General features: G+C 39.9%; 8 protein-coding genes and 1 pseudogene across 38 annotated transcripts; 7 read left to right on the top strand and 2 right to left on the bottom strand.

The window, feature by feature from the left end:
- Positions 1–74,841: 74,841 nt before the first annotated feature.
- On the bottom strand, positions 74,842–104,516 carry HACD1 (3-hydroxyacyl-CoA dehydratase 1). Of its 2 annotated transcripts, XM_064368396.1 has the most exons (8): positions 104,260–104,516; positions 91,627–91,744; positions 91,423–91,441; positions 91,257–91,345; positions 86,813–86,934; positions 81,634–81,812; positions 76,830–76,930; positions 74,842–76,077 (listed from the first exon to the last, which is right to left on the bottom strand). In XM_064368396.1, exons 1-7 carry the CDS (start codon positions 104,514–104,516, stop codon positions 76,848–76,850), a joined length of 867 nt encoding a protein of 288 aa, XP_064224466.1. In that variant the 3' UTR covers positions 74,842–76,077; positions 76,830–76,847. The 2 variants fall into 2 exon arrangements, with proteins under 2 accessions (XP_064224466.1, XP_064224465.1); XM_064368395.1 differs by having other exon boundaries at positions 74,842–76,930.
- A 14,298-nt stretch (positions 104,517–118,814) lies between these two features.
- Positions 118,815–189,118, top strand: STAM (signal transducing adaptor molecule). Of its 3 annotated transcripts, none has more exons than XR_010339488.1 (15): positions 118,815–119,054; positions 133,591–133,675; positions 158,262–158,337; positions 158,419–158,514; positions 160,956–161,102; positions 166,660–166,750; positions 168,515–168,707; positions 170,285–170,379; positions 173,248–173,336; positions 177,356–177,443; positions 177,894–177,948; positions 178,514–178,667; positions 180,941–181,116; positions 181,579–181,714; positions 187,775–187,853. XR_010339488.1 is itself a non-coding variant. In XM_064368394.1 (15 exons), the coding sequence occupies exons 4-15, from the start codon at positions 158,287–158,289 to the stop codon at positions 188,010–188,012; spliced, it is 1,473 nt and encodes a 490-aa protein (XP_064224464.1). In that variant the 5' UTR covers positions 118,817–119,054; positions 133,591–133,675; positions 145,520–145,623; positions 158,262–158,286; the 3' UTR covers positions 188,013–189,118. The 3 variants fall into 3 exon arrangements, 2 of the variants coding, with proteins under 2 accessions (XP_064224463.1, XP_064224464.1); XM_064368394.1 differs by lacking the exon at positions 181,579–181,714 and adding an exon at positions 145,520–145,623 and having other exon boundaries at positions 118,817–119,054; positions 187,775–189,118; XM_064368393.1 differs by lacking the exon at positions 181,579–181,714 and having other exon boundaries at positions 187,775–189,118.
- A 27,364-nt stretch (positions 189,119–216,482) lies between these two features.
- Positions 216,483–271,116, top strand: TMEM236 (transmembrane protein 236). Of its 3 annotated transcripts, XR_010339487.1 has the most exons (6): positions 216,483–216,864; positions 235,800–235,872; positions 240,702–240,843; positions 261,884–262,164; positions 268,820–268,939; positions 271,033–271,116. XR_010339487.1 is itself a non-coding variant. In XM_064368392.1 (5 exons), the coding sequence occupies exons 1-5, from the start codon at positions 216,608–216,610 to the stop codon at positions 268,838–268,840; spliced, it is 774 nt and encodes a 257-aa protein (XP_064224462.1). In that variant the 5' UTR covers positions 216,483–216,607; the 3' UTR covers positions 268,841–269,112. The 3 variants fall into 3 exon arrangements, 2 of the variants coding, with proteins under 2 accessions (XP_064224462.1, XP_012320871.1); XM_064368392.1 differs by lacking the exon at positions 271,033–271,116 and having other exon boundaries at positions 268,820–269,112; XM_012465448.3 differs by lacking the exons at positions 268,820–268,939; positions 271,033–271,116 and having other exon boundaries at positions 261,884–262,581.
- Positions 271,117–275,357: 4,241 nt separating this feature from the next.
- MRC1 (mannose receptor C-type 1) lies at positions 275,358–379,868 on the top strand. Its single transcript, XM_064368391.1, has 30 exons — positions 275,358–275,668; positions 290,250–290,651; positions 294,769–294,942; positions 300,882–301,046; positions 307,213–307,326; positions 311,432–311,578; positions 316,336–316,521; positions 320,073–320,230; positions 323,114–323,224; positions 328,197–328,312; positions 330,606–330,754; positions 334,519–334,718; positions 337,937–338,064; positions 338,539–338,626; positions 340,066–340,210; positions 342,106–342,147; positions 343,392–343,555; positions 347,302–347,369; positions 349,514–349,614; positions 350,302–350,447; positions 350,836–350,950; positions 355,112–355,278; positions 362,847–362,949; positions 366,655–366,887; positions 369,012–369,177; positions 369,971–370,120; positions 375,537–375,650; positions 376,262–376,426; positions 378,014–378,055; positions 378,921–379,868. Exons 1-30 carry the CDS (start codon positions 275,608–275,610, stop codon positions 379,166–379,168), a joined length of 4,368 nt encoding a protein of 1,455 aa, XP_064224461.1. The 5' UTR covers positions 275,358–275,607; the 3' UTR covers positions 379,169–379,868.
- Positions 379,869–410,638: 30,770 nt separating this feature from the next.
- On the top strand, positions 410,639–483,566 carry SLC39A12 (solute carrier family 39 member 12). Of its 3 annotated transcripts, none has more exons than XM_064368445.1 (13): positions 410,639–410,790; positions 411,645–411,991; positions 419,592–419,873; positions 423,781–423,988; positions 428,463–428,635; positions 432,197–432,368; positions 436,549–436,721; positions 440,173–440,325; positions 442,475–442,582; positions 444,940–445,006; positions 450,329–450,487; positions 453,626–453,813; positions 482,978–483,566. In XM_064368445.1, the coding sequence occupies exons 2-13, from the start codon at positions 411,731–411,733 to the stop codon at positions 483,104–483,106; spliced, it is 2,073 nt and encodes a 690-aa protein (XP_064224515.1). In that variant the 5' UTR covers positions 410,639–410,790; positions 411,645–411,730; the 3' UTR covers positions 483,107–483,566. The 3 variants fall into 3 exon arrangements, with proteins under 3 accessions (XP_064224515.1, XP_064224517.1, XP_064224516.1); XM_064368446.1 differs by lacking the exon at positions 410,639–410,790 and adding an exon at positions 411,291–411,376; XM_064368447.1 differs by lacking the exon at positions 442,475–442,582.
- Positions 483,567–560,119: 76,553 nt separating this feature from the next.
- On the top strand, positions 560,120–957,803 carry CACNB2 (calcium voltage-gated channel auxiliary subunit beta 2). Of its 11 annotated transcripts, none has more exons than XM_012465458.2 (14): positions 560,120–560,248; positions 570,511–570,603; positions 817,247–817,366; positions 914,502–914,624; positions 916,741–916,877; positions 922,032–922,108; positions 931,838–931,899; positions 935,136–935,216; positions 935,714–935,772; positions 942,601–942,710; positions 949,448–949,599; positions 951,097–951,192; positions 953,108–953,293; positions 953,961–957,803. In XM_012465458.2, the coding sequence occupies exons 1-14, from the start codon at positions 560,120–560,122 to the stop codon at positions 954,453–954,455; spliced, it is 1,920 nt and encodes a 639-aa protein (XP_012320881.1). In that variant the 3' UTR covers positions 954,456–957,803. The 11 variants fall into 11 exon arrangements, with proteins under 11 accessions (XP_012320881.1, XP_012320875.1, XP_012320873.1 ...); XM_012465452.2 differs by lacking the exon at positions 931,838–931,899 and adding an exon at positions 931,362–931,381; XM_012465450.2 differs by lacking the exon at positions 931,838–931,899 and adding an exon at positions 931,087–931,220.
- Positions 928,684–1,015,084, bottom strand: NSUN6 (NOP2/Sun RNA methyltransferase 6). 12 transcript variants are annotated; one of them, XM_064368380.1, is made up of 15 exons: positions 1,014,604–1,015,084; positions 1,011,436–1,011,591; positions 1,005,471–1,005,550; positions 999,800–999,909; positions 998,118–998,271; positions 993,604–993,685; positions 986,723–986,842; positions 978,351–978,492; positions 967,021–967,169; positions 963,049–963,174; positions 958,981–960,747; positions 953,925–956,849; positions 946,199–946,263; positions 935,101–935,634; positions 928,684–930,501 (listed from the first exon to the last, which is right to left on the bottom strand). In XM_064368380.1, the coding sequence occupies exons 1-11, from the start codon at positions 1,014,676–1,014,678 to the stop codon at positions 960,535–960,537; spliced, it is 1,407 nt and encodes a 468-aa protein (XP_064224450.1). In that variant the 5' UTR covers positions 1,014,679–1,015,084; the 3' UTR covers positions 928,684–930,501; positions 935,101–935,634; positions 946,199–946,263; positions 953,925–956,849; positions 958,981–960,534. The 12 variants fall into 12 exon arrangements, with proteins under 12 accessions (XP_064224450.1, XP_064224452.1, XP_064224449.1 ...); XM_064368382.1 differs by having other exon boundaries at positions 928,684–935,312; positions 935,415–935,634; XM_064368379.1 differs by having other exon boundaries at positions 928,684–935,634.
- Positions 1,015,085–1,021,556: 6,472 nt separating this feature from the next.
- ARL5B (ADP ribosylation factor like GTPase 5B) lies at positions 1,021,557–1,047,194 on the top strand. 3 transcript variants are annotated; one of them, XM_012465462.3, is made up of 6 exons: positions 1,021,557–1,021,640; positions 1,033,124–1,033,184; positions 1,035,045–1,035,192; positions 1,038,286–1,038,369; positions 1,039,581–1,039,732; positions 1,040,788–1,047,194. In XM_012465462.3, the coding sequence occupies exons 1-6, from the start codon at positions 1,021,592–1,021,594 to the stop codon at positions 1,040,834–1,040,836; spliced, it is 543 nt and encodes a 180-aa protein (XP_012320885.1). In that variant the 5' UTR covers positions 1,021,557–1,021,591; the 3' UTR covers positions 1,040,837–1,047,194. The 3 variants fall into 3 exon arrangements, with proteins under 3 accessions (XP_012320885.1, XP_021526313.1, XP_012320884.2); XM_021670638.2 differs by lacking the exon at positions 1,021,557–1,021,640 and adding an exon at positions 1,021,817–1,021,829; XM_012465461.3 differs by lacking the exon at positions 1,021,557–1,021,640 and adding an exon at positions 1,030,157–1,031,426.
- Positions 1,047,195–1,095,415: 48,221 nt separating this feature from the next.
- On the top strand, positions 1,095,416–1,097,627 carry LOC105726136 (apoptosis-inducing factor 1, mitochondrial-like; annotated as a pseudogene).
- Positions 1,097,628–1,153,433: the final 55,806 nt, after the last annotated feature.

The following is a 1,153,433-nucleotide window of genomic DNA, read 5'->3' as shown; positions in this document are numbered from 1 at the left end:
TGTTTGTAGCTATGGAATAATGCCGTAAATCAGAATTAGAAAATGAGCTTGTAATCTCAGCATTTAGGGAGGCTGAGGCAGGAGATTGCTTGAGACTAAAAGTACAAAACCATCCTGGGTGACAGCAAGACCCTGTCTCTACAAAAAATAAAAAATGACATTATCCAGGCATGATGCTATGCTACTGTCATCCTGGCTACTTAGGAGGCTGAAGTGGGAGGATCGCTGGAGTCCAGGAGGTCAAGGATGTAATGAGCGATGATTGCACCACTGTAACTCCAGCCCGAGTGACAGAGTGAGACCCTGTCTCCAAAAAAATTTAAAAAGAAGAGAAAAAAAAAAAAAGAAAATGAGATGATTGGACAAAAGAAATGTTTGAAAAGTGAGCTAAGAGAATTTTAAAAAGAACTAGGAGTCAAAGAAAAAATGATTTCAGAAATGAAGATTAAAGTCGGATGAGCTTAAGGACAAATAAGCATCATAAGAGAAAAAGAGGCCGAGCGCAGTGGCTCATGCCTGTAATCCCAGCACTTTGGGAGGCCAAGACAGACAGATCACCTGAGGTCAGGAGTTCAAGACCAGCCTGGCCAACATGGTGAAACCCTGTCTCTATTAAAAATGCAAAAAATTAGCCGAGAGTGGTGGCATGTGCCTGTAATTCCAGCTACTTGGAAGGCTGAGGCAGGAGAATCACTTGAACCCAGGAAGTGGAGGTTGTAGTGAGCCCAGATCACTCCACTGCACTCCAGCTGGGGCGACAAGAGCGAAACTCTGAAAAAAAAAAAAAAGAGAGAGAAAGAAAAGAAAGAGAGAAGAGGAGAGGAGAGGAAAGGAGGTGAGAATTTTATATCCAGTTAAGTTTAAAGTCATGTGCAAACTGTTATGAATGTGCAAGAACTCAGGAGTATTGTTCTCTGTGTCCTTCCTAAGGAACCTACTAGAAAAAGACAACCAAACGACTGAAGAGGAATTGGCATAAGGATCGGGTGGGCGTTGAATATATATATTTACATGTGTAACAATCACTACATGACGGATGCAGGGTGACTGTGTAGAATGTAGTTGTTACATGATACAATACTACAATAAACAATTATAACACAGTTTTTTAAAAGCAATCTTTATAAAACAAGGCAAAATGAAATCAATAAACCTAACTGTTTCATGAGCTGGTGGCATAAGCACAGACAGAGGAAGTGTTTTAAGTGACTTTAAAGTACAGTAATCTGAGGATGCATCCCCTAGTGATACGTATCATAAAATCAAACAAGCAGAAAGTCTCAAACTGTTCCTTTTAGCAATCAAATTTCTACCAATAATATTGGCATTGCTATCTGAAACTATTACTTTTTTTAAGTAATAGTTTTGGGCTGTTGCTGTGTTGCCTGAGCTGGTCTCAAGCTCCTGGGCTCAAGTGATCCTCCTGCCCCAGTCTCCTAAAGTGCTGCGATTACAGGAATGAGCCATTATGCCCCACCAAACTGTTATATATTATGTAAGAGAAATCAAGTAATAATTTTGTGCATGCTGTTAGGAATCAGGATTTTTGACATGAGAAAAAAAAAGATAAGATCAAAGATATACATTAAAACTTTATAATCCTAAGATTTCAATTGGAAATGTAAATATTAACTAATAATATAATTTTAAAATATATACACGCACATATAGCTGTCAGTTCTGTTCTTTGAAATGGCCTAATAATAATAAGCCAAGTAGCAGTGAGTACCCCTGTGTCTAAGTTGTGGAATGTAAGTACTATTTTGCACTAAAAGAAACCAGAGCTTCTTGAATAAATGGCTAATTGCAGGTCTAGGGCAAGAAATACACAAATATCTTGTAACACCAAAATATTTGGCATTACAAATGCCAAAACTTTATAAACCTAAAATATTTTGTGCCAAAACAAGCCTAAATCATCATGTCAAAATGTTCTTAAGGAGTCAAATTGAAGAGCATTTAACGAGCCAAAGATGGGACCAATGGAAAATTGAAGGAATATTAACCACCATTAATTGAAATAGGCCAGATATGTCTCAATCCTTCAGTCAGTAACTATACTAAAAGACCTCATTGGTCACATATGGAAGATACTAAAGAATCAACTCGTTATTTTGAAAACTGATGCAGGTCAAACGAAATCAAGCCGTTATCTTGCCTTATGTCTTTGAACTGTACCTGGGACAGTAATTGATGAGGGGAAAATTTGAAAGTATTCTAGCTGATAAAAAAAAGAAACAGTGATAGAATTAGAATATCACTCTATTTGCAAACCTTAATGAAATAGTGAATCATTAATGGCCATTGACATCACAGAGAGCCAACCAGACATATGTGCCTCCTGATAGAAATATACAACTCCACTTAGGAAGTGTTACCATCAAAAATAAAACCAGACTGGTCAAGCTTCGAGCAAGGACAAATAAACATCATAAGAAAAAAGTGAAAAACTGAATGGAAGGAAAATAATAAAAATAGATTATTATTTATATATTAACATACAGGTGATAGGAACCTACCCAGGAAATGCAAGAAAAAGAAACATGTTTAATCATATATACAGGGATGCAATCAGATAATTTTAGAATATGGGAAGCTTAACAGAGAAGTATCCTGCCTTCCTTTAGAAATATGCTATAATGAACAAAAAGAGGGGAAAGATGAGAAATCTATAGATAAAAAGAAACGTAAGAGACATATTAACAAATTGCAACATATGAATCTTATTTGTATCTTAATTCAAACAAATCAAGTGGAAAAAAATTATGAGTTAATCAAATGCAAACACTAGTTGAATCATTTATAATATTAACAAATTATTGTTAGCCCTTTAAATTTAATAATGATGCTCTAGTTATATTTTAAAAGAGTTCTTATACTTTAAGGATACATACTAACATAATTTTGGCGCAAAGAGTATCATGAGACTGTTTCAGATTTTATTTTATTTTATTTTTATTTATTTATTTTTTTGAGATGGGGTTTTGCTCTTGTTGCCCAGGCTTGAGTGCAATGGTGTGATCTCAGCTCACCCTAACCTCCACCTCCTGGGTTCAAGTGATTCTCCTGCCTCAGCCTCCTGAGTAACTAGGATTACAGGCATGCGCCACCACGTCTGGCTAATTTTGTATTTGTAGTAGAAATGGGTTTCTCCATGTTGATCAGGCTGGTCTCGAACTCCCGACTTCAGGTGATGCACCTGCCTCAGCCTCCTAAAGTGCTGGGATTACAGGCATGAGCCACCGCGCATGGCCTGACTGTTTCAGATATTAAAAATGAGCTTGCCTCAAAATACTCTGGGTGAGGCAAGAAAGTATAAATAAACCAAAATTGACCTTGAGTTGATAACTGTTAAAATTGAGTGATGATACTTTGAGTTTGTTGTACTATTGTCTACACTTTAGTATATCCTTAAAATTTCCCCTTGGGGGGAATTTAAAACACACACGTGGTTCTGCTTTCTTTGTTGCTGTTTTCTACTCCAAATTTATCTCATCCAGTTCATCTACTATGAGTATGCTAGATTAACTTTTCAGGTTACCAAGTCATTTGAAAATGGGCCCTAAGTTAAAAGAATAAATCACACTATAAGTGTGACATATTTCCCTTGATGCTGGTTTATATCATTTGTCAATGAATTTTAATAAACACTCGGTGACATACTGATTGCTTTATACTAAACAGGCAAAAGAGAAAATGGATTATACCACTGGCATGAATAACACCATCTATCAATTCTTTGTGGCACGGTGACATCACTTTTGAAATTATCCCATTTCTTAATAGATGAAAATATCTTTTTTCATTTAAAATTATCCTGCCTTGGCATTACAAGTTCACCTAAACATAATATATTAAAACCTCTGCTTATGTAATAATTTTTATTGCTGCATGTTTTTCATCATCCAGTTTATTTTAACATGGCTGCACCCTAGCAGGAAAAAGCTGAAACTGAACTTTGCATAGCTAAGTAGGAGCTATGCAAACTGGATTGACACAAAGTATTCCGTATGATGCAAAAATTAATAAGAAGTAGCCCTGGGCTTTTCTTTCTTATAGCTGCATATTGCTTCCAGCTTTTCATTCTCCTGTTATTAATTGGTCGCAAATCTGGTTTTAGCTATCTCAGTGTTCCTCTCAGCTGATTTTTTTCTTAACCAAAATAATATATCATTCTATTTTTACAGTACATGACTAATTTAGGCAATCACTGCAGTTTTAATTAATGGATTATGATCAGAGTGTTCAGCTTCAAAATCCATTATTTTGGACCAGAAATAAATGTTGCAGCCAGCAGTATAGTAGATAGCACAGTGGATCTGGACATCTGGAGGTGCACTGCCACATGGCATTGGTCCACTCTTTCTCTAGGTCTGTTTTCCTCATTCAATCTTCCGTTGAGTAAATATTTATATACCTTCTAAGTGCCCAGATGTGTGCTGAAGTTAGCAGTACAGGGGTAAGTGTAATATCACCTCCCTACAGTGGTGTTGGAGTTGACACTAGAAAGAGGGTTAAGAGTTAGAAGGATGAAGAGTCAAGGATAGGAGTGTTTTGAGAAAGAGGAAATTCAATGGTCCTTAGGGAAAGGATGTGTACACAACAAGGATGGAGGATTTAGAATGAAAAAGGACTTTGGGAGGCTGAGGCAGGCAGATCACCTGAAGTCAGGAGTTCGAGACCAGCCTGGTCAACATGGGGAAACCCTGTCTCTACTAAAACTACAAAAATTAGCTGGGTGTGGCGGAGCACCTGTAATCCCAGCTACTCAGGAGGCTGAGGCAGAAGAATTGCTGGAACCCCGGGGGCGGAGGTTGTAGTGATCTGAGATTGTGCCACTGCACTTCAGCCTGGGCAGCAGAGCAAGACTCTGTCTCAAAATAAAAAATAGAATGAAGGAGGAAGAAAAGAGGCATACTTGCTGAATGATAGGATTTTTTTTAAATGACCCATTAGGTCCTTCTGGTTCTAATGCCTACATAACTGGCTGGGCATGGTGTTTCACTCCTGCAATCCCGACACTTTGGGAGGCCGAGGCGGGTGGATCATTTGAGGCCAGAAGCTTCAGACGAGCCTGGGCAACCTGGCAAAACCTCGTCTCTACTAAAAATACAAAAAATTAGCCAGGCATGGTGGCATGTACCTGTAGTCCCAGCTACTCAGGGGGCTGAGGCAGGAAGATCACCTGAGCCTTGGAGGTTGAGCCTACAGTGAGTCATGACTGGTCCACTGCACTCCAGTCTGGGCAACAGAGTGAGACCCTATCTCAAAAATAAAATAAATAAACTAAATGTTTACATTATTGTGTAGCAGTTGTTGAATCAGAGAATTCTAGCTTTATCTTTTATTATCACCCTGATCATTTGCAAATACTTAGCCTCTCTAAATCGCAGTCTTCTCTGTAGAGTGGCGAGAATACTCACCTTAAGGTTGTTGTGGTGCTTAAATAAGATAAGAGATTTAAAGCCTGTGTCTGGTATACCCTAACCATTCTCAGTATAAATGATAACATAAATGTGTAGAAACGGTAATAATTATTGTTAGCTTATATTTTGCATTACTCAAACAAACTTCTGTACCTACTGCCTTCCTTTATTCCAAAAAGTAGTCCTAGGAGAGATTGATGAGAGTCTTTATTACTCCTGTTTTAGAAATGAGAAAACTTGAACTCACAGAGGTGCTATAGCAAACGAATGGTAGAACTTGGTCTCTTGATTTCCTGTTCAGCTCTTTTTCCCCCATCACACAATGTTCTTCCATTTTAGCTTCTCTTTGAACAAGTAAGAAATATTAACAGACTAGGAACTTGTACAGATTCGTTTATCTGGCTCGAGATTTCAGGTTTTCCTTTGGGTTTTTTCTATTATTCCAACAGATCGATCTTATACAAAAACAGTTCCCCTCATGCTAAGCCTTCTTTTCGGAGTTTTAAGATTATGAATGTCCTGTCCGTCAATGACCTGTTAGAATGAAAATCAGTAAGCATTTTTAATTATTTTTATGAGCACCATAGTTTCTTCTCTGTCATTTTTCCATTACTTTAGATATGTGAGCTAAAGCTTTCTTTGCAAGCTATTTCTCAGGAAATCAGTAAAGCTTCCACTACAAATTGCCTCAGTTGGATGACGTACCTCAGATAAAAAGTCACACCATTTGAGATCATGAGCTCGTCTTTCCTTGAAAATTTAGGAGAAGTAGGGTCATTCGTAGTTTTGTTTTTACTTAATTACAGATGCAAAAAAACCTAAAAGCTATTCCAACCTTTGGAAGTGGAGGAAAAAGAAGATAGACCCGAAAGAACGTATTGTCTGCCAACATTTAAACACTGCAGAGCTGACCTGTCTGTTATGTAAAACTGGTTAAACAAATTCTCCTCTTCTGCATCTGTGCAGTCAAGTGTATGTCTATTTCAGCTTAGTTCTTTTCCAGGCAGAGTCTTTATTTCATTCAGGAACGAGATGTTTTCTGACAGCAGCTTGAACCAGGGGACATACAGTTTATTGGTTTCCATAAGTCTGTTAAGGAAATGTTTCTTCTGCTGTTCACCTCCAGTTTTGCCAGATGTTAAATCTGTAGTATAGCTAAAGATGTTTTCTAAATATTAGATAACCATTTTGAGTGTGACAAATGTCCCTTCATTTCTTTTTTTTTCTTTTCCTTTTTCTTTCTTTTTTTTTTTTTTTTGAGATAGAGTCTCACTCTGTCACCCAGACTAGAGTGCAATGGTGCAATCTTGGCTCACTGCAACCTCCACCTCCTGGGTTCAAGTGATTCTCCTGCTTCAGTCTCCCCAGTAGCTGGGATTACAGGTGTATGCCACCATGCCTGGCTAATTTTGTATTTTTAGTAGAGACAGGGTTTAGCCATGTTGGCCACGCTGGTCTCGAATTCCTAACCTTAAGTGATTGCCCACCTCGGCCTCTCAAAGTGCTGAGATTACAGGCATGAGCCACTGTGCCCAGCTGGGTTGTTTTCATGATGGGAGAAATCTGTCTATCAAGAGACTCAGTGCCGCCTGCTGGGTAGTCATTACCACATCGTACGGGGCTGTCAAAGGTCTTGTTTTAAGTTTGTTTCCTTGAAAATTATCCCTGGCCATTTGCCTTGAATTGTTACATTTCGAAAATGAGATCTTTATTGAAAAGAGTAAAGATAAAAGTGAGAGGGAATGAATACCGATGCCAGATACTACACTGGCAAAGATTCATAGAATAGATACAGTAGCACTACCATTGGCTTTGTAGGTTTCCTGACTCTTTTCATGGCCCTTAGAATGGTTTTTACCCGGCAGCCAAATTTCACATTTAGGGTGCCATCATCAATAGGGTTCTTTGCTACAGGTCAATTCATTAAATCGGTGGGTCCTTTAATATCTTACACACCATAAAGTAAATATGCACATAATAGAAGTCCTATACATTCCCATGAAATACCTACTAAAATGTTTAAAAACTGGTAATAACATGGACTACTATGCAGTCATAAAAAAGAATGAGATTATGTCCTTTGCAGGGACATGGATGGAGCTGGAGGCCATTATCTTTAGCAAACTAACACAGGAACAGAAAACCAAACACTGCATGTTCTCACTTACAAGTGGGAGCTAAATGATAAGAACACATGAACACCTAGAGGGGAACAACAGACACTGGGGCCTTTCAAAGGGTGGAGGGTGGAAGGAGGGAGAGGATCAAGATAAACAACTGAGGCGTACTAGGCTTAATGCCTGGGTGATGAAATAATCTGTACAACAAACCCCCATGACACAAGTTTACCTATGTAATAAACCTGCACATATACCTCTGAACCTAAAATAAAAATTTAAAAAACACAAAAACTGGTGATACATGTTTCACGTGTGTGTGTGTATCTACAGTCTTTCTGTGAGATACAGAATGAGAGTGAGACTCCTCCTTGTCTATTTTGACCTCCCATTGAACCCTGACCAGGACCTTCTGTGACAGATTTCCTCTCTTTCTAGTCTCTGCGTTTGTACCTAATTTACCTCAGTTTACCAAAATCTGTTGGGCATGGTGGCTCACACCTATAATCCCACCACTTTGGGAGACCAAGGCAGGAGGATCACTTGAGGGCAGGAGTTTGCGACCAGCCTGGGCAACACAGTGAGACCCTGTCTCTACAAACAAAAATTAAAAAAAAAAAAAATAGCCAGGCATGGTGGCATGCACCTGTAGTCCCAACTACTTGGGAGACCTGAAGTGGGAGGATTGCTTGAGTTCAGATCAGGGCTGCAGTGAGCTATGATTGCACCACTGCACTCCAACCTGGGTGACAGAGTGAGAACCTGTCTCTGAAGAAAAAAATAAATATCTGGCCAGGCATGGTGGCTCACCTCCGTAATCCCAGCACTTTGGGAGACCTTGGTGGGCAAATCACCTGAGGTCAGGAGTTCAAGACCAGCCTGGCCAACATGGCGAATCCTCGTCTCTACTAAAAATACAAAATTAGCCAACTGTGGTGGCACACGACTGTAATCCGTTACTCAGGAGGCTGAAGCATGATAATTACTTGAATCAGGAAGCAGGGATTACAGTGAGCTGAGATTGAACCACTGCACTCCAGCCAGGGCAAAAGAGTAAGACCCTGTCTATAAAAAAAAAAAAAAGAAAGAAAAATCTACACAGATGTCCTCCTTCTATTACTAAAACTACGATCAAATTACTAATTTTATTTGACTATATGTGATAACTGCTTTCAAATTCATGACCATCATTCATTCTGCTTCTCCTTAGGAAATTTCTGTCTCATGAGTGATATCCATTTTGTAGGAGTTTGTGTTTAACTTTTTGCTTTGGCTTTCTGGATGCTCAGGGTCAAACCTGTAACCCAATTTAGTGAACTCCAATGGCCTTATGCCTTGCATTGCACCATAATATTTTCTAGTTTATCTTGCTAATGAGTGTAGATTTTCTCTGGCCTTGATTTTTTTTAATCACTCTCACATTATATATAGCTTTTAAACCACATCAAATCTTTTGTAGAATAAATGAAAGTAGACACATATAAATATGTATACATATAAATACATATGTATACATATAAATGCATATTACTTATACATGGAAATTACATTTATATGTATAAACTTCTATATATAAATAAGTCCTTCAGTTATAGAATGCCGTTCAGAAAGTCAGAAGTCTTTTTAGGAAGGTATAACTAAGACAAGAGATTAATACCTCTTTAGAGAAATACATCTGAAATAAAATAATATCATGCCAAATAATTATTCTCTAGTTATTTGCCTGCAATCTTACCACACTCTAATCTGTCTATCATCTTGAAATTAATTATCTGTCTTAAAAACAGATTAAATCACATTACTTATATAATTTACATAATCATAGTACTTACATAATTATCTGAAAGATTTGATCATATTACTTTCCTGCTCTGGAACATTAGATGACACGATCACAGAATAAAGGCTGAGTTCCTAGGCATGGCATTCAAAAACCTTATAAGACACCACCCTCTTGACCTGGCGAGGGGGCTCACACCTGTAATCCCAACACTTTGGGAGGCCTAGGTGGGTGGATTGTCTGAGGTCAGGAGTTCAAGACCAGCCTGGCCAATATGGTGAAACTCTGTCTCTACTTAAAATGCAAAAAAATTAGCCTGGTATGGTGATGGCCACCTGTAATTCCAGCTGCTCAGGAGGCTGAGGCAGGAGAATTGCTTGAACCCGGGAGGCAGAGGTTGCAGTGAGCCAAGATTGCGCCATTGCATTCTAGCCTGGAAGAGGCAAAACTCAGCTTCAAAAAAAAAAAAAGATCACCCTCTTACCTGTCAAGCCTTTGCTCTCTACCTAGATCTAATGTACCCTCCTCGCAAAAAAATTTGGACTACATGTTTCTGGACATGACCTGCCCTTTTTTCTCCATCTTTAAGACTTTTTTTTCCTCCTCTGTTTCCAAAGTCTACAGAAATGAACTCTTGCCACTTGCCATCCTTCCTTCTGACCTAACATACTTCCCAGCCTGGTTAATTTTAAGAACATCAACATGTTAATGATCCACTTAATGAACTTATGATTTTAAAATAACAAAACAAAGTGGTCTTCTCATTTTTTTTTTTTTTTTGAGACAGCATCTCACTCTGTTGCCCAAGCTGGAGTGCAATGGCATGATCTTGGCTCACTGCAACCTCAGCCTCCCAGGTTCAAGTGATTCTCCCGCCTCAGCCTCCCAAGTAGCTGGGATTACAGGTGTTTGCACCATGCCCGGCTAATTTTTGTATCTTTAGTAGAGATGGGGTTTCACCATGTTGGTCAGGCTGGTCTCGAACTCTTGACTTGAGGTGATCCACTCACCTTGGCCTCCCAAAGTTCTGGGATTACAGGTGTGAACCACCATGCCCAGCCTCATGTTTTAAAATTGATATTGAAAATTTTTGTATCATCATTTCTTCCCAAACTCAGTTCAAAAAACAAAATCTTTTAGCCCAAAATGGTTTCCCTTCTGTGACTGTTGCTTATTCTCTAACATATTTGGAAGCAATAGACCTTGATAATTGAGAGATGTGGCTTTGAAGTTAACTCAACTTGGGTTCCGCCAACTTACTTGACCTCCTCTGCAAAATAAGATGATAATACACAAAACTTTAAAATACATCCATAAGGGCCAGGTGCGGTGACTCATGCCTGCAATCCCAGCACTTTGGGAGGCCAAGGCGGGTGGATCACAAGGTCAAGAGATTGAGACCATCCTGGCCAACATGGTGAAACCTCATCTCTACTTAAAAATAAAAAAATTAGCTGGGTGTGGTGGCACACGCCTGTAGTCCCAGCTACTCGGGAGGTTGAGGCAGGAGAATTGCTTGAACCCAGGAGGCGGAGGTTGCAGTAAGCCGAGATCGTGCCACTGCACTCCAGCCTGACGACAGAGCGAGACTCTGTCTCAAAAAAGAAAAAAAAAAGGTCCATGAATTATTTGACAATGCTCCCACGAAGAGGCAGCATCTATATGCCCTCCTATTGAAATTAGGTACACTTGTGACTTGTTTGTTAACAATGAAATGCAGGAGAAAGGACACTAGGTAACTTCTAAGACTGAATCAAAAAAAAGTTATGCAGCTTCTTCCCTGTTCACTGACATACCCACTTTTGAAGGCTTAAACTAGCATTTCAGAAGTCCAATCACCCTGAGGCCACCAGGCTATCAGGAAGCCCAGGTCATACAAAAAGGCCATTGGCTAGATGTCTGGTAGGAAGCCTCGTCTGAGTTCCCAGCCAACAGCCAGCATCCACGGCTAGGCATTTGACTAAAGAGATGATGCCAGCCCTCAAATGTCAACTTCCCACTTGATCACTGAGTCTTCCCAGTTGAGGACCAATCTTCATGGAACAAAGACAGCCATTTCTTATTTATTTATATATTTATTTATGAGACAGAGTCTCACTCTGTCACCAGGCTAGAGTGCAGTGGTGCAATCTCAGCTCACTGCAACCTCCGCCTCCCTGGTTCTAGTGACTCTCCTGCCTCAGCCTCCCGATTATCTGGGATTACAGGCACAGGCCACCACGCCCAGCTGTTTTTTTTTTTTTGGTATTTTTAGTGGAGATGGGATTTCACCATACTGGCCAGGATGGTCTTGATCTCCTGACCTCATGATGTGCCCGCCTCGGCCTCCCAAAGTGCTGAAATTACAGGCATGAGCCACCATGCCCGGCCCATTTCTGTTTTGCTCTGTCCAAATTCCTGAGCTATAGCACACAAGAGCATAATAAAATAGTTTCTTTAAGCTACTAACTTTGGGGATAAGTCGTTATGCAGCAATAATCAGAACAGAAATTTGGTACCTAGAAATTGAGTGCTATGTATCAAAAATCTAAAGCATTGGCCAGGCACAGTGGCTCATGCCTATAATCCCAGCACTTCGGGAGGCTGAGGTGGGCGGATCACCTGAGGTCAGGAGTTTAAGACCAGCCTGTTCAACATGGTGAAACCCCATCTCTACTAAAAATAAAAAAAAAATTAAAAAAAGAAGAAAAAAAAAATTAGCTGGGCATGGCAGCAGGTGTCTGTAATCTCAGCTACTTGGGAGGCTGAGGCAGGAGAATCGCTTGAACCTGGGAGGTGGAGGTTGCAGTGAGCTGAGATCGCACCATTGCACTCCAGCCTGGGCAACAAGAGTAAAATTCTGTCAAAAAAGCAAAACAAAACAAAAACCTAAAGCATGAGGCATTGGCTTTCAGACCACTGTCTATCAGCAGCTGAATGGGCTTTGAGGAGACTATTAACACCTTAGGCTGGAGGAGGCTATTGGTGGAAACTTGGAGACGAAAGAGGAAAATGTCATTAGAAGCTGGAGGAGAGCAAAATCATTTTGCCTAGTGGTGAAAGTCTGGAAACACTGTCACATGTGGTAAAGTGAAAAAAATAGAAAATATTGGATTAAAAATGTGGTACATATACACCATGAATATTACTTAGCCATTAAAAGGAATGAAATCATGTCTTTTGAAGAAACTTGGATGGAGCTGGAGGCCATTATTCTATGTCAAGTAACTCAGGAATGGAAAACTAAATATCACATGTTCTCACTTACAAGTGGGAGATAAGCTATGAGGATGCAAAGGCATAAGAGTGATATCCTGGACTTTGAAGACTTTGCGGGGGAGCTGGGAGATTGGTGAGGGATAAAAGATTACATATTGGGTTCAGTGTATACTCATCAGATGATGGATGCACTAAAATCTCAGAAATCACCACTAAAGAACTTACCCATGTAACCAAAAACCAACTGTACTGCAAAAACTACTGAAATAAAAAGACCTAAACATGCAATGAAAAAAATAATAATTACTGAAAACTTTAAAAAAATAGAAATATACCTATGGAATTCAATGACCTAGCTAAGCAGATTCCCCCATAAAATATTAAAAGAGCCACTTTACTTCTGTCTGTGATAAAATGCAAGAGAAGAGAGATGAGCCCAGTTCTTGACCCACAGAAGCTGCAAGCATGATAAAATGGTCCTTTTCAGTTTCCAAGTTTTGGGGTTATTTGTAGCAAAGCAGTAGTAACTGGATCAATACCTTGGACGATTATCGCGAGGATTACATGAGACATGTACATAAAGCAACGAGCACGGTGCTTGGCAAAACAGATGCTCAGCAAATGGATCTAAAGGTTACCTCTTCAACTTGTTTGGCTTTGCTTAAAATGTTTAGCATGGTGCTGGATGTGCAAGAGGTGCTTAACTTATGCTCATTGACTTGAATTGAGGACAGACTCGAGGACAGAAAAGATGAGTTTGCAAAAAAGAAACCACGATCTTATTTTTTTGACCTGAGAGGGAATTGTTTAATATTATTAGATGCTGAATTCTTGTTACAGTCTATGAAATTCTAAAATTTATCATGGGAAGAAATCAGACTCTACAACTCATTTAATTCTTGCCTCTTCAGCTAAGTCTAGAGCAATAAAATTGTAAATGCCTGGATTTAGTGAAAAATAGTTCGACTGGGCCCAGGCATGGTGGCTCATGCCTGTAATCCCAGCACTTTGGGCGATTAAGATGGGAGGATCCCTTGAGCTCAGGAGTTCAAGACCAACCATGGGCAACATGGTGAAAACCCGTCTGTACAAAAAATTAGCTGGGTGTGGTGGTATATACCTGTAGTCCCAGCTACTGGAAGGAAGAGGTGCTGAGATGGGAGGATAGCTTTGAACCCAAAAGGTTGAGGCTGCAGTGAGCTATGATTATGCCACTGCACTTCAACCTGGGTGACACACAGAGATCTGGCTCAAAAAATAGTAACAATAAAAATGAAGTTAATTTGGGAAATGAGGGATCTTGACTTGCAACTGTGGATATGGATATTGCCGTGGTCCACATCTGATTCAACCTTCACTGCAACTGTGAAGTTAGTGAGATTTTCTCCCCTCTCATTGAATTTTTTTTTTTAATTTTACTTTAAGTTCTGGGGTACATGTGCAGATCTTGCAAGATTGTTACATAGGTATACAAATGCCATGGTGGTTTGCTGCCTCCATTTCCCCGTCACTTATATTAGGTATTTCTCCTAATGTTATCCCTCCCCAATCTCCCCACCCCCTGCTATCCCTCCCCTAGCCCCCCACCCCACAACAGACTCCAGTGTGTGATGTTCTCCTCCCTGTGTCCATGTGTTCTCATTGTTCAACACCCACTTATGAGTGAGAACATGTGGTGTTTGGTTTTCTGTTTTTGTGTTAGTTTGCTGAGAATGATGGTTTCTAGCTTCATCCATGTCCCTGCAAAGGACATGAATCTACCCTTCTTTATGGCTGTATAGTATTCCATGGTGTATATGTGCCACATTTTCTTTATCCAGTCTATCATTGATGGGCATCTGGATTGGTTCCAAGTCTTTGGTATTGTGAGAATTGCCGCAATAAACATGTGTGTGCATGTGTCTTTATAACAGAATGATTTATAATCCTTTGGTATATACCCAGTAATGGGATTACTGGGTCAAATGGTGTATCTAGTTCTAGATCCTTGAGGAATTGCCACACTGTCTTCCACAATGTTTGAACTAATTTACACTCCCACCACCTGTTATTTCTTTATCTATTATTTTAGAGACAGGGTCTCACTGTGCCATCAGGCTAGAGCACAGTGGCTGCAGTCATAGCTCATTGCAGTCTCAAATTCCTGGGCTCAAGTGATTCTCCTGCCTTGACCTCCCAAAGTGCTGGGATTATAGGTGTGAGCCACCATGCCTGGCCTCTGTTTCTTAGATGGTTCTATTTCAAGGAGAAATTAAATAGGCAAATTCCTTTGCTCCTTGAATTGCTCCTTTAGAGAAGCCAAAAGAGGTTTCAAAGTATCTGTAAAATGAGGTGAAAGGCCATAGCTTTCAGTCATCTGAATAATGATTTTCCTGCTGAGAAAAGGGCAACTAGTAAATAATTTATTTTCACACTAAAGATATATACAACATGGCTTTAAAATTTATCTCTGCAACACTGTCCCAAAATTCTCTTGGTGCTAGGGAAAAATCTTTTCATAGTAATAAAATAATAACAAGAAGGGAGGAGAATAGGCCAGGCGCGGCAGCTCACACTTCTAATCCAAGCACTTTGGGAAGCCGAGGCAGGTGGATCACCTGAGGTCAGGAGTTCAAGACCAGCCTGGCCAACATGGCGAAATCCTGTCTCTACTAAAAATACAAAAAAAATTATGAGCCAGACATTGTGGCACATGCCTGTAATCTCAGCTATTCGGGAGGCTGAGACATGAGAATTGCTTGAACCTAGGAGGCAGAGGTTTCAGTGAGCTGAAATCACGCCATTGCACTCCAGCCTGGGCAACAGAGTGAGACTCTGTCTCAAAAAAAAAAAAAAAAAGGAGGAGAATGAGAAAGAAGAAACACTTCTACATGAAGACTGATCTCCTACTTGTTTTTAATTCGAGTAGTACTCTCTGAGGGGTGGGAGTCGGGAAGGAAGAATAAACAGTCAAGGTCCATCGTTTTATTCCACTAGGAGAAAACTCCAGGAGATAATGAGGCAGAAAGGCTCGACAGGTCTCCCCAAGGACAAAGCCAACTAGTTGCTTCAATAGCAGCTCCAGAAATGCAACTGTACATTTCTTAGGTCTCACATCCATTAAAATTCTAGGAAAAGGAGGCTAATTTTGCAAGTAGTCAACTCTAACTTCCTGTTTTGTGTGCGTCTTATAAATAAGAGGATTATGTAACAGGAATAGTTGATTAGCTACAGCAGTTTCCAGGTTCTTGTAAAGACTAGGTAAATAGATTCACCTTGAGATGTCTACAGTTTTGTTTGCTTTTGAATAATTAATTAGAATTAAGCACAAAAGGAACCATTTAAATGATTACCAAAGGTACTGCCAATGCTGTTATATAAGCGATATCTCTGCTGATATACCCATTGGTATGCTATGCCCTGTGGAATATGTATAAAAGAGGCATATTATCAAGAGAGGATTAGCTTTGGTAGGTTGAAGACCCCCTGAAAATGGGAAGAAAATCTCTGACCAGAGCAATCAAAGTAATTAGGAGAGAAGGAGAAACAAGACGCTGACAACCAGTGAGGGTGATTAGGTGCAATGCTAGATCATTTCCAAAGACAGCTGCCAATAATTGCCACAATCCCTGAATGTGCCAGCTGCTCCTTTCATCAAGATTGATCAATCTATCTCTCTCCCCCTTGATTCTGGACTGGCCCATATCTTGCTTTGACCAAGAGAACACAACGGAAGTGATGGGACATCACTTCACCCAGACTTCTAAGCCAAGTCCTTAAAAGAACTTGTAGCTTCCACTTTCACTTTCTTGGAAGCCATTTATCATGAGCTAGAGGATAACATGGTGAGAAACCATATGGAGACAATGACTCACACCTGTAATCCCAGCACTTTGGGAGGTCAAGACGGGAGAATCACCTGAGGCCAGGAGTTCCAGACCAGCAAAACCCCATCTCTACAGAAAATAAAACATTAGCTGGGCATAGTGGTGTGTGCTTGTAGTCCAGCTACTTGAGAAACTGAGGAAGGAGGAATCACTTGAGCCCAGGAGTTCAAGGCTGCCATGAGCTATGACTGCACCACTGCACTCCAGCCTGGGCCACAGAGCAGGACCCTCTCTCTTAAGAAAGAAAAGAAAGAGAGGTCGAGCCAGTCCCATCACCCAGCTGAGGTACCAGACATGTGAAAGACCAACCTTATGGTCTTTCACATGTCTGGTGCATGTGAATGCTGCAGCCTCAACAGAGCTCCCAGCTAAATGCAGCTACAGGAGTCACCACAGCCAATACTAAGTGGAGCAGATGAACATCTCAACTGAGTCCAGCGAATTATGAGAAATAACAGTCTTGAATCATAGATAGATGGAGAACTGAAATAGGTTCTCTGTCCCTGGTGACAATGAAGAGGTGGTTTGATAACGTATGTGCCTTGAGTAGTGAGTAGACCAGATGTGTGGACAAACTTCTGGGTAAGTCGGTGGCTTCCTAAAAGGTGGACAGTGTATTTGTCCATTCTCATGATGCTGATAAAGACATACCCGAGACTGGGTAATTTACAAAGAAAAAGAGGTTTAAGGGACTCACAGTTCCACGTGGCCAGCGGGAGGAGCTCACAATCATGGCAGAAGGCGAAAGCCATGTCTTACTTGGTGGCAGGCAAGAGAGAAAAACAAGAACCAAGTGAAAGAGGTTTCCCTTATAAAACCATCAGATCTCGTGAGCCTTATTCACTACCACGAGAACAGTATGGGGGAAACCAACCCTATAATTCAATTACCTCCCACCAGATCCCTCCCACGACATGTGGGGATTATTGGAGCTACAATTCAAGATGAGATTAGGATATAGACACAGCGAAACCATATCAGGCAGTAAAGAGGTGTCCATCCAAGCCACCAGAAAGCTGTTGCCAATTCTGACAAGATGAAGAAAGTGCAGACAAACTGGGATTGAGTTGAAGGGTTTTCTGGACACTTCTAAACTTAAACCGTATGGCAAAATCCCAGAAAGCCGAATGACACAACACAGAAACAACAGCTTCCTGAGGTCTCTCATTCCTGTTTGCAGGGTGGAGAGAAAGGGAATAAAACAGCAGTCTATTGAAAGGTGCAAGAAATATAGATTGGTGAGGGGGGAAACTGATACAGAGACGTGAAGGCAACCGAAGTTAGTAAGCCAGTTATCAGAGCTGGCGATGGGGAATCTCTGGGAAACACCTGGAAATACACTGCAGAATGATCCAAGCCACTCGAAAAGGAGTCTGGAATGAATGACTGTGTTCATGCATACACAAACATGTTCACATAGGCATGGATGCTGATGGTTTTCTGGAAATGCTGCAAAGGAGTGGAATGTGCTCCTTCGTATATTCCAGGAAACTGATTTCCCGGGGAAGGCAAAGTAAGAAGTGCATGGATTAAGGTTTACAGGTGAGATCCATGGACGTTCTTGGTAAAACCAAACTCACGAGCTGTGATTGTTGCCAACTAAGCAGTCAGACAGGAAGCAATCTTATCTCCAAACTGCAGAAAATTTCCCGACAGAAAAAATAAGCCCAAGTCTAACGGATGGGAAGCTTTGCTGTGAGAAAGTCCCATCTTCTCAATTCTGCATGTCACACCATTCTACAGGCTAGTCAAGTGACAAGATAATTAACGCATCAGAGTTCCCCAGAAACTGCTAAGACGCTGAAAACTGTTTCATGAGGACACAAATTTTATTCAGCAATGAGACTAAATATAATAACCGAGAAGCCTGTTATCACAAAACATCAGGCAAATGAATTATTGTTTTCACGACAAAGGTCTTCAAAGTGACAAGAGAGAGACTGAATATCAAGCAACTTTAGTAAAATATTCTGTATGAAATGAAAGAAAAAAATTAGATTGAGATTTGCATGTCCTTATTTTTGTATCCAGATCAGGTTCTTGATAAACCAACTTAATTGTGTATATACTCGATATTTATTAAAGTATAGATTTTGAAATATTACCCTATTAAATTGTTTGTAATGTTCAGGCAGATCTACTGTTATGTTGTCAAAAGCACATGTTTCACTTCTAATAATTCCTCAAAAGTTTCCATAATTTTACTTTCCCTTCTATACTTCCACACTAGTGAACAAATTCGTTTGGTAGAAATGGTATTTTAGAGATGAGATTCAAGTACATATTATACTTGGATGAAAATAAACAAAGTAATGATGACTTGTTCTTGATTCTTTACACTTTCTCATTCTTACCGTGTCTAGAGTATGACTATTCTAATAAGAACATCCTATTTTAAAGAATCAAAACATACCAAATGCATCATATTATGATACTGAGGTTTGAATTTAAGATAATGAAAATTATTGCATATAAAATAACATCTTGTATTTGGCAATCTGTAGCCAGAGACTATGGTTTGAAAAACAAAAATATTTTTAATCAGAGAAACAAATATTGAATAATTTTCTTCTGTTAGCACAATTAATTTGTAAAATGCTGATAAATATCCATGCTTTCTAGAGTGATGCTATCTATAAGGCTTTGCAGATATTATTTAGTTCATAAAGCAACTCTTCTTTTACAGGTAACAAAAAAGAGATTCTAAGAAACTGGCCTGTGGTCTCACAACCCACAAGGAATTTGGGACTCTAAAGTTTAACGTTCATAGCACTAACCCCAAACAAGAATATCGGTGGCCTTTGTGACACCAGAGAAGAGTTTCTCTTTTCCGTTCTAGTGCTTCAAGTTGACAGTGTTGGTAATGATTTAGGTTCAATGTAATTAATTCCACACACTTTAAAATTGTTTTCTCAAGACAGACTCTCACTCTGTCACCCAGGCTGGAGTGCAGTGTCACAAATATAGCTCACTGCAGCCTTGATCTCCTGGGCCCAAGCGATCCTCCTGCTTCAGAGTCCTATGTAACTGGGAAAACAGGCACATTCCAACATGTGCATCTGATTTTTTTTAAATAGAGATGGGGTCTTGCTATGGTGTTCAGGCTTGTCTCGACTTCCTGGGCTCAAGCCATCCCCCTGCCTCAGACTCCCAAAGTGCTAGGATTGCCGATGTGAGCCACTATGCCCAGCCCATTTAAAAAATAACATATGGAAATCAGAGTTATGTTGGCAAAAATTATTAAATTTGTAATGCAAACATTTCAGCAATTCTTTGGCTGGGAAAAAAAGAAGTATTAATAGTGCAAATTCTTGGTTAAATAATTTTAACTAGCAGTAAATGCTCATTGTATAATTTTTTTAAAAGAGAAGAATGTTAAAAGACAATAATCCTGCCCAGAGACTGTACAAAATTTTTATAGCTGGTTAGAAGTATTGCTCTTTTGCAATGAGCCTAAGAGATTATTTGGTCCAGCTCCTATCTTGAGTAGCTAAGGCATTTTTTATCCAAAAAGGTTAAGTGACTTATCCAGATCCCCTGGCCACTAAATGGTGGAGAGAAGTCAAGAACCTTAGTCTCTTGTTCCTCCATGTACTTTCCTTTCTGTGCTGTTGACATCCTTTTAACTTTTGTGCAGAGAGAGGACCCAGCCTGCTGGAGGAAATGACCTAGCAAAGTCGCTGATCCCAGCTAAGGGAAGTAGACATATAAGCCCCAAAGAAGATGCTTGCAATTTACAGACTAGCCAGAAATTTACAGCTTTTATTATATGCATTCAAATACATTTGAAAAACAAGAATGTCCACAGTCCGGATGGGTGACCATGAGTGATATCAGCCCATCTTCCTGACCATCACACTTCCTATATGACTCATTGTCACTTCAAGAAGTATCTGTTATGGTTTGAATTTCTGCATCTGTTTCTGGAAGTTGCAGGGGGAGAAGTTGAATTAATTTTGAATTATCAATACTACTGCAGAACACTAGCAAATGATTTGCATTTATTTTATTTTATTTCATTTTTGAGACAGGGTCTCACTGTGTCACCCAGGCAGAAATGCAGTGGTGCCATCATCACAACTCACTGCAGCCTCAACCTCCTAGGTTCAAGCGATCCTCCCACCTCAGCCTCCTCAGTAAATGGGGCAAGAGGCACACACCATCACATGAGGCTAATTTTTTTTTTTTTTTTAGAGATGGGGTCTCATTATGTTGCCAGGCTTGTCTCAAAGTCCTGGGCTCAAGCAATCCTCCCATTTTGGCCTCCTAAAGTGCTGGGATTACAGGTGTGAGCCTCTGTACCTGGCCAAGGTTTGTGATATTTTAAAACAAGAACTAATACAAATTACTTGTAAAACAAGTCTCGGGTATACTTTTAAATTCTAAATTGATTTTCTTCTTTACTCCCCAATCCTAGTGCCTCTTCCAAAACTATATATACTCACAGAATTAAAATAATTATAATACCCATCTAAAGAAAAATTTTGATAGCATGACTATCTTGCCACATTCAGACACAAACAAGGTCATTATACATCTTTAATTTTGACATTAATTACTTAAATGCCCACTTGCCCAGAAATGCCCAAGAATTCTGGAAGTTTTTCCAAGTGGAGAGAAAACTGAATTTGATTAGTCCTGACTTTCATTGTCATTGTTGATGATGCTGCCAGAGAGTTTCTTGAAGACCCTGTGCCATTGTTCACTGTGTTTTTTATTTTTTCTCTCTTTTTCTCTTTTTTCTTTTTTTAAATTTTTTATTTTGTTCACTGTGTTTTTTAATGATCCTACTGCTCAGTCTGTAAAGTTTTGTAAAAAGAGAAAGATTCCTCCCTCTATGGTACTTCATAGCAGGGCGCTTATGACTATAGTTCTTTTATTTGCATTCACCTACTCAGTGCCCTAAGCCCACCCAGACGAGCAGAAGAAGGAGCGATTTCCAGCCTCATCCAAATGTTGCCCTGAAACCAACAAGTAAGGTCCTATGTTGATCCCTGGCCACGAACCCAGACACTCTTCTGATCTGAGTTCCATCTTGGAGATTCCTGGTATCCTTGCAAGCCAGCCTCAGACATCAGTCCACACCACCTCAGTTCTCAAAAGAGTTCTTTAATAACAGTAATAACAGAAACAGTAACAACATGAATACTTAAAAGTCTGTTCTAAGTATTTTGTTCATTTAATTCTCATAGCAATCCTGTGAAGTAAATAATTTTTGCCACATTTTTCTGATGAAGAAATGGAGATATTGAGAGATTAGGCAGCACAGCTAGTAACTGGCAGGAGTGGGAAGATTTGAACCTAGGAAGGCTGACTCCAGGCCTATGCTTGTAACTACAACTCCCTAAATTTCAAAGGAAGAGATTGAAGTCTCTGCTTCCTTGGAGGTTCCCTGAGCCCTGTTTAAGGATGCCCTTCCTCTGTATTTCCCCAACCCTGATACCTTAAAGATTATAGAGCAAAGACTTTGTCAAACAACAGAAAGAATTGCGTGATCCACTATACAGAGCAATTAGGCACCTATATATCTGGATAGACAGAGGCCACCCAAACGATCCTTCGAAGAACAAAGAATAAAAATCACTGTCCAAGGTAATTTTTGGTCTCCATCTGGATGAGAAGTATCTAGAAACTTTTAAAACAATGGTTTAGCTATATATATATGTATATACATATTCTGAGACAGAGTCTCGCTCTGTTGCTCAGTAGTTGTAGTGCAGTGGCACAATCTTGGCTCACTGTGACCTCTGCCTCCTGGGTTCAAGCCATTCTCCTGCCTCAGCCTCCCAAGTAGCTGGGATTACAGGCATGTGCCACCACACTTGGCTAACTTTTGTATTTTTAGCAGAGACGGGGTTTCATCATGTTGGCCAGGCTGGTCTCAAACTCCTGACCTCAAGTCCCACCTTGACCTGCCAAAGTGCTGGGATTACAGGCGTGAGCCAATGCACCCAGCCCAAAACAATGGTTTTTAATATGGCAATCATAAAACTTGCTTCGGAGAGAAATGACATCTTCATTGTCACTATCTATTCACTGAAATCTAGCATTTTCTTCCGCTATAAATATCGGTAACAAACTGTATTAGTATTAGCAATACTTGTGGTTTTGTGACCAATTGAAACCACATATATTTTCATATCACAGCAGTTTGCAGATATCTCAAAAGATCACTTCTACCTACTCACTGCTTTGAAATTCTGTTACAAGACTAACATAACCAAATCTTATGTCAAGACGCCAATAAAGAAGCACCTATATTGCTACATTGCAAATATATATTTCTCTCTTGTTACCCAGGCTGGAGTGCAATGGCACGATCTCGGCTCACCACAACCTCCTGCCCCAGCCTCCTGAGTAGCTGGGATTATAGGCATGCACCACCATGCCCAGCTAATTTTTTGTATTTTTAGTAGAGACAGGGTTTCACCATGTTGACCGGGATGGTCTCAATCTCTTGACCTCGTGATCCACCCGCCTCGACCTCCCAAACTGCGCAAATATATTTTTAATAGTTTGGTAACTATATTTCAATAGAATTGGTGTGCCTTGTAATCCTATGTATCCTGTTTCATGCATTTTAAAACATCATTCTGAGATCCACAGGCACAAAAATACTCAGATCCCTGTATCCCTGTTTCAAATGGATTTCTCTTTCATGCTCCACAGCTTTAATCCCTTTCAAACAATCTCTGTGTGTCCTGTAGGCATTGGTCTCATTCATTCAACACAGCAGTTCCTGCCTTCCACCTCTAAGGTCAGCTGTAGACCCTCTCAGAGGTCCCCGAAAAAGTGGAACAAATTTGGAGGTCCTGTCACAGAAAGTTCCATTGCCTGGGCTTAGAAATCAAGCCAAAATATAGCTTTCTTTGAGGGGAGAGGAGGAACTGGACAGGGCAGGTGTGTTTTCTGGGCCTCTGGAGAAACAGACAGGAGTACACATAGGCCAGGGCTCCCCGGTCTATCTGGGTGTGGAGGGAAGAGACCATGCTGAGCAGATGAGACTGTTGCCACCCAGCCAGCACCGCTGACATGTAGTGGGTGTCACTCATGTCACATACAGCTGCACGACAGCCCATAGAATGCCATGGTTAGGAGCATGGACTCTTGAACTTTACCACCTCTGTTGGTTTTCTACCTCCACCACCTCCTAGCTGTACATCTCAGCCATGCTGCATAATTTCTCTATGCCTCCATTTTCTCATACGTAAAATGGGAACAATTGTGGTCATTTCATAGAGCTGTTAAGTGCATATTCAAAGCATTATACATGCAAAGTGCCTACACTTAGCAAGTGCTCCAAGAGTACTCTGACTATAATCTCTCCTTTTCCCAGTACTACAATCAGTATTCTTATTTATAGTTTTCCCCATCATTAGGATGAGGCACAGGGTTGGCAGATAAGGTGTTTCAATGTAATCTACCAACAAATTCAATTAGTCACCATTTAAGATTGTGAACATTATGACTCCTGACTATTAGGAGGCTGTATCAGTCAGGGGTTTCCAGAGGAACAGAACCAATAGCATGCGTATATCTCCATGGGAGACGGTAAGAGGTTTATTTTAAGGAATTGGTTCATGAGATTACGGGAACTGGCAAGTCTGAATTCTGCAGAGGAGGCCAGCAGGTAGAGATCTACGGAGCAGCTGCCGTTGCAGTTCAAGTCCAAAGGCAGTCGAGAGGCAGAATTCCCTCTTCCCCAGGACACTGCAGTCTTTTTTCTCTTCAGTACTTCATCTGATTGCAGGAAGCCCACCCACATTATGGAGGGTATCTAATCCATTCTGACTGCTACAGTAAATTATCATAGTTTGAGTAAGAGAATTGGTAATACATAACAACAAACATTTATTTCTCACGGTTCTGGAGGCTGGGAAGTCCAAGGTCAAGGTGTCAACAGAGTGAGTATCTGCTTCCTATTGCGCAGATGGCTGCCTTCTCATTGTATCTTCCCACGGTGGAGAGCAGAGAGACATTTTGTGTCTCTTCCTCTTTTTTTTTTTTTTTTTTTTTTTTTTTTTGAGACGGAGTTTCGCTCTTGATACCCAGGTTGGAGTGCAATGGCGCGATCTCGGCTCACCGCAACCTCCGCCTCCTGGGTTCAGGCAATTCTCCTGCCTCAGCCTCCTGAGTAGCTGGGATTACAGGCACGCGCCACCATGCCCAGCTAATTTTTTGTATTTGTAGAGACGGGGTTTCACCATGTTGACCAGGATGGTCTCGATCTCCTGACCTCGTGATCCACCCGCCTCGGCCTCCCAAAGTGCTGGGATTACAGGCTTGAGCCACCGCGCCCGGCCTCTTCCTCTTTTTTATAAGGGCACTATTCCATTTATAGGGGTGCCCCTCTCATGACCTAATCATCTCCCCAAGGCCATACATCTAAATACCACCACAGTGGGAACTGTGGTATCAACATACAAATTTGCAGGGGATGCAAACATACGTTCTCTAGCAGAGGATAATCTGCGTTCTTCAAATCTACTGATTTAATCACATCTTAAAAAATTCTTTCACAGTAAGATCCAGACTGGTGACTGGTGTTTTTTTGTTTGTTTTTTTGAGACTGAGTCTTGCTCTGTCACCCAGGCTGGAATGCAGTGGTGCAATTTCTGCTCACTGCAGCCTCTGCTCCACATATTCCAGTGATTCTCTTGCCTCAGCCTCCTGGGTAACTGGGATTACAGGTGTACAACACCACGTCCGGCTATTTTTTTTTTTTTTTTGTATTTTTAGTAGAGACAACGTTTTGCCATGATAGCCAGGCTGGTCTCGAACTCCTGACCTCAGGTAATCCTCCCGCCTCGGCCTCCCAAAGTGCTGGGATTACAGGCGTGAGCCACTGCGCCCAGCCCAGACTGGTGTTTAAGCAAATATCTGACTACCATAGCCTAGCCAAGTTGACATATAAAATTAACTGTCACAGAGGCATGATTACAATAGATTTATCATAGACAAATGCTACTTCTCGCTCTGCTGAAGGAAAATCCATCTTCACCAAGGCCTAACAGTTGTAGACGGGGACAGAGCAATCTACCAGATAGGTCACCAATTCTGATGAGACATAACATGCTGCTGCAGAGTGTACACCGAAATCTCTGAGAACTGAACACTCAAGTCAGGGTCATGTTAAGTTTTTAAGCCTTGAATTCAAACAGCTGAAATTTTGCTTTCTCTTCTCCATACTGGAATTTCCCAAGAGTGGGAATCATTCATGTAACCCCGGACCACAGAGTCGGGACAGTCCTGCTACCATCGCAAAGCAGCACATCTATTTAATATCATTTCATTGGAAGCCAGGTTACAAACAAGCCCAGGATGGAATCCTCTCACTGATTCCTGAAGTGTTCCTCCGGATGAAATGCATCTTTGTGGGTAATCTAACAGCTCATCCACTGAATGCCTGCTTGGAGAAGGAGGACTCTCGCAGTTATGAAGAAATGCCCACCTCTTCTTCCACTAGGCTGTGGGGACCTAGCCAAGATGCCATCTCCAGAGTCAAACAATAGGATTGAAGAAAATATAATGATAATTCAGCAAATACTATTTTGTCCTTTTGCAGGTTAACTGTGGCAGTAACCACAGAGGTGTGCATCTCAGATTTCCTTCAAGAGAGTCTACCGCAGGGAGCCTCTACTTGCTGCCTCTTGGGATCCCTCATGACATTCATTCTGAGGACAAGAGTCCTCCCTGTTACTTCCACAATGCAGGTACCAGAGCAGGCCTGTGCAGGACTGCTCCAACAGGTGACCTTGCTTGGGGCTCTCCTCAGCCTGGTCAAGTCTCTCAGAACTGTGCTGCAATCTGGGCCCAGTGCAGTGGCTCATGCCTGTAATCCCAGCACTTTGGGAGGCCAAGGTGGGCGGATCACTTGAGGTCAGGAGTTCCAGAGCAGCCTGACCAATATGGCGAAACCTCATGTCTACTAAAAATACAAAAATTAACCAGGCATGGTGGCATGCAATCATAATCCCAGCTACTGAAGAGGCTGAGGCAGGAGAATTGCTTAAACCCGAGAGGCAGAGGTTGCAGTGAGCCGAGATTGCACCACTGCATGCCAGCACCTGGGTGACAGAGCAAGACTCTGTCTCAAAAAGAAAAAAAAAAGAGAACTGTGCTGCAATCTGAAGCTCTTCCCAAACAATCAATCTTCCGTCCCTTCCTTCCTCCTTTCTCTCTTTCCAGTATCAGACCTTCATTAGCATCTGAAGCTCTTTCCACCCCCCTCTGTTTTCTCTCCCTTTATCCTTCACAGAAGTTTCACGCAATAAATCTACTGCATGTCTACACTCATTTTGGAACCTGCTTTCCAGAGGACCTGCTTTCCAGAGGACCTGAACTGACCCAGCCTATGCTGTCCTGTTGCTTTTATGTTGATGTACAGAGGATAACTGCTGTTACGACATCCCTCATTAGCTATAACTAGGAGAATTATACATCCTGATTTGCCCAGGATAATCCCAGATTATAGCTTCTATCAAGCGTAGTTATTAACAGCCCCCTGCATACTCTGAAAGTCTCCCACTTTGGATAAAAAAATATTGTTAGCCCAGCTTTAGGCTATATTCAAAGATTAGTCTAATAAAATGTTTCCTGAAGTGTATTTTGTGGACCATAACTCAGAAAATGCTCCAGGAAAAAGAGCTTGCTGGACAAATAAACTTGAGAAATAATATTCTTGTAAATTCACCATTCATATTAATGTGTTCAAATCTTGGAGTGAATCTTAGAATAGTAAATCCTGCAGTAGAAAATCTTGTTTAACTTTGTTGTTACTCAGTGTTTAAGGTAAGCTTATTTGACTACAAGACTTTTTTTATCTTGAATCTATAACATCATCGAGTGAACCACTGCCAAGATTGAGTTCTCTCTACTCGCCGCTACCCTTGAAAACAGCTCAAAGTGTTAGGGGTTTCACAGAGCAGCAGCTTGTTCACTTAGAGGTGCTGGCTTCATGCAAAAAAAAAACAACCGGGCCCCAGCCTGTTCTGGCTCTGGATTCACCTCTGAGTGCAATTCCCATTAGCAACTGTGATCCACAAAGCCATGTGGGCCCTTGGTTAAGTGAAGTCATTTGGAGCTAAATGTTGCTTTTAATGGCTTCTAATTTTACCCATAAAATTTTTCAATCATAAAAATCCTCGTTTTTAGTACCAAATTGGAAATGTCGTCAACAAATCACTTCATCTACAGTCACTGAGGTGATTTCAAAGAGCCCCTTCCATCTGGCCAGCTCTCCTGCTTCCAGCCCTGCCAAGACCACACCATAAACTCAATTTTTAAATTTGGAATGCTAGAGTTGGCTGCTTCCAAATTCAGTGTGCACTTTCAGCTCACTCAATCTCTTGGTTACCCCTCTTATATTACATATATTTATATCTGTCCTCCTCCACTAGATGTAGGTATTTTAAGGTACACATATACCATCAACATCAACATACCACCCACATGTTATGGTTTGAATGTAAATGTTTCCCCCACATTCAGCTGTTGGAGCTTAAAGCTCAATATCATGGTATTAAAAGGTGGGACCTTTTGGAAGTGATTCAGTCATGAGGACTCTGGCCTCATGAAAGGGATTAATGTCTTTATGAAAGAGGTTTCAAGGCCGGGTGTGGTGGCTCATGCCTGTAATCCCAGCACTTTGGGAGGCCGAGGCGGGTGGATTATTTAAGATCCGGAGTTTGAGACCAGTCTGGCCAACATGGTGAAACCCTGTCTCTACTAAAAATACAAAAATTAGCTGGGCGTGCTGGCGTGTGCCTGAGCCGAGATTTGCCACTGCACTCCAGCCTGCTGACAGAGCAAGACTCCGTTTCAAAAAAAAAAAAAGAAAGAAAGAAATTTCAGAGAGTACCTCTCACTTCTATCTCTTCCACCATGTGAAGACACAGCATTTGTCCCTTTTCCCCTTCCGTCTCTTCTACTATTTGAAAACACGGCATTTGGACACATTTGTCCCTTTTCTCCTTCCGTCTCTTCTACTATTTGAAAACACGGCATTTGGACACATTTGTCCCTTTTCTCCTTCCGTCTCTTCTACTATTTGAAAACACGGCATTTGGACACATTTGTCCCTTTTCCCCTTCCGTCTCTTCTACTATTTGAAAACACGGCATTTGGACACATTTGTCCCCTTTCCCCTTCCGTCTCTTCTACTATTTGAAAACACGGCATTTGGACACATTTGTCCCTTTTCCCCGTCCGTCTCTTCTACTATTTGAAACCATGGGGTTAGTCCCCCTCTGGAGGCGGCAACAAGGCACCATTTTGGAGGCGGAGAGCGAGCCGTCCTCGCCAGACGCTGAATCTGCTGACACCGGAACTTGGACTTCCTAGGTCCCAGAACTGTAAGGAATAAGTTTCTATTATTTATAAATTACCTAAGTCTAAGGTATTTTGTCATAGCAATAGAAATGGACTAAGATACGACATATTTTGGCAGAATGGTTTTGTTTTGTGCGTTGTTGAAAGAAAGGAAGCAAAGGAGAGAGGAAGGGGGAGAGAGAAATGGGGAGGGTGAAAAGGAGGCGGGGGGGGAGAAAAAGAAGGGGGAAGGAAGAAAGGGAGGGTGGAAGGGAGGAAGAGAGGAAGAGGGAAGGAAGAAGAGAGGGAGGGAAGGAAGAGAGGCTTTTACCAGCACAAAAGAAAACTATGAAAGATGGCCTTCTGTTTGTACTGAAAAGACTAACTTGATAACTTGATATTTGGTCCAAATAACTTTATGTTCTGCTGACGCCCTGAGATATTTTATATATTACAGTGAAAATACATTTGTTAAAGTGTTCATAAGGTGAGGAGCCCGGGGAAACAAGGGAAATGAATGAAGTGCAAGGGTCTATTGTATTTTCATTAAAGAAACCCTGAATCAATTTATTTCACCCTTATGTTATCTTTTTCAATCCTTCAACTGACTGAATTAGACATTAACTTAATTATGAATTAAACTGAAAGCTATCTTGAGTACTCTTGATATGCACGAAAGAACAAGAGCTTAAATAATACCTATATTTTTAAATCCTTAGGAAAGGCTATTGTTCTTTTACTGCTTGTAAATACCAAGACTTTTGTTTTTAAGATGTAATACCAAATTCCCTGACTGGAAAAAAACGTAGTGGTCCATTATATTGTCATTCAATGGGAGAAAACAAAATGCCCCATTTATGTTAAATATTCATCTATTAAAATATAAATTTGAAAAACTAAAGGACTTGTTGAGTTCTTATCATTACTTTTAATTTTGTGCCTTTAAAAACTGGGGTAGTCTGGGTATGGTGATACATACCTGTAATCCCAGCACTATGGAAGGCTGAGGTGGGAGGATTGCTTGAGCCCAGGAGTTCAAGACCAGCCTGAGCAACATAGTGAGACCTCATCTTTACTAAAAATAAAAAAATTAAAAATGGGGGAAATTATTTAACATAATGTAGTACCGTTTTTATACATGTCTGATTAGATTTAAAGGGAAATGTCCTAAACAAGATATTGTTTATGTAGACCCAACTAAATCCAACTACTATTGTTTTTAAATCAGAAAGCAAGAAATTTAAAATTAGCTAGGTGTGGTGGCTGGCGCTTGTAATCCCAGCTATTCAGGAGGCTGAGGGAACAGAATCACTTGAACCTGGAAGGTAGAGGTTGCAGTGAGCCGAGATCGAGCTATTGCACTCTGGCCTGGGCAGCAAGAGCAAAATTCCATCTCAAAAAGAAAAAAGAAAAAAAGAAAGCATGAAATTTAACTACCAGTTTGAAATGGTTTTTGTCTAGTAATTATAGTATAGCATTTTGAACTTCCATTTAAAACATGCTATGCAACAACAGAAAAAAAATTAATACCACTGGGAAAATCTAGTATTGGGGATAATTTCAACTTAATGTAAGTCCAACAGAATTGCAAATAAAATAAGCCTGACTGAAGAGAATAAGAAAAGACTCTCTTCCTGCTCCAGTATCATTTGCCAAAGACCTGGGCCATGGAGAAGACTGAGCAGCTGTTGCTGCTGCACGTGTGGACTTCTGAGACACTCCTGATGCTATCAGTCTTTCCTCACCTTCATTGCACCTCTTCAACCAGCTCCTGTCTTTCAAAATCCATTTAGAGGCTGCAATCACCGTAAAATAAACTGAGCAGAAAAGTCAGTGGAGGTCTGGAAGTAATACTTTTCATTCTAAAAAATTAGTCTGCCTGGATTAAATCAAAGACAAAACATTTTATACAGCAACAGCTCAGCCCACGCTCCTCACTCCACACTGTCTACTTAATACTGCTTTCTTTACATGTTCCACTGACGTAGTGAGTCCAGAGTGGACTCACAATCTCCCCGCTGGAACTCGCATGCCCTCTCCCAACAAAAGGCAATGCCATTCACCCAGTTAATTACCCTACAAGTTGCTGGTAGTTCTTACTCCTCCTTCTCCCTCATTCATATCCAAGTGTGTCATTTCTGCCTCTCACTCATTTGTCAAAAGCGTTCATTACTCCCCAGCACCACACTACTTCCAGTCTTCACCCTCTCTTCTTTTTAGGAGTAGTTGTATGATGGTACCTCTTTTCTTTTTTTTTTTGAGACAGGGTCTCCTGTTGCCCAGGCTAGAGTACAGTGGTGCAATCACAATCTTAGTTCACTGCAACCTCCACCTCTGGGGCTCAAGAGATTCTCATGCCTCAGCCTCCCAAGGAGCTGGGATTACAAGCATGCATTAGCATGCCCAGCTAATTTTTGTATTTTTGCTAGAGACAAAGTCTTGTCCTGTTGGCCAGACTGGTCTCAAACTCCTGGTATCGAGGGAGCCACCCACCTTAGCCTCCCAAAGTGCTGGGATTATAGGCATAAGTCATCATGGTTACTTTTCTTTTTTATAATTTTACTTCAAGTTCTGAGATACATGTGAAGAATTTGTAGGTTTCTTAACATAGGTATACATGTGCCATGGTGGTTTGCTGCAGCTAACAACCCGTCATCTAGGTTTTAAGCCCCACATGCACTAGGTATTTGTCCTAATGCTATCCCTCCCCTTGACTCCTACCTCCCAACAGGCCCCGGTGTGTGGTGTCCCCTCCCTGTGTCCATGTTTTCTCATTTTTCTACATTTATGAGTGAGAACATGTCATGTTTGGTTTTCTGTTTGTATGTTCGCTGAGGATGATGGCTTCTAGCTTCATCTATGTCCATGCAAAAGACATGATCTTATTCTTTTTTATGGCTGCATAGTATTCCACAGTGTACACGTACCACATTTTTTAAATCCAGTCTATCATTCATAGGCCTTTGATTTGGTTCCATGTTGTTGCTGTTGTAAATAGTGCTTCAATAAACGTACATGTGCATGTGTCTTTATAGTTGAAAGTTTTACATTCCTTTGGGTATATACGCAGTAATGGTATTGCTGGGTCAGATGCTATTTCTGTTCTAGATCCTTGAGGAATCACCACACTGTCTTCCACAATGGTTGAACTAATTTATATTCCCATCAACAGTGTTGAAGCATTCCTATTTCTCCACAGCCTTGCCAGCATCTATTTCTTGACTTTAATAATTGCTATTCTGACTGATGTGAGATGGTATCTCATCGTGGTTTTGATTTGCATTTATCTAATGATCAGTTATGATGAGCTTTTCTTCATAAGTTTGTTGGCTACATAAATGTCTTCTTTTGAGAAGTGTCTGTTATATCCTTTGCCTGCTTTTTGATGGGGTTGTTGGGGTTTTTAAATAAATTTGTTTAAGTTCTTTGTATATTCTGGATATTAGACCTTTCTCAGATGGGTAGATTGCAAAAATTTTCTCCCATTCTGCAGATTGCCTGTTCACTCTGATGCTAGTTTCTTTTGCTGTGCAGAAGCTCTTTAGTTTCATTAGATTCCATTTGCCAATTTTGGCTTTTGTTGCCATTGCTTTTGGTGTTTTCGTCATAAAGTCTTTGCCCATGCCTATGTCCTTAATGGTATTGCCTAGGTTTTCTTCTAGAGTTTTTATGGTTTTGGGTTTTACGTTTAAGTCTTTAATCCATCTTGAGTTAATTATTGCATAAGGTATATCAGTGGTTACTTTTGTGTTTCCACTTGCCTGGGCCACAGGCTGTCCAGATACTTGGTCAAACAACTCTGGGTGTCTCTGTGTGGGTGATTGTGAGTGAGATTAATGTTTGGCATATTAACCAAAGCACATTGCTCTCCCTCATGTGAGTGGACCTCATCCAATCTGTTGAAGGCCTGAATAGAACAAAAAGGCCAAGCCTCTTTGAGTAAGAGAGAATCCCTCCTGTCTAAATGCCCTAGGTGGGACACAGGTCTTTTCCCACGTTAGAACTCAAACTGAAACCTCAGCTCTTCTTGGATCTCAAACCTCACGGCCTTTGGCCTGAAACTTAAATCATTGGTTTTCCTGGTTCTTGGGCTTTTGGACTCAGACTGGAGCTACATGCTCAGCACTCCCATGTCTCCAGCTTGCCAACTGCAGATCTTGGGGCTTGCCAACTGCAGATCTTGGGGCTTGCCAGCCTCCATAATCACATGAGCCAACTCCTTAGAAGAAATCTCTTTGTGTGTATATATGGATATCTATATCCTGTTGGTTCTGTTTCTCAGTAGAAAACTGACTAATAATACAAATAACCCCCTAATCATCTCCTCAGAGTCACTGCCTCCCCTCCCTATCCCATTTTCCACAGAGCATCCAGGGTGATCTCAAACGACACATTTGATCATGGCACCACCCTGCCTAAAATCCCCTAAAGGCTTTTTATTCATCTTAGGAAAACACTCCAAATCCTCAACAAAGGCTGCATGGTCTGCCCAATGGGGCCCCTGCTCTTGGCTTTAGCCACTGTAGGCTTCTTTCTGTCCAAATGCTCTAAACGATTTCCTGTCTGGAGCTTTGTACATTCAGTTTCCCCTGCCTGAAATAGTTTTTTTCCACCATTTATGAGACTAACTCTAATTCATCCTTTATTGCCTTCATTTGAGGAAATTTCCACAAGTTTCCCAACCTGCAATTCTAAAACAATGGTCCCGATATATGTCACACCCTGCATTTTCTTCCGTGACCATGTGTGTTGCTAAAGGTTGCTTATGTAATGGTTTGTTTGATGTCTGTTCCACCACTGCTCTGCAATTCCATGCTCGTGGGGGTACCTGCAACGCTTGCAGGAATTGCACATAGGAAGCCCTCTAGCAATATTTGTTAACAAAAATGAATGAATATGTTATTTGCAATAAACCTATATAAATAAAATAACATGAGTAAATATGAAAGAATGGACAGTCTTTTTTGTAAAAAAATAAAGGCGATATCATTTAAGTAGCAGAGCATACTCAAAACTGCTGTGCCTTTCCCTTAATATCAGGCAATTTGTATGTTTAAATTTAGTTTGTGAAAGTGCGGTACTTCATTTTAAAAACCTGAATTAGCATTTTAATACATAATAATATGGGATCTCTATTAATTAGGTTGTAATATAAAAACGATTTAATTTCTTCATATAATACAATAGGTGACGGTGGGATTGTGTGAGGGAGATGGAGGCACCAGTGGAACTAGGAAGAGGAGAGAAACAGTAAGTAAGGGAAATATTAGCAGAACTAATAAAGTGTGATCCTCAAGTGTATCCAGAAAGCTCAAGGGAGATGCCAGAACTGACTGGGTAGGTTTGAAACGGCGGCGGACTGTGCTATCAGTTTGGAGGCATGAGTTCATGAAATAAGATCTTTATTATCACTAAATTTGTGCTCAGAGTCCTGGGGAAGTTTGGATTCCATATGTAAAATACTTGGCACGTTATGTTAATTTAATCACTTTTGGTTTTATTTTTTATTTTTTTTTTTGTTAAAAGCAAAACAAAAATGACTTAGTTTAGGTTAAATTTCACTTAGAGTAGTTGAAAATGGTGCTTCCCTTATAGCTCAGATCTGAGTTGTATCATTACATTTTTTTCCTAACCGTGGGAATATCTTGAGTCATGTCTTCCACCCCAGTAAACATTCTTTTCTTTCTTTTTTTTTTTTTTTGAGACAGAGTCTTGCTCTGTCGCCCAGGCTGGAATGCAGTGGCGCTATCTTGACTCATTGCAGCCGCCACTGCCTGGGTTCAAGTGATTCTCCTGCCCCTGCCTCAGCCTCCTGAGAAGCTAGGATTACAGGCATGAGTCACTGCGCCCAGCTAATTTTTGTATATAAATTAGCAAATCAATGAAGCCAAAAGATTGTAAGGTCAGACATCCAGCAAATGGACAATATGTCAACAAAAAGGACAATTTATTCTAGGATGGAAACGCAGTTTAACATTCAAAACGCAAGTAATGTGGCTGGGCGAGGTGTCTCATACCTGTAATCCCAGCGCTTTGGGATGCTGAGGCGGGCAGATCACCTGAGGTCAGGAGTTCAAGACCAGCCTGGCTAACATGGTGAAACCCTGTTTCTACTAAAAATAACAACAAATTAGCTGGGTGTGGTGGCGTGTACCTGTAATCCCAGCTACTTGGGAGGCTGAGGCAGGAGAATTGCTTGAACCTGGGAGGCAGAAGTTGCAGTGAGCCGAGATCACACCATTGCACTCCAGCTTAGGCAACAAGAGCAGGGGAAAAGAAAAAAAAAGATAAGTAATGTATGCTATAGTTTTAATGGATCCCCCAAAATTCATGTATTGGAAATTTTATCCCCAATGCAACAGAATTCAGAACTGGGGCCTCATGGGAGATATTTAGATCATGAGGCTTCCATCCTCACAAATGATTTAATACTGCTATTAAATGGGCTTGCTGGAGTAGGTTCTCTTTTCCTCACCCTTTCACCTTCCACCCTGAACGAATCGCACAAGATACTGGTGCTTTCATCTTGAACTTCCCAGCCTATGGAACTGTGAAAATAATTTTCTGTTCTTTATAAATTACCCAATCTGTGGTATTCTGTTATAGCAGCACAAATGGACTAAGACAGTGTAATTCACCACATTAGCAGAATAAAGGAGCAAAACATTCAATTAATACCTGAAATAAAGCTCTTGATGAAAGTCAATACTGGGACACCGTGGTGGCTCACGCCTGTAATCCCAACACTTTGGGAGGCTGAGGCAGACAGATCACTTGAGCTCAGGAGTTCGAGACTAGCCTGGCCAAAACATGGTGAAACCCTGTCTCTACTAAAATACAAAAACTTAATGGGCATGGTGTCATGCATCTGTAGTCCAAGCTACTCAGGAGGCTGAGGAGGCAGAGATTGCAGTGAGCCAAGATCACACCACTGCACTCCAGCCTGGGCGACAGAGTGAGACTCCATCTCATAAAAAATTTACAAAAGGTTCTTTCTGCAAATAATTTCAATTACAGTCATTCACATGGACACACAGCCATTTCACTAATCGCCGTGAAGCATATTAATAATAGTCCACATCACCTATGTGTCACAGTAAGTGCTTTTAATTGGACAATGTGTACTCTATCTTTCTCTATCACAGTTCATAACTCATGTAGTCTAACCTAGCCTATCTGCCCACAGGTTGAAAAAATCTAATGGAACATTAGTCCCATGAATCCCCCCGCCCCAGTAAAAATCTGAATGCTGGAAAGCTCTGGGCTTTCCACAGTTGGGAACAAAATCTCTGTTATCTCCTTTTGTTTACAAGTCTCTCTCCATGATCATTCATGGTCACCGCTACTGTGCCTCCATCTGTTAGGATTCAGGCTAACTTTGAGAGGCAAGATGGAAAATTCCAGTGCTTCAACGAGCAATTATTTGGAATTGTTTCTTGATCATGAATCAAGAAGGCAGCCACATGAAGTTCCGCTCTCTGAAGTGCCTACAGTGTTATCCACCAATTAAGGGGATTATAAACTATCCCTCACTGAGTCAGATGTCTGACAACAATAGGTTCCAGATTTCCCAAAGTTCTGATTTCAAATATTCTGTCTCCCAATGTTTCACTCAGAAAATAGGGTTTCTGACCTCAGGGTTTGTGAGTGCCCAGCTGCGTGTTACCCAAGTAATGAGTCCTGAGACAATGAAGTTTGTGTGCAGTGGTGGACAAAGTGCCCTGTAGTACTGTTCAATGTTAAGCTTTCTTTGGAGAGGAGAACAAGATGGTAGTGTCCATAGACATGGCCCCGGACCACCCTGATGGCCGACATCATGGAAGTTGGTCATGCTCTGCAATCAGGAACCAAACCTTCACACACAGGAACCAAACCTTCACACGCACACAGGCTGAATGGATTCAATTGCTGTTTCAGGATGTTTGCTCTTTCCAAACAAAGAAATGATTGGGAAATTATAGTTCCTTATGAGAATAATAGACAACCATTTTTTTTTAAGAGACAGGGTCTTGCTCTGTTGCCCAGGCTAGAGTGCAGTGGTACAATCACAGTTCACTGTAACCTGAGATTCCCGGGCTCAAGCAAACCTCCCACATAGCTGGGAGTACAGGTACACACCAATGCCTGGCTAATTTATTTTTATTTTGTGTAGAGATGGGGTCTTGGTATGTTTCACAGCTGGTCTTGGACACCCAGCCTCAGTGGATCTTCCCACCATTGTCTCGCAAACCACTGGGATTATAGGAGTAAGCCACCACGCCCAACCAACAGGCAACTATCTATCTATTTGTCTATCTATCTATCTATCTATCTATCTATCTATCTATCTATCTATCATCTATTTATCTATTTGAGACAGAGTTTTGCTCTCTTGCCCAGGCTGGAGTGAGTGCAGTGGCGAGATCTCAGCTCACTGCAACCTCTGCCTCCCGGACTCAACTGATTCTCCTACCTCAGCCTCCCAAGCAGCTGGGATTACAGACGCCCACAACCACAACCAGATAATTTTTGTATATTTAGTAAAGATGGAGTTTTACCATGTTGACCAAGCTGGTCTCAAACCCGCCCACCTCAGCCTCCCAAAGTGCTGGGACTAGAGGCAAGGCAACAACTTAAAATGATTATTGTATTAGTTTTCTATTGATACTTTGGCAAATTACCACAAATTTATGGTTTAAAACAACACAAATTTATTATCTTCGATTCAGGAGGTCAGAAGTCCAAAAGAGATCGGTAGGGCTGTATTCCTCCTGGAAACTCTAAAGAGACAATCCGCCTCCTTGCGTTTCCAGTATTCACATGCAGCCCCAATTCTTGAGCACTTGGTCTCTTCCTCACTCTGAGCTCAGCTTCCATGATCATACTTGTCAGGTTCTCCCACCTCCCGTCAGGTTCTTCCACCTCCTTTTTTCTCTCATAGGAACCATTTTAATTAATTGTGCTCTCGGATGATCCAAGGTAATCTTTGCATCTCAAGTACTCCATTTAACCACATTTCAAAGTCTCTTTTGCCACAAGGTGACATTCCTGGAGGTGAAAGGAAGTAGGTGATTATTCTTACCTCAATGATCCTGACACTATGCCATCACACAGAAGAGCATTCCTGATATGATATTAATTGAAGGAAAATATACAATTGAAATTATTACGTGGCATATAAAAATGTACACATGGAATAGAAAATCATTGTGGCTGGTGGCTCATACCTGTAATCCCAGCAGTTTGGGAGGCCGAGTTGGGCAGATCACCTGAGGTCAGGAATTCAAGACCAGCCTGGGCAACGTGGCGAAACCCCGTCTCTACTAAAAATACAAAAATTAATTGGGCATGGTGGGCACCTGTAATCCCAGCTACTCAGGAGGGTGAGGCACAAGAATCACTTGAACCCAGAAGGTAGAGGTTGCAGTGAGCCGAGATCGGGCCACTGCACTGCAGCTTAGGCAACAGAGCTAGACTCTGTCTCAAAAAAAAAAAAAGGGGAAAAAGTTCTGTAAAAGTAGCAAGAACACAGAGGCATTTCTTTCTCCTATCCCTCCTCCTCTGGAGAAGATACCAATTTTTAATGGTATATTCTGGAGAAAAACAAGATTTGACATTTATCATAATACACAAAGACAGTAATTAAAAATGGAAAAATGGTACATGTTTTCTTTATCTCAAGAAATAATTAAAAGTCTTATTTCCTTTCCTAATTTGTAATGAAATGGGAAATAAACGAATGAAATCAAAGTCAAGATTGGTTCAGTCAAATGATAGAATAGTTATCACTTCAATTTTACCTTCATGATTCAATCAAAAATAAAGATAGTGTAGTTACAATATTAAAAGAGAAAGAAAAGGTAAAATAAAAAGCTAGAAACCCGACCCTGTGCTGCTGCTTTAGAAATTCAGTGTTTATAATCTAAATGTAATTGTTATCAATTCTTATAACAGTTTTCTTGAACTATAATTCACATACCATAAAATTCACGTTTATAAAAGTGTGCAAGCTGGGCGTTGCAGCTCATGCCTGTAATCCTAGCACTTTGAGAGGTCAAGACGGTGACCCATCTCACCTGACGTCAGGAGTTCGAAAACAGCCTGGGCAACAGGTTGAAACCCCATCTCTACTAAAAATATAAAAATTAGCCGGGTGTGGTGGCACATGCCTGTAACACTGGCTACTAGGGAGGCTGAGGCAAGAGAATCATTTGAACCCAGGAGGTAGAGGTTGCAGTGAGCTGTGCTCTACCACTACACTCCAGCCTGGGCGACAGAGCAAGACTCCATCTCAAAAAAAAAAAAGTATGCCATTCCTGGTTCTGAGTACACTTCCAGGGTTGTTTAAGCACCACCACTGTCTAATTTTATGACATTCCATCATCCCTCAAAAGACAATACTTATTACCAGTCACCCCTCAATTTCTCCTTCCACCAAACCGTTGGCAACTACAAATCTTTCTGTCTCTATGAATTTATATATTCTGGACATTTTACATAAATGGAATCAAACCATATGTGATCTTTTTGACTGGCTTCTCTTGCTTAGCATATTTTCATGCTGCATTCATGTTGAGGCATGAATCTATTTTATTCTTTTTTAGGGCCTTGTAATATTCTAGTGTGTGCATATATCTCCTTGTACTTATTCATTCACCTATTGATGAACATTTGGGGTATGTCTACTTTTTGGCTATTAACGCATAATGCTGCTGTGAACATTTGTATCCAAGTTTCTTTGTGACATAGTTTACATTTCTCTAGGGTATATGCCTAGAGATGGAATTGCAAGGTCACGTGGAAACTGTATGATTAACATTTTGAGCTGTTACAGCCATCACACACTGTTTTTGGCCATCATACAGCCAAACTGTTTTCCAAACTGCTGCACCATTTTACAACTCCACCACTGATAAACTTTAGGTATTTGTCCCTGCCAAATCTCATGATGAATTGTAATACGCAGTGCTGGAGGTGGGGCCTGGTGGGAGGTGTTTGGGTCACGGGACAGATCCTTCCTTGCTTGGTGCTATCTTTGTGATAGTAAGTTATCGTGAGATATGGTCATTTAAAAGTGTGTGGCGCCTCCGCCTTCTTTTGCTCTTACTTTTGCCAAGTGACATGGCTGGTCCCCTTTTCATTTTCCGCCATAATTTTAAGCTTCCTGAGGCCTCCCCAGAAGCTGAGCAGATGCTAACACCATGATTCCTATAAAGCCTGTAGAACTGTGAGCCAATTAAACCTCTCTTTTCTTTATAAGCTATCTAGTCTAGTATATTTCTTTATAGCAAACCAAGAACTGCCTAATACAACAATCAGTGTTTGAGGGCCCCAGTTTTTAGACACCCAACCTTGTCAACACTTGTTATTGTCTGGTTTTTTAAATTAGCCACCCTAGTGTGTATGAAATAGTGTCTCATGGCTTTGATTTGCATTCCTGTAATCATAATGAGGTTGAAATAGCTTTTCTGGAGATACCTCTATTCAACTATTTTTTAGTTATTTTTCTTTTTATTGTTGAGTTATAAGACTTCTTTATATATTTTGAATATAAGCCCTTTTTCAGCTATATGATTTACAAATTTTTTTCACTCTTTGTATATGTTATTAATTGTTTAAAACCAAGCACACTTTATGTTTGCTTATTTGAGATTACAACAATACCAGAAAAAGTTCCTCTGGATGTAATTCCTTTCACACTGGTATTTTTCTCTCCATTTCTTTCCTTCTGTTTTAAAGTTCAGTGTTACTATTCTAAAATTATTTAACCTGTGATTGTCAAAGAAAAATATTACGTTGACATTGAATGTGTAGTCCATTTCTCTAGAAACCACTTGTTCTTTTTATCTTGCACTGCAGTGTTCATTGCCTTTTATCTATGAACAACCCAAAATAAAGGGTTTTCCAATAAGTGCTCTCATCTCTTGTGTCTTACTCATAAAATCAAGGCTAATATTCCATCTTGTAGCTCCAGGTAATCCCCACAGACTGCTTCTGTCAAAATTCAGAATAACTAGGGATGAACTTCCTATTCTATTTAAAGGCTGCTTTTTTCTTCTTTCCTGCTGTCAGAACTGGCTGCTGTGCTTTTCAAACATGACAGTCTTTTTAGGAGCCATAATCCTTAATTGTGTAAGTGATAATCTCCATTTAGGCTGTCTCAGAATTTTAATAACCCAGAAGTTTATATGAAAGGGAACATCAACCTAAGTAATTGTCCTGGAATAAAATAGACATTGCTCTTCTGCGGCTCTGATGATCTTTCCTTTTAGAGGGTACTACTTTTGCTTGCTTTCTTTTCCTTCTTTTTCTGGCTGTGTTCATTCCCCTCTCCATCTTCAGAAAGCCATTGACGTGGCATCAACTCACACCACCTCTTCCTTTTAGCTTCTTCCTCATAGCTTTTTCTATGAGAAGATAACCTTAACCTGACCTTAGTTTTTTGTTCTCCTTTTAATATAATTTTCACTCTTTGGGTCTTTCTTAAAACCTAAACTCTTAGCATTTAAGAGTTGCCAGGCATGCAACACCATGCCAACCTAATTTTTGTATTTTTAGTAGAGATGGGGTTTCGCCAAGTTGGCCAGGCTGGTCTCGAACTTCTGTCCTCAAGTGATCTACCCGCCTCAGCCTCCCAACTGTTGGAATTACAGGCATGAGCCACCACACCTGGCCTAAAAGTCCGTCTTAGAATCGATGAAATCTGTATTTGCAGAACACTTGGAAATTACTGACAAGCAAGAAGAACAATGTGCACTCTTACCTAACTTAGTACTTTGGTGTATTTCCTTTCGGTGTTAAAACCATTTTTATTTGTATACTTATATCTTCTTCCAACACTCTTAGAAGGCATTTTGATAAAATGTTTTTCAGGGCAAAATACATTCTTACTCTGAAATGGGAGTTCTGTGTATCTTTTGGTGATCGAGGCAGCAATGGGATAGTATTATTTTATAAGGCCAGGAAAGCGCGTTTGTGCAGCAAAATCTGTGAATAGCTTAGGTTAATATCTCACCTTTTTTTTTTTTCGAGATAGGGTCTCACTCTGTCACCCAGGCTGGCATGCAGTGGCATGATCACAGCTCACTGCAGCCTTGACCTCCTCCTGGGCTCAAGCCATCCTCCCACCTTAGCCACCCAAGTAGCTGGGACAATGAGTGTGCACTACCACACCAGCTAATTTTTTAATAATTTTTTGTAGAGACAGGGGCCTCACTATGTTGCCCAGGCTAGTCTCGAACTCCTGGGCTCAAGTATCCTCCCACCTCAGCCTCCCAAAGTGCTGTGGTTACAGGCATAAGCCAATGTGCCAGCCTCAAACTGTTATTAAAGATTTTGAAGACTATTTTTAGGGGGGGAAAAAAAGCCTTGAAAGCTTATATAGTTGGTTTCATTTTCCTTACTGTCTACCTGACTCTCATTAATTTAAAATTGTCTGGAAATTCAATTGTGGCTTATGAATTTGATTAGCTAAATGATCAATTAGATAATAAAGCAGATTATTGGACATCTGCATGATGGAATACTGCATGTCTAGTAAATAGAACAGTATGAAATAATGCTCATGTTAAGAGAGAAAGCAGGATACACAATTATAGGTTTGGTGTGATTATAACTATATAAATAAAAATGTTTTTAATACTGAAAGGAAATACAACAAAGTACTAATTTAGGTAAGAGTACACATTGTTCTCTCTGCTTCTCAGTAATTTCCAAGTGTTCTGCAAATACAGATTTCATCGATTCTAACATGAACTTTTAGGCTGGGTGCCGTGGTTCATGCCTGTAATCCCAGTACTTTGGGAGGCCAAGGCGAGTTTATCACTTGAGAACAGGAGTTCCAGACCAGCCTGGCCAACATGGCGAAGCCCCACTTCTACTAAAAATATGAAAATTAGCTGGGCATGGTGGCACATGCCTGTAATTCCAGCTACTTGGGAGGCTGAGACGAGAATTGCTTGAACCTGGGAGGTGGAGGCTTCAGTGAGCCAAGATCGCACCACTGCACTCCAGCCTGGGAAACAAAGTGAGACCCTGACTCAGAATAAAGAAATAAGTAAATAAATAAGATGCGTTTTTGCACATTTCAGTATCTCTGAGATCGAGATGTACCTTGCAGTTGCTCTCATTCATACAGCAACTGCTACACAGTTACCATTGTGTGTGGATGAACGTCAAAACTGCCAGATTCTGCATCTGTGCCAGCCACTTGGAAGGCTATCCCAGAGTCAAGAGTGGAGCACTCATTTAAGAAATGCTGCATCAACAGCACCCTTATTGGCACCGAGGACAAGATCTTTTGCAAAACACAAATCTTGATGATTTCATGTGGAAACTCATTTAGAGGAATTTGACTACAAGCTGAAGTTTTAGTAATACCCTAACCAATTTGTTTTGCCTCTATTTCTTTGAGCATCTGTATGCCTCATGTATGCAAAGGAGTGATGTATAATTAATTTCTTTCACATCAGCAAAAATAAGCTTAAAAGAGGTTTTTTTGTCATTTAAAATGTCCTTGAAAAAACTTTTTTTTTTTTTTTGAGACAGGGTCTAGCAGCTCCGTCGCCCAGACTGGAGAGTGCAGTGGCGCTATCTCGGCTCACTGCAGTCTCTGCCTCCTGGGTTCAAGCGATTTTCCTGCCTCAGCCTCCCATGTAGCTGGGATTATAGGCACCTGTCACCACGCCCAACTAATTTTTATATTTTTAGTAGAGATGGAGTTTCACTGTGTTGGCCAGGCTGGTCTCCAACTCCTGACCTCATGATCTGCCCACCTCAGCCTCCCAAAGTGCTGGGATTACAGGCATGAGCCACCATGCCCAGCTGAAAACTTTTAAGTGATAACAAAGCATAGGGAAGTTATATACATATATATGTGTGCATATATACATATACATATGTGTGCACACGCATGCACACACACGTATATATGTAAAGAACATATATGCATATGTATATATATTCTTTTGAGACAGGGTTTAACTCCCATCACTCAGGCTGGAGTGTAGTGATAGAATCACAGCTCATTGCAATCTCCACCTCCTTAGCTCAAGCAGTCCTCCCGCCTCAGCCTTCCAAGTAGCTGGGACCACAGGTGCACGTGCCATGTGCCTGGCTAATTTTTGTATTTTTTGTAGACACAGGTTTTTTCCATGTTGCCCAGGCTGGTCTCAAACTCTGGGACTCAAGCAATCCTCCTGCCTCAGCCTTCCAAAGTGCTGACATTTACAGGCATAAGCCACCACCCCTGGCCATAGGGAAGTAATATATTTTGAAAGCATATTTTCTTCCTTAGTGTTATATAAACTAATAGTGCATACCATCTATGGCATCTTAGATTTGGCTGCATGTAACACACTTGGTTCCTGATCATGATCACTATATTAATATCAAATGTTGGCTGGGCACAGTGGCACATGCCTGTATACCTAGCACTTCGGACAGCTGAGACAGATGAATCACTTGAGCCCAGGAGTTCAAACCAGCCTGGGCAACGTGGCAAAACTGCATCCCTACAAAAAATACAAAAAATAGCCAGGTGTGGTGGTGTGTGCCTGTCGTCCCAGGTACTTGGGAGGCTGAGATGGGAAGATCACTTGACCTCAGGAGGTTGAGGGTACAGTGAGTCGTGATTGTGCCACTGCACTCCAGCCTGGGCAACAGAGTGAAATTCTCTCTCTAAATATGTGCATGTGTATGTACAATACATATAAATATGTATATATGTATACATGTGTATAATTTATAAATATAAATATATAAATGTAATATATACACATATTTTGTATATACATAGTCTTATATATGTATATATGTGTATATATGTATATATGATGTAATATCTACATGTAATTCTCTGTCTCAAAAATTCTTAATAGCCTTGTTTATTCTTCAGCCTAGATCCAAGTCTCTTCAGAATTGAGCCCTGTAAATTATTCAACAGTGTCTGCCAAGACTATGGGGACAGATCTGCAGATCAGCTAACACCCTCTCTAACCCCATCGCCCTCTTCCCATTCCTCCTCCTCCCGCTCCCGAGACAGTCCCATAGCCACACTCCTGCTCATGCCATTTCAATCTGGACTTTCATCCCATTGCATTCCTATGCTTTTTTTTTTTCCAGACAAAAATCAAAAGAAATGTTTTCTTAACTTTTTTTGCCCATCATTAGCATGTCGTTCTCCAAATGATTATCTATTTCACACACTTGTGTCAGAAAACAAGGTTTAATTGGTTGCGAGCTCAGTAAGAAGACGCAGCTGATACATGTAACAAAATAAAAAGTGAGTTACTCACTACTCTTACGGCCCTCGGTTATAGAATAGTGCGGGCATCTCGGTGAAGAATGACATTATGACATTTTCCCAAGTGGCATTTCAGTAGGGGTCTGGTTCTTGGTATGAGATGTCTGTCTGCGTCCTTAACTATGTTGATGATCTTTACTAACAAGAGCTATAAGATGAATGGGACAGAAAAAGACCAGGACTTATTTTGATAGAATGCAGTCCTCTCCTTTGCAAAACCAAGGGTACAACCCTCAAAAGAGTTAAATTTATAGTTATATGGGCCAGGTGCTGTGGCTCATGCCTGTAATCCTAGCACTTGAAGAGACTAAGGTGGGAGGACTGCACAAAGTTGGGAGTTCAAGACCAGCCTGGGCAACATAGCAAGACTATCTCTACAAAAAATAATTGTTAATATTTAAAAAAGATCTGTAGTTCTGTGGGTAAGAGGAGGAACTGGCATTTCACTCACTGGGCCACGTAAGTACTGCTAGAGTAGAGAAAAAAGCCTGGTATGGCCAGGTAGAGAATACATAAAGACTGAGAATCCACCATACGTACCATCACCACCACCACCACCATCTCGCTCTCCATCTCTGACTCACGTTGACTTCCCCAGAGTTACAGATCCAGGGCTAAGAGAAGTAAATGATGAAAGTGGAGATTGCGTGCTTTCTGGTGATACTTTCATTAAAGGACAGAGAAGAATGTGCATCAGAGAAATTCAGTCTAATGCCACCGGCTGCAGCCTGGCCGGAAATACAGGCAAAGCTCCAATGAGGTGACCGACAACTAAGGGATACAGGGAAGGAAGATTGAGCTCTTCAGTGGCATGAGTTCCAAACTGAGTCTGTAGGCAGTTAATGAGATCAGTGGGTATGGCCAACAGAGAAGAGAGAAACCTCGCCACTGCGAAAGAAGGGTTTCTTATATAAGGGAATGACAAAGGGGACAGCCAGCTAGCTCCCTATTGGCAGTTACATAAGGATGTGTCTTTTATCCTTGTGATGGTTAATACTGAGTGTCAACTTGATTGGCTTGAACAATACAAAGTATTGATCCTGGCTGAGTCTCATCTGTTGATGAGAGGCTTCTTTCTGGTGGGAACCCCACAGAGTCCCAAGGGGGCACAGGGTATCACATGGCCAGGAGACTGAGCATACTAACGTGCTAGCTCCGGTCTTTTCTTCCTCTTTTTGTAAACCCACCAGCTCCCCTCCCATGATAATCCATTCATCTGTGATGGATTAATCCCCTCATGAGGGCAGAGCCCTCATGATTCAAACACCTCTTAAAGGCCCTACCTGTCAATGATGACTCACTGGGAATTAAATTTCAACATGAGGCCAGGCACAGTGGCTCACACCTATAATCCCAACACTTTGGGAGGCCTAGGTGGGTGCATCACCTGAGGTCAGGAGTTTCAGACCAGCCTGGCCAACATGGTGAAATCCTGTCTCTACTAAAAATACAAGAATTGGCTGGGCATGGTGGTATGCGCCTGTAGTCCTAGCTACTTGGGAGGCTGCGGCAGGAGAATCGCTTGAACCTGGGAGGTGGGCGGGGATTGCAGTGAGCTGAGATGGTGCCACTGCACTCCAGTCGGGGTTACGGAACAAGACTCCATCTCACACACACAAAGAATAAATTTCAACATGAGTTTTGGAGAAGACAAATATTCAATATTCAAGCCACAGCAACCTTTAATCAAGAACCACACCAAATAAGGCAAATCCTTTTTTCAAATAACAGCTTTTCCACTCTTTGAAGAAAGTTGAAATAGGAATGCCAAGTCCTTTTTTCCTTTGTTCTTTGCATCATTCCTCAACTTGACTTATTGCCTTTACTGCAGAATTACAGAATAAATGCCAACTCATACTTAATGATTCAGAAATTCTGCAGCATGGGGCCCTGTAGTCCATTTCAACAAGGCCTCTGAGTGATTCTGATACATACTATGACCTGCTGCTGTTTACTGAGTCCTGTATAGAAGCAAAAGTTTTCTGCACTTGTTCTTAATTGCTAGCATGGTATAAATGCAATGTTGCTATTTGATAGCAAATGTTACCTCCCTTTATTATGACATCAATGTTTTTTAATGAAACTTAATTGTCAGCCACGTGGTTAGGGTGACATAAATTCCATCTCTAGCCTCAGAAATGGACCCTGATGAACACAATCAAATTATTTCACCCACTCATCCACAGTAATTGGCTCAAGAGCAGATACACAAACTCACTGAATCCTGTGATGTTTGAGGGTTTCTGAAGATAGATGTTTTTTCCACTCTACTGGTTTTAATGGAGGGAGGACATGTTTGAAATTTGACTTCTTTTAATTAAACTTAGGAGCCTGAAACCATCGCTGGTCACTTTTTTAAGGCCTGTAAACAGCCCACCCTGCAGTAGACCAAAGAGGTGAGATGCAAATGACATTATTTGAGCACTGATGCAAGGCCCCCCTGAACCCTACTCTACCTATAGAACGTACATGTGGAAGAAGGGCAACCAATTATCCTGGTTTGCCTGGGACTGAGGAGTTTCCAGTAAGATGAACTTTCACTGCTAAAACTTGCAGAGTCCCAGCCAAACTTGGATATGCTGGTCCCCTTTGCTGCAAGAGATATATACAATTGCTGTATCTTTATAGTTTATCATTGGGAATAAGATGTGAAATGCCACTTTGAGAAAAGAGCAGAGACTTTGTGATGTAGTTTTTCTCACTAGATTTTTGTCTCATTTTGTTTCATCCAAGCCTTTAAGAAGGTGATGCAAACCTGGGCAACATAGACCCCATTTTAAAAAAAAAAAAAAAGAAAAAAAAAGCCAGTTGTTGTGGTACAGGTCCCTATCCTAGCTACTCAGGAGGCTGAGGTGGGAGGATCACTTGAGCCTGGGAGTTGGAGGCTGCAGTGAGCTGTGATTACTACACTACACCAACCTGGGCAACACAGCAAGACCCTGTCAGTTTCCATTTTCCGCTGCAAATTTGCTACATGGCTTTTAAACGGACAAAACCATCTGTTAATCCAAATCCATTTGTCAAAATGAGGAATGAGTAGGAAGACATTTAAAGCACATCATTAACAAACAGTTTCCTGGAAAAGTATTGGGCAAGTTCAGTTCCCTAGGAATTAACAAACTAAGAATGAACAAATTTAATAGTAATACCTTCAATTTGCATAATGTCTCTTTTTTTTTTTTTTTTTTTTTTTTTGAGACAGAATCTTGCTCTGTCGCCCAGGCTGGAGTGCAGTGGCACAATCTTGGCTCACTGCAACCTTTGCTTCCTGGGTTCAAGCAATTCTCCAGCTTCAGCCTCCCAAGTAGCTGAGATTACAGGCATGTGCAGCCACACCCAGCTAACTTTTGTGTGTGTGTATTTTTAGGAGAAATGGGGTTTCACCATGCCACCACCAGGCTGGTCTCTAACTCCTGGCCTCAAGTGATCCACCTTCCTCAGCCACCCAAAGTGCTGGGATTACAGGCGTGAGCCACCGCACCTGGCCTTAATTTGCATAACGTCTGTAAAACTCGTGAAGAAATGTTTGTGATGCCCATAGAAGTAGTAGAAGAGGTACCACTTGTAAAATTAAAGGTTAAGGATGATAGTTCTAATTTTTATTCTGTTCGTCCATGCGACTTAACCTTTATACACATTTGTAACCTTAGATGTTAAATAGAAATAATGTTCACGACCTATTGCATTCGGTCACAATGAAGCAAAAACTATGTATTGTAAATCACAAAATGAATACAAGTTACTCTCTGCAGTCAGCCAGGCTGCATTACCTATCCTCACACCTGAGGTTTATTAACATTACCTTGGAGGAGCCTTTTGGTACCTTAAAAAAATGACAATATAACTCAAAAGTGTGAAGTTGCAAAACTCATTATTTTAAGAGCATGATCCTAATATAGTAGCACAAAATAAACCCTTACCTTTCCTTTTCTGTGACACAGCTGTCATCTGGGCTTTGACCATGGCTGTTAATTTAGTCTATGACTACTTAAATTCCAGCTGAGCCAAAGAAACTGTAGTTCATTAAAGTCCATTTCTCAATTCAAACAACTGCCAACCACACAAGCTGTCCCTGCAATTAAGGAAATGTAAAGTGATCTCCCATAGAGAGGAATGAAGTCAAGTCAGAAGTTAGGCCAGCAAATCATTTTCTCCTTACAGCTTCCCAGAAAAGCTTTGGCAGGGGACATGACCAGACCATGAACTATGATAAATAGATGAAGGCTTGTTTGTATCATGCCTCTATATATTCAGCACCCGAAAGGACATTTTCCCTCGACTGTGCTAGGTTCTGGATTCCATCCAGATTTCATACACTGCCAGTATCTCTGCTGCAAGCAAGTTTTATATGATCAAGAAACCTGAAGAGTTTTAGGAAGGGTCACGACATTAGGAATATCAAGTCTACACTGCTTTACTTCTGAATTTCCTTTATTATAAATTCAAATACGCTTCAGGCAGCTATAATTCCACTTTTCAATGTGTACTCATAACTGAGCTATAAATTTTTTTGCACTCAAAGTAATTCCTTTTTTTGTCTTTCCACTTAAAGAAATATGAATTCTATATACAATTATTGCAGTGTTTATTCAGAAAGTCATTTATCCGATGTCTTCCTAAGAAGCAAAATTATTGTATTAAACACCACACTGCTACCTTCTTGAAAGCATTTTTACGTACACTTAATTTTAATACCTCTCTAGGTTGTTTGCTTGATTCGTTTTAGGGAAAATCTGAGAAACTGAATTTAGTTCACTGCCATTGATGACTCATTTTGCAACCTTGTTTAAATCAGATACTAACACTCAAATACAGCGTTATGCTCCAACAAGTTTAACAATTCGGAAGCTGTTTGGAATTCATGAAATCAGTACGCAAATATAGAATCATTATTGCATTGCCAAATGAAATTTAATAGGAGGGCGTTGTTTTGGACTGAGCTCCTGCAACTAAGCCCCAACAAACCCGAGCAAACCAGAATGGAGTCAGTCGTGCTAAGTACCACATGGTCTAATTGAACTATAAAATGGGCTGGTTTTCCAAGGAACAGGAAAACTCACAGCAGACAGTCAAAAGGAGCATCCAGCATAGGCATGATGAGAAAGTTCTGTCTGAACCCTAGAAGGAGAGTAACTTGGAAATGACCAGTCTGCTTTCTGTTCCCTGTTTCTGCTTCTTCAGTTCTGTTATGCCTATAAAGCCTACCTCCTTTGCTCAGCCCACTGGAGGGTCTTTTCTATTTCATAGATGAGACGCTACCTACTTCATGAATTGATTGTTAATAAAAGCCAATTTGATATTTTAACAAAATGTGTTGAAATGTTGTTCTTCGACAACGTGAATCCCAAACAGTTTACCAGCTCACCGAATTACTAGCTCCGTCTCAATCCCCCACAATCTCTCACTATTTTCATTTGTCCGTCCTTACCTCCTCATCTTCCTGCCACAGTCACACAGACACACATGCTTAGCTGCTATTTGAGAGACTGAAATCAACTGAATAAGGAAATTGAATGAAAACTTAACTGGTTGATTCTTTTTTTCATCATACACATTGTTCCCTCATCTCTGTAATACCTTTCAGCTTCCTACTGGGCAGAACTGATGCAAAAATAAACATGTAGATCAATGGCATAAAATACAGAGCCCCATATACATCCCTCTATATGTGGATTTTTATGGTTTCAGACTGTAAAGAGAGACCTCACAAAGCAAAATATAATCAGCTTGCGTATGCCAAAGCATGTGTGTCCACTGCAGAGGGGGTGTGGGAAGCTCGTAACTATAAGGAACAAGAGAGAGGAAGAAAATTTGCAGAAGCAATAGACAAAAGATAAATGTCCCTATCAGATAAACAGCTCTTTGAAATTTATTTTTAAAGCATCAAGAATTCCACAGATGCAAACACTTGCGCGGGGTTGAGGGGGGTACGATCATCTTAGTAATCACTGTCAATGCAATTCTTTTTTTTTTTTTTTTTTGAGTCACAGTCTTATTCTGTCACCCAGGCTGGAGTGCAGTGGTGCAATCTCAGCTCACTGCAACCTGCCGCTCCCAGGCTCAAGAAATTCTCCTGCCTCAGCCTCCTGAGTAGCTGGGATTATAGGTGCTGACCACCATGTCCAGCTAATTTTTGTGTTTTTAGTAGAGATAGAGTTTTGCCATATTGGCCAGGCTGGTCTCAAACTCCTGACCTCAAGTGATACACTTGCCTCAGCCTCCCAAAGTCCTGGGATTACTGTGAGCCACCGCATCTGGCCATGTTAATGCAGTTCTAAAGTGCCATTCTGTACCTTCCTGGGCACCAGCATTCTATACAATTTGTTTTGGTTATGCAGCTACATTTTGGCTGGTGGAACATCCATGAATACCACTTCCACATTTAGCCTATAAAAACTGCCTGCATGCAAATCTGTGTGTCTCTTCTGCTGTGCTGGGTGATAAAGACAGGCATATGTTAAAGACAGCGTACCCGTAAGATAGAAGGACCCTAGGTCCCTGGATCCACTGCACGGAGGTGGGTTATGCACCTTCTTGACTTTATGTTAACCTGATGAAACTTCTGGATACATTGGTTAAAGCAGGTAGCTTTACTCTACTCCTCACTTTTAGTTTGAGGATTTCCTTTTTGTTTTTGTTTTTTTTTTTTTAGATGGAGACTCACTCTGTTGACCAGGCTGGAGTGCAGTGGCATGATCTCCGCTCACTGCATCACTGCTACCTCTGCCTCCCAGCTTCAAGCAATTCTTATACCTTAGCCTCCCCAGTAGCTGCGATTACAGGCACCCGCCACCACACCCAGCTAATTTTTGTATTTTTAGTAGAGATTGGATTTCACCATGTAGGCCAGACTGGTCTCAAACTCCTGACTTCAAGTGATCCACCCACCTCAGCCTCCCAAAGTGCTGGGATTACAGGCATGAGCCACCACACCTGCCCTAGTTTTGAGGATTTCAAATTAGTTTTAGCAAGAAATTAGAAGGAAACAAGTTGAAATTCAACAGGAAAAAATTTCAGTTTAAAATGTTGTAGCCCCCATACAGACAACCCTGATTCCATTCTTTCTCTCTCAGTATAAACTCTTCTATTGTCTTGGCTGTCATGTCCCTTTTTCCTGATTGGACTTAATTTTTTCATCTAAGAAAAAAACTTCATAGTTTTGGTTTGAAATTACCACATCAATAAACACTGAAAATACCCTACCCAATATCATAAAGAAAAAAATTATTGATTGACTACTGTACAGCCAGTAACAGCAGGTTTGTGTTATAGAACCCTAGGATCTATACAATGGGACCCACAAACTATACAGATGTGTGTTTTGTCAACTGTTATTTAAAAATAAACTTTGGAGTTAGGGAATATAGAATGCAGTGGAAGGAAGAGGGTTGCTTCCTCACAGAGTAGTCAGGGAAGGCCTCTGTGACAAAGTGACACTGAGCAGAAACTCACAGGGAAGCAGTGCCAAGTGCATTGGCCTTGAGGCAGGTGCATGGTTGGCATTTTCTAGGGACAGCAAGGTGTCAAATGTGACTGGAGTGAAATAGCAAAGGACAATAAGGTAGAAGGTGATTGTGACAGCAGAGGAGAAGAAGCAGGTTACAGAGGGCTTAGTAGGCTGCATAGTTAGGATGCTGACTTACTCTGATACTAAAAGTAGAAGTGGGGAATTAGTGGAAAGTTTTGAGAAAAGGAGTGACATGATTTCACTTTATTTATTTATTTTTAAATAATTTATTTACTTTGAGATAGAGTTTTGGTCTGTTGCCCAAGCTGGAGTACAGTGGCGCGATCTCGGCTCACTGCAACCTCACAGCCCAAGATCAAACCAAAGAAAAGAAAGTCTGAGTTTATGGCCATAGGATGCATTCATATGCCAAACTTTAGGTTTTTTGTTTTTGGTTTTTTTTTTTGACAGAGTCTCCCTCTGTCACCAGGCTGGAGTGTAGTGGCGCGATCTAGGCTCACTGAAACCTCCACTTCCCAAGTTCAAGCAGTTCTCCTGCCTCAGCCTTCCAGGTTGCTGGGATTATAGGCATGTGCCTCCATTACCATCTAATTTTTATATTTTTAAGGTTCACCATGTGACCAGGCTGGTCTCAAACTCCCGACCTCAAGTGATCCACTCACCTCGGATCCCAAAGTGCTAGGTACACTTTCTTGATGCATCTTTACAAGGGCAAAAAGGAGACAGACTCACTCCTTGAAGCCCTTTTATAAGGACACCAATCCTATCCAATCGCCTTCCAAAGGCCCTACCTCTTGATACTATCACCCTGGGCTTTATGTTCCAACACAGGAGTTTTGAAGGGACTCATACATGCAAACCACAGCATTTTCCCCATCAAACTCCTGAACCCTATGTCTTTGGTCAGGCTGCAGTTGCCTCTTCCCAGCACAGAAAAAAGATAAAAACTTATTTATCTTTTTTGTAAGTAAAATCTGCATAATCCCTCAATACTCAGCTCTAGCCTGCCCTCCTTTGCAAAGTCTCTCCCGAGTTAATTGGCTCTCTTCTGTACTTCAGTAGCATATTCGCAAACCACTTGACATGTACATTTTTAATTGCAAGTTGATTTGTCCTTTAAAAAAAAAAAAGACTCTAAGCCCCTTGAGAGCAGGAACAACCTCTCATGTCTTCATGCCCAGAACAGTGTTGGCATGTGGATACTTCCTTAATAAAGTTGTTACATGGCTGAGCGAATTCTGTAGCTTAAAAGCCCTTTTGAAAAATGATGCCAAAATCACTTTCACCTAACCCCGCATCTCAAAAGGTTTTGTTTTGCTAGAAAGTAGTTGAGTAGCATGGTACTAAAATATTGCAGAGATTAGATTTGTTTAGACTAGGTACATTTTTTTGTGCCAGTTACAATTTATAAATAGTTTATCAGAAATTCTCATTGGGTGCTATGTTACAAACGTGTTAACAATGGAAGCTTCTAGTACATACTTGTAGAATTCAGCCTTCTGTTGACAGGATTCATTCATTCATTCATTTAATAAATATCTCAATATCTTGGGAGGCTGAGGACTGATCACTTGAGGTCAGAAGTTTGAGACCAGCCCGGCCAACATGATGAAACCCTGTCTCTACTAAAAATACAAAACTTAGCTGGGCATGGTGGCAGGTGTCTATAATACCAGCTACTGGGAGGCTGAGGCAGGAGAATCACTTTAACCTGGAAGGCAGAGCTTGCAATGAGCTGAGATGGCGCTACCACTCCAGCCTGGGTGACAGGGACTCTGGCTCAAAAAAAAAAAAAAATTCAGTACCTATTCTGTGCCAAGCTGCTTTCAGCATTAGTGGTGAAACAATGAAAGAAAGGGGAAAGAAAGACCAATAGGCCTGCCCTCATTGAGTTTATGATCTCTACAGTGGGACCCACAAAACTATATAGATACATGTTTTGTCAACTGTTATTTAAAAATAAACTTGGAGTTAGGGGATATAGAATGCAGTGGAAGGAAGAGGGTTGCTTCCTTACAGGGTAGTCAGGGAAGGCCTCTGTGACAGTGACATTTTGAGCAGAAACTCACAGGGAAGCAGTGCCAAGTGCATTGGCCTTGAGGCAGGTGCATGGTTGGCATTTTCTAGGGACAGCAAGGTGTCAAATGTGGCTGGAGTAAAATAGCAAAGGACAATAAGGTAGAAGGTTATTGTGAAGCAGAGGAGAAGCAGCAGGTTACAGAGGGCTTAGCAGGCTGCATAGTTAGGATGCTGACTTACTCTGATAATAAAAGTAGAAGTGGGGAATTAGTGGAAAGTTTTGAGAAAAGGAGTGACATGATTTCACCTTACTTATTTATTTATTTTTAAGTATTTATTTTGAGATGGAGTTTTGCTCTGTTGCCCAGGCTGGAGTGCAGTGGCATAATCTCGGCTCCCTGCAACCTCCACCTCCCTGGTTCAAGCAATTCTCCAGCCTCAGCTTCCCGAGTAGCTGGGATTACAAGCGCCAATTTCACTTTAGTTTCATAAAATAACTGCTATGTTAAGAGTAGTCTATAGGGACTCAGGGATTAATTGAGGAAAGCAGTTAGGAGGCAACTTCAATGATACGGACAAAAGAAAATGATGGCCTGGCCCAGGACAGTGTTAGCCATGGAAGGGTGAAATGTCTGCATCTGGGTATACTTTGGTTTTTGTTTTGTTTTTTAAACTGAGTCTTGCTCTGTCACCCAGGCTGGAGTGCAGTGGCTCTATCTCGGCTCACTGCAATCTCTTCAACCCTCTGCCTCCTGGGTTCAAGAGATTCTTCTGCCTCAACCTCCTAAGTAGCTGGAACTACAAGCATGTGCCGCCATGCCTGGCTAATAGTTGCATTTTTAGTAAAGACGGGGTTTCACCATGTTGACTAGGCTGGTCTCGAACTCCTGACCTCAAGTGATTTACCCACTTCAGTCTCCCAAAGTGCTGGGATTACAGATGTGAGCTACCATGCCTGGCCCCCCTTGCTTTTATCTTACATGCTCCTTGCCTGTCTTTGCACCATCTGTTCCTCCCAACCCTGCCCCAGCCCCCATCCTCATTTCTAATTGTTTATGTCAAAATGTTACCAACCCTTTAACAGTCATCTCTCCAATGAAGGCTGTAAGCCTTACCCAGTAAGAATAATCCTTTCCTCCGCTACATAGTCGCAAGCCTTTGGGCCTCTATTTAACACTGTGTATTAGTTAGTTAGTTTTATGTTTCTATGTCTCCTTTTGGGTAGTGACTTACTGTATGAGAATATAGAAGGCCAGGCGTGGTGGCTCATACCTGTAATCTCAACAGTTTGTGAGGCTGAGGCAGGAGGATTGCTGGAGACCAGGAGTTGGAGACCAGCGTGGGAAACAGTGATATAATTTTTGTTTTAATTAATTTAAAAAATTTGGCAGGGGACGATGGCTCATACCTGTAATCCCAGCACTTTGGGAGGCCGAAGTGTGCGGATCACAAGGTCAGGAGATTGAGACCATACTAGCTAACACAGTGAAACCCCATCTCTACTAAAAATACAAAAAATTAGCCGAGTGTGGTGGCACGCACCTGTAGTCCGGCTACTCAGGAGGCTGAGGCAGGAGAATTGCTTGAACCTGGGAGGCAAAGGTTGCAGTGAGCCAAGATCGGGCCACTGCCCTCCATCCTGGACAACAGAGCAAGACTCCATCTCAAGAAAAAATTTTGTTTTAAATAGCTGGTGTGTGGTAGCACATACCTGTAGCCCCAGCTACTTAGGAGGCTGAGGTGGGAGGATCACTTGAGCCCAGGTGTTTGAGGCTGCAGTGAGCCATGATTGCACCACTGCACTCCAGCCTTGGTGACAGAATAAAACTCTGTCTCAAAAAAAACACAAAATACTGGGCAGGGCACAGTGGCTTACATCTGTAATCCCAGCACTTTGGGGTGTTAAGGCAGCAGGATCAGTTGAGCCCAGGAGTTCAAGACCAGCCTGGGTGACAGAGCAAGACCTCTGTGTCTACAAATAATTAAAAATTAAATTCAAGGGTATATACCCAAAAGAATATGAATCATTCTATTACAAAGATACATGCACACATATGTTCATTGCAGCACTATTCACAATAGCAAAGACATGGAATCAACCTAAATGCCCATCAGTGATAGACTGGATAAAGAAAATGTGGCACATGTACACCATGGAATACTATGCAGCCATAAAAAAAAATAAGATCATGTCCTTTGCAGGGACATGAATGAAGCTGGAAGCCATCATCCTCAGCAGACTAACACAGGAAGAGAAAGCCAAACACCGCATGTTCTCACTTACAAGTGGGAGCTGAGCAGTGAGAACACATGGACACAGGGAGGGGAATAACGCACACTGGGGCCTGTCAAAGGGTGGGATGCGGAGAGGAGAGCATTAGGAAAACTAGTTAATGTGTGTGAGGCTTAATATCTAGGCGATGGGTTGGCAGGTGCGGTAAACCACCATGGCACACATTTACCTATGTAATAAACCTGTACATCCTGTGCATGTGTCCCACAACTAAAAATAAAAATTAAATTTAAAATAAAAATTTGAGAAAACAGACCTCCACGGGGTTCAGTAGAGTCGTTCTCCTAATAGGTTCTCAATAAATATTTGTTGTTGTGGGTTTTCATCGCCAGATGCTGCTGCAATGAGAATGGTCTTAACTTTGAGAAAAGGTTTTGCAGGATTTGGGGTTGGCCCTCACATAAACAGTAAACATGTACACATTTATTTTTCAACTGCATTTTCCCTTTTAATATATTATTATCATAGTCTGTTTGAAACAATACTACCAAAACAATGTATTTTAAAGGTATATTCAAATACTACCCATAAATATAAGCTTCTCTAGAGTAATATTTAGAAAACATTGTAAAATAAATTAGATGTTTTGTTCCTCTGAGGCCAAGCAGGTTTTCATTTTCTTGAGCAAATAAAAAATATTGATTTTTCCTTTTAGGAAAAAAACAATCTTTAAAATACACTAGGCAGACGGCATATGTGCTGCAGAAGCCAGATGACTCAGGGCACTGAAATAGGAAAATTAGGGCTGAACCTCATAATGTAAGAATATCTTAAGGGAAAATTGACAAATGTAGTGCTTTGGAAACTTGAGGCTAGCTAGTTATATTCTACTCACTATCAGGGTACCTCTAGGATTTGCTTCACTGCTTATGTTAATGTTATTGGTCTCAGTGTCTTGTTCTTACTAGATTGTTATCTCTAAAGCCACACGTTACTCCTGTGTATTAAAATTATTGGTATAGGGCTCGGTGCAGTGGTTCACACCCGTAAGCCCAGCAATTTGAGAGGCCGAGGAAGGAGGATCATTTGAGCTTAGGAGTTGGAGACCGGCCTGGGCAACATGGCAAGACCCTGTCTCTATAAAAATAAAGTAAAATAATTGGGATAAATATATTTTTCTGTCCTAGAGTATACATTTCTTGAGGGTGATATTCCGTAAAATTATTGGCATAAATATGTTTTTCCTCACTAGATTTTAAGTTCCTAAAGGGCAGGCACTGTGCTTTCTTTATACTCTCCATGGCCCTTACCATAGTGCTTTCCACTCAGCATTCAGTCAAGCAATCTTCAGTTCGTCTCAGCCCTTGACTATTACTCCTTTCGACTTCTTTTCCTTTGCTAAAGGACACTAAAACACCCAAGTCGCTATCCATGATTTAGAACCTTACAGAGATCCAAAATAATAGTAAACAGCCCAGGTGTAAGCTTCCCAAGACTTACTCCTCCAGTCTATCCTACCTGCACAGGTGTTTCTGGACTACTGTGTATGGTTGTGCAGGATGTGCACTGCACAACTCTAGGGATTCCCATTCACACTGTGGTCATGGGAATGGTGCTCACAACTGCACAACTGTATTCAGCAGCCCTGGGGCTGCTCCATGGTGGTAAATATCCAAGTTCCTTTATTTTAATTGCTCCACTATTCCTAGGGAGTTCCAAGATGCATCATGTCCCAAGATGGATCGCTGACATGACATCCATATCCCAAGGGGATGCTTACTGGAAGTTGCATGTCACTTCCACTCACATTCTGTTGACTAGACACTTACTCATACAGCCATGCCTCACCAGGAGAGAGACTGCAAAAGATCTTTATTCTCAGCGCCAAGTTAAAGCTGAACGATTCAATTACTAGAAAAGTGGAGAACTGATTGGGGGGACAACTAGAATTCTCTATTACAAGCCAGAATGCCACCTTTCATTTCCCTTGGGACACAGCCTCTCTGAATCCAGCCACCCTGAAGAAGCCCAAGCCACAGTGAAAGGCTGTACAAATCCAGGTGCAAGCCTAGCTGAGCTCCCAGATGGCTCCCAGCACCTAACAACAGGCACGTGTGTGAGTCACCTTGGCTGTTTTATCCCAACTGAGAGTCTGCAGGCAAATCCAGCCTCAGCTGACATCACTTGGAGAGGGAAAAACAAAAACAAAAACAGAACTACCTTGCTGAGCCAAGTCAATGGCAAGAGGATGGTGAGAGACGAGTGAAATGACTGTTGTTTTCAGCCACTAAGTTTTGGGGCGGTTTCTTAACTCGGTAATACATAATAAAATTGCTTCTCACTCCCATGCCAACTCACTGCATGCCTTCGTGATCCGCCAGTGTCACTCCAAAGCGTCTGTCCTGGTGAGGTTTATCATTTAACTAAATCATTGGTAAACATAATAGCATCTTCTCTTTCTTGCCTTGCTGCACTTCCTGTTGCATTTGGTTACTGACCACTTCCTCTTTAAAAATATATAGAGAGAATTTTTTCACAGGGGTCAACAACTAGAAAGATTCAAATGGTGCTATCAGTGAGAAGTCTCCTCTCTGTATTTTTCCCCACAACTGGCATGTCCCACTCCCATCCCTGCCCACAGTAGGTAAAATTATCCTTATTTTCTTAGGTCTTTCCAGAGTTTCTATAGTACATATACACATATATGTATATGCATACATTATGTGTGTATGTACATGTGTGTGTATATATGCATCCATATAGATTGCTTTTCCCTTCACTTTTTAAATTTAGAGATGAAGTCTTGCTATATTGCCCAAGCTAGTCTCAAACTCTTGGGCTCAAGTGATCCTCCCACTTGGGCTTCTCAAAGTGCTGGGATTTCATTTGTGAGCCACGACACCCAGCCTCCCCTTCCCATTTTATAAACAAAATATGTATCTTATATACACTATTCTGCCTCTTTGTTTTTTTTCCCCACTAACAATATATCTTGGAAAGGCCAAGTGTGGTGGCTCATACCTGTAATCCCAGCATTTTGGGAGGCCGAGGCAGATGGATCACGTGAGGTCAGGAGTTCCAGACCAGCCTGGCCAACATGGCAAAACCCCATCTCCACTAAAAATGCAAAAAAATAGCCAAGCATGGTGGCTCATGCCTATAATCCCAGCTACTTGGGAAGCTGAGGAATGAGAATCATGGAGGTAGCAGTGAGCCGAGATCATGCCACAGCACTCCAGCCAGGGTGACAGAGCAAGACTCAATCTCAAAACAAACAAACAATATATTTTGGAGATTTTTATATGTAGAAAATGCACATTAAAAACCACATTTTTAAAAAATACATTTTTACTAGTTCCACTGCTGTATGTTCCAGTAAAAGCTTTCCATTCCAAATTCATAAATGGTCAAATATGCCTTTTTTTGAAAACTGCAGCAAACCAAAGGCAAGCAAATATGCCATTTTTAATTGAGGGTGGCCCTTATCAAGAAGAAAAAATAATCAGCATGGAGATCATAAATAGATTTCACTTATTTCACCTCCACCAAACAAACGCTTCAATTTTAGAGTGAAAGTAGACACATGCTCGTATGTGAAGAGACAGGGAGACTGATACGGTTTGGCTTTGTCCCACCCACATTTCATCGAGAATTGTAATCCAAATTGTGATCCCAACATGTCGGGGGAGGGACCTGGTGGGAGGCGATTGAATCCTGAGGGTTGTGGTGGTGTTTTCCCGCATGCTGTTCTCGCGATAGAGTGAGTTCGCATGAGATATGACGGTTTCATAAGTGGCGGTTTCCCCTGCCTTGCCGTCTCTCCTGCCACCTTATGAAGAAGATACCTGTTTCCCCTTCACCTTCTGCCATGATTATAAGTTTTCTGAGGCCTGCCTAGCCATACAGAACTGTGAGTCAATTAAACTTCTTTTCTTTATAAACTACCCAATCTTGGGTATTTCTTTATAGCAGTGTGAGAATGGACTAATACAGAGACAAAAAGAAAAAAGAAAAGAGTGGGGCTGAAAGCACACAAATACCCGCATGTGTGACAAGCCAGAGACTCTTTTCCCTGGTCTTATAATAGGGATTGTATATCCAAGCAACCTTGAAATGAAAAGTGCTCCTGACATATACCATAGGCAGCATTTCATTTTGGTGGGAGAAAGAAAGGTCTGTTTAACAAATTCTGCTAGCATGCTCTGAAATCCATGCAGACAAAAATACAATTAGATTTCTATCCTACACCATGAACAATCAAAATTTCTAATGAAAAGAAAGTTAGACAAGCCATAAAAGAATAAAATAGAAGAAAATGTACTTAAGATTTGGAGGGGCCTAGGTCTTCTAAGCGAAACATAGAATCATGGGAAAGACTGGAATTTTGTACACAAAAATTTGAATATGTTATAAGACAAAAGCCATCATAAACAGCCAAATACGTCACCCGATGGAAAGAAACATATGACAAAAAATGCACATACATGTCTATGCACTTACTAATTATTGAAAAGACTCATCATCCAAGAGAATACTGTGCAAACAACATGGAAGAGCAATTCACGTGAGAAATACCAATAGTAAGACCTAAAGCCTTAAAAACCCTAGAAGGAAACCTAGGCAACACCATTTAGGACATAGGCATGGGCAAAGACTTCATGACTAAAACACCAAAAACAAAGGCAATAAAAGCCAAAATTGACAAATGGGATATAATTAAAGAGCTTCTGCACAGCAAAAGAAACTAGCATCAGAGTAAAGAGGCAGCCTACATTAGGAATGGGAGAAAATTTTCGCAATCTATCCATCTGACAAAGGGCTAATACCCAGAATCTACAAGGAACTTAAACAAATTTACAAGAAAAAAAAATCCCATCAAAAAGTGGGCGAAGGATATGAACAGACTGTTCTCAAAAGAAGACAGTTATGCGACCAACAAACATGAAAAAAAAAAGCTCCTCACCACTGGTCGTTAGAGAAATGCAAAGCAAAACCACAATGAGATACCATTTCATGCCAGTTAGAATGGCGATCATTAAAAAGTCAGGAGACAACAGATGCTGGAGAGGATGTGGAACAATAGGAACACTTTTACACTGTTAGTGGGAGTGCAAATTAGTTCAGCCATTGTGGAAGACAGTGTGGTGATTCCGCAAGGATGTAGAACCAGAAATACCGTTTGACCCAGCAATCCCATTACTGGGTATATACCCAAAGGATTATAAATCATTCTCTAAAGACACAAGTACACATATGTTTATTGCAGCACTGTTCACAATACCAAAGACTTGGAACCAACCCAAATGCCCATCAGTGATAGACTGGATAAAGAAAATGTGGCACATATACACCATGGAATATTATGCAGCCATAAAAAAGGATGAGTTCATGTCCTTTGCAGAGACATGGATGAATCTGGAAACCATCATTCTCAGCAAACTGACACAGAAAACCAAATACCACATGTTCTCACTCGTAAATGGGTTTTGAACAGTGAGAACACGTGGACACAGGGAGGGGAATATCACACACTAGGGCCTGTTGGGGGATGGAGGGCTAGGGGAGGGATAGCATTAGGAGAAATACCTAATGTAGATGATGGGTTGATGGGTGCAGCAAATCACCATGGCACTTGTATACCTATGTAACATCCTGCACGTTCTGCACATGTATCCCAGAATTTAAAGTATGATTTAAAAAAATACAAATAATACCAATAAGCACATGAAAATAGGTTCAATTTTAATAAGTAAATACAAATTGGGAAAAAATGAAAAGATGTACACTAGTGTGAGAATATGAGGAAATGTGCTCTCATAGTTGGCTGCTGGAATTAAATTGATACAGCTTTTTGGCGAGAAGTACAACTAGCAGCATCTACCAGAATCTAAAATGTGTGTTCCCCTTAATCTATTGGTTTTACACTTAGGAATCTCCCATATGTGCATTCATCTGCACAAAGATACAACGTATTTGGGCCTGTTACTTAACCTGATTCTTCCTTGGTGAAATGTTTATTAAAGTAGTATATGCCTCGTTTCATTGTTAGTTTCAAATGAGATAAATAATACATGACCTTGTACACAATAAATTTCCATGAATAGATCAAAATCAAATCTTGATGTTACTATTATCCCCACTTTATTATGACATGGTTGTTCTATGTACCTATATAGTTATAAACTCTAAACAAAATGTCCATCAATAGAGAATACTTTCTTTTATTTTTTTATTTTTTGAGATGGAGTTTCGCTCTTGTTACCCAGGCTGGAGTGCAATGGCGCGATCTCGGCTCACCGCAACCTCCGCCTCCTGGGTTCAGGCAATTCTCCTGCCTCAGCCTCCTGAGTAGCTGGGATTACAGGCACGCGCCACTATGCCCAGCTAATTTTTTGTATTTTTAGTAGAGATGGGGTTTCACCATGTTGACCAGGATGGTCTCGATCTCTTGACCTCGTGATCCACCCACCTCGGCCTCCTAAAGTGTTGGGATTACAGGCTTGAACCACCGTGCCCGGCCGAGAATACATATTATGAAAAAGCACGTAACACACACACACAAATCTCCAAGGTGCTGTTTGAGCAAAATTGCAAAATCATAAAATCCATATAGATTATTTCCATGTATTTATCCGCGTGTGTGTGTGTGTGTGTGTAAAGGGAAAGAATGAGTGTTCTATAAAGGTTTAAAAGGACAGCAAAGTTTTATCAATGCCCTAAGTATTGGGCAAAGGGAATAACTGAAGAGGAACTAACATTGTTTTGTGCTGTGTTACTCTATATTGTTTGAATTCTGTCCTTTCTGAACAACCTGTAGAGGCGGCAGTGTTTCCATTAACACCAGTGAACTTGCCTCCTTCAAAACCACAGCAGCAGAACCGTTTGACTTCAGTCAACTCTAAGCAACTTGGTCATCTGTTTTTTTCAGGTTAGAAATGATAGAAGATAATTTATAATCCATATTTTGCATACTATTGAGGATGAAAGAGATTTACATTTCATTTTTTAAAAAGCAGACTTAGGATAATGAGTTTAAGTTTTTTGAAAAATCATCTTATTCCTAACAATGGCAGATTAATGAAGCATTTCTGAACAAAATTATTTCATCATATTCTGATTAAGGAGCTCCTCATTTGAGAAAGCTATAACATTTTTATATTCTTCCATTAATACTATACATAAAAATTATTAATATGCTGACACAATGGAACTCTCTAAAAGATCTTCTGTTGTGGAGCTAGTAGCTGCCCCCCCCATCTGCCCTGGGGCATGCCAGGAGAGCAAAACCCCACTTTGCCTGCCCTAAATGCACTGCCAGGGTGTCAGGAAATATCTCACCAGTGTCTGGCTCATTTGAAATACTCACTGTCAAAAGCCATGACCAGCAGGATACCGTATATATCCTAAAGGAGACTAAGCCACAGGAAACTCCTCTTTATTATGCTACTACTAAATGAAACTGTAGCCTTCTACTTCTAATTCAAGATAAGGAAAACAGCTAAACATAGGCAATCTTTCAAACTGATAAAAGCAGAAAAAAACTACAGGAAAAGAAAATGTTACCAGAACTATTCTCCATAAGTGATTTTGCCCAAGAAACAAATGAGGTATGACTTCAGAAATTTCACCTGGTACAACCGTTATAAAACCATGAAAAGTAGCAATGCCATTAGTAACAACTAACATTTATTGGGTATTTATATTGGCCAACCACTGTGCTACAAATTTATAGATATTACTTTATTTGCTCATCAGATAACTGCTTATTCCATTTTACAGATAAGGACTTTGAGGCTTAAGAAAGTTGAGTACTTTTTCCCAAATCGAAGGCAAGTTTCACTCCCAGGCCTTAGCCCTTAACCATGACACACGTCACCATTCCACCACTGAATGTGACTAACGAGAATCTGTGAAGACCTGTCATGAGAATCTAATAACAATAATACCCTAAGGTATTGTGTATAACTTATGTTAGTATTTGCCAAAAAATAAATACATAGTAAGTCCATTTTACCCCAAGAAAATATTGATAGCTTTAAACAAGTCCATTTCATTTACTACAGGATTATAATTGGTACTAAAACAGCTCAGCCTTAATTCCTAAAACTTTAAAATATATGCGATAAAGGTTTCTTTTTCTAATGTTTATCCAACTCATAGTTTTTAGTAAGAAAACAAAGTTTACAAGCATCTAAAGTTAATTTACAGAAATATTTTTAAATGCTTTTTCAAAAACAAAGCAAATAATAACTCCTAAGCATATTAAATAATTTGGAATTTTCCAGGGCCAAAAATGCCTCATAACTATAAACATACAACTTGTAAAATAAGTAACATTTCGTAAAAGAATGCTTTGGGTTTTTTTTGTTTTTTTTGTTTTTTTTTGAGACAGAGTCTCACTCTGTAGCCCAGGCTGGAGTGCAGTGGTGTGATCTCGGCTCACTGCAACCTCTGCCTCCCGGGTTCAAGCAGTTCTCTTGCCTTAGCCTTCTCAGTAGCTGGGATTATAGACACACGCCACCACGCCCAGCTAATTTTTGTGTTTTTGGTAGAGACGGGGTTTCACCGTGTTGGTCAGGGGGGTCTCAAACTCCTGACCTCATGATCCACCTGCCTCAGCCTCCCAAACTGCTGGGATTACAGGCGTGAGCCACCACGCCAAGCTAAAATAATGCTTTCTAAAATACCTTTTTACTACCCTTTTTACCTTTTCACACCTGACTTTTGCTACCTGTCATTGTTATTTCATACAACTTACTAACAGACAGTATTTTTTTTCTTCGTTATCAATGCAAACTAACAGACAGTATTAACTCTACTTCAAAAAAATCTATTCTGATATTTTGAAATTTCAGTTTTCATAAGATATAATACTTTTTTTTTCTTTTAGAGACACGGTCTCGCTCTGTCACCCAGGCCAGAGTGTAGTGGGTAATACGTTTTTAATGCTATAAATAAAGTTTCTGTATAAAATTCTCACATATGTTGATTTTGGAATTGAAACAAAAAGGTAATACCAGATTTTGGAGCAAATGTTTATGCACCCAAGTTACAAATAAAGTTGTAACTTTGAAGAAAATGAATATGTGATGCATAAAAATCTACATACTCCAAGCTAAACACTGTTTTAAATTCATTTTTTCTTCCTGAGTACACTTAATGTAAATTAACCTTTCCATTTCCTCAGTTCTTAAGATTAACCTGTGTTGTAAAGGTTTTAATAAAGTTCAGCGAAAGTTTAACTCAATAAAATCAGCTTCTGAACACATTAATTTAGCCACAAACCTATTTTAGTCAACTTATGATTAAATTAAAAATCATTCAGGCAAATTATAATTATTTTCTGTCATGCATATTTCTCAAAAATAGACACATATGCATTTCCCACAATCTTGAGTATGATCCTCCCTAAGAAAGGGGATGCGTATGTGCGTGTGTGTGTGTGTGTGTGCGCGTGTGTGTGTGTGGAGGGCTTATTAACAAAAAAATAAGACACCAGAAGTTCTATTTAAGTAACAACACTACTATAAAAAAACAATTTTTTTTAGACCAGGTGTGGTGGCTCACACACATCTTTTAGCATACTTTCTAATTGTAATGATATCTTTTATATCATGTCGTCAAATTCAATACAACAAAAAAACCTGACTGTATTTTACTATTGTTCCTTATTCCGAGCTACACACTTAAGTCAGATACATTGTATGGCTATAAAATATTTGCCAAAAATATCTTCCTGTCAGACTATGCAAATACCATTTTTCATTTTTATAAACTTAAAACTACAGCGTTCGTTTTGATAAAAAAACATTGAGGATTGACTAATTTTTTTTCTTTCAGTTCTATTGGGTACATTGAATATGGCATTTGTTAGAAGTCATTCTCCACCTCCTCACCCCTTCTTGATATTTCTTTCTTCTCATTTTTCTTTTCTTTTCTTTTTTGAGACACAGTTTCACTCTTGCCCAGCCTGGAGTACAGTGGCATGATTTTGGCTCACTGCAACCTCCACTTCCCAGGTTCAAGTGATTCTGCTGCCTCAGCCTCCCAAGTAGCTGGGAGTACAGGCATCTGCCACCACACCCAGCTAGTTTTTGTATTTTTAGTAGAGATGGGGTTTCACCATGTTGGCCAGGCTGGTCTTCAACTCCTGACCTCAAGTGATCCGCCCACCTTGGCCTCCTAAAGTGCTGAGATTACAAGCATGAGCCACCGCACCTGGCCTTTCTCTAGTGCAGTGTTTCTCAAAGGCTGATGGGATAACTAAGCTGCTTACACCAGAAGTGTCTAGCACCTTGCTAAAAAATTCAAATTTCTTGGCCCCACAGCTGCTGATGCAAAATCTCTAAAGAAAGAATTCTGAAGTTCTCAGATGACTCATAAATGATTTGATCTGAAAGCCATTTTTCTAAAGTTATTATCCTCAAAGTTAAACCACAAAATGTTAACTGAATTTAAGAATAATTGTTAATTTTCAAATTGTACAAACTGCATTTAAATATGTAAGGCACGGTAAGTCAAGAAATAAAATGTATTTTTACAGCAGTCTCAATTTTGCATTATATATAATTTTAGCAAAGCAGGAGAAGATGGTAAGAATATAAAGTAATGTGGAACAGAATGCTGCAGTTAAGAACTTTCGAGCAAAATGGAAGTAAATTAATCACAGAAGTTTCTAAGGTATAATCTAGGGGCATAAACGTCAATATAAAGATTGGGTTAATAATATGCCTGGAAATTGCATATGTATAAAGAATTTAGTGCTTTTTAAGCACTTAAAATTTTTCATGTATGCAATCATAGGCTTATTAATCTGGTTTTAAAAATCCAGGCCGGACTCAGTGGCTCATGCCTATAATCCCAGCACTTTGGGAGGCCAAGGTGGGTAGATCACTTGAGGTCAGGAGCTCGAGACCAGCCTGACCAACATAATGAAACCCCGTCTCTACAAAACTACAAAATTAGCCAGGAATGGAGGCGCATGCATGTAATCCCAGCTACTTGGTAGGCTGAGACAGGAGAATTGCTTGAATTGGGAGGCAGAGGCTGTAGTGAGTCAAAATCACATCACTGCACTCCAGCCTGGACAACTAAGAGCAAAACTCTGTCTCTAAAATAAATAAATAAATAAAACTCAATGCCGTGTTTCACAAACTACTACGAATTAGAACTCCTTTTATTATTAAAATACCTATGTGCAACCAAAACATTAAGAAACAAAAGCCCTGAGACATCAAAGTTAAATCGCCAGAAAATGGAACAAATATTCCTGCCCAAAGGTACATAATTAAATCTAATCATGAGGAAACATCAAACAAACTAAATGGAGGGACTGTCTGTAAAACAACGATCCTGTGCTGTAGAAAATGTCCAAGTCAGGAACGATAAAGAAAAACTAAGGAACCACTGTAGACTAAAAGAGATGATAACCAAATGTAATTCCTGAACCTGGATTGGATCTTAACCCAGAATATACATGTGCTGCATACATACATGCCGATGAGACTGGAATAAGGTCTACTGGAATTAGATAAAGGTATTGTTAAACTAAGGCCTGAGAAGCACTCTGTACTTCTATATTTGAGACCTTGTGGACGAACTGTAACCTAACTTAATAGGCAGACAAGATTGGTAACCTAACTAAAAGTATGCACCTGTAACAATAGCTGAGGCTTGGCCCATCCCAGGGTACATACTTCAACCACTCACAGACTGCTAGGTGTTCAAAACTGTGTTCAAATATGACAGATGCCAATGTGTAACCAATCCAGCTGTTTCTGTGCTTCACTGCCGATTTCTGTATGTCACTTCCCTTTTTTTGTCTATAAATTTGTTCTGACCACAGGGCATCCCTGGAGTCTTTCTGAATCTGCTGATTCTGGGGGCTGCCCGATTCACGAATCACTCCTTGCTCAATTAAACTCATTTAAATTTAATTCGGCTGAAGTTTTTCTAATAGCAGTATCAATGTTGATTTCCTGATCTAAACTATGGTACAATGGTAAGGTAGGAGGATGTCCTTGTTCTTGAGAAATATGCACTGACGAAATTGGGGGTTAATGTTTCAACTTATTCTCAAATGGTTCACAAAATATTATGAAGAGAGAAAACTACAGCAAGTAGGACAAAATGTTAACAACTGGGGAATTCAAGCGAAGGGGTTAGAGGTGTTTTTTCTACTATTATTTTTTTTTTTGAGACGGAGTTTCGCTCTTGTTACCCAGGCTGGAGTGCAATGGCGCGATCTCGGCTCACCGCAACCTCCGCCTCCTGGGTTCAGGCAATTCTCCTGCCTCAGCCTCCTGAGTAGCTGGGATTATAGGCACGTGCCACTATGCCCAGCTAATTTTTGTATTTTTAGTAGAGACGGGGTTTCACCATGTTGACGAGGATGGTCTCGATCTCTTGACCTCGTGATCCACCCGCCTCGGCCTCCCAAAGTGCTGGGATTACAGGCTTGAGCCACCGCGCCCGGCCTTTTCTACTATTCTTAACAACTTTCCTGTAACTTTAAAATTATTTTAAAATAAAAAATGACTAATATATATTTTTTTGATTTTATTTATTTGAGACAAAGTTTCACTCTTGTTGTCCAGGCTGGAGGGCAATGGTGTGATCTCAGCTCACCGCAACCTCCGCCTCCTGAGTTCAAGTGATTCTCCTGCCAGCTTCCCGAGTAGCTGGGATTACAGGCATGTGCCACTACGCCCGACTAATTTTGTATTTTTAGTAGAGATGGGATTTCTCCATGTTGGTCAGGCTGGTCTTGAACTCCCGACCTCAGGTGATTCGCCTGCCTCAGCCTCCCAAAGTGCTGAGATTACAGGCGTGAGCCACCACGCCTGGCAACCAATATATTTTAAAAGCTGTAACAGAACATTAAAAAAAATCTAAAATGTTTGCAATATATTTTTAAGCTTCATATCTCAAGGAGATATCTATGTCTATTTAAATATTTTGTAAGTTTAGACTAAAACTATAAACAAATTGAATTTTAAGTTCTATCCAATGCCTTCCTACTAGAAATTACAAAACTGCATTGCTTATTTTTTATTCTATCAGTTATATGTTTTTTTTTTTTTTTTGAAAGAAAGAAAGAAAGAAAAAGAATAAAGAAGAGGAGAAAAAAGGAAGAGAAAGAGAGAGAATGGGAGTATTGCTTTCTTGTCTAGGCTAGAATGCAGTTTAGTAATGGGTATTGAAAACCTCTTTTATACCAATAATTATACTTGATATAAACAGGAAGGAATAAGGGAAGAAAATAACAAACGAACAGCCAACCAATATTTCATTTAAACCTATGAAATGCTATGCGATTACTGAGTAGTGATTTACTTCCAATTATGTAGTCACTTATGGAATAGGTGTGAGGTGGTAATGTATGTTTTATGTATTTGAAGTGGAGAGTTCTATAAATGTTTATTAAGTTTACTTGTCCCGGGTCTGAGTTCAAGTCCTGGATGTCCTTGTTAATTTTCTGTCTCGTTGATCTATAAAATCGTTAGCTCTTCTTGTTACATTGATCCTTTTGCCATTATGTAATGTCCTTCTTTGCCTCTTTTGTTCTTTGTTACTTTAAAGTCTACTTTATCAGAGGAGAGAATTGCATCTCCTGCTTTTTATTTGTTTGTTTTTACTCTCTGATTGGTTGATAAATCTTCCTCCTTCTCTTTGTTTTGAGTCTTTGTGTATCGTTGCATGTGAGATGGGTCTGGATGCAGCATAGCAATGGGTTTTGGCTTTTTATCCAATTAGAATATATATAACTTTAATACTAGCATTTGATGCTAGCTGGCTGTTTTGCCCATTAGTTAGTGTAAATTTTTCGTTGTGTTAATGTTCTTTTCTTTTTGATATATTTTTGGAAAGGCTGATATTGGTTGTTCCTTTATATGTATAGTGCTTCTTTCAGAAGCTCTTGTAAAGCAGGCCTGGTGGTGGTGAACTCTCTAAGTACTTGTTGTTCGCAAAGGATTTAATTTTTCCTTCGATTATAAAGCTTAGTTTGGCTGGATAGGAAATTCTGGGTTGAAAGTGCTTTTCTTTAAGGATGTTAAATATTGGTCCCCACTCTTTTCTGGCTTGTAGGGTTTCTGCTGAGAGATCTGCTGTAAGTCTGATAGGTTTCCCTTTATGGGTAACCTGACCTTTCTCTCTGGCTGCCCTTAGTATTTTCTCCTTCATTTCAACCCTAATAAATCTGGCAATTATGTGCCTTGGGGTTGGTCTTCTTGAAGAATATCTTTGTGGTGTTCTCTGCATTACCTGGAGTTGAATATTACCCTGCCTTGCCAGGTTGGGAAAGTTTTCCTGAATGATATCCTGAAGAGTATTTTCCAACTTGGATTCATTCTCTTCATCACATTCAGGTACACCTATCAAAGGTAAATTAGGTCTTTTCACATAGTCCCATATTTCCTGGAGACTTTGCTCATTTCTTTTCATCCTTTTTTCTCCAATCTTGTCTTCTCGTTTCATTTCACTGAGCTGGTTCTCGACTTCTGATGTCCTTTCTTCTACTTGATCAATTCGACTGTTTAAACTTGTGCATGCTTCGCGAAGTTCTCGTGTTGTGTTTTTCAGCTCCATCAATTCACTTATATTCCTCTCTAAATTGTCCATTCTCGTTAACATTTCGTCAAACCTTTTTTCAAGGTTCTTAGTTTCTTTGCATTGGGTTAGAACAAGTTCTTTTAATTCACAGAAGTTTCTTATCACCCACGTTTTGAAGCCTGCTTCTGTTATTGGAACACACTCGTAATCTATTAAGCCTTGTTCCGTTACTGATGAGGAATTGCGATCCCCTGTAGAGGGAGAGGCATTCTGATTTTGAGTATTCTCTGCCTTTTTACGCTGATTTCTTCCCTTCATTATATATTTATCCGTCTGTTGTCTTTGTAATTACCGACTTTCTAACTAGGTCTCTGAGCAGACGTCCAACTTGTTAATTCCCAGCGCCGAAATCTGAGCAGTCCACTGCGCCAGCCAAAACTGCGGTGTTAAGATTGATGGTGCTTTTCTGCCCGGGAATATCCGGACTCTGCACCAAAAACTGGCGCGCTAAGGCACCAGCAAAACCGCCGCGCCGGCCACAAGAGTTGCCCTGGCGACACGTGGGGTTTCTCTGCTGGGAATCTCCTGGTCCGTGAGCAACAAATATTCGTCTGAAAGTGTGGCGTCCTCTCGTTCTCTGCGCTTTCACTGGGAGCTAGGAGCCTGAGCTGCTAGTGATCAGCCATCTTGGATCTCTCTCATCAGTTATATGTTTAATCCAAATCTAAATGTATGTGAAAGGAAAGTACCTCTGTGCTTCCCATAGGCATATGAAAAGTATTTTTATTTTATTTTTGAGACAGAGTCTTGCACTGTTGCCAGACGCCAGGCTGGAGTGCAGTGGTGGAATCTCAACTCACTGCAACCTCCACCTCCTGGGTTCAAGCAATTCTTCTGCCTCAGCCTCCCAAGTAGCTGGGACTACAGGCACACGCCACCATGCCCAGCTAATTTTTGTATTTTTTAGTAGAGACGGGGTTTCACCATGTTGGCCAGGATGGTCTCGATCTCCTGACCTCGTGATCCGCCTGCTTCGGCCTCCCAAAGTGCTGGGATTATAGGCGTGAGCCACTGTGCGTGGCCTGAAAAGTATTTTAAATGTTGTCTTTTACAGTTATTTTTTCCTTCAAAGATCTCTTAATGATCTATTGTATCAGTCTCATCATCTATAACTAATATTAACTTTGTTATGAAGTCGTTTTAAGCCAAAATTCTGTCTACTTAGTGGTACCCTAATATGCTTATACATATGTAATTAACAAAGAACCCATCACATCAGATTACCAACACACCATGTTTTGTTAAAGTACAGACAATTATTTTGCAATATGATTTACTAACCAATCTAACCCAGTAATTTTGCCAAAGCTTTACTGTGTAGGGGAGATAAAGGTAAGATATGAGGAAGATGCTAATTCCCTACAACAGGACCTGACAGGCAGTAGGCCTGAGATGCATATTTGTGGGGAGGAAAAGGGATTATTGTAAAATTTAGATCATTTGAATATATCACTAGAAACTATGAGATGGCAGCATAATAATTAGATGCTTAAACATCTAAAGATAAGAAAATAATGCTTCTGAAAATCAACAGATGTCAAGCAACAAAAACTCTTGGGGAAAATGACTTTCCTATATTTTTGGCATGCTTCTTTAAAAGGCTAAAACTATCAAGGATGTTGCTGTATTCATATCAAATTAACATCTTGAAAAATATTTTCTAAAACTCGCATATTGTATAATCTAGCAAGCTATAAAGCTATGAAAATGGAAAACAGAATATAAAGGAATTGTCATCAAGTATAAATGAAAGTTGCTAGTATTGGCCGGGCGCGGTGGCTCATGCCTGCAATCCTAGCACTTTGGGAGGCTGAGGTGGGTGGATCACCTGAGGTCAGGAGTTCAAGACCAGCCTGGCCATCATGGAGAAACCCCATCTTAAAAAAAAAAAAAAAGAAAGAAAAAAAAAGAAAGTTGCTAGTATCAAAATTTCTGGATCTGTGTTTCAAATGCCAAAGTCTACAGGACTGCATTCTAAAGTTATATCTGATACAAACCCTGACTTGCCTATTGAAAGCCCTGGCTTGCCTATTGAAAGTTATGGTGACTTATGGAGAAGCTCAAAAGAAGATGCATTCACAAGAAACAGTATAAACCAAATTCTAAGTCCCCCTGCCCCCAATCATCTGAATGGACTTCCTCCTCAGCTAGGGCTCTTTTGACCTGAGAGACTGGTTCAGGCCATGACAGGAAGTAGGAGTGAGATATGCTTGATTATATACCTTCAGCGTTAACATCGACACAGACTTTGAGTCTGATATGAAACATTTTACGACCATTCTCTCTGATGCCTGTGACCTGGAGGCTTCATGTGCATGATAAAACTTTGGTCCCCACAAACTTCTTTTTTTTCTGGGATGAGGTCTCACTCTGTCACCCAGGCTAGAGTGCAGTGGTGCATTCTCAGCTCGTTGAAACCTCTGCCTCCTAAATTCAAGAAATTCTCCCACCTCAGCCTCCCGAGTAGCTGGGATTACAGGGGTATGCCACCATTCCTGGATAACTTTTGCATTTTTAGTAGAGATGGGGTTTCACTGTGTTGGCCAGTCTGGTCTCAAACTCCTGAGTCTCCACAACCTCTTATCACAACCCAGACATTCCTTTCTGTTGATCTCAGGTCTTTGGATAAACTCAACCAATTGTCAATCAGAACATTTAAAAATCTACTGATAGATAAACTCAAGTTCTTCCTCAAATTAAGCATACCCTGTCTTCCTGTTCTTTGAATTTTAAAAGGACTAATCCACTGGTTCCCTAACCTGCCAGGGTGTGCCTAGACATGCCCAGGCATGTCTTAGCTTATGGCATATACTCCTTTCCTTATTTAGACATGTTATTGCTTTCCTAGCTCTTTAGCAAGCGACTTCCTCCCTCCCTTTGCTCTCCATTGTCTTTACCAATTTAGGATAGTTTTAAGCTCTTAGCCAACTGGGGTTTAGCTTAGACTGTGAGGTCCAGCTCCAGCCAATGGAGACTGGACACATGGTCGAAGCCTCATGCATTAGGGATAAAAAGTCCCCCTCTCCTTTGTTCATGGTGTTCTTGTGGCCAGCAGGTTCACGGGTAAGTAAAATTGCCTTGCTGAGAACTTCTTTGAGTGCTTGTTTTCTTTGCAACTTCTAACTTTTACTTCTAACATCTACCTATAAGCTGGAACCCCCAACCCCCAAAGTTGTCCTCCCTTTCTAGACCAAACCAATGTATTTCTTAAATGTATTTGACTGATGTCTCATGCCTCCCTAAAATGTATAAAACCAACCTGCACCCCAACCACCTTGGGTACATGTTCTCAGGACCTCCTGAGGGCTGTGTCATGGGCTACGGTCATTTATATTTGGCTCAGAATAAATCTCTCCAAATATTTTACAGGGTTTGACTTTTTTTTGTCTACCAAAGTGTAAGGGAATTTCAAATATTTTTTCCTCTTAAAATCAAACTACTATAACCATTTAGAATTGGTTGAATATTGAAGATAAACAAAATCTAAAGTTTAAGTGTACTTTGCATATATTAAAGGATCACAAAATAGGTTAATGGGTTTTCATTTTTATTAAAGTTATTCACAATTCCTACTTCAAGATATTCCACAACATAAGAAAAGGAATATTATAGCTGTGTAGGCAGTACCAGTTGAATTAATGCAAATTTTTGAAATATGATTTAAATATTTTTCACAAGACAGGCATTTAATAAAATAAATATCTGAATTTCTTATACTATGTTACCAAAGGTAAAGACTCCCTGACAGTTTCTTCCATATAAAAATCCAAGACGAAACTGATCAAGTAGAGTAAGAGCAGAATGAATATTAGGACTCTTGAGAACTAGTAACCTAATCCATATTGCTCAATGAAACATTAAACTGCAGAGGAAACATTACAATGTAATGTAATAAAAGAAATAGCACCTTTGAAAAACCAAGTTATAAAGTAAACGTTTGCAACAGTATTCTACCCTACAAATCTCTATGTGAAAAATATCTGTAAAGGAGGTTACCACCACAAAACCAAGTGATTTTTAAAAGTGTAATGTTACATGTTGATTGTTAAATGGAAACAATACAGAACATTTAAAGCCAAAATTAAAACTAGATATCTATTGGGCAAAAAAAAAAGTTCCTTTTCTTTTAAAGTCACATATTTAGTATTTTCTCAAAAACTGGGTAGTAAATCAACATTTCTGAATAAAAGCGGGACTTTTTTAAAGGCCCTACTTACAAATTAAGGCATTAAAGTATCTCTGTTGTATCTTTTTTATTAAATATAAGGACAGGAACTTTATTACAAGACATTTTGCTGTTCAGTGGAATTCAGAATGAGATAAGTCTGTTTTTAGATCATACTCCAAAATGTTTAGTTACCTAAGTACCACAAGTGGATTATCCTAATAATTGTTACAAGATAATTCCACAGTATAGAGAAGATTTTCTCAACCAAAGTTCTGAGTACAGCCTCATCATCATCATCATCACTATTTTTCAGAGACAGGGTCTTGCTCTGTCACCCAGGCTTAAGTGCAGTTGTACCATCATAGCTCACTATAACCTGGAATTCCTGGGCTCAAGTGATCTTCCCACCTCAGCCCCCCAAGTAGCTGGAACTACAGTCATGTGTCACCATGCCTGGTTAATTTTTTTTTTGTATATATGTATTTTTAAGAGATGGGGTCTTGCTGTGTTGCTGGTCTTGAACTCCTGAGCTCAAATGATCCTCCTGCCTCAGCCTTCCAAGGTGCTGCGATTACAGGTGTGAGCCACCACTCCCAGCCTGAATACAACATTGTAATCAGATGTCCTGTTACTTTTTTAACAGTGAGACAAATACTTAAAGCTCTTCCTAACCTCTTAAAATCTTCACAGTTGAAAAGCTTGTCTTTAAGTCGCTAATTTAAATAAAAATAGATTTTTTTAGCAGTATAAATAATTTCAACTGCCTAGAAATATTTCCAAGGAATATTTTCCAACTGTGACATCTACTTGAATGTGTGTGTGTTTACGCTGCTATTTTATCTATATCAAAAGTCTTATTTTAGCAAATTATATCCACGCTTCCAAAAATTGTTATTAATCATAATGCTGCCTTGTTTCCTGAAAAAATAGATTGTGGGTTTAAAAACATCAATACATTATTAACAAGTTGTTAACAAATTTGCATTTACTTTCATTTATAAATATCACATAAATATCACTGGCAGGTATAATAGTAAATCATTAAACTAATTTCTAAATATTGATTTTAAAAGCTTTGAACATGTTTAAAAAAAAATTAGTAAAAGTTTTTTTCCCCCAGGTAATACACCTATTTATTTTCTTAGTAATCAACACCTACCCAAGAGTTACTGATATTTGCACAGTTCTTGTAAAAAATAGATCTGGCATAAGAGGAACACGAATATTGGCAAATACCACGTCTCAAGTTATATTTTAAGAAACCATACAATCCATGATATTTCACAGAGTTGTTTATTCTTGTTATTAAAACTTGGACTCAAGTAATCCCGGTTATTCTGGAAAAAGCACCTTGTTTGCAGGGATCATTTAATCATCCTTTTCTACAATCACCTCTCCATGAAGCACCTTTCTTCTTTGACGTAACATATGAAAATAGAGTTGTGGAAACACTTCATTGAAAAAGAAAACAAAGAAAATGCTTTAAAATCATTTATACTTGAAACCTGTTAAATATGGCAATGTTAGAGAGTAAATACATTCCAGACCACTGCTGTTCCCTGGATATTTACAGAGCTCAGGAGTGTAAGCGTGCAAATGGGTAGGATACAGTGGCTCATGCCTGTAATCCCAGCACTTTGGGAGGCCAAGGTGGGCGCATCACCTGAGGTTGGGAGTTCAAGTCCAGCCTGACTAACATGGAGAAACCCTGTCTCTACTAAAAATACAAAAAATCAGCTGGGCATGGTGGTGCATGCCTGTAATCCCAGCTACTCGGGAGGCTGAGGTAGGAGAATCACTTGAACCTGGGAGGTGGAGGTTGCGGTAAGCCAAGATCGCACCATTGCACTCCAGTCTGGGCAACAAGAGCGAAACTCTGACTCAAATAAAAAAGAGTGCAAATGGAGGCTACATACCACATGCCTGAATATTATAATGCTGTTTAACTGTTGGGGTTTGTTTTTATTTTTGCTTTTTTTTTTTTTGAGACAGAGTCTTGCTCTATTGCCCAGGCTAGAGTGCAGTGGCATGATGTCAGCTCACTGCAACCTCTGCTTCTGGTTTCAAGAGATTCTCCTGCCTCAACCTCCTGAGTAGCTGGGATTACAGGCACATGCTACCACGCCCGGCTAATTTTTGTATTTTTAGTAGAGATGGAGTTTCACCATGTTGGTCAGGCGGGTCTTGAACTCCTGGCCTCAAGTGATCTGCCTGCCTTGGCCTCCCAAAGTGCTGGGATTACAGGCATGAGCCACTGCACCTGGCCTACTTTTGCTTGTTTTTTTAACAAACAAATACGTTTTTAAAAAATACCTTCATAATGACATGGAAGACCATGTTTGAATTTAGAATTCTGAACTCTCTGGAATGCTGTGTCAGAACATTCCAGCACAGGGAAAACTGGTCCACCCAACTTCCTCTTTTCCATTCTCTTGGCTCTATCCTGTGCTGCAAGAGGTCTCCTGCACATGTGTGTAGAGACCCTGGTGCATACATCTAAGCTTCATCCATACTGCTCACAAATAACTACCCCCTCAGCTATCCTATTTACTTAGGGGTGCATATACTGATACATGGTTAACCCTCAGGACAGTGGATCAAGGAAGAAGCCTAGTTAGGGCCCAGATGCATGCTCATTGCCATCTGGATACCAAATTCCATGGTCTCAGGGGTGGCCGAGTGCGGTGGCTCATGTCTGCAATCCCAGCACTTTGGGAGGCCAAGGCGGGCAGATCATGAGGTCAGGAGATTGAGACCACCCTGGCTAACACAGTGAAACCCCGCCTCTACTAAAAATACAAAAAATTAGCCGGGCATGGTGAAACGCACCTGTAGTCCCAGCTACTCAGGAGGCTGAGGCAGGAGAATTGCTTGAACCTGGGAGGTGGATGTTGCAGTGAGCCAAGATCAACCACTGCAATCCAGCCTGGGGGACAGAGCAAGACTCTATCTCAAAAAAAACAAGGTAGTGGGGTGCTGTGTGGAGTGACAGTGAGGGGCTACAACAAGGTCTTCTAAATGGGACCTAAAGCAGAAGCTCTTCCTGGCTGGGTATAAGGGTATTTAGTCTATTACATAATAAACACATGAATATATATGTTATTAGGTCAGTTGGACAAATTGTTATCTGCTCAAATTTGAAGAATATTTTGAACCAATTTGAACAAGTGTTTCAAACTACAGTATAAATGTTGGTGGATAAACAAATTAATATCAGCTATAAGCAATACCAGTGTAAAAATATTTCTGAATGTAATGATGAGAATAATCAAACCGATGAACCTTATCACGAAACAAGCTTTGAATATCCTGCTTAGGCAACTTTGGGTAAAAATTCCTTTGTAGAACCTAGCTCAAACAGAGCCAAAATGCACAATAGGTTTTATTTCTTTTTATTTAAGTACTTCCTAACTTCAGAAAGGTAACCATTATATTATATATACCTAGGGGCCTAAATTTATTCAGGTCATAATTACTTAAACTCACTGACCAATTATTTTAAATACTTTCATAAAAGTCTGAGTAGCTGAACAGAAGGTATGGGCTTGAGTTCAAACCCTGGCTTTATTCACCATATTCACCAGCTAGTGATTTTTTTTTTTTTTTTTGAGATGGAGTCTCACGCTTGTCACTGAGGCTGGAGTGCAGTGGCACACTCTCGGCTCACTGCAACCTCTGCTTCCCCAGTTTAAGTTATTCTCCTGCATCAGCCTCCCAAGTAGCTGGGACTACAGGTGCCCACTACCACATCTGGCTAATTTTTGTATTTGTAGTGGAGACAGGGTTTCACCATGTTGGCCAGGCGGGTCTCGAACTCCTGACCTCAAGTGATCCACCCACCTTGGCTTCCCAAAGTGCTGGGATTACAGGTGTGAGCCACCATGCCTGGCCGCCAGCCAGTGATTTTTAAGCAACTCACTTAACCTCTTTCATCTTAATGTAAATGAGAAATTATACTGCTACTTTTGAGTACTAAGTACTCAAAAAGTACTTTTAATTAGCAAAGGATTTAATAAGCGAAGAAAAATTAATTGATCTACTACTAACATCAAGAATGCAGGGGGAGGAGGGAATTAAAAAAAAAAGAATGCAGTGAAAAACATGTCCCAGGCCAAGTGATGTTCTGGCCAGTGGGACTCAGCAGCTGGCAGCATGGTGAACTGGGAAGCTGCTACTTGTACAGGCCAGGGTCTACATCTCCCAGGACACCTGTAAAAGGTGCTTCAGGTCCTCTGTTTCCATGGAGATGCCTCAAAGGCTATGAGGAAGAGAATAACCCACTGCTTGAATCTGTAACTGTCAGACACCTAAGCAAACTCTGGTTCTGCTCAAGGCATGCTACCATTAGCCACTGGGAAAAGTGAGGGATGTGAACCAATAGAGTAGGCTTCCCCTCCTTAGCTCTCTTGAACTGGCCCGGGTAGAAAATCAGATACAGAATCAGGTTGAAATGGTAGAAGATGAGGGGAAAACACATCTTTCACCACTAAGTTAATTCTGACTTTGGGAAAGATGCAAGTTAAAGGCATTGGCCGGGGGCGGTGGCTCACACCTGTAATCCCAGCACTTTGGGAGGCCAAGGTGGGCACATCCCTTGAGGTCAGGAGTTTGAGACCAGCCTGGCCAATATGGTGAAACCTCATCTCTACTAAAAATACAAGAATTCGGTGGGCATTGTGGCAGGTGCCTGTAATCCCATGAACCCAGGAGGCGGAGATTGCAGTAAGCCGGGATCACACCACTGCCCTCCAGCCTGGGCAAAAGAACAAGACTCGGTCTCAAAAAGACAAAAGTTGGATACCTCAAGAGGCTAGCCAAGTTTTATGTTCATCCCCTTCTTTAGATGAAACAGTTTATGTCACATCAGTGCAGATTTTAGAGCTATCAATATTTGACCTAAAAATATATCACTGTTAGCCTTTTTTTTTTTTTTTTTGACAGAGTTTCACTCTTATGGCCCAGGTTGGAATGTAATGGTGCTATCTCAGCTCACTGCAACCTCTGACTCTTGGGTTCAAGTGATTCTTCTGCTTCAGCCTCCTGAGTAACTGGGATTACCAGCACCCACTACCATGCCCAGCTAGTTTTTGTATTTTTAGTAGAGATGGAGTTTTGCCATGTTGGTCAGGCTGGTCTCAAACTCCTGACCTCAGGTGATCCACCTGCCTTAGCCTCCCAAAGTGCTGGGATTACAGGAGTGAGCCACTAAGCCTGGCCTCACTATTAGCACTTAAATGGAGTAAAGCCTCACCAATTCATCATAACTACTGAAAGGTGATGAGAAATTTAGTGAAGAGGCTGAGTTATTCAAAATCCTTTAAGAAAAGTGGCTTTAAAAAAAAAAAAAAAAAAGTGGCTTTATTGTTTTCAAGTACACAGAGCAACACAAATAAGACTCAAACCTACTCCTAGATGATTTTTCCAAGTATTTGCTTAATGAATAGATAGAAATGATCTGAAATTTTCTTGGATAGATTGTTTATACTCAGACATACAATTCTAAATGCTTGTAAGAAGTGCACTAATGCTTTAAATATGATTTATTTGTATCTTTCTTTTAAAAAATCACACTAAGCTGATGTTTAAATGATTTTGAGACAGCAGTCATCCATGCATTAATTTACTTGCCTTATTTATTTATTTATTTATTTATTTATTTTTTGAGACGGAGTCTCGCTCTGTTGCCCAGGCTGGAGTTCAGTGGCATGATCTTAGCTCACTACAACCTCCGCCTCCCAGCTTCAAGTGATTCTCCTACTTCAGCCTCCTGAATAGCTGGGATTACAGGCTTGTGCCACCACGCCTGGCTAATTTTTGTATTTTTAGTAGAGACGGTGTTTCACCAAGTTGGTCAGGCTGGTCTCGAACTCCTGACCTCAAGTGATCTGCCCATCTCAGCCCCCTAAAGTGCCAGAATTACGGGTGTGAGCCACTGCACCTGGCCTACTTGCCTTTATTCTCATAGCTAGTGAAATGTCTTCTGCCTCACTCTCCCTTCCATTTTCCAAAATTATCAGTAAATATGGGATTAAACTGAAGTTTCAATGTATTTGTAAGCAATTATTTCTAATTATTTCCCCTTGCTTATTATGCTCTCCTTCCAAAAATTTCCACATTCTATGTCAAATCAAAGTATTAACAAGTATATACTTACACGGTATATATGAGACCATAGTTATAAGAAGAAAATAATAGTAGTCAAAAGAGACATTGTATTTGTTAGGAAGTCTTATTGAAAACATTCCCGTTTTCTTCACATATGGCAAGGCAGCATATATTGTAAGAAGTTCACCAGCAACTCCGACAGGATATAAGATGATAAAAAAATTGTATCTGGAGAAAGAAAAACTTCAGAGAATTATTTTTCTACAATAGTTATTAGACTTTACATTGCAGATCTATTGCTACTACTAAATTTAAACTTCAAAATTTTCTTTTCTTTACAATAACCTCACATAAAGTTAATATTTCTACTTTAATCATTTGCTTATTAATTATCAACTTTCTTTCCTAATAACAGTTTCCTCTTTAAAAGGCAAGGTCTTTGTAATAAAACAGTATCAACTAATTTTAGAGTACCAAAATAATTTTATACATTACAAAATGTATATGTAGTTTTATTTGTTTTTGTTTTGCGACAGAGTTCGCTCTTGTCACCAAGGCTGGAGTGCAGTGGCGCAATCTTGGTTCACTGCAACCTCTACTTTCTGGTTTCAAGCAGTTCTCCTGCCTCAGTCTCCCAAGTAGCTGGGATTACAGGCATGCACCACCATGCCCAACTCATTTTTGTATTTTTAGTAGAGATGGAGTTTGACCATGTTGGCCAGGCTAATCTCGAACTCCTGACTTCAGGTGATCCGCCTGCCTCGGCCTCCCAAAGTGCTGGGATTACAGACGTAAGCCACAGCACCTGGCCTCTGTAGTTTAAAAAAGTGTAGTGTAATGGTAACTTCTTTGGTTCATAGAATCACAAATGACTGCTTTTGTCCCTGGCAGCTAATAATTTACTGATCAAATGCTGCATTTAAAAAGACCAGTGATTATCCTAAATTTTATATCTAAACCTTGAAATTACCAAGGTAGTTATTTTTAAGAGGCATTTGGAAAAGTCTTTGTGGTTACTAATGAGAAGCAATTATTGCAGAAAACTGATAATATCACCTAGAGCATGAGTAGCTACTAATAAGTATATTATATTGTTTAAAACTGCTCCCGTAACAAAACAAGTTGACAAGTTACTTCTTGAATTCCCACATTAAAGGAGTAGTTAGCTTGTTTAAAATAGAGCTCAGAAAGTTCAGCTCTAAATCCAAAGTCACCATGTGTTCATTCGGTCTGTGGCAAGGTCTGCAACACACAGGAAGCCAGGCATCATGTATACTTTTAATTAGGAAACACTCTGTGTCCTACTGGCTGGTCTCCAGTAAGAGGGGCCTAAAGGATCCAAGATGACAACATTTCTTCATTAAAGAAAATCATGGCCGGGTGCGGTGGTTCATGCCTGTAATCCCAGCACTTTGGAAGGCCGAGGAGGCTGGATCACGAGGTCAGAAGTTCAAGACCAGCCTAGCCAAGATGGTGAAACCCCATCTCTCATAAAAATACAAAAATTAGCCGGATGCGGTCGCAGGTGCCTGTAATCCCAACCACTCAGGAGGCTGAGGCAGGAGAATCGCTTGAACCCAGAGGTTGGAGGTTGCAGTGAGCTGAGATTCCACCATTGCACTCCAATCTGGGTAACAGAGGAAGACTCCATCTCAAAAAAAGAAAATCATTTTTCTCCAAGTTGTTCACAATGTAACAGTTACCACAGAAAATTAAGGTCAAAAGGCCAGAGTGCAAGACCAGCCTGGACAACATAGTGAGACTCGGTCTCTACCAAAAAAAAAAAAAAAAAAAAAAATTAGCCAAGCACAGTGCTGCTTGCCTGTAGCCCCAGCTACTCGGGAGGCTGAGGCAGGAGGATTGCTTGAGCCCAGGAGGTCAAGGGGGCAGTGAGCCAAGACCACACCTCTGTACTCCAGTCTGGGTGATACCACGAGACCCTGTCTCAAAAAAATTAAATTTAATTTAAAAAAGAAAAATGTTTTTAATTTAAAACCAAAGGTCAACATTTTGATGGAAAAAGAAATCAAATTAATCTGTATTTTATTTAATCAGTTTGTTGGCATTAAGAAATACCAATGAAGAAAAGTCAAAGTTGTCAGTATTGAAGAAGATTGGAGACAAATTAAAAGCACCTTATTCCTGTATGTCAGGGATATGCGAAGATAAAAGATGGGGAGGAGGGCAGAATTATTTGCCAAAACAGATGAGCTGTTCAAGAAAGAAGAATGATTCCTTCACTGTATCTGTTTATCCCTTCCTGGCCTTGAAGAAACTCCCTGCTTTCTTACTAGTCTGGTGTAGTTTTTTTGTGTATCATTTAAATCAATCCTTTCCTATACCTCAATTTTTTAAATCACATAACTGGACATTTTACATACCTGTCTCAATAAAATATCCAAACTGATTAAGTTGTAATTTTTACTTTATGTGGCTTTCAAATGATTTTTTTGGCAGAATTGTTCTTTAACAGAAGAAAAAATTATCACTCCTACAATAAGCTAGTTGAAAGTCTTAAAGGCAGTGAAAATTTCTAATGAAATGGGAACAAATTATATAATTTATATGACTATACTTGCACTTCAAAAACATTGCATGTCACTAACTAAGTTCTGAAGGCAGTGTGGGAGATTTAACTATGGATAGAACACATTAAAAAAAAAAGATACAATGCGTCTTTGAAGGTTCCCAATTACTGTCTAAAATTGTTTTGAAGGGAGTGCATTTTCTAAATCAAAATGGAAATCAATATGAAAAACATAACTTACTATACAATTACCTATTCTGAGGACTTTTCCAAGAACACTTGTAACACATAAATAGAATCAAAGTATATTCAAACTGTAGCAATAGGCCAAACTACTTATAAGAAAGACACCACTTCTAAAGTGAAGTTTTATTTGAGAACAACAGCTTCAACATCTGAACATAAATACAAATATTATTTTACGTTACTTAATGGGATTGGGAAATATATTTAGATGGCTGGGATTTTTTGAGACCTTTTTGACATGAAACAATTATGATTAGTATCCACTGATGATATATTATGCAAAACATGATTTCAAAGCCAAAACATTGTATAACTTGTTTAACATTAAGGCAATGGAAAAACGCTTTGTTTTTTTGAGACAGAGTCTCACTCTGTAGCCCAGGCTGGAGTGCAGTGGCATGATCTCAGCTCACTGCAACCTCTGCCTCCTGGTTCAAGCAGTTCTGCTGCCTCAGCCTCCCAAGTAGCTGAGATTACAGGCACATGCGACTAATTTTTGTATTTTTTAGTAGAGATGGGGTTTCACCACGTTGGCCAGGCTGGTCTCAAATTCCTGACCCAAAGTGATCCGCCCGCCTCAGCTGCCCAAAGTGTTGGAATTACAGGCATGAGCCACCACACCGGGCCGGCAATGGATAAGCAGTTTCTAAAAAGGAAACTTCAACATACGATGGAAGAGTTTTTAACTTTTCCAGACACTCAAGACATGCAAATGCATTGCAAAATGCAGACACACAAAGCCATCAAGAGTAACGTGCTTGACCTCAGGAAAATGTGCAGTGTACATTCCACTATCTTCTTCAGATAAATTTTGTAAATTCAGCACATGAAAAGAGACTTTATCATGAGTTAGTATTTTGAAAGGTGCCAGAGGTCCAGAACATTGTCACGCAAAATGATATTCATGTGTTCTAGGATTAGAGTCCAGCTACATTCAAAACTTCCAACCTTTTAAAAAGCCCAGTCACTAAAGGTAAATACGTTTTCAGGTACAGTAAGATTAAAACCAAACAAATCCATATAAATGGTAGTGCAACCTTCTTATGACAGAAAGGATACTTAAGCTCAAATTACAATTTTAAAGTATTTCATCATATGCAAAGTGGTATGCCACAAGTGCCTAAAAAAGAACTAGAGAACATTAAAAAGTCTAAACTAATAAGTAACACAGCCAGGTGCGGTGGCTCACACCTGTAATCCTAGTATTTAGGGAGACTGAGTTGGGTGAATCACTTGAGCTCAGGAGTTCGAGACCAGCCTGGGCAGCATGGTGAAACCCCATCTCTACAAAAAATACAAAAATTAGCTGAGTGTGGTGGCCTGTGCCTGTACTCCCAGCTGCTTGGGAGGCTGAGGCAGGAGAATTGCTTGAGCCCAGGCAGTGGATATTGAAGTGAGTCAAGATAGTGCCACTGCACTCCAGCCAGGGTGACAGAATGAGACCCTGTCTCAAAAAAAATACATAAAACACAATTCACAGTGATTATCCTTGGGTAAAGAGAGTAAAAGTATTTAAAAGTAGTTTTCCTTCTTTTAGGTTTATATATTCTCATTTATTAGATTCAAACGTGTAATACATGAGATTAAAAAGGAGCAATTGACCAGGCATGGTGGCTCACACCTATAATCCCAGCATTAATCACCACCTGACATATCACATATATATTCGTTTGTTTGTCTTCATCCTAAGACAGAGAATTTGTTTTGTTTATACCTGCATCTCAGGCATGCAGTAGGCACATACCATTTGTCATTGTTACTGCTACTATAAGTACAATATAAAGAATAGAATGAACAAACCTGTACTGATTTGTGATTTGTTCTCCACAGAGCAGTTTTGCTTTTATAATAACTTTCTAAAATATCACTTGCTCAAAGAATTCCAACTTCAAAAGGAACAGATATCTTTTGCTTTAAAAACTGTTGCTTTAAAAAATTTATATTTGAAGCCCTTCAAATACAAACTTTGTCCACATTCCAAATAATACAATTTTAAGTAAGTGTGACTTTTAAAAATATCTCTGCAACTTAAAGAAAAAAGCCAGTTGTATTGTATAAATGACATACACTGGCTGCTAGACTGACTATTAAAATAATTTACATCACAGACAAAAAACAGTATTTTTGGCACTGCGTATTTAAGCTAATTCCAAAAATGTATATTGTGCATTCACAAAAAAATGAATGACCAATTCTGACATTAAGGATACGACAATAATTTGTCTTGCATTGATTTCACTCAAAATATACATTAATATGATTCCTCTCTGATCATTAAGCTTTTAGAATACAAATCGTAACTTGTATAGTTATTAGTTATACCAGCTAATATCTAAAGCAACAGCATTCTGGCATCGTCGGGCTGAAACACAAATTTTAATTCTCTGGTGTTAGCGCCGCACACAAAATCAGCATGCACAGAACAGTGAGAAACTAAACTGCAAGACATCGCCACCTGGCCCATTTAATGAAGTATGGCAAGTGATCAAGAAGGCTGAATGTGTAGAAGGAATAGCGAGTGATCTCTGTCACCGTCCACGCGACCAGAAAAAGCACCACACTCTCCTCATTCTGGATCTGCAGAATTACAGAGAAATCCACAGTGTCGTTCAACCTTGAACTTCTTTTTCAATGAAGGTACTTTCTTTACTTATGTATTGCCTTTTATTTAGAATGGAATGCCAGGGTTAGACAAATGCAATACAGAAAACTTAATGCAGTCACCATTAACGTTATTAATTATGAACGTGGAACTTAAATATGTCCTGTGCATAGGAATAGTTGACTATCGACTGGTTTTTCTTTCCTCGTCCTTCACTTCAGGCAATAACGCTATCACCTGAGCACAAAGTTACCCTGATGAAACCTAAATGAGAACAATCTGACCTTCCTAATTCTATTAATCATTGAATCACACCTGTTCTACTTACTCTAAGACCGACGCTTGAATTGCTCACTCATGTTTGCCCCTTTTACCACTATTTTAATTTAGAGTTTTATCATCTCTCATTTGGACTACTGTAACTGTCTCCTAAATGGTCTTTCCTCTCTTTATTCTTCTCATGAATGCAAGTTTTCTTTTAAAAAATAAGTCAAAGAAGCAAATCAATAAAAAACAAATTGGAATCAGCTAAGTGCTGTGATTTAAAAGTTTCATGGGTCCCACACTACTTAACAGAATAAAAGGATGATCCCTAATACCTGAGCACCATATTCAAAGCTCTTTATAATCCTTGCTTGGAAATCTCTCTAACTTCATCGACAATTACTCAACCCTCCTACCTACTTCTCTGTCTGGTGACACTAGATTATGTTATTTCCAGAATGTGCTCCGAACTTGTGCAATTACACATGCTGTTCCCTCTCATTAGAATGTTACTCTCTTATTCTATAACAAATCAGTTCTCATCTTTCAAGATTCAACTAAAACATCTCACCCTCTAGAAAACTGTCCCCAACCCTCTTGTCTCGCCCTGAGCAGTTATTTGCTCACCACTCTTTTTTTTTTTTTTTTTTTTTGAGACAGTCTTGCTCTTCACCCAGACTGGCATGCAGTGGCTCGATCTTGGCTCATTGCAACCTCCACCTCCCAGGTCAAGAGATTCTCGTGCCTCAGCCTCCCTAGTAGCTGGGATTACGCACCTGGCTAATTTTTATATTTTTAGTAGAGACAGGGTTTCACCGTGTTGGCCAAGCTGGCCTCGAACTCCTGATCTCAAGTAATCCACCTGCCTCGGCCTCCCAAAGTGCTGGGATTACAGGCATGAGCCACCATGCCCGGCCCACCACCCTCCCTCTACTGCACTTTGTTCATATCTGTATTGTGGCATTGGCCAATCTGTACTAAAAGTTGTCTGGCTCACTCTTTTACATGTCAGCACTCACCATCTATATCACTCCTTAAGGGGAGCCTTCTTCCACTCCCTATGTCAGACTAAGTCCCCAGGTATAGGGCAAAGCATATCAGGTTCTAGCTTCAAAACAATTAACACTTACATAATTAAATATTTGTTTAGCTTCCCTCCCAACTATAGGCTCCATCAGGTGAGAAGCATGTTTGTATTATCAACAGCCATATCCCAGCACACTGTCGGGCACAGACGAGGTACACAATTAGCATCTGTGTGTGATTCGACGTCAGGTGTCCCCCACTTCCAAACAGCCAGTACCCTTGACAGCTGGGATTGCCTTGTTCTTTTTCTTTTTCTTTTTCTTTTTTTTTTTTTTAGACAGAGTCTTGCTCTGTCACTCAGGCTGGAGTGCAGTGATGTGATCTGGGCTCCTTGCAACCTCCACCTCCTGGGTTCAAGTGATTGTCCTGCCTCAGCCTCCCCAGTAGCTGGGACTATGGGTGCATACCACCACACCTAGCTAATTTTTATATTTTTAGTAGAGACAGGGTTTCATCATGTTGGTCAGGCTGGTCTCAAACTCCTGACCTCAAGTGATCTGCCTGGCTCAGCCTCCCAAAGTGCTGGGTTACAGGTGTGAGCCACTGTGCCTGGCTTACCTTATCCATTTCTTTAAATTTAGAAATTTGTTGGGGGGGAGTCGGGGGGACAGCGGGGGGTGGGGAGTTAGGGAGAGATAGCATGGGGAGAAATGCCACATATAGGTGAAGGGGAGGAAGGCAGCAAATCACACTGCCACGTATGCACCTATGCAACAATCTTGCATGTTTTTCACATGTACCCCAAAACCTAAAATGCAATAAAAAAAATTGCACAGCACCAGGTGTACAGAATGCATTCAGTAATATTTGTTGAGTTAATTAAGGAGTGCTGAATAGGTACCAGTGGGAAACTACTGTCAGCGAAAAATAAATAGGAACATTAAGGCAGAGATTCTCTGGAGGATAAACGGGGCAGATGGGTCCTGTTTTCTTTTTGGAACTTGCCATTCTCAAGCCTGCCTTTACCTCCTTCCCTCTAGTGTCAAGTTAAGGTTTCTTTCTTCTCCTTCATTCTTCAGACTCGCTGTGGTCCTAACTCAGCTATCATATTCCCTCACTGCCTGGAGGAGTCTCTCTTCTAGTCTGTTAACGCTGCCCTTCTGCTTTTAAACTAGTAGGCAAAGTTAATTAAGTTTGCTGCTTCCGCACTGCTGTCTGCACTATCTGCGTGGCTGGTTAGGGAACAAGTAAATCAGGCAACTCGAGTGAAAGATACTAGTCAAGAGGGCTAAAGTATAAAGGGCAGGAGGTCAGTGAGCTGTCCCCACACAGACAGGAGGCCGGTGAAGCTAAGAGGAGCAGAGAAGACGTCAGGTGTCAGTCCCCAAGCATCTGAGATAAGAAAGGCATCTGAGAAATGGAAAGGAGGCCAGAGATCTGTCCTCAAGTAAACAGGAGGCTCTAAAGGCTGTCAAGAAGGTCAGAAGAACTGACATGGGAAATGTTTCTGTCATGAGGTTTTTTTGTTTGTTTTTGTTTTTGAGGCAGAGTCTCTCTGTCACCCAGGCTGCAGTGCAGTAGTGCGATCTTGGCTCACTGCACCTTCCCCGTCCCAGGTTCAAGCGATTCTCCTGCCTCAGCCTCCCGAGTTGCTGAGACTACAGGCGCCCACCACCATGCCCGGCTAATTTTTATATTTTTAGATAGAGACAGGGTTTCACCATGTTGGCCAGGCTGGTCTCAAACTCTTGACCTCAGGTGATTTACCTACCTTGGCCTCCCAAAGTGATGAGATTACAGGCATGAGCCGCCTCACCCAGCCTGTCATGGGTTTAAAATGCCCAATATCTTGACATAGCAGCATAGTGTCTATCTCATCTAAAAGGTTTGAATCATTAATCAGATTCAGTAATTAGGTCTATCTCTTGTCATGCTTTAATAAAAATTGTTTATTTTTCTTTAAGTTCATTAGCACTTTTTTGAAAATTATTTTTTACTGGTTATTAAAATTGCATATATTTATGGTGTACAACATGATGTTTTGAAACATGTACACATTGTGAAATTGCTAAATCAAGCTAATGAACCTACGTATTATCTTATATACTTATGGTAAGACCACTATTCTCTTAGCAGTGTTCACATATACAATACATTGCTATTAACTATAGTCACTATGTTGCATAATAGATCTCTTGAACTTAATTCCTCCTAACTAAAATTTTTATCCTTTGACCCCTTCTAACTTTTAGTCTTTTCCATTTGTTCAGATCTATAGAACTGCATTTGCTTTTTATGTCTGTTGCTATAATACTTAATGCTAAATGAGAAATAATTTTTGTTTTTTTCTGAGATGGAATCTCACTCTGTTGCCCAGACTGGAGTGCAGTGGCAACATCTCAGCTCACTGCAACCTCCACTTCCCGGGTTCAAGCGATTCTCATGCCTCAGCCTCCCAAGTAGCTGGGATTACAGGCACCTGCCACCACGCTCAGCTAATTTTTGTATTTTTAGTAGGGATGGGGTTTCGCCATGTTGGCCAGGCTGTTCTCAAACTCCTGACCTCAGGTGATCCACCCACCTTGGCCTCCCAAAGTGCTGGGATTACAGGCATGAGCCACTGTGCCTGGCTAAAAATAATAAATTTTATACTGACAACTTAAATTACATACCCAAAGAGGACAACTTGGATTGAAACAAAAAAACTTCTATAGAAAATAACAGTTTTTGCCTGTTATTTGACAGATTCTGAATACTAATTTCAAAAACTGGAACATATCAAAGGAGAATCTATTACAGATAGAAGATGCCAATATTTGGTTTTGCTTGTGTTTGGAAGTCATTCTGCTAAGGCACTAAATCAATGCACAATACTTAAAATTCAAACCCAACTCCTTTTTGTACAATAGTTCCACTTCCTCAAATATATAAATGTCCATATTTTAGATTTCTGTTAATGGAACGCTTTCCTCCAGGCTCAAGTAGACAACATGTTTGCATCACTTACTGGTTTTATACTGTGAGTAATGAGCCACACCATAAAGATTCTTGAACTCACTTGGACCCCAGTCACAAGCACAGAAGTAGGTATAATTCCTTAAAAAGAAAAACAAGTCAGCTGTTGCCCTAAAGGCAATTTATAATAAAAGTATAAAATTAAAGCAAAAACTCACCAATTAAACAGTGAATTATCTGTAAGCAAATAAAAAAAACCATGATGTCAGTAATAGAAAACATTAAGCAAACCGCTGTCAGCATTGGTATTAAGCAAATCCATAGGTGGCATGTGACCAGCAAGATCATACTGATTTTGCACAACAAAAAAATGTTCACATAAATATCACAGTACTAGAAACACAGCGTGATGGAAAACTTACCTCAAGCAAGGCAAATGTCTGGAAAAATTTAAGGGTCTTCTGAATACTTTTATATAAACCTCTGTGTGTTCCTTTTTCCATATAAAAGCGTACCATGGCAATAGCTAGAACCAACCACCTAGAAAAAACAAAAGTATTTTATAAAGTTCTTTCAAACTAACACTGATTTATGTGTTTACAGCAGCATTATTCAAAATAGTGAAAAGGTGAAAGCAACCCAAGTGTCTATCAGTGACTGAATGGATACATGAAATGGGGTCTATACAGACAATGAAATATTAGCCTTAAAAGGGAAAGCAATTCTGGCCGGGCACGGTGGCTCACACCTGTAATCCCAGCACTTTGCGAGGCTGAGGTGGAGGGATCACAAGGTCAGGAGCTCGAGACCAGCCTGACCAACACGGTGAAACTGCGTCTCTACTAAAAATTTAAAAATTAGCCAGGCGTGGTGATGCACATCTGTAATCCCAGCTACTCAGGAGGCTGAGGCAGGAGAATCACTTGAACCTGGGTGGTGGAGGTTGCAGTAAGCCGAGATCACACTATTGCACTCCAACCTGGGTGACAGAGTGAGACTCCATCTCAAAAACAAACAAAAAAAAAAAAAAAAAAGGGAAAGAAATTCTGACATACCATGCAGCATGGATAAATCTTGAAGACCTCAGGCGATGTGAAATAAGCTAGGTAAAAAGGACTAATGCTGTATGATCTTTTCTTTGTTTAAAAAAAAATTTTCTTTTGCACAATGTGTTGCTGTCATCTTTAACAAATAAGAAGTATTTATTGATTGACTGATTGATTGATTGAGACAAGGTCTCACACTGTCACCCAGGCTGGAGTGCAGTGGCACGATCTTGGCTCACTGCTGCCTTGACGTCCGCGGCTCAAGCGATCCTCCCATCTCAGCCTTCCCTATAGCTGGGACTACAGGCATTCGCCATCACATCCAACTAATTTTTGTATCTTTTTTGTAGATACGGAGTTTTGCCATGTTGCCTAGACTGGTTTCAAACTCCTGGACTCAAGTGATCCGTCCACCTCAGCCTCCCAAAGTGCTATGTTTACTTGGTGTGAGCCACCATGCCCGGCCTGTATGATTTAGTTGATATGAGATATACCTAGGGTAGTCAAATTCACAGAGACAGAAAGTTGGATAGTGGTGGCTAGGGGCTGGGGACAGAGAGGGCAGTGAGGAGTTAGTTTTCACTGGGTGCAGAGTTTCAGTTTCGTAAGATGAAAAGTTATAGAGACAGAAGGAAGTAATTGTTACATAAAAATGTGAATGTACTTGATGTCACTGAACTGTACACTTAAAAAAGTTTAAGATGGGCCAGGCGCAGTGGCTCCTGGCTATAATCCCAGTACTTTGGGAGGCTAAGGCGGGCAGATCGCCTGAGGCCAGGAGTTCGAGGCCAGGAGTTCAAGGCCAGTCTGGCCAACACAGTGAAGCCCTGTCTGTATTAAAAATACAAAAATTAGCTGGGTGTGGTGGCACATGCCTGCAGTCCCAGCTACTCGGGAGGCAGGAGAATCGCTCCAACCCAGGAGGCGGAGGTTGCAGTGAGCCAAGATCACACCACTGCACTCCAGCCTGGGTGACAAAATGACACTCCATCTTGAAAAAATAAATAAAATTTAAAAAAATATATATATATATAAAATAAAATAATAAGAAGGCTGAGATGGTAAATGTTATGGGTGTTTTACTATAATTTTTAAAAAATACCAACTAAACTTCCTGAAAAGAAATTTTATAGTAATTTTTATAGTAATACGTATGTTCTATTATACTCTCAGTTCATTATTGTTTTTAAAAATTCCACAGGAAAAAAAATGACAAAATGACTTTTTTTGTTTTTCATTTTTTTTAAGGCAGGATCTTACTCTGTTATCCACGCTGGAGTGCAGTGGCGTAATCATAGCTCACTGCAGCCTCGAACTTCTGGGCTCAAGACTCAGGCAATCCTCTCGCTTTAATTGTAATTTATCCTTTAATTTTTTGTAGAGTCCAAGGCTTACTATGTTGCCCAGGCTGTTCTTGAATTTCTGGTTTCAAGTGATCCTCCTGCCTCAGCCTCCCAAAGTGCTGGGATTATAGGCGTAAGCCACCACACCTGACCACAAATGGTATTTTAACATTGACTCTCTAAGAGAAGGCAAAGAACATATATAAGACCAACTACATAGAAAACAATGTCCAGGATGTATTTGGCTTCAGCAAATAAACTGACAGACTGAAGAAATTAGCTTTATGTACCAAAAACAAGATCAAAAAGCATCTAATAATTACTATAGTGGTATCTTGGAGTAAAAAGCTGTCAACGCTCTGTGTGTGTATAAACATGTATTTTACACAAGTACATAGTATATAATTACATGTAGACACAATAAATATATATAAGTAGAAATCTTTATAAGAGTCATCAATTAGGCCAGGCACGGTAGCTCACGCCTGTAATCTTAGCACTTTGGGAGGCAGAGGCAGGTGGGTGGATCACCTGAGGTCAGGAGTTTGAGACCAGACTGGCCAACATGATGAAAACCCATCTCTACCAAAAATGCAAAAATTAGCCAGGTGTGGTGGTGGGCACCTGTAGTCCCAGCTACTTGGGAGGCTGAGGCAGGAGAATCATTTGAACCCAGGAGGCGGAGGTTGCAGTGAGCTGAGATGGTACCACTGCACTCCAGCCTGGGTGACAGAGCAAGACTCTGTCTTTTAAAAAAAAGAAGAAGAAGAAGAAGAAAAAGCAGCCTGGGAAACATGGCAAGATCCTGTCTCTACAACAACAACAACAAAAATGTAGAGGCATGGTGGCACGTGCCTGTGTTTCCTGCGACTTGGAAGGCTGAGGTGGGAGGATCACTTGAGCACAGGGGTCTGGTTGCAGTAAGCCATGTTTGTGCCACAGTAGTCCAGCCTGTGCAACAGAGACCCTGTCTCAAAAGAAAAAAAGAGAGGTAAGAAAAAAAGAAAAAAATGCTATATGCCGTCGCTTTTAAACTTACATTTGCATATTAAATATAGCTTATGTTCTGTGAATTAATGGTATTTTAAATATAAGCTAGAGTTGTGGAGACCAACGTTTTCATTCTACTTGTTACTCTTCCTAAAGTGACCAATGAGAAGTTACTTTTTTTTCCGGTTTCCCTTGCAATTACAAAAGCACGTTTAAGAAACTTGCCTCATCTGCAGCTTTATAAAAGCTCTAAAAACTCACCCAAGGAAATGAGGAGCTACCCTACTCTTTCAGATAGTCTCCAAAGAGTCTAGTAAGTGGATTTATAAAACATAAAATTATCATGCAGTTTTAACTTTTTTAACCAAACAGTACTCATAGAGTGGACAAATGGCTTGAAAAGATTCCTGCAAAGAATCTACTAACTGAATATGATGAAAACACATGCTCAAGAGAATAATAAGACGGCAGAATGACACTTCTATTCCTAGAACATAATAAGGTAAAAGCAATGACTTGCTTATCAGATTGGCAAGAAGTCAAGTAAATATCTGCAACGACCACAAGGACCTTTGAAATGCAGACATATTCGTGATAATAACAATGGCAATAGTAAGTGTACTGTCAGAGTGCTTTCTATGTCCCAGACACTGTTTTCAATGCGTAACATATTAACCTCAAATCCCCACAATAACCCTATGAGGCAAGGGTCTTCTGTTATCCTATTTCACTACTGAGGCAATAGACAGAGAGGGCCACAAAGCCACCACTAAGCTCAGGGTATATGCTCTTAAGCCACTATGCTCTATCGGTCTGGCTCGAAGTGTATATACTATGCCCTAAGATACTAGCTAATCATAGCAATTCATATTTACATTATAAATATATTTTTAAAGTTACATGGAGAGTCTATGCTCAAATATTTTAATTGATAGTAGCATACTATCCAAAAAGTTTGAAGGCTATCTTCCAGAGACATTCAGTTACTTACCCCGAATCTTAGAGTAAGTTAATGATTGAGTCTGAAATAGAACCTCTGCAGTCTCTAGATCCCCTAGTCCAGACTCCTTTCCATTCTGCCCCAGCTTCACTGTGGCTGTAACTGATGGATTCATCTCATGTGAGAGCCAACCCTGAATTCAGTGCTGGACTGATCCTACAGCACTATTTTTCAATCATCCTTTATGTACCTTCTATAACTAAACTTCATTATCTTCACTTCCAAGTCCCCATATTTCTTCTACTAAGAAAACAAAAAGTTTATTAAGATATTTTCATGCACATTTTCTATACGCTTGTCTTTTTTAGGTAAACCCAAATCAGATGTCCACAAAAGATAAGTCTGAGATGCAATTATTAATGTACCAGTCAAAGGAGTCATTTGAATGGGACTTTTTTACATTTTTGAACAGCATTGTTAAAAAATCCATGCATTAATATTATAACAAGTTCTACTGTTGTTCCATAGGTGGCAGTATTGTACCACCTAGTATAGTATAATGAGCATGCCACTCACTAAACTGTGGGAAATAAAAGAAATTGTCACGCTCAGGGGTTTGAAAGGACCATCTCCAACCATCTATTCTAACCTCTTGTCTGTTTTTCTATAAATAAGTCCAGGAGTCAACTGAATCAGGGTTCACTTCCTAAACCCTCCATCACAAGGGGTAACAAAGTCTCTCTAAGGGCCCTATATTGAACTACTTCTGAACTTTGTTCATCTACCAGTTTAGTAACTATAATAAAACAAACAAAATATCTCAAAAGGAATTGGAATTTCTGCAATTAGAATATGTGTGTGTGTGTGTGTGTGTGTGTGTGTGTGTATGTATGTGTGTATTTTTTTTTTTTTTGAGACAGATTCTAGCTCTGTCCCCAAGGCTGGAGTGCAGTGGTGTGCCCATGGCTCATGGCAGCCTTGAGCTCCCAGGCCTCAGCAATCTTCCCACCTCAGCCTCCCAAGTAGCTGGGACCACAGGGGTGTACCACCACACCTGGCTCATTATTGTTCTTGCTGTTGTGGGGTTTTCTTTGGCAGAGGTGGGGTCTCCCTATGTTGCCCAGGCTAATCTTGAACTCCTGGACTCAAGCCATCTGTCTGCCTCAGTCTCCCAAAATAATGGGATTACAGGTGTAAGTCACTGCACCTGGCCAGACTCTTCTGTGATGCTAGCAGTTACTGATGATATTGCCTAGATCCATTATCTCAATAGTTACTGAAAAACAATATTCTAACTTGCTGTTTCTTTTGTTTACCATTTTTAGCCATTTGAAGGCTTGTACCAAAGATAGTCAACTTTCATATACACTCCATACTTTCTTTTTTGTTTGTTTGTTTTTGTTTTTGAGATGGAGTCTCGATCTCTTGCCCAGTCTGATGTGATCTCGGCTCACTGCAACCTAAACCTCCCAGGTTCAAGTGATTCTCATGCCTCAACCTCCCAAGTGGCTGAGATTATAGGTGCCCGCCACCACACCCAGCTAATTTTTTTATATTTAGGAGAGACAGAGTTTCACCATTTTGGTCAGGCTGGTCTTGAACTCCTGACCTTAAGTGATCTGCCTGCCTCGCTCAGCCTCCCAAAGTGCTGAGATTACAGGTGTGAGCTACCACATGTGGCCCATGCTTTTATATATTGCTCATTGACACCTCTAAGCTGCCTTTTCTAGATAAAAGTTATACTTTTGTTTAGCAGCCAACATGTGAGTACTTCAACTGATTGTATACTGGCACTCATGCCAATAACGAGTCAAGCTGAAAAATTCATAAAAGAAAAAAAGGCTGAGAAACTGAGTTTCACAAAGATTAAGACACCTGCTCTTTGAAAGGCACTGTTAAGAGAATAAAAAGTCAAGCCAAAACTGGAAGAAAATATTTGCAAATCACATATCTGCTAAATAACTTGTATCCAGATTGTATAAGGAAATTTCAAAACTCAAGAATAGGAAATCAAACAGCCCATTAAAGAAAAAAAAAATGGGCAAAAGATTTGAACAGACACTACCCAAGAAGTATACGACTGCCAAGTGAAGCACGTGAAAAGATACTCAGTATTACTAGTTACTAGGGAAACAAAATCAAAATCCCAATGAGAGAACGCAATATGCTTATCAGAATGTCTAAAATTACAGTGAATGACCACACCAAGGGTTGGCGAGGATGTGCACCAATGGGAAGTCCCATTCATTGCCAGTGGGAAGATAAAAGCACACAACCACTTTGGAAATCAGTTTGGACGTTTCATAAGAAATTACACTTTGGGAGGCCAAGGCGGGTGAATCACTTGAGGTCAGGAGTTTGAGACCAGATTGGCCAACATGGTGAAACCTCACCTCTACTAAAAATACAAAAAAATTGGCCAGGCGTGGTGGCTCACACCTGTAATCCCAGCACTTTGGGAGTCTAAGATGGTTGGATCACGAGGTCAAAAGATGGAAACCATCCTAGCCAACATAGTAAAACGCTGTCTCTATTAAAAATACAAAAATTAGCTTGGTGTGGTGGCGCGCACCTGTAGTCATAGTTACTTGGGAGGCAGGAGAATCACGTGACCCCAGGAAGCAGAGGCTGCAGTGAGCAGAGATCGCTTCACTGCACTCCAGCATGGTGACAGAGCAAGACTCCATCTCAAAAAAAAAATAATAATAACCGGGCGTGGTGGTGCACGCCTGTAGTCCCAGCCACATGAGAAGCTAAGGAAAGAGAATCGCCTAAACCTGTGGGGCAGAGGTTGCAATGAGCTGAGATAGCACCACTGCATTCCAGCGTGGGTGGCACAGTAAGACTCCAACTCAAAAAAAAAAAAAGAAGAAATTAAACACTTGACTATGCTGTGACCCAGCCCCTCCACTATTAGGTATTTACCCAAGTAAAACAAAAGCATATGTTCATACACAGACATGTACATGCATGTTCATAGCTTGATTTGTAATAGCAAAAACTGAAGAGAACCCAAATGTCCATCAACAAATGAACGAATGAACAACTTGTGGTAGATCCATTCGCTGGATCTGTCCTCAGGAATAAAATAGATTTTACTCAGCAGTAAAAGATATGGCTCTTACTTAACATTCTAGGAAATGAACCCTGGTTTTCTTGTTGTATTAAATCATAATAAGTATATTGTGAAAATATCTTACTTTCTCTTTCTGCAAGAAGTGCAATTTTAGGCCAGGCACAGTGGCTCACACCTGTAATTTCAGGATTTTGGGAAGCCAAAGTGGGTGAAATGCTTGGGCCCAGGAGTTTAAGACCAGCCTGGGAAACATGGCAAGACCTTGTCTCTACAAAAAATTTAAAAATTAGCCAGGTAGGCCGGGCGCAGTGGCTCAAGCCTGTAATCCCAGCACTTTGGGAGGCTGAGGCAGGTGGATCACGAGGTCAAGAGATCGAGACCATCCTGGTCAACATGGTGAAACCCCGTCTCTACTAATACAAAAAATTAGCTGGGCATGGTGGCGCGTGCCTGTAATCCCAGCTACCCAGGAGGCTGAGGCATGAGAATTGCCTGAACCCAGGAGGCGGAGGTTGCGGTGAGCCAAGATCGCGCCATTGCACTCCAGCCTGGGTAACAAGAGCGAAACTCCGTCTCAAAAAAAAAAAAAAAATTAGCCAGGTGTGGTGGCACATGCCTGTAGTCCCAGCTGCTCGGGAGGCTGAGGGAGGAGGATCACCTGAGCCTAGGAGGCTGAGGTTACAGCAGGCTGAGCTCACGCCACTGCACTCCAGAGCCAGACTCTGTCTCGAAAAAAATAAAATACAATTTTAAATATGCCACTAGGAATAAAAATGAACATTTGTAAACATCCACTGAGTATCAGGCATCCTGCTAAGAACTTCATATTCATTATCTCTTTATTCCTTGTTAAATCTAGCTAAGTAGTTTTGCTGTTCCAACTTTACAGATGAGAAAACTAAAGAGTCAGAGAGGTTAAGTAGCTTATATGAGGTTACTCAGCTACAAAAGAATGAGACACTTGCTTTAAACAACACCTTTCTGTATTGTGTATAGATTAAAATCTAAGCACAGTGTAATGGCCCAAGTTACCTGTCCACCTTCATTTCCCATTCTACTCTTCATGCCCTCTTTTTTTTTGAGACGAGTGTCTCTCTGTCACCAGGCTGGAGTATAGCGGCACAATCTCAGCTCACTGCAACCTCTGCCTCCTGGGTTCAAATGATTCTCCTGCTTTAGCCTCCTGAGTAGCCAGGACTACAGGCGCCTGCCACCACACCTGGCTAATTTTTGTATTTGTCATAGAGATGGGATTTCATCATGTTGGCCAGGATGGCCTCGATCTCTTGACCTCGTGATCCACCCACCTCAGCCTCCCAAGGTGCTGTGATTATAGGCGTAAGCCAGCATGCTTGGCCCTGGCTCTCTTCTTGATGCCTCAACAGATGTCTTGCAATTTCAGATCTCCATACCTAATTCATGCTGTTTCCTCACACACGCCTACTAAGTCCTATTCACCCTTCACAGTTTAAATGCTGTGATCTCCCACAGAAAACCTTCTCTGATTCTCCCTGTGTGTCCTCTGACACATCTGCTGAGCACTTATCTCCTTATTTTATTGCAATTGCTGTTTATATATTAATGCCCCAGGTTACACTGCTTCAAGGACAGAGGCCTAAAGTATTTGGAGGACAATGCATTTACATATACGGGCTCAAAAATATTTGTTGGAAAGAAAAAGAGTGAGGGAGAGAAATGCTCACTTCCCTATTATGAGCAAGTAAAAATCCTTACATCTGCCAGGCATGGTAGCACTCACCTGTAATCCCAGCTACTCAGGAGGCTAAGACAGGAAGCTCAGTTGAGCCCAGGAGTTTGAGATCAGCCTAGGCAACAAAGCTAGATCCCATCTCAAAAACAAAACAAAACAAAAAACAAAAAAATCCTGCCGAGCACAATGGTTCAAGCCTGTAATCCCAGCATTTTGGGAGGCTGAGGCGGGTGGATCACTGGAGGTCAGGAGTTCAAGACCAGCCTGGCCAACATGGTAAAACCTCATCTCTACTAAAAATACAAAAATTAGCCAGGTGTGGTGGTGCACGCTTGTAGTCCCAACTACTCAGGAGGCTGAGGCAAGAGACTCTCTTGAGTCCAGGAGACAAAGGTTGCAGTGAGCAGAGATCCTACCATTGCACTCCAGCCTGTGCAGCAAGAGTGAAACTCCATCTCAAAAAAAAAACAAAAAACCCTTCCATCCTTTAAAGGTATAATTCTACTTCTGGGAATGTATTACACTAAGCCACTAATTGAATAGAAACAAATAAAAGCAAAATGTTATTAGAGGCATGATTTAATCCATTATTGTATATTAATTCTACACATTCTTATGCAACCATCAAAAAATGTAATTATGAAAACCTGACAGACTATTAAGTGAAAATGGAAAAATATACAATAGAGCAGATATTGTAACAATGCTATAATACATTCATTCATTCATTCATTGAAATGTTTATTGAGTACTGCATGGAGTTTTACACTCTAATGAGGATGACAGACAATAAGCATTATGAGTAAGTAAAATGTGTTATACAGTCATATGAAAGAAAGTGGGATGGAGAAAACTAAACAGGCAAGGGAGATAAGGAGTATGTATTTCACTATTCAAATTAAGATGGCCAGGTAAGGCCTCCTTGAGAATGAAGTTTTGAGTAAAAACTTGGAAGATGTGAGATAACTCAAAAGAAAGATAAAAAGAAAATGAAAGTTTATGATGGGCTTATCTGTTTTTTACATTTATGTAACATTTTATAATATTTCTTAAATACTATTCTTTTGCTTTACAATGTGGAGTGTGTGTGTTTTGCTTTTGAGATGGGGTCTCGCTATGCTACCCAGGCTGGTCTTAAACTATTGGGCTCAAGCAATCCTCCCGCCTCAATCTCCTGAGTAGCTGGGATCACAGGCACATACCACTGCCCCCAGCTTGTTTTGAAAATTATTACAAAAAAATTAATAAACACTCCAAAGTTGTGCTAAAAGAGAAATAAGTTAAATGAACAAAGAGAACCTCAACTAGACCTCTGCTATCCACCCCATGAAACAGATTCTTTCTTGTCCCAGTTTCAACACTACAACCTCTCTAATCTTATTTACCACTATTCTCCAACAGCATCCTCCAGTTCAATCAAGAGAATACACCAGGCTTGTATATCATGTCTAGAATTTATATCACCTGAAATGTCTACTATATGCAAATCTTATTCCGTCTTCAAATCTCAACACCTCTAGAAAGCCTGAGAAGAGTTAGTTACAGAAATTATTCCATTTCAGTGTCCCTTGCCCCATAAAAACAACAGGGAAACTTCTCAATAGAGGCAGAGAGAGACAAGTTGAGAATAAGCCCTGATTTGCTGGGGAAGGGTCAGAGGGACAAGAATGGAGAGAGCATTTAATTCTGCTCCAGGTAAGGCAGGAGACCTGGAGAACTTCAAAGAGGTCGATTTGATTAGAAGTCATGGGAATCATAAGAGAACATTTAATTAGCTGGGCATGGTGGTTTGCACCTGTAGTCCCAGCTACTCAGGAGGCTGAGGCAAGAGGATCACCTTGAGCTCAGAGTTTAGGGCTACAGTAAGCACCACTGCACTCCAGCCTGGGAAACAGAACAAGACCTTGCCTTAAAAAAAAAAAAAAAAAAGGAAAGGAAAGAAAAGATTTATTCTATTTATTTATTTATAGACAGAGTTTCACTCTTGTTGCCCAGGCTGGAGCGTAATGCCATGATCTCGGCTCACTGCAACCTCTGCCTCCCAGGTTCAAGTGATTCTCCTGCTCAGCCTCCGGAGTAGCTGGGATTACAGGTGCCCACCACCACACCCAGCTAATTTTGTATTTTTTTTAGGAGAGACAGGGTTTCACCATGTTGGTCAGGCTGGTCTTGAATTCCTGACCTCAGGTGATCCACCCACCTCAGGCTCCCAAAGTGCTGGGATTACAGGCGTAAGCCACAGCACCTGACCAGGAAAAGTTTATTAAGTAGTCTATCACAGAGGAGAGAGAATTCTTTCTGCTCCTAACGCATTTAAATTCAGCATCATTTGGTGATTACTGAATTGTTCTCCAGTTGTAAATACATTAGTTTTCTCTCTTTCCAAGATAATAATTTAGGAAAAAAGAAAGATTAAGTAGCAGGACAGTAGAGTCAGAGAGTCTGGGTTGAAACCCATGTCTGACATTTGCTGGCTGTGATCTTAGGCAAGTGTCCGTGCCTCACTTTCCTAATCTATGTAATGTATCATGTGCCCCTCACAGGACTTTAAAGGACTAAAAATACACCTAAAATAACCAATACAGTCCCCTGCATAGTAAATCCTCAGTAAATAATATTTGTATGAACTGTATTTGGTACTCAGTATCATAGGCTGAGCATATAATAGAAACTCAATCCCCCAGGTAAAGATTTATTAAATCTTTGTCAATCATATTTTTCTATAAACCCTGAAGAAAGTTTAAAATATTAGGCCGGTTGTGGTAATTCCAGCACTTTAAGAGGCCAAAGTGGGAAGACTGCTTGAGGCCAGGAGTTCGAGACCAGCCTGGCCAACGCAGTGAGACCCCATCTCTATTTTTAAAAAATTAAAATAAAATATTAGGCCCGGCGCCGTGGCTTACGCCTGTAATCCCAGCACTTTGGGAGGCCAAGGTGGGTATATCATCTGAGGTCAGGAGTTCGAGACCAGCCTGGCCAACATGGTGAAACCCTGTCTCTACCAAAAATACAAAAATTAGTAGGGCATGGTGGCCGACGCCTGTAGTCTCAGCTAATCCAGAGGCCGAGGCAGGAGAATCGCTTGAATTCGGGAGGCGGAGGTTGCAGTGAGTGGAGATCGCTCCACTGTACTCCAGCCTGGGCGACAGAGACTCCGTCTAAAAAATAAAATAAAATATTAAACTTTTCCTCGCATTTACGTAAGTTAATACTTCGAATGATAATGGGAAAATAACTTTTTTAAAAGGCAGTGCAATTTAGAAATGGAAAAGCAGTTTCCCAACAGGTTTTGAGAAGCAGCTGACACAGAAGTCACTTTGACAGTTCTGCGAAGAGCGACAGTCATTGTGTAACCTTAACTTGCAAAGTCACACTTCAAAGCAGAAATCAAAGTCCAGGGTATCAGCCACGGAGCCTGAGGCCATAAAGATGCTGAGAAGGAGCTCCAGGCTCGGATAAGGAGGGTGGTTATTTCAAAATCGTCCCAAGTGACACGCTCTAGGACGTGCTATGCTTTTAAAAAAAATAATAGTAATAATAAGTCGCCGTGAAATTAACAGGGGAGAAAACTCTGCCCAGCGATCGCAGCAGGAGGCTCCGCGCTCTCCAGACCACCGGGTGGCCGGGCCGGGCGCTACTTCAAAAGCAGCCGAGGCAGCGGCGCCCCGGCCGCAGGCGCCTCCCTCGCGGTCCGGCCCCGCATTCCTGCCTAGGTCTATACTTAACCTCCGGCCCGCGCCCCGCCGTGCACCGTATTAGGCAATGCCCGGCGCGCAGGGCCCGGCCCCCCCGCCCGCTCCATTCAACCCCAGCGGTGGCCGTGGCGACAGCTCCCCTCCCCCACGGCCGCCGCCCGCGCCCCCGCCACCCGGGCCCACTCCCCTCGAGCCTGGAACCTCCGCGGACCGCGGCGCGGGGAGGGCCCGAGGGCGCCCCGTGGCGCGCGTACCCCGCGGTCATGGCGATGTTGTAGAAGGTAAGCCAGGTGGTGGCCAACAAACCCAGGCGCCTCCGCTTGCCGGGGGCCTCCCGGTCCTCGCCGGCCTCCGAGGCGCCGCCGTTGGTGCCGTCCTCGTCGCTGGACGCCATGGTGGCCGCGCACCCGAGGGACGTGGGAGAGAGCGGCAGGAGCGTGGGAGGGGGCCCTGCCCAGCGCGCAGCCTGAGCGCCGCTGCCCGCTTCCGCCGCCTCAGTCAGGCGCCCCATGTGCCGCGCGCTGGGGGCTAGGCACCGACAGCCCGGCCGACAGCGAGGGGGAGGAGCGGATGCCCCCGGCCACTGCCTGCCCACCCCGCCCCGCCCCGCCCCTGCCCTTGACCCCGCCCCGGCCGCCGCCCGCCCCGCCTCTTGGGAGCGCGCCACTCGGGGGCCAGAACCCACGGCCCTGGCACTGGGGATCCGAGACCCGCGAGCCCAGCTTTCCAGGCGGCGCTGTCGTTCCCGCTCCCGTGGAAAGTGCACCCTCCTTACTCGCTAGCTGCGTGGGAGGGCCTCTTCCTAGAGAGGCGCCCAGACGCCTTGCGCCCTGGCGATGTGTTCCCTGCGAGTGCATCTAGTGGGGACGCAGGGAACGCACCTGAACTTGGCGTGGCTCTGCCTCGCTTGGCCTTTTGTAAGGCGGTTTGTCGATGCGCAGGCCGGGAGCGGGATCTTCTCGCCAAACATTCATTCTTTTTCTTTTCTCGTCTCTTTTCTTTCTTTCTTTTTTTTTTCTTTCTTTTCTTTTTAGAGACAGGATCTCTGTCTCCTAGACTGGAGGGCAGTGATGCGATCATAGCTCACTGCAATTTCCTGGGCTCAAGCGATCCTCCCACCTCCGCCTCCCAAAGTGCAGGGAATACAAGCGAGAGCCACAGCGCTGGGCCAAACATTCATTCATTCTTAAGAGCTTCTGGGGAAGAAACGCCCATTTCTCCCTGTTTCCCTTTTACCAGCCAGTCCAACAGGTAGAAGGGGATTACAGTGAGAAGACCATCCCACTTTTGTGATTTCTTTCTCTTTTTAAATTATGACAGAGTCTGGAGTGCAGTGACGCGATCTCGGCTCACTGCAACCTCCGCCTCCTGCGTTCAAGAGATTCTCCTGCCTCAGCCTCCCGAGTAGCTGGAACTACAGTCATGCACAACAACGCCCGGCTAATTTTTGTATTTTTAGTAGAGACGGTTTCACCATGTTTGCCACGCTAGTCTCGAACTTCTGGCCTTACGTGATCCACCCGCCTTGGCTTCCTAAAGTACTGGGATTACAGGCGTGAGCCACCACACCTGGCCCCACTTGTGTGTGTGTGTGTGTGTGTGTGTGTGTGTGTATTTACCAAGTCCACTGATTGAAAGGGTAATGATGTCAAGGGCAGCAAACAAGAAACGTTTGTACAGAACAGGCAACCTAGCCACTGGGCCAACAGAACTCTTTCCAGGCAAGGAAGATAGAATCCCACTGTTTTCGACTTTCTCTCCTGTCAATGCTCCTGCTTTCCCCTCTTAACACTTTACTCTGTCCCCTTAAAGCATGCAGTTAAGAAGGCAGGCACTGGAGTCAATTACTGAAATCCAAACCCCAAATTCCTGACTCCTCCTGTCTTATTAGCTGTATGGAGTTGGGCAACTAACCTCTCCATGCCTCAGTTTTCTTAGTGGAAATGATTTTTTTTTTTAAAGTGAGCGGAAATCGGCCATTCCACTATAGCCTGGGGACAGAGCAGTAAATACTGAAATGCAGAATGACTTAGTAACATTGTAAGTGTCTGTCTAACTTTTAAGAAACCACACTGTTTTCTAATTTTTTAAAGAGATTTAAAAATTTTTCATGATTTCTTTCATGGGGTGGATGACCTGGATAATCCATTCAAAACCTAGTAATTGAAGAAAGCAATTAATTCACCACAAAATTCAGCAACAGGCTGGGTGTGGTGGCTCACGCCTATAATCCCAGCACTTTGGGAGGCCAAGGAGGCCTTGAGGTCAGGAGTTCAAGGCCTGGATAATCCATTCAAGGAAGTTCACTTAGTCCAACTTAATGAAACCTATATCCTTTGTGTACTGATGGAAACACTGGGGCACATATTGAGGTTGTACTTCCGGATGACACCATACTGTTTTGAGCAAGAACCTTGGCCAATTTCACAGGTTGGCTCTAGTATAGCTGCTGGGGACCCATCTTGAACTTAGGAGTAAGAAGTGAAAGGAAGGAGCTAGCACATACGTGCACTTTTCAAATTTTTCCAGTTTTTCTAAGTGGTTGCACCATTTTACATTTCTATCATCCATGCAGGAGAGTTTCAGATGCTCCACATCCAAGCCAACATTTGGTATAGTCAGTCTTCGAAATTTTAGACATTCTAATAAATATATTATTTCATTGTGGTTTTAATGTTCACTTCCCTGATGACTAATTATGCTGTTGCTTTTCATGTGCTTGTCAGTTGTATATTTTCCTTGCTATAGTTACTGTTCAAATCTGTTGCCCAATTTTTTTTTTTCTTTTGAGACAGGGTCTCGCTCTGTCACCCAGGCTGGAGTGCAGTGGCCCGATCTCAGGTCACTGCAACCTCCACCTCCTAGGTTCAAGCGATTCTTGTGTCTCAGCCTCCCAAGTAGCTGAGATTACAGGTGCAAGCCACCATGCCCAGTGAATTTTTGTAGTTTTTAGTAGAGATGGGGTTTTGCCATGTTGGCCAGGCTGGTCTTGAACTCCTGACCTCAAGGCCTCCTTGGCCTCCCAAAGTGCTGGGATTATAGGCGTGAGCCACCACACCTAGCCTGTTGCTGAATTTTGTGGTGAATTAATTGCTTTCTTTAATTACTAGATTTTGAGACTACTATATATTTTCTAGATAAAAATCCTTTATCAGAGATAAGATTTGCAAATATTTCTTCCCAGTTCATGGGAAAATTTTTATTTATTTTTTTAGAGACAGAGTCTCACCGTGTTGCCCAGGTCAGTCTTGAACTCCTGCATTCAAGCAATCCTTCTACTAAAGTGCTGTGATTACAGACATGTGCCAGTAGGATGATTTTCTTGACAATACCTTTCAAAGAGCAGAAGTTATTAATTTTCATGAAGTTCTGTTTATCAATTTTTTTTTTTTTAAGGATTGAGTTTTCAGTGTTATATCTAGGAAATTATTGCTTAATCCAAGGTAACAAAGATTTTGTCCTATTTTCTTCTGGAAATTTAATATTTGAGGTTTAATATTTGGGTGTATGATCCATTTTAATTTTTGTATATGATATGAGGTAGAAAATTAGGTTCATATTTTTGCTTATAAATATTCAAGTGTTCCAGGGCCATTTGTTGAAAACCTATCCTTTCTCTGCTGAATTTCTTCTGTACATTGTCAAAGATCAGTTGTCCATTTATGTATGAATATATTTCTGTTAGGTCTATTCTGTTCTATTGATCTGTTCTATTCTGTTCTTGTCTGTCTTTATGCCAGTACCAAATTATCTTAATTACCACAGCTTTATGACAAATCTTGAAATCAAGTTGTGACTTGTATTTGTGACAGGGACAGTGTTAATGATGTCAGTAATCTATAATGTGTATGTTCTTAGCACATCATGATAGAATTTGTCTAGGCATGGTGTGGTTATTTCAACAGGATGAGGGCAATGATATCACTATGGAGAAGTGATATCATTAATTTCAGAGAAAAAAAAACACTTTAAAATTTCACCAGTTTTCCTATTTTTAGGTATCACAACAGGAAGGAATGTGAGGAAGAAAGCTGGTGCATTCAGGAGAGCACTTATGAAATACAGCAGAAGGCCAGGCAAGGTGGCTCACGCCTATAATCCCAGCACTTTGGAAGGCTGAGGCAAGCAGATCATTTGATGTCAGAAGTTCAAGACCAGCCTGGCCAATATGATGAAACTCCATCTCTACTAAAAATACAAAAATTAGCCAGGCATGGTGGAGGGCGCCCATACTTCCAGCTACTCGGGAGGCTGAGGCAGGAGAATTGCTTGAAACCAGGAGATGGAGATTGCAGTGGGCCAAGGTAGTGCACTCCAGCCTGGGCAATAGAGCAAGACTGAGTCTCAAATTAAAAAATATATATATATATAGCAGAAGTGAGCTGTAGTGGAAGCAAATACAAAGAAAGAGAATGAGAACTGAAACGTAAAGAGCAAGAAACCTCTGAACACAGAGGACTGATCTGGGAAATGATAAGTTGAGTATTGAGGGTTGGAAGGAATATTGGAATTCATTTAACCCAATCTCCTTATTGTTTTTATTGATGGGGAAAGCTAAGACACAGGGAAGTTCCTTTAGAGCTTATCTATAATCTCCTTTAGAACAGAATCAATCATGCAAATTTGGTTCTAGGCTGACAGTTGAAAGTCAAGACTTTCTAAGTAAAGCCCTTCTGTTCTGTAGGTTTATTATTATAAACAAGAACTTCATGCCTAGGAACCATTTCACACCTTACAAAATTGATCATGAAAATAAAATAAAACATACACGTATGCTATTATGAGTATTAATTATGTAAGACTAAAAACATAAAAGTAGTATTTTAAATGCTCCTTTGGGGAATATTTTCTACACTAGCACAGATATAGTCCAGGAAATTTTAGAATAAAAATAGCTTTTTTCCTTTTGTAAATATGCAAATATGTAAATTTCATTTTGTAAATATGTGTATGCATATACAGTAAGCACATCAATTTTTCATTGTGCTAAACACTGAATTGCCTTCAAAACTGGAGTCATCTCAAAAAAAAAAAAAAAGAAAAAAAGAAAAAAAACTGGAGTCATCTGTTTTGAAAAATCTTTGAATGGTAAATGGTGGGAAGGAATAGATTCCTTTGTGAGGTCTTCAGTTTCAAAGATCCTTTGGACATATCAGCTGCTGAGTCAGCAAAACCAGCATCAACCCAGACCAGCAGGTAAGTGTTGCTAATCTAGTTACCTGGTCTCTGGTCATTACTAGGTGTTCATACAAGAAAAAGATATGATCTTTATACTAGGAAAAAAGGCAAAAGTGGAAGAAGTCACAAACTGAATTACAATGAATACAAGAGTTTATATCATACTATCATTTGGTGTGAAAAGTCTATTTATAGACCCTGTTGTTATATAGATTGGTTCAAACTTCTCCAAATAAGATATGTCAAACCATGATACAGCAGCTGTTCCAAAATATCCATTAGAAGCAAAAGAGCGACAGGGGTGGGGACAGGCCTGCAGTCTAGTCGATGGGTAAGGTCCGACTGAGGCTGTGATTTTCAAACATTTTTGCTTTTTTGAAATACATGCCTTCTCTCATATTTTTAAGTGATCATCTACAGTTTTTTTTAAATCACAACTCTGAACAGTTGCAAAGAATGTAATTTCTGGTGAGTTTTAACAGCTTTATTTAGATGTAATTCAAATATAAAATCTGCATATTTGTACAACTTAATAAATATTGGCATATATATCTATATATATAGAAAATGTAGTAATAAGAGCATTCCTGCAGTCAAAATAATGAAGATAGAGCATCACCCTTTCCCCCTCCCCAAAATACCTCATATCTCTTTTTTTAAATTTTCAGTGAAGTCATCTAGGCCTGATTAAAAGCCAGGCCTAGAATTTTTAACAAAATTGTTAACAAGAAATTCAAGTAGAGCTCTTCACATTAAATATTTCTTGGGGCTAGGCACTGTGACTCATGCCTGTATTCCCAGCAATTTGGGAGGCCAAGAAAAGACCAGGAATTTGAGCCCAGCCTGGGCAACATAGCGAGACCTCATCTCTACAAAATAATAATAATAATAATAAATAAATATTTCTCCAGTCAGCTTTATTAGTTCATGCCTCTGAAGGGATTTGCCATTTCCTCTGTGTTGTCCAGTTTATGGGTATAAAGTTAGTCATAATATTTTCTTATTCTCCGGTTAACATCTAGAGCATCTGTAGTGATGCCAAGTCTCTCATTTTGGAAGTTTATAATTTGTGACTTTTCTCTTTTTTTCCCTCTAATTAGTCTGGTTATAGTTTTATCAATTTTATTAACCTCCTAAAAAATTGGCTTTAGTTTCATTTATTTTCTCTATTTGTGTCTTGTTTCTCATTGATTTCCATTCTGATGTTATTAGCGCCTTTTTTCTGCTTACTTTGGGTTTCATTTGCCACTTTTCTAGTTTTCTTAAGGTAAAAGCTGAGATCATTGATTTGAGTCTTTTCATCTTTTAAATATAATCTCTATAAATACTCTTTAATTCCTTTTCACAAATTGTAATAATGCCGTGTTTTCATTTGTATTCTATTTAAAATACTTTTCCATTTTCATTTTTATTTCTCTTTGACCCTGGGTTAGTATGTTAATTAATCAGTTGTTATTTAGTTTCCAAATGTTAATTAGTATGTTAATTTGCTTCCAAATATTTGGGGACTTTCAACTAGCCTTCTGCTACATACTTTTAATTTAACTCCATTTTAGTCAAAAAACAGACTTTGTATGACTTGAATGTTTTTAGATTTATTGAGGTTTGTTTTATAGCCCAGAATATGATCTGTCTTGGTAAATACACCATCTACACCGGAAAATAATGTATTTTCAGCCATTATTGTACGTAATATTCTACCAAGTTCAATTAAGTTATTAGTATTGTTTAAGTCTCCATAGCCTTACTGATTTTCCTCTACTTGTCCTGTCAATATTGAGACAGGGAAGTTAAAAACTATACGAGGTAGTCATTTATTTTTCCTCAAAATTCATCAGTTTTTGTTTCATGTACTTTGAAGCTCTGTTATTATATACAAAAATGTATAAAATTGTTTATCCTTTATGATTTTATTTTTAAAATAACTTTCTTACACACATTGTATAGTTGGGTCTTGTTTTTTAAAAATAGACTGACAATTCCGGGTCTTTAATTGAAGTTTAGATCTTTGGTATTTAATGTAATTATTAATTTAATGTGATTATTAATGTGAATTAAAATCTATCATCTTACTTTGTTTTTCTATTTGTCTCTCCTGTTCTTTTCTCTTCTAGTCCTCATTTGTTGCCTTTTGTAGAATTATGTGAATTTTTTAAAATTTCTATGTATTTCCACTATTGTCTCTCTCTATTCTTTCGTTTTTCTTTTGGGGGGTATTGCTCTACTGCTTATAGTACGCATTTTTAACTTACCATAGCTTACTTTCAAATAATATTTATACCACTGCATGTATAATGTAAGAATTCTTCCAGTATTATATTTCTATTTGTCTTCTCCCATCTTTTATGGTATTATTTTGATATATTTTTATGCTATCAACCCCATAATACAATTATTTTTGTTTTTAAAGACATTTTACAATGAGAAGGAAGTGTCTTTAATATTTACTCTCATATGACCAATCAGATTCTTTTCATTTCTTTTGTTAGCTTCAAATCTCCAAGTGACACCGTATTTCTATTGCCTGAAGAATTTTCAATTTTTGTTTGTTTGAACATTTCTTATTGTGTAGGTTTTGCTGATGATGAGTTCTTTCAGCTTTTTTTGTATGCACAGTTGTCCCTTGTATCTTCAGGGGATGGCTCCAGGACCCCCATGAAGATACCCAAATCCACAGATGCTCAAGCCCTTTATTTCAACTTCATTTTGAAAAAGATTTTTGCCGATATGAAAGTCTACATTGATAATATTTAACTTTTCAGACTTTAAAGGTACTATCCATTATCTTTTTTAAAAATTTGCAGTTTTATTAGGCATATGCTGTAACTCTTATCTATTCCTCTGTATATAATGTGTCTTTTTGTTTTCTGGATGCTTTGAAGATTTTATCCTTATCACTGATTTTCAGTAATTTGATCATGCTGTGCTTTAGTGTCATTTTTGTTTTTTATTATGATCGGGGTTCACTTAATCTCCGATTTGTAAGAATATAGTTTTCATTGAATTTGAGAAAATTTGGGTATCACTTTTAAACATATTTTTCTCCCCACTCCTCTTTTTCACATCCTGTGGAACTCTAATTACCCATATGCTATACTGCTTTATATTTGTCTATAGGTAATTGAGATTTTGTTGAATTTTCTTTTCAGTCTTTTTCTTCTATGTGATTCAATTTTGTATAGTTCTGTTGCTGTGTCTTCGGGTTCACTTATTTTTTCTATTGCAGTGTCCAATCTCCCATTAATTCTATCTAGTGGAAGTTTTATATCAGATAGTGTAATTTTAACCTCTAGAATTCCCATTCGCTTCTTTTTTGATGCCTTTTATTTCTCTCCCTGTTATATCATATTGATCACAGAACTCTTTCAACATTCTTATGTTTGTTCAATCAGTTTTTTAATTTCTGGGTCTGTTTCTACGGACTGATTGCTCTTCTGGTTATCAGCTACATTTTTCTGCTCCTTTATGTGTTCAGTAATATTTTATTGGAGTCTGACTATTGAAGGTTTTTATATTTTTGAGTGCCATAAATATATGCATTCCTGTTAAGAGTTTCATACTTTGTTCTGCCCCTAATTTATGTTGCCCAGCTTACCTTTCAAAAGTTACTATTTAAGCTTTTTTAGAGCAAAGGTAGAGGTAGATTTCCTTCTCAGGCCACTCCCCACTACTAAGACATTACCCTTTTGGGGTATTTACTTAACACTGAGTGTATTCAACTAATTGTTGTTCCTCTGGCTTTGAGAACTGAAATGATTCCCTGATTTGTATGAACTCTTGGGATTTTTCAGATTTGGCTTCCCTGGTAATAGTTCTTTGCCTAAAAGTGCTTTGTCCAGACTTGTAGAGCTTTACCCTACCCATGACTAGATGAGCATTCAAAGGCCCAAGGGGAAACCCTGTGCAGATTTCTAAAGCTCTTCTCTGCATAGCACCCTCCTAATACATTGTCCTCTAAATTCTAGTCTCTTGGCTTCCTCAAACTTTGATTTTTAGTATATGTGCTGCAGAAGCGAGCACTAAACTTTGATTTTTATCTCTTCAATACAATAAGACCTTTGGGTTCGAGTCCCACCTCCCACGCCACAGCCTAGAAGCTGATTCCAGGCAGAAAGCTCTTGCAGTCATTGGGCTCACTGCATATGCTTCCTTTCTTCCTGAAATCATAGTCCAGTGCTGCCTGTTCTCCCATGTTTGAAATCATTCCATATATTTTGTCCAGTGTTCTATTTGCTTATTGTAAAAAGGTTAAGTCTTGATCCTGTTACTCTCTCATGGCCAGTAATGGAAATTTGCCATTTTAGTCATAATAAATTTTATTTATTTACTGCATTTAATAAACATTTATGGAATACCTACTGTGAAGAGCCCAGAAATAGAGAAGAAGGATTCCTAGACTAATGCTTATATAAACAATTATAAAGTTACAATATTGTGGTAGCTTTTAAGTATGACCCCAAAATTCTTTGATACTCTTTCCACCAAGAGATAAATTTTGTTTCCTCTTCCCTTGAGTGTAGATGCTGTGACTGCCTGTCCAATAGAATATGACTGAAAGGATGCTGTGCTCACTTCCTAGCCCAGGTCTTAAGAAACTGGCAGTTTCCTGACTCTTGCAATGCTCCATCATATGCCCATCCAACACTCTGAGAGGAACCAAGCAGATATACAGGAGCTCCCCCATGTAGTTGTTCTGGTTGATAACCCCAATGACTCAGCCAACTGCTTAGGACCAACTGCCAGACATATAACTGAGCAAACTTTCAAACGATTGTAGTTCTGGCTGTAGTCATTCCAGCCTCTGAGCTACCCCTGCCAATGCTGTGTGGTCCCTGCTAAGTTCTAATAAATTTGTTTGTAAGCAAAATAAATGATTGTTGTCCTAAGATGCTACATTTGAGAGGGTTTTTATGAAGTAATAGCTGTAACATATCTTACCATTAAGTGCTATAATAGAGGTGGTTAATTAACCAATGAATTAACAAATATTTATTATGTCCCTATGACTGGTCAGGTACTGAGTCAGGAAAGGCTTTTTTTTTTTTTTTGGGAGATGGAGTTTCGCTCTTGTTACCCAGGCTGGAGTGCAATGGCACTATCTCGGCTCACCGCAACCTCCGCCTCCTGGGTTCAGGCAATTCTCCTGCCTCAGCCTCCCGAGTAGCTGGGATTACAGGCACGCGCCACCATGCCCAGCTAATTTTTTGTATTTTTAGTAGAGACGGGGTTTCACCATGTTGACCAGGATGGTCTCGATCTCTTGTGATCCACCCACCTCGGCCTCCCAAAATGCTGGGATTACAGGCGTAAGCCAACGCGCCCAGCCCCAGGAAAGGCTTTTAAGAAGAGAAATCGGCTGGGCGCGGTGGCTCACGCCTATAATCCCAGCACTTTGGGAGGCCGAGGTGAGTGACTCATGAGGTCAAGAGATCGAGACCATCCTTGTTTCAACAAGGTGAAACCCTGTCTCTACTAAAATACAAAAATTAGCTGGGCATGGTGGTGCGCGCCTGTAGTTCCAGCTACTCGGGAGGCTGAGGCAGGAGAATTGCTTGAACCCAGGAGGCGGAGGTTGCGGTGAGCCGAGATCGTGCCTTTGCACTCCAGTCTGGGTGATAACAGAGAAACTCCGTCTCAAAAAAAAAAAGAAGAGAAATCTAAGTGGAATTTTAGAGGAGGTCTAGGACCTAAATAGAATAAGAGCAGGAAAAGCAGAAAGAGTTGCTTGTTTGAAGATATAAAAAGCATGGGGCGAGTGCTAGTAGTTCAGAAAGACTAAAAAAAAACTGTGAAGAGATGAGTTACTAAGAGGCCAGTTCATTAAGGGGATAATGCTAAAGAATGGGGGTTGAATCCTGAAGGTAAGGCTACTGTTGCACACTTGTAATCATGCAATTAATTTAATTTTTTACTTAGTGATATATTCCCCATCAGCTGTACTCCAAAAAGGCTAAATCACACAGAGCTTTTATCCCTATAATTCCAGCATCTAAAATACTACCTGACACACATTGGGGTTAATAAATATTTACTGAATGACCATGTAACTGAAGAAACTGTATACGAATTTTAAGGGACTGATATATAATCAGCTTTGTGTGTTAGAAAAATCATTCTGGCAGTAGTGCAGAGAATGGTTTAGAGATAATAGCTGTATGAGCCAGCTTGGGCTGCCATAACAAAATACCACAGAGTGAGTGACTTATGTAACAGAAATTAATTTTCTCACCATTCTAAAGGTTGGAAGTCAGATCGGGGTACTAGCATGGGTGGGTTCTGATGATGGCTGTCTTACTGGACTGCAGATAGTTGCCTTCTCACCGTATCCTCACATGGCAGAGAGAGGCAGAGACAGCAAGCAATCCAGTGTCCTCCTTATAAGGGCACTAATCCTATTAGCAAGGCCCCAGACTCATGAACTCATCTAACTCTTAATTAACTTCCAAAGATGCTGCCTCCAAATACCATCACATTTCGGGTAAGGGCTTCAAATTTGTATTTTTGAGGCTACAATTCAGTCCACAGGTGTAGGAAAGGAGAAAACACAGCAGGAGTTGAATGTAATAACTTGCCTAAGAGATGAGGAGGGTTTAAACTAAAGTAGTGACAAGGCAGTGGAAGCGGAAAGACTGAGAAACAGTAATCATTCCTACTTAGGTTGGAATTATTAAACTGTTAAAAGCCTTTGTAGGATATTCCTTTTCCTGACCTTAAAATTATAGACTTTTTCCTGTAGTAACTCTATTTGCATGTATTTTTTTTTTTTTGAGATGGAGTCTCACTCTGTTGCCCAGACTGGAAGGAAGTGGCCCCATCTCGGCTCACTGAAAATTCTGCCCTCCAAGGTCAAGCGATTCTTCTGCCTCAGCCTCCTTAGTATCTGGGATTACAGGGGCTGTCACCATGCCCTGCTAAGCTTTGTATTTTTAGTAGAGACGGGGTTTCGCCATGTTGGTCAGGAGGGTCTCGAACTCCTGACCTTGGCCTCCCAAAGTGCTAGGATTACAGGTGTGAGTCACGGTGCCTGGCCAGTATTTTTGTTTTTAAGGTAGAAGAATTTTCAAAATCAAACTAAGAATAAAGAGATACAACATTCAAAAAATAACCACAGAATTTATTAAACATACAATATTACAGAAACATTTTAATGTGACATTGAAATGTAGTCTTCAAAACGTTTTAAAAACTATGGTAATACTAAAAGTGAAACTCTATGAATTATAAGGGAAGTTAACCACAAAACACAAAGCATTTCACTTTTTATGTTTGGCTTTTATGTTAAATATAATATTTAAAATTTTATATTTTAAAAATGTTTATTATTTATACAGCACATTAATCATTGAGATCCGCCCCCCCCAAAGCTAAGGTCATTCTAGGTCAGAATAAATGGATAATGCTTTCAATACTAGTACGTATTATTCCTGTTGCACACATATTGATAATCAAGGCTTGAACAGTTTGTGCCCTAGCTTATTGCTGGCAACAGAGTACGTCTGGAGTACAGAGCACACCCAAATGCATTTTCATCAATATCTGGCTCTGATACAGCCAGTCTGAGCCACTAATATCTAGCTCTGGCACTAACAATAATGGCCCAAGACACTACTTAGGAACTTAAGGTAAACAACTTGTCACCTAATTCTCTCAGCCCAGCAATCAAAGCACTTTTTTGAGAGGGAATGCTCTGACTTCCCTATCAGTCATGATATTTTGGAATATAATTCTATACTTGTCATAATGAAACACAAACACGCTTTTGGTATTGGCCCCTCAAAATATTAAGAAACTGGTGGTACCAACATATCATTTTTTACATTGTTGTGTTTTAACATTTTTTTCTGCTTTTGAGAAAAATACATGCTCATCATTAAAATATTTTGAATATATAAAATGCACAAAGAACAAAAACATTGCCCAAAATCTTGCCACTCAGAGATAATCATGTCATAGTATTCTCATGTATTTCCTTTCAGACTTTTAAAATTGTGGGCATTTGTAATTTTACAAGGTTTGTAACTTCTGTCTGAAAACTTATGTATTCAGGAGTCTGTGTAAATATGAATCTATATGATGCACCTTAAATAGCTGTATAGTTTTCACATCTTGTGTACTATGATTTAATTGACCAATATTAATTATAATGATCAGTTACACTTATTTAGTGCTTACTCTATGCTAGGCAATGTAACAAGCGTTTTGCTTGTACTAATTCATTTGATATTTGCAACCCTATTATTCTGTTTCTTAACAGATGAGGAAACTGAGACACCAAGAGGTGAAGCAATTTGTCCAACCACTTAATGTTGGACATTTTAGTGGTTAGCAACGTTTTGATCCTATAGACAATGTTGCCATATATACATTTGTTCATGTTTTAAAAGAATGTCCTTAGGATTAATTTACCGAAATGGAATTGCTGGGTCCTAAGGTTTTAAAAATCTGTTACATGCTTCCAAATATTTCCCTTAGGAAGATTATACAGTATTAATTTACACTTCATCTAACAGTATGTGAGTGTCCAATTCCCCAGATCCCTGATTCTTTGTAATTTTTACCTCAATGACAAAAAACGTATTTAACTGCTACTTTAATTTGCATATTTCACCTTTAGAAGTGGGACTTCATTTTTAATGACTTTTGTAAGCACTCTTTGTATACTATTTATTAATCCTGTGTTGACATGTCAATATTTGTTTCCATGCTACATTTGGAGGTGATGTAATTTTGGGATAATTTCCATAATTTCAATTTACGTGCAAGATGAGCTTACTACGTTTGTTCCAAGTGGGACGCAAAATCTCTAGTAGATGCTCCTAAAAACTTCTCCATGACACAGAGAATAATTTTTATTAGTTAACTAAACTTACAAGTAAAATAATTAAATCAGAATTCTGGGTTGCTAGGAGTCACTCACTGATCAACTCCTAACTCGTTTTTTTCCTTTTTTTTTTCTCAGTCTAGGGAGGTTATCTTGGGCTGTGAAAGACATGTCACTAATCATCACAGCTGCTTAGTGACTGCACGGTTAGTCAGTAGGTGCCAACGCCCTACTAGCTGAGCTGTTTGGAGATTCCGAAGCCGGGCGTTCAGGGACTCCCGGGAAGGAACCAGCGTTACCTCAGCCTCCCAGAGGGAGCCGCGCGCCCTGACACTCCCATCTCTGGGGATGCAGGCCAATCCGTTCAGCTCCAATGACTTCATCCGAGCAAGTTTCTTGTCACCTCACACAGCGAATTAAACTGTTTACCTAGAAAATGATTTAAAGGAATTTCCATTTCCTTCCAGAGGGACTACAAGGTTATGACAACCGACAGAGCGAGAGGAAAAAAGGGGCACGGTTCGACTCAAACTCAACCTGCTTGCCGTCTGCTGGGTCTCCCAGTCACTCCTGGAGTCGTTAGTAGGCTTCAGCACGCCTGAAGGACCCTGTTTTCCGGAGACTACTAGCCAAGGGAAAAGCAAAAAACACAAGAACTAATTCCACTCTTCTGTGTGACTAATGCAAAGAGAATTCAGGCAGAGGGGGACTCCTTGTTTATCCTTTATCGACGAGGCAGGCTCCGGGCAGCTTTGGAACAGGCAGCGCCGAGGTCGCCCAGATTCCCGACAAGCTCCGCGCGGAGGCTTCCTCGGCTCCTTCGCTGTTGCTGCCGCCGCCGCCTCTCCCGCCGCGGTTGCTGCGGGTGGATGAGAGGAGTAGCTGTCGCGGACCCTACAGAGTCAGTCTCTGTTGTTCTTTTCGCCTGAGGAGTCTTCTTTCCTCGGTCGAGCCCTGACTCCGGTGCTGTCGAGGGGTAGTCCCCACGGACACCTCGGCACGCAGTGGAGATGCCTCTCTTTGCCACCAATCCCTTCGATCAGGATGTTGGTAAGTGTTTTCGCCCTCCCTGCCCATTCCCCACCGGACTGCACGTTCACTCTGCCAGCCCGTGCCTGCATTCAGGACCCTCGGGCCAGTGCCAAGGAAGAGCTTGCTCTTCCCCTTTCCTGAGCTTCCCTCCTTCAGTGCCGGGAGGAGGTCGAGGGCTTGGCGCATCCTCTTTGAAAGAAATGGGACTCATCCTGTGAATGGGCCTTGAGCTAGGATTGTTGGTTTCCAAAGAACTACTGAAGGGGTTTGGTGTTAAGGGCCTAGAGGAGCAGCTGGTGTAGCATCTGGTGCAGGGACTGTGCTTCTGGAAGAACAGCGAAGGGCTTTAGCGTATGTCGGCTAGATTAGGATTATAAACCCTATACCAAAAGTGCTTGCCTTGACAAATGGTAAACGTATGGAACTTGCAGAATGTTTTAGGTAAGATTTCTTAGAGGATTTAAAAATCTCTTTGGTAACGGTAACTGAAGGAGGGAGCTCTGGTTAAGGGTAGATAGTCGAAAATGTTGGGAGCCATGAAGATGAAATACTTGGCAACAGCTGAAACCAAATTGAGGACCTGAGCTTTTGGGATGTCTCTCTTAGGCTAGATTTCTGGACTTGAAGAAGTATAAAGAAGTGTGGAAGAAGTTGTTGAATCTGGAAAGGCGTTTGAAATGCTACATTTTTGTTGTTTTCTGAATCACTGGTATTAAGTACTGATCATGTCAATTCAGTAGGTTTGCTTTTTGTTTATTTTTTTTCTAACTTGAAGATAATTATGGAAATTCGAGTTTCCAGGGAGAGAATTTTGGTTTAATTTGAACGCACGTAGGAACTACCTTGGCACACAAGTGTGGAATAAAAGCAAGCCAAATCCCATCTCCAAATCCTTTGTGGCAGAATTTAATGATTACTGTGGATAAAGACAACCTTATGAAGTTAATTCATACGTCTTTGTGTATTTTAGTTATGAAAGGTGGATGTTGAATGTTGCTTTTTAACTCTTCCTTCGAGCTTATATAAGACTAGAAAAGATCAGTCCTTACCTCTGCCACTTCTCAGCTCACAGTGAAATCATAGGCAAGTTAAATTTTTTGAGTTCTTGTCTTTAAAGAGGGGAAAACACATCATTCCGTTCTGCGGTTAAATGATATAATATGTGTAGAGGGCCTACTACAGTGCGTTTCCGTGGTAGGCACTTAATAGATGCCACCTTTTTTGTTCTGGCTTAAATGAATGTCCTGAATCTTAGTGGACAGAACCTTAGAGATCAACGATAATAATTGGAAAATGGCATTTAATTTAATAAGCAGTTAGCACACACTACAGGACACAGCGCTCAGTGACATAAGAGATAGAGTGATGAACAACCTAGTTGCTGCTCTCAGGCAGTTTTACATCTTACTACGTGAATCTCTAGGGCAAATACTTAAAACAACTTCTTAATGCTTGCTTCTTCCGCCAGGCGTGGTGGCTCACGCCTGTAATCCCAGCTCTTTGGGAGGATGAGGCGGAAGGATCACGAGGTCAGGAGTTGGAGATCAGCCTGGACAATATGGTGAAATCCCGTCTGTACTAAAAATACAAAAATTAGCCAGGCGTGGTGGCACGTGCCTGTAATCCTAGCTACTCGGGAGGCTGAGAAAGGTAAATTGCTTGAACCTGGAGAGTGGAGTTTGCAGTGAGCTGAGATCGCGCCGCTGCACTCCAGCCTGAGCAACAGAGCTTCTGTCTCAAAAAAACAAACAAAAAAAACCCAAAAAACTTACTGTTTCTGTTTACAGCACCTTTGTCTAGTTTTCATGGTCCTGTATTTTTTAGTTAGCTACTACCCAATCGCCCTTATGTTCTCTGACTTTGTGAACACTTATTTGCATTGGATTCAGGTGAATCTCTTAATGTCAAACCCGTTTCTAGTACCTGTACACCCAGTTCAAACACAGGCACCTTCTTGCCTTTATGCTTTTGCCTTTTGCTTACGCTTTCTTTTATCTTTCAACGTATCCTTATGTGTTAAGGCGAACTTAGAATCCAACTTGTTATACCTGAATCATTTCCTGATTACTTGAGCAAAGGATTTCTCAGTAGCAATGTTATTGACAGTTTGGGCCAGATAAATATCTTTGTCATAGGGGTTTGTCCTGTGCGATGTAGGGTTTTCAGCCTTATTCCTGGCATTTGTCCACTAGATGCCACTGGCAGCCAGCACCCACTCATGATCTTAAAAGTCTCAGGACATTGCTAAATGTCCTGGGGGGACAAAATACCTCCCAGTTTAGAACCATTACACTAGTGCACACTAATTTCCACCCTTTTACAAAATCCTCTTATTTTAACATTTTTGTTTTTACCAAATTATTTAGCATTAAAGATAGTTATATACTGTATTTTCCTCCTTAGTGAGTGGATGCTGCATAGGAGGTGTTTAGTAAATGTTGAGAATGTGTCAGTTGAGTCTGCCCTCTGAGAGTACACTTCTTCAATATAGCAGGATTGTTTTACTCCAGAAAAGCTTACTTTTTTTTTTTTAAATGAGACAGAGTTTCCTTCGTCTCCCAGGCTGGAGTGCAGTGACACAATCTTGGCCCACTGCAACCTCCACCTCCTGGTTTCAAGTGATTCTCCTGCCTCAGCCTCCCTAGTGGCTGGGATTACAGGTGCCTGCCACCATGCCCAGCTAATTTTTTTTTTTTTTTTTTTTTTTTTTTTTTTTTGAGACGGAGTTTCGCTCTTGTTACCCAGGCTGAAGTGCAATGGCGCGATCTCGGCTCACCGCAACCTCCGCCTCCTGGGTTCAGGCAATTCTCCTGCCTCAGCCTCCTGCGTAGCTGGGATTACAGGCACGCGCCACCATGCCCAGCTAATTTTTTGTATTTTTAGTAGAGACGGGGTTTCACCATGTTGACCAGGATGGTCTCGATCTCTTGACCTCGTGATCCACCCACCTCGGCCTCCCAAAGTGCTGGGATTACAGGCGTGAGCCACCGCGCCCGGCAAATTTTTGTATTTTTTATAGAGACGGGCCTACCATGTTGGCCAGGCTGGTCTCGAACTCCTGACCTCAGATGATCCATTTGCCTCAGCCTCCCAAAGTTCGGGGATTACAGGCGTGAGCCACTGTGTCCAGCCGAAGAGCTTACTTTTTAAAGTTACTCAGGTTTTGGTATTGGACCAGTAGTTCTCGTCTCACAATCCATGTATTGAAATATTACGAAAGGTTTATCTAAGAAGACCCCTCAGAGACTCCCAGTGGTAGTCCTTGCACAGAGTCTAGTAAACTTCTATATTATTTTTTAATAGTATAACATATAGAATACAGTGTGTAGAATACACTTAATTTTTTTTCACCAAGTCCACCAATGAGTATGTTATGACGTTAAATAACTCATTTGATACAATTATTTATCACTTAACACTTGTATACATTTGCACATCTTCAAAATTATCTTCAGTTTTAATCTGAAGCTGAATCAGAAATTCACTGACTGATTTATATAATATAACATTTTTTATAAAGAGGCAAAATGCTGGTGATGGTGTTTCCCTTGAAGAAACACTGAAGGATGTTACTGGAATGTGAGCTCTATGAGGACAGGGATTTTTGTTTGATTTGTTCACTCCTGTATCCCTAGTCTGTAGATCAGTGTTTGGGATGCTGAAGAACATTCAATAAACATTTATGGAATAAATGAATCTCACTTTGGACATTATAATTCAAGAGTTGAATTTAGAATAAATGTATAGATAACTTATTCCATCAAGTTTTTGTTTGAAAGTCTCTAGTGATTTCTACTTTGCCAAATCCAGTGATCACTTTCTAGTCCATTTCTTTGTTGATCTCTTAATCATTCCTCTTTTATATACAGTATTTATTCATGGGATCTCAGGACACCAAACTTTTTCTCATTTTCTGCTTAGCTCCTTTTTAGTGTTTTCTTCTCCTTTTTGCAACTTCTAAATGTTGACTGCCCTGGGACTTAGTTCCGGAGGCTCTTCTCCTTCCACTTTTTTTTTTTCCTTAGAGTATTAGGAAGCAATTTAGCTTAGTGTTAAGAATTCAGACTCTGGGGCCTTACTGCTTGGATTCAATCCCAGGTTTGCTGCTTACCAGCAGTGTGATTTGGGGCTAGTTGCTTAGATATTCTGTGTTTCCTTATCTTTAATATGGAATATAAGGGTAATAATAGTTCTTACCACAGAGAGTTTTTAAGAGGGTTAATATTTGTAAAGCACTTAGAAAAATTTCTGTACTTTTCATTAAGATTTTAAATAGAACCTCATCTCATTTCTTAGCTTTAGATATCCTCCGTATTCTGGTGACTCCTGGATTTATGTTCTTACTCTCAGCCTCTTGCCTGAGCTCTTGACCTAGATATCCATCTACTTACTGAGCGTCTCCATTTGGATTCCGCTTAGACTCTAACATTCAAAAACTCAGTTCTTTGTTCTTTCCCCAGACCTGCTCATTCCTTCATCCTTGCCCTTCTCAGTAGACAACATGATTAATATTTCCTGTTACTGAGCTCCAGTGTCCAGGAATATCATTGATTCTTCTTATTTCTTCACATTTCACATTCATTCTATCAGCAAGGTATTTTGGCTGTACTTTAAAAATATATCCAGAATCTCATCACCTCTTTGTATCTCACCATTGTTACCTTACTTCAGTCATCCTTATCTCTCTCAGTCTGTGGCAAGAGCCTCCTGGTAGACTTCTTTGTTACCACTCTTGCCTCTACAATCAGTTCTCATTTTCAAAGGCCAGTGATCTATTAAAAGTGTTAATGTCACTTACCTGCTCAGAGCTCTCTGGTGGCTTCCTATCCTACTTAAAGGGAAATGCAAGTTTTTTTATTGGGACCTGCAATATGGCCCCTTCCAGTGTGTCTGACGTGATTATGATCTCCAAACTTACTCTCTTGAATTCTAGGCTTCTTGAGTCTGAACTCTGCAATATCATTCCTGCCTCTGTAGCTATCTTGTACTCTTTTCTTTTCCTAGGATACTCCTCCCCCAGGTATTTGTAGGTTTGGATATTCATCACACCCGTTCAGGACTCTGTTCAAATGTCATTTTCTAAGAGAGGCTTTCCCTAATAACCTTCTATAAAAAATCTCCATCTTGGGCTGGATGCAGTGGCTCACACCCATAATCCCTACACTTTAGGAGGCTGAGGAAGGAGGATTCCTTGAGGCCAGGAATTGGAGACCAATCTGGGCAACATAGTGAGACCCTATCTCTACAAACAATAATAAAGTTAGTGGCGTGATGGTACGTGTCTGTAGTCCCAGCTACTCGGGATGCTGAGTCCAGAGGATTGCTTGAACGTGGGAGCTCAAGGCTACAGTGAGCTATGACTGCACTGTAGCCTGGGTAAGAGAGTGAGACCCTGTCTTTAAAACAATAAAAAAAATTTTTAAAAATTATGTTTACCCCCCTCCCCGACTCTGTTTCCTTGTTCCATTTTTTTTTTCTTTATGGTACTCAGTTACCTGACATTAATTGATTATCTTTTGTGTGGAATGTAGACTCCGTCAATACGAGAACTTTTCATTTTTTTCCCTAATACTTTAGGGATAGTGTCTGGTACATAGAAAGCACTTAATAATTATTTATCAAATAATGAATTATTGATATTTTTCTAGAATATCGGTCTTGTATTTCTCTTTGGTGTTCTTTTTTCCCTCCAAAACAAATTCATCTGTCAGAAAACTGAAGTTATCTTTCTCAGTCTGGCTCTTCATTTATTATTTGGTAATATATTTGTTTGTTTTTAAATCTTTTTTAGATTAATATAGATGGGTTTTTTCCATGTTGGCCAGGCTGATCTCAAACTCCCAGTCTCAAGTCATCTGCCTGCCTTGGCCTCCCAAAGTGCTGGGATTACAGATGTGAACCACCCAGGCCCAGCCAATTTGGTAGTGTTTCAGTGTTGTAGCTATCTTGACCTGAAACCCAAAAGGCATCTTTGAATCATTTCCCTGCCTCTGCTAAATCATCATATGTCTTTGTTCTATAATAGAATATTTGTGTTCCCAGTCAGACTACTCTTGGCCAGTCCACATCCTACATACTTGGACATGTTTTTAGTCTGCTTTGCTTAGTCCAGCCAGCCTCATATATCATACCCAGATTTTTTTTTTTTTTTTTTTTTTGAGACGGAGTTTCGCTCTTGTTACCCAGGCTGGGGTGCAATGGCGCGATCTCGGCTCACTGCAACCTCCGCCTCCTGGGTTCAGGCAATTCTCCTGCCTCAGCCTCCTGAGTAGCTGGGATTACAGGCACACGCCACCATGCCCAGCTAATTTTTGTATTTTTAGTAGAGACGGAGTTTCACCATGTTGACCAAGATGGTCTCGATCTCTTGACCTCGTGATCCACCCACCTCAGCCTCCCAAAGTGCTGGGATTACAGGCGTGAGCCACCACGTCCGGCATATCATACCCAGATTAATCTTAAATGTTAAATGTCACATTCTCCTGAAGTGTGGTGTGTTTTGGGGTTTAAATTGCATCTGCAGCATTTACTATTAGTAAATGGACAGAATATATAGTTGTATAGGTATAGGACCCCTTCGAGTTCACTTTTTACATTGGTAAGTAGGGATAAAAATATCCATTATATGTTATGGGATGCTATGAGGATTACTTGTGAACACACATGACATTCTGACTCTTTACCAGAGTTGAATAGGCTTCAGATATCTCAAGTTCAGCATCTTAAAACCATTTGAAACTTTTCTTCTCAGTTATGCTTTTCTTCTGTTTTGATGGTTGGTACCTTAGTTTACTTAGTCATACAAGTCTAGAACTTGGGAGTTGTAATTTTCTGCATTCTAAACAACAAATATATCTTGTCTACCCTGTGCTAGATACCCTGGTACCGAATATGCCCTCAAGGATTCCAGGTTTGATCCCCATTCTCTCAGATGAGTACAGTAGCCTCCAGCTGTTTTTCCCTGCCTCCAGTCTTTCCCTAGTTATTTTCCAGGTGGCTGATGGTGATATTTTTAAAATGTAAATGTGCACGTGGCTCCTCTGTTTAAAATATTTCTAGAGAATCTACAGCTTTTATAGTACTTCGAACTTTTCAGCAGGGTATGTAAGGCTTCTTATCTTTGGCTTCTTTGTAACTCTTCCGCCTCACCTTCCACTTTTTTCTTAAAGATGTATTTCACTCCTTATTGGTTTTATAACACTGTGCTTTTCAGATGTGGAGCCTCTGGCTTGACATACCTTTTTTGTTCATTAATCCTCAGTAGGTTTGTTTTAAGGAGATGATGCATGTAAAGCACTTAGCATGGCACCTGGCATATAGTGAGCAATGGACACATTTTAGCTCTTTTTATAATCAAGTTAGAAATAGATATGAGGACTATTGGATTCTAAGGTGTGCAGTCAGTTACTGTCAAAACAGAAGAGAAATGTGAAAATTCAGAATACAGGTATGTTAATGGTCTGATATCCACTGGATTAAGAACTTGTATTCTTTGGTTCTTCTGTTCTATTGTACCTCTACTCCAGGCTGTTCTTTCTCATGCTTTTAGGTTATCATTTCTGTTTTGCCCTCCTCTCTGAGATGCTTCCATGCTGTTCTTTTGATACCTACTTCTTTATCTGGTTAGCAGAGCTTCAGATTGCTTTTCTTTGCAGATACAGTTTCCAGGAGGATCAGGGACATTAGATGAAACATTTTTGAGGAATCGATTTGCAAAGAGGATAATTTCTTTCAGACTTTTCCATTGGCTATTTTTAATGAACTGTTCCATCTCCAGGCTAACTGAATGGCAGTCCTTTCCCCACACCCTGAATGTGACGGGAAGTCATCCTGTCAGCGTTTCTCACCTCCCCAGCTCTTTCTTTGACACTTGGAGATTTTGAGAAAAATCGAAAGTAGCTGCTTATCAGAAAAAAGTTCTCCAATCTATTGAAAAGACTATTGAAATTCAAATGAGGCTCTGAGTGTGTTTTTTTCTGGGTACTGCTGGGCAGACTTCTCAATCTCCTCATTTTGAGTATTAGTGTAAGGATAATGTCAGGATAAAATGAGATCATTATGAAGCTTTGAATTCTTTAGAAGCAAGTCTGTTATTTTTGTCACTTTTCCCTTTCCCACAAACTCTGTTTTTGTCTTAGAAAATAAATAGTTTTGACTTCATTTGCTATTCACAGAACCATGTTGTAGGTAGTTTATATTCTTCTGATTAAAAAAAAAACAACTTGTTCTTTTATAAATGAGATGAATTGTGCTACTGATTTTGATGATTCTGAGGCAGCCGCAATAAATGATGTTAACAATTTTAGATTTCTGAAGTGGATTGTGTTTCTGATCCATCCATACAAATTTGAGTCAGATGCTGGTCCTATTTATGTGTAGGAAAGTTATGAAGGTAGTTCATAATATCTGCTGATAACTGTATCATGTGTTCCTGAGTATATCATTAATATAAGAACTGTAAGATAGTACTCAATTAGTAGGGGATTTATATTTGATCACACAAGCTATTAACTTTTTAATAAGTAAGTTTTAATATGCTTAGCTATTACATTTTTAAATAAGGTGGCAGGTTTTAGAATTTAAGTGTTTTCTTGTAAAAAATGCACTTAAAAAAAAAGCCTGCTGGGCTATCAGTCAGTAAGAATGATGAATTAATTATTAAAATGCACTACGGACCACAGTAATAACATGCTTTCCTTTTCTGAGATGAAGTAAATGTTAAACTAAGTGATATTGTTTAGAATGTCTCACTCAATATTCTTGGGCATTATAGGGGTTGAGTACCTAGGGAGCGGGCTCTGGAACTCCTCAATCAGAGCACTTCCACTTGGGTTTACTGTATATATTGGGTTTCTTTGAAGATAAAGTTCTCTTATAGAGTGTTGAATGATAAATAAATTGACTAGTCTTTGTTTCCTAGGAGAAAGCCTATAAATCCTTGGAGTTTTCTGAGTAATAGGAGCATCTTTGTTATTTATGATAGGCCTCTGGGATAATATTAGGATAATAGCTTATGCTAATAAGATGACTCAGTGTGAGGGCTGGCCACTGCAGAAAGACTAAACATGTGATTAAAGGATTTGGGCTTTGAGTCATAGGACCTCCTGGGAAGGATAGGGACCTAGAGATTGGGTTCCACTATGTGGTCTGTTATTTTCATAAATCATACCTATATAATGAAACCCCAGTAAAAACTGAAGCTCAGTTGAGCATTCTGGTAGGTGATACACGTTGTGGTGATGCACATTGATGTGCTCGGAGGGTGATGAAGCTTCCTAGCACAGAAGCTTTGTGTTTGGGACCCTCCCAGATCTAGCTCTATACAGGTGGTTGTTTGTATCTAGGGGCCTGCATTCATGGATTCAAACAACAGTGGATCAAACCCTTCAGAGGAAAAAATACCATATGTCTGTACTGAATACATACAGACATTTTTCTTGTCATTAGTCCCTATACAGTACAATTACTTACATAACATTTACATTGAATTAGATATCATAAGTAATCTACAGAATTTAAAGTATATGGGAGGATGTACACAGGCTATATGCAAATACAGTGCCATTTTATATTACGGACTTGAGCATCCTTACAAATTTGATATTTGGTCCATACATTTTGGTATTTGTGGAAGGTCCTGGAACCAATCCCCTATGTGTACCAAGAGACAACTATATATCTCTATTGACTGGTCCTGATTTATGTCCTTTATGATAAAACTCTAATTGTAAGTACAGTGCTTTCTGAATTATGTGAGTTGCTATAGTGAATTAATTGTGAAGGATAGTGGGAACTCTCAGTTTGTATCCAGTTGGTCAGAAGTGCCTGGGGACCCTAGCACTTGTGCCTGAGGTTTGAAGTGAAGGGAGTCTTATGGAGAGCTGTGCCTTCAACCTGTGAAGTTTGTGCTGACTGGGTAGTTAGCATCAGAAGTACACTAGCACTCTGGGTAGTTACTGCATTGTAAAGGGTTTCTGCATTTGAAAGTTAAGTTTGAAAACCATTAAACCAAGTATTATTTAAGGTCAATGTGTTACTATGGCATTTTGTGGATTCATGTCACAGATACAGGAGTAGTCTTAGCATTTTTTGAGCACTTAAGACTAAGAGTATGGTTAATGAAATAATTCCCCAAAGTAAAACTTGTTATTATTTTTAAGGGACTTACAATATATTACAAAAGCTTGAACAATGATAGGTAAATTTGAGCTAGTTCTCCTCTTTTCCAGGCCACTTTTACATATTGCTGATATATTAATGTTTTTCAAAAAAGTCCAGTTGTTATTATTTTATTTCCTTGTTTAAAACTCCTGGCATTATGATGTTTCTTGAATCAGTACAAACACCTGAGCTAGTATTTTAGGTCTTCTTGCTGTTCTCTTATTATTCCAAACTTTCACAAAGTAGTTTGTATTTCAGTCAGCCTAGATTCTTCATTATACTTCTTTTCTTTTTTCATGACTTTACTTTTTACTTCATTCACTTAATTAGAAACAAATGAATTCATTATTCTGTTCTCTTCTTATTTTCTAAATATATCAGGAAGCCCTACCTGATTATTCTCTATTTTCTTTCCAGGCTCTTTACCTTTCTTTCAATTTTTTCTGCATTATTTGAAACTTGTTCTAGCTTATATTTAAGTTTATCTGCTGGTTTCATTTCCTTTTATAGATTGTAAGCTACTTCTGGTAGGGTATGGGATGGACTGGAAGCTTATTCAATTTTGCTGAATATGTGTTCATATTTTATAATTGCCTGCAAATAAATCGCTTTATTGAGATCATGAACTGTTTGGATCTTTGTATTTATTCTTATGCAAGGAATTAATTTGTGTGAATAAACTGCTTTTGCCATCTTCTAGGTTAGAAGATTGTAGGGTAGCTAGGTACCGTACCTAACCAATACCCATTTTGTTATTACTAGATGCTTATTTTAGTTCTCCAGTGGTAGTCACTCACTAGCAGGTGATGCTGTGACATAGAGCAGGTATTAATACATCTTTTTGGTCAGTTGGCTGCTTTCTATTTTCTGCTTTTAAACTCACATGACCTACCTCCTGCTCTTAGGAGTAGGTCAAAATGAGGAAATAAGTGTACTCTGTTGATCTAGGCAGCAGGGCATGGAGGATAGTATGGGAGCAAGAATTTCATTATCACATGGTCAAGACTAACCATTACAGATAAGAATCTTGGTATGAGTCATTTCTACCCTTCTCTCCACCCATCTCTGGTTAAAAAAATGGAGACTGCTGTAGAGGCTCTTGGTGATGTTATCTTTCAGCACCTGCTCTTTGAATTGCAGTGCTCCAGTCAAGACAGGTTACCCTCTGCTTCTGTATAGGGGTTATTTTGGAATATAATGATTTTTAAAAAGTATTTTTTCCTCCTACGTATGTTCTTTTTCTCTTAAGTTGCTTTTTTCTTTTCTTTCTTTTCTTTTTTTTAAAATTTTCATATTAGAAGATAGTTTTCAAATAACTTGCTTGTTTGCCCATGATTAATACTGGAGAAATCACAAGCACATTGGCAGTTCTGATCATGTCGTTAGGTCTCATTGACTTAACTTCACTGGGTTGGTCTGATGGGTCATTGACTATGGAATTCTGCCTCCTCCCTTCTCCTCCCCAATATTACGTCTCTCCTCTTAGGCTGTCATGGAGTCCCCCAGAAAAGAGTCTTCTAATTTCTTGGAGGGTAATGGTTCAAATGTTGAATCAGCCTTGCATACCTGGGATGAATCTTACTTGGTCATGGCATATATAATTATTTTTATACATTGTTGTATTCAGTTTGCTGGTACTTTTGTTACTGGTGGAAGGTATCCCAGTTACTGGCAGCAAGTCTGTATGGGTCTGCAGCAACCTCAATTCTTGCCTCCTCAGAAGAAAGAATTCAGTTGAGGGGCATAAGACAGAAAGAGATTGAGGCAAGTTTCAGAGCAGACATGGAAGTTTATTAAAAAAGCTTTACAGCAGGAAAGAAAGGAAAGTGAGTACACTTGGAAGAGAGTGTACTTGGCAGAGAATGTGTTAATCTCAGTATATTCTGGGATTTTCCAGCTGTCTTTCTGTTACTGATTACTAGTTTATTCCATTGTAATCATTTTGTGATTTCTATTTTTTAAGATTTGCCTTGGTTTGTTTTATGGCCCAGAAGGTGGTCTGTCTTGGTGAACGCTGCATGTGAGCTTGAGAAGAATGTGTATTCTGTTGTTTTTGGATGAAGTAGTCTATAGATGTCAATTGTCAATTATATACATTTGGTTGATGGTGGTGTCGCGTTCAACTATGTCCTTACTGATTTTCTGCTTACCTGACCTGTCCATTTCTGATGGTGGCGTGTTGAAGTGTCCATGTATAATAATGGCTTTTCTGTTTCTCCTTGCAGTTTTATAAATTTTTGCCTCCTGTATTTTGGCATTCTTTTGTTAGGCACATGCTCATTAAAGATTATTATGTTTTTCTGGAGAATTGACCCCTTACTATGTAATGCTCTTCTTTATCTCTGATAACTTTAATTGCTCTGAAATCTAATCTGTCTGAAAATAATATAGCTTTTTCATTTTACAAATTTTAGCATGATATATCTTTCTCCATTTTTTTCCTTTTTTGTTTGTTTGTTTCAGTCAGGGTCTCTGTCACCCAGGCTGGAGTGCAGTGGTGCAGTCTTGGCTCACTGCAACCTCCACCTCCCAGGTTCAAGGGATCTTCCCATCTCAGCCTCCTGAGTGTGCTCAGCTAATTGTATTTATTTATTTATTTATTTTTTTTGTAGAGACAGGGTTTTGTCATGTTGCCCAGGCTGGTTTCTAACTCCTGGGCTCAAGTGATCTGCCCACAACAGCCTCCCAAAGTGCTGGGATTACAGACATAAGCCACTGTGCCTGGCCTCATCTTTTTACTTTTAATCTCTAGGTGTTTTCATGTCTAAAGTGGGTTTCTTATAGACAGCATATAGCTGGGTGTTGTTTTTTGATTCACTCTGACAATAGTATGTAGACCATGGACATGTAAAGTGACTATTAAATACTTGTGTTAATATCTACCATATTTGTTACTATTTTCTATTCATTGCCCTTGTTCTTTGTTCCCATTTTCTGTTTTACTCTTTTTTTGGCTTTTGTGATTTTCATTAAGCAGTTTACATAAATCCATTTTATCTCCTTTCTTAGTGTATCTGTTATACTTTTTAAAAAACTTTTTTATTTTAGTAATTGCCCAGGAGTTTTCAATATACATTCACAACTAATCCCAAGTCTGCTTTGAGGTAACATTGTACCACTTCATGGCTAGTGCAAATGTCTTATAGTAAATTAGAATATTTTTAATTCCTCCCATCCCTTGCATCCCCATTGCTGTCATTCATTCTACTTACATGAAAGCATACATAAGAATATCAGAATATATATAAAATCATAGGTAATGAATACATTGTTGCTGTTATTTTGAATAAACAATTTTCTGTTAGATTAAGAAGGAAAATAAAAGTTATTTTTGCCTTCAGGTATTCTATCTCTATTCCCTTCCCCTTCCCCTTCCCCTTCCCCTTCTCTTCTCTTTTCTTCCCTTCTCTTTCTCTTGCTCTGTCACCTAAGCTGGACTGCAGTGGCACGATCATAGGTCACTTCAGCCTCAATCTCTTGGGCTAGAGTGAGAGATCCCCTCACTTCAGCCTCCTCAGTAGCTGGGAATACAGGTAAATGCCGCCAGGCCCAGCTAATTATTTTTTTTTAAAGGTGACATCTTGCTCTTTTGCCCATACTGGTCTCCAGCTTCCATCTTCAAGTGATCCTCCTACCTCGTCCTCCCAAAATGCTGGGATTACAGACATGAGCCACTGTGCCTGGCCTTTAATGCTGTTTTTTTCTTTATGTAGATCCAAGTTTCTGACTTACATCATTTTTCTTCTTTGTGAAGAATTTCTTTTAACATTTCTTGCAAGGCAGGCGTATTGCAGTAGGTTCCCTCAATTTTTGTTTGAGAAAGTCTTTATTCTTCACTTTTGAAGAATAATTTCTTAGGGTACAAGATAAATAACAGGCAGTTATTTTCTCTGAACACTTAAATGAATACGTTTTTATTTAAGGAGATACATTCAGTCAAAACTTGGTTTTCTTTCCTTTAGTCCCCTCTCCATATTATCAAAAAAACACATCAACAAAACTAGCTAAATGATTAACTTAATTACCTGAAACATTTTTATAAAGATTTACTAGCAAGTAAATAATCTTTTGATAATGAAAATAATATTTCTTATTTTAGTCTTTCTTTTTGCAGACGGTGGTAGACCTATATATAACTTTTTTATAAAAGAAAAATCAATGCCTTATATTTTATACTAAGAAGCAATGAATTGTGAATAGGGAAAATAATTGCAAGAGATAATGAGGGTACGTCTCTCCTTTTAAAGATAGACATGAAAATAACTAGAATGCTGGCAACTGTTCTGATTTGTTGTTAAGACTTGATGATGCTATAGTTTTGTGATTTAAAGGTGATTATATCTTTTAAATATTTTTAAAATAATGTTTCTGCAACCCCCTTTATAATCTACAGAGAAAGCAACCAGCGAGATGAATACTGCTGAGGACTGGGGCCTCATTTTGGATATCTGTGATAAAGTTGGTCAGTCTCGCACTGGGTAAGTATTCAGCGTTTCAAAGGATTTTTATTCTTCCTTTTTGAAAAACACAAAGGGCCAGGTGCAGTGGCTTGCACCTGTAGTCCCAGCTCCTTGGTAGGATGAGTTGGGAGGATTGCTCGAGCCCAGGAGTTGGAGGCTGCAGCATGTGATGATTACACCCATGAACAGCCAGCGTACTCCAGTCTGGGCAACATAGTGAGACCCCGTCTCTTAAAAAAGAAGGATCAGGAGGTAAAATATATTGCCATTAAATTTGGTTTACAAAGAGAATATTTTTATTAAAAAAAATTGAAGAATCATCTCATTTAGGTTATATACCTTTTAACCAGTTAGGGTAACAAACATGACTGGTAAAAAGTTGATACTGTAATCACTCTCCTTCATATTTTCTTCTGGAATCTGTTTTTTTCCACTGATTTTAGAGTCATTAGTGATTTCTCAGTTACCAAGATTCATGGTTATTTCTGAGTTCTTTTCTCCTTTGTCAGATTTGCAACATTCTACCTAACTAATCACTTAGGTGGAATTGAAAGAATTTTTTTCTTTCTATTGAAAGATTAAAGGAATAGAATCTTAAACTTTTTGGCATATATTACAGAGCTTTCCAAACAGTACAATAATTGGATTACTTGGTGTGGATATGAGTGATTGCTTCAGTTCCCAGGCTAACAGCATTTAGCATTAGCAGTTTGATTACTGCTTTATGTCACACAAATGGTATTGTTTTATTTGTGCACTTTCATGTGGAAAAGATTAGGAAGCACTGCTGCATTATACTTGACTTTTACAGTGGTAATATTGAGCCTTTGCCAGTGTCTTCTTTGCCTCTTCTTCCTTCACCCCTAAATAAAGATGTTCCTAAAACTTTCCCTGATTCATTTTTTTCTAGGATTTTTTTCTTTTGGTCACACAACTTCCAGCTGTCTTTATGTGGATGGCATCTGTATTTTCAGCTCTTCTTTCTCAAGCACTAGTCTGGTGGACAGTGCATTATTTCTGAATGTTGTTCTGTATAAGCCTTCATCTCGCCATGAGAAACCAGAACTCCTGTCTCTTTTTGCTTTAAACCTACTTTCCCTCGGTTTTTCCATTTCTATTAATGACAAGATGATTCTTTCATTGCACTTAAAACTTGTCACCTCCCCATTTATTATTTAATTCTGTCCATCTACCTTCATAATCTCTCTCAAAATGTTGACATTTTAAAGTCTGCTTAATCAAGTTTTTGAGCATGGCCAAAATGGTGCAGAGGCAGTTTTCTTCAGGGGCTGTCTACCATCCACTCTAGCTTTTTTTGGCCCATAATGTCCTCTCCCATGAGGTTCCCAAAGATTCCTCCCAAATGTGGTCCCATCCATCCCCTTTGTTGTGTTTACATTTTAGCATATTGTGACCTGGTTCACTAATTTAATTGAAAATTTTCAACTACTATGTGTTACATATCATGTTCCCTTTTCTCCATTTTTATTTGCCCTTCTTTGGACATTCCTTACCTTGCCTAGGCTAGGAAATTAACCCACTGGCATTTCTTTTCATTTCCATCTCTTTTCTAATGCTTATATCCAGTTGGCATATAACAGCTGTGTTCGTGTTACTCCCTTATCTTCTATACTGAGTTCAGTTTAAACTCCTTAGTCTTCTGAATCATTCATTTTCATTTTTTTCCCTCCTGTATAACATTCATTTCAACTCAACTATTTGAGTTCCAGTGCTTTTCTACCTGAGTTTGATGCTTTTGATCCTTCTGTTTCTTGAGGATGTAATGTTTTCCTCTTTCATTTCCCATCTCTGTGTCTCATATCCTCTAAGACCAATGTAGATAACACTTCTTCCATAAAGCCTTTCCTTATCCCCTTTACTGACAATGATATGATCCTCTGCATCCTTAAAGCACTCTGTCAAAACTATTCTTATTTGCATTTTTTCCTGCATTTTAGTAACTTATATCTAATGAACTTAAGTTTCTTAGATATAGTAAATCTAGTAGATTTGCTTTTGTTGTGCATGGGAAAGAAGCAAATAGCTTAGTGGTGGAGATCATGTACTCTGGAGGGAGGTTGCCTGGGTTCAAATCTTGGTTCAAGCCATTTAGCTGTGTCATACTGGGTAAGTATCTTATCTTTCTGGGCCTTAACTTTTCCAGTTTTCCACCTAAGAATAATAATAGTATCATCTTCATAGGGCAGTTGTTGTGACTATGAGATTAGTTTTATCAAGTGTTTATAACAGTACCTGGCACATGGCTGAATGAGTTCAACTCGGCCCTTTTCTGATTGAAGTCATATTTTGTGACAGTTTCTGTTGAAGACTGAGTGCCAACCTAGACCACTTCATGTGTATTTTGGAGATAAAAGTTTTATTTAGCATTACAGTTGCAAAGCCCATCCTCTTTCTCTTCACTCTGTTAGTTTCCTTTTTATCTTTATTTTGGCATTTTTCATTTTGTAGATACTTTCTATAATAATTGGGCTAGTTGCTTAAGGTTGTTTGTCAAAAGGCAAACCCCCTTTTACAACTAGAAATACTCCATGTTTTTCCAGTTAAAAAATCAATTTATAATGCATCTGAAATTCTGTATCACGTATAACAAAGCTGTAGAGATCAGTTTGTTTTTTTATGTTAATATTATTATACCAGAAATGTTTATTATTCTTTTCCCTATTTTATTTCCTTTTGTAGTTGAAATTTACTAATTTATAGCTTTAAAAAATATTTTTCATTTGGCTCCTTTTTTTTTTTATCCAGTATCAGTAGGTTGAGATACATGCTCTTTTTTTTTTTTTTTTTTTTTTTAGTGTTTCCAATTTATTTTTAAACTATATACTTTCTCTCAATATATTCCTTAATATTTGAATTGACAATTGGGGATTTTAATTGACATTATACTAAGTCTATGAATTTACTTAGGAAGTATTTTCAACTTCAGTAAATTCGATGATGAAGGTGGCTCTGTTTGTTCCTTTAGTCAGTGTTTTTTTCCTTTTCTTCTTCCTCTCTCCTTTTTCTTTGTCTTCCCACTTATTCACTTAGTTTTGACTCCCTTAGTAGTTATTGCTCTCTGATTCTTTTAAATCCCCATTAAGTTAATCTTCAAGCATTTATTGTATGAATAAATGAGATATAGCTTGTTATACCTCTTGTTAATAAAGAGTTGTTTGAAAAGGATTAAATAATAATTGAGATACCATTCTAATATTATTGAGGTTTTTAAAAAAATGTCAGGTCTTCCGTAATTGGTCATATATGCAGTTTCTTTCAAGAATACTGTTTTACACACATGTCCAGTTGTGTTTTTACTTTCTTGTTCTCCCTTGATAATCTCATATTAGGAAATGGTAAACATATGGATCATATAGGACTATCATGAGCCCTAGGCACTTTTGCCTTCTTGGACCCCTCTTTCTGTTAAAAAAATTAAAAATATCTTATGACTACATTGTTTTAAGGAAAAATATATTAGAATTATATATTAAAACATTTTCTTTGAAGCAAAAGTTCATTTTTTTCTTCTTCTTTTAAAAAAGACTAAAACATTTTTGTATACTTCTAAAATTATTGTGAGTCCTAGGCACTGTGCCTACATACCTAATGCATAAGCATTTACAGAATTGGGTTATATATTCACAGATCAACTTAGTAATAGCAAATTGTTAGGTTTCTTTCAGGTGAGCACTAAACTGTGGAATACTTATGGTGGCATTCCTAATATGTCATTTGTTTTTATTTTTGTGATAAAATATATATAAAATAAAATGAACTGTGTTAAAGTGTTCAGTTTGGTAGCATTAAGTACACTCACATTGTTGGGAGGCATGCCCAGTGTCTCCAGAACTTACCCATCATCCCACACTGAAGCCCTGTGACCACTAAACAACTCATACCCCTTCCCTCTAGCTCCTCTTAACCATTTGTAATTTGTCTGTCATATTTTAAATCATTTTATAATTAGTATATATGGACAACTTATAGAAATCCGGTTTATGTTTAGTAGGAAGCTGTGATTGGATATGGGTTGCTGACGACAGCATAAGAATGTTGAACAGTATTGTAGACTGCCACTGAGGTATTCCAAATACCTGATGTGCTTCAGAGAAGACTAAAACATGTATGTGGGGTGAGAGGGTAAAGGGAACATGAGTTTCCCAGAGACAAATTCAGATAGAGTCTTTTGAAGTAGAGGGATGTTGTAGATTGGAATGCAGTTCAGAAGTGATTTGTCATTTGGGCAACAATGTGGATTTAGACAAAAATGATTGGAATGCAGTTCAGAAGTGATTTGTCATTTGGGCAACAATGTAGATTTAGACAAAAAATTATTATTGCCATTTGGTGTTAGCCTGAATGAAATTTTATAAAGTGCAGTGATTTTTTAAGAGGACAGATTCAGAGATGGTGGAAGAACTTTAGGAGGAGCATTTCACTTTCAGTAATTTTGTATTTTTTAAATCAAAATGATTTGTAACTAGTAATATATGGTAGAATTATTTTAAGTAATCTGCCTTAGAATTATGGTAGTTTGAAAAATACTCTTAGGTTTTAAAGGGGGAGGAAAGAGCTATTAATGTGAAGTTTCATTTAGTCAGAATTGTGACCCAGAAACGTGGCTCTCAATGATGTTGTGAAAAATTTTTAATTCCTTCTCTTAAAAAGAAAAAAAACCCAGACAAACCCATTTTCTGTTCTTTACACATATACATATGTATATGTATTTATGTTTGTCGATTTAAAGAAATGATACATGCTTATATAAAGTATTCTTTTAAAAATAAGCATATATTCACATGGCTCAAAAGTTAAAACAGTTTAAAACGATGAACATTGACAGGTCTAATTCCTATCCCTGTTTCGCTACTCTCATCTTCTATAGGTTACCACTTCTGTTTATTTTGTATCTTTCCATTATTCTTTTACACAAATGGGAATACATTTTCCCCCAGTTACATGTAGTAGGCATATTGTATATACTCTTTTGCATTTATTACTTAATTTTTTAATGTGTCCTGCCAATCTTAGAAGTGTATTTTTTTAAGTCTATAAGCATTGGATAAATTTAGAAATTATTTTCTAGTTTAACATCAATTTTGGTTAGTGGTATGTAGAATATCTACTACATATACATAATTATTGAATAAAAATTAATAATTTTTAGTAATTATCTCAATTTCAGAAAACCTACTAGATGTAATCCCTGTTTACTTCATTTAGGTTATAGTTTTTTTTAGCTTGAAATACTTGATTATGCTGAACCTAAAACTTTAACAAACATTCTGAAATTTTTTTTCTGACGCCTCAAGATATTCACATGATTTTTAGTATGCAGTTTCCAGTGTATGAGTAACTAGTGAAGAATGCCCAGCCAATTAGGTCATATGATGGGCTGAACAGCCTTCATTTGTTTAGAAATCAAGAGAACTTTCACAATGATAATAGTAGTTTTCTTTAACATGTCTTCAAATAAATAATTTTTCTGTGTTAGTGTTGACTGATTTGTTTATATTATCATATGTAAACATAGATGTGAAGGTAGATACTGATTATCCACAATAATAAGTTAAAGTTCTGTAATTGACTTCTAGGTTAATTTTTGCTGTTATTTTCTATGTTAGCTGTCTTTGCTTAGCTTTAACCAAAAATATAGTTGACTGAAGGTGGAAAATATGTAATTTTTTCTTTACCTGACTAGTGAGTATATTTTGCTACTAAATTTTTGGTTTATTCCAACAGACTTAGATAATACGATAGTCATTACTGATATTTTGTGAAAAATATAAATGTAAGCCTTTGGGAAGGAGTTTGTTAAAAATGTTTTTCCTTAGCTTTGTATTGTTTTGTCCTGGACTGGACTGTGACTATTTCCAACCTTTAGTAGGAAGTTGAAAGACTATTTCCTGATTTTTTTTTTTTTTTTTTTTTTTTTGAGACGGAGTTTTGCTCTTGTTACCCAGGCTGAAGTGCAATGGCGCGATCTCGGCTCACCGCAACCTCCACCTCCTGGGTTCAGGCAGCATCAGGTGGAAAAAGAGACCTCTTTCAAGTCTTTTTTTTTTTTTTCCCCTATAATCATATTCTCATTTTACAGGACTTTATTCTTCAAAGTCTTTTAAATGCTCTTTTAAGAATAATAGTCATGGCCAGGTGCAGGGGCTCACGCTTGTAATCCCAGCACTTTGGGAGGCTGAGGCAGGTGAATCACGAGGTCAAGAGACTGAGACTATCCTGGCCAACGTGGTGAAACCCCATCTCTACTAAATATACAAAAATTAGCTGGGTGTGGTGGCACGTGCCTGTAGTCCCAGCTACTTGGGAGGCTGAGGCAGGAGAATTGCTTGAACCCGGAAGGCGGAGTTTGTAGTGAGCTGAGATCGTCCCACTGCACTCCAGCCTGGTGACAGAGTAAGACTCTGTCTCAAAATAAATAAATAAATACATAATAAATAAATAAGAATAATAGTCACTTATTGACTATTAATTGCTTGCCAGGCCCTGTTAAAGTGCCCTATGAACATTTTGTTTGATCATCACAGCAGTTCTAGGTACTGTAGATTTTCCCAGCTTACAAGTGAGGAATCTAACCATATTTAGGATTCTTTTATATAACTTAAAATAGGGCAAGTGTTCCAGCAGAATTAAAGAATTGTTTTTTAAAACATGATCTTGATTTCCATGTTTTGTTCAGTTTTGTAACATGCCAGAATTTCTTTAATTTGTTTCATTCCCTTTGCATTAGTTGTTTTTTCTTTTATTTGTCAAACACTTACTGAATACTGAGTATCATGCTTTGGCTACACAGTGGTGAATAAAGCAGGCATAGCCTTTGTCATCAACAGTGCTGATATTCTAATGGTGGAAGATATGAAATAAACAGATAAACAGATGATGGTCAATAGCTAAGAAGCTAGTAACTAGTGTGCTGTAATGGAAAATAAAAGGGTAGATTGGTGTGAAGGGGTTACATTTATGCTATAATTTTATTGTTGAGAAGAGACAGAGTTCAAAGCAACGTATCCCTGAAAGAGGCAATAGCATGTAGGTGAATGCTGAATGCTGCAAGGTAGAGAAAAGTTGATGCCTTCTGAGAACTTGAAAGTTACAGAGTAGCTGGAGCAGAAGCCAGTTGCCCTGAATGAGCACAGAGTTGGTTATCAGAGTGAGTTAGAAAAATAGAAGATGACGGCATGTAGGATGCTTTAAATTAAGATGATAGAGGGTTTTCAATGATTGGTAGTGACAGGGTCTAATGACTCCCAAGGTCCATCAGAGTTAATAAGATGTTATAGAAGTTGAAAAGCCAAGGTGTTGGAAGCATCGCGTACACTGTTATTAAAATCTCCGAGAATTAGGAGAGGAGTGATGTTGGAGAGAGACAATGAGCCAGTAGCTAAAATAATTGACAGAAGGGGCATTTGAGATTTTTGAATGAACTGCAACATGAGGAGACTGACATGATCAGAGCTGGGCAGTTTTAGGAAAGAGGGAGAATGATTTGGAAGAGGCACGGGGAACGAGTGTACATTGCTAAGCATAATGCATATTGAACAGATAGTACAGAGGTCCAGCCCTGGTACTATTTCTCCAATTATTCACATTTTTCATTAGTGCATATATTTGTTACAAGATATGAACTAATATTGATACATTACTATTAACTAAAGTCCACAGTTTACATTAGGGTACACTGTGTTTTGTATAGGTTAATGGGTTTTGACAGTGTATATAATGAGGTATGTCTACCATTGTGTAATTCATGTATCTCTCATTACAGTACCATCCAGAATAGTTTTATCACTTTAAAATGACCTATGCTCCATCTGTTCATTCCTTCCCTTTCTCTCTCTGAACTTGAAACAACTACTGATCATTTTACTGTTTACAACTTTATCTTTTCCAAATGTTGTCTAATTAAAATCATAGACCTTATAGCCTTTTCAGACTGGCATCTTTAACTTGTCAATGTGCATTTAAGGTTCCTCTGTGCGTTTTTGTAGCTCAGTAGCTCATTGCTTCCTATTGCCGAATAATCTTCCATTATATGGATGTTCTACTGTTTGTTTATTAACCTATTGAAGGACATCTTGATTGCTCCCAGTTTTTGGTGATATTTAATAAAGCTGCTATAAACATTAACTTGCAGGCTTTTGTGTTGACGTAGTTTTCAGTTCAGTTGGGTAAATATGTGAGGACATGATTGCTGGACCATATGGTAAGACTGTTTATCTTTGTTAGAAGCCACCAGACTGTCCCCACAGTCTCTGTATGATCTTATTTTTTATATTCAAGTCTTTGATCTATTTGGAATTTATCCTGTTAGGCAGTATGGAGTATGGTTCTAACTGTATTTTTTTCTATTTGGCTACCAAATATCCCAACACCAATTTCTGAATAGTCCATCTTTTTTTCCTTCTGATTTGAAATACTTCTTTTACATATTGTATTTGCATATGTATTTGAATCTGTTTTCCCTTTTGATCCATTGGTATGTGTTTACACATTCTGCTTTCACATGGTTTTAATTATTAATATGTTTTAACATTTGGCAGAACATGGTCTTCATTTTTAATTTTTTCTGAAGTTTTTTTAGATACTCTTGCCCCTTCCTACTCTCCCTAGATAAACTTTCAGATAGAGTTGACTGTTCTAAAAATAAAACCTTCTTTTTAAATTGGCTTAGTTTTAAATTAACAAATTAATGTCTTTATGATATTAAATCTTCCTATCCAAGAACATAGCATATCTTTTTGTTTATAACCTTCAGTAGTGTTTTTTAAGTTTTCCTCTTAAAAGTCTTGTACATTTTTTGTAATGTTTCTTATGAGGTATTTTGTCCTTTTTGCTGTTATTTCAGTGGAATTTTTCTTTCACTAGTTGTTTGGAAACTTCCTTTCTTAAAGGATGGACGAGATTAGAGCATCTGTGTATCTGGAAGAGAATGATGCACTGTGAGGGGGAAATTGAGATGATGATTCAGGACAGAATCAGGATAACAACAGAGGAACGGGATCCAGTGGGAGCTGATTTTTCTGTCTTTACTTGCCTAGACAGCGGTTTTAATGTTTTTATTTTACTGAGTCTTAAAAACACCATATATTTTATAGAATGAGAACTGTAGAGTTCTAATGACTGTAGAGCTTGTTTTGCAGTTGAGAAAACTAAAGACGTAAGATTTTAATGTGACTTGTCTGAAAAGAGTGAACGGAGGCAAAATTAGAAGTCAGATTTCTTTAACTCTCATTTTATGTTTTTTCCTACCTTCACTGTGCTGTGTGCTTAAGTGCTTGTATGAGCAGTTATATTTGAAGGTTAAAATTATGAATCAAGCCATACCAATCTTACATTAAAGATTTTGATGATTCCTGTCTCCCCCATACATTATGTTACATTGTGATTTGTTTGACTGAAATATACCTTAGTGTTACATTGTCTGGGAAACTCAAAATACTATGGTACTGAATTTAATCCTCATTGTTTGGTATGTAGTTTAGTTTACCTCCTTTTCTATGAAGTCCTTTGGGACTTACATGAACGTGTTGGTTAAATAGTCAACATCACTGTGTATATTTATCTGTATTCATGTTCCGTTATCTCATAAGAAATGCCTACTTAGTAAGCTTAACATTAAGGGAAGAATTTTATATTTGTACTCTATAATTTGCCCCTTTTTGTGTGTTGTGTGGATTATGTTTTATGCTGTGTGTGTTACAAATCAAATTTGCATTTTGAATATGTTGATATATAAGGATTGCATTATTTCTGTTCTGACTTCTGTATTTTTAAATTAGAATTTTCTTACAGTCTCTGAAATGCCTTGACACTTATGAAAGGCATCTAAATAAGGATCTATTCAATATTCAAGGAACATTTTATTATCTATTAATTTCTAAAAATATTTAGTTCATTCAGCCAAGATTTGAGTTCCCATGTCTTTTAGCTCCTGCATGTCTGCTAGGTCCTGGTATACTAAGACCTATCAAAGCTATGCATGCACGTACTCCCCCTTCCTCCAGCATAGACATACATATGTCTTTGAATGGTAAGCCATAGTAAAGCTTTTTTCATAGCATTGTAGATGAAGATGTAAAGTTCAAATCACTCTAAAATAACTTTGAAAGCTACAGTTGTAAAAGTAATGAGAAAGAATGAGACATTTTTGTGCTTTCAAGAACTAACATTGTTTAGAGTCTCTAAATCCCTGGCATGAGTCTAGGAGTTTGGTATTAACATTCTGATGAGGTATTAGACATCTCCCCTTTTACAGATGAGGTCTGTCGAAGCTTTAAATCCTTTTTCTACTGTATCACAATGCTGCTTTTGTTTAGCAGTGGTTTTCAACTTGGGTGGTATTGCTCCATTAGGAATGATTTCAGGTGTCCCATGACAGGAGGTGGTTTCTACTCATGTTGATCAGTAGTAACTAGCAGGGATCGGGGATGCAACATGCCAGATAGTCTTCCACTATGAAGAGTTTTTCTGTCCTGAATACCACGAAGTGTCTCTACTTGGAACCATATTGCTAGGGTCCTTGTACTTTTTCAGCCCTACTTCATAGGTGATTAGAGGTTAACCATGCAAACATGTTTGTTAACTATGTTTTTTATTATTGTTGCTGTTGCTAATTTCTGTTTTTGTCATTTTTCTTTTATATTTGCAGTACTTTTAGGCAAATACCCTATGATTTTGTTAGGCCCTGGGAGAGGGATAATCAAGAGGTGATATCCTCATTTTGAAAAGGTGATTGGTCTAAAAATTACTGATTAATTTAGTAATATATATGCAGGAGTTAGAATTTAAATTTACTATCTTTTCAGTGACAGTAACTAATTCCCTTAAGAGTATAAAACTTTCCTGTCACTGCTCAGCATATGGTTTTTATGATATTAAAAAGTACTTTTGAACTGAGATATAGAGATATTTGAAGTGAGAGACTTTTCAGAAGTTTTATATAGCACAGGATGTCACAAATCTTGACTCCTTTTTCCAACAGTAGCATTAAATATTCTTGGCTTCCTCCTTATCTATAATGGAAATACCTTTTCAGGTAATCTTACTAACTGGTGACTGAAGCCTAATATTAAGCTGTAGATCTCTCATAACTATACAACAATATACATATAAATAGACATTTATAAATAATATAGTGACATTGTTAGAAACTTACTGTGGATCATTCAAATAAATTTGAAATTTCCTTGTTCTTAGAAAAGAGAATTGCAGGAATACAAAATTGCTTTTAGTTTTCTTTGATCCTCTGTCTGTAGAATTGAGCTGTATCATATACATGTTTAACCTACTGAATTTAACTGTACTTTTTTCCAGCTGCCTCAGATTTTTTCCCTAAAAACTTGTGCCTGCCAATCCATTTAGTGAGCTTATATGTGCTGTCTCACAATTACAATTCCCACTTTTCTCATAGCGTCAATATCTCACTGTGCTGAGGGCCATCCTTGCTCAGAGTACGTGTATTTTATCTAACATGGTCTTGTATGCAAGCCAGCTTCTTCAACTGGTGCTCGAAGTAACAGTTTTGCTTTAATAATTGAGGAGAAGTTGGCTGTATTGGACATATTTGAGAGATGGTTCATGAGTTCTCCAATAGGTAAATCCCTAATCAAATAAAATAGATTAACCACAGTTTTGCCCTTACATCCTAACTTTGGAAATTAACCTTAAGAAATGTTGCTCTTCTGTGACATCTTACAACAGTGTGATTTGTGTTATGGTCATTTGTCAAATGATAAGAGAAACAGATATTTTTAGGTGGAAAACTGGGAAAAGTGAGAGAGAATTCTCCTTTTCCTGTTCTTGTCCCTGTCCCTGACCCCTATCTTTTTCTTTTCCCATCTCAAGATAAGGAAAAGAGAGGATGTGTCTTACAAAAAGTTTTAAAATACCAAAATGGGGTTTTAAGAAGCTTTTTGAGAGAGATGAGGATTTGCCCACCCTTTAAAAAGGTAGGTGATGGAAACCTTTGGTAGACTCTTCTAAGTGCACGTGCAGATTTTCTATTATCATGTATTTTTACAAAATATTTTATTTGTGTTTATTGCCATCCGTCTCTTCTCACATCCTCTGTTCCTCCCAGCACTACTTACTGTGCGTTTCCCCCCCTTATCATGGTTTTATTGTAATTCTATTAACTACATTTTATGAAAGCATGTACGTTTTCCACTTAGCAAACTCAGTGGAAGATGCGCAGAACTTGGTAATAAATAGAGCTTTATAAGGAAGATGAGTTATTCTAAATATTAATTGCACAATAGTGAAAAGTGTATTTTTAGTATTCAGCTCAGTGACCTTTTTTTGAGCATCAGCCGTGTTGAAGGCACAATTCTAGGCCCCATTCACAATAACAGTGTTTTAACTTCAGTCACTGGAGAGCAACAGCAGTTCCTAAATAATTCTTATTTTCATTTTCTCAAATTTCAGTTGAGAGTGTGTTATGGGCCAGAGGGCATGGTTAAGGAGTAGCATGCCAAGGATGAGCTGTGTAACCTTGGGCCTTGCCTTCAGCAGCCCTCAAGATGGGGAGATAAATAGTTATGGAAAAGAACTCCACAAACCAACCCAACAGACGAAAGGTATTCAGTGCCAAAGCTTTATCATGTGGTGGTGAAGAGCACAGACTCTGGAGTCAGATTGTCTACTTGTAAGGTTTTTAGCGCAGCATCTAACACAAAGCAGGCACTCCCTAAGTGTTAACTTTTAGTGTTACAATGATTATCTGACAAATTTAGTTCAATATTTGAGTTTGCAGCTGGAATACCTAACATTCCAGGCACAGCTTGATGTGGGGAGCTGTCAAGGGCTTATGTTCCTCAGTTTAAGAGATGGGTAAGCTCTGATGTATAGGATGAGTAAGCATTGACTAGGAACAGCAGGGCGGGGAGAGTCCTAGAGAGGGACTGGAGGTGAGAGAGAGCAGGGCGCTTTTGAGAAGTGACCCAGAGATGAGATTCATGGGTAGATTTTGTTAGTCTGACCTAATTTGGGCTTTATAAACTTGAAGTAAATTTATTTAAGTATACATTATGCTTCAATTATGTTTAAGCAAAGATTAAAAGAAGACCCAAACAATTCTAAATAATATGGGTTAGTACTATTCAAACCTACTAGCTGTCAGCATTTGTTGGAGGCTATTCTGGTTGTCTCTTACTATACAACTCAGTAGTAACCATCCAAACACTTAGCTTAAAAGAGCAATTTATTATATCTCAAAGTTATGTGGGTTAATGGCTTGCCTGGGGTCTCTCATGAAGTTGTAGTTAGATAGTGGCTGGGACCAGGGTCATCTGAAGGCTTCACTGGGATGGATGCTTAGTATGGCGAGCAGTGATGATTGACCATCGCTTGGGATCTCACCTGGGCTATCAGTTGAAACTTACCCAAGGCCTCTGCTTGTGGCTTGAGTTTCTCACAGAATGGTGGCTGGGTTCCCAGAGGGAGCATCCTAAGAACCAGTGCTCCAGGAGACCCAAGTGTATTCCACATGGCATCTTACAAACCTTGAGTCTCAGAAGGTCACTTCCACTATATTTTATTGGTCAAGCAAGTCACGGAAGTCAGTCCAGATTCAAGGGAAGGGTTGTTAGATGTCACCTCTTGATGGGAAATAGTAAGGTCGTATCGTAGAAAAGCATGTGGGAGGGGAATTATTATCATGGTTATCTTTGGAATTCATACTTTGCCTAAGGCTTGTTCTATAAGTGTTGAATCAGAGCTTTGAACTTAACAAAACAATGAAATACACCATTAGAAAAAAATAATTCTAATAAAATCATAAATTTCACTTTTGATACTCGAGACACTCAGTCCTTAAGAACTGAAATGACAAAATGTGATACAAGGGTTTCTTCATTTTTTTAATCTAACATTTAATTATGACTTTTGACATGGAAAAAAATGTTCTGTGTTGAAAGATCTACCCATTTGTGCATATTTATAAATATCAACAGCTGATAGATATGGAATCTTAACTGATTAGGTAGTCATAAAGATTTTCTTTTATGGTATTTTTTTTATGGTTTGGTTTTAGACACATGGCCTGATAAAGCTTTTAGTTTATGAAAATTCATAAAAGCCAAATTAAAGATAATAGCATTTTGTGGCCAGGTGTGGTGGCTCCCACCTATAATTCCAGCAGTTTGGGTCACCAAAGTGGATCACCTGAAGTCAGGAGTTCGAGACCAGCCTGGCCAACATGGTAAAACCCTGTCTCCACTAAAAATACAAACATTAGCTGGTTGTGGTGGTGCCTGCCCATCATTCCAGATGCTTGGAAGGCTGAGGTAGGAGAATTGCTTGAAGGTGGAGGTTTCAGTGAACTGATGACACACCACTCCAGCCTGGGTGACAGAGTAAGACTTTGTCTCAAAAAAAAAAAAAAAAAAAAAAAAAAAAAAAAAAAAAATAGGTAATAGCATTTACTGAAGTTGATAGTTTTAAACATGATATTATACTGAAGTTGATAGTTTTAAACATGGTATTATAATTTATATAAATTTTGGACAACCATTTATGTTTATATCACAGTTTTAACTCATACAGAGATTCACTTTAGTTTTGGAAAAAGACACTAGGCTAGACTATAAACTTCATGAAGCAGAGTCAGTCTCCTCTTGTTCACTACTTTATTCCTAAAGCCTTTCGTAATACTTGTCACGTAGAAGGTTTAATGAGCATTAGTTATGGAAAGTATTATTAACAGAGTTCTTTTGTACTTATTGAATTTTTTTTTACAGTGTCACTGTAATTTTTATGGAGATGATTCACCCTGAAAGTCTTGCCTACCTAATTGGATTAATCCAAAGCACTGATATATACAAATAGCTCTCTATGTGGTAGAATCAAATTATCAGGGTATGAACAAGAATGAGAAGTTTTCTTAATTTACCATTAGATCAGAGAAGTGACTGCTGATATAATTCATTAAAAAAAAAAAATCTCCTTTGCACATTTGCTTTAAGAACCTCAAGCTCTGCAGTTTGTGTTTTGTTTGGGAAATTAGAAAAGTCTATTGCAAAAGAAAGCACAGTGGCATCGTTTGGATATTTGTGTCTAAAGATTGATTAAGGAAGGTTCATGCCTTAATTTTTATTTATTTCGAGGCATGAGCTAGCTTGTTTTTAATGGTTATGACTTTCCCATAGAAACTGAATGGTTGGGAGTGGCATGATGGGGCAGGAGTGGGAGTGGGGAGGATGTGATAGAGAGGAGCTCTATATTAAATCTGCTTTCTTTGAATTTGACAATGCAGTTTGTTGAGGTATTTCTCCAACCCAATATTTCAGTTCATCAGCTGACGTATGCTGTGTGGGCAATTATGTACATTCCTGCAAAGTCTGTTTTCTATCTGGTCTGTGATTTGAGAAAAAGACATTGGAAGCTGCAACGGTGTAGAAATACTGACCCATTTTCCCTTACCCTCTTACAAACTACGTGACCCAGATTCATTTTGTGGATGAACATAGTTTTGGCTGTTGTGACCATAACATCCAATATGCCTTGGACAATTGTAGTTTATGCCTGCTGTTCCTCTGTTATGTCCAGTTAGCATAACAAGGATGAATTATATAGACACCATACTTGTAATTAACTTTCATTTGTCATTGGGAGGACAATAGCCATAAATCACTTTAAATTCATTTATTATCCCTAAACCTTTTAAAAAATTGTATTTTAATCATACTTTTCATTAAATGGTAAGATTTAATAATTATATATATATGTGTGTGTATATATATGTATATATTATATAAAGTTCAGTGTTACTTATCTTGTAGAAAAACTAAAAAACTGAATTAAAAATGCATGTGACAGAATGAGATAGTTGATAATATTGGGTCAGTTCTATTTTATAGGCAATTCTGAAGGGATTTTTGAGCTAGTATCCAAAAAGATACTGCTGTGTTTGCACAAACAGGGTGTTTGTCAGCACTTAGGAGCTTTCTCACTGGCTTTGCAGCTCAGTCCTTTTTATGGTGCAGTAGCCAATTTTATTTTGGTGCCAGAGATATCTTTGCCTTGGTTTTTACAGTTTTGGCAGTGGCAAAATATTCAAACAACATAGAAATGTCTAAAATAAAAAGGAAGAATTCCATTTCAACACCCTTTCCCCAGTACCCTTTCCAAAAGTCACCATAGTTTAGGTTTAGATTTCTCACCTTAAAAAAAAAAAAAGTGGTTTACAAACAAAATACATGATCCATTTTATTTAAAATTCGGTAAAGAACATATACGGGATTATTTTCTAAAATGTTTATGTATTGAGCTAAATCATCTTTGGATTATTTTTTACTGATTTTCATTTTAGCATTCAAATAATTCTTTATATCTGGCCTTTATAACATGCTTTGAGATGAATGTTTTATGTTTTTATGTCAGCATGGTATTTACAAGTGCAAGTTAGTTTGGGGTCACAGACTCTGTCTCCTAAAATAAGTCCAACTGTGAGAAAGGCAAAATCTAAATAATAGTGTTGTAGTACGTAATTTCTAATGTACTATAATTATACTACAGTGTCATTACTATAGTAATAGTATAATGATGCTGCTATCCAAAAATTTTAATATCTTACAAAATCTGTAAAGTAGAATAATTTTTTTTTGTTTTGAGATGGAGTCTTGCTCAGTCGCCCAGTCTGGAGTGCAGTGGCGTGATCTCGGCTCATTGCAGCCCCTGCCTCCCGGGTTCAAGCGATTCTCCTGCTTCAGCCTCCTGAGTGGCTGGTATTACAGGCATGTGCTACCACGCCCAGCTAATTTTTCTATTTTTAGTAGAGATGGGCTTCACCATGTTGGTCAGGCTGGTCTTGAACTCCTGACCTGGTGATCCACCCGCCTCAGCCTCCCAAAGTGTTGGGATTACAGGCATGAGCCACCACACCCGGCCAAGAAAAAAGTTTTAGAATTAAAAAAAAATTGAATGCTTGACATGTAATAGACATTCAATAAATATTACTTCTTTTGTGTATTTTTTCTCCCTTCACCATGCTCTTTAGGTAGAAACAGCCTAACAGGCAGTTGAACCTCCTTAAAATCAGGAATCCTACCTTGTATTCTAATTTTTCTTTACAATTATTAAAAGGAATTTTTTAAAAAAATTACAGTGCTAACTAATTACACAAGCGTATTGCTTTACTTTCCAGGGCTCATTGGAGTTCAAATTGCTCAATAAATGTTTTCATTTTAAAATATATATATATATTTCACATACCATCAAATTTACCATTTTAGAATATATAATTCAGTAGGTTTTAATAATCATAAGTTTGTGCGACAGTATCTAATTCCTGAACAATCATCCTCCCAAAAAGAAGCCTGTAAGCATTAGCACTCACTCCCATTCCCAAATCTCCTCATTCCTGGAAACCACTAATCTACTTTCTATCTGTATGGATTTGCCTATTGTAGACATTTCATATAAATGGAGCTCTGTAATACGTATTCTTTTGTGACTAGCTTTCTTCATGTAGTGTAAAATTTTTTTTTTTTTTTTGAAACAGAGTCTTGCTCTGTCACCCAGGCTGGAGTGCAGTGGCACGATCTCAGCTCACTGCAGCCTCCACCTTCTGGATTCAAACAATTCTCCTGCCTCAGCCTCCCAAGTAGCTGAGATTACAGGCACATGCCACTGTGCCCAGCTAAGTGTTTGTATTTTTCATAGATAGAGGGTCTCACCATGTTGGCCAGGCTGGTCCTGAACTCCTGACCTCAAGTGATCTGCCCGCCTCGGCCTCCCAAAGTGCTGGGATTTTAGGCGTGAGCCACTGTGCTCAGCCTCATGTAATGTAATTTTTTTGAGGTTCATTCATGTTGTAACTGGTATTAGTACTTCATTTATTTTATTGTGGTAAAATATATTTAATATAATATTTACCATTTTAATAGTTTTTAAGTGTATTATTCAGTGGCATTTAGTACATTCATAGTATTATGCAAACAACACCACTATCCATTTTCCAAACTTTTTCATTGTACCTTTGAAATGATAGCTCTCCATTCCCCCTCCTAGCCACTGGTTACTTCTTTTTTATGTTCTATCTTAATGAATTTGTCTAGTCTAGATACCTCATGTAAGTGGAAACATAGAATCCTTTTGTGCTTTTGTGTCTGGCTTATTTCACTTAGCATAATGTTTTCAGGTTCCATCCATGTGGTATAGCATGTGTCAGAATTTCCTTAAGGCTGAATAGTATTTCATTGTGTATCACATTTTGTTTATCCATTCTTTTGTTGATGGACATTTGGCTGTTCTGAATAATACTACTTTGAACATGAGTGTATGGATATTGGTTTGAGTCCCAGCTGGATTATATGTGGTTATGCTTAATTTTTAAGGAACTTCCACACTTTTCACCGTATCTGTACCATATTACATTCCCACTGGCAATGTACAATTTCACTACATCCCCTCCAATACTTGATATGTGTCCTTTCTTTAAAAAATATCCAGGCCGGACGTGGTGGCTCACGCCTGTAATCCCAGCACTTTGGGAGGCTGAGGTGGGTGGATCACAAGGTCAAGAGATCGAGACCACCCTGGCCAACATGGTGAAACCCCGTCTCTACTAAAAATACAAAAATTAGCTGGGCATGGTGGCACGTGCCTGTGGTCCTAGCTACTCAGGAGGCTGAGGTGGAAGAATCGCTTGAACCCAAGGAGGCAAAGGTTGCAGTGAGCTGAGATTGTGCCACTGCACTCCAGCCTGGCGACAAAGCAATACTCCATCTCAAAAAAAAAAAAAATAGCCAGCCTAGTGAGTGTGAAGTGGCATCTCATTGTGGTTTTGATTTACATTTCCCTAATGACTAGTGATGTTGAACATCATTTTATGTGCTTATTGGCCATTTGTACATCTTTTTTGGAGAAATGTCTATTCAAGTCCTTTGCCCATTTTTAAATTGGGTTGTTTGTTGTTGAGATGTTGGAGTTCTTTATATATTCTGGCTATCAGTCCCTTGTCATATATATGATTTGGAAATACTTTCTCCCATTCTGTGGGTTGACTTTTCTTTATTGATGATGTCCTTTAATGCAGAAACACTTTTAATTTTGATGTTTAATTTGTGTATTTTTTTAAAAATAAAGAGTTGATGCTAATTTTTAAACTTTTAGTGTAATTCACCAGCGAAGCTTTCTATTCCTGGAATTTTCTTTGTGAGAGGTTTTCTTAATCAGTAATTTAGACTTTTTACTTGTTACATAGGTCTATTCAGATTTTATTTCTTCTTAAGTCAGTTTCTTTTCTTTTTTTCTTTCAACACCTAAATTTATCATAGAGTTAGTTTTAGTAGTTTCTGTCTTTGTAGGAATTTGTCCATTTTAACTAGGTTATCCAATGTGTTGGCATAAAATTGTTCAGTGTTTTTTAAAATCTTTTTTATTTCAGTAAGGTTGGAGGAATGTTCTCTCTTTGTTTTCTGATTGTAATAAATTGAATCACCTTTCTTTCTTGGCTATTGTAACCAAAGGTTTTTCAATTTTGTCAATCCTTAAAAAAAAAAAAACAACTTGTGTTTTCATTGGTATTTCTCTATTGTGTTTCTGTTGTCTGTTTCATTTATTGCCTCTCTGCTTTGCTTGCTTTGTGTTTACTTGCTCTTTTTCTAGTTTCTTTTTTTTTTTTCTTTTTCTAGTTTCTTAAGGTAAAATCTTAGGTTATTGATTTGAGATCTTTTTCCCTGATTCTTTCGATTGTAGCAAATTACACATAGCATAAACATCTTAATGGTATTCAATACCTGCATAATGTTGTAAACTGTAGTTACCATCTGTCTCCAGAACTCCTTAAAACTGAAACTGTATCCTGGTTAAATAATTAAACAATAACTCCCCATTCCCTGCTTCCCAGCCCCCCTGGCAACCACCAGTCTACCTTCTGTCTATGATTTTTGACTATTCTTTTCTTTCTTTCTTTCTTTCTTTTTATTATTATTGTTTGGAGACATGGTCTCACTCTGTCACACAGGCCGGAATGCAGTGGCACAATCATGGCTCACTGCAGCAAGCAATCCTCCCACTTCAGCCTCTTGAATAGCTAGGACTACAAGTGTGTGCCACCATGCCTAGCTAATTTTTAAATTTTCTTGTAGAGACAGGGTCCCGTTATATTGCCCAGGCTGGTTTCTCACTCCTGGGCTGGAGCAGTCCTTCCACCTTCACTTTCCAAAGTGTTGGAATTATAGTTTCAAGCCACGTGCCTGGGCTTGATTTTGACTACTCTTAGTACCTCATCTAAGGGACATCATGCAATATTTGTCCTGTTGTGATAAGCTTATTTCACTTAGCATAATGGCTTTAAGGTTCATCTCTGTTGTAGCATATGTCAGAATTTCCTTTTTATAAAGGCTGAATAGTATTCCATGTATGTATGTACCACATTTTACTTATCCATTTATGTGTCAATGGACACGTGGGTTGCTTCTGCCTTTTAGCTATTGTGATAGTGCTGCGATGAACACGGGTATACCACTATTTCCTTTAGACCCTGCCTGCTTTTAGTCCTTTGGGATATATGCCCAGAAGTGGAATTGCTGGAGCATATGGCAATTCTATTTTTAGTTATTTGAGGACCCATTATACTGTTTTACACAGCACCTGTACCATTTTACATTCCCACCAATGGTGCACAGTTGTTTCCGTTTCTCCACATCTTTGTTAACACTTATCATTTTCTGTTTGTTTTTTCTTTATAGTACCCATCCTGATGGGTGTGAGGTAGTATTGAGATTGTCTTCTTTTTTTTTTAACATAGGTGCTCATAGGTATAAATTTTCTTCTAAGCACTGTTTTTATTGCACTCTTAAGTTCTCCTGTGTCATATTTTCCTTTTCATTAATCTCAAAGTGTTTTCTAATTTCCCCTGTGATTTTTCTTTGACCCATTGGCTATTTAGGAGGATGTTGATTTTTAATATTTTAATTTTCTACATTTCTTTGTTCTTTCAAATTTTATTCTGTCTTTGGATAACATGCTTTCTATGATTGTTGTCTTTTTAAATCTGTAGGGACTTATTTCATGGCCTGACATTGTTTATCCTGTGTAATGTTTCACATGCACTTGTGAAGAATATATTGTATTATTTTTACTTGAAATAATTTATAGATATTGATAATGTATTGTTGTTAGAGGAAAGTATATATCATTTTAGTGTGATGATTTAATATTTTGAGGCTATGCTTCTCTTGACTTATATAAAGAGCTCCCTGTTTGTGTTATCTTAATTCATTGTGAGGCACATCTGTGGCTAGAACATAGAGTGTTTAAGAGTATGAATCTTGTTAGTGCCTATTACTGCCTGGTAACTGGCATCCTGGGCAGGAACTGAACTTCAGTAAATGGAAGACTCACTTTGCTGTCTATGTTTTGAACATTGAATGAGTCCTTTGTTTATTATATAATTTTTGGGAACCTAAGCACATGATGTTTCATAGGTTATATGAATGGTTACTCTGCTTTACTATTACTGTTAATTATCATAAAGCATCCCCATGAAATGCATGTTTGCTACATGCTTTGCCTGCTATGTAAAAAAATCTGTTTTTACTGAGCTATGATTTATCCACAACAAAATACATCTCTTGTAAGTGACTGGTTTGATAGTTTGATGAGTTTTGACAAATATATACACCTATATAAGTATCACCCCAACCAAGATAACATTTAATCACCCCAAAAGTTCCTTCCACCTTATGCAATTACTGATATGCATTGTCAGTATAGATTAAATAATTCCTTTTCTAGAATTCTATAAAATGAAATAGTATTGTCAGTACTCCTGTATCTAGCACTGAATATGTTTCTCAGATGAATTCAAATTTTTGTGTGTATCGGTATTTTTTTTTTTTTTTTTTGCGAAGAGGTCTTACGTCGTATTAATATGTTATCCATTCATCTGTTGATGGTCATTTGGATTGTATCCAGATTTTGACTCTATGAACAGACCTGCTGTGAACATTCTTATTGAGAGTACTGGATAGTGTGCTTTCATTTTTGTGTCCTTAAGGGAAATTATGGTTTTGGGATTTCATTTGATGTGTTAGATATGTGTTATTTGATTTCCAAATATTTGGGTATTTTTCTGCTATCATTTTGTTATCAATTTGTAGTTTGATTCTGTTATGGTCAAAGAATGTACTTTGTATGACTTTAGTCCTTTTAAATTTATCAGTGTTTGTTTTATAGGACAGAATGTAGTCCATTTTGTTGAATTTTCCATGCACATGAAAAAAAATGGGTATAATGCCATGGGTACGTGAATTGTTCCATAATGTCAGTCAGGTCAAGTTGCATGATAGTGTCGTTCAAGTATTCCTTATCAGTAATTTTTTTGTCTTGTGTTAAGTCATTGAGGGGGCATGTTAAAGTTTCCAGTACATTTGTCTGTTTTTCCTTTCAGCTCTATTGGTGTTTCCTTTATATATTTTGAAGTTCTGTTGTTGTGTTCATTCATACACATTTAGAATTATGTTTTCTTGGGGAATTTAACTCTTTTATTATTAGGTACTGTCCGTCTTTATCCCTGTTAGTATTCCTTGTTATGAAAACTGATAAAGGTTGTGAATTGATAAAAGTGTAGTTGGATTGCAACCTCAGTCTGCCATTTTTCTAGATGATTGGTTATGTTTCTTCTGTTTTCTCTGTCTTCTGAAGCTAGATGTATTATTAAGTAATTTTTACTTTTCTCATTTTTTAGACCTAAGGATTGTCTTCTATTTGTCTTTTATGTCTCAATCAAATAGTTTTTATGGTTTTATTTTTTTAATTTAAAACTTTTTTTTTGAGACAAGGTCTCACTCTATCTCTCAGGATGGAGTACAGTGGTACCATCACAGCTTACTGCATCCTCGACCTCTGGGGCTCAAGTGAACCTCCTACCTCAGGCCTTTCACTGCGACCCTAGGAGCTGGGACCATTTCCGGCTAATTTTTATTTATTTATTATTTTGTAGAGATGGGGTTTTACCATGTTGCCCAGACTGGTCTCGAACTTCCAGGCTCAAGCCATCTGCCTGCCTTGGCCTCCCAAAGTGCTGGGATTACAGGTGTGAGCCACTGTACCCAAGCTATTTTATTTTCATTTCTCTCTTAAAAATATTTGTAGTAGTGGCTCTCTGTTAAATTTTTTCATTTTGTTTTCTCTCTGTACTTCAGTTTGCATACTTTCAGCATATTTTCAAATTTACTGGTCTTTCATTCTTACCTGATTAATTCCATCCACTTTTTAATTTTACATCTTTTTTGTCTCTGGAATTTTATCTGGCCCTTTTTTTTCTTTTTTTTTCTAAAGATGGGGTTTCACCATGATGGCCAGGCTGGTCTTGAACTCCTGACCTCAGGTCATTCACCCACCTTGGCCTCCCAAAGTGCTAGGATTACAGGCGTGAGCCACCGTGCCCGGCTTATTTGGGCCCTTTTTAATATACCGTTTCTTTCATCATTATGTGGATGATTTCCAGCATACATATAATAGCTTATATAAAGTCTTTGACTGCTAATTCCATCGTCTTTGTTATTTCTGCATTCTCAGTTGACTGAATTTTCTGCTAGTTATGTATGGTAGTTTTCTTCTTTATATCATGTCTTCGTATCATTTTATTGAATGCTTAGTATTTTGAATTTTACATTGTTGAGCATCAGGTGTTGTATTCCTGTTAAGGAGTGTTGGACTTTATTTTTTCAGAAGTTGTTACATTTGTCTGTGGCTTATTTTTAAGTTGTTAGGCTGTATGTGGGTATAGTTGAGCTGCATTGCTAGGGTCTAAACTCTTCTGTATGTATATCCACGGAATGCTCTGGATTTTCAATAGATGCTTCACTTTGGTCTCATCTCTGACAACTGTTTGAGCTTTGGGATCTCTTTACCATATCACCTTTGGTCACTTTTTGACCAGTTTCTTGGAGTTTTTCACCTGTGCCCGCATGGCTTTTTCAGAAAGTCTTCACTGATACTTGGGAAGTACCTCTAGGCAGAAAGTTGAGGCAAACTTCTGGCTTACCTAATTCATTTTCCTTCTTAGGGAGTCTCGTTCAGTACTGCCTGTGGCCTCATATCTCTGAACAGTTACCTCAATATATATTTTAAATCTATTTTTCCAATTTTCTAATTGTTTACAACAGGAGTGTAAGTCTGGTCTGTTTCTCCATCATGGTTGGAAGTGTAAGTCATGGCCTACCATTTTATTTTCAAAGCTTTTATTTCCCCACCCAGAATTAACCTGAAATGCCTCATCAATGATTGCTAAATAAGAGAGCCTGTTAATTTTGTCGGCTGGGCTTGGTGGCTCACGCCTGTAATCCCAGCACTTTGGGAGGCCGAGGTGGGTGAATCACCTGAGGTCAGGAGTTCAAGACCAGCGTGGCCATCATGGTGAAACCCCATCTTTATTTAAAAAAAAAAAAAAAAGAAAAGAAAAAAAGAAAAATTTAAAGGAACTAGTTTACAGTTTTTCAACCATGTCATTAATAAAAATTAAACTGCTCCACTTTATCATGTTCTCCCTTTTGTATCATAGTCTTTTGTCTATAACAGTTAAGGGACAGGGGGAAGCTAGATGTATTATTAAGTAATTTTTACTTTTCCCATTTTTTAGACCTAAGGATTGTCTTCGGTCTATTATGAGGAGAGTGAACCACAAAGATCCTCACGTTGCTATGCAAGCTTTGACTGTGAGTGGTTTCATTTTAACCTATACCACAAAATTATCTGCTGCAATGGAGTCCCTTTAACTTCTAATTTTGTGCTTTTAGCTTCTAGGAGCATGTGTGTCAAACTGCGGCAAAATTTTTCATTTAGAAGTATGTTCAAGAGATTTTGCTAGTGAAGTAAGCAACGTATTAAATAAGGTAAGGAGCATTATTTCCAGAAATTAATTACGGCAGTCTTCTTTCTTTACATATTTTATTGTTTAAATCTTCACACAGGATTCTGTGCTTTTTAAGAAATCCTTTCTAGGCTGTGTCTGTCCAATATGTAAATAAATGTTATGTTTTGCTGAAGAAACTACAGATTCATGTAACTTTGAGTTAGTTTTTCCAAGCCATATTAGAGTATTTTTAGTCTGTTCTTCTCCGTCATACTTTCATCTGGTAAGAAAACATGTATTTCTATATCTAATTAAATAATATCAGTCTATTTTAGGTACTGTTTTTATAGCCACAAGGTATTTTCCTGATGTAAAACCTTTCAGAAATACTGCCAAAAGTCTATGGCACTGTTGAGCTTTTATCTTTATCAATAAGGTCACTGCCTGGCCAACACAGGATTTTAATACTATACTGCTGTCTTACTGGCTGAACCCGCAGCTGGAGTGGCCTCAAAAGAGGTGCGGGGGTAGTTCCCACAAGGGACTGCCCCAAACTGTTCCAGATAGGGCCTGTTGTGGTTCCAAAAAAAGAAGCACTAAATGCCAGGATGATCAGTCTAAAGCATTTATTAGGGGAACTTACGCACGAGGGCTGCAGTTTATAGGAGGCTTTAAGGAATTTGGCTCGGGGCTGGGGCTGGTTTCTACATGTTTAGTAACATATTTGATCTTCTCGTGTTTTGGGCAACAGCCTGAATAGCTTTATCAGTGCCCGAGAATGTCCAGGGCCCCAGTTTGGGTCCAAACCTATGGTGGAAAACATGCAGCTGGCTGGGTCCCAGAGCGGGTCAAGGCACTCTGTTTTTCTGTTGGGACACAGAAAGAAAGCAGGGAGAACTGGGGTACCCTACAACTGCCCATTCAGTTGCATGTAGAATTCCAACCATATAATTCAGGAAATTTGTAAATTTTAAATTAGTAGTATGTGAGTTTTCCTAGTAAAGAATTGTGCATTCTAAAGGTAATTATTTTGGGGTTTTTTAGGGGAAGTATTATAAATCAAGAAAAAGTTTCTGTATGTTAGAAGGGAAAATACCTCATGTTTTTGGGAAAAATGAGAAGTTCCAGGTTGCAGTAGAAAAAAATAGTATAGAAATATAGTAAGAATTCAAAATTCTGTACTTTTCAAACATCATGGTTAAGCGCTCATTCTTTTTCTCTCCTGATTTATGCAGTTATATTTAGTTACTTTCTTCTAATTAATAAACGTTGTCTTTTAATGTCCTGAATGTCCATCAAGGTGTACAACTGTTTATGAAGAGATTCTAATACCATGTTTTTTGTAATGTAGGTGAAAAATGTAGTATACAAACTTGTGTATAACAGTGCAAACAACCGTTTCAAACAATAACTACCTATAGGCAAGAGGACTTCCCTTTCTGAATGTTTTACTATGAACATACTGGTTTTGTACTCATCCCGCCCTTTTAAAAATTTTCCTTTTATTACACAAATTAAGTTCATGCTTAGTCTCAGTAAAGCATTTACAAATCCATTATATGCTTCCTGGCCAAAATACAGATTATATGCACTTAGGAAGAATTCTTTTTCTTCTAATAGAGTAATCTAAAAGTCTAGCCTTCTCCGTTTTTAAAAGCTTAAGCTAATTATTTAGTAAACAATGATTTGAAATACATTGATGACATTTGATAGAGGAGTTGTGTTCACTTTTCTCTGATATCTGTGAAGGTTTCCTTATTTCCATCTCATCAAATAATAATTGGTCAAATTATTGCCACTGTGAAGCTACATCAGTATTTTAATGAACTGACCATGTTTTTTCCCTTAATAAGCAATGAATAAAATAATTTATTTTGAAAACTCACTACATTTATCTCTTTCTTTAATACGGAAAAATAATGCCCTGTAAACCTACCTTAGACTAACTTGAATCATTGTTATACATCAACCATAAAGAGTTACGTTATTTTGAAGGAATCAAATTTTCAAGATGATTAACATGCAGTGTACCTCAAACTAGGCCCCAGATAACTAAGCATCATGGAAAAATGGCACAGTCATGAACATTAAAAAGTCAGGAATTAGGAATAAAGGACCTATATCATTTATTGTCTCCTTCTAACTTTTTTATTGCTTTGCAAAAAGCAAACAGACACTTTCATCATCTTACTGATGTACAAACCTTGCTTCATTGCAAAATACTCTGAAAAGTCCTTTCAGATCTCCAAAATGTTACTACCTATTCTTTAATTTGGAAGTGAGATATATATGATGGGTTTTTTTTTCATAGTGTGAACATTAGTTTATTTCTGGTAACTATGTTTTCTTATTTGTCTATAGCTATGGGTAATTTATGATTCGAAAAGTATCTGTAACTTTATTATTTTTATATTTAAAATGTCTATATTAAATCATTGGCTAGGAAATTGGTGCTCTTTCATTTCTTTTTCTATTTTACAGGGTCATCCGAAAGTATGTGAAAAATTAAAGGCTCTTATGGTTGAATGGACAGATGAATTTAAGAATGACCCACAGCTTAGTCTAATATCAGCAATGATTAAGAACCTTAAGGAACAAGGAGTTACATTCCCAGCTATTGGCTCTCAGGTGTGTTGTGAATGAAGTTATGTGTGTGCTACAGTTTGTTTCTCTTAAATAGCTATGTTTTTTTGAATTTTTTTCTTCATTCCCAGGTAATTTTTACCACTTCAGAGGAATTTTCGTTAGTAATACTAATTGTATTGGTAACTGGTTGTATTGCTAGTTAGTAATACTAGGTTTCTGGCATTCAAAGGTGCCAGAAAAGTATTATAATAGAATATTAATGTTCTCCAACCTCTACTTTTATGCTGTCTCTATTTCTTTATAAATGAATTGGTTTAACATTTTGAAATTTGAAATTTCTTGATATAGTTTTTGTTTGTTTTTGAGATGGAGTCTTAGTCTGTCTCCCAGGCTGGAGTGCAGTGGCCCGATCTCAGCTCACTGCAACCTCTGCCTCCCGAGTTCAAGTGATACTTCTGCCTCAGCCACCTGAGTAGCTGGGACTATAGTCAGCCTTCTCAGTAGCTGCCACCACACCTGGAATATTTTGGGTTTTTTTTTGTTTGTTTGTTTTGAAATGGCGTCTTGCTCTGTCGCCCAGGCTGGAGTGCAGTGGTGTGATCTCACCTCATTACAACTTCTGCCTCCCAGGTTCAAGCAGTTCTTTGCCTCAGCCTCCCAGGTAGCTGGGATTACAGGCGAACAACACCATGCCCGGCTAATTTTTGTATTTTTAGTTGAGACAGGATTTCACCATCTTGGCCAGGCTTGTCTTGAAATCCTGACCTTGTAATCCACTCACCTTGGCCTCCCAAAGTGCTGGGATTATAGGCGTGAGCCACCGGACTGGCTAGTACAGTTTTAATAGTATATACAAAATAGCTTTATTAAATAGGTAACACTATCTTGTTACAAGCTCTTAATGCTGTAATTATCTACAAAGAATGACAGCTCAAAATTCAAGATATCCTTAAAAGTTAGGGATGACTTGAGAGATTCTTTTGGTGAGGAAATTTATGCATTCCTGTATTAACATAAGAAGGATATAGAAGGGGTAAATGGGAAGAGAAGCACCTGAAGCATATTTTTCCTTAATAAGAGCTGACCAGAACATAAAGTCTTCCTTTCCCCAGGGGATATGGCTAAATAGCTTAACTTTCCACTCCTGCCCGCCCTTGTGCCAAAAAAATTCAATCTCTAACTTTTGTCATAGAGAAAAAAAAATCAAGGAATATCTTTCTTATTCCTATTTCTATTTTAGGTAACCTTCCTTTAGGATGCTCAACTAAATCAAGAGGCTTAAAATATGTACTGATTTACTACACTGTCTTTCCCTAGTATGTTGACTGGGACAGACTATAATGAGCTGTGTGAAACTATGAACGGAAATCTGTGAGTGTGGAGGGCTTATGTTTTGACCACTTCAGGGAGTCATGTAGCTTATCTACATTTATCTGGACCTATGTGGAATTTCTTCCCAAGGCATTTTCAGTTTATCTGCGTGCTCTTGAGATGTGAAGACTCAAAAAATATATCTGGGAGAGGAAGGAAGCAAAGGATATTTTTCTTCTTAAAAATTTTTGGTTTATGATTGGTTTTACAATGATAAATTATGTCTTTGAAAATTCATTCATTCATAATTGATAGCTGGTTTTACTACTCAGTATAGTTTCTAGAATCTGTATAATTGGTCAGGGGCAGTGGCTCACACCTGTAATCCCAGCACTTTGGGAGGCTGAGGCAGGTGGATCACAAGGTCAGGGGTCCAAAACCAGCCTGACCAACATGGTGAAGCACCGTCTCTACTAAAAATACAAAAATTAGTTAGGCGTGATGGCGAGTGCCTGTAGTCCGAGCTACGTGGGAGGCTGAGAGGCATGAGAATCACTCGAACCTGGGAGGTGGAGGTTGCAGTAAGCCGAGATCATGCCACTGCACTCCATCCTGGATGACAGAGCGAGACTCTGTCTCAAAAAAAAAAAAAAAGAATCTGTGTAATTAAGGAATAATCATATGCAGAATGATCCGAGACATTATGCATTCCTTGACAACAGATACAGTGTTTATTTATTAAGGAGTAGACTCACTGCAGTGAACCCACCTAGAACAGGCAGAGAAAATACAAGTCCACTAAATATCTAGAGTCTTTGGTTCTTGTTAACTCAAAACATGGTTTGACCAGCATCACTGGCATGACCTGGAAGCTTGTTAGAAATGCAACATGGTTGAACCCATTCCAGACCTATGGGTTCGTTATCTCTATTTTAACAAGATCTTCAGAGGATTTGTATGCATGTTGATGTTTGAGAAGCACTGCTCCTCTAGAGAACAGACTTCAGTGCAAGCAAAAACTGCATTTCATTCCACAGAGGGAATTACTCTTACAAGAAAAGGAAGAAGAATTAATGATTGTGCAATATGTACCCTTGTTTGGTTAATCTAGAATCTTAGCCACGGAAACAGTTTTAGGGAGCCTCTAATCTAATCTGCTCATTTTTGCAGATGAGGAAACTGAGACTCAGAATGGTTAAGTGACTTGTCCAGGGCCACAGCTAATAGTTGACAGCTGGAACTAGAACACAGGCATGCTGATTCTCAGTCCAGTGTTCTTTTCACAGCCTGAGCCTGCCTTCTTTGATAGAGAGGTTAATGGATAAGTGTCTGTCCAGACCAGGCTTCCAGGTACAAGAAGTGGAGTGAATACTGGCAAGAGCATTATGTCTTGATGGTAGAGAAATGAGCTTATTCTCTTGTTCATGAGATTCAGAGCATAGAAGAGCAGTAGTAAAGACTGGACTTACTTTTCATCCTTTGATCTAGATGTTATAACAGCTAATCTTGTCATAGTTGCTGTATTTCACCTACGAGAAATATATATAAAGTAAAATATGATGAGATAGAATGATTTTTTTAGTGGTTTCTGAAAAGCTTATTAGAAGCCCTACATGTAACGAGCTTCACATTAAATGAAAAAAATAAATCATCTAAGTTCAATTGCAGAACTCCCTCTAGATTTTAAAGCTACTTAGTTATGTAAGTCATTACTGTGTTTTCATCAGACTAGATTTTTATTAGGGCAGACTCAACAAAAACCTCTGAAGACATATTTTTCTAAGTATATATTTTTTGATCTGAGTACAGAAGAAAATTATGTAAAAATATTAAGAAAATTCAGAAAGTCACGTGACTCATGGTGATGCAGTTCTGGTATCACTGACTTTTGATGTGGAGATAGAAGTAGGCTAGCAGCACCATTACTATATTTGGCTACTTAATAAGACAAGTTTCATTGCAACATTTAGAACTTGATGATAGAAAGGAACTTTGAATTAAAAGTGCAATTCAGGAATGTGGGGCTTCACATAGCCTGTTTCTGCACTTTCTTCTCAACTGATAGAGATTTCTTCACACACCATGAAAGTTCAAATATATCTAATTGTGAAGTTTGCCAGATTATGAACAAAAATTTATATAAACCATAAAAGTTATTTCTGATCAGGCATACATTTAGTTTTCAGAAGTGTCTGATAACTAAAACAGTAGCTAAAGAAAATTTAGAGATAGATCAGAATTGAGAGTGTTTAAAGTTGTATTCAGTAACACCAAAAAGTTTTTTCTTCTCAGCTCTTCTAAAAATAAATGCCTGTGAATTTGTTTGACAATACGAAATTCAGTAAGTGCGGAATGTAGAACTGTATTTTCATATAATATTGACTATTTTGCCTTTCGTACCGTCAACAAACATTTATTGATTGCTTGTAATATTTAAGCACATTCCCTCAGGAACATACAGTCTGGTTGTGGAGACAGATATGTAATCAGATAATTATAACAGAAGCTGAGATTTATTGCCTATTACTGTGTTCCAGCCACTGTTCTAAGTGCTATACATGTGGCAACTGGAATATTTTCTAGAATTCCATTTTTAAGTTGTTAGCTCTGGGAGAGACAATATGCATTCATAACTTTTCATGATCTACTTTGAGTTAATATTTGAGGTAAAATATAGAAACTTTGCATCTGTAGAGGTAGAAGTCCATTCACACTGTAGTTGTCATGTGTACTACCTCTACATACATTATAAACCCCTGGAGGTCATGTTACATACTTTTTGTTTTAAACCCTGGATGAGCCCATCTCATCTGATTTTGGAATCACATGTGTTAATTTAATACTCTAAATAGGATGTAAGGTGCCCATGAGTTGTGGGTGCTATTATTGTACTCATTTTATTGATGAGGAACTTGAGGCACCAAGAGGCTAATGTGCCCAATGTCAGCCAGCTAGAAAGTGGCAGATTTGGGATTTGAACTCCTATCTGCCCGACTCCACAGCTTACATTCTTAACCACTCATATCACAGCACCTTGTTTAAAGGTGTTATCATAAAAACAAACAAGAGAATGTGTCGTTAAAAGGTTTAGGGATGTTTCATTGAGAATGTTAGTTTAGCTGATTACTGAGTGATGTGTTCAAACTCAAAAGGCAAAAAGTGAATGGAACAAAAGGAGTTATAGTGGGAGAACATTGTAAGTAGAAGCAAATGAGTGTCAGACACGTAAACTACCAGTATATAGACTGCACAGGAACTGCTAGCAGTTTCTGGTAACTGGTAGAATGGTTGGAAAGGAGACTGGTAAGAGAGGCTAAATTCTTATTTGCCTTGAATGCTATGCAAAAACTGAGAGGCCAAGGAGCCCATAGGCTTAGAAACTTGTAATCCCACAAGTGTGAATTGATTTATGTATTTGCCGTGCATTCCCTTATTTACACAATTTGTTTAAGGTAGGCAGTGAAATACTGTCAGAATTAACTATTTGTAATTTGCTTTACAAAATAGGAGTTTTGAGCATTTATATCATTATATATAAATCTGAGTTGCTGAAGCATTCTGACACTTGATCCAAAAGGAAATGATAACTACAAGTATTAATAGATATTTTTTTTTTTTTTTTTTTTTTTTTTGAGATGGAGTCTTGCTCTGTTGCCAGGCTGGAGCACAGTGTCGCAATCTCAGCTCACTGCAACCTCTGCCTCCCGGGTTCAAGCGATTCTTCCGCCTCGGCCTCCCAAGTAGCTGGGACTACGGGCGTGTGCCAAACGCCCGGCTAATTTTCGTATTTTTAGTAGAGACAGGGTTTCACCATGTTGACCAGGATGGTCTCGATCTCTTGATCTCGTGATCCACCCGCCTCGGCCTCCCAAAGTGCTGGGATTACAGGCGTGAGCCACCGCGCCCAGCCTAATAGATATATTTTTAAACTATTTGTGTTTAAAGTAAGTATCTCCTTCTCTCTCCCAGCCCCATTTCTGGTTTTGGAGTTCTTCTAAACACATTGAAGTCTTCTCTGATTTGTGTACTGTGTGCTTTTAGTTGAACCTCTTGACACAAACCTGGGAGAGTGTGCCTAGGCTGCCTCCTCTAAGGGTCCAGTTACTGTCTCTCTGTGTTCCCAGTTCTGATTCTTTTTCCTCTCCCTTCAAGGTGGAAGCTGCTGCAGTTTGGGTTTCTTTCAGAAATCTGTGCTAGATTGATGAGAAAGGTCTTGCAAATTCTTAGGGTAAGCAAGAGTAGGAAAATTTGACAACCCTCAAATACTGTGTTCCTCTTTTTTTGTTAGGCTGCAGAGCAAGCAAAAGCAAGCCCAGCTCTTGTAGCCAAGGATCCTGGTACTGTGGCTAACAAAAAAGAAGAAGAAGATTTAGCAAAAGGTGCGTTTTTAAGTCCCTGATGGTGGGAAGAGGATAAGCCTCTGTTTTTCCTCTGAGATATTTAAAGTTAAAATAAATAGAACATTATAGCTAAAGCTGAAATCGACTTTGTTTCCCTCCTCAATGTTCTTTCGTTTTCTCTTGAGAGGCAATTACTGTCACACGTGTCCTTTCAGTCTATGTTTTTATGACAGTTTTACTTTACTGTGTATCCAAAAACAGTATCAAGTGGTGTTTGTGTCTAGCAGTTTGTTTTTCATAGATAGTACACTCTAAGTGCCATTCGCCACTTGCTTTTCTCATGCAACATTATGTTTGAGATCTATTCATGTGACATACACATTGGTTAACTGTTCTATAATATTCCAGTGTACTAATGGGTGTACCATATTTTTGTCTTCCTACTGATGAATGTGTGGATTATTTCTGATTTTTTTAATTAAAATAAGGCTGCAGTGAATATTCTTGTAAATATTCTCTGCGCACATATATGTGATTATCTCTGTTACATGTGACTAAAAGCAAGATTGTTGGATCATGGCATTGGTCCATACATGGTTGTGTGATTTCCTTTTCCGTTAGCAATATATGAAAGCTGTTATTACTAATCTCTGACAATACTTGGTAAGAGTTAAGAGTTTAAAGTTAAGAGTTTAACTTTTGTGAATCTGGTAGGTTTGAAATGATGTCCTGTTATTTTAATTTTGTTTTTATTGCTAGTGAGACAGAGTCCTTTTTTATATATGAAATGGCTATTCTGATTTTCTCTTGAGTAAATTGCCTTTTGTTAAATAAAATAATGATGTGTAGATGTCTTTATTTGAAATATTAATTTGTTACCTGTTACAGTTACTGTAGATATCTCCTCCTGGTTTTTGACTTTAACTTTGATAATGGTGTATTTTATCAAGTAGAAATTTTAAGTTTTGAGACAGCTAAAGTTTGCCTTTCTGTTATGATTTTTACTTTTTTGTGGCTTTTAAAAAATACTGTTCCCTACTTCAAGGTCCTAAAAGATAATTTTCTATATTGACTTTTAATACCTTTAAAGTTTTATTTTCATATTTGTTCTTTTATTAATCTAAAACAAGAGTGGAAGAGCAGAAAGGTCTCTGGGTTGAATTGAAAGCAGCATAATCAATACGTTGAGATTACATTGCAGAGCCTGATTGACAGATGGTGATGGTCTGCACTGGGGGCGTAGTGGTGGAGACAGAGGAGACTCATTTGAGATCTGTTTTGGAGGATTTGTTAGGTTGAATCTTTAGACTGATAAGAATTACCCTTGGAGCAATAAAATCCTGATTCTCAGAGATTGCCTTTAAGGCTTTGATTTAGTAAGTCTGTGGTGAAGCTTCATACTATTGACTTTCCAGGCAATTCTGATGATTATTTTGAAAACTTAAGCTATAGAAATACATTAAAAAGGTCAATAAAAATACAAAATATCTGCTGTTAAAAAAAAGTAGATGTAAGAGGTTGTATTTTTTAATTACCCAGAGTAATTTAAATTGTATTTGTTCAGTAAAAATAGGAGTTATCATTCTGTTCCTTTTTTTGTTGTTAATTTATTTTTAAACTTTCAGTTGTGGGTGAATGAATAAAACTGACAAAATGATTTTTGTTCAATATATCAGGATATGTTCTAGTTTCTAACTATACTATTAAAAGAAGAATACCTTTTACCTTGATATCTTTTTCTACTTCTCTGGATTGTTGGATATAATAACATTTTTGGGTCTTTTAAAACTCATTGTTTTCTAGCCATTGAGTTGTCCCTCAAGGAACAAAGGCAGCAGTCAACCACCCTTTCCACTTTGTATCCAAGCACATCCAACCTCTTAACTAACCACCAACATGAAGGCCGAAAAGTTCGTGCTATATATGACTTTGAAGCTGCTGAAGATAATGAACTTACTTTTAAAGCTGGAGAAATTATTACAGTTCTTGATGACAGGTAATGTTAATATTACATTGAAAATTCATATGAAAATAGGTATGGCTTCTGTGTTTCATATTATTCCTGTTGAATGCAGTTACCAAATGTAATAGTAAATATTGGCCCAGATACTTCTCTGTAAGACAGTTGGCTGATTTGCTTGTGTTATTACCTGTGGATTCTTACTTTGTTGTTTAATTTTTTTCTTATTTATTACTTAAATAGTTTTTAATGTGTTTGGGAGGCCTAGTTTAATCTATTCATTTTTGGTTCCATCTAGTAATGTAGATTGTTACATTATTTTAAAAGTTACAGTTTTAGAAAAGCACTGAATATGTATATGTACTTACAGAATTTGTAAGAAATCTACATTCTTTTGAGTTTTTGTTTGTTTTTTGTTTTACGTATAATGGTATATCCATGTGGAACAAATTTATTTTATATGGAATTATACATTTACATTATCATTCAGGAGGTGATACAGTGCATCAGTGTATCTGTTTTTTTACTATAGCTTTGTGATGTTGTACTTGACAAGGAATTGTTACTGATGCTTGTTGCTGATAATGAAGTACTAAAATTTGTAGGTGGTTTTTAAAAATCAGCTCAAATTGATTTAAAGTTATTCCTGTAGTATCTCTCTAACTTATTTCCTTAGTCCATTTGGGCTGCCATAACAAACTACCATAGACAAACTGGTTTATAAACAACTGGAATTTATTTCTCATAGTTCTGGAGTGTAAGTCCATGATCAGGGACCCAACAGATTCACTGTGTGTTTAAGGCCCACTTCCTGGTTTGTAGAAGGCTGTCATTTTGCTGTGACCTTCCATGGCAGCAGGGGGCAAATGAGCTCTCTGGGGTCTCTTTTATAAGGTCGCTAATCTCATTAATGACCTAATCACTTTCCAAAGGCCTCATCTCCTGATACCATGGCTTTGGGGGTTGGGATTTCAACCTGTGAATTTTGGGAGGACACAAACATTCAGACATATTTTAATTTTTTTTCTTTTTAGTAGTAGACAATGAAGTAAAGTTTGAGCTGGTTAGCTAGAAATTGCACAAAACCTTGCATCCATTTTTTCAGAAACATTGAGTGCTCGCTAGCTCTCCATGTACTAGAGGTTACACCTAGGAGTGTACTCCTTGTGAATGTTTTACACTGTAAACAGTGTCATCTTTCATATTTGTTCTGTTGGGAGAAAAAAAAAAACTTGCTGCTGTGTACTAGAAGGAGCAATGATTTAGGAATGAAGACTGAAGGTAAGAGCCTGTCTGTAGATCTCATTACAAAGGGTTCTTACTCTGGAACCCGTCTGAAGCTGAGAATTTTTCGTATGAGTGCCTTTATTTTTTGGAGAGAGTCCTTAACTACAAGGCATGCATCAGCAGTTAAAAAGATAAACAATTGTGTGCTGCTCACCTTTTCTGAGGCTGCTTCTTCCTTTATTATAAAGAAAGATTCACTGGCTTTTTCAGTAGGTTATTTTAAGATTCAAATTTTGTAATAGTGTAAATTAAATACTACAAAATATAAAGATTTATAGAAATAAAAATGTTTGTTATGGTTAAGCCCTGTTTTTTGTTCATTATAGTGATCCTAACTGGTGGAAAGGTGAAACCCATCAAGGCATAGGGTTATTTCCTTCTAATTTTGTGACTGCAGATCTTACTGCTGAACCAGAAATGAGTAAGTATTTTCCAGGTTGCCAATAAATGGTGTTTTCTAATCCTCGTCTTAATGGAAGTTGAGTAAACTGAACTTTTTACAGCAGTGTTGCCCAGATTAGGGCACAGTGGTGTGATCTGTGCTCACTGCAACCTCTGCCTTCCGGGTTCAAGCTATTCTCCTGCCTCAGCCTCCTCAGTAGCTGGGATTACAGGCGTGCACCACCATACCTGGTTAAGTTTTGTATTCTTAGAATAGACGGGGTTTCACCATGTTGGCCAGGCTGGTCTCGATCTCCTGACCTTGTGATCTGCCCACCTTGGCCTCCCAAAGTGCTAGGATTACAGGCGTGAGCCACCACGCCCAACCCTAAGCAAAGTTTAAGTCATAATCTTCCTCTGTTTAGGAAAACAGAAAAATATGTACCAGCCTAGAAAGATTTGGATTGATAATAAAATGTTTAAAAATTTTAAAGAATAGGTTGGTATGCTACAGTTATTTGGCAAAATAGCTCATATTATCTTATTTTAATGCTGGATAGAAGGGATCAAAGAAAATTATAAACCACAAGATGCTTAGGTGTTTTTTAGTTTTTAAGAATTTTAAGAAAAAAACAATCTTTGTCCTGGTCATCTTTTTATTTCTAGCTGCTCCTAGTAGTGAATCTTATTTATAATACATACTACATAAATATTTATAGAATAAATGATACAGAAATATATGCGTTAATAATAAAGAGATACCTCTCTTGAAAGAGAAGGCTTTAACAGCAAACCAGAAATTACAGATCTTTAAGAAAATGGTGGGCTCTCATAGTTATTGCCAGGGTGTCTGGTGTTATTTTTATAGAGACAGACTGGTGAGTCTGTCAATGTCATCTTTCAATGATGTTTTCTGTGTCTGTGAGAATTCAAAAATGTGTCCACCTTTTTAAAATGGCATTACATAGTGTGCTGACTTTTTAATAACCTGGGCTGGTAATGATGTTTTATTTCCTTCTGAAGTTTTTTTTTTTTTTTTTTTGTCTTGAATCGGTTCTTGGAAAGGATATAATTGCTTGGAGTTCCATTCAAGATAAGGTCCAGTATCTCATGTAGATTCTGGAGTCATTTCATCTTTTTTTTTTTTAAAGTCATATAGCAATGCAGCTTCAATATGAGTTTTCTAGTTCTTCTTATGTTTTATCACTCTGGACAATATAAAACAGAAACGAAGCATCAGAGCTTATGAAATGGGGTTGTACTTCTCAAGCGTGGAGAGCAGGCACTAGCATGAGCCCCAGAGCATCATTCTTTTGAGGAAATAGAAGCTCTCATCACTTAGCCTGTCAAATAGAAATAGCTGCCCTGTTTAGCTTGCTTTTGTTTTGGAGATACAGTAAAATATTGTGAAAACGCTTTGTTATATGTTGTATATAAATAATGTTTTTTATACATTCATAGTATTAGTTCCTGTAAGAAAAGGGGCTGCAAACTTGTGTATCAAGAGCTGTTAGAATGTGAAGTCTGCCATGTGTTTTCTTATGGGTAAAGGCCAATGCGGTGCTATTCCAGCTTTCTACTTGTAATAGCTCAAGGTATAAAAAGCAAAAATGTCTGCAGGAGATGTTTCTTTTCCTTCCTAGGAAAATGAATCAGATGAAACTTATTTTGTATGTAGAATTTTGCTTTTGGTGACTTGAATGGAATGATTATATTTCTTAGGTTGGAGATTAAGCTATTTCTATGTTATATAGAAGCACACCACACAGAGTACGTAAGTGATCAGACTTCATGTTCTTGGGGTAAAATCACAAGCACAGGCCAGATTTCAGAAGTGTGGGCTAGTAGAGGAAGATAGATTGGCATTCATATACAGGCTTTGTCATTAAAAGCTTTCCATTTTACAAGAGTTTTTAATCTTTTCAAACCACCTTGTTTATAAAATGGGCTTGTCTTATGGGATTGTTTCGAAAATTCATTGGAGGAAATGTAATATTCCATCAAGCATATTCAATAGTTTAATAAGCATTACTCCCCTTCCTTAAATTGCCCCCTCCCATCTCCCTTTTCATCGTAATTCTTAATATTTTTATGAATTCTGATTGACCACATTGATGCAAGGATTAAAAATAAAGGAAGTGTGTTCATCAGAGTTGAATGTGCCTCTCAACAGAGATCATACAATGGAGGTTGTCATATAGCTACCGTTATGTTAAACAGTTTTTAAAGATTGCTTTGGTGAGTAGGAAAAGTATGTGCTTCCAGCCAATGGATTGTTGATCCCTCCAATGACCACTTTTTAATGTCAAATAATATTATGTAACTAGAAAATACAGACTGATTTGTTGGAAAACTGAGATCTCTGCCAAGGCCACTTGCAAAGTTCCCCACTGGCCTGGACATCATTCTCTTAGTACAAGTCTAACTGGCATGCCAGAGAATACATAGCTGATTTTCCCATTCATTACATTGGAGTAGTGTGATCTTTCTCTCAAACCAGATATTTTTCTATCAAATGAGATTTTTCCTTGAAGGATTGGTAATTTAAAAAGGGAGTTTATTTTAAATTGCAGAATTCACTTAGGCCATTGTAAAACTTTGCTTTTGTCCTCCAGCTTACTAAACTCTGATATGTAGTGGGTGATTAATGTTTTTTCAGAAATGTAACTCGTTTTTAGTGAAATCTCTTTTTATGGAAAATGTAAAATGTTTACAAGAGAAAATTAAGAAATCTTGATAGAATTTCATAAAGTAATGCTGTGTTATTACTGCCCAATTATTTCTTAAAGTATGCCTTTCAGCTGGCTGGGAATATAAGAAAAATTCCCAGATCTCTTGGAAGTTAAAGTGCTTTAAAGCAGAATATTAAATTTGTTATAAAGAAAAGATAACTTTTACTATCTTACAGTTAAAACAGAGAAGAAGACGGTACAATTTAGTGATGATGTTCAGGTTGAAACAATAGAACCAGAGCCGGAACCAGCCTTTATTGATGAGGTAAGTGGTTTCCATGGTGATAGGAGTTGGTACTTTGTATTGAAATGTAAATGGTTTTGCTTTTAAAAAGAAAATTGATTACTTAAGTTTTTTGGTTGTAAACATTTTGTATTTTTTTGTTATAAAAATTCAAGCAATATAGATGATGCGGATTGTTTTTGAAACTTCCTCTCCAGTCCTACGTTTGCCATGTCAGAGCCTCATTTTAAATTCCTGTTGAATATTCCATAGAGTGGGCTTATCATGATTTATTGAATCTACTGTTGAATGCCTAGGTTGTTTAGAATTTTTACAGTGTCGTAGTGAGATTTTTTTTTTAACATCTATCTTTGTGTTTTTTTAGGGTAGATATCTAGGAGTAAAACTGTTGAGTTGAAGGATTTATGTGTTTTCCATGTTAATACTGTCAAATTGTTGAGCAAAACAGGTTTTTACACTCCTGTTGATATCATGCAAAAACTGTTTCCCAACTACTCAGGAAGGATATTAAGATTGTTTGCACATTACTGAGGAAGGGACGCTCATTGACTATCTGTTGAATGAAACAAATTATGATTCTAAAAATAAAATTGTCATTAAATTACTTCTACTTAAATCGTTTCATAAAAGCAGTGCTAATATATTGAATTTCATTGGAGATGATTCATGGTTCCTCCTTGTATTGAACACATTCTAATATTTGAGGAAAAGCTTATGCTAATTTTATGTTAAATGTCTTCATATGTCATTGTCACACCTAAAACAATGTATATTTTTAGTAATTATGCTCAAAAATATAATAACAACTTGGTCACATACCAGAATTTTTGGAGCCACATAATGGTACCTAAATTTGTATTATTTGGGATTTAAGTTTGCGATTTCTTGAATTAAGTTAATCACTCGTATTTACTTAAGCTTTATAGAAATATCTGCTGTTACTACATATGAAGAAAAGATTAAAACAGGCTACCTTTTTCATCTTTAAGCATGTTTGTGAAAAAGTAAAAAGCCTGTTTGTGGTTGTCTTTTTCTATTCAAACTTACTGTGTTTTGAAAATAACAACATTACCATAACTGTTGAATTAATAATGCAACATTAAACTATGCAACTAGCAAACCATGCAGGATTTGTCTTTCTTTCTTTTTCTTTTTCTTTTTTTTTTTTTTTTTTGAGACAGAGTCTCACTCTGTTGCCAGGCTGGAGTTCAGTGGCGTGATGACTGCAATCTCTGCCTCCCAGATTCAAGTGATTCTCCTGCCTCGGCCTCTAGAGTAGCTGCATTATAGGCGCATCCCACCATACCCAGCTAATTTTTGTATTTTTAGTAGAGACGGGGTTTCACCATGTTATCCAGGATGGTCTCGATCTCCTGACCTTGTGATCTGCCTACCTCAGCCTCCCAAAATGCTGAAATTATAGGCGGGAGCCACCACACTCAGCCCATACAGGATTTTTCAAGTGTCACAATGTATAAATTAGGGATGGCAAACGCTCAGGCCAAATTTAACCTGTTGCTTGTTTATTGGAATGCAGACACGTTTGTTTATATATTGTTTGTAGCTGCATTTGTGCTGCAGTGGAAGAATTGAGTAGTAGCAACAGAGATCATATGGCCTGCAAAGCCTGAAATATTTACTGGCTGGCCATTATAGAATAAGTTTGCTTGACCCCTGGTATAGATAATTTAAAGAGAATCTTTTCAGATCCTCATTTACTGCCATAGCATTCTTTCCTAAAATTGATCTTCCTGAGAACATTCTCCCCTACCATTTGTCATTTTTCCCCTCTCCTCTCCCGCTTTATGGAAGAAAGGCTTACCCCTTGCGCATAGTGAAGACTACTGTGGTACATTGCCTCAGAGTATAAGGATTACCAGGGATGATTCCAAATATTGGTGTTGGTATTAAGAAAGTAATGACTCTAATGACTAGCTAACACAGCTGAAATGGTTTCATGTTTTTGCTTTTAAAAACAGGACAAAGTGAATTTTCAGCTAGTCCATTAAAAATAATTTTTAATGGCAGACCACTGTCATTCCTGGCATAGAACTCAGAAGATACTGAAGTAACTTAATGATATTGCTATACTAGCTTGATTATATGAGCAAATTTCTCCCCACTTTCAACTATAAAAACAAAAAATAAGAATATATTATTAATAATAATAATTAACTTATACATATGAATGTGTCTAACACCTGGAGTATTATCAGTGTACATATTTTTAGTGTAAAGAAATCTCATATGATCATCAGTAGACTTTCAAGTATATTAGGATAAAATTTTAAGGGGGATATTGAGTGGAAATATGGTAAGTTCAAGGAGAAAAACAATTTGAAATACCTGACAGAGACTGTGTTTTGAATTGTAATGGTGAGTGCAGCAAATTGCTATCATGTTTAAATCCCTTTAAAGGTATTTTTGACTATCTTAAGTTAAAGTGTCAACACTTAATGTCCTGGAAATCTTATCCTTTGTAACCTTTTACACTTATGAAAAATAAGATGTTATCTTTGAAATATGTGAAGGGGTTTGTGGGCTTTTAGCAGTCTTTCGTGGGAGACAGAAGCACAATTTGAAGAGCAAAACAAACTGTGAAAGACTGTACTAAGGGCAAGAAATCCACCTGTGCTAGGGGAAGTTATGTTTGGGTGATGGCATTATATAAGAAAATGCTTACAGAGGCAGACTAGTGGTCTATCTAGAAACCCTATTTCTTCGACACTAAATAACTTTAAATATTGTATAGTATTCTGTAAGCAAACACAACAGTAACCAACTGTGTGTTGACCCTCACTTTCATTTGACCTTTTTTTGTCTGTGGTACGCAAACTTTCTGACATGTTTTTAAGGCTGCTTAAAATGAAAATTGTGAATCATTTACATTGGAAATTAGTATTTATTTCAAAATACAGAATTCTTTTGACTTGGGAAGAGTTTCTTTCATATACTTATGTCGCTTTCACTCTCTGATTAATTTGTTTCTCAAGCTATTTTTCTTTTACATAGAACATAATTTTGAAATTTTAAATAATTACTTTGCTTAGAATTAGTAGTCTTTATTCACCCTACTTACCTATGGATAGTAGCATAACCATGTAAAAACCATGCATGGATTGTAATTATTTTAGTAGTAGTCATGGTAGAGTAGATATGTTTTGACTTTTTGAAAAACATAAATGCATATGTACTTATATAGCAAAAGATGTGTTTATGTAATGATGGTTTCATTAGTTCCGTTGTTCTGTACAACCAAAGATTCTGAAATAGATCTGTGTCACTGGTTTTAGATACCTTCCAGCCTTTCCCACATAGGAAAATTGAGAAACCACTGGTCTTCTTCCTTCCTTTTATGATTAACTGAAATACTGGTAGAAAGAAAATGTAGAATAAATCCTGAGAGTCCCACTTAGAAGAGTAGCTGTGATACAACTGAGCTCTGCCTTACTCAAACAGCTGTTGTATTCACCATGGGGGAGAAGGAATGAGCAAGTTGTTAGTCATAAGCAATGCCATCTTGAGATGGGTAGTACAGTTGTTGGCATGGCTAAGCTAAAGCTGCTCCGAAACAAAGCAAAATCCTCTAGCATGACATAACAGGTAGACGAACTCACACATTGTAAGTTTAAGTGTGGCTCAATTTCTTCTTATTTCAGAGAATCTCTATTAGCAGTTGTATTCATTTATTTATTTATACATACATACATACATACATACATACATACATGGTCTTGCACTGTTGTCCATGCTGAAGTGCAGTGGTGAGACCATAGCTCACTGCAGCCTTGACCTCCTGGGCTCAACTGATCCTCCCACCTCAGCCTCCTGAGCAGTTTCAAAAATATGTAGACAACACTTTTAAGGCTCTGATTTCATGTGGTTCTAAAGAGAATAAATACATGGGACATTGAAAACATAAAAGCAAAATTGGAGTTTCCATAACTATAAATTTTGAAAGTTTGTCTAGTTAATAAAGTGAGAACATAAAGTTGCATAAAGATTGGTTGCTTTTTATATTAACTACTTAATTCCTGTAGGAAAAAATGGACCAGTTGCTACAGATGTTGCAAAGTACAGATCCCAGTGATGATCAGCCAGACCTACCAGAGCTACTTCATCTTGAAGGTAAAACTTGTTTTCTATATACCTAGTAAATAAAGAATACTTAGAGGTTAATAACTGGTGTCCTGTTAAAGAATGAGTTTTGAAAATGGTATTAAAAATGGAACATTTCTCACTTCTCCTTGACCCAGGCTCACTTTTATATGCAGTTTAAACCTTGGGTAGAACTTGAATTCTTATAGTTTTCTATCCAAACTGCATGTTCTATTCAACATTTTGGAATCTTGTAAAATGAAAAATGGTACTTTAAGATTTTGAAATTAATATTTTAGATTAAGTTGGCACCATTATACTTTAAGAAAATGAATTTTGGGTTCTGTGGACTAAGGTTAATGAATGTATATTTTTATTACTCCAAATTAAATTTTTTTCCTTAAATTATGTAAATATCTATGAAAGATTCACATTCTTTTCTTGTACTTTCTTATATTTCTTCAAATCTTGTCATTTTAGCAATGTGTCACCAGATGGGACCTCTCATTGATGAAAAGCTGGAAGATATTGATAGGTAAAATAACATGGGTACATTATATTGTGTACCTTCTTTCCTGAAGCTATCTCTATAAACTGCAAAATGGGCTATAACTGCCTGTTTTTAAAAACAATATTCTGGAGGAACCAATTCTCATTCACTTGTATTCTGTTAGATGTTGAGAATTAGACTCATTTGTTCTTTTTTTAAAGTGAGGATTTAATTGACCTTTACAATATGGTCAAAAAGACCAGTACAGATAGATCTTTGTAAAAACAAGGGCTAGCTGTGTAATCATCTTTGCTGAAGTGTCATTATCAGAGCTCACAAATGACCCATATGTTAGTAACTAGAGAAACCAAACTATTTCTGGTAGAGTCTGGTACGATAAGCTGGAGTTCTCTCAGCACAGCACCTAATAAACCTTAAACACTTTTGGTTGCCTCAGGGCTAAAACGCAGGATATTTTTGTTATAGGTGAAAATTTTAATAATGTCTACTAGTACTACTTTTTGCTATTTTTGATATTTTGGTGTGTCATTATTTAGAACATTATATCATTTCAGCAACAACTATTTCACATTATTGTGTCATGTTTCAGAAAACATTCAGAACTCTCAGAACTTAATGTGAAAGTGATGGAGGCACTTTCCTTATATACCAAGTTAATGAACGAAGATCCCATGTATTCCATGTATGCAAAGTTACAGAATCAACCGTATTATATGCAGTCATCTGGTGTTTCTGGTTCTCAGGTAAGCTTTTAAAAGCCCAATTATGTTGTTTTAAATTCTCAAATGCGTGGTTGGGCATGGTGGCTCATGCCTGTAATCTCAGCAATTTGGGAGGCCGAGGCAGGAGGATCGCTTGAGACCAGGAGTTCAAGACCAGCCTGGGAAACATAGTGAGACCCTGTCTCTTCCAGAAGAAAAAAAATTAACCAGGCTGGGTCATATTCCTTGGTCCCTGTTACTCGAAAGGCTGAGGTAGGAGGGTCGCTTGAGCCCAGGAGGTTGAGACTGCAGTGAGCCATGTTTGCGCCTCTGCACTCCAGCCTGGGCAACAGTGAGACCCTGTTTCGAAAATAAATAAATAAATAAATAAATAAATTAATTCTGAAATGCATTTGAGATTATTTGGAATAGCTGTGTGAAAACTTTCTAAAAGTAATGTTTAGAATTAAAGTTTAACAGAATTTTTTTACTTGACAATTACAGTATATAATAGAGTAATTATGCTAATAGGCTTTTGTTTGTTTAAAGGAGATTGCTTTTATACAGGAGTATATAGCAGAATCACCCATCAAGCTTTTAAAAATATACAGATATTCCAGTCCCAATCCAGACCTATTGAATTAGAATCTTCAGGGTTGAGGCCCGTAGTTTTAAAGCGTCATAATGTAATTATTTACTTAAGGACCTTAGTTTTTGTTGAATTTAAGTTGAATTTCTAATGATTACTGAATCTTTCAGAGTTTTTATTTATATAAAGATCTATTTGTGCTAAGTGCTCTTATTACAAAACAGAAATGAGAGTGAGAGGACACGCTTGGAGGTGATACATATGTTTATAGCATAGATTGTGGTGATGATTTCGTGAGTGTTTATGTCCAAAACCATCAAGTTGTGTACACGCCATATGTATAGGCTTTTTGCAGGTCAAACATGTTTCAGTAAAGTAGTTTTGTAAAAAGCACAAAATGTTTTAGAGCTAGGAAAACTCTCTTAAACATCTAATAAACTTCTAGTTATCCTTAAAAGGAAAACTTAAATGCAGTGAAAAAAAAATGAGGTAAAAACCTTATTTTTATTATTATAAACCAACAAAATATAGTTCCGTAATTAAAACTGCTTTAATCTGGAATTCTTCCCTCCTTTACGTGAGAATGCATGCAAGGCAGTATAGAGCCCTCTGCTCTCTTTTCACCCCAAGCAACTATTTTAAGAGCCCCCTTTTCACAAACTCAGCAAGGTAAGGATATAGGGAATAACTAGCCAGATACTCCATTTTTTTTCCATGTAGAGTGGGCACGGGCTGTGTTCAGATTAATGTTTAGCAGAAATGAGGGACCAGCATCCTGTAGATGAACAGCTAGACCAAAAAAACTTGGGGCTAGAGGGCAGCTGCTTTAGAGTCTTGATCACCAGTTTAGACAGAGAAGCAAAAAACATTCATGTTCAGTTTTTGAAGAATGACAAAATACAGTTATGAGGACTGGTATAGCTGTGTTTATAATGAAGACCCTTTGAATCCCCGTGTGGGTCTGTTGAACAAAAGTACTAAATGGAAGGAGCTAATGAATACTGCAGAAAATTAGGACATTATATGTTTCAGACTTTGGATAGTTAAGACTTCAGTCTCTTTAGATTAAAAAATACATTTTTAAGTACAGAAGGAGGCAAACAAATCCAGCCTGTTGCCTGTTATTTTTTTTTTTTTAAATAAACTTTTATTGGAACACAGCCACTCTGATTTACCAGAAGAACCGGATAGTTGTGTCAGAGACCACATGGTCCACAAAACTTACAATATTTACTGTCATGCCCTTCACAGAAAAGTTTGCTGATCCCTGCTTTAGAAAATTAGCTTGCTCTGTTGTTCGGTAAACTGCAGTTTAGGTAATGTGTCTTGTATCCATTGCAGTCGTCTACGGCTACAAAACAATGAGTTCAAATACTTTCCAAATATCCTTTGGGATTCCTTAAAAAATACCAGCATGCAGAATATTAAAATACATTTAATAGAAAGGGAGATTATATTAGTATAGAGTTTCAGGGTCAGTTTCTTTAATGCTTCAGTATGGAGATAAACATGAGTTTAGCTAATGTTTAAGTAAAAATGAAAACTGTCCACAAACTATTTCATTGAAAAGTGTTTTTCATAATGTCTGTTGACAGAAGTAACTTTTAAGAAAGGATTCCAGAGTGATAATTTTTCTTGTTTTTGTAACCGACTACCTCTACAGAGAAAGTCTGGTGTGCTTATTAAAATTTTAGAATTGAATATGGTTTCTCTTTAACTGTCCCAGGTATATGCAGGGCCTCCTCCAAGTGGTGCCTACCTGGTCACGGGGAACGCGCAGATGAGCCACCTCCAGAGCTACAGTCTTCCCCCGGAGCAGCTGTCTTCTCTCAGCCAGGCAGTGGGCCCGCCGTCCGCAAACCCAGCCCTTCCTAGTCAGCCAACTCAGGCTGCTTACCCAAAGTAATTTGACTATTGATTCTTCTTTGGAGTTAGTGCTGTTACAGCTGGCAAAGTGCCACCAGTTATTTATAACTATAAAATCTGGCTAAGAAATATCTGTGGTCAGCGTCATATAGTGGCCCCATTCGTGGTGATGAGTGGTGGTGCCTCTGTGGTGTTATAGGACCAGTCGGCAAGCTGGTCCTCTGCTTCCTGACTCACTGAACTCCTATAATTTGGTTTCAGCCCGATATTTTTGATACTACTCTTACCATAAGTTTTTATTGTTATTTTTATTTGTATCTATGATATTTGATAATGTCGTTAATGAAATTTACATTTAATGACTATAGTTTGTCATTTTCCCACACATTTTATATAAAATCTAAATCCTGAGATTAAAAATATATAGTTCTGGGCTGTCTCTTTAAGACAAATATTTTCTTATTTTTGCCCTACTTTGGAATGTAATTTACATTATAGCAAGACACCCCATTTGAAACAAGAAGATACAAGAAGATAAGCGCCCTTGTTTCTCAGGAGGCAGTTGGCTGAAGATGTGATGACAGAGGCCCATTTACCTACAGTGCTCTCTGTCATGTAGTTAAATGATTATGATGTAAGTGTTTTTTTTTTTTTTTTTTTTTTTTTTTTTGCTTTAATGGGACTCTAAGCTGAAATCTTTTCCTTGAAGCAGATAAAGGATGGGCTTTTAAGAGTTTACCAGCGTGTATTCTAGAAGTTATGATATTCTGGCTGGCAACAGAAGTTTCTAGGTAGCACAGGTACAACTTCTAGAAACCTTTCCAGCAAAGTTGGGAGTGCCCAGGAATGCTCCTGTCCCGCCCTCTCTATTGCACTGTTCATCCTCAAAGAGTTACGTGTTGGAGGTGCTTGGAGATTTTCAAGCATTATTTTGTTGTCAGATCTAGTATTCCGAAATGACTTTAAGGGAGATGATGGTGAGGCCTATTCTTAGTGTCAGAAAACAGGGCCTTCCCTAGTGGGTTATGTAGCTTAGAAAAAAATGTTAATTGTAGCTTGCTCTTTTGCAGAATTTTTTTTTTAAGTTGAGATCTGGTGGAAATGAATACTTCCTTTTTTTTTAACGTGCAGTGTTTATTTAATTGTTTGTGATACATACTGAGTATACTTTAGCTGCAGGAAGTATTCTTTTTTTTATTGCATTTTAGGTTTTGGGGTACATGTGAAGAACATGCAAGATTGTTGCATAGGTACACACATGGCAGTGTGATGTGCTGCCTTCCTCCCCATCACCTATATCTGGCATATCTCCCCATGCTATCTCTCCCCAACTCCCCAGCCCCCGCTGTCCCTCCCCTATTTCCCCGCTACAGACCCAGTGTGTGATGCTCCCCTCCCTGTGTCCATGTGTTCTCATTGTTCAACACCCATCTATGAGTGAGAACATGCGGTGTTTGATTTTGTGTTCTTGTGTCAGTTTGCTGAGAATGATGGTTTCCAGGTTCACCCATGTCCCTACAAAGGACACGAACTCATCGTTTTTGATGGCTGCATAATATTCCATGGTGTATATGTGCCACATTTTTCCTGTGGAAATGAATACTCTTATGGAAAATAAGCAAGCAGCTGTTGTTAGAGTAACATGTTGCTTTAAAACTAGATGCAAAGTGGGTAGAAGGTAGGAATTGCTGAGAAGACAGCTAAGGTTCCTGACTTACATAGGACCCCTTCAGCTATTTTAGTATTAGCCAGAAATGCCTCCTTTCCCCTGCTAGGCCTCTGTTTGAATGTGTCGCTTGCTGCTGTACCTACCCTGTTACTAGAGATTATTTGAGACTTATTCTTAAAGGTCAAGACCTTGGGAAATTATCCTTGTGAACAAGAGAAACTGTTGGTAGGTGCTTTAACAGTGAAGTTCTGTAGCTCTGTGGCACCCTGCTGCTCACTCACTCTGTGAGTGACTCTGCTTCTGCATTCGGGATGTGAAATCCCAGGCATGGGCACAACCCTACCCATATAGTGTAGCTATTAATGTCACCTCTCCAGGACCACATGTTCATTTCAACAGGTGCCTTTTGAAGAGCATTTTCTTGAAATATTAGCCCTCTGGTCCTGACTCATTCTGCGTATTCTTTTCTTGTTACCTTAGCTGCATTTTTACTGGGACGTCTTCCTTGCTTTCCCACCTTGCAGCACTGTTCCTCCTGGCTGCTGGCAGAGGACTGTGTGTGTACTCTGTTTCCTGGCTGGTAGTTGCCTTTTTACTTGTTTGTATCCCCACTGAACAACAATATCTTGAGAGCTGGCACTGTATCTTTCACCTTATAGCCATAGTATGTAGCACACAGTTTTACACTGGATAGGAGCTCAGTAAATATTTTATAAATACATGTTTCAGCGTTAATGACAATTTCAGTTTCTGTATTAGACCAGTTAGGTGTACTTTTAAAAATTCCCTGCAAAGGCTTCACAAAGGCTTAGAGGCCGTTTAAATATCTATATGTAAAGGTACAATATGTAATATATATTTATCAATATATAAAAACAAATAAGTGTTTGTATGTTTAAACGGGTAAATGATGGATTGCTGGTAGAGCATATGTAGGGTGAGGAGATTGGAAGGAGTGAGGGCCAGGGTTAGAAGTCTCCTTGCTAGAGGTGTCCTGCATATTTGACTCGAGTTTTCTAGTGACAAATCAAGGTCAGTGAGAATTGTTGTTGTATTTGGTAGGCAGGTTTTTTAGCACTCCTCAGTTTATATATATCTGAGAGGCTGTCTCTTGTTACATCAAATTTTGGTGTTAGAGTTAACTGTTTTTCAGACTTCTGTCATCCTAAGACAGTTTATTATTAGTTGGGGGAGGTGCCACTGATGACAGTTTGTTAAAGCTACCTGTAGTGATGGTAGTATTATAAGGCGATAATAAGTGATAATTACCGTGAATATTATAAGACCACTGAAGCTTATGTATTCATTTGTTTCTGATTTGAGTTTACTACATTCAGCATGTGCGAGGCACTATGTTAGGCACTTGAGAGTTTTTAGCTTCAAGGCGCTTACTGGGTAGTAGGGGCAAACACATAAAAAACATATAATTTATTACAACATGATTTACAAATAAAGAAAGATATATGCCTTGTGCTCTAGGAGCCTCACGGTTTGAGGAAATTTTCCAAGCGTGTTACTCTTAGCTAATAGAAAAAAAGCGAGGAAGATGTTCTGTTGTGACAAAGATGTGGTAGTCTGGAATGGCGTGGTACCTGCGGAGTGAGCAGAGATGGGAGGCGTGAAAGGCGTGGCGCATGTCAGCATTCCAGCAGCACATTTGCCAGTGGATTAAAGCATCTGTGGGAGCAGGGAAAGATGTATTTGTTTTTTATTTTTATTTTTATTGCATTTTAGGTTTTGGGGTACATGTGAAGGACATGCAAGATTGTTGCATAGGTACACACATGGCAGTGTGATTTGCTGCCTTCCTCCCCCTCACTTATATCTGGCATTTCTCCCCATGCTATCCCTCCCCAACGCCCCACCCCCTGCTGTCCCTCCCCTGTTTCCCCCGAACAGACCTCAGTGTGTGATGCTCCCCTCCCTGTGTCCATGTGTTCTCATTGTTCAACACCCACCTATGAGTGAGAGCATGCGGTGTTTGATTTTCTATTCTTGTATCAGTTTGCTGAGAATGATGGTTTCCAGGTTCATCCACGTCCCTACAAAGGACACGAACTCATCGTTTCTGATGGCTGCATAATATTCCATGGTGTGTATATGCCACATTTTCCCCGTCCAGTCTATCTTCGATGGGCATTTGGGTTGGTTGCAGGTCTTTGCTATTGTAAACAGTGCTGCAGTGAACATTCGTGTGCATGTGTCCTTACAGTAGAACGATTTATAATCCTTTGGATATATACCCAGTAATGGGCTTGCTGGGTCAAATGGAATTTCTATTTCTAGGTCCTTGAGGAATTGCCACACTGTCTTCTACAATGGTTGAACTAATTTACACTCCCACCAACAGTGTTAAAGTATTCCTATTTCTCCACATCCGGGAGAGACGTATTTGAAGACACTGCCAGGAGTCAGAGAATGCAGGTCCTAGATAACATCTTAAGGATAATGAAAAAGTTCAGAAAGGGCTTTAAATGGCAGTAGTGTAGATGGATTCATAGTGGCAAGATTAGAAGCTGGGAGACCACGGATATTAGGCAAGAAATGATGAGTATTTATGGGCAAGATACAGTGCTATTAATTGGAAAGACTTATTTAGGAGAGTAGCAAATAATTACACATTGGGTGACATAGTTGGGAGATAGTGCACTGCAGAGATAAGAGAAAGAAGTGTTGGTGAATTGCACGGTTTTGCCCCAGGCAACTGGGTGGACGGTGGAACTGTAAATTTAGAATGATTACCGTAATGCTAACATTTAAGGATTATTTAGTATGTGCTGAGCACTGTGCTGTATGCTTTACACAAATAACTTACTTATTCCTCATAATAACCTATGAAGTCGGTAAACTATTACCCCCATTTTATAGATGGGGAAACTGAGACCTGGAGACAGAACTAAAGTCCCATTTAGCAAAGATTCTAAACCAGACATTCTGACTCCAGAACTCAGCACATAGACTCATATTATGGCAATATTTTGGGCCATACCATTGATGACAAATAATGCCTTCGGTCACCACATGAGTTATTGAAATGTAGCATTAAATTACTATCTCATAATAATTACCATCAAATAATGCATTTGTGTAGAGTACAAGAGCATTGAATTTACCAACAATAGATTTATAGGTAATTTAACAATTGGAGGGAAATTTAGAAATCGGCAATATCTTGAAAATTTGGCTGTTGCTTTTTATATAGTTAGTTTTATATTTTTAATCCAAATGTAGGGGGAATTCTCAGTGTTAGAGCATCTTAGTACCTCTCTTTACATAGCTAACCTAGTGTCTTACAGTGGAAACACATGTATTCAGTTGGAAATAGGAAGACAGGAAGTAGAGGTAGTAGGTAAAGACAACCCTTTGAAGGATTTTTTTTCAGGGCAGTACACAAGTGGAGGGGCTTGAGATGGGAGTACTGGCAGCAGAGCAGTGGGAGCAGGAGGCCAAGCTCAGTACCCGAGGGAGTGCAGCTGCAGAGAGTTGATCAGTGTGCTGGTGGAGCTTGTGCTTCTGTATTTTCAGGGAAATATGAGAAAGGAGGTTATGAGGCCTTCCCTTCCACTAGTCCACCGGGACAGTTCTTGTCAAGGACACTGGTGATCCGCTTATTGCCGGACTCCTGGTCAGTTCACCATTCTCCTCCTCCATTTGACAGTTTGCTCTTCCCTCCTCTTTTCTGAAATACTTTCTTCACTTGCCCATAACTGTTCTCTTTTTCCTTCTGCCTCACCGCCACTTCTTCTCAGTCTCATTTGCCTCTTGTCTCTTTATCTTCCTGATTTCAAGGTCCAGTGCTCAGTAGATGGACTGCCTTTTTCTGTTTGCAGCTGCTCCCTAGGGGATCTCATGCAGCCCTGTGGTTTTGAATGCCGTGGATCTGCCAAGGATTCCCAGATGCATATTTCTCCACCACACCTCCCGACGGGACAACAGGCATAAATAGCTGACTGCCTATGCATTCTCTTTGCTTATGTATATTTTGGACACCGTACTTGACAGGTCCAAGATCATTCCTTTGGTCTTCCCCACACTCCTCCCACCCCAAGTCTCCTGTAGTCCTGTCATAGTATTCTTTTCAGTGAATGGCCACTCTACCAGTTATTTCTGCCAGTTTTTTGGTTCTAAACCTCAGGCATTTTGGACTCTTCTGTTCATTGTCATATTTTGAAGGCATTAATCTTCAAAATATATCTAGAATCTGACCCTTTCTCCCATCTCCACCATTATCACCGTGGCTCTGCTGCCCCTCAGCTCTCTCCTGGTCGATTATAACAGCCGGCGGTCAGCTATCCTGCTCCAGAGGGAGCCTGTTAAACCCTATGGAATCTTATCATCCTTCTGCTCAGAACCAGCCAGTGTCTTTTTGTCTCACTCAGAGTATAAGCCACAGCCCTTACTGTGGCCGTCAGGCACGGTGTGTTCTCCAGCCCTGTCCCCACCACCCCAGTTCCGCTGGGTGATCTTAGCTGCTCTCCCTTTGGCCACCCTCTGCTGCAGAAAACACCTGGTGTTTCCTGTCCTCAAAGCCTTCTGTTTGCCTGAAATGCATTTTCCTAGAGACTATCTGGCTGAGTCCTTCACTTTTTTCACATCTCTGCTTAAATATTGCCTTATTGGAGAGGTCCCCTACGGTAAAGTGGAATCCCTCGCCCCAGCTGCTCTTGGTCCTCCTTATTGTGCTTTGTTTTTCTTCTTAGCAGTTATAACCCCTTGACACACGATACATGTGTTTTTTACCCTTTTTCTCCCACTAGAAAAGAAGCTGCATGGTGGTATAGACTTATTTCCACAACCCTCCCCCGCCTTTTTTGCATAATGCCTAAATAACACACATTTTTTAACACAATGCCTGATATCACAGTGCCTAAAATAGCAATATTTGGCACTTGATAGCTATTTAGTAAAAGGTTATTAAGTGAATTGACTATATGAATGAATGCTTAATAATAGCTTTTCCATTTATCTGTAAGTTGTTCCATAAATCAGTATTGATCTAATTGAGTGGTTTTTTTTCCTCCACAGTACAATGGTGAGTTCCGTTCAAGGAAACACATATCCCAGCCAGGCTCCCGTCTATAGTCCTCCTCCTGCTGCTACTGCTGCCGCTGCAACTGCCGATGTCACTCTGTACCAGAATGCAGGACCTAATGTGTCCCAGGTGCCAAACTATAACTTAACATCATCCACCCTCCCTCAGCCCGGAGGCAGCCAACAGCCACCTCAGCCACAGCAACCATATTCTCAGAAGGCTCTGCTATAGGACACGGTGTTCCTCTTGGAGGCAGACACCTGCTAAATGCCACTGACAATGTTATGAGATTCATTACTATCTTAAGATGTGTGTATCCTCAGCTTATAGGAATCTCTCTTGGTCAACAAGTTCAAATATTCAAGAAGGTAAAACTCTCTTCAATTGACACTGACTTTTTAGAGGTTCTCCCCTCCAGCTCCCCCAGAGGAATGAAACTGCTTACTTTTTCATAATATGAAAGCATCGATACAAGGTTATTTGTCTCGTAAACCTGGTCCGCAAAAAGTCAAACTTACAAAAACTGCTGTGGCAAATGTTATGTACATATATTGATATGTAACTGCATTAGTGGCCATGTTGAATCACAGTGGTGATCATGTGAATATATTTAACATTGTGTTAAATTAATTTACATTGCTATTTTATTTTAATCATAAACAACTACCATGTTTCTTAATGTTTTGTGTAAATTTAAGGTAATTACACTATCCTTTTAAACTGCAAAAAAACAAGTTGTAGCGTATTTACATGAAGGCATTATGTTGTTGTGTATTTCAGTTTCACATTAAACTGAACCTTTTACTAATTATAAGCTAAACATATATATATATAAACATATATATATATTATATATATATATACACGTCTCTCTGTAGCCTCTGCGTACTACTAGCTGTCATCACACCAGCGTACAGTAGCTAAATTTTTGGTGCAGTTACAGTAAATGATAATGTTCCCTTTTGGACTTTTACATTTTGGCATGACATTTCAGAATATTGTGGGACCATGAGACAAAATTAAGTAGAATCACATTCTTTATTTCTTATTTTTCAAGAAATGATGTTGGTTTACCTTTTCCTAGTTGAATATAGTAATTAGGTTTGTAAGCTGTATACTGTGTTTATTGGTGGCAGTAACACCAAAGATAGAGGCAATGGATAGAAATTTTTAAACTGGAAAGAAAACCTGAATTACACTACGTTTTCAGAGTCCCTTGTAATTATTTGGGATATCAACAAAATTTGATTTATCTGTCTTATCCCATTGCTAGTCTTTTAAATATGTCTTTAACACATTGTATCCTTTAATTCTTCATTAAAATGGAAATAAGTAGATGTTTCAAAGTAATCTACATTCCTGGCTTTGCTTAACAGTTTATATATTTATTGTTGTCTTTCAAACTGGATTTTTGGACTGCTTTTTCTGGTCTTTTAAAAATTCTACTGGAATTATTTTGGCTTCCTACTTGGGAATATTTTCAAATGAATGCTTTTCTTTTAATTCATGCGAAAACTATTTCCACTGACACTGTAATCTTAAATATTTACCATTTCCCTGGCTAGGCCATACTATTATTTTGACACTACTTGACTGAAAACTTAAGTTGAACGTCATATTTAATGAATTGATTTAATAGGTTTTATACTGTAAATGAAAATTTGACTTTTATTTTCTAAGACTGTTGTAATCAGGTAGTCTGTTTATTTTCTTTTTGAGAGAAGATTACCTCTTTGGTGAGTAATCTTAAGGGTGACTAATTTCACGGGCTCAGATTTAAAGCACCGTAGTTTTAAATCTGAGCCTGTGAAATTAGTCACCTGTAAGATTACTTAAGAATAACCTAAGTATTTTGCTTAAGTGTTGTGTTGTGGTTTCCTGTGTTTAAAGTATGTTGCCCTTTCCTGAAGTCAAATTTTACATTTTAAATATTATGTTACTTTTTGATAAACATCATCAATCAGATGATAATCTTTTCCACTCCAATTTGAATACTGTGGTTTAACTGATACACTTTTCCCCAATTTCTCTTTTTTCTTTTGATAAATACCTGTTTACCAATGTTAAATGTATCATTTCCCCTTTTTAATTTTGATATCTTTCATGCTGTAAAATCAATGACATATTCTCTAGTATGATTTTTGCCCTATAAAAGTCAAAGAACAGTGAATAGAAAAAACTACCCTTATTACAACCCATATACATTTTTCTTTACCTATTACATTACCATGCTTATAAAGATTTGATTGATGACTTCTTTAAAACTGTTACTGTAATAGTGTATATCTTTCAGTTATTAAAAATGAGAATACCGGGGGAAAAACTCCAGTGAAAATGAAGCACTGGCTTTTCTTTCAGATGACATGACGAGGGTAGAAATAGGAGGGGCCAGTTAGGAGCATGAATGATTTTACGTTCTGAAACCTGCATGCCTTGCACTTTCAAGAAATCTTTTCATTAATAGCTGACCTTATTTTGAAGGAATGGAATAATTCATAAAATGAGCTAACTGTAACATAGGCTGGGCCCCGTGGCTCACGCCTGTAATCCCAGCACTTTGGGAGCCAAAGCGGGCAGATCATTTCAGGTCAGTAGTTCATGACCAGCCTGACCAACATTGTGAAACCTTGTCTCTACAAAATGCCACTGGGTGTGGTGGCAGGCACCTGTAATTCCAGCTACTCAGGAGGCTGAGACGGGAGAATTGCTTGGACCCGGGAGACAGAGGTTGCAGTGAGCCAAGATCATGCCATCACATTCCAGCCTGGGAGATAGAGCCGAGACTCCATCTCAAAAAAAAAAAAAAAAAAAAAAAAAGAACTAACTGTAACATAAACTTCTGTGAAGGAAATTTTATTTCTCTTCTTTTTAAAATAAAATTTGAGTTTTCTTCATAAAATAGTGACATATAAATGGAAAAAAAATTGAATCCAGTTACAATCTAGCATCAATAGCCAACAGGCCCAGGGCCAATTGGATGTGATGTTCTTCCAGTGCCCTGAACCTGTAAGTGGATTTGTAATGCATACTAGTGTGATTTTACAGTCTCTTCTAACTCCACCTTTCTCCTTAACTGTCACCTTCCTTCCCTATGCAGCGAGGGACATTTTTATGTGCCTACAGATTTCTTTTTTCATATACTTCTGGCGCTTTGTTTCTATACCTCATAGTTTCTGCATTTAAAATCCTTAATAGACCAGTATCTTTCTTCTCTGATAGATATAGCTTTCCTATGCGACACGTATAATTTAGTTTGCAAACATCTTTTTCCCACAGCTTTAAGTTTATATGAGACAAATTAGCCCCCTACCTGATAAACTATGCAACTATAAAAATTAGGGAAATTATTTTCCAGAATGAGATTTATTGGTATAATGGCTGAAATTTTCATCTGTTTAATATACAGTAAAATCACTATTTTCTTTTCTCATCTATTTTCTTGGTTTACTTTCCAGTTGTAATCATGATGGCTTGCCTTTTATCATTTTTAAAATAATAACAAAGCTATAGTTTACATTTTTCAGTTGTATCATTTTTCTTTTTGTGGATTAACTGCTGGTACCCCTTAGAATAAAATATGTAGAAGAAACTTACGTAAACATTTTCTCAAAGGCCTTATATTCAATTATCTTTTATTTTAGAATCATGATTCCATTAAGTGTTCTTGTCAATTATCTAGATTGTTTTCTGTATTCTTTATACTGACATGGCCACTACACCCCCACGTTTTTAAGCAAAACTGCCTTCATTGTATTATGTGTATGCTTCCTTAGAATGATCTTCTTTTGAAATTATTTAGTACTTGGTAAGTATCTTTTTCGAAATTTTCCAATCTTCAAAAATGCTCTTTCCTATGACATTCTAGAACACTTTAAATCTCAGTATTTAAGGCCGGGCGCGGTGGTTCACGCCTGTAATCCCAGCACTTTGGGAGGCCGAGGCGGGTGGATCACGAGGTCAAGAGATCGAGACCATCCTGGTCAACATGGTGAAACCCCGTCTCTACTAAAAATACAAAAAATTAGCTGGGCATGGTGGTGTGTGCCTGTAACCCCAGCTACTCAGGAGGCTGAGGCAGGAGAATTGCCTGCACCCAGGAGGCGGAGGTTGCGGTGAGCCGAGATCGCGCCATTGCACTCCAGCCTGGGTAACAAGAGCGAAACCCCGTCTCCAAAAACAAAAACAAAAAAACAAAAAAAACTCAATATTTAAAACTCTAGATTTCCTTGATGAACAAAATTGGGCATTTTATTGATGCTAACTTGTGGCCAAAGCACACTTGGCCAATTCTCTGATTCCCTAGCTTCTGCTAACACTTCCCACTGCCATTACTGTCTTTTGCTGCTGCTGTTAGACCTAGGATTTCTGTTAATAAATTATTAAGAGTCAGTAAACCCCTGGATAAAAGCAAAAGGGACTGATTTTAATGGTCTTTTGGTGGTCAGAGACTTAAAAACAAAAAGTCATGTCTGTTTTATACAACAGTTGTATCCAAAGATTTTGACTAGATACCCTGATGAGTAACATTTTTTGAGTATGTGACCTTAAAAATATGTATGTATATTTATTCACAAGTTTTACAAGTTCTACAGTATTAATGCATATTGTACATTATGAAACACATCAAAAAAATCAAAATCTTAAAAGGGTGAGATAAAAAGTTATTAGAAATTTAAGTATTTTCTTTCTATATCTTAGTGGTTTGTCTCTGCCCTAGACTATATGAACCCCATTTGGAGACCACTTGTTTTAGAGGCTAAGATTAAACAGGCAGGGGTGTAGAATGCTAAGTTGGTCTCTTGAAGTAGGTATCTGTTACTATAAATGGCACTTTCTTAAAAAACTGTTGAGAAATTTGCATATCTCCAGAAAGATTCGAAGAGTGATACAATGAACGTATAAATACTATTCATCTAGATTTGCTAATCATTAAAAATTTGCCATGTTTTATCTCCTTGCGTATGTTTATATATGCACATGTGTGTGTGTATATATATATACATATAGGAGTGTTTATTTGTATATACACACATACTTTATTGTGTGAACAGATGCATTCTAAACATTGTAAACTATATTTCTAAGTACTTCATCTTATATCTTGTAACAGACATGTTATAAACATTGTAAAGTATACTTCTAAGTACTCCACCTTGTATCTTGTAAGGATATGGACAGTTTCCCACATAACCTAAACCGTTTTCATATCTAAGAAAATTAAGAGAAATTCTGTAATACATTGTTATTGAATGCCCCTCAAACTGTCTTTTATAGATATGTATATATTTTAAATCCAGGATCCATTCCAGGAATATATAACCATGCTCATAATGTCCTTTGATTCCCTACTAATCTGGGTTAATCTCCTTGTCATCTCCCCCAATGCTTCATGACAGTGACTTTTTAAAGACCCATGCCAGTTGTCTTGTAGAATTTATTATATTCTGGATTTCTCATTTGATGCTGTATTCTTATTGTCTCAACTTTATTACTTATTTTTAAAAGAATTGCAATCAGAACCATATGAGTTCTGGTTAGAGGTAATGAAATTAAATTTTTCAGGCTTGAATGGGAAGCTGTACCCATAAATGAACGTTGTGAACCCTAACATGTAGCTGCTCTGTGACAGACTGTATCCTCAGGCCACTGATGCTGCTGTAGTTTAGCACGGTTTATGTTCTTCATCTTGAATTGCATTCAGAGTAGCTGAAGAAAATTTGTGCCCTTTCTCAATTCAAACCCAAGTCAGCTTTTCTTCATTTATTCACCCACCTTATTAACTCTGGATGGCTTTTAGGTAATTCTTGAAATGTAATCGGCAAATAGAGTTCTGTGTTTTTAGATGCATACATTTTGGCATGTTTGTTTTTGACTTCTCATGACCCTAGTCATAACCTTCTGTTAAGATACTGAAATCACTGAAGGGGAGGGAAAACCCTTTCTTTTTAAAAGTTCTAATTATTACTTATTTTCCTCATGTTGGTAACCAAATTGGAAGCAGACTGAATAAAATACATAACCACAGTCAATTTTGAAACATATGCATATTACAGTAACATATGCCATCAGCTTATTAAAGAGCTAGTTAGGACTTGTTTCAGTTGGTTAATGGCATTTTAAAAACAGAATAAATGTTTGTAATCAATTGTTTCTATGGCAGGATACATCAGGTTTCTTAACCGCAGAGTGATCACATTATCTTTTTACTTTAGAAAAAGATATGCTATATAAACAGTTAAGAATGTTTTCGGTTAATTATAGGTGATATTGTCTGTTAGCCAGGTAAGATGCCAAATAGGAAATTTATGTGAAACGTCCATGCATGGTTATTTTTCTCTGAACCAAAAACACAGAAAAAAATCTGTTTACTGTTTCAGAATTTCTATTTCTTCAGAAAAACAGGCTTGATATAAGTATATTTGATATTCTGTAATTTATAAATATAATACATGCTAAAGAAGTGGCTGAAAATGACTGAAGAAGTTGTAATCAGGAATACAGGTAAATTCACTTAGAGGCACCATTCTAACAAGTTCATTCCTGTAAAAGGTGGATGGCTCATAAGAAAATGTTTTCATTGATGGGTATTGTAAATTTATCATACTTTGTGACTATGTGGATTTCTTTTAAAGAAAGGGCTGGATAGTGGTGATGGTATTTTGGGTTGAAGATAAGAATAAGAACTAAATTAAGTTGTAGGAATTGACTCATCTGTTTTGCTATGAAGTGGACATTTCAGTTCATGGCTCTAGGAATTCAGAGAACTAGATTTTAATCCAGATACATGTTTTGTTGAAAGAATATCTTGGTAGGTATGTGATTTGAGGCAGCTTCATGTATCTTTCTGGGTCATCTACTTACTTACGCATTGTAGGGCTAATGTAACTACATGATCTTTTGTAGCTTGTAGAAATTTTGTGTTTTATATCATCTACCTCTGCCTACCTTGAATATCCCTGTCATTAAGCCTGAATAATTCACCTATGACATTGAATGGAGCTGAGTACCATGGTACTGAAACTTGGGCACATGATTTCCAGCACGTAGTCGTAGCAATGTACGTTCTGAATGTAATCTGGGGGTACTTTATCTCCATTAGTATCTGGTGAGCCATTTGTTCTGAGTGATTCCACCAGGAACATCTGCATTCCAAGTAGAAGCGCTTCAGTCATGGTACTTTCACTTTCATGGGTGTTGGTTTGAAAAAATAAAAATAAATAGTTCCAACTCTGGGGCATATACTGTATTTGTATACTGCTTCACACTAAAGGAGGTAAGTAACATCAGACACATGAAAGTTTATTCTTGATGTTCTTGTAGGCAAAGTAGCATTTTGATCTTGGTGAACTGAAAATGATCATGTTGCCGGTATAACACACTTGCCATTCTTTAGCTGTTTCGTTGCTCAGATACTAGATACTATGAAAGCTAGTAGTTTCCATCTTTTGTGCTGGCTAAGATTGTCTACCAAGTAAGGTGCAAAATCAGCAGTAATTTTTTTTTTTTTTTTGCATCACAAATATTTGGCCTAGAAAAATGTAATTATATACTGCTCAGTTACAAGTTATTAATATAAAGAAGTATTAAAGTAGACATTAAATTCAAGGAACATTGATTTGCTTTTAAAATAAACTTTTTTCTTGTGTTGTCAGTTATATTTATTTTATATAGTTTTGTAAAACAATTCCAAGATTAAAGAATACTTGTTTTTAGTTTTCCTATTTGCACTTTAGAAGATTAGATACCATGCTGGTGTTTAAAAAGCTTTCCCAAATTAGTTTGTATTATTTAATGGAATCTGATGAAGTGGTTGGGGCTTACTTCAAGTACTAAGTAAACGAGATAAGGCTTTTATACTTGTTGAGGGGGAAGGACAAACTTTTCCAGTTGTTTATCGGATTGTGTTGTCTCCCTTTGTAAACAGGTACCTTTTAAAATCTTTATTGCTATCTTTTGCTAGTTTTTTTTTTTTTTTTTTTTTTTATAAGAATGGTCACAGAAAGGAGTACTGGTGGAATTCTACCAAAAAACAAGAAGAAAAGAATTCTTATAGTAAATACCAATTCTGTGTTTATACAATTAATGCCTTTTTCTTTCTTTAAAAAAAGCAACTTAGGTTCTAATAGATTTTAGTGAAGTATTTTGATATCAAAACATCAGAACAGTCTCATTTCATGCAGATAGTTGCTGAATATTGATTTACGTGCGGTGGGGACAGGTAGAGTGGATTCTTTTCAGGTTAAGTAAGCATTTGATGTGGAAAGACCTACTAGCTAGTGGTATTAAAAGCTAAAGGAGCGGTGTTTAGGTAATATGTTTTAGTAGTTTTGTCGCAAGTAAATATTTTGAGATTAAAACTTTAATGTGCTAGTGCTCCTTTTTGACCAAGTGGTAAACATCACTAAATTAAAATTGAGTAGCATGGTCTAAATTACTGTTTAATGTCTTTTGAAAGTGACATTTCTAAATATTAATTCTTGGCTTATTAATCAAATGCTGTTTATAACTCATTCGTTTCTGGATGTTTATTCCAAGAGCTGTCATTTGAGGAATGTAAAATGTTATACAGAATGCTTAAAATCAAGGAAATCTGAACACTGGGGGTGGCTTCCGGCAGATGCTTCTTGGCTATTGGACTTCAATTGCTGTAATTTTGATGAAATGATGCTCATAATAGACTGCAGTGAATTCTGTTAATGCACACTTGCCTTCTAAAAATAATAGTGCTCTGCAAAAATGCACAGCAAAGAAGCCTTAGGATTTATGGGGAAAACTGCATTAGAGGCACAACACCCCAAAACTTAAGCAGTGACATACCCAAGAATAAAGATAGGAACTTAATAAGAGCTGCGCGGTTTGACACATGTTAAGTGGTTAATAAATATGGCGCTTTACTTTGGAAAAGACCTGAAGTGTGCCTGTTGAAGTAACCGTAGGAAGAGTTGCAGCTCGAGAGTTACAGTGCAGCTGTGGAAGGAGAGTCAGCTGAAACCAGAGGGTGAGTTCTAATCCCAGGAGTGGATAAGTGTCAACTCAGTACTTGCAGTGAACGGAGGCTGCTGGTGGTGGGTTGAGGTGTGTACGTGTGTGCACGCATGTTCTGTGTGTTCCGATGCTGGGTGTGGTTTTCCACATTTCACCCAGCGCTGCTCCTGGATGAAACCATTCATAAGCAAATTGTCAAATTGTGTTCTGCTCATATTATTCCTGTATGATACCAATATTGACTTTAAAAGACATTTTGTGATGGAGAATGAGTGGCTAATTGCCATTTATTTCTACCTAGAAAAATACTCTTTGTACTTCTAAATGAATAAGAATTGTTGACAACATCTAAGAAAAAACTCTTCCTCCTTACCAGATCAGAAATGATCCCAGCTGAACATGTAAACACATTTAGATTCAAATAATTATTTTATGTGTTTTGCTTAAAATGTATAAAATCTGTGAGAAATTAAATGCCCTGTAAACCTGGTAAGAAAACACAAAACACATAAAGCCTATGAGAAATTATATGCTCTACAATCCTACATCTTCCCCAGAAAATGGAAAGGAAAGAAAATTAAGGATAAATATCCCTTGTTGAGATAAGTGGTCACAGCCATTATGCCCTTAAATTATTTTTATTAACTGTTGATGGTTTGGTCTTCATTGGCTTGAGTGTTTACACTATTTTCAAGATCCACTAACACCCTTCTTAAGTTTTATATTTCATAGCACTAAATATGGCAGGCACTTATTTAAATATTTAAGTACCTTTAGAAATCAGAAAACTTGAATCCAGGTCTTTTTACAAGTTCATTTTGATAACAACATGAAAACTTACTGAAAAAAAAAAAAAACAAATAAGGAAGCATAGCAATGAGTCCCCTTGTGGTAAAATTTAATTGTTACACCATATATTATAAGGTCCTTCGCACAAGTCCTCCCTCATTTATGTGTTCTACAAGCTCATTTGCAACATAAGTTCTAGGCAGCATTTTGGAACAATGCTGAATTTGGTGACTATGGTGCCAGACTGGGGTCTAGACCCCAGTTAATCTGTGATATAACCAAAGTGTAGCATTGTGTTACTGGTATGTCTAGCTCATACCCTTTGAGTGCTTTATAGGAGGGCACGGCAAGTCCAAGGGAGGTTGCCAGAGGCACATCTCCCAGTGGCCATCCATGGGTTCTGAGGCTCCTCCACCTCCCTGGAAGTGGTGGGGTGTCTCATCGCTACCCTCAGAATACCTGGTCTAGGCCAGTGTGCTGTCATCCTTTTGTGGGAGTCCCAGAGATAAATCTACCTGCCTTCTTTCCACTTTGACAACCTTACCTGATCCATGGAAAGACTAAAGACAATTTCTCAGCTCCTCCTTTTCTCTCCCCGAAGCAACTTTGTGGTTTTCCAGTGGCCCCCAAGGCTGAACTGAAACAGATAGAGGCCCTAGGCAGGCTAATTTGATACCTGTTGATCTTGAGAATCCTTCAATTTGTTTATTTTCATTACTTTTTTCTGAGAGACTACACCTTATATATTCACTCGAGGAATCCGAAGCTCTGCACCCATCCTTAGAGGCAGCTGAGCAACCAGCTGTTACTGGAGCAGGGTCCTTGGTGCTGAGCGGGGCAGGGGAAAGGAAGGTGGTCATTTTCCTCCCCCTAAACACCTCATCAAACAATCTTCTCATTGTAATGCTCTCTCAGGGTTTCAAACTAGGTAAACCTTTGCTCTGTCTTGCTTTTCATTCTTAACTCGGGGAAAATGCAAATATACAAAAGAATGAGTATAACTAATCAGGAAAATCTGTTCCTTTTCTTCCGGACATTTATGAGTTGGGAAAGAGCCTGATGAGAAAAGAGATCTGCTTTCCTGCTTCGTGGTTCAATTGTCCCTTTAGTGAAATGGGAAGCAAGGGTAGGTGGGATGACACGGGACAGGCTATGCAAGAGAAACTCCCACTGCCCAAGAGAGGCCTTGGTCCTGGGGGAGTCTCCCTGTGTGTGGTCATTTCTTTTTTCTTTCTTTTTTTTTTTTTGAGATGGAGTCTCACCCTGTTGCCCAGGCTGGAGTGCAATGATGCAATCTCAGCTCACTGCAACCTCTGCTGCCCAGGTTCAAGCGATTCTCCTGCCTCAGCCTCCCAAGTAGCTGGGACTACAGGCATTTGCCACCATCATGCCTGGCTAATCTAGTAGAGATGAGGTTTCACCATGTTGGCCAGGCTGGTCTCAACTCCTGACCTCATGATCTGCCCACCTCAGCCTCCCAAAGTGCTGGGATTACAGGCGTGAGCCACTGTGCCCAGGCAGTCCTTTCTTAAAGACTGCAGAGCTATCGCTCCCCAAAACTTTCAGGAAATAAAATTACCCTGTGATTCTCTACTATTGACAAAGTAGTAGAGAAGGAACCACAGTAGGAGATGGATACCTTAAAGCTGAGGTTAAACGCTGCTGGCTCAGCCAGATCTAGTCTGATGTGTTTTATTTGGCCTACAGAGAGTTAAAAAACGTTTTTTAAATAGATGATATTTCATGTCTAGGTGATTTCCCACCAAAAATCTAGCCTTTTGGCTTCTTGAAAAATCGCAGATCTCACAAAGTGAGACCTGCGTTCCTACAACTATCCATGCTGTCTCCAGTTTGCTACTGAGCCCTCCTGACTGTTGAGGAGAACCAGAGATGGACTCTAGTCAAAGCAGTGAAGAGAGATTTTATACAGAAACTATTGCAACAGGGAAAACAGGCTTGCGCCCAGAACTGGGCTCAGTGGGACACAGTAAAGACAGATGGGGACTTACAGCCAAGAGTGGCAGGGAGTAGCCCATGGGTGGAAAATCACTAAGAGGAAGGCTCGACCATAGAGAAGACTCTTGCTAAGAGCTGGCCAGGGTGATCAGATATCCGGGGTGGAAGACGAGGAATTTGATCAGATTTCAAGAGCAGGAGGGCTTCTCTCTAAACTGACTTAGCAGGATTCTTGCTAAAACTGGGCTGTGCAGGCCTGGCAAGGACTGTGGCCAAGGTTGAAGCCTGAGAAGAGGTTTTAGAGGTCACGGAGAGCATCTTGTCACCACTTCACTTTTTTGCCTGACCCAGGGGATATCTGAAGCATTGCTTCCTGCTTTAAAGAGAGGGTGGATCTAAGACCTCTCTGAACACTTGTAATGGGCTGGTGCAATTGAGGGACTGAATTTTAAATCTGATTTCATCTGAATTAATTTAAACTTTAAAACTTTAAATTATTTTAAATTTTTTTTAAAAATAGCAGTGTAAGCTATTTTGGTGGGACTATATATCATGGTAACCATTGATTCCCCTAAAATAGTATTGTATGTACTTTACACTTTTTTTAATATGGCTGCTAGAAAATTTAACGACACACATGGTTCACATTCTGTTTCTGTTGGACAGTGCTGGACTGTGGCTTCCAGGATCTGGCCCTGATCCTAAAGAACGTGCAGACTCGGGAATGGGTCCCCATGAGCCCTTCCTTGTGCTGTTGAGACCTTTATTTAATTCCCTTTGTTTGAGTATGGACAAGACGTGTGACTTGCTGAAAACCAGCAGACTATGGCAAATGTGATGGGCCATCACTCCTTGCTGACGTAACATCATGGTTTTGCTGGCAGGCTGAGCTTGAAGCAGGGCCTTCCCAAGACGAGCCTCCAGAGAACCCAGCCCTGGCCAACACTGTGATCGCAGCCTTGAAGAGGACTCAGCTAAGTCCTGCCCAGACTCCTGGCCCACAGAAACTGTGAGATAATCAGTGTAGATTGTTATAAGCCATTAAATGTAATTTATTATGCAGCAATAGAAAACATGTGACCAGGAAGGGCAGAGGCACATGGAGAACTTTGGTAATCCAGCAAAAGGAGGGTGCAGGATGGGAGGAGGGTGAGGACCGAAAAACTACCCATTGTGCTCACCATCTGGGTGATAAAATAATTTGTACACCAAACCCCTGACACAATTTACCCATGTAACAAAATTGCATATTTACTCTGGAACCTAAAATAAAGCTTGGGAAGAAGGCCGGGAGTGGGGGCTCACGCCTGTAATCCCAGCACTTTGGGAGGGCTAGGTGGGTGAATCACCTGAGGTCAGGAGTTCGAGACCAGCCTGTCCAACATGGTGAAACCCCATCTGTACTTAAAATACAAAAAATAGCTGGGCGCAGTGGTGCACACCTGTAATCTCAGCTACTCAGGAGGCTGGGGCAGGAGAATCTCTTGAACCCAGGAAGTGGAGGTTGCAGTGGGCCAAGATCACACCACTGTCTTCCAGCCTGGGTGACAGAGTGAGATTCTGTCTCAAAAAAAAAAAAAAAAAATATTGGGAGAGAAAAAAAAAGGGGCAATCTAGCAAAAGGGAAATCTGATGAGAGTAAATCTTAGCTGGTGTCACTTAAAGTATCCTGGTCCTTTGAATAAGCTGTTTCTCAAGTGCTGACTGATGCGGCTTTGGTGCTGATTAGCTGACTGCCCTTGGTGATGATTACGTGCATCCTACGTAGGTCTGCTTCAGGAAGAGGAAGTTCAGGTCCATGTGAGTTTTGAAGGTAAGCTCATTGTTTGTGAGAGTTGAGTGGCTGGGTCCAGGTCACTGGGGTGTGGTTGAAGTTGGCCTTATCCTATTGCTTGCAGTGTGTTGGTGGTAGTTTTAATTAAATGCACCATGAACAGATTGCGCCCCAGCCTCTATCAGATAGATTAATCATAGTGGCTGACAGATTGGCATATGCATGGAAACATTTGCCAAAAACTTAATGGTGTAGAAACGAAAGGTAGAAATTGTTGGGAGATAATCCTCCATAAGTTCTTCTGTATTACTGCACATCTTGCAAGCAGAGACCATGGCAGTACTTTTTCTAGACCATCTTTTCCAGGAGAGAGAGAGAGAGAGAGAGAGAGAGAGAGAGATTAGATAGATAGATAGATGATAGATAGATAGATTAGATAGATAGATAGATAGATAGATAGATAGATAGATAGATAGATAGATTAGATAGATAGATAGATAGATAGATAGATAGATAGATAGATAGATAGATAGATGATAGATATTTTTTTAGATGGAGTCTCAGTCTGTCACCTAGGCTGGAGTGCAGTGGCATGATCTCAGCTCACTGCAACCTCCACCTCCCGGGTTCAAGGGATTCTCCTGCCTCAGCCTCCTGAGTAGCTGGGACTACAGGAATGTGCCACCACACCTGGCTAATTTTTGTATTTTTAGTAGAGATGGGGTTTCACCATGTTAGGCTGGTCTGACCTTGTGATCCACCTGCCTTGGCCTCCCAAAGAGCTGGGATTACAGGCGTGAGCCACCATGCCTGGCCTTTTCCAGGATATTTGCATAGCACACAGCCTTGGGAGACACAGACAGTGTCTTCTTCTAGAGCAAAGCGCAGGTTTGTTTACACCCTTGGAAGATGGAGTTGGTATCTCCCTTTAGAGCAAAGCACAGGCAGGCTGACCGTGATGAAAGACTGAGATTCCCTAGCTCAGGGCTCCTGTTTTGTTCTGCAGCTCACTGCCTTTGCCCGTGTCGCCTGCCCTTCTTATCTCCTCTGTGCTTGAGGAACTGGCACAGGACGGGATACTTCGGCTCCTGCTAACACTGTGAGTAACATAGTTCTTTCTCTGGGAGCCATGCCTCTGAGCCTTCTGAGAGCATTCCGGGAACTGCGGCTGGCTAACTTTTCAGCTTGCCTTCGTAGGTCTTGACAATTGTGTTGGATGGTAATAATAAAGTCAAAAAGTTGTCTTTTGTGGAACGGAAGTTAATCCACTTATAAGGTTTAATCCATTAAACCTTTCCCAAAATAGGCTTGGAAGTCCATGTTTTTTTATTCCCTAGGAGTGGGGGCTATGATTTTTGCTTTGTTGGATAAAATTCCTCCCACTGATTTATAAAATATGTGTATCAACAAGCAGTTCTTTGCAGGAGTGAGGTGATCACATCTTTTGCAGTGGCTTACTGAATTCACCCTTTCTGGGCCTCAGTTTTATTATCGCTAAAATGAAAAAATTGCCCAGGCATGATGGCTCAATGCCTGTAATCCCAGCACTTTGGGAGGCCAAGGCGGGTGGATCATCTGAGGTCAGGAGTTCAAGACCAGCCTGACCAATGTGGTGAAACACTTTCTCTACTTAAAAAAAAATAATAATACAAAAAGTAGCCAGGTGTGGTGGTGTGTGGCTATAATCTCAGCTATTCAGGAGGCTGAGGCGGGAGACTCTCTTGAACCTGGGAGGCAGATGTTGCAGTGAGCCAAGATCACGCCATTGCACTCCAGCCTGCACAAAAAGAGTGAAACTCCATCTCAACAATAAATAAACAAACAAACAAATAAATAAACAAACCTGGGTGACAAGCGAAACTCTAACTCAAAAATAAATAAATAAATAATTGAAATAAAAATAAAATGAGAAAATGATATCTCTTAAAGGCCCTTTCAGCTACAGTGCCTCCAGGTGATATGAAAAATACCATCACTTTATTTATTCAACAAGCTCTTGCCTTGTCCTTACTATGGGACAGGCACCAGTCTAAGTGTTTCTCAAATAACTCATTTAAACTAGGATGATACTAATAACTCCCTGCTGTAGGTGAGGAGACTGAGGCACAGGAGGTTCATCGCTTGCCCAAGCTCATCCAGCTAGCAGGCAGCATAACTGTGGTATAAACCTAGGCAGCCTTTGCGCTTATGTCCACCGTGCTGTGCCGTCTCCCATCTTGTCACTGAACAACTGAGTCAGTCTCCACTGTGTGTTAGGCACCTCCTGAGAATGCTGGAGGCCACAGGGGAGAATGAAGCCAGTCCTTGTTCTCCAGGGTCGTGGCACTAATGGGGAATTTTGTATTTTTCTCTGTGTGTGTGTGAGTGTTTGTGTGTCTCACAGAAGGACTCCAACGTAAGCATTTGCATGTAAGAATGCCTTGTTAGAACGCAGAAGTATACGTTAAATGTAGGTTAAAGAATTGCTTCTAGTTTTTTTTTTTTTTTTGAGACAGAGTCTCCCTCTGTTTCCCAGGCTGGGGTACAGTGGTATGATCTCGGTTCACTGCAACCTCCACCTCCTGGGTTCAGGCAATTCTCCTGCCTCAGCCTCCCAAGCAGCTGGGATTACAGGTGTGTGCCACCATGCCTGGCTAATTTTTGTATTTGTAGTAGAGATGGGGTTTCACCATGTTGGTCAGGCTGGTCTTGAACTGCTGACCTTGTGATCCGCCCATCTCGGCCTTCCAAAGTGCTGAGATTACAGGCATGAGCCACTGCGCCCGGCTGGTTCCAGGTTTTTAATTTGCTTATTTAAGACTGTTTAAATAAACCTTAGAGTTCTAATCTGAGGCAGTTCACTAGGTTAGACTCTTGCGGAGAACTACACAGACAAAGCTGACCCAAAGTCCTACCTATTCAATACCCAAGATTAATACAATTGTATATAGAAATTAAAGTAGCTAGACTGATTCATATCCCTTAAAAATGGTTTTTGTCAACCCAAATCCCCTTTATGTATGTAAATATGAGCTTCTTGAGGATAATAATGGAATCTTTATTACCTACTATTGCACCAAGGGCAGTGAGTTTGCTATTTTATTCACTTAATGAATGTTGAATGGGTGGCCAGTTCCACTTCACCATTTGCGAGCTGGGTCTCCAGAGCCCTGGAGAATCACACTCAGGAGCTTCAGGGGACAGGCTTTCTTGCAGGAACTACTGACTCAACGCCAAGGGAACAGACACCCTCAACGGTCACCATCCTGGGCCCAAAGGAGCGAGCGTTCAGTAGCAAGTGTGTAGCTCAGGGATTGCTGGGCCTGGGGAGGAGGCACGGACTGACAGAGCTGAAACTGGCACAGTGGGTGGGAAAGAGGGACAAGGGAATCAACGCCCTTGCTTCTCCTGCTGCCCACTGGCCTCCTGCCAGTCCTCCTACTCGAATACAGAGGACCTGCCAACTCGAATGCAGAGTGATGGGGAAATATTGAGGAGAGTGAGGGAAACGGAGGAGAGCCAGCGTGCTGGAGACATAGTCAATTGCAGCACGCACTGTCTAACTCACCACCTGCGAAAACATTACATTTTTCTGCTAGCAATTGTATTACCATGCATAGTATTTTTTTATTTTTATTTTTTAGTTTTTTTGAGACAGAGCCTCGCTCTGTCGTCAGGCTGGAGTGCAGTGGTGCATCTCGGCTCACTGCAACCTCCGCCTCCTGGGTTCAAGTGATTCTCCTGCCTCAGTCTCCCGAGTAGCTGCGACTTCAGGTGCGTGCCACCACACCTAGCTAATTTTTGTATTAACAAAATTTAGTAGAGACGGGGTTTCACCATGTTGGCCAGGATGGTCTCAATCTCTTGACCTTGTGATCTGCCTGCCTTAGCCTCCCAAAGTGCTGGGATTACAGGCATGAGCCACTGTACCCAGCCCACCATGCATATTATTTTATAAAAACCCAAAACATGTTCTAGGTGTGCTTGAGTTGTTTGATGTGTACATTGCTAAGAATTGACACAAAGTACTGAATTTAAATTATCAGTAGGTGGTGCTGCTGAGATTGCCTCTGGAAAAATCCAAACTAGCCATTTAATGGAAGATGATCTAGACTTCAGACAGGTTATTTGGGGAAAAAACGTAACATTGCAGGACAGTTTATGATGCACTGTTTTTCCATGACATCTGGAATGCACCGGTTTTTGTAATTTTATTTCCTTAATATATGGACCATTCTGGGTTTGCTCAGCAATCAAAAGAGCAGCAGCTGATGTTTCTCTGCAGAAATAGAAGGATGGTCATGCTGTAGGCCATATGCTAGATGAGGGGTAGCTGTTGCCTTTGTGTCTTAATTTTCTGTTAGATAGTCACATAATGAATCATAATGTGTATCAAGTTTTTTTAATGGTTTCATTTGAATTTTCTGGAGAAGAGAATTAGATGCGAAGAACTTCAGAGCCGCGTCTTCTGACAGTATCAGAAGTGAGCCTGCACGGTGCCATTTTCCTATCAACCCTCATGAAATAGACACCACAGGCCTTGAGAGAAATAGGCCCACGAATGTTGTTTTGGCCAGACACAGTGGCTCACACCTGTGATCCCAGCAGTTTGGGAGGCCGAGGTGGGCAGATCACCTGAGGCTGGGAGTTTGAGACCAGCCCAACCAACATGAAGAAACCCCGTCTCTACTAAAAATGCAAAATTAGCTGGATATGGTGACGCATGCCTGTAATCCCAGCTACTTGAGAGGCTGAGGCAGGAGAATCACTTGAACCTGGGATGTGGAGGTTCACTACACCCAGCTAATTTTTGTATTTTTAGTAGAGACGGGGCTTCACCATATTGGCCAGGATTGTCTCGATCTCCTGACCTCATGATCCGCCCGCCTTGGCTTCCCAAAGTACTGGGTTTACAGGCGTGAGCCACCACACCTGGCCAAGATTTTGTTTTTTAAAAGAGATAGGGTCTTGCCATGTTGCCCAGACTGGTTTTGAACTCCTAGGCTCAAGTGATCCTCCTATCTCAGCCTCTTAAGTAGCTGAGACTGTAGGAACAGCACACCACCACACACAGCTCCAGTCACTCAAATTTTTAAAATTGTTGAGACTAGTAGGTTTATTAGTAGCCTGAATCAATCTATCAACAGTCTAATTCTGGCCTTGTAATATAGGTTCAAAGTATTATTGTCATTACAGAGGAGAGGCATATAGATTAATTTAAATACCTTGAGTCAGATTATACATAAATTTTGAAAATAAAAATTATTCCTGGGCCACTACCACTGTGGTGTTGATTTAAACTGTTACATTTTGTTTACTTCTGAAATTAGAATGATGACTAGGTATTTACATTAAATTGGTTTATCCATGCTTAAATAATATAGGAACACAAAATATACCCAAATGAAGTGGCAAGACACAGTTTTTAAAAATATACATGCAAATGATTGAAAAATGTAACTAATTGGGCTGAACTCACAACTGACGCCTATAATCCCAGCACTTTGGGAGGCCCAGGTGGGCGGATCATGAGGTCAAAAGATCAAGACTATTCTGGCCAACATAGTGAAAACCCCTCTCTACTAAAAATTAGCTGGTCGTGGTGGCTCAAATCTATAATCCCAGCTACTCGGGAGGCTGAGGCAGGAGAATTGCTTGAACCCGGGAGGCGGAGATTGCAGTGAGCCAGAGATTGCACCACTGCACTCCAGCCTGGGTGCCAGAGTGCAACTGTCTCAAAAAAAAAGTATTTAGTTTTTGGTATGTTTTATGTTTTCGTTTAATTCGCATTGTTTCATTTTAGCAATGATATAATGGTGAAAATAGAATTCAGCAGATGTTTAAACGCGAGCAGGATCTAACAAGGAGTGAGTGGGCAGAACACAGTTAACCGAGCAGGCTGGACGGCTGCCTTTTGAAAGGCCTGTTTATAGGTTCCCACAATTCCCAGAGTTGACGAGAGTGTCTCACTGTGCCTGAACAGTTTGCCTGAATGCTGTGGTTTATTTTGAACACCGGCTTTCCTACTGGGAGTCTGGAATTTTGGTGGGTTCCAGGCAGAAGGTGTCTAAGTGACCAGCACCCAGCAAAAACCATGGGCACTGGCCAGGCGCAGTGGCTCATGCCTGTAATCCCAGCACTTTGGGAGGCCGACACAGGTGGGTCACTTGAGGTCAGGAGTTCAAGACCTACCTGGCCAAAATGGCGAAACCCCATCTCTACTAAAAATACAAAAATTAGCCAGGCATGGTGGTAGGTGCCTGTAGTCCCAGCTACTCAGGAGGCTGAGGCAGGAAAATTGCTTGAACCTGGGAGATGGAGGTTGCAGTGAGCCGAGATGGTGCCACTGCACTCCAGCCTGGGCAACAGGGTCAGACTCCGTCTCAAAAACAACAACAACAACAAAAACAACCATGGGCACTGAGTCTCCTAGGAGCTTTCCTGGTGGCTACATTTCATGTGTCATCATGACTCATTGCTGTGGGAACTAAGCATGTCCTATTTAACCATTTAACTCAAGTGGGAGAGGACCCATGCAAACTGATACCCGGTTTCCCATGGACCTCACCCCATGTACCATTTCCCTTTGCTGATTTTCCTTCAAGTTCTTTCAGTGTAAAAAAATCATAGCCCCGAGCACAATCATGTCTGACTCCTGTAAGTCCTAGAAAATTATTGAAACAGGTGGTGGTCTTGGGGTTCCCCCAGCACAAGATACTGTCACCACTTTTAAGGAAGTAAGATGAATAAGGGAAAATTTGAAACTACAGCACAAGGTTAGGATGTAAGCAAGGTAAGAAGAAATAGGGACTGATATTGCTTGCAGCCAGGTAATTAGATCCAGTCGTCAGGCATCTCCGTGTTTTGTAGCCAAGTTAGTGTATTTAGGTTAGGACCTTTGAAAGAATCCAGCTAGACTAGCATTAAATGAAATTTATGGGAGGCTGTTATTTTGATCTAGGCTCCCAGCAGATCAGACTAAACCCAAATGCAGCCACTGGTTGAAAGTGCCATGTCATCAAACTGAACTTTGAGAAGTTTTCCAAAAATCTGCAGATTATAGCAGCCAGTCAGAAGGGGCCCCGTGTGCCTGAGCCAACATGCTAAGGAAGCCCCCTCTGAGGTAACCTTATGAAGAAAGTAACTTTTAAAAGACCAATCTGCTATTCGTTTCTTATTTCTACTTTCTTCAGCCCTTTTCTGTCTATACAGCCAGTGTCTTCTTCTCTACTCATCAAGGCTCTTATTCTATTTTATAGAAGGAGATGCTGTCCCGATTTGTGAGTTGCAAATAAATGCCAGTTCAATTTTTAAATGAATTTTATTGTAATTTTTTTTTTTTTTTTGAGACAGGATCTCACTCTATTGCCCAGGCTGGAATACAGTGGAATACAGTGGCATGAGACCCTGTCTCTACTACATAAAAATTAGCTATGTGGTGGTTAAGGTGGTGGTATGCACCACCTAAGTCCCAGTTACTTAGGAGGCTGAGGTGGGAGGATGACTTGAGCCTGGAAGTTCAAGGCTGCAGTGAGCCAGGATTGCACCACTACACTGCAGCCTGGCAACAGAGTAAGACATTGTCGCTAGGCACAGTGGCTTACATCTGTAATCCCAGCACTTAGGGAAGGTGAGGCAGGCAGATCACCTGAGGTCAAGAGTTCGAGACTAGCCTGGTCAACATGGTGAAACCCCGTCTCTACTAAAAATACAAAAAAAATTAGCTGGGCGTGGTGGCAGGCGCCTGTAATCCCAGCTACTTGGGAGGCTGAGGCAGTTTCAACCCAGGAGGCAGAGGTTGCCGTCAGCTGATATCACGCCACAGCACTCCAGTCTGGACAACAGAGTGAAACTGTCTCAAGAAAATACGTATGTATTTATAGATATCAACTCAAAAACTGAGATGAAAACAAAACCAAGCCGAACCTGCGCCACCCAGTGGAGTTAGGAAGCACTGCATATAGGCAAATCACGTGGAAATTTTAACTTTTATCCACTGTGATCGCATTAACTGCACAATGATCATTTTCACTTATTTTGTGAATCCATGGTGGGCAGAACTACTAATAGTTATTTCAAGATAGTTTAATTTACGTAAGGAAGAATTGGAGAGTTTCAAACTTATCAAGTCCTCAACAGCGAAGATGTGGGAAATTTAGGTTAAAGCTTCCTTGTGAACTTTGGGGTGAATTTATGCTAATGGGTTAGGGCTATACCTACATTTTTGTCTGCTTAAATTTGTTACTCTGGGACACCAAAAGGCTAACTTGTTTTAGACCCTTGAGAAATAAAATTTGAGAATTGTCGCAAACAATGAAGTGACTTACTTTTTTCCATTAATATTGTTTTTTTAAAAATTTTAGTTTATTTATACATTACTACACACACAATTTGTATGAAGACTACACAGTGGAGTGGGAAATCTTAATTCACTTTCTCTTTTAAGATCTGGGAAATTTTAATAGAATGATATTTTAAGGGAGCGTAATTATTTTTCTAAGTGAGGATTTCCTATACATTTTGTTAATTTCAAGAACAGCATCACCAGTTATAAAAAGGGCTACAAAAGTGAATACGCTGTCACCTTTGCTCTTCCAACGTTGCTGATCTGACAGCCAGACAGATGAAATGACACTTTTTCCTATTGTATGTATTTAGCATAATCTGGACTATGATAAAAATTGGTCAAGGGGGCTTATATCAGATAGTAATATCATCTCACTAAGTTTACTTCAAGTGATTTGTTTGCTCACACCTGCGTACGATGATCAGCAACTCTGTGGAAATTTTAAATAAACAGTAGATCGGGCCCAGGGACATACGTTCACTTCTTCCCTAGGCTAATGTACATTCAGCTTGATCCCAAGAGCAGTTTCACTGCCACTAGCTCCTGTCTTTTTGCACATCATAAAATCATAGGAAACAAACCACGGATATGCCAGAACATTCCTGGCAATTTGTACATTGTGTTTCACAGGCCCTACGCTGAAAACAATGAACAAACCTTGAGATTACAAATGATCTTACTAACAATTTTAGAGACTCGATTTTTGACTTCCTGCCTGCAGGAAGGAAATGACAGTTGGAAGTGTGGAGAACAGGTGTTCCCCTGAACAGAATGATATCTTCTGCTTACTAAAATAAAAAACACTGCATCAACACTCCTACGTGGAAGTGGACTCTAACCACAGGACTCAGTCTTTTCACCATGGATCCAGCTTCAGAAACCCAAATCTGTTTCCTAGCAGGAAGTTGTTAAACCCAGCATTAAAGAGCAGCAAACTAAGGCGCAGAGTTCCTCGAATCAGTACTGGGTTAATCCATGTAAAGAATTTGGGTGGATTGAAAATGTCCCCTTCCGTGTCTTTCAGTTACCGCAGTGCAATTGCATGGCAGATTCAACAGAGGACTTAGAAGGGCAGGAATCAGGATTGGAGGATTGCAGTAAACAGGTCCCAGCTGAAGGGTAGGTGATCTTAAACCTTCTTTCATCTCCCGTTGTCTTTGTCTCCAGGTTAGGGGCCTGGGATTATTTCCTCCCGGTAGCTTGGTGTTGGCATAATAGTGTTCTTCTTCTTTGCCAAGCTTGCTAGTTGCTTTGTCCCTCATGAAGGAATCTTCACTGCCTCCTAAACCTTTCTGTAACATTCAGGCAAATGACACCTTAAAAGGGCTGAAGACGGTCAGGCGCGGTGGCTCATGCCTGTAATCCAGCACTTTGGAAGGCTGAGGCGGGTGGATCGTGAGGTCAGGAGTTCAAGATCAGCCTGGCCAAGATGGTGAAACCCTGTCTCCACTGAAAACTACAAAAATTAGCCGGGTGCGATGGCAGGCGCCTGTAATCCCAGCTACTCAGGAGGCTGAGGCAGGACAATTGCTTGAACCGGGGCGGCAGAGGTTAGAGTGAGCCCAGATTACACCACTGCACTCTAGCTTGGGGAACAGAGTGAGACTCTGTCTCAAAAACAAGGGCTGAAGACTCTGACATGATTGAAGGCTATGCCTTGGACCAGGCAAATACCAGACAGTCCTTGCCAGTTTCCTTCCTTCATGCTGCAAACCCGTTAGGACGTGTACTTTTTGCGGACCCACAGATTGGAGGAAGCTGGGGAAATATTGCAGCCTTCACATCTATGAAGCCTTGGTGAATGCTTGGAGAGGGTCCTAGTCTTTTTCAACAGGAGTACTGAGATGAATCAATTCTGCAGTCCACAGGGACTTTGTCTTTTTTACCTTGAGAACCCAAGGAGCCATGCTATGAAGAAAAGAGATCTGGTAGCTTTATTTGGAGCCCATGCGTTGCGAGGGTAAGGAGGACCGAGCCAGGCAATCGAAGCCTGTAGACTGAGTGAATAGATTGAATTGAGACTGATAGAACGTGATTCCTCCTTTGGAAATGTCAGCATGGGAGGCAGCATTCCCTTGGAATAAAAAGAGTTAACCCTGATCAAATCCCTGCACATTCTCTTTTCTGCCTACTTCTCTCTTTTTTTCTTCTCTGCCTAATTCTTGTTTCTTAAAAAAAAAAATTCTTTTTTTTATTCCTAACTCACCACTTCTCTCTCTTTTTGAGCAGGGAAGAGGACAGGGTCTTACTCTGTTGCCCAGATTTGGAGGGCAGTGGCTCGATCATGTCTCAACATCCTGGGATCAAGCAAGCCTCCCTCTTCAGCCTCTTGAGTAGCTGGGACTACAGGTGTGCACCGCCATGCCCAAATAATTTTTGTATTTTTCATAGACACGGGGTTTCGCCATGTTGCCCAGGTTGGTCTTGAATTCCTGGGCTCAAGCGATCTACCCACCTCAACCTCACAAAATTGTGGGATTACGGCATGAGCCACTGTGCCTGGCTGTCTCTACATCTCTTATACTTCATTTACGCATTTCTTCCTTCCAGGAATATGTATTAGGGGACTGTTGTGTGCTCAGCACTGCACTGAGAAATGAGGATACACAGATGAAAAGCAGATGCTCTCTGCTTCCCAGGAGCTCATGGTTTTGTAGGGGACCCAGTATATAAACGAATGATATAAGGACATTATATCATTTGTAGCACCCTACAAGCATCCAAAAGGTGTTTTGAGGCCAGGCACAGTGGCTCACACCTGTAATCCCAGCACTTTGGGAGGCCAAGGCAGGCGAATCACTTGAGGTCAGGAGTTTGAGACCAGCCTGGCCAACATGGCGAAACCCCATCTCTACTAAAATACAAAAATTAGTTGGGCATAGTGGGGGATGCCTGTAATCCCAGGTACTCAGGAGGCTGAGGCAGGGGAATCACTTGAACCCCGGAGGCGGAAGTTGCAGTGAGCTGCGATTGTGCCACTGCACTCCAGTCTGAGTGACAGAGCAAGACTCTGTTTCAAAAAGAGAAAAGGTGGTTTGATTTGAAAACATTCCTAAGAGTGAGAATCTGATGGACCTGGTTTATGCCAGGCTCCATATAGCTTGCTGGACACTCTATAGCTCAGGGCCCATTCATTCAGGGAGATGTGGCTGGTGAAGGGACATGGACTGTGGGTGGGTCACTCTTCCCAGCCCTAACTTGCCCCGTGTACTTACTCCACCAGTGTCTTCGGGTCTTTCCGGGGCAGTTGTGCTATCTCCGTAGGCAGGGCGTGGGTTAACAGGGACTGCCATGGTCTGCACATAGGAAGTGTTCAGTGGACAATGTGAACACACTCAACTGTTTCTTTACAGGGAGTTGGGCTCATGGCGGGCAGAAAGCGAGAATCACAGCCTCCCTCCTAAAGAAAGCACAGCCAGTGACCAGAGCATTCCAGGAGGTAGAGAACACTGGTCCCAGGTCATGTCACATGAATGCTAACACTCCTGGTGTCATCTTTAAAGGTAAAGGTGGCCAGAAGCAATGGCTCCCATCACTTTGGGAGGCTGAGGTGGGTGGATCACTTGAGGCCAGGAGTTCGAGACCAGGCTGACCAATATGGTGAAACCCTGTCTCTACTAAAAATATAAAAATTAGCCAGGTGTAGTGGTGGGTGCTTGTAATCCTAGCTACTAGGGTGACTGAGGCAGGAGAATCACTTGAACCCAGGAGACAGAGGTTGCAGTGAGCTGAGATCGAACCATTGCACTCCAGCCTGGGCGACAGAGCGAGACTGTTTCAAAAAATTAAAAAATAAGGTAAAAGTGAAGGAAGATTATGAACCACAGGAATGTCACAGGTGAGAAATAGAAAGCTAGTGTCAGTTTAAAATTCTCGTGAATGGAAAGAAAAATTAAGCATTCAAAATGGGATTATAGACCTGGGCAAGAGACTTCTTTTTCAAGAGCCAAGCTATTTTTATTCGATAACTCTCTTCAAATGCTCAATAATTCCTATTCATACACAAAATTTGTAGCAGAAGTTATGATTCAACAGAGTGCTAGTGACTCCAAGATGGAACGTTAGGTTAAAATATAATTCATATGCAGTATCATTTAAATAGGCATTTTCATCAGGGATGATACTGACAGTTGATGTCAATGATGAGCTATTAGAAGTGGTTGATGACGGGGTGTGGTGGCTCATGCCTGTAATCCCAGCACTCTGGGAGGCTGAGGCGTGTGGATCACCTGAGGTCAGAAGTTTGAGACCAGCCTGACCAACATAGCAAAACCCCCTTTCTACGAAAAATACAAAAATTAGCCAGGCATGGTGGTGAACATCTGTAGCCCCAGCTACTTGGGAGGCTGAGTCAGGAGAATCGCTTGAACCCGGGAAGCAGAGGTTGCAGTGAGCTGAGATCACACCACTGCACTCCAGCCTGATGACAGAGTGAGACTGCACCTCAAAATAAAGAAGTAGTTGACGACGGAACTGCTGCTCAGATGGGTCTCCACCCCATCCTTCGTATTTTATCACTGTTCTTCCGAGTCTCTTCTTCAGCTTGAAAGAACTTCTGCTGAACTTCAATGGATTCAAAATCCAAGTTCAAATAAAATAACTAGATGGCTTGAAGAAGCCCTTGACTAATTGTCCTGCAGTGAGGGGGCAGAGGGCACCCATCCTCGGGGCCACACCAGGAGCCTCCCATGCACCCTGGAGTCTGGTAGTGCAGGGTCCCTTCTGCCAAGGGCCTTGAGAGAGAGAAGCCTAGAGAAATACGGTCTGCATCAGTGTGACAGCAGGCACAGGGAAAGCCGCAGAAGGGACGGGGCTCAATGTCTGCTAGTGTGACGCCCCCCTCATCACTCCCGCTCCGTTTGTGATGAACAAAGGACAACTGTGTTCAGAAAACCTCGCTTTTCCACTGCCAGCTACACACACGCCCCAAACCCTTAATGGGACACTACATGATGACCCCAACCTATTTTATTGTTGTTGTTGCAGGGTCTCACGTTGTTGCTCAGGCTGGAGTGCTGTGGCACGATCACAGCTCACTGCAGCCTCGACCTCCCAGGCTCAAGCAATCCTCCCACCTCCGCCTCCGGAGTAGCTGAGACCACAGGCACACCACATTGTGCCTGGCTAATTTTTTGTAGAGAAGAGGTTTCACCATGTTGCCCAGGCTGGTCTCAAACTCCTGGCCTCCTCAAGCTATCAACCCACCTTGGCCTCCTAAAGTGCCAGGGTTACAGGTGTGAGCCACTGCACCTGACCCCCACACACTATTTTCCTGACATTGCCTTCTCCTGTTTCCTGCTGTGCCACACCAGATTCTCATGAAGCACTGCAGCACCCTTGGCTCTGTCTGAAATGTCACTGACACCGCAGTGCCCCCATCCGTCCTGACCACGCTTACGTGCCCGTCCCCTTCCCACAACCCCAAGGTGAAGCTCCCCCCGATGTAACAGCGGCGCTTTGTTTACACTTCCGACCTCAGTTTTTTGTTGTCCAGTTTGCCTCCTCCATTGGACCTCAGGCACTTTCAGGACAGGCTCTTCTGTCACTCATTCATCTTCACATCCTAACACACACTAAAATGCTCATTGTAGGTGCTCAGATAGGTTTTTTTTTTTTTTGAGATGGTGTTTTGCTCTGTCGCCCAGGCTGGAGTGCAGTGGCATGATCTTGGCTCACTGAAACCTCAGCCTCCTCAGTTCAAGTGATTCTCCTGCCTCAGCCTCCCAAGTAGCTGGGATTACAGGCATGTGCCACCATGCCCATCTATATTTTGTATTGTTTTTGCTTTTGAGATGGAGTTTTGCTCTTGTTGCCCAGGCTGGAGTGCAATGGCACAATCACAGCTCACTGCAACCTCCGCCTCCCAGGTTCAAGCGATTCTCCTACCTCAGCCTCCCAAATAGCTGGGATTACAGGCATGTACCTCCACTCCTGGCTAGTTTTATATGTATATATATTTTAAGTAGAGATATGGTTTTACCATGTTGGTCAGGCTGGTCTCAAATTCCTGATCTCAGGTGATCCACCTGCCTTGGCCTCCCAAAGTGCTGGGATTATAGGCATGATCCACTGCACCTGGCCTTAATTTTTGTATTTTTTCATAGAGGCAGGGTTTCGCCATTTTGGCCAGGCTGGTCTTGAACTCCTGATCTCAGGTGATCTACCCAGCTCGGCCTCCCAAAGTGCTGGGGTTACAGGCGTGAGCCACCATGCCTGGCGTCAACTATGTTTTTCAAAGGAAGGATACTCATGGAGACAATTGTTGTCTTTTAAATATTTGATATGCGCTTGAGCTAGTTATAGATAGCTCTTAATGTGTTAGTTCTGATAACAGGTTTCTAATGTCACCATTTTAGTGTGCTGAGCAGCGAAGCAAAAATAACATTAATCTGTGTTATTTGACAACTAATGCACAATAACGAATGAATATCAAGTATCAGGGAGAATCCTGGCGAGAAAGTTGACAAAGTGAATTCATACTCCCTTTTCAAGCAGTTGAAAGGGAGGGGTAGTTTTCCAAGATGAAGACTTAGGTTTGAGTATCTCTCTTTGCCTGAATATGCTTTTAAGTAAAAATAGAGGATTTGATTCTATCTATTCCCCTTTAACTCTAAAATTATATTTTTCCAGCAGTTTTACTTAGCAAGAGTTGACTATTACACAAATGGTTTTGTGCTAACATTAGCAATAAATACATTTTTAAAACCCTGCTTTTACTGATGCTCCCAGGCATGCTCTAGAGTTCATCTGACTTCTAATAATGGAAGTGCAAATACATTGAGTGATCACTTCCACAACAGTCCTGTTCCTTTAAGAGATCACGGTTGTTAAGTTAGGAGATTATTGAACCATATGAGGGTCAATAAAAGAATAAAAAGTCACTGGTTAGCGAGTCGAGGACAAGGAACTTGATCCCAGTTCAGTATCTGCAGATCCGTATGCTGCCCATAGTCAGAGAGAGAGTCCCAGGTCCGTGGCAGCTTGCTTTTCCTCGGGATGGCTTCTGGAAGGCTCATTAAGTTTGTGGTTTTTGAGCTCCTAGAATTTGCTGCTTTCTCTGTCCCTACGCTTGTGATCATGGAACAGTTTGCCACCGCCTACCAAGGAACAAGGGCCAGATCCGAGAACACGCACTACTGGCTGATTGTCTCCTGTGCTATTGCCTATGTTGCGTTGGTGACTCTACTGATATGGGTTCCTGTAAAAGTTCTCCTGCATAAGAAACGTTATCTTTACAAAAAGATCAAAGGATGGTAAGTAAAAGAATTTTCTTTTTCAATATGGAGTCTTGCTCTGTCGCCCAGGCTGGAGTGCAGTGGCCCAATCTTGGCTCACTGCAACCCCTGCCTCCCGGGTTTAAGTGATCCTCCTGCCTCAGCCTCCCAAGTAGCTGGGATTACAGGCATGAGCCACCATGCCTGGCTAATTTTTGTATTTTTAGTAAACTGGTCTTGAACTCCTGACTTCGTGATCTGCCTGCCTTGGCCTCCCAAAGTGCTGGGATTATAGGCTGAGCCACCATGCCCGGCCATTTGTTGTTTTTTTAATCTTTTAAGTTAAGTGGTATAAGCGCAGGTTTGTTACATAGGTTAACTTGTGTCATGGGCGTTTGTTGTACAGATTATTTAACGGGGTTGAACCACCATGCCCAGCTAATTTTTGTAGTTTTAGTAGAGACGGGGTTTCCATGTTGGCCAGGCTGGTCTCGAACTCCTGACCTCAAATAATCCACCCTCCTCTGCCTCCCAAAGTGCTAGGATTACAGGAGTGAGCCACCGTTCCCGGCCCGTGAAAGAGTTCTTTAGCAGGGAATCCCAGTGATGCTTTCAGATACGTTCGTTTGTTGTTTGTTTTAACTTTTAAGTTTGGAGGTATAAGCCCAGGTTTGTTACATAGGTTAACTTGTGTCATGGGGGTTTGATGTACAGATTATTTCATCTCCCAGGTATTAAGGACATCTGTGTCCCTGCAAAGGACATGATCTCATTCTTTTTCATGGTTGCATAGTATTCTATGGAGCATATATACCACATTTTCCTTATCTGGTCTATCACTGATAGACATTTAGGTTGATTTCATGTCTTTGCTACTGTGAATAGTACTTCAACGAACATACAGGTGCATGTGTCTGTGTAATAGAATGATTTCTGTTCTTTTGGGTATACACCCACTATTGGGATTGCTGGGTCAAATGGTATTTCTGTCTTTAGGTCTTTGAGGAATCACCACACTGTCTTCCGCAATGGCTAAACTAATTTAGACTCCCATTAACAGTGTATAAGCATTCCTGAAAGAGATGTTCTAATGTACTATGGGTAAGGAGGTGAGCAGAGCATAAGTATATAATGAGAGATCGATGGAAGGTTACAATTACTGCTTCTGTAAATGTATGGATATTATGGTATCTTCTATTATTTTTCTACAGTCATTTATACTGAGTGATAATAACACAGGAGATGGGCTAGTAAGACTGGAGTTGGTGCCGGTTCATGCTGCCCTAAGTAGTAAGTGTTGGACCTAATTCTCCTGTACACTATACTGTATAAACTTATCACAGTCAGCTTATACAAGTCATCGTCACAAGATGATAATGTAGAATTTTAATTTTGCATAAAACTGAAAGTAATGTCTACTTTTAATTATTTACATTGCGTTTTGGAGGCCTAAGGCATACTTTGACCATTAACTAAGTTTTCTTAAAACAACTGTTCCTTTAGATTTTTTATTTACTTATTTATTTATTTTGAGACAGGATGTGGCTCTATTGCCCAGGCTGGAGTGCAGTGGTATGATCATTGCTCACTGCAGCCTCGACCTCCTCAGTGGGCTCAGGTGATCCTCCCACCTCAGCCTCCTGAGTAGCTGGGACTACAGGTGTGCACCGCCATACCCGGCTAATTTGTTTGTGTTTTTGTAAAGGTGAAGTTTTGCCATGTTGCTCAGGCTGGTCTCAAACAATCCACCCGTCTTGGCCTCCCAAAGTGCTGAGATTACAGGCGTGAGCCACCAAAGCTGGCCTACTTAGACTTTAAAAATAAATAATTTACTATGTTGGTAAATTCTATTACCCTTGTAGGAGAGGAAAGTACTTCGATAACAATATAGAGATATTTTAATTAAATCAGTATTTATTGTTGATTTAACTAGCAGCTTAGCTGATGGCTCTACTGATCCATATTAAGGCATCAAACAGAGAGTCTCTGATATTAATGTATTTTTCCTTTTAGAGCTTTACATCTGATTCTTACTCATCTGGGACCTCTCTGTTTTCTTTGATAAGTTAATTTTTCTTGCATACTGATATTTTATTTTATTTTATTTTATTTTATTTATTTGAGACAGAGTTCACTCTTGTTCAAGCTGGAGCATGGTAGTGCGATCTCGGCTCACTGCAACTTTTGCCTCCCGGGTTTAAGTGATTCGCCTGCCTCAGCCTCCTGAGTAGCTAGGATTACAGGCACCTGCCACCACTCCTGGCTAATTTTTTTTTTTTTTTTTTTTTTTGTATTTTTAGTAGCGACAGGGTTTCACCATATTGGCGAGGCTGGGCTTGAACTCCTGACCTCAGGTGATCCACCTGCCTTGGCCTCCCAAAGCATTGGGATTACAGGTGTGAGCCACTGTGCCCTGCCGATGTTTTATTTTGGAAGTGAACAACATAGATCACATGTGAACATCACATGTGAATTACTGGGAACTTGCACATACACACCGGCAGAAATGTACAAATAATAGGCGCTGCACTAGAGCTAGAAATACCATCACCGCAGTTGGGAGGATGCTGACGGTGAGCTGTCACGTGAAATTCATGACGCCCTCTTTAGCTACAGATCCTGGATGTGGCCCCTCCTGTGAACCACGCCAGAAGACTATTATTTCCCCGGGAGCAGGGGTCTTAAGGGATTTCTGGAAATAAAGCATTTTGTTGTTGGCACTGCTTTTATCAGTAGGGTTTAGAGGCTTCCCAGACCTTAACCAGAGCCCCAGGATCACCTAAGGGGTAGCTGGGAGCCGACTGGGCCCTGCACCTCTCACACCCTGTAGGAGTGGCTTTGACCATCCAAGACTCCTGGCTGGTTTGGAATTTTGAGGGAATGGTGGAAGGTTTAAATGACAACAGAAATAAACCAATGGAAAACTGGCCCACCACTGCCCAGGAAAAAGCTCTTGGGTTTTTCGTGTTTTGTTTTTTGGTGTTCACATTGACTCACATCCTGGGACTAGATTCTGAATGTCATTTAGGCAACAAACCTTCCCATGTAACTTACTGTTATTATTATTAGGCTATTGTAATTCATTTTTTACAGATCGTTGATTATATGCCATGTAAGTACTGATCTGAGGTGGTACAGAAATATGTACTTCTTAGGCCGGGTGCAGTGGCTCACACCTGTAATCCCCACGCTTTGGGAGGCCAAGCTGGGAGGACTGATTCAAGCCCGGAGTTAGAGACCAGCCAGGGCAACGTAGTGAGACCTCATCTCTACAAAACATTACAAAATCGGCAGGGTGTGGTGGTACGTGCCTGTAGTCCTGGCTATTCAAGAGGATGGCTTGAGCCCAGGAGTTTGAGCTTGCAGTGATCTGTGATTGCACCACTGCTCCAGCATGAGTGACAGAGTGAGACCCCGTCTCTGAAAAACAAAAAGAGAGAGAAACATATACTTCACCTCATAAAGTAGATTTTTTTTTTTTTTTGAAAAGGAGTCTAGCTCTGTCACCTAGTCTGGAGCACAGTGGAGAGATCTTGGCTCACTGTAACCTCTGCCCCCCAGGTTCAAACAATTCTCTCGCCTCAGTTTTCTGAGTAGCTGGGATTACAGGTGTGCATGACCACACCCGCCTGATTTTTGTATTTTTAATAGATATGGGTTTTCGCCATGTTGGCCAGGCTGACCTCGAACTCCTGACCTCAGGTGATCTGCTCACCTCGGCCTCCCAAATTGCCGGGATTATAGGCATAAACCACTGTGCCTGGCCTAAAGTGGAATTTTTGTAAGTTTATTGTTATTATTCCCAAGAGAAAACTGCTGATTAGAGAGGTTCAACAACTGTCCCCAAGTCAGTGAACTAGAGAGAGTGGAAGAGCCAGACTTTGGACCTAAGTCTGACTCCATAATGGGTATCTCTAGCCACTATCCTAAACTGCCTCTCTGAAGGACAAGGTCCCAATCTCCTGGGGCAATTGAGATTAAGGCTTTCGTTTCTGGTTTTAGTGCATGTGGTATACCGGTAACCTTTGGTGTCTGCTCAGATTTTGTTTTCTACATCTGGCCCAGGCACCTCCCCTGTGCTAAAGTGTTTTGGGTTGTCATAGCTACATCTCTCAGTGATTTCTTTTGGGAAATAGACTTCCCAGTCTTTAGTTTCTGTTTGCGGGTGTGCCTGGCCACATGTGTTTTAAATAGACAGTGAACAGGTTATCTGTAATTTCAGTGAAACTGAAACTGTTTCTTCCTGGCCAATTTCATGAGCATTATCATATAGTTATCTTTTACTGGCACAGAAGAGAAGCAATAGCTACTGAGAACTGTTAGAGGAACTTTACACCTTCTGTACTACTGAATATAAGCTTTACAACTCAGTAAAGCGTAGATGCTAGTGTTCTCATTTTATAGACAAAGAAACTGAAACTTAAAGTAATGAACTCTGTCAACTGATAAAGCTGGCAAGTGGAGCCAGGCATGGTAGCTCACGCCTGTGATCCTAAGACTTTGAGAGGCTGAGATGGGAGGATCGTTTGAGTGCATGAGTTCAAGACCAGCCTAGGCAACATAGTGAGACCCTGTCTCTACAAAAAAATTAAAAAATTAGCCAGGCATGGTGATATGTGCCTGTAGTCTCAGCTACTCCGGGAGCTAAAGGGGGAGAATCATTTGAGCCCTGGAGATCAAGGCTGCAGTGTGTTGTGATCATGCCACTGTACTCTAGCCTGGTTGACAGAGCAAAACCCTGTCTCAAAAAAAAAAAAAAAAAAAAAGAATAAAGAATAAAGAAAGCTAGGTAATGGGGGAGCTAGGATTTGTGAGCCTGGGTCTGTCTGATTCCATGCAATTTCCTCTATGGCATGCAAGTTTCTTTTCCTTTATTCTTTCTGACTTTGAATGCCAAGTGTGTTTCAAGAAAAATACAATGTGTTTTGTTTGTTGTTTTTTGGTTCTTTTTTGAGATGGAGCCTCGCTCTGTTGCCCAGGCTGGAGTGCAGTGGCACGATCTCGGCTCACTGCAACCTTTGCCTCCAGGGTTCAAGGCATTCTCTTGTCTCAGGCTCTCAAGTAGCTGGGATTGCAGGCTTGTGCCACCATGCCCTGCTAATTTTTGTATTTTTAGTAGAGACGGTTTCACTATGTTGGCCAGGCTGGTCTCCAACTCCTGACCTCAAGTGATCCACCCACCTTGGTCTCCCAAAATGCTGGGATTACAAGCGTGAGACATCGTGCCCAGCCAGAAAAATGCGATGCTTTTAATGTCATTAACATACATTTCTTCCAGACATGTATTTGGCTATTACAATAAATGGGGTAGTACACAGGGTGTCATATCTTGGTCGCTACATGATGATGAAGCAAAAATAATTGCTACTAGGGAAAATAAGGATTGAGCATATGAATTATTTTTGAGGAATAGTCAAATAGTTGTTTATGTGAAATTTCATAGATCCTGAACATTCATGATTTAATGTTGATGAGACTTATCTGAGAGCTTCCCTGAAGGTCCAGGCTGGTGTCATGAGCCCCGTAAGACAGGTCTTCAGGAGAGAGTGAGTCATTAGTCAGTAAAGGGTGTGTCCCAGGAATATATGTAAAAGAAAGCTAGCCTGGATTCAAATCCTAGCTTTGACATTGACTGAGAACTTATGTGTGTTATTTGAATTCTTTGAGCCTTAATTCTTTCATGAGCACAACAGAGACAACTTACTTTCTTTCTTAGAGTGTTGTTTTAAGAAACTTCCTAAGATCATGTATATAAAGTTCCTAGCATTGTCCCTGGTCTGTAGTAATCACCCAATGAATTAAGTGTTATGACCTCAGACGGAAGTTACTATTTTCATTAAAAATGTTCTCATGTTTAATCTTCAGAATGACTCTAAAAAGTGGTAGAAGTGATAGTAAAACAGAAGGAAAATAGATGTTGTCAGTAATATCCTTGATTTTGGAGAATTTTGTAGGTTTCTTTTATTCTTGGAGAAGAATGAACACCAACATGGTGAGATGATTAGCATCTTAGACATATTTTGCATTGAGTTATTACGTTTTATTTTATGTTATATTTACGTTTTATTTTGTTACATTTTTCATTTCATTTTCTCACTAGACCTACATGCCAGTGTTGTGAAATTGACCAAGTAGATGTAATTCCCATTTTATAAGGGAGGAAACAATTTCAGAGAGCTTGAAACATACACTAAATCGGTGCTGGAGTCTGAACTTTAATCCAGTACCTTCCTCTACTCCTGTTAACACTTCCTGATTTTCCTGGAATTATGGCTCCATTCTAGGGATGCCTTCCAGAATTCATAATCCACAAGGGAGATGCTCGGGGGAATGAAGAAAGCTATTTATATACACATCAAACTGTGTATTCCAGGAAATAAGAGAACTCTCTTCCTGGAATATCAGTAGATGTGTGATACCATTGAGTTACGAGGCTAGCCTGAAACTGGGGCAGATCTTCATTGAGAAGGTACATTGGTGGCAGGATAGTCCTAGAGTATTTGTGGAGATTCCCAGACTGCCTTGGGACCTAGAGCTATATTTTGGATATTCTTTTTTTGTTTTTTGAGATGGAGTCTCGCTCTGTCGCCTAGGCTGGAGTGCAGTGGCATGATCTCGGCTCACTGCAACCTCTGTCTCCTGGGTTCAAGCGATTCTTCTGCCTCACCCTCCCAATTAGCTGGGATTACGGGCATGCACCTCCATGCCTGGGTAATTTTTGTGTTTTTTTAAATAGAATTAGGGTTTCACCATATTGGCAAAGCTGGTCTCGAACTCCTGACCTTGTGATCCGCCTGGCTCGGCTTCCCAAAGTGCTGTGATTACAGGTGTGAGCCACCATGCCTGGTCAGTTTTGGATGTTCTTTTGAGTCCTTTGGAGTACAGTTGCTTTAGACCATGAACTTACCAGGAATCCTGGGCAAGGCAAGTTTGAAAGACCCTAACATTCTGGCAACATTTTACTTGGCTTAAGTTTTTAACATATTCCATGAGATTTTGCTGTTGATATGCTTCAGGCAATGGTGGTGGTGATCATGGTAGTAGTAGCTGTTGTAGTTGTAGTAAAGTAAGAGCAAGTATTTATTGAGCAATTACTATGTACCAAGCATCATTTTAAACACAATGTTTGTATTATCTTAGTTGATTTCCTAATCTGGATAGTCAAGAACAATGGTAGTCTCCACTTTACAAATGAGGAAATCGAGGCAGAGGGGTTTGAAGATCACAGAGCCAGTGAATAGTTGAGCCAAGGCTTCCCCAAGGGAGTCTTGAGCCCCTTACTGCTCCGCGATTGTCCCCGCACCTGAAACACACAGCACTGTGACATCTGTGCTCTGCTGGACACACGGGCTAACCTGACGGAAGTGGATCTCACTTTTCAGCACCTCTGAGAGATGGTTAATTGGTAAGACCCCATTAACTAAACACTGCTGCTTAGCAGTTACTTCTCAGAACATTCCAGTTGCTCTTTCTTTTCTTTTCTATTTATTTTATTTTATTTTTTAGACGGAGTCTCGCTCTGTAGTCAGGCTGGAGTGCAGTGGCATGATCTTTGCTCACTGTAACCTCCGCCTCCTGGCTTCGAGGAATTCCCCTGCCTCAGCCACCTAAGTAGCTGGGACTAAAGGTGTGCACCACCACATCTGGCTTTTTTGTTTGTTTGTTTTGTATTTTAGTAGAGATGGGGTTTCACCATGTTAGCTGATCTCCTGATAGTCTCGATCGATCTCCTGACCTCATGATCCGCCCACCTCGGCCTCCCAAAGTGCTGGGACTACAGGTGTGAGCCACCATGCCTGGCCTCCAGTTTCTCTTAGTGAATCTACTATCTGTCATGTTTAACATTTTCTTTTAGATTTATTGGCTATTTGTATTTTCTAAAAATCATATATTTTTGTCCTTGATCTTTTTCTGTTGGTATGTCCATTTTTTTTGCTATTGATTTATGAGTTCTATGAACATGAAGAATGTTGATTTGTTTTAATTGTACAATATCATCAAGCATTAAGGATGTTGAATTTGATGTAGCATGTATTTCAGGGTTATCATCAGTCTTTTAATTTTACTTTGGTGTTTTTGATATAGAGAATGCTTAATTTTCATGTAGTTTAAGCTATCAGTGTTTCCTTTACAGTTTGGTCTTGGGCATTATACATTAAAAGGATCTGTAATTTTGTCATAGTTGACTGTAGACTTTATCTTCCTTGCCCTACTATGCCCTGTGTATTAGTCTGTTCTCATTCTGCTAATAAACACATACCTGAGACTGGGTAATTTATAAAGGAAAGAGGTTCGATGGACTCACAGTTCCACATCACTGGGGAGGCCTCACAATCATGGCTGAAGGCAAATGAGGAGCAAAGTCACGTCTTACATGGCGGCAGGCAAGAGAGCATGTTCAGGGGAGCTCCCCTTTATGAAACCATCAGATCCATGAGACTTGTTCATTATCATGAAAACAGCATGGGAAAGACCCGCCCCTGTGATTCAGCTACCTCCCACTAGGTCCCTCCCATGACATGTGGGATTCTGGGAGCTACAGTTCAAGATGAGATTTGGGTGGGGACCCAGCCAAATCATATCACCCAGTAAACCAGCACGAATGTATTTACTTTTTATTTTCTCTCCTCATCCTATGCAAGAAGTCACCACATTCTGGCAATTCTTTCTCTTCATCTCTCTTGCATCAGCTTCTTGTTTTCCATGACTGTTTCTCTCATCCCAATTAGGCCCTCATTTCCAGACCATCGAAGCTTGAGTTTCTGATGTGGTTCCTTCATATTTTCATATATTTAAATCCAGTGTCAGACCTGATTCGTCCTGATTATTTTTATTCAAGGAAAAATGAAGACTGTTTCATTAACTAACGCTTGGGCTCTGGCAGCCTTCACTCACTGGTCTTCTTGCTTTTTGCTTTTCTCCCATCATTCCCTCCCAGTTCGTGTCAATAGGGTAATCCTCTTCTTAAAAAAAAGTTTTCTGGGGCAGGCTCAGTGGCTCACACCTGTAATCCCAGCACTTTGGGAGGCCAAGGCGGGTGGATCACTTGAGGTCAGGAGGTGGAAACCAGCCTGGCCAACATGATGGAACCCTGTATCTACTAAAAATACAAAAATTAGTCAAGTATGGTGGCTCGTGCTTATAGTCCCAGCTACTCAGGAGGCTGAGGCAGGAGAATCACTTGAACCTGGGAGACAAAGTTCCCAGTGAGCCCAGATCACCCCAGTGCACTCCAGCCTGGGTGACAGAGTAAGACTCTGTCTCAAAAAAAAGAAAGTTTTCTGTACTTCAGCCCCACCCCTTAAAAATCTCCTCTTCCCCTTGCTTTTAAATCAAATGCTAACATTATTTCACTGCATCCTGGAACTGGGCAAACCATTAGTGTTCATCTACAAAATGATTTCTCACAATGCAAATAGATGAGAGCCTACCTCTGATGCTACAGAGAACTCACTACTTTCTGTGGCTTTAATTAGTAGAACTTATTCCCTTATGTTGAAACAAAACCTATCACTATGTAACTCTCTTTCCCATCCGCTGTGTAGACTTCACTTCCCCTGCCCTTTCTTTATAAACTAGTAAAATTTGACCGTGGCCGGGAGCTTTGTGCATCGCTGCTTAGGTCCTCATTTCTATTGCATTTTGAGCACTCCCATCAGGTCACGTAATGTAAACTGCCACTTGTATGATGACAACTCCCCAAACTGTGTCTCCAGGGATGAGTTCTCTGAGCTTATGTATCTGCATCAAACTTTTCCAACATTTGAAGGCAGTGGCATCATTCTGCCATCTCAGACACGCCACGTCTCGGTCTGCTAAGTTTTCTCTTTTCCAGTGGGCAGAGTTCCATTGGCCCTTCCTATCCCATGATTTCTGGACTTTTTACTCTTTTGAAAGTCTCCTTGGGATGCTGGCTGGATTTTTAATGCCTGGATATTGTCTCACTGGCACACTAATGTCCTCTAGATGCAGCTACTGACTTCAGGTATTGATATAATGCTATTGGCTTCAATTGCAACCATGTCACCTATTTCATAACACAGTGTATGATTGACTAAATCTCCTAGTTTTACTAGAAATCCTCCAGGTTAACAGTGATCCATGAGTCAACTCTATGGGTTTGTTTAAATGGGTATAAATGTACCTATCTCTGTGTGTGTGTGTGTGTGTGTGTGTGTATGCATATATATATATTTAGGTTTTTGTTGAGAAAGGGTCTTGCTCTGTCATTTGGGTTGGAGTGCAGTGGCCTGATCATAGCTCACTGTAGCCTCAACCTCCCAGGCTCAAGTGATCCTCCCACCTCAGCCACCTGAGGACTGCAGGTGTGCACCACCACACCTGACTGATTTATTAATTTCCTGTAGAGACAGGATCTTGCTACATTGCCCAGGTTGGTCTCAAACTCCTGAACTCAAGCAATCCACCTGCCTCGACCTCCCAAAGTGCTTGGATTATAGACATGAGCCACCATGTCCAGCCTCCCTATGTGAATTCCTCATGTTAGCCAGCATTATTTCCAGGCTACTGCAGGTGCATGCCTTCGTTCTCAGGGACTGCCTCCATCCTCAGGGACTCTGTAGTCCACTGTGGAATCTGGACAGTTGTACATGAAAAAACTAGAAAGTGATAGAAACCACTATGCAACAAATCACTAAATTTTATACGACCCACCACAAGTTCTTTATTATCCAGAGAAGAGCATCATCAAAGCTTAATGCTGACTGGGCACAGAGGCTCACGCCTATAATCCGGCCACTTTGGAAGGCTGAGGCAGGAGGATTGCTTGAGACCAGGAGTATGAGACCAGCCTGGGCAACCTAGCAAGACCCTGTCTCTACAGAAAATTTTTTAAAAAATTAGCTGGGCATGGTGGTACATGACTGTAGTCTCCGTTAGTTGGGAGGCTGCGGTGGGAGGATCACTTGAGGCCATGAGTTTGAAACCAGCCTCATCAACATAACAAGACCCTGTTGTATTAAAAAAGAAAAAAGAAAAAGAACTTGCCAGATGTGGTGGCTCATGCCTGTAATGGCAGCACTGTGGGAGGCCGAGGTGGGTGGATCAAGAGATCAGGAGTTCAAGGCCAGCCTGGCCAATATAGTGAAACCCTGTCTCTTCTAAAAATACAAAAATTAGCCAGGTGTGGTGGTGGGCACCTATAATCCCAGCTACTCAGGAGGTTGAGGCACGAGAATTGCTTTAACCCTGGAGGTGGAGATTGCAGTGAGCTGAGATGGTGCCACTGCACTCCAGCCTGGGCGACAGAGCGAGACTCTGTCTCAAAAAACAAGAAAGGGAGATATCCTTTTTGATTCATCCTTCCTACCCGTCCCTTTCCTCCCTGTCCCGTCGGCTCACCACAGTGCCTTGAACTCAGCAGCTTTTCAGTACACATGGTTTATGGACTCAGGTTTATTAGAAAAACACTGTGCTTTGGAGTAGTCAGAGAAAGTCTCATACGGAAACCTTGATTTGCACTGAGCTTGGAAAGATGGGTGTGGGAGGGCATCCAGAGGAGAAGGATGAGTACATGGAATAAGCTGATGTAGTGAATTACTTAAGGGGTGGGGAAAGACCTACTTGCTGAGAGAGGAGCAGGTGGCGAGACATGAGTTGGCAGCACTGCAGAGCGGTTAGGAGCGCGAGTTTTGGAATCCAAAAGACCTGGATTTGAATTCATCTTTCACTTCCTAGCCGTGGGATCTTGGGCAAATTAATTCAGCCTTCAACATCAGTTTCATCACCTGTTAAATAGGGTTGATACCTCACTCAGAAAGTTGTGTGGAGTTGTTGTATGTAAAATTCTTTCCTGTAGCGCTTGGCCTGTGGTATGATAGGAGCTCGTTGAGTTGTGGTTAACAGCCCAGTGTTATCATGTGTTGGAACGTTAAGATTAGATTTTGGAGAGCCTTAAAAGATGGGCAGGGAAACTTAACTTCATGAGTTAGGTAAAATAATTTATGAGCAGAGTCATTCCCCAAGTTATCATCTGATGCTTTCCATCCACCATGCTTCCTCTGTGAGAACTCTCAGGGCCAGGATGCTCACTGCACACACAGGAATTTTTTACCTAATGTGGCTGAGCTGATTTAGTTCATCCCTAATGGGTCTCATTTCTAGGAGGGTCCTTCTCATTGCCAGTTTATTACAGATGCACACAGAGGGCTACGGGCAGTGCCCTAACTCAGTCTTTCCTGTGGAAGTTATACCCCGCCCACGTGTCCTTTCCTTTAGCCAGTCGTACTATGGTTGCAAACTTGCATTCTTTTCAGCATGAATAGTCTTTCAAATAAGTGTCTATGATATTTCTAATGTAAATTCTCTTACTTGTATATTAGCTTCCTAGGACTGCTCTAACAAAGTATCACAAACTTGGTGGCTTAAACCACAGAAATTTGTTTCAAATTCGGAAATACCTAAAGGTTTGGAGGTTAGAAGTCTAAGATCAAGGTGACGGCAAGGATGGTTCCTTGCGAGAGACGTAAGGAAGGCTCTGCTCATGCCTCTCTCCTGGCTGCCGGTGGTTGCTGGCAATCTTTGGTGTTCCTTGGCCTATGGATGTCTCACTCTAATCTGTGCCTTCTTCTTCACATGGCATTCTTCCTATGTGTTCTCGCCTAGTCTTACCCACCTGCATGTCTGTTTTCAGATCCACCCCCACTTTTTTTTTGAAACTGAGTCTCCCTCTGTCACCAGGCTGGAGTGCAATGGTGCGATCTTGGCTTTCTGCAACCTCCACCTTCCGGGTTCAAGCGATTCTCCTGCCTCAGCCCCTCCAGGTAGCTGGGATTACAGGCACTCACCACCACACCCAGCTAATTTTGTATTTTAGTAGAGACGCGGTTTCACCGTGTTGGCCAGGATGGTCTCGATGTCTTGACTTTGTGATCTGCCAACCTCAGCCTCCCAAAGTCCTGGGATTACAGGCGTGAGCCACCACTCATGGCCTCAGATTTTCACTTTTAAAAAGGACACCAGTCATATTGGATCAGAGCCTCCCGTTACACCCCATTTTCACTCGATGACCTCTATAAAGACCCTAGTTACACCGGGCATGGTGGCTCACACCTGTAATCCCAGGACTTTGGGAGGCTGAGGCAGGTGAATCACCTGATGTCAGGAGTTCGAGACCAGTCTGACCAACATGGTGAAACCCCATCTCTACTAAAAAATAAATAAATAAATAAATAAAAAGAAAAAAACTTAGCCAGGCATGGTGGCGAGCACCCGTAATCCCAGCTCGGGAGACTGAGGCAGAAGAATCTCTAGAACCTGGGAGGCAAAGGTTGCAGTGAGCCAAGATCGTGTTGTTGTACTCCAGCCTAGGCAACAGAGCAAGACTCTATCTCAAAAAAAAAAAAAAGACTGTATTTACAAATAAGGTCACATTTTGAGGTACTGGGGGTTGGGACTTAAACATGTCTGTTTTGGGATATACAATTCAACCCATGGCATTTCACTCTCTGACCCCCCAAAATTAATGTTCTTTTGGTGTGCAAAATAGACTCATTCGTCTCAACATCTCCAAAAGTCCTAATCGTCCCAGCATCAACTCTAATTCCCAAATCTCAGCTACACATCATCAACTCAAAATCCCAAAACCTTCCATCAAAATCATCCAAACAAGTTATAAGTGAGACTTGGGATATGATTCCTCCTGGGGCAGAGTTTCTTTCCATCTGCAAACCTGCGAAGCCAGACAAACAGTTACTTACTTCTCACATACAGTGGTGGGGCAGCATAGACGTTACCATTCTGAAAGGGAGAAATTGGAAGGGAAAGAGGAGTCATGGGTCCCTCAAGAGTTCAAAAGCTAGGCAGAAAAATCCCACTGGCTTTTAAGGTTTAAAAATAATCCTCTGTGTCTTGATGCTGATTCCTCTGGGCTCATCATCCAGGCCTATGAGGGTAGCAGCCCCAATCCCTCAGCCTTGGATGGTCATGGCTCTGCCCTGTGGATTCATGGTGGGCACCTCTGGGGTTGTGTTTGGAGCCACAAGTCTCCCCGGCTTTGGAACCACTATCAAAGTCATTTTTCCCTTTTTCAAAAGATAACACATTTGCAGCCAAATAGGTTTATCAACCCATTTCATCCCTAAAGTCCTAGAAGTACAACAGCATTTCTTCATTTCGTCTTATCTCTGCCACCTTCAGTCCAAGCCAGCAGTGTTTCTCCTGAGATGGTTGGCTGGATTCACAAACCGTAACCTTGATATTCTCTTCCGAACATGCTTATCATTTGCAATATGGATAGCCTGAGAATTTGCCAAATTTTCAAGTTCTAGCTCCTTTTGGCTTAAAATTTTCTGTTTCATTTTCTCTCTCTTCCTTCACTCACATTTTATTATAAATAGCAGCAAGAAACCAGACTGTGCCTTCAACACTTTTCTTAGAAACAGCCTCAGCTAAGTATCTGAGTTTATTACTTACAAGTCCTACTTTGTATCCAATAGAACACAGTACGGCCAAATTTTCTGTCATTTCATAGAAAGGATCATCTTGCCTTCAGTTTCCTATAATATTTTCCTCATTTCCATCTTCAACCTCACCAGAAGCACCCTGGGATTCATATTTCTGGCAATACTCTGTTCATAACAATATATCTGTTCTCTAAGATGCTAAAAGCTTTCTCTATAACCCTCCTCTTTGCTTTCTGAGCGCTTACTAGAATCTCCTTTAACACCTGTGTTTCTACCAACAGTCTCTTCAAGGCAATCTAGGCTTTTTCTGTCACACATCTCACAACTCTCCCAGTCTCTACTCATCACTCAATTCCAAAGCCTCTTGTACACTTTTAGGCATTTGTTACAGCAGCATTCCACATTCCAATCACAAAATCAGTGTAAGTTTCCTAGAAATTCCGTAGTGAAGTACTACCGACTGGATGGCTTAAGCAACATAAATTTATTGCCTCAAAGTTCCAGGGGTTAAAACACAGAGATCAAGATAGCAGGATTGGTTCCTTCAAATGGATATGAGAGAGAATTTGTTCCATGTCTTTCTCCTTGCTTCTGGTGGTTTTTTGGCAATCTTTGATGGTTCCTGGCTTGTAAATGCATCACTCGGATTTTTGCTTTCATCACATGGTATACTTCCTAGGTTTCTTCACAGTCTTCCCTCTGCAACTCTATCACCAAATTTCTCCATTTGTATAAGAACACCAGTCATATTGGATTAGGACTCACCTTAATGATCTCATTTTAACTTGATTATCTCTGTGAAGCTTATTTCCAAATAAGATCACATTCTGAAGTACTGGGGTTTGGGATTTCAATGTATCTTTTTTGGAGACACCATTTGATCTATAATACTCAATAAATTATAAGCATTTCCAGCCAGGTGTGGCAGCTCACACCTGTAATCCCAGCACTTTGGGAGGTCAAGGCGGGTGGATCAAGACCAGCCTGACCAACATGGTGAAATCCCGTCTCTACTAAAAATACAAAAATTAGCCAGGTGTGATGGTGTGTGCCTGTAATCCCACTACTCAGGAGGCTGAGGCAGGAAAATCACTTGGACCCAGGAGGCGGAGGTTGCAGTAAGCTGAGATCATGCCATTGCACTCCAGCCGGGGCAAAAGAGTGAGAGTCTGTCTCAAAAAAAAAAAAAAAAAAAAAAAATATTATAAGAATATCCTAGCAGTAAGTCAAGATTTTCAAACACAGGTTAGCATATCTTCTAGTTAAATAAAACATACACTTTGGTTGTTATATATTTATGAATGAGTCCATTCATTTAGTATTTATTGAATTCCTACTATGTGTCAGACATTGTCTAGCATCATGGAGTTCTTGAACTTGGATGAGAAACAATTTACATTGTTTCTTTCATTAACCTCTAATTGAAAACTACCAATCTTTTCTGATATGGATGTTGGTGGCAAACCACAGTAGTATTAGCAGGACCTGTAACTTTATTACATAGAGCTTTTTATGCCATATATCACAGATCTTTTCATATCACGCAACAGTTGTAGGAGAGACTTCAGTATATGGCTCTGTCACCTAGGAGTGCAATGGCATGATCTTGGCTTGCTGCAACCTCTGTCTTCTGGGGTTCAAGGGATTCTTTTCCCTCAGCCTCCCAAGTAGCTGTGACTACAGGTACATGCCACCACACCTGGCTAATTTTTGTATTTTTTCGTTTTTTTAGAGACAAGGTTTCGCTGTGTTGCCCAGGCTGGTCTCAAACTCCTGGGCATAAGTAATCCACCCACCTTAGTCTCCCAAAGTGATGGAATTACAGGCTTCAGCCACTAGGCCTGGCCTGCTCCAAAGAAAATAAAACAAGATAATGTGTTCATAGATAGACACATAATATTGTTACATCAAACTTTACAAAGAATTTGATTATTACACAATTCTTAAAAAAAAAACTGTAAACTGTATATAATTTTAAAAAAAGATTTTGGGTAATTAAAAACTTTGGATAATTTCAAGATAATTGATTTATTTTCTTAAAATCTGTGTATTTTATTTTACTCATTTAGCAGTGTTGTCCTGAGAAGTGTTCATCGAGTTCACTAGATTCTTCAGAAGTTTCATCACCCAAAAAATGATTCAGAAACGCTATTCGAGATGCTGGAAATAAAGTAGCAAACAAGTCATTGAAGGTCCCTGCTTCCACAGAACTACCTCAGGGGATGAGGAAAGGGGAAGATGACAAACAATAAACAGAGAATCAGCAGATTTTTAGGTAGTTATAAGGGCTGTGAATACAACTCATATGCACACGTGCATGTGTGTGCATGTGTGTGTGTGTGTGTGTGTGTGCGCCTGCCTGTATGTAGAAGAGTAGGAGTAATAAGAGAAACCAGATCATGTACAGCACGTAGACTAGTGTAATAAGTTTCAATTTTATTCTAATCACATTGTGTGTCCATCAAAGTTTTTTTTAATTGTGATAAAATACACATAATGTAAAATTTACCATCTTAATCATTTTAAGGTACAGTTCAGTGGCATTAAGTACATTCACATTATTAACTATTGCCACCACCATCCATGAGACTTTTTATCTCGCAAAACTAAAGCTCTGTACCCATTAACCAGTAACCCCCTTCCGTTCCTCATGATTGGAGCAGTAACATGATGTGTCTGACATTTTAAAAGCATGGCTTCATTTAAAAAGCATGAAGAAAATGTTGCTAGGCAAGAATAGAAGTGCCAACAGGAAACCAGTTAGGGAATATGGCAGACGAGAGGTGACAGTGGATGAACTATGGTGTTGACAGAAAATGGGTTTGAAATGGACTTTGGCAGTAAATCAGACAGGATTAGATGATGGGCTGGAACAGGTATGGAGGAGGACTTGGGTTCTGTTTGGACATGGTAAGTCTGAATTGCGTCTTTGCCGTCCAAGTGGAAGTCTCTAACAGTTGGGTAGACAAGTCAGGGTTCAGGAAAAACAGCAGAATATATTGTGGAGTCCTGGGCAAATGATTGATATTTGAAGCAATGGGAACAGATGAGATTATCCAAGAAGATTATATAGATAAAGAACAGGCCCAGGAATAATCTTGGTCACTGTCATTGTTTAGAGGTCAAGTTGAGAAGAAGAGAACTTTATGAGTGGTTTGTCCAATCTTACTTAGAGAACTTAGTGCTGTAGGAACTTGGATCTAGGCTCAGACAAACAGACAGAGCTACCAGTTGAAAATTCCATCAAACTAGTCTTAGCCAGGTTGTACTGCGTCTGGCTTTGAGACAGGGGCAATCTCATCTTCTAATTTACATTTAAACCTAGGACTTCTAAGATGGTGCTGGGATGGGGGAGGCAAGACAGCATCACAGAGAAGTTGTTTTATTATTATTTTATTCTTTATAATTTCAACTTTTATTTTAGATGCAGTGGGTACATGTGCACGTTTGTCACACTGGTATGTTGCATGATGCTAAGGTCTGGGGTGTGATTGATCCCATCATCCAGGTAGTGAGAATAGTAATCCAAGAGGTAATTGTGCAACTCTGGCCCCTTTCCACCCTCCCCTCTGTCATGGTTCCCAGTATCTGTTCCCATCTTTATGTCCACGAGTACCCAACGTTTAGCTCCTGCTTATAAGAGAACATACAGTATTTGGCTTTCTGTTTCTGAGTCAATTCGTTTAGGATAATGGCCCCTAGCTACGGCCATGTTGCTACCAAGGACATGATTTCATTCTTTTTTATGGCTGTGGAGAAATTAATAATTTAAAAGCATTCAACAAATTATTGAATGTAGAAAACATAATTATATAAATGGAATTAACATCATATTAACAAAGCAAAGAGAAGGTAAATATTTCTTTGTAGAAAATCTTTCAGTAAATATCTTTTGTCATCCCAGAAATTGAGGATGCTAAACATACATTTAAATTTTATCTGTCATATGATAAACTATTTTATACATATTATGTATCAATAGCTATTTGGTTGGTTGATCATGTAAGGTTTAAGAAGTGGTCCAAAATCAAGTTTGAAAAATTATGTCATTTTTATGTATGTATGTTATTTTTTTGGTTCCAGTAAAAAAATTTTTAATGTTTTTCAGTGGTCTTTCAGTATCTAATAGTTTATCATCTCTAAATGTACTTTTTGAAAAATAAATTTTCCAACATGGGGTATAATATAACTTGAAATTCATGCTGTTCATTTATTCAGTTGTCCCTACAGCCTGACCTCTTGGGTAGGATTTTAATTAATGAATTATGAAAATGTTGAATGTCATTTGACTTGTGATTTGATGCTTTTAATAGTTTGTGGTTTGCTAATTATTTGGAAATCTCTCACCCCTTTGTTCCAGAAGCAGCATTCTGGTTTCTGCATGTGTTCCTCTTTGCCATACTCAAACATTTGGGAAATGGAAATAGGGAAGCAGCAGCTTCTTAGAAAAGCTGTAGATGAATGGAACAGGAACTGCAGAGTTAGCAACATGTAAGAGGAACTGTCGATCTTGTCCATGATTGCTTTGGCTTATTTTTTCTCCTTTGCTAGGAGACCTGTTCTGATGATGTGTGTGGTCCTCACCACACTGCCCTGCCTCACCTTTTCCATAGCAGTGACTGAGGTATGGAATTTTGATTTCTTCTGCTACAAGATTCTGAAGTTTTATAATTTCTTGTTATTGGAATTTGATAGAGCAGCGTGCTCAACAAATTTCTTGACATTTATGTAATCCAATATTCCAGGTTGCAATATATGTTATTTAAAGTACTAAGATCGTTTTTTACCTCTGTGATTGTGAAAGAAAGTCTAATAGCCAATTTTTAAAAAATTACTTTTGTGTTTGTGTGTATGAGATAGAAATGAAATTTGAACATTTAAAAAGTGAAAAATTTGAAAGGTGATTTATATTTGTTTCTTCTGTCAACCTGATGTTTTTCGTGATTGTCCCCAATTCTAAATGAATACAACACGATCTAAGGGAAGGACCACTTATATTGTAACACCTTGATAAGATGTCCATTGATAAATAATTTGCATGTGTTATTTATTTGAAAGTAATGCTGAGTTTATGTTTTGACCAAATATAGCTTCAAAAGGTCTTGGATAGACACCTGCAGGGCAGGAATATTTTAGGCAGAATTTTCAGGCTATGAGCACTTCATTATCCAAGAAGGTCAGAGAAGAATGCCCCACTAATCTTATTAATTTGCAAGGTGCCGTGAAAGATAATTTTAATTTCCCCAAAGCATACTTGATTTAGTTAAATTACTTAATTTACCTTGTGATGATACTTCACTTATATGTGAAGCAAATATTCACTAAGTGTATATTACAGGCCAGGCACTATTAGGTACAGGGGATAGGGGACTTAGGAAATATGGCAGAGTCTCTGGTATAATTTTCTGACATTAGAGAGAAAATAAACAGGCAATTAGAACAAGTATCACAAGTGTTATGAGACAGGTCAGTACCGAGTAATGTATGAGATTAGAAATTACATGGTTGTTAGAATGCATCATAGGTGCTACTAGAATCCATCATAAATGCTACATTAGGACAATATAGGAATGCGTGAAATAACTTTGGGAGATCATACAGGTGTGCTTTGCATCAAATGAACTGCAACAGTTGAATATTTCTCTCTAGATCTGTCTTTTCCCCTCCCAAAGACCTTGTAAATCATTTGGAAGGTTCCTAAAAGCTGTAAAAATTCTGTTTACAACTTTTCAAGAAACATTACTGCAATAAACTGATGGCACATCTGGAGCTTCATAGCCCTTTTTGGTTCTATTTTATGATGTCTCATCCATTGTTCCTCTCCTCCCCTCCCCCCCTTCCTTTCCCCTCCCCTCCCCTCTCCTCTCCTCTCCTCTCCTCTTTCCTTTCCTTTTCTTATTTAATTTTCACCAAAGTATAACATATATAACACATAAAAAGTATAGTAACATAGGAATACCACAAAGCAACCCCCAGGCAAACATCGCTCAGGTCAAGGTCAAGAAGGAAACTTTGGCCAACTCCACACCAGTGTTCCTTTATTGTATTTTATTTTTATATAAAAAACCCATGGCTTGCTCTTTTTTTTTTTTTTTCATGCTTCTTTTAATGACTCCCTTTCCCTCCTTTCCAGAAGTCACTTCTTACTTGGCTTCTGATACTGCAGGCTAGTTTGTTTGTTTTTGAACTTTTTCCAAGGAGAAATCAAATGATATCTGGCTTCTTTTATTTAAAATATGGTTGTGAGGGTCATTCGTGTTTTTTTGAATACCAGAAGCTCATTCAGTTTCAGCGTAGAGTATTTCCTTATATGAAAAGATCATAATTAACTTATGTTCTACTCTTGGTCGCCATCTTGCTTGTTTCCAGTTTCGGCAATTACAAATAATGTGGCTGTGAACATCTGTGAAGGTGTCTTTTGGTGTGTACGTATTTCTGTTGGTTACATGCAGGAGCAGAATTGAAGAATCATGAGATATTGAAATGTTAAATTGCGAGAGATAAGCTCAAACAGCTTTCCAAATAGATTGTACTGATTTTTACAGCATCTCTATAGAACTTACCAGCAGAGAAGGAGCATTCACCACTTCTTGGATTGTGTCTTTTTTTTTTTTTTTTGGAAACAGAGTCTCGCTCCCCAGGCTGGAGCATAGTAGCACGTACAATCTCTGCTCACTGCAACCTCCGCCTCAGGGTTCAGGCAATTCTCTTGCCTCAGCCTCCCTAGCAGCTGGGATTACAGACGCCCACTCCATGCCCCGTTAATTTTTGTATTTTTAGTACAGACAGGGTTTCACCATGTTGGCTGGGCTGGTCTTGAACTCCTGACCTTAAGTGATCCACCCGCTTTGGTCTCCCAAAATGCTGAGATTATAGGCCTGAGCCACCATGCCCAGCATCATTGTGTCTTTTTATTTCAGCTCTTCTGGTGGGTGTGATCCTGAATCTCTTTGTAGTTTAAATTATATTTCTCCAGTAATTATCAAGGTTGAGCATCTTTTCATTGTGCCCATTTTTTTATTGTGTTGCTTATTTTTTAAAAATCTATTTGGAAGACTTATATTCAGATTATGCTAGCCCTTTTTGATTATATGTATTGCAAATATCTTTCCTCTCTGTAATTTGTCTTCATGCTTTTATATATTTTTGATGAAAAGAAATTCTTAACTTAAAAATAGTCCAATTTATCTATTTATTTTCTTTATGGACAGTGCTTCTGGTCCCTTATAGAAGATTTTTTTTATTGTGAATCTGAACTTCAAAGTCTTAAAATCTTTCCCTAAATGTTTTAAGTATATGTATATATGTGTGTATATATAAACACACATATATACATACATATATATACATATATATATGTATGTGTGTGTGTGTGTGTGTATATATATATATATATATTTTTTTTTTTTGAGGTTGAGTGTTGCCCTATCACTCAGGCTGAATGCTGTGGTGTGATCTCTGCTCACTGCAACCTCTGCCTCCTGGGTTCAAGTGATTCTCCCCCTCAGCCCACCAAGTAGCTTGGACCACAGACGTGTGCCACCAAACCTGGCTAATTTTTGTACTTTTAATAGATACTGGGTTCCACCATGTTGGCTAGGTTGGTCTCGAACTCCTGACCTCAAGTGATTCACCTGCCTTGGCCTCCCAAAGTGCTTGGATTGTAGGTGTGCGTCACTGTGCCCCACCTCCTAATTATATTTTGAAGGCTATATTGTTTCTTCATTGTTTTTTAGATTCACGATACATCTGGAACTGATTTTTGTATATGTTGTGCAGCAGTGAGTTAATTTTTTCCCCATATAACATTTAATGGAGCGAGCACCATTTATTGGTCTGTCCTTCCCGCATTTCTCTGCTGTGCCACCTTTGTTATGAATCAAGTGCACGTACACATAATTCCTATGCCAACACCACACTGTCTTAGTTACTGCAGCTTTATACTGGTTCTTTATATCCAGAAGAGTAAATCTTCCTAGCTTGTTCTTTTTCTTCTAGAATCTCCTGCCTTCTGTATTTCCATTTAAATTTTAGTATCAGCCTGTCCTTTTTCACAAAAAGTTAGAATATTGATGGAAGTTGCATTGAATAGTATCATTTAAAAAAAATTCACATATTTGAACTCTTTCGTCTTTGGTATTTAGAAACAATGTATCCATTTGGGGGAGATTTTCTCTATGTACAATCAAATAGTCTATGAATAATTGTATTTTGTTTTTCTTCTTTCCAGTATTTACACTGTTATTTTTATTTTTGAGATGGAGTCTTGCTCTGTGGCCCAGGCTGGAGTGAAATGGCATGATCTCAGCTCACTACAACCTCTGCCTCCTGGTTTTACATGATTCTCCTGCCTCAGCATCCTAAATAGCTGGGATTACTGGCATGTGTCACCATGACTGGGTTTTTTTTTAGTTTTTTTTTTTTGAGACAGAGTTTCACCATGTTGGCCAGGCTGGTCTCAAACTCCTGACCTCAGGTGATCCACCAACCTTGGCTTCCCAGAGTGCTGGGATTACAGGTGTGAGCCACCACGCCCAGCCTACACTGTTAATTTCTTTCTCTGGCCCAGTACCCTGGCTAAGACCTCCAGGACGATGCTTAATAGAAATGGTCACGGTGGCATCTTTGTTTCATTCCTGATTTCAGAGGGAAAACTTTCAATATTTCATCATTACTACAGTGAGTGCTTGCCATAGTTTTTTGTTATTGTTGTTTTTGTTTCTGTTTTTTGGTGGGGCAGGGTCTTGCTCTGTCACCCAAGCTAGAGTACAGTGTCACAATCATGACTCATTGCAGCCTCGAGCTCCTGGGCTCAAGTGATCCTCCCACCTCAGCCTCCCGAGTAGCTGGAACCAAAGGTGTGAGCCACCACACTCGGCTAATTTTTGAATTTTTCATAGACATGAGTTCTGGTGTTGTTTCCCAGGTTGGTGTCGAGCTCCTGGGCTCAAGTAATCCTCCCACCTTGGCCTCCAAAAGTGTTGGGATCATAGGTGTGAGCCACTGCACCTGGCCTTGCCATAGCTTTCTGTAAATACTTTAAGCAGATGAAGGAAGTGTTCCGAAGTCTAGCTGGAATTATCTGAGTTCTGCCTTCTTGGAAGACTCTAAATGTTAATATTTGTCCCCCTAGCTCTTTGAGGCTGGATTCTTAGAAAGTTCTGCTCAGCAGTGGAGTTGGAAGGAGTTACCCCTTCAATATTACACCGAGTCCACTACTATATTTCTGCATGCATTTACCGAAGTCTGTCTTTAACTGAAAATATGCTTCCATTGATATGGTTCCTTATGATAGCTTTAGAAATGGTTCGAACCCTTGTGGAGTTTAAAACCTGACAAGCTCAAAACCTTCTAGTTTTTGAGTAAGTGTAATTATAATTAATTTAGTGCTGCATTCAGACTGTTGAATGCATTTTGAATTAAATTATAATTTAATGCTTTTTCTCTAAACAGGTTCAAAAGAGCGTTAATGGGTCCGCCGATGTCTTACCTGATATGTTACCTGACCTGCCGGTATCTCTGGTTCTGTCATCCCTGATCATGGTTGATATTATTGAAAAACTCAGGATATATCCTCTTAGAGGGTATCAAAAGAGTAAGTGTTCTTTTAAATATAAATATTTTTTTAAAAGTTTGATATATCCTTTACCTTTCTGCCACTCTGTTATCTGACAACAGGTTTAATGATACCTTTTCTTAGGGCTAATGTTACTGATAAAGATTGCAAATGAAGATATCTAAATATAATTATTTTTAAACCTACCTTGATAGCTAGATGGCTGTTTTTGTTTCGTATATGCATTTGATAGTACTGATAAATTAAAAATTATCAAATAGTTAATACCAAAACCTTAATGTGTATTCCAGCAGGAAAGTATCCTAATAAATTATTATAGATCTATATTTTTCTAGGAAGTCTCTTAAACCTTATGTTTAAATGCATTAATGAAAAGCTTAGTTTTGAGACTTTTACTGCAGGAATTAATATGACTGCCATAGTTGTGTCCTAGATAATCAAGTGTTTTAAATTATGAATTATAAAAATATGCCAAAGATCATATTAATAAAACCAAGATGTGGCTGGGTGTGGTGGCTCAGGTCTGTCATCCCAGCACTTTTGGAGTCCAGGATGGGAAGATAGCATGAGTTCAGGAGTTTGAGACCAGTCTGAGCAACATAGCAAGACACCATCCCTATAAACAGTAAAATTTAAAGAAAACCTGACAAGATATGCCACATTTCCTCCAAAGTGATGCCTTGAAACTAAATACAGGTTGGCCCTTACAAAAGCGTATTTTGTTAATGGAATGTTTTATTTATTTAGTCATATATAAATTACACCAACTTCCATTAAATTTCATGTGGTAGTATCTGTGTTTATTTGGCAATATTGGTATGCTAGTTACTGTGTGGCTAAGATATTGTCATGTGCATTTGAAATGGTTAAGGTTTGTCAGATTGTTTTCTGATGGGGTGAATGGAGTCAACTAAGTGAGCCTCAGGAAACAGCTTCAGAGTGATGAGGGTCACCACAGGTGCCCGTCAATCATTTGTGGGTCAGGTACCGGTGCCTTCCAGTCACTCTTGCCAGCTCAGAAGGAAAGGAAAACTGAGTTGGAGGTCACTTGGAAATTGGAAAATCTAAACCTGTCACTTTGTACTTCATCCTTGGGTGGAAGATGACAGTCTCTTATGTCTAACATAACACAGGTGACATGTAGGTAGATAAGATGGCAGCCAGGGCCATCTATTGAGCGGAAGGCACACCCAGGTCACATCTGCCCTCCAGAGTCAAGTGGATTTGTCTTAACTCAGGAGAGCTGGGAATCTCCAAATTCTTTGCTACATCTCTAGATTCCTTAAAAATGCAAACATATGGCTGGGCACGGTGGCTCATGCCTGTAATCCCAGCACTTTGGGAGGCTGAGGCAGGTGGATCATGAGGTCAGGAGTTCAAGACCAGCCTGCCCAACATGGTGAAACCCTGTCTCTACTCAAAGTACAAAAATTAGCCAGGCGTGGTAGCAGGTGCCTGTAATCCCAGCTACTGAGGAGGCTGAGGCAGGGAATTCCTTGAACCCAGGAGGCAGAGGTTGCAGTCAGCCGAGATCTCCCACTGCACTCCAGCCTGGGTGACGGAACAAGACTGTCTTAAAAAAAAAATGCGAATCTATTTTTAAACTTGATTTTTTTCTATTTGAGCTGAGGTCTTGCCATGTTACCTAGGCTGATCTAGAGCTCCTGAGCTCAGGAGATCCTCCTGCATCAGCCTCCTGAGTAGCTGGGATTATAGATATGCACGGCTGCACCCAGCTTTAAATTGGATGGTTCCTGATGACTGTGTATTTTCCATATTAATATAAATTTCCTGTCTAAGTTAAAAAGTCTTCTTTAAAAAGAAAGACACATGTATCTTCTTGGGAATAAGTTAATGGCATTTTATTTTTGTTAGTGATGAGTTGGATTTTTTTTTTTTTTTTTTTTTTGAGACGGAGTCTTGCTCTGTCACCCAGGTTGGAATGTGGTGGCATGACCTCTGCTCACTGCAACCTCCGCTCCCGGGTTCAAGCAATTCTCCTGTCTCAGCCTCCTGAGTAGCAGGGATTGCAGGCATGCACCACCGTGCCTGGTTAATTTTTGTATTTTTAGCAGAGATGGGGTTTCATTGTGTTGGCCAGGATGGTCTCGAACTCCTGACCTTAGGTGATCCACCTGCCTTGGCCTCCCAAAGTGCTGGGATTATAGGTGTGAGCCACCATGCCCGGCTGTGAGTTGGATTTTTAAAGGGGAATATTACTTATATCCATAATTTTAGTAATACACAGGACTGAAATAAGACGTCTAAAGAAAAAGTAGATCTGGAGGAGAAGACTCTAGAACATTTTGTACAACTGCTTCTCACTTGAAGAGCTTCCTTCTTGAGCTGTTCTCTGCCCAAATTTAGGAAAATTAGTGTCTGATTTGATAGTTCCACCATGTAATAAATTCACACTTAAAAAATCTAGCAGTCATTTGAAATGCCTTTGTAAATATGAATGATACATGCATTTAATTTTTATGCAAACCTTGAACACAAATGGGCTCCTTCACTCATTTTAACAGAAAATTAATGATATAAATTATGTAAATTTTGAATCCATGAGATTTTCTCATTTATTCCTTGGAGCATGAATTAATATATAACTACATTAACATGTAACCCTTAAACACAGAAATCTGAACCTAAGCAAGTGTGCCGTAAATATGGCTTCACTACAGGTGGTACTTGCAAATAAAAGAAGTTGAGTGGAGGCAGGTGACGAACAACATCTAGAATAATTTGGCTCTCTTTAGGAAATGTGGAAAAAGTGAATATGTTCTGTGCTCTATCCACGTACTTTGAAATGCATACATGTCTGTTAGCTAGCAGCAGTTTGGACGTTATGCTAGATGAAACTAACGTCATCTACAATGCTTGGATTTATGAACACTCCTACAGCTTCCTAACCATCTTCATTCCAAGCTACAAAACTTTTATCTTTGTGTAGCTTTTCCTTTTCCAAAATTTTTAAATAAAAGTTATTCTGCAGTTGAAATATGCTTATGCTTAAAGCAGCCTTCCCTGGACCAAGGAATCCTTTCTATAACTTCCTGTTATTAGTGGAAATTCCTCAGTATCACGTAATGACCATGCAACAGCTTCTAAGTGCATCGTTTCCTGGAAGTTAAGCCTCACATGGGAGTATTTTTCTGACGTGTGGATCTCTGCAGCACGGCAGTCTCACAGATGTACGTGGTACCTAGGAATGGCAATCCCTAGTCACGTGAGCAAACAACAAGAAAACAAAGGATACCCTGTGGGTGCAAAGGAGCGCACCTTACCATTTCCATCTGAATTTTGCTAACTGAATCTCAGCCTATTAATAATAGACCTCCATCTCCTCTTCTTCACCCATCTCGTTTCTGCTTCCATTTAATTAATTAATTGATCGATTTATTTTTTTTTTTGAGATGGATTCTCGCTCTGCCCAGGCTGGAGTGCAGTGGTATGATCTTGGCTCACTACAGTCTTTGCCTCCTGAGCTCAAGTGATCCTCCTGCCTCAGCCTCCCGAGTAGCTGGGATAACAGGAGGGCACCACCATGCCTGGCTAATTTTTGTAGTTTTAGTAGAGATGGGGTTTTGCCATGTTGGCCAGGCTGTTCTCGAATTTCTGACCTCAAGAGATCCGCCTGCCTCAGCCTCCCAAAGTGCTAGGTTTACAGGCATGAGCTACCATACCCAGACGCTGCTCCCATTTTAAACCAGACCCGCGATGGGCCTCCTGTGCCCTTATTTGTTGGTCCAGACCGCTAACTACCCGGCTGCATCTGCTTTGTGCTCAGCTTCTCACTCTCATGTGCGAACTCCTCAGCATGCTAATTTCTACCACTCCTGCTTGGGTCTAATCTAAATGCTGCGGGTGCTGCTGCTGCTTATGTCTAAGATATTGGTGGATGTGTCACAGGTGCTTTAGATTGACTTCTTTCCTCTGTTAGTTGGAATATTGGCTTCCTGCCACTGAGTTGTAGTTTTCTATAGAGGTGTCAAACAGAGTACTGGAATAGCTGTTTTTGCTTGGAAACAGCAGACTTTTAGCCCTTAGAGTGTATATGTACCCACAGATTCACTGGGCTTCAGTGATTTCAAGTAATGGCCATTCTACTTCCCTGGAAGCCACCATTTCCCCTCCCACCTGTAGACCTTGAGGCTGAATGTGGCAAGAGCCAGACTCCTTCTTTGAGGCAGCTTTTCTCCATGGGGGTCTCATAGGTCCTCAAATCAGGCTTAGCTCTATTGCCTGAACCTCAATCCTGGCCACCATTAGAGTCCTCTCCCTGTCACCACCTAGACTCCTTAACCCCCATCAAAACCAGTGGGTGGGTGCAAAAAGACCCATGAAAGTGTCCATGGATAGGGAGGGAGTTTTCAGTCCTACGTTCAAGACTCGAATAGGACTTGTAGCTCAGTCCAGACACCCGGTTACAGATGAAGGAAAACTTCATTTTATCTAAGGTGTTGCAGGGAAGAAAAGACTAAAGGGAAGATCTTGGATTTGCAGGATTTTGTAGGTAGACATGATAAAGAAAGCTTTCTACATAGAAGAAAGTTTGGGCCTTTAGAACTCAGGTGTGTATGTAGCAAATGGGCACGTTTGGGAAGTCAAAATGAAGCAGCGTGGTCGTCTGGGCTAAATACCTGAGGTCCAGCATCTCGTGCCAAGAAGATTAAGGTCGTGGACACATACAAGGAGTGAGTTTAGGAGTGGAGGTTTAATAGACCAAATAAAAAGAAAGGATAACAGCTCTCACTCTTTTGAGAGAGAGAGGCTCCCAAACAGGAATTCTGACCCGTGGCAGAGTGCACTGGATTTTATAGACAGTCTTGAGGAGGTGGTATCTAATTTACATAGGGCCCACTGATTGGTTGGACCAGTTGTGATATTGACATAGCACTTGGGGGAAGGCTGGCCACCCCACCCTAATCTTATTATGCAAATGGGCTTTCCACTTGGCCAGTGCTATGTTCTCTGCTCCTCACTGTACACGTGGCTGGCAAAGAGAAGTGAAGATGGAGCTGCCATGTTGTCCATTCCTAGTCCTAGGTAGCTTTTTCCAATTGGCACACCTGCCAGCATTCAACCGTGTAAGCTTTCAGCTTGCTTGTCTATGTCTGCAGCTCGATTTTACAGGCTGCTCTTTGTTAGAAAAGAAAATGATTTGGGGCTGCTTTTCATCCCATACCCTCACTATCTGCCTAAGTAATTTTTCTTAACCCTTATGTCAAAAATAAACTTGGCTGGATTTCATACCTTGAATCAACAAACCTGGTGCTGGGATGCAAGTTGCCTTCTTAAAACCAACTACTGTTGATTAAACATAAGGCCTAACACCATAAAAACACTAGAAGGAAACCTAGGCAAAACCATTCAGGACATAGGCGTAGGCAAGGAATTTATGACCAAAACACCAAAAGCATTGGCAACAAAAGCCAAAATAGACAAAAGGGACCTAATCAAACTCCACAGCTTCTGCACGGCAAAAGAAACAGTCAATAGAGTGAATCGGCAACCAACAGAATGGGAAAAAATTTTTGCAGCCTACCCATCTGACAAAGGGCTGATATCCAGAATTTACAACGAGCTAAAAAAGATTTACAAGAAAAAAACAAACAAGCCCATTCAAAAATGGGCGAAGGATATGAACAGATACTTTTCAAAAGAAGACATACAAGAGGCCAACAAACATATGAAAAAATGCTCATCATCACTGGTCATTAGAGAAATGCAAATCAAAACTACATTGAGATACCATCTCACGCCAGTTAGAATGGCGATCATTAAAAAATCTGGAGAAAATAGATGCTGGAGAGGATGTGGAGAAATAGGAACACTTTTACACTGTTGGTGGGAGTGTAAATTAGTTCAACCACTGTGGAAAACAGTGTGGCAATTCCTCAAGGACCTAGAAATAGAAATTCCATTTGACCCAGCAATCCCATTACTGGGCATATATCCAAAGGATTATAAATCGTTCTACTATAAGGACACATGCACACGAATGTTCATTGCAGCACAGTTTACAATAGCAAAGACCTGGAACCAACCCAAATGCCCATCGATGATAGACTGGACAGGAAAAATGTGGCACATATACACCATGGAATATTATGCAGCCATTAAAAATGAGGAGTTCGCGTCCTTTGTAGGGACATGGATGAACCTGGAAACCATCATTCTCAGCAAACTGACACAAGAACACAAAACCAAACACCACATGTTCTCACTCATAGGAGGGTGTTGAACAAGGAGAACACATGGACACAGGGAGGGGAGCACTATACACGGGGGTCTGTTGGGGGGGAGGGGGGACAGCGGGGGGGTGGGGAGTTGGGGAGGGATAGCATGGGGAGAAATGCCAGATATGGGTGAGGGGGAGGGAGGCAGCAAATCACACTGCCATGAATGCACCTATGCAACAACTTTGCATGTTTTTCACATGTACCCCAAAACCTAAAATGCAATAAAAAAAAATAATAAATAAATAAAAAAAATAAATAAATTGTCATTTAAGAAACCTACAATGATACTTCAAGAGCGACTGTGAAAATCTGCATGCGGTTGGGTGCAGTGGCTCACTCCTGTAATCCTAGCACTTTAGGAGGCTGAGGCGGGTAGATCACCTGAGGTCAGGAGTTTGAGACCAGCCTAGCCAACATGGTGAAACCCCGTCTCTACTAAAAATACAAAAATTAGCTGGGCATGGTGGTGCACGCCTGTAGTCCCAGCTACTCAGGAGGCTGAGGCAGGAGAATTGCTTGAACCCAGGAGGCGGAGGTTGCGGTGAGGCGGAGGTTGCGGTGAGCCGAGATCGTGCCATTGCACTCCAGCCTGGGTAACAAGAGTGAAACTCCATCTCAAAAAAAAAAAAAAAAAATACAAAAATTCGCTGGCCATGGTGGTGGGTGCCTGTAGTGCCAGCTTCTGTGGGTGGGCAGGGGGGTGGGGGGAGGCTGAGGCAGAAGAATCGCTTGAACTCAGAGGAGGAGTTTGCAGTGAGCCAAGGTGGCACCACTGTACTCTAACCTGGGCAACAGAGTGAGACTCCATCTCAAACAAAAAAAAAAAAAGAAAAGAAAATGTGTGTGTGTGTGTGTGTGTGTGTGTGTGTGTGTTGGGGAGAAGAGTGAGCTGAATTGGAGGTCTGTAAATGCCTTGAGTCTTGCTTCATCATGATCAACAAAATTTTTGTGTTTAAGAATTGATGTTTTATATGAAATTCCATTTGGGGGAAAAACAGGTTTGTCTGCTAAATGTTTACAAATCATTAATCTTGGGCTTCATTTGGCATTGTAACTGTACCTGTTTCTAGGGCCCTCCCATTTCTATGGAGAGATAGATAGGTTGCCTCCTCTCTCTCCAGGCCTTGCTGCCTGGGAGTCATGACTTTGCACCCCCTAGAGGCAAAGCGAGCCCTTTTCTAAGGTCCCGTGACTGCTGCTGCCACTCTGGGCAATTTCAGCTTTGTAGGCAGAGTGACCCATCTTGGTGGGGTACACACTGGCTGGAGGCTCAACACCTTTGAAAAACAGATAACCCTTTTAACATGCCATATTAAGTTTTTTCTTTCTAATGTTTTGTTTTTCCAAAGGAACACACTCTCATTTTTAAAAGTTATAAAGCGGAGATAAACAAAAAAGAAAACATAAACCAACCATAATCCTACAAACCAGGAATTTATAACTGGATAGCATCTTGATGTACATTCATCCTTAAGAAAACCTATTCTGTAACTCTTTCTCCTAGCGTATGGTGGACGTCATTCTCATTATTACATCTTTTTGTTTTGTTTTGAGAGAATCTCGCTCTGTTGCCTAGGCTGGAGTGCAGTGGCACCATCTCTGCTCACTGCAACCTCTGCCTCCTGAGCTTAAGTGATTCTTATGCCTCAGCCTCCTGCATAGCTGGGACTACAGCCATGTACCACCATGTCTGGCTAATTTTTGTATTTTCAGTAGAGACGGAGTTTCACCATGTTGGCCGGGCTGGTTTCGAACTCCTGACCTCACATGATCCACTCGCCTCGGCCTCCCAAAGTGCTGGGATTACAGATGTGAGCCACCGCGCCCAGCCTCATTATTACATATTCTACTGTGCAGAAGGTGTTATTGGTCGAATTATATTACATTATGTTAATGAACCATGATAATATATCTAGCAGATTCCCAGTTGTTGAACAACTAGACTTGTTTTTAACCATGATAAACCCTGTTGTGATGAGTCTCGTTCGGAAGTAAAAGGGTTGAGAAGGGCATGGATATGGATAGAAAGAGTAAGGTAATGTGCTTTTGAGTTGGGCAGGGCAGACGAGTCACGGTTAAAGCACGTGTCCATGCGTAGTGCAGGTGGGTTGTGTTTAAAGGGCCCTGTGCTGTGAGCGGGAGTCAGAAACATCTCAGTGAGGTGACTGGTGAAACAGAAGCCGGGGATGGAGGGAGTTAAGTGCCACTGGATGGGAGCCGAATGATATCAGGATGATGACTGCAGAGTGTCCTCAGAAGACCTGGAGCATCTGCTCATGCCCAGACTCCTCAGCAAGAACGCTGCCAGAAGAAAGTGACTACCAGGGACTGGCTACACATGCTGGGAATACAGAGGGGCCCATCAAGGGATCATATGCACCGTGCAGTGTGGCAAGAGGGGTTTGGCTGCATTAGAGGGAGCCGAATGGTCAGAGACGACTGGCTAGAGGTGAGGTCAGCAGGCTATTTGGGTGGAAAACCTCAGTGCTCTGCAAATGAGGCAGTTTCCACTATCACATCAGTGAGAGGTGCCGGGTATGATGTTGGCAGGGTAAGGTTTTCAAATAAATCTGCTCCCAGTGGCCTTTGTCCAACACCTTCTGTGTGGTCTTTTAACACCAGAAACTTGAGTCAGTGCCTTCGGGCACCTCAGCAGCACAGATGATTATTTCCTTAGGTCAAATGCTAAGATGCAGAACTTCTGGCTCAAAGTCCATGCAAGAGTTTAAGGTTTTTGATATGTGTAGTTAAATTGCTCCCTCTAAAGAACTTACCCTCTAAACAGCAATGCAAGGAAATACCTGCTTCTCCTTAACCTTACAAACTTGAAACACTGGAAATTTATTCCATTTCCTCTCTTCCAAAACAGTATCATAGGCAAAATAGTACCTTACCGCCTTTGTAATTTGCTTTTTGAAGAGTAGTTGTGTTTGTCATCTCTTATAGGTTTATTGGCTATTTGTATTTTTTAAAAACTCTATATTTAGGTCCTTGACCTGCTTTTCTGTTGGTGTGCCCATTCTGCTTCCTTTCTTTTTTCTACTAATTCATGCATTCTATAAATAGTAAGGATCTTAGGTTTTGCCTCTCATAGGTGTAACGTATGTTTCAGGGTTCTCATTTCCCTTTTATTTTTACTATGGGGTTTTTAATATGTAGAATTTTAAATTTTGACATCATCCAAGCTATCAGTATTTCTGTAGGGTGTAGTTATGCTTAAAAAGTCTTTTTTCACTGCAGGTGAAAATGATTTACCAATTATTTTCCCAAAGCTGTGTACATTTAAATGTTTAATGAAGAAAAGTTGAATTCTCTATAGGGTGCAAACTGGTTAATTTATAAATAACCAATAAATTTGACATGATCATCAACATGTTTATTTACCTGAGCTGGCAGAGTTTTCAGACTTCTGGCTCTCTTCTGTTTCCTCTGCTGTTTCCAGCATATAAAAGGTACTTAATAGAGTGCTTTAAAAATATCAGTGCCAAGAACAGCTTCCCCAGATGAGCTGAATCTGGATCTCTGGGGATGGGATTAAGCATATTTAGATTTTAAAAAAGGAAATCTCATTGAGTGACCCTGCTTTACATCTCTAATCACGAGCAGAGCTTCTGACCCTTGGCTGTACATTAAAATCAACTAAGGAAGTTTTTGACGCCCAAGGTGCACCCTGGTTAATGAAATCGTAATTTTTTGGAACAAGGCCCAGGCACTACTAATTTTTAAAACTCCCCAGGTGATTTACAATTGTGAAAATAAAAGAGTGGATAGGGAGAAAGCAAGCAAGGGCAATTTACACCCCAATTTCTTCATGAAATAGGAAGCAAATTTTCTGCTGAAAATAGTGGAGATGGATGGAGGGAAGAGGGCCCAAGAGAATGAGGAAGCTCTGGGGTAACTGCTGTGGGGATGGAGACGAAGCAGGGTAGGGACCGGGAGATGGATGGGTGAGCAATGTGGAGTGTGCACAGAAAATGGTACCAGGAATTTGCTCTGTAGCCGATCCAGATTATGTGATTTTTTTCCTCACTGAGGCTCAGAAATCTGGGGCTTCCATGTCAAAAAGAAAGAAATGTTAGGACTGACCCAGGTTTGGGAGTTTGCAGAGCAGGAAGAAAGAAGGAAAAGGAACTGTTTCTCTCTGAGTTATTTCTTCTTGGTATTGACTTACCAAGATATAATTTCTGAAAATGAACGCCAATGATAATTTTTATTGAACGTCTAAACTATTGCCAGCGAATCGGGGGCCACCTGTTATCACAAATACAGAGACTCTTAGCCGTGGGTTTTCACTAGAGATCATCGAAGTGTCTTCACAATACATGTCGTGAGCTCTACCCACCCATCAACAGGGTGGAAGACACAACTTGGTATCTGTAATTTTTTAAAGCTCTGTCGATTCTGATGTCCACTCTGAGAACCCTTTACTACAAGAAGTACTAGGAGCTATAATAAATATCAAGTTAAAAGCAGAGAGGCCAATCCAAGTACAGGCCAATCCAAATTCGTAAAGGAACTGGCTTTCCTAATTTCCTTGAAATGTAACTCATGACATTTAACCCAAATAGCATGTAGGAGATGTCATAGAGCTTAAAAGGAAGAAGGATGCAGCTTTTTTTTCTTTCTGAATAAAATGAATGGCATTTTGAGTTCCTCTTTTGTTCTTTTTAAGAAATAGCTTATCATACAAGATGAGCCCAGAGTGTGAGCTGGGTGTCCATAATGTGTTGTTTTGCAATGTGTTTTGGGGTGAGTATGAGGAACACTGTGTCCGGGGCCAAAAAGGGGGGTATTTCCTTTCCTACCCTCCCTTTGCTATTTAGAAGAAGGAAGTTTCAGGAAAGTGTGTTAGTTCTAGGATTTTTTTCCTCTTCTCAAGAAATAAGTGGCCATCTACTAGACTGGGGGTAAGAGAAGGGTAGAATTTCTGATTTATATCTTCTAATAAAGTGTCAGCTGTCTGGATTAGACCCATGAGATTGAGCCAAAAACTATCCTGGAGTGAGCCGGATGCCAACAGACAGAATGTCAGGTGCTATCAAAATTTCATTGAAGGCGCCCTTTGATTTTGACAGCTTTATATGATTTTAACAATTTGACATTAAATTGTTTTTTTTCCCTAAGTGGGCAAAAGAATTGTGAGTAATTTTAGTATATAAAATGAGACACTTGCAATTCACAGAATACTTTGGAAATAAATATGTCGGGAGACTCATAGAAATAAGGAAATAAAAGAATTCAGCATGTGTTACTTTATAAATACCAAGTCTTGTGTTCCTTATAATTATGAACCAAGAAAAGTTTATGGCCCCACTTTGAAATTAAAGGCGTAGGTCACTGATTTTTAATATTTACATTTTCCTGTCTCAGGTCAAAGAGAGCTGATCACCTACATAATATGTAGATGTTATTTTTCTCCTCTGTTTCTTGAGACAATGCCTCATTCTGTTGTCAGGCTGGAGGGCAGTGGAGCAATCACAGTGCACTGTAGCCTCGACCTCCTGGGCTCAAGTTATCCTCCTGCCTTGGTCTCCCAAAGTGCTGGGATTACAAGCATGAGCCACTGGCTCAGCTGATGTCCTTGATCATTTGTTGTTGATATTGTGTGTATACTAATAGTAAGATCCTGTCTAGAAGAACAGCACTTTTCTCATGCTCTGCTTCCATTTGCTATTTTGGGACCCTAAGTCCTTCTATTTCTGGATGTACATAAGTGGGAAGGTGGGTGGATTGGAGCATTCTCTGGGCTTCGTTCTGTGAGATCACAGACAAAATCTTGGAATCACACGTCTGCCCTGATATGGTGTGGCTGTGTCACCACCCAAATCTCAACTTGAATTGTATCTCCCAGAATCCCCACGTGCTGTGGGAGGGACCCAGGGGGTGGTAATTGAATCACGGGGGCCAGTTTTTCCCAAGCTATTCTCATGATATTGAATAAGTCTCTTGAGATCTGATGGGTTTATCAGGTGTTTCCGCCTTTGCATCTTCCTCATTCTCTTTGCCACCGCCATGTAAGAAGTGCGTGCCTTTTGCCCTCCACCATGATAGTGAGACCTCCCAGCCACGTAAGTCCAATTAAACCTCCTTTTCTTCCCAGTCTTGGGTATGTCTTTATCAGCAGTGTAAAAATGGACTAATACATGCCCTTTTTGCCCCCTGCGTGGTGACGCCTGATGCTACTGGTGCCTGGGTGGTCTCTGGGATGCTTTGAAACACTGCTGCTGCTGTTGGTGCCAACTGTCTGCCCAAGCACTGTGGACTGTGCCATGCCAGACTATGCTGGCACCCTCTATGGGGCCCGATGTCACAGTACATCCTCTGACTGTTCAGCTACACAGTTCCCCAGCCTGTGCTGCCAGGTGCTCCTGATGCCTGCCAGGGCGTGTTAATGGAATCGTCCTCATGGCCTTGCTTAAGGGGCTCCCTCCAGGACTGGGCCAGAGGGGCATCTGAGTGGTGGACTCTGTGTAGGACCCCGCATTTGTACCCATTGACTCTGGTTCCCCCAGAGTCAATGACTGGGGCAAACTTTCATGCTTTGGCTTCCTTGCCTTAGTGCAGGTTTTTCCCTTGGGATGCTCATTGCTTACTCTGCTTAGATTCCAGAAAAGAAATTCCTCCTACATTTTTTTTTTTGAGGCAAAGTTTCGCTCTTGTTGTCCAGTCTGGAGTGCAATGGCACAATCTTAGCTCACCACAACCTCTGCCTCTTGGGTTCAAGCAATTCTCCTGCCTCAGCCTCCAGAGTAGCTGAGATTACAGGCATGTGCCACCATGCTCGGCTAATTTTTTATTTTTAGTAGAGACCAGTTTTCTCCATGTTAGTCAGGCTGGTCTCAAACTTCCGATCTCAGGTGATCCACCCACCTCAGCCTCCGAAAGTGCTGGGATTACAGGCGTGAGCCACCGTACCTGGCCCCTCACACCTTTTATTCAGCGAATCTTTATGGTGGATCTGTTCCATACCAATACCAGGCACTCCACTGGTGCTAGGGATACAAAGCTGAGCAGAAACAGAGGCTGCCTTCTGGGGAGCTCCTGGTCTAGGGGTCCCGGGAATCTTAAACTACACTAGTAAATATGCATAATTCAAGCTCATGAAGGTGATCCAGAATGCAATGCTTTAGGTTCAATCCATTACGCATCAGGTTCTGTCATCCAGCTCCCGCTGGCATTGCTAGCTCATGTCTGTATCCAAGCACTCAAAACTCCTAACTATTTGGAATAAAGGAGGAAATACAGGTAGAGGCCTTTCAGAACATTTCAAAGATTAGGATTATTTCTCTTTGGCAATGAGAAAACAATATGCATCTTGACATTCTACCTTACTATATATATTTTCTTTAAACATATTCAACAGTATAATATATATATGTATATATATATATATATATATATATATATTATAAATGTTTCAGGGACACTGATAAGAATAGTGGAATATGAAGAATTCAGCATTTATTTACATATTACATATTTTGAATCAAATATATCTAGAAATATATATCATTATAAGTGACATGCATAAATAATGTAAGTACTTTTATATAAAATATATATTATAAATTAAATATCATTTTATAGTCTAACCATCTACCTCTTGGGGAGAAGGATGACAATATGAACGAAAAGCTGAGGATCAGAAATTTTAGATTGCAACATTTTCTCAATCTTTAGAAATGGAATATTTTTAAATTGATAATATTAAGATTTTAGTAATACTTGTCCAGTGTTAGATAAGTCTATAAAGCAGTGGAAGAGGGGAAAATGATCTCTAAACCATCTAGTGGGCCGGGCATGGTGGCTCACACCTGTAATCCCAACACTTTGGGAGGTTGAGGTGGGAAGGTTGCTTCAGCCCAGGAGTTAGAGACCAACCTGAGTAACATAGTGAGACCCCCATCTCTAAAAAACAAAAAAAAAAAGTTAAAAAAATTTAAACCATCTAGTTTTCTAGTTGTGTCCTCTGACAAAAGAATTCTCTGAACATTTCACATTGTATAAAATACAGAAATGATACATTTATTTATTGTCAGATTTATGCAGTGTGTGGCAAAGAACTGAAACAGGATCTTAGGATTTTTGAATTTACTGGATAACAATCTAATGCTTTCCGTAAAGAAAGTTGCCCCAACTATTTCACAGCTGAGAATGTATGCCCACAGGGTTTTCCAGAACTGATAATGGGTTGAATGTTTGTCTTGAATTCATTATTATTATTTGGTGAAAGCTCGTACAGTTTTGAGCACAGGCAGTAGTATACTGGTCAGTGTTTAATCAATTGCCTTTGTGAAGTGGGATTGAGGAGTGGGGAAGTCCTGATTTGTAGCATTTGCCAATGTCTGTGGTATAAATTCTCCCACTATGACTAATTTCAAGCTACCAAGATGATATCACTGAACACTGATCATGGAATTAGGAAGAGATACACACAAGAGTCTCTTGTTAGCTGGTGTAAGCTACCTTCACCTGTATGGGTTACATCTGTAGGGTAGCATTTTTCTTTGTGATGTGAACAGGCAAATATTCGAAGTAAATTTATGATCTTGTTTAATCTCTGTAGTGCGACAGTCTTTCTCAAACCTGTGACGTCCCCTGATATGCCAGATACTGAGTTACAGTGTAACTATAGCCAAAGTTAAACAAATTATGTTATTCTTACTATTTACTGCATTCTGATATATTCTGTCCCAATTAATTTGAAAAAATAAATTATTTCACTATTGCTACTTTTTATTTATTTAACACATACATGACCGTTCTATATGTCAAACCTGTTTTTAAGTGCTTTACAGATACTGATGTATTCCTTCATTAGAACCAACGTGTGAGGTAGGTGTCCCATTTCATCATTTATTGCTTGGCAATATTACTTGTCTTCCCTACCTCAGTGAGTATATAATGTCAAAATAACAGTGTTTAGCTGGGTGTGGAATCTCATGCCTATAATTCCAGTGCATTGGGAGGGTGAGGCAGAAGGATCACTTGAGGCCAGGTGTTCAAGACCAGCCTGGGCAACATAGTGAGATCCCCATCTCTACAAAAAATTTTAAAAATGAGCCAGATATGGTGGTGCATGCCTGTAGGCCTAGCTACCTGAGATTCTGAGGTGGAAGGATCGTGTTTGCCTAGGACGTCAAGGCTGCGATGAGTCAGGATTATACCACAGCACTCCAGCCTGGGTGACAGAGCAAGATTCTGTCTCAAAAATAGTAAATAAATAAATGATGAAGTTGTGCTTTCTAAGGTTTAGTCCCGAGTGCTGTATTTGAATGGAAGCTGCTAGAAGGTGGGAATCATACCTGTTGATTGTTGCATCTTCCACAATTCCTAGTACAGATCTTAGACAATCTAGGTGTTTGAGACAGTGAACAAATGAATGGATGCATGAGTGAGACCATAGTCCCAGCTACTTGGGAGGCTGGGGCAGGAGGATCACTTGAGCCCAGGCGCTCGAGGCTGCAGTGAGCTATGACTGTACCCCTGCACTCCAGCCTGGGCAACAGAGTGAGACCATGTCTCTAAAGTAAGTAAATAAATGAATAAAGAAATAAATAACAGTGTTTCTAGTTTACCTTGGAGTGTATTTTAATTTATTGCCTTTTCCCCCATCCTCTGAGATTATGATGACCGTCAGTGCTTTGTGTGCCAAATGTTTTTACAAAAATCATTTTGAAATGACTAGTAATTTTCTCCTGCTCCAAATTTTTTCCTCAGTGTTATGCCTAAGTCATTCTATTTTAAATTCCTCTAACCATTTTCCCTTCGAGAGAAGTAGATTTGGGGGACTGTTAATTAAGACTAGTCATATAATTTTCTGAGCCATTATCTTCTGGCTGCTGTGAATTGGGTAAGAGTCTCATTGCACTTCAGCTGCTCTGCTGACTTCTCTGTGTCTTGATTTTATTGCCTCACATTCTCCTCTAAGTGGCTACTTTTGCACCAACCTAATATTAAACTTGGAATAAAATCCAAAACTTTTATCCTGGCCTGTAATACTCTGCCACAGACAGTGTGGTACAAGGGCTAAGGGTTTGGGACTCAAGTTCTGATCTTTCTACTTGCTAGCTGTGTGACCTTGGAAATAGTGTTTAATCTCTCTGTGCCTCAGTTTACTCATCATTAAAACAGGAAAATAGGCTGTCTGTAGTGGCTCATGCCTGTAATTCAGTGCATTGGGAGGCTGAGGTAGGAGGATCACTTGGGGGCCAGGGGTTTGGGACCAGCCTGGGCAACAATAGCAAGTCATCCCTGTCTCTATAAAAAATAAAAATTAAAAGAAATTAGTCAGGCGCGGTGATGCAAGCCTGTAGTCCCAGCTAGTTGGAAGGCTGAGGCAGGAGGATCGCTTGGGTCTAGGAGTGGGAGGCTGCAGTGAGCTATGATTGTGCCACCGCACTCCGGTGTGGGCAACAGAGCAAGAGCCTATCTCTAAAATAACATAAAGTAAGATGAAATGGAGAAACCATAGGGTTTTAATAAGTGCGTTAAACCCTATTAAAACCGTAGGGTTTTAAAATGTAGAAAGTTCTTATCAGCTCTTTTCCTCTCCCACCTTCCCCAGGCTGGAGTGCAGTGGTGCAATCCCAGCTCACTGCAACCTCCGTCTCCTGGGTTCAAGCGATTCTCCTGCCTCAGCCTCCTGAGTAGCTGGGACTACAGGTGCACGCCACCACACCCGGCTAACTTTTTTGTATTTTTGGTAGAGACGGGATTTCACCACATTAGCCAGGCTGGTCTGGAAGTCCTGGCCTCAAGTGATCCGCCTGCCTCGGCCTCCCAAAGTGCTGGGATTACTGGCATGAGCCGCTGCTCCCGGCCTCTGTTTTAATTTAGATAATGTATTGTTTTCCTGTTCTCTTTGCAAGAGGAATGCACACTCTAGAAAATGCCTCACTGCTGAATTGTTATCTTCTGTCCTGTTTTGTTTTTCTTTTTTCCTCCTGTTAGGTATTAAAACCTTTGGGGAACAATTTAGAGGTAAAAATAAATTCCTATAAATAAACAACAAAGTAAAGTGTGTTATAGTTGCCTACTTAACCACTTGTCTGCTATCAAAATGACATTTTCTTGGTTATTCAGCTTATACAGTGATGACCAAAAGTCGTTTCAGCAGCTAGAATCAGATGTGGGAAACCGTATGGAAAGGCTGCTGTTTTGACTTTTACAGGCAATGTGAGCCTCTCAGCAGCTGAGGAGATTACTCTCTTTATGCTTATATCTTCTATGGATTTTGTACAATGAATATTGTTTTACCAAAACAACAAATAACAACAAACAATGGGAAAAGAATTCCAGCTCGGCCAGGCGCTTTGGCTCATGCCTATAATCCTAGCACTTTGGGAGGCTGAGGCGGGCGGATCACAAGGTCGGGAGATTGAGACCATCCTGGCCAACATGGTGAAACCCCGTCTCCACTAAAATACAAAAAATTAGCTGGGCGTGGGGGCGGGCACCTGTAGTCCCAGCTACTCGGGAAGCTGAGGCAGGGGAATTGCTTGAACCGGGAGGCGGAGGGTGCAGTGAACTGAGATTGCGCCACTACACTCTAGCCTGGCGACAGAGCAAGACTCTCTCGGAAAAAAAAAAATAATAATAATTCCAGCTCTAAGTCGACATTTAGAAAGTACTCATTTGGGCCGGGCACCGGTGGCTAACACCTGTAATCCTAGTACTTTGGGAAACCAAGGTGGGCAGATTGCCTGAACTCAGGAGTTCGAGACCAGCCTGGACAACACGGTGAAACCCTGTCTCTACAAAAATACAAAAAAATTAGCTGGGCCTGACTCGGGCGCCTGTAGTCCCAGCTATTCAGGAGGCTGAGGCAGGAGAATTGTTTGAACCTGGGTGGTGGAGGTTGCAGTGAGCTGAAATCAGCCAGGGCACTCCAGCCTGGGAGAAAGAGTGAGGCTCCATCAAAAAAAAAAAAAAAAAAGGAAGAAAGAAAGTACTCATTTGGAGAGAAAACTCATCATGGAGCTAAAGGGAATAGTACTGAATACATGACCCTGGACTTTGCTCAGAGGTGTAATTGCTGGTGCCTTCCAATGACCAAAAGATTTCTCAGCTTCCTCAACTCTCCCCAGGCCTCTGGGAGGTCATCAAAGCTTTCCAGTTAATGGTTCTAGTACTTCTCACTTGAAAAGAGGAAGCAGACTTCCTATACCTTCTAATCTAAATGAGTCCTTTTGAGCTGTGGAGAGATAAGAAGTTCACAGACCTAATTTCACCACATATACATGTATTTCATCAAAACCAGACTCCAGCTGAGAATTCATTGTTCATAGCAGGGCTCCTAGCATCTGAAATGTTAAGACTCTCACTGAGTGTTGAAAAAATGTTAATGTGTCACTTTTGGGGTTTCCACTTCCTGGCTTTGAAACAATGCTGAATTTGCAATCATCTTTCAAAAGCCCAAATTATACAGTGTGTTCTGAATGTTAACAAAGGCATTTGGATTTTCATTATGACAGCTTCATCTACCAAGAGGGGGGAAGAAAAGTTCTCTAGGACATGACATATTCTAAGGCACATTTTCTGTATTGATTTTTTATTTATTTGTATTTATTTTATATTTTGTGATGGAGTCTGGCTTGTTGCCCAGACTGGAGTGCAGTGGTGTAATTTCAGCTCACTGCAACCTCCTCCTCCTGAGTTCATGCAATTCTTGTGCCTCAGCCTCCTAAGTATCCGGGATTCCAGGCACCTACCACCATGCCCGGCTAATTTTTGTATTTTTAGTAGAAACGGGGTTTCACCATATTGGTCAGGCTGATCTCAAACTCCTGACCTCAGGTGATCTGCCCGCCTTGGCCTCCCAAAGTGCTGGGATTACATGTGTGAACCACCGCACCTGGCTCTATATGAATTTTTAAAATAATGTAAGAGGTTCAATGGATATAAATGAGCATCTGAGTTTAATAAGAAGTGGTTTTATGAATTTAAGAATACTAAATTGTTATATAATTTTCTCCCTTACTTGAGTGTTATTTATTAAGATGATTCCCACTCAGGCCACTGTGAATTCTAAGTTTGGTAAAGAAGTTTCTAAGGGCATGGGTGCTGACATTTGCCTATCAATGATTCATCCTGGAAGTAAGTAATGTGTCATCGAGAATTTAGATTATCTTTTTAGTTTATAAAAATGCTCAATTTACACTTCAACTTTAACAATAATTAGTTAATTGTATAAAAGAAAATATAAATATATTGTGTCCTTTAAACAAACTTGTACTTATAGTAGTCAAGCATTTTCTTAGTTATCAATCATTGTTTATTTATTTTAAAATGTTTTCATGTTCAGCTTCATGCTGTTCAACAAATTCTTATTGACTTTGCCTCTTTGACCTTTAGAGCTACTCGGTCTAATGACTCCCTTTAAATTTTGTCTTATCTCATCATATGGCCGCTCAGCATGTTTGCTGAGTAAACTTTGTTAAGGCCTGATAAATGTGTAGCAACTAAAATGGCGTTTTAGTGGATAAATATTTGAAACAGAACACATTAGACTTTCTGTGTATAAAAACAACGGCATCAACATTATTTTAGGTCTTGAAATTGGAGTTTGTTCATAATTCAACCTCAACACTCATGTATACACGGAGAGAAACACACACACACACACACACATACACACACACACACACACACACACTGGTGTTACATCATGTGCCCTATTCATTCAGATCACTCGTGTGTTGACTTGGCCACAGAAGAGAGGCTTTAGGTTAACCAATCCTAACAATCGCTTCAAGAATTTTTGTGAAAGAACAGCTTAAAAATCTTGGATTCAGCATGTCAGTCTTCACTACGAATCTTTAGTGGTCAAATAGATTCCCTCTAGGCTGGCACCGTGGCTCATGCCTGTAATCCCAGCACTTTGAGAGACCGAGGCAAGCAGATTACTTGAGATCAGGAGTTTGAAACTAGCCTCGCCAACATGGAAACCCCATCTCTACTAAAAATTAGCCAGGCATGGTGATGTGCACCTGTAATCCCAGTTACTTGGAGCGTGTGGGCTGAGGCAGGAGAATCGCTTGAACCTGGCAGGTGGAGATTGCAGTGAGCCGAGATCATACTGCTACACTCCAGCTTGGGTGACAGAGCAAGGCTTTGTATCAAAAAAAAAAAAAAAAAAACCACCACACATACACACACAAAACAGTAGATTTTCTCTTAGCACCAAACTTCATGCCTGAAGATCTGGGGTATGGTAATTTCTGCGAGCCTCTTCTTACAAAATGACAGGGCCTCTCTGTCTTACAAAATGACAGGGTTGGACTGGAGGACTTTCAGATTCATTTGATTTTATGACACTCAAATGTTTTATAATTAGCACATGATCTATTGCTTCTAGACAGGCAATAGCAGCCATAAAGTTAAGAGTTTGTCAATTGGAGTCAAACAAATCTAGGTGTGAATTCCAGCTCTGTCCAATACTAACTGTGTTTGAATATGGGCGTCTTTTAACTTCTCAGGCCCCAGTTTCCATAGTTGTAAAATGGATAGTAATCCCTATTTCTCACCTTTGTTCTGAGGATTAAATGAGATCATGTGTGAAAGTGCGTAGCTTAGAAACCAATACTGTTTGTTATTATGGAGTGGTAAAAAAATGACTTTGGGTTGACAGGTGCAGCAAGCCACCATGGCACACATTTGCCTATGTAACAAACCTGCACATCCTGTGCACGTACCCTGGAACTTAAAATTAAATTAAGTGAAGAAAAAAAGGATATGGAGAATTCCACCATTAAATGGAATTTTAAATTTGAATAACATTTGAACTAAAATGTAAATAAATCTGTTTATTGCAGGTAGTCAAAATGGACACATCCCTTCAACCTCTTTGCAACAAATAAAAACTGTGACAGAGCAAGTGAGGCAAAGTCAAGAAAATGCTGCATCTCCCCAGGCAACCAGCAGCACCCAGGTGTCCCAGCCATCAGGAGCCAGGACACAGAGCCATGTGTCTGTGTTCATGGGGCCCCAGGAGCCCTCCTGTGACTCAGGAATCCTGAGAACAATGTCTCGGAGCGACGTCCGGGCAGAGATATTCTTATGGAGCTTTCTCCTGTGGTCTGACACGATAGAAATGGTGCGTGTGGCCGGTCACCCCAACGTGTACAAGTCAAGCTGGCTATACCCAGTCTACATATTCAGTTTTATTTCTCTCCTTCGAATTACATTCACTCCCCAAAACCCTCTTCTCAGTTCCCTGGGCGTCCTGCTGCAAGATTTGCCATTTGTTTTTGTTAGACTTGGTTTAATCATTGCGCTGGGGACCATCACACCGGTACTGGGCCTGTGTAAAAATGTCCTCGTGACTCTCTCTTACATTTACTTCAATTACCTAACCAGACTCAGGTCTTTTTCTGCCTTTGAAATGTCTCCATTTTAAAAAGAAAATGGAATTGAGTAAGACCTCTTTGTGATACCTGTGTGCACATTTGTAATCCTTTCTTTTCTTGGGGTGTACATTTTTGCACTATAAAATAACAATTGTAGAGAATAAGCCATTTTTACTAACTCTAGCATATCCGTTTTTTTTTTTACATATACAAATGGTGCTAAATTTAAGCAAAGTTATATTCTTAGATGTTGGCTCTCAGGTATTTCTAGAAAATATTAGTTGTTAATTTTAGTTAGTTGTGTATACTGAGGTCCCCAACCCACAGACCATGGTCCCAGTACTGGTTTCACAGCATCAGGTGAGCCTCGAGCTGAGCATTCCTGCCTGAGCTCTGCCTCCTGCCTGAGCTCTGCCTCCTGTCAGATTAGCAGTGGCATTTGATTCTCATAGGAGCTCAAACCCTGCTGTGAACTGTGTATGTGAGGGATCTAGGTTGTGCTCCTTATGAGAATCTAATGCCTGATGATCTGAGGTTGAACAGTTTCATCCCAGAACCATCCCCCACCCACCCCCACCTCTACCCCCAGCCATGGAAAAATTGTCTTCCGCAAAACTGGTCCCTGGTGCCAGAAAGGTTGGGGACCACTGATGTATACCACACTTTTTCTAAGAATACTCTTCAATAGAGCCCTTTTAAAAACTAAGAACCTTTTTTTATCGAGTTAGCCCTAGAATAAGATTTTAATCTTTTATATAAATAAGAGAGCATTATATGAATTGATTGATTAAATTTAGTTTTAAAAAAAGCACTTGAAGTTATTGAATCATTTTTAGATTATACTTTTTAAAAATGTGAAAATTGTAGTTTTAGGGGTTCCTTCAAACATGGAATTATATTCTTTATTCCATTGTGGCAAGGGACTTTTATTTAATAAATTGATTTCAGCATAAAAAACAATGCACTTTAATAGATATTTGGCTGAGTTTAAGGCTTAGCTGTTTTGCCAGTACTGAAGTACTAATATGAGTGTTGTTTCATATAATGAAGTCAAGGTACATCAGTAATACCAAGATAAAGTTTCATAATAAAAAGCCATAAAGTGAAGACAGAGATTTCAAAGTCAAAGAATATCTTATTTGTGGAATTTGATACTGTGATAAATAATCAAGTACAAGCCCTGTTTAAAATTAAAAGTTCAGTTTACAAATATAATAGCCAATGTATCAGTGTCTTATGTGATACTATATCATGAATATATTGATGTTATAAAATAATTAGCTTCAAAGTCGTGCAACTTGCTTTCATCCTGTTGGGACACTCTCTGATATTCCCAGTCAATGCTGTTCATTTGATAGAAATTTTCAGGTGCTAGAGAGATTTGTGAGAGGCTTATGTATGCAAGGGTAGTGGTTTATATGGTCAGGTTCTCCAATGATCTGTGGTAACAAATAGCTTAAGAATTCGACATGTGGCCAGGTGTGGTGGCTCACGCGTGCAACCCCAGAACTTTGGAAGGTCAAGGCAGGTGGATTGCTGGAGTCCAGGAGTCTGAGACCAGCCTGGGCAACATAGAGAGACCCCACCTCTACAAAAAATCCAAGAATTAGCTGGGTGTGGTGATATGCACCTGTAGGCCCAGCTACTTAGGAGGCTGAGGCAGGAGGATTGCTTGAGCCCAGGAGATTGAGGCTGCAGTGAGCTATGATCATGCCACAGCACTCCAGCCTGGGCGACAGAGTGACACCCATCTAAGAAAAAATAAAAGAGAATTTGACCTTGTGTTATTCTATGCTTCACCAAATGCGCCACCCCCTGCCACCCCGTCTCCCTTTCCCTGTGTTTTAGGATTTCTGTCACACTGCTAGAGAAGATCTGCTCACAGTTGTTAAAAGCTTACCTTCCAGCTTTCTGATTTGAGGTAGGTTCTTTGACCTCTGTGGGCCTCCGTTTCTACATCTAAAAGATGAACGTAATACTAGTACTACATTAATAAGGTTAGGAGGATTAAAGGGTAAGGAATCCCCTGAGCACATTATCTGGCAGATGGCCGAGCACATTATCTGATAAATGTTAAGCACCGGATTGGTAACAAGTCTCCAAGAAACAAGTATCTCAATGCATTTTTAGAAATTTCCTGTTTTATTCTTCTCTGTGTCCCTGCTTGCCCTCTGGGAATTATCATTTAAACCTTGCACTTGTGAAAAAGAATACAATCTTAAGGTTAATTCAGACTACTTTTTCACTGAGCAGTATTGTGTTCAAAAGTGATCAATCTGCTGAATGTATAGATTAAAATGGACACAAACCTCCGTTCACTGGACATTTGAGTGTCTTTCCTCTGAGTTCCCATAGAATCTGAATTACAGCATTTTACTTATACTTACATTATGTGTTTACTTTTCTGAATGTCCTATTAATCTTTAAATTCCTTAAAGAAAAGCCTGAAAGCATCTTGTTTAACAATGCATCTCTCTCTTCATCAACCAACCCTGCAGGTGCTTACCAGACTTATAACTTAAAAAGATTATAACACAAGGCCTGGTGCAGTGGCTCATGCAATGACTCTAACACTTTGGGAGGCCTTGGCAGGCAGATCACTTGAGGTCAGGTGTTCTAGACCAGCCTTGCCAACGTGGTGAAACCCCGTCTCTACTGGAAATACAAAAATTAGCCAGGGGTGGTGACACCCACCTGTAGTCTCAGCCACTCAGGAGGCTGAGGCAGGAGAATCACTTGAACCCAGGAGTCAGAGGTTGTAATGAGCTGAGTTTGCACCTTTGCACTCCAGCCTAGTTGACAAGAGTGAAACTCATCTCAAAAAAAAAAATTATAATACAAGTAATTTCTTTCAAATTCTGCCATGGATAGCTTATTATTAAGAAAAGCCTATAACCAAGGGATTAATTTATAATATTACTAAATATGAAAATATTTTATGTAAACATATGTTTATATTAGAACCAGTGCTCGGATAAACTCAGAAGTATTGAGTTTAGAGTGCATTTTGTATTTAATACTTTAATATTAATGTGCCTGATATTTTCAGAAGTCACACTTTATACAAATAATGAAGGCATATACAAAAGATTGTGTGTAGGAGGAAAATTGAGTAGCTAATTTAATATTTTAATTAGAGTGTACACGTTTATTGAGTGCAATTCTATGGTGTTTAGTAGATATTACAGCAAATTACACTGGGAAAACACTGATAGTTCTACACTGTAATTAAAAGTTACATGTATTATTAAAATTATTAGCTTGGTACAAAAGTAATTGCAGTTTTTGCCATTGAAAGTGGTGGTGCCTGCCTGTAGTCCCAGCTACTCGGGAGGCTGAGTCAGGAGAATTGCTTGAACCTGGGGGGCAGAGGTTGCAGTGACCTAAGATCTCACCACTATACTCCAGCCTGGTTGACAGAGTGAAATTCTGTCTCAAAAAAAAGTCAAATACAGTTAGTTATAGGAAAGTACATTTAAAAATTAATCTATGATTAGACTATTAATAGTCTAATAATTTTATTGCATTATAGTAATAAAATAATTGTGTAATTTTATAAAATTTTATTGATGCTATAATTTTTATAAAATTTATAATTTTATAAAAAATTCTAATACCTGTAATAGACTTTTTTAGTGTCTTTTCTTTCTAAATGTTAATGTTTGAAATTTTGATGTGTAAATGATAGTCTTGTTTATCTTGTTGAGGCACCCTTTCACTGAATGACAATTGAATTGAGGCATAGGAAAGAAAAGGGAAATTAAATTGCTTGCTGAAGGCCTACTGTGTGCTGGGCATCATGCTGTTTGCCTAATAAATGATTGCCTTGTGCTGCGTTCCTTGGAGCAGGGCCTTACATAGTGAATATATCAGTGGCTTTTCACAAAAAGAACAATGTACTACTTAGAAACTATAGAACTTAAAGTACGGGAGGCTGAGGCAGGAGAATCGCTTGAACCCAGGAGGCGGAGGTTGCAGTAAGCCAAGATCGTGCCACTGCACTCCAGCCTGGCGACAGAGCGAGACTGTCTAAAAAAAAAAATAAAAAAAAAAATAAAAAAAAATAAAAAAAAAAAACTACTTATACTCCATAGAAGATATAGTATAAAATAGAAAAAAAAATGAAATGGTTAAAGACATTTTGTTTCACAAAGGGGCTATTTTTACATGTTAATTAAAATTCTATGTTTAAGCAAATCTCTTGTTGGGATGTTTGTTTCGTTATGAGAGGGTGCATTTGTGTTAGTCAGGGTTCTCTAGAGGAACAGGACTAATAGGAGAGATGTATATATGAAAGGGCGTGTATTAAGGAGGACTGACTCACACGATCACAAGCTGAAGTCCCACAATAGGCCGTCTTCAGGCTGAGGAGCAGGAAGCCAGTCTGAGTCCCAAAACCTCAAAAATATGGAAGCCGACAGTGCAGCCTTCAGTCTGTGGCCAAAGGACCAAGAGCCCCTGGCGAACCACTGGTGTAAGTCCAAGAGTCCAAAGACTGAACAACTTGGAGTCCGATGTTTGAGGGCAGGAAGCATCCAACACAGGAGAAAGAGGAAGGCAGGAAGACTCAGCCAGTCAAGTCCTCCCACGTTCCTCTGTCTGCTTTTATTCTAGCTGCGCTGGCAGCTGATTAGATGGTGCCCACCCAGGTTGAGGGTGACTCTGCCTCTCCCCATCTGCTGACTCAAATGTTAATCTCCTTTGGCAACACCCTCACAGACACACCCAGGAACAATACTTCGTATCCTTCAATCCAACCAAGTTGACACAGTGTTAACCATCGCAGCCTTTACACAATTTTCAGCTTCCTGGTAGCCTGTCTCACATCCACCTTCTGTGGTCTGTAGTAATCGGATCCAGACACATATATAGTAGAGTCAGAAGGTGAGAAAACAGAGAAACAGCTATGTATACCTGCCCACATAGAGACACTGAGAACCAGATCCAACTGCATTAGAAAGGTGTTTCCAATCTTTACAAGGTGACATTAATTAATGAACTCTAAATCATACAGCGCCCCTTCAGGTGGGACAATGCACAGCCTCTACATCCCTGGATACCAGTGATTAATACTTTTACTAACATATTTGTATTAACAATTGATTATTTATGAGAGCTTTTACATATATTACCATATCCTAAAGATTACTTTTTGGACATTTCATCAATTTAATCATTTGACAAATTTGAGTGCCTGTCATAGAGTAGGTATGTTTTTTATGAATGACTTATTCACAAAAATATGTTGGTAAAACTGGCAACATTACTTTAAAAAGTAGTTTAGTCTTAAATGTATTATAAATTGATTTTATATGAATTTGAGGATAATATTTACTAAAGTAACACTTGCTGTGAAAGTTTGCATTTATATATACACAAATCTTAATTTTCTAAGCTTTGTCTATTTTTAATAAGATTTTTAATTTTAACATAATTATTCTTACATTGAAATGGAAATAATGGATTTTTAAGGAATACCTTCTTTCTCTACAAAACTTTTTTCTTTTAAATATTTAACTCAGATGCATTAGAAGTATTCCAGGATATTTGAGTGAATAAATAGAAAATTTGCATTTCAAATTGCTGAAAATTATACATAACCTTACATAGTTAGGGTTGTTCTGAAGAATCAGCCCAGCAGTTTTGTGTCTTGGTTTCCGTCGGTAAAGTATAAGTCAATTTCAGATTACAATACATGTTTAATCTATTCCAAAAATGTATTTCAAAAATTAAATGGTTCAAATAGCCTTCTAATTAAATTACTTTGTAAAATGGTGATGTGCCAAGACAAACAGAACCAAATGAAACAAAGTATTGGTTATAGAAATACAAAACTCATAGGTCCTTCAAATAGCATAAATCTACACATTGTAGATTACGATAAATCTAAATATATTATCTGAAGACAATTACAATTAAAGCCTGATTTTATGTAAGTAATTGAATGCAAAGAAATTGGATTGCTATGATGTGGTCATTTTCTATTAAACTGTAAATGCATTGTAGATATTTTGCTGTATTTTGATAAGGATTGAAAACTGTGAGATATAAGAAGATCTAAATTTTTAAATTTTTACTCAGCTGCATCGTATCTTTTTTTTTCTTCTGGCTGAGTAGGAATTATCTTGATAAGATTTGAGTAAATTTGTTCATCAAAAGATAGGCTTACTGAAAAAACACCATTTCTGAATGGCTTACCAGTTTTATCTGTAAGAAATGATGTAACAGGTTTTGAAAAAATTTGCCCAGCTAATTTTCTCAGAACTATTTCAGAGCGAAGTTCATCTTACATGAAACTGAGTGGGTAGGAGGTGGCTGATGTTTGAGAAAGTCTAGGAGGAAATGACATAGTTCAGTGATTGTCTTGCCAATAAAAAAATGAGAATTTCCTTTATCTTTTAGCTTGAAGAAAGGACTAGTTAAAAATAACCACCATCATCAATAGCTAACCAAAATTCAGAACCAGAACTTAGTAGAAGGATGTAGATGGCGTGGCATGAGTTGGATTTAAAGAAAAATGTGGTAAAGTATATATAAGACAATTATTATTACAGTCATTTTAACTGTACAATTCAATAGCTTTAAATATATTCACCATGTTGTTTAACTATCACCACTCTATTTCCAGAACGTTCCATCATCCAACATCCAATGGACTCTGTGCCTGTTAAACAATAACTCTCCATTCTCCTCCATTATCTACCTCCCCATCCCTTAGTAAACTCTTTTCTTCCTATCTCTATGAATTTACTTATTCTGTGTACGTCACATAAGTGGAATCACATAATATTTGTCCTTCTATGTTTGGCTTATTTCACTTAGCAATATGTTGAAACGTTGTACATATAGCAGATATCAAGATTCCTTTTTATGGCTGTATAATATTCCACTGTATATACATACTGCATTTGTTTATCTGCTAACAGATACCTGAGTTGCTTCCACTTTTTGGCTATCATAAATAATACTTCTTTGAACATTGTTGTACAAATATCTGTTTAAGTCCCTATTTTCCGTTCTTCTGGGTACATACTAGAAGTAGAATTGGCAGTCATATGACAATTATATGTGTAACTTTGTGAGGCATTGCCAAGCTGTTTTCCACAATGGCTACACCATTTTACATTCCTACCAGCAATGCCTGAGGGTTCCAATTTCTCATATTCTCACCTTCACTTGTTATTCTGTTTTTTTCTTTTAATAATAACAATTCTTTTGGGTGTGAAACTGTATCTCATTGTGATTTTGAGTTACATTTCCCTAATGACTAATGATGTTGAGTGTCTTTACATGTGCTTATTGGCCACTTGTATATTAGGTCCACTGACCATTTTGTATTTGGTTTTGTTGTTGTTATTGAGTTGTAGTTGTTAATATATTCTGAATATTCATCCCTTATCAGATATGTGATTTACAGATGTTTTCTATTCTGTGCTGTCTTTTCACTTTCCAGATAGTGTTCTTTGATGCACACCATTTTTAATTGTGATAAAGGCCTATTTATCGACTTTTTTGTTGCTTGTGCTTTTGGTATTGTATCCAAGAAATCATTGTGAAATCCAACGTTGTGAAGATTTTCTTTCCTGATGTTGTCTTCTAAGAGTTTTATAGTTTTTAGCTCTTAGGTTTAGGCGTTTGATCCATTTTGGGTTAATTTTTGTATTTGGTGTAAGATAAGAGTCCAGTTTCATTCTTTTGCCTGTGGATGGCCAGTTTTCCCAGCACCATTTATTGAAAATGCTATTATTTCCTCATTGAATGCTTTAGGTACCTTGTTGGAAATCAACTGTACTTTATTTCTAAGTATTTTATTCTTTTTGATCCTATTGTAAATAGAATTATTTTCTTTATTTTCAGATTGTTCATTACAAGTATATCAAAATACAACTGATTTTTGTGTTTTGATTTTATGTCCATGGGTTTATTTCTGGCCTCTCTGTTCTATTCCATTGGCTTATATGGCTATCCTTATGCCAGTACCACACTGTTTAGATTACTGTTGTTTTGTAGTAAGATCTGAAATCAGGAAGTGTGAATCCTTCAACTCATTATTTTTCAAAATTGTCTTGGCTGTGCGGACTCCCGCGAAATTCCATATGAACTTTAGGATGGAGTTTATTTCTGCAAAAAAACCTGTTGTGATTTTGATAGGAATTGCATGAGTCTATAGATTATATTGGATAATATTGACATCTTAATATTATTAAGTCTTCTATTTCATGAACACAGGGTATCTTTCCATTAATTTAGGTCTTTTTCTTTCAGCAACCATTTGTAGTTTTTAGTGGACAAGTCTTTTGTCTATGTAGTTAAATTTATTTCTAAGTATTTTATTCTTTTTGATCCTATTGTAAATAGAATTATTTTCTTTATTTTCAGATTGTTCATTACAAGTATATCAAAATGCAACTGATTTTTGTGTTTTGATTTTATGTCCTGCAACTTTGTTGAATTTATTAGCTCTACAGTTGTGTGTGTGTGTGTGTGTGTGTGTGTGTGTGTGTGTTGGAAGCTTTAGGACTTCCTACATTTAAAATCAGGCCATCTGTGTACAGAGATAATTTCACTTCTTCCTTTTTAATTTGAATGCTTTTATTCTTTTTTTTCTTTTCTAGAGCCTCTAGCTAGGATTTCCAGTACTAGGTTGAAGAGAAGTGATGAAAGCAAATAAAAGCACCAATCAGAACACACAGTCCTGACATTTGGAGGACTAAATCCTTGTTGCCTGGCCTGGTCTCAGCAGGCTGCACTGGGTATGTGGGCTGCTTCCCTGACAGCTGCCTGGCACAGCCATGACAACAGGGAGAGGCTGAAATTCACTGAAATGTACCAGCCTCTTCATCAAGCTGTTTCTTGGATGCTCAAAGTTTTGACTAGACTCTTGAGTTCCAAAATACAGATGGTCCTTGACTTAGGATTGTTAGACATAATGATTTTTCAACTCTACAATGATGCGAAAGTAGAAGTGGTGCATTCAGTAGAAACCACATTTCGAAGACCGTACACCCATGCTGCTTCTCACTTTTAGTACCGTATCCAATAAGTTACATGAGCTATTCAACCCTGTGTTATAAAATAGGCTTTGTGTTAGATGATTTTGAAACACAATTGTTCACTTATGACCCTCACGGGGATGTGGCTTGCTCCTTTGGTGCCCTGCTGCTCAAACCCTTAGGGGGAGCAGGCAGCATGCAACGGGCAGGTGCAGAGGCTGTGGGGAGTGCTTTTGGGCTCCGGCGCCAGGGCTGACATCTAGGACTCCCGAAGCCCAAGTGAGCATTTGTTACAACGTGCTCTTTCAGCTATGCCGTGGGCAGGCAGCTTGTGTTAGTCAGCTCAATAGACCCTCTGCCTTATCACCAAGGATGAGGAGCCGGTGTGACGGCCTGAGTTGTCGCCCAGGGTACCGGAAGAATCAGATCACATGTGGGCTGAGGTTGAGTGGTTGAGTGCAAGGAAGGTTGAGTCCAAGGTTTGCTTTTTGTTTGTTTGTTTGTTTGTTTGTTTTTTGAGACGGAGTTTTGCTCTTGTTACCCAGGCTGGAGTGCAATGGCGCAATCTCGGCTCACCGCAACCTCCGCCTCCTGGGTTCAGGCAATTCTCCTGCCTCAGCCTCCTGAGTAGCTGGGACTACAGGCACACGCCACCATGCCCAGCTAATTTTTTGTATTTTTAGTAGAGACGGTGTTTCACCATGTTGACCAGGATGGTCTCGATCTCTTGACCTCGTGATCCACGCGCCTCGGCCTCCCAAAGTGCTGGGATTACAGGCGTGAGCCACCGCGCCCGGCCCGAGTCCAAGATTTTATTGAGTGGTGGAGGTGGCTCTCAGCGAGATGGATGGGGAGCCAGAAGTGGAGGATGGAGTGGGAAGGTGTTCTTCCCCTGGAGTCAGGCAGGCAGACTGTTCTCTGACCGCCCCCAGGCAAATGCCCCTTGGTGTCCAGATGTCCTTCTTCTCTCTTTCTCTGCTGTGCTATCCCACTGCTCTCCATCACTCTGTTCCTCCGCTCCTTTCGATGTTCACGTTTTTTTGTTTTTGTTTTTGTTTTTTGAGACTGAGTCTTGCTCCGTCACCCAGGCTGGAGTACAGTGGCTCGATCTCGGCTCACTGCAACCTCTATCTCCCAGGTTCAAGCGATTCTCCTGGACTACAGGCGTGTACCACCATGCCAGGCTGATTTTTTGGATTTTAGTAAAGATGGGGTTTCACCATGTTTGCCAGGATGGTTTCAATCTCCTGACCCTGTGATCACCTGCCTCAGCCTCCCAAAGTGCTGGGATTACAGGTATGAGCCACGGCACCCAGCCAGAGGTCTCAGGTTTCTATGGGCACAAGATGGGGGGTGTGGTGGGCCAGAGTGGTCTTGGAAATGTAACATTTGGGCGTGAAAACGGGAGTGCCTGTTCTCACTTAGGTCCGTGGGCTGAGGCCCAAGGGTGGAACCCTTGCCAGTGATCCCGCCCTTCTCTACCTAGCACTTCCCTGCCTCCTGTCCGTATCAATTTAGCCCAATTAGAGGCTAATGTAAATGTTCTGAGCACGTTTAAGGTAGGCTACGCTAAGTGGTGATGTTTGGTAGGTCAGGTGTATTAAGTGCAGTTTTGACTTAGCGTATTTCAACTCACAGTGCGGTTATCAGGGTCTAACTCCATCACGAGTAGAGGAGTATCTGCAGTTGCTTCAGACAGTTCCTGCCCGTCTGATGGCTGCTTAGAAGGAGGGATGAATTCCTGGAGCTTCCTACACCACCGTCTTCTGTGACATCCCGTCCCCAAGATTTAGATTTATTTTTTGCCCTGGTGGCCTCTTCTAGCCTGATAAATCTTTGTTTCAACAAGGTCAAGGTCACAGGGTAAATTCTTTGTGGGGTGGTTGGCTGCATTTTGTTTAAACTTCACAGATTTTACTACTGATCCTAATTTTTAATTTCACTAATGTGAAATTAAAACCCTCCTGGGTTCAAGTGATTCTTCTGCCTCAGCCTCTCGAGTAGCTGGGACTACAGGCATGTGCCAAACGCCCTACTAATTTTTGTATGTTTAGTAGAGACGGGGTTTCACCATGTTGGCCAGGATGGTCTTGATCTCTTGACCTCGTGATCCACCTGTCTCAGCCTCCCAAAGTGCTGGGATTAAAGACGTGAGCCACCGCACCCAGCCTACACACTTACGTAATCAAAAAAACAAACCCTGGGCCAGGTGTGGTGGCTCACGCCTGTAATCCCAGCACTTTCAGAGGCCAAGGCAGGCAGATCACTTGAGGTCAGGGGTTTGAGACCAGCCTGGCTAACATGGTGAAACCCCATCTCTAGTAAAAATGCAAAAAAACAGCCAAGCATCCTGGCACGTGCCTGTAATCCCAGCTACCCGAGAGCTGAGGCAGGAGAATTGCTTGAACCCAGGAAGCAGAGGTTGCAGTGAGCCCAGATTGAACCACCACCCCAGCCTGGGCAACAGAGGAAGACTCTGTCTCAAAACAAAAATCCAAACCAAACCAAACAAAACCCTGAATGTGATTATATACATAATTCAATTGTATTTGCTTCTGAAATGTATATAAATTTAAATTAGGCAGTCACTTTTTGTATATAATTTATATTTGAAAGCCACAAATGACCTATTTAAACTACCTTTTTCATAATTCAGTGAAACAGTGTCCTAGAAACATTTTTGTTTTCTCTGTTCTATTCTATAACCAACATTTTTTTTCAGTCAGGTCCAGGCTTGGTGAAAAAGAAACACTGGTCCTCTGCCCTCCACTTTCACTATCTTTTTTCCTCCGGTCAGAATAATCTCAAATTTACAATGTTAAAGTCAATCAGTTAGAGAACTATATCACATTTTTATTAGGATGCAAAGTTTTAAACTTTATCACAAAGAGGATGAATGTGGAGGCTTTCCATTTGAAGATAAAACTATTGGTTTTAAAATGTTTAAAAATTACAATGTTTCCGGCAGCTTCTTTTTGAGTTACTAACACACTCTAGTTATGGTTTGGTCAGCTAATCATTAGTTTCTGCTTTAAAACGTTCTAAATTCATGTTTTAATTTTGGAAAATAACAAGAGATGTTTGAGGGGTTATTTTCTGCTTAATGAAACATCTAGGAACATGTTTTATTCTAAGAAAGAATTCCACTTGCCTTTAAATGAATATATACCTTTTGACCAAACAACCAGATTTTCTTTTTTTTTTTTTCGAGAAAGAGTTTCACACCTGTTGCCCAGGCTGGAGTGCAGTGGTGAGATCTCGGCTCACTGCAACCTCCGCCGCCTGGGTTCAAGACACTGCACCGGGCCAGATTTTCTTGTTCTAGCAAAGGGACCCTCTTAAACTTCAAGAGGACTGCGGTGGTTGAGGCTGGGCAGCAAGGCATTACTGCAAATACTTTGCCACTGTTTTCTTTTCTTTTTTTGGCTTTCTGGAGAACGTTCTAGAAAAAGGTTTCTAGAACTTTCTCCCTCCTGGCCTGATAGTCGTTATTAGCATAGCCTCCCTTTCACTTTTCTTCTGCTTGGAGGAAATGAAGCTCCATGGGAACTTTCTCTTGAAACTTTCCAAGAGAAAAACAGAAAGGTTCTAAGCACTGAATGTGAATGAGGGGGATGAGCTTCAATTCTGAAGTGTTTCCAGCGTAAAACTGTCCTTTCTTTCCAGGGCCCGCTGTGGCTGTCACTTCAGAGTAGAGGTTGTCTGCGGAGAGACCCCTGACTCAGCTGCTGCCCGGCGGAGGCTCCGTCTCTGGCACAGGTAATGGCCTGCAGCTTGGTCTCCACCCAGCCCTGTCTGAGCAGGCCAGAGCGCCCAGGCTGTTTCAGTTCTCTCCTTCCGGACTCCTCGCGATCACCATCACCCTCTCTCCTCCCCACCCCGTCACCCCTCTCCCACACGTGTCCCTTTCTCCTCTTCCTCTGCGCCTGCTCTTCTCAGAAGTTAGCTTACGAAGCAAAGTTATAACTCTGAATTCCTGTTTTTCCAGTCATCCTCATGTGACAGGATGTCTCCTTAGTGGAGGCTTTCCCTAAATTCAGGAGCCCTTTAAAAGGGAGGGCTTCCTCTGTGGTTCTTTTCAGCTGGGCAGCTCTGAGAACTTGGATTAGGTGGAGGTGCAGTCAGGGAGACTCATTGTTTTGCTGCTTTGTTCCGCCCTCCTCTCCATCAGAGGAAGGAAAGGATAAACCCTGAGCCATGAGGCTACCTCTGCTCCTGGTTTTTGCCTCTGTCATTCCGGGTGCTGTTCAGCTACTGGGTAAGTCTTCTCTGCAGCAGGGGGCTTTCTGATTTGGGGGCTGGAACCATACCTTTGTGAGGAGGACACGCGGTTCACCTGCACCACGCAGCCCTGGGCTAAGCCTACTGGCTTCACCTGGCGGCCAGGCACGGAGGCCTGGAGCCGGAGGAGGGAGGAGGACGCGTCTCAGGTCTCCGTTGCTGCGTGGCCTGGAGCCCTGCAGACCCTCAGTCTCCTCCTGACTTCTCTCATCGCTCATTGTTCCTTCCCTGTTTTCTTCGTGCAAAAACTTCCTGCTCTGTGGTTTACTCTTTCTGGTTTTCAATTCACAGTATTTCTCTCTCATCACCAAGAAATGCCTTCTGAGTGTCTTTGGCTGGAAGGCGGGCAGCCCTGGTGTCTCCCCTCATCTTACTTAGGTCCAAGGATATAATCACACATCATCACCCCACAAGTGATTCTAAGCAGTTTCAACGCTCATTTTCTTTTTTTATTTTTCTGCTAGGATCATTCATACACTTGATTGTTGGAAAGTTCATCCTTATCTGTATTCTAGACTGTTCAAACTGCCGCATAAGCAGATCGATTCCTGTTTTTCTTCTTTTTTCTGGAGATTAGAGATTACTCATTAGGAACAGCTCCAGAGTTTTTCACATTTTCAAACACATTCTCCAGTCTGTCTTTTGTAATTCTCTAGACTCAATTGCTTAAACTTCAGGATGGCAGTGACTTGGGGGATTTTCATTCCTAGTTCTATTTGGAGATGCTATGGAAGAGATTTCAAATTCAATTTTCTGGTTTCCGATCCCCCTTTATGTCTATGAAATCAACAAACACTTGCAGAACGTGGTTTGTGCCTATGACCTACTCTATGCACTGATGTGATGGCGGGCAGGAAGTTTCCTAGGAAGAGAGTATTTTACTACCGCAAAGGGTAAATCGTAATAAGCATTGAGTAGTAGTGATGAGAAGAACACAAGTGAAGGCTTTGTGGTTTACACCCTGTCTCTCTCACTCACTAGCTTTGCCACCTTGGGCAGGCGACTTTCTTTGTGCTTTAGATTCCACATCTATAAAATGGAGAGAATAATGTTACCTGTCCTCATCAGTTCTTGTGACGATTCAATGAGTAACATTATGTGAAATGTTTAGAACAGAGTATGACCCATAGTAAGTGCCTTATAACTGTTAGCTATTAAAATCAGTGGCAGAAAAGAAGTATAAAAAAGACCCAATAAAAACAATAGATGAAATTAATTTTATTTTTATTTTTGAGACAGACTCTCAGTCTGTCACCCAGGCTAGAGTGCAGTGGCATGATCTTGGCTCACTGCAACCTCAGCCTCCTGAGTTCAAGCGATTCTTATGCCTTAGCCTCTGAAGTAGCTGGGATTACAGGCGTGCACCACCATGCCCAGCTGATTTTTGTATTTTAACAGAGATGGGGTTTCATCATGTTGGCCAGGCTGGTCTCGAACTCCTGACCTCAAGCAATCTGCCCTCCTCGGCTTCCCACAGGGCTGGGATTATAAGCGTGAACCACAGTGCCCAGCCCTGATTTTGTTAATATATTTTACTTCATCCAGTAACTTGGAAATATTATCACTTAACATTTAATCTATTTGGGATAATTTCCCATTTATTTCTTAAATTTAACTCTTCAATATCTGGGGTGTATTATATACTTACAGCACATCTCAATTCACACCAGTGTCATGTTAAGTGTACCATGGTCACATGAGGAAACTGGCTGTCATGTTGGGGAGCACAGATATGGTGACGAATTTTTTTTTTTTAGTTGTATTTAAACTTTTTATTTTTATTTTTTTTTTATTTGGAGACGGAGTCTTGCTCTGTCGTCAGGCTGGAGCACAGCAGCGCAGTCTCATCTCACTGCAACCTCCGCCTCCTGGGTTCAAGTGATTCTTCCGCCTCAGCCTCCCGAGTAGCTGGGACTACAGGCGTGTGCCAAACGCCCGACTAATTTTTGTATTTTTAGTAGAGACGGGGTTTCACCATGTTGGTCAGGATGGTCTTGATCTCTTGATCTCGTGATCCACCCGTCTCGGCCTCCCAAAGTGCTGGGATTAAAGGTGTGAGCCACTGCACCCAGCCTAAACTTTTTATTTTTATTTTATTATTATTTTTTATTGTACTTTAGATTCTGGGGTACACGTGCAGATCATGCAGGAATTGTTGCATAGGTACACACATGGCAATGTGGTTTGCTGCCTCCATCCCCCCGTCACCTACATTTGGCATTTCTCCCATGTTATGCCTCTCTGACCTCCCCACTCCCCCCCGCTGTCCCTCCCTTGGCCCCCCACAACAGACTCCAGTGTGTGATGCTTCCCTCCCTGTGTCTATGTGTTCTCACCGTTCAACACCTGCCTATGAGTGAGAACATGCTGTGTTTGATTTTCTGTTCTTGTGTCAGTTTGCTGAGAATGATGGTTTCCAGATTCAACCATGTCCCTACAAAGGACACGAACTCATCGTTTTTTATGGCTGCATAGTATTCCATGGTGTATATGTGCCACATTTTCCTTGTCCAGTCTATTGTTGATGGGCATTTGGGTTGGTTCCAGGTCTTTGCTATTGTAAACAGCGCCACAATGAACATACGTGTGCATGTGTCTTTGTAATAGAATGATTTATAATCCTTTGGGTGTATACCGAATCTTCTTTAAACTGACTCAGTAATGCTTCTAGCGAGAGTGTTTGTCAGTTTGCTCTGGAGTGTTTCACTCTTCCCGACAGCAGGATGCCCTCCTCTGACTAATGTCTTCCTCTTCATAGGCACAGATACCGGGGAGGGAAGGGGGATGCCGAAGATCTGTTTACTTGGAGAATAAACAAAGAAACAAAAACTTCAAGGGAGCCCCTTCCGGATTTTGTTTTTCACCTGAAAGCCTGTAATTTGTGTTGTTTTGTTTTTTGAGATGGGTTTCACTCTGTCACCCAGGCTGGAGTGCCGTGTTATGATCACGGCTCACTGCAGCCTTGACATCTGGGGTCATGCCATCCTCCCACCTCGGCCGGCTCCCAACTCCCCAGTAGCTGGAACTTCAGGCATGAGCCACCATGCCAGGCTAATTAAAAAGAAAAAAGGTCTATTTGTTTGTTTCTTTTGTTTTATAGAGACAGGGCCTCACTATCTTGCTCAGGTCATCTTAAATTTCTGGGCTCTGGTTATCCTCCCACCTTGGCCTCCCATAGTGCAGGATTATAGATGCGAGGCCCCACACCCAGCCTGCAACTCTTATTTTATCTCTTCTTGGCCCAAGAAATGTGTGATTAGAGGAATCTGTGTAAAAGCAGAGCACCTGCTTAGCATCAGGCTAAAGGTATTTGAAGCCTCATGACCTCTCCCCTTGCTTCCTGCCCAGTAGAAAACCCATGGGAAGGTCTCCCTACTTGCAATTGGTTTATTTATTTTCAACTCACAACCCTTCCTTCCACCTTTGGGAGAGCATCCCACAGCATTAGCACCATAAGTCTCTGTGGACAGCTGCTGACGGATGGGCTGGTTCTACCTGGAGGGGTCCAGGAGGCTGGAGGGTAACAGGGCTAGCTTCTCACTCTTCCTACTGGTGTTCTTGCTGTGCTGTCTTTTTAGCACTCAGCACCAACGTTTAGAGCTCAGTTGAGTTATAATCATGGCAGATGCACCATGAGAGCCAGTGGGACACAGAGGTTACACCACAGCAAAGACATCTAACTTGGAAATGGGAGGGTTTGGCTCACAGGTAGTGGTGTACTGGTAAACTTAACTGCTGTTCTAAGAAAGAATATAAAGGAAGCATTGATTTGATTTATGATGTTTACTGATTTCCGTATTGTAAATATTCCCACTATGGTTGATTTCAAACTACCGACTTGATACCACTGGGGGCAGAGTTGGAAGAGATGCCAATGGTAGGCTCTTACTAGCTGCTGCCATCGGGCCCAGGTCAATATGGAGCCTTTCTAGGCTCTGGGAAGACAGTTCAAACAGCAGACCAGGTGTCATGCAAAGCCTAGAACATCTGCAAAAAATGAAAATGAGAGACGTCATGGTGGACAGAGAAGGCTTAGAATCGTGGAGCATTAAGGCAGGAAAGAACTCGGAAACGATGCATCATTGACGTCATCACTTTATAGACGCAGCACAGGCTCAGGGAGGTAAAATGTCCAGAAGTGACTGTAGAGCAGGTAGAGGTAGATCCAGGTCTCTGCCCAGCAGCTTGTGCATTTCCACCTCTGCTTAGTTTCTTGCTGCGTTATTAGATCAAGTAAGTGCAAATTAGGTTATTCCTGTTGCCATCTGCGGGGCTCACATTTGGCTGGAAGGGATCCAGCTGTGTTTCTGACATGACATCACAGTAAAGGTATAATCCTGATACACCTCTATTTCACTTCCCTTATTGAAATGCTGAGAAAGATCATTATTATCATGTAATTATCATAGTAGTGGTTTTCACAATCACTCTTGAAAACTTTAATTCCAATATAAATGTATGTCTTAAGTAAAATCTTGATTCTTCAATGTATTTATTTTTTCACAAAACTGAATGAAGTGGGAGAAAAATACAAGCACCTTTATCCTTTTTGAATTTGTACTCCATCTTTCTCAGTGTTTTTATCTAGAAGGCTGAGTTAACTTTTATGCTGTGGAACATAAGGCTAGATTAGTTTTTTTTGAGACAGGGTATCACTCTGTCACCCAGGCTGGAGTGCAGTGGCACCATCTCAGCTCACTGCAACCTCCGCCTCCTGGGTTCAAGCAGTTCTCTGCCTCAACCTCCTGAGTGGCTGGGATTACAGGTGCATGCTACCATACCCTGCTAATTTTTTTTGTATTTTTAGTAGAGATGGGGTTTCTTGGCCAGGCTGGTCTTAAACTCCTGGGCTTAAGAGATTTGCTTACTTCGGCCTCCCAAAGTGCTGGGATTACAAGTGTGAGCCACAGTGCTCGACCTTAGATTTTGACAGTTGCATAACTTCTGGTTTAATCTATAAATATTGCGCATGAATAACTATAGTAGAAACTTAGACCTCAGGGGCCCATAACTTCCTATAAAGCAGATGGGAAGATGTCACTGTGTACCTTTCCCTAGGTGAGAAAGCTGAAACTCTAAAGATGAATGGGCTTGCAAAAGTCAGGTTGCCAGTAAGGACCAGAGCTAACTCTTCATTATGCTCTTCAGACTCTGAGGCTAAGAAGTAGACATGATTTACTAGCTGGAGTGTGCTGATCAGGGAAGATATAAATGTGGTTCAAATAACACTATGTTTCAGGAAGGACTTAGATCCCTTTTTCTGTATCAATTTTTTTTTAGACTTTTCACTTCAGGAGGGGGAAAGGAGGGAATTAGTATTTATCAAGTGTGTATTACATGCAAATGATATGCTGGGTGCTTTACGTAAATGATCTCATTTAGAAGTTTATGGTGTCTTTACCAGACAACATTATTACTCCCACTTTACAGATGAGGAAGTGGAGGCTAGAATGGCGAATAGTACTAAGGCTAAAAAATGGCGGAACCAGGATTTGATTGAAAGTCTATCAGCCCCAAAGAACATAACCCTCTGCACCACGCTACCAGCTTCCTGAGGCTGGAAATCCAGGGATTCGGTGTTCTCTGTCCCTCTGTCCCTTTTTTTTTCTTGAGACAGAGTCTTGCTCTGTTGCCCAGGCTGGAGTGCAGTGGCGCGATCTTGGCTCACCGCAACCTCCGCTTCCTGGTTTCAAGTAATTCTCCTGCCTTAGCCTCCTGAGTAGCTGGGATTACAGGCTTGCACTACCATGCCCCACTCATTTTTGTATTTTTAGTAGAGATGGGTTTCGTCATGCTGGCCAGGCTGGTCTTGAACTCCTGACCTCTGTTGATCCACCTGCCTTGCCCTCCCAAAGTGCTGGGATTACAGGCATGTGCTACTGTGCCTGGCTGGTACCCCTTTCTAGACTGCTGCGACAGTTCTCCACTTCTCATTTCATCCTATTCTGAAACATCTCACACTGTATGACTGATTTTGCCAAGTTAACAATAATAATAATAATGAACATGTATTAAGCGATTCCTGTGTTGGGAACTCTTTTAAGCACTTTATTTAGATGATCTCATTTCATTCTCACAACGATGAGGAGCTCCTGCTATTTCCCCCTTTATTTTACAGAAGGGGAAATGGAAGCACAGAGTAGTGTTGAACTTGGCCAAGGTCACACAGCCAGTGAGCAGCGGAATCTGTTACCTGGGAGCCAAACCCTAGAGCTCTGATTATGTCGTGATCAGACTGACGTGATACATACACGAGGTGAACTAATTAGAAGAAAGACCAGTGTAGCGCCGGCTTCTTACCTAGTAAAGGGTGTTATTTATCTATCTTTAGGAGTATCTGGGGAGGCTGGCATTCAGAGGCTGAAGAAATAGGAGTGAGAGGAGAAACTAGCTGGTAGAGAGGTAGGAGGATTCAGAATCCAGGACACAGGTAGGGCGGTTAGCAGGAGGAAGGAAGCCTCTTCTACCCACAAGGGAGTGAATGGCCCCAGTAAAGTGTAGATATTCGTATCTTTAAGGAGGTAGGAGGGAAGTTGGAAGAGTTTCTTGGCCTCTGTTCTCTCCTTGCAGTCAGACTCACCTGGGGTTCGTATTTTGTATTTTTCCAAATGACCAAATGCAATCACTTAAATCAATATATTCCCTGAATATTTTGGGTACGAATGAAGGATCAGAGTGACAAATGAAGTAATTTTCCATTTTTTTTCTTTCGTTCAACATTCCTTTCTCTCTCTTTTTTTTTTTTTTTTTGAGACGATGCCTCGCTCTGTTACCCAGGCTGGAGTGCAGTGGTGTGATCTCGGCTCACTGCAACCTTCGCCACATGGGTTCAGTGATTCTCCTGCCTCAATCCCAACTGTAGCTGGGATTACAGGCATGTGCCACCACATTGGCTAATTTTTGTATTTTTAGTAGAGATAGGGTTTTGCCGTGTTGGCCAGGCTGGTCTCGAACTCCTGACCTCAGGTGATCCTCCCACCCTGGCCTCTTGTTTAACATTTTTAAGCTTAAACTCTGACTGACAGCCCCCAGCTACCCTCAGCACCTGGGACAGCTTCTTGAATGGACTAGGTGCAGGGTAAATATTCATTTTTCACGTAATTTGGGTCTTTGGGGAAAACATATGCACATTTATTTAGCTGAGGCTGGTGAATGTATTTCTCAGTTTGGGTTCCCCAAGAAGCTGTCCTTGGACAGTTGCACTCTGGCTTGAGGGCAAGTTAGTTTATTTGGGAAGTGAGTCCAGGAAACACTGGCAGGGGAATGGGGAAGTGAGAGAGAAAGGGAAGGTGTGTGGGCAGCCAGTGACAGCTGTGGGCAATGGAGCTTCAGAGCTCTGGGTAATGGTGTGGAACGGGTGCCTCAAACTCATCCCATCCAAGGTGCAAGAGATTAAAGCCTCGAGCCTTTCTCCTTGGTCTGTGATAAAGGCCTCCTTGTACAGGACATTAATTTTCTGACCCGTCTAATTTGTGCCATGTTTCAGCCTAGAGGGCTCTGATAGCCATGAAAAGTCCCCAGGCCTAAAGACGTGGTGCCGCCATTTGAAGTGGGGCCTGCGTGCCCCACTCAGCGAAGGCCGAGGAGAAATAGTACAATTCTGGTGGCATCTGCTACAGCTCCTTGCTGCTTTTCCTCTTCTCCGGCTTCTCTGTCTTCCAGAAGTGAGTGTCTTTTATGTTTTAATGTCAGCATTTTATTTGCTGATGGAAAAATCTAAAAATGTAGAAGAAAATGTAGCACATTGTACTTATATCCCTAAACAAGCACCTTCAATAACCTAATTTTCTTTGCTAGTAGGCTTGGGGATTTAATGACTTGCTCAATGTTGTGGTATAATTTTAAAAATGCTTAAAAGAAAATCCAGGCCAGGCGCTGTGGCTCGCACCTGTAATCCCAGCACTTTGAGAGGCTGAGGCAGGTGGATCACTTGAGATCAGGAGTTCGACACCAGCCTGGCCAACATGGTAAAACCCTGTCTCTACTAAAAATACAAAAAGTATGCAGGTGCGGTGGCAGATGCCTGTAGTCCCAGCTACTCAGGAGGCTGAGGCACGAGAATTGCTTGAACCTCGGGGGAAGAGGTTGCAGTGAGCTGAGATTGTGCCTTTGTATTCCAGTGTGGGTGAAAGAGTGAGACTCTATCTCAAAAAAAAAAAAAAAAAGGAAAAGAAAAAGAAAATCTACCCCAGGCTACTGGATGTTTAGTCTTCAATCATTTTTAACCCGAGATATTGGATTGAAACTTACAGCTTCTTTACTACATGTATTTTGATATTTTTTGCCCTTGATATTTTTGCCCCTGAGTTAACTACAGCAGAGAGTGCTCAGTGTGGCCGGAAACTTCCCTCTTTCGTTTGTCTTTGTATTCTCATTTGCATAGTGTCTAGCATGTAGTCAATGTCTGTCAAATATTTGTTGAAAAATAAATGTGAGATTAGTAAGATCAAGTTAGGATGGAAGGAGAATTGCTGCAATTCTGGAAATAAATTTCTGATGTGTAAGCATTAAAAAAAAGAAACTCACGTATTAGATCCTACAAATGAGATTGCAGAGAAATGAAAACAGCAACCTAGCTGTGTCCATCCATTAATCTTTGCCAAATTTCTATTACAAAAACATAATTAGCATGGACAAAAATAGGATGTTTATAAATGTTAGTGTGATTAATACTGGTAAAAATGTCACAAGCTGTCTTTTGGCCAACATCTTGAATATGTCTTCAGAGGAAAAAGTATGACATTTTAAATCAGACACGTTGCAGAGACGATGTTAAAGCAAAACTTCATGCTGATTACTTGGGGAGAAGAATAACGCACTATGAACGTATCACCATAGGGTGGTAATTTTGCATTTCCTTGTATTGTCTGGCAAAGGCAATATCAAACTTTACACTGCTTCCCAATGGCAGAAGATAAATAAAGGAAACAAGAAGAGATAAGTATGTATTGAAATAGAACCTTTTCATTTTTAAGTTCTCTTTTCATAAGTATACACATTTCTAAATTGCTCTTCAGTAAAAATAAGCTTTTGGGGGGAAACAAATATTCAATACACCTGTAATCATTAATCTATTATTAAATAAATAATTTATCTGGGTTACTAGTCAAGATGCTTCCGATTTAGTAAATACTTTCATTCATTCAACTAATTATTTATTGAGAGATTATTTATGCTCCCCAAAGAGAGACTGCAGCTGTAAATCAGAAAGATCAAGCTTCCCTTCTCATGAAATTTACACTCTAGTAGGGGAATATGGACAGAACGCAAGTAAACAAATTAAAGGGCCGGGCAAGGTGGCTCATGCCTGTAATCCCAGCACTTTGGGAGGCTGAGGTGGGCGGATCACCTGAGGTCAGGAGATCAAGACCATCCTGGCCAACACGGTGCAACCCTGTTTCAAAATAAAAGCACAAACAAACAAAACAAATTAAAGAAGAAATATATTTTGAGATGGTTATGTATATTATATGGTAAATAAAAGAATAAAATGAGTTAAGATGGTTAGCCTGTTAAGATGTTGACCCTTGACTGGGCATGGTGGCTCACGTCTGTAGTCCTGGCACTTTGGGAGGCTGAGGGGGGCAGATTTCTTGAGGTCAGGAGTTCAAGACCAGCCTGGCCAACATGGTGAAATTCCATCTCTAGTAAAAATACAAAAATTAGCTGGGTGTGATGGTATGCACCTGTAATCCCAGCTACTCGGGAGGCTGAGGCAGGAGAATTGTTTGAACTCGGAGACGGAAGTTGCAGTGAGCCAAGATGGCACCACTGCACTCCAACCTGAGTGACAGCAAGGTCTGTCTCAAAAAAAAAAAAAGGAAAGTTGACACTTGAGCTGTGACCTTAGTGAGCATCCCAAGAAGAAGGAACTCAAAACATGAAGTTACTAATGTGGAAGTGAGCCTGGAGGGTTTGAGGCCCTGAAAGGTGCATAGTTGGTGGTGAGGGCAGATAGGTCACTGGTCTGAATCATGTCTTTTCTAATAGGCAATAATATAGAAGATTGATGTATTTTTCCTGGGTACTCTGGTATCCTTTTGCAGGGTTTAAGTTGTTGCGGACTTGTGGTTAGAAACCCAATCTCCTTCCCAACCCGAAAACCTCTCCATAAAGGTAGATGAGAAAGAAAAGGATTTTATTATTGAGTGAGCATTCACCCACAATGTGGTGTACATCATAGATAGTCTGCGATAGTGATGGTGAAAACAGAAAGAAAATTCACTCTTTTAGGTAGCTCAGTGAAGACCAACTATTATATTAGGTAGGTTTTGCAATTTGGCATCAGGAGATGTCAGGCCCCGCCCCTCCGAGAAAATTGGGAGATCAGGTGTTATCTTTTTTGATGATTCCGTTTTCAATAGAGAAACACTAGGGCCGGCTCATGGTGGCTTGGTTTGGGGTGGTAAAAATGGAGTTGGAGAAAAGAGAATGAATTAGGGTATGTGTAAGACTTAGAGTTCTGTGTGTGTGTATACACAGAAAGGGGAGAGAAGACGGTGGAGAGAGAGAGTTATTTAAGAACTTGGCTCACACATTTGTAGAAGCTGGCAAGTCCAAACCCTGCAAGGGTAGAGGGGTAGGGGGGAAACTCAGGAGAGAGTTGAAACTGCAGTTTGAGTCTAAAGCAGCCTAGAGCTGGGTAAGGTGGCCCATGCCTGTAATCTCAGCACTTTGGAAGGTTGAGGTGGGAGAATCACTTGAGCCCAGGGATTTGAGACCAACCTAGGCAACAAAGTGAGACTTCTGTCTCTACTAAAAATAAAAATATTAGCTGGGCATGGTGGCACAGGTCTGTAGTCCCAGCTACTCGGGAGGCTGAGGTGGGAGGATCGCTCGAGCCCAGGAATTCAAGGCTGCGGTCAGCTGTGATTGCACCACTTCACTCCAACTTGGGCGACGGAGCAGGATCCTGTCTCAAAAACAAATGAACAAACAAGAACAAAAGTAAAACAGTCCAGAGGCAGAATTCCTTCTTTGGGGAATTCTCCCTCCTCCTTCTTACTCAGTTTTTTTCTTAAGATCTTCACCTGATTGGATGAGGCCCACCCACATTGAGACCTGTGAACTGCTTTACTCAAAGTGGCCGATTAAAATGATTATCTCATCTTTAAAAAAATCACCTTCATAGCAATATCCAGTCTGGTCCTTGATCAAATATCTGAGTGCCAAGACCCAGCCATGCTGACACATAAAATTAACCACTGCGGTGTATTTTTGGGTAGAGCCGGTAGATTTCACTATTGTCTTAGAATGCAAAAACAAGCTGAAAATCCAGGAATACTCCTAGGTTTTTAGCTTATGGATTTTGGGGGATGGTGGTACCAAGAATGTGAAAGAAGTTTGGATTTACTCATTAAATGCTGCCTTACTTAGAGCGAAATTAAGATGGACTGCAGATAAAAAGTAGGCATGTGAAAGTCAAATAAGTATAAAAACATCGGAAGGAGGAACACTATTCATTCATAAAGAATTTTGAACGCCTTGTCTTTTTTTTTTTTTGAGACGGAATCTTGCCCTGTTGCCCAGGCTGGAGTGCAATGGTGTGACCTTGGTTCACTGCAACCTCTGCCTCCAGGGTTCAAGTGATTCTCCTGCCGCAGCCTCCCTAGTAGCTGGGATTACAGCTAATTTTTTGTATCTTTATTAGAGACGGGGTTTCACCATGTTGGCCAGGCTGGTTGCGAACTCCTGACCTCATGATCCACCCACCTCAGCCTCCCAAAGTGCTGGGATTATAGACATGAGCCACTGAGCCCAGCCTTGAATGCCTTCTTTTAAAAAACTGGTTACCAACTGGTGAATTGACTGAATTTGACCAGTTAATAAGACTGTTGTTTGACAATACAATGAAAATTGCCAAAGTATAAGGTGGAAGATATGTTTATTATTATTAACAATGAGGTATTACTAAGAAAAGCTATCTATCTGAAAAGTGGAAGATAAGTTCAGGGTAAAAAAAAAAAAGTAGGTGGAATAACACAAACAAATTACCTTAAATTTAGAGGCTGGTACAGTTGAGCTTACAAATATCTGTGGCAACATTTTCAGAGTTCATTACTTTTTGAGATTAGAGAAGTTATTTTACCTTTGCATAAAGTGAATGATCATAGTCACTGTTTTTTAAAAAATTGTTTTTATTTTCCTATTTCCTGTGTTTCATTGTGAGCAAAGCCCTATATTATAAAAATTCTTATTTTATTGGCAAGGCAGAAAATTACTCATTTTGTCCCACTAGTGTACAAGCTGTTACAAGATGAGATCAAGTGTGGAAAGAAGCTCAGCTAAACAGGAGGAGATTGGAGCAGGTATTGCGTGTTCAGTGGACAGATGTCAACTTCACAGAAGCCAGTGAAGGCAGATGTCTGGGTCCAGGCTTTATTGAGTTCCGATTCCAAGAAATCAAAGCAGTGCGAATGAGAAACCCTGTAGAGAAGCCCAGGCAGATGTTTGAAGTTGCAAAGAACCAGGAACGCATGTAGGATAGAGGCAGGAGGTCTGGAGCTAGTGTGGACAAGAGCATATCAGGAGAAAATAATCTTTTGAGGCAAACATTTATTATAAGCTTTAAGTTTATGGGTCTAGAACTGATCTCAGAGTATAAGTGGTGCTGACCTCACTGAGGCATTCAGAACAGGAAATAGAATATGGCTTGCGAGAATGCTTTGGAAATGCTGAAGGATTCTACTAGTGGCATGACTGTAACTTTGTTTGATTTCACTGGAATTATTTAATTAAAAATAATGAGCTCATTTAGTCAGAACCTCAGACATCTGTACTGCTACCAGATCATTTGGAAAGAACAAGGTGAGTATGTGGAATTGAGGAAAACTTCACAAGATGAGTTGAATTTATGTTTATGTCATGAAATTAAAGCACTCAATTACTTTCATTTCTATATTCCTTACAAAGAAAAAAGAGAAAACTTTACATGAATTCAATTTTGATTTAAAGGAAAAAAATATGCTTACCAGATCCTTTTTTCCTCTTTTGCAAGAGGAAGTTCCATTTTGCCAGCTAGCAGCTATGTGCTGTTAAGTATAAATCATCTTAGCATATTTACTTAAATCACCAGTTCCAAATTACAAATATAAAAAGTGTTATTTTTAAAGTTATACTCATAAAATATTATCTCCAATGATATAAAACTTACATTTATTTATTCTTTATTGCAAACTTCACTATGAAACTTTTAAACACATTTTGTTAGATTAAGCATGCCAAAGAGATGAAAGTTAACATAATATGATGAATACTCATTTATCTCTAGGTGCATCTCTAAGATACCTATTGTTGGAAGGCCAAACAAAATAAAACAAAAAAACTTGTCGAGTTGACCTGACCTGGGCTAACTAGAAAGCATTTAGTTCAAAAATTTGCAGGACGTAAAATGATGCTAATATTATCTAAATTAAAAATATTCTTAAAATTAAAAAAATAAACCCCTAGTGTTATTTATAATGAGAGTAATTATGTATAGGTTTCACCTCTGTATCTCAAAGGGTGTTGAGATGTATCACACTTCAAAATCCTATTCTAGTCCTGGCGAGGCGGCTCTCGCTTGTAATCCTAGCTCTTTGAGAGGCCGAAGTGGGAGGATTGCTTGAAGCTAGGAATTCCAGACCAGTCGGGGCAGCACAGTGAGGCTCTATCTCTACAAAAAATAAAAAATTAGTTGGGTATGGTGGTGCAAGCCTGTAGTCCCAGCTACTTGGGAGGCTGAGGCAGGAGGATCACTTGAGATGAGAAGTTAGAAGCTGCAGTGAGCCATGATTGCACCACTACACTCCAGCCTGAGCAACAGAGTGAGACCTTGTCCCTTAAAAACAACAAACAGGTCGGGTGCGGTGGCTCACGCCTGTAATTCCAGCACTTTGGGAGGCTGAGGTGGGTGGATGATAAGGTCAAGAGATCAAGACCATCCTGACCAACTTTATGAAACCCCATCTCTACTAAAAATACAAAAATTAGTTGGGCTTGGTGGCATGCGCCTGTAGTCCTAGCTACTCTGGAGGCTGAGGCAGAATCGCTTGAACCTGGGAGGTGGAGGTTGCAGTGAGCTGAGATCACACCACTGCACTCCAGCCTGGTGACAGAGCGAGACTGCATTTCAAAAACAAAGAAACAAACACCTTTTCTAGGACATACATGCATTTAATTTTACAGTTTATTGTATTCACATTACCCAAATGTTCTTTTCTCAGTTGATATGATTCCCTTCTGTTACCTGTCTTGTATGTTCACTTGTGGACAATCCTTGGGCATGTAAGGTGGACCTTTCCATGAGACTCCTCATAGTGAACAAGGACATTTTGAGGACATCCAGCTGAGTGCTGGCACCTTAGCAGGCCCTCAGTCCAGGTTCTCCCTCCAGCTTCAGTGATCCTCAAAGAAAACTGGCCCAGGGACAGTTATCGTGACCATTTCTCCTACAATCCTAAGTCTTTAGGGAAATGGAAGAGTTGGAAACTTTTGACCTAAAGTATTGTGCTTGTTACATGAATCCACATAACCATGCTTGCTTCTCCTTCCTTTCCTGCTTCTTTCTTTTTAAACAGACACCAGGCAGTTTTTAATCTATAATGAAGATCACAGGCGCTGTGTGGAAGCAATAAATCCCAGTGCAGTCCAAACTGCGGCTTGCAACCAGAATGCTGAATCACAGAAATTCCGATGGGTGTCCGAGTCTCAGATTATGAGTGTTGCATTTAAATTATGCCTGGGAGTGCCATCCAAAACTGACTGGGTTCCTGTCACTCTCTATGCCTGCGATGCAAAAAGTGAATTTCAGAAATGGGAGTGCAAAAATGACACACTTTTGGGGATCAAAGGAGAAGATTTATTTTTTAACTATGGCAATAGACAAGAAAAGAACATTATGCTCTACAAGGGATCAGGTTTATGGAGCAGGTGGAAGATCTATGGAACCGCAGACAATTTATGCTCTAGAGGTTATGAAGGTAAGATGCTTGGAATTTTTACCTTTGCGCTGAAATTTTCTCATCTTCTTGGTTGGAACCTAATTCAAGAACATAAACATGTTCTTGTTTGGTGTGTACTAGAAATATCAATTGATCGCATTCTTTGTGTTTTCAACTATTCTGTAGAACTATTCTGAGAACATGCTGGTGAATAAATGTGGTGAAAGGTCCTGACTGATACTTCAGCTATTTTAATAAATGGAAAGGCATTTTTTTTTTTTTTTTTTGAAATGGAGTCTTGCTCTGTCACCCAGGCTGGAGTGCAGTAGCATGACCTCAACTCACTGCAGCCTCTTCCTCCCAGGTTCCAGTAATTCTCCTGCCTCAGCCTCCTGGGTAGCTGGGATTACAGGTTCATGCCACCAGGCCCGGCTAATGTTTGTATTTTTAATAGAGACGGGGTTTCACCATGTTGGCCAGGCTGGCCTCGAACTCCTGACCTCAAAAGATCCTCCCACCTCAGCCTCTCAAAGTGCTGGGATTACAGGCATGAGCCACGGTGCCCAGCTGGGAAGGCATTCTTTTAACTTTCTCTAAGGTTTTATTTTTTAACTATGGGCTACATTTTTCGGAAAATAATTTTCACTGTAGTCTTTGACCCAAAGCCTTCTATTTAACATTATAAAATTGTAGTGACAAATAAATTTAGCCAAATATTTCTTTTCCTTTAAATTATCCCTGGAAAAATGATCCATAGAACATTCTTTCCCAATTCAGATTGCCTAAAATTAAATCTTGGCAGATCCTTTGACAATGTGGCATTCTAAATGTTTTTGATTTATTTTGTCAAGTTATGGGTATTTAGAGACTGTAATAATCCAAAGATTATAAAATCTGAGGAATTAGCTTGTAAACTAATATGCAGTCTGTTTAGGTAGCCATCAGAGAAGGTGATACCACTAATGCAATGGGAGGAATCTTCTTATATTTAGTTGGCTTCTTGACCTCTTGAAGGTTGAAAAAATCAGAATATTTGATTCTTTCTTATATTGACCAAATTTCATTATCTGGTGGCTGCACGAAAACAAGACAAAATACAAAGCAACTTGAAGCCTTTTTACAAAGACTGGTCTCTTGAGTCAGATGATGTTATAATCACATTTTAGGTTTGGACACTTGGTTATTGTGAAGTGTTATCTAGAACAACCTCCAGGTCAGAGAAAGAGCCTGCTTTTGGGGACGAGAGATAACCTGTTTCCAAAATTGCTATGTTACTGGGCTACTAAGATTGGCTGAACCTAGCTCGTCTCAGCTAAGACTGAGCATAGCAATTTAGTTCTTTGTAAGGAGATAATTTGTGAGCTTTCTATTTTCCATCTATATACAGAAGAGGGGAGAGTAGGGATTGAAGTAGGAAGAGAGAAGGGCTCAGCAATAAGTTATTTTGAAGCATTTTTCAAACGTAATATAGGTTTAGAAGTGATATGAGAGGCAACCTAAGTGAACACAGAAAAACCTGTCAGGAAAAACTCCGCGGAAAATTACAAGGAAGGATAAGGGTGGAGTAAACTTGACTGAGTCAAATTCCACAGATGGGACAGTTGTGCTAATTGAGGTTTTATTTTTTAACTATGGGCCACATTTTTCAGAAAATAATTTTCATTGTGGACTTTGACCCAGTACCTCCTATTTAACATTATAAAGTTGTAGAGATAAATACATTTACCTAAATATTTTTTCCTTTAAGTTATCCCTGGAAAGATGATCCATAGAACATTCTTTCCCAATTTGGATTGCCTAAAATTCAATTTCAGCAGAGCCCTTGACAGCATGGGATTCTAAATGTTTCTGATTGAAGAGTTTCACTTGAGGAAGATTGATGCTAAAAAATCAAATTTCTATTTTATTTTAAAGTACATTATTATACTTCCTTCACCCTCTACCATTTCTGTTTCCCCACTGACTTTGAGACAAATATGCGTAGCGTTTGGGCTAGTGGTTCTCAAACTTTAATATGTTTAAGAATCACTTGGAAAGTTTGTTAAAAATGCAGATCCTGAGCTCCTCCTTCTACTAGATTCTGAATATACAGATCGAGGAAAAGCCCAGGAATCTATTCAATGATTTCCATGAAGACCTGGGTGATTCCGCGGCATAGGATCCATTGAGTAGGTTTTGCATACTCTCCAAAGATCTCCCAGCACTTAAGATAATCCGGTCAGAGGTTCTAGCTCCTCAGAGTGACCATGAGATTGGGAAGACACGTTAGAACTGAAGACAGTGTCCAGGGCATGTATTGTAGGGTCTCTTTATCTCTGATGAGCACTTGGGGGAAGGGGTGGAATGGTGGAACTGTTTGAAAAATAGGAATTATTTCAGAAGAAGAATGAGAATTGTAGACTTAGATGGATTTGATGGTTGTTTGGAAGTTCAGACTGCAAGAAGAGTAAACTGACTGCAATTACATGACGTGTCAGTGAGGTAGTTGGGGTTCTTTTGGTCTTATCAGTGTTGAGTGTATAGAATGGCTCAGTCATTATTAGATAGAGTTAGTTAATAAAGCTGGCAGGTGTGGTAGCTCACGCCTATAATCCCAGCACTTGGGAGGCTAAGGCGAGAGGATTGCTTGATTTCAGGAGTTCAAGACCAGGTTGGGCAACATAGTGAGACCTAAACAAAATTTAAACATAAGCTTGGCACTGCGGTGTGCACCTGTAGCCCAGGTACTCAGGAGGCTGAGGTGGGAGGGTTACTTGAGCCCAGGTGATTGAGGCTACGGTAAGCCATAATTGCACCACCTACTGTAGCCTGTGTGACAGAGTGAGATCCTGTCTCAAAAATAACATAAGTAAATAAAGCTATATCTCATTGGGATCCATAAATCGCCAGCACTGAAAATTTATTGGCTAATGATGAACAGTACAACTAACCCCAAGGTGGTCTTAACTGGTTTCCTTTGTACGAAGAAATAGTTATCCCTGTGACTAAGAATGGCGCAATTAGTCCTGAATACAGCTTGTTCCTTACAAAATATATGACTCAGAGACCATTCCCATAACTTAGTGGAACTAAAGCTAGAATAGCATTTTAAAGTTTTTAAAAACTAGGTTAATTACAGGCGTGAGCCGCTGCACCCAGCTAAGAACTTTTTCAAGTCATGGAATCTACAAAACGTGATAAAGAATTCCTACCTAGGATAACTTCTGAATATCAATTGGCCAAATCAAATATCAAGAGGTCAAATGCTTTAATGTAAAAGGTTGTTATTTCTACAAAGATGGAGACTTGAGCCATACTCCACGATGTAGCTATGTGCATTGTTTGGTTCTTAGTGGAGAGATGAGCTTCTTTAACCTTTTTGACTTAAGCCAAACCATAATTAACAATGATTCTATATTTGTTTCGATTAACATTTCTAGCTGAACCCAGAGCTTCCCACTTAATCTGTTGGCCTTCACTTGTTGAAAAGAAAAACCTCGATTGCAGATGGTATCTAACAGTTTTGAGTGGTTTCTTTTTATGATGTAGATTAGAGAACAGTGCCAAAATGTCTATCCTTCCTTTTGGTTGTTGAGATACTCATAGAAGGCTGACTTGACGAGAAGTGGTTGGAGGGGATTTAAGTATTGACTGTGTGTTTGAGCTACACAGCTTTAAGGTTATTTTTAATCTAGAGATTCTATAGTTCCATGATTCCAATCAAGAGAAAGAACAACCTCTTTGTTTCGGAGGAAATGCAGAAGTTAAAGGTGGTGTCAATAGAGGAAGGAGGAAAAGACAGCGGAAGATAAAGTGGTACTATGAGTTGTTAGTACCACTTTAACTAGTACCGTTTCACTTTTCACTGTTGTTAGTACCACTTCGAATTGTACCATTGGAACATTTCCAAATGGTACAACTTAACAAATGAGTACCATTTGAAAATGTTCCAAAACAGAGTGGAAATGCAGTGGTGCTAAGAGTTATTTGCTAAGTACAGACTGCTGTGTGCACCCAGCAAAAGGCTACGGTAGCAGGAGAGGGAAAAAAATAACCAAAAAGAAAAAAAATCTCTCTGTGGGTGCACCAAACAATTCCTTCAGTAGGCTTCTTACTGGAAAGTCAGTGTTCAGAAATGCCACTCACATTCCGAGTTCAAGTCACTATGTTTCTCCAGCCATGTATACGCTACGGGGCAACGCCAATGGAGCAAACTGCGCATTTCCATTCAAGTTTGAAAACAAGTGGTACGCAGATTGCACGAGTGCTGGGCGGTCAGATGGATGGCTCTGGTGTGGAACCACTACTGACTATGACACAGACAAGCTCTATGGATATTGTCCATTGAAATGTAAGTACTGTGTATCACCAAGAACAGTTGGGCATATTTAGTCTGATAATGCAGTGAAAGACCTTGAATTTATCTAGATCATTTTTCCCTAAAGTTATTTCACATTTATGATCTCATTGTACCTATGATAGCCCTTTACAGAGGTCATCGTCTCCATTTTTCAATGGAGAAATGATCTATATTGGCTGAAGGCTAAAATACAGAGCTTGGACTTTCTACCCTGGGCTTTGTATGTGTATCTTGATCTTGCCAGCAAGACTAGGCTCACCACTACCATCTCAACATTCCTTGAGATCATGCTAAGAGGATTAGACTGCATCCCTGTGGTGCCAATGTTCCTTCCATCAAATGACCTCTTTATTTTTTTTTTAAGTAATTAATTAATTTAGTTTTTGAGTCTGCGTCTCACTTTGTTGCCAGGCTGGAGCACAGTGGCACTATCTCAGCTCACTGCCACCTCCACCTCCTGGGTTCAGGTGATTCTCCTGCTTCAGCCTGTTGAGTACCTGCGACTATAGGAATGTGCCACCACACCTGGCTGTTTTTTGTATTTTTAGTAGAGACGTGGTTTCACCATGTTGGCCAGAATGGTCTCAATCTCCTGACCTCGTGATCCACCTGCCTCGGCCTCCCAGACTGCTGGGATTACAGGCGTGAGCCACCATGCCTGGTCAACCTCTTTATTTTTACCAACTATCAGTTATTCAGGGAAAGTTATCCTGTATACAAAATAATACATACTTAACACTGGAGTAGGTAGGCATACTATTATTCCTTCCTCTCTGAAATGCCTTATCTTTATGAAACCATTGATCAGAAACAGAATTAAAAGGAAGCTACAAGCATGTGGTTTGATGGAGCAAGACGTGAGCGTCCTGAATTTTGTGTCAATATTATGAAAAGCGTTCTTCACAGTGAAAATTATAGTCATGATACGCTTCTTAAGTTTACATTAAAGAGTGCCATTTAGCTTCACACACCTAGAAATCAATGGAAATGAGTAATTTATATGTTTGAAGGTTTCTTAAAATGAAAATTCAAGTTTTATTGCAAAAATGCAAAATAAGTATTACGTTATCTTAGTGGGAAAGCAGCAGAACAGGTGAATTCCTGGTGTTCTTCCACGCTGAAAAATCTGGAAGCAAACAGTAAAGCAAATTTTAGGTTGGGTGGAGGAGGGCATCAGGTTGGGAGACAGAGCTGGGGTTGAGGAAAGAGGAAAAGGAAACGTTCCTCTTTGCTTCACGTTCCCAGTCACCAGACACCCTATTCCTACGCTTGCTCCACCCTTCCCAACCTCTCACCTGCTCCTTTAGATCAGATCAGAGCAGCTCTTGTTTTCTGGATCACCTAGAACTCTTTCCCCTGCTGCTCTGCAAAGGGACTGGGTGGAGCAAAGGGCATCTGATATGGTCTGGGATGATTGTGAAACCGCCCGAGTCACAATAGAATCACAACTCGACTTTCCAGACCACAAATCCACATGTAATCACACTATTTCAAGCATTATTGTAAAACAGAATAACTAACAAAAATATCTGAGTTTGACAAATGAAAGCCAGAATTCTAATAATTGTCCTTCTTGATCTCTCTGGATTTGTAATCCCTAATCATCCCATGAAAAGTACATTTAATTTCTGAGCTCCATATACTATTGTAATTGTCTTCAGAGTGCAGTCTCTGTTCTGAATGAATACTCACAAAACTCACAGCTTTTCTGTTCATAGAGACGCTGCTCTCTCAGTCTTAACTAAGGTAGTTCTATTTGCTTCTTTTATGTCAATCTTTAGAAAGACATTTGATTTGTATTCAAGGTTTGTAGATATTGAATTTTTGTATTAGAAATATTTTTGTCTGAAACATATTGAGCAATTTTTTCTAAGATAAAGCAATACTTGATTGTCAAGCAATTGAAAGTGTCTTTCTCCTTTACTTAATAGAAATGATATTTTCTTAATCTGTTTCATGGAGTTTCTTAAGGGTATATATTTCAGGGGTCCAACTATAGCATCCTCCACATAAGTGAAATTGACAAAGGAGTTAGATGAATGTGTGATTTCATGAATGAAATGTGGGGGACAAATGGTAAGTTACTAATTACAAAGAAAACTCAAACTTGGAGATCCTTGGATGTGTGTTGGAGATGCATCCTGAGTTTGTTTGGTGGAATAATTTTTTAGTCTTATTACTTGTATTTTACGCCTTCACTGTCAAATTATGTAATTTTTCCTGTTAACTGTAAAATAATTATAGAAAATAATTGTTTGATTTCAATGTGCATTAAAATTTTAAAGCACATTTTACACATTTAATGTCTTTCTTAAACAGCTTTATAGTCTTCCAATCTGTTTCATTTTGTGTTCCTTTCAGAAGAGCATGCTATTTTATTTATTTATTTGTTTTCGAGACAGGGTTTCACTTGCTTGCCCAGACTGGAGTGCATTGGCATGATATTGGCTCACTGCAACCTCCGCCTCCCAAGCTCCAAATGATTCTCCTGCCTCAGCCTCCCTAGTAGCTGGGATTACAGGAATGTGCTACCATGCCCACCTAATTTTTGTATTTTTAGTAGAGACGGAGTTTTACCATGTTGTCCAGGCTGGTATCGAACTCCTGACCTCAAATGATCCACCCACCTCGGCCTCTCAAAGTGCTGGGATTACAGGTGTGAGCCACCATGCCCAGCTGGACATTTTATTTTACATCAGCCTTAAAACTGGCAGGTTTTGTACAGGAGGATGAGGGACCAGTTATTGACCTAGTAACACTTAATAGATGCTCTTATTGTCTGTTGCATTGTTTATTGTAATCCTTTCCTTCCATGTAGATATTTATTTTCAAGTACATGAGAACAGGAAAAGGAAAAGTCCTGGTTGTCTCAATTCTCTGTAGCAACTTTAGCTTCTAACATCAGGTGTGTTGGTTTACTGTGGGAATTTGATTCTTTGGGGAGATGGTATGCAATCAGCAAACCCATACATTCATTGAGAAATATGTTTAAATCCCTTAGTTTAAAATCTACTTTCTTTAAGTGAAAGGTCAATTGTATTTCCTTCTTATGTCATTTGTGTCACTTTCCTCCCTTCCCATGTAAAGAAAATTACCCCCTTTTTTATACCTCACATTTTCTAATATATATATATATATATATATATATTTTTTTTTTTTTCAGACAGAGTCTTGCTCTGTCTCCCAGGCTGGAGTGCAGTGGGGTGATCATGGGTCACTGCAACCTCTGCCTGCCTAGTTCAAGTGATTCTCCTGCCTCAGCCTCCTGAATAGCTGGGATTGCAGGCATGCATCACCACGTCTGGCTATTTTTTTTGGTGTATTTTTAGTAGAGATGGGGTTTCACCATGTTGGTCCATGTTGGTTAGGCTGGTCTTGAACTTCTGACCTCATAATCCCCCCACCTTGGCCTCTAGTAGTGCTGGGATTATAGGTGTGAGCCACCGCACCTGGCATTTTCTACTATATCATAAACAAAACTGTCCTGCACATTTCTAAAACGAGTTGCTTAAAACATCTCTATCTTCAATTAAACCCCAAATTAGTCTCATTTGAATGGTCTTGCTGACATAAACATGAAACCAGCAAGACCTCAGATCATTATAATTTAAATTTAGCATTGCTGATTCGAATTTATTTTTATATAAACATATAATGATTTTGTAATTAAAACATCTTAAAAATTTCTACGTTGTTGCCTGAATCAAAGTTTGATATGTTTTCTTCCTCTTCGATATGTCATGGGACCACAAGTTTCATATCATGGTGTGTGGTTTGCATTTGACAAAAAGATCTGTGATCACTTCCTCATCAGATATAAAGTGCAATTAGATACAGAGACAACAGCGTAGGCTATGTGCTTGTGGAAAATTGCCTAATTTCTTAGCAAATTGAGTATTTCTCAGAAAACTTTCAGAGAAGTTATATGATACTTCCTTTTATCCTCGCAAATAAATGAAAAGATTATTACTTCACATGACTTGTATAAGTAGGATTTTATATTATTAAAAATAAAAAAGAGGCCGGCCAGGCACAGTGGCTCACGCCTGTAATCCCAGCACTTTAGGAGGTCCAAGGTGGGTAGATCACCTGAGGTTGAGAGTTTGAGACCAGACTGACTAACGTGGAGAAACCCCATCTCCACTAAAAATACAAGGTTATCCAGGCATGGTGGCGCATGCCTGTAATCCCAGCTACTCGGGAGGCTGAGGCAGGAGAATCCCTTGAATCTGGGAGAAGTAGGTTGCGGTGAGTTGAGATGGTGCCATTGCACTCCAGCCTGGGCAACAAGAGTGAAACTCCATCTCAAAAAAAAAAAAAAAGAAAAGAAAAAGAAATATTATTCACTACATGAAGCATGCAAAAATATTTCATTTGTTGACTAGCTTCCCAAACCTCTTAAATGTGAAATGCTATCAATAATATTTATCTATATATGATTGGCCATTTATAGAGTACATCCAGGTTTATGGAATTTATTAGGAATCGTAAAATAGCAAAGAAAGAAATTCGCTTGTGATTTTTTTACTCTGAGGAATGAAAAAGTTACAAGCAGCATTTGAAGTCAAGTGTCCAGTGAGTGATAAGACCTCAGGTGCAGGCTCAGGCCACTTTGTCTGCAGGAGTTTGTGACCTTCCCTGCTGACACCTTATGTTTCCAGAAAGGCCAGACTAAAATGTACAGGCAAAGGCAAAATATCTACGTGCTGAGAAGATGTATTTTTATTTTCTATGCTTCTCCTGCCTTATTTTTGTAGATCAAGGAGGTTGGGCTGGTATCTCTGTTCTTTTTTAAATTTTTATATGTTTAGGGGGTATACATGCAAATGTCTTGCATTCATATATTACATCATGGCAAAGTCTGGGCTTTTAGTGTACCTATTACCTGAACTGTGAACATTGTACACAACAGATATTTTTTCAGTCCTCATCCTCCTTCCACCCTCCCACCTTCTGTAGTATCCAAGGTCTACTGTCTTTATATTCGTCTCACTTTCCAACTCAAAGATCTCAAAAGGGAGATGATGCCTGCCTGCCTTTCTTTAGGCACGTGGAAGAGACTGGATGTAGCTGATCCTTTGAAAGCTCATCCCCCACCTCTTACTTCATTTCAGGAGTAAAGAAAATCTCAAAGCCATCTTAAAAACAAGTAAAACAGGCCGGGCACCATGGCTCACGTCTGTAATCACAGCAATTTGGGAAGCCAAGGCAGGCGGATCATAAGGTCAGGAGTTCGAGACCAGCCTGGCCAATATGGTGACACCTCGTCTCTACTAAAGATACAGAAATTAGCTGGGTCTGGTGGTGGGTGCCTATAGTCCCAGCTACTCAGGAGGCCGAGGCAGGAGAATTAGTTGAACCTGGGAGGTGGAGGTTGCAGTGAGCTGAGATTGCACCATTGCACTCCAGCCTGGCAACAGGACGAGATTTTGTCTCAAAAACAACAAAAACAAAAAACCAAACAAAACAACAGCAACAGAAAACAAGTACAACGGTCCGGACATGGTGGCTCACATCTGTAATCTCAGCACTTTGGGAAGCCGAGGCAGGAGAATGACTTGAGAACAGGAGTTTTAGACTAGCCTGGGCAATATAGAGAGACCTCATTTCTACAAAACTTAAAAAAAAATTAGCCAGGCATGGTGGCATATGCCTGTAGTCTCAGCTACTTGGGAAACTGAGGTGGGAAGATTGCTTAACCCCAGGAGCTGGCGGGTACAGTGAGCCAAAATCACTGCACTGCACTCCAGCGTGGGCAACAGAGCGAGACCCTGTATCAGAAAGAAGAAGAAGAAAAAGTAAAAGTGGAAAAAAAGGAAAGAAAGACAGTGCTTCAGTCAAAAATGCCCTTAGGCTGGTTTAAACAATACTATTCACTGCAAGTACTTTCTATGCATAATGTACCAAATCCCATCTGATTTCTTTCACAGTTGAGGGCAGTGAAAGCCTATGGAATAAAGACCCGCTGACCAGCATTTCCTACCAGATAAACTCCCAATCCGCTTTAACGTGGCACCAGGCGAGGAAGAGCTGCCAACAACAGAGCGCCGAGCTTCTGAGCATCACAGAGATACATGAGCAAACATACCTCACAGGTAATGTGAAAAGAAACGTCATCAAATCACGACTGCTTTATTTTTATATAATTTGACTTAGACGTCAACAGCACAAGTGTTTATTGACAGAAGCAGTTCTTAAACAGTTTATGCAGATGATATGACAAATCTATACTCTGAAAATGACACCAGGGATGGCAAATAGCTCTCATCTCCTGAGCCAACTATTGGTTCTAACAGTCTTTAGAGCCAGTGCTAAGAAGGATTCTGGGATCACAGGAAAAGATGCCACAATCGATTAGTGATGTCATTCTTGGACACAAGGCAATGGAATGGTGCTGGTCAAGTATCCATCATTCAGGTCTCACCTGAAGCCACAGGTCTTTCATTAGCATCACAGAGGTCAAAAATGATAAATCGAAACACTGCTACCACCAGCAGGGACAAGTCGAGGGCTGCTCTGAAACCCTGGAGTTATTTTTGCCTCCTGTCTCTTGAACTCCCAGGCTCTACTGGTTTTCAAGTTTTATTGATACCCTTTCCACAATGTATTTGTTTTTTAAACATCTGTTCTTATCGGATTGTGAAGATAAAAGAGCTAAAGTTTGCTTGAAAAGACAGAATCTGTTTTAGCTTCTAAAATACACACTTGGGGAAACAGAGAGATTAGGACCAGAAATTAGTTGTGGGAGCAAAAGCATCCCCGATTTGCTGCCTCCAAAATCTCCTCCCTCCAGTTTCTCTGGACACGGTGCTAGATTAATATTAATATATCTCTGCTCCTATGACTTCTCATTTCCCATCAAATAATTAACAAAATACATTTTGCCATCTGTCCAACATCTGTACTGTTCCTGGTCTTGCATTTTGCAGTCCCGACAAAAGAGAAGTCTTGGGTTCCTTGTTTTTCCTCATCCATTGTCACCTTCGCACCTTTTCCAATGTTGTTTCTTTTGCCTGGAATTCTCACAGTTGTATACAGCTGAAATGCAAGTCTATTTCCATCTGCATTTCTCTTATTTGCTTATTACCACTTTTATTAATATAATACTTACATATATGTCCTTCTTCCTTGACAATATAAATATATTAATTTGTTATTATTTATTTACTCGTTCATTCATTCATTTACAAGATATCTGGTACCCATGTGCCAGGCTTTGTGCTAGATCCTGGGGACATCCAAGCTGACCCTGTCTTGTCCACATACAGCTAAAAGTCCAATGGGAAAAAACAGATGTAAACAAGAAAACAGACCGATGAATTGGTACCAATTACAGGAAGTCCTGCATAGAAAGCAAACTGAAGGCTGTGTGGAGATTGCATCAGAGGGGCAAATAGTTGAAAATGGGGAATATCTTGTGAATATCTATGCCCTCTCTTCCCTCAAGGAGATTCACACAGAGCCTTCCAAGAAAGAGTCTTGCTGAATGTTTGCTGACTGACAAATGAACATGAAGCAAAATAAAGATACTTAGAAATCCAGCATCCTGTTGGGAAAACTAGACAGTTCATGGCCAGAAGACACTAAATGCAGTGGTTCTTCTATGGCAAGTGGCTTATTCATCACCTTGGAACTCTGTTAAAGTGAGGATGCCTGGGATGAGACCCCAAAGATTCTAGATCAGTAGGTGTGACACAAGGCTCAGGAATCTGCCTTTTATCAAACTCCCGGGCGATTCTGGGGCAGATGGTTGAGAGACCACATCTGACAAAACACCGTGTTAGTGCCTGCTGTGTCCAGGTGCTAACACCAGGCAGCAGAGCAGAGGGGCTAAGAGCAAAGATTCCGGAGCCAGACTGTGTAGGTCCCAGCTCTGTGAAACTGGGGGAGCTTGTAGGGATTTCCTGAGGCCCCTGTGTCTTGGTGACTTCCTCTGCTAAAGGAGCTAATGTGTGTGAATCAATACAAGGGCAAGAGCACACTCCCTACCTGACTCATTTCTTAGCACCTCCCTTTTTCCAGCTATTTTCAGATGACACCCACCACCAACCATCACACATCTCTCCTACAAGTTATTATTAAGGAGGTTGAGGATAGAAACATAACATAGCGTCACCGTGTGCATTCATAAACTTAGAGATAGGATTCTTCCTCTGTCTGTTCAATTACTCTGTTTTGCATTGGCCTTTGGGACCCTTCTAATAGTGGAACACAAAGCATTGGAGTGATTCTTGTTGACCACCACACACAAAAATAAGGAGGAAGAGGAGAAAGTACAGAATAGACAAAAGTAAATGTATGTAGATGATGAAGGAATAGAAAAGATGATTTGAGGCAGTTCTGTGGTTATTTGCACAGACTTGCAGGCATAAGAGAAAATATATCGGAGGTAGTCTGGGTGCAGTGGCTCATGCCTGTAATCCCAGCACTTTGGGAGGCTGAGGTGAGTGTATCACTGAGGTCAGGAGTTTGAGACCAGCCTGGTCAATGTGGTGAAATCCCGTCTACTAAAAACACAAAAAATTAGCTGGGCATGGTGGCAGGCACCTGTAATCCCAGCTACTTGGGAGGCTGAGGCAGAATTGCTTGAACCTGGGAGGTAGAGGTTATAGTGAGCTGAGATTGTGCCATTGCACTCCAGCCTGGGCAACAAGAGCAAAACTCATCTCAAGAAAAAAAAAAAAAAAGGAAAAAAAAAGAAAGAAAAGAAAATGTATCAGAGTTGAAGTGGTTTCAGTTGGTGTGTTTTTGATTTTTGTGTTTGAATTTGTTTGTCGGGTGTGTGACCTTGACTTTTCAGATCTTCACTTGTTTTCTGGCCTCTAGGAAGTCTAGGGACAGGTTACTCTGTACTCTCCCCACCGGCACAGAAGGAGCGAGTGATCTGAGTGGACAGCAGCTTCACCCAAGCACAGACTCATTTCCTGGTCCTCGGACTCTGCTATCAGACTCGGGCTGCAGGAAATGCTTCCCTAATCAGCCAGGGCTATTCTTGTGTCCATTAGGACGGCAAACAAGCCCCAGGAGATTCGGAAGCTAAGTTCACCTCAGATACTTACTTGAATCTTATCCAAGCCTCCGGAATTTCAGTCAGCAAATTTTCACTGGCATCTGGATAAGAATGGCATCTCTAATGAGATTTGTAGTACTTCCTGCCTTTCTTTAAGTCAAAAATATCAGGCATTAGGACAAGAAAAAGTCTCACAGGGAATTTAACAAACAGGGGAAAGAAATCCCCTCCCCACTGTTTATTTGAAAGAAGGGGATGACACTCGGTGTTGATTGAGATATATTGGGGAAGAATCTAGAAAACAACGGTGTGAATGTGTGATTGTGATCCACTCTGTTTTGGAAAATATGCCATTAAAATGAAAAAACAGCCTACAAAATATTTGACTTTTAAAATAAGTTTTATGTGAAGGTTTTGAAAAGTCAGTATCTTTTTTTTTTTTTTTTTTTTTTTTTTTTTTTGTGAGACACAGTCTCACTGTGTCGCCCAGGCTGGAGTGCTGTGGCACCAGGGCTCAAGTGATTCTTGTGCCTCAGCCTCCTGAGTAGCTGGGACTACAGGCACGCGCCACCACAACCAGCTAACGTTTTGCATTTTAGTAGAGACAGGGTTTCACCATGTTGCCCAGGGTGGTCTTGATCTCTGGAGTTCAGGTGATCTGCCCACCTTAGCCTCCCAGAGTGCTGGGATTACAGGGGTGAGCCACTGTGCCCGGCCAGAGTCAGTATCATTTTTAAAAAATGTAGAACCTGGTTTGATGACTCTGTATTAAATTACCTAACAATTACTGAAGAGCTACCATGTGCTAGATTCTGGGCTTTAGTTCTAAAGCCCACAGCAACCTCCTGAATGAATATTATTAGCCCCGCTGTGTAGATGAGATAATAGACTAGGAGGGAGAAGTTAGGAAACTTGCTTAAAGCCTCCTGTTCAGAAAATAGCTGACCTGGAATTCAGCCCTGTCTCCCATTTCACCCTGCCCGGTCTCATGCACAGAATGCCCAGGGATCGCTAGTTCCCAGCACACTGATGAGAACCTTTAATTTTGTCTACATTTTCTGGCTCCAGTAACTGTATCACAGACGGATTTCATACTATCTGCCAGGTGAAATGTTTCTCCCCAGCAACAGATTTGCACACCAATCACAGCTGTTTTATCATCTTCCCTTCTGTTTCTACCCTGAAAAATGCTGGGACATTCTATGGAGTCTGAGTCCTGAATCAGATTTATGACTCCATATGGACAGGATGAGGATTTACAGAACTGAAATAAGATATAGGAAGTGAAATTTGGCTTGTTTCCCTGATTGTTTTTACCAATTTCCTTTGGTACTGCCTGGAAAACACATTGGACCTCAATACAAAAAGAAAAAAATACCAGTGTAATATTGGACATTCGTATATCACATCTAAGTTCAAAAGTTGGTTTATAACCATTTCAGACAATTAGCCATTTCAGACAATACATGCAGAAAAGTTACAGCTTGGGCATGTGAGGCTGGGCGCAATGGCTCACACCTATAATCTCTGTGCTTTGGGAGGCGAAGGCAGCAGGATTGTTTGAGGTCAGGAGTTTGAGACCAGCCTGAACACTACAGCAAGACCCCAACTGTCCAAAAAAAATTCCTGAGTTATTGTCTGTTTGAGTTATTGTCTGAAACAAACAACAAAAAAATTAGCATGTGGAATTGTCCCTTTGTGCAGAAATACTAAAATATTTTGGTGTGCTCTTTTATATAATTACAAAAGCAAATTAGAGAAAAATATTTATGGACAACACTCATCTGCTTTAAGAGATATATTCTGACCCAAAGTTTGAATTTTGTTTCTAAATTACAACTTTTGCCAACCCTATTACCAATTCATATTGTCAATATGAAGCTATTGATGATGATAATAATACTTTTATTGGACATGTACCATATGTCAGGCCTTGTTTTAAAATGTATTAATTAATTCAATTCTACAGGATAAGTTTAGAAGTACTTAGAGCTGATAAAGAATGTCAAAAAGATAAATAAATCCCTTAAAGAGCTATTATCATTTCTCATCATGCCAAACATAGTAATTTAGTTACGCAATCTCAGACAAAATCTACTTTAATTCTTCTTTAATCAGCAAATTATTTATAATTTTTAAAACTGAAATACATTTATTTTCTTAACTAAGCTTTTTAAAATCCCAGAGTAATTGGTTTTGGGAATAGCTGGTATTAAAATGCTACTTTTAGGAGCATGTTCTGTAGAATACATCTCTTCAAGTATAGAGATAATTATTATTCAAGTTTGTACAACTTTAAAGAATTTGTGAAAATTCTTCTAAAGAATGTTTTTTTAAAGGTTGCTGAGTATAGTGGTGTGCAACATGTAATCCCAGTTACTCAGGAGACTGAGGTGGGAGGATCACTTGGGCCCAGGAGTTTGGGAGCAACCTGGATACCATGTGAAATTTCATCTCTAAAAAATAAAAACAAATTAAAAGAAAGTTTTTAAAAGCCAAAGGATAGTTTTCATTTTAATTAATTGCTTTTAATCAATTAAAATAACTCAGCACAGAGAATTCTCATCTATGGTTTTAAAAAAGATAGGGGGTGATGATAGGTTAGAGTGTTTCCACCTGGAAAGCTGAGGTCCCATTGTTTTTGGTTTTATTATATCCATATCAGTCCGTACAGAATGTGAAACATTGTAATTTTGATTTCTTAACTGCCTACGCAAAGCATTCTTGGTGTTAGCATACGCATTTAGTGATTAGTATTTAATCATTTTAAGGAAGAAGAGAAATTGACTTTGAAAAATCATAAAATCAAATTCTTAGAATCAGTTTTGAAATATGCAATTGAGGTAATATCTAGTCATATTCACACAGGAAACCTTTACGCTAGCCTTGAGAAAGTAGATAATAGTCAAGATGATGGGGTTTGGAGCCTCATTAGATCTGGCTTGGTACCTTAAAAATCTTACCAGATCTCTGGTTTTTGGTGATTTCAGCAAAAACAAAACAAAACAAAACAAAAAACACCAGATTACCTAATCACTCTCTGCCTCAGTTTCCCCACCTGTCAATGAAGGTAATAATTTTACTTGCCTTAGATTTTTAGGAGAATCGAAGGAGATACATGGTAGCCATGATTATTGTTACTTCCCTCAGTTACATTTTGATTCAAGCACATAATTCTGAATTTAATTTCAACTGTTTTCTGAATGCCAGTTTTTTGTTTGTTTGTTTTGCTTTTTTTTAAAAAAATATAGGATTAACGAGTTCCTTGACCTCAGGACTCTGGATTGGACTTAACAGTCTGAGCTTCAGTAGTGGCTGGCAGTGGAGTGACCGCAGTCCATTCCGATATTTGAACTGGTTACCAGGTAGGGTTAAACCTGTCTGTGTTGAATTCATCCAAATTTAAGTCATTGAGATGCCATGAAGAACTTTATTATCTCACCTGTTGATTTCAAAGAGAAGAATTGGGGGACTTCATCAAATACAGTTCTTTTCACCTTGCTTTGAAATCTACCAGCTAGATTTCCATATACTAAACTATAAGATTATACCAGCTTCCTGGGATAAGGATTTGTTTGCCAGGATTATCATACCAGTCAATAAAGGTCTCTGTTTAAAGGATTCTCAGAGTATCCCTGATTTGTTGGGTAGTATATTCAAAAGCAGATGTTGTGGCTACTCTTAAACATGATTTACTAAATATGCTAACTGCATTGTTGGTATATGTATACTTGCTCTTTGACTTTCTTACCATCCTTGAGAGGATGAGCCAATATCTCTGTAAAGTTTAACAAGTGGATTGAAATTATTTGGGGTTGGAGAACTTCTTATGACTGTATCTTGAGTCATGAGGTATTTGCAATATTGCTGTCCTTGTGACAATGATTTTAACATCTACATTAACACTCCCTTTTCCTGTTTTTGATTTAATAGCTTTGGATTAAAAATACTGTCTCAGTCACAGCTTATGATATTTCATGCTAGCGTAAAAATTCATTAGGGTTTCTTGACAATTTGTAGTTTGTAGAAAAATAGAGTTGGGGATGATAAAACTTACAACAGATTTCTAATTTTTTTAGAGGCTAGAAAATGCTGTGAACTAATTATTTTTACATTGTCATAACATAAAAGTAACAGAATATAAAGTAAGTTTACATAGAGAGCAACTATTCAGAGAAAACCAAAAAAATGATACAAAGTTTTTATCTTTTTTGTCAGTACCAATTGATGTTAGTAGCTGCTCCAGGCCTTCTATTGGGTAGGAGCCCAATCCCCACCCCTCAATCCCACCCCAGTGCCAATTTTGTTTAGGAAAGAGTGCAATTAATGATTAGTGATGTCTGCCAATGGGTGTGGAAAGGAGTATTGGCCACATCTTTACTTATCAATTCTCCTTTGGGACATACTATTATAACATGGTGTTCTTCAGACAGTCAGACTTCTTTTTTTTTTTTTTAAGCCATTGAGTGGTTTTTGCATTTGGCTTAGAAAAAAATTAAACTCTCCTTTTTTTTTTTTTTTTTTTGAGACAAGGTCTCACTCTTTTGCCCAGGCTGGAGTGCATTGGCACAATCTTGGCTCACTGCAACCTCTACCTCCCTGGCTCAAGTGATTCTCGTCCCTCAGCCTCCCAGGTAGCTGGGATTACAAGCATGCACCACCATGCCCGGCTAATTTTTGTACTTTTTGTAGAGATGGGGTTTCCCCACATTGACCAGGCTAGTCTCAAACTTCTGAGCTCAGGTGATCTGCCTGCCTTGGGCTCCCAGATTGCTGGGATTACAGGCATGAGCCACTGTGCCCAGCAAACTCTCCATTTTCTATATCAATTTGTTGTATTAAAAGAGAAAAACTGTGATAAAATAGCATTTCAAATAGATGCTAAAACATGGGAGAAAATTTTTAGAGAATATATTTTGGTTTGAATGCATTAGATTTTACTATGAAATTCCAGTTTCAAAGCATTACTTCAGCATGTGATGGTTACAGGCCTGTCACTCAAGTCTCAACTAATAATCAGTTCAATTTTTTTTTCTGGAATATGGGAAGTAAAAATTTCTGGAATATGGGAAACTTACTGCAAGGGAATACATATAAAATATCCTTTTTTTATGGGTGAAGATTTAAGGTGTCTGTCTCCCCATTCAGTCAGATGTAATTAGGGAATACCAGTTAGGCTCAATCAAATCATTAGAAAATAAAATTTATTAGGGAACTAGAATTTATTCTTCTCTGTGTTACTAAATTGTTATACACATTGGGGGTCATTTTATTTATTGTTCAATTTGGGGGCGATGATTATAATATTTAACCACTCACATTCTACAAGTTCAGGGAGAAATTTTTCAGGTTAACTTTGGGTGAAGTAAAGAATGGAAGTAGAATATGATTAAGAAAGCAAAGTAATGCTTTTTAAAATTAAACCTCAATTCCTAAGAAGTGGGTGCAGATTAAATCACCTTGTGAAATAGTATGAGACGTTTTTTCCAATGCAAATTAGAAATCTTGTGGAAATTAGAAATCTGTTTCATATAAATTGTTCAGTCAAGCATTCAATTGAATAATTACCAAGTAATGAATCTATTGAAATATATTCACTTTTGGAGTGAGGATATTTTGCATAAATGATGTACAAGTATGAATTCAAATATATAGTAACTACGGCAAACATTAAAACCACTAATTGATGTCTTGAAGTTGGTAGAGGTAGTATTGATAAACAGATGTGTAACATGATTTACTAATACATTAATTAATAACTAATAGCTAGAAAATGTATTATTGTTTCTTGAAAGCTTCCAAGTCAAGGTTTCATCCTGATTGGAAATAGAGGACGTTTCAGGTTGAGAGAATAGATTGGTTGGAAACTTAACTCTGGTTGCCTCTTAACTCTGCCAGATTTTGGGGTAGTTTGTAAAAGAATGAATTTTCTAGACAGAAAAGGGAGAGCTACCAAATTGTTTTTTTAAAGGAAGTTTAATGTCCATTGTATCACAAATCAGTGTTAAAATGCAAAAACTAGCCAAAATAAATGTCTTACATTACAAAAAAAAAAAAAAAAAAGAAAGTTTCTTTTTAGTGCTGATACTTTATCCGTTAGTTCAGTATCCTGTTATTTTAGTCACAGTATCAACAAATATTTAACCCCATCTCTAGTAAAAATATAAAAGATTAGCCAGGCAGGTGGCAGGCAACTGTAATTCCAGGTACTCGGGAGGTTGAGGCAGGAGAATCGTGTGAACCCAGGAGGCAGAGGTTGCAGTGAGCCAAGATTGCACCACTGCACACCAGCCTGAGTGACAGAGTGAGACTGTCTCAAAAATAAAAATAAAAATAAATGGAGGAGAAAAAGCTAATGGGAGAGCTAAAAGGGCGACATGCTGTGCTACCAGAACTAAAATTCTCAATACCTTCAACTCAGCCTATTGAAGAATACTTAGGCCTAATCCATTTCTTAGTGGAAACTGATTAAAGAACCAGATAAAGTCAACGTTGGTAATGTGATGAACACAGGCATTGATACATTTCGCATGAGGTTTTCTTTTGTTTTGACACAGAGTCTCGCTCGCCCAGCTAATTTTTATATTTTTAGTAGAGACGGGGTTTCACTGTGTTGGCCAGGCTGGTCTCGAACTCCTGACCTCGTGATCTGCCCGCTTTGGCCTTCCAAAGTGCTGAGATTACAGGCATGAGCCATTGCACCCAGCCCTAATAATGTTTAACATGGCTGGTTTGGAACATCATGTATTCTTTGTGTTTTATAATTTCTGTTTTTATTTTAGATTTAGGGATACATGTACATCTTGGTTACATACCTAGGTAAATTGCGTGCTGCTGAGGTTTGGGGTATAAATGATACACCCTATCACCCAGGTAGTGAGCATAGTACCCACTAGTTAGTTTTTCAACCTTTGTTCCCCCCAATTCCTCCCCATCTCATAGTCCCCAGTTTCTGTTCATGAGTACCCAACATTTAGCTCCCACTTAGAAGTAAGAACATGGCTCTTTGGATTTCTGTTCTGTGTTAATTCACTTAGGATAATGGCCTCCAGTTGCATTCATGTTGTTGCAAAGGATGTAATGATTTCGGGGTTTTTTTAGGGCCACATAATCATGTATTCTTTTCATTAGATACCTCTCTTTGATACTGAATGAAATCCAGTGTGACAACAGTTTAGATTTTAAGGTGTAGCTTTATTAGTTGATAATGGGGAAAAATGTTATCTCAAAGAAGTATATTTGCTTTATCAACATTCTAGGTATTGGAATGATCCAACAATAAGAAAACAATAGACACCCATCATGTCTTTTGCTCTGCAGTCAGTAAATTTTTTTTTCTGAATGTGTAGCAAAAGACAGAATGGAGGTCCATTGAATCCCAAGGATGAAGACACGAGAATATGTGAGAGGGATGCTATCTGCTGGGAATAGCTGTAATCATCCTACTTTAACTTTTCCTTTTCCTCAAAGGAAGTCCATCAGCTGAACCTGGAAAAAGCTGTGTGTCACTAAATCCTGGAAAAAATGCTAAGTGGGAAAATCTGGAATGTGTTCAGAAACTGGGCTATATTTGCAAAAAGGGCAACACTACTTTGAATTCTTTTGTTATTCCCTCAGGTAAGTGATCTATTGGATCTGAAGGGCCTAAACTGTTAGAATTGAAAGATAAGTAACGTTACAACTTTGTAACTGTTGGAATGCCTCCAGAGGTTTTACTGATAGTTTATAGGGTACGCTTAATGATATGACTGCAATATTTCTTTGTGCTGGTTGCTAACATTTCCTGAGTGTGCTGCGGTGTCTGGGCATTGTGCAGATGCTGTGACCTAAACAAAAAATTTATCTTCACAAGCAGTCCTCTGAGGTCGGTGTCATTATTCACATGCTATAAATGAGGAAAACGATATTCAGAGGATACAGAAACCCCGCACACATGGCAAAACCACAATCCAAGCTAGAAAGTAAATATTTGGAAGGGATGTTTATATTAGGTCCTCACGACTGTATCTGGGCTTCCATGTTATTCAGTGTAGCATCTTACACTGAAGTTTTCACAGAATAGAATAAAATATCTAGAAAGCTGTAACTGAATTTCATTTGTTTATTTGAGACAGAGCCTCACTCTGTCACCCAGGCTGGAGTACAAAGGCACAATCTCAGCTCACTGCAACCTTTGAGGTTCTCCTGCCTCAGCCTCCTGAGTAGCTGGGATTACAGATATGTGCCACCACACCCGGCTAATTTTTGTATTTTTAGCAGAGACGTTTTTTCACATGTTGGCCAGGCTGGTCTTGAACTCCTGACCTTGGGTGATCTACCCACCTCAGCCTCCCAAAGTGCTGGGATTACAGGCATGAGCCATTGTGCCTGGCCTGTAACTGAATTTTAAGTATCAGCTAGACTTCAAGGAAAAAAAAAAAAGCAATTTTACTGTCTTTTACAATTTTATAGGAGAATTAAACTATTAAGGAAAGAATTAGTTCTTTCTTCAAATTGATGAAAGACAAACTGTATATTTTTATTATTACCTGTTTTTGGAGGGACAACTAATGCTTTAAATGGTTTAATTTATTTATGTTTTTCTGCTGGAGGAAATTGACAATGTGACATTCTTGATTTTTTTTGTCTCATTGGTTTTGAAAGCAATTTCATTTATTTTAAAATATGCTTGACATGGCTACAGATTCAAAAGGTACAACATGATAAATAATAAAAGTTTTCCCTACCTCTTACCGGTAACACCTGGTTTGCCTTGCTGAAGAATAATTGTTTCTGGGTGTGTATCCTTAGTTATTCTGTGAATATATAAACAAATATGTTTATAATTATTATTTCATCCAAATGACAGTATACTATAATATGTTTTTACCCTAAGTTTTCCACTTAATAGCAATTTTGGACATCATTCCATATAGAATATAAATAACTTCTATGTTTATTTTTATGGATGTCCAAAGGCTATTGCAGAGACAGCACATATATTTTTTTGACCTGTCTCCTGTTAATGGATTTTTAATTTAATTTACTTTCAGTCTTTTATTAGTACAAACAGTCCGAAGTAAATAACATATACATTATATGCACATCTTCTCATGCATGCGATAATTCCTGGAAGTGAACTTGTTGGATTAGGGAGTAGATGTGTTTGCATTTTCCTTTTTGAGACAGAGTTTTGCTCTGTAGCCCAGGCTGGATTGCAGTGGCGTGATCTCAGCTTGCTGCAACTTCTACCTCCCAGGTTCAAGCGATTCTCCTGCCTCAGCCTCCTGAGTAGCTGAGACTACAGGCACCTGCTACCATGACCAGCTAATTTTTGTATCTATAGTAGAGATGGAGTTTCACCATGTTGGCCAGGCTGGTCTCAATCTGTTGACCTCATGATCTGCCCGCCTCAGCCTCCCAGAGTGCTGGGATTACAGGTGTGAGCCACCATACCCAGCCTGCAATTTCAATTGATATAGATTTGGCCAAGATCTTAACTAGAAATAGATGAGGGTCATGGATATTGGGTTTCATTATACTTTACAGGCTCTCCATGATGACTGTGGGTATCTTCAGGAAAAGCCAATCATTTTTTGCATTTTACCTCCTCTATTCCTCCTCTAGGAGAAATAGTGTATTTTTTTTTCCTTTTAAAAAGCATTCATATAATTCTCTTAAGTGGAATTGCCATGTGTGACAGAGGAGAATAGCTATTTTCTCGTTTCTCTGGCACAGCATTCAGAATTCTGTAACATGGCCTTACTGCTTAACCTGCTGCTGTTGGAACCCTCACCTGTAAAATGGAAATGTTCACGATCTTTCTTCCTGAGATGAAATTTTGTTCATCTCGTCAAGCACTCAGTACATTCTTATTTCTCTATGATGCCTCCTTCACTTGCTAAGCCCTTGACATCAGTTTCTGAACATCTCTGTACTTCCTGGATTAATCTGTTTTATCTGTAAACGCAAATAAAGCAGAGCTTGGAAAATTATATCTGAGATCAAATTATGCAGCGTACAGGATTGGCAACATCCTCAGGCAGGAATTCAGCCTCAAGCTGTGAATCCTTGCAGCATTAATCTGTTCATCCACAATCCTCAGGTCTCTAGAGCTGTACTGTCTGACTTAGCAGCCACTAACCACATATGGCCACTGAACTCATGAGCTGTGTCTAGAGTAACAAATCCTCTTCTGTGGCTGCCCCAGGGAACTCCCCTTCAGTTCACTTGAGTTGGTTGTTTTCATGTTTTCAAATATTTTTAAAGTTCATCAATTCAGTTTTTGAAGCACTCAGCCTTGGTTGATACTATTTTCAATTTCCTAGATAGTAAAATTAAAATAACCCACCAGAGGGCTCCAAAGCCTGGTTAGTATAGTAACCTTTCTTTCTTTATCTTTCTTTTTCTTTTTTTTTGTAACCACTGGAAGTGCACGGAATCTCAATTGTATTGAGGGAATAGACTTTTAAAAACATGCGTTTTTCTATTACAATTTTACAGCCTTTCAGCATCATGACTGACTAGTTACTTGTGTGACTACAGGCACAGAATCTGGGCTTAAACAATGTTGTTTCAGATACTCTCTACCTTTAAGAGAAAATAGGACCGATTCATTGAAGGAATAGTAAAGAAAGGTACCCTATAATGAACATATACTAAGGCAGCCATTTGAAAACATTTAATATGAGCTTAAATAATATATAAGTTCACTTTCATTTGGTAATATAGTTACCCTCTAAGCAATATGCTGCCAAGTTGCTGTTCGAAACAGTATCTCTAGAATAGTAATAACAAGTAGTCGTATATCAGCTGTCACTTCAATTCTTTTTCTCTACCAATACTCAATACACCTATGTGTGCCAGGCGCTGTGCCAGGCTCAAGGCAATAGGGATGAATAAAGTGAGTTTCTTCCTTCAAACCGCTTTATCTTCACTTTCCCCTAGCTCGTTACTATTAGATGTTTGCAGTGTATAATCAAGATTATACAACTTGATCCTATTAGTAGCAATAATGAAGATATTGACAACTGGTTTAATTAAATAATGATTGTGTGGTGTTTGTAATTTACAAGCACACTATCTCTATTCTTTTCTAGTTAGAAGAACACAGGGTGGTTTGATTTTAGTGTTAGTACTAATCTTATTTTTAAATTTTCACATATATGGATACTTCTGTTCATGTGATCTGACTTGCCTACGATCACACCTCTTACGGCAAATTCAGGTTTTATGAGTTCTGACTCAAAATTCCTCTCCGAGTCACAAGAACACATGTCAGTTTTGGGGAGCAAGTAAATGGTAGTGGGTCCGTTCTGAGGCAACAGTGGCTGGCTCATGTGGCTATGGTGGCCGAGGCTCCTTCGGGACTGACCCCCAGCCATTCCAACTCTCTACTTCAATACTAATCTGCCTCTTAAGAGTGGTTGGCTCTCTATCCATAGAATAAAGTAAATGCAGGTCTTTTAGGGGATGTGTTATATGCCAAAGCTTTCAGGCCTCCAGCATTTAAACAGTGCATAACAGATGCTTAGTTCAGGTTTGCTGACAAGATTTAGATAATCTATTGTATATTGGTATAGTTTTGTTGTAGGTACAACTGTTTTTTATTTTTTGTTGTTGTTTTTTGTTTTTTGGTTTTTGGTTTTTGGTTTTTTTTTTTTGAGATGGAGTCTGGCTCTGTCACCCAGGTTGGAGTGCAGTGGCGTGATCTCGGCTCACTGCAACCTCTGCCTCCCTGGTTCAAGCAATTTTCCTGCCTCAGCCTCCTGAGTAGCTGGGACTACAGGTGCGTGCCACCATGCCCGGCTAATTTTTTTGTATTTTCAGTAGAGGTGGGGTTTCACCATGTTGGCAAGGATGGTCTTGATCTTTTGACCTTATGATCCGCCCTCCTCAGCCTCCCAAAGTGCTGAGATTACAGGCGGGAGCCACTGCACCTGCTGGGACAACTTTCTAAAAAGAGATTTCTCTTAGCCTAGTATAGTGGCTTGTGCCCTGTAGTCCTAGCTACTCAGGAGGCTGAGGCGGGAGGACTGCTTGAGCCCAGGAGGTTGAGGCTGCAGTGAGCCATGATCACACCATTGCACTCCAGCCTGGGGTACAGAGTGAGACCCTGTCTCTTAAAAAAAGAATAGAAAATTGATAAAGTGATTTCCCGTTTGACCAAAAGGTAGGTTCCTTTTTTATTTTTATTTTTGTCTAAAAATCAACACAATAGAATATGGCTAGTCTATCTTTTGTGAATATATATGCCACAAAAATAAAAAGTAAATATTATCTTGATTTACCTAATAACTACAAACTGTTCCTTGTATTATGTAAAATGATTAAAATATTGTTAGTTGTAATCAAGTCTTTAAAAAATTTTTTCTACTCCCCTTTTTTATTTCTAGAAAGTGATGTGCCTACTAACTGCCCTAGTCAGTGGTGGCCATATGCAGGTCACTGTTACAAGATTCACAGAGAGGAGAAGAAAATCCAGAGAGACGCTCTGACCGCGTGCCGGAAGGAGGGCGGTGACCTAGCAAGCATTCACACCATCGAGGAATTTGACTTTATTATCTCCCAGCTAGGATATGGTGAGAAACCTTACAGTGATCATATGCTTGGCTTTAATCCTGGGAATCCTCCTCTCTACTGAACTCTGGAAAATTTTATTATAAACATCCGATTTAAGAAATGTAAATTAACAATTCAGTGAACAATGGATGAGTTTAATAACAAATGCTAAAAATGCCCATAATGTGAAAATTGTAAAATAATTGAAAGAATTCTTGTCACTGAAAGATAATCCGATTTCTTTTTCTTTTAATGTGCAATCCATTTATGAATAGTTTTAAAACATTATTTTTCCATATGTTATCTGGATTCAGAGCAGTCTACCTTAAACTTGTCAACAGTGTTTAATTCTTTGGAATTATTTGTGTGTGTGTGTGTGTGTGTGTTTGTGTGTGTGTGTGTGCATTTTCTTTTTTTAGGTCCATATTTTATCTCCTAAGAAAGATCTCTAAATGAACCATCTCGCACTTTGGATTTCTTTTTTCTCTGTGAATTTAGCTGATGCTGTGAGGGTGCTGAACAGTGAAAAATGTAGGATTTTTTTTTTTTTTTTATGAGACAGATTCTCATTCTGTCACCCAGGCTGGTGCAGTGGCACAATCTTGGCTCACTGCAACCTCTGCCTCTTGTGTTCAAGAGATTCTCGTGCCTCAGCCTTCCAAGTATTTGGGATTATAGGCCCGCCACCATGTCCAGCATTATTTTAAGTTTTAGTAGAGATGGGGTTACGTTGGCCAGGCGGGTCTCAAACTCCTGACTTCAGGTGATCCATCTACCTCGGCCTCCCAAAGTGCTGGGATTATACACGTGAGCCAACATGCCCAGCAGGATTTTTTTCTTTTTTTGAAGTGGTTAGATGTCAGCCTAAACCTTTTAAAGAAATACATGTCTTGGACAAGTTACGGTGGCTCACACCTGTAATCCCAGCACTTTGATATGCCAAGGTGGGTGGATAGGTTGAGCCCAGGAGTTTGAGGCCAGCCCAGGGACTATAGCAAGACCTCGTCTCTACTAAAAAAAATTTTTTAAAGAAATATATATCTCAATTTTAGATGCATGATTTAAAAATACATAGAAAATGTACTAACCAGAAAAAAAAAGATGGAAAAAAATGAGTCGGGAATGCTTGTCCCGAAGATGAGCGGCTTGAGAAACAGCATACTGATAATGGGCACTCAGCAGTGCTTGTTGATTAAATGATGATCATTTTCATCTTCCACTGATGAGGCTGCTGAATAGCTACAGCTGCTTTTCATTTCCCCCAGCAAAACAAGAGGAAATGGATGGTGGAGATGGTGGAGACAGCTTCCTGACACACAGTGCCTGGAAACTCATGGGAGCCAGGGGAGGGGAGGAAAAGCAACTAACAAATAGATGAGAAAAAAATAGAGCAGTAGCAGAGAGAGACTTAAAAGACCCCGAACCACTCCTACTCCTGGCACCTGCCAAATAGTATCCATCCTCCTGTGTTGACCCCATTGAGTGTCTTAGGTCATGAGGTTAACTCAGCTGCAGCCTGTAAACAATTTCTCGGTTATTCTGTGTCTACCTATCCTGGAAAATTCACTCTAGAAGATAATGGAATCAGAACTGATATGTCTGACTAACGGTTACTTAAATTTATCATGGCACTGATAATAGCCAGTAAAGCTTGCAAATGATTTAGCAGAAAACAGGTTAGTTAGGATGTTATAGAACTAGAGTGCTGATGACATTTAACTCTACTTCCTATAACATAATATAGTAATAGAAAAAAACTGATATTTTAATTGCTATGATTATTTTGGGAAATTGGATGGCCAAAGTTGCTTTGAAATTCAGCTTGAGAATTAATAAATAAATTAGAAAACGTTCTATTAAAAATTATTGACAAGGATTTATTTTAAACAACAAAATAATATTAATAAAAGTAAAGCTGTAAAGTTAAAATTATTGCTGCTAAACAAAAGCCTAAAAAAATCATTTTAGACATTTAGTTATTTAGATATCATCTCAAATATCTAACTATTGTGTTGAGATGATATCTTTTATATTAATCATGGAATTATATTTCAGGTGGATCCATTGAGACCTATACTCGTAAGTTATGATTATACCAATGAACACAACTTCCCCAACTGATTGATAAAAATCAGCATAACAACTTTACACTCACATCTTCTATATTTTTCTATGATCAAGATTGTGCTTAGGAATTGAAGAAGCTGTAGGGAGAACAGTTCAGTGAGAAACATGTATACGGAAAACTCTTAACACTATCTTATAATTGTGAGACTTAGGTTAGTTTTTCTTTGCTCTTCAACTGAAGTCTTTGAGGGGTACACGAGGTCACTTTGAAGCCTGTGTTTGTTGGTCAAAAGATCACGATCTGCAAATCAAGTGAAAGGAGAAGAGGATCATCTTGGCAATGTCATTCATTCTCCACGGCACTGGAAACATCTGCTGGGGCTGGCATCAGGCCAGCCAGAGACTTCTCCAAAAGCAAAATTGGATGACAACTTTCAGGAGGAAGAGACTAAACCGCTTAGGGACATTCTCACATGTTGTGACATTTCCCTCATTTTCTACCACAACATCATCTTTACAAACTTTTGGCAACTAATTTTATTTTACCCCTAAATGATCATACGTCAAGCATTCGTGATGGAACTCCCAGTCATGTGAATTAGACAGATATTGATCTGTATTCTTTAACTCTTTTTTTTATTAAGACAAGTTTATTTTTCAGCCATGACATCTTAAACCTTCAATGACTTTAACTTTGTCCCATTTCTGTTGTGATGTTTGGATTTAGGATTTTCAGCATGACAAATACTTATAAAATCAATGATGCTCTCCATATAATTTCAGAACAGAATAATCACATTTCAAATCTATATTGATTGTTTTGGTTTTAACCTCATTTATTATTGAAGTTTTGCTGGAATTTCATGACATTTCATGGTGAAAATGATTATACACAGGTACCAAATGTCAGGAGCAAGTCTAACCTCTTGGTTATAATTTATAATTCTTTAACTATATAGATCATTTTCACTCCCAGTACAGTGACTGATCTTTAATGGAAGCACCTAGAATGTTCTTGATGACAGCAGTAAAATAGAAGCAGTTTAAAATTTTTGTCATTTAAAAATATTCAATTTAATCACTGTCAGATGTATATAAATAGGCTACCATATTTCCAATAATATGATGCAGGCGGCATGGTAAATTATTTGTAACAGTAAAGGCAGCTTTGTAAGAGAGAGCATAGTAATAGACCTATCCCAATTTTGTTTTTGTAACTCCCAGGAGATAAAATTTGTAATATTTCCACAAAAGAATGCAGTCATATTCACAATGTAAAGAGTAGACTACACAGCTGAAAACTAACAAGGTAATATGTAGTTGGCATCTAAGTGTACAGCACGCAGGTCAGATGAACACTCACAAGGACTATCTTTCATGATGGTGATCATGTCAAGGGAAGTAGAGCCCTGTTGATAAAGCAGAGTGCCTTCCGTTCCTGATACCCGCCTGACCTTTGGAAAGCAACCCTTGTATACACTACCGTGTGTTTCTTCCTGTTTAGAGCCAAATGATGAATTGTGGATTGGCTTAAATGACATTAAGATTCAAATGTACTTTGAGTGGAGTGATGGGACCCCTGTAACATTTACCAAATGGCTTCGTGGAGAACCAAGCCATGAAAACAACAGACAGGAGGATTGTGTGGTGATGAAAGGCAAGGTAAAGGCACTTGAATTCCTGGTATTTATAATGCAAGTCACGGGGGATTTTCCTTCTGTCCTACTAACTTACATATGTTTGTTTAGATTGTTTTTGTTCTACATGAATTGGCATGGATCAAAGGTGAACCAAAATTCAGATTTGATTTCTTAAATCTCTCTCAATTGTCTGGTAAATTCAAATTTTCAAGAGGATCACTGAAGCACTGGACAGAAACTTTTGGTTCAAGGGTGAAATTGGCTAATAATATTCATATTGTTCCTATGGCACTATATATGTATATATATATACACACACACATATGTATTATATATATATATATGTATATAAAATGTTACTTAAATTTATCATGGCACTGATAATAGCCAGTAAAGCTTGCAAATGATTTAGCAGAAAACATGTTAGTTAGGATGCTATAGAACTAGAGTGCTGTATTTATATATATATATATATATATAAAATGTTTCATATATATATATAAAATGTTCTCTCTTTCTCTCTCTCTCTCTCTATATATATATATAGTGCCATAGGAACAATATATAGTGCCATATAATGTTCCATATATATGTGCCATATATATAAGTTGTGTTCATTGGTATAATCACAACTTACGAGTATAGGTCTCAATCCACCCGAACATATGGCACATATATATTGTTCCTATGGCACTATATATATATATATATATAATGTTCCATATATACACACACACACACACACACACCCCCAAGCTCTTATTTGATCAATCAAGCCATATATATATGATTATGTATATATGTCAAAAGTGATTATAAGCCATATATATGATTACATATATGTAAAAAGAGATATATACATATGTATGTATATTTAAAAAGAGATTGTAGCCCCATATATATGTGCCATATCTAGATAGATAGATAGATAGATAGATAGATAGATAGATATAGATATACACACACATACATATATATGTGTCTTGATTGGTCAAATGAGAACTTCAGTTCTGCCTTCAACTGGTTGCTTTAAATAGCTGCAGACCTACTTAGAACTACTCTGGCTTAGGCCTGAAACCCGTACTTGGGGAGCTACATTCCTTTTTTTCAGTTTACATAGAAATGTCATATGAAATGATTGCTTCTATGATTTAAATATGACCTTAGTAATTGAAAAATGTCTTCAGGTTTATCCTTTATTAATAGATGACAAACCCAGTGATTAAGAGGCTGGGTTTTGCCGTGTGACTGACTCCTTTATTTGCAAAATGGGAATAAGAGCTGTACTCAGCTCACCTGTGTTTATGAGATGTTTTTTGTTGTTGTTTCTTTGTTTTTTAAGACAGAGTCTTGCTCTGTCACGCAGGCTGGAATGCAGTGGCATGATCTCAGCTCATTGAAGTCTTGACCTCCTGGGTTCAGGCCTCCCAAGTAGCTATGACTATAGGTGTGCGCCACCACACCTGTCTAATTTTTTGTGTTTTTGCTAGAGATGGGGTTTTGCCATGTTGCCCAGGCTAGTCTTGAACTCTTAAGCTCAAGAGATTCATCTGCCTCAGCCTCCCAAAGTGTTGAGATTACAGGCGTGAGCCACTGTGCCAGGCCCAGGATATGAGTATTAAATAATGCATATATGGTACACAGTTCCCCAGCTCATATTTATTGTTCTATAATTTTTGTCATTATGGTTGTTTATTTTTGTCACTGTGGCTATTATTTTTGTCATTGTGGTTGTTTTTATTGTGATGGAGTTTGAGAACATATTAGGTGTTAACTATTCAAAGAATAGACAGAAGAAACCAGAAAGCAGAATATTTAGAAGAGGTGAAAGGTCAAGCGGCTGACAAAGTTAGAGGCGGAAGAATGCCCAGAAACTGAGGTTCAAGAAGCATGAATTGTCTCAGAGGGGCAAGACCAAAGTGGCAATTTATAAATATTACTCTGACTGGAAGCTTAAGTAGATTGCAGTGGGCTGAGACCAAGTAAGAGTCGAGAAGTCAAAGACAGGTGGTTAGCAGCAAAGGGAAGAAGAGAAGTCCTGTTAAGGTAAAATCTCAAAGGAAACGGGAGGGGATAGAATCTGAAACACAGCGGAAGGCTGAGCCTCAGATCCAGGAAAACACTCCTCAGTAGAAACAGGAAGAAGGGAGGAAAGATGACTGTGGTTTCATGTTTGTTTTCAAGTTTGGTGTGTTGAGTGCAGGAGATTTTTCTGGAGTTTATAGGAACTTGATTAATTTGAAGACAGAGCTGACTGCAGAGATTGATGAAAGGCTACATGCAAACCTCTTGTGAACACCATCATCTAAGGACTTACAGACATTTTAAATTTCTCCCTGGATTCCTCTAAACAGTGGCTTGGACATCTCAGATATAAAGTCATATTGGGGCGCCAGTCTCTTCTTACGTGTTTGTAGCCAGAGTCAAAATTACTGTTTACATGTGAACATCTCAATTTACCTTTCCTTTTGGTAGATGACATTTTCTCTTGATAACCTTGAATCTCAGTTTTCTTTTTCTGAGGCACAGTTACAAGAAAATAACATCAAAGTCCAAAATTGGCTGGGCACAGTGGCCCGCGCCTGTAATCCCAGCACTTTGGGAGGCCCAGGTGGGCGGATCACCTGAGGTCAGGAGTTCCAGACCAGCCTGGCCAACATGGTGAAACCCCATCTCTACTAAAAATACAAAAAATTAGCCAGCATGGTGGCAGGCACGTGCAATCCCAGCTACTTGGGAGGCTGAGGCAGGAGAATCGCTTGAACTCGGGAGGCGGAGGTTGCCATGAACCGAGATGGCGCCACTGCACTCCAGCCTGGGCGACAGAGTTAGACTCCATCTCAAAAAAAAAAAAAGTCCCCAAACTGATAATCCTTTATTTTTTTTTTATCTTTGCTCGCTGCAGGATGGGTACTGGGCAGATCGGGCCTGCGAGTGGCCTCTTGGCTACATCTGCAAGATGAAATCACGAAGCCAAGGTCCAGACGTAGTGGAAGTAGAAACAGGCTGCAAGAAAGTGAGTACAGCATGTCCACAGTGACTCAAGCTTGGCACAGATGAATTGACACCCTTGGCTTTATTTTTACGCATGAAAGTGCCTTGTTATTGCTGTAGCCAACTGCTTCCACTGTCTCAATCTTCAATGGTTTATTGTTAGTGTTTGATCTCACTGTTCTCCTTGAAGTTTTCTTTGGGGATTCTCTACAGTTAATACGGAGGTACACATGGCCAGTGGCTCCTTTCAGAATGTCAAGGGACGTGGAAGAGAGAGAACCGGAACTAAAAATGGCCCATCAGAGGGAGCCTGGCTAAGCTGAAGGCAGGCCCTGGGAGAAGGTGTCATCCATAGTCTAGTCTGTCATGCTATGGGTTGCTAAGAACATTTCTAGCAGATATCCCCAAGTTGCTGATAGCAAATGATCCTTAGTCGTTTTTTCCCATTTATAATATTTCTGATGAGGTGTCTCCTGGAGAGGATTCTTCTCAGTAGGTCACTGCAGTCGGGAGGTAGGAAAGCCAGCCTCCAACTGGTACCCACAGCAACTTAGTGGTCCCTGTGAAATAGCTTTTTAAAGCACACAGAAGCTATGAAAACGCAGGGTTTATGGTTATCGTTTTCCTGTTTGCTTGTGACTTCTTCTTTTGTCCTTTCTCATTTTCTTTGAATAAAAATGAAGTAGAAACTAATTTTCTTTCAAGAGTATTATTTTGTGGTCACATAATCTTACAACACATACCAGAAAGCTGATAATTTGGTACCACACAAGTAAGCCATAAAAAATAAAGCAGTTAACAGAAAATCATAGCATGGAACAGACGCAGAGCATCTTGGTGATTTCACAGTTCCTCTTCTAAGTTTTGCATTCTGGAAACTTCAGCTCAGAGAAGCTATGTAGCTTTCTGATAGTCAGCAGAGGCAGGGCTAGAACCCAGGTCTCCTGTCCCTGGACCACTATCCTTTGTTTCATTTCCAGCATATGAACATATTCTTTGCCTGGTCATATGCTTATACAAGAGATTGCATATTACTGTAATTTTCTAAAGTAACGAACCTTAAATTTTTATTACTTTTAATCCATCTGTTTTATTTTTTTCTATTTTCTACGCATCTACAGTCTTGACCATAATCCTGTTTGATCACTAGGATGATAATAAAAATAAAACAATAACAGTCCTTTATCAAGTGCAATTATTACATTCTAATAGATTTACAGGGTGAATATTACAGTCCTAATTAAAATGAAGAGGAAACTGAAACACAAAGAGTTTAAGAAATTTGACCACTTTAAAAACACCTGCTCAGGGCAGTGGCTTCCTAACCGAGCTGGGAAGACTAGGGAAGAAAAAAATCCACTCATAAACAAAGGAAAATAATAAGCCACACTTTTTATCTGGGCCTGGGCATGTGGTGGTGCAAGGGATCTTTCTAAGAATTCAGAATCACAGGCTTGTTGCTGTCGCACAGACCTGGGATTTAATTTTCAATTCAATGCTATCAGTGTGGGAAACCCTAAACCATGAAATCAACCTAACGTGGTCATGAGTTGCTGATATTCCAGGATGCCTGACATATGTAAATGTAAATCCTCATCATAAAGAAGTTTCATCATTCAAGCTGTGGGAACCCCACAGGTGAATTTGAAACCCCAAATTAGAAGACATACCACCAGGATCTTTGTATGGGGAAAATTTATAAATAGGACATTAAAATAAATGTGTTTTAAAATGTTTACAGAAAAAGATAGAAATGAAATCTTTGATCAGCCACCAAATTGTCTGAGAATGTCTTAAATTTATCCTCACCCTGAATAATAGTTTAACTAAGTCAGTTTAGAATTCTAGATTGACAGTTGTTTTCTGACAGCGATTTACGTATTATTTTATTATACGTTCTCTGGCTCTTAGTTTTGCTACTGGAATTCCTGCTATCATACCCATTCTTCTTCTGTTTTGAAGTAGATATAAAACAGAAGGTTTTATACCTACTGACGATTCTCTCTGATTGATTTTAATATCTTCTCCTTGTCTTTGGTATTCTGCAGGTCTACTACATGTGTCTAGATTTGGAATTATTTTATTTGCTGCCTTTGCTGCTCAGAGTGATTCTTTTTCGTTTTTTTTAGAGATGGAGTCTCCCTCTTTTGCCCAGGCTGCAGTGCGGTGGTGAGACCTCGGCTCACCGCAACCTCTGCCTCCAGGGTTCAAGTGATTCTTCTGCCTCAGCCTCCTGAGTAGCTGAAACTGTAGGCGTATGCCGTCACGCCCGGCTAATGTTTATATTTTTGGTAGAGATGGGTATTCACCATATTGGCCATGCTGGTCGTGAACTCCTGACCTCATGATCCACCCACCTCGGCCTCACAAAGTGCTGGGATGTAGGTGTGAGCCATCTTGCTGGGCCCACTGTGATTCTGTGAGGTTTCACAGCCATCTTTCAGTTCTTGAAACTGACCCATCGTTAGTTTTACTCACTGCTTCTGAAACTCTGAAACTTATCATAGGTGGTTATTCAACCATCTCATTCTATTGTCTATGCTTTCCATTAACATGTTTTTTAACCTCTTTCCATATTTTCATCTCTCTCTATACTATCTTTTCTATCTGCTATCTTTTTATCTTTTCATCCAATTTACTAATTTTCTATGAAACCCTGGTTACTATATTTAATCTGATCATTGAGTTTTTAACTTCATTGCTATGTTTTTTTTAATAGACATTCCATCCTTTAGTTCACATCCTCCTGTTTTTTGTGCATACATTTTAGATCTTTTGTTACTGGATTTATTCTTCCATTATGAAATCATCTCAACCGTGCTGGTTTTTTTTTTTTTTTTTTTTTTTTTTGAGAGCTTTCAGAGTGTTTTATTATGTTCAGTTGTTGACTCTTCCTTAAAATGGGATATTTTCTTATATGGTTTGTTGTTGTTGTTTTGAGACGGAGCCTTGCTCTGTTGCTCAGCCTGGAGTGCTGCGGCATGATCTTAGTTCACTGCAACTTCTACCACATGGATTCAGGGAATTCTCCTGCCTCTCAGCCTCCCAGGTAGCTGGGACTACAGGCATGCACCATCACACTCAGCTACTTTTTGCATTTTTCAGTAGAGATGGGATTTCACCATGTTGGTCAGGCTGGTCTCGAACTCCTGACCTCAAGTGATCCACCCACCTCAGCCTTCCAAAGTGCTGGGATTACAGGTGTGAGCCACTGTGCCTGGCAGGTTTATAGTTTTTGATTGTGAATTAGTGACCTCTCCATCCCCATCCTTCTCCCCAAATGTTTCAGTGTCTCTTGACCTGGTTGGTGGGCGGCATATATCTGATGCATGGTTTTGCATTCTACTTCTTGGAGTGCTTTAGAGATTTCCCTTTTATAGATTAAGTATGACCAATTTTTTTGCTGTGGATTCTCATCCAATGTGGATAGGGTAAACTTGGAACTGTCACTCATCTGCAGCACAAACTTGGTATTTGTTTTCAAACTCAGGAATTATTTTTCCTGGTACTCAGAATCCCAGGTAGATGACAAGACACTGTCATTTCTTGGTTCTGTGGGCAGAATGTTCTAGTTCTCCTTTAACCAAGGGCTTACAGGGATTAGTGGTATCATTTTTATATCAGGACCTCAGTTCCAACACCCTGCCTCAAGTGGGACAAAGGCAAAATATCATTCTGTATGAACACTAACACCACTGCCCCTAAGACCTTAATCTAGGATCTGATATGTCCTTGGGCAATAAAAATTTAGTTTGTGTATTTTCCATTTAGCTTTTAGTATTCTACTAAATTTGGGTACCTGGAGATTTCCCCCTTCTTCCTCTCAAACTCTAGTATGGACTTATCATTTGCTGTTATGTTTTTATTTAGCCTTTCTGTGTATTTTTTTTTTTCTGAGAGGTTTTCACTCTGTCACCCAGGTTCGAGTGCAGTGGTGTGATCATGGCCCACTGTAGCCTCGACCTCCTTGACTCAATCAATCCTCCTGCCTCAGCCTTCTGAGTAGCTGGGATTATAGGCACATGCTATCATGCCTAGCTAATTTTATAAAATTTTCTGTAAAGACAGGGACTCACTCTGTTGCCCAGGCTGGTCTTGAACTCCTGGCCTCAAGCCATCCTCCCATGTTGGACTCCCAAAGTGCTGGGACTATAGGCATGCCACTGTGCCTGGCCATTTTTGTGTATTTGGAGTATGGGAGAAGGAGGAACCATGCCGAATCATGCTGCCTGAAGTTTGAAAAGTGCTCTCCTATGACCAAGTGATGTAGCTTTAGACCCATCATCTAGTATTGACTTCCATAGGCAACTAGTCTTGCTCTTCCCCAAATTCTTCCCTGTGCTTACCTACTCTAAAACTGATATCTTAGCCATTCTGTTCAGTTTCCTCAGTGAACATCTCACAAATAGTTTTTGTTGCAGGATACATTCAAGTGGACAGAATGACTGCCCCCAATTATGTAGCATAATTTGTCATAAGGCGAATGATGTACAACTGTTTCTTTTACTCATTTATGTATATAATTTTCATCGCATTTCAGATTCTTCAGAGTTGTGTTCTTTAGACATTCCTATTGTTTATCTAATAGTTTCATGATAGAAAAAGTATTAAAATAATATTTTCTAAGGCTGAGCACAGTGCCTCATGCCTGTAATCCCAGCACTTTGGGAGGCCAAGGCAGGCAGATTACTTGAGGTTAGGAGTTTGAGACCTGCCTGGCCAACATGGTGAAAAGCCATCTCTACTAAAAAGACAAAAATATTTAGCTGGGTGTGGTGGCACGTGCCTGTAATCCCAGCTACTCTGGAGGCTGAGACAGAATTGCTTGAAACTGGGAGGTGGAGGTTGCAGTGAGCCAAGATTGCACCATTGCACTCTAGCCTGGGCGACAAGAGCAAAACTCTGTCTCAAATAATAATTATGATAATAACAATAATTTATAATATATATGCATGAACTCCACTCATTGTTTCATTGCTTGATGATGTTAACAGGGCTGGAAAAGACATCACTTTTACTGCTATTTGATTGGACATACACTTTCAACATTTGCAGAAGCAAATCAAACTTGCAATAATGAGAAAGCTTACTTAACAACTGTTGAAGACAGGTATGTAACTATTTTAATTTCATTTAAAAATATGTAAAATAGAAAAAAGTTTCAGAAAAACCCACGTATCAACATGCTCTACATTTCTGAGCAAATTATGTGTGATGCTCGAGGTATGATTTGTAAAGGTAGAAGCATTAAAAATAATATTCTTATTTGGATTCTTTATTGCAAACATTAGAAACTGTTTTTGCTACATTTAGTAATATAAAGCAACGTTCAGAACAGTTTACAAATAATAATCTAGTCAATGTAGCTTATAGAGCTAACTTTTTTCTGATCCATTACATGCTGAATTTTTTAAAGCAGGAAAGTAACTAAAAGTTGCCAGCTCAAAATCACATTATATCTTTACCACTTTCTTCACCAAAAAAGAAGGCAGAAGTTTACAAAATCATTCATTCATTCCATTCTTCCATTCTTTGCTGTGCTTTGTTAGGTTAACAGACTCATAGATCAGGAAAATCACATGGGCATAGAGGAGCTTATGTATTTTTTTTATCTCTGGGGTTCCATCTATTTTTAAGATTTATTTATTTGCTATTCACTTATTCTATGCAAAGCCCTGGATTAGTCACAGAAGAAAGTTTACAAAAACTGAAAAGTATCTGTTTCACTTGCAGTGAAGAAGTAAAAAAATTATGGAACTTTAGTACAATAAGTTACATTTACTGGACTTTTGACGCAGACCTAATAAAATGTAGGGGATACTATTGATATCAAAAAATCTTTGGATAAAAATGAGAGATGTCATAACAATTCACAGTCTTTATAAAAGAACTTTATTTCTATCCACATGCAACTTACATGTATAATTAAATGTCTAATATATGGTAGTAACACCCTGATATAATGCGAACATCTGAAACTCAGAATGTAGGTACTTTTTATCCTTTGTGAGGGAGGTGAGTTGTTTACCTTTAAGTACCGTGAGAACATATTCTGGTCTGCACTATAATTGATCTTTTGGTTTATTGGAGTATTATGTACATGATTTTAGTATATTTTACATTTCTTTTTTTTTTTTTTTTGAGACGGAGTTTCGCTCGTTACCCAGGCTGGAGTGCAATGGCGCGATCTCGGCTCACCGCAACCTCCGCCTCCTGGGTTCAGGCAATTCTCCCGCCTCAGCCTCCTGAGTAGCTGGGATTACAGGCTCGCGCCATCATGCCCAGCTAATTTTTTGTATTAGTAGAGACGGGGTTTCACCATGTTGACCAGGATGGTCTCGATCTCTTGACCTCGTGATCCACCCGCCTCGGCCTCCCAAAGTGCTGGGATTACAGGCTTGAGTCACCGCGCCTGGCCTTACATTTATTTTTCTTTATGTATCTTCTGTAATATTTATACCCAGGAATTCATTAACTCTTGTTGAATATGGTTTCAAGACATTTAAGAAAACTAAGTCAAGTTTGGAACTTTGAATTTTTTTGGTTTGTTTGTTTAGGGTATGAAATTATTGAGACTATGGCCAAATAAAATGTTCTGTTGCTGTTAGGTTTCTCTCTATTCTCTTCCTGCTCTCTCTGAAGTCATCTACTACTCTCTCTGTTTCTGGAAACTTTAGACACCCATTTTTCTTTTTCTTAAAGGAGATTTTTGCCTATTTTGTCACTGACGTTGTTTTATGTATGTCATTTTAGACACATTTTGGGTGCCTTGTCAATTGTATTTTATTGTTCCCAGATTAATGCCAAATACACAGACCCAGAATCCAAAGGGAGAGAAAGTGTTGGAATTCATGATTCTGCTTCTCATTCATTCTGGAGATTGAGTCTCTGCTTCTCTATATTTCTTGATAATTTTCTCTTTTATTTTAGAGCTAAAATATGAGAGAATAAAATCGAGGGGGGAAATCCATGTAGATTATTCTATGAGTATTATCCTTGATAATGTTATTAACCTTGAACTTGCTTAATTAAGAATTGAGTAGAACTATTTGAAGAGTGGACTGATTTTTTTGTTTAAACATTGTATTTTAAAATTGAGTAGTTTTCTTCTTTGTATTCTCAAAATTCTCTGACATTGCTGGTGAGGGCTAGAGGGAGATGGTTTGAATATCTCTAAATGATTTTGTACACTCAGCTATATGGTATTTTTCCATCATGAGCTCATGTTTCCTTGGTGAAAATGTGTATAATTTAGATAACATACAAATATAACAAAATATATTTGAATTACCAATTCAATTATAGCTCAGACATAGAACTGAAATACTTTTCATGTTGCTAATTTTGAAAATTGGCATAAATGTTTCAAAAACTTAATTGAATGTTAATTCATTTTTTTAAAGATATGAACAAGCGTTCTTGACGAGTTTCATTGGACTAAGGCCTGAAAAATATTTCTGGACAGGACTTTCAGATATACAAACCAAAGGGACTTTTCAGTGGACCATTGAGGAGGAAGTTCAGTTCACCCACTGGAATTCAGATATGCCAGGTATGGGCAGTGCCGCACCCTATGAATCCACTGGACTCAGTCTGTTATTCCTCTGGGTACCTCTCCAAATAGACTGGGAAAATTAATCATGCTTTTAGTAACAGTTTATATTTCATTGTCTTTTTGTTTTTCCCTTTCTTCCTTTTCTTTTTTTTTAATTTCCCAATAAGTTTACAGTATTCTAAAGAACAAGGAAGAAAAAAATTGCTAGGTTATCTTGCTAGGTTATCTGGTACTGGTCTACTTAAAACCTATTCATGCAATTCTCAGTGGTCACAAATGTTTCACATGGTTGACTTATTTCTTTTTCTTTTGAGACAGAGTCTCGCTTGGTCACCCAGGCTGGAGTGCAGTGGCGCCATCTTGGCTCACTGCAACCTCAGCCTCCCAGGTTTAAGCAATTCTCATGCCTCAGCCTCCCGATTAGCTAGGACCACAGGCATGTGCCACCATACCTGGTTAATTTTTATATTTTTAGTAGAGATGGGGTTTCACCATGTTGGCCAGGCTTGTCTCAAACTCCTGGCCTCAAGTAATCTGCCTGCCTCAGCCTTCCAAAATGCTGAGGGTATATGCGTGAGCCACCGCACCTGGCCTTGTTGACTTATTTCTGAAAACCTAAAACTATATTAAATGGACATAAAACTTTTCAGTGCCACTGGGAGTTGAAATATTAGAGTGCTTGGGTGGTGGAGCAAAGGACATTGTTCATGCAGAACTCATTATGTCAGTATCTTCCACGTGCTACTGTGCTTCAGCTTTCATGTGCCTTGGATTTTTATTTTGTCCTCATAAAAACCCTGCCAGGTAAGCCTCCGTATCTTCATTTAAAAGAAGTGGAGGCTGGGCATGGTGGCTCACATCTATAATCCCAACTCTTTGGGAGGAGGAGGCAGGCAGATCACCTGAGGTCAGGAGTTCAAGACCTGCCTGGCCAACATGTTGAAGCCCCATCTCTACTAAAAATACAAAAATTAGCTCAGCACAGTGGTGCATCTGTAATCCCAGCTACTTGGGAGGCTGAGGCAGGAGAATCGCTTGAACCTGGGAGGCGGAGGTTGCAGTGAGCTGAGATTGTGCCACCGCACTCCAGCCTGAGCAACAGGAGCAGAAAAGAAGTAGAAACTGAGACTCAGGAAATTTATGTGACTAGAAAGCTTTCAGGCATGGATTTAGACTAATCAGTGTCATCCTCAAATCTGTGCTTCTTAGACTCACACCACCCTGCCTCTCTCTATATTTTGATTTACCTTCCCTAATAAGATGTTGTAAGTTATTTCTGAAATCATCTCTGAAAGATTCTTTGACTTTTTATACATGAATATCACTAGTACACAACATTATTTAATACGACAACACACAGAGGAATTTCAACATCGTTTATAGCAAACATTTCATTGTGCTTGGGTGAAAAGCTAAAAAAGAAATAATAGCTCGAGTATATCAATTGACTACCTGACCTAATACATCCTAATCTTCAGTGTTCTATAATTTGCATTCTCAGCTTTCAGTAAGGAAAATAGATCAATAACCTAAATAGTGTGATTCTTGTTTGTGGAATTGTTGAACTTTCTGAAACATGGTAAGATTTCAGTTGATTGAAAAAATAACCGGACGGTATATTAACAACTGAGTACATACTTTGAGAAAACATCTTGGCAGGAGTGGTAAGTCTTACTCTGTAAGTGAAACTGCTTAACTTTGCCTGTGGTGTCATCCAGCAGCAGTATTCTGAGGAGTTAGCCGTGGAATGTCCTCAGGAAATAACAATGGAAGGAACTGGAACAGAACTCAGTTGCAACCATTGTTGGTATATCCTTGATGGAAGGATGGTGGTGCCTCTTAAGGAAAGCTGGCCTCGGCTGGGTGCAGTGGCTCACGCCTGTAATCCCAGCACTTTGGGACGCCAAAGCGGGTGGATCATGAGGTCAGGAGTTCAAGACCAGCCTGGCCAAGATGGTGAAACCCCATCTCTAATAAAAATACAAAAGTTAGCCAGGCATGGTGGCAGTCACCTGTAATCCCAGCTACTCAGGAGGCCAAGGCAGGAGTATTTCTGAATCCTGGGGGCGGAGGTTGCAGCAAGCCAAGATCACACCACTGCACTTCAGCCTGGGCAACAGAGCGAGACTCTGTCTCAAAAAAAAAAAAAAGAAATTAAGACTGGACTCTTTGGCTGAGTTTTTACAGCTTCAGAAAGAGTGGGCAAGGATCCTGAGTCTGAGCATCAGGTCAACTGAACAGATTCTGACGGTTCAGGGGATGCCACAGTCTCTAGTCATCTGCCCCAGTTACCAGGTTTTAACTCCATGCTGCAAAGAGAAGGAGACAATCAGGAATCAGAGAAAACCTTTAAGGTGTCAGAAAATCAGAGATTTCAGAGAAAATATTCTAAAAAATGTGTACCTCCCCAGAACTAACTATCTTTCTTTCCCTCTTTCTTTCCTTCCTTCCTTTCTTTCTCTTTCTTTCTTTCTTTTCTTTCTTTTTCTTTCTTTTCTTCCTTCCTTCTCTCTCTCTCCCTTTCTCTCTCTCTGTTTCTTTCTCTCTCTCTCTCTCTTTCTTTCTCTCTTTCCTTTTTTCTTTCTTTCTTTCTTTTCTTTATTTCATCTCATTCTGTCCAGCAGGCTGAAGTGCAGTGGTGTGATCTTGGCTCACCGCAACCTCTGCCTCCCGGGTTCAGGTGATTTTCCTGCCTCAGCCTCCTGAGTAGCTGGGATTACCGGTGCGCGCCACCACACTTGGCTAATATTTTTTGTATTTTTAGTAGGGACTGGGTTTTCCCTTGTTGATCAGGCTGGTCTCGAACTCCTGACTTTGTGATCCACCCACCTCAGCCTCCCAAAGTACTGGGATTATAGGTGTGAGCCACCGTGCCTGGCCTTCATGAATGATTTGTAAGCACTTCATGTTCTTTAGAAGTTTAATATTTAAAAAATGACCTCATCATAGCAGCAAGGACTCCTGATGCTTTCAAAGCTCTTAGTTAATTGCTATTTGGAAATAACCTTAACTATAAGACACAATTATATGCTCTTAAGCTCAGTGCATCTTCATTTTGTTTTATGTACTTTTTTGCTCATTAAAGCTGGCATTCCTTATAACTCTATGAGGCAGGTCTTAGTATTTGCATTTGAAGAGGAGAAAGCAAGTTCAGAGTGTTTGAGTAACTTACCTAAAATCTCTAGTTGAGGCGTGTCTCATTTTGAAATCTGTGAGAAACTTTGGTCCTGGAAAACCTATGTGGACCTTAGTGGAAGAAAAAGAATCTTAAAGAATTAAAACAGAAAGAAGGGAGAAAACCAGAAAGGGGAGGAAGGGAGGAAGGAAGGAAGGAGGGAAGGAAGGAGGGGAGGAAGAAAAGGAGGGAGGAAGGAACAAAAGGAGGAAAGGAGGGAGGGAGAGAGAGAAACATTAAATTACTATTTTTGCCATTATGGTGAATTTTATAATATAAAAATATCTTATCGTTAAATGCCTGTGTGGTGGGCACTTTGCCAGATGTTAGAAATATAGAATGTTACAACCTCTCCTGTATTTGAGATCATAATTGGGTTGGAATTATAGACCACACAAATAAAAATCAAACTGATTGAAAAATAGCACAGATCAGTTGCTGAATGCCCGACATGGCCAGCTGCATCTCCTGGTCACCTGCAGGCTTCACCACATCTGTAATGCTCAGTTCTGAGGGCCTTCTGTGAGCACAGCAGGCCTTCAGCAGGTACCTGTTGAGTGTATTCTCCTTTATGTATTTATTACAGGGCGAAAGCCAGGGTGTGTTGCCATGAGAACCGGGATTACAGGGGGCTTATGGGATGTTTTGAAATGTGATGAAAAGGCAAAATTTGTGTGTAAGCACTGGGCAGAAGGAGTAACCCGCCCACCGGAGCCCACAACGACTCCCGAACCCAGATGTCTGGAGGATTGGGGCACCAGCAGTAGGACGAGCTTGTGTTTCAAGGTGAGTATCAATTATGAAGCTGATAAGAGAATTTGGAGTATGCTTCACCTAAAGAATCACCTAAGGACATAAACAAACAAACAAACAAAAACCAAAACACTCTGCCTAGCCTCCACCTGTAGACATTTAGAAATTCTGATTTGATTGACCTGGGCATCAGTTGTTTTAGAAGACTTTCTTGGGTGGATGCATTTAGACCCACAAACACAACCAGCAACACAAACAACTCACAGAAGATTTTTTTTCTCACCGCTCTGCCATTATTGCCTCTCTGCTTCCCTCCTTTCTCCCAGGCTTTCTAGACCTCCCTTCCTCCCTCCCTCCCTTCCTCCTTTCCTTTCCTCTTTTCTTTCCCTCCCTCCCTACCTCTCTCTATCTCTCTCACCTTCTCTTTCTCCTATGGGGTCTTACTCTGTCATCTAGGCTGGGTAAAGTGCCACAGTCATGGCTCACTACAGCCTCAAAGTTCTGAGCTCAAGTGATCCTCCCACCTAAGCCTCCCAAGTAGCTACAAGTATGCACCACCATGCCCAGCTAATTTTTAAAATCTTATTTTACGTAAAGATGGGGTCTTACTATGTTTCCCAGGCTAGTCTTAAGCTCCTGGCATCAAATGATACTCCCACAGAGACCTCCCAAAGCTCTGGGATTATAGATATAAGTCACTGCACCCAGCCTCTTTTTGTCTTGATAGAAATTTCTGTTTCCTGCCATGCTATTCTATTGCAAATCATTTTTTTTTTTTTTTGCCATGCTCTTAGAGCCCAAGTTTTAGCTAACAAAATTGATAAAGTAATCTACAATAATGCCACATAGGTATTCAAAAGAGAATACTCCCTTTTTCTGATTTAAACTCTGATGATTTTAATGATGGATTGAGGAAAGGAAATGATAGGTTGGGGCACATGGCTTTTCAGTGCCCATTAAATGACAATTCAATATTCTACCACTATTTAACGCATTCATAGGTTGGGTCATTAATTTTCTCCTTATGCAATCAAATTCACCAAAGCAAACAACCAAACAAACAAAACAAGGGAGAAACCCAGAAACTAACAAACAAAAACCCCAGTGAATTAAGGATTGGGGTCTTTTTCTCTCTCTCTTTTATAAGTCACACCCTTTCTAGAGAAGGTTAGACTTAGCCAGATACAGAAATGTACCTACTGTATTAGTCCATTCTCACACAGCTATAAAGATACTACCCAAGACTGGGCAATTTAAAAAAGAAAGAGTTAATTGACTCACAGTTCCACATGGTTGGGGAAGCCTCAGGAAGCTTACAATTAATGCAGAGGTGGAAGCAGGCACCTTCTTCACAAGGGCGGGGGAGAGAAGAGCATTTGAGAGCCTCGGAGAAGCTACCACTTATGAAACCATCAGATCTTGTGAGAACTCATTCACAAGGACAGCGTGAGGGAAGCTGCCTTCATATTCCAATCACTTCCCTCCCTCAGTGTGGGGGTCACAGGCCCCTTCCTTGACATGTGGGGATTACAACTTGAGATGAGATTTGGGTGGGGACACACAGTCAAACTATGTCACCTGCCTGCTGCTTAATGATACTGTTCTCCACTAGTCCTGCCCTCTGGACTTCTTTCATCTAATCCCTTTGAATGGTGTATGGTCATGGCATGCCCTGTAAGACAGTTTGGCAAAGCTCATGAGGAATTTGCATCAGGATGAGGCTGTGGAGTCTTTTCTAACACAAGAGGAGTGTGGTTAGTTGAGCTGGTCACTCCCACTAATAGAAATAGGAATCCATGAAGTCTTCAATCCAGATTGGCCGTCAGACTTAGTAACATAATTTACATAGAAGATGATGTATTGGGTTAAGACAGAGGAGATTTGTAAATGGATTATTTAAGGACTAACACGAAGAAAATCAGGTATTTTATTGTTACCTCTGGAAACTTTTGAGTTACTACATGAAGGCCAGATTCACCTATTACTAGCCTTCACCTGAGGATGTTAGGCTGTGGAAATTTATTGCAGTTTTTTGAGAGAATCAGTAGTTTTATCTAGAGCTGAGAAGTGAATAGGGGCTTCTGCAGAGAGAATTTCCAGGTCGATGTTCAACAAATCATTATGTGCTTGACTAGAAATTAGGTGGTTTTAGAGGTACTTGGGCTAAGGTTTTTTGGAAATATATAGACCACCTTTATAAATATTAAGGTGTGAGAATTATTAATGAAATTCAGTTGATAGTAAATTTATTTAAGAAAGTAAAATCTTATAGTCTAGCAAGCTGAGGTATCATAGGCGTCTTGGAATATACTGATGTGTGGATACTTACTTAAACATCTTTGTCCAGATAGCTTAAGTCAAGTTAGGGTCAAGGTGAAGGTTGTCTTCGGCTACGTAATGACAACTTGGGTAACCATGGATGTTGGAAGAAAATTCTTCTTTGCACAAGCCTCTGATATGGGGGCCATGACTCATGAGGAGCAGTGCATGGGAATTAGAAAAGCCAGTGGCCACAAATACCTCCTTTACTGTTTGCATACTGGTGGGTGTGTCCCAGACAGTCACTGGTTGACTGCATTTCACTGTTCTCTCTGCAGTCCTCTGAATAATATGGCACAATTCCTAAATTATATAATCTTTTAAATTTAATTTAGCTCATAACTCCCTGCCAGATGGGTGTCTGTGGTTGCATGTGCTTTAATAGTTGTTAAAATGTACAACCATATGAAAAATGTAAGGCAGTACTGAAGGACATAACCAACAAAATGTTGAAACATTGCTAGGTTATTCATTGTTTAAGCTACACACAATAACACGCTATGCACAATTTTAGGAAAGTTACTTTCCTTAAAATTCTTCTTATTCATGTTTACTTTCTCTGTATCAAAAGCTTCTTTCATTTTTCCCCATCTCAATGCCACTTTTTATACTTAACGAAATTAATCTTGTCTTCCAGAAAGAGCTGTGTACCTAACCCATATGCCTAAAGCTCCTAAGATTTTCATCTAATATCTCTTGTGCTATAAAATAATTTTATTTTCTAAGATTTTCTCAACAAAATAATCCCACAAGTTTTGTCACCCAAATATTCACTCATAAATTGATTTTAAAGCAAAAGAATTGCATTGTTTTGGGTCATTGAAATGTCTTCCTTTTCTGTAAATGAACTCTCATCAAAAGTAAATAATTTTTTCTCTTAATTTGATAAACTACAAAGTATAAAATAATTTTTGTAACCATGTCATCTTCAGCTATTTGCAAAAGGAAAACATGAGAAGAAAACGTGGTTTGAATCTCGAGATTTTTGTCGAGCTCTGGGTGGAGACCTAGCTAGCATCAGTAACAAAGAGGAACAGCAAACAATATGGCGGCTAATAACGTAAGTGTCATTTTTATGGACTAGTCCTTTTTGTTATCTAGTTGGTGCTTATGAAGTTGAGAAAATTTGTCTGTTTCTGAAATTGTTGGCTCAGGATGCTAGTTTGAGCACCTGTATCGTCTCCCAAATCTGTGAGCCCTGTTTGATCTGGTTTCACTTTCAAATCCTTTAATTTTATAAGTGTAAATTCTGTGATGACTTGCTTTATAAAAGTACAAGATGCTCAATACATATTTGTCTTTCAATGCTATCCAACTATTTACTCTCAAGCAGTGCCCTGTTTTTAAGTTATTTGTGGGATATGCCAAAACTTACATCTATTGCATAAGTCTGCTCTTTAACTGTTAAATCTCTTTACTTGGGTACTACTAATTTAGGTTTTGGAGGTAACTTTCAAATGTCATTAGTCCTCATAAGTTACTGAACTTGTTTCATGTAACAATGTATGCTTTCTTTATGTTTTGGATTTCACAGAGCTAGTGGAAGCTACCATGAACTGTTTTGGTTGGGATTGACATACGGAAGCCCTTCAGAAGGCTTTACTTGGAGTGATGGTTCTCCTGTGAGTAATTTGACTTACTGTATTACTTTATTACTTTATCATGTATTTATTTTCGTGTTATCTTTTTATTTAATTCAAACTTTTAGTAAGACAGGCCGTTATGATAGCCACTATCCTGCCCTGCTCCAGTTCAGTTCTATTCATTCAAAGAATAGTGATGGTTGACCGGATGAAAGAAAAGAAAGAAAATGAAAACTCATTCCACTAGTATATAAAAAATAATATGTTTATTTGGCCATGCAAAATTGATGTGCAGGTAAACTTCCTAAAACTTGAGTGCTTTATAGCCTCTTATAGAACAATAGAAATGGAAACATTTTTTATATTCTCATTAACAATGATTAGGCTTCATCAGACTTCCCCATTCCCAGAAATGAAGAAGCGAGAGATTCTGGCACATGCTGGCAATATCTAGAAGCCCTAGTCGTCACAAGAAGTGATTTTGGATAATTTCAGTTCTACCTCTTAATTTCAGTTCTTCTTCCGCCAGCAACTTTTCAAGGCTTTATTTGATGACTTCATTGACATTTGGGTTTTATATTTACATCTCAAGAAAACACATCACTGTGCTTTAGACCAAAACCCTGTGGGTTATGATTCCACACTGAAAACTCTATAGAGGACCTAAACGCAGGGCTCTGTTTCTACTGTTCATTTTGGCAAAGTTTAGTAGCTCTGTTAGCACTATTTTATGGGTTTTTTCTTCTGCAAGAAGAATTAATTATATTTCTTTATCTTACATATTTAATAAAGAGGAAACTTCCAACAATACACTGAAATATTATCCTTTCCAATGGGTTGTAAATTTAGGAACTCCCAACATGGAGAAGTGGAACTTTGTTGCCAAGCTTTTTCTATATATAAACCACCCCTTTGTGGCCCTTGGATCCATTCTATTTAATAAGAGTAAAGAAAATTTTATAATAATCATTAGGGTACTGTATTCAACATCTCAAGTTTCCATGTAATGAAAGCTGTTTCTTATCTACGCATGTTTGTAAACGGTGCTTTCAAAGCAAAGCTATTGACCGGGCATAGTGGCTCATACCTGTAATCCTGGCACTTTGGGAGGCCGAGGTGGGTAGATGACCTGAGGTCAGGAGTTCAAGACCAGCCTGGTGAACATGGTGAAACTCTGTCTCTGCCAAAAATATGAAAATTAGCTGGGCATGGTGGTGGGCACCTATAATCCCAGCTACTCAGTAGGCTGAGGCAGGAGAATCGCTTGAACCAAGGAGGCAGAAGTTGCAGTGAGCCAAGATCACACCACTGTACTTCAGCCTGGGTGACAAGAGTGAAATTCCAAAAAAAAAAAAAAAGCAAAGCTATTGTGAAAATAAAGTAAATGTGAACATATCTTTCCTTTTCTGTTTGGATGAATGATTGACATTGACCTGACATAAATGGTTAATTGTGGTAGTTTGATTTTTCTAATATAGGTTTCATATGAAAACTGGGCTTTTGGAGAACCTAATAATTATCAAAATGTTGAATACTGTGGTGAGCTGAAAGGAGAACCTGGTATGACTTGGAATGATATTAATTGTGAACACCTTAACAACTGGATTTGCCAGATACGCAAAGGTATGATCACCTATTTTCTCCTTTATCTCAGCTTGGTAGACTAACCTCCTGACACCCTAGTATCTTTCCTTTATTAGCAGAAGCAAACAAACAAAATAACATAATCAGGGAACTGTCAAGGGCCATCATCACACAGGATAAGGATGAAGTCGGTAAGCACAGATAAATGTGCCAAAGGAACAGAGAAGATCAAAAAGCCACCTGGGAATTCTGGGCAAGAGTCATGTTCTCCCGAATAGTTCCCATGAGCAGCTCTGATCCTGGCCCAGGTTCAATAGCAGCGGAAGTCTGTGGCTGTCCTATGCTGTAAACAGAATAATGCAAATGCAATTTCTGTTTTGGAATTTTCACCTTCCTGACCTATGTTAATCATCAAATAGGTGAATGTTTCCCCAAGTCTGAATATTCTAACTATTGATTTCTCGGATAAATGTTCAACACAGTGAACAATCACCCTGGAGTGACCTCTGATGCTATTAGCGCCACCATGTTATTGATGGTCAGACAGTATGCATGCTGGCAGTCATTATCTGGGACTCAGAAAGTTCTGCGTATCCAAGTCAGGCCAGAAGATCGAGTTCTAATGTTAAGAAAAAACAACAAACCAATGAGCAAATAAACAACCCTACCCTCTAACCAAAATATACATCAACACCTCTGTTGTAAATGGATAAATGGGACCGCATTGCCCTCTGCTGATAGAGAATCTTGGCAACCATTGCAGCTCTACGGCTGGAGATGCCTTACTGCTCTGTTTCTTCTCCATCCTCCTGCTTAGATTATTGCTTTCAAAGATTCCAGAATAGAAGAAGTCAATGGTGGCCAGTTGTCCTTTAAAGGTCTCTTAGCTACCAATGGCTAGTATCCTCTTTGCATTATTGTAGCTCTTCTCTTACAGATGTTAAATCCATTAACCCAAAAGCTAAGTAACCTGAGTCCCTTTATAAGCTTCTAACACAATCCAGATATGTCATTAACTACCTGGAAAGAAAAATATTTCATTTAACTTTTAGTAAACCATACATTTAAGAAAAATATATTTCCTTAAAGAAAATACGTTTCCTATTTTATAAATAAATAGTTCACATTTAATTGTTTCAGATCATGAAATCATAATTTCACAGCTAATTATAAGATGTCTGACTGAAAACTAACATCTCTTAAGCACCCATGACATACCAATAGCTCACATATTTTCACAAGCTATTTTGTTTAGTCAACAAAATTTAGGCTAAATAATTTTTTTTTTTTTGAGACGGAGTTTCACTCTTGTTATCCAGGCTGGAGTGCAATGGCGCGATCTTGGCTCACCACAACCTCCGCCTCCTGGGTTCAGGCAATTCTCCTGCCTCAGCCTCCTGAGTAGCTGGGATTACAGGCACGCGCCACTATGCCCAGCTAATTTTTTGTATTTTTAGTAGAGATGGGGTTTCACCATGTTGACCAGGATGGTCTCGATCTCTTGACCTCGTGATCCACCTGCCTCTGCCTCCCAAAGTGCTGGGATTACAGGCGTGAGCCACCGCGCCCGGCCCTAGGCTAAATGATTTAAACCCAGGCTTGGGATTTAAAGCCAGGCCTTCTGATTCCAAAACTTGTGTTCCTTTTTTTCCTTTATATGATGCTACTAGTGCCTAAAAACTGTGTTTTAGTATCTGGTGGCTTTTATTGTACCTAGTTTGTTTAATTCTTGACTTCTAATTCTCTTTTCCTTCGTTCTCCTCTCCATGGCATGATGTACAAATTGGAGAAAGAAAGGGAAGGGAATAAAAAGAGAATAACTAAGTTTTTAACAATATTGACTAATGAAAATAGTGAAAATAGAGAAAATAGAAGGAAATGTAATTAGCAGAAGTTTAAGCACAAGGTGTTTCTACTTTTCTCTTGTTTTACAGGACAAACACCAAAACCTGAGCCAACGCCAGCTCCTCAAGACAGTAGGTGTTTTATTTTCTGATCTCTATACTGATAACCCTTTCCCTGTCTCTCTCCTTTCTCAGTGAAAAAATTACTTGCCCTAGGAAGGTAGAGCAGAAGTCCTTAATACCTTTGAGTGAGAATGTCATGGAAGTTTGGGTCTTCATCTCCAGAGAGAAGCTCATATGTACAAACATAAGGCATGGTAATACAGTTTCTCAAAGGTTCATGAATCAGTTCCAAGGTCCTGGGCTCCTCCTTCTTTAGCATATATATTAGTGTCCAGTGGTTGCTGTAACCAATTATCAGGAACTTGGTGACTTAAAATAACACGCAGTTACTCTTACAGTTCTGGAAGTCAGAAATCTGAAATCAGTTTCACTGTGCCAAAATCCAGATGTTGGCAGGACCATGCTCCCTTTAGGGGCTGTAAAGGAGAATCTCTTTTCTTGCCTTTACCAGCATCTAGAGCTGCACTATATGAGCCATCAGCCCATGGCCCTTTCCTCCAAAACCAGCAATGTAGCGTCTTCTTCCAGTGATCACATTGCCTCCTTCTCTTGTAGTCAAATCTCCCTCCACCCCTCTCCATACGGGTACTTGTTATTACATTTAGGCCCACCTAATCAATCCAAGGTAACTCTCCCATCTCAAGATCCTAACTTAATCATGCCTATGCAGTCCCACTTTCCACATAAGCTAACATTCATAGGTTCCAGGGATTAGGAACTAGGTATCTTTGGGGGGCTTTTATTCAGCCTACTGTAGCACAGAATTATGGAATCTTATGGGTTGCAAAAAGCCTCAGGCGCCCACTTGATACGTGAATTCCTTCTACCCTGAATCACCCAAGTTCATCTATTAGAAGTTTTTTTCTTCTTCTTATACTGGGGTGAAAGCTGCTTTCTCATAGTTCCCACTCCTTTGATCTAGAACATTTTAGGTGCATTGTATATAAATCCTCCAAGCTATGCTATTGTATTGATGAAAGTGACACCAGGAGTTCTTTTACCCAATAATAACATATGGAACTTAGCTGGGAATACAAAATGGGTCATTTTTACTGAATTGATAGAAAGTGGATACCTGACCTGAGGGTTCAAATGTCTGTATTTGATGTAGACATTCTGCTATTCTGGTCTGTCAGAGTTGCAGATACCTCTTGATATAGCAACTCTATCCCTTTCACTTTTGTGTGGTATACACAACAGATGCTTGAATTTGTCTATGTAAAACTCTTTGCTTTTTGTGATTAACTTTTCAGATCCACCAGTCACTGAAGATGGGTGGGTTATTTACAAAGACCGGCAGTATTATTTCAGCAAAGAGAAGGAAACCATGGACAATGCACGAGCATTTTGCAAGAGGAATTTTGGTGATCTTGTTTCTATTCAGAGTGAAAGTGAAAAGAAGTTTCTATGGAAATATGTAAGAACATCAATAATCTTTTTAAAAATTTTAATAGTTTTTGGGGAACAGGTTGTGTTTGGATGTATGGAAAAGTTCTTTAGTGGTGATTTGTGAGATTTTGGTACCCCCGTCACCCGAGCAGTGTACACTGTACTGAATGTATAGTCTTTTATCCCTCACTCCCCTCTTACCTGTCCCCGAGTCCCTGAAGTCCATTGTATCGTTCTTATGCCTTTGCATCCTCATAGCTTAGCTTCCAATTAAGAGTAACCGACATATGATGTTTGGTTTTCCATTCCTGAGTTACTTCACTTATAATAATGGTCTCTGACTCCATTCAGGTTGCCGTGAATGTCATTATTTCATTCCTTTTTATGGCTGAGTAGTAGTCCATGATAGGTATATACCACATTTTCTTTATCTCCTCTTTGGCTGATGGGCATTTAGACTGGTTCCATATTTTTTCAATTGCAAATTGTACAATATTATAAACATGTGTGTGCAAATGTCTTTTCCATATAATGACTTCTTTGCCTCTGGGTAGATACTCAGTAGTGGGATTGCTGGATCAAATGGTATTTCTACTTTTAGTCCTTTGAGGAATCTTCATATTGTTTTCCATAGTGGTTGTACTAGTTTCCATTCCCACCAGCAGTGCGAAAGTGTTCCCTTTTTACCACATCCATGCCAACATCTATTATTTTTTGATATTTTAATTATGGTCATTCTTGCAGGAGTAAGATGGTGTCGCATTGTGATTTTGATTTATGTTTCTCTGATAATTAGTGATGTTGAGCATTTTTTCATAGAACATCATTGATTTAAGGATGGAACAGTGACATATGATAAACATAGTGTCTATAATTGCTACCCCATAGTAAAATTTCTAATTATGTGCTGAATTTGCACCTCCAGAGGTCAAGGTAAAGATGGGAATGCAGGAGGAGGAGGAGACTGTAACAGAAGTTACCCTCTGTTGTTTAAATATTTAGTGCAGAATTGCAGAACTCAATCTTTTGTTTTGGTTACTTTTTTTCCCCTCAGTTTCAACAATTTATTCCCTAGTGCACAAGTCCCTATAAGGTTACAATCTTCTGGGACATTGCCTATTGGTAGTTGGATTAAGTCTTCAAGAATATCCTTTTTTGATTTTTTGGTTTTTTTGAGAAGGAGTCTTGCTCTGCTGCCCAAGCTGGAATACAGTGGTGTGATCTCAGCTCACTGCAACCTCTGCCACCCAGGTTCAAGCAATTCTCCTGCCTCAGCCTCCAAAGTATCTGAGACAACAGGTGCATGCCACCACGCCTGGCTAACTTCAGTATATTTAGTAGAGATGGAGTTTCACCATGTTGGCAAAGCTGGTCTCAAAGTTCTGACCTCAGCTGATCCACGCACCTTGGCCTCCCAAAGTGCTGGGATTACAGGCATGAGCCACTGCGCCCCACCTTCTTCATGTATATTCTTTTATTATTATTATTATATAGCATTGAATCTATAAATTACTTAGGGCAGTATGGCCATTTTCACAATATTGATTCTTTCTAACCATGAGCATGGAATATTTTTCCATCTGTTTGTGTCCTCTCTTATTTCCTTGAGCAGTGGTTTGTAGTTCTCCTTGAAGAGGTCCTTCACGTCCCTTGTTATTTGTATTCCTAGGTATTTTATTCTCTTTGTAGCAATTGTGAATGGGAGTTCACTCATGATTTGGCTCTCTGTTTGTCTGTTATTGGTGTATAAGAATGCTTGTGATTTTTGCACACTGATTTTGTATCCTGAGACTTTGCTGAAATTGTTTATTAGCTTAAGGAGATTTTGGGCTGAGACGACATGATTGTCTTCTAAATATACAATAATGTCATCTGCAAATAGGGACAATTTGACTTCCTCTTTTCCTAACTGAATACCCTTTATTTCTTTTTCTTGCTTGATTGCTCTGGCTAGAACTTCCAATACTATGTTGAATAGGAGTGGTGAGAGAGGGCATCCTTATCTTGTGCCAGTTTTCAAAGGGAATGCTTCCAGTTTTTGCCCCTTCAGTGTGATATTGAATGGGCAATATCATTTAATATGAATGAGGTGAGTCTCACTCTGTCACCCAGGCTGGAGTGCAGTGGTGTGATTTCTGCTCACTGCAACCTCCACCTCTCAGGTTTAAGCAATTCTCCTGCCTCAGCCTTCCAAGTAGCTGGGATTATAGGTGCCCGCCACCATGCCCAGCTAATATTTTGTTTTTAGTAGAGATGGGGTTTCACCATGTTGTCCAGGTTCATCTCCAACTCCTGACCTCAAGTGATCCACCTGCCTTGGCCTCCCAAATTACTGAGATTACAGGTTTGAGCCACTGTGCCCAGCCCCAGAACCATTTTTTAGCTTGAATTTTGTGAAGATCCATACTTGATGGCTTTGAGTTCACTAATCAGATTTGCAAAGATTATAATTCTTAATTAGTTGTTATATGTCAGTCCTGGACCCTTGGCGTATCATACAGCTTAATTTTTAATTTAAAAATCTGGCATACTTGGCCCAAATTGTTGGCCAAAATATAACACAGTTTGATTATTTATTATAGTCATCTTTCTTGGTTGTGACAAAATTGTGATACTATTGATATACCTATAACTGAAGGTATAATTTATTTTTTCTCAGAGTGCTTTGCTCAGTATCTTTCTGATTAAAATTCTTCATGGCCGCACTGCCAGAGAGGAGGTTAAGAGAGAGGTCAGGAAAAAATAAGTTGAACAATACTGGAAGACTAAAAATTTATTTGATTTATAAAGGTACTAGAGTGTACTCTGACTCAACATCATCTTGCGGATATAACTTGCTTTGAAATTCTCAAGATGTTTTCTAATATTGCACCTACATATATCAAAATCAAATATATCTATATCTATATAGTGAAATAGTACATTATAATGAAATTAATACATTTTGGGGTTCCTTTCCTTGTTCATGAATATACATGTTCTCCCAAGTTTGAAGAACAGATATATCCTTCTGGCTCATACACAGATATAAATTATAATAAATATGTAATCTATACATTAAAAAAAGACATAAAATAAATATTTGAATAATATGTATAAAATAAATATATGATGCATGTAAAATAAATTTATAAATGTATATAAAATATATGTAATATATGTATAATGTATATTATATTATACATATCAATCTTCTCACCTCAGCCTCCTGAGTAGCTGGGACTATAGGTGCGCACCACCATGTCCCACAGGGTTATTTTTAATATATATATTTGACATGTAGATTTATTTTACATGTATCATATATTTATAATGATATGTATTTATTATTATTATAATGATATCATATTTATAATGATGTAAAATAAATCATATATATGATTATTCTTTTTTATATAAGTGAGAAAAATTCGTACACAATTTAATAACTCGAATTCGTAAGGCAAATACCTTATATCATTGTTTAAAATATTAAATGTCTATGATAATTACATCATTGAAGACATTCTTTAAAACAAAGTAGCCAGTCAGGATTATAAGATTATGCATCAAAGAAAAGACTCCGGCTTTACAAATTCAAATTATTAAAATGTGTGCATATTTTTCCTATTTTATTTCTAGGTAGAACATAGTGTAAAATGTACTACATTTCTGCGTAAATTCCTTTCTAGAAAAGGTTTCGATTAGGCTGCCTCATTAATATGTATGTTTTGTTTAAGAACTTGCTGATTGTGTGATTCTAAGTTAAACTATATGTAAACTTCCATGTTTCAGGTAAACAGAAATGATGCACAGTCCGCATATTTTATTGGTTTATTGATCAGCTTGGATAAAACATTTGCGTGAGTATATCAAGCTAAAAGAAATTTTGCTTGGGGTAGCATTCTGACAAATAGCTATGAGTTATTTTGAGATTTTTGCTTTGTGAAATGCATTTTTAAAACTCCTACAGCATTCTCAATTGAAAAAAAAAAACTTAAAAAAAAAGAATTTAAAGTAATTCTATTAAATATTTTCAGCACTGTAAATTCCAAACAACTCAAAATTGGATTCAGTTTTGCAAAACTACATTTTTCTTTGTTTTCCGATGTCATCATCTGTCAGTAAATCATCTACTAAAGCATTGTTGTTTTAGACATGTACAAATACTGAACTCATTTAAAAATTTACAGTCTCATCTGGGACGATAACCTTGCTAACCTTGCTGCCGGGAACCATAGTATCCTTTCCTATTCCTTGTTCCTATGTTAGCAGCACTATTTTGAAGCACACTTTCAATTGCATGAAATATTTTCCCTTTTTATTCATTTATTTTTGAGACGAAGTCTTGCTCTGTCGCCAGGCTGGAGTGCAGTGGCACGATCTTGGCTTACCACAACCTCTGCCTCCCGGGTTCAAGTGCTTCTCCTGCCTCAGCCTTCCAAGTAGCTGGAACTACAGGCGTGCACCACCACACCCAGCTAATTTTTTGTATTTTAGTAGAGGCAGGGTTTCACCGTGTTGGCCAGGATGGTCCCAATCTCCTGACCTCATGATCCGCCCGCCTTGGCCTCCCAAAGTGCTAGGATTACACCACTGCGCCTGGACAATACTTTTCCTTTAAAAGAATGATTGTACTGTTTTCTATTAGATATAGGAGCCAGAAAAAGCTGTAGGGACATGAGGAAATTAATGCATTTTAAGTTTTTTTTCTCTTGTACATTAATACACATATTCTCTAGAGTTTGAAGATGAGCTATGTCTTCCTGGCTCATGTACAGATTTTTTAGCCCCGTGTGTCCAGGGGACTGCTGGTGCCATCTTTGAGCAACAGAGACCTAAATTCAAGATCCTCCTCCTCCTTCTCCTCCTTCTTCTTCTTCTTCCTCTTTTTCTTCCTCCTTCTCCTCCTCCTCTTCTTCCTTCTTTCTTCTTTCTTCTTCTTTTCTATTTTTCAGACAGGTCTCACTCTGTAGCCCAGGCTGGAGTACAGTGAGGTGATCACAGCTCACTGCAGCCTCAAAATCCTGGGTTCAAGCAATCCTTCCACTTCAGCCTCCTGAGTAGCTGGGACCATAGTCAAGCACCACCATACCCCACTGAGTCATTATTTTTAAAAAGCAAAAATGTTGAATGTTCCTTTGGATGAGGAACATCATTTTATCATTTCTAAAGTGAAAAGGTCAAATTCGATGATCTCATGGTCAGTCCCCTTCTGGCTCTCACAGTCTCTGAATTTCTGTAATTTATAGACATAAGTTTAGCCCACCTACATTACAAGGAACTAGAGTAAATACGAGAATCAGATAATGAGCCTGATGAGAAATTCTGTACACTCTGTCTCTTCATGGGTGGTTTGGTTTTGTGGGAATCATGCCCGGGAGTACGATGGGAGGATTTTTGTCTCTGGCTCACTTCCAGAGTAATTGAAGTCTCCACTTTGCAACTAAAGGTGGTTTCTTCCTGGGAGGGAAGAGAGGATAGCCTGGCCATGGCATCAGGGTTGCTACCGAGAAGCATGATGCATGGGACACAATGAATACTCAGGCATTGGGAGTTTTCCTGCCACTGTCTGGGGGTCTCTCTCTTCTAGGTTGACTTGTCCTGTCCCACTAGTAGGCCGTAGACAATTATTCTCTCTCTGTCTCTCTCTTTCTTTCTCTCCGGAGTTTCACTTTTGTTGCCCAGGATGGAATGTAATGGCACTATCTTGCTCACTGAAGCCTCTGCCTCCTGGGTTCAAGTGATTCTCCAGCCTCAGCCTCTCGAGTAGCCAGAATTACAGGAGTCCACCACACACCAGGCTAATTTTTTTTTTTTTCATTTTTAGTAGAGAAGGGGTTTCGCCATGTTGGACAGGCTAGTCTCGAACTCCTGGGCTCAGGTGATCTGTTCACCTTGTACTTCCAAAGTGCTGGGATTACAGGCGTGAGCCACCTGCACCTGGACTGTATCCAATTATTCTAATGATTGGATCATTGCAAAATGCCTGAATTTTCTTTTCCAGTTGGATGGATGGAAGCAAAGTGGATTATGTGTCTTGGGCCACAGGTGAACCCAATTTTGCAAACGAGGATGAAAACTGCGTGACCATGTATTCAAATTCAGGTAGGCAAGTAATGCATTTTGAATTTGCTTTGTGGTGTGGTCTGTCATTTGCCACATCCCTAGACTAAAAGTATGTGCTTACTTTAGGCAAGATAAAAAGATAGAATAAAGGAGAATTGTAATTTTAGCAGCATAACAGTTCAATTTGTAAGAAGAATGGAGGCTTAATATTTACATTAGTAAATGACATAATTAATCTTCTCAATTCTTCCCAAATTAGAAACCATTTTTTCACGTTCTGATTTGAAAAAAATAATCCGGAATTTGTTTACCTCTCTCATTTATTTCTCTCTAGCTCCTTATTATTCTGCAAAATGAGAATAATGACAGAATCTGTAGATTATTAAGAAGGCAAAATGAAATCATACATCTAAAATACTATGCAGATGCTTGGTGTATACAAAGCTTAGCTATTGTTAGGTTATTATTATTGGGTATTATCATTTAGATAATACATCTGCAATATCAAGGACATGTTTGGTTCATAGAATGCTCTCTGTAAAGCAGAACTATTGTTAGTTTAAGTAAAAGAACAAAAGGATATTGTGTGGATACCTCTAGTCACATGTAAAAATAAAGTTTGATTATAGTCTAAATAATTTTTGAGAATTTTTGCAGAATACAAATATATTTTTTAAAATAATGTTTTTAAACATAAACAGGTAAATCTATTTTTTTCTTTGCCAGGGTTTTGGAATGACATTAACTGTGGCTATCCAAATGCCTTCATTTGCCAGCGACATAACAGTAGCATCAATGCTACCACAGTTATGCCTACCGCACCCTCGGTCCCATCGGGATGCAAGGAAGATTGGAATTTCTACAACAACAAGGTACTAGGAGAACTAGTTGCAATCTTGGCACTGATCAGTATGGAGAGTGACGAAGATCTTTCAGCTCAAGTTAAGTTTTGCTAACCTCATCAGTTTAGAAAATTTTTGGCAAGGCTAGGTGAAGATTCACGTGACAAACGCTTTATGGAAATTGAGAGCATACTTGAGATATTATTCGCATCCAAGTACCCCTTATCCCAAGGGAGAGTAAAACTTTGCAAAGAAAGTGGGTGGATCATAAAACTAACAATTTAAAAAATCTCCACTTGGTTGTGAGAAAATTCTGATTTAGCTGTCATCTTCATGAATAATTTTGTTTTTTGTAGAGCAAAGTTTATCATCTTTAATTAACCCCTGTGGTTTTTCTCCCCTCCTCCTTTCATCTCAGTGTTTCAAAATCTTTGGATTTGTTAAAGAAGAAAGAAAAAATTGGCAGGAGGCACGAAAAGCTTGTATAGGCTTTGGAGGGAATCTTGTCTCCATACAAAATGAAAAAGAGCAAGGTATGTAGGCCATTTTGCAGTCAGTGATGCATTTAAATACGGAATTTTGACTGCAAAATGGAAAAATATTGCTGACAGTAACTGACTTTTTTGTTTTCCAGTGTAAAAGCTAAGAGAGTGGGAAAAATCAAATGCTTATTGAAGCTATTTTATTCAATTACAGCCCATATTGGGCTGTTTATTTTACATAAAGTCCTTATATAAAGTCGTCACAACTCTAAGAAGCAGGTATTATGAACCCATTTTGTGAGTGAGGAAATGGTGTGTAGAGACCTTGAGTGAAGGAGCTTGCCTATTAAGCGGTAGAGCTGGGAATCAAACCCAGGCCTGTCCAGCTTTCTGCCAAATCAGTTTGCTCCCAAAGAATCAAAGAAGAGAACTTAAGAATTAAGATGAAAAATTGCTGCTTTCCCATTTATTGTTCTTCTAGTCACTTGATCATACAACTTGTAATGCAACAAAACTTCTATTTTAAATAGGAACTTTGAACAAATTTTGATTTTTTTTTTTTGAGGCAATTTCTCACTTTGTTGCCCAGGCTGGAGTACAGTGGTGTGATTAGAGCTCACTGCAGTCTTGAACTCCTAAGCTCAAGCAATCCTGTTGCTTCAGTCTTCTGAGTAGCTGGGACAGACCTGGGCCACAATGCTTGGCTAATTTTTTTTTAATGTTGTTGGTGGTGGTGTTTTTTTTTTTTTTGAGGCAGAGTCTCACTATGTTGCCCAGCCTGGTCTTAAACTCCCACCTCAGCCTCCCAAAGTGTTAGGATTACAGGTGTGAGCCACCATACCTGTCTTCGAAACAGTTTTTGATAAAACATGAAAATAAACCAGAACTATGAAGAAGAATAGTCACCATATCCATAGAGCAGATGGTAAATATCATGATATTGTCATGAAAAGAAATGTACCCACCATTTCTACATGATATTTCTGTGGATGCCTCCACAGAAATAGGTATTAGGTTAAACTGTGACTCGCCATTTAAGGAGGTGTTGACCAACTGCAGGAGATTCAGACTAAACTGATAGAGAGTTTGGAAATCACTGCAAATGAGTCAGGGTTGAAATACGCTCAGGTTTTACAGCTTGGGAAAGAGGATGTGGACTTTAAAAGATCACCCTGTGTCGCCTCAGATGGAAGACCTGGAGCCAGTGAGTGACGGTCACAGGGAAATAGATTTAGGCTCAAAATTAGGGGGGGCATTGTTACAGAACCGATTGTATAGACTGATTTATGAGGAAGGTGAAGTTTCTAAAGGGCTTTGAAAATTCTTACACTGGAAAATACTCAAATGGATGCTAGACTGTCCTGTATGTTGGCTGTTATATACCGTAGAAGATGTTCAACAGTTGTTAGTTACATATATAACTTTATAAGGACATGGTAGGAGACATATAGACTGAATATTCTGTAATTTCTCTTTTGGTTCTGAGATTATCTGACTTCTAGAATCATTTATTTCAAAAATGATATGAGAAGGAAAATATAAGAAAAACAAAGGAAATAAGAAAGACATTAGAATCATGTAGGGTGCGCTCTCACAAGTTTATTTGCCTTTATGAATGCCGCCATGTGCTCTCTTAGAACACGTGGTACAATAAATCAACCAAGCTTTCACTGAGAACATTTGACAAGTTGAGCAATTTGTCAGGCACTGAAAGAAAAGGGTCAGACCAAAGCACACAGTATAAGAACATAACATTTACATTTCTCCAACTGGCCTACCCCGTTTTGGGCTTAGCTACCCAGCAGAGAAACACAGTAATTGATTTCCTCTCTTAACCACAAAGTGCTGATTCCTGGCATAACGAAATTGAAACTGGATAATAGAGATGTGCAGAAGGAAACAATTTTCAGATAAAATAACATTATTCCTGGCAAAACAGGCACACGTCGTTGAATTCTTATTGTGGTTGTTGGCAGAAAAAAAGTGCTGAATCTTGGCAGGTAGAGCTTTTCCACGTTTTATTTCAAGCTGGGGATGAGGCAAAAGTTATGATCTTATTTAGAAAACAAAATCAAACCAAAACAAATATCTATCCATGCCCTTTTCTTTTTAGAGACAGGGTCTCGCCTGACCACCCAGGCTGGGGAGCAGTGATGCAATTATAGGTCACTGCAGCCCCCAACTCCTGGGCTCAAGCAATCCGGTTCCAGCCTCTTGAGTAGCTGGGACTACAGGCATGCACCACCATACCTGGCTAATTTTTAAATTTTGTAGAGAGAGGGTCTTGATATGTTGCCTAGGCTGGCCTTAAACTTCTAACCTCAAGTGATCCTCCCACCTTGGCCTCTCAAATTATTGAGATTACAGGTGTGAGCCACCATAGCTGGCTGTACCCATGCTCTTCTTCTTTTCTGAAAAATGTTGGAAGAATTTTTTTAAAATCCTTATTTAACCGAGAAAAACAGAGGTCTCTGAGTGAGATGGTAACTACCTCTTCTACTCTGCAGAAAGAGTAAGTGTATAGCAATGGCTCTTCCATGAAATTGTTTGTTCATGAATACACAGATAATTATATCTCTGCAGATTTCTATTTTGCATTTTCTATTAGTAACCCTGAGTACTTAGTCATACCATTTCCTATTTACATTCAGGAGACGTGTTTAAGTGTAAATGTTTGCAAATTGTTGTTGGGTAGAATAGGTACTTGTCGGTCTAGGAGTTAATGGCTCAGGTGGTGGCATTGGCCTCAGATGGCAGCTTCCATGGGAGGCCTGGAGGTGGGCTGAGGGAAGGGGAGGGGCATACATACAATGCAACCATTTATGTCTCCTGGATGTTTGCCACCATCCTCTTGGCCACAGAATTGATAAAGAAACAAGAAGCCATATTCTATAGTGATGCGAGCACTTTATTATTGATTGATTTGTGTAGAGATGGGGTCTCCCTCTGTCACCCAGGCTGGAGTGCAGTGGCACAACCATGGCTGTCTGCATCCTCAACCTCCTGGGCTCAAGTGATCCTCCTGCCTCAGCCATTTGAGAAGCTGGGGCTACAGGTGAATGCCACCATGCTTCTTTAATTTTTGTATTTCTTTGTAGAGACAGGGTGTCATCAAGTTGCCCAGGCTGATCTTGAACTCCTGGCCTCAAGCAATCTTCCTGTCTCTGCTCTAAAAGCACTGGGATTACAGGCATGAGCCACCATGCCCAGCCCCTGATGTGAGCACTTTAGCCTCAGGATGGTCCCCTTGGTCCAAGCACACTGAGTAGAGGGCCAACTGATCTCCAGGGATTGCTCCCCAACCCCAGGAGGAATCTTAACTGGGAAACTTTCGGTTTGGCAATCTGAGATACTGATAATTTGACAGCTATATTAGTGTGTTCTCACGCTACTATAAAGAGCTTCCAGAAACTGGGTAATTTGTAAAGGAAAGAGATTTAATTGACTCACACTTCCACATGTCTTGGGAGGCTTCAGGAAACTTAGACATGGTGGAAGAGGAAGCAAACACGTCCTTCTTCACGTGGCAGTAGGAGAGAGAAGTGCAAAGCAAAGCAGGAAAAGCCCCTTATAAAACCATCAGCTCTTGTAAGAACTCGTTCACTATCATTAGAACAGCATGGGAGAAACCTCCCCCATGATTCAATTACCTTCACCTGGTCCCATCCTAATACAATACATGGGGATTATTACAATTCCATGTGAGATTTGTGTGACAACACAGAGCCGAAGCATATCAACAGCCTAATGATTCTTGTTTTGACAGTTTTTATTTTTTCAGAACTTGTCTGAGTTAAGAGTCCTCTGTCCCATAGTTGTTATATAAATCAGATTATTTTATTTACAGAGTCAGGACAGTCACTAACCCATACGGTGACTTTTTATGAATTAGGAAAGATTGTGGTTGTAGGCAGCCAAAACCCAGATGGGGTACACAGAATGGAGCCCTCGGGCAGGGTACAACTGCACAAGTGTCTTCAATGGCCTAGATAAAACCTAGACTTTTATTGTGAGAAATTTTTCAAGTTCAAAGCTCAAGTGATAACGCAATGCTGATATTAGGATGTCTTTGTTTTCATGGTAAGTGTTTTTAAATAATAATAATGACAAATCACATGCTCAGTATTTTGAAATTAATATATTTTGAATATTTTCCATATTTTGAGTATTTACTCTCAAAGTTTAAAATTATTTCATAAAATTTTCTTTCAGCATTTCTTACCTATCATATGAAGGACTCCACTTTCAGTGCCTGGACTGGGCTGAATGATGTCAATTCAGAACACATGTTCCTTTGGACAGATGGGCGAGGAGTTCACTACACAAACTGGGGGAAAGGCTACCCTGGTGGAAGAAGAAGCAGTCTTTCTTATGAAGATGTAAGTATCAGTTTCAGGTCACCTCTCTACACACTATCAGCTTGCATGGGGTTATCATCTTATTGATTAATTTTCCATGAACGAATCTACCAGAATACTTCTTGATCTGGTCCATGCTTGCAGATTTTACCTGTTTCAGACTGAGCTGAATTTGAGGGAAAGGGTATAAATTCAGTTAAAAAATCTTTGGCTTGGGGAAGTGGCGATAGTGAGGGATCGGGAAACCCAGTTCCATTCTGAGCCTAACTTGCAATCAGAAGAAACACTTCAATGTAGAGTTACCAACTTTCTTTGCATCACCTTCCCCTTATCCCTTGCAGCTATTGTAGTATTTGGGGTGTAGCCCTGGAAGCTACTATTGCTTCTAAAGATCACATCATCATCATCATCCATCATTTTCATGAGCTAACATTTGTAGACAGCTTATTTTGTGCCAAATGCTTTTGTACATTAACCTGGGAGATAGATTGCTTCTTTATCTTACTACTTTTATTCTTATATAATTCAACAGTCAACTTATCAACATCAAACACCACGTTGGGGACTGTAAAAAGCATGAAGAAATGGAAGATTTTGTTTTTACCTTACAAGTGTGTACACTTAAACTAGACCACAAATCTTATATAAGAAGGAAGATAGGAAAGAAACGAGCATGTCTAATGACAGGATCAGATATAAGCATTATAGTAGCTAAGAGGAAAGAAACTCACTATGGGATGGGGTGATTTGATCAGTGAGTACACATCTATGGTGCCTTATGTGCTAGACACTGTCTTTGCATGTCATGGTAGAGGGAAGAACTATGAAAAAGAATCAACTATGGGTTTTTGTTTCTTTTTTGTTGTTGTTGTTGAGATGGAGTCTCTCACTCTGCTGCCCAGGCTGGTGTGCAGTGGCACAGTCTTGGCTCACTGCAACCTCCATCTCCCAGGTTCAAAGATTCTCCTGCCTCAGCCTCAGGAGTAGCTGGGATTACAGGTGCATGCCACCATGCCCAACTAATTTTTGCATTTTTAGTAGAGATGGGGTTTTACCATATTGGCCAGCGTTGTCTCCAACTCTTGACCTCAAGTGATCCACATGCCTCAGCCTCCCAAAGTGCTGGGATTACGGGCATGAGCCACCATACCCAGCTGGGTCTTTGTTTCAAGAATTTTAAAACATAATTATTAGGGGATCTTAGCAAAAGGATGAGAAAGGCCATGTTAGATGGTGAAGGTGGGCAAAGTCTTCAAGCAAGAGATGCAAGATGTGTTTTGGCAAATAGAGTAAGTGGCTTTGAATGTAGCAGGAGTTTTATGCAGAAAAAGAAGTTTCAGAAGTAAGCTTCAAAAGGTGGAAAGCAGAATTTAGAGAGATTTACATGCACTATGATGGAGTTTGGACTTTGTCAAATAAGCAACAAAAAATGGTCTGAGTAGAAAAACGATCTGCTCAAAATGGCATTTTTATAACCATTAATATTTTGGTAGCTATTTGCCGGGTGAATACATTTTGGTGATGGAGCCAGTCAGCAGCCCCTGGGGTTGCTCTGTCTGTGGAGTAGCCATTCTTTTGTGTCTTTACTTCTCTGATAAACTTGCTTTTACTCTAGAAAAAAATAACTAGTGGTGGGTAAATAATTTTCTGTGGAAAAGTTCTTTGATTTTCATGACATCAGTGAGGGCTGAAGACTTACTGAAAAAGTAGAATGGAACAAGACAGCATTTGCTTAGACAGCTTTAATGGATGAGAGGTGAATTTCATGTAAATCGAAAACATTTATTATTACACACATATTTGTTGTTTTTAGAAGATAGAGAAAGGCAGAAACAATAAAAACAAACCAACAAAGAAAATCTGTAATCTCAACCATTCAGAAAAAAACACTGCTAATTTTTGTTGACCTTTCTCCCAGACTTTTTCATAGTGTATATAAACAGATAAAGTTTATATTTCACAAAGATGGAATCAAAACACACATAATCCATTGATTGATTGATTGATTGATTGATTAATGGAGTCTCATACTGTCCCCAGGCTGGAGTGCAGTGGCACTATCTTGGCTCACCACAACCTTTGCCTCCCAGGTTCACGTGATTCTCCTGAGTAGCTGGGATTATAGGCACACACCACCACACCCAGCTAACTTTTTGTATTTTTAGTAGAAACAGTGTTTCACTATGGTGGCCAGACTGGTCTCGAATGCCTGACCTCATGATCCACCCACCTCAGCCTCCCAAAGTACTGGGATTACTGGCATGAGCCACTGCATCTGGCACTGCTTTTTAAAAACCAATTTCAGGACTTTAAAATGGAGAGGATTAAATATAGTTAGAAAAAGAGAATGGAGAGAACTTGTAATATGTGTTTTCTGGTGCAAATATGCTTGGATTGCAACAGGTTTTCTGTATCAGAGACTCTTAGCCAGGATAATGGGGGATTAAAATAGCTAAGAAAGGAAATGGGGATGAGTGGAGAACTTTTGAAATGTAAGTTTCAGGTTGCCTGACAGTTGTAGCTCATGGGATAAAGGCACTGGAGATTGACAAGATGTCTGTGGCAGGAGTGTAGGCTGTGATTCACTGTAGCTCAAGGGATGGGTTAAAGATGTGTTGACTTCACGGTGACACTTCTCTTAAGTACTTTTATTCAGAAAAACTGCAGTCACCTTTTTTTGGTTGTCTTTGTGTATCGTTATTTGTGTATTATTATTGACATAACATTTTCTTTAATTTCTAGGTGCTTTGGAATTTTCCAACTGTTACTGATTTCTAGTTTAATTCCATTGTGGTCCGAGAATAGTTTATGTGTTTTCTATTCCTGTAAATTTGTTAAGGCGTGTTTTATGGCCCAGAATGTCGTCTCTCTTGGTGAATGTTTCCTGTGAACTTGAGAAGAATATATATTCTACTGTTATTGGATGAAGGAGTTTCAGATGTCAATGAGATCTGGTTGATTGATGGAGCTGTCCAGTTTAACTATGTTCTTACTGATTTTTTTCCCTGCTGATCTGCTTTTTTTGATAGAAAAGTATTGAAGTCTCCAATTCGAATTGTGGATTTATCTATTTCTCTTTGCAGTTCTATCAGGTTTCACCTTATGTATTTTGATGCTCTATTGTTAGCCACATACACATTAGAGACTGTTAATGTCTTGTTGGAGAATTGTCTGCTAGATCATTATGTAAGGTTCCTCTTTACCTCTGGTAACTTTCCTTGCCCTATAGTCTGCTATGTCTGAAATTAATATAGCTGGCCCAGCTTTCTTTTGATTATTGTTAGTACAGCGTATATTTCTCCATTTTTCTTCACTTTTAACTTACGTGTATCTTCATATTTAAAGTGAATCTCTTGTATCAATACATGAGTCTCTGTATTTTAATTTGTGTATTTAGACCATTAACATTTAAAATGATTGTTGATATAGCTGGATTAACATCTATCATATTTGTTATTGTTTGCTGTTTTTATTCTGTATTTCATTTTTTTGTCTACCACTCTTTCTTGGCTTCTCTGGTTTTACTTCAATATTTTGTATGATTTATTTGTTTTCCATTCTTAGCATACCAATTATACTTTAAGAAAACTTTTAATTTAATTTTATTTTTATTATAAATAAAGATGGAGGTCTCTCTATGTTACCCAGGCTGTTCTTCAACTCTTGAGCTCAAGCAATCCTCCCACCTTAGCCTCTCAGAGTACTGGGATTACAGGCATGAGCCACCTTTCTTGGCCTAAAACTAAAACAAAAACAAACTTTCTTTAGTGGTTGCTCTTGAGTTTGCAGTATACATTTACAACTAATCCAAGTCTTTTTTCAAATAGCACATAAGAAAGCATCACCCATTCCTTCCTCTTCTCCCATGTAACATTGCTATAATTCATTTCACTTATCCATAAGCTTGTATTACCAAATACATTGTTGGTATTATTATTTTAAGCAAACTGGTATCTGTTGGATGAATTAAGAATAAGGAAAATGAAAAATTCTATTTTTGTTTCATTTATTCCTTTTCTAATGTTCTTCATTTATATAAACCTGAGTTTCTGACATATATCATTTCCTTCATTTTTCCTTTTAACATTTCTTTCAAGCTAAGTTTATTGGCAACAAATTTTCTCAATGTTTGTTTGTCTGAGAAAGCCTTTGTTTTCTTTTCACTTTTTAAGGATAATTTCACTGGAGACCAAATTCTGGGTTGGTGGGTGTTTTTTCTTTCAGCATTTTAAATATTGCATTCCACTCTCTTCTTGCTTACATGGTTTCTGAAAAGAAATCCAAGATTACTATTCTTGCTTCTTTATAGATAAGATGATTTTTTCCCCCTTTGGCATCTTTCAAGATTTTCTCTTTATCTTTGATTTTCTGTAGTTGAGCTTGGTGTGTCTAGATGTTTGTATTTATCCTGTCAGATGTTCTCTGAGCTTCCTGGATCTGTGATTTGCTGTCAGTCATTAATTTTGGGAAATTCTAAGTCATTATTGCTTCAAATATTTCTTCTGTTCCTTTCTCTCTTGTTTCCTTGGCCATACCCAGTCTATTGATGAACGTATCATAGTCTTCATTTCTGTTAAAGTGGTTTTGATTTCTAGAATTTCCTTTTGATTCTTTCTTAGCATTTTCATCTCTCTGCTTTCATTACCTACCCAGTCTTGCTTGTTGTCCACGCTTTACATTAGAGTCCTTAGCATATTATATTCTTAGTTGTTTAAAATTTGATAATTCCACTATCTTTGTCACATCTGAGTCTGCTTATTATGCTTGCTGTTCACTTCAATCTGTGTGTGTGTTAATCTTTTAGTGTGCCTTATATTTTTATGTTGAAAGCTGGGTATATATTGTAGTGCAGGGGTCTGCAGCCCCTGGGCCACAGACAGGTACCTGTTAGGAACTGAGCCTCACAGCAGGATATGAGCAGCAGGCAAGTGAGTGAAGCTTCATCTGTATTTCCAGCCACTTCCCAGCACTCAGATTACTGCCTGAGCTCCACCTCATGTCAGCTCAGCAGTGGCATTAGTTTCTCATAGAATCATGAACCCTACTGTGAACTGTGCTTGTGGGGGATCTAGGTTGTACACTCCTTATGAGAATCTAATACCTGATGATCTGTTACCATCTCTCATCGCCCCCAGATGGGACCACCTAGTTGCAGGAAAACAAGCTCAGGGCTCCCACTGATTCTACATGATGGTGAGCTGTAATATTATTATACTACATATTACAGTGTAGTAATAATGACAGCAGTAAAGTGCACAGTAAATAATGCGCTTGAATCATCCTGAAACCACCCTCCACCCCAGTCTGTGGAAAGATTGTCTTCCATGAAACTGGTCCCTGGTGCCGAAAAGGTTGGGGGCTGCTGATGTAGTGAATAAAGAGAACAGAGGTAAATAGACATTTAGTGTGAGGTTTTATGTTTATTTAGTTAAGAGTTAGGGTGTGTTTGCTGTTTGCTGTCACTTTAGGTGTCAGAGGTGAAAATCTCTGGTGTCCTTGTTTCTGTCTCTCCTGTTGACTTTGGGTTCTCCTAAAGACTTAAATAATGTCAGAGAGGTACAATTCTTCAGCCGTATCTGCTTGTTATCACACAGGAACCCCAAGGGTATGGTGGTAAAATATTGGGGAGGGGAAGTGTTTCATAATCCTGTGATGCCCCCACATGTGACCTTCAAAAGTGCTTCTCAGTTTTGTTTTGTTGCTTTTTCCTTTTGGATGAGAGAGGAAAGCTAGAGAGGCTGGAGTTGGGTATTTCTTGTCTCCTAGTTTAGTTATTGTGTGCTGAAACCACAGTTGTTTAGGCACTGGTAAAATTCTTGTTCTTGGAGGCTGGTCTTATTAAAAACAGAAAGCTGTGTTGTATTTAAAAATGGCTCTTTTCCCACCTCCCCTTTTGGAAGCAAGAGGAGACTTTTCTCCAGTTTGCACTGTAAGAATATGGTAGGGCTCCTGGAAGGAAAACTCACTAAACTCTGAAATCTCCCTAAGACTGCCTTCCCCATGCACTCCTCTGCCAAGATTTTTACTTTTCAAACTTGTCCACATTGAACCTTCAGCAATGTGTCAATGACATTTAATATCTCCTACCTCAATACTGGTTCCCGTTTTCTACTCCTGGGCTTCTGCTCTGGTCAGTTCTGATTCCCTATATCCACTTGTCTGTGTCTCCAATTTGGGGGACAGCTGTTGGTCTCGTGACCTCCATTTTCCAATGCATTTTCTTGCATTGTGGATGGGAGTGACAACTTCCAAGCTTCTTACATGTCAAACTAGAAACTTAAAATCTTCAACATTTTCTTTAAGGCTACTCATTTTTTTGCTTAAATTTACTTTAAAAGAATACTTCTTATTAGGAGAAGGTAGAAAATTGATATAGTCACCATAAATAGAAGATAATTGTGTAAATAAACACAATGAAATTTGGGGGCTCCATCAAAAATGCAAAATGATTTGACCATGTCTCCTGTCTTTATTTCTGGCTTCTCTCAGCCCCTCCCTCTTTCCCTCCCTCCCTCCCTTCCTTTCTTCCTTCCTTCTTTCACTCCTTCCCTCCTTCCCTCCCTCCTTCCTTCCTTCACAAGGTCTTGTTCTCTCAGCAAGGTTGGAGTGCACTGGTATGATCATAGGATCATAGTTCACTGCAGCCTCAACCTCCCAGCCTCAAGTGGTCCTCTCACCTCAGCCTCCTGAGTAGCTGAGACCACAGTCATGCACCACCATGCCCAGCTAATTGTGTTTATTTTTTGTAGAGTCAAGGTCTCCCTTGTTGCCTAGGCTGGTTTTGAATTCCCAGGCTCAAGCGATCTTCTCAGCTTGGCCTCTCAAAGTGTGGGATTACAGGTGTGAGCCACTGTGCCTGGCCTTCTCTTATTTTAAATGAGCAAGAGACCACATTTCAGATTAAAGTACAGAGTGTATATTGAAATGGGGCAGGCAGCATGGTTTCTCTCACCTCTACTCCAACAGGACCAGATATGAGGATTAGAATGGAAATAATAGCATTTCAGAAAAAAAAATACTGAGAAGGATTTGGAATGTCACACGCATTCACAACCAAATATAGTATTGTTCCAGCCCTGGCATACTCTCCTATAAGATTATAAATAAGATGTGAAACTTTCTAGTTATACCAGCCACATACTCTGAATCTATAATAATACTTTTACAAATCAGTTTAGCAATGAAGTATATAGATTGTGCTCATTTTCCTTTAAAAATATGGTGCCTACTTTGGGGTTTGGATACTGGTAATTTGTATGGAGAGGATACTGTGTTCTCTTAGTCCCTTTGGGTTCTAAGTTTTGGTAGTGATTAATAAAAGTTCTGATAGCAGAGTTTCTTGGGACTATCTCCAAAGTTTATCCAGATCTGTGGGGTTTTCAATCCATATAGTAAGAGTTCAAATGTGGACAATGTGCATAGTAGGTACGGTTGGATAGAAAGTAATGAAGGATTGAGCATATTTTAAATTACGTCAATCTTAACATTTGGAAATTAGAAATAATGAGTTTTTTTTGCTTGTTAATGAATTGATTTCAATAGTCATTGATTCATGAATGTTTTCTCTTTCTTTCTCTACAAATATGCAGGTTGACTGTGTTGTTATTATTGGAGGTCTATCAAATGAAGCAGGAAAATGGATGGATGATAACTGTGATAAAAAACGAGGCTACATATGCCAGACACGTCCTGGTAAGTTCTACCAAACCTCACCTTCCTGAAAGAGCTGGGTTTTGTTTTCAGTTATTTATTTACTTATTTATTTTAAGACAGAGTCTTGCTCTGTCACCCAGGCTGAAGTGCAGTGGCGTGATCTCAGCTCACTGCCACCTCCACCTCCCGAGCCAAGTAATTCTCCTGCTTCAGCCTCCTGAGTAGCTGGGATTACAGGCATGCACCAGTATGCCTGGCTAATTTTTGTGTTTCTTTTAGAGCTGGGGTTTTCATGTTTCCATGTTGCCCAGGCTGGTCCCGAACTCCTGACCTCAAGTGATCTGCCTGCCTCAGCCTCCCAAAGTGCTGGGATTATAGGTATAAGCCACTGTGCCTGACTTCACTTTTTAATTTTAAAATTTTATTTGGTTCTGGGATACATGTATGGAATGTGCAGGTTTGTTATACAGGTATACATGTGCCAGGGTGGTTTGCTGCACCTATCAACCCATCAGCTAGCCCCACATGCGTTAGCTATTTGTCCTGATGAAGAGCTGTGTTTTTAAATGTACTTTAAAATATATGATCATGTCTGGGCACTGTGGTTCATGCCTGTAATCCCAGCACTTTTGAAGACTGAGGCAGGCGGATTGCTTGAGCCCAGGAGTTTGAGACCAGCTTGGGTAATATAGTGAAATTCCATTTCTACAAAAACCTCAAAAATTATTTTGTATTTTGACAAAATTATTTTATTATTGTAGGTGGGACTACAGGTGTGGTGACTTGTGCCTGTAGTCCCAGCTACATGGGAGGCTGAGGTGAGAGATCACTTGAGTCTGAAAGGCTGAGGCTGCAGTGAGCTATGATCATGCTACTCACTTTAGCCTGGGTGACAGAGTGAGGCCCCATCTCACAAAAATAAAAATAAAAGCAAAAACAAACAAGTAAAATAAAATACATGCTCATTCCCTTGCATAGCAACACGTTTGATTGTTGCTTTAATCCCTGGAAACCTGTGCAAGACAAAAAGGGTGATATTTTCTATACTTGATTCATGAGTCTGCTTTCTTTCTTTCTTTTTTTTTTTTTTTACCAGATAGTTTTGTAGTTTTGGGCAGACTAAACCTGTCACTAAAACTTTCTATTAGAAACTTAGGGTATTTGCTTACCTGTACCTTTTTTTAAATGTCAGAATAGGAATACTTCCATTTAATTCTTGTAACTTGAGAACTTTTGGCGTAAAGCATCATATATGCCTCATTATTTGTTCTATGTCTTGTGTGCCTTAAATATGTGGATATATGATTTGAGTTTCTTTTTTCATCTTAGGACGCCACAATATGGTTAAATGGAAATAATGCAGTATGCAGATATTTACTGTCAATTAAGATGGTATTTGTATACATTTTAGTTTCTAGAGAAACTAGAATAAAAATGCCTAGCTGACAGGGCAGGTGAGCCCCAAAATTGGGGCTTAGCCTGGGAAGGTTCTTGGCTTCATGCAGGAAGGAATTTAAGGGCATGCCTGTGGTGTTAACAACTTTTATTAAAGCAACGGTTCACAGCAGCAGCAGACATACTGCTCCTTGTGGAGCAGAGTTTATACCATAGGCAGTGAGCCTGGAGAAGCAGCTCAGGGGCAATTCTGCACTCATATTTATACCAACTTTTAATTACATGCAAATGAAGGGGTGGGTTTATGGTAACTTCTGGGGACTGCCATGGCAATGGTAAACTGTCATGGCATTGGTGGGTGTGCCTTAGGGAGAGGTTTCAGCTAGTCTTCAATCTGGCCTGGAGGGAGTCCTGCCTCCTACCTCATAGCTACACAAAAGGGGTCAGAAATTTAAAAATAGATTAGACAAGAGAATTGAAGGTGGGGAGGGTTGCTGTTATCCTGAGTACAGTTCTTAAAGGATGGGTGTGAGTTGGAAGGTAATTATTCTCCCAGACCTAATGAATTTTTCTATACTATTTGGGAAATCAGGGAACTAATGTCAGTTCATGACAATGACTGAAAATCATCTAAGATATTTTCAGATGGTTGAGAAGTACTCCAGAAATCCTAACCTTCTCTTAATCCAAAAGCCATCCAAGTGCATGTCATTTTTCTCAATATTACCCTCTATAGCACCAGAATCTTAGATCACCAGTAAAACCAAAGCATGCCATCTTTGCCTCTGTTCTTTGGGCCAAGAGGGAACACTCCTTCCAGGAGTGAATGGTGATTCACACACTCATTTAAAATCTTCTCTTTCTATTCCTTATACACATACATGACAGAATATTTTGCCACAAACAAAAATCATTTGCAAATTTTTAATGACTTAAGGAATGATTCACAGTGTTGAAGTGAGAAAAGGTGGCACATAAACTTTTATGAACTGTAAATTATCACCAGGTGTAGTGGCCCATACCTGTAATTCTAGCATTTTGCTGAAGCAGGAGAGTTGCTTGACACCAGGAGTTCAAGACCAGCCTGGGCAACAGAACAAAAGACCTTGACTCAAAAAAAAAAAAATAAGTTGGCCCTTCTGTAGTGCTGGACAAGGCAGATGGCAGGTCATGTAGGCATAAAGTAGAACATGCTGGAGAATTGACCAGGATACACACTGGTAGGCAAGGATATATAGATCCCTAGACCAGAGTAAAGAACCAGATTGCAAATATTTTAGGGTTTACAGGGCATACAGTCTCTACTGCAAATACTCAACTCTTCTGTGGTCACAGATGGTCATAGGCAATACATAAGCAAATGAATGTGGCCGTGTTCCAGTGAGACTTTATTTATGGATACAAATTTGAATTTCACGTAATGTTTACATGTCCTAAAATATTATTATTCTTTGATTCTCCTCCATACCCAACCATTTAAACACCTTTGTAGCTTATAGGATGCAAAGACAGACAACAGGTCAGGTTTCATCCTCTGGCTGTGATTTGGTGACTTCTGGGGCATCCCTAAGACAGGCAGAAACAATCTCTTTTGGGGATCTTGACATGAAGTGGCTCAGAGTACAGGGGGCACAATGCAGTGATTAGAAATGCATGCTAGGAGATCGAGAAGGAAAGATCAGAATGCCGAAGTGATTTGGCTTGAGGGGCTCCAACCACTGGGTCAGTTTGGATAAGATATGGGAGGGTTTACCCCTAGGTGAAAGGCATAGAAAATCATCAAGAGTAAAGCTTGATCTTGAGATCAAGGTTAAATGAGCCAGCGACTTGTGAGTGGCTTTATTCCAGAACCTAAACCAGTAACCCGAAGGTGGATTGCTCACTAGTGAAGTAAAACAGATATAAACTCATGGATCAAGTAGAACAAACGGGGGAGAAAGAGAAAGACTTTTCTTGACCTTGACATTTAACCTACATGGAAAAATAAAGATCAGCAATGACACAATAATCGATGTTCTTTAATTTGTGGGATTAAACTGGCATTTCTTTCATCTAGATTGCATTGAATTTGTAATACATTTTGTTTGTTAGTTTAGAAACTTGATCATATATCTGCCCTAATATTCTAAATATACTTTGGAATTAATTTAATTTGGTCAGGCATACTTATGAAAAAATAATGGTTTGTTTTCCAGTGCAAAATGGCTTATAAAAATGTGTCTAACAGCTGAATGTTTGGAGTTATGCTATTTTGCTTATTTTTATGATTGACAAGATATACTTGTCATTACTGATAGTGCTCAATTATTGTTTATTGATAATGCCAACGAAAATAATCTGTTTATCTAGACCCTTCCTTGACTCATCCTCCAGCAACAACTCCAACAGATGGCTTTATTAAATATGGCAAAAGCAGCTATTCGATCATTAGACAAAAATTACAATGGCATGAAGCAGAAACATACTGCAAGCTTCACAATTCCCTTTTAGCTAGCATTCTGGATCCCTACAGTCAGGCATTTGCGTGGCTGCAGATGGAAAAATCTGATGAACGTGTGTGGATCGCCCTGAACAGTAACTTGGTAAGATGCTGGAAATGTGTGCAACTTGACACAATCAGTGAATTATGGTTGGATATGATTCTCTTTCTGTTAGTTCTATTGAATACCCGTTATGTGTGAGAGACTGTGCTAGGCAATGTGAGTGATACTAACTAGAACAAGATCCAGTCTTTGAGGGATGTGCTGCCTTCAAGGATCTGGCAAACTGGTGATGTGTGTCAGAAATCAAACTAAGGATTATCTGATGAATGTTAACTCTCTTATTGCATTAGACTGTGCACATTATATTCTGAATCTCAACAGTTTATTCACGAATTGCTTCCAAGCTCATGATTATAACTATGGCATGAGAATTAAGAAAGGTTGTTAAGACATAGTTAACAGTGATGGGAACACTTTTTATTTGTTGTGGCAAGACATTCTAGACTCATTGTAGGTCCTGAGGTTGTAGAGCTCCCATCCATTTGTGAGAAATATTTCAGTTCCTAGTATTCCATTATGGACTAAGGTTGGCAAAGACTAGGGATGAGGCACAAAGCTAAGAATGGGGATAGAGTTGCCAAAATATTCCTAAAATGAGTCTCCTCTGATGTGTGGTCTTCCGTCTCTCTTCCCTGTATTAATTCTTCTAGCCAGCCAACCAGCAAGCTTCCCAGTAAAAGAAATAGATATGTCAGTCAGCAATTAAGATATAAGAAAGGTCAAAGAGAGGCATATGGAAAGTGTCATGAGAAGAGAGAAAAGGAACCAGTTGGGCCAGTGAGGAGGACCAAGAAGGTTCCTCAGAGTTTCTAGATGAAGTCTAGGATGGTAGAACATAAAGAAGGAATATCAAGAAGAGGGAAAGAAATGGAGATAAACTGGAGAGTAGGTGAGTGTCAGATGTTACAGAGCTTCCAAGGCCATGATGCACAGATAGAAATTTACAATTTATACAGTGAGTATTTCCTAAGTAGAGAAGTGTATATTTAAAAGTAAGTAGTTCCAGAATGATTTCTATGATTAAACTTAAGCAAGACATTTTTACATCCCTGTTGACTATGTTTTTATGATTAAGTCATTTGATAAGTTATATGTTTTCTCACAGACATGTTCACAATTCTCTTATGAGTTTAAAGTAAGCTCTTACTTTTGGAAAGATTAAATAGTTTTTCATTGCAGCAATTTTTATGACTACAGCAGTATTGTTATCTTCCTTATGTCTATAGAGTAACGATTATACAAGCATTATTTGGTGAAACATGGTATAATACTACAAAATTCTAATTTGAGATAACACATACTTCTAACTTTTGTCACTGAATATTTGGCAATTGGCTTGGCAAATTAATGCAGTCAAAAGGGTGATAATTGCTGGAATCTTTAAAAAATTCAGCTACCTCTGATTAATGTTATATATATCATCTGTTCTTAGACAATATCTGTAAAATCTCTATTAGATTGTTAAAAGGATATTATTGATAAATACTATTTTTGATGTTTATCAATATTTTGTATGTGAGCATAAATTTGTTTACTAAACTTAATAAGAAATTGACTGTGCAAGTAGACTAAAACGATCGGCTTTTTACAAAATGACCTCATGGTTTATACAGCTGAAAGACCGCCTCACTGGAAATCAAGAGACCGAGGCTCCTCTGTTCCTTACCCATATGACCTTAGCTAAGTTATTTACCACTGAAGTTGTTTCAATAGCAGAATAATGAGAAGATGTGAAGAGAGTAGTATTTCTTTCAGTGGTCCATGAATATAATACAAATTACTTAATTTTTATTATAATTTCTGTAATAATATAGGAAATATTTTGTTATGAAGATAAAACTTCTCTTTTGCCCTGAAAACCTGCAAACAAAGAGAGTTTCAGGGAATAAGAGATAGATTTTTTTTTGTTAGTTTAGTTTTTTCTGAAATAACTTCCAAGGATGTGTTACTGTGGCTCTCCAAGAAATAACTGTTTTTAAGAAAGGCTGCATTTACCGAATTTAAGTTGACAGAAATGATTTATAGTGTTCTTTTTATTCTCAAATGTCCTGGGTTCTATGTCAAATCACAGTCTTAAATATACTCTTTATTCTTGGCTTGGTTCTTTTGGTGTTTTCTAAATGAAGCAATGCTGCATGTTAATGCTTGTTTTTGTTGTTGCAGACCGATAATAAATACACTTGGATTGATAAGTGGAGGGTGAGGTACACTAACTGGGCTGCCGACGAGCCCAAATTGAAATCAGCATGTGTTTATCTGGATCTTGATAGCTACTGGAAGACAGCACATTGCAATGAAAGTTTTTACTTTCTCTGCAAAAAATCAGATGGTAATTGAATATATAAAAACAATCAGGGGACCTGAAATTCTCTGAATAAGCTACGGCATACCACTGTTGATATTATTAAACAGTAATGTGTCTTGGATAGTTAAGAATAATATACAACATACTTTCTCACCTAACAAAAGACTATCTTGACTATAAACCAATATACATCGATCAAAACAATGGAGATAAACATTTTCTTTATTTCTAGAGTTTATTTGCTCCTTAATAAATCTCTGAATGTTTATTATCGAAGTTTTCCTCAGAATCTATAATGACAGATTCCCCAGGAAATTCTGGTTACTTTTGGTGTTGACCACACATCTATATCAAAGGAATTTTGTCAGAATACATGTAGATTCATCAGAGTCATGATGAACACCATACTAGAATTCTAAATATAGCATTTAGTTATATCCCAGGTGCTATTAATAGCTAAGAAAGGATTGTAGGGATTAGGATCCCAGAAAAGGAAAACTGACTTAAAAAAAGGAAGTCACTTTGCAAATTACTTTGTGGTGACTTTTAAAAAACTTACCTTTGCAGTTATCTATAGATCTATAGTCTTAACTCTGAATGTAGTGGGCTGCCACTATATCATAGCACATTCTAGTGAAATATATTTAAAGTGCAAAACATTGATAAAGGAAACCCAATAATAAGAATGGTGATCCAAATGATAACTATTGGAAGGTATTTAAATATAAAGATCAATTTTTGTAGCTGCTAATACATTATGCTACATACTACAGAAGCTTCAGGTTTTTCTGTATTTAAAATGTGTTTTTATTAACAGAAATCCCTGCTACTGAACCCCCACAACTGCCTGGCAGATGTCCGGAGTCAGATCACACAGCATGGATTCCTTTCCATGGTCACTGTTACTATATCGAGTCCTCATATACAAGGAACTGGGGCCAAGCTTCTCTGGATTGTCTTCGAATGGGTGAGTGCCACATTTCCTGAAGGAAAACTCCATAATCATCTATTCTGGGGTCCATAGACATGAATGACACTATATATCGAACATAGAAAGAATGTAAAACTCTGTTTATATTTTTAATGATTTATTTTCTAACAGAGTGGCCAATATCATGCTTCCCAAATGTAATCTCTAAGTTTGTAGCCTCAAATTTTGGAGGATTCAGGTAGAAAAGAGCAATTTGCTGAACATAGCTTTCTTCCTTTCAGACTTCATGTTCTAAATGGTTAGGATTCTCATTCTCAGTTATTCCAAGTGCTGTTCTCATCCCTTATCACTGATACGCTTAAGTTTTATAAGTATCCAGGAACCATTTTGTTTTATCATTAATAGAGAATTATTTTGATCTAGTTATTGTTTTTGTGACGATAAATAAAACTTAGACACTACAAAGAAGAATGATTTTTCCCCCTGAAGTAAAAAATGTCAAATAAAGCTTATTTTTAGGGTACATTTCAAAGCCATGTAGTTAATTCCCATTAAATATTTTACTGAATTGTTTTTACTTCATGTTTTTAATGCCCTAACTCAAGAGTTCATGCAACAATGGTATGCACAGGTTATAGCCTCTTTTCCTCCAGGTTCTTTCAAAATTCAGCCTTGACTTTTGACTTTAAATTCTGAGTTAGATGAAGTTTGCTTTGTCAGTTTTTGATTCATGTACTTTGGGGCCTTGTTGTTAGGTACATATGTGTCTATACTTATGACATCTTCCTGATATGTTAAAAATTGTTTCACGATGAAATATCTTTATTGTCTCTAGCAATAATTTTTATTGAAAAGCCTATTTTATCTAATATTTGTGTAGCCACTCCAGCTCTTTTTTGGCTATTGTTTGCTTAGCATATCTTTTTCCATGCTTTTACTTTTAATCTATTTGTGTCTTTGAATCTTTACTTTTAACCTATTTGTGTCTTTGAATCTCAGGTGTCTTTTTTAGATAGCACATAGTTGAATCTTTCTGATTAATTAATTTTCATTCTGCCAATCTCTGTTGTTTGCTTGGAGTGTTTACTCCATTTACATTTAATGTAATTACAGATAGGTAGGATTTATATCTGCCATTTTGCCATTTCTTTTCTGTATGTCTTGTGGTTCCCTTATTCCTCAATGACTGCCTTCTTTTGTATTAAATAGAGAATTTCTTGTGTACCATTTTAATTTTCTTTTTGTTTTATTTTGAGACCGAGTCTCACTCTGTTGCCCAGACTGGAGTGCACCTGTGCGATCCTGGTTCACTGCAACCTCTGCCTCCCAGGTTCAAGCAATTCTCCTGTCTCAGCTTCCCAAGTAGTTGGGACTACAGGCATGTGCCACCATGTCTGGCTAATTTTTGTATTTTTAGTAGAGACAGGGTTTCACCATATTGGTCAGGGTGGTCTCAAACTCCTGACCTCAGGTGATCACCTGCCTTGGCCTCCTGAATTGCAGGGATTACAGGCATGAGCCACTGCAGTTAACCTCCATTTAAACTTTCTTGTTGTTTCTTTTACTATATATTGTTTGATTATTTTCTTATTGGTTGCCCTAGGGATTACAACTAACATGTTAATTTACAAAAATCTAGTTCATATTAATATACAATTAATTTTAATAGTGTACAAAAACTTTGCTGTTAAGTAGCTCCATTCCCTCTGCCTTCCTTTGTGCTGTTATTGGCAGACAAAAACAACTTAATCCATTGCATACCCACAAGCACCAATTTACAAGTATTGTTTTATGCAGTTATCTTTAAATTAGAAAAGATAAAGAAGAGTTATACATAAAAAGTACATTTAAACTATTTTCCTTTACTGATGTTTCCTTTACTGATGCTCTTTATTTCTTTGTGTTGATTTGAGTTACTGTTGAGGGTCCTTTTATTTCCACCAGAAGTATTTTCTTCAGTACCATTTTGTTTAGAAATGTCTGACTTTTTCCTTCATTTTTGTAGGATGCTTTGTTCAATAGAAAATTCCTGCTTGACAGTCATTTTCTTTCGTCTTTTTCAGTATGTAAACTGACACTTTCTGGACTCCATGGTTTCTGATGAGAAATTAGTGTTAAGATCCCTGTACATGAGACCCTTCTCTTTCACAGATTTCAAGACCCTCTGTCTTTTGATAGTTTTACTGTGATGTGTAGACATGTAGAGCTACATGTGGTAGGTGTAGATTGCTTTAAGTGCCTATAACTAATTAAGTCTCCCAGATTTTGCAGAGGATCTATCTCTTTGTTGGGATGTGCCTGTAATGTTTGTCCAAGCAGTAACAAACTGCCTTAGCTTTCACTTCCTGCTTGTGTAGTGCTTCAAGGTCAGCCATATGTGAGAACTTAGGACCTTCTCAGGTCTTTCTCAGACATGCACATAGCCTTGGGCATAGGCACACTTCCATGCATGTCTGTAGCCTTCTAGATTCCCCAGAATTTGTCAATGCTTTTTTTTTTGAGACAGAGTCTTGCTCTGTCTCCAGGCTGGAGTGCAGTGGCGTGATCTCAGCTCACTGCAACCTCCACCTTCAGGTTCAAGCGATTCTGCTATCTCAGCTCCTGAGTAGCTGGTATTACAGGTGTAAGCCACCATGCCTAGCTAATTTTTTTGTGTTTTTAGCAGAGATGGGGTTTCACCATGTTGGTCAGGCTAGTCTCCAACTCCTGACCTTGTGATCTGCCTGCCTCAGCCTCCCAAAGTGCTGGGATTACAGGCACGAGCCACTGCACCTGGCTGAATTTGTCATTGCTTTTTAAAGTCTCCTATGAACATCTCCTTCTCCAGCATTTTATTTTGAGTTGTTCAATTAGCTTGTTGTTTGCCCCAATGATTATCACTGCCTTAGATGGCTACAATGTTAGACAATTGCCGCTCATAGTTTTTTACAAACACTTGAAGGGAAAAGTCTGTTTGCACTAACTGAGCTCTGAATCAGGTCAAATAAAGACAAGCTTTACAAGGGGGGTTTTCTAGGGAACTGTAAGACAGACAGGTCAAGTAATGGAGATTCTCTGAGAATGGAGCTGGGAAATAGCTCCAACCCCATTTTAGCCTCCTATGCCTTCTAGGCTGCTGGTTTTCACTGTGGTTGTGGGCCTGTTGGTTTTTATAGCTACCACAGAACTAGGAAGAAGGCAAAGGGATTAGGACAAGTGAAAACACTATAAAACTCACTATTATTACCAAGACTCAGTCATTTTTCTTGCATAAGTACCTCTTGGATATTGCAAGCCTTTGATTAATTTTCAGCATTCCGAAACAGTGGATTTAGAATTTTCCAGTGTTCTGATTGGTTTTATAGAAAAACATTTTTTTTCAGAAGAACTTATTCTGCATTTCTGAGGATGCCACCTCTTGCCTTCTTTGAACTTTTGTAATTAAAAAATGTTTCTTCCTATTGCTAAGTATTTTTCTGAAAAAAAATTACAGTGAATATGTAGAAACTTTGTTTTCCATTTTAGATGACTCTTTTCTGGTAGATTAAATGAATGCTTGTCGTTCTCCTTGTCAAAATAGGAGTCACAATCATTTTGAAATGGCTGTTTTTGAAATATATTTAACATGGATGATGTAGTCATGCAGTGAACACAAGGCAATAATTCAGATCTCAGTAATACAGGATGTAGGCACGTGGTTAGGTGTGGACCCTCAAGGTTCAGAAAATCTGAATCATACCATGATTCTGCCCTCTGCTAGTGTTAGGATCTTGGCAAATTACTTATCTTCTGTGCTTTAGTTTCCTTATCTGTAAAATGGGGCAATAATGGTAGGTATTTAATGAAGTGATCGTAAAAATTTAATGGGATAAAGCTTGTAAATTCCAATGCAAAAGGTTCAGCATGAAATGCCTAAAAGATATTAGTTACGGCCGGCTGCAGTGGCTCACGCCTATAATCCCAGTACTTTGGAAGGCTGAGGTGGGCAGACCACAAGGTCAGAAGATCAAGACCATCCTGGCCAACATAGTGAAACCCCATCTCTAGTAAAAAATAAAAAAAAATCAGCCAGGCATGATGGTGTGTTCCTGTAGCGCCAGCTACTTGGGAGGCTGAGGCAGGAGAATTGCTTGAATCCAGGAGGTGGAGGCTGCAGTGAGTCAAGATCATGCCACTGCACTCCAGCCTGGTGACAGTGTGAGAGTCTGTTTCAAAAAATAATAATAATAATAAAATATATATATACACACACATACACACATATATATGTTATTTAAAAATTAGAGATTTTTACTCTAAAATTTAATGCTGACAATCTAATGTGGGTGGTCACTTCCATAGCCAACTAACTGTTCTTCCTGCTTTATCTCCTTGCTTTGAATGGTCTTATACCTAACAACTGGATTCCAATAATAACTAATATTAGGCCATTCTTAAGTGGAGAATCTAGCTGATGTGTATAGAACTAGTCAAAGCAAGGAGATGGGTTATTACTGCATCATTCAGCTGCCTGAAAACAACTAAGTGTTCTTTATCACCACATTGCCCTTAATACCAGTCTCCTGCCTTCTGCAATGAGACCTAACCCATGTCTTTTTTTTTTTTTTTTTTTTTCGCCAATGGACCAGGTTGGTGCTACACTCCAGCCAAACTAAGCTATCTCTGTTCCTGAAGATGTTCTATGCTTCCCTTTCTCTTTGTCTTTCCTCTTATTACATGTTTTTCCTGGAATTATTTTTTATCCTTTTTACTTGAAATCCTGTTCTTCTCTCTACTTAAATTCTGTTTCCTTTATCCACCCTTTTAGCTGCTTCACCAAGAATGCATATTTGACATGTCCATAGCATATTGTAGTTAATTTCTCTTCTATAATATTTCTTTGTTTCTTTGTATTCTTTTTTTTTTTCTTTGAGACACCCAGGCTGGAGTGCAGTGGCAGGATCTCGGCTCACTGCAACCACTGTCTCCTGGGTTCAACAGATTCTCCCTTCTCAGCCTCCCAAGTAGCTGGGATTACAGGCACCCACCATCATGCCCAGCTAATTTTTGTATTTTAGTAGAAATGGGGTTTCACCATGTTGGGCAAGCTGGTCTTGAACTCCTGACCTCAGGTGATCTGCCCGCCTCAGCCTCCCAAAGTGCTAGGATCCACCGAGCCTGGCCTCTTTGTACTCTTATTACCGCCCACTGAACCATAACTTTCCTAAGACATATTCTACATCCTACTAATCTCTGAATATCCTGCAGGAACTAGTTCAGTGCTTGTGCTCCAGTGATGCTAATGATGCTTAAAAACACATTTCAGAATGAAAACTAAAATTCTGAGCAGACAAACATCTGCCCTTTGAAATTCTTCCCCTTAAGTGGAGATGTTAGGTTGATTCTTGTTGCTCTTAATAGCGGTGCTGTTTACAAAAATATTTTCAGCTACTTAAATGTGCAGCTATCATATTTATCCTCTTATGCTTTTCAGGTTCCTCTCTGGCTTCCATTGAAAGTGCTGCAGAATCCAGTTTTCTGTCATATCGGGTTGAGCCACTTAAAAGTAAAACCGATTTTTGGATAGGATTGTTCAGAAATATTCAAGGTAATTTTTGCAGTATGCTTATTTAATCACAAATATCCTAAAATGTTGTATGTAAAACAAGGTTTAATTTCCAAAATGTGTTGCCTTAAAAAATGATTAATTCATGAAGAATTTGAAAATTCGAACTCATATTTTTATTTAAGAACCGAAACTTAAAATGACTTTCATATCATGTTATCCTCAAAGTTGCTAATTAAAAATATCTTTTGATTGCACTCCAGCCTGGGTAACAAGAGCAAAACTCTGTCTCAAAAAGAAAAAAAAAAAAAAACTTAAAAAAAAAAAATCTTTTCTAGCTAAGATAATTTAAGAAGCTTTAAAAAGCATTTTCTATGTTTTTGTGGGGCGGGGGGGGCGGAATCGCTAAGGAAGGATAAGTATATATATTTGTATTAATTAGAAATACATTTTCAACTAAAGCTATATAGTAAACCTACTTCCCTTCCCTGTAGTAATTAGTCATTATAGTCTTGCCTGTTAAGTCTGATCATAAATGACTATTGATTCTAGTATAAAAGAATATGCCTCGAAATTTTGCACAAATGGGCTTAACTTATTTTAAGATGGTTTATATTTAACTTGTATGTTTATTGGTTTTATTCGATGATCAGGAACGTGGCTGTGGATAAATAACAGTCCAGTTTCCTTTGTCAACTGGAACACAGGAGATCCCTCCAATGAACGGAATGACTGTGTAGGTTTACAGGCATCTTCTGGGTTTTGGAGTAACGCTCACTGTTCTTCCTACAAGGGATTCATTTGTAAAAGACCAAAAGGTAAGTAAGAAGTTTGTTGCATAGTGCATATCACTGGCCGCCATTTCTTTCAAATAGTACAATACCAGGTATGGAATCATAATGTGATTATGACGCCATTGTAAGCTTTCTCCTTTTATGCGTGAAAAATCCATTCTGCCGTTGTAGTCCATTACTGTCTGCAGCTCTGCATGAGCAAGAGCCTCTCCCCGTCTGCTTAGTTGTTGTAATGATTTTCGCTTATTGATGCATTTGTAATGGGATATCTGAAGGATTTGCCAAGCTGCAAACAGTCGGGGGAGCCCATCTACAAAGCCTTATTGCACGAGGAAAAAGGTGGTAAAGCCAGTACCAGCCCAAACCAGACGAGGGCAGGGTTCTGGAGAGGGACCAGAATTGACTGTGGAATGAGTCATGTCAGCTTAATTCAGTCTCCTTTTAAGATGGAATGCGAGAGCATGAAAGGAATGGGATCCGGGAATTGATGGTGTTGAATGCTCACAAGGTGTCTCTATCTGGAATTTAAAAATATTTTGTTTTCATGCCATGTCACCTAATATCCCTCCCAGGAAATTACTGATTAGATAATAGATTTCTTTCTTTCTTTTTTTTTTTTTTTTTGATACGGAGTCTCACTCTGTCTCCAGGCTGGAGTGCAGTGGCACTATCTTGGCTCACTGCAACCTCCGCCTCCTGGGTTCAAGCGATCCTCCTGCCTCAGCCTCCTGAGTAGCTGGGATTATAGGCATGCGCCACCACACCCAGCTAATTTTTGCATTTTTAGTAGAGATGGGGTAGACTTTACTGTTTTAGAATTTGGCAAGTTGTTAGCCTTCTTTAACTGTTCTAAGACACCACACCCTCTGGTGCAATGTTGGAATCTTTTTTTTTTTTGAGACAGAGTCTCCCTCTGTTGCCCAGGCTGGAGTGCAGTGGCATGATCTTGGCCCACTGCAACCTCCGTCTCCCGGATTCAAGTGATTCTCCTGCTTCAGCCCCCTCAAGTAGCTGGGATTGCAGGCATGTGCCACCAAGCCTGGCTAAGTTTTGTATTTTTAGTAGAGATGGAGTTTCACCATATTGACCAGGCTGGTCTTGAACTCCTGACCTCAGGTGATCCACCCACCTTGGCCTCCCAAAGTGCTGGGATTACAGAGGTGACCCACTACACCTGGCTGGAGTCTTATTTGACTTTTCATTCGAATGGTTTGTATCATCTTAGGCTTCAGTGGGCTAATTTCAAAACTCCTAACCTCTAATGTTTTACTTATGGGTAGATTGGATAGATTTAAAGGGTGAGTATCAGTTGCTGAAATACAACTTGGGGAATCACATTTCCAGATCTTCTAATGTAGTCAAAGTCACCATACAGCCATAGGAGGCTGCGTTAGCTTAGACAGACAGACAGATGATACGTAGGTAGGTAGATACACAGGTAAAGATACGTGTCTTCTTTTCTACCAGTATTTTTATCTGTATCACATAATATCATATATTGTATCAACATGGACCAAATGTGGAGGATTCCATGTATTTGTGAACCAAATAATATTTGCTATTTACATGCAGTTATTCTGGGTTTTTATAAATATTTAATTTTTTTCATAGTTATTGATGCCAAACCTACTCATGAATTACTTACAACAAAAGGTAAGACTATTGCAAAATTTCGAGTTCTATGTTAGTAATACATCCATACTGTTTGTTTTAAAAGGCGTAATAATCCCTTCCAACTCCCCCGCTCATTCAGTAGAATTTGCTTAACTATCCTTTGTCACCAACCTACTTTGAATAATACCTCAGAAAAAGAGGCATCGAAGTCAGGTGGCTGTTTTTACTGTAAGCAGTTACTGAAGGCATTTTTGTTGTTGTTGTTTGGTTACAAACAGCTGCCTTGAACCCACAGGAGATTTCTCTCAAGAGTCTCTGTGGGTTTTTTTCTTTTCTTACCAATTTTTTTTTGTTTGAATTTTTATAGACCACTTGAAGTAGGTAACTTATCCCATTTCACCCATTTTATTGGCTGCTTGAAAAAAAATGAAAGTGAGATTTATGGCTTGCTTGTAACCTTATTAACGTCACGAGTGCTATTTGCTTAGTAATTATATCTGTGAGTTCAAGTTTCCACTATTATTTTCTCTTTCTGTTCATTTTTTCATTTTCTTTTAGTTATCATCATCGTTATCATTACTAATCTATTTATCGTTTTACACTGTGTTTGTAAGCAGCCTTAAATTATTTTGACATAAGGTACATATATATATGTAGGAAAACATTGATTAGCTAGCCCACTGCTACATAGATGGATTATTTTTGCACCTGAATCATCGTTTTAACATTCTGAATAATCCTCTCTACCATAGGGACTCTTGTTTTCACATCTTTCATTTCTGTTTGACAAATGTCACTTAAAAGAATATTTTTACATTTTAGTTTTTCAACAAGCAAAGTTCTCCATAGCATTCAACCCTCTGCCTCCTTCCAGCTTTTCCCTAATGATTTTATTTATTTATAGCTGACCCAAGAAAGATAGACCCTTCCAAACCGTCTTCCAACGTGGCCGGAGTAGTCATTGTGATCCTCCTGGTTTTAATGGGTGCAGGCCTTGCTGCCTATTTCTTTTACAAGAAAAGACGCGTGCAGCTACCTCAAGAGGGCGCCTTTGAAAACACTCTGTATTTTAACAGTCAGTTAAGCCCAGGAACTAGTGATACGAAAGATCTCGTGGGTAACGTTGAACAGAATGAACACGCGCTCATCTAGTATCTCAATGTGATTCTGAGATGCTTGAATTTCATAAAATTGTAACTGAAATTTAAAATGTTTAGTTTGATGTGATTGTTTCCTTTAAAATGAGCACTGAATTGTACTTGTCTGTCCTTTTTTAATTTGCCTAATTGAAGAAATAATTGCTTGTTTTCTAGCCTGGCAAGATGTTTTCACAAAAGAGGGATAATAATGCTGATTACTACCTTTTAAAATATCTTAGGTAAATACACAGCACTACAGCACCAAAATCTAAGCATTAGTGATGCGTAGCTGATGTCAGCCTCCTGTGGTTTTTAAGCACTCTAGAAACAATGAAGCTTCTTGGCATATTTTAAGGTGCCCCAAAGATGTGTTACCTATTAAATTGTAACTCAGCAAGTAAAGACCATTTGAAAAATCAGGTACAAATAGCCTCAAGTGGCATAAAAATGTAGTTAGTTTTCTCTTCTATCAGTTTTTATTTCCACTCCAATTACTTAGAATTTTATCTGCACATGTGCAGAAGAATAAGGCAGCAGAGAAGCTTGTTTCCCACCAAGAGAGTTTTACAGGCTGAGTGTTCCAAATGTGTTCTTTGTCCTGATATATGTATATCAGAAATACAAGGATGTGAAATAAAAATGTAAATTTGCATAACTGGATGTACTTAGATAATGTGAAATAAACATTAAAGACAAGGTCTATTTTTAATAGATTTGCATTTTGGTGGTCTTAGTATAAATTTGCTTTTAAATGAGATGTATTTATCCACTCACTTTACACTTTAACTTCACGCTTATGATGTTATTCATAGAGAAATTCTTTAAATGAAACTTCAGCTGGTTTGAAAAGGGGTGTTGCTAAAATGCTGTATGTAAAAGGAATTTTTTACCCATAATGATTTTACCAGATCTTCCCCTATAACGTGGACTCAATCAGAATTCAACCATCAAAGCCACTAGTACTGAGAATCAGAATTCTAAATATTCCTTTCTCTCTTTAACGATTTCTTTTAACTTCACAATTTTGCCTTAAAGTTTGAGGTATATTGTGAAATATTTGGGAGACTTTACGTCTGGATTAGTCCATTTTCATGCTGCTGATAAAGACATACCCAAGACTGGGTAATTTATAAAGAAAGAGCTTTAGTGGATTCACAGTTCCACGTGGCTGGAGAGGCCTCACAATCATGGTGGAAGGCAAAAGACACATCTTCCATGGTGGCAGACAAGAGAGGAAAACGAGAAGCAAGTGAAAGCGGTTTCCCTCATAAAACCATCACATCTCCTGAGACTAACTCTCTACCATGAAAACAATATGGGGGAAACTGCCCCATGATTAAATTATCTTCTACTGGGTTCCTCCCACAACACATGGGAATTACAGGAGCTACAACTGAAGATGCGATTTGAGTGGAGACACGGCCAAACCATATCAACATCTCACATAGGCACCACACTGCCAGCTCACCTTTACTTTTTTATGAGATTGCCCACGAGCGGCAGTTCTTTACCTGGAATCACTGGAGGAGACTCCTTGGATAGCATTAAGGGGTCTGGGAAGGCCTCCAAATTGCAGGGCAAAATGTTGTGTTTGTTTTGTGCCTTTATTTTTCTGGAAAGAAAATAGCTAGATTCTCAAGAAAGTCTGTCATTCAAAAAATATTAAGAAACAGCATAGTATTTGGGGTAGGATAAAGTTTCCAGTACTCCAACTAAGAAACAAATAGGAATTAAGAAGTAGGCCGGGTGTGGTGGCTCATGCCTGTAATCCAGGCACTTTGGGAGGCCAAGACGGGAGGATCACCTGAGGTCAGGAGATCGAGACCAGCCTGGTTAACATGGTGAAACCCCATCTCTACTAAAAATACAGGAATTGGCCAGGTATGGGTGCCTGTAATCCCAGCTACTCAGGAGGCTGAGGCAGGAGAATTGCTTGAACCTGGGAGGCGAAGGCTGCAGTCAGCCGAGATCTTGCCATTGCTTTCCAGCCTGGGCAACAAGAGTGAGACTGCATCTCAAAAAAAAAAAAAAAAAAAAAAAGGCAACTGTGGGAAAGGTTTCTGAACACAAGCAACTCCATTCAGCACCTCAAATAATAGAAAAGAAGTTGCTTTTTCTGTTCTTGGTAAGAACAAAGCAAGTTGGACTTGAAGAAGTTCCAGTGGAAACAATGGCTGCCTATAAAGAAATATGTGGTGAATTACACCAAGGCAATCCCTTTCCTTCCATCTGCCTAGCTAGCTAGCTAGCTATTTTTTTTCTCCTGAAAGATAAAAGACAGAATTAGAAATATGGAACGGGAAGAAATGCCTGAGTGAGTATGGTTTACAAATTCTTTACACAAGTCTTTTTCATTATCATTCAGAGCTGCAGTTTCACCGAAAATATTTTGGACTCCGTGCAACATATATCTCAGACTAAATGTCTTATCATTTCAGGAAACAGTCTGTGTTTGACAGGGTTGCTGAGTATTGTATTTCACACTCTCACGTTATCCACCCAAACACGTACTCAATGAGATAAGTCGTGTGTATCTACATACTCATCCAAACACAGTACTAAAATAGCAAGGATATTTTTTGGTGAAGCTGTGGGGGTGGATATTAGGTAGAGAAGAGCAGTTTCTGCATTGTTTATTTATTCATTGGTTTTGGGTTTTGGTGGTTGTGGTTTATGTGATTGCCCTTGCTTGAGGTTGTTATCAGGGCTCAGGAGCTGGAAGGTTCTTTTTTTTTTTTGAGACGGAGTCTTGCTCTGTTGCAGTGGCGAGATCTCGGCTCACTGCAACCTCCTCCTCCTGGGTTCAAGCGATTCCCCTGCCTTAGCCTCCCGAGTAGCTGGGACTATAGGTGCGTGCCACCACACCTGGCTAATTTTTAAATATATATATATATTAGTAGAGACGGGGTTTCACCATGTTGGCCAGGATGCTCTCCATCTCCTGATCTCGTGATGCCCCCGCCTCGGCCTCGCAAAGTGCTGGGATTACAGGCGTGAGCCACCATGCCCGCCCAGGAGCTGGAAGATTCTTAAGGATATTTTTTCCCAGTTGACTCAAACAGTGTGAATTGTTTGTAAGCTGAACTGTGAAAGTAATGGGGATGTCAGTAAAGACTGAGGGGCACATGATGCATCCATTTCTCAGTATTCACTCCTGCATTCATTTATCCCTTTATTCATTTTTTTCATTAAATATTTCTTGAGTATCTAATACACATGTCAGGCATTGCACTCACCCTTGTATGTTCAGATATAGCTAAGAAGCAGGCCCCATCCATAAAGTGCAGTCTAGTGGCCGTCCAGACCACAAACAGATCATTTAATAACCATAAGGCAGGTGCATGGGTAGAATGTGCTTAAGGTGTTAATAGAGCAGCAAGAGCCTGAACCCAGGAGGCGGAGGTTGCGGTGAGCCGAGATCGCGCCATTGCACTCCAGCCTGGGTAACGAGCGAAACTCCGTCTCAAAAAAAAAAAAAAAAAAATAGAGCAGCAAGAAATGCGGAGACGGCTATTGGCAGGGGCAGAGCCAGGTTTGTGGGGCCTGGAGATTTGGCTTTTGGGGGCCCTCTTTAAGAAAGAGAGGCTGGGTGTGGTGATTCATGCCTGCAATCCCAATCTTTGGGAATCTGAAGCAGGAGGATCACTTGAGGCCAGGAGTTTAAGACCAGCCTTGGCAGCATAGTGTGAGAATCTGTCTCCTGCAAAAAGCTTTTAAAAAAGTAGCTGGGCACGGTGGCACGTGCCTGTAGTCCTGGCTACTTGGGAATGCTGAGGTGGGAGGCTCTTTTGAGCCCAGGCATTAAAAGCTGCAGTGCGGGGTGATCACACCACTGCCCTCCAGCCTGGGCCACAGAGTAAGACTCTGTCTCAGAAAAAAAGAAAGAGAAAATTTAAAAATAGGTACAAAAGTGAAAATTTATTCAGAACGAGGAAAGAAATCACGAGAAATTGCAAATTATTAAAAGCTGATAACTACAACAAACATCACACAATGGGGACAATTACACATTATTTTTAGTAATTACCTTCCTGATGTACTTCCTATTACTTTGCTTGGGCTATCATAATGAAATGCCACAGACTGGGTGGCTTAAACAACAAAAAGATACTTTCCAGAATCTTCTCCAGGGAAACAATAACAATTGAATATGTGTGTGTACAGTGTATGTGTGTGTACAGTATATACATATGTGTGTTTAAAGTTTATGTGTACAGTATGTGTGCAGTATATTTGCATGTGTGTACAGTATATATATTTGCATGCAGTAGTGTGTGTACAGTATACACATGTGTGTGCATGTAGTAGATATGTGTGTACAGTATGAATGTGTACAGTATATATGTGTGTGCAGTATGTGTGTACCGTATATATGTATGCATGCAGTAGATATCTGTGCAGTATATCTGTGTGTATACAGTATATATGTGTGTGCATGCAGTAGATATGTGTATACAGCATGTGTACAGTATGTGTTTATAGAGTATATATGTGTGCATGTACTACTGTATGTATATGTATACTGTATGTATAGACACGTGTATGTGTGTACAGTATGTGTACATTATATATGTGCATGTGCAGTATATATGTATATGTGTGCAGTATATATGCATGTGTGCAGCATAAATGCATGTGTACAGTATATGTGTGTACACACTATGTGTGCATGCAGTATGTGTGTACAGTACATATGCGTGTGTAGTACATATGTATGTATAGCATATATGTGTATATATGGTAAGTGTACAGTATATATGTGTATGCAGTATATGTGTGTATAACATATATGTGTGTATATATGTATATATACAGTGTGCAGTATATAAGTGTGTGCAGTATATGTGTGTATAACGTGTGTATGGTATGTATGTGTATATACAGTAAGTGTGCAGTATATATGTGTATAGTATATACGTGTGTGACATATGTGTGTATTGTATATATGTGTATATACAGTAAGTGTAGTTATATGTGTGTACACTCTATGTGTGACATTCATGTGTGTATAGTACATACAGTAAGTGTGCAGTATATATGTGTGTACAGTATATGTGTGACATATATGTGTGTATAGTATATATGTGTATATATAGTAAGTGTGCAGTGTATGTGTGTGACATGTGTGTATAGTATATATGTGTATATACAGTGTGCAGTGTATATGTGTGTGATGTGTATAGTATATATGTGTATAGACAGTAAGTGTGCAGTATATGTGTGTACAGTATGTGTGACATATGTGTATAGTATATATGTGTATATACAGTAAGTATATGGTATATATGTGTGCAGTATATATGTGTGACATGTGTGTATAGTATATATGTGTATATACAGTAAGTGTACAGTATATATGTGTATAGTATATATGTGTGTGACATATGTGTGTATAGTATATATGTGTATATATAGTAAGTGTGCAGTGTATGTGTGACATGTGTGTATAGTATATATGTGTATATACAGTGTGCAGTGTATATGTGTGTGATGTGTATAGTATATATGTGTATATACAGTAAGTGTGCAGTATATGTGTGTACAGTATGTGTGACATATGTGTATAGTATATATGTGTATATACAGTAAGTATATGGTATATATGTGTGCAGTATATATGTGTGACATGTGTGTATAGTATATATGTGTATATACAGTAAGTGTACAGTATATATGTGTATAGTATATATGTGTGTGACATATATGTGTGTATAGTATATATGTGTATATACAGTAAGTGTGCAGTATATATGTGTGTACAGTATGTGTGCAGTATATTTGCATTTGTGTACAGTATATATGTGTATATATAGTAAGTGTATGGTATATATGTGTGCAGTATACATGTGTGTGATGTGTGTATAGTATATATGTGTATATACAGTAAGTGTATGGTATATATGTGTGTACAGTATATATGTGTATATACAGTAAGTGTATGGTATATATGTGTGCAGTATATATGTGTGACATGTGTATAGTATATATGTGTATATACAGTAAGTGTGCAGTGTATATGTGTGTGACGTGTGTATAGTATATCTGTGTATATACAGTAAGTGTGCAGTGTATATGTGTGTGATGTGTGTATAGTATATATGTGTACATACAGTAAGTGTGCAGTATAGATGCGTGTACAGTATGTGTGACATGTGTGTATAGTATATGTGTATATACAGTAAGTGTGCATTGTATGTGTGTGATATGTGTGTATAGTATATATGTGTATATACAGTAAGTGTACTGTATATATGTGTGCAGTATATATGTGTGTGATGTGTGTATAGTATATATGTGTATATAGAGTAAGTGTATGGTATATATGTGTGTATAGCATATATGTGTATATACAGTAAGTGTATGGTATATATGTGTGCAGTATATATGTGTGTGACATGTGTGTATAGTATATATGTGTATATACAGTAAGTGCAGTGTATATGTGTGTGACATGTGTATAGTATATATGTGTATATACAGTAAGTGCAGTGTATATGTGTGTGACGTGTGTATAGTATATGTGTGTATATACAGTAAGTGTGCATTGTATGTGTGTGACATGTGTGTATAGTATATATGTGTATATACAGTAAGTGTGCATTGTATGTGTGTGACATGTGTGTATAGTATATATGTGTATATACAGTAAGTGTGCAGTGTATATGTGTGTGATGTGTGTATAGTATATATGTGTATATACAGTAAGTGTGCATTGTATGTGTGTGACATGTGTGTATAGTATATATGTGTATATACAGTAAGTGTACTGTATATATGTGTGCAGTATATATGTGTGTGACATATATGTGTGTGTACAGTATTCTTACTATTTCCTGTTTGATCTCAGAATAATTTCTATTGGTTTCATGGCCAAATTTTTGCTGTTTTATATCTCCATTAATCTTATATGCATTTTTCCCATTTCTTTAATAATTTTTTAAATGACAGGATATACTTTCTATACCTCCAAACCTGCAGTCTGCCAGTATTTACGGAAGAATTTCTCAATTGTTTTAGTTGAAGCGTTCCAAAAATGTTTTTCCAAGTTGCAGTTAAAATGACATTCTTGACAAAACTCCAATACCACATTCCTATCAAAACAGAAAAAAGGAAAATATGCAGTTCTTTTATAATTGTCTGTTATAGACAATAATGCACCTTCATTCAATTACTTAGACCTTCTTTTTGTGTTACTTAAACCTTCCATTTTGATTAAGTGTTGATGATAATTGAAATTTCTTTCTCTTTTTTCTTTTTCTGAGACAGATTCACTTTGTTGCCCAGTCTGGAGTGCAGTGGCGCAACCTCGGCTCACTGCTGCCTCCTTCCTGGGTTCAGGCGATTCTCCTGCTTCAGCCTCCCAAGTAGCTGGGATTACAAGCCTGTGCCAGCACACCCAGCTAACTTTTTTGTATTTTTAGTAGAGACAGGGTTTCACCATGTTGGCTAGACTGGTCTTGAACTGATAACTGAAATTTCTACTTACATTTTTTACACTCTGGTGATTAAAATAATTTCGATAGACTAACTTCACGTTTCATGTATTTCAAATTTTTTTCTGCCTCTAATCCCCACTTGCTTTGATCCTGGGTCCCCTAGCATACACTAATAGTACTCTGTAAAATCTAGCCTTTAACCTTCTTGTAATAGTTGGATGTTTTTGCAAAAGGGTTAATAGGTATATTGCTAGAACCCATTCGTGAGGTGGCTTTTTGATGTGTTCATTTCACTAGGCTAAAGTGTGGTACTCAGTGACTGTGTCCACATAAATCTGGGTGGTCTGTGACGGGATGTTGTAGAAGGAATTAAAATTCCTAATCAGGTGACTTCAAGTCAGGGAAATCATCTGGAGAGGGCCTGGCTTAATCAGTTGAATGGCCTTAAAATTGACTCGGGCTTTTCCTGGAGGTGAGGACTCCCGATTATGGACCACAGGTTTGGCTCAGCAAGTTCCACATGAAGTTCCAGTTCCAGCTTGGTTGGATCTTTCCTGGCTTCCTCCCTCCCTCTCTGCCTCCCTTCCTTCCCATTCTTTCTCTCTCTCTTCTCTCCTTCCTTCTTTTTTCTTCCCTTTCTCTTTTACTTGTTTTCTTTTCTTCTTTTCTTTTCTTTCTGACAGTCTCACTCTCTTTCCCATGCTGGAGCACATTAACTTGACCATAGCTCACTGCAGCCTCAAACGCTCAGGCTCAAGCAATCCTCCCAGCTTGGCCTCCTGAGTAGCTAGGACTACAGACACGTGCCACCATGCCTGGCTAATTTTTTTTCTTTGATTTTCATAAAGGCGAGGTCTCCCTGTGTTGCCCAGGCGGGTCTCGAATTCCTGGCCTCAAGTGATCCTCCTGCTTTGGCCTCCTAAAGTGCTGGGATTACAGGTGTGAGCCAGCATGTCTGACCTAATCTTTCCTTTCTCATAACCTTTCTTACAGTCTTTGGACTTTCTTGGCCAGTCTGACACAATTGCATTAGCCAATTCCTTGTAATATGTCTCTAAAATCTCTTTTTATATTTCCTACTGGTTGTGTTTCTTTGGTTGAACCCTAATATACCATTCCTATATTAACAACCACATTAATACATCGTTTCCATTCCTATATAGGAATTTATATATATATATATATATATATATATTTTTTTTTTTTGAGATGGAGTCTCACTCTTGTCACCCAGGCCAGAGTGCAATGGTGTGATATCAGCTCACTGCACCCTCCTCCTCCCAGGTTCAAGCGATTCTCCTGCCTCAGCCTCCTGAGTAGCTGAGATTACAGGCACCCACGCCTGGCTAATTTTTGTATTTTTAGTAGAGACAGGGTTTCATCATGTTGGTCAGGCTGGTCTCGAACTCCTGATCTCATGTGATCCACCTGCCTTGGCCTCCCAAAGTGCTGGGATTACAGGTGTGAGCCACTGTGTCTGGTCACACCATTCCTATATTCAAAACCACATAAAAATATTATTCCACTAAAACCCAAACTAAGGTATTCCAAACTCAACACCCCTTTACCCTGATTCTCCAAAATGTCCTTGGTCATTCCAACGCCACCCGTCACAAGAAGTATGATGGAGGGGTCGTTGAAATGGAGAGTCTAAAACAATTATGGCTAAAATATTATCTATAGATTTTATTTTTAAAAACATGGTCATGTGAAAACACTGCTAAGGCCCTCCGAGGGCCTTGGAAGGGACCCATGAAGGGAGCGTCCCTGAAACTTAAGCCTCATTAGCGTCACTATAGAATCACTCTGAATGCCAAGGACAGCTTCTGAGAGAAGCCACTTGAAGTGAAACCAGAACAGATATTCAAAGATGAGTAGAAAAGAAAGCATCATAAGGGAAAAAGAAAGGCAGGAGTGGGCACTGGGCAGAGGAAAAGCTCGAGAAAAGCCACTGAAATGAGAAACAGCTGGTTTAAGTAAGCCACCAAGTGAGATGAATGCTGAGAGGTGAGCAAGGGGCTAAAGTTTAGGGATCACACACTTGAATAATGGCAGTCTTCCATTCGGTCCTCCTCCTACTTCATCTGTGCTCAGGGCCCTTTGATGTGGTATCAGGCTCTGCAAGTATGACTCAAGCAAGGAGATTACATGTTTCATTACATAATTAAAGCTACACGTGTCACCTGGCCTAATTTAAAAGAGCAGAAATCATACCCCTTTACATGCAGACTTATATGGTTTGGCTATGTCCCCACCCAAATCTCGAATTGTAGCTCCCATAATTCCCATGTGTCATGGAAGGGACCAGTGGGAGGTAACTGAATCATGGGGGTGGGTTTTTCCTGGGCTGTTCTTGTGACAGTGAAGTCTCACAAGATCTGATGGTTATAAAGGGGAGTTCCTGTGCACAAGCTCTCTTGCCACCCCCACCCCACCGCACCGTGTAAGATCATTCTTTGCTCTTCCTTTGCCTTCTGCCATGATTATGAGGCCTCCTCGCCATGTGGAACTGTGAGTCCATTAAACCTCTTTCATTTATAAATTACCCAGTCTCAGGTATGTCTTTATTAGCAGCGTGAGAATGACAAATACACAGACATAAAGTTACTCAAGTAGACTCACGAAGAAATACAGACCCCTGAAGGCTTAGGCCACATAACTATGGGACACATAGAACAGTTGACCTTTCTCCATAATAAAACTGGAGGTGGAAAATGCTATCTTAATTTGAAAACCTTTGTATTACTAAGACTATAAAGCATCTATGTTCGTGAGACTTTATTCTCTGTTAACTTATGGAAAATCTATTTCATTGACAGTAAATGAGTGTTCTCAACATTGGTATACATTGTAATCACCTGGACCTCACCCCAGACCTGAAACTGCTTTTGCAAAAATTAAAACAATATGAAAATTATGACAGTGAAGGGATCTGACCTAACCAACTCCATCTTGCTTCTAACCTCCAAGCTGCCCTTGTTCGTTCCTCAGCCTAGGCTGAATTAACTTTGGGAAGAACCTGGTTTATCTTTTACTTTTGAGATAAAGATAAACAGCCCTTTTCTGAAACAAACCCCCTTCTTGCCTGGGGATCAGACTGCTCTGTAAAACTAACAAATTAGCCACAAGATTATAAATTATGGTTTAGGATTCATGCAACCAGAGGCCTCAAGATTCTGAACCTCCCCAATTGCTCCTAGGGATAACATTACTACCGTAAAATCTAAGGCTGGTGCTCAAGATACTATTTCAGACCTTGCATGCTGATGCACCAGCTGGTGCCACTCAGGTTGGTAATCTGGCTCAGCCAGTTCTATGATCCTACCCAGCAGCAGAAGACAGCAAGAAGAACCCCCTTCTGCCCCCTATGATTTCATCTTCAACCTGACCAATCAGAACACCCTATTCCCTGGTCCCTACACATCAAATTATCCTTAAGAAACTCCATCCTCTGACTTTTCTGGGAGACTAATTTAAGTAATAAAACTCTGGTCTCTTGTTCACCTGGCTCTGCCTTAATTAAACTTCTTCTCTCTTGCAATTCCCCTGTCTTGATAAATCTTCTCTACCTGGGCAAAAGGCAAGGAGAACCCACTGGGTGGTTACAGGCCCATTAAACCAGAATCTGGGAGTGGGACTCGAGCATTTTCTTGATAAACAGAACAGAACAGATCAAACAAAAACTCCAGTTTCTTCTATGATCTGGGTCCTGAGGGCTATGGTCTGCACGTGTTCCTTCTAAAACTCAGATGCTGAAACTTAAGGATCAACGTGATAGTATTGACAGGTGGGGCTTTTGAGAGGTGATTAGGTTGTACGTGAGGATTCCTTCCTCCCGAGTCTTATTACAGCCCTTGTAAGAGAGGCTTCTGGGAGCGTTCAGCTCTCTCCCGCTTCCACCTTCTACCCCGTGAGGACGTGACTTTTCTCTCCTCCAGAGAATGCAGCAAGAAGGTTCTTGCCATTTGCAGGTGCTGTAACCTTGGGCTTCTTAACCTCCAGAAATGTGAGAAAATGAATCTCTGTTTTTTATGTCACCCCTTTATCTGCAGCACAAATTGATTAAGACATGAATAAATAATGTTAGCTAGTACTAGTTTTAAAGTATTAATTAATCCTTGGTATTCTCTCTTTGATGCAAATTCTTCAGAACATGAATATAGTAAATCTCTCTCGCAATTATGGCAAAACAGTTGGTAAATTTCCTGATGTAGAATGGCTACCCAAAATACAAAGAGAGGATATTAAAACCATAGAGAGGATATAACCACCTTTTCATGCTTCTGTGATTTCTTTTTAAGAAAATCCATGTTTAAATGCTAAGAAAAGTTTTAGTTTTCCTAAAACCTTTAGTGTTTGTGTGTGTTCCTTCTAAAACTCAGATGTTGAAACTTACAGGTCAATGCAGTAATATTGGCAGGTGGGGCTTTTGAGAGGTGATTGAAGCTGAAAGTTTTCTTGTTGAAGCCAAAAGTTTTCAATAAGAAACTAAAAGTTTGCTTAGTATTTAAATATGGATTATATTTACATATTAAATAAGAAATAGCATGGATTTAAATACAGATTATATTTAAATACTCAATAAGAAAGCTTCCTTAAAATGTTGTTCTTGGTCAGGCCTCAGTAGCTGTCGTAAAAATGTATCAGGAGATTGCCTCCCCTGGTAATTCCACCCAAACTGCTCCCCCACATACCAGAAACACAGATTTTGTCACTCGTATTTCTTTGGTGTTCTGTAAATGTTATTATTCGGAAATGCCCCCTGACAGGCACTTTATTTAAAAGCAAGTGACAGTGACACTGGAAAGGCTCCTTGAATTGGCTGCAGATCCGGACTCTTCTGTGGAGCTTTAAAATATTAACGTTATTCATGGCAGCTTTGCAAGAAAAGGTTTTGGCAGTGGTTATTGACCTTGTTGGACTAGCTCTGTGGGATGAGTGGAAACCTTTCCTACCGCAGCTCTCTCCTTATGGATGTGGTTATAGCTTATGTGCATATGGTTGCCTTAGAGTTGTAAGGAACTTTACAAAGCTACCGTGTTCTTTTTTTCCCATTGATTTACTTTGTTTTCTTTTCAAAACTTGAAATCCGGCCCTGATTGAGGATTTTAGCAGGAGTTCTCAAACACTGCTGAGGCTAAGAGCCCACATGAGAAGCTTATCCTAAAACTCAGATTTCTCTGGGTCCATGCTTGTAATTCTGATTAAGCGGACCTGGGGTAGAGCCCTGGAATCTGCATTTCAATAAATTTCCCAAAAGATTCTGAGGCACATGGCCCTTAGCCTATGACTTTGAAGAGCGCTCTGTTTTGGAATCCTTTTGCATTGAAGTAGCATTTCCCCAAAACGGCTTTTTAGAAATCTCACCTGATCCATGAGGTAAAAGCAGTGTAGCCCAGTTAACTCCAAGAGCACTGGCGTTAACTAAAGCTGCAGCTTCTCCATGCCTTTGTTCTTCAGGAACTACAGATACTAAAATCCACTCCTGCACTTTGCCCTGTACCTCTGCTACTCTCCCAGTGCCTGACTCCTCTCACATCCCCTTCGTCATCACTGTTAATGAGCCTGTGTGAGGGAAGCTTTGTGTCTCCTATCCAGTCTTAGAATATGAATTCCAAGAGTCAAAAACCACAGGACAGACATCATGGAGCCCTGGGCAGAACCTAGGTCTTTGTGAAAAAAACCATCTTTGCAGGCTATGAGTAATAACAGTAAATTGGTTTGATACAGGAATAATACAGGCTGGTCACAGGAGAATACAAAATTTCAGGTAGAAGTTTCATGTGACTAGAGGCGAAGGGCTAAGACCCTGAAAAACCAGGGTGTGAACCAAGCTAAGACAGACTGGACTCAACATGGTACTGGATTTGACCTAGGTTTCACCTAGGTCCTCATTATATGCTCATTAACATACAAATGACACCCCCACTAGAATTATGACAGTTCTGAGAATACTCATCTTTGGTGTAACAATGGGTGATCCCGCAATTCAGAGAAATCACTTGTTTGCAGGAATTCTCATGAATAGTCCACCTTAAAAAAAAAAAAAAAACCATAGAGGTAGCAACCCTAAACCCCATTGTGTGACTCTCTTGAGTACACCAGCACTTCCTTTCTGGAGTGTGTACTTTTCACTTTGCAGTAAATCTCCATACTTGCACTATTTTCTGACTCATCCTTGAATTTCTTCTCATGATGGTGTCAAGAGCCTGGAAATTGGCCGGAATTGAGGTCCCGGCCGGAATTGAGCCGGGAATCTCGCCCCGCCCACCAATGTCACTTTGACCCAAGGAGCTACCATACATCATAAAAAAGTGCCTGTCTCCTTGGGCCAAGGTTTGCTCACCTTCTAAAAGGAAGTTATTGGAAACCTTTTGTCACTCATAACCATCAAAATTAGATAATTCAACTTTATTCTCTCAAAGTTGGAGGGCAGAAAAAAATGCATCCACTTCTCAGAGGAAAATTGCAATAAATATTTTGAAAAGAGTTCCATCTCTTATTCTCCCTCAATTTTCTGAAAGTCAGAGTAACACTTGGCTACGAAAATAATAGGGAAGCTAAGTGCCTATCATAGGCCAGCCACCGTGGCATGCAGTCAAGTAGGATTTCATATATTCCCCAAGTGTGTTCTGCTGGCTGCCATGTATGACCCCAGGGGCTACTTCCAAAACTCAGAGGTCCTGGCTCTTGAGTGGTTGGGGTTAGGAAGCGGATTGAAAGTTTCCAGCAGAGAAAAAGGGAGGGTGTGGGACTGATCATCTCCTGGAACCAGTTCTTTGAATATGATGGGTTTATCTGGCAAGGGTTGATTTCCCCAAGGAAGTTCTAGGCTAAAAGAAGAGCTAAACCTCCACAGTCTGAGCTCTTTGTGTTACTGATCTTGACTGAGTTTATCTGGCCGTGCCAGGCTGCTTTCTCGGCCCTTGCTACCGTGTGTCAGTAGGCTGTAACTAGAGATGAATTATATAAGAAATGCTTTTGTCAGAAGAGGCTGTTCCAGTATTTTATGTGCCCTGGAGCCCAGCACCTCTGCTGTGAGTTCCCTCCACATGTGAGATGCAGCCTGGCTGGATACACCTGCTACTGGTCTCAAGCACCTGTGATGTATTGGTCATGAAGTAGGTCCTGGGTCTCTTCCTTTTATTATCTATACAGCCATCCCTCATGCCCAGGCAAAACCCGTAGTGTATAAAGAAGGAAGCAGAACCAGTTTGGGACCTTCCCCTGAGCAGCTGACTCAACTCCACTGCCAAGCAGCAGGAATCTGGCACCTTTTCTGAGATGTCTCAGCCAACTGGTATTTCTGAAGCCATAGTTTTCCTCTGAGCTCCCCCTCAAGATGGGTATAGTCATTGTGCTTGTTTTGCTTCTTCCTTGTTCTTGTTTAAAGGCCAGTTTTCTTCCTTGAAAGGCAGCAAAGTCTCTGGGTTTTCCATGTGGGTAGAGAGGAGGAGGCAGAACCAGCTTAGGAGGCCAGGCCAGGCCATATCAGGCAACCATTTCTCGAAGTTGATCCTCAGAGCATCCAAGCCACGGGGTTCCTCTGGATTATCTTCAGCCAGGCATGGTCCCTGGTGCCAAGCCTCAGGATATCAAGAACTACTTAGAAAATATGTGCTCCTTCATAAGGAAAAGAATGATTTAGCCAAGAGGGCATACCTGCCAATAGATCTCACATAGGTTAAGACACAAACTGAAAAAAAGCTGAAGGACCATAAGCCACAGTCACTCACTCTCCAGCAATTCCCCTTATCTGCCTACCAAAGGTACTTAGGTAGCTGCCATCAACCCCTAGGAACTCACAAGAACACTATCAAAGTGAAAATGTGTTTCCAGGACTGTAGTAGGTATAACACATACGTAGCCAACAACATCTATAATTCATGCATTTTTCAGTTCTAATTTTGTTCTTTGACTAATGGAACTTCAATTTCAACTGCGTCTAATGTTGAAGTGTCAAGTTGCAAAATTCTGTAAAGAACCAAAACAGAAGACTGACAGTAGCTTAAGCTATGAGTTCAAAAGCTATTGCTGGACCCTAGGTGAGAACAAGTGGTCGTATATATGCACTCCACTCTTAACAAGCCAATTATAACATCATGACTCCCTAAACATTTGATAGATTAGCAAAGGTTATAACCCTAGAGGTCCTAGCAGGCTGTTTTGCAGTTAGCGGAGAAAGCAGCCCTAAACCCATCTGAGCTTTGGGACCAAAACTGTAACCACGGGGATGATCAAAACCATGGCCTCTATAGACTCATGTAAGACATCAGTGATCACCTTAAAGACATGAAGAGTTGAGTCAACAGCCTGTGTACCACCTGCTCTAATCAAAGAGCTGAAGGTCATGTTCAATATCACGTGGACACCACCAAACTTAAAACTTTCAGTAAGAAACTAGGATGTTATGCAGATTGTTGATGACAGAGAAGTCTGAGTTGGAAGGTCCCGTACTCAGTACTGTTGTGGCAGAGCTTAGAGAAATGTTGAAGGTGCCGGTGGCAAACCCAAGGCAGTGCAAATCCATCAGGCAGTGCCTGCTCCTTGTCTCAAAAGCCTCTGAGTGGTGCTTGGTAAACAGGTTAATTCCCTGGCCTTATTCACCTTTAAAAGCTGCAAGTAGGACTATAACCATCAAAGCACTTAATTAGTGACTATATCTAGACAGATTATGAAGGAGTCATTGGAAGGACATTTAGACAAACAGCTATGAGTGTATTAAATGTGCCTGAAAGATCTGGGGGTGTTTCTCCTTTTTTGGTCTGTAAGTCTAAACCAAATGTTGTCTTATAAATTATTTGCCATTTAGGAAAAATGACAGGTACTTAATAGACATGTTAGGAAATTAAGTTCATTATGACTGAATCATTCCTTCTCTTTTCAAAATTAAAACAATAATAATGTTGAGCAGAAGGAAATAATGTAATCAGTGTGGGCGGTAGGTGATCCTAACCTCAATGTGGACGTGATTCATTGGGTCATTTTTCAAGCTGATGAGATCTAAAAAGAAAATTCTCAGTGAGCTTGACATTTTTCTTCCTTTTGATATAATGTAATGTTTATAATCCATTCTAGTTAGAACCCCTGTGAAATGCGTGATGAGTAATAGGTTTTGTTTCTGAAAATAGTCATTTAATTAAAAGAAAAATAAGATCCTAAAAAGATAAATATATGAATGAATAAATGTAATTTTCATGCTGATGAACCTCATATTTACATCTTCAGCTTTAACTTCTACTTGGAACGTCTGACCAACCTACTTGATTGTTCTACTTAAATGCTTCATAGACGTCTGAAATTTAACCAAGCAGACCACAGCCTTTTCTCCATGCAGTTGCCACTCTGATGGTTTCCGTTAGTGAAGGGCAACATGATCTACCCAGCTACTGAGTCTGAAAATCTTGGAGCCCTTCTTGCTTCCTCTTTCCCTCACCCTCCGTATGTATCATCAAGTGTGTTCAATTCTAATTTTCAGTTCTGCTTGTCCATGTCTGCCTCTCTGGCCGCTCCCTAGTCCAGCCACCATTATTTCTTGCCTGAAATACAACAACTAGCTACTTCTCTACTTTAACTTCTACCACCCTCCAATCATTCCCCAAATGTACCGAGTGGTCTTCCTAAAAGACCACTGTATCACTTGAGTCACACTACTTCACTCATCAGTTTAATACCTTTCAATATCTTCCAGTTTCATTTAGAAGAGCACCCAACCTTCTTACCACAATCTAGAGGACCTGCGTGACTGCTCCTGGCCTGCCACATGCTTACTTTCTATGCTTTGGCCATGCTGGTCCTCCCTCAGCATCTCAAACAAGTTGAGCTGTTACCCCAGGGCCTTTGCACATGCTGTTTCCACTCTTGGAATATGTTTATCCTCACTCTTCAAGATCTTCCACCTTTTTGATCTCTCCGATCATTCTTGCTAAGGTAAGAATGAACCACCCTCTTGTTCAACTCAGCCCCCTGATTATTTTCACAAATAATCAGATTTCATAAATGATCAGAATTCTCTTTTTTTTTTTTCCTCTACCCTTGCAATATAATGTAAACTCCATGAAGGCAAGAACCAGGTCTAGTTAAGTTAATCAGTGAAATGTCTGGAGCCTTTGACAATGCCCAGTACACGATGGTGCTTGATGGTATTTGTCAACTCCACTGAATCAATGAAAGAATTGAAATAATAAGAGGCCTTTAGACAGAATCTGGGAGAGCACTAACATTACCATTGGAGAGGCAGGAGAAAAATCTACAAGGAAACCTGGGAGAAGCTGTCAGAGAGGGAGGATTCTACAAGAGTTTTCCAAAAGCCAAAGACAGAGTGTACTTTGAGAAGGCGGGTGGGAGGGGAGAGGCTCTGCAAAGGCTGCCGTGCATCTGATGAGACAGGAGTTGGCCACGCGCAGTGGCTCACACCTGTAATCCCAGCACTTTGGGAGTCCAAGGCAGGCGGATCATGAGGTTAAGGGATCGAGACCATTCTGGCCAACATGGTGAAACCCTATCTCTACTAAAAATACATGAATTAGCTGGGCGTGGTGGCTCACACCTGTAGTCCCAGCTGCTTGGGAGGCTGAGGCAGGAGCATTGCTTGAACCTGGGAGGTGGAGGTTGCAGTGAGCCGAGATCGCCCCACTGCACTCCAGCCTGGCACCTGGAGATGGAGCAAGACTGTTTCAAAAAAAAAAAAAAAAAAGGCAGGACAGGAGTTGAATGCTGTCTACTAAATGTAACATTACAAGAGCCATCGTGACTTTGGCAAAAGCATTTTCAGGAAGTTTGAAGGAGACAGATCAAAAGTCGCTAAAGGGAAAGAGCTCAGTATAGTGGAGTACAGAAAAGGAGCTAGGGGAGGGGCAAAGTATAAGGACCATGGGCGAGAGGCTGTAATCATTAGAATGTGGTCTCCCTGGGATGGTGGGAGGAGAGCCCAGGGCCCAAGTGGAAGAAAGGAGAGACTTCCTCTAGGGTCCCATTCTGTGAAACTACTGCTCCACCCCAGTATAATTAAGTTTAATCTCTGGAGGTGGAGTCTGGGGATGGTATTTTTATGAAACTCCAGCCTCATCCAATGGCAGTCCGTGGTTGAGAAACACTGATTTAAGTAACCATCTTCCTTGTGTTGTTTTTTGTATTGAAACAACTCTTGGGAGGAGATTTGGCCTTGCGAGAGAGACGAGCATTGGCTTGGGTAGTGAGCAAATTCATCAGCAAGAAGCAGGAAAGAACTTGTGGCTACCTTTGCCTCCAGCCAGCCAAGCTGCCATAAGTCCATATACACATTCATCTTGTTGTAATTGTGATAAAATACATAGAAAACTCACCATCTCCACCAATTTCAAGCATACAGGTCAGTAGTAAGTACATTCACATTATGCAAAACAGTCACCACCATCCATCTCCAGAATGCTTCATCTTGCAGATCTGAAACGCTGCACCCATTAAACAATTCTCCATTTCTCCTCCACCCAGACCCTGACCGCTGCATGCTACTTTCTGTCTCTATGAGTTTGATGACTCTAGGAACCTCATGGACGTGAAATTATATAGTATTTGTCCTCTCATACCTGGCTACTTTCATTTAGCATAATATCTTCAAGATCTGTCCATGTTCTAGCATATGAGAATTTCCTTTTTAAGACTGAAGAATATTCCATTGTATGAGTAGACAAGTTTGTCCAGTCATCCATTGATGGACATCAGGTTTCTTCCACTGTTTGGCTATTGTGAACAATGCTGCTATGAACTTGGGTATAGTTGTATCTCTTCAACACCCAGCTTCACATTCTTTTGGGTATATACCCCAAAATGGAATTGTTAGATCATATGGCAAATTTATTTTTAAATTTTGGAGGAAGTGTTCCATTCTGTTTTTCATAGCGGCCACTAGATGTTATATTCTCACCAAGAGAGCATAAGGGTTCCAGTTTCCTTACAGTCATTGCCAACACTTGTTATTTTCCAGTTTCTTTTAAAACATTAATAATTATCCTAATAGGTATGTGGTGGTTAGGATATCTATCTCAACAACAACAAAAATAAATCACTTGATACACACACACACAGACACAGATACACTATTAGCACTGTATCTCTGGAGAACCCTGAAGAATGCAAGTATCTAAAAGGAAATTTTTCAAAGTACTTGTAGAATGAGCAGGTTTTGTAAAATAAACCTGTACTGTGAAGATCTTAAAATTAAAGATCTAAATGAGAAAAAAACATACCTTTCCGAGTTCCTACTTCAGTGAGCAGGGATGGAAAAACCCCGTTAAGTTCATGGTATGAAACTTCCTGTGTCCAAGAGACTTTCTAGAGTGTGCCAGTACACCGCTTGGAGAAATCCGAACGTCAGTGTGGATTCAAGATTCAACCTTGTGTGCTTTTCTCCACGCTCCCTCTCTTCTCAGGAAAAACCTCCACAGCCCAAGCCATTAAACCAAGTAGGTGCTCAAAGATCTCTATCTGCTGAGTCAATATCAACTGCAACTCCTCATGCATGGGTCATTTTGAAGGTATTATTTCTTTGTCACCAGAGGGAATCTTGGGTTGTAGCTAGATGGCAATTTGTGTTCAGTGATAACCACTTTGTTCAAGAACCCTTCTAGCCTCTCTGCTTCATTTGATCTCATAGAGACCTCTACCTTTTAGTATAGTGCTAAAAGTTAACTTGCCTTTTATTGTCTCCTGTGGTTTCAGTACTGACTTAGGGATCCCATCGCACACACTGAATATCCCTTAGGATAGTACTGACCCCGCTACATCTGGCTGACTGATTACCAGGCTTTCTTTGACAAACTGCGAGCTCAGTGTGGGCAGTGACAATCCTGTCCACTATATATCACCAGCACCTAGAATATAGTAACATAGGTAGATGCTTGAATACCTGAGTGTGATACTATGTAAATGTACACATAATTCCTCAGCCTCATGAACATTTCCTATGTGCTATGTATGGCATTACTTGCATTACTATTTATTTTATTTATTTTGAGACAGTCTTGCTCTGTGGCCCAGGCTGGAGTACAGTGGTGCAATCTTGGCTCACCGCAACCTCTGCCTCCAGGGTTCAAGTGATTCTCCTGCCTCAGCCTCCTGAGCTGCTGGGATTACAGGTGTGCACCACCACACCTGGCTAATATTTGTATTTTTGGTAGAGACGGGGTTTCACCATGTTGGCCAGGCTGTTCATGAACTCTTGGCTTCAAGTGATCCACCAGCCTTGGCCACCAAAAGTTCTGGGATTACAGGCGTAAGCCACTGAGCCTGGCCTCATTACTATTTAACTCCTCACAACAGCCGTATGAAGGTAAGTTTCTACTATGAACTTTACTTTATAGTTGAGGAATCTGAGAGAAAATTTCAGAAGCTCATCCCACAGCCAGCAAGTGGCAGAACCAGAATTTGAGCCTGGGGATTCTGGCTCTTGAGTCACTAAGTTGATTCTGAAAGGAAGAGGAAAAAGGAAGGAAGAAAAACAAGCACTTTTGTCTGTCTGAATTTTTTTCCTAGGCAAGAGGGAGCCCAGGCCACTGAAGGCAGGCTAGGTCAGAAACAGAACTGTCCCTGGGATAGAGTCCTGGTGAAACCAGACTGAAGGCCAGCACAGGTCAAAGGCTGCAGAGCAAAAGCTATATTCACCAGAGACAGTGACCCAGAGCAAGGGGTTGGGGATGAGTGGGGGACTGGTGGCAGGTAAGGGCTTCTGGGCTTCCCAGTGCCACTCCACTTCTTCCTGCTTGGATATGGCTGGCCCTGGAGGCCTTCCCATGAGGGAAGAGTATGATACCAACAGCTTCAAGCTGTTTCCACTATCAGCCCTGAGAACAACGAATTGGGTATCTTATGCTGTTTGTTACAGTTATCAATGAATAGATGATGCAAATACATGGTATACAAATGTTAATATGCAAATTGTATATATAATATAGATATATACATATATACAAACATCCACTCATATTTGTGTACATATAACATTTTGGTAAAATATAGTAAACTTTGAACAGTTATATATATACACACATATGCATATACATGGAGAGAGACACAGAAAGCAAGCTTTACCTTCCCTCATTTTTCTTTTTACACAAATGTAAGAATAAATGCCTTATTATTTTTGCTTATGATTATGATAGGTGGATAGACAGGGTCTTGCTCTGTTGCCCAGGCTGGAGTGCAGTGGTGGAATCATAGCTCACTGCGGTCTTCTACTCCTGGACTCAGGCAGTCCTCCCACCTCAGTTTCCTGAGTAGCTAGGACTACAAGCGTGATCAACTGTGCCCAGCTTATTTGTTTATTTTTGTAAAGATGGGGGTCTTTTATGTTTCCCAGGCTGGTTTCAAACTTCTGGCCTCAAGCCGTCCTCCCACCTTGGCCTCCCAAAGCATTGGGATCACAAGTATGAACCCCTGTGCCCAACCTATGATTACTTTTAGTGATTGTTTCTTATTAGTGCATATAAAATGACTATTAATTTGTTGGCTGCATATGGTCAACTGAAAAATATAAAAATATCCTGTTGATGTCAGTTAGGAGGTTGCAGATTGTCATGGTAACAGTACTGTTATGAAGATCATTTAACATGCTCCTGGCTCTTCCAGAGAAAGATACAAGTGTTTCTCTAGGATATAGAACCAGAGGCATTTTATTTGACAGCTCTTCGAACCACTGCCCTCATGAGTTCCTTTATCTCCATCCTCTCAACAAAGTTAACACCTTTTTTTTGTTGTTGTTAAGTCAATATTCAGTGCTATTACTTTATACTATCATGAGTCACATAGTAGGCTTTTATGTCTTTCTTAAATTACTTTGCCTTCCATTAAAGTGTTCTCTCTCTTTTTGCTTTGTGTTTGAAGGCTCTATCCCTAATTTAATTTCTGTACTTAATGATTTCTTCACCCACACATATTGGGCCATCTATTAGACTCAAGGTTTCTCTAGGAGACATTCAATCTGGACTCTCTTCTCTCCTTTCTTATGAATTGGTTTCCCTAAGAATTTTGAAGAAATTATTATACAATCTCTCAGCATCCAGAGTTGTTGTCAAGAAATGTGGTGCTATTTCCAATTCTGTACTTTTTTGTATGAACTGTCGTGTTCTCTCTGGAGGTTGTTTGGATCTTTATTCATCTCCAGTGCTTAGTAATTTTACAATGCTGGACTTACTAACCTCTTTCAAGCTGGAAACTCATGTCCTTCAATTCTAGGAAATATTTTTGTGTTACTTATAATTTGGTCTCTTTTTTGCTGTTCTTTCTGAACTTTCATTATTTGAAAACTAGACCTGTCATCTTTTTCAATTCTTTCTACTCATCTGTAATACTTCTTTTCTAATCCTTTTATTGAAATATTTACCACTATAAGCCCATTTGTAATATTCAAGAGCTCTTTGTTTTAATATTTTTTTATATTATTTTGTTCCTGATTCATATATATCATATCTTCTATAGGAATAAAAGCTGTGCCTGAATGGAGCCAACATTTAGGATAGAGTATTACATTTATACCTTTCTTTATAGAATCATCCTCCTCTCCTGTCCCCACCCCACACATACATCCAACCACATCTATTATCCCCAAGTTCAGAATTCTTCTGACTCAGCCTTTCCAGAGAGGAAACTTCGACCCTTGCTCCAGGGAGGAAAGAGTACTTATGCAGTGGTGTGGCTTGAAGAGGGCTGGAGTCTAACTACTTCTTGATAGGAGTTTCAGCTAGTGGTGCGCTGGAGTTGGGTCACACCCAGCTTTTCCCAGTAGACGGTTCAGTGTTCTTTTATTGGTAGTCTGAAATGAGCCATGACAGGAGTATTGATATTACAGAGCTCATCCATTGTCGGGAGGTGCTCCTCACCTTTCAGGACGGTTGTTACACGTGAGTCAGCACACTACCACATCCAGCCAGTCCCCATTTTACACTTACCCTAGTCCAAGTCTTCAAGGTACCAGGAGCTCCATTCCTGAGCCTCCTTGTTGGACTGTGACACAGGGTTTCATTTCTCTTCATTTTCCTCTTCTTCACGCGAACAGATGTCCAGTTTGGTGTGTTAAGCCATGCCTACTCATCCATTTTCAGCTTTTAAATTTGTTTTTTTTTTTAATTTCTGTTATCCCTTCTTTGCTCTCTTTATTCAATTACGTATGTTTTTTTAATCCCCTGTTTTCATTATAAATATGTTTGGAGGAAAGATTTGAGAAGATATATACTGTGTTAACCAGAAGTCTTGTTACATATTTATGGTCTGAAAAGAGGCATTGATGATATTGATGTAGCACAGCTGGGAACTGGACCCAGAATTGGGCAGTTATCTTGGATATCTATGGATGTTTAACCAACTTAAAGAATAAATGAATCTAGCAAAATCCTGGCTTTGCTAATAATGTTTAGCATTTTCAGTGCCAGATACTATACTTCACATGGTCTATCTCATTTAATCTCCAAATGAGATAGGTACTAAATCATTATCTTCCTTCTAGAGATAAAGACATTGAACCTTAGAAGGCTTCCAAGGTCACAAATCTAATAAATGACAGTGACAGGGATTTATATTTACATCTGCCTGAAACATTTAACTCTTGGACCTATTTATTATATACTCCTTATGGAAGATTCCTGACCAAGAATAGATTGAGGATCAAGCTTCAGTTTTGTGAACCAATGTATGCCAGAGAAGAGACATGTTCAGTGCAGGTTTCCGGGGTCTTCTGTTCTCCTCAAATGGCCTTTGAAAGTAAGAACAGTGCTATCTTAGAAACTGGTTGATAAGAGTAAATGTGTTTAGTTCTGCTTCATGACATTCCATCCGTGGTTCCCAGTGCCGTCCTAAACACTCGGTACTTCCAGTATCCCCCTAGATGAGTCGTAATCATTTTATACCTTTTTAGACTCTAAAGTCTAAAAATTTCCATTTTCACACTATTATAAAGAACTTCCTGCGACCGTCATTCCCTTTATAAAGGAGCAGGTTTAATAGAATCACAGTTCTGCATGGTTGGGGAGGCCTCAGGAAACTTAAAATTATGCTGGAAGGTGAAAGGGAAGCAAGGACCTTCTTCACATGGCGGCAGGAGAGACAAGTACAAGCACGGAAATGCCAGATGCTTATAAAACCATCAGATCTCGTGAGAACTCACTATCATGAGAACAGCATGGGGGAAACTGCCCCGCATGAACCAATTACCTGCCTCCCTCAACACATGGGAATTACAGTTCCGGATGAGATTTGGGTGGGGACATACAGCCATACCATATCAAATGGGAAATGCTGCGTATCCCCAAAGAGAAGCTCAAGTTTCCAGAAGTTCTAATATAATAGGATGCTGGGTTTTAACAATATTACCTTTTAGTGATTATTAATTTTAGTGTCAACTGGACCACAGGGTACCCAGATGATTGGTGAAACGTTACTTCTGGGTGTGTCTGTAAGGGTGTTTGTCTGAGACTAACATTTCAGTTGGCTGATTGACTAAAGCAGATGGCCCTCCCCAGTGTGGGCCAGCATCATCCAATCCACTGAAGACTGGACTAGAACCAAAAGGCAGAAGGGAGAATTCGCCCCTTGTGCCTGATGGTCTTCAAGCTGAGACATGTGTCTTCATTCACCTTTGGACTTGGACTGGAGCTTACACCATAGGCTCTCCAGGGTCTCAGCTTTCACATTGCAGATCCTGGGACTTTTCAGCTTCCACAGTCTTACGAGCCAATTCCTTATCATCTTTATCTGTGTCTATGTCTGTATGTCTATCTGTGTCTATGTCTATATTTACATCTCCTATTTCTTTGGATAATCCTAACTAATACAATCAGATTGGCCCTCCCGAAGTACATGCTGGAACACTGCATTGCAAATGTCTCAGGGGGTGCTACATACATCATGGACTATGTGAATGACATCTAGTAGAGTTGTGCAGCTTACGAGGCTAGTTATATTTACTCTCTTGAATCTAGGGCTCTTTACTAGTAGTTATGGGATCCCAATGAGATCACTCCTTATAATATACAATATCCTCCAGTTTGAGGAAGATCTGATCTGGGTTTTCATAGTAGGAATGTAGGAGGCAAAGTTTATTTAAACAAAGGTGCTTCATTTAGCAAGTGAGGTACAGGCATTAGCTGGAGCTACTTCCTTCATTTTCTCTTCAGAAGATGCAGATGGTGAGTAAAACGAGATCACAGCATGGCTCTCATGTCACCATTTTCTCTACTCAGCACCTTATCTTTTTGATGGATTTTTTTTTTTTCAGTGGTTGAGTCACATTATTTTAAGCTGGCCCTCCCCTCTTCTAGATTCAGATCCTCTGATCCATCAATTGCATTTTATCCATTCAAGGATCAACCAATTCTAATCAATGTTCCCTCCTTTGGCTTATATATTCAGTTATTTATCAAATATCTGTTGAGGACTCGCTATATGCCAGGCATGATGTGAAAACTTGGGATACAGCAGTGAGAGAAAGACACAGTCCCTCTCCTTGCAGACTTTATAGCCCTGCAGGTAGACAGAGTTTAAACAATTAATGACAGAAATAACTTATTTTTATTGAATGGAACAGAATGAAGGAAACTTACAGGAAGCCATGAAGGTGCACATTGGGAATTATGCCAGGTGTGAGAAAGTAATACAAAAACTGAAAGGTGATGCATGAGTCAGTTCAGAGAAATGGAGAATGGAAGGTTGGGAAGTAGTTGAGGAAAAGTTTGTTGGAAGAAGACGCAGAGGCAAAACAAAGTCAAGACCCACTGCTCAGGGTAAGGCTACCTCATTTTGTGGTTCCCTGTCTTTACGAACCCCCAGTTGGGTTTATCTTTTTATATTATTTTCAATTCTCTGAAGTTTAATTAAAAGGAAAATCCTCTTTACTGGTAGAACACAGGATATATCCTCAACCTTTTTGCATTAGTAGGGGCCAGGGTCTTCTACTAGACATAGCACATGGGAGAACAGGGTTTTGATGCTATACATCTTTGTGTTATAAATAAACTATATCTATAGTTATATATTTCACTTGGCAGGCTCTACACATGTGCTTGCTGAATAACTTGTTGAATTAAAATTTTCCAGAAATTATTTCTGAAAAAATATATTGTTAAAGGAAGCATTTCTTTGATAAATGTTAAGAATTATTTTCCTCCATTTCTATAATGCTAATCATTCTGGGATTATCTTTTTTAAAAAACTGCTCTACTTCCTTTCCTATTCCAAACCAGTAGCTAGAATCTTAGTGCTCATTTGCTTTGGGAATTTTTGCACAGAGCAAGCAGAACTGATTGATATCAAAGGGGCTTTCTGGCTTTTATAAGAGGCAACTTTCATGAAAGAGATGATGCCAGGGGCCCTGAGGATGAGGGAAGAGAGGAAAGCATCTTTGAGAGGAGGAAGAAAAGGAGGGAAATGCTGCCTATACAGGCACTGGTTCCAGTGAGAACCAGAGCCTAACCCATTGTGCTGAAACGGTGTCCTGGGTGACACAGCCTCTGAAGCCAGGCCTCAGAGGAATGCCTAAAATCAAGACAAATGTTCAGTTTTTGTAAAGATTCTGAGTCCCGTATGCAGAGTGGAAATAGCAGAGGCCATAACCAAAACTGGACTAATAGGATGATGGGGATTAGGATGTGAAGGTTCTTAGCAATTACTCAAGTGTGCAACTGATGAGTTTTCCTGATGTTTCACCTAGGACTCTGGCCCCACCTGAGGATGGAATTTCCCTCCATCAGCCTGCATGGAGGCCCAGAGTTAGACTGAAGGTGACATTTTTCACATGAGTTTACCATTCTGTCACAGCACTGTGGGTAATTGTTGACTGATAGATAAGCCATTTGAGAAAGCAGTGGTTTTCCTCAACATTGGATAGATGGGTTTAACCAACTCAAGGGAAAGTACTATTTCCTCAATGAATTTAACATGCTGTAGGAAAAGTTGCTGGATTCACTTGAGGTCTGTGTCCATAGTGTGGGACTTTTGCCCACTTCTTCAGCTCAAGGGCATTTTGATACTTTTGTATTGTTGCCATACTGGATTCTTCCATTGCTGGTTCCAGCTCCTCCCCTAATAGTAGGAATTCCATTCATTGATTGATGACTTCTAATTCTACATTTAGCAGTAGATGCCAACAATGTTGACTTCTGCCACGTTATGGTGCAGCAAGGAGGGCTTCACCAGATACAGACCCTCAACCTCAGACTTCCCAGCCTCCAGAACCAGGAGCCAAATAAAGCTCTGTTGTTTATAAATTACCCAATCTATGGTATTCTGTTATAGCAGCACAAAATAGACTAACACAATGATTCTTTTCTGGTTGTGTAAAATTATACAAGTTTTCAATAGAATGTAGAAATATAAAAGATAGAAGGAAAAATCACCTACATTCCTACCACCAGTGGGCTATTAATAGTTTATTGATACCCAGTGTTTTTGCCATGAATGCATTTTACATAGTTTTAATCTGTATATTATACATAAATGCTTTAGTTTTTACTACATGTTATACTAATAATTACAAAAATATTGGAATGATCCCTTTTTATACTGAGACAAAAATCCATTGCATGGTCATTGACCAATTTATTTGGTAGAATGCTGTCAATGCCATTAGTTTAATTCACATAAATAACATCAAATTATTCTTTCTTGGACATAATTGAGTTCACATTAAAAAAAAGCTATCATTAAAGGCTATTTAAAAGATAGACATTTTAACACGAGTCATAAAATTTTGATATATCCATCAATTGACACCAAAATCTTAAAAGCAGAATAAAGTATTAAATATCATCCCTCCATTTTTCTAAAAAAAATTCTGGAAACAGTAATGTTTCTGGTTTGTGGAGTAAAGATCTACATCTGATAGTCCTGTACTTTAATATTCTTTAATATGAAATTAGAGCTCTTAAATTTAGAATCAAACAAATAAGGCTAATTTAAAAAGAAAAAAATTCTCAAGCTTCTGAATAAATATCAAACGTTGAAGATGTCCTTTGGTTGGTATTATCTGTAGCTAATTCAGGGGGACTTAAAGACAGCATTAGAGAGTGGGTTAGGAGATAAAGAAAATGTCATTAGAAGTTCCACCTACTTCCCCTGGAGAGAGTAGAGGTGACAAACACAGACTTTGGATGTAAATTGTCATACTGACTCATAATTTTCCATCCCTATCCTCAACACCTTATGGTACCCAGTGATCCCCACCTCCTGGTATTCAAACCTATATGGTGTCCCCTCCACTTAAGCATGGGTGGGGCCTGCAGTTCACCTTTCACCAGTAAAATATGGGCTTTCACTCTGTGTTTAGATTACATTAGATTGTCAACAACCATATGAGCATGAAAAGGGATCCTTCCCCAGTTGAGCCTTCACAAGAAACCCCAGTGCTGGATGACACCTGGATTGTAGCCTTGTGACAGACTCAGAAGCAAAGGACCCAGCTGAGCTGTGCCTGGACTTGTAACCCACAGAAATTGTGAAATAATCCACTTGACTTGTTGTAAGTGACTAAGTTTGTTTCGATTTTCCATGCAGAAATGGATCACAAATACACCTGTGAACACAGTGCGTCCCTCATAGTGACTCAGAATAGCTATGAAATGAAGTGCCCACTCCCACCAGACCTCTTGATATCAACTCTCTATTTCCACTAGCCTCTTTTATGCCTGAAAGTGTCATTTTAAGAAACACTGGTTGGTAGGCTATTATTACTGCCTCAATTTCAGAATTTGTTATTGGTCTATTCGGGGATCCCAACATCTTCCTGGTTTAATCTTGGGAGGTTATATGTGTCCAGGAATTTATTCATCTCCTCTAGTTTTTCTAGTTTATTTGTGTAGAGGTGTTTATAGTATTCTCTGATGATAGTTTGTATTTCTGTGGAATCAGTGGTGATAGCCTCGTTATCATTTTTTATTGTGTCTAGTTGATTATTCTCTCTTCTTTGGATAGTCAAGACCCATCTCACGTGCAAAGACACATATAAACTTAAAGGGATAGAGGAATATTTACCAAGCAAATGGAAGGCAAAAAAAAGCAGGGGTTGCAATCCTAGTCTCTGATGAAACAGACTTGAAACCAAAGAAGATCAAAAAGACTAAGAAGGGCATTACATAACAGTAAAGGGATCAATGCAACAAGAAGAGCTAACTATCCAAATATATATGCATCCAATACAGGAGCACCCAGATTCATAAAGCAGGTTCTTAGAGATCTACAAAGAGACTTAGACTCCCACACAATAATAGTGAGAGACTTTAACACCCCACTGTCAATATTAGATCAACAAGACAGAAAATTAACTAGGATAATCAGGACTTGAACTGAGCTCTGGACAAGTGGATCTAATAGATATCTACAGAACTCTCCACCCCAAATCAACAGAATATGCATTCTTCTCAGTGCCATGTAACACATAATCTAAAATTGACCACATAATTGGAAGTAAAACACTCCTCAGAAAATACAGAGTAACAACAGTTTCTTAGACCATGGTTCAATCAAATTAGAACTCAGAATTAACAAACTCACTCAAAACTGCACAACTACATGGAAACTGGACAACCTGCTCCTGTATGACTACTGTGTACATTACAAAATTAAGGCAGAGATAAATTCTTTGAAACTAATGAAAACAAAGATACAATGTACCAGAATCTCTGGTCCCCACCGTAGGGATGACAGGTGGCACTGAGAGGAGCTGGTAGGGAGCTGTGGTCTCACGTGCCCCTCTGGTCCTGAGCTCGCTTCTCCACCCACTGGACTCTCGGCTTAAAGGGCTTGACTTTCAGTCTAACTCCCTGCTCCCCTCTTTGATTGCTCCTTCCAGACTCTAACTTCAGTTAATCTCAGCACAGAGCTCACAAGACACAAGCCAAGTCCCTTTCCTTGACAGTTTATTTAAACCTCACTGTTTCCTGAGGACTTATTACAGAGAAGCCTGGGCTGGGCACAGTGACTCGTGCCTGTATTCCAGCACTTTGGGAGGCCTAGGTGGGTGGATCACCTGAGGTCAGGAGTTCGAGACCAGCCTGGCCATCATTAAATGGTGAACCCCTGTCTCTACTAAAAAATACAAAAAAAGCCAGAGGTGGTGGCACACGCCTGTAATCCCAGCGATTTGGGGGGCTGAGGCAGGAGAGTTACTTGAACCCAGGAGACAGAGGTTGCAGTGAGTCACGGTCGTGCCACTGCACTCATGCCTGAGCGACAGAGCAAGACTCCATCCTCACCCTGCAAAAAAAGGTCTGGAATTTTCTAGGAATATTTGCCGTTTGTATTTCTGTCAGTGTTACCAGCATTCTCTCAGGAACATCCCACCCCATAGTCCCCAGATTTCATATCCAGTTAGTGATGAGGCTAATTATCCTAATCTCTAGTTTCCTCTACCTGCCCACCAGCAGATTTAAACCCCCGTACTGTGGCGTGTACTTTGCCCACTCTGAAATCTTAGGGTTTAACTTCTCTTGCCTTCTAGAAAATGAACCACTTTGTTCCTTCAGTCATTTACTCACTAATAATTTGTTGAGGGGCTTTGTTTTGTGGACCATGAAGGATCTGACATAGTAACTCCTACCAGCAATGCTGGTCTTCACAATATATGCAGCTGATTAAAGTTCCTGGTTTACACCACCTACTTCCCTGGTAAGAACTTCATTCCTTCAACATATACTTTTCATTTGAAAACATCTAATTATGAAAGCCTTCAATCTTTTAGGCATCTGCATCTTGCAAAAATAAATATGGTTCCAAAGAGCCTATCTTTTCAACAAATCCTTGGTTAGAGCCTGGATGAAACAGTTATTACAAAATCAACTAGAGAGAAAAAAACTCTTCATCTAACACTAGTCTTTCTATTCTGCGAGGTGAAATCCTTTGACCTAGATTCTCTCCCTTGCAAGGCAAGTGACAGTAGGCGAGCCTAAGAAAATTGGTTAAATCTTGATCTAAAACGTTAAATTCATGAACCACACTGATTTGATTACCCTGAAAACCTACCAGAGAGAAAGTTCTCCCTTTTATCCACCTTCATTGTTACCTTCAGAGCAGCTCTCTCCATAGCAACTGAAAACTTCTCTGGGCTGAAATAATCCTCTCTAGCTCCCAGTGCACAGTCAAAGAATTTTAAAAACAGGGAACTTTGGAACTGTGAAATACTCTCCAAGATTTAAAGGGCTGTGGAGCTCCAGATAAAGAATCGTTTATCTTTCTTCTGAAGGTAAGCACTGGGGTTAGAATGGTTGCATCATTCTCTGTCACTTTTAAAATGCTAACATAACAACCTAAAAGTGTCTTTGGGTTTTTTTTTTTTTAACTCATAAAAGTAATCTCAATATCTTTGTTACTAGCCTAGAGTCATTTGCTAGCCAGCTCATCCCTGGGCCAGGATCAGACGTGAGATGCTGTTAACATTTTACATGCCTTAAGCCATCAACAGAAAGATAATTTTTTTCCCAGAATGTTGACTGGCTCTAAAGTCGCCCCCCACTCCTTTAGTCACCACTGAGTGAGCGTGTTTGTCACGTTCTCGGGGTCTTGGAATTCTGTTTTTCTAAGATGCTTCCTGCTCTAGAATCTTGACTTTCATTAAACTAAAAAAAACAGACCTGTGTTTTCGGAACATTATGATTTTCTTCCAGTACTTCTCCTTGTCTGAAACCTTTTAACGTGATGTTGGTGATTCAGTAGAATTTCTTTTCTCTTTTTATTTAGGGATGAGGACCACAAATAACTTGGAGTTCTTTATAATGGGATAAACATAAGGTGTTTCCCAACCTGGGTCCTATAACTTGTACCACCTGCTGGTAAATGAAGCAACTTACTCTTCTTCATTTGTGACGTTGTGTTTGGTTTAGGGAGAGGGAATCTAACAAGTTTTTTGGCTGTTGGGCAGTTTGAGAGTCTACAGCCATGGTACTTTCCAGCCCTTTGGGGTAAAAAATTACCTACAGACCCCCTGCTGTGTAGAAACAGCTTGTCATTGCAAATCAGCTTAGCCACCCAATTAATGAGTCCTTTCAAACATGTTGCAGGCACAATAATTGAAGGCTTTATTTTTCCCCTTTGCCACAGAAATTCCGTTGATTACAAGTTTACCCTGTAAACGGCAACACACTCATCTCCATCCAAGACAGACTCAAGGTGGAGGAAGTGTGGAAATGTGCTTCTGGACAAAGCTTTCAGTATCCTGGGTGCCGCTGTTTCTTCTGCTGGGCCTTGTTTTTTCCACTGAGACAGACAAACCCTCAACCCAGGACAGCAGAGGTCGTGGGAGTTCAGGCCAATTGGCAGACCTACTGCAGGTTCTCTCTGCTGGTGACCACATACCCCAAAGCCACTCAAGAAGCCTCATCAAAACATTGTTGGAGAAAACTGGGTGTCCACGGAGGAGAAACGGAATGCAAGGAGATTGCAATCTGGTTAGTGACATAGAATGGTGTCAGGTATCAGGACATGTCCAAAAGAAAGCAGTGGATTCTATAGGGGTTTATTTCAGTAAAACTAAATCACAGGCCAATCTTCCAGTATGCAATTGGGCAATGCATTCTGGTAAAATAATTTCCATATTTGGGATACAGGAAATCATTCAGCATTCTGTTTATAGCACCTAGGGCCATTTTTGTTGTTGTAGAAGGAATAATGTTTATATAAGGCTTTCTAGAACCTTTCTGCATATTTAGAGGTATTTATTTGGGAGCGTGAACTTTTACTCCTGTTTTCTGATTAATCTTTTTTAAAGCCATCATTGCACCTGCACGTGACTAGTTTTAGATGCTATTTGTTTTCTGGAGCACAATAATGGTGATCTGATATTTGTCCAACGTTAGATTTTTGTGTAGTTTCTCTTGGTATGGCATATTCTAATATTATGCATGGAGCATAGTTAATGATTAGATCATCATCTTCTTACCGATGAGGAATCTGAGCTGGGGTGACAGGTGCTGTAGGTGGAGCTGAAGTCAGACCCGTGGCTCCTGAGGCCTGATTCACAGCCTGATCTTAGGCTACAAAGTCAATCTCAACCCTGATTGGAATCAGCTGAGTAGGTTTTTCAACATACCCATGTTTGGGCTTCATCCTCTAGAGATTGAGATTTTACTTGCCTAAGATAGAATTTTTTAAAGTATCTCCAGGTCACTTTAATATGCCATCCGTGGTGGCTGAGAATCTTCATTAGGGAGGGTGGGGTAGGATGGTAGGAGGTGAGAGCTCATGTGTTTAAATAACTGCAGAAAAAAATGAGACATACTCCACCATCCCGTTATTGACCCACAAGATTTTTTAGGATGAACCCATAAAAGCATAAATGAAAGCATGCATATGTAAATAAAACAAAAGTTAATAACTGTCTCCAAAACATGTTTTGGTATACTTCTCAATCATGCATAGCTCTGAGGTGGGAGGGGGAAGGGGGAGGGGAACATTTTCTGACTAAGTGTTTTGTTTCTTCCTAATAGAAGAGGTCTCACTCATAGAGACTTTTTCTCTGCTTTGCGTGAGCAATAAATAATTCAGTAATTATTAAAATACCCAATGGTTCCCAGAGGAAATGTGTTATAATAGGCAACTCATCTGTGATGACATTAATATATGTAGATAGCAACACAAGACGTCCCACTGGAAATAACCAGAAGTCATCTCTTATTCATGTCTGAGGATTTGCTTCAGGGGAATGTTCTCCTTTAATGACGTCAAGTGCCTTATAAAGGCCGGTCCAATATTAGTTTTGCTGGGGTGAAGGTAAATATGCAGATTGTTCTCCATTTTCAGGGCTGGGGGAAGGATTGTTTTGTGCATATTGTTTTCTGTGACATCATCAGGAGTTTAGGTGGTTTGGTCCCCATTTGAATTGGTTCCATCCCTAGGACTTGAAACACCATCTTGAATAGCTTCACCCTCCTTCTCTAGGAAAAAACTGAGAAGTTAATTTCAGCTTTACCTGCTCAGAAGGCTTCAGTTCACCTGAATCACCCATCAGGGAGAAGCTTGGGAAATGTGTCCCATCGCTCATGACGAGAGAGGAAACGGAGTCCTGTTGCCTTCACAAACACCCCGTTATGGTGGAAACCACAGGGCTTCAGCTTAGGGTTCAGTCTGTTCTGTCACTGAGGGACTTTGTCTGCTGACAGGCAGGGTTCATGCCACAAATTCTGTGGTAAAAAGAGAGGTTAAGGGAGCTTGTTTATATCCCTAAATGTCTGAAGAAAGAGGGAAGTGGGTATCTTGAATTTGTGGGGAGGAAAAATGCTTCCAGTTTTAGGTCTGTGTAAAAAGTGAATTTTTTAAAAAGCCAATCTGAAGTATCTGAGAGCATTGCACATTTAAAATAAATTCAGTCAAGCTGCAGTCTCTGAAAATGAAGAATTCTTGGCTGATCCTGGCTTTTTCTTTCTTTAATGAGAAGGGTCAGAATATAGTTTTAATGAACTTCATGAGGGATTAAATAACTCCCAAACAATACATTCCACTTCAGTAATGATGGGGACCATAGCCCTACACAGGTTTCGGAAAGGAAAAGAGCCCTCCTCTGGCACCTTCTACTGTTGGGACATGAGGAGCCTCAGCTTCCTCACCTGGAAGGCCAAGATAAGGAGCCCCTCCTCGGGGAGATCTGTGAGTATCACATGGACAAACACGTGTTCCTCGGGGCTCAGACCTCTGTGAGGGTCACATGGATATATATGTGCCCCTGAGGGAGATAGCTGTGAAAAATCACATGGATACATGTGTGCTCCCCAGGAAAATGTCTGTGAGGATCTCATGGGCATACATGTTCTTCTTAGGAGTCGGATCTCTGAGGATCTCTTGGACATGCTTGTTCTTAGGAATCAGATCTCTGAGGATCTCTTGGACACGCATGTTCTCCTTAGGAATCAGATCTCTGAGGATCTCTTGGACACGCATGTTCTCCTTAGGAATCAGATCTCTGAGGATCTCTTGGACACGCATGTTCTCCTTAGGAATCAGATCTCTGAGGATCTCTTGGACATGCTTGTTCTCCTTAGGAATCAGATCTCTGAGGACCTCATGGACACACATGCAGGAAGTCAGATAGAGGAGCTCAAGTTCCTTCTGTTCCCTGCACTTCACAGCAACGTCTGATTCCTCCTTTTCCAGGGACACTAGAGCAGTGCCATTCCTCAGAATCTCGCACCCGCCTGTGCCCCAGGCCCCGTTCCACTGTCCTAGAGTCTGAGGATTTTAAACAATTTCTCCAGATTCTTAGACACCTTCAGGGAGAGAACGACTGCTTTAAAGGTCTCTAGTTAATTCACACCTGGCCCTCGCCACTGACTCATTTGTCATAACTGTCATGGAGTAAAGTGTGGAAAACACCTAGCTTTGTCTCATTATCTATCAATTTTTTCTTAACCCTTCTCAGTTAAAAACTCTCTGTCAGTCAGAAAAGCCACTAAACCAGTACAGACCCTAAAGAGCCAGTACCTGCCATCGCCAACATCCTTCCAGCTCTTTGTCAGGAAAAAATGAGATATGCTTTCTCTCTTACATTTATAGTCAATTGTTAGCTACCCCCCAAAAAAAACACCTTATAGAAACCTAAAAAATTGGAGGGCAGTCTCTGTCCTTATAAAGAGGACAGTGTGTTTTAAGTTCTTAGATTTCTATAATATAAGATTTACCCATTACTCAAAATTCAATTTTAAACATCTTTCAGTCTAAAACCCCTGAAATTTATCCTGGAGGCCTGACAGCTCTTATTAATGTAGGAGAAGACAGCTACCATGCTGCTTTTTGTCCACTGAGGCTCTTACCTGGCATAGATTATAAGCAATGCTGTATTTCAAGGCTGGGGGAGGCCATGTAAGGTAGCTATAGGATGTGGTGGATAATTATTACCAAGTATCTGAGTAGCCTGTTTAGCTTGTAAGGGGAGCCTCTCCTTGCATTTTAATCAGTCTTTTCCCAAAGTTTATTTCCTTATAAAGTCATTAAAGCTAATTCTCAGAGTCTATGAGGTTTTTTTTCCTCTCCTTAAACATTATTCCCCCACCTGACAAGATTAAAAGGAAAATCAATGGATTATTTCTGAATGAGTCCATTCTTCTTAAACAAAGAATTGCTTCACCAGAGGGAGCAGCCTTGGACAGATCTTGATGCCTGTGGGGTGGCAGTATTTGCAAAATTTTGCTAAACATCCTCTCCCAAACACAACTGAGCCAGCTTTTAAATCATTAACAGCAAAAACAAATCTAGTGCTGATGAACTGAAATTTCCAGCTCTGCCCTCATCCAGCAGCCTCAATAATGCTTTTTGTTATATCTATGTCCAGGGGAGGAATTCTTATTTCATGTTAGCTTTTCTGAGGCTTCCACGTGTATTCTTTCCTCACGCCACTGCCTTCTGTATTAAAATAAATTGTTTAAGATTCAAATATCATAAAAGCAAAGTTTCCAGCCCATCGTTATTCGATTCACAGTTACGCTTTAGTTTAGCAGGCCTCAAAATAAAGCAAATGAGAAGCCACACCTGTTTATTCAAGGTCACCAAAATCTCTGTTCAGACAAAAGAAGGTACTTCTACAACTGTTTCAAGCTTTCCAAAGCCAGAAACCAATTGTACCTTCCAGGTCGTATGCCTTTTATACATAGTTCTGGAATGCCTACCTGCACGGTTACAGTGAGGACCCTGCTCTGTGCTGTTCTGTGCCATGCATCCCAGTTCCAACCCTGGAAAGGTACATGGCAGACACTGAGGAAGAGTGATGCATGGACAGGAGTCTCAGCATCTCAGATGGGTTGAAAGGTGGCTACATGTTCTGCCATGTGCTCGTCCCCCAAGCCCTGCCACATGTGTGTGGTCTTGTGGCCTCATGAATGTCCTACTTCTTGCATCACAGACACTCTTCTTTCTACCTACCCAGCCCCATCAAGCAACCTGAGTAGCGCTTGAAAGTGTAATATAGACTCATTCAGTGCTCTGGTTGTACCATGTTCTTATTCTGATGGATGTTAGATTTGGACCAATCTCTTAGCCATTTAAGTGACATCTACCTCATAAATGGAAGGGAGAGAAAATTACTGGTTGAAGGGTTACCCATCAGGTATGTCAGTGGGTCCACAGCCTGTGTTCTCCATGGCACAAAAGAAATAAAAGAATGAGGCCTGTTCTTGGAAGAGCAGGAACTGAGACTAGCAACACTCACCACCATTAGTTGTGTAGCTTTGGGCAAGTTTCTTACCCACTTTAGTCTTGGTTTTCACATATTCTATGGGTAAATTTTTGTCATGAAGAAAGATGTAGTTCATGTATTCTTTGTAGTATCCTTGCATACTGTACATAATTTATCCATTAATCCATGGTGCATTAAATAATCGAGTAATTGGTCTTCTAATTGCTTTATGTTATATAAAGAAAATATTTAGAAATAGTTGGTGGATTATTACATAGGCTGGAGACATTTTGTTTTTCACACTTAATAGGGTTCTTACTGTCAAAAAATTGATTATTTTATGCATTTTTCAGAACCAGTTATACACCAAGGAATAACTGAATGCAAAGGTACTCTGCACGTTGCTGGGCACATGGCTACCAACAAACTGTAGCTAATAATACCAATAGTTTGGTTTCAGGAGCTCATTTGGTACAAATAATGGCTTCATTACTCTTCCGTTTCAACAGATTCACCTTTTGGGTCTTGCCTTGCCATCAGCTACCAAGGTGTGGACTTTTCTTCCGGGCTACTTAGGGAATAGAAAAGGGATGCTGAGGTTTTAGAGGTGGAGCCTAATGTCCACATTGAGAGTTGGTCTTGGTGGAACCCCTGGGTTCTTGAGGTCCTGTAGTTGGGTTCAGAAGGGATTAAATGTGTGTGGTTTTATGAAGAATGTGATTATGCTTTGATTTGGAGATAGATGACATTTGTTTCTTTCTGACTCAGATGATTACATAGCAAATGCTACACAGTGGGTTATACAGCAGACCTGGAATTAGAGCCCCCAAACTTCCACTTCAAAGAAGACTAGATTAAAAGATGTTGTGGTACAGTATCCCCACCATGGGACAAATCTGTCTGGGACTCAGGACAGGAATTTCTCACTGCTTTCCCTCTAAGGCTATGTTCTGGGGCTGCTTCTCATGTTCTATGAGAATTCTTAGGAGCTTCCCAACTGTCTCCAAAGAAAGGTAGCTTCCCTCTTGCTGAGAAAGCTTCCAGTCCACAATTCCTGTGTCTGTTTTCTCACTGTCCCACAGCATTTATCCAAATTCCTTATGCCACGTAAATGTCTCAGATTACAGGTGCTGGGCATGTGCTTGTGGTTTGTAAAACAAATAAGGCATCACAGTGTAGGGTAAGAAAGACTCTTCCTCTAACATTTTAAATTCTGTAGCTAGGGCTTGTGAACTAAATGGACAAAAGATAGATTAACAAGAAAAAGCATACAAATTTTATTTGATGTTAATATTTTTATGTGGCATAGGGGCATCGTAGAAAAAGTGAAAACCCCAAAGAAGGAGGGGCTTATATACCGTTTTAACAAAGAGTAATAAATTGTGGGGATGTGACAAGAGTAAGAAAAAAAGGGAGTTTGGACTAGAGATGGTAAATTGTTAGAAAGTGACTAGGAAATTTACATGGGAAACCAAAATGATTTTTAAAACAATTATACCAATGGAGGATTATTTTAGTAAGGTTTATTTGTATAGGTTCATCTCAGTGTTAACTCCCCATCTCCAGTGCTAACAATGTTCTCCTCTTGCTGATACAGCAAGGAATTGTTTCTCATGGGAAACATATGCCCTGCTTTTAGATAGTAAGGGGAAGGGCAGAGAATCCTTCCTGTACCTGCTGTTTCTCAGTTGCCTTCAGCTCAAAATAAAGAATATGCCAGAGTGGCATATTTTGGGGTAGTATGTTCCAATTCCCTTCAACGAAATCATTTTTAGCAGTTTCCCTAAATAGGATAGAAGAGGGGCAGATGGACGTCATTCGTTAAATTTTTATAACTCTTAAGTGCCAGATACTGTGCTGTATGCTGAGGATAGAACTGTGCACAAAGGAGATGAAGTCTACCCTTAATGGACCACTGGTTCTCATAGAGAAGAGAGAAAATAACCAAGTAAACAAAGCGATTTTAGAGTATGAGTGCTATGAAGAAATTTTGTTTAATGGTGCATTCCAGAATTGTGCTGTCCAACAGAGTAACCACTAGCCTGCATGTAGCTGTTGGACACTTGATACGTGGCTCATCCAAATTTAGATGTGCTGCTAAGTGTAAAATGCACACCAGTTTTCAAAGACTTTGTTCAACAGGAAAAATACAAAATATCTTAATTTAAAAAAATTTTGATTACATGCTGAAATAATTTAATCTTGGAGATATAAGGTTAAAATATTACAAAAGTTAGCTGTTTCTTTTTACTTTTTATAACCTTGCTACTAAAGAACTTCAAATGACATATGTGGCTCATATTTGCAGCTTGCCTTGTATTTCTATCAGATAGCTCCATACTGGGGAACACAGGTTGGGAATCTTCAGGAAGGCATCATCAGAGGGTGATATTTTAAGCTGAAACCTGACAAATGAGGGGAACAAGGAGACTGGAAGATCATGGAAAAGAACTTGGCGAAGTTGACATAAAATCACAGGGCAGGAGTTTAATGAGATGCTGGACCAAGGCTAGGAGAAAGGAGGGTAGAGCAGACAGGAGCCAAAGCAAAAAGAAGATTGCAAGGAGTTTGGATTTGGTTCTCAAGGCAAATGGGCATCAATTTAAAAGCCAAAGAATAATCTGTTTTATACAAGGCGACAGATCAACAACCTGTGGCCACTGTAATTGTAGAGAGGAAATTACCCTTAGTGGAAAGAAAGGGTCCCTAGAAGGGCATCATTGTTACGTAGGAGTCCAGCTCTGAATCTGGCTATTGGACCTGCCCGTTTTTCCTTTCTGTTTATAAAATGATAAGCATTGAAGACCCAGGTGGTCGTTAGTGTTCTGGAACTATTTGCTAATCTTTGTTTCTTTTGCTGCTGCTGTTGTTACTGTTTTCTTCCACAGTGCTTTGAACCAGATGCACTATTACTAATAGCTGGAGGAAACTCTGAAGATCAGCTTAGAGAAGAAGTGGTCCAGAGAGTGTCTCTTCTCCTTCTCTATTACATTATTCACCAGGAAGAGATCTGTTCTTCAAAGCTCAACATGAGTAATAAAGAGTATAAATTTTACCTACATAGTCTACTGAGCCTCCGGCAGGATGAAGACTCCTCTTTCCTTTCACAGAATGAGACAGAAGATATCTTGGCTTTCACCAGGAAGTACTTTGACACTTCTCAAAGCCAGGTAAGAAGGCAAAATTGCAAACTGGCTCTGCTACTAAGATGCAGTCCTAGAGCCTTATTTTTTGTTCCTTATTTATTTCTAAGACATTCAAGGACTTCTAAGGGAGGCACATATTTGTGGGTTTTGGTTTTGAGATGTTAAGTGACATAATTTTAAATTCTGAGTCCAAAAGAGGAAGTGTAATGACTAATTGGAAGAGGAGTTTTCACCAGAAGTTGGGTGGGTGGGTAGGCAGTCCAGGTGACAGGGCAGTTTTCTTCTCCTGGGTCCTTCTGAGCACTCGAGTCAGTGTGACCCAGGGCTTTTTGACCAGTCTCCAGGGACTGAGCTGTAGTGGTGGTGAGCAGGGTGTCTATTTGCTTTGCCTTCTGGCTGGGAAAGGAGAAGGCAGAGACATTTCGAAAGAGATGAATTATCGTTAGTTATTTCACTGAAGAGGCAGTTTGCAAAAAGCATTACTCATGGTTGCCAGCCCTAGATGATATCCCTTTGTGGCTTTTGATTTGTGCTGCCTGTGTAGAGGATCTGTTCAAATGCCTTTTCTCTCTCCCAGCTCCCACCTGGTCACTGTTGCCTTTATTACTATTCTAGCAAAACTGGCCTTTCAGTTAGGTTTTTGCTTTCTGGTTTGCAGTGGGAAATCTCAGCAGATGAAGTTCTCTGAACATAAGGTTTATTTAAGCCACTGTTTTTTTTTTTTTTTTTCAATTAATTGAGAAGCCATTACATTTTGAAGAGTGTGGGGAAATCACTTTTTTCTTGAATTATTCATAAACATGTATAGACAGATTTACTTCTTGCTCTCAATTCTGGCATTCTGCAGCTTAACGACCAGCAAACATATCCTCCAATTTGCTGTAAATATGTTTAATTTCTTTTATTGGTAAAGCACATGGAGAAACTCTTTGCTAAGGACTTTGTGAATATCACATCCATAGCTCTAATCCTGTTAATTTCAAAGTTCGGCCATAATTCCTATTTTCATTTTAGAAAAAGGGGTTCCTAGGCCCATTCCAGCGGATCATACCTATAATCCCAACGCTTTGCAGGGCTGAGGCAAGAGGATCACTTGAGGCCAGGAGTTTGAAATCAGCATGGGCAACATAGAAAGACCTTGTCTCTACAAAAATAGAATTTAAAAAACTAGCTGGATGTGGTGGCATGAGCTGGTAGTCCCAGCTACTCAGGAGGCTGAGGTATGAGGATTGCTTGTGCCCAGGAGTTTGAGGTTACAATGAGCTATTATGGTGTCATTACACTCTAGCTTGGGCAACAATATGAGACCCTATTTCTAAAAAAAAAAAGAAAAAGAAAAGAAAAAGGGGTTCCTTTACAGAACTGTTTTCTACTTAACCCAGGAGGTGTGCCTATATATAATTTCTTCTGTGCAACATCTACATAATCCAAATTTGATTCAAATTGGCTGCTAAGATTTTTTTTTTTTTTTTTTTGAGACTGAGTCTTGCTTTGTTGCCAGGCTAGAGTGCAGTGATGTGATCTCGGCCCACTGCAATCGCCACCTCCTGTGTTCAAGTGATTCTCCTGCCTCAGCTTCCTGAGTAGCTGGGACTACAGGGGCATGCCACCACGCCTGGCTAATTTTTGTATTTTTATACAGACAAGGTTTCACCATGTTGGCCAGGATAGTCTCGATCTCCTGACCTTGAGATCCACCTGCCTCGGCCTCCCAAAGTGCTGGGATTACAGGCGTGAGCCACCATACCCAGCCGGCTGCTAAGATTTTAATCCTACCCATTATGGCCTTTTGATGGAGATGAAATGGAAACTCAGCACTTAAAAGCAGATTGTGTGGGGTGTATGTCTATGTTTCTGGTTATCCTACACATACTGCAAATACTCAGACTTCTGAGTGTTTCTGAGATAAAACAGCCCCAGAACAGAACAAATTCAGTATTGTGTCTAGAACTCCGTTATCCAGCTAGTTTCAGTCATTAACAGTTGAACACCTGCAGAGTCATAACCCTTTGCTAGGCCTCAGACCAGTGAGCACCTGGATGACACCACTGTCTCTAGTTCCTGGGAAGGATCCGTGAGCTCATTCAACTGGTCTAGGATTCTGTAGGATGTCGGTCTGTCCAGACTTTGCTTTTGGGACTTCACCACGTCAGTTGTTCTTTCTGACTAGATGGTGTGAGGTCGGGGGGGTTCTGGCTCACCAGGCCCATCATTACTTGAATTTCCAGCTCTTTGTCTGCACAGGACCCAGCTTCCACAGATCGTCACTAATGGCTGCTCCGAGTGGGCCTCAACCAGCTCCCCAAGAGAATCAGCTTGATACCCTAATCCAGGCAAGCTCCCTAACGGCCCAGAAAGCAACCTCTGTCCATTCCTTCTCTCTTGGCCAAACCTCTCTGTGTTTTATCTTCCTGGTTCAATCTCTCAATGTTCCCACCTCTTTAATTTTCTCCACTGTTGGCTGATTCCATGGTAAACGAACAGGGATCTCTCCGTAGTGTTCGCCTAGCCCTGCCTACTGCATGGAGGCTGGTGTTCCTGACCCCACCCAAAGGACTTCAGGGATGGGAACAATGGTTGGAATTCTCCTTTATCCACAATGGTGTTTTGAGACCATTATTGTTTCACAGACTGCATGAAAGACTCGCGCTTCTATCAGCTTCAAACTCTGTTATTTCAACTTGTTCTTTTTACCCATGGATCTTGTGGCTACTCCTCCAAATTTATCAAAAATTTGGTAAATGACTCTTAGCCTTCCACTCTGCTCTGGACCACGGTTATAAATACGCTCCTGCCAAGCTCTTCAAATACAGACTTAAGAAAAAATAAGTTCAATGGGCACTTTTCCTCCTCATCCTAAGTCATTAGAATACAACCTTGACACCATAACCTTCCCTTGATCTCTCTTGATGAATTTGTTTTCTCCTTCACTTCATATAAAATGGGCTTAGGACAGTGCCTGACATATGGTGAGTACTCAAATGTCCAAATGGGATTATGAATGGGATATAAGGCAAAATTAGAGCTTTTCAGATGCTTATAATTTAATTGAGGAAAATTGGTATACACTTTTGAAAAAGGTCTTGTGTCTTCTGGGAGTTCACAGAACACAGTCAGCGTGCTAGGTTTGGTGTGCAAGGAGCAGACGTCGAGCTTGGGACTAAAGGTAGATGAGACGTAGAGAACCCTGTGAGGGTGCAAGGCAGCAGAGCCTGTGTGAAGTCAGGGCAGGGACTGTCAGCTTGAAAATCAGTCTCCTGCAAGCTGTACTTAAAGTGGGCAGAGAAGCAACACACAAGTTTTAAGGGTGTTAAACAATAAGAACAGGAGATCTCCTTGGAGAAAACGCATCTTTAAGAGGATAGTGAGGCCGGGTGTGGTGACTCACGCCTGTAATCCCAGCTCTTTAGGACACAAGGTGGGTGGATCACCTGAGGTCAGGAGTTTGAAACCAGCCTGATCAACAAGGTGAAACCTTGTCTCTACTAAAAATACAAAAATTAGCCAGTCATGGTGGCGCATGCCTGTAATCCCAGCTACTTGGGAGGCTGAGGCAGGAGAATCACTTGAACCCAGGAGACAGAGGTTGCAGTGAGCTCAGATCATGCCACTGCACTCCAGCCCTGGCAACAAGAGTGAAACTCCATCAAAAAAAAAAAAAAGAAAAAGAAGGGGGGATAGTGAGAAACGCTGGATAAATAAGGACCAATGGGATGAGAGTTAGAAAATTCAGTGCCATGGTAGATAAACAATTAATTTCCAAATAGAGTTGTATCTGAGACAGGAGAAAGATGATCGTCATATTTCTCCAAATGATTCAATTTTCTTTTAGGCAAACTATTTTTTATCTTTTGGGGGAAATTCCAGTGGTGTTTGAATCAAAATAACTTCAGAAGTTACAATTTTCTCTTTGTTTTGTATCTGATTACAGTGTATGGAAACCAAAACACTGCAGAAAAAATCTGGAATAGTGAGCAGCGAAGGTGCTAATGAAAATACGCTTCCTCAGCTGGCAGCCACCATCATTACTTTGTCCCTCCAGGGCGTTTGTCTGGGACAGGGGAGCTTGCCTTCCCCAGACTACTTCACAGAGTACATTTTCAGTTCGTTGAATCGTACGAATACCCTCCACCTGTCAGGTAAGGATGTTTTCACGAATTTAACTTTGAAGTCACACCTACTAAATAAACCCTGCCAAAAACAAAGGCTGAAGCTCTTGATGACTGAATTCATTCAGGTATGTTTTAAAAACCATTTTTATTGAGTCATGAAGTCAGACAGCTTAGGTGGCCTTTCAAGGCAAGCGTGCTGTGAAGGCTATGTGGTGATGAAGCAAAAACATGGATTTGGTCTCTTTCTAAGCGATTGGAATTGTGGATGTAGAGGGAGGAAGAGATTTTACGATCTGCCTTAAATAGTTACCGAATAGTTTCTTATTTGGGACGTAATGCTGGGCCAGTCCTAACAAACTGTCTTGTAGAATGGAGGAATAATGTTCCAAATTGTGCAAGATATTTGGCAGCAGTTCCCTTGCAATCGTAAAAGTCGTTTCATTTCAAATAGAAGTAACATGAAATAGCCATCCTGTTGCGTTCCTGACTTCCTGCTTTTCGGGGCTCCAGGAGGAAATGGGATGTCAGAACTGGAATTAGAAGGTTTGTTTTGCACATTCCTTTGTACTTGACAAGGCGTTAAAAATGAAATGGCTAATTATTAAAATATACATCAAAATACCCCTGAGATGGATTTTTGTTGTTGTTTTTAGAGACAGGGTCTCATTCTGTTGCCCAGGCTCCAGTGCAGTGGTGGGACCGTAATTCACTGTGACCTCCAACTTCTGAGCCCAAGCAAGCCTCCTGCTTCAGCCTCCTGAGTAGCTGAAACTACATGTGTGTGTTGCCATGCCCAGCTAATTTTCTTATTTTTTGTAGAGACCGGGGTCGCACTATGTTGCCCAGGCTGGTCTCTGAATCCTGGCCTCAAGTGATCTGCCTCCTAAAGTCCTGGGATTATAGGAGTGTGCTACTGTGCCCAGCTGGATTTTTTTTAAAACGCGTCACTATCAGTATCATGAGTAAAAAATTGATTATGATTCCCTAATATGATAAAAAATTCAAGCACGGTGCCGTGGCTTACACCTGTAATCTCAGCGCTCTGAGAGGCTGAAGTGGGTGATTACTTGAGGTCAAAAGTTCGAGACCAGCCTGGCCAACATGGTGAAACCCCGTCTCTACTAAAAATACAAAAAAATTTAGCCTGGCATGGTGGCACGTGCCTGTAGACCCAGCTACTCGAGAGGCTGAGACAGGAGAATTGCTTGAACCCGGAAGGCAGAGGTTGTGGTGAGTCGAGATGGCGCCACTGCACTCCAGGCTAGGAGACAGAGTGAGATACCATCTTGGAAAAAAAAAAAAGTTCAGTCAGTGTTCACGTTTTTACAATTTTTAAAAAAATTATTTTTTTATTGAATCAAGATCCAAATAAAGTTCATAAAATGTAAATTGTTGGTATGTCCCTTAAGTTGCTTTTATACTTGTCACACTTCTTCCACCTTCTCTATTTTGTTGCAAGTTTTTCTGTTGAAAACAAAGGGGGTTGTTTTTTTCCATCTGCATTTTGCTGATTGCATTTCTGCTCATCTATCATGCATTTCTGTGCACTGTGTTTCATGTTTCGGGGTTGTTATATATAGAAGCTTGATAAGGTTGCTTACCTGTTTTATAGTTAGTACCTTCCATTAGGAAGCATATAACATCTGGTCATCTGTCTTTCAGAAGTTGTAAGTAACTGATGATAGTTGCCTAGATTGATTAATTATTTCAGGCTTATAAAATGGTGATCTTCTGACTCTCATTTCTTTCTTACTAGTGTAATAATCCTGTAATAGAAAAACTTCCTCTCCTTACTACTTATCTTATTGAGGTTCTTAAGGGAAGGTAAGAATAAATTCTTGACACTCGAATCTGCCAGTCTTTAAAATAATAACACAGTGGCCATGCATCCTTCAAAAGAGAAAGATTTGCTTTTAAAAATATTTATTTCCCTCACATAGATTTTAAGCATTTCTTGTTATGTTTATACCTATGCCTTTAACATTCTTTTTGACTCTCTTAAATGAGGTCCTCTTTCATTGTATCTTCTAGTTGATCTTTGTGTGTGTGTCTGTGTGTGCGCGCGCGTGCACACGTATACATATATATATGTTTCTAATTTTTAAAGGTTAATTTTATAACCTGCTTCATGATTATCCTTATATTGATTTTTAGGGGTTTCACATATATAATCATATTATCTCTAAATACATATAGTTTTGCCTATCAATATCTAATTCTCATGCTTTTATTTACTTTCTCATCTAATTGCATTGGTTAATAACCCTAATAAAATGTTAAATAGTAGTGGGGATGATCTGCATCATTATTGTGTTTCTGACTTTGAAAGAGAAGCCTATAGTATTTTCTTATTAAGTTTAGAGAACAAATGAGAAAAAAATATATTTATAGGGTCTTTTATATTAATCCACATTTTCACATCTCCAGTGCTAGTCATTTCTTGGAGTGGGCTTGAACAAAATGAGAACTTTACCCAAGTGGTAAATTTGGGTCATTTCTTTTCAGCCTAAAAAACTTCATTTTGTGTTTCTTACAAGGCAGGTCTGCTAACAGTAAATTCTCTCATTCATTGTTTATCTGAGAATGGCTTTTTTTTAAAACCTTCAATTTGAAGGATTATTTTGCTGGATATAAAATTCTTGATCTTTTCTTTTGTTTTACTTTTTTCAAATTTTTGTGGGTACATAGCAGGTGTATATGTTTATGGGGTACATGAAATGTAATGTTTTGCTACAGGCGTGCAATGTGTAATAATGACATTATAGAGAATAGAGTATCCATCCCTTCGAGCATTTATCCTTTGTGTTACAAATAGTCCAATTATATTCTTAGTTATTTTAATCGTCAAGTAAGTTATTGACTATAATCACCCTGTTGTGCTATGAAATAATAGGTCTTACTCATTCGGTCTAATTAGTTTTGATATACCCATTAACTGTCCCCTCCCCCCAGTACATTCCCTAACCATTGGAAACCATCCTTTTATTCTCTATGTCCCTGAGTTCGATTGTTATTTTTTTAGATCCCATAAATAAGTAAGAGCATGAACTGTTTGTCTTTCTTGTTATTGATTTCTAGTTTTATTCCACTGTGGTCAGAGAAGATGCTTGGTATTATTTCAATTTTTAAAAAATATTTTGAGACTTGTTTTGTGACCTAACATATAGTCTGTTCTTGAGAATGACCCATGTGCTGAAGAAAAGAATGTGTGTTCTGCAGCTGTTGGATGACATGTTCTGTAAATATCTATTAGATCCATTTGGTCTTATAGTACAGATTAAGTGCAATATTACTTTGTTGATTTTCTGTCTGGAAGATCTGTCTAATGTGACAGTGGGGTGTTGAAGCCTCCTGCTGGATTGTGGCCTGTATCTCTCTTTATATTTGTTTTATCTATCTGGGTGTTCCAGTGTTGGGTGCATATATATTTAAAATTATTAAGTCCTCTTGCTAGATTGACACCTTTATCATTACATAGTGACTTTTGTCCCTTCTTACAGTCTTTGTCTTGACATCTATTTTGTCTGATATAAGGATAGTGACTTCTGCTTTTTCTTTTCGGTTTCCATTGGCATGGAATACCTTCTCCATTCCCTTTATGTTTATAGTCTATGTGTGTCTTTATAAGTGAAGTTTGTTTCTTACAGGCAATAGATCAATGGCTTATTTTTTTTAAATCCATTCGGCCAGTCTATGTCTTTTGATTGGAGAGTTTAGTCCTTTTACATTCAATGTTATTATTGATAAGTGAGGATTTATTCCTGCCATTTTGTTACTTGTTTTCTGGTTATTTTGTGGTCATCATCTTTACGTTGCATTAGAAAATAAGGTCTAGATTGTTTCTAGAATCTTGTCTCCCTTTCATGGCTTTTCTCTCTTTTGCATATACATTTAAAAGGAGAACAATTTGATTGACTTAACTAAATTACTTTAGTAAGTATATATACTTAAGTAAGTATAATATAATTGGACAAATAGTCCAATTATATTCTTAGTTATTTTAATAGTCAAGTAAGTTATTGACTATAATCACCCTGTTGTGCTATGAAATAATAGGTCTTACTCATTCGGTCTAATTAGTTTTGATATACCCATTAACTGTCCCCTCCCCCCAGTACATTCCCTAACCATTGGAAACCATCCTTTTATTCTCTATGTCCCTGAGTTCGATTGTTATTTTTTTAGATCCCATAAATAAGTAAGAACATGAACTGTTTGTTAATTAATCTACTAAGGATGTATAATGCCTCAAGGGAATAATTGCTTAAGGATTAGTCCAGTTTCATCTTTAATTTACATTTTTATAGAACAAGAAAATACTTGACTCCATGGAAGGCATTTTCATTGATGAAAATGTCCATTCTGTCATCTCTAGAGCTTAAAAAAGATGAGAATATCTTTGTGAGGGAATATCTATGCTGTGACTACATGAAATTGTGACTATTCTGAATTTGACCTGTCTATATTCTATGTGACACCAGATTTTATATGAAATTTCTAGAACTAGACCAGCTCCTCAACACTCTCTGGACCAGAAGTACCTGTATCGAAAAGGATAAAATCCATCAACTTCAAAGGAAACAAAACAATGCAATAACCCATGATCAGGACTATTCTAATTTCTCTTCATCTTTGGACAAAGAGTCTGAGGGTGGTCCAGTTTCCTGGGATCAGGTATTGCCATTATTCCTCTTATGCAAGCATTTGCTCCTGTGAAAGGAAGCCCAGCTGTGAAAGTTTTATTAGAGTTGTAGAAAACTGAAAGGATACTATGTATTGTCTTGAACAGTAAAAATATTCCAGCTCCCCCATGTAGTTACGGTTTTCTTTTTCTACAAGTCTATCTCTGTAGACATAAAAACAAAGCCAAGCTATTTAGGCGAATGAAATACATTACTTTTCCTCCCTTGAGTTCAGATTGAATGCATTAGTACTTAATTCAGAAACCACATATTGAGCATTTTACTGCACACCAGTAGTCATCCTGGGCATGAGAGATACAGTGTTGAACAAAAATAGGCACATATTTTTCCCATTATATATTTTAAAAGTCAATTTCTGTTACTTCTGCCATGTGTAAAAGGCATCTGTTGAAGTCAACTCTTTCAAACTCATGTTTACCGTATTCAGCTGCAGGTGACAAGAGTTGATGTCCATATTAATCCACATGTGTGAAGTTTCCTTAATTCGGGCCAACTCTCAGGAAGAGAACATACAGGGTCTCTTTATGGAGATATGCTTGCACTTGTGTTCATGCCTCTTTATGGAGACCCTATCTGAACAAAGGATAAAGGTTATGTTTTAAAATTAAAGGGTTACTTAAGACATGCATCTTCTAAGAATGCTAATAATCATTTTCTGTGCTGATTATGCAAAATAAACAAAACAACCTCTTCTCCAGTAATTCTTCTCTGTCCCAACATGTGACTTTCTTTGTGATTCTTGATGGGATCCTAACGTGGATCACCAGATTTGCGGACTCTGCCTATATTATTTAGGTCGATGGTTTTCCAAGGGTTGTGCCCGGGCCAGCAGCAGCAGCATCACCTGGGAACTTGTTGGAAATGTACATCCTCAGACCCCAACCCAGAATCTCCTGAATCATAAACCCCAGGAGTGGATCCTAGAACTTTGTTTTTTAACAAGCCCTGCAAGTGATACTCAAAACTAAAGATTAGAAACGACTCCTTTTGAATATGTTTGTGAAGCTTTCATAGAAACCTGATGACATCGACATAAGTGCAGGCATATTTCGAAGTTACATGTGAAGGAATAAAGATGTTTTAAGTATTAGTGGCTGCATAATCTAAATTTTCATTTTATTCTTTATTAAAAATAGGTTGTGTTCAAAATTTTATAGAATATAATGAGTCCCCAGTAAGGACATTTATATTAGTGATTTCAGAAGAAACTTACTTAAAACAATGACATGAATGGCACAAGAGCAGCAAGCGAAGATGAAGGACACAGAAGTTTGTAATAAAATAACCAATAACCTTACTCTGTGAGAAGGTATTCTTGTGTGTGTGTGTATGTTTTTTTAGACAGAGTCTCACTCTGTCACCAGGCTGGAGTGCAGTGGTGCAATCTCAACTCCTTGCAACCTCCATCTCCCAGGTTCAAGCAATTCTCCTGCCTCAGCCTCCTGAGTAGCTGGGACTACAGGTGTGTACCATCGTGCCCAGCTCATTTTTTGTGTTTTTGGTAGAGACAGGGTTTCACCATGTTGGCCAGGCTGGTCTTGAACTCCTGACCTCGTGATCTGCCTGTCTCAGCCTCCCAAAGTGCTGGGATTACAGGCATGAGCCACTGCGCCCAGCCTGTGAGAAGGTATTGTAAAACTAGAAACTATTCAACTTGACGACAAACTGGAGAAAGGTAGATGGCATTTTGTTCTTGCTTCTCTCTCCGTTCCTTCATTTACCAGTCAGGCATTTTCTGATAGGAATTGTATTATGAAACCTTCATCAGAAGTTTGTTGGCAGTTTCCCTTTATTTTTTGTCAATATTACTGATGATGAAATAGATTCTGTCAATAACAAGTCGTGCAAAAGAGAATATTGTCTTTGGCATACATTATTTTGTTAAAGGGAAAAAAACACAAGTTTAGCTTTCTATGGATGTTTTTTGTAGCAGAAACTGCTTGGAGTTCTTGCCCGATCCCTTACAGAGAAATGCCTTCCTCACCCACAGGCGTGAGTTTGGCACCCACGTTTGAACAGCTTTTTCCATCTCCTACTACTTGGGCAAAACTGATTGAACTAACTGGACACCTGACCCAAGAGAGACCATCTGTGGCTTTGCTGAATCAATCAGCTGCAGCATTCTTGGGTTTTGGAGTGAAAAGTTGAGGCTTATATGGCCTTGAGTTTACTAAATGAGAGAGGGCCAAACTGTGAAAGGAAATACATGTATGTAGAGGGAAAAAGGAAAAAGAAAATACTTGGCTCAGGGAGGGAAAGCGGGGCGGGGCAGGAAGGAGGGTGTGGGCAGAGATCATGCATCTTTGGTTCTGATTTCCCAGCTTCAAGTTGTCATTCCTTATCAAGTGTGGGCATTCTTTCAATCCCTGGCTGCTTTGAGACTATCTGTGCCTTTCTAATACAATCTCCTCTTGGTTTTCTTATTTCAGTGGGTTCTGTTCCATGTACCCAAACATTTCCTGATCAAGATTAAACTTTTTATCCCTGAAATCATCTCTAAAATGATTTTTATTTGGGGAAAAAGACAAACAGCAACTGTGTCGTAATTATTTACTGATTAGCAAAGTGCCTTCGTTAAAAATCCCTAAATTCTACAGCATGGCAAACCAGACCAGGCTTGCAAACCACTAATTTTTAAAACAATGTCTTATGGATCGCAACTAAAGATCACAGAGACATTGCATTGGAGTCTTATTTCAATAGAAAACATCCATTTGTGCTAGCGAAACTACGTGTCATTCTCATTCACCTATTAAAACTTTCAAATTATAATTTTTTATGTGCACAGTGTCAGCCTTTATTCTGAGATGGACAAATGTCTTGTGGCCATTTTTAGAGACTGGCATTTGTTTTTTTACTTATTCTTCTCTTTCATCAATATGCCTATGCAATATGAAAACAAATTGTAAAGATTTAGGTAAAAATCAGTGAAGTCTCATATGATGCTTTCAACTGTCGTGTGTGTGTGTGTGGAGAAGGGATACCAATTGTGAGAGGCAGCCATATCACTTAGTATTTACACAGCAGCTAGTTGACACAGCTTTACTTTCAAAAATTTTACTTATAAACTTTTGAAAGTACACGTTGCCCGCACAGGCTGATTAAATCAAACAGTATTAATGACAGTGACCTCATTACCATAGGGTTTCTGTTTATTGTATGATGTCTTTGCTAACACAAAGCTATCCTCGTTGAAAAACAACAAAAACATCAAGGCATCCTAAGGCTCCTGGTTTGAACAACACTGAACACGCTGTAAAACACAATGTGTCTTTCTAGGAAAGAAAAAGTGTGCAACACTTAAACTAAACAATGCTCGGAATAAAAGCGAGGTATTGCAGACTTTGATCAAGGATTTCAAATATCCTTAGGAATTACATGTAGATGAACGTTTGCAGGGAAACACATGTCATACTGGCTTCATGTGTGTGTTCTAGTCATTCCATCTAGAATTCACTCCTCAAGAATGGTAACTGGTGAAGAATCTAGTTTAGTGCGGAGATTAGTAACAACGTGTGTTTCCTTCACACAGACTTGCTTCTCTGCTAGGCAGCTGGTGGAGATATTTCTACAGAAGGGCCTCTCCTCCGTTTCTAAGGAGGACTTTAAGCAAATGAGTCCAGGGATCATCCAGCAACTCCTCAGCTGCTCCTGCCACTTGCCCAAGGACCAACAAGCAAAGCTGCCACCCACCACTCTGGAGAGTAAGTTCTAGATCTTCCTTCAGAAAGCTGATGTGCACAACGCGTGCAATAATAATAGTAAAAGCAGGATACTTATTATAATCCAGGCCATGTTCTAAACATTTTACATTTATCAACTCATTTAATACTTCTAACAGTGCTACAAGGTAGATGTTATTATCCCCATTTTACAGATGAGGAAACAGAGGCACAGAGAGATTAAGTGACTTTCCCAGGGACACACAGCTGGGAAGTGATGGAGTTGCCATTCAAACCCAGCCAAGCTGGCCCTGGAGTCCTTGTTTCTAGCCACAATACATACTACTCTTCAATGAATATTTTATATTTGTATATGGTTGATATAAATTAAATGTGTCTTCTGTAGTTGACTGAATCATGGATCAACGTAAAAGGCCATAGTTGAGAGGTGGCATGGTATAAGAGAAAGTGGTAGCCTTGGAACCTGGAATACAGAGCTGAGTCATGCCTTCTTTCCTCAGACCCTTTGTGATGTTAAGCCATTTCTCCCCAGGACTGTTTCTTTTCCAACACAGTGGAAAGCAGTGATATCCTATAGGGCTGCCTGTCTCACATCACGGCATGTATGAAAAATGAAAATACATTATGATAAACCAAAGCACATGGGCTGCCGTGGGATGAAGGTGACCCATCCAGGGAGATACCAGCCTCCCAGACGTAGCTGTCAGCCCCAGGAGGGGAAAAGATCAGTATTTGCAGTTACCTGTATCCCACTGAATCATTGCAGTAGATGAGATCTCTCTGAGGGCTTCACTGGGTACCTGTGAGGTTCAAATGAGATAAGGTGTACAAAAATGTGTTCAGTAAATTTAAAGCTCTGTATGTTGAAAAGACAAAAAAATGGTGGTCTGTGAACTATCTATGTTATCTAGTAAAAATGTGACCGTTAACTTACCATTAATCTGAGGGTCTTAGATATGTTATTTTCTCAGAGCTGTGTTTCTTTCTCTTTGAGATAGCCACAATACCCATCATAGATGAGTTGTTCAGTTACCCATCTCTAACTCATAGTGGATTCTGTAACATCAAGTGACTTAATTGAAGATGTTACGTGTTCACACAGATGTCTTAGGAAAACAAACAAAAAAAAACAAAAAAAGAAAATGTTATGTGAACAAAAACATCCCGGGCCTAAATATATACAATTCAGCATTCACTCAGAGGAAAATAACTTCATTAATAGTGAGCAGCTAAATAACTCAGCACCTCGTGGTGGTCATTCAGTGAGGCTCAGAAAATGGATGAAGATTGCACTGTGGCAGGTGGAACATCCTTGGACACCTTTATATTCCTACCACCTGACTCGGGGCTGGAACATACAGGAGGCTCGGAAAAGGGTTTTGAACTTAAGACCTATGAAAAAAGTTGTATCTCCTTTCGAATGAACTTCTAGATGCTTCTGGGGAGTAGTCTTCCTGAGAAACATCCCAACATGTCCCACTCACTAAAGAATCTAGAAAGGCCAGGCACAGTGGCTCATGCCTGTAATCCTAGCACTTTGGGAGGCCAAGGCAGGAGGATTGTTTGAGCCCAAAAGTTCTAGATAAGCCTGAGCAACATAGGGAGACCCCATCTCTACAAATAGAAACATTAGCCAGGCATGGTGGTACACGCCTGTGGTCTCAGATACATGGGAGGCTGAGGTGGGAGGATTGTTGGAGCCCAACAGTTGGAGGATGCAGGGGGCTATAGACAGTGCCACTGCCCTCCAGGTGGGTGACAGAGAGAGAGCCTGTCTTCAAAACAAGAACCTAGAAAAACATCACTATCCTCAATCAAAAATGTTGCATTGTGTGAATAAGGAAAAGCTTGTAATTTCAAAAGGTCTTTTGAAATGATAGAAATGTGTGATTTCTATTGAAGGGAGGAGAACTTGGGGAGACATTATTAAGAAAATACTGTTCAGTATGCTGAAACTCAACCGCTAAGCACCACCTTCAGTTGAGTTTCCAGGAAAGAGTATTATGGCCACGTACAAATTAAGATTCCGGTCTATTGAAAGTAGCTGCTCAGAAGTGACTAAGAATTTAGTGGATAGGTCAAGCTCTATTGTAATAATGGGAAACTTTAGAACCTGTCTGCAAGTTGCCTGATGCCAATCAAGACTCCATGGCACCTAAGCAGGGACCTGGGATAAATTAGCAGAGTCCTGTGACCACAGGTCAGAGATTTTGTGGTTTTGTGGCTGTCCTTCCTACATGAAAGCAAGCGAAATATGACTCACAGAAAATCTAAAAAGGTTTGCTAACCTCTGAAGTTAGGAAACATTCATTTTCCCGCATGATAGGCACCCACAGGGGTGAGGCGTAGCAAAATAACTGAAGAAGTTTCACCTTTGCCTTTTGCCTGGGAAATGTCATACCCTAATTTGTCATTGTGTTTTTCTTTCTTGGTATTTTGTGGTCTTTTACAGTTACCACTTTATTTAATTTAATTTAATTTATTTATTTATTTGAGATGGAATCTCGCTCTGTCACCCAGGCTGGAGTGCAATGGTGTGGTCTCGGCTCACTGCAACCTCCACCTGCTGGGTTCAAGCAATTCTCCTGCCTCAGCCTCCCGAGGAGCTGGGATTACAGGTGCCCATCACCATGCCTGGCTAATTTTTGTATTTTTTGTAGAAATGGTGTTTCACCATGTTGGCCAGGCTGGTCTCAAACTCCTGACCTCATGATCCACCCACCTCGGCCTCCCAAAGTGCTGGGATTACAGGTGTGAGCCACCACACCCAGGCTGCAGTTACCTCTTTTAAAATGGGACAACTTTAAATTGTATTAAACATCTAGGTGCCCATGTTAATATTCAAATATCTTTAATTTATGTATAAATGGAAAGAATGGCATTCCCACATAAAGTCTACTTGGGGAAAAATGGGATATGAAACTTGGTTGAATATTTTCAGGGAAGTTTCTATAAATTGGGCATTTTTACTACATTATAATGATGAAAGAAAAATGATGTAGGTGTCTGATCAATTCATACGACATACAATTTGGCATCTTAACCATTTGTATTTGCACAATTTGGTACGTTCACATTGTTGTGCAACAGATAATAGAACTTTTTCATCTTGCGAAACTAAAATTCTGTGCCCTTAGAAGAACAATTCTTAATTTCACCTTGCTTCTAAACCATTTTATAGAGGTTCTACAGCAGTGAAAATGTGGTACTGGGGGTATGGGAATAAATGCTTAAAAGTTTTTCTACATCTTCTGAGTACACTACCAACTCTGTTTTAATATTAAACCCCTGGGTAGTTTAGAACTTATATTTTAGTAAAGATCCTCTTAATATCACAAGACTATTTTTCTGTTACCAGTTATATTATTAAAATGATCTAGGCTGGGTGCAGTGGCTCACACCTGTAATCCCAGCTTTTTGGGAGGCCAAGGTGGGTGGATCATTTAAGGTCAGGAGTTCGCAACCAGGAGTTTGAAGATGGCGGAACCCTGCCTATGCTAAAAATACAAAACTTATTCAGGCATGGTGGTGGGTGCCTATAGTCCCAGCTACTTGGGAGGCTGAGGGAGGAGAATCACTTGAGCCTGAGAGGTGGAGGGTGCAGCAAGCCGAAATTGTGCCACTGAACTACAGCTTGGGTGACGGAGAGAAACTCTGTCTCAAAATAAAAATAAAATAAAATAATTTAAAGTGTGAACCTTTTAGAAAAATGGAAGGATGATGAGAATGAAATATTTTCTACAAACTTTGAGGATAGTTTTTTTAAAAAATTGCAATGAGCTCTAAGTATTTTGACACCAGAATTGTTTGATTTATTGTATATCTGTCATCACTGAAGAAAATGATAGTTTATTTTTGTAATTGGCCTTCCTCATTGTTTACAAACTAGTTTGCCATGACTTTTAGTAATTTCTGAATAGGTAGAGAAATAACCATTTGCTTTGACTATCTACAGCAGATGAAAATGACACCAAGAATAACTCCTTATCCCTTTGTCATCTGTACTGACTCTGAGGTCATTTCTTCCCTCTTTTAATCTTATCTCTTCCTTTTCCTCCTTTATTTCTTCTCCCTTCCTATATGTATTTGTTTTTCTTTGGAATAACCTTACAAATTGTCCTTCATGAATATTTTTAAAAGGAAGCCTAGAAACATGAAATTCTAGGGGTTATAAAAGTGTTTATGATCTTTTTTGACTTAGAATACGGCTACAGCACCGTGGCTGTCACCCTTCTTACCCTGGGCTCCATGCTGGGGACAGCACTCGTCCTTTTCCATAGCTGTGAGGAGAACTACAGGCTTATCTTACAGTTGTTTGTGGGCTTGGCGGTCGGTACACTGTCTGGGGATGCTCTGCTCCACCTTATCCCTCAGGTAAGCTGCTCTTTTCCATTTCAGATAAAGTTCGTTTCATTTCTCTTCACATTTAATTACTGGAGGCATTTATGCAAAATTTTACTGAGACTTCAAACAGAGAATATGATGGCTTGTGTTTTCCTTTAAAAAGAAATGTTATTTCTCCAAAGCCCCTCTGCCCTTGTAGAAGAAAAGAGATGCTGCAATTAGGCTCACCACATAGTAGTAGTATTTTTGAAATAAAAGAGAAAAGGTGGCTGGGCGTGGTGCTTCGTGTCTGTAATCCCAGTTCTATGGGAGGCTGAGCCGGGCAGATCTCTTGAGCCCAGGAGTTCAAGACCAGCCTAGACAACATGGTGAAATCCTGACTCTACTAAAAATACAAAAATTAACTGCGCATGGTGGCGTGTACCTGTAGTCTCAGCGCTTTGGGAGGCTGAGGTACGTGGATTACTTGAGGTCAGGAGTTCGAGACCAGCCTGGGCAACATGGTGAAACCTCATCTTTGCTAAGAATTCAAAAATCAGCTGGGTGTGGTGCCGTGTGCCTGCAATCCCAGCTATTCAGGAGGCTGAGACAGAAGAATCACTTGAACCCGAGAGGTGGATTGCAGTGAGCCAAGATCACACCACCACACTCCAGCATGGGTGACACAGCAAGACTCTTTCTCAAAAAAACGTTGTCACTCAGTTAGTTCACTCAAGACCTGCTTGTTTAAAAGTCCAGAACCTCCCCTTTCTCCCTCTCTTGCTTTCTCTCTCTCGTACCTGCTTCCCCTTCCCTCTCTGCCATGACTGGAAGCTTTCTGAGGCCTGCACCAGAAGCAGATGCCGACACCGTGCTTCCTGTACACCCTGCAGAACCATGAGCCCATTGAACCTCTTCTCTTTATAGATTACCCAGCCTCAGATACTTCTTTGTAGCAATGCAGAAATGGCCTAATTCACTTGCCCTTCTCTCTATTCTTACTGGAAGACTGCACCTCCTCAGCTACCTTGAAGTTTGGATTTTTGTTTGGGGTCAGTCAATGGAGGGCCCAATGGAAAACGCAGGGTAGGAGGAGAGAGAGGCAGTGGTATTTCTGCCCAGCTTCCTCTTGGCTACGGCATCTGCTCTAGGAGAGGCTGATCCGCTGTAGGCTCGCCTCCAGTGGACACCTTCTTCCCAGCTCCACGGCTCACTGACCTTCCTCCCTTTTTCCTTTCACCCGTAAGGGTGGCATTGCTTTCCTGGGATTGACAGTCTCTGGGCGCTTCATTATCCCGTGTTTATGCCCTTGACTCTGCCCACCTCTGTAATAGTCTTATCTGTAATGTTTCCTTATTTGAGCCATCACAGTAGAATTCTCTTTCTTACCTAACAGTGTCTAGATTTTCCTTAAGGAGCAGGTAAGCACCAGGACTCTGCCTCCTGTTGAAGTGTGCTGAGGCTCATTGTCAGAAAGGAAAGGACTAAAACCTGAGTTGAGGTCGTCTACAGATGAGGTTATCTCTTCTCTCTGAAGTCTCTCACCAGGTGTAATGAGAGTGGACCAATGATCCCCCCTCCAACAAAGCCTGAGCTGGTAAAAATTTTCCACAAGCCTCTGGCATTTTCCTGCAGGGTCACTCTTGTTGCTTAGAGGCTCAGTTGTTATTCAATTTTCCGAAAATCTCAAAGGGAGCTTTGGAGAAATAAAACCATTATGGATTTTAATTCCCTCAAAATCTAATTTTCTGGAAATATTTCAGGGCTTGTGATTGACTAGAGGTGGTGTCCGAGGCCTTTTTTCTAGGTCACAGCAGTGGTGGCAGAATTATTTACTGCCCAGGAACCTGGGAAACAGAAAAAGGCTCTCAGGTCAGCCTGAGTCTCCTACAGTGGGGGAGCCCACAGCGAGGGTGGACTTGGGGATGGGCACAACACGTTACAGAGGAGAATTTAAGAGATTAGCTGGGTTTCATGAAATTTTGTAGGCAGATTTTTGCTTAAGAAAAGAGAGGAGGGCTGGGCGCAATGGTTCCTGCTTGTAATCCCAGCACTTTGAGAGGCCAAGGCGGGGGGATTACCTGAGATCAGGAGTTTGAGACCAGCCTGGCCAACCTGGCAAAACCTTGTCTTTACTAATAAAGCACCTGTAATCTCAGCTACTCTGGAGGCTGAGGCAGGAGAATCGCTTGAACCCTGGAGGTGGAGGTTGCAGTGAGCCGAGATCACGCCACTATACTGGGGGACAGAGCGAGACTCCATCTCAAGGAAAAAAAAAAAAAAAAAAAAACAGAGACAAGGATGAAAGTTGATGGAAAGAGGAAGAAAAATACAGGACAAGTGTGGTGGCATACTAGAAAAATCAGTGATTTGTGGCAAGTTTTCAAAGAAAGGTCTGCACAGAAATGAGAAAAAATGCTAATAAGATTGCTTTTTTTAGTCAGCCAAATCTGTTCAGTTGAAAGATCTACATTTTATTTTGAGATCTGAGGCTTTTCTTCTGTTTTATTTTATGATATTACAAATGTTCTCTATTTTGTGCAATAATGGTCATTAGAAGTATTAGGTGGGTATCCTTTAATGCTCTTAGCAAGAGAAAAAGTTTACTAACATATATTGGTTTTTAATGATATTTACATATACAATGTATATATGTAGATACATATGTATACTCCCATATACACACATATATATGTATACACACATAAATGCCTATGTACATGTATGTATGAATGTGTACACATAGAATCTATACACATATAATTTCTTTTTGCTTTTTAAAAATTAATAGTAACATCCTAAATCTGGAAACCATTTATGATCTAGTTCGTAAATTGCCTTCTCTAAGAGAAAGGATATGGTACAGAATGATCTACTGGCTCACAAGAAATCATGACATTGACCAATGGGATAACTCAACCAATGGGATGAGGCAATCCCAGCACATTTCTTGTATCGTTTTGTGTCCGAGACCTGACAATATTGCTGTTCATACAGTATGCCCTCAATAGAACAAGTCTTCACGGTGGATTTCTTACTTATCTGAGTATTTAATAAAAGTTTACTTTGATTGCAATGGGGCATGAGGAGAATTAACCCCAGATGAAATATACACTTTATTAATATTTTATGAAGCATTGTTGTACAAATAGATGCAGATTGGATTCCTGAAAAACAATTTGGCCAAAGGACTGGTTTGTATGAAGGTCTAGGGCACTTGTAGAAATAAAGCTTAGCCTTCATTCTGTTCGTTAACACAAGCTAGTCAAAGCTCTCCTTTGTTTTCTACTGTACACATTTATTTGACCCCGATTAAAGTGTATAGTGAAAGTATTCACATATCCAAAAGCAAACTGGGCTTTTAGTGATTGTATTAATAGTTGTCATGGCATTTCCTAGAATGAAAACTAAATATATTCAATGCTGGGCCTACTATCTGATAGTTAAGTCATCAAAAGTTATTTGCTTTCTTTCTGACTTTTTTTTTTTTTTTTTGCTGAAGGTTCTTGGTTTACATAAGCAGGAAACCTCAGAATTTGGGCATTTCCATGAAAGCAAAGGTCATATTTGGAAACTGTTGGGATTAATTGGCGGCATCCATGGATTTTTCTTGATAGAAAAATGTTTTATTCTTCTTGTATCACCAAATGACAAGGTATATTTTAAGTTTTATTTGTCTTGTGCTTTAGAGTCTTATAATACATTCATCTGTTACTTCAAAAGTACTTGTTCAAAAGTAACGAAGTTGCCTGTGTCAGGGATGTCTAGCGGAGCTCTGATTTCAAGACTACACAGCTCCTTCTAATAGGATATTAATTTTTAAAACTTCTGTTCCTGGGCAGTTAATGTACTTGTTACGACCTTCTGTTTAACCTTCATGGTCGGTATAGGAACTGGGGACTATTTCATGTTTGGGGAATGAGGAGGCCCAGCGTTCTAGCTCTTAATCAGTGTTTTGGATGTCTTTCTTAACCTAAACAAATAAGCAAACAAAAACTTTGAAAAGTCGCAAAACCACATGTCATTTCTACCTTCAAGGCATTTAAAATTACAAAAACAAGCAGCTTAGGAATTTTGAAATTTGCAGCAAATCTTTTTTTCAGCTTTAGTAATTTCTTGTATTATACCAGTAGCTGATAAATATCTACAAATATGGGCCAGGTGCTGTGGCTCACGTTTGTAATCCTAGCATTTTAGGAGGCTGAGGCAGGTGGATCACAAAGTCAGGAGTTCAAGACCAGCCTGGCCAAAATGGTGAAACCCTGTCTCTACTGAAAATACAAAAAAAAAAAAAAAAAAAAAAAAAAAAATTATCTGGGTGTGGTGGCAGGCACCTGTAGTCCCAGCTACTTGGGAGGCTGAGGCAGGAGAATCACTTGAACCCAGGAGGCAGAGGCTGCAGTGAGCCAAGATCATGCCACTACACTCCAGCCTGGGTAACAGAGTGAGACTCCATCTCAAAACACAAAACAAAAACAAAACAGCACTTATAGTTTATCATTCCTAAATTTGTTCAAAACTTTGTTTTATGCATCAGAAAGTAAAATTAATTTATGGATGGATAGGGGGATGATAGATGAACAGATACAGGATAAAAATAGAATCCAGAAAGTGGATATTTGAGTATTTATATTACAGTACAATTCTTTCGACTTTTTGTGTATTTGAAACTTTGCAGCAGTAAATAGATGTCATGAATTCAAATAGACTACAAGTCAACTTTTATAAAAGTTTTCTAATAAAGCAGGACTTTTCTTTGGCCTGGGGCTTGAACTAGGATGCTATGGTAATTTGGAAATTAGGAATGCCAACTTTTATTATAGTACTTACCCTAAAAGTTTAGAAACTTACCTTAAAGAAATTCTAATCTCATGAAGCATTAAACAAATAACAAATTCCCACTTACGCCCAATGGATTAACATGTCTGGATTGGGAAAACTAAATTAGAAAGCCAATATACCAATCTATACATAACTCCATAGTTAGAAATCCAGTGTGATAATGAGTGAAAGAAATTTTGGGCCGGGTGCTATGGCTCACATCTGTAATCCCAGCACTTTGGGAGGCCAAGGAGGGTGGATCATCTGAGGTCAGGAGTTCGAGAACAGCCTGGCCAACATAGTGAAACCCTGTCTCTACTGGGCGTGATGGCTGTGGCTCACACCTGTAATCCCAGCTACTCAGGAGGCTGAGGCAGGAGAATCGCTTGAACCTGGGAGGTGGAGGTTGCAGTGAGCTAAAGTTGTGCCACTGCACTCCAGCCTGGGAGAAAAGAGTGAGACTCCTTCTCAAAAAAGAAAAAATTCTGAACAGCCAAAAATGTAGGGTTTATTCAGATTGTTTATGCGCTTATCAGGGAACTTAAAATGAGTTTTAAGAAAATAATTCCAAGATTTATAATATTGCCTTCAATAAAAGGAATGTGTATGTTTAGGAACTGCAAATGCTTTAATTGATGAATACATTTCCAGAGACATTATTTTACTAGTCACAGGGTACAATTTTGGTAGTTTTATTATCATTGTGGTATCTCTGTCAGAAAGAATTCAAAATTTAATTTTGTCTAAATATATCTTTTTTTAGTAAATAAAAAGGCAGTATAAAAGCTACCACTGTTCAAGCCTCCTTTAATCATCACTAGACATTTTTGAAGTTGCATTCCATTCTTAAAGCATCCCAATTCTCTTTTGTGGCATCCACCATTTTGGCCAATAAGCAATGGAATGGAACCATGACATTGACGAAAACTACACCTGTGTTCTTCTGACTTCAACACTAATTTTAAATCATCCTCATCCACCAGGGCCTGTCATTGGTTAATGGGCACGTGGGACATTCCCACCATCTTGCACTCAACTCTGAATTAAGTGACCAGGCAGGCAGAGGCAAAACTGCTTCAACTATCCAGTTGGTAGGTTCTTGATCTGAAGCATTCTACTGATCTCCTTACTGTCTTTTCTTTATTCCTCAATGAACAAATGAAAATCAGTAGAGTAGACAAATAGATTCCACACTCCTGATTTGCCTGTTTTTGACTGTAATAAATACTGATTAGAAAACTCTGCCAAGCACGTGAAAGCTGTTTTAAAGAGCAGCAAGCACCCTCTACAGATTCAAATCACTGCTCTCTGGATCACTTTCAAACACGTATGGATCAGACTGACATCATAGACTTGTCCTTAATCCTTGTGTTTACAAGTTTTCATAAATCAGTTGACCTTTGGGTTTTCCGTTCTGAGTAATCCTTAGCCATGACTAGGTGGATACAAACAGATGTTGAGCAAGGGATTACTTAGAGCACCTAGGACTGGGGTGTTCATTTCATAATGCAGGAGAGAACTGATTCTGCCCAATGAGATGTTTCGTAGTAAGTGCCTTCATTCTACTAAATTTTCCACAATAATATCTTCTGTATTAATTCTCAAAGTACAATGTCCAATCATGTTCAAAACAATGCTCCCATTTGAATTCTTAAAGTCACAAGTATAGGAATGGGAAAAATATGAAAGTAAAATATAATTGTTAGGATTCTTGCCTCCTGGAACCATGGCCTTGGGGTAAGGGGTTTACAGTTTAGGGACAGATTCCTCAGTAGAAATGAGGAGGCTATTCATGAGACATTGACATAGTAAAATAAAAGTTTGGGAGTAGATTTCAGCTCTTGTGCTAATTCAGAGATACAAACCATAAATTTCCTTTAAAATACAATTTTAAGAACCTTAATTACATTAATTGCTTGGATATTCTAAATATGGTTTGAAAGAAGATAACTTCAGGTGGGGTTAGTTTTAAAAATCACTTTACTGCTGACTTTATTCCTTCTCTTTGAAGTGTCCAGAGCCCCAAGATGCATATAAGCAAATCTCTGAAGGTAACTGAGTCTTGAGCTATTTGAACACTTCAATGCACTAATATATGTATAATTCCTCTTGTTATTTAAGCTGCAAGTCCAACCTAAAGCAAAATAGAAGTCATATGAACATTTAGGAATGTCTGATGAGTGTGATTTCTTGTTTTCTCAAGAAACTTGAGGGTAAGGAAGGAGAACATACATTTTTTTCCCAATCAATAAGAAATCCTGAATATTTGACTCTAAATTACTTTACATAATGTGACAATAAATAGCTTTTTTTGAAAAACAAGACAAGACATTCTACAATAAATATCTGATCTTGTCTTTTCACAGAACTATAAAGCATTGTGATTATAATTAGGTTTTTGCTGTAACATAAAGGGATCACATTGTTTTTTCTTTCTATATCCACCCAATTTCAAGTAAGAGGTCTACTTCCTGCTCTCTGTACCCTACAGGTTCTACCTTATTTCTCAGCCATCCTTCTCCAAAAACAGTGTATCATTATGTCTTTTGAATAGCTGCTGCTATTCTAATATGTGAACTTTACTAATATGTACAATTTACTTTCTCTCTCAAAAAAAAAAATGCATTTATCTCATTACATTTGTGTCAAAATTTTTTACAGCTTTGGGTGACAGAATTCTATGAATATGCTTTCAAAAGGACATATTTAATATGCAGATGAAAAGTTTTATTTAAATAATAGAATCAGAGGCACAAAGGGAAAATATCTTTTCAGAAATTGAACTGTGAGTCAGTCTCAAATAAAATCAAGTAATCTTAACTCATAGAGTCAATTTCAAAATCTCACTTCTCTGTCATATAAAGAATGAAAAAGCCTTTGAATTTATTATAGTTGTCTTTTATAAGTATGTGGATCTACTTTCTTAATGGGCAAGATTCTTTTACTGACTGGCAAAGCAGTTAACACAGAATATTATGCTGCAGTGAATGAAATGAGGTGTTGAGTTTGCATGGGTTTCTTTTCTATCCAATATACGTCAACTGCTCACAGATTAGAGGATGAATCCTAAAACCACAATCCACCATACAGGAGAAGTGCCGAATTAGGCCAAGAATCTTTTTTTTTTAATAGCTTTTGAATTTGATAAAGCATTACATAATTTACGAGTCTGAATTACAGACTGTCTCAGTAGCCTTCAGCTGTCTGTGGAAGATTCTGATCCACCTGAGAGTGCTATTTTCATCTAAATATGAAGAGTGCAAAAGGCTTGCTTTGCCATAGACTTTTGGCTCTCCATTGTATGTGTCTATGAAACCTAGAGGTTCTAATAGACATCTAGAGTGTTAAAACGTCTTTAAAAATCAACATAACTCTCCAGATGTTTCGTTTTCCAACAAAATGATGGCCATTACTTATCTTTCATCAGTTATTTTTTTATTTAAAATAGCAAAGCCCGGAAGATTCACAGGCAGCTGAAATGCCTATAGCCAGTATGACAACCTCCAACAGAAAATGTGAGTACCAAGCTAAACTCTACACGTAAAAACTGCCATAGAAAACAGTTATGTCTGTTTTGAAATAAAATGTCAAAACCATATAGATTTCATATCGGGTAAGTAGTTTATGACGAAAAACTTTTCAATAGGATTTGTAATAAAAACTAATTCCTATCCGGCTCTCAAATTTACTACATATTAATCTCAACTTTACTCTTTCTTTTAAAAATGAAGTTTTTCTTAATTAATTTAAACTAATTCCCTTCAGGGAAAACTTCAATTAATGTAAACACATGTGTGTTTATCATAGCTCATTCCTAAACATATTTGTGTGCGACGATTCAGGCTTTTATTTCACGATGAAGGGTAAAGATATCATTGGTTTTTCATCTTCTGTCACAGTCTACTGAAAATTCATCACAAATGTGTCTTATACTGTCATGGAGATAGTGGAGTTCAAATCAGTGACCTCATTTATTCACATCTTATTCTGTAACTCATTTGTTCATTTAATTTTTAATTTAAAAAAGTTGATTTTTTTTTTCTATGACATTTCCTTCTTCTGCATTTAATTTACCAATTTAGGATAGCACTTGGTTAACCTGTGCTTATGTTTCTGAATAATTCTGGAAGTTTTTTGGTTTTGTTTCTTTTGCCTGTTTTGGTTTTCATCTGTTACTCTGGAAGTTTTGCCCTATTTTTCTCATTTATTTTACCCTTTTGTGACACAAACTTCTTACAGTTTTAATGTTATGCATCATAATTAGTTATTCTCATTTTACTATAATAACTTAGCAAATAATAAAAATAGCTACCATGTATTAAACGCATCTTATATGCTAGGCACCGGTCTACGCTGATCAATTCATTCAATTCTCCTACAACTTAATGAAGTAAGAGTAAATGTTATCTGAATTATACAAATGAAGAAATCAGTTATTAGAGAGGTTCAATCACTGCTCAAGATTACATAGCTAGTCAGCCCCAGAGCTGGGGAACTAAAGAAATGCTAATGCACCAACAATTTTTTTGTAATCATTTATTCATGCATGCATCAATGCATTCTCCAACATTATTTTATTCATTCAAGAAATGTGTGAAGACCTGCCACATTTCAGACATGTTTTATGCAGTGTGGAATAAAATAAGCATGGTCTTTATCCTTAGCTTGCAATGTAGTCAGGGATAGAAATACTACTGAGAACAAACACTGTTATAACAGCTACTGTTCTAAATGTTTTAGATAAATTAACTCATGTAATTTATTTATTTGATTCAGAATATGTAATTACGTATTTTGTCCATTTCTGCTTTCAGAACATTGCTAGTAATATCTTTCCTTCTGAACTTTTAGTTCCAAGAGTAATTTTAGAATGCTGGGCACACGGTGGATCTGCAATAGATATTTTTTCCCTTTGTTTTTGGTCTTGGAAGAAGGATATGCCTAGTCAAATCAGGAGCTGAAAGAGGATGGTAGATCAGGGAGTAACGATGGTCGTCTTCAAACATTTTGTAGGCCTCCTACCCACCTGCTTGCTTACTGCTGAGCTTGGCATACAGAATGAATAGTGAACACATCCACATTACATTAGTCAACTGCCCCTTGGCTAGGGACATAGTGAATTAAGCTTCAAACATTTGATGACCTGTTTTTTGTTACCTCATCCGTGGAATTCAACTTGTGTTTCAAAAGACAAGATGCAAAAATTCAATCCATAGTCTGATTTAAATTTTAAAAAAGCACAGTGATACCACTTCCAGCCCCATGTTTTACCATGGAGAACCTCTGATAGTTCAGAAACGTGGAACTCAAAGACTGCCGAGTACATGAGTAAAAGTAAAATATTGTAGGTAGTTCTGTAACGAGTACATTAAATTACCAGTGAATGCTTATCTTCCACTAAATGTGTGTGTGTGGAAGATATATGTGTGTGTATATATATATGTGTGTATATATATATACACACACACATACATACATATATATATAAAATCTGTGTGTGTGTATATACATATATACACTCACACACACACAGACACGTACATAGAGAGAGAGAGAGAGATGGAGTCTCGCTCTGTCGCCCAGGCTGGAGACTCCATCTCTCTCTCTCTCTCTCTCTCTCTCTCTCTATATATATATATATATATACACACACACACATATATACACACACACACACATACATAGAGAGAGAGAGAGAGAGAGATGGAGTCTCACTCTGTCACCCAGGCTGGAGACTCCATCTCTCTCCCTCTCTCTCTCTCTATATATATATATACACACACACACATATACACACACACACATACATAGAGAGAGAGAGAGAGAGAGAGAGAGAGAGATGGAGTCTCACTCTGTCGCCCAGGCTGGAGACTCCATCTCTCTCTCTCTCTCTCTCTCTCTCTCTCTCTCTCTATATATATATATATATATATATATATACACACACACACACACACACATACATAGAGAGAGAGAGAGAGAGATGGAGTCTCACTCTGTCACCCAGGCTGGAGTGCAGTGGCACAATCTCAGCTCACTTCAACCTCCACTTCCTGAGTTCGAGCAAGTCTTCTGTATCAGGCTCCTGCTAAATAATGTTTAAATTATTTTAAGAAATAGGTACAGTGTGTTCTTTATGGCTTACATGCAAATATTTTTATTTGCCTGTGGCTTGTTACCTATCCACGATCTAATCTTTAGAAACCCATGATCAGAGATAATAAAATAATAGCAAAAATAGACCACACTGGTTTCTAGTAGAGTATAATATTGGCTAAAAATCCTCCTTTGGAATGTATGCTCTTAATATCAAGACTACATGCAGGAAATTACAAGTTTATTTGCATGTTGCAGTGATGTCAAATATATCACTTGAAGCTTTTTTTAAATTTCCTTTCACAAAGAAGAGGAATTGGCAGGAACAGTTAAATGATCTGGTAGCATTATTGGACTCTGAGAGTTTCCAGGCAATGTCAATAAGAACTCCTGAATTTAATAATTCAGTATTTATTCTGTGTTTGTATGCTGTTGCCTGAAATCTTTCCCTTTATAGCAAAGACTAAAATAAATTAGTAAACCACAAGAAGGATGTAAATTAGTCCTACAGTGATATTTCTAAATACTCATGATTTTTAGAAGTGAAATGCACAGGCCATCTTTGGAACACAGTAAATAGAGCTATCTCCTAGGTGGTAATCTGGGCTATATCTGCTATTTACCAAAGTTATTTATTTCATGGTGTGGGATATGACATCAATCAAATCATATTCCCCAAATAAGATAGCAAACCACATTATAACGCAATCTCCCTTGTAGTGTTAGGCCATGCAACAGTTAGAAACCAGCAAGTATCCTCTTTCTATTTTTATTGAGCACAATTATTAGAATTATGTGTTCAGGTCGTGCGCAGTGGCTCACTCCTATAATCCCAGCACTTTGGGAGGCCGAGGCGGGTGTATCACTTGAGGTCAGGAGTTTGAGACCAGCTTGGCCAACATGGTGAAAACCATCTCTACTACAAATGCAAAAAGATTAGCCAGGCATGGTGGCATGCACCTGTGATCCCAGCTACTTGGCAGGCTGAGGCAGGAGAATTGTTTGAACCTGGGAGGTGGAGGCTGCAGTGAGCCATGATCATGCCACCGCACTCCAGGCTGGACAACAGAGCAAGACTCTGTCTCCAAAAAAAAAAAAAGGAATTGGCCAGGTGCTGTGGTTCATGCCTGTAATCCCAGCCCTTTGGGAGGCTGAGGCAGGTGAATTACCTGAGGTCAGGAGTTCTAGACTAGCCTGACCAATATGTTGAAACCTGACTCTACTAAAAATACGAAAAAAATTAGCCAGGCATGGTGGTGTGTGTCTGTAGTTGCAACAGCTCTGGAGGCTAAGACAGGATTGCTTGAACCTGGAAGGCGAAGATTGCAGTGAGCTGAGATCAGGCCACTACACTCCAGCCTGGGCAACAGAGTAAGACTCCATCTCAAAAAAAAAAAGAATTATGCATTCATTCAGTTCTAACACTAACAACTACTACTTACACCTGTCACACAACATATATGGAACTTAATCATGACATTTTAGACTATGACCTATGACAATTGATTAATGACTGTCCTTATCAAATGGTCTACGTAGGCAGATTACTCCCAAATAAGTACTATGCTCAAAATACTTTCTGTGTTTGTGAGTCATTCACCTCTACAATTGAGTTATACTAACATACAATTTAGAATTTTCAGAAAAGAAATTCTGTCCATTAAAAAGCTGAACTCAATTATGATCAAAATCGTTTCATTGGTTCTCTCTTGACCAGATAATATATATTATGCAATAGAATTCCATGAAGATGGAAGCTTTTCTTTATTTTGTTCAACATCTAACTGGCCTGGTGCTGAAAGTTACCTTGCAGAAAGATGAAAACATAGAGTAATTATTCCAAAACTGACTTTGGGGCTGGAAATGTTGGTCGTGGTTCTGTTGAAGTCACAGTGGGGAGTGATTGGGCACTTCAGGGAACTCATTAGCGCTCATCAGAAAGGGAAAGAAAACAATCACACAGTGGCAGAAAGTACACTGCCATAGATTGACAGAACACTCTGACTCACGTAACAGCTTTGGGAAATGGACTCCGTTTTAATGACCTTCTACTGGGAGATGTGCCTTGGCCTGCTCGGTCTGCTACAACAAACTACCATAGGCTGGATGGCTTATAAACAACAAAAATTTATTTCTCATGGTCCTGGAGCCTAGAAGTCCAAGATCAAGGTGCAAGACAAGAGCCAACTTTCTGGTTATAGGTGGCGCCTTCCTACAGCAGGAAGTGGCAGAAGGGGCTGGGGAGCTCTCTGGCATCTTTTATAAGGCTGTTAATTTCATCCCAATGGCCCTACCTCCTAATATCACCACCCTAGGGGAATAAGTTTGAATGTCTGAATTTTGGGGGGAGTACAAACATTTAGTCTCTAGCAAGGTTCTTAAATTATTTTAAAATGCATTACAAGAGACATACGAGAAGGTCATCAGTGGTATTTTGGGAGATAATGACATGGTTTTTATTTTCTTCTTTTGGCATAACTGCGTAAGATGTTAAAATAATGAATGTCAGCATGTAATTTGTCTCATTAGACCAGTTAGTAGAACAGTGACCATATGTTAAGTGTGTGAGTTATCACATTTGAATCCCTAGTCCTGACTTTTGCTGAAACAAAGTGATGTTATTTAATTAGATGGAATACAAGAATGTCAAGGGTAGGTGGGAAAGTTGGCTGGTTTTGGAGGATTTCGTGAAATATGTAGAGCTCTGTTAATGCTGCTGCTTTGTTTATTTGGCGCTTCAGGTAAAGCCATTAGCTTGTTAGCAATCATGATTCTGGTTGGGGACGGCCTGCATAATTTTGCAGATGGCTTAGCCATAGGAGCAGCGTTCTCATCGTCGTCCGAGTCAGGAGTGACCACCACAATTGCTATCCTGTGTCATGAAATCCCACATGAAATGGGTAAGTTAAACCGTGGAATCCCCGTTTCCAGATTGTTGAGAAAGAAATCTTTCCAGCTATGGTTTACCAGGGTTTTTTTTCTAACCTATGATTGAAAGATGAATACTTTCCTTTGATAATTTATTTAAACCATAAGGAGAGGAGAACTAGAAAAATAACTCCTATATCTTGGAATAAAATCCAGTTAAACTCCTTTATGATGTTCCCCAGGGCCAGGATTGATTCTGTTTGGATTCCAGAGAATTCCATATGGGAGAGAGTCATTCAGAGAAATATTTTGAAGAGTTTTGACAAGGACTTTAAAATCTGCATATTAAATGTGAGAAAAATATTAGGAGGGGAACTTTACCCATCATGTCAACAAATGGGCCAGTAAGATAAAATAACATTTAAATTAAAACCGGTCAGGCACAGTGGCTCACACCTGTAATCCCAGCACTTTGGGATGCCGAGGCATGTGGATCATCTGAGGACAGGAGTTTGAGACCAGCCTGATCAACATGGTAAAACCTGTCTCTACTAAAAACAAAAAATTAGCCAGCCGTGGTGGCCCATACCTGTAATCCCAGCTCCTTGGGAGGCTGAGGCAGGAGAATCGCTTGAACCCAGCAGGCAGAGGTTGCAGTGAGCTGAGATTGTGCCATTGCACTCCAGCCTGGGCAACAGAGCAATACTCCATCTCAAAACCAAAAACCAAAAAGCAAACCATGGTGTCATCAATCTGACTTAACACAAATGTTAAAGCCACCGAAATGGCAGGTGTGTGGTGGCAGACGCTCATAAGTCTCTTTTTCTGCATAATCTTAGATGCCCTGTAACTTTTTTTCTTTTAATTTGTGTGGGTGCATAGTGGGTGTATTTATTAATGGAGTACATGAGATTTTTGATACAGGTATGCAATGCATAGGAATCGTATCATGCAAAACTAGGTATCCGTTCCTTCAAGCATTTATTGTTTGTATGACAAACAATTCAATTATACTTTTAGTTATTTTTAAATATACAAATTAAATTATTATTAACTATAGTTACCCTGTTGTGCTATCAAATACTAGGTATTATTCATTATTTCTGATTTTTTGGTAATGATTCACCATCTTCACCTCCCCTCTACCCTCCTCCCCACCCTATTACCCTTCCTACCCTCTCGTGACCATTCTATTCCCTAACTCCATGAATTCAATTGTTTTGATTTTTGGATCCCGCAAATAAGTGAGGACAATATAGCTGTGTAGTTTGCCTCCCAGGGCACAAGATGGTTTAGAACAGACATTTCTGAAACAGACCCAGAACTAGTAGAAGCTGGTCTGGCACAGGCTCCCGAGGGAGAGGGCTCTTCGCAGTCTCTCTGCTTCCCACTTTTACTCCTACGTTGCCCCTAGGAAACTCTTGCCCTCTTGAGCTCGGAGTCTGTTGCTTAAAGTTCTGACATTGACTCATTATCGGTATATCCTTCTTGGAGCAGTTTTTCCGAGGCCCTTCCTGAGCGCATTGAAGCGCACCTCGTCTGGAAGCCATCCCCTATCTATGGTCCTGTGTTTTGCTCCTATGACAGTGATGTAGTTCTCAATCCTCAACCCAAAACCACGGGGCGGTGTGACAGACTGCAGCAGGCCAGCAGAGATGTTTCAAGCCCCGTTCATGGGACCAATTATGCAATAGAACTAGGAAACTGGGTCCCCAAGGTGTCTTTTTATTGAATCGTAGTTTCAATCCCCCTAACTAAGAAATCGATGCTCTCAGATTTACTAATAGGTCAATCTTCTCTTGAAGGGAAGGCATGGAGAGAATGAGGTTGTTTTCCTGTAATCATTTTCTAAAGGGAAAAAAATTGTTTCCCTTACCAACTTTTGCAATGCTTTAAAAATCTCTTATTAGGTAGTTTTCTCTCCCCACATCAGTTTCTGTTTAAGTAAATAAAATCCCATATAGTGTCATGATTTCACCTGGCAAATTTCCAGGCCCAAAGATTTAGAAACCCTGGGATAGCAAGTGACTATTTTGCATTTATCTAAGTTGGAAATGTCACAGGATATCAAGAACTCAAGAATGTGTCACACATACACGAGGCCAACAAACATATGAAAAAATGCTCATCATCACTGGTCATTAGAGAAATGCAAATCAAAACTACATTGAGATACCATCTCACACCAGTTAGAATGATGATCATTAAAAAATCTGGAGACAACAGATGCTGGAGAGGATGTGGAGAAATAGGAACACTTTTACACTGTTGGTGGGAGTGTAAACTAGTTCAACTATTGTGGAAGACAGTGTGACGATTCCTCAAGGACCTAGAAATAGAAATTCCATTTGACCCAGCAATCCCATTACCGGGTATATATCCAAAGGATTATAAATCGTTCTACTATAAGGACACATGCACACGAATGTTCATAGCAGCACAGTTTACAATAGCAAAGACCTGGAACCAACCCAAATGCCCATTGATGATAGACTGGACAGGGAAAATGTGGTACATATACCATGGAATATTATGCAGCCATCAAAAACAATGAGTTTGTGTCCTCTGTAGGGACATGGATAATCCTGGAAACCATAATTCTCAGCAAACTGACACAAGAACAGAAAATCAAACACTGCATGTTCTCACTCATAGGCGGGTGTTGAACAATGAGAACACATGGACACAGGGAGGGGAGCACTACACACTGGGGTCTGTTGGGGGAAAATAGGGGAGGGGACAGCGGGGGGTGGGGAGTTGGGGAGAGATAGCATGGGGAGAAATGCCAGATGTAGGTGAAGGGGAGGACGGCAGCAAATCACACTGCCACGTGTGTACCTATGCAACAATCTTGCATGTTCTTCACATGTACCCCAAAACATAAAATACAATTAAAAAAAAAAAAGAATGTGTCACAGACCTCTCTGTATATACAATCTTTAGGAGCAGCCAAAGGAATAGAACTCTAGAAATGTAACTTCCTAATAGTACAATGAAGTGGCTATGAATCCTAGAGAAATATAGGAAAGCATTTTATTTACTGATCACTCAACTCTATGTATAAAATTGGTTCCAGTTGCTGAAATTCAAAATAGTTAATAGCATGTTACTTTAGCAAAGCCATCTTCCATTAAATGATAATTATATTTTCCTTTCCCCTTAAACTGCAGGAGACTTTGCTGTGCTTTTAAGCTCTGGACTTTCTATTAAGACTGCCATCCTGATGAATTTTATAAGCTCTCTGACTGCCTTCATGGGGTTATACATTGGCCTTTCTGTGTCAGCTGATCCGTGTGTTCAAGACTGGATCTTCACGGTCACTGCTGGGATGTTCTTATATTTATCCTTGGTTGAAATGGTAAGCTTTGTGACTTTTCTGTTTGGTTTTTCTAAACACTGAAAATGTAAAACAGAGGGAAAAAAAGCAGCAAAAATGGAAGAATAAATGAGTAGAAGAGATGAATATATAAAACAATATAAAGCATTAAGGAAATATTCTTTGTAGACCAGAAAGTGCATTCTAGGCAGAAAGAACATAATTTGAGATACAGAAAATATGGACATTTTCTATAGAGTTAAAGTGTCAGGTATGTGATAGCAGATGCATGTAAGACTTTTCTTTTAGTCAACTTAAGTGGAAAGAATGAAATGTTGATAATTGTCAAAAAGTAATCATCAGCTCATTCTATTCCAACTTTGTATCTATACATCATGCCTGCATTTCCAGTTGAAAAATGAAAAGTTCTGTCAAACAGCCAGCTATTTTATTTATACCTTGGAAAATAATTCAACTGAATTTGTCATTGAATTAAATCTGTTTGACTGAATTAATCAACCGTATTTTTAAAATAATGACATCTTTAAGTTTTCATTGCCAAAGGACTATTATGCTGATGAAATGAGAAAGTAAGAAGATTTTTACAATACTTGGTCTCTAAAATTGCAATGTATGTCTCCTAAAGAGGTCCTTGCTGACCCTAATGATAACTCAGTCATTAGTTTTCTTTCTCTATAACCTGATGAGCTAATTGAACTTGGGAAATTTTGCATTGTCTTGCTGCTTAAATTCTGGTCTCCATAAGATAAAAGTCTTTTTGAAGGTCATTCTCTATTGGGCTTGTTTACAATTTAAAAAATATCTTAAGGTAAGATAATATTGATTATCCTTTCTCATGGGTTGGAATATGGCAAATTAAAATGGAATAAATTAGCAAAAGTAGTACTTAAGACTGAAATCAGATGTGTTATTACCTGCGTCCTGGAGAAGAAAAAGTAAATTAATCTGGAAGGTGATATGTAGAACAAATTCACCGAGATTGACTACTACGGAAGCAGAATCCAACCATTGTCCTGGAAGTAAATGAAATGTTTTATAAGGAAATTAATATAGGACGCATAAACCTGTGCTAATACAACCAGAAAGCAGTGCATTGTTGAAGTAAGTCTTAATAAGCGGATTCTCAAAGTAACACTACCATTTTGAAACCCCACTGTGAGGCTCCTGAGTTTCTGGTTGCTTTTCTTAATTCTTACGAGATTCATGCAGATGAGGTAAACACCAAATATTCTTCCATATTTAGAAATGTTCTTATATATTATTTGTGATGCTCAGAAAACATTGTAATATTGATAGTAAAGCAAAAAGTAGAGCAAATTTTGACCCAGCAATTCCATTACTGGGTATATATCTAAAGGAATATAAATCATTGCATTATAAAGATACATGCAGCACTATATACAATAGCAAAGACATGGAATCGATACAAATGCCCATCAACGATAGACTGGATAAAGAAAATGTGATACATAGGTACCTTGGAATACTATGCAGCCATAAAAAGGAATAAGATCGTGTCCTTTGCAGGGATAGGGATGAAGCTGGAAGCCCTTATTCCTAGCAAACTAACACAAGAACAGAAAACCAAGCATTGTATGTTCTCACTTGTAAGTGGGAACTGAACAATGAGAACACATGTACACTGGGAGGGGAACAATTCACATTAGGATCTGTCGGGGGAGGACGGGGATGGGGAGAGCCTGAGGGAAAAGAGCTAATGTGTGCTGGGCTTGATACCTAGGTGACGGGTTGATAAGTGCAGCAAACCACCACGGCACACGTTTACCCATGCAACAAACCTGCAAATGTACCCCGGAACTTAAAAAAAATAGGATGGGATAAAATAAAGTGGAGCAAGTTTTACCCCTTTTTCTGAACCTGTCTTCCAACCTGAGGTCAATGTTATAGAATCCTGAGATTCTTCCACCTTGAGAAATCTCTAGTTACAGCTTTTTTGTGACTTTGAAACCACAGTTACTCAACCATTTAATGATGTGAGCCATCCTTTGTTGAAACTGAACAGTCTTGAAGGTAATGTGTGGAACACGTCAGTCCTCAGATTCACTCGAGCTTCCTAATTTTCAACTTTCGATTTCTAACTTCTCTTTATGGGAGAGTCTGGGGCAGTTGCTGGATTCTTTTGAAGTTTAATCTGTTTTTCACAAGGACCGCTTCTCTCTTTAAGTACGATGAATGTCATTGTCTGCAGTCAATTTGTTTTCTTTGCTTTTGTCTACTTTCCCAGAATTGACCTGGGAAGGTTATCAAGAGCCATTTGTCAAGCAGAACACTAAGCTAAATATGTCATTTTCCTTTCAATGCTCCTACTCCTTTTCTTGTAAGGGTAAGCAATTGCTTATAAGAAAGCAATGTGACTGATACCCTGTGAGATTCCAACTGGCATAAATCTTGACCATTGCAAATTACTATTAGCCAAGGAAAAACCAGCATCCTGGCAGAAAGACAGGAAAAAAAAAATACTTGTAAGTTTCCCGGGGCTACTTCCTATCATCCAGGTCACTTGCTCTCACGGCCTTCTGAGCAACTTCTAAACAAACGCGGCCCTTTCATATAGCAATAAGCTTAACTGTTGCTGTTCTCTGTGTCCATGCCAAAGAAAATAGTCGGTCATTTAGAGGGAAGAAAACAAGATTGCAAGCCTCTGAAATAGCAAAGAAAACAAATGCGGCATCTGAAGGGTAAAGGGGAATACTAGAGAGAATATACTAGTTATTTGCTAAATCCTGGATATTTACCAGGTACCTTCTGAACAAGGTTAACGTGAAAGACTAGTTAGATCTTTGCTTTGTGTTTGTTTGTTTCAAAGATACTGGATGTGTTATTTAAACTCCAAAAAAAAAAACAAGAACTAGAGACATAAATGAGGCCATTAGCAATGAGGTCAGCAAAGAAGAAAGTTGTCTCCAGGGAAAAGTGCCAGCCTTAATTCTCCAAAGTAGAATTGGCTTATTCAAGGACACTAACTCCAAATCGCACTGAAGCATTTCTAAAGGAAGTTAAGAATGAATGCCGCTCTGGGTGGCCAGAGGAAATTAGTGCTCTGTTATGAAGATCTGTATCCTAGACTGGGTTTCCCCCAAAGCAGCTGGGAAGACAAAGGGCAGGGTGAAAGCAGTTCATTTGGGAGGTGATCCCAGGGAGCAGAAGTGAAGGGCTGGCAAACTGAAACAGAGAAGGAAGAAAAAAAGTCAATACCATCTGTGTTTTAATTAAGTTGACCAAGACTATGGGAACACCATCACACGGGACCTCCTGATGAGGCTCAAGAAATATGCCTCAGAATAGTTGACCTAGGAAAGGAAGAGGCTTTAACATTCAACACTGGCCCAGCTGGAATTATCTCCCCCTCTCCACTTCCAGGTTATATACACTTGAGTGCCAAGAGCATTCCTGTAAAGGGGCTCATGCCATCACATCAAGGAAGGCCAGGGCAGGAGAAAGAGGAATACAGTGTGGGCCAGAAGCAAGACTCTGCAAAATCAGTCAATGCCTCCTTGGAATGGGTCTCTGCAGCAGTGACTGGGGTCAGAGGTGGGGCTGAGCCACATGAAATAGTTCACATGTGATGTCTGTTAACAATTGACCCCTTCCACTCCTCAAATGCTCTCCTTTACTTTGAAGACCCATCTCTCCCCAAGTCCCTTCGTGGTGGTAGCCCAGCAAAATACCATAATGACTTAATACGAAATAATAAGTGAAAGAAGTTCCAAATCCTGCTGGCCCTGAGGCCATAGTTGATATTCATCATCTCTGCCCTCCAGCATCCAATCCTGATCCTCCTCAGCTCCAAGCAGCACTTGGGTTGATCTACATTGTACTCCTGGTAGGGGCAACCCAGGTCTTCACTGAAGGGTCTGAATGTTCACTGCTTTGTCCTTGTTAGGCTTTGTATCCTGTAGTTGCCTGGTGACCATTTTTAGCAGGTGTAGAAGCACCAGGAGATGCTCCAGGAGGTCTGAATTTCTAGCTATGTTTCTTCTTTCCTCACCATGCAGCAGCACCCCTAACTCCTCATGATAATCGTTACAGGAAAGGGGTCCTAATCCAGACCCCATGAGAGGGTTTTTGGATCTCACGTGAGAAAGAATTCAGGGCAAGTCCACAGTGCAAAGCAAAAGCAAGTTTATTAAGAAAGTAAAGGGATAAAAGAATGGCTACACCATAGACAGAGCAGCCCCGAGGGCTGCTGTTTGCCCATTTTTATGGTTATTTCTTGATGATATGCTAAACAGGGGTTGGATTATTTATGCCTCCCCTTGTTAGACCACATAGATCATGTCCTGACATTGCCATGGCATTTGTAAGCTGTCATAGTGCTAGTGTGAGTGTAGCAGTGAGGATGACGAGAGGTCACTCTTGCCGCCATTTTGATTTTGGTGGGGTTTAGCCGGCTTCCTTACAGCAACCTGTTGTATCAGCAAGGTCTTTATGACCTGTTTCTTGTGCCAACCTCATGTCTCATCCCATAACATAGAATGCCTTAACTATCTGGGAATGCAGCCCAGTAGGTCTCAGCCTCATTTTATCCAGCCCCTATTCAAGATAGAGTTGCTCTTGTTCACACACCTCTGACATAATCACTAACAATTACTCTTACCAGTATAGTAACTTTCTTCGCTGTTGGTTGATCCACTAATATAGGGAACCACAGATGAGCAGGTGGTGGTGATAATTTCAAGTTTACTGGAAACTTTATTGCAGGAGTTCTCAACCCCTGGTCCTGTCAGGAAGCAGGTTGCACAGTAGGAGGTGAGCAGCAGGTGAGCAAAGTTTCATCTGTACTTACAGCCACTCTCCATTGTTCACCTGAACGCCACCTCCTGTCAAACCAGCGGGGGGTGTTAGTTTCTCCTGTGAACTGTGCATGTGAGGGATCTAGGCTGCGCACTCCTTATGAGAATCTAATGCCGGATGATTGGTCGCTATCTCCCATCACCCCCAGATAGGGCCAACTAGTCGCAGGAAAGCGAGCTCAGGGCCCCCATTGATTCTATATTATGGTGAGTTGCATAGTTATTTCACTATATATTGCAATGTAATGATAATGGAAATCAAGTGCACAACAAATGTAATGTGTTTGAATCATCCTGAAACCATCACCCTCACCCCTGAACCCCAGTCCATGAAACCACTGCCTTCCATGAAACTGGTCCCTGGTGCCAAACAGGTTGGAAAGCACTGCTTGATTGTATTCCCTGGTGCTTTCTTCCCAGGAACAGGGACCTGTGGTCTGACAGTACCTAAGTTTCCATGAACAGGGAGCATAAATACCCCAAGTGAAAAAACCAGCAATCCCTATCTATCAATTGCTTTGTAATTTTTTTTATTGTTTCTGCTCTAATCTCCATGATTTCCTTCCGTCTTACTTTGCATTTAATTTTCCCTTTACTTTCTTGCAGCTATGTAAGAGCATCTCATTTTGTCTGAGAGCTGAATGTTCCTTCTAAAAAAATTCTCTGAACTGGAAATCTAGAGAATCTCTCAAATCCAGCTTCTCTACAGTTTATAAAAATTGCTCAAATAGAAAAAAATAAAGCCCTCAAAGTATTGTTTTTTTCCCAGCATTTTGAATAAGAGAGACTTTATTTTTAACTAGTATAATTTGTTATTTAAAGCATAAATTAATTAATTTGTTAAAAAAAAAAACCATAAATGGGTTATGCCAAGCAAAGGTTTATTTTGGATCTGACTCAAAGTGTCAAACCTTTAGGCATTTTTCCTGAGGTTTTTAGATCCTGCCGAAATGGTGTTTCCATAGCAACAGGACTGTAGAAACCCCAAGGGGCTATCGCTGTAGATATAACTAGAAATGTCCCAATAATGGGGGGAACTGGACAACTGCCCAGAAATTCAGTACCTTAATAGAACCCAAGCTGGTGGCAGAGCTGTGACTCAGGGAGGGAGCTAATGGAGAAGAAGGTATCTGACTAATCCATGCCAAAACAAAATAAAGCCTAGATGCCCCCACCGGGTATAGCCAAGGCAAATGAGTTGGAATAGGGGAAATACCTAATTTCAAACCCTCTTCCCCTGTAAACCTCCCTCATCACATTGTGTTCTAGATCGCTTCCCCAAGCCCTCACGTTTTTTGGATGCTCTTTTAAAACTTCATCTCCTCTCCAAGACTATCCCTTACGTTTCTTCAACCTTATTTTACTTATCTAATAACTGCACAGGTGGGAGGGTGGGGCTGGGGATGGGGCAGAATGAAAAGCAGTCATTTAGAGCAATTTCCTTCTCTTACCTCTTGTGAGAAGTTTCTCCCAGAAGTAATATCACAGCCAGACCTTTGCCTGGAGTGCTTTCAATTTCCAGATGATTTTCCTTGTGGGAAAGGCAGGATCAAAGGTGTTTTGACTATGAATTTAAGATCCTCTGCCATTAAAACATCCAAAAATGCAAAAGTCAAATCTGAGTATTCAATCTGGTCAATAAATAGGATTATCAATATAGTGCATCCTCTCTACACTTATTGTAGGTCAGTAAATATAGAGCTTCAAGATCATGAATTGGGTGGAAAAAAAAAAAAAAAACATTGAGTGGCAGACATCACCTTTCTAGCCAGGCTCTTCTCCTCTCTTCTTCATCATATGACTAGAGAATTAAACTAAACTAGAATCCTAGACTTCTAGAGTAGTGATCACATTTCCTCCCCCCCATTACTCTTTCTTTTTCTTGCAATTTATTGAGTTTGATTGAGTCTTTCTTTATCGGAGAAATGTAGACCTCAGTGCACCTCAAAGATCTGGAATCACCAAGTTGGGTCTGGTAAATGAATCCTTTCTCCATCCGCAAGATGAGTTAAGTCTTTCTTTATTTGAAGTTTGGCAATACCTAAGTGTAATTCTGCTAAACATCAACCCACAGGAAGAGACTTGGTTTGCAAAAGACACACGAAGTCACATGGATATACATATTTATTTTCAACAAATATTGTAGTTAAAATCAATGAGTTCCATTGAGCATCATTTTAAATATCCTTTGGCTGAGAAAGAACAAGCGTTCAAAACTCATTTCAGGCAACAAAATTGATGTAATTTAACATTCACAATTATTTCTTAACAAAAGCAAGAAGGGTGAATCATTCTTACAATTTTGAAAGACTTCTCTTTCTGTAAAAATCAGTCAAACCCTACATTTAGAAATTTTCTACTGAGAAAATGATTAATTAAGCCAATTTTGGTGAAGGCTGAATTCTCTTTGTAATTAAAAGACATTGACTACTAGAAATGCTGGTATTTTTCTATCCTCAATCCTCTTTTCTTCTAACTCATTTCTCAGTCATACACACAAATACACACAGAGTTCTTCCAAAGCAATTATTTTAAAAATGCAATTGACCCTTGAACAAGTTAGGTTTGAACTGCATGAGTTCACTTATATTCAGATTTTCTTCCACCTTTACCATCCTTAAGATAAGAAGACCAACCATTCCTCCTCCTCCTCAGTTCCCTCAGTGTGAAGATGAGGAGGATGAAGGCCTGTATAATTATCTACTTCTACTTAATGAATAGTAAATGTATTTTCTCTTCTTTATAATTTTCTTCTCTTTTCTTTTTGTCTTCTTTTTCAAAACAAAAAAAACAGGCCTTCTGGCCGGCCTGCTTGCCTGCCTGCCATCCATCCTTCCTTCCTTCTTTCCTTCCTTCCTTCCTTCCTTCTTTCCCTCCCTCCCTCCCTCGTTCTTTTTCCTGAGACAGAGTCTCACTCTGTCACTCAGGCTGGAGTGCAGTGGCCCAATCTTGGCTCACTGCAGCCTCTGCCTCCTGGGTTCAAGCAATTATCCTGCCTCAGCCTCCCCAGTAGGTGGGATTGCAAGTGTGCCCCACCATGCCCGCTAATTTTGGTATTTTTAGTAGAGTTGGGTTTTGCCATGTTGGCCCAGCTGGTCTGGAACTCCTGGCCTCAAGTAATCCACCTGCCTCAGCCTCCCAAAATGTTGGGATTACAGGTGTGAGCCACTGTGCCCATTCCCCTTACGATTTTATTAATAACATTTTCTTTTCTCTAGCTTTCTTTGCTGTAAGAATATAGTACATAGCACATAATGCATATGAAATGTGTGTTAATTGTGTTATCGGTGAGGCTTCTGGTCAACAGTAGGCTATCAGTAGTTAAGTTTTGGGGGAGTCAAAAGTTATACATGAATTTTCAGCTGTGTGGGGATCAGCATCCTAACGCCCACCTTATTCAAGTGAACTAAAGCTGGATGATTCTGTCTTTGTTGAGCTGCTTTACAACTAAGAATTTGTCTAACTGAATCACTTCCCCTAAGGCAGAAAAGGAGAAGAGAATTGCTAAATCCAAGTTTAAAGCAGGTAACGCCTTTGTCTCTCTTAATTGTGTGTGACAGTGATGGGCTCTTTATCTTGTAACTCACAGTTTTTTTAAAAAAAAGTTTAATTTGTCTTCTACTGCAAACTGTTTCATGAATTGCCTTAAGAAGATCCCATTGGGAAGTGATAGACATATAAGATTCTGTATTTGAATTATTCAGCAAATAAAATTTTTAATGCTGAAGGTTTTAAAATAACCTTGAGGAAGGCCTCCAGGTTGGCTAACCCACGTAAGCTGAGAGCTGTGATCTTTGCTTTCTTACTTAATAAGGAAGGTTAAAACAGCTATGTTAAGTTGTTTATTGAACATATATACTAGTTGAAAAAGACCTAAATTCAAAACAGTGGGAACCAACCTCCCAATTTCAGGAGATTCTTGAGTAACATAGTGTTGAGGATTCTACAATTACTAATCAAATATGATTCTAAAACAGAACATATTCTAACATCCCTCTTTTGATTGATGTCAAGAGACAACCAAAAAAATGAATTCCATGCAAAAAGGAAAAACTTATGTAATAAGCAGAAGATAGCCATTACCAAACTTTTATTCAAATTCAACTCTCAGAAGATTGTTAAAAGCAAGAATTGATATAGTATTTGTAAGCAAACATTCCAGAGAAGATTTTTATTCTCCAGAATATTGTAGAAAGAGAAATCCTGGAGGGCCTTTTTAAGACTCTGTGACTGATAAAACCTCATTTCTGTGCATAGGTAATAGTCTCCACCAAGGTCCAGTCAGAGGGTCAGCCAGGTTTATTAAAAGGAAAGAGACTCCACACTTCCCGCCATCTTGTTTACAGCAAACCATCACAAAAAAAATCAAAGTGTTCGAAATTCAACAACGCCACAGACTATTAAAAAGAAAGGGCTTCAATCCTGCAAAAATAGATCAGTTTGTGGGGTTTTTTTTCGGGGGGGGAGGGGGAGGGGATGTAGTTTCTCTCTTGTTGCCCAGGCTGGCGTGCAATGGCATGATCTCAGCTCACTGCAACCTCCGCTTTCTGGGATCAAGTGATTCTCTCACCTCAGCCTTCCAAGTAGCTGAGATTACAGGCACCTGCCACTGTGCCCAGCTAATTTCTGTAGACATGGAGTTTCACCATGTTGGCCAGGTTGGTCTTGAACTCCTGAACTCAGGTGATCTGCCCGCCTCAGCCTATCATAGTGCTGGAATTACAGGCGTGAGCCACCATACCCGGCTGGTTTGTGGTTCTTAATGAAGCGTGAGGACATGAGAGCCGAGTTTATGCTCAGGGACTCAGATTTAAACAAAACAGAATTTCATGTTTTTTAGTGGAAAGTAATGACAAAAAGTCTTTATCAGGCAACAAGTGACATCTCTTACTATCACATAAGTTCTTAGATCTAATCTAAATGGTGCTTTATTTAAAATATTGTAATAGTATAATCTTTATATTATAATAAGCTAAAAAGCTAAACAATGATATTGCAATAAGTTAAAAAGATAAGTAGTTAATAAGCTAAAAAGCTAAATGCATATTACAATAAGCTAAATATATCTCAATAAGCTAAAGATCTAAACAGTTAAAGCAAACTCTAAGAATTTTAGAGTTTTAGCTATCATGTTTGGGTCTGATCCATTGTAAGTTAATTTTTATATATGATGTTAGGTAAATATCCAACTTTATTCATTATTATTATTTTTAGAGACAGAGTCCTGCTCTGTTGCCCAGGCTGCAAAGCAGTGGCATGATCATAGCTCTCTGCAGTCTTGAGCTCCTAGGATCAAGTGATCCTCCCACCTCAGCCTCCCAAGTAGCTGGGACTACAGGCACATGCCACTATGCCCAGCTAATTTTAAAAAATATTTTTTGTAGATTTGAGGTATTACTGTGTTTCCCAGGCTTGTCTTGAACTCTTGGCTTCAAGTGATCCTCTTGCCTCATCCTCCCAAAGTGATGAGATTACAGCATGAGCCACCATGTTCAGACTGTTCTTTTGAATGTGTATATCCAGTTTCCCCAACATCATCTATTGTAGGGACTGTCTTTGGTCCATTGAATGGTGTTGGCACCCTTATTGAAAATCAATTGATCATGTGTGCAAGACTTTGTTTCCGGGCTCTCTATTCTGTTCTCTTAGTCTAGATGTCTGTCTTTAGCCAGTACCACGCTCATTTGATTATTCTAGTTTTGTAGTAAGTTTTGAAATCAGGAAATGTGAGATCTCCAAATTTATTCTTTTATAAGACTGTTTTGGCTATTTGAGGGTCCTTTCAGATTTCTTCTGAATTTTAGGGTGGATTTTTCTGTTTTTTTCTGATTTTGATAGAGATTACCTTTAGTCTGTACTTTAAGTAGTATTGATATCTTAATAATATTAAGTTTTCCAATTCATGAACATGAGATGTCTTTTCATTTATTTGTTTTTAATTTCTTCAGCGATGTTTTATAGTTTTCAGTATATGAATCTTTCCTTTTCTTGGGTAATTTTATTTCTAGGTATTTTATTCTTTTTGATGGTATTGCAAATAATGTGTTTTCATTTCTTTTTTGGATTGTTCATTGTTTGTATTTAGAAACGCAACTGATTTTGTGTGTTGATTTTTGTCTTTCAACTTTGCTAAATTTAGATTTTGTTTTAACATCTTGGGAGTAAAAAAAATACATGTTTACTGCTTAACAAATTATTATTTAACAGAGAGATGTATTTTACAAGCAGTATTTTTTAAAATATAATGCTGTAATGCATAAAAATGTGTACATTAAAGACACATTTACAGGTCAAAAGGATTCTACAACAATCACATAAGTCCTTTTCGTTTATGAAACCCACTAGAAACAGAAATCAAAATTTAACTCATTCAGTGTCTGCTTTTCCCTTCTTCAATTTTAAGTTGTATAAATAGAGAAATATGCATTTTTGACAATAAAGGAAATCGCTATCTTCTTTCAATGTTACAAGTAATCATGTCCTTTTAAGTCAATCTGTGCTATATGACAATATTAATTTTTGAGTGAATTTTTTTATTGTTCACTAGGGCAACTTTTCTGATATTGCCATGAAGTTTGTGATAGTGAATGCCAGGTACACACTGGCTTGCTTTTTAGAAGTAATTTAGGTTTACAGATTTAATACATCTACAGTTTGCGTGTCATGATGATCACGGCTGTGAAGAGACAACCTATGTACGGCTTTGTGTTTTCAACTATCTGGAGGAAAAGTAAAAAGTAGTGTGATTGACTTCACGGTGCAGCACTACAGCTAGCAAGATGGTTAGGTGATGTATGGGAGAAAAAAGACGAACTAAGAGGTTAGTTCATGTACTTTCTGGGCTTATAAAGGCCAGATAGTCTTTCTAATTTACCAATTTTTCAGCAAGTTGTGATCTCATAGATAAATTTTTCAGTGAATTTTCTTGGAGACACTGCATGGATAAAGGATTATACAGATTGAGTACTAGGTTGGGCAAAACTGTATACAAACTTTTGGATTCCCCTAAGAAGCATATTAAATCTACCTATATATCTATTTGACAGAAAGACGACTACATATCTCTTGGTAATCATTTTTTAGTTGACATGTTATCAATAAATAATCATCCAAAGACTCCAAAAATTGAGAGAAAAAATAAGCTGAATGCCTTATTAACATTGTTCTCAACATGTGAATGAGTGAATGTTTAAAAGCTTTCTTTTTCATTTTTTCTCTGTTTGATGTTAGGGAGATATTGCAGTGACTCTTCATAACAGTGATCACATTTGGAAAAAAAAAATGTAGGTGCATTGGTGGTATAGTATTGTGGAAAATGCTTGGACTAAATCTCGTTCCAAGTATCAACAAAAGCCTGCCAAATGGCACAGTCTAGTTGGACCCTAGACATTAAAGAGTCCAGTAACTCAAAATATGCTTTATTCTCCTTTTGTACTTTAAAATATTTTTTAGAGTAATAGAATTATGTGGGTGAGACGTAAAAAGTACAGAATGAGTCATAACCATGATGATTCTTCTCAAAATGGATGTGTAGCTCTTGTTAAGAGTGCTTCTTTAGAGATAAGTAATTAACATTTTTTTCCCCTACACTGTCCAAATGGTGGCCAGTAATTACATGTGGCTATTGTGCCTTGAAATGAGGCTAGTGTAACTGAAAAATTGATTTTTCTATGTTAAACTTTATTTTTAGGGCAGTTTTGGGTTCACAGCAAAACTGATCAGAAAGTACAGAGTTCCCATATATCCCCTGACGGACATCTTGATTCCTTCCAAATTTTGGTAATTATGGGTTAAGCTGTTATAAATTCATTTGTGCAGGTTTTCATGTGGACAAACGCTTTCAGATATGTTGAGGAAATGCCAAGGAACGTGATTGCTGGATCATACGATAAGTGTATGTTTAGTTTTGTAAGAAGCTACCAAACTGTCTTCCAAAGTGCTGTATCATTTGGCATTTCCATCAGCAGTGAATGAGAGTTCCAGTTGCTCTACATCCTCACCAGCATTTGTTGCTGTCAGTGTTGTGGATTTTGGCCATTCTAATAGATGTATAAGGGTATTTCGTTGTTGTTGTTTTTTTAATTTGTAATTTCCTAATAATATAAAATGCTAAGCATCTTTTTTATGACTACTTGCCATCATATATCTTCTTTGGGGAGTCTCTATTCAGGTCTTCTCATTTTTTTTTTTTTTTTTTTTGAGAAGGTTTCGCTCTTGTTACCCAGGCTGGAGTGCAATGGCGTGATCTCGGCTCACCACAACCTCTGCCTCCTGGGTTCAGGCAATTCTCCTGCCTCAGCCTCCCGAGTAGCTGGGACTACAGGCATGCGCCACCATGCCCAGCTATTTTTTGTATTTTTAGTAGAGACGGGGTTTCACCATGTTGACCAGGATGGTCTCGATCTCTTGACCTCGTGATCCACCCGCCTTGGTCTCCCAAAGTGCTGGGATTACAGGCGTGAGCCACCACACCCAGTCTTCTCATTTTTAATTGGAAATTGTCTGTTTTCCTACTGTTGTCTTTTAAAAGGTCCTTGTCTATTTTGAATACCATTCTTTAACCAGATAATGTTTTGTAAATGATTTCTCCCAGTCTGTGGCTTATCTTCTCATCCTCTTGACATTGTCTTCCATTCAACTGAAGTTTTAATTTTGGGAGTGTATATTCAGGGCAAATTGAATCTGTGTTCCTGGATTGCAGTCCTGAAGCTTGGCCCAAATAAATCATATATATATATATATATATGTATATATATTTTTAAATACATTTTAATTTTAAGGAAGCCAGGCTTATGAATGTTTTCCTTCATAGATCATGTCTTTAGCATCTTGTCTAAAAAGTCATTGCTATACCTAAGGTCACCTAGATTTTTTCCATCATAACCTTCTATGATTTTTATGCATTTGCATTTTTAATTCGGGTCTGTGCATTTGGTGAATTAATTTTTTGTGAAGAATGTAAGACTCTGTGTCTAGATTCCCTTTATTTGTAAGTGGATTTCAGATTGTTCCAGCACCATTTTTTGAAGAGGCCATTGGTCCATTTTATTGTGTTTTCTCTTACATCAAAGATCAGCTCACTAGATTTATGTGAGTCTGTTTCTGGACTTTCTGTTATATTCCATTTCCAATTGTTGAATCAGCCCTGCATACCTGGAATAAATCCCCCTTGATTGTGGTGTATAATTCCTTTTGTACATTGTTGGATTTAATTTGCCGATACTTTGTTTTTTTTGCGTCTATATTTCTGAGAGGCATTGGTCTGTAGTTTTCTTTGCTTATAAAGTCTTTTTCTTGGTTTTGTTCTTAGAGTAATGCTAGCCTCATAAAATGAGTTAGGAAATATTCTTTTTACATCTATCTTCTGAAAGAAATTTTAAAGAATTGGTAAAATTTTTTCCTAAAGTGTTTGGTAGAGTTCATTGGTGAGCTCATCTGGGCTTGGTGATTTCTGTTTAGGGAGGTTATTGATTATTAATTCAAATTCTTTAAGAGATAAAGTCCTATTCAGATTGTCTATTCCTTCTTGTATAGGTCTTAGCAGACTTTGTTTTTCAGGGAATTGGTCCATTGTATCTAGGATATCAAATTTGGGTGCATAGAGTCACTCCTAATATTTCTTTATTATCCTTTCATGTCCACAGAATCTGTAGTGACATCCTCTCTTTGATTTACAGTATCAATACATTGTATCTTCTCTCTTTTTTTTTCAGTTAGCCTAGCTAGAGGCTTATCTATTTTATTACTCTTTTCAATGAACTAGATTTGGTTTTGTTGAATTTCTGAATTGATTACGTGATTTTAATTTCATTGATTTCTGCTCTTTCATTATTTTCTTCTGCTTACTTTAGGATTTAATTTGCTCTTCTGTTTCTAGTTTCTGAAAAAGGAAGCTTAGAATATTAAGTTTACATCTTTATTCTTTTCTGAGATACGTATTCAGTGCTCTGAATTTTCCTTTGAGCACCACTTTCACTCTATATCACAAATTTTGATAAATTTTATTTTTATTTTCATTCAGTCAAAACATTTTTAGTTTCTCTTAAGATTTCTGTCTTAACTCTTGTGTTATTTGTAGGTATGTTCTTTAATCTCCAGTTCTTTTGGAATTTTGCAGCAATCTTTCTGTTATTGATTTCTGGTTTAATCCATATGACCTAAGAATAGAAATTTTATGACTTCTATTATTTTAAATTTGTTAAGGTCTGTCTTATAGCCCAGAATGTGGTCTATCTTATTCTGGGTCTTATAGCCCAGAATGTGAATGTTCCAGGTGGGCTGGGGAAGAATTTGCAATCTTCCTTGGTTGGATAAAGTAGTCTATAGATGTCAGTTATACCCACCTGATGGATGTCCTGCTGAATTCAACCATGTCTACTGATTTTCTGCCTGCTAGATATCTGTTCATTTTTTTAATCTTCCATTTGTTTTTAGGTTCAAGGGATACATGTACAAATATGTTACATGGGTCAGGTGCATATTGTAGGGATTTGGTATACAGATAATTTTGTCACCTCTGCAGTCAACATAATACCCAATAGGTAGTTTTACAATCCTCACCCTCCACTTTAAGTGGGCCCTAATATCTATTATTTCCTCTTTGTGTCAATATTTATTTCCCACTTATAAGTGGGAACATGTGGTATTTGGTTTTCTGTTCCTGTTTTAATTCACTTAGGATAATTACCTCCAGCTTCATCCATGTTGTTACAAAAGACATGATCTTGTTTTTTATGGCTGTATAGTATTCTTTGGTGTATTTGCACCACGTTTTCTTTATCCACTCCACCAGTCACAGGCATTTAGGTTGATTCTATGTCTTTGATACTCTGCTTAGTACTGTGATGAACATATGGGTGCATGAACATACGGCTGCATTTTTATGGTAGAATCATTTATATTCCTTTGGATATATAGCCAATAATGGGATTGCTGGGTTGAATGGTAGTTCTATTTTAACTTCTTTAAGAAATCTCCAGACTGTTTTCCACCGTGGCTGATCTAATTTACATTTTCACCAGCAGTATATAAGCATTCCCTTTTCTCTGCAACCTCACCAGCATCTGCTATTTTTAAACTTTTTAATAGTTGCCATTCTAATGGGTGTGAGATGGTGTGTCATTGTGATTTTCATTTGCATTTCCCTAATGATTAGTGATATAGAGCATTTTTTCTTATGCTTATTGGCCATGTGTGTGTCATCTTTTGAGATATGTCTGTTCCTGTTCTTTGCTCATTTTTTAATGGGGTCATTTGTTTCTTGCTTGTTTATTTATTTAAGTTCCTTATAGATTTTGGATATTGGACCTTTGTCAGATGGATAGTTTGCAAATATTTTTCCTATTCCATAGGTTGTCTGTGTACTCAGTTGAGAGTTTATTTTGCTGTGCAGAAGCTGTTTAGTTTAATGAGGTCCCACTTGTCAACTTTTGATTTTTTTGCAATTGCTTTTGGAGTCTCTGTCGTGAAATATTTGCCAAGACTCATGTCTAGGATGTTATTTGCTAGGTTTTCTCCTAGAATTTTTATAGTGTTAGGTTTTACATTTAAGTCTTTAATCTGTCTTGAGTTGACTTTTATATATGGTGAAAGGAAGGGGTCCAGTTTCAATCTTCAGCACCTGTGTAACCAGTCATCCCAGCACCATTTATTGCATAGTGAGTCCTCTCCCCATTGCTTGTTATTGTCTGCTTTGTCAAAGATCAGATCACTGTAGGTGTACAGTTTTATGCGTTTTCTAACCTGTTCCATTGGTTGGATAATTCTGTCTTGTTGAATCGAACATTTTATCATCATGTAATGCCCATTTTGTCCTTTTTGATCATTGTTGCCTTAAAGTCTGTTTTGTCTGAGATAAGAATAGCAACCCCTGCTCTTTTCTATTTTCTGTTTGCTTAATAGATATTTCCCCATCCCTTTACTTTGAGTCTAAGGGTGTTCTTGTATGTGAGATGGGTGTCTTCAAAGAAAGCATACATTCGGGTCTTGCTTCTTTATCCAACTTACCACTCTGTGCCTTTTAAGTGGGCCATTTAGCCTGTTTATGTTCAAGGTTAATATTGATATGTATTGATTTGATCCTGTAATTATATTTTTAGCTGGTTGCTATGAAGACATGATTGTGTATTTGCTTTAGAATGTCAATAGTCAATAGTATTTGTGTGGTGGCTGGTAACAGTCTTTCATTTCCATTTAGTACTTCCTTAGGGAGCTCTTGTAAGTCGGGTCTGGTAGTTACAAATTCCATTATCATTTGCTTGTCTGTAAAGGATTTTATCTTTCCTTCACTTATGAAGCTTAGTTTTGCTGGATATGAAATTTTTGGTTGAAATTTCTTTTCTTTAAGGGTTCTTAATATAGGCCCCCAGCATCTTCTGGCTTGTAGGGTTTCTGCTGAAAAATCCAGTTAGCCTGATGAGTTTCCCGTTGTAGGTGACCTGCCCCTTCTCTCTAGCTGCCTTTAATATCTTTTCTTTTGCATTGAAGAATCTGATGACTGTGTGTCTTGCGGATGGTTGTCTTATATAGTATCTTGCAGGGGGTTTCTTCTCTGAATTTTCTGAATTTGAATGTCAACCTTTGTAGTAAGGTTGGAGACATTTTCCTAGACAATGTCCTCAAATATGTTTTCTAAGTTGCTTGCTTTCTCTCCCTCTCTTTCAGGAATGCCAATGAGTCATAGATTTTATCTCTTTACATAATCCCACATTTTTCAGAGGTTTTGTTTATTTTTTTAATTTTTTTCTTTATTTTTGTATGACTGAGTTAATTCAAAGAACCACTCTTCAAACCCTGATATTCTCTCCTTAGTCTATTCAGCTGTTAATACTTCTGATTGTGTTATGAAATTCATGTAGTGAGTTTTTCACTTCTATCAGCTCATTTTGGTTCTTATCTTTCATCTCTTGAATCATTTTGCTGGATTCTTCAGATTTCTTGGAATGGGTTTCAACTTCCTCTTGAATCTTGATGATCTTTGTTGCTATCCAGATGCTTAATTCTATGTCTTTCATTTCAGCCATTTCATTCTGGTTAACAGCCAGTGCTGGGGAGCTGGTGTGGCAGTTTGGACGTAAGGAGACACTCTGGCTTTTAGAGTTGTCAGGGTTCTTGTGCTGGTTTTTTCACATCTGTGTGGGATGATGTTCATTTAACTGTGGTGTAATTTGAATCTAGTCAGTTAGCTTCATTTCTGGATGCTTCCAGAGGGCCAAGGCTTTGTGCAGGATCTGTTTTTGTGGCTGAATTCTAGTCTCTGGTTTCACAGGGGTCTATATTAACATAGTATTTTTGGTGTTGAAATTTGGGCTCTAATCCAGTAGATGACGCTTAAGAGTAATGACCAGCAGACAGTCTCTTAGCTGGCCACTTGGTTCCTCTGTATTTCCTTGTGTTTGTAGCCACGCCGCTTCTCAGACCCATGAGAATGTAGGGTCCTCTCCTAGTTGAGTGCAGGCCACAGATCTCAGCTTGGCCCTCCAGTGCTGTGCACCACAGCCCTTGGGCAAGCTCAGACTTTTTGTTCCTTCCCTAGTTGTGGGGCAGCAGGGATGGGGACCTTGGCAGTGCTAATGACAGAGACCCTTTCACTTGTCTCTTGGGGCTCCACCCAAAAGAAACATAGAACTGCTGTCAGAATGATCAGCCCACGGTGAAGTGGCTGCACTGCAAGCCCAGGCTGTCTGGTAAAGAGCCAGGGGGGTCAGAGGGTTCATGAGGAAGACAATCTGGCCTCTCCTTTGTAGGACAGCTGGGTTATGCTAGAGGTGCAAGTAAAGCACTCAGTCTTTTTGCTCCTTCCACAGCCTGGTGGCAGGGGACCAGGTAGCACTGGTAAGGAAGGTTCTGCTGCTACAGCACTAGCAAGGGGAGCTGTCAGTTGCCTCTGGGAACTCCATGATGGAGAGACACAAAGCCACTGCCAATAGGATTGTTCACTGGGGGTGGGGTGGCCACCCCAATGAACATTCAAGCCCAAGGTGGGGGCCCTGTCTAGTAAAGAGCAGGGAGTCAAGGGCTCACAGAGAAGAGAGACTGGGCTCCTCTCCTTATGCTGGTTGCAGTGTGCTGGAGGTGCCCACAAAGTGAGCAGGGTCTTTATTCAGGGCAGCAAGGCAGCACCACTGCAGCAGCAATGGCCAAGAGGCTGTGGGTCATCTCTGGGATTTCCTCCCCAGAGAAATGCAGAGCCACCCCTGAAGTGCTTGCGTTGGGGCAGGGAGGCTATGCTGTAGACCCAGGTCACAAGGCGCTGCTCAGTGAGGAGGAGCAGGGGCAGGGACCCGTGTGGAAAATAGTTTTGCCACTTTTCCATAAGGCAGCTGTGGTGTGCTGGAGGCCTGCGAGTCTTAGGCTCTTTGCTCTAACTGCAGCCTGGGTAGTAGGGGTGAGGGCTGTGGCAAGGGCAAAAAGGGCAGACCTGCTGGTTACCTCTGGAGTCACCTCCCAGAGAAATGCAGAGCGGCTACTGGCCCTAGTGCCCTGGTGGAGGTGGGATGGCTGTGTTGGGGGCCCCCGGCAAGGTGTCGATGGAAGTGAGGCCTGTAGTCTGTCTACTCCTCAGCAGTGTGGCTGCAAGAGAGCCTGGCTTTCCTGCTTGGTGGAGCTAAGACACCTGGTGCCATGGTGTTCAGGAATCAAGTGCCCTTGGGGTTCCTCATGGGCCTGAACAGTGGCTCTGCCCACACTCTGTGAAGTTCTCCATGTCAGTCTGGAGGACCTGTGGGGAGGTGGGGAGATCTCCTGTGCCCAGGATTGCAAAGGTCCATGGAAGAAGTGTGGGTCATCAGCCACTCTTGCTCACTTAACGTTTCTCTTGGTGGGGACCTGCCTTGGCTCCACTTCAGTCCACAGTGGGCAGCTTTCCCTTCTCACTCTTCTGAACTCTCCATAAGTCTCATTACTTCCTTGACGATTCTAACATGTCCTCCTGGATGATCTCATTGAAGAGCTAGTGTTTACTTGCCACTCTCTGTCCTCTCTGTCAGAGAAGCACACACTAGCTGCTTCTAGTCAGCCATCTTGACCCGGAACCCCTCTGTTCATTTCTGATGGATGAATGTTAAAGTCTTCCAACTAATTGTGGATAAATCTACTTTTCCTTGTAGTTCCATCCATCTTTGTCTCACATTCTTTAATGCTGCCTTGTTAGGTACATACACATTAAGGATTTTGTGTTTTCCTGGAATATTGACTCATTTATCATTATGTAATACACCATTTATCCTTGACAACTATCTTTGCTCTGAACTCTGCTCAGTCTGAAGTTTAAGATAGCTACAACCATTTACGTAACATTCTCCAACCCTTTACTTATAATCTATATTTTCTTTTTATTTAAAGCAGGTTTCTTGTAGATGGCATGTAGTTGGGTCTCATTTCTTGATCCACTCTTAAATCTCTGTCTTTAGTTCGTATGTTTAGGTAATTATTGTAGTGATTACTGACTTAGTTGAATGGATATCTACCATATTTGTTCCTGTTTTTTATTCATTACCTTTGTTCTCTGTTGCTACCTTTGTCTTTCACACTTTTCTTGCCTTTTGGTTTCTAATGAAGCATTTTACATGATTCTATTTTCTCTTATTTTTAGCATATAAATCATGCTTCTTTTAAAATTTATTTTAATGGCTGTCCTAGAGTTGCACTATACATTGACAACTAATCCAAGTCCATTTTCTTTCTTTCTTTCTTTTTTTTTTTTTTTTGAGACAGAGTCTTGCTCTGTGGCCAGGTGCCAGGCTGGAGTGCAGGGGCGCGATCTCGGCTCACTTCAACCTCCGCCTCCCGGGTTCAAGCAATTCTCCTGCCTCAGCCTCCTGAGTAGCTGGGACTGTACAGGCATGCACCACCACGCCCAGCTAATTTTTTTTGTATTTTTAGTAGAGATGGGGTTTCACCATGTTGGCCAGGATGGTCTCGATTTCTTGACCTCGTGATCCGCCCACCTCAGCCTCCCAAAGTGCTGTGATTAAAGGCATGAGCCACCGCGCCCGGCCTCCAAGTCTATTTTCAAATAATATTATACTACTTCAGAAGTAGTGCAAGTGCCTTATATAAAATATCTCTAATTCTTCCCTTCTGTCTCTTGTTTTACGTCTTCATTCATTTCACTTATATGTGAGTATACATAGTTGAATCCAATATTGTAATTATTAACAACTGTAATCTGTGAGATCAACTAAGAATGAGAAAAATAAAGGTTTTGGTTTACTTTCCCTTATTCATTCTCAAGTGCTGTTCTTTTTTTTTTTTTTTTTTTTATGTAGATCTAAAGTTTTGACTAATATCACATCCCTTCTCTCTGAAGAATTTTTAACATTTCTTACAAGGCATGGCTACTGGCAAAAAACAAATTCCTTCTATTTTTGTTTTCTGAGGAAGTCTTTATTTCTCCTTCACTTTTGAAATATGATTTAGTAGGGTACAGAATTTTAGATGGGTAGGTTTTTTTCTCTTAGCATTTTAAATATTTTAGTTCACCTTCTTCTTGCTTGCATGGTTTCTGAGAAGTCAGATACTTCTCATCTTTGCTTCTTTAAAGGTAAGATTTTTTTTAATCTGGTTTCTTTCAAGATTTTCTGAAGTTTAAAGATGATATGCATAGTTGTAGGGGATATTTTTTAGCATATCTCCTGCTTCATGTTCTTTGAGCTTCCTGTATCTGTAATTTGGTGTTTGACATTAATTTGGAGAAATTCTCAGTATTGTTTCAAGTATTTCTTCTGGTGTTTTCACTCTTCCTCCTCTGTCTAATATGGTATGCCTTTTGTAGTTATCCCAAAGTTCTTGGATATTCTGTTCAGAGTTTTCTTTTTTCCAGGCCTTCTTCTCTTTGCTTTTCTGTTTTTCAAGTTTGTTTTATAAAATCCTCAAGCTCAAAGATTCTCTCTTTAGCCATGTCTACTCTACTAATTAGCTCATCAAAGACATTCTTCATTTCTTTTGCAGTGTTTTTAATCTCTAGCATTTATTTTTTTCTTATAATTTCTATTTTTCTGCTTAAATTTTCCTTCTGTTTTGAATGTTGTCTCCGTTTCTCATTAAATTTCTTAACACATTATTCATAGTATTTTAAAACTCCTGGTCCAGTAATTTTAACATTTATATTACATCTGATTTTGATTCTGAAGGTTGTTTCAGCTTCTTTAAACCATTTATTGCCTTTTAATATGTCCTGTAATTTGAAAGTGGACATATTGTCCTGAGTGAACAGAATTGTGCTAAATAGGCCGTTAGTAATGTGGTAGTAAGGAATACATAGGGGAAGGGGAAGGTTCTGTAGTCCTTTGGTAGATCTCAGTCTTTTAGTGAGCCTGTGCCCTTGGACTATGAACTTCATCGGTGTCTCTTATTATCTCTTCCCCTAAGTAAGACAGGATGGCTAAAAGGGCTGAAGTTGGGTATTTTCCTTCCCCAGGTGTCTAGGCTTTGATAAAACCCCAACAGGTTAGGCTCTGGTTAACCAGTTTCCCCTGAGGGCAGGTCTTGTTAAGAGCAGAATGCTCTGGTATATTTCAAAATGGTTATGTTCCCTCTTCCCCTACCAGAAGCATAAGAAGATTTTTCTCCAGTTTTCACTGTGAGGACCTGTGGAGCTCCTGGAGGTAAAACTCACACAGTCTGGGGGCCTTCCATGACTAGGTCTTCTGGAATTAAACTCGAGAGTTGTCCAGGCTGAGCTTTCAGCGATTCATTCATTATAGTCAGATTTTCTTAATCTTGCACTGACTGGTTCTAGCAGAGGTTTCTGCTACTGGGCTTCTGCTCTGGTAAGTTGTGATTCTCTGAGTCTACTGTTGTCTGTCCAATATCTGAGACAGTATGTATCTTTCCCTGATAGATCTAGAAAAAGCTGTTGATTTTTCAGTTGATCAGTTTACCTGTTAGGACAGAGTGGCAACTTCTTAGCTCCTTTTATGCTGGACTAGAAACTAGAAGTCCCTGGTAGTCAACTGTTAAGTATATAGTTTGCATATGCAAACAGGAAATTGCACATTTGTAAGCCAAATGGTGACTTGCACCATCAAATTCCATTTTGTTCTTAGATGTCTGCTTTCTGCAAGGACAAACTAAGCCATTTACAAACGGGCTGGAGTTAGAGACTCCCACAGAATCTGTACTCCTCCAGAGATTAAGCATAATTAGGATGCCCTCTAAAATAAGTTTCTGAGTTTTCGTCTTTATCATATTTCATAGAAACAAACACGGTTCTGCTTATCAAATGCAAAGGTATGTCTGCCTCAGTGTGCACAATGACTTTTAGGACCCCTCTTGGAAAAAGATGTCATACATCAGTTAAGTGAACTTTATGAATGGAAAAGCAAATCACTTCTAAATGTTCCTTATGCCAAGAGCTATGCACTCTTGAGAGAGAAAAATATTTAAAGTACAACCTTACCTTCATAGAAGGCATCTCTAAATGTCATCAGTAAATGAATATTGTTTCTATATTTGAATTGCAAATTTTTAACAATGAAAGTTCTTCGACATCTTTATCTTGGAAGCGTTGCAGGCTGATCTTCCTTCTTCAGTGTGTATATTTATGAATCATGGATAAAGGCAAATGTTGAAATATTTGATAACGGGTCTTTAGTGATGCCAATAGGAAACCAGTTTCAGATTACAGATGGAAGTGGACAGCAAAGGCTTTGCTTGTCACGAGAGTCTGAAAAGCAGATGTACAAGAAAGAGAGACAAAATACTGGTTCCAGAGGATGTTTCATAGATACTCCTTTGTGACAGGTCCTCCCTAGTATACAGTTATCACACAGGACCAGATGCTGATACTTGTCTACTTTATTGATGGTTCTCCTGATTTTTCTCATGAATATTTATTTTAAAGCAACTTGTCTAGGATTGCATTTATAGGGACTGACTCAAGTTTAAAGCATTTTCTTTCTTTTTTCTTTTTTTTTGAGATGGAGTCTTGCTCTATTGCCCAGGCTGGAGTCTAGTGACGAGATCTCGGCTCACTGCAACCTCCGCCTCATGGGTTCAAGGAATTCTCTAGCCTCAGTCTCCCAAGTAGCTGGGATTATAGGTGCCTGCCATCACACCTGGTTAATTTTTGTATTTTTAGTAGAGACAGGGTTTCATCATACTAGTCAGGCTGGTTTTGAACTCCTGACCTCAGGTAATCCACCCGCCTTGGCCTCCCAAAGAGCTGGTATTGCAAGCGTGAGCCACCATGCCCAGCCAAAACATTTTCTTAATATCACTTTCTAAAATGTTCAGAAATGCTACTTAGAGTTAGCCATCATAAATAGGTTTCAATTAGGTAACAGAATTTGTGGGGACCATTCTCTGTTGTAGTCTGTGGACTCTGGTGCAGTTTAAGGAATTTCTTACCTGTGCCTCAATTCACAGTTGAAAAAAGAACTCAACAATGGCAGACCAAAGGGATGCATTTTAGCTAAAGATTTTTTATTTCTAGAAAATTACAGCTGCTTGACTAACAACTGTTTGCATCTACTGATTTGGGGTGGACAACTTGTGAAACATGGTGGTAAAAAAGGAAGTTACTTTTCTACTTCAAGGTTTCCAAGCTTCTGGCAGAAATCTAAAGAACATTTCTCATAGCACTACCCCTGGGCAAGACACTTTTGCTAAAACGTCTTCCTTTCTCTCTGTTTCTTTACATCATTGTTGATATACTCTATTCATCATTTCAACTCCTCTACTCTTAGAGTATAAATCAACAACCGTAAAATTGCTCAATAACAGAACTGAACTGCCCTGGAGGAAGAAGCGTTTTTTTTTTTTTTTCTTTTCTTTTTTGAAATTCAGAGGGGATATGGTGGCATTTAAACTCTTGCCAGAAATTTTTAAATTTCTAACCATATATATATATATATATATATATATATACACACACTCTTGAAAATTAATTCATATAAATCTTTATTTTCCTTCAAAATTTACTGGCTAAAATGATGGAAAAAAATACACTTTGTGAGGTCAAAGCAGATGGATCATGAGATCAAGAGATTGAGACCATCCTGGCCAACATGGTGAAACCCGTCTCTACAAAAAATACAAAAATTAGCTGGGCATGGTGGCACGCACCTGTAGTCTCAGCTACTCAGGAGGCTGAGGCAGGAGAATCACTGGAACCTGGGAGGTGGAGGTTGCAGTGAGCCAAGATTGCACCATATATATATATTTGGAGATTAAGAGAAGGTGGAAAGTTGTAATTAGATAGGTTTGAGTTCTTGGAAACACTTTATGCAGGACTCTCTGGTATTTGGTATCCAAGAGATATTGTGGTTCATATGTTCACCCATAATCATACCAAAAAGAGCCAAGTACTGTCACAGGAGCAAGTTTAGCTGGGTTTCTTACCAAACTGATTTATGCCTGAACATGGAAACTCCCCAAAGGCCACCAAAATTGAAATTGAGACTTTCAGGATAGACTCTCCTTAAGCTTTTTTTGAAATGTTGATTTACACTGCTTGTCCACCTCTATGAGCTTACAAAGTTAGTCTTTTCAAATGCATATCGTCTGCCTTGAAAACATAGTACCAGTACTGTGATATCTTTTACAACAAAGGCAGTATAATAGCTATATCAATGGCATCTTGTAGTTAGCATTTTAAAAACTATGACATATATTATATATATGTGTGTGTGTGTGTCTGTGTGCGTGTATATATATATATATATTTTTTTTTTTTGAGATGGAGTCTCACTCTTGTCACCAACCTGGAGTGCAGTGGCACAGTCTTGGCTCATAGCAACCTCTGCCTCCCAGGTTCAAGTAATTCTCTTGTCTCAGCCTCTCAAGTAGCTGGGATTACAGGTGCCCACCACTGCACCTGGCTAACTTTTGTATTTTTAGTGGAGACTGGGTTTCACCATATTGGCCAGGCTGGTCTTGAACTCCTGACCTCCCAAAGTGCTGGGATTACAGGTGTCAGCCACTGTGCCTGGCCTAAAAATTATTATAGATTATACCTTTTTCCAAAATGTTTTGGACCATTAAACTTTTTTCTCTTGAGTCACCTGTTTGGTATCTTTTGCCTAATTTTCTGTTGGTGTCGTTTGCTGTTACTGTTTATTGATTGATTAAATGTTGATTATTGATTATTGATAACTAATTCCTTATTAATTGATTGCATCAGGTATTTTATCAAATTTTCATCACATGCAGTGACACTTTTATGCCTAATAGGTTGTTTTTGCCATTGACATTTTCCATTTTTTTTCTAATTAGACCAGTTCACCCTTGGTCATCATAGATAAGAATGAATTTCAGATAGAAAGGATGAATTTCAGATAGAGAGTTGGTCTTTGCGGTTCTTCGCGTGTCCACTACAGTTACGAGGTGACCTGGTTTCTTGTCCTCCTCCTGATATCACAATGGTGTGACTGTGGGTGAGATGTTATCCTCTCTGAGCTGATGTTTCTTCAAAACTAAAAGGAGTTAATAGTTTTATCACTTGCAGGATTATGAGAAGAAAAAGGAGGGGAATATATAGGAAAGGATGTGATAAATAGATGTAAATGAAAGACAAATAAAACAAGCATTGCATACGACTTTGTAGCCAGAACAACCTGAAAGACCCGGCAGGAAAAAAGTGCTGTTAGAAGGCACAGCTAACCGATGGCAAGTTATCCATTATGTTGATTTAAAAAAAAATACAGAAGCCTGTTGCAACTCCTGAAAACATTGTATTTCATGTAAATGTTGCCTCTGGAGTTGTGAAAATATTAATGGTGTTTTTTTGATGGGTAATGCTGTCATCTATACACAAAAATCAAGGATTCTTGCTTTTCTCACTGGGAGCAGGGCCACTGACTCGCATAAGAAATGCATTCAATTCTATAGGGATTAAATCCCTCAAGCAAGCAGCAAGTCTATAAGCTTAGGCTTCTGAGAAACATAATAGATTGAACAATCGTTTTAAAAATTTGGGACAATTTTGTAATTCCAGCACTTTGGGAGGCCGAGGTGGGCGGATCTCCTGAGGTCAGGAGTTCGAGACCAGCCTGGCCAACATGGTGAAACGCCGTCTCTACTAAAAACACAAAAATTAGCTGGGTGTGATGGTGTGTGCCTGTCATCCCAGATACTCAGGAAGCTGAGGCAGGAGAATTGCTTGAACCCAGGAGGCAGGGAGGTCATAGTAAGCTGAGATCATGCCGCTGGTCCATGCCGGGGTGTGAGATGGCAGGTCATAGTAATCCACCCTCATGCCATCAAATTAAGAAAAAAAAATCTCAAGCTCACCTAAACAGAACATTCAGGATGCTCTTCTCCATGTACTTAAAAATGTGTCAACCTGGCTGGGCATGGTGGCTGACGCCTGTAACCCCAGCACTTTGAGAGGCCAAGGCAGATGGATTATTTAAGGTCAGGAGTTCAAGACCAGCCTGACCAACATGACAAAATCTTGTCTCTACTGAAAATACAAAATTAGCCAAGCATGGTGGTGGATGCCTGCAGTCCCAGCTACTTGGGAGGCTGGGGCAGGAGAATCGCTGAGAACCTGGGAGGCGTAGGGTTCCCAAGTGAGCTGAGATGGTGCCACTGTACATTAGCCTGGACAACAAGAATGAAACTCCATCTGAAAAAAAAAGTGTCAACCCATTTTCTATTTTCTTTTTTTTTTTTTTTTTTTTTTTGAGACGGTGTTTCGCTCTTGTTACCCAGGCTGGAGGGCAATGGCGCAATCTCGGCTCACCGCAACCTCCGCCTCCTGGGTTCAGTAGCTGGGATTACAGGCACGTGCCACTGTACCCAGCTAATTTTTTGTATTTTTTTTAGTAGAGACAGGGTTTCACCATGTTGACCAGGATGGTCTCGATCTCTTGACCTCGTGATCCACCCGCCTCGGCCTCCCAAAGTGCTGGGATTCCATTTTCTATTTTCATAAACCTAAAGTCCTTGATCTTTCATTTGACCCATGAAATAATCTGAGTCATTCTCTACTGTAGGTGATTTTTACCCCCAGGGGAAATTGGACAATGTCTACAGATGTTTTTGGTTGTCATGACTAGGGGCAGAGATATTGCCACACCTCCTCTAATGGACAGGAGGGGGGTCTCACAAGAAAGAATTATCTGGCCCAAAATGTCGACAATGACAAGATTGAGTTAAATCTCCAATCCACGTTGACTCCAGCCTGCGCCCCGGTAGAGATGACTGTGTTGGGAAGGGGGTATGCTTGCTCTGAACTTCTCAGGGTGAGGGATTTGAAATAATTTGAGACAAATACACCTCGGGACACTTCATATAGATCTTTGAGTGAACATTTCCCACTAAATGGTGTTAGAGTATTTCCCAAACATGAAATAGTCGCCACGTGTTTCTCTGAGAATAAAATAGAGCCACAGGACAGCCTGGTCAACAGAGTGAAACTCTGTCTTTAACAAAACATACAAAAATTAGCCAGGTGTGGTGGCGCATACCTGTGGTCCTAGCTACTCAGGAGGCTGAGGCAGGAGAATTGCTTGAACCTGGGAGGCAGAGGTTTCAGTAAGCCAAGATCCCATCACTGCACTCCAGCCTGGGCAACAGAGTGAGACATTGTCTGAAAAAAAAAACCCAGCGCACACACACACACACACACACACACACACACACACACACGAGATAATGTCCTTACTATTCTAAAGATCAGGAAGACCTTAGTCATTCCTCTCCCTCTCTTTTTTTTTCTCCCTCCCCATATATGTACACATATATGCCATACAACAACCTGTGCGTTTAGTAGTTTTATAAAGCTAAAAGAACAGTCCAAAATAACACCTTTCATGGATTATCTATTTCACATTTAAACATTTTCTGAAAAGTAAGAGTTTGTGTTTAGTTGATAACCATGTCATTTTAAGACTTCTGCCAAAGGCCAGTTGCAGTGGCCTATATCTCTAATTCCCAGCACTTTGGGAGGCTGCAGCGGTCAGATTGAGTTCAAGTTCGAGATTGAGCAGGAGTTCAAGACCAGCCTGGGCAACATGAAGAAACCCCATCTCTACAAAAAATGCAAAATTGGCTGGGTGCAGTGCCGCGCACCTGGAAGGCTGAGGTTAGAGGATCGCTTGAGCCCAAAAGGCTGAGGCTGCAGTGAAATGTGATCGCAACCATTGCACTCCAGCCTGGGTGACAGAGCAAGACCCTGCCTCAAAACAAAAAACAAAAAAAACAAAAAAAAAAAGGCTTTTGCCAATACTGGGATCCTCATAACCAACAATCAAATGGCTTACATTTCAAAATCATGGTAGAGTAGGTATTCAGCATTTTGTAACTGTTTTGGGAATTTTAAAGGTTATTAAGTTCTGAATAACAGTCTCTCATGTTTTCCCACCAAGCTTTTCCCAGCAGTTGAATATATCTGGATCTTATTCTGGTTTTTATTCTTTTTTTAGCTTCCTGAAATGACTCATGTTCAAACACAACGACCCTGGATGATGTTTCTCCTGCAAAACTTTGGATTGATCCTAGGTTGGCTTTCTCTCCTACTCTTGGCTATATATGAGCAAAATATTAAAATTTAAGTTAGGATCTTCACCATCTTTCAAAAATGCATTTTTATAGTCTCACTTTGTTTCTTTCATTACACTCTATAATGATTTGTAAATTAAGTGTTTTTTATCTTAGGCAAAGTGTGTATCTTTTAATTCATTAACTTATTAATTTTATAATGGAGTTTTATTTTTGGAAACAGAAATGTCAGACTGTCCTTGATTGAAATCTTGTTTTTGGTTTCCAACACCATGATAAAACTCTTGCTTTTTAGGAAGTAGTTAGTAAATTCTGCATGAATTGTAATAAACTTTAAAAAATAGATCATTTCCTTAAGAAAGAATGTTATGTTTGTAGCATTTAAAGTCGACAGATGCCTGTTGGGATAAAATCAGCAGCAACTTCTTTGATGTTAATTTTTTTCCCTGTGCATTTATAAACTATAAGCAAGTTAAGTGACAAGCAAATGTAATAAAGACTAGTTTTCATGTGGTGGTTTTTATTACCTTCTGTTACTGGATGTCAGATTCTGAGTCATCTCTTAAAAAACCAATATATAGTTCACCCACTGACTCAAGAGCACTCGTGAACAAGCCATTTGGGAGACCTAAAGGATGACATGTCAGCCATTCTTCCATGTAAGTCATCAAATGAAATCTCTTTCAGGCAAGGGGAGCTGGAAACATGAGATCAAGTTTAGAATTTTTAAAATAACAAAACTGGGGTCAGGCAGTAAGTAGATCAATGACTAAACTCTCACCGATTTAACAGAGGATATTTATGGGAATGATCTCACTGACACGTGAGATATATTTTACCTTGTTTCTGAGGAAAGATAATCCAGAACAAGATTTCAGTTGGGAAGTTCATGAAATGTACCTGCAATTTACTGATAACCTGGTGAAAGTATGGAAACAGAAAATAACCCTGGCTTTAGTCATTTTTCGTAGAAAATGGATGCCTTATATTTTTCTTATTTTTTAAATGACGTATCTCGACAAGGGAAAAAAGACTATTTTACTGCTAAAATGATTCATGGTGCTCAGTCAAAAACATCTCTCCTATCTCTTACTTGCCAGTAGGTATTTTTTATTTATTTTTTTGCTATGTCCTACTCAAACACAATCTTGTTCATCCATCTTTCTTTGATTTCAAAATGACATGGATTTCTTCTCCAGTTATCTTTAGAGCTTAATTTAAGCAAGGGCCATGCATCATCACTGGATGGTGCAATGGTTCTAAAACTTTGGCACAAACAAGGATTAACCAGAATACTTATCTATGAAAAACACAGATTGGCCTAACATGGCGGTTCATGCCTGTAATCCCAATGCTTTGGGCAGCCAAGGCAGGAGGATCATTGGAGACCACGAGGAGTTTGAAACCAGCCAGGACAACAGAGCAAGACTTCATCTCTACCAAAAAAAAACCTTAACCTAGTGTGGTAGTGCATGCCTGTAGTCCCAGCTACTAGGGAGGCTGAGGCTGGAGGATCCTTTGAGCCCAGGAGTTCAAGGCTGCAGTGAGCTATGATGGTACCATTGTACTCCGGGGCAACAGAGCAAGATCCTGTCTTAAGAACTAAACAAAAACACAGATTGCCGGGCCCCAGCCCTTGATTCTGATTCTGTAGGTCTGGAGTGAGGTCTGTGACCTTGATTTTGAACCACTTCCATGTGATGCTGCTTCTGCTGGATGGGGCACCACTCAGCACTACTGGTGTGATAGATATTGGGCTGATTTGGCTTCAAGAAAGTTGAGGTGCACACCTCTGTTGCCCTAGAGTTGAATCATGTGCTTTTGAGTAAGTAGGCTAACACATCTACAAACCCCATGCTAGATTTGAGTTCCTGGGCTGAAACTCCCTTTTCTTTGTCTGCTTGCTATGTGATATCAGATCAATCCCAGGAATTACTGGATTAGGATTCCATGCAGCACGTTTTTTCATATTCATATTTTCCCTAAAAGGTAAGCAGATTTGACACATAGAGCTTTACCCTTTTTTTTTTTAGAGGAAACACTGCAGCTGAACAAAAATCCCTTTGTACAGCTCAGCATGGTGTGGAGGTCAAAATACTTGGCACTATCTGTGTTTGGGTTTCTATGATTGGGTTCTGATTTTGACATTAAGCTTTAATTTATGCCAATTTAATTAGAAGAGTTCTGATGGATGACTTTGTTCCAAGTTCAAGTTTGGAGTCATTTGGAGCTGGCTAACTTAAAATTGTTGGTATGAGCTGCTCACCTTCAAGTTAAGAGTAAGTTGAATTTAACCCTCTGCTGAGGTTGGAAATAGGATACAGAGAAACTTAAAGGGAGTGAGCTGTCAGAAGGATTTAGAGGTACCTCCTCAGTGGGTGTTTGCAAGCCTATCACCAAAGCGCATTTATTGTAAGCAGAAACCTGTGGTCATCTGCAGGAGTCGTTTGAAGAATAGTGTGCTGTCATGGCTCCTGGGGACACTTTTCTAGCTCACCATCTCTCCCTTCCTCTGCCTTATCATTCATTCAGTGTTCTTCCAAAGAGTCCAGGTTCCAGATAACAAACCCTAGCCTGAGATGGACCTCCAGCCACAAGCAATCTTAGAATCGCTAGAAAATCACTATTCCTCAAAACTGAGTGGCAAGAATGAAAGCATATTTGCTTTCTAAATATGCACAGAGTCTAAATTTGGGATGGCTACATAGCGTCATCACTTTAAGCTATCTAAGTTATGTGTTACTCACTGATCTTTGGGGTGCATGGTGTTTTCCTTGAAACCAGATTTCTCAATAGCATAAGAGTATTTATTTTTCCCAGGCATAAACTTAGCATTCCACTGTATTTCCACTTGGTGATTGACTTGTTTTTTTTTTAACTGAACTAGAAATGCTTCCGGAGAAGAAGAGCAAATCGCACAAAAATCTTAATGTGAACATCTATCATCCATGGACAGGGGCATATTTAGGGATGGGGAATTGGCCTGTGTTGCTGTAATGCTGAGAGCAGAGCCTGGGAACAGCAAACTCAACAAACTGGACACAACATAGAGAATATGACTATTACCTTTGTAGATGACACCAACCAAGAAGACATGTAATTATGTCTAAAACAGAAGGACACTTCTAAAAAATAATGACAATCAAACTGAAAGTGACTTAAATGATGGATGATAGGGTTACATAAACCTCAGCAGTAAGCCTCAAACAGAATGCCCTTTGGCCCATGAGAATGACGCTACAGATCAGAAAGCTACATACAGAGCAGCACCTTTCAATATATAGGTTTACGTTTTAAGCAATAATACCCTTTTAGTAAAGAAAAACTTATGTGGAATCTATACAGATGCTCTTGAAACTGCCTTGGTAAAAGGCACAGAATGGAAATTGGGGCCCTAATTTCTTGATCTCTCCCTTCACTTCCTATAGAAGTCTCCAAGGGATCCCTATTGATATTCTCGGAAGAATAAAATCCTGCATTGTAAGTAAATATTTCAAATATTTGTAGTTATAAAAAGTGTTCACAACCCATTGAGTAAATAAGCAATTTACCGAGTATATAATTCCAGCATTGTGAATATACAGTATTATATATTACATACATATCCATATTGAAAAATTTCTGAAAGACTATACAGTAAAATATAATATTTCCTAAGGGGTGGTATTTAAATGATATGTTTTTGCTTTTTTATAAAAAGAAAACCTTATTTTTTGCTATAGTTATGTTATATTTAGTTTTGGAAGAAGAAATGAGTAAAATAAATTTTTTTTTAAGTTATATAAGAACTTTGGAATATTGACTCAATTATAGGGGTTACGTTTACTTAGAGAGATTAGGGAATTCAGCCAAGTCACACAGCTAGAAAGCGGTGAGGCTGGGAGCGAACCCCAGCAAGCCATCTCCCGCAGCCCCTACATTTAAGTGCCATGGCAAACTGTACTGGTATTTTCCACAGATGCGCCCCATGACGGAAATGAGGGGTGTGACTCACTGTTGCATTGTTCTGCATGTTACCTCTTTCCCTCCTCTTCTCCCATAATGATTTCTTTCAATCCTCTAACATCCAGTTCTCTCTCTCTTCATCTGCTTGGGTGGTCCTTTGTTTCTACAGAGAGCAACCCAACTCCACAGGTCCCTTTCCTCTTCCTGATCACAAAGAGACCTTGAAAAATCACCATTCTCTCTCAAGAGACTTGTAGTTTAAAACTATCTCATTTCCCTTCACATTGTATGGTGTAGGTTAGCCCTTACTATAAATGTTCCTGTCCTTTTCCCTCCCTCTGTGAGATTAACAGATTCTTCCTAATTCTCTTTTTCCCAAATCTGGATATCGTTCCCCCAGAATCCCAGGAAACACATTCCAAAAAATGTGCATTTGCATTTCATGATTATGCAGGAGAAGTGTGGGGACATATGTTACCTTTTAGCAGCTCACATCCAAAAAGCCAGGCCTCACAACAGAATGTACTCTCAAAATTAGTGCAGTCGTTTACCTTGTCTTCTGAGTGATCTGTGTTCCGTGTGTCTGCACAGAGAGCTCAGTTCATGTTCTGAGTCTGTTATTTTGATCCATTCGATAAGAAAATCGCTATCATTTGAATCCACAGCTTGAGAGGGCTGCTTTGCCTTTCAAGTACGATAAGTTCTTAAACACAAGTGAGATGGAAAACATATTGTGCAACCCTCAGGGACTATTTAAAATGTAAAATATAAATATTTCTCCTTTGAATGTACTTAACTTAGCGAGCCCGTATCTGGTTTGTGTCCTTTCCATCATCACACTGACATCGTGTTTGCTATTCCTTCATTTAGCTGAGTCAAAATGAGCTGGAGAAGCGAAAATCAGCACTTCAGCCCGCTCTACGGAGTAGAGCGCAGGAAGGTTGCCAAGCCTCCCTTGATCACATAATGCCTCTCAGATAAGGTTAGCGCTGCAGTAGGCCCTGCCTCGTGTTAGTGTTTTATGGTGACAGATAAGCTGGCTCGAGCCTCCCATTGCAATGAATCTATTGTGAGGAAAAGCAAACAGAAAAGTCAACCCGCTAGGGGTGGGGGGCCCCAAACTTGGCTGCTCTCAGGCTAAACCTGGGGCTGTGGCTGTCACTGTCTGGTCAGGGCTGACTCAAAACCACCCACTTGTTTTCTACCCCTGACTGGAGGGTTTTAAGAATTTCTGAATGTAAGAGTAGTGGGGAGGAGGGATAATAGAGAGGGGTTGTTTAACAGGTCCAAAAATATAGTTAGATAGAATAAGATACAGTGTTCAAAAAAGCAATATGGCTCAATAAAAAATTTTGTTTATTTTTAAATAACTAGTAGATTTTAAATATTCCTTTTAGATATAGTGAACCCCAAGTTTCTCTTCAAAGAATCAGTATGTCAGTATGTTCAGCTCTTATTTTTTAATTCTCTATTTTAAAGTTTAACTTCCTTGTAGTTTCAGTAAACAACCTTTCCCACCAGTTCTAATGGGTACTTCACATCTGTTCCCCCATCCCCTGCCCCATCCTGACTCATCCCAGTCACCTGCTCCAGTCACCTGCTCTGGCCACTTGCTTTGATCTCTGATTACTGGCTCTGACCTGCCCATAACCATCCTTCCTGCCAAACTACCCACCCCACCACTCTGGCTTGTATCCCTGCTCCCTTTAAAATAGCCAATCAGAATTAGACTAGACTATGTGGTCTAACCCTAGCTAATAGGGGAACGACAGCAGTAGATGTGACCTCCATCAGGAGTAAGAACCCCTTCCCCTCCTCATCCAGGTGTATGCTCGCCATTGTTCTATCTGTGAGCTGCACCCTTCTATAGAAATAAATTGCCTTGCTGAGGAAATTTTTATTTGAGTGTTACTTCTTTTGCAGCATCGAAAATTCTATTTATAACATTCCCAACATAAATAAATGATAAATGCTTGAGCTGATGGATAACCCAATGACTTAAAATTGATTAATACACATTGTATGCTTGTATCAAAATATCACAAGCATCCCATAAATATGTACAACTATTTATGTATCCATAAACATTAAATATTGAAAAATTTAAAAGTTGAAAATGAAGACTTTCTGAATGTAGAAAAACAAGAAAGAGGTAGTGTCTTCCCTCTGGCATCCTCCCACTCCACCAAGTTGAACTGTTGCTGTTTAAATAAGACTGAAATACCATTCTTCTCTCACATCTCTTCATTTTCAGACATCTAGCATGGTCCCCTTTCTTCTGCCATATAATTTAGGAGTGAGGACATGTAAAGTTAAAGGAACAGGGAGTGGGGCTCTCTGATTCCATTCTGTGAATGGAGCATTAGATAGTGATGCTTGTGGCTGGGCAAGGTGGCTCACGCCTGTAATCCCAGCACTTTGGGAAGCCAAGGTGAGTGGATCACCTGAGGTCAGGAGTTTGAGACCAGCCTGACCAACATGGCAATGCCCCATCCTACAAAAAATAAAAAAATTAGCTGGGTGTGGTGGCTGGCGCCGGTAATCCCAGCTACTCAGAAGGCTGAGGCAGGAGAATCACTTGATTCCAGGAGGCGGAGGTTACAGTGAGCCAAGACGGTGCCATTGTACTTCAGCCTAGGTGACTGAGACTCTGTCTCAGAAAAAAAGAGAAAAGATAGTGATGCTTGTGGGATCACTATCTAATGCTCCATTAGAGTGAATGTAGTTTTCTATATGTCCTTTTTTCAAGTCTTCTTTTGTTGTAAGAAAAAACAAAGAAACTTTATTGGGTAAAAGTAAAAAATATCTTTGTTAAGACAGGGGTTAGTCAGTACTCGGGGGACAGCTCTGGTAAACTCAGGAGACAGCTCTGGTAAGAAGGTGGCTTCAAAATTTCCCAACCACGGAACACTTTTCTCAAGTAAAATCTCTCAAAGTCCAAATATCACTGAAGTTTTTCCGGTTATAGAAGTGTGGGAGGAGTCCTGGAGCACCTCTGATTGGTGCCTCTACTTTCTGTCTCTATGAATTGTCTGTTCTAGGCAGTTCATATAAATGGATTTATGCAAAATGTGTCCTTTTGTGTCTTGCATATTTCGCTTAGCATAAATATTTTCAAAATTTATCCACATAATGGGGTATTTGAGAACTTCATTCCCCTTTGTTTCTGACTAATATTCCATTGTGCTGATGCCACTTTTTGTTTATCCATTTATGTGTTGAAAGACACTTGGGTCTTTCCACCATTTGGCTCTGTGACTATGCTGCGATGAATATCTGGTTGAGTTCCCACTCTCCATTCTTTTGGGCATATATCATACTCAGAAGTGGAATTGCTACATCGCATAGAAACATCATGTTTAGATTTTTGAGTTACCACTAAACTGTTTCCCACAGTAGTTGCACCCTTTTAAACTCCCATCAACAATGTAAGAAGGCTTCAATTTCTCGACATTCTTGACAACAGTTGTTATTTTTTATTTTCTGTTTGTTTCTTCCTTTACTCGTTCTAGGAGGTGTGAAGTTATCTCATTATTTGATTTGTGTTTCTCTAATGACTAAGGATACTAAGCATCCTGTCATGTGCTTACTGTCCTTTTGTATATCTTCTTTGTGGAAATATCTATTCACACCCTTTGCCTATTTTTTGAAAATATACTTTATTTTTTAGAGCATTTTAAGTTCACGGCAAAATTTAGTGTACACTACAGAGATTTCCTATATATTACCTGCTTCCACTCATAAATAGCCTCTCGTATTATCAATATTCCCTACCAGAGTGGTATATTTATCATAACTGATGAACCTGCATTGACACTTCATTATCACCCAGCATCCATACTTTACATTAGGATTCTACATAGCATAACGTTAATATTGGATTATGACACTCCTAGTGTTACACAATCTGTGGATTTGGACAAATGTCTAATGACATGTATCCACGATTGCAGTATTCTGCAAAGCAGTTTCATTGCCCTAAAAATCCTCTGTGTTTCACCTGTTCATCCTTTCCTACTCCTAACCTGTGTCAACCACTGATTTTTTTCATGTATTCATAGTTTTCCCTTTTACAGAGTTTCCTATAGTGGAAGAAATACCATATTTAGCCATTTAAGATTGATTTCTTTCACTTAGTAATATGCATTTAAGTTTTCTCTCTGTCTTTTCATGGCTTGGATAGCTCTTTTCTTTTTAGCACTGAATAACACTGTATTGTTTGAGTGTACTACAACAATCGATTACAACAATGATATATGATGTACAGCATCTTTTTGTATGCTTATTTACCATGTGTACACAGGTTGAATGTTCCTTGTCTGAAACGTTTGATACCAGAAGTGTTTCAGAGTTAGGACTTTTTCAGATTTTGGAATATTTGCAGTATACTTACTGGTTTATCATCCCTCATTTGAAAATTTGAAATCTGAAATGCTCCAGAGAGCGTTTCCTCTGAACATCGTATCAGCGCTGAAAAAGTTTTAGATTTTGAAGCATTTCAGATTTGCAGATTAGGGATACTCAATCTATATCCTCTTTGGTGTGGTATTTGTTCAGATCCTAGCCTCACTTTTTAATGAGATTGTCCATTTTCTTATTGTTGAGCTTCAAGAATTCTTTGTATGTTTTAGGTAACAGGCTTTGGTCAGGTAAGTTTTTTGCAAACATATTCTCCCACTCCGTGGCTTGTCCTTTCCTTCTCCTGACAGTGTCTTTCAGAAAGCAGAAGTCTTTAATGACGTCTGTCTTACCAATTTTTTCTTTCATGGACAAGTGCCGTTAATATTGCACTTAAGTGTCATCCTCAGACCTAAGGTCATCTAGATTTTCTACGTTATTTTCTTCTTTCTTTCCTCCCCTCCCCGTCCCTATGTTATTTTCTAGGAGTGTATAGTTTTACATTTTATAATTAGATCTACAGTCCATTTTGAGTTAATTTTTGTGAGAGGTGTAAAGTCTGTGTCTATATTCTTGTGTTGTCTTGTTTTGTTTTGTTGCCTGTGGATGCCAAGTTGTTCTAGCACCACTTGCTGGAAAGACTATCTTTGCCCCATGTTACTGTTTTTTCTCCTTTGTCAAAATCAGCTGACTGTATTTGTGTGGGTCTATTCCTGAGCCCACTTTTATGTTCCATTGATCTATCTGTAACTTTATGAAGGTTGCTTTTCCCTAATCCAGAATTCTCTAAAATCTAAAACTTTTTGGGTGCCAACATGATGCTCAAAGGAAATGTGCATCAGAGTATTTCAGATTTCAGATTTTTGGATTAGGGATGCTGAACTGGTAAGTAGACTGCAAATATTCCAATATTTAAAAAAGGTTTTATATTAACCTTGTATCCTGCAAAATTGCTGTAAGTACTTACTAGTTCCAGGAGGTTATTATTTTTTTTTTTTTCTGATACTTTCAGATTTTCTGCGTAGACAATTGACATAACTTTTCTTTTCTTGTTTTATTGCATTAGCTAGGACTTCCAGGATGATATTGAAACGGAGTGGTGAGAAAGGACATCCTTGCCTTGTTCCTGATCTTAGCATGAAAGCTTTGAGTTTCTTACCATTAAATATAATATAAGCTATAGGTTTTTTGTGGAAATTCTTTGTCAAACTGAGAAAATCCTCCTTTATTCCTCATTTACTGAGAGTTTTTTTAAAAATCATGAGTGGTATTGGATTCTTTCAAATGCCTTTTCTCCACCTATTCATATGCTCATGTGTTTTGTTTTTTTCTTTTATCCAATGGATGTGATGGATTACATTCACTGGTTTCCAAATTTTGAACCAGTCTTGCATACCTGGGATAAATTCTACTTGATCGTGGTGTGTAATTTCTTTCACACATTGTTAGATTTGATTTGCTAATATTTTGTTGAGAATTTTTACATGGATATTCATGAGAGATATTGGTCTATGGTCTTCTTTGCTTTTGTCTTTGTCTGGCTTTGGTCTTAAGGTAATGCTAGCTTCATTGAATGGCACAGGAATTACTTCCTCTGCTTCTTTCTTCTGAAAGATATTGTAGAGAATTGGTATAATGTTTTCATTAAAGATGTCGTAGAATTCACTGGTGAACTCATCTGTACCTGGTGCTTTTGTGTTTGGTAGTATTAATTATTGATTCAATTTCTTTAACAGACCTAGAGCTCTTTAGAGTAACTGTTCTTTGTGTGTGCAAGTTTTGGCAGATTGTGTCTTTCAGGAAATGATCTATTCCATCTAGGTTATACAATTTGCAGACAAAACATTGTTTATAATATTTCTGTATTATACATTTAATGTTCATGGGATTTATAGTGACATTGTCTCTTTTATTTCTGATATTAGTAATTTGGATCTTCTGTCTTTTTTTCTTAGCTAGCCTAAGAAAAATGTTAGCCTAGAGTCTTACTGATTTTATCAAAGAATTAGTTTTTGACTTCATTGATTTTTCTATTAATTTCCTGTTTTCAATGTCACTGATTTCTGCTCCAATTTTTTATTATTTCTTTTCTTCAAATTATTGTGGTTTTAATTTGTTCTTCTTTTTCCAGTTTTCTAAAATGAAAGTTCAGACTTGATTTTAGATTGTTCTCTTCTATCATATGCATTCAATGCTATAAATTTCCCTCTGAGCACTATTATCTCTTGATAAGTTGGGTTTTGACTTTCCTTTAGTTCAAAACACTTTAAAATTTCTTTTACAATTTCTTGTGTGACTAATGTATTATTTAGAAGTGTTTTGTTTAATCTCTATTTTGAGGCTTTCCAGTTTTCTTGTTCTGGAGTTCTAGTATAATTTGATTATGCTCTGAAAGCAGACATTTTATGACTTCTTTTAAATTTGTTAACCTATATATTTTTATGGCCTAAAATATGGTCAAACCAGTGAATATTTCATGCGAGCTTGAGGAGAATGTGTATTTGGCTGTTGTATGTCTACAGATGTCAATTATATTCACTTGATTAATAGTGTATTGAGTCCAGCTGTGTCCTTACTGATTGTCTGCCTGCTGGTTGTGTTTCTGATAGCGAGGTGTTGAAGTCTCCAACACTAATAGCAGATTCATCTATTTTTCCTTGCTGTTTACTTGGCTAGAAGTGTATCAATTTTATTGTAACAGGAACTGCTTCACATAGGCCGTTAGTAATGTGGTAGTAAGGTCAAGGGGAGAGAGGATGACTTTATAGTTCTTTGATTAGGACTCAACCTTTTAGTGAGCTAATGCCTCTGGTTGTGAATTTCACAAGTGTTTCTCAGTGGTTTTCTTCCTCCTTTGGTGAGGCTGGATGGCTTGCCTGGGCTGGATTTTGGTGTCTTTTTTCTCCCAGGTGGAAGGCCTTAGTGGCTGATGGCCGACGTTCGGTATTTCCCTTCTCCAAGGTCAATTAGGCTCTGATAAGACCCCAGCAGCCTGGGCTCTGATTAACTTACTGGTTTTTCCTGAGGGTGGGCCTTGTTAAGAAGAACGCAGTGTTCTGGTGCATTTCAAAATGGTTCCTTTTGTCTCCTCTGCCAGAAGTGGGAAGAGATTCTTCTCCATTTACGGTAAGAACCTGGTCAAACTCCTGGAGGTAAAACTCACAAAGGGATGGAGACCCCTATGACTGGGTCCCCTGATGTTTTTAATGTTCAGACTTGTTCATACCTAGTCTCCAGGAATTCGGCAATTACAACTAGTCAGGACGCTCACTGGTTTCTGCAGGTTTCTGCTCTGGTAAGTTACAATTCTCTGCATTGGCCTCTGTCTCTCCAATATCTGGGGCAGTGTTGTGTCTGTGAAACCTCACTTCTCTTAGGGATTTAGGAAGAGTTGCTGATTTTTCAGTTTTCAGCTTTGTACTTGTTGTTAGCACACAGTGGCAACTTCTAAGCCGTATAGGAAACTGGAAATCCCTCTGCCTATTTTTGATTGCGTTACGTTTTTTCGGTTGGGAGTCAGGAGTTCTTCATATTTTCTGGTTTGATGATCAGATATATCTCTTAAGATTTGCAAATATTTGCTGTCATTCTACAAGTTATTTCACCTTCTTGATAATAACCTCTTATGCATAAAATTTTTAATTTTAGTGAAATTCAATATATCTATTTTATCTTTAGTTAGTTATGTTTTTGGTGTGTAACAATCTGTATACCAAATCCACTCTCATACTTTTGTGAACTGTTTTTTTTTAATCTTATCTCTCAGGCACTTCCCATATGTAATCTTACTTACTCCTTACAACAAACCCAAGTGATATTGTTCTCTTTTGACTGATAAGGATATCTAACCTAATAATAATTTGCTCAAGACTGTACTATGAGTAAAATGGTAGGGCAGGGATTTGAACTAGCGTTTCCAAATTCCTGACAGATACTATTTTGGAGGGCTCAGGAATGAGATATCATAATTTACAAGATTTCTCAGGAATTCCCCAATTATAAGTTATTTTAAAAATAATTTCAACATTTTCATATACTTTACTCATGATTATGTCTATCTTTGGAAGGTATGTTTGACAAATAAGTATTTAGTAGCAATTATCAAGTATAGTGAATGTTCAAACACTGGAAAATGCTAGGAAATTGTATTGAGTGGTATTCAAATATTGTAACATTGAATTTCCTAGCAAGCTTAACAGAACTACCAAGAATCCCATGTAGAAATATGCCAATGTAAAGATTTATGTGCTTCTAAAATTCGGTATTTCTTAGAACAGCATTCGTTGAATTTAAATGAAGCATCAGATGGGTATAAAATTATTAATACTCATTTTCTGTCCCAGTGTGTGACTCATTGTCAGCAGCATACGAGGCCAGAAACATACACACACAACACAGCAACAGCCACAAGCCAAGCTGATTCAGTTGTGAGCACGCCTCACCTACATTAATTGTTAAGCTTCAGTTCATGCTAGAGAATTATAATACTTTCCCCAAGTTTTCAGTGATTTTCAGGATTTGGAAAAAAATTTTCTGAGAAATGCCAAGAAAGAATTCTTGCATAGAAATAGTAATTAGAACCAGGTCTGGGGTTTTTTTCCCCTCTGAAACTCAAGTTCTTTCCACTACTATATCTGGCAGGTTCCCAAGAGCTAAGAAAGAAAGAGGAAAGGAAAAGACCATTGGGTTTTATGACTAGGAGGTCTTTGGTGTAACATCTTGAGAGTGATTATTGAGTATATTAGTTTTCTATTGCTGCTGTAATAAATTACTACAAATTTATTGGCTTAAATCCACACAACTTTATTCTCTCATAGTTCTGGAGGTCAGAATTCCAAAGTGAGTTTCACTGACTGAAGTCATGGTGTTGGCAGGTCTTCTCTGGGCTCCGCTGGAGAGTACCTGGGGTTTCTTTGCCTTTTCCAACTTAAAGAGGCTACCTTTATTTATTGGCTTGTGGCTCGGTCTTAGCCTACTTATAGACTATTTGTGGTACCATAACAAAATACCACAGATTGGGTAATTTACAAAGAAGGGAAACTTACTTCTTGCAGTTCTGGAGGCTGGAAATTTAAGATCAAGGCACCAGCAGGTTCATTGTCAGATGAAGGCTCACTCTTAGCTTCCACAGTAGTGCCTTGTTGCTGCATCCTCTGGAGGAAACGAACACTGTGTCTTTCTGTGCAGAAGGAATAGCAATGAAAAGGGACAAACTCCCTCTAAGAAGCCTTTTTATAAGGGCGCCTGATCCCATTCATGGAATTGGACCCTCATGACTCAATTACTTCCTAAAGGCAATACGTCTTCATAATTTTGCATTGGGGATTAAGTTTCAACATGAGTTTTGGAGGGGACACTATCTTTAAAACCTTAGTGATATGGACAGGAGACAGGGAAATACTGAGTAGAAGAGAGAGCTTCCCTGGCAAAGGCCCCACTCTCAAGCCTGGAGACCCGCAGTACTAAATGAGAATCGCCATTCTGTTTTCATGCCCAAAAAGTTGCCTTTCAGCCTGCCATGCTCCTTATCCTGCCCCCATATAAACCCCAAATCTCAAGCAGGAGAGACCAGCAGACAAGTGATGGTGGAATGATGCAGCAGAGAAAGAAGAGGAGGGATGCTTGGACACTGAGGGGAATCTGGCTGGGGGCAGTCAGAGAAGAGTCTGGCACCTGAGTGACCTGACTCCAGAGGAGGACCACCTTCCCACTCCATCCCCGTTCCAACTCCCCATCCATCTCACTTAGAGCCACCTCTTCCTCATACTAAAACCTTGCACTCATCTTTTGAGCCCCGTGTGATCCGATTCTTTCAGGAAACTGGGCAAGAGCTCAGGATAAAGAAGGCTGTCACACTGGCCCTGTGCCCTTGTGATAAGGCCGAGGGTCTTTTGAGCTTATTAACACACAAGCTATCTGTAGATGACAAAGCCGAAATAGCTTGGTAACACTGGAGTTACAGGCACCTACCCCTGGACACTACCACAGGGCCAATAGCCCAAAGCACTCACCCTGGCCTCTGCACCTGCCTGTCTGCCTGCACTCCTAGGGATTTGAGCTATGGGGCAACCAAACAGGCAAGGCACACCCCTGTTGCACGTGCTGTAAGGGGAATCAGGGGACTCTCTGTTTTTCCATCTGTTTGTGTCCTCTCTTATTTCCTTGAGCAGTGGTTTGTGTTCTCTCTCATTTCCTCGAGTAGTTCTTGAGGAGGTCCTTCACATCCCTTGTTAGCTGTATTCCTAGGTATTTTATTCTCTTTATAGCAATTGTGAATGAGAATTCACTCATGCTTTGGTTCTCTGTTATTGGTATATAGGAATGCTTGTGATTTTTGCACATTGATTTTGTATGCTGAGACTTTGCTGAAGTTGCTTATCAGCTTAAGGAGATTTTGGGCTGAGACAATGGGATCTTCTAAATATACAATCATGTTGTCTGCAAATAGCAACAATTTGACTTCCTCTTATCCTAATTGAATACCCTTTATTTCTTTTTCTTGCCTGATTGCCCTGGCCAGAACTGCTATGTTGAATAGGAGTGGTGAGAGAGGGCATCCTTGTCTAGTGCGTTTTCAAGGGGACTGCTTCCAGTTTTTCCCTATTCAGTATGATATTGGCTGTGGGTTTGTTATAAAAAGCTTTTATTATTTTAAGATACATTCCATCAATACCTACTTTACTGAGAGCTTTTAGGATAAGGGCTGTTGGATTTTCTCATAGGCCTTCTCTGCATCTATTGAGGTAATCATATGGTTTTTGTCTTTGGTTTGGTTTACGTGATGGATTACGTTTACAGATCTGCGTATGTTGAACCAGCCTTGCATCCCAGTGATGAAGCTGACTTGATTGTGATGGATAAGCTTTTGGATGTACTATTGGATTCAGTTTGCCAGTATTTTACTGAGGATTTTCACATCAATGTTCATCATGGATATTGGCCTGAAATTTTCTTTTTTAGTTGTGTCTCTGCCTGGTTTTGGTATCAGGATGATGTTGGTCTCATAAAATGAGTTAGGGAGGATTTCCTCTTATTGTATTGTTTGGAATAATTTCAGAAGGAATGGTACCAGCTCCTCTTTGTACCTCTAGCAGAATTAGACTGTGAACCCTCCTGGTCCTGGGCTTTTTTGGTTGTTAGGCTATTAATTGCTACCTCAACTTCAGCCCTTGTTATTGGTCTATTCAGGGATTCAACTTCTTCCTGGTTTAGTCTTGGGAGGGTGTAAGTATCCAGGAATTTATCCATTCCTTCTAGATTTACCAGTTTATGTACATAGAGGTGTTTGTAGTAATCTCTGATGATAGTTTGCATTTCTGTGGAATCGGTGGTGATATCCCCTTTACCATTTTTTATTGCATCTATTCAATTCTTCTCTTTTCTTTTTTAATCTGGCTAGTGGTGTATCTATTTTGTTGATCTTTTCAAAAAATCAGCTCCTGGATTTACTGATTTTTTGAAGGGTTTTTTGTGTCTCTATCTTTTTCAGTTCTGCTCAGAGCCAATTTTAAATACATGTGGCCATTTTGCCTTTTGATACTGTAAGTGGTTGGCTCCCAGGCCAAGAAGGGCAGCAAGGCACTACCTTACTCTGAGATAACAACACTCTCAAAACCTTGTTACCTCTGATTCTCAAAAGCCTTGGCCTGGGGTCCAGGTTCTCCCTACACTAAGCAAAGCAGACAAACTGCTATGCCCCCAAAGTGCTGAGAAAGTCTTCAGTTCAAAATATCACTCCTGAATTTGTAAGATTTTCCTTTAATTTCTTTAGCTCGAGTGTGATCTACCTTGATTCTTTTTTTTTTTTTGAGACATGATCTCACTCTGTTGCACAGGCTGGAGTGCTGTGGTGCTGTTATGGCTCACTGCAGCCTCTACCTCCTGGGCTCAAGTGATCCTCACACCTCAGCCTCCTGAATAGCTGGGACCACAGGCATGCATCACCATGCCTGGCTACTATTTAAAGTTTTTTTGTAGCAATGAGGTCTCACTGTGCTGCCAAGCCTCAAGCAACCCACCTGCCTTGGCCTCCCAAAGTGCTAGGTTTACAGGCATGAGCCACGTTGCCCAGCAACTTTAACACTTCATACCCTTTACAAAGGCGAGTGCTGCTCGGTACCACTGAATGCACCGTTTAAGCCACCGTATTTTAAAAATTCAACAAGTTTTACACCTTTCCCTGCTGTAATGTGTTGAGGGGGTGTCACAGAAAGTTGAATACTCTGAGGGAGAAAAGGGGTAGGCAGGAGAAAAGTGACATCTGTGAGAATTACTACAGTTGAGTGGCTAAAAGATTAATCACAGGAGATAAGGGTTCAAATCCTAGCCTGGCTACTGTACCATCTGTGTGTTTTAGGGGTCATTGCATCTAACTTCATTAAACATTAGGTTCATTATTTATAATACAGAAGAATGATAGTCTAAGGTTGTAAGGCTCTAGAAAATGGAAATAATACTAGTAATAGTATGGTGAGGATTAAATGAAATATTTGTGGTAGTCAGAAGAATGTCACCCAAAGATGCCCATGTCCTAAACCCAAGCATCTGTAAATATGTTGCCTTATATATCAAAAGGGACTTGTAGATTGATGACTATGAAAGACCTTGAGGCAATGGCCAAGGGGCACTACGTTTGCAGATGGAATAAAGGTTGCTAATCAGCTGATTTTAAACAAGGAGATTTTACTGATTATCTATGTGGGCTCAGAAAAATCAGAAGGGTCCTTAAAAGTGGAAGAGGGATGCAGAAGAGAGGCCAGTGTGATGGGAAGAACTGGACCTGCCATTGCTGGCTTTGAAGATGGAGGAAGAGGCCATGAACCAAGGAATGTGGGTGGCCTCTAGAAGCTGGAAAAGGAAAGAAAATATCTCCGTTAGAGATTCCAGGAACAAACACAGCCCTGCCAACACCTTGCTTTTAGCCCCATGATAACTGAATCAAACTTCTAATCTACAGAATTATCAAATAAAATTGTGTTTTTAAAAAAAAAAAAAAAGAAATAGGAAAATGTATGTCATAGGCATCCTAGGCTGGTGCCCAGCATCCATTTTTCCTTCCCCAGTTAGGGAGCCAGGCTGCTTGAGTAGAATTGATACTCCCAGCCCCAGGGCTGGGTCCTCACTGGCCTAAGTCCATCAGTGTAGTTCCATCCCCTCACCCTATGACCGTTTAAGGATGAGCAGGTATCTCATGCCTGCACTCAGTGGTTGGAGAAAGAGAAGCAGAGAGCATTCGTCTTGTCTGGGCAGGATGCTGGGATGGCTGTGTTGGTGTGCTGCCCTAAATTGTGTTGTTTTAATCCGCTAACTTGATGGTAAATGATTACAGCAGCCATAGAAAACTAATGCAGTTTTAAAGATCATAATGATGTGTCAGGTACATCATAAATAATCAATAATCACATGTTAATTATGTAAAGTAAATAGGAAAAATACTGAATACTTCTAAAGAAAATTTAATCTTTCACAATTTTGTCCAGAGCTGACCCTGTAGAAGTCCTCAAAGTCCTGCTCTTAAAATCACATAGAAACTCACAGAGCTGGGTTTGGAAACTAAAACATTTCTTCTTATTATTTATCATTTGGGAGTATCATGTCCAAGTTTACCCCAGTGATTGTTCTGCCTGAAAAGCACTTGAAAAATGTCTTATAAAATGTGTGTATGTGTATACCCACTCTGATTCTTAGAAAATTAAGTGTATTCCTGGGCTATAGTAATTCCAAATGGATGTAACTCTTACTGGTTATCCCCATTCTAGTGCAGGCTCTCATCACCTCTCACAAGGATGATTTGAACAGGCTTCCAACCGGTATCATGAACATCAGTGGCTACTGCCTTCTAGTCCATCTTCCACACTGTGTCTGTGGTGATTTTTAGAAAGAAAAATTTGGTCATGTCACCCCCTCAACATAAAGCCTTTGATGTTTCCCCATCACTTAGAGGAGAAAGTCCCAAATTCCTAAGTGATTTTCAAAAGATTTTTCTGTTAGTTTCAAGCCCCTTTCTTTTCTGGCTTGAGATTTCACAGCCTGCCTACTTAAATTGCATGCTCTGAGCCACCAGGGCAACCCCGTCATTCAAAAACATAAGCTGCACCCACCTGCCTCCTTACTTTTGCTCTGTAGTTTCCTCCTCCAGAATGTCTTTCTCTGACATCTTGGCAAGTCTAAGTCTTACCCAACATTGTCAAAAGCCTTTACAGATCACCCCAGCTAGAAGTCATCTCCCCTCTGAGTTCACAGAGCATGCCATATTGTTCATCTGCTTCCTTCTAGAACGGTGATTTTCATTTTCATACAAACCCGAGCTTCTCTATAAACACTGTAAGCCTTGTAGGGGAAAAAAGAGTGGGAGGTGGGAGAAACAATAGCTTACATTTTGATGAATCCCACACAGTAGCTAGAATAGTGCCTTTCCTTACAGTAGCCACCATCACATGTGACTGTTTACATTTAAGTCAGTTGCAATTTATCGAATTAAAAATTCCTGAGTCACACCAGCCACATTACAAATGCTCAGAAGCCAAATGTGGTTAATAGATGTCATACAGGGTTAGTGTAGACACAGCATTTCCGTCATCACAGAAAGTTCTACTGGTGAGTGCTGATCTAGAACAAAGAAAATGATCAATAATATCTGAGGAGTAATGAAACAAGAAAGGGAGAGAGGAAGATTAGGAGGGATGGGAGATGACTCTAATTTTGAAAGGGTGTCAGGAGAGATTGTCCAAGACTTGGAAATGAGCAAAAGAGATTACTGAATGTCCTTCCAGCAAAGGGTTGGCAAAATCCTCTGGGGGTTCTTTGGTTCTGTAGGACTGTGCACCTTTGACTGATTTTTTTTTTAATTATTATTTTGAGACAGAGTCTCACTCTGTAACCAGGCTGGAGTGCAGTGGCACTATCTCAGCTCACTGCAACCTCCGCTTCCTGGATTCCAGTGATTCTCCTGCCTCAGCCTCCTGAGTAGCTGGGACTACAGGCGTGCGCCACCATGCCCAGCTAATTTTTATATTTTTAGTAGAGATAGGGTTTCACCATGTTGTCCGGGATGGTCTCAATCTCTTGATCTCGTGATCCATCTGCCTGCACGTCCCAAAGTGCTGGGAATACAGGCATGAGCCACCACACCCGGCCTGACTGACTTTTTATTATCTAGGCAGTTTTCCAGCTGTAAAGGAGGAAATTAACTTGTAGAAAGCTGATAGAAATGCAAATAAATCTTGCTTGCAGTGATGCAAATAAATTTTATTCTGCTAGAGAAACCATTTCATCTTGTTATAAAAGATAATCTCCGACATTAGATTTCATTGCCCCATAAGATATTAACACATTTTGAGTCTATTAGTAAATTTGCTTCAGCGTTCTTAACTGACTAGATCTCTGTTCTTCAGTCTCCTTTGAATATGTCTTAGAATCTTACTGGTTCTCTCATTGATTGAGTTGGATAAAATCTCAGACACGTTAATTTTCATATATGCATGAGATGTATGTTTTTAACGTGTTAAAAATTATAGCTTAGGAATTTCGGAGGTTGCAGTAAGATACTCAAGTGGACTCACTTAGAAGCCTCATTAAAATGCATTGCCTAAGCGGTACACTTCACGGGCTGTGCGAGCCCACGTCTGCCTTTTCTTGGCTCCCAGACTGAATATTAAAAAGCAGTCGAATTTTAACTTTGCTGACTCTCTGTTTCGGTTCTTTTGTCCTATTGATTTTGGGGTTTTGTGCATGTATTTGTTTTTGATTCTTGTTCATGCAAGGCCACTAAGCCATTTGACATTATTTGCAAAAATGGAATTTAGTTTTCTGGTCTGTTTTGGAGATCCTTGCCGGATGAATGATGGAGAGAAATCAGAATCATGTTTTTAACTTTTTAAAAATTATACTTTAGGCCAGGTGCAGTGGCTCATGCCTGTTAATTCCAGCACTTTGCAAGGCTGAAGCAGGAGGATTGCTCGAGGCCAGGCGTTTGGGACTAGCCTCGGCAACAAAGCAAGATCCTATCTTTACAACAAAACAGAACAAAACAAAAACAATTGAAAAAAACGTAACAATTAGCCAGGTGTGGTGCTGTGTGCCTGTAGTACTCGCTACTCAGGAGGCTGGGATGGGAGGAACACTTGAGCCCAGGAGGTCAAGGCTGCAGTGAGACGAAATCACACCACTGCACACCAGCCTGGGTGACAGAGCAAGATCCTGTGTCTACAAAAAAAAAAAAAAAATTACACGTTGGCAGGGCAAGGCGAGTGACAGATGAGAAGAAGCTCCTTTGCCAAAAGTCCCTTTTAAGGTGCAGGTCCCCATACACCTAAGCAAAGGTAATTTGGAGTGGCCTTTGGAAAAGAAGAAAATTGCCAGATGTATAATCAAAAAGTCTCCAAGACAGTGAAAATTGACAGGATAACAGACAAAAGTAATATAAAGGTGAAAATGTACTTTGCAGTCCCTGAATATGAAAAAATAAAGGAGATAATAAAGGCAGGGGTAAGAAGCGGAGACTTTTTGAGTCTGTTTTCTGGGTTGAGATGTCAACAAGAAGAATAACCTCTTTAAATAGAGTCCCATGTGGTCAAGGTAGAAGTTTGTTACTTTTACATTATACTTTGAAATGTTAAAAAAGGAAATAAAGGATGAGAAATAAAGTCAATACAGTCAGGACAAAGATTTTGTTTTCATGGATATGGAAAGAAATAAGAATAAAAATAATGATATCAAGGAAAAAATACCTTTCCTCTACTCTCTTGGGTTCAGTACCTGGCGGCCTACAAATTATCGTAACAAAAGGTTAATTAATAGGAGAAAAGCAAAATTTATATTAATATTTATATGCATTGGTGTTCACAGAAAAGAAGCAAAACTCAAGCAATTAAACTCAGGCTCTTATGCCCTTTTAACAAAAGAAAGGTGGCTGGGGCTTCAAGGAACAAATTCTGGGGAGTTTATTTACTAGAAAATGTGTACGAAAGAGGTGTCCAATCTTCTGGCTTCCCTGGGCCACACTGGAAGAAAAATAATTTGTCTTGGGCCACACATAAAATACACTAACAGTAATGATACTGAGGAGCTAAAAAAAAAAAATTGCAAAAAAAATCTCATAATGTTTTAAAGTTGACAAATTCATGTTGGGGCACATTCAAAGCCATCCTGGGCCGCATGCAGCCAATGGGCCATGGGTTGAACAAGCTTGATATAGTGGAGCTGATGGAAAATAAGGGTTATTTTAGTAAGATCGGTTTATACAGACTTTTCTCAGTGTCAGTGCTCACAAGGATGATTCTCACAGTCTCCAGTGATAAGAATTTTTCTTCTCTTTCTGGCAAGGGTGGAGGGAACACCCTCACAAAGGGAAATGTATGCCCTACTTTTAGGTAGATAGAGAACTCATTCTGCATCCATTGATTCTCAGTTGCTTTCAGCTCTAAATAATTTTTATGCCAAAATGGCATTTCTGATCCTGTTCAATGACTTTCTACAACTGTAGTAGGTTTGATATGTGAAGATCAGCAAAAATAGAAGAAAGCACTTGTTCATTCATTTGTTTATTCCATCAATGAATATTTATTGAATACTAACAGTGTGCCAGGCACCTGGACAGGAGCCTGAAATAGGAACGAGAAACAAGAAAGGGAGAGAGAAAGATTAGAAGGCGTGGAAGATGACTCTCATGGGCATTCTTGGCGCTCATAGGCGTTCAAGCTAGTAGGGGTCAGATAAGGACCTTAATTAAGTAAAATGCAATGCCAAGAGGCTGTGATGTAAGTATGTGCCTGATTCAAAAGGAACACAATTGCATAAATTGTCTATTTCATCTGAGAGAAAGATAATGCTGAAAACATGAATGTTGCAGTGATTTTCCAGGGCTTCTGACCAACTGAGTGCAATCAGAAATCAGTCTCTCTGTGACTCAGCAGTGATTACTGTCAAACAGCAGACTTTAACTAGCGAATTTGTGTTTACTGGAAGCTGTGTTCAATAAACAGTTCATCTGGAGGTATTTAGTTGAAAATGTATGTCTTTAAAAGTTTTACCCATTGTTTATTTTCTTCAAAAGAAAAGTAAACCAACAAAATGATAGTAATTATAGCTACATCCAGTAATATATCACTGTAAGTGTATTTTTTATTATGTTATATAATTATTTTATTATATAAATGTGTTTTTTCATATAGATGTATAAAATTTGGGGTCTTGGGTAGATTTACTGGAATCTCCAGTCTGCTTTGGACTGTCTGTTGCACTAACATACACCAAATACCTCTGTCTGACTTACTTTTAACCTAGTTTGGGAGCCTTTTGATGAAATGCTTCGGATTCAAAGTTATGTAGTGACATCTCATAGTTCACTATAAGAATGCATTATCTGGATTTGTTTAGTTATTTTTATGCCTCTGGTCAGTCTTTTTCTTGGAAGTTATCCAATAGCTTACAAGCAGCTTCTCACCAGAACTCAAACTTATGCAATAGGCTTTTCTCCACCAGCTAAACAGATCTAACATCTGAGGCTGCTGTCCTAACTGCTTGATGTCATTCTATATACTTATTATAATCCAATCTCAAGTCTATTACAAATAAACTTTACCCGTTCTTAAGCTATCAATCATAGGCAGGAATGCTGTGAATTAAATTAGTTTCCCTGGGCAACACTGGAATGTTGCATATTTCGAGGAAATCAGCATGGCTCTTTGAAGTAAACAGGGGTAATTTTCCATTCTTTTTTAGAAGACTTTGTGCCAGTAGAAAAATCAGACCTCAGTGTGACAATAATATAAATGTGCCGATCTCCAATCACTATCTAATTCAACTGCTGCCAGTGTCAGAGAAAGGTTCTTTTGTGTGGAAATTCTTTCTGTGATTTGGGGCCATCTTCGGTGTGTGGGGGCAACAGAAAAACACACACTGAGGTGGTTGTGTAGGTGGCCCTGTTAGGCCATGACAGCTGTAAGTGGCTATTTATTCTGAAAGCCAAGCTACTCGCTTCAGTTTGCAGAGAACATAGCAATTATTTGAAATTACTTTTCAAAAATCTTATCTCTGACTTCATCTTTCTCCCTTTTAAAAGCTAAGTTCATGTTAGCTGGTACATTTCGTGAAAAGCATTTCCTGAATGCACTTCTGTCTGGGGCCATCTTGTCTTCCCCTGGATCTTTCTGTCAGTTTGCTGTGTGATTATGAGCATCTAATTCACTCTCCCACCCAACTGGCCGTTTTGTAGAGGAGGAAATGGGGGGCCCCGGAATGGTGGCCTCAAGGCCCTCTAGCTGTTCAGACAGGATCCGAGGCCTCTAATCACAAATCCCACTGGAAGTGGGACTAAGTATTCCTTCTAGAGATTTTTGTTTAATCAGCTGTACACAGAAATGTCTTGCTACATTACAGTAGTTCTAACTAGGTCCCTTGAAACCTAAACGCATATGTATTATGTGGCTTGTACTTGGAACCACGGTTTCTTTCTTTTCTCTCCGTTCTCTCACCCTTGTGAGCCATGAGGATCTATGAATCCTGCCTGCCTTCCACCCTTCTTTCAAAAGTCCTCCCATTCCTTCCAATCCCAGTTTTTTGAGCCTATTCACCTTCTGCCTCAACTATTGCCATGGCGACTGAATTACAGCTGCCTCTAGTTTCTCCTTCACCCAACCAGTTCCTCCCAAACAGAAAACTGGGGCCCACCGTCCTTGAGGCAGTTGGGGATGTCTTCTCAGGGCTCTGTGAATCTCTACAAATGTTGAAAAATGTTTGTGTCATCATTTTGATAAGAACATGTAAAATATAAATAGGGAATCATATTAGTGTAGATAGACAATTTCAGCATTCACATTCGTTTTTTGCATTGTCCCCTAGAGAGCACATTTTTAAACAGTTAATGAAATTTTTCTTAAATTTGTGTTTACAGCTATAAGGATTGAGTGAAACTGTTAGATACAGTGAACTCCAAGTTTCTCTTCAAAGACTCAGCATGTCAGTATGTTCAGCTGTCTTATTATTTAATTCTCCATTTTAAAGTTGAACTTTCTGGTTCTCTGCACCCCCTTGCCTCTAATTTTGGTAAACAACTTTCCTGCCAGTTCTAATCAGTAGTTCACATCTGCTCCCCTGGTCACCTGCTTTGACCTGAGTCACCCCTGGTCACCTGCTCTGACCTGTCCCATAACCATCCTTCCCACCAAACTACCCACCCCGTCACTCCGGCTCATACCCCTGCTCTCTTTAAAATAGCCAATCAGAATTAGCTTAGACTGTGCAGTCTAACCCCAGCCAATAGGGGAACAACACAGCAGTAGGGGCTACCTCTGTCAGGAATAAGAACCCCTTCCCCTCCCTTGCCCAGGTGCGTGCTCACCAATTCTCCATCTGAGAGCTGCACCCTTCTATAGAAGTAAATTGCCTTGCTGAGGAAATTTATATTCCAGTGCTACTTCTTTTGCAGCACTGAAAATTTACATATAACCAAGCAATGGAGCAAGTTTTGGAGACGCTATTTGGACAGGACATGGTAGTTGTTTTCCGAATTGAGCCACCTTTTACAGATTTCTATGAAGACTGAACATAATTAAGCCCAGTGGTAGGTGATTTTCAGAAATAGTCTCCAATGTCAAAAATCTCAGTCAGGTGTTAGTTGTATGTGCCCTGCAAAATACTGCATGGGTCTATTTGCTTTATCCTGTGAGTTGGTTGTTTAGTTTTCTGATGGTTCCATAAGGATGGGAGTTTGTCAAGAGCATTGCAACTGATGCTTTAGAGCTAGAGAGCTTTATTAAATATTTCCCCATGCTGCTCCCCAGTTCTTCCTCCCATTCTTGTTATCTGTTCTCAGAGTCTGGTGACTAAGGTTTCTGAATTATAAGGTAGATTTTTCAGCTGAACAGTCACCCTCCCCCACTTTCTGGCACCTTATGGCTATGTTTCAGCTCCATATCGCCAAGTTTCTTCTCTTGTGTCCTTCTGGTTTTTAAGATAGCTGATGTTTGCATCATGTCTCCTCCGAAGCACCTTAGACCTCAGCTGGAAGTAGGAGGTGGAGACAGGAAGATGGGAAGTATGTTCTGGATCTTTGAAGGGCTGTATAGACTTGTTTGTCCTTTTAGATGAGGTGCCCTTCTCATTTGTTGCTTCTTGTCTTCTTGCCCCTCTACTTTCTTTGCATTTCTATTCTTCCTCCTCCCTCTCTCTGTCCCTCTCAGTCTGTGTCTATCTGTCTCTGTCTCTCTCTGTCTGTCTCTATCTCTCTCTGTCTCTATCTCTGTCTCTCTTTGTCTTTGTCTCTCTCTGTCTCTCAGTCCCTCTATGTCTCTATCTCTCTTTGTCTCTGTCCCTCTCGGTTTGTCTCTGTCTCTCTGTCTCTGCCTCTCTACATCTGTCTCTCTGTCTCTGTCTCTCTCTGTCTGTCTCTCTCTCTCTTTCTCTCACTCCCAGGTCTTGTCTGACAAATCACATAGATTACTTTTGATTCCCAATTTCTATCCTACATAACAACACTTTATAAAAGTAACAGCAATTATGAAACCTATGAAATATGTCAGGTGCTCCGCTATTAACTTTTACACTCCGTATTTCATGACACTTTTAAGAAAGCCATCCCTGTCATTTAGGCGAAAGAGGGAATTTTCTGGCTCCTGTCTGTAGATGAACTCCACTTCTCTCTAAAAGCTAATACTGTTTTATTTCACACCCCAGGATTTTAGCCAGGAGAGAAAAATGAACCATATCCATTCTGGTTCATGGTCAAAATGCTACCTGCCATTGTCTCATGAGGCTTGTTGGCTTCACCTGGGCCAGGTTCCCACTGGGACTAGTCAGCTGGGACCAGAGACAGGGACATGTTTTATTAATGTAGTAACTTCCATGTGGATCTGAGGATGGACAGGGAGAGGCAGGCAGGAAAAGATATCTGGCAGGTTATCTTAGGTATCCATTTCATGTATATTACAGCATTTGGTACTTTCAACAATAGTTGAAGTCAACATTACTATTTCCACTTTACAAATAACCAGAGACTCCTGGAGAAGTTCTATCATGCAGATGTTAAATGGTTGGTCAGATTGATTTCCAAATCAAAATGTATCACACTTCCCATGATGACATGACACAATGTCTGGATGAAGATCAACACTGGGTTGCTTTAGTAAAATAAAGGAATTCTTAACCAATTGTTAAGAATTTTACAATTCTTAACAATTTAGACCCTGAATGTCACTACAAAGTCTTCATTTAATTGTTGGTTATTTTCATAAATCCAAATAATGTGATGTTAGAGCTACAAAGGACCTTGAGACATGATCTCTAGACCTGAACCCAATCAGAATCTCAACTGCCTTCACTGTCTGCATAAGCAACTTTACATCCTATACTCTAAGCTCTCAGTTCTTAGACCACCTGAATTCTGATCCTTCCTCATTCTCTCACTTCTTACTGTCATCTGCGTACCCCAGATATCCTGTCACTCAAACTGGACATCCAAACGTCATATTCTCTAACTACACCTTCTCCTCATTCCAGCTTTCTCAGGTTGTCCTACGACCTGCCATTGTCTCACTGAGATAGCTGATCCCTTAACACTGCCTCCCCAACTTCCACCCCTGCTGTGATCTTCCCCGCTCCTCTCTTACCTCCCCCTTTAGCCAAAAATGAAATGTTTCTTTGTGTCAGTGCTTTCTGTCTGTCCATTTCCGCCCCCTCTTGCTTCCTTGGTCTTCACAGAATGTTTGTGCAGCAATCCCCCAACCTTGAACCAACTAAATTGCTTTTATTTTCTATCTATTACTACTCTCTGGGGGGTGGGGAACAACTCACAAAAGCAGATTGCTACCACTACAGTGCATTAACACCTGGGATGTCATTCTCCCATCCTTGCAGTGGCTATTTCCAGACTTCACTGCTTTTCTCAGACTTCCTACCCCACAGCATCCTCCTCTCTCTCAGCAGGGCTGCACCTTCGACTTTAGAGGGAAAACTGAAGCCTTTGTATGACAATTCTCTCACATTCCAACATGAACACCTGTGATCTCCTTGCATCTTTGGTAAACCTTGTACCTTGACCTTCTCTCCCTAGGGTCTGGGAGTCCTCTCCCATCCTTTGCAGACAGCATAGTCTATGAATTTTCTTCTTCCTCTTTGTAATCTTCCACTTCTTCCTATGCAATAGCTCTTTTCTGTAGGAATTTTTAAAATATTCACTTCTGTTCACCAAAAGAAAACAAAAAAACCTGCTCTCCTTTTGTAGGCTGCTTATGATCTCTCACCAGTAGAATATGAACTCCTCAAAGATAAAGACGATCTTTCCTGGCTCTTCATAGAAATAAATATTTCATAAAATGAATGAATACAGTAGTTCAAATGCTTTGGTTGATAGATAAGGAAACTGAGGCCATGTTGATGTGATCACCAAATGGGTTTTATTGGACATTCGTAAATGATAAATGTTTTCCCAACATTTAATTGATTGATTGATTGATTGGACACAGAGTCTCGCTCTGTCACCAGCTGGAGTGCAGTGGCGCTATCTCAACTCACTGTAACCTCCACCTCCCCGGTTCAAGCTATTTTCCTGCCTCAGCCTCTTGAGTAGCTGGGATTACAGGCACCTGCCACAACGCCTGGCTTATGTTTATATTCTTTGGTAGAGACAGGGTTTCACCTTGTTGGCCAGGCTGGTCTCAAACTCCTGACCTCAGGTGGTCTGCCAAAGTGCTGAGATCACAGGTGTGAGCCACTGTGCCCAGCCCAGTACTGGATTTAGTCAACTGATACAAGTATAGCTATACAAATAATAGCATGTATCGTGATTTATACTTTGGGGTGCTTTTGAGACATACATTCTTGGAGTTACTAAAGAATAGTGTTGCCAGTGGATATGGTGAGATGAATTTTGGATTTAATAGAGGAAAGAAATTCCTCACAAAGGATGGCTCTTAGGGAAAGGTTGTTGTCAACACAGCAGCAAGAACCTTTAAAAACTGATGACAGATTACAACACTCCCATGCTCAAAACCCTTCCATGCTGCTCATTTCACGTAGAATGAAAATGTAGGCCCTGACCATCACATCCAGAACGCTTCAAGATCTGACCTTCCTTCTAAGCCCAGTCTCTCCGTTTCTTATGTCCTCCCTAACTCACCAAGCTTTCTCCCTGCAGGGCACCTACTCGTGTTTCATTTTCCTGGAAAGCTCATCCCCAGAGAGCCACGCCACTCACTCCGTTTCTCTCCTTTGCTCAGACATCTCCTTCTCAGTGAACTTAAAGAAGCTCCATGTCAGTCACCGAAACTTAAAGGGGAATTTCTCTGCTTATGGAAAATAATGATCGTGCGTGCACACTTTCCCACGGTGTTAGAGTAGGAATGGCAGCCACCAAGGGCCTAGGATGATGGCAAGGCAGAAACTTTGGCTTAGAATGGCTTCACCTCCCACATTTACTTCCTCGTGCCCTTTCCTGACCCTGGAAGCTGCCTGTGAGGAAGCTGGTGTGTGGATGCTTCCTTGGGTCAGGGCAAAGCCTCCCGGGTCTGCCACATCTGGAAATCCCTATCCAGTTTGTTCTCTTTCCATCCCTACCCTCTGTCATCACCTCCTTTTCCTCAGAGCAGCTACGTTGCTGAGTTAATAAATCTGACACTCCAGCCTGGGCAACATAGCAAGACTCCGTCTCTACAAGAGAATTTTTTTCAATTAACCAGACATGGTAGCATGCCCCTGTAGTCCCAGCTACTCAGGAGGCTGAGGTGGAGGCTGGCTTGAGCCCAGCAGTTAGAGGTTACCGTGAGCTTTGATTGTGCTACTGTACTCCAGCCTGAGTGACAGAGTGAGAACTTGTCTCTAAAAAATAAAATAAAAATAAACAAATGTATGCACCGTGCATACCTCCAAAACTATAGGTAAAAAGTCGGCTGTGTTTATTCCCCTCACAGGCTGTTTGCATTTTAAAAGACCTTCTTACTCAAACAGATGCAGAATCAGGAGATTGTATAGGGAAGCTAGTTTTGACTAGGGAGAATCTTGCAGGCCCCAGGCCTCCTTAGGGACCAATTCAATTCTGTGACAGAAACGAAGTGGATGCCTTACTTTGAGAGTTGCTCAAACCCTGAGAAGTGAGGAATTGCTTCTTAAAAGATCCATAAAAGGCAACTTGTTGCTATGTTGATATTTTAATAGCAATATGTCCCCCAAATAATGTTACTCCGTTTCACATTTCGTATATATGTGTATGCTTTTTCAAGTATCATTTTTTAGGAAAGTCAGTCCTGTAGCATCTGAGCAGGGCCGTCGTTCTGCGGTTGTTTTTGGCTAAAACTCCTCATTAGTTTCAAAGTGCAGAGTTTGATGATCCTGGCCTTCAGGTTGTGCTCTGTTTTTAAAGGAAATATTTAACCACAGAGCAGGACACCCTATCACAGGCACTTAATTTAATGTGGAAACCCAGCTGTTGCTTTCTCTGGAACTTCTAGTAACTATTAAGGAAGGCGAAGTGGTAGAATTGGAACCTGAACTCTGTTCATAACTCTGGGCTGAAACTGTTTGCAGAAGAAAGATCTTGGGTTGGCTGAAAAGACAGCTCATGACATGGCGGACAACCCTGAATCCTAGAGCCAGCAAACATGGAACGCTTCAAACAAACAAAGCCCAGCCTCATCTTCAAGCTGTTGTTTGCTGGCCCTTGGCCAGAGGAAGAAATGTGGGACTCCTGGGAAGTGTGCCCGGCGCAAGAGTTCAAAGCTCCCTTTTGGAATGGATTCTGAGTACCAGCAGATAAAAGGCCATCCTCATTTTAGAGAAGACTTGGGCTGTTTCCTCTGTGGCCTGATATCAGAATATTCCAGAAAGTGCTGGTCTCCCTATACCTACTGCCTGTGTCTGTTTTCTATTTCCTTTAGTCAGCGGCTTTCCTCAGGCTGTATTTGGGGTGGCCTTAAAAAAATATAATAGCTTTAGAAATTATATGGTAGTTAGGAGAAAGATTTTATGTAGAAAGAGCAGTTTACATAAACTCCCAGCATAGAAGTTACCCTAAATGACAGGATTCTGACTTGGTGCATTTGCAGAATTTCAGATTGGATTACTGGTTTTGAAATGAATCAAGCTGGGTGAGGGCACAGTAAAACTTCTTCATTCAAATCGAACTCGATATCTTCAGAGATTCTCCTGACTTTGCCTCCTTTCTTTAAATATAGACAAAGTACAATAATAATCTATCACTCAGCATTTGGTTTTTAAAGTTTACCAGCAACATTAAGGTAATATGGGTGGGAATTCGAGTGATTCTTTGTGTATTAATGAGGATGTGAAGGAATAGAAGACAGCTGGAAGCTTTGTCCTTCAGTAGGTATTGTGTAAGCTCCTGGGGGAATTATTGTGTCTCAGTGGATCATTCTCCCAGAGCCTAGCACTGCCAAGCAAGTTGTAAGTGCTCAGCGTCTGTTGAGAGAATGAATACATTCCTGAATGCTTTTTAGAAGGTATACTCTTTGAGGGACTATAAGAGGAAATCCTTATGCTATTTTAAAACAATATTGGAAGTGTTATATATTTGCAAGGTTCAGATAAATCACTAATGGAGAAACTGTCCACTCACCCAGTGAGCAGTTGGGTTGGGAGAACTGGTTGTGAGTTGGGAAGAGACAGAGAATGAGGTACACAATATAATTTGAGTCACAGCTCGCTGAGGCCAGATAAATGGGAAATTGAATAGATTGGGCGTGGTCACATGGTATCTACTGACTATTGGGAAAATATTGAAAGCTCCTAAATAGAGACAACTCAAATAAGGTGACTATCATTTTGTGGACTTTCTTGGGCAAATGTATATGGGAATGTGCATTAGGAGTTAGTTCAACATGTTTTTGAGTTTTAAGACCCTAGCTAAGGATTCTCCCAGAACTCATGAAAAATGAGCTTGCACTGACTGGTATTCTGAACCTGCACAGGTTAGAGGCTTACATTCTTAATTGCCTTTTTTTTTTTTTTCCATGCTTGGCAACATCGACTACTTGAGTCCTTCTAAGCAGACCTTAGCCCAGGCAGTCTGGCATGGGCCCCCATCAGCAGGTGCCCACAACCTGCCTAGATGTCCCATCTGCTAATAGATGAACATGACAAGCAAGTTCAGGTCTATCTGTCGTTCGTTCTTCACCATATTGTGACTGACTTGGGTCCATCGTCATCCACACTCAGTGAACTGGTCATTTCTGGGGTTCTGTATGTTTAATATCTGAGGTCTGTACTTGCTGAAGGATGTGGACCTTAAAATTAACCAAAACATAGATTCGTTGCTCGCCACTTACAAACTCCAATTAGCAAGAGCAAGGTCAGGCGTAAAGAAAGTGACTTTTTATTCCATAGTTAGCTGAGGGGAAGAAGTACAGTCTTCCTGCCTTAAGGGTACTGCTTCACTTTTGGAGCAGAAAGTGGGTCCCTTTAAGGGGGATTGGCCTGGCATGAATGGCATACAGAGGTGGAATCAAGCAGGTGAAGAGTCCACATGTTGGTGTCAGTGCCTTATCTACCAGGTGGTCAAGCTGGTGACTTCTGGTGCCTTCCTGGGCAGGACTAGGTTGTAAAAGTGGCTGAAAATTCACCAGGTGGGAGAGAGTCTCATAGTGGGTACACTTTGGCTTGTAAGTGGACTGTTGTTTCTTTTATTTTTCTTTGAGACAGAGTCTTGCCCTGTTATCCAGGCTGGTTACAATGGTGCCATCTTGGCTCATTGCAATCTCTGCCTCCCAGGTTCAAGCAGTTCTCCTGCCTCAGCCTCCAGAGTGCTAGAATTACAGATGTGAGCCACCACACCCAGCCTGGACTGTTGTGTCTTGAGGAAACCTCCTGGTGGCTGAGAGTTCCACTCTGGGACTTCCAAGCACATGGTTAGATAAACTTGCCCTGTAGGGAGTATCTGGTGAAGGGGAGGTAAAAGGCTATAATTGCATTTCTAAAGACCTAACTAGAAAGTGGGATAAAGGAAGAAAAAGGATGAGAGAGAAAAAAATAAACTATCTCTTAGAAAAATGGGGTTACAAAAAGTCATGCCTTGCCAGGGCCTACTCATGTCTAGTTGGAGGGAATTGTGAGGGGGACAGTGAGGTTGGGAAGGTACATGATAACCCTAAGGTGTCACTGTAAAGGACAATTTTTAAAATACTTTATACTGACATCCTTGAGATTTGAGTCACTAGTTCCAAAGCCATTTTCAATTATTTTTGCGTTTGACCAATATTAAAATTTCTATTTCTATTATTTTCCTCTTTATATCACACTCCCCTTTATACCAAGGCATTTATTTACTTTCAGAATCTTTTTGTCTTCTGTGATCATTCTCACTGTAATCAGAGTCCATCGTGATGCACTAGCTGCCTGCTCTGAGCTCAGAGCTGTGCTGGATACTGGAGAGACCATTCTGCCTATCAAATCTTGACACTCCATCCCTTCGAAGAGAGTATCATCTAACAAAGGAAACAGAATGAATACAGAAGAGCCCTTAGTCCTGCAGGAATACAGAGAGCAGGGTATGCATGAGGGATGGGCTTGTCCAAGCTAGAACTCAGGCATGGTAGGATGGTGTGTCAGAACATATATGGTGCTGGGGGAGGATGATCTAGGCTGTGCGTGTTGTGAGGGACATCAAGGGTTAACCTGTACTGGGTCATGGAGCCCAGAGAGTTGGTATAGCAATTCAGGCATACAGTGGTTAGAGCTTGGACTAGGGTGACGACAAGGGGAATGGAGAATAAGATTAGGTCACTGAGACATATGAAAGGAAAATAAATAGAAAGCCTATATGATGAATAGAAGAGCTGTTTGTCATTACTTATTTTTTCCTTCCTAAAGTGTGCTCTAACGATCCTGTAACGTAATGTTTTCTGAATTTCTGGGTATTTTTAAGATAACATGCTTTTTGACCAATGAAATAGTTAGGGCGTGATATAGTAGAAAACAGAATGAGGCTAGGATGACTTAGTGTCATAGAAACCTACATTCCAACCTGGGCTCTTAGTGATATGACCTTGGGCAAGCTAGTTCACTTTTTTGAGTAAATTTTCTACCATCTGAAAATTGAAGATAAGAATTCTCCCTAAGAGAGTTAGGAGAAATAAATGTGCATAGAGTACCCTTCTCTTGTCTATCTTCAGAGAGTTTATGAAAACCCAAAGACTTCTTGGGTTGTTTAGCCCCAAGTTATAGACCACAGGCCACCAAATACCAGCCAGAGATTTTATAAGAGGCCTTTTCTTTTCAAGTTGCAAAACCAACATCCCACCACTTACATAATCTGTATGAACACATGTCCCAACCCCCACTTTATACATTTAATTTTTAAAGTTTGCAACTTTGAAAAAGAAAGAAATAAAAACACAAATCTAGGAACAGATATAATCCTTGGCTTCCAGTTCCAAGCGGCCCTTGTTTTTATTAGATACTGATTTGACCTTCCGCTCAAAAATATCTCTGTATTTGCTGCAATTACCTTATAAATGAATTCATCTTTTCATGAGTGAGTTTTATTTTTTCTTACAAAAATAGAAAACTTCTACAATAACAAGGTTGAGCATTTAGTTTTTCATATTCGGGAAATATATCAAATAATAATAATTTAAAGCACATGAAACATTACGTTAGAATTCTTTTTTAGCGTTCTAATTGTCATTATTTTAATTAGCCAGGTTTTCTGTCAAACTTTTATTCAGCCACCACCTGGGTGGGGAATGCAGACTGTTGAAAGTGTACTTGAGATGGGAGAAGAGGTCTTTTTTAAATATTAATCAAGAGTAAATTCTCTTCGGTAAGAAAAATGCAAACTCCACAAGGTTTAGAGAGACATGAGCCAGGCCAAATCTTGATGGGGAAAGCTGAGGGTCTAGAGTGGAAGGAAGGAAGGCTTCCAAGTTTCATGTGAACTCTAATGATGTTGTTTATCTTAGTTGCAGAATAACAGGATTTTATTGAAGACTCAATGTGTGTAGGGCTAAAAATTCCAAGGCTGTTTTCAAAGAGCATGAATGCTTGTATAAGTAAAAAAAAAAAAAATCCTCTTATTTTCAAAGCTGAGAGTTTTGTGCAGACTGTCCTGAGGTTGGGGGGCGGGGCGGGGGAAGAATACTGCTTATGTAGAAAAATAGTGGGAGAATACCAAATAGGTTTTTAGATTCAATGAATGCATTTCGGTGCTAGTTTGAATGAGAGAAAGAGAAAGAGGTTGGCCTCCCAGTAGATTAAGAGAAGGAAAATGTCCAGATACAGAGAAAAGTAGAGGTGGGTGAAGAAGACCCTTGTCTGAGGAGGAGGATGACCAGTGAGAATTTCTTTGCTATAGATGATGGGGATTCAAAGTAAAGTGACACTCAGTATTCTGAGTTTTCTTCAGCTTTTCTGTTTTGTGATTATCTATTATGGTACCACTTTTTTAAAGTCCTAAAACTTTAATGAAATATATTAAAAATAACAACTTTCTTTGGACAATAAAAAAGAAAATATAAGATAAATCATAAAAAATATTTTAATGAGCAAAAACGATGAATGAGTGTCCAACAGTCCAACCCTCTCTTTTGTGTTATTTTCACCTTTCATTTTCTGTGAGCCATTTTACAGCTCTGTAAGGTAGAAAACAGTAGCAGTGCAAATGCTTCTTGTTCATGAAAGTGCAAATTGAATGGACATGTCGTTGATTACTGCCATGTGGATACTGACTACTTTTGCTTTGGCTGTATGTGTTTTTTTTAGCATATATGTGTGTATTTCTAAAAATTCTCATTCATAGCAGTGGTAACATCTCATTAGTAAGTTAAAGAACATCTTTGGCGTTATTCATTTTGTATTTGTTACAGGCATCATGGTTTAACCTTTTTAAAAAAAAATTAACAAAAGAGAAGAAGGCAGAGGAGAAGACACATAAGAGGGCAGATAGTGGTACAGGAGATAGAAATTACTTAGGCAGATAGTGAGGGCAAAAGGGTCCTTGCAGAACTTCCCCTATAACAGAAAGCAGCCCAAGAAATCTTTTTTTTTTTTTTTTTTTTTTGCTAACAAAGATAAGCTTGAAAGATCAAGCTGTAAACATGGAAGCTGGAAGCTTGCATGGAGGAATGCTGGCAGCTACACTGATAGAAAAGGGCTACCTGAGGAACTGTCCTGTCCACCATGGGGCTCCGCCTTCCCTTTTTCGTTAGTATGTGTACAGTAAGAAAGAACTAGACAACACGGAGAAGCTCAGGCAGAGAACCTACCTGTATAATAAAAGATTGCGGTGGGGGCTGCCAGAGATTAGGGCCCTATGCAGATGACCTACCTGGTCCTAACCAATTTCTCACATCCTTTGAAGATCAGATACCACCTCCTTATCAGCTCATCTATAAAATCCCCTGTATTTCACTGCAGATGGGAAACCCATTTCTCTGAGACCCCTCTCTGTAGGAGAGACCTATTCTTTTTTTTGAAATGGAGTTTCACTCTTGTCACCCAGGCTGGAATACAGTGACGTGATCTTAGCTCACTAGAACCACCACCTCCCAGATTCAAGTGATTCTCCTGCCTCAGCTTTCTGGGTAGCTGGGATTACAGCCATGCACCACCGTGCCTGCCTAATTTTGTATTTTTAGTAGAGCCGGCATTTCACCATGTTGGCCAGGCTGGTCTTGAACTCCTGGCCTCAAATGATCTGCCCAACTTGGCCTCCCAAAGTGCTGGGATTTCGGGCAGGAGCCACCACACCCAGCCCTATTCTCTTTCTTTTGCCTACTAAATTTCTGCTCTTAACCTCACTCTTTGTGTGTCCACATCCTTGGTCTTCGTGGCCTTGAGACAACGAACCTCGGGTGTTAGCCCAGACAAAGAGGCTGCTTCAGTAGTGGCCAAATGCTGAGAAAATCTGTGCAAACTGTGAACAGAGAAAAGTAAATAAGCAACTCTGCTGTTCACAGTTTGCACAGATTTTCTCAAAATTGTACAATTGGAAGAAATGGGTTCTATGCATTGTACATTCTCAATATATTCACAAAAGCAACTGCCCTTCATGGAGATTCCATAGAATTCTTAAGACTATGTGCTGGAGTTTTCACAAAGGAAGGGCATTTTAAGATATTTTCTTTGAATATTAGAGAGTAATTTCAGTAAAGTGAGAGGTCTCAATTCTAACAAATATGTTGGTAAACACGTAATTACAACAGTGTGGTAACTGTCAGATTGGAGACATTTGCAGGTTTCGTGAAATCATGGCAAGGACTCCTAAATATGCTGACTGTGTCACCTACATTTTAATTTAAATTTCCATTTATATTTGAAAATTAAATCAAGTCTAAGAACTAAAATAATAAATATTTCAGAAATAAAATAATAAAATAATAATAAATATATATAAATATTTCTGAAATAAAATAATAAATATCTATTTCTTTGCAGTTATTTAACTTTTACATGTATCTAATCTTTACATCTACTTTCCTGAGATGGAAAAGGAGCAATAAATAGAGAGGAAGGGAGGAAAAGAAAGATTATTAGACAGCAATAAATGGGAAGGAAGGAAAAGAAAGAATAGCAAAAGTAAACTATTACTTTCAGCCACAGTTCAGCATTGTCAGAGCAACTAAGAATCCCTTACCTGCCTGATATTAATAGACTTTTTCTGAGATAGTGTAACAGTATCTTTCCTATGTCAAAGGGAGAAAACATGCCCCTTCCCTCCAAATAAAACATCCATGAAGTAACACTGTAGAAAAGGGAGACATGACTGTTTTGTTCTCCAGGGAGCTTGAACCCTCCCAGTGCGGGCAGTGCTTAGGAGGTAGGGGTTGGTGACTTGCTCTGCAAAGGAAAACCTCCTGTCTTTTCTCAGACTCTGCAGGGCTCTCTCCTTTTCTTTGTGCAACCCCCACTCAGTACTCCCAGGGAATTAACATCCCACTTGGCTTTACCTTAGGGCCAAATTTATGGAGCTCCTGCTAGAGGGATCCTAAGTACAAACACCACCATTCGAGGTGGTGTTGTGATCCAGTAAAAATAGCAAGAAGTGTGAAGTCAGACAGACCTGTCTGTCTTTTCTTCCTACTCTCATGCCTCACTGACTGCTCAAATTTGCACTAAATGTCTTAACTTCCCAAGAGATTTCTCATATGTGAAATGCTGAGATAAAAATGCTAACCTTGAAGGTTTATTGATAAATAGACTTAGATAAGATAATACAAAGAACTTGGCCTAGGGTGAGGGTTCCATGTCATTTTCACTTCCTTGTTTGGCCAACTCCAGAGAATAAACAAGATCTGAGACCCTACAAAGGAATTTTAGGGAAAGGAAAAATGAGATTGCCAAACAGTAATTTTTTACGAGACATAACAAAGAGAAAAGACTTGGGGGTTGAGTTTTCCTGTCTTTCTGAAATTAGGTTTGCATCCAGGCAGTGGATCTGGTTTCTTTTCTAACCTTCTGTAGCAACAGAAGCATCTTGATTGATCAATAAATAGTCTGTCCTCCGTTAACCAACTCATTGGCAAGGGGTTTAGGCTGCTAGAATTCCAACCTTTGAGCATCTACATAAAAGAGTCACGAATGAAGAGGGAGGCAAACGCTGTCTTTCGCACTCACTATTTAATAACAGGATTTTCTGATTTTGTTTGTAGCAGGTAGTCTCAGCATCAAGACTCTGTCGCCCCTACACCTAATCATCTATTTGACTTCTACCCACCAAACTGCCTTTAGCTGGGAATAATGCCTCCTCTTAATCAGCATAGATGACTCAGCTATGAGTTTTTTGATTTTTGTCTCTGATTATTTTCCTGTAGTTCTGACTTACGTAGTATAATGCCATGACCCTGGGAACATTCCTTTTCTCATCATATCACCATATATAAATGCACTGCTATTTCAGAAAGTGACATCTCAAAGCCAAGGCTAGGTAAAAACAATTTCCAGAATAACATAAGAAGGCCTTTTTTTTTTTTTTTTTTTTTTTTTTTTTTTTTTGAGACAATGTCTCACTCTGTCACCCAAACTGGAGTACACTGGCATGATCATGGCTCACTGCAACTTCAGTCTCTAAGGGTTCAAGCAGTCCTCCCACCTCAGCCCCCAGCGTAGCTGGGACCACAGGTGCATGCCACCATGCCCAGCTAATTTTGGTATTTTTTGTGGAGGCAGAGTTTTACCATGTTGCCCAATCTGGTGTTGAACTCCTGGGCTCAAGCGATGTACCCACCGTGGCCTCCCAAAGTGGGAATTACAGGCATGGGCCATTGTGCCCATCAGAGAAGCTCATATTTTAAAGGGATTTTCAGGCACAGCCGAGAGCACTCAGTGTATTGGCTCAATTCATCCTTCAACGTCAGTACTCCTTGTGAAATCTTTCTGTCTCTACTCTGGAGTAGTAGGAGGAGACAAAAGACTGGCGCTGTGGGGGCTCCTATTTGGAGAAGGAAAGTGTCGTTTCCTAGCCCACTCTCACAGCACTACATTTATCAACACCATTTTTACAAAGCTATTTTGTAATAGACGGTTTTTAAAGCTAGGGTTAGCTACCAAGTGGTGAAGTTTTATTAGAATACGCAAACACTGGGTTAACCCTATACAGATCTTTAAACACTTATTCATATAGTAACTTGTATGTGAAATATTCTCAGCATTTTAGCTGGAAACTAAAGCTCAGAGAGGTCAATTGACTTACCCAAGTTCACACAGCTAAAAAGTCCTAAGTGCATCAAATTACTTTTATTTTGCTTAAGCTTATAAAAAATAAGATGTTATAATGCATCTTGATAATGAGACATTCACTGTTACTTTTCTCATTCTTTTTCATTAAGTAGAAAGATTTTTTTGTGAGTCTTTTATTCCAGTTTTCTCTTTAATAGCTAAAATTCAAGAATACCTTAAACTGAAAAATAAGCAATCTGAGAAGGCCAAAAGGAAGTAATTCAACCTAAGAATTCAATATGGAAAAAAACAAGCAAACTTCAGAAATTGTCACATGCAGTGTGTATGAATTGGTCTTGTGGCTCTTCGCTGTGCTTTTACATCTAGGTACCTCCTCTACCACATCCCATTGACAACAGATGTTTTATTTCCTTTAAGTATCTTATTATATGCAGTCTGGTTGCAAAGTCCAGGGAGTTAATCAGATTCTTTTTTTTTTTTTTTTTTGAGACGGAGTTTCGCTCTCGTTACCCAGGCTGGAGTGCAATGGCGCGATCTCAGCTCACCGCAACCTCCGCCTCCTGGGTTCAGGCAATTCTCCTGCCTCAGCCTCCTGAGTAGCTGGGATTACAGGCACGCGCCACCATGCCCAGCTAATTTTTTGTATTTTTTAGTAGAGACGGGGTTTCACCATGTTGACCAGGATGGTCTCGATCTCTTGACCTCGTGATCCACCCGCCTCGGCCTCCCAAAGTGCTGGGATTACAGGCTTGAGCCACCGCGCCCGGCCGATTAATCAGATTCTTAACGGCGATTTTGCATATCTCTGTTCTGCTGTGAGTTAGTCTCATAGGTAAACTCTTAGAGCGAGACCTTCCTTACTTCCAAATTCTTAGTAGCATCACACTGAGTCAGTCAACAGGGTGGATTGTTCACTTTACTAAACACTTCTCAATTCCACTGAAGGATCCCCAGTAATTCCCTTTATATGACTCTTGAGCGGGCTTAAGTGATTAACTCAAAAGGAGGCATATACCCTGCGTTAGCCCGGACGTAAGCAATTCATATAGAGTTAAGAATGAATTATTATTTCTGCCCCTGGTTTTGCTCATACATATGTGGAGTTTCTAAGCCGGTTAGAGTAGATTGAGGTTTGCTTCCCATGGTAAGAGCTGTCCCCTCTTGCCTGAATATTCGGCAGCTTAGGCTAGACACAGAGGCTAAGTGAGGCTATGACTAAAGCACCGTTTCTATCTCATAGTCTTGGTTCTGGGCCAGTAACCCCTGTCTGCAAATGAGAGATATGTTCCAGACTCCACATACTGCAAAACAAAGTTAACTGGAGTAGAATCTTTGATGTGGCGTTTGAATAAACACCTGAATTGAATTACTGATAGACCAGTGCTGAATGTCGTTCCAGCTGCTTCTCCAATAAGTGGATCTATCCCAGATACAGGTCACTTGCAAAGCTTGAACACCGCAGAGTGGACTTAGGACCAAGCAACAAGCACCTTTTGCTTTGAAGACATTTACCGTGTTTTCTATAACCATAAAATACCCAAATATGGAAGTTCCAAACTGTAAATCTTATGTTTTAAACTCTCTGAAATAGGGAGTGACTTGACTCTCTGTACTAGTCATCTATTAAAAAGTGAGTGATTTGTGGTCACAGGAATATAAAGCACAAAAGAGTTTGTTGTAAGAAGAAAAAGGAAGGTAAAATAAGATTTCTGTGAGCATAGGTCTTTCACAAACAAGGTGTGTCAGTGCCCAGGGAAAAGCCACCGACTGGCTGCTTTCAAGCATTGTACGAAAGACCATAAAAGTTGCACTGATCTTGTATTAAAAGGTGACAGTCCTTTGTTCGTGTCCTCCTAGTGAAAATTTTAAATCATTGAGTTGCTACAGGCAACAGTTATCAAGCTATTAAACTCTAGAGGGAGGTAAAGATTGCAGAAAACCACGTAATTGAGCTGAACCTGGTGTTCCCCTTTGCAAAACAAGGGTACTGTCCTCAATCTGTCTTGGAGAAATATTAAGGGCTCTTCTTTCACAAGATATATTGAGTTTTTCTGAGAGACAAGCTCTGAAAATACTGAGACTGTTATTTTTTAACATAGCAGCAAAATACTCTTTTTTTAGTAAACTATATTTGCACATGTGAACATTCTCGGATTTTGAGGTCTTACTCTAAGTCTTACTCTCTTTAAATGAATTTTCATGTTTATGGTACTTTGTGAAAAATCAGGAGCAGCAAAACTGAATTACAAATATACTCGCTGTTTTACTACAGCTAAGAATGAAAACAGACGGTAATTACATCCCCCAGAAATTGTCCCCTGAGAGCATGAGTCATCCATGTTTCTTATGGATGATCAGTTTCTTAGAGGTGCAAAAGAACCACACCTTGCTATATCCTTGAAAAATGGGTTTTTGCTATAATAAGTGAACTTTCAGGGTATGGAGCAAATAGGAACACACCCAACTGCATAACCTATTATTTCCTAAGCGGGATTTCCACTCGAAAATGCTCGGGGTCCTTTAAAGAAGAGAAAGTCTAAATAGGATCTTAAATGTCATCGATGCTTCAGAAATGTGAAGATTAATCATGATGCTTTTTGTGGGGGCAAATACATTTTCTTACTCATATCTGTGAGTACTGACGTACAGTCAATAGAAATATTTCCTTTGCCAGATATGAAGTATTTGTTGTATTTTTCTTGGTACTGTTTGTTAAAACTGAGAGGTACTACTGTGATAAATCTTTATAATAATTATAAATCTATTATAATTTAAATAATAGCTGCCATTTGTTGAGGTCTTGGCAGTACAATGGAAAAGATTTTACACAAATTATCTCATTTAATCCTCATAATAACCTGTGAAGCAATTGCATACTATCCCCATTTTACAGTGAGAAACAGAGGCTTAGAGAGGGAAAATAACTTGGCCAAGAGACAGACATCCAGAAACCAGCAGCATTGGAGAGTATTTATACAAATAATTAAGTGTTACAGTTTTTTTTTTTTCTAATTTTCAGTGATCTCACATAAAAGAACAGAATAAAATGTTTAAGTTTTATGTACATGCTGTTCTCTTTCTGATCAGTTACAGGACTACAAATGAAGTTAAAAATGCAAACAAATATTTCTATTACCCCACCCCATTGATGCAGAGGTCTAATTAACCTGGTGATATATTTGGTTTGTTCATTCATTTAACAATTGTTTCTTATGTGAGTCCTCTGCTTTTATTCATTCTTCAAACCCCTGCTCAAATCTTCTTCCTACATTAAGCCTTCCTCAGTTATATTTGTCTTTTTGACTTTACAGTCACTTATGTGTTATTTATTTTCAAAATGTGTAATGTATAGCACTAGGGATACAGGAGATAGTTCTAAGCGATACACAGGCAAACATTTCTAAATGTTTCAGTATTATGTTGTTTACTAGGGAAAAAAACCTAACTAGCACATAAAATGTGTGATTTCACAAATAACATTTTTATAACAAAGCTAAATTTATTTGTGTAATAAAATGCTAAATAAGTGACAGTAGGATTGAGAAGATAGTATGTGTCTTCTGAAGTTCAGGGAGATGGGGAATCCCATATGCTTTGGCTCATTATTGTTTTATAATGATGTTTAATTGTTACTATGTGTACGTTTCGTTTGCAAACAAGATCATTATCATCATTAACACATACTGAATACTTACCGTTGTCTACTCCTATAATATGCATATGACTACATCATCTCAATTCCTTCTTATGGCAACCCTGTAAAGTAGGAACCATTTGTAAATCAATTTCATAGGAGAGAAAACCGAGGCTTAGGAAGAGGTTAAGGAACCTGCTCAAACACCGTTAGTAAGCCACAGAGCTAGGATTAAAATCCAGGTTTATTTAATTTCTGACCTCATCTTCTGTCTACCTACGCTAGCTCCTCAAGTAAGCATATTCCTCAAGGAGAGACAGGATCAGCAGATATTGTGGTATTTGAAATTATTGCTGGAGTACCTTTTCTTGTCAATGAAAGTTTGGCAAGTTAGAGCTTCTCAATAGCAGGGATACAACTAAAAGGATTTTTCTCTTTTAAAAGAACATTAATTATTGGTAACTGGAATCACACTATAGGCTTTTCAGTAACAAGCAGATTATGTGATGCTCAAAGATAATCATTCTTTGTATCTTCAGTTACTCTTTAGAGATACTGCTGATTGGGCAAAGAAAAATCTTCCAACACCTTCGTTGCTTCAACATACATATGTACACTCACACATGCCTACATATGGCACACATGCATACCCACACACACACATTCACATTCCAAAGATACAACATACACACATGCAAATAGACTCACACAGTCTCTTCTTTAGCTATCAAGCCAAGTTCAGTTTCAGGAAACCTGATCTGACGGGCATAGCTGATTTGAGAGATAAGACAGACTTTGGGGAGTCATTCTGGGGAGCGTTGGCTGATTTTGTACAATGCCTTAACTCTGCTTGCTTTTCCATTCCATTGCTTGAACTAGGGCTATCAAATGTATTCTCTTTGCACTAGACAAAATGGTAAGAACATCAAGCTCTTAAAGTCTGAGTTGATTTAAAAAACAAAATTATCCAAAACATCAACAGCCAGATTGACTTCACTTAAAATCCTTTTCCTTTTTCGTAAAGCAAAGTCTCCTTTCTCATTTGCTGATGAACTGTAGAGAGCGGTTTAGATTTTTGGTACATGACATTCTCAATTACTAAAGTAAATTTATTACAGTGATCATGGGAAGTAAACTCCATCCTATTTCTTCAAGTCATTACTTTTCTCGATATCAATCTGAAACTGAAATGCTGAATTCCCTTGGGTAGGTAGTGAATGACATTAATTCCTTCAGTCCTGACCCAGGTTTCCTGTCAATATTGGAGTGAAGCACTGTTAGACTCCATATATTTGGATGCTCGGTCCCCAAGTGTGCAGTATTTCCCCCAAGGCAGAATGAGTTATAAGCTGCTTTTATGTACTTCCCAATGCTGAGCCCTTACTAATAAATCAATGAATGTTGCTGAAATGAAAATGTTTTCTTAATATCAGGGACAAGAAAAGCTTGAGGAGGAGGAGGAGGGTGACAATAGGGTCCATCAAGTCAACTATTTTCTATACACTCATTGTAGATGCTAAGCAACTAGATGGAGCTCCCCAAGGACAGGGACAAATGAGGCTAGCAGACAGCATAACATACTGTAGATAAGAAATAAACATTATATCGCGGGTACTCGGGAGTACCATCAAAGGTACACTGTCACCAATGTATCAGATTTTAATATTTCCATAATTATTAAAATGAGATGGCAAAAAAAGTAAAAGCATAACCACTAGAAGTTACCATAATTTAATAATATACTCAGGCAAACAGTTGCTTTCATAATGACCTTTGGTATTTGGTTTCAAAAAGGAACCAAACAGTTGAAATACGTCCACATGTTTTAGAAAATGAAATGGACATACAGGGTTTTGAGGATGGCTATGAGCCATGGTTTGCATTCTCTTCTCCATTGCCCAAAATAATGTGAGTCCTCTCTGGTGCTCATGGCAGGGAAAATAAGTGACTTTTGTCTTTCCTTTTGTCAGAAACACACTAAATCATTCAGGGTTGTTTGAAGTAGCTTCATCTATTTTTGGTCCTGTTTTTATGAGCACGGAATGTCTCCTCGGAACCTGGAGAATGCGTTCTGTTAAAAAGCCATATTACAATATGTCAATTTGTGATGGATGTTAGTATGCACATCCCACGGTCTTGAGGGACTCACATCACTACGGGAAAGTGATGCCCTCTTCTTGACTTGGGCATTCAGCCAGAAACTGGGGGTTCTCTCTTTCTGAACATTCTACTGGACATATGACAGCACACTGACACCAGGTGTCAAAATTATTTTTTAAGAAAAATGGGCAAGCACTGTATATTCTGTACCAGGCGAAAGACAATAACTTTGAGTCCTCCCACGATCAGTAACCTTTTGCCACTCCCCAGTGTCGTTTTTAATAAGTTCTCCGTGAAACTAGTTCCATCGTCTGTCACACTGCCCTCTGCTGGCCTGGCCTGTATTTACTGAAACAGAAAATTAAAAACTGAAAATGATAGGAAGGGAATCCTCAGAATCCTGTGGACTTGACCATTGGTTACAGCTCTTCCAATACAACCCACAAGTCTACCCATTTTAAAATGCCATTTATTCAACACTCTGACTCTTCACCAGGCAATGTAGGCACCGAGAATATGCCATAAACAAATCACATACCCTGTGTGAAAGAAGTTTCCAGCCTAGGAGGTGGGATGGTCTCATACACCAGTAGTTATAGCAGGAGGTGAAAATGCCCACATCTGGGTAATACAGTGTTGATTTTCTTCCTCTCTGTGACTATAGATCTTACTCGTTCTGTTGGGGTAAGAAAAAGATGATATCCTGGTCTTGATGCATTTACCACAAATTTGGCATCATGAGATTTATGGCAATCCACATTTCCTTTAGGTGTAGTTCTATTGCATTATTTGGAAGCTCCCTGCTTACTGATGCCTGTCTGACAAGTTGTATGTGGATAAAATACGGCGAGTGGTTGGGTGCCATTTTTAAGTCCACAGTTGTAAAGATATTCTACATTATTAAGATGTGTCTAGAACAGCAGCTCAATGTTCTAATATATTTGGTAGTCTGCTACTTTGGACCAATATTTCTTGCTTGAGAAAATCACATTAGCCATATAATTTAGTTGGTTAAAGCTCAGAGAATAGCAAATGAATAATTTGTGATTATATTAAAAGTATGGCCAAAATTGTATTCCAACTATTTTTGAAATATGTCGGAATACAGATTGTGTGAGGTCAGAGGAAAGGTTGAGGCTGGGAAGGTAAAGGCGATGAGAAGAGTCTTCATCTTGACTGTACTTGGAAGGTGAGGAGCTGCAAGAGCAGAATCCCACGGGGTATTGTTTCTTTCTGGCTATTTTACTTTTCTAAAGTTAGAGGATCCGCTATTCAGTGGAATCTTGATCCAAAGACATTGGTTAACTAAGTCAAAGAAACTGTATAGTCTTCCACCCAGTTTTTCCTGTTCTATGATAGAATTCAATTTTCTTAAAATCCAATTAAAAACTATTTAAGCTGGGTGTGGTGGCTCATGCCTGTAATCCCAGCACTTTGGGATGCTGAGGTGGACAGATCGCAAGGTCAGCTGTTGGAGACCAGCCTGTCCAATATGGTAAAACCCCATCTCTACCGAAAAATACAAAAATTAGCAGGGCATGGTGGTGCATGCCTGTAGTCCCAGCTACTTGGGAGGCTGAGGAAGGAGAATCGCTTGGACCTGGGAGATGGGGGTTGCAGTGAGCCGAGACTGCACCACTGTACTCTAACCTGGGAGACAGAGTGAGACTCCATCTCAAAAAAAAAAAAAAAAAAACAAGAAAAACACAAAAACTATTTATAAATACAAGATTAAAGAAATATAGTTATGTCTTTTGTTCTCTAAATATCAATTTGCATTAATCATTACTTAGTTTTACCGATTTTTCTTTTATAATTGAGAAAAATATACCTGCCTAATTCACCCTGATTTTGTTGATTTGGTTTGGTTTTAGCATAGCCATGGCTCCTAGATCTCTATTTTTTTTAATATCACATTTTTTATGGCTCTGGAATTTTCATAAGTGAAAAACTCAGTAACTTTTATCTTAATGAAAGAAGATATCAATGTGCCTTCTCTCTCTCTCTCTCTCTCTCTCTCTCTCTCTCTCTCTCTCTCTCTCTCTGTTCTTTTTTGACGGAGTTTCTCTCCTGTCACCCAGACTAGAGTGCAATGACATGATCTCGGGTCTCTGCAACCTTTGCCTCCTGGATTCAAGTGATTCTCCTGCCTCAGCCTCCCGAGGAGCTAGGATTTACAGGCACCTGCCACCATACCTGGCTAATTTTTGTATTTTTAGTAGAGACAGGGTTTCACCATATTGGCCAGGCTGGTCTTGCCTGCCTTGGCCTCCCAAAGTGCTGGAATTACAGGTGTGAGCCGCTGCGCTCGGCCTGGTGTGCCTTCTTAACACTGTTAATCAGTTCTCTGAGTTCTAAAATGTTCTGTTTTGTCCCTCATGACATTCATTTGTCATCTCCCTAACTATAGAAAATAAATGTTCAGTTTGTGTGCGGCAGAATTATCCCCGGTCTCTAATAGCAGATGAAGTTAATTTGCCCTTAATTTCTTTAAACTGGTAAATGTCCATCTAAAAACAGACTTCAATCATGGGACCAATGAAGAATGTTTTGGAAGGTTCCTCCATCAGAAGTAGCCAGCATAACACGGGAAATGAGAGCCTTTTTGGACACCTAGTGAGGGCTCAGGGCCAGATACTTTGACATTCTCTGATAAGTGAAAATGACCTAGCATTTGTCTGGATTAGGAGTTTGACAAAGGGGAGAAATGGAGCATTGTGGTCAGAAATTATCTACAAGATAGGCATGAAGACCAGCTTTTTTTCTTTTCTTTGAGTGCTTCTCAAATGTTTCTGTTTCTATGTTTTTAATAAAATAAAGAAATGCGTTCTAACACGTGGGCTTGTTTATATTACTATGGCCCCTTCATCAGTCTGCTCATGTCTTAATGTCTCTTTTATTATATGCAAGTTTATTCTTTTTTTTTTCTTTTTGTTTTTGAGATGAAGTCTTGCTCTGTCGCCCAGGCTGGAGTGCACTGGCACGATCTTGGCTCACTGCAACCACCACCTCGCGGGTTCAAACAATTCTCCTGCCTCAGCCTCCCGAATAGCTGAGATTACAGGCATGTACCACCATGCCAAGCTAATTTTTTGTATTTTTAGTAAAGATGGGGTTTCACCATGCGAGCCAGGTTGGCCTCGAATTCCTGACCTCGTGATCCACCCGCCTCAGCCTCCTAAAGTGCTGGAATTACAGGCATGAGCCACTGCGCCGGTTTGTTCTTAATCACCAGCATTGCTTTGTATCACTGTGAATCTTAAAATTTTATCTTAGATCTCTTAACTTTCTTACAAAAAGATAGGAAGTGAAATTCTTAATCTTTTTCATCCAATTAAATCCTCACCATGTGGCATGTCATTGAGGTTGGATGTAAGGCAGGAGCGGAGATAGACGGGCTGTTCAGACTCAAATCCTAGTTTTGTCACTTGCCAAAGGGCTCTGCCCTTTGTACACCAAGTTTTTGAGCCTCAGTTTTTGTATACTTCACGGGAATGTTAAAACCCACATAGAACTGTTATGCGGATCCGATGTGACGTCTTAGTGCGACACCCGTTTGCTAACAAAGGTTAGTTTGTATGGCTGTTTTTGTTTCTTCATCCTTACTAAGGATCTGACACTCTAGAATTAGCAGAAATGTTAAGAAAGTGTCATGGAGTAGGCGAAGTGGGGAGTGTTCTTTTGCAGCTTTTAGTACTTTGATGACTTGGAACCTCATTTTGCCATAAAAGAAGGGGAATGTGTGTGTGCTGTGGGGGTGGCGGGAATAGGCAAGAGAGAAAGAGAAGAAATCTTGAAACTTCCCTCAGTTTCTGTGACACGACTTCTAACTATGCCTTAGTTTTTGCATATACAGAGCAGCGTTGCAGTCCATGCTTTTTGGAGTTCATTTGTTTGTCTCTATTTTCAAGGGCTTTGCTCTGTCTGCCGCTCCCTCTCCAGTCTGCTCTTGAATCTCTTGTCCTCATTGTCCCTACATGATCACATCCATATGCATGGCTTCAGTGTTCACACATCTGCTGATGACACCCAAATCTCCATTTCCAGCCGCTCTGTAATGGGTGTTCATTGAGTGTATATTTATTGGTTTTCTCTTTCACTATGTAGAGAAGAAAGGAAAGCATGCTCTCTTCCATTCCTTGTCTCTGCTATCTGGACCATATTGTGCTATAGCTCATTCTCGTGGTTCACTGAAGGGTCTCACAAGAAGAGCAAAAAGACTACAGTATGGGGAAGTGGTGGGCAGGGAGACAGGGAAGAGAAAAGAGGGAAAGGAAAAAAGAAAAGACGGAGAACAAGAGGAGGGGACAGCCAGAGGAGAGAGAGCAAGAGGAGGGGGAGCAAAGCGGGGAGAGCAAGGGGGAAGCACTAGGAGTGGGGGAGCAAAAGGAGGTGGAGGAGAGGGGAAGAGAGAGGGGAAGGAGAGCAGAGGAAGAAAGAAGTAGAGGAGGCTGGGCGCGGTGGCTCATGCCTGTAATCCCAGCACTTTGGGAGGCTGAGGTGGGCGGATCACTGCAGGTCAGGAGTTAGAGACCAGCCTGGCCAAGAGGATGAAACCCTGTCTTTACTAAACACACAAAAATTAGCTGAGCATGGTGGTGCACTCCTGTAGTCCCAGCTACGCTGGACGCTGAGGCAGGAGAATCGCTTGAACCCAGGAGGCGGAGGTTGCGGTGAGCCGAGATCGCGCCACACTGCGCTTCAGCCTGGACGACAGAGCAAGACTCCATCTCCAAAAAATAAAAATAAATAAGAAGGAAAGGAAAGAAATAGAGGAGAGAAAGTTTATTTTTCTTGCAGGTTTTCACACAACCTGCAAAATTTCATAAAACTTTAGGATTCAATTATTTGACAAATGGAAGCCAAGCAGTTAGGGAAATGCTGTTTCCTGTCCCTTCCCGACATGATGTCACCTGCAGTGTTCAGCGTAACCTCGTCACGTCACGAGTCAGCCAAGTCCTCTGCCTCCTGCAGCTTCATCCGTAGTAAAGAGGGACTGTTTTCCTGCCCACTTTCCCTTCTTCTATTCGGATGCAACCGTGTTTTGATGTTTTTGGCTCTGTCCTGATGTCCCCAACTGTCTCTCCACCTACAAACAGAGAGGCTGATTTCTTCTTGGGGACACATTTTATTTTTCTTATATGACTTGAATATACTTTGTGTTGCTAAATCAGGTCTCTTTCTGTCCCACATCTACACGGCCTGTTCTAAACACTGGTGAGAACTGACCCAGTATAGAAAAGCACTCCAACTTCCCTTCCTGACATTTTCTAGTAATATAGTAATTAAGTATCTTCAATATCAATTTTTCTTCTGGCCTAAATCTCTACTAATGAAGCAAATCAGACCATTCCTAAACTACCTAAAGAATAATTTAGTAATAATTGGGTATGTCTCACTCATCATAAATGTGTTTGATTTTTGATGTCTGTGGGTCCCCTAATGAGTGGCACACACTGGAAATCTGACTGCTCTGGGAAAATCTGCAACACCCCACCCCTCCATCTCAGGAATACAGGGTGAGCGATGAAATTCCAGAGAATAGCTGATTTGGGGCTATTTTAAGGTCTCCCTAAGTCAGGACGTCTGAGACCAGCACTCAGCCTAGAGAGTATAAGCTGATGCCAAATTTCTATGGATCTGGAACTTTCTATTCCATACTTAAAAGTTACAGGATCTTGACATATCCTTACCTAAGTTTTGCAATGAAGTTTGCATGTCCCATACTTTAATGTCTGGACTGTCAATCAAAAATGGAGGTTCTCTGTTTAATGAGAGATGTGAGTAGAACGGATGGCGGTCTGAACCCCTGTGTCCTGTGAGGCCCTCCTGTGACTGTTCTAGACACCTGACACAAGAGCAGTCATTTCTTAGGTTATTCAGTGATTTATGATGTAGAAATAAAAAGATTAATGATACCAAGGGTTGGAAAGGATGTGAAGCAGTTAGAACTCTCCATGTTTTGGGGACTATAAATAGGCACATTCACTTTGGAAAACTGTTTTACAGTATCTATGAAAGCTGAGCATCATACTCAATAACTAAATAAATTGTTCTCATAAGCTTACGTCCAACAGAAGTGTATCCATATGTTTACCGAAAAACAAGAATGGTCACAGGCACGCTCTTTACAATTGCCCCAAATGCAAAATAACCCAAATATTCATCAACATAGAGTGGGCAGATAAATTGTCTCATATTCACACTGTGGAATACTATATAGAAATTAGAATGAACAAACTGTAACTACCTACAGCAAAGGAAAATTAAACACACATATGCATTGAACATCCATCTTGGACAAAGCGTCGTGCTAGTTCAGGCAAATAAAGACAAATCTTGATCCTCTTAAAGTAGATGAACTAATAAAGCCAGTGCTTATGTGTTAGATCTTAAACCTTCTCCCTGCTCAAAGACATTGATCAGGAGTTTTTCCATTTCTTTTGTATTTTATCCACCCCACCATTCTTTCTGAATCATACCCATCAATACACAACAATCTGAATGAATCTTCCCAGCAAAGCATTGAGTGAAAGGAACCATATGCCAAAGACTACATAGTACGGTATGTTCCAAAATTGAAAAGCTAATAGCATTAAACGTTATGACAGTGGTTTTCTCTGGTGGTGGTTAGAGAGAGGGAGACTGAGGGAGTTTTGTCAGGTGATAATAATGTTTTATTTCTTAGTAAGTACTGGTTACACAAGTATGTGCTCATTATGAGGCAGTGCATCGAGCTACACACATATCGTTTGTACATTTTCCTGTGCATATGCTTTTTTTTAATTAAAAAGGCTAAAAACCCACAAATCTGAGGCCCATTAGCATACTGTGTTACATCAAGATAGCAATTCTGTCCAATAGTAATTCTGTCTAATAGTTACCTTATTCACGACTAAGCGTAATTTAGAGTCCCAATGGGTCTGGAGGACTTAGTTTAAAAATTCCATAAAGAAAACAACTATAATACTAAAATCACTTTAAAATGAAATGCTTTTATGTTTAAATGTTTGTAATTCACAATTTTTATTTGAAATATTGAATTATAGAATGAACGACACTGATGTAGGTTATATTAAGGTATGAAATAAGAAATTTACTTAAGGTTGCCTGGAGCTTAAAAAAAAACTAGACTTAGCTTTAGTAATAATGATTAAAATTGTCAGTAAGTAACCTTTGCTGAGGGCTCACTATTTCATAGCAACCTGAATCTTTGATGGGATCATTCCGTGTAAGCTTCATAACATCCCCATGGAGTTTTATCATCTTGAACTCCATAGAAATTCCTTACTCAAATGTTATACTTGGACCATTTTATTATCTTAAGGAACATTGCAACCTACATCATCAACCACCGATACACTGAAATAAATATAGCAAAGGCCATTTGTGAAAAAACAGCATATCATGGTAAGAAGAATTTAAAGATTGATTTTCAAATGAAAAATTATTGAAAATTGCCACCACTCTCTCAAAACCTGCTCTGCAAGACTTCAAAAAAGATTGATTCCCCATAATACTTGCTTGTTCGTGTTCTGACTCATTTGCCATTTGATACTATGTTTAATAAGGGTAGAAGCAAAAAGTTAACCCAAGCTTGTCGAAGTGTGCAGTACAGAATTATCTATAACACATTGTAAACAATGTCATATTCATTTACTCTATTTAAACACTTTTATTTTTTGAGGCTACAATGTATTCTTACATTGTATAATACCAAAGAAATTGGAATAATTACATTTTTTATAATGCTGTTTTTGATTTGCTACTTTTAAAGCTTTCTGCTGTTGGTCCATGGTGGGGCCAGGATAGGGGAGATTCTTCACGTGTATTTCTAATTCTTATTTTTAACAAGATATAGAAGTATTTTTGAGAAGAATTTAAGATAAAAATTAAATCATTTTGTCCATTTAAATGACAACATTATGTAAAAAGAGTAGTTTTGGGATCATTTTTACTAGATTGCATATTAAGTTATAAGATAGGTAATTTACCTGAGGTAATAACATGAATTTTTGTAAGGTTTTCGCTGGGCACAATGTCTCATGACTGTAATTGCAACACTTCGGGTGGCTGAGGTGGGTGGATTGCTTGAGCCCAGGAGTTCAAGACCTGTCTGGGCAACATAGTGAAACCTCATCTCTACAAAAAGTAAAAAATTAGCCAGGCATGGTGACAAGCATCGGCAGTCCCAGCTACTTGGGAGGCTGAGGTAGGAGGAGCATTTGAGAGCTGAAGGTTGAGGCTACAGTGAGGGGAGATCACGCCACTGCACTCCAGCCTGGGTGACAGAATGAGACAAGACCCTGACCTTAAAACAAAAAAAAAAGAAAAGTTTGTTTCCAAATGGATATGAGATGCTCAAAATAGGATTAAGTAATCTTTAAAAATTGTCCTTGAAAAACCAAAGAGTTTCCATAGTTGTACAAGTGTTGATCCTGTATCTTCTTATGAGGGCACTAATCCCATTATGAGGGCTGCACCCTCATGACCTAATCGTCTCCCAAAGGTCCCACCTCTTAATATTATCAAATTGGGAATTAGAATTTCAACATATTAATTTTAGGGGGATACATTCAGTCCATAAAAATTTATTTTAAGGACTTTTACTCCTGAACCAAACGTGTACATACAAGGTAGTAACAGATTTCCAAGTCTTGGGGGACCCCATCAAATGTCCTTCATAATGTTCAATTTGTTCTTTTTTGCTAGAATTTTTGTTTACTTGTTTAGTTTGCTTTTACTATCATAAAAAATATAATAATGAATACTTCTAAAGTCCTAAATTAGTAACACAGTTGAATTATATGCATCTACTTTTTATAAGCCATCCTCTTATAAAATTCCCTCAAAAACAGAACATGATTAATAATGGTTTGGCTGTGTCCTCACCCAAATCTCATCTTGAGTAGTTCCCATAATCCCCACCTGTCATGGGAGGGACTTGCTGGGAGGTAATTTAATCATGGGAGTGGTTATCCTCATGCTGTTCTTGTGGTAGTGAGTGAGTTCTCGTGAGATATGGTTTTACAAGGGGATTTTCCCCCTTTTGCTCAACACTTCTCCTTGCTGTTGCCACGTAGAGAAGGGCTTGTTTGCTTTCCCTTCTGCCATGATTGTAAGTTTCCTGAGACCTCCCCAGGCATGCAAAACTGTGAGTCAGTTCAAACTCTTTTCTTTTTATGTTACCCAGTCTCAGGTATGTCTTTATTAGCAGCATGAGAATGGACTAATACAATGATTTATTAAGGCAATAAAATAAAATTGACTTCCTAAGACATTTTGAAGTCATCATTGCCCCTCAGATTCACATTTATTAAGTTAAAGGATGAACACTCAGGTATGCAAAGTGACTCTGCGTAGGGTTTGCTTTTGTAAATTGAGGAAAAAGCCAAAAGGCTTTTTCTTTATGGATAATTTGAAGAATGAGCTCATTCATTCATACACAAACATATGCATATAGATATATCGATACATGTCACTACTTTGTAGCAGATATAATGCTATAAACAAACAGGAAGAGGAGTCAAGTTTCTAAAGTCAGAGAACATAGGAGTTTGGAGAGAAACAGTAATGGCAAGAAGGACTTCCACTAGGGGCAACAGAGGCTGAGACTCCCAGCAGGCAGAACTTGTTAAGAAGTTTTCTACATATCAGAGACTTGTCAAGACTTGATCAGGCTTATCAGCACAAGCGGTGTTGTTGTTGTTGTTGTTTTAAAGAAATCCTCTGGCAGTATTCAGACGTGGATAGAGAAAGAGGCCTCCAGACCACCACACTGCAGGGGTTTCCAGATGGATAGTGAGAAATTCAGACTTTACATTGGATACATAGGATGATGGCAGTGAGAAGAGAAAAAACTAGAATTGCTTGGAAAGGTATACATATGGGAAGATTAATAGAATTTCCCATCTGATTGGAGGGAGAGATAGAAGAGAAGAATGACAGCATGGAAGATTCCAGCCAAAGTGATCAGAGAACAGTATTTCTAAGATGGAAAAAGAAGCCAAGACATTTGGTTACAAGGTTTCATTTTAGATCTATTCAGAGCCTTTTCTTTTGGTGTGTTTTATTTTGTTTAGATGGCACTAATGTCAGAGTTGAGTTTGTTCATCAGCAAGAAGATAGAAATGTGATAGTTTATGATCTGAATCTAGGGCTCCTGTGATAATATCTTAATTAAAATGAGTATTTTCTATTTGCAATTACTTGGTGTCTGCCTTTGGGTATTACATGTGGAGAAAAATGTTAAGAATATTAGCCTTCTACTTTTTTTTTTTTTTTTTGAGACAAGTGCACCCATGGCTGGAGTGCAGTAGCACAATCCTGGCTCACTGCAGCCTCAAACTTTTGGGCTCAAGCGATCCTCCTGCCTCAGACTTCCCAGTAGCTGGGACTACAGGTGTATGCTACCACGCCTAGCTAATTTTTAAAAAAAAAATTTTGTAGAGACAGAGTCTCACTATGTTGCCCAGGTTGGTCTAACTCCTAAGCTTAAGGTATCCTCCCAAAGTGCCTAGATTACATGGTGCTGGCCTCTAGCCTTCTGCTTTTTATGAATGTCTTTTTTCCTGCTCTCATCCCTCAGGATTGTGTGTGTGTGTTGTATGCAGTGTGTGTGTTCTGTAGTATGTAAGGTGCATGTATTTTGTGGTGTGTGGTTGGGTTGTGTAATGTGTATGGTGTATGAAGTCTGTGTGTTGTGTATGGTATATGAGGTTATGTGTGGTCTGTGTGAGGCATGTGTGTCATGTATGGTGTGTGTGTGGTGTGTGGTATGTGGTTGGGGTATGTCATGTGTGGTATGTGAGGTATGTGTCTTGTATGTGGTATGTGTGAGGTGTGTGTGTTTTTGTGTGAGGCATGTGTGTTGTGTATGGTGTGTGTGAGGTGTGTAAGGTGTCTGTGGTGTGTGAGGTATCTGTGTTGTGTGTGTTTATGTGTGTGATGTGTGGAGCATGTGTGTCATTTGGACAGCCATATTCATCACTGGGCACAAAGGAGGCAGAGGCAGTACCTATATCCTGCATATCACAGGCAAGTAGGCCTCAGGGCCACTGTATAAAAACCCTGTATTTGAAGGGTTCACAGCTGCCAGCCAGTTTTTCAGATAAACATCGAAGGAAATAATTATGGCAGAAGTATTAACATGAGCTTTTCAACTGTGAAGTTTTTTCACTTCTACTACTCTGATCTCGTTACTGCTCCCAAATATAAGTGAAATCAACAAAGCATGTAAGTGAAATCAACCAAACCTTAGAGAATATTGCTCCTTCTCCCTTCCAGTAGGAAAGTAAAGGAAAAGAATGATGAATATTTGTGGCTGGTTACCATTTGTTAAATTCTGTATGTTTATTAATACACTTAGTTCCCACAACTTCAAGAAGAGATTATTTTTTCTAATTTACAGGTAGGAAGCCTGATCTATCTTCAGAGAGGCTCTCTTCCAAAGCCACATGGAGTAGTGGGGTGCTATTTGTGGGTATTCAAACCCCGGCCATAGCCAGTGCCCTGAAGAACTGAGCCACTTTGAACAGTCTGGTTTTATTCGTATTTGAGGGCTTGGACTACCTGGCCTGTTTAAAGCAGGCTTATGACGCTAATGAAATAACTGCCTTGGTTCAACACGTTTTCAGCAGACTGTTCTCTGTCCTTCATCTCCTGCCCTCTTGCTCGCTCTCCTTTCTTTCTCGTCCTCCCTTCCTTCCTCTCTCCCACCCTACCTCCCTTTCTTCTTTCCTTCCTTCTTCTCTTTCAAAACATTCTTTTGTTTCACGGATTAAAATTCAACTACAACGCTAGATGATGACAAAATTCCACCATTTTGAATTCCTGTTTCTTTGTCCATTTTTAAATTAAATTACCTCAATATAGATCTCTAATATGAATAGCAGAAACAGTAACACTCCAGTCAATACATATACATATGTAGATATATAAGCACACATCTAGGCTTATGTGTTTAGCCTTGGGCAAGATTTCTCATCTTGCTGAGCATCTAAACAGTGGGGATAATAATGTGGCCCACCCCGCCTCACAGAAGTATTGTGAGGATTAAATTAAATAATCTGCAAAGCAGTTGCACAGTGCCTGGTACATAGTGAGCACCCGATACACGTAAAACTTTCAAACTGTGCATACATTTCATTGAAATATTATGTTTCTGCTGTTTCTTGCTTAATTTGTGTCCTTATTTTTGTAAACTATTATTTCTTCGTGAGGTAGGAAACTGGCATAACTGATTTCCTGGTCCCCACCAGATGAAGTGAAGAAGGCACTAGAAACCAGCAGGAACCAGCAGACAGCAAAGAAAGAGATCCCTTGCTGCCCCCAATACTTATTAGTCTAGAATGCTCCCAGCAGCGCCATGACAGTTTACAAATGCCATGGCAACAACCTGGAAGTTACTACTCTTGCCATGACAGTAACTCAGAAAGTTACTGTCTTTTTCTAGAAAGTTCTACGTAACCCACCCCTCCATTTTTTTAATCCACTCCTTAATTTGCATATAATTGAAAGTGAATATAAGTGAACGTAAATACAGTTGCCAACAGCCCATACTAAGTGCACTGCCTATGAGCCCTGCTCCATAAGGAGTGGTATCATGCAATAAAATGTTGCTGTCACCGGGCACGGTGGCTGACGTCTGTAATCCCAGCATTTTGGGAGGCTGAGGCGGGAGGATCATGAGGTTAAGAGATCGAGACCATCCTGGCCAACATGGTGAAACCCCATCTTTACTAAAAAATATAAAAATTAGCTGGGCGTGGTGGTGTGTGTCTGTAGTCCCAGCTACTCGGGAGGCTGAGGCAGGAGAATTGCTTGAACCCGGGAGGCGGAGGTTGCAGTGAGCCGAGACTGCACCACTGCACTCCAGCCTGGTGCCTGGAGACAGAGCAAGACTCTGTCTCAAAAAAAAAAAAAAAAAAAAAGGGTTGTTGTCTAACACCACCAGCTCATCTTTGAATTCTCTCCTGGGCAAAGCCAAGAACACTCTCGGGCTATGCCCCAGTTATGGGGCTCATCTGTCCTGTATTATCAGTATTCCAACATGATCTTTATCCTGTCATTGAGGAATCCCTCACTGCAGTTTCAAGTAAGCATAACTCTTGCTCAGACTGTTCTGTAGTGCTAACATGTGTGATCAAGGCACGCTTCTGTCTTCTAGGCTAGAGGAGGCTGTGTTTAGCATATTCATTTACATTTACCAAACTCTGAGATTTTTCAGGATGAAAGAAAGGCATTTTCTATGTTACTATTGCCATATGGCATTTTGTGTCTGTTTTATTTCTATGGCTTAAGTGACAACAGTATGTCACTCCTCCCAAAGTCCTTCATGTGCAGTGTGAAATCTAGTTGCTGAATATTGTTAGGCTACATTAATGTGTAGAGGTCTTTGGAACTCTTGAATTTAATATATGATATCAGTAGAAAATACCGTTATTAGCACTCTAATTAAAGACTGTTTATGGTGCGTTCAAGTATGATTGAGAGATTTTCCTTAAGTATGCAATTCAGAGAGCTAGTAATCTTGGCATCTGGATGGCTTATAAGAAGAATACAAAATGCTTCTAAATGTGTGAAGTCTTTACTCCTTACAATTTGTAGTAAGAGATTAGGCTCAAGGAAATATTCTTTTATATTCCCAAATACATCAGCACACATCTTACATGATGGTACAGGTTTTAGATTCTCGCTGATACTTTCTTTGCAATATGATCTAAAAATATTGAATGATCTGGGAAGCTATTTTCGGAAACTATTTCCTTTGAAGAAGGCATCTCCAAACAAATAGTAATGGAAAGGGTGCTTCATTGGCTTTTAACTATTCTTAAAAACATAGGATTTTAGAGCTGAAAGGAATCTTGAAAAGTAATAAAAACTTAGTCTAACTTCCTCATTTGACAGCAAAGGACATTAAGGTTAAGTTGCAAAGGTCACTTGCATTTGAATCTATTGAGCCACAGTGGCAAGCTGTCATCTTAAAAGCACTGTCTAGGTTACCATGGGAAACTGCCTATTGTGTTTTTGTGATTTAGACATGGCACTTTTTTTTCTTTTTATTTATTTTTATTGCAAGTTAGGTTTTGGGGTACATGTGAAGAACATGCAATATTGTTGCATAGGTACAGACGTGGCAGTGTGATTTGCTGCCTTCCTCCCCTTCACCTATATCTGGCATTTCTCCCCATGCTCTCTCTCCCCAACTCCCTACCCCCCGCTGTCCCTCCCCTATTCCCCCCAACAGACCCCAGTGTGTGATGCTTCCCTCCCTGTGTCCATGTGTTCTCATTGTTCAACACCCGCCTATGAGTGAGAACATGCGATGTTTGATTTTGTGTTCTTTTTAATATTTTTGTTGGCTTCATACATGTCTTCTTCTTCTTTTTTTTTTTTTTGATACAAAGTTTCGCTCTTGTTACTCAGGCTGGAGTGCAATGGTGCGATCTCGGCTTACTGCAACCTTCCTCTCCTGAGTTCAAGCAATTCTCCTGCCTCAGCCTCCTGAGTAGCTCGGACTACAGGCGTGCACCACCATGCCCAGCTAATTTTTGTATTTTTAGTAGAAACGGGGTTTCACCATGTTGACCAGGATGGTCTCGATCTCTTGACCTCGTGATCCACCCGTCTCGGCCTCCCAAAGTGCCGGGATTATAGGCGTGAGCCACTGATATGCCTTCTTTTGTAAAGTGTCTGTTCATATCTGTCGCCCACTTTTGGAGGGTTTCTTTGTTTTTTTTCTTGTAAATCTGTTTTGGTTTTTTATAGATTCTGGATATTAGACCTTTGTCAGATGGGTAGATTGCAAAATTTTTCCCGATTCTGTTGGTTGCCGGTTTGCTCTAATGATTGTTTCTTTTTTTTTTTAATTTTTTAATTTTATTTAATTTTATTTTATTTTTTATTGCATTTTAGGTTTTGGGGTACATGTGAAAAACATGCAAGATTGTAGCATAGGTGCATACGTGGCAGTGTGATTTGCTGCCTTCCTCCCCTTCACCTGTATGTGGCATTTCTCCCCATGCTATCTCTCCCCAACTCCCCACCCCCTGCTGTCCCCCCCCAACAGACCCCAGTGTATAGTGCTCCCCTCCCTGTGTCCATGTGTTCCCATTGTTCAACACCCATCTATGAGTGAGAACATGCGGTGTTTGATTTTGTGTTCTTGTGTCAGTTTGCTGAGAATGATGGTTTCCAGGTTCATCCATGTGCCTACAAAGGACGCGAACTCATCGTTTTTGATGGCTGCATAATATTCCATGGTGTATATGTGCCACATTTTCCCTGTTCAGTCTATCATCAATAGGCATTTGGGTTGGTTCCAGGTCTTTGCTATTGTAAACTGTGCTGCAATGAACATTCGTGTGCATGTGTCCTTATAGTAGAACTATTTATAATCCTTTGGATATATACCCAGTAATGGGATTGCTGGGTCAAATGGAATTTCTATTTCTAGGTCCTTGAGGAATCGCCACACTGTCTTCCACAATGGTTGAACTAATTTACACTCCCACCAACAGTGTAAAAGTGTTCCTATTTCTCCACATCCTCTCCAGCATCTGTTGTCTACAGATTTTTTAATGATCTCCGTTCCAACTGGTGTGAGATGGTATCTCAATGTAGTTTTAATTTGCATTTCTCTAATGACCAGTGATGATGAGCATTTTTTCATATGTTTGTTGGCCTCATGTATGTTTTCTTTTGTAAAGTATCTGTTCATATCCTTCTCCCACTTTTGAATGGGCTTGTTTGTTTTTTTCTTGTAAATCTGTTTTAGTTCATTGTAAATTCTGGATATCAGCCCTTTGTCAGATGGGTAAGCTGCAAAAATTTTTTCCCATTCTATTGGTTGCCGATTCATTCTAATGACTGTTTCTTTTGCTGTGCAGAAGCTGTGAAGTTTGATTAGGTCCCATTTGTCTATTTTGGCTTTTGTTGCCAATGCTTTTGGTGTTTTGGTCATGAAGTCCTTGCCTATGCCTATGTCCTGAATGGTTTTGCCTAGGGTTTTTTTCTAGGGTTTTTATGGTTTTAGGTCTTATGTTTAAGTCTTCAATCCATCTGGAGTTAATTTTAGTGTAAGATGTCAGGAAGGGGTCCAGTTTCTGCTTTCTGCATATGGCTAGCCAGTTTTCCCAACACCACTTATTAAACAGGGAATCCTTTCTCCATTGCTTGTTTTTATCAGGTTTGTCAAAGATCGGATGGTTGTAGATAAGTTGTGTTGCCTCCGAGGCCTCTGTTCTGTTCCATTGGTCTATATCTCTGTTTTGGTACCAGTACCATGCTGTTTTGATTACTGTAGCCTTGTAGTATAGTTTGATGTCTGGTAGTGTGATGCCTCCTGCTTTGTTCTTTTTACTCAGAATTGACTTGGCTATGTGGGCTCTCTTTTGGTTCCATATGAAGTTTAAGGTGGTTTTTTCCGACATGGCACTTTTAAAGTTTCAAAGCCTAAAACCCTCATCTAACTGGAAACATTTTCCCATATGCTTAGAAAAAGGCAGAAAACAGGGGAGATGGGAGAATCAATTCAGTACATCTATTTACAATAACAATACGCAAAAATCACCTAGAGCCTGGCTAGTTTTACCATAATAATTGTTCATAGTGGTGATACTTCCTGGGACTTCAAGGTCAGAAAATGCTTAACGGTTATGAAAGATTTTTCAGTGTCTCCTCAGTTTTCCTCTGAATTCAATAAATTAAAGTATCACATCCCCTGAGAACTTCCACTGACAGAGTTTTCTAACAATGTTTTTTTATTTTCAACATTTCACACTTTAATTTTGATACACTTTAAAGAAGATGTAACAAGTAAAATATATAGCCAGAGTTTCCCACTAAAGTCGGATTGGTAATTTCAACCAAACTATTTTGTGAAGTCATCACAAATAATTTCTTTATGTTAAATTATAAGCATAGGCCACATAAACAGAGGCCACATGCTTAGTACAAATTTTGTCCTGGAATCTAGAATAGGTTTTATGTCACCTGGGCCAGACCCCTTATTGTAGAGCTAGGATGTTGAAAGTCTTACCCATGTGGTCTCAGCTGGTAAGGGTCAGGACTAAGAAGAAAATTAGACCAAATTAATTTCCAGATTAGCACTTGCAAACATTGGTCAAGACAGATGAATCATTTTAACTTTCTATTTTGCCCAAATTATTTTTTGAGAAATTACCTACTTTACTAATTGTCTACTTTAAATCTGTGATAGTTCTAAGAATGATATACTGAAAGCTGTATTCAGTGAGCCAACGTTCTATTTAATAGCCAAATGCTTTTTTTCTGGCCTGTCTGGAATATTTCATAACTATCAAGGGAGAGACTTCGAAATTTCAGTTTTATTAACTTTTCTATGGCCAAGAACAACAACAACAAAAAGACTAGATTTCTATGGCCTAATTTGGTGAGACAAATGAAAACAAAATACTAACTTAGCTAATAATTTGGGAAAGCCCAGTTCTACGATTGCAAATGTGTCTTGCTTTTAGATGCATAGGGTAATTTCTCTCCCTTCCCAAATTATCAGGATGCTAAATGAAGAGTAATTCATCAATTACATGTATTTGTTTTTTATTACTTGTAGTTATGTCTGACAGAAAACTGGATCTGCACAGTAATAAAAGCATTACATCCTACAAAACACTTTATGGTATAGTAAACAGAAAAATAATTGTTCAGAATATTCAAGAAGGTATTATTAAAGTAGACTTCTGTCCTTTTTCAAAAATAGGAAGGTTGTTATATGAACATTGTTATAGACCTATTTCCATGAGTTTACATATTCCTACATTATAGGAATGATGATAATAAGATCTAGGCTACCCATATTATAAACTAAGATTTAAATTATAAAGATAGTAGGTTAGAAATCACTTCAGAATGCAGATGAATAGCCTTATTAATATAAGGCTGACCTTGAAGAAGCTATAATATCTAAAATAAACTAGGAATGGAAAGGAATTTCCTCAATGTGATAAGAAACATTTATGAAAACCCATAGCTAACAGCATACTCAGTGGTGAAAGACTGAAAGCTTTTCCATTAAGCTCAGAAAAAAGATACAGATGGCCATTCTTGCCACTTCTATTTCACATTATACTTGAGTCTAAGCCAGAGCAGTTTGGCAAGAAAAAGAAATAGGAAGCATCCAAATCAGGAAGGAAGAGCACAATTATCTGTTTGTCAATAACATGATCATATATAAACTCCTAAAGAATCTGTAAACAAATGGGGCTAATAAACAAATTCAGCAAAGTTGCACGGTACAATGTCAACATACATGAATCAGTTGTATTTTTATACACTAGTGGTAAGTACTCTGAAAATGATACTAAGGGAAAAAAATCATGTACAATAGAATTTTTTTAAAATAAAATACTTAAGAATAAATTTAACCACAGAGGTACAATACCCTGTACAATGAAAATTACCAAATAGTGCTAAATGAAATTAAAGAAGACCTAAATAAATGGAAAGATATCTGATGTATATGGATTGGACACTCAATGTCATTAACATGTCAGTATATCCCAAAGTCATCTACAAATTAAATGCAATCCCTATCAAGATCTCAACAGCTTTTTTTCAGAAATGGAAAACCTGATCTCAAAATTCATCTGGAATTGCAAGGGAGCCCAAATAGGCAAAACAACTTTGGAAAAAAAAAAAAAAAAAAAAACAGAACAAAGTTAGAGAAATCACATTTTGTAATTTATCAAACTGGAGTTTCTGTTTGGAGTGATGAAAATGTTTCAGAAGCAGGAAGAAGTGATGGTTGTATAACACTGAAGACGCTGAATGCCGCTGAACTGTATACTTTAAAATGCACGCTTTCAAATTTTATGCTAGGTAAATTTTACATCAATGAAAAAGTTAAAGTATCAAGTTATTAGCTACCCTAAAATAAAAAAAGGGAGGTTCACAAACATGTCATTAAATACTGTAGAAATTGCTGGAAAATACTGGTTCTAAATTTGTCTTAGAGCTTTGGAAAATGGTAGGCGTTTGTTCCCATATCCTTTTATTAAGATGAAAACCTTAGATCATATAAGTAAAGACTCATCCAGTAACAAGTGCTAGAACTGCAGCAACTAAAAGTAAAAATGTAACAGAAAAATTAAGAATGTTGCCTTAACAGCTTGAGTGGCATTTTACTGTGGATCTGCTTGCCAATGAATATGGTGGGAACAGCTAAAAATAGACACCAGGAAGGAATCATAATAAATGCCAGGGATACATCTGCAATACGATTGAAGTTGAATTATAAAAATAAGCTCATTCCATGCTTTACACTAGCATTTCTTCCTTTCCTATTGAAATAGGGCTTAATGTTTTGCTCATATTTATAAGAATTTTCCTGGTTATTAACTGAATGTTTGGAGCCAGTATGTTTCTTTTCTGAGTCTCAGTTTCCTTAACTGTAAGATGATGTAACTCTAAGCGTATGAGGAGGATAGCATGAGGTGATTTACATACAGCTTATTGCCTAACAGAGTAAACAATTATCAAACATTAGTTCCCCCATTTAAAGACAAAAAACCTCTGTATCCTAAAGCCATCTCAGTGAGGTTTTTGTTTTAATATTTCTTCCATGTTTCAGGTTTTTGGAAGGTAGGGGCAAGAGGAGGACTTACCTGAAAAAATGGATCCTCCAGAGAAGAGTGCCATGGAGCTTTGAAGATAAACGTGAGCCTTTTTCTATGCTTTGAGGAATGGGCTAATGCCTGTACTCCATACAAAATTCTTTATATACTTAAAGATTATCATAAAGGGTCATCTCTGAATCACCACCATTCCTATTACTGTTTCTCATAGATATAATTTTCTAATTGCTAATTATCTAAGAAGATACACAACTAAAAACTGGGAATGCAAAGTTCTGTATTTTCTCTGTGCCTAGCTCATTTGAGGCTTTATCTCAGAACTTGGTCTCCTGTTGTTTGTAAAAAAAAAAAAAATTCAGCTGTCTTCCAGGAGCACTGTGAGTGTAAGCATTGGTAGTTTTTCAATAGTATGAAACTGAGGTTTATAAAGAGATTAAAGGCACTACTACAAACTTTGATCATTCTGAAATTATTTTGTTAATGAAGTTAGAATCCACCTTTTAAAATCAGGTAGGTAAACAGTTGACAATTATTAAAATCAAGATCATGAATTCCAAAGGAATGTAAAAATATTCATTTTAAATGCCCATAATTGTGAATGTTTTTAATATGTTATACCTGTAGTTTCAAATTATTAATTTGACAGCAATCTAAATTGCTTAAACATAGAATTGGTAAGAGAAACTAAGACTAAGGTTAGTTTGCAGGTATTGAATATTAATCCAATAATAACTACTTTTTCCTCGGATAATAAATATAATATCTGTCTATGGTGATTTTCACCCATAAAAATGATGATCTTGATCAGGTTCGGTGGCTCATACCTGTAATCCCAGCATTTTTGTGATGCCAAGGTGGGTGGGTCACCTGAGGTCAGGAGTATAAGACCAGCCTGCCAGCATGGTGAAACCCTGTCTCTACTAAAAATACAAAAGAAAAAAAAATTAGCTGGGCATGGCGGCGCACAACTGTAATCCCAGCTACTTGGAAGGCTGAGGCTGAGAGAATAACTTGAACCCGGGAGGCGGAGGTTGCAGTGAGCCAAGATCACGCCATTGCACTCCATCTTGGGTGAAAGAATGAGACATTGTCTCTCTCTGTCTCTCTCTCTCTCTCTCTCTCTCTCTCTCACACACACACACACACACACACACACACAAATGTGCCCATTGTCTTCTATGGTTTTTGCAAAAAGATAGCACTATAGTCTTAAAACACTGGATATAGTGATGAAAACAGTGTGTTACAGGCAAACAGACAGACATTTAGACCAGTGGAACAGAATAGGTGCCCAGAAATAAAACTTTGAATATATGGTCAAATGATTTTAGACAAGGGAGACAAGACTTAAATGTAAGAGCTAAAACTATAAAACTGTTTAAGAGCATAGAGGGGAACTTCATGACATTGGCTTGGTAATAGGCAGCAAAAGAAAAAATATATAAACTGGTTTTCAACAAAATTGAAAACTTTTGTGCATCAGAGAACACTATAATGCTTTTGTGGCCCAAGGACATTTTTCACTTGTTGAATGAAAAAACCCACAGAATGGAAGAAATATTTGCAAATCATTTATCTGATAAGGTTATTCAGAATATATTAAAAACTCCTGGCCAGGCACGGTGGCTCACGCCTGTAATTTCAGCACTTTGGGAGGCCGAGGCAGGCAGATCATGAGGTCAGGAGATTGAGACCCTCCTGGCCAACGTGATGAAACCTCGTCTCAATTAAAAATACAAAAATTATCTGGGTGTGGTGGCGCACACCTGCAGTCCCAGCTACTCGAGAGGCTGAGGCAGGAGAATCGCTTGAACCTGAGAGGTGGAGGTTGCAGTGAGCTGAGATCCTGCCACTGCACTCCAGTCTGGCAACAGAGTAACACTCTGTCTCAAAAAAAAACAAACAAAACCTCCTATAACTCACAACATGAAAACAAATAATGCAGTTTAAAAATGAGCAAAGGACTTGAATCGACAGTTCTCCAAAGAATATATACAAATCTCTGCTATGTATATGCCATGTTTTGTCTATCCATTCATCCACTGATGAATGTGTGGGTTGTTTCCACGTTTTGTCTCTTGTGAATAATGCTGCTGTGAACGTGGGTGTATGAGTATCTTTTAGGGTCCCTGCTTTTTAAATAAATTTCATGTATGTATCTAGAAGTGGAGTTGCTGGATCATATAGTAATTCTTTCTTAGTTATTTGACAGACTGCCATATGCTTTTCCATAGAGGCTGCACCATTTTACATTCCCATCAGCAGTGCACAGGGTTTCCATTTCTCCATATCCTCACCAACTCTTGGTATACTCTGTTATTTTGATAACAGTCATCCTAATGGGTGTGCAGTGGTATCTGATTGTGGTTTTCATTTGCATTTCCCTAATGATTAGTGATATAGAGCTTCTTCTTTTTTATTTTATTTTTTTGAGACAGAGTCTCTGTCACCCATACTGGAGTAGTGGCACAATCTTGGCTGACTGCAGCTTCCTTCTCCCAGGTTCAAGCGATTCTCCTGCCTCAGCCACCTGAGTAGCTGGGATTATAGGTATGTGCCACCACACCTGGCTAATTTCTGTGTTTTTAGTGGAGATGGAATTTCACTAAGAGCAGCCAGGCTGCTCTTGAACTCCTGACCTCAAGTGATCTGCCTGCCTGAGCCTCCTAAAGTGTTGGGATTATTGGCGTGAGTCACCATGCCTGGCCTAGGGCTTCTTTTTTACATACAGTTTAAACAAGGTAGACAAAGCTTAAACGGTTCTAGTATATCCCTGTGGTGGTGATCTACTTGACAGACCTTTCTCAGTCTGATAATATGACAGACTAAAAATGTGAAACTTGACTACTAAATGCAGAGGTCCAGAGAATACCTGTTTATGGACTTAGAAGAGAACCCGAGGAAAAGACAGCTCTGCTGTGCTTCCTGGGATGTTTTGTTTATTTCTGGCTGGGGAGGCAAAGAATGATCCAGGGGGACAGTGGAGGGAGGAGAGAAATACTGAAGCAGCAGTGAGAGGGTGGTGAAAGACAAGTTAACAAAGAGGCGTCTGTGTTTAGGAGGAAAATATAATTTTATCTTGGGACTTTTTCATCTTTACATCACCGTATCCTGAGTCCAAACCATGTATTCCTGAGTAGGGATATGAGAGTTTGAGCGTGTTATTTACCAAGTGCCAGTGGGCTGCTTATTGTCCTTCCCACTCCCCTGATTATAGCACAGTACTCTAGAGATTAGATCATATATTATGAGCAGAAAAGCAGGCAAAGAATTAAAATCAAATACTGACTTCATGTATGCTGTGGTAACAGATGAAGATGACAGAAATGCTCTCTGTTTAGTTTGTTCTAAATAGCTATGTTTGCATATGTTTGCTTTAGTTGAATGAGTTCTTAGTGTGGCACTAGTATCAAGAAGTATAAAAATGAAAGCTCTCTGCCCAGCCAGTACAGTGCTGAAGACAGACAAATTGTCATTTTCACATTTTCACTCAATATAGTAAATACGAAATAAAAGTAAAAATAGGAAGGAAAGGCCTGCATCCCACATTAGGATGGTGAGGGTAAGCTTCTGGGACAGAAGTTGGAGTTAGCCTGGTGACCAGGCAGATGACAGAGTGACCAAGCATGAAAGAGCGAAATGTAAGTAACTGCCCACCCATGAGAAGAACTTCAAAGGTACAACTTTGTTTGTCCAGAAGCATTAGCCATTTATGAACAGTGTAATTTACTACGTGTGTGCTTGCTAATTTCTTGATTCTGGAGTTACTAACCAATCAGCTTGTTGTTTGAAGTAGTTGTACATGGTGACTATGGAAATTTAGTAACATTGAGCAACTGGTTTTATGCTTTTAATGAATTGCTTAATGTTACTAAATTACTAAATGTTACCAAATTTGTATTCATAGATGTAATGTGTGAAATGTGATATGGATTAATTAGATTGTAAATATGGGAATTGCAAATAGTTTTAATTAAAAATCTTAATGTTTAATTAAACTTCAAAATAGTAGGTAACACTTTGTATTTTTTATATTTTTTTAACTTAAAACATATTGACATTTCATTAATTACAACTTATATGGATATTTACATTTTTTATAAATATTTAAATTTAGAAGAAAAATATCTGGTTTAAAATCATATGCAAAATAATTTTTGTATCTTAATATTTACCTTATTTACTTTTCTAATGAAACATTTAAATTTTGTACATTGTATTTTTTATTCCTTTAGATTGTTGGCAAACTATAGCTCACAAGTAAAATGGTTTAAAAACCAATCATCTGAATTTATACTTTAAGTATCTAGAAGAAAGCCATTTAAACCCAAAGTATGTAGACTAACAGTAACAATAAAGATAGGTGTGGACATTAATAAATTAGAAGTGGCCATTTAATATAGGAAATAAAATAAATAATATAAATAAAAGTTAAAAACAACAAAGATACTTAGACACATAGTTAAACTGCCAAAAACCTCAGAAAAGACGAAGCTTCACTTCCAGAGGAAAAAAATAGGAATTATAGCAGATATCATGTGAAAACCTACGTAAGCCACAGCAATATCTTTAAAGTACTAGAAGGAAAACAAATCAAATCAAAAACACTGCCTGTGCAGAATTCTATAACCAGAAAAAATAGATATTTTAAAAAGTGAAATAAATATTTTTTCAAACAAAATCTGAGAGAATTCATTTCCAGCAGATGTGTACTATAAGAAATGTTAAAGCAAATTCTTTAGGCAGAAGTAATATGATACTAGCTGGAAATCTGGATGTACACACCAAAAAAAAAAAAAAAAAGAATATGATATTAGACATGGTAAAAATGATGGTAAATATAAAGTATTTTAAAATTGTTTATTATCATTAAAACATAACTAGTTAAAGCAAAACATGTAATAAAGCATTGTCAGGTTTATACCATATGCAGAAGCAAAACACATGAGAATAACATAATGGAAAGGAACATTTGGCAGTAGACCTTTTTTTTTAATTTCACTTTAAGTTCTGGGATACATATGCTGAATATGCAGGTTTGTTACCTAGGTATACATGTGCCATGGTGGTTTGTTGCACCTATCAACCTATCATCTAGGTTTTAAGCCCCACATACATTAGATATTTGCCTCATCTCCCTCCCCTTTCCCTCCACCCCCCAACAGGCCCCGGTGTGTGATGTTGCCCTCCCTGTGTCCATGTGTTCTCATTGTTCAACTCCCACTTATGAGTGAGAACATGCAGCGCTTGGTTTTCTGTACATGCACACGTACGTTTATTGCAGCACTATTTACAATAGCAAAGACTTGAAACCAGCCCAAATGCCCATCAATGATAGACTGGATAAAGAAAATGTGGCACATGTACACCATGGAATACTATGAAGTCATAAAAAAGGATGAGTTCATGTCCTTTGCAGGGACATGGATGAAGGTGAAAACCATCATCCTCAGCAGTATACTGTTTGAAGATTCCTGTGCAATTGGAGAAGTAGTATATCATTTGAACGTAGACTGTAATAAGTTAAAAATATATGTGGTAAACCCTAAAGCCACCACTAAAAATGTTTAACTAAAGTGTACCTAATAAGCCAGTTGTGGAGATTTCTAAAAATAATTTGAAAACATACTCATTAATACAAAGGAGTATAGGAAAAGAGAGGAATAAAGAACAAAGAACAGATGAGAATATGGAAAAATAATATATTTAAATCAAAGTATATCAATAATTAGGTTAAATGTAAATACATTTAACAATCCCATTAAAACTCATATTGTCAGATTAGATAATAAGGCTAATATAACTATATGCTGTCTACAAGAAACCCACCATAAACATAAAGACATAACATGAAAGTAAAAAGGTAGAAAAATAAACCACAGAAGCAGTAATCAAAAGAAACCTGAAATGGCTTTATTAGCATCATAGTAGACTTTAAAACAAGGAATATTACCAGAAATAAAGACAGACACTACATAATCAGTAAGGGGTCAGTTTATGGCAAAGCTATAAACATCTTTATAACAGAGCTTCAAAATACATGAAACAAAAATGGGAAAACTGAAAGGTAAAATACAAATCCAGAATTTGGAGACTTCAGCATTCCATTCTTACTGACAGAACAAATAGACCAAAAAAAAAAAAAAACTATAAGGATAGAGGAACATAAAAAACACTCTAAGCAACATAATCTAATTTGCATTTGTCTGACATTCCACCTCACAACAGTTTCAGCTAAAAACAGTTTTCATAACAAGTATGAGCAACTAGGAATCTCAGCTGTGGATAAGCCGACTACTCTGAATATGTAAATTCCAATGTGTTTCTTAATAAAGTGGGTTTCATTAGTCTACAGGCCTATGATATGAACATATACATGGGTATGGGTGTGATTGTGTGTATCTTCCATAGGAAAAAATTCAGATAGCTTGATAAGAAAAGACATGGGAGGTCAAAGGCATTGCTCATGAATGGAACATTCCTGTGAAAAGATAGGTTGGGTCCATAAAAGAGCAAAAGATATGAAAAGGTATTTTTTCATAATCAATGCCTACCCATCTTTTCACCTTCCTACTGTACTTTCAAGCTGCACTGAATTTCTTCCCTTCCATCTTCTATTTCCTTTTTGCCTAGAACATTTTTCCTTACTTTAAAATTTCTCCCATAGTATTTTGCACTTGTACTCATCGTAGTTTATCTGTGTCTTCCCTGCTGTACTGTGCTGTATAATACAGGAGCCACACCTTGTTCAATACTGTTGTCCCTATTGCCTGGCTTATAGCAGGCATACACACATACACACAAGATGCTGTAAATTAATAACATTTCTGCTATTCATAGCTATTTGTGAGATCAGCCCAACTTCTAGTAAGTACATTGCTGTAGTTATCACAGCATACACACAAAAGAAATATGGAAATCTGTTTCTCCAACTGGCAATCCAGTCTTAACCCGAGTGGCAGGGTTCTTTGAGGTCTACCAGACAGACAACTGTGGTACACGAGGAAAGGAGACTGAACGTTGGTGTTTAAAAGACATGCGGTTAAGTCCCGCCTCTGCCACCTTTAGCTATTCAGGCTTGGTTAAGTCAGTCCTTGCTAGCTGTTCAAACTCCACTCTCTTTTCTTCCTAAGGCACACGACTGGACTGTCTCTTAGCCTGTCTTACAGGTTTAGTCATGTGACATAGTTCTAGCCAATAAAATATAAGTGGAAGAGATGTATATCACTTCCAAGTTTGGACCATAAAAACATGCATGCTCCACCATCTCCCATCACCTAGGCACCAATGCCCTTTTTCCTACTTGTAACTGACCTCAGTTGGAATAACACGGTGACGTTGGAATCTGCATTGTGAAGATGGTAGCTAGTTACTCAAGCCTTGGTTCCTAAATGTCAGCATGATGGAGAGCTATTTCTAATGGGGAACTCCTATTCCAGCATACCTTTCTTTGAAATCCATTGATTATTCAGATTGTTATAGCAGTTTGACTTACTCTAATTAACACAGAGGGATAATACTGCCTACCTCACAGGCAAACATACTGCATTTAAGTTTTTAACAGGAAGCCTGGCACCTCAGTGTAAACAAAAGTATCAGTTGTTATAACAAGGTTTAAATGATAAATAAATCAGATAGATCTCAAATGAATGTGCTTTATAAACTAAAAAGTGCTATATACTATTGCATATTCCAGAGTGCTCTCCTGGGTAGTTTTAGGAACTCATGGAATCTCATTCCTATGAAGTCTTTTCTCTGAAAGTGAAATTAAGCTTTCTCTGAACACTTGTACATTTCAGTTTTAAACTTTTATCATCTATACAGATACATTCAATCCTGTTATAGTGCATTTGCTTGCATCTTTATATACTTTTAAATAGCAACCTGTAATTGAGGACTTTCACTTTACAGGGTAGGTTTACAAAAAGCAAACATGTAACTTCATGGAATGCATCATACCAAGTCAGGCCAATGGCCTATACAGCTATATTTCCTTATAAAAATGCTATTAATAGTGGCAGAAATCCAGGACTGTTAGGTGAAAAATGATTTACTGAGTAAAATGAGAAATCATGCATGTGCTTCTGTCCTAAAAAGCTCTTTAAGGCATTAAAAGTAGTCACAAATCTGCAACAGGAGAGGAAGAAAAAAGCACTTGTAATCACTGTTTCTTCCACTTACAGAAAAAATAATCTTTTAAAACGTCTGGCTTCCTTAGCCAATGTTTCTTACCAGCCTGTTCCTATTTCAGAGCATTAGTAATTCCCAGAATATGCTGGTCCATTACAACAACTAAGGAGCACAGGAAGCTAACATGCAGCTTGAAGAAATTAGTCATCTGCATTTGGATGCCTCGATGGCGCATCCCTTATTGCTGGAGCTTCTTGCGTCTGCTTGACTTTTAACATTAAAAGAATTAGGCTTTACTTAGCAAATTTTTGCTTTCCTCTGTGGCTTTTAAATATTGCACAAGTCACTGTATTGAAAACAAGATCAGCCGTGATCAAAGGCATCCATGCATTTTCCAGGTCTATTTATTCTGTTGATTCTGATTTTGCTCCCTTTTTCAGAAGTGACATTTTGTTACTCTGTATTTGAAATCTTTTACAAGCCAGACAAGAGTCTGAATGGATACATTGTATTGGATTAGTGTTCAATACATGCTAATTAAACTAGCCTGGGTTGTAAAGGAAGAATTAGTATAATGTTCTCAAGGGAGTCAGGATTAGGTAAATGTCTTTGTATGTTAAAACTAGCAAAGTTGTATGCTGTGTTTTAAGACACAGGAAGTCACTTAGCATTCATTCATTCATTTATACAACAAATGTTTTAACTTTCCAGCTAAGTGCCAGACACCATGCTCAGTCGTGCTGGGGATACTAAGATGAAAAAGACACCATTACTGACCCCAAGGGACCCTGTCTAGTGGTAGGGAGAAATATTAAAAAAAAAAAAAAAAAGGGAGTTCATATTATAAATTATATGAAATGAATCTATTGAATCACATTTGAACATTTAATTCAAACTTTACTTGCCCTCTGGCTATAAGCATTATTAGAATTATTTTCAAGGTTGTTTTGATTTTTTTGTGGTCTCTTTAAACATCTGATGAAAGATGAAATTCTGCTTCCCAAATGGTCCTAATTGAAAGTGAATGCACAAATAAGCATGCTAGAAGAAATTGGACAGATATCATAAGAAAACACTCAGTTTCACCAAACTTGGTGTTTTTTAAAAATCATGTTAATAACCTTCTTTTCTTTTCTCCCTCCTTTCTTCCTTCCTTTATTTATTAATTGGCTTTTAAGTGCTAACTAGCAAGACTATAAGCCCCATGTTGGCTGTGCTCTTCGAGTGGCACAAAATAGAATGTGATTCATACTTTATTGAATGAATATTGAAAGAACTCAGAGGACAACTTGCCAGATTCTGAATGTGTCCTAGTAAATAAGTATGGGTCCTGCCCACACAGAGTTTACAGTCTAGCATAGAAATGGATTTACTGTTATCCCTAAGATTTAAGCACACGCTCAAGAAAACTCCACAGTTTGCTTAACTCCACAGTTTGAATGGGCTTAAAAGAGTGATATTATCAACAGATCATGGGCAAAAGTACCCTGTAAGTCAAAAACTTTAAATACAATTTCTTTTCCATTTTCACACACACATATATGCATACATATAAAATCATGGCTGATTGGCGCTGTTCAAAATGCTCCCCTGTTAGAAGTAACTACAAATACTTCAGTGCTTCTATTTAACATTCAGCAAAATTTAAAGTGGCACATTTACTGTTTTAATTTTATTTTTCCATATGTTACTGGGGTACAGGTGGTATTTGGTTACATGAGTAAGTTCTTTACTGGAGATTTGTGAGAACCTGGTACACCCTTCAACCGAGCAGTATACATGCACTGTATTTGTAGTCTTCTCTCTCACCTGCCTCCTACTCTTCCCCTGCAAGTCCCCAGAGTCCATTGTATCCTTCTTTTTTTTTTTTTTTTTTTTTGAGACGGAGTTTCGCCCTTGTTACCCAGGCTGGAGTGCAATGGCGCCATCTCGGCTCACCGCAACCTCCGCCTCCTGGGTTCAGGCAATTCTCCTGCCTCAGCCTCCTGAGTAGCTGGGATTACAGGCACGCACCACCATGCCCAGCTAATTTTTGTATTTTTAGTAGAGACAGGGTTTCACCATGTTGACCAGGATGGTCTCGATCTCTTGACCTCGTGATCCACCCGCCTGGGCCTCCCAAAGTGCTGGGATTACAGGCTTGAGCCACCACGCCCGGCCCATTGTATCCTTCTTATGCTTTTGCATCCTCATAGCTTAGCTCCCACCTATCAGTGAGAACAGAGGATCGGTCTTCCATTCCTGAGTTACTTTGCTTAGAATAATAGTCTCTAATCTCATCCAGCTCATTGCAAATGCTGTTAATTCATTCCTTTTCATGGCTGAGTAGTATCCCATCACACACACACCAGAGTTTATCAACTAGTTGATTGATGGGCATTTGGGTTGGTTCCACGATTTTGCTACTGTAAATTGAGCTGCTGTAAACATGAATGTGCAAGTATCTTTTTGGAATAATGACTTCTTTTCCTCTGGGTAGATACCCAGTAGTGAGATTGCTGGATCAAATGGCAGTTCTACTTTTAGTCCTTTAAGGAATCTCTACGCTGTTTTCCATAGCGGCTGTACTAGTTTACATTCCCACCAGCAGCATAGAAGTGTTCCCTGATCACTGCATCCATGCCAACATCACCGTTTTTTGATTATTTGATTATGGCCATTCTTACAGGAGTAAGGTGGTATCACATTGTGGTTTTGATTTGCATTTCCCTGATCATTAGTGATGTTGAGCATTTTTTCATATGTTTGTTGGCCATTTGTGTATCTTCTTTTGAGAATTGTCTATTCATGTCCTTAGCCCATAAAAGTGGCATTTTTAATACCAAAGATTAGGAAAATCAGAGACGCTTTATGCCTAAAGTTCTGTACTAAGACTTTTTTAAGTACTAAGACCTGTACTAAGACCATTTAACTGTACTAAGACCCATTCTTTAAGCCTGGCTCGAATCAGTGCTACGGTGGAGATGGTAGATTTAAAATGTCTATGTTTATCTTTGAGAAGAACAAGTACTGTATCTCACATAATTTATCATAGCAAAATATAGAAGGCCGTTGAAGCCTATTATAGTAAATTTTTGCATGTATATTTCAGTATACCAAACTTCCATTTTGTTGTTACAAAATAACATCAATAGATGCCTGGAAAACTCATTATAGAAATTTCCACGGTAGTAAAGTTTGTTGAAATGAGATGCACTCAATCACATAAAAATGTGCCTCCTTGGGACTACACGAACAGAATGTTGTAAGTGAAACACCCTCGCTGTAGTCACTACCCTGTTATCAAGAGTTCCGGATCTTAAGGAAGTGCTTGTGACGCTAAGACCTCTCATCCCTATAAAAAACTTCAATCCTGCCCGGGTGCGGTGACGCGTGCCTGTAATCCCAGAAATTTTGGAGGCTGAGGCCAGTGGATTACTTGAGGTCAGGAGTTCAAAACCAGCCCAGGAAGCATGGTGAAACCCCGTCTCTATTAAAAATACAAAAATTAGCCAGGCGTGGTGAAGGGAGCTTGTAATCCCAGCTATTCGGGAGGCTGAGAGGCACGAGAATGGCTTGAACCCTGGAGGCAGAGGTTGCAGTGAGCGGAGATGGCGCCATTGCACTCCAGCCTGGGCGGCAGAGCGAGACTTTTTGTCTAAAACAGCAACAATAACAAACTTCAATTCTGTTCGGAAAGAAGTGCTAACTTAATTTGGCAAAGATGAAAACAGGAGTCAAAAGGACAACATTCGGCCTCAGGTTGGGTGGATTCCGACCTCCTTAGAGAGGCCAGCTGCAGATTCAGGTGGAATCACCTGATGATCTTTACTGAATTAACTCCGTTTCTTTTTCTGGATCCTTATTACTAACATCAGCAATGCTTTTCAGCTGCCCAGGAGATGTTCTTTGCAGACATTTGCTCTCTGGGGCTGCCAGCAGCTTTTACAGATTTAAAACTTTCAGTGTAGGAACACAGCCTTCGCCATCCCTCCCCTCCGAAGTTAAGAGATCTGCTCTTAGGGTTCCTGAGAGGTAGTGTGCGGCCCTGGGAAAAGGCGCGAGCCCCCCACCCCCACCCCCGCTCCCCCAGGCGCCGGGCCTGGCTTCTTGTGGCTTCGCAAACTTTTCAGCGCCTGTGTCACGGCGACGCGCAGCGGCTGAGCCGGAGCCCACGCGGCGCGCGCCTCCCGTGAGGAACTTTTCGGTTTGTCTGCTGCTTGTCACTCTCGCTTTCCGACGCGCCTCCCCCTGGTTCGCGCTCCCAGAGCTCCCTCCCCTCCTGGCGAGGACCTTCCCCGGCGCCCGCGGCTCAATCCCCGCCGCTCTGCGCCCGCTCCGCCCGGTCCCGGCTGCCCCGCGGAGGGCGCCCCCCTCCCCGGCACCGCAGCCGCGCGCCCGCGCCCCCGCGTCCCGGCTCCCGCGCGGCTTGCTTCGCCCGATGCCCCGTCTCCGTCCCGCGCACTGAGCGCCTGGCAGCGCGGCACGGAGTCCCGGGGCGCTGCGGGGCGCTGCGCCGAGAGCGTGAGCGTCGGGCCTGAGCCCTGGGCGGCCCCCCAGAGCCGAACGGAGCGCGGGGAGGCGGGGGCGAGGAGGAGGGGACCCGCCGCCAGGGACTGGCTGCTTCGCTCCGAGCCGACTTTTCGCCAATGGTCCAAAGCGACATGTCCAAGTCGCCTCCCACAGCGGCAGCGGCGGCGGCGGCGGTGGCGCAGGAGATCCAGATGGAACTGCTGGAGAACGCGGCTCCCGCGGGGGCGCTCGGAGCCGCCGCACAGGTAGCGAGAGCGCGGCGCCTTCTACTTCCTTTGTGAGCCGCCGGGCAGGGCGCCGACCTCGGGCTCTCCCGGCGACTCTGCTCCGGGGATCTCTAGCCTCGCACCTCCCCGCTGCCTGGGTCTCGTCCGCCACCTCCTCCCCTCGCCGCTTGCCCACCCTCTGCTCCTCTCCTGACGCCGGGGACCCTGCCCCTTTGCGCCTTTTCCTGGCTCTGCCTCGGCTTCCATTTTTCTCTGCTTCGGAAAAGCCAGTGGGGAAGGGCGGGGGAGACCTGCCGGTCCTCCCAGACTTCTCCCGGGCTGCCCCCGCCGGCCCTCCTCGCCCCTTCCCGGGAGAGGCACATGGAGAGACATGAACCAGGCGAGTGGACTGGACCTGCTGAAGATCGTGAGTCCGGGTGGGCGGGAGGGATCCGCTTCCCGCAGCGCTTTCTACGATGCTGACTCTCCTGGCCACGCTCCCAGCCGGGGTGGGCGTGGGTGTGGGGGTGACGGGCTGGAGGTGGGCGAGAGGGGAGCGAATGTGGGGGCGCCCTGCCGGATCCCGCCTCCCCCCCGCCCGAGCTGCCGGACCACGCTGAGCACCTGGGGCTTTACGCCGCTACCGTGACAGCTTCTCCAGTCCCCTCGGGCACTTGCCAAGGTTTGCCTGGCCCACCTCGTGCCTTTCCCTTAATAAGCGAGCAAGCTGGGGACGGGAAAGTTTTTATTTTTCCGTTTCCCCTGAAATGTTAGCCATTTCAGGGAGCTCCAGGATCCTCTTTCTCTCCGATGAGTATTCGCGGTTTCTGGAAAAAGTCAGCTTCGCTGCTGCAGGTTGTTGTGAAATTGGAGATGTCATTTGTAGGCGCTGGGCAGTGACAAGGTGGCTTTTACGTAAGGCTTCGGCAGGTACAGTTTGGATTACAGACACCTCCATGTCTCGGCGGTGAGGAGTCGCTCAACTTTTCTCCTATCAGGGAAATGGCTTCAGACTCCTAGCTGCGGGCTGGCTGTTGGCTGGCTGGCCAGTGATGTGAAGAGGTCATGGTTACATTTCAGGCAGCATTTTGGAGAAAGGTCTCTTTGCTTAGCGGTATTGGCTTGTTGATTTCAAGGCTACATTTGCCCGATTTTAACTTGTGGTAAGATATGTGTGTGTGTGTGTGTGTGTGTGTGTGTACACTTACATATTAATACATAGATACACATACACACTGGAGAGGGCATGTTAGAGTATCATATACTGTAGTAATGGGGACAGGAGTGTGACAACCTGATAAGGGGACAAATGTTTTCTTGCTGTTGTTTTGATAGGTGGAAATTGACTGCTGTAGCTATTTTGATACTGTAATCGTGGCAGTTCCAAGTGGCGTTAAATGTCTAGCTTTACTGAACTTTCTTTTACCATTAGGAAATAATTGTGCTAACTTAAAATACATAATCCACTTTGATTTGAGATGGAGAAGAATGGAAACCAAGGACTTGTGTAATCAGAAATCCATTAATTTCATCGTGGTGAAACAGCTAGATTTTAGTCTGCCCTGGGCTGTTGGCTTCACAAGCCAAGAGGGGGACATGTAACGAACCAGCTACATTCCCATCTGGCCTCTGCCAGAGGATCTGAATTTTAACCAACAAAGTTTGCATTTGTTCTGGACTCCTGATTTTTATCTAGATGCTTGCCATGTTAGATAGAATGGGAAAAAAAAAATGTACCCAGAGACCTCCATTATTCTAGGATGAAGGTCTTGAATGCTGTCAGTATTTGAGTCCTCCATCAAAGGAAAGGATATTTAGACCCTCATTTGCCTTTGATCTTCCTTGAGGGATATTTTAGAAAAGTTTTTATTCTTATGATAAAAATAGAGTTCCTAAATTCCTGGAGATCAAAGTCAGGGCTCACATAACTGCATTCAGCTAAGAGATTCTAATTTACTTTGTGATTTATGTGTAATGATTTAATGTAAGTCAACAAATTATTATTGTACAGCAGCAATGTGGAAATGATTCTGTTGGGAAGAGACACAATGTCTGCCTTCAGAGAACTTACATGCCAGTAGCATCAATTAGCATAAATGTTTAGGGACTGTAAGAGAAGTTCTGACTGTAATCCCAGCACTTTGAGAGGCTGAGGTGGGCAGATCATGAGGTTAGGAGATCGAGACCAGCCTGACCAACATGGTGAAAACCCGTCTCTACTAAAAATACAGAAATTAGCCAGGCATGGTGGTGCACACCTGTAATCCCAGCGCCTCAGGAGGCTGAGGCAGGAGAATCGTTTGAACCTGGGAGGCAGAGGTTGCAGTGAGCTGAGATGGTGCCGCCCAACTCCAGCCTGGGCACCAGAGTGATACTGCATCTCAAAACAAGAAAAAGAAGAAAAGAAAAAAATAGAAAAGAGAAGTTCTGACTGGCTTCAAAGGAATAAAGATAATAAATACCCTATTTGGAGGAATCTATAAGGACTTTATTGATGAGGTGGCATTTGCAAAGAGATTTGAAGGATGGGTCAGATAACATTGAAAGGTTTTCGAGAGAGTTGGTAAACAGTCGTACATGAAACAAAGTCCCAGAAGTAAGAAGTCTTACAGTATATATTTATCATTTCTAGTTTGAAAAGAGCATAGAAACGTCAAGATTGGGCATAGTTAGGCATAAAACTGACAAAGCAATTTGAGGCCACATCTTGGGGACTTGGAGCCTTTAGTGTATTGAGCGACCGGGAACTGTGGAAGGGGTTCAAAAGAGGACCAACGTAACAGCTCATTTGGGAATATTCACTTGGGAATGTTCTATAAGATAGTTTAAAGTCTCAGGAGTCCAGAGGTGAAGCTGCCAGGAGGCAGACAGATGTAACAGTTTGGGCCAGAGGTAATAAGGCCTAAGCGAAAAAGAGATGAAAAGATAATGAATATGACAGGTGTGTGTATCAGACATTTCAAAGATCAATTCACAGGAACTAGCAAGTGATGGCATAAATACAAGAGAGAGAAAAAAAGGGCAGAATGGATTTTGAAAGCAAGTTTAAGAGATACAGCTATTCAACTGCATCAACATTCATCTCCTTGCTTTCTCTGCCTTGCAAAAATGAAAGCAATTTGACTTGAATTTCGTTCATCTCACAGCCATTATTTGAGGGAAACGTTGCCTTGTTTATTTTATATCTAATAAATCGTGGTATCATAGGGTTATGTGAAACTTGGCAAAGCCATCTCTTCCATCTCTCTTTTTAGGCAGAAACAGATGAGTGTAAAAACTGCCTGAGAAAGAAGGCTGGCTCTAGAGCATCCTCCTTTTGTGTGGCACCGAGTTAATTCTACTCCGAATTACTAGGCAATTCTACCTAGAAATGGAGCTGCTATTTACAAATGGAACCTCTACAGCAATCATTGGTTTTAAGAATCTTTCTATTTCACCTCTGGATTATATTATTAGATTTGTATGAGGAGAGCAGAAGATGTAGATTTGCGAACTCTGTCTTTTTCCTTTTCTGTATAAATCATTGTGCCTAGAGTGACGGAGCACCCTGATACATTCCAGCCCCTTTGCCCCAGTACATTGCCATATACAAAATGATACATTGCTCGAACTCCTGGTTTTTCGTTTTGTTTTGTTTTTTGAGACTGAGTCTCTTTCTGTCACCCAAGCTGGAGTGCAGTGGCACAATCTTGGCTCAACGCAACCTCCACCTCCTGGTTTCAAGCAATTCTTCTGCCTCAGCCTCCTGAATAACTGGGCCTGCAGGATCTTGCACCATGCCCAACTAGTTTTTGTGGGTTTTTTTTGTATTTTTAGTAGAGACAGGGTTTCACCATATTGGCCAGGCTGGTCTCAAATCCTGACCTCAGGTGATCCACCCGCCTCAGCCTCCCACGGTGCTGGGATTAAAGGCATGAACGACCATACCGGGTCCAAAATGGATACATTTCTTATATGAGAAATGAGTGGCAATCTAACTGCAAATTCTTGAAAGCCCTGATTTAAGAAAATTGCATTGTTTGTTAGGTAACCTGTTGAACAATTTCAGTGTGAATTTGGACACAGTCTACCTCCAGAGATGAGGTGCTCACAGACGACCCTCTCTCCAAGCTCCAAATCTGCGTTGTTCACTGTGGTAGCCACTGGCCACCTGTGGCTTTTAAGCACTTGAAATGTGACTAGTCTGAACTGATACGTGCTGTAAATGTGAAATACACACCAGATATCAAAGGCTTAAGATGAAGTAAAGAATGTAACACATCTTCATTAGTAAATGTTAAATTGGTAACATGTTGCAATGACCATGTTTTGGATTTGCTAGGTTAAATAAGTTCATGGTTACAATTAATTTCACCTGTTGCTATTTACCTTTTTAATGTGGCTACTGGAAAATTTCAACGGTATATATGGCTCATATGATATTTCGATTGGGCAACATTACTCTAAAGTATGAAACTGGTAATTTCTCCGGGGAATTGAATAGCTCTTGCTTGAAGAGTGGGTGAATGGGAAGCAGGTGACAGGGATTGATAGGTAACAAGAGGAAATGGAGTAACAAGAACAGTCTCTCAGCACTCTAGGCCTCAGAGAGATTGTAAATGGCACCTCCAGTCACACCTGAAACTGAACAGACAGTCACCAGTGGGCCTGTTTGTTTTGCTCCTAGCAACAGGTCCCAGCTGGTCCCACCACAGCTGAGTCTGCCAGATGCTTTTCAAGCTTGTTGTGGTTATACAGCCTGATGATGGCAACATCCTGAATGGCTGGAGCAAGGAGCTTTATCGAACAAGAGTAGCAGCTGTTTTCTCGTGGCTCTTGAACCAAATCAACGGTGTTTTACTGAAATATTCTTAGGTCCCTTGTACAAATGAGTTTTCTGCAGACTGCAAAGCTGGTGATCATAGACCCTGAACTTTATGTTTTGCTGAAATCTTCACTCCTCACCGTCACTTCTTGAATGTTTTTTTTTTTTTTTCTGATGTGACATGGGAGAAATTTACAGACATGCCAATCAGAACTTCTGAGTATGTTTCAGAATTTGAAATATATCTGAGTGGTTTGAGGTTTTGTTGCTCTTACATTCTTATGTTTGTTTCCTTTTTGTCTCTCTTGTTATGTGCAGACTCAGTTTATCTGGGGCTGTTTTTAATTCCTTTGAATTATATAGCCTTGGCCCTTTCAAGAGAAACTAAGCAAAATATGTTTACCTCATAGGGGATGGTGATACTCTTCAATTTTATGGCGTGTCTCTATCCTACAGATTGTATAGGTCAAAAACCATGTTACAAACTAATTGTAACCATACATTGTTACTTTCGCAGCTACACAGAGAGAAAACTACTTAATGACATCACTTAAAGGAGCGGGCGTGTCTTACTGATCTTTCCAAGCCTGGCAGGAGGTAGATTGTGAAGGAGGCATGTGCTGTTCCTGGGCTTCTGCCCTCCCTGCCTTTGCTCCTCCTTTCTGGGCCTATAGATCTCTGCTTCCTGGCCTCCTCTTTCCTCCATCCTCCCACCTCTACCTGCTAGACACCCACCCCCAACCCCACGAACTCTATTTATGCAGCCTCCTTGTTCCTTTCTGCTTTTGTATGAACTGAGCCATATAAAAGGCAACTTATTATTCTTCTTTTTCTAGGAAGGTCATTTAGCTACTTCTTGCCTAGTGAAGAATCCTAGCCTTAGCTTATTCACACTAAGCTACTGGTAAATGAGGAGATTTGATATATGATTTCTCTCTGGATCGTTTTGGCTTTGTTTGTTTTGGGTCATAAGATGAGGAAACTCTGGAAATTTAAAGGGATAAACATCAATGAATACGAACTGAGAGAAATGAAGACAAATTTTGTTGTTGTTGTTGTTTTGTTTTGTATTTGAGACAGTGTCTTACTCAGTAGCCCAGGTTGGAGTGCGGTGGTGTGATCTTGGCTCACTGCAACCTCCACCTTCCATGTTCAGACAATTGTCCTGCCTCAGCCTCCTGAGTTGCTGGGACTACAGGTGCACACCACCAATGACCAGCTCATGTATTTTTTTTCTGAGACAGAGTCTGGCTCTGTCACCCAGGCTGGAGTGCAGTGGCCCAATATCAGCCCACTGCAACCTCCACCTCCTGGGTTCAGGCAACTCTCCTGCCTCAGCCTCCTGAGTAGCTGGGATTACAGGCATCCGCCACCACGCCTGGCTAATTTTTTTGTATTTTTAATAGAGACCGGGTTTCACCATGTTGGTCAGGCCAGTCTTGAACTCCTGATCTCAAATGATCTGTTTGCCTCAGCCTCCTAAAGTGCTGAGATTACAGATGCGAGCCACAGTGCTCAGCCTAATTTTAAGCATCAGTATTATGCTTATGGGAAGTAAATCTGTAGGTAGGAGAACTGTCACAATAATCATCAAAGCACAGAAGCCACATCGTTCTTCAGTTTGTCCCCAGTTTGTGTGCGTGGCTGAAATCTCCAGTTAACTGACAACTCCTATAAGTAATTACTCCTGTCTCCTTCAATTATACAGAAATTAGATCTTAATTACCGGTGACAAGGTGACCACTTATTTGCTGATTTTTAAGACTAGAGTCTATTTTTAAGTTATTTCGTGCCAAGGAAGATAGATACTTATTCACTCTAAGCTGATATTAACATCATGATGAATTTGGAATGTCTTTTTAATAAGTCATTACTATATTTTTGGCAATTTCTTAAGAATTTTTTTCTCTAGTGTCTGCAATCTTAGCTTGATGTTTTGGAACAACTAAAGGAAAATAAATATAAGGGACATAAGGGTCTTTTTTTTTTCTTTTTACTGTGGTGACGTAATTTGTTTTTATGAAGCTTCATATAGCTAATAGCAATGAGTGGAAATTAGTGACTTTTGGGGCTCTTTCAAGGACGTAGAGACCCACATGTGTGAGGGAGAATCTGGAGGTAACACCACGTGCTATGGCCAGATCTCCTTTCCTGCCTCACCTTTTCCTTGTACAACCCGAGCTGCACTCAGGATTAACTGTTTCAGATATTGGGTGTTCATATATTTAATGTTGGTAAACATACTTAGAAAAAGTATTTTTCACTAAAGTAGCTGCATTTGAAGTAGCAAATTAACTAAAACAACTACACACACACACACACACACACACACATGTACACACATATATTTTCAAATTTAGTCAACTAAATATTAGAACACTTAATCCTACCTGTCTTTTTCATTTGGTAGAGGTTTGGCCTTCACTTTTTTCCCGCCTGAATTCCTTCAGAAGGAGTATTCTTATTTTCTAGGATTTCAAGTAACTGAAAAACAAATCTTTCAAGCAAGTTGGACTTAATTTTAATTACACATTAGACTAAAAGAAACAATTTTGTAATGGCAGGATGAATTTTCACTAACATTTTTAAAGGTATATAAAAATGGATTAAGCTTTCCAAAGATGCTTTAAATGTTTTTTTTTAATCCTGATTATTATTTAAAAAAAAAAACAAAAAAACTGGTCAGTAAGTAGTCACTCTACAGTTTGAAAAAAAAAAGAAATTTTAGTTGAGAAATTACTGTGGAAATTAGCAAAATTGCAGACTAGAGATATAATTAAGCATATATATTTATTTTAGCTTTTAACAAAGATGATACATGATAAGGATTTGCTCTAACACTCTTAAGGCATGAATAAATGAATAAACAAATCACCCGTTACAAATTTAAGTAATTGAAGGACAATTTTTTTTCTCAAAACTGTCACCAGCATGCGTGCAATTCAGTGTGCCATAGTTGTTTAGTGTGTAAACTATCTTGGTACAGTTGAAAACTGTAGTAATTTCATTACATATACTTTGCACAGGTAGCTAAGTGTGCCTGAAAAAGCATTTATGAACAGAATTCCCAGGGGCCTGAAAAAATTAATGTGAATTTTTAAATGTGTCCAATTTCTTGCAGAGAACAACCACCTCCTCTGGGACTCAATGTCATCAACACTGTGTGACTGTCACAGTGCCTATTGTACAATTGTGAGCAACCACAAAAAAGCTTACACATCCAAGATGCTGAATATTGAAACATATTTATCACTAAAATGCTAAAATAAAAGGACAATGTAATTGCAAAGATATTCTTTTCTGTTCAGTTAGAAGTGGTACTGGCTGGGCATGGTAGATCGCTCCTGTAATCCCACCACTTTGGCAGGCTGAGGTGGGAGGTTTGCCTGAAGCCATGGGTTCAAGACCACCCTGGGCAACATAGTGAGACCCTGTCTCTACAAAAAATAAAAAATTAGCCAAGCATGGCAGTGTGTGTGCCTGTAGTTCCAGTTACTTGGGAGGCCGAGATGGGAGGATTGCTTGAGCCCAGGGCATGTCAGGGGAGTCAAGGCTGCAGTAAGCCATGATCATGTCACTGCATTCCAGCCTGGGAGACAGCACAAGACACGGTCTCAAAAAAGAAATAGGTTAAGATTATATTTTGTCTTTGTTCTCCCAGATAACACATGTTCCTCCTGAGGATAAATGGTGAATTTAACACAGATTGCCCCTACACCTCCAAAGAAACATTAGGCCTTAAAAATACTTGCAAGGTAATAGGTATTTTTGCGTGTGGATTAGTATAAATTTAAAAGAAAATTTTAAAGAGATTTTCATACTTTATTTTAGCCTTCTCAGGACTTAGAAAAATGCATCTGTCCAAACCTTTACATAATAATTGGAAAAGAAAAAACATGGTTAAAAGAATGTTATTTTTCAACAGTTTACTGAACAATGTTTACATGAGTAAGAAGAATAAGCTGTTAAGTGAGGAGAACCTTGTATGTTACATTACAAAAGCCCAGCCTAGCTTTCTTGCCTTTTATGAAGTTGAGAGTTAATTAAATGTCATGGAAACACATTTGTATTACATAAATCCCTTAGATACTCTGAAGACAACAAACATATATAAGAAAATTTTTTGCTTTAAGGTTATACCACCCTCTCTCTGATTGCAAACTCATCTAAATTACTCATAACACAAATGTTTGTAATAGATTTCAGTTTGCCTAAGTGCTACATATATTATGGCTTATAAGATATTTTAATGAAAACCATATGAATAGAGAAAGTATAACCAAATAGCATTTTCAGAACCTGAATGGGATGATTTTAAAAATAAATGTTGTAAATTCTGATAATCTAATGAAGTCTCTATGAGCCTTATCATTCTCAGCATGTTGTAAACTTTAGCCCAGTTTGTCCCTATATAGTCCAAGCGCTATTTGGATATCTCTTTTTATATATTACTTTGAGTCCTTATCATTTATTAGGTCTTATGCTAAATGCTATAAATACATTATTCCATTTCATGCTTAATCCTATGAAGTGTTATTTCATCTAATACTTAACCCCATTTCAAAGATGAAAAGACTGATGCTTGAAAAAGTTAAGAAATTTGCTCAAGATTTGCTATAGCCAGAATTCCAACCTGTGTGCTGCGTTTAACTCTAAACTCACTGTTAAGCTATTGTTCATTTATATTTTAATGTTTGCACTTAACTGTATTTGTGCTTAGAGTTAAATGATGCATAGTTTATTTTTAGAGTGCTGAATGTAAGAGGAAAAGCAGTTCATTTTTAGATGTTTGTGCTTGTTCCAATCCTATTATTCAAACAAATCATCTTACCTTTAACTTCCTGTTTTAAATGCTTATTTTTTAAATGCTTTGTCATTATAGGCTTTTGCCTCTTGCCTGCTAACATATTTGTAACAGATAACAGACATTGTTTTAATTCACTAGTTACTAAATTCTTTGACTAGAAAACTCTCCTCCTCGGCCAGGTGTGGTGGCTCATTCCCATAATCCCAGCACTTTGGGAGGCCAAGGTGGGTGCATCACCTGAGGTCGAGAGTTTAAGACCACCCTGACCAACATGGAGAAACCCCATCTCTACTAAAAATAAAAAATTAGCCAGACGTGGGGGTGCATGCCTGTAATCCCAGCTACTCAGGAGTCTGAGGCAGGAGAATCACTTGAACCCAGGAGGCGGAGGTTGCGGTGAGCTCAGATCGTGCCATTGCACTTCAGCCTGGACGACAACCGAGTGAAACTCTGTCTCAAAAAAAAAAAGAAAGAAAGAAAAAAGAAAACTCTTTTCCCACGTAATCAGTAATCAGTGACTGGAAATAGATTTGTGAAATCCCGCCAGTATTACCTTTCGAGTGATGCCTACGTTATGGCAATGTATTACTTGTTTTTGGTGTTGGACATTTTCTATGACTAGGCCTGTATTCCTGTTAAAGGGTCTCATAATGATCTTATTTGTCTTTTTTTTTCTTTTTCTTTTTGTAGTCATATGGAAAAGGAGCCAGAAGAAAAAACAGATTTAAGGGATCTGATGGAAGCACGTCATCTGACACTACCTCAAATAGTTTCGTTCGCCAGGTAAGACAGCTTTTAAGTTCGTGGTTTTGATAAGTATCTTAAAATGACTTTAGATTTTTAAAGGTGGTTTTTCGCTCTTTTCTTTAAGATTTCTATAGTTCGTACTTACTTTTAATTGAAGTGAAAGTGCTGCTGTTTAATGTCGTAATTAAAATGTTTTAATTTTAAGTGAGATGAAGTAATAATTACAGTCTTTCCTGACAAGTTGAGGAAAGGTAAGTGTAGAATTCATCACAGAGGATTTCTTCGAAACAGAGCGAGAGAACTCCAGCAGAAATGATTGCGGGTTTGAGTCCTTTGCCGTTGTTGTTGTTGTTTAGTGGGACAGAGAGCACGTGGTGCGCCTGTATCCCGACCTGTGAGACACTAGGCTTTCTCTAATTGAGTTTTCTTCTTCTCACTTTGGGCTTGAATTGAAAAAGGAAAAATCGTTCTTGGTCTTAAAATGGTTGAGGCTACTGAGGTTAAATAGAACATACGGTATCACTGAGACATAATTTAAACCATTTCTGCCTTTGGAGACACAGCCTTTGTCTCAGTTAACATGTAGTATATTCCTGCCAAGCAGCCTGGAACAGTCCCCTAAACAGACAGTGCCAGGCTCCCCAACATGTAAACACGCTTATATATGGTAACAGAAAGGAATTCCATTACCAGAGGAAGAGCACAGAGGCAGCTGGACCTCTGAGGGTTGTGGTTATGTGTTGAGAATGAAGTCTCATCAGGAATGAGTGAGCTTGTATCTTCCTCTAACTCCTCTCCATGGAGCGGAAAGCAGGGGAGGAGCGTGCTGCAGAGAACCCGCTCTTGGGGCTCAGGGATGCCCAGTGTCTGACCAGTACTCTCATGGACCATCTCTTGTCAATGATAGCTCACTCCCCAGAACAGTGGTTGCCAACTGGACAAGCTGCCCTGTGCCATTTGGGTGCCACTTTCCCCAGTGCTGCTTGGGTCCATCATCATGGCCATAGATTCCACCCTGCCCCCTGTTTGTGTGGCAGGTGGGTCTTCTATAAATCCTTTATGACCTTTTGGGTTTTGTTGCGGACACTTACACTTCGCTGGCTTTCTACCCTTATTGGCTCCTTATTTATGGTACTCCCCAGGTGCCTCCCTCGTGTTTCCTTCCCACAGTTAGCTGTGGTTGAACTTGAACCTGAGCTTGTCTACCTGCAGCATTGGTGGGGATTTTGACCTTGGCTGGTTGCTGCCTCTTTGCGCTGTCCTTAAACAGACAAAGGATGATCTGTCCCCAGCCACCAGTACCCCCTTGCAACATTTGAGTATGCCAGTGGTACCTCCAAGTAACTTGGCAACTGGAAAAAAATTGGTCCTGGTTCATGCCAATTGGGAATTGTTGTGGTTGAAGGAAGTGAGAGAAAGAGTTGGTTAAGAAGGGGCAAAGAAAGAAAAAAGATGAAGCCAAGTGAGGCCCAGCCCTAGAGCTATGTTCTAATGGTGTCAGCAGGAGCTGGGAAGGCTGTCAGAGGAGCGGAAGGTGTATGCGTTGGCCTGATGTTGTCGTGGGCAGAATCCAGGCATCATGGTCCTACTGATGAAGGGAAGGCCTTGGGACATAGTGACTTGGGTGAGTCAGTTGAAGAAAAGTTACCCAGTGCCTTTTCCATTTCAAGCATGCATATTTATTCTGCCTCTGAGACAAGGAGATTGAACCTGGAGAACGCGAGTTAGAATCTACAACTCTGAGTCATCATATCAAGGCTGAACATTGCAGGACATGAAACAGAAAAAAAAACTAGCTCCTTAATGTGCATAGTAGCTGCAGCAAAGCAGCAAATAATGCTAAGCCGCTTGTTGAAATTGCATGGAAATGAAAACTCGTATGTTTCAAGTAAGCAAGACACAATGAATAGAAATGCATAGTATAGAACCTATTATTACTTATTAAGCCCTGTAGAAATGCCACGTAAAGGCAATCTCTGGACCCCAATTTCAAATTGTATTTTGACTGTGAATTCCTTTTTCGTGGAGTTTCAAGAACTCAATTCACACAGCAAGGAGGGATTACCATACTGTGTATAAGTTAGCTGCAATGTGTTTTTCTTCATGGTAACTTTCTTTTGTGTTCTTAGTAATGTATGTAGGCTTATAACACCATTATAAGTGATAACAAAAGCTGTTAAACGATTTAATGTACATTTAGATATAGATTGCCAGAACATACATGAGCATGTCAGAAGGCAAAACCAAATTTATCCCAAAGGGTAAATATAAAAGTCTGTTTCCTAGAATATCAATACAACGAGGTGTTTGCTATGGCGTAGAGTTTGGGTTAATGATTACACAGGCATATCATCGAAAACCCTCAAATACCAGCTTGTGTCTGTCACAAAAGGAAAACTAGTGTCTTTGGCAAGAGTTTTGAGTTAAAAATTGTCTTTCTCCTTTGGTAATTTAATTTCTATTCTGTTAAAACAGCATTCCCATTTTGCTGTCATTTGAAAATAACTAAAAGCTACCATAAGATGGCCAGATACTTAATAGAAATGGTTGCAGATAGTAAGAACGGGCATGTTCAATTATTATTATTATTATTTTGAGACACAGTCTCGCTGTGTCACCCAGGCTGGAGTGCAGTGGTGTGATCTCGGCTCACTGCAACCTCTGCCTCCTGGGTTCAAGCGATTCTCCTGCCTCACCCTCCCCAGTAGGCAGGATTACAGGCGCAAGTCACCGTGCCCAGCTGATTTTGTATTTTTGGTAGAGACGGAGTTTTATCATGTTGGCCAGGCTGGTCTCAAACTCCTGACCTTAGGTGATCTGCCCACCTTGGTGTGCCAAAGTGCTGGGATTACAGACATGAGCCACTGTGCCCAGCTGCATGTTAGATTATTAAATAATTTGAAAAAAATACCCTTAGCATGTTGTTTTTTAACATAAGTATATTTTTTTAAACAAGAGACTTGCATCAATGCATATTGTTTACTTGTCTGTAGCTAGGGAACACATGTAATTGGTATTACAAAGGTATTTGGTCAATAGAAATGGACTTTATTTTAAAATATCTTGCAGTTAGAGTCTACTATTGCCCTTTAATTAAAAATGATGCCTATATAATTTTAAAAACTGTAGGATTTTATTGTTATAAACAGTATATTATGTGTAAGAAACTTTAAAATACTCAAACACTATGTATACTTTTAGTATGGTAGTCTTATAGTACTGAGATTTAAAAGATTTAGAGGTTGATAATGAGAAAATTTGACATAAAGAAAAGGAATTAGAAACTTAAAAAATAACTTGGAGAATATCAGAGAGTTCGTTGTGGAATAAATTGTCCCTTTTTCCAACCCTCAGATTAATCTGTAGAAGCCTAAACGCCCAGTGTGACTATATTTGGAGATAAGGCCTCTGGGTGGTAATTAAGATTAAATGAAGTCTTAAGAGTGGGCTGTAATTCAGTAGGACTGTTACTTTTTATTTTTTTATTTTTTTTGAGGCAGAGTCTCGCTCTGTTGCCCAGGCTGGCTTGCAGTGGCATGATCTTGGCTCACTGCAACCTCCACCTTCTAGGTTCAAAGGATTCACTTGCCTCAGCCTTCCCAGTGGCTGGGTTTACAGGTATGCACCACCATGTCCAGCTAATTTTTGTATTTTCAGTAGAGACAGGGTTTTGCTCTGTTGGCCAGGCTGGTCTCAACCTCCTGACCTCAAGTGATCCGCCTGCCTTGGCCTCCCAAAGTTCTGGGATTACAGGCATGAGCCACTGCACCTGGCTGTTACCCTTTTAAGACGACAAACAGAGAACAGGGATGCGTGCACACAGAGAAAAGGTCACGTGAGGACACTGTGAGGAGGCGGCTGTCCGCAAGCTGAGGCGAGAGGCCTCACCAAAAACCAACCCTGCTGACACCTTGACCTTGGGCTTTTAGCCTCCAAAACCATGAGAAAATTAATTCTTACTGTTGAAACCACCTGCAGTAATTTGTTACGGCAGCTCCAGCAGACCAGTAGAGATTAATATATAATTAGGCTTGAAAATTGACCTTTTAGAATAAACATTCTTATTGATCATATATGTAACATATATGCCAAAAAGTGCACAAATCATGTGTCCAGTCTGGTGAGTTGTCACAAGGTCAACCCCTGTGGAGCCACCACCCAGATAAGGAAATAAGCAGTCAGCCCCCGCCTGTCCCCTTTTGGACCATTCTCAGTCACATTCTCTCTTTCCTCACTGAAGGTAATCACTATCCTTACTTCCAGTAGCATCAACTTGTTTTCCTTATTTTTGAAGTTTTTTGTTAATGGAATCATTTTGTGTCTGAATTCTCTCACTGAACTTGATGGCTGCTATATGTGTCTGTGTTGGACGTTTTAGTAATTTGTGGATTTTCTTTGGTTGATTTTGGTTCGTTGGTGTGATTTTGCAGCATTCCATTTGTGTGGAAAGACCACATTTGATTTATGTGCTCTACTGTTGGTAGACATTGGGCTGTTTCCGGTTGAGGAAACTGAGAGTGATGACCCTGTGCACATTCTTAGGTGCCCCTTTGATACACATATATGCGTTTTTGTTCAGTGAATAGAGTGGAATGCTAGGTAATACGGCATGCCTGTGTTCAACTAAAGTAAACTCTGTGAGACAGTTTTCCAAGGTGGTTGTACCATTTGCACTGCCACGAGCAGAGGATGATGGTTTCAGTTGTCTTACATCTTTGCTAACACTTAATAGTGTCAGTCTTTTTCATTTCCGTCTGTTGTATGACAGTGTAGTGGTAGCTCGATGTGGTACTAATACCCATTTTCCTGATTTCTAACCTACAGTTTAACTGTGGCTAGACCTAGGGAACATCTAGAGAACAGGGGGCGGGGAGAGGGGTCATATAATATATATGTCAATATGTCATCTACATACCATCTGTATCACATTGTATACCTGGAAGATTTTATGAGAGCATTTTATCACTCTTTGTAGTCAGTATCTCATTAGTCATAATTCTGTAGCAATTTGATTCAAGTTATAAATATTTATTGGAATATGGTGAAACATTTGAATATCTTGCAACATCAGCAGAAAAAGGCTACAAAGTAAAAGGGTAAAAAGCATTTACCGTTGGTTTTACCTTTCCAACCTTTTAGGTGTACGTTTTAACCGTCACTTGTTTGTGGTGCTCTAATGAAACTTACCTTTAAGAAGAATCATTAGTCTTCAGGAAAGTTTTCTTCTGGGTGTGTTTCTGTGTTAGGCTGTAAAGCAGAACAGCAGCTACCGTGAAAGAATTTTTGCAGTTATATAGATGAAGGTTCCGTTGTGTTAATAAACCAGTTCACCATTAGTTAGTCAATTAACTAGTCTTCTGGCCCTTGACATTATCAGCCTATTTGAAGGCAGTGATATGTCAGAAGAGGAACTGGGGAAATGACATGCCTCATGAAGATAGTTAATTTTACCCTGGACATTGGCTCCATGTTACACTTTCGGGTAAGGGCTGAGTCTTGATCCAGTATTGCAGGAAGGGGTCTGTCCATTGGGGTTATTGGTTGTGCATGGCAGGTATTAGTGGGATTTCCCATGAACTGTGGAAGATGAGGTTGCTGTTGGTTCTATTCCATATAAACTTGTAAAGTGATAAACTAGCTTATCTTATACAGTATATCAAATATTTCAAAGACAGAATCTGTTCTTCATTGCAGTTTCCCCAAACATTAATTGGAACAAAAGTTAACTATGGTTTATCTGATTGCTTTTTAAATTTCATTCTTTTAAGTTGCAGACAAAATGTTACATAGATGCAACACATGATCACTTATATACTGAACTTATAATTGGTATATTTACATTTCATGTAAATTATCATGTTATAAGATTTACTTAAACAGTTTTCTTCAAGAAGCTGGTTAGTGGTAAGTGCCTGAACTTGGAAGTCAGGCTGCATAAGGCTGAATTCTGGCTTTGCTATTTATTAGTTGGCCTTTGGACAAGTAACTGAATCTTTCTGTACGACAGCCTTTTCCTCTGGAAAATCATGCTTACCTCAAAAGTTAGTTGTAAGGATTACATGAGTTATCACTTGTAATTTGTTTAGAACCATACCTAATATGCATTATTTAAGAGTTTATTACTATTATTTATAAGTATTACTGCCTATTTGTGACATTAGTTAAAACCTGAATAAGAAATAGACTATGGCAGAGGGAAATAATAGCGTTTATTAAATGCTTACTATATGTTCTGTCTCCTCGTTTTACAGATGGGGAAACAGAGTCACAGAGGTAAAGTGGCTCTTCCACAGTCACATTACAAGTAAGGTTGGAGTCAAAATTTGAATCCAAGTGATTGACTCCAGATTCTTGTCCTTACTGGTTATGCTGTACTCCTTCGTAGCTAAAAGAGATGAGTAAATGATAATTAATAACCATTTCATTCTTTTATCTAAGGAAGACGTGCAGACAAATTCCTACCAGTGTTTTTTTGAACAAATACATACAAAGATAAAAGTTCATCTTCTGCTTTTAACTTCCTTCTGTACCGGAAAGTGAGAATGTCCTCAGCACTGTAAATTTTCACTAGGCATCATGATTTTTAAAAATGAGCGTACTTCCCTTCTCTCATGAAAAGCTCCTCAGATTCATAGTTTGTGATACTGTTTGGCATCCTCTACCACTCTTGCTGGTTGTGAAAAGTAGAATTGGAATTCGAGGAGCGTTTATTTTTTTTCCCTTCTCCCACAAAAGTCATAGGAACATAAACTTTTCTGAATTCTGAAAGTCCTTTTTTAAAAAGAAAAATAAACAGAAATGAAATCAAGTATGAATCACCTGTTTTGAGGTTTGGCTGAGGCTGATGTGGGCCCATGAATCACCGCTTTTGTGAATCTGGGTAAAGTTAGGCATATTTATGGCACCTGGTTTTACAGTAAGCCCTTTTAGAAACTGTGTTGCAGTTGATAGGGGCTCTTGCTTTGTAAATTATCATAATTTTAATTTATTAAGGAGAATAAAGTGTTAAACATGACCTCTAGGCACTGTTACTAGAATGAAAGAAGATAATTTTTAAATTATTTATGTGCTATAAGATATTTAATACATAAAGCTATAGTTATCTTGGACTCGCTATTAAGATTACTGTAGCTATCGAGGTTGTCTTCGATTCCAGTATAAACTCTTTGGCTATGCGTTGAGAACAGATATATGAATGAAAAAATTTCATTTCTCATCATAATAAACCTGGAAAAGCTGTAATTCTTAATCTTTTGTATTTAGCACTTTGCATAAATTTATAGCCTATTAAGTGAATTAGCTTCTCATATAACTCCTTTTCTCCTAAATTCATCAAAAGAAAGAAAAACAAATCCCTAAGGTTCGTTGTCTTAGAAGTTTATTTTAGAACCAAAATCTAAGCAGATAAATTAACTTACTGGAAGAAAAATAGGTGGAGAAGAGTAACAAGTCCGGCTTGGCATGGATGGGTAGAACATTTGTGCTGTTCCTTTCAAGAGATTGTGCAAGAATTGCTAAGTGTATAAATTCTTTGATGCTGCCAAGGTCAGGGAAAACTATGTACATCTGCAAATAAGTACTGGTCGTCAGAGTTAAAGCAGTGTTGAGGAGGGGGGAGGTAGAGGAGGCAGTGTTAATAACTGCAACTGCTTCTTTAGTGCAGCTCTGTTCTCTCTCTTATTCTCTCATTCTCTCTCTTCCTTCCTCCCTCCCTGTTTTCTCTTCTTTTTCTTTTTTGAAAATGTCTTCATTTTCTTGAAGACATGTGTTCTCCTTGGCTACATTTACGTATCTGGCAGCATTCCAAAGTTGAACACCAAATGCTAAGAGGATGACTGCCAGCTTTGCTGTATTTTGAGGATTCCACACCTTGGCCGTTTTCATTGAAAGTACACTGTCATCTGAGCTTTCTACTCTATGCTCCTGCTGAGTATCGCCTGGACTCACAAACTGTTTACACTGATTTTTTTTTTTCCTGTAGGTTGCTGCGTTGCACACTGGTATCCTTTGTGCAGAAAGTTGAGCCTTAGGAATCCACAACTCTTTTTGGGATTTTCAAGCGCCGTTATCCTTTGGGGTGAATGGGAAAGAACTTTGCAACTGATCAGGGATTTTGCTCACCAACATATGTTGTGGTTGTAACGAAATAATCCTGTAGCCTCTAACGGCTTCCAGAATACAAATCAGGATGACAAAATGGAATGAACCAAATATTTAACAGAAGGTTGCATGACACTTTCAGAACATGGTATTCTAAACAAATTCCATCATCTCTCACTACTGTGTTCTTGGTGCTACATTTTTGGACCTTTTATATTAGTTCAGATTGGCTTTGAAGGCAAATGATTAATCACAGAGGCACACAGTCTATTTTTTAGTTATGTTTTGCAAAGACAGATTAAACTGCGATAATGATTACAAACTCCAGGCCTGCGTAGACTGATATGTTTAAGGTTGGATAAATCTTTCAGCCCTTAAATACTGGCCTGTTGCCTTGTTATGCTGAATTCATCACAAACACACTATAAATAATAATTCAGTAGATTTATTGCCACTGTGATTTCCTGTAAATTTCTTTTTATCTTATTATGGATTCACTTAGATTTTGTGAATGGCAGAGTCTGTTTGGTGTCCTAAGAACCCATCTTAAATATAGTAGTATAAAAATATTGACCTTTTTAAATAAAGAAGTCCCTTGTTTTTTCCTGTAGGTTAAGCCTGTATACTATTGAAACATTTTACCTTTTTCTTTTTAGGAGCTAGATATACTTTAGAAAGAAAACAAAATTTAGATTTTGCACTTGAACATATAATTAATTTTAACATGTCTCTCTTTGAACATAATTCCGGGAGAAAACAAGAGTTTGATCTTAGAAAAAATCTTCCTCATTCACATGTTATTTTTAGGTGTTTGGAACTCCTACTTCATAAACTGGGCTTGATTAAGTACTCTAGTTATTGAAATAATTTTGTGGATTGAGATTTTTTTATCTTTGCGTGTATACTTTTCTATGAAGATATGTTATTTTAAAACCAAGAATTCTTTCTGTAGGTGCTTTTATTTTCTTCAACACTCAGATATGTTTTGATTTACACTTTCCACCTATACCTCATTTTCTTTCATTTTTATTCATCTTCTGTTTCACTAAGTCATATAAAGTCTTAGAAGTCACACAAACTGAATTAACCCTACTAGATTGGTTGAACGTTTATCTAGATTATCTAATCTAAAGTAGCTACCTGACTAGGAAAATAGAATTTCATTAACTTCTGAGTTCAAAGAAAGCCTGTGTTTCAGATGCACCGTAAACTTTTAGGAGTACTACTGAAGATTACTTACTTAGCTTAAAGTTAATTATTCATGGGTCTCAGGTCATCACAGGCATGGCATCTAAGGTGATGGTCTAGTATGATCAAAGAATAGTTCCCTCTTTCCTATTCTGTCACTTACAGGTAGACATATAGTCAGTGCCTTTCTCTATTGATTTGTTTCTGGAAATCTTCATGTTTGATGATTATCACATGCTGGAGAAGTCATTTCTGAGGGTTCGGCATGAAGACATAATCTCAAAAATATTTGCTATGGCTCAGTTGAATAAGTATTCCAATTTTTACCTCATCCTTAGTCTGCAGTCGTGACCAAGCATGTGTGTCTGCTACAAAGACCTGAACTGGTGAAAAAGGAACTGAGTCTCCCCCTTCTCAGAGCTGAGCATGCTCCCATTTCCCATCTATTTATTGCAGTTTGCGAATAAAGAGGAAGAGAAAACAGAAGGATAATCCCAGAAGGACAGAAGAAGCTTTGTAGAGTCTTGCATTAATTCATATTTAAGAAAACATGGTAAAAGTTCTTCAGAAAATCCCTGTCCCCTGCCATTGCCTTTGCCATCTGTATTATCCCTTCAAAAGTGTCATCAGCATCTAGAAAATTATTTTGGCTTAGTGCTTAACATCTACGTTAATATTTTCTTGTGTCATTAGTATCTGTAGAAACTGCCAGCCTCCATTTCTTCTTTCACTTTATACCTGGAGACAGGAGAGTGTGGGGATGATGTGATTGTTTAAACTTCCGGCAAGATCACTTTAACTCATCCTATCTCAGAGTCTGAACACTGTGACCCTACCAGCTTTTCCTGCTTGTGTCTCTGAGCCAGGCATCTTCTTTCTCTTGTAGGTGTAACCTTAAAGTTTAGTCTTTTCCATGACTCCCATTCTCATTATCGTGGAAAGATTCATTGATTTCTCTGTGGTCCAGGTGTTGCATTTGAAAGTTGGAACACGGCAAATTTCTTTTATTTTTGTGTAACAACTCCCCCTCCCCACCGAAACAAACAAGCAAACTTGAGGTCGAGGCAGGTGGATCACCTGAGGTCAGGAGTTCAAGACCAGCCTGGCCAACATGGTGATACCCCATCTCTACTAAAAATATATTTAAAAAACTATCCAGGCGTGGTGATGGGCACCTGTAATCCTAGCTACTCAGGAGGCTGAGGCATGAGAATCACTTGAACGTGGGATGAGGACATTGAAGTGAGCCGAGCTCACGCCATTGCACAGCTTGAAAAAAAATCAAGGTGACAAAGTGAGACTCCATCTCAGAAATAAAAATGAAAATACATGAATTGTATTCGCTTCATTACAGCCATGAATATACACATGCATTTGTACATATATGTGTGTGAGTATGTGTTCTATAACTTTTAGGTTTTCCTTTTATTTTCTCCCTCATATTTAAAAACAAGCCTATCTTTTACAATGTAATTATGTACCTAACTCGGTATCCTTCTTAGTACGCTAAGATTATTTAGGAGTAATTTTATACTTCTATTTCTCATAGCACATTACCTTATTATTGAGTTCTTGCAGTTATTACTTTCAGCTTACAGAAATTTAATACTCAAAAGAATGAGGAATAAAGAGCCTCACTTAATATTTCTCTCTGATAATTATAAGGAGAGCTCAAGCCAGGAGAAAACCCACATGGTAAGTCAAATTGCCCTGCTATGGATTTATTATTTGCCAGGAAAAAAAAAATCAAGGATCCGATGTCATCTCTGACTGATTTATTTGAAGATGCATGCTCATTTACCGATGTGTAGATCGTATGGAAGAACACTCTTTACTCTTTTCAAGGCCTTATTTCTAGTCATGCTCCTTTCCAAACAGAATGTGTTTAAGGAGTAAAGTCTAGAAATCTGTAGGAAATCTTTCTCTGTCAATTAGATTATTATTAACATCAGAGATCTGAATATGTGCATTTTGAAACCAATTCCCAGTGGACTCTCTATGACCTAGAAGGGGATCAGACTCAAGGGATCAAGGGTCATAAAAACCTTAGGTAAGAATCAGCTCCTAGGAAGTTAGTAAGCCAATGCATGACTTACTTACCTAACATCAGCCATTCATGAACCTGGAGCAAGGATGTGTTCATAGAGGTGCAAAAGAAAGCCCTTTGTGAGCCCAGAGGAAATGATGTTTCCTCTGAATAGTGAGCATAGAGAGCTTTTGCACATTGATCCCAACATTCATGGAAAACAATGTAGGTGCACAGTGTGTATCTGGGATGGTACATACCTGTGTGCTCGGGTTCTTGGTGCATGGAGAGATGGATAGAAGAGATGGATGGATGGGTGCATGGAGCTTGGAAGCTTACAAGGGCACCGGGCCATGAAGGACCTCCTAGCCAGGATGTATATGAAGCAGTGTGCTGGAGGGGATGAAAGCCTTATGGCATACACAGAGAGGTCGGAGAGTTGGAAAATCAAACATTGTAAAGAAAACATTTGAAAAAAGGTGGTAAAATAGCAGACACACGCTGACCATGTGCCAGCCACTCTAGTTAGTACTTCATTTGATCATTTGCACAACTCAGTGAGATGGGTGATGTTAGTATCCCCATTTAACAGGTGATGAAGACTTTGATTGATTAATTAATTGACCTGAGTATATATCCTTATAAATACGTAGTATTTATCATATCAAATTGGAATACTCTTGGGAATGTTTAGGTGTTCGTTGAGCAACAAGAGACTTAGCAGCAGCAGTGATACTTGAGATCTGGTAGAAAAGAAGGTGATGATTCCAGGTCCTTAGTGCAAAGCCAGTGACCACGACCATGGGCATGAAGCACTAGGTCTTGGCCCCTGAGACCTTTGGCAATATCTGGGAAGAGGGTTGGATCCCAAGAGCTGAGTTGGCCTCAGGCAGGGCCCCATCACTGACATCAAGAAATTAGGGGATCATCTGTTTTGTATTGAGCATAGGTGTTCAGTTAGTGAACCTATGGAGAGGTTATATAGGTGTTAATTGGACCATTCTTTTGCTTTTTATATAGGTTTGGAACTTTTCAAAATTAATAGGATGGGTCAGAAGAAAGTGGTAGAGTGGGTGGGAGTGGGCAGGGCCTAGGTCAAATTAAGGGTAGGAGTTATGTGAGAGAGACCAGGACCCCAGGGCAGGGTTGTAAGGTTATAAGGGTGGTGCTTGGTTAACTGTGTAATCTACTAAGACCCACTGAGAAGCAGTGCTGTCACTCATCCTAAGGCAGAACGGGATTATGGGAAGAGGAAGGGAGTTGGTGAAGATTCCTCGGTTGATGTCTTGCCTATCTACCTCGTCAGAGATGTTTGGAAGGCCAAAGAACACGAAAGATCAGAGTTGGGAAGTGGAGGTTAATGCTTTCTATTGGCAAAGTTATTACAGAGTTTTGCAATTTTTATAAGATCTTTGTAAACTTTTACAACAGATATAGTACAACCATGCGCAATCACAATGCAAATAGGTTTTCTACTAGATGTCAAGTTGAAGGTCACGGGGTTTAGAGCTGCAGACAGCTGTTTATCTTAAGTCTGCATTGTGACTTTTTCTGTGAACTTATGTAAACCCCTCTGAACTGGTGCTGCTGACTAACAGGCGTTCTCCCTTGCGCAGAAGTGGTCATTAGTGGTCATATAAGTCGAAAATCAGCCATTCTCTCTCTGCCTCAGGCCATCTGTTTGTGGGAGAGCAGTTGTTGGAAGAAATTAGGTTATTTGGTTACCATGATACACTGCCCTTTACCCTGAGTAATGACCCTCTTTTGGAAGAAGATTTGCTCTGCAGGCGATTGGACTTTGGGGAGATGTTTACAATATTCCTAGAAAACAGGCCAAAACAATAAAACAGTTTAGCGTTTTCCTCTGTTTCTGGTTCTTGCAATTAATATAAGAAGCATGAGCATCCTGAAGCTGTGATCTATAATACGAATGAGATAAACTGTATTATAATGACGGTAGATTACACGTAGCCTGATTCAAACCCAGATGTTTCAGCCCGCACATCTGCGTTTAGTCTTTTTTATTCAAAGCAGAAGAATGAGTCTGGATTCAGGACTTGAAGGTGTCTACGTTTTACTACAAAACTATTTCTTTGACCATTTTGTGTGTGTGTATATGTGAAAACTGTGGGAAACAGGCCAAAAATACATGGACTTCCTGACTCTGCTAGACTTTATTTGTACTAAGTTCTTGTTACTGGTTCTCGCTGATTCATTCATTTATTCATTCATTTTTTTTCCACCAAAGGCTGTGGGCCAGATGTAGAATAAAATAACATGGTTCCTGGATTAAAATATTAAAGTATTGATGTACTCATGCTTTAAAGTCCAGTATTATGAGTTCTGCAAAAGAGATGAATACAAAAACATGGTAAGTGCTCAGGGAGGGGACTGATTAATTCTACTGTTGGGAAGAAGAGAGAGCATTGCCAAGAAAGTCATATTTGAGCTGGATATTGAAGAATGAGTTGAAATGTTCTAGGAGAAGAAATTGGGAAGGAATGCGTCATCCGAGAGCTCATCCTGTGCAAGGACAGAGAGGAAGGATGGAAAGTGGTGAGTTCCATCTGCTGCAGCTGGTGGCTGGCTGAGTCCAGATAGGTACAGTGCAGCCAAGTCCTGAAGGTGTCGAAGTCAAAACAGAGAGAAATGATGTCACTGCACCTGTGCCCTCTTTTGGAAGAAGGCACAGGCTGACGTGCAAAGGCACGATCTCGGCTCCCTGTGACCTCCGCCTCCCGGGTTCAGGAAACTCTCGTGCCTCAGCCTCCTGAGTAGCTGGAACTACAGGCATGCATCACCACACCCAGCCAGTTTTTTTTTTTCTTTTTTTTTTTTTTGAGTAGACACAGGGTCTCGCCATGTTGGCCAGGTACAGGTAGTACACCTGCGGTATCATCTTGCTTTCCTCAAGACTGCTGTTATACCAGGGAAGACGTTTATGCATCTTTTGAAACACCTTATTTATATACATTAATTCTGAATAACCTGTACAGGAAGTAGTCTGTCCCAGTAAACATCAAATAAGAGTATATTTTCCTAACTTGATCTATTAGTGTGGAACATTTTAAAGGGAAGTATGTTTATTAACTAATGCCACATGCCTTTATACTTCCTTTGCAACTGACATGAAGTTAACCATAGATGTTTATATTTCTGTGGTTTGAAGAGTTGTAACTTTCTGGGCCCAAAATGTTGTGTTTTATTTTAGATTTTAGATCAACAGTAGTCTATTGAGAAAGTTATATAGCTCAAAAAACAGGCTGTAAGTATCAACTGATCTTATATTCATAATATATATCACTATGTACAAGTATATATCCATTTCCTTTGGTGGATGACTTTAGGTTTACATTTAGAATGAATTTAGATTACTTATGTAAACTGATGTTATTAAGGTCATAAGTATTTCTAGGATAAATGAGCAGTGAAAAATCTTAAAAATTAAGAAACTTCAAGACTTATTCAATTAATATTACAGATATTTATGAGGTTTTTTTTTTTTTTTTTTGAGACAGAGTCTAGTTCTGTCACTCAGGGTGAAGTGCAAGGGCAGAATCTCAGTGCACTGCGACTTCCGCCTCCCAGGTTCAAACAACTCTAATGCCTCAGTCTCCGGAGTAACTGGGACTATAGGCATGTGTCCCCACACCCTGCTAATTTTTGTTTTTAGTAGCTACAGGGTCTCACCAAGTGGGCCAGGTTGGTCTCGAACTCCTGACCTCAGGTGATCCACCCACCATGGCCTCCCAAAGTGCTAGGCTTACAGGCATGAGCCACCACACCTGACCAAGGTTTTTGTTAATCTCTAAACTCATAAATCTTCCTAGATATGCTTGAAAGATTAGATACCCTTTATTATTTTGCAGACAGTTACTTGACCACCAGTTGTTTGGCTTGTGAAGTCTCATCCAGGATAGAGTAGAAGAGAGAAAAATCATTGAGGGCCCCAGATCTCTGTAGAATGCAGCGAGGAGAAAAGAGATGAGCAGAGTAGGGAAGTGCTTTGAGGCCTCTAAAGCCCCTGAATCCTCAGGCCTTCCCATTTCCTCTCCCAGTCATTGAGAATAGGACTGGAAAGCCCTGGGCTGGCCCTCCAGCCTCCCTTGCTACTCCACCTGCACCCTGTTCTTTGAGCCGAAGGTACCTAGATTAATTCTTAGCTGCTCAAAAAAGAATGAAATCATGTCTTTCGCAGCAACATGAATGGAACAGGAGGGTATTATCCTGAGTGAACTGAGAATCAGAAAATCAAATACTGCATGTTCTTACTTATAAGTGGGTGAGAGCGAAACACTGGGTACATGTGGGCATCCACATGGAAACAGACACTAGGGACTTCAAAAGTGGGGAGGGTAGAGTTGACAAATTACTTACTGGATACCGTGTTCACTTGTTTGGGTGATGAGTTCAATAGAAACCCAAACTTTATCACTATGCAATATACCCACGTAATACACCTGCACGTGTATTCCCTGAATCTAAAATAAGATAAAAAACAATAAAGGATGAAGGCCGAATGGTACAGCTTGGGGAAGGAGGGCCGGAGTAGGGGGAACGTTCACCATTTTTCCTCTTATTGGACTATTCAACCCTGCATCTCATCTCAGAAATGCTCATGTTGACTGTGAAAAATCGTCTTTGTTTTATTTGAGGCCCTGAAACTCAGTACCTGCGCCATCTGGGGATGTTATATCAACTCCAACTCCTAGCTCCTCTGGAAAGGGAGGGTAATACAGAATGACCCGGGGCTGGCCATGGGGGAGAGTTAATTTATCTTGCTCATAATTGCTATCGTCACAAACAAATCTATAGGCTAAGAAAAACCAGAACATTTGCTAGGTAAATATAAATGTAGCTTTAAGACAGGTGTCATATATTCAAGCAATTTTGCAGCCCTAGTGAATACCCTGTGTTTACAACACCAGTGAAGCCTCTCAGTAAGTTCCCCTGGGTCACTCCCCACCCCAACCCCATTCCAAGCAGTTTGTTGCCTGAAACCCTTTTGGTGTGGAAATTCTGGTGAAGCCACTTAGGATAGATACCGCTACATCTTAATGAGTAATCATACAGCCATTCTATGTTCCATATTGCTGCTTTTTTAAAAAAATGGTTTGCATTTTTTGTTTTTACTTCTCCTGCAAAAGCAAATATTGCTGGACATGATGACTCATGCCTGTAATCATAGCAACTTGGGAGGCTGAGGCGGGAGTATCCCTTGAGCTCAGGAGTTCAAGACTGCAGTGAGCTATGATCAAACCTGGGCAACAGAGCAAGACCTTGTCTCTTAAAAAATAACTAAATGAAAGAAAGCTTGAGAGACTGTTAATTAGGCTGGAAGGAACTGCTGCTGAATAAACCAACTAGTAGGAGAAGAATCCTTAATCACCAGATAATTAAGTGATTTTCCCCACCGAAATTGACTGAGCAAGTGTCTTACCTAAAAGAGCCTTTATTCTGCAAAAACAGATGATTTCTTGGTAATATCTTTGTCTAGATTTACATCCTTTTCCCTTCTTTTTGTATGTGTGTTTTTTTGTTTGTTTTTTGTTTTCTAGAGTAAGGAACTAAATTTTGAATATATGAATCACTTCACATTGCCACTTTTTTGTTCTCTGCTCTCAGGAGTGAAACATCCATTTTGTCCATTGAATTTTCCACATTTTACTGAAACATTTGAAAACCAAGCTCTAGGCTCTTTTTATCAATGGGTGTTTTCTTCTGATGCTGTGTGATCCTGGAAGATAAATTTAGGGCATGTAATGGAAAATTAGCTAGATTATAGGAATTTGTTTTGAAAAGCAAATGTATTATTTTCCCAAATACAAGCTCCTTGTGAATGATTTTAACTGTGGTTCCTTGACATAGGTCAATGATGGTGATTTGGTTAAAACTTGTGTTTTCCTGCAAAGACCTATAAAATGTACTTGATCTTGGGACTTTTTAATACAGTCTACTTGCAGCCAAGAGAATTTCAGAACAACTGTTTTCTTCTGTTTAGTTCATTTATAATCCCCATATTATTAAGTGTACATAATAAATGGTGGCTAGCTACTGGCCTAAATAACCTTATTATACTAATAATAGCTGTAATGGCCTACAATTACAAAGAAAATCGAGTGTGATCATACGTTGCATTGGTGGTAATTTAAAAGGAAATTGGTTCTTCTTTTGTATTCTGCTTTTGGCATACTTTTTTTTTTTAAAAAAAATAAGTGTAAAGATGATCAGAAGTCAGTGGTGTAGCCATGGGTTGGTAGGGCTAGAAAAGTCTTGTGTGCAATGAGTAATTCTTTTATTTAAGAAAGAATTTACGTGTTTACCAGATGATTTAACTTAAAATATATGCTGCTCTCATTCTTGTTTTATGTTTACAAATAGGTTTTTTTTCTGATTATAAAATGCGCATATGTTCCCTTAAATAACTCAGAAAATAAAGATTGCCCATTACCTCTCAACCCAGATCCATTTCCGTTTCAAAATAAAATGTAGAAAATTAGTGGTAAGAGGCATAATTGTATGGCAAAAATATTGCTCTCTGAATAAAGCCATCTGAGTTCAACCTCAGTTTAGAGTACTTTGCCCAGTCACTTAGGCTTTTAACCAAATGTTTATATTTTATAAGGTGGGTGTTTCATACTAGGTAGCATAGATTAACACTTTATTGGGAACTTGTATTTCTTGGGTCACAGTGTTTGTTTCTAGGCTTGACAGTTGTCGTTATGGAACCAGTCTTCCCACTTTTTCACATCCTTCCCCCAGAATTTCCCTACAATGATCGTCTAAAAGAGGGAAAACAGGATGCATCATTAGAATTCTCTGTTGCAGGAGAACACAAACATGACTCAGGCTGGCTTTAAGCAACAGGGACATTTATGGACTCATATAACTGCAAAGCCCAGGTGTCAATAGGTAATTGACGTCATTGGGCAGCTGGTGTCTTTCCATCTCTGGCCTCTACTCTCTTTCATGTTGGTTTCATTCTCAGCTCTAGGTAATGACAAGATGGCTCCCAATAGCTTTAGACCTACTTCCTTCTGGGTTCATACTGCCATGCACCTCATTGGCTCTGGTTGGATGATTGCATGTCTGTGAACTAATCACTCAGGCTGAGGATCTGTGACCCACTGATGGGCCTGGCCGAAGCCGTATGTTCACTTTAGAGGTGGGAGAAAAGTCAACTCCACACAAGGCACATGGGCTACGAATCAGGAGGGGTGTTCCTCCTCAGAGGGCTGTTACCAGGGGAAGAATGAATGGATGTAGGATGGTAACCAGAAAGACTGAGGTCAGCTTTACGGAATGAATGAAGTTGACCTGAGAGCTCTTAGATACCTACAGATGGCTTAGGAAAATAGCAGACTCCAGGGACAGGTGAAAGAATTAAGTCCTTGCCATTCCTCCAGCCTTTTTCAAACTGTCTTGTGCCCTTTCCTATCTAGCAGAGGTGTATTCCTGATGGCATCGAGAGTGAGTCTGTGAAAATATGTCTTCCTGGGAATATACATGTAAATATATTGGTATCAGAACGTGCATTCAGAGCCGTATGTACTGCCTCTATATTTTTAAAATTCTCAATTTTTTGTCTTTGTGATAAAACCATGCTCCATTGCCATTAAAAATTAGAATGTTTGTGGGGTGTGTGTGTGTTGAAAATCCCTTGTGAGGACAAAAAGACAAGCCAAATTGAATTTTTAAGGTCTTAATAGCATTTGAGCAGCACTGATGTCCTAGAGAGAAAACACAGTTATGTTGGTTTTAGAAACCAATATGTTGTATTCTTGACAATGCTTTTTGAGCTTGAATATAGTATTTTCACATTTTGCCACAATACTAGACATCTTAGTCTTAGTAACATGTTTGAGAATCTTACTAATTGGGGGAAATTAACATAGTAAGATTGCGCATATATTTTTTAAAGTATTAATGATAACTCTCGCTTGGAAACTTAATGGAAAGGAAGATTCATTTGCCAACTTGTAAGGTGCTCAACACTGTGTGTGCTGTATTTGGTACTGCTGATTTAATCACTTTGTCAGACTGAGGCAGGTAGATCACTTGAGGTCAGGAGTTCATGGCCAACATGGCAGAATCCCATCTCTACTGAAAATGCAAACTTTAGCTGGATGTGGTGGCAGGTGCCTGTAGTCCCAGCTACCTGGGAGGCTGAGATGGGAGGATCACTTGAACCCAGGAAGTGGAGGTTGCAGTGATCCAAGATGGTATGACTGCGTTCCAGCCTGGGTGTCAGAGCCAGACTCCTCCTCAAAAGCACACTCTGCTGACCTGCAGAGAAAATTGCTGTTCTTGCTGTTTTCAGATCTTTGTAGTCATAATCCTCCGTTACGTTTAGCAGCATTGGAGATTTTGCAAGTTGAATTGGATAGATCTGTTAAGGACATTCAGTCCTGTCTTCTGCTAGGCATTAGGGTCTCTTCTAGCATGTTTTACTCAATTTCTCCAGCCGACAAATGCAGGGTTATTCTTTGGAAAGGGGATTGTGATACGTTAGGATATTTTGGTTGTAAGTGTCAGAATCCCATTTCAAAGTTGCATGGGCAACAAGAGATTTGTTGCCACCTGTAACTAACAGTCAGGGGTATTTCTGGGGCGGGGGTAAGATGCTGTCTGGACTGTGTCTGCCCACATGGGTATTCCGTTCTCTCTAACCCAAACAAGATTTCCCCATGCAGGCAGCAATATGGCGGTTGGAAGCTCCAGGCTCTCTTCTTCTCAGCTGTTCCTCTTCAATCTTCTTAATTACAGTTCAAACACACACACACACACACACACACGGAAGCACTCTGATTTGACTGACTTAGTTCACACACATCTGTTTGGACAAGAATGAAGCGCTGTGGTGAACCAGTTGGGATCAAGTACCGTTAGAGTTGGTGGTGGGGCACAATTCCAAGTTTAATGCAGAAAGGAGGGTTGGAGTTGTTACCAGGGAAGTGAAATAAAATAAATAAAGATGTTGGGCAAACCGGGTGCAGTGGCTCACGCCTGTAATCCTAGCACTTTGGGAGGTCCAGGCAGGTGGATCATGAGGTCAGGAGACCAAGACCATCCTGGCTAACACGGTGAAACCCCATCTCTGCTGAAAATACAAAAAATTAGCTAGGCATGGTGGCACACGCCTGCAGTCCCAGCTACTGGGGAGGCTGAGGCAGGAGAATTGCTTGAACCTTGGAGGTGGAGGTTGCAGTGAGCCGAGATTATGCCACTGCACTGCAGCCTGGGCAACGGAGCGAGACTCTGTCTCAAAAAAAAAAAAAAAAAGGTGTTGGGCAAGCAGGTTATTAATGGAAATAACCCACTTCTATTATTACAGCAATGCTTCTGTGAGTGTCTGCCCCCACCCTGCACCCCACCATGTGCAAAGCAAAAGTAGACATTTCATAAATATTCTGTGTCTTCTCTGTGGAGCTAACTGATCCTCCTTTAGGCATATAGCTAGATGAATAGTGGAGGAAACTAAGAAGGTAGAAAGTCTAGGGCCCTGCAGAATTATAAAACCAGGATCTTGGCATCTTTCAAGAGGCAAAAAAGCCGCAGGGCACAGTGGCTCATGCCTGTAATCCCAGCACTTTGGGAGACTGAGGTAGGTGGATCACTTGAGGTCAGGAGTGCAAGACCAGCCTGGCCAATGTGGCAAAACCCTGTTTCTACTGAAAATACAAAAATTAGCTGGTCGTGGTGGCAGGTGCCTGTAGTCGAAGCTACCTGGGAGCCTGAGGTGGGAGGATCGCTTGAACCTGGAAAGTGGAGGTTGCAGTGAGCCAAGATTGTGCCACTACCCTCCGACCTGGGCAACAGAATGAGACTCCTCAAAAGAGGCAAAAAGCTAGCCCTTCCATCTGGATAGCTGATTGAAAGTGCCTTTCTCTTCACTGTTTCCCTGAGATGCCATTTGATGATGTTTTCTAGTTTTCCATGCATTTTTTTGTAATTTTTTTTTCAAATTGTACAATATCCTTGAGAGTAGGGAAGAAAGAAAAGTTAAGAGATGAAGGTCCCAGAGCTAGGAAATGGCAGAGACAGGACTTGAAATCCTTGTCCTGTGCCCACTAGCCCATGCCAGGCTGCCCTTGCTCTCTAGGTTTTATTAATTTTGTGTCATCAGCCTTCACTGCTAAAAGCCTATACCTGTTTGACTTTATCGTCAGTGGATGTTGTAGCTAATGGACAAGCGTAAGGCTAGTGTGTCTGTGTTTCTCCTGCGTGTAATGACTTGTCCTGTTTGTAATTTCCTGGTCATTACAAACATAGACTCTGAGCCTGAATTCAGATCCAGGCTCCTGAGCTCTCTAGTTGTCTCACATTGGGCAAGTTACTTAACCCTTGTGAGTTTCAATTTATCTTCAAATGGGAAAAATAATACAGCCTATCTTTTTTTAATTTTTTTTTTCCAGATGGAGTTTCACTGTCTCGGAGGCTGGAGTGCAGTGGCACGATCTCGGCTCACTGCAACCTCCACCTCCTAGGTTCAAGTGATTTTCCTGTCTCTGCTTCCCGGGTAGTTTGGATTACAGGTGTTTGCCACCATGCCCAGCTAATTTTGTATTTTTAGTAGAGATGGGGTTTCACTGTCTTGGCCAGGCTGGTCTTGAACTTCTGATCTCAAGTGATCTGTTCACCTTGGCCTCCCAAAATGCTGGGATTACAGGTGTGAGCCGTTGCGCCCAGCTATAAGGCCTATATTATAAAACTATTTTGAGAAATGAAAGAGATGATGGAGATGAAGTAAGGGTAATTCCTTAAATTCTCTAATGGGGTTTTGACACTCATAAGCACAATGCCTTAACTTGTCATAACCTCTTTTCCAAAGGCCATTTGCACATGGCCTAGTGCATGTTGGCTCAGATGGTGCCAATTAAACATCCAGGCCAGTGGCTGATTTTAGGACGGTGTATATCCTTCCAGGAAAAACACAGGTGAGAGATGTATTCCTGGTTGAGAGATATTGGAACATGTTAGGAATGAGTTTCCTAAAAGCTGAAATCTAAGAACTTTGAGGATGGTTTTGACTTTTTTGAGCATGTGTTTAGGTTTCTTTACAATATCAAGTTTGTGGTTTAATATCTTTTTGCTCTTGGAAGTAGCGTTATATAATGAATCACTGTGGGTTCTGAATATTGAGAGACATTATCACTTCTTCTAACCTTTTAATATAATATATTTTCTAAGCATAAAAGGCCAGGACATTGTATGATTTTGTTTTGTTTTGTTTTTTGAGATGGAGTCTCGCTCTATCACCAGGCTGGAGTGCAGTGGCATGATCTTGGCTCACTGCATCCTCCACCTCCCAGGTTCAAGTAATTCTCCTGCCTCAGCCTCCTGAGTAGCTGGGACTACAGGTGCCCGCCACCACACCCAGCTAATTTTTGTATTTTTAGTAGAAACAGGGTTTCACCATGTTGGCCAGGATGGTCTAAATCTCCTGATCTCATGATCTGCCCTCCTCAGCCTTCCAAAGTGCTGGGATTACAGGCGTGAGCCACCGCGCCTGGCCACATTGTATGTTGTGTTGATATTAAGCTTGTAACTGGTGGTAGGGCTGTGTCTTATTATATTTTTGTAGGTTTTTAAAATGGTTGGCCATTTAGAGACTTTTAAATGTTTCGATTTTACATTTCTATAAAAGTACCGCAAATATCCTTGCAAATCACTAAGTTCAGGGAAACCGGTGGTAAAAAGCCAGTGAGTCTCAGATGGCCTTTATTAAATGAGTACTTATTAGTACAAATCTAGTAATAAACACTTACACAGAGTGAAAAAATGATTCATTCTGTAAGAGTTAATAGAAACAGACTCTTTAATAGTTCCCTTTTAAATAATTTGTAAAAATTTTCTTGTCTTTGCTTAATATTATTGTTTGAGAAAAGTGAAAACTTAGCACCTTTGAAGATGGGAGTTTGAGACGTTCTCTTTCTTTTTTTCTTTTTGACTAAGTTTTGCTCTTGTCACCCAGGCTGGAATACAATGGCATGATCTCGGCTCACTGCAACCTCTGCCTTCCGGGTTCAAATGATTCTCCGGCCTCAGCCTCCTGAGTAGCTAAGATTACAGGCACCTGCCCCCATGCCCAGCTAATTTTTGTATTTTTAGTAAAGATGTGATTTCACCATGTTGGCCAGGCTGGTCTCGAACCCCTGACCTCAAGTTATCTGCCTGCCTCGGTCTCCCAAAGTGCTGGGATTGCAGGCGTGAGGTGAGCCACCATGCCCAGCCGAGACATTTTTTTTCTGACTTGAGATTTGTTCTTTTCTGCTTGATTCAATTATTACAGACGAGTATGTGTGCCTGATATCTGTTCTAACATGAGTTCAAATTTAAATATAATTTAGATTTATGGAGTAATTACTTTTACAGTTTTCCTTTGACTAATAAAAATGTTTAGAATACAAATTCATTGGAAAGAATTGAAACTTAACTTTTCACTATGGTTTTCAGACAAAAAAATTAGAAATACAAAATTGGAAAGTATTATAGCATCACTAACATAAAAATTATTTATACATAGAAAGATAAAATAACATTAAACCTGTTAGCTACTTTCAACTAGAGGTTAATAAGACTGTTTCATGTGACTGATGAGAATTGACCTCTCTATGGTCTTTTTAAATAAACCTATAGAATCTTAGGATTCTCCGGGTTTCTTAATGTTAGAAAGAATGTAATTATGTTGGTTAATGTCAAACCTTGCAGTGTTGTTTGAAATACGTATTTACAGCATCCGATGGTCATTGCAGCTTTCATTGTCCATATTGGTACCAGTCTGGTACTGAGGCATCTGACTGAAGATGTCAGAGAAACACCAGAAAGTGGAAAAGAAAGATCTGCCCCTCAAATACATGCTGGCCACTTTTTTGCTACTAGTTTACTTTGTTGCATGTAAAATAATGAAGGCAGATGCATGTCAAAGGATGTGCAAATTGGATCAGAATAAAAACATGCATAATTGTTTTATAAGGAATACTTGTTTTATGAAAGTTCACAGGTTCCTACTCATTCAAGTCTTTAAAAATTTCTCTCTGTCTCTCTTTCTTTCACACACACCCACTGCCAGAGGATAGAGGGCTCCAGTCTTCTGGCTTTTTGATGCATTATTTTAAAAGTATTTATTTGTTTGTTTGTTTGAGATGGAATCTCACTCTGCTGACCAGGCTGGAGTGCAGTGGTGCAATCTTGGCTCACTGCAACCTCCACCTCCCAGGTTCAAGCGATTCTCCTGCTTCAGCCTCCTAAGTAGCTGGGATACAGGAGCCTGCCACCACACCCTGCTAATTCTTGTATTTTCAGTAGGGACGAGGTTTCACCATATTGGTCAGGCTGGTCTCAAACTCCTGACCTCAAGTGATCTGCCTGCCTCAGCCTCCCAAAGTACTGGGATTATGGGCATGAACCACCACACCCAGTCTCTGGTTTTTTAGACTCAAAACATTTTTCCTCAGAATGACTATGGTATCCAATGGAAAGAAAGCCCATTGTACGTATTTATAGTAGGAACCTCAGAGCAGTGAATGCTTGTTCTCGTATGAAAGCAGACACCTAAAGCGTGTTGAAACTAGATTGAATTCTGAATGCAGCCTCTTGTACGTGAGAAAGTTTCATCCTTTCACTCGTCATTTCTAGTATGCCAAAGATAGTGGCACGCTTCCATTCATGACCACGCAGTGCTCACCACACAACTGTACCAGTGCATGTTTGCCCTTATACAAACAGGATTAGGACAGGAAAAGCACTAGTTACTGTGGGGGGTGGTCAGTAACCCCCCAGTACATAATAGAAGACACTGACTCGGGTGAACAGTATTATGAAGAGAGACAGTCTCTGATTCCAGGAAGCTTGCTGTTTTAATGAGGAGCTAAAATATGCACACAATGTGTTTAAAAGAAGAAAGTGGGAATGCTTTTTTTTTCTTTTTCTTTTTGAGATAGAGTCTTGCTCTGTCACCCAGGCTGGAGTGCAGTGTCCCAGTCTTGGCTCATCTCAGTCTCCACCTCTGGGTTCAAGCAATTCTCTTGCCTCAAACTTCCCCGTAGCTGGGACTACAGGTGCGTGCCACCACGCCCAGCTAATTTTTGTATTTTTAGTAGAGATGGGGTTTCACCATGTTGGCCAGAATGATCGCCATCTCTTGACCTTATGATCCACCTACCTTGGCCTCCCAAAGTAGTGGAATTATAGGCATGAGCCTCTACTTCCAGCCAGTGGGAATGCTTTAAATAGGGAAATAGAGAAAGTGCTCTAGGAGTTTCATGTAGGAAGATACTGTTCTTATTAGGGAATCACAAAAGCATTGCAGAAGAAGTGGAATTTGAACCTCCAACAATGGACATGGGAGAGAAGGTCGTTCTAGGAGTGGAGACCAGGGTGAGTGAAGCTACAGAAGAAGGAAAGGCACAATTCCTATAGTTGAGTCATTTTTCCTGGCATTGAAGGAAAATTGAAAGTGATTGAAAGGTAAGTCTGTGAAGGTGGGTTGTAACCAACGGTGGAGATCTGGAATGCCCAATGCAGGTTAGACCCTACAGGGTGCGACTGAAGTAGCGTGCACTTACCCGTCTCTATCTGAGAGGACCACCGTAGCGGTGCTGGCCTATGGGCAGCCATGTTTCAGAGGATGCCAGGTGAGCAGGCATGGTTCAGATTAAGAAGCAGCGGTTGTTCATCGCAGTTCAGAGTTTCAGGGGACATCAGGAAGAGCTGAGTGCGACTTTCGGTTAGCGGTAGAGAATTCCAAAGTGTATATAGGTGAGTGAGGGAGGTACACCTTACGTTTTAGATAGTGATTGAGGGAAACTTCCTTTCACGGTGCAGCCTCACTACCTGGGGTTTAGGTTGTAAAGGCATTTAGTAAGGGAACATACGGAAGCAGAAGTGCCTGTTAGAGTCCTATAGATGATCCACAGAATCATGTGCATATACATATACTAAACCAAGAAGTGACTGAGGCCGATCTCAGTCCATCAGAGGTGTATTTTACCATAGTAGAGGATGCACCTGAGAAAAGGAAATGTGTGCTGCCGGAGGATCTGCAACCTGTGCTTTATCCACAGAGGGTTTGGGGAAATTCAGTATTTCAGCAAGAAAGAGACCAGGCACAGTGGGTCATGCCTGTAATCCCAGCACTTTGGGAGGCTGAGGTGGGTGTATCGCTTGAGGTCAGGGGTTCAAGACCAGCCTGGCCAATGTAGTGAAACGCAGTCTCTATTAAAAATGCAAAAAAATTAGTTGGGCGTGGTGGCAGGCACCTGTAATCCCAGCTCCTGAGCTGAGATCATGCCACCGCACTCCAGCCTGGGAGACAGAGACTCTGTCTCAAAAAAAGAAAGGAAGGAAGGAAGGAAGGAAGGAGAAGAGGAGGAGGAGGAGGAGGAAGAGGAAGAGGAAGAAAGAGCAAGCATTTAGAGAAGGAAAAGGAGGGTGGGTAGGCAGTGAGGCAAGCAGCTGTGTTCTTGGGAGGCTCTGATTAGCTCTCAGTAAATCTACATGTTTCATGTGAAAAGAAGAGAGCAGAGGAAAAGCCAATTATGCGTTTGTCTCTTGCTTGGTTAATCTACATTTTAACATGTTATCTAAGATAACGTAAGCGTGTGGAATGACAGCTATTTGTTTGGGAACGAAAAGGAAGGCAGTTTTTACGTGACTCAGTTTCTAAGCTTGTCTTTGCTTTTGGCATAGTGAGTTTGGGGTGCCAAGATTCTATTTTCCTTTCACTATATATATGTATGTATGCAAGAGGCGTGTCATATGCATTTTGAAGCTAGACTCCATCCACTGGCACAGTGACTGTCCCAGGAGAAGATACAGGCATGAGGCTGATCGCAGAATAGTGGTACGTCATGTCAGTTTTGCTTTGGGGTACGCACCCCCTGAAGTTCTCCTCCTTTTCTTGGTGGTTACCACTGAGGATGTAGAGTTGAATTTGGGTAACGTAGACCCAAGTGTGTGACTTAATTGTTACCGCCTTAAGCCATAAGCCGGTAGGGATTGGGGACTTTACCTTTGAAATGAACCTGTTCTTTTTCTTTTTTGTATGATGCTTGCTGCCAGAGATCTTCAGAGAGATTTAAAAGTCATTTTAAATAGGACTTTTAAGCATTAACTCTACCTTATTAGGTTTTGTTAGAGCCTAATCTTCTCAGATTCCTTCTCTTTCAAGAAACGTTGATTAAATATCTGAATTGTGCTTGTATATCATAATGTAAATACATGGTAAACACTGAAAATCATACAGAGATTGATCAGATAGAGGTCCTGTCCTCAAGGATCTAATTGACTAACAGATTTCTTCTTTTTTGATTCCTTTCATTTTTATTTTATTTTCTTCAGATTAGAGAAAGGTCACACAAGTGATTTGGGGGAAGGTTCTTTACCCCATTTGCTTGTTTCATTTAGCACGGGTGATAGAAACATCTTGGGGTAAAAGCAAGCATCTGGCAAGGGTGCCTGTTAAATGGAAGGGTTAGCAGGCGTTCGGTGAAATATGAATCAGTGTTCCTGCTTTTGCTGCGTTCTGTTCTGAAGTTTGTGTTGCCATGGGGACGGAGACTGCTGGGGGGGGCCGCCATTAGCAAGTCTGTTTGAAACTCTGTGAACCTTTGAGCCCCAGGGAAGAGAGGTTGGATAGGTCTGGTAATAGACACTGGAGGATTCTTGGGCATTTCTACTGCTAAACCAGTAGAGACAGGGCAGAGGTGGAGGATGACTGCAACAGAGCAGAACTTGGGTCTATAGAAAGCACTGGAGTCTCTCTCTCTCTCTTTTTTTTTTTTTTTTTGAGACAGTTTTGCTCTGTCGCCCAGACTGGAGTGCAGTGGTGCGATCTTGGCTTATTGCAGCCTCTGCCACCCAGGTTCAAGCAATTCCCCTCTCAGCCTCCCAAGTAGCTGCGACTACAGGTGCACGCCACCACCCCGCCAATTTTTGTATTTTAGTAGAGACGGGGTTTCACCATGTTGTTCAGGGTGGTCTCAACCTCCTGACTCAGGTAACCCACCTGCCTCGACCTCCCAAAGTGCAGAGATTACAGGCATGAGCCACCATGCCCAGCCAAGTCTCTCTTATTAAAGAGACAGAAACTTTCTAGCAGCTTTGTGCTCTGAGTGAGATATTCACATAAACAAATTAGAATTTTCTAGGCCTTACTGTGGAACAGACTTTTACCAGTTGAGTAACCACAAATGCTTTTATTGTGATGTAAATTAAACACTATAAAATAAATGTCAATAACTTTAATTTTTTTCTACTTTTTTTAGCAAAAGGAATAACCCTTTAGTAGAATATTAGTAAACATATACTTGGAAGTCTGGACAGAGAAAGAAAGGGTTTATAAATAGCAGACATAGTAGCTCTTGCTATGTGGGAAATTGTTGTAGAGAGTTGATAGTTTTCCTAAGACCATTAATAAGGGTCTTCTGTGCCTCTGGGTAAAAGGGACAGTGAGCCACTTTCCCTGGTCTTGTTCCTGTATTTCCCTCTGCTTCCCACCCCTACTGTTACCTTCTTTCCGTTTAGTCTATAACATACCTCATCATTGTTGAATAAAACTTTGATTTTTGTGGTCAGGTTCAGTTTTTTGGAACCACGTGATTCTAAAAGTGCTATAATAAGACATGCATGTTTATCTTTTCATTAAATATTTTAGGATCTTCGGGTAAAGATAAGCTCAAATCAGCAGATTTTTTTTTTTTTTAATTCAAGGATTTCTTCCAAGTGCTTAATTTAGCACTGTGTGTTTTAGTGTGGTGTTTAACATTTTATAGGATGTCTGATTGCATACCAGTTCTTTCTTTTTGCTTATTAGTAAACACATGCGTGCTTATATTTAAAACATACTTTAAACAGAAAGAATACTGTGAAAACTCTTTCAGTACAGAAAAGTTACTCAAACAAAATTTCCTCTCCAGTAGTCTAACTTGTGAATTTTACCTTTCTCTACTTGCAAAATTCCACTTGTAGCTCACTGGTGACAGAGTAGGGTGTTATTTTTCATAGTATTCTCCTTGGGGTATAGATGAGGCTTGCAGAAAGGATGTATCCTGAAGATTCCATTCCTGTGCTTATATGCACAAGTTGGCATGACTACAGGTCTGCTTCCTCTGCTGGCTGGAGCTGGGGCTATTTATAGTTTCCTTTCTTGGCCTCTGATTTAGCGTATCAGCGTGTATTTATGTAAGGGAGAACTCCGAGGCCATATAAGACTGTAGTTTAGAAACCTACTAGCCTCATTTGCCTTTTGCTCTCTGAAGGGAGAGGAATGATCCTAGATTTTGCCAACAGAGAACTGTAATAGGCTGGAGAGGAATAACACGCTGCATCCGTCTGGCCTCTCTGTAACAGACAGAGGAGTGGTCCAAGGATCTGTGATGGAGCCGTCTTCCCAGATGGAAAGACCATTCGATCCATTGCATGAAATGAAATCTTTAACTCTTTTCATAAGTAGGCAGTACTTCACATCTCCTTGTCTTTTTCTTTTTCATCAGCAGGATGATATAATGGGAGAACTGGGGCCCGTTAAGACTGCCTTTTATTTAACCTTGGGTCCTACCGTCACAAATCCTGTTGTGTCCCAAAGATCAACCTCCCTGATCTTCACTATCTTCATCTGCAAAATGGGAAAATTGTATCCCTCCCTCGTGGGGCAGTTAGGAGAATTAGGGACAGTGGAAACCTCACGTAGATGTCTGGCACAGAGCAGATGCTGAGAAAATCCTGAAAAGTCAGTCAAAGAAATAGAAGAAAATGGAGCAAAGGCTATTTTCCCTCAAGGATCTACATTAAGGCTTTTAGCCAAAATAGAAAGAAAAAAAAAGATCAAGTATACCTTGAGGATCCATTTCTCTTTCCCTTTTCTTCTGTCCGTGTCCTTGATAACCATTGACCTTGCCTTCCAGACTGTCCATCTGAGAAAATGCAAGGACCGGAATGACCTTACCTAAGTCCCTCCTTCCTCTCATAAAACTTCCCTCTTAGCAAAAGCAAAGAGAATTTTAAGACATTCTCACAAATCAATAGGCTGAGTGGGTTTTTTCCCTCCCTCCCTCCCTTCCTTTCTTCTCTTCTTCCTCTTTCTCTCTTTTTTTCTCTCTCCTTCTCTCCTTTATTTTCTTTTTTTCGATTGACGTAAGTTCTTCGTGAGAAGCTCAGTCTTAATAGTGAGGAGACACAAGAGTGTAGCCCTGGTTAAACCTCCCTACTGGTTAGGAACTTGGTACCCTTCCTTGTAGAACTCTGCTAAAGTTAGCCTTTACAGAAAATTATCTATTTGCAGTACTCTTTTGCCATTTTTTGAAAAAATGGGCGGTAGTCAGAGTTTTGAAATTTGAGGATAACTTTATTTTTGAGACAGGGTCTTACTCTTTCACCCAGGGTGGAGTGCAGTGGTGCAATCACAGCTAACTGCAGCCTGGAACTCCTGGGCTCAAGCAGTCCTCCCCCTCAGTCTACCATGCAGCCGGAACTGTAGGTGCACGCCTCTAAGTTCTGCTAATGTTTGTATTTTTTTTAATAGAGATGGTATCTCACCGTGTAGGCTAACCTCGAACTCCTGATCTACAGCAGTTCTCCACGTTGACCTCTCAAAGTTCTGAGATTACAGGCATGAACCACTGCGCCTGGCCTTTTGGTTAACTTTAAACAGCCTCCAAACAAACCCTCAGAACAATCACTGACACTGTGGGGATTCTCCTAGCACTTGGCTTGTCTCTGTCATACAGGCTGATTTGGGTACCAAAGAATAGGTTTGAAGGGCATTGAAAGACTGTGTGAATCTGAGGAGGACCCTGTTGGGTCACTGGCAGAAGCAGCCTCCCTTGAGCACACCATACGCCACCTTCATGTGGCTCATGCCTGTAATCCCAGCACTTTGGAAGGTTGAGGTGGGCAGATCACCTGAGGTTAAGAGTTTGAGACCAGCCTGGCCAACATGATGAAACCCTGTCTCTACTAAAAGGACCAAAAATGTTAGCTGGGTGTGTTGGCATGTGCCTATAATCCCAGCTACCCAGGAGGCTGAGGCAGGAGAATCGCTTGAACCCAGGAGGCGGCTGTTGCAGTGAGCACTGCACTCCAGCCTGGCAACAGAGCGAGATTCCATCTCAAAGAAAGAAAAAATGTTGAAGTAAGGTAGAAGGGGTGGAAATGTAAAATGTAAACAAGTAGGTAACATTTTATAGCAATCTGAAAGCTTCAAGTGAGTTCAATAATAATTTATTATGTTACAATTTTGTAAGCACAAAAGTAACACATGCCTGTAACTGAAAATTTAGAAAAGGAAAAGCATTTCAGGGAGAAGCTTTAAAAACATCATGCAGGCCGGGCGTGGTGGCTCATGCCTGTAATCACAGCACTTTGGGAGGCCGAGGCAGGTGGATTGCCTGCACTCAGAAGAAGTTAGAGACCAGCCTGGGCATTATGGTGAAACCCTGTCTCTACTAAGATACAAAAGATTAGCTGGGTGTGGTGGCATGCACCTGTAATCCCAGCTACTCTGGAGGCTGAGGCAGGAGAATTGCTGGAACCCAGGAGGTAGACGTTGAAGTGAGCTGAGATCGCACCACTGTACTCCAGCCTGGGTGACAGAGTGAGACTGTCTGAAAAAAAAAAACAAAAAACCACACACCCATAATTTCCTTCACCTGAAGTTTTAACCATTATTGTTATATTGGGGTCTTTTTACCCAAATCCTTTTATCTCGATCTCTTACACTTATGTATGTGTAATCATTACATGCGTATACAATAGCTGAGAAAATAGTATACAGATAGAATTGTAGCATCTTTTGTTTTAATTAGGAGAAGCAGAGGAGCAGTGTGGTTGAGAGATTATTTATGCAGCTGGGAAGACCTGTGTTTGAATCCTCCTTCTGCAGCAAAGTATTATTTGAAGGTGGAGGTAACGTTTCAAGGCTCTTCTTTCTCATCTGTAGAATGTGGATCCCAGTATCTATCTACCCACACACTAGGATTAAGCAAGGTATTATATGTGAAGTGCTTAGGACTGTGTCTGCCATATGTTCTGAGTTCTGTAAACCGTAGCTGAAGCAGACAGCTATCATCAGGCTTTTCTGCCTCTATAATGTTTGTTTTCTGTCCTCTCCATCTGCCTGTTCTTTTTTATTTTTTATATTTCATTAAAAAAAAATCCTGCCGGTCATTTAAAGTCTGCTTCACCATTGTGCTACTGTCTTAGTCCATTCTTACACCGTAAATAAAGACATACCCAAGACTGGGTAATTTACAAAGGAAAGAAGTTTAATTGACTCCCAGTTCCACATGGCTGGGGAGGCCTCACAATCACGGAGGAAGAGCAGGGCACATCTTACATGGCGGCAGGCAAGGGAGAGCTTGTGCAGGGGAACCCTTTATAAAACCATCAGATCTCATGAGACTTACTCACTATCATGTGAACAGCATGGGAAAAACCCACCCCCATGATTCAGTCAACTCCCACTGGGTCCCTCCCATGACATGTAGGAATTATGGGAGCTACAATTGAAGAGGAGATTTGGGTAAGGACACAGCCAAACCACATCAGCCACATATATGGAAACTTTCCAAGTACAGGGATGCTCCTAGATGTGAACCTTTGGGTGCCCTAGGAGGCTGGTTGGTGCAATGGTGCAGTGGTTCATAGTACAGGTACTTCACTGAATGCCCTAACTTCAGTGCCGGCTCTGTTACTCACTAGCTTTGCAAACCTGGGAGTTATTCAGTTGCTCTGGAGCTCCATTGTTTCTCTGTGGAGATGAAATAATTATAGTACCTATCTCATTGAGTTGTTGAAAGGATTAAAAGAGTTAATCTAAGAAAAGTGCTAAAACAGTGCCTGACTGAGGTTAGCTGTTGTTACCAGAACTTGCTACATTTGGGTTATTTGGGTGTTGCATTCATCTTTTAGGAAAGTATGGATTTAATCTTAATCATCTTTGTATTCACTCCAAACTTACCCCATTGCTAGACTTGTGGTAGATGTTCAGTTTATACTCATTGAGCTTTGTTGCATGGGATTAAAAACAGCAAAAGCAGAGCAGGACTTGGGATGATGGCAAACCTGCAATTTTATTTCTGAGGCATCATGGTTTTTGGAAGTATTAAGCACCTAAGTTTAAAAATCAAAAAGGAGGGAGGCCGAGGCGGGTGGATCATGAGGTCAAGAGATCGAGACCATCCTGGTCAACGTGGTGAAACCCTGTCTCTACTAATACAAAAAATTAGCTGGGCATGGTGGTGCGTGCTTGTAATCCCAGCTACTGAGGAGGCTGAGGCAGGAGAATTGCCTGAACCCAGGGGCGGAGGTTGCGGTGAGCCGAGATCGCGCCATTGCACTCCAGCCTGGGTAACAAGAGCAAAACTCCATCTCAAAAAAAAAAAAAAAATCAAAAAGTAAACAAAAAATGCTTTTCTTACTTTACTTTTTACATTATGACAACTTTGGATTTACCAAGTTATTGCAAAGATGGTACAGAGATCTCATAAGCCCCAGACTCAGTTTCCCCTATTATTAACATCTTACAGAAGTGTGATACATTTGTTATAATTAATGAACTAATATTGATACGCTATAACCAACTAAAGTCTGTACTTTATTCAGATTTTCTCAGTTTTTCCTTAAGTTACTTTTACTGTTCCAAGACGCTACCGTGGATATCACATTACATTTAGTTGTCTTTTTAGGCTCCTCTTGGCTGGGACGGTTTCTCAGACTTCGTTTTTTTGTAAGTGTTGTTTATTTGCTTGTTAATTTAATTCAATTCATTTCAACTTAATTTTAAATTCTGGGATACAGGTGCAGGACGTGCAGGTTTGTTACAGAGGGAAACATGTGTCATGGTGGCTTGCTGCACCTATAAACCCATCACCTTGGTATTAAGCCCAGCATGTGTTAGCTGTTTTTCCTGATGCTGTCTCTGTTACCCAGGCTGGAGTGCAGTGGCCTGATTATGGCTCATTGCAGCTTAAACATCCCAGGCTCAGGCAGTCCTCCCACTTCAGCCTTCTGAGTAGCTGGGATTTCAGGTATGCACCACCACACCTGGCTGATTTTTTCGGTTTTTGTAGTGACAAAATCTCACTGTGTTTCCCAGACTGGTCTCAAACTCCTGGGCTTAAGTGATCCTCCCTCTTTGCCCATCCCAAAGTACTGGGATTATAGCATGACACCATTCGACTTTCTTTGTTTTTCATGACCTTGACAATTTTCAAGATTACCAGTCAGGTATTTTGTAGAATTTCTTTCCATTAGTACTTTTTAAAAATCGAGATATCATTCACAAACCTTAAAATTCAGCTTTTCAAAGTACGCAGCAAACAAAAGTCAAAATAGTTCGTTGGTAGCTTGATTCTGTTCAAGCTAAAATTTATTAACAGAATCAGATTAGTTAAATTGTATACAGAGTACTTCCAGATAGGAAATGTGTTATTTAAATTCCATTTATCTGTGAGCTCAGATGCTTCTGGTGAGCATTTATTTGAGCAGGGTTATAATGCATTTTGGCAAAAGCAAACTTGAAGGTCATCTTGGGTTTGCTGTTGCCCTGGAAATGTTGAAAGGAATGAATTTGTTCTGGCATCTTGGACTGTTTTGGACACAGTCTCTAGCAGGGTACTTGTTTTTATATGCTAACTGGAATAGTACTGAGGTCAGTAGCTTGCATTTGGAAAACAGAAATGAAAATACATCTTTTACCTTGACGAAAGGTTGGCAACCGATGGCAGAGATGATCAGAAAGTAGAAAAAGGATGTGTGGGTGAGATTCCCATTTGTGTAGCTTTCTTTGCATACCCAGCATATTCATCCTTTCATTCATTTAATAAATACTTATTCTGTGCCTACCACATGCCAGAAACTGTTCTCAGTACCAGAGATATAGTAGAGAACAAAGCAGACAAAATCATGTTTTCATGGAAATGACATGCTGATGGTGCCAACAGAGAGTGAACAGGCAAGTGTGAGTCAGTTGCAAGGGTGATTGGTGGTTTGAGGAAGCATAAGTCACAGTAAGATGATAAAAAAATCGCTGGTGGGAGGTGTTACAGAAAGCTTCTTTGAATTGACATGTGAACAGAGACACAAATCTGTATTTGAATAAATGTGTGTCTGCCACATGAAAGTCCTCTTTGGAATGAAAGGAATATAATCTTCCTGTATTAGACCATTCTCCCATTGCTATAAAGAAGTACCTGAGACAGGTTCATTTCTAAAGAAAAGAAGTTTAATTGGCTCGCAGTTCCACTGGCCATACAGGAAACATGCCGGCATCTGCTTGGCTTCCAGGGAGGCCACAGGAAACTTACAATCGTGGTAGAAGGCAAAGGGGAGGGAGGCATGTCTTACATGTCCAGAGCAGGAGCAAGTGAGAGAGGGAGGAGGGAGATACTACACACTTTTAAAGACCAGGTCTCATAAGAACTCACTCACGATCATGAGCATGGTACCAAGAGAGATGGTGCTAAACCATTCATAAGAAATCCACCCCCAAGATCCAACCATCTCCCACCAGGCCCCACTTTTAACATTGAGGATTATAATTAACTTGAGATTTGGGCAGGGACAGGGATCCAAACCATATCACTTACTGTCATGTGTTCAAATAAAATCAGTCAAATGGATGGGGCAACTTGTACAACTGTCACTGCGTATCACCCTAGGGTTTAATAGTAAGATACACGTTGTCTGCTTCTGTGGCGCTTATGGCCTTGAGCAGGAGCAGGATGTTAATCAATTAAAATAATCCCTTGGGTGATGAACCATGGGAAGTGCTAAGAGGGGAGGATAGAGGGAGCTATGAGCCATGAGAGGGGAATCAGTCTACGCTGGGCAATCAGGGAAGGCTTCCTGGTGGAAGTGATGCTTAGGCTAAGAGGCAAAAGTGGAGGTAGAGTTAACAGCCATCAAGATGAGTGAGGAGGAAGGCCAATGAGTCTGGGCATCAGGAGTGGAGTTAATTGAGAAGAACCTACCTTGGAGATGGTAGCTAGGAGAACCTCAGTTATTACTGGGCACATTCTGTTATTGGAATTTGATATTCTTCTTGTTATAAAATGCCTAGTAAATGGTAGTCACTGAGGATACATTAGTCTGAAAAAGCCCATCCAATTGCCCTGCCTTGACAATTTTAGAATTTGCAGTATGCGTTAGATTTTGCTAAGATCAGCTAGAATCTGCTATTATTTATCAAATTTCTTGTACTTTGTTTGAATCACCAAAAATGAGAAGAAACAGATTTATGGCAGTGTTTTAAAAGTGACTGTGTTAGTAAGAAAAAGCAAGGATTCTTTTTAGGAAAATAGATTTTAACTCAAGACATAGAGGGTTCTTATATTTTTCTTCTTCTTCTTTATTTTAAACTATCATTAAGTGAAATTTTAGAGGAGGCATTTAACTGTATTATACACCATGGTCCTGAGAGGCCGAGCAGCCCTTGGGGAATGCTTTTTAATCTAATAAAATGAATTATCTTTGTTTAAAGCTGTTCCTCTAGTACATTCAGTTACTTAATGTGGTGCATCATCTTTTAAGAGTTTTTTCGATATGACACGCTCAGAGTCAAATGACTTTATAAAGGCTGAACGATGCTTTTGTTAAGGATGCAAAAATGCCATATCTCTGGCCTTCAAAATGTTTCTGCCTTTTTAGGAAAATCCAGATGTAATTGTGGAGTAACCTTAAATGAAGGGCTGACAATGGTGGTGGTGGCGAACAAGGCTGGGAGTGATGGTGGCAGTGTGGGTTTCTTGAGCTGCTGAAATAGTGTTTGGAGTAAGGTAGAATCTGCTTGGTGACATTTGTATACTGTTTTGTATTTCTGTTAGTTAACATCAACAACAAATATACCACCAGAAATTCTATTTATTATTTTAAGTCTTTTAAAAAGCTGTTTCAGAGCTTCAAAATATTTAGCAAACTTTAAAGGGCCATTTTGCTTGCTTGTTTCCTCCCTCCCTCTCTCCCTCCCTCCCTCCTTCCTTCCCTTCCTCCCTTCCTTCTTCCCTCTCTCCCTCCCTCCCTCCTTCTCTCCTTCCTTCTCCTCCTTCCTTGCCTCCCTCCATTTCTTCCTTCCTCCCTCTCTCCCTTCCTCCTTCCATCCCTCCCTTCTTCCCTTCCACTTTCCTCCCTCCCTCCCTCCTTTTCTCCTTCCTTCCTCCCTCCTTCCTCCCCTCCCTCCCTTCCTTTGTTCCTCCCTCTCTTCCTTCCTCCCTCTCTCCCTCCCTTCTTCCCTTCCCCCTTCCTCCCTTCCTTCCCAGGGTCCCACTCTGTTGCCCATGCTGGAGTGCAGTGGTAAAATCATAGCTCACTGCAGCCTCCAGCTCCTGGGTTCAAGCAGTCTTCCCGCCTCAGCCTCTCAAGTGCCTGGGACTACAGGCACACACAAATGCCACCCTGTCTGGCTATGTTTTTTGCAGAGAGAGTGTCTTGCTGTGTTGCCCAGGCTGGACTTGAACTCCTGGGCTCAAGAGATCCTCCTGCATTGGGCTCCCAAAGTAATCAGGTTATAGGCATACCCTATGCCTAGCCTTGGTTGGGTATTTCTGATAATTTTTTAGTTAGGAAAAGAGTACATGCTTATTTTGGAAAATTACAGGTGAGCATAAGGAGACAACTATTCAATCTCATAATGAAATCATCTCTTTATAGCACATGAAAGGGATGTTTCGAATGAAAATAGTTTTTCTCTGATTATTAAAATAGTATATACTTAGTATAGAGAAAAAATACCATTATATAGTGAGATCACCACTGTTAAGATTGTCGGCTACTTCTGCTATGTGTGTGTGTGTGTGTGTGTGTGTGTGTGTGTGTGTGTATCATATTATGAAACTTGAACTCACATGGATATCAGGATAGACTCTGAGAAGGGATAAGAAATACACTTGAGAGGATTGTCTGTTGTTACTTATTTATATTTTTGAGGCAGGGTCTGACTCCGGCACCCAGGCTGGAGTGCGGTGTTCTGATCATAGCTCACTGCAGCCTCTAGCTCCTGGGCTCAAGCGATCCTCCTGCCTTAGCCTCCCAATTACCCGGTGCTGTAGGTGTGCACCACCGTGCCCAACTAAGGATTATCTGTTTTTTAAAAAGATTCCTCAAAGTAGTTTCTTTTTGAAAAATTTTGGCTTTTACATTTTTATAGTGTTCTGATATTGTTGGACATCTAATTTCTTAATTCCACTTGTGGCTTTCAGGGCTTTATTTAAATGAGAATTTAATGCTCATGAATATGCCATTAAAAATAGTTACTAATCTATTTAATGAGTAATTCCTATTAATTGAAAAGAAATTCAAAAATAATATAGCAAAAGTGATAAATGCACAATCCACAATCTCCCAGATAATGTAATTTTATATTCTTCCGGAGTTTTTTGGCTGCATATATTTATATTGGGTATGTGTACACACACACACACACACACACACACACATATTTTATGCAAATGATTTCATATTATTTGCATTGTTCTGTAGCTTATTTTCTTCATTAAGTTGAATACTGTGAACCCTTTCCTATTTTGTTCAGAGGAATTTTCTATTAGCGTTTGTAATGGCAGGATACTATTTGATTTTATAGTAGTACCATAGTTTAAGTACTTTTTTTATTATAAAAAAACTGGGTTGTTTTATTTTTCCATTATTAAAAGTAGTGCAGTGGTGAGCATTGGTGTCAGATTATTGCCTGCGGATATCTTTTTTTTTTCTGAGACGGAGTTTCGCTCTTGTTACCCAGGCTGGAGTGCAGTGACGCAATCTCGGCTCACCGCAACCTCCGCCTCCTGGGTTCAAGCAATTCTCCTGTCTCAGCCTCCTGAGTAGCTGGGACTTCAGGCATGCGCCACCATGCCCAGCTAAGCTTTGTATTTTTAGTAGAGATGGGGTTTCACCATGTTGACCAGGATGGTCTCGATCTCTTGACCTCATGATCCACCTGCCTCGGCCTCCCAAAGTGGGATCATAGGCGTGAGCCACCGCACCCGGCCTGTGGATATCTTTTTAGAAGTTGAATTATTCAGCATTTACACTGTGAACGTTTTCAAGCCTTTGTTACATATGGCCAACTTTTCCTCCTGGAACACTGGACCAGTTTAGATCACCTCTGTGTTTACCATCACATCTGGATCAACACTGGATATTTTTCTTTTAGATCTTTGCCTGTTGGCTTTTCGTTTCCCAACACCCTGGGCACCTTGAAGTTACCATGTTTTTAGATAGTTGAGTTCATAAGTATGTATGGGAAGCCTGTAAGCAAATGCTGCTGGGCGTCAGCACTTGAATGATAATCTCACCGAACCTAGACAGGCATTTGGGGATGTGCTAACGGACAGAGAAGCAAGGAGCCGACTCTCTTACCCCCAAACTCCTTCATGAATGGAGCTTCTTGAGACCCCTGGCTATGTTTAGCTCATGTCAGCATCCTCTGCATGCTCTCAAAGTAGGAGGCCTCTCAACAAGCACTACCAGAAAGGGAAATGCTCTCTGGGATTTGTACCTGTGACCCAGAGGCAAGAGGACAGACATAATCATGTAGGGTTTCTCAGATACAGAGCGTTCAAGAACATGATGGCACAGGAGTCACTTTTAGTCCCTCGGTGTATTCCCTTCAGTTACTTTTCCAATAGGAGATGACCCAGTCCCTCACCTGTTACGTGTTCTCCACCCACCCCCTCCCCGAGAATGACCCTTCTGTGTAAGAAGGCACATGATCTACACTTGGAGGGAATGGTCATGGGAGACTTCCTGGAAGAGGCAAATAGTTCCTTTAAACCAGAATTTAATGCTCATGAGCATGCCATTAAAAATAGTTACTAATGTATTTAATGAGTAATTCCCTTTGAAGAGAAATTCAAAAATAAATATAGCAAAAAGTAGCAAATGCCCAATCCACAACCTCCCAGATATTGTATTTTGAGATTCTTCCAGACTTTCTGGATGCATATGTTGATTTATTGCCTATTAAAACCTTATGATGGAATTTGATCGAGTTTATTGAGGCAAAGGGTCTGAGAAGGTGGTAGCGCTGGGAGTGAGGGAAGATGGAGAGATGAGAAAACTATTTCAAGCAACACGAAGTGTTCAAGGAACTCAAAGTTAGCTGTTGACAAGGGAAGGGCATGAAAGATAAGGTGAGTCGGTATCAGCAAAGGTCTTGAAACCATATTAGGAGTTTGCTCCGAGGGCAATGGGAAACTAGAAAAGGGTTTTAAGCAGCAGTGTAATACCATTAGATTTGATTTTGAAAGATCATCTCCTGGCAGAGCAGAGAATGCATGGAAAAAGTGCAAGCTGTAAGTAGGCTGCCTTAGAAGGTTACAGTAAACCAGGTCTGAGATGGTGGTATTGTCAGGAACTGGGAGAGGGAAACTGAAGGAGAAGGGAAATAAATGGATTCAAAAAATTTTAGGAGGAAGAAGCAGACAGGACTCAGTAGCTGGATATTTACTAAGTGCTTTTATGTTTCTTTCCTCTTTGACAGTTGAAATAACCCCATGGATAAATAAGGTAGCCTTTCCTATCTATATTTTATGGATGAAAAAGCTGAGATTCAGAGAAGCTAAAGGATTTGTCGCACGACACAGAACTGGGGAAGGAACTAGAACGTAACGTCAGTTGCCCCCGCTGTGTCGCTGCTTTTACAGCCCTGCGCGGCTTGTTTCAGTGACACATGAAGATGGGGAGAAGATCAGAACACCCCCAAATCTAATTTCCTTTTCTTTTTTCTTTATTTTTCGCCATAAATTATTGGGGTTCAGGTGGTATTTGGTTGCATAAGTAAGTTCTTCTGCGGTGGTTTGTGAGATTTCGGTGCCCCCATCACCCAGGCAGTATATACTGAACCCTGTTTGTGATCTTTTATCCCCTGCCCTCCTCCCACTCTTCCCCGCAAGTCCCCAAAGTCCATCGTATCATTCTTATGCCTTGGTGTCCTCATAGCTTAGCTCCCACATATCAGTGAGAACATACAATGTTTGGGTTTCCATTCCTGGGTTACTTCACTTGGAATAATAGTCTCCAGTCTCATCCAGGTCATGTCATTAATTCATTTCTTTTTATGGCTTAGTAGTATTCCACTGCATAAATATACCACAGTTTCTTTATCTACTTGTTGGTTGATGGACGTTTTGGTTGGTTCCATGACTTTGCATTTGCAAATTGTGCTGCTATAGACATGTATGTGCAAGTATCTTTTTCATATAATGACTTCTTTTCCGCTGGGTAGATACCCAGTAGTGGGATTGCTGGATCAAATGGTGATGTCCGCAATGGTAAAAAGGACTAAAGTGTGCTCTCGTATCAATATAAGGTACAAGTGAGATGGACAGACTGGAGGCAGGAATCTAGGATGGTGAATAACTGAATCCTGAACAAACCTGCTCTTCCTGTCTCCAACAAATGCAGAGGCAGCAAGAACAAGGGCAGACAAAGGTGCGCTCTGTTATCTGGTACAGCTTTGGATCAAAGCACCGGGGGATTTCATCACCTGAACCTTCAAGGATTCTTTGTACCAGGCAGGCCTAAGTGGCATCATTCATTCATTTATGTATTATAATTCATTGAAGTGAAATTTATGGAACATACGCTTACTCATTTAATATTTATTCTAATTAATTATTTTAGAGACAGGGTCTCACTCTGTCCCCCAGGCTGGGGTCCAGTGGTGTGATCATGGCTCACTGCAGCTTCCAACTCCTGGGTTCAAGTGATCCTTCTGCCTTAGTCTCCCATAGCACTGGTATTACAGGTGTGAGCCACTGCTTGTAACATTCTAAAGTGGACAGTTCAGTGGCATTTAATACATTCACCATGTAGTGTAACTATTCTCTCTTTCTAGTTCCAACTCATTTCCACCACCCCTAAGTAACACTTGTTATACATTAAGCAATTTCTTCCTATCCTTGCCATCCCTCAGACCCTGGCAACCACCAGTCTGTGTTCTGTCTCTATGGATTTATTTATCCATGGGTATTTCATGTAAGTGAAGTCATACAACATGTAACCTTTTGTGTCTGGCTTCTTTTGTTTAGCACAATGATTTTTTAGGGCCATCCACATTGCAGCTGTACTTCATTCTTCTTGATGACTGAGTAGTATTTTATTGTGTGGATATGCCACAAAGTATCCATTCATCCATGGATGGACGTGGGCTGTTTTTGCCTTTTGGCTATTGTGTATTGAGCTGCTATGAACATGTATGTATCTATACTTGTTTGAGTCCCTGTTTTCAATTCTTTTGAATATATACCTAGAAGTAGAATTGCAGGGTCATGTGATAATTCTTTATTTACAATTCATATATAATAACTGTACATATTTATGGGGCACATGATATTTTGATACATGAATACAATAGAATCAAATCAGGGTAATTAGCATATCCATCACTTCAAACATTTATCATTTCTTTTTGTTGGGAACATTTCAAATCTAGCTATTTTGAAATATATAATATATTATATAATAATTCTTGGTGTAACTTTTTGAGGAACTGTCAAGCTTTTTTTCTTACAGTGAATGACTCATTATACATCTTCCCCAGCAATGAACAAGCATTCCAGTTTCTCCACATTTTTGCCAACATTTATTATTTTCTATTTTTTCGATTGTAGCCATCCTGTGGGTATGAAGTGCAAGTGGCTTCTTTTCATTAGGCCATTTCTAGTTTCTACTTAGGAAAAGGCCCCTTTAATTTAGAAGGAAAATCAGGCCCACCTTATTACGCTAACTATTAGAAAAGAAATCTCCAAGGAGATAGATTCTCAGTTTGTCGGGGATTCTGGAATCCTCCCCACTCTAGTGTGGTGGGTTGATGTGTGTTTTACCTCTGAGGAACTCACTATAGTAGCCCTCCCTCCTTGAAGATAGAGTGAGCTGGTGGGCTGTGAAGGAGCACTTGTAGAAAGGAAACTAAAGCTTTCTGGACAAACAGATAAAATCTTAGATTCACTCATTTATTCAGTAAATATTTATGCATCCCAGGTATATGCTGGGTACTTCTCAGGGTGCTCATGAAACATCAATGACTCAAATGAAGCTCATTGCTTTTGTGAGCTTCCATTGTGCAGGAGAAGATAGACATGAGCAGTAAGCCTAGTAAATACATCTATCACACTAGGAAGTGATATGTGCTACATAAAAAATAAAAAAGAAAAAGTAGACCAGGATAGGAAGCTTCTGGAGTATTGGGTTGGGGAAAGTGGGAGAAGCTGGGGTGTGAGTAGTCTGGAAGGAGTCCTCTGAATCAAAGTTTACCTAGAAAGAGATGCCCCATGCCTCTGAGCTCACTGCTGTGGTTCCTTTCCTGTCTCCTGAGTCCCTGCTCTTCCAGGCTTTTACAGTCAGCACTTGGTGTTCATCTGTCGGCTTCACTTTGCTCAATACACTAAGATGTCTTTGCAGTTGCAACTGGTTGATGAATGATGGTGAAAATTAGGCCTGTAGGTCTGTGAGCCACTCCAGGCTCCTCAACTGAAGAAAGCTAGGTATGAGTGAACCATATCTTCCCAATGTACCTGACATTGAGACTCAAAGTTGTAAAGACTGTAGGCTGTAGCTCAGTTTGTCAGGGATTCTAGAATCCTCTAGAAGGGGCTTCTAGAAGATTCTGGACATCTTTATAGCTCAGAAAATTTGTAATTCTCAGATACTCCTTGGGCTTTGGCTGTTGTGCTCTGAGGGTAACTAACAAAGGCTTTAAGTTAATGAGGATCCTCTCTGCAGTTTTCTTCTTAACATCAGACCTGTTCATTCTGGGACAGGCAATCACAGCTGAGGCATGGGCAGGTATGGGGGAGACACATTTTGTTTAGTGTTTACCATTAGAAGAATTTCACTTGAAAGAGGAGAATCAGAGTCTTTTTGTCTCTGAGACAATATCCAGATGATACCTTATTTTTGCAAGCCTTTTACAAAATTCTGTGCTGAAGTCTGTGTTTTATGAAATGCACATTCCTACAATTAGGCGTTTAGCAGTTGCAGTCATGTGATGTAGAATACAGTTTAGACATCATGATATCCTTTCACTTTATAGTGATAATGATTTCCAGTTTTTCAGAAGATTGATTTCAGAAGTAAGAATTCCTTCTGGTTTCAGACTTTTAGCTCTGAATTCAGCATTGGGAGACCTGCACTTAGGCCAATGCTTAGGATGTGTATGGTCTCCAATTTTTTTTCCTTTGAGTTTAAAAATATACGACCGAATATAATGAAGACAAGACACTTCTTTAAATATGCAGCTACTGCAAGGAGAGTTTAAGATGGCCTCAGGAATGCTTTCCTAAAATGTAACGGGCTTTGCTTTTTTTCACTCCAGTTATTTTAGGCAGTCATTAAACAATTGTTAGCAGTTTAGTAAGTTTATATAAAAGTGCATATTTTGAGGCTTTACATGCCACAGGAGAAGTTCCTGTGTAAACAGAGGAAGATAGAATCAGTGCTTCAAACGGAAGCGCCCAGCACTGCATCTCATACCAGTCGAGGAAATGCTTACATGTACAAGCCCATCAACACACGTTGATCTGCCCCAGCCATCCTAGAGGTTCTGGTATGATTCATCTCTTAGGGGGTAGCAAGTGGGACCAATGAGGCGAGATCCCAGTTCTGGTTCTGGGTGGGTCAACGAGATTCACTTTGTGCTGGGGTTGCAGATGGTGTCTCAGCCTTTGGTAAATGTGTCATAAATACATTCCACTCATCAAGAGAGTATGGATTATGAGCTCCTGGCTCTCGGCGGGAGAGATGCGTAGCAACCCTCGGACACACATGCCAAGAATTTTCTCTGTTCTTTAGACTGTTCGGACTGTCAGTGCCTGACCAGGCAGAGATGGCTCTTTGTCACTGCGATACCCGCGTTCGGTGATAAGTGGAGGGCCTCACCCCTCAGTCTGCGGGCTGGCTCTGACACTGGTCCATTTCTCCTTGAGTTGCTGCAGAAGAAGAAGAAAGCAGTAAAAGCTGTTGCTTTCCATGTAATGTCTATGAACTTGCTTTTGTCATCAGAGTCAACTCTTTGGTACAGAGCATACTCTTCTTTGTTTCATTAATTAGAATGCGTCTATAGTCTTCAAAACAAGCTTTCATCTGGATCTCTGTGATTCCCTTTTAATTCCTTATTTTTCTCTCTGTGAATTTCCGCGGCAATAGTAACACCAGTGATGGCCAACACTGAGCAATTACTATGTCCCAGGCTCTGTTTGCATGAGCTTTGTACATATTAACTCATTAGATCCTCAACATAACCCTGCCAAAAGGAAGCTAATATTATTATGACTATTCTTAATTTATTGATGTGACCCAGAGACATTAAATAAGTTGCTTATAGTTACATAGCTTGTAAAGACTGTGGGGTTTGTACCCACTATGTGGCTTCAAAACTGACTTTAACCCACTGTGCTAAGCTGTTTAAAAATACAATAGCAGCACCATCAACAATAAAACATTTTGTTTTTTGAGACAGGGTCTTGCCCTGTTGCCCAGGCTAGAGTACAGTGGCAGCCTCAACCTCCTGGGCTCAAGTGACCCTCTTAGCTCAGCCTCCCGAGTAGCTGGACTGCAGGGGTGCTCCAGGATGTCTGACTAAGTTTTTGAATTTTTTGTAGAGAAGGGGCTTTGCCTTGTTGCCCAGGCTAGTCTTGAACTCTTGGACTCCAGTGCTCCGCCCACCTTAGCCTCCCAGAGTGATGGGATTACAGGTGTGAGCCACCGCACTGGCCAAAGAAACATTTTCGAGTGGTCCCTGTGTGCCAATCACTTGCTGATGCAAGACTCTACTATGACATCAGTTCATCTCACTGGTGTCTAAAACAAAGTCACCTTCTTTCCAAAGCAGGGATTATCCTTTCCTTTAATGCCGTCACTGTGACTGAAATGCCTTTTGTGTGTGTGTGTCCCACTTTGTCCTAAAAGTAATTTAGGGAGACTTTAGAACAATCGTTTTCCAGGTAACTAGGCTTAAATTACCAATCTCCTTATCTTCCTGTTTTTTTTTTTTTTTCAGTAGTGTCTTTTGATCCAGCCCGTCCTGAGATTTTCTTGCTATTCTTGAATTTAGGATGCTGTTATGCTTCTTTCTTCTCTCCCCTCCTCTCCTCCTCTCTCTACTCCCTCTTCTCTTCTCCCCTTTTCTCTTCTCTCTGCCTCACATTCTCTCTCTCCCTTCCCCACAGGGAGCCCCATTATGCCTCTTAGCCCCTTGGGCAGTGGTTCACTGCAAGTTATCATGACCTTGGTTGATAGTTCTCAGATGCAGAGCTCTTAGATGGCAACTCTGTGTTTCGTTCCTCCTCTTGCTCTTCTAACACCTAGCTTTTGGGCCTGGTCCACAGGGAACACTCAGCAAATGCTTACTGAATGAGCAAATCCCTTCCTTCTCATCCCCTCTCTCCCTTGGCCTATAACCTACTCCAGACACTCATTATTATTTCGTGCCTAAGTTATATCAGCTAGAATGTTTTTGCCTGCAAGGAACAGAAAAGACAACTCAACGTGGCTTAAGCAATAAGGAATTTTATTGGCTGCCAGAACTGAGAGTCCAGAGATACAGCAGGCCCCAAGACAGGCTTAATCCGAGCAGCCCAGCCTGTTTCTTTGTGATTCTCCTGGCGTGACCTCTGTCAGCCAACAGTGTGATGGTTATAGGGTGGCAGATCTTCAAATTAGGCCATGATGACATCCAAAGTGCATCTTAAGAGGGCACCGTTCCTGGAAGTTTCTAGAAAACCTCTCTTTGTATTTCATTGTTAGAACTGGGCCACATGCTGGTTCCTGAACCAGTTCCTGTAGCCAGAGCATTGCCATGTTTTGAGTAACTTACAGCAGGATTTGTGGACCAGACAGGTGACATGGAAAATGGGATTCCTTTGAGACAAAAATATAGTCAGGTCATGTAGATGACAGGTTGATGGATGCAGCAAATCACCATGGCGTGTGTATACTTATATAAGAAATCTGCATGTTCTGAACATGTATCCCAGAACTTAATAAAAACAAATTTTTTAAATACAGTCAGGTCAGTATCTCCTGGAGCGTGAGGCCTCTTATAAAGGATGTGTAGAAACCTGAAAAAAATATGGAGTAGTGTTGGAAATTTATGAGCTTTACATATATTAACATGTTATTGATATATTTTGTAAATTATATATAAATATATGTTGTTAATACATAAATTGTCAATGATTATATTATAATCAATATAATAATTTACATTTATTGTTTATATATTTTGTATTTTATATATAACTTAGTAATATGTTTACACACTGTAATGCAGAAAATATACATGTTAATATATGTACTATATTAACATATATAACGTAACATCTGTAACATATTAATATAACAGGTAATATATTAGCATATTACATATGCTAAATGAATTATATGACTTAATATATGTAATATGTGTTAATAATAAATAAATAAATAAATATATATAGCTTATATGTTCCCAATGGTACCCCACATTTCATATATATAGTAGTTACTATATGTAAAGTCCATAGAGAGGGTACCTGGGGGTACGTCTAAAGTTCATAGGGGGATCTTGGGGCTAGTAGCCATCAATCTTCATCACACTGCAGTTCCTTGGACATCCCTTCTTCTGGTCCTTTCCATGTTCTGCCACTGGAGTCATTATTTTGAAGCATGACATTTATGACATGACATTGATGACAAATGTTAAATGACTCCCCATTGTCTACCGGAAAATAACTGGACACTCAAACCTCTGTTCAAGACAATCCCATTTTGTTCTTGAAGATTTATCTTCTGACTCTCTTGGAAAGTGCAGCTGGGTTTTGGCCAAATTGGTTTCCTCCTCATGCTCTGATAATGTATGCCCACATCTTTATTTCCTCCACCCAGCATGACTGCTTTCCTTCCCTGTATGTGTCAAAGTTCTCATCCTGCTTTCAAGATCCACCTTCCATTCTCTCTGATGCATTGAATGGCCATTCTAGTTTGAATCAATTTACTTCTGTTCCAAAGATAAACATTCCAAATGCTAAAATGCATTTATTAGTATAACATGATGTTCAACTTAGATTGTTTTGCAATGTTGGATAATGTCTCATTTAAATTTATCTTTTTTTCAGTCTCCCTAAAGTGCATCTAAATGCCTCTAAAGATTTAGATGCATTCGTGATTCTCCTAATGTCTGAGTTAACCCCTTGCAACTTGTAGATGCTAATAAGTATGTTGATGTGTGTCAGCTGAGAAAAGTACTAGCAAAAAAAGCATGGTAGGAGCATTAAAACTGTGAAGGTACCATCCAGCTCTTTGAAAATTAGTCTAAATTAAATATTACAAATATTTACTGGGAATCTACTATGCATAGGTACTGTTCAAGGTTCTAGAAATTGGAACAAAGCATATACCAAGTCCCTTCCATCAGTGAGAGACATACAATAAACAATATTTAATAAAAAGTCAAGTAATGCCAACTTCTTGGAAGAAAAGCAGAGAAGGGTTAGAGGACATTGGGCTGATATTTTGAAGGTAAGGTGATGAGAGAAGGCTTCTGAGTGAAGTTCTGAATGGAGCTCCCTAAGATGATATGGGGCAGACGGAACCCCATGAGCAAAAGCCCTGGGGAGAAGTCTTGGTTAGTAGGCTTGAGAGAGAGCCAGAAGGCTAGCATGGTTGGAGCGCACTGATGGAGAAAGGGTGATATGAGATGGGAATGCCAAGGGGTAAGGGTTTGGATAATGTCAGATCTTATAGGGTATACCAGATGTTCAGTTTAATTCTAAGTGAAATAGAATGCCTTTGAAGGACTTTGATTAGGGTAATCATCTGATTTGATTTATATGGTAAGATAATCACTTTGTTTTCTGTATGGAGAAGAGATTTTGAGGGAGCAAGACTGGAAGAAAGAAGATCAGAGAGGAGGCTACCGTAATATTAATACTTCAAGTGAAGTGTGGTGGTAGCTTGGTCTAGAGCATTGGTGGAGACTCAGGGAGAAACAGTTGGAATCTGTATACATTTGAAGGTAGAAGTAACCAGTAGAGTTTGCAATGGATTGCATATGAAACGTGTGTGTGTGTGTGTGTGTGTGTATGTCTGTCTATATTGTTGTAAACAAAGATGAGCGAAAATGAATCAAGATAATGGCAGCTTCTCAAATCAAATACTTCATTTAGTTTTTGTTTTTAAAAATCAAATAGACATCCTTGAATACTAGACATTTTAAAACACTGTTCCTAGAAATTACTAAAATATTCCATCATTATTTAAAAATACTAAATACATGACAAAAATTGAAAAGCACGTAGAGTGATCATTTGCATTTGTGGCATTAATTTAGATACCTTTTTGTAGGTATTTTGTTAATTATACTTCTAAAAAATTTTGCTGTGTTGAAGATATTCATTATGGCAATTGTGAATGAATTGAGTATATTTTGACTTCTGTAATCCATATATAGTACTAATTTAAAACTCATTCTGCTTGTTATAATCTTGGTATATCATATGATGTACCTGAAATTGGAATATGTCTCCTTTCCATTCATAAAGGGAAGGGGAAATTTGATTGACTTACTGCATAAGAATAGGCATAAATATAAATAATAAATTTTTTATTAAAAATATTTTGAAATGATAAAATTTAAAACTTCCAGTAAAAATGATCCATTGTGTTCATTACTATTAGGTGTGTTTTCTGCACAAGTTGGTTGTTTACTTAGAGGGATCAGTTTACCTTTTTTCCCAGATAAAGTACTGCTTACAAAATTGAAGCATGTAGTCGTCTTATACCAGATTTTTCTAACAAACTTCTAACTATCAAATGTATTCACTTTTACAATAATTTTGTGGTTGCCAAGTAGCAGTCACTTGCCCCGTTCCTTAAGCAGGAAAAATGTAAGAGATGGGGAAATGAGTAATTGCCATTTAGAAGTTGTTTTCTAATGCCCACATGTCTGAAGGAAGCTCCATCTGGAATGCCTTAGCTTCTAGAAACAGGTTTTCACACTATATTTATTCTTTGTGTTGAAATTTACCTCTATGACATCTATACTAATTCTGTATGTGGAGTAAAAATGTGGTTTCAGTAGTATAATAAGGCCAATGTTCATTGGCTTCCATTTTATGGCCAAATTAATTCTATTTGATGATCATTTTCATATCCCTCTCAGAGAGTTATGTGTTTGTGTATTACTTAATAACTTACTAGTTTGAACATTTTATCTATGCATTACTATCTTATTCATTCCATGGAAGTATAGTGAGCACTGTCATTTTCTAGCCACGGCGGTTGGTTGGTCACTAGAATTTTCAAAACAGTAGTCCTGATCGATTTGTCACCCACTTGCCTCATAACAGGGTCCAGTATCATTTTCTTTTCTTTTCTTTTTGAGACATCATCTCACTCTAGGCTGGAGTGCAGTGTCACAATTTCGGCTCACTGCAACCTTCATGTCCCAGGCTCAAGCAGTTCTCCTGCCTCAGTCTCCCAAGTAGCTAAGATCACAGGCATGCACCATCAGGCCCAGCTAATTTTCTAGTTTTTAGTAGAGACAGGGTTTTACCATGTTGGCTAGTCTGGTCTTGAACTCTTGACCTCAGGTGATCTGCCTGCCTTGGCCTCCCAAAGTGCTGGGATTACAGGCATGAGCCACCATGCCCTGCCCAGTATCATTTTTCTGTGTGTTATTTTTAATCAACACATAATAATTTTATATATTTATAAGGTACATAGTGATGTTTTAATACATAAAAGATAGAAATGATAAGATTAGGGTGATAGCATATCCATGATCTCAAGCAGTATTTTTTTTTTTTTTGATGTTGGGAATATTCGATATCTCCTCTTAACAGCTGTTTTAAAATGTATAACGTATTATTACTAATCGTAGTCATCCTACAGTCTTCTAGAGCACTAGACTGTGTTCCTCCCATCTAGCTGTAATTTTGTGTCCTTTAACAAATCTCTCTCTGACATTTTTAAAACATCTTGTACAATTTGAGAGCCAAATGCTGCAGAACAGGTGGAATTTCAATGATCCCTGTTCTCTACCTTCTCATCTGCTTTGATTCTCAAACAGTTGACAAAATATTTCATTATGTAGCCAGGAAGAAGATGAGTAAGATTCTAATTTTTATGAAAGTGCCCTTTCACCAAAATTTTACCAGCTCAGGGTTAATAGACAATTCCCCTTTTTGGTGGTAGTTTGATTAGAGAGGGAAGAGTACATGCTTTGGACTCTTGAAATGGAACTGACTTTATTTGGTGAAGGAAGTCAAAGAAGATTGGATAACGTCAGAGAGACAACACACAAAAAGGTGAATTTGGGGCCAGACGCGGTGGCTCGCACCTGTAATCCCAGCACTTTGGGAGGCTGAGGTGGGCAGATCACGAGGTTGAGAGTTTGAGAGCAGCCTGGCCAACATGGTGAAACCCCATCAATACTAAATATACAACAAATTGGCCAAGCACAGTGGTTCACATCTGTAATCCCATCACTGTGGGAGGCTGAGGTGGGCGGCAGATCATCTGAGGTTGCGAGTTCGAGACCAGCCTGACCAACATGGAGAAACCCCATCTCTACTAAAAATACAAAATTAGCTGGGCATGGTGGTATATGCCTGTAATCCTGGTTACTTGGGGGGCTGAGGCGGGAGGATTGCTTGAACCTGGGAAGCAGAGGTTGCAGTGAGCCAAGATACCGCCATTGCACTCAAGCCTGGGTAACAGGGCAAGACTCTGTCTCAAATAAAAAAAAAAAAAGCAGGTGAATTTGGAAGCCGACATGGTATTGCAGGAGATAACCCTATTGACCTTCCCTTGGGTCATGTCAAGCAGAACTGTGAAGGTTATCTTGCATGATTTGGTTGATGAGGATCCTTGGTTACACAGATAGAATTTCTAGTTTCTCCTTGGCTGTGATTGAGTACATATACTGATCTTTGGGCCTTGATTCCTCTAACTCTCAAATAAGCCCCCATATATTATAAGGGCCAGACCATGGGGTTTTGAGTCAAAAAGATCCTGGGTGTAAGTATTAGCTATCCTATTTACTTCAAGTTTTTTTTTTTTTTAACTCCTTTAAAAACTTCACATTCTCATCTGTAAAGTGAGGGTAATAACACACAATCTATAAGGGCTTCAGCAAATTAGAGATGATAGAGATTAAGGATTTAGCATAGTTCTGGAACAGAATAGTTGCTCAGTCAACGGCTGCCCAGTGGAATGAACTGAGAAGGTTGAACCAGTGTGTATAGCTCCAGAACCATTCTCAGGTTCTGTTTTGGGATGTTTATCTATTCTGTGTTGTGGCTGTGCAGTACAATCCATCTGAAATGTTGTAACTTCAAGAAACAGCAAGTTCTTTGCTTTTCTGTCTTTGTTTCCGGAAGCACATACTTCATAATATGTGATGTTTTTATGTTGTCATTCTCTTTCTTGACATATAGACTGTCACTGTATAATTCAGTCAATTTCATATTATCTCTGTTGTTAAACAAGACTGGATATTCATCACTGGGAAAGCTGTTAACAGGGACCCCATTAACCGAGCCATCACTGAACGTTTTCCTTGATTGATGCTTTAAGCTTCTGTCACTCACTCCCTGAAAATATCAGACTGTAGGGCTCTGAAGCAGCTTTCTGCAATATTCTGCAGAATCTCATGGATACAAAGAAGACATAGGAATATGCCACAGCATCTAGATGCAATTCTCATTGAAAACTTTGTTATTTCTTCTATATTCTGGTCAGCCAGCTTGAAGGAGATACAAGCAGATGCTTGGAGAGTAGAAATTATAGCAGGATGATATCACAGAGTAGTTAATACCAGCCAAGCTGTGGTCGGAGCATGGCAACTTTACAAGCCAGGCAGGTTAGCATGGATGCTGTGAAATGTGACCCCTCTATATCTGAAAAAGAGTTCTGGACCTTGGCTGGTATTAGTCACTTTTCCTTGTTTGATATTTATGACTTTCTCTTGTCCTACACGTATCCTTTGGGTAACATACATGAATGAGAGCAGAAAAGCTTTCCTTGTAAAGGTAGCAATTTTGTTCAAGATTAAAATGCTCTATTTTTTTACATTACATTAATGAGTACCTTCCAGAACCAGATGACTTAATAAGGGGGAAACTTGAGTAAATACACACCCACACATACATACATATGCATGTGCGTATATGCATAGAGAAACATAACAGGGGTGAGTGATCGTTGATTATTTTAGCAGAGGCTGTAGAGTGAACAACACAATTACATATATGGTAATGAAGAAAGAACAAGTAATTGTGTTGTAATTTCCCTCTGCTTTTTGCTGGTGATGACTGTTACGGAAAGCAGGTTGTTGGAATTTTAAAAAAAAAAAGATACTAAATAAAGAACTTAGTTTTATAATAGCATTTTATAGAGTCTGTCTTTTGAAATATACTAAAATTTTTCACAATCCATGTTTCTCTGCTTTTGCCAATTGTGTTTGTGCTTGTTCATTTGTGCATGGCAGTTTCAGTAGGAAAATAGAATTGTTTTTGTAAAGGTTGGATTTATAAGCTTCAATAAAAACAGGCTCATTCAAACAAAAAAGCAGTCAGATTGCAAAATGGCAAATAAAAGAGGAACCTTATCCTTTATAGAAGAAAAAATGTTTAATTTTAACATTATGTTTAGATAGACAAAGGGACCTACTGCAGATTTTTGAAGTGTTCATTTTGCTTCCGTTGCTGCAGTTCAGCTTACAGATGGTCCCTACGATAGTTGCTATAGAAACCAAACCTTTTTCATCAATCTCTCTCTGTTGCTATGGTGTGTTTGCAGCCACTGCATGTAAACTTTTGTATAAAGTGTCATTTATGCTTTTCATGACTGACCTTATAATGAAACATATTGATTACGCATTAACCAACAAAGTCTAGCATGAAATGACACATCACCACTAAACACCCGTTACTAAGTAGAATAGGTGGACCTAATGTTATTTGTAGATATAAATTGTACCTTCGTTAACCAAGCTATTTGAAATATCAGTAGGATAAAGAAAACTCGCTCTAATTGACAGAAGCAGAACCTTTTATATTCTTTCTTGAAACTGATAGTTTTTCTAATAACATTTAAAGTTTCCTCAAAGTTAAATCTGTCATAGGATTCAAATTTCCTGCTTTGTAATTTTTGTCTGACATTTTATGTGAGTCCTCAGGCAGATCATTTCACGTCTGGATTTAGTGAGATAATAAAACTATGGCATGATAGATTTGGATGTGTTAAGTACTGCGAGGACAAGCACACTGCCTGTTTTCTTTACCATTAAACATTCAGAACTTGGTGATATCCAGACAAACAGCCTAGAACACAGTAAACACTCGAAAGTACTTGTGGAGTAAATGAATATACATGTTTTTGCTTCTGATCACACGTGCATTCCATACTGTACTTTCTGTATAAAGTCAACTTCAAGGGTAGGCATCATTTCATTTTAATGCCACAAATACTTAATGAGTTCCTACTAGTGGCAAAATGCTTCACTTGTTGCTAGATTCCTTACACTTTCCAAAAAAAAAAAAAAGATGACGGCTATCTGGCTTTCATTCCCGGGACTCCACATTCCAAACTCTCTCATTTATACTGATTTGTAGATTTCAAGTTTTTTGTATGTATTTTTGAGGGTTTAAAAAAATAATTTCTTATGATACGCATAATTGAATAGAAATTTCCTGGTTTTTCCCTTCAATGCATGTTATTAACAAGACAGTTATCTATCTAGTGGTAAGAAGCATGATCCTTTGAGTCAGATGGACTTGAGCATTAACTTACCACTTCTGCCCCACGGGGAAGGTTACAACCCATTGTAGGCTCAGTTTTCTCATCCATATAATGGGGACACTAATACCTACCTCATATAGTTATTTTGAGAATTGAATGAGATTTATAAAGTACTAAGTGCAGCAATTAGCAGAGTGAGCACTCCATAAATGGTAGCTGATATTGTTGTCTATATATGCATAGAGGAGGTGCTTGACTAGTTTGTTGAACAGTCAGAAAATCTGTGAATTTTACTTTCTTATGTTTCCATTCAGTGCCTCTAACTGTGCCATGACAGCTCTTTGTTTTCCACTGGATAAGGATTTTTTCTTAACATTTGATATATTGTTTAATGTACCAGTCATTTTGGATTTAAACAACAAAGTCCTAGGCAGCTTAAAAGTCCAATCACAAATATGAATGAAATCTGATCTCCATGACCTCCAAACCGCACTTCTGAGTCTTAACAATTAGATGGGGGCCTTGGCCTGGTCATCGGTCATTTCTTCTATTCCGGCTCCTTGGAGTGGGGAGAAGAGGGTGATGGTTAACTTTTCCCTGCTCCTCATTAATCCTAACTCCTCCAGTGATTTAGATGAGAAATGAAGGAGGCAAAGTTTCTCTAACCCTCTAGAGGCAGGAAGTCATCTTTGTTCTTGCTCCAACTTGCAACGGTTCCATCTATTGATGCTGACCTCTGGGGGGTTGGTCCAGAGAGAGAGAATCCATGGTTCTCAGTCTCTCCAGGACCTCTCCATCCATGAGAATTTTTTTTTTTTTTTTTGAGATGAAGTCTTGCTCTGTCACCCAGGCTAGAGTGCAGTGGTGTGATCTTGGCTCACTGCAACCTCCAACCTCCACCTCCCAGGTTCAAGTGATTCTCATGCCTCAGCCTCCCAAGTAACTGGAACTACAGGCATGTACCCCATGCCTGCCCAGCAAATTTTTGCATTTTTGGTAGAGACAGGGTTTCGCTATATTGGGCAGGTTGATCTCAAACTCCTGACCTCAGGTGATTTGCCTACCTCAGATTCCCAAAGTGCTGGAACTACAGGCATGAGCCACTGTGCACACCCACCGTCCATGACGATTCTTAGAGACGGACAGCTGTGTCTTCTTTTGTCTCCTGAAGGCAGTCCTCTCCCCTAACTTCCTCTCTCCAGTTAGGGCATCCGCTTGCTTGGGCTACTTTCTGGCCATCACTAGTGCAGCCACCTCATCCTCCCACCTGTGCATTGTGTCACATGGAGCCCCGGAAATGGCCGCATGCTGCAGCCACTTGTTTCTCTCCCATTCTTCTCATGCTGTACACGTTCCTTTTCCCTGATGGGAACAACTGCTCCAGCCAGCCACTCTCCTGCTTTCAGACATGTCTAAGGAAATGTAGGAGCAAGACACAGGCTGCGTCCATGGACTTCCCCCAAATTCCAGAGAGGGGCACATGCAGATTCTCCCATGAACTTCCCAGCATGCTCCAGTCCTCTCCAAAAAGCATGCTGGGTGGGGCAGGAGTGGTGCCTTCTGTACTGCAGCTTAGCAAGCAAAGTGGGGAGGGTATGCTGGGCTCCATTTCTCATTGGAAGGTAAAGTAAGACGTGCCAGAGTAAGCATGAAGCCGAACTTTTAAGTCCACTGTTGGGCGGGGATTGGTGCAGTAGTTCCCCATTATCCGTGGTTTTCCTTTAAGGTTTCAGTTAATTGAGGTCAACTCTGGTTTGAAAACAGGTGAGTACAGTACAGTTAAATATTTTGAGAGAGAGGGAGCGACCACACGCACATAACATTTATTACACTATATTGTTATAATTATTTTTCTATTTTATTTTCTGTATTTATTTATTTTGAGACAGAGGCTCACTGTTGCCTAGGCTGGAGAGCAGTAACATGATCTCAGCTCACTGCAACCTCTGCCTTCCGGGTTCAAGTGGTTCTCCTGCCTCAGCCTCCCCAGTAGCTCGGACTACTGGTGTACGCCACCATACCTGGCTAATTTTTGTATTTTTGGTAGAGACAGAGTTTCACCATGTTGGCCAGGCTGGTCTTGAACTCTTGACCTCAGGTGATCCACCCGTCTCAGCCTTCCAAAATGCTGGGATTACAGGCATGAACTGCCGCACCCAGCCAATAATTGGTCTATCTTATTTTTAGCTGCTGTTGTTGATCTCTTACTGTGTCTGACTTGGAAATTAAACTGTATCATAGGTGTGTATGTATAGGAAGAAACAGTATATTGGAACTATCCATGGTTTCAGACACTCCTAGAGGTCTTGGAATGCATCCCTTATGGAGAAGGAGGGATGGGGGTTGCAACTGTGTATCTTAGTTAATAAGCATTACTAGAGTGTTACAAAATATATTAAAGTTTGTAACATATAGAGATCACATGTCACTTAAATCGGTAATGTAAACACCTGCAGTACTGTGAAGCTTAGAACATTATTTACACACATTCATTTACCTTTTGACTATTTTTTGTTCTTTCTTTTCACGTATATTTAACATGTACATTCTAATGGGCATAATGTATTATGTTGCATGTTGCATATCACATAGCAAAACTTTAGCTTCGTCTGTTACTTAAGAACCGTTGTTATTATTCAGAACATCATATTGTATACTATACCTACAGTTTCTGCTTGTCAATTTTCAAAATACTTTATGAATAAGTAAAAAGAATCATTGTTATGAAAAAGGAGTTATCATTGTACCAGCAAAAAGGAGAGCGAATGAACAGTTTTGATGCAGAATTCTGCAAAGTATAAGTTGATGTATGTTTGTATGTGCTGCTTTTAAAAAATCTGAAAGTTCTTTTTAAACCCTGAATTTTAGAAAGCTACATGTATTAGTTGCATCTTTCTAGTTAGAGGAATGGTAAAAGAAGAGTTTAACACAAATGCTAAAACCTAAAACCGAAACATGTAAATGTGCCCATGGACAGATCAGCCCTTTTTTTAGCCATTTATAAGGAGCTTCAAAAAGGCTGTTTTAGCTGGGCACACTGGCTCATGCCTGTAACCTCAGCACTTTGGGAGGCTGAGGCTGGAGGATGGCTTGAGCCCAGGAGATCAAGATCAGCTTGGGCAATATAGTGAGACCCCTACCTGTACACAGAAAAAAGTTTTTTTTAATTAGTGGAAGGTAGTGATTTGTGGCTGTGGTCCCAGCTACTTTGCATTCTAAGGTGGAAGTATCGATCGAGCCCAGGAGTTCAAGACCAGTCTGGGCAACATAGTGAGACCCCATCTCTACAAAAACTAGAAAATTAGTGGAGTGTGATGGTGCATGTCCGTGGTCCCAGCTACTTGGCAAGCTGAGGTGGGAGGACTGCTTGAGCCCAGGAGTTGGAGGCTGCAGTGAGCCGTGATCGTGCTACTGCACTCCAGCCTGTGCAACAGAGTGAGACACTGTCTCAAAAAAAAAAAAAAAAAAGTTTTAATGACAGAGTTTTTATTTTTAATGAATCTGATGATATTCCTCATTCCTTATTGCTTGTTCACCTTATTGGTTAAATTTTCACAGACTGGAGCCCAGCCTGAAGAAGGACTGATGTCCTTTTATATAGTCATCTCAGCTACTGAAAAGGCAACTCTTAAGCATGCTATTTAAGAGAAGGGGTGAGCCCTAGAAGATGCCATGTTTAGAGAGATAAAGCCCTGAACACGTATTAATTCCAAAGAATTCTAAGGAACTGATAGATGTACATCTGCATGTTAACCCGGGACGATGCTGAGTTCTGCTGCTTGGATTCCATGGTGCACGTCATAGTTGTGTTGGATGACTGTCAAATTGCTAGAAATTGAATGTGCACATTTAAATAGAAACCAAACGATGCAATGCAAAACTAATATAATCTTTACCAGATTAGCTGGCTTTCCACATTACCTGCAGAATTGCTTCCTTCCTCTTCTGTAGGTAATGGGCGTGACTGCGTAAGAAACATAATGTAAATGTTATGTCTTATTAATGCATCCAGGAAATCTGCCTTAAAAATTACTTGTTATCACACACACAAAATGTGGCTTAATTTTTTTTAATCATATGCCTTAGGCAAACAGTGGTTTAATGGCAACTAACTTTCATGGAGCACTGAATTTTTTTTTATTTTTTTTTTGTTTGATAGATGGATGTGTTTCTCCAGGGGCTTTCTGCTTTAACTTACAAATGGTTATTACATTTTCAGGAAAGGTATTCTCTTAATTCTCAAAGTCTCTATTTTTAGACTTCTGCAGCAGGAAATAGAAGTAAGGATATGCTTTTCCAGACATTTCCAGCTTGCTTTTTCATCAGCTGTGTGGTTTTACAACTTGATCCTTATATTTGGAAGACTTCTGAGCTGTATTACATGGGCAACGAAGGGGTCTGTTTGAAACTTTGTAGACATGTTGACGTTTTTTCACTTACAATTAAATATGTTTTATTGGTTTGGGAAGAATTGACTCTGTTAGCTATTGATTTTTTTGATATGTAGCATACCCAAGCTTGATGTATTGAACATTTTTGTGTTTTAATTAGTGCCAGCAAATTTGCTTTTAGGGCACCATGATATAGTCTTTTTTTGACTTTAGAAATTATTATTTCTGAAACTATTTTCTTGAGTCATTTACATGTTGACTATTACTCTGGACAGGTTTAATAGGACTAAGCAAACATAGTCTGAAAAATGAAACTTTCAAGACCTGTGTTTTTTGTGAAGATAAAGTACTAGTTCAGATAGTTTGTCATTGACAAACTATCAAAAGCTCCTTGGTGGACGTGTAGATTTTGAAATGGATAGGAGAAAGAAAAGGATGTCTTTCTGAATACTGTTGGGCATCTAAGGCTGCTTTTTCAGAGAAGCTTTGCTAAAGTTGGGAAGAGGTCTTCTTTTGAGTCAGGAGTAGGGAATGTCATATCCCTGTTGGAAAGTGAACAGCTTTTCCTACCAATGCCACGTTTCTGGTGGTTTCACTTGGGAGTGTGGCAGGACAGGTTTGGTATCTGCCAGGAAAGTAATTAGGCTTTTAGATTGTGTTAAAATACACTCGAGGTGGTGACTGTGGTCAGTCTAAGTGTGTTGAAGAAAAAACGCAGCCACAGAACGGAGAGAAATGTATATACATGCAGGTACACGTGTGTATATGTACGTATATAGCAGTTTTGAATAGTTATCAATGGCAGGATTATTGAGATTAGAAACGGTGTAACACTCTTTATATAATTGTCTTTGAACAAGATGAAGAATGACTTTTTTCCAATAGACCTTAGAAGCTGGTGGGGTTGGGGTGTGATATGAATCTGTAGAGGCAATGAATAGAATGTCGTAGTTAAGAATCTGGGCTTTAGGATTAGGGAGAAGACCTGGGTTTGAGTGCTGGTTCAGCCACTCTCCAACTGTGTAATTCTGGGTTATATTTATTTGTCTTTCTAAGCCTCAGTTTCCTTGTTTGAAAATTGGCTACAATAAAGGACTCTACGTACTAGATTTGTTGTTAGCATCAAATATACTAACATTAATGTGTCTCTAATTATTATAGACCCCAAATCTGTAAGTAACTTAATGAATATTTCCCCTCAACCTATCTCATCGAGATCGAGGAACTTAAATGCTTTTAAGTAAATGTAAAATGTTTATAATCAGTTGCATGTACATTATGGAAAGTGGAATGGTAGTTGATCAGAGTATGGCTTTTGGACTTGGAATATGAGCATAGGGATCATGCAGCTACCATTTCTTAACTGCATGCCTTCAGACAAGTTTCTTAACCTTTGTAAATTCCTGCTTCCTCATGCATGTGGAAGCTACCATTGAAGTAGCTACTTTGTAGAATTGTTGTGAGGATTAAATGAGATAGCATCTGGATCACTAAGCATGGAGTCTTGCTCATGGTACGGCCTCCATGACTGTTAGCTGTTATCTTTGCTGTTGATGTTGCTTGGAGGAGGAGAACTATGCAGTAAGTTGATTTGAGGGAGAGTGGTAGAGGGTGAAATGGAAGAGTTGGCTGGGCGTGTGACTCACGCCTATAATCCCAGAACTTTGGGAGGCTGAGGCAGGCAGATCACCTGAGGTCAGGAGTTCAAGACCAGCCTGGCTAACATGGTGAAACCCCATTTCTACTAAAAAATACAAAAAGTTAACCAGGCGTGGAGGTGCACGCCTGTAACCCCAGCTACTCAGGAGGCTGAGGCAGGAGAATCACTTGAACCTGGGAGGCAGAGGTTGCTGTGAGCCAAGATTGTGCCGTTGCACTCCAGCTTGGCAACAAGAGCAAAACTCTGTCTCAAAAAAAAAAAAAAAAAGAGAGAGAGAGTAGAGAAAGAGGAACATGGAAAAGAGAAAAGAGAAAGCAGGGAACTCAGTAAGTAGGTTTTGAAATGCAGGGTGACTCTAGGCTTGTACCTGGCCATCATCTAGGAAACTAGTCTTTGAAATGCGTAATTTCCCACTCCTCATTTAATTATGTATGAGTAAGTAGCTTGACTGGTTCTAGTTTTAAAAATTTATCATCCAACTTTTAAGATATATAAAAAGGTTCAAAGAATAATAAAATAAAACATTGCATACCCATCACCCAGCTTCATGAGAAGGGTTTATTTATTTATTTGTTTGAGACCGAGTCTCACTCTGTCTCCCAGGCTGGAGTGCAGCACGCTATCTTGGCTCACCGCAACCTCTGCCTCCTGGATTCAAGTGTCCTGCCTCAGCCTCCTGAGTAGCTGGTAGCTGGGACTACAGGCATGCGCCACTACGCCTGGCTGATTTTGGTATTTTTAATAGAGATGAGGTTTCACCATATTGGCCAGGCTGGTCTCAAACTCCTGACCTCATGATCCACCCGCCTCGGCCTCCCAAAGTGCTGAGATTACAGGCATGAGCCACCGCGCCCAGCCTGAGCCAGGTTCATTCTCATTCCCAATACAGTTGCTTCCCTTTGTGTAGCCCTCTCTTTCCCCACTTGCAGAAACTACTATCATACATTTCTTAAACCAGTTCTGTCAATTTTTAAATACTGTTATTATATATGTGTATCTCTTTAACCAATGTACAATACTGAATATTCTTACATATTTTACAGGGTTCAGATTTATATAAACAGCGGAATACTGTAATGTGCTTCTAACACCTCTCTTGCTGCTAAACATGATGTTGTAATTTATCTGTAATGTTACACATGGAGCAGTTCATTCATTTTCATGAAGTAAAGTATTCCATGGTGTGAATGCAACTCAATTCACTTACCACGTTTTCTCTTGTCAGATATTTATTTAGGTCATTTCTTTTTTTATTTTCTCCCCATTACCAACAGTGACACTATGAATATGCAGGTGCATGAGTCCCAGATGTGAAGACGTTTCTGTAGGGCAGTGCTTTCTCAAACTTTTTTGAACTATGACATATGTGGAAAATAATATTTTCAGGCTGTTTGCAACTGTTCCAACAGGCCCAACTCCTCCAGGCCTCAGCTGTTCATGCAGCTGAACAGATTGATATCTCATCACCCCTGGAACTCAGTTTATTGATGGGGCAGTTCTGCTTAAGTCCGACCTTGGAGTGGAATGGCTCAGTTGTAAGACGTGCGTATTGTTACCTTTACTCAACATTGCAATTATTCTCCAAAATCGTTGTGCCATTTTTACATCCCAACCAGCAGCCTCTGAGTTCTCATTCCCCGACGTTTTATGAACACTTGGAAATATGTGACTTAGACCATTTTGTCATTCTGATCCTCTTCTTCTTTTATACCTTGACTTGATATCTTTTGCCGTATATTGTTTTCTGCTTTTTATATTGATTTGTAGAAGATATTCATGTATACTTACATAATCCCTTATCAGTTACATGTTGCAAATATCTACTCCCAGTCTAGGAGTTGGTTTTCCACAGTATTTTGATGAATTTGAGTTCCAAATTGTGACATTGTCAACTTGAACCATTTTTTCCTTTGTTATCCATTTCTGATCTTGTAAGAAATATTTTTTAATTTACTGCTAACATTTTTTTTGAATTTTGGTTTATTTTTGTTTATAATATGAAGGAGGAATCTAATTTTTTTTTTTTTTGAGATGAGGTCTTGCTCTGACGCCAGGCTGGAGTGCGGTCGCCAAATCTCTGCCCCCTGGGTTCAAGCAATTCTCCTGCCTCAGCCTCCCAAGCATCTGGGACTACAGGTGTGCGCCACCATGCCCAGCTAATTTTTGTATTTTTAGTAGACACAGGGTTTCACCATGTTGGCCAGGATGGTATTGATCTCTTGTCCTCATGATTTGCCCGCCTCGGCCTCCCAAAGTGCTGAGATTACAGGTGTTAGCCAGAGTGCCCGGCTAATTTTATGTTTTCTGTTTGGGTAGTGAATGATTCCAGGGTCATTTATAAAATGTTTTTTCCCCTCCACAGATCTGCAAGGGCAACTTTATCATATATCAAACAGCTATTTGTTAAGTTTATTTATCAAACTTAAACATAAAATCAGAATAAATTAAAAGGTAAAACCTGGAATCCCCCTTCTGCCCACAAAACAGTTAAAAATCACCAGATTAAAAGATGACCTGGGTTCTGAACAAAGACCAGGGCTCTGGAAGTGAGAGCCCTGGCAATAGTTAATTACAATATATGACCCTGGACCAAATGTGTTAGACTTTTTGCCTTTGAGCACTGGTTTCAGTTTCTCTGCCTCGTGGATTTGTGATAAAGCACATAAAGGAAGTAAGGGAATGGAGGATCCCACCTCTGCAGATAATTACCCGGGCCCAATGCAACCAGCATGCCACTCATGGGAGAAGTGGGTTCAAAACTCATTCCTGGTTCGTGCCCTTGTGGCCCTTGGTGGCAGGTCCTGTAACACACAGCCTGACCACTGATACAGAGGAGGCCCCTGGGACTGCTTTCCTTATAAGTGGCCTGCGCCTTGGTAGAATTTAGATTCGGAGTTGCAGGCACTCAACTCAGAAAAGCAAGTCTTCAACCTCTTTGACGTTGGCGTGCTCATTTGTTAAGCTAGGGAGGCGGAGCAGGTGATTTCTCATGCCTTTGATTTTTGAAAGTACATGGTATAGAATTGTGCATAACTGTAGATCACAGTTACTGTAGAACCACAGAGCTGGCTGGTAGCTTTCAGAATCTGTTAGTGGCTTTATCTTTGCTCTTTGAAAGATTGGTGCTCTTTCATTTCAAAATGCCAGAAGGTCATGTTGGGAGTCAGTGTTAATTTTTCTGGGCTCAAAAAATCCTGTTTCTTGAGTATTTTTCCTACTTCTTTCCATAATGTGAACGGTTCTGCAAACAAAAGCACCTTAGTAAAACCTTCTACGGCTGGAAATTTGTTTAACTTTATTGATGTGTTTTCAACAATACACATCAAACTTTCAGAGCTGCTCTTATGAGTGAAATTGCTGTGGAGTATGGAGTGAGAAGTTACTCTTTGATCTATTTTAGGCTACTTGCAAAGAAATACAATAGAATGGCTAGGAGAGCCATCTCTGGAGTCAGATCAGAGGTATCTATGGCCAAGAACTACCAGAATGACTCTGTAGAAGTCGATTAACTTCTTTAAGTCTTAGTTGATTTTTTTTCCTATGAAATGGAAGTTATAGATAATTTATTTACATCACTGAATTTTTAGTGAGATAATGCATGTAAAGTACTAAGTTTTAGATTGCATAGTTATCTGACCAGTGTATGCTAGCTACTTATTGTTTGAATAAGTTCTCTAATTCTTGATTTATTTGTATTTATTAAAAATTATTCTATAGATTCAACTTGTGCTGGTGTCTTTCCACTGGCTACAGAATATTCTCAGTTTACTTCATTTATCTGAAAAAAGAATTTCTTATTTAAATTTACCCCTACACACTGGTGGGGGAGGTCAATTTTTATATAGGCAGAAATTCCTTTGAAAGGGACCCAAGTTTCCATGACTGAGTTTTAAAGTCCTTTCTTGAAACAGGTGTAGCACATCCCGGCACTGATTTGGAAACAAGCATTGCTGCCTGGATTGGATTAAAAACAAGATCTCTGCTTCTGCCTCCATGTATACCTTATACAGGGATGCTCTTAAAAATATTTAACCACTGTGGCCAGGCATGGTGGCCCACACCTGTAATCCCAGCATTTTGGGAGGCCGAGGTGGGAGGATCACTTGAGGTCAGGTGTTTGAGACCAGCCTGGGCAACATGGTGAAACCCTATCTCTACCAAAAATTGAAAAAAAGTTAGCTGAGTGTGGTGGCAGGTGTCTGTAATCCCAGCTAACTGGAAGGCTGAGGCAGGAGAATCACTTGAACCTGGAAGGCAGAGGTTGCAGTGAGCCAAGATTGTGCCACTGTGCTCCAGCCTGGGTGACTGGGTGAGACGCCATATCAAAAATAAATAAGTTTAACAACTGTATGGCATGGTAACAGCTGGTCAGGGAGGTTGCCCAGCTTTGCCTTGCTGAAACAGATTTGTAGCTCCTTAATTTGTAGGATCCTGCTGAGAGCTTGGGGCAGTTGATGTGATAGCACACATTTGGGGGCTTGTAACAGTGTCTGTTTATGAACTAGCAACGGAGCATTTTGGTGTGGCAACAGCTGGGATGGCTGTGCCTGTGTGTACTGGCTAAATGTCCCTGTGTCACATCCACTCTAGGGATTTTTTGTTCAGTTTGTCATGGAAGGTAGAATGTAATGTTTATGCTCACGATAAAAGTAGTACTAATTATTCACATGGATTTAGTCTTTAAGAACATTATTGGCTAAAAATCCTTGGGCCTTATTGGTCGTGAAGTGCTGACCCCATTGTGTAAAATTAAGACACTTATACGAGGTATACCGAGAGTTTCTTCCCCTTCACAGATTCCCAGTATGGCATTTTGTGGGAGCAGCGACATCTAGCGTTCCCTCCCAAGATAGCAGTGACTCTGAATGAAGTCAATGTGTTTTTTTCAGAAGTAGCCTACAAACTCAGTTATTTCCTCCAGAGTCTGACTTTTACTATTTTTGAACGCACATCACATTCCTCTAAGTGAGGGGACCTGGTTTCTTCGAAATTTTCATGACCATTCGAGCAGGTCTGATGGTGAGGCCGGACATTCTGCTTGTATTTCTTGTTCAGCTCCAGCTAGGGCTGAGCTCATGGGCCCCATGGAATTGGGGCATTTCTGGGACCCATCTGAGGATTTGCAAAGAATTTTAAGTAAGCATGAAACTTTCAATAAAAAAGAGGGCACAAGCTCAAGCCCAGCCTTTGTTCCTTACACACTTTGACAAAATGGTCATTTTGAATTAGATATGATTAGAAACCGCGTAAGAAATAAAAATGAAAACTCAGCAAACTCTTTTATGGCTCTGTGTGTTCTGACCTTTGCAGCTCTGTGTGAGATAATTTTTGTTATGCATGGGAGGTCCTGAATATGTATTTTATTTGTACTTTTTGGTGGGCACAGCACTAAGGAATTGAGAAGAATTTAAGAAAGGAGACATCTTTTTAGGCGGCTGTAAATTCTTACCATCGCTTCACTGCCGACTCCCAAGGCCATGTTGATGTTTAAGAGCAGCCTGTGGTTTGGTTTTTTAGTCTCACGTTGGTGCCAAGTAAATTGTTTTTTACTGAGATCGGTTCTAGATGCTCTGTGAACAGTTGTGCTCGTGGTTATGTGGACTTTTGTAATCCTTCACCATTGCCGTTCGATAATTCTCTCCTGTTATTTTAATTTAAGTCTTTAGACCAGGCTCGGTGGCTCACTCCTGTAATCCCAGCACTTTGGGAGGCCGAGGCGGATGAATCACGAGGTCAGGAGTTCAAGACCAAAAAAAAATTAGTTGGGCATGGTGGCACATACCTGTAATCCCAACTACTTGGGAGGCTGAAGCAGGAGAATTGCTTGAACCCGGGAGGCGGAGGTTGCAGTGAGCTGAGATTGTGCCGTTGCACTCCAGCCTGGGCAACAAGAGCAAAACTCCATCTCAAAAAAAAAATATATATATATACATATATATACACACACACATATATATATATACACACATATATATAAAATAAGTCTTGAATGCTTCTCTGAGATTCTTGACTGTAAACTCTATCTTGTAGGGTCCATCAAAAGAAGAGCTTTTCTGTAGATCTGTTGAGCCACTTCAGTCTTAAGCAAACCAAAAAATGACATGGTTATTATTATTAGTGGACATATCCCTTGAGTAGAAGCATATGCAACATTCTTAACACCTGATTTGGTTAGAGATGGTAGTAACACAACTCTAGAATGCCTCTATTTCAGTGGTTTGTAGACATTTAGTTTTTGTAGAACACTTTTTCTTTTTTAGCGATAGCTTGTGCAGAAGAACACAAATGTGAATTTTGTTCATTGAGATTGGAGAGAGGAAGGCCAGAGTGCCATCTGCTGGCTCCTTCCCTTTATCTCATAACCCCTAGTGGTTTTTTTTTAAAAAAAACAAAAAACAAAAAACTATTACATGAAATTCAGTTACTGCTTAATCTTTCCAGATTCCAAAACAGAGGTGCCATGAAAAGTTTCATAAAAGCAAGTGTAAATAAATACATTGAGTGATGCATTTCTGCCCGGTGGTAGGACCAGTGACAACCTAGAAGTGAGACCAGGTCGGAATGGAGATATTATAAATACATTATTTAACCGGTTCATTTATTTGGGTCAAGTTGACCTATTTCCTAGCAATAACCCAGAGAGCATTCCTAGGATATAAATAGAACCTTTTTATTTATTCATCCTTTCATACATTTATTGAATAAATATTTACTTCAGCTATGCTCTAGGCAGGCAAATGAGAGGCATTGGTGAGCAAACATTTGTTGGGACCCTGTATGCACCCCCAGGAAGTCCCCTGCCTACATGGGGCTTCCATTGTGGTTGGGAGAGAAAGCTGTAAACAGATATTATAAACAAGTCAGATGTGCAGGGTGGGTCACGCCTGTAATCCCAGCACTTTGGGAAGCCAAGGCCAGGGGATCAACTGAGGTCAGGAGTTTGAGACCAGCCTGGCCAACATGGTAAAACCCTGTCTCTACTGAAAATACGAAAATTAGCCAGGTAGGGTGGTGCACATCTACAGTCCCAGCAACTTGGTAGGCTGAGGCAGGAGAATCACTTGAACCCCGGAGGCAGAGGTTGCAGTGAGCCAAGATTGTGCCACTGCACTCCAGCCTGAGCAGCAGAGTGAGACTCCGTCTCAAAATAAACAAATACAAATAAACAAGTCAATTGTTTAGTATGGCAAAACTTATGTTATGGAAAAAAAGAAAATGGAGACAGGGTAAGGGAGGTCGGAGTGTGCATTTCCATTCTAAGCAGGGAGGTCAAGATGGTCCTCACTGAGAGAGTGTCATTTGAGGAAAACTTGATGTGAAAAAATAATCACGTGCTGATCGAGAACATTTCAGGCAGAGAGAACAGCCATTGCGAAGGCCTAATGACCGTGTGATTGGTGTGTTTGGAAATACCACAACGGTGTGGCTGGAGCAGAAAGAGGAAAGGAGGAGATGTGGGAAGGGGAACCAGGCCAGTTCATGCACTCAAATAAGTCTTGTGACTCGGTCTCCACCCCAGGAAATGCCTGCCCCTGCACTACCCTTAAGAGCCTTTTCTTGGTCTAGATGGTGGTGCATGTTTTAGTTTCTCAATAGGAGTTTCACACTATTTGGAAGAGCCTCTTGTATCTTTGGTATCGTACTGGGTCATGACTGATATGTCCTTCATTCCCTGTATTATATTTTGCGGGACATTCTAAAGGTTTTGGGGGGAATTGAATCCTAACAGATGGTGCACGCTGCTGCTGTGATCGCAAAGGCCCGAGGCGGACCACTTTGGTCTAACATGTCATTACCAATTTAATAGAAATATTTCTCGCTGGACTAATCTGTAACAAACGTACATTTTGGTGAGAATTGGTCTTACTGAATTCTGAAGGCATTTTTGCCCTTAATGGGGTAACAGCATAACCTTTTGACAAATCAATTCAATTAAACAACCTATTGATTAAGCCAGATAGACAAACTGTTTTGTTTTCCAGATTGTTGATTGCCATCAGTTGAATTCCATACAATTAATTGGAAATAGTAAGAGTATAGGTTTTTCACAATCTAGATCCCAAGAGACATGAAATGTTCTTGGTTATAACATTTTTATTCTGTAGATGAGAAAATGGAGGCCCAGAGACGAGAATGAATGTGTGTGTGTAGTACTGCCTTTCAGTTAGCTGTGTGTGTGCATGCATGCGTGTCTGTCTGAAATTTATCTACTATTAAAAATACTTCTGGGCCAGATGTGGTGGCTCATGCCTGTAATTCCAGCCCTTCAGGAGACCAAGGTGGGCGGATCACGAGGTCAAGAGCTGGAGACCATCCTGGTCAACATGGTGAAACCCCATCTCTACTAAAAATATAAAAATTAGCTGGGTGTGGTGGTGTGCACCTGTAGTCCCAGCTACTCAGGAGACTGAGGCAGGAGAATCCCTTGAATCCCGGAGGCAGAGGTTGCAGTGAGCTGAGATCGCACCACTGCACTTCAGTCTAGGTGACAGAGTGAGATTCCATTTCAAACAAATACATACATACATACATACATACATACATACATACATACTTACTTACTTACTTCTGGCCGAGCACAGTGGCTCATGCCTGTAATCCCAGCACTTTGGGAGGCTGAGGCAGGAGGATTTCTTGAGCCCAGGAAAACAAGACCAGCCTGAGCAACATGGAGAAACCCTATCTCTACAAAAAAAATGTAGAAATCAGCCAGGCGTAGTGGTGTGCACCTGTGGTCCTGGCTACTTGCGGGGCTGAAGTAGGAGGATCTCTGGAGCCCAGGAGGTTGATGTGGCAGTGAGTTATGCTCATGCTACTGCATTCCAACCTGGGCAACAGAGCAAGACCCTGTCTCAAAGACACAAAGAAACATAGGTCTACCTCCAGAATTCAGAATGGTATTTTTTCACTCTTGTCCTTATGAGAAGACAAGTGAATTTCAAAGATTTGCTGGTTATAACATGTTCCTTTTTTTGCCTCAAATATTAAATGACTCAGCCGTCATTGTTCCCTGAGGGTGGGGAATGAAGTGATTTGAGCTGGTGATGAAAAATAGAAGAGAACCAGATGACCTGATAATTCCGTTTCCACGTGCTGCTGGCAAATACATTTGACCTTCTGGGAAAAGTCAGCCTCCAAAGACTAGATAGTGTTAGTTTTTAAACATAGTTCTAGAGAATGCTTGTCTTAGTCCTTTGCCATAGTCCTCTTAATGCCTATAGCCCTGGGTCAGGTTGTCCAGGACCAGAAGTGTACTTGCACAGAGGAGGATATTAGTAATTTTGTCTGGCTCTGTGTATGACTTTTAGCTTAAACAGGCAACTGGGGCCTCCTTTAGAATGCAGAAACTTGGGAAAATTCAGGTGTTATATATTCTAGTCATTTTTTACATTTATAGTTCCTGCAAGTTCAATAGCTTCCAACTGTTATTCATCTTATCTCTGGCTTTCTGGCTTTTCTCTGACAAATCTTTCATTTTGTTTTTTGTTTGTTTGTTTGTTTTTTTAAGACAGAGTTTTGCTCTATCACCCAGACTGGAGTGTGGTGGCGAAATCGTGGCTCACTGTATCCTCTACCTCCCAAGTTGAAGCAATTCTCCTGCCTCAGCCTCCTGAGTAGCTGTGACTACAGGTGCACACCCTTCATATTTTTAGTAGAGACAGGGTTTCTTCATGTTGGCCAGGCTGGTCTTGAACTCCTGACCTCAAGTGATCCGCCCTCCTAGGCCTCCCAAAATGTGGGATTACAAATATGAGCCACCACTCCTGGCTAAATCTTTCCATCTCAATTCCTCTTCTTCTTTTTTATTTTTTTATTTTTTTTTTGAGACAGAGTCTTGCTGTCACCCAGGCTGGAGTGCAGTGGTGTAATCTCTGCTCACTGCAACTTTCACCTCCTGGGTTCAAGCGATTCTCCTGTCTCAGCCTCCCAAGTAGCTAGGACTACAGGAACCCACCACCATGCATGGCTAATTTTTTTTTTTTTAATATTTTTAGTGGAGATGGGGTTTCACTGTTTTAGCCAAGCTGACCTCAAACTCCTGACCTCAAATGATCCGCCCACCTCGGCCTCCCAAAGTGTTGAGATTACAGGCATGAGCCACTGCGCCTGGCCTCCTCTTCTTAATTAACTGCTTATTGGATATCATAATCTCTGTTTATTTCTGTAATCTGGAGCCAGAGGTTCCCAACTCCCAGGCTGCAGACCAGTATAGCCCATGGTCTGTTAGGAGCCAGGCCACACAGCAGGAAGTGAGCCTAGACAAGCAAGCATTGGTGCCTGAGCTCCACCTCCTGTGAAATTAGCAGCAGCTACAGATTCTCATAGGAGCGCGCGAACCCGACCATGAACTGTGCATGCCAGGGATCCAGGTTGTGCACTCCTTACAGGAATCTAATGTCTGATGATCTGAGGTGGAACAGTTTCAGCCCAAAACCATTCCCCACCCTGCCTCCTAGTCCGTGGGAAAATTATCTTCCATGAAACTGGTCCCTGGTGCCAAAAAGTTTGGGGACCACTGGTGTAGAGGACCCTAAATAGATGAAGTTTGAATTGTTCCCTTTTATAGAAAAATATGAATAACCCTGCCTGTGATGTAAAGAACTCAACCTGGATGGGGGCTGGGGCAGTTCTGCCCTCCTGGCTCTTTTCTGTAGTTACAGAGGCTCAGAGAAGCCGGAGGAGAGAAGGGCACGGGGCAGCCAGGCCACTTTATGACCTTTGGCAAGAGGTTCTTCTGAGTGGTATTCATCTTTTTCCTCAAGTCTTAAGAATTTTCAGAGCTTGACACCTGCTTCTATTCTAGCATGACTATATCAATTCATTCCAAAGCCAACTAACAGTACTGTTGACTGTGTCATGGACAACATGGGAGTTAAGAATCGACTGTTACTCATGCAAGAACTCACATCTGCTCATTCCTGGACCTGTTACTGTTCTTTCAGAATTCATTAGATAGTTCACAAGGCTCAGTTAAAAGAAACACCAGGTGCGGTGGCTCATGCGTAATCCCAGCACTTTGTGAGGCTGAGGCAGGCAAATCACTTAAGGCCAGGAGTTCAAGACCAGCCTGGCCAACATGGTGAAACCCTGTCTACTGAAAATACAAAACTCAGCTGGGTGTGGTAGTGCGTGCTTGCAGTCCCTGCTACTTTGGAGGCTGAGGTGGGAGGATCACTTGAAGCTGGGAGGTGGAGGTTGCAGTGAGCCGAGTTTGCATCTCTGCACTCTAGTCTGGGCAATAGAGCAAGACTCTGTCACAATAAAAAATAAAAGCCTTTGTGTTCATGAACACTGAAAAGCATTTTAAAAGACCTTTACAAATTCATTGAAAAAGAAGTAAAATGTTTGAAAATCATACCTTTCTCTCCTCTAGTATAGTTTTCTTTTTATCCATGGAAGCTAATCCAGAATTTTGGAAGGCATTTTGTGTTCTGTCTTTACCAAAAGCTTGCAATATTTCATTTTGGAAAGTAGCATTGGCTCAGTGGTATAGAAGTAGTTTCTCTTTATAGAAGTATTTCAGCTAATCCACAAAGGCGGGGTCAGAGAATGAGGATTTCACCATTCTGCAGTTCTAGTGATTGGCTGGCAAACTTCCCAGAGAAAGGCAGTCGTATCAGTAGTCGCTAACATTACAAGGAAAGGGAGACCCTGGCAATGTGTAGCGCTGGTTCGGTAGACAATATACCTGTGAAGTGTCGTGCCAAATTCACATCAGAATCTGATCCATCCTCTAGATGAAAACAGCAGCCTACACTGGAATATGTTAAATGATCCCACGGGAGGCAGAACCCAGATTGTGTGAAACTCCCTAGGACAAATGACCAGTTTTCTTTTATGACCCCATTGCTAAGGAGACAATGGGAAGAAATGGGGAATTTGCAGGTGAAAGAAACATAAGACCCAGCAACCAGTTGCAATGTTTAGACCTTATTTGTATCCTGATTTCAACAGATGGTTTAAAACACTCACATGCATATACCTATACAAAGTCTATGAGATTGTCTGGAAGTTTGCTGATAGTAGTTACTATTTTTTGTTTGTTTGTGATAATGGCTCTTGTGATTAGGTTCTGTTTAAGTAGTACCAGTCATTTAGAGATGACTGCTGAAATATTCATGGATGACATACAGAAAGTGGCATAGGGGTTCAAAAGTATGTTGACTATAAAAGATGTGAAACTTGTCTCAAAAGTAGCCTTGCGTTCTACTGTTCACTTCATTGCTTTGAGGGTTCTGTGTGTTATATAAACGACTCTTAAATCCCATCTGACACGACTCCAGAAGGCTTTCTGGCTTGCTGTCAGTCATGGGCATATTTATCGGCGTGACACACACACAGATGAGCCATTTAAATAGGATTTTGAGCATTGCTAATTTTGCTTCAGAAAGATTTGATTTTGATGCCTTTTGCTTAATCCCTACATATCTAGTCTTCAAATATGAACTATTAAATGTTATATCCAACATCTATGTAATACTGAATATTAATAATTGGCATAAATAATTACAACTCCACAGCACTGCAGAAGAGCATGTCGTTAAAGAGGCCAGTTGGTAATATACAGCCAGCCAATGTTTGTTGAGTGAATAAATGAAATTTCATTTCGCGTGTTTGATTTTTGTGAAAGTAAAAGAGTATTACACTACTAATACGTTCCTCTTGTTCCATGAGTAATTATTGATTAGTAGCTGATGTATTTTACATGATTTTCAAGAGCAATTTTATAGTAAAAATGTAGTTTTTAATACTTATGCAGAAAAGCACATAAAACAGAATGCTCTTATATTGCCTTCTTTTTACATTAAGAAACATTCTTTATTTAAACATGACTTTTTTCCATGTAAACTATTACATGGTAAGTAAGGAAATATCTGTAAGTACTAAAAAGAGTTATTTCATCACCAGATACAACCACTATTACTATTTTAATTTCCTTTTTAGTTTTAAAAAATAAAGTTATAATCATATTAAGAATTTTGTCTTCGATTTCAGAGACAGAATCCTATTAGAGAAATTTTATTTTTAAATTTCCCTTTGTGTTGTTTTTTTCCCCTAATAAAACAGGAACTGCTAGACTGTTAGAAAATGGGAACTCTTCCATCCAGTGAAATAGGTACAAAAAAATAGCTCATCGGCAGTCTACCCCTTCCCCTAACACATCACTGCATGTTAAACGAAGGGGCCTTCTTTTTTTGCCCTAGGAAAAGTGGACCCATTTTTATTTCTAGAATGAATGAGGTTTAGTTTGATAAGGGCTGCTTTTAGTTGGCCCTAGAGATGAGTAACAAGGACGAATTCGATATAAAATAAAATATTACTCCTTTGCAATATTTGCTTTCCCTGAACCTCTTAGAATGCCTCTGCTGTTTCTTCTTTTTTGTTGTTGTTGTTGCATAGGACGGTTTCTAGGACCATGAACAACTGCTTTAAACACAGCAAACTTTGGAACTCTTTTCTGTCGGGCGTAAATACTATGAAGACCTACCTTCCTTATGTCTTCTCCCTCTTCTTCCCTCCCTCTCCCAATTTCCTCCTTCCAAAAAAAATGTCCAGTTTCTTTCTAGTCTCAAAGCTCAGCTGATATGAAATCGATTTTGAGAAGTAAGTTTCATATAAAATTAAAGGAATTCCATTTTATTGAAGAAAATTACCTGACTCCTTAAAGTTCCTCATTTGGTAGCTACTTTATACTTTACAAAGAATTTCTTTTTCTAACCCATGAAGGGTTGGGGCAGATGTCCATGTTCTCATTTTAGCCCAAATTAGCAACTTGGATCAGGTTAAGAAGCTTGTCCTGGTTGAACCTGGATGAAAACCTGGACCCCCTAGTCTGCTTCAAAGAGTAGAAGTTATGCTTGGGGACAGAAGGTGTATGTCCCACAACCGTGACCAGCCCAGTGTTTCTGGGAGTTCCGTCCAATGTAGGATCACTCTTCCAAGGTAATAACTTTATCGCAGGCTTTCACCGTCTGCAGAGCCAAATTGAAGTCACGCTGTCTCCAGATTGCAGGAGCAGAAATAGGTTAAGGCACCTCAGCCCTCCATTAAGGTGGCTGAAGCTCCGCCTCCTCCCTGCTACATCCCGACAGGCACAAGTGTCTACTCCCCAGCCCATCAATTTCCACTTCCTTTTTCCAGATGAGCTCAGCATGGGTACCAAAGATGTCCGTGTGTTTCCGCTTCTTTTCTCTGTGGTCTTTGTTCTTTTCTGATGTCAGCCAACCCTCTTTTTGCTCAGGGCCAAGGCTACACGATTACTTAGCATGGACATTTCATTTCCTTCATTTTATGTGACCTGCTATTTCTCGGCTTTTGGCTGTGTATAATCTTTTTTTTTTTAAGTGATCTATTGTTTTTTTCCATGTTCTGTTGAGCTGGGAGGAGTCAGCAGAACCTTTTTAATATTAGGTATTAGAAAATCCCTGGCAGAATATGGGGGATGGGGGAGGATGAAGACTGGAGAGACACGGCTAAGCAGCTTATAAACCTCACCACTCACTTCCAGTTATGAAGTCCCTACTTGATGCAAATATTTCATATGCTCCCTCAGAATATTACAACAGCCTTTCATGATAAATGTTAGATGCCCCATTTTACAGTAAAAGAAACAGAGTTTAAGAAGTATGGCCCGAGCCCAGGACTGAACCGGGATTTGTGGACACCACAGGCAGGCTATGTGTTAGTCCTCATTCAAATAATTTTTTTCTCTCTCTTTTCTTTTCTCCTTCCTTTCCTCTTTCCTCTTTTCTCTTTTCTTTCCTTTCTTTTCTATGTTCACCATCACACCTGGCTAAGTTTTAAAATTTTTGTAGAAATGGGATCCCACTATGTTGCTCAAGCTGATCTCCAACTCCTGGGCTCAAGCGATCCTCCTGCCTCAGCCTCCCAAAGCACTGGGATTACAGGTGTACAGCACTGTGCCTGGCCTAATTTTCAAATATTTAAGACATTTTCTTAGTGGAGGACAGGCTAGAATGGTAAGGGCTGCTTTCTTTTTTTTTTCTTTTTTTCCTTGAGACAGGGTCTCACTCTGTAGCCCAGGCTGGAGTGAGTGCTGTGATGCAATCTAGGCTCACTGCAACCTCTGCCTCCCCGACTGAAGTGATCCTCCCACCTCAACCTGCCTGGTAACTGGGCTACAGGTGTGTGCCACCACACCTGGCTAATTTTTGTATTTTTGGTAGAGAAGGTGTTTTGCCATGTTGCCCAGGCTAATCTCAAGCTCCTGCATTCAAGTGATCCACCCACCTATGCATCCCATAGTACTGGGATTATAAGCATGAACCACCGTCTCCAGCCAGATAATTTTAAGTTTCTATTCACTGGCATTGGCTATTTCAGCAGAAGCTGGATCCATTATACATTTTGTTAGCTTTGAAAGAATTACAATGAGATCTGAGTTAACTATTCCTTTTCCCAAATCACCCTAGGGATGTTGTAATGCCCCTTATAAACCAGTCCCCTGCTGTGACTCCTTCATTTGTTCTGACCCCAGGCTACATAGCTAATAAGTGGCAGAGATGGAGGATTTAAAACCTGATCTTCCTGTTTGTTGCTTATACCATCTGCCGTCACTTCCTGAGATTTATGAGCGTGTAGCCACATGATCACTCATGAATTAACTCAGTCACCATCAATCGAATGTCTATTCTGTCTTACATTTGTATATTGTTTTATGGCTTACAAACAGTTTTCACAGGTATAATCTCATTTAAATCTTACATAGAAACACAGGAAATAGGTACGCCAGGAAATATCAAACTACCCCTCAGACCCATGCAGAACAGAGCTAGGACACACCTGTTTTTTAACTCCCAAGTTTTTTGACACTGGACAGCTCTTGGGTTATTGGCGTCTCTTTCAGATGTTGCTACTGACCATCCTGGGGATATGGAAAAGAAGCTGGGGAGGAGGGAGCGAGGGTTACTTAGCTGCACTTTCAGATTAGGGAGAATGGCCACTTAATTGAAATGATTTCTTCACCTCTAGCTCTAAGGATGGCATCAGCAGCCCACATTACAGGCAGAAAAGGAAACCTCCCTTCTGAAAAGACCATAATGATAAGATAACACGTTATCTGAAATCATAGGAAGAATTTTATGTCAAATATCATCATGGGGTCAGTAGGGCTTCTCAGAAGTGAGTTCAGTAGAACTGGGTCTTGGTGAGTGTCTCAGAATTGATCCAAAGCAAAAGAAGGAGAAGGGACAGTGTCTTCTGTACCAAAAGGAGGAGCAGAAGCACAGGCTTGGGTGTGATCAATGTTTTATGTAAAATTTCGATGCCGCAAAAGAAATGGCACTCAAAGATAAATCCTCTCAGCAAGGAGTTTACTTCTATAGAAGGATGTGCCTCACAGATGGAGCAATGGTAAGCACACACCTGGACGAGGGAGGGAAACGGGTATTTACTCCTGATGGAGGGTCACCCCTACTGCTGTGTCGTTCCCCTATTGGCTAGGGTTAGACTGCACAGTCTAGGCTAATTCTGATTGGCTATTTTAAAGAGAGCAGGGGTACCAGCCAGAGCAGTGGGGTGGGTAGTTTGGCAGGAAGGATGATTGTGGGCAGGTCAGACCAGGTAGCCAGGGGTGACCTAGGTAAAAGCAGGTGACCCAGGCAGGTGTCTGGGATGAGTCAGGACAGAGCAGGGGACCCGGGGGACAGACGTGAACTAGTGATTAGAACTGGTGGAGAAGGTTGTTTACTGAAACTACAGAGAAGTTAAACTTTTAAGGAGGACAAAGAACTGAATATACTGACATACTGATTCTTTGAAGAGAAATGTAGAATTCATTGTATCCAACATCAAGAAGCACAGATTCGGGGCCCCTGGTTGCTGGGCAGCAGGGAGAGAACGTGGTGTGGGCTGGGGAGTGGCTAAAGGTTCTAGAGGCTTCCATGCCAGAGGGTTATATAGTCAAAGAGAGGTAGGAGAAAAAAAATGCCCCAGCTCAGAATGAACTGATGGATGGAAGGAGGGAAGCTCAGAGATGGGATACTAAGGTCATTTCAATTCAGTAGTTTTCCTCGAAAGGACCGTAGAGGCAAAGCCACCCCCAAATGCCAACAGAGCTGAGAAATCAAAGAGGCAGTTTGTTGGAAGTGGGTGATTTATTGAGAGAGCTTACCAAAAGAAATGTGGTCTTAGGCCGCCACAAGACAGGCAGATCTCTGCACTGTTACTTCCCAGACCCAGGGCTTATCTACCATAGGGAAAGGGGGTACATGCTCCAGCAAGACAATTAAAGGCACCCTCTAGAATAGGCAGGAATGCTCTGTGCCTCACTGCCCGTAATTTGTGCAGTAATATCAAGGTTGACATGTTCTTATACAAGGGACAGTAAATAAAGTAGGAATCAAATGCATTATCGGACCAGGGCTCATCAGAAGTCAACATGGTGAATTAACATCCAAGGTGGAGTTGCTTTTTTCTCTACTCCCGTACTGGCTAGGGTTAGACTGCACAGTCTAACCCTTTCATAAGAAATCATCATAAATTTCTTTATTGAGAGAGTGAGAAGATGCTAGTGCTGTCTTCAGTGCATCCTCTCAAAGGAGAAAAAAAAAGTTAGCAGTCAACATTTTTACATTCTTTCAAGGTAGAGGAAAGTCTTTTCCACAGAGTATCTTTTGGTGTACAGATGAAAACCTTACCCTTAAAAGGTTAGGTTAGTTGATGGTTCATTAAAAAAAAAAAATAGACTGGGTGCAATGGCTCATGCCTACAATCCTGACACTTTGGGAGGCTGGGTGGGGGTGGATCACCTAAGGTCAGGAGTTCAAGACCAGCCTGGTCAACATGGTGAAACCCAGTCTCTGCTAAAAAATAAATAAATAGATAGATAGATAAAAATGCAAAGTTAGCCGGGTGGGGTGGTACATGCCTGTAATCCTAGCTCCTTGGGAAGCTGAGCCAGGAGAATCGCTTGAACCTGGGAGGCAGAGGTTGCAGTGAGCCGAGATAGTGCCATTGCGTTCCAGCCTGAGCAACAAGAGCGAAACTCCATCTCAAAAAAAAAGGAAAAACTTAATACATTCTTTTTAGGCAAAGACAGAAAACATCTTCTCAACCTTACAAGACATGAAAGAAGAATAGTGAAGAATGCATCCTCGAAAGACAAGCTTCCTGTGTTTGAATCCAGGTCTTCCATGTCCTGGATGCGTGATCTTGGCCAAGTGAGTGTCTGCAGGGCAGTTGGAAGCGCGTATGGCACAATGATCATGCAGTGACTTACGGTTACAGCCCGTGCCGGTTTTGCTGCGAGTGCCTAATTTTTATCCTCTTCCTTCTTAATGGATTTTTTTTTTTTTTTGAGATGGAGTTTTGCTCTTGTTGCCCAGGTTAGAGTGCAATGGTGCAATCTCAGTTCACTGCAACCTCTGTCTCCCAGGTTCAACGATTCTTCTGCCTCCGCCTCCCAAGTAGCTGGGAATACAAGTATGTGCCACCACGCCTGGCTAATTTTTTTGTATTTTTAGTAGAGAGGGTTTCACATGTGGGCCAGGCTGGTCTTGAACTCCCAGCCTCAAGGGATCTGCCAGCCTCAGCCTCACAAAGTGGTGGGATTACAGGCGTGAACCTCCGTGCCCAGGTCTCTTTACAGATTTCTTTGCAGTTTTGAAAAGCATTGTTACAGCAAATATATGCACAAGCTAGATAAAATATCTCAGCTGTCTTTCTTATTTGGTGATGTAAGTGATGATAGTGTAATTAGTGTGAGAAATTAGTATTATTTTTTAGTATGGGTAATATTGGAATATTAAGGAAAGGAGACCAGCATGCTGGCAATCAGAAGACTAAATCTATAATTTCAATTACATCATTTTATTTATTTATTTGTAGAAAATAAGAATTGTTATTCCCATATTCAGGGGTTGAGGCAGAAGTTCAAAACTTTAGTTGTATTTCTGCTTGGGAAAATAGCAGAGATCTAAAATTAGTCTTATTAGACCACAGATATGTACCCAGCCAAATTTAATGTGGGATTTTAAAGTTCACGGAGTTAAATAGTTCAAAGTAGCACTGTACAAAGCAAATAGAAAATGCACTTTTAAACTTTATTCAGTTTTACTTGGTAAGATATCAAAATCATTTAAGGAATGTATTTATATTTTTATGATAATGCTTAAAATATTTAGCAGCATAAAAAATATATTAAATATTGAAATATTAAGATGACAGGCTTTTTAAAAGGAGAGTTATTTAGTAGGTATTATATTTGTTAACAGAAAACACTCTTCTGTGATAAAGTCTTAATTTTTAGCTATAGATTCATACATTTATAGGTTAGTTTATAGTTATGTTTGGCAATTAAGTATTAAAGTTATGTTAGAGCCATTTTTAAAAGGGTGTTTATGGTTAATTTTGTGTAGTTGAATAAATTCAAATTAAGATTTACTACAGTAAAATTACATATAACATTAGTTCTACCATTTGGAGAAACTGGATTATTGCATGTAACTCCTTTAGTATCGAAACTCAACACCTACTTTCAAAGCAGCAAGCATGGAAAAATCTTGTGATTTATTCCTCTATAAATCAGCCTCATGAATTTTGGTGACAGCATTTATTTTAATCTGAATCACTCAATGACCAATTCTTAGTTCACTGATTGCATTCCATGAATATTACAGCATTATCTGTACCTAACATAGGAAGTTATTAGCGTCATATCTTACATAGTTGGTTCAAAAGAGCTCACACGTTAGAATGCAGGAGGCAGAGATAAAGCATTCCCCACTCCCTTGTTCTCCAAGATACAATTGTTACAAGAAAAAATGATAGAAATGGCAGAAATAAATCAGCAACATCCATTTCTGCAGTAATGAGCTTTCCTTGTTGATAGAAAACAAAAGCAAGAAGAATGAACCCCCTCTGTGCAGAAAGCATCTTCTTTCACACTCAAGTTCTCTGTTCCCTCAATCTTTTTTTTGTACTATTATTAAACACATGAACATAAATTTATATGGGGAACAGTTTGTGGTATTATTGTAACTATTCCCAGAAAACAAAGGCATTTAATGGCACGCATGTATGGTATGTGTTGTCATAAGGCAGTTCCTTGAGACTTAAGAATATCCAGATATATGGTATTAAATAGTAATAAGGAATAAAAATGAAAGGAGGTGGGAAGAACACTCATTTTTCTTGTAAAAATCTATGAATGATTACTGAAGTAAAATACTTCATTCTTAAAGAATCATAGACATTTAGATCTAGAAAGAATATTAAAGACCCATGTCACCAAAAGTCCTCACCTCTTACTAAATGGGGAGATGTCTTTTATTTCTTTAACGTAAATGATAAATGATCATTTCAAGTCCCAGATGAGGTGAAACTGACCATAAGAAGGAGGTCATTTTTTTGTAGCCTTTTTTTTGGTGGGGGGGGGTAGCTTCGAGTTAATAGTTCTACACAGGAGGAGCTTAGAATGAACCATAAATTTTTTAAAGCCAAAAAGAAAAACTCATAAATTTCTCAGTGGCAACATGCATACTTTACAGCTTGTGTCAGTTACAGAAGGAGAGTAAAAATGTTAGTAGGCTGAAATGAAAGGATACTTATCAGTATTTTGTGTATTCTAATAGCATGTATGGAAATAGCCCTGGCTAGGAATGGTTTACATGAAAATGAGAAACTATTGCCCCTCGTCTTAGGTCTTTGGTTGCCATATGCATGGCTTGTGTTTTCATGTTCAACTCTTTTTTGTTTTGTCTTGAGACAGAGTTTTACTCTTGTTGCCCAGGCTGGAGTGCAATGGCCTGATCTGGGTTCACTGCAACCTCCATCTCCCGAGTTCAAGTGATTCTCCTGCCTCAGGCTCCTGAGTAGGTGGGATTATAGGCACGTGTCTCCACGCCCAGCTAATTTTTTTTTTGTATTTTTAGTAGAGACAGGGTTTCTCCATGTTGACCAAGCTGGTCTCAAACTTCTTACCTCAGGTGATCTGCCCACCTTGGCCTCCCAAAGTGCTGAGATTACAGGCGTGAGACAGCATGCTGAGCTGTGGTCCACTCTTCATGTCTTGTGTATCTCTTGTATGTATTTGAATCCGCTCCCTAGCTAGACTGCGATCTCTCTTAGGGAACATGACTTATTGTTATCGTCTGTTTCTTATCCATTGCACCTTCACTGGCACATAAAGTGGTGCCTTATAGAAAGTTGACAGAGAAGTTAGTGGTTGATTGACAGCTGCACCTTTAAAATAGAAACTTGCTGTTCTGGATCTATGTGATTCAGAGGCAAAGCACAATGAACACATAAGTTTTGAATCAGATGCTTCTTTGCTCCCTCAGTCTCTCTGAGAGTTCTAATTGCTCTTTTATTCAAGAGTCATTGTTCACAGTGTATGTCTCAAAGTAGTTTCAGCCCTCATCACTCCCCTGCTGAAACTCCTTTGTAAGCAACAAGCAGTATTTCTTTTCTTTTGTAAAACTCTTAGCAGTGATTGTGATAATATCTGTATTAATACATATTTGGAATGCACCAGCCCTCCATGCAAATTGTACTAATGCCTTCTTTTGGAAGTTGTCCTTTATTGCTTTTATTTTATTTGCCTTCCCCAAGCACATAAAAATGACCACAAAGGTATATATGTAAAACACTGAGTTCTCCTTTGAAGATAACTCAGAGTGTTTTACATGTTTTCTGATTTCGTTTTCTTTGGGGTTTATTAAAGTACATATTTAAAGCCATAGTGAGAAGAATTTGCTTAAGGAAAGAAGATATAATGATATTTCTAACACTGTCCATGGCACTTTAAAGGTAATCACCTAATTCTCATGACCAACCTATTCAGCAGATTATTATTGTTATCATTATCATTTTGCAGAAGAGTTAGCTTAGGAACAGAAAGAAGCCAAGTTGTTTGTTCACAGTTACTCATCTAAGATCTGAGCACAAACCTGGCTCCATAGGTCACAGGTTCGACTGTGAACCACAGGTTTAACCATTTAGCTTTCTCGATAGGTAAGAAAGGGATAGGAAAGGAATAGTTTAAATCTCAAATTTGTGGTTTGCAGTGTTTACTGTAGTGAGAAAGTTGATTGAATTATCTGTGGCTCTTTAAAACTCTGCTTCTGGGGGTCAGAATGATACTAATCTCTTCCTTTAACTATTGGCCTTAGAGTAACTTTGAGTTATCAGATTACATAGCTGAGCCACGTTATGTCAGCTTTGCATAAAATTTGCTATCATAAAAGATATGAACTGTTGTTTGCATAGCTGTTGTAATTTTGGACACAGTTTTTTAAAATTCTTTGTGTATTCATTACAATTATAAGTCCAAATTTCCCAATATCTTTTAAAAAGCTTAGAGAGGCCAGGCGTGGTGGCTCACACCTGTAATCCCTGTACTCTGGGAAGCCAAGGCGGGCAGATGACTTTCTTTCAAGACCAGCCTGAGCAACATGGCAAAACCCCATCTCTACATAAAGTACAAAAAATTAGCTGAGTGTGGTGGTGCACACCTGTAATCCCAGCTACTTGGAAGGCTAAAGCAGGAGGATCTCTTGAGCCCAGAAGGTCAAGGCTGCAGTGAACCGTGATCGCACCAGTGCACTCCGGCCTGGGCAAGAGCAAAACCCTGTCTCAAATAAATAAAAAGTTTAGAGAGCTCGGGAAAACACATAGACGTGTTCCTCACACATGCTTCTGCCATGAAATTGATGAAGTCTAGGGCAGGGCAGCAGATAAGTCTGGGTATCACATTAGCATCAGCTCGCGTCTCAAGATTTACCGTCATCCCAGAGGACGCTGACATCACACAAGGCAACTTCCTGCTGCTGTACAGTTTATGCTTCAGGATGGGACACTTCTGTCTCCCCTCTCCAGCGATGAGCAATGTTGCCACTTTTCTCTGTTTAGTGACCTTAACTTGTAATTTTCTTTTTAATCACTTAAAACTTGTAAGCACTTGAGACTTGGAAGCTAGTCTCTAGAGGAAACATCTTTATTATTTTTTTTTTTTCCTGTTGCTCTGCTAGCTAGGTTTCTTTTTGTTAGGTTAAAAAAAAAGAATGATGTCCTTATTTTTAAAAAACTAGGTACTGCGCTGAGAATTATGGATTGGGGTTTGATTACAAGCTGTGCCAAAGCTGTGAATTGAAGTAAGTCACATCGGCATTTTGAACATCTTTGTTGTTTGAAGAGCCGAGCATATATTGAGTATCGAGTGCTGATAGGTAGGCATTGTGCTAGGTGCATTGTGTGTTTTAACTTCTATCAGCAGGCATCTCTCAAGCTCCCACTGAGTGTGAATGAAGTACTAGACTAGGTACTGTGGGGCACAAAAGAATTTAAAAAAAAGATCCCTGCTCCCAAAAGCTTATTTATCAACACATGAGTAGCCTCTCTTAGGAGGGTCAGCCAGTGTCTGATCCATGTAGAGAAAGGTCATTGCCAGTAAGAGCTCAAATCAACTGAAATCCCTCAAATCTCCAATATGTTCCTGCTCAGAGCATAGAGAGCATAGGCATCCCCTACTGTTGCGAGCCTAAGACTGCAATCCAGTGAAAGAGACCAGCAATTCGTGTTCCTGATGGTCCTTAGATATACCAAAGACCGGACGGGCAAGGCTGGGCCTCCAGCGGGGCAGTGGCTGCGAGGTTAGATCCTGACTTGGAGGCTGGTTCATGGCTGAAGCATGTTCTCTAACTAGGGAAGACACATGCTCTTCCACCTTGGTCCGAGGTTGTCAGGGAACACGGCTGGGGTCTTCTCTGATGTGCTTTTTGCTCAGTGGAAGTATCTGGGTCACTTTTCCTAAGATACCTTAAAATGAGAATAAAGAAAGCAGCTTTGGTAGGAATGCAAGAAGATGCAGCCACTGCCAACAACAGTGTGGCAGTTCCTGAAAATACTAAGCATAAAATTGCTATGTGATCCAGCAATTCCACTTTTGGGTATACAACCAAGAGAACCGAAGGCAGGGACTGAGAGAGAGATCTGTACAGCCATGACCTAACAGAGTCATTCACAATAGCCAAAAAGGTGGAGGCAACCCAGCTGTCCATCAGCAAATGAAAGATACGCAAATCGTGGTCTATACATACATGGTATAATTTTCAGCTTTAGAAAGAAATTCCTGACACATAAAGACATTATGTGAAGTGAAATAAGCCAGTCACAAAAAGGAAAAATGTTGCATGATTCCACTTATTTGAGGTACCTAGAGAAGATAAACACGTAGAAATAGAAGGTAGAATGCTGTGCCGGGCGTGGTGGCTCACGCCTGTAATCCCAGCACTTTGGGAGGCCAAGGCAGGCGGATCACAAGGTCAGGAGTTTGAGACCAGCCCGACCAACATGGTGAAACCCCATCTCTACTAAAAACACAAAAATTAGCTGGGCGTGCTGGTGCTTGCCTGCAATCCCAGCTACTCAGGAAGCTGAGGCAGGAGAATGGCTTGAACCTGGGAGGCAGACGTTGCAGTAAACCAAGATTGCACCACTGCACTCCAGCCTAGGTGTCAGAGCGAGACTCCATCTTAAAAAAAAGAAGAAGGTAGAATGGTGGTTCCCAGGGAATGGAGAGAATGGAGAAAGATGAGGGATTGTTCCACAAGTATAGAGTTTCAGTTTGGGATGATGAAGAGTCCTGGAGATGGATGCTGGTGATGATTTCTCTATGATATGAACGTACTTAATGCCACTGAGCTGTACACATAACAGTGGTTAAAAGGAGCTGGATGCAGTGGCTTACTCCTATAATCCCAGCACTTTGGGAGGCTGAGGCAGGAGGATTGCTTGAGGCTGGTCATTCAAAACCAGCCTGTCAATGTATCAAGACCCAGTCCCTATAAAAAATAATTTTACAAAATTAGCCAGGCATAGCAGGGCATGACTGTAGTCTTAGCTACTCAGGAGGCTGAGGCAGGGGGATCCCTTGAGCCTGGACGTTTAAGGCTACAGCGAGCAGTGATCACACCACTGAGCTCCAGCCTGGGTGACAAAGCAAGACCCTGTCTCTAAATTTTTTTAATTAAAAATATAGTTAACACGGTACATTTTATGTTACATATGTTTAATAATAATAATAATAGAATACAGTTTCCTTCTCCAGAAGAAAGAAGGGGTCTATCTGGCTAAATTAAAAGGACGTGCTACAGAGTGGTTGAGAGTAGATGCTGTTCAGGCTGGGTGCTGCTGCTGCTCTCTGTCTGCCAACAGCCAAAGGCAAGTCAGTTGGAGCAAACTGACTGGTCTTGGCTCTGCCTCATAGCTGCCCTAGACCTTTGACTCCACCCACAAGAGGGGCAATGAGGTTTTGGTTGGTTTGACATTACAGTAGCCAGGGAGATATGATTTGGATTTGTGTCCCTACCCAAATCTCATCTGGAATTGTAATCCCTAGTGTTGGAGGAGGGACCTGGTGGGATGCGATTAGATCATAGGGGTAGATTTCCCCCTTGCTGTTCTCATGATAGTGAGTTCTCACAAGATCTGGTTGTTTAAAAGTGAGTGGCACCTCCCCTTAAACTCTCTTTCTCCTGCTTCAGCCATGGAGCATGCCTGTTTCCCTTTCTGCCATGATTGTAAGTTTCCTGAGGCATACTTGGCTGTGTTTCCTGTACAGCCTGTGGAACCATGAGCCAGTTAAACCTCTTTCTTTATAAATTACCCAGTCTCAGGCATTTCTTTCTAGCAGTGTGATAACAGACTAATACACAGGACTTCTGATCCTGTGGCTCCAGTGTGACTGCAGCCTGATCGGGACCCCACACCTGACTGATGCTGTTCCATCACTATGTCTGCTTACAAGCAGCGACATTGGCCATTGGCTAAAACCAAAGACAGGGGTAAGACCAGTTGCTACAGCACCACCTAGGTCCCTAAAATGGCAGGAGAGGATACACGCCCAAGGTATGGACATTTCTGTATTGACGGGAGATCACAAATCCATAAAAATCAGGTGAGGTAGGAAGAAAAAGAAGGAAACTCTGCAGGTGCCTACAGCTTCCCATTACATGCGCTGGACAATCTTATCTGTATTTCCAGAGCCCCTCAGTAGGCGCCTCCCAAGATCAAGGGGCCACCTTCTGCAGAAACTTAAATGCCAAGTGTTGGTATTAGCCAAAGTGGTAGGGAGAATGAAACTTACTAGTTTGAGATCAAGCTATTGCAGAAAAGACATATCATTCCAGAAGATATGTATGTATTTGTGTTATAAAAAAGTAGTTCCCCCAAAATGACAGTCTCTGGCTCAAAACCTACCTGCCCTTTACCACTACTCTGAAGACACTCCCTGAAGCCATCACTACCCTCGGAAATGCTTGCATCAGTGATCCAAGCATTGATCTCCCTACCCCCACCCTTTGTTATCCAGAACTTTGCAGTCTGAGCCCCCTCTCAGCTAAGGATCTTCTTTGGGGGATTGTTTCAATCTGACATCCTGGCTTATCTATAGGGAGTATGCTAGAAAGCTGGAGGTATTACAGAATTAAACTGCAGTGAATTATGTTCATTCATGGGCCCAGAGTACTATGCACCAGGCAAAGTGCCAAGCAAGGCAAGCACAGACATGGAAAATAGAAAGAGAGAGGCTCTGCTTACCCAGGGATCTCAAAAGTGAAAAGGTCAGTGCATTGCAATTGCCTCCAGTGCGGTCAGCGCTATTGTAGGGTAAACGCATAGAGGTAGCAACCTGCTCTTGGGGTCTGGAGTAGGAATAGAAAAAGGTGGTGTTCTCGGTTGAATTGTGTTCCCTCAAAAAGTATGTTGAGGTCCTAATCCCCAGTACTTACAAATGTAACCTTGTTTAGAAATAAAGAGATTTTTAAGATATCATCAATTAAGATTAGATCATACTCAATTAGGATTGCGTCATATCTCATATGGCTGATGTCCTTACAAGAGGAGAAAACCAAGACATAGACACACACAGAGAAAAGTGGAGGCAGAGATAGGACAGATGCATCTATAGACCAAGGAATGTCAAGGACTGCTGGCAACATCAGAGGCTAAGAGAAAGGTGTCAAACAGGTTCTCCCCTAGAGCCTCAGAAATGGCATGGCCTTGCAGCACCTTGAGTTTGAATGTCTAGCCTCCAGAACTGGAGACAGTGTATTTCCATTGCTTGCAGCCACCTAGCCTATGGTGCATAGTTGTGGCAGCCCTGGGAACAAATGCAGATGGTATTGTTCGAAGTTGATCTTGACATTGGTTTGGTTCTTCAGGGGATAAACAAAGGCAGAAAGAGATAGGGGCTAGAGAAGGGCAAGAGCTGTTCAGAAAGCAGCTTAGATTCAGTGTGGTATACCCAGCAGGGGCAATGGTATGCACCAGTGTCCTCCAGTATACCATGGGCAGAGTGGAGCTGTGTTCTGGAATGATGGTAGAGAGGTAGGCAAGAATTAGCCCAGATGGGGATTTTTTTGCCATACTAATAAGGCTGGACTTTGTTCACTGAGGTTTCATGGCTGAAGAATTATAAAGGCTCTCGTAGCCTCACACATTCTGTTCCCTACTCTCTCTCTGTACATTGGAGCATATCCTAGTTTGGATCTGATGTTGTCTTGCTCTCTGGAGTTCTTCCAGATGGAAGGTTCCAGATGTAGACTGACTTTAGGATGGGAACTATGAAGGCTATTTTCTGAAACATCTCTCCCGCTTGCATTTGGCATGTGGTTTTATAACTCCCTGTGTCCACCCCAGACATAACCTTATGATTGGCATATAATGTGCTCGAATCCAAACTGTGATTAAAGTCTGTTTTGTTTTGCAGATTCTTGGCACTGTTTTGTGAAACTCTTCCAGTTCTAGTCTGGTCCTCTCTTAATAAAACCAAAGCTTTTGATAGCAAGTGTTCCAAGGTTGTCTTGCTCACGTGCCCTGATTCTGCACTGATGAAAGCCAGTTTTGAGATCTACCTGGGTTCAATTTTCCAATTCTTATTTTCTTATCAGAAACTCACTTCATTCTTTTCATTTTTCTCATTATTTGATTAATGATATTTCCAAATCTTTTCTGACTAATATGTTTTCCATCCAATGTGAACCTAAAAATAAGGAAAAATCTCAATCCAACATAAGGAACTATTTGCTACACTTTCTTAAAGGATTATTTTAAATCTTTTTGAGTTTCTAAGTTGCTTTAAATAGTATAGCATGAATGAGTTGACTGCCAAGGAGTATGGGATTGTAGTGATTCAAAATTTCTTCGTGATCTCTCTACGAATGACTTCTTACTTGCCAGACTAGCTTCATTCAGATAATAGTGATTATAACAGCACTGCAGTTTTTAAAAACAATGTGGAAAATTAGTACAGGAAGATGCTGGAGGCCTGAGCCCATCTCTGCCTTTATCTAACGCAACAGCTAACCATTCAACTGTTTTTGGCTTCGCTTTTCTAGAAAATGAAAAAAAACCCGATTAGATTATTTCTAAACTCCTACAATTGTGAAATCACGAATTTGCTTTTTAATTACAGAGGCGATGTGAACCCTGAAGAAGTATTTTAAGATTTAATGGCAGCTGGAACCCAAATGCTTTCAGGAAGATTTGAATCTTGCAAAAATCTTTTCAGTGGGGCAGTATTCTTTAGCAAAGTTTGCCATCTAGTGGCCACCAGGACTAAACGGGGCCTTGCTTAAAGCACTGAACAAAAGATTTCTTGACTAGGTTTCTTTCTTTTTAATTTGTTAATTTTTTTTTTTTTTTTTTTTTTGAGACGGAGTTTCGCTCTTGTTACCCAGGCTGAAGTGCAATGGCGCGATCTCGGCTCACTGCAACCTCCACCTCCTGGGTTCAGGCAGTTCTCCTGCCTCAGCCTCCTGAGTAGCTGGGATTACAGGCACGCGCCACTGTGCCCAGCTAATTTTTTGTATTTTTAGTAGAGACGGGGTTTCACCATGTTGACCAGGATGGTCTCGATCTCTTGACCTCGTGATCCACCTGCCTCTGCCTCCCAAAGTGCTGGGATTACAGGCGTGAGCCACCGCGCCCGGCCAATTTGTTAATTTTTATAGATTTAGCAGGCACAAGTACAGTTTTGTTACACGGATATATCGTGTGGTGATGAAGTCTGGCCTTTTAACGTAACTGTGCCCCGAATAGCGTACATTGTACCTATTAGGTAATTTCTCATCCCTCACCTCCCTCCCACCTTTCCGAGTCTCAGTGTCTATTATTCCACTTTATGGATACACGTGCACACACTGCTTGGCTCCCACTGATAAGTGAGAACACGCAGTGTTTGACTTTGTGTTTCTGTTATTTCACTTAAGACAGTGGTCTCCAGTCCCATCCGTGTCACTGTAAGAGACATGATTTCATTCTTTTTAAGGGTTGAGTAGTGTTCCGTGGTGTGTGTATATGTGCATGTGCATGTATAAGTAGAAATATAAGTAGAAACATACACCCCACGTTTTCTTTATCCAGTCATATGTTGGATTGACACTTAGATTGATTCCGTATCTTTGCTATTGTGAATAGTGCTGCGATAAATATACGACTGCCAAGTATCTTTTGTATGTAATAGTCCTTACCTAAATTTCATAGACTGTTGAGTACAACTGTATTAAGTTTTGAAGAGTTGAGTCTATTTTAAAAGTAGAAAAGTGTTCTACATACCAGTTCATCATGGATCTTTTTTCTTCTAGATTTTCTTTATAGTTTCTAGATCACGCTCCCTAGCTCCAAAGATGATAAAGCATTAAATGCTTTTATTTGTTTCAAATAAGGGCTTGTAGAATCCAAGCCCTGAAATCACATATCAAGGAATATGTTTATTACCTTAGCTTTACGGATTCCTTTTGATTCTCATGTCTTATCATATCTGATAGGACAGATAGCTGCCTCTCTGCCTCATCAGCTTTAACAGTCTCACGTGACTTCTGGGTAGCTTCATGTTTAAAAACTCTTTTTGAAAATTTTCAGTATGGCAACTTACTATTTTCGCAAAAATACTGAATGACTGGAATACAAATAGTTCACGCTTTGAACGAACATAAGAAAAACTATGAGTATTCTCTTGACATTAGACAAATGCCTAAAAACATACGCTCCTTGACATTTTTGTTCTGGCCCACTTGGACTCTCTGTTGGACAATATTAGTCTATAATCCAAATAACGTGTCGCAAAACAGTCACAGTGACTCAAACCGCGAAATATGTTTTCTTCCTGTTGAGCTGCACAGCATGCTTCTGCCTTGTTCCAGAATCTTCTGTTTCCTTACTTGCTGGATTTCTAAAGATTATGGGTTTATTATGCCAATTTCCTTACTTGGCTATTGTAGATTTTTTTAAAAAGTGGCCGGGTATGGTGGCTCACACCTGTAATCCCAGCTCTTTGGGAGGCCAAGGTGGGAGGATCACCTGAGGTCCAAAGCTTTTGCTTGAAGTCTCATACAGGTCGTGGATTTAGTTACGCAGCAGTGTGGTATATGATGGTGTACTCAAAACTAGTCTGGCTCAACTGTAGTTTTATAGTTTGCCTGCAGGGAGATACTGAGAAAGCGGAAGTTATAAACAGGCCACTCACTGTTAATCTTTTAGGTGGGGAAAAGAACAAATCCGACTGCTTTCTTGACATCTCCTCTTGATTTTCTCAAAGACAGCTCAGACTCAACACATCCAAAACTGAACTTGTGATCTTGTCTCCACATCCTGGCCCATTTCCAGTGTTTCAGCGAAAGATAGTTCTCTCTAACTGGTTACACAAACCAGTAACCTCAGAGTCATTCTCAGTGACCTTCCTCTCTCTCGGATGCAGGAGCCAGTCTATCGCCCATTCCTTTGGTCTTGCCATGAAGAATCCTGATCAGACACCTCCTTCCCTTCTCCCCCAACCCTCTACCTGCGTACCCAAAGCCGACACCCCTCTGCCTGCCCATGGCGTTGGTCAGTGGCCCCCACTCTGCCCTCCCCTACTCTGCTTTCCTGCACTGCACCTACCTAGAGTAATCTTTTCCCAGTGAAAAGAAAAATGCATACGATGTTGCAATAATGAGCTTAAAAAATGCTCAAACTTCCCTCCCATTCCAAAGTTATCCCTCTGCTCAATGAGATAAATGCATACCTGATTGCGTCCTTTGGAAAGGCTTTTCGGAAACTCAAGAGAATACAACCGTTTGTCTCTTTGAGGTGTCCCGCCTTTCCAGACTAAACCAATGTTCGTCTTACATATATTGATTGACGTCTTGTGTCTCCCTAAAATGTGTAAAACCAAGCTGTGCTCTGACCACCTTGGGCACATGTCATCTGGACCTCCTGAGGCTGTGTCTTGGGCGCACATCCTTAACTCTGGCAAAGTAAACTTCCTAAATTGACTGGAAAAAGAGAAATACAATGCATCGAAGAGACTACATTTAAGTGATGAGAAAGTGCTTACTTTTGTGCTCTTGAATTTGCTCTGTTAAAGATACAGGTGACCTATAAAGAGGTACATGGGAAACAAAAGTAAAAAAGTAGTTAACACTGAGCACAAAAATGAGGCAAGGGGAAAGAAATGTAAAAACTGAAATGTATTTGAAATCCCCAAGGGTAAACCGAAGGAGCGCTGTGTAGGACATGTTTGCACCGGAAGATTATTATCTCCCATCAAGGCATTCTCACCAGGATGAGAAAGAAGGGGAACATGGGCAAGGCAGGCAATTGGCTGAATCGACTTCACTGGCCAACGCACGGTCAGCTTTCATGGGTGGCTTGCTGGGGGATGCACAGAGCTCTCTTCCTGGTCCTATGTGTGTAAAGAAAATGAGTAGACGCTATAGGCTGTTAGGATGGTGAATTGCAGTGGCATCACAGGAGATTCCTTTCTTAATACATAGAAAAATAATCCAAAGCTAGGTTGTTTTGGGGTTTTGTTTTGTGTTTTTGGGTTTTTTTGAGACAGAGTCTCGCTCTTTCGCCCAGGCTGGAGTGTAGTGGCTCTATCACGACTTACTGCAACCTCCACCTCCCGGATTCAAGCAGTTCTCCCTGACTTGCTCTCCCGAGTAGTTAGGATTACAGGTGCCCACCACTACGTCCAGCTAATTATTGCATCTTTCAGTAGGGACAGGGTTTCGATGTGTTGGTCTGGCTGGTCTTGAACTCCTGACCTCAGGTGATTCACCCGCCTTGGTCTCCCAAATTGCCGGGATTACAGGTGTGAGCTACCACACCCAGCCACTTTAAAAAAAAAAGACGACGATAGCCCAGTAAGGAAAAAGGCATAATCTAAATCCATAATCTTTACAAATCCAGCAAGTAAGGAAACAGAAGTTTCTGGAACAGGGCAGAAGCATGCCATGCAGCTCAATTCTAATGAGTCGGTAAGCTTAAGAATTCCCACACATACTTTCCTTTTAAAAGTAAGGAAACTACTGAGAAATGAGTGGAATAGAAAGTAAACATCAGGACCAACAGAACACGTCACATGGGCTATGGGAGTGTTATAACTTTTTAGCCACATACAGTTGTCCCTCGATATGGGGAGGAGGAGTTGGTTACTGCAATGCCCAGAGATACCAAATTCCGTCCATACTCAAATTCCGTCTGACTCAAGTCCAATAGTCGGCCCTGTGGAACCTGGATACAGGATGTGAAACTCACATACAGGAAGGACCAACTTTCCCATGTGCCGTTCCGCACCTTTGCTTGACCCATGCAATTCAAACCCTTGTGGTGTTCAAGGGTCAACCCTAAGTCCTTGTCTCCAGTTAAAACACAAAGGAGAATTTGTTCTCCTTGCTTTGTGGTACATTTCTATGGTTAATTAACTAGATTTTGAAGTCAACCTGGGCAATTTAGTTTATGTTTTAATTATTTTTATTTATATCTATATTTACTGAACTTTTTTTCAACTTTTAATTTTTATATTTTGCTGAAAAGCCAGAGAAATGACTTTTGGAATATTTGTACAAATAAGAAGTGTCAGCTAAAATGAGCTTGTATGTCATGTAATATTTCGAAAGAGTTGTAAGTGGATTAATCATTGTGGTTATATTCAAGTCACAATAAGCAAAATATTCAAGTAACAATATTCAAGTACATATATATTCAACCACCAATATCATATTCATACTAAGTATTCAAATTCAAGTACATATTCAAGTAACAAAAGAGAAGGATATATATTTTAAATGTGTGTGTGTATATATATATATACACACACACATATACACACACACACACATATATATACACACACACATATATATACACACACACATGCACAATAAGACACTTAAGAAAATGAGTGTTCTATTATAAATTGAATTCCCAACTGGCTTTCAATTTATGTAATATATTTTAAAAAGTGCAAAAATTATTTAACCAACAGTATAAAAATTGTATTGGGATAACTAGTTAGCTACTTAAATAATTAGGTCTACATCTTGTGTCAAAACCAATTAAAGAGTTAAATCAAATATACTTAAGTAGAGAGCTGGATATAAAACAAATCATGATTAGCATATTTTGTGTTGATTTATTAGAACAATGGACAGGTGGAAAGGTCTTTCTTAGTTTTGATGTGATAAAAATATTCACAAAGCAACACATACCATTATTTTAAAATAGTAAATTGCATAACAAGAAAACAAGATGAAAAGGTATGTTGGGAAAATATTTGAAGCAAATATACAAATGAAGAGTCAAAATATCACATAGACAGTTCCTACAAATTGGTAAGGCTGCAGGAATATGGAAACTGAATTCGGAAGTATCTGCATTAAAAGTACAATTAAGTTAAAAGCAGTGAAATTTTAAAGAAAATATGCCAAAAAAAACTTGAAGAACATATGCTGAGATAAAGACTACATTTTATTTGATACTTTCTAAGTTATCAATATTGTTATATTTTCATAAAATTGTTAATAAAACAAATTTACAAAACATCCTGCTACATATTAAAAGAGACTGTTTTAGAACTTACAGGACTAGTAATACACAAAATTCTTAAATTTCAACAGCAATCTAGATACACTGTTGTATTAAATTTGATGAAGAGTAAATACAAAGTTTCCATTAACACATTTATTCAAGGAAAGCGGGGGAAAAGGTGACCCATAAGAGTCGTGATTAGGCCAAGGTAAGTTGGAGAATTTTGTGTTTAAGGATGGGATCACCCTGGCTGTTTGCAGGGATCACAATCAAGATGATGGAAACAAGGAGAATGGTGAAAGAGACCAACTCAAGACAACATGGCAGAATTTAAGAGTGCTGTGGTTTGAATGTAGTTTGTCCCTCCCAAAACTCACGTTGAAATTTGATCCCCAATGAGGTAACGTTAGGAGTTGGGCCCTAGTGGTTGGTGTTTGGTTCATGAGGGCAGATTTCTTAGGAATAGATTAATGCCTTTCCTCTGGGGTGAGTGAGTTCTCACTGTCTGGGGAATGGATTAATTCCTGCAAGAGCAGGATGGTTAAGGAGAGTCTGCCTCTTCAGTTTCTCTCTTGGTTTTCCTTATGACGTGCGATCTCTACACACAGCTGCTCCCCTTCTAACTGCTGAGTGGAAGCAGCCTGAGACCGTCACCAGATGCAGCTGCCCAATTTTGGACTTTCCAGCCACAAGAATCATAAGCCAAATAAACCTATTTTCTTTATAAGTAACTCAGCCTCAAGTATTCAGTTACAGCAGCAGCAAATGGGCTAAGGCAGGGAACAAGAGCTTTGGTATCTGAGAGTGCTGAGTTGGAATCCTAACTCGCTTAGCACTCATCAGCAATGTGTCCCCAGCCATGTCTCTTCACTCTTAGAACCCTGTTTCTTCCATTGTGCAACTGAGCTACCACTAACTGTAGTGCAGCAGTGCTGAGGGGACTAATGATGCAATGTGGCAAGGTAGATGTTGCTGGCTTTTGTTTAAAAATGCTCAATCAGGAGATGCCAGACTTGCTTCTCCATAGTGGATTGTCTTTGATATTTACTGCAATGATGTTGGCTCTAATCCTGTTACATCATAAAAGAGATTTCAAGACTTTTAAAAACCCCATCATAAAAGAGTTCATTCTGAAACCACAGATGTCTGTTTTCTTTGCTGAGATTCATATTGAATGAGATCATTCAGTTCAGCAGTGGATTTCAGACATCAAATTTTACCTTTAAAAATTGTTTTAAAACTAAAATTAGAATCATTAACCACTTCTCAACTACCACATGTCAGCGATATGGGGATCCTTAAAGGATATGGCTTTTCCTAATGTGCAAGATAATCTCTCATTAACAAAACTGATGTGCATATTCAAGTGAAGCATAATACTGATTCTTGCCCATAACAGAGACTTTGTTAAGTGCACCTAGCAACTTTGTTGGAGAGTTCTGATTTCATTTGTTAGTTTCAAATTTCTGGACAGCTCTTTGAATTCTTTTGTCAGCTGTGTATAGGAAGACTTGAAAGTTGTTAGGGAGGTATCCTTAGAGAAGGATGGCTTCCTACCAAGCACACATAGACATGGAACTGTAGAGTAGGCTGAGTAATGCCCCCCAAAGATGTCCATGTTCCAATCTATGAAACCTACGAATTTGTAATCTTCTGTGGCAAATAAGACTTTGCAGATGTACCTAGAAATAGAAATTCCATTTGACCCAGCAATCCCATTACTGGGTATATATCCAAAGGATTATAAATTGTTCTACTATAAGGACACATGCACACAAATGTTCATTGCAGCACTGTTTACAATAGCAAAGACCTGGAACCAACCCAAAGGCCCATCGATGATAAACTGGACAGGGAAAATATGGCACATATACACCATGGAATATTATGCAGCCATCAAAAACGATGAGTTCGTGTCCTTTGTAGGGACATGGATGAACCTGGAAACCATCATTCTCAGCAAACTGACACAAGAACACAAAATCAAACACCGCATGTTCTCACTCATAGGTGGGTGTTGAACAATGAGAACACACAGACACAGGGAGGGGAGCACTACACACTGGGGTCTGTTGGGGGGAAATAGGGGAGGGACAGCGAGGGGTGGGGAGATGGGGAGAGATAGCATGGGGAGAAATGCCAGATATAGGTTAAGGGGAGGAAGGCAGCAAATCACACTGCCACGTGTGTACCTATGCAACAATTTTGCATGTTCTCCACATGTACCCTAAAACCTAAAATACAATAAAAAAAAAAAAATATATATATATATATATATGACTTTGCAGATGTGATTAAGTTAAAAATCTTAAGCTAGGAAGATTATCCTGGATTAGCTGTGGGGCACAGTGTAATCACAAGGGTCCTTATGAGTAGAAGAGTGAGATCGGAAAGTTGGAGTCAGAGGGGGAGATGTGCCAGTGGGTGCAGAGGTCAGAAGGATACTGTAATTGCTGTCTTTGAAGGTGTAAAGGGGCCACAAGCCAAGGAATACAGGTGGAATACAGCTTCTAACAGGTGGAAAAGACAAGAAAACAAATTATCCCCTGGAATCTCCAGAAGGAACACAGCCTTACTAATACCTTGGATTATTTTCTTCCCAGTAAGATTCATTTTGGACTTCCAACCTCCAGAGCTATGAGATAATACATTTGTATTGTTTTGTACCACCGTGTTTATGGTAATTTGTTACAGCAGCAATAGCAAATACATATGGGCACACAGTGTGTAGAACTGTCTTCTGTGTGTGTCTAGACGAACTAAGGTAGACCTGCTGTAAGGAATCCTGCGACACTGTTGCCCATATTCTTTTTTTTTTGTTATTTTTTTGAGACAGGGTCTTGCTCTGTTGCACAGGCTGGAGTGCACTGGTGCAATCAGAGCTCACTGCAGCCTCTGCACTTCCCGTGCTCAAGTGATCCTCCTGCCTCAGCCTCTTGTGTAGCTGAGACTTACAGGCATGCACCATCATACCTGGCTATTTTTTTTGTCTTTCTTAAAATATGTTTGTGGAGATGCGGTCTCACTATGTTTCCCACGACTGGTCTTAAACACCTGGGCTCAAGCCATCCTCCTGCCTCAGGTTTCCAAAGTGCTGGAATTACAGGCGTGAGCCATCACGCCTGATCTGCTCATGTTCATTTTTATTTTTGCCCAAAGCAACACAAAATGTGTTTGGCCTTTTGAGTTAGCCATATGATTATGTCTGCTCCACCAAGGTACGAGAAGGTCACCAGTCCCTAGTCATTCTCCTCTCCAGCGAGGTATAGTCTAGTAATCAGAGATTGAGAATCCTGGGTGGATGAAGGTATGGGGTGGAAAGCGTTCCTATGCTTCTCTCTGTACAAGACCTTTCATTTATTTTTAATCTGACCTTGCTTTTAAATGCGCATGGTGCTTATATTAATCAGGAGTTGGGAAGCAACCCATGGGCATCAGTGGGTAGGTGCTGGAAGAAGAGTGAAGAAATAGCACGGAAGCAGTGAAAATAAATGGTCAGAAAGGAATCTGTTGGCTGTTCTGTTCCTGGAATCCAGAGAACAGCTCCAGGTCAAAAAGTGCAGTGACCCTCTTGGGCCCCGTAGGAAAAAAACCTCAGATGAAAGACTGTGTGTCTAGTGGGTTAAACACACCAACTCTCCATTCAGACTGCGTAGAATGGGAGCCCACTACGCTTCCGCTGGCTCTGTGAGCTTAAGCCAGTTAGGAAACCTCTCCAGGCTCAGATTTCCTGCGTGCTAAATGGATACAAAAGTATTATCTTAAATGATGGTTACAAAAATCAAATGTGAAGTGCTTAGCACATAGTAAGCACTCTACAAATGCCAAACTAGTATTATATGAATAGTAGTATAACCTTAGGGAACTTCCAAATTTTGAGACGAGGATAAGGCTCCTAGTTCTTTTTTTTTTAAAAAAATCATTTTTACAATATTTTCTTAACTGCCTCTGTTACATAAATGAGCCAAAGATGGACTCTGTGTATTGGTCCCCAGGTTGTTTATTTCTTCCCTGGGGGTTGAAATGCATTATTTCAGAAGCCCAGTGGTTCCAAACTCAAATTTTTACACACCCAGTTGTTACTTGTTTGTTTGTGTTTATAGTCTCATTCTGTCATACAGGCTGGAGTGCAGTGGTGCGATCATAGCTTACCACAGCCTCCAACTCCTAGACTCAAGTGATCCTCCCTCCTCAGCCTCCTGAGTAGCTGGTACTATATAGGCACGCACCACCAGGCCTGACTAATTTTCAGTTTTTGTTTGTTTTGTAGAGACAGGGTTTCACTATGTTGCCCAGGCTGTTCTCAAACTCCTGGCCTCAGGCAATCTTCCAACTTCAACCTCCCAAAGTGTTGGAAGTACAGGCATGAGCCAGCAGACCCAGCCCATCCTGTTGTTTTAAACCTAGCCCACGTAAGTAGATTTTTAGCCCTTTAGCCTGCCTTGCATACCCTGTGAAACCTCATCTCCATCTGCTGATGGAGTGTTTTCTTTAGTAGGATGGTAGTATGCAGCCTTGTGATTTTAAGGCACACACTGCTGGGGCCTTCAGAACTCTCTCGACCCAGAGACTCCCACCCTACTGCTGAATGACATCACTTCGGCACATGGAACCCGTCTTCAATCTCCTCTCCTGGGAATTTCCTGGCCCTTCTCCCCTTCTAACTAACAACCTCTGTGTGCCATAGCCTCTGCACAGAATACTGCTGTGAGGGGCATTGTCCCCTGCACAGTTGTCATAGTTCCCCAGTGCAGCTGTGTGTGATTGGGCCACCTCCTAGATATCGTATCTTTTTCCTTGATCAGTCCCCAAATCCCTCACACTCCCTACATCTTCTTTTCAAACTAACACCAACTCCCAGTAAAGGACCATTCAAACATACTTTTACTTCTCCGCTTCATCATAAGCCAAAATAGGACCCAGGGACAGAAAAGTAAATGTCTTCGTTTTCCTGAGAGTTTCCCAATATGGGGCCTGCGGTGCCGGCTGGGAATAGGAAGATTGTCATGGATGCCAAATATCCCAAATGATGACATTTTTCCATCATCTCTTAAAGAAAAAAATCATACTGTGATTTTAGGCACATTTGTTGGTACTTTGCAAAGTACATTTGTCTTAGTCCATTCAAGCTGCTGTAACAAAATAGCATCAGTTGGGTGGCTTATCAAAAACAGCCATTTAGGGGCCAGGTGCAGTGGCTCATGCCTGTAATCCCAGCACTTTGGGAGGCCGAGATGGGCAGATCATGAGGTCAGGAGTTTGAGACCAGCCTGACCAACATGTTGAAACCCCATCTCTACTAAAAATGCAAAACTTAGCTGAGTATGGTGGCGTGCATCTGTAATCCCAGCTACTGAGGATGCTGAGGCAGGAGAATCGCTTGAACCTGGGAGGTGGAGGTTGCAGTGAGCTGGGATCACGCCACTCCCTCCAGCCTGGGTGACAGAGGAAGACTCTGTCTAAAACAAAAACAAAAACAAAAAAACAGCCCTTTATTTCTCACAGTTCTGAAACTGGGAAGTCAAAGGTTGAGGCAGATTTTGTGTCTGGTGACAAACTCTCCCCCTCTGAGTTTCCATAAATTTTAGATTCTTTTACTCCATTACCTTTATAGTGTCTGTAAGGACCACCTTTTCTGGGATAAAGGAAACCATCATTTCATTCTTAATGCTAATGCATATAACCTGCAGTACCTCTAATGACGTTATGGTAACACAAAGCTTCCCTTGTTTCATAAATGGTAGCTTCTTACTGAGTCCTAATATGGTGGAGGGGGCACCACATCTCTCTGGGACCTCTTTGATAATGGTGCCTAATCCCATTCATGACCTAATCACCTCCCAAAGCCCCCTCCTAATTCCATCACACTGGTGATTAGGTTGCAACATACGAATTTTGAGGGGAATGCAAAGATTCAGACCCCAGTATCTATGAAACCAGAAAAGAGAAATTGAGATCCACAAAGGTTAGCCTTCAAATTCAGTAGAAAAGCTCCATTTTTCTAAGCTAATTATAAGCTGATGTTAGGACCCAAATGAACTGTTCTTCATCAGGAAGTAAAGAACATAATGTTTGTATCAAACATAATGAGTTGAATCTTTCAGAAATTGAAAATTCATAGTTCTATTATTTTGTCTTTGGTTACTATCTGATTCATAAGTAAGAATAACTGAATACTTCTGTGGTCTAATAATTAAAAAAAATTGGGCAAATACATTATTTTTTGAAGTATTTTGTCATAAAATCATATGAATCTCTCCAAGTTGTATTTCTGATTTTAAATTTGAGAATTTCTCTGTTGCATCTGTCACTCTTAGAGGGTTCTCAGCTAACTAAATCCAGTAGGAATAGAAAAATTGAGATTTTTCTCATTCACTTCTTTGTCACTATGTAGCTCATTGTTAATTCAATATTGGGAAAGATGAGCTTCTTTTAAGCATATTTTAAAAGAGAATGTCTAGGATCTCATCCGACATCTCCGATATTACTCTCTGAGAAGTCTTCCTCTCGTTCCGTCCTGTAATTTTATGTCTTTGTGACCAACATCTTTTCATAGCCCACCATCCCCTCCCCTCAGATCCTCATTTCCTTCCTTATCTGAGTTTCTGTGATGCAGGCAGACATTCTCAACTCTGTTCCTCTTTCCCTCTGTCTCATTCTCCTGAGAAATGAAAAGACTCATTCACTCCACCCTTGAATTTCAGCAGACAAACCTGGTGAAGGAAAAAGACCACTCTGGGGACTGTTTTACTTGAAGTTCATGACCACAAATATCCGACTACACTCAGTCCTGCCTGTTGATCTGTTTTTCTAGCCAGTCCACTCACCACCCCTGACCCCCGAGAGGTCTCTTTCGCGCCTTCCTCGTCCTCGGATCTGCAACAGTTTCTCCCTTCTCCTCATTCTTGGTTAATGATCTTTCTCCTAATTTCATCTGAGAAAATAGCAACTCTCTAAAAAGACCTTCCCACTACTGCTACCATTAAATCCACCCACTGGTACCCAAATCCTCTGCTTCCTTCCTGTGACAGTGGGTGAACCAACTAAGAGTCTCTCTGAGCCAACCACTCTGCTCATGCCTGGAGTTCCAGACCCTTGGCCCAACCAAGGACTTTGCGCCTACAATTATCTGTGATCTCCACTGAAGCGTCTTTTGTTTTTCCTTTCTTACCTGTAATACCTCCTATTCCAAGAAAAAAAAAAGATGCCTTCCTCCTGCATCTCTTGGCAGCTATGTTTTCATTTTTCTACTCTATGCTAAAGCAAATCTCCTTGGAAAACTTGGTCCACCCACTGTATCAAATTGTTCACCTCTCTCTCTCTCTATTGAACTCATTTCAGACTCTTGACCCAGTCCCTCCAGTGACTTCACTTGAGGTGCCATCATCAGTGGCCTCTACCTGACCAGATCTGATGATCAGTTTTCCGTCTTCATCTTACTTGACCTCACCCCTAATGGGCGAGATGCTCCAGGAATCAGTTTTCAGCTCTTCTTTCTTGGGAAATTTCTCAAGGGAATTTCACGAAAGCTCTTGGTTCTACAGACCATCTATATGCCATGTTTATTTCTCTACCCACATCTCTCTTCTGGACTCTGGAGTTATATACAGAATTGCCTACTTGACTGTTCCATTTGATGTCCTATAGCCTTCTCAAAATTCATATCCCTGCAAAAGTAGTTTTTGTTTTCTCCTCTGAGCTTGCCCCTGCCTCGGTGTTTCCCTTCTCGGGAAATGGAGCAACCAGGTGAATGTTTGCTCAGCCCCATCTCCCTCTTCTAGCTTCCAACCAGACTGATTCTTGGCTTCTTTCTCTCCAATAAGACATCAATCTATAGGTCAGTTCTGTCACACTGGACTTTAAAAATGTATCCAAAATCCTACCACTTCTCAAGATGTCCTCCCACTAACGCCTTAGACCAAGCCCTTCTCTCATAGTCTAAAAAATGATCACTATTTTTCCTCATGAGCTCTTGGAGTCTAAACGCAGCAGACAGAATGCTACTTCTGAGACATAAATCAAGCTAGGTGTCCTTTTCAAAGTCCTCCAATGGCTTTCCTCCCAGTTAGAAGAAAATCCAGTCTTTGTCGTAACTTGGTGAACCTACGTGATCTGGCCATTCACCGGGCTTCATCCACAGACACCTTCTTACTGTCTTTTCTGTGTACTACGTGCATTCCTGCCTCGGCGCACTTGCCTGGACCTTTCTTCTGTCACGTTGTCTGAGTCCTTCACTTAATTCACTTTGTTCTGCTCAAAACTCATCTTTCTAAGAGGACAAAGAGGCCTGCCTACCCTCAATTTTATCTCATTTTTTTAAAGTTGCCCATTCTAAATATAGAGGGTGCCTAAGTCAGCCGCGACTATGGACAAGTGTGTTTTATTTTGGAAAATTACATATTTCAGGTTTAGGATATCTAGATACTTATGACCACCATATAGCCTAGTGTTAGAATCAACACCAATGCAAATTGCTTTTGAAGGAGACAGGATCTGTCTTGGCTTCCTCGGTTTCTGTTTCCTCAGCTCTACCATCTGAAGCCCTCATCCAAATATCCAATACCATGCAGACTGATGTTCCCGCTCCTTCCCAGCTCTGCTCTTAATCCTGAAGTGTCCACGCACCACAGCTACCTACGTCGTCTTCTCCCCAGTCTCTGGAACTTCTTGTTAGTAGTTAGGTGTTTGCAGGAAAAGCCATTTGCTTTTACTACAGCTGCAAGCTGAGGTGGGTGGCCTTCCCTTAAGGGTCCTCATCTTTTATTACTTCCAGCTTTATTTGTAAATCCTGTGCATCTGTGTTGAGTAGTCCTAAGGTCCTTGCCATCGGATATGTGTCTGAAGCTCATTGATGAGGAACAGTACTCAGTGGGATTGTTTCATGGACACAGAATCCATTCACTGTCTAAAACTCTGGCTGGGAGATAGATTTTTGCAGTTCTCCAAATCTGGGTTCCAATCCTATTTCTCATGCGTATGAATTTCATAGCCTTAAGCAAGTGTCTCAACTCTGTTTCCTCATTTGTAACTGTTCTCACACTGTTATAAAGAACTACCTGACAACGGGTAATTTATAAAGAAAAGAGGTTTAATTGACTCACAGTTCCACAGTGTATACAGGAGGCATGGCTGAGAAGGCATCAGGAAACTTACTATCATGGTGGAAGGGTGAAGGGGAACAACCACACTTTACCATGGTCGAACAGAGGAGAGAGTGCGCGAAGAGGGAAGTGCTACACGCTTTTAAACCATCAGATCTCAGAACTCACTACCACAAGAACAGCAAGGAGGATATCTGCCCCCATGATCCTATCACCTCCCTCCCCCAACACTGGGAATCACAATTCAATGTGAGACTTGGGTGGAGACACAGAGCCGAACCGTATCACGCAGGGATGAAGAGTAATAGTCTTCTTCATAACTGATGTGAGAACTAAAGGAATAATGCTCACTGGGTGCCTGTGTCAGTAAACACCTGTTAATGCTTTTTGTAATTGTTTTTATGGTTATTCTTGGGTCAAGCCAAATCTTTAAGGAGTTAGTGATCTTACCTAGCCTATTCTCTCTCTCTCACTCTCTGCCTAGATTATTTTACTGAATGTTGCTGTGGTGGGAAACCTTTAGCTTCCCCTGATAATCATTCTTAGAAGCCTCTTTTCAGAACCCACTGTGGCATTTACCGGAAGGAATTTTACACAATGTTCCTTTTTATGGGGCCTCCAGGAGAAATTGGTGTCTGGTGTTAGTGCCAAACAGATTCGTTCTTCTGAGCATTTGGTTTATTTTAAGCTGATGGATGGTAAATTACGTAACCGACCGAGTTTCCCTTTTTGAGTTGGCTGCCCGAAAGCTTACAGCCAGATCTATGGCTCATTGGTAGGAAGTACTTCCATTATTATGGGATGCATTTTGAGCCCTGTTCTGCATTTTGTGTTGCCATCTTTGCTTTGCTTTTTTTTCTCTCAATCCCTCTTTTCTGATATTTAAATGTCCTTTGAAAATTTATCCTTGTCAATTGCCTTAAATTATTTCTGAAGCAAGGTAAGGATATGTAGCTATAGGTAGATGAAGTATGGTTTTAAATAATTTGTCATAGTGCCTATATTTAAGAGGGGCTTAATTTTTATAAGAAGATATTCATGGCCTGAAATAATTTTCCAATTGGTAAAATTTCCGACTTTGCAAGAAAGGGGAAGGAAAAAGTATAAGGTGGGAATGTTTTTGCAGAAGGGTGATTTGGGAAGCTGCTAGAAGGGGAACCCGTGAAAGGCAGGCTGATGATGGCTCGGGGTGGAAAAGTGTCTTTTGTTTGATTGGATTGGTTAATTAATTAATATGTGATCCTCCAGGGTCAGCTTATAAAATTAGTCTTCACCTTTCAAAGAGAAGGTAGGAAGAGGTTTAAAGCCATGGGCTCAGGCGTCAAACACCTGGACAGAAATCTTGACTCTGCCATTGTCTTGAGCGACTTACTTGACTTCACAGTGCCTCAGTGTCTTCATTCATGAAATGGAGATGAAGGGCTAATGGTCTGCCAGCCTCGGCCTCCCGAAGTGCTGGGCTTACAGGCATGAGCCATTGTGCCTGCCCCATTTTGTTGTTTTTGTTTGTACTAGAAAGTGTAGGTTCTCAAATGGCTTTGGTTATGAGAAAATCAGGGAGGAAAAGAAAAAGAACGTTTGAGAAGTATTGCTGTGGGTTATAGGATCCTGTGTTACATTCTTCGAGCTATGCAATTAAAGACTGCACTCAATTTTCAAGTTTTTGTTGTGAGATTGCATTCCTTTAAGTATGACTGAGCTATCAGAGAACTGGGATTTATTAGGGTTACATAAATGTTGAATGTAGCAAGCGTAGTCTACCTCCATAAACCAAAATATGTTTTAAATTTGTCATTGAGGTTTCGTGTGCATTCCATGATTGTTGGTAATTTCAGAAGTATGACTTCTTCCCTAATTACACTGCCTGTAGTTATCTTATTTACTTCTCCTGCTATCTGTGTATAGGTGGTAAATAAACAAATGTTGCCACTCTGATTACTGAGAAAAACAATGATTAGTTGTTGGTCTGAAAAACAAAGAACTCCAGTAGATCAAAAGAGAAGCCAGACACTTTGGTGAGAAATAAAGGAAAATCTGAGAAAGGTTTTCAGTTCTGTAGAAGCTGGAATGAAATAGAGTGGTGTGTTTTGGTGGCTAAAGAAGTGGAGTTCAGTGGAAGATGCATCAGCCAGGTAGAGATTTTGTTCAGGATCGTAAGGAGAGAAATGAGGACTGGACCAAGAAATAGAAGAAAACTGGTACTGAGATGAAAATAAAGGTTTATCACAGATGAGACTGCAGGAGACTGAACTTCAGAAATGCATGGAAGTGTCCGGGATGGAGAGAACATGGAACATGTGTGTGTTACATTGGGTTTCATTTTCTGTTTTCTATACTTGCATTTACTTACTTGAATTCCTCAATATCTAATCTAATACATTTATTCATTTTCCTTATCTCCCATCTTCGCCTCCTTAGCACGAGACCTCTCTTTTGCTTGGATAAAAATACTTTCTAACTGGTCTCCCTGGCTTCTCTCTAGCCGTCCTCCAATCTGTCTTCAACTCTACTGCCAAAGTGGATTTTAAATGGTACAAATCTGATTATGCCTCTCGAGGGAAAGAAATCCCACTGCTCTTAGTAGAAAGAGAAAAGATCCCCAGCGTGGCCGTCATGATCTTGCAATCACCTGGCTCTCTCACCTCATCATCTCCTCTCTCTCTTGCTTTATTCTCCAGCTTCTTAAACTCAGCCTTCTCCCTTGTACTACAAAGACCTTTGTAAATAATACCTTCCCTCTCCCTGCCTTATCTCCCCTGCGTTTAGCTAACTCCTTCCCACCCTTCAGACCTCAGCTCAGGTAGCAGTGCCCCAGAGACACCTTTTCTGACTCTTATAATTCTCGAAGATGTCAACCTGCTCTGCATTTTCATAGTATTCTGTACTTTCATGCAAACACCTTACTAGCTTGTAATGACATGCTTATGTGATTATTTGATTCTAATTGCCTTGCCCCGTGGATTTTAATCTCCTGCAAGGCAAGGACTTTAGTTGTTTTACTTGTTGTTTTCCTACTGGTGCCCAGCAGAGACGTGCTCTTGATGAGCAGCGCTCGGTTGATACCGTGGACTGAATGGATGAATAGAAATGGTTGGTCCTTTTTTTGTTTTTGCTAAAATTAGCAAAAGAGTTTTTGGTCAACTTAAGGACACTAGGCTCTTCATGGCTTACTATGAAGGGAGAGTCGAATGAGTATGTGAGCAAGTGTCTGTCGGACGAGGGACCCTTCCTTCCTAAAATCACAGCCAGAGAAGAGCCAGAAGCACGTACGCGGAGTCAACTCTGACAAGACAATTTTAGTTCCGCTACAGAAGGCTTCTTTAGATCTTCCATTTCTTACTGTCAAAGAGTTCTCTTCTTGGAGGAAGCACTTCATCTGATGTTTAACTTTGACTGTGTTCTTGCCACTCCTGACTAATAGTCACATAGAAAGTGAGTAGTAAAGAAACATGAATCTTCATACTTTCTAAAGACTGGCCAGAGATAAATGCCTTGGATTCAAATATATGTGCATATATGGCATTGAAACGATCTACATTTCTCTTTGATTACTTTTAATCTGTTGATTTTGTCATTGTGCCTCTCCTTGTCGGTCTTCAAAATTTTTCTCTCAAGATAGCTCACATTATAACAAAATAGCTAATTTAGCAATTCATTAGGTTTGTAATTTAGCTACATGAGCCAAGCAGCTAGTTTTTATTGACTTTATTTTATTTGATTATTTAGTAAAGGAACAGTTATCACAGACAAGTATACAAGCTCAAGAGCTTCCAGTTTCTCGATGAGGTTGAACTATTGAGTGCAGTGGCGCTATCTCGGCTCACTGCAGTCTCCGCCTCCTAAGTTAAAGCGATTCCCCTGCCTCAGCCTCCCATGTAGCTGGAACTACAGGCACACACCACCATGCCCGGCTAAGTTTTTGTATTTTAATAGAGATGGAGTTTCACCGTGTTGGCCAGGATGGTCTCTATCTCCTGATCTCCTGACCCAGCTGCCTCGGCCTCCCATAGTGCTGGGATTACAGGCATGAGCCACCACACCTGGTCCCGACCAGGTTTTTATAGACTCAACAGTCTGGATATTTTTTCCTACTTTTTAATAAAACAACAGCTATTTCCACATTTGAAAGTTTCAGTCATTCTGTACGTACCACCAGTTCAACTCTAAACTCTTTGCTGTGTTGTCCAGGGTAGTCCCAGCCTGGGTTCCTGATTCTCCACACCACTCTTGACTTTTCTTTTTCCCCCTCCCACTCCCCCGGCCCTCCACACACTTGGATTTGTGAATTCATCATTCATTCCAGAAACACTTTGAGGTGCTTTTAAAATACACTTTTAGGCCAGGTAGTGTGGCTCATACTTCTAGTCCCAGCACTTTGAGAGGCCACGGTGGGTGAGATGCATGAACTCAGGAGTTTAAGACCAGCATAGGCAACACGGCAAATCCCTGTCTCTACAAAAAGTACAAAAGTAAGCTGCGCATGTTGGCACACGCCTGTAATCCCAACTACTTGGGAGCCTGAGGTGGTAGGATCACCTGAGCCTGGAAAGTTGAGGCCACAGGGAGCTGAGGCTGCACCACTGCACTCCAGCCAGGGTGACAGAGCAAGACCCTGTGTCAAAAATTAATAATAATACAAGTTTAGCATGTATAATTGAAATCAGAGTAAAAGTGCCAACATAGGATTTAATGTCTTTTTCTTGGTGCAGTCTAAATATAAGCACTATTGGGCCAATATCGCAGTACCCCAGTCTTAGGGACTTGGGTCTATCTTGTCGCTCTCCTCTCCTGAATGTGCAGCTTTCTTCTCATTATAAAAGGCTGTCCCAGCTCTCAGCAGTGGCATGTGACTTGAGTATTGGCACATGGCATTTCTGTATCTGCCATTGACCAGAATCAATCTAGTCTCGTGGCCATCCAGGTTGCAAGAAAAGCTGGGACATTCATCTTAGCCCAGCAGCCAATGTCCATTTTGTTACTGTAAATGAAGTGAAGAATGGATAAAGGGGGCCAACTATGAATCTTTGTCATACCTACTATGTTTCAGTACTGTGCTAAGTGCTAGGGATAGAGAGATAAGTAGAGACTGAATCCGGGGGAGAACTGAGTTTAGAATGAGGACTTTGGGTGGATCCCTGTTGTCTGAAGAAACCATTCTTCATATACCGTCTATGTAAACACAGTTGGTTCTGTGTATACTCTGTATGTAATCTGTGCTTTTGCATTTTCAGCCCATTGCCTGGGATTCTTTCTCCCTCTACTTAGCACTGGATGCAGTTCTGTCCACTCTGCAAAGGCTAGCCCAAGTGTGCTCATCTTTGTGAAGCCTCTCTTGTTCCTTCCAGGGATGGTTAGGAGTTGTTTTCTTGGTGTTCCCATTGCTCTTAAACACTGTGTTCTCTTCTCTCTGTTTTTTGAGGTGGAGTCTCCCTGTGTCACCCAGGCTGGAGTGCAGTGGCATGATCTTCACTCACTGCAACCTCTGCCTCTCAGATTCAAGTGATTCTCCTTCCTCAGCCTCTCAAGTAGCTGGGATTACAGGCGTGTGCCACCATACTCAGCTAATTTTTGTACTTTTAGTAGAGACAGGGTTTCATCATGTTGGTCAGGCTGGTCTTGAACTCCTGACCTCAGGTGATCTGCCCACCTGGGCCTCCCAAAGTGCTGGGATTGTAGGCTTGAGTCACCGTGTCCAGCCTCCTCAGCTGTTATAAGTGTCTTCAGGAATACATGGATTGCATTTTATTCATTTCATATCCCCAGCACCTTTGCACAGGACTGAGCAAACAGAAGGTGCTCCATAAATGTTTGCTGAATCAAATTAGTTAGTGCTTGGCATCCTTTTGTGGATTCTTGAATGACAAGGTGGGTGGAATCTTTAATGAATGGGGGAATCTCTCTTATACTGTGTATAAAAATATCCTAGTTAATAAAAAGTTAAGTGAATTCCAAATCGAATTCAGAATCATAGAAGAGATAGAGTGTTTCCCCAGTGTTTTCATCTTATTCTAACTTTAAACTAATTTTTATTCTTTTTTCAGTTATTCTAGTAAATGTGCGGTGACAGAAGGGATGAAGAGGCCTTAAGAAAAAGACTTGAATTTGAATGATGTGTTCTTTCATATTACTTACTGTTCTTCTCACTCAAGTTTCTTTAAAAAATCAAATGGAAGTCCTATCCTACTGGGAATATATCTTGTATGCCTTGGAAAATGGTGAAGGCTTTTTTTTTTCCCCAGGATTTACTTCAAGAGCCAGTTTGCAGTGTAATTCAGAAGTTTTGTTTTACCCTAGGTTTCTGATGTAATCACTAAGGTGTCCTTATTGTCTATCTATAGATTATCTGTTATCTTCCTTTTGGACCTTCAAATCCACAAAGGATTAATTAATATATGGTAAGACCACATTTTCACAGACCGTGTAGATTGTATAAGTTGCAGGGTTTAAATTATGCTCTTGCTTACATTACTGATAAAGAAAACATGGAATCATGTGGGGTCCCAATTTATCAGTCAAATAAGGATATTAAGATAAGGCAGAAATTTTTTTCATCTTTACCAACCTCTTAGACTATTAATAATAATATAAAATTGTTGCTTTAAATCAAGGCCAGGCATGGTGGCTCACACTTGTAATCCTAGCACTTTGGGAGGCTGGGGCAGGAGAATGGCCTGAAGCCAGGAGTTTGAGACCAGCCTGGGCAACAAAGTAAGACCCCTGTCTCTAAAAAAAAAAAATTTAATTAGGCTGGGCACGGTGGCTCACACCCATAATCTCAGCACTTTGGGAGGCTGAGGTGGGTGGATCACTTGAGTCTGAGAGTTCAAGACCAGCCTTAGCCAACATGGCGAAATTCAATCTCTACTAAAAAATAAAAAAATAAAAAATAAAAACTACAAAAAGTAGCAGGGGGTGGTGGCACACACCTGCTGTCCCAGCAACTCAGAAGGCTGAGGCATGAAAATTGCTTGAACCCGGGAGGCAGAGGTGGCAGTGGGCTGAGATCGTGCCACTGCACTCCAGCCTGCGTGACAGAGTGAGACTCTGTCTCAAAAAGAGAAAAAAATTAGCTAGGTGTGGTGGCATAGACCTACAACCCTACCTACTTGGGAGGCTGAAGTGGGAGGATTGCTTGAGCCCAAGAGTTCAAGGCTGCAGTGAGCCATGACTGCACCAGTGCACTTCAGCTTGGGCGATAGAATGAGACCCTATCTCTAAAAATAAATAAATAAATAGCCTTAAGAAAATACTGAAAAAGTGTTAAGAGTTAATTGCCTTTTATTTTTCCAGGGACCTAAAGAACAGAGTGATGGTTAATCTGTGGTATGACATCATTAACATACCTTCTTAGGTCTCTACAGAATATGGAATGACTTGGACATGGGGGCACATTTGGATCAATAGCTATGACACACTGAAGCGTGTTATGAGTCATTGCGTATTCGAATGGCTCATATCATACAAATGAACAGCTGAATCTCCACATGTCTTAATGATTCATCTTTTTTGGTGTGACATGTACAAGGTCTTGAGGGAGAATATTAGGATCAGCTCAGTCCCTGAAAACTGGGTCTTTAAGGAAAGTTCTAAATAATAGCTTACAAAGAGTATTGACTTGGGAGCTTTCACACTTGGAAGGCAGCCTTATGTTGTTCATTATATCTAAATCGTAGGTGGTAAGTGATCTAATGAATTAATGAGGTCTGAGTCTGATCAAATTCGCCTTCCAGAGTTATGTTTATTTAACGTGCTTTAACCCAGAAAATGAATATTTGCCGGTGAGCACCCAACAACTGTGCACCGCAGTGCTTGAGCGAGTCAGGTCCTGAGGCCACTCCGGCGATCCTCCTTACAATTCATGTGAAATACCTACTGCAGGACAAAGCATCTGACCGTTTGGAGGATGCTTCTGTAGTCCTAGGAATCCACAGTGAATTAGAGTCTAGACTCAGTCGTTTTTCAGGGTCAGGGGAGGAGGGAGAAGTAGCAAATCAGATATGCCCAAAACGTTACAGAGGTAACAGTGAATCCAGGATGCTGCTGTCAGCCTGTGCATTGTGAAGAAGGCAATCATAGCCGAGCAGCCGCGGGAGCAGGAGCAGCAGCGTTCTAAGAAGCAGTCACATAAACAGCAGCAGGAGTAGGCCTCCTCCTTTTTAAAAGCAGAATACTGCAGGGTCGTGAAATGCAAGATTCTCAGATGTTTGAACATCTCCCGAGTTGAGAATGGCTACTGTAAAAGCGTCACCAAGAAACTCTGATGATCTGGACAGTCCTAACTCTGTGTTAGCAATACTTACTTCTGGAAAATTAATGCTACTTCTTGTAGATTTCTGCAAATAGGAAACCCCCTTGAAGAGGATCTCAAATTACGCGCCCACCCCCCAAAAAAAAAGACAAACAGGGGAGAACAAAGTTTTGGCATGCCTGCAGGAACGGTGGCTTTTTTAGAAACTACCTAGGAGGCAGAAGCTAAGTGATTTGCTCATGCCTCTTACCTGGGAGTAGAAGGTGGGAAGAAATGGACCGAGGCTGTGACGGGAAGACAAGGCACAGTGCAGCTTGGTGAAGCCACACGCTGACTGCGTTCTGCCCCCTCTTCATGCAGTGCTGCGGGCTGGTGCATCGCCGGCGAGTACGGGTGTCCTATGTAAGTTTCTATTGCTGTAGAATTGCAGCTGGGAGCTGAAAATACTATTCGTGTCTGTCTGGTGCATGTTGCCTCTTTCGGCTGTTTTTAATCCCTGTGCTGAACCAACCAGACAGTTGATCATTTCGTACCCTGAGTTTTCAAGGAATCTGAGGTTTAGGAGATTCTGAGATATTTTCCCCCACCCAGAGATGTTTTTTATCTATCTTTTGTGCCTTGTGACTTTGATAAGGTTAGAAATCACTTGCACAGGGATGGGTTTGAGAAGACCATTGTCTCAGAGGTTTGTCTCATTCAAACCAGTTGATATTCTCTGTCACCTAGAGTAGTCCTGTTTTCATATTTGAATGATGGCATGGTGGGGGGAAGAAATACTATGGAGTTTGACAAATTATAGATGGGCACAGATGCTAACACGAAATCCTATTTTGAGCCACTTCAGAAAAATAGTAGATAATAATCACTGGATGGATGACACAGCTGTTGCAACAGCTTTATCATCCTGTGACTCTTTCACTGAAATAGCCCTTCTTTCCCAGCCCTGCTGTGTTTTGCAAAATGGCTGTCTGAGTATTAAATTCTAACAAGGCAGGCTCACACAAATATTGAAGTATCACTACTTAACATGATTGGATGCTAATTGAAATATGCTGTGCCGTACACTCGCCGACCAGCTCCGAGCAAGCGCTGGCTTGATTTCCTACTCCTTTGCGTGCAGCCACTCTGTTTTCAGGGAGGGATGTGAAAGGGAGCAGGAGGTTTATGCAGGCTGGGCAAACTGCAGTGCTGAATTGCTTAACACTGGTTTGACATTCCTGGCTGCAAAACAAATAGAAAATTGGCAAAGCAAGCTAATCGATACTTCAAGTATTGAAGGTAAAGAAACCCATGACCTCGGAAAATGGGCCACAAAAGGAGATATACGTGAGACTTCCAGGACAAACAAGGTCAAAATCTGATATGAAATCAGTAATAAAGTTGGAAACAGTGAGGGGGTGGGGTGGGAGGGTCGGGAAGGGGTAACCATATGGTCAGATCTTAGAGTATTCAATTTGATTAAATAAGTAAAAGCATGAAAAACCCCTTTCATTTAAAGGTTTTTGTCATTGTTACACATTTGGTGCCATTTGTCTTTTGAATGCAACAGTTGACATATCAGAAATCAATGGGATAGTGAGGTAACCAGCCAAGATTTCTAAAGCCAGCGTCTTCAGGGATAGATGGTTTTTATCCAATCAAAAAACTAATTACTTTTTAAATAAGATTTGGGAATAAGCGTTATAAACTTTTTAGAGTATAGGATTAGCCACTTAAAGAAAACCTTAAGTTAAAAACAAAAATAATTTCAATTTTAAAAACCATAGTTTCTAGAATAATGAAGAGTGAGAATTACTTAGCTTTATGTGTCTCTGTTTCTTCTTGTATGATGAATTAGAAGAAACCCGTGGTTATGTGTGCCTACCGAATACACAAATGCTGAAATAAGGCCTCCAACAAAGCAACAAATTTTTACCCTACTTATTTTAGTTCTTTTCCTTACATCAAACATGTAAATAAAGAGAAGAGGCAGAGAAATCTGGATTTTTGAAGTCTTGACTGAAGGATACAGAGACTTGGTTCATCTGCTGCTTCTCCAACATTTTTACCCTGTGTTTTGGATAAAGTACCAGAAAATATATAGCACAAATGTCTTTTAAAGATAAAAGAAATGCATACCCTTGGTCACTAGAAATAAATTTTCCTTTCCTTTAGAGTGTTTCTCTCTTAGGAAGCGTAGCCTCTAAGCCACCTGCTGCTGTTTTAACCTCTCTTCTTTGACACTTTATGGATTGCAGCTTTCTTTATACATGGGCAACCCAGAGTGGAAGATACACTAAATCTGAAACCAATTTTTTTCCTTGGAGGAAGAGAACCCACTGTGCATCTGTCTTTGACAGAGACTTTTGATTTGTCCGCAAAGCAGATGAGTCTAGAGGCTGTTCATTGAATTCAAAGGGCAGCCAGACCCCTATGTGTTGCTAGTGATTAGGACCTTGTCACACTGGTTGGGCTGTCCTGCTGTCCGTTCTCAAGTCTGTTGTCAATTTCAAGGAATGACAGTTGAGATAATACTGGAACTAAATTCCAGTATGTATATACATACATGTATGTCTGTATCTGTTTGATATAATTCTATACAGAATATATTTTTGATATAATACAAATCAGTTGATAAATATGCATCTATGTGTGCATGTATCTTAATCTTTCAGTAGTTCTTATACCTTTTTTTCTTTTTAGTATGACAGCTTTCTTAAGAATTCCTCCTACTCAAACATTGTCTCTCAGAAAGAATAGGAAAGTTATGTGGGTTTCAAAGAAAGTTATATGCATATGCCATAGTTCTTTATTTCTAGGTTTTTACCTTTCTAAGCTGTTGCTTTTATTAGGTGCCCTCCCCTCACTTGTTTAATGTTACCTTCAGATTCAAAACCTCTCTGAGCAGCGGGCTCCCAGGAGGAGGCTGTAGGCTGTAGGCTGTATCCCTGTCTTGCTCTTCAAGACTCAATGCAGAAGCCTTTTATTCTTGACATAATTATTGATGTTCAATATCTAGTCTTCATTCTTTTGTTTACTCCTAACCATCATTCTTTCAGAACTCAGCTTTACAGCTCAGAAGTAATTCCTGTATTTACCTAAACTGTCTTGCTATTCCGTTAAGGACATGAAAATCTGTGAGCTGAATAAATACTCTTAAATTTAAAAGGACTTATAAACATGGTAAGCTCAGTGTGCATTTCTGTAAAACACTTCTGAAGTATTGACATTTGCATGCTTTGGGGAGCAGAGATACTGACTCTTCTTGGTAAGCTTTTCAAAAAATGTTTTAATTTTTTGAGCACATAATAGGTGTATACATTTATGGGGTGCATGAGATGTTTGAATGCAAGTATGCAATGTGTAATAATTCCATCATGGAAAATTGGGTATCCATCCCCTTAAACATTTATCCTTTGAGTTACAAACAATCCAATTATACCCTTTTGGCTATTTTAAAATATATAATTGTTGAAGTATAACATACATGAGAAAAGTGGGTGCAGGAGTTACAAGTGTTGAGCTTGAAGAATGTTCTCAAAGTGAACAGGCCTGTGTGACCAACACTCAAATCGAGAAGCCAAGCATTGTGAGCTCCCTTCTCCTCCCTTCCAATTCCGGCTGCCCCCTGCCTCCCCCAGGGTACCCATGAATATGACCTCTAACATCGTGGGTTGGTTTTTTCCTGTTTATGAATTTTATTCAAATGAACTCAAGCAGCATGTACTCTTCCCCCATCCAGCTCGTGTTGCTCATCATTGTATTCATGATATTTTATTTTATTTATTTTTGAGACAGAATCTCGCTCCGTTGCCCAGGCTGGAGTGCAGTGGCATGATCTCAGCTCACTGCAACCTCCGCCTCCTGAGTTCAAATGAGTCTCCTGCCTCAGCCTCCTGAGTAGCTGGGACTAGAGGCACATGTCACCATGCCCTGTTTCACCGTGTTAGCCAGGATGGTCTCTGTCTCCTAACCTCATGATCCACCCACCTCAGCCTCCCAAAGTGCTGGGATTACAGGTGTGAGCCACCATGCCCAGCCTGTATTCATGGTATTAATCCATGTGGCTACACGTGGGTGAGGTAGTAGTTTCTCGAGCTCACGGCTGTATAGTATTCCATTGTGTGGCTCTACTATGACTTAGTGATCCATTCTACTGTTGATGGGCATTTGGGTAGTTTCCAGTTTGGGGCGATCATAAATAGTACTGTTATAAACACTTGGGACATGCCATATTGTGAACATTTATGAATGCATTTCTGTTGGATGCAAATCAAGGAATGAAATTGCCAAGTCCATAGGGTACAGTGTAAATACATTGTGCTTAAGTAGAAGCTGGTCAACTGCTTTCTGAAACATCGGATCAATGTTCACTCCCACCTGTGTGCCTCACCTACACCTGGTATTGTCATTTGCATTTTAGCTTGTCTGGCGAGTATGTCAAAGTATCCCATTATGGCTTTGCTGTGCATTTCCTTGATAACTAATGAGGTCAAGCACCTTTTCATATATTTATTGACCATTTAGCCATCTTCTTTTTTTTTCTTTTCTTTTTTTTTTTTTTTTAAGACAGAGTCTTGCTGTGTCACCCAGGATGGAGTGTAATGGCACAATCTCGGCTCACTGCAACCTCCGCCTCCTAGTTTCAAGCAATTCTCCTGCCTCAGCCTCCTGAGTAGCTGGGACTAGAGGTGCCCATCACCGTGCCTGGCTAATTTTTGTATTTTTAGTAGAGATGGGATTTGACCATATTGGCTAGGCTAGTGTTGAACTACTGACCTTGGGATCTGCCCACCTTGGCCTCTCAGAGTGCTAGGGTTACATGCATGAGCCATCACGCCTGGCCATTTGGCCATCTTCTTTTGTGAATTACCTGTTCAAGTATCTTGCTTCTTTTTATCTTAGGTCACCTGTCTTTGGAGGCATTTTCCTTCAAAAAAGAACTGGCAAGGAGAAAAGCACCTGGTGATTAGCGTAACAAAATCGTTAAGGACAAATGTTACAGAGGGAGACAGATACAAATGGAATCAGACTTAACGTGGGTTTGAATTTTGATATATTCATTAATTTCCTGTGTGATAGTGGAGTTCTTTTCTTTCTTTGAGCCTCAGTTTTCTCATCCGTAAATTAGGATAATAGTATAATTTCAAAGGTTTATTGTGGGAGTTAAGATGAAATAATGTTTGTGCACACTTCCTTCTGGCCTGATATGTAGCTGTTTTTCAAAAACAAGTAGCCACTGTGATAAGAGATCATGAAGCGGAGGACCTTGCTGTCTTCTTGGTTCTTGCCTGTGTTAATTGCTAATGACTAAGAGTCTTAAAAAGCTTCAGTAAATGAGTAGATACTGGAAAGTGGCGTAGTCCAGATATTACTGATCTCTTATAAGGTCACACTTTCCGTAGTATATGATCACCTTTGAGCTTGCAGGGCATTTAAATGTCACCCAATGTCATTGCATTTGTATATATAGCATAACTTAAGCAATTCAGTACTCTAGTTAAATTCTGATTGTTATAATTACCCAATGCACATTCACATAGTCCTTCAAAGTTTACAAAGTACCTTTATGCCCACGATTTCATTTGACATTAAAGCGATCACTAGGGGTAGGCAAAAGAAGTGATGATACTTCATTTTATAGATGAGAAAACTTGAGATCAGGGCAATACACAGTACTGCCAAAGGCCCCAGAGTCTGAGGATGGTCAAGCTGAGATTCAAGCTGAAATTGACTCTTATTCTATGTATGGTACTTTGTTCATTTTGTTTGGAATGTCTTTCCAAGTTGAAATAATGAGATTATAATTAAATTTAATTAACATGAAATGTTGTAGTGCTTCTGGGTATAAAAATCAATTATCACTGGGCTAGAGAAGTGCTGAGGTGCCAGTTCACAGAGATTTCTGTTTAGCAGAGTGTAGGTAATATACTTTTTTTTTAATTGTGGTTTTTCACTAATAATTTATACTTTTCACAAGTGATCAGAATTATTCTGCCAGTTAAAATAAGTGTGAGCAGGCCAGGCATGGTGGCTCACATCTGTAATCCCAGCACTTTGGAAGGCCAAGGTGAGTAGGTAACTTGAGGTCAGGAGTTCAGGACCAGCCTGGCCAACAGGGTGAAACCCCGTCTCTACTGAAAATACAAAAAAATTAGCTGGGCATGGTGGCACAGGATTGTAATCCCAGTTACTCGGGAGGCTGAGGTGGGAGAATCACTGGAACCCCAGAGGTGGAGACTGCAGTGAGCCGAGATCATGCCACTGTACTTCAGCCTGGGAGACTGAGCGAGACTCCATCTCAAAAAAAATTAAAATAAAGTAAACAATATAAGTTTGAGCTATACACTTATATATGCTTTGGGAAATATATTTTAATGGTAAATGATTTTTAAAGGCACATATGTGTATGTGTGTATATATATTTGTATATGTGTATATATACTATATATGTATATATGTATATTTGTGTGTGTGTGTGTGTGTGTGTGTGTGTATCTGTTTCATTAAATCACTCAGAGATTTTCCAGATATGTCTTAAGATATCCTTTAAGGACGACATTTGGCTTTTAAGACCTGTATCTTTTAAGGTCAAGTTCATATATATATTTTGGTAAGAGATTGCTAACTTTTCTCAGTTTGAACTACATGTGTTTTTATTAGTAGTAGCTTTTAATATTGGCCATGTTAAAATCCTTAAATTTTTCAGAGCTTTAGATTTGGCTTTAATTAAAAACCTCCAATACATAATGACATTTTATTAAAAGAAGATAAAGAGGCCAGGTGTGGTGGCTCGCTCCTGTAATCCCAGCACTTTGGGAAGCCAAGGTGGGTGGATCACCTGAGGTCAAGATTTCAACACCAGCCTGACCAGCATGGTGAAACCCTATCTCTACTAAAAATACGAAAAAATTAGCAAGATGTGGTGGTGAGCACCTGTAATCGCGTTACTCGGGAGGCTGAGGCATGAGAATCACTTGAACCCAGGAGATGGAGGTTGCAGTGAGCCGAGATCACGCCACTGCACTTCAGCTTGGGTGACAGTGTGAGACTCTGTCTCAAAAAAGAAAAGAAAAAAGAAAATAAGGTAAATTTTCCTATAAACATTAAGGAGTACAGATTCAGGAAAATGAAGTTAAGTTGGTGGTTGGCAACCTCTGGGCATATGTAGAGAATGAGCTCGTCTGCAAATGCTCAGGGGCATGGGACCCTCCAGTTGCCTTAGCACCTCCCAGCATTTCCCCAGTGAACACTCATCATGTTTTCTTCCCATTGCAGAGGGAGCTTAATGTGTAAATGACCACACTCCGGGACAGGGGCCCAGCCTTTACACATTGGAGAGCCTTCTCCAGGTCACTCCATCACTCTGTGCCTCACCTTCCCTTTCTATGAAACAAGGATAATAATAGAATCTTACTCTTAAGTTTTCTGTGATTATTAAATATGTTAAACTATGAAAACAGTTGGCACATAGTAAGTACTCAAGTAAATGTGAACTTTTTTTTTTCTTTTTGAGACAGTCTCTCTCTCTTGCCCAGACTGGAGTGCAGTGGCATGATCTCAGCTCACTACAACCTCCGCCTCCTGGGTTCGAGTGATTCTCCTGTCTCAGCCTCAAGAGTAGCTAGGATTACAGGCACCCACCGCCAAACCTGGCTAATTTTTTTGTATTTTTAGTAGAGACAGGGTTTCACCATGTTTGTCAGGCTGGTCTTGAACTCCTGACCTCAGGTGATCCGCCCACCTCTGCCTCCCAGAGTGCTGGGATTATAGGAGTGAGCCACTGCTTAATGTGAACTCTTTTAATTGTAGCTACCCCACCTGGCTCTGCATCTGAGCACCACTCCTCCTATGCTGAAAAAGAGCAATCCCTTTTAGAAGGATGCCTCCATTGTTTTAAAGAAAGCTTTTGTAAAGCGGATTGAATTATGTAGGGCTGTAGTGGTCATCATCTAACTGTTCATTTATGAAGCAATTACTGAGCCCCTGCTCTTTGCCCAGGGCTATTCTGAAAATTAGAAATGCAGAGAGGAATTGAACCTTTCATCTCTGTTCTCAGAAAAGTCTAGTCTAGTGGTGGAAATATATGAGTTTCTGGAACGTTAAAATGTGTTTGACATAACAGGATCGTCTGACAATAGGAAAAAATAAATGTTCTACCACCTATAGTAGGAAATAGCATATGGGCATTAAAGAGGAAAAGCTAGATTTGTATAGACTCACATAGAAGGAGTTCTATAGTCTGAGAATATGTTATATAAAAATTAATACGTGGAGCAATGTATATAGTATGATTGCATTTATTCTACATGTGTTTGCATTTATATTGGTGTTTGCGTGTGTAGAGGTCTAAAAGTAACAATATACGAACAGCTCATGAAAATGAGATTATAAAGGAACAGGTGAGATTTTACCTATTATATCATTAAGTATGATATAAGTATGCTTTAATTTAATAATATTTAATGTGACACGTGCCTTAAAATTAGCTTATCCCTCACCTTTTTTTTTAGAAAGGCTTATAACATTTAAATATATGTTACCTCCTGGCTTACTAGAAAACACTCAACCTGAAATGCATTGAGCAAAAGTAGTCCATAAATCGAGGAATCTGTTGATTGAGAATTGTTATATATACTCAAAGTACTTTGGAATAAAGAAGGGCAAGGTCTCGCTTGTTCTATAGGCCTGGCCTTCATGGGATGTTACATGTGGAGGTGCTTAATGGAGGGTTAGGTTAAGTACTTTGCTTTGCATGATAAGAATCTGTTCCATGAAGGGGATCAAATCCTACTGAGTTGATTTGCACTGTGATATGCCTTGGTGGCTTGCACATTTCCTAAGTAAATGAAGGTCAGAAGGAATATGTGAGATCTAGGCAGGTGAATTTATATCATCTTAAGAGATATTTCCATTAATTTGTGCTAGCCTACTGAGTCAGCATCCTCCACTAAAGATACATACTACTCATGATGCTCAGATGGTCACATCTGTTCGACATGGCCCCATCCCACTGTCTAAAACACTTTTCCCTTCACTTCTGTGATACCATATTCTTCTGTCTCAATTTTTCTCTTCCTATTTCTCCTCATCTACAGCTGATAAATTCAATGTCTTGCCATGTTGGTATTCCTTCAGGTGGTCATAAGTCTGTCTTCAACTCTAGAGAAGCTGGTGGATGGTAACATAACCTTGGAAAATGCTTAGAAGAAAATCTGAAAAAAAAAATAGGCCTAGAAAAAATGACTAGGGAAATTGAAGTTAAACTTTTTTGCACATATGCCGATGGCTGCCAAATCAATATGCCCAGCCTAGATCTTTCTTCCAAGTTTTAGACCCATATTCAGAAGTTTCCAGCCATCTCTACTTGGAAACTCTCCAGGCACTGTAAACAAGGTCTATGCAAGACTGAGCTCCATCATCGCGGTCCTGTTCCTCCTTCTCTCTGCTCCTCCCTTCCACTCTCCCACCCCTACTTGTATCTACTCCTTATTTTCTGGTTAGATTAAATGACATTATTATACTCTCCATTGTCCAAGCCAGAAACATGGTCACTGTCCCTCTTCTTTACTTTCTGATCCATTCAATCATGTTCAGTCATTCCTACTTCCTTGAGAGCTGTGGAGTCTTTTCTTTCTATTCCACCCATCTCAATCCTAGTGCAGGCTGTTATTTCCTTCCCACATTACCACAGCAACTGCAGTAGTCCATTCTCTCCCAGCTATGAAGAAATAACCAAGACTGGGTAATTTATAAAGGAAAGATATTTGACTCACAGTTCCTCATAACTAGGGAGGCCTCAGGAAACTTACGGTCATGGCAGAAGGCGGAGGAGAAGTCAGCACCTTCTTCACATGGCGGCAGGGGAAAGAAGAGAGCAAAGGGGGAAGAGCCCTTTATAAAACCATCAGACCTCATAAGAACTCCCTATCACAAGAAGAACATGGAGGAAACTGCCTCCATGATCCAGTCACCTCCCACCAGTTCCCTCCCTCGATAAGTGGGGATTATAGGGATTACAATTCCAGATGAGATTTGGATGGGGAAAAAGCCAAACCGTATCAGCAGCCTCCTAACTGGTCACCCCACCTTGGTCTTCATGCTCCAGCGTCGATTCTCCACGTTGGAACTCCCATTGTGATTTTTCTCAAGAGCAGTCATGGTATTTCTCTGCTTAAAGCCCCCAGTTAGTTCCCATTTTCTGAGAATATGAGTGCAATCTGAGCAATATTGCTATGAGACGCTTCTTGATCAAGCCACTGTTTGTCTCCTTAGCCTCAACTCTCAGCAGCTTCATCCTCTGAAGTCCCAGTGGCGTTGAATTTCATACAGTTGCCCAACAACCATCTTTCTTTTGCCTGTGCACCTCCATAGTCTTGGTTAGGTATCCTTGCTTTTCCCCTATAGTAACACTCAACCTGCCTTCTCCTAATTATCCCTTCAGTTGTCTGCCCACCTTTGGACCTAAATCTCTTTCATTCCTTTTTGTTGTTGTTGTATCTGTTGCCCAGCAAGAATACCTGGCCTCTCACAGACACTCAAGACATAATTGTTGAATGCGTATATACATAATGCTGGGGAAATATTAAATATGTACTTTTTCACTACTGCTCCTTTATACCTACTTGTCATTATAGTATGTCATTTTGGGGTAATAGCGGGTAATAATCTCAGTGAGTATACGAAGCTCCCCCCAGATACCGCTTCATTGATTTATGTGATATATGTGAAATTCACTATATACTTGTGTGTATAAACACACATACACACACAGAGCTTTGCGATGGTATAAATGTTCCTTGGTCTGGTCAATATGCATAAAATAGAAGAGAAATTTGGTTGCTAGAGTTTGAAACTATGTAATCATTTCCTCTTTTGGTCTCTTTTCCTGATTTAGATGATACTCTTTGTATTTCTTTTGAGGATTTAAAGCAAGAAGCAGCTAGGACCTGCTGAAGTGCAGAAGAGATCTGAGTACTGATTGAAAGCATGAAATTGACTAAAACCCTGCAAACTAACTTTGTTTTAAAACATCGGTTACAAGAGTAATAATATGTTTAAAAAGTTAGTATGTTTAAAAACAAAAACATATCATCAAGCACAGCCATTTAAAAATAAAAACACCATCAGATTATTTAAAGCCTTGAGTTAAAGGCTTTAATGGCTATCTTCCCTAACATCTTTACCATATATAAAGCAAGCAGCTCCTATTTTAGGAGATGTGTCCTTCCTCCTTCCTTCCCCTGGTTGCAGCACAGGCAGGTAGCCGTTCTCTGAAGCAGGCTTTTGTGTTGTTGGTTTAGAGGCTTTCATTGCCAGCTGACCTTTCAGCTGAATAGATCTGTTTCCCATTGAGCCAGACTCCTGTGTTTGTTCTCTTCCTTGGTATTACATTGAGATAACAGCCAGTTCTCATCTGTTTGAATCATCAGAAGTAGCTTTATTTTTTGTTTACTGGGTTTTTTTTTTCTTCCTTGTACTTTTGTGATGAGGAGGTCACCATTCTCCTCCCTAACATCAAAGGAATAAATAATTTATGTAACTCACCCTGATTTCCAAACCATAAACTTGAATAAAGAGAGAAAGAGACAAGGGTTCTGTTGCAATTTCCATCTCTTACCATTTTTTTTTCTTTCTTCCTTTCTTTTTTTCTGGTAATGTTTTCAGCCAGTCTGTGAAGCTTCCCCGAAAATGTCCCATTGACTTCTCTATGGTAGTTTCATTATTGGGTGAATCAGTTGTTTCTTTGGAGCAGATAAGATATTATGAAACAACGTGATAGCTGCTCAAAAGAGTGGATCACAACCTATTTTCTACACAGATGAGTGGGATACAGTCTTAATAGGAACAGAGGCTTCTTAATGACTTTCAACCCTCCTAGTTAAGGGAGACAGGGCAAGATGTCAAGGAAGGGTGAGCTAAAAGAATCTGCTTGGAAGATCTGGAGTCCCTCCCTTCCTCTCTCCCCCAAAATTCTATGCCTCTGTATTCATAATTATCTTCCAAAACTTTAGTGAGGGTAGATAATATAATTTGGTGATACATGATACAAATCGCCTCTTACTAATTTAAAAGAAGAAATGCACTGGAGGTTTGTAGTGATGCTTCTGATAGGGTTTGGCTCTGTCTCCACCCAGATTTTACCTTGAAGTGTAATAATCCCCACGAGTCATGGGAAGGACCAGGTGGGAGGTAATTGAATCACGGGGGCAGATTTTTCCCATGCTGTTCTCATGGTAGTGACTAAGTCTCCTGAGATCTGATGGTTTTATAAAGGGGAGTTCCCTGTCACCATGTAAGACATGCCTTTTCTCTTCCTTTGCCTTCTGCCATTGATTGTGAGGCCTCCCCAGCCATGAGGAGCTGTAAATCCATTAAACCTCTTTCTTTTATAAATTACCCAGTTTCAGGTATGTCTTTTTTTTTTTTTTTTTTTTTTTTTTTTTAGCAACATTAGAAGGGACCAATACAGCTTCTTAGTATGTCCTTTGGGTCACTAGCATTAGGATTATCAGGGATGTTTGTCCAAAAAAATGCAGATCCCTGGAAACCATCCTAGACCGATGGACTCTGAGTCTCAGGAATAGATCTTGATAATTTAATGTTTAATAATCTCAGTGTGACTTCAGTGTGCATCATTATCGTTTGAGGGCTACTGGCCAATAGCAGAGCTATGGAAGGAAATCTGAAGGTTAGGGCTGCTCTGAGAATTTCAGTATTGGGAACTGCGGCAGGGCTCTTTGGAGTCCATCTTTGAGGTGAGTCAGCTCACCTCAAGTCAACTGGTGTCAAGTGTCTCAAGGTTCAAGTTCCTAGCAGAGAGGATCAGAGTGACCTGGCTTGATCTCCCCAGGCCGGGAGAGGGGAGGGCAACTTGACTGGCTCTCTCACCAAGCCTGCAGACAGTGGAGGGAGAGGAAGATTTCCCTGGGGAAAAACCCAAGTGCTGTTTTCTGAGGAAAAAAAAAAGGGGGAGGGGGGTGGAAATGAATCCTGGGCAGATAAAAACCACAGATATTTTTTGCACCGACATAGAACTTAATGATACCATTTTAAAAAATGAACCATGATGTCCTGTGGCGAAAGCTTAGAGAGTGAAGAATTAGCATATTTAAGCTTAGCAATGCTGATGTTCCTCATTACATAAACGGGGATTATGGAAATGGTAGCTAATGGTGATGGAGTTTATGAGGAAACATCCAGAATTCAAAATACAGAATTGCCTTTCCAGTAGGATTTGTACCAAGCAAAATCTTTCAGAGTAGGGAGTCAATATTTGAATTAATTTAAGTAGTCATGGCAATAAAGATTTTACACAGATATTCAATAAATATTGGCAACTTATTGAATTATAATACTGAATTATGGTAGAAGTTAGCAGAATGGACTGGGCAACACTTTGAAGAACATATTTATGATATAACTAAAACGAAATACCATATACTCTTTAATTCCTTGCAAGGTGCAGCTTCTACTTCTAGATCCAGTTCATACCATGTATTTCTTCTTCTTGTTAGAATTTCTTCTTATTGGGACCACAGGCCTGAACAGACACAGTTCTGATGAATATCTAGAAGGGAAGATAGAATTTGGAGTTTGTTTTTCCAGAAAGTTCCACTCCTTGGGGGTCCTACTAACCTGTAACTGTGAAATCATGATGGATGCTGCAGAAGGAGGATGTCCTGTGTGTGGTGGACTACATTGTATAGTCTGTTGGCAACTTCCTTTGTATCAGGTGAATTTGGGTAAAAGAAATCAACCTGACTACTTATTTTGATGAAAATAAATGCCACTCCAGAAAAGAAAAAAGAGAAGAGAGAAGCCACCTGCAGTAGAAAGAAAAAAAAAAGTATTTTACAAATTGTTCAAACTATGAGTATCAGCACCCCTTGGCACTCATTTTTATCTGAAAAAACACTGAAAATATCTTAAAAAGTGACTTAAGCTTGTGCAAGAAGCTTCCTCGGCTTCCTCCTGAATGCCTGCTTCTCCAATCTGAATATGGCAGCAGTACAGAAAGACCCTAGAATTTCTCACCTTGTATGTCAGTGCCCTAAGCAAGGTTTGCCTCTGAATTTTTGTTTGATTAAAGATGAGTGAAGAGAGGGTCAGAGCTTCTCTATGTCATGATCTCTCTTCCTTCAGGGTTATAAATATTTTTAAAAAGAAATCCACAATTTTTTTCTTATATAGTACAGACCTTCACTTAATTTAAAGTCTTATGGTTTTAAAAATGTGTTATTTAAAATAACTCTTGGTCAGTCCTCCTCAAAGCACCAATTTCATAGAAATTGCATTTCTATACTATAATTACAACATGCTTATAATCATTTAAAAATAATAGGATTCTTATTTCTACACACCAAAAAACACTTAAAATTTCAAAATGAATCTCGACTTTAAAGGGAAAAACCGTCAGGGCTGGAGGATACTTTTCTGATTTTTCATTTTTTTCCTCTGTGTGATTTCTTAATGCACAGTTTTATTTTTTTCCAATAAATTTAACTCTTGAGCCATGATTGACAGTACAATCAGATTAAAGAATACTCCTTTAAAAGACACTGATTTGGATTCTAATCCATAAAAAAGAAAGGAGATGAAAGCTTGTATTTTATGACTTGATTTTTTTTTTTTTTTTTTTTTTAGTTTCTCTCTCGTTGCCCAGGCTGGAGTGCAATGGCACGCTCTCAGCTCACTGCAACCTCTGCCTCCCAGGTTCAAGCGATTCTCCTGCCTCAGCCTCCTGAGTAGCTGGGATTACACACATGAGCCACCACACCTGGCTAATTTTTGTATTTTTAGTGGAGATGGGGTTTAACCATGTTGGTCAGCTGGTCTTGAACTCCTGACGTCAGGTGATCCACCCCCCTCGGCCTCCGAAAGAGCTGGGAATACAGGTGTGAGCCACCAACCTTGGCCCTGTGTTTACCTTTTTATGTCCTTGATGAGACAGGTGTTTCTCATGGCATTTTATGCAGTCATTAAGTCAGCGAGGATTTCACCCTGACAGCTGCACTCGGTTGCTATCTGAAGAAAATGGCAGGAGCTCAGAGTTCTCTTAGTTCCCCTGTGATTTGATTTCTGGCTATAGACTTTAGTTTACTGCCAGGCTTCTGAGGGTCAGACATAAGTACTGTTGTGCCATCTAAATACTAGCTTTAACTCATTTCCCAGCTGTATCTTGTTAATGCCAACTTCATGAAGGGAAAAGTTTAGCTTCATAATAAGAGAATAGATACAAGAGACTACAGACACACCTGGTTTTGAATATCAGCTTCTAGTAGCTGATGGAAGAGTCTGCACAGAACATTAGTCTCATATTAAACATCAGGAAGACTAGCTAGTGGATGCCGAGCTTAATACCTAAGTAATGGGATGATGCGTGCAGCACACCACCATGGCACATGTTTACCCAGGTAACCTGCACGTCCTGCACATGTACCCCTGAACATGATTTAAAAGTTGAAGACTTTAAAAAATAAAAAGGAAATACGTTTTTCTAAAAAAAAAGTTTCCTATTAAATAAAGGGAGTCATGGAGAAAATAAAATTGGATTGTATTCTCCCATGCAACTTGTCATGGTTTTAAAAATTTCTTCTTGTTAAATCATGGCTCTGCTTTTTGCAAACTGCATGGAATAACACAATACATGTTTTATTCATGGTTTCTAAATTACCGTGAAGACCAGATAAGCTCAAGATTTTAAATTTTGAAGTAGGATTTTACTGACAGTTGTTATTAGTAATTTGAACCAATTTCTCTGATTTCAAAATACTGACTTAATTGCCACCAGAGTGGTGAAACTTTGTTCGGATTTGATGAGGAAATTCTGGTTAAACGTTTCTTTATTCTTTGTCTATCTTTCATACATTTTAACAAGTCAAAGCCTTCACACATATTTTATAGTAATCTCAAATAACTAATCAATAAATACAGGACATCTCTGTACCATGTAACATTTTCAGTTTCACATAGTGTAAAAGATTAGAACTGTTACAGACTTTGGGCAAAAGTGATGATCTCAGACAATTTCATGATAAATTCAACTTAGAAGCAAAGAGTGAAACGAGAATAAGCAGCGTTAAGAAGTAGATGATTGCCAGACGTGGTGGCTGATACCTGTAATCCCAACACTTTGGGAGGCTGAGGCAGGCGGGTCACAAGGTCAGGAGTTCGAAATCAGCCTGGCCAATATGGTAAAACCCCGTTTCTACTAAAAATACAAAAATTAACCAGGTGTGGTGGTGGGCGCCTGTAGTCCTAGCTACTCAGGAGACTGAGGCAGGAGGCTCACTTGAACCCGGGAGGCAGAGATTGCAGTGAGCTGAGATCATGCCACTGCACTCCATCCTGAGCAACAGAGTGAGACTCTGTCTCAAAAAAAAAAAAGAAGTGGATGATTAGACCAACCTTACTGGAAATGTCAGTCATGTACTTGCCAGCCTACGGCCTTCTGCTACATAAAGCTGCCCAATTCACAGTCACTGCCAAATGGCAGCTCTGTATATACAAACTACATGGACAGCACCCTCAGCCCACAAACAAGCAGCCAAAATGCATTCAGTTGAGCACTTAGACGTAGGAATTTGAATGGAGAATTCACAGAATCAGTTACCAGCGGAGCAGGAGCTGAAAGATGACCATGTATGAGAGTTAAAGTCATGGAGGGTTGGCTATGAGGTACGCATTCAGCTCTGTAATCCCAGAGCTTTGGGAGGCCAAGGTTGGAGGATTTTTTTTTTTTTTTTTTTTTTTTTGAGACAGTATTTCACTTTTTTGTCCAGGCTGGAGTGGAACGAAGTGATGCAATCTTGGCTCGCTGCAACCTCTGCCTCCCAGGTTCAAGCAGTTTTCCTGCCTCAGCCTCCGAAGTAGCTGGGATTATAGGCATGTGCCACCATGCCCAGCTAATTTTTGTATTTTTAGTAGAGACGGGGTTTCGCCTGTCTGGCCAGGCTGGTCTTGAACTCCTGACCTCAGGCAATCCACCTACCTCAGCCTCCCAAAGCGCTAGGATTATAGGTGTGAGCCACCACACCCAGCCTTGCAGGAGGATCTTTTGAGGCCATGAGTTCAAGACCAGACAGGGCAACATAACGAAACCCCCATCTCCACTAAAAAATTATTAGCCTGGTGTGGTGGGATGCATCTGTAGTCCCAGCTACTTGGGAGGCTGAGGTGGGAGGATCACTTGAGCCTGGGAGGTCGAGGCTGCAGTGAGCCATGTTCATGCCACTGCATTCCAGCCTGAGGGATGGAGCGAGACCTTGTCTCTTAGAAGAGAAATGTCATGGCGAGTCATGGCAAGCCAAATTTTGAGTAAAGAATCCCGCAAGGCAGTGGAAGTCATGTGATGAGTCTGCATGGGAAAGAGAGAGAGTCATCCAGGTGTCACAGGGTGCAGACTGTAGAGCTTGCAGGAAGAGTGGCCTGTAAAGGCGACACTCAAAGACAGAAGGTTGTGTTCATGGCAGAACATCAGAGTGAAGATAGGAAGTTGCCTCTGGTTTTCCTCACATCGTATGGTCCGGCTTTTCTGAGTTGCCACAAGCGTGTATTCTTTAAGGCCCTGCCATTTGTGGGGACTTCAGTGATCTCTGTTCTTTTCCACCAAATGGCCCAAACTCTAACACGCCTCAGAAACAATATGATCAAGGAGACAAAAGTGAGTGAGCGCTAAATGTTAGCATAACTTCAAATGACGTTGTAAGGTTTAAATGAAGCAACCGAGGTTCGAATGAGGCAACTGAGGCCAGTTACTGAAATAAAGAAATTTAATTGGCTCCTGGGCGAGGTTCTGCAGTCCGACAGGAGGGGCCGGAGAAGTTACGCTTGACTCCTCTTGGGCGTGGGGTTTTTATAGGGAGTGGAAGCGTTCTGATTGGTTGTGGGGAAGCAGGATGTGGACGGGGCCAGCTGCCATTGGCAGGTAGGCGGGATTTCCAGTGAGTGGGCCAGCCGCCTAGGGGGAGTGGGACTTGGATGGGGCAAAATGCTATTGGGCAGGTTCTGGCGGGGCTTCTTTTAAATTTTGGCAGGGTTTTCAACGGTTAGCTAGGTGCTGAGTGCAGAGGTTAGTGTTGAGTGCAGATTTGAGTGCTGAGTGCAGAAGTGGGCGTGGGAGAGTTTAATGGCGGGCTAGGTGCTGAGTGCAGAGCTACAGATTTGTGTGCTGAGTGCAGAAGTGAGCGTGGAGTGGTGACGTGGTTTCTAGGCGTGGAGGGAGGTGGGCGTGTCCGAGCTCCTGGAGAGGCTACCGGCCTTACAGACGTGACATGATAAATCAACATAAAGAGGAAATATATGCACGGAGGTTTCTAATCACAAATTGTAATGAAAACATATCTCATGAATTAGGAGGTGAGACATACTTCATCTTCAGCTTAACAATGTCTACGTTTATTCATTTATTCAATATTTATTTTGTGCCTACCACATCTCAGACACCATGTTTTTCTTGGGGGATGTAAAGATGAATCAGGCCGAGCATGGTGGCTCACGCCTGTAATCCCAGCACTTTGAGAGGCTGAGGCTGGCAGATCACGAGGTCAGGAGTTCGAGACCAGCCTGACCAACATGGTGAAACACTGTCTCTACTAAAAGTACAAAAATTAGCCAGGCGTGGTGGCATGTGCCTGTAATCACAGCTACTCAGAAGGCTGAGGCAGAAGAATTGCTTGAACTCCAGAGATAGAGCTTGCAGTGAGCCAAGATTACATCACTGCACTCCATTCTGGGCGACAGAGCATGAGAGACTCTGTCTCAAAAAATAATAATAAATAAATTAAAAATAAAGATGAATCAAATAATCCTCTCCTGCAAGGAACTCATAGTGTAGCAGCTAGAATGAGACCTCTCTTTCATTTTTTTCCTTTTTTTTTTCTTTGAATCGATTGCTTTTGATTCCTGAGTCAATCTGTTATCCTCACTAAGGCAGATCATGTATGGGAATTTGGGAACCAGTTTCTTGTAACCAGCCGTAGCCTAATGTGATTAATTATATTTTGGTTCAAATCGTGGACTTGAGTAACCTAGGTACTATACAGAAATGGATATTTTTCAGCTAATGGATAAAGATTTGTGTTCCAGTAAATCAAGTTAGAAGGAAAAGATTATCCTTAATATTGCTGTTACTGTGTAGATTAACTTGAAGCCTAATTATATTACTGCTATGCATACCTCATGATGAGAGAAATGCAGGATTTGGCTTATGACTTGATGTGGTGGCTGAGCACGGTGGCTCACACCTGTAATCCCAGCACTTTGGGAGGCCACAGCAGAAGGATAGCTCGAGTCCAGGAGTTTGACCCCATCCTGAGCAACGTATTGAGACCCTGTCTCTACCCAGAAAAGACTTGATGTGGTGAGTAATAAAGAACAGTCCTCATCACGATCATGAGTCTACATTGAGGTGGCAAGAGGCACTCCAGAAAGTCTTCTGGTAACTTAGGCGATTGGATTTGAATGGAGACTGTCAGGAAGACCAGTCTTATATGTTCCCCAGGTGAGATGATCAGAGATGAGAAAAGTCACAGTGACAGGGGCTATTGATACAAGAAAAAGGAAACAGGACACAAATATGATTCTTTTTCTATTTTATTCATAAAACATGCTTTATTTAGACCAACATTTTATTTGCGATAAGGGAAATAGAGATTTTAAAAAGTGGGTAAGACAAGGATAGTCATTCTGCTTTTCACAACCTATTTTGGGTTAATTGCTCCCTGAAAATAATTTTTTTAAAAAAGCTCTAGGCCAGGCGCAGCAGCCACACTTGTAATCCCAGTACTTTGCGGGGCGGAGGCGGGTGGGTCACTTGAGTCAAGGAGTCCGACACCAGCCTGGGCAACATGATGAGACCCCTCCTCTACAGAAAAAGTACAAAAATTAGCCAGGCCTGGTGGCGTGTGCCTATAGTTCTAGTTACTTCAGGAGGTGGGAGGATTGCTTGAGCCCAGGAGGTCGAGGCTGCAGGGACCCATGATTATGCCACTTCACTCCAGCCTGGACAACAGAGAGAGATCTTGTCTCAAAAAAAAAAAAAAATCTGTAGATTTTTTTTATGTTTTGGTTTGAAATTAAGCATATTGGAAATCTCCTGAATTCCTCCTCTATACATTCCTTCACCCCTTTCTTATCAAGGACATTTTAATTTCATTGGTTGGCCAAATTAATCAAATCTGAAAGGATTTGGCTGTCTTTTTGAAATCTGTTCCAGAACTGGTAAAACAAATGGTTCTTTTCTTCCTGGAAGAAATTCAGAGAGCCCCTCCCTCCCTTCCTACATTTCCCCAATGATCACAGTCAGGAAGTGCCAGGAAATGGCTTTGTAACTCTTAAGAATAATGACAAGGCATTGTTGATGACTCCCACCAAGGGGGAAGGAGGCTGTGGTTAGACCCTTGCTTAGGAAACCATCCTTTTATAACATTATTCATGTCTTTGTCATCTCTGGGTTCTATCAGTGCAGCATATTCTACTGGGATGTGTCTTTGAAGTTCACTTGGCAGACATTTGTATTATTATTTTAGCCAGCATTTTCTTGCATATAATATGCCAGAGTAATATATGCTAAAATGATGAATAGCTTTTGCCCTTGAAGAGTTTATAATCCAACAACGGTCAACATTTAGTTACTGAATCATCAAAAGAAAAATTATCATAAGTATGACCTATTGACGGTTTTAGGTAACCTGTTAGAAATACTCAGCTTGGTCTAAACCAAATACAGAGTTCTTCAAAGTCATTGGTACCAAAAGCCTGGCTTGAGCTAAACAAAACAATTTTCCACCTAAGAGCCAGGTATGGTGGCTCATGCCTGTAATCCCAGCACTTTGGCAGGTTGAGGCAGGCAGATCACTTGAGGTCGGGAGTTCAAGACCAGCCTGGCTAGCATGGTGAAACCCCATCTCTACTAAAAATACAGAATTAGTTGGCATAGTGGCACATGCCTGTAATCCCAGCCACTTGGGAGGCTGAGGCAGGAGAATCAATTGAACCTTGGAGGTGGAGGTTGCAGTGAGCCGAGATCACGCCACTACACTCCAGCCTGAGCAACAGAGTGAGACTCCATCTCACAAAGCAAATAAATAAAAAATAAAAATTTTACACCCAAGAGAATAAATTCTGGTGGTCACTTGTTCAAAGTAGAATAAGTTCTACTTTGAATTATTACTACTGTGTATTGTTTCACTATAACTGACACATGGCTTCACTGGGATTATAAGTTACATTTACAAGAATAAAAATTATAAAAATTAACCATGAGTGTTTATTGAGTAATCACTATTTAGCAGATACTACCCTAAGTACTTCACATATATTCATCCAATACTTATAACCTATGAGCACTATGAAAACCTTTTATTTTGTAGATGATGAAATTGAGGCACAGGGGCGCTGTGTCCAAGGATGCCCAAGTCAAGATTTGAACCGAATGAGTGTGGTCCTGAAGTCTGCTCTTGAATTCATACACTTAAGCCCTCTCTTAGTCACTATGGCTCATCTGTATATATTATAAATAGGTACTCTCTTTGAGTGGGAAAATTAGAAAAATGTACTCTCACAAGGAGGGCGTAGCCTCTCATTATTTCACCTCTAACTCATCCTTTGGCCCAGGCTTTTGAGCAGTGCACAGAATGCACAACTGTACATGGCAGCCCTATGTTCATTGTCTCCACTACCTGTCATTACCTTTACAAATGTCAAATAACTTTTACATGCATGATCTTACTTGATTTTGGCTTCAGCCACATGAAAAAAAAATGATGGTTAATGACCTTTCCCTCAGAAAAGAGAAATCTAATCTCTTTATGTATTGATGTATTAATTGCACAATAGGTACATCATAAAGACCAAGCAGAGGCCCAGGGGCAGGAAAGATCCTGGGTGTGAACCACTGTGTGCTTTGCTATACTACATGCTTTGCACACAATTTCATTTACTGTTCACAAAAGCCCTACGAGGCAGGGGATCACTAATGCCTGTACACAGATGAGGAAACACCTTCAATAAGGCGAATTGCTTTGCCGGGGTTTCCATATTTTGTAGGTTGAGGTGTCTGAATTCAACCCTATGCTATCTGACTTGAAATCTATGCTCCTTCCACCATTCTTACTCCATCTCTCTTTGAGTCTATCTGATTATTTGGTGTAGACACATTCAAACAAAATAATAATCATTAGTGCTGGACAGTTGAAGATTAGGATAAAGTGTGGCTTAAGCAGAGAAAATTGCCGGGGGAAGATACACTAGGGAAGATGCTGTTTGCTTTTTAATAAGCTAGAACAGAAAGAGGTCACACTCAAGATTATGAGCCTTTTACTTTGTTAATCAGCATGTACTAATAGAGCACCTGTTAAATGCTTGGCATCCATTTAGGAGCTGTGTGAAACACAGCACTGAAAGTCAAACCACTTTACCCTCAAGGGGATCACAGTCTAATTAGGAAGGTAACTAACAAGACTGAATGTGAACACTGCAGCTACCTAGTAATCTCCAAGGACCTTTTTCTGTAGGGACTCACGTTGTGAATTTGCAGAAGAAACACACACAGATTGGGAGCATCTATTCCATTCTTTCCACAGAATGGTGAGGTACTGTTTACTGTGTGTGTGCCCAATAATAACAAACCTCATTCCCAAAAAGTACGGTCTGAGGCAAGGACTTAGTGTAGGTAATTTCTTGGGATGGTTGTTTCTCGGAGACAGAGGAGGAAATGCCAATGTAAGGGAACATTATAGCACTTTGGGAGGCTGAGGCAGGTGGGTCCTCTGAGGTCAGGAGTTCGAGACCAGCCTGGCTAACATGGTGTCTCCACTAAAAATACAAAATATTAGCTGGGTGTTGTGATGTGCTATATAGTCCCAGCTACTCAGGAGGCTGAGGCAGGAGACTCACTTGAGCTCAGGACGTGGAGGTTGCAGTAAGCCGAGATCGTACCACTGCACTCCAGCCTGGGTGACAGAGTGAGACTCCATCTCAAAAAAAAAGTTGAGGGGGAACATTATTAAGGTTGTGGACATAAGGGGTCTGGATTCCCTCAGGCACCCCAGAAAATGTATCAAAGCCTTCCGGAATTGTCCACTTTAAGGATGGCAGTGGGGAGCATTTGTTCACAAGCTTCTGTCCCCCATTCATTGAGAGTTGTCTCTAGGGGCAGTTACTTTCCTACATTTCTGGGCTTGCTGGTGGAAAGAATGGATGTTGGCAAGTCATAAGACCGTGGGGCAAAGTGGAGAGTCTCATTGCTTAGGCTGAGGTAGGACAGAGGATGCGGCAGCTGTGGCTGTGTTCAGAGGTGGGTTCACAGAATGTGATGCAGAGCAACAGAGGTGTCTACTGCACATCTGTTTGAGTATGCTCTATGTGTGAGCTCTGGATGGCTGCCCTTGTCATAGCTGAAAAATAGACCAGCCTGGGAAATGGTCAAAGCTGGGCTTTACAAGTATTCACTTAAACTCTCTCGGTCTCCATTTCCCATAAGTTGGAAAGAATAATAGTACCTGCTTGTAAGTTGTTGGGAAGACTTACTAAACCAGTGTGATAATGTTTTATAGAATGCTGAGCACTCTTTCTGGCAAACGTGAGTACTGAATTTGTTGGGAAACAGAGATCCCAAAAGGCATATATTGAATGCACAAGGAGTTATTTTTTTTAAGTGCTTTTTTTTCTTTTGTTGTCTACCTTGTTCATTCACCTAGTGTATTAGTCCATTTTCACACTGCTGATGAAGGCATACCCAAGACTGGGTAATTTAGAAAGGAAAGAGGTTGTTTAATTGACTCATAGCTCCACATGGTTGGGAGTCCTCACAATCATGGCAGAAAGCAAGGAAGAGCAAAGTCACATCTTATATGGATGGTAACAGGCAAAGAGAGAACTTGTGCAGGGAAACGCCCTGTAAAAGCCGTCAGGTCTAATGAGAGTTATTCACTATCTTGAGAACAGCAGGGAAAGACCCATCCCCATGATTGAATTACCTCCCCCAGGTCCTTCCCACAACACATGGGAATTGTGGGAGCTACAATTCAAGATGAGATTTGGGTGGGGACGCAGCCAAACTGTGTCACCTAGTTTATCTGTTTTCCATTTTTATTCCACTAAAAGATCAATTTGTATATGCTAAAATATCCTTGATTGATGGGATATACCTGGTTGGACACAATAAAAATCAGCTCCTTTATTGGAAACATGTGCACTCAAATGAGGATGCTGAATCCATCAAGGAACAAAACTTTCTCCCATTCTGTCCCCAGAAACTAGTCACAGAAGGGTTTGCATATTCTTTGTGATGAGTGCATACTGATGACAACTTCTGTTTATTCCTGCAGCCCACTTCCAAGAGCCAGGATAGCTTTGTGCATCTGATTTTTACGATGATGAAAATTGTTAGATTATTTTGGGGGAGCTGCTGTGTATGAGGCAGTATGCTTGGGTCTAGAAATGGGAAGGGTATAAAAACAAAAACTATATAGAATGCATTTCTTATCTACAAAAAAAAAGACCATTCTGGGTGAAGGAACTGGATGAGAATGATTGAGCTTTTAGAGATAATGGAGAACTAGGGAGTACTAAACCACATACTTGGCCCCATTTTTACTTATCCAAGGCCAACATAAGAAATTCAATGGGAAATGAATTCATCTGGGGCTTTTTGAGAAATGAGCAAAGTGTATTGCAGACATAAGTGAGAAAGGCCAGCAGTCATCAGTTCTGTGCTCTTCAAATCCAGGTTATGTGCAGTCCTTTTCCTAGATACGTATGGTAGTTTTATGGATGTGGTACATCTGGTCTCCAGAGATGCCCCTCTGCCAGTGGATGAGCCACACACCCTGTATTCCTGTCTTTGTACTGTCCTTCCCTTGAATCTGGGTTGGGTCTGTGACTCACTTTTGGCAGGTCTAACACGGTGGAAGTAATGCCACGTGACTTTTATGGTTAGGTGAGAAGCTTTGCAGCTCGTTAGGGTTTCTTGGAATACTTGTTCTTGGGTTGCTACCTCTTGGAACCCAGATGACAAGTTGTGAGAAACTCAAGCCATACACACAGGTCACATGTTTTCCTGTGGTCACTATCCCCATCTGAGCTACCAGCTGACAGCCATCACTACTGTCAGCCACGTGAGTAAACCATCTTGGATGTCCAGCTAAGATGGTCAGCCAAGGCTTGAATAAGCCCTCACAGTGTGGCCGCAGCAGCTATCTGACTGTTACCCCATCAGAGTCCCCAAATAAAACTGCCCAGCTGAGCTCAATAAATCCACAGAACCATAAGATAATATGTTGCTCTTTGAACCTATTAAGTTTTGGGAGAGTTTGTCACACAGAAGTTGATAACTGGTATAAAATAGAATTATGTCTTAAATATCAGCAAGGTTTTAATTTTTTTCACGGTTGCTACTTGACATTTTGAAGTCTCAGTTTTTGGTTTTTTACTTTTGACGTGCCATAACTTCATCCTTTCAAATAGCTTTGTGGAATAAGATTACTTTCATTAGTTTTTAAATCATAAACTTACAGATGAAATTCTTAAGTGTATTGTCATCCCTTTTGTAGTCTGGTGAAGCCTACAGAAGTCTTCTATTTTTAGGTGAATAATAGGAAATTTGTAGAATCACAGAAGAAACTAATCGTAAAAGAACACAGTTTCTGAAATACTTTAAAAACCAAATCTGTGGTGTAGCAATATGTGCATATCTATTAATACATTAAATAATACTAATGATGGGCACAATTCTCATAATTTTGAAGTACCAATAAACATAATTTTCTAGTATTTTGTAACATTTTAGTGTGAACATTCTTAAACATGCAGCAAAGTTGATCCCACAAAGAATACCAGTATACTCACTGCCTAGATCCTCCCATCGGCATGACTTACGCTTGTTTTATCATGTTATCTATCTAATCATCCATCATCAAACAGTCTTAATGTTTTTATACATTTTCCATGTAAATTATTAGCAAATTGCAATTCTCCCTAATAATTCAGAGTGTGTATAATTAACTGGAAGATGGACATAAGATTGGAATTGTGATATATGTGAAACTGTTGTAATCTGATGGGAAAATGTCTGTGATTTCTATTGCTGACATTACTAGGTATTGCTAATACCACCATGGCTTGTCACTAGTATTCATAGTTTAAAGCAATGTTAATTTTCAGTCAGAAGTTGCTGAAAATAAAGGTGTAAATTTGTTCACATTCAAGTTCATGACCCTACCTATTAATAGACCCCATGGGGTCCAAGATCTCCAAGTTAAGGAGGCCTAATAAATGAAATATGCAGACAGTCCATGAATAAGTTAAAATTCAAGGAAAATATGTAAAACTAACATAGGCATACTTTAAAAATCAAGTCAGCTGGGTGTGGTGTCTCACACTTGTAATCCCAGCACTTTGGGAGGCTGAGGTGAGTGGATCAGTAGAGGTCAGGAATTCAAGACCGGTCTGGCCAAGATGGTGAAACCCTGTCTCTACTAAAAATAAAAAAATTAACCAGGCACGGTGGTGTGTGGCTGTAATCCCAGCTACTCAGGAGGCTGAGGCACAAGAATTGTTTAAATCTGGGAGGTGGAGGTTGCAGTGAGCTGAGATTACATCATTGCACTCCAGTCTGGCCAGCAGAGCAAGACTTTGTCTCAAAAAAAAAAAAGTCAGTTCACAAATACGAATTCTGACCTTTTTACCTTTAACATTTTACCGTGGAATTAATGAAAGGAGCTTAGAATACTCCAAAGAGTCACAGAGAAGGAGAAAGGAGAGTTAGTGATTTGACATCTGTATTAGCTAGGGCTGCCGTAACAAAAGTACCAAAAAAAATGGAGTGGTTTAAGACAACAGAAATTCACTCTCTCGCAGTTCTGGAGCCTGGAAATCCAAAAACAGGCCAGGCACAGTGGCTCACGCCTGTAATCCCAGCACTTTGGGAGGCCAGGGCAGATCGCCTGAGCTCAAGAGTTTAAGATTAGCCTATGAGACATAGCAAAACTCCATTCCCATAAAAAAATATAAAAACCAGCTGGGCGTGGTGGCATGCCCTTGTCATCTCAGCCACTTGAGAGGCTGAGGTAGGAGGATTGCTTGAACCCAGGAGGCTGAGGCTACAGTGAGCTAAGATCATGCCACTGCACTCCAGCCTGGGTGACAGAGTGAGACCCTATCTTAAAAGAAAAAAAGAAAACCCAGAGGTGTCGTTAGGGCCATGCTGTTGATGACAGTTGTCGGGGAGGATTCTCCCTTGCTTGTTCCAGCTTCTGGTGTTTGCTGACCATCTTGGCAATCCTCAGCTCCTAGATGCATCACTCCAATCATGTACTGTCTTCTCTCTGTATCTTTACATCATCCTCCCTCCGTACAGGTCTATCTCTGAGTCCCAAGTTTCCTCTCTTATAAGGGCACCAGTCATATTGGATTAAGGCCCACCCTAGTGACCTCATTTGAACCTGATTATCTCTGTAAAGACCTTAATTTCTAAATCAGGCCACATTCTGAGGTCCTAAGGCCTAGAATTTCAACACAGTTTTGTGTGGGGTCGACATCAGAATATCATGATTCAGAGGAATACAAATTCAGGTGTACTTTGAAACTAAATATTTCTAGAATTAAATTTGTCCAGAGTTACCTGGTCTGGTCTTGCATTCATACATTCATACAACTCTCGTAACACAGTGTTTGTGCTGGATATCCCTTTATGATTTTTAAGAACTCTGAAATGTAAAAAGTACAAATAAGTCATCCCTTGCATTCATTAGTCAAAACAAATTGCTTTATTCTTTTTTAGCAGTATTATATTGCCGAAAATTTTAACTGAAAATTATATTCAAAATACTGTTTTAAATTTCATAGTGGAACTGTAACCAATTAGTCAACAACAGTTATTGAACAACCATGAGAACTGTATTCCCCGAGGAGAAAAAACGTAGTCTTTAGGCACCTATAGCAAAATGAGGCAAATCAGATTGACATGCACACACACAGATACCCAGTAGACTCAGAATCAAGGCACTCTTTTATTTAAAATATCGTTTTCTCAGCCAGGCACGGTGTCTCACACTTGTAATCCCAGCATTTTGGGAGGCCAAGGTGGACAGATCACTTGAGGTTAGGAGTTTGAGACCAGCCTGGTCAACACGGTGAAACCCTGTCTCTGCTAAAAATACAAAAATTAGCCAGTCGTGGCAGTGCACATCTGTAGTCCCAGCTACTCAGGAAGCTGAGGTGGGAGAATTGCTTGAACCCAGAAGGCGGAGGTTACAGTGAGCTAAGATCGTACCACCGCACTCCAGCCTGGGCAACAGAGCAAGACTCCGTCTCAAAATAAATAGGTAAATAAAAGTAAGAAAGAAAATTTTGTCTCTACTTTTGTGTCTATTTTAATTTTTTCTTCTGATTTTGAACTGATTAAATATTTCATTAATATCTGCAACTTTAGTTTTAATACCACGTTTTACCTTTTTTTTTGGAGACGGAGTCTTGCTCTGTCACCAAGCTGGAGTGCAGTGGCGCAATCTTGGCTCACTGCAACCTCCGCCTCCTGGGTTCAAGCGATTCTTCCACCTCAGCCTCCCGAATAGCTGGAACCACAGGCACGTGCCACAACGCCCAGCTAATTTTTTTGTATTTTTTAGTAGAGACGGGGTTTCACCGTGTTGGCCAGGATGGTCTCGATCTCTTGACCTCATGATCCACCCGCCTCGGCCTCCCAAAGTGCTGGGATTACAGGCATAAGCCACCGCACCCGGCCTTTTTTTTTTTTTTTTTTGAGACAGTCTTGCTGTGTTGCCCAGGCTGGAGTGCAGTGGCGCAATCTTGGCTCACTGCAACCTCCACGTCCCGGGCTCAAGTGATTCTCCTGCCTCAGCCTCTTGAGTAGTTGGGATTACAGGCGTACACCACCACACCCAGCTGATTTTTTTATCTTTAGCAGAGACGGAGGTTTCACTATGTTGGTCAGGCAGGTCTCAAACTCCTGACCTCGTGATCTGCCCACCTTGGCCTCCCAAAGTGCTGGGATTACAGGAGCGAGCCACCACGCCTGGCCCAAGTTTTATGCTGGTTAATACTGCCTCTACCCCCCCACACGCAAAAAAAAGAAATTAAAAATCATTCAAAATTAGTCTCATGAAGTTATCTTCATTTTGAGTAAGATTTTTTAAAAATGTAAAATACCGCAAAGAACATTTTCAGCAAATGGTAGCGATTATAATTGACTGTACATATTGGATGGATAGCTCAGAGTCATCAGTGGCTTAAGCCCATGCTGACAGCACTGATACTCATGTGGTTAGCTGTGTGACCCCCTTTAGTTGTTTTATCCTTTATAAAATTTTACTCCAAAATATATTTTCTGAGGAGTCCTGAAACCTTATTATTTTTAAAATAAGTAGGAACCATAATTCCAAAGAATTCTTAGACACATAAGGGCAACATATGGTCCTTTAAAAATATATAGATGAGCAATTCTTTTAGAGTAGGTTGAAAGAGACTGAAAGAAAAAAATCCAGATGCCATTTGATTTCAGCGAGAGAGGAGTCTAAAAAGCATTGCTTTGACTTAATAGATCTTTTCTGAGAGGTACATGACATCTCTATGTCTTCATTTCCTTCTCTATAAAGTTTCGTGGGTGTTTTGTTTTTGCTTTTGTTGTTGTTTGTTTGTTTTTGCCTCAGCCTCCCGAGTAGCTGAGACTATAGGCGCATGCCACCACGCCTGGCTAATTTTTGTATTTTTAGTAGAGATGGGGTTTCATTGTGTTGGCCAGGCTGGTCTTGAACTCCTGACCTCAGGTAATCCACCTGCCTTGGCCTCCCAAAATGCTGGGATTATAGGCATGAGCTGGTGAGCCTGGTCTTCCTTTTTTTCTTTAAAATGTTAATGTTAATACCTATTTCTGTGATTGCTTGAGACTGGGCATATGTAAATTTCTTTGTGCATATAATAGAAACTCAAGAAAAATGACACCCCATTTCCTCCCCACTCTGTCACTTTCCATCATCTCAATCTCTTGGTCAAAGTGACTATCCTGCTAGGAAATAAAAATCTCAATGAAATAAAATAATAACATATATTTCTTCTGTAGTAATTGACCTTTCCATGGAATCTAAAAGAACATAAGAATTTGGAAGAAAAAGTAAAGACTGAAATAGATGTTTCCTTCCACTTCTATTTGTTTCTGAGCAGCTTTTAGTGGCCAAATATTTTCTTGGTAGCATATTCCCTCCAGCAGAACCTTCCAGAATGCTTCAGTCCAGTGAAGAGAAGGACAGCAGGCTTTCTAATCACACGGTGTTGCTTGCTGAGGGGGAAGGCAGAGGTCCGCCTGTATAATCCGATTTCATCAACTCACACTAATCACTACTGATAGTAGCAAAATTTAGCCTGGATCTGCGCTGTTAATCTAGATTGACAGGAGGTAAAAGGAGAGGAAGGCAAGGGCACAGGAACAAAGGGCGGAGCACCAGCACTGATTTCTAGCCTTGCTCTTCCATCTGGGGCTTCTAATTTGCTCCCCTTTGGGGCTTCTGTTTTTCTTACCTTATACACAAATGTCCCCGGTTGTTAGGATACCAGCCTTTCACAGAGCGGTTTCATCAACAACAGGTGCACAGTGAGCTTCTGGGACTGCAGGGAGAGCGATAACCTACGTGCTGAGGCTGCGCAGAAGGTACTTACAGGTACTCATTGTACCTGAGACTATGTATTATTTATTGAAACTGAGCCCTGAATTATCTTTATCCTCTGAGCGGCACTAGTGCCTCCTAAAATGGATGCCAACAGCAGCTAATCTACAAGGGCTCCTACCTGCTCCTTGCTCTCATTATTTTTCTTAAGAGTAATTGTAAGTGGTAGCTACCAAGCTTCTGATTAAAGCTTGGAGAGTCATTGGGAATTGTAATTGAACAGCTGGGAGAGGAACACCTCTGTGATTTTGGACGTTTCCACGTGGACTCAGGTTTTAATTTTTTTAAGGGACTCAGGTTTTAATTTTTTTAAGGGACTGCTCCACTTTAGATGTTGTGGCTCTACAGAAGATAGCATGTTGCAGGTTCTGCCTCCATAGACTGTGTGATTACAGTAGCAGTCTGTGATGTGCGTGTTCACATGCTTCTTGTGCACAAGGAAGATGGGCTACGGGAAGGTTACTTTCGCTGTTACTTATGATACCTGTGTCTGGCAAACCAGAGAACTTTTTGCATTTGGGTAACAAAGACATTTGGAATATACTCCCTTGGATTTTCCATGCTGGTGAAGCTATTGTGGACCTCTTCATTACTGTATGCTGCCATGCCAAAGTCACCTAAGGGCAAAAATGTCTCCTGGGTAAGTAGATGATGATTTAATATCTCTTAAAAAATCTATTTTAAGCTGAAACACATGCTTTAAGAACATCTAGTTGTTTCATGTTGTAAGAGTATCTGGAAAACCTTCAGAAAGCACTTGTCTTAGAAAAGCATATAAATATCTTTGTAAGTGTTAGAAATCCTTTGGCAAAGTCATGGTGGCGTGCTTGCTAAAATATGAACTGTAAGACATGTAAACACTCAAGTTTGTTTTGGCATTTTTAGGCTTCTGGGTTTGCTTCACCTTTGCGTACACATACAGAGTTCAAAATGCATTCATACAAGGTCAAGGTTACGATTTTATGTGTTTTCAACTGCAAAACTTTTGGGTTCAATAAAGATAGTCTAGATTTCGTTTTGGGGGGTAAGTCAAATGTTAAGGGTGGAATATGCAGTTTTCATTATTCAATGATATTGTCGGGATGTTCCTTTTGTTTTTCTTGGAAACCAGATAGCATAACTATTTCTCAATTTTACCTATCCAAGTAATTTCCCTCGATCAATGATAGACATGTGTAGTTAAAGTTTAACATTTCAGTAATAACAATAGCATGTTAATCCTAATCAAATGACTCCTCAATATTGTTTCAAGGTGGCTGGGCGCGGTGGCTCATGCCTGTAATCCCAGCACTTTGGGAGGCCAGGGTAAGCGGATCACAAGGTCAGGTGTTCAACACCAGCCTGGCGAATATGGTGAAACTCCATTTCTACTAAAAATGCAAAAATTAGCCAGGTTTGGTGGCAGGCGCCTATAGTCCCAGCTACTCGGGAGGCTGAGACAGAAGAATCGCTTGAACCCAGAAGGCGGAGGTTGCAGTGAGCCAAGATCATGCTGCTGTACTCCAGCCTGGGCGACAGAGAGAGACTACATCTCAAAAAAAAAAAAAAAAAACAAAACATATATATATATATATATATATATATATATATATATTTTGTTTCAGTGTAGTTTCCTACCAGAAACACAAAACATACCAGATTGAGCTCAGAATAATGAGAACAATCTGTAAACTCTTAAGAAGCAGGGCTTTAGTTTCCGGCTATCATGTTAAGTGAGCTTGATACATTAAAATTAATAGGCAAATGGATTCCTTTCTATTCTCCACACAAAGTTGTGGGTCTAAACACCAAAGTTTTGGCCATCACCAGCCCATGCAACTTTAACCATACTCATAATAGAATTTATTATTAGATTATGATTATGTCTTCCTTAAAATATTATAGGAAAAATAAATCCATCTTTTGGGTCAAGAAAAAATTTTACTACCTTAATTTGAAATTCACCAATTAGGTTATTCTTACTTTATATGAAATAGCACAGTATTTGTCTAAGAATGTTTGTTGGGTTTTTTTTCTGTTATAGACAGTTATTCTTTAACAGTACTTAATTAAAAGAGGTTTACCTTTTTTGAAATACAACTCTCAAAATTATTTCAGAAAAATTGACAAACTTTTTGAAGTTAATTCATTTTTAAAAAAGGATATATTCTGTCTTGATATTATTGTTACAGTCGATTCTTCACTTCCAATTAGTAAAACCGAGAGATACGATTCAGGGACCTTTGGCCTAACTGGTGAGATTCTTTCCCTCCTTATATGGATGGGTCCAACGGCTAGTTCTGATGCCCAGATGGGAGTTTGCTACTTTCTGCTAGCACTCAAATATTAAAGGAGTAGTTTCAAAAGTACATCCCCTCCTTCATCTGATTAATCCTCCTAAAAGATTAATTCTCTCAAAGTAGTGCTTGCCTAATGGCGTGTTTCTACCACAAAAGCAAAACTTGAAACATTAAGCTTAGACTGCCCTTGGGTTAGGTTTACTTCATACTCAACTACGCTACTATTTTTTGAAAAGTTCAAGTTGTTGGCTAAAAATTTAGAAGCACTTATTTCAAGAGAGTCAGAATAGTTTCGTTTCCTCAGGTTAAAAATTTCACTGTGTGTTCCACACTATTAGAAAATGCCTCTGTACCAGGGTTTGTTGAAAGGCAAGTTACGGGTTTAATAACTGCCACATGACAGGGAATACAGTCCTTTGGTTGATGTGTGCTGGTTGTGCAATGATCTAATCATTCATGTTAATGACTATGATAAAATTCCTTATTTTGGCTTTAAGGCACGGAGAGAGACTTTGAAATGTTGATCATTGCTTCGATTTTCACCAGTCATGGTCATTTTAGGTATTGAATGACATTTCTCTACATTTTTTGGCTATGGGAAGTGACATGTGTCTGGTCTTCCCGCTTTTGCAATCATTGGTCAGTTTCCATTTGGACATTTACTTAGACTTGAGTTCAGGAGGGAATAAAATGATTCCTCTTGTCTCTTTCACCACATAGTAAACTTCCCGATGATGAAAGAAGGTCATGTCACTCTTCCTCCCTGGCCCCTCCAGCATGTTTCCGAGACCTGCTTCACTCCATGTGGTTCACATAACACACCTTGCGGAACACCACAAGCCCCAGAGTGGACCACCGCCTTCTTTGTCCTGTTCACGCCTGGTCAGCGTGGTATCCAGGCAACTGGTTAAACTGTGATTGACAGTGTCCCTGTCTGTGCAGTGGAAAAGATGATAGCAACCACCATGTTCTCTGAGATGTGCTGAGGATGATCAGGTCAGCCTGGTACCAGGGATGGACAATCATTCAACAAATATTCATGGAGTGCCCCTTCTGTGATACTCTAGGTACCGAGGACACAGCAGTGAAAACGATCCTTGAAAATCCCCGACGTCATAGAGCTTACCTTCTAGGGAAGGGAGAAAGACAAAGGCAAATACATAAGTAGTGCGTCAGTTGGTGAGTAAAATACAACAGGGAAGGGGTTAGGAAGTGCCAGGAGTTGAGAGGCGTTATTGCAAATCGGTCTGTCAAACCTATTTGAGCAGAGACTAGAAGAAGGTAAAGAGTCAGCCGTGGGGAAATGTGGGACTCAAGCATTCCCCGCAAAGGAAAAATGCTCGATGCAAAGGCAGGAGCCTGCCCGTAATGTGAGGAATGGTAGGAAGGCTGATATGGCCAAAGCGTACTGGCGTTCTTTCAGTTTCCTATGTCTCTTGTATGTATTTGCATACCTTGAGTAGTTCTTTCATGGGGGATTTCAAGACAGGCCTCAGTCCTGCTGTTCAAATCTCCAAAGAACTGTGACATGTGGGAACTTCATACGAAGGTGCACACCAGCACCTGCCAGTGAAGGTTACAGGTGACAGGAAGGAGTGGGCAGAGCACAGCAGTAGCCCATCTGATCACCCCAGCACATTCAAGCTTCGTCACTAGCCCTCAAGAGTTGAGAATTTTGTTATTTTTATTTTTTACTGATATTGCGGCAGTTTTACAAATGAGCATTATGGTGTTTTTATAATAAGAAAAGTTAAAAGAAATTTAATATTAAAGATAGTTTTAAAAGGGGGGATTTAAGGAGACAGATGAATTGGACACAGCACTTCTGATAACAATGCATGCTTTTTGTTAGAAAATAGTACATAATTCTGAACTTTATTGTGGAATCTCCATACATTATTTGACTATAAAAACCCTTCCTGGCTGGGCACGGTGGCTCACACCTGTAATCCCAGCACTTTGAGAGGTTGAGGCAGGCAGATCACGAGGTGAGGAGTTCGAGACCAGTCTGGCTAACATAGTGAAACCCCATCTCTACTAAAAATGCAAAAAAATCAGCCAGGTGTGGTAGCGTGTGCCTGTAATTCAAGCTTCTCGGGAGGCTGAGGCAGGAGAATCACGTGAACCCAGAAGGCAGAGGTTGCAGTGAGCCGAGATCGTACCATTGTGCTCCAGCCCAGGCAACAGTACGAGACTGTCTCAAAAAATTTAAAAGAATCATTCCTGAAATCTGTTTTTTGAGACATGATCCTGCTGCCACTTGTTCATGACAACTACGTGGACCCCTTATGGCTGTAGCCCTGACTTTATACCACACTAACCGGTTGTATTGAAAAGTCACTTTGCCTTGGCAATACAAAAATGATGGACTCCACTTAGGATCCTGACACTGGGTAAGCTCCCTTGCTGTTCTTTTAATTCTCAAGGGTTGAAATCAATCACACTGAACCTCCAGCATTCCAGATCCACGGTCTTACATATAATGATGATTACATGTGTATGGTACATTTCATTGGTTGTTCTTAATGTTTTTATTGTGTACCATAAGACATTAATGCCATTTATTTATTAATATTTATTTATTTATTTTGAGATGGAGTCTCACTCTGTCACCCAGGCTGGAGTGCAGTGGCATGATCTCGGCTCACTGCAACCTCTGCCTCCCAGATTCAAGAGATTCTCCTGCCTCAGCCTCCTGAGTAGCTGGGATTACAGGTGCCTGCCACTATACACAGCTAATTTTTTGTATTTTTAGTAGAGATGGGGTTTTGCCATGTTGGCCAGGCTGGTCTCAAACTCCTGACCTTGTGATTTGCCTGCATCAGCCTCGCAAAGTGCTGGGATTACAAGCGTGAGCCACCACACCTGGCCTCTAATACCATTTATTTAAGAAAATGAAGGGAAACTGGAAAGACCATAAATGAGTGACTTACATTCACATAGCAAAGAATGCTAGAGATTAAATAAGAACTCAGAACTTTGGGGTTGGCTTTCTATATCTTGATTGAGACACTCCTAGCAAATACGTTAAGTGTGTGCATGTTATTATAAAATTAGATGTTACTAGAAATTGGCTAAAAGAGTAACGTGACAATTAAACATACTGCGTAGATGATGAGACATCGACTCATTTTTGACGTGGAAAAGGAAAGGGGTCTTCCAGGGACAGGAGCCCATCACCTTTCCTTGGTCACTGAAAATTATTTTCATGTAGAAGTCTCTCTCAAGTTGTCAGAAATCACTATTCTGTGTGTGTGTGTGTGTGTGTGTGTGTGTGTGTTTACCTTCTGTGATCACTATATCTGTCTTGATGAATTTTTTCCAAACTGAATGGCTTTAAGTTATGACTTTATCAGAGCTCTATTCTTGTGGCTTTTCCCTCATTTGATACAGAAGTTTCACTGCAATGTCTAGATTACTGGTCTTTCTGACAATAACAGTTTCTAAAAATACCTGATTTTATATTTTTCTTTTTTATTCTCTGAATGTTTGCTACTGTCATCAGAAACAGCTCCCTGTTGTTACTCTCCTCTCTTTCCAGTAAAAAGGTTTACTGAACTTTTTCAAACATCTCTGAAGATTTTAATTTTTTAAACTTTACTCACAATTGACGAAATCGTAGTGTGTCTGTTGATACAGATACGTTATTTACTTATGTTCACAGCCATGAAGATTTTTCCAGACACTCATATATTGAGAAAGTATTTTCTTCTCCAATAAATAAATAAGCATATATATACATATTTTTAATAGATGATTAACTCTATGTCTAGGAAAACCTGAGAGATTGCGCCGGGTGGCTTCAATGAAAATGAAGAGTCACTAGCCAGCCATAAAGCGTTAAGAAGTGTGTGCTTGTATTCAGCCTGCCACTATTATATTAATATTCAGATGTGTACCTTTTAAAAATCACAGTTCAAACTTAAAGGGTACTTAGAGATTTAAAAGGAAGCAGGTCATCAGTTCCTATGTCAATACTGGCCCGCTTCTGCGTCTTGCCTCTTTCTCATTTCTGATCCTGGAGACGAAATTATTCTCATACTGCAACATTCAGAGCGTTGCAGGCAGTGTACTGTAGTGGGAAAGTATGTGCGGCGGACACAGATTCTGAGTTTAAGTCCTGATTTTGCCAGGAGCTGTTGACTTTGGACAGACTATTAACCACTAAGGTTTATGTCATTCATCAGTAAAATGAGGATAATACAGCTTTTCCCGTATTTTTAAAACAACGTGTAGAAAGCGCATATTGTAGTGCCACAACATACAAGTAATTTGTTAAAATCATTTGCTCCTTTTGGCCGGGCGCGGTGGCTCACGCCTGTAATCCCAGAACTTTGGGAGGCCGAGGTGGGCAGATCACCTGAGGTCAGGAGTTTGAGACCAGTCTGACCAACATGGTGAAACCCTGTCTTTACTGAAAATACAAAAATTATCCGGGCGTGGTGGCAGGTGGTGCCTATAATCCCAGCTACTGGAGAGGCTGAGGCAGGGGAATCACTTGAACCCCGGAGGTGGAGGTTGCAGTGAGCCGAGATGGTACCATTGCACTCCAGCCTGGGCAATGGGAGCAGAACTCCGTCTCAAAAAATAATAACAATAATAATAATCATTTGCTCCTTTTGTCTGCCCTTTCTTTTCCAATCCTGCTGTAACGTGGAATCAGGGATTTATCGTCTTGTATCTAGTAGACATTATGCCAGCCTCCATACCAATCACTAACTTCCCTTTTCCAGTCCGTTCCAAGCACCTCTATTCAATACGTTTCCTTTAGCCCAGATTTTTGTCAGTTTTCAAGTACATCAAAATCCTTTAAAAATTCCTCAGGACAGGCACAGAGGCTCATTTCTGTAATCCCAGCACTTTGGGAGGCCAAGGTAGGGGGATCACTTGAGCCCAGGAGTTTAAGACCAGTCTGGGTAACATAGCAAGACCCAACCTCTACAGAAAAAATTATTTTAATAGCCAGCTGCGGTGGGTCCATGCTTGTAGTTCCAGCTACTTAGGAGGCTGAGGCAGAAGGATCGCTTGAGTCCAGAAGTTGGAGGCTGTAGTGAGCTATGATCATGACACTCACTGCATTCCGGCCTGGACGACAGAGCGAGACTGTGTCTTTTAAAAAGGAAAAGTTTCTCACCATCCATAGATAATTAAATATTCCCAGGCTGACTGAATTCCTCCACAGAGAAGACAGAAGAGGGATTCAGAACCATCCTGAGTCCAGGGCTGCCCCACACTCCGTGCCCTCTACCTTCTTTCCCTTGGATTTGAGTCCAGGTCTTAGGTGAGATGAGCTTCCAACTGGCAGAACATTTCTCTTCCATTTTGCTGTGAGGACAACTCACAACTGCTTTACAGTTGCACACCTGTAAGCAGGTGTCCTTTAAACTCTGAGGCTTCACAGGGGTCTCCTTAGACTCGTTGGTCTCATGGTGGCACTCACAGTGGAGGATGTCCTTTTTGGCTACTGTTGTTACCTTTGGAAAAGAAGGAATAGAGAGTTTATTCTTGTTTTTGCTTTTCTCTCATGATTTTGCGAGAGTGCTGGAAATAGATAAGGATGTGAGAAAGGTTTAATAAAGAGAGAAGGCGGGGCATGGTGGCTCCTCCCCAATCCCAGCACTTTGGGAGGCCAAGGTGGGAGGATAACTTGAGCTCAGAAGTTCAAGACCAGCCTCGCCAACAGAGTAAGACCTCATCTTTGCAAATAATAAAATAAGATTAGCCAGGTACGGTGATGCACGCCTGTGTTCCCAGCTGCTTGGGAGGGTGAAATAAAAGGATTGCTTCAGCCCGGGTGGTGAAGGCTGCAGTGAGTCATGATCACAGCACTGCACTCCAGCCTGGGTGACAGAGCAAGACCCCATTTCAAGCCAAAAGAAAATAAAAAAGAGGGGCCGGGCACAGTGGCTCACCCCTGTAATCCTGGCACTTTGGGAGGCCACGGCAGATGGATCACGAGGTCAGGAGATCGAGACCATCCTGGCCAACATGTTGAAACTCTGTCTCTACTAAAAATAGAAAAATTAGCTGGGTTCAGTGGTGTGTGCCTGTAGTTCCAGCTATTTGGGAGACTGAGACAGGAGAATCACTTGAACCCGGGAGGCGGAGGTTGCAGTGAGCCTGCACTGCAGAGATTGAGCCACTCTACAACAGCCTGGCAATGGAGTGAGACTCCATCGAAAGAGGGGTGGGGGGAAGAGATAAAGAAGGAAGGAAGGGAGGAAGAGAGGGAGGGAGGGAAGGAAGGAATGAAGGAAAGAAAGGAAGGAAGGAAAGGAAGAAAAGGAAAGAAAGGAAGAGAGGAAGGGAAGAAAGGAGGGAGGGAGGGGAAGGAAAACAGAAAAAGAGGGAGAAAAAAAAAACACATCCCAGGTCCACATGTCTCAGATGTCACTGTTACTCCTCTTCATAAGGGCCAGTACTGAATTCTTAGAAGCTCTGGCAACCCATATGAAGGTTTTCATTTTCTGCTACTTTCTCAGTGATCCTGGAAAAATGCTGAGAGGTAATAGCTGTTGAGGCAGGCTGTCCCTGGGGTGCATGTCCATCTCTACTCTTGACTAGTTGGGGCACTAGTTACTTATCTTCATGAAGTCTGTTTTCCAGTCTTTTCAATGAAGGAGTGAACCCTGTCCTGTTCACCTCAGACAATGAATTGCAAATAAAATGATGTCTGTGTAGGAGTCTTGACACTATGTAACATTATTAAAGTGTTCTTGTATTAAAGTGAGATTAAAATTCAGGTTCTAGAAAAATCATCAGTGTTTTTATTATTATTATTATTATTATTTGAGACAGGGTCTTGCTCTGTCATCCAGGCTGGAGTGCAGTGGCACAATCACAGCTCACTACAACCTCAAACTCCTAGGCTCAGTCGATCCTCCTACCTCAGCCTCCTGAGTAGCTGGAACTACAGGCTTGCACCACTACACCCTTCTAATGTTTTAATCTTTTGTAGAGACAGGGTTGCCTTATGTTGCCCAGGCTGGTCTCAGACTCTTGAGTTCTAGCAATCATCCTGGCTCAGCCTCCTAAAGTGCTGGGATTATAGGCGTGAGCCATGGCACGTGGCCTAATCAGTGTTTTCAAATGAGGAATTGCAAGTCATGGTGGCAGTGAACACGTGTATTTCTCAATACACGATGGGCAAGTGTATTACCTCAAACGAGGAGATGAACTATGCTTACGCCACCTAAGAGTTATAGAGGGTAATTAAAGGTATTCGGCACGTTTAATAAAGGTGTTAAATACATCTTGTTTCAAATATTATATCAAAAACATTGCTTGTTTCCCCAAATTTCCAGGTGAAAGATAAGCCTGTGCTCATTTTCACTCCTTTTTTTTTCCCCAATGTAACCTAAACCTGTTAATATCTATATTGAGCAAAGCTGCCTTGGTTGCCTGGCAACCAGGCTTCGTGGGCTAGGGAAACACCAAGGCTAGAAACCAAAGGCAGCAAACACACCCTTGACGTTGCCTGCCGCTGCACCGACGATCATCCTGCCTGCATTCTGTATAGAGCTCTATTTCCAAAGCATAAGGAAAGCTTTCAAATATGTTAGCGATGCTATCAGGAGTTTTAAAATTATCGTTTGTGGGATAGCATTTCAATGTCATTGAATAGTATGAAGAACGCTCTCTCTGCTCTTCCTTAATTAAAACAGAGTGGTCCTTTCCTTACAGGTCATGCCGTAGTGTTCAGTCCCACTTTCTATGTCCTCTGCAGAAAGATGTGTGCATTATTCTTGGAATAAGATGTAATAGAAATTGAAATGTCAACTTCTATTTTTCAATTTGAAAATAGAAGTTTAGGACTCATTACCGCCAAGCATGTATTTTTGTGTCTTATACAAGGAAGTAAAAAGAAGAATGGATGAAAATGACTTTTGTTATTCACATTCTTCTGTGTTTCCACCTTTGTCTCTCTCATTCCCCTGTGGGAACTTCATCACATTGAAAATTAAGAATAAGGAAAGCCTGTGAGTTAAAGGAAATAAATGTCCTCTACTTCATGGACAATATGTACTATGAGACTGAAACAGAATTTGGAATTTAAAGTTACCTATTATTTTATCTCGCTTGTTCCATAAGGCAGTTTTTATTGGTTAAGTTCAATATTCCGAGGAAAAGTAAGCTGAAGGACTCTGAAGCAGATCCTTTTTGAAATCAGATTGGAGAATAATATAAGGTTAAACAAGTAACTGCGGCTGTTGAAGTGGGGATGTGGCTAAATGTGACAGAAATGAAAACAGAATACAGAGAAAATTAACTCAGTAATATCTCAGCACAAATCCTCAAAATCTGCATTGAACATATCTTCTGATTCCTAAGTCATGAAAGAAGGGACTCTTGTTATTACTTTGCCATGTAATAGCCATTTGTATCTATTTCACATTCTACTTCCTTCTATCCTTATTCCACGGCTGGTATGATTCATGGTTTTTGAAGACAACCTGGAAGTCTAAAATTTCAGTAATGTCTCCTAGTTTGTAAGTACTGGCTTTAGTACAAATTAACAGCCTCACTCTGTAGGTCAAACGGAACCCATTTGGAAGCCAGGTTATGCTGATGGTTGACATACGCGACCCCAGATGTAGGGGGAGAAGAAGGGGGCCTGAGGAATTCTAAGGAATTCTCACATGTAAAGAGGCTGCATATCAAAATGATAAGCTGTGGGAGGCCAAGGGGAGGATGGCTTGAGCCCAGGAGTTGGAGGCCATAGTGAGCTATGATCATGCCTCTGTACTCCAGCCTGGACAGCAGAGCGAGACCCTGTCTCTATAAAAAAGAAAAATAAAGTGATGAGTTGTCAGGGAGGTCAGACAAAAAACAGGATACTGCTTCACACTCTGATAAGTAAGGGTGGAGGAGAGCATTTGAGGAAGAAGAGAGAGAGAGTGGGCCAAAACAATTCAGTAAACAGGCGTTTAACTGCGATCTTGGGAGAGGCGTTTCACGAGGATGGTGGCAGTCAGGCACAGATGCAGTGAGTTATAAGGAGCCTGTGGATGATGAAAGTAGAAACAAGCAAATATAGCCTGCTTCTAGAAGGAGGAAGTATGGCCACAATCACTTGATGAGAAGTGAGTTGAGGGAAGATGTAGGTATATTTGTAGACACAGAACAAATTTCTGGAGGAAGTAGAAGATAGGACAAATACAGAGGTCTGGGATTTGAAAGAATTAAGAATTTAAAGGGTAGCGGAACACATAGATATGTAAAGAGTTTCCAGTGGTTAATGACAAAGATTTTAAATAGATTCCATTTTGGTTTCTATCAGTCTTGTTGGGGTGGAAATGAGGTCCTTGGGGCTGGGCGTGGCTCATACCTGTAATCCCAGCGCTTTGGGAGGCCAAGGCGGGTGGATCAACTGAGGTCGAGAGTTCAAGACCAGCCTGACCAACATGGAGAAACCTCATCTCTACTAAAAATACAAAATTAGCCAGGCGTGGTGGCCCATGCCTGTAATCCCAGCTACTCAGGAGGCTGGGGCAGGAAAATCGCTTGAACCCGGGAGGTGGAGGTTGCGGTGAGCCAAAAATGCGCCACTGCACTCCAGCCTGGGCGACAATACCGAAACTCCATCTGAGGAAAACAAAACAAAAAAAAAGCAGCAGCAGATAGGGTGAAAATATAAAAGGTTCTGATCTGAGAAGAGTGGTCTTTAGGTTAAAATAAAATGGGGTAAAGGCAAGAGGCTGTAAGGATTATGCCTGTCAGTTCCTGGTTGGGAAGTGAACGTTTCTTTAGAAGACAAAAGCAAAGGTTCAAGGGTAAAGACAGGATTCTGTATTTCACATCCTGATGGTGGCAGAGAACATGGTAGAGAAAAAAAAATGAGCCAGATGAAATCGTGTTTGAAAAGCCGGTGGAATACCTCAAAGGTTGGTGAATCAATGCCGTACTTTCTCCTTCATGGCATTTATTATATGTAACAATTGTTTGTTTTTAATCCCCATTTTGCTACTAGATTGAAGACAGACTATATTTCATCTACGGTGTTCACAGCACGTTTCCAGCACAGTGATGGCTTCTCTAGTAGACATGTCCAATAAATATTTGTTGCATGAACTAAAAGACAGTACCAAGAATGGGAAACTGAACATGTAATTTGATGTCACAGATTTAAAAAGATCTGAGGCCACTGAATAAAGTAAATGGGAAAAGTCCTGGCAATGGAACAAAGGAACTTCTCTCTTAATAAAAATAGAAAAACATAAAAATTTTCAAATCATTGATAATGGAAGAAATATCATTAATTCAAACTTATTTGCTTACCCTGCAGGAGGCAAAAAAGAAAAAGGTGCTTTGATTTTTCTGCTAGTAGCTTGTGTGTGTTACACTGCTTCAGTCAGAGAAATTAAAAATAGGATTAAGTTAAGTCTAAAATAATATACCCTGATTTTTTTTTTTTTTTTTGAGATAGTCTCGCTCTGTCACCCAGGGCTAGAGTGCAGTGGCATGATCTCGGATCATTGCAGCCTCTGCCGCCTGGGTTCAAGTGATTCTCCTGTCTCAGCCTCCTGAACAGTTGGGATTACAGGCACCTACCACGACGCCAGGCTAATTTTTGTATTTTTAGTAGAGATGGGGTTTCACCATGCTGGCCAGGCTGGTCTCGAACTCCTGGCCTCAAGTGATCTGCCCACCTCAGCCTCCCAACGTGCTGGGATTACAGGCGTGAGCTGCTTGTACAAGGCCTACATCAGCATTTTCTTTTTAAAAACTTTTATATTCAGGGGTACGTGTGCAGGTTTGCTGTATAGGGAAGGATGGCGTATCACAGGGATTAGATGTACAGATTATTTCGTCACCCAGGTAATAAGCATAGTAATTGATTAGATGATTAGAATGGAGTTAGAAGCATACCCTTAGCTTTTCCCATGATCTTTAACCTTCTGAAGTATCTTCAATCCATCAGCCTCCTCCTGGAATTACCTGCTTTTCTCACTCTCCTCCCGCCCTCCACTCACCAGTGGCCCCTGGTGTCTGTGTTCCCATCTGAGTGTCCCCCACCAAAATTTTCTATTCCTCACATTTCTTAAAAGATCGTTGTAAGATGGCAAGTATGTTTTAAAATTGTAATGCTGTAAATGCACTCACAGTGATTTCTTGAGTTACCACTCAGCTTCCCCACAAGGTCACTTTCATGAGATCTGGCTGTTGGGGTCAGAATGAATTGTACGTTGGATACGCGTCAGCCTGCCAAAAACAACCCCGAGCGTGCCAAGTGTGAGAGCCAGCAACGTTACAGAAGGCATACGGTATGCCTGACACCTTTGGCTCTTGGCAAAATGAGTCAAGGGTATGACTTGACAACTTTTTTGGGTGAACAAGTTGTCCCTTTTGTATCAGATGTCATCAGCTCACTGATGTGTATTTGCTGAGGTCAGCCAGAAAACAAAGCACTTTCAAAAAATGCAATTTTAAAGCAGTCATATTTGAATATTAACTTCCACTGATTCTCATTTGGGTTTGGAAGCATTGCACAATTGCCCTTTAAAGAGGGAAAAGCTTATTCCTTGGAAGTGATACTGTCTCTCTCTCTTCCTTGTTACCCGTTTTTTCACTAAAATGGATATTGTTAGCATTGAAGTAAAAGTGAAGCTGTCCTTTGACATTGAAATTTTAAAATATCAAATGGTTACTTTCGGACTAAATAGGTTATCTTATTTTTTATATGTTGAAAGGTAGCAGAGAAAGTGACTCTTGTATTTATGATGTGGGGAAAAACAGAAGATTCTGAAACAGAGAGGAAGACCAATAGAGTCAGAACATCTCCAGCAGTTACATAAGCACCAGACTGCCAAGAATTTTTATATTGAAGCCAGAGCTTGACTGGAAAGTAGATACACACATCACATGGGAGCACAGGTGTTCTGGGTCAGGGCTGCGTGGTGCGGTTCAGGTCTTCCGACGTGGTAGACGCTTCAGAAAATGTGAATTTTACTTGCTCTGGTGTATTTCTGTTTGTTTCAGAATGGATGTCCCGGTAAACAGTCCCCTGAGAATGAGGAAGTATGTGTTTTCAAACATGTGCATAACCAAAAAAGACTCTTGATTAGATGATTAGAATGGAGATAGAAAACTAATTTTAAAATTAACATTAGATTTTGCCATTTGGAAATGAACAAACTTATTTCTGATACCAGTTATTATATGAAAAAATATTTTTGGAGGACTTATTTTATATATCCAACTAAAAATGGTGGCAGTGCTGCTGTTTCTAAGCTGGGTGTAGACATTCAGTTATACAGTTTCTTAAATTTGTTTTAGTCTCAAATAGTTGTTTTTTTTTTTTCAACTTGCGTAGTTTAGGTTTATTTTTCTGTTGTATTTTCAGCAATGTTTTAAAGCTCAGTCTTTGAAATTCTAAAATTTGTCAATTAAGGTTGGGTTTTGTAGTTCTTAACGTCTTTTATCCCCTCTAAATTGTCTATTTTGATGGCAATAATTAGAATTACTGTGTTGATAAGCTAAGGAAAGCATGCATGTTTTTTTAAAAAGGGGGATTTAAAAAAATATTTTAAGTTAGATATATAAAATATGTAGGTTATTTTTTCCACTAATCCTTTCCTGGAAGTGTTTACTTGTCTCTCAACTTTTTGTATCTCTTTACTATATTTTTTCTTATTTATTATAACCTCCCTACATGAATATGAAAAAGATAATTGTCCAGGTAGAACGAAAGGTTATGAAATGAAAAGCAAATGTGTCCCGTGAGCCTTCGGTACCTTCCCAAATTTTACTCCTCAGAGAAAACCAGTGTGGAAAGGGCATATACTTGCCTTATGATCGGTAGTGAATGAAACAATAAAAATAAGACTTTACATATCTTAATTCATATGGTGATTACCAATTTAGATTTAAATGTTCTACTTTATTCCCAATTTATTAACTTACCAACTTTCAATACTTTGGAAGATGAGGAATTTGAAACTCACCTCTGTCCACCTCTCATAACCTCCAGTTTTTGTTATTAATGTATGTTAATTATATTCTGTTCCGAAACTGGAATTAAGCCTTTAGCGTTGTTTCGTAGTATACTTTTTAAAACTGAAAACTAACAGCATTGGCTGGGTGCTGTGGCTCATGCCTGTGATCGCAGCACTTTGGGAGGCTGAGGTGGGTGGATCACGTGAGGTCAGGAGTTTGAGGCCAGCCTGACCAACATGGTGAAATCCCATCTCTACTAAAACTTCAAAAATTAGCCAGGCATGGTGGCACATGCCTGTAATCCCAGCTACTCAAGAGGCTGAGGCAGGAGGATCACTTGAACCCGGGAGGCAGGGGTTACAGTGAGCCACGATCACACCACTGCACTCCAGCCAGGGTGACAGAGCAAGACTTCATCTCCAAAACAATAAATAAATAATAATAAAACTAATAGCATTTACAATATCATGATCATGAGCATATTATTTACATAGTAGTTCCTTTGAGGAGGAAATATATTCTGATATCATTAAATCTGCCACTCAAAAGCAACTCTTTTATCTCCTGGCCAATGAGTCCTCTCACTTTCTTTCAAGTTTCCTCTACTTCAGCTCAGTTACGTTCAGCTGATAATGTGCCTGACATTTCATGAAGTCTTGGTTCTTGGATTATTTCTTTGTTTTTCTGGAAAACCTTTAGTAATTAAAAAAATTATGTATTTATATATTATGTGTTTAATAAACCAGCTGAATTCTTGAACTTTCAAACACTTCTTCCTATTCAGATCATGTGTAATTAGAAATTCATCCTGGTATAGAATTCACAATTTCAAAATAGATTTTCGCTTTAGGTCTTTTTTTGTTGTGTTTCTTCAGTGATACAGCGTTGCTGATAAGACCCTTAACACTGGCCTGATTCTTTTCCTTTGTAGGTGATTCATTTGTTTCTTTGTTTTTTCCTCCCTGGGAGCTGGGAGCTTTTCCTGTTTTCTCTTTATTCCTAAATTTTACATTTTCAGCAGGATAAGTCTACATGTGTATCTTTTTCTCAATCCTGTTTAACATTGGGTACAATTTTCAATCTAAATACATCTGTGTCCCTTACATTTTTTCCATTTTTTAATAAGATAAATGTTGAAATATTTGGAGCGATCCATATTTCTTAACCACTTTTATATTTTATTTTTTTCTTCATTTTCAAATTTTCTTTCACTTTCAATTTTTCCTTTTTTTTTTTTTTTTTTTGAAACAGTCTTGCTCTGCTGCTCAGACTGGAGTGCACTGGTGCGATTTCAGTTCACTACGACCTCTACCCCCTGGGTGCAAGCAATTCTCCTGCCTCAGCCTCCTGAGTAGCTGGGATTACAGGCATGCACCACCACGCCTGGCTAGTGTTTTTTTGTTTGTTTGTTTTGTATTTTTAGTAGAGATGGGGGTTTCACCATGTTGGCCAGGCTGGTCTCGAACTCCTGACCTCAATTGATCCACCCGCCTTGGCCTCCCAAAGTCCTGGGATTACAGACCTGAGCCACCGCGTCCAGCCTGTTTTCTTTCATTTTCTGTTTTGGTTTACAAACCTCCACTTTGGTCTTCAAATACATTCATTTTATTAATTATCCTGACCATTGGATTTGTTTTGCTGGCAAGTATATTTTAATTTCCAAGGACATTTGATAGCCTCATTAGTACTTTTTCATAGCTTTTAGTTCTTGCTTTATAAATGCAGTAATCCCTTGACTCTCTCTGAAGATACCAATTTGGATTTTCTGCTTGCTTGTTTAAGTTTGATTAAGTTCTGCGTCTGTTTCCCTGAAACTGGTTTTTCTGTTTATTTTGGACCTTCTCTTTTAGGCTCTTCTTTCTCTTTATTTTCCAAATACCTGCTTTTCCTTATTTGTCCATCCATATTTGTGAATGATTGAGTGCTTTGGTTCATTATAGGCAGGTGGCATAGGTTTCTCTGGAATCTTTTAGTCTGATTTTCTTAGTAGGCTTGTCACCTCTTCATGAGAGGGCAGCTGTGGTTACATGTAGAGAGGTAGGAGTATACACAAACCTTGAGCAACACGGGGGTCGGGGCGCTGCCCCCCTGCCCAGCTGGAAATCCATATACAACTTTCGACTCCCCAAAGCCTTAGTACTAACAACCTGCTGTGGACCGGAAGCCTTACTAGTAACATCAACAGTCGGTTAACACATATATGGTGTTGTACGTACCATGTAGTGTATTCTTACGATAAAGTAACCTAGAGAAAGGATCATGTTAAGAGAATCGTAAGAAAAAGAAAATATATTTACTATTTGTGAAGCGAAAGTGGATCATCATAAAGTTCTTCATCCTCATCGTTTGCACATTTTGTGGGTTGAGAAAGAGGAGGGCTTGGTCTTGCTGTCTCAGATGACAGAGGACAAAGGAAGTCTTCATACATAAGTAGACCCACACAAATCCGTGTTGTTCCAGGGTCAACTGTAGATGGCAGATAGACTTCCCTACAAGGTGTGTAGTTAGGGAACCGCCTGGTAGGGACCCCTCCAGTCACCTGAGTTAGGAAGGCTGTTGCTCTGGGGGATATGGAGGCTTCATTTCTTTCACTCCTGGGTAGAGCTGCCTTTTCTTCTGCAGTGATAGACAGTCCCCTTCTATACTTCTGTATATGTCACTATTTACTTAAAGCTACTATGTTCCTGTTCAATCCCACACCTTTGGAAATGCATTTATATATTTAATGCTTCTTATCTTTTTTAAGCATGTAAGTTGTCTGACTAACAGAAACTTCCCAAGTAGGTAAATCTTAGGAAATAAATTAAAATGATAAATATGATGGAATTTAAGACCTTCTAAACATTTAATAAAGTATATAAAGTTTAAAAGTTCGCCACTTAAAGTCTCACATGTAAGCCAACTACTCAGTTACACATTTTGTATTGGAATCAAATGACTGTTCTGTTTCTATTGGGCCAAGCTCTGTTAAACACTAAACATATGTAAAATGTGAAATATGCACAAGCTTCTCTACATAAAAATATTAGTTACATTTGTTTAGTCATTGAAATTTGTCTGCTTTTAATTCTAAACTTTTCTGGACTTGCCCTCAAAGGAATAATTTATATCATCCTAGCTCAGCCAGTTAAGATTATATAACAGCCAGAAATATTGGCCCAGATACTGAATAAATCCTTGTCAATGACTATGAGGAGATACACAGAGCTCTGTTAAGGTCACTTTATCAGTGTCTTTTAAACATGTGTGTCTGAGGGTGTGGAGTTGCAGGATGCAGGGAGGAAGAGGTCTTATAGCCCAGGTCATTCAAATCACTAATCTGCTCTTTTCTTTCTTTGTATTGGATTGGATTTGGCCTTTCTTTAGCTTTTAAGATTTATATGTGCCTTTTCCATCTAACTCTGAATATCTCTGATAAGTCCTTCCTACTTTTCCTGTATTTTGTTAACACTTAGGACTACAGAACTCTTGGGGGCAGGGTAATTCAAATGACATGTAGAGTTCTAGTGCATTCTCATGACATTGACTTTTTTTGTCACATTTCAAGGTCATGCTACTGAGGATTACTGACCAAGAGAAACGCAAGTGACTGCTGACCTCTAGAGGATACTCAATGCAATAAATGATCATTTTTCTGTGCTAATAATAGCACTGACATCACATGGTTGTAATAAATTTGAATCTGGAGGATCGAAGCAAGTATACAGTGCCTAGCATGCACTCAGGACGTGGCAACTGTGATCATTTTTTATAGTTGCATTAGGTAAAGAACTGTCCCTAAGAATTCCTCATCATTAGATGAGAAAGAAACCTTTAAGCAGATATTTAGATATGGGTGTTTTCTTTTATATCTCCTAGTATTTTCCCATTAGCTCTGAGCAATATTTTATGAATCTAGTATCACAAAAACAGTTTCGATTTATAGCAGGTTCTCAGCCTCAGCGCTGCTACAATCAGGGGCTGGATATCTTGTTGTTGTGGGACTGTTACGTGCCTTGTAGTCTGTTCAGGCTCCTAGGTCCCTGCCTACTAGACACCAGTGACACTCCTCTTCAGTTGTGACAACCAAAAAAGTGTCTAGAATCTGCCACGTCTCCTGGAAAAGGCAAAATCACCACCATTTTATAACTGTACCGATTGGTGTACTTTTTAAAAATCTGTTTTCCTATTTGCTTCTCTGTAGTCATTTCCTATCTTTGGAGCTTTCTATCTTTTGGCCTAAAAGTGGCATGGAATATGTCAACACTTCCTTTTTCTCCCAAGCTCGGGGTCTGATGAGGAGAGAGTAATTAGGATTAAATCCAAAGCTTTGTTTAAATAAATAATCTATTAGGGGGGAAATATGCTTCACCAAAGGTGTAGACATCAGATACCACTCCTCCTCCTGAGCCTGACTTGTTTTTTCGGTTTGTGGCTGGTTAAGAGAATTGCAGATGTATTCCATTGAGGAAAGCAGTATGTTCCCACACTACTGGAAAACATTGTATTTTTCTAGTTAATCATTTTCAAAGAGCTGTTTCTATTTGTGGTTACTACAAAAATAATGGCCTGCAGGTCATCTATTTATGATCAAGTTAATTCTGCTTCATTGAAATGTTGTCGACTTTAGACAGAAGAAATCAACTCATTAAAGCTTCTGGACTATCAATAAATATTTTAACTTGAAGTGTGAAACACCAAATCAATTACACAGTAACTTCAGCCTGTTATTAGCCTTTTATAGTCAATGAATATTGATTGGTGAGTGAATGAATGATTGGACACATGTATATATAGATTTTATCACTTGGAAACTATAATGATCATGTATGATCCCAATATTGTGGTTAACAGCTTTCTAGAAAAAAGAGTTGTTATAAAACCATAATATACTACTGTGAAAACTTGGGGAAAAGAAAGAAATGTGTAATTAATCCACCTATCAAAAATTAATCCTAATAAATATTTTTATTGTTAATGAATTAGAATGTTAGTTGAATTGTTCATTTTGGGTGAGGAGATTACAAAGACCCTGAACTCTATTCACAATATGGGGAAAATGACTGGATATTTGAGACTGAACTATCAATAGAGTATACTATTCATTTGTTACATCAGTAAATATGAGGGGTTTTTTTTCTGTTTTTCCTCCTTCAAGTCTGAAAAAGTATTTGCCTAGAAGTGGAGACATTTTCAGACAATTGAAATCCCACAGTTCATCTTGCCACATTTGTGAGAGAGAGAAAAAAAGTGAGCCAGCATAAAATAACCAGAACAGCTGAATCGGTCTATTACCATTGCCCTCAGTTACCACTCAGAAGCTGTCTGCCATACAGCAAAACATTTCTCTGTACACATGAACCCTGCAGTACCCACTGTAACAAATACAGCAGAAATATTATATAATGAAAAGCTCTACAAGGTCCAATGAAAGATGTTTATTTGATACAGTAGCAATACCAGTGCAGCTGAAGAATATTATTTGATCCTGAAGACCTCTTAAAATCTGCACCAAAAGATTAAAAACCACTTACACTAAAAACTTACCAACTCAGAAAAACTCATGAGAAAGATGGTTTGTTTCCTTTTTTTTTTTTTTTGAGACGGAGTTTCGCTCTTGTTACCCAGGCTGGAGTGCAATGGCGCGAACTCGGCTCACCGCAACCTCCGCCTCCTGGGTTCAGGCAGTTCTCCTGCCTCAGCCTCCTGAGTAGCTGGGATTACAGGCACGCATGTTTCCTTTTCAAAAAACACTTGCCCTTAGAAATTCCCATACTAACTCTAACCTAGTAAGTTAGATAGACATGCATAAGGTAGTTTCTAATTCAGAGATAAGAACAGTGAGGACAGGCACAGTGGTTCACACTTTGTAATCTCAGCTCTTTGGGAGGCCGAGGCTGGCGGATCACCTGAGGTCAAGAGTTCGAGACCAGCCTGGTCAACGTGGTAAAACCCCATCTCTTCTTTAAAAAATACAAAAATTAGGTGGCTGTGGTGGCACGCGGCTGTAATTCCAGCTACTCAGGAGGCTGAGACAGGAGAATCGCTTGAACCTGGGAGGTAGAGGTTGCAGTGAGCCAAGTCATGCCCCTACACTCCAGTCTGGACAACAGACAACAGAGAGAGACTCCATCTCAAAGAAAACAAAAAAACAAAGAAAACACACACACACACACACACACCAGTGGGCCTGTGGCTATAGCTCGCACCTGTAATACCAGCACTTTGGGAGGACAAGGCAGGAGGATTGCTTCAGCCCAGGAATTTGAGATCAGCCTGGGCAACAAAAGGAGACCTGTCTCTACAAAAGAAAAAAAAAATTAGCCAGTTGCAGTGGGGCGTGCCTGTGCTGCCAGTCACTGTGGAGGCTGAGGTGGGAGGATAACTTGAGCATGGGAGTTCAAGGCTGCAATTAGCTATGATGATGCCACGCGCTCCAATCTGCATGACAGAGTAGGATCCTGTCCCAAAATAACAAAACAAAATGAAACAAAAAAGAGTGGTGTGTTGGTAAATGTTTCATATTCCACTATCCAAAAAATAAAGAAAATAAGTTCTGATGTGTAACATTCTCCAATTTCCATGGTGTAAATACTCCCACCGTGGCCAATTTCAGGCTACAATGGAACCTCACTGAATGCAGAGCTGAAAAGTCATGCTGCTGACACACCATTCTACAGAGTTTTCATCATAGACGTAATGACCTTCAGAGGACAGACAGTAGCAAAGTGTAGCCAAATAATTAAGAAGTTATGAGTTTTGAGTATTGTCTTTGTTTTTAGCGTAATTTATTTAGTCACAGGTTTTAGTAACTTCTAATAGTGGCTGTGTTTGACAACTGAATCTCAAAATTCCCAGAATTTTAAGTCCGTCAGGATAGCTCCAGGAGCACACCTCTGAGATACATTATATATATATGTGTGTGTGTGTCTGTGTGTGTGTGTATATTACCTTATATATGTGTATTTTACAGTTAAATATATGTATTTACATTTATATATATTATGTATTTTACATTTATATACATGTATTTTACATTTATATATATTATATATGTATTTTACATTCATATGTATATACATTAATTTTCTAAGGGTTAATAGGTACTTGAAACATCTATTTCCCAGGTGTCATAAAGTAATTTTTTTGCAGTATTAGCATCCACTTATTCAATTCCCTAGTTCTATTACCTAAAACAAGAGGTGGTATAAACTAAGTTCTCAGAAATGTTGGGTGATCCTAATCCTAATAATGTGAAATAGGCTTGATAAACCAAAAGAAAGTTCAGTTAGCCTATATTACCTCAAATTATCTCTAAAATAAAAGTCTGTATTGATAACTAGAAAAGATCTTTTTCTTTTTCTTTTTTTTTAAAGACAGGGTCTCATGCTGTCACCCAGGCTAGACTGTAGTGGTGTGACCATAGCTCCCTGCAGCCTCAAACTTCCAGGCATTCCTCCCGTCTCAGCTTCCTGAGTAGCTGGGATGACAGGTGCATGCCACCATGCCTTGTTCATTTTTATATTTATTGTAGTACCAGCTTTACCATGTTGCCTAGGGTGGTCTTGAACCTCTGGGCTAAAGCAATCCAGCCACCTCGGCCTCCCAGGGTGCTGGCATTACAGGCATGAGCCACCACACCTGGTCCCTAGGAAAGATCTTGACCTACACAAGGAGCCTGTGAGTATAAATAAAAGGCCCCCCTCCAGCTTCTCTATCCTTTTCCTTATTAGGATCCTGCAAATCCTAAGCACTGTCTTGGCCCCAGCAGTCCTTCCCAACTTAATTCATCCTTGGGTATTCTTTTCATAATTACCCCCAAGGAAGCCACACTTCTTAGGAGAGTAGAGAAGAAAAACAGTAAGCTCCTTTTACAAGAACAAATTTTGCTTTTTATCTCTGTCACCTCCACAATCTAGCAAGAATGAAAGGAAACAAGTTCTTACTTCCCATGCACTCATCACCCTACAGCTATTTCCCCATTCCCCCACACCACCCCCGGGCCCCCCCGCCCCCCACCCCATGCCACACACACACAACCTACTTTACAAACCGTCCTCTCAAGGCTCTCCAAAATAACCTCCTTGCAGAATCTAATGCCTTATTTTGGACTTCATCTTACCAAAACTCTTCCCTAGCCTTTTTTTTTTTTTTTTAATCTTTTTTTTAAATTTAGATTTGGGGTTTGCAGGTGCAGGTTTGTTACATAGGTATACTGTGTGATGCTGAAGTTTGGACTTGTAATGATCCCACTGCCCAAGTAGTGAGCACAGGACCCAATAGATAGTTTTTCACCCTTTCCAACTTCTCCCCTTTTGGGATCCCCAGTGTTCATTGTTCTTTCCTTTGTATCCAGGTATAGCCAGTGTTTAGCTCCCAGTTGTAAGTGAGAACATGTGGAATTGGATTTTCTGTTCCTGTATTAATTTGCATAGGTTGATGGCCTCTAGCTGCATCCGTGTTGCAGCAAAGGACATGATTTTGTTCTTTTTTATGGATGCATAATATTCTGTGACTATATCTGTATCACATTTTCTTTATCCAGTGCACCATTGACAGGTGCCTGGGTTGATTCCTCATCTTTGCTATTGTGACTATTGCTGTGATGAACATAGGAGTGCAGGTGTTTTTTGTTTTTTTTTTTTTTGGTAGAAAGATATGACCCTAAAGAACCTCATTCTTTCTTGAGAATTTCTGACATTTATTTATTCATTCCATAAATATTTATTGAGTTCTCTGTGCCAGGCATTGCTCTGGACATTGGAAAATCAGCTTGGAATAAAGAACATGAGGTCTTTGCACTCTAAAAGAATCTATTTTAACCTAGGAATACAGCTTACAAGGGACACAAAGGACCTCTTCAAGGAGAACTGTCAACCACTGCTTAAGAAAATAAGAGGGCACAAACAAATGAAAAAAGATTCTATGCTCAGGAATAGGAAGAATCAATATTGTGGAAATGGCCAAACTCCCCAAAGTAATTTATAGATTCAGTGATATTCCCATCAAACTGCCATTGACTTTCTTCACAGAATTAGAAAAAAACTACTTTAAATTTCATATGGAAACAAAAAAGAGCCCATAGAGTCAAGAAAATCTTAACAACAACAAAAAAAAATTGGAGGCATCGTCTTATCTAACTTCAAACTACACTACAAGGCTACAGTAATCAAAACAGCATGGTACTGGTACCAAAACAGACATATAAACCAATGCAATAGAACAGAGACCTCAGAAATAATACCACACATCTACAACCATCTGATCTTCAACAAACCTGATGACAGCAATGGGGAAAGGATTTCTTATTTAATAAATGGTACTGGGAAAATTGGCTATCCATATGCATAAAACTGTAACTAGACCCCTTACTTACACCTTATACAAAAATTAACCCAAGGTGGAGTAAGGACTTAAATGTAAAACCCAAGACCATAAAAACCCTAGAAGAAATACCTAGGCAATACCACTCAGGACAATACCACTCATGGACAAAGCCTTCATGACAAAAACACCAAAGCAATTGCAACAAAAGCCAAAATTGACAAATGGGATCTAATTAAACTAAAGAACCACTGCACAGCAAAAGAAACTATCATCAGAGTTAGAAGGTAACCTACAGAATGGGAGAAAATTTTTGTAATCTATCCACCTGATAAAAGGATAATGTCCAGAATCTATAAGGAACTTAAATAAATTTACAAGAAAAAAAAACCATCAAAAAGTAGATGAAGGATATGAATGGACACTTCTCAAAAGAAGACATTTCTGCAGCCAACAAACACATTTAAAAAAAGGTCATCATCACTGGTCATTAGAGAAATGAAATCAAAATCACATTGAGATGCCATCTCATGCCAGTCAGATTGGTGATTATTAAAAAGTCTGACAAAATCTAATATCCAGAATCCACAAGGAACTTGAACTAATTTACAAGAAAAAAAAATCAAAAGGTGGGCCAAGGATATAAACTGACACTTCTCAAAAGAAGACGTTTATGCGGCCAAGAAACATGAAAAAAGCTCATCATCACTCATCATCAAACAAATGCAAATCAAAACCCCAATGAGATACCATTTCACGACAGTCATAATGGCAGTTATTAAAAAGTCAGGAAACAATAGATGCTGGTGAGGCTGTGGAAAAATAGGAACACTTCTGCACTGTTGATGGGAATATAAATTAGTTCAACCATTGTAGATGACGCTGTGGCGATTTCTCAAGGATCTAGAACCAGAAATACCATTTGACCCAGCAATCCCGTTACTCAATATATACCCAAAGGAATATAAATTATTCTTCTATACATGTATGTTTATTACGGCACTGTTTACAATAGCATAGACATGAAATCAACCCAAATTCAGTTATAGACTGAATTTTTAAAAATGTGGTACATATACACCATGGAATACTATGCAGCCATAAAAATGAGATCATGTCCTTTGCAGGAACATGGATGAAGCTGGAAGCCATCATCCTCAGCAAACTGACACAAGAACAGAAAAGCAAACACCACATGTTCTCACTCATAAATGGGAGTTGAAAAATGAGAACACATGGACACAGGGAGGGGAACAACCCCCACCAGGGCCTGTCGGGGGGTGAGGGATATGGGGAGTGTGAACATTAGGACAAATACCTAATGCATGTGGGGCTTAAAACCTAGATGATGGGTTGATAAGTGCAGCAAGCCACCCTGGCACATGCATACCTGTGTAACAAACCTGCACATTCTGCACATGTATCCTGGAACTTTTAGGAAAATTTTTAAAAATTAAAAATTTTAATTTTAATTCATGCCAACTCCACCACCCCAAGGAAGTATCATTTCCTCCATTAACTGGTAACTAATCGATTTGAATTAATTTCTCTCTCTTTGATTCACAGAGGGAGTGAGTTTGGGCATCACACTCTGTTGACTCTTTTATACCCAATCCTTCTGTACTCTTCAATTTTTCTACCAGATTGAAAGCTGCTTGAGCACAGAGAGCTTTTGTCTTACTCTTCGTCAGTGAGGGCAAAGTCTTCGTACCTGCATTGTTTTGTTTGTTGTTTTATTTACTTTGCTTTGCTTTTGCGGTCTATGACATAGTTAAGTACGAGACAAATGGTTGTTTTGTGCAGTGGAATGGGTGAACGTATGTTTAACGAATGTTGTTCTAGTAAAATTTTGAAAAACTAGTGCTTAAAACATAGCTTATAATTAAGTCTTTGCATGAAAAAGGACCCGATTATTAGAGGCAGGAGAACGTGATGCTTGAAAGCACAAGGTCTGAATGTAGACTGTGGGGACGTAATCCCAGCTGTGCCACTGACTGTGATCTTGGGCCAGTTACTTAACCTTTGATGTCATGGTCATCTCTTCTATAGAATGGGGATAGTTCATCATTATGCGATCATAGTTCATCACATCCTCCAACTCCTGGGCTCAAGAGATCCTCCTGCCTCAGCCTTTCTAGTAGCTAGGATCACTGGCATGTGCCACCATGCCTGGCTAGTTTTTAAATAATTTTTTGTAGAGACAGGGTCTTGCTATGTTCAGGCTGGTCATGAATTCTTGGTCTCTCGTGATCCTCCTACTTCAGCCTCACAAAAATAACCCACAGGGTTATTTTTTAGGTTGAATGAATTTATGCATGTAAAGCACCAGGAAAGAACATAGTTAGAACTCTGTAACTATTGGCTGTTTACTTATTGATGGGGCTGGGTGCAGTGGCTCATGCCTGTAATCCCAGCATTTTGGGAGGCTGAGGTGGGTGGATCACAAAGTCAGGATATCAAGACTATCCTGGCCAACATGGTGAAACCCCGTCTCTACTAAAATATAAAAAAATAGCTGGGCGTGGTGGTGCGTGCCTGTAGTCCTAGCTACTCAGGAGGTTGAGGCAGGGGAATCGCTTGAACCCAGGAGGCAGAGGTTGCAGTAAGCTGAGATCACACCACTTCACTCCAGCCTGGGTGACAGAGTGAGATTCTGTTGCAAAAATAATAAATACTTATTGATGGGCTGAAAAATTTGTAGTGCACATTGATAGTCATTATAAAGAATGTACTTGACTTTCACTTCCCTGTCCAGTAACATTTGTCTGATTTTTTTTGCACATTTTGGAATGCCCTCTATAGTCATTTCATTACAAGTAGAATAAGCGTATCCAAGAAACCAAGGATTTGAAAACAAAATTACTGTCTTAACTAACTTGATTTACAGGTAGAACTACTGATGATAATATGCAAGGGGACAGAAAGCTCTCCTTTCCTTCTAAGGCAACTATTAGTAAACTCTTTACTCCACACACCGCAAACTGAAGTATTTCCAAAGAGCAAGCCAGGAGGAAAATGTGTCTCTTAGAAACAGAGAATCGGAAAAGCAGAAATAGTCCTTCTAGGTGAAGCTGAGGAGTTCTGGGGCATCCCTGCAGGCCATGAGACATCTTCTCAGATAAGTGAGAAGTTGACATTGAGCCTCTGATTAAACACCTTCCCTCCACCTCCAACTGATTGCACTGATTGAAAAGATCAACTTGGGGTATAAGTGCAGTGATGTAACTAGACTTTGAGAGATTGTCTTAGGATATGTTTTGACTATGCATGTATTAGAGAATACCACAGTACTTAGAGAACTTAATTAATTTATTCTGCTAGCTATCAGAAGTATGACAAATTAGTAATTGACAAGGCAATTGCTAGTTGGAAAGAATGAAGAAGACCTGCTGTTTGATAGCACAATAGGGTGACTCTGGTCAACAATAACTGAGTTGTACCTTTTTAAATAACTTGAAGAGTATAACGGGATTGTTTGTAACTCACAGGATAAATGCTTGAGGGCATGGATACCCCATTCTCCATGATGTGCTCATTTCATCTTGCATGCCTGTATCAAAATATCTCATGTACCCCATCAATATATATACCTACTCTGCACCCACAAAATTTTTTTAAAAAGAGAGAAAGCAATTGGTGTTTAGTATTTCAGTCACCTCACTAGTGTGAATATGTGTCAGTGACAGTCACAGGAGCCTTTACCTCATATTAGGTTCTGGCCTGTTGATGCATCTTTTGCCCTCTCCCCGTCTTTCTGAATTTTTTTTGTTGGTGGGGGGCGGGATTCATGGGTTGTTGATAGGGAGAAACGTTTCCAAGCCAGGGGTGGTGGCTCATGCCTATAATCCCAGCATTTTGTGAGGCTGAGGTAGGAGGATCACGAGAGGCCAAGAATTCAAGACCAGCCTGAACATAGAAAGACCCTGTCTCTACAAAAAATTATTAAAAAACTAGCCAGGCATGGTGGCACATGCCAGTGATCCTAGCTACTAGAGAGGCTGAGGCAGGAGGATCTCTTGAGCCCAGGAGTTGGAGGATGTGATGAACTATGATTGCACCACTACACTCCAGCCTGGACAAGAGAGCAACACCTTGTCTTCACAAAAGAGAGAAACCTTTCTGGGATGTTAAAATCCCTCAAACAGAAATCTTAAAAATCAGAGAGTATTAACTCTGACTTCCAAGTGAACATCTTGGAAATCAGAGAACAAAGCTAATGACAAGAATAATTTAAAAGAACCGAATAACAGTCAGATAATAATGCAAATCAACTTTCATGGATGAAATTGAATTTATAATAAGTAGATATTTTGTGGTTAATGTTTGTTGATTGAGATTCTTTGCTGTTCACCAACTCAATCAGTGTTTTGTTTTTGTTCTATTTCTATGGAACGCGTTTGTTGTCCTACAAAACATCCCACATATCCGTAATTTTACAAAATTACCCTGAATGAGATAGAATAAGCAGATTAGAAACAATTATCTGAAGACTACGCGATATCTATAATTATATTATTTTACTTCCTCTTAGAAAAATGGAGAGGTATTTAGTGTTCTATTAATCTCTGATTTCAAAGTGAATGTGAAAGAAATAATGACTATATTTGTGAAACTAAGGTAGATGATTAATTGTCAAAACATGACATAAAAGGAATAAATTCTTAAAGTATCTTATTTTTGCATTAGAGACCGCAGCTGGCTAAGTCATTTACATTAATAGATTTGTAATGCTTTTACGTGTACGGTAGTGATAAATGTATTCGATTTAAAAGTTTTACTTTCTGCCTAAAAACATCAAGGAAATATTTAAAAAACATTTCTTTTTAATTTTGGAAATGAGAGGCCTATAGGAAATTACAACGAAAAGGATAGCCACTATCTTCACTTTTATGATGATTTTTTTAATTTTTTGAGACAGGGTCTTGCTCTGTCTCCCAGTCTGGAGTGCAGTGGCGTGATCATGACTCACTGCTGCTTCACCTCCTGGGCTCAAGCAGTCCTCCAGCCTCTGTTTCCTGAGCAGCTGGGACTACAGGCACATGCCACTGGACCCAGCTAGTTTTTGTGTGTGTGTGTGTGATGGGGTTTCACTATGTTGCCCAGGTTGGTCTTGAACTCCTGGGCTCATGCAATCCTCCCGCTTCAGCCTTCCAAGATGCTGTGATTATGGAGCTCCTGGCCTCTCCTTGTTTTTCGTTATTATTTTTCCACATCTGCACATATTCCTAAGCAAAATAGAGTGATTTTGCCTAGTTTTATACTTTGTATGTAAATGCAATCATATTCTATGTATATATTTTTGAGGGCTTGCTTTTTTCACTGAATATTACATTTCTACAGTTGGTCTATGACCTTTGTACAATATTCCATTTTAGAATCTATATCACACTTTATCCACTCTGCTGTTGGTGAACGTTTAGCTTTTGTTTTTAAATTTTGGAGCACTAATTGAATCATAGTATAGTAATGTTCACAATTATGAATCTGAATCATCAAAAAAGATTTACTTGGATTCCATATTTTCAGTGTAAGATTATATGGAATTAGAGAATATTCTCCCCAGAATGGATTTCAGTGTGATATTTTTGAGCAGTTAAAAGAGTGAGTTTTAATACTGGAAGATTCACTTACTGGGAATGTCCTAATGAAAGGAAATAATCCTTTTCAATAACTACGCTGAACAGAAAGGAAAAATTTGGAAAGCTATACATTGTCAATAGATTCTCCATCCAGAAAATAGTAATGAGTTTCTCTCAGGCATGTTTTAAACTATTACAATGTAATTGCAGTTATCTGAACACATCAAAATGAGACAACATAAATTCAGTCATCTCCATCTTAAAGTCATTTGTAGAAAATGGCATGTTATATTCCGTGAATAGCCTGCTGATGTGCAACAGGTAAAACATTACAAAAAATGATGGGGAAATACTATTTTAAACATCTAACTGATTATATGATGTCTGGCTAAGAAGGCAAATGAATCTTTGATGATACTCACACTTGCAAAGAATTTAAGAAATTGTTCATTCGCTCATCCATCACCAATGAATTAGGTACCATCTATGCATTTGAGCCTGGGAATGCAGAATTGACTGGACACAGTTTCTGTTCATGAGGCGCTTCAGAGTTATAGGGAAGAGAATTATATATTAGTTAAGTATTTACATACACGGGGTGGCTGGTGCTATTATAAACAATATGCAGTGGAGAATGAAGAGAAGCTTTCTCTCTGATAAGGTTAGGGAAGGCATCTGAAAGGAAGGGAGGCTTCCATTGGATTTAAAATATGGGGCCAGACATGGTGGCCCATGCCTGTAATCCCAGCACTTTGGGAGGCCAAGGTGAGTGGATCACAAGGTCAGGAGTTCGAGACCAGCCTGACCAACATGGTGAAACCCTGTCTCTAGTAAAAATATGTATATATATAAAAAATTAGCCAGGTGTGGTGGCACGGGCCTGTAATCCCAGCTTCTCGGGAGGCTGAGGCAGAAGAATTACTTGTACCCAGGAAGCAGAGGTTGTGGTGAGCCAAGATCATACCACTGCACTGCGGCCTGGGTGACAGAGTGAGACTTTGTTCCAAAAAAAATGTGGATTGGAGTTTGCCGGGGAGACAAAGAGGGAGGCCATTTCAGAATGCAGAAGTTTTGCTGGCCTTGCCAGTCACAGATACTTACAGAATGAATGGATGGTATTCATAAAGGAATATGCGAGGAAACATAGCCAATTTGGAAGTCCATAATATGGAACGCAAAGTAACAGAAATAATGGAGTTTCGCTCTTGTTACCCAGGCTGGAGTGCAATGACACAATCTCGGCTCACTGCAACCTCTGCCTCCCAGGTTCAAGTTATTCTCCTACCTCAGCCTCCTGAGTAGCTGGGATTACAGGGGTGTGCCACCACCCCTGGCTAATTTTGTATTTTTAAGTAGAGACAGGGTTTCACCATTGTTGGTCAGGCTGGACTTGAACTTCCGACCTCAGATGATCTACCTGTCTTGGCCTCCCAAAGTGCTAAGATTATAGGCATGAGCCACCGCACCTGGCAGAGACACCACATTTTCGATGTGCACTGGGCCCCCCAATCATGTATCCAGCCCAGAGTGTCTCCATTTTTTAGTTGCAGAAATTGACCTACCAAGCAATTTGCCTCAAACCTAGTTAGTTTTTGTGTTTTTGTTTTTTTAGAGACAGGATCCCACTTGGTCTCCCAGGCTAGAGTACAGTGGCTGAATCATAGCTCACTGTAACGTTGTCCTCCTGAGCTCAAAGGATCCTCGTGCCTCAGCCTCTCAGGTAGCTGGGACTACAGGCATGTGCCACCATGCCCAGCTAGTTTTTTAAATTTTTTGCAGAGATAGTGTCTTGCTATATTGCCAAGGCTGGTCTTGAAACCTGGTCTCAAGTGATTTTCCTGCCTTGGTCTCACAAAGTTGCTGGGATGACAGGCTTGAGCCGCTATACCCAGCCTAAACCTTGTCTGTCTGTCTGTCTCTCTATCACACACTCTCTCTCTCTCCTTCCTTCTGTCCTTCCCTCTTTCCCTCCTTCCTTCCTTCCTTCCAAGGTGTCCTAAGGTGAGAGCAGCACTCAAGCCTGGGAGTTAAAGAACAACCTGGGCAACGTAGCAAGACTCGGTCCTACAAAACATTTAAAGATTAGCCAGGTGTAGTGGTGTGTTCCTATGATCCCAGTTACTTGTGAGGCTGAGGTGGGAGGATCATTTGAGCCCAAGAGGTTGAGGCTACAGTGAGACATGCTTGTGCCTCTCCCCTGGGAGACAGAACAAGACCTTGTCTCCAAAATAACTAAAAGTTAAAATTAAAACTAATATATTTCTTAATTAGGTGATGCTGGGCACAGTGGCATACACCTGTTGTCCTAGATACTTGAGAGGCTGAGGCAGGAGGATCACTTGAGCACAGGGGTTGGAGGCTGCAGTGAGCTATGTTTGTGTCACTGCGATCTAGCCTGGGGAACATAGCTAGGTGCCATCTCATTTAAAAAAAAAAAAGTGAAAATTGCATCATTTCTTCTTCTTCTTCTTTTTTTTTTTGAGACACAATTTCACTCTTGTTGCCCAGGCCTGGAGTACAACGGCTTCAAGCAATTCTCCTGCCTCAACCTCCTGAATAGCTGGGACTACAGGTGTGCTCCACCATGCTAATTTTTTTATTTTTAGTGGAGACATGGTTTCACCATGTTGGCCAGGATGGTCTCGATTTCTTTACCTCATGATCCGCCCACGTTGGCCTCCCAAAGTGCTGGGATTACAGGCGTGAGCCACAATACCTGGCCTGCACCACTTCTTCTGACTTTTTTTAACTTAAATTAAGTGAGAAGCTCTAGAGATTCTAAGTGTTAGCTCTAACTGCTTGAGATTCTTGCATAAAGTCCTGGTCCTTCGACATGTTTAGTAGAATAGCAGCTCTAGAACTGTTGGTTTGAATACTAAGTCACTGTTCTTTCTCTGGGTGATGAGTGGAGCATCCTCTCTTGACGACAGAAGACTCTGAGTCTCAGGCCTGTCAAGTAACTGAGCCACTTAGTTAATGGCAACAGAGCCAGGCCTAGCTCAGATCTCCAAATCTAAATCTGGTGTCCTCTTCACTGTACTGAATGAACTTCAAGGTTTCCCTGGGATTGTGGGCCAAATCGTATCACTCTAAAAGTGCTAAGTGTGTTCATGGTGGCAGCCTGCAAGAGTCGATTGGGGGTGGGGTGGGGGTGGTGAGGGGGAAGCTCTCTAAGCAGAAGGAAGAGAAAATGCAGAGGTCCCAACACAGGAATGTTCTTGGCTCAGTCCAGGGACATCAGGTCACCAATATGGCTGTGGAGATGAAGGGGCAGAGTGAGGGGAGAGGAAGTCCCAGATGTGGGTGGGAGCCATGTCTCCCCAGGCCCTGCAGGCCACGGTTATCTCAGCTGCAGCAAGATATGAGTAGAGGACTTTAATTTTAAGCAGCAGGGTGATGCAAGCTGTCCGTGCCTTATGAAAGACCATGCTGGCTGCTCTGTGGAGATTGGACAGCATCCCAAGAGATGAGCTGGGGATATTGCTAAAGGGAGTGGTGGTGAGAGGTGACGAGGGTTGGATTTGAGAAACACTTTGGAATTAGCATGGACAGGGCTTGGTAAGTGTTTGGCTGGGAGGATGGGGGAGCATGGGGGTGCTGTGTGCTGTAGTGTAGAGGACTACAGTATGAGGAATTAGTAGCTCTTTTGGGGACACAGAAAGATCAAGAAGTCTATTGGAAATCCATGCAGAGTCATCAAATTGGCATTCAGTGCAGCAATCTGGAACTCAAAGACCTTAAATATTCAGGAAAATCCAACCTCACAGAAACAAAGAGTATTCCAGGACTACAGAATAAGTCTTCTTTCAACATAGGTGAGAAGCGAACATTTCAGGGGGAAATCCCTGCAGATGGCAGGCGAGAAAAAGGCTGGGAGAAGAGGATCAGGGAATGGGACGAGACTGGGTATCTAAAAAACACAGTGGGACGAAAACGGCACTTTAGGTGACCTCCCTAGTCCCCAGCATACCTGAAATTATTCAGTGGCAATTGTATTAAGGAGAAATATTGAAACACTATGCATAATACATTGAATTACTTAGAGTCATTTAACTACTATAGACCATAATCAGTAGTTCATTTACAGTTAACTCTGAAAAGATGTTTCATTCATTTTGATAATGTGGAAAAGGGACTTAACCGTGTTAAATGCAGGTTACAAGTACCAAAAAATTACAGGCTATGATTTTCAGTGTCAAATTTATAATTCAACAGATCTGTGGGGCTGGGGGGTAAAGAGGCCAAAGAAGTCCCCAAAACACCCTTTCCTCCTATTATTTCTGGCATTGTTTGAAGTGGCAGCTTTCATGAAGGTAAAATTACTGTGCCTCTTCATTAATAACAGTAGCTTCTCATTTTCAAGCGTATCTCATTCAACAGTAGGGGTGGGGGATGGGAAAGAGTATTTTTCAGTTTTTGCAGTTAGTGGTAACAGGCTTGAATTCAACATGCTGTCTCAAAAAGGCTCATTTATTTGAGTGGCTCTGATTTGAATAAAAAGTCTCACCTCATCCGAAGCTGCTGAATTGGAGGCCAGGTTAATCATGACTTCTGAGAGGGATAAAATCTGAGGAAGGGGCCCGGGGGGCCATGGCTCACACCTGTAATCCCAGCACTTTGGGAGGCTGAGGCGGATGGATCACACGGTCAGGAGATCGAGACCATCCTGGCCAACATGGTGAAACCCTGTCTCTACTAAAAATATAAAAATTAGCTGGGCGTGGTGGCACACGTTTGTAATCCCAGCTACTTGGGAGGCTGAGGCAGGAGAAATCACTTAAACCCCAGAGGCGGAGGTTGCATTGAGCTGAGATCGTGCCTCTGCACTCCATCCTGGCAACAAAGCGAGATTCCATCTCAAAGTCTGTGGAAGGGATTTCCATAGTACAACTACTTGCATTAAATAGTACAGTTTTGGGACAAAAGTGCTTTGCTCTTTTTCTTACTCTTCTCAGTCACTAGCTATAGCTCAGGTAGAAATTTTGTTAATGTTAAAAAAAAAAAAACTATTAGCAACACCATAGATTGCTATGTTGAAAGAAAATCCTATTATGTCTGTGACTATTTCCATCTTGTTTCTTTTTACTATGGCATGTGAAATTGTTTCCTACTCTTATTTTTTGAGGAAAGGATGTGTTGGCTGTTATTTACCAAAAACACATGTGAGCCTTAGTGTGTACACACACACTAGAGTTTTGTTTTGCTATTATGATTCATTGTCTGGCTAACACATACCATAATTATCCATATTTGTTCACATCACATGGCCTTGTATAATCAAAGATGACACTACTGAGGCATAAACTCTAAACTGGGGTGTGATCAAGGGAATTTTTTTCACAATCCTGCATGGTTGGATAAATAGTCTGGACTTTGAAGTCTGGACTGACCACTTGAAATATGTGATCTCCAAAATTCTGCATTTTTTCTAGGTTGTCTCCTGGCAACATAACATATTTATACTTTGGCCACCACCTCCCCTTCCAGAAAGGTCTGCTGCTGTTTTAAAGTTTAAAATAACAAATGAGAAGGTTGTTGTCTTAGATTGAAGGTTCGGAATTCCTGAAACTCTCCTCTCTGCTTTCTGTTTATGTTGACAGATAATAACAAGGCTGAGTACAAATAAAACGACAAAATAACCCTTCTCTTTTCGACTTAGGGAGCATCTTTAGTTATTAAAATAGCACATTATAACTAGGAATTCTCTAGTTATAATGTCATTTTCATTAATCCCATTTCACCATTTAGCAAAGATGACTTGGGGGCAAGTGACAGAGGCAGCGGGTAGAAGGATACTGGAAGCAAGCTAAGGTCAGATGTTCCACCGTGTGAATACGAGCTGGGACCGCAGAAACCTCAGGTCCTCTGCAATCTGATCCCCAGCTACTCCAGTGGCCTCTGTGGGCTTCTTCCAGAATCAGAACAACTGGGCACTTTCCTAAGATCCCAGGAGCTGCTTTTGAGACGCACCAAACTCACAGTGGTCTAGTTTTTCTACTCCTCACTTTGCCTCTCCAGTCTTCTGTCCTGCTTTCAAGCAACCTGAACTAGATGGAGAGAGAATTTGAATTTCACATTCTGGGAGCTTAGGTTTTATTTGAAAGCACTTCACATTGACAGCTTTGATATAAAGGGCACCTTCGATTCTGGCCGGTTTCTCAGTCTCGGCACTGTGGAGACAGACTGCGATGGGAGGCTCTCCTTTGCCTTGTAGGATGCTGAGCAGGAACCCTGGCCTCTGCCCACTAGATTCCAGTAAACTCCTCACCCCTCCCCATTGTGGCAATCAACAATGGTTCTAGAAATTGCCCAATGTCCCCTGAGGGGTCAAAATCACCCCCAGTTGAGAACCACTGAGTTTTACAGCGAAGGAAATTAACATGTATTTGGCAATTCTGATGTGCCAGATGTGTACTAGCACAGACGTTTTATGTAATTCTGGCAATTATGTTTTCAAGTCTTATCCTCTTTTTATAGATTGGGAACCTGGGAGATGACAAGGAGAAGTGTTGTTTTGTTTTGTGCTTTCTTCTTACTGATTTTCTGGTACTCAACAATGAAAACATAACCAGAAAAATTATTTTATACCCAGGAAAAAAGCCCTGAAAACATGCTATTTTAATATGTTTATGCTGTAATATGACTATCCACTTCAGACATTCATTCCCTTAGTTACAGACATCTAATGTGAAAATTTGTCAGAAGTACGAAAGTAAAAAAAAAAAAAAAAAAAAAAAAAATTATTGTTGGATGTGGACCTACCCACCCAAATTAAGGTTGCCTTTCTTTTTCTATTCTCTTAACACTGGAAAGTGACCAAATTGTCTTGGAGTTTTAATTTCTTCTGGTGTCAGCCATGACAAATTATCTCTCATCTAAAGCCCATCACTTCACAGGGTGTGGTAGCTCACGGCTGTAATCCTAGCACTCTGGAAGGCCAAGGTGGGCAGATCACTTTGAGGCCAGGTGTTTAAGACCAGCCTAACCAACACCGTGAAACCCCATCTCTAGTAAAAACAAATAAACAAACAAACAACAAAAATAATTAGCTGGACGTGGTGGTACACGGCTGTAATCCCAGCTACCTCAGGAGGCTGAGGCATGAGGATCGCTCGAACCTAGGAGGCAGTGGTTGCAGTCAACTGAGATGCTCTTCAGCCTGTGCAACAAAGTGATATTTCACTAAAAAAAAAATGAAGTCTATCACTTCCTGTCTCACCTGAACCTCAATTATTCTTTTTTCTGGTTTTCAATCTCAAGTCTATTTCTCATTGATGGGTACATTTATTCCTTAGTTTTTCTTATTAGTTTTTCTCTTTATGTTTTTCCCAAGGATTTCAACAAAATATCTCACAGTCCCATTTGAGAGCAAGAAAAAAACCTAATTAATGTGTGAAAAGGATGATATACCTGTAACAAATACACAAACAGTTATTTAGTATTAGAGAATTTACAGAAGCTTGGAAAGGCATTGAAATTCCTATATGTCCCATTTAGAATTTCCATCCTCATCCTTCTCTTCAAACCTAAGTTGCTTTGGTTACCCAAAATCATTATTAGTTAACATTTTTCTATTGTAAATATATTTTAGTGGCATTATAAATTAAAGTGGGCTGGGTTTGGAAAGCTAATATTCAAATATACCATTGTCAGAAGAGAAAGGAACTATGGTTTCAAATTTAAAACTGGTGTCCAAATATAATATTTCCAAACTTTGAGAACATTTCTTTCAAACAAATATAGATTGAATATAAGCCAAATATATATGTATTTTTAATTCATTAAAGGAGCCAGCATGGTTAAGCCAGTTTGAAAAATTGTGGGAAAGGTTTAAGTATGTATAATCATTGAAAGAAAGAACGCTGGGCTATGATTGTTTAATTAAGATATAAGAACTGGTTAATATTCCCCAGAACAGTAAAATGAGGACTTAGGGTGAGCTGGACACGGTGGCCGATGCTGTAATCCCAGCACTTTGGGAGGCCAAGGTGGGTGGATCACCTGAGGTCAGGAATTTGAGACCAGCCTGGCCAACATAGTAAAACCTCATCTCTACTAAAAGTACAAAAATTAATGAAGTGTAGTGGTGAGTGCCTGTAATTCCAGCTGCTAGAGAGGCTGAGGCATGAGAATTGCTTGAACCTAGGAGGCAGAGGTTACAGTGAGCCACGATTGTACCACTACACCCCAGCCTGGGCAACAGAGAGAGACTGCATCTCAAAAAAATAAATTAAATAAATAAATAAATAAATAAATAAATAAAAGACAACTTAGGGGAGATAATCTTTCCTGCATGACAGCAAACATTTGCATTTCTTCTAGACTGATTTATTTATATTGGGCAAATTCATTTGCATGTCTGTCAGTTTTTGACAAGTTGAAGTCTGTCCTCCCAGAGATAAAAAATATCCTAACCCATAGTAAGTGCTGAGTTAAACAAAGGGTTCTAATTTCCCTAGCAAATTAGATAATCCTTGGTTGTGTGTTAGACACTTAAACTTTATTTGAGGTTGAAAAGTAATACAAACCCATTGTGGAAAGTTTGAAAAGTACTAAATTTTTTAAAAGGAAGGAAAAAACAAATACCCTCAAACCACTACTCAGTAACCCACAGCCACTGTTAATATAATTCATATGCTTCCTTACAAATTTTTTCTAAATATTTTCAACAATGGAGTCTTTATTGTCAAAACAAATCGGTAGTCCCCTTTTGTCTTTTGCTTTGGATTTTCTTTTCTTTCTCTTCTTCCTCTTTCTGTTTTTTTTTTTTTTAGACAGGGTCTCATTCCCGTTGCACGGACTGGTGTACAGTATCATAATCTTGACTCACTGTCCCCTCAGTTTCCTGGGTTCAAGCAATCCTCCCATCTCAGCCTCCTGAGTAGCTGGGATTACAGGCATGCACCACTACGCCTAGCTAATTTTTATATTATTTGTAGAGATGAGGTCTCTTTATATTGCCCAGGCCTGTCTTGAACTCTTGAGCTCAAGTGATCTGTCCACCTCAGCCTCCCAAAGTGCTGGGATTACAGACGTGAGCCACCATGACTGGCCTACTATTTTCTTTTATTTACTCTTTTTTTTTTTTTTGAGACGGAGTTTCGCTCTTGTTACCCAGGCTGGAGTGCAATGGCATGATCTCGGCTCACCGCAACCTCCGCCTCCTGGGTTCAGGCAATTCTCCTGCCTCGGCCTCCTGAGTAGCTGGGATTACAGGCATGCGCCACCATGCCCAGCTAATTTTTTGTATTTTTAGTAGAGACGGGATTTCACCATGTTGACCAGGATGGTCTCGATCTCTTGACCTCGTGATCCACCCGCCTCGGCCTCCCAAAGTGCTGGGATTACAGGTCTTTTATTTACTCTTATCTGTTGTAGCATTCATTATATAATGGAAGTGTGGCGTAGGCATTTTAATGGCCAATGATCTAGCACTTTTTGTATAAAACATTTTTAACAGTTTTTCCTAACTTTAGATATTTATTTATTATAAATTATTTCAGAATACAAAGAAGCATAGAAAATAGAATGACCATGGATGTAGGTATGACCTAGTTTTGGAAACATGTTACTGATAAAGTTGTCCCTTCCCCTCACTAACCCTTCCAAATGTCCTCCTCTCCAGACATAAACACCGTCCTGGATTTGGTATTCATTATTTTCGTATTTATCTTTACATGTTTTACCACTTACATAAAGTATATAGTATTTCTGCATAGTTTCAAATTTGCTACAAATCATATCATAGGTTCTTTTTAAAAATGTCTCTCTATATTAAGGTGTACGACATGAGGTTTTGATATTCATTTACACAGTGAAATGAAACGGGATCATTGTCTTTTACCATGAACAAAATCAACTCAAAATGGATTAAAGACCTGAAACCGTAAAATTCTTAGAAAACATTGTGGAAAATCTAAATACTGGCCTTTGTAATAATTTTTTAAAATATCACACCAAAAGCTCAGACAACAAAAACAAAAATAAACAAGTGAGATTAACCAAAAAGCTTTCTCATAGCAAAGAAAATAGTTACCAAATGAAAAGGCATCCTGTGGGTTGGGAAAAAATATTTTCAAATTACATATCTGATAAGGGGTTCATACCTCAAATATATAAAGAACTCATAGAATAGAAAAAATACATAACCTTATTATTTTTTTAAGTCGGAGTCTCTGTCACCCAGGCTGGAGTGCAGTGGTGCAATCTCGGCTCAGTGCAACCTCTGCCTCCTGAGTTCAAGTGATTCTCCTGCCTCAGCCTCTTGAATAGCTGGGAATACTGGCAGATGCCACCACGCCTGGCTAATTTTTTGTATTTTAGGTAGAGACAGGGTTTCACTAAACCTGTCTTAATCAGAATGGTCTCGATCTCCTGACCTCATGATCCGCCCAGCTCAGCATCCCAAAGTGCTGGAATTACAGGTGTGAGCCTCTGCACCTGACCTCATAAGCTAAGTTTAAAATGTGCCAAGGATCTGAATGGACGTTTCTCCAAAGAAGACATAAAACTGGCCAACAAATATATGTAAAAGTGTTCAACATCACTAGTCATACTGAGATACTATTTTATTCTTGTTAGGATGGCTATGATCAAAAGAACAAGAGAGAGCAAGTGTTGGTGAGGGTGTGGAGAAAAGGGAATGCTTGTACACAGAGGTTCTTAAGGTACCTCAAAGTTCCAAAAGTTGCTTCGTGTATCAACATTGTGTTTATAGGGGTTTACTCAAGTAGGTAAATTCCAGACTATGCACTTTCACTACTGAATAGTATCCAAAACTTTAACCTCTTTTCTGGTGATACGCATCTAGGTCGTTTCGTTTCGTTTCTTTTCTTTTTTGAAACAGGGTCTCACTCCACCCAGGCTGGAGTGCAGTGGTGTGATCATAGCTGATTGCAGCCTCGACCTCTTGGGTTCAAATGATCTTCCCAACTCAGCCTCCCAAGTAGCTGGGACCACAGGCACATGCCATCATAACCGGCTAATTTTTAAATTTTTTTGCAGAAATGGGATCTCCCTTTGTTGTCCAGGCTGCTTTCAAACTCCTGGACTCAAATGATCCTCCCACCTCGGCTTCCCAAAGTGCTGGAATTATAGGCATGAGCCACCATGCCCAGACTATTTACTGTTTTTTCCTGCAGCCCCTCAGTGTAGCTAGGGACTTTTTGTTCATGCACCTTCCTGTATACTCATGTGAGGATGTCCCTGGGTATGTACTGAGAGGTGGGATGCCAAGCCTAAGTATTTGTGCATCAACAATTTCATTACATCCTGCTAAATATCTAATGTGACTGTACCAGTTTATACTCCCACTAATAGTAGGTGAAAGTCTGGTTGCTCTGCATCCTGAATTTACAAACCTTTTCTGTAAAGGGCCACATAGGAAACATCTAAGCCTTGTGAGTTACATGGTCTCTGTTGCAACAACTCTCATCTTGTAGCACAGAAGTAGCCATGGACCGTACATAAATGAACAAGCCTGTATGTTCCAATAAACCTTTATTTAAGCACATTGATTTGAATTTCATGTAATTGTCATGTGTCACAAAATACCATTCTGTTCTCGATTTTTCCCCAGTAACTTAAAAATGTGAAACACAGTGGGGTGCAGTGGCTCACTCCTGCAATCCCAGCACTTTGGGAGGCCGAGGCAGGTGGATCACTTGGGGTCAGGAGTTCGAGACCAGCCTGGCCAATATGGTGAAACCCCATCTCTACTAAAAATACAAAAAATTATCCAGGTGGGTGCTGTAGTCCCAGCTACTCAGGAGACTGAGGCAGGAGAATCGCTTGAACCCGGAAGGCGGAGGTTACAGTGAGCCTGAGACCACGCCACTGCACTCCCACCTGGGTGACAGAGTGAGACTCCCTCTCAAAAAACAAAAACAAACAAAATGTGGAACACATTTTTAGTTTGCAGGTTATGCAAAACAGGTGGCTGGCTGGGCCTGACTACGCGCCATAGCTTTCCATCCCCTTCTTAACATTTTCACCAAGATCTGAGATTTTCCACCCTGATGGATGCAAAATGGTGAACTGTGATTTTAGTTTGTATTTCCTGAAAGGAAGTCCAGCATTTTATTCTGTTTATTGACCACTAGAATTTTATGTCCTATGATTTCTCTATTCATGTCTTGTTTTCCATATTCTTTTAGTTGTGGGTCTTTTGATTTATAGGAGTTCTTTCTATTTCCTGGATAGTAATACCCATATGTATGTATATATATATATATATGTGTGTGTGTGTGTGTGTGTGTGTGTTGCAAACATGGTCTCAGAATATTGTGTTTATTATAATTTTAATGCTGTCTTTTAATATAAAGAAGTTTTCAATTGAAACAAGGTAAATGTCTCCAAGTGATACTCATTTGACTGTGGAAAAAAATTGGATTTTCCATACACACTGAGAACTTGAAAGGCAACAAAAAAAGAAAGATATTACTTTCTTGTGTGCAAAAGAGAAAATATTTCTTCACTGGGTGGGAGTAGAAAAATATTTTTACTTTTATTCCAGACCTTTCCAGCGCAGTAGTTTTCGTTGAATGCTAACAGCTTAACCAGTTATGCAACCTCTTGTTCTCTTCTGAAGAAAGGATCCTTAAGCAGGGCCGGAGCCCTGGAGGGACCTGTCGCATGTGATACTAATGAAGTGTTACTCTACTTTGACAAGTTTGCAGGCGTCCCTCTTCCAAGCCAGCTGACGTAATTTAGAGGAGAAAACGACCCTCCCACTTGCGTTTGTTAATTGACTTTGATGAGCTCCCCGGTTCTGCCTAAGTGGCTCTGGAACAGAGAGCTATTGTGATCTGAGGAACTTTAGAAAGTCACCCTAACTCAGACTACACACCCCAAGCCAGCAAGAAAAAGGAAAGCAGGTGATATGCTGTTCAGCAAAGCAAGACTTGGCTGCCTTTAGCTGGTCCTGAATTCTTGCTCCTGTGAAGAAAGTTCCTGCTGGAGTGCTGGGAGCACTTGGAATTGGTTTAGCATGCTTGACAGACGCCTTATAGCTCCTCAAACTAAATGCATTATTCCTGGGGTAAGCATACGGAGAGAAGCCGGCCAGATGCACGGTGTGGTTTAAAGAAAAACAGGAACGCTTGGAACTGTTGCTGAGCTTAAGCTAAAATCACATTAGTTACTTTTTAGACTTTCTTATCTTGCCAGAAATGTTGCCATTCACAGTGTTGTTACTTTAATGCGGTGGTGATTTAAGCAAGTGAAACTGTAACTCCGGTTTTAAACTGTATCTTATGGAGATTAATTTAGTAGCTTGGGGAGAGAGTCCCGGTGCAGACAAACTTAGTGGAAAATGAAAATGCATTTTCCAGCTTTAGGCAAGCACTTGTCTTGAGTATCATTCTGACAGGCTAGCCACTGAGTTTTGTGTTTGAGACCTTTCCGTGTAAATCATGATGGTTTGAATTTAATGTGTAAATCACGGTGATTACACTTTTCCGTGAAAATCACGAGTGGTTTGACTTTGCTGTGTAAATCATGATGGTTTGACTTGCTGTGTTGCTGCAAATTAAGATTTTTTCACTCTTCATCACTTTAGAAATTTTGAATTTAATAAAATAGAGACATGAGAGTCTAATGTTAAAATATTTACAGCTTTGCCACGCAGGGCCTGGCTGTTTGGGTCTTTGGATTTGGTTTAGAACTCTTAAAGATCATATTAGTATTTATTGGTGCCTTTCTAACATGCACAGAACACCCTGAACCTAAAACTAAACCAGAGCCTGTAAAAATGAAAATCATAAAGTTACAAATATCTGGGCAAATAGGACATGAAAGTGTCATTTTAAAATTAATAGTTTGTCCAAAAATTATTTTCAAGTACTTCTTTGTTTCTAATTGTTCCAACCTATACTAAATTTAGTATGATAGAGAAAAAAATTCGTGCTAGGAAATAACTTTGTGGTCATCTCTTCTGTTTTGTGTCGTATAAAACTGGAAACTGAGATGCTTTGCTTAATGTGTGTGATGTTGATAATTCTTTTATTAGATTTCAATTTAAGTTTTCTAAAGATACAGAATTTCACTTGCTGAGTAGGCCCTCGTTAAGTATTGTATGCCACAGTTCTGTTTCTTTAGGATCTGACAAATCTGGCAGTGTATACACTAATTATCAGTGATTTCTGGGCATTAGATGTGTCACATACACATTCAAATGCTATTTGCATCCAATTTAGAAATCATTGAATACCTGTTTGTTTGAGGACATCTGAAATCATTTCCTGTAAACTTGCCTGCTTTTTAAGAATATTATCAAACATAAAATAACTGCTACACTTTTTCCTGTAGAGGAATTCTTTGGATTAGGAAGACATGTATAACCTAAAATGCAAATTGCCAAATACATTCTGTTGGCCATTTTGAATATTTTCAGCAACAGAACTGGTCACAATTATGTCACAGTTATTTAATAAGAATGACAATTTTAAATAGTTATGAGGCCAGGTAGGGTGGCTCACACCTGTAATCCCACAAGTTTGGGAGGATGAGGTGGGAGGATCGCTTGAGGCAGAGGCTAAAGACCAACCTGGGCAGCATAGCAAGATGCATGTGTACAAAACAATAATAATCACATGAATAATTTATCCTATGATTAACTTTAGTCCTGTCTTGAAGTATTATGGAGAATCTGTACAGGGATGTTTATTCTTTTAAATTACTTCTTCCCTAAAAATAGACGTTTTGTTTCCTATGGCCTGGCCACTTCTCATTTTAACTAATGACTGTGCTTGAATAGGGCTTATAGATACATGGAGGTTTGGACTTTTGAATGGTTAAAGTTTAAAATAACTCTTTATAAAGTCTTTATAACCATTCAGCACTTTCAATTCAGTCTTAAAGTTCTCCAATAATGACAGAAATGTTTCTTTCAAGTTTGGACAGTAATATAAATGGAGAACATTTTTTAAATTATACATATGTATATATATGTATATTTATATGTTTTCGTATGTGTATTATGGGATAGTTTTTTAGAACGCTGAATAAACTGTGTGGCCTTTATATTTGTTCTTATGCAAGTATGATTTCAGTTTTTATTTCAGTTTCAGTTTATTTCATTACCTTCTAAAGTCATTCCAAACCCCAAATACAGAAAACACATTGAGAAATTACTCATTTAATTCTCATTGTGCATTAAAATGAAATCAATAATCCAGTGCAGTTTGGCATAATTACTTTCTACTGCCAAAGCCAAACGCATGTAGATCAGTCTAACTAGTGTCAAGTGCACAATTCATTTATGAATTCTGGTTTTATTGCATATAAATTTCTCAAACATGGTATCTTTAATGACTGCAATCGAGTGCCATTATTCTTAGACCCAGATGGTCACTTCTTCTCTATCCTTTCCTCCCTTCCTTCAAATAACAATGATTTCTCTGATTTGGGCAGGGTATGTGTGTGTGTGTTGTGTGTGTGTGTGTGTGTATACACATACACATCTATATACATATATGTATAAACAAATATGTGTGTGTATATATGTGTGTGTATACATATACACACACGTATTATCAGTAATTTTCATTTTTTCTGTCTGCGGTTAAAAGCAAGTGTTTGGTTTCAGTCAGACTTGACATTGAATACTAAACCATTCCCTAAATAATGGTATGATTTGTCAGATTTTATCTTCTCTGAGCCTCAGTTTTATCTGTAAAATTAAGAGTAATAATAACTGCGTTTCAAGATATTTGTGAGAATTTTTTAAAAGATCGGAATACTTGCATACAGTATAATTATATAGATGGCTTAGCTTAGTTCCTAGAGTTGTTAAGGGAAGGTGTATGCCTTCTTATATTTTCTGCAATAGCCAAGAATCAAAGAACTTAGCTCTGAAATTCCAAACTGTGGTATTTATGAAAGGTAGTAACGCAAAGTGATGATTTGGTTTTTTATTTGCATATTGGAGGACAGGGGGAGAGATTAAACATCCTCCTTGTGAAGTGTGACTCCTGTGGAGATCTGTGGATCTGCTGTCAGGGTTGGGAGGAGAAGGCAAATCCAAACGTTCTAAAACTGTGTGCAAATATTTCAGTATCTGCATATATGAACGTTTTCTAGCTTCTGTCAGTTCTCAAAGTGGTCTGCAACTCCTAAATGGAAAAACAAACAAATAAAAACAGAGATCCTGAATGGGCATAAGCCTGAGAGAACAAATAAGATGATGGTGGTTAAGTATTCTAAGACTAGTAATTTTGGGTTGATTATTTTTCTTCTTCTTCTTCTTCTTTTTTTTTTTTTTTTTTTTTTGAGACGGAGTTTCACTCTTGTTACCCAGGCTGGAGTGCAATGGCGCGATCTCGGCTCACCGCAACCTCCGCCTCCTGGGTTCAGGCACTTCTCCTGCCTCAGCCTCCTGAGTAGCTGGGATTACAGGCACGCGTCACCGTGACCAGCTAATTTTTGTATTTTTTAGTAGAGACGGGGTTTCACCTTGTTGACCAGGATGGTCTCGATCTCTTGACCTCGTGATCCACCCGCCTCGGCCTCCCAAAGTGCTGGGATTATAGGCGTGAGCCACCGCGCCCGGCCGCATTTTTCTTCTTCTTTGCTTTTATATTGAAAAGAAAGAAAGAAAGAAAGAAAATGACTGTGTATTCCTGTATGTTAAAAAACATAGTGATTTAAGGCTGCAAGTTTCTGCATCATCCTGTAGATACAATTTGTATGTAAATGTAAGTATAATGTTCGTAAGGCGTGGGGGCTAATGTATCTACATGGAGATGCTGGCTTCAGCATCAAGAGGTGCCATTCTGTGTGATTTTACCTTGCCCCATAAAATGATCAGTTTGTGGAAACGGTCATTTTGTCCAATCACAACCTAAATTAGCAAGTTATTTTGATTAATAAAATTGACAAAAGTGGTTTTTTTTGAGACAGAGTCTCACTCTGTCGCCCAGGCTGGAGTGCAGTAGTGCCAACTCAGCTCACTACAACATTCACCTCCTGGGTTCATGCAATTCTCCTGACTCAGTCTCCTGCATAGCTGGGATTACAGGTGCCCGCCACCATGCCCAGCTAATTTTTTTATTTTTAGTAGAGATGAGGTTTCACCATGTTGACAAGGCTGGTCTTGAACTCCTGATGTCAGGTGATCCACCCACCTCGGCCTCCCAAAGACCTGAGATTACAGAGGTGAAAGAGAGCTTTATACTTCAAAGAAGTTTTTTACTATTAAAAATAGAAGAAATAAACCAGGCACTGTGGCTCATGCCTATAATCTCAGCACTTTAGGAGGCTAAGGCAGATGGATCACCTGAAATCAGGAGTTCAAGACCAGCCTGGCCAACATGGTGAAACCCCATCTCTACTAAAAATACAAAAATTAGCCAGGCATGGTGGCATGTGCCTGTAATCCCAGCTACTTGGGAGGCTGAGGCAGGAGAATCGCTTGAACCTGGGAAGTAGAGGTTGTAGTGAGCCAAGATCCCAAACACTGCCCTCCAGCCTGGGCAACATGAGCAAAACTCAATCTCAAAATAAAATAAAGCAGAAGAAATATTAAAAGAATGTGGGTGTAGGAATACTCCACAATCTCACCATGCTTCGGTCAGATATTTTTATGCTGGCATATTATAGTGCATTCTTGTCTACAAGCATACGTATTTTTATAGTTGCAACTATAGTGTTCAGACAATTGTGGATTCTGCCGTTTTTCCTTGAATCTTACTTTGACATGACCTTTTCAGCGAAATATAACATTGTGCAGATTTGCCATTGATTGTCCAATAAAATGGTTGTCTATTGTTGGACTTTTTAATTGATTTTATAATTTTGTTTTTATAGATAAATAAATCTATAATAACAAATTTGAACATATGGTTTTCAGCTCCATTAAATAACTTACTTGAGATAAATTATTAGATGTGGAATTATTTGCACAGTGAGTGGGTTTGAATGTTCTTATTAATCTCTGGCTATGCCTTTGATATCTTTTTTCCAATTCTACTGGTTGACAATGCTGATATTATTCATACACTAATTTTATCACAATGTACACAGCATTAGGTATTAATGATTGCTTCTCATATAAATAGTTATACAACATTGTTTTAAATACTATTTGGTGGATTACTACTGAAGGTGAATATATATTCTTTGTATTTCTGTGCCAATTGTTTTATTAGGCTTCCTGTATTTAGATTAAAAGGTTATTTTTATTTGTTCGATATCAAGAGTAGCTCCGGGGGTTCTCTCGCCTTGGAGCTCCCTCCTCTGTCTCTGTATGAGGGAGCTTCTTCCTTCTTTCTTGCCTGTTAAACTCTCCGCTCCTTAAAACAAAATGAAATCAAACATAAAAGGAGTAGCTCCTTACAGATTAAACTCTGGAATAGCCTTTCCCGTCCGATACTATCCTATCAAAATACTGTCGTTCGTATAAATGTATCTTAAATTTGTATTGTAGTACTCTGCTGCTATCTCTAGAGGTTAGCTTGAGGAAATAGAGTATTCCGTGTAATTAGAAATGAACAGATAGACAAGTCACAAGATTAAGCTTCAATTTTGGAATGTGCAACAAAAGCTTTAGACTTTATTCAGATACCTTTTTTGTTTTTTTAAGATGGAGCCTCACTCTGTTACTCAGCTCACTGCAACCTCTGCCTCCCAGGCTCAAGCCATCCTCCCACCTTAGTCTCCCAAGTAGCTGGGACTACAGGTGTGCACCACCATGCCCGGCTAATTTTTGAATTTTTTGTGGAGACAGGGTTTCACTTTGCTACCCAGGCTGGTCTCAAACTCCTGAGCTCAAGTGATCCACCCACCTAAGCCTCCCAAAATGCTGGGATTATAGGTGGGAGCCACCACACCTGTCCTGTTAGTGGCTTTTTGGACATCAGAGAGGTGAAAAGCCTTACCCATGAAATCACATCTAAGGTCCTCAACTGTGCTGCCAACACACAAAATAGACCTGCTGCCAGCAGTCAGAAAGGGCCACCATCATTGATAAAAGTGCATTCTTTCATACCATTCTGTGCCTCCTGATCTTCTTAATAGAAGAAAAAGGCTTTGATTTGAAAACGTGAGAGGATGGACACATCTCACCGCATTGAAAGGACAAGAACAGATTGTATTCTGAATTCTAACACTGACTCCTTAGTTGTTGAGCAAGTTGATTAACATCTCCGGGCTTGCTTTTTGGTTTTTGTTTTTGTTTTTTCTCCTATACAGTGAAGGCAATATTTCTTATCTTTCCACTGCTCTGTTTGCGAGCCTGTAAAAGCCTATACAGGTGATGCAATGTCCTTAAAGCATCTTAGAATAGCTGTTCCTAGTTTTGTTTTTACTTTGAAGCCTGAGCAATTACTTAAGTAATGTACCTTCAATATCCAGACCAGGTTTTTTTGTGTGTGTTTTTTGTTTTTGTTTAGTTGTGTTGTGTTTTGTTTGTTGTTGGTGTGCTTGTTTGTTTTCTGAGATGGAGTTTTGCTCTTGTTGCCCAGGCTGGAATGCAATGGCCCGATCTCGGCTTTCTGCAACCTCCACCTCCCAGCTTCAAGAGATTCTCATGCCTCAGCTTTCCGAGGAGCTGGGCTTATAGGCGTGTGCCACCACATCTGACTAATTTTTGTATTATTAGTAGAGACAGGGTTTCTTCGTGTTGGTCAGGCTGGTCTCAAACTCCTGACCTCTATTGATCCACCCACCTTGGCCTCCCAAGGTGCTGGGATTACAAGCGTGAACCGCCATGACTGGCAAGACCATGTTTTTACCAACACAGGTATTTCTGCAATGTGAAACCTGATGAGCCTGAGATTTTTCCTATATTGATGGCTATTTTTGTGACTTCCTTCAATAAGATTTAATGGTCAATATAAACACCTGAAAGGAATTTTTCAAGGCTAAATTCTATATCAGAAAGTTTTGAGTGTCATGCACAGCTCAAATTCCAAGTCTTTTACTGAGGGCTGTGAATAATTAATGCTGATTTGATATCTGGGCATTCTTTAAAAAAGTATATATCCACCCAAATAAAACAATATGGAAAAAAGGAACCTCATGATATGGCCAAAAATTTTAATGACTCACATATGATATGTGTTGAGTAGTACCTAGGTGAAGTTAAATGTGGTCTCTCTGGAGGAAATTGCCACTTACTTGGATAACATAACAAGATAAAAACAAGTTTACAACCATCCACATATTGAGAAATCATGAATTTCTTTATTATAGACATAAATATTTAAAGAACTCTCAGATTAAAAGATCAGTTGAAAATTTGGAAGTTGTGGAATTCAGTTCAATTTAGTATACTTATTGAATGACAATTAGAGAATAAGTTTGTCAACTGTCTCTTTAAAATGATTTAATTAAGATACATATGTTTGGCACTATAGCTGGAATATGGACACCCAAGGTGGTTATGTGGGCTAAATTTGAACTCAGAAAAAGTATATATATATAGAGAGAGAATGTATGTGTATACATACACACATACACACACAGACACACACACACATATATATGGTTGGTTTGTTTGATTGAGACAGAATCTTGCTGTTTCACCCAGGCTGGAGTACAGTGGTGTGATCTTGGCTTACTGCAACCTCTGCCTCCTGATTCTCCTGCCTTAGCTTCCTGAGTAGCTGGGACTACAGGCGTAATATCATCTCTACTCAAAATACAAAAATCAGCCAGGCACGGTGGTACATGTTGGTTTGGAACTCCTGACTTCAGGTCATCCAGCCTCCTCAGCCTACCAAAGTGCTGAGATTACAGGCGTGAGCCTCCATGCCCAGATAAAAAGTCTGTATTTTAAAGAGACCTCAGAACTAAGCCAGGCAAGGTGGCTGATGCCTGTAATCCTAGCACTTTGGGAGGCCAAGGCGGGGAGATCATTTGAGCTCAAGAGTTCGAGACCAGTCTGGGCAACGTAGGGAGACCCTGTCTCTACAAATAATCTTTAAAAATTAGCCGGGCATGGTGGTGTGTGCCTGTGATCCCAGCTCCTTGGGAGGCTGAGGTGCGAGATCACCTGTGCCCCGGATGTTGAGGCTGCAGTGAGCTGTGACTGTCCCTCTGCACTCCAGCCCGAGTGACAGAATGAGACCCACCGAAGAGAACAGACCTCAGACCTTTCCTCACTTGTTTGTATTTTATATGAAGGATTGGCATTCACCGGACATCTCAGGAGGCACGGTAGGATTCGGTGTTCCCCATACACCCTCTGCTTGACCGCTTTTATATAACTTTTGAAGGATGTGGCGGGAGCAACCAGTTGGTGAAAGTGTAACTGAAAGTTGTTTGTCTGAACAGACCTAAAAAGAATGGTTTTCACAGAGCTCCAGCTTATTACAGTGACCTAAGTTAATGGACCACAGCACGTGTGAAGAATAACGGGTGCAGTGGTTGATGTGATATCTGCTTTTAGGCTGAGAAAATATATATTGGTTTAATTTCCACAACTAAGTTTGTGTAACTTCTCTGGGACCGTCTTCCATTCCAGCAGCATAAACCTGGCATTCAAAATGCCATTAAAATTGACGACCATCTGCTAGGTGCAATGAACCAGGCATGAGGGGACAAATATGGAATGACCCCACTTATATGAGGGACCTAGAATAAGTTCATAGAGACAGAGCATAGAATGGGGGTTGCCAGGGGTGGGGAGAGGAGGGGAGTGGAGAGTTAGTGTCTAATGGGGACAGACTTTCAGCTGGGGATGATTTAAAAAAAAAAAGTCCTGGAGATAGAAGATGGTGATGGTTGCCCGATAATGTAAATGTATTTAGTGCCATTGAACTGTATGCTTAAAATTGGCTCAAATGGTAAATTGTATGTTATGCATATTTTGCCACAATGCTTACAATGCAATTTAATAAAAACCCACCTGTATTGAGCATGTATGTTGCAAGAAGCCAGAGGCTTTATATCTGTTATTATTTTTTTTTAATTCTGATAACAGCTGGGCATGGTGGCTCATGCTTGTAATCTCAGCACTTTGGGAGGCCGAGGCAGGTGGATTACCTGAGGTCAGGAGTTCGAGACCAGCCTAGTCAACATGGTGAAACCCTGTCTCTACTAAAAATACAAAAAATTAACCAGGTTTGGTGGTGAGCGCCTATAATCCCAGCTACTCAGGAAGATGAGGCAGGAGAATCACTTGAATCTGGGAGGCGGAGGTTGCAGTGAGCCAAGATCACGCCATTGCACTACAGCCTGGGCAACAAGAGTGAAACTCAGTCTCAAAAAAATTAAAAATAAATAAAAATAGATAATAATAATTCTCATGCCAGGTGTGGTGGTGTTCACCTGTAATCCCAGCTACTCAGGGGGTGGAGGCAGGAGAATCGCTTGAACCCAGGAGGCAGAGGTTGCGGTGAACCAGGATTGCACCACTGCACTTCAGCCTGGGTGACAGAGTGAGACTCCGTCTCTAAATAATAATTATTATTATTTTCATAACCCAGTGAAGTAGACACATGATCATCTCTAGTTGACAGATGAAGAATCTCAGCATAGTCAAGTTTGTTACTATCGTGGGGTCCCACAGGGGTCAGTGGTGAAAGCAGGAACTGGAAGCAAAAGGGCAGCGTTTTCGATGCACGCAGCACACGCAGCACACGCAGCACTGCCTGTGCCTCACCGTTGTTTTTCTTTGTTTTGCCTCTGATGAGTGTACTTTCTTACGGCCGCAGCTGCTAGAGCAGCCGGCATTCCTTTAGGAGTAGCGCTTTAGGTTCCCTGGATCTTCACTCAGGGGCACCTCACTGACCTTGAGCCCTGCAGGTCCTGTAGCAGGAGGTGAGATTGCCCATCAGCCCTCCAGGAGTCCGCCAGGCCTGGCAGGCCTTCACACAGCAGAACAAAAGGCGAGCTGTTTATTTCCTAGGCAGAGTTAATGAAAATCACCCCACGGGTCAGATACCAAGATCATCTTAAAATTAACTTGTGTTTTAAAAACCATATTTTGTTTGGTTGTTTGGTGCTGGTGGTGGTTTGCGAGACAGGGTCTCACTGTCATCCTTGCTGGAGTCCAGTGGCACAATCATAGTCTGCCCTAGCCTTGTATTCCTGAGCTCAAATGATCCTTCCGTCACAATGACAAATGTTTAGTCTTCTCTAAACAAGTAACTTTCATTAACATAGTTGTCAGTCTTCTACTCTGATCAATTAGAATTTTTTTTAAATGAGCTGTTTCTTGTTTATCGTTATATGCCAGCTACTTTTCAGAGAAAACAAGAATATAGAGTCATTCCCACAAGGAAATGTATATAAAAACAAAGTAAAGATATTTTTATAAAGACCACATGTACACCCTTTCTTTTCTTTCTTTCTTTTCTTTTCTTCTTTTTTTTTCTTTCTGAAATTCATGTTTATAACCAGATTTCTCATCAGGCTTTCTTGGGATTTGTAAAATATGTTTCTTTTACAAATATAGGCTTAGGACTAAATACATTCTGTATCACATCATCATGTTGTATTACAGATTAGAAGACAATTAATTCTGTGACAATGTATCGTAAAGCAAGGAAGAAGGTGCTTGGTGAAATTAGACTGTGCTAGAGATCTTTGTGACTCGGCTATATGCTATATCTATACAGTAATCTGCTACATACAATGATTGTTGTCTCTCTACATTCCTCTACCTATATTTTTTAATTGGGTGAAAATGACTTCCTACATCCAGAAATTTCAAAGCATTCTTCAGGATTTTGTTGGAAACACATGTTATTCTATTGTTACCATTTTCTGCCTTTTTCACTCTACCATGGAAAACCAGATGGTCTGAACAAGCCGAGAGAAATAATTTCCAACCCAGTGTATTTGCATAATTTCCTCTCTGCCCTTAATCTGGAACAAAAGGAAACAAAATGAATTGAGTTCAGCATGATAAACTAGATCAGTTCTTAATTAGAGAATTAGGAAAGTTTTTCACTTAATTTAAGATTCTCTGGTTGTGTTGCTTTCAAAGTCAGGGAAAGTCTCTTTCAAAGTGAGATTTCTATTAGATGCTTTTTTTCCTGATGAACTCCTTGATTCAACAAGTCAAAATGGCTGACAGTTTTTGTAAACCAAAGAAAGAGAGTTGCGACATTTAAAATACATATATAGACACAGAGAATTTCAAATGTTCTACACTCCTGCTGCTCTCTCAAGGCCTGTTCAGAGTCTCCTAAAAAGGATATTTGACCTGTTTGCAGAGCTCTGACAGATGATATTTTGACAGGTCTATTTCTTCTGTGTGTAGTGCAGAGCCCAAGCTGAATAGGCGTTCAACCTAAAAGTGCAACTTGAAAGTACGTTTTTGCATCCAAGCCAGCCTCTGCTGACTTCATTCTTATCCTTATGTAAGGGTAAGATATTTGATATTCTGATGTTCATATTACCTTTCTGATCACGTGAGTTGAGCAGACTTCTACACATCACATCCCATGACAGGGTTCCTCTGTGAAGCAGGAAAAACCATGGCATCTGGTCTCCTTAATTCTTACAACACCGAGAGAACATAATTGCTTTATCATACAGGGCTATGAAGATAGCGCATGTCACCACTGTAGGAAAGCTCTTAGGTTGTGGAATTTGGTCAGTGACTCATGTTATCATGTAAGAGTGCTGAAATAGGGAACAGTGGGATTGATAAATCGAGAAAGAAAAGAGAAACCAGCAATAATCAGTAAATGATAAGCAAGTGACGTGGTTTAAAAGCATTCCAGGAGTTCCATTTTGAAGGCCTCTTGTTTACTTAGTTTTGCTACCCACTCGTTGCTTTGGAAGAGTTTCTGTTAATTTGACCTCATTTTTCAAAAGTACATACTTCATTGTTATGCGAATTATAAGGGATTACCTAGGTTTCGTTGTAGAAATGTTTTTCAAGTAATACTTAAACATGCTTCATAGCATTTCCTAGTATATGACATTTTTAAGGGAGAATGTTTTACATGTAAATTTAGCACAATTTGGAATTATTAGTATGGTGGATTTTTTCATGTTCTGAGCAAATGAAGGAATGTATATGCTTGTGTCAGTGAAAGCTGTGAACAGAATATGTGAGCATATTTTGAATCCATCGATACATTACATATCTCTAATAAAGTTATAAATGATAGAATATTTTAATATTTTTTATTTTTCTTCTTCATGAGATATGTCTGGTAGCAGGAAAATGTGATCTGTTCAGAAGAAGGATAATGAAAGATAGAAATCTTATAATATTTTATTAGAGAAATATGATTTCTATACAATAATATGGCCTACAATTTAATTCTACATGATTTTATGTTTTAAAATTAGAACTGGGCTTTAAAAATTTATGATTCTTAAAGGGATACTCAGCATGTCCACTCTAAGTGTTTCAGGGTACTTAACATAGTACTTCTAACACCTCTTGTTATTTGAACTTTCTAGATTTTGGAGTTCTAGATAACAAGCTTATCTTTTATAAACATTACTGGTAGTTGTTCTTTTCCAAGTAGAAACCTAGGTAGAAACGTATGTTTCTACCGACTTGGAAAAATCTTAGTTAAGCACATGGGCTTTCTCAGCTGTTTTAACTCCATAACTTTATGATAGAAACTAAATATGTAAGTATTTCTTTCCTTTACATTTTACTGATCTTTCTTGATTCAGTATGAGGTACACATCAAAGTAAAGTTAGCCACAAAAAGACTTTAATTTGAGGGGGAAAAAAAGCAAATACTTGATAAGAGAGATTGCAGTATTCCAGGGGTTATGAACTATTGACATTTCTGATTCGTGGCAATCCAGTTTGAGAGTATAAATTTAGATTAACAGCTTGGCTCTGCAAAACTTTCCTTATACTGCAGTATGGCAGCTGAGGGCTTCCAGTCCATCCCATGTATCTGTTTAATCTATTAACTCTGACAAAAGCCATTATCTAGTTTTTCCCCCAAAGGCATTATAAGGAAACAGTATGAGCAAAGTTTTCTTTCTGGTATAAACAATAAATCTTACTAGGCATTGGGCAAACTCATATTCTGGTAAATATTTTGAAAATGCTTGGCACTCCTTAATAGCAGCAAGTGTCTAGTAGCTTATTAAGTACTTGGTTAGTATTAAAATGAAATGTATAATCCTTCAAAAAACCTGTAGTAGGTCTTAATTAGCCGAGTCATTTATCGGGGTGATAAATGAGTTCACACAAATGACATTGGACAAATCACCCAGAGTCAAATCCCTGAGAGTCAATTTGCTTATCTTTGCATTTAGAGCAATAATGATATATGATCCCTCTTGTCCTCAAGGCTCAACTATAATTTGAAAATCTTAAAAATAGTAAAGCACTGTATGATAATGAGGCATTCATCAATTTGACAAGCGCTTGTTAAGCATTAGCTCGTTTGTTTCCCTCCTGACTTGGGCCCTTAAACTGCTGCCTCTTTTGGGAACAGCAGTCTCCTTGGTGAGGTCCCATGAGAACTTCCTATTGTGCCTGGTCCCAATCCCCACGCAACTCTCCACCCTTCCACCAACTTGTGCTGGCCTTGAAAAGGTCAGAAGGCTGTTGGAAGAGTCCTGGGGAGAGAAACATGGCCGCCGAATCCAAGGCAGTTATGGTGGGGCCTGGTGAGGAGCCAGGCGTTGTCATGGTGTGGTTAATAATGTTGGATGAAGCTGAGCTCACGGAAGATGAAGGCTGAAAGGAAAGCTAGGGTGATTTCGTTTGTGCTTTTTTGTTGATGTTTTTTGCTCGTGTGTTTGTTTTTCAGTTATGGCTGTGGAGGTGGGGGAACTATCTTTAGAGTCTCAGGACCCAATGGGCCCAATAGCAGAGGAATGGGGGACTTACCAGAAGTCCGGCAGAGCACGTGGTGGGCAGTGGCTTTTCTGGTTCTGAAAATATCTGCATAATCTACAGCGGGGTCAGCAGAGTTCAGAGAATTAAACTAAAAACAACCATAGAACCATGTGTGGTTTCTTTCTTCAAGTCACGTCTGAAGCTAAGTTGGGCATTCCAAATCCAAAACTCCAAACTCCAGAACTTTTTGAGTCCTTACACAGGCTAGAGACATCTTGGCTTCCTGATGGTTCAACTTACACAAACTTTGTTTCATGTACAAAATTATTTAAAATATTGTGTAAAATTACCTTGAGGCTACATGTATAAAGTGTATATGAAACATTAATGAATGCTGTATTTAGACTTGAGTTCCATCCCCAATATAACTCATTATGTACATGCAGGTATTCCAAAATCCAAAAAAAATTGAAAGCTGAAACTTCTGTCCCAGGGGTTTCAGATAAGGGATACTCAGCATGTCCACTCTAAGTGTTCCAGGGTACTTAACGTAGTACTTCTATCATCTGTTGTTATTTGAGCTTTCTAGGTTTTGGAGTTCTGGATAAAAAGCTTATCTTTTATAAATATTACTGGTAGTTATTCTTTTATAGGTATAAACCTAGGTAGAAAAAAGTTATCAGCAAAAAGAAAAATCTGTTGTCCTTTTTTTAAAAATGGGGTTTCCATATATAACTGACCATTTGGCATTAGTGTTAGCTATGATTTGGTCTCAGGATGATAAATGATATCACACAAACGATTCCAACACTTGAATAAATGTAGACTTTATTTTAATTTTTCGATGCTACGGCAGAGCTGCAGCTAACCCTCAGCCCTAGTTATAATCACAGAAGTATCTGCCATAAGCCCAGCTGATTAGGCTCTGCAAATTTGATCTGATTTTCCTTTCTCCTCTGTAATGTCTGAGTCAACTAACATGCAGGTAAAATATGCAAAAAAAAACACACATACACACAACTTTCTGGAAGGTTTCTGTAAGGGTTGTTCCACGGAGACTCTGGGACTCTAAGGCTGCAGCCCCCTGGAGGTCCCAGGAGATCTGGATGTCTGCTCACTGCCCTGTGCACTGACACAGCCCTCACTTCCCACCTTCCCTGCTGTGATACTGTTAACACATCTTGATTCCTTCAAGGCTGAAGCTGCCATAGTCTGGGCCTCTGCTCCTGCTTTTTTCTCATGCTTGATTCATGCAACTATCCCAACTGCCCAGCACCCAATATGCATCATGCAAATTCTGGGCACCATCAGGGAGCCCACTGCCTGTACCCCATGCTCTGTCTCACTCCCTTCACCTCTTATCACTGCTCATTTTCCTCACTTTCTCCAGCAAGCTAAGTTCTTTTCACCTTTCTGGTCTTGCAGGGTTGTTATTATTATTTTTAATGAGGAATGTTCTTCCCTGCCCTTTACTTTGATCCTAAAGGTCTCAGTTAGACGGTGGTTCTGCAGAAAGGGTTTCCCTGACTACATTGTACAAAGGAGCTTCTATTATTCACAGCACCCAGTTTTCTTCATATAAATGTAATTATTTGACCAGCGGTTCAGATTTTGGACCCACCCTCCCTCCCTCCCTCCCTTCCTTCTTTTCCTTTTCTTTTTTATTGTCTTCTTTTTTCTTTCTTTTTTTAAGACAGAGTCTCACTCTGTTCCCCAGACTAGAGTTAACTGACATGATTTCAGCTCACCGTAGCCTGGACCTCCAGGGCTCAAGCAATCCTCCCATCTCAGCCCCCAAGTAGCTGGAACCACAGGCACATGCCACCATGCCTGGCTAATTGTTTTATATTTTGGAGGCATGAGGTTTCCTCATGTTGCCCAGGTCTCAAACTCCTGGGCTTAAGCTATCCTCCTGCCTCAGCTTCCCAAAGTGCTGAGATGACAGGCGTGAGCCACTGTGCCTGGCCCAGACTCAATTTCTTTTACATGTATTTCAGCACTCCTCCTTTATCATCCTGAAGTGGAATTTATAGTTAATGCAAACAACCAACACACAAATTTTTAAAGACCATTTGGGTCAAAATACAGACCCAATGAATAAAAAGATTAAATTAATTTATTCTCAGGTGTGTGTATTTCACTGGGTAATTATCTCGGCATAACCACACTGGGAAATGTGAGGAAGCAGTCCCGTGGATGGGGCCACTGTACGTGCAGATTAGCAGTGATGTACACCTGCACCTACTGGTGTGCGGCTATTAAAGACAATAGTTAACAATTCCTGGTAAATGTTACAAGTAAAATTTCAGTGCTGCAAAAGAAATAGCACTGAAAAATAAATTCTCTCAGCAAGGGAGTTCAGTTCTATACAAGGATGCGGTTCACGGATGGAGCAATGGTAACTGCACATTTGAACAAGGGAGGAAAAAGGGTACTTATTTCTGATGGGGGTCGCCCCTACTGCTGTGTCGTTCCCCTATTGGCTGGGGTTAGACTAATCCTGATTGGCTATTTTAAAGAGAGGAGGGGTGTGAGCTGGAGTGGCAGGGTGGGTGGTTTGGCAGGAAAGATGGTTACTGGCAGGTCAGAGCAGGTGACCAGAGCAGATCACTGGAGCAGGTGACTGAAGCAGGTGACTGGGATGCGTAAAGACAGAGCTGGGAGCAGGGGGCCGGGGGACGGATGTGAAGTACTGATTACAACCGGTGGAGAAGGTTGTTTACTGGAACTGCAAGGAAGTTAAACTTTAAAATGGAGGACATTATCTGAACATAATGACGTACTGATTCTTTGAAGAGACATTTAGAACTCATTTTATTCAATACAAAGTTCCAAATAAAGTACAGTCTTTCATTGATTGTCACAGTACTTTGATTTCTGGAAAATTCAGTATATTTTACAGCTATGCAAAAAGACTTGTGCTCATATCCAAAATAGACTTAGATTCTAGGTTCAGGTAATTTAATATTTTTCACCTACGTGAATTCCATCTGGATAGTCAAGGATCGTGAGAGGAGGTGTGCATCTATCTTATGTAGGATTGTTGTGTAAAATGCAGGGCATGTATATTCCCTGTCGTTGTATGCAAGCATCCTGTAATGCCTCCCTATTGTTGAAACAGCCAAAAATGCAGCAATACATTCCTGGAACACTCTTTTGGGGGCTCACTGGTTTAGATAAGCTCCGTAGTGCCTGGAAGGCAGGAATCATGTTTGCCTCATCTACTATAGAAGCCTCAACATCCAGCACGTTATTGTAGCAGCACATGGCAAATATTTAAGGAAAGAATGAACGAATGAGTGAATGGAAGGAAGTATGCAGAAACAGGAAAACGCATTCATTCATTCAGTTGATCGATGAGAGACAGAGTCTCACTCTGTTGTCCAGGCTGGAGGGTAGTGGCATGATCTTGGCTCACTGCAACATCTGTCTCCTAGGTGCAAGTGATTCTCCCACCTCAGCCTCCTGAGTAGCTGGTACCACAGATGCATGCCTCCACGCCCAACTATTTTTTGAATTTTTAGTAGAGACGGCTTTTCACCATGTCGGCCAGGCTGGTCTTGAACTCCTGGCCTTAAAGTGATCTGCCCACCTCACCCTCCCAGAGTGCTTGGATTACATGTGTGAGCCACTGTGCCTGGCCCATCTATTCAATTTATAAATGTTTACTGAGCAACTAGTATGTGCTACCTGCTGTTCTAGAACCTAGGAATACAGCAATGAATGAAGGAAATTCCTTCTCTAATGAGCTCTCTCTCTCTCTCTCTCTGTTTCTCTATGGAACTACTTCATGATTGCAGTATGACATCTGGTTTTCCTATACAGGTGCAAGGTGGCTGTATTTGTGGCTTGCCAACTTTTTTTTTTTTAACTCAGAATACTTACCATATAAATAGAGCAATAGAGTATGATAGAGAAAGCTGGCTAGGAAATAAAAAGCAGAGGAAGGAATTGAGGTTGATAACAAAGAGGTGTGAATTGTGCTTAAGAAACAAACAGTAGGGGCCCAGCCCGGTGGCTCACGCCTGTAATCCCAGCACTTTGGGAGGCCGAGGTGGGTGGATCACCTGAGGTCAGGAGTTTGAGACCAGCCTGACCAACATGGAGAAACCCCGTCTCTACTAAAAATACAAAATTAGCCAAGCGTGATGGCACATGCCTGTAATCCCAGCTACTGGGGAGACTGAGGCAGGAGAATCGCTTGAACCTGGGAGGCAGAGGTTGCAGTGAGCGGAGTTTGCACCATTTTACTCCAGCCTGGGCAACAAGAGCGAAACTCCATCTCAAACAAACAAACAATAGAATAACATGAGAGCACGAAAATAAATAACTTGGTTATTTATAGATTGCTGTGTCTGTCAATACAACATCACAGACCAAAACATTTAAATTCAGGGGTTTTTTTGTTCTTTTCATATATATGGCCATTTTAGAAAAACTTTACATGGCATTTTTCTCCTATGCAATCTTTTTTTACATAGCAGTTTCCTGGGAAATGTTATGTCAGCTTTAATAGAGGCCTGAATTTTTTTTATAGTAAATACTAATTTAATTGTACATTTAAATACAGGCCTGAATTTAACTGGAAAACAGTGATACAAATTGCCATGATGGAAAAGTAACATTTTGGGGGTCCTAATAACCACTGAAATACTGATAGCCATTTTCTTTTTTTTAACTTCTGTGTTATTTAGGGACTTATTTTGCAGCCACAACCTTAAACTAAAATATCCAGTGTCCTTTGAGAAGCCTCCCCCAACAAAAATAAATAAATGGATGTGGGAATGATATTTCTGAGTAAAAAAAATTTTTTTTGAGTCTCACTCTGTTGCTTGGCTCACCGCAACCTCCATCTCCCCGGTTCAAGTGATTCTCCTGCCTCAGCTTCCTGAGTAGCTGGGATTACAGGCGCCTGCCACTATGCCCAGCTAATTTTGGTATTTTTAGTAGAGACGGGGTTTCACTATGTTGGTCAGGCTAGTCTCAAACTCCTGACCTTGTGATCCACCTGCCTTGGTCTCCCAAAGGGCTGGGATTACAGGTGTAAGCCACCATGCCCAGCCCTTTTTTTTCTTTTTTTTTTTTTTGACACAGGGTCTCCCTCCATCACCCAGGCTGGAGTGTAGTAGTGCCATCTCGGCTCACTGCAACCTTCACCTCCTAGGTTCAAGTGATTCTCCCACCTCATCCTCCTGAGTAGCTGGGACTACAGGTGTGTGCCACCATGCCCGGCTAATTTTTTTATTCATAGTAGGGACAGGGTTTCACTATGTTGGCCAGGCTGGTCTCGAATTCCGGACCTCAAGTGATCGACACACCTCAGCCTCCCAAAGTGCTAGGATTACCAGCGTGAGCCAGCACGCCCAGCTTGAAGTTTATAAGTAACATTCTTAAACTGACCTGTTTCTTGGCCACAGCTCTTGAATTTTAATTATCATACTTTGAATTATTTTGATGTTAAGATTCACTTTTATGTTTATTGCTGTCGTGTGTGGTACTGGAGAGTCCTGGGTTGTACATTGAGCCACGAGTGCCATAAACATAGGAACGTGACCCTATACTGGGGAGGGCGGGTAAAAACAGTGCAGGAGCATAGGGTGATCCAACGTCATACAGATCAGGTGCTCGGGAAAGACATCAGTAAACCAGTGATGAGTCAACACTGTAAGAATAGGAGAACGAACACTGAAGTTTCCTTAACATCAGTTATTCCGACAACCTCAAAACTAGGTGCTGTTTCCTCTGTTATATAGAGGACGAAACTGAGACCCAAAGAGTTCAGTTTAGGTTTATTTTATTTATTTTTGAGATGGCGTCTCACTCCGTCATCAGGCTGGAGTGCAGTTTGGCATGATCTCAGCTCACTGCAACCTCCGTCTCCCGGGTTCAATGCCTCAGCCACCCAAATAGCTGGGACTACAGGCGCATGCCACCACGCCTGGCTAATTTTTGTATTTTTAGTAGAGAAGGGTTTTCACCGTGTTGGCCAGGATGATCTCGATCTCTTGACCTTGTGATCTGCCGGTTTCGGCCTCCCAAAGTGCTGGGATTACAGGTGTGAGCCACCTCACCCAGCCAAGTTTAGGTTTATTTTAAGAGACAGAGTCTCACTCTGTTGCCTAGGCTGGAGTACAGTGGAGCAGTAATTACAGCTCACTGCAGCCTCAAACTCCTCGGCTCAAGTGATCCTCTTGCCCCAGCCTCCTGAGTAGCTGGGACGCAGGTGTGCACCACCATACCTGGCTGATTTTATTTTTTGTAGGGATGAAATCTCACTTTGTTGCCTGGGCTACTCTTAAAGTCTAACTCCAAGAGAGCCTCATGCCTCAGCCTCACAAAGTGCTGAGATTACAGGCGTGCCCCACCGCTCCCAGCCTTGTTTTGTTTTTAAGGTAGTATGCGTGCTGTATTTCTAATAACTCATTTATTACTCACAAGGGTCCTGTGAGGCAGACCTGTTGTTTCTATTTCACAGAAAAGGCAACTGAGGCACAGGACTTTAAGTGGCAACTTTGATCACGAAGCTGAGATACGGTGGCAGCAGGTAGTCATGAGTGAAGAGAGCAGGCTCCGCAGCTTGTCCTCTTAGACGACTTGCTGGCTGTGTATTTCCCTGCAGCAGGGGTGTCAGATTAGACACCTGCTGAATACACAGCCAGCAGGTAGCAGAACTGGACTGTCTGATTTCAAAATCCGTGTCCTTTGCATTATCCTTAGTTGCAAAACCAGTGATATTCCCTACTCACTGTAGGAAGAGGCATGAATGCCTTCCCAATCATCAAAGCCGAGAGGTTTTGTCTGCAATTCAAATTCCTGCTGACCTTTCCTTTCTGTTCATTGTTCATCGCTCATCCCTCCTTCATCTCCTTCTGGTTTTCTTCCTGCCTCCTACTTCTCTGAGCATGACCTCTCGTTCTCGTCTGACTTTTCCCCATCTACTAAATGTATATGTTCCCTGAAGTGTTACCTTAAACTCTGTTCTTTTATCCACTTGGAGCACCTGTCTCTTCGCATTCTCATCTACTCATTACTTTTACGTAGCATCCTAAAATAGACTTTTCAAAAATCCCACCTGTAATCCCAGCAACTAGGGAGGCTGAGGTGGAAGGATCACTTGAGCCCAGGAGTTCAAGACCGGCTGGCAACTTAATGAGACTTTGTCTCTACAAAATATAATAATAATAATAATAATAATAAATAGCTGGGCATGATGGTACATGTCTGAAGTCCCAGCTATTCGGTAGGCTGAGGCAGGAGAATCGCTTGAGGTTGACTTGAAATCTTAAACTAGGTTCTCCCTCTTTATAGGTGGCGACAGTGATCCTCAATTAAAGGGAGGATTGATTTTTTTAGGTCCATAAAATGTTAAAAGTCCGTAACAAATATTGCTATAGAAAATGCATGTAGAGGCCGGGTACTGTGGCTCATGCCTGTAATCCCAGCACTGTGGGAGGTCAGGAATTTGAGACCAGCGAGTCCAACAGGGTGAAAAACCAAAAATGTACAAAATGGTAGCGCGTGCCTGTAGTTTCAGCTGCTTGGGAGGCTGAGGCGAAAGAATTGCTTTAACATGGGAGGCAGAGGTTGCAGTGAGCTGAGATCACTGCCACTGCACTCCAGTGTGGGCGACAGAGTGAGACTCCATCTCAAAGAGAAAAAAGAAAAAGAAAAGAAGGAAAATGCATGTAGAATGTTAGGCCAGGCCTTCATTGAGTGAGTTCATTAACTGTGGACTAATTGGCTCCACCTGTGAGCAAAAGCCGATTTGTCTGTGTTGAAGACAGTCCACCTGTCTCTCCTCGGTCACATTCACACGTTGTCTCTCCCCCATCTTGTCTGCTCACGCATCTCAGAAGCTCCTAGCTGGCCTTTTGTCCCATGAACAGCACGATAGGTTTCCTAAATAAAGATTTTAACATTCTGGCCCCCTGTGTTAAAATCTGGGATGGATCATTATTTACAAGATCAATTTCAAAAGTATTAGCCTGGCGTTCCAGGCTCTCAACAGGATGGAAGGCTCAGGCTTGGCTTTTCAGACATAACACTTATGGTTTCTACACAAGCACCAAGCAGCAGATCTACCCACTTGGGGAGATCTTGTACCCAGTCACCCTAGCTTTCTTCCTGGTCTATGTCCTATCACCCCATGGGGCCTTCTCTGATCCCCATGGAAGCTTCATCCTCTAATCCTCAGTGCTATATAGTGTTTGTTGTGCTGGTTATTTCCTGACACGTCTGTCTTCTGCTTTCAAAGACTGTCCACTCTCTGAAGGTTCAGCATGAAACTACCAGTACCTTGTATTCCCTTCAGTCTTCTATTCTAGTAAGTTCAAGGCTAGCAGTTCAAAGCTAGTATTTAATAGCATGCTTGAAAAAGTATATGACTAGACAGTGTGGCCCAAGCCAGTATCTGAGCCACGGGGTCTGAGTTCAGTTCTTTGCCTAACACACTCATAGCTGTGTGTCATTGGGTATGGCACCTAACATCTCTGGATGTCAGTTCTTTTTTTTTCTTTTTCTTTCTTTAACTAGTAAGGATAATAATACCAATCAAATAGGTTTGGTTTAAAAACAAATCATTTTGGATAAGCGCATTCTATATCATAAACTTCTTTAAAAATGTTGATACTGGCAGTATTTGTATTAATGCTGTTGTGAATAGTAGAGCCTTCAAGGCAGTTTTTTGTTTTTTTGGTTTATTTCTTTGTTTTTTGAGATGGAGTTTTGCTCATCGCCCAGGCTGGAGTGCAATGGCACAATCTCAGCTCACTGCAACCTCCACCTCCCAGTATCAGGAAATTCTCCAGCCTTACCTCCTGCGTAGCTGGAATTACAAGCACCTGCCACCACGCCCAGTTAATTTTCTATTTTTAGTAGAGGTGAGGGAGTGTCTCACCATGTTGGCCAGGCTGGTCTTGAACTCCTGATCGCAGGTGATCCACCCGCCTCCACCTCCCAGAGTGCTGGGATTACAGGTGTGAGCCATGGTACCCAGCCTGTAAGTGCATTTTCTATAGCAATATTTGTTATGGACTTTTAACTTTTTTTTTGCTTTTTAAGATGGAGTCTCACTCTGTCACCCAGGCTGGAGGGCAATGGCAAGATCTCCGATCACTAGAACTTAGGTTCCAGCCATTCTTCAGCCTCAGCCTCCTGAGTAGCTGGGATTACAGGCACGCACCACACACCTGGCTAATTTTTGTGGTTTTAGTAGAGACAAGGTTTTACCATGTTGGCCAGGCTGGTCTCAAACTCCTGATGTCAAATGATCCACCCGCCTCAGTCTCCCAAAGTACTGGGATTACAGGCGTGACCCACTGAGCCCAACCAAGACAGTTTAGTTTTTCTTCTTGTCTCATCTTCTCTTTCTTTGTCTGTTTCTCAGCTTCCTCTTTCATCACCTGCCTGTTCTACATCTGTTACCTCTGACGTGCATTTCTCCCCACTGTTTCCTTCGTGCGTTATCAACTGACTTTCCTCTCCTTGCTTTAGATATCTTTCATCTTCATTCCCAATCTTTCTCTTTCTGATAAAATATCATTTTCCATGCGGTATTTCTTCATTATTCTTTACCTTGCTTTCTTGTTAGTATGTAGAATAGGGTTTAAAAGTGATAGGAGATTAAGGAAGTATAAAATCCAGAAGTTCATACAATTTCTCTTACATCATTTTTTGCAAGCTCTGTTTTATTTGTAGGCACAGAATATTGGGATGTTAGTTGTAGAAAGAGTTGTATAATCTAATCCAGTCTACTTGGGTTAAGGATGAAAGTAGATGTCTAGCGAAGTTAAGGCACTTGCCCTGCACCTCACAGTTAATTACTGATTGAGTTGATAGTTAAGGCCGTCGCCGGAGTTTAACTTACTCTTTTGTTTCATTTTTTGCTACCCGCTGTATTGTGTTTCCCGCCCCACAGTTTGGTTAAGGGCACCTCCTGGGAGTTTGTTTTCAGCATGCAATCAAGCTGATTGTCTTTAGACGACTTTATTTAACCCCTCTGGCCTTGACATTCTCATCAGAATATGAGAGGACCAGATAGACATTCTTTAAGGCCTCTTTTTAATTTTCAGTCTTTCTTCATCCATATTGAACAGTTACTTGGTGATGGCCCATTATTTACAAATACAAGCGATTTGGACTCTTGCTCTCAGTTTGCCTTCATGTTTTTTTTCCCAAATGCCACCCAAGGTTGGGTTTCTCTTGTACATTACTGTATTTGAATCTATACAACCTCTTAAGCTTGTCCAGTATTTGTTTAAATTACTTCTAATTAGAACATGATGGTTTTCTTGGCAGAAATCCTGTCCTTGTACTACAAGGATGTCTGGCAAAGTTTTTGTTATCATTTTTTAAGGGGTGAAGGAAAATTAAATATTTTGCTGAAATATTTTCTCTGGCTCATAATGTTGGAATAGAATGGTGCAACATTCTTAGTATATGCTACCTGAATGTTGCAAAAAAGAGCCTCAATTATTTTTTATTTGGAGAACAGTATATTATTAACCATTCATTGATTTCATTGAATACTTTCTCACACAAATTATTCACAACGTGAAGCAAACTCAGATCAAGAAAGAAAAGAAATGTACAGCAGTATCTTTGTTGAGGATATAAGAATCTGTCAATTTGGCTTTTTGGGGATAGGAATTCCAGGAAGTTTCTAAGTCCTCCAACTTCTCACAGACCCTCAGATTCCCTTCTAATTTGAATTCTAGTCTGAGAAAATCATCCTATCCATTTAAATAGATAAGAAGTGAGCCTTGCTCATTTCACTCTGGTTGGTTAGGGCTCTTTCCCATCTACCTGGATTACTGGAGTGTTGGCTGGTTCTACCATTCAAAGGTAGGAGCCTTTCCATGTCTAGGTCTGGGTCGTGAGTAAACCACGTAATGGAAACTTGGATGAGATTCTCCTGGCCCAGCACTTTCTTTGGTTTATTTCGCTTTTATTGTTTATTTATTTATTTATTTTTTGAGATGGAGTTTTGTTGTTGTTGCCCAGGCTGGAGTGCAGTAGTGCGATCTCGGCTCACCGCAACCTCTGCCTCCCGTGTTCAAGTGATTCTCCTGCCTCAGCCTCCCTGGAATTGCAGGCGCCCGCAACCATGCCCGACTAATTTTTTGTATTTTCAGTAGAGACGGGGTTTCACTATGTTGGCCAGATATTTTGCTTTTAGTAATCAATTATTATAGTCCATCAAAGACTGATTTTGGTCTGGGCACAGTGGCTTACTCCTGTATTCCCAGCACTTTGGGAAGCTGAGGTGGGCCAATCACTTAAGCTCAGGAGTTCCAGACCAGCCTGACCAAGATGGTGAAACCCTGTCTCTACTAAAAATATAAAAATTAGCCAGAAATCATTTGAACCCAGGAAGCAGAGGTTGCAGTGAGCTGAGATCATGCCACTGCACACTCCAGCCTGGGCAACAAAGTGAGACTCCATCTCAAAAATAAAAAAATAAATAGATAAATTTTAAAAACTGATTTTGACTGTTTCTGGAATTTTCAGTCAGTTTGCCAGAGCATCATTTCCTGAAGTGCTTACAAATAGTCATTTTTTGTCTTTCGGTGTCTGAGAGCCTATTTTAAGAGCACCGCCAAGCGTGGGAAACTAGTCTCCTATATTCCAGCTGTGGAAGCTGTATCACTGTCATAATGCACTTTAACTTCCTATGCAAGGATTTGTTAGTGGACGTGCTGAGAATTTACTTCGAGGTGTATACGAAACATGTACTACGATGACACTGATTCTTCTGAAGTGGTAAGAAACATACACACATTGACACCTGACATTTTTCATCTTTTTTTAACGATTTCGAAGTTTGTTTTTAAACTTTCCATTGAAGTGCTTGCTGTCACTAACAGTAATATAAAACAAATAGGTTTTTTTTCTTCCCTTAGGGACTAGCACAAATGTTGAAATACTTTGGGACAAAGTTCTAAATGAACACATTTTATAATTATGTTATTTGTTATATTTGGAATAATTTTTTGTGCTTGAACTTGGATTTTGAATAGTTTTCAGTATCTTCAAACATCTTCTGAAAAGGTGTTTTTAAAAGGTTTTGTTAGTGTAATTATAGACAACTTAGATTCTTTTTTAAGAAACTTGATTTCCTAGTGGAATTATATCTGTTAAATATAGTGAAAAGTAATTGAATTGAGAATTGTATATGTTGTAAAACTTTGGGTCATTTGTAAATACTTAGTAAACTGTTAGTGAAGCCTCTCTTTAAGGAATGTTTCTCTTAAATGTTAAAAAAAAGTATTTAAGAGTATATAACTAATTAGGATGCACATTGTTCTCAATCCATAAAATCATGTAAAAATCCACATTAATCAATACAGCAAAACCAACAGTAAACATAGTCAACTGTTCCTTGAAATAGTATATAGTTCAATTCAAATTTAATAATTATATTTCTGCTTCCTTATTATCTTGTTGAGTTGTGTTGCTAATTTGATCTGATTTTAGAAAGACTTATGAGCTCTAAGTTTGACTGTTAAGAAACAAACCTGTGTTAAAGAATATATTTTGGCTCTCTGGTCCTGTTTCACTAAAAACAAAATTCCCTTTTCAGATGTGTCTGGGGTACAATAGAATGAGATTATTTCACTTTTTGTCATATGGCCAAGGGGACAGAAATTTCCTGACAAGCAACTGAGCTCTCTACTGTAAACACAGCAAGTTGAAATCCCACAACTCCTTATCTGGTTCCTTTATTTCAATCCTTAGAGTAAAATTATGAGCAATAGTTATCATTCCATTCTGAGAGTTAAGTTTTCGTTATAAATTTTAAAATTATCATTTCTACTAATATGGCCATCATTTCTTCAAAGGCCCACTTCTGTCTCTTGTTTTTGTGCTGGGGTCACTGTCAATATGTACAAAAATTTCTAAAACAGTATGATGTGACTTCATTCAAGTGTTCCCAGGAACTTAAAGTGATTGCAATGATAAGCTTTCAGAATAACACAGAGAAAACTTCTACTAAACAAATAATGCAGAAATGCATCCAATAGTTAGGCCTTGCTCTCTATTTTTATTGTCTGCATCGCATGTGGCTCATACAGAATTTTCAAACTATTTAGGAGTTGGATTTAAGCATATGCTACCAAAAAGGAAAAAGTATTTTGAGGAATGGTGTTAACGTTTTAGAGAAAGCATTGCTGAAAATGAGTTTCAGGTTTTGTGTTTTTTTTTTTTAATAAAGAATGTAAATGTATACAGAAATTATTTCCTAGAATATACTCAAAGGAGTATTTTAGGAATACAAACATTCATTAATTAGCCTCATGTGTTTAAAATATACACCTGTTACATATGATTATGCATGAAGCCAGTTTTTCATGAATAATTTGTGTCTTTTTTACATAATTTCAGAAACCATATGCTCTATAATGAAGAAAAAAATACTTAAAGTATGTAATCATGTTAAACAGTTACAGCATGAGTCACTCTATCTTAAAAAAAACTGGTCTACATGTGACAACACGAACTTAAAAGATCTGGTGTTCATTTGAAGTGTGCTGTTAATTAATTTATTTTTTAATTAATTTATTTTTTTTGAGACGGAGTCTCACTCTCTCGCCTAGGCTGGAGTGCAGTGGTGGGATCTTGGTTCACTTCAGCCTCTGCCTCCCAAGCAGCCTCAGGTTCAAGCAGTTCTCCTGCCTCAGCCGACAAAGTAGCTGGGACTACAGGCGCCTGCCACCATGCCTGGCTAATTTTTCATATTTTTAGTAGAGACAGGGTTTCACCATGTTGGTCAGGCTGATCTCGAACTCCTGACCTCAAGTGATCTACCTGTCTTGGCCTCCCAAAATGCTGGGATTACAAGCGTGAGCCACCGTGCCTGGCTGCTGTTAATTTAAAGTCACTCTAAATTTATTAACTTAGGTCATTCTGGTTATTGAGATAAAATTTGAAATTTTTCTTGTGTTAAGTATTCAAATGTTTAAAAACCCTATAAACCAGAGCAGAGTATTAGGACATACATTTGAGATGAGTGTGTTTATTCTGTAAAATGAGTTCTACATAATTGTTCTGAAAATTGATTCTGGTAATTCTTCTAGGCCTTAGAGTGAAATTTGCCAGAAGTATACTATTTAAATTACCATTTTAAGCTATTCAATTTAAAAATTAAATTTTGATTTCTCTTAGTTCTCTTTTTCTCCCTGTGAATCAAATATTGCTTATGCTACTAATAATTTTTGTGGATTTGTCATTATTTTTGAATATTTAAAATATAAAAAGTAGAGGTGGCAGTAATCTAAACCTTGATCTTTGTAATGCAGTCATGTCCTAATTTTTATTTTTGTGGGAAGGTAAGAATCATTATTTTCCCCTAAGGTTCATTGATGTGGTCTTACATTTAAGAAGAAACATGCATCAGTAAGAAACATAGAAATAGGGTACCTTTGAAAAGACTATTTAAGAAAGTATATTTCCTTGTATCTTGTTAGAGGGTGGAACTGGGCCAGTAGTGGAAGTTATAAAAAGGGACAAGAGGGTCAAGCATGGTGGCTCACATCTGTAATCCCATCAGTTTGGGAGGCCCAGGAGGGCAGATCACCTGAGGTCAGAAGCTCAAGACCAGCCTCGCCAACATGGTGAAAACCTGTCTCTACTAAAAATACAAAAATTAGCCAGGCATGGTGGCGCACACCTGTAGTCCCAGCTACTTGAGAGGCTGAGGCAGGAGAATCGCTTGAACCTGGGAGGCAGAGATTGCAGTGAGCAGAGATCGTGCCATTGCATTCCATCCTGGGCAACAGAACAAGACTCCGTCTCAAAATAAAATAAAATGAAATAAAATAAAATAAAATGGGACAAGGTATGTCTCTTTTCTGTTTTGAAAATAGTAAGTGAGCCTGCTAAGAAAGGAACTGCCTGCCTCCCATTTCTGGAATGCTTCTGTCTTGCTTTTGGCATGTACAGTTCAATGTCCAATAGAAGTTTCTCTGATGATGGCAATGCTTCTTTTATTTTATTTTATTGTACTTTACGTTCTGGGGTACATGTGCAGATCATGCAGGATTATTGCATAGGTGCACACATGGCAATGTGGTTTGCTGCCTCCATCCCCCCGTCACCTACATCTGGCATTTCTCCCCATGTTATCCCTCCCTGACCTCCCCACCACCCCTGCTGTCCCTCCCTGGGCAACCCCCAACAGACCCCAGTGTGTGATGCTCCCCTCCCTGTGTCCATGTGTTCCTGTTGTTCAACACCCCCCTATGAATGATTTGATTTTCTGTTCTTGTGTCAGTTTGCTGAGAATGATGGTTTTCAAATTCATCCATGTCCCTACAAGGGACACGTACTCATCGTTTTTTATGGCTGCATAGTATTCCATGGTGTATATGTGCCACATTTCCCTGTCCAGTCTATCACCAATGGGCATTTGGGTTGGTTCCAGGTCTTTGCTATTGCAAACAGTGCTGCTATGAACATACGTGTGCATGTGTCCTTATAGTAGAACGATTTATAATCCTTTGGATATATTCCCAGTAATGGGATTGCTGGGTCAAATGGAATTGCTATTTCTAGGTCCTTGAGGAAGCACCACACTGTCTTCCACAATGGTTGAACTAATTTACACTCCCACCAACAGTGTAAAAGTGTTCCTATTTCTCCACATCCTCTCCAGCATCTGTTGTCTCCAGATTTTTTAATGATCGGCTTTCTAACTGGCGTGAGATGGTATCTCAATGTGGTTTTGATTTGCATTCCTCTAATAATCAGTGATGATGAGCATTTTTTCATATGTTTGTTGGCCTCATGTATGTCTTCTGTTGAAAAGTGTCTGTTCATATCCTTCACCCACTTTTGAATGGGTTTGTTTGTTTTTTTCTTGTAAATCTGTTTTAGTTCTTTGTAGATTCTGGATATTACAGAAATATTACCATCTGCCCTTTGTCAGATGGGTAGATTACAAAAATTTTTTCCAATTCTGTTGGTTGTCAGTTCACACTAATGATTGTTTCTTTTGCTATACAGAAGCTCTGGACTTTAATTAGATCCCATTTCTCTATTTTGGCTTTTGTTACCAATGCTTTTGGTGTTTTACTCATGAAGTCCTTGCCTATGCCTATGTCCTGAATGGTTTTGCCTAGATTTTCTTCTAGGGTTTTTATGGTGTTAGGCCTTATGTTTAAGTCTTTAATCCATCTGGAGTTAATTTTAGTGTAAGGTGTCAGGAAGGGATCCAGTTTCTGCTTTCTGCACACTGCTAGCCATTTTTCCCAACACTATTTATCAAACAGGAAATCCTTTCCCCATTGCTTGTTTTTGTCTGGTTTGTCAAAGATCAGATGGTTGTAGATTTGTGGTGTTGCCTCCGAGGCCTCTGTTCTGTTCCATTGGTCTATATCTCTGTTTTGGTACCAGTACCATGCTGTTTGATTACTGTAGCCTTGTAGTATAGTTTGAAATCAGGTAGTGTGATGCCTCCAGGTTTGTTCTTTTTGCTTAGGATTGTCTTGGCTATACGGGCTCTCTTTTGGTTCCATATGAAGTTTAAGGTGGTTTTTTCCAGTTCTGTGAAGAAGATCATTGGTAGCTTGATGGGGATAGCATTAAATCTATGAGTTACTTTGGGCAGTATGGCCATTTTCACAATATTCTTCCTGACCATGAGCATGGAATGTTTCTTCATTTGTTTGTGTCCTCTCTTATTTCCTTGAGCAGTGGTTTGTAGTTCTCCTTGAAGAGGTCCTTTACATCCTTTGTTAGTTGTATTTCTAGGTATTTTATTCTCCTTGCAGCAATTGTGAATGTGAGTTTGCTCATGATTTGGCTCTCTTTTAGTCTGTTATTGGTGTATAGAAATGCAGTGTTTCTATGTGCACTGTCCAGTATGGTCACCACTAGCCCTGTCTGATTATTGAGCACTTGAAATATGGCAACAAAACAACTGAATATTGAGTTACATTTAAATAGCCACACATGTGGCTAAGCTAGACTCCTTTCTATCCAAAATGTACTCTCTGCACAAGCGGTGTCTGCATTACCTTGGAGCTCGCTAGTAATGCAGAATCTCAGAACCCACATCTTTTTCGGATTGTTTATTTTAGAGGCAGATTCTTGCTCTGTTGCCCAGGCTGGGGAGCAGGGGCTCAGTGTAGGCTCACTGCAGCCTCTGCCTCCTGGATTCAAGTGATTCTCTTCCCTCAGCCTCCCCAGTAGCTGGGACTACAGGCATGCACCACCATGCCTGGCTAATTTTTTTGTATTTTTAGTAGAGATGGGTCTTTGCCACGTTGGCCAGGCTGGTCTCGCACTCTTGACCTCAGGTGATCCTCCCACCTCAGCCTCTCAAAGTGCTGATTACCAGCGTGAGCCACCCTGCCCAGCCAGAACCCATAGCTTAACAAGATACCCAAGTGAATTCATAAGATCTTCACCATATAGAAGTCCTCATGGGACTCTATATGGTAAGTAGCCTTGTAGAGCTCATGCCTACTTAAAATTTCCATCATTTTTTAGGCATTAAAAAAGTAATCTCAGCCTACACATTATGATTTTTAAAGTACTCTTTATAATTACACTTTCTGCCATTATTGGGCGTTAGGTTGTTTTACACATACACACAGGCACGTATTTGTACAGATACACACATATATGTGTATCTATTTCAACACCTATATCTAGATATGTAAATATAGATACGTACACATACATATTTCACATGGTGAGCAGTCTCTTACCTAAATATTTTCTGTGCATCTTTTTCTTTCACAAAGATTCCAAAAAAAGAGAATTACTATTTACTTTTATTTTCATTTTATTATATGTATTTTTTGAGAGGGAGTTTTGCTCTTTTTGCCCAGGCTGAAGTGCAATGGCACAATCTCCACTCACTGCAACCTCCGCCTCCTGGGTTCAAGAGATTATCCTGACTCAGCCTCTCGAGCAGCTGGGATTACAGGCATGCGCACCATGACCTCCCAAAGTGCTAGAGTTACACATGTTTTTGTAAGCAACATGGTGTCTCCATGTTGGTCAGGCTGGTCTCGAACTCCTGACCTCAGGTGATCTGCCTGCCTCTGCCTCCCAAAGTGCTGGGATTACAACCGTGATTACTTAATTTACGTTTAAGAGTGCTACGTATTCACACACTGCTTTTTAGAAAGGTTGTACTAAATTAAGACTTCCACCAGCCAGCAGTGTTTGAGTTCTACTGTGTTATTGACTATCACTTAAAAATGGTTATTTGATAGACAAAAGTATTATCTCATTCTTAAACATCTGCATAGTTCTGATTATTAAGTTTACTGTTTTTAATTTCATTTTTATTTATTTTGAGATGGAGTTTCGCTGTTGTCATCCAGGCTGGAGTGCAGTGGCATGATCTTGGCTCACTGCAACCTTTGCCCTCCCCCCCAGTTAAAGCAATTCTCTTGCCTCAGCCTCCCAAGTAGCTGGGATTACAGATACCTGTCACCATGCCTGGCTAATTTTTGTATTTTTGGTAGAGATGGGGTTTCACCATGTTGACCAGGCTGGTCTTCAACATCTGACCTCAGGTGATCCACCTGCCTTGGCCTCCCAAAGTGCTGGGATTACAGGCGTGAGCCACCGTGCCTGACCCTGTTTTCGTATGTTTAAGCCATATTTCTTTTTTCCTAATTTATGTGTCCTTTGGTAAGTTATTTCAACTATCTGCACTTCACTGTCTTCATCTTAAGTTGCTTTGTAAGATCACTGAAGACCAAATGTGTTAGTATATTTCACACACTGGGAACAGTAGGTGCTATATAAATGCTTAGCTATTATCACTGTTAGTTCCTGGTGAGGTCTTAATGTATGGATTTTCCCCACTTTCTCAATTGAGTAGCTGAGACTACAAGTGTGAGTCACCACACCCACCTGATTTTTTAAATTTTTTGTGGGAATGGGGTCTCAGTATGTTGCCCAGGCTGTGTCTGGCCTCAAGCAATTCTCCCACCATGGCCTCCCAAAGTGCTTGGATTACAGGTGTGAGTCACCACACTCAGCTCCGTATTTCCCTAAAGACTAGCAGACTTCACCTCAGGCTGCACTGTAAGGTTATAAAGAACCCTCTTTTTTGAGGGTTCCTGTTATCCGTGACAGAGGCAGAAACATTCCCCTCCCCTTTCTTTCATTCATTCATTTAGCAGGGATTTATTAAGCCTTATGTAATCCAGACACTAGTTTCTGCTGCCCTGAACTCAGTGTTGGTTTGTTACTGATTCTACTGTTAGATGTTAGTCTCCTAAACAAGGTACAACAGGCTTCCTTAAGGTCCTTCAATGGCCATGATGATAGCAGCTATTATTTATTGAATATCTATGGTAAGGCATTATGTTAAGTGATGTACATATAGTAACTATTCCAAATAATTTTTTTATTGTCCAAAATTTACAGATGAGGAATCTGAGGCTTAATGAGTTTGAAAAATGTGCCCAAGATCCCATCGTTCATAAGAGGTAGAACCAGAATTCAAACTTGAGCTAACCAGCTGCAAAATCCAAGCCTATTCGTTGCTTTACTCTGTTGCTCCCATGAAGTCACCCTCACCATTTCTCATTTGTTCTCACAAGCCTTTGAAGTTAACCTAGATGTTCCTTCAGATTTTTCATTAGTATTTTTTGAATCATAGTTAATAAGATGTTGGAATTATTAATGCAGTTGGTTTGTGATTTGCTTTGGGGAAGTATTTATCCAGTAGATCCCTACGGAAGTCTACATGCTATTGGTACAGAATACCGGTTCTCTCTCCAAGACATACTGATGTCCACATTTCCAAAACCAAGTGAAGATGTAGAAACAGAGAATACAGTGTGGGAGGAAATCCTGAAGACTTGTGTAGAGGAATACAAGCAGATGTAAACAAAATAAATAAGTTAGCCTCCCTCCTTCACACTCCACTATTGCATTGTAACACTGTATTGATTTAGGGGAAAAAGATTGTAATTACCAGCATATCAGGGATAGATAGAATGGTAGAGGAAAAGAAGCTATATAGTGATTAAAGACATAAAGTAATGTTCTGATTGCGGTGGAAATGCCTGTTCTTACTCTTACTGTTCTTCTTCTTACTCTGTTGCCCAACTGTCTTCTTCTCTTTTATTTTGTCCTGTGACTTCTCCCTCCCAATCCTGTACCAGTGCCATAAAGAAAAAGATATATGTATCATTATTAAGATCAAGATAATCTCAATGTGCTAATGGGGATGAAGTCTGTTGTTAAATTAATCATTTTCTAAGTCTTCTGGGAGGTAGTATTTACTCTTTGGATTGAGCTCTCAGACCTATGCGTTGGGGACATGTCAGGCCAGTTAAACTAGAAAAAGCAGCTTTTAACTGGTGAAGACCTTTGTATTTCTTTTCCCTGAGTAGCCTCTTGTTCCTTAAAACTAGGAAATAGAAGGCAATATTTGTCACAAAATATTTCTAGCAAGCAACTGAAAATGTAATATTCCTAGGAACCTTACTGGGGACATGCAGGAGCTCATTCTCTGAGTGACATCTCTGATAATTGTAGGCCTGAGCATGTTTATTCATATAGCTGAAGCCCAGACAGCAAATGCCTGAACAAATGGTATTGCCTGTGTCTACATTTGAAAGATGGTGCAACGTTACTGGTTTGTTGATATGCTGAAAACCACCATGAACTTGCCTCCAAATGCCTTAGACATAGATTTGGAGAACAAAAATATTTTTACATCAGTTGAGGTAGTCACTGGATTAAAATCTACCTTTACTAACTACCGTGAAGAACAGATGGAGGTTCCTCAAAAAACTAAAAATAAAGCTACCATATGATGTAGCAATTCCACTCCTGAATATATACCCCAAATAAAGGGAATTGGTATCTGGAAGAGGTATCTACATTCCCATGTTTATTGCAGCACTATTTACAACAGCCAGGATTTGGAAGCATCCTAAATTTCTATCAACAGATGAATGGATAAAGAAAATGTGGTACATATCCACATTCAGCTATAAAAAAGAATAAGATTCTGTCTTTTGCAGCAATGCAGATGAAACTTGAGGTCATTATGTTAAGTGAAATAAGCTAGGCACAGAAAGACAAATTCTCACTTCCACTTATTTGTGGGAAGCTAAAAATTAAAACAATTGAATTCATGAAGATAGACAGTAGCAGGATGGTTACCAGAGGCTGGGAAGGGTTGTGGTGAGGGCAGGCATTGGGGGACAAGGGGACAGTTAATGGTACAAAAAAATAGAATGAATAAGGCCAGCTCTTACTATTATTGGCTATGTGACTATAGCCAATAATTATAAGAGTTAATGAAAGAGGAAAGAAACACGAAATGTGGCTCAACAGTTAAAGACAGATTTACTTTAGAGAAAATAAACCTGAGAGGGGCTTCTGGCTGATTTCAGTCATGAACGTTTTCTCTTACAGCCTAAGAGTATATATTGGTTTTAGGGTGAGGGGGCTTATCACAAGCTTGGAATGTTTCTGTGTGAGACAAAGTTTTATGATGGAGTTGGGATGTCTCTGGGTGGAGGGGAGCTTATCTTAGGGCAGACATCTTTCTGGCTGGAGGGGTTAACATGTCTCTGGTCGGGTAGGGGGAGTTTGGAATGTTTCTGGTTGGAGATGTTATTTGTAGTTTATGGTCATGCTGACCTTTGCCACAGGCCGATGTCTTTTGGATTTAGGCGGTTTTTGATTAAGGTGAACTTTAGAATGAAGGGCTTATCCAGGATGGTGATGTTCCTGCTCTGTCAACAATAATTTAATTGTAAATTTTAAAATAACTAAAAGCGTGTAATCATATTGTTTGCAACCCAAAGGATAAATGCTTGAAGTAAGGCATACTTCATTTACCCTGATGTGATTATTACATACTGCATGTCTGTATCAAAATATCTCATGTACTATCCAAATATATACACCTGCAAAAAACAAAAACAAAACCACCTGTTCTAAGATACGAGTCTCAGTGTAAATCATTTTAATTAGTGGATATGTGAGAAGGGGAGGAAATTTATTGTGCCGCATATTTGACTTCTAAAGTTAAAGTCTTACATTACTCTTACGGAAAGTGAAATTGGAGCAAGGAATAATTTAATAGCAATATTAACCAATATCAGTATTAACATTTTGTAAGCTATATAATATTATATCTGGTGTATCATGTAGTACAGAGATTGACAATGTTTTTCTGTTAAGGGCCAGATAGTAAATATATTTGGCTTTGAGGCCGTAAGATGTGTGTTGCAACCACTCAGTTCTTCCTAAAATCAGCCATGAGAGTGGGCAGGGTGGCTAATGCCTGTAATCCTAACTCTTTGGGAGACCAAGGCAGGCAGATCACCTGAAGTCAGGAGTTTAAGACCAGTCTGACCAATATGATGAAACCCTGTCTCTACTAAAAAAAAAAAAATACAAAAATTAGCCGGGCATGGTGGTGAGCACCTGTAGTCCCAGCTACTCAGGAGGCTGAGACAGGAGAATTGCTTGAACCCGGGAGGTGGAGGTGGCAGTGAGTCCTGATTGTGCCAGTGCACTCCAGCCTGCGTGACAGGGTGAGACTTCATCTCAAAAAAATAAATAAAAGCAACCATGAACAATTCGTACAAGATTAAGTGTGACCATGTTCCACTAAAATTATATTTAGGGACACTGAAATTGGAATTTCATGTAATTTTCACCACATGAGATATCCTTCTTCTTTTGATTGTTTTCGACTACTTTAAAATGTGGACATCATTCTTAGCTCAAGAACCATACAAAGAGGCAGTGGTTCATCTTGGGCCCATGAGCTGTAGTTGGTTGGTGATATAGTCTGTATCATTACAGCCCTGAAGGTATTTTTATACCAGCAAAAGCGTTATGCTTTCTCCACAAGCCTGGTAGAAAAATTGGGAATGCGCTACAGATGCCACTTTGTAAAAAGCTGTTTTATTAAGATTTCTGAAAATGAGACTTGCCAACACAAACATTAACCTTTGCTCCTTTATTCAGATGTTACACTGAAATTTTTACCCAGACCTGGGCACTGAGTAAAATGATAATTATGATAGACACAGGGCTCTTGTACCCTTTCTTTTGGCTGTTTTGAAAGGTCATTGTCTTCATGTTAATTAGGAGCCAGGAACATTTCTGCTTCAGCTGCTTGTTGGGAAGGCATTATCATTAGGGAAATGATCTAATCAAGAGTGTGCATGGGAGGTGGGGTGCAGTCCCGGGGGCTAGGAAACCTGAGAGGTTGAATTTCAGGGACATCCAACTGATAATTATAATACACTTGCCGCTGGGGCTGAATGCAAAGCTTGGAACCTGTCACTTTTCACATCAGAATTATTATACTCAACCAACGACAGTGTATTTGGTGATATGTCAACATTTTCATTCTGAATGAGTGCTAATTGGGTATTTTAGTGCTGAAATTATTTGTTAGTGAAAACCGTGACACAACCTGACATTCTCTGGTTTTTATAATTCTGTAGCACCTACAAAATTTCTTTCTCTAGATTTAATTGCTTTATACAAAATGTGTACATCAATTAATCAGAGCTGTAATTATTAGACGCCACAGCTGGCCAGCCATGGTGGTTCATGCCTGTAATTCTAGAACTTTGGGAGGCTGAGGCAGGGGAATCACTTGAGCTCAGAAGTTCAAGACCAGCCTCAACAACATAGTGAGACTCTGTTTCTACAAATAATTTTAAAAAATTATCCAGGAGTGGTGGTGTGTCTCTGTGGTCCCAGCTTCTCGGAAGTCTGAAGTGGTAGGATCTCTTGAAGCCAGGAGGCCAATGCTGTAGTGAGCTATGATGCTACCACTGCACTCCAGTCTGGGGACAGAGGAAACCTTATCTCAAAAAATAAAAGATAGATTCCATGGTGACCTGATGATTAAGTCTGCCTAAATCAGTCAATTCACAGGGCAAGGGCTTCTGAAATGGGGCTCTTCAGAATTAAAAACTTCAACTTAAAAACCAAAAATTACCTCTCTTCTTCCTTCTGCTCCCAACGCCTTAGAACAAATTTGAGTTGTGTGTCTGACCAGCCCAGGGCTCTTCCAGGCCCTGGGGGCTGACAGCACAGACCAGTGCAGGCAGGAACCCTGGCTGTCTTCCCTCCAGCAGATTTTATTACAATGTATCCATTTGCTTACTAGAGAGCATTTCTTCTGTGTGTCAGTTTTTTTAATTGTAAATTTTGAGCCTTCTTCTGAGTTCCCTACTTGAAATCGAATTAGGGTTTGTCTTTTCTTTTTTTCCCTTTTTTTTTTTTTTGTTTGAGATGGAGTTTGCTGTGTCACTCAGGCTGGGGTACAGTGATGCCATCTCAGCTCTGCCTCCCAGATTCAAGTGATTCTCCTGCCTCAGTCTCCCGAGTAGCTGGGATTACAGGCACCATCAACATGCCTGGCTAATTTTTGTATTTTTGGTTGAGACGGGGTTTCACCATGTTGGTCAGGCTGGTCTCAAACTCCTGACCTCGTGATCCCCCTGCCTCAGTCTCCCAGAGTGCTGGGATTACAGACCTGAGCCACCATGCCCAGCCTTGTCTTTTCTTAAAAATTACTTTATTGTGGGAAAACACACATATCATAAAATTTGCCACTTTGACCACTTTTATTTATTTTTATTGATTTTTTCTTTTTTTTGAGAATTCTTATTGATTTTTTTTTTTTTTTGAGACAGGGGTCTCACTGTCACTCAGGCTGGAGTGCAGTGGTGTGATCTTGGCTCATTCCAACATCTCCCTCATGGGTTCAAGCAATTCTCGTGCCTTAGCCTCCCTAGTAGCTAGGATTACAGGCATGCGCCACCATGCCCAGCTAATTTTTTATTTTTTGGTTGAGACAGGGTTTCACCATATTGGCCAGGCTGGTGTCGATTTCCTGACCTCAGGTGATCTGCCTGCCTCGGTCTCCCAAAGTGCTGGGATTATAGGAGTGAAACACCACGCCTGGCCCCATTTTAACCACTTTTTTGTTACTGTTGTTGTTTTGTTTTGTTGTCTTTTTTTTTTTTTTTTTTTTTTTTTTTTGAGATGGAGTCTTGCTCTGTTACCAGGCTGGAGTGCAGTGACACAATCTCAGCTCACTGCAACCTCGGACTCCCGAGTTGAAGAGATTCTCCTGCTACAGCCTCCCAAGTAGCTGGGACTACAGGCACGTGCCACCACACCCAGCTAATTATTGCATTTTTAGTAGACATGGGGTTTCACCATGTTGGCCAGAATGGTCTCAATCTCCTGACCTCGTGACCGACCCGCCTCAGCCTCCCAAAGTGCTGGGGTTACAGGCGAGAGCCATGCACCTAGACTTGAGCCACTTTTCGGTGTACAGTTCTGCAGCACTAAGTCCATCACATTGTTGTACAGCTGTCACCACTACCCATTTTCAGGACGTTTTCATCTTTTCCAGCCGAACCTCTATGCCCACTAAACACTAATTCTCCATTCTCACCACTCCCCAGCCCTGGTACCCACCATTGTACTTTCATTTTTGGACAGTGGGACAGGGTTTCACTCTGTCACCCAAGCTTGGAGTGCAGTGATGTGATCAGAGCTTACTGCAGCCTCAATCTCCCAGGCTCAAGTGATTCTCCCACCTCACCCTCCCAGGTAGCTGGGACTACAGGCATGCACCACCTCACCTGGCTAATTTTTGTATTTTTTGTGGAGACAGAATTTCACCATGTTGTCCAGACTGGTCTTGAACTCCTGGGCTCAAGCAATCCGCCTGCCCCGGTCTCCCAAAGTGCTGAGATTACAGATATGAGCCACCGCTCCCGGTTTCTACTTTCTGTTTCTGTGAATCTGACTACTCTGGGGACTTCATTTATGTGGAATTATACAGTATGTGCCTTGTGTGACTGGCTTATTTCAGTTTGCATAATGTCTTCAAGGTTCATCAGAAACTACATTTTTAAAAAGGTTTTTCAATGAACATTTTTAGTTTTAATTCAATCAGGTTAAAGATTATGTCTCAAAAATGAACAGTGTTCTTTATTTCTTCTTAAAATATTTTTTAAATGTTATTTGAACTACCAAATGGCATTTTCATTTTGTCTTTATCTTAGGGGAAAAAAAAGTCTTACTGGTGAAATTGCTTGAAAACCCTTGAATATTACGGTTTAACTAGAAGAACCAAAGTGCATTCTTTGCATGGGGGTCAGGAACTATTTTAAGAATAATTCTTCTTTGCTTACTAAAGTCAAAGAGAAATTGTTAACTTAAAATAATATTCTTTGGTTTTTTTGTTTGTTTGTTTTTGAGATAGAGTCCCACTCTGTCACCCGGGCTGGCGTACAGTCGCAAAATCTTGGCTCATTGTAACCTCCGCCTCCTGGGTTCAAGTGATTCTCCTGCCTCAGCCTCCCCAGTAGCTGGAACTACAGGTGTGCACCACCACGCCTGGCTAATTTTTGTATTTTTAGCAGAGACAGGATTTCACCGTGTTGGCCAGGCTGGTCTCGAACACCTGACCTCAAGTGATTAGCCTGCCTTGGCCTCCCAAAGTGCTGGAATTACAGGCAAGAGCCACCATGTCCAGTCAAAACATGAAGTTTTGAGGTTAGGTTTAGAGAAAGATGCATCACAGTATTCTTAATTTTTCAGCTTGTTATGGAAAAGATGAATAGGAAAGGAAATAAATAATATCCCAACTGGGGGATTCTACTTTTTAAAAAAATGCGTAGACTTTTCTTTGTGCAATCCTCATACAGTCTTGATCTTATATTAATTAGCACATTTCCCCTATGTGAGCAAATCCGTAATGCCCTTCCTCTGTGGTGGGCTGCCTTGCTTTGAAAGCACCCCCAGGAGCCCGTCTGAAGAATGACAGCAGCAGGTGCTGAAAGAAAGAAGTGAGATGGACAGAGCTGTTAATACTAACTGTAGAGACCAGGTCTCCTGACACAGTGCTGGCTGGGGAAATTCTACTCCTGGCTGCCATTCCTTGGTTCTGTTGTCAGTAATGACAGGTCTCAAGCCCCACCTCTCCTGTCTAATAGATGGTTCATTTTAATATAGTTTAATTGTAGAGTGTAGAATGTGAGGGGATAGGATTATATTAATGAGTATTGTGTTCATGTATTATGTCGTGCATACACACAGAAACAAGTCCTAAGAAATGTCATTCTCTGACAATGCACGTTCATGATGTCGCTCACCTGCAGCTCCAAAATCCTGCTGGCCACAGCAGGTAGGGTTCACCTATCCCAGGCATCTCCTGGGACATCGTATGGACATGTTCTTTTACTTCGTTCTTCATGAAAAGCACAAAAGAATAACTTGAAAAGGATTGAACTTACATTAGAGTGAGACTTTTTTTTTTTTTAAGACGGAGTCTCATTCTGTTGCCCAGGCTGCAGTGCAATGGCGTGATCTCAGCTCACTGCAACCTCCGCTTCCTCTGTTCAAGAATTCTCCTGCCTCAGTCTCCCAAATAGCTGGGATTACAGCCACTTGCCACGCACCTGGCTAATTTTTGTATTTTTAGTAGAGATGGGGTTTTACCAAGTTGGTCAGGCTGGTCTGGAAATCCTGACCTTGTAATCCACCCACCTCAGCCTCCAAAAGTGCTGGGATTACAGGCATGGGCCGCCGCGCCCAACCTAGAGCAAGACTTTTATGTATTTTTACAATATCATCATCTTAAGCAAAATTAAATATGTTGTAAATGATACACAGTGGACTTCTGATGTTCATGTGTGTTTTTCAACTCACCAAAGAACACTAAAAATTAATCTTAAGTATAGCAAAATAACAGCAATAATAATAATAAAATAGACTTGCTCAGTCTGGATCTTGTGTCCTCCAGCATTGTCTAGAATTTTCCAGGTTTTTCAGGAGGGTTGTCCCTTCTGATAATCTCTGTGAATATATACCACTCCAGGAACTGCCTTTCTCTCAGTTTGACCGTTGTATCTTTCTCTGTACGAGTATTCTTTGGTGAGTTTGCTCAGTGCCTCTTTTTTTTTTTTTTTTTTTGAGACGGAGTTTCGCTTTTGTTACCCAGGCTGGAGTGCAGTGGCGTGATCTCGGCTCACCGCAACCTCCGCCTCCTGGGTTCAGGCAATTCTCCTGCCTCAGCCTCCCGAGTAGCTGGGATTACAGGCACGCACCACCATGCCCAGCTAATTTTTTGTATTTTTAGTAGAGACGGGGTTTCACCATGCTGACCAGGATGGTCTCGATCTCCTGACCTCGTGATCCACCCGCCTCGGCCTCCCAAAGAGCTGGGATTACAGGCGTGAGCCACCGCGCCCGGCCAGTGCCTCTTTTTTTAAAAAGCTTTTATTTTCAGTTCCAGAGTACGTGTGCAGGACGTACAGGTTTATTACATAGGTAAATGTGTGCCATGGTGGCTTGCTGCACCTGTCAACCCATCACCTAGATACTGAGCCCAGCATGCATTAGCTATTTGTCCTAATCCTCTCCCTCTCCCTGCCCCACCCACCAACAGGCCCCAGTGTGTGTTGTTGCCCTCCCTGTGTCCATGTGTTCTCATTGTTCAGCTCCCACTTGGGAGTGAGAACATGTGGCATTTGGTTTTCTGTTCCTGTGTTAGTTTGCTGAGGATAATGGCCTCCAGCTTCATCCATGTCCCTGCAAAGGACATGATCTCATTCCTTTTTATGGCTACATAGGATTCCATGGTGTATATGTACCACAGTTTCTTTATCCAGTCCATCATTGATGGGCATTTGGGTTGATTCCATGTCTTTGCTATTGTGAATAGTGCTTCAATGAATGTATGCATGCATGTGTCTTTGTAGTAGAATGATTTATATTCCTTTGGGTATATACCCAGTAATGGGATTGCTGGGTTAAATGATGTTTCTGGTTCTAGGTCTTTGAGGAATTGCCACAAGTTTAGTGTCTCTTCTGTGTTTTCCTAGACTATCGGATGGCACAGGTGCTGTTTCACTCGTGATTGCATTCCCCATTGGTGGGAAATACGCATGAGCGTCCTGAGTAGGGTTGTGGTGGTGAAGTACCAAGAGTGAGCCTTGACGTATTCACAGACGTGAATCACAGAGCAACATCATCTTCATGTGCCAGGCCCTGTGCTAGGTCTTGGGGATTCCACAGTGACAGAAGCAACACAAATCCCTGCCTTCATGAAGCTTTCACATTAGCAGCAAGAGCTAAACCATAAATAAGTTCATAAATGGTGTACCAGAAGGTTGGGGAGATGTTAAGCAGAGAAGAGGAAAACAGAGTAGCTGATAGAGTGCCATTTTTTTTAATTATTCATTGTTTTGAAACAGAATCTTGCTCTTTTGCCTAGACTGGAGTGCAGTGGTGTGATCTCTGCTCATTACAACCTCTGCCTCCTGGGTTCAAGCGATTCCCCTGCCTCAGCCTCCAGAGTAGCTAAGACTACAGGTGTGCGCCACCACACCCAGCTGATTTTTTATATTTTAGTAGAGATGGAGTTTCACCATGTTGGCCAAGATGTTCTTGATCTCCTGACCTCGTGATCCGCCTGCCTCAGCCTCCCAAAGTGCTGGGATTACAGGCGTGAGCCACCGCACCCGGCCTATTTTTATTTTTTTTACATGGAGTCTTTCTCTCTTGGCCAGGCCGCAGTGCACTGGTGCAGTCTCAGCTGACTGCAACCTCTGCCTCCTGGGTTCAAGCAATTAGCCCGTCTCAGCCTCCCAAGTAGCTGGGATTACAAGGTGTGCACCACTAATTTTTGTATTTTTAGTAGAAATGGGGTTTCACCATGTTGGTCAGGCTGGTCTTGAACTCCTGACCTCAGGTGGTCCACCTGCCTCGGCCTCTCAAACTGCTGGGATTACAGGAATGAGCCACCACACCCAGCCATCGAGTGTCCTTGAAAATGTCGTTATTTATGTAAAATCGATTATCTTTTATATTTTTACGGGAAGTAAAAAGTGTGTCCAGAAGCAAGGTAATCAGGGCCAGAGAGGCACCGTGTTACCAGGGAGCCTGTAGTTGCTGGTAGGGTCAGCACTGAGACTCCCTAAGATCAATAGGACCAGCATCCTGCGTCTGGGTCATATCATCAGGATCTGTGGTCTTGTTTTGAGGGCAACCTGAATATTTTTCATGATGAAAATACAATGTACCTCTTCTTATCTAATTGAAAAATGATTTCCAAGTAATCGTTGTGTGTTACATGAAAAATTACCCCAGAAATCGAGAGTAGAGAAAGGTATTACAAGTCTCTCATAGAAAATGACCTAGAAATTTTCCTTTTAAGTGTCTCTTTTTAAAGTAATATGAATATGGCTGGCCAGGTGCAGCGGCTCACGCCTGCAGTGGCAGCACTTTGGGGAGCCAAGGGGGGCAGATTTCTCGAGCTCGGGAGTTCGAAACTAGCCTAGATGACATGGCAAAACCCTATCTCTAGCAAAAAAATATAGCTGGGCATGATGGTGCACACTTGCAGTCCCGGCTACTTGGGAGGCTGAGGTGGGAGGATCCCTTGAGCCCAGAAGGTGGAGGTTGCAGTGAGCAAAGATCAAGCCATTGTACTCCAGCCTGGGGGACAGAGTGAGACTCCATCTCTAAAAAAAAAGAAAAGAAAAAAAAAAGAAAGAAAGAAATTGCCTTATTCCACTCCTAGAGGCTCCAATTAAATTGCTTTTGAATTTGCCTTACAGATTTATAATACCATCCCCAGATTTTAAAAAATGTGCAGCCCCTTAAATGTTCTAGAACTAGCCTACATACTCATAAATGTGTGCATTCTTTAAAAAGTATTTATACAAATGACATCAAAACAGTATATTTCTACAAATGATAGCCAAAAAAAACTCTGATGCTTTTTCTTTTTCACCTGTAAAATGTATCTTGCATATTATTTCACATTAAGCATGTATAGCTAGAGATACCTTATTTTACAACTGTCTGAATAATATGACATCATATGGATACAACATAATTTAATCAGTCCCCTACTGATGGACAGTTAAATTATTCACAGTAATCTGTTAACACAAATAGTACCATACAAATAAACATTCTTATATGTACGTCCTTATGTATATATTTTTATGTATCTCTAAAAGTCTTAGAATCAGAATTATGAATCAAAGGTTAGTTTTCAGTTTTGATACATTCTACCAATTTTTTTTTTTTTGAGATGGAGTTTTGCTCTTGTTCCCCTGGCTGGAGTGCAATGGCATGATCTCGGCTCACTGCAACATCCGCCTCCTGGATTCAAATGATTCTCCTGCCTCAGCCTCCCTAGTAGCTGTGATTACAGGTGCCTGCCACCACAACCAGCTAATTTTTTGTATTTTTAGTAGAGACGGGGTTTCATCATGTTGGCCAGGCTGGTCTTGAACTCCTCACCTCAGGCGATCCACCCACCTCAGCCTCCCAAAGTGCTGGGATTGCAGGTATGAGCCACGGTGCCCGGCAGTTCTACTGAATTTTATCCCTAAGGGGCAGTGTGTGAGAGGACCACACTAACGGTGCATTCACTTAGCTTTTAATCTTTGCCAATCAAAATTAGAGCTAGTGTTGTCTTTGATTTTGCCCCCTTTTAACATCAGGACTTCGGCATTTTCCATTAGCTTAAAACCATTTCTTTTTCTGTGAATACCTCTCCCTCTCCTGCTTCTTTGTCCTATTTTTCTAGTAGGTTGTTGTTGTTTTTCTTATTGATTATGGGACGTATTAATATATGAAGGCATCAAACTTTTATCATCAGCATATGACATATACTGTGTATATATATGTATATATGACATAATGTATATGTTATCAGTATATGAGCAACTTTACTGTTGCTCTTTTGTTTATTATTTTGAGACAGAGTCTTACTCTACCAGGCTGTGGAGTACAGTGGCACAATCTTGGCTCACTGCAACCTCTGCTTCCCAGATTCAAGTGATTCCCCTGCCTCGGCCTCATGAGTAACTGGGACTACAGGTGCGCATCACCATGCCTGGCTAATTTTTTTGTATTTTAGTAGAGACAAGGTTTCACCATCTTGGCCAGGATGGTCTCAATCTCCTGACCTTGTGATCTGCCTGCCTGGGCCTCCCCAAGTGCTGAGATTACAGGTGTGAGCTACCTCGCCTGGCCATGATTTTTACTCTGATGTAGTAAAATGTATAGCATTTATGTTTTGTAGTGTGTCAGGTGTCAGCTGGTAGGAGAGCTAGGTACTGGAAGCTGTTGGAGAACAGAGAATATGTCATCTATATTCTTAGATCCTCCGTGCCTGGCACGTGGTAGATACTTGTTGAAAGAATGGTTGAATGTCAATGTGATGATGATGAAGGATCATGGAAGTTGATCCCAGGTCCAGGTATTCATCCAGAAGAAATTAAGGCAGTAACAGTATTATCATCATTTAATTCCCTTCATAATTAAACACTCTAGCATATAATTACAGTGTTTAATACTTAGGGTCTGAACCGGAAGTGCTGGGCTTCAGCTGAGTAGTCTCAGAGCCTTCTTCTTGGTCGATCAGCTCTTGCTCGTTAGGTAGTCGAAGATTCTCCACCCCTTTCCGTTGGTCCTTCTGTCTTGGAACGTTATTCCCTTACCTGTTTCCATGACTGCTTCCTGCCAGCTGCAAAACACAGCCTCAATATCCATTTCCTAAATACCCATTTCCTTTCAGAAGCTCCTTCCGAGTCCCATCTTTGTCTCCCTGCCATCTTCCCTCATAGAGGCCCATGGCTTTCCTTTATAGTAGTTGCCAAAACTGTCATAAAGTAATGTTTTGTGTTACGGCCTCTGAGAGGTGTCTGCCTCACTCGACTGGGAACCCCATTCATTTCTTCTTCCCTCATGTGTACTGGGAGCGCCCTGGGATTGGGGAACAGAGGTAAGCATAAGCAAAACGAGCTCCCTGCCCTCATATGGGTATTACATTCTACTGTATATATGCGTTGAGAAAATGAGATAATAATGCTGAGTTGTGTATCATATCAAATGATTGGCATTTAAATGAAGCAGAAAAGCCAGTAGGCGCCTTTTTGGTTTGGAGTGTCTGAGTCTGGTGTGTGTCTTAATAGTAGAAGCATCTGGCACATAACATATGCATGTACTACCAGGCTGTGAGACTGTGGTCACCCTAATACAAGTTGGCAGGCATCTGTCAGCATAGTCACCAAGCCATTTCTTTCTCTCTTTTTTTAGAGACAGGCTCTCACTCTGTCACCCAGGCTGGGGTGCAATGGCATATCAAGCCATCACCTCCCAGTCTCAAGTGATCTTCCCACCGCAGCCTCCCAAGTAGCTGGGGCTACAGGTGTGTGCTACCATGCCCAGCTAATTTTTAAACTTTTTGTACAGATGGGGTCTTGTTACATTGCCCATGTTGGTCTCAAACTGCCGAGCTCAAGCAATCTTCCTGCCTTGGCCTCCCAATGTGTTGGGGTTATAGGCGTGAACCACTGCACCTGGCCCAGTCCATTTCTCATCCTTACCGAGCTGTCTTACTAAACTGTCAGGCCATTTTTGCCCTGCTTGATGGAAGTTTTGCTATCATTAAAGTCCACTACACTTCAAATGTAAAACAGATCAGATATCTTCATGTGACAAAAGATGCTTTTTCATTTGTGAAACAAGAAATGTGATATAAATTACTTTTGACCAATGGTCTATGTCCAGTATTTTATTAAATGTTCTGAATGTTGTCTAGGTTTTCTAATATATATCAGTGGCACATTTGCAGCTAAATAATCTAAAATTTGCAGCCTTTTTAAAACACAGAGGTGAATGAACCAGATTGTCTCTAGTTCTTAAATCACCTCGTGAAGGTGGGTTTGTTGCTTAAGGGATGCATTAACTATATTAGGTCCCTGTGGCGCTTCTCAGAGCTTTATTTCTGGAGTACTCCCCTCCACTGGCATTTTTCCAGTCAAATCCCTGATGGTGTAGCCTGTTTTTTAATATTAAGTCTCTCTGAACCAAAGTCATATCTTTCTGGAAGGTTAGACTTTTAGAGCAGTGTATTAATAATTTACTACCAAATTACTGAGTCATTTTGGCCTGCTTAAGTACCTAACCTAGTACCAACAAATTACTGAAGTAATCCTAGGAGAAAAAGTCAGTATTTCAGGTAGACACTTAAATAATCATTTCTATACATTATACACAGAGAAATGTAATACTTTATAATCATAAAATTTTATGTCTAAACACTTTTCTTTTAATTCTTTTCTTACCTGTCATAATCCCCGCAGCAAACTTTACTTTCTTCTATTGTTTTTAAAGTGCATAAAGAGTCTTTCAGGAGACCTGGTCCTTGCCTCCCTTCCCCATATGCAAACAACTATCAAGGTCAAATCAATCAATTAATTAAAATATGTGTGTATGAACCATCTCTTTTACAACATCAAAAATATTTTCGGGATACTTTCTGAGAAATTTCAGTTGTACTACAAAGGGCCTTTTATTTACAAACGTAGGAATATTACAGAAAAAGAATTTAATTCTACTCCCAACATTTTTTGAGAAAATGGAATCCAACCTTATGTCCTCTGTTAGTGTTTCTGGTTTCTTGAGATGGGGGTCTCACTCTGTCACCCAGGCTGGATTGCAGTGGCATGATTAGTTCACTATAGCCTTGAACTCCTGAGATCAAGCGATCCTCCTGCCTCAACTACCCAAGTAGCTAGGACTGCAGGTGTGTGCCACCATGCCTGGCTCATTTTTTAAATTTTTTGTAGAGACAGGCTCTCCCTATGTACACAGGCAGGTCTCGAACTCCTGGGTTCAAGAGATCCTCCCACCTGGGCCTCCCAAAGTGCTGGGATTACAGACACGAGTCACTGCACCTTGCCTCTTTTATTTATTTATTTTTTTTACATACATGAATGTATGTATCTATAGACATCATTCAGTTTTGTTTTTGTTGTTGTTTTCTGGTTTTATCAAATTCAGTCATAAACATTTGCCTGTAATCATTTTTAGTCTTTGTAACTATTTTTAAGGTTGTTTAATAGTCTACTAAGTAAGTATGTGAACCATAATTATAAAATTTTCTTAAACTAGTTCCTATAAGTGAAATTATTAGCCTAGATACATCTAAATGCATGTCTAGATACACACACAGAAAGTAAATTGTCTTCCCAAAGGGTTACATGAAAGCCAAATACTATCAACAAGGTGTGAAAGTATCAATTTAAGTGAATCCCCCTGACATTGTGAATTGGAACTTTGCAAAGAGCATTGGTTTAATGAGGGAGAATGCTATTGTGTTTAATTTAATGGGTCTGAACATCTTTTCCAGATGCTTATGGCTAATTGATTTTTTAGGGACTTTTCTATTAATAGCCTTTTTTTGTATCAATTCATCTCTTACTGTTTTACTTATATATCAATTAGTGTGTCTTTTATATATACAAAGAAAATGTTAAACAGTAAAATATTTAAGGACTGAAGCCATATCCCTTTTCATAGGTGTATAGTTCCCTGGAGAACACTTAAGTTAGCTATTCATTCATGCCTGTAGATTAATTGTTCATTGCCACCTGGGAGAACTCACCTTAAAGGAAAGAACCCAGATTCATTTGTCTGATTGTTTTGCCCCTCAAGAAAAGGCCTGGTATTTGGATGTGCCATCTTTTGACATGGTCTTTCTTTAGTAGTAGAGAGCCCACAAAGATATTCCAGAGTTTTATATTTATTTGTCCAGTTGTTCAGTTGTATTCCTTTAAATTATATTACCCAACATGGCTTACAGAAATATCTTCTCCCTGTACTGCCTTGATATTTTTAGACATTCTGAATTATTATAAGTTATCTGTATAGTCACATTTTCTGTTATAAATTTGAATTCCATCTCTATAGGAATGTCAGGGGTAGTTCATAAGAAATAGATCAGCAATCACTCACATATGTTATATTTACAATATATTGACAACAATCTGTAAGAAAATTTTCAAGAGCATTCTTTCTGGTAGCTTTAATTTAGTATACTCATTTTACAAATGGAAGAATTAGCCAGGGAATTATTTACATGACTTGCCTTTGGCTATGCAGTGAATCACTGGCAGTTTTAGGACTGGAACTTTAAGTTTCTGGAACGAAGAAGTAGAATTAATGGGAAAAGAAGCTTCACCGAAAGTAAGTTGTAATCATATTTTCAAAATATAAAATCTCTCTTCGATTCCTTGGGAAAAGGATACTAAATAAATTTCAAGCATAATATGACTGTTTTGGAGTGGCTTGTTTGTTACAGATCCTGGTTATTTAATCAACTGGCCTATAGTTGACATTTGTACGAAGTGAAGAAGTTGGCATTTGTGGAGGTTTGTGGTAAAACACTAGGGATATCTTCAAGCTGAAGCCTTTGTTTTATTCTTTATTCATTATAAATATTTATCATCTGTTCATCATGGAAAGTCACATTTCTGTTTGTGTTTTTTTATTAAGGAAGAGACATGAGCACATGTTTAAGGATGTTTAGGAATGCTAAAAGGGACCCTGTAGATTGGGAGAGCTTTAAAATAGAGGATGTGAAAGAGAAGAGGTTTTCTTTCTGTCAATCCTATTCATTCATTCATTCAACAAATGTTTATTGAGTGTGCATTTCATACTTGGCACTATTCCAGGCACTTGAGATATATGAGTAAGTGAAATATTTAAAAAAATCTGCCCTCATGGGCATTACATCCTAATCAAGTGAGACATATACCAAACAATATTGTAAGTAAATTATATTTCAGATGGTAAAAACATTAATAGGCTGGGTGTGGTGGCTCACACTTGTAATCCCAGCACTTTGGGAGGCTGAGCCACGTGGATCTCTTGAGTCCAGGAGTTCGAGACCAGCCTGGGCAACATGGCGAAACCCCATCTCTACAGAAAATACGAAAAATTAGCTGGGCGTGGTGGTGTGCACCTGCAGTCCCAGCTACTCAGGAGGCCAAAGTGGGTGGATCCCTTGAGCTTGGGAGGCAGAGGTTACAGTGATCTGAGATTGTGCCACTGCACTCCAGCCTGAGTGACAGAATTAAGACTGTCAGAAAAATTAAAAATAAATAAAACAAGGCAAAAGTACTGTTTTTTTAAAAAAGTGGAGCAGAGTAAATGAGATTGAAAATACCGCCAAACAGTGGGATTACAATTTGAAACAGAATGGCTGCAGAAGACATTGAGAGACTTTTTGAGCAAAGACTTAGAGGAGGTGAGAGAGTTAGAAGTGTAGAAATCTAGGGGAGGAGAGTGCCTGGTGCCTGTGAGGAACAACAAGGGGCCCAGCAAGGTTAGAGCAGAAAGAAGGGAGGGCTAAGTAGCAGGGACAGGGTGTGGAAGTGGGTGGAAGAGGAGTTACTGACAAAGGAGGCTTGGAAGGAACAGCCAGTGGGGTAAGAGAAAGACAAAGACGGAGTGGTTTCTTGGAAGTCAAGTTGAGAAACTGAAGAGAGGACCAGGGATGATCCGTGATGCTAATGGCTGCTGGTAGCTGGAGTAGGATGAACACGAGAATCGGCCATGGGATGTAGCCTAGAGACATCATTGATGACCTTGATGAGCAGTTTTAGTGGAGCAGTAGGAGGACGTATACGTAAGAGAGAACAGGAAGAGAAGAATTAGAGGGAATAGAGCCAACTTTTTCTATGCATTTTTTTTTTCTGCAAAGGAGAGGGGAAAAATGAACAAGAGCTGGCAGAGAAAATGAAGTCAAGGAAAGGTTTTCTTGGGAAATGAGAAATAATCACGTGATGTTTGCTGATTCTAATGATTCACTAGAAAATGCCTAAATGTCGTGATGTCCACACAGTTTCTGGAGCACTGGTAGCCACCATGAATATCTATACGAAAAATTTCCTACATGTAATTTATTCACTCCTTTTCCCATTTAGATGAATTTTCGGCAGCTATGTGTTGAGACACTCCAGCTCTCCCAAGCCACTATTTTCCTGCTCTCTGCCTACTTGTTTTCAATTTCATAACTAATAAGGCAGTTTTTTCCTAAGAAATTATATTAGCATGAAAAAAATTCTTGCCATCTATCATCATCAGTAGCTGTATATTAAAGGCCTGGAAAACTTTCCCAAGACTCACATACACATACATAATGTTCTAATTTTTTAAAAAAATATTTAGCCTATGACTGAAATCCAAAACTCAAAATAATATCAAAATTGCCCTTCTAATTTTAACGTTTTCAAAATGGTTCTTTTGGACAGTGTCAAATTTTGCAAATATTGGACAGAGGCTTTTGCATAAACTGTAAAACAGCCATCATACCTTCACATTAAGGAATAATTTGGTGGTAATGGTGTTTTCATATGTTTTAAAATAAATAAAAGTTTGGCCAGCCGCAGTGGCCCATGCTTGTAATCCCAGCACTTTGGGAGGCCAAGGCAGGTGGATCACCTGAGGTCAGAAGTTCAAGACCAGCCTGGCCAACATGGTGAAACCCCCATCTCTACTAAAAATACAACAATTAGCCCGGAGCAGTGGTGGGAGCCTGCAATCCCGGCTACTAGGAGGCTGAGGCAGGAGAATCACTTGAGCCCAGGAGGCAGAGATTGCAGTGAGCCGAGCTCTTGACACTGCATTCCAGCCCGGACGACAGAGCGAGACCCTGTCTCAGAAAAAATAAAAGAAAATAAATGAAAGTCACATCTCTGAACTTTTTACCTACTATTTGTACTTTGTAATAACTTCAGTTTCAGTACTGAAAACGAGCAACTGTTTGTGGTGAACGGAAAGAAGACACTTGAATCCTAGCCAGTTTCAGGCAGGATGAGCGGCCGACCAGACGGCTGAAGGCCAGCTTGCCAAAGTTCTATTCATTTTCAGGGAAGAGAGAAAAACTTAAATAGCTGATATCTTGGCTTCTATTGTTTTCCGATTCTAATCTACTTTCCATTGTGGATAAGTAATGAAAAGGATGCTTCATGATGCTGAGATACTCTGAAGTGAGGAAAATTTCAGAGGAGCAGCCAAGTCTTTCCACAAAACAGCATTAATGAATGTGAAATGATCTGCGTTTCATTGAACCCTCAGTGTACTTTTATTGTGCCTTTTTGGAAAGATCAAATTTGAAAATTTATGAAGATGTGTGTGTGTGTGTGTGTGTGTGTGTGTGTGTGAGAGAGAGAGAGAGAGAGAGAGAGAGAGAGAGAGAGAGAGAGAGAGCAGGCATGCCTAAAGCTTAGCAAAGGCAGAGCTAAGCATTAGGAAACCATCACGATGCCTTTATGATCATTAGAAATGGCTATACCTATGACCAGCAAACAGAAAAAGTTATGCTTTTGATTAACAGAAACATCAGATGTGTATAGGAATTTGTCCTAGCTTTTCTTTTTATGAGCTGATGCACACATGGCACTTGAATTTTTATTGCTAAAGGTTTACTCCTAACTCTATCCGTCCAATTTGCTGTTCTCATCTTACAAAGGGAGGAATCAGACAGGGAGTTACTTACATGACTTGCCTTTGGCTACACAATGAGTCCCCAGCTTCAGAACCTTGCTCAGATAGCTTCTCTGTCTCAATTTTCTCATCAGTAAAAATGAAGATAGTTGAAATTACGTTAGGTAATACTTGTGAATCAGCACAGTGCTTGACACTGTGTAAGCATTCATGAAATATTAGTAATTCTTATCATTAATAATATATATTAATAACATGTGCATAGCCTAATCTTAATTGATTGTCCTAATTATAAGCATAATATAGAACAATCTTCAAAACACACTTTTTTAGCCTCTAAGCAATTGTGCTGGGCTTGGAAGAAAATAGAAGAGCTCTGTTTACATTCTCAGAAGACACCACGTTTCCGGTAACGTGGAGTTTGCTAACAACAACTTAAACGTAACTCCGAGTTAAGGAACTCAGACATGTGGAAGGGATTTTTCTGGGAGGTCTTCCCATGTAAATGGAGTCTCATGTGTATTCCAGGAGTGCCTGAGTATGTATCACATGGAGAGTGAGAGAAAAAGGGAAGGGAGAGAGGGAGAGACAGGGAAAGTTTAAATAAATCTTCCTAAAAATTAATGTTACCCTGTTAGGTACACTGACCTTTTTTCTTTTCTTTTTTTTTTTTTTGCGATGGAGTTTTACTCTTGTTGCCCAGACTGGAGTGCAATAGCGTGATCTTGGCTGAACCTCCACCTCTGGGGTTCCAGCGATTCTCCTGCCTCAGCCTCCCAAGTAGCTGGATTACATGCATGTGCCATCACAGCCAGATAATTTTGTATTTTTAGTAGAGACAGGGTTTCTCCATGTTGGTCAGGCCGGTCTCTAACTCCCGACCTCAGGTGATCTGCCTGCCTCAGCCTCACAAAATGCTAAGATTACAGGCGTGAGCCACCACGCCCAGCTGACCTCTTTTCAATTCCTCGAACGTGCAAGCATTTCTTGTACACAGGGCCTTCACATATGCTAGCCTTTCTGCCTGGACATCTGTCTTCTCAATGCATTGCAGCGCTGACTTTTTTCTTTTATCATTTAGATTTCAGCTTAGCGTCATCTCAGACCATCATCTCATTACTCCAACTAAAATACCATCCCTCTCACTACCATTTTATTGCCTCAGATTGGTTTCTTGTCTCTCATAGCAGTTATTTTTCTGCTGCCTTTTTAAAGAAGAAAAATCCATGTCCTTCACTGAGATATTAAGCTCCATGATAGAAAGAAAGCTTTAATCTTTTTTACAGTCCTGTTTTCAGCATTTAGCTTACAGTTACAGCACAGTTTCAAAGTAATAAGTACTCAGTAATTGCATGTGGTTTTGGAAGTTGCTGAATAAAATTGAATCTCTTCATTAGTACATTCTATAGCTATATGTTTATAAATTTTTGTATTGTTTTGAAAAAACTGAAACTGACATTTCAGCTTTTACGGAATTATAAAAGTATCACACAGGGACGACCCTACAGCGATGTATTCCTATCATCTCTGTTACTATTTTGACACTCAGTTAAATGATAGGTCAATCGCATTTGAGATTTTCATTACCACATGAATTTGAATGATAATTATGTGACAATTTGCAAACTAAGGTATACAGTGTTTATGCATCTGTACCTCATCTCAGCAGGCTATGTCATTTTTCAATGTTTAGAGTCAGATCTCATCAATACATAGTTTATGATTTTTTTTTTTTTTTTTTTTATTGTGAGACATGGTCTCCCTCTGTCCTCGAAGCTGGAATACAGTGGTGCAATCTCTGCTTACTGCAGCCTCTGCCTCCTAGATTCAAGCGATTCTCATGCTTCAGCCCCTTGAGTAGCTGGGACCACAGGCACTGCCAACATGTCTGTCTCTAAGTTTTGTATTTTTAGTAGAGAAGGGGTTTCACTATGTTGCTCAGGCTGGTCTTGAACTCCTGGCCTGTCTCTGCCTCCCAAAGTGCTAGGATTACAGCATGAGCCTCCACACCCACCAGCCCATAGTTTATGATTTTATTTATGAAGAAACCAATAAAGCAAAGAATAGCAATTTAGATTTCTTACATCTAAATTGCGCCAGAGAATAGAAGTTAATTCTAAACTGTGAAAAGAGATGACAATACCTTGAAAAATGAAAGGATTCTCCCCCTCCCCCAGCAGACAGTAGAAGATAGAACCCTTTACCCTTGGTCCTGGCCCTCAGAAGTCTATCCCATTTTGCTTTATTTAATTAATCAATTTATTTATTTTGAAATGGAGTTTTGCTTTTCTTGTCCAGGCTGGAGTGCAGTGGTACAATCTCGGCTCACTGCAACCTCCACTTCCTGGGTTCAAGTGATTCTCTTGCCTCAGTGTCCCCAGTAGCTGGGATTACAGGCGTGTGCCACCACGCCCAGCTAATTTTTGTATTTTTAGTAGAGACAGGGTTTTGGGTTTTACCATGTTGATCAGGCTGGTTGAACTCCCAACCTCAGGTGATGATTCACCTGCCTCGGCGTCCCATAGTGCTGGGATTACAGGCATGAGCCACCATACCCAGCCTCATTTTGCTGTATTTTACAAGATGTGAGTCTGACCAGTAGGCAATAGTCTGTCCCATGGCAAGTTCGAAGGAAACAATTGAAGTTGAATTTGCAATTGGGTTAGCGTTGTCCTATACATGAGGAGGTGGTCTAAAATCTTGAAGATTTTGCTGGGTTATAGCTTTGTCTAGAATCAGGCTGGCTTTGGGATACATAAAAAGTTGATTTTGCTCAAGAACATGGCTTTAGACTTCATATAAAGATTTCCTACAGAAAGAGAAAACACAATTTGGGATACAAGAGGTCTCTGCAAAATAGGCTTACAACTCTTATCCTTTGGGCTTTAAAAGAGAAAACTACAAGAATGCTCCAAAACCCTGATGCTGAAAATATAGATGACTGTGAAACAGCAGAGTACAGCATCAAAACAGCAAACTGTATGAATTTTAAAAAGTATTAAAAAAAAAAAAAAAGCGTGGCCGGGAGCAGTGGCTTAAACTAGTAATCCCAGCACTTTGGGAGGCTGAGGTAGGCAGATCACCTGAGGTCGGGAGTTCAAGACTAGCCTGGCCAACATGCAAAACCGTGTCTCTACTGAAAATACAAAAATTAGCAGAGCGTGGTGGTGCACACCTATAATTTCAGCTACTCGGGAGGCTGAGGCAGGAGAATCGCTTGAACCCAGAAGATAGAGGTTGCAGTGAGCTAAGATTGAGCCACTGCACTCCAGCCTGGGCAACAGAGCGAGACTATCTCAAAAAAAAAAAAGAAAGAAAAAGGGTGACGCTTTCTGGTGAGAACATTAGATATAAAAGTGGAAAAAGAAACTGAAGAGTAAATAAAAGCATAAATTAATCCAATGATACAAAATTTTCTTAAGAGCAATGAACACAAAAGTGAGAACTCTGAGGATAAAACATGATGATCCTGGGAAGAACTATTGGTTACATTTTTGGAAATGTCCAAATAGGAATTCAGATATTAAGATGTAGAAAAGAAAATCTGGGTAGCTGAAATTCGATGCACTGACAAGGACAAATACTGCAGAAGACCAGCTAATCACATTATAAGAGCCATAGTGATCAAGGGCACGTCTCGTAATGAACCTATCCCGGAGTTATGGAAACCACCGCCAGCTGTTCCTGACTGAAGACTACTTGAGGCACGATGACCCAGAAAGTCCATATGGTTCCAAAGGCAAAAGCTTAATTAGAGATATCACTTTTAACTGCATAAATCCACATTCCCAGAAGAAAGGAGATTAACTGTAAGGCATATGTCAGGAGGGTGACTTTCAAACACTGTAACAGCTCCAGAGGCTGAAACATGCTACGATTTAACTGTGGCTGTGTTTGGATGGGAGACTTTCAGGGGATGGTTATTTGTATCACTCTTTCACTGCTGGTTGCATAAAACTTCTATAATGAAAAATATTTTGAGGCCAGCTGAGGTGGCTCACACCTGTAATCCCAGCACTTTGGGAGGCTAAGGTAGGAAGATTGCTTGAGCCCAGGAGTTTGAGACCAGCCAGCCTGGGCAACATAGTAAGACCCATCTCTACAAGAAATAATTTAAAAATTAGCTAGGCATGGGGACACATGCCTGTATTCCCAGCTGCTTGGGAGGCTGAAGTGAGAAGATCACTTTTGCCCGGGAGGTCAAGGCTGCAGTAAGCCATGATTGCACCACTGCACTCTAGCCTGGGTGACAGAGTTATACCTTGTCTCAAAAAAAAAAAAAAAAATTGTGTGTATGTGAAAGTATATACTATTAGAGATACAAGGCATGAAAGTAATCTGGCTCTTTTTATGCTTCTGTGAACTACTCTAAAGATCAATTCATAGTCATATCCTGTTATAAAATAGTCAAGACATTGAAGAGATTTTTGTTTTTAACTGCTGTTTAAACCTGGAAACAGGCCTCAACGTAGCTATACAATCTAAAACTTCCATCTGAATATTAGCAAAGGAGTTTTTATGTCTTACTTTATTTAAAAGGGAATGAGACCACACAAAATTAGTGTGGGTGTTACGTGGCCCTCTCTTTATGTACTTCCTGTCATTGCTGGGGTCTTACTGATAGAAACTTTGTCCTTTCATTGAGGTGTGACTTGAACCTATAGTGGAGTGATTGGGTCTAACATGGCAAGACTGGTGACAGTGGGGACAGGGGCCCCTTATGGGGTATAATTATGCTTCCTGGTAATTTTCTTTTTTTTTAATTGCACTTTAATTTCTGGGGTACATGTGCAGATCTTGCAGGATTGTTGCATAGGTACACACATGTCGTGGTGATTTGCTGTCTCCATCTCCCCCCACCCCCTCATCACCTACATCAGGCATTTCTCCTAATGTTATCCCTCCCCACCCCACCCCCTCCTGTCCCTCCCCTAACCCCCCACCCCCCACTGCTGTGCTACTACTACAGTAAGAAGCCCTCTAGGAAGATTAGGAATCCTCTACCAGGTGTGTGTCTCTGTTGATACACTCATTTCTCCCTTGTCAATTTGCTTGAACAAAGAGCTTGCAATGCATCTTTATCGTCCATGTATTTTACATTCACATCATAACAATAGGTGATCTATTAATTTATGTCAAGATACCACAACTGAGGTACAATTGAACACTAACTTTCATTCTGAGACCCCTATTCTACGTATTTTCTAGCATTTGGGTCTTGAAGATTATATTAGTGTAGAGTGCAGGGTCGGGAGGGAGGAAGGATAGAAGGGAAGAGGAGGAAGGAAGACTTTTTTTTTTTTTTGAGATGGGGTCTCACTGTGTTGCCCAGGCTGGTCTCAAACTCCTGGGATCAAGCAGTCCTCCCAGTTTGGCCTCCCAAAGTGCTAGGGTTACAGTGGTGAGTCACTGCATCCAGCCATGGTTCTTAAGTATTCTTAGGAACACTTATTGTTTTTTTTTCATTTTTATATGTACTAAATATTCCACCACACACAAACAAATGCAGTTTAGACTACAGTGATAGAATTTTGTTTATGTTGAGAAAGCAAAGTGTATATTTCTTCCCAAGTAAACTTTAAAAATGTAATTTCATCAGTACAGGAAATTAATAACGTTAGTGTCTTTCCTTCTTCAGCCTCACTCACCTCATCTACAAGCAGAGTTGGGATTCAATTATTCTGTGAATTTTAACTCCAACTAATAAATTAACCAAGCTTTGAAATTTCTTTGTAAGTATGGTTAATAACAATTCACACTGCTGTTTATGCCAGTGGCTTTATTTCAAATGGTAGTTTCTCAGTTGGAGAAGCAGTTCGAAGTCATTTTGAGCTCCGTTAAACTCATTGCTTTATAGAGCTGTGATTACCTTCATGTCCTAATTAAATGGCCACGTCTCTCTCTCATCTTGTTTGGGAAGTCACAAGCAATAAAGAACTGTGTTATATTATGACTGATGAGCATTATTTGATTTTTGCTATGCAGTATTGCATAGGATATTTGCTACCTGTGAATTGCCTTGTAGCATAGGACACACTTTCTGGAGCAGGTAATGGAAAGGGATTATTAAAGGAAACGATCACATGCTTTGTTTTTGAGAGAACGTTTGATCTGAAACAGACACAGACACACAGACCACGAGCCCGGTTACTATAGAACCGAAGAGACCTTTCCAGCTGTTTACACTTCGGATGTAAAATGGCAATTTGACATAGACTAACAGTGTGATGTGAGCATCTGCGTAAAAAGGCGACATATGGAGCATGCCCAGTGTGGGAGTGCGTCCTCCTCCCTCCTCCTCCCCCTCCCCCCGAGATCTCCAAAGATAAGGCTTGAACTTTGCACTTGCAAATGTCACTGCATACGTTTTTGCACTAGTTTTTTTTTTTTTTTTTTCTGTGATTCTTTTACAACTAATTTCCTTTAACAATTTGAGCGCAGGGAAGAGAATGTTTAGGATTATGAGATGCATTAAGTTTAGAACGAGTTGATGCCCGGCTTTGAATGCACTCGAAGTGTTCTTTATTTTTAAGGCAATATAAAGCATTGGAGTGTGTGTTTTCAGCCCTTCCTGGAATGGGAAAATAAGAATCTCTCTGGATGGGAGTCCTCTGGGGCAGGGAGTGAAAGCCCCAGAGGCAGAAAGGGACGGAGAAGAGGGGCTTGCCCAGAGCATGGATAGGAAAGGAGCTGGGGTTCTCCGGGGCTCAGCGCACACTGAGAACCTGTGCCCGGGGCTGCAGCTGCGGACGATAAAGGCGCTGTCTGGCTCATGAAGGCCACCTGGATCAGGCTTCTGAAAAGAGCCAAGGGAGGAAGGCTGAAGAATTCTGATATCTGTGTAAGCGCAGGGGCTTTGGTTTTGGGGAGAGGTTGTTTTGTCTCTGCTTTTCTGTGGTTGCAGTGAGTGCAGGTAGAGAGGGTGGTTTGATTTGGTTAATCGGATCATGATTGCAAGAGAGGAAGCTAGGGAGATTGCTCTCGTTTCTTTGAGCCCCATTCCCTGCGTTGTGATTAATTGCCAGATGAGCTTTCCCAGGCAGGTGTATTCTGTAGACGGCTTTGATTACATCTAGGTAAAGGTATTTTAAAATGTGTTGCTGGAACATGGAGCAAAGTTAGCTGCTGGTGTCTTACAGTTTTGTCAGAGAAAATAGCAGGTGTATAAAAAGGTAAACAAGGATTCTTCAGATTCAAGTAGGAGTCATATCATGGTAGTGACATTTTGGAGAGTTCAAGTTTATAACTTAGACTTTCTTTTATGTTTTTGTTAGGCTGAATGTCTTCCTAGTTTTAAATACCTGCTGTAGCATGTAGATTGCTCTTGGAGCTATCCTTGAACCCCATCATTGCCCTTCAGTTCTGCACTGCACCATCAAGCTGGCTTAATTCTAAAAGCAACTTGTTCTGGCTTCCAGGAAGGATAGTTTTTTTGGAACATAAAGCTCAGGAAGGAATGGCAACTCAGTAGACACAACTATTCTGTTGATTGTCTGCAAACCAGAGCATGATTTTCTAGATAGGATGCTGCAAAATGAATTATTTTCTCCTCTTTTCAGGATCGCATAGCACAATCCGGCAAGGTAACTGCTGTGTCGATGAGACTTTTCCAGGGCCAACATCATAGACTGAATCGACTTTAAAATGTACATTTTCCTCTGCAGGGTTCGGCAGACTCCTACACTAGCCGTCCATCCGATTCCGATGTGTCTCTGGAGGAGGACCGGGAGGCAGTGCGCAGAGAAGCAGAGCGGCAGGCCCAGGCACAGTTGGAAAAAGCAAAGGTAAAATCATATCCTCTCTACCAAGATCTTTCTTTGCAAGTTGTGCTGTGCCCTTGATAGACCACCTGTGGAAGTTTCTCCGAAAGCTTGTTTGGTCTATTAGAGCATTTCATTGTCTGGTTTTAGAAAGATACAGGAAATGGAGCATAATTTCTTCCCTTGGTAGAAAAAGGAAGTGAGGTGTGTAAGCGTGGTCTTCTATGTTGTTTTATAATCCAAGCAACTCGTTTATGTGGGTAGATGGCTTATTTGGACACATACAAAAGGACCCCTGAATGTACAAAGAGGAAAAACTGCACCTGGTATCAACACATGTTACTTCATTTCCCCATTAAACCATATCTCTGCTAAGAAAAAAAAAACTGACTTCAAGCTAATGTTTATTTTCTTAGACTCGAACAGCTTTTCCCCTGAATTGTACTTCACAGGTGTTTTATATTAGTATCCTCTTGGTTTAAAAATGGATTACATTATGCTTTTCAAAAAGCAACAGAGGATTTTATTGATTTTTTTATAAGTTTCTTCTCTTAGAACACGTTCTTCTCCATCCCATCTTAATAAACTGTGTATATATAGAGAGGGTACTGCATAACAGCTATGAAATAGATAGTTACAGGATTTATCTCAGGCTGTGTTTCATTTCACTAATTGCAGTGATCTGAATTCTTTTTCCCATGCTGTCATTTGAATAGTGGCTGTTTCTAAAGCACAGATCGTTCAAGTTGAAGGTAGCTTGGTTCGTGGGATACTCAGTCGCTTCCCAGTGAACCTATTTTAACATGGTTGTTGATTTTCCTTTGAAAAAATTGTTTTGAAAAAGGGTAAGTGCCTTGTTGATCATGCTAGAAATATCAGGATAGCATTTCTGCTGGCTGCTTCATCTCAGAGATGAGTATAATCTTTGTGTGTTGCTATGGGAATTGTGGTGAGGAGATTCTGGTTTGAATGCATGGACGTCCCTTATGTAATACATTATTCATGACCTCTAGTGCGGCTGCCATGGTAGTGTACTGAGGAACTGCCAGGAGACCTTGACTTCTAAAAAGCACTACTTTATATATCACAACGATGTTCTTACCTCAACTGGCAGGGAAATTTTCTCCAGGACTGACAGTCTTCTCTGAGAGGCAGTTCATAAATAACAGATACAGGGAGGATTTTGTGATGGTGGAACTGGATGAAACTGGACATGGCCCAGCTGCCATCAGCTAACCTGCTGGACCAATGTTAGCCACTTAAAACATTGTGAAGTTGAAATGAAACAAGGAAAATCATTAAATAATGGATGTATGTCTAGTAAAGTTAATCGCTACCAGTCCGCACTGTAGTTAATACAGGTTGCAGCTGAGAATCTGAATCTATATTCCATATTTTGCATTGTGTGTAAAGTACAAAAGAACTACAATTTGTATTCCAAAAATAAGATTGCTCTATTTGTAGCTAATTTATTCATGTAAGTTTCATATACCAAAATTGAACAGTTTCTCGGGCTCATATCCTGTCCTGGTACAGCCCAGTATATTGTGGGTTTGGTTTTCGGTTGTTAGCTCATTGGGGCATTTTTGTTCATGACTGTGTGCTATGTCGTGAGTTAAATGACATGGTTGTAAATAACTTTTAAAAGGTCTTTTAACCCAGCATGGATCAAGACGTTGCTCCTAAATCAAACCAGGGTCATGCTACTTGTCCTACAGCCTAAAAAGTTGGTAGTTACAAATGATGTAGAAGACAAAAGAAAGAGACTTTTAAAGGCAAAATAATTGAAAAACTATTTCCTATGTTTAATGAAAGATAGTTTATTTAATGGGGGAGATGGAAATGGTTAATGGCTACCAAAAAAATAGAAAGAAAGAATAAAACCTATTTGATAGGACACTAGGGTGACTATAATCAATAATAACTTAATTGTATGTTTTTAATAACTTAAAGAATGTAATTGGACTATTGTAACTCACAGGATACAGCCTGAGAGGATGGATACCCCATTCTCCATGACCTGCTTGTTTCATATTGCATGCCTGTATCAAATCATCTCATATGTACCCACAAAAAAATTTTAAAATAGTTTATATTTTTTTTCTTTAAAATTAGGTCAACATCTTAAACCTTTGATGTATTCAAATGAGATACACTTGGCTAAGTGAGATTTGATTATGTCTCAAAGAAGATAGAAAGATGAGTATTGAATTTTCCTTTATATTAAAATCATGGTTTCGTAGGTCTGGTTTATTAATCCCAATATCCTTGAAGAAATCATGCAAAACAGGGATTATAGAGGGCTAGTTCCCTGTATACATTTTTACCTTTATCTATAAAAATAACCACATTCATTGCCAGGATGTCATCATGCCTTTATGAAACCTATTTCAAAATGAAGCCTTAAAGTTGAAAAACACAACAATTCATCCTGTTTAGCTTTTCACAGCTATTTTAGAAGAATCAGACGTTTTCTACATTTACTTTGTAGCCATCATATCATCGCTTAAACAGAAAGACTTTACAAGTCAGTGTTTTACTCACCTTCCAGATCACATGTAATAAATAAGTCTGTGCAAATGATCTTAGCAGTGCTTTTAGATCCTGGTCCTGTATAAATACAAACACGTTATCCACTAATCACCTTAATAATAGATCTATGAAATAATGTGATTAGCAAGAAGTGAGTCTAGAGATACTGCCTTTTAAAATCCAAGTGACCTACAAAAGGTTGTATAACAGGGTACTCTGTGCTGTCAATAAACCTAATATTCTCCACTCTCTGTTTGTTAACGCTTCTCTTAATGACTAAACTCTGCAGTGAACAGATTCTGTGTTCATTTTGAGGCCAGTAAATACCAACTGACTGACTGTTTTTTAACTTGCTGTTTTCTGGTTCCAAATGTGTGTTTTGAGATTGTGCAGTTGTGGTATACTTTGCAAATCCTGGTCATTTCCATTTGTGCTATCTGATACTACCTTAATGACAAGTAATGTATGAATCTATTTTATTCCCACATAGATCTTCTCTTTGAAAACAACTTTACTGAGATATAATTCACCCATTGAAAGTGTGTAATTCAATGGTTTTCAGTTTGTTTAGAGGTGTACATCCATCACTATAATCAGTTTTAGAACATTCTCATTGCCCCTTAAAGAAATTCCAAGCCTGTTAGCAGTAACTCTCATTCTCCCCAACCACCCCCCTGCCCCTAGGCCTAGGGAAGCACTGGTCAACTTTTGTTTCTACAGATTTGTCTGTTCTGGATCTTTTATAGAAATTGAATTATACAATAGGCTGGCTTTTGTGATTGGCTACTTTTGGACATTTGGGTTGTTTCCACCGTTGAGTTATTGTGCATAATGCTGGTATGAACATTCCTATGCAGGTTTTTGTATATTTTCATTTCACATCTGTATGTATTTTGGAGTGAAATTGCTGGCTCATATGATCATCTCTCTTTAATTGAAATAATAATTTTCTTTTTTTGTCATTTGATCCTCAAAAATGATGTCTTCTGCCCTATATGCAGAAACTCTGACTAGGGAAATCTAGATGTAGAAGGAATTGAAGCAGAGATAAGTTAGACTCGGCTGAGCCTTGTGGCTCACGCCTATAATCCCAGCACTTTGGGAGGCCAGGGCCGGTGGATCACCTGAGGTCAGGAGTTTGAGACCAGCTTGGGCAATATGGTGAAACCCCATATCTATTAAAAATATAAAAATTATCCTGGTGTGATGGCAGTTGCCTATAATCCCAACTACTTGGAAGGCTGAGGCAGGATTATTGCTTGACCCTGGAGGCAGAGGTTGCAGTGAGCTGAGATCTCTTGCTCTTACCTAGGCAAGAGAGCAAGACTCTGTCTCAAGAAAAAAAAAAAAAAAAAGATGGCCTCATTGTGATCTTCTTAGCGGAATGGAATAACATTCAATCTGGAGTCCATTGTTCTTTTATCATTGAGTATCTCCTATGTTAAAGAAAATGTATTTGGCTCAGTTGGTGGGTGGGAGAGACTGCAAGGCCAAAGCCACAAAGAAGAAATGGACAGGTCTCTTGCCTGCAAGAAGCTTCCACTGTTTGTTTCAGGTAATAAAAGGTGGATACACTGTGGGGAAAGGAGGGATAGAGAGGTCTGTGAGCACCCGCGTTTGGACTGCATCCTACTGGCAGAAACAGAAAATCCTTCTTGGAGGAGGTGGTGGCTTAAAAGTAGACCTTACAGCAGGAGTTTATGGCCTTTTAGGAATGGGGCTACACAGCAAGAGATGAACAGCAGCGCCAGCTAGGAGGAATCATCTGTATTTACAGCCACACCCACTGCTCACATGACCACCTGAGCTCCGCCTCCTGTCAGATCAGTGGCAGTATTAGATTCTCACAGGAGCGCCAACCCTTTTGTGAACTGCACATGCGAGGGATCTAGGTTGCACGCTCCTTATGAGAGTCTAATGCCTTATGATCTGTTACTGTTTCCCATCACCCCCAAATGGGACCATCTAGTTGCAGGAAAACAAGCTCAGGGCTCCCACTGATTCTACGTGATTGATGGTAAGTTGTATAATTGTTTCATTATATATTACGAATGTGTATAACGGTCAGTGTAAGTAAAGTCTCCCCAGCAAGAAAACATAGAATCTTCCAGAGAAAGCTTAGTTTGTTAAGATCTTGCCAGCTTGAAAATGTCTTTATTCTACCTTCACATTTAATTAACAGTTTGGCTGGGTATAGTATTCAAGAATGAAAAACATTTTTCTTCAGGTTTGTGAAGATCTTATTTCATGGTCTTCTAAAGTCCAGCCCTGCCATTCTGTTTTTGTTTGTTTGTTTGTTTGTTTGTTTGTTTTGAGACAGAGTCTCCCTCTGTCTCCCAGGCTGGAGTGCAGTGGCACCACCTCAGCTCAGTGCAACTCCACCTCCTGGGTTCAAGCGATTCTCACTCCTCAGCTTCCTGAGTAGCTGGGACTCCAGGCACGCACCACCACACCCAGCTAATTTTTGTATTTTTAGTAGAGATGGAGTTTCTCCATGTTTTCCAGGCTGGTCTCAAATTCCTGGCCTCAAGTAATCTACTCGCCTTGGCCTCCCAAAGTGCTAGTGTTACAGATGTGACTCACCATGACTGGCCCATTCTGTCTTTGAGTGCGATTTTTGGTTTTTAACATTGTCTAATATTTTGAGAACTGTTCTTCCTTTGGTATTTGGCATTTTGACATGCCGTGCCTTCGTGTGTGCCTTTTTGTTAACTGTGCTTGGCTTCTCATACTTTGATTGTGAAGGGTTGATCAGTTCAGTGCTGGAAATGGTCTTGTTTTTTGGAATAATTTCTTCCCCTATATTTTCCTCTCTTTTCTTGGCGCTCCGGCTTGTAATATACTTGATTTGAGCCTCTTTGTAATCATTTTTTTCATTCTTTCTCTTTTTATTGTACCTGAATTTTTCTCAACTTCTGTCTGCTAAAATCATACTTGTCAAAATATCTAATTTCCAAGAGCTTTCTTCTTCTCTGCATTTACAGCTTCCTGTTTTTATTCCATAGCCATAATATTTTCTCTTCTATCTCTTAAGATACTAATTTTTTAAGTTTCCTGTACTGTCACTGTTTTTTAAGCTTTTTAAATATTTGATGTTACTTTTACATAATGGAGACTTTCTTCACGTTTGATTTTTAATGACTATATTTATTATTTCCTTACTATATTTGAAGTGAAAATAAACTGTAAGAAGCTGCAAAAGCATGCAGCTTCATGAAGATCATGAAGCAGTGGAAGCACCTTGTAGAAGGTGAAAACTAGGGCTGGGCGCGGTGGCTCACGCCTGTAATCCCAGCACTTTGGGAGGCCAAGGCAGGTGGATCATGAGGTCAGGAGTTCAAGACCAGCCTGACCAACATGCTGAAACCCTGTCTCTACTAAAAATATAAAAATTACCCAGATGTGGTGGCACGTGCCTGTAATCCCAGCTACTTGGGAGGCTGAGGCAGGAGAATCACTTTAAGCCAGGAGCCGGAGGTTGCAGTGAGACGAGATTGCACTTCTGCATTCCAGCCTGGGCCACAGAGCAAGACATCTTCTCAAAAAAACAAAACAAAGCAAAACAAAAAAAACTGGGTTATCCTGTAGGAAGTGCAAGGACTACCTACACAGAGATCATCAGCGGTAAAATTATTGACAGGATCTGCCATTTTGAATTTTACACCAATGGGAACTTTTAAAATGAACTTAAGGAAACATTAACTATCCCTGACTTTTTTTTTTCTTTTTTTTTGAGATGGGGGTCTTGCTGTGTCACCCAGGCTGGAGTGTAGTGGCGCAGTCTCAGCTCACTGCATCCTCACCTCCTGGGTTCAAGAAATTCTCCTGCCTCAGCCTCCCGAGTAGCTGGGACTACAGGTGTGTACCACTGCGCTGGGCTAATTTTTGTATTTTTAGTAGACAGGGTTTCGCTGTGTTGGCCAGGCTGGTCTCAAACTCCTGACCTCAAGTGATCTGCCACCTTGGCCCCCTGAAGTGCTGGGATTACAAGCATGAGCCACTGTGCCTGGTCATACCCCCAACTTCTTAGCTAGGGAGTATAGGTGAGAAGACATGAGAAGATGTTGAAAATCTCTTACAAGCACATAGGTTTACAAAACACGGCTAAAACCAAGATGCTCAGGCAGTGCTGAAATGTGCTCTTGGGAGGAAATTCCAGTTTCATGATGTTTGAAAACGTTCTTTCTCCTGCTGGATCACATGCCATCAGATAGAGAAGGCCAAGTCTACAAGGTTCTTTAGGGATGAGATTATGGACTCATTTTTTCCTTCAAGGGAGGAGTATTTTCTCTTCAGTACTAGTTTTCTTCAGGTTTGTTTATTATTATGTTTTTAAGACAAGGTCTCACTCTGTTCCCCAGGCTGGAGTTGAAGTGGCACAATCATTGCTCAATGCATCCTCAAGCTCCTGGGCTCAAGCACTTCTCCCACCTCAGCCTCCAGAAGATCTTGGACCACAGGCATGCACCACCATGCTTTGCTAACATTAAAAAAAAAAAAAAGTGTGTAATCCCAGCACTTTGGGAGATGGAGGCAGGTGCATCACATGAGGTCAGGAGTTCAAGACCAGCCTGGCCAACATGGTGAAATCCCCTCTCTACTAAAAATACAAAGAAATTAGCTGGGCATGGTGGTGGCCACCTGTAATCCCAGCTACCCTGGAGGCTGAGGCAGGAGAATCACTTGAACCCAGGAGGTGGAGGTTGCAGTGAGCCAAGGTCACACCATTGCACTCCAGCCCGGGCAACAACAGTGAAACTCTTTCTCCAGAAAAAAAAAAAAAAAAAAAAAAAAATTGTAGACACAAGGTCTCCTTATGTTGCCCAGACTGGTCTCGAACTCCTGGGCTCAATCAGTCCTCCTGCCTTGACCTCCCAAAGTGCTGGGATTACAGATGTGAGCCACTGTGCCCCAGAATTTATTCAGTTTTGATCTGTCAAACTTCTCTACTTCCAACAAGTGTGGCTTATTACTTATCTTGACTAAAAGCCAGAGGGCTAGAAGTTACATGAAAGTCCGTCTGCTGGGCTGAGACTGTAGCTGACTCTGGACAAGGTTCAAATGTTTAATTTTTGATCATCTACTCATAATTAAGAGGAAGACATTGTAAAGCTGATTGGAAGCGCTAAGTGCAGTGGCAAAGCTTCTTGACGGGTTGTCTTTTATAGGATAATTGGGGAGGACCCAAAGAACTGCTGGGAGGGGGCAGCATTTTCTTTTAATCTTGCCAGTGCCCCAGAGAGGACACCTTCAGCCTCCTGTCTAGGTATATCGGACTGGTCATAGGCTTCTGGCAATTATCCAGGAAAAGCTGGCTAGAGTTTCATCACATAGGCTGGAGATCTTAAAATTATTTATTCCTCCTTTGTCCAGTATGTCACTTGCCTTTACTTTCAGCTGTACCTCTGATTGTCTGAAATCTCTTGGTCATCCTCTACAGAGAATAAAGCTTTGGTCTTATGGAAGTGAGGGGAGAGAGAACGTGGATTCTGGTAAGTCCAGTGCTCAGTCAGTGCCGTGTTCAGCCCCAGCCATACCTCTTCCTTCAGAGGTGCCTGGTTCCTCCAGTTCATCCCCCTTGCCAGGGTCCTGTGGCTGCGATTGGCTTTCTACTCCTTAGCTCCCTCTCCAGCCTGCGTCTTGCAGGTACTCTCATTCTAGCACTTTCCACTCTGCTTGTTAATTACTGTTTGTTCATTACATTCTATATTCTATGTTTCTGTCTACTCTCATCTTGTGTCCTGTTCTTTGTATCTATGGGTTTATACTTTTTTTTTTCTGAAAACCTGTTTTCAGGAGGAAGCATTAGTTCAGTTGACCATAGTTCTCAATAAACATACTACAGTAGTTCTCAGTAAACATACTGCAAAAAAGAAAATATATTTCTCATCTTGCCTTAGTTAATAAATGCCTTACAGATTAAGAGAATTCCCCTAACTAGCCTTTCAAGAACAAAGAAGAAACATGAATGTCTTTATGTCCCATCAGCCTGAAGATAGTTTTTTCCTTTCAAAACATATTAAACATGTTTTTAAAATATGTCTTATTGAGAACATTATGTGGGAGGTAGGAGAGAAATATACACATATGTCTGTAATATGTATGTTCTTAAACCTACAATATAGACTATCGGAGAATCCAGGGAATATGTGGCAGGCATGAAACTAGAGGGCTACTCACAGAAAAAAAAATGTGTTTAACTGGAAAAAGATAAAAATCTAGCAGTAATATCTTATGGAAAACACAAGCACAAAATATGTCACACATTCTTAGAAAAATATTTCAGACTGAAATTATTTTCACAGTGTACGTTGTCATCCTTCTTGCATTAAAAAAATTGTCAGCTCTGGTCGGGCTAGGCGCAGTGACTCACGCCTGTAATCCCAGCACTTTGGGAGGCCAAGGCTGGCAGATAATGAGGTCAACAGATCGAGACCATCCTGGCCAACATGGTGAAACCCTGTCTCTGCTAAAAATACAAAAATTAGCTGGGCAGGGTGGCGCACGCCTGTAGTCCCAGCTACTCGGGAGGCTGAGGCAGAAGAATCATTTGAACCTGGGAGGCAGAGGCTGGAGTGAGCCAAGAGTATACCACTGCACTCCAGCCTGGTGACAGAGCAAGACTCCATCTCAAAAATAAAAATAAAAAATCGTCAACTCTTTGCTTATAGCAGTTACCTTTCAAACAGAGTTAGAAAACTGGTTGGATATGTCTAATTTCTAGCAGCATGAGTTTGTTTATTGTTCACATATACACTAGCTTAGATTGCATTTTTCTACCTGTAATAAATAGAAGGTGTGTAGGAGCCCTCTGGACCTGTGCTAGGCTTGTCTTCTCAGTTGACATATACTTATGACTGGGTAGGTACAATCATTCTTCTACTCACCTCAAATGTTGATGATAATATTAATAATGACAACAGTAATCGCACTTAATGCCCAGTCACTGCTCATTATACACAGTTGGAAAGATATAAAAGGAAAAGGCAAAACTTTTGTGTCTTTGAGCATTTTTTTTTTTTTTTTTTTTTTTGAGATAGAAGCTCGCTCTGTTGCGCAGGCTGGAGTGCAGTAGTGCCATCTTGGCTTACTGCAACCTTTGCCTCCTGGGTTCAGGCAATTCTCCTGCCTCAACCCTCCGGAGTAGCTGGGATTATCACCACCATGCCCAACTAATTTTTGTATTTTATGTAGAGATGAGGTTTTACCATGTTGGCCAGGCTGTTCTCGAACTCTTGACCTCAAGTGATCTGCCTACTGTGGCCTCCCAAAGTGCTGGGAGTATAGGTGTAAACCACCACATCTGGCCTCTTTGAGCATTTTGAAATATGTCTGAGCAGTCACGATTGTACAGTACATACAGCATTGATGACTACGCTATCAGCAGAATTCTTACTCTCAAAGTTCTTGCTGCGTAACAAACAGATCTCAGCCTAGTGGCGTTAAGTCACCATTTTACTTAGGTTACAGTTCTCTGCCACACGTCCTTGGTCAGCTGTCCGGTTAGTTGGTGACCAGGTGACCTGAGATGGCTTGTTGCATGTGTCTGGAGGCTGGTAGCTGTCAGCATGGGTATCTGGTTCTCCTCCATTTGGTCGCTCTTCCTCCAACAGGCTGGCTAGGGTTCGTCCGCATGCTGGTCTCAGGGTTACCTCGTGAGAGAATAAGCTTCAAGGGAATGATCATCACATCTACTTGTGTCATGTTTGCTAATGTCCCATTGGCCAAAAGCAAGTCACAGGGGTAAGCCTAGAGTCAAATGGGAATTACCAAGGGTGTGGATTCAGGTGGGAAATATCGCAGCCACTTCCCGCAAACAGTCTGCCAATTTATCTTTTTTACCCCTTGGAAGAAGAAATGTCTCCATGCCTTGTGAAATGAACAGCTCTGTCCTTCCTTGTGTCCTGTTTTTCACCCTTCATTCTACTGCCAACCTTATCACCCCGGGCTTTATTCTCCTGCTTCAATTTCTTCCCTACTTACCCTTTAACACTGTGAAACTGATTTCTCTTTCCATCTCTTTACTGGTGGTCTCTAGTGACTTTCTAATCACAAAGCCACTGACCTTTTATGAAACCTTCCCTTGACATCTCTGCAAACTCAATTTGTTTTTCTTCTCTAGTAAGTCACCTGTCTTGCAGGTGCTGGCTACACACACAGTCTACTTGTATTACCACCCCCGTGGTTCCTGTGCAGTCCCTTCTGTTTGGGCTTTTAGTTCCTTTGCCTGAAGTCCAAAGCAAATGTTCAGGCCGTGGTCTCCTGATGTTCGTTGCTTCAGGCACGTCATTGGTTTCCCGACTGAGCTCTCTAGAGCCCCCAAGAGGTCCACGGATTCCTTTGGAGTCACTGCAGACGCTTAGGGAGGCCCAGCAGTTGTGGTCTGTACATACTACCTAGGATTCAGCAAGAACAGTGCTATCTTCACTTATTTTATTTCATTTTAATTATTTGTTTTTTGAGATGGAGTTTCGCTCTTATTGCCCAGGCTGGAGTGCAGTGGCACCATCTCTGCTCACTCAACCTCCGCCTCTCTGTTTCAAGCTATTCTACGTCAGCCTCCCAAGTAGCTGGGATTACAGGCATGTGCCACTGTGCTGAGATAATTTTTTTATATTTTTAGTAGAGATGGGGTTTCACCCTGTTGGCCAGGCCTTGAACTCCTGACCTCACGTGAGCCACCGCACCCAGCCACACATATTTTATATATTGGGACCTTTATGCGCATTTGAATGGCGAGTTTCACCTTCAGAGCTAGTGTGAAACCGCTGCTGTCTACCTTTCTACTCTCTCATCCTTCTCCAGGCTTCAGCTGTCACTTGTAGTGAGTGCTTCTGGTCTTCGCCTGTCTCCCTAGTGCTTGGATCTCAGGTCATCTTTTTGGATCTCTGTCAGTTCTGCCACCCACTTAAAATCGAGCTCCCTGTCTTTTCCTTTAAAACCTTTCTTCTCTGCATTTTTCCATATCCATCCACATTACCCCCATCCTTCCAAACCTGAAACCTTTGTCCAGGGGTCAGCAGATCTGTTCCTGTGAATTATCAGAAGGGAAATATTTTAGGGGCGTGGGTCATGCAGTCTCTATCGCAACTACTCAGAAACGTGAATTCGGATTCCGTCTCTACTGTGGACTGGCTGCCTGACTTTTTGATCAGTTACATGTGAAGCTCAGTTTTGCCATTTGTGGAAGGACACTAACCTCTGTTTCACAGGATTCCCGTGATAATTGAATAAACTGTTACTTACCAAGCACAGGGTTCCTGGACCCATCCTACCCTACTCTAGACCCTTGTGATGGGTACAGGCAACTGGGACGCACCGCTCCTGCCGTGGTCAGAAATCTGAATGGGACGTGATCAAACAGGTGTCCCTGCCTCCTCTGTAGGTACGTGTGGTCTTACGCTGTTTTACAAGGTCACTTTCAGCATTAGTTGCTTCTCACTTGGTGGTGAGTGCTGTAAGGTAGATTTGAAATGTCCAGGTACTGCAGACCTGCCTGGGATGTGACTGGCATTCATACACTTGCTTGGTCTCACAGCAGTTACTGTAGCAGGTCAGGCTGCATCCCCATCCATCCCAGTGACTAAGGCACTTGTCTCCTGAACTCTGACTTTGAGATGGGCTCTGTGCTTAGTCACGTGGGTGCACATCTCTGCCTTGGTTATCAAGAGCAATTGAACTCTCTCTCTCTCGTTCTTCTCACAGACTCTTTTCTAAGTAGCACTGAATATTTGGGAATAAAATTACCCATTGTTCTCTGTTTATTTGTGGTTATATTTATCTTGGCAATCTACCTGTTAAGCCAGTTTTAATTTTCTTATGGGTAAGAATCAAGTGTTTTAAAAGGAACCTGATACTCTGTCTGGTTCTGTGCTCTTTTATATGGATTTGTGGGTTTTATTAACGGAAGTTCTAGAAGGCTGAGGTTTGCCCAGATTTTAAATTGTGTTCTTGTTCCAGAATCTTTACAAGGGCTGTGGACATAATATAGGCTTCTTTATTTATTTATTTTTTTTAGACAGAATCTCTGTCACCCAGGCTGGAGTGCAGTGGCAGGATCTCAGCCCACTGCAACCTCTGCCTCCTGAGTTCAAGCAATTCTCCTGCCTCAGCCTCCCAAGTTGCTAGGATTATAGGTATGCACCACCATACCTCATGAATTTTTGTATTTTTAGCAGAGATAGGGTTTCACCAGTTCGGCCAGGCTGCTGTCATACTATAGACTTCTGGCCATTTCAAAACCGTAAATGGATTGGGGAAGGATTATTATAAACTTTGCAGCTCATGATTATTTTTTTTCATCTTAGAGCACTATAACTGAGTATCTTTGTTGTATCATTGTAAACACAGCTATAAATACACAATTCTTCCCTCCCTTTTTATCCACCAGATAGGAACAGGGAATGACATGAAGACTTTTATGCAGAGCCTGGAACAGTTAACCCTCTCTGTTCTTAGAGTTTTTGCCCCATCAATGGCCAAATAAAAGATGTTGAAAACTGGGGGGAAAAAGAATTAGAATTTATTTAATTAGCAAACATTTGATGAGTGGTATTATGTTGTCATGCTAGGAGTTCAAGGAGTGAAATCGAAGATGTGTTAGATGTGGTTTCTCCCTCAAGAGGGTTATGGTCTAATGTGTATCACTGGCTGGGTGTGACTCACGCTTGTAATGCCAGCACTTTGGAGGACTGAGGCATGCAGATCACCTGAGGTCAGGAGTTCGAAACCAGCCTGACCAATATGGAGAAAGCCTCTCTCTCCTAAAAATATGAAATTTGCTGGGCATGGTGGTGCATTCCTGTAATCCCAGCTACTGGGGAGGCTGAGGCAGGAGAATTGCTTGGGCCCGGGAGGCAGACATTGTGATGAGCCGAGATCATGCCATTGGATTCCAGCCTGGGCGACAAGAGCAAAATTCCATCTCAAAAAAAAAAAAAAAAAGTGTGCATCACTGAGTAACGTGGTAGCTGTTAGACTTAAAGCATTGTAGGCTTGGCGTGGTGGCTTGTGCCTGTAATCTCAGCACTTCGAGAGGCTGAGGTGGGAGAATTGCTTTAGGCCAAGAGTTTGAGATCAGCTTGGGCAGCATAGTGAGACTTCATCTCTACAAAAAAAATAAGAAAAAATAGTTAGGTATGGTGGTACCAGCCTGTAGTCCCAGCTACTCAGATGGCTAACACAGGAGGATTGCTTGAGCCCAGGAGCTGGAGGCTGCTGTAAGCTATGACTGCACCACTGTACTCCAGCCTGGGTGACAGAGCAAGACCCTGTCTCTAAAAAAACAACAGAAAAAAAGACATTATGAGCCAAATGACAAATGGGTGGACCCCGACACTGCTGGAGGAGGGAGTGCTGCTGACCAGAGAAGGCCAATTTAAATTATATAAAGCCCCCACTGTTACTGACTCTCCCTCTGGAGGCCGAGCCTGGGTTAACCGTCAATGTGATTCTTTCTAAGGTTAGCAAGGTGACTGCTCACTGTGGGTCCAACAAAGCTGTCATTTTAGTTTAATTTTGTTTTAAATTTCAGTTCTCCATTTACTTAACGGCCCAAGCATTTTTTCATCCTCATCACCGTTCATAACCGTACGGTTGTGTTAAGTCTTTCACACTGTTGTGCCACAGATCTCTAGAACCTTTCGTCTTACAAATCTGAAACTCTGTATCATCTGAACTATATAAAGATGTCTGTGGACATATAAAAGTTGAAATAATTTATAGAAAAATAAAAAGGCTTTATTTAGGCAGAAGGAAATTGATACTGGATGAAAACTATGTTTATACAAAGGTAAAAAAATAAGTCAGTAAGTGTAGCTCCATTACTGGGTATCTTATAAACAATAGAATTCATTTACCATAGTCTGTCCCACAGCCCCTTACAACTACCATTCTACAGCATTTTTCCTTATTTTATTTGCTCAGATGTATGGGGTACCTAATACATTTTTTACAGGTATATAATGCATAGTGATTGAGTCAGGTGGCTCAGGGTGTCCATCACCCAAGAGCAGCAGAGTTTTGTTGAGTAGAGTCATCCTGCCCTGCTGTCAAACACTGAAGTGATCCCTGCTGTCTTACTGCACACTGGTACCCTTTAGCCCACTTCTCTTCCTCCTCCCCGCACCCCCGCTCACCCTTTTCAGTTTCTTATTTTTCCACTCTTTACCTTCTTGTGTTCAATATTTGTCCCTTTGCGACTAGCTTATCTCAGCATGATATCCTCAAGGTTCGTCTATGTTTTTCCATGTGACAGATTTCCTTCTTTTTTAAGGCTGAGATGTATTCCATTACATGTATAGACTACATTTCTTTATCCATTTATCTGTCAGTGGATATTCCGGCTGCTACTACCTCGTGGCTGTTGTGAATAATGCTATAAAGTTTTGTTGTTTGTTTGTTTTTTGAGACGAAGTCTCACTCTATCACCCAGACCGGAGTGCAGTGGTGCAGTCTCAGCTCACTGCAACCTCCACCTCCTGGGTTCAAGCGATTCTCCTGCCTCAGCCTCCTGAGTAGCTGGGACTACAGGTGTGTGCCATAATACCTGCCTAATTTTTTTTTGTATTTTTAGTAAGGACAGGGTTTCACCATGTTGGCCAGGCTGGTCTTGAACTCCTGACCTCAGGTGATCCACCTGCTGCAGCTTCCCAAAGGCTTTTTTAAATCTTGAATTTTTTTTCAATGAATCTATCAAGGTGGCCCGTCAGCAAGGAGGCACTATAGCGTACGTTTCACAGTGGCTCAGTGTTTAACTTCCCATTGTATTGTTTTGCTTTGTTCTTACAAGTACTCAGTGGGGAAAGGAAAGCAGATATAGTTACCCCATTTTATGGATGAGCAAACTGACGGTTGATACTGAATAATCCTACCGAAGATCACTGAGCCCATAAGTGGCAGAATTAGGGCAAGGACCCAGGCTTCTGGCTCGAAGGCTTCGGTTTTAATGTTCTTTCACCTCATCAAGGAGCCACTTTTAGAAAGACACAGGCTTATGAAAGCAGAAAGCGCATTTTAAAAAAAAGACACCAGCTGAGAACACATTAAAGTTTCTTCTTTGTTTCATGCTCTGGGGGGATTAAGGAAATAAAAGCTTTTTTTTCCTCTTTAAAAGCAAAAATAAAGCAGGGCAGCTATTAAGACAATTTTAAAAGTACAAATACCATCATGCAGTTTTTTTACTGTTAAGTCTACATAGAGTTTACAAGCAAAATGTTCACCTTTTGTCCTGTTTTTTAAAGTTTAGTTTATGGTCATTACACCACTTGTGTGAAATAAGTCCACTTTTACACTTCATTATTTAAACAAAAATCTTGAGCCCCTTTTTTTTTTTTTTTTGAGACAAAGTTTTGCTCTTGTCACCCAGGAGTGCAATGGCGTGATCTCAGCTCACTGCAACCTCTGCCACCCAGGTTCAAGCAATTTCCTGCCTCAGCCTCCCGAGTAGCTGGGATTACAGGTGCACACCACCACACTTGGCTAATTTTTGTATTTTTAGAAGAGATGAGTTTCACCATGTTGGCCAGGCTGATCTCAAACTCCTGACCTCAAGTGATCTGCCTGTCTTGGCCTCCCAAAGTGGTGCTAAAAATTCTTAAATTTAACAGGTTGTTAGTTAAAGGAAGACCTTCCAGGATATCTGTATACAACCTTTTCATGATAAAATGGAGATACAAATTGAATACTTAAAATTATTTGAATATACCTCTTCCTATAAAGAAATGGAAAAATAATCAAATATCTAGGAAATGGATTGTATGAAGAATCCTGAAGAAACAAAATTTAAATAGAGCAAGGAAGAGAAAATTGAAGTTACCATGAAATGATTTTAAAAAAAAGATTTTTATTAAATGTTGGCTATTCCTAAGGAGGAAAAAAATGAACAAACTAAATTTTAGCAGCAGAAAATATAAAGTTAGATGTAACGATTGACCAGAGAAAGATAAGGACGAGTTATAAAGGAAGATTAGGAAATTGCCATAGTGCAGGGATTGTTTTCTGTTTTTTGTTTTTGGATTTTTCTCTCTCTTTTTTTTTTTTTTTTTTTGAGATGAGTCTTGCTCTGTTGCCCAGGGTAAAGTGCAGTGGCGTGATCTCGGCTCACTGCAACCTTCGCTTCCCAGGTTCAAGCAATTCTCCTGCCTCAGCCTCCCAAGTCACTGGATTACAGGTGCGCATCAGCATGCCCAGCTAATTTTTGGATTTTTAGTAGAGTTTCACTATGTTGGCCAGGCTGGTCTCGAACTACTGACCTCAGGTGATCCACCTGCCTTGGCCTCCCAAAGTGGTGGGATTACAGGCGTGAGTAGGTTTTAAAAGAGACTTTTATAGCTTAAAGTGGTGGTGGTGGTGTTTAAACTAAACCCTCTTTTTAAGGAAAATGAATCACACAATCTGCTGTCAGTTGTTTATTCTGATTTCCTACTAAAAATTAATTTGACTGATGTTTGCAGGAATAACACCTGTTAAAGCATACTAAATATGTCCTGAGAAGGACTCCGTACTTCTACATTTGGGTCCTTGTGGATGAACTGTAACCTAGCTTAGCAGGCCGGTACAATTGAAAACCTAACTTAGGAGTCTGTGCCTGTAACAGTAACTGAGTCTTGACCAACCCCAGAGGCCACACTTGAGCCACTCATAGACTGCTGAGAGTTCAAACTGTGTTCAAAGAAGACATACCTGAACCTGTAACCAGCCCACCTGTTTCTGTACCTCATTGCCAATTTCTGTGTGTCACTTCTTTTTTTGTCTTTAAATTTGTTGTAACCACAGGGCATCCCTGGAGTCTGTCTGAATCTGCTGATTGATTCAGGTTGATTCTGGGGACCAACAAATTTGAGAATCATTCATTGCTCAGTTAACTTCCCTTGAATTTAATTCGGCTGAAGTTTTTCTTTTAACACACTCATTGCTTTAAAAAAAATTGGGCTGGGCATGGTGGCTCACGCCTGTAATCCCAGCACTTTGGGAGGCCAAAGCGGGCGGATCTCAAGGTCAAGAGATTGAGACCATCCTGGCCAACATAGTGAAACCTCATCTCTACTAAAATATTTTTATAAAGTAGCTGGGCGTGGTGGCTTGCATCTGTAGTCCCAGCTACTCGGGAAGCTGAGGCAGGAGAATTGCTTGAACCCGGGAAGCAGAGGTTGCAGTGAGCCGAGATTGCACCACTGTACTCCAGCCTGGCACCTGGCGACAGAACAAGACTCTGTCTCAAAAAAAAAAAAATGAGGGTCAGTTCTTGAATATTTGAGACCAATATCATGGTCTCACTCTGCCCTCCCTAGACTAGGCATGAAGTGAATTCAACAGGTAGTAGGCAAAAATGTCAAGAGCCCAGTCTTCTCATCTTTGGCTTTCTATTTCATTTCCTGGATTTTTAAACAACCAACTATTCCTTTGTCTTCTTAGAGGAACTATAGTCATCCGTGAATGAAGTATTTATTTGACCAGTTGTAACCTTACATTCGAGTCAGCCTACATTCCTTACAGATGAGAGTTAAGTTACAAGGTCCTTTATGAGGCACCCTAGTGACACGCATCCCCAGGCAGAATGAAAGGAGATCTTTGGCTGTGACAGAACAGGGAAAGTTACAGCGGTTCAAACAGACAGAAAGAACCACTCGCTTCTCCTCTGAGCGTACTGCGACTTGCTTAATTCTGTGAGTTTAAGGAGACTGAGGACACAATAGGTCACATGATGGATATGCAAAATGGAGTATAGAAACCCTTTAATAAGTAAAAATCTCTACATGCTATATTCAGTGCACTTGCATGGGTCCCCGACATTGGGGTGTGTGTTAGACTAAGATATAAAATGAAATAGTAACTGTATTGTAATGTACAAGACCATCCTCTTCAACTCTTTACTTGAAAATGGGAGCAAGAGAAGGTGACACAGAAGCCTAAGTCACACAATTACTCGTGGAGTAAAGGTGAACTAATGTCCATTTTACCACATGGTCCACCTACTGAGTTGGCATTTCAGAGGTGGTAGTTGAGTCAGGACCCTCTTATTCAAATGATCAAAAGTCCAATAAAGGTGTCACTGGAAAAGGGGTCTTGTCCAGACCCCAAGAGTGGGTTCTTGACTCTCACATGGGAAAGAATTCAGGGAAAGTCATAGAATATATTTAAAACAATTTATTAGCAACTGCTCTGTTACAGAGTAGACCATCCTCAGAAAGCAAGAGACTAAAGCCCCTACCTTAAATGGAATGCTGGCTTATATTGGTTACTAAGGTTAAGAATAGCGAACTTTAGTACAAAAGCTTGTGATCAGCTTGTGACAGGCTATTAGTATTGTTATTTTCCTGTGTTACTATTGATTTCAGCAAGGATTTGGGAAGGCACTACTATCTTTGAAGCAAAACATATTCTTAAGAATGCTTTTTGTTCTTAAAATATCGGGACATTTCTGTTAAGTTCTAGGTTTTTATTTACTTAGCATCATTAACTCGTTCCCTCCACTGTGAATGTCTTATGACCAGGAGAGCCCCATCCCTTGGGGATGTAACCCAGCTGGTTTCGCCTTATCTGGCCTTTTTTCAAGATGAAGTTGCTCTGGTTAGGATGCTTCTGACCAAAGGGATATATCCAAAACTTAAATGTTTTATCTCAGCTTAATACGCTGATCAATGTATACTCCAGCATTAATCTTTTGTTATGAAACCAAGACCTATTCTTTAATAGGAGTCTTTGTATTAGTTGGGGCTCTTCAGAGAAACTGAACAGGAGATAGACACACGCGCGCACACACACACACATACACACACACACAGAGAAATAAGTATATGGAGATTTATTATGAATAATTGGTGCACATGATTATGGGAGCTAAGAAGTCCCACGGTCTGATCTGCCAACTGTAACTGGGGACCAAGAAGGTCTGCTGCTATAATTCCTACTCCAAGAGCAGGGAGAAGACCGATGGATGTCTCAGCACAGTCAATCAGGAAGAAAAATGGGCCAATTCCTCCTCCTTCCACCTTTTATTCTATTCTAGCCCCCAGCAGATTAGATCAAGCTCATCCTCGTTGGAGAAGGCAGTCAGCTTCACTGAGTCCACAATTCCAAATGCTTATCTCACCCGAAGCACACTGATGGACGCACCCAGAAATATTGTTTAAATTTTTACCCTGTGGTGCAGTAAAGTTGGCACATAAAATTAGCTAGCACAGTCTGCTAATTGAAGTTTCAACTCTACTTATATGACCATCTTCGGTCTAGAATTAGTTAGACATTCATTTGAGTTGGACCATTATCCATAGGAATTTGGGTTCCAGGAAATACAAGAAGAACTGAAAAAACAAATCTTTTTAAAATTTAAACCATAGTCATGTGTATGCCTCAAAATAGTACTTTAAATTTTTTTCTAAATATTCTAGAAATTAAAGTTTAACAAACATGAACCATTTGTTTTTAATATTATACTTCTGATGAATGACTTGGTAAAATACAAAAGAAGGAAATGTATTTTTTAAGAGAGAAATTTGTATCATTTCCCCCCTAAAAATTCATATGTATGAAAATATCTCGATCTTAGTAGAAGTCCATTAGCCCTTATTAACTGTGGCACAAGAAAAACTATCAATTCGAGTTAGAGACACAGTTAGTTAATCATCTTAACCCTTGAAATTTTTCTTTATATTTCCCTGAATTACATATATATATATTGTTTCCTTGGCTGAAAAATGTTCATTGTAATATTACCAGTATTGTATTTTTAAAGGGAGTTTTAAATGGTTATTGTTTTCTAGCTTGCGAATATCTTTGAATATATGTTAAAAATCTATGTGCCTTCTCCAAAGTAATAGTCAGCTTATATCTAAACCCCTTGGCTTATATTTCCAGGGTCTCCACAGGCCTCTGAAACAAACCCATATGCCCTAAGGATATACAAAGTACAGAACCTCTTGTTAACGAGTGGTACCTTTCTCCCTTTAGGATGGCTGATACTGGAACTATGGAACAGTGGAGTGTTTTCCTTTGCTCTCAGATAGTTAAGATTGCCACATACATTCTTAGAGTTCTGGGTTTAGCTGTAGTGTTTAGTCTAGTGTAGAAGCAGAGGTTGGGCAAATATACACTACTCTAAATACTTTCTTGTGCTATAGCTGTTAAGCGTGTTCTAGTTTAAACACTTGTCAGCGATTAGCGATTTTGATGTTCTGTTTTAAGATTTTTTAGTGGCCTAGATGAACATGAAAAAAGCCGAAAGATCGTTTCAAGTTGAGCAGACAGTAGGAGCTAGTATTTCCTGTGGTTTGGTTTGGTTGCGTGCCTTAGGTTGGTTTACTAGTCCGTGGCTTTCTGAGTTGCTCTATCTTGTGTTAACTCGTATCACATACAATCTCCATGTTGATTTCTGTTTATTCTTGCCTGGATGATCTATTCCATTCAGATATCTAGAACACTCAGAGGCTGTCTGGAGGGAATCCCACCGGCAGGTTACAGAAGGGTAAGGCTGTCTGATACCCAATTGTCCTTTCTCTCCGGATTAAAAAGAAACCTTTTGCCATGTTTCTGGCTTCTTGGAAAAATAAATGATACATGAAATGTTTGCAGCAGCAGGACTTTGTCCTGCCCAAAGGTTAAAGATTCCGTGGACACATTTCCTGGTCTAGGTTGCTATTGCTCTTTCTCATCCACTTTCCATCTCTCCTCCCACCCCAAATAACTCGTCTGTGCATTCCTCTTACAGCCTTTTTCACAGCGTATTGGGTTGTTTGTTTCTCTCGCCAAACATACATAATTTGGAGTACCTGGGACTGAGGAGTGGCCTGTTGACACTTAAAAATTTTTTTTTTTATTTTTTGAGACAGAGTTTTGCCCTTGTTGCCCAGGCTGTAGTACAAGTGCAGTGGCGCGATCTCGGCTCACTGCAACCTCCACCTCCCAGGTTCAAACGATTCCCCAGCCTCAGCCTCCCAAGTAGTTGGGATTACAGACGTGCGACACCATGCCCAGCTAATTTGGTATTTTTTTTTTTTTTTTTTTTGAGACGGAGTTTCGCTCTTGTTACCCAGGCTGGAGTGCAATGGCGCGATCTCGGCTCACCGCAACCTCCGCCTCCTGGGTTCAGGCAATTCTCCTGCCTCAGCCTCCTGAGTAGCTGGGATTACAGGCACGCGCCACCATGCCCAGCTAATTTTTTTGTATTAGTAGAGACGGGGTTTCACAATGTTGACCAGGATGGTCTCGATCTCTTGACCTCGTGATCCACCCGCCTCGGCCTCCCAAAGTGCTGGGATTACAGGCTTGAGCCACCGCGCCCGGCCTAATTTGGTATTTTTTTAGTAGAGACAGAGTTTCACCATGTTGATCAGTCTGGTCTCGAACTCCTGACCTCAAATGATCCACCGCCTTGACTTCGCAAAGTGCTGGGATTACAGGTGTGAGCCACTGCACCTGGCTAACACTTAAAATTTAATTCCTTTGTAGAGGTGTAATAAATATTTGTGGACTGAATGAATCACATGATCTGAGTGATAGGAAATGTGTGAATGGAATCCTACACGTTTGGAGGTCATCCTATTTTGCCAAATTTATCTTGTATCTTACCTATTTTATGAGGTTGTGTGTTGTCTCCACAATTACATGTGACCTCAGTGTGGGATCAGGATTGTCACTGATGTCTTCCCTTCATTCGCAGTGTAGTGAGTGATAAAGTAGAATGACCTTTGGTTTCCCTAGTACATTCTTTAGTGAAAAGTAATGATTAAATAGTTTTGGGTGGAGGTAACATGAAGAGAACTTTTTAGAAAACTTTGTATTGGGTGCAGTAGGATACCAAAGCTTGGGCTGGAGGAAGATACAGTAGGAGGTGGTCTCTGTCAGGAGAAAGAATTCCCCCTCTAGGAAGCCAGGTTCCTGACTAGTAGTTGCCAAGGTGTTCTGTGTCCTGCCATAGGCAACGGTCCCTTCAAGCCCAGTTTCTGCAAAGCTGTTCTGTTACATAAAGATGAGATTATAAATACATTGGGATATCTTTCAAGTAAAATTAAGTCTGTATATTAAAATTCACATTATATGTATTCCACAAGCAAATGTCCTGAATTCTTGGTCCATATGAAGTTTGATTATTGCAATTTTAGGGAATAATTAAGGAAGAGAAGATATAGTAATATAAAGGAAATATAAAGGACTCAAGCATAAGACACAAAAATGTCTAATGTTCCCCCATGTGCAGACTGTTGGATTATTCCATTTGCGTTTGTAATACGGGAATACAGCTGAAGAAAAAGATGCAATGACATGACCTCATGATTATTGGAGAGAGTTTTTTCTCTTATTTACTGCTACGTCTGCTGTCATTGGAGACCAATGTGTAATAATATTTTTCTGCAGGTGTTGACTGTAAGTATATTCCTGTATAATAAAAATTTATTGAACATAGGATGTCATCTTTCAGTTTTTTTGGAAAAATTAAATAATATATAAAAGAATATTGATGATACCCACATCCACGATTTTAGATACAGAGTGTCACTAATAGCTTTGAAGGCTCTCATGTTATCCTTCCCCAGGCTACCCCAATTCAGAGCAGAGAAACCCCAAAGGGGAGCTTAGCCCACTGAGTGCTTTGCTTTGCCCAGAAGAGAATTCAACGGCAAGCCAGAGGCAGAGAGTAACAGCTCAGGGGAGTTTTGCAGTCATATTTATACCCACTTTTAATTGCATGCAGATTAAGGGGCTGTTTGTGCAGAAATCTCTAAGGGAGGTGTAGTAATCATTGGATCACTGCCATGGAGAGGGGCAGTAACACCTGGGTGTTGCCATGGCAATGGTAAATTGACGTGGCACGCTGCTGGGCGTGTCTGATTGAAAGCTGCTTTCACCTGGGCCCCATTTTCGCTAGCCCTCAATCTGTTTGGGTTTCCAAGACGCACCTCCTACCTCAACCCCCTCTATCAGTTTATCATTATGCTGAATTTGGTGTTTCCCACTCCTTTCCCATTCATTGTACTATGTCTTACCACCTGTGTTTATATTCTGCGTGATATACTGCTTAGTTTTTGTGTGTTCAAACCATTATTTTGGTAGAATAATTAAGGCATTCTTTTGTGACTTGCTTTTTTGGCTCAACATTAAATGTGTAAAATTCATTCTTGTTGATTTGTGTCACAGTAATGTATTTTTACCAATATGTGGTCTTCCAGTAGGGGATGTGGCAGTTGATCTGTTCTCTGTCCATGGGCATTTGAGGTGTTGCAGATGATCCCACTCTGGAAGCATTTATCCAGGTCTCCTGATCCATGTGTGCAAGAGTTTCTGTTGGGTGTATTAATAAGCAGTGGAATTGTTGGTTGATAATGTATGTGTGTCTTTGCTTTTACTGGGCAGTTTTTAAAGTGATTGCTTTCATTTACACTCACACCATCACGGTAGAAGAGTTTTCACGCCACCATTACTTACTTTGAATGCTTTTCATATATTTATTAATCTTTCTTTTCTTCTGTGAAATGGCTTTTTTAAAGTTGTATTTTTCTATAAATGTACGGGAGGACTTTCTATATTTTGTATGTCGTTATTGTTGTTGGTTATTTGTACTGCTGAAAGGGTTTAATTTGTAGCTGCTCTTGTCAGATTTATATAGCAGTCTTAATAGCAATCAAGTCCGATGTATGCTTCTTTTCTGTTATTATTTGTGCTTTTGGGCTCTTGTTTAAGAAATTCTTTCCTGATCAGGTGTGGTAGCTCATTCCTGTAATCCCAATACTTTGGGAGGCCAAGGCAGGAGGACTGCTTGAGCCCAGAAGCTTGAAATCAGCCCAGACAATGTAGCGAGACCTTGTCACTACAAATAATTGAAATATTAGCTGGCCATGGTAGCAGACTCCTGTGGGCCCAGCTACTTGGAAGGCTGAGTTGGGAGGATTGCTTGAGTCCAGGAGGTCGAGGCTGCAGTGAGCTGAGATTGGGCCACTGCACTCCATTGTCTCAAAATAAAACAAAAAGCAAAAAAGGAAATTCTTACCTTTACCTCATAAAGATTTATTCTATCTTTATTTCTAATAGTTTTAAAATTTCATCTTTCATCTTTAATTCCTTGATCTTTCTGGAACTGGTTTTTGTAAATGGAGTGAGATAGGAATCTGATTTCATGTAGTATACCTATCTGTTCCAGCGCTATTTTTTGAACAGCTTGGTCTGAAATGCCTGCTCAGTCATACATCAATTTTCCACATATGGGTAGGTCTGTATCTGGCCTGCTATTCCTGTTTCAATGCCATACTACCTTAATTGCTATAGTTTTAAAGTAAATATTGATATAGTTTGGACATACCAACCCACCGTATTCTTCAGGACTAAACTGACTATTCTTGGACCTTTCTCTTCCATATAAATTTTAGATACCATGTATGAAGTTCAACAAAAAGAAAAAGAACACAAACACACCCTGCTGGTATTTTGTTTGGGGTTGCATTGAAGTCTGTAGATAGAGGAAAGTGCCTTTGTTGTCATATTGAGCAACCTTATCCAAAAATAGGAAGTATCTCTCCATTAATTTAGCTCTTGAATGTCTTAGAATATTTTCTGTAAAGATCATACTTACACTTTTGGATTTGTTTCTAGATATGTTAATTTTTTAGTTATTACATTCTTTCCTACCTTCTTTCTTTCCCTCTCTCTCTTAGGTTGTAATTTCCATTTGCTGATATAGAGAAATTCAGTTGATTTTGTCTGAAAATCTTTGTATTTATCAGTCTTTCTAAAATTATTAAATGCTTATGAATTTTCTGTAGATTCTGGGTTTTCTATCAGACATAGATAGGACAGTCATAGCACATGAATAATGAAAATTCTATTTCTGGTTAGGCACAGTGTCTCACACCTGTAATCCCAGCAATTTCAGAGGTCGAGGTGGGAGCATCACTTGAGGCCAGGAGTTGAAGACTACCCTGGACAACATGGCGAGAACCTGTTTGTAAAACAAAATAAAAAATAAAATTCTGTTACTTCCTCTCCAATCCTTTTAACTTTTCAATTATTTTTCATCTTACGATACTGGCTAGACTCTTTGCTGTAACATTTAATTATTCTCGTCATAGTGGTACACTTTAAAAGCATGTATTTGATGTGGGTTTTCTCTAGATGTATTTTATGATATTAAGGAAGTTTTCTATTTCTAGTTTGCTGCTTTTTTCTAAAAAGTTGTGAATTGATACTAAATTTTATCAAAGGTGCCTTTTCTACATCTTTTAAGATGATCATATGATTTTTTTGTTGCATTTCTTATTGCGGCAAATTCTGTGAATAGATTTTCTACATGGAACTGTTTACTTGGATAAACAACATTTTCGTGATGTTTTTAACATCACTTTTTCTAAACATGTCACTGGATTTGACTCTCAAAGATTTATGGGGAGGGTGGGGGACTTGCTGTATGTATAATCACGAGGAAACTCGCCTCTAATTTTCCTTCTTATCCTTTCCTCAAGTGGTTTGACTCTGAAGCTTGCTACTATCGTGAAGTTCTTCTTTGTTTTGATCTCTCTTCTCGGGAAGAGTTTATGGTCTGATTATTTCTTCCTTGAGTATTTTCTATAACTCACTGGGAAAATTCCTAAATATACTGTGGTTTTTGTACTTTGGGAAGATTAAACTAATGATTCAGAGTCTTTAACAGAACACTTTAGGGCTTTTATGCTCTTCTCATGCCAGTTTGAGCATTATAGCTTTCTAGTTCCTTTTTAAATTTTATCTAGATTTTCAGTATTTTAGGCATAAATTTATCATCTCATTTCCTTATTAATCTCTGTGGTATCTACGTCTTTTTCATCTCTCAGTTTTTACTTGATAAATCTCAGTAGATATTTTTAATTAATATTTTCAGAGAATAAAATGTAGTTCATAATTTTCTATTTCATTAACTTTTCTTCTTTTTAAATTTTGTTCTAATTTCTTTTTCATTTAAGTGCGGTACTTAGCTCATTATTTCTCAAAGTCTCTTCTGTTAATCACACAAATTTTTTACATTTCTTTTTGACAACCTGGTTTTCAAAGGTTGTAAAAAAGCATGGTGTTGTACACCTGTAGTCCCACCTACTCAGGAGGCTGGACTGGGAGGATCACTTGAGCCCAGGAGTTCAAGGCTGCAATGAGCTGTAATCGTGCCACTGCACTCCACTCTGGGTGACAGAGCAAGACCCTTTCTCAAAAAACAAAACAAAAAATGTCAAGTTAGCTCCATTGCCAGAATCCGCAGATATATTAATGAAGTTTTATACCACATTATTTTATCTGAATTTTGGTATAATCTATTTATTTTACAATTATTTACTTAACTAAGCAGAAAATCAAGAAGATGCAAAAAAAAAAAAAAAAAAAGGGACATATTACTACAATGTCCCTACTAAGGAAGAAAAAAATGTATTTTATAAGCAGGATAGGCCAAATGTCAACAGATATCAAGACTCCTAGAAAATAATGAGACATGTCTAAACACATAACCCTGTCTTCGAACCTCTAGTCACACACCGTATTTGCATTTCTGTATTTCCATGGAGCATGGAATGGGGAGGAAGAGAAGAGACATTTATTTTTATCATCTTTAATTAAAATTACATAACAGGAATTCTTTTTTGGAGTTGCAGGTTAACTGCTAAAGTTATCACCCACCTGTGTAACATAGGGAGACCCTGTCTCCACAAAAAATAAATAAATAAATAAAATTAAGAGGGTTATGGTGGTGGACACCTGTAGTCCTAGGTACTTGGGAGGCTGAGGTGAGAGGATCCCTGGAGCCCAGGACGTTGAGGCAGCAGTGAGCCGTGATTGTGATTGCTCCACTGCACTCCAGTCTGAGCAGCAGAGAGCAAGACCTTGTCTCAGTCACCCAATCAATCAGTAATAAAGTTATCTCATTACGGTTCAATGTCTCAGCATAGGGCGGGTAGAAGGAAGCCTTCTGTCCTGTGATTTATATTGCTGAGATGCATTCCTAAAAACTGTCAAGAAGCGTAGATATAATTCTAACATGTAAATGTGTTGAAGGAAACGTGAAAATACGTATTACTTGATTCCTACTTATTCACATGGAAACCATTTTGATATTAGCATTTAGTGTCAACAGTGGGATTAAGAAGATAATCTCTATCATTTATATTTGGGTCTGGTCAGATGCTTTTGTATTTCTATTTCTATTTGATGCCTCCTTTATCTGAGATTTTGTGTATTTTTTTAAATTTGGAGACAGGATCTTACTCTGTCACCCAGGTTGGAGTGCAGTGGCATGATCATATAGGAGCTCACTGTAATCTCAGCCTTCTGGGTTCAAGCAATCCTCTCGCCTCAGTCTCCTGGGTAGCTGAGATACAGGAGTGTACCACTACGTCTGGCTAATTTTTAAATTTTTCTGTAGAGATGGGGTCTTGTTGTGTTGCACAGCCTAGTCTCAAACTCCTGGGCAAGTGATCCTCCTGCCGCGGCCTCCCAAAGTGCTAGGATTTTAGGCATGAGCCACCATTCCTGGCCTGTCTGAGATTTTATAATACTTAAAACAACCACACAGTGTTGGCTCATTTGCCTGCTCTGTTCATTCACATTTGCATGTATGTGGGTCTAGAATGAATATGCCTTTTTTGTTTTTGTTTTTGTTTTTGTTTCTGAGACAGCGTCTCACTCTGTCACCCAGGCTGGAGTGCAGTGGCGCGATCTCGGCTCACTACAGCCTCAGCCTCTGGGATTCAAGTGATTCTCTTGCCTCAGCCACTGAAGTAGCTGGGACTACAGGTGCATGCCACCATGCCTGGATAATCTTTTTTGTGTTTTTAGTAGAGATGAGTTTTCACCACGTTAGCCATAATGGTCTCAATCTCCTGACCTCGTGATCTGCCTACCTCGGCCTCCAAAAGTGCTGGGATGACAGGCATGAGCCGTGGTGCCCGGCCCTGAATCTGCTTTTCCACTGATGCCTAAAGTATGCCCCAAGCTTTTTTTATAAATTTATTAAAATCTCTTGCCTTTTTCTATGGTTACTGCTTGTGAAAGCAAACATACTGAGTTTACATCTAGAATGAACTTCAGCAAAGTTAGTGAAAATGTCAACATAAACATAGGCTTAACCTCTGAAAATCTATGATATGAAAAATGAAGAGCCGATGAGGCTTTTTCCCTTTGTTTAAGAGCTTTATATATAAATTTGCAATATTTTTCTCCCTAAAAAAGCCAAAATGAGGAAATTAACCGAGATGAAATGTCCACTCATTTGATAAGTCAAGAAACAAAATAGATAAGCCCCAAAGATATCTTTGTTGATCCCATTGAGTCTCATTTCTAAGGATATGTATCTGTCATAAGACTATTATTTATATATTTAAAGAAATATCAATTAATTTTAGAAATAAAGACAGTGATTCCAAGTCTTAGGAGGAAAAAAAGCTCTGTTTTAATTATCCAAAATGTCAAGCTACTCACTAAGATTTTTCCCTTGACTTGTTGCTAGCCTCGGTTTAAACAAATACCACATTTATTCTATTTGAAGTAAGATTTAAAATTTTAAATGTGACAACAAATCTGTCACCCAAAAGCTTCTTCACATTCCTTGATAATCCTTCCCTCTTGCCCCTTCTGATATCCTGATCTGCTCATTATCTTGATTGTGGTAATGGTTTCACAGGTAATCGCATAAGTTAAAACTTAACACAAATTGCACTCTGTGGATGGATGGGTGTGGGGGAGTGTGTGGGAATGTGTTCCTATACCTCAGTACTACTGTTAAAAACAAAAATATAAAAAAAAATATATATATATATATATATTTTTTAGACAGATTCTTGCTCTGTCACCAGGCTGGAGTGCAATGGCACGATCTTGGCTCACTGCAACCTCTGCCTACTGGTTTCAAGCAATTCTCCTGCCTCAGCCTCCTGAGTAACTGGGACTACAGGCATGTGCCACTACAACCAGCTACTTTGTTGCCTTTTAGTAGAGATGGGGTTTCACCGTGTTAGCCAGGATCAGTCTCCAGACCTCGTGATCCACCGGCCTCGGTCTCCCCAAGTGCTGGGATTACAGGCATGAGTCACCATGCCCGGCCTAAAAATACGTTTTCAGAAACATTCCAATACTCTCTAGGAGAGGCCAGGTATGATGGCTTACACTTGTAATCCCAGCACTTTGGGAGGCCAAGGCGGGCAGATTGCTCGAGCTCAGGAGTTCCAGACCAGCCTGGGCAACATGGTAAAACCCTGAAGAATACAAAATTAGCCTGGCATGGTGGGGTGCTCTTGTGGTCCCAGCTACTTGGGAGGCTGAAGTTGGAGGGTGGCTTGAGCCAAGATGCAGAGGTTGCAGTGGGCCGAGACTGTGCCACTGCACTCCAGCCAGGGCAACGGTCAGCTCTGTCTCCAAAAAGAAAAAAGAAAAAAATCTCTGGGAAAAAGAAATTCATTGGTGTTATATTTCAAAGAAACAGGAAATATAGCCAGAATAAATATTTTAACACCTTTGGGATAAGAGAGAGATGACTGGTGTCAGCTGTCTTTTATGACCGCCCAGACATCTCTTCCCTTTCAGCTTCAGGTGTCTGTGCTTACATATTTTGACCTTATTAGAAAGTAACTGTTTAGATAATATTTATCCATTAAAATAAATATATATACATGCATATATTGATATATATTTATTTGAGATCCTATTAGGTACAAGGCAGTATGTCATGGCCACATGCAGGTAGATACAGCAAGATGATCAAGATAAAATATTTCATGCAAGGGGACTGGGATATTCCCAAGGGCAGGGGAGAAATGGCAAGCAGTTTAATATAACTGAATCAGTGACCACAAAGAACCAATTTCTCTTTTATAAAGCCAGGCTTCTTTATAGCTTTTCTCATAATTCAATTTTAGGGGAGACCAGGTGATGGATGAAGCATTCAGTTCTGCACTGCACAGACCTCTCTGGATTGTAGTGTTGTGTGTTCCGAGACCAAGCACTTTGGAAAAATAGCTGATGTTTCTGCAACTCAGAAGCTTTGTATGAGTGGCTTTGGCTTGCTATAGTAAGTGTTAAGAAGGTCTAAGAATCTGTCTGTGCTGGTGACAGCTGGTCTTGGGAAAGAAAAGCCCTTTCTCATGCAAATACTAGATGTAATGAAATGATGGGGCTGTGAGTGATATTTAGGGTTTATAACTATATTTTTTTCTTAAGCTAGTCAAGTACAGTGTTGAGAAGGAGGAAAGAGTAGAACAGGGAGTTCAATCTGTAACTTGTAACTACATTACAAAAATAATGTTAAGAATTACGTAAATACTTACAGGGAATGGTGAACATGTTATGGCAAATTTGAAACTATCTGTTCCCTAATCCTTTTTTCTACCATCAAAACTATTGTCTTAAATCAGAGGTTTGGGTTTTTTTGTTGTTTTAATGGCTTGGAACTTCTTGGAACACCATTCTGTTAGAACGCACTGTGCTGCAGTATTCCTGTCCATTTCAACAAGAGCTTTAGTAGAGTTGTATATAAAGCTTTACCAGTTAATTTTGAGCTTTCTCTGAAAAGCATATGGCATGTTTTATACAGAGAAACCATTTTAAAACATAGAACATTGAGCATTTTGGCCATGAACTTGAAGAAAATGGTTTGAGGATAGGCTTGTCTAATTCATCGTAGGAGTGCAGAAGAGATTTCTCATATGGTGTGATTTTGAAGATGTATGAAAAACAAATTTATAGTATTTTGTATTGAACTCTGTTCGTGGTTTAGTCAGGAAGACAAAAATAACTTCAAATATTTCAGAAATAAAGTGATTTAACGTAGGGAATTAAGATCTACAAAATGTAAAAGGACTGAAGGAATAAAGTCAGAGAAAGCTGCCGGTTCTCAGGGCTGCTGGTAGCATTTGGGGAATCAAGAAGTTGCCAGAATTACTAACAGTCAGTGCTGATAATTGCAGCTACCTAAAGCATTTGGTGGGTGATTTTCAGGATACAACCTAGAATAGCGTTTCCCAAATGTTTTAATCTCATGACCACTTTACATTCTTAAAAATTAATATGATTATTATTACTATATTCTTTATAGAGATAGGGTCTTGCTAGGTTGCCCAGGCTGGTCTTGAACTTCTGGGCTCAAGCGACCCACCCACTTTGGCCTCCCAAAGTGCTGGGATTACAGACATGAGCTACTGTGCCTGCCCCTTAAAAATTATTGAATACCTCAAAGAGCTTTTGCTTATATAGGTTATGCCTATTGGTATTTTTTGCATTAGAAATTAAAACAAAAATTTAAATCACAAGAATATACAAGCAGTCATTCCCTTAGCCATCAGCGTGATAAAGTCATCATAGGTCACGTAGTGTTTGAAAAAGTCCACTCTACCATCATCAGAGAAGGAGAGTATTAAAAGGCAAATAATGTCTTAGTGCCATTAAGATTATAGTTTTGACCTTGTGAAATCCCGAAAATGGTCCCTAGAGCTTCTGTGGGTTCCTGAGCCACACTTTGAGAACAGCTGGTCTAATGGAACTGGAAAGTCTCTAGTCCGCTGTAGCCACCAGAGATGGCTTCTGCTGATGGTGGAGCAATAATCTGGCTTCTCCCCTGACTTCCTTATGTCACACAAGTGCCTCTCATTGAAGAGTCCAACCTGAGACCCTGTTGACAGAGGCTCTGAAAATATCATCCATAGGAATTCATGCTCTTTGATAGATGGGAAAGGATGAGGCCCGCGGAGGCATAGTGCAGAGTTGACAATAGACAGTCCAACACATTTCATTTAAAAACCATGAAAATGGCCGGGCATGGTGGCTCACGACTGTAATCCCAGCACTTTGGGAGGCCAAGGTGGTTGGATCATGAGGTCAGGAGATCGAGATTACGCTGGCCAACGTGGTGAAACCCCATCTCTACTAAAAATACAAAAAAATAGCTGGGCATGGTGGCATTCACCTGTAGTCCCAGCTGCTTGTGAGGCTGAGACAGGAATTGCTTGAACCTGGGAGGTGGAGGTTGCTGTGAGCCAAGATCTCGCCCTTGCACTCCAGCCTGGGCAACAAGAGTGAAACTCTGTCTCAAAAAAAAAAAAAAAAAAAAAATCCCACAAAACTGTGAAAATCCACCTGATTTGACAATAGGCGGCATCTGTGTGAACAGAAAAATTTCTGAGAGTAGGGTCTTTGCTATTCCAGAAACAACTCCCTACTCCTTTCCAGTGATCACTTCTTTGCCTCAGTTGTTGACAGTAATAAGATCATAAAATAACTACCAAATAAATCTTTGATTATTTCCCTCACATATCTTTTTTGAGATAGAGTCTCATTCTGTCACCAGGCTCAGGTGCAGTGGGGTGGTGATAGCTCACTGCAGCCTTGATCTCCCAGGCTCAAGCAATTCTCCCTCCTCAGCCTCCCAAGTAGCTGAGACCGTAGGCACATGCTACCACATCCAGCCAATTTTTGTATTTTTTTTGTAGAGATGGGGTTTTGCCATGTTGCCCAGACTGTTCTCAAACTCCTAGCCTCGAGGGATCCACCCACTTCGGCCTCCTAAAGTGCATACAAGCATAAGTTCTCAGAGCCTATTGTGTTCACCTATATGTGCAATCACTCATCAAAATTACCAAGATCTACACAGAGCTGGACCAATTCTGATCCTCTTTGGAGGGCTCATAGCACCTGTGAGCCCAGAACACTAGCAGTTTTGCATAAATGAGCCCTTAAAAGTACGATAACTTTAAATACTATAAAACTCTGGAATGCTTTTAAATGATTTTTTAGAGAATTGATAAGTTTAACAAAAGGAGAACTTCAGCATGAAAATGAATATTCCCCCTTCTGTGAGAAATGTTTTAAAAGATAAAAGTTGTAAGCTATTCCCTTGAAAATCTTAAGCCAGGTGCTGTAGCTCACAAATAGCAAATTAATTAATGTAAAATGTATGGTCATTAATGATTGCTTTCCCAGTAAGAGTTTTTCCCCTTTGGTAGAGAAGTTTAGACACTTCTGTTTAATTTCAACTTTGAACAAAATCTTAGAAGGCATTTCAAGAATACTTTGCTAACCCAGCAATTTTGGCAAGAAAGTATAAGCCTGAACCTTCTCGGGTAATCTATTCATGGGGAACAAAGCAGAGAACAATAGCAAAAGCAAAACAAAAACGAATCCATCAGAACAATGCTGCGGCTTTTCTCGTAATCATTGCCACATTTGTCGTCCCTGTCCTCCACCAATAGATAAAAATGAGAATAGGACTTGTTGGTAAAAATTGGCCCTCGAAAAGGTATGTGTGAGTTACTTTTATTTGACTTACATGTGGCTTTGTAGTCAGAAGTACCGTTGCTTGCCAAGCATATTTGGTATTTTTTTAAAACTTAAAAGCACCTGAAAAAATAATCAAAGGTTTTTATACATACAAAATGTTACCGGGTTCCCATTGCATGTAAATGCCAAAGCCACATGAGCTTATACAACTGAATAAAAATAAATCATGTTTATTTTTTCCATATGCACTTAGAGAATATGCAAAAATAAATGTTCAGAAATAAAAATTTGCCAAAGATTGCCACATATGCCTGAATATAAGATGAGGCTTTTTTCCTCTCAGAAGTATTCTTCAGAAAAGAGAGAGTCACCTTAAATTTGAAACCTTACAAGCTCTCCCTTGGTACAAGGAGGACATGTTCAATTACTTTATTTTGAACAACAGCATGCTGCTTGCTGGACATACGTGGGCCTCAGTGATCTCAATCAATATTATTTTGCTGTGTTTATATAAATCACCTGATACATTTGACTTAAATGTTTAAATAGAGATTTAACATTTATTTCTGGAGACATAATGTCACTATTGTAAATACTGGATGCCATGATAAACTCAAACATTCAAAACAAAAACTGTTTCCAATTAGTTGAATGGAAATTTCCATTAGAAAGGGGTTAGGTGGCCAAGTATCTCTACTGATATGCACAAGACAGGTGAGAAGTTTTCAGGTTTTTTAAAATTAAATATGAATAAAGATTTGGAGAGAAGGATAATTCTAAGTTAGTGCATACTTATTTTTTCTATATTAACATGAGAGTTAATGGCTCTCTCCATCACAGCAAGATGGATTGGCCACTGCACGATGAGAGGTTATAGGCACAGAGCCCCTGCACAGCCAAAACCCGTGTGTAACTTTGGACTCCTCAAGAACTTGATAGCATATTTTTGAACCCAAGCTTTACCAATATAATAAAAAGTTGGTTAACACATATTTTGTATGTTACATATATTGTATATATACTGTCCCCAGAGAAGAGAGAAAACATGGGAAGACCACACAGGTCCTTTTGTTGCCAGGCTGGAAAATGGCAGACATCATTCCCCACACATTTCACTGGCCAAAATTCGATCACTTGGGCCAACCTAACCGAAAGGAAGGCTAGAAATGTAGTTGTCTGTATTCCAAGGAAGAAAATGGAGTTCGTAAGCATCTTGAATCTCTGCCCCAGTGTTTGACTGTCTTTGACAGCACTAAGAGTTGACCGTAAGATGTTCTTTGTAAAATGTGGGAGCACCTTCCTTCTATTTGGGCATATACAGCAGTCACCTCAAAACTTCAGAGTCATAGAAAGTTATGTGTGAATAGATTTTTTTAAAGAGTTTTTATAATCGAGGCAAATTGACTTAGAAAGAACATGGAAATGTATTTAACATGATTGGAAACTTATTATAACTGGAAATGTATTAAAACTCAGGGGAATGGCCCTGAGTCTGTGGATATTCAGCTAGCTGGCCCAGTTGGATTTTTATCTGCAGCCACCACTGCTGAAGCATTCCTGTGCCATTTGTTCTGAACCCTGGGCTCTGAGGAACTGGGTTGGCCAACCACTGATTTAATCCATCTTTGCTGTGATGGAGTGAACTGATGCCCAAAATTGTTGATTGGCAGTGAAGAGCCCACAGCCAATGGGTGGTAGCTACAGCCCCGAGGACCCACACCACCTGTGCTCTGCTTGTGTTTATGCTGCGTGCTGCCAGTAGTGATCCAAGCCAGTTATCCATCTGTTCTCCCACACCACATCTTCCCAAAAAGGCCATTTCTTCTCCTCTTGGCTGGCAGCCTGTGCCCTCTGTTAACAGTTCTGTTAGAGTGTTCAGATTTATATAGAATGAAGGTTTGCTTTGCTTTACAACTTCAATTCTTTGATCCCAGTTCTGTTCTCTCTGGGCCTTATAAAGTGTATGATCAACTTCTTCCTCTTTAGATTTTTTCTTCTCTGGGCTAAAAATCCCAAAGTCCTCATGTGACATGTTTTTATGCCCTCTTACCTGATTTCCTCCCATGTGAGTGTGCTATAAATATAGCTCTTCCAAAGCAGAACACATCAGATTAAATACTTGTGATCTGGCAAGGCACGGAATAGAATGGCGTAGGCCGGCACGTGAATTGGTGGTAAAGTGAAGGTCACTGGGGAGAAAACAACTTCTCCTCTACCCCCTTAGGTGTAGTATTTAAGGCCAGTGAAATAAACTTACAAAAGACACATCTCACAGGATACAAGACATGGAATTTTGTTAATATTTTACATGCACAGGAGTTGACAGAAAAGGAGTGAAGCTCGAAGTGGGAGGATTGCGGGCTTATATACCATTTTTAACAAAGAAAAGAGTGAATTTCCTGGGCTGTTGAATTGCAGGAAGGTGACTAGGAAGTATATGGGAAAGCTAATGGAAGATTATTTTAGTAAGGTATGTTTCTGCATCTCATCTCCATGCCAACTCACCATCTCCAGCAGGAAGACTCAATTTTTCTGTTCCTGGTACAGCAGAGGGGAATTGTACAAGGGAAAATTTGAGTCCTGCTTTTGGGCAGATGAGGGGATGGCAGAGAATTTTTCCTCCATTTGTAGATTCTCAGTCGCCTTCAGTTCAAAACAATCCTTATGGCAAAGTCACATATTTTGGGGATGACCTATTCTGCTCCCCTTCAAGGTACAATTTGAAACCTTCCCCAGCTATTCTGAATTGCTTTCCTCTGGAGACATTAATTTCCCCACCTTCCCCTATCACCTTTGAAATCATGCTCTAAGTAGCTCTTCAGATTATCATACTGTAAATTGGGATCTTTGAAGTTTGGTTGTTTATGCAGTTACAAATCAGCTTAACTATTTGGTCATTTAGCTTCTAATAGCTTCTCTACAAGAATAAGAAAGCTCATCTGATATTTGGCTGAAATCCAGGTTTGTCCCTCCATCCTCCCTCCCTCCCTTCTGCCTACTGTGTGCAGTGATACCCCAGCCACCAGAAACAGAGTAAACAAAACGAAGCCCCTAGGAGGATCACTCAGAGGTTGCAGTGAGCTGTAATTGTGCCACTGCACTCCAGTCTGGGTGATAGAGCAAGACCCTGTCTCCTCCAGAAAAGGCTTCTGTGCAGGTGACATTTGATCAAATATATGAATGGAGTGAGAATGTGTCCATGTGGATATTTGGAGATAGAGTATTTCAGGCACTGGAAACCATAAAGGCAAAGCACTAAACACATTCTAGGAAGAGCCCAGAGCCCAGTGTGTCTGAGTACAGAGAAAGGAGAAAGGGAGGCAGGCCAGAGGTCACACAGGACTTGCAGGCCAGAGCTGCAGGTCGGGGGAAGCCTTGGGACTATGCCGTGAATGTTAGAACACCTGACGGAAGGTGCTGGGCAAGAGTGGCATGATTTGAAGTAAACTTCACATCTTAAGAGCCCTCACAAAAGAAAAGCGCCGGTTGCTTTGTGGGGAAAAGGCCATGGGATTGGGAACCAGTGTGGAAGCGGGAAATGCGTCAGGCGGCCAGTAGTCAGGGGTGGTGTTTGCCTCAGCCTGAGCCTCTAGCTCAGTAACCATCCAGAAACTGAACACTGCGGCTTCCTTGAAGGGGTTTGCTTTTCATCAACTTTTGCTGGCTCGTAGCAATTTTACTTTTCATCTTTTTCTTTTTATTATAAAATTTCCTTTTATCTTTTCCCCCAGGTCGACTGAGGTATAATTGACAAATGTATTATTTTATTATATATAATGTGTGTGGTTTTGTGAGATTTTTGTTGTTGCCTTTTTTTTTTTAAAGACAAGGTCTCATTCTGGCCCAGGCTGGAATGCAGTGGCACGATGACAGTGCCCTTTGGCCTTGACCTCCTGGGTTCAAGCCATCCTCCCACTTCAGCCTCCCATGTTAGCCAGGCTGGTCTCGAACTCCTGGGCTTAAGTGGTTCACCTGCTTCGTCCTCCCAGAGTGTTGGGATTAGAAGCGTGAGTCATTGCACCCAGCCTCAGTGTGATGTTTTGATATACATGTGTGTTGTGTACATATACAACCGAGGTGATTAATATATCTGCTTTTATTTTCTGTGTACGTTCCAGCTCTTCTCATAATTCCTTCCAGAACCTTCCTTGATTGAAAAGCTAGAAAGCTAGTCCCCTGAATGAGGTGAAATACCAAGACAGGAGGAGGTGGAAAGCATCTTGTTTTTTTTTTTTTTTTTTTTTTTTTTTTGAGGCGGAGTCGCTCGTTACCCAGGCTTGAGTGCAATGGCGCGATCACGGCTCACCGCAACCTCCGCCTCCTGGGTTCAGGCAATTCTCCTGCCTCAGCCTCCTGAGTAGCTGGGATTACAGGCACGCGCCACCATGCCCAGCTAATTTTTTGTATTAGTAGAGACGGAGTTTCACCATGTTGACCAGAACGGTCTCGATCTCTTGACCTCGTGATCCACCCGTCTCGGCCTCCCAAAGTGCTGGGATTACAGGCGTGAGCCACCGCGCCCGGCCGCGTCTTGTTTCTTGTAGTGGACACACCTGCTTTGAATCTGGCTCTTCCTCTTCTTCTTCTTTTTTTATTGAGATGGAGTTTCACTCTTGCTGCCCAGGCTCGAGTGCAATCATGCAATCTCGGCTCACCACAACCTCTGCCTCCTGGGTTCAAAAGGTCATAAAAAAATAGAAACTATTAGTATCCTGCCTCGGCCTCCCAAGTAAATGGGATTACAGGCACCCACCACCACACCCAGCTAATTTTTGTATTTTTAATAGAGACGAGGTTTCACCATGTTGGCCAGGCTGGTCTTGAATGCCTGAACTCAAGCAATCCACCCATCTTGGCCTCCTAAAGTGCTGGGATTACAGGCGTGAGCCACCACGCCCAGCCATGTCCTTTCTTAGACCAGACCCTGGAAAACGGTCCCTTTTCATCACTCCCATTGCCGTTGACGATCCCAACTGCTGTGGTCTAAATATTTGTGTCCCCAGAATTCACACGTTGAAATCCTAACATCCAAGGTGATGGTTTTCGGAGGGGGTGCCTCAGGGAGGTGATCAGGTCATGAGGGCGGAGCCCTCAGGAATGGCATTAGTGCCCTTAGAGAAGATGCCCCAGAGAGCTCCCTCATCCTTTCCACCACGAGAGGATGCAGAGAGGTGTCAGTCTTTCCACCGAGGACAGTAGAGTGCAAAGAGCAAGAAAGATCTGGGTTAACATCCCACTTCTATCACTTATTTCACTGTGTGTCCTTCAGCAAGTTACTGAACTGATTGTATTTTCTGTTTATTTAACAAATATTTATATAAAGAGCTTACCATTACCAAGCATTATTCTAAGTCCTTCACAGATAATAACTCATCTAATACTTGCAGTAACTGCAAAAAAAAAGTAGAAACTGTTAGTACCCAAGTTTTATGGCAGGGGCAGTGGGGAGAGTGTGAAGTCACTTGTGCGAGGTTCCACAGCTAGGAAAAAAGCAGGACGGGAACCCATGTATTTAGTACCAGAAGTGTTTCTAACCAGAGTGAGTTCACTTCATCCACGCTCCTGTGCTACTCCAGATTGCCGTGATTTGTAAGTAATTCATAAAATAATAACTGCTTGACAAAGATTGCTGTGAGAATTCAGCCACTGCTAGCTAGCTTCCTTCTCTCCTTCCGTTTCATAGAGAGGATAAAGTAACACACTGCTTTGAGTATTAGTGAAAGATCCCGGCATTTGGAATTGTAAATTGAGGGAACAGAATAAACAGTGATATCGTGAGAAGCAGAAAAGACTTTTTTGGACTTTCTCTAACAGTTGTGCTAAGTTTCTGTGGTTTTACTGTTTGTTTTCTGGAAAGATTAAAAACCATTTTGTTGAACTAGTAATTCCAAGCTTTTAATTTTGTTTTTACCAAGTGTTTGTTGCTCATTTATTACATAAATTGAATTTGTCCTAGTTTTTCTTTACCATAAGTGTCTAATACAGTGAGATAGGTGTTTTGCTTCTGCCCGTGGTATTTTGGGTAATACCTGGCATGCTAACATTATTTTGTAATTTTTCAGGTCGTTATTAAAGATTTTTGGGGAATTTGAACACATCTGGTTCCTCTCAGGAACAAAAGGGGACATTTTCTTGCAGCTGGCACCCTGAGAACTGGTAGAAATTACTGTGTCTCATAGTTTATCTTGAACTATGGTGTTTATAGCTACCAACAGAGCATCAGTGTAACAAAATTACAGCACTTAGTATTAAAAGAGGCTCGCACTTTAAGGAAGAATGTGGAGAATTTTCTTTTCTGTTGCACACGTACTGGTCGTATTTTGGCAACAGAGTTTCCAATGTCATTGGTTCTGAATTGAAAAGCATGTGTTTCCTTTCCTATGTACAGGAAAATTCCTAGATAAGTGATGTGATTGTTCCTCATTATCCAGGTTACTTCTAGAGCTCTCTGAGCAAGATGTTGCGTTCAGTACAGCTGGGGAGATAAATATGAATGAGAGACAGTCTGTGTCCTCTTGATACCTCATTCTGAAAATGGAAGGCCAGATGTAACCAGTGCAGTGAATACAATTCCCTGGGATGGCAAAGGGAGCAGGGATAATTTATGACAGGGGCACCAGGAAGCTCTGGAGAAGTGGTGGTATTCGGCTGGGGGCGGTGACTCATGCCTGTAATCTGAGCGCTTTGGGAGGCTGAGGTGGGCGGATCACTTGAGGTCAGGAGTTCAAGACCAGCTTGGCCAACACTGTGAAACCCTGTCTCTCCCAAAAATACAAAAATTAGCCAGGCATGGTGGCACATGCCTGTAATCCCAGCTCCTCCTCGGGAGGCTGAGGCAGGAGAATCACTTGAACCCAGTGGCAGGGGTTGCGCTGAGCTGAGATTAAGCCATTGTATTCCATCCTGGGTGACAAGAGTGAAGCTCCATCTCAAAAAGAAAAGAAGTGGTGGGACTGTAGCTGAGCTTCAGAGAATAGGTAAGACTTGGAGAAGTTGGGATGCCTGAGGAGGACTTTCCATGATGAAGTCAAGAAACAGCTAGAGCCAGAGCACAGATGAGAGGAAGTTTTAGGACCAGGGGTCCTTTCAGATCAAACATGAAGTACAGGAGAATGGAGGGAAGGAAAGGGATGGCAGTCTGGGTGGGAAAGGGCCTCGAATGGTGTTTTCTGTATGATCGACCTATTTTCTTTCATTGAGTGAAGGTTTTGAACCAGAAGATGAAATCACTGGAGCTGAATTTTAAGCAAACTAATCTGTCTTGAAACTAATTAGGCTGGATTAAAGTGAGGGGGTCAGTTGCAATACGTGGGCAGTAAGCAGCAGGGACGTGACGTGGGGAGGTGAGCATAAGGCTGGAAACGAGAACTCTGTAAGGAAAAACATCAGCAAGGCGGGACACAGAGCTGGAGACGAGAGGAGATGGGAGATACAGAGAGTGCTTTCTAATGTGTTTCAGTGGATGTTTCCATGACATTACTTAGCATCCGAAGTGAAACTGAGACTTGGCTCAAGTCAACTTACAATTACATGCACTGTTTTTCTGTATAAGACTTTTCGGAGCCTATAATATGCTCATATGCACTGAGACTCCAAGAAGAAGGTGTTGTTTCATTTCCCATGCTTATTTGTCCGCAGAAACCTCTTTTTTTTTAATTTTTTTTTTTTTAATTTTATTATACTTTAAGTTCTGGGATACATGTGCAGAATGTTCAGGTTTGTTACACAGGTATACATGTGCCATGGTGGTTTGCTGCACCCATCAACCTATCATCTATGTTAGATATTTCTCCTAATGCTCTCCCTCTCCCCACCCGCCACCCCCCAACAGGCACCAGTGTGTGATGCTCTCCTCCCTGTGTCCATGAGTTCTCATTGCTCAACTCACACCTATGAGTGAGAACATACGGTGTTTGGTTTTCTGTTCTTGTGTTAGTTTGCTGAGCATAATAGCGGAAACTCCTTTTTTAAAAACAAATAAGCCAGGCACACTGGCTTAGCATGTAATCCCAGCAGTTCAGGAGACCAAGGCCGGAGGATCGCTTGAGCCGATGAGTTTGAGACCATCTTGGGCAACACGGTGAGACCCCCATCTCTAAAAAAAATAAAAAATTAGACAGGTGTGATGATGTGTGCCTGTGGTCCTAGCTACTTGGGAGGCTGAGGTAGGAGGATTGCATGAGCCCAGAAGGTTGAGGCTGCAGTGAGGCTGTGATTGTGCCATTGTACTCCAGCCAGGGTGACGTCTACAAGACTCTGTCTCAGAAAAAAAAAAAAAGTCGGTAAGTAAATGTCTAAAGTATCTGGGATTTTCTGGAACACTATTTTGAGACACGGTGTACTACATTTGGAAGATGACGATATGATATATAGAAGCTGGGAAGTTGACAATAGAATATGATTTGGACTACAGATAAGTTGACATCCTCTTATCTTGATGTTAAACTGTGTTAAATTTGAGGTACCACAGACCATGTATTTGGAAGCATTGAGAAAGTTGCATATTTTGTGGAAGTAGAGCTAAGACGAGAGATTTGGAGAGCAAGATTAATCTGGAGTTTTCACCTAGGGGTGATCACTGAATTCATAAAGGTGAAATAACAGGGAAGAGAGAATTTGAGTGGAGCGAATGAGAGAATGTTGGGAAATGCCTGTGAGAGACAGAAGAAGAACTGGCAAAGGCTAAGAAAAAGTGGTCGGGCAGAAGGAGAATTAGGATCTTGCTTTTTTAGCAAACTAGAATAGGACTCTGCAGAGTCAGGGAGTGTTCCGCAACGGCAGATGCTGCAGGGAGACAGAGGAGTGGGGGGGCTTTAAAGTTTGGAAAATAAGGCATTATCACTGGCTTTGGAGAGAATTGTTTTACTACAACATGGTAGGTGTGGAAGCCCAATTTGAGGAATCTTGGAGTGACTTTGGAAAAAGCACGAACAGGAGGTCCGTCCCATCTCTGGCTAGAGCACTGTTAATAATATAAAAGAGAGATTTCATGACAGTTTGGAGGAGGAAAAGGTTCCGATTTCTGTTTTTTAAATCTTTACATTTTACTCAACACAGGGAAACTCTTTGCCTCCAAACCCAAGAGCCATGTTTTTTGTTTGTTTGTTTGTTCGTTTTCTTTTTTAAGGGCATGGGCAAATTGAACAGGCTTAAGTAGAAGAAAAGAAGCAGAAAAGAAGGGATAATGGAGAGGGAAAGACACTTTCTTTTTGTTTTTTAATAGAGACAGGTTCTTGCTCTGTTACCCAGGTTAGAGCAGAGTGGTGCAATCACAGCTCACTGTAGCCTCAAACTCTTGGGCTCAAGAGATCCTCCCACCTCAGCCCCCCAAAGGGAGGCTTATAGGATTATAGGTGTGAGCCACTGTGCCTGGACCTACTACTAAATTCCCTGGAACGGTAGGTAATTCTTAAATGTTAGCCTAGGCCGGGTGCAGTGGCTTACATCTGAAATCCCAGCATTTTGGGAGATGAAGGCAGGTGAATCACCTGAGGTTAGGAGTTTGAGACCAGCCTGGCCAACACAGTGAAACCACATCTCTACAAAAAATACAAAAATTAGCTGGGAGTGATGGTGGGTGCCTGTAATGTAAGCTACTCAGGAGCACGCTGAGGCAGGAGAATCGCTTGAACCCGGGAGGTGGAGGTTGCAGTAAGCCAAGATTATGTCATTGCTTTGCAGCCTGGGAGACGAGAGAAATTTTGTCTGAAGAGAGAACAAGAGAACGAAAAGAAAGAGAGAGAGAGAGGATGAGAGGGAGAGAAAAGAAGGAAAGAAGGAAGGAAATGGAGAAAGGGGAAGGAAGGATGGGAGGGAAAAGAGAGAGAGAGAGAGAGAAAGAAAAAAAAAAAGAGAAAGGAAAGGAAAAAAAGGTAGTCTGCATCAGAATCCCTGCAGGACTTGTTAAATTACAGACTTCTTGACCTCAGCCCCAGAGTTTCTGGTTTCTGTTCAGCAGAAACTGGGTGCATCCTAAGAACTGGCCAATCTTTTTTTTTTTTTTTTTTTAGAACTGGCCTTTCTAACAAGTTCCAAGGCAATGCTGATGCAGTTGACCTGGGAGTCACAATTTGAGAACCTCCACCTCAGAGAAGTGAAAAATGTAGAATGTAGGTTGCGGGTCAAGGTGTGCCTTGGGAGAGAGAAAAGGCACATCTTTTTCAGGAGATGACCAGAAATGAAAGAAGAAAGGGAGAATAAAAATATATAACATTTTGAAGTAGGGTTAGAACAGCGATGATAGTCACTGGAATTGGTGAATTATGTACTAGAGTCTCGAAAATTGTCACTGCAGATTGTGAAGTTGTGACAAGATGGACAGGTAGAGATGACACTGTGAGTCCAGTGCTGAAAGCGTCCAGGAAGGTGGTGTCCATAAGTGAAAAAGTGGACCTTATGGAGATAGCTCATGTCCTGTGGTCTGGAAATACTGTTAGGGGCAGCAAAGTCCCTACCAAACTCCTTACATTAAAAACAGAGGGCCAGGTGTGGTGGCTCATGCCTGTAATCACTTTGGGAAGCCGAGGTGGGTGGATCATCGGAAGTTAGGAGTTCGAGACCAGCCTGACCAACATGGAGAAACCCCATCTCTACTAAAAATACAAAAACTTTGTCAGGCGTGGTGGTGCATGTCTGCAATTCCAGCTACTCGGGAGGCTGAGGCAGGAGAATCGCTTGAATCTGGGAGGCAGAGGTTGCAGTGAGCTGAGATCTCACCATAGTACTCCAGCCTGGGCAGCAAGAGCGAAACTCCATCGCCCAAAAAATAAAAACAGAAACAAAACATACAGAGAACGCAAGTTCTGCCTCCACGGCAGCCAGTTGGGAGGAACTTGCTATGATGAAGCTAAATTTCTCTTTAAACCAAGGCAGAGTCAGGGGGTCGGGTTGATAAGAACCACAGATACTTACATAGTGCTTTCTACAAACCCACTTTTTTAAATCCTCACAAGGACCCTATGGGATTGCTGCTATTATTCCCATTTCAGTTCCATTCAGGAACTGAATCTGAGCATTCTATGGGAACGTGACAGAATCTCCCTGTCCCTATTGGCACCTCGGACTTCCCACTTCCTTTAGCCGGGTTAAAGGAAGCCAGAGCACATCCTAGGGGCTGCACTGCATGTTATGGGATCGTTCCCAGAGGGGCACTGTTTGATTGAGGATGCAGGCCAGGATAGGAGAGAAGGGGATCTCAGCAGGGTCACATATCGGGACCAGTGTTGAGAACAAGAGGTAGGAGGAGGCAGGCTGGCTCAGAGCCCAGGAAGGAGCCCATTCTCACCAGCATAGAAGACCAGGGCCGGCGGCGAGAGGCAGAAAGACAGCACTTCATCAGGCTCAATGGCACCAAATCTCTTCATTGGAAAAGTTTTGCTATTTCCTCTATATGTCCCTTGGGTCTATATCATTCTCAAAATCAGTCTGTAAAGCCCAAAACTATCCGGTTAATGTGCAGTTCCAACAAGCTTAAGGAATAAATGGTACGTAAAATACCTGTGTACCATATTTCTCTTTTTGTCTGCCTTTTAACAAATGAAAGTGCACGTTTACTAAATTACGGGGTTTGAGTGGAGGAAAACACTGCCGCTCTGTGCTTACAGGCATGGACTACGTAGGGCTAAAAGCGTCCTTTAGCAAAAGCAGTTTTCTCATTTTCCTGCTAAATATCTTGTATGCATTGTACCTGATCACCTAAAAGCTGGTGCTTTTAGTAATTATTGAAGAATAAGAAAAGCATATGGTGAATAATATCGAAAGAGTGTAAAGGGGGGGGCTCACGCGTGGTTGTAGTTGAAAGCAGAGAGGATGTGGGCGGTAAGGAAACCCCCAGAGCTGGGTGTTCCTTCTCACTGCTGCTTCAGAAAGCATTGTCAAGTAAGGGAGAGGGGGCAAAACTGTGTAAAAAATGACCCTCACCAGCTCCAGTTTGCTGCTTTTTTTTTTTTTTTTTTTGAGATGGAGTCTCACTCTGTCACTCAGGCTGGAGTGCAGTGGTGCCATCTTGGCTCACTGCAACCTCCACCTTGGCCTCGTGGGTTCAAGCGATCATCCTGCCCTCAGCCTCCTGAGTAGCTGGAATTACAGGCGTGCAGCGCCATGCCAACTAATTTTTTTTTTTTTTTTGTATTTTTAGTAGAGGCGGGGTTCACAATCTTGGCCGGGCTGGTCTTGAACTCCTCTCAAAGTGATCCACCCACCTCAACCTCCCAAAGTGCTAGGATTACAGACATGAGCCACCACACACAGCCCTATTGGCTTTTTTATGAAAAGAATCACTACCAATACTTTAACGCGTTACTTAGGACGTACTTCAGCAGCTAGGATAACACGTAATTGGGGAATCACTGGCAAATTTTGTCATCTTACCTATCCGTGTGACAAAAATCTGTTAAAGTCAGAACTAGATTGCTTGCATCTTGGAGCAGATCTTGGGGAGAAATTATTGTAGAGCTGGGATTTCAAGGATGGTGAGAATTGGAAACATTTGAGCATTTCCTCAGTGGTTCTTGCATTTCTCCTTGTTTCTCAGCCTCCTGATGTGAGAAAAGTAACTACTTAATGAAGAGATCCAAAAGAAAGAAGCAGCCATCTGGGTAGTTTAATCTTATAAATACCCAGCTGCAATTTTAAGAAGAAGTTTAAAAGCGTAGTATGAGTCTTGGGTTCCTGGACCGGGTAGACCCACGTGCTCCCACCTCCCACCTGCCCCCTGCTCTGTTTTCAAAGTTTGTTCATTACAGTCATGGACAGAGAGTTTCTGTCACGAAGACACATCTCATCTGCCATGTCACTTTAGCACTGTTCTAAACTAGATTGTGGCAGAACTTGTTCAATGTGAAGTTTTTCTGGTTTGGTATATATTAAGAAACTCAATGGCTTTAGGACTCTTTTTCCGATAAACACATTTTTCCCCTGCAGAGGATGTTTGATCATTTTCTTTGTTACTCCTCTACCACAGAAGAGGGAACTTCTCACCTGCAAGGACTTTTTGCTCTGCAGTTCCCCACACCCACATATTCTCCTGTGTCAGAGCTCTGGGGTGCACCTGAGACTCAATGATCATATAGTCCATTGTCACCACTACAGATATTGACACGCTAGTGAGACCTGCATTTTCATTGCATTTAACTTTGAAGGCACACATCTGTTGACCAGAACGCTAGGTGCTAATGTCATAGCTTACATCTGGAGAGGGCTCTATTTATGATGCCGGTAAGTCGTCTCATGATCTTTTGTGGTCTTCAGTTCAGCACCTAACAGCTGTATAAATTCAGGTTGCCAAGGGTAAAAGAGGTGAGTGACCCAACCTCCCATCTGGCCGTATTCCCCTCCCACACCCATATACCTGTCTTTTCTCAGTGCCCTAATTCCATCTCCTATAAAAAGTTGTCATCTTAATGAATTGTTCCTATCTTAGTAAATTAATAAATGGCCTTTCAGAACAAGTCATGATAAAATAAAAATACAGCTGGGCACAATGGTGCACACCTTTAATCCCAACACTTTGGGAGACGGAGCAGGAGGATTGCCTGAGCACAGATGCTCGAGACCAGCTTGGGCAACAAAGTGAGACCATGTCTTTACCCAAAAAAACCAAAAAAATTGAATGGGCCCACATGGTGGAGCATGCCTGCAGTCCCAGCTACTTAGGAGGCTGAGGCAGGAGGACTGCTTAAGCCCAGGAGGCTGAGGCTGCAGTAAGTCATGATGGCACCACTGTGTTCCAGTCTGGGTGATAGAGCAATACCCTTTCTCAATAATAATAAGTAGAATCGTAGCACATTTTTTTAAAAATTATCTAGCTAATATCACATCAAAAGACTCTCTTCCATTAATCTTTACAAAAATAAAGGCTATCAAGGTTGACCGTTTTAAATTTAAATTTAATATTCTAAAGTCAGGATCGTGCTCTCTTCCCCAGGCTGGAGTGCAGTAGTACATTCATATCTCCCTGTAGCCTCAAACTCCTGTGCTCAAGCCATCCTCCCACCTTGGCCGCCTGAATAGCTGGAACCGGGCAAGGTTGACCCTATAAACAGCAGTTCTCTACCTAGGATGATTTCTATATTTCTGTTCACCAAAAATGGTTCCTGGTCAGGTGTGGTAGTGGCACATCTGTAATTCTAGCATCTGGGGAGGCCAAGACGGGTAGATCATGAGGTCAGGAGTTTGAGAGCAGTCTGAACAATATGGTGAAACCCTGTCTCTACTAAAAATACAAAAATTAGCCAGGCGTGGTGGTACGCATCTATAACCCTAGCTACTCGGGAGGCTGAGGCAGGAGAATCGCTTGAACCCAGGAGGTAGAGGCTACAGTGAGCCCAGATTGTGCCACGGCACTCTAGCCTTGGAGACAGACCAAGAATCTGTCTCAGGAAAAAAAAAAAAAAGGCTGGGTGTGGTAGCTCACACCTATAATCCCAGCACTTTGGGAAGCCGAGATAGGCAGATCACGAGGTCAGGAGATCGAGACCATCCTGGTCAATGTGGTAAAACCCTGTCTCTACTAAAAATACAAAAAATTAGCTGGGCATGGTGGCAGGTGCCTGTAATCACAGCTACTCGGGAGGCTGAGGCAGGATAATTGCTTGAACTCGGGAGACAGAGGCTGCAGTGAGCCGAGATTGTGCCATTGCACTCCAGCCTGAGTGACAGAGAAAGACTCTGTCTAAAAAAAAAAAAAATGTACCCTGGCTGCTTTTGCTGACTCTAGTCATTCCTTAATGAGTGTATCTGGTAGGTTTTTACTAGACTACACCTTAGTGGAGAAGGATATTAGAATATCCCACCCTTGATAGCAAACCTGGTTAAAGAGGCCAACACAAAGCAGAGTCAGGGATAAAACGAAGATGAAAATCTCATCTCGGCCAGTGTCCTAGCATCCCTCCAGTTGCTGAAGCCGAAAGCATCCTCGATTCCTCTGTTTCTCTCCCCTGCTCAGATGATCTGTACTGATCTACTTTGCTCCATCTCTGCTGTTACCTCATTAGTCCAAGCCATGTCCTGTCTCCCGGGAACTATTAATATTAGAACAGCCTTTTGACCTGTCTCCTCCTGTCTCTGTTGCTTTTCCTGATTTTCTCTCCCCATGGCAGCTAGAGGGATTTTCTTAACACTTAAATTGGATCCTGTCTCTGTCCTGCCTAAAAACCTATTGTGACTGTCTAGTGCTCTTAGATAAATCAAAACTCCTTCTCAGGGTTTAAAGGCTGTGCGTAAACCAGCTCCTGTCAGCCTGACTTTGCAGTGTCCTTTCCTGCCATTCCCCACCTCATTGCCTAGCAGGTACCCTTGTCTCCCTCCATCACCTCCGCAGGACTGCTCCCTTGCGCTCTTTCTGTCCCTCCATGAGGCTTGGAATCTCTCTTCCTACCTACTTAATGTCCTTTGTCCTCATTGTCACCTCCTCAGAGATTTCTTCTTGAGCACTGCCACTTATACCCTGTTAATTTCCTCCACAGAACATTAATGAAAGAGTTTCTAGATTGTTTGATGCATGTGTTTACCAGTGCTTACCAATTTCTTGTCTTTTTTTTTTTTTTTTAGACAGAGTCTTGCGCCATTTCCCAGGCTGGAGTGCGGTGGTGTAATCTCGGCTCACTGCAACCTGAGCCTCCCAGGTTCAAACAATTCTTGTGCCTTAGCTTCCCGAGTAGCTGGGACCAGAGGTGTGCACCACCATGCTCAGCTAATTTTTTGTATTTTAGTAGAGACGGGATTTCACCATGTTGGCCAGGCTGGTCTCAAACTCCTGACCTCAGGTGATCCACCCGCCTCGGCCTTCCAAAGTGCTGTGATTACAGGCATGAGCCACCGTGGCCAGCTGATTACTTGTCTGTTTTTAAACAAGAAGCACGGAGGTTCTGGGAGGCCTGCATTTGTGTTTCACTTGTTTCTGATTGTACTCCCAGGAACAAACCCAGTTCCTTTCCCACAATAGATACTGTATAAATAATGAATGAATGAAGACAGTCTCTATTCTCTTGAAATGTTAACAGGACAGTGAGGGATAAGATAAAATGCACAATTACCATATAGAGTGATGGGTGCTTTAATGGGACAAAGGTTCGATCCCTTAAGAGCATTCAGGAGAAGTAGTACCCAGTACTCAGGAATAAGAGAAAGTGTCCCACAGAAAATGATATCTACAGACTTCAAGGTTCCCCAATAAATAACTATACTGTGTTACTGTATTAACATGAATGTTTCATGTAAAACCAGTGTTTTTCAGCCTTTTTCATTGTCGCCCCCCTTAAAGAGCCTTTTCTTGGCAACTTTTTCCTAATCATCATCCCTCCCTCTGTAAAATTTTCTACCACAGACATGTCTGTACCACTGTGTATTTTTTAGGTACTGTATGTGTATCTGTGCTTTATACTCAAAAAGAGTAAGATTTTTTTTTTACCCCCAAGAACAAATTTGTGTCCCCTTGACGATGAAGTTGCCCCTGTCGAGAATGCATATATTAAAGCATTTAATATCGATCATAGGACCAGATTTTAAAGAAAATGCAGTTGGTACATCTGCACAGTGCTTGCACTTTAAATGTCAGTGGACTTTGTACTATTTAAAAAGCACACACATGCACAATTTTCTTTCCAATGTAGGACAGAGAGATGATATTGTTTTTTTTAAAAAAATGTAATATTGAAGCTGGGCGTGGTGACTCATGCCTGTAATCCCAGCACTTTGGGAGGCTGAGGCAGGCAGATCATGAGGTCAAGAGATTGAGACCATCCTGGCTAACATGGCGAAACCCCGTCTCTACTAAAAATACAAAAATTAGCTGGGCGTGGTGACACGCCCCTGTAGTCCCAGCTACTCGGGAAGCTGAGGCAGGAGAATCACTTGAACACGGGAGGTGGAGGTTGCAGTGAACTGAGATTGCGCCATTGCACTCCAGCCTAACGACAGAGCAAGACTCGGTCTCAAAATAAAAAAGTAACATTGATGGGTACTGTGGCTCATGCCTGCAATCCCAGCATTTTGGGAGGCCAAAGTGGGAGTATTGCTTGAGGCCAGGAGTTCAAGTCTAGCTTGGTCAACATAGAAAGACTGCTCCCCTAACTACAAAAAAATTAAAAAATTAGCCAGGTGTAATATCAACCACCTGGTCCCAGAAACTCAGGAGGCCAAGATGGGAGGATTATTGGGGCCGAGGAGTTCAAGGCTGCAGTGAGCTGACTGTGCCACTGCACTCCAGCCTAGGTGACAAAGTCAGACCCAACCTTTTTTTTTTTTTTTAGTTGCACTTTAGGTTCTGGGATACATGTGCAGATCATGCAGGATTGTTGCATAGGTACACACATGGCAATGTGATTTGCTGCCTCCATCCCCCCATCACCTATATCTGGCATTTCTCCCCATTTTATCCCTTGCCAACCTCCCCAACCCCCTACTGTCCCTCCCTTGGCCCCCCTCAACAGACTCCAGTGTGTGATGCTCCCCTCCCTGTGTCCATGTATTCTAATTGTTCAACACCCGCCTATGAGTGAGAACATGCAGTGTTTGATTTTCTGTTCTTGTGCCAGTTTGCTGAGAATGATGGTTTACAGGTTCATCCATGTCCCTACAAAGGACACGAACTCATTGGTGTATATGTGCCACATTTTCCTTGTCCAATCTCTTAAAAAAAAGAAATCTGGTCTTCATACTCACTGAAGTGAAAAGTCGACACCAAAGTCATAATGAGAGTTCACATAATAATATCTGCCATTATGTGCCTCTGTAAAGAGCATTAAAAGGTGCATCAGAGGAACTTACAATTTTAGGAAAAAGTGTGACAGAAAAATGCACAGCAGATATTACAGTTTGGAAAGGAACGTGTGGGGGCTGGCTGACTCCAAGAGTGCTTGGTGTAATGTATTGGTTTGGTGACTTAGTAAGAAAGTGTTACCTAAGACTTTGATTTAGAAATGGCACTTAAGTTAGTAGGTAGATGAGTGCTGATAGAGTTACTTGGAAGAACTGGGGGTAGGAGAGCTGTGTTTAAAGATTCCTGGAGATAAGAAAACATTTTCAGAGAAAGAGTGAGTAATCTGGTTTACATTGTCTCTTTAAGGTCATGAATGAAGGAGGTTGATTCTGTTTGAAACACCTGCATTCACACAGTTATATACCACCTGGCTCTTCCTTAGGGGATAAGGAGTGTATTGTGGAAAATACTGGTGAAGGAGTTTTTAATAACGGAACTTAGCCCAAGGGCAAATTGTGTATCACTCAACACTTTTCACTTGCTTATCCTTCGGGAATGTTAAGAAGGTTAGGGCACTGAGGCTCCTTAAGTGTTTTAACCCTGCAGGCACCATCTGTGTTCCAGCTGCTGCTATTCTGCAGCTGCATATGGATTCTGCTTTAGTATGATAATAAGAAGGGCATAACCCAGCAAAAGTGGTGGCTTCTCACTCTCTCCTTTTAGCAGAATTTCTTTTCATTAGCCGAGTCGAATTGAGCTTCACTGCTTGGCAGTGAAATGAGGCGTGGCCTAGCTTGATGGTCCATGAAGGATGCTCACTGAGGGGACATTTTGTTCCATTAAAGTTGATGTTCCTATTTATACCAAGGATAGTTTGTGCAGTTACACAAGAAAGAAAATATTTCCTGCTTTTACAGACATGTACATGCTTGCCTTTTATTCCATTTCCCACTGAACCAGCCTCATTGTTGTCAATTACTCTTCTTCGTCTATTTAATGTAATCTTCACTTTTCATGACAGGTGAATGTACATGATCATTTTCATAATGTCTCTCTCCTAAGAAACTTCCTCCTGATCTTGGCCAGGCATAGTGGCTCACGCCTGTGATCCCAGCACTTTGGGAGGCTGAGGCAGGCTTATCACTTAAGGCCAGGAGTAGTTAGAGAGCAGCCTGACCAAAACCCCATCTCTACTAAAAATACAAAAATTACCCGGGCATGATGGTACAGGCCTACAATCCCGTCTACTCAGGAGGCTGAGGCAGGAGGATCACTTGAACCTGGGAGGCGGAGGTTGCAGTGAGCCAAGACCACACCCACTATACTCCAGTCTGGGTGACAAAGCAAAACTCCATCTCAAAAAAAATAAATAAATAAAACAAGCAGATTTTATGAGAATTCTATCACGAGAACAGCACCAAGGTGATAGTGCAAAACCATTGATGAGCCACCCTTATGAAACGGTTACCTCCCACCAGGCCCCACCTCCAACACTGAGGATTACAATTTGACGTGAGATTTGGGTGGGGTCACACATCCAAACTATATCACTCTCTATTCCTCCAGCCCCAGGAACCTCTATTCTACTTTCTGCCTCTTTTTTTTTTTTTTTTTTTTTTTTTGAGACGGAGTTTTGCTCTTGTTACCCAGGCTGGAGTGCAATGGCACGATCTCGGCTCACCGCAACCTCTGCCTCCTGGATTCAGGCAATTCTCCTGCCTCAGCCTCCTGAGTAGCTGGGATTACAGGCGCGCGCCACCATGCCCAGCTAATTTTTTTGTATTAGTAGAGACGGGGTTTCACAATGTTGACCAGGATGGTCTCGATCTCTCGACCTTGTGATCCACCCACCTCGGCCTCCCAAAGTGCTGGGATTACAGGCTTGAGCCACCGCGCCCGGCCCTACTTTCTGCCTCTTTAACGTTGACTATTCTAACTACCTGGTGTAAGTGGAATCATACAGTATTTGTCCTTTCATGACTGGCTTATTTTACTTAGTATAATGTCCTCGAAGTTCACCCATGTTACAGCATTTATCAGAATTTCTTTCCTTTTTAAGGCAGAGTAATATTCCACTGTACGCATATACCACAGTTGGGTTTATTTATTCATCTGCTGGACATTTGGGCTGCTTCTACCTTTTGGCTACTATAAATAATGCAGCCTTCCTCTTGTTTTCCTTCTCCCCTGCAGGGCCCCTCAGACCTCTGCCTTCTACCACTGGGCATAGTCTACACACAGATCATGACTGTCTTTTGACTGCTATCAGTAATGCTGCTATGAGCATGGGTACACAAATACACCTCCAAGAACTTTGTGTGTGGGTGTGTGTTGAAAGAGGGTTTCATTCTGTGTCCAGGCTGCAGTTGCAGTCATGGTTCACTGCAGGCTCAACCTCCTGGGGTTGGGTGATCCTCCTGCCTCAGCTTCCTGGGTAACCAGGACTACAGACATGCGCCACCACAATGGGATCTCTCTATGTGGTCTAGGCTGATTTTGAACTCCTGGGCTCACAGTATTCTCCTGCCTCAGCCTCCCAAAGTGGTGGGATTACAGGTGTGAGCCACCACACCTGGCCCTCCAAGAACTGTTGAAAGAAACTCGATTGTCCGAGCATGGTGGCTCAAGCCTATAATCCCGCCACTTCAGGAGGCTGAGGTGGGCAGATCACAAGTCAGGAGATCGAGACCATCCTGGCTAACATGGTGAAACCCCATCTCTACTAAAAATACAAAAATTAGCTGGGCATGGTGGCACATGCTTATCGTACCAGCTACTCAGGAGGGTGAGACAGGAGAATCACTTGAACCCAGGAGGTGGAGGTTGCAGTGAGCTGAGATTGTGCCACTGCACTCTAGCCTGGGTGACAGAGCGAGACTCTGTCTCAAAAAAAAAAAAAAAAAAAGAAAATCTATTAATTCTATTCAGAAAACTTAATGTTATCACCTTAGACTCTATGGCATAAATTAAGTTCTTCCCACACAGCAATGCTTCCTTTTAAAATGCTGCTGGGTAATAGTACTTAGTTTAAATATGTCCCGGCTCTCCTTAGCACAGCAGTGATCTTCTACAGCAACTTTTTAGAGTAAAAGAACATTAGGATAAAATGTTTGGAGAACTAAATATAAAAATCAACTTATTTTTAGTAGAATATATTTGTTCTCAACGCAGCTAATTGTTTTAGATAATTACCAGTCTTGGACTACAGATACATTTCACTAAGCCAGAAAATTATTTTTGAAATATTTTGATGACACAGAGAAATCATTTAACCAATTCTGCTACCTCGTTGTCTTTTATGAAACATTCCCTTTAAAAATACACAAGTATTTTAGACTATACAAACATTTAAGCTTGTTTGAAACTAAGTAATAAAATCTATTAAGGTTTTCTGTTGCAAATGAATTCATATCTTCCTGTGGAGTAGTAGTTTAAGATAAAAATACAGAGCTCCAAGTTAGAAAACAAATTTGGCATATCAAGTATTGTAAAAGTCTAGAAAACGTGAAAATTTTATTCTAGTTGACTTTCATCTTTTACTATTAATTTGCGTGTGGTCAGTATCTATTTGCATTGATTCTAAGAGGCTGTATAAACTCCACGAGGATGGGGATTTTGTCTGTTTCATTCACTGCTGCTGTGTACATACTAGTACTCAACACATGCTGAGCACATACAGACGAGTAATTACAACAGTATCATTTGGAAACTCTTCCATAGGCTTTCTTCATGCCTTAACATGGAATTAATAAAATTTTAAGAAATGTGGCCGGGCGCGGTGGCTCAAGCCTGTAATCCCAGCACTTTGGGAGGCCGAGGCGGGTGGATCACGAGGTCAAGAGATCAAGACCATCCTGGTCAACATGGTGAAACCCCGTCTCTACTAAAAATACAAAAATTAGCTGGGCATGGTGGTGCGTGCCTGTAATCCCAGCTACTCAGGAGGCTGAGGCAGGAGAATTGCCTGAACCCAGGAGGCGGAGGTTGCGGTGAGCCGAGATCGCGCCATTGCACTCCAGCCTGGGTAACAAGAGCGAAACTCCGTCTCAAAAAAAAAAAAAAAAAAAAAAAAAAAATTTTAAGAAATGTCCTATGTATAAGACAAAAAGATCCCAAAGGATATAAATAACAGTCCTAATAAAATCAAGATTTTTTTCACTTGTTATTAGCATCCTAACTGTAGCGGCCAACTAATTCAAAGGCCTATGCATATTATTAACAGTATGAAAAAACTAAGGTGAACTTTTACAAACTTTTTTTTAAAGACTTCTGCTCCTAGCTGGGCGCAGTAGCTCACACCTGCAATTCCAGCACTTTGGGAAACGAAGGCAGGCAGATCAGCTGAGGTCACAGTTTCGAGACCAGCCTGACCAACATGGAGAAACCCTGTCAATACCAAAAATACAAAATTAGCTGGGAATAGTGGCACACACCTGTAATACCAGCTACTTGGAAGGCTGAGGCAGGAGAATCACTTGAACCCGGGAGACAGAGGTTGCAGTGAGCTGAGATCGTGCCATTGCACTCCAGCCTGGGCAACAAGAGTGAAACTCCATCTCAAAAAAAAAAAAAAAAAAAAAAAAAAGACTTCTGCTTCTGTTGATAGCTCAACATTGAAGATATTATGAATTTTTATGTTAAATTATTTTTTAAACATACAGTTTGGCTTTTGTCAAAAGAATACTGACAGAATTGTCACAGCTATAGCCATGTATGCTAAAATCTCATGTACTGATAACACTAGAAACGTGAGAGCAGTTGTCATTTGCCCTTCCCAGCTATCATTGCTCCATTTCTTCTGTATCCTCTGGAACAGTTCTGGAGGACGGAGGTGGCTGAGATTATCCAATGGGACTTGTGGTTTTCTGGGCTGAGGCCATTGTTTTAGAGTTTCATGAGGGCAGACTGCCACCACACCACGAATCCCCTCAGTTCTGTGAACACCTGAATCTTCCAGGCTTTACAGAGCCATGCAGTGGTGCTGTCATTTAGAAGCTAAGAATTCCTCACCTGGCTGTGGTGCTGTATGGCATGACCAATGCTTGAGTGAAATTCACCCAAAACAGCAAATAGTTATTTCTCCCTTTTTAATTTTTATGTATGGTATTATTGGTAACTAAAAAGATCCCTAGTATTCTAGATACTTTGTATAATTATTTGGGCAGTTCTTACTCTCCAGTAGTTTGTAAAAGTAGAATACTGGTCAGGTACAGTGGCTCACAACTGTAATAACAGCACTTTGGAAGGCCGAGGCAGGTGGGTCACCTGTGGTCAGGAGTTCAAGACCAAACTGGCCAACATGGTGAAACCCCGTCTCTACTAAAAATACAGAAATTAGCTGGGCATGATGGTGGGTGCCTGTAGTCCCAGCTACTCGGGAGGCTGAGGAGGGAGAACTGCTTGAACCAGGAAGTGGAGGTTGCAGTGGGCAGAGATCAAGCCACTGCACTCCAGCCTGGGCAACTGAGCAAGACCCCATCTCAAAAAAAAAAAAGTAGAATACTAACATATTTGGGTTTCCTTTAAGAAAATCACATCTTACATTATGTATGTTTGTATATGTCCATACACACACACACACACACACACACACACACACATTCTCAAATGGCAAGTGGGATCATGGACATCTATAATGATGCATAAAAGAAAGGCCTGGGAGAGATGAGGAGTGTTGTTTTCATATGTGTTTTACCTCTTTGTTTGTGGCTCTCAGTAGATTAACAAAAAGCATGTTGGAAAGAACCAGAGATTATCTTCTAGCCCAGTGTATTCAACTTCTGTTTGCACGTTTACATTCTTTCTCTCAATGATGTGCCCTCAGAGGTTTAGAAGGGATAAGTTCCAAGAGAAGGCGTTCTCAAATTCATCACTTACAGGGTTTATATACACAACTCTGATACTTAAGTAGGACTGATTTTTTCTAATATGTGTAGGAATATTTCAAATGATTTCTATTTTTTCCTGTGGGAGTTCTGATGTGTACAAGCCTAGAGGCTGAGTTCAGTGATGGTGCCAGGGAGGATTTTCCTGTTGTCAGGTTAAAAATTCTTTGAAACCCTCCCATTTAAAGAAAAAAAAAAGGATTCTGGCTGGGCGTGGTGGTTCACACCTGTCATCCCAACATTTTAGGGGGTCAAGACAGGAAGATCACTTGAGCCCAGGAGTTTGAGACCAGCCTGGACAATGTGGTGAAACGTGAAACCCCATCTCTACAAAAAATTCAAAAATTATTCTGTATGGTGGGGCATGCCTGTGGCCCCCGCTGCTCAGGAGGATGAGGTGGGAGGGTTGAAGCTGCAGTGAGCTGACATAACGCCACTGCACTCCAGCCTTTTTAGGAAAGGTAAAAAAGTGAGACCTTTCCTAAAATAATTTTTAAAAGTTCCACTTCTTGCTCTATTTCTTTTTTTTTTTTTTTTTTTTTTTGAGACTGAGTTTTGCTTATTGCCTGGGCTGGAGTGCAATGACAAGATCTCAGTTCACTGCAATCTCTGCCTCCCAGGTTCAAGCGATTCTCCCCTCAGCCTCCCAAGTAGCTGGGATTGCAGGCGCATGCCACCACACCTGGCTAATTTTGTATTTTTAGTAGAGAGAAAGTTTCTCCATGTTGGTCACACTGGTCTTGAACTCCTGATCTCAGGTGACCCACCCTCCTCAGCCTCCCAAAGTGCTGGGATTACAGGCATGAGCCACCATGCCTGGCCTTTCTTGCTCTGTTTCTTTACACCAGCATCCCTTCTTCAAGTACCCTCAGTTCTTTTGATGCCTGTCCTCGAGGTGGTAGGCATTATTCACCCTTATCTTTTGCACGTTGTCCGGAGTGACTGTTGCATATCACTCTCTGGACACACCTCTTTCTAGGCTTCAACTTTCTTGTTTGATACCATTCTCCCTTTTCAGTTCCCTTCAAACCCACTGTTCATGACTTTTCCCTGATTCTATCGAGATATATTTATATTTTTAGGATGTGTGTCCTTTAAGCCAGTGGTCCCCAACTGTTTTGATACTAGGGAACCAGCTTCCTGGAAGACAACTTTTCCATGGATGAGGAGGGGGCGGTGGATGGTTTTGGGATGAAACTGCTCCACCTCAGATCATCAGGCATTAGATTCTCAACCTAGATCCCTCACATGTGCAGTTCCAACAGTGTTCATGCTGTGATAAGAATCTAATGCCACTCACCTCTTGCTGTGCAGGAGACCCCTGCTGTAAGCATTTTGATAAAGTTTTCCTTTTTTTTTTTTTTTTTGTCATTGTACCATTACCAAACTCTGGAACTCCTCAAACAGTGTGAGTGGGAAATAATGCCAGTGGCTTCCAGTCTCTCCTTTGGCACTCCAGGAGGGAGTGTACCCAGTATGTTATAAGACATAGCTGCCTCGGCATCCGCAAACCTTCCTGGAGCTCTGAAGAGATGTCTGAAGTTTTATTTTTTCCATCTTGGATGTTCGCTTACTTTAGGAAGAGATACCTCTCCACCCTCACAGCCAGGAATTCATCCAGTCCTGGAGAATTGGTACTCGGTCTTGCTCATTGTTCCCGTGCACAACACACTTCTTGCATGACATTCCCAGCAGCCTTCATTTCATAATCTTTCTCCAGAACTTTGCAAAATGTCTAAGGATCCTGGGACAAGGATCCTGAGAGAGAATATTCACCATAAGAAATTATTAAGCTGTTGGCCGGACGAAGTGACTGACGCCTGTAATCCAAGCACTTTGGGAGGCTGAGGCAGGTGGATCACAAGGTCAGGAGTTCAAGACCAGCCTGGCCAAGATGATGAAACCCTGTCTCTACTAAAAATACAGAAATTAGCTGGGCACAGTTGCAGGCACCTGTAATCCCAGCTACTCAGGAGGCTGAGGCAGGAGAATCACTTAAGCCTGTGGGGCAGAGGTTGCAGTGAGCCGAGATCATGCCAGTGTACTCCAGCCTGGTGACAGAGCAAGGCTCTGTCTCAAAAAAAAAATTATTAAGCTGTCTAAAAATATAAATAGCTTTTGCACCACCCACAAGACAGCAAATAGGAGAACTGATTGACTGATTGACTGAGACAGGGTCTCACTCTGTCACCCAGGCTGGAGTGCAGTGGTACAATCACAGCTCACTGCAGCCTTGAATTCCTGGGTTCAAGCGATCTTCCCACCTCGGCCTCCCGAATAGCTAGGACTACAGGTGCACATCACCGTGCCCAGGTAATTTTGGTATTTTTTGTAGAGATGGGGTCTCACTGTATTGCCCAAGCTGGCCTCCCACCCGGACCTCCCAAAGTGTTGAGATTATGGGTGTGAGCCACTGCTCCTGGCCTAGGAACTATTTATTAAGCAAATGTAAACAGTGTTCACTTCCATATAATCTGAGATGACTTTCACACCTTTTCCTCTCTCCTCAAACTTCAGATTCTCTTTTGCTTTTAGTATTTTTAGCATCTCTTTTTACCTTTAAAAAGTGAAAAGTGTCTCTTTCAGTTTTTAGTATTTTATTATACTTCTCACTTATTTAGTTCATTGACCTCACTTCTTACTCCACTGAGAGATAAAAAATTCACAGATGGCAACGCCATCATCTTTCTGCCACCAAATCTGTAAACCTGCCTTCATCTGTGCCCCATGTGTGTTCTCCTTCTTCCCTCCTGTTAGAAGAACCATATCTCCTCCTGTCATAATCTTCTTGTTCCTGGTAAACTTGGTGGCTTACACCTGTAATCCCAGCGTTTTGGGAGGCAGAGGCAGGAGGATCATTTGAGCCCATGAGTTCAAGACCAGCCTGGACAATATAGCAAGACCTCTTCTCTATTTCAAAAATAAACTGTTCTTTGTTTCTCACTTTCTCACCTTCCAAGACTTTTTCCTTTTCTTTCTTTGTTTTGTTTTGGCAACAAGGTCTTGCTTTGTCACCCAGGCTGGAGTGCAGTGGCGCACCCGTGGCTCATTGCAGCTTCGCAGCTTCGACCTCCCAGGTTCAAGTGATCCTCCCACATCAGCCTCCCAAGTAGCTGGGACTACAGGTGCACACCTCAGTGCCCAGCTAATTTTTGTATCTTTTTGTAGAGACGGGGTTTTGCCATGGTGCCCAGGCTGTCTCAAACTCCTGGGCTCAAGCAGTCTGCCTGCCTAGGCCTCTCAAAGCTCTGGGATTACAGGTGGGAGCCACCGTGCCTGAAGCCATGACCCATTCTGCAGCATCTAGTCATCCCCTCTCTACTGGATCACTCCATCAGCAGGACATGCTGTGGAGTGGACCACCATAAGAGCCTAAAACGTCCCATATCCCAGCTCCTCCAGCTCCACACAGCCTCCTGGCTCTACCCGGCTTCCCAGCCAGGCCTTTGACAAATGAGCAGTCTGCACTTAACTTCTCCCTTCCTCTCCTCTTCATGTCCAGATATTCCTCCCCCAGCTCCAACAAATTGCTCCCAACAAGGTCACTAACAATCTCTGTGCTGTCAAGTAAGTCATAAACATTGTCTTATCTTACCCAAGCTGTCAGCAGCCTTCAAAAGAGTTGAATCCTCCCTCCAACTTGACATGTTCTCTGCTCTTGGCTTCTGTGATACCATGTTCTCTGTCCATCCCTTGCCAGTTTTTTTTTCTTCTTTTGGGGAGGGAAAGGTAGGGAGAGAAAGACTCCTATGCCTCTACGTAACTTCTCAAAGTTAGGGTTCTTTGGCACGTAGAAGTTGGCTCTTTTCATTAGCCAGGTGTGGTGGTGCATGCCTGCTACTTGGGAAACTGAGATGGAAGGATTACTTGAGCATAGGGAGGTCGAGGCTGCAGTGAGCAGTGATCACACCACTGCCCTCCAGCCTGGGCAACAGACTGAGACCCTGTCTCAAAAAAAAAAAAAAAAATTGGCTCTTTTCTCTTTACTTCCCACTCTGAGATTCAATTTTGATTTCCAGCCTTCTCCACTTGTATATTCACATGGACCTCAAACTTACCCAAATCAGAGCTCTTGATTGCCCCCCTTACCCCTCCACATGTTCCTCTCTCAGGCTCCCCCCTTTCAGAAATGGCCCTAGTCATCAGTAAGTCCTGTTGTTTCTGTAATAGCTCTAAAATACACCCAGCTTCACCGCTACAACACAACTCATAGCCACCATCCACTCTCATCTGGACTCTGCTTCTGCTCTTATTCCTTCCTATGTTGTTCAAAAAGTTAAACTGGAGAAAAGTGACAGCATCTTCATTTAAGCAGGGTCAGTAGGAATGGGAGAGGAGGGGAGGCACTTTAAAACTGTGTATTTAGTGGGTGGAACATGCAGATTCTAGTGAACCAGTGTGAGGCGGGAAAGAACTCAAAGGAAGGAGTCCAGGTGAAGGGATATTCCACTGCATGGGACAGATGGGAAGGCCAGGCTTTGAACAGGTGACTTCATCTTGGGACTTGTTGAGCTGTGGGAGAATCACATGGATATTCTTGGAGGTGGTTAGATACAGAATACTAGAAATGGCCAGTTGTGGTGGCTTACACCTGTAATCCCAGCCCTTTGGGAGGCTGAGGTGGGTGGATCAGAAAGTCAGGAGTTCAAGACCAGCCTGGCCAACATAGTGAAACCCCATCTCAACTGAAAATACAAAATTAGCTGGGCATGATGATGTGCACCTGTAGTCCCAGTTCCTTGGGAAGCTGGGGCAGGAGAATCGCTTGAACCTGGGAGTCCGGAGGTTGCAGTGAGCTGAGATCGCGCCACTGCACTGCAGCCAGGGTGACAGAGCAAGACTCTGTCTCAAAAAAAGAAAAAGAAAGAAAGAAAACTAGAAACAAGACTTCAGGGCTAAATATGTACACATAAGAATCATCCGTGATAGGATGTACATTAAGCCATGGAGGCGAATAAAATCACATGGGAAAAATGAAATGTAGAGATGAGAAGAGGAGAGTGTAATCCTGCTTCTTGCCTCAGGTTGACTTTTCGGAGCACCTCCGCTCCATCTTCTAGACCCAAGCACGTGGTCCTCTTCTCTCCGCAGCACTACACCGCCTTTGTGTACTCCCGGTTACTTCCCTCCCGGGACGCATGCAAGAGGCAGCACAGTGTTCCACATTCCCTGTTAGTCTTGCTGATCCCAAAGATAAGCACATATGTCCAACTTTTTTTTTTTTTTTTTTTTTTTTTTTGAGATGGCATCTCACTCTGTCACCCAGGCTGGAGTGCAGTGGCATGATCCTGGCTCATTGCAAACTCCATCTCCCAGGCACAAGCGACTCTCCTGCCTCAGCCTCCCGAGTAGCTGGGATTACAGGCACTCACCACTTCACCCCGCTAATTTTTGTATTTTTAGTAGAGGTGGGGTTTCACCGTGTTCCTCATGCTTGTCTCAAACTCCTGACCTCAAGTGATCTGCCTGCCTTGGCCTCACAAAGTGCTAGGATTACAGGCATGGGCCATTGTGCCTGGCCCCAACTTCTTTATAAAGGTTTTGTTGCTGAACATTTTGGCACTTAATAAAATTATCTAAACCTCCCAAGAGAGTGACAACACTTGAGAAACACACACAGGCACACCTCCCTACCCTGGGGATGGCTTATCTAACATTCCAGTTATGGTGCATGAAGCCAAGAATCCCAAAGCAACAAATAAAACCTTTCAACCATCGGAGTAGAATTAGAACTTCCAGGCACTAAAGCTGGAGTCCATTTTTTGTCTATTTTTTCTTTTTTTTTAATTTTTTAGAGACAGTCACACTCTGTCACCCAGCCTAGAGTGTAGTGACATGATCATAGCTCACTGCCTTCTCAAACTTTTAGGCTCAAGCAACCCTCTAGCCTCAGCCTTCTGCATAGCTGGGACTACAGTTGCGTACCATGATGCCCAGGTAGATTTTTTAAATTTTTTATAGAGATGAGATCTTTCTATGTTGCCCAGGCTGGTCTCGAACTCCTGCTCTCAAGCAATGCTCCTGCCTTAGCCTCTCAATATTTTACCTATATTCTTCATCATCTTGGTTTTTCTGATCATAATTGTTAATTTTTGAATTATTAAGAGTCCCACATAGAAGGTTCTCTCCTGGTGTTTTAGCAGATATAAGAAAATTGATTTCCTTTGTAGCCATCAATCTGAGAATCCATTATAGATACTAGGAATTTCTGAAGGAATAAGAGATTTGCACTATAATGAGACTTCACAATCTTTCATTTAAAAATTCTAGCTCACTGTGGGGAGACAAGTTCTAGACCCACAACTATTAGAAATATGTGTTAGTAAACTGGGGCCCAGATTGAAACAAGTCTAAACCAACTATGTAATCTATTAATGTCTGAATAATGTGAAAATAATGTTTTCAATGGAATAGGTTGAGGCTCGCACAGTGGCTCATGCCTGTAATCCCAGCATTTTGGGAGGCCGAGGCAGGCAGATCAGTTGAGGTCAGGAGCTGAGACCAGCCTGGCCAACATGGTGAAACCCTATCTCTATTAAAAATATAATTTAGCCAAGCACAGTGGCAGGTGCCTGTAATCCCAGCTCTTTGGGAGGCTGAGGCAGGAGAATCACTTGAACCTGGGAGGCGGAGGTTGCAGTGAGCCAAGATCGCACCACTGCACTGCAGCTTGGGCGACAGAGCAAAACTCTGATTGATTGATTGATTGATTGATTGATGGAATATGATGAAACAGAAAAACATTGTTATCTTTTTAAAAGTCTAAACTAATCTGAAGTAATTCATTTGAAATAATAAATTAACTTTGCATTCTCCTTTTGCCACAATATCCAAATATTTACTGACTGGGGTCAACACTGGTGTTCAAATTCAGTATTGGCTACTTCACACTTGAAGACCATCTGTGTTCTCAGAGAGTGTTCAGTCTAACTTTAAGGTCCAGAAATATTTATTGGTGTCTGGTGTATACCAGCAACTGAGAGAACAATGATGAATAGGAGGCAGTTCCTACCTCCAAAAGCCTACAGTTTGGTGAATTTACAGTCTAGTAAGACCAGACCTGCATAAAAGATACACAACAATGCAAAATAGTAGATGTCAGATGCCATTTGAGTAATATACCTATTAAGTACTGCAGGATTCTGGGGAAGGAGAATCTGGTGGGCTGCAGTAGGAGAAACTGGAAAATGATTTACTATTCTCCAGTGACAGTGGCAGCCAGGAACCTGGCAGCCCAATTTATTTGTCCTCTCGACGCAGCTCAAATGGGTTCTCCCTTGGGAACTTCGCTGTCAATTTGCTTCTCTTCTAAACCCCTCCCCAGGCACAGTCTATCAGCCCCTTCCTTGCAATGCTTTCATTTTTCCTTCTTAACCAGGCTAAAGTACTCACAATGCATTGCAATTGTTTGTAAGCCTGTCTCCTTCACAGGATTCTGGTTTCTGTTTAGTCATGTTCGTCTTTGAATTCCCCTACTGTTTAATATGATACATAGAATATTGTTAGTGTCCCCAAAAGTGGTTTTTTGTGTGAATTAAAGAAATGAATGAATTCACAATATGTGACTTGGGCTTTAAGGAAGATTGCAATCCTACATTTTAAAATTAATAAACAGCATACCTTTGCCAGGCACATGGTGATCAGAAATAAAGAAAAGTAAGTACCCTGTAGAACTGAGGTGCTCAAACACCAGTTTTTCTCAGGGTTACTTGAAAACTTTTAAATATACAGGCCAGGCTCAGTGGCTCATGCCTTTATTCTCAATACTTTGGGAGACTGAGGCAGGCTGATCACTTGAGCTCAAGAGCTTGAGACCAGAAACCTCATCTCCACAAAAAAATACTTTAAAAATTAGCTAGGCATAGTGGTGTGCATGTGTAGTTTCAGCTGCTGAGAGGCTGAGGCAGGAGAATTGCTTGAGGCCAGGAGGTGGAGGTTGCAGTGAGCTGAGATCACATCACTGCATTCTAGCCTGGAGCCAGACCCTGTCTCAAACAAACAAACAAACTTTAAAATATACAGACAAATATAAATGTCACCCCAAACTCACTAAATCTGAACCTGCAGGCATGAAACCTGAGCGTCTGAATTCTTTAAAGGCACCATAGGTGATGTACAGCCAAGGTTGAGAATCATTGGTATACAAAAATTTCCTTTGAGAATGAGAAATTCCACACTGATTTTGCAGATAACTGGCACTGGTTGCTGTGAACAAGCAACTATTTTCAAATTTAATAGTTTTAAGAATTGCTTGAGCCAAGAGTACAAGAGCAGCCTGGGCAACAAAGCGAGACCCTGTCTCTACAAAAATAAAAATTGAAAAATTAGCCACACATGGTGGTGCACGCCTATGATCCTAGCTACTCTGGAGGCTGAAGTAGGAGGATTGCTTGGGCCCAGGCCATCCAGCATGCAGTGAGCTGTGATTGCACCACTGCACTGCAGCCTGGGTGACAGGAGGAGACCCCATCTTGGGGAGGGGGAAAAAAAGAAAGCACAGAGCCTAGTTTGGTATATCACCCTTGGGGGGTCAAGTTCAGCACCATGGACATCGCCATTGGGTGTGTTGGTTTTTCTCATTCCTTCCTTTACACCAGTCTCATTACTCCCTCTTCCTTTGTTTCGTTGCTAATATTTCTGCCTCTCTAGTATCATCCCACTTGATGTATTTATTTTGTTGTTGGCAAGCACAGCAGATAGCTCAACTTTTTAGCATGTATATTTTGAATGAAAACCAACTCATGGATTTGAGGAGCTTTCTAAAACACTACTCTAAATGCTCCAAGTCTCCTTTGCTTAATTCTAGCAAATTCCCAAACCGTATCTAAATCTAGAATTCTGACTCCTGTGTGGGTGGTTCTTAGGAAAACTTATTTAGACAATATTACAAATAGTTCGGTTCTGACCTCTTAATTTTATGTTTGTACAAATTGAGGCTCAGCGAGAGATGACTTTCTTGAGATGGAGAGTTACTGATAGTAAAGTAAGTTCAACAGTGTTTTCATGGTTTGTTCCAGAAGTTACTATAAAATTTTAACCGCATCCATTGAAGGAATATCTTGTTACTAATAAAAATAAATTTAATGGTTCATACAGTTTCTCTAAATCCTGCCTACTCTTTATTAAAGCCTATTTAACCACATTTATGTATATTTATGTACAGTGTTTTCCACCCCAGTAAGTCCTGGGATCTTGAGGTTAAGAGTCCTGGCTCTATTCATCTTTGAATGTACCCCAACAACGAAAACATCGATTAATTATACTCAATGTTTTTTCTTTATCATGCTGTAAATCCATTTTGCAATTAATATCTATGAAAATTAATATTTAAAATAAAGTATTCAACTTAGGAATTGATGCCCAGAAATATATTTATTGAATGTATTTTCATCTTTATTTAAGGAAACCAGATGTTTGCACTAGGCAAAATTAAAAAATTTTAAATCCATATTAATAAATGTATTTAGGGCCAGGCATGGTGGCTCATGCCTGTAATCCTAGCACTTTGGGAGGCTGACTTGGGAGGATTACCTGAGGTCAGGAGTTTGAAGTCAGCCTGGCCATGATGTATATAATATATACATTGTATATGATATATGGTATATATCACATAGACTATGATATATGGCATACATACAGACTATTATATACAGCATGTATTACATATACTATATATAATATGGTATATATTATATCTAGACTATATATGATATACTGTATTATATATATTACATATGATATACTATATAGACTGAGATACTATATATATAATATATACTATTTATGTTTTATATATATACACATATATACTATATATATACACACACACACACACACATTCTATCTCTGGCCTTTCTTCTCTAAACCTGCTTCAGTTGCATTGCATAGATCATTTGCATACAGTTTGTTCACCCCTAAATTATACATAAAGTTCACCAGATCCTGTTACACTGTGTCTGTTACCCCTTTAAACTGATTTTTCACAAGCACTCAGCTTGATGTCTTCAGTGTCTGACACCTGGTAGGCACTGAGATGTTTGTTGCAATCTTTCTCAAATGCTGGGTGTGGAGGGTGGTGGTGTCAGCATCAGAATTAAAACATAAAGGAAACTCCATTTGTCCTTAAGGGAACTCAACCTGGTCACAGAGACTGACATGCCAGGCGAAAGGGTATGAATGTATGAGCCAAGCACCCCAGTGTCCATTCTCCCGGTTCCCAACAGCAGCATTAATATTATGGTAGATCCCGTTTCAAGTCCCACAGCCATCAATGTGGTCAAATGAAAGGTGTTACACAGGGCTGGGCGTGGTGGCTCATACCGATAATCCCAGTGTTTTGGGAGGCCGAGGCAGGTGGATCACCTGAGCTTAGGAGTTCAAGACCAGCTGGCCAACATGGTGAAACCCTGTCTCTACTAAAAATACAAAAAATTAGCTGGATATGGTGGCGGGCACCTGTAATCTCAGCTACGCAGGAGGCTGAGGCAGGAGAATATCTTGAAACCAGGAGGTGGAGGTTGCAGTGAGCTGAGATCATACTGCTGCATTCCAGCCCGGGTAACAAGAGCAAAACTCCATCTCAAGAAAGAAAGAAAGAAAGACTTTGAATAGAATTGAAAAGTTTGTCAGATGAGTGTTTCTGGAAGACCTTAAAATTAAAGAAATTATTTGCTCATATTAAAGACTACCCTTTTCCCCACAGAATGTAATTCAAATATTTATTTTTATATCCTAAAAATTCATTTTTGTCAGTATCATTTTCTGCAGGATAGGAAGATATTATGCAGCCGCTGGTTTTTGTTAAACTGCCCATGGTTTATGCCTTTGAATTTTTTTTCCGTGTCCTTTGGAGCACTAGTTAGCCAAAGCCTCAAATTGGAGCAGAAATTATGAGGCAGTGGAGTTGGAATTACAGCTGAGTCCAGTCTCTATCACGTATAACTATGTGATTTGGGGTCTGCCATCTTACATACTTCATTTGTAAAGTGGGAATAACAGTACTTAATACACCTGTTGAAAATATGTGACTTCTTGACTCAGAAGGGATCTTTAAAATGTCCTTTTATAATTGAGATAAAGAAGAAATGGTTAGGTAGGGAAATGTATGTAGTGAACGAAGTCTATAAAGATGTTTTAAAAATTATAAATACCTCTACACATATATACTAGTCAAGCAGCGTCATAACATCACTAGGCATTTGTCTTCTGTTTAACTGCTCTCGGAAGACCCGTATGTAAAGTAACAAATATGTCTCACCCCAGACGTGTTTGACTCCCATAGCTCCTTTTTTGTTACAGTCATCTCTCTGGCTCCATCACAGCCCTCATTCCTACTACATCTGCTCTTTGATGTCATATGCACCTTATGGGTCTCAGTTTCTCCGTTTGCTTTTGGTAGGTCATGCCCTCCTGGCTTCGCTTTCTTTTCTGTCCTTCTTGAGCCCCATGGTCGACCAGCTAAGCCATTCTTGAATAAGGAGTCTCCATTCCTCTAGTATCCAGCCCACTTTTCTTCTTTTTTTTTTTTGACATGGAGTCTGTTGACAAGGCTGGAATGCAGTGATACTATCTCGGTTCACTGCAACTTCCGCCTCCCAGGTTCAAGTGTTTCTTTTGCCTTAGCCTCTCAAGTAGCTGGGACTAAGGCACATGCCACCACACCTGGCTAATTTTTCTATTTTTAGTAGAGATGGGGTTTCACCATGTTGACCAGGCTGGTCTCAAACTCCTGACCTCAGATGATCCACCCACTTGGCCTCCAAAAGTGGTGGGATTGCAGGTGTGAGCCACTGTGCCTGGCCCCCAGCCCATTTTTGTCCTCTTCTTGCCTACCTTGGTTCCATGATAAAAGCCATCTCCTTCGCCTAATGTTGACCCATGCAGTGGTAGTTTAGGGAATAGTTAGAAGAGCTTTAGTGTCTTTGGTTCAAATTTAGGTATGATTTAAAATTGTGTCGATACAACTACATCTCCTTAATAAAGTTTACTATTTTCAGTGCAGTCTTTAGAAAACATCTCCTTATTCATTTACCATTTTCAGTTCAATCTTTAGAAAACAAGCAGCCTTTCAGGAAAATTTTCAGAGATTTGGTTCTCAAATTTTGTGTGCTCCTAAATATTCTTCATACCTTTGTTTAAAATGTAGCCACCTGAGCTCGCCTTTCTGTAGCTATTTCAGTTTATTAGCTTTGGAGTGAGATGTCCCATCTGTATTTTCAGGAAGCCCCACCCCAGCTGCCAAAAATGATGCAAAATCGAATTTGAGCATCGCTGCTATAGAATACATTCTCTGTTTCTTCCAGTGGAGAGTTCCATTTCTGAACGTGGGAGATGTTGAAATGGTGCAGCAGAATTTGCATTGCTGTTTGGTAATATCTGTGATTCTTAATCAAAGACATGTATGAGAATCAACTGTGGTGCTTTTGAAGGTCATCAGTAAAAACTGTCCATGCTTTGGCTCCACCCACTGGCAAGTCTGTGAAATACTTTTCAGGTGGGGCCCACCTCACCTTTTAAAGTATCACAGGTGATTTCTATTTGGTATAATACGGTATGATTCCTCTACAGTGGAAACAAATGCCTGTTTTGGATAGGAGTATTTCGACTCAGGTTAATATGAATTGATTGTTATTCAAAGAACTTGTAAAAGTAATATATTGTAAAGGTCTATAGATTTATTACAGCCTTTAAAAAAATATTGCCCGGACCCAAGCCCTAAAAATATGTTACGCTTTCTCCTTTCCTTACTGAAATCACATTTAAATTCAGAATCACCAGCACTAGTTTACTTTCAATTCAAGACAGCAAGCCTGAAAATAGACTTAATGACGCATGCAAAGCATTTTCCTAGGAACAGACTCTGGACTTATTAGTGTGTGAAGCCATCAGTCAGTACTCATCTGGTGCACTGGTGTGTTAGTAAGGGATGCCAGGAATGCGTGCCTTCTCTTATCAGTCACCCGGAGAATTCACGTAACTTGCTTTAAATAGCCAAAGTGAAGAAGGAGATTGACTTTACAGTTGTGTTTGCTTCTTTAAAACACATACTTATCTTTCCTAGCTGTAAAATAGCAATTGAAAACTGCCATCGAAAGTGAAAAATAATTCTCTAAGGTTTCAATAGGGTTTTTCATGTATCAGAACCAGGGCCAGGGTGTAACTGGATTTAAGTGCCAGAGAAGGAGCTAGAAGCTGCAGGTGCAGCTCCCTGCAACGCTGCTCTCTGTGACCTTGAATGAGACACAAAATTGCTGGGCTTCTGTTTTTCATTTTAAAATGTGAGGGTTGGATTTGCTTGCTAAGAGCTCTTTTATCTCTAATAGTCAAGATGATGGAACATGATGTTTTGAAATGTTTTGCTGAAATTTCTCACATAGAAAATGGGCCTTCTGAAAACATATAATTATAGTTTTGGGTAGGAAGAAGCTCTCATGGTGACGAAGGGGCACGTTGCAAATCTGAACATGACCGCAGCTGGTGGGATTATAATGTGTTAGAGTTGAAGGGCACCCTGCAGTCCTGCTATTTAACATACAGGGGAGCCTAGGGCTGGAGGGGAAGGGGGCTCTCAGGAACAGTGGACTTTGGCTCCACAGTCACCCCCTGGCAGCAAGCAAGACCTGTCTCTGTGACAGGTCTCAATCAAGTTAGAAGCTTATTTCACCAAAGTTAAGGACATGCCTAGGCTCAGGTTCCTAGACTGCACCAGGTGCACCATGCCAGGTGCTCAGGCTCTGAAACTGAGGTGCATTAGGCAATTAGCATGGATTGTTAAACTGTACAAATCATCGGTGGAGACGCCAACTCCCCAACTGTTTTCCTGGGGGTTGTGTTCCCATGCATGCTCTTTCTCCTTAGTAACAGCTCAAGGTTCCTGACCTCGGTGGGTGGCCTTATAGCTATGAAGCACATCTGCCTTGCCTTGAGAAAGATCCAACTCAGTGTTGGTTTCCTCAGCTCAGTGCCACTAAATGTTGGGGTGCCGTTTCCTCTCTACTCCCCCACTACTCTCAACTCTTCCAACACCAGATGTGGGTGATTTTTTTCCCCCAACAGCAAGCAGTTCTCCAGTGCTCTGCAGACACCAGTGCCATGTCCTGATACTCAATTCTGACATGATCCCCCTGGAGTTAGTGCAGACCCAACAGGTTGAAGGCTCAGTCCCAGAAGACTGTCCCCACTTCAGATGCCGGTTGCACAAGTAATGAATCTCCAGGTTACCTTCAACTTCTGTCCAACTTGGCTACAAGTCAGAGGTTCCCATGGCTCCCTACTCAGGTTCCATCATTTGCTAGAAGGGCTCATAGAACTCAAGAGAACAGTTGAGTAACTAGATGACTAGTTTATTTTAAGAGGATGCAACTCAGGAACAGCCAGAGGGGAGAGGTATGGGAGAGGGTGCGGAACTTCCCAGAACTCCCATGCTCACTCCAGGTGCACCAGCTCCCAGAACTTGCATCAGGTCATATGCCTGGAAGCTCTCAGATCTCCATCCTTTTGGGTTTTTATGGAAGCGTTTTTACTTTGGCATGATTGACTAAATCATTGACAACTGGTGATTAAGTCAATCTCCAACCCTTTTCCTGTATTTTTGTTTTTTTTTTTTTGAGAGAGAGTCTCACTCTGCCACCCAGGCTGGAGTGCAGTGGCGCAATCTCAGCTCACTGCAACCTCCACCTCCCAGGTTCAAGCAGTTCTCCTGCCTCAGCCTCCCAAGTAGCTGGGATTACATGTGCCCACCACCACGTCTGGCTAATTTTTTTTTTTTTTTAGTAGAGATAGGGTTTCACCATATTGGCCAGACTGGTCTTGAACTCGTGACCTCAGGTGATCCACCCACCTCAACCTCCCAAAGTGCTAGAATTACAAGTGTAAGCCCCTTTTCCTGTTTCTAGGACTTGGGGAGGATAGTTTGAACCCTGTAATATTAGGGTTGGTTCCTCTGGCACCCAGGCCCTATCCCAAAGCTCTCCAGGAGACCCCGGCCACCAGTCAGTCATTAGCATACCAAAAGACTTATCACTTTGGAGAACATAAGAGTTTTAGGAGCTGCATTCAGTAAACAGGTATACAGACCAAACAAGCATTTGTTACTATATCACAGTATCACAGGTGCATGCTCACCATCAGACCACGTTCCAAGAGCATGACTCCACTTACTGATCTCTGAATCAAGGGGTACCTTATTGATCCTCCCCTGACCTTACCCCAGATAACAAATCATACTAGTACTAAACTGGCAGAACTCAAGATTGGTTAGGAAAGATCCTCTGAAACTTCGAGTAATGATGGTTACCATGTTTTCAGTGTGTCCCCTGTGCCAGGCACTGTGCTGAGAGCTTTGTGTGTTCAGACTCACTTCGCATTTACTAAACCTCTTTAATATGTGGGAACTGGGCTTGAAATGGTTTAGGTGCACTGGCCGGTTCATGGCCAAGGCTGTGTTACCAGAAAAGGATCCCGATACAGACCCCAAGAGTGGGTTCTTGGAACTTGTACAAGAAAGAATCCAGGGCAAGGCCATAGAGTAAAGTGAAAGCAAATTTGTTAGAGAAGTGAAAAAATAAAAGAATGGCTACTCCGTAGGCCGAGCAACAGCATGGGCTGCTTGACTGAATATATTTATAGCATTTCTTGATTATATGCTAAATAAGGGGTGGATTCATGAGTTTTCCAGAAAAAGGGGTGGGCAGTTCCTGAAACTGAGGGTTCCTCCCCCTTTTAGACCACATAGGGTAACTTCCTGACATTGCCATGGCATCTGTAAACTGTCCTGGCACTAGTAGGAGTGTCTTTCAACATGTTAATGCATTATAATTAGTGTATAATTGTTACCAGTGGAGGGTGTCCAGGTTCTTGGTGTCTTGAACAAAGAATTGGACAAAATGCACAAAGCAAGGCAAGAATGAGGCAACGAGAGATGGATTGAAAAGGAAAGTACACTCTCCAGGGCGGGAGCAGCCAAAGCAGGTGCCTCAAGGGCTGGTTACAGAATTTTCTGGGGTTTAAATACCCTCCAGAGGTTTCCCGTTGGTTACTTGGTATACACTCTGTGTAAATGAAGTAGCGGCCCTTGAAGTAGCGGCCCTTGGTCAGTCTGATTGATTGTGGGAGGAGACTAACCAGAAGCTAGTTACAGAAGCAAAGTTACAAGGTAACCAGAAGCAAAATTACAGAGTTACACCTTATGCAAATGTCTGATTGGTTGCAGAAAGTGACCAGTCAGGGACTGAAGTGAAGTTACGAATTTATACTTCTATGCAAATGAAGACTTGGCCCAAGACCAGCCTTATTGGTTGCAGGAGAGTTCTAAACAGAGGTACTTTCAATTTCAGTTGCCTGGCAGGGTGGCTTATGCCTGTAATCCCAGCACTTTGAGAGGCTGAGGTGGGCCGATCACTTGAGGTCAGGAGTTCAAGACCAGGCTGGCCAACATGGTGAAATCCCATCTCTACCAAAAATATATTTTTTTTAATTTAGCCACGCGTGGTGGTGCACACTTGCAATCCCAGATACTCAGGAGGCTGAGACAGGAGACTTGAACCAAGGGGGCAGAGGTTGCAGTGAGCCAAGATCATACCACTGGACTCCAGTCTGGATGACAGAGCGAGACTCCATCTCAAAAAAAAAAAAAAATTCTTGTCTGCCCCAGAGAAAAAGGAGGGAGGGTGTTGCAAAGGGTCCTTTTGTTATTTAAGCATGGAAAGTTGGGATTTTCCTTTTGATTTAGTTCTAGGAAGTCAGCGTGAATCAGCCTTAGCTTCTCTCCCTCCAGACCCCATTCTTCTGCCTCATAACGAGCAGGGAAGATGACCAGAGATCACTTTCATCACCACATTGTTTTTGGTGGGATTTGCGCAGCTTCTTTACTGCATCTTGCTTTATTAGCATGGTCTCTGTGACCAGTATCTTGTGCTGACCTCCCATGAAGAAGAATGCCTAACCTTCTGGGAATGCAGTCCAGTAGGTCTCACCCTTATTTTATTCAGCCCCTATTCAAGATGGAGTCACTGTTGTTCGAATGTCTCTGATGGCTGGACTCACCCAAGTCCTTTTTAGTAATCACATGACCGTGTGAATCCAGAAGTCTCTGTGGATTCAATCAATTTAGAAACTTACTTTGCCAAGATTAAGGATATGCCCAGGAGAGAAGAACATGGAATCACAGAAACAGTGTGTGGTCTGGGCCTTTCTCCAGAGGTGAATTTGATGCTTCAGTATTTAAAGGGGAAGAGTGGGCTGGAGAGGGAAGACACAGGGTGTGGTAATTCACATATTGCAAGAGAAAAGGGGCAGGTAGGGGAAGAGTCAATTATGTATTCCCTGAGCTCTCAGTAAACTGGCACTTCACTTAAGATCAGGTGAACATAGAATAGCTACCTGTGGAAGTGTTTAACCTTTTACTTGTGATTGTCTGCTTAGTAACAAAAGGGAAGGCAACTTCTTGCATGGCTCAGCTTTCAGCTTCATTTTTTTTTCTTTTATGCAGAGTTCATTGGGGTTCCAAGGTTGGTTTGTTTGTTCACTTGAGACAGAGTTTCACTCTTGTTGCCCAGGCTGGAGTGCAATGGTGCCATCTTGGCTCACTGCAAGTACCTCCTGGATTCAAGCAATTTTCCTGCCTCAACCTCCTGAATAGCTGGAATTACAGGTGCCCACCACCATGCCTGGCTGATATTTGTATTTTTAGTAGAAACGAGATTTCACCATGTTGGCCAGGCTGGTCTTGAACTCCTGACCTCAGGTGATCATCCCACCTCAGCCTCCAAAAGTGCTGGGATTACAGGCATGAGCCACCATGTCTGGCTGGAGTTTGTATTTTCCTTTTACCACTGAATCCTCTTCTACTTTCCCACAGAATGTTCTGGAAAACCACTGGGTAGAACCCTGACTTCTATTTGACCACAGCTCACAAATTCTGATATGTTTTGTGATTTTTATTTTTCCTTAAGAGCTGTCTCCAATTTTGATGTTCTTCAGAACTTATTAAAGATATTTGAGGTGTATATCATGAAAAATATGTAGTCTGGCACTATCACCTCCTGATATTGAGTGTGAAATGCATAAGTAGTAAGTTTCTGAAGCTGTTGCTCATGCCAAGGGAAACTTCCCCTTCACCCTGTTGGAAACAAATGCTTGGTGCCACAAAGCACAACTAGCACTCAGGGAAAAAGTTTTCTCAGCAAGGCAATTTGTTTCTGCAGAAGGGTGCTGCCTGCATCAGTCATGTTTGCAAGAGGACGCTGAACAGAGGAGAGAAGGAGTTTTTATCCCTAACGTGGTTCCTGTCCCTGTGTCCTTCCACTATTGGCTGGGGTTGGACTGCACAATCTAAGCTGATCTCAATTGACTAAGGCTTACACTTTTCTAACTATGGTTAGTGCACAATTTGTAAGAGGAGGAGGGGAGTGAGTGGTCTGTCCATTATTATACAAGGCACGCCTGGATGTATCTGGGCTTGTCACGGCACAACTAGAGCAGGAGGGTGGTTTGCAGGCTGGAACAAGAGAGTACAAGGAGGTTGGGCTTCTGAGCAAAGGATAAGAACATTACATAATTAAACCTTTTCAAGAGGAATTTATTTTTCCTAACAATTTTCCCCTTTGCCTTTTGATAATTCTTCCTCTTGAAATTTTTGTAGCATGATTTGGCTTTGTTGCTCTTCTTGATGATTTAAGAACAAAAACTTATTTGAGTATGGAGGAGGAGGAGGAGGGTTTTGTGAGAGCTATTTCTATAAGTTTTGACATTAACCCCGGACACAGGGTATGATGCAGCATTCTACAAGAATAAGCACACTTACAACAGTTGCAAGAGAAGTTAATATTGAAGACATAAGCCCCTTCCATTTACCAAACCACCTTTCCATGAGACTTGTGAAGGAGCCATTTATTCTGGAGTTTTTGGCTAACTTATTTGATAAGGCGGTGGGGCCTGGTGAGGAACAGCCCTGCTGATTATAGCTCTCTCCTCTCCTGAGAAGAGAATACCTAAAACAGACATTAATTTAGCCCACATGTACAGTTGTGGCCCCAGAAATTTTGGTCGATTTGATCTGCTACTCCATAGGGATTGTCTAAGAGTAGTTTGAGCTCTCTTTTTAAGCTTCAGACTTTTGAGCTGATTAAGGGGGCATCTACAAAGCCAATGCCCCCTCCTCCTAGAGGCACTTCCCTTAAGGGATAGAGGGTCGAAGCAGATTCTTTGGAAGTAGCAGAGAAAGGGAAGTTTTGGATATCTTTTTTTTACATTGTTCTATCTCACATTGAAGTCTTCCTGGGGGAGGGCATTCAGGCTGGGAACAGGCCCAAGATTCAGCATTATAATTAGGGGGAACAACGTGAGCAAGGGAGAGGGCTAGGGGTAGTGGCACGTGCCTGAGGGGGAGGGAGGTTAGAGGCGTTTGGCGGAGGAAGGTGGTCTAAAGAATCTCAGTGCTAGTGGACTTTTTGGGTTTAGGGACCTCCACTTCCTGAGGAGAAGTAGTTCCTGACTTGTCTCCTGTAGCTTTTAGAGGATAGAGGAGGACAGGCCCTTGCCACCAACACAGGACATAGTCTGTTTCTTCTTGGGAGACAGGGCATTTGTTATTGACATATTTTATTAAAAGTTAACAAATCCAACTCTCATTAGACCCAAACTTTGGCCAGAAAACAGAGGACTTGAGGAAGGTTCCTTGGCCCAAATAAAACAGCAATATCTTACCATTTGTTGTTTCTTTTCTTAGGCTTAGCCTGTTCATTCTTCTGCCAATATTTTAACATGAGACCTAAGGGACTATTAAAAGGAATGTTACTATCATCATGAGCTTTATCCCTTTTATTTCTCATCATACTTGGGGTGTTTCCTATCCTGGAGGTTTGGTGTGAGGCTCGGTCCCTCACATTGGAGATTTCTTGCCTTCCCTTCTCTAGAGGCTTAGCCTCCCCCCTCACTGGAGGTTTCTTACACTCCTCTCCTTTCACTTCGTTCTTTTCTGGCCACTTCCCTGGTGGGAGTATTTCAGTTCCCTCTTAGCATTGGTGTGTCAGTATAAGCTCCATGACAGAAATCCACATGAGCCATATGAGGTGACCACAGAACTACAGATCTGGACTCTGCACTAACTTTGTGCTCAGGTGCACATCTCATTCACACACATTCAACCTCCAGATGTCCCAAGCAAGGAATACTTCACTGCCCCCACAGCTTTTCTCACCTTGGCCCCAGTCACCAAGGAAATACTTCACCAACCTCACAGCTTTTCTTACCTTGCTCTGTGCGCAGGAGTTACCTGCTGGCCACAGTATCTATCTATAGGCCTCTTCTTCCCGTGTTGCTGAGAGTCTAGGTTTATTTGTCGTGCTGGGTGGGTCTTAATCCCTTACTCCTGAGACCACTGCAACAAGGCAGCAGGAAGCGTCTCCTCAGGAGCGATGATTGGAGATTCTTCCCTGGAGGAAAGTAGGATCCTGGACATGCCCCCAGACTGTTGGAAACAAATGCTTGGTGCCACAAAGAAGTAGCACTCAGGCAAAAAGTTTTCTCAGCAAGGCAATTTACTTCTGCAGAAGGATGCTGCCTGCATCAATCATGATCACAGGAGCACACTGAAAAAAGGAGAGGAGAGGTTTTTATCCCTAACACAGTTCCTGTCCCTGTGTCCTTCTCCTATTGGCTAGGGTTGGACCACACAATCTAAGCTGATCTTGGTTGGCTAAGACTTAAACTTGTCTAAATATGGTTAGTGTGCAATTTGTAAGAGAAAGAGGAAGTAGAAATGGTATGTCCATTATGGGAACAAGTCATGTCTGGACATGTCTGGGGATATCAGGGTGCAACTAGAGTGGGAGGGTGGTTTGTAGGCTGGAAACAGAGTATAAGGAGGTTGGGCTTCTGAGCAAAGGAAAAGAACGTTACACAATTAAACCTTTTAACAGGAATTTATTATCCCTAAAAGCCCTGTAAATGTTTGCCAAAAAAGCAACTCACAAAGGACAGGTTAATTGGAGAGAAGGTGTGCAAATGTATTTAACGTGCACACAGGGAGAATCTGAGATTAATTTTCCCCCAACAGAGTTCAGAAGCTTATACAGAATCCTGGCCAAACAAGTTACACGAGCAGGGAGAAGACAAATTCTGATGAAGGGATTACTAGGGAGAATGAACGGATCCAGGTACAGAGATACATTTGTAAATAATCTCTTGACAGTTCAGGTGTGGTTACATTCTTGGCCTTAACAGGGAGGGAAGCAAAAACCATTCGTCTCTTTGGTGCCTCTGGGTTCTGGGCAGAACAGGCCTTTGCTGTGGGAGGGATGTGGGGCATCTTGAGATGGCTTCCTCACTCTTAACAGGCCAGCATTCTGTATTTTGAGGTATTATTTTCTGAGCCCGAGTCTGTTGGGGGATAAGTAATCTGAGATTCTCCCACTGTGCCCGTTGAATACACTTGTAATTTCTCCAATTAACCTGTCTTTTTTGAGTTGCTTTTTTGGCAATGTTTCCGAGGGTTGTGAGGAATAATAAATTCCTCTTCAAAAAATGTAATGGACACACGAGGAGTAGGCTTAGGAGCAGAGGTTTAATAGGCAAAAGAAAGAGAAAGGAGAACAGCTCTCCCTTATGAGAAAGAGGGGGGCCGGGCGTGGTGGCTCACGCCTGTAATCCCAGCACTGGGAGGCCGAGGCGGGTGGATCACTAGGTCAAGAGATTGAGACCATCCTGGTCAACATGGTGAAACCCCGTCTCTACTAAAAAAAAGACAAAAAATTAGCTGGGCATGGTGGCGCGTGCCTGTAATCCCAGCTACTGAGGAGGCTGAGGCAGGAGAATTGCCTGAACCCAGGAGGCGGAGGTTGCGGTGAGCTGAGATCGCACCATTGCACTCCAGCCTGGGTAACAAGAGCGAAACTCCGTCTCAGAAACAAAAAAAAAAAAGAAAGAGGGGCTTCCAAAAGGAAAAAGCCGGCCTGCAGCAGACCGCACTAGATTTTACAGACAGGCTTGAGGAGGTGGGGTCAGATTTACATAGGGCCTGCAGGTTGGTCGAACCAGGTGTGAAGTTTACATAGCACTCGCCCCACCCTAATCTTAGTATGCAAATAGTCTTTGCCTGGCTGGTTCATGTTGTCTTCTCCTTACTGTACATGTGGTTTGGCAAAGAGAAGGGAAGATGGAGCCACCACGTTGCACGTGCCTAGTCCTCGGCAGCCTTTTCCTTTCGGCATAGTCGCTGGCATTCACCCATGCAAGCTTCCAGCCTCCTTGTCTGTCTGCAGCTCTATTTAACAGGCTGCTCTTTATTAGAAAACGATTTTGGGGCTGCTTTTCATTAAATGGAAAACCTTACCCAGGACCCCTACAACCTTACTATCTGCCTAAGTAATTTCTTCTTAACTCCTATATCAATTCCACAAGGGAGGGGATGTTAGCTGGGAGGCCAGTGATGACGTATCCCTGTTTTTACTTATATATGACCTACTTGGGAAATTCCTCGTTCCACCAAGAGGAGCAGTGAATAGATACGAAACTGGCCACTTTCTAACTTGAGGCAGACCGTAGGAACACACAGCAGAAGGCAGGAAGCAATCAGGCAGAAAGCCGAAGGGCCACACAGTTAGAGAATAAAGAACCTTCTCGGGTTCCTCAGTAACCGGCATCAGGTTTTTAAAATAGAGACCACTGAAGGAAAGCAACCTTCTTTGTATAAAACTGATAAAGTGTATATTTACAGTGAACCTCAGGCAACTGCAGACATGTTGCCATTAGTAGCAGGGGCCCTCGTAGACAGACAGAAGCCACCATCCTGGGCAGAAATGTACCAGTTGAGCCCAGACATGTGAGAAAGAGAATTCTGTTTCGGATTAGGTTAGAGGATTTCTTAGCCACCCAACCATAAGAAGGAACAAGTCACAAATAATATAAGACCCTGCAATAAACCATTTATAATTTACTTACAGATCATGATTATGCTTATGCTGTAGCAAGATATGTTGCATATGGGTTTTTGTTCTAAAATGAAGGTTGTATTTATAATCATTTTGTCGTCAACAGTCAAGATCCAGACTGAAAATTCCCTCCAGGGCTATCAATAATAGCTCTCTGGAGTTCATAGTGGGTCCACCCATTAAGCAGAGACATATAGAAAAAAATCTTCTTCAAAGCATTTTCCTGCCTGGGTATACTACAAATTACTTCTATTTATTAGCCTAAACAATCATGGGAAACGTTACATAACACCCCAATTTAAATAAAATGAGCAAGACACACAAAATGAAAGAAGGAAATTGTAGATTATTCCTTTATTACTGCTTTCTCCAAGTTCTTTTTCTTTTTTCTTTTTTTTTTTTTTTTGAGATGGAGCCTCACTCTGTCACCCAGGCTGGAGTACAGTGGTTCAGTCTTTGCTCATTGCAAACTCTGCCCCTGGGTTCAAGCGATTCTTCTGCCTCAGCTTCCTGAGTAGCTGAGATTACAGGCATACACCACCACACCCTGCTAATTTGTTTGTATTTTTAGTAGAGATGGGGTTTCACCATCTTGTCCAGGCTGGTCTTGAACTCCTAACCTCATGATCCACCCGCCTTGGCCTCCTAAAGTGCTAGGATTACAGTCGTGAGCCACCGCGTCCAGCACTCCAAATTCTTTTATTACATTGGAGAGGGATAATCCTAAACATCTCTGACTGCTAGTGTACTTAATACTATTGTTATGGCTGATATTCAGCATTTCATATGAATAGTAGAAAAATATGATTTTGTGTGATACACATAATCCACGAATAAAATCCTAAGCCCAGAACCAACTGAATGGACCCTTCCTCTTAGCCAAGAAAGTTCTAAAGCAAACCTGAAACACCAGTTTAGGCCATGATGGGAATGGTGGTTAGATATTCCTCTCGTTTGGATGCAGGCACAGCTGACCAGTATTACATTAAAACAGAGACCTTAAGACCAATAGAAGAGACTCTTTTTAAGTCTGAGAAGAAAAATTTACGATCTATTCCCTCTGAACCCTGCTACCTGGGGCTACCTGGGGGCTTCATCTATCTAATAAGAACCCCAGTGTCTACAACCCCTTATCTTAACCCAGACACGCCCTTCTGTCGATTCCAATCTCTCTCTCTCTGTTTCTGTCTTTGTCTCTGTCTCTGTCTCTCAGCACCCACCACAACACCAGGTGAACTTTTTGGATTTTTAGTAGAGACAGGGTTTCACCATGTTGGGCAGGCTGGTCTCAAACTCCTGACCTCAGGAGATCTGCCTGCCTTGGCCTCCCAAAGTGCTGGGATTACAGACATGAGCCATCACGCCTGCTCTGGGATTTCTTTAGTCAAAACCTTTAGAGTTACTACAAGTTATTCTCAGAATTGATCTGTAGAAGTTCCAATGATAACTTTGCCTCTAAAAATGCACCCCAGTCATAGTTGAGCATCTGTCATTTTAGAAAAGCTTTCATATATTCAGCTGATCTGTGCCTTTCTCCAGTGTCTGCCCTTTGGACCTTGTTTATTCCCCTTCAAGCAGAGCAACAATTGGTCCCAAAGCTTTCCTTCAAAAAGTCTGTCAACACTGAAGTAACGGCAGCAGCAAAGGTTTTGAGGATTTCTAGACAGTGAGCGACCACACGGGTTTCATGTTCAGAACTCACCACCCACAACTCTCTGCGCTAATCTAATCCCTGCCAAAACATTTGGTTTTCGTCATGGAGATACTCAGCTCCATCGTTTTGGTTTAAGGAAACCAAAACAGGCAGGGCTTAATGGCTCATGCCTACAATCCCAGCACTTTGGGAGATGAAGGTGGTTGGATCGCCTGAGGTCAGGAGTTCAAGACCAACCCAGCCAACATGGTGAAACCCCATCTCTACTAAAAATACAAAAATTAGCTGGGCGTGGTGGCTCATGCCTGTAATCCCAGCTGCTTGGGAGGCTGAGTCAGGCATAGCTTGAACCCAGGAGGCGGAGTTTGCAGTGAGCTAAGATTGCTCTACTGCACTCCATCCTAGGCAACAAGAGCAAAACTCTGTCTCAAAGGAAAAAAAAAGGCTGGGCTCAGTGGCTCACGCCTGTAATCCCAGCACTTTGGGAGGTGGGTGGATCACGAGGTCAGGAGTTCGAGACCAACCTGGCTAAGATGATGAAACCCCATCTCTATTAAAAATACAAAAAAATTAGCCAGGCATGGTGGTGCACACCTGTAATCCAGCTACTCAGGAAGCTCAGGCAGGAGAATCACTTGAACCCAGGAGGCGGAGGTTGCAGTTAGCCAAAATCAGGCCACCGCACTCCAGCCTGGTTGACAGAGGGAGACTCTGTCTCAAAATAAATAAATAAATAGTCTAAAATAAATGAAGAAATAAACATGCCAAAATTTGTATAACTTCTGATCACTAGACCTCTGTGAACTTAGCTAAAACCACAGCTGTTGCAGTGGAATAGAGAGTGAAGATTACTGAATTAACATAAAATACGTGTCTCCCCGTGCTTGTCAGCATGTACTTTGTAAAGGCTTTCCTGGTGTTTGTTTAGAATGCTTCTTTGGAAGTTGTTTGTAGTGTATAATTTTCTAAATAAGTACAGTGTAGACATTTTATAACAATTTTAATGCCAGCATCAGTTTAAAAGGGATACTGCTGCTGGATTCTCTTAACCCTTTCATTACTGTTTTTGCCACAGAATACAATTACTGAGTAGAACCATGGTGGCAAAAGTTAAAACAACTCAGTGTTCAAGGTACCGTGAATATTTGCTGGGCCACATTTTGTGGGCTGAGACTCTTCAGAAAGTGATGCCACTGGTGTCTAGCAAGATAGCCTTATATCAGGTTGCTTTTTGTTTTATTTTTGGAATTTTTGCTCTTTAAGAAAAATAAGGCCAACCACAGTGGCTTATGCCTGTAATCCCAGCACTTTGGGAGTCCAAGGCAGAAGGATCACTTGAGGTCAGGAGTTTGAGACCAGCCTAGCCAACATGGTGAAACCCTGTCTCTACTAAAAATACAAAAATTAGATGGGCATGGTGGTGGGCGCCTGTAATCCCAGCTACCCAGGAGGCTGAGGCAGGAGATTCAGTTGAACCCAGGGGGCAGAGGTTGCGGTGACCTAAGATTGTGTCACTGCACTCCAGCCTGGGTGACAGAGCCAGACTCCATCTCAAAAAAAAAAAAAAAAAAAAAAGGGTACAGTATGAGCGAAAACCAGCTAAGAAATTGGAGAGCTAAGTGAGTGAAATAGAACAGATAAGCAAAGAGAAGGCATAAAAATACCAAGTTGCTGGGCACAGTGGCTGACACCTGTAATCCCAGCACTTTGGGAGGCTGAGGCAGGTGGATCGCAAGGTCAGGAGTTTGAGACCAGCCTAACCAACATGGTGAATCCTGTCTCTACTAAAACTACAAAATCAGCTGGGCATGGTGGTGCATGCCTCTAATCCCAGTTACTTGGGAGGCTGAGGCTGGAGAATTGCTTGAACCCGGGAGGCAGAGGTTGCAGTGAGCCAAGATTGCGCCATTGCACTCCAGCCTGGGCAACAAAAGCAAAACTGCATCTCAAAAATAAAATAAACAAGTTGTCACTCAGGAGTTACAGGCAGCAACTACACAAAAGACATAGCCAACCAAAGGAGGAAGAGAGGAAGCAAACTGATTTGAACACAGACACCTGAGAATCCAAACTTTTCCATTGCTGTAGCTGAAGTTCTTTGGCCTGGTGTAGACAGAGGCTCCCTCACTGGGGTCTCAAGAGACATAAAGAAGGAAGCCCTGTCTGTTTTGCCACTCTGTCCTTTCATCCACCCAATGCTGTATTTTAAACAAAATAAGTGCGAAATAAAATGTTTGTTGTATTTACCCCTTTGCTTAATTCTTAATCATTTAAAATTTAATATGTATGTACACTTGTGCTTACATATATACATGTTGATCATATAGAATAAAGTCCTGGCTGGGCGCAATGGCTCACACCTATAATCTGAGCACTTCAGGAGGCCAAGGCAGGCAGACTGCTTGAGTCCAGGAGTTGGAGACCAGCCTGGATAGCATAGTGAAAACCTGTCCCTACAAAAAATACAAAAGTAGCCAGACATCACAGCACATACCTGTAGTCCCAGCTACTTGGGGGGAGCATTTGAGCCCAGAATACAGAGATTGCAGTAAGTCAAGATCACACCACCATTGCACTCTGGCCTGGGTGACAGAGTGAGACCCTGTTTTAAAAAATGTGTGTGTGTGTGTGTGTGTGTGTGTGTGTGTGTGTATACTTTAAATATATATTGTAGGATTTTTTTTGCCCATATATAAAGAATAAAATAAAGTTGAAAAGTTTCCTTCTATAATGGAAAGATTTTTTATTATCATTGCAAGTTAGCAAAATGATACCGAGAAGTTTTAGTCAGACAAGGATAACTAGAAAGTAGAATCTCAGTAAGTGCTGAATAAAGCAGATGGCTGTGACCCGGTTCCTGTAAGTACAGTCAGTACCGCTTTAGTTCCTGGGTGCTTCCTATATAAGACTCGATAGCTATACTCCCACCTGAGGCATTTAAGATGATAAAAGAGTGGAACACGTTTTATAAGAAGCTATTGTACACAAGAAAGTGGATTAAAAAACTGATTAGATCTTCTTGACATGTCTTTTCCATAGTCTCTCTCTCTCTCTTTTTTTTTTTTTTTCCTTTGAGACAGAGATTCACTGTGTCACCCAGGCTGGAATGCAGTGATACAATTTTGGCTTACTGCAACCTCCACCTCACAGGCTCAAGTGATTCTCCCACCTCAGCCTCCCTCGTAGCTGGAATTACAGGCACCTGCCACCATGCGTGGCTAATTTTTGTATTTTTAGTAGAGATGAGGTTTCACCATGTCGAGTAGGCTGGTCTCAAACTCCTGACCTCAAGTGATCTGCCTGCTTCGGCCTCCCAAAGTGCTGGGATTACAGGTGTGAACCACCGCACCCAGCCTACATAATCTCTTACAGTAGGGATCTGGGTCATTTTTTAAAAATTTCTCTAAAAAGAGCAAATTGAGAGTAGTTAATATTTAAGACAAATCCATTATAGACTTTAAAAAAAACTATGAATTTTCCTTTTATGTTATTAGTGATTGATGGTTTCAGAATGAAAATTGAAAACCTTACTTTGCTCTTTAGCATAGTAAAATTCATCTTTGTATTAGGAAATGAAGAAATCAGGCATGAAAATCTAAGTAACTATATTAATCATGATCAGAAGTTTATTTCTATCCTTGAGTGAATTTCATTTTACTTTTTAACGACAGGTACTCCTCCTACCACTGGCACTATTTTTTGAGACAGAGTCTCGCTCAGTTGCACGGGCTGGAGTGCTGTGGCACAGTCTCAGCTCACTGCAACCTCTGCCTCCTGGGTTAAAGCGATTCTCCTGCCTCAGCCTCCTGAGTAGCTGGGATTATAGGTACCTGTCACCGTGCCTGTCTAACTTCTTGTATTTTTAGTAGAGACGGGGTTTTACCATGTTGGTCAGGCTGGTCTCAAACTCCTGACCTTATGATCCGCCTGCCTTGGCCTCCAAAAGTGCTGGGATTAGAGGCGTGAGCCACCATGCCTGGCCACACTGGCACTTTTTTTAATTAAACTTAAGGTACATGTTGTGTTACATTATTCAAATTATTAGTTTCACTATTAACTCATTAGTCCTTGTTTAGGAAAAAAGCTAGAAATAGTGCTATGAATTTATGATAATGTGCTTATTCTATTTCATAACTAAAGATATTTTTAAGTTAATCATCTCCTCTTATAATAATTGGTGTTTAGCAGCCTTAGGCCTAGTGATTTCAGAAGGCTGTAAGAAAATAGAAATTTTTAAACATTAACCACGTCTCTGACAGGAGCCTGTGGGCCTCCACACACCAGGCCTCGGTGGAGCAAATAGAGTTTCTTTTGGATGTGAGATAAAGCAAGTTCTGCAGCCAACACAGCTGTCCACGAATATCCTCCCAGCCCTGCCAGATTGGCACTTGCATATCCCCATCTGTGAATGATGGGGTCGAGGCATCTGTCTCGAGGCAGAAGAGAGCTTATGGCAGTGCGAGGAAGGACAGCAAGGCCAGGGATAGAGGGCATGAGTCAGGGCAGAAGCATCTAGAAGGTGGGAAGTTTGTGGGGCTTGAACAGATGTTTCTGAGTTATCCTTTTGGGTCTGCAGGGCAAATAGTAACGTAGCGTTGTTGTCTGGGGTAAATATCCGAGGTTCATTGTCTCACAGCAGGGAAATCGAGCACGTGGACATAGAAGAAGTGAGTTTAAGAGTGGAGGTTTCGAAGGTGAAAGAGAAAAGAGAATAGCTTTCTCTCTGGGAAAGAGAGAGAGTTTTCTGGTTTCGTGGTCAAATGTACAGGGTTTCATAGCTGAGCTTGAGGAGGTAGTGTCTGATTACATAGGGCCTGACAGATTGTTCAGACCAGGTGTGACGTTTGCATAGTGCATGAAGTAGCTGGCCATCCCACCCTCATTTTTTATTACGCAGATGGGTTCTCCACCTGGCCAGCACCATGTTGTCTGTTCCTTACTGTACACGTGGTTGACAAAAAAAAGGGAAGATGGAGCCACCGTGTTGAACATGCCTGGTCCCCAGGGAGCCTTTATCTGTTGGGACAGCTGCCGGCATTCACCTATGCAAACTTTTAGCTTGCTTATCTATGCTTGCAGCTTGATTTTTCCGGCTGCTTTTTGTTAGAAAAGAAATGGTTTGGGGGTTGCATTTTATTAGAAGGAAACCTTACCGAGGACTCTCTTACCCTTACTATTTGCCTAAATAATTTGTGTCTAGCTCATGTATCAGTAGTAGAGCTGGAGTTAGGGTGGGAAGGGAGGTGGGGAAACCAGGTGGTTGGTCTCTTCAGCAGCTTCTCCAGATGACTGACTTGTGGCAGGGCGCGGTAGCTCATGCCTGTAATCCCAGCGCTTTGGGAGGCCGAGGTGGGCGGATCACCTGACATCAGGAGTTAGAGACCCGCCTTGCCAGCATAGTGAAACCCCATCTGTACTAAAAATACAAAAATTAGCTGGGCGTGGTAGCAGGTTCCTATAGTCCCAGCTACTCAGGAGGCTGAGGCAGGGGAATCGCCTGATCTCAGGAGGCACAGGTTACAGTGAGCTGAGATCCTGCAACACTGCACTTCAGCCTGGGCAACAGAGCGAGACTCCATCTCAAAAAAAAAAAAAAAAAAAAAAAAAAAGGTTCTATTTCATGCAAAGTGAATTGAGAGATGAGGACATACATGGCTTCATAGTTTATGAAGTTCCACGCCAAGAACCCTGTACAGGGGACACTGAAAGGCCACAGAGACCCTAGTTCTATAAGAAGGAGCCAAAAACCATGCAAATTGTATTTTTAGTAGAGATGGGGTTTCACCATGTTTCCCTGGCTGGTCTCGAGCTCCTGCCCTCAGGTGATCCACTCGCCTCAGCCTTCCAAAGTGCTGGGATGACAGGCGTGAGCCACCGCATCCAGACGTTCATTAAATAAAACTTTATAGATGGTGAAAAAGAGGTGTGAAGAGAGAAATGGTAGATCTAAATAAACAAATAATCACGATTTGACATTGCTGTTTATTTACTGGGCGTCACATTATTTTAAGTGCATCTTTGCACTTACAAGGAAGAGGTTACAGTACACCCGGCGTTCTAACGTGAAAGTGCTCACATGTGAGTGTCACACTACAAGGCAGACTTGGGACTAATTTTTTTTTAACTTTTCTTTATATCAACCAGTTTTTAGCATTTTGTAAATTATAACTTTCAAGTCTTCACAATTTCACATAAACATCTAAATGCTATTGAATTGCCATCTGTGTACCCCTTTAAATGAAAAGCACTCTAGTGCTATAGGAAGAACTCAGGCTTTGGTGAGAAATAGTTAGATTTTAACACCACCTCTAAGGTTTATGGTCTGGGATAACATTTTTTTAAAAATCCTCAGCTGGACGTAGTGGCTCAAACCTGTAATCTCAGTATTCTGGGAGGCCAAGGCAGATGGATCACCTGAGGTCAGGAGTTTAAGACCAGCCTGGCCAACATGATAAAATCCTGTCTCTACTAAAAATACAAAAAAGTTAGCTCGGCATGGTCATAGGTGCCTGTAATCCCACCTTCTCGAGGGCTGAGGCAGGAGAATTGCTTGAACCTGGAGAGAGAGGTTGCAGTGAGCTGAGACTGCGCCATTGCACTCCAGCCTGAGCAACAAGGGCAAAACTCCGTTTCAGAAAAAAAAAAATTCTTTCACAAATGTTAAAACTTTACTTTTTTTTTTTTTTTCCAGAGAAAGGGTCTTGCAGTATTGCCCAGACTAGATTCAAACTCCTGAACTCAAGCCATCCTATTGCCTCAGCCTCCTGAATAGCTGAGGCTACAGGCATGTGCCACAATGAATGGCTGGGAGAACTCTTCTGAGCCTCAGTTTCCTCACCTTGGAATAAAACAGTTGTAGCTGGGATTAAATGAAGTGTAGCAATCTATGTATAATACACAGCACACTGCTCGTCCGTTGGCAGACATTCCCATAGCGGTAGCTTTCATCATTTTATAGTAAGTCCTGTCATGTACAAGGTAAAGAAAGACGTGGAAGAAGAGACTAAGAATTTCTGAACATCTCTTAACATTTATGCATCCCTTCTCAATAAGTATTAATTGAAAACATACTGAAGATATAGTGTTGAACAAGACATGGCCTTGATGTTTTCATTTTTTGAGACAGAGTCTCTGACTGTTGCCCAGGCTGGAGTGCAGTGGCATGATCATAGTTAACTGCACCCTTGACCAGCTGGACTGAAGCAGTCCTCCCACTTCAGCCTCTTGAGTAGCTGGGACTATAGGCGCATGCCACCACGCCTGGCTAATGTTTATATTTTTTTGGTAAAGACAAAGCTTTGTATTTTTTGGTGGAGACTATGTTCCCCCGGCTGGTCTCAACTCCTGGGCTCAAGCAATCCACCCGACTCAGATTACATATGTGAGCCCCACACCAGACCAGCCTTGGCGTTTTTAAAGTACTTTTACATTGTTGTCCAGATAAAGAGAGGCCACTCTTCTACAAATTGGTACTTAGGGATTTATTTTGAGAATCTTTTCAGGTTTAGTCCACAAACCAATATGCAGCAAACTTTTAATTCTTTATCCCAAAAAGGGGGCCACAATGCATAGATGATTGACCGGTCACCCTCATGCTGTGTAGCACATGCTCATATACCCTGTAGAAAGTACCAGAAACTGGAAAAGGAATCGATTCCTTTTTATGTCAGCTTGGAACAGGGAGAAGCAAACACTGGTAGAAAAGTGTGACATCACCTCATGGGCCTGACCCTCCACAGCCACAAAAAAAGTTGGCCAGGAATCCAGGTAGAATCAGCAGAAGTGGACTCCAGCTCTGACACTGCCTGGCAATAAAGTCCTTAGGATGTCAATAGAGGCTGAGTGAAAGTAAAATGAAGGACCATATTGTCTCCCAACCAATGCAGTATCCTAATGATGATTCTGTGGAGCAGGGTGAATCTAAATCTAAATGTGGATTTTAATACAATTCTGCAGCAGCCGTCCCTGAAGCTTTTTCTGCAGGATCCTACATAGGGCTGAAGGCTATTTCTATATCGGTGCCATCTGCTTTTCTCCCCACCTTACCCTTCCGCTATGACCAAGCCTTTCAGATAAACCCGGGAGGCCCTAGAGTTAGAGGGTGGCAGGAAAAGGACGGCGTGAAGGAGAAACTGTTAGCTAGAGCTGACCACAGTTACGTTTGGCCTTGGGATATGGACTAGCTTTGCTTCCCTCAAGAGCTAGAGAACCTCTTGGTCCTAGCATGTCCCAGAGCGCTGTGCCAGTCTCTTATCACAGTCCCCACTGTTCCTGGTGTTTCCATGAAGCCTCTGGAACACCAGGATTTCTTGGCTTCTGTTTGTTCTTGCTTCTTGAAACTTTTCTTTACCGGAAGAAGAAAAAGTAAGTGGCCCACTGGCCTCAAAACATTCATATCCAAGAATCAGTTATGTTCATCAGTTTTATGATGGACCACGTAGAATTGAACTAGGGATGAGCCGAACCATGCCCCAGGGCCATGATGCTAGAAAATCATAAAAACCTGGTTGGTCTGGGTGCGCTGGCTCACATCCATAATCTCAGCCCCTTGGGAGGCCAAGGCGGGAGGATCCGTTGAGGCCAGAAGTTCAGGAGCAGCCTGTGCATCAAAGCGAGACCTCATCTCTCCAAAAAGTAAAGAAAGTTAGCTGGGCATGGTGGCATGAGCCTATAGTCCCAGCTATTCAGGAAGCTGAGACTGGAGGAGTATTTGAGCCTAGGAGGTTGAGGCTACAGTGACCCATGATTGCACCCTGGATTCCAGCCTGGGCGACAGAGAGACGCTGTCTGAGAGGAAAAAGAAAAATTGGTAGGCTTCCAGACCAAAAGTGAATTTTGGAGTGTGAACAAGGGCAAGAGCCCTGAATGGTAAAAGGAAAGAGTTCCATGTGACCCTTTACCATTCTGAGATTGAGCCAAAAATAATATGTCAACTTAAAACAGGATCCATTTGATTAACAAATAGTTTCATGGATAAAAAATTAATTTCTTAAGGAATAGTGTCTTGCAACTTCAAGTCGGTTAAGAAAAAAAAAAGCCTCAGTGTTTGAGGACTATAAAAAAAAATCGGAATTTAAGAGGCATGTATTAGTCTATTCCTGCATTGTGATAAAGAAATACCTGAGGCTGAGTAATTTATCAAGAAAAGAGATTTAATTGGCTCACAGTTCTGCAAGCTGTGCAGGAATCATTTTGGCATCTGGCTTCTGGGGAGGCCTCAGGAAATTTACAGTCACGGAGGAAGGTGAAGGGAAAGCAGGCATGTCATATATGGCTGGTGCTGGCACGAGAGAGAGAGAGAGAGAGAGAGAGAGAGAGAGAGAGAGAGAGAGAGAGAGGCGGGAGATGCCATGCACGTTGAAACAACCAGATCTTGTGAGAATTCTATCATGAGAACAGCACCAAAGGGGAAAATCCCCCACCGACGCATGATCCATTCACCTCCTGCCAGGCCCCACCTCCAACACTGGGGATTACAGTTTGACATCAGTTTGACCAGGGACACAAATTCAAACCATATCGAGATAGAACAAAGTGAATGTAAGAAAACCTGGCCAGGCGTGGTGGTTCACACCTGTAATCCCAGCACTTTGGGAGGCTGAGGCAGGTGGATCACCTGAGGTCAAGGGTTTGAGACCAGCCTGGCCAACATGGCAAAACTCCGTCTCTGCTTAAACTACAAAAATTAGCCAGGTGTGGTGGCCTGCACCTGTAGTCTCAACTACAGAGGCTGAGGCAAGATAATTGCTTGAACCCAGGAAACAGAGATTGCAGCGAGCCAAGATCACCACTTCATTCCAGTCCTGGGCGACAGAGCAATACTTTGTTTAAAAAAAAAAAAAATGTGGGAAAACCTTACCATTTGCTCAAGTTCTAGAGAATATGAAAGAATCCATATCACAGAAAATCATCTTGACTTTAGCAGTGAGTTAGTTTCTGTCACGCACGTGGCAGATGTTGAACTGTATTGAGGAGTTCTGTTTGAGGATGTTTACAGTGGAAGAGCACACAGGAAATGACTTGTGCTGGGCCTTAATGGGGGGCAAATGTGGGGAAATATTTACTTATGTGTAGCATTTATTTTGGTATATAGCAAATGTCTACTAATAAGCACTTACTCTATATAGTCAGCTCTGTTTATCCATGGGTTCCACATTCATGGATTCAACCAACTGTGGATGGAAATGTTAAAAAAATTACAAAAAGCTGGGCGCGGTGGCTCACGCCTGTAATCCCAGCACTTTGGGAGGCCGAGGCGGGTGGATCACGAGGTTGAGAGATCGAGACCATCCTGGTCAACATGGTGAAACACCGTCTCTACTAAAAATACAAAAAGTTAGCTGGGCATGGTGGCGCGTGCCTGTAATCCCAGCCACTCAGGAGGCTGAGGCAGGAGAACTGCCTGAACCCAGGAAGTGGAGGTTGTAGTGAGCCAAGATCGCGCCATTGCACTCCAGCCTGGGTAACAAGAGCGAAACTCTGTCTCAAAAAAAATTACAAAAATAAGAATGATAGACATAAAAAGCAATGTAGTTGAATAGCTAAATAGTTATTCAACTATTTACATTGTAAATAGCATTTACATTGTATTAGGTATCATAAGTGATCTAGCAATAAAGCATACAGAGGTTGTGTGCAGGTTATGTGCAAATAGTATGCTGTTTTATATCAAGGACTTGAACATCCATAGATTTTGGAGGTCCTGGAAACAGTATCATGGCAGATATCAAGGGATGACAATACCCAGTGCTCACCTTAGCCTGGTGCGGTGCATTTCCTGTAATCTCGTCAACCTTAAAGAATGGTGTTCTTACTCTTGTTTTAGCCATGTGAAAACATGCTCAATGAGGCTAAAGAATTTGCCCAGGCCACTTCCGTAATAAATGGCAGAATCAACATTCATATCCAGGTCCACTTAAAACCCCTTATTCTTGAACCCATATGAATGAAATTAATGTGGAAAATACCTTCCATGTTGTAGACACACTGCAAGCCAAAATGAGGCCAGGGAATCAGAAGTGACATTGTCATCTGGCCTCTTTGGTATAGCATCCTGGGGTCTTTTATCTTGGCTACATCTGTTCCCCCCAAACCCTTGACTGTACTTCCAGTCTAATTTTAGAAGTATAGCTCCTGAAGTAAAGCTATTGAGGAACAGGTATCTGCTGTTCTTCTTTCCTAGTTCTATAAAGCTAATTCCCATATAAACTACATCTAATGGTAGCATCGTTGGTTACAGGAGGTGAGGCGAGAACAGAGGCACATTCCAACTTGACATCTTAATCTAAGAGCATCAAATTATTACCTGTGGTCCCGGGAATTATACACCAATTTCCACCACCGGTGTACATTCTTTTTCCTGTTTCAGTCCCCTCTTGCTGCTACTCAGATAATGGAAAAGTGATAAAAAGTTGGTAAAAGTCATAAGATTTTCTATGGGGTCTTCTGTCAAGTCAGGCATTAAAAATTTGTCTTACATTGATGAAAAAATATATGCGATGCTTAAACTCTATATCTTCTAAGAAATAAAAGAAATACCTGAAAGAAGTGAAAGACCATGCTAGCATTTTTTTTTTAATCTTGGATCTGTCCTATAGCGATCAGAAACTTTTCTGAATAATGGATGGATCTACTCATGGAAATTGTATTTCTAGTGGTAAAATTGAGTTTTAGGATGACTACATTTTTGGGAGGCTGAGGCAGGAGGATTACGTGAGGCCAGGAGTTTGAGACCAGCCTGGGCAACATAGCGACACCTCGTTTCTACAAAATTAAAAAAATAAAATAAAATATAAAAACTTCAAAATATTTTTAAGATTACATCTCACTAAAAAGGGCACCATTCTTTAGTGCTGGGTACAGTATAAAACAGCAAGACCCATTTGGACAGTAGTTTGGAATAGAATTTTAAAAAGTCTTAATTACTCATGGCTGACACATGCTACATCTGGGACTCCACCCTAAGGAAATAACTCTAAATAGGGGCTTTTTGTACAAAGATTTTTCAAAGCAGAATATTTTGCATATTTAATAATGTTGTGAACCATTAAATATCAAAAAAGGGTGAATGGTTGAGGTGGTCTTTAGTCTGTTTGTTTTTGAGATGGAGTCTCACTCTGTCACCCAGGCTAGAGTACAGTGGTGCAATGATCTTGGCCCACTGCAGCCTCTGCCTCCTGGGTTTAAGCGATTCTCCTGCCTCAGCCTCCCAAGTAGCTGGGATTACAGGCATGCACCACTGTGCCCAGCTAATTTTTGTATTTTTGTAACAATGGGGTTTCACCATGTTGGCCAGGCTGGTTTTGAACTCTTGACCTCAGGTCATCTGCCCACCTCATGTTCCCAAAATGCTGGGATTGTAGGCATGAGCCACTGCGTCCGGCCAAGGTAGTTTAAAAATATATTTTAAAAAGTATATTGTGTGTCTGTGTGTGTCTGTGTGTGTGTGCATGTGTGTGTGTAAGAGATGAGGTCTCACTTTGTTGCCCAGGCTGGTCTCAAACTCCTGGGCTCAAGTGATGCTCCCACCATGCCCTCCCAAAGTGTTGGGATTTACAGGCATGAGCCATGGGACCTGACCTTTAAAAAAAATACAGAATTTTTTTATGTTTAACATTGTATGAAATGCCATATATTATGATTGTAGCTCTGGAAGAAAATTTTACATATTTAAGACAATTCGTAGAATAAAATGAGAACATCATACTATCAAGGATTGTGCTTCAGTGGTACCCCTGTAGGCACCTCTAACGTGTATTTTTAATTCCCATATTTCGACACAAGCAGCACCCCTTACATCATTAAAAATTGCAGTAGATGTCGTTCAAGACCAGCTTAGCCAATATGGTGAAACCCCATCTGTACTAAAAATACAAAAATTAGCCAGGCATGATGGCAGGCACCAGTTCTTCCAGCTACTCAGAAGGCTGGGGCAGAAGAATCCCTTGAATCCAGGAGGCAGAGGTTGCAGTGAGCTGGGATCATGCCATTGCACTCCAGCCTAGGTGTCGCAGTGAGACTCAGTCTCAAAAAAATACACACACACACATATATAGTGGATGTTACATATTATTTTTTAAAATATATAATTGTGAAAAAAACATTTACAGTTCCTTGCAGCAATGAATAAGAGTTGCTGTGTGTGTGTGTGTATATATATATATATATATATATATATATATATATATATATATATATATATATATGGTGGATGTTGCCAGGAGCGGTGGCTCACGCCTGTAGTCCCAACATTTTGGGAGGCCGAGGTAGGCAGATCACCTGAGGTTCAAGAACAGTCTGGCCAACATGGTGAAACCTCATCTCTACTAAAAATACAAAAATTAGCTAGGCATGGTGCTGCCCACCTGTAATCCCAGCTACTCAGGAGACTGAGGCAGGAGAATCGCTTGAACCCAGCAGGTAGAGGTTGCAGTGAGCCAAGATGGTGCCACTGCACTCCATCTTGGGTGACAGAGTGAGACTCTTTCTAAAAAAAAAAAAAAAATTAAAAAATATATACGTATGTATGTATGTGTAGTGGATGTCAAGAACTGGCTTCCAAATATTTAAATCCATCTCGTGTCTTTTGTGCCTGTATCCAGAACTTGGTCCTCCTTTCCCAGTCTGCAGATTGTAACTGGATCTTAGTAACATCAGGGCTTTTAACTCAAGTCTTCCACCCAGACAACAGTCAGGTAGAACAAATTGACTTTGGAAACTTTGGTAATGAACATGGGTTCTGTCTACTCCAACTCCCCCTTGTCTTCTCTGGCAAGTCCTGGTAAAGAGCTCACTGAGTAGGGAGAAACTGCTCCCTGCTCCTGAATGGTTGAAATAATTTTTTAAAAGAGTAGGTTAAAAAGAATATCACATGAAAAGCTATGTTACTTTGTATATATCATGTATATAAGAAATATATAGAAGAGGCCAGGCACCATGGCTCATGCCTGTAAATCCCAGCACTTTGGGAGACTGGGGCGAACCCTTAGATCACCTAGGGTCAGAAGTTCGAGACCAGCCTGGCCAACTCACTGAAATCCTGTCTCTACTAAGAATACAAAAAATTATCTGGGCACGGTGGCTCACACGTATAATCCCAGCTACTCGGCAGACTGAGGCAGAAGAATCACTTGAACTCAGAAAGAGGAGGTTGCAGTGAGCTGAGAATGTGCCACTGAACTCCAGCCTGGGCTATAGAGTGAGACTCTGTCAAACAAACAAACAAACAAGAAACATATAGAAGCAATTCACTTGCCTGTAATCGGAAAGAAACACAATACCCATTAGAACGGTACCATTTTCACCATTTCTGAGCTGACCTGATTTTCCACCTTGTGGCTAAATAGGTGTTGGCTAAAGAGAGAACACAGGCTTATCTGCACACTCTTGTGCTTTGGTTTGGCTTTTTCTTCTTTTTGAGACAGGGACTCGCTTTGTCCCCAGGCTAGAGTGCAGTCACATGATCACGGCTCACTGCAACCTAGACCTCCTGGGCTTAAGTGATCCTCTTGCCTGACTCTCCCAAGTAGTTGGGACCATAGGTGCCTGCCACCACACCTAGTTAATTTTTGGTTTTGATTTTTAGTGAGAAGAGGTCTACGTTGCCCAGGCTGATCTTGAACTCCCAGGCTCAAGCAATACTCTTGTCTTGGCCTCACAAAGTGCTGGGATTACAGGTGTGAGCCACCACTCCCAGCTCTTTATCCGTAAAATTTCAAAGCATCAAATGAGAAAAGGGACCTTAATTAATATCATCTTTGGTAGTTGAACAAACTCAAGGAGGAGAAATAATAAAAGGTCATTGCTTTCATAATTCCCTGCAGCCATGAATACGAGTTGATAATCAATGAATTAAAGTAGATGTTTGGAGTAGTGAGGCAGTTACTAAGTCCTTTCCACCGAAACCAAAGAACTGGGCGTTTTATTCATGTTTGTGTTTTCTCATTTACAATTGCTACAAGCTCCAGTGTTGAAAACACGTATTTCCGTGACTCCTCTTCACCTTCATTACTTGTAGTGCTTTCAAAGAGAACAATGGCTTTTTTCTAGTTGAGAAATGGGTATTATGTAACTCAGAGCTAGGAGGTTTCATGTGTTGTAAATACGAACAGGCTGTTTTGTGATGAAGAACCAATGCGGAGGGGAAACCAACGATGATAACAGGAGTTCTTCAGTGTATCTTTGTATTTGCGGGGGAAGGAGGGGCACTGTTGTTTTGCTCTTAATTTTCTCCCTTTTCCTTTTTCCACTTTAGACAAAGCCCGTTGCGTTTGCGGTTCGGACAAATGTCAGCTACAGCGCAGCCCATGAAGATGACGTTCCGGTGCCTGGCATGGCCATTTCCTTCGAAGCAAAAGATTTTCTGCATGTTAAGGAAGTAAGGAAAATAATTTCATTTTCTATCAGCATGATGTTTCACCTTGACATACCGTTTCTTATTTCCCATTCACATGCCACTTCTGTGAAGTAGCATTGCACATCGCTGCAGTTGTGTGACGTACATGCTAAATCAATGGCTCTCAACCTCCACTCATATAAATATACCTTTTAAAGTGGAAAGAAGTCACAGGCCTCTTGCAATGACTTCAGTGCTCCCTGGGGCTCTGTGGCCCAGAAATTGGGAACTGCTAGAGTAGATGGTTCTTTTTTATGCTTAACTTCTACTTCTTCTGGTGTTTCACCTTGACTAGGTGCAGTTTTTCCTGATGCCTGGAGTCTAGTCATCTGGGGAGGGTTTACTAATAATATCTAGAAATCATGACTCTTCTGTCTGCTGACAGTGTCTAAATTCAAACCACTGATGCCCTTTTTCCTCCTTAAATGCTAAACTTCTGCAGTGGATGAGAATGCTAAGAATTGACGCCAATAAGGCAACAAAGAGATACCACAAAAAGTCCTTTTCCTAAACGCTAAATGTCTCCACCTCTTAGTAAGCAATGACACAACCTGCAAATTGGAAACATTCATCCTTAATTAATGTTTGTTTGGAGTCACCATTTATCAAATGCCTGCTTTGTGAAGCACTGTGTTAACTGGCCAGAAATTTCCCCTGTAGAATATTCTATGTGTATGAGCCTGAGGTTTTTCTTGAACCTGGGGGAATTATACTTGGAGCCCTTCCATCTAATGGATAATATGTCATGGGGCATGTGTAAATTTAACTCTTCACTGCATTGAAGGGTGTCAGCAAAGAAGGTGATGATGGCTGCCAATTAAAAGAACCTGGAAGACAGGGTACTATGGCTCCTGCCTGTAATCCAGGCACTTTGGGAGGCCGAGGAAGGCAAATCTCTTGAGCCCAGGAGTTTGAGACCAGCCTGGGCAACAGGGTAAAACACTATCTCTACAAAAACAAAAAAAAAAAAGAGAGACAGAGAGAGAAATTAGCTGGGCATGGTGGCACACACCGGTAGGCCCAGCTACTCAGGAGGCTGAGGTCAGTGGATTGATTGAACCTGGGAGTTCAGGACAGGAGTGAGCTGGGATCATGTCACTGCACTCCAGCCTGGGCAACAGAGAGAGACCCTATCTCAATTAAAAATGAAAGAGCCTAAAGAATTTAGAGCCTACCATTTTGGTAACATCTGAAAAGAGACGTTAAATACTGGCTAAGTGAGAACAATAGAAAAAGTTACCAGAAGTGATGGTGTGCCTAGAATCTCACTTTACAACGGAAAGTTAGATTACCACGGGGTGCCTTCTTGATGGTTGGTGCTGAAAGGGGGATCTTTCTGCCATGAAAGGAAATGAAAAACAGAATGTATATTCTTCTATTCTTCTAAGTCTGGGTGTGGTGGCTCACGCCTGTAATCCTAGCACTTTGGGAAGCCGAGGTGGGTGGATCACCTGAGGTCAGGAGTTCAAGAATGTATATTCTTCTTTGACGTGTTCAAGGACAGATTTATTCAGTCAAGGAAAATGAAGGCAAATCATAAAGATTCAAGATACATATTCCAGCTGCAAGAGACAAATTGTCAACATCACACAAGTAGAGAAATCACCTGTGAACATCTCATTGTATAATTATAAAACTGTTTGCACAAAGGTAAATTGTCCTGTGACACAAAATATTTAAGGGAGATTTCAATATTTATCTCTTTCTCTCCGTACTTCCAGTTGGTCTGATTACATAAGGGGAAGATTTCTGTAACACTACTTCCTAAAGATCTCTTGGTAGGATGGGCTGTTGTTCTTTGGACCCAGAGAGTTTATCCCTACTCATGGTGACAGCAGCTGCTGCAACAGAATTCAGCCTGGTCCTACGGCAGCACCAGGACAGGCAAGGAATGCAGAGCCTTTGATAGATTCTTGAGGACGCTAAAAGCATTTCTTACATGCAAAACCCATGAAATGAAGCGTTTCTTGAATGATAATATTTGAGGCATAGTTCATTGTCACTGCCACATTTCTCTCCAGTGAAAATAGTTGGTGTGGAAGAACAAGGAGTTGACCTTCTGTGTGCTGATTTTTAATGCTTTTGATTTTGTGTTTAGAAATTTAACAATGACTGGTGGATAGGGCGTTTGGTCAAAGAAGGCTGTGAAATCGGATTCATTCCAAGCCCAGTCAAACTAGAAAACATGAGGCTGCAGCATGAACAGAGAGCCAAGCAAGGGAAATTCTACTCCAGGTATGAGACAGATGTCAAGTGTTTGCATAAACGTTAGATTATACCACTATTTGTGTGCTGTTGTCTGCAGTATTCGATATCCTTTGTTATGTATTAACGAGGAGGCGGGTGATAAGATTTTCTGATAGCATCACAAAGCTTGCATTTTCCTGCCTTTAAAAAACTTCAGTCCAGCACCTGATTTTCATCCTCTTTGGGACAGTATTAAGTTGTTATCATTAATGAAAAGAGCTAAGGTCATAGAGTATTAAATTCAGGCTCCAGTGTAGAGGAACTTATGAAATCTTAATCATTTACTGAAAAATAGTCTGGTACAGAATAGCCCTGGTGACTAATCCCAGTGTCTGTAGCTGCCTGGTATGGCTGGGAGGTGTCTGAGAGATGACAGTCTCAGACATCATCAGGAAATGGCAGCTCTTGTCATCTGTTAGTTTCATTTTCACCTGAGAAATTCAATTTTTAGTTCTACCCACTGTTAAGCACTTAAAGAGAAGCTAAGTATGAAACAAGTTAAAACTGCCTGTACAGATGGCAATTAGATGAGTTATGTAAGAAGCTGGGGCTGAATAATCCCTCCTAGGATTCGTGAGGTTGTCTGCCCATCTCAAAAAGCATCACTAGAAAGACTTCTCGTACATGTACTGAATTTTACACGGAATCGTATGCAGGCAGGTCTGCGGACGCAGCATGCCTCTCTCTATGTGAAAGGGACATAGGCAAGACCTGTCTTAAACGTGAATCGCTGGATTTCTGTTTTCTCCATCTTACATCTTATTTGTTTATCTAAGATGCAGATTCCTTTGTCAGTGATAATACTTTAATGTCAGCAAGAATTTTTTTCAAGCATCAGCAGATGAGTGAAACAGAATATGCTTTGTGGTTTGGAGCACCCATCCTCATTAACTGGCTTTTTATAATTGTCAAGTTCATTTAATTCAGATGGATTCCTCTGTGTTTTGAGACCTCCACCCCACAATTGACTTAAATTAATTCCTGGGTTATTGAGAGCACTCAGATGGTGAGATACATTCAGTCATATAAGTAGAGGCCTGCAAAAAAAAAAAGCAAGATTGGCCAGGCACGGTGGCTCACACCTGCTTTGGGAGGCCAAGGCAGACGGATCACCTGAGGTCAGGAGTTCAAGACCAGCCCGGCCAACATGGTGAAGCCCCATCTCTGCTAAAAATATAAAAATTAGCCTGGCCTGATGGCAGATGCCTTTAATCCAAGCTACTCGGGAGGCTGAGGCAGGAGAATTGCTTAAACTCAGGAGGCGGAGGTTGCAGTGAGCCAAGATCGGGCCACTGCACTCTAGCCTGGGCGACAGAGTGAGACTCCATCTCAAAAAAAAAAAAAAAAGAATAATATCACGTCCTTTGCAGCAACTTGGATGGAGCTGGAGGCCATTATCCCAAACAAACACACACAGGAATAGAAAACCAAATACTACATGTTCTCACTTACAAGTGAGAGGTAAACACTGAGAACGTGTGGACACCAAGAAGGGAACAGTAACACTGGGGACTCCTGGAGGGCGGAGGATGGGAGGAGGGTGAGGATCAGCAAAACTACCTCTTGGATGTTATGTTCATTATCTGAGTGACAAAATAATCTGTACACCAAACCCCTGTGACATGCAATTTGCCTGTGTAACAGACCTGGACATGTACCCCTGAACCTAAAAGTAAAAGAAAAAAGGAAAAGTTTCCTGTAAAAATAAGCCTCTTAGAATTAAAATACTTTACTCTGAATTAAGTTATCATTAGCAACAGTAAATTATTCATTAGGCCAACATATATAATGTATATGTTGATATGCAATATTAAATATTGAAGTAAACTTTTGTTGAAAATGCATTTCTGAATGAGAAATAAGAGTAGAGGCATGTAGATAAACAACGCGTGTACGTTTTGCCTGCAGGGTGTTTGAAGATCCGATACTGTTCTTTCAATCCTTAGTGTTCCATTGGCCTTATTTTGTCTTTTTCTACCCTCTGTATTGAAAATTGTATCATAATACTGTTTAATAAAACATGGCCAGTGGTTCAGGCTTGTAATCCCAGCACTTTGGGAGGCCAAGGCAGGCAGATTACTTGAGGCCAGGAGTTTGAGACCAGCCTGGCCAACATGGTGAAACCATGTCTCTACTACAAAATAAAAAAATACAAAAATTAGCCGAGAATGGTGGCACATGCCTCTAATCCCAGCTACTCGGAGGCTGAGGTATGAGAATCAAACTTGCAAGGCAGAGGTTGCAGTGAGCCGAGATCGCATTCCAACCTGGGCAATAGCGAAACTCTGTCTCGGGGGGAAAAAAGAAATACACCTTATATGGAAACATTTTGTTTTAATACGCTGTAGACATTGCTCTTATCAACTAGGTAGTATACAGTTTGTTGAGGTTTGAAGTTATCTCAGCTGGGGGACATTTTGTTTTTAGTTAGGACAGTTCGGCGTTTTTCAGAATTTTCTTGTCAAATCAATTGAGAAGGGGGTTCCAAGATAAAATAAATTTAGGATAGGTGTAGGTAATAGAAAATTACTCTAGGATTTTTCAGAGCCTTTTAATGTGATAATGTACACTGTGAATCTCTGCTGGAATGGAGATTTTTAAGTTTATAGTATTTACTAAAATTACTTTCTCATAAAAACTCCTCTGGTTCATGTCTTAGGAATAGTGCTTGTAGAATGCATTTTGGAAAATTTGGGATGGATTTTTGCAGAGGCAGGCTTGTGTGTCCTTCTCTGCTTCTTCATATAGAAACTGAGAGATGAGAACGGCTTCAAAGGGAATAGGAAGGGAGTAAATATTCTTCTCCATATTGTTAGAGAAAAGGAGTCTCCTCTGTGTCCCAAATGGACGTGCCTAGGCTAACATTAGTGCTCAGCTCATCTTATAAGGCCCTGTGGGAACAGGGGGTATTAGATCTTACAGGTCACAGGTGAGAAAATAGGTTAAGAGAAGTCAGGGAACTTGACTGAGGTTGCGGAGCTAGTAAGTCTCAGAACCAAGATAGCAGTCTGACCTCCATGCTGGACAGACTTCCATGCTGTACTGCAAATTAAGGAGCCAGGTCTTGCCTGGCACAGCAACGCCAGGAGAAATCGTTAGTGCCATCTGTTAGTATTTACTTTATTAGCTATGTTGATTTGCTGTTGCCTTTTTTTCCTTAGGACTCTGAGTTACTCATATTTGAGGGAATGTAATATCTCAGAACTTACTCCAGAGAGTTAGGTTACCTTTTCTTACAGCCATGTATCTCTCCCTTTGATTTTCATTTTATTTTGTCCCACAATTTTGCCTAAGTATGTGAAAATACTTCTCTCTTTTTTTTTTTTTTTTTTTGAGACAGAGTCTCACTCTGCATGCAGGCTGGAGTGTAGTGGCGTGGTCTTCATTCACTGCAACCTCTGCCTCCTGGGTTCAAGCAATTCTTCTGCCTCAGCCTCCTGAGTAGCTGAGATTACAGGCACCTGCCACCATGCCCAGCTGATTTTTGTATTTTTTAGTGGGTGGGAGGTGGTTTGCCATGTTGGCCAGGTTGGTATCAAACTCCTGACCTCAGGTGATCCACTCGCCTCGGCATCCCAGAGTGTTGGGATTTCAAGCATGAGCCACCGCGCCATCCTCTCCTAACATTTTAAATGTAGTTTTGTTTTGAGGACATAACCAGAATCTGGCAGTCTTTAAAAATTCTGATACAGAAATTATAGTTGGCAGAACTCAATGGCAATGGAATTGGGGTATAGTTCAAGAACTTGGCATTTTAATAGAATTAAAAGTCAAGGACAAATCTGCATCCTGGTCATTGTCACCATTTGCAGTAGTTATAGTTTTACATAAATAATATTTTGGCTGTTATTAAAATTCAAAGGGAATATGAAACAAACCCATGCTTGAACTGAAATTAGACTTAATACTTTAGAAAATGAAAAAAAAACTTCTGGAAAAAAAAATGTTTTCGTACTGGTCATAGGTCCTTGTATAACTGCCAGAAACCACTTCTATAAATATCACTTGCCATTAATTTCACATACTGTCTCATGCCCTTATTAAATATTGGAGTATCTCTTAAGAACTTTAAAAAGATGTAGAGCCCTCTTGCTAGTTGCTTAACAAAGTTTTTGATGTTTATGCATTAAAATGCTAGAATAGTAGCAATAACATTCAGTCTGTTACTGATATTTTAATAAAACTTTTTTATTTTCATATTAATATTTACATAAGCAAATATTGCCCTTTGATGCATAAACACTGCAGCAAATTCTTTCAACTAGACCCTGGCTTGGCCGTAATAATAAACATTAGACAGTGAGATCATCTTGCCCAAATTTAAAATGCTCCTCGCCATCTTCATCTCAGAGGGGGTCGTTCAGTAACACATTTTTTAGCATGCCAGTGTGCTGGTGAAAAACACAAATGCTGCTGTTCTAATATTAACTCCAAAGTTTCTGAGACCCTGAAGTATATCTTACTATCTCAAGCTTTCAAACTTGGTAGTTCTGAGATGTATGATCTTCAAATCATTCGTAAATTAACCAGGTTTCATTCTCCATGTGAGTCATGCTTGAGAAATATTCTGGGTACTATCTGATGGCTACATCATATCATACTCTGTTTAGTCATGTTGCTTCGTGTGTCTTTTAGTGGTTGGCAGGTTTTCATATGGCTCTGCTGTTCTTTGATCAGTTGCCCACAAAAGCTTGAGTGCTTTCGATCTTTGTGTACTTTTAATAAAATAAGCCAAAACAGAGGAGGTGGAACCAAACAAGGAGGAAATACTGATCTTGGGTGTTAGCCTTAAGGTTCTATGCATTGTCTCCGAGGGTCTCTAAAATAAAAAGCAGAAGAAATCTGTGCTGTTTCACTATCTGTGTTCTGGGCAGATAACTTGAGGGCTGCAGAAATTATGCTGGTTCTTTTCCATTCTCTCAGGGCCTCTTACAATTAAACCTTGAATTTGAAAACAGACACCATCATGTGGCTATTTCAGGTACCCTAGGAATCTCCACTGGGAAATACTGTTTTCCTCCTTGATTGAAAGATAAATTTAAAATTGAATAAAAACACAATGAATTATCATGTTTATCGAGTAATATAAATGAGGATCGGAAATACGTGTCAGATATAATGGACATTTTTGCTTTACTCCAGTAAATCAGGAGGAAATTCATCATCCAGTTTGGGTGACATAGTACCTAGTTCCAGAAAATCGACACCTCCATCGTCTGGTAAGTAGGTGATAAATGCTGAATAGTTCATACTGCATTTCATGCCTTCCCCAGTCCTATCCAGTTTTGTGAATTTACATATACACTAAATCACTGTGTTAACCCTACAGAAGTTAGAAGGAATCAGAAGTAAGCATGCCCTTTTGGAGTTACAAACAATATGGAGAAATGGTTTTTTCTGGCTTGAAAAAAAAAAAGTATGTCAAAGTGTTTACATTGCTGTAGATGATCAAAGTGATTAATGTATTTAACTGGTTTTTTTTTTTTTTTTTTGAGACAGAGTCTTACTCTGTCACCCAGGCTGGAGTGCAGTGGCATGATCTTGGCTCACTGCACCTCTGCCTCTGAGGCTCAAGCAATCCTCCCACCTCAGATTCCCAAGTAGCTAAGACTACAGGTGCACACCGCTACGCCCAGCTAATTTTTGTATTTTTTGTAGAGATGGAGTTTCATGGTGTTGCTCTGGCTGGTCTCGAACTCTTGAGTTCAAGCAATCTACCTGCTTCAGCCTCCCAAAGTGCTGGGTTTACAGGCATGAGCCACTGCACCCAGCCATATTTAACCTTTAATCCCTAGTTCCTGCGATGGTGCTTTTTTATGGGCATTAAATGGTTGAATACTCGCCAACAACCATAGCACAGTGTGAGAGATAGCATTAACATTAAATAGAAAGAAGGATAAAAACTATAGAAAGATAAAGAACAGAGAATAAAGTGAAGATAGAGGACTGGCCTGTCATGGGCTCTGCCAGAAAGGTTTTGTGGAAGACACAGACAGGAAGTATAGAAAAAAGATGAAAATGTTCATGGAAAGAGTAACTACTATTTTCTTCATTTTTATTTATTTTTAATTTTTGTATTTTTTGAGACAGAGTCTCACTCTGTCACCAGGCTGGAGTGCAGTGGTGCGATCTTGGCTCACTGCAACCTCTGCCTCCTGGTTCAAGCGATTCTCCTGCCTCAGCTTCCTGAGTAGCTGGGACTACAGGCACGCGCCATCATGCCCAGCTAATTTTTGTACTTTTAGTAGGGATGGGGTTTCACCATGTTGGCCAGGATGGTCTCCATCTCCTGACCTTGTGATCTGCCCGCCTTGGCCTCCCAAAGTGCTGGGATTACAGGAGTGAGCCACTGTGCCCTGTTTTCTTTCCAAAGCGGTGGGTTCATCCTAATGGTTGCTTGATAAAATACAGCACACCTAGTTAAATATGCATTTCAGATATACAATAATTTATTAGTTTAAGTATATATTACATGGGACAGAATTACACTAAAAATTTATGGAACATACTTATACTGAAACATTGTTTTAAATTCAAATTTAACTGCATTTATATTTGCTAAATCTGGGAACTCTCCTGTGAAGAACTTGGAATTCTATATAAACAGGAGACCAATGATTTGAATGGCAAAAAAGCCCATGATCAGTATCTTAGTTTGCTAAGAGAATTGTAACTGGGAATCAGAGTAGGATCGTACAGATTGGCTGCCAGGGCATTTCAGCAAAATGATACTGTGTGTGATTTCTAAAAGCCGGAGATGGGAAGAGATGAAAAACAGAGAGCTGCACACCTGTGGCAAGATCAAGGCACTAGTGACACAGTGACTGATGTGCTTTAAGCACAAGATTTCCCTGTTACTAATAATCAGCTTCATTCCTGAATGTGGTGGCCTTTAGAGACCAATCAAGGACTCCTTAGCAAAAACTATAGGATTTTTCTTTTTTTTTTAGCAAAGGGGTCTCACTATGTTGCCCAGGCTGGTCTTGAAACTCCTGGGTTCAAGGGTTCCTCCTCCTTAACTTCCTAAACTGCTGAGATGACAGGCATGAACCACCATGCTGAGCCATTAGCAAACTAAGGTACTGATCATGGGCTTTTTTTTTTTTTTTTTTTGCAATTGAAACAATTGGCCTCCTGTTATATAGAATTCCAAGTTCTACAAGGAATATTGGACTTTTTAAGTAAGCAAAATCTGAGCACAATAAATGAATTGCTTTAGGAAGCAAATTAATTTCAGAAACTACCTACTTACAACTTGCAGCAAGCAATTCTAAGATGCTCAAAATTAAGTAAAAGAGTATGCATGAAATGAAAATTAAGGCCCCTGTAGGTATTATGTGAAGCTCATGCCTTCCCTTGGTAATGAAGGAGTCCCTGAATGCACAGGGGAAGGGAGGCCTATCCTGCTCCTTCTCAAATGTGTGAAGTTGCAGGGATTACTATATAGACCCTTATACTCTTCTTATATATCTTAAAGACGATTTCAGTGATTCCTAGGGACTGCTACTAGGCTCCTAAATGGAAAAAGACCGTGTCATATTGCAATAAAGCAGCAGTTCTGCCTGCAAATGTCAGCCTCACTTCCTTCTATATACCAGAAACATTCTTCCACTCCCTCCAGCCATATCGTAGCTCTCCAGCGGTTTTGGCAACACAGATGCTCCTCAACTTATGATGGAGTTACACCCCAATAAACCCATCATAAATGGAAAATATCATAACTCAAAATGCACTTAACATGTGGACAGACACAGTAAGAAGTCATAAGTCGAACCATCATGAGTTCAGATGTTCCTTGACTTCCAATGAGGTTATATCCTGAAAATTTCATAATAAAGTTGAATAATCTTAAGTTGAACTATTGTATGTCAAGGACCGTCTGTATGATGAAAGGAGGCACATGCATTTTGACAAACAAGTTAGTATATATGTAAAATAACACTGCCAGGCACCGTGGATCACACCTGTAATCCCAGCACTCTGGGAGGCCGAGGCGGTGGATCATGAGGTCAGGAGTTCGAGACCAGCCTGGCCAATATGGTGAAACCCCATCTCTACTAAAAATATAAAAATTAGCCAGGCATGGTGGCGCCTGCTTGTAATCCCAGCTACTTGGGAGGCTGAGGCAGAAAAATCACTTGAACCCAGGAAGCGGAGGTTGCAGCAAGCTGAGATCGTGCCACTGCACTCCAGCCTGGTCGACAGAGCAAGACTTTGTCTCAAAAAAAAAAAAATTCCATTTTGTAGGCAGATGTTTGTCATTACTAAAAGTTCCATGAAGAGTTCAATATTTTAAAAGATGATTTACATGTTCACCAAGGTTTTGTACAGAACACCAACTTTTGAATGACTTTTCTGAATACCAAGAGTAGAACACACTTGTGACTGAGTTAACTGGAGCTATAACCAACTACAAAATGTATATTAAGCATATCATGACTCTGAAATAATTTTCACATCAATGGCTCAGCTGATTGAAAGGAAAACTTCAGAAAGTTCTAAAGAGAAGTTCTCCCAATCCACCTCCAGGGACAACCGCTCCAACTATCAAGTGTGGATGGGCCTGGAATGATCATTTTCATCTTGTTTCCCAGAGGTCCCATCTACTACTGCGCTCATCCATTGCCAGACCAAAGAATACAAGTATCAGCTGGGCACAGTGGCTCATGCCTTTAATCCCAGCAGTATGGGAGGCTGAGGCGAGCAGATCACGAGGTCAGGAGTTCAAAACCAGCCTGACCCGTATGGTAAAACCCTGCCTCTAATAAAAATAAAAAAATTAGCTAGGAGTGGTGGCATGTGCCTGTGGTCCCAGCTACTCAGGAGGCTGAGCAGAAGAATCACTTGAACTCGGGAGGTGGAGGTTGCATTGAGCCAAAATCGCGCCACTGCACTCTAGCCTGGGTGACAGAGCAAGACTCCATCTCAAAACAAAAAATATATATAAGTATCTGCCTAAAGTATATATACCTGGATGCTCTCAAGAACTTGGAAAATTTTCCACTTGACTTCTGGGTCATAGGATCATGGCTAGTTGCACAACACATACATCACACCCACACACGTGTGTGTACATATGTCTCAACTCCAAGCTCTGCTTAACTTGACCCTAGCTTTTAAGGTTAAACTAAAACTTAAATTTCAAAAAAATTTTCTGGGTGCCGTGGCTCATGCTTGTAATCCCAGCACTTTGGGAGGCTGAGGCAGGAGGATCACTTGAGCCTGGAAGTTCAAGACCAGCCTGGACAACATAGTGAGACCCCTTTTCTACACACAAACACACACACACACACACACACACACACTCTACTGGGTATGGTGGTGTGCACCTGTAGTCCCAGCTACTTGGGAGGCTGAGATAGGAGGATCACTTGAGTCCCTGAGGTTGAGGCTGCAGTGAGCCATGATTATGTCACTGCACTCCAGCCTGGGCAACAGAAGGAGACTCTGTCTGAAATAAATAAATAAATTGAAAAAAATGTTTCCAAGGCTTTCTATCAATAATAATAATATATGCATGCTAGTGAGGAAGAATGAGACTTTTCAAATCTATCAATGTAGCTCTTTCCAAGTAAATACTAATGTTTGCTAAAGTATGGAAATACAAGTATGAAATTTAAAAAGAGTAACATCTCTCATTAAAAGGAGACCCATCTGAGTCTAATAAAATACATGTAGCTGAACAGATGTGAAAATGCTTCTTAACTGTCATGGTAAGTTTCTTTAATATGTTTTGGAAGTGACCATGTTTCAGAATTCTTTGTATTTCAGAATGAACTCAGATGCTTTTAGACTTGAGTTAACCAAATGTCAGAACTAGTAAATTAGAAAGTTCTCAATTTGGGATTTCCAGCCCTCGTGTCCAGATATATGTAAATGTCAAACCTGACTCAGGCTATGTGTGTGGAAAGTCAAACACCTGGGCAGTGTTGCAGCCAAAGATGTATGCATTTCCACTCATTCTTTCTTTCTTTTTTTGAGATGGAGTCTGTCACCCAGGCTGGAATGCAGTGGCATGATCTTGGCTCGCTGCAACCTCCGCCTCCTGAGTTCAAGCAGTTTTCCCACCTCACCCTCCCAAGTAAGCTGGGATTACAGGCACCAGCCACCACACCCAGCTAATTTTTATATTTTTAGTAGAGATGGGGTTTTACCATGTTGTCCAGGCTGGTCTCAAACTCCTGACCTCAGGTGATCTGCCTGCCTCGCCTCCCAAAGTGCTGGGATCACAGGCATGAGCCACCACGCCCAGCCTCACGTTTTCTTTAAAAAACAAAAATACACATGATGATCTCAGCACGCTAGATTCAATGTTCAATGGGCAAATCACAAAATCCAACTCATGAACTTGAACATCCCAGGGTCCTATAAATTCTGACATACACCTGTTTATCTTCTTCTTTTTTTTTTTTGCTTTTTTTTTCTTTTGATTAAATGGAAGTTCAACTCCACCAACTGGGTATATTCAATTTCAGAAAAGCCCTTAAAGGGTAGTGCCCCTTGAATATGGTCTTTATAAGCCTAATAAAAGATGAGAAAGATAAAACATGTGGGAACTTACCACCAGAAAGGAAACTGACTTGATTTTAGTTAGCATGTATTGTAGGAGTAATGAAATACTGACCCCGATCTTGCCCTTCATATCCAGGAAAGTGCTAACAACATGCTTCTTGAGTAGAGAGGCAAGGAAAACCATTCCTGAAGACTTTTGTGAGACTCTTTCCTGGCTTATGCCACTCAATAAGCCCCATAAGGAAACTTTCCTGTATGAGCAAAGGGTTAGCTATAGGATGGTATAAAAGTTAGCATTGGTTATACCCTTAGGCACATTGTATATTTTCCCTACACACCACATGCTAAACCTTTTAAAACATCATTATGCATAGATGGGGCAAAGAGATAGACATACTTACTATGTAAGCCTACCTATTACTAGCTTCCTTTGATAGAAAATCATACCTCCTACATTATGCAAACAACAGCTGATACTTGTAATACTGTACAAACAATGGCAGGAATTCACTCCATCACAGTGAAAAGAGTAATTAAATAAGAGATCCTAGTTGGCCGGGCATGGTGGCTTACGCCTGTAATTCCAGGACTTTGGGTGGCTGAGATGGGTGGATCACGAGGTTGGGAGTTTGAGACCAGCCTGGCCATCATGGCGAAACCCCATCTCTACTAAAAATACAAAAATTAGCAGGGCGTGGTGGCAGATGCCTGTAATCCCAACTCCTCGGGAGGCTGAGGCAGGAGAATTACTTGAACCCAGGAAGCAGAGATTGCAGTGAGCCAAGATCGTGCCATTGCACTTCAACCTGGGTCATGAGAGCAAGACACTGTCTCCAAAAAAAAAAAAAAAAAAAAAAAAAAGAGCCTAGTTTTCAAAAGGCTGGTTCATTTAATGTCCATACTAAGATCAAAACTAAAAAATAATGTGATGCCTGTCACATGACCTCCCATCCTTTGATAAGGTTAGAGGAAGCTGTTGTGAGCAGTTCAGCTTATATATCATGGGAATGGTAGCTGTATTGTAACACCATGCTGTCTGTTATTTCAAAGTAGTAATTTGTTCCTTCCTTCAATCTAAATGTACTGTGGTTTTTGTTAGAGAGCTAACATGTATAATATGATGCTTTCCTGGGGTGAGTAAATTTTTTTCTTCTCCTTGACCAATTCTTAACCATAGAATGATTTTCTAGCTAGCCCAACTCCACAATGTCATCTTGAATCCTGACATCAAGGACGTGACCCCATTCAAGAAGTGAAGGGAACTGAAAGAGGGTACCCAGAATCAGAAGGGACTTCACCTGGATGGGCAGTGTGGTACAGGGAGTGTTACAGACTCGCTTAGGCAGGTGGAGTAGGTCTGAATCCTGGCTCTGCCAAGTTTTTGCCAAGATCAAGTCCCTTAAACTTTGAGTTTTTTAATCTTAAAAATAAGAGCATTGAAGTTGATCTTTAAAATATTTCCCACTCTGATTCTGCAGTTGATAAAATTCTGTAGCTCTTTCAGTTGTACTTGGAAGCATTTTGTAAAATTTGAAGTGAGATTATGCATCTTTTTTTCTTGTAACATGTTTTAAGTCCTCTATTTTCAGGTGGAACAATGGGAAAAGTAAAAACATGCCATGCAACAAAGCTAAGCCCTTCATTTTACAGATGAGGAAGCCAGTGCATATCCTCTGGGGTCCTCGTGCCCTTCCACTCTGCCGCTTCTGTTAAACCCAGTGGCTTTGATTAAGTCACCAGAAGTCTTTCAGTGTCATTTTATTAGACTGATTTCATTCGGATATCCTGGGACCCAGTGTTTTCCCATTAGTCTTCATCAGGCCTAAAATCATTTTAATCCTGTCCTTCCTGGAGCCCACCCTGAATCATTTGCCTTGTGTATGACTGGGTTGATAATTGTCCATTCTCTCTTTTTCTCAAATGTCTGTTGCAATTTTAGTGAAACTTTTCATACCGCCCTTATTTTTACACAAAATCAGCGAAAGGAGGCACATTGTATTATTGGTACAAATGTAATTGCGGTTTTGGACCATGGATTTTAAATCATAACTAGGCTGAAATATATCTTTATTAATCAAAATAGGAACCATTATAATCAACACATTTTTGCCAATGAGAAATAAGTTTGTTTATTCCTATAGCATAAAAATCCGTGCTTTGGGATTTGACAGACTCTTGGAAGGCATTTTCTACATCCTGCTGATTGTGGAAGCATTTTCCCTGCAAAAAGTTGTTGAGGTGCTTGAAGAAGTGGTAGTCAGTTGGAGAGGTCGGGTGAATACGGCAGATGAGGCAAAACTTCATAGTCCAATTCATTCGACTTCTGAAGCGCCGGTTGCATGATGTGCGGTCAGGCATTGTTGTGGAGAAAAACTGGGCCCTTTCTGTTGACCAACGCCGGCTGCAGGCACTGCAGTTTTCCGTGCATCTCATCAATCTGCTGAGCATAGTTCTCAGATGGCATATTTTCGCTGAGATTCAGAGAGCTGCAGTGGATCAGACCAGCAGCAGACCACCCAACAGTGACCGTGACCTTTTTTGGTGGAAGTGTGGCTTTGGGAGGTGCTTTGGAGCTCCTCAGTCCATCAGCTGAGCTGGTTGTCACCGGTTGCCATATAAAATCCACTTTTCATTGCACGTGACAATCTGCTGAATAAATGGTTCGTCGTTGTTGCATAGAACAAGAGAAGACAATGCTTCCAAACAACGATTTTTTTTTATTCTCACTCTGCTCATGAGGTGCCCACTTACTGAGCTTTTTCACCTTTCCAATTTGCTTCAAATGCCGAACCACCATAGAATGGTCCACGTTGAGTTCTTCAGCAACTTCTCGTGTAGTTGTAAGAGAATCGGCTTCGATGATGGCTCTCCAGTGGCCGTTGTCAACTTCCAGTGGCCAGCCACTATGCTCCTCGTCTTCATGGCTCTTGTCTCCTTTGCAAAGCTTCTTGAACCACCACCGCACTGCACGTTCATTAGCACTTTCTGGGCCAAATGCGCTGCTGATGTTGCAAGTTGTCTCCACTGCTTTACAACCCATTTTGAACTTGAATAAGAGAATCACTTAAATTTGCTTTTTGTCTAGCATCATTGCCATAGTCTAAAATAAACATAAACAGCAAGTAATGTCATTAGCAAAAAAGCATAAAGTGAGAAATGCCCACTAAAATGATACATAACATAACCACATTTAAGAATGTATTCCAATAGCAAACAGCTAATTGCAACAATGCAAAAACCGCAATTACTTTTGTACTCCCCTATAATAAAAGTTTTCAAAGTAGTTGCTTGTTGTCTCAAAGCTGGTTTAAGATATTATAAGATATGTAGTCAGATGTTCTGTGCTGCACTTTTATACAGTTGATACGGAGAATATCAACATTACATTTGAAACTACAGATATAAAATGTTTCTCTGAAAATATTCAAGAGTTCTAGCATGAAACTGCTTAATTCAAGCAGATGATGAGGGTATCTTTCCGTTTTGTTAGATTTGATTACATTGCATTCTTAACATGCTTTACCTTTAAATTTTATTTTCTTTGCGTACTGTTTTAAGCATTCATATAGTTTATTTTTTTTTTTTTACTATGGTTAGTTTTATTTGCTTTCATTTTATTTTCTTTATAACCTATTCTTCCTCTCCTGTCCACCTGATGATTTTTGAATTGTTTGTCTGTATATAGCTGTAGACATAGATGCTACTGGCTTAGATGCAGAAGAAAATGATATTCCAGCAAACCACCGCTCCCCTAAACCCAGTGCAAACAGTATAACGTCACCCCACTCCAAAGAGAAAAGAATGCCCTTCTTTAAGAAGGTAACATTAACTTCCGAGCTCCAATTGTCCACCTGCTGTAGTGCACTGTGTCACATTTCTAGTCCTGTTGACTGTCTGCGTCCTTTGACAAGCCAATAACGTGCATGCTCTGTTATTTGTTTCCTTTCCATGCTGCTGTAGCTAAGCAGAAGCAGAAATCGGTAAGTTTACATTGACATAAGCTGTGTTTATCCTGCCACTGGCATCATTAGCATTAATTCCCACAGTTGTATGAAATACAATCATTTCTGTCCCAAGCAAAGAACCTATCGACAGCTAATTGAGCTCATGCATTTCAAACCAACTAAATTGAGGGAGTGACCTGTTAAAACACGATTACAGTACTTATCCTTTTTGATGGAATAGTATCTACCACCAAGGGCATTTGTTTCGGCATTCAAGGATGTCAAACACCGACAGCTCCATATAATGCACCTAAATTGTGCATGCTTATTCTGTCTGTCTGTCTTTCTTTCTTCCAGAAATTTAACTTATGATCAAGCATATTAAAGCAGTTATTAGATTCTGATTAATGATATCCAGATACATAGCTTGTACTAAAAAAAAAAAAAATTCAAGTTTTAATTTAGTCAGTATTTAAACTTCTAATCCACTAGGTGCAAAATCTGCAGATGAACAAGACCAGTGGAAAACTGCAGGCTTGTTTTGGCGGTTTACTGTGAGTTTTTCCTCTTGTCATATATAAATATTCTCCCAATGTTCTTGCCTTCTCCATCAGTCAGATTTTAGCATCTCACCCATTGGACAGTGCAGCCGGTGGTCATGCGTAGAGCCTTTGCCATTGGCCACCCAAGATGCTACACAGTGAGGCTCCTTGTCCCCTAAATGGAAACTGTAGGGTATTCTCAAGCTCTTGTTACTTCAGACAAAGCCTGTTTCCTCTCACCCATTTTGTAGCTGTGAAGCATTATTTTTTAAAGACCACTACCATCCCCCACAAATTTCCCTTTTTTCCTCCTCTTTTACCCATCAGTTTCCACAGCTACCATGCTGTCTTTTAGAGCCATACTAATGTTGCCAAGTCTGGCAAAACCATGGATATATTCTCATACACAGATGTGAAGTCAAGTCTTTCCTCTATCCCCAAACTCTCCAAACAAGTATTTTGGTTTGTGGAGGAACTCTAAAGTCATTAATGAGGTGTCGGATACTGAACTGTAAGGTTGGGTTTTTTGCATCAATTATGGTTACTTTAGTAAGGGAAAACTTCAGCACTCCAGGTAAAAATTATAACACTTGGATTTTTGTGTTAACACAGCCTCAGCTTGATGTTCATCTACAACAGTGGGCCCATATCTCGGGTCCGATCTTCTTGTTATAGCTAAAACTTGCGGCCAAGTGACTGACAGTATCCATCATTTAGAAGCTTAAAAAATAGACATCGCTAAGACATTCTGGACTTGACAGAGCAGGAACGTGAACTAAAGCCATGTTTGTCAGGATAGGTTTTTGAAGTTTTCCTACCTTTAAATTCTAAAACTTTTAAAGTGTTGATCACAATTTTTTCACTAAATAATTCAAGTAACCAGGGTGTGATGGATCACACCTGCAATCCCAGCACTTTGGGAGCCTGAGGCAGGTGGATCACCTGAGGTCAGGAGTTTGAGACCAGTCCGGCCAATATGGTGAAACGATGTCTCTCCTAAAAATACAAAAAATTAGCCCAGCGTGGTGGCAGGCACCTGTTGTCTCAGCTACTTGGAAGGTTGAGGCAGAAGAACTGCTTGAACCTGGAAGGTGGAGACTGCAGTGAGCCAAGATCGTGCCACTGCACTCCAGCCTGGGCAACAGAGCTGATGACTCTGTCCAAAAAAAAAAAAAGGGTTAACAGGAAAGAGTAGATAAAAATGATGGTGTCATTCTCCATAGGGCACAAAGCACCAATATTCCATCAAATAAGGTAATTTCTGTAGCTACCCCATTGATTAAGAAGCTGATTGATTACCAGCAATGGGTGACCCTTTGCTAGTTGGCAGTTATAGATCAAAGGAGCCAAAGACCTATCAAACACTGGGCCACTTCAGAATTAAAGTCTTGAGGTAAAATTTCTTGGTAGCTGTTACTAAAATTCAGGAAATTTACATTACTAATTTCAACGGTGGAAAAGGTGTTCTTATACTGTATAGTTATAAGGACTTGGCTTCTAAACATTTTCAGTATGATCCCAGGTGGTATAAATGAAATAATTTAAGAAATATGCTTATGATGCCTTCGGCACTGGTATTCATTCTTCTTATGTTATTGATAATGTGGTTAACGTCAATGTAGAATTCAAAGACGAAACAACCTGAGATTCAATGAGAAGACTGTTTTCTATGTTTTAGGTTGCTTTTAGAGTGGTGCTTGTGTGGCATGTGTGCTGTCATTGTATTATGTTTGTCTTGTTTTTTTTTTTTCCTGTTCAAAAATGTATTATACTTTGTGTCAATTAAAATTAATTCTGAATGCTAGGTGAAATTTTAGGCAGTGAAATTTGACAGCACAGTCAGGGTAATATTTTTCTCCCCTCTGATTATATCGTCTCTGACTACTGGTGAAATCTCAAATGGAAGCTTTTGAATTTGAAATACTTTTTAATTTCCCCCTGAGGCAACGTTGAGTTCAAATGAAGTCAGAAAAGTTTGTAATGGGCAATTTTAAGCAACAATAAAATGTTCTTGAGTGACGAGCAGATGCAAAAATGACATTCATATTTGCACATCAGTGTATCGAATTCTTAAAATTGTTTAAAGAACATTTTTCTGTTGGTGTGTGTGATTCTCAAGTTATATTTTTTGACACTCCTTAACCAGAAAGATTCATATAGCAATGATTTGCTTATCCCAGTGTCTAAGGCCATATTTCTCTTCGGCATTTTTTTAAGAAATCATTCTTGGGTCAGTTTAATATTTTATGTTATCAAAAGAGCCAATTTTAATATAAACCAGTTAGCTGTTAACTAATTTTTTGAAAATATTATTTAACCATTTTATTTGAAGCAATAAGCTGAAAAGTGTTGATAGTTTTAGAAATTGCTACAAAATGTAGCTCTTCCCCTACTCTTCTTAAAAAGAAATAAATGACTGCAGAAAGACATCAATTAGTTATCTAACAGAAACACTACTTAAACTCATTTTGAGAATCATATTAGATATGCACATTGATAATGAACCTTCTGAGTCCACTATAGCATGGTCGAGTATATTATAATCACCTTCCCTCGAAGGCACATAAACCTTACCTTTGAAGTACCCAGGTATAAAAACTAAAAAATCCGAAAGCATTAATCACTAAGCTGTGAGCAGTAACCTAGTAATCATGATTACTAGAATAAGCATGCATGCTCATTTAAACTCTCACAGTAAAACAGAATTTCGACAATAGTGAGAATTACAATATTTTGAGATCAGGTAACAAGTATTGGTAGTGAGCATTAACATATTTTGAAATTAGGTTTTACACAGGTAAGACAAACATCTAACATGCAAAGGTAATGAAATCTTTCTTTTCTCTGTAATTAACCACATTAGGTCTAATCATTACAGCTCTTTAGAAAATTCAAATGCATCTGAAAAGCATTAACTTCTAGTCAAACCTAAAGCACATATCTTGCATGAGGCATGTTTCTCTTGGTTCTATCATCTAGTTTTTGTTCAAAAGCAGCTTTAGGAACTAATAGGTGAGTAGCATTTCTTGAGATAAGCAAGAAAACTGTAGACAACAGTAACTTAAAACTTTAGGAAAGTGAACCCACCAATCTTTGTTTGGGTTTATGTAGAAAAGAGGCAAGTAGAAAAAAAAAGTGCCTGGAAAGCCAGTGCCTCATATTACAGAGTTCAGAAAGAGTACCTTATACATAAAGTATTTATGTTCCACCTGCCTGTGAAATGTCTAAAGCGTCTCCTCTCTCTGCAGACAGAGCACACTCCTCCGTATGATGTGGTACCTTCCATGCGACCGGTGGTCCTGGTGGGCCCTTCTCTGAAGGGCTACGAGGTGAGTAGCAGCCTTCCACAGAACACTTGACTTCTGCATGCTGAACTTCTTTGTGACTCTGCCTCCTATTCCTGACCCTCTCTCTGAATTCTGCAGCTGAAAGAGCCAAATTTAGAGCTTAAAGAGCTCATAGCAGCAAAGCATGTTGTTCTTCAAGCTGTGGTGTACACTGCTTTGTCCTTTTTCTGTTTTGTTTACCTGGCTGTTGCTTTGAAGATTTCTGCTAGTTGCAATGTACTCAGTCCAAGAAACAGTGTCCAATGGAGACCGACTGAAACCACTTGCAATGTGATTTGTCACTAAAACATCATGATAAGTTCAGTTCAATTGTCATTGCATCAGAACTCAGAAGCAGAAAAATGAAGCATCCTCATATTGCCACTCTTTCCAAATACGAAGCTCGGGTTTTCAAGAGTTCCTAAGAGAAGTAAAACTGTTTTATCATCATGAGTAATGTTTTTTTGTCATATCTTAATTTATTCCTTGCTCAATTGCAGGTCACAGATATGATGCAAAAAGCGTTGTTTGATTTTTTAAAACACAGATTTGAAGGGCGGTGAGTATTTCAGCATACTGGGTTTTGTGGATTTTGTCTTAAAGATGGCAAAATCCTTGTGGGACAAGCATGTGATTCCAAGAGAAAACCGCCCTCTGCTGTCTACATGATGATGGGCAATAAGTTTCACTCAATTTAATCTGATTCAATCAGTATTTGTCATATTTGCTCTGTACATCCCTAACCTTTGATGTCCAGTTCTTGTACCAATAAGCTGACCTTGGTCATGACTCCACTGGCCAGTCTCACCCTCAGTTCATGGTCAACTGGCCCCCTATTGCTGCCCAGACATCGCACTAAATATCCTTCTTCCATTCACTTTTCCCCAAAGACTTGTGTGCCATCTCCCCCTCCTGAAGCCTCTGATAACCCTCTCTCATCTCACACTCCCCCAGTGAACTTGCTTCCCTGTGTCATTGAAAAAATAGAGGCAAATGGAGAATACCCAGGCATTTCCATAACCCCGCCTGTGGAGTTGCGTGTTTGCCTGGATGCTCTGCTTTATCTCCCATTACTATGTTCCCAGCAAGGGCCAGCCCACCCATGTGGGCACTGGATCCCATTCCCCATCCCTGCTCTGCTAGAAGTATCCATACACAGCAGTAATTATCCTTGGCTCTCTCCTCATCAGTATTTGCCATTCTAATGGAAACTCCATCAGCATGTAAAAATGCTACTTCCTCTCATTTGTGACCTCGTATTCCTCTAGGTATCTCATTTATCTTTTCTTTACAAGAAGATTCCTTAAAATAATTGAGTGTACTTGCTTTCCTTCCACTTTCTTGAGCCTACTCCAGTATGTTTTCACCCACACCACTCAACTAAACTAGTCATGTCAAGATCACCAATGACCTTCACATTGCTAAATCCAGGGATAAACTGTCAGCTCCAATCTTACTTGACCATGAGCAATAGTTGACCTGGTGGATTATTCCATCTTCTTTGAAGAACTTTATTTGCTTGGTTTCTGGAAGCGCACTTTTCTGGTTTTCCTTCTATTACACGGACGACGCCTTTGTCTCCTTTGCTGATACTTCCTCATCAACTGGAAATCTTGGACAGCACAGGGCTAAGCTCTTTGATGTCTTTGATCTACATTCCTTTAGTGATTTCATTCAGTGTCAGATTTTTTAATTCCAGTCCTTCGCCAGTCTTTCCTCTAAATTCTAGACCCATGTATCCAACTGCCTATTCAGTATCACTACTAAGATGTCTAATGGACTTGACAAACATAACCTCCCCCAAAACCTACTCCTCCCATGGTCTTCTCTATCTTAATTAATGGCTTCTTCGTCTTTCAGTCTATATTTACAGCCACTCCTCATCACTCACGTCAATGCCTGAGCTTAGCCTCTTGTCGGATCAGCAGTGGCATTAGATTCTCATAGGAGCACAAACCCTACTGTGAACGGTGCATGCACATCATCTGGGTTACAAGCTCCTTATGAGAGTCTAATGCCTGGTTATCTTCACTGTCCCCCATTTCCCCCAGCAGGGACCCTCTAGTTGCAGGAAAACAAGCTCCCGCTGATTGTACATTATGGTGAGCTGTATAATTATTTCATTATATATTCCAGTGTAATAATAATAGAAACAACGTGCACAATAAATGTAATGTGCTTGAATCATCCCAGAACCATCTCCCCACTCCCACCGAACCAGTTCATGGAAAAACTGTCTTTCACAAAACTGGTTCTTGGTGCCAAAATGGTTGGGGACTGCTGCAATAGATAGTATTTGTTGGTTTCAGGATTCTTTTAGATTTCTTAATATAGTACTTTGTTTCTAGACCACACCTATTACTACAACCATTTTTAATTTATACTGAATTTTGGCAGGGGAGGCAAAGGCAGGAGGGAAACTTTTATAGGAGGACAAATATTGTTAGTAAGTGATCAAGCAATCTGGGTGTGGTGGCTCATGCCTATAATCCCAGCACTTTGGGAGGCCAAGGTGAGCGGATCATGAGGTCAGGAGTTCAAAATCAGCCTGGCCAACATGGTGAAATGCTGTCTCTATTAAAAATACAAAAATTAGCTGGGCATGGTGGTGGGCACCTATGGTTCCAGCAACTCGGGAGGCTGAGGCAGGAGAATCACTTGAACCCAGGAGGCAGAGGTTGCAGTGAGCCGAGATCCCACTGTACTCCAGCCTGGGCGACAGAGTGAGACTCTGTATCCAAAAAAGAAAAAAGGGTAAGTGATCAGGCAAAGGATGGAAAGGAGAGAATGAGGAAAACAAAAACTATTTTAAGTTTCAAGGTATGAAAAGACTTTATGATCAAGGTCTTTTTATAACCAAATACCCCTAGTTAGATTTTATTTTTATTTTTTATAACTTTACAAAATATTTTTTATTTTGTGCCAGGAAAATAGAATCTTTAGCTTGGACCAAGGCTCCTAGGCACTGGCCAAGTATAAAAGGCATACCTCTAATCTGCTCCATTTAGCTTGTGTTTCTTTATTCTTGGCTCTGTCATTTATCACGAGTTGGAATTGTGAACACTCAAAAAATTCTGCTAACAAAGACACGGTGTTTTCCATGCCTGAGTTAACCCACCGCCCTTTCCTAAATGCCAAAGATGGGGAGATGGGATGGACTTTCCTGGGTTATTACTTATATCTAAACCTGAGTCAGTTTTGAATTTGGAAGACACATTCCAGCCAGAGAGGGTGTATCTTGGACCCATGTTCAAGTGTATCAGCCACCCAAATTCGTTTAAGAAACAGATAAACAAAATATCTTAATGTATCTATTATTTATAGCCAGAAGTAATTTCCTTATGGTTTAATTAATAGACCTGCCTTGGCTCATCTTGACTTACAGAGCTGGGGTTCAATTTTCTAGATCTGTTGTCACCAATTAACAGTCCTCAGAGGAAGAAACAGAGTCCATAGGCAGAATTTAAAAGCCATGTACAAATTTAACGCTTGAACCCATGGCAAGACGTCTACAGTAACTGAATTATTGAATGTTTTTGCTTTTGGCAAGGCAAGAGACAGCAGTAGAAGATAAAAAGTCATCAAAAGCGTCAGGTGTGTATGTACACATGACATTCTAAAAAAGAACAATGAATTATCCTTAATTATCTATTAAATAAGCTAAATTTATTTTTTGAAAAATTTAAGCCCAAGAGGAGAAAATATGAAAGGAAATATTAGTTATGAAGAAGGTTCTAGGTAGCCAAGAATTCCTTTACTTTTCTGAAACCCACTTAAATACATTTGCAGAATTACTTGGGGGGCTGTCAGAATCACGATTCTGGTTGTTAAGTAGCATCAGTGTGTCAGATCAAAGAAATAAATCATCCTCCTCCTTCTGTTGTGTGCAATAAAGTATCCCATTTAAAACTAGATTCACAGTAACCAATTGTGTCATGTAAACAAAGCAATCTTCAGATTCACCTTGTAGGATGGTGACAGGTAAATTAACAAGGAAATTGAGAACAAGGAAAGCTACTACCTGGGATAAATTCAGGTTGCTTCCTCCCCCTGCCCTCCCCACCCCACCCCACCCTGCCCTTCAGTGACTTTCAAAATGTCAGCAATCAGCCCTGAAGTGTTTGGAATGCATACTGAAGTTGCTATAGGGATAAATATACCATTGCCAGAATCTTCTGCAGGACAATCTTATTAGAAATCAAAAATTCCTGGGCTGGGTGCAGTGGCTCACACCTGTAATCCTAGCACTTTGGGAGGCTGAAGCAGGTAGATCACTTGATGCCAGGAGTTTAAGACAAGCCTGGCCAACATGGTGAAACCTGTCTCTACTGAAAGTACAAAAATTAGCTGGGCACAGTCGTGGGCACCTGTAATCCTAGCTACTCAGGAGGCTCAGGCAGGAGAATCACCTGAACCCAGGAGGCAGAGGTTGCAGTGAGCCAAGGTTGTGCCACTGTACTGCAGCCTGGATGACAGAGTGAGAGACTCTGTCTATAAAAAAAAAAAAGAAAAAAAGAAAAGTAAGCAAATGTAAGAAGTTGTTTATCTCATGGAAACTATGAGGAAAATACACCAGAAAAATACACTGGGCTGGGCGCAGTGGTTCACACATGAAGTCCCAGCACTTTAGGAGGACTGCTTGAGCTCAGAAGTTTGAGACCAGCCTGGGCAACATAGTGAGACCCTGTTTCTACTTAAAAAAAAAAAAATTAGCTGGTTGTGGTGGCATGCACCTGTCATCCCAGTTACTTGGGAGGCTGAGCCAGTGGGGATCACTTGAGTCTAGGAGGTTGATGTTGCAGTGAGCTATAATCACACCCCTGTACTCCAGCCTGGGTGACAGAATGAGACACTGTCTCTTAAAAAAAAAAAAAAAAAAAAAAAAGCACATTATGTGACATAGTTCATTTGATGATTATTTACATAGTTACAATAAATATTAAACATAGAGCCAGCCAAAATTATAGTTTATCTATTTGAATCTCTCTGGGATGTTCTAGCCTGCTGCAGTCTAGACCATTTCTGTTGGGTGTCATTCTGGAACATTCCTTGTTATTATCCTTGGGATTCCTTTCACCTTCCTTTCAGCCTGAAGCTCCTCTTTCCTAGAGGCCTTGATTTCTTTCAAGCTTTACTGTCATTTGAATCAAAAACTTTCTCCAGTCATTTCTCTAGGAAGAGTATATACACTTTTTTTTTAAATAGCCTGCATGTTTACAAACCTTTGTTTAATTGCTAGTTTAAATGGTTATGGAATTCCGATTGAAATAGTTTTCCCGCCAAATTTTAAAGCCTTTTGCTCCATTACCTTCTGGCCTCCATTGTTGCTTTGAGATGTACAAAGCATTCTAGTGCTTGATGATTTGAGATATGTTTTTTCCTCTGAAAGCTTGTAGTTTCTCTTTGTCTCCAGCGTGATGAAATTTATAAAAATATGTCTTGGTGTGGATCTTTGAACTCTTGTGCTAGACCCTTTCAATTTGAAAAATCAGACCCTTAATTCTGGAATTACTTCTTTATTTCCTCTCCTCTGTCTTATTATCTTTTTCTGAACTCTTGTAATTTGGAATTTGAACCTCCTGTTATTCTCTACTTTTCTTACCTTTCTTCTCCTATCTTCCAACTGTCTTTTTTGTTGTATCCTTTAGAGATGTTACCTTTCTTTTAACCCTTCTTCTGATTTTTTTTATTTCTAGTATCATGTTTTTATTTTCAAAAGCTCTTGGTTTTAAATAGAAATTTGTTCTAGTTTCATAGACAAAACCATCTCTTAGCTTTTAACTATGAATAATTTTCATAGTTGATTTTTCTGTTTGTTTTGGTGTGTCACGTTAGAGGTTTTCTGAAGATGCCTGACAAACAGTCCCGTGCTCAAAATTTAAGGCATAAAATAATTACTCAGCAGCTCTGTGCTCATAGGTGGAGCTTGTCAACTTTGTGTTTCTGTGTATGGCAATCTTGCTGGACAATTTACATAAGAAACCTCCAATATCATTATCTTTGGGTCTTTACTCTTTGGCATTCAGATTCCCCAGAGACGAATCTTCCATTCTGACCCCTGGGGATATACATATAAGCCAGGCTACCAAAATTCTACAATGAGGAAGAAAGCTGAAGATTCAGCATTCAGCATCTTTTCTTTTTTGTCCAGTATTCTCTGCCCCTGGTCTACGTAGGGTCCCCTGGTCAGAGGCCGTCTTGTATTGTCTGCAAGATAACAAACTAGGGTCTTTTACCACACAGGAAAAGAACTGTCACCTGGCCATTTGATTTTGTGAAGTTGCAGTGGAGGGCTCTGACTGAAACAGACTTTTTAGCCAAACCTCTTCTTTTTGCCCCACCTTCATTCACTACCTTCTTTAGAGATATTGTGAGCCTTCGATTTTGCTTCACAGCTTTTTCCTACTGCTGACTTGAATATTCAGCTTTCTGCAGTCTAAGTAATTTGCTATTTCCAGCTCCCAAATTTTGTTGCTCTCATTTCTGCCTTATCATCTGTCATAATACCCTGTTTGTTCTTTTCACAACAATCATATCTTTAATTATTTTCTTTTATTATTTATCTCTGCCACTAAACCATGAGCTCACTGAGGAGAGACCAGTTCTTATTTATTCTTCATGCCTATCATAGCACTGAACTATGGCACAGAGGGTAGGAATGTAGGCTCAGGAGTCTGGGTTCAAATCCCAGCTCTACCACTTAGTAAGTACATAGCCTTGGATAAATAATCTCTCTGTGCATCTCATTCTTCATCAGCAAAAGTAGGGTAATAAGCATTTCTCCGAGAGCTGTTTATATGATTTAGTAATTCAAATAAAGGACTTAGTACTTATCTGACACTTGATAGGCAACCAGTAAATGCAAAGTAAGTCAGGTGCAAGATAGGCCAGCGCAGTGGCTCACACCTGTAATCCCAGCACTTCGAAAGGCCAAGGCAAGCGAATCACTTGAGGCCAGGAATTTGAGACCAGCCTGGCCAACATGGTGAAACCCCCTCTCTATTTGAAATACAAAAATTAGCTGGGTGTGGTGGCACACAGCTGTAATCCCAGCTACTTGAGAGGGTGAGGCAGAAGAATTACTTGAACACCGGAGGCAGAGATTGCAGTGAGCCGAGATCACACCACTGCATTGCAGCCTGGGCAGCCTGGGCAACAGGGCGAGACTCTGTCTCAAAACAAATAAACAAAAGCAAAGTAAGGCAGGTGTAAGATAAACAAAAATCAATAAGTGTAAAGAAAGAATAAGTATCCTAACACATATGGTTTAAAAATATGGCTGCTATATATATTTCATACTTAGATGAATTTTGTGCATATACTTCTATCCCCCCACTTTGATTAGATTAATAATGTTAGGGTCTTCTGTGACTTTTTTCTCCAACAGGATATCTATCACAAGGGTCACTGCTGACATCTCACTTGCCAAACGCTCAGTATTAAACAATCCCAGTAAGCACGCAATAATAGAAAGATCCAACACAAGGTCAAGCTTAGGTAAGTCTGTGCAATGAGCTTAAGCTTTTTAAACACTCCTCTCCTGAAGCTGATGATGAGAAGATCTAGCAAGATGATAATTCCATGTGTCACAAGGTATTGAAAAACAGATGTGTGTTGCCAATAGCTATTGCTGTGGTCTTAATGATTTCATGGTGTGGAAGGATTTGTTATGATAGTTTCAAGGTAAGAATTCCACAAGCTGTCAGCATTAATGTTTTGGTTCTCGTTTGTTTTCACTAATGTGAGCTTTGGTGCCTGCAGACTCTAAGATCTCCTGGCTTTGCATCAGTGTTACCTTGAGCAAGTTTATTAACCTTTTGAAGGTTCCATTTCTTCATCTTAAAAAGGAAATAAAGTAACTACCTTGTAGAATTGTTGCAAGGATTAAACATAATACATGCTCTATAAATGATACCCATTATTATCGTAAATATTCCTTAATTCCCAGTGCATATCAATAATGAAATCATACTCAGGGGAGTGTAATTTGTGGGTGCGGAAATCGGTAAAGGATGAAGAGAATCCCTGGCTATTTTTATTGATGTCGATGTTTGTTTTATCTGTAAAAACAGCATAGGGAGTTATTGTGTTTACAAGGTGGCATGTGGATATTGCATATTAACGTGTACCGAATTGATCAAATTGAGACCCTTCAGCTGCTTGTTAATCTTTTTGGCACATGCTTAGAGTTTAGGTTAATCGCTGTTACACATGTTGCTTACTGGATTGTTAGGTTTCTGTTTTTATAAAGTAAACTTTCTGAGAGTTGTGTCAGATCTTTCAGCTTTTTTTCATATATATATATGTATATAAAATTCCACTTTAGGTTCTGGGGTACATGTGCAGAACATGCAGGATTGTTGCATAGGGACATACATGGCAATGTGGTTTGCTGCCTCCATCCCCCCATCACCTATATCTGGCATTTCTCCCCATGTTATCCCTCCCCAACCTCCCTACCCCTGCTGTCCCTTCCCAGCCCCCTCAACAGACTCCAGTGTATGATGCTTCCCTCCCTGTGTCTATGTGTTGTCACTGTTCAACACCCACCTATGAGTGAGAATATGCGGTGTTTGATTTTCCGTTCTTGTGTCAGTTTGCTGAGAATGATGGTTTCCAGATTCATCCATGTCCCTACAGATGATACAAACTCATCGTTTTTTTTATGGCTGCATAGTATTTTTATTCTGTTTATATGTTAGATATACAAATCTTCTGAGGCTGGTTTCTAACATAGAAGTTCTTCATTTACTCTGAAGCATGATTATATAAATAATGAAAAACTGTTACAAATGATAAACTTTATCTGTTAGCAATGAGCAAGATACATTATAGAACTCGGTTTTGCTCCTCGCCTAACAACCTTCATTGACAAAGCTTCAGTAACAGGTTTAGAAATATATTCGAGGAAAAAATGTGATCATGTGTTTTGCTTATAGCAATTCCTTTTTATGTCCTTATCATCTGTCACAGTTAAAATTCTTTCCACACATCATCTGATGCTCATAAGAATTACTTTTTATTTTTATTTTTTTGAGAGAGGGTCTCACTCTGTCACCCAGGCTGGATTACAGTGGTGTGAATCATGCCTCACTGCACCTCGACCTCCTGGTCTCAATCAATCCTCCCATCTCAGCCTCCTGAGTAGCTGGGACTACAGGCACATGCCACTACCCTGGGCTAATTTTTTGTATTTTTTGTAGAGATACGGTCTCACTATGTTGCCCAGCCTGGTCTCAAACTACCATGTTCAAGCGATCCTCTTGCCTTGGCCTCCCAAAGTGCTGGGACTACAGGCATGAGCATTGCATCTGGCCAAAAATTATTAGGGAATGCTCATTTCATAGATTGAACTGATTAACAAAGTCAAGTGATTTTTTAAACTCATCATTGGAATTAATTACATAACAGATTTCCCTGGATTGCCAAGATATTTTTTGCAACTACTGATTATACATTGTTTTTAAATAAATCTTCCAGTCTATGTGTTTCACTGAGCATACACTAGATACCAAATATCATGCAAGAAAGCCTGTGAATAAAAAGATGAACTGATGAAGTCCCTTTTCCACAAGGAGCTGGGTGTAGCCATAAGGCAAATCAGTGAAGAACCCATTGAAATAGAGGGGATAAGCAAAGGTGGTTCAGCATTGAACTGGCTGCCAAAGAGCTGATGCTGCAGGAGGCACGGGCCATGGTGAAAGGCTTTTCCAGGGAGCTGATCTTGAGCTGGGACTTGAAGATGACAGCATTTAGCCAAGAAAAAAGGAAAAGGAGTGGAGACAGTGATAATGATTCGAGACAATGAAAGCTACAAGAGGCTTCTGAAAAACATAGTGTTTCATTTAAGCTAAAATGTATGGCTTTAAAAACGGGGAGATGGGATATGACACCAGAGAGATAGGCAGGAGTAAGACATAAAAAGTTTGGAGCTTATTTGTATTAGTCTGTTCTCACACTCCTAACACAGACATACCTGAGACTGGGTAATTTATGAGGGAAAGAGGTTTAACGGAATCACAGTTTCACATGGCTGCAGGGGGCCTCACAATCATGGTAGACAGCAAAGGAGGAGCAAAGTCATGTCTTACATGGCAGCAGGCAAGACAGCGTGTGCAGGGGAACTCCCCTTTATAAAACCATCAGATCTCATGAGACTTACTATCATGAGAACTTCATGGGAAAGACCTACCTCCATGATTCAGTTACCTCCCACCAGGTCCCTCCTATGACACATGGGAATTATGGGAACTACAATTGAAGATGAGATTTGAGTGGGGATACAGCCAAACCATATCATGGGGCCCATGTACAGACTGGAGGCATTCATTCATCCATTTAGCAAATACTTGAGTACCAACCATGTGCCAGGCATTATTGTTAGCACCCGGGGACACAAAAGTAAAGGACACAAAGTCCTCTTTCTCATAGGTTTTGCACTTTTTGAGTGCCAACTATATGTATCAAGCACTGTGCTGAGGAGAACTAGAAATAATTTCATATTATGTCAAGCTTTCAGTCATTTCACTGCCTATTGGAAAAATTTTTAATTACATCATGGAAAGAGATAGAGATAAGTATTAACAGAGGTAGGTACAAAGCCATACTTGACATTTATTAATTAAGTACAGATGCTTCTCGACTTATGATGGGGTTAGGTCTCAGTAAACCCATTGTTAAGTTGAAAATATAAGCTGAAATGCATTTAATACACCTAACCTACCAAACATCATAACTTAGCCTAGCCTACCTTAAAGATGCTCAGAACACTTACAGTAGCCTGCAGTTGGGCAAAGTTATCTAACACCAAGCCCATTTTATAATAAAGTGTACAGTACCTTATATATTGAATACTAACAGTGAAAAATAATGGTTATATGGTGCTCAAAGTTCAGTTCCTACTGTATGTATATTGCTTTCATACCCTGTAAAGTTGAAAAATCGTTAAGTTAAACCATTGTAAGTCATGGGCTGTCTGTACTTACTGTAGGGCAAGTATGGTAATTACTGTAATTGAAGCGTTGCATGTTGATTCATTTAGTCCTCATTTCTGTAATACAGATAAGAATACTTAGGTTCTAAGAGGTTCAGTATGTTACCCAGTGACCATGCAGCTCAATGATGCAATGACACTTCATTTCTGCCCATAAGCCACTTTGATGTATGGTATTGGGAATACAGAAGCAGAATTTCCTGAGCCTGGGGGGAAAAAGGTGGTTAGAGAAGGCTTTACAGATTCTTTTTGTAAGATAAGGCACACTGGTCAAAATTAAGAGTTGTGTGTGTAGTAATTATGAAAATGGCATTGGAATTACACATATGGCATTAAATAACTCATACTAGAGCTACCCCCAGGTCTTACTAACTCCTAACTGACCACTTAGGTGTCCCTCAACACTAGCTGCAATGAAAGTAACCATTTCCTCTCTGTTATTACAGTATTGTTTGATTACAGAAACCTCCTTCCAAACAAGTTAACTTCTGTTTTTTGTTATTTCTAACTTAATTTCATTATCACCCATGTACTAAGACTAGTACCCATCAGTTATTTTTCCTGATTCTCTTCCTCGTCCTACCCTCTGATAGGCCCCAGTGTGTGTTGTTCCCTTCTAGGTGTCCATGTGTTCTCATCATTTAGCTCCCACTTACAAGTGAGAACATGTGGTATTTGGTTTTCTGTTCTTCCTGTGTTAGTTTGCTATGGATAATGGCCTCCAGCTCTTTCCACGTCCCTGCAAAGGATATGATCTTGTTCTTTTTTATGACTGCATAGTATTCCATGGTGTGTATGTACCACATTTTCTGTATCTTGATTCTACCCCTTTGCTATTTTGAATAGTGCTGTAATGAAAATACATACATGCATGTATCTTTATAATAGAATGATTTATAGTCATTTGGGTATATACTCAGTAGTGGGACTGCTAGGTCAAATGGTATTCCTGTCTTTATGCCTTTCAGGGATTGCTACACTGTCCTCCACAATGGTTGAACTAATTTACATTCCCATCAACAGTGTATAAGCATTCCTTTTTCTCCACAACCTCCCCAGCATGTTATTTCTTGATTTTTTAATAATAGCCATTCTAACTGGTGGGAGATGGTATCTCATTATGGTTTGATTTGCATTTCTCTAATGATTAATGTTGTAGCTTCTGTTCTTTATCTTAGAGGAAACAATGATTGCTCCTGAAATTTATACATATTAGAGGTATAAAGCATAGAAAGGTGTTATTCATTTTTCAGTTTAATTCATTGGGATGTAGGGAGATGAAGAAGGCTTGCCCCATCTTCAAGATGCTGAGCTGCATTTTTTCATTCGCTAGGACCACTAGAAAGAATCAAATTGACTTTCAGTTTCAGAAATGAACATAAGGGAAGTTTTTGAAATTTCTTTATTAGAGTAAATTCTGAGCATGATATGTATGTAAGACTACCAGAAAGATCTTTATATATGTATATACATTAAAACCCGTGTTACTATATTGACATAATAGAAATAATATCTGTATATGTAATTTTTAAAATGTTATCCAGATTTTATACAGTGAGCATATATTATGGCCAGGTGCAGTGGCTTATGCCTGTAATCCCAGCACTTTGGAAGGCTGAGGTGGACAGATCACTTGAGGTCAGGAGTTTGAGACCAGCCTGGCCAGCATAGTGGAACCCTTTCACTACTAAAAATACAAAAAATTAGCTGGGCTTGGTGGTGCATGCCTGTAATCCCAGCTACATGGGAGGCTGAGGCGAGAGAATCAGTTGAACCAGGGAGGCAGAGGAGGTTGCAGTGAGCCGGGACTGCACAGCGGCACGCCAGCCTGGGAAACAGAATGAGACTCTGTCTCAAGAAAAAAAAACACATATTAAACTTATAATCAATGAAAATATAGTGCTCAAACCTTTAAATGCAAGGAGTTACACTGAAGGTATGAGATGCTGTGACTGTGTCAACACTTATTACCAGGTGAAACAAAGATGAAAATCTTTGTGATCTGATTTCTTAATGCTTGCAATAAATATTAATTTAGGTTGGAACTTGAGTGGGCTCAGGGGCCCAACATTATTTTAAAGCTAGTATGTCATGTAGTTTGGGCCCTGATTTTTTACAGATATCCAGGTAAACAAAAGGACTCGAGTCATAACATTGTGAGGCAGATCACAACAGTGATCAGGGACTCGCCTTTTCTTGAATAATGTACTAGTTAAAATTATCTCTAGGAAGCTTCTGGCATGGATCTAACTACCTAAGAGGTATTAAAAGGTAATTGTAAGTCCACATTTTCTGGCATAAAAGTCTCATGGAATTCAATCTCCATGACTGCAGTGGGAAACACAAGCTATGTATTATGCTGTATATGCTGCCTAGTAATAGTAGCTTCTGGCTATTTAAATTACTAAATTTTAAAAATGTAGTTGCCTGTTCACACTAGCTCAGTAGCCACAGGTGATTAGCTGCTGCCACACTGGACTACATATGGAGAATATTTCCCTCATTGCAGAAAATTCTGTCAGGCCTGTTTTTGACTCTTTGGAGATCATGGAGCAGTAGATGAACTGAATGTAATTTTCTTGGAGTTCAAGTAGAATTTTAAATATTTGGTGATAAGTTTCTATAAATTTCATACTTTAGATTTCTGTAGTGCTGCCTCAGAAAACTGCCCTTTTACAACATGACTATTAAAGGGGTATTCCTTTTGTTGGAAAATATGCGGTGTTTCTGGGTAAGTTTTTTACTGGTGCCAATCATGTCTTTCTTCTTTTATGTTGTATTTCAGCTTGTTAATAAACATATCTAGACAGCATACAGGTGACATGTAAACATAGTTCGGCCCATGCACCAAAAGCAAAATTTGTAATGGTTGCTAGGGCAAAGTGGTCTGCAATGAACACACGGAGATATTTCACAGTTCTTACAACAGTTTTATGAAATGATTTTATAGAGTGGAAGCACAAAGAATGTCAGCAGAGAGCGCTAAAAATTTCCATAATCCGAGTATTATACTAAAAGTAAATTCTGTAGCTGTCTGAGAGAAAAATTCCTTAAATCCTAATGATGTGTGGAAAAAGAGCCCTTTCCAAAAGGATAAATTACTGTTGTAATTTTTTATCAATTCTATTGCCTATAAACATTAACATAATGGCTGACCTACTCACCTTTCTGTTGAAGAAATAAGATATCATTTTACTTTATCTTAAAAATACTGCACTTTAAACTGTTTCACCTTTTACAGCGGAAGTTCAGAGTGAAATTGAAAGGATTTTTGAACTTGCAAGAACATTGCAATTAGTGGTCCTTGATGCAGATACGATTAATCATCCAGCTCAACTTAGTAAAACCTCCTTGGCCCCTATTATCGTATATGTAAAGATTTCTTCTCCTAAGGTAAGTAGGATTGCTACTGTTTGCTCTATAATCAAACTTCCACTAAAATGTATTTTATGTTCTGCTGTCTATAATAAGGCTATTGTGATAGCTTTTATCATGTATATAGAATCTGAAGAGACATGGTAATCAAGAATTTCTAAATTGATATAAACAAGGCATGATTAGTTTCATGGCTTAGGACAGCCATTCTCAAAGTGTGGTCCATGGATCCCTGGAGGGTCTTGAGACACTTTTAGACTGTCCATTTAGTCAAAACTACCTCCATGATACTACTAATACATTATTTGCCATATTCACTGTTTTGACATATGCTTGGCTGATGCAAAAGCAATGGTGGGTAAAACTGCTGGCGTTTGAGCATGAATCAAGACTGTGGTATCAAAGTACCAGCAGTTACTGTATTTATCACCACCATGCTTTCACAGTTCAAGAAGGAAAAAGCCATTTTCACTTAAGAATGTCCTGATGAAGTAGTAAAGTTTATTACTTTTATTGAATCTTGACTTTTAATATTCAATGTAATAAAACAAAGTACACACAAAGCTCTTGTTGCATACCAACAAATGTCAGGAGAAGCGCTAGTGTGATTGAGTTGTGAACTAAACTAGTCATGTTTTTCATAGAATTTTTATCTCAAAAACAACTGACAGGCTATGCTTATTCAGACTTGGGTATAGCAGATTTTTCTTGGACAAAGCAAACCTGTCACTTCAAGGAGAACAGCACGTGTTGCCAATGATAAAACTCAAGCTTTCTGACAACAATCAGAATTTTAGAAAACTTGTATGTACCTCTGAGAACTTGGAAGCTTCCCAATAATTATTTCTCTGATGAGATCAAGGATAATACAGTGAATAATGAAATATGTCAACATTTGGAAGATCTGAAGCCAGCGAACCATTACTGTCTGTATGTGATCAATGAATAATGTTAATTTCAAGACAGACTCAGTTGAATGTCATGGAGTAAGAAAATTTCACCGAGCAACTAGTCTTTAAGGAACTACCATTTGTTGAGTTTGGTGTAGTATCAAAGATGACTATCTGAAAAGGGTACTAAATTGTTTCTCCTTTTCTCAATTAAAAATCTGTAGGAGGTTGGATTTTCTTCACATATTTCAACCAAAGCAAAACATTGCAGCAGGTTGACTGTAGAAGCTTGGAAGACTTAATTGTCTTCTATGAACACATCTATTAGATTTGTCAAAAATGTAGCTATTTTTATTTAAAACAAATTGAGTAGTTTTCCATTTTAGCTAATTTAAAGAGGTTGTAAGACAAAACATTTGAGATCTGCTAGCTTAGAAAAAAGAATGTGAGTGCTTAAAGCATGCAACTATGATTTATGTTAATTTTGCAGATACTCTTATAGCTCAATCTATTACAAGCCCCTTGGGTGTATATACAAAGGCCCCAGAGAAAGGAGTGAATAATGTACCTTGTAGTTTACCTGAGTGTACTTATTACTCTGTTAAAAACTCATTATCTTTTACAGGTTTTACAAAGGTTAATAAAATCTCGAGGGAAATCTCAAGCTAAACACCTCAACGTCCAGATGGTAGCAGCTGATAAACTGGCTCAGTGTCCTCCAGTAAGTTATCTCTATATACAGCATAATCCAGTTACTGAGATCAGACCTGGCTTTTTTTTTTTTTTGAGGCAGAGGCTTGCTGTGTTGCCCATGTTGGGAGTACAATGGTGTGATCATAGCTCACTGCAGCCCCATACTCCTGGGCTCAAGTGACTGTTTTGCTTCAGTCTTCCAAGTAGCTTACACTATAGGTGCATGCCCCCATGGTTGGATAACTTTTTTTTTTTTTTTCCTGTAGAGATGGGGTCTTGCTATGTTGCCCAGGCTGGGCTAGAACTCCTGGGCCAAAGCCATCCTCCTGTTTTGGCCTTCCAAGGATTACAGGCATGAGCCACCATGCCTGGCCAGACTGGCATTGTATTTTTAAACAACAGTCAGTCAAACACCTGTCAGGGAAGAGAATCCTCATCACTTAAAGTGATATTCATTCCAAAGTAAACTCTCCTCCCTCATTCCAGGATCATGTATTTTGAGCACAAATAATCCAAATGATGATCTTAGCTTACAAAAAGCTACCGTACATCCTGTAGTAACTTCACTTTGTTAATACCTAACACAAGATCATGGTTCCAAAAATTTGGCTTGTATGATGAGTCTATATGAAGTTGGTATATTAATTCATTTCTGATCATAGGGAGCAAGGTATCTACTCTAACTATCTGAGACATTTAATCAATTTCTAAGCAATGAGTTACCTAGATTCATTCCTACGGTCTATGCTTTACATACAATGCCTAGGGGCTATATAGAGCTTTCCTAGGTTTACTTTTGGAGGTAGGGTCTTGCTCTGTCACTTAGGCTGGCGTGCAGCGGTGGCATCTCAGCTCACTGCTGCAACCTCTGCCTACCAGGCTCAAGCAATCCTCCCACCTTGGCCCTCCAAGTAGCTGGGACTACAGGCGCATGCCACCACGCCCCATTAAGTGTTGTATTTTTAGCAGAGACGGGGTTTTGCCACGTTGCCCAGGCTGGTCTCAAACTCCTGACCTCAAGTCATCTGCCCATCTCAGCCTCCCAAAGTGCTGGGATTACAGGCATGAGCCACTGTGCCGGGCTTTCCCCCACCCCCACTTTGTAAGCGTAGCTATTTCAGAGGCTATAACTATCCGATTGCTTAATATGTTAAAATTTATGATGAATTCTAAAAAATCTTTTGAAAAGCGACACGTTTTTTTCTCTAGTGAACTACTTTGAAGTTTGGACAATGTCAGATTATGAATGGTTTCAGCTGCTTCTGCCCAATTTCACATGCTAATCTTATGTTACTAATTTCTAAATTCAGATTTCATAATCTTGGGCTGGGCATAGTGGCTCATACCTGTAATCCCAGCACTGGGAGGCTGAGGCGGGTGAATCACTTGAGGCCAGGAGTTCGACGCCAGCTTAGCCAACATGGCAAAACCCCAATTCTACTAAAAATACAAAAATTAGCTGGGCGTGGTGGGGGGCACTTGTAACCCTAGCTACTGTAGAGGCTGACACACGAAAATTGCTTGAACCTGGAGGCCGAGGTTGCAGTGAGCCAAGATCAGGCCACTGCACTCCAGCCTGGGCAACAAAGTGAGACGCCATCTCAAATAAAGATTTCATGTTATTGCCGTCAAGAGTAGGCTTCTTCCTATTCTGCTCAAATATATACACATCTCTTTTTCTATCATAGTAGCCATGTCTTTCTTCATTGAGGATAGATAAATGTCCTTAACAACTGTTACCATTCTGGCCATTATTAGTTAAGCATTCAGAGCCCTAAACAATGATTTGAGGTAGTCAGACACTTGATGACTAAATAAAAAGGAGACAGTAGGAGCAAGTGCAAAGGGGTGCAGCTCATGAGCCCCTCCCTCTTCTTATGGAGGTGGGAAGGGGGTGAAAACAGGGCTGCCATCAATGTGGTCTGGAATGTCTGCCTCTGCAGGAGTTGTTTGATGTGATCTTGGATGAGAACCAGCTTGAGGATGCCTGTGAGCACCTTGCCGACTATCTGGAGGCCTACTGGAAGGCCACCCATCCTCCCAGCAGCAGCCTCCCCAACCCTCTCCTTAGCCGTACATTAGCCACTTCAAGTCTGCCTCTTAGCCCCACCCTAGCCTCTAATTCACAGGTAAGGGGAGTTTTTATGTTTTCTATACATGCTGAGACTACAGAAACTTTCTAAACAGCAGCACAAACTGTGGAAGCGGATTACCTAGATTCAAATCCTGGCTCCACCTTTTACGAGTTCTGGGGTGGATAACCTTAGGCAAGTTTCTTAGCTGTTCTTGCCTCAGGAATAATAATGGCAAACTGTCCATGACACTGCTGGAATTACTAATCTCAAAGGGCTGTTGTGTTAATGAGTTATTATATGCGAAGGGTCAAGAACAGTACCTGTCCCATATTGTATCTTGTAAGCATTTGCCATTTTTAATATTCTTGACATACAGTCAAGCAGAGGTAGTTAAGTTTATACCCCTGTATAGAAAAGTATCAGGGACCTGCATCTGTATTTGAACCACAGGAGAACATATAAAAGAAGACTTTCCCTGCTTCTTTTTAAAAGAAAAAGATTATCATGAGCACTGTTCTAGGCACTTACAAAGTCCAATTTAATATAGTATAAGCCTTATAAATCCTACTGGATGTTACCAAAGGGATTAAGCTCGGTTAGACTTCATTTCAGCTTTTCAGATGCTTAAAAAGGACTCTGCCTGAACGTAGCTAGCTCCTCTGTGATATGTTCTGCACCCACTGACCTTGGTTAACATCCAGTGTGCTCCTTTGGCTGCCAGGGTTCTCAAGGTGATCAAAGGACTGATCGCTCCGCTCCTGTCCGTTCTGCTTCCCAACCTGAAGAAGAACCTAGCATGGAACCAGTCAAGAAATCCCAGCACCGTTCTTCCTCCTCAGCCCCACACCACAACCATCGCAGTGGGACAAGTCGCGGCCTCTCCAGGCAAGAGACATTTGACTCAGAAACCCAGGAGAGTCGAGACTCAGCCTACGTGGAGCCAAAGGAAGATTATTCCCATGACCACGTGGACCACTATGCCTCACACCGTGACCACAACCACAGAGATGAGACCCATGGGAGCAGTGACCACCGACACAGGGAGTCTCGGCACCGTTGCCGGGACGTGGATCGAGAGCAGGACCACAACGAGTGCAACAAACAGCGCAGCCGTCATAAATCCAAGGATCGCTACTGTGAAAAGGATGGAGAAGTGATATCCAGAAAACGGAATGAGGCTGGGGAGTGGAACAGGGATGTTTACATCCGCCAATGACTTTTGCCCTTTTGTGTGTGTGTGTGTGTGTTTTTTTTAAAAGTCTTTGGGGTCTACATTGCAATCATATGTGATCTGTCTTGTAACATTTTGTATTGCTGTTGCTTGAATAGCAATAGCATGAATAGAGTATTAAGACACATTTTTTTTTTCTTTTGTAAGTAAGTGCTACATAAATTGGCCTGGTATGGCTGCAGTTCTCCAGTTGTATACTGGACTCTTCAAAAACTGTTTTGGGTAGCTGCCACTTGAACAAAATCTGTTGCCACCCAGGTGATGTTAGTGTTCTAAGAAATCTAGTTGATGTATCCAACAAGCCTGAATCAGCACAGATTAAAAAGTGGAATTTCTCATTTATCCAGATTTTTAATACGCAGGCACCTGATTTGCATATTCATTCATGGACCACTGTTTCTTGCTTGTACCTCTGGCTGACTAAATTTGGGAACAGATTCAGTCTTGCCTTACACAAAGGGGATCATAAAGTTAGAATCTATTTTCTATGTACTAGTACTGTGTACTGTATAGACAGTTTGTAAATGTTATTTCTGCAAACACCTTCTTACATATAATATATATATATATATATCAGTTTGATCACACTATTTTAGAGTCTTAATGCCAAGTCAGCAGATTTGCTTTATGAATTAATTACAGGGACTAGAAATGCCCACATTCAGGAAATTTGTAATAACATTGTCTAGACACCTATCCTCATTCTAGTAGAAAGTCTGTACATACTGTAAATATGTGTGATTGCTTGACTTGAAAAGGTTTGAATTCTGAATGTCATACCATCCTTGTAAGTTTGTAATTTTCACCATAAATTATGGTAAATATAAAACTCGAGAGGTGGTTGTCCTCCCTACAGTTCACACTGATTGATTGATTGTGACACATTCTTAGTAGCTAGTGTCTGTTCTAGTCACTGCACTGGAGTCTATGAGCCGGAACTCGCTATATGCACGTGTGCGTGTCCATACGTAAGAGTGTGCACGAGTGACTGAATGGTTGAGATAAATTGGAATGCTGAAGACTAGTGAAAAAACTAGAGACTGATATCGAGCATTCTGCCCACCTGGCTCTGTATTTAATTGTGCTATATGTTGCTTTAATAACCCATTGAGCAGTCAGGGAATGTGAGTAAGCTTGCTGCCAAAGGTAACTAGGAAAGCATTCATCTGCTGCCTCCTTGTTTTTGCTCCTAGAGAGTAAAAATACAGGCAATTTTACTGTGAGTGTTTCACTGGAATGTATAATCTTTGTGTGTTAGAGTATTTGTTTGAGTAAGAAACGTTTACACAGCTTGTGGAATTATTTCGTGGGAAAATAAATTTTTATAACTTCTCCCACTTCATTTTCTAACCTGCCTACTATTGCTGTTGTTTACCTCCCAGTTACCTATCACTCCTCCCCACCACCAACTCCAGCAGGTTCACTGTCTGTCAGAACCCAGAAGTGCTTCTTATAACCAAAGTTTCTGTTCTTCAGAAGTAATCAGGGCAAAATGGGGCGACTTAAAGTGAATAAAATGTTAGTATTATCCTACACAAGACATCTACTCTGAAGGGGAACCCTGAAGACCTTATCTCCATGCCTCAATTACACTGCTGTAAGACGCTTACAATGTCATCATGTTTAAGGCTAAGACCTTTTCTGTGTCTCAAGTGTATATTTTGTCCAATTATAACTGGATAAGACAGTATTAAGAGTGCAAGTACCTGGCACTTGAAGTTTGTCCCTGGAAAATGCCTGTCTAAAATTATCTAATTTCAGATCTGCACATTACCTTATGTAACAAAATAATCAGCCAGGTGTGGTGGACCATACCTGTAATCCCAACACTTTGGGAGGCCGAGACAGGTGAATCACCTGAGGTTAGGAGTTCAAGACCAGCCTGGCCAACGTGATGAAACCCCATCTCTACTAAAAATACAACAAATTAGCAGGCTGTGGTAGGGTGCACGCCTATAATCCCAGCTACACAGGAGGCTAAGGCAGGAGAATCGCTTGAACCCAGGAGGCAGAGGCTGCAGTGAGCCAAGATCATGCCACTGTCGCCTGGGCGACAGAATGAGACTCCATCTCAAAACAAAAACAATTTAACAAAATAATAGTTATAAAATAATCTTTGTTTTGCTTCCTTGATTACTCCAAGGTCTTGCCAAATAAGCCTAGATTTTTATAAGTAAAACCGTTTTACATTTAACTCCTTATTTCCCTTATCCCCAAGAAAACTCAGTATTAAAAATGATTAAGCTGGGGTGGTAGAGTGTACCTGTAGACTCAGCTACTTGGGAGGCTGAGGCAGGAGGATCACTTGAGCCCAGGAGGTGGAGGCTGCAGTGAGCCGTGATTGCACCACTGCACTCCAGGCTGGTGACAACCTGGTGTCTGAAAAAGAAAATAAAAATTAGTTACATATATAACGTTTTATCAGCTTATATATAAAACATTTCCCTCAATTTGTTAATTAGCTCTATACTGTTTACATGAATTTATTTATTGAATATAAAAACAGTCTTAATAAACTTGACAATTCTTACATTGGTAGGAGACCATATTCTAATTAAAATTGCTTTTATAAAATATTTCTGGCAAAATTTTTGTCATGGTAAGATATTCACAATTACTAGTTCAATCCTTTCTTACTATTTCATCCCAATTAATGATTTCAGAATAAATTCTTGAAACATAGCTGGTATTTATCATACTTGCTGCTATCATTAATCCCTTTCAAAGAGTAGTGGTGAGAGTTTCCATCTTTTTTATTTTGTACCTGGATTCTTAGCTTGCACTTTACTGTGGAACGTATTAGTGCAAATCAGAATATTTCTCAAAAAACTAGCTTGAAGGATTTGACATAGCATCTACACGTGAAAACTGTTTAGTGGGCATATGTGTAAACTGTATAGTAAATTTGTAAATGAAAAAATGATCCCAAGGGCAATGGGATATTTACTGACCTGTGGAATGTAAAATTATAATATCTTCACACAACAAAGGCTTAATCTTAACCTACTCAGTTTTAGAACCATGAGTTTTGTAGTCAACCTAGAAAATGCTGGAAATGTATTTAATAGTTCTTTTCTTTTTTTTGGTCATACCCATTTCAGTCTTTCCTATGCTCTTTCTCCACTGCTCATTTAAGTTACTGTTACAAAAAGGTGCTGCTAAATGTAGGATGTCTTAGTCATGTTGTATTTTGGGATAATGCCACATTTTTAACATGGTCTGCTATGCATTCCTGTTAAAGCAACATTCACTGTCAGCTACACTGAACTGTCTAACAAACCTGGTTTAAAGTAATTCATATAAAACAAATAAAGAGCTGGCTTCTGCACTGTTTATTAGTAGTATTAATTGCCATCTTAGGAATGATTGATGTAGTTGAGACTATATTAAATATTCACTTCCCACCTGCGGGGCATCTTTCTTAAGGGCAATGCTAAACACTTTATGTTCTTTCAGTAATCTTCCTATTATATCTGACTTTAAAAAAAGCTCAAGGTAGATAAAAGATTTTTTTTAAATCTGAGCTGTAGTAGAATAATCTGGGTCCCTGATGGGTTCTGGATCAAGTGTTTAATTTCTGCTACGTTGTACTTTTAACTATGTGTACTTTGCTTCTTTCAACTAAAACATGACACAGGGTTTTGAAGTAAATGTACTCTGTTGAACTTAAGTATTTTTTCTGTTTCATAGAAATGTTAATACTAAATATGTTAAAATACATATTAATTTTCCCTCACATTTCCCTGATTTTTTCACCTTCTTACTGCATTTTTTCCTAGTATTTCCATGTCCCTTAAGATTATGTGATTTTTCCAATTTGCGAAGTTTTTGAAAGGTAGAAACCCACTAAAAATTGTCCATGTTCAAGGAAAAATTCTGAACAGTATTCTTTGTCTTGTTTTCATTATGTAAGTATTTTTCTTCTATTTGCTGGCACTGGTTGTATTTTGATATCTGTTGGTATTAATCAGACATCTACATGAGTACAGGTTTGTTGCTAGGCTAATTTTCTGCGATTTTCATCCCAGCTTAGCAAATAAGGATTTGCAGCAAGCATGACAGAAAATGATTTTTTGTAGAGTTTCTTAAAACACACAGTTTAAGGAGGTATGCTAAGTCCTGAAAAGATAAGTCACACAGGAAAACTGTTTCTCTTTAGTGAAATGACATCTACAGGATATAAGGCAGAATGAGGGATGTAAGAGAGACACAAGTTTGCTTGCTTGAAGTAATTTTTCTCTCAAACAGTAAGTATCTATTGACTGTCTGCTCTGAAGCTGTGACGGAGAGAAAAGGCAGGACAGGGTCTCTGCCTGGAGGATGTTTTTCAAGTGTGGGGGTGAGACTTAAGAGGCATGGCTAGAAAAGTTGGATCAGAGTGTGGTAAGTGCCAGGAGAACATTAGATGTGGGTGCTAGGGGCAGAGAGAAGGGGAGCAGTACCTATCCAACCTCAGGGAAGGGTATTCAAGAAAAACTTCTTTAAAGAAGAGGCCATCTAAAGGTCTTACCTGATCCAAGAGACCTTGCAATCCTTATGGATACAATAAATAGTTATGAGAAAGTCCTAAAGAAAACCTGTGAGGGGGAAAAAAAATCAAACTATTAGGCAATTATCCACATCTTATATCCAAGGTCTGATAACTTTTGGGTGATCTGAACGAAAGCTAACAGTATGATGGATATAACACCACATGAGACAGGCTTAAAACTATGGCTGGGTACTGAGTATTCTGATTGATCTAAAAAGCCAATAGAAAAGCAAAATCCTAAGGCTGTAGTTCATTTGTTTTAAAAAGCGGGCTGGGTGCAGTGGCTAACATCTATAATCCCAGTGCTTTGGAAGGCCAAGGTAGGGGGACTGCTTCAGGCCGGGAGTTCAAGACCAGCTTGAGTAACACAACAAGATCCGATCTCTTAAAAAAAAAATTAGCCAAGCATCCTGTGTTGTCCTAGCTACATGGGAGGCTGAGGCAGGAAGATTGCTTTAGTCCAGGAGTTTGAGGTTGCAATGAGCTACGAAATCATGCCACTGCACTCCAGCCTGGGTGGTGGAGCAAGACCTTGTCTTTAAAAAGTAAAATTAAATTGAAAAGCAGTCACTTACATTGGCCACTACAGTGGGATGCTTGGATATTTTTGCAGTTCGAAGGATGATCTGTCTTTTTGTCTGAGTTCAGACTTGATTGTGGTCTTTTTTGTCTGGATCTATGATAGGTACAGCTGCCTTGTCTGATGTTGGTGTTAAGTGAAATGTTTATGTTCAACAGGAGAACACAAAGCCCAGCGATAAGGGTCAGTCCAGGCCACTTCCCAGGGCCAGAGCTGACTTTTTCTTTCTCACCAAGCAGTTTCTAATAACTTATATGTTTCAAATACATAAGTTACCCCAACTACAGAATAATCTCATTTTCTAAATCTACAAAGTAAATACTCATTTTACTTTGTTTAAAATTATAAAAAACATTAAACATAGACTATCATTTTAGACTATGATAGTCTAGCACACTATCGTTTAGAGGAGACCCAGACTTCATTTCAAAGGGGTTGACTTACCAAATAAGCAGATAGTAAGTCAGGTAAAATATTTACCTCCATTATTGACACATAGTAAATGTTTTATTTCCCATGCCCTGAGTTCTTAAACTACTATTTAGGAACCTGGGAACAAAAACCACTTTTCATAACCACATCAAATATTGCTAATTTATTCCTTTTGTTAGATTCACTAATTTTTAACATTATAAATGACTTACATTCTTTACAAATTAAAACATTAGATCGCAAATGAAAATATGCTCCAGACATCTACAGGTTTCTCCTTTTCTTTATATTCTACTAAATACATAAAAAAATTCTTTTAAAAATAAAAAATATAGTGTCATACCACCCTCTACTTCCTCTATGTCTCTGGATCCCTGGTTAAACAGCTGGCAGCCTTTTCTGTTTCCTTAGCAACCATGTCATCATTCAGTTGGCCTGACAACACTTTGGTTTTTAAAAAAAAAAAAAAAACCACAGACAGCAAATGTTTGGAATTTTCATTTCTGAGGATCCATCCTCTCCTAAGTGCTTTTGTATTTTACAAATTTTGCAATAAAAAAACCTATAGAGTCCTTATTAGCCAGCCACAACATGTCTTCTCTTCTGGTCTCTCTCAGAGAGTCTACGTCAGTGTCTGGTAATGGCACAGCCGATGGATCAAATCGCTGCAGCTGTTTCAACTGTTCACAAGAGAGGCCAGCTCCCCTCATTCCTTCTCCTCCAATCTGTGGTTTCTGTTTGGAGAAAGTCAGTCAATATGGATGAACATCCTGTAATTAGCAAGTATGCCTGCTACAATTTAAGTTAAAAGACAAATTGGGTTGTAACGACTACAGCTTCCAAAAATAGAAAAATGAGTAAATGCCTTTTATTTTGGTAGAAAATACGTGCTGCTTTCCTGACAGTAAAGTGGGAAAGCAATACTATGTGTCACCTGATGAACAAATACCCTGTTATTACACATGATTATCAAGCACTGTGACATTTCCAAAGGCCTGAGCTTAGTAGCTGGAAATACGTGGACTCAAACTGCAGCTCTATCACATTTTAGCTGTGTGACTTTAGGTACCTTTACCTAACCACATTTCCTCATCTATTAAACAAGGCTTAAGAAGGTGGTATCATACCTGGCATATAGTGGGCAGTCAGTAAATAGAACATTATTATCAATAAAGCAGCAGAGGCCAGGGACAGTGGTTCACACCAGTAATCCCAGCATTCAGGCAGGCAGATCACCTGAGGTCAGGAGTTCGAGATCAGCCTGGCCAACATGGTAACCCCCTTCTCTACTAAAAATTCAAAAAATTAGTCGGGCATGGTGGTGCATGTATGTAATCCCAGCTATTCGGTAGGCTGAGGCATGAGAATTGCTTGAACCCAGGAGGCAAAGGTTGCAGTAAACCAAGATTGTACCTGGGTGATCCAGCCTGGGTGACAGAGCGACACTTCGTCTCAAAAAATGAAAGAAAAGAAAAGAGAAGGAAGGGACAGGGGAGCAGAAGGGGGAGAGGGAGGGGAAGAAGGAAAAGAAAGCCAAAGCAACAAATAAAATTCAGCTAAGAAAAAGTAAAAGTAATAGGTAAAATTCAGCTTTATTTAACATTTTCCAAAACTGAAAGGTAGTCTTTAGGCATCTAAGGTACCTCTCTCTGACCCATACTAATTGGATGATAAAAGTTTTCTTTTTCTCATTTTTACATGTACCAGAAAAACAAACATTAGAAAGGGACACATAATTTAAGGCTGTATCAATTAGTGTAGAGGAATCATAAGGCCTTGAGTGATACTTGCAAACTACTGAAGAAGATCTATAATCCTAACTTAAGTCACCATTTCGCAGACAATTATTCGTATGTTAATGAAGATAGTTTTTCAGACATACTTAAGAAAACAGATCATTTATTATCATGGGGGTCAGGGCAAAACTTCCCATCTCTTTTAGGTATATATTTTGAGTATGTGTGTATATTTCCAAGTGAATTCAGAAGTCTTCCTTTCATCTACAATGTAATTATCTTAATTTCTGAGTCTGGAAACCATCTCTGAATTGTTTTTATTTATGTATTCTCATTACCTAATTTCTATACAGAAAGGTACTAAAATTAGATGCTCAATGTATCTGAATGTAAGAAAGCACTATTACAGATTTAAACTTAATCCCAAATGCTTTTCTAATAAAGACCATAACAGAAAGTTGCTGGGCACAGTGGCTCACGCCTATGATCCCAGCACTTTGGGAGGCCGAGGCGGACGGATCACCAGGTCAAGAGATCGAGACCATCCTGGCCAACATGGTGAAACCCTGTCTCTACTATAAAATACAAAAATTAGCTGGGCATGGTGATGCACACCTATAGTCCCAGCTACTCGGGAGGCTGAGGCAAGAGAATTGCTTGAATCCGGGAGGCGGAGGTTGCAGTGAGCCAAGATCATGCTAGTGCACTCCAGCCTGGCACATGGTGACAGAGCAAGATTCTGTCTCCAAAAAAAAAAAAAAAAGACCATAACAGAAAGTTACAGTGTGTTAGGTAAAACAAAATACAAGAAAGCTTTTTAAATATTATGCATTTTATATAATAAACAATCATCTGGAAGCACTTTTTTCCCTTTAGGCTGGTCTTCTGCTATCTCACAGTTGTGAAAGCTCATTTGAGCTTTGATGTGACATGAGGGAAAATGCTCAACATTTTCCACATCAGAGAAATACAGGACTGGGAAGGAAGAAAAAAATCTTTTTAGAAGAAAGGTGCTGAGTAACACGAATAGCTACAAGTGGAATAAACACTTAACAAAAATACTCCCAAGCTCTGTGCCATTTTAACACAATGGCAAGGAACAAAGAAAAGAAAAAACTTTGTCAGGACATGCAAATTATGGGAAGTCTAAAATGGATCTAATTAGACAAGCATTCTCATGTGTTACAGTGTTCATTTTAGAAATATTATTTATTTCTTCATTAACATCCTGTGTTTACCACCATGCTTCAGTTTCTGTGATTTATCTTGTTACACAGAGAAAAATGAAATTACTCCTACCTGGGGCTGAAGCTGAAGACAAGGAAATTTTGTAAGGGCCCAAGCAACTTGCTCTTCATTTTCAGCCAGTGTTATAGTGCATGTGCTATAAACCAGCACACCCCCTGGCTTCAGCAGCTGAACTGCCTAAAGAAAACTGTGATCAGACCACACACAGCACAAGACCAAATAAATATCTGAATGAATTTCATAGCATAAGGTGTATCTTTCAAATATTTGGGATAAATAAAATGATGTTCTATGTGACAAGGATTTCTTCTGTAATTATAGTACACAAGAGCAATACTTGCAGCCAGACTAGATGCACTGCATTATCTTGGAGCTGTCATACTCCATATGGACCAAGACTTCCCCAAATACAATAATTCACCTTCACGCCTTTAGATACTATTTCTTTTTATGCTGAAAATTCACCAATTTATATTTTTAGGCCAGACCTTCTTGTTAAATTCCCTACTTAAATGTTCAGTTGCCTTCTTAACATTTTTTATTCTCATTTTTTTAAATAGAGATCAAGTCTCACTGTTGCCCAGGCTTGTCTTCAACTCCCGAGCTCAAGCAATCCTCCCACCTTGGCCTCCCAAAGTGCTAGGATTGTAGGTGTGAGCTATGGGCCTGGCCCTTCTCAACATTTCTATAATATTATCAAACTTCACATATCCCAAAATGAACTCCTATTTTCCCTCTGAAATCTACTGCAGAAGTCTTCCTATCTTTCCAGAATCTCAGGTCCCAAACCTCAGATTATCCTTTATGCCTCTTTTTCTGGCTCCCCAACCATCAGCAAATTCTATTGGCTCTACCTTCAAATTATACCCAGAATCTGGCCACTTCTCACCACTTCTACTGCTCACACTGTGGTCCAAGCCTCCACCTTTTTTCTAGATTACTGCAACAACCTCCCACTTTGTCAGCCTGCTTTCTTCCCTGCCCTCCTGCAATCTAGTCTCAGTACAGCAGCCAAAGCAGTCCTTTTAAGCTTGTCCCTTCTCAGCCCCAAGCCCCTCACATGTCCTCTATGATCACTTAGAGTCAAAGGCAAAGTCCTTACAGAGGCCTTTGAGGCCAGACATAAACAAGTCTCTTGTTGGCTCTGACCTCCTCCTGTACACCTCTTACCCTGGCTCATTCTACTTCGGCAACACCAGCCTCCTGCTGTTTCTGGAATACACAAAGCACGTTCACACCTCAGAATCTTTGCAGCAGCTGGAAAAGCTCTCTTAATTCTCTGTACTGCTTGCTCTTTATGTTTGCATGTATGTCACATTCCCTACCACTCTGTAAAACTGTAACTACTCCAATCTAACACTCCTATTCCCACTTCCTTTAGCTTGCTCCATAGGGCCACAGCGTTATTGCCTTCTTATATACTATAAAATTCATTTATGGCCAGGCGTGGTGGCTCACGCCCATAATCCCAGCACTTTGGGAAGCCGAGGCAGGCAGATCACGAGGTCCAGAGATCAAGACTATACTGGACAACATGGCATGTGCCTGTAGTCCTAGCTTCTCGAGAGGCTGAAACAAGAGAATCGCTTGAACCCGGGAGGCAGAGGCTGCAATGAGCCAAGATCGCGCCACTGCACTCTAGCCTGGGAGGCAGAGCGAGACTCCATCTCAAAAACAAACAAACAAAAACCAAAAAACCAAAAACAAAAACTCATTTATTTCCTCCCCTAGTTAGAATAGAAACCTCGTGAATAAGGGCATGGAGTGTTTGTCTACTTTCTCACTGCTGTAATGTCAACATCTAGAATAGTGCCTTGCATATAGCAGGTGCTCTATGAATATTTTTTGAATAAATGAATCAGGAGATAAGGTGCTATGCTAAAATGGATTTGTCTCAAATACCTAAAGTTCAACTTTTTAAGCTCCTAATTTTTCAAATTTTAATGGAAATCTTTAAAAACAGAGTATACACACTTGTGCTTTTTAAAACCAGAGTACACTGACCAAAATTTAAACTTTGTAACTATGTGCCAGTTACTGTATTAAACACTTTACATGAATTCTTCTCCACAGATCCTTGTAACAACCACAAAGCAAGGTGACTATCACCAATGAGGTATTCCTAGTAGGTACAGCTGTTATCCCCACTACTCAGATAGAGAAAGCAATGTACCTAAAGTCCCTTATGTGGTACCTAAAGTCCCTTATGTGGTACCTAAAGTCCCTTATGTGGCGCAGCCATGGCTCAAGTCAACATGTGTCTGACTCTAATGTACACATTCTCAATTTCTCTCCACGCCAAATGGCACACCTGCTATATTCTCAATATCTCTCTCACATACTGTCAGCTTTTCCTTCTCATTGAGATCTTTCATCTACTCCTAGTAGCCTTTTAAAATTTTTTGCTATGACCTAAAAAGAACAAAAATCCAAGTCCTTTATAGAAGTATCCTAATTTTATTCTCAAGTCAAAGTGGGTTTTGGCTATAAGTAAAGCTTCCTTTTCGCTGCTTGCTGTTTTAATTCAGAGGATGTGTTCTTTGAAGACTTTATAGAAAAAGAAGTTAAATAATCCACAACCAGCGCTACCTTTGTGTATGAAAGGAAACACCAGCAGAGTTGAATAGGAATGTACTCAAAGACAACTTTAGAGACTAAATAATTATAGAACATCCATTGTTGTTGTAGCCTTGTATTTTGGAGGGATGGGGGAAATAATGAATTCATCTATGATCAAACACTGTCTATACTCTCTGAAATCCACTGAGTCATTTTCAGAAGACTAGAAGAAATCCTCAAAATGTTCTATCAGGGCTTCTTCTCAAAGTACTGGAGACAAGTTAAATTGGTAAAGTTTTTATGGTTCTCCTATATCCTACAGTGGCCACTATCTCTTCCTGCTTTTATCAATGAGTTTTGCTTCCTACTGGACTTTCTTCCTCTAAAGATGACCCAAGAAACTTTTTTTTTTTTTTTTTCTGAGACAGAGTCTTGCTCTTTTGCCCAGGCTGGAGTGCAGTGGTGTGACCTCTGCCTCCCAAGTTCAAGTGATTCTCCTGCCTCAGCCTCCTGAGTAGCTGGGACTACAGGCACATACCACCATGCCCGACTAATTTTTTGCGTTTTTAGTAGAGACAGGTTTTGCCATGTTGGCCTGGGTGGTCTCAAACTCCTGAGTGATCTGGCTGCCTCGGCCTACCAAAGTGCTGGGATTACAGGCGCAAGCCACCACACCAGGCCAAGAACTCTATTTTTTTAAAAAAAGAGTAATTTATTTTATATCTAATTGTTGATATCAGTTAGTAACTAGAAGTTAACAACTCAGTGACCTTTTTTCAAATAGGGCAGAATATTTGAAATTTATTAAATGTCTCAGTGAAAAAATTCTACTATTGCCTGTATATCTTAAAAGTGAGTCAACTTAAAGGAAAGCTTCCTGTATTTAAAACTATATCCTCTTAGTTATTTTTTTTTTTTGTGTGTGTGTGTGTGTAGTAAAATATATAACACAAAATGTACCATTTTAAGTCAAATAACGACATTGAGCACAGTCACATTGTTGGACAACAATCACCACTATCCATCTCCAGAGGTTTTTCATTATCCCAAACTGCAAGTGTGTACCCATTAAACAAAAGCTCCTCAATCTCCCAGCCCCACAATGCCTGGTAATATCTATTCTTCTGTCTCTATGAAGTTGCTCAGTGACCCCATATAAGCAAAATCATATAGCATTTTTCCTTTTGTGTGTGGTTCATGTTACCGAACATAATGTTTTCCAGGATCACCCATGTTGTGCATGTATCAGAATCTCATTACCTTTGAAGGCTGAATAATGTTCTATGTATGGATATAGCACATTCTGTTCATCCATGTATCTGTCAACAGACTCTTGGGTTGTTCCCATTCATTACAATACTCTTGGGTATTGTAATGAATGCTGCTATGAAGATTGCTCTCAGTGGTTTAAACATCAAACTAGCAAAAGTCAACTTTCTTTCACAGCAACAGACCATCACATACCGCAGTGAAGAGTTTTCGCTGTAATGGCTGATATGATGCCACTTCCTTCAAAGACCAAGTACAGGCCATGTTTGGTCTCTGTCCCATTCCACTACAGGGTGCATCCAGAAGAATTCGGTCAAAGGTTTCTGGTAGAAACGGAGGTTCCCCTATAAAGACAATTATAAACATGTTTACTATGTGCCATACAGGTTTAGACTAGAAAATTCCTGAGATAGGAATTTAAAATCATAATCTAGAATAAAAAAAAATTTCTCCCTTTAATCATGTAGCTGGTTAATTCTGACTTATACCTAATATATATTTGATGTGGTAGAAAGGTTAAAAATGTAGCTATAGTTGGGAGTTATTCTGTTGATACAGTACAAACCAAGGCCTAATCACACAAGACCTTGTACCACAAACTTCTGAAGCCACAGTTAATCAAAGCTAGGACATGGAATTAATTCTAGTGGTTCTGGAAATGGATACTTCTCTTGGTAATTCCTACTGAAGACAGCCCCAGAGAAAAAGCCTGTTCAGTTGTAGGGAAACACACTGGTTCTGGTGTTCCTCAGTCTCCTTAGTTTCTGTGGCCATCAGAATGGCTATGGTCTAGAATGGGTAGAATGAGTCAGTATCCCCTGTCGATTCAATCTGCCACCAAGTTTTCCTCTGCATTCACCTGAATAATTTTCTTCAAATTCTGATCTATTTAATGTTATTGGAGGAAGCTGTGAAATTAAGTGGTCTGCTTACATATTTATGCTGTCTGCTGCAAGCAAGATATTGTTGCCGATTCCTTTTATTTACTTATTTACTTTTGACACAGAGGCTAACCCTGTGGCCTTCTAGGCTGAAGTGCAGTGGCATGAACTCTGCCTCCCAGGTTCAAGCAATTCTCGTGCTCCAGCCTCCTGAGTAGTTGGGACTACAGGCGTGTGACACCACACCCAGCTAATTTTTGTATTTTTTAGCAGAGATGGGGTTTCCATGTTGGCCAGGTTGATCTCAAAGTCCTGGCCTCAAGTCAGGCCCACCCACCTCAGCCTCCCCAAGTATGGCTGCTTATATTTAAAGGTGGTTAGTATTCTGCAGGACTGGCAGCAACATTACAAACCTCACTCCAACATCACCTTCTGCTTTTCTCTGATTGCAAAGCTGTTAAATCGAAGTGATTACCAATCAAACTCACCTCTGTCTATAACCATCTTTGCTTTCTTACCTACTGTCTTAGAAGAAATTCTTTTCAAAGTAAGCAATTATTTTTAAGGTCTGTGACCCACCTTGGCCTCCTAAAGTGCTGGGATTACAGGCATGAGCCACTGCACCCGATCAGATTTTTTTACATACATAAATATTGACTATTGAGAGAGATCCAAGATGGCCGGTTAGGAGGAGCTTAGGATTGCAGGTCCGAGTGAAAGCGCAGAGGGTGAGTGGACGCCGCATTTCCAGATGGATTTTTACTGCCCACAGACCAGGAGATTCACAGGCGGAGGAGCCCCACAGGTTGCCAGTGCGGCTGTTTTGGCCAGCGCGGCTGTTTGGCCTGCGCCCTGGCACAGGGGTTCACAGTGCAGAGTAAACTAGACTGTGTCCCCTCTTAGCCAGCAAGGGGAGCTGAAACGGGGAGCCAGGCCAGGAGATTCCCGGGCAAAAAGCACCATGAATCTCAGAGCCATGGTTTCAGCCAGCGCAGCGGCTCCCAGTGCAGAGTAAATGAAACTGTGTCCCCTCTTAGCCAGCAAGAGGAGCTGAAACAGGGAGCCAGGCCAGGAGATTCCCGGGCAAAAAAGCGCCACAAATCTCAGAGCCGCGGTTTCAGCTGGCGCAGTGGCTCCTGATGCAGAGTAAACAATACTGTGTCCCCTCTTAGCCAGCAAGGGGAGCTGAAGCAGGGAGCCAGGCCAGAAGATTCCCGGGCAAAAAAGCACCACGAATCTCAGAGCCGTGGTTTCAGCCAGCGCAGTGGGTCGCCGCACGGGAAATCACACAGATCCCGGCGCCTATTCAACAGGCAACCAGGTCACCTGGTAGAGAGCCAACCGTTCAACTAAAAAACAAAAGGCTCTGAGGCAGGGAGCCAGGTGACCAGGCCCGGCTGGTCCCACCCCCACAGAAACAAAAACAAAAAGAAAAAAACAGCAATTAGAAACACTCTGGGTTGAGACTTTCACGGCAAACACAACTGAACCCGGGACGGTCCAGCTTTGTGGAGGAGGGGCGTCTGCCATTACGGAAGCAGCCTGCAGTTCCCAAGGCAACCTGCCGTCGCCAAGGCAACCCGCCATTACAGAGAGACTCCGTCACTACAGAGGCAGGCCAACATAGAGGAAGCAGTTCTAACTACACCCATATAAACAGGACTGCAGGGAAGTTCACACCGCAGCTGGGCGGAGCCCACAGCAGCTCAGCGAAGCCTCTGCAGGCTAAGAGTGACTAGGCTGCCTCCTTGTGGGCAGGGAAAACGGCAGCAGCACAGCGGAAACTCATAAAGCCCTAACTCCCTGGGACAGAACACCTAGGGGAAAAAAAAGGAGGTTTATGAGTTCTGCTGCTGCAGACTTAAAACTTACCAAAATCAGAAAGTCAACAACTACAAAGTCGACAGGTGGATAAATCCACAAAGATGGGAAGAAACGAGTGCAAAAAGGATGAAAACATCCGAAACCAGAACACCTCTCCTCCTACAAGGGATCACAACTCCTTACCAGCAAGGGAACAAGACTAGATGGAGAATGAGCATGATGAAATGACAGAATCAGCTTTCAGAAAGTGGATAGTAAGAAACTTCCGTGAACTAAAAGAACATGTTCTAACCCAATGCAAAGAAACTAAGAACCTTGAAAAAAGACTTGACAAAATGCTAACGAGAATGGACAACTTAGAGAGGAATATGAGTGAATTGATGGAGCTGAAAAATACAACACGAGAACTTCACAAAGCATGCACAAGTTTCAATGGCCGAATTGACCAAGCAGAAGAAAGGATATCAGAGGTCGACGATCAACTCAATGAAATAAAAAGAGAATGCAAGATTAGAGAAAACAAGGTAAAAAGGAATGAACAAAGTCAACAAGAAATATGGGACTATGTGAAAAGACCTAACCTACGTTTGATAGGTGTACCTGAATGTGAAGAAGAGAATGCATCCAAGCTGGAAAATACTCTTCAGGATATTATCCAGGAAAACTTCGCCAATCTAGCAAGGCAGACCAATATTCAAGTCCAGGAAATACAGAGAACACAACAAAGATATTCCTCTAGAAGAGCAACCCCAAGGCACCTAATTGTCAGATTCACCAGTGTTGAAACGAAGGAGAAAATACTAAGGGCAGCCAGAGAGAAAGGTAGGGTTACCCTCAAAGGGAAGCCCATCAGAATCACAGCAGATCTCTCAGCAGAAACCCTATAAGCCAGAAGAGAGTGGGGGCCGATATTCAACATCCTTAAAGAAAAGAACTTTCAACCCAGAATTTCATATCCAGCCAAACTAAGCTTCATAAGTGAAGGAAAAATAAAATCCTTTGTGAACAAGCAAGTACTCAGAGATTTCATCACCACCAGACCAGCTTTACAAGAGCTCCTGAAAGAGGCACTACACACAGAAAAACCAGTACCAGCCACTCCAAAAACACACGAAATGGTAAAGAGTATCAACACAATGAAGAATCTGCATCAACCAACGGGCAAAACAGCCGGCTAGCATCAAAATGGCAGGATCAAATTCACACATAACAATATTGACCCTAAATGTAAATGGACTAAATGCCACAATCGAAAGACAGACTAGCAAATTGGATAAAAAGCCAAAACCCATCAGTGTGCTGTATCCAGGAAACCCATCTCACATGCAAGGATACACAAAGGCTCAAAATAAAGGGATGGAGGAAGATTTACCAAGCAAATGGAGAGCAAAAAAAAGCAGGAGTTGCAATGCTCATCTCTGATAAAATAGACTTTAAAGCAACAAAGATCAAAAGAGACAAAGAAGGACATTACATAATGGTAAAAGGATCAATGCAAAAAGAAGAGGTAATGATCTTAAATATATATGCACCTAATACAGGAGCACCCAGATACATAAGGCAAGTTCTTAATGACTTACAAAGAGACTTAGACTCCCACACAATAATAGTGGGAGACTTCAACACACCATTGTCAATATTAGACACATCAACGAGACAGAAAATTAACAAGGATATCCAGGACTTGAACTCAGATCTGGACCAAGCAAACCTAATAGACATTTACAGAACTCTCCACCTCAAATCCACAGAATATACATTCTTCTCAGCACCACATCACACCTACTCTAAAATTGACCACATAATTGGAAGTAAATCACTCCTCAGCAAATGCAAAAGAACGGAAACCATAACAAACAGTCTCTCAGACCACAGTGCAATCAAGTTAGAACTCAGAATTCAGAAACCAACCCAGAACCGCACAGCTTCATGGAAAATGAACAACTTTCTCCTGAATGTTGACTGGATAAACAATGAAATGAAGGCAGAAATAAAGATGTTCTTCGAAACCAACGAGAACGAAGACACCACATACCAGAATCTCTGGGACACATTTAAAGCAGTCTCTAGAGGGAAATATATAGCAATAAGTGCCCACATGAGAAGAAAGGAGAGATCTAAAATTGACACCCTATCGTCAAAACTGAAAGAGCTAGAGGAGCAAGATCAAAAAAACTCAAAACCTAGCAGAAGACAAGAAATAACTAAGATCAAAGCAGAATTGAAGGAGATAGAGACATGAAAAACCCTACAAAAAATCAATAAATCCAGGAGCTGGTTTTTTGAAAAGATCAACAAAATAGACAGACCACTAGCCAGATTAATAAAAAAGAAAAGAGAGAATAACCAAATAGATGGAATAAAAAATGATAAAGGGTATATCACCACAGATTACACAGAAATTCAAACCATCATCAGAGATTATTACAAACAACTCTATGCACATAAACTAGAAAACCTGGAAGAAATGGATAAATTCCTGGACAGTTGCCTCCTCCCAAGCCTAAACCAGGAAGAAGTCAAAACCCTGAATAGACCAATAACAAGATCTGAAGTCGAGGCAGCAATTAAGAGCCTACCACCCAAAAAAAGCCCAGGTCCAGATGGGTTCACAGCCGAATTCTACCAGACATACAAAGAGGAACTGGTACCATTCCTACTGAAACTATTGAAAATAATCCAAAAAGACAGAATCCTTCCCAAATCATTTTATGAAACCAACATCATCCTCATACCAAAACCCAGCAGAGACTCAACAAGAAAAGAAAACTACAGGCCAATATCCATGATGAACATAGATGCAAAAATCTTCAATAAAATACTGGCAAGCCGACTACAACAGCATATCAAAAAGCTTATCCACCATGATCAAGTAGGATTCATCCCGGGGATGCAAGGCTAGTTCAATATACGCAACTCTATAAATGTAATTCATCACATAAACAGAACCAAAGACAAAAACCACATGATTATCTCAATTGATGCAGAGAAGGCCTTTGACAAAATTCAACAGCCCTTTATGCTAAAAACCCTCAATAAACTAGTTATCGACAGAACATATCTCAAAATAATAAAAGCTATTTACGACAAACCAACAGCCAATATCATACTGAATGGGCAAAAACTGGAAGCATTCCCTTTGAAATCTGGCACTAGACAAGGATGCCCTCTCTCACCACTCCTATTCAATATAGTACTGGAAGTTCTAGCCAGAGCAATCAGGCAAGAAAAAGAAATAAAGGGTATTCAATTAGGAAAGGAGGAAGTCAAATTGTCTCTATTTGCAGACGACATGATTGTATATCTAAAAGACCCCATCATCTCAGCCCAAAATCTCCTGAAACTGATAAGCAACTTCAGCAAAGTCTCAGGATATAAAATCAATGTGCAAAAATCACAAGCATTCCTATACACCAATAACAGACTTAAAGAGAGCCAAATCAAGAATGAACTGCCATTCACAATTGCTACAAAGAGAATAAAATACCTAGGAATACAACTAACAAGGAACGTAAAGGACCTCTACAAACCACTGCTCAACGAAATAAGAAAGGACACAAACAGATGGAGAAACATTCCATGTTCATGGTTAGGAAGAATCAATATCGTGAAAATGGCCATACTGCCCAAAGTAATGTACAGATTCAACGCTATCCCCATCAAGCTACCAATGACCTTCTTCACAGAACTGGAAAAAGCCACTTTAAACTTCATATGGAACCAAAAGAGAGCCCGCATAGCCAAGTCAATTCTAAGCAAAAAGAACAAAGCAGGAAGCATCACACTACCGGACATCAAACTATACTACAAGGCTACAGTGATCAAAACAGCATGGTACTGGTACCAAAACAGAGATATAGACCAATGGAACAGAACAGAGGCCTTGGAGGCAACACAACATATCTACAACCATCCGATCTTTGACAAACCTGATAAAAACAAGCAATGGGGAAAGGATTCCCTGTTTAATAAGTGGTGTTGGGAAAACTGGCTAGCCATATGCAGAAAGCAGAAACTCGACCCCTTCCTGACACCTTACACTAAAATTAACTCCAGATGGATTAAAGACTTAAACATAAGACCTAACACCATAAAAACCCTAGAAGAAAACCTAGGCAAAACCATTCAGGACATAGGCATAGGCAAGGACTTCATGACCAAAACAACAAAAGCATTGGCAACAAAAGCCAAAATAGACAAATGGGACCTAATCAAACTCCACAGCTTCTGCACGGCGAAAGAAACAGTCAATAGAGTGAATCGGCAACCAACAGAATGGGAAAAAATTTTTGCAGCCTACCCGTCTGACAAAGGGCTGATATCCAGAATTTATAATGAACTAAAACAGATTTACAAGAAAAAAAACAAACAAGCCCATTCAAAAATGGGTGAAGGATATGAACAGATACTTTACAAAAGAAGACATACATGAGGCCAACAAGCATATGAAAAAATGCTCATCATCACTGGTCATTAGAGAAATGCAAATCAAAACTACATTGAGATACCATCTCACGCCAGTTAGAACGGCGATCATTAAAAAATCTGGAGACAACAGATGCTGGAGAGGATATGGAGAAATAGGAACACTTTTACACTGTTGGTGGGAGTGTAAATTAGTTCAACCATTGTGGAAGACAGTGTGGCGATTCCTCAAGGACCTAGAAATAGAAATTCCATTTGACCCAGCAATCCCATTACTGGGTATATATCTAAAGGATTATAAATCATTCTACTACAAGGACACATGCACATGAATGTTCATTACAGCACAGTTTACAATAGCAAAGACCTGGAACCAACCCAAATGCCCATCGATGATAGACTGGAAAGGAAAAATGTGGCACATATACACCATGGAATACAATGCAGCCATCAAAAACGATGAGTTCGCGTCCTTTGTAGGGACATGGATGAACCTGGAAACCATCATTCTCAGCAAACTGACACAAGAACACAAAATCAAACATTGCATGTTCTCACTCATAGACGGGTGTTGAACAATGGGAACACATGGACACAGGGAGGGGGGCACTATACACTGGGGTCTATTGGGGGGAGTGGGGGGGACAGCGGGGGGTGGGGAGTTGGGGAGAGATAGCATGGGGAGAAATGCCACATACAGGTGAAGGGGAGGAGGGCAGCAAATCACACTGCCACGTATGCACCTATGCAACAATCTTGCATGTTTTTCACATGTACCCCAAAACCTAAAATGCAATAAAAAAAAAAATTGACTATTAGATCTATCTGTTGTTGCATTCTATTATCTTTGCTTTCATGCGTTAAAATCTTCCCCACTATAATATCAATACTCATCTATATCTGCCTCCAGTTATTCTCAGTTTAAACTATTGATACTATTTAACACATCTTGAGCTTTTGTATATGGTCCTTTTCCCTCTGCCTCTTTGTGTGCACGTGTAAGCCCACTTGCCCAACTCCTGGGAGCTAATCACCAGATTCAGGTTTTTTCTGTCTTTTCGGAGACTGCCTTTCCCTGGCACTGGCTGCAACCAATGATTATTTTAAAGACAGTTAACAACCGCCCAACCATCACCTAATGTTTGCTTGACATTCCTGGTACTGGGGGCTGTCTCCTGCCCTGTTTCTGTCTGACTAGCTACCTACTGTAACAAACTAACTTTATTTAGAACGGATAGTGGGGAATTTTCAGTGTCAGCACACTCTTGAAAGTAATAGAGACTGCAGTGATGAGCAATTAAGAGGAGGCTGGGAGCTCCAGAAAAGCAGCAGCTAAACCAAAGAGAAGAGAAGCTGATGAAAGAATCAAGGTGTGAGACAGTGAGAAGAGCCTTCTGGGCTGGGAAAAACCTCAAAGTCTGGTCAAAGATTACCTATGCAAAGGCTCTCATATTCATTGGATCAGATGATGGGACACCTTATGTCCCAGAGCTCTGTTGAAAAGAATAAAGCAATCAGTCTGCAATTAGTGGAGGGTAACAGTGGTTTTTCATACCTGAAGCACACAGTTTTTAACACAAAGAGCAGAGAAAGACACAAAGAAAGCCCTGCTAAAACTAAAACCACTGTGATCCTAGGATTACTGTGCCCATGTCAAAAAAGCTGCTGAGGAGTGACATCTCAGCTGCACATGCTGAAGAAATAGACTTTACTAAGAGTCCAGCCATGACACTAAACAAATAAGCAAACAATCGCAACAAACCTGGGGAGGAGATGAATTAGCATTCAAGGTGTCGTTACAATGTATGATCTAAAACGTCCCGTTTTCAACCAAAAAAAGAAAAATATATGAGATATGGAAAGAAAAAGGACAGTGTGACCCACTGGTAGGGAAAAAAAAGCAGCGAACAAAGCAAACTTTGATCGAGTTTAGCTGCCAGACTTAGTAGGCAAAAAATTTAAAGCAACCAATAAAAATATGTTTAAAGAATTAAAGGAAAGGAAAACATGCTTTAAAAAGTAAAGGGAAATATGATCGTCATGTTTCATAAAATAGAGAGTATCAATAGAGAGACATTAATTTTTAAAAAAGGAAATCAAAATGTTGAAAATACAGTATCTTAAAAAAAAAAACCCACTAGAGGGGCTCAACCAGAGTTAAGCTGACAGGAGAAAAAAATGTACTTTAAGACAGCTGAATATAGATTATGTAATCTTGTAACCGAGTACCTGCATTTTTCTAAGAAAAAGGAATGAATTACTATTTTTAAAATTATTTTCTATTCTTTTCTCCCCTTTCCCCATTCCCTGTTTGTTTCCTACTTAGTCCTTCAAAAATGCAAATTTAACCTTTTACACACTTTCCCCTCACCAGATATTCCCTGCAGGGCAAGTTCTTCTAACTAAGCCTCCAAGACAGATCTCTCCATGAGAAGTGACAGTCAAGTAGTAGATCAAACAATACTGGCCAGGGAACTTTCACCTCGAAGGGGTGGTCTTAAAACTTCCACCCTCTAGGGATTGCAGCACTTGTAGGGAGTAGGAAGGAACTTTCATCCACCAGGAGGACATATTGAAATCATGCCTGCTTGGCCACAACTTATTTCTGTCCAGGAAGGTGACAGTTCAACTGTCCGTTAGATTATGCACCAGCTAGCAGTGGGACCTCTGCCCTTGTTCACTTCCCCACTTACCTTATAAAAGTGTCTGCTTTCTGCTCCAAAGGTGAAGCAGCACATATAAAGGCAGGATGTTTTGTGCCTCATTACCTAAGCTAGCTTTGGAATAAACCATTTTCCTTCTACCGGACCTCACTCTTGTTAATTGGACTCTAAATGTGGCATGCAACTAACCTGCTTTTTGGTTACAATCTAAAGGTCAGAAAGAAATAAAAATGAACATCAACTTCAGAGAAATGTGTGACATTATTAAGACAACGTAGGCATTACTAAGACAACTTAGGTAGTCCCAAAAGGAAAGAAAGAAAAAAGGCAGGAAAATATTCAAAAAATTATGGCTGAAAATAATCCACATTTGATGACAATCAAGCTACACATTGAAAAAGAACAACTAACTCTGAGTTGGACAAATGCAAAAAGATCCACAACCAGATACATCATCATAAAAATGTTGAAAGTCAAAAGCAAAGAGAAAATGTTAAAGGCAGCAAGAGAATAACAACTTGTCGTGTACTAAGGAACTGTAAAAGATTAGCAGTTGATTGTTAATCAAGAACAATGGAGGCCAAAAGATGGTAACATGGCATATACAAAGTACAAAAAGAAAAAAAAAACCTGTCAACCAAGAATTTAATATTCAGTAAAACTATCTTTAAAAAATAAAGACCTATTCCAAAATAGGTCTTTCAAAAATACAGACCTATTAAAAAGACAAAGGACCTAACACACATTTCTCCAACAAAGACATACAAATACCAACAGGTATATGAAAAAATGCCCAATATCACTAATCATCAGGAAAATGCAAATGAAAACCATCATGAGGTATCACCTCACCCCAGTTAAAATGGCTATTATAAACACACACACACACACACACACACACACACACACACACACAAACGCAGGCAAGGATGCAGAGAAAAACAAACTCCATAGGAAAGGAGAATGCTCCTGCACTACTGGTGAGAATTTAAATTACTAGAGCCACTGAGAACATTATTGAGGTTCTTCAAAAAACTAAAAATAGAACTACTGTATTATCCGGCAATCCTACTACTGGGTATACAGACAAAGGAACTGAAATCAGAATGTCAAAGAGATATCTGCACTCTCATTTCACTGCAGCATTATTCCCAATGGTAAAGGTATGAAACCCATCAAGAAATGAATGGATAAAGAAAATGTGGTACATATACACAATGGAATACCTTAAAAAAAAAAAAAGAAAGAAGGAAATTCTGTCATCTGCAACAAAATGCATGAACCTGGAAGACATCATACTATGCTAAGTGAAATAAGCCAGGCAGTGAGGGACAAACATTACATGTTCTCACTTAAGTGGCGAATCTAAAAAGGTCAAACTCACAGAAACAGAGTAGAATAATGGTTACCAGAGGCTGGGGGAGGAGGGAGGAGAAAGGAATGGGGAGATGCTGTTCAAAGGGCACAAAGTTTCAATTAGACAGCAGGAATAAGTTTTTGAGATTTAGTGCACAGTATGGTGACTATACCAATGTATTTTATATTTCAAAGCTGCTAAGAAAGTAAATTTCAAATTACCACAAAAAAAGGGTAAGTACAGTGATGGATATGTTAATTAGCTTGTTTTAATCATTCCATATTGTATACAAAATTATAGACATGTCACAACATCACACTGCATCCCACAAATATATATGATTTCAATTAAAAAAAAGAAAATCAAATTTCTCACCTTCTGTGTCCACCATATCAAGTTTAACCGCCTTTGTTCCATCAAAGCAGAATGCCCTGATGGAATTCAGTCCTAACAATAATGCATTCTGCTTTATTTTTTCTACTTTGTTGAAGATTTTATCTAGTGCTATAACTTCTCCCTAAAAAGAAAACACGCACACACAAACACATTAAAAGAAAAAACTATAAATCCAAAGCAGTCATAAAAAATCAGAAAAACAGATGAAAAATTATACTCTTTTCCACTATCCTCCCATCCCTACTTTAAAACCTGAACCCATTAACCAAATGTATATCCAATTTACATTAAATACCATGTCTTTCCATTAAGAAAATGCACATTCTTGCCAGAAAAATAATCTTTTTTTTTTTTTTTTTTTGAGACAGAGTTTTGCTCCTGTTGCCCAGGCTGGAGTGCTACGGTGCCATCTCAGCTTATGGCAACCTCCGCCTCCCGGGTTCAAGCGATTTTCCTGCCTCAGCCTCCCAAGTAGCTGGGATTACAGGCATTTGCCACCACGTCCAGGCTAAATTTTTTGTATTTTTAGTAGAGATGGGGTTTCTCTATGTTGGTCAGGCTGGTCTCAAACTCCTGACCTCAGGCGATCCGCCTGCCTCGGCCTTCCAAAGTGCTGGGATTACAGAAGTAAGCCACTGCCCCCAGCCTAAAAAAAAAATCTTATAATGACTAACTACTTTTAATCAACAAAATGCAAAACCAAAAAGTATTTGCAATCTTATAAAGAAACTTAAAAACATCCATTGGAGGCAAACATTAAAAATCACCAATTTGACGTCCCTTGTTCATCTCTGAAAGAACATCAGCTAATGCTGTTAGACGGCAGCCTTAAAGTGCTTTGAGACAGACAGATGCAAATCAATGCTACTTGTAAAAGTGGTTATTTTAATATCTTCCAGCTAGCCACATAAAATTCCTATGAATTCTGGCAGCCAAAACTGGAAAAATATGAGCCAAAACCTCTATATAGCATAGCAAAATGTTCTGGTGTGGTATAAAACATAGTTCAAGAAAATTTTATAGAGTAACACTTTAAGTCAAAGTCAATAAAGATAAGAGGCGAAAATCTGGGAGGGGCTGAAGAGAAACAGCTCTGGTCTGTAGCTCCCAGCAAGATCAACCCAGAAGGTGAGTGATTTTTCCATTTCCAACTGAGGTACCCAGTTCATCTAATTGAGACTGGTTAGGGAGTGGGTGCAAACCACAGAGAGCAAGCAGAAGCAGGGTGGGGCATCATTCAACCAGGAAGTCCAAGCAGTCAGGGGAACTCCCTTCCCCAGCCAAGAGAAGGAACTAACTGTGCTACCCAGCCCAGGTATTACGCTTTTCCCATGGTTTTTGCAATCCGCAGATCAGGAGATTCCCTCATGAGTCTACACCACAAGGGCCTTGGGTTTCACGCACAAAACTGGGCAGCCGTTTGGGCAGGCACCCAGCTACCTGCTGGAGTTTTTTGGTACCCCAGTGGTACCTGGAACCTCGGTGAGATATAGCCATTTATTCCCCTGGAAAAGATGCTGAAGCCAGGGAGCCAAGTGGTATCACTCATCAGGTCCCACTCCCGTGGAGCCCAGCAAGCTAAGAACCACTGGCTTGAAATTTTCACTGTCAGCACAGCAGTCTGGAGTCGACCTAGGACCATCGAGCTTGGTGGGCATCCACCATTACTGAGGCTTTAGTAGGCGGTTTTCCCTTGACAGTGCTGAGACTGGGAGGTTTGGACTAGGAGGAATTCACCACAGTATAGCAAAGCAGCTGTTGCTGGACTGCTTCTCTAGATTCCTCCTCACTGGGCAGGGCATCTCTGAAGCAAAGGCAGCAGCCCCAGTCAGGGAATTACATATAAAACTCTCCTCACCCTAGAACAGAGCACCTGGGGGAAGGGGCGGGATGGCTGTGGGTGCAACTTCAGTGGACTTAATCTTTCCAGCCTGCCAGCGCTGAAGAGAGCATCTGATCCTGACAAAGGGGATTCTCCTAGCACAGTGTACCAGCTCTGTTAAGGGACAGAGACTGCTTCCTCAAGTAAATCCCTGACCACCGTGCCTCGGGACTGGGAGACACCTCCCAGCAGGGGTCGACAGACACCTCATACAGGCAAGCTCCAGCTGGCATCAGGCCAGTGCCCCTATGGGACAAAGCTTCCAGAAGAAGGAGCAAGCGGCAATCTTTGCTGTTCTGTAGCCTCCACTGGTGATACCCAGGCAAACAGGGTCTGGAATGGACCTCCAGCAAACTGCAGCAGACCTGCAGAAGAGGGGCCTGACTTAGAAGAAAAACTAACGAACAGAAAACAACAGTATCAACAAAAAAGACCCCCGCACAAAAATCCCATCCAAAGGTCATCAGCCTCAAAGATTAAAGGTATATAAATCCATGAAGATAAGGAAAAACCAGCACAAAAATGCTAAAAATTCCAAAAACCAGAATGCCTCTTCTCCTCCAAATGATCACAACTCCTCTCCAGCATGGACATCTACAAAGAGACTTAGACGCCCACACAATAACAGTGGGAGACTTTAACACCCTATTGTTAATATTAGACAGATCAATGAGGCAGAAAATTAATAAGGATATTCAGGACTTGAACTCAGCTCTGGATCAAGTGGATCTAATAGACATCTACAGAACTCTCCACCCCAAATCAACAGAATATGCATTCTTCTCAGTACATGGCTCTTAATTCTAAAATTGACCATATAATTGGAAGTAAAATACTCCTCAGCAAATGCAAGAGAATGGAAATCGTAACAGTCTCTCAGACGACAGTGCAATCAAATTAGAACTCAGGATTAACAGTCTCACTCAAAATTGCACAACTACATGGAAATTGAACAAACTTCTCCTGAATAACTACTGGGTAAATAACAAAATTAAGGCAGAAATAAAGAAGTTCTTTGAAACCAATGAGAACAAAGAGACAACGTACCAGAATCTCTAGGATACAGTTAAAGCAGTGTTAAAAGGGAAATTTACAGTACTAAATGCCCATATCAGAAAGCTAAAAATTGACACCTGAACATCACAATTAAAAGAACTAGAGAAGCAAGAGCAAACAAAAGATAGCAGAAAACAAGAAATAACTAAGAACAAAACTGAAGGAGATAGAGACACAAAAAAACCCTTCAAAAAAAAAAAAAAAAATCAATGAATCCAGGAGCAGGTTTTTTGGAAAAGATTAACAAAATAGACCATTAGCAAGACTAATACAGAAGAAAAAAGACAAAAATCGAACAGACACAATAAAAAATGATAAAGGGGATATCACCACTCATGTCACAGAAATACAAACTACCATCAGAGAATAAACACTTCTACACAAATAAACTAGAAAATCCAGAAAAAATGGAGAAATTACTGGACACATAAACCCGCCCAAGAATAAACCAGAAAGAGGGGGAATCCCTGAATAGACCAGTAACAAGTTCTGAAACTGAGACAGTAACTAATAGACTACCAACCAAAAAAAGCCCAGGACCAAACGGTTTCACAGCCGAATTCTACTGGAGGTACAAAGAGGAGCTGGTACCATTCCTTCTGAAATGATTCCAAACAATAGAAAATGATTCCTAACTCATTTTATGAGGCCAGCATCATCCTGACACCAAAAACTGGCAGAAACACACACACAAAAAAAGAAAATTTCAGGCCAATATCCCTGATGAATATTGATGCAAAAATCCTCACTAAAATACTGGCAAACCGGATGCAGCAATACATCAAAAAGCTTATCCACCACGATCAAGTCAGCTTCATGCCTGGGATGCAAAATTGGTTCAGCATACACAAATCAATGAACATAATCCATCACATAAACAGAACCAATGACAAAAACCACATGATTACTTCAATAGATGGAAAAAAGGCCTTCGATAAAATTCAACATCCCTTCATGTTAAAAACGCTCAATAAACTTAAGTATTATAGAACATCTCAAAATAATGAGAGCTATTTATGACAAACCCACAGCCAATATTATACTGAATGGGCAAAAGCTTGAAGTATTCCCTTTGAAAACCAGCACATGACAAGGATGCCCTCTCTCATCACTCCTATTCAACATAATATTGGAAGTTCTGGCCAGGGCAATCAGGCAAGAGAAAGAAATAAAGAGTATTCAAATAGGAAGAAAGGAAGTCAAGTTGTCTCTGTTTACAGATGACATGATTGTATATTTATAAAACCCCATCATCTCAGCCCAAAATCTCCTTAAGCTGATAAGGAACTTCAGCAAAGTCTCAGGATACAAAATCAATGTGCAAATATCACAAACATTCCTATACACCAACAATAGACAAGTAGAGAACCAAATCATGAGTGAACTCCTGTTCACAATTGCTACAAAGAGAATAAAATACCGAGGAATACAACTAACAAGGGATGCAAAGGACCTCTTCAAAGAGAACTACAAACCACTGCTCAAGGAAATCAGAGCGGACACAAACTAATAGAAAAACATTCCACGCTCATAGATAGGAAGAATCAATATCGTGAAAATGGTCATACTGCCCAAAGTAATTTACAGATTCAGCGCTACTCCCATTAAACTACGATTGACTTTCTCAGTGAATTAGAAAAAACTACTTTAAATTTTATATGGAACCAAAAAGGAGCCGGTATAGCCAAGACAATCCTAAGCAAAAAGAACAAAGCAGCATCATACCACCTGACTTCAAACTATACTACAAGGCTACAGTAACCAAAACAGCATTGTATTGGTACCAAAACAGACATATAAACCAATAGAACAGAACAGAGACCTCAGAAATAACAACAGACATCTACAACCATCTCATCTTCAACAAACCTGACAAAAGCAATGAGGAAAGACTCCCTATTTAATAAATAGTCTAGGAAAACTGGCTCTCCATATGCAGAAAACAAAAACTGGACCCTTCCTTACACAAATATTAACTCAAGATGGATGAGACTTAAACGTAAAACCCAAAACCATAAAAACCCTAGAAGAAAAGCTAGGCAATACCATTCAGGACATAGGCATAGGCAAAGACTTCTTGACTAAATCACCAAAAGCAATTGCAACAAAAGCCAAAATTGGCAAATGAGATCTAATTAAACTAAAGAGCTTCTGCACAGCAAAAGAAACTATCATCAGAGGGAAAAGGCAACCTACAGAATGTGAGAAAACTTTCGTAATCTACCCGTTTGGCAAAGGTCTAATATCCATAAACTACAAGGAACTTAAACAAATTTACAAGGAAAAAACCACCCCATCAAAAAGTAGACAAAGGATATGAATGGATACTTCTCAAAAGAAGATACTGATGGGGCTAAAAACATGAAAAAAAGCTCATCATCACTGGTCATTAGAGAAATGTAAATCAAAACCACAATGAACTACCATCTCACGCCAGTTAGAATGGCGATCACTAAAAAGTCGGGAAACAACAAATTCTGGAGAGGATGCGGAGAAACAGGAACACTTTTACACTGTTAGTGGGAGTGTAAATTAGTTCAACCATTATGGAGGACAGTGTGGGGATTCCTCAAGGATCTAAACTAGAAATACCATTTGACCCAGCATCCCATTACTGGGTATATACCCAAAGGGTTTTAAATCATTCTACAATCAAGACACATGCACACATATGTGTATTGCAGCACTATTCACAATAGCAAAGACTTGGAACCAACCCAAGTGATCATCAATGACAGACTGGAAAAACAAAATGTGGCACATATACATCATGCAATACTATGCAGCCATGAAAAATAATGAGTTAATGTCCTTTGCAGGGACATGGATGAAACTGCAAACCATTGTTCTCAGCAAACTAATACAGGAACAGAAAACCAAACACCACATGTTCTCACTCATAAGAGGGAGCTGAACAATGAGAACACAGGGACACAGGGAGGGAAACGTCACACATGGGGGCCTGTCGGGGAGTTGGGGGTAAGAGGAGAGGTAGCATTAGGACAAATATGTAATGCACGTGGGGCTTAAAACCTAGATAATGGGTGGACAGGTGCAGCTAACCACCATGGCACATGTATACCTATGTAACAAACCTGCACGTTCTGCACGTGTATCCCAGAAGTCAAAGCAAAATTTTAAAAAATAAATAAATAAAGAAGTCAAAATTTTAAGAATGCATTGTGGGTCAGGAGCAGCGGCTCACACCTGTAATCCCAGTAGTTTGGGAGGCTGGGACAGGCACCTCACTTGAGGCCAGGAGTTTGAAATCAGACTGGCCAACATGGTGAAACCTCCTCTCTACTAAAATTACAAAAATTAGTCAGGAGTGGCGGCAAACACCTGTAATCCCAGCTACTCAGGAGGCTGAGGCATGAGAATCACCTGAACCTGGGAGGCGGAAGTTGCAGTAAGCCAAGCCTGGGCCACAAAGCAAGACTCTGCCTCAAAAAAAAAAAAAAAAAAAAAAGAATGCATTGTGATATTCTTATTTTTTTAAATATACTATGAAATGGAATTGCAAAGACAGTGAAAATTACTCTTCTATATATTTTCTTGCTTTTTTCTTTTCTTTTCTTTTATATGGTCCTTGTATGCCACATGCAGCAATGGCATAGCCTACAATGCAGAAAATGTGTAAATATTCCTCAAATGCCACCAGGTTTAGTGAGAGACACTTTCAATTAATACTTTGACAAACAGGAAAACCATTTAAAGTGAGGTCAACTAGGAAAGTAGTCAACAACTAGAATAAGGGTCAAATGTATTGCACAGTAAAGGAGAAACTAGCTGAAGGCTACTTTTATAAAACTACAAGCCTCGAGGCTGCAGTCATAAAAGATTTGCTTACCTACTAAAACAAATAACAAATTAAAAGCAGCAACACAATTTGGGATTCAGTTCTGGCCCAAATATTTGTGTTCTGGTTGTTCATGTCTACACTGCTGTCCCACTGTAGTTGATTGCTGCCTACACAGCCTCAGTTCTTCAACTTTCCACGTATATTCATTCTTCACCAGAAAATCCTGCAATACCCAGTATGTTGTCACTCTGATCAGATTCAGCCATGTGATTTGTTTTGGCCAATAAACAGGATGACAGTAAAGGTGATGTAAGCAGAAATTTTTTTTAAATACAATGAAAAGCACTTGAACAGTTGCACTTGCCCTGCTTTGCTCTCTGCCATCACCAGCCCCCAACTATTGCCCTCTGCTGGGGTAGTCTGCTGATACTAGCCAGAGGAGAACTTACACATTGACCAGAGGCAGGGCATCCTAGTTGTCTCAGCTGAGGCCACTTTAGCTGAGCCAACAATTATCCAAGGCTAAGCGAACGGGCCCACCCAAGACCATCAGAAATGCCTAGTTCACCTGCAGCTGACTAGTTAGTACATGAGTGAGCCCAGCAGAGATCAGCTGAATCCCATAGACTTCCGAGACCCCAAAATGTTTAGTTGTATGCCACCAAAATTTTGTGTCTTTACATATCATAAAACCAATAGAAAACTGATACACCCATAATATCCAGACTCCCTTTGGAAACACTTTTTTTTACTAAGAGAAAGCCAAATCTCTACGAATAATTATCTTTAAGCAAATACAATAAATACACCATAAATTAAGAATTAAAACTTTCTCAAAACCTATCGTGATGAAACTTAAATCTTCCATATAAACTGAAAAATGATTTGCATTAAACATTGCAATTCCACAAAATGAACTCTTATTTCAGATGCTTTATTTTATGCACTAGTGGTATTTAATACATTTTCCCTCAAGAGTTTTTGTTACCACTTTAAATTCTTTTGAGGCAAAGAGGAGTATAAATAAGCAGACAAGTATATTCTCTCTAAGGGTATTAAATTCCTCAAAATTTAAACAACAAATATCCTTTACTCTTTTTTGATTCTCATTTTCAGTATTTAAAAAATATCCTTTTCTATTAGAGATATTTCTTAGAACAAAATAACTTTAAATAGTAAATATTCTAAATGTATGTGTATATCTATGCATTATAGAACTGTGTATATATATCTTAACATATACATATTTCACACTTTGATAATGTACTGTGAAATTAGTTTTTAATGGCAGAATATATTTTAATCGTTTAAACTACAAAATCTTAAGAATATGAAATAATATCTAAATGTATTAAATTTAATAACAGAAGTAGTCTATAATAATATTAGCAAACTGTAAAATTCAAGAAGGTCTTGAGACAGTCTTCATAAATGATCATTATCTACTGAGCTTAATATGTGGTGACTGACATCACTGAATAGTTTTCATTTTGGCTGAATCTGAAATAGACTGTGAATGGCTGTATGTTTCAGAAGTTACACGTTGTCCCAACCTTCACTACTGAAATATATACTGCTTTGAAAGTGGTTTTGCCATGAAGACAGTCTCACCTGATCATGCATTAGTGCTGCAATGTGTGTTGTTTTGCCTCCAGGTGCTGCACACAAGTCTAGAATCTTCTCTCCAGGTTGAGGATTTAGAACATGAGTTACTACAGCAGATGGCAAATTCTATAAGGAAAAAAAATGTTATCAATTATCAATTATCCTAAACCATTTTTAATTTGAGAACCAGAGAATGTAAAGAAACCTCTGGGTTTAATCCACTATACAGCATCCCCAAGTCTGCCAAGAGGATAGTTTTTATAAATATACTCAGGAAATTCACAATTTCCTAGACTATCCTATGATCTCCCAGGACTTACACACAAACCACCTATGAAAGAACACAAAACATACCTCATCTATAACAGTAAGTCATATTAAATCATTAATTTATTAGTATTAATTATATAAGGACTACTTACTATAGAATGACAGCCTTGAATAAAACAGATGGAATACTGTCATAAAATAACTCATTTCTAAAATTATCTTGCAAGAAAAACAGAGTCTAACAAGCATGGAGTTATTTGCTTATTTTGGAGACAGGGTCTCATTATTTTGCTTAGGCTGGGCTTAAATTTGGGATCCTCCCAATCATGCCTCTTAAACCTTAAAGATTTCAATTCATTCTTACTAAAACATCCTCAAGAACTTTGAGTTGGCTGCAACATTCTCAAGGGAATCTAAGATCACCACTTCAAAACAAACTCAATGGTGAGAAAGGAGTTTCCAACAAGGAAATTTCTTCCTCTGAATATAACAAGCATTAAAATCAGTGCAAATAATGTAGGCACCAAAAGAGCTACAAACACTAAAAATAGCTTTGCTATAGTTTATCCAGCAAGTTCTATGATTTATTTATATTTTTGAGACAGGGTCTGGCTCTGTCACGCAGGTTGCAGTGCAGTGACACAATCACAGCTCACTAAAGCCTCAACCTCCTGGGCTTAATCAATCCTCCCACCTCAGCCTCCCAAGTAGCTGGGACTATAGGCACACATCACCTAGCCCAGCTAATTTTTTATATATTTTGCAGAGACAGGGTTTCCTCACGTTGCCCAGGATGGTCTTAGGACTCCTGGGCTCTGGCCATCTGCCTATCTAGGCCTCGCAAAGTGTTGGGATTACAGGTGTCAGCCAGTACACCTGGCAGCAAGTTTTATTTACTACAAAAATATTTAAATGGAACTCCAAGATGAAAACGCTACAACATGTTTGAAGCTGCTAAACGTTTGGTGATTCTTTATCTGGAGACAACTTGCTATGCTTCACTCCTAAAAATGATAACATTAATGGATCGGCTAAAGATTATGTAAGTTTCCATTCAAACATAATATATTAAGAACCTTCTGATTGTAGTAAGTGGAAAAATATGAAACAGTCCATGTCAATACGCTTCATTAAAGATTCAAATGACAGTTTTTTAAATTTATTTATTTATTTTTGGAGATACAGTCTTGCTCTGTCACACAGGCTGGAGTGCAGTGGTGCAATCATAGCTCTCTGCCGCCTTGAACTCCTGGGCTCAAGAAATCCTCCACCTCAGTCTCCAGAGTAGCTAGGACTACAAAGTCTGGCTAATTTTGTAAATTTTTTGTAGTGATGGGGTCACACTGTACCGCTTCTTGGCCTTTTGGATAAGATCAAATGTAGAGACAGGGTTTACAATATGTTGCCTAGGCAGTCTCAAACTCCCAGGCTCAGGTTATCCTCCAGTCTTGGCCTCCCAAAGTACTGAGATTACAGGTGTGAGCCACTGTGCCCGGTGACAGTTTTCTTAAAATCATTTGCTACCTTCCTCTATAATATTCCTTTACACTGGTTTTGCAATATAATCACCTGGTAAGCTTAGGTAAAAAGTCTGGGCCTTATCTAGTAAAGTGAGAATTTCTAGCACTGGATCATCAGTGGTTTCAAAATCACCCTACGTGATTCTAGTGTGCATCCACCCACACACCACTGCTGGACTACACTGACTACCACTTAGCTGCACATTAGAATCACCTATGAAAGCTTTTAAACATCTGATCCAGGTTCTAACCCAGACAAAGGAAGGCAGCCACAAGTGGTAGGGCCAGGCAGAAGTATTTACTCAATGATCCCTAGTTTGTGCAACCTCTTTAAATTGCTTAGAAGAAATGAGGCACTTAAAAAATTAAGGACTGGGCACCATGGCTCACGCCTGTAATTCCAGCACACTTTGGGAGTCCGAGGTGGGCAGATCACCTGAGTTTGGGAGTTCGAGACCAGCCTGACCAACTTGGAGAAATACCATTTCCACTAAAAATACAAAATAATTAGCTGGGTGTGGTGGTGCATGCCTCTAATCCCAGCTACTCTGAGGTTGAGGCAGGAGAACCTGGGAGGTGAAGATTGCAATGAGTCCAGATCACACCACTGCACTCCAACCTGGGCAACTAGAGCAAAACTCCATCTCAAAAAAAAAATTAAGTTTCAGGCACCAATTTTTTCTTCCAGTGAACCAAGACTATAACTTTGAAAGCAGCTGCTCTAAGTATTTAACTGTTAAACCTTTATCAGACAATTAGTTCCACTGAAGGGCATCTAATGCTTCTTAATTCTATGGATTGTGTTTAAGCAATTTAAAAGTTTCCTTCTTGATTCTGAGAAACCAAATGATATAGCAGAATTGCAATTTAATGACTATGTACAATACTCCTATTAACTTTACAAAATATCTTTGGGTAATCTGAGATACTAAAATTAAAAATAATCCTTATCACGAGCCCCTGACCATAAACCCCCCTACCACTAAAAAGCCCCCACCACAACGTGAAGCTTTTGCATTAGCTGTTGGTATTCCCCCCAGGTACAGGCTTGGGGGAAAAAGGCAAGAGGCATCAAAAACCAAATGAAAATGAAAAACCCCCACAAATTTCCCGAATATTTTTCCAAGACAAAGCATTTAATTATGTCCTCCTGTCCTGCACAATAACAAAACAATAATCACACAGAATGAAAAGAAAGGCCGGGTGTGGTGGTTCATGCCTATAATCCCAACACTTTCAGAGGCCTAGATGGGAGGACCGCTTCAGATGAGAGGTTTCAGACCAGCCTGGGCAACATAGTGAGACCTCATCTGTATAAAAAAAAAATAAAAAATTGGCAATGCGTAGTGCTGTGTGCCTATAGTACCAGCTACTTAGGAGGCTGAGGCAGGAAGATCACTTGAACCTGGAAGGTCCAGGCTGCAGTGAGCCATAATTTCACTACCACACTCAGCCTGGGAGACAAAGTGAGATACTGCCTCAAAAACACAAAAGAAAAAAGACTACTAGCTGGCTGGCACAGCGGCTCATACCTGTAATCCCAACTTTAGGAGGCCAAGGTGGGCAGATCACGAGGTCAAGAGATTGAGACCATCCTGACCAACATGGTGAAACCCCGTCTCTACTAAAAATATAAAAATTAGCTGAGCACAGTGGTACGCACTTGTAGCCCCAGCTACTCGGGAGACTGAGCCAGGAGAATTGCTTGAACCTGGGAGGCAGAAGTTGCAGTGAGCTGAGATCACACCACTGCACTCCAGCCTAGGTGATAGAGCAAGTTTTTCAAGTGATTTGATACATATGAATTTACTGCAGAGTCTTGGTGAATGGTGTGATTAAATTATAAAATTTGTGAGAGAATAAACCTCCCTGTGTAGCCTGAGATCTATGAAAGGCTTGGGCATCTTCTCTATTAGATCTAAGTTAATCAATTCCTAAAACCAAAATGAAAACTGCAAATTATGGCTACAATGAGCTTCTTAGCTGTTAGAGAAGTGAAGCATGGATACTGACAAAAGCAAAAATTTTAAATTTGTTATTAAAGTATCAGCATCTACTGCAATAATTTAACACTATCGAAAAGTACTTTCATTTAGATGATGCCTCTTATGTGATGTACTTTCAGTGACTGTCATTTAATCCACTTGAGTATTCAAGTATGTTTGTTTGAAAAGAAAGGCGACTCGTTGAAACATTCCAAATGTTTTATATTACCATTATATGTAAATGTGAAACTTGTTCTATTTGTGAAAATCATTATGTATGTAAAAATTCAAGGATAATAATGAATTTTTTAAATTCCACATTCTTCTTAAACTTACTCTTCTGCACTTTTAGAATTTTCCTTAGAGAAATAAGTATCACCTGGTTCTGGTCTGCACTGAATTAAGCTATTTAGGTTTTATGGATCAGTTAAGACCCACTTAGGAATCTGGCAGTTCTGAACCAGGTTGAAAAGGAAAATCTAACACAAAAAGATCAACTAATATCTATTTTTTTTTTTTTTTTTTTTGAGACGGAGTTTCGCCTTTGTTACCCAGGCTGGAGTGCAATGGCGCGATCTCAGCTCACTGCAACCTTCACCTCCTGGGTTTAGGCAATTCTCCTGCCTCAGTCTCCCGAGTAGCTGGGATTACAGGCACACGCCACCATTCCCAGCTAATTTTTTGTATTTTTAGTAGAGACGGGGTTTCACCATGTTGACCAGGATGGTCTCGATCTCTTGACCTCGTGATCCACCCGCCTCGGCCTCCCAAAGTGCTGGGATTACAGGCGTGAGCCACAGCGCCCGGCGATCAACTAATATCTTATGTTAAAACACTGACCACAGAGTTTTTGGGAAATTGTCAAAGAAGCACTTGGGAAATTTAATATCATATGTGAATTGCTTAAATCCCTCACCCTCTGAACTTGGAACTCAGTAAATCTAAATTATGACCCAAGAACTGCATTTTCAAAAGGTGCTGCAGGTGATTCAGATGCAGATCTTCCAAGGGTTATATTTGGAGCACTGGCATGGGGCCAAGAATACAGGTTAGAAGTCAGAAGGACCTGTATTCAAATTTTGACTGTGCTAATTTTTTATCTACACAGCACACAGCAAATCACTCATTTAATCACTGAAAAATTATAAATACCTACTATATGCTATGCACTTTACCTTTCTAAGGCTCTATTTCCTTATCTATGAAATTGAAGGTTTCCAGGAAGTAAATGTAATAACTTATGTAAAACACTCAGCTCAGTACATGGACCACAATAAGCACTCAGTCAATGTTAGCTACGATACCCTTAGTATCCCTTATAATAAGTTTCACTGGCCATCAGAAACTGGTCATCAAATAAAACCAGTTTCACTGGAGAGAAGACAAAAGCTTAAACTCTACCCTCTGACACAAAAGCTTAATTCTGGCAGGAAATTCTCATGTCCCTTGCTATTAGGTGACAAAGAATATAGCTCTATGGTAGTCTAAACATTATGAATCAGAAAATGACAATATTTCATCAAGTCATCATTAAACTGATTTTAAGGTGAAGGAGTACAGCTATAGATAGCAAAAAAATGTAAAAAAGGTTTCTTTTATAAAGTCAAAACTAAATTATGACCAGGCACAGTGGCTCATGCCTATAATCCCAGAACTTTGGAAGACCAAGACAGGAGAATCACTTGAGCTCAGGAATTCAATACCAGCCTGGGCAATATGGCAAAACCCCATCTCTACTAAAAATATAGAAATTAGTCAGGTGCGGTGGTACATGCTGTAGTCCCAGCTACCCAAGGAGGCTGACGTGGGAGGATCACCTGGGCCTGGGAGGGTGAGGTTGCAGTGACCAAGATTATGACACTGCACTCCAGCCTGGGTGACAGAGTGAGATCCTATCTCAAACAAAACAAAACAAAACCTAAATTATGGGATGAGCAGGTACTGTCAAACCAAAGAGAAAACTAACGGTGCATTTAACGTTATTAATTTGAAGGAGTGCAGATATCATTAGCAATGATTCATGGCTACATTTTCAAATGAACACAAATGTTTAAAAATGAATTATATAATCAACAAGCACACAAAAAAAAACTCCATTGAACACTGAAACTAAAATTAGCAAACAAAAATCCCCAAAATGATTCATAAGCAATTATATGTTAGATTATATATCCTAACGTGTTAGACCATCACCAATGTGCAGTTAAGAGTATAATAAACATCTGCTTTTCTGTTCGTTCACACCGGAAATAATCTCTGAATTTATAAAATGTCTACTGGCTAAATACTGGGAAGAGGCCAGGTGCAGTGGCTCACACCTATAATTCCAACACTTTGGGAGGCCAAGGCAGGAGGATCACTTGAGGCCAGGAGTTTGAGACCAGCCTGGACCACAAAGTGAGATCCCATCCCTACAAAAATGTCAAAAAAATTAGTCAGGCATGGTAGTGCACACCTATGGGCCCAGCTATTTGGGAGGCTGAGGCAGGAAGACCACTTGAGCCCAGTGGGTTGAAGTTACACTGAGCTACAATTGCACCATTGCACTCCAGCATGGACAACAGAGTGAGAGCCTGTCTCAAAAATAATACTACTAATAATAATAATTACTGGACAGAGAAGGTAGGACAGCACACAGCATTTGGACTTAGGTTTGAGTTCAGATACCACCAATTACTACTGGTGTGACACACGCCAAGAGCCCCAATAAATCTGGTCTTCAGTATCTTCATCTTATATTGCGAATAATAATAATACACTTAGCCAGCAGACTATAACAAATCAAATGAGTTACTAATGGAACAGCACACATGTATAACAAATGCATGCAATATTCAGATATTCAGAGATTAATATTTTGAGATGGAAAACAGTAATTTTAATCAATTATTAAATCATCTTTAGGCAAAGAAAGATTAAAAAAGGTAGTTTAAAAATCAAATGAGTAAAAGAAGAATATTTATGAAGTTTTTTCTTACTGCTTAACCAAAGATAGATCAGTGTATATAAATAGACCACAAAGTATCTTAAATTTTTAAAAATCCTAGATTTCAAATAGTTCACTGATGTATGTTTCAATGTCACTAAATATTTTACTTTTATATATACTTACTTGTAAAAATAAGTAACGGGGCAGTACATTGTCAAATGAAGGGCTGAGATATACTGGTTCTGTCATTCTTATGCCCATGCCTCTGAAAAACAGGAAATCTAACATTAGTCTGTATAATTCCACAGTCTATACAAACTGTATTTCCGGGAACATTCTCAAATAGTTTGTCAAACATAAGATGCTCTGCCTTTTTAGGAACTCTTTTATTCAACAATAAAATACATAGAGTAGTCCTGTGAATTATTTTTGAATTTTTACCTGCAGAATAGGAAGCCATCAGAACTAAAAAGGAAAACGTTACATAAACCTTGCATTTAAGCACAAATGAGTTTCTGTAGAGATTTGAACATGACCTCATTCTTTACTGCTTCCTGTCAGCTTTTTATAGAATAACTGCCCGTACTGACACAATCCCAAGGATAATCTTTTTCACCTTTGTCCCGTTTTATGAGGGGCAGTGTAACTGCTCAGACCAGGAAGGGCCAGGACTCAGAATGGCCTCATGGACAGTGACTCATCAAGACAAACATCACAATCTCAGAGGTTGTCAGTCACTATCGAAGCAGAGAAAGAACACCCAAATCCTGTCAGACAAAGCCAAGCCTGGCCTTATGTGTTAGGCCAAACCGGAGAGGGCAAGAAAAAGGAGAAATCAAGAGTGTTCAAGGGATTAGGAGGGCACAGAAAAAAGTACAGTCTAATTAAAAGGGAAGGATAAAAATGAGGATTTAAGCCGGCACAGTGGCTCATGCCTGTAATCCCAGTACTTTGAGAGACCAGCACAGGACTATCATTTGAGGTCAGGAGTTTGACACCAGCCTGGACAATATCGCTACAAAAAAAAAAAAAATTAATAAACTAGCCAGGCATGGTGGAGTGTACCTGTAGTCCCAGCTACTTAGGAGACTGAATCAGAAGGCTCCCTTGAGGCCTCCAGGAATTAGAGGCTGCAGTGAGTTATGATCCTAACACTGCACTCCAACCTGGGCGACAGAGCACCCAAATAAATAAAATAAAAACTTTTTAAAAAATCAAGACTTAAACCTGGTTTAAGGGTACAAGCAAAGGAGAGCCCAATTAGGATGAACAAAGATAAAGTCTTAGAAGCAATATGGTAGACAAGTTCATAGCTAGCTTATGGAACAGCTTATGAGTTGATCTTGGCAGGGAAGCATCTACACAGATGGTGTACACCCTATCTGATATTGACAGGGTAAGTTTATGTTGGTCTTTAGAGTAAAATAATGTCAGTAGCTATCTGTGGACTATTACTGCAGTGGTATGATTATAAATTCCCCTCAGTTTTATTGTTGTATGTCTGTATGTAGGTATGTATGTATGTATGTAGTGACACATGGTCTCATTCTGTCACCCAGGCTGGGTGCAGTGGCACAATCATAGCTCACTGCAGCCTCTAACTCCTGGGTTCATCCTCCCACCTCAGCCTCCCCAGTAGCTGGGACTACGGGTACACACCACCATGCCCAAACTGGCATCAAATTCCTAGCCTCAAGCGATCCTCCTGCCTTAGCCTCCGGAGTTGCTGGAGTAACAGATATGAGCCAGCATGCCTGGCTCCCTCAGTTCTTACAGCCTTTAGCATATAATAAATGCTGACTCATCTTCTTTCTCTTCCCACCCCTTTACCATGCTCCTCATTTGTTTACCACTTGAAATTCATGAATGTAAACTTTTAATCAGAGGTAAAACTCAGTCAGGATCAAATCAAACCACTGTATTCACTTCCAAGGCAAACAGTCCCTGCCCCTGAGCATAAAGTATACAAAGGAACCTTCTGAAATGTCACTGACTCACATTTGAAAGCCAGTCCTGGTTGGGTGTGGCATCTCATGACTGTAATCCTAGCACTTTGGGAGGCCAAGGTGGAAAGACTGCTTGAGACCAGGAGTTGAAGACCAGACTGGGCAACATAGCAAAATCCCCATCTCTATGAAAAGAAATTTAAAAGCCGGGCGCAGTGGCTCACGCCTATAATCCCAGCACTTTGGGAGGCCAAGGTGGGCAGATCACCTGAGGTCTGGAGTTCAAGACCAGCCTGACTAACATGGAGAAACCCTGTCTCTATTAAAAATACAAAATTAGCCAGGCATGGTGGCACATGCCTGTAATCCCAGCTACTCAGGAGGCTGAGGCAGGAGAATCGCTTGAGTCCGGGAGGAGGAGGTTGCCATGAGCCAAGATTGCGCCACTGCCCTCCAGCATAGGCAACAGGAGCAAAACCTTGTCTCAAAGAAAAAAAAAAAAAAAAGGAATTTAAAATATTACCTGGTCGTGGTGGTATGTGCCTATAGTACTAGCTACTCAGAAGCTGAAGTAGGAGGATCGCTTGAGCTCAGGAGTTCAAGGTTACACTGAGCTTTGATTACACCACTTCAGCCTGAGTGACAGAGCTAGACCCTATCTCTACAAGAAAAAACAAAGCAAGTCAGTCCTTTGTTGTGACACCTGGTACTCTTACCTTGATCAACAGTCTACAACTAATACTTGTAGACCAGAGTCTACAATTATTTTTGAGTATCTTGAATTCCATAGTCTGATCACTCCATAATTTAAATGACTTTCTGACTTGTAAGACTCTGGTCCTCTAAAAAATACTGAAACTTTAAAATGTTCATGCCTGTCTTCCTAACTCAGTTCCTAACTGCCACTTTAGGTTCTGGTGCTCTTTGACTATCTCCTTCTGACTATGCCTACCAGAATAAGTGAGTGCTATAAATCACTGAACTTAAAATAACATAATAAAGAAGAATTTAAGCCAATTATTATTCAGGTATGAAATTATATGTTCTTTTAAAATATATTTTTGTAGCCATGTATCTCCACATAATAATGCAAAGAACAAGACTGCACAGGGTAAAACAGTCTGTTAGTAAATTAAACTACCTCCATGAATCCATGAATGATTCAACCCACCTGGAATTCAAGAAAGCAAAGGGCTCAAGTCCACTAAATGAATAACAATTGTACCATTAGTTGTGTTGGTTTAAAACTTTTTAAAGAATACAAATAAGAAACAGGTAGCATTTGTTACAGCAGCCTTGCTTCTCACACAGGAAGAGAAAAAACTTGCAACAGTATAACTGAGTAAGTTGAGTTTAAAAACCAATGTTTTTTTCCTTTTTTGAAATTCTGAAGTCTGGCTGTGTCACCCAGGCTGGAGTGCAGTGGTGCGATCTTGGGCCAACTGCAACCTCTGCCTCCTGGGTTCAAGCGATTCTACAGCCTCAGCCTCCTGAGTAGCTGGGATTACAGGCACCCACCACCACACCTGGCTAATTTATGTATTTTTAGTAGAGACAGGGCTACACCAAGTTGGCCGGGCTGGTCTCGAACTCCTGACCTCAAGTGAGGTCACCCATCTTGGCCTCTCAAAGTGCTGGAATTACAGAAGTGAGCTACCACACCCAGCCAAAAAACCAACAGTTTTTTGAAAGATGGCTGCCTCCTAACTTCCGCCACCAAAACAATTATCCAGAATATTGTTCAGAAAACATTATTCAGCACAATAACTGGAATCACATCAAATAACCTAAGAGAATGAAGAGTATACCATTAACAATGAACTAACGGAGGTAGTCAAAATACCAATTACCTGTTACAGGTCCAAAGATAAACATAGCAGATATGTGCATAATCTTTATATTCATGAAGCCTTCTAAGGAGAACAAAATCTTTGTTTTCGGCCATTTGGAAAGTGCTGCTATTTAGATCTAGGGAATCCAACAGTCAATTTCTTCAGAAAAACGAATGAATTTCAACTGCTAACTCAAATTGTTGCAACATGAAAAACTTGTAAGAATCAGGGATATCATCCAATTCTAAATGGAGAAATTCACAGCTTTCAGCATGTGTATGTCAGCCATGAACTTTGGAGTAACAGAGCTGTCCACAGAATTCAAAATTCAAACAGCCTCTGAAGACTAAGCGAAAGAAGAGCCTGGATTTTTTACCAATTTATTTAGGGCCATTAGCAACCGAAGATGATTTAGAACAGACAATATTTTAATTTAGTTTTAACAAACCTAAACATTCATTTTTACCTATAAATATTCATGTGAGTGCTAGCTTTCTGGCAAAATTTATTTTTAATCAAAAAATATTTTAATTTATATTAAAATCAAACTTTTTCTTGACAAATAAGAATGTTAAAAATGATCTGGATAGATCATCTAATGCAGTCTCCTTCAAGATCAACATGGTTTTTCAAAGATGCAAAATATTTCCAAAGAAATAAAATTCAGAAGGACAAGTAAAATTATTTGATAATTACAATGTAACTGGTTGCTTAATGAGGCTCTTTAATTTGATCAGTTACCCTTTTTGACCAAAAATTATGAAAATATGGGTTAAACAATCTTTTTCTAGTTGGATTTATACGAAAAAAAAAAACAAAAAACCCTCATATAACACAACTAGATACATTTTACATCATTTTTAGTTTTCATTGACCCACAAAAAGGATGCTGATTTCCCCAAAACACTTGATGACATACTTCAGTTCAGGTAACCCACTGAAGATTTCTTTGCGGCTTAGTTCGGAAATCCCATTTCCAAGAAATACTTTTGTTCCATCAAACTCTTTGGCTCCTTTCTTACATTTTCCTTTAATATCAGAGTATACAGATATAACATCTCCAGCTTTCATAACTAGAGAAAGAAAAAAATCAGGTAACATTGATCTATACTTTAGCAGAAGAATCATGAAAATTATTTGGGCTAGGCGATCTCTAGAGGCATCTATAGTGGGCCTGAAGCAGTTCAAACTGGCTCATTGTCTCAATATAATCTTCAATAGAAAATCTGACTTTTTACTTTAAAATGTTACCCAACAATAAAACTCACTAAAGAATCTTTTTCAGTGAAAACAAAGAAATAGGACAACTTGAAAACATCCTACCCTCAACTGCAAATCTTTAGCTGAGCTAAATTATTTCCCCCAAGCCTTAAAGGATTTCTTATAAATCTTGACATCTCAGCTCAAGTCTCAAAGTTCTAAGTTTCCTTCAAAATAACTCTTCAAAAATGTACCTAAAAATCCTTCAAAGAAATGTTTCTAAATCCCATTACTCTGTCTGTACTTCTTTGCTATTTTGCTGTGACAGCACAATGATAAGCATATACATCCATTCATATATATACACATACACACACACATGTATGCGTATATGTGTGTATACTCTTAGAACACCTTTTACAGTATACACAGAGTTGATTTATATGACTGATTAAATCCAGTTTTTGTAGGCATTTCATTTTTTCTATAATAGCTCCCAGTTATATTTATAATGGAAAATTACAGTCCACTTCCAAAAAACATTTTTAAACCTAATCTATCATAAATTTATTTGGGCTATTACCTGGCAACAATAGCAAGCAGCCTATTAGAGCTAAGGGAACTGTTAAAATCATGTAAATTAGATATCAACATACTTTTCCTGTAAAGGGCAAATAAATATTATAAATATTCTAGGCTTTGTAGTCACGTAAGGTCTCTCTGGCATATTCTTCTTTGTAGGTGTATCTTTTTACAACATTTTAAAACTGGAAAAACCATTCTTAGCTTGTGGGCCATACACAAACAGACATGGGCCAGACTTGGCCAGCAGGTAGTGGTTGGCCCAATTCTGATGCAGATCAAATTAGTTATTTCAAGGACACCATAACTGAGGCCCAGAGACTGGATAAGTTTGCTACACAGTAAAGTCACTGTTTCTTGATTTCAAGTCCAATAAGGTACCACTGAGCCACAGTGACTAACTTACTAAGCATATGCAATACAGATATGTCACCAACTGGGTGAGTAAAGAATACTAAGTTTCATCCCAGTGTTCTTTCACTAATGATACGACAGCTTTCTGAGGTTTTAAGGCAATGCAGTCAAGAATACAAAACAGAAGTTTTGTATATTCTCTCTATTCATCAGTAATGATCCACTAAAACAATCATCATCAAACACATCCTTATTTGGAAAGAAAAAAAAAAAGACTGTCAGAAAACATTATATGATGACTAGTTTGTTAGTCCTTATCAAATAAAACCCTCAACGCAAAGCTTGAAAAATATCCAACCAAGGTAAATTTGGAATACATCTTAGTGGCAATTCAATAAACTTTCCATTTGAAAATGCACATAAATTTTAAAGAACCTTAAAGAGAAATCCAAACATTATACTTACATTTTGATGCTGACACAATTCCTGGGGCATAGACATGGGCTCCTCTTAAAACTGCATTGCCACACTGGGCTCCAACAATGGCTTCACACTGTTGTTTTTTAATATTCTTCCTAGAAATGTAAGACACAAGAAGTTTAATGGTAACATACCTCCAATGCCTACCAACTTTTCCCGTGTTCTATCTGAAATCTAATAGCCTCTTTAATCTTAATTGTCCTGAATACAAAAGAAAAAGCTGAAAAAAGAGGCATACATACAGAGGAAACAGGAAAAAACACCACCACGACGACGATGGGCACTTAAGAGGAAGAAAAAAAATCAAAAGAGGTCCATCTGGTGAAAGGCAATATAAAGTGGCATCAGAAATTGCTTAATCAGTTAACAAGCATTACTGTTTATCACACCATTAGAAGAAAAATAGACTTTTTCTATCTTCAAAGACTAAAATAGAAAAATACACAAGGAATTACAATTACAAAAATATTTCCAAAGTAGTAAACCATGGCATGGTAAATTATGAATAATTTAAACAAGACAGGAAAAGAAGATAAGTCTTTTTTCCTTCTTTTGCTGCCCAATCTTCTTAAGTCTTTTCCAATTTCTCATATTCCATTCATTTCTTAGACCAGTAAAATGTGCATTACTTCTAATAATCAGGGTTCCAAAGATCAGGGGCCCAATGTGATCAGTCCTAAATAAAAACCCTGAACACTGGGTCTCTAATAAGCTTCTTTGGATGTGTTATCACAACTCATTGCTCAGAGAATTAAGGGCATCCCATCTTCTTTCCATGGCCCCAAATCATCAAACTTACTAAATTTTCAGTTTTATACTACTACTTCCTGGTCTCAAACATTCTGCTGCTCATTCTCTGCCTACTTTTTTTTTTTTTTTTTTTTAGATGGAGTCTCACTCTGTTGCCCAGACTGGAATACAGTGGCACCGCCTTGGCTCACTGCAACCTCCGTCTTCCAAGTTCAAGTGATTCTCCTGTCTCAGCCTACCAAGTAGCTGGGATTACAAGCACACACCACCATGCCCAACTAATTTTTGTATTTTTAGTAGAGATGGGGTTTCACCATGTGGGCCAGGATGGTCTCTATCTCCTGACCTCACGATCCACCCGCCTCGGCCTCCCAAAATACTGGGATTACAGGTGTGAGCCACCGCTCCCAGCCCTCTGCCTACTTCTTAAAAAGGCTCTCCCCACCAGGTTCCAAAACATGCCACCATCTCTACTCACCTTGCATTCTATCCCTTGGCAATCTTATGATTTCAATAATCACTCACAAAAACAATCCACAAATTCTAATGTTTAACCTTTCTAGACATTTTTTTCTTTGAGACCAAGTCTTGCTCTGTCGCCCATAATGGAGTGCAGCGGCGTGATCTCAGCTCACTGCAACCTCTGCCATCTGGGTTCAAGTGATTCTTGTGCCTCAGCCTCCTGAGTAGCTGGGAATACAGTCAGCCACCACCACACCCAGCTAATTTTTGTATTTTTAGTAGGGACTGGGGTTTCACCATGTTGGCCAGGCTGGTCTCAAACTCCTGATCTCAGGTTATCCACCAGCCTCAGCCTCCCGAAGTGCTGGAATTACAGACGTGAGCCACTGCACCCGGCCTAGACTCTTACTTGACATTTTTAACTACCTACAAACAGCTATATAGAGATGTCTCAGTTACTTTAAACTCAGCAAGTCCTGAACAGTGTTACTTTTCCCTCATCTTTTCCTCAACTTCTCGGCTGAATCCCAAATCTTTTCATCCTCTTTCTAGTCTTGAACAAGGCATCATATCTGCCTGGATAACCAAACTAGATGCCTCAGTGTTACGGTCTGAATGTGTCCTCCAATATTCATGTGCTGGAAACTTAATCCCTAGTGCAACAGTGTTGGAATGCAAGGCCTATTGGGCATTGTTTAGGTCATGAGGGCTCTGCCCTCAATGAATGAATTAATGCCATAATAAAAAGGGCTTGGAGTGATGAGTTTGCTTTCTCTTGCCCTTCTGCCCTCAACTATTTAAGGATGCAGCAGGAAAGCTCTGATCAGATGCAACTGCCTTGATCTTGGACTTCCCAACCTCTAACACTATAAAAAATAACTTTATGTTCTTTATAAATTACCCACTCTGAAGTATTCTGTTATAGCAGCATAAGATAAACTAAGATACTCAGCATCTTAAACCCTTGCTAAGCCTTGACACTGATGTAGGAATCATGCTATCTTCCAGTTCTGAAAGGTCCTGTGGACCTTTCTCCTGATGTCAGACAGGTATCATCTCTTTATGTGATTAGTGAAATAGCTTCCTGCCTTTTACCATTGGTTTCAGATTTTCTCTATGTCTTTGGTGTTCTGCAGTTTCACTCTGAAGTATCTAGATACAGATCTACTTTTATTTTGGCTTCAAACTCACACTTCTTAAATTTTTCTTCAATTCTAGAAATTCATAGTCATTACATTTGTGATTACTGTCTTTCCCCCATTATTTCTATTCTCTATACTTGGGACTCATTAGAAATATAAACTGCTCTTATTTTTCATGACTCAATTTCACTTTCATATTTTTAATTTATCTCTGCTGCTTTCTAGATAGGACCTAAGGTCATCTCCTAATTCAAAAATTTTCTCATCAGTTGAGTCTAACCTACTGTTTAATTCATTGTGAGTTTTCAACATTGTTATTTCTAGAAGTTTGTTTTCAATTTTACCTTTTTATCCTTAGGGTCTTTTATGTTTTATTCTTTCATTTTTAATCATTTTAAGAAAACTGTCTCGTCTACAGCCATTCCACCATGAACATACCCGATCTCGTCTGATCTCAGAAGAAAACTCTTCTTACAGTCTCTGCCAGAAAGATCTATTTGTTAAAGTTCTGAGGGAAATCTAATCCTGCAGCTTATTGTATGTGCTGATTCTTACTCACAGTGGTTTGATTCCTAGTGTCCTTTTAACAATGTGAAGTGTTTGGCTTGGATTGAATGCATGCCGCTGCAGAGTAGTGTCATTCTGTTTTTGCCAAGCACCCAGGAATTGGCTTGGGACTAAATAGTTCATTTCCCAGCTTGCAGGTTCCAAGACAATTTAGGTTGCAGCAATTTGAATTCCAAACCTTTTTGAGAGAGGGAACTTAACGCTGTGCATTCTCAGCAACACATTTTTCTCCAACCTATATCCTAAGGCAAGAAAGACCTACTTTTAATTACTGCCTTGTACTGACTAGTGGGTATTTCTCACTCTTAACACTGTATTGTTTAAACCAAAGACCCTAAATTTAGAAGACAGACCACCTCCTTCACCATACCTCCAACCCCCCAGTGTCAGCTCACATACTTGCTGTTCCCTTTTCAATTATTCTGCCTTCCTAACCTCTAATATATCAATTACATTCTTAATCACTCAGCTATGCCATTTTGTGAAATATTATTTCTTTTACTTAGTACTCCTAGGTGTATGTAGCAAAACTGGGAGGTAGGACAGGAGATATAATGGATGATAGGAGATGTAATAGATGATTACCTTTATATTTATATACAACTCTAATTTTTACTTGCTTCTATAAAGAAAAACCTAATTGAACGCTATCTTTAGAAAAACTAAATAAAACTAAAGAACAAAGAAGAGATGTTTAACAGAGTAAGAAATGGCCTAAATAAGTACAATTTTGCATTCTCATAAGAAGTATAATAACTTCCATATTCTGTTATTGTAGTCTATTACAGTAGTCAATTATAGTAGCTAACTAACTGGTCCAAAACTAAGAGATGACAGAAATCAGAACAGCAGTTTCCCGGTAGGGTAGCTGAGTACAGGAGACATTTCTTACATAATGGAAATGCTCTATCTTGACTAGGGTGTGTCTTGGCTACACAGATGTATATATTTGTCAAAACTCAACAAACTATACATTTAAGATCTCTTCATTTCACTGTATGTAAATTTCACCTTTAAAAAACCGAACAGAAGATGAAAAAATTTTTTAAATAAACTGAATGAGAAGCCTACACAAGTTAACTTTAATTGCAAAAATGCATTCTTATAGTAAAAAATAAAACTGAAATACTACATGTGGAAATTGCCTTTTATTTACTCCCTCTCTCCCAATCTAACTTCCTCAGAGTTAACTACTATTAAAAGTTGGGTATATTACAGCTTCCAGACTTTTTTTTAACATGTAAATAAATATATATAAATGCATAGTTGGGTATATTTTTTTAATTGCAAAAAAAGTAATTATCCCAAGTATGGCAATTTGCTTTTGATAGTTACCAGTCGATCATAAACATCTTCTCTGATTGGCAGGTATAATTCTCCCATATTAAAGGCCACATACTATCCCACTGCATGGACAAATCATAGTTTATTAAACCACTGCTCTATTGCAGCCCACTAAATTACTTTAAAGTTTCATCAAAAGCATTTCTTTATTTATTTTAACTCTTAGGAGTTTAAAAAGATTTTAGACCATAATTAGGAATTATAAAATGCTCTAAAGGAATAAAACATCATTATAATCATTCATTATACTATAAAAATTTATTTTTTCCTTCCCCCCACACCCCCCAGCTTTTTTTTTTTTTTTTTTTTGAGACAAGGTCTCACTCTGTCTCCCAGACTGGAGTACAGTAGCACAATCACAGTTACTGCAGTCTCCACCTCCCAGGCTCAAACGATCCTTCCACCTCAGTCTCCTGAATAGCTGTGACTACAGGTAGGCACTACCTTACTCAGCTAATTTTTATCATTTTTTTTGGTAGAGGCAGGGTTTTGCCATGTAGCCCAGACTGGTCTCCAACCCCTGGGCTCAAAGGATCCACCTAACTCAGGCTCCCAAAGTGCTGGGATAACAGGAGTTAAGTAAGCCACCAGATCCAGCCTGAAAACCTATTTTTCAATTTTCAAACATATGCTTTCCAAATAAATGAGTGAGTAGAACAGAAACAGCACATGGTAGTTTAACATAATTGTTGAATTATGAATAAAATTTTACAGGCTGGGCGAGATGGCTCTCATGGGTAATCTCAACACTTCGGGAGGCTGAGGTGGGATTGAGGCTAGGAGTTCAATACCAGCCTGGGATACATAGTGAGACTGTTTCTACAAAATAAAAAATAAATTAGCCAGGTGGAGTGGTGTGCACCTGTAGTCCCAGCTACTTGGAAGTTGAGGTGGTATAATTGCCTGAGCCCATAAGTTCAAGCCTGTCGTGAGCTATGATTGTACCCCTGCACTCCAGCCTGGGTAACAGAGCAAGATACTGACTCAAAAAGTAAAATTTTACAAACATATCAGCTATGAAAGTAGAAAATAAGTTACTTTATATTTTTGTTGCAGCTCAAAAAAAAGTTTTAATTTAGCACTGAAAATTCCTATGAAATACAAGTAAGCAAATGAAATAAAGCTTCTCAGAAAGTGGGGGGAAAAAATTACAGCACTAAAGGGACCTAAAATGCATTATTCTCAAGGTCCTTGGTACCATTCCTAGTCTTCTTTTGAATGATTTTCCAGGACAGAATATCAAGTTTGCATTTATAAATTTCTGAATTCCTGTTATCTACAGAAAGTTGCTAACAACGGAGAAACTTAGTCATATCACCAAACAGTAAAAAAGCTCCCTGTGACAAATTTTATTGAGAAGAATATAATTTAGAAATGAACTTTTTACAAACCTGGGTCCAATAACAGGAATAAGTAAGATATCCTGAAGGTCTGGATGTTGAAGAATAGGAACACTTAATCCATTCAACTGCTGTTAAAAATAAACATGATTATAAAGCAACTGATACATCTAATACATTTCAACTTAAGAAACTTTTCAGTATCATCATCCACCACAGCATGAAGCTCTAGTAGCTCTGGAGCACTTTCCCTTTATTCCATGGAGTACTGTAAAAATCAAAATGACCTCAAAACAACAATGTTCTCTCTATTTTAATTCTAAAGTATCCCGACTTCTTTACAAGACTCAATTTTGCTTACTGTTTGGCATTATAAACACAAGCTGTGGTTATCTGAAATGATTTACTTTAAAAACTTATATTCAATATAGAATTACATGTAGTATTCATTTAAGAAAAGTCTCTGAATAGGAAGTTAAAGACTGAGATTACTACTAATAAATACTACCTAACATACACAATCAACACTGGCATCCATGTCAGTTTTGGTGAGGAAGAGAAACGTTTATGGTTGAGGTTCAGGATTTTCAATATCTTCCATTAAAAGGGAATTGGAAGGCTTTCACACTGAAAGCAGGTATACGTGCGGGAGCCAGCTCACACCAGCTCAGAAGAGCCACTGCGTGCACCTCTTCTGAACTCCAGTCATGCATGTAGCTACCAGGGAACCAGGTGAGTATTTACACCACAGAAATCAGCAGACACCACAAATTAGAGTTATTTTTCCCAGAAGGGAGTTGTTAAATAGGTACCAGTGTACCACTGACACAAGCAGAAGACAAGTGGGTACCCTACACAGAATACAAAACAGCTGGCTAGGGGTGGTGACTCACACCTGTAATCCTAGCACTTTAGGAGGCTGAGGCAAGTAGATTGCCTGAGCTCAGGAGTTCAAAGCCAGACTGGAGAACACAGTAAAAACAAGTCTCTACTGAAAATCCAAAAAACTAGCTAGGTGTGGTGGCATGCACCTGTAATCCCAGCTACTGAGGAAGCTGAGATAGGAGAATCGCTTGAATCCAGGAGGTGGAGGTTGCGGTGAGCCAAGATCATGCCAGTGCACTCCAGTCCGGGCAACAGAGTGAGACTCCTTCTCAAAAACAAACAAACAAACAAACAAAAAACCAGCTACATAGAGAACTGGATGACAGGGACCGCATACTCTATCAGGCTAGGGTTTATAAACTCCATTTTCACATACTATATAAAAGAGCGATAACAATACATGTTTGCATTGCCCCACAGAATCCACACACTATCTACAAAAAACTTCTGAGATCACCTTACTCATTTCTAAGTTGATAAGGAAACAGAAAATAATTATGCATATTTTAGATATATAACTTCATATCTACCAAGTCACCAGCTCTATGGACTTCTGCTTCTTCCAGACAAAGGATATTTCGGACTATAACCATATCCAACAGATAATAAGCAATTTGAAGGATAAATTGCTTATTACCTCATTCAATCAAACCCTTCTTCCTCTTTCCTTCCCTCCTTCATCATTTTGATAGCCTTACGGTATCAATTATAGGGAACAGCTCTCGCCAAAGAAGAGAATGAATTTTGATTTTTGTTTTGTTTTATAAGTAACATTTGCTTTACACTGAGGAAATAGCTTATACAGAGATCAAAGCTTCTCAAGCCAAAGGTCACTGTCTCTCTCTTTCAATTAGGAGCATGTTAAGATGATATAGAAATAAAACTGATAAAACCACACATGTACATACCCTTCATAACAACACATTTTTTTCCAAACCGAGCATATCACCACCTACTTTTAATGTTTGTTTCTGCCCTATGCCATTTTAAAACAGCCTTATTGAGATAATTTACATTCCATAAATTTCACCCATTTTAAATGTACAATTCATTGATTTTTAGTAAATTTAAAGAATTGTCCTCCAGTCTTAGACAATTTCCATCATCCCACAAAGATCCTTCACGCTCACTGGCAGTCAATCCCTGTTCCCATTGCTAGGCAACCATTATCTTTCTTTCTCTATAAATGTGCCTTTTCTGGACATTTCACATAAATGGAATACAGACCAAACATCCCTAGTCTAAAAATCTGAAATGTTACAAATCCAAAACTTTCTGAGTGCTGACATGATGCCAGAAGTGGAAAATTCCATACTTGACCTGGACCAGTCAAAGTCAAAATGCAGGCTCACAGCAGAGTTTATTGTTTTTGTTGTTGAGTAGCTAACTCAGGTATAACAGTAATGCTATGTGTTGTTTAGTTACCCTGAATGCAATATTTTTTCACTGTATTAATGGTATGTCTTTTTTTTACTGTTAAATACTTACATACGAATAAGTATAAGAAAACGTATAGGCCAGGCACAGTGGCTCACGCCTGTAATCCCAGCACTTTGGGAGGCTAAGGCACACAGATCACCTGAGGTTAGGAGTTCGAGACCAGCCTGGCCAACATGATGAAACTCCATCTCTAATAATAGTACCAAAATTAGCCGGGTATGGTTGCGCGTGCCGGGAACCCCAGCTACTCGGAAAGCTGAGGCAGGAAAATCGCTTGAACCCGGGAGGCAGAGGTTACAGTGAGCTGAGATTGCACTGTTGCACTCCAGCCTGGGTGACAGAGTAAGACTCCCTCTCAAAAAGAAAACAATTATATAAATATTTTTTCTGTATATAAATTCAATGTCAGGAATGACAGTGATGCCAAACAACCACAGATTGTCCACATGAGTGTCAGAGGTAGTGACACCTTTGCTTTCTGATGGTTTCATGTATACAATTTCCTGCATAAAATTACATAAAATATTGTATAAAATTACATTCAGCCTATGTATATGAGGTGAACATGAAACATAAAAGAATTTCATGTTAAACTTGGGTCCCGTATCTGAAATCTTTCATTATATTCATGCAAATATTCCAAAATCCAAAAAATCCAAAATTCGAAACACTTCTGGTCCCAAGCATTTCAGATAAGAGATGCTCAGCCTGTAATACGATATGTAGCATCTGTGTCTAGCTTCTTTCACTTAATATTTTTGAGGTTAATCCATGCTGTAGCATGTATCAGTTCATTGTACTTCATGATTTTTATTACTGAAGGATTCTACTGTATGAATATATCACATTTTGTTTATCTACTTAGGAGCTGATGAATATTTGGAGTGTCCACTTTTGACTATTATGAGTAGTGTTGCTATGAACATCCATGCTGGAGAATTTGTATGGACATATGTTTTCATTTATTTTGGGTAGATACCTAGGAGTGGAATTGCTGGGTTGTAGAGTATGTTTAACTTTTTAAGATACTACTAGTTTTCCAAAGAGATCATATCATTTACATTTCCACCCACAATGTATGAAGATGCCAGCTTCTCCATATTCTCACCAGCCTAATGAAATTTTATACTATTAAATTTCAGGTTGGGTGCAGGGATATATAGGATTCATGCCTGTAATCCCAGCACTTTGGGAGGCTGAGGCAGGCGGATCACTTGACATGAGGAGTTTGACATCAGCCTGGCCAATGTGGTGAAATCCCATCTCTACTAAGGATACCAAAATTAGCCAAGCATTGCAGCCAATACCTGTAATTCCAGCTACTCAGGAGGGTGAGGTAGGAAAATCGCTTGAACCCAGGAGGCAGTGGTTGCAGAGAGCCGAGATCATGCCACTGCACTCCAGCCTAAGCAAAAGAGTGAGACTCCATTAAAAAAAAAAAAAAATTCAGTATGTGGTACAGAGATATTGGGGAGAAAACACTTTTATATCATAGTATTCAGGACATCTCTCTAGGACATGTGAACTTTTCAATGTGAAAGGAAAAAGAAAATCTATAGCCTAAGCCTCCTCCAAGTACTCTTTCTTGCTAGAATCAGGTACTGCTATCTAGTGACTCTGACCCAAGCTTCCCTCTCCAACCTTAACATTTAAGGAAAGGAACCCAAAGCCCAGAGTGACTGATCCTAGCCCATGGGATCGTGTATATTCAGACTAGGATACTAAAATATCCAGGTTCTGGAAATCATTTGCTATGAAAAATAATAATAAAGTAAATCTCGATGTGCCTGAGTTATGGATACTTCCATTGGGCCTCAGAACAGTTTCCTTTTCATTACCTGAAAACATACATGCATGGCTATGGAAAAGTAATTACTTGAGTTGCTTAGGGCAACTGCTTATGTTTAATGCCTAATGTCATTACTCTCGATATGATTATTGCTATCGATAAATAAAAATCAGATTAATTTTTTCAAAATATTATTTAATTATTATAGTAAGGTTTGGTCTCATACACTCAGATACCCTAGCTGGTTCGTCTTATAACTTGGTCGTCTACTCACAACTTGGTATTTAGAGAATTGCTCTTAAGGAGAGTATGACAGAGTCTCCATAAATGTAATAATGAGATTGTTTAAAAGGGGTAAATCAGCGATCGTTTTCCGAAGTTTTCCAAATAACTAAACACAGCTTGTGATTTACAAATGGAAACCCTTTAATCATGGTTGCCTCTTGCTTTTAATTCAGATACAAATAAGGCGGAAATGGGTCTGCTGACACCTACTAGTGACATAAGTCATTTAATAACTACAATATGCAATGTATGTGGTACTCCTCAGGCATCGATTTTTCTACATCTTACATTTCTTTTGAGGTAAATTTCAGTGTACAGTATATGAAACACATAAGGCAAAGCTTTCAAAAGCAAAAAAGTAAAATATAAACAAGATAATTCAAATACTTTTCTGCTTAGAAGTCATAAATGGCATTTTATAATAATGTTTTCATCTGTAAGAGGAATATTTTGCCAAAACTATTTTATTGGTTGAATAAAAAAAAGTCTGATGCTGTTTTACATTGAAAATAGATTCAGATTCATTATACTGTTCTAATTTCCTGGTCTTACGAAACATACGGTGCTTTAACATCTTTTTTTTTTTTTTTGAGACAGAGTCTCACTCTATCACCCAGGCTGGAATGCAATGGCATGACTTCGGCTAACTGCAACCTCCGCCTCCTGGGTTCTGAAATTCTTGTGCCTAAGCCTCTCAAGTAACCAGGATCACAGGCATGTGCCATCATGCCTAATTTTTTTGTATTTTTTAGTAGAGACAGGGTTTCACCATGCTGCCCAGGCTGGTCCTCAAGTCCTGGCCTCATGTGATCCACTGGCTTCAGCCTACCAAAGTGCTGGGATTACAGGCGTGACCCACATACCTGGCCCAACATTTTTTTTTTGAGACGGAGTTTCGCTCTTGTCACCCAGGCTAGAGTGCAATGGCGCAATCTTGGCTCATCGCAACCTCCACCTCCTGGGTTCAAATGATTCTCCAGCCTCAGCCTCCCAAGAAGCTGGGATTACAGGTACTCGCCACCATGCCTGGCTAATTTTTATAGTTTTAGTAAAGACAGTTTTGCCACGTTGGCCAGGCTGGTCTCGAACTTCTAACCTCAGGTGATCCACACACCTTGGCCGCCCAAAAGTGCTGCGATGACAGGCATAAGCCACCGCGCCTGGCCTATAAGATCTATTTTTTATGTCAATTAACACTATAATCCGATAAGTATTTAGCATGTACCTCCTTACCTCTGGGCTTATCTCAGCTATACAATCTGTTTTCCTGGTCATTACATGGTGCTTATCACAAACGCACAGGATTTTAAGGTTAGACTGGACTTCTTCACTCGTATTTTAATGATGAAGCTACTGAGGCCCACTTTAATGAGGTCCAGAGGGGTTTAATGAGCTATTTAGTCATCAAAAAATGAATAAATTTCGAATCAGAAGTACTAGGGTCAAGTTCCAGCATTACCACCTAGGATAACTTTGAACAATTTAGTATTCATGATCCTCAATCTCTTATCTGTAAAATTAGAAGCGTATTATATCAATCATAGGATTTTAATGGAAAACAGCATGGCAGATTGCAAAAATGCAATTATGTATAAATAACAGAAAATTTCCACAAACCTTTTGAAGTTCATCAAGTAACAGATTTTTCACATGTTGTACTGAGGCTAAATGTGTATTCACTCTGACAGTTGTGAATGATGGAGGATGTGACAGGTGCTTTAACAAAGTTTCAAACTTCCTTTCTGCTTCTTCTTTACTGAAAGCAGACACAATCTAAAAAAGAACAAGTGAATGTTTAAATTTCTTAAGAATCAAAAAGTCACCAGAATGTGCTTACATATTCATTGAATCTAATTAAACATCATTTAGCAATTGTTCACTCCATTTTGCTGTATTGTTTATATGTCAACAACACTAAGGAAATAGTAATACTTCACAGGGTTCTTGGGCTTAAACGTGGTAATATACAACTAAGAAAATGCCTGACATAAAGGGCTTTGAAAAACATTGCCTAAACTTCAAAGCATTATGAATATTTTGCAAATATTAGTATCTGCTACATTTGCTCACATAAATTCACGAATTCAGTCTATTTATGATGCATTACCAACACATCATCTCTGTAGAGCTAACATTATACCCAAGTTAGCTAGATGTTAGCTAACTAGCTAACACCATATCCAAGAGCAAACTGGGTGATATCCTTTTAAAACGCCAATATTTAAAGAATAAGTAACAATGATACAGTCACTGCCATTCAAAGATTCCCCCAGAACATCAGCTTTTTAATATGGTATTATTAAATGTAACATGTATTTTCCAAAAAAGATGAGTTGCAAAGACACCTGTCAGATATGATGATATAAAGACTCAATGTTCCCTTGTAATTAATCAAAGCTTTTCAAGAAGCATATTTTTCTTTTCATATTTGACTAAACCCTGCTCTACAGAATCTAGACAAACCACTTGTTAGCCAAATCTACTAGCCTTAAAGTATTCGGTATTTCTTAAAGTTTAGTCTTATCAAAACTGAACATTCAGTCTGGGCAACACGGTGAAACCCCATCTCTACAAACAACACAAATATTAGCCAGATATAGTGGCCCCTGTCTGTGGTCCCAGCTACTCAGGGGGCTAAGGTGAGAGGATCGCTTGAGTCCCAGAGGTCGAAACAGCAGTGAAGTGAGATTGCGCCACTGCACTCCAACCTGGGCGACAGAGTGAGACTCTGTCTCAAAAAACAAACAAAAAACCACGAAACTTAATATTCCTTTCCCGTCAATACTTTTTACAAAGGCACAGCTTTTCTTTTTGTAAAACCATACTGTTGATGAGACTCTTGGAGCAGAGGTGGTGTCAAAGATGTGTGGATCTTCTTTATAAAACAATGTTCGGCCAGGCGCGGTGGCTCACGCCTGTAATCCCAACACTTTGGGAGGCCGAGGCGGGTGGATCAGGAGGTCAAAAGATCGAGACCATCCTGGTCAACATGGTGAAACCCTGTCTCTACTAAAAATACAAAAAATTAGCTGGGCATGGTGTTGCGTGCCTGTAATCCCAGCTACTCAGGAGGCTGAGGCAGGAGAATTGCCTGAACCCAGGAGGCGGAGGTTGTGGTGAGCTGAGATCGCGCCATTGCACTACAGCCTGGGTAACAAGAGTGAAACTCCGTCTCAAAAAAAAAAACAATGTTCACCATTTTAAAATCTGCTGAAAAAAACTGCGGAGTGCCCCTACTTCTCTTAACATGTCTTATATTTAAAGTCTCTTGAAATCAACAGAATGTATTTTCTCTTTCCATACGGCGTAGTCCCTCTAAAAGGCATGGCTTCAGTAACATTCAAAAATGAGGCCAGGCACAGTGGCTCATGCCTGTAATCCCAGCACTTTGGAAGGGCGAGGCGGGCAGATCACAAGGTCAGGAGTTTGAGACCAGCCTGGCCAATATGGTGAAACCCCATCTCTATTAAAAAATACAAAAATTAGCAGGATGTGGTGGCCGGCGCCTGTAGTCCCAGCTATTTGGGAGGCTGAGGCAGGAGAATTGCTAGAACCCAGGAGGCAGACGTTGTAGTGAGCTGAGATTGGGCCATTTCACTCCAGCCTGGGTGACACTGCGAGACTCCGTCCGGGAAAAAATAAAAAAAAAAAGGAAAAAACCCATAACATTTAATTGGTGTTAATTTGAGTAAAATACTAAAGTTTTGGAAAAAACAAAGTTGCTTAGAGGCAGCTGGTAAAGTGGAAGAGAGGACAGGCTTTGCAATCAGACGATCAACATTTATGGAGGACATCTGTAGTAGGCACTGCCAATAGCAAACAAAATTAACATTTTTTAAGGACTTAAAATGTCAAAGCAATGTTAGTTGTTTTCACTTACGTTTAATATCCTAAAACAACCTGGTAAAATAGTTTTAATTTGACTAAAAAACTAAAGATTTGGAAAAAAACAAATTTGCTTAGAGTCAGCGTGGTAAAGTGGATTAGAAGACAGACTCCGCAATCAAGGACAATCCACATTTACTGAGGATTTTAGCAAACAAAATTAACATTTTTTTGAGGCTTTACATGCCAAAACAATCCTAGTTGTTTTCACTTACGTTTAATATCCTAAAACAAGCTGGTAAAATATTTTTAAACAATCTCAATTTTTCACAGAAGAGAAAAATCGAGGTTAAGCCACAATTTACAAAGCCCTGGAATGTTAATCAAGCGCCTGAGATTCAAAAGCTGTACCTTTGTTCATTACACCTGAACTCTTTTCCTCCATATTTCAGTAGTTACTTGATAGCTGTGTCAACTTGGGTCAGTTACACAATTCCTTGAACACTCATTTTCTCATCTATTAAAATGGGAACAAACCTCCACGAAGAAAAGATTAAGATTAAAATACGCAAATCACCTAGCACAACTACTGGCATGAAAGAGGCACGCAACAAATTACAGAATCCTTTTCACCTGAGTGCCAGAGCAAGCGCTCTTTTAAAATTCGACTTGAAGACAGGGACTTTTTCTTGTTCATCCTTGTAACCCTTTGTGCCATGCCTAACAGGCACACGCACTTCTCCCTTCTTTTCCGTTCCTAAATGCCCAAACATATACTTTATTCACCTCGTATCTCAGTAAGCTTTAATACCTGAAGAAACATATTGGTATTTTTACATTTGGATAGACAAGTAATAAGAAACGATGGCTCTAAAGATTTCCCTTTAGACTGTTTTCTATTTCTCTAGAGTGTGTGAATATTTGTTTTTGCAAAATATCTAACATCGTTACCTGACCTACCTCCTTATTCACAAAGCCTTCCTTAAGATAGTTTTCAACCTCGGGTCTCAAAGATATCTTTGGGAAAACAGACATTTTCCCTGTTGTTTAGCTCTCCACCAAGAGAAATGCTGGAAAACGGTGTTTTTTTCTCTTTTCAAATTAACAGTGACGAGTGGCTTGACACCAGATACTGAAGAAAATCTAGCCGATAAAGCTGAGTTAAATTCGGAGATCAAAGGCAAGTCCACGCTTTTTCAAACCTAGCCGATTAGAAGCGGCTGCCTGGTCTCCACCACACCTCATCGAGGTAATGTTTTCTCGCGGAGATGCTCACGGAAATCACTGAGCCAAAGCCACTCATGTTGCAAAGAACCAAAAAAAAGAAGAAAAAAAAAGCTTAGTAATTGAATCTGTGCTGAGACGGACGCAAATCAATAAACCAGACTGTCAGCAGCTCGCTCGCTTTCGGTCTTCTGTACCAATTTCCAAACACGCGCCCCCTATTTCTCGGCGGAAAGTCGCTTCCGGCTTACGTCACGTCCGGCGCCTGCGGTCCGCTCTTTTTCCGGTCCCCCAATCAGCAGCCGCAAATTTCCCCAGCGCTACGCCACGTCACGCCCCCGGAGGTTCCTAACCCTGCGGGGAAAGCGCTTCTGCCTGCTGTGGGTCCTGGGGAGCCTTAAGTAGGCCGGGGTCGCTGGCAAGATGGGTGGAAATATTTAGTTCTCGGTACTGGAGAGCTGGGTGTCAGGGGCAATAGAAAAATGGCCAAACGGCGTGTGGAAGATGTTGCTGGCCTGAATAAAGGCAGGGGCCCAGTTGCTGTGTTGCTGCATGTCCTCCAAGTAGAGGATGAGGCCAGGACTTGGACGCATCAGCCACCGTTTGATTTTATGAAGTGATTTTACTTCTCTCAGGCGTACAGATCTGGCTTTAGTTGTGAAGTTCATATTTTTGAAAGTTGGGTTAATATTGTGTTAACATCCAATCATGAGGTAATACTTAAAATCCACAGATAGTGTTTACCGTTGTTTATAAGGCTAACTGCTACTTGTATCAGTTGACATATTCTTTAAAGCTTGAGAAACCCTTGCCATGATTTTTTTTTTTTTTTTTTTTGGTCATAAGTAGACAAGGATATAGATTTAAAGAACGGGAGTACCTAACCAAAGTCATTGAGCCATTTTATGATTGTACAGTAAAATCAAAATAGTTCTCCCGTCTCTTTGCCATATGTTTTTTGCAGCACATCATGGTAATTTACACATAACTATAAGAAAGGGGTTTTTTCTCTGTAATTTTCACACCGAATTATACACACACACACACAAACAGAACAGGTACTTTCTATGATACACAAACTCTTTACCAGAAAGACTAGAAAATATTGTATGACCATTATACCATACAACCTGCAAGATGTTTATAATTTTCTCTTCTTTTTTTTTTTTTTTTTTTTGAGCTGTCACCCAGGCTGGAGTGAAATGGTGGGATTTCCACTCTGCAACTTCCACCTCCCAGTTCAAGAAATACTCCTGCCTCGGCTTCCAGAGTAGTTGGGATTACAGACATGCAACACCAGGCCCGGCTAATTTTTGTATTTTTAGTAGTGACGGGGTTTCCCCATGTTAGCCAGGCTGGTCTCAAACTCCTGACCTCAAATGATCTTCCTGCCTTGACCTCCCAAAGTGTCGGGATTACAGGCGTGAGCCACCATGCCCTGCCCATTTTCTCTGTTTTAAAGAGTAAATCAAGGTTCCCAGGGTTGAAATAACTTTCTATGGTCTCACAAATAAAAAGCCAGGATGAAGACTAGTAATTTGGCTTCTAGAGCCAATACCTTGTCCTTGACCATAGCATATTTATTCAGTAAATCCAATGGGATTCTTTCACAGCTGAAAGATCTCAAAGTGATCAATGTCTAAATCAGACATTAGGATCACCTGGGTTCAAGCAAGCCTCCTGCCTCAGCTTCCAGAGTAGCTGGTATTACAGGTGTCCGCCACCACGCCCAGCCAGACTGTAACTAATTTCTATCTAGTCCTTCCTTTTTTATATTTTTCAGGTCACCTTTTTATTTCTGCTATGATAGGCATGCCTCTTTTTACTTGTCAAAATGTTATTTCAGATTGATCCTGGAAGAAAGGTCTTAATTCTGCTTCTAGCTATCTCCATTCAAAGAAACTTCTCTCCCTCCTAATTTCAATCCTACATGGTTCTATGAAGATAACATGATACCTATAGTCACCCATTTACCCATAAATCCAATTCTGTATTAGTACAGCAGCTCCAGTCTAAGCTTCTCAAATTTATTTGGCCTTTGAGACACTATAAATTAGGACCTATAATATCTGGAAAGTAAAGGGAAGAATGAATACGATTTAGTTCAGAATACTGCCAGGATTAAACAAACAAACAAAAAAACCAATCTTGGATTGGTTCATCTTTATTTCTAGAAATAATACTATATACCTTACTGAGAACTTCCCATTTTTCTTGCTATGCTTATGGAACATTGGAAATTAACACCATAATTTGCTTTGGGGAACACTTCTCTGAAAATCCAGCAGTCCAACTGTTGCCAGACTTAAACTCCTGGCTGCTTTATCTTGCACATATCCTTCCCAGCTAAGTAAGGAACAAACAACATAGATTCTTGAAAAGAAAATGGTATTTTAATGTATGAGTGAAGTTTAGCAGCGTTCTTGGGCAATCTATATTTTTGCAATGGTTAAGACCTTGACCTCTGGTGTCAGGCTACTAGAGTCCAGTTCTTGCAACCTCAGGCAAATTATTAAAGTTGTTTACATTTCAATTTCTTCATCTGTTAAATAGAGGTAATAGCTCCTGCTTCATAATTTTACTAAAAACCAAACAAATTAGGTAGAGTGCTTTAAATAGGGATAGAACAAAGTCCTCAGTAAATGTTAGATAGTATTATTAAACAAGTGTTATCATGTACTGAAGGAATGGCTATAGGATAGTGAAAAGTCATTTGTGAGATTTTAGGTGTTTGGGAGATGGCAGAGTGAAGATTTCAGGTGTTTGGGAAATGTCAGAGGCTCCACCAGAAGGAATGGGACTGTAGTAAAGAGGGGTAAAGTTGTTTCTAGAGAAGAGAGGACCAGAAAATTCAAGAAACTGGATCAGCTTCAAAAGGCAAAAACCTACTGTAAATGGGTAACTTATAAGCCACCACGACTGCCACTGAGCAACTGAGCCCCTAAAGGACTACATGTGTTTATGATGGAAGCTTTGAAGTACCTGTTGGAAGGAGCATTTATCAAATGTGGGAAGGCTGGTCACATTGAGCCCTCAACTACAGAAGAGATGTCAATTCTCATTTATTGAATTGTGACCAAAGTCACAGATCTACAACTATTTTACATCTAGTAGATGTTTTGAAACTCAGGGTATTATGGCTCTTCTTTGTAAACATAAAGCAACTTTGTCAGAAATTTACCAACATACTCTTCCTAATGACAGAAGTGGGACATTAATTTCTTTTATATTACCTACAGCATCTAAAAAGTGTTGGTCTCTCAATAGATCTTTACAGAAGAAGATCATATTGATTTCAGACCATATGGATGAGAGAATTTTCTGATGGGAAATCTATCAGTCCCACCTAATCTAGAGACTCATCAACTAAAATCACAATGGGCACTACCTTAAAGGTTGAGGAAAGTTAAAAAATGGTGGCTTACACCTGTAATCCCAGCACTTTGGGAGGCCAAGACTGGCATATCATGAGGTCATGAGTTTGACATCAGCCTGACCAAGGTGGTGAAACCCCGTCTCTATTAAAAATACAAAAATTAGCCAGGTTTGATGGCAGGTGCCTGTAATCCCAGCTACTGAGGAGGCTGAGGCAGGAGAATCACTTGAACCCGGGAGGTGGAGGTTGCAGTGAGCCGAGATTGCACCATTGCACTTTGGCCTGGGTGACAGAGCGAGACTTTGCCTCAAAAAAAAAGTAATGGACAAATTGATCTGAGTTGTATGAGTAATAAATTGAATTCAATTACAGCTACAGCTAGCTCTTCTGAGTATTATCTGAAGTTACTTTATGATAGTTCCTTTTAAAAACATATTAGATATGGTTTTATTTTTTAAATTCCCAAGTTGTTTGGCATTTTTCTTCCTTGAACTCTTTAAAATATTTTGTTGAACTGGGCAGAAATTTTACTGGGATTCCAATTTAATTAAAGAAATTATTTTCCAATGAACACTTAAGAAAATAAGTTATAATCCCCCCCCCACTTTTTTTTGGTTCAGACAGGGTCTCACTCTGCCACCTAGGCTGAAGTCCAGAGGCACAATCTTAACCCACTGTAGCCTTGACCTCCCTGGCTCAAATGAGCCTCTTGCCTCAGCCACCCCATTAGTTGGGGCTACACGTGTGCAACATGTCCATCTAATTTTTGTATTTTTTGTAGAGACAGGATTTCCCCATGTTTTCCAGGCTGGTCTAAAATTCCTGGGCTCGAGCAGTCCACCTGCCTTGGCCTCCCAAATTGCTAGAATCACAGGCATAAGCCACCACCTGCAAAATGCATTTGAATGTATTTTTTCTAATAGATTGATAGATACATCAGCATGATTTCTGTATAGATAATATATAACTATATTCCATTAATCGATCATATTACTTTTAATAATTATGGCTAGTTTTATTTCCCTCCAGTTTATAAAAATTTTAGATTTCCAAATCAGCAAATAAAACTTTTAAATATGAAAAAATATTTTAAAAACATTAGCACAGTCTCATTGTCAGGTAAATTGATCATAAGAAACGTGTTAAAAGTAAATTTTAACAAGCCGAAAACTTCAACATTAAAGTTTTCTTAAACTTCAAAGAAGCAAACCAATAAAAATATCAACAGCCCTCTTCAAATAAATATTCATTCCACTTCGTTAAAAGTGGAAGTATAATTCAAACTTAACTGTCTCTAAAATATCATAAAAATGTTTAAGAAATCATTAGCTTTTTGCTTCAAATCTCTGCATTTTCATACCAAGATGCTTTGTTCTTTTCAGCAATGGTTTCTTAGAAATCTGAAAGCCAGGAAAAGAAAGCAGAATGTGGTTTGTATCCATGTCTAACAATTGAAGAAGCTGTTACAGAATCTAGTTTGCTGTGTAATAATGAAGCTACGACTAAAAATGTCCCTTTAAGCCATTATTTACACAAATACAAAATTATTCCTTTATGGTCCAACTGATAGACATGAAAGTTAAGTTTGAACTGGGTGGGGTGGCTCACGCCGGTAATCCCAGCACTTTGGGAGGCCAAGGTGGGTGGATCACGAGGTCAGGAGATCGAGACCATCTCGGCTAACACGGTGAAATCCCATCTCTACTAAAAATACAAAACATTAGCCGGGCATGGTGGTACACGCCTGTATTCCCAGCTACATGGGAGGCTGAAGCAGGAGAATCGCTTGAACCCGGGAGGAGGAGGTTGCAGTAAGCCGAGATCTCGACACTGCACTCCAGCCTGGGTGACAGAGCCAGACTCTGTCTTAAAAAACAAAAAAAGAAAGAAAAGAAAGTTAAGTTTGCATAGGCTCCATACATTCTTTTTCCTCTACATAGGAGATTGAAACTTGCCTTTAATATCATAACGTTGGAGCATGTTTTCCTGTATCTAAGTCTTAAATGGTCTTTAAACCATAGCACTGGGAAGACATAAGTCATACATTCTCTTTCTACAGGTTAACTTAATAGTTTGGCATGTTAAAAGGCCACGTTGCCAAGGTTAAAATCCAACCATCTGACTGAAGTCATAGTCTTTTAAGCTTGCTCCTCTGTCAGCTGGTTTCAAGGACATTCAGTTTCGTTTCATTCCAGGCTGCCAAACTTTTCAATGCTAAAACCTAACCATGGAAAGTGGAATTGAAAACAATTACGTAGCGAATTAGCTTATGCGTGGCTTTCGATCTGGGATCCACGAACATACCTAATGCCTGGCAAAATGGGGAGGGATGCTATGTGCTATTATTATGTTATTATTGATCACATAACTGAACTCTGTGGCTACAGGCATTCCATGGCTCGTCTCCCGATCAATTCTTTTCAGAACCGAAAATCATTGACAGGGGCCGGGCGCGGTGGCTCAACGCCTGTAATCCCAGCATTTTGGAAAGCTGAGGCAGGAAGATCGCTTGAGCCCAGGAGATTGAGACACCCTCGTCTCCAGTGGATCAATCAATAAATGAGTACATGGATGAATGAATGAATAAGCAAATGAATGAATACGTGAATGAACAGATGAATACATGAAAGAAAAAGAATCACGGCAGAATTTCTAACCCCTAGCACGCCTACAGGGGAACAGAAAGAAGTCAGGAAACAAACACTCTTCACTTTTGTGAGTTCTCTAAGGGCAGCAAACGGCGGTTGTTCAATTAGAGAAACTATGGTCTTTCCTGGCTTAGAGGCCAGGGACGCTGCTGCTAGCAGCAGAGAGATTCAAATCTAAGGGGAGTCCCACAAACGCTCGGAAGACTGACATCAGAGGGACCAAGCACCGAAGAAAGTTCCCCACCTCCCAGGAGTACCGCAAATTCCCAGACGCCGGCCGTTTGGGACCCGCCCTCCGGAAGTGAAGCCGGAGGAAACGCCACGTCGAAGGCGTGGGTTGACGTAAGCGCGCTGACGTCACGCGCCCAGCTTCCGGCGATGGGTGGTCCTGGGATCGGGAGGGGAGGCGGGGCGGAGGCGGGGCTTGGGGCTGAGAGAGGCTCTGTTGGGTAGGTGGGTTCAGACCGAGGGGACTACGGGTCGGCGTTGGGCCCAGCGGGCTCGAAACAAAGGACCAGCCAGTGGGGACTCGCCGCGGCGCTTTCTGAGGGTCGGGTCGAGGCTTCCCGGCCTAGCAGTGCTCTCTCTGCGCGGTCTCAGGCGGCTTCTCGTTGTCTGCTCCCTGCAGCCCGAGGCGCGGTGGGGGGCCCGGCGCCGCGGCACCTGCTGCCGAGGGACCCCGCGGCCCGCCCGGGTGCTCATGATGGGGCTGATCTTCGCCAAACTGTGGAGCCTCTTCTGTAACCAAGGTGAGCAGGATGGAGCTGCGCGGAAGCTCGAATCTGAGGCGGAGGGTCTGGCCGCCGATGGGGACACCGGAGGCAGGGGAGACGCCAAAGAGGAAGGGACTTAGATCAGGGTGCGGGCAGAAACTCAGTGTTTTAGAGCTGGAGGACGTGCAGGAGAGACCTGAGGTGTGGTAGAAATGAAGGCAGAAGGTAAGGCATTTGGTGTCCCAGAATCCAAATTGAGAATGTGTGGATGTTGGCGAAGTAAAGCAAGATACAGCTAATGATACCCGAAGGCGTGTGGAGGGCCTTGTCCTGTCTTAATGAAGCGCGCTTGTGTCTGTGTGTAGCCCCAGGATAACTGTCCGCCCAGAAACCTAAAACTTTTTTTTGAAACTAGTGTTGCTGCTTTGTTTTCCCGCCCTGCCCTCTGAGCCGAAAACCAGTGCACCTTCACTCTGATATCGCCTGCTTTCTTCTAGGACTCGGGAATGAGTTGTCCTATTCAGATACACGAGTTTTCCAGCATCTTCATCCTAAACCCTTTTTTAGGAGTTCAAATACTGAATGTTCTCGGTTTTGTGTAAGACGTTACGTGTCCGTAATTAGTCTGGAGCAGGTTATGAGACACCTGGAAGTGGCAAGTCCAAAGGACCGAGAAGTTGTAAAACCTGTTCTGAGTCAGAATGAGATGTGATGTGATGTCTTCTGAAGAGAGAAAACACCCAGACCAAAAAAGGGGCTGACGATAAGTTAAAGTTTTAGGCGTCCTTCGAACAGAATGGTTTCTTAGTATTTGAAACCAGTTTTGAAAATCAACTCGTTTCATGTTCCATTTAAGAGCCAGGCATAATTAGTAAGCTAGTTTTATTTCCTTTTATGTTGATACGAATTTGTTACTGCTAATGTGGGTATCTAATCTTTTTTCTGGGTTTAAGAAGTTATGGAGGTAATGGAATGGCTTTAGTTGGCTTGTTTTGTAGATTTATAAGAACACTAAAATAGTCTTTTTCGAGTTTATAGAGACACACGTGTGTATGTATATGTCTGTATGCAGTAACCACAGATATTACCAAATGATTTCAAAGTGAGCAGAGCTTTACACTTTGTATTATCCGTACATTTAACATATATTTTTGTTTGTTTGTTTTATTTATTTATTTATTTATTTATTTATTTATTTATTTATTGAGACAGAGTCTTGCCCTGTCCTCCAGGCCGGAGTTCAGTGGCGTGATCTTGGCTAACTGCAGTATCCGTCTCCGGGGTTCAAGCAATTCTCCTGCCTCAGCCTCCCAAGTAGCGGGGATTACAGGCACTCGCCACCGTGGCCGGCTAATTTTTTGTATTTTTAGTAGAGACAGGGTTTCGCCATGTTGGCAATGCTGGTCTCAAACTCCTGTCCTCAAGTGATCCACCTGCCTCGGCTTTTCAAAGTGTTGGAATTACAGGTGTGAGCCACTGCGCCATTCCCATTTATTTATTTTTTGAGACAGAGTCTTGCTCTGTTGCCTATGCTGGAGTGCAGTGGTGCGATCTCAACTCACCACAACCTCTGCATCCCGGGTTCAAGCGATTCTCGAGCCTCATACTCCTGTGTAACTGGAATTACAGGCTCCTGCCACCATGCCCGGCTAATTTTTGTATTTTTAGTAGAGAGGGGATTTCACCATGCTGGCCACGCTGGTCTCAAACTCCTGACCTCAGTTGATCTACCCGCCCCGGCCTCTCAAAGTGCTGGAATTACAGGTGTGAGCCACTGGGCTGGCCTTAAAGCAGCATTTTAAAGCTTAACGGTATAAAGATTAATACAAAAATCACCAGTTTTCTTTTTTCCCTGAGCTTGAGAATTAAAACGTTACCAGAGTAATTGGTTTTCCCTGTATATCCTTTTCTATTTTCCTTTCTCCCTTTTCCGTCACATGGCTGCATAGCTGCCTTCTGTCTTTTTTCGTTGGAGGCATCCTTATCAGACTAGAGGGAATAAAAGATGTAAGGGGAAAATTTAGAAGATGATGAAAGACAGTCAGTGGCTAGTTTTATAATCACACAATTGTTCAAGACTCCTAACTCGCCATTTCTACTTAGAATTTTCCTTTTCCTTTAACTTTCCTGTTGGAAAATTTAGAACCAGTAGTTATTCTGTTATTTTATACTCATTCATTCAGACAACCATAGACCATTCTTCGCAGTTAAGCATATGAGATCCAAAATTAAAAAGAAGAAGGATACCTTATTTGCTGGCAAAGTACTCAAACATCAGTAAATGAGATGAACATAGCAAAAAAATGCAGGTGGTAAATTATTTAACAGATATGTGTAAAAATATAACATTGGCTGCAGAATAAGGTGTACTTGGACTTTAATGTAATGATGAGGAGGATTTTGGGTGGCATGCTAGGCAGACCTTGTAGAAGGGACATGTTATTCTAGGCAGAAGGATTAATATGCAAAAGGAGAGGAATGAGCTAGTTTGGTACATTTAGAGAAGCTGAAAATAGTTGAGCTTGGCTGTATGTTAGTTTGCTTGTCAAGGAGTGAGGAGGAGATGAGATTGGAAAGACAGCCAGGAGAACCTTATCACAGAGGGCCTCCAAAGTTGACTAGGACATTAAAGTATCTAGAGCAAGGAATGGGAGCCATTGAAGACTTTAATCCACAGATCTATCTTAGCCTGTATTTTTGTTTTCTGCATCAACAAAATTAACTACCAAGCTCAGCATTTTCCATTTTTGTCACTATGCATATCTAATCCAGTGGATTTAGATGTATTAGAATAATATGCCCAAAGCCCCACCTTACACCAACTAAATCAGAGTGGGACGAGATAGCCTGGACATCAGTGCCAAGGTAAATTGAATATGCAGCCAGTGTTAAGAACTTCTGATCTTACTTTATGTACTCCTTTCCCTTGTCTTTCTTCCAGTATTTCCACATTCTCATCTTTTTTTTCCTGTAGCATTTTAGAGTCTCATGCATCTTATAAATTAGATACCTTTCTGTGAATAAATATACTAAAGCTTGTGTTGTCTAAGTACAACAATTTAAAAAGTACCTAATTCCTGCAATTTTGTATGGTTTAAACTGGAAGACTGGTTACTTTTACAGTTATTCAAGGACATAATTTCAAAATCTGATTATCTTTGCAAACATTTTATGTATCATTGTAGTTCTGTGAACTACATATGTGTGTATGGTAGCTCACCTCTAAAGTTTTGCGTTCTTTTTTTCCGTTTTTAACTTTTTCTCTCTGTTTTATGACTGTACAAACCTGTCATCACTTCTTTTTTTTTTTTTTTTTTTTTTGAGATGGAGTCTTGCTCAGACACCCAGGCTGGAGTTCAGTGGCGCGATACTGGTTCACTGCAACCTCCACCTCCAGGTTCAAGCAATTCTCCTGCCTCAGCCTCCCGAGTAGCTGGGATCACAGGCACCTGCTACCATGCCCAGCTAATTTTTGTATTTTTAGTAGAGAAAGGGTTTCGTCATGTTGGCCAGGCTGGTCTCAAACTCCTGACCGCAGGTGATCATGCCTCAACTTCCCAAAGTGTTGGGATTATAGGCGTGAGCCACTACGACCGGCCAATTATTCCTGCTGTTACCCAGAATTAAGAACAAATGAAATACGGTTTTAATTGTAGTTCCTTTTCAGAACCATGTAACAGTAACATCTTAATTTCATTATTTAATAATTTCTTTCCCATTCATTAATTTCATGTTATCAGTTTGAACATTGGTTTCCAACTGTTTATGATTATTGTCCTTTACTTCTGACTGCTCAGTTCTCAGATCTCTGCTCTTAGCTCTGAACTTTATGCCTGTTTCAAACACACCAATGTTAAACTTATCATCATCTATCTGCATCCTGTCTTCCAGACCATTCTTTTTTGTTGTTGTTTTTTTTAAAGATGGAGTCTCACTCTATTGCCCAGGTAGGAGTGCAGTGGCAGGATTTTGGCTCACTGCAACCTTTACCTCCCGGGTTCAAGCAGTTCTCCTGCCTCAGTCTCCCAAGAAGCTGGGAGAAGTGATGTGTGCCACTAGGCCTGGCTAATTTTTTGTATTTTTTATAAAGATGGAATTTCACCATGTTGGCTGGGCTGATCTTGAGTGCCTGACCTCAAGTGACCTCAAGTGATCCTCCTACCTCGGCCTCCCGAAGTGCTGTGAATTATCATGCCCAGACTTTTTTTTTTAATTTTATTAATTTTTTTAAAAAAACTTACTTTTTTTTTTTGAAATGGAGTCTTGCTCTATCTCCCAGTCTAGAGTGCAGTACCACAATCTCAGCTCACTGCAGCCTTGCCTCCCGGGTTCAAGCAATTCTCTTGCCTCAGCCTCCCGAGTAGCTAGGACTATAGGCGTGCGCCACCACACCTGGCTAATTTTTTGTATTTTTAGTAGAGATGGGGTTTCACTGTGTTAGCCAGGATGGTCTTGAACTGCTGACCTTGTGCTCTGCCCGCCTCAGCCTCCCAAAGTGCTGAGATTATAGGCCTGAGCCATCACGCCCAGCTCAGACCGTTCTTTATGAATGGTTTAGTTAATTCATTCATTCATTCAGATTTCTAATCAAATGTCACTCTTCAGAGATGCTTACTCCGACCACTTTGTCAAAAATAGTACTCTTGCTGAGTGGGGTGGCTCATTCCTATAATCTCAGCTACTCAGGAGGCTGAGGTGGGAGGATTACTTGAGCCCAGGAGATGGAGGCTGTAGAGAGCTATGGTCATACCACGGCACTCCAGCCTGGGAGATAGAGTGAGACCCTAACTCTAAATATAAAATAAATAAATAATTAACAGTCTTCCCACCCCAACATTCATTCTCTGGTTTGTTTTGTTTTGTTTTGTTTTGTTTGAGACTGGGTTTTACCATGTTGGCCAGGCTGATCTTGAACTGACCTCAAGTGATTTACCTGCCTTGGCCTCCCAAAGTGCTGGAATCACAAGTCTAAGGCACTGTGTTTGGCCTTTTCTCTGTCTTTACTTTGCCGTTTTTCTCAATAATGTTTTTATTATATGTAATTGTATTATAAATATGTTTATTTATTTGTTGTCTGTTCTCTTCAGTGGAGATAACTTCTCTAGGCATGAACTTCGTCTTAATCATTATTGTATCCCCAATGCCTGGCCCATAGTAGGTGTTAATTTTTTTCCAAATTTTTTTCAACATAAAATCTTATATAAAAGTAATACATATATATTGTTTTAAATAAGTTAAACATTTTAAAATGATGTGTGTCCGTCATATCTCTTGAAACTTGTAACTTTTTTTCCAGGATATAATTTTTAAACATTATCATTTATCTTATGATTAAAAAAAAAAAAGAAGTTAATACTTTCATTTCCCTTCCTAGTCATCCTGATACAGTATTTTGGTTTAATCCACGCTTAGTGTTTTCATTATTGTGACTATAACTTTTTTTATAGCTGAGCCATAGTGTGCTGTAATTATATTTCTTTTTTTTTTCTATGACTTCTTCCTTCTTGAGTAAATAATTAAAACTTTTCATTGCTTTAGTTTTCTTTGTACATTTGGATAAATTGTTTCACACTATCCAAAAGCCTCTGGGTAAGTTTTTCCCACCTCACACCTATCAGATGATTTATCTTTCCTCCCAGCTCCCTCTGTCCTCCATCCTGCCCTGATCTGGACTTGTTTTCCTCTGTGGCTGGTACACAACTGTTGTGGACTTGACTTTGCTATCAGTCTAGGAATTTCCATTGCTTTTTTATTGCATTAAACCTATGTATTCTTTCTTGCTTTACTCTCACTTTTTGATGAAGCACATTCTTTAGAAATTTTCTGCGAAAGTGTCCGTAGTATTTTTATTTTGTTTTATTTTACCTTAAGGTCTTTATCTTTTATTTTAGACAGGATTTTGTTGTGTTGCCCAGGCTGGTCTAGAATTCTTGGGCTAAAGCAGTCTTCCTGCATCATAAGTGGTAACTTTTTTGCAATTCTACATGCGTGAAGATTTATTTGACTGTCCTCACTTTTGATTTATAATTGGACTGGCTACAGAATTCTGAGTTGGCAAACATTTCTTTCAGAATTCTGAAGACATTGTCTGTTCTCCATTCTTGATTTTTTTTCTCTTTCTAGCAGTTTTTAGAATTTTCTGTCTAGCTCTGGTGTTTTTAAATTTCAGGGGGTGTACCCTGTTATGTCATTTTTAAAATGCATTATATGTAGGTTCTCTGGACCTTTTTATCCTACAGATAGACCTCCTTTGGTTGTGTGATTTTTTTTTTTTTTTTTTTTTTTTTGGTTTCACAACTTCTCATCAGATTTTTTTTATTCTTCATTTCTGGAAATTCCGTTGGTCATACTCTGCTCGACTGGTTATCAAAGATTCTTTTCTATCTTACTGTGTTACCTCTTTTTTGTTTTGAGTTCTATTTTCTAGGTTATTTTCTTGGTCTTTCAATTCTCCTGTTAAGTATTTTGGTTCAGCTATCATAGTTTTCATTATAAAATCTTTTTCTTATTTGCTCAATTTTTTATAATTTCTCTTGGGGCAATTTTTTCATGAACACTATTTCTTCTAAGTTTTTTGAAACTTCCGTTGCATGAATATACCACAGGTTATTCCTTTGCATCTTGATGGGTTGTAATAAGATAAATACCTTTAAGACTTTTTGTAGACATATTTTTATTCTCTTAGATAAATATCCTGGAATGCCATTTCAGGACAGATACAATATTACTTGTATAAGAAATTGCCAGATTATTTTCTAAAGTGGTTATACCATCTTTGTACTCTCACCAACAGTGTTTGAGAATTCTGCATGTTCTACATTCCTGCCAACATTTGGTGTTGTCAGTCTTTCATTTTAGGCATTCTCTTGAATATGTAGTGGTATCTCATTATCATTTCGATTTACATTTCTCTGGTGACTATTGAAGTTGATGACTGTTTCACATGTGTTTATTGGCTATTTGTATATGGTCCTTTGAAGACAGTTCATATCCTTTGCCCATTAAAACAATTTTTTACATGCTAGGCGTGGTTACTCATGCCTGTAATCCCAGCACTTAGGGAGGCCAAGGCAGGCAGATCATCTGAGGTCAGTAGTTCGAGACCAGCCTGGCCAACATGGCAAAACCCCATCTCTACTAAAAATACAAAAATTATCTGGGCATGGTGGCGCGTGACTGTAATCCCAGCTACTCAGGAGACTGAGGCAGGAGAACGCTTGAACTAGGGAGTTGGAGATTACAGTGAGCTGAGTTCATGCCACTGCACTCCAGCCTGGCGATAGAGCGAGACTCCATCTCAAAAACAAAAAAGTAAAAAATATGTTTTTTCATATCTACTACAGAATTGAGAAGAAACTAGGATCTAGAACATGGTTATCTTTTCCCTTAGGCTCTAAGCTTCTTAAAGATAATACATTTTAAATACTCATTCTATACAAAAGCATTTTTAAATTTTAAAATATTTTAGGAATTAAAAAATAAAATCTCTTTAAACATTGTATTTATATCTAGCCTGCCACTATTATATAAATAGTATTAAAAGTGACCAGGTTAGTGAAACATTGTGTAATAGCTTAGAGCTCCACCTCTGGAATCAAAAATTATCTTTACTTCCAAATATTATGACGTTTGGCACGTTATTCAGCTCAAGGCTCAATTTGTTCATCTGCAGAATGAGAAATAATATCACTTTCCCTTAGAATGATTATGACGATAAACTTACGTATTGCATGTAAAACACTAGTATATTCCTTTCATTATTGACGTTTTTTTTTCCTGGTATCTGAGACTTGGATTCTAGAATGAGAATAACATTCTCATCCTTAAGAATGTTATTATGTGATACTTCTGTATCTATTACTTTGTTGTAATTACACTATTTTGTAAGTGCTTGTTTACGTACTCAACTTTATAAGATTCTTGAGGGCAGAGTTCTTGCCTTGTTCATCTTAATCACAAATATCACAGGCATTTAAATGAACTTAGTAAATGTTGAGTGGTTAAATAATCAGATTTGCACTGCTGCTCTGAAACACTTTAGGTGTTCTGGAATGTGGGTACTGTGGTGGGAGTGAGGGGAGGCCAGAGAATTACAGAGGGAAGTTAATATGGCATAGCAGAAAGAGCAGGGAAATTCTAGATTTCACTGTGTCATCCTCTACCTGTATTTAGTAGAGAAAATTACTTAACTTCCGAGGACCTCAGTTTCCTTATCTATAAAATAAGTAAGGTGTTCCAGGTCTGCAGTTTTGTGCTATCTTGGAGTCAGGTTTTCAGATGTGTATTTGGAGAGGAAGGCATGGAGAGGGCAGGAATATATCTCAAGTTCTGTGGCTTGTCCCAAGCAAATCTTATGATCCTATAGTCAGTGTAATGTATGGAAAGTTAGTTTTTTATGAGTTTTTGTTTATTTTCAAGAGCCAGACTTCCTTGGTTATTCATCATTGTTATCTAGGCCTTTAAGTCTTCGATGTGACATCACATCATCTAGCTTTTTACTGCCTTTCTCCTTGCAATAATTCAAACTTCTGTGCTAGATTCCAAATGTTCTAAGTTACCAAGTTGGATATTTTCGTTCGTTTGGTTGATTTTTTTGTTTGTTTGTTTACACATTGTCTATGTATAAGACCTTCTGTAGTTACATGGCAGTGTTGCTGCAGATGTTATAGACCTAGAAGGTGGCAATCTCTACTCATATTTTTTAGGCTTTCTTATGTGTTAAAATTATAAGTTGGTCATTTTATCACACAATTTAACAATATCGGATTTTAATGTGTTAGAATAAATTTGGACACATTTCACAATTTATTTATTTTTAACACTGCTACTATTTAATGCTTCTTTAATACTCTTCTTCCCATGGTGTTAGTCTATTGAAGTCATTCATATTTTTTAACCTGCATTTTTCTACAAGTAAGTGTTCTTAACTAATTTTCTTTTGGATACCCATCTTGTATATTTAGTCTTTATATCTCATTACCAAAAAAGAAAAAGAAAAGAACAAACACCACAGCCAAGAGTGCAAAGAAACTTCCGTGCAAGCACTTGATCAAAATTAAACAAAAACTATTAGATTGGACCTTTTCTTCAGTTAGTATGAATAAACATGCATTGTGTGGGGCTCTGGATATGCATAGATTAGTAACACTGGAAGCACTCTTCTTTCTTAGCCTTTTATTGGGGGAAGGAATACAGCTTGGTCTCTTGGAAGAGAGAGATTTCTAGTGAAATATGATGTCTCAGGTGACTGTCTCATAGTATGTAGACACATTGTTAAAACATTCTTTTTTTCTTTTGTTTTGTTTTCTTTCTTCTTTGAGACAGGGTCTCACTTTTTTGCCCAAGCTGAAGTGCAGTGGCCCAATCAACACTCATTGTAACCTTGACCTCCCAGGTTCAAGCCGTCCTCTCACCTTAGCCTCCTGAGTAGGTGGGACTATAGGCATGTGCCACCATACCTGGCTAACTTTTTTTTTTAAGAGATGATGTCTTACTGTATTGTGCAGTTTGGTCTCAAACTCCCAGATTCAACGGATAATTTCTCCTTGGCCTCCCGAAGTGTTGGAATTACAGGGATAAGCCTCTGTGCCTGGCCTAAAACATTCTGATTTACTATAACTGACAGTAACAGCAATGTCTTAACCTAAAATTACTTCACGTTAGGGACCTGCCTTTCAAAATAGTGCATTATTGGTGACTTTTTACCGTCACAGGCCTTCAGTATTATGTGAAGCATCATAATGCAAAATGTGAAGCAAGGAGCAGGATTGTTTGAAAATGACCTGGGTATTCACTTGAGTTACTTCAACAAGGAGCCATCTGGTACTATCCCTCCATTGCTTTCTCCCAACAGGATTATCTGCATTCAGGTTTTGCTTATCTTTAAACTAATGGCTTCCTTCTCACCACCTCAAGCATCTTATTTTCTCTAGATGCTTGGTAGGTAGGGCTTCTAGCTGTCACCAAAATTTAGAATGCTTAGTGCCAGGTAATCTGTTTGTTCCTCCACTGTTACACATTCTTGTACTTTAAGGGATTGCAAACAGGATAATACATAAAGATTGGCTTCATTAGAAATTAGAGGATATGTAGCTGTTTGTGGTGGCATGCACTTGGGGTCTCAGTTACTCAGGAGGCTCAGGTAGGAGGATCATTTGAGCCTGGGAGTTCAAGGGTGCAATGAGTCTTGATCATGACACTGCACTCCAGCCTGGGCAACAAAGTGAGACCCTGTCTCAAAAGAAAGAGTGGTGGGGAGAGGAGAGAAAGGGAGAGAAAGAGAAAATTATAATGAGTTATACTAAGCAAGCAAGTTTTGTTTTGTTTTGTTTTACAAACAGCTTCTGCCATGGTGAAAATAGCCCTTCCAGAAGACCATGCCTGTTTATTCTCAACTGTTACAGGCTGTACTGAGACTGTAGGTCATTAGAAGACCTGCATATCTCAAGAACTTAACTTTTCCTGATCCCTCTTTTTTTGGCTGTTGAATTATTACGACTTTAGAATAGGAATATGAGCTGAGAGTTGATTGTATGACCAGAATGTTGATATTCACCAGAGGTCATCAAGAAGAGGAGGGTTCTGATATGAGATGTGCCAAATCGTTGCCTACAAATTGACTGTGTTGTGATTCTGTGGCAACTTCCTTAGGTGCACTGTTGATGTTAATGTGTAACCTTTTAAGCATTCTTCTGCTTTGGAGAAGGGGATCTTTAGTATACTTGGCATAAGTTAAAATTGAGGAAAGATGGTATCTGGGGTGTTTTCTGTATTCAAAGAACATTGCGGAATATATACCACTTAACAGAATAATTAGATGAGCTTTAGCAACTGCTTATTAAAAGGGGTGACTAGTGCATGACACCCAAGAGAAGAAAGAACTGAAGAGGTTTTAGTTGTACAAAGAGCAGAAACAGAATCTGCTCAAAAGAACTGTAGCATCCAGATGGAAAAAAAAATGTTAAACAGTAAGTGATTGTGTAAAAACTTGTTGAGAGTATACATATGTCTTTGTGACAGATGAAACATTTCAATTCTAAACTTTAAATGGGATTTTTAAGTGAGAGGAAGAAACACATCTTGATACACATAGGTGGGAAAATTTACAGATGTGAAAACAATTTGATAAAAAAGCTAACTTGATTGGTAGAGTTAAAAAGGTGTGTAAAACGGGCTTTTTAAAAAACTTACATTTTAGGTTATGATTTTTGCCTAGATTAATATTTGGGTCTCCCCTCCTCTAGACGCAGTACAAGTGACCAACTTCTCTGGTGTTTTCTGCCTACCCATCTCCCACATTCTTTTATAAGAGAACTAGACAGAGAATCAATGATAATTGATGTCTTACTTTACCTAGGTAGCCTTAACATCATAACATTTCTTTCTGTATTTTAACAGTCTAGTAATAGATATTCAGTGAATGATTCTCATTAATGAGCTAACTAATAATCATTGTTGAAAGCATGTAATTGCAGTAATGCAGCAGTGTTAAATGTTTATGGTTTGCTTTCTTTTTGTAGAACACAAAGTAATTATAGTGGGACTGGATAATGCAGGGAAAACCACCATTCTTTACCAATTGTAAGTATGGATGTTTATTAAACAGTTTTCACTAGTTATTGAAACTAATGTGTTTATAATTATATATATATTTTTTTAATTTTACTAAATACAATCTATAGAAAAGTGAGTGAAATAAACAGTTGTGTATTTGCTAAAGCCTTCACAAACACTAAATTGTTTTCTGGCCTTGAAAGAAAGACTTAATATTAAACTAAAATAAATAAAGGCTGGGGTGAGGTGATAAAGTGGATTTCACTTAGTTCTTCCCACACTGGGGTTGATGTAAATAAATTGATACCTCTAGGAAGCTATTGCTACCCTCCTGACTAATAGCTTTGGAATTGTTTAACATAGCCAGACTTGTCAAGTCAAAAGAAATGTGATCACTCTGAAAATATTGCTGTAGTAGCTTGCAAGAGGGAGAGGCTTGAGACTTTCAGAGAAATCTATAAATACCTTAGGAAATTCCACTTGTTAGAGTACTTTCCATTATCCTTTCAGTGCCAATGAAATGATCCTTATTAAGCAATTGAAATGGATCTCCCAAGCACTTTAACAAAATAGTTATACATTTCTTTGCACCACTGTGTGGCTCTTACCTCTTGCCACTCATCTTGCATTGGAGGACAGCCCATAGCTCACCAGAAGTAGCCAGTGATTTACACATTTGTCAACTACTTTGCTAAAAAGCTACTGACTTAAGGTTTGTTGTTTCAGAGTTGAATAACTACTTGTTTTTCTTGAAAACATTTTCATTCATTGGTTATTATGTGTCTAAATATGAAATAGCTTTTAAATATCACATGTAAACATTTCAGAAACCTGTCATCTTTGTTGAAATAATTTTATACATGGCTTCAAAAATATACATAAAACCCAAGAGAGAATTGCACGCCTCCTTCAACACAGTACTGGCACATTACCTGCAAGGGCATATTTGTTGAATTAATTGATAAATGTAGCCTTACCAATGATTATGATAATACAAGGGATATGAGCATCAGTATTCTAAGTGTGTGTGTATGTGTGTGTGTGTGCGCGTGCGCGCGTGTGCCATGTGTGCATGTGTGTATTTGAGACAGAGTTTTGCTCTGTTGTTGACGCTGGAGTGCAATGGCACGATCTCCACTCACTGCAACTTCCACATCTCAGCTTCAAGCAGTTCTTCAGCTTCCTGAGTAGCTAGGATTACAGGTGCCCGCCACCATGCCCTGCAAATTGTTTTATTTTTAGTAGAGATGAGGTTTTGCCATGTTGGTCAGGCTAGTCTCAAACTCTTGACCTCAGGTGATCCACCCAAAGTACTAGAACTACAGGCGTGAACCACCACACTTGGCCTTCTAAATATATTTAGAGTTAATTAAAATTTTCACTTGCCCATGGTCTTCTTTTTAGGACTACTTTAGATTAATATACCTGAACTAATTTTTGTGGCTAAGTCTCAATTTAGACAGTCTTCAAAATTGCGGATAGCCTACTATCCAATATTTGCTATTTTGCAAGTATTGGTGTCACAGTCACCTAAAAACTTGCTGTTTCAAGATGGAATAGGACATTGGGTCTTATCTAACCGATAGCAGGGCATGGTGGTGTGGCAATTTTTGGCCACAGAAATGCAAATTCACACCACACTGTTTCCTTCCTTTCCCATCAAGCTTGCAGTTCCTTCCATTAAAAAGACAAATAAAAACCAAAAACAAAGTCTTTTCTTCTGAAGTTGTTTAGCTATTTGTTCGCAAAAATGTTCTCCAGGTTTCTAATTTTCATGCTAATGATCATTGATGCAGAAGGTTGATTGATCTTAAAAATACAGAGATAAAAGTAGCTTCAGGTTTTCAAGATTTGTAAGAGCTTTTATGGTGTCTTGTCTTTTAACAGCTTAATGAATGAAGTGGTTCATACTTCTCCAACCATAGGCAGCAATGTTGAAGAAATAGTTGTGAAGAATACTCATTTTCTTATGTGGGATATTGGTGGTCAGGAGTCCCTGCGGTCATCGTGGAACACATATTACTCAAACACAGAGGTAGGCTAAAATTAATTTTGAATTTTAATCAAAAGGACCGAAGAGTAAATGTAGAAAGTAGATAGGCTGCACCTGGTCGTGTTGACAGTTGCCTTTTAATAAAATCCCTTGTTGTAAGGAATTTGGGTGGTTAATCAGGCCACAGGGTCCAGTGTCACAGGTCGACTTATCAGTTGAGGCAGAAACAATGGTAAAATTTCGCAAGGTCAGTTATCAGGCACTGCAGGAGCTAGCTCTTCTTCTCCCTTTGCAGTTTTTCTGTTACCTTAGACTTTCTGGCTTGGGGAGGCCATCTGGAGGTGTACGTGTGAGTCACAGGGGTCACCATGACTTGACTATGGTGTAGTCCATGGTGCAGTCAGTTCAAAGAACCTTGCATCACTATGTTAGCCAGGCTGGTCTCAAACTCCTGACCTCATGATCCGCCTTCCTCGGCCTCCCAAAGTGCTGGGATTACAGGCGTGAGTCCCTATGCCTGGCCAAATTTGGGTTTTCAAATAGAAGAAAAGGCAAATAGAAAGACTATTAGGAGCTGTTATTAGTTGAATGCTTACTGTTGGCCAGGGTGTCTCCATTCATCTTCACCATATTTTTTTTTTTAGAGAGATTTATTTTTTCTAAAATGAAAGCTTTTAAAAATTGGAGTTGGGCGGGAGGAGGTGGAAAAGGATATAATGTGAAGAATTTTTGGTGAACTAAGTTTCTTTTTTAAATAAAAATAACTATCGTTGTAGAGTTATATTATAATAACATGTGTGCATGTGTGTATATATTCCATTGCAATGTGTAAGTAGTAAACTAAGATGCCATATCGTAGATAATCAGCACTTGTGGTAGCGCTTAATTATTTTATTGGGGATGCAGAAGATGTTGGTAAGCAAATAGTATAAAGGATAGCTTATTATGTATTTATACCGTAAAATAACATTCTGAAACCAGAATGAGTTAGAAAGTAAAGGAAGGGCCAAACTAAGTGGCTTACTCCTGTAATCCCAGCACTTTGGTGGGCTGAGGTGGGAGGATCGCTTGAGGCCAGGAGTTCGAGACCAGCATAGCCAACATGGCAAAACCCCATCATCTCTACTAAAAATACAAGACTTATCTTAGCCAGGCATGGTGGCATGCGCCTGTAGTCCCAGCTACTCCAGAGGACAAGGCATGAGAATGGCTTGAACCTAAGAGGCAGAAGTTGCAGTGAGCTGAGATAGCACCACTGCACTCCAGCCTGAGTCTCACTGTCTCAAAAAGAAAAAACAAAGTGAGGGAAAAACGACATTGTTGCATATGATTAATTTAAACATCAGAGCTGTTAGTAGTTTAAAGCTGACAGTTAACTCCAGATGTGAAAAGGGTAGTTATTATTGAGGAACAGGTCAAAGTAGTTTCTAGTGAATCCATATGTACTTCAAGTATTTCAAAAGAGTGATTCTTGAAATGACTGAAACTCTGGAGGACTTAGCATGGGTCCAGAAAGAGATATCCATTACTGATACCATTTGCATGAAATGTTCTTTTAATGAATGATCTCTACAAGCATATCAAAATTACTACAAAGAACAATGGCCCCTGTCACTTTGCTTTTTGAAAATTCTTCACGTTGAAGAGTCCCTTAAAAGCTGCAGTGTGTCCATTATAATACAAGAAGTTACAGGTGTTAAGTAATTCCCGACACGCTTCTCTCATTAACTCACAGTTGCACCCCCAACTTCTGTCCATTCCTCCTTTGCCACGTGGCCTTCTTTCCATTTATCCCTTTCTAAGCCCAACTCAGTTTATATTCAGATTCATTGTCTGTTTCCCTACTTGTATTTATTTATTTTTATTTATTTTTAATTTATTTTATTTTATTTTTTTGAGGCAGAGTTTCACTCTTGTTGCCCAGGTTGGAGTGCAATGGTGTAATCTCGGCTCACTGCAACCTCCACCTCCCGGGTTCAAGCCATTGTCTTGCCTCAGCTTCCTAAGTAGCTGCGATTACAGGCATGTGCTACCACACCTGGCTAATTTTGTATTTTTAGTAAAGATGGAGTTTCACCATGTTGGTCAGGCTCGTGTCAAACTCCTGACCTCAGATGATCTGCCCACCTTGGCCTCCCAAAGTGCTGGGATTACAGGCATGAGCCACAGCACCCAGCCTATTTATTTTTCTGAGATGGAGTTTCACTGTGTTACCCAAGCTGGAGAGCAATGGCTTGATCTCAGTTCACTGCAATCTCTGCCTCCCGATTCAAGCAGTTCTCCTGCCTCAGCCTCCCAAGTAGGTGGGACTACATGCCTAGCTAATTTTTATTTTGTACTTTTTGTAGAGAGACAAGGTCTCACTATGTTGCCCAAGCTGGTCTCAGATTCCTGGGTTCAAGCATTCATCCCACCTTACCTTCTGGAGTGCTGGGATTACATGTGTGTGAGCCACCATGCCTGGCCTATATCTTCTTCTTTTTATTTTATTTATTAATATGGAAGACCTATGTTTTTTCATGTATAATTTTAGCAATGGATTTCTCCTGCTTTTTCTGGCTACTTGCCTTTATTTAATTTCATCTGCATCTCCAGTATATTAACCTCTAAGTATATATGTTTCAATCTTGAGCATTTATGGTTGATACTGTTTTATAAAAATGTCTTATTTATTTTTAAAATGCATTTATCTTTTTCTTTCAAACTAGCTTTTCTTTCTAGGAGTTAAGAGATTGTGGTATATATAAGTAAACAATTATTGATTGTTTAGATGAATGATAATGAGGTACTTTGAAGTTTCAGTGAAAAATATGATTTAATGTAAGTTTCCTTTCAAACGTTACTTTTTACTAACATTTGAAAACAAATCATAGTATTATGTATTTGGGCATCACTTGAAGAAAATCAAGTTGGGCACAGTTTTTATTTGTTGAAGTTATGAGTTATCATTTTCTTATTGCTAACATTCAGATTTTACTGCTTGATATAAAAGCTGTTTATGATGAAAAAGCAGTAGATGTTTTATAGTAATGATGATGCCATGTAGAGAAAGTACTTACATAACTTGAGTAGTTTTACAGAAAACTTTTCAACGCCCCATTCAATTTTCTGTCTTTCCTTTTAATTTTCTTCTAGTTCATCATTCTTGTTGTTGATAGCATTGACAGGGAACGACTAGCTATTACAAAAGAAGAATTATACAGAATGTTGGCTCATGAGGTAAATGTTTAAAGCAAATCTTTAAAAAACAATATAGTCAAATATCTGTACATTGCCTTTGCTTTTTTACAAAGATAATGTGATGTAATGTTGGCCATTTGATCATTAACACAACTTTATATACTAAACTGATAAAAGTCTTGAGGTAAAAAATGTTCGTTACTTTTTCAAACTTAAAAAAAATAACACGTTAATTTGTAGATTATTACTGTTACTGCAAAAATTGTTCAAAGTTAAAGTTACTTAAGCATGCCTTTGAAAGTCTGATAAATTGAGATAAGCAATAGGAAAACTTAAGGGTCTTTTCCCCAAAAGTTTATAATAACTGAAAGTTCTTTAATGAATAACTTGAGATCACTTAATTCTAAATATTTCAGGTATTTAAGAAAGCAGTAAAACACATTCATGCACCATGTTAATGTAAAATATGAAATATCTTTCTATACCTTGCCAATCCAATTTTCTTCCCTTCTCTTTCAGAGGTAACTACTCTTCTACAAGTAGTGATTGTTATTCTTATGCATATTTTTATACTTTTACTACATTTTTATGTCTTGAAATTATACAGAGTATTGTATTCCATGTTTTTAAAACTAATGCTATATAACATATATTCTTCTGCAACTTGCTTTTTTTGTACAACATTGTGATTTATCCATAATACATTATATTGTGTTTTATTTATGTTAATGTGTACTGCTATAGTTCATTCCTTTTAACAACTCTATAGTTTTCCACAGTATGAATATATCACAGTCAATCTATTCTTCTAATGTTTTGGTAGTATAAACAATGCTAAAATGAATGTTAACCAATGAGTTATGTTATACAAAGACTAATAAGCAATAAGTATTGCCCAGCTTCTACCACCAGTGTTCTACTTTTAAGTTCTGGAGAAACTCTAGTATTTGGCAACATACTACCATATTTGCCTATTAGGATATTATTTATGTAGTTTTGAGTCAGTATTTAAAATTCAGATGTATTTTTTTTCAGTTTGACCAATGTGACTCAAAAAATAAAAAATAACTTTTAATTATTTAATACTACTCTGTTTGAATGAATAATGAAATTACGGGTATTTGAGGTTTTTTTTAGTAAATATTAGTGCCCAATTGTGTTAAAGTAGAAGCCCTTCATTATAACTGTTCAGCTGGGTAAATTTAAATTGTGGTATTTCACATATTAGAAATATTTTGTCCTGATTGCAGGATTTACGGAAGGCTGCAGTTCTTATCTTTGCAAATAAGCAGGATATGAAAGGGTGTATGACAGCAGCTGAAATCTCGAAATACCTCACCCTTAGTTCAATTAAGGATCACCCGTGGCATATTCAGTCCTGCTGTGCTCTCACAGGAGAAGGGTAGGTGTTCATTGGGCTGAGGGAAGGTATGACTTCTTTCAGATTTCTTCCAACTTCTTAGGCCAACTTGTTTTCTTCTTAAATTCTGTTTCTTTTTTGTTTGTTCTTAATTAAAGGTGATTTTTTTTTTTTTTTTTTTACAGTGTGTCTCAGGCTTATGACAGAAATAATTCTAGTAGAATCACTGACAACTTAAAAACTTTTAATGTAAATATAATGTTTTACCAAGAAAAGGCAATAAACTATTGAATTAAGTTTTCATAATCCAGATTTTTTTATGTTCTTTGTTGCTTTTATCATATACCGAGAATAAACTGTAATGTTACCTTTCTTTTAAAGAGGAAGCTTGCAAGCAATTTCACATTTTCTGCAAGGATTTAAACCTAAGCTCTCAGCTTTCTTCAAGAGTATATCTACTTTATTATTAGGAGGTCTTAATTGGGAGGCATAATTCTAGACAATAAACATTTGAGACAAATGCCATAATAGTCTGTTCTTCCATTTCTAACAATTTGAATGTGGGTATTAGGCCAGGAAGAACCCAATGTTATTTTCGTTTTACCCAGTTTATATCAGAGAACTTATTTATCCTCAAATCAACCTCACCTTAGTTTTCTCTTAGTATTTATCAGAAATGGCTTGCAGTGTAATAGCTGTGTGTAGACTTTTTTGACTCATACTTTTAAGACTGAATCATAAGTATTCCACTCTTTAGAATTTAGGAGGGTAAGGTGAAGTTCCTGCTATCTTTGTGTAATGGTTTAAGTTTCAGTTAATTTTAAAAAGCGAGGAGTATTTGCAATCGTTATGACCAAACGAGCAAAGTTATATCTTCAAGATGAGACCGAAGCAATTTCCTGCGAACTGATTAAGAATATTTAAGTGACTATTCCATTTAAAAATTTCAATTTTTATATTGTTACTTGAATGTTGACACTGATGTATGTAAATAATGATTATGCTACCAGCCTTTGGTTAAGACTTAAAAATAAGTATGCTTTCAGTTTTTAAGTATAACATTTTTAATGTTAAAAATACTTCTATCTTTTGTTCAGGTTATGCCAAGGTCTAGAGTGGATGACCTCCCGGATTGGTGTGAGATAACTTTTTTGCTTGAAAGAGACTGCTCTATTTATTCTGTGACATGAACATTTTTTCCTAGTACCTTTGGCTGCTAAGGCAGCAGCATGTTTAATTTATAACAACACAAACCTCTGAGAGCAACACTTGAATCAAGTGCAGCTGAACATGAAAGATTTTTTCTTAACTTTTTTTTAACGCACTAATCTTCAGTTGGATGAACATAATGTATAACTGTTTTCAGCAACAATTCTTCTGTTTATTCTAATTATTCAGTGACTGCCTTGTAAGAAATGTTTGTCATATGTGTAATGTCTTCTGAAATATTGTTATGACCTTAACGACCAATTGCTTTCAATTCTTGACCACCACTCCCTCCCAACCAGAGAATTACTGGTTTGATAGAGTAGTCGTGGAAACCATCAGGTACTGCTTGCAAATTTCTCTGGCACTAAACAGTTGTTCCCCGTATAAGCCATTCATCTATTGGACAGAACTTACTATAAAGAAAGAAATCTACCTTGAGGATATATGTAAGGAAGATTGTACATCATGAGTACTTGCCTTTTAACTTTGCCCTCATTACTGTGAGTCATCGAATAATGTTTAAGTTATTTGCATGGAAATTAAGTTGGCTGTTTATTTATCTAAAGGAATCAAGTTCACTCTTCTGTCTACAACATTTGGTCAAAAACTAATTAAGGTAAAAGATTTATTTAAAAGCCCAGCTTTGATGTTAAATATTCTTGAATAAATCTGATATTCTCAGAACGTCACATTATTCAATGCATATAAAACTATCAAAATTTAGTAAAGCATACCGGCACTAAAAATAAGACAGTTGGAATATATTTTAGTATCAGTTTATAAACAATTTTATTATCAACAGAAACTTTAGCTGTTTTCTTTGCAAGATATGTCACAACTGCTTTGGGCAGTAGCTAAAGCCGAAGTATGAAGAGTCCATTTTGTACCTTAAAATTTGGAATTGTGTCTGTCATAGCATTTTTACCACCAGCAGTGTATTACTTTAAAAACTACATGGCTTTCCTTGAATTTATTTGACGGTATTATGTAATAGACTTGAAACAGTTGACATCTTTGTAGTTATCCCTTGGGTTCTAAAATCTTATAGGAAACTGCTGAATTTAATCCTAGCTTTTAGAATATTAATATGAAACTCAGAGTTAATATTCTTAACAACTTATAAATTGAAAAGAAAAAGTCGTAATCTATCAAAAGTTTATTGGATGGCATTAAAAGGTTTTTGAGGCAGTTGTCTAATATGAACAATAATCTAAACAGTATATTCCTTAAATTAAGAGGGAAGACAAATGTTGTATTTCGATCCTGTTTATTCAAATGTGTAATTTTGCTGAAACGAAAGGGATAAAATGAATACATAGAGAATATCAAATGATACAAATAATCATTTTTGCAGTATTTTAAAATTTTGATCAAAAATAAGATTCAGTGTTCATAATATCAAATACATGTTCAAAATTGGCATTTTAATTTTAATCTTTTTTATTTGTAAGTTGATTTAAATTTTGCTCTTTTTTCTGGTGTATTATATTTAGTCAAGTTAATTTAGTCGAATGTGGTAACATTTTTCTGATTTATCTTGAATTGTAGCACACCCTTGAACTGGCCAGAGGAAAGCTTTCTGGGCTTTGGAAAGTAGTTGTTTAACTTTGTTTTAAACCTTTTTCTTAGTGATTCTATATCAAATAGAGTATAAGTTTAGTTTAACTTAGTTTAGTTTTTAAGTAACTGTTAATCAAGAACATGAGTAAAAAGCAGACATAAATCAATATGGATACTTTGTGGTGTGTATGGGGTGTGGGGGAATTAAGAAGATGTTGTTTACCTAAGCACAGTTTGCCTGAATTTCTACTTGGGTATATTGTTTACCATAAGTACTGAGGATAATTCTCATAAGTCTGTCTTGAGAAAAAGCATACTTAATACTCCTGTATTTGTTCTTATGAAATGGTTATCTGCCTTCTTGTATCGAGTAATTATATGGTTATTTTTTATATTACCACATCAGCATTATATTAAAAGTGTTTTTAATAGTTGATTGTATTTTGCCAACTACTAGTACAGACTCAAATTTGCTATTTAATTTTTAAAATACAATTTATTTTCTAAATCCTTTAATAAATATTTGGTTAGTTTTGGATTAGAAATGATTTATGTTAGCCATGTGTTGAAGATGAAATTGGCATCAGTGTAAACTGTTCTAATTGGGAAAGTTCATGATTAGCAAATTCATGTAAGACTTTTTAAGAGTATTTTTTAGGTTTTCACTCAAGTCTTTCCTGTTACAGTAACATGAAAACTGATTATTCTGTACTCCAAGAGAATGTTTTAACCCAAGCAAGTATCTAATACTAGAGCATTGATTCTGACATTCATTGTAAATCAGTGAATTATAAGATACTGTCTGAAAAGTGTACATTTGTAATTAGTGCCTTTATTCATATTTTGAAATAAGTTCTCAGTTTTATATTGTACCTGTTCTTTAGAAGTCACATTAGCAGCTAATTATTTCAGTGATGAAATAATTTGTGTTTCATACCCCTCTTCACCTCCACGTATTGGCTAGCACAGTTTATAGTAAGTGAAAAGCAAGAGACCCACTTACGTTAACATCACCTTCAGGAAGGAGACTGTCCTACCTTTTATTTTTAATTTGAAAATTAAAGAAATTAAATTTTAACTGAAATCTTTTAAGTATGTTATAACCAAAGTGTAAAGTTATCCTTGCAAGTTCAAATACAACATTTTTCTTAATTTTGAGCATGTCATGTTCTTCATTCATCTTTAATTAAACCCATCATTCTTATTGAAGCCCATTTGAGAACTTTTAGAATTAATAGGACCTTTTATAAGGGAATATACTGAATATTTTTTATTGTTAATGTAACTAATTCCTTAAAACCTGGAATATTAATATATATAATCTATTAAAACTGAAGATTAAATATGTAATTTTTGCTTTTAGTTTGTGTTAGTATGCTTAAAGGTATCATTACTTTTGTTCTATATTCATTAAAGGAAAGGTAATAAATTCATATTTCATTGCTGAAAAATTTTAAATGGGTGCCACCCCATAGCCATAGTCATTTTGATTAAGCATAATTAAACTTCCATTATAACATAAAGAGAAAATAATTAGTTTACTGTGGAAACAGTGATAGGCAGTGCCATAAACAAAATTCTCTGAAAAGTTCTGGAGGTCACAAAGAAAATGTTAAAGAAGATAGAAGCTTAAAAAAAAAAAAAAACCTTTTTAATATATTTTTTAGGACAAATTATAATTGTTCTGAATGATCAATTTTTATGTAGTGCTTAACTATGTAAAACCATATCAGTAAAAAAGTGTAATGGTGTCTTATGTAAAGATGGATAAATTTTGTTGGAATTTATCTTTGGAGACCAACTTTACGAGGCTGACTTTTCATTTATGGCTTTGGAACCAAAAAAACCTAACTCTAATTTAGTTCTAAAGGATATTTTACATTTTGCCTGGGTATGACTTCAAGATACAGCATGGTATCTTGTATCTAGTAGAATATTGTGCTGGCCATCCAAAAAAGTGGGTTCGAGCCTTCATTTGGCCATTTGTCAGTTGTCTAGTTGACCTTGGACAATTAGCGTCCGTGGCTTTTCTTTTGTTTTTCCCATATGGAGGAACTTAAACTACAACTTTAAATGTCTTTTGGTTTTAAAATTCTTAATTCTTACATGCTATTGTTAAAAATTAAAAATCTCCCAGATCATAGGGAAATACATGTAATATGCAATTAAATGTATTTTTATCCATTATTTGATTCCCACCTATTACTTTATTTAGAATATGAATACAACCAAGTAGGGAAAAAAGTATTAGTAACTGCTATTCAACTTAAATTCAGCAGATAGCTAATGACAATGCAAAAGAGAAAACAAGCCATATTGCTAAGAAAGGGATAGTAAGCTGCTTAGACAGAAGCAGCCTGTGTTGGAAATAATTCTCTTCTAGAGAATTTACCTTATTTTCCTGGCTTGTACTAATTGAATGGAAGTGGTTGGTTTGTTCAGAGTTTATTGCCTTTTGATGCCACCCCAAACTACAGTTCTGTTTGACTTTCCATATTGAAAAAGTAGGGTCAGTAACCAGGATGTTAATCTTTTACAGATGTCTACATATATCTGAAAGTGGTTTATAGTCAAGGTTAGTTTTTCAGTACTGTCTCATCCTTATTCATTCACTGTTACTGTGAAGACTGAAATCCAAAAGCCAAGTTCCCCCAAAAAGTATTTTTTAAGAATTCTGGGTGACCAAAATAAATAGAGGAAGGCCAGTATAAAAATATGTCCCAACTATTTCATTTTTAATTTAAAGTAGAAAAAAATTGTGTCCATGAGACCTAAAGTCAGCTTTAAATGTATGTAGTTTGGTGAAACATTTAGGAAATATTAAGTTGGTGGGAGACATACTGAAAAACAAATTCAAAGCCCTAGAAAGTAAAGCAATACCATGAGGTTGAAAAATCTTCAAAAGGACATCAGGTAAGAGAAAATGTGAATGAAAGCAACGAATTGCTGCCTCTCCCCCTATTTAAGGCACTTAAAATTACAGAAAATGCGGTCTTTTTACTGTAGAGCTAGATGGCCTATATTATTTTTAATATGGCCAAAGGAGTGAAGACTGACTAGTGTTTTAGAATTTGGAACTGTAATCACATAAAGGAATCTTTTGCATTTTTTAAAGCAGTAACCTACATTTTCTCCTGGAAATGGAGAAATATAAAATGTGCCATGCATAGCTTTTGGAATAGAAAAGAAAGTTTTAAAAGAATGGAAATGTTTTCTTGCACAACTTGTAAAATATTAATTAAAAAATTACCTCATTTTTCAATCCATAAGGTGCTTTGTTCAAGTTTGTGGGATGTTGTACTGTCTCATAAAACCCCCCTTCACCCAAACTGTGTTTGAAATATGCAAAATACATAACTAAGGGATAGCATTCCTTGGAGATTTTGTTTTGTTTTACTCTTGTTTACCACCAGCTGCGCCAACCTGGTAGATCTATCAGATTCACATACAATTTTTATTAAAGCACATAGGAAAGTGCTCAGTCAATATTTAATTAGTTTAATTAAATAGGAGAAAGGAGAAATCCTAAATTTGATTGATTTTATTATACTGTGAATATATTTCCATCAGTGTTGGTAAGATATCAAATGACTATCAGTTGATCTCGGTCACCAGTGACTTATTTGCATGTTCAAGCCCTATTCACAAGAGACCATAATCACTTTAATCTTATATTTTCCCTCAGGAAATTTAGGGACTCTGAAGCCCCTATTTTATTTTCTTCGAGTAAACTGTTGAGTGTAGTTATGAAAATTTTATTTATGACTTTCAAAAAGTTTAGCTGCTATTTCATTGAAAGTGTGAAATAAAATGATGGTCATGGTTTTTTTCACTTACAGAAGAGTTACAAATTTTACCATGCTCATCTATTCCACGGAGCATATTGTAAACAAGAACAAAAAACCTAACAGCAATCACAGCCTTGCTGATGCGTTGATTCTAATCAGAGTGAATGATTATAATCATACATTGCTATTTTAACATAAATGGGTGCTTTAGAGCATTAAAGAGGAAGCAGTAGGCCCTGTACTCAATATATTTCCTGCCTCAGAATGTAAAACAACTTTAAAGTGTCTGTATTCATATTCATGTGCATTTCTTAAGACTTAAATACAAACTTGTTATCCCTCAAGCTGCAGGCTTTCTACAAAAGCTCTAAGAATATCTTAGTTACTATGCTTGGTCAACTAGAAGATGGTATTAATAAGGTCAGAATTAGGAATTGGATTGCTCTGTGGGTCCTCTGGTATTGTACAGAGTAAAGAAAAATGGTTTTCATGTCACAGACTGTGTGTCTGAACCCCAGCCAAACAAATGTGTTCCATTGGTCCAGTATATGAGCATTAACAAAAATTTTAAAGCAAGTAAATCAATGCATTCACATGATCACTTCTTGAAAATGGTTCAAAGCATGTTTTCCTGATGGTGGGGTTGTTGAAATGACATGTTTTAAAGTTTTTAATACTTTATTACTGTTATGAAGTGCTTCTTTTATACGTTAAGTTTAGGTTGCCGGTACTCATACTTTTTTGTTTCTGCAATTATGTTATAACGAGTTGTTTGCATGCCTACTTAACCCAAGTAAAAGGATGCTGTTTGCTCTGGAATGTTCATCTCTTAGACAGGTTTTGGCTCATTTCCAATCATGGTGCAATATAGTGTAACATTCATTTGTTTTCAGTCAACAGTTTTATTTTTGTCATAATAAATAATTACTTTTCCAATAGAAAGTGAACCCGGTGTTTCCTTTAAAGATAAAATCTGTTTTAACAGTCTTTTGCTTGCAAATGATAGAAACACACCTATGCCAACAAAGAGAGGAGGATTTTATTATAGGGGTGAGATGGTGGGGGCTCATGGAACCCAGGATCAGGAACACAACTGGATTTGTAGAACAGATTGGGACTAGAGACTGGTTTATTTCGGAGACAGCAGAAAGTTACCTTTTTTCCTACCTAACCTCTTGCTGTCGTTCACCTGACTGGATTTCTCTGTTTCCTGATCCACATGATGGATAATGTCCCAGGTCCAGTAGCCTCCTCTATTTGTACAAGGGAGAAGTCAGATTATTGTCAGATTTTTAGTTAACAATTTTATATTCCCCAGGGAAATTGTTCATTAGCCTCCATTGGATGATTTCCTCTCTCTGATCTAAACAACTAGCCAAGTGGAAGGTGCATTTACTAGAGAAGGAGAATCCCTGGCATGGGAAGGTGATCCAGATTGGTGTGTACTCCATTGTGGGATATAATTGGGATCATCTACATATTGTGTCTACCTAATTTGTGTCCTTGAAAAAAAAAATTGAGATGTAATCTAATAATGAGTAGGATAACATTTTCACTGTGTCCATTCTTCAGAGTTCTCTAAAGTAGTGGTTTCAATTCCACCGTTTTTGTTCACAGACCTGTTTGGGAATGTGATTAAAGTTACCTTCATAGAAAAATTACACATATTTACAGAGTTAGGAATTTTGAGTAGAAGGAATTTCAGGTACCTAAACTTAAGAGTTCTCCTACACACAGAACATTCAGATTTCTTCTGAAAGACACCAGAAACTAGTAAGATTTTATTTTGCCTATTTTTTTTTAACCAGTGAATTTAAGATTGCTATCTATTTTTTAAAGCATGTGTTACGTAGGTATATGTAGGTATTTTTGTAGGTATAATTAATATATTAAACTGTACGTGGTTAAAGTGTACATTGTGAAAAGCTTTGATGTGCATACATTTTTGAAACCATCACCACAATCTGGGTAATGAAAATAATAGTCACTCCAAAATATCCTAGTGTCGCTTTGTAATCCTCCCTTCTGCTCCACTCCCCATCCCCAGATAACCACTGATTTTGACTAATTACCACCAATTTTGTGGTTTAAAACCATTTAAACCAGTCTAAAATTAAGGTGTCATCAGGGCTGTGTTCCTCCTCAGTCAAGATTCAGGAGAGAATTCATTTCCTCACCTTTTTCAGCTTTCAGAGGCTGCATGCATTTCTTGGCTCATGGCCCCTTCCTTACATCAGTCCACCATCTGGCTTCTGTCAACACATATCCTACCATTCTGATCCTTCTATGCTTCTCTCATATTAAGGAGCCTTGTGTTTCTAACTAGGTTTCCCTTGATCCAGGATAACCTTCCCATCTTGAGGCCCTTACGCCAGATAAGGTAACACATTCACATGTTCTGGGGAATGAGTTCTACTTCCTGTGAGCATCCTGAACAAAAACCATGCATGCTGGCAGGTGGCCACTTGGAATCTTGGCTCACTTGCCACCTCTGCCTCCCAGGCTCAAGTGATCCTCCCACCTCAGCCTCCTGAGTAGCTGGGACCACAGGCATGTGCCACTACACCCAGCTATTTATTTTGTACTTTTTTGTAGAGTTGTGGTCCCGTCATGTTCCCCAGCCTGGCCTAGAACTTTCGGGCTCTGGCCATCTGCCCGCCTCGATCTCCCAAGGTGCTGGGTTTTACAGGCGTGAGCCACTGTGCCCGCCCCATACATTGATTTGATTTAACAAATGCTTCTTTGTTTAAAAGACCCTTCCTACTAAGAAAACAAATGTATAATCCTCGGCAAATTTGAATTCCCATCTCAAATTTTCCATCTGAGAATTTTTGACCTGATCTTTTTGTGAGGACCTGGAGACTTGATGATGTTGCTATACTTGAGAATTCTTCTGCCACAGAAACACATAGTTTGAGTTCGATAATGACAAAGAATCCATGTCTTCCAAAATGGGATTGGCTATTCTATCACTTCTTTCAAATTAATCACCTTATTTTGTCAGATGACATTGTGTAATTCAACATCAAGATACTTCATACTTGATAGGGATCATCTAATAGACATATTCCTGGATTCTGAATTAAGCATATTCAATTTAAAAGTACACTTTAACTCTCCCTGCAGTCTCCGCCTCCCAGGTTCAAGCAATTCTCGTGTCTCAGCATCCCAAGTAGCTGGAATTACGGGCATGCACCACCACACCTGGCTAACTTTTTTGTATTTTTAGTAGAGACAGGTTTCAACATATTGGCCAGGCTGGTCTTGAACTCCTGACCTCAGGTGATCTGCCCGCCTCGGCCTCCCAAAGTGCTGGGATTACAGGAATGAGCCACCACACCTGGCCCAGATGCATGATTCTAAAGCTGTCACTACCGTGGAGAAATGTTTAAGAAACAAGCTCTGGCTTCATTTTCTCTTATTAATAGAATGAAAGGGAAATGAAAGAATTTCCTCCAGATATGCTTTGCCCAAAAGCATAAGCATAATGGAAGTCACTTGGTGGAAAGGCAATTTGTATTCAGAACAGGGACCCTGGGGCTCAGAAGAGGTGGAAAGGAAAGGCTTGGGGAAGGAAAGAAAAAGCTTGAGCTAAATAGGAACCCCAACTCCCTCCACTTATAAACAAAACAGCAAAAACAGACGCAAACAACGGTGGCTCCTTTTCAAATGTGCTTTTTCTTTCCTTGTCAAAGTTATAATTTCCTTAAAAAAATTATAACTTACATGAAGTGCATGAAACAATGCGTGCAATTTAACAAATCAACACAGTGAGCATATGTTCCCAGCACTTATTATTGTATCCAGTATTGCTCTCTGGAAATGGCCAACTTCATGTGGTTATAGTTACCACCGTCATTCAAAAGTACTTGAGACCATGTTCCACCTCTGAGGATTTCCTAGGGTGAGATTAGGGCTGTGACCGATTCTCCCCACAAAACCCACAGAATGTCTCAGTGATAGTTACGTGTATGACTGTGGTAAAGAGAAATCTGATAGGGAAAAAGAGATGTTGATTTCCCATTATCTCTTACTTCCTGGAGCCTGTGGCATACACAAAACCACCATTGCAAAATAACAGACAGTGAAAGAGATCTGACCTAACCAACTCCATCTTGCTTCTAACCTCCAAGCTGTCCTTGTTCATTCCTGGGAGCTGGCCAAACTAACTTTGGGAGGAACTCAGTTTATAGTCTAAAACTGTAAAGACGATAACAGCCCTTTGCCAAGACAGATCCCCTTCTTGCCTGGGGACGTCTTAGACTGATTTTGTAGGACTAACACATTAGCCAAAAGATTAGAAATTATGGCTTAGGGGTCATGCAGCTGTAGGCTGCAAGATTCTAAACCTCCTCAAATTGCTCCTGGGCATAACATCACTATTGTAAAACCTAAGATCAGTGTTTGAGATTATTTCGTAGGCTCTGCACTTGATGGTTAGCAGGCACCACCCAGATTGATAAACTGGCTCATCTTGTCTTGTGGCCCTCACCCAGGAAGTGACTCAGGACAGCTTCTACTCCCAATGATTTCATCTTTGACTTGATCAGTCAGAACCCCTGATTCACTGGCCCAATTCACTGGCCCCCTACCCACCAAAATTATCCTTAAAGACTCCAGTCCCTGAATTGTCAGGGAGACTGATTTGAATAACAATGAAACTCCAGTCTCCCGCACAGCTGGCTGTGTGTGAATTACTCTTCTCTATTGCAATTCCAATGTCTTGATAAATCAGCTCCGTCTAGGCAGCAAGCAAGGCAAATCCACCTGTTGGGTGGTTATATACAGATTGTCCAGGTCTGAGTTAATAAGGAAAAACAGAATTACAACAATTCAGCCTGAAAAATTTTACTGAATGGTGGAGTCCTCAGTAGCAATGGATGTTAACACCAATGAGTTATAATTTCCAGTGACTCCAATGAATCCCACTCTGTAGACCAGCCCCTACATTTCGAGATGAGACTTCTTTGATGGTACCTATCATGAAGACAGATTCTGTTGCACTCTTATGGGAAAGTAGTATCTTTGCTTTTGGTGGGGAAGGGCCAATATGGGTATGTGACCATAAAAGTGAGAATAAAAAGGTTTTGTGCTCCAGATTCAAGAAAGTAAAAGACTGTCTTTTTGCTATAATCCTTACAGGTAAGAACGACAGCCTCACATGAACGCATCTGTCTCTGACAATCAGTTATGATTCAATGCTTCAGAAAGTCAGCCAGTCAGCGAAAGTGAATGATCGTGCTTCCACTTTGGGGAAATTTGATCAGGAGCTTGAAACTCTTCCAATGCCTTGTGTTCCATTCAAACCATATTTTTGCTCATCGAGACTAACCCTTAGAGTGGTTCTCAAACAACGATGTCAGCATCAACTAGGAACTTGTTAGAAACACAAGTTCTCATACTGCTTCCCAGAACTTCTTGTATTAGAAACTCTCAAGGTAAGGGCGCAGAAATCAGTTCAACAAGCCCTCCAGATGATTCCACTGCAGGTTAGAGTTTGAGAGCCACTGCCTTACAAATTCAACTCCTCCTTGCTTTAGAAGAAATACCTGTTTTAGATATTCACTGATGGCCTTTTGCTTTAGCAAAGTGAGACCATTATTATTTCTGCAGGAAAAGGTGGTGCTAATCAGGCATAGAGAAGAACCCTGAGAACGGAAAAGGGTTCCTCAGCTGAACATTGACTGGGAATTCAGATAGATTTGATCAATTTTAGCCACAGAAACCCAAGTTTGCTGGACTTACAGTAGGAAAAGGAGCCTGGCAAACTCCAATCTGAAAGCCTGGAAAACGGCAATATCCAGCTATTTATTTATGTATTTATTTATTGATGAAGTCTCCCCGCTGGAGTACAGTGGTTCAATCTCAGCTCACTGCAGCCTTTCCCTCCCGGGTTTGAGCGATTCTAGCCCCTCAACCTCCTGAGCAGCTGAGATTACAGGCACCTGCCACCACTCTGGGCTAATTTTTGTATTTTTAATAGAGACCAGATTTCGCCATGTTGTCCAGGCTGGTCTCAAACTCCTGACCTCAAGCGATCTACCCGCCTTGGCCTCCCGAACACCGCGCCTGGCCACATCCAGCTTTTAAGGTGACTTTATCTCTATGCTAGTAATGACAGTGAATGAGACACAAACTCTACCCAACCAGTGAGGTGACTGGGAATACCCTGAAGGTAGATAAAAGCCTTTTATAGCCTTAGCAAGCAGGTTTGAGAGAATGCAGAATTGAATAGTTGCCAGGGATACCCCTTTCCTTTTTTAAAAAAATAGACTTTATTCTTTATTTTTAAATGTATTTATTTAAGATGGAGTTTTGCTCTTGTTGTCTAGGCTGAATGCAATGGTGCGATCTGAGATCACTGCAACCTCCACCTCCTGGGATCAAGCGATTCTCTTGCCTCATCCTCCCAAGTAGCTGGGATTACCTGCACCTGCCACCACGCCTAGGTAATTTTTTGTATTTTTAGTAGAGACGGGGTTTGACCATGTTGGCCAGGCTGATCTCGAACTCTTGACCTCAGGAAATCCACCTGCCTCGGCCTCCCAAAGTGCTAGGATTATAGGCGTGAGCCACCATGCTTGGCCTAAAATAAACTTTATTGTTTAGATTCACAGAAACAATGAGCGGAAAGTATAAAGAGTTCCCCTATACCACCTGTCCTTCCCTCCCACCCCCTCACAGCCTCCCTCACTATCAACATCCTGCACCATGGTGGTACCTTTGTTATGACGGAAGAACCTACAGCATACATCATCACCCAACACACATCATCATCACCCAAAGTCCATACGGTTTACTCTTGGTATGGTACATTCTATGGGGTTTGACGCATGCATATTAGCATGCACTCGCCATCATATTATCATACAGAATACTTTCACTATTCTAAAAACTCTTTGCTCAGCCGGGCACGGTGGCTCATGCCTGTAATCCCAGCACTTTGGGAGGCCGAGGTGGGCACATCACAAGGTCACGAGTTCAAGACTAGCCTGACCAACATGGAGAAACCCCTTCTCTACTAAAAATACAAAAATTAGCCAGGCGTTTTGGCAGGCGCCTGTAATCCCAGCTGCTCAGGAGGCTAAGGCAGGAGAATTGCTTGAACCCGGGAGGCAGAGGTTGCAGTGAGCCGAGATCGTGCCGTTGCACTCCAGCCTGGATGACACAGGGAGACTCTGTCTCAAACAAAACAAAACAAAACAAAAAAACGCTCTGCTCTGCCTGTTTATCCTTCCCTTCTACCTAACCCCTGGCAACTATTGAACTTTTTGCTGTCTCCATAATTTTGCCTTTTTGAGAATGTCATATAGTTAGAATCATCCCATATGTAGCCTTTTCAGACTGGCTTTCTCCATGCAAATATGCATTTAAACTTCCTGCATGTCTTCTCATTGCTTGACAGCTCTTTTTTTTTTTTCCTTTCCCCACATTAACTTTTCATTTTATTTGTGAGGTTTAAAATTGGAGGGTAATATAGGTACAGGAAAGTGCACATTCCAGAAGTGGACAATTCTGGAATTTTCACAAATTGAAACTATGCATGTCAGCAGTATACTGATAAAGAAAGAGAACAGGAGAACAAGCCAGGGGGCTTATGCAACAACCTGGTGGCTCATTCTTGTAATCCCAGCACCTGGCAGGGCACAGTGGTTCACACCTGTAGTTCCAGCGCTTTGGGAGGCCAAGGTGGGCGGATCACAAGATCAGGAGTTCGAGACCAGCCTGACCAACATGGTGAAACCCTGTCTCTACTAAAAATACAAAAATTAGCCGGGTGTGGTGGCACACACCTGTAATCCCAGCTACTTAGGAGGCTGAGGCAGGAGAATCACTTGCACTCAGGAGGTGGAGGTTGCAGTGAGTGGAGATTGTGCCGCTGCACTCCAGCCTGGGAGACAGAGCAAGATTCCATTTCAAAAAAAAAAAAGAAAGAAAGAAAGAAAGAAAGAAATCCCAGCACTTTGAGAGGCTGAAGTGGGAGGATTGCCTGAGCCCAGGAGTTTGAGACTAGCGTAGGCAACATAGTGAGACTCCACCTCTACAAGAAATAAAACAAATAAAACAACGCCTCGCTAATTTTTTGTATTTTTGTATTTTTAGTAGAGACAGGATTTCACCACCTTAGCCAGGCTGGTCTTGAACTCCTGACCTCAGTTGATCCACCCACCTCAGCCTCCTAAAGTGCTGGGATTACAGGCATGAGCCACTGCAACCGGTCCACATAGATTATTCTTAATGTTCCTTTCTGTTATGAAGTCATTTGATTATACAGGATGCCCTTTGTTCCTGATTTTAAAAAGAGTCACATATCATATTGTAATATGCTCTGAAAACCAAATACAGTGTAAATGTATCATACATTGAAGTTTATAATACTGTTTAACAGTCGGTATACATTAGCTAAGAAAATTTTAAAAAGTAGGCTCGGTGCAGAGGCTCCCACCTGTAACCCCAGGACTGTGGGAGCCTGAGGCGGGTGAATCACCTAAATCCAGGAGTCTGAGACCAACCTAACCAACATGGCTGTGGGAAGTAAAAAAGTTCCTCTTTAAAGTTTCCTTTCTTGTTAAAGAACAAATCATAAGTGTGCTAATAATTATTTGTTAAGCCCTATCCTATGCAGCTGTTAAATATGCCATGCTTACAGGCACATAGTATATTCTATGTCCTTGTACTTTAACCAAAATATCTGTGCTGGACGTGCTCACAGACATGTCCCAGCTCTCCATTGCTTTTACCTGTTTAGAAAAGTTTTAAGTTATTAGCCATTAGATTTTAGAATATATTGTGAGGTCTGGTTTCAGCCAATAGAGATCAAACACAGCAGTCAGGACAACCCCAAAAATGTAGGGGATAAATACATCTGTTTTCCTTTGTTCATTGTACTCTCTGGCAAGATGGCTAGTGATAGTACCCTTCCTGCAGTCAAGGCAGTAAAAATTGTGTTACTGAAAAATCCTTTGTCTCAGTGCTAATTTTTCTTTGCAGCACCAAGCATCTGTTTCCAACAATGGTGAAACCCCATGTCTACTAAAAATACAAAAATTAGCCAGGTGTGGTGGTGTGTGCCAGTAGTCCCAGCTACTTGGGAGACTGAGGCAGGGGAATGGCTTGAACCTGGGAGGGATAGGGTTGGGGTTAGGGTTACAGTTAGGTTGCAGTGAGCCAAGATTGTGCCACTGCATTGCAGCCTGGACAATAGAGCCAGACTCCATCTTATAAAGAACAAAAAAAAAATTTAAATGTGGCATTGGAGATCTACTGTGTTAACAATCTAAGCTGAAGCATTAGCAATAAAATATGTAATCAGTATATGTGAGGCTTGGGGTTTGTTTTCCTTCTCATCCTCTCTCTGCTCTTCCTCCTCTGCATGCACCACCAGGCCTAGTTAATTTTTGTATTTTTAGTAGAGATGGAGTTTTACCATGTTAGCCAGGCTGGTCTTGAACTCCTGACCTCAAGTGATCTGCCTGCCTCAGCCTCCCAAAGTGCTGGGATTACAGGCGTGAGCCTCCACACCCTGCCCTTCTCAACCTTCTTGTTCTTCTCTTTCTCCTTTTTTTTTCTGGTTGTTTGTCATTTAATAAAGAACTCCAGAGGAGTTTAAATGTGAATATAACTTAAATGGGAACCAGATTAGGAAGACAGGTAAATGCTATTTTCTAAAAAGTGCTTTTTGAAATATTATTTTCTTCTCTAAGATGAAATCTGATATTTTGGCATAGGAAAAAAAAATACAACCTCTTATAACTTCTCCCTTCTCTTTTTGAACAGAATATTTCTTCTAATTATAAGCTTCAGGGGCGGTTAAGAGGTAAATTAGTTTTCTAGAACAGTTTGTGTGTTTCCTCTAGATGGCAGAATAGGATTTTGTTTTGCACTGTTGAAATCTTTTGGCTATTTAATGTTACCTATTAAAGAAGGTTTTTAGTTATTTGGTAACTGAACACATATGTAAAAGTTTCTTCGTACAGATGACACCTCGCCAGCCTAAAGTCACAGGAAGAATAGGCCTAGGTACACAAATAATAAATCTGAATAATAATTTTTAAAAAAAAATTCGGAACGTTTGATAATCAAAGTTGCTGTGCTATCTTGAGTACATTGCTAATTACTTTGGCAAAATATAGATTCCACTAGACTGGCTTTGATGGGAAGATGAGACTTAATAACTAACATTGATTATTGCTACCCAGTGAATGTTGCTGGAGTCCTTCAAAATTACCCTCCCATTTGGTGAAATACGCTGTCACATTTGCCTTTGTGTTGCAAATTTGATTACTGGCACATTTTTTTCCATTGAAATATCAGAAATAAACTTTTTGAAAGTGTATTTCAAATATACTAGAATAGAATTGACTTAGTTATTAAGAAATTTGAATTCATTTTATCAGAAAGATGGAATTCATACCAGGTCCCTTAGCAATTATTATTTATTTATAAGAGTTTATCATATTATGCAGTGTTGTCTTTGAATACAATTGCTATTGGGGAACTATTAGTTTTCTTTCATCTCTCAATAATCTGTTTCTACCAGAAAATGAATTTGCCACATAACAAACACTCTAGAAATAGCTACAAATTAGAATTGATTTGAATAGAGCTCAATTCCCAACTTTGATCTGAAGCATCTAAGGAGATGTATTCAAGTGTTGAAACATTACCTTTCTTTTTGAAAGGGATCATCTTTTCCCCACAAAAATCCTACATCACATGTCACCCAAGTGAAGATCACTCTTTATCCATTCATATAGGGATGAAGTAACAAACACCGGTTTCTGAATTTTAGATTTACCCATATTGAGGTGTGAGGTATGCTTTGTTTTAGCAACAGAGGAAGGTAGTGATTTGTGCTTTCTCACTCTGGTAATTTTGCCTATGAGTGATTGATACAGTCATGTGCTATATACAACAATCTTCTGGTCAATGAGGGACCGCATATACGATTATGGTCCCATAAGATTACGATGGAGTGAGCTGGGTGTGGTGGCTCATGCCTTTAATCCCAGCAGTTTGGGAGGCTGTGGCAGGTAGATCACCTGAGATCAGGAGTTCGAGACCAGTCTGGCCAACATGGTGAAACACTGTCTTTACTAAAAATACAAAAATTAGCCAAGCATAGTGGCAAGTGCCTGTAATCCCAGCTACTCAGGAGGCTGAGGCAGGAGAATGGCTTAAATCTGGGGGTGGAAGTTGTAGTGAGCTGAGATGATGCCACTGTACTCTGGCCTGGGCAGCAGAGCAAGACACCATCTCAAAAAAAAATATATGTAAGAATGGAGCTAAAAAATTACTATTGCCTAATGCCACTGTAGCCATCATAATGTCATAGCACAAAGCATTGCTCACAGGTTTGTGGTGATGCTGGTATCAACAAACCTGCACTGCCAGTCATATAAAAGTGAAGCCCATATAATGATAAAGAGTACATACTGCATGATAATGATAATAGACAACCATATTACTACTTCTCGTATCTACTATACCGTAGTTCTTATTGTTATTTGAGAGTGTATCTCTTCTATTGATTTTTAAAAAGGTAACTGTAAAACAGCCTCAGGCAAGTCTTTCAGGAGATAGTCCAGAAGAAGACATTGTTATCATAGGAGAGGACAGCTCCATGCGTGTTTTTGCCCCTGAAGACCTTCCAGTGGGATGAGATGGGCAGGTGGAAAGAGTGATATTGATGATCCTGACCGTGCATAGGCTAACGTGCTTGTTTGTGTCTTGGTTTCTAATAAAAACCTTTTAAATGTGAAAAAAATAGGCTGGGTGTGGTGGCTCACACCTGTAATCCCAGCACTTTGGGAGGCTGAGGTGGGTGGATAACTTGAGGTCGGGAGTTTGAGACCAGCCTGGCCAACATGGTGAAACTCCATCCCTACCAAAAAAATAAAAATAAAAAAAAAATAAAATATATATATATATATATATATATATATATATATACACACACACACACACACACACACACACGCACACACAAAAATTAGCCGGGTGTGGTGGTGCGTGCCTGTGATCCCAGCTACTCAGGAGGCTGAGGCAGGAGAATTGCTTGAACCCAGAAGGCAGAGGTTGCAGTGAGCCGAGATCGCGCCATTGCACTCCAGCCTGGGTGACAGAGTGAGACTCCGCTTCTCAAAAAGGAAAAAATAAAATAAAGTAAATTAAAAATAGAAAAAAGCTTATAGAATAAGGATATATAGAGGAAATAGTTTTGTACATCTGTAGAATGTTTGTGTATTATAAAAGAGGCAAAAAGTTAACAATATTGAAAAGTTTATAAAGTAAAAATGTTAAAGTAAGCTAAGATAAATTTATCATTGAAAAAAATTTTTACATAAATTTAATGTAAAGTAAGTGTACAATGTTTTTAAAGTCTACAGTAGTGTACAGTAATGTCGTTGGCCCTCAGAGTCATTCACTACTCGTTCATTGACTCACCCAGAGCAACTTCCAGTGCTGCAGTTTCCATTCATGGGGAGGCCCTATGCCGGTGTACCATTTTTTTTTCTCTCTCTCTCTTTTTTTTTGTGATGTAGTCTTGCTCTGTCTCCAGGCTGGAGTACAGTGGTAAGATCTCTGCTCACTGCAACCTCCACCTCCCGGGTTCATCCTGCCTCAGTCTCCTGAGTAACTGGGACTATAGGCTCATACCACCACGCCCAGCTGATTTTTGTATTTTTGGTAGAGATGGGGTTTCACTATATCAGCCAGGATGGTCTTGATTTCTTGACCTCATGATCTGCCCACCTCAGTCTCCCAAAGTGCTGGGATTACAGGCATGAGCCACTGCACTAGGCTGACTTTTTATCTTTTACACCATGTTTTTGCTGTACCTTTTCTATGTTTAGATAAATTTACATACACAAATATTTACCACTGTGTTACAGTTGCTCACAATATTCAGCACAGTCACATGCTGTATTGCCTTGTAGCCTAGGGGCAATAGGCTATATCATATAGCCTAGGTGTGTAGTAGCCTAGACCCTCTAGGTGTGTCTAAGTATACTCTACGGCATTCACACAAGAACAAAATCACCTAAGGACAGAGTTCTCAGAATGTATCCCTGTGGTTAAGTGACACATGACTGTATAAGCAACAATGACAAATGTCATCTGGAGTACTGTCTTAGTCCATTTCGGTTGCTATAATTGAATACCATCAGTTGGGTAATTTATAATGAATAAAAGTTGATTTAGCTCATTGTTCTGGAGGCTGGGAAGTTCAAGAGCACGGTGCTGGGGTCAGGTGAGGACCTTCTTGTTGTGTCATGACATGGCAGGAGGCATCACGTGGAGACACAGGGCAAGCACAAAAGAGTCGTAGAGAGCTTGTTTTCATAAGAAAGCCATTTCTGCCAGGTGCAGTGGTTCACACCTGTAATCCCAGCACTTTGGGAAGCCAAGGTGGGTGGATCATGTGAGGTCAGGAGTTCGAGACCAGCCTGGCCAGCATAATGAAACCTCATCTCTACAAAAAACACAAAAATCAGCTGGGCTTGGTGGTGCATGTCTGTAGTCCCAGTTACTTAAGAGGCTGAGGCAGGAGAATCGCTTTAACCTACAAGGTGGAGATTGCAGTGAGCAAAGATGGCACCATTACACTTCAGCCTGGGCAACAGAGCAAGACTCTGTTTCCAAAAAAAAAAAAAAGACAGAGAAGAAAAAGGAAAGAAAGCCATTTCCGTGATAATAAACCCATCCCTGTGATAGGGATATTAATTCATTTATGAGGGCAGAATCCTCATTAATCCATCAGTCCATTCATGAGGACAGTTTCCAACACATGAAGTTTTGGCGGATGCATTCAAGTACTGATTGTCATGGCTTCTAAGAGAGTCTTACGGAGGAATCTGGGGCCAAGGCTAGGTTCAGAGGGAAAAGGTGTTACAGTTGAAAAGCATTTTCTGTCATGTTGGAGGAGTAGGGCGTAGTGTCTTTGCACAGGTATTTGCCTTCTCCTTGAGGCTCCGGCAATGATAGAAAATATTAAGTTTATTTCTTCAAAGGAATGTAGCAGCGTTGCTTTTAGACTGCAGAATCAGGCTAGCTCCACTAAGAGGTCAAGTCCACTCTGCTGACAGTATAGGCCAGAGATGAGCAATTTTGAATTTCTAATCTCTTTCTACCTTTCAAAAGGCTCTACCAGGCTCCTCTGCAATGGCATGGTGTTTTTTTGTTTATTTTTTCCCAGCTGGCATGCAGTTAGAAGGTATTACCTGAGAAAAATATTTTATTATACCTTTGAAGAATCAGCAACGCAAATTCTTTTCACTTCGGGCATTTATTCACTAATTTCAACCACAGAAACTTAAAAAGCATTGTGCATGTGGCACTTTGTTAGGTACGAGAGTCTAAAGTGCTAGAGACAGAAACTTCTTGCCTTTCTGGATTTGAGTTTCGCTAAAACTACTTTGTTGACTGGTTCCTCTAAGTGCGCTTGACTCTTAACTACGGCCATCTGTTACTCTAGGCAGCAGTGACTACAATAAAGTTCCTGCTTTTAGGAGGCTGGCTTCTTTCTTTCCTCCTTTCTTTCTTTCTTTCTTTCTCTTTCTCTCTCTTTCTTCTTTCTTTCTTTTTTTTTTTTTTTTGAGATGGAGTCTCCTCTGTCACCCAGGCTGGAGTGCAATGGCATAATCTTGGCTCACTGCAACCCCCGCCTCCCGAGTTCAAGCGATTCTCGTGACTCAGCCTTCTGAGTAGCTGGGATTACAGGCACCCACCACCATGCCTGCCTAATTTTTTAAATTTTTAATTATTATTATTATCATTATTATTATTTTGAGATGGAATTTTGCTCGCTCTGTCACCAGGCAGGCACCTACCACCATGCCTGGCTAGTTTTGTTTTTTGTTTTTTTCAAGAAAGAGTATTAGTTGTTACTGTATCTGAATGAAATCTGAATATTAACAGTATTACTTGACCTTCAAGTTGAAAAGAAAAATAAAAAGAAAAAACAGTATTACTTGACCTTCAAGTTTTCTTATAGTGATATTTGATGGGGATGTGAGGGGTTGTCATTTGAGTTGTTTTCAAACATTTCTGGTTCTCCCCAATTCTGGGAAAATGGAAATATTGAACACCCTGACCCCTTCTGGTTGGGAAGCCATGTGTGAAGCTCTGGCCAGGGATTTGAGAGTGGAAATGATATCTGTCACTTCAGGACCAAATCTTTCATTGCTGTTGTAAGACCTTCCAGAACTCTCTGCTTTCTCTGGAATAATGACCAACATTTGGGATAATGTTCCTCAACCAGCTTGCATCTCAGAATCACAACAAGGAGCAAATTCTTCCCCGCCCTCACCATGCTCTTCATGTAGCAGGGGTAGAAAATGAATCTTGGTAGTTTTTTGCCACTTGATAATTAAGCTTGTTTGTTATTCGGTATAGCCTAGTCCCTGACGCAGGCAACAAGGTCTCTATGAGGGGGAAAGTCCTTCAAATGCCATTGCTAGTACATATGCATGTTTGCACTCAAATTTAATAATAGGCCTTTTCACTTATCCAAAGATGTATTAATAGCATAGCACCAGATGGAATTTTTTAAAATCCCACAAGTCATATAAGAGGTTAACTAGGCACTGGGCGCAGTGGTTCATGCTTGTAATGCCAGCACTTTGGGAGGCCGAGGAGGGTGGATCATGAGGTCAGGAGTTTGAGACCAGCCTGGCCAACACAGTGAAACCCCCATCTCTAATAAAAATACAAAAATTAGCTGGGTGTGGTGGTGGGCGCCTGTAATCCCAGCTACTCGGAGGCTGAGGCAGGAGAACAGCTTGAGCCCGGGAGGCAGAGGTTGCAGTGAGCCAAGATCGCGCCACTGTACTCCAGCCTGGGTAACAAGGCGACAGCCTGAGTATCTCAAAAAAAAAAAAGAAAAACAGAGGTTAACTTGGCAAGTATGCATATAAAATACTAGATAGCTAAAGAAAGTCTGTGATTTTTCCTTTTTCAATGACTGAACATCTTGTTTGTTTTGTTGTATTTTTTTTTGAGACAGCGTCTCACTCTGTCACCCAGGCTGGAGTGCAGTGGCAAGATCTTGGCTCACTGCAGCCTCCACCTCTTTGATTCAAGCGATTCTCCTGCCTTAGCCTCCTGAGTATCTGTGGGATTACAGGTGCATGCCACCACACCTGACTGAGTTTTGTATTTTCAGTAGAAACAGGGTTTCACTGTGTTGGCCAGGCTGGTCTCAAACTCCTGTGATTGACCTCAGGTGATCTGCCCACCTCAACCTCCCAAAGTGCTGGGATTACAGGCATGAGCCACTGTGCCTGGCCAGTGACTGCACATCTTGGATACTACAGTTTTCACACATTATTCTTCACTGTTTCCATCATCTATGGCCATGTTCAACATCATGAACTAAGAAGAAATCCAAATCTAAGGTACTAAAATTAATCTAGTTGTCAGTACCAAATTGACGCTCATTGGCCTAACTTTGAGAAAAAAAAAAATCTTCAACAAAATAAAAGAGTGAAATAGAACCTAACAGAAGCCGATGAGGTAGCCTGGAAGTGTGTCTGAAGTAAGCTGCCCCTAAGATGGCCCCATGATTCCTGCCTCCTAGTATTCATGCCCTTGTATAATCTCCTCCCCTTGAATGTGAACTGGACCTACTGATTCATCTCTGACTAATAGAATATGACAACTGACACATAGTGCTCTCACTTCTGAGATTAGGTTACAGAAGACTGTGGCTTCCTTCTTTGGCTGTTCTGTGTTGTTCTCTTGCTCACTTTCTCCAAAGGAAGCCAGCTGGCGTGGTGTGAGCTGCTGCATGGAGGGGCATTTGTGCAAGGAACTGAAAATGGCCTTTGACCCATGGCCAGTGAGGAACCGGGGCTCTCAGTCCAACAACTTTTGAGGAACAGAATTCTGCCAATGAACTATATGAATGGGCTTGGAAGTGAATTTCCCCCTACTTGAGCTTTCAGATGAGTCCTCACCTCAGACAATGGTGTGACTGCAACCTCATGAAAGACCTTGAGCCAGAGATACACAGCTGAACCACATCCAAATTCTTGATCCACAGAAAATGTGAGATACAATAAATGCATGCTGTTTAAAGCTGCTAAATTTTGAGATAATTTATGTAGAAATAAATAACATAGTATCTTAAGTGTATCCTGGAGCACAATGCCAAAGAATATAAATGCAAAGCTCTGAGTTTCTATGATTGTATTTTAAAAATGTCTGGGCTAAATCCAATTATCATAAGTAGATAGTCTTTTTAACTAAACCTCAAGACCATGTGTCAGGCTAGGCATGGTGGCTCTTGCCTGTAATCCCAGCATTTTGGGAGGCTGAGGTGGGCAGATCGCCTGACTCCTGAAGTCAGGAGTTTGAGACTAGCCTGGCCAACATGGTGAAACCCTGTCTCTACTAAAAATACAAAAATTAGCTGGGCATGGTGGCAGGTGCCTGTAATCCCGGCTACTTGGAAGGCTGAGGCAGGAGAATCACATGAACCTGGGAGGTGGAGGTTGTGGTGAGCCGAGATCTTGCTGCTGCAGTCCAGCCTGGGTGACAGAGTGCAACTCAGTCTCAAAAATAAAAACAAAAAACAAAACCCATGTGTCAAAAAGCAGAATTGCTTGATAATACCAAAATACATCAGAGAAGAAACTGTAAATACGCACCTGTATCTGTGCTTTCCTCTACGTTTACCATTGTTCTAGCAGTTATATTCACCTTGTGACTAGGTCTGTTCAGCAGACTGTGTGTGGAAGTAAATTGTTTTACTTCCAGGTTGTTTTCTTCCCCCTATATTATGGTCAAACTTTAAACCAGAAGATGATGGGACCCCCAGATAGAAGAGGTATGTGACAAGAGAGAGGAAAACAACAAACAAACTTGTGTTCTATTAAGCACCAAGCTTTCAGGTTTTATTTGTTACCACAGTGTAGTTCATCTTATCCTGGCTACTATATCCACTGATAATCATAATGCAAAAGGCATTAGAATAACAGTTTTTAAGTATTCTGTTCGCTGTCTCCATATGGAGACAATATAACTAGCCCAATTTTAGGTCAAATTCTTTGTGTGTTTTCATTGCCCCCAACTGGCCCTCGCCAGTGAGATTTTTCTTCCTCCACAGTCATCTGGTTACACAGTCTAGAAGGGCTTACCTGCAGTCTGTGCCCGTGGAAATCAGTGCTATTTACAGATCCGCTTCATCTACCATCCAACCCTGATGATCAGTCTACTTAGTTCTAGAAGGGCTTACCTGCAGTCTGTGCCCGTGGAAATCAGTGCTGTTTACAGATCCGCTTCATCTACCATCTAACCCTGATGATCAGTCTGCTTAGTTCTAGAAGGGCTTACCTGCAGTCTGTGCCAGTGGAAATCAGTGCTGTTTACAGATCTGCTTCATCTACCATCCAACCCTGATGATCAGTCTGCTTAGTTCTAGAAGGGCTTACCTGCAGTCTGTGCCAGTGGAAATCAGTGCTGTTTACAGATCCGCTTCATCTACCATCTAACCCTGATGATCAGTTTACTTAGTTTGAAACTTACGTTTGTTACGGTTTGGCTCCGTGTCCCCACCCAAATCTCAGGTTGAGCTGTGATCCTCAGTGTTAGAGGAGGGCTTAGTGGGAGTTGACTGGATCATGGGAACAGTTTCTAATGGCATAGAACCGTCCCCTCAGTGCTGCTTCTATGCAAGTGTATAGCACCCACCACCCCTCCTCCTCGCCATGTGAAGACCTGCTTGCTTCCTCTTCACCTTCTGCCATGCTTTTAAGTTTCCTGAGGCCTCCCAGACCTGGCCTCTCTATAGCCTGTGGAACTGTGAGTCATTAAACTTCTTTTCTTCATAAATTACCCAGTCTCAGGTAGTTCTTTATAACAGTATGAGAGCAGACTAATATAGGATTTTTGGTTGATTTGTACGCCTTTTAGTTTTTCTTTTAGATACATTTTTTGATTCCTTCAGTTCCTTAGAAAATGACAAATTGCAGGCGTCTGTGCTATAATAAAGAACAACTTACTTCTTAGTCTTGATGACTGATGTGGAAACAGGCCAGTTCATAAGGTGGGCCTTCTAGTTTTACATTCATCTTGTAAGCTACATCTATACCTGGGCATCCAGACATGGAATACTCAATGGAGCAGGCTGGGAAAATCCCCATGCTGTCACATTTCTAAGGCAACAATCTTCTGGTTCCAATTCATATTTAATCTTTAAAAGTACATGGAAATGCCTGGATTCATTCATTCGTATGTTAATAAATGAATTCAACATTTACTGAGTACTTAAAAATGTGCCAAGCTTTATGTTAAGTGTTAGGACACAAACATGGAGAAGACCTCATCTCGGTCTTCATAGAGTATCTAGGCCATAGAGAAGACCAGTGCCGAAGATCATGACGAGTGCGAAGAGCATTGCGAAGGTGGTGTGGGGCAGTAGTGAAAGTTTAAGGGGGTGAGAGAAGGAAATCTGAGTGGGGGACGCTGTGTTGGAGACGATGTGGTGAGGGAGTGATGTTTAAACTGAAAGTGGAGGATAAGCAGTAGTTAGATTGGTGAGGGCGGGCATGGAGAATGTTCACAACTGAGCAAACTGCAAATATGAAGGCTCTGAGGTGAGGAAAAGCTGAACAAGTTAGAGGATCTAAAATAAGACCAGGATGGCTGAAGGCAAGTGATCTTCCAGGGTCTAAGTTTGACAACAGCTTCCTATGGTCAGGGAAGCTTTGTAGAAAAGACACTCCCTGGCTAGAGATTCCAAAATCCAACAGGAAAAATAAAAGAATATTTTTTTTCTGATTTTGACTGCTCTCTTTAAGATTGTCCATGTTCTGTGAAATGAATTTGATCAAATGCATTATTTTGTTTCTTTGTTTTTCAAGTTTCACTGATGGCTGAACGTACTGTTTGGTTCAAGCTCTCCATTCTTGGCCATTCTATTTATTTGGGATCATCTGTAACATATTCACATGAAAGGGAAGTTGAGAGCTTAAATCCTTAAGCTTTAAAAAATTGTAGAATACATTCTGTGGTAGAGATGATGTTTAATTTTCAGTGTGAATGTTAATCAAAGGAGTCGCTCAAAATTCTTGCAAAGAGTATCATAAATCCACATGTGTGTCTGCCCTTTGATCTTGGAAACTCTCATTCTGAAACATGAGTCAAAACACAATCTTTTACTTACTTTCATCCCAGAGAAATGTGAGAGCCACCAAAATGTTCTATTATTCCATCTGCACCATGTAACTCTGTTTGCCAGTAGCTTGAAAATCAAGCAATTGGACCATTTTAGAAACAATTTCTTTGCAAAAGCAAACCATAGAATACACTAGAGTGTATTCTTTGATGACAATCAGTGGCTGGCAAAGCAATGCGGCCTGAAAAAAGGAGGCTGCCAGGTGCCATCAGCCACGTCCTAGGTGCCAAGAGAGATCTGTGGAATGACACTTCTTTCTTTGTGCTCAGCTACGTGGCGTGGCAGGACAGCCTGTGCTGGCAGCTTATTTATCCGGAAGTAGCACCATTGACATCAGTAATGTTTGAAATAAGAGCCTATTAAGCCTGACTGAAAATGAAGCATCAGAGGTGTTATGCAATTTGAGAAAGGGGAAACAACTCGAGTCCTGTCATCTTGGTGGGAGAGAGTAATGAAAACCTGGGGTAGAGTAAATGCAAGCTTTTGTAAACAAAAAGAAAGTTGTGGGACAATTTCTTTAGAGAGTAAATGTCATATAACTAGGGATATTTAACAATATTAATGATGTGCTTTGGATTTGTGTCCCCACCAGGCCTCAGGTTCAATTGTAATCCCAGTGTTGGTGGTAGGGCCTGGTGGAAGGTAGATGGGTCATGGGAGTGGATCCTTCATGAATGGTTTAGCACTATCCCTTTGGTGCTGTTCTCACAAGATCTGGTTGTTTAAAAGTGTATGGCACCTCCCCTGTCACTTTCTTCCTCCTGCTCCTGCCGTGTAAGATGAGCCTGCTTCCCCTTCACCTTCTGCCATGATTGTAAGTTTCCTAAGGTCTCCCCAGAAGTAGAAGCTGCCATGCTTCCTGTACAACCTGCAGAACCACATGAGTCAATCAACCCTCTTTTCTTTAGTAATTACCCGTCTCAGGTACTTCTTTTTTTTTTGAGATGGAATCTTGCTCCGTCACAAGGCTGGACTGCAGTGGCATGATCTCGGCTCACTGCAACCTCCAGCTCCCAGGTTCAAGCGATTCTCCTGCCTCAGCCTCCCGAGTAGCTGAGACTACAGGCATGTGCCACCATGCCTGGCTAATTTTTGTATTTTTAGTAGAGATGGGGTTTCACCATGTTGGCCAGGATGGTCTTGATCTCCTGACCTCGTGATCAGCCCACCTCGACCTCCCAAAGTGCTGGAATTACCGGCATGAGCCACTGCGCTGGACCTCTGGTATTTCTTTATAGCAGCGCAAGAATGGAATGTCACAGATACTGTGCCAAATGTTTACCTGTGTCAACTCTCTAAAAACTCGTCACAGACCTGTGAGATGGCATTATTGCCATTCTCATTTTACAGTTGAAGCTTTATCAGTATGGGTTGAAGAAATGAATGAGCCCACCAACACAGTGTCCAAGGATGGGGAAACGGAGGCTGGAGCTACTGACAAGAAGTGACCCTGGACTTAAGCCTCAGGCTTCTGATTCTCCATCTACTTTCTTTTTATGTAACCTCACATTTCCAGTTAACCAAAGAAAACACCGGGACTAAAGGCTTTTGAGGTTTCCTGAAAAATAAGGAGCATGATTGGCTTAATATAAGAGAGTGAGATGCTCATTTATGTGATTAATCATGAAGGATGAAATGCTTGGATCTCCCCAGATATTTTCTGTCGTCTGCCAACTGATGCTGAAATTCCAGGGCCTTAAGCATTAGAGTCTAATCCTAATAAAGTATTTTTTTTCCTGCTGTTAAAATGCAGGAAGGGCATATCTTTAAGTCATAAATCAGTTTTGGTATTTGTAATTTGTAATATGAATGGCAGGCACAGGATCTGGTTTTCCTAAGAAATACTGTGAGATCACCCAATGCAAGACACTATTGCAAGAAAGAGAATGAACTCAGAATGGGAACAGTTATTTAGACTACATTGTGAATGGTGTTTCCAGAAAATTCTCAACACAGTGGTGGGCAGGGAGGCCAGGAAAAGAGAGAGAGAGAGAGAGAGTGAGAGAGAGCGAGAGAGAGAGAGAGCGAGTGTGTGTGTGTATGTTTAATTAAAGAGGAATCGAAGGCTGGGAGTGGTGGCTCATGCCTGTAATCCCTGCACTTTTGGAGGCCGAGGTGGGCTGATCACAAGGTCAGGAGTTTGAGATCAGCCTGGCCAAGATGGCGAAACCCTGTCTCTACTGAAAACACAAAAATTAGCTAGGTTTGGTGGTGGGCGCCCGTAATCCCAGCTACTGGGGAGGCTGAGGTTGCAGTGAGCTTGCACCATTGTACTCCATCCTGGGTGACAGAGGAAGACTCCGTCTCAAAAAAAAAAAGAGGAACCGAGAACGTACCTCGCTTCCTTGTCAAACACGTCTTATACTAGTTTTCAAGGCACTTCCATGATCAACTTTAAGAGTTTGACCTCTGATTATGCTGGGCTGACTTTACGGAGGTTTCAGAAACCTGAACTGATCCATACGTTTCCTAAAGTCAAATAGACTGAACAACTCTTCTGTGTTGTGGCCACCGAGAATGTACAAGACATCAATACTTGGTGTTATTCCATTCTAGTTAAAAATTGAAAAGGAATAAACCATTATCCTCAGTTGTTTATAAATATTTTATTGAGCTTTGATTGAAATGGGAAAATTTGAAAAATTTAGCATTGAAGTTATAAAAAAGTTAGTCCTTTTACAAATTGTTCCCGTAGGCAGCTTATTTTGAATTGTTCCTAAGCAGAAAAAAGTGAGGGCCACTTTAGGACCAGATGGTAGAAAATGAAAACTACACGTGGTTTTTCTAGCAAGTATTCCTCAAGGGGCCCTGACCACTGAGTACATACTTTTGATTAAATTCACTGAGTTTTCTGCATTGTGGCTGTGATGCTTGGGTCGGTTGCTAAATGTATTGCTTTCATGGGGATTTTGCATTAAAAATCACAGGAAGGTGCTGTCTGAGGAAGTTTTATGAATATTTTATAACATTATGTGAATGTTAACCATTTTGGGTAATGATGTTAACTTCAAGATAATTGCACCCAGTGTACTCTGTGGGTATCCAAAGATCAGCAGGATGGAAAGTATATTTTATACACTTTCTGTAGGTTCCTTCTCTCTGTGTGAAGTGCCCCTTAACTAAACTGTATGTTACTGACAAGCATAGATACTAGAGTCAGACTGCCCGGGTTTGAATTCTGGCTCCGTCATTCCTTAGCTGCACCACCTTGGGCAAGTGATAACAATCCTACCTTATGGAATTGTTGTACAAATTAAACAAGATAGAATATGTAAAGGGCTTGGAATTGTGTGGCACATAAGTTCCTTTTTTTTTTTTGAGGGCGAGTCTCGCACTCTCACCCAGGCTGGTGAGTGTGCAGTGGCGAACTCTCAGCTCGCTGCAACCTCTGTCACCCAGGCTGGTGAGTGTGCAGTGGCGAACTCTTGGCTCGCTGCAACCTCTGTCACCCAGGCTGGTGAGTGTGCAGTGGCGAACTCTCGGCTCGCTGCAACCTCTGTCACCCAGGTTCAAGTGATTCTCCCGCCTCAGCCTTCCGAGTAGCTGGGACTACAGGCATGTGCCGCCATGCTCGGCTTTTGTATTTTTTAGAGACCTTGGGTTCCACCTGCTTCGGCCTTCCAAAGTGCTGGGATTACAGGCATGAGCCACCACGCCTGGATGCACATAAGTTCTTAATAAATATTTTCAAATTATAATTGTTCTTTCTAATTTGCATTTCCTAGCCTTTCCCCTAAACCTTCACTCCATCATTCTTGCATCAAACATTTTCTTTGTTTTTTGAGACGAGTCTCATTCTGTCGCCCAGGCTGCAGTACAGTGGCACAATCTTGGCTCACTGCAACCTCTGCCTCCCAGGCTCAAGCAATACTCCCCACCTCAGCATCCTGAGTAGCGAGGATTACAGGCACCTGGCGCCATGCCTGGCTAAAACATTTGACACCTTATGACATTTGCTAATAGCTCTTTAAGTTTCCTTCCAACAGTGAGTTTATGACTCCAGGATTAGTCACAATATGACTACGATGTGGTCTCTGCCCTTAGATTACAACTCTGAAAAGCAGATACACCAGTCTCAGCTAATTGTAGCACCAGGCAGAATGCAGTAAGCACTCTTACCTGTGTATAAAATGAATTGGTAATACAGGAAGAGAGACGAGAGCTAAATTTCAATTTGGAGAATGAAATATGATCTGGGAAAACTTTTCAGGCCACCTTTGCATTTGATCTTGCATGGGATGTTTTAAGATGAGGGAATATGTGAGCAATGGCACTGAGGCCAGAAAGCTGAGAATGAGCCTGAGAATCTGAGTGATTCTGTCAAGTTGGAACCTAGAGGATCATGCCTGAAAATGCAGGCTAGAGAATCGGTGACAGAAGGCTGAGCATAACATCCTAAAGACTTTGGTGTTATTTTACTGGTAATAGGAAGCCACCATAACATAAGAACAAGGGGAGGCAGAGTCAGTCTTTTTCTTTCTTTTTTCCCATTCTGTTCATTTTTTGTGTGTGTGACAAGGTCTTGTTCTCTTGCCCAGGTTGGAGTGTAGTGGTGCGATCTGTGATCATAGCTCACTGTAGCCTTGAAATCCTGGGTTCAAGTGATCCTTCAGCCTACAGACACGTGCCACCATGCCCAGCAGATTATTATTATTATTATTTGTGGTGATGTAGGTCTCATTGTGTTGCCTGGGCTGGTCTCAAACTCCTGCGCTTAAGCAATTCTTCCATCTTGGCCTCTCAAAGTGCTGGGATTACAGGTGTGAGCCACCATTCCCTGCCCATGTCTTTTTCTTTACCACTGATGAAAGAGTTGTTTTTCATTAAGAGCACTTGATCCACTCTCCCTAACCTTAGCTTTTGCCTTATCACTAGATTTGCCAGAACCCAGGGGAGGGAGTACAGAGTAGCCTTGGTTAAGGTTATCTACTCTTTGCTGTGATCTTAACTTATATTTACATTTTCTAAGTGTCAAATACAAAGGGAACATTTTTTGCAATTCAGTGTATCTTCTAATGACTTGAGGTTTTTCCATGATTAGTTTTGAACAAATACCTTATAGATCAAGTTTGCTTTGAGACAAATGTTGATAATGTAAACTAATTAGTACATGCTTTCTTATATTAGCATAAAATTGGGGTTCTTTTGAAATAAAGTCCCCTTTTTGAGTACTTGCATTACAAATCTATATAAAGCTCAAGTTTAAGGTAACACTATATGAAAAAAATTGCATTCTGGATCCATGAAAAACAATGTAATTTTCTGTTGAGACCATAGTACTTCCATGTACTTTAACATTCTGGTTAGTATTATAATTTAGCATAAGGAATATGAAATTTCAAGGTGCTTATTATGTGTGGGACTCTAATGCCCCCAATTTGAGCTATTTCCTTCCTTCCTTCCCCACTTCCTTCCTTCCCTCTTTCCTCCCTTCCTTCCTTTGTTCCTCCCTCCCTCCCTCTCTCCCTCTCTCCCTTTTCCTTTCTTCCTTTCTTTTTTCTTTCTTTCTCTTTCCCTCCCTGCTTTCCTCCCACCCTTCCTCCCTCCTTCTTTCCTTTCTTTCTCTTTCTTTCCTTCTTTCTTTCTCTTTCCCCCTTTTCCCTCCCTTCCCCTCCCCTCCTCTCCCCTCCCCTCCCCTCCCCTCCCTTTCCTTTCTTCCTTTCCTTCTGGCTTCTTTTTGTGTGTGTGTGTGATGGGATCTCACTCTGTTGCCCAGGCTGGAGTGTAGTGCCATGATCATAGTGCACTGCAGTCTTGAACTCCTGGGCTTCAGCGACCCTCCTGCCTCAGCTTCCCAAGTAACTGAGGCTGCAGGCACATATCATCATGCCCAGCTAATTTTATTTATTTTTTGTAGAAACAGGATCTCAGTAAGTTGCCCAGGCTGGAATACAGTGACATGATCATGCTTCACTGCAACCTTGACCTGCCTGGGCTCAGGTGATCCTCCCACCTCAGCCTCCAGAGTAGTTGGGACTACAGGTGTGCACTAACATGCTCAGCTAAGTTTTAAAATTAATTTTTTTTTTTTTGGTACAGAGAGGGTTTCACCAGTTTGCCCAGCCTTTTCTTGAGCTCCTAGGCTCAAGCGGTCCACCCTGCAGTGCTGAGGTTACAGGCATGAGCCACCACACCCGGCCAAGAGTTAATTTTTTAAGGACAGTTCCGTCTTTTGTTTTCCCAGAAAGCAAGAACCACCCATACGTTCTGCCTTCAAGTTACTTATCCTCGCTGAATCTGTTTCCTCATCTGTAAAGTAGCAATTATAAAAGCAGCTACCTCATAGAAAAGTAATTATTGAGTGTAGTTATATAAACAAAGCTTTTTGAATATATGTGACACATCAAATTTTGTGTCTCAGTAAATGTATATTTTTAAAAGAAGCTGCTTTCTTTTCTTGGTAAATTTTCTTCACTTACTACTCTGAGTCATGTTTTTTTGAAATGGAGTTTTGCTTTTGTTGCCCAGGCTGAAGTGCAGTGGCTTGATTTCGGCTCACTGCAACCTCTAACTCCCAGTTTCAAGTGATTCTCCTGCCTCAACCTCCTGAGTAGCTGGGATTACACCACCATGCCCAGCTACTTTTAGTACTTTTGGTAGAGACGGGGTTTCAGTATGTTGGCCAGGCTGGTCTCAAACCCCTGACCTCAGGTGATCTGCCTGCCTCAGCCTCCCAAAGTGCTGGAATTATAGGCATGAGCTATGGTGCATGGCCTGCCCAGGGTCAATTTTTAAAAAATATACTTTATTTTTAAAAGCAGTTTCAGGTTCACAGGAAGCTTAAGCAGAAAGCATAGAGAGTTCCCTCAAATCTCCATCCCTCACATATGCACAGTCTCCCTCACCATCACATCTTTCATTAGTGTGGTTACTTTTCTTTTTTGTTTTTGAGATGGATTCTTGCTCTGTCGCCAGACTGGAGTGCAGTGGTGCGATCCCGGCTCTCTGCAACCTCTGCCACCTGAGTTCAAGCGATTACCCTGCTTCAGCCTTTTGAGTAGCTGGGACTACAGGAGTGTGCCACCACGCCTGGCTAATTGTCTCTACAAAAAATAAAAATAATAATATGAAAGAAAATACCACAGAGTGACAAGAAATAGTGCTTGAACAGCCAAAACAAAGGTTTTGTGGGGGTATGTGCTTACTGTAAAATACTGAGGTAGTGGCTTGTTTTTCAGTGTGTGTATATGTGCTTATTGTAAAATACTGAGGCAGTAGCTTGTTTTTCTAGTCATTTAAAAAATCTTTTTATTTCAAAGTAATTTTAAACATACAGAAGAATTGCAAAGTTAGTACAGGAAATTCCAATTTATTCTTTACCCAGTTTCCCTTAATGTTGACATCTTATATAACAATGACAGAATGATCAAAATTAAGAAATTAACATTAGAGCAACACTTTTTTTTTTTTTTAATTTGAGATGGAGTCTCACTCTGTCATCCAGGCTGGAGTGCAATGGCACGATCTCAGCTGACTGCAACCTCCGCCTCCCAGCTTCAAGCGATTCTCCTGCCTCAGCCTCTTGAGTAGCTGGGATTACAGGCATGTGGTCACCACGCCCAGCTAATTTTGTATTTTTAGTAGAGACAAGGTTTCTCTATGTTGGTCAGGCTTGTCTCGAACTCCCAACCCCAGGTGACCTGCCTGCCTCACCTCCCAAAGTGCTGGGATTACAGGTGTGAGCCACTGCGCCTGGCCTAGAGCAACACTATTAAGTAACCTACGAACCTTATTAGGATTTGACCAGCTTTTCCACTAATGTCCTTGTTCTGTTCCAGAACTGAACCCAGGATACCACGTTGCATTTTAGTTGTCATGTCTCCTTAGTGCTCTTCAATCTTTTATGGTATCTCTGTCTTTGTTTTTCATGACTTTGACACGTTTAAAGAGAACCAGTCAGGTCTTTTGTAGACCCAGTGTGTGTTTGTCTAATATTTCATGATATGGGCTTTTAGGATGAATACTGAAGAGGTAACGAGTACTTAACTCATACCAGTGATGTTTGGCTTGATTACTTGGCTAAGGTGGTGTCCGCTACATTTCTGTTCTGTAAAGTTACCATTTTTCCCATTCCCATGCAAATATTCTATGTCTTCTTAAAGTTTTGGCTGCTAATTTTAGCATTCATCAATGAAGTTTGCCTGCAGCAATAATTACTGTGGAATTCTAATGATACATTTCTCTTCCTCTCATTCTTCTACATTTATTATTTAATATTCTCCTGTAAAAAAGATTTGTCCCTTCTCTCCCACTTATTTATGTGTCCAGTCACTTACTTATAGGTATTTATTTTAATCTTTGGGTTATAACCCACTACTCCTGTTGTCTGTTTTATTGCCCTAATTGTTCTAGCTTTGGACATTGGGAGCTTTATTTTTATTTTTTTTGAGATGGAGTCTCACACTGTCACACAGGCTGGAGTGCAATGGCAGGATCTTGGGTCACTGCTACCTCCGCCTTCTGGGTTCAAGTGATTCTCCCGCCTCAGCCTCCCGAGTAGCTGGGATTACAGGTGTGTGCCACCACACCCTGCTAAGTTTTGTATTTTTAGCAGAGACGGGGAAAAGAGGGTTCCCTATGTTGGCCAGGCTGGTCTCGAACTGCTGACCTTATGATCTGCCCGCCTCAGCCTCCCAAAGTGCTGGGATTATAGGCGTAAGCCACTGCATCTGGCCCACTGCGAGCTTTTTTGGTTGGTTCCTCTATCTCTTTCACATGTCTGCCCCGGCCCCCACCTTTTTTTTTTTTAACTTGAGCACTTCTTTACTTTCTGGCACCCAAAGATGCCATCTTATATTTTTCCTGCCCCAGAATTAGAATCAGCTAGGAAAAAAAAATCCAGGCGTGTGTATATATATGGACTCACATGTTTATATGTGTATATATATAATCAACTGTGGTTCCCCTATAATCTGTAGGGAACACGTTCCAAGGCTCCCCGTGGAGGCCTGAAACCACAGATGGTACCTATATATATTGTGGTTTTTCCCTATACATACATACTCCCAACGTCAGGTGATCTGCCTGCCTCGCCTCGATAAAGTGTTTAAACGAGGCACGATTAAATAAGAGACGAACAACAATAACTAATCATAAGACGGGACAACGCTAACAATATCCTGCAATGAAACTGACCTGCGCTGCCAGTCTGGCTGGGCCGCCTTCTCTGCGGCTGCGCGGGAACCCCGCGGCTTCCCCTCTACGTGCCCTGTGGCGCCACAGCGCGCCTTCCTCAGCGGCTCTTCACCCCGGCGTCTCAAGAAGCACTGGGAGGACCCCTCAGCCTGGTGAGTGGCCCGCAGAGGACAGCGCTAGCCCCGGGTGCCTTCGCCTCAGGAGCCAGGTCCCCTCCTCGGGCATGCAGGCGGGTTTGGAGGGGTGGTCGCGGAGGAAGGGGGCTCAGGTACCCTTGGGCCCACAGCGAGCCCAGACGTTGCCCTCTTCCGGGAGGGGACCCCCAGGAAGCTCCTGCTGCCGCTGTTGGGCGTCCCCGGCAGTAGGGCCCAGGGCAAGGAAATGCCACCAGTCAGGACTGCCACCTCCCACCTTCCTGCAGCCCGGGAACGCTGACCCCGGCCCGGGCAGACTGGTGTGTCACACTGGTGTTCCCTTCCAACACAGCAGCCCCGAGTCTAAGCCTCCCCCACCCTTGGACAGATGGAGTTATGCCCTGCAGCCCCATTTCTCTCTTCACCCTGTTCCCAGGTGCCCTCAGCTGCATACACTGAGCGGCCTCGTTCTCCCCAAATCAATTAGCGACAGCTGGAAAAAAGACCCAGTCATCCCTGTTTCTAGCGGGGCTTCATCACGTTAGGCGTCTGGAAACTACTGTAGATGCTTGCTCTTCTCAGAAATAGTGGGGAAACCCATTTCCTTGTTTTTAGGCATTTCAGGTGTTGCAATTTATTTTAATTTTTTGAGATGGAGTTTCCCTCTGTCTCTCAGGCTGGAGTGCAGTGGCACAGATTTTGGCTCATAAAACCTCCGCCCTCCGGGTTCAAGCAATTCTCCTGCCTCAGCCTCCCAAGTAGCTGGGATCACAGGCCCGTGCCACCACGGGCTAATTTTCGTATTTTTAGTAGAGATGGGGTTTCACCATATTGGCCAGGACGGTCTTGAACTCCTGACCTCAAGTGATCCGCCTGCCTCGGCCTCCCAAAGTGCTGGGATTACAGGTGTGAGCCACCATACGCAGGTGTTGCAATTTAAAAACTAAGAACAACAACCAAGAACTCCTCAAAAGTTATATGGATGTGGTGTTTCTCTCTCTGTCTCTCTCTCAAAATATCTTACTGTACTGTACTCGCTTGTTTTCCCACTGTGGTTGACTGCAGGTAACAAACTTTGGAAATAAAAATCGTGGTGGTTAAGGGGGATTAGGGCACACCTGTCTCCATCTGTTTCTCTAAATTACAAGCCATGAGTTTATACCAGTCACCCTGAGAGAAACAAACTCACCCGTCCAAACCCAAAGAATGGACTCAGAGAACTGGAGAACAGTGAAAGTGAGACTTTTAATGACAGTCTTGCAAGATGGAGTATCTGATGGGTAGCACACCCAGCACAGTCAAGCAATTTATCCCCTAGTGCACAGGTCTCTCCACTGGTTCCTCATAGGCTGAGTACTATGGGGTCACAATCTTCCTGGATGTTGCCTATTGGTTGTTGGGTTGAGGCTTTAGGTGTTTTTATTTTAGGGTTATCTTGTCGCATTTTGTTGAAGCCCATAATGTATAGCAATTCTAGTTAGCTCAGGGGCTCTTTAAGTATTTGACTTATGACCTAAGTAGCTGGCAGTCTGATAAGAACAGACAAAATGAGCTATTTTGCAGACTAGTGCATTTTCTTCTTAGACTAAACTTCTTTGGTTCTGGTGAGGGCAACTAAGCGGGGCGGTGGGGCCGGGGGGAGGTCACAAGCAAGTGTCAGCTATCCAGGCAGAAGCCTGGTATATCCTGTTTTTTCTGTAGTTTGCTGACTTAAGCCAGTTTAAGGTGCTTTGTTTTGGAAATGGACCACTGTATACATTACTTCCTTCAACCCCATTCCACTGCAACACCTGAATTCTTTATGTCTTCTCAACTTTCTATATTTGTAAGTTGCTTGTTAGAAAGTGAGAAACCTGGTTCCCATTAACCCAAATGTATCAATTTGCATACACACGCCCCACTATAATCCCAATCTCCTGACCACACTCTGTCATCACAACTCACCATTTTGGCACCTCCTCCCTTCTTCCCTCCAATGACCTCAGTGCTGCTGTCCCCAAAGGAAAGGGAAAGGAGAGGAGCAAATTATTTTTGAGATGCAGATTTCACAGATGGGAATCAAGATGGGACCACATGGCTGTCTTGGAATTCTGTCTTGGGAGCTTGAAGCCACCCACTGAATCTGTCTTTTCCAGAAAGGCTTCTGAGGCAACTGTTCATTAGATCTTATATCTGGAGTCCCACATTTTCTCCTGTTAGCCTGCCCCTAAGACTTGCTCACTTAATGAGGCAGGTGCTGTGTCAGAGGTATTGCAAAGGGTTTACTTCAGACCAAAATATAAATGTTATATGATTGGTGATTCCTGAGATCGCTGTATGGTGAGCAGAAGAAAGCCTTTCATCCCAAGCAGACCCCGCATCGACGCCTCTTGTGATGTTACTGACTAGCCCAGACCTGCACTTGGACATCCGGGTTAGGACCAACTCTGCTATCTGCCTGATGTGTCTTCTCAGCTGCTCCTGTGTAGGAGACAGCAGCCTCCCTTCCTAGTAGAAGATCTGTTTGTGTGATATAAGAACACAAATAGGATTATGCCATCCTCTGTTTCAGAGTTTCTTTTGGTTTTCCTTGAATTTAAAATGCAAACTTGGCACAGTGGCTCACGTCTGTAATCCCAGCACTTTGGGAGGCCAAGGTAGACGGATCGCTTGAGCCCAGGGGTTTGAGACTAGCCTGGGCAACATAGTGAAACCCCCTCTCTACAAAAAATACAAAAATTAGCTGGGTATGGTGGCATGCATTAGTAGTGTCAGCTATTTGAGAGACTGAGTTGGGAGGATTGCTTGAGACCGGGAGATGGAGGTTGCAGTGAGCTGAGATTACACCACTGCACTCCAGCCTGGATGACAGAGTGAGACACTGTCTCAAAAAAACCCCTAACCCTCTCCCCCAAAACTCCAAACTCCCTTACTTTGCTATGAAGCTGAAAAAAATGAACCTTTTCTCACCATACATTCCTGTCTGAATGCCCCTCACTGTCATCAAACCCATCTCAACCCTGGCTCTGAAGGCCTGTGACAATCTACAGTCACAAATGTAGCTTAGAAGTCTAAAGTTGAGTACAGGTGACATAGCCACTGAATCCTGTTCTGAAAACCAGATCTTGGTGGGGTTGGCAAATTAGCGTGTTTGTCTCAGTCCTTATCATTTGAACTAATTAAATTTTCCTTTGCTCAGTATACTTTTCTTGGCTTTCTCAAGCTTTTTATGACTCATTGAAATACAAGCTTGTGGTTCTCTTCATACATTACATAATAGATGGGCATGTCAGCACATAACTTATTTGCAGGGAGCTGGTGAAATGCCAGGACAAATGACAGTTGTTCAATGTCTGTAAGAAACACATCACCGAATAGAACAGGTTGGAAAATGAGTACAGATACTTGAAAGCCTTAATCTGCAATTTCTAATTCTTCATGCAGAATGGATTAATATAAGAATAGAGAGTGGGCCTATTGATTACTGAGAAAAAGGTACATCAGGATATTCCTTTTGTGTGGTATTTATTAAGCAATGACAAGGCCAGTGTCTCAACATATTTTGATTTTCCTTATATATCATCAGAGACTGAAATGGAATTTATAAAAATCTGGGCTGGTCAAATCTGCTGAAAATTGTTAGCAAATTAGCTAAAAATGTTTACAGTGCTCAATATGTACCTTTTGCTGTTTGGCATAGTAGGAATTGAGATTTTAGAAAGAGGATCTGTGAAAAAGAAGAAGGTGAGAGAAAGGAGTCATTACATTTCAAAGATAGCATGTTTTAAACTTCTGGGGAAGAAGAAGCTAGTGGTATTTGCTGCATGGTTGATTCTCCTCTAGGTGATCCACATTAAAAAATATTGAATATCTTCCACGTGCACGAATGATAGTGATGAAGATGGTGATTGACACAGATAACTTCTTTCCATGTGGAAGATGGGTGGGACTTCTTTGGTGAGATCTGTGCCATGCCTGGGACCTGCCCACATCACTGTGCTTCTAGAATTTTTAGTGGTGTTCAAAATTTCTCCATTAGAATAACAATTATGACTTTGCATCATAACTTGGGATTCCAAATGTTCTGGTTATCAGGACAGATAAATATCTTAAACATTAATAGCCATCAAAGGTTGAGTGCAGTGTCTCATGCCTGTTGTTCCAGCACTTTGAGAGGCAGAGGTGGGAAGATTGCTAGAGGCTGGGAGTTTGAGACCAGCTTGGGCAAACAGCAAGACTCCATCTCTGAAAAAAATACAAAATTAGCCAGGTGTGGTGGCTCATGCTTGTAGTTTCATCTACTTAGGAGGCTGGGGCAGGAGGATCACTTGAGCCCAGGAGTTTGAGGCTGCAGTGAGCTGTGATTGTGCCACCGCACTCCAGCCTGGGTGACAAGAGTGGGACCGTGTCTCCAAAAAAGAAGAAAAAAAATTACCAGAATTCTGGATCTGCAGCTACTCTGCCAGCACTCAGAAAAACCCCTAAAACAGGATGGGTTACCCTGGACAGTAAATGATTATAAAAGTGGGGCTATTTCTGCTGAAAGTGGAAGAAGAGGCAAAAACAAATATACAGAACATTCTAGAGCAAGAGCTCAAGCTATGAATCTTGAACATTCAGATACTCAGATGTACTGAATGAATAATATGTCTTTGTGTCATATGGGCACAGTCTTGCCTTTTTAATTTTCTCTTTTCCCTTTTATTTATCTAATTATATAATATTATAACCAATCTCCTGTTATTTAAAGCTTCAATGCTGTAGGCAAAACACAACTGAAATATTAAATTATGCATATTTTATTTCAAATGAGTCAAGCAATAAAACCTTAGAAGCAGCCCTTAGCTTTAGGTAATTGTCTGCATCTAAAAATTAAATGCTCCAAAGAACTGCAAAGAACACTTTGTGGTCAAGGTCATGCAAAAAGGGTCCCTTCTTTAGATTGGATATTCAACATTTCATTAGAAAGTGGTGCCAACTTGAGCTTTTAATCTTTATAGTGCTGTGATTTGGTAGTGATTTTTGTTGTTAGGATTTGAATTGTTAAGATGCCAACAACAATCAATTTTCAAAAATTATGTGAGGAATAATACTCTTTTCTTTAGAGTACTGTACTTCAATTTAGTTTTCTCTCATTTCCTGTTTTGCTCCTACCCCATTACAATCCATTTGCATATGGCAACTATGCATTGTAAATTTTTCACAATGCAAATAGGATTATGCTACCCTCTGTTTCAAATTCTCCATTCTTTTTTTTGGAGTTTAAAATCCAAATTCCGGTGGGCCACAGTGGCTCACACCTGTAATCCTAGCACTTTGGGAGGCTGAGGTGGGTGGATCACCTGAGGTCAGGAGTTCAAGACTAGCCCAGCCAACATGGTGAAACCCCATCTCTACTAAAAATACAAAAATTAGCTGGGTGGCACATGCCTATAATCCCAGCTACTCAGGCGACTGAGGCGGGAGAACCGCTTGAACCTGGGTGGCCAAGGTTGCAGTGAGGTGAGATTGTGCCACTGTACTCCAACTTGGGCAGCAGAGTAAGACTCTGTCTCAAAAAAAGAAAACTAAAAAAATCCAAATTCCCTTACTCTTTCTATGAAGCAAAAACAAAAACAAAACAAAAAAACCCTTTTTCTCCATACTTTCCCACTGGCTTAGTCTGTTCCAATTACACAGACCATCTTTCTGTTTCTTGATGAATTGCCTTTCTCCTCCCTACATTGGAATTTTCCCTTCACTGTTCACATTGCCTAGAAAGCTCTGTTCTCAGGTTTTGGCATGGCTGCTTCTCTCTGTCAGTCAGATTCCATTCATATGTCACCTCCCTGGTAAGGTCTTCTTGCTTTTCAAACCTAAGGTTTCCTGGATCGTAGTCAATATCATGACACTGGGCTTTCTACAATTATTTGTTTTTAAGTATCATTTTTCATTATATGAAATTATGTTGTTCAAGCCTCTATTTTGTGTCATTTCTCAGAACAATGTAATCTCTATGGACGAGGGGCGTTATCTGTCACCTCTTCCCCCTCCCATGCTTCTAGAGTAATAATGGAAGCGTAGCATAGAGGGCATAGAGTAGGAGACATATAAATATTTCCTTTTTTTTTTTTTCTTTTGGAGACAATCTCACTCTGTTACCTAGGCTGGGGTGTGGTGGCACGATTTTGGCTCAGTGCAACCTCAGCCTCATGAGTTCAAGTGATTCTCCTGTCTCAGCCTCCTGAGTAGCTGGGGTTACAGGTGCCCTACCACCCCAGCTAATTTTTTAGACAGTCTTGCTGTCATCCAGGCTGGAATGCAGTGGCACGATCAAACTCACTACAGCTTCAAACTCCTGAGCTCAAGTAATCCTCCTGCCACAGCCTCCTGAGTAGCTGGGACTGTAAGTGTGTGCCACCATCCCTCAGCCTCCCAAGTAGCTGGGATTATAGGCATGCTTCACCATGCCCTGCTAATTTTGGATTTTTTAAAGTAGGGACGGGGTTTCTCTGTGTTGGTGAGGCTGGTCTCAAACTCTTGACCTCAAGTGATCTGCCCAGTTTGGTCTCCCAAAGTTCTAGGATTACAGGAATGAGTCACCACGCTTGGTCAAACTTGTATATTTTTATGCTATGTTTGATGAAGAGTGGACAGTCATGGAGAATTATGATTGGATGATGAGGAGTATGATTTAATGGCAATAGACTAGGGAGGCTTATCAAGGCCTGTTCATTCAGATCCTTCTCTCTGTCCTTCATCTTCAGAGATAAGGATGTTCTTTTCTTCCAGAAATAGGGAAGGTCTGTCTCATATGAGGGTCTTTTTTTCAATTACTATTTCCTGACAATCATATGAAGATCTTATGAACTGCCTGAGGGAAAGCTCAGAAAATCCTTCCTAGGTTTTATGACCTGCTTTAGGAGAAGGTTATCAAAAGCTAGAGTAAACTTTCTGCTCCTGCTGTTTTCTTCAGTATGCCAAGGTGTTATATTTTAAGGTGGCCTGTCCTGAACCTGATCACTGTTATCAACAATTAGGAGATCAGGCTTATCTGGACTTTCACCTAGTAAGAGATGGCCTTTGGTCTAAAAATAAAATCATACTAGTTTGTTAAAAGTCTGTTTTCATTGTGTTAATCAGACAATAAAAATCACAAAAGGGGGCTAAGGAGGGAATTGAACTGATTTTGGAGGGTGGCCATATTACAGATTAGACAAGAAAATTTTTTTTTTCTTTTTCAATGGACATAGGTCTGGTTGCCCAGGCTGGAGTGTAGTGGCATGATCTTGGCTCACTGCAACCTCTGCCTCCTGGGCTCAAGCCATCCTTCTACCTCAGCCTCCAAAGTAGTTGGGACTACAGGCACACACCACCATGGCTAGCTCATTTTCATATTTTTTGTAGGGATGGGGTTTTTCCATGTTGCCCAGGCTGGTCTAGAACTCCTGAGCCTCAGCCTCCCAAAGCGCTGGGATTACAGGCATGAGCCACCATGCCTGGCTTAGATTAGCCAAGAATATGCTTATTCTCATTGCCAAGGCCTGGAGATAGGCCTGTGACCTGAAAGGACCTTGGCAGACAGCTTTGCAGTGACCCTTTGATGCTCCCTGGATATACCAGGAAAACTGCACAATGTGAGGCACACAGTGAAAAAGCCAATCTGTGTCTTCATTTATTTATTTTGAGATGGAGTTTTACTCTTTCACCCAGGCTGGAATACAGTGGCTCGATCTTGGCTCACCACAACCTCCACCTCCCAGGTTCAAGTGATTCTCTTGCCTTAGCCTCCCGAGTAGCTGCAATTACAGATGCACCATCACGCTCAGCTAATTTTTGCATTTTTAGTAGAGATGGGGTTTCTCCATATTGGCCAGGCTGGTCTCGAACTCCTGATCTCAGGTGATCTTCCTGCCTTGACCTCTGAAAGTGCCGGGATTACAAGTGTGAGCCACTGCTCCTTGCCCAATCTGTGTATTTAACCAGCAGTAAATACTGAGTAAGGGCAAGTTTTCCACAAAAGAGAAAGTAGGGGATGCAGCAATTGATTGCATGTTAGAGAATGAGTCTGCCTCTGTGTGTGGCCTTCCTGGTAAGGGGAAATTAGATTCTGAGAAGGAGGGTAAGATTGTGTGTGAAAGGAGGAAGGTGTTATCTCAAGCTTTGTCCTTAATGATAATTAGGGAGAAGAAATGGAGTCTAGCGTAGGAGACTGATAGCAACTCCAGCCATTTGAAACCAGTCAATAGAGTCAAATGTTTTCTCTCCGTTGTTCACCTTCTTGAGCCACTGTGCAGACTCAGGCAGCAAAAAAATGACAAACAGTTACCTCCCTGGGAAGTTGAACCTATTCCAAAGCCATGAGCAGGAGTTTTAACCTGGGTTTTGGGCAGGAGTTTTAACCTGGGTTCCATGAGTAAATTCCAAGAATATGTGAAATCCTGAAACCCACATATTACACGTTTGCGATGCTTCCTTATGTCTATTTATTTCTGGGAAAATTAGTCACAACTTTTTCTTGGATTTTCAAAGGGGTCTGTGAGTTTTAAAAGGGAAGATACCCTGTTGGATAGCTTTGTCAAATGGTATACTTTTTTTTTTTTTGGAGACAGGATCTCGCTCTGTTGCCCAGGGTGGAGTGCAGTGGTGTGATCATGGCTTACTGCAGCCTTGACCTCCTGGCCTCAAGTGATCCTCCCACTGTGGCCTTCTGAATAGTTGGAACTACAGACATGTGTCACTACCCTGGGCTATTTATTATTATGATTATTTTTATTGGGATGGGATCTGCTTATGTTGTCCAGGCTGGTCTTGAACTCTCGGGCTCAAGTGGTCATCCTGCCTCGGCCTCCCAAACTGCTGGGATTACAGGCATGAGCCACCATGCCCTGCCCAATGGTACACTTTTTGGGAGAAAACTTTTCCACTTCTGTCTTAGGTAGCAGCAGCAATCAAGAAGAATCCTAGAAACACCAAGGGGAAAAAATTGGTACCGAAAAAACTTTCTATAGCTTAGTAAATTTGTAGCCTAGGGGAAGGCTTCAACCTGTTAGACTGAAGGTAACTCTGAAAAGAGCATTCCTGTTGCAGAATCAATGAGACTGTTTAGACTTTGGCTGAAAGACAAATGACTCACTGTCTTCAGAAATACTCTGGAAAAGGCCATGCTTTGCATCTGTCTAGGGTGTAAATTTGCTTTTGATTGACAATGTGATAGCAAACAATTTAAAGGGAAGAAACAAAGAGAAAATGTCATCTTTGTGGGCAGATGCTTTTATTATGAGCTGAAGTGTGATGGAAGTACTTTTGAAAATGTGTTATTTCTCTCTTTTTTTGCCACTGTAAGCAGAGAAAAAAACATTTTTATTCTTACTCTTGTCCAAGAAAAGTCAGCAGATTCAAAATTCACTGTAAGCACAAAAGGTTTGTGAATCTGCATTTTATGGTGGGTACACACTGGCTTGGTAATAAATGGTTTCAGGGGCCTTGTAACTTCAATTCTTGTTGCAATTTAGAATGATTGAACAACCATTTTTGTGAAATATTGTTTTGTGACAACTCAAGCGTTTATTGGGAATTCTTTATAAAACATGGGGTGTTTATTATCGTAGGGCTTTGGGCTCAAAAATGTTGATTTATTGGGTAGAATGAATTGTTCTAGCCTGACATCAGAAGTACCGAGATGCTTTGTGGTTCCTTAAATTTAGTTAATGTGTTTGGCATTTGCAGATGATACGCTAGCTTTAAAAATCTTTAAGGAGGCTGGGCACAGTGGCTCATGACTGTAATCCCAGCACTTTGGGAGGCCAAGGCGGGCAGATCCTAAGGTCAGGAGTTTGAGACCAGCCTGGCCAATATGATGAATCCCCGTCTCTACTAAAAATACAAAAATTAGCAGGGCATGGTGGCAGATGCCTGTAGTTCCAGCTACTTGGGAGGTTGAGGCAGGAGAATCACTTGAACCTGGGAGGTGGAGGTTGCAGTGAGCTGAGATGGCGCCACTGCATTCCAGCTTGGGTGACAGAGCGAGACTCTGTCTCAAAAAAAAAAAAAGATCTTTAGGGAGTCTTTAAATAAATATTGCCATGTAAGCTTGAAAAAAAGTCCATGCCTCTTCTTCCAGGGAGATGCCTAGACACTGGGCAAATCAGATTTCATCAGTATAGCTTGTTGTTATCCTTTACCTATCCTGGCAAGATGAGACAGGAAAACAGCACACCTGATTCAATAACAGATATGGAAAGCACACTTGTTTTCTTCTGAGAGCTATGGAACCTGAGGGTCAATATGAATGTTTAGAGAATTTTTCTTTTTGAATTTTGTAGGCATCTTAAAAATATATATTAAAAAAAACCAATGAATTAAACATGACCTACTTAATAGAAAAAAGAGAGCCAGTTCCATTAATCGGAGTCAGCAGAAGCTGAAAATCCTTTATACCACTCTTTTCTTTTTTAATTTCTTCAGCTCACATTCTCAGATGGCCCTTCTCACTGCAAAGGGGCTTTGATATACCAATGCGAACCCAGGTTCTCTCTGCAGAGACCTGTTGGGCTGTCTTATCTGATAACAAAGGACTTACATTGACAAGCCACCTATCACTCAAACTCTCCATTCCAACCAGCCTTGAGGGTGCCCTATCAGTGCAGATCGGCCAGGCTGCCCTCGTGGCACTGTCTAAAATAGCACTGCCTGCCTTGACTTCCTGGATCAATGACTCCTCAGCGAGGCTTTACTGTGCTCTGCAACTCCATCGCCACTTGCCTTTTGCTGATCTTCAGGTGTCAAGATTTTGTCACCTTCTTATTCTTAAGCGCCTTTGTCACCGTGTCATTCTCCGCTTCTTACTCCTTGCATAATGCAGAGAGCATTCCAGAATGTTGAATGTTTCGACATGTTTTCACAAAGCTGAACACTCTGACTTCCAAGGACGTAACCTTCCTACTTTACTGTATTCATTTCTCTGAGAACTTTTGCTGTTGTCGCTGTTCTTTCCTAGATCATATATGACCAATGTGAGAATAATCCCCAGTACTTACTTTCCAGTTGTTAAGTTCGAGCAGACACCAAATCTGTTCCTTATTAACTCTGCTTCTTTCCTCTGGGAGACACAGAAAAAAAGAGACAGAGAGGAATGAGAGAATACATTGTATGTGTGTGCTCATGTGCACGGGTGTACATGTGTCATTCAGAAGAAATGATACGCAGCTGGGCATGGTGGCTCACACCTGTAATCCCAGCACTTTGGGAGGCTTAGGCGGGTGGATCACCTGAGGTCAGGAGTTCCAGACCAGCCTGACAACATGGTGAAACCCTGTCTCTACTAAAAATACAAACAAATGAGCTAGGTGTGGTGGCGTGCGCCTGTAATCCCAGCTGCTCGGAAGGCTGGGACAGGAGAATCACTTGAACCCAAGAGGCGGAGGTTGCTGGTGAGCTGAGATCATACCACTGCACTCCAGCCTGGGTGACAGAGCAAGACTCCATCCCAAAATAAGTAAATAAAAATAAAATTGCCCATAAATCTAGCCACATTGACAATGGTATTAGGAAGAATAATCTCGGATCTGATAAAGTTCTAAAACTCACAAAGTTTGATTTAATCTCAGATTTTTGTGAGTTTTAGGAGAACTTTGTCAAGATTATTCTAAATTTCTCCTTAAACTGTATGAGCCACTGCACCTGGCCTTCTGGGCAGTTCTCTGTGGAAAGTGCTTTATCTCCACACACAAGTAGGACAAGGTGGGACAGAAACCTATCTACTAACTCAGATCTCTATTAAATGTGACTAAATTTAAATTGGCAAATTTAAAAATAGGAATATTAAGAGTGACTCAGGATTAATTGTACATAAAGATAAAAACCAGCCAGGCATGGTGGCTCATGGCTGTAATCTCAGTACTTTTGGAGGCTGAGGCACGAGGATCACTTGAGCCCGGGAGTTCAACACCAACCTGGGCAATGCAGCAAGACCCCATCTCACAAAAAGAAAAAAAAGAGCCAAATGTGGTAGCAGCTCCTGTAGTCCTGACTCCTTGAGAGGCTGAGGCAGGAGGATGGCTTGAGCCCAGGAGTTTGAAGCTGCAGTGAGCCATGTTTGCACCACTGCACTCCAGCCTGGGTGACAGAGTGAGACCCTATCTCCCCGAAAAAAGAAATAAAACCTATATTTAAAATATCTCAAGACATGACATCCTACAAATAGTTATTTTCTTTGTGTTTAGACTGGGAATCATTTCTTCATTTTAGGAAGCTGAGTTATTTATTTTATATTTAAGGCCACGAGTGGATGAATTTTAGTGTGTGTCAGAGTCAGGATTTGCTTAATCTGTGACAGCACCCCGTAATGGTTCCAGTCATGCCTGAAATATATCTGAGTGAACATCATGGACTTCTTCTCTGATTGTTCCCCTTGAGTCTGAAATTTTATTAGTCATATTTGGAATCCGGCAGACAAAGTGCTCAAGGAATTCTAAAAAATAAGAGCTGGGTGTGGTGGCTCACATCTGTAGTCCTAGCTATTCGGGAGGCTGAGGCAGGAAGATTGCTTAATCGCAAGAGTTACTTACAAATAATTCTGTAATTTTTGGCAACTTGATTAGACATAAAATTTCTTTCACAGGATTTCTTTCGCAAAATTTCTTTCTTTCACACACCTACAACTTGCTTATATTCCTTCAGTTCTTTGTCCTATATATTTCCTCTTTCTCCTTTTGGACAAAACAGTTATTCTACTTCCAAACAAAAAGTATTTACTTTTTCTCTTAGCCAGATCACATCTTCCACACCACGTAGCTTCACTTACTAGAAACATGTCTTACTTTCCTCACATATGAAGTGTTTTTTTAATTTCTAGTTTTGATTACCATATGTTGATGAGAATTTTTGACCCTTAACCTTAATTTCTTTCTTTTTCTTTAGTTCTTTTTTAATTTTTTTCCCTCCCCTAGACCCCCCACCCCCCCGACAGGCCCCGGTGTGTGATGTTCCCCTCCCTGTGTCCATGTGAGTAAGCTTAATTTCTAATGAAAACCTAGGAAGTAAGCAATTTTGAACTGTCATATATCAACATTTTATGAATATACATTTTATAACTTCTCAAAACATGTGCTTCCTCAGAACAATTTTTTCATGCTTACCAACAGACTCAAATATAGTTAGCTTCTTTATACCATATAAAAGCAAGATACCAAAGTATATGCAGTTTAAACATATTTGAGACCAGCCTGACCAACATGGTCAAATCCCATTTCTACTAAAAATACAAAAGTTAGCTGGGTGTGGTGGTACATGCCTGTAATCCCAGCTACTCAGGAGGCTGAGGCAGGAGAATCGCTTGAGGTCTGGGAGGTGGAGGTTGCATTGAGCTGAGATCGCGCCGCTGCATTCCAGCCTGGGCAACAGAGTGAGACTCCTTCTCAAAAACAAACAAAAAAACAGAAAAAAACACATATGTTCAGCAAGTAATGTTAATATTTTAACTTAGAAATGACTCAGACATTTCATGATTATTTATTACTTAATATCACATGACATTAAGATTTCAAATTGCTTCACGCCTGTAATCCCAGCACTTTGGGAGGCCGAGGCAGGTGGATCACGAGGTCAAGAGATCGAGACCATCCTGGTCAACATGGTGAAACCCCGTCTCTACTAAAAATACAAAAAATTAATTGGGCATGGTGGCGCGTGCCTGTAATCCCAGCTACTCAGGAGGCTGAGGCAGGAGAATTGCCTGAACCCAGGAGGCGGAGGTTGCGGTGAGCCGAGATCACGCCATTGCACTCCAGCCTGGGTAACAAGAGCGAAACTCTGTCTCAAAAAAAAAAAAAAAAAAAAAAAAAAGATTTCAAATTGCTGAAAAAGGTTTTGATAACTATGAGGAAATTCATTTATAAAGTTTTATCTTACATTTATTTCATTTGTCCTTAACAATTACGCTTAGATTATTCATAAAAATTGAGACATTTGACAGACTTAGCCATCATCTCAAGCTATTTTCCCATGAACTGTTTCATAGCACATGCACACTGGACAAGTATCATGAAAGAAAAGCCCTAACATTATGATGTGGGTCCTTTTACTCATAATTTTATGTTCTTAATGATCTAATACAAATAAAGATTGTTTCTGCATTGTATTTAATGCTGACAATACTGAAGACATGCTTGTTTTCATTTTTTTTGTTTTCTATTTTTATTTTTGTGGGTACATAGTAGGTATATATATTTGAGGGGTATGTAAGATGATTTGATACAGGCATGAATTGTGAAATAAGCACATCATGGAGAATGAGGTCTGTATCCCTCATAAAGCATTTATCCTTTGAGTTACAAACAATCCAATTACACTCTTTAAGTTATTTTGAAATATACAATTGTTATTATTGGCTATAGTCAACTTGTGGTGCTATCAAATAGTAGGTCTTATTTATTGTTTGTGTATTTTTTGTGTACCCATTAACCATCTTCAACCTTTCCTTACCCCGTTTTAATTAAAACAACAGTATTCTTATTTACCAAATTTTACTGAAGTCATGTGAACTTAAGAAGCATTTGAGTTAGTTTCTTTTTCTTTTCTTTTTTTTTTTGGGTGGAGTCTCACTCTGTTGCCCAGGCTGGAGTGTAGTGGCATGATTTCAGCTCACTGCAACCTCCATCTCCCAGGTTCAAGCAGTTCTCCTGCCTCAGTCTCCCGAGTAGCTGGGATTATAGGTGCATGCCACCATGCCTGGCTAATTTTTGTAATTTTAGTACAGATAGGTTTTCACCATGTTAGCCAGGCTAGTTCCAAACTCCTGACCTCAGGTGATCCACCTGCCTTGGCCTCCCAAAGTGCTGGGATTACAGCCACGAGCCACCATGCCTAGCCAATGCTGGCTTCTCTACTAAATTTACTGAGTTTAGGGTGGAGTCCATTAACAGTTGGGGCCAAAAAAAAGCATTTTCTACACATGAACTCAGGATGGGTAGCTCTGAACAAGCACCAGATCCACCCTGACCTTTATAAATACTTTATCTCACTTTCTTTTTGCCTTAGGGATGGGAGAATAACTACGTGAAAAGGTTAGCAGATTCAGTTTTTCTCATCAGTTAGTCACTTAAGCTTTCCATTTGCCTTTGTAAGGAGTCTTTTTAAAAAAGTATAAAAATTTTAAAATTCATTTTTGGAAGAGTCTACACTTAAATAGACATCCCTTGGTAGGCCCCATATGAAAGCCTCTCATTTTTAAATGCATTTCTTAAAGTACAGTATGGTTCATCTGGAATATTCCACCCATCATAATTGTCAATTATCTGTAGTCAGATTTTACCATTTTTGTAAGTAGCTTCAGTGACCTAATATTTACACATGTAAAAGGTAGGCCTATGGAGTATTCAGGTCTTTAGAAATTAAGGATGGATTTTTTTAGATTAAATCTTAGCTCTCTTAGAGTCCATGTTAAAGCCCGAGGAAAACACCGTGGGCTTGTGCTGAGTAATATTCTGGAGGCTGGTGAGCAACCTGATGTCAGCCAGCCCATTCTGTTACCAACTTATTTTTTCATGGGAGTATCATTTTTTAGTGGCGAGCACTGTAATAGCTTTGTTTATTTATTTATTTTTTGAGATAGAGTGTCACTCAGTTGCCCAGGCTGGAGTGTAGTGGCGTGATCTTGGCTCACTGCAACCTCTGCCTCCTGGGTTCAAGTGATTCTCTGCTTCAGCCTCCTGAGGAGCTGGGCTTACAGCCATGCACTACTACACTAGACTAATTTTTGTATTTTTAGTAGAGATGGGGTTTCACTATGTTGGCCAGGCTGGTCTGGAACTCTTGACTTCCTTGGCCTTCCGCAGTGCTGAGATTACAGGCATGAGCCACTGTACCCAGCCACAGCTTTTAAGTACTCAAACTATGCCTACCAGTCACATTGTAGCTTTGGCTCTGAGATCCCCTTGACCAATTTAGCCAATACTTACCCAGTTTTGTCTGACCCAGTCAGTCCCCTTAGGCCTCCCTTACTGAGGCATTCAAGAAAAAGAAGAGAAGAGGACGGAAACCCAAATACCTAAGATTTTTGAGGAGTTCGTTCCTCCTGCAGTAACAACCATTTATTGCAACTGCTGTCACTTACCTTTAAAATGGTAGCTCTTTCATGATCCAGAGCCACTCCCAAAGACAGCCAAAAGAAAGGAAGATTAGACAATTCCTTGAGAGCTGGCAGCAGTCAATACACCAGCTGCAAATGGGGTGCAGCCTACATTTTTGTTCAGCTATATGCTAGCTGCACATGGGGTACACCCACATTTCTGTCTAGCCATATTCTTGGGGGCTTGACTTAAGACCAAAATGAATAATTCTGTATGGTTTTAACCATTCACGAGACATCTCCAAAGTGGGAGCAGAAAGATGCAGCTCTTGCCAGTGACTTGTCAGCCATCATAAATCCAAAGGCCAAGTGCCTTTTCATAGCACAATTTGAAAGACAAAAAAACCAGGAGCTCAATGCAAAAAGAGCAGTCTGACTTGAGAGAAACTTACTTATGACCTTCAGGGCTCCATGAGGAAGACAGGAAACCTGAAAAGGGGTCAGTGGTGCTTCTCCTGTATTCCTCAAAGGGTTTTGGGGGTGATCAGCAGTGTACCCTGCATCCCTTCGGGGTCACCAGAACTGGCAAAAGACAAAACCACAGTGAGTTTAGTTTAAAGATCTTAGTTGGCTTTATTTGCGATTCCAGAATCAGGCAACTCTTGATTCTGTAAAATAGAATGAGTGTTTCAAAGAGCTGAGCAGATGAGTTTGGTTTTATAGACACAAAAGAGCTGAAGAAAGCAGAAACAGAAAACAAAATGCGAATCGGTAGTTTCAAAGTTACTTACCTTGTAAAGGTTAAAGCAGAGGGGACTTCCTTGTCATGCACATTAAAACTGGCCTATTTGGAGATTTGGCTATTTTCTCTCTCTCCTGATTGCTTGAAAGTTAAGATATATAACAGCTTCAGTTTAGTGATATGGAACTTTATTATTTGTTACTTATTATTTTTTGAGATAGAGTCTTGCTCTTTTGCCCAAGCTGGAGTATGGTGATGCAATGTTGGCTCACTGCAAACTCCGCCTCCAGGTTTCTAGCCATTCTCCTGCCTCAGCCTCCCAAGTGACTGGGATTACAGGTGGGATTTCACTTTTGATGGCAATAAGAGGTGCCATTAGCTCTAAATCATAAGAAATAAAATTAGAAATTGATTTAGCAGAGAGGAAAAAGGTAATATTAATAGCTAATTGCCTCAGGTATGTGGCATACCAATGTGAAGTTTGCCCACTTGCTCTGCAGCCCACAGGAACGGAAGGGACTGGCTTCCATGCAGATGGAAGGCACAGGCCCGGGGCTAAAAACAGAGGAAATGTTTGTATCTGTCAGAAGAACACGTCAACTCCAAAGCCTGGTGAATCCCCTTTATTAGTTTGGTAAGACTGCCGTGTCAAAATATTTCAGACTGGGTGGCTTAAACAATAGACATTTATTTTCTCATAGTTCTGGAGGCTGGAAGTCCAAGGTCAAGGTGTCAGCACCTTTTTTCTCCCGAGTCTATGTCCTTGGCCTTCAGATGGCTCCCTAATCACAGTTCCTCACATGCCCTTTTCTGTGTGCACTTGTGATAGAGCTGGATTAGAACTCCACCCTTATGGCCACATTTAACCTTAATTATCACTTTATTTATTTTTTTAATTATTATTTATTGAGATGGAGTGTCACCCTTTCGCCCAGACTGGAGTGCAGAGGTGCAATCTCGGCTTACTGCAACCTCCACCTCCTGGGTTCAAGCAATTCTCCTGCTCGGCCTCCTGAGTAGCTGGGATTACAGGCCACCATGCCCGGCTAATTTTTGTATTTTTGGTAGAGATGGGGTTTCACCGGGTTGGCTAGGCTGGTCTCAAACTCCTGACCTCAGGTGATCCGCTGGCCTTAGCTTCCCAAAGTGCTGGGATTACAAGCATGAGACACCCTGCCAGGCCAATTAGCACTTTAAAGACTATCTTGGGGCCCGGTGCTGTGGCGGTGTATGTCTGTAAGCCCAGCTACACAGGAGGCTGAGGCAGGAGAATTGCTTGAACCCAGGAAGCGAACGTCACAGTGAACTGAGATGGGCCACTGCACTCCAGCCTGGGCAACAGAGCAAGACTGTGTCTCAGAAAAAAAAAGACAAAAAAAGACTGTATCTTGGAATACAGTAGCCTCAGGGGTTAGAAATTCCACATATGAATTTTGTGGAGACATAAATCAGTTCTCCTTTTCCCACTCCCCAGGCGATGAGTAGGGTTAGAAGGATAAAGCAGCAGAGGGTCAAAATGAATGGTGGACAGAAAAAAGGGATTCCGTGGCGGTTTTCCTGCTAAAAGGTGAGGATCCCAAGCCACTTCTCTAGCCCTGAGGCCTTTCATAGTCAGCTCTCAGGCACAGGGCAGATGAATTGTTTCTTCTTGGAACTGCTATAATACATCCATAGGATGCCTTTTATGAGTCATGAGGGTGGATAAAAGGGTGTGCCAGATAACTCATGGGAAGATCCTCCCAAAATTAATGTGTGCTGCTCAGTAATGTAGAGATCAAGCAGAAATATTGTGAAAGTTCTAGACTTTGTTAAGTCCTTTATTATGGTTCATCTTGCTACCTAAGAAATAGATGGTTTGTTTGCAATCCTTGCGAACCTTTGCAGTATCTACAGCAATACCAGAGATCATGTTTATGGCAGGCCGTGAGCTTCTTGAAGGTAGATAGGTATCTAATTCAGCTTTGCATTTCCTGGCCCAGGGACAGAGGCTGTCCACAATTGGTGCTAAAACATGAATTCTGATGTTTGTAAGTGGCTTCCCCCACCCCATGCATTATTATCATAACTACTTGGGAAATAATTTGTGGTATTTGAAAAGCAATTTGGAAATTTTAAAGATAACCAAATCCCTTTTAACCTTACCCTTGTAAACAAAAGCATATTTATATTATACTGTCATCCTTTGGTATCTGTGAAGATTAGTTCTAGGATGTCCTGTGGATAATGAAATCTGCAGCTACACAAGTCCTTGATATAAAATGATCTAGTATTTGCATATCTTCTTTGTTTTATTGATACCAGTGGTGTCAGATTTGAAATGCTCACTGAAGGGGTCCTCTAAGAAGGTCCTGGAGCTAATGCCAGGGAGTGCTGCACTAATGCTTTTACAGACATGGGAAGCATTTCTCTGCAGCCCAGTTGTTGATGTTACCTGGGCAAGATGCCTCTTTCTGGGTGGCTGAGACCAGCCACTGAGATGGCATGAGTTGGCAGCCTTTATGATTTTTTACACACTTGCATTCTGCTCTGTAAATGGCTTTTAGGATGGAAAATTAATCCTGCAGTCTCAGCGTGTGTACTTGAACCATTCTCACAGTCTTCACTCCGATCGAGATCTTTCCATCTTGCATCAGCTCCACTTCTTCTCTGAAACTCAGTCCTTTATTATTTTTATAGTTTTTGGTCAATCATCTCCCTAGGATTCTGCCAACAGATGAGCTGTAGATCTTCTCAAAGCTTTTATAACAAGTAGGTGACTAGCTTTTTACTTCCTAATATACAAGGTAGACTTTTGCAAGTATGTTGTGAATAATTAAATTGAGAGTGTTCTACAATCACTAGGGAAAAAAGTTAAGTGTAAAACATAAACATTAGATGGTGTTGGACCTGTTGGTCTGATGTGAATGCAAGGAAAAGAAAGGAGGAGGTTCCGAGTTTCAGTTGCTAAAATGTTCTGGTGTGGAGGCCTTGTGGTGGGTGCTTTGAAGCAGAAGCTGGTCTCCTTGGTACAGATAGTGTGCGTCTGCAGCCCAAGGCACAGAAACTGGCTTCTAGGCAACTTATTTCAGTGATGGCATGTTCCTCTAGAACTCCAGATGACATGACAAATGGCTAGCTCTGGTGCACCAGGGGGCAGAAGAGATAATTCTGTGTGAAGTCCTTATTTTGGGCTTATCAACAGTAGGAGCTGGTGCATATGCCTACAAGACTATAAAAGATAACCAAAAAATATATCATGAAAGAATGCTAGGATTAGGGCTGACATCAGAAGAGAAGCAAAAAAGGGCCACATTATCTACTTTAGATGGAGAGCCAGTTCCTCAAGCCAGCATACCAAGTCATGTCCCTTTCCTGCTAACTGGTGGAGGTAATGCTGCTTTTGCTGTAGCCAGAGCCACCTGGGCTCGGGATCCTGGGGCTGGGGTCCTGATTATGTCTGAAGATCCTGAGCTGCCATACATGCGATCTCTTCTTTCAAAAGAGCCATGATACAAAAGTTGACAAATGGGACCTAATTAACCTAAAGAGCATCTGCATAGCAAAAGAAACTATCAACAGAGTAAACAGCCTACTGAAAGAGAGAAAATATTTGCAAACTATACATCTAACACAGGTCTAATATCCAGAATCTATAAAGAACTTAAACAAATTCACAAGCAAAAAACAACGCCATTAAAAAAATGGGCAAAGGACATGAATAGACACTTTTGAAAAGAAGACATACACACAGCCCAAAAAGCATATGAAAAAATGCTCAACATCATTAATTATTAGAGAAATACAAATCAAAACCACAATGACATACCATCTCACACCAGTCAGAATGACTGTTATTAAAAAGTCAAAAAATAACAGATGCTGGTGAGGTTGCAGAGAAAGGGAATGGTTATACACTGTTGGTGGGAGTGTAAATTAGTTCAGCCAGTGTGGAAAGCAGTTTGGTGATTTCTGAAAGAACTTAAAACAGAATTAACCTTCAACCCAGCAATCCTATTACTGAGTATATACCCAAAGGAATACAAACCATTCTACCATAAAGACACTTACATGTATATGTTCATTGCAACACTATCCACAATAGCAAAGATATGGAATCACCCCAAATGCCCATCAGTGGTAGACTGGATAAAAATATGTGGTACATGTCCGTACACCATGGAGTACTACATAGCCATAAAAAGAATGAAATTACATCCTTTGCAGCAACATGGATGGAGCTAGAGGCCACTATCATAAGTGAACTAACATAGGAACAGAGAACCAAATACCACATGTTCTCACTTAAAGGTGGGAGCTAAACACTGAGTACATATGGACACAAAGAAGAGAACAGCGCACACTGGGGCCTACTTGAAAGTGGAGGGTGGGAAGAGGGTGAGAATCAAAAACCACTTATCAGGTATTATGCTTATTACTTGAGTGATGAAATAATCTGTACAGCAAACCCCCATGATGTACAATTTACTTGTGTAACAAACCTGCATGTGTACCCTTGAACCTAAAATAAAAGTGAAAAACAAAAATTCCAAGTGAACTGTGGTTTTCAGATGACTCAAATGTCACAGAGACACTGATTCAGACAGTGTAATGGAAAAAGAAATAAGCATGTGTTTCCAGGCACACATGCTCAGACATCTGGGTGTCAGGAGATGCTGCATGCTCTAAGATACACATTTGGGGAGGAGGTGGTTAGAGCACCATGATCATGGTTTTGTGAGTGGAAGATTAGCTGGAGAAAATATGACTGGAGTTGCTAAGCTGTGCTGGCACCAGTCAGTGTTCTGGAATGATTTGAACCCTGATTCTGGCTATGAACCTATCGGCCCACAGTTGGTGTTTTTGCTAAAGCAACTGCACAAGACAACCCAAAATCTGCCACAGAGCAAACAGGAACTGTTACCTGATCAGAGAGTGAAACCGTGTCCGAGGCCTCAGAAATTCCTCTTTCTCCCAGTACCCCTGCAGTTCCAAGGCTGCACTCCAGGGAGAGGACTATGGCAAAGGTGGCACTTCTGATCCCAGGAACAGAGTGGTCATGGGGATCATGCTATGTGGAACATCTTTAACCCAGTGCCAATAGCAAGGAAGACCATTGAGGATGGTGAACAACTTGAAGATCTCAATGAAGTGGCCAAACTGTTCAACATTCATGAACACTGAAACCCACAGTGGAATAGACAAGCACTTCAGTGTCCCTGAGAGTGGGCTGCATCGGTAAAGGAGCATTTTTTTTAATTCAGCAAATTATCTCTGTGTGTATGAATGTGAATAATCAAGTCTCTCGTGAATATTTTGAACCATGTAGGCAAATTCTTAATTTTCACATCATGAAAAAAATATGATTCTTCTAAAAAAAATTAAACAGGAATTAGACATTGAACATTAAACAAAACACTCAACAGAAATAAAAATGACATTAAAACTTAGAGGTGACCAAGATAACATTTCACAAACATTTATTGTAAACATGTAGTTCTAGGCTTATTCTCAGGCATGCTGGAAATTTGAGTGATTCACATATAATGTCTTTAAAATGGTCATTGGCCTATTTTACTCAGAATATGTTGAATGCAGCTTTTGCCTAAAGATTGGGAAACAGATACGCATTTTGAGGCTTGTGTGAGAACCTTCCATGGGCTTTTGAAGAAAGGCTCTTCTTGGTATCGACTTTACTTTTGGAATCTAGGACACAGCTGAAATTGCTTAGTGCCAATGACTGTCTCATCTGGAGTAATCTTTCTCACAATTTTTTTTGGCCTAATAGATATTTCAGTCTCACACATTTGCCAGACATCAGCTTTGTTTTCTTCTCACCGTTTCCTTGAAGAGAACTGATAGTTCATTGGAATGAGAAAATAAAAACAAAACAACCAACTTTACTTTCTAAAACAATAGTGTTTTAGAATTATGATTACAGTTTAACATGGGATAAAATAGACTTGTTCATCTAATAAACTTTGGAGCCCTTAGTATATATCTGGACATTACCTAATTTAGCATTGAAAACCAATAGTTTTTGTGTATCCTTTCCCCAGTAAATTGATATTTGGGTTATTTCCAGTTTTTGGTGTTTATCAATTAAGCTGTATATAACCATTTTTATACTGTTTTTTACGTGAACCTAAGTTTTTATTTCACTTGTGTAAATACCTAGGAGAATTGTTGTTGTATTGTATGGTAAATGTACTTTTAACTTTAAGGGAACTGCTAGACTATTTTCCAAATTGGGTGGATGTATATTTCATATTCCTACTGGGAATTGAGAAGAGTTCCAATTGCTCAGCATCATTTTGAGCACTTAGTATTGTCAATTTAAAAAATCACAGCCATTTAGGTGGATCACCTAAAGTCAGAAGTTCGAGACTAGCTTGGCCAACATGGTGAAACCCCGTCTCTACTAAAAAAACATAAAAATTAGCCAGACGTGGTGACAGGCACCTGTAATTCCAACTACTCAGGATGAGGCAGGAGAATCACTTGAACCTGGGAGGTAGATGTTGCAGTGAGCTGAGATCATGCTGTTGCACTCCAGCCTGGGCAACAAGAGAAAAACTCTATCTCAAAAAAAAAAAAAAAGAAAAAAAGAAAAATTACAGTCATTATAATAGGTATATAGTGATATCTCATTATGGTTTTAATTTTGATTTCCCTGATGGCTAGTGATATTGAGCATCTTTTCAGGTGCTTATTGCCATCCATATGTCTTTGGTGAAGTGTTTGTTCAAATCTTTTGCCTATTAAATAATTTTAAAAATGTTACCATTTTAAGAACTCTTTATATATCCTGGATACAGGTTCTTTATCAGATATGCTGTTTGCAAATATTGTCTCATAGTCTGTGGCTTTTCCTTCCTTTTCTTTCTTTCTTTCTTTCTTTCTTTCTTTCTTTCTTTTCTTTCTTTTCTTTCTTTTCTTTCTTTTCTTTCTTTCTGAGAGGGAGGCTCACTTTGTCACCCAGGCTGGTGAGCAGTGGCACGATCTCGGCTCACTACAACCTCCTGGGGAAAAGCGATTCTCCTGCCTCAGCTTCCCAAGTAGCTGGGACTACAGACATGTGCCACCATGCCCAGCTAATTTTATATTTTAAGTAGAGATGGGGTTTAACTATATGTTGGCTGGTCTGGTCTTGAGCCCCTGACGTCAAGTGATCTACCCATGTCTGCCTCCCAGAGTGCTGGGATTATAGGCATGAGCCACTGCACCCAGCCAGTTGTGGCTTTTCTTTTCATCTCATCTCTTGAGAGTGTCTTTCACAGAGCAGGAGTTCTTAAGTTTGAAGCCAAATTTATCTGTATTTTTCTTTATGAACTGGACTTTTGGGCTGGGCGCAGTGGCTCACGCCTGTAATCCTAGCACTTTGGGAGGCCAAGGTGGGTGGATCACGAGGTCAAGAGTTCGAGATCAGCCTGGCCAATGTGGTGAACCCTGTCTCTTCTAAAAATACAAAAATTAGCTGGGCATGGTGGTGCATGCCTATAATCCTAGCTACTGGGGAGGCTGAGTCAGGAGAATCGCTTGAACCCGGGAGGTGAAGGTTGCAGTGAGCCGAGATCAGGCCACTGCACTCTGCCTTGGGCGACAGAGGGAGACTCCATCTCAAAAAAAAAAAAAAAAAGAATTGGACATTTTAGTGTCGTGTGTTATGGAGTATATCTCAGTGGCAAAAGGGAACAAACTGCTAATACACAGAATAACATGGTTAAATCTCACACACACTAAATTAAGTGAAAGAAACCTGCCCCCAAAGGCTATGTGTTATGATGCCATTTATCTGATATTTTGGAAAAGACAAAACTAGAAAGACAGAAAGTAGGTCTGTAGTTGCCAGGAGCTAGAGGTGGGAGTGGAGACAGAGGAGCTGACTGTGAAGAGGAAAGGGAAATTTTTTGGGGGTAATTCTGGTATCCTATGTCTTGATTGTGCTGCAGATGGCACAACTATGTGTGCTTGTCAAAACTTACAGAGCTGTCCACTAAAAAGGGTGGTTTTATTGTATTCTATGTGTTCCCCAAAACTATTTTATCTACTTCATGGGCACTCTATGATGTGATAATTTCCAGCTTCCTATGTAATTATGCCAGGTTATATAAGTGAATCTTGCGAAGGTATGTGTGCCCTTCCAATCCTGATCCATTAAAACCTCTTGCGAATCTCCATTCTTTCACTTCCCCAGATTCTGGATAGATGCACAAGATCTGGCAACAGATTCTATGAGGTTGAGGTTCTATGGCATGGTGCAACCATGAGGTTCTATATTCTGTAGTTGAGGTTCTATGGAATGGTGGAACTGTAAGTTTCTAGAGTTGAGATTCTGTGGCATGGTGGAATCATGAGGTTCTATAGTTGAGGTTCTATGGCATGGCGGAATCATAAGTTTCTATAGTTGAGGTTCTATGGCATGGCGGAATCGTAAGTTTCTATAGTTGGGGTTCTATGGCATGGTGGAATCATGAGCTTCTGTAATTGAGGTTCCATGGCATGGTGGAATCTTGAGGTTCTATAGTTGAGGTTCTATAATTGAGGTTCCATGGCATGGTGGAACCGTGAGGTTCTATAGTTGAGGTTTATGGCATGGTGGAACCATGAGGTTCTATAGTTGAGGTTTATGGCATGGTGGAACCATGAGGTTCTGTAGTTGAGGTTTTTGGTGTGGTGGAACCATGAGGTTCTGTGAGGTTCTTTAGTTGAGGTCATATGGCATAGTGGAGCCTTCAGGTAGAAGTAACATAAGAATTGGCGGCCATTCAGTTGGACTGTAAAATGAATAAAATATAGACCTTTTTTTGTTAAGCCAACTGAAATTTATTAGGTTTGTTTGTTACAGTGCTTTGTATTACTTAGCCTAAACCAAACAGGAAAAAGCACTTCCTTACCTGTCAAAACATATTAAAAGGTTGGAATTTTTGATAAGAGGATAATGAGGTGATACATCCATGAGGATGGAGAGCTTCAGATACTTGTGGATGTGGCATTTGCAATGGTATGTTTTTATGAGCTGTGGGTTTTAGGAATGCTTTTGTACTTTCATTTGGGCTAGACTGTAACAAGATGAAAGAAATGTCATTTCAACAAATGGTGCCAAAGCAAATATATGTCTGAATGGAAAAAAACTGAACATCAATTCTTCCCTTACCTTACACACAAAAATTAACTTGAGATGAAATGTAGACATAAATGGGAAAGTTACAAAGTAAGACTTCTAGAAGGAAACATGGGTTAAAATCTTTTGGCAACTTTGAGTAGGAAATTTTTCTTTTTTTTTAATATATATTTTATTGCACTTTAGGTTCTGGGGTACATGTGAAGAACATGCAGGATTGTTGCATAGGTACACCATGGCTCATAGAAGAAAAAAAATTGATAAATCATAACTTATCCCTAGAACTTATCAAAATTACAAGTTTTTGCTCTTCAAAGAACACCATTAAGAAAATCAAAGTCAAGTCATAAATTGAATAAACGTATTTGCAGTACATATTTTTGACAAAAGACTTGTATCCAGAATATATATATATATATAGAAAGACTCTTCTAATTGAAAAATAAGACAAACTATCCAATTTAAAAATGGGCAAAAAATTTGAACAGATACTTTAGGAAACAGTGGTCAATAAGACATGAAAATGTGCTCGACATCACTGGGAAAATAAAAGTCCAAATCACAGTAGCATAACACTACATATAATTAGAATGTTTATGGTAAAATTACCGAGAATACAAATATTGGTGAGAATATGAAGCCACAGGAACTCTCCTACACTTCAGATTACTTTGGAAGATTGTCACATTTTAAGAAGTACACATACACCTTTCATATGATCCAGGCATTTCAATCTAGGTATAAAATGAAAGCATGGATCTACACAAAGATGAATGTTAATAACTGCTTTATGCCAAATAGCCAAAAAGTGGACACAAATTAAATATCCGTGACTGGTTATGTGAAATGTGGTATATCTATACAACTGAATGGTACTTAGAAATAAAGAATTAACTATTGATTCATAATACAACATGCATCAACCTCAGAATTATTCTGCTGAGTAAAAGAATCAAGACACAAGAAATGGATACTGTCTGATACAATTCGTGTAAAAAAAAAGTGCAGAAAATGCTGGACTATCAAAAATATACAGCAGGAATTTTCTGGTACCAGTGGTGGAGAGTGGTATGTAATGTAAAAGGGCTTGAAGTAGCTTTCGGGGTGATAAAATAGTCTGTATTTTGGTTATGGCAGTGGTTCACAGTTGTAATAATCTATCAAAGTTCACTGAATTGCATACATTAAATTAATACAGCTTATTTTAGATATACCGTAATAACTTTGATTAATATTTTTTCATTAGGTTTAGAACTCTTACATCTAATTTGTCTCAGTGTGCATATAATTCCACTTTCTTCTGGTTTCCATTGTTGTACAGGATAAATTGGCTGTCAGTGTCATTATAATTCCTTTGCATGTGATGTCTACTTTTCTCTTGCTTTATTTAGGATTTCACTTTTTCATTGTTTTTTGGCAGTTTCATTATGATGTCTATTTCTCTTTTTAATCTTGCTTGATATTTGTGAGGATTCTGAATTTGTGGAGAGGGATTTTCCAGACGTTTTAGGAACTTGAAGTCATTATTTTTTCAAATATTTTCTGTATCTTTTTTTTACTTCTCTCCTTCTGTTAAACTCCTTCATTGGCCATGCCTTGGGTATTGTTATCTGTTCCTGTACCTTTAAAGTCATGAAAAATTCCAAAGCTTAAAATTACCAAATTTAAAATTTGACTTCCTTTGAGAAATGATCTGTTTTAAATTCTCTGTTTACCTTGATGGGTTTCTTTCCTCACTTAATTTTTGACATCTAAATATTCCTTACTTTTCTTGCTAGCTGGCTATAGACATTTAAAGACATTAAAAAATAAATTTCAAGGCCGGGTGCGGTGGCTCAAGCCTGTAATCCCAGCACTTTGGGAGGCCGAGGCGGGTGGATCACGAGGTCAAGAGATCGAGACCATCCTGGTCAACATGGTGAAACCCCGTCTCTACTAATACAAAAAATTAGCTGGGCACGGTGGCGCGTGCCTGTAATCCCAGCTACTCAGGAGGCTGAGGCAGGAGAATTGCCTGAACCCAGGAGGCGGAGATTGCGGTGAGCCGAGATCGCGCCATTGCGCTCCAGCCTGGGTATCAAGAGCGAAACTCCGTCTCAAAAAAAAAAAAAAAATAAAAAAAATAAATAAATAAATAAATAAATTTCATGTGGCATTTCAATTTGTTTTTTGTTGGAGGATTAGTTATGGAACCTGGTCTGTGTAATCAGAAAATGGAATTGCTTGATACATATAACTCCATTAAAAAGCTGAATTATTATACTTCTATTATATTTAAATTATTTCTTTAATAATTATTCCTTAGTCACTACAAAGCTCAAGGTCTAAAATAGTTTCTACAGGTTGAAAAAAAGTTTATAAACACAAAACACATGAGAAAATCCTGGATAGATTTTGCTTTGATGATAATGGATAATCTGAGGCTCACAATGAATTGCAATGAGACGTAAAACATTTTAAATTGAACAGTAGATTACATTGTTAAGAGTCCATTATTTCTTAACAATTCATATTAGAAAATGTATCTGCATTTCAAAATGATCTCAGAATTATAAAAAGCAAAATTTGGTAGCTGTGAAGAGAATCTTCTGAGACAGTCATGATATTGCAAGAAAAAGGAACAATTTATTTCTTTTCTCTAGTTTGGTGAAGTAATATTTCAGAAATGGCAGATCTTACAGATCAAAAGCTTTAACTTCATTATTATTCACCTCATGTTAATGTTAAGCCTGTATTCAATAGACCAGTTATTCTCAATATTTTGGAATTTGATACCTAGTTTGACTTTATAATCCATTTTACTTTATTTTAACACCTTTTAATTTCAGATCCTGTGATGATGTTAACCAGGTTTGAGCACAAGCATTCCTAATGTGCATTAAACACATCCCATCTTATGCTTATTTATGACAGTTTTAGCTGTTTTCTAAATCTCTAAGGTAAATTACTGTACTTCTAGCTTATACAATTGATCACATACACACACAAAAACAAATATATCAATGGAATATGCATTCACATTTTGGTGTTTATTTTTAGTCCAGAAATATTTATATAAACATTTTTAATGAAGTAATTTATATATCTGTATTATTTTTATTACTGATATCAGCGTCCTAAATGTGACTGTTGTTTAACATTCGTTAGTAAGAAGGAGATCTTGAATTTACATCTTACTGCGTATTGTTCTAGAAGAGATTCTTACTTTTTCTGGATAAAACATCTCTAAATTGTCCCCTTTTCTAATGCATTCTAAAATTTGTTATTTCTGCATTCATATTTTAGATGCATAATTTTATGTCATGCTATAGTTGTCAAAAAGGATTATTTTATAAGCGCTACTTTAAATTTCTAAACAGAATATCTACTGGAAGCTTTAATTGTGAAAGGAACATGGACTTATATCAGGCCCTAATTTTGAAAAAGTGTCCATTAATTTAATAAGAATTGCTTTAAATTTCTGAATAAAAAATAATATGGAAGATAGAGAACAATATTGGATATTATAGAATGAACATAGTTTTGAGGTTTGAGTATGGCTCTTCTATTCACTATATATGTCCACATCAGAAAAAGTATTTTAGAAATATTCAATATCTCAAAGCTAGAATGAGTTGAATATTATCTACCCAACTGAGTCATAATGCATTTCAATTAAGTATAAAATGTATGATGACCATTACATAGGTACTAAAAAATGAGCTTTACTATCTTTGGGTCAACTCTGCACATTAGTTCAACTTTATTTAATTTGTGGGGCAAGTATTATAAGTCCCTACAACCTATGCTTAAAGCTGTATAATAGACTGGTGGTTAGAACATTTAGTGGCAGTTTTCTAAAGGTCCGCAAGGAGAAATGCTAATTTCAAGGTCTTTCTCTCTCTACTCCATTTACTCCCAGTGGGTGACAGTGAAGAAACATCATGCAATCCGCACAGCTGTGAACAATGAGGAAAGAAACCTCTGCAGCTTAGGGGTGGCACTCTATCAGCGTTTTGTCAGAGAACCTTTATAGATGAGTGAATGTTTTTTGCCATTTGAAAATCTGTCTCTGCAAGATGCCATGTTAGGCACTGTGCATAATTAAAATAGCAGAGTTCTCATCTCCAAGGAATTTGCAACCATAGACAGCACAGTGAAGACAGGTGTTAACTTGAAGGCAGCACACAAACAGTGAATTCTTAAGACCCTTCTCTTCCCTTCCCTCTCCCCTCCCCTCAGCTCTCCTTTCCCCTCCCGCCCCTCTTCTCTCCCTTCCTCTCCCCTCTCCTCTCCAACAGAGTCTCACTCTGTCACCCAGGCTAGAGTGCAGTGGTGCAATCTCGGCTCAGTTGAACCTCTGCCTGTAGAGTTCAAACAATTATCGTGCCTCAGCCTCCCGAGTAGTTGAGACTACAGGTATGTGCCACCATATGGCTAACTTTTGTATTTTTAGTAAAGGCGGGTTTCACCATGTTGGCTAGGCTGGTCTTGAACTCCTGACCTCAGGTGATCTGCCTGCCTCAGCCTCCCAAAGTGCTGAGATTACAGGCATGAGCCACCAAGCCTGGCCATGACCCTTGTATTTTTAGTACTTTTTTTTTTTTTTTTTTGAGACAGAGTCTCGCTTTGTGACCCAGGCTGGAGTGCGGTGGCGCCATCTCGACTCACTACAACCTTTGCCCCTCAGGTTCAAGAGATTGTCTTGCCTCAGCCTCCCAAGTAGCTAGGGTCACAGGTGCCCACCACCATGCCCAGCTAATTTTTGCAATTTTAGTAGAGATGGGGTTTCACCATGTTGGTCAGGCTGGTTTTGAACTGCAGACCTCAAGTGATCCACCCATGTCGGCTTCCCAAAGTACTGGGATTACAGGTGTGAGTCACTGTGCCTGACTTCATTTGGTTTGCTCCTCAAATTCCTTCTAAATTTCTTTTGCATATGCCCCTTCCAGTTAATTTCATTGTTGGACGTATATATTTTTGTAATGCAATCCATTCTTGCATTTTTTTTAGGGAGGCACTTGAAGTTGTCATCCACTGTACCACATGGTGGCCCTTGTATGAAGATCCAAGATACATATGGAAATTAAAGATTTAATTTTTACTCCTTTGGAGGATTTGTTGGTCATCAGTAACTTGAGGCTTAACTTGGGCCCAATTTGATAATTTTAGCAAATTATAATAATACCTATAATATCTATAACTATATCCTAGTACTTGGTCTTATTGTTGAGATATGTTCATAGTTTTTCTTACCATGTTTTATTTTTGTGTGTTTATTTTTTATTTTGTTGAATTAATTTTGTCTTTCATCAGTATTTGTCTGTTCTTCATATTCTTTGTGTCTTTGTACATAAATAGATAATTCTTTTAAATAACATTTATTGTCAACATTCTGTCAATGCTAGTTTACTCTTTGTATTAATTTCAGACATTTTTCAGTTTAATACTCAGGGTCATATTTTCAACATATTAAAAAGAATTAAGGAGGAAGAGAAATTGGGAGTATGTAAAGACGGGAAAGTTTAATTGTTGTAGCTATTTGGGAAGACAGTGATGTGAAGGAAATAATTATTACCTACTTACATAAAATTCAGTGTTCCTTATAGTTTCAAGCAACCAGTGTTTTAAGAAATAATTGTCCTTTAAAACAGTGAAAATATTATACATCACAATAAAGAAAATTTCTGAGGTTATAAATCACAATGCTTAAAATTGAGAACTTTGTGAATCCCCTAACTTCCTTCCCTACAAATAAGCAATTTTTTTTCTGCCATTTAGATAATCATAATATGCTTTGCTTCTGGGGATTGATGACACTACCATTTAATTAAAGAGTAGTTTTTAAAGCAAATTTCATTTGATCACTTCCCTTAAGCATAATTCTTGACTAGTGTGTCCCTCATGGAACTGTTAGTTATTTCACTGCTTGAAGAAAATCTTAGCTGTAGTTTGAAGTCATCAAAAAATTTATTAATATTTATTCATTTTGTTTTAGTTGTGTATCCTTCTCATCTTTAGAAAAGGATGATAATATTCTTAGGTAATCTACCACAGGGGCCATGCAGTTAATTACTCTGTTGTCTTTGAAATTCTTTATTTGGTGTCCATTCTGTCTTGGTTTCCTCTTACCTCACTGGCTTGCCTTTCTAATTTACCTGCTTCATACTTAAAAAAAAACTCCCTAGCCTTTGAAAATTGGAATACCCCTGGGGTGCTTTTCTTCATCTATACCAGCCCCATTGGAGACCTCACACAGTCTTGTGGCTTAAATATATTATTCTGACAACTCCAGAATTTATATCTCCAGACCTTGCCCCTAAACTACAGTCTTGTATATCCACCTGCCTATATGACATTTGCAACTGGATCTCAAATCTTCCACTTCCCTCCCCTCCTCTCCCTTTTTTTTTTGAGACACAGTCTGGTTCTGTCACCTAGGCTGGAGTGTAGTGGTGCTATCTTGGCTCACTGCAACCTCCACCCTGAGGTTAAGCGATTCTCCTGCCTCAGCCTCCTGAGTAGCTGGGATTACAGGCATGTGCCACCACGCCTGGGTAATTTTTTTTTTTTTTTTTTTTTTTTGGTATTTTTAGTAGATAAGGGCTATCATCATGTTGATCAGATTGGTCTCAAACTCCTGACCTCAAGTGATCCACCCACCTCAGCCTCCCAAATTGCTGGGATTACAGATATGGGAGCCAGTCCACCTTATGGCTCTTTTTATATTCTTAAACTTAGCTCCCAATTATTTCCAAAGCTGGATCCTCTCAGAATCTTCCCTAAGTCAGGTAAATACAGATAGCTATGCAGGCCAAAAGTCTTGGAGTTATCTTCAACTCTGCTTTTAATTTCACATCCCAAGTGCAGTCTGTCTGTCATCCTACTGGTTCATTTTTCAAGCTGTGTCAAGAGTCTAACTGCTTCTATTATTGTTAACACTCTGATCCAAACCACCACAGTAGTAGACTTGGATAGTTGTAGTAGCCTCCTATGTTAGTCATGACACTAACTGCTGTGGCAAACAACTCCAAAGTCCCAGAGGCTTAGAACAGTAAGTGTTTATCATTTTCTAACATGATGGTGGGTAGGTGAAGGAGCTCTGATCCACATGATCATTCAGGGACCCAGAATTCTTCCACATAGTGGATCCACCTTTCTCTATAATGTGGAATTAATTCCATATTGGATTCTTTGCATCTGGCAGAGAGTGTGCATGTGTTTTCTCATGGGCCAGGACTGGAAGTAGAATACCATCATTTCTGACTACTTCTTTATGGCCAGAAGTCAGTTGCATGGTTTTATCTAGTAAAGGAAACTGGGAAATAACATGTAGCTGTGTATTAAGGGAAGCGATAAAATTATTTGATGAACATATGGCAGTCATGTGATCCTGTTAAAATATAAGCATCAAATTCCTTTATTGCTTAATACTTTCCAATATTTTCCTTCTCTCTCTCAAAAGAAAAGAAAAGAAACACCTCAATCTATATAGTGGGCTGTGGAGCCCTAAGTGATCTTTGACTTTATTTCCTACTCTTCTTCCCCTTGTTCTTCCTCTCCAGTCAAACTGGCTCCTTTTTAAATTTTCCTTTTATTTTTAACAAAATGGGTTTGTGGGTACATAGTAGGTGTATATATTTATGGGGGTACATGAGCTGTTTTGATACAGGCATGCAATATGTGACAGTCATAGAACAGAAAATGGGGTATCCATCCCCTTAAGCATTTATTCTTTGAGTTACAAACAATCCAATTATACTCTTCGTTATTTTAAAATGTACAATTGGCCAAGCACAGTGGCTCACACCTGCACTCCCAGCACTTTGGGAGGCCAAGGTGGGCAGATCACAAGGTCAGGAGATGAAACCCTATCTCTACTAAAAATACAAAAAATTAGCTGGGCATGGTGGCATGTGCCTGTAGTTCTAGCTACTCGGGAGGCTGAAGCAGGAGCATCCCATGAACCCAGGAGGCGGAGGTTACGGTGATCCGGAATGGCGCCACTATACTCCAGACTGGGCAATAGCAAGACTCTGTCTCAAAAAAAAGTACAGTTAAATTCTTACTGACTGTAGTCACCCTGTTGTGCTATCAAATAGTAGGTCTAATTCATTCTTTCTAAGTATTTTTTTGGTATCCATTAACCATTCCTACCTGCTCCGCACCCTCCCACTACCCTTCCTAGCCTTTGGTAACCATCTTTCTAATCTCTGTCTCCATGACTTCAATTGTTCTGATTTTTAGATCCCACAAATAAATGGGAATATGTGATGTATGTGATGTTTGCCTTTTTGTTCCTGGCTTATTTGACTTAACATAATGATCTTCTGTTCTATCCATGTTGTTGAAAATGACAAGATCTCGTTTTTGGTTTTGTTTTGTATTTTATATTTTTTTGGTTGGTTTGTTTTATACACTGGTTTCTGTGATGGTCTTTGAACATGCCAGGGATGTTCCCACCTCTGGGCCTTTGCCCTGGCTGTTTCTGCTGTCTGTAGTATGTTTCTGCTGCATGGCTGCATGGCTTTCGGCCTCACTGTCTTCAAATCTTGGTTCAAATACCACTTTCTCAGTGAGTTTTCATTTGTTTACCCAACTTAAAATTGCAACCAGCACTCTTAAGTTTTTTTTCACACGGATTTTGCTCTTGTTGCTCAGGCTGGAGTGCGGTGGCACGATTTTGGCTCACTGCAACCTCCACCTCCTGGGTTCAAGCTATTCTTCTGCCTCAGCCTCCTGAGTAACTGGGATTACAGACATGCATCACCACACTGGCTAATTTTGTATTTTTAGTAGAGGTGGAGTTTCACTATGTTGGTGAGACTAGTTTTGAACTCCTGACCTCTAGTGATCCACCTGCCTCAGGCTCCCAAAGTGCTTGGATTACAGGTGTGAGCCACCATGCCTGGCTACTCTCAGTAATTCTTATCCTGCTTCTCTGCTTGTTTTTTCATAGCTATTGTCATGTTCTGTCATACAATTTATTTATTTTGTGTATTGTTTCTCTCACTAGAATGTGAGCTCCAACAAGGTAGGGATTTTGTTTGTTGTGTTCACTGCTGTATCCACTGCCCTAGGAATAGTACCTGTCGTTTAGTAGGCACTAAATAATAATTATACATATGATTACAAACTTATAAAAGTATATTAATAATGATTAGTCAAGTGAATGAATTCTTCATTCTCAAGAACTTAAAAATGAAGCTAGGAAGACAGACAACTGTAATGTCACTATAAGAGAAGGATGTCAAGAGTCATAGAAACAAAGACAAGACTCATTTGTCTCTGTCTAGAATCCCTCAGACACCATAGTGGGCAAAATGTTTATTTGGGCATTGAAGAACCAGGCAGCCTTTTCTAGGTTTTGAGGAGAGAGCCATTCTAGAGAGAAAAAATGTCACAAAGTCTTGAAAGCAGGAGTATTGTGACATTTGGGAAATAACTGAGAAATCCTAGGAGACTGGGGATAAACATATGTGCATATATTTAGGGATGCGGAAATTAGGTTGAAATACTAAGTCCAAGTCCAAAAGTGTCTAGCACTGTAACAAATTTGGATTTCACTCTGCTGGCAGTAGAGAAAGTTTGCAGTCTGTAGTAGGATTATGCTGAGTCCAGGTGTGTACATATGAAAGGTAGACTTGGTGAAGAGTGCAGGAAGACTGATGGGCAAGTGACATGGAACTCAGGTGAGAGGCTATTCTGATACCCACAATAGCTTATCTAAGATAAGATATTAAAAAAGGGCTCATATGGATAAATCTAATCTACCTGATCTAAGATATTCAACAAGGGGACATGTGGGGATTATAGGAGCTACAATTCAAGATGAGATTTTAATACAGGAGCTAAAAAGAAATTATTTAGGCAGTTAGTGAGGGTAATAGAGTCCTCAGTAAGGCTACCTTTTTAACAAAAAGCAGCCCCCAAATCATTTTTTTTCTCAAAAAGAGCAGACTGAAAAATCAAGCTGCAGACATGGAAAGCAAGCTAGAAGCTTGCACCCGGTGAAGGCTGGCAGCTGTGTCAACAGGAAAAGGTTACTTGGGGCCAAGCATGTTCACCACGGTGGTTGCATCTTCTCTTTTATTTGTCAGCCATGTGTACAGTAAAGAAGAAGGAACATGGCACTGGTCAGGTTGAGAATCCATTTGCATGATAAAAGATTAGGGTGGGGTGACTAGCTTCTTTGCATGCTATGTAAATGGGACACCTAGTCTGAGTAATCTTTTGGACGCTTCGTAAATCAGACACTGCCTCCTCAAGCTCATCTATAAAACCCCGTGGAACCACAGAACCAGAAGACCCACTTGGGAGCCCATCTCTTTCTGTAGGAGAAAGAGCTTTTATTTTTTCTCTCGCCTACTAAATCTTTGCTCTTAAACTCACTTCTTGTGTGTCCCTGTGCTTGATTTCCTTGACATGAGATGAGGAACCTCAGGTATTTATCCCAGACAAATATGGGTGGGGACACAGTCAAACCACATCAAAGGAAGAGACTGATGGCTCTCTTTCTGTGGGGCAGCTTGAAGTTATAGGACACACTCATCATTATGCGATGCTGCTGAGGAGAGCAAGCCCAGGCTAGCCTGATAGAAGATAAAATACCATCAAGTTGCCCTATCTGAGGACACTAGATCATTCAGTCCCTGGCTGACCTGGTAGCTGATGAAAGAGGCATGGGCAAGTCCAGAGATCAGTGGTACTTGGTCTAGATAAGCAGAACTACTTCCATAGATTCAAAGTTTTGGAGTAGTTTGTTACTCATCAGTAGTTAATGCATACAAATATCTTAAAAATTTACAATACTCATGTACAAGCATACAAACATGACTCATATGCAGAGAAGAGCATTTGAGTCACAGTGCCTATCCATCACTGGACCATTCTAGGCATTACTATAATAAAGCGACAATACAACTTGTGGGCCTTGAAAATAATACTTAATAGGATTGCTTCTCTGAAGAAACCATTCATGCTTATATTAACTTTCTAATCTGAATTGAGAGTAGTTTCCAAAAGATTGTCTTTTAGTTTTTCTTGTTCCTACGTGTTCTGCATTTTAAAATTTAGAGTAATGTGATATTAGATATTCTAAGTTATGTGCTTGTGTATGTGTGTGCTTTTGTCATGAGTAGGGGGCTGATGAGTAACTAGGCTTTGACCAAATAGGTATTAAGGAATCAAGACCATCCATCAGTTTTTAAGTGACATAATATGCTTATCCTCTAGATAGTATAAAATACAGAAAATTCTTGCTTTTTTTTTTTTTTTTTTTTTTGAGACAGAGTTTTTCTCTGTCACCTAGGCAGGAGTGCAATGGTGTGATCTCAGCTCACTGCAACCTCTATCTCCTGGGTTCAAGTGCTTCTGCTGCCTCAGCCTCCCAAGTAGCTGGGATTACAGGTGCACACCACCATGCATGGCTACTTTTTGTATTTTTAGTAGAGATGAGGTTTCAGCATGTTGGCCAGGCTGGTCTCCAACTCCTGACCTCATGTGATACTCCCACTTCAGCCTCCCAAAATGCTGGGATTACAGACATGAGCCACTGGACCTGGCCCTGTTTCTTAATGACACTTTCTCATTAACCATATCTATATATTAATAGTGAAGAAATGTCAAAGCCCAAGTTTACAGAAATCGCACCTTTGAAAAATCTTCTGCCGTAAAACATCATGGTATAAAAACTATGGCCTTTCTTAGCCCTCGGAAAATTGGTGATCTAAAGTGTCTGAGCCTGGATTATAACCTCACTGTGAGTTTGTTTCACACTGAGTGGTAGAACTTGATAAAAATATACTTGACTAAATTCCGGTGTTGATGGTATTTCATTTTTGTAGGTGTTCTTAGCTTCACTGGACTAAGAAATAACCTTGTTCTGGGAGTGTAAATAAGTCTTTTTATAGCCTTCTCATCCTTTCTCTGCTTCTGTGCCGGGTGCTCATCCTTCCTCTGGCTTTCCCAGCACAAGCAAAGTACCGTGAAATCAGATACTTCTTTTGGAATCCTGACCTTAGCAGTCTCCATCACCACATAGCAAACTGCTGCAGAGGTTTCTCTTTTCTATATGTTTTTGTATAATCATTACATTGAAGGGGCATTGTGTCCTATTGGGTTCTCACTTTTGGTTTTATTTGGGAGGAAATTATATGGCTTTAGAAACTTAAGTAGGACATTTTTTTCCAGTGTTATAAGCCTTTTGAAGAAATATAACCACATAGGAGGCATACTTACATCATTTTAGAGTAGAGCCTAAACAAATAAAAAAACACTCTCCATAGGAAAATGAAATGGGATATTGCTTAATAGTTGTTACTTTAGGAGAAAATACTGGAGTTTTATGTTTTGTTTAAAAAATTTTTTTTAATGTAAAATTTTAGGATTTTTTTTTTTTAAAGAGACAGTCTTGCCCTGTTATCCAGGTTGGATTGCAGTGGGGCTATCTTGGCTCACTGCAGCCTCCACCTCGGGCTCAAGCGATCCTCCCACCTCAGCCTCCTGAGTAGCAGGGACCACAGGCATGCACCATCACACCTGGCTAATTTTTATATTTTCTGTGGAGACTGGATTTCGCCATGTTGTCCAGGCTGGTCTCGAACTCTTGGGCTCAAGTGATATCATTGCCTTGGTCTCCCAAAGTGCTGGGATTACAGGTGTGAGTCACCACAGCAGCTTATATCCTGTTTTGAGAAGACTTGTGATATTTCCAACAAAAAAGGTAGGATCACAGCAGCAATCTTCTGTGTGGAAGGATGATGTGATGATCACTGAGGAAGTTTATAAGTACTACTTGGGGTGGGTTCAAGAATTAGGCTGTGACGAGGGTTGAAGCAAATAAATCTGAAGGAACTTATTAATAAAGCAAGAGATCCTGTAGGCTATGTGTTCTCAGATAGTATTATAATATTCCATGATGGCAAAAATTTCTTTGGAATATAATTTTCTCTATAAGATTTCTATAATACACAATCTGTTTCCAGTGTTGTATTCATGAACTGCTGTATTAGAACAGTGCCTGGTGTGTAGTAAGTGCTGAATAAAATCTTTAGTGAATGAACAATTCTGGATACATTTTGGAGGTGATATTTACTGAACACTTACTTTGAGCCAGGCACTTTTCTAAGCGCTGGTAATATGGTGGAATATACATGAATGCATGCACATGAATAAAACATTTGGATTTTCATGGGGATTCTTGTTCTTCCCATTGGGATTTATAAGCCATTAAATCATAGAATCATAGGCACTTCTCCAAAAGTGGATGTGTTGGAATCTGATACTTCTTTTTTTTTTTTTTTTTTTTTTGAGACAGAGTGTTGCTCTTGCAGCCCAGACTGGAATGCAGTGGTACGATCTTGGCTGACTGCCACCTCTGCCTCCAGGTTCAAGTGATTCTCCTGCCTCAACCTCCCAAGTAGCTGGGACTACAGACGCCCAGCATCAGGCCTGGCTAATTTTTGTAGTTTTAGTAAAGACGGGGTTTTATCATGTTGGCCAGGCTGGTCTCGAGCTCCTGACCTCAGGTGATCCGCTGGCTTCGGCCTTCCAGAGTGCTGGGATTACAGGCATGAGCCACTGTACTAGACCATCATTCATTTTTTGGATTTTCTAAGATATGAACTGATACTATATTAGATCATCAGAAGGTTAGATTGACATTGTAGATGACATTAATTTGCCATAGATACTCAAAGAATGACAACATATATCTTCAGCTTTTGCTTTTAGAAGATTATTATTTTAAAAAAAAACCACATGAAATAAATTGTTTTTGAAGATACTTACATTTAACAGTTTTCATTATATTGTTAAATACTCTCAGTAAAGTACTTGGCAGGAGGCTTTCTCTCCTGAAAATGAGAAGAGCAATAGGTAATAATCATTTTCTTTCTTTACTTTCCATTTCATGAATAGTTTTACTATTTTCATGGGAAGCCAAATGCTAATTTTATATTTAGCTGATCTTCTACCAAGAATTAAAAAAAAAAATTCCTTCTGACAGTTTTATAAAGGAAGTATACCTTAAAGATTCCTTAAAAAGTATGTTTTAAAGGTTGCCATGGAAATGGTAAGATTGAGAAAAATAATTATTTGGCTTTCTTTTCCTTTGACTTTCTAATGACTTTCTAATGAAACTGCACATTGATTTTATAATGAAGCTACATAACTGATATTTGCCAAAGGATAATATAAGGATGAATCTTTTTACAGCTTTGGAAATATAAAGGCTTTTTGAAATCTTTCCCGTCCCCAAAACCTGCTCTTGACCTCCTCATCTTGCATTAGCTCTTATCTAATTTCTCTACTTTCCTCACTAGCAAACTTTTTTGAAATGGTTATAAATACTTTCTGTCTTCTCCTTCTTTATGGAGCTCACCCCACTAAGGCCTCTTTTCCAGGATTCTATTTGTAAAAGTGTTTCTGGTCCACGTCCTCTGGTCCACGTCCTCTGTGTAGCTAAATCCAGGGACCAATTCCTAGTCCTTACCTTAACTTGACTGAGCAACAGCATTTGACACCATTGGTTTTCTTCATTGAAGCTGTGTCTGTGCCTATTCACTAGCACAGCCCTCCCTTTTTGTTTTATATGGACCTCATTGGATGGCTGCTTCGCAGTTTTCTCTGCTGGATTCTGTTCAGCCTATTGTTACCTCAAATATTGTAGTTTTGCAGGGCATACCCTTCGGATCTTTTCTCTGTCTATATTCATTCACTTGGTTATCTCTTTTTTTTAAAATCAAAATTAGTACATTTTATTGATGTAAGTTATATCTCAACAAAGCTGACATTTTAACAAATTAAATAGTAAAGTCATCCTTTATATTAAAAAAATTACAGTCTGTTAAGATATTATTAGTTACTATTTAAAATTTTTTTTTATTTCCATAGGTTATTGGGCAACAGGTGGTGTTTGGTTACATGATTAAGTTCTTTAGTGGTGCTTTGTGAGATTTTGGTGTACCCATCACCTGATTGGTGCAATCATGCAGTCATTTGCAGGTTGCTGCAAATGCCACTAACTCATTCCTTTTCATTGCTGAGTAGTATTCCATTGTATGCATATATACATATATATGTATGTATATATACACACATACACACACACCACACACCCATACATATACATACACCACAGTTTATCTAATTGTTGATTGATGGTCATTTGGGTTGGTTCCACGTTTTTGCAGTTGCTGATTGTGCTGCTATAAACATGTGTGTGCAAGTATCTTTTTGTATAGTGACTTCTTTTCCTCTGGGTAGATATATCTTGAGTCCAGAGATTTGGCTGCCGAAAGTTGTCTACCTTTCTTTTAAGCCCTATTCTTCAAAATAGCAGAAAATCCTGTCAGCTCTTCCTTCAAAAGATACCCTGTTTTTGAGCTATCAGTGACGTATTTCTAGTTCAGGGCAGTTTCATTTCTTACCAGATCTATGGCAATCAGTTTTTGTTGTGTTTTCCAGTTTCTTCTCTTGCTTTCCTCACCCTAGGGCCAATAATGGCTTACAGTTTCATTCAGAATGAAACCTAACTGCTTATCGTGACACTTAGCATCCTCTAAGAAATGAACTTGACTTACTTCTCTTTCTACATCTCTTAGCAATCTTTACTTCACCATAGTACTTCAGCCACACTTGCCTCTTTGTGATATCACTAGTCATGCTAAGTCTTCCGGGGCTGGGGCATAAGGGAAGTCTTCTGCCTGAAGTACTTTCACAGACAACCTGTTAGCACACTCTCTCTTCATCTAGGTGTTTTCTCAGTGTCGCCTAATCAGAGTCCTTCCCTGCCCTTCAGTCAAAAACATGGGACCTGGCAGCCTTTTCACTACTCATCCTCTTACTCACCTTTATTTTATTTAAAGCAGCAGTCCCCAACCTTTTTGACACCAGGAACTGATTTCATGAAAGACAATTTTTCCAAGGATCGGAGACAGGGGTGGGGTTGATGGTTTTGGGATGATTCAAGTTCATTACATTTATTGTGCACTTTATTATCATTACATTGTAATATATAATGATATAATCATACCATTCGCCGTAATGTAGAGTCAGTGAGAGTCCTGAGCTTGTTTTCCTGCAAGTAGACTGTCCTATCTGGGGGTGATGCGAGACAGTGACAGATCATCAGGCATTAGAGTCTCATAAGGATGTGCAGCCCAGATCCCTTGCATGGACAGGTTACGGTAGGGTTCATGATCCTGTGAGAATCTAATGCCACAGGAGGCAGAGCTCAGGCGGTAATGTGAGTGACTGTGAACAGCCATAAATACAGATAGAGCTTTGCTTGCTTGCCCGCTTCTCACCTCCTGCTGTGTGGCCCTGTTCCTAACTGCTGTGTGGACTGGTACTGGTCTGTGGCGTGGGAGTTGGGGACCCCTGCTTTAAGTCACCTATCAGTATTATTTATCTATTGATTCAGTTGACTGATAGCTAACTTTCTCCAGTAGAATGTAGCCTCCTTAATAGCAGAGATATTGCCTTCGTGTTTGAAAGTTTTATCGGCGGTGTTGGAAGAGTGCCTTACCTATATATAGCAGGTATTCAGCAAATGTTGTTTCCAATGAATGAATGGAAGAAATCATGAATGGTTTTATTGTGTTAGAATGGAAGTGTTTGCTTTTCTTAGGTATCCATAAAATGCTGGTTCTGGCTACCCATAATTAATCAACGTGATGATGCTTCACCCTGGGCATTCCATATTCCTCTGGTGAGCTCATGCAGAGGTAATGGAAGGGTCGTTTAAATGCTTTTTGCCAGAAGAGTATCTTTCTGCTTGGAGTTCTCCTGGGAAACTGAGCCACTACTGCTGAGAAACATGATTGCTGTGTAGTTTCTACAGCAACATCATTGATGATCACTCCCACTCCATCAAGAATGGATCAGAGATTGAGCAAGAGCCCTATTCTTTGGTCACTTCTTCACAAGAGCAGGATTTATTTTCGACTCCATGTAATTATATTCTGGAATCTCATTTTGCAGAACTGTTATTTTACAGTGGGGATGCTGGGGAAAGGTATTTAAACTGCCCTAAAATAAGGACACATTGGAACTGTGTTCTCTGTAAAGGAAATTGTCCAAATTTGACTTTTGAGTCAACATTTTTATTGGATATTTAGGGCTTATCAAGATTGCTTGTGGCCCAAATAAAATGTCAGTCAGAGGGATATATTTTAATGGTAAAAAATCACGACTTCATTGGAGTAAGATTTAAAGGTTTTTTTGTGATGTATATCTCTCCAAGTTACAGTTTGACAGAAGTTGCATTAAATCTGCCATTTTCAGATGAATCCTGAAGATGGAAAAATTATAAATAATTTTTAATAAATGATAAAGATATGTTCTTCTCTAGCAGTGATTGCCACAGTCAAAATAAATAAATAATTTATATGCTTATTTGAGATAAGAATTGCTTTCAGGAAAAGATATCATTAAAACTAATGACAGAAAAGTCATAATGGAATAAATATTACAACAGGAAGATGATTAAAATTCTCCAAAGGAATTTTGTACATTATAAAATTAATAAATTAATGCTATTCGCTATTGCAGTCATTGAAAATATTCCATGTTTAATAGACAAAATATTTGTTAGACTTTTGGTGATGTATTACAAAATGCGATAGGTTAGAATAGCAGAAACTATTATCATATGAGACTTCTTTTTGAAAAATACGGAGTAGTTACAAAAGGAAATCTAGAAGACAGCACATTACTCTAATACTGTTAACAATAGTGTGTAAAAATAATTATTTTAAATTTAAAATTACTATAAAATTAATTTAAAAATTTAAATGAAAGAAATGTGAAAATTTTGACACATGTATTACATTTATTTTTCATGTTTTTTCCAGTCCTTATTTAAATCCATACATATGTTTAACAGACATAGTCATAAGGTACATGCAATAGTATATCTATAATTTTCACTTAAAATATTTTTGTATCTTGCTACATGACCTTTTATGAATATCATTTTTAATGATCACTTACTATTTCATTCAGAAGATTGCTGAAATTTGCTTAAATTACTTTTCTAATACTGTACTCAGTCACTTTCTATTTGCTGAGTGGGCACTCACAATATTTAGTTATAATATTTAATTCCTTATGTCGTATGATTGGAATAATGATGAAAGAGATTTCTCTTTCTATGTTAAGTTTTTACTCGGCCTGGATCAGTTAGCGTGTTGGTTCCAGCCAAAAATTTCAAACAGAAAAGACATGATAGTAGTTTGAACCTAGGCTCAACTCAGGAGACCAGATCTGGTAGGTTGACATTGAGAAAGGATTTTGAATAAGGATGGACACACCCAAGGGTCAGAGGGGACACTGCATTTGCAGTATAACATCTGTTACTGGACAAGGTATAAAAATTTTACAATTTTTAGGGAGTTTGGTTTTACATAGATGAAAAATTTATAAATGAAACAGCTATAAATAATTTTTTCCTGTCTTTGGGCCAAAAGAAGTTTAAGGAGATGTTACTGATTCACAATGTATATCATAATATGGGCAGAAAAATAGTAAATTTACCTAATCCTAAATGTGCAATATAACACGTGAACATGACTGTGATAATGGTGGTTCAAATCAGTGAAGTCAGAGCTGCACTTGTCAGTTCTGTTGTTTGTCATTAAATCATGAAGAAAATAACAGTTACTGTCAAGGTTTTAGACCCTGATCTGTTTTTCAGATTCTTTCATAGTTCAAATGACCAAGACTTCACTGGAACAAGGGTTCATCTAAATTCTAAGGCAGTATACAAGCAGCAATTAAATGATTTCTTTTTCCATTAATGGCTGTGTTATAATTTAAAATCTAATTGTAGTTCACCTATGTCCAGCTGTCCCCATTTATGACCAAAGTGATGATACTCAAATTTTAAGGATTTAATTAGAACAATGAAGTAAATTGTAAATTACATGAATTGTAAATCATGTGTATAAATATAGCAGTAATTATGTTCATTTACTCATATAAAATTTTTTTTTAACTTTTTGTGTGTGTCAGACACTATTTTAGGGAACAAAGTGGTGAATAAAACAAAGTTCTTACCCTCATGAAGTTTATTTTCTGGTGAAGTGACAAAGACACTAAAGAAGGAAGCAAATGCAATGCAAAATTTCTCAGTTTTGAATGCATAGTAAAAAATAAAACCAAAAACACTGGAAGAAGACCTATTTATATAGGCTGGTCAGAGAAGATCTTTCCAAGTTTGGGATATTTGAATCAAGACCTAAAGAGGGAACAGAACCAGCCTGCCATTAAGCCGTAGAGGAAATTCCAGGTGAAAGAATCACATGTCTCAAGGTGCCCAGGAAAAGTGACAAGGCAGGTGGGAATGGAGCAGAGTGTCTGAGGTTAGAAGTGGTCTTTAGACCACTTTGATGATTTTTTTTCTTTTTTATACTCAGGGTGAGATAGGAATCCATTACAGGGTTTTGACCAGAGGAAGGACATACCTGCTTTGTTTAAAAAGATTGACTCTGCTGTGAGGAAAATAGGCAATATAAAGATGAGAAGCAGAAAGAGAGAGGCCTGTGAGCAACCTCTACAGAAAAGAGGCAACTGTAGCCTTGGCGTGGTGTAAGTGGTCAGATTCAGGATGTATTTAGAAGGACAAGCTGATAGGTCTTCAGAGAGCATAGTGTGATGTTAAGTGAGACAGCAAGTACAACTGGTGCTTCTGGGCTGGGCATCTGGTAGGCTGAGGTTGCCCTTTGGTGAAATACAGAAGAGTGTGGGAGAAGCAGTGTGGTATGGGTGCAGCTGGGACAAAGAGCTTGGTTTGGGACATGTGAGTTCATGATGCCTATTAATCATCTAAATGAAGATGTTGCACACAGTGTTTAAGATATATCTAAAGCTCAGAAGATTGTTCTGGAAATATAAATATTTTAAATCTGTTCACAAAGCAGGAGCATCAGTGATATGATTAGGCTTTGTGTCCCTACCCAAATCTCATTGTGAGTTGTAATCCCCATGTGTTTAGGGAGAGACCTGGTGGGAAGTAGTTGGATTATGGGGGTGGTTCCCCCATGCTGCTATCATGATAGTGAGTGAATTCTCATGAGTTCTCATGGCTTTATAAGTGGTGGTTTTTCCTGTGCTGACACACACTTGCTTTTAATTATTTTACTATATTTAAATATATAGTAAATGTATATATTTTATGGGTGCATGGGATATTTTGATAGAGGCATACAATGTATAATAGTCATGTCAAGGTAAACGAGATGTTTATTACCTCAAGCGTTTATCTTTTGTGTTACAGACATTATTTATGATAATTAAAACTATTGTGTGTAAGACATGCCTTCTTTCCCTTCCACCATGATTGTAAGTTTCCTGATGCCTCCCCAGCCATGTGGAACTCTGAGTCCATCGAACCTCTTTCCTTTATAAATTACCCAGTCTCGGGAACTTCTTTATAGCAGTGTAAGAATGGACTAATACCATCAGCAAAGATTGAAACTGAGTAATTAGATCCCTGGAATGAAAAATGAACATCCCAGAGTATTCAGACAGCAGCATATGGCCAACAGGGGACCCTGAATGAAGATCCAGCAGATTGTAATGGACATCCCCTTAGACACACTGACCAATCTGGGAGTGCTTCTTAATCCCCTGTGACTTACTGTACTCACTTATTTTATAATTTGTTTATCTGATTCCTTTTAGCAGGATAGAGGAAGGAAACTAAGATTTTCTTTCCAGACTGGTCAATTGAGGAGATCAATAAATTGTTCTGAATTGAAGTAAATACTGTGAATCCATAAGATAAATGCAACATGGTCATCCATTTGGATAAAACATTTTTGTGTGGTATTGATGGCCATTCATTCTTTCACTCACAATTATTTACTGAATGCTTATTGTGTATGCTTTTGTTCTCTGTGATGGGGATGTTTCAGTGAACAAAACAGAAAAAAATTCTATGGAACTTTCATTCTGTAGGGAAGCCATAGACAATAAAAATATAAATAAGTAAAATACATAATATATTAGATGGTGGTATTTACAAAAACCAATCAGGAAAATGAGATTGGGTTTATAATTTTAAATAGGAAAAGGCATTATTAGGAAGGTGACATACAAAGTTTTATTTTTTTCCCGAAAATTTTATTGTCCATGTAACAGTCCTTGATAGTTTCTCTACAGGTGTCTGACTACATCCTAGATGAGATTTACAAGTACCTGTGTTGTGTTATGAATCAGCACCAGCCTCGGCTTTCTTGGTACTAGGGGAAGCAGGGTTTTGTCTGTAGTTATCTGCATCAGCTTCATCTCCAATGAGTGTTACAGGTTGCTCTTCTTCAGTGTTTGGGTCATGAGATTTTCTGTGCTGGTGAACAGTGTGGCAGCTTTTACCATCTATTAGGGTATCACTGGATGCAAACCATCCCTCTCCTGTTCTAGAATGCTGCAGGTTCAGTTACAGAACCAAGACAAGCACCAGAGAAAAAGACACCATGTGATAGTCTTATACCAAGCCAATCTTTTTGTCTGCTTCTTGTAAATAATAGATATCTGTGCAAGACCTCCACTAGGAAGACATTCTAGAACTACAATTATGAGTAAGTGTTAGAAACATTAGTGGAAATTGGACAGATAAGGCAAATATTTCAAGGTCTAAAGACTCTCTCTTTTTTTTTTGAGACAGGGACTCACTCTGTCACCCGGGTTCTAGTGTAGTGGTGTGGACACAGTTCATTGCAACCACTGCCTCCTAGGCTCAAGTAGGTGTTCCTCCCACCACAGCCTCCTGAGTAGCTGGGACTACAGGTGCGCATCACCATGCCGGGCTAATTTTTTGCATTTTTTGTAGAGTTGGGGTCTTCCCATATTGCCCAGGCTGGTCTTGAACTCCTGGGCTCAAAGGGATCCACCTGTCTCAACCTCTCGAAGTGCTGGGATACAGGCATGAGCCACTGTGCCTGGTCTATGAAGATATTTTGAATCTGTCTGTTATCTGTATCTGGGTATGCTCTACAGTTGCTGAGTTAACTTGGAAAATGACTACCTTACTTTCAACTGCAAGTTCAGAAATTTTGAGTTAGGTATAGTGTTGAATCTTTTGATTGATAGAGTTTTCAGCTTTGAAATGTTAAAAAGAAAAATACCATGTTCACCTATTATTTTTCTTAATTTCTAATTTTTGTGGGTATATAGTAAATATATATATTTTATGGGTGTATGGGATATTTTGATAGAGGCATACAATGTATAATAGTCACGTCAAGGTAAACAAGATGTTTATTACCTCAAGCATTTATCTTTTGTGTTACAGACATTATTTATGATAATTAGAACTAGTGTTGGATAAAGTAAAACATGTATATAAACTTATTCATTCACATCTATCTTTTTATCACAACAATAATTAATGTTTTGTTCTTTTTACTCATTGTGCGTAGGGATTTGGCTCACATGTGGCTGCTAATGTTAGTGCTGCTGTGATCTCAGGTGCACAAAGTAATGAATGAACACTTGGCCTCTGGAGTCCATAGATGAGGCAGAGATCAGTTCCTCACTTGTGTACTGAGTAACTCGGTACCTAAACTCTTTTAGCATCAGTTTCCTCATCTAGAAAATGGTGATCATAGGATAATTTTCATGAGGTTGTTGGGAGGATTGAATCAGATTAGATAACATAGGTGATGTGCCTCATCTTGTGAAATATATGAAAGGCACTTAGAAAATGGTAGATGACCCAGAATGGTGCAAAGTTAATTAGATCCCAAAGAACTCCTACATGTGAACTTGTCCTTCGTGACTTACTCTTCAGCATTTCAAGACTGCTTCAATACAGCATACAACTCTATCATTCATTGTTTTAGTGATTATTTCTCCTTACTTATGTTGTACTAGTTCTTCCATTAATAAAATGAATTTATTTTTAGATATTAAAATTTTCCTTCTGATTGAATGCCATTTCCTCGATATCCCCCAAGGCAATGTTTTCAAAAGTTTTCCACAGAACAGTAACGCAGACAGGAACTCTGCCAATTAAATGATATGTGGACAAAAGAAAGTTGAAAACACTATGTATACTAGTTCTCTTTTGCAGAGTCACAAGCAGAACAAGAAGTCTTATAATAAAAATACCAGGTTTTCTTAGTGTAATCTTGTATTTCCCAAGCAATTATGATCATTGAATCCTTTTTACATTTTTACTTTATTATTACTTTTAATTGGGGTGAAATACACATAATGTTAAAGTTTACCATCTTAACCATTTTTAAGCATACAGTTTAATAGCATTAAGTACATTCATATTGTTGTGCAATCATTACCACCATCCATCTCCATCCAGGACTGTTGATCTTGTAAAACAGAAACTATACCCATTAAATAATAACTTCTTGTTCCTCTCCCCTCCCCTCCAGCAACTATGATTGTACTTCTGGCTTTATGAATTTGACTATTCTAGGCACCTCATGTAAGTGGAATCATGCAGTATTTGTCCTTTTGTGAATGGCTTCTTTCACTTAACATGATGTCCTCAAGGTTCATCCATATTGTAGCATTTGTTAGAATGTTCTTTCTTTTTAAGGTGGACTAATAATCCATCATTTGTATATACTGCATTTTGTTTATCCATTCACCCATCAATGGGCACTTGGTTACTTCTACTTTTTGGCTATCATGAGAAATGCTACTATGAATGCAGGTATACAAACATTCTATGAAAGAGAACCTCCTTTTAATTCTTTGGGTATATATGCAGAGGTAGAATTGCTGGGCCATATGGTAATTCTATTTTTAATATTTTATAGAACTGCTAAACTGCTTTCCATAGTGGCTGTATCCCTTTACATTACTCTAACAGTGCACAAGAGTTCCAATTTCTCCAAATCCTCACCAATACTTGTTGTTTTGTGTTTGCATCTTTGTTTAATGTTAGCCATCCCAAAGGGTGTAAAGTGTATGTCGTTGTGGTTTTGATGTTCATTTACCTAATAATTATTAATGTCTAACATCTTTTCATGTACTTCTTGGCCGTTTGTATAATTTCTTTGGAGAAATAACTATTCAAGTCCTTTGCTTATTTTTAAATTGTTTTTTTCTCATTCAATTGTAGGAGTTCCTTATATGTTCTGGATATTTATGATATTCAGATGACTTTTCCCATTACCTAGGTAGCCTTTTTACTCTGTTGGTCCTATCCTTTGATGCACAATAATTTTAAATTTTGATGTAGTCTTGTTTATATTTCTTTTGTTGCCTGTTTTCGGTGTCATATCTAAGAAATTATTGCTAAGTCCAATGTCATCAAGCTTTTTCTTTAGGTTTTCTTCTGAATTTTGTAGTTCTAGATTTTACATTTAGATCTTTGATCCATTTTGAGTTAACTTTTGTCTGTGCTGTAAGGTTAGAGTCCAACTTCATTCCTTTACATGTGGACATAAAGCTTTCCCTGCATCATTTGTTGAAAAGACTGTTCTTTTTCCATCAGATGGCCTTGGCACCTTTTTCCAAATCAATGGACTATATATGTGAGAGTTTGTTTCTGGGCTATCTATATGCCTGTCTTTATGCCAATACCACACTATTTTGATTATGGTAGATTTGTAGTAAGTTTTGAAACCAGGAATTGTGAGACTTACAACTTCTTTCTTTTCTTTCAAGATTGATTTATTTGGGGTCCTTTGAGATTCCATATGAATTTTAAGATGGTTGTTCCTAATTCTTCAGAAAAATCCCATTAGGATTTTGATAGGAATTGCATTAAATCTGTAGATTGCTTTGGGTAGGAATGGCATTTTAACAATATTAATTCTTCCAATTCATAAACATGAATTGTCTTTCACTTGCTGATTATATTAGTCTGTTCTTACACTGCTAATAAGCACATACCTGAGACTGGGTAATTTATAAAGAAAAGAGGTATAATGGACTCACAGTTCCATATGGCTGGGGAGGCCTCACAATCATGGCGGAAGGTGAATGAGGAGGAAAGTCACGTCTTACATGGCAACAGGCAAGAGAGTGTGTGCAGGGGCGCTCCCATTTATAAAACCATCAGATCTCCTGAGACTTATGCAGTACCACAAGAACAGTATGGGAAAAACTGCCCCCATGATTCAATTGTCTCCACTTGGACTTGCCCTTGACACATGGGGATTATTACAATTCAAGGAGAGATTTGGGTAGGGACACAGTCAAACCATATCACTGATATCTTCTTTAATTTCTTTCAGTAACATTTTCTTTTCAGTGTACAAGTTTTCACCTCCTTAGTTAAGTTTATTACTAAGCATTTTATCCTCTTTTGAATCTATTGTAAATGTAATTGTTTTCTTAATATCCTTCTTGGATTGTTCATTGTTAGTGTATAGGCAGCAAAGGATTTTTGTTGAGTTTTTTTTTTATTCCCACATAATATCTTGACATCCTTTAAAACTGGTGTTCTGAAAAGCACAGTTTACTACTGAAAGCAATAAGCTTTGGAAATAACACTCAAAGGGATATATTTTTTGTTGTTATTATTGGTGTTGGAAAATCTTTCAGCTTATTTGCTTTTTCACATCATTTGGAGGTCTTTGTTGATGTCACTTGTATCATGATGAATCGTGTTCTTATTTATTCTGAGGAAAAAAACTAGAATATTTGAGTAATATCATAGTTGAATAAAAGTTTTGTTTTGTTTTTTTTGGGGGGAGAAAGAATCTCACTCTCTCACCCAGACTGTAGTGTAGTGGTGCAATCTCAGCTCACTGCAACCTCTGCCTCTGGGTTCAAGCAATTCTAATGCCCCAGTCTCTGGAGTAGCTGAGACTACAGGTACGCACCACCACGTCTGGCTAATTTTGTATTTTTAGTAGAGATGGAGTTTCACTACATTGCCCAGGCTGGTCTTGAACTCCTGAGCTCAGACAATCAACCCACCTCAGCCTCCCTAAGTGCTAGGATTACAGGCATGAGCCACCATGCCTGGACAGTAAAAATTGATTTATTCATCAACCAGCTCTCCATATTTACTTGCATTTTATTAACTCAAGAGTGAAAAGTTCGAATGTGAGTTTTACTGCATGTGAACTTATAACTTTGCACATTCCACTTAATAATTCTGCTCCTAAGCTTTCTAACCTGTAAGACATAGGAACAACACCAAACACCAATACGTATTTTTGTTATAATCAAAGAAGATTATATTATGTGTGTATATATATAATTTTAGGGAGTGTTTTGGATTGAAATGAAGAATACGTATTATATTTGTACTTTGCTCTTGGTTCTGTATGTTCTAAGTGAAAATATTAAAAAAATTTTAAACATAGAATCTCTTAGTTAATGGAAAAATGAAGAAATATATGCAAATGGTACGGTATGAAATACTATTACTTTGTTTCTGTAATTTAGGCTTTTCGGTATTGCTAGACTTATTAATTTCTTTGAGATTGATCAGATGCCTGTTGTTTGAAAGCACAAAAGTCAGTTGTATTTTCTGAGTGGGGGCATCAGATGAGAGTTCCTAAACATGATTTCTGAGAAGCATTGAGCAAACTAGTTAAGTGAGAAAGAATCAGGTCCTTACTTGTTGGAAGCAGTCTTCCTTGCTCTTCATTATAAAATCCAACTTTTAAAAAAAATTAGGCCTATGTATAATGTAAGAATTAATTCATTGAAAAGGATAAAACACCATTGCTGCCCTTCAAATCATTGACTGCAGAGACTAGTAACCCATAGAGATAGGATTTGCTGTCTTTTCTCTTTCCCTTATTCAAGGTTGTGGAACAGATTTGCCCCCAAAGATTGCAATTTTTTGTTTTTAATCTCAGTCCTTTCATAAGAGTTGAAACTAACTTCTTATCTCTATCCTTGGAGGTGGCATTGCTATTATCTCTGAGGTGATAACGGGCTTTCTGCTGCAGAGAATATTGTTGCAGTTATTTCCCAAAGGGCTTACCACCTAAGCAGGAAAGTCCATTCTAGTGTAAAATACCTTAAATGAGAAACATCAGCAGTACCCAGTTGCTTGTTCCCTAACTCTGGCTGGAAAGAGATTTTAGTTCCTTGAGGAGTCCTGCTGTTATGAGAAGGGGATCAGCCCTTTTGTCTCTCCGAGGTGGGTCCCTGTTTTTCTAAATGTAACCCCTGGTGTCTGCAGGCAGCTGTGCTCATGGTCAGTGAGAAGGCAGCATTTAATATCATCAGTTCACCTCACTTGCGAAAGCCCTCAGGCCCAGCAGGTTCAGAAATAGCGGTTTTCTCTCTGTCTAAAATGACAAATGCTGAAGAATGCATTCATCCTCTCATTCTTTTATTTGTTGATTTACTTATTTGTTTATCAAGATGTGGGCAGGTGCGGCGGCTCATGCCCGTAGTCTCAGCACTTTGGGAGGCTGAGGTGGGTGGATCACTTGAAGTCAGGAGTTTGAGATCAGCCTGGCCAACATAGTGAAACTCTATCTCCACTAAAAAAAAAAAAAAAAAAAAATTAGTCAGATGTTTTGGTGTGTACCTGTAATACCAGATACTTGGGAGGCTGAGGCAGGAGAATTGCTTGAACCCGGGAGGCAGAGGTTGAAGTGAACCGAGATTGCGCTACTGCATTCCAGCCTGGGCAACAGAGTGAGACTCTATCTCAAAAAAATGTATGTACAATGTGTAAGGCATTTCTGGGGGATACACAGATGAGAAAACTATCATTTCTGACCTTATGGAACTGTCTGTTGAGTGGTAATAAATATGTAAATCTCTTACATTGTGAATAGTACCAGCATTCTTATCTGCAAGGAAAGACATCTTATCGGCAAGGAGGCTTTCAGTTGAGATTGGAAAAGAGCTGAGGAGGGTGCTGAGGTGGGAAGACAATGGAGAAAGGCTTTCAGAGGGGAGGGAAGTGCTGAGTCTCTATCCTTGAGGCTGCAGATGAAAGAGAACACCTGCCTTTCCAGGAGGGAGGAGGGACTGGAGTGACTGGGGTGGAACTTACCCTTGTCATTCCAGGGAGCCTGAGGTCAGGACACTCATAGAACTCCAGGGCGTGACCTTTACAACAATAAAGTGATTCCTTCCTTCAATCAAACAGACCCAGTTACTGGGAGGAAAAAGCCAAGACATTCTAAAGCAAGTCATTTGACAGGAGAAAGTTAACAGTCACCAGGTTACTGCTGGAGTCAAGCCTCACCCCTTTGACAGGGATTTTAACAGGTGAAATGTATTCCATGAGGAATTCCCTATAGGACACCATGACAGCTGCCTGAGCTTACAGTTCCCACATTTGCTGTATTAATTTCCTTAGGCCCCAGATACAAACCTGGGATAATCGAACAACTAATTTTGTGCCCTTTTTCATGAACTTCCCCAGCAGAGAATTACTCTGCTTTTTTCAGCTCCAAGACACTGCCTTATCTGAAAGATGCTAATAGGATGGCATCAGCCTAGACAGTGATGATAAATATTCAAATCAATTCCATGTAGTACTTGTTATATGCTCAGCTGTAGCTCTGACAAAAGATGAGTAAAACACAGTTGTGATCCTCAGAGAAACAGAGTAATTGTTTGCAGAGCTGGGGAGTGGAGAAGAGGGGATGCTAAAAATTAAGCATGAAGGAGTCTTATCTTTACAGGGGAATTCTACACCAAAACACTAAAATTCAGGGCCATATGCATAGCAATGGATCCACATGAGCCCACTAGAGAAGGAATTTTAGTATGTATATATGGGGTATGTCAGATCAGTGTGGGTTCGTGGTAATATAGGAAGGTTTTGAATGAATTGGGTCTTCAGTTGGTCTTGAGGAATGAGTAGGAGTTGGGTAGACAGAGTGGTTGGTGGAAGGACATTCCAGGAGAAGCAGCACAGCAGAGTGTTGGGAGAATGACATGGGCATGAATCTCAAGGAGAGGAGGACACAGCCTGATTGAATTAACTGGTGTAGGGAAAGACTGTTGGGAGTACCGTGTTACCACTAACTTATGGGAGGCTATAAAGATGAGATGGCTGCTCTTACTAATTTTTTTTCCAGGGAAATTGGAAACTGAAGTTATTTGAGCAAGAGACTTATGAATGATTAAATTTACTTATTAATTTCTTGGGAAAAAGGAGTATTTTAGATGCTGAGAAGCAAGAAGCTAGGGAGACCAATTGGGAGACTGATTTAGCAGTTTTAAGAGAATGAAATATTCTTGGATTCAAGTTGTGGCAGTGAGGGCAGAAATGATTAGAAAAAAATAACATAAGCCTGGACAACATGGTGACACCTGTCTCCACAAAAAATACAAAACATTTCAGCCTGTGTCAAAAACAATAATAACATAGCACTATGATATGCCAGATGCTTTTCTGTCTTTTACCGTAATTATATTATTCATTTACTCCTTGCAAAAACTCTTAATGAGGTATGTACAATGTAATCATTACCATACCTCACTCATTTTACAGATCAGAAAACTGAGGCAATAAGCAGTTGTGTAACTTTTCCGTGGCATGTGGCAGAACCTCAATCCAATCAGGCAAACTTATGACAGTCTTAACTGCTAAATCCCATTGCCTTTGGGATGGGTAAAGGGATGTTTATGAAGAAATACAGGTAGTGTTTGGAAAATCTATAATGCATGAGAAGACAAGCAGCATCACTTTGGTCCTCTGGATAGCTTTTAACTTCTTTTTTTTTTTTAAACATAGTATATTATTTGAATTAAAGATATGTAATATACTTTGAAAGTAGAATGATGCCTCCCAAGCACTAGCAGGCCATTGCACATGCAGACTGCCCACCTCAAGGCAAGAATCAGGGGAGAAGGGATGGAAGGCCCCAGAAGTGTGCCAACATATAAAACCCTAATTCAAAGGTCAGATGGGGCACTTGATCTCTCAGGTTGCCTGCTTGGTCCTCTTCCAACTGTTCTTTCCTTCCTTTCATTCCTGTTCTAAAGATTTTAAATAAGCTTTCACTTCTACTCTAAAACTTGCTCTGTCTCTCCTTTTGGCTTATCCCTCTCAGTTGAATTCTTTCTTCTGAGGAGGCAAGAACTGAGGTTGCTGCAGACCTGTATGGATTCATGGCTGGTAACAATTTCTGCCACAAAAATCTTTTCGAATGCTAACTTTGTGCTATAACACATTTTTTTCCAATCAGCTGTTTTTAAAGTTTATTCACAAAGTTATGCAACTATCACCACTATCTAATTCTAGACATTTTTCAAATCCTCACAAATACATTCTGCTGCCTCCCTTCTCCATACCCATTAAATTGACACTGTTCATTGTGCCTTTTCCTCATCCTCTGTAAGCTGTGGAAACCATGAGCTTTCCATTTCTAGAATCTGCCTACTCTGGATTTTTTTTGTTTTGCAATAGAACCTTTTTAAGTCTTTTCATACTCGTTGTAAAATTGCTATCCAAAGTGACTCTGCCATCTTACTGGTGGTTATGCCAAACATATCTACCTCTTGGTATTTATGCCCTTGTGTAGTCCTTTTCATATTGAATATGTCAACGCATGTAAACCAACATGCAGTTACAGAAACACAGGCTGGTCATAAAGGACATGATGGCATCTGCTTTGCTCTCTCTTAGATCTCCCGCCCTGGGTGAAGCCAGCTGCCATGTCATGAGAACATGTAAACATTCATAAGGAAAGGTCCATGTGATGAGTGAGGAACTGAAGCCTCCTGCCAAGAGCCAGCAAGGACTTGAGTCCTCCAGTCAACACCTGTAAGCACGAGCCATTTTGGAAGCGGATCTTTCAGTCCTCACCCAGCCTTTCAATGACTGTAGCCCTGGCCCACGTCTTGGTGGCCTCCTCATGAGACCTGATGAGTCAGGACCACCCTGCGAAGCCATTCTTGGATTCCTGTCCTGCAGACAGGTAACATAATAAATATTTATTTTAATTTGCTACATTTGGGGGATAATCTGTTACACATCAATAGATAACTAATACTCATTCCTATCAGCATTTGTAATAGAATCCTTGCAGAGTGGCTACTGGTAGGTTTTCAGCCAACCACCCAGTTTAGGTTCTAGTCAACAACGAGCACCAATTGCCAAATATGTGAGTGAAGTTACATCTGTGTGATTCTAGCTCCAAGGAATGGAGTCATCTCAGTTGGGTCATTTTTCAGCAATTTTGGCAGATAAAAATCATCTTACTGTTCTACTTTGCACATTTTGGTTGATAGTTTTCTCATGTTTATTAATAATTGTTTTTCTTCTTTCAATGATGATTTACATTTTTCCATTTTTCTATCAGGGTTTCAGTTTTTATTCCGCTAGGATTTGAATTTCTGCTAAAAATGAATACAAAAGCAAAGTTATCAATAGGGACCATGGAGAAACCTCAGAAATGCACAATTCACAGATTTTCTTAGATTCACCAAGTGACAAGATTTGGGCAAGAAATTATGCTTAAAGATGATGTTTGGCATTTCTCCTGGTACCCTCTTTGGTAACTGAAGCAAAATGGGGAAGATTTTGTATTCCAAAAATGCCTCAGCAGCATTTCCCACCTTCCATGCTCTTCCTGCATCATGAGTTTGACACTCTGCTCACTAAGTGCTAGGATCAGTGACTCCATGGACCTGAATCTGGGTGGACTGGGGACTGTGCAGTCAGGCCTTGTGATTTTGAAAGGGAATCATAGAAGATGCTATAGCTCCTGCCTGAATTTTTTGTTTTTTTTTGATGCTCATTGTTAGAACTTAGATACCCTCATGTGAGGAAATGCAAACTAGCCCACTTTGATAGGGCACTTTGAGTGGCTACTGATAGGCTTTCAGCCAACTGCCCAGTTGAGGTTCTAGTCAACAACCAGCACCAGTTGCCAAATATGTGGGTGAAGCTGCCTCTGCGTGAGTCTAGCTCCAAGGATTTGAGTCACCTCCAACCTTCTAGTCTTTCCAGCTGAGGCTATAAATATCTTGGAGCAGAAACAACCAAGTGCACTCTGCTTTGTCTGAATTCCTGACCTAAAGAACCTGTGCATGTTATAATAGTGTTGCTTTATGCTTCTAAGTTTTGGGTGGTTTGTTATGTAGCAATAGGAATTGGAACAGCAACTATATAAGGAAAAGTAGGTTGGTTAAATATTTTATTATTACGTTTAATTTTTTCTTTGTATTTCTATGGCTCCAAATGGTTAATTGTTTTTAATCCATGTTTTAGGATGCTCAGGAAATACAGGCAGAGAGGGAAGTGGCCTTTTCAGGATGTATTACTTGGGGCTTTCCATTGAAACAGAGCTAATAGAATGGAGGGGTGTGTGTGTGTGTGTGTGTGTGTATGTATGTATGTATATATAGCTATACATATATAAATATAACATGAAGTTTTTTATTAAATTATTACATATATATATAAATCAAAATTGGCTATGCAATTGCAAGGCTGAGATGTTCCCCCATCTGCTGTCTGCAAAGTGGAGAACAAAGAAAGTGTTTGATGTAATTCAATCTGGTTCTGAAGGCCTGAGAAAGAGAGGATGGGAAGGGTTGGGTAGGATGCTGGTATAAGTCCTGAGTCAGAAGGCCTGAGATGTCCGAGGGGAGGAGAAGATGAATGTCCTAGCTCAAGAAGACAGAGGACTTGCCTTCCCGCCACCTTTTTGTTCTTTTCAGGCCCTGGCTGTTCAGGGATTGAATGGTGCCCACCCACATTGGTGAGGACAGCTTTTTTACACAGTCTGCTGATTCTAATGATAGTCTCTTTTGGAAACACGCTCACAGACTCACCCAGAAATAGTTTTTGCCAGCTATCTGGGCAACCCTTAGCTTAGTCAAGTTGGCACATAATATTAACCATTATGTATGATTTCCTAATACATTAGTGTCAGTCTGCTAGTGGATTCTTTCCATAGTATTTCAAAGTTATAAGTAGTGATAAAAATATAATGGAGACATTTTACAATCATTTATTCATAAATATATATTGAGAAATACTAGTAGATGCTGGGATTAGAGTAAATATTGAGGGTTCAATAGTGAGCAGAAACCAGCCATGGGTTCCACTTGCATGGAGATTACAGGCCAGTGCAGGAGATAGACATTAAATTAAGTAATCCTGCATATACATAAAAGTTAACAGTTGTTAATTTCATCTGGGAATACCAGATGAAGGAGGTCATAACAGTTCTCTGAGAGCAAGAACACATTGATTGTGGTCAGGAAGACTTGTCTGAAGAACCGGTATTTGAGTGAGAACTGAAGGATGCGTAATTCAGCTATACTTAGGTTTTCCTTCTGTGTAGTATCTTGTTTTTAATTTGTTCATTCACTTTCCACCATTTAATTATACACTGCTTTAGGCCAGAAAATGTGCTTTCTATTTCACTTGAATAACTTTATAGAGCATATTTATGCTCATAGTCCTGCTTAGCCTCCTGCGAATGACATACAGAAACATGAAGGGCTTGAGAGTGACTGAGGCTTCCAGTTCTCTAATTGTTGTACATTGGTGCTTTTATATCACTCACCTACAGGGTTTAGTTGAGGTCTGTATCATTTGCACAGAGCTGTTCTGATGAGTGTGGTGCCCATGGGTTTGGACACTGATCTGCGGTGGAGGATTCAGTTGGCTGATGAACCATAAATTGACTTGGCAAAATGATGGGTTATTTTTACTGATGACATTAGTGACTCCTGTGCTGTTAAGTTACAAGAACGTTTAATGGTTATTAAGTGGCAAGATAAACTAGTAGCAGTTTATGAAGATTGGCAGAGCTGAATTGTTTCTACTAATAATGTAAGAATGGAAAGGAAATGATAGGAAGGTCAGATCCAAGATCCTCTAATTCTCTAAAGCTCATTTGACAACTTACTGCCTTAATATTCTCAGTATTTTATAATGGAATTTCTACAAAGGGGTTGTAACTATAAAAGTCTTTTTTTAGTCAAACACTGGTATTCCATCAGGGTTGTAAAGAGCAGATATTCTGAGATGTACATCTCTCTAGAATTTCTCTCTGATTTATGGCCTCCTTCCTTTTGAGGGACCTACTGATATTTATACTCAGCCTCTTCTATACTTGCTGGATCACAGTCCATTTATCTTTTTGTTGGAGACTTAGCTAAGGATTGGGCAGTCATTGAAGTGGACCAGGTGGTAGCAGAAGATGTGATTTTTTTTTTTTTTTTTTTTTTTTTTGAGATGGACTCTCACTCTGTTGCCTAGGCTGGAGTGCAGTGGCATGATCTCAGCTCACTCCAGCCTCTGCCTCCTGGGTTCAAGCAATTCTCCTGCCTCAGCCTCTCTAGTAGCTGGGACTACAGTTGTGCGCCACCATGCCCAGCTAATTATTGTAATTTTTAGTAGAAATGGGGTTGCACCACATTGGCAGGGCTGGTCTCAAATTCCTGACCTCGTGATCCACCCACCTCGGCCTCCCAAAGTGCTGGGATTACAAGCATGAGCCACGGCACCTGGCCAAGATGTGGTCTTTTGATGTTAGGAACCAAGACATGCTGTGAAAGGGGCAATATTTTTGGCGTTTGTGCTGATTTGTGTCAGGGACAAGTGGATGGCTCAATTGTCTTTGTAGTCGTTTGGGTTAAATTAGAGCTGCTTCTTTCACTTGAAGTTAACTTACCACTCTGATCAGTTGTGTGACCAGGAAAAAATGCAATCATTTCAGAAACTTAGCAAAGGACACCTTAGCTACAAGAGAAGATTATGGATTTTTAGCCTGTGGTGAAGTGATTTGAGAAGTCATGGAGCCCAAAATCTTAGAATAGGGTTTCTCTTTAGATAAACTTAAGGAAAAGACTGATTGTTCTATGCTCATGGCAACAAGTGAACTAACAAAACTGGTTCTAAACCTGTTTAATCATCCAATGGCAGTTTAATAGCCATAGTATGACGTAATCACCAGATGTAGGTTCAAACCTCTTTAGTGGACTAATAACACATTGCTTCAGTTTAAATGCACACTTGGAAGCCAACCATGAATGATAGTCTCTCACTTCTTTTTTTCCAACTTTTATTTTAGGCTTAGGGGATACATATGCAGATTTATGACATGGGTAGATTGTGTGTTGTGGGGGTTTGCTGTACAGATTATTTTATCACCCAGAAAATAAGCATAGTACCTGATAGGTAGTTTTTCCATCTTCACCCTCCTCCCTCCTTCCCCCTCCACTCACTCTTCACCCACAAGTAAGCCCCTGTGTCTGTTGTTCCCATCTTCGTGTCCATAGTGTTCTCAGTATTTAGCTCCCACTTATGTGGCATCTGGTTTTTTGCTCTTGAATTAATTAGATTAGGATAATGGCCTTCAGCCCTATCCAGTTGCTGCAAATGACATGATTTTTTCTTTTTTATGGCTGTGTATTATTCTACCACATTTGCTTTATTCAGTCCACTGTTGATGGGCATCTAGATTGATTCCATGTATTTGCTGTTGTGAATAATGCTGTGATGAACATATGCCATGCATATGTCTTTATGGTACAATGATTTATATTCTTTGTGATATATACCCAGTATTGTATATACCCAGTATGTTACTGGGTATATACCGCAAAGAATATAAATATATATTGCTGGCTTGAATGTTAGTTCTGTTTTAACTTCTTTGAAATCTTCAAACTGCTTTCCAATCTTTACAGTACTTTTTTTCACTGATGAACTAATTTATATTCCCATCAGCAGTGTATAAGCATTCATCTTTCTTTGCAGCCTTGCCAGCATCTGCTGTTTTTTGACTTTTTAGTAATAGCAATTCTGACTAGTGTGAGATAGTATCTCATTGTATTTTTATTTGCATTTCTCTAATGATTAGTGATATTGAGTATTTTTTCATATGCTTATTGGCCACATGCAGTCGTCTTTTGAGAATTATCTATTCATGTCCCTTGCCCATTTTGTAATGTGGTTGTTTTTTGCTTGCAATTTGTTTAAGTTCCTTATAGATTCTGGATATTGGACATTTGTTGGATGCATAGTTTGCAAATATTTTCTCCTATTCAGTAGGTTTTTCTGTTTACTCTGTTGATATTTTCTTTTGCTGTGTAGAAACTCTTTAGTTTAATTAGGTCCCACATGTCAACTTTTGTTTTTGAGGACCTGTTCATAAATTCTTTGTCAAGGGCAGTTCAAAATAGTATTCCTAGGTTCTCTTCTAGGGCTTTAAAAAATAGTTTTAGGTTTTACATTTAAGCCTTTAATTCATCTTGAGTTGATTTTTGTATATGAAAAGAAAGGGTGGTTAAATTTCAATTTTCTGCATCGGACTAGCTGGTTATCTCAGCACCATTTATTGAATAGGAGTCCTTTCCCCACTGTTGCTTGTGTCTACTTTGTTGAAAATCAGATGGTTGTAGGTGGGCAACTTATTTCTGGGTTTTCTAACCTGTTCTATTGGTCTGTGTTTTTGTTTTTATACCATACCATGCAGTTTTGGTTACTGTAGCCTCACAGTATAGTTTGAAGTCAGGTACTATGATGCCTCCAACTTCTGCTCTTTTTGCTTAGAATTGTTTTGGCTTTTCAGGCTGTTTTTTGGTTGCAAATGAGTTTTAAAATAGTTTTCTTTCTAATTCTGTGAAAAATGATGTTGGTAGTTTGATAGGAATAGCCTTGAATCTATAAGTTGCTTTGTGCAGTATGGCTATTTTAACAATATTAATGATTCTTATCCATGAGCATGGAATATTTTTCCATTTGTTTGTGTCGTCTCTGATTTATTTGTTCACTGTTTTGTAATTCTCATTGTAGAGATTTTTTACCGCCTTGGTTAGCTGTATTACTAGGTGTTGTATCCTGAAACTTTGCTGAAGCTGTTTATCAGCTCTAGGAGCCTTTGAGCGAGATGATGGCGTTTTCTAGGTATAGAATCATATTGTCTCTGAAAAGATATAGTTGGACTTCCTCTCTTTCTATGTGGATGAGTTTTATTTCTTTCTCTTGCTTCATTGCTCTGGATAGCCTCACACTTTGAAAGTGAGACAATTGATGGTGGACTGATTGGGCCTATTGGAAATCAGTATTTTCATCAATCTGTATTCTATGAGAACTACTTCTCTTAGACCTTGAAAAGCCCTTACAAATTGCATTTTTATATTTCTGTTTTTAGCATTGGATGTTTACAGTTCAGTGTTTAAAGCACTCAATACATATTTATGTATTTTTATTTTATTTTTAGATGAGTGTTCAGTTGACATTCACCTGAGCTGCTTTGCAGAACTCTCTAGATGCTTCTAAGGGAGAGTGATGACTCAGGACCCGCTGAAGCCCCACTGCAGCTGGATATTGGTAGAAGTCAGAATGTAAAATGATAAAAATGTGGAATGGAGATAGAGACCGCAGACATAAAGGGATAGAAACATCTAAGTTCAGTGAATGCATAAATATTAACTTCAAGACAACATAAATATTATGTGTTGTCCCTAAAACATCTCAAAATCTATAGTTTTATAATAAATTCACTATGATTCTAAAAGTTAAGGATTGCCTCAAACCTCTGTTCACAGATATGTTAACTGCAGAAACAGTGACATATTCCTTGTTAAACTCCACAGATTATCACATGCAACAACTAGATAAATAGACTAAATATACTGTATACACTTTTTTTTTTTTTTTTTGAGACGGAGTTTCATTTTTTGTTACCCAGGCTGGAGTGCAATGGCGCGATCTCGGCTCACTGCAACCTCCTCCTCCTGGGTTGAGGCAATTCTCCTGCCTCAGCCTCCTGAGTCACTGGGGTTACAGGCACGCGCCACCATGCCCAGCTAATTTTTTTTGTATTTTTAGTAGAGACGGGGTTTCACCATGTTGACCAGGATGGTCTCGATCTCTTGACCTCGTGATCCACCCGCCTCGGCCTCCCAAAGTGCTGGGATTGCAGGCGTGAGCCACCACGCCCGGCCTACACTTTTTATCATCTTTGTCCCCACAGCCACTTGCTCACTCTTTTAGTTTTGGTTCTGTTTAACTACCAGCACTTACGGAATAAATTTTTAGAAAATGACCATTGCATAGAACACTTAACATGTAAACCCCTTTATATTCTGGCTTCTATCTGTTTTTCTGCTTTAATCTCTTTCCATTCCCACTCCAAACATAGAGACACGCACATGCACACAAACACACATACCAAAATATTAATCGTCTTCTTAGCATGCTAAAGTCTGCCTTTGCATACATAGCCCTGCTTTTTCTCTGCTAGGAAGGCCTTCTCAGAGTTGCACAAATCATCATCCTATAAACCTCAGTATGGTGAGGGCTTTGAAATAAATCTGTTTTTCCATCCTAGGAAATGAGTTGATTATTTCAAAGGCTCATTTGCATCTAAACATCTTCTAGCACTTACCACGAGGAATTGTAGTTATTTTCTTACATGTCAACAGACTCCTGACAGGCAGACTCAAATATTATTATTATTATTTTTTGTGTTCTGAAACTCAGAATCAAAGAAGACTTATAGGAAATGTTTGAATGAATATAAAGAATTCTGTCCAGTTGGTAGTACAGAAAACAATGCATTATAACTAGTAAATAATTGATCTGTATTGTCTTACCAATAGATGAAAAGCTATTTTGGCTATAGCTCCTGAAGTGTAAGTGGTCTTTTAAAAATGTAATCATAATGAATGAAAATTCTTAAGAAGAACTCTACCTATGCTAGTTGACGAATGTTGCATCATGGCGATAGAAATTACACCAAACATAAACTTCTTTTTGGGTGGAATTTGTTCTTTATGATTGTCCCATTTGATAGCTTTTTAAAAATTCTGCACATCTAAACAAGGCATGTCTGTTCACAGGATTAGTTACATTAAGTTTTAGTAAACATGCTCTTTCCTGGAATAGAATCTCAGGTAAAATAGCGCTTCCCATCAGAGCTTCCCAGCCTCTAATAAGTGCATGAGTTGTTTGCTAAGCCTGTTTTCCCAAGATGTGTGCTAATGTTTTCTCTTACTCAGAGCTGCCATTAGCAGGCTTTTAAGACCCCTCCAGTCAATCTCTAACAAGGCTGATGCTTAGATAAATATAAGTAGAAGGAAAAAGAAAAAGCATATATACACACACACACACATATATATACTCACTAAAAGTTTCAGAAAGATAATTAGCGTTTACTTTGAGTTTTTCACTTTGAAAGCATCTTTTTTAGAAGCAGATTTGTAGATCATTAGTAAGACTTCTGAATAACAAAGTAGTGGATAAAAACTCTAGTGAAAATACCTTATTTCTTTCTGAGTTATTTTTGAATATAAGGTCAAAATGTGTCATTTCAGGGTTAGATCTATATTTAGGTTATTTGTGCTAAATTCATTTACAGGCAGGATTAATTCACACCAGAAAGGCTGGGAAGTATTGTTAGAAAATGTCAGGAAGGAACTTTTTTTTACCATGGGGTAGGTTTCTGCTTGATGCAGAGACGTCTGGGCTTTTATAACATTATACCACAAAGGTCAAGGCAGTACTCAGGATTAACAAGCAGGCCTTTAGGGTCAGTTTCTTCAAAGGCCTGGATTTCACTCTCACTCAGAGTGGTAAGCTGATAAATGTGGAGTCTGAGTAAAGAGATTGGCTGGATCAGCAAATGTATTATCATTCAAACCAAAGCACAACATGACAAACAGCAAACAACCCAAATCAAAGCCAATATTAAGCCAAATCCCATCCCCTGCCTTTAAAACATCAACATTTAAGGAAGACAGGCCAATATCTTCCTAGCATATTGAAAAGTAGTATATTAAAAAAATTAAGTTCTTGATTTTATAACCCCTAGGTTCAACCTTTCATTAAAAAACCAATAACCTTAATTCGATTTAGCAAGTCTGTAATAGAAAGAACTGGCTATGGTAGTATGAGGGACCTGATGTTTTGAACTCTGTGTGCCAGACTTAGCTGTGTCACCTTGGGCATGACCTTGCCTTCAGATTTTTTTTAACTGACAAAATTTAATTAGAAGAACTAAAAAGTCTCTTCTGGCTCTGGTGTTAAGAAGGATTTCTGAGGGAAGATGATTAAATTTGAAAGCACAGGTCCAGGGTGCCAACTGATACTATATCAGGACATTTCCTGGAGCTGAAAGGTGCTGGAAACTTTAATTATTCATCATGCGCCACGCAACTTTCAATTGCTCTCTGGTTTGAGAGCTGAAACAATTGAAAATACTCTCTACGAGATCTTGAGTCTCCTTGTGAGAACTCCTCCAGCAGGCCTCCCCCATGGTTATATTTCGAGTCAGGAATATCACTTTTCTTTCTCTCTTTTTCTTTTCTTTCTTTTTTTTTTTTTGAGATAGAGTCTTGCTCTGTCTCCCAGGCTGGAGTGCAGTGGCACTATTTCGGGCTGACTGCAACCTCTCCTTCCTGGTGTCAAGTGATTATCCTGCCTCAGCCTCCCGAGTAGCTGGGATTACAGGTGCATACCACCACACCCAGCTAATTTTTGTATTTTTAGTGGAGATGGGGTTTCATCATGTTGACCAGGCTGGTCTCAAACTTCTGATGTCAGATGATCCACCTGCCTTGGCCTCCCAAAGTGCTGGGATTACAGGCGTGAGCGACTGCACCTGACCAGGAATGTCACTTTTCATATTAAGATATCTTTTTATTTCTTCTTCTCCATTAATATGACCAGTAGCTAGAATAGAGGTTTTCAAACTTTATTGTACAACTGTATTACTTAAAAAACAGATTCTTCTGTTCCATCACTAAGAAGAAGTCCCCAGCTCTGGGGTGGGTCAAAGAAATATGCATTTTTAGCAAGTTACCAAAGGGAATGGGCCACACTTGGACAAACTGATCCCAGAGACCGTGGTCCCTCTTACCTTTAACCGTCTACCTGCCAGTCCCTTACTAGCTTCTGCTGTCTCGAATTGGAACAACTCAAGCAGCAGCAACTGACTTTTGACAGTGACATTTCTAGGAGGTGGTGCCTCCACCATCACCTGAGAATCATTTGTTTTGCACATAGATTCCTGGTCCCAACTCAGAGGTTCTAGCAGTATAAGAACTTACATTTCTTAGCAGAAAAATTAATTTAGGAAACCACAGGCTTAATGGACTTAATTCTTCAGATATCTTGAGTTATTATGTGATATTAATCATTATTCTATTGGAGGAAGTTACCAGAAGTCCTCATAGCTTTACAAAATCATTGTGACCTTTGTTTTTACTAAGGCTTTGATATAAAAAATAGCCCTATGTTGAATGACATTCTTTGTTCTTTATTACTTTGGAGTTCGTGGCCCATTATCTTCTCAGTGTTCCTTCTATTAAGACCCTTGGGACAAATTTTTTCTAACACACAGGATTAAAAAAATGTTTGTTTCTCTTGATGGACTGATGTGACTTCTTCTACTAGACAATGAGAGTTGTGTAACATATCAAATTCCCCTTTGTGTAGGCTACTAGGAAGCTCGGGGCAAAGCTTTGACTTCAGTTGTGGTAGTGTTCATTGGTCAGAGTTTTCTGGATGTAATTTTTACCTTCCATCTTTATAAATTGGCATTTTTGTTTTATTTGATAGCAGTATTTGTGATTTTATTGTCAGTTGAAATCATTAATTGAAGTGGCAGGAATGAGCAGATTTAATGAGAATGATTAGTTTTAAAAGCTGTTCTTCTTTAGTACTCTCCCATATGCTCTGGAAAAATAATGTCTTTCTTGTATTTTACATCTAAGGCACTGTGTTCATCCCTTTCAATCTGCTTTAACTAACAGCTTTTATGTGTTTATTGGTCTAAGCATTATTTGGTTATTCCTACATTTCATTTATTTTCCCCCTGGTTCATTGTTTCCAGAACTTCCCTAATTATAGAATTCCTTGCAAGTGCTTGTTAAAAATACAGAATCTCAAGACACCCTCTCCTGTCCCAAGAATTTAATTTGGTAAGTAGATGACATGGTAGGTGATATGGTTTGGCTGTGTCCCCACCCAAATCTCATCTTGGGGAAGGACCTGATGGGAGGTGATTGAATCATGGGAGCAGGTCTTTCCTGTATTGTTCTTGTGATAGTGAATAAGTCTCACAAGATCTGATAGTTTTAAAAATGGGAGTTTCCCTGTACAAGTTCTCTCTCTTTGCCTACTGCCATCCATATAAGATGTGACTTTGCTCCTCCTTGCCTTCTGCCATTATTGTGAAACCTCCCCAGCCACATGGAACTGTAAGTCCATTAATCCTCTTTTGTAAATTGCCCAGTCTCAGGTATGTCTTTATCAGCAGTGTGAAAATGGACTAATACAGTAGGGTTGCATTATTGTTTTAGCATGCTGTTGACTTATTGATGCTGGACTTAGGGAACAATCAAACCATACATTTTGTTTCAATATATCTGCTAAAGTTGGGATTTCTCAGTGCTTTCACTGGGGAATGGAGTACACCTTTAGACAGGATTTAAATGTGACATTGTCCGCTGCCATTGGTATCCTGAATTCATAAAAAAATCATGAAGAAAATTTGTGCAAGTAATATTGGTCTTTGTCTTCATCAAGTCTTCTTAGGAAGTAAGAGACCAGTTCTTGTGACGGAACATCTAGTACCTGAGCAAGAAATACAAATAAAGATATTATTACAAACCAAAAGCAAGGTGAGATATAAGAATTAAAAAAGGCGAAAGTCATACAGATTTATAATTAATCACTTTTTGATTTATCAAGCAACTCTTAAATGAAATTTTATAATGTAATTATATAAGATTTGATATAATCACATATAAAATTATATGAATTTTATATGTAATTATATAAAATTAGTAAAATATAGACTTATATAAAGTTTTATAACTTTATAATTTTGCAATGAAATTTTATCTTGGAGGTTCTCAACTTCGGATGCTTCAGAATTATCTATCATGATTAAAAAAACACAAATGCCTCAGCCTACACACTTAGCCTACTGAATGAGTATCTCTTGGGTTGAGTATGAGTGTGTGTGTTTTAAAAAAAAACCTATACTTGAGAAACACTGAAATGGGCATAGTCTTGCCCTCAAGGAGTTCACTACCTAGTAATCTAGATCAGTCATCCTGATAGTGGTTGACATGCCTGGAAAACATCTTATGAGATAAACTTTTGAACCCTATTGTGGTTTTATTGAATCAGAATCCTTTGGAGTGGCATAAGAAATTTATATTTAAAAGGAAAATCTGAATTGCCTCTGATTATCAGCTAGATTTGAGAACCACATGTAAATATCAAGGGACTTTGAAAGAAAGGACTTATGAGACAATTTAATAAAATGATCTTTGGAAGGGCCAGTAGCTAGCTAATATCTGTGAGGCTATAGAATTCTAGAGCAATATTTTTTTCTAATTATTTATCTTAGAATGGCTAAGGATAAGTTTTACCATGTTATATCTTCTTTCTTATGTTCCTCTTCCTCTGTGATTCCACTGGTCTTTTCTTTCCCTGTTTCCTTTCATAACTCCCTGCCTCATTTTTCTCATTCATGTCTGGAATATATATTACAGAATTTAGAGTTTACTATGTTATATAATTTATCTCAGAAAACACTGTTGAGGTACAATTTTGATTAAATTCATGGCGGAGGTTCTCAGATCTAACCTTATGTTAGAATTACTGGATCATTTTTGATTTCTTTCAGCAGCGTTTTGTAGTTCTCCTTGTAGAGATCTTTCACCTCCTTGTTTAGACGTATTGCTAGGATACTTTATTTTATTTTTTGTGACTATTGTAAATGAGATTGCATTCTTTATTTGGCTCTCAGCTTGAAGGTTACTGGTGTATAGAAATGCTGCTGATTTTTGTACATTGATTTTGCTGGTGGCACTGCAGAGAATAGGGAATGCATGTATATTCCTGGTGAAAATGTAAATTAGTTCAGCCACTGTGGAAAGCAGTTTGGAGATTTCCCAGAGCACTTAAAACAGAACTATCATTTGACCCAGCAATCCCATTACTAAGTATATATCCAGAGGAAAGTCATTCATTCTACCAAAAAGGCACATGCAGTCATATGTTCATTGCAGTACTATTCACAATAATAGAGACATAGAGTCAACCTAGATGTCCATCAGTGGTGGGTTAAAAAATGTGGTACATGTACACATGGAATACAATGCAGCCATTAAAAAGAATGAAATCGTGTCCTTTGCAGTAATATAGATGCAGCCAATGGCCACTATCGTGAGTGAATTTGCAAAGGAACAGAAAACCAAATTCTGCATATTCTCACTTGTAAATGGGAGTTAAACATTGGATACACATGGACATAAGGATGGAAAGAATAGATACTGGAACTCCTAGATGTGGGCGAGGGAGGGACAAGGGTTGAAAAGCTACCTATTGGATACTATGCTCACCACTTGGTTGACAAGATCAGTTGTACCCTAAACTTCAACATCACACAATATACAGATATAACAAACTTGTACCTGTACCCCCGAATCTAAAATAAATGGTGAACTTATATATATATATAAAAAAAAATTACTAGAGGAGATTTAAAATATGTAAACCTCACCTCACAGTAATTAAGTCTGGAGTTGGGGTCCTGGTATGTGTGTTTTTCTGAAAGTTTTCCAGTTAATTTGAATGGTGTTCAGGCTTGAGAATAACTAGTTTACTAATTTATTTTGTTTTTCATTAATGCTTTCAAGTTTTTGAATTTGAACTGAGGTCTTTTGCATTCTGCCTTTTTTGTTGTCATCTTCGTATCTTTTTTTTTTTGAGATGAAATTTCACTCTTGTTGCCCAGGCTGGAGTGCAATGGCGCGATCTCGGTTCACTGCAACTTCTGCCTCCTGGGCTCAAGCGATTTTCCTGCCTAAGCCTCCCAAGTACCTGGGATTACAGGCATGTGCCACCTTGCCCGGCTAATTTTTGTATTTTTGGTAGAGATGATGTTTTTCCATGTTGGTGAGGCTGGTCTTGAAATCCTGACCTCAGGTGATCCACCTGCCTCAGCCTCCTAAAGTGCTGGGGTTATAGGCATGAACCACCGCTCCCGGCCTGTATCTTTTCAATGCAAAAATTTGTTACATTGGACAGCCTCTAATGAGGCAGTAAATGTTGCTTTGAGGCCAAAGAGAAACCTGTGTAATAAGACATTACTTTATATCTTGTAATCAGAAAACTTACCATCAGGCTTTGACATCATCTATGGGAAATATGGATGTTATCCCCACACAACTAAGATTTTGGGTTTTTTGTTGCCAATCCATTTTTTCCTGTATAATTCTAAATATTTTGTAGTAAACTATGCATCTTCCTTAGAGACTGAAGTATTTAATCCTTGTAACTTCCAAGACATGCTGTGGCATATCCTCTTGTTTTATTTTCCAAGTAAGGAAAAGCTTAGATTGTATTTTAATAAAATTGTTTTTAAACCCATAAATATTTTTTGAATACCTGTAAATTGAAAGAAGCATAATAATCACGTTTGTCTCTGTATTAGTCTTTTTTCATGCTGCTGATAAAGACATACCTGACACTAGGTAATTTATTTAAAAAAAAAAAAAGAGGTTTAATGGACTGACAGTCCCAGCCCCACATGGCTGGGGAGGCCTCACAATCATGGTGGAAGACAAAAGGCATGTCTTACGTGGCCACAAGCAAGAGAGAAAGTAAGAGCCAAGCGAAAAGGGAAACCCTTCATGAAACCATCAGATCTCCTGAGACTTATTCACTACCAAGAGAACAGTATGGGGGAAGCCGCATTATTCAGTTGACTCCCACTGGACCCCTCCCGCAACATGTGGGAATTATGGGAGCTACAACTTAAGGAGATTTGGGTGGGGACATAGCTAAACCGTATCAGTTTCCTTCAGAGAATTTATAGTATTCATCAAACATTTAGGGAATCTTTGTGTTAGGTGTGTTGCTGGGCGTTGGGAATGGGTATAGGAAATTTCTATGGGAATTCGCATAGGAAACTCACAATTGAATGAAAAAGACTTACTAAAGGATACAACAAAGATATGTGCAGTCTAGTTGGAGAACTAAAACCAATACCTATAAAACAAATGTTAGGAAATTGTCATTAGATCGTAACAGGAAAATAATTAGAGAATGATTAAGTGCTAAAACAGTGCTACCATTTAAAGTGCAATAGGAGTTCAGAAAGTATAGTGTCTAATATGGGCTAGAGTAGTTGGGGTAAGTGTCATTCAGAAGGTGGTACTTTACGGTGTCCTGAAGGAAGGACAGACTTTGCCAGATGAGTGTGGAAGGGGAGACCATTCCAGGCATAGGACTTAGCAGAGAATAGGTCCGATAAGGATATTGGACCTAGCTAATATGGATATAAATTACCTGTATGTATAGCAGGACAAGGTATATGCAGACACAGAAGAAATGGGTTCTTATATTTTGGAGAGGTGTCATAATTTTTTTTGATAACCGAATGAAATCTATACAACCCTTTCTCCAGAGAAAGGAGACATACATAAACATGTGTACACATTTATACACATGTATAAAGAGACAAAGATTTTATAACTTTTTTTAGGGGATTTACAACTTCCTTAAAAGCAAATGGAGGAAATAAACCATATGTGGTTTTTTTTCCCCAAAATGACTATAGATTTATGAGCAAGGGAGTGAGATTATTATCTTGGTTTAGGGACATTTTCCTGGTTTGGGGATACTTTCCTTGCATCGGTGTAATTACAAGCATCAGAGCCAGGAAAGAACTGGAAATGGAGGAAGATAAATATGAAATGAAAATGACCTAAACTGGGAAGGCAGTTGTCAGGATGGAGATTAAAGTAATATAAGAAAGATATTGTGCGTTAATTAAATGAAGATGAATCTTTTGAATAGGTAGAATGCAATGAATAATTTTGTGTGCATTTTAATTTTTACATTTAATGTTCCAAATATTTTAGGAAATATTCTGTGATATCAGAGGTTATGTAGTTAGCTGTCTTACGAAGCAGGAAAACTGTAGTAAACCTTTTTATAAGTGGCCATTGTAAATGAAGAAAAAAAATAGTATTTTTCACCAGATTAATTTGAAAGATGAAAGAGAAGAGGGTAAAAATATATTCAGTGCTATCAAATTTCTCAAAATGGTTTGAATTTGGAAAGAAGGAAGGTTTTATAGTTAGCATGAGTTTAATAATAACCTGTTCAATAAAAACCTATTTTTAAAGAAGTTTTTATTTACTTTTTCATTCATCGATGAATTAAGTAACTTGGTTCTTCATAAAGAAGTATAACATAGGAAATCTGTGTGTAAGGGAACCATGTATTCAAGGAAGAGATGAGCTTGGATGTCCTTGAGCTTAAGGAAGACAGCAGTTAACCAGCAGAGGGAGTGTATTAACTGGATTTTTGATAGTGTTAACATTTTTTACACAGGTGACTGAGTGATATTAAAAACTTTACTCTAATAGGGTGAAAAATCAAAATTATAAGTTTACCATCTAACTTAGTAACTGGGATCAATTATATTGTTAAGGAGAATCTCTGCATCATGCTTTTATGAAGTTAGATATGAGGCTGAAATAGACAAACTAAAGAAAATGTGGTAATAAATATTGTTTTATTCCTGTTTACTGTTGTGAAGTTCATAGGTTTTCCTGCTTTCTGCCAGAATGCAGGAAGGGATGTCTGATTTTCAAGTACTGATGTGTGACAATGAGTATGTTTACATTTTTGGCTAAAATATCCTCGGGTAACTTTTGTTTTCTTTAAAAGGGACTAGATTGTGTCAAGTGGTCTTCCATTGAAGTTTTATATACTATACATTTACTTGAAGGGTATGGTTAACTTTACACAATACTTTTAGAATGAAAGAAAACTGATTTTAAGAAAGCTGTGCTCATTTTGCATTGACTGCCAAAAATGAATGTGTGAAATAACACAGCAAAAATAACAGTAGTTTATGCAATTTATCAGTTGCTTTCAGATAAATGCTTTTGATAGTTCTTTGGTCCTTCTGTTCCAGATATAAAGAAATCCCTGAAATAGCACAGACTTAACCAGTTTATTAAAAAATAAGCCACATAAGGTAAAATGTTGTTCTGTAATTAAATGAAGATGAGATTTTCAAATGGGTGAAACTCAACACATGAAATTTTTACATACATTTTAACTTTTCTCTCCTCGAAAAAGAAATTTTCAAATCTGGTATATATTTTTACTATAAGACCAGGTTTGCCCAAACCAACTGGTTAAAAGGACAAAGCTGAATTAAATTAATTATAATAAGTTTAATTAATAATAAGTACACATCATTCAAGAGAGAAAATGAGGCAGTAGACAGGTTTATCTAGAGAACAAATAGGTGCAAAATAAACAAGTGAAAAAGTTAGGCTTCACAGGTCTGTGAGAGGATAGATGAGAAGATAAGGGTTAGGAAATGGAAATGAAGCTAGGTTAAAATCAGTGTTTTAAAAATCTAGGGACCTGGGTAAGATGGCAGGCTAAACACTCCTGCGAGACAGACCAGAATGTTGAGTAAATGGGCATACTCCAAACTATTATTTGAGAGAACACACTGAGAGAGAGTGGAGAGATGACCCAGATACTGGGAGTGAAGCGGGAGGAAGCTGGGAACTCCGCATGGGGTTGCTGAGCTCTGGGCCACATTCCAGAATGTGGCCCTGTACAGCTCCAGAGGAATGGGCGGATCTGATCTGCGTAATCTTCCTGACCTGGAGAAAGCAGGGCTGTTTCCCATGGGACTGGGATGAGTCTAATGTGTGTGTGCCAGCCCCTCCCAGAGTCACTGACTGAACATGCCGGCACACATTCCATTGTCGCTTCTGCTCCCCGTTGGAGTGCTTTTGCCAGCAGCCCCCATCATTGTGCTTTCAGCAGCGCCCTCCACTGCTCCACTGGAGCGCTTTGGCTGACAGTCTTCCACTGGGGCACATTTGCCTGCAACTCCACCACCATCGATCCAGAGCACCTTTGCCTGTGGCACCCCTGCAAGACTGCCTCCTGTCTGCTACACTCTTGCTGTTCCTGCTGGAGCACTGATGCTCATGGCCCTTCCCTGTTGTTCCCTATGAAGTGCTGTTGCCAGCAATCAGGGAGCACCCTGGCCCCTGCAACTTGGCTGGGGCGTCCTGGGGGACCAGAAGACAGAGCCCTGGACCCAGTCCCAGCCACCCCAGGTTTGAGCACATAGACCAGGAGTGCAGGGCTGAGCCTTGGCTCTCTCAAGCATTGGAAAGGAAGCCATTCAACCATACCCAACTTGCACTATAGTTAAACCCTCAAGGACAGTAAAGATAATAAAAGCAAAAAGCCCATCCAAAGGACAGCAGTTCCAAAGGATAAAGGAACATTGGCATTCACTGATAAGAAGGAACCTTCAAAATACAAATGTAGGCGTTAACAACAGGATAGACCAAGCTGAGGAAAGAATCTCAGAGCTTGAAGACCAGTTCTCTAAAGCAACACAGGCAGACAAAAATTTACAAGATCAGTGCAAAAGAAGAAAATCTTAAAGGCAGCTGGAAAGAAGGGGAAGGTTACTTACAAAGGGAACTCCATCAGGCTAATAACAGATCTTTCAGCAGAAACCTTACAAGCCAGAAGAGATTGGGGGCCTACTTTCAACATCTTTAAAGAGAAGAAATTCCAACTAAGAATTTTATATTGTGCCAAACTAAGCTTCATAAGGGAATGAGAAAGGAAATCCTTTTCAGAAAATCAAATGCTAAGGAAATTTATTGCCACAAGATCTGCCTTGCAAGAGGTCTTAAAAGGATCTGAACATGGAAATGGAAAAATGATAGTTGCCACCACAAAAACACACTGAAGTACATATCTCATTGACACTATGAAGCAACTATATAATCAAGTCTACAAAACAACCATCTAACAGTATAACAGGACCAAAATCTAACATATCCTAACATATCAATATTGATTCTGAATGTAAATAGGCTAAGGTGTAGAGTGACAAGTTGAATAAACACGGAAGATCCGTTCTTCAAGAGACCCATCTCACAAGTAATGACACCCATAAACTTAAAGTAAAGGGATGGAGAAAGATCTATAGAGCAAACAGGTTACAAAATGGTACAGGGCTTGCTATTCTTATGTCAGATAAAACCAGCTTTAAGCCAACAATGAGGAGAAAGGAAAAAGAAGGAAACTATATGATGTTATATATCCAACAAGATTAACTATACCAAATGTATACATCAAGATTAACTATGCCAAATGTATACACATCCAACATTGAAGTGCTCAGATTCATAAAACAAGTTCTTATAGATTTATGAAGAGATTTAGACAACCACCTAGTAATATTGGGGGATTTTAATGTCTCACTGACAGTGTTAGATCTCGAGGCACAAAAGTAACAAAGACATTCTGGACTTAAACTTGATACTTGACTCATTGGACCTAATAACCAACTACAGAATACTCCACCCAACAACAACAGAATATATATTATTCTTATTTGCACACAGCACAAAGTTTACTGTTAAACAAATGCTTGGCCACAAAGCAAGTCTCAACAAATTCACAAGAATTGAAATCATATTAACCACACTCATAGATCACAGCACAATAAAAACAAATCAGTTACTAAAGAGATCTATCAAACTCATATAATTACATGGAATTTAAACAACATGCTTCTAAATGACTTTTGGATAAAATACAAAATTGAAGCAGAAATAAAAATGTTCTTTGAAACTAATGAAAACAGAGAAAACATAAATAGAATCTTTGGGACACAGCTATAGCAGTGTTAAGAGGAAAGTGTATAGCGCTAAACACCTATATCAAGAAGTTAGAAAAATCTCAAATTAACCTCATGTTGCACCTAGTGGAACTAGAAAACAAGAGCAAACCAGCCCCAAAACTAGCATAAGGAAAGAAATAATGTTATATTGAGATACAAAAATCTGTACAAAAGATCAATGAGACCAAAATTACTACTTTTTTTTTTTTTTTTTTGAGACGGAGTTTTGCTCTTGTTACCCAGGCTGGAGTGCAATGGCGCGATCTTGGCTCACTGCAACCTCCGCCTCCTGGGTTCAGGCAATTCTCCTGCCTCAGCCTCCTGAGTAGCTGGGATTACAGGCACTTGCCACCATGCCCAGCTAATTTTTGTATTTTTAGTAGAGACGGGGTTTCACCGTGTTGACCAGGATGGTCTTGATCTCTTGACCTCGTGAACCACCCGCCTCGGCCTCCCAAAGTTCTGGGATTACAGGCGTGAGCCACTGCCAAAATTACTTCTTTAAAATATAAAACACAATTGATAGACCACTAGCTAGATTAATAAGAAAAAAAGAAAATCAAAATACAGAAACAACAAAGGTGACATTACAACTGACCCCACAGAAATTAAAAAAAAAATCAGCAATGATTACTGCTATGCACACAAACTAGAAAACCTCAAAGAAAAGAATAAATTTTTGAAATGAATAAATTCTTGAATAAATTATTGAAATGAATAAATTCTTGAATAAATTCTTTCAGTCTTTCCCAAGATTGAAACAGGAGGAAATTAAAATCCGGAATGGACCAACAACAGACTCCAAAATTGCATCAATAGTAAAAAGCCTACTCATAAGAAAAAGTCCTGGGCCAGATGTATTCACAGCTGAATTGTACCAGATGTGAAATCCTACTGAAATTATTCCATAAAATTGAGGAGGAGGGACTCTTCCTTTACTGATTCTGTGAAGCCAGTATTATTCTGATACAAAAGCCTGGCAGAGATACAACAAAAAGGGGAAAACTTTGGGCTGGTGTCTCTGATGAACATAGATACAAAGTCTTCAACAAAATACCAGCAAACTGAATACAGCAGGACATAAAAAGTTAATTTATTATGATCAAGTAGGCTTTATTCCTGAGATGCAAGGTTGGTTCACCAACCACATGATCTTCTCAAGAGGCATAGAAAGGGCATTTGATATAATTCAACATCCCTTCATGTTAAAAACTCTCAACAAGTTAGGCATCAAAGGAGCATTCCTTAAAATAATAAGAGCCATCTAAGATGAAGCCACAGCTAACATTATATACG

Source organism: Aotus nancymaae, unplaced genomic scaffold (genome assembly GCF_030222135.1).
Source record: "Aotus nancymaae isolate 86718 unplaced genomic scaffold, 86718_ANA_hifiasm-v0.15.2.pri h1tg000077l, whole genome shotgun sequence".
In the NCBI taxonomy this organism is placed as follows: domain Eukaryota; kingdom Metazoa; phylum Chordata; class Mammalia; order Primates; family Aotidae; genus Aotus; species Aotus nancymaae.
The sequence above is the reverse complement of the archived record's forward strand: the minus strand, read 5'-3'. Positions and strand labels throughout refer to the sequence as shown.

Bases quoted from the DNA above. Each gene is read 5' to 3' on its own strand.
- HACD1 (XM_064368395.1), bottom strand. From the start codon at position 104,516: ATGGGGCGCCTGACTGAGGCGGCGGAAGCGGGCAGCGGCGCTCAGGCT. The intron at 86,935-91,256 runs GTAAGTGATGCA...GTAATTCTGCAG, and splicing joins TTACTCACAGTATAAAACCA to ATCCAGAATGAGGAGAGTGT. The intron at 81,813-86,812 runs GTGGCGATGTCT...TTCTTTCTCCAG, and splicing joins TACTTCATTAAATGGGCCAG to ATACAATTTTTTTATCATCT.
- STAM (XM_064368393.1), top strand. From the start codon at position 119,015: ATGCCTCTCTTTGCCACCAATCCCTTCGATCAGGATGTTG. The intron at 158,338-158,418 runs GTGAGTGGTTTC...TTGTGCTTTTAG, and splicing joins TTGCTATGCAAGCTTTGACT to CTTCTAGGAGCATGTGTGTC. The intron at 178,668-180,940 runs GTAAGCTTTTAA...TAACTGTCCCAG, and splicing joins CTGGTGTTTCTGGTTCTCAG to GTATATGCAGGGCCTCCTCC.
- TMEM236 (XM_012465448.3), top strand. From the start codon at position 216,608: ATGGCTTCTGGAAGGCTCATTAAGTTTGTGGTTTTTGAGCTCCTAGAA. The intron at 216,865-235,799 runs GTAAGTAAAAGA...CTCCTTTGCTAG, and splicing joins TACAAAAAGATCAAAGGATG to GAGACCTGTTCTGATGATGT. The intron at 240,844-261,883 runs GTAAGTGTTCTT...TGTTTATTGCAG, and splicing joins TCTTAGAGGGTATCAAAAGA to GTAGTCAAAATGGACACATC.
- MRC1 (XM_064368391.1), top strand. From the start codon at position 275,608: ATGAGGCTACCTCTGCTCCTGGTTTTTGCCTCTGTCATTCCGGGTGCT. The intron at 301,047-307,212 runs GTAATGTGAAAA...AAAAAAATATAG, and splicing joins TGAGCAAACATACCTCACAG to GATTAACGAGTTCCTTGACC. The intron at 366,888-369,011 runs GTAAGATGCTGG...TTGTTGTTGCAG, and splicing joins TCGCCCTGAACAGTAACTTG to ACCGATAATAAATACACTTG.
- SLC39A12 (XM_064368445.1), top strand. From the start codon at position 411,731: ATGTGCTTCTGGACAAAGCTTTCAGTATCCTGGGTGCCGCTGTTTCTT. The intron at 411,992-419,591 runs GTTAGTGACATA...TTTCTTCCACAG, and splicing joins TGCAAGGAGATTGCAATCTG to TGCTTTGAACCAGATGCACT. The intron at 450,488-453,625 runs GTAAGTTAAACC...CTTAAACTGCAG, and splicing joins TGAAATCCCACATGAAATGG to GAGACTTTGCTGTGCTTTTA.
- CACNB2 (XM_012465450.2), top strand. From the start codon at position 560,120: ATGGTCCAAAGCGACATGTCCAAGTCGCCTCCCACAGCGGCAGCGGCG. The intron at 570,604-817,246 runs GTAAGACAGCTT...TTTCCTCTGCAG, and splicing joins CAAATAGTTTCGTTCGCCAG to GGTTCGGCAGACTCCTACAC. The intron at 931,221-935,135 runs GTAACATTAACT...CTCTCTCTGCAG, and splicing joins GAATGCCCTTCTTTAAGAAG to ACAGAGCACACTCCTCCGTA.
- NSUN6 (XM_064368379.1), bottom strand. From the start codon at position 1,014,678: ATGTCTGTTTTCCCAAAGATATCTTTGAGACCCGAGGTTGAAAACTAT. The intron at 998,272-999,799 runs GTAAGTATAATG...TTCTTTCTCTAG, and splicing joins AATTGTGTCAGCATCAAAAT to TTATGAAAGCTGGAGATGTT. The intron at 960,748-963,048 runs GTAGGAGTAATT...TTCTCCAAACAG, and splicing joins GTCTTCAGCTTCAGCCCCAG to AAACCACAGATTGGAGGAGA.
- ARL5B (XM_012465461.3), top strand. From the start codon at position 1,031,345: ATGCAAAATGTGAAGCAAGGAGCAGGATTGTTTGAAAATGACCTGGGT. The intron at 1,035,193-1,038,285 runs GTAGGCTAAAAT...ATTTTCTTCTAG, and splicing joins CATATTACTCAAACACAGAG to TTCATCATTCTTGTTGTTGA. The intron at 1,039,733-1,040,787 runs GTAGGTGTTCAT...TCTTTTGTTCAG, and splicing joins TGTGCTCTCACAGGAGAAGG to GTTATGCCAAGGTCTAGAGT.